At 38.1% G+C, this 980,442-nt stretch overlaps 5 protein-coding genes, 1 non-coding gene and 1 pseudogene across 14 annotated transcripts; 3 read left to right on the top strand and 4 right to left on the bottom strand.

The window, feature by feature from the left end:
- The first annotated feature begins 19,239 nt into the window (after positions 1 to 19,239).
- On the top strand, positions 19,240 to 23,076 carry FOXA1 (forkhead box A1). Its single transcript, XM_045901970.1, has 2 exons — positions 19,240 to 19,335; positions 21,668 to 23,076. The coding sequence occupies exons 1-2, from the start codon at positions 19,264 to 19,266 to the stop codon at positions 23,018 to 23,020; spliced, it is 1,425 nt and encodes a 474-aa protein (XP_045757926.1). The 5' UTR covers positions 19,240 to 19,263; the 3' UTR covers positions 23,021 to 23,076.
- A 41,112-nt stretch (positions 23,077 to 64,188) lies between these two features.
- Positions 64,189 to 382,778, bottom strand: MIPOL1 (mirror-image polydactyly 1). Of its 8 annotated transcripts, none has more exons than XM_045900736.3 (14): positions 369,212 to 369,489; positions 316,877 to 317,010; positions 316,207 to 316,285; positions 296,924 to 297,143; positions 295,158 to 295,293; positions 293,273 to 293,378; positions 277,065 to 277,194; positions 265,932 to 265,965; positions 265,502 to 265,672; positions 224,387 to 224,494; positions 158,974 to 159,068; positions 110,005 to 110,235; positions 97,682 to 97,778; positions 64,189 to 65,400 (listed from the first exon to the last, which is right to left on the bottom strand). In XM_045900736.3, the coding sequence occupies exons 3-13, from the start codon at positions 316,223 to 316,225 to the stop codon at positions 97,766 to 97,768; spliced, it is 1,263 nt and encodes a 420-aa protein (XP_045756692.2). In that variant the 5' UTR covers positions 316,226 to 316,285; positions 316,877 to 317,010; positions 369,212 to 369,489; the 3' UTR covers positions 64,189 to 65,400; positions 97,682 to 97,765. The 8 variants fall into 8 exon arrangements, with proteins under 8 accessions (XP_045756692.2, XP_064427037.1, XP_064427038.1 ...); XM_064570967.1 differs by lacking the exon at positions 97,682 to 97,778 and adding an exon at positions 319,652 to 319,739 and having other exon boundaries at positions 369,212 to 369,487; XM_064570968.1 differs by lacking the exon at positions 97,682 to 97,778 and adding an exon at positions 310,124 to 310,230 and having other exon boundaries at positions 369,212 to 369,487.
- LOC123862533 (U4 spliceosomal RNA) lies at positions 204,362 to 204,470 on the bottom strand (annotated as a pseudogene).
- On the bottom strand, positions 308,681 to 308,838 carry LOC123862607 (small nucleolar RNA SNORA62/SNORA6 family). The gene has a single exon (XR_006795302.1). It is a non-coding gene; the product is annotated as a small nucleolar RNA SNORA62/SNORA6 family (small nucleolar RNA).
- On the top strand, positions 382,694 to 864,607 carry SLC25A21 (solute carrier family 25 member 21). 2 transcript variants are annotated; one of them, XM_064570970.1, is made up of 11 exons: positions 382,694 to 382,821; positions 678,621 to 678,669; positions 739,321 to 739,404; positions 814,773 to 814,839; positions 820,437 to 820,496; positions 823,812 to 823,919; positions 837,382 to 837,546; positions 857,061 to 857,242; positions 858,185 to 858,237; positions 859,581 to 859,698; positions 861,422 to 864,607. In XM_064570970.1, the coding sequence occupies exons 1-10, from the start codon at positions 382,752 to 382,754 to the stop codon at positions 859,658 to 859,660; spliced, it is 918 nt and encodes a 305-aa protein (XP_064427040.1). In that variant the 5' UTR covers positions 382,694 to 382,751; the 3' UTR covers positions 859,661 to 859,698; positions 861,422 to 864,607. The 2 variants fall into 2 exon arrangements, with proteins under 2 accessions (XP_064427040.1, XP_045756695.1); XM_045900739.3 differs by lacking the exon at positions 859,581 to 859,698.
- A 1,215-nt stretch (positions 864,608 to 865,822) lies between these two features.
- PAX9 (paired box 9) lies at positions 865,823 to 880,995 on the bottom strand. Its single transcript, XM_045901969.3, has 4 exons — positions 880,650 to 880,995; positions 879,260 to 879,886; positions 876,155 to 876,297; positions 865,823 to 866,172 (listed from the first exon to the last, which is right to left on the bottom strand). Exons 1-4 carry the CDS (start codon positions 880,651 to 880,653, stop codon positions 865,918 to 865,920), a joined length of 1,029 nt encoding a protein of 342 aa, XP_045757925.1. The 5' UTR covers positions 880,654 to 880,995; the 3' UTR covers positions 865,823 to 865,917.
- A 70,704-nt stretch (positions 880,996 to 951,699) lies between these two features.
- NKX2-8 (NK2 homeobox 8) lies at positions 951,700 to 953,063 on the top strand. The gene is made up of 2 exons (XM_045901968.1): positions 951,700 to 951,856; positions 952,501 to 953,063. The coding sequence occupies exons 1-2, from the start codon at positions 951,700 to 951,702 to the stop codon at positions 953,061 to 953,063; spliced, it is 720 nt and encodes a 239-aa protein (XP_045757924.1).
- Positions 953,064 to 980,442: the final 27,379 nt, after the last annotated feature.

Genomic DNA, 980,442 nt, shown 5'->3' with positions numbered 1-980,442 from the left:
TCAACATTCTTCAGAGGCATATAACAGAATCCAGAGTCCACACAACATAACACTAACAACATCCAGGATATAATGAGAAAAATAATTGCTCAGCATAAAAAGATCCAGGAAAATGTAACCCATTCTCAAGGGCAAACATAATGAACAAATGCCAGTCCAGAGACGACACAGAAGTTGAAACTATTAAACAAGGCCTTTAAGGCAACTATTATAACTATGTTCAGTGAAGTAAAGGGAGATACGCTAATGATGAATAAAAAGATAGAAAATCTTAGAATAGAAATAAAAATAAAGAAATAGAAATTTTATATCTGAAAAATACAATACTTTCAATAAAAATTGAACTAACAGAATGGAGAAGTCAGAGAACAGAGTCAGTGAATTGGAAGATAAATCAACAGAAATTATCCAATATTTAGAAGAGAAAGAAATGGGGCGCCTGGGTGGCTCAGATGGTTAAGCGTCTGCCTTCGGCTCAGGTCATGACCCCAGGGTCCTGGGATCGAGTCCCGCATCGGGCTCCCTGCTCAGCAGGAAGCCTGCTTCTCCCACTTGCCCTGCTTGTGTTCCTTCTCTGGCTTTGTCTCTCTCTGTCAAATAAATAAATAAAATCTTAAAAAAATAAAATAAAAGAGAAAGAAAAAAGCCGGGGTGGGGGGGAGGTGCAGGGAACACCGTCAGAGCCTTGTGAATCAGTATCACAAATTCCAACATATGGGTAAACAGTATCCTAAAAGGAGAGGGGAGAGTGGGGTGAAAAAATACTTAAATAAATAATGTCTGAAAACCTCTCAAATCTGAAGAAATACCTAAATCTATAGAATCATGAAACCCAGTACATTCCAAGCAGGATAAAACCAAAGAAAACCACATGTAAGCTACTGGAAATCAAAGACAAAGATAAAATACTGAGAGCAGACAAAGAAAAACAATATGTTATTTATGGGGAAGCAATTCAAATGACAAAAACTTCCCATTAAAAACCACTGAAACCAAAAGACAGTGAAACAAGATTTGTAATATGCTAAAAAAAAAGCAAAGTACTGTCAACACAGAATTATATATCTAGCAAGCATATTCTTTAAAAAATGAAAACGATATGAAGACATATTCAGATACAAGAAAACTAAAAGAATTGCTCACCAGCAGACTAGAAAACTATAAGAAATAATAAAGAAATTTCTTCAGACTGATGGGAAATTATACAAGAGGAACATCTGAATCTTCAGGAATGAATGAAGATTAGAAATGGTAAATATCCAGGTAAGTTTAAAAGACCATTTTTTAGTCTTTTTTTTTTTTTCAGTTGTATGAAAATCACATTGTCTTGTGGGGTGTTTGTATACTTAGATGCAACACATATCACAAGAACCAAAAAGACCGGGATGGGGTCAATAAGGTAACTATGGTTGTAAGGGTTCTGCGTTTTATGTGAACTAGTTCGATATTAACTCCAGACTGTGAAATGTTAAGCATGTATATTATAATTCCTAGAGAAACAGTTTTTTAAAGCAATACAAAGAGGTGTAACAAAAAAATCAATAGTAAAATGGAATACAAAAAATATTAAATCTTAGAAAATATTTTAGACTAAATCATAATGAAAATACAACATATCAAAATGTGTGGGATGCAGCTAAATGCTTACAGCTTAAGTACAGCTTACATTTAAGTACAGCTTAAATGCTTAAATCAAAAAGAAGGTCTAAAATCAATAACCTAAGGTTCTACCTTAAGAATCTAGAAAAAGAGGAGTAAAGTATACCCAAGGTAAACAGAAGGATATAAGGACATAAATCAATCAAACAAAAAACAGAAATATAACTGAGAAAATTAAAAGCCAAGAGCTGGTTCTTTAATAACATCAACAAAATTCTTAAAACCTCTACCTAGACTGTTTAAGAATAAACAAGAGAGAATAAAATCACCAATATCAGGAATAAAAAACGCTTTTCACTACAGATCCTAAAGATATTAAAGGGTAATAAGAAAATATAACAAACAACTTTATAGCAACAAATCCAACAATTTAGATAAAATGGTCAAATCCCTGAAATTCTTAATTTACCAAAATTAACATAAGAAGCAGAAAATCCTAATAGTCCTATATTAAGTAAGATTATTCATTACCAAAAATCTTACCACAAAGACACTTCCAGGCACAGATGGTTCTCTCAAGCAGCCAAGAAAGAAATAACACCAAACTTACACAAATATTTTCAGAAAATATGGTAACATTTTCTGAGACTTACATAACCATAATACCAAACCTCACAAAGGTATTTTTTAAAAGGGAAATTATGTTACCAATATCCCTCAAGAATATAGATCCAGAAATCTTTAATAAAATATTAGTATATCAAATCCAAAAGTATATTTTTTAAAAGTATAATATATCCTGATCATATAGAGTTTATCCCAGGGTTGAAAAATTGATTTAACATTTGGAAAATCAACATAGTTTACAGTATGAACAGAAAATAGAAGAAAACATATGATCGTTTCAATGGATAGTGGAAAATCATTTGACAAAATCCAACACCCATTAATGATAATAATAAAGAAATAACTGTGCAAATATGCTTCATATGGAACATCAATCTGATTAAGAGAATTTGCAAAAAAACTTACAGCTAACATTGTATTTTTGCTTTCCTGCTAAAATTGAAAACTAGGCAAAAGTGCCTCAACTCTTTTTTTTTTAACACTGTTCATTGTACCATTGTTTATGAAAGCAAGTAGGTGGACACCTTTATATCCATTAACAAAATATTAAAAAGTGCCTCAACTCTTATCACATCTATTCAACATTGTTCTGGAGGTCCTAGCCATTGCAATATGGCGAGGAAAGGAAATAAAAGGGTTAGATTGGAAAAGAAAAAGTAAAACTGTTCCTATTTGCAGTGACATGATTTTTAGGTCAAAAATTCCAAGAAATCTACAAACAATCCCTAGATGCCTACAAGTGACTTATCAAGGCTGTATGATACAAGTTAACATTCAAAATCAACCGTCTTTTAATATGCTAGTATCAAACAATTGGAAAATAATGCCCCAAAAGACATAAAATACTTGAGAATGAATCCAACAAAAGATGTCCAAAACCTCTACACTGAAAATTACAAAACATTGCTAAGAGAAATTAAAGACCTACATAAAATTCCAAACCATGTCTGTTAACTAGAAGACTCAACACTGTTAAGATGGCAATTCTCCCCAAATAGATTTATAGATTCCATGCAATCCCAATCAAAATTCCAGCAGGCTTTTTTCTTTTTTTTTACAGAAATTACAAGCTGATTCTAAAATGTATACACAAATTCAAATAACTTAAAATCATTAAAATGATTTTTTTAAAAACTTGAGGACTTACATGATCCAATTTCAAAACTTACTATAAAGCTACAGTACAGTGATCAAGGCAAAGGTCCTGGCAAATCATTATGCTGAGTAAAGGAAGCCGGATACAAAACAGTATATATTGTATGCTTCCATTTCGTGTAAAATTCTAGAATATGCAACTGATTCTGTGGTGTCACATAGCAAGTCAGTAGTTGGTTGGGGGCAGTAGGAGCAGGTGAAAACAGGGGTGGATACCAAAGGGAGCAGAGGAATTGAAAAGGTTCAGTTATCAGGATTTCAGATAAAAACTTGGGGGGGAAAAGGTTCAGTTATCTTGATGGCAGTAATTGTTTCAAAGGTGTACACATCTGTCAAAACTTACCAAATTGTACACCTGTACATTATATTGTAATACATTATACTAACTACTAATCTGTACGTTCTCTGCAGTTTATGGAATATAAATTATACCTTTATAAAGCTGTAAACAGGAAAAAAAACTTGTTGAAATTTTATATTTGAATGTTGAATAATAAAAAGAACTACTGAACTCCTTTAAACTCTTGCAGTGGTAGTTGACGATAGTTTCACTGTGGATCTGTGGTCTTGGATGCTACAGATTCCTTGCCTTAAGCCTACAGTGTCCCACTGCCCACCAGAGTTTTTGGGCCACACTCAGAAAACAGCTTCCTATTTCAAAATGAGACACACAGACCTCAGTGGGGGACATCAGCTAATGGTGCGTAAGGCTTACCCAAAACAACCAGCCCCTGTCAAGGGATACCAGGAAAGGTCAGGCGGTTGGGAACGAAATTCCCTCCACTGTGACCTTTCTCCCTCGCCACATTCCCCGATTCCTTCCTGGCTTTCGCCTTCCTAACTCCTCTTTCTTTCCCCACGATGGTCGTCACAATCTACCTATCTTTCCGTCCCGCCAGGTTTTCACTCTTCCCGAGGGCATCCCAGCCCCTACTCCAGCCCCAATCCCTCCTCCAACTCCAGCCCCATTTTCTACGCTGATTTTCTCAGAGATTAGTGTGGATTAAAGAGGCAGAACAGGAGGCGACGAGTGGCCGCCCAAATATCGCAGCCTCTTCTTCCCACAGTCTCCCAGACGAAGTCACCAGCGCCCCAGGCCGCCTCTCACCCGCCGGTGGGGACGCCTCTGCTCCCATTCAGATGGCGAGAAGGTGGACAAAGCCGCGTCGCAGCGGCGTATCCGACCGGCCTTCTCGGGGCCGAGCGGCCGGGTGGGCTCGGACAGGCTCTACTGGAGGAAGGACGCGCTCCGTTGCTCGGCAACAAGCAGCGCGTCCCCCGCCCTCTTGCCCAGGCTCTGGCTCTTGCGGATCCCTCCGCGCTGTGGGTCCCAGCCGCGCGTTTCTGCTTCGCGGAACTAGCTCCAAGAGCGCCCTTGGACCAGAAGCCAAAACCCAGGCTGAGCGGCCTCTGCTTTCTGCTCTGTGAACTTGCAGGTCCCAAAGAGCCTCCTGGCCTGGAGTCTCCTAGATCGGCCGTCTTTGCCCCCATTACACCAACTGCTTACTTGGCACTCGTTTTTTATACATTTAAACAAATAATGCTGGAGGCATGAGATTCAGACTTCTGGAGAGTTCCTATTAAAATCCTTGATTCGGCATGTTCAGAGTTTTCTGATGTCCAAGATGAGAAAGGTTATAAGAAGCAATAATTGGCATTATCTATTCAAGTTGAATACACACATACTCTAGGACCCAGCAATTCCACTCCCAATAGAAATGCATGTAAACATGTATCAAGAAACATGTACACCAATATTCATAGCAGTTTCACTCATAATAGCTAAAAACTGGTAAATATCCAAACGTCCATCAAGCGTAGGGTGCACAAATTAATTGTGGTATATTCATAAAATACAATAAAGGATGTGAACAACCTTCATCTGTGGGAAACAACGTAGATGAATTTCTATGAGCTAATATGTCAAACATAAGGAGTACGCACTGTACGATTCCATTCATGGGTTTATTTTAAATTTTTTATTTAAATTCAATTTAGTTAACATAGTTAACATAACTAACATAGAATTTAGTGATTCATCAGTTGCATATAACACCCAGGGCTCATTATATCAACTGGCCTCCTTAATGCCCATCACCCAGTTACCCCACACCCGACCCATACAACAACCCTCCAACAACCCTCAGTTTGTTCCCTGTGGTTAAGGGTCTCATAGTTTTCCTCCCTCTCTGTTTTTATCTTATTTTATTTTTCCTTCCCTCTCCCTATGTTCACCTGTTTTGTTCCTTAAATCCCACATATGAATGAAATCATCATACAAGGTTTAAAACCAGGACAGCAAAAACTATAGTGCTTATGGATGCATGCTCAGCGGCTGTATCACAAAAAAAAAAAGTTATAACCATAAGAGTCAAAATAGTAGTCATGTTGGGAGTGGAGAAGGTGATGGTGAGTGGGTAGACACTGCAAGGAGGAGTCCTGGGGTACTAGCACTGTTCTGCATTTTAACCTTGGTGATGGTTGTTTGAGTTTTCTCTTTGTCGTAAACCACTATTTTCTATTTTATTTCCCTGTGTTATATTTCACTATTATTAAAAAAAAAAAAAAAAAAAAAAAAAAACAAGAAGAAAAACATGCCATCATGTAAATGAAAGTGCTTTGCTCAGTGCCTGGCACTTAATGGCCCTCAAGTGTTTATTTTATATTGCTCTACTTTCTACCAATCTCTCCCTTTCCAAATACTCAGGCCACTAATAAATGAGATCAGGTCAGTGGCAGATCAAATCTTCTGGAAGTCCTCTCTGAGACTGATGCTTCCCAGGAACTCAAGATACAAGAAGGCTCTGCTGCACAATTCCCTGGTGCTGGGCCTTGCAGCAGCCCAACTGTGGAGATGGATGCACCCAGGCCTTCTCAGGCCTCCCTGAGGCAAGCTCCCAGTCTATAGACACAAAGGCAGGTAGGGATGCCCAGTTTTGCCAACTGTGCCAGTTGCTTTGCTCCCTGGGATTCTGCAACCTCCTCTGTAAAATGGAGATAATAATCTTACCTCAAAGGTTTGTTGCTTTACTCCCCAACATAAAGAGTTTAAAATGGTTGCTGAGTGTCCACAAGACGAGAAACATTCTACAGAGAAACATCTGCTGCCCCTGAGGTTTCACTGCACCCACATCACATACCACTGCCTTGTGGGTACTCCTGGAGGGCAGCTTCACCCTAAGTGTGGAAGTAACTCCTTCAGACAATAAGTACATTACTTTCCTTTGCTAATTAAAATAATAAGCAAATAACCAAAGTGCTTAGTGTGAATTGTTCTTGGTATCATCCTAGATGCTGCATAAAAAGAACATATAGGCCATATTTCTAAAATAAAAAAAATTTTAAATTAATGTAGCCCTGAATCATGTCTATCATATGGTCAGGAAGCAATTTCAATGGTAAATAAACATTGTTCATTAATACTTTTATAATACAAAATGGTAACAAAGTATTCAGATATCCATACCATAGGATAATACAATCCATGAACTAGATACTATTAGCTTCATTTTATAGGTAAGTTACTGATGTTCAAAGAGATCAAGGATTTACTTTTGGTCTCCTAGCTAGTAATCAATTCTGTGCTAGGAACTCTACTCTAGGTCTAAAAGAAGGATAGAAAGAGAGAGAGAAACAGAGAGAGAGGAAAGAGGAAGAAAGGAAGGAAGGAAGGAAAGGAAGGAAAGGAAGGAAAGGAAGGAAGGAAGGAAGGAAGGAAGGGAGGGAGGGAGGGAGGGAGGGAGGGAGGAGAGAGAAAGGAGGGAAGGGGAGGGGAGAGAGAGGGAATGAGAGAAAGGAAAAAGGAAGAGCAGAAGGAATATTTCTTAGTGATTTAAAGGCATTTCAAATTCATTGTTGATACTGTAATAGCTCCGTATGAAAATGTTAATACTTTGGGTGCTATCTTATAGAAAAAAGGCATTATACTCAAGAACAGCATAAAATTACTCAATCATTGAAACACTATGATTTCATCTAGTTTTGTCACTCTTAAACCACCACCTACCAGTCCTCTTGTCCTCTAGTTTTAGAGCCTCCTATTGGATTCACTGCAAAGCAAGTAAAGGAAGACCCCAAAATCCAGCTTGCACACCTTCAAAGTATCCTCATAGAACAAATTCCAAACAAAGTTCTCCAAAGAGAATTCAAGCCCCTTCATAATTAGGACCTGTCCAAAGGTCTTTTTGGAAAATAAATAATTAAAATTATTTCTTGACTTCATATTATGCACCAAAATAAATTCCAACTGGATGCAAGATTTTGTTACACATAAGAGTAGCAGGTATAGATAAGACTTAGAAGCATTAAATCATAAAAGGCAGGAACTCTGATTAAAATATTGATGGATTATTTAAAAAGTATCTATGTGTTGAAAAATAAGCAGAATCATAATGCAAATGAAAACCTGGTGGAAAACTCACAATATTTATGACAAACATAGGATCAATATTCTTTAGATGAGAAATGGACAAGTGCTCACAATTTTAAATTGGCTAAGGGAGGTGTGGAAAGGCAGTTCCCAAAAGAAGAAATATTTATGGCCAGTAGAATTATAAAAATGTTCAACTTCAGTAGTAATCTCAGAAATGCAAAGTAAAATAATGGTATGCAACTTTTGCCAATCAAATTACAAGGTTAGTAATAGAGTGCCTGCATGGGACTGAAGGAATAGGATCACTCATAGATTTCTCTTGCCATTTTGCTAGATGTCATTTGCTAGATGCCCTTCATTCCTGCACCATGGCCCAGACGTTGGCCAAACCCAACTGGAAGCCCAAAGGCAAGGAAAACTGGACGATATGTGCAGAGAACAAAGGCAGAGAATAGAGTAGAAAGAAAGGGCTAGGGAGAAAAACAGAGAATAACCAGAAGCGTCTAGTACCCAAAGTTGCCTGTACTGCTTTAATCCACAGACACGAATGTACTGAAACAAGCTTCTCCTGCCTTAAGTTCCTCCCCTGGCATCACTGACACTCAACCTCCTCCTCACACCCTGCTCACCCTTCTTTCCCCTTGGTGATCTACTTAACATATGCTAGGCCTCCCTCCTGACCCTAAACTCTGACATGATTCTAACATCTGAGCTTATGGAGTCCAGAAAGGGACCTGTGGGAAGCCAGCCATCACCCTTCCCTGGGGTGCCTCAAAAGTCTGGCGCTGGTCCTGATCTCAGGGTTTTTAAGGTAAGATAAAAATAGCAAGCACTGAGCAGAAAGAAAACTCTGTGAGTAAGACTATCCATTTGAAAAGAAAAGATACAAATAACACTAATAAGCCTGGTCCAAAGCAGGTGTACCTGGCTGAGAATTAGGGATTTATTTTTCTAGGACATAGTGGCTGGTATTTAGCATTCCAGTTACCCTTTACACTTCCAAAGGGCTTTGCTTAGGTGTTCTCCAAGTATGGTAATGCACGAGAGAGTTTGCTGAGTTTGAGGTCAAAACCATTCCTTTTCTAAGGGTAGGTATGTAAGACTGTTGGATGTGCTTTGTAGCCTAAACATTGAGCTTAGAGAACCAATGCCTGGTTTATGCTTAGAAAAACTAACAGCTCTCCCTAAGTAAGCTGTAAAAACAGAAGCTGCATTTAGCCAGAAATTGCTCACAGCCTGAGATTTCTGTGTACCAGCCCACTTCCCCTGAATGCACCTCCCCCAGTACCAACCCCCCCCAAATTAATCAGCTTTAAAGATGTGTTATTTTTCTGTTCTCTGGTGAACGAAATATTTTATTTTATCCACCTGGTTCTGATTACTAAATGAAGCAGAATTCAAAACTTATTAGAGCCTTGTACACAGGACCTTCTTAATCCATCCAAGCCCTGTCTGAAATGTGGGTTGTTGTTCATGTGAGCCCCAGGGATCCACCCTGAAACTCCAGTTCTTCTAAGCCCCCTTAGCAGGAGGAATTAAGCAACTCATGAATCTTCACTTCGGCAAATGGATCTGTATCTGGCAAAAGTCTTTTGTGATTTGGTCTTTTCATATTCAATACTGATTTTTTCTGAATGAAGACTTGGCACCCCACTAAGTTTTCTTGCATATGCAAGGTAATATTCAGAGTCTTTAATATTTGAAGGATCCATCATAAGCCCAGCATGTTTGTTTTATTTCAGATGGACTCCCAGGAAGTCCCTTTTTTTAAGGGCATTTATGTCAAATAGTTCTTAAAAATCGTGATGAAAGTTTCCTTGCTGTAATGTCATCTTGGGTTTTGAGTATTTTAGAAAATGTCCTATGTGATACTCCTCCAAACGAGTCCTAAGTGGTTTCTTCTCACTCTGTCCGTGAGAGGGGAAGTGGCAAAGGGGGTCCAAGGGAGAAAGAAGAAAACGTCTGGATGAATCAAGGGTCCTGCCTTCTCATCTCCATGCTCCCCAAGTTCAGATGCGGAGGGCGGAATAGCCTCCCAAAAGGCCACACTCATTCCCTTCATCTCTCCAACTGGGATGCCTGCTGGATCCAGCCCCCAGGTCTTGACCAAGGTTGCCATAGCCAGGGTGATGGTGCAAGTCTATCATATCAGGGACCCGGGGGAGTCACACACTAGCTTCTGAAGCCCAACCTCTGCCATCGCCGACTCCCTAGAAAGTGGCCCCCCAGGTCGAGGAGATTGGAAGGGGATTCTAGGCAGGGTCACCATGGAAGATGAGACGTGGCGGGCGAACCACCAGGTGTTCAGTCTCCCCAAGGAAACTCCTGCTCCTTGCCTGACTGTGTGGGGGGGAGGAGGGACCACAAGGTCTAGGGAGCTGGGCTGGTGACCACCAGCAAAAGACCTGTAAGAGGGAGGGGCGAGCGTGCCTAGATCGCAGGGCCCCATTACTTGCCACTAAGTGTTCAGCATCCAGCACCACCCAGGCTCCCAGAGTTCTGCGAATGCTCTTCGTATTTGTTACAATTCAGTACACTTACTCTGTACTCAAATGGTATGAGGTAGGTACTAATAAGCCCATTTACAGTTGAGAAAACAGAGGCTCAGAAAGAGCAAGTCTCCCGCAGAGTGCCGAATGAAATCCAGATCTCATTCCAAATCCCATGCTCTTAAGCACAAACACTATGGTCCCTGTCAACCGCACAAACAGGCTGGAGCTTATTTGGGTAATAAGAGAGACAGTCTCAGAGACCCTTAGCCCTGCCCAGAGGAGTGAGCAGAACAAACACATTGCAGCCTCCTAGCCTAGGAGGCTTTGCCTGGGCTTGGGAATTGGAAGACACTCTCTGCTCTCTCCTACCAATTGTTGTCCTTGGGGATGCTGGGAAGTGAAAAGGGAAAAGGTTTTTGCCCAGAAGTTACCGTGAAACATAGAACACAAAACCAGAGCAAAGGGGAGGGAACTCTTCTTCCTAGGGCTCGTTCTCCCAGAGCCTTGGGCCCCTCAGGGAGAGACGCTTTGCTGCTCCCAGAGCAGAGCCGCCCCCTCACCCCCATCACCATAACAGTTCCCTTCCTACACCTGTACTGGTTTCTGCCCCCCTGGGGGAGGATTGGGGGGAGGAGGGTTTTTTGGGGGTCATCAGGCCTGGCCTTGCTCCAGCCACTCCAGGCTCCCTTCCTAAAATTGACTTCTGCCGGAACCAAATCGAGTCCAAGCTCTTTTGGAAAAGGAGGGAACTGAGGCCCGAAGGATCTGCCCGGGTTCCCCAGGAAACTTGAGGTCTAATGGTTGGACCATGACTTTGTGACTGGATCACCTCCAAGCTCCTGACCACCTACTGCTACACACTTCAAGACCCGGTTGCCATCTCCTCATATCCTCTCTCCTCTCTTAGGATGCTGGTCTGGTGTACTCCCATTCCAGCACCTGCGGGAGTTTTGAAGCTTCTGCCCCAGTGTAAACTGACCTTCAACCCGCGCACTGTGCTTTATCTACTGAAACCACTTCTCTTGGTGGGGTGTAAGAGGAGGGTCATGAAGAGGTCAGAGGAGTCTAGAGATTCACAATAGAAGGTATTTTGGCAGGAGGAGGCCAGTGGGGTGAGGAGAGTGGGATCCATGCCACCAACTTCATCACTGAAAGCGTTGAAAGAAAAACCGACATTAGATCTGCTAAGTCTCCAAGGCGAGTGGGGCTCCACCTGACTTCCAAGACCCTTTCCCCTGCGGGCGGTGACCGGGGTGCAAGTGGGGGAGCGGCCAAGGGCAGAGAGCGTGGCCTGAAAGGAGTTTGGGGCCCAGATCCCGAGCAGCCTCCGAGCCGTGGCTGAGCCCCACACCACCCAGTGCGGGTTGGGGGCAGGGGGACCGGACATCAAAGTCACCGCTGCAGCTGCGATATCGCGCGGCCAGGTAGTTTCCCGAATGACAGCAGCCCAGAAAAGGCGACAGACGGGCTTCGTCTCTCAAGGATCCCCACGCATGCTTTCCTGACAAATAAAACTGCGGGAGGAGAAGTTGACAGGAGAGGTCTCCAGTTAATACCTTGCAACAACACGGCAGATTTTGAGAGGTTGGGCGGACCTTTAAGAAAATCATTACATCACCCAGGGAAAGCGTGCGGAATAAAACCCTTTGGATCCTAAAGACAGGGAGGCAATTAAGGTAAATGGCTGATGTTTTCGAGCGCGCTGCCACCGCCCAGGCCCGCTGAGCGCCTGGCACCTGCGAGGATCGGATCTGTGACTCTCGAGGCGCAAACCCGGACCAGCCGGTGGCCCGCTTCCCAGGCGCCCTCCAGCGCCAGGGTGGGAACGCCGCGCGCCACGTGCTTGCTAGCCCAGGCACACACCCCCGGTCTAACAGCTCTGCGGCAAGCCTTGTCCTTCTCACTGCGTGGGCTCGGCTTCATTTGCTTGCCAATTTAAACATATTATTCAAACACGGACGTTTCCTTTACAGCTCCTAGTGAAACATTCTGCTTGATGGAAAGTTGATGGGGTTCTTTAACTTTTAATCAATATCCGCTATTGAAAGGCTCTGCTGCTGCCTTTTCACAGCGAGGGAGAAGTGAAATGTTTGCCTTTGGTCACACATTGACCGCCCTAGATAGGCAAACGCGGGGGGTGGGGGTGGGTTGTGCTGCTTCTGCCTAAGTCCAGAAACCCATGAAGTGGGGGCATTCCGGCTTGATCGTGTCACCTGGACGATTTTGGTTAAAATCAAGCATCGCTGCCAGGATGGGAAGCCCAGTGGGCCTGGAAGCTCAGGGATTACAGGGCTCTGAGACCCTGGCCTTTCTGCCAGAAGCATCTGTCCATCCATTCATTCATTCCTGTGTCTGTTGGTCCATTCATTAAACAGCCGCCTGAGCTAAGACGAGTCCCTAGTGTCCTCTCACTTGGAGACTTTGGAGTCAAGTGAATAAGGTTTCTAGGCTCCAGCATCTTTTCCCACCTGACACCAGCCTGGCCAGCATCTGGATTGGAACAGTTAGTTTATTGATTGAGTCAACAAATCTTTATTGAAAGTTGACTATGCTCCAGGCTCTGCTCTGGCAGTGGGACTGTGGGCCCCACCCTCAAGATCTTCTAGTACAGTGCAGAAGACAAAAAAAGAAAAAGAAAAAGAAAAAGAAAACGACACAAATGGAATATGTTGTTCAGAATGATACAACCCTGGTAGGAATGTAGATTAAGATGTGGACCTAATGAGAGAGCAGAGCTCAGTTGATTGGGGACGCCTGCAATGTCCTCAGCACAGACCCAGGGAAGCCGTGCTGGACACCACAGGTAACGCCTAATGTTGGCAGCTGCATTTCCTTACTTTGATCCATTTACAGTAGGGGATTACGATGACTGCCTTCAGAAAGTTGTCAAAGTTCCTGCAAATCTTGCTGGTATCCCAGCAAAAGGGAATGCTGCCAAGGAGACCTCTTCCTAGTGTTTCTGTTTAGAAGCAAACTCATTACAACGTGAGTTTTACTCTGTGACCCATAGGACCAGGAAAATCAAACAACTCCAAACAAATGCACTATTTTTAAAACAAAACTTTCCTCTGGTGTTAGCTCTGGAATAGCTGCTGGAAGTCCAGAAGCAGCCACTCACCAGTGTCTTCCAATCGAATTTTAATTTTAAAATAATGAATGTAACCTCCCTCTAGCCATGCCAACAAATTAGTCTTTTTGTCAGTCCAATGAACAGTTTTAAACTTGGCAGGAGGAGGGGGGGCATCAGGAAGACAATACAATGAAAAAAGCTTGGCTAAAATGCATTTTTTACCTCCCCCCCATATGTAGGATACAATTTATGTTATTGTTACAAAAGCATCTGTTAAATAAAACTATGTAAATTTGAGGGTAATCACATTTGAATAGCTAAAGTTAAACCACCAGGGCCAAGTGAGGGGCCGTGGGAAAGCTCCTGGCTCCCTGTGTGTGTGTGTGTGTGTGTGTGTGTGGTGGGGTGGGGTGGGGTGGGGTGGGGTGGGGGAAGATGGGTGGATTGGGGGGTGGAGTTCAGGGACTGAGAAGCTAAATATTCACGGTTGGGGAATGATTTAGGTTTAAGATGGCAGCCTCCTGGAAGAGAGATGACATCTAGAGTTCTCTGAGGCTCTGGGTTTCCATTACTGACTCCCTATTAGCCCAGCTTCTGCCAGTGGAGTAGAGTCAAATTCCCAGGCTTTCAGGCTCCCAACTCTTGCACACCTGGGGCAGCAGGTGGGGGAAATGCCAGGATCTCAAAGCACCCGGCTAGTCTGTGGCACACAGTAGGGCCTCAATCACTCTAGTCCCTCTCTTCTCTCAGACCGAAAATTTGTTACGCTCCTCCCTGATTTTCCAACTCTTTATCTGGAGCGTCCATTTCCAGTCCCTCTTCTAGAACCCCAACCCTAACAGTTTTTAAGTAGCTAAAGGGAAGTGTGGAATATGTTGTTGAGAATGATACCACGCTGAGCAGATAGATAGAGCACTGAAGCCCTGCACCAGGGTGAGGAGAGACTAGCTGGGACTAGGCACTTTCTCGAGCTGGCGGTGACCGCTGTGAATAAAGCAGTCGGTAACTCAGACAACACGGCTGCCTAGAGATGCGCCACTGTCTGGGGACCCACGCCTGGGCGGGGGCGCCACGTCTGCTACCCAGGCCTCGAGGAAGGGAGGTTCCTGTTCTCTGCGGGTACCAATGGGACACTTATTCCCTCCAAGGCTAGTGATTGCCCAAGAGGGCGGGTCGCCTTTCCCAATCTTTCTCATTTGAATACATGAAAATGCGAGTTGATTTTGGCAGGGCAATGCTAGCTCAGGGCCAGAGAAACGGTTTTGTCGCCCGCGGGCAAGGCTGGGTCCAGAGCAGCTCCGGCTCCGACATCCGGCTGCGGGACAGACGGGCCCGCGCCCCAGGCCGCTCAGAAACCCTGCGGCGGCTCCAGGAGCGGCGAGGAAAAGGACAAACCCAGAGATTAAAAACTGGGATTAAAATATTTCATTAGAATTTTTCCGACATCCGGCTGCGGCCGGGATCCTGAGATTTCTCCGCACGAAACTGCTGGACGAGGCCTGTTGGATGGTCCCAGGGCCAGGGCCCCTTCCTACCTACTGAGGGTCGGACGCCTTGTGAGTTGTGAATTTCTTGATTAATAACATAATGATAGAAGGAAGGGCAGAGAAAGGAAGGTATGAGAAAACAACAACAACAACAAAGTAAAGGAAAAGAAGAGGCCGTGAAGGAACAGGAGCTCGGCGTTTCTCCTCTCCCGGCCCCCAAGTCTTAGGCTGCCGCGCCTCCCGCGTGGCGGGTGGGCGGCTGCAGGCAGGCGCGGGGTCCGCCCTCTCGCGGCGCCCGGGCCCTTTCCCCGGCTCGGACACACACCTCGGTCGGCGCAGGCCAGTCCTGCGCAAGTGCAACAGTTGATTTCAGCGTCCCAGGCCTTCCTCCGTCCTTAACCGGCCCGCGTCCCGGTCCAGGTCGCTTGAACCACGTGAAAGGCAACAAGTCTTAGTTTCATAGCATCACAGCGGTTTAAGCTTCTTATCTGGGTGGCAGGTGGGGGCCGGAGGAGGGGCTCGGACCACCCTGCACCGAGGGTGGCCGGGCCCGCCACCGTCGAGACAGGGCCACAGCCCCCTGGAAGGCGGGAGGTCGGCGGAGATAGGGGACAGGCGAGGGAGAGCCACAGAGGGAAGTCCTCGGGAGGCTCCCGAGGGCACCCCAGAGGCCCGCCGCCCCGGGTTCTGCTCTCTGCCCACCCCACAGTCCTGCTAAACGGGAAAGACCCGGCGCCGCCACAGACAGCGGGCTGGGCCCAAGGCCTGAGGAGCGAGCCTTTTCTCGCCGTCGTCACCCTCTGCTTCTCCCTTGCCCCGGTGAAGATCTGCGGAAGGGGGCCCAGCCAGGTAATACTGGGAAAGGGAAAAGAAGGTGGCCTTGTTCGGCCGGCGAATCTGGTACCGCGCGCCGCCACAGCCACACTGCGCGGGGAGTGGACCCCAAAGGCGGAGGAGGCGCAGCTTCCGGGAAGGGCGGAGCCGCTTCCTCCGCCCAAGGCCACCTGGACGGCCCGCGCACCACCTTCTGACCGCTCCGGCTTCCTCCGCCCGAGGAGCCCGCCTCCCCTCTACCGCGGCCGCCCTGGGCTCGCGTAGACCCATCCTAGCCAGGAGAGTTTGGCCCAGGAGACGCCACGTGGCTGCCCTAGTGGCCCCTAAGCCTCCCCGAGGACTGAACAGGTCCAGTTCCCCGGGGAGGCAGAGCACAGCCTTCTGAAGAACGTAGACAGGGCCTATTTGGCAGAAGAGGTTTGTAACCAACGGGTAAACTGCGGCAACCAGGCATGTCACCTGGCTACCCACTGGCCAGCGGCCCGGAGGCAGCAGCTTTGTTTCATTTATTTGCTTGTTTGCTGTTTATTTTCCAAATCAAAGACCCGGCACGACCCTGACGATTCCCTTTTAAAACTCCGAGGAATGACTGGCTGGCATCTGAGTACCCTAGAACTTCACCTCCTAAATGTGTTAGGTGTCCTGGAACCTCGCCACTGAGGTGAAGGGAGGCCGGGAGCTAACCGAGCTGCCCCTCTCCTTCTTGGCCTCCGGCAGTCAGCTCCCTGAACTAAAATCGCAGGCAAGGGAGGTGTGCGGAGTTCCAGACTGCCCTGACGGCGCTCGCTAGAGGCGCGTGCGGGAGGGCTCTGCGCCCTCCCTTCCTCCCCACACACACCACGGGAGGTGCTGTGAGCCCAGTCATTCCCCGCGGGGCCGCGACCCAGGAACTCCCAAGCTGGATCAAGGCTCTGAAGTTGGCAGAGTCCACTCTTCACCACCAGTCTTGGGCTTTGAAGAAGCCTGGAAAAACTTTACTTTGGACATCCCGCTATAGGCGTTTTTTCTATCCTTAAGTTGACTTTTTTTTTTTTTTTTTAATAGATGAGCTCTAGTAGGTTTAGGAAGTGGGCTAAAAGTGAAAGAATATTTGATGTTTTAATTGACCCCCCCATAAAATGACAGCCCCCCCCCTTTAGGCACCGGCTTTTTGTGTACCATAAAAGCTATTCCTAAATTGTCACTACCCGTAGAAAATACCCTAGTCATGCTCGATGTTTCTGAAGAGCCACGAGGGCGTTGGAGAATCACCGCGGGAAGGAACAAGGAAGCTCATTAGCACTGAAAGTCCCCCCGGATCAGGCCGAGGAAGCTAAGCATCCGTGTATTTTACAAATGGAACCAAGGTCCTGCTCCTGATGGGAACTTTGGACAAAAGAATGAGTTTCTGACGGTGGCTCTGAGAAATCTGTGCAGATCCACACATTTACAGATGCATTTACACAAACTGATGGGACTTGCAGTCACAGGGGCAGGCTGTAGTTGGGGAGGGCGCCTGCTCTGAGTTCCAGGTGGATTTAATTTCACTCTCATTCCATTCCTTGCAATGTGACATTCCCCCCCTTTTGTTAAAAAAAGGAATTGTAATTCAATGCTTTTATCTTTTTTTATTTCCTTAACTGCACATCTTCACCCTCTCGGGCTCCCCTGCTGATTTAAGAGATTTGTTTGGTTCAAGGATTTAACGTGATTCTGTTGCCAGATTTCAAGGAAGAAAGATTTAAAAGAACAAAGTACGGGGGGGGGGGAGGTATCTGAAAGACAAGTTAAAACACATTTCTTAATATGAGATTAATAACATGCTTAAGACTTTGCCAAACAAGAATATTTTGCAGATTTTTAGTCATTTTTGAAAGATTTTATTTTGTTGTTACTTCAGGAAAACTAGTGGGTTCTACCTAGGGTAGGACACACATGTGGTCACCCACACACTTAGATACAGACATGGCCACATTCATTTAGAAGCTCACACACATTCATACTCTCAGAAATAAACACACCATCCCACAACCTATCACCAACTCAGTGCTTATCAATCATTTCAGTTGGTCCTTCTCCAATTAAAGTGATTGTGGGCAATCCACTACCCAGGGCCTCATAGGAGCCAAGAGGCTTTGCTTTGGGGGGAACTTCCCACCAATGTCCAGGACCCATTAGGAACCAAGCAAGCGCCTGGGGTGCTAGCCTGGCCCCTCCAGGTGGGAGATGGGACCAGGCACCGCTGCAAACCATCCGTGGCTTCAACCTGGCACCTCTCTAGCCGAGCAGATGCATTCCCGCGCCTGTGTTCATGCTCTCCCAGTTAACGCGCGCAGTTAGGGAGATGTCCCCTCCCCCTGACCTTTCCCTATCAGAAACCAGACGGTCGCCTCCAGCTCAGTCCCCGGGGCTGCGGAAGGGGGGCAGGAGGAGGAGCTGGGCAGAGGAGGACGGCCCGACTCGGGTGCGCCTGCCCTATCACACAGACATCTGTTCTCAGTCTCTTCCTCTTTATGATCGCTACAGATGACAAGGGAAGTAGAGCGGACCGAGGCGGGGGGGAAAAAAAAGTTATGTCATAAAGATATAAAACGGTGCTGTGACTCACCTGCTCTTAGCCGCAGGTACGGGTTTCGTGGCAGCGTCTCCGCTCTGCTAGCCAGGAGCCCAAATAGGCCTAACGTCACTCGGCTAGGTTGACTCAGATGGCCGAATTTCTAGTGAAGGGGCAAAATTGGGGCTTTCTCCTTTTTCAAGCCTGAAGTCCGGGGAGGGGGATGGTCTGTAGTCTCCAGTCTCCCCGGGTTGAACTTTGGGTCAGTAATCAGTACAGTGGGGGCTGGAAGCGGGCAGAAGAGCAGGAGGGGCACGGGATGGGGCTGCAGCCGGCGGCCCCCAGAAGCCGGTGGGTCCCCCTGGGGAGGGACTCTGGGGTCATTTAGCTGGCCCGGCCCCCCGAGCCGGGGATCCAACGCCACCGCCCCCAGCCCTTCTCCGGCTGCGCGGTTCCTATCCAGAGCCCTCGTTAGCTTGCCCGGCCCCGCCTATTTTTCTTTTTTTCCTCCTCCAAAGGGGGTTACACCCCCCCCATCCCATTTCCCTCTTCCCCCAGGCTCCGGGCTTAAACCAATTACCCTGCTTTGCAAACAAAGTGAGGGCCGGGTTTGAGGGAGGGGGCTCGGCGGGAGGGGGTGCAGGGGGCGCGCAGCGGCGGCGCTGCTGGGCGGGAGGCGCGGCGGCTGGACTGGCGGGCGGCCGCCTCGCAGGTGCACCTCGGGCTTTGTAGGTGCGAGCGTCTTTGTGAAGCGGACAAATGGGGAGAGGACGAGGAGGTGGGCACTCGAGCGACGTAAGATCCACATCAGCTCAACTGCACTCGTCTCGCAGAGGCCGCCCGCTCACTTCCCGCGGAGGCGCTCCCGGGCGCCGCGCTCCGCGGCCGCCGCCTGCCCCCGCCCGCCGCGCAGCCTCCGCCGCGCACGCCGCACCCCGCAGAGCCTGGCTTCCTCCCCGCTAGGGTGGCGTTGGGCTGGCGCGGGCACTCGGGTGACTGCAGCTGCTCGGCTCCCCGCCCCCCGCCCTGCGCCGCGCGGCCGCCCGTCGCTTCGCACAGGGCTGGATGGTTGCATCGGGCAGGGTGGCTCCAGGATGTTAGGGACTGTGAAGATGGAAGGGCATGAGAGCAGCGACTGGAACAGCTACTACGCGGACACACAGGAGGTGAGAGGCGGGCAGCAGGCAGGACGCTCCCGGAACCGGTGCCGGGGGAGGCCCAGAGAGGCGGGCGCCCGGAAGGGTGGCGGGCTGGGGGCGCCTCCTCCGTGCCATCGTTGCGTGCCCACCCGAGGTGTTCCCGACAGGCCTTGGCCCGGCCTTGGAGCCGGATCCGCTGCGCCGCGGGGGAGGCTGGGTGCCGGCGCTCGGCGCTTGGAGCGGGCCAGAGGGTTTCAGGAAACTCTGGGCTTTGAAAGCACCCGCTCTGGAAAGCGTTTACCTCTTCTCTGCGGAGAGCGGGAGCCGGAACCAGGCCCGGAGGGCCGCGGGTTGGCGGACGGGCGCCGGCAAGAGTTGGAGGTAACTCTAGGAAAGACAGAGTTCTCCAGCAGGGCGGCCTCTCCCTCCCACGGTTGAATTCGCAGATGTCTTCAGATGAAAGCGCGCTGCAGTTAAGTTGGGCGTCTTAATAATGAATCGATTCCGAAATTCTATAAAACTTCTTTAAAAGCCCTGTTTGGGGAGAAGTGTGCTCTTTCTACTCTAGAGCCGCTGGGTGGCGCTGGTGCGAACTGACTTTTCCTCCAGCACCCCGAACTGAGAACCTGTTTCTCTTCATTGTCCCCTTCCTTGGTAGCACGTTCATGTGGTTTATTTTACAATGTGCACAAAGGGATTGTGAGGAAAACCAGGTACAGGCGGGACCACCACCTACTAAAAGTATTTCTCTGGAAACAGCTGGCAATTACCCCCCAAAAGTTCACCATTATTAAAAACGGTTATTGAAATCGCCTTCGATAATGTTGGGGAGAGGAAAAGAAAAAAAAAAAAAAACGAAAGTAAAAAATAATTTAAGGCATGGACAGAAAAATATAGAATCAGGAAATATTTTGATGGTAATTTATTTAGATTTGTATATTTATATATTCATAAACTTAGCTTGAGTTTATTTGCATACCATAGCAGAGTGTGCCTAGTTAACTTTGTACACCTTTTATTTTTTCAAATGAAATTGTATCTGCTGATGAAAAAAATTCAAGGACATTATTTTTATTAAATTATCAGAGACGTTTTATATTTCTGTTTTTAACATATATAGTGCATTCCCAAATTGCTATTGATAAGGGTTTCGCCTACTGATAATTTTAAAATGAGCTTAGAACTCTTCCTCGGGTTTAATTCAGATGCAGACATCTCGACCGCCTAGTTAATGAAGTTCCCTACAGAAAGAACTTCCTTATAGATTAAAGCTGAGAATTGGGAAATAGAATAGCGTTAAAAGAAAATAAGTAGACTTTGATTTTAGAAATTTAAAGGGGATTTTAAAGCCAAGCTTTGAAATAATCCACGGCAACATATCAGTATGGGAAAACAAAATAGATTATTTTGACAAATTTTGTCACCAAAATTTCCCAAATGTTATGGGGCTGGAAATAGGTAACGAAATTAGTGCAACTTTTTGAATGGTTTAAAGAGATGTACATGTAAAGTCAAGTGAAAGTTAAGTGTAGTGCATTGATATTATGCACTCCCTCCTGCCCCCTCTCCTCTTGTATCTATTTTTAATTTTTTTCCAAAACTTACTAAACGTCTGCGTTTCTTTCCCTTTTAATATTACAGTTGCTACAAGTAGATGGAAAACACTCCCTCTAAACATAATAACAAAAAGTCACCATTTGGGGAAAACTGCTAAGGCGGTAAAGCCAGTTGTTGAGAAATGGATGGTCATATGGCCATGAATGATTAGTTCTATCAGGGAGGGTTTAATTAACAGCCACCCCACACAGCCCAGGCTACTATGTGGTCAGCCGGGCCTGGCCGGCTTAGGCGAGATAGGCACAGAGCTGGTGTTCTGTTGTCCACCCCCGGGGGGCTACGCCGCCGAACGCACCGCACCCCCTAAGGTGGGGTGAATTAGCAGAGTCAGAGAATAATTCTGTTTTCGGAGTTTAACTCCATTTAACCAAAAGGGCTTTGCTGAGGCCGGTCTGGGGTGGAGACTGGGATACCAACTGGCGTGGATGCAGAAGGCGATGGAGGGGCCCTAGAAGTCGGCCCCTGAGCCTGGCATGTAAGGCGATTACACATCTTCCTGGGGACATATTTTCTGTGAGCGCTGGTCTTTCATGCCTGCCGCGCTAAGATTTTTCCCCTGCTGCGCAAGACATTTCTTTGCTCTTTCTGGGGAGGGCGCCTGACGGTTTGCCCCGGGTGGGGGGTCCTATGCTTTGCAGAAATGCTCTCTGCACGTCTCCGGGTTGGCCCCCGGCGCTAGGCCGCCGGCTCCCACTACTAACCCCGCCCTTCGGGGCCTCTTCCCTCGCTGTCTCCGCTCCAGGCCTACTCCTCGGTGCCCGTCAGCAACATGAACTCGGGCCTGGGCTCTATGAACTCCATGAACAGCTACATGACCATGAACACCATGACCACGAGCGGCAACATGACCCCAGCTTCGTTCAACATGTCCTACGCAAACCCGGGCCTGGGCGCCGGCCTGAGTCCGGGCGCCGTGGCTGGCATGCCGGGCGGCTCCGCGGGCGCCATGAACAGCATGACGGCGGCGGGCGTGACGGCCATGGGGACGACGCTGAGCCCGGGCGGCATGGGCGCCATGGGCGCGCAGCCCGCGGCCTCCATGAACGGCCTGGGCCCCTACGCGGCTGCCATGAACCCGTGCATGAGCCCCATGGCGTACGCGCCGTCCAACCTGGGCCGCAGCCGGGCGGGGGCCGGCGGCGACGCCAAGACTTTCAAGCGCAGCTACCCGCACGCTAAGCCGCCCTACTCGTACATCTCCCTCATCACCATGGCCATCCAGCAGGCGCCCAGCAAGATGCTCACGCTCAGCGAGATCTACCAGTGGATCATGGACCTCTTCCCTTATTACCGGCAGAATCAGCAACGGTGGCAGAACTCCATCCGGCACTCGCTCTCCTTCAACGACTGCTTCGTCAAGGTGGCGCGCTCCCCGGACAAGCCGGGCAAGGGCTCCTACTGGACGCTGCACCCGGACTCCGGCAACATGTTTGAGAACGGTTGTTACTTGCGCCGCCAGAAGCGCTTCAAGTGTGAGAAGCAGCCGGGGGCCGGGGGCGGAAGCGGGAGCGGGGGCGGCGGCGGCGGCGGCGGCGCCAAGGGCGGTCCTGAGAGCCGCAAGGACCCCTCAAGCGCCGCCAACCCCACTGCCAACTCGCCCCTTCATCGGGGCGTGCACGGTAAGGCAGGCCAGCTAGAGGGCGCGCCGGCCCCCGGGCCGGCTGCCAGCCCCCAGACTCTGGACCACAGCGGGGCGACGGCGACAGGGGGCGCCTCGGAGTTGAAGACGCCATCCTCCTCGGCTGCGCCCCCGATCAGCTCCGGGCCCGGGGCCCTGGTCTCTGTGCCCCCCTCCCACCCGGCGCATGGCCTGGCCCCGCACGAGTCCCAGCTGCACCTGAAAGGGGACCCCCATTACTCTTTCAACCATCCCTTCTCCATCAACAACCTCATGTCCTCCTCGGAGCAGCAGCACAAGCTGGACTTCAAGGCGTACGAGCAGGCGCTACAGTACTCGCCCTATGGCGCTGCGTTGCCCGCCAGCCTGCCCCTCGGCAGCGCCTCGGTGGCCACCAGGAGCCCCATCGAGCCCTCAGCCCTGGAGCCGGCCTACTACCAAGGTGTGTATTCCAGGCCCGTCCTAAACACTTCCTAGCTCCCTGGGACTGGGGGTTTGTCTGGCATGGCCATGCTGGTAGCGAGAGAGAGAGAGAGAGAGAGAGAGAGAGAGAGAGAGAGAAATCAACAGCAAACAAAAACCACACATACCAAGCCGACAACAGCATAATGAAATCCCAGCTATTTTTATTTCATTTTGTGTGTGTGTGCACAATCTTTTCCCCAGTGCAAAGGACTGTTACTCTGTTATTGTATTCGAAATGCCTTGTGTATATTATTACAAAGAAAACCAGTCCCAAACCAACACAGTTTTTTCCTGCAATGTTTAACAATCCACAAATGTATATATAAAATCCTCCTACTTCCTTATTCCTCTCCCTTTCTTCCCTCTTTCCCCTCCAGACACCGTTCTAGTCTGCGCAGGGTTTATTTAAAAAGAAAGAAAGAAAGATGGTCAAACTTGTAAAATATTTGTTTGTGCTTCCCCCCACCCCCACCCCCACCACCTGACCCTCCACAAGTTTACAGGTCTGTGGCAATACTCTTAACCATAAGAACTGAAAGGGTGAAGAAACAAGTAGACACTAGGGGCTATTAAAAGTATTGGAAGGACAATACTGCTGTTATGCAGCAAAACATAAATTGATTATAAACATCAGAGCCATTATTCAGCTTCCATTTCTGATACATTCAGATAGCTGATGTCTTAAAATGAAATACACATATATTATGTACGAACTTATTTATGCACATGCTCAAATATGTAGACATCCTCCATATATTTGCATAACATGTAGAAATAATAGGTGGTATACATGGTACATTTTCAAGAGTTGCCTGACCAAGAAGTTACAAAGACACCCTCCTCCCTTGTCCTCTCCACTCACATATAGCCCTGAGAATCAATTCCTCAAGAATTGCCATCCTCAATAACTCTGCTCCTTGCTTTGCAGAGTACCATTGTCATGTCATTCTGAGGTCACATAACATGTACAAAAGTAGCTTCTATGTATCTGTACCATTTAAATAATATTTTTTTTCCAGGAAAAAGGGAATATTACAATGTTGGAGGAGAGATAGGTTATAGGCAGTGGTATTTCAAAATTTGGTCCAAAATTCCAAAATCCAACTGATTGTGGCCATTTCAATTATTGCCATCGTGTGCTTGTTGAATTCAGTGTTAATGCACTTTTCACAGTTGGACATGGTGTTAGTATAGCCAGACGGGTTTCATTATTCTTCTTTGCTTTCTCAATGTTAATTTATTGCATGGTTTATTCCTTTTTTTTTTCTTTATCGTTGAAATTGCTTTAAATGATGGTTAAAATTACAAATTAAAAATGTTAATTTTATCAATGTGATTGTAATTAAAATATTTTGATTTAAATAACGAAAATGATAAATTTTAAACTGTGGAATATGTTCTTGATCATTTGCAGTTAAGGACTTTAAATAAATCAAATGTTAACAAAAAAGTATATCTGTTATTTTCCTCAATTAAATCCAAAATAGGTATTCTGAAAATGATATTTTCCAAAGTCCGGTACTGAATATAAATAACAAAAAGGGAAAATGATATAAAACAAAATTGTTTTGTTTGTTTATTATCTGAACATGAAGCTAGTAAAAAACAGTTAAAGAAATTCAATAAAAGTGGGTAGATAAATTGATTTAATATCCCAAGAATTGAGATTTTTAAGAGTATTTATTCCCAGTAATGTTTAATTTTTGACATGAGCTTAAGCCTCCTCTGTTTCCTTTGAGTCTGTCCACAATGAAATCAAATTCATTAATATAACTACATTTCCCCCTGCCCCAATGTCTAATACTCCTTTATCTGAGAAGTATTCTAGTGAGAATAAAATATCAGATGTGGCTGATAAAATTAAGTTGTCTACAACAGAGAATCCTGAACTTTTTTTTTTTTTTCATTGAAAGAGAAACAAAACTTAACCATCATGGTAGCTCTGGAGGGGGCTGGGGGAGTCGAGTTAAATCTCTCCTGCCGGGGAAGATTTGTGCCACCAGGACATTTCGGGGTAGCTGCTATTTTGTATTTTGTGAAGATATTTTTAAAAAATACTGTTTCTAAAAATATCATTCCTGAGAACTTAAAGCTGATGATTTGTTTGCCTTCTAAGAAGCTTTTAAATGCAACTTCACACCCCTACAGTTGCTTGAGATCACAAAATCATTAATCTCCTTTGATAGTAGGCTCACTTTCCAGTCCACCTATTTCTTTGTAAGTCTTGTTCGGATTGACATCAACAATAACAACACCAGCCCAAGCAGAGGCTAGCCTGCCTGAGCCCTTGTGTATGAACTCCATCCTCGCCGGGGCTTGAACTTGGACAGCCTTTACTTTGATCGCCCCACTCCACAGTGCGGACAAGATAAAAAGAGCTGTGTGAGTCCCTTAATTATCGCGTAATTGCCTCCCCAGATGAGGGAAGGGGTGGCATGTAGCACTTGAGAAAAATCCAGAAATCCCATCCTCGCCCCCCCCCCCCCCGCCCCACTTCAGCTAGTGAAAGGAGGAGAGGGAAATAACTGGTTTGAGTAATTTCAAAATCTAATTTGGAGGCCTTTCGGAAGGACATTAAAGTCCCAAAGAGAGGAAAAAGCTTTCAATCTCAATAGTTATTTATATGTATATGGCGGGTAAACAAACGCGTTGGCAAATTTGAATTCCAAATGTAACTTCAGGCCGTAAGTTTGGGCCGAGGAATTGTACCAGGCCCACCGAGTCTAAATCGTCTAACTTTCGTGCCTTCCCCTCGGTGATGTTCCCTTTCCTCTCTAACATACGAGCAGTATCAATGTCTTGCCTTCACCCACCAGGCTTAAGTTGGCCTCAGCTCTCGCTCTCTTACTTGGCAGAGACTTTTTCTGGCCTTGCGGGGGGCGAGGCGCCGCAGGCTGCTGGCAGAGGCCACTCTGGAAACCTGCCTGAGGAGTTAGCATGGTGGGTCGCGGGGAGCTGGTTTGGTGGGCTTCTCGCGCGCTTTCCTGCCGCCTCTGAGCAGCGAAGCACCTCCCGGCACCTTGCGCGCCTTCTGCCGCGTCTGGGCGCCCCGCGCCCCGCGCGTTGGGAAGGGCGCGCGGATTGGGGCCGCGGCGGGCGGTTGCCAGGGAAGAGGGCCAGAGCAGGACCGCAGGCATCTCGGGGTGACAAGTGCAGTTAGTTCTTTATTGTTTGGGCATTTTCCCCTCCGAGCGAATAAATCTTCTGTCGAGCCCGAGACCTAAAAGTCAACAAAGAAGGCCAGGCGTCGCTTTACCGCTCCTGCGGCCCCAACGCCCGCGTTGCCGCGGCTGCTCCCGCTGCGTAATCCCTTCCTCGGAAACCGGGACCCACAAACGCCGGAACGCCCGGGACTGGGGCGCCGCGCCCCGGGGCCAGGAGGGAAACATCTGTGGTTCCGAGGGGGTGTGCGACGACCCTCGTCGAGCGCGCCGCCTTCCCTGACCCCCGCCCACCCCCGCTTTCGTCGCCGAATTTCTGTATTTCTTCACCTCGGACACTCGCTCCTGCCGACGAGGGCGGAAAGGGGATGCTGACCGCCGAGCTCGCTTGATGGAAGAATTTCCCTCGAGGTGGGGGAGGGGTCTCCGGATGGGGAGGGAGGGAGTGAGAAGAAAAAAACCTTCCTGCAGACCGTCTAGTTGCAACGCTTCCGAGGCTCTCCGCTCGAGGGACGACGCCACCACCGAGCACTTTGAGGAAAAAAAGAAAAAAAGAAAAATCTTTTGGGAGGGAATACTGTCCTGGGGAAGAGAACTTCAAATGTTAACTTTCACCTTGTTCCGGGCCTGACACGTTTTTTTAAATTGATAAAAAGAGAAGACAACTAAACACAGCTAGGGGGAAAGCTCACCAGAAACTACACAACTTAGAAGTGTTCCCAAGTAGAAGGCAGCTCGGTCTGTTTTCTACAGGATGGCTATTACAGTGTTTACGTCACAGATAAAATTTAATCTCCATTGTCCCTTCGTGAACTCCCTATAGCAGAATAAACTGGTGAGCATTATTAAGGGAGGAGGGATTAAACAAACAAAATCCTATTAATGTTCTTAACTTCTGTTTCATTTTCTGAAGCCTGGAATACTCGACTGATTTCACTGAAAGTGTAAAAAAACATTACTTTTCTCAGGAGTCTAACAGATTCGAATGAGCCATAGCAGAAAAGAATTCCTGGAGTGATAAAATTTAAAAATCTTGTTGTTTTAGCACTTTAAAAAATTGATCTCAATTCCATAAAAATGCTTATTAAGTTTCTTTGCAAAAATTTTCTGTGATCAATACAAATTCCTTTCAATGCAGACCAAAGTAGGAGACCTGTAGCCCAAATTAATTAACCTTTCCTCAAGATCAATTGGTTTTCTGTTGATTTAGCAGTAATATTGTAGAACATTTAGCTATAATGTATTTTAATGTGATACCTCGATATGTCAAGAGGAAACACTCATTGAAAAGATAAAATTGCTTAACTTAGGTGTTTCATAAATTTATAAAAATATTTTATTTTCAAAAATCAAATCTTAATTGCTTATTTGGATTGTAGTAAAATGTGTTTTGCAACTAAATGGACTTAAGATAATGTCTAATTAGTTCAAGATAATTATGTGCAAAAGTTGATTGATTATTTGTGAGCTACCTGGGGCTAAATAGGTCATTAAATTATGCTGAAATTTAGAAATAAGATTTTCTCAAACAAAATCACTAACATCAATAGAAACTCCTGAGAGTAAGAATGTAATAAAATGAAACAACTTGAAAGATTTTACAACCTTCCCATTTGGAAATAGAATCTGGAGAGATAAAAGGTTTTTGTTTTTGTTTTTGTTTTTAAAGCAGCCGTTTCTGCAAGTTTTATTTCCTACCACTGATCCTATTTGGTGTATCCAAATAACATTTAATAACAGATTACTTTCAATGTTCTGGGTTTTTTTCTTCCAAATAGTTACGTTTAAGACTATAATTGGTGTTTCTCTTTTAGCTCCCAGTCTAGCTCGGTTCATTGAACTTTGGACAGCTCAGACTGCAGCCCTCACCTTCCCACTGCCCCCTCCAGTCATCATTCTAGCAAGCAATGTGGAGGTGGAAAATACCCATCCATTTCAACTTTAACTTGTAAAAGGAATGCATTTTCCTACTATAAACATTTTTTTAAAATCTGACAAGGGGGAAATCCTCACTTGTTACCTTTCTTTTTTCTAACTTCCTCATTTCTCCAATTATGTCAGCTGTGACTACACAGTGTAAGAGCAACGCTCACGGTGAGCATAAACTCCCCCTCTGTAGCCCCAGAAAGTGAGAAGCATCCCTCCTTCTAGATGCCACCTCATGATATTTTGGGGTTCTCTATGTTCTAGTCAAGGTAGAGTATACAAGCAGAATATTCTCCCTCAAAATCTGGGGGCGGGGGGGGAAGTGCTTAAATGGAATAGGTGCTTGAGGACCTCGGAATTCAGGTGGGATGCTGGTCAAGTCACATCAAGATCAAGTTCAGAACGGCCAACACTAGGGCAGGCCTGACTCAGAATTCTAAGTGTGATGTTTCCCTGGGTTGACTTTCTACTTCTTTCCTCAAGATTACATCAGGGGCTTTTTAAGAAAAATCCCTGAAACCCAGAAAAACAACCTGGAAATACAACCCCCTCCCCCCCAAGCACTGCTTGGAAATAGGGAACAATGCATTCAATTGGAAATCTCTTTAGTTTCTTTCCTCGCTCTTCCATGAAATTTTAGTTACTCCTCTGCTTGTCTAATCATGTCCCAGGTCCGTTTTTTTTTTTTTTCCTCTCACACCAAAGAGCTGTTATTTTAAAACATAAGCAATTTAATGAGAAGAATGTAAGGGTTTTGTGGTGGTTTGTTTCATTTATATATTTAATTTTAAGGACCCATTATGCACGAGGGAGGAAGGAGGCTCCTATCTAGCGCTACACTCCTAGACAGCTGATTGTCACTTGGTGCGTTTTTGGAACGTTCCCCTAGCTCTGGGTCCCACCTGGGAGCCTTGAACTTCTTCACTCCCATAGCCCAGCTACAAACGCCTAGCCCAACATCAGCTCCCCCCAGAGCGCCAACTCCCACCGCGTCTTTCACCGATTTTGCCTAAGTGGAGGCCGATTCACGAGCTCGAACTGCAATGAGCCGTGTTGCAGTGCAGGGCACCGGCCAGGTTTCCTCACCTCTCCCTGGAGTCACACTGCCTTCTGCCGACACGCGCTTCCTTTTGTTATGCCTGGCTAATATATTAATGGGGCGGATAACCCGGATCCTTTGGTGGTTGGGGGGGAGGGGGTTGGGTGAGTGGCGGGGGTTGGAGACCAGGAAGGGAGCAGAACAGCTCTAGTTGCTGACCCTTGGGCCAAAGACTTCAGAGGAGGGAGGCCTGGGGTTGGGGGCGGGGTGGGGGGGGCGGGTAGGAAGAAACATCGTGGGATGCGTATCGAGGTGGGGAAAGTTCACGTTGAGGGCACGGATAGTAAACTTAATTAAACGCGTGCAACAAGTTTTTGGAAAAGGTGATCTGATGCTAATGTTCTGTCCTGGGTTCAGAACTGCGAGGCGGGACGCGGCGCACGCTGGAGAAACTGCCCTGCTGGCCAAGCGGGCCGCGGGCGTGCTGCTGAGTGACTGCCTATCCCCCGCTTGTCCCCTCACCCCCGCCTGGAGCCGGGTCGCGCTGCGCGGGGGCGAGTCACAGGCGACACATCTCAACTGCCTGTGGTACGGATGCCCCTCTCGGAGGGGTACGCCTTCTCAGACTCATCAAGCTCTAGCTCAGCCAGCCATCTTAGTTGCTCGGTTCCAATGGTTTTAAAAATAAAGGCTTCCAACCACGCTGGCTGGCTGCGCTCACGAGACCCCGGCCTTCCCCACCCTCACCTCTAAGGGGCTGGCCTCCCAGTCAGAGGTCTTAACTGATTAACCACAGACGATGGAACCCCCGCGTGGAGCCGCGAAGTGGGCGCGAGAAACCGAGACCTCGGGGCCGGAGGCCTTGGGGCCCCGGGGGACGCAGCTACTGGGTGCGGGCCTTGTGTCTGGTCCCTGCCTCCCAGGCCGATCGCGCGGCGGAGCCCCCTCCCCGCCGGGCCTGCCGCCCCGCCCGCCAGACGGTGCCCGGGCGCCCCGAGACATATGCTGCCCGCAGGCCGCGCGGCCCGACGTGGTGCTCATTGCCGAGGCGGTTCTCAGCCCATCAAAAGCCCAGGCTTTCTTCAGCCGTATGGGCCGCGAGGTGAACAACAATGGCCCGGCCCCTTCACTTCAAAAGCGGCGATCAGGGGAACGGCTCCCCCAGAGAATTTTTTTTTCTCCACAGCCTTTCATTCCTAGTTAAAAAAAAAAAAAAAAAAAAAAAAAAGGCATCAGCAACTCCAAGGCCCGGGCGAGCCTAATGCCCTTTGATGGGGATTGAATTCATTATCTCCAATAACACAATTGTGCTTGGCCAACGAAAAGAGCAAAGCAGGGCTCTATCCCGCCCGAGGGGCCCGGCCGGGCGGGGCGGGAGGGCGAAGCGCGCTCCTGGGACCAGCTCCGAAGCGCGGTCTCGGCCAGCCTAGCCCAGGCTGCGGCTCCCCCCTGGGTGTCGGGGGCGCGGGGGGCGCGGGCCCGCCCGGAGGCTGCAGGACGGGTGGCGCCGCCCGCGGAGACAGCGCCGGGAGGGGGCGGGGCGGCTCTCTCGTTTGATTTATTTTTCGTGTCTCCCTTTGCAATCATTCCCCGAGGGCCGCCCCGAGGGCCGGGTGTTTACTCTCTTCCCTCCAGGACTCCAGTTGCGGAGCCTTCCCTGGCGCCCGGGGCGTGCGGCCCAGGAGGGCGAGAAGCGCCCCTGGCTGAGCGCGAAGGGTCCCCAGCATCCCGGCCGCGCCACCCAACCCGGGTGCCCTCGGTTCGGAGCCAGCTTTGCTCGCACTCTAGCACCGATAAAACGGGGCTTTAAATCGCCCCTGTTCTGGAGTCCTTCGGCTCAGGCTCTCCCCACTTGCTTTCACGCCAGCCATCCGCACGGATCGCACGCACAACGGCGCTCCAGGAGCCTGGGCCAGGATGGCCGCGGCACCACGTCCTGCATCCGGGCGCAGGGTCCGGGTGCCGGGAGTGCTGCGCCACCCACTTTGCTTCCGGCTGGGTGGACACTGTCCCGGACCGCGCGACCTGGACGTCGGCGCCTTCTCCCGGGTTCCACTGCCATTCTTGCCCTTTCAGCCACCTCTAGCCCTTGCTTCTCTGCTCTCCTGAGTGAACGGAGGTGAAAAAAAGACTAAAACAGGCAGTATCACGTGCCTTCACCCAGTGTGTGTGTGTGTGTGTGTGTGTGTGTGAGAGAGAGAGAGAGAGAGAGAGAGACAAGAGAGTAGAGAGACAGCGAGAGACAGTGGGAAATTCCCTAAGAATCATGATCCAAGAAGACCTCTATAGCTTATTGTCTAAAATACAGGTTTCAGTCATTTCATTACTAGGTATACTTCCTACACGACCCTATTGTTCCCCTCACCCATTACTGAGGAAATTGTTTTGCAACAATACTTATGGAATCTGCTATGGTAGGAACTGTGGATTAGGATTGGTGGTTCCTTGCCAATTAGTCATGACTGTCCCAATCTTCAAGTGACCAATTCTTCACCTTTTTCTTCAGAGCATTAGACACACACACACACACACACCAGAGTATACATGTGCTGGCTCTGATATATAGAGTGCACACATACAATTAAATATCTGATTTAAAGGAGTATCCATGAGAACTTGCCATCTACAAAACTGTCCCCAAAGCATGAAAGCAGTAAAGTGATCGATTGATTTGGGTAAACCAAGAAAAGCATTTCAGATTTAAGATTTTCAGCTAGGCATTATTCTCATCAAGAAATATAGGAATTTATTTAATTCCCTTCATCATTAAATGGAGTAACCTTTACGAATTTGGCTCCTAAAACTCTGACCACTTCAATTTTTAGGCACTTGGGGGAGGGAGAGGAGGGAAAAAAAATCCAGTGTGATAGGTAAGATTAATGAGAAGCCTTCAGTTCTTTCTTCCTTTTTCTGTCTTATAGAACAGCATCCTGAATATAACTCATGTAAAACATATATTTACTTTTATGAAATCTTTTTCATTTACATCAAAAAGGATGTAAAGCACTTACCTTGAAGATATTCTGAGACTCTAACGAAGAAGTTCATGGGTAGTGCTATTCTTTAGATGAGTTATTAAGCTCCAAATACTTATTACAAGTTATCAAAGAATGAGTGCCTTCTCTTCTGGACCCTTACCCCACTTTTTATTAACCTATTAAAGAATAGGTTTAAATTTTGGTGACCAGTACATTTCAGGTTACTTTAGTCACCTTTTATAAAATCTCTTTGGTAACATCAATTGGAGGTTTAATCTTTGTCCTTAATTGTGACATGCTACTCCACATGTGGTAGATCGCTGTGCTTCCTTCACATGTTTAGAAATGTTGGGGAGAGAAAGGCATTTAAACAGGGTAAAGAGGGCAGTGGTTTAGATTTTACAGATTAACAGCTTGAATATGAATTTAACGTAACATGTATGAATAAGTTCTGTGTAGGTAGAGATGGCTGGGAATTAATTTTTATGATATTTTGAGTACTACAGAGTAACTACATTCTGGATGCAGTCTAAGAACCATTCTGTGAATAATGACATGTTCAAAACCACCACCAAAAAGCTTTAGTCCTGTGGTTTATCACATAAACAATTTGTCTAGTGCCAGAGCACACATAAAGGATTATGTGACTTCAGGTAAGCAGGGCACCATAGGATGGATGAATTACTAAACAAAAGATACCATGATTTTCATGTGGATGTCTTTGGCTATGAAACAAAATTAGGAGGGAAGGAAATGTAAAACATTTCAGTAGAAATGAGAGTTCTATGTTATCTAAAGTGCGACCCGAAGTATACTTACCCTTGAGATTCACTGAATTATGGGGCTATAGAATATGGTGATGGAAAAGACTTGTTTATTATGTTTTCTAGTCCACTCACCTGCAAGATTATTCCCCTCAGAGTTTTCCCAGGCCAGGTCCAGAATAGATTTAAATGTCAAGAATTGAAGGACTCTCTTTTCTTTCTTATTGGCATAATGGAGAAGCATTTTATTCACAACACAAAACATTTGCCAATGGAGTATTTTCTCTGATATTTAGGTAAAATGCCTCTTTGAGGGTACATTTTTATTAGGTCTTAAACCTGTTTCAGATACCTGAATGTCTATTAGTCAATCTATACACATTTACTTCCTTTAGTACCCCCCTAAGATTGATCCAAATTAAGTGCTCCAGGTGGGAAAACACTTTAACACATATAAGCCTTTGATTTTTTTTTTTTTATTCTTAATACTGAGAAGGGGATAAGAAAGTTAAACCTCATTAATTCATTTAAATTATACCAGATAATTATCAACAGGAGACTTGGTCCATTTGTGAGATGCCAACCAATGCTAGGTCACGCAGACTCTTCACATTTTAAGTATGACTATGGTAAGAAGTCAAAGGATTTCAATTTCTTAAAACGTGGTAAATTCTTAAATTGTAAGAAAAGAACCTAGAAACTAACCTGGGGGGTGGTTCATTTAAAGGAAATACTGTTTCTTATTCTACAGTGTAGAGTATTTGTGAACTTGTGGCCCACAGATTTACATGTGGCCTATTAGGAATATATTATGCCAGAGTTTTATATAGTAAAGAGACTGAGGAAGTTCATTATATAACTTCTAAAGAGAAGTTAAATTTTTAAATTTCAATTTCAGGGATGCAGAGGCTAGTGCTTCAAAGTTATATTATGATTTGGAATCTCAGACTCAAAATTATTCAGGGTTCCCATGGCTCTGAAGGATTCACCCATTTTCTATACAGTGGCCACTAGGCCATGCTATGCTGAGGATTAACACTCCAGATTGACCACACCTGTCTCTTAAGTTACAACATCTCTACCGAGTCAGGCAATTAGAAAGGAAATCCTTACAGAATCTGACAAATAATTCACTTTGGAAGTTTAATCACAGTAAGAGGAGACTGAGTTAAGTCTTAAATGAGAAACAATCTCCAATGCATTCCACTCACCTATCTTATCTTATAAAACAGAATAAGTGAAAGGGAAAATTGGAATTGTAATCAAAATGCAAGTTGTGAGGCCTCTGATGACTCAAAGAGTAACATTTAGAAGTTGGGTAATAATATTATAGTCTAAAAATGCATTGAATACAAGATTGCAAATATATTAGGTTCTCCTAAGTTAGGTTGTGTGATGGGCAAGTTCCACCCAATTCTTGTTTCATGTGGTACAACAAGTGACGACACTGGGTTTTAAGTCTCTGTATAATAAGTACTACTTTTCAAATATTCAAGATCCTTAAGAGTGAGGTCTGCGATGTTTCAGGACATATTTCAAAGTCTTACATTCACTTACAGTTGTTACCGGATGAAACTGTGGAATAACCTGAGATTTTAATGAGCACAAATTAACAGAATAAAACATAGCCCTTTTTATTTCAGCCTTATCTTCAGCAACAGAAAGAGTGGTATAGTAGCCAGTGTTAAACCTGAAAAAAAAAAATGTAGAACACAGTGAGATCCTTCTCAGCTACACTCAAGACCACTAAAAATGGATTTATCATGAAGGGTGACTAGCAGTGATTTCTATGCTGTGACCCCCTTCTCCCATTTTTTTTTTTTTTTAATGTTTTCCACTCAGGGGGTAAACTCGTTTTCAAGAGAAACAAGAAAATAGGGATTGGCAGGGAAATGTATAAGGGATGAAATGATGAAAGGGAGTAAGGGAGAGGTGCCATGGCAGAAAAAGTAGATAGTACTGGATCTTCCATGGACTCCCAGCCAAGGGACTGGGGCAGTGAGAGATGGGATGGAGGCAAATTAATGGCTGGCCAGAGCTAGACAGAGTGTGCTGGGGAAGGGCCAGGCGTGAAAAGATTTGGTGTTGTCATAGCAACGGGCTCAGCCCTGCTTCCCCTGAAGCCCATTCAGCTCTGAGCTGCCGGAACACGTTTTTAATTAAAGCGTATAAAAGTTGTTTTGTAAGGACTTCTCCTCATCCGATAGATTTCAAAATGGTTAATCAGGCTTCATCTCCTTTTGATGCTCACAAGAGCATGTGCTACGGCGTGCACAAAAACCGCCCCGGCGGCCGCGGGCTGAGTTATCTCTCAATCACACCTAATGCCGGGAAGTAGAGGGCCAGCTCCTTATTTCGATACACATACAGAGCATTCAGTGGAAAGTGGGGGTCCATTTTTGTGACTGCGAGTGGAAACGTTCATTTTCTTCGCTCTAGATATTACGGAATTCAGCCTTCTGGACGGGTACTGTCTCTGGTCGACGTTCTCTCTAGCTTTTGAAAACAGCAAGATTTTTTTTCCTTTGGGAGATACAGTATTCAAAAGCCCCCAAAAAGTTTTAAATTATTTGTGTCAAATAATATTTAATTTAGTATGGATACCCCAAGAAAAAGGGTTGTTTGGACCACTCTTAATGTAAAAAGATGGCAACCACTCTCCCCTTTTGTTGAGAATAAAAGGGCTCTCCCTTCTAAATCCTCTGTAAATTCATAATATACAGCAACAGTTGCATTTTCTTCTTTAATAAAATGGGTGACTTAATAGAAAACAGTATCTTTTGTTGATTTACTAAACAACTTCTTAGCAGATGACTTGAACCTTCTCCAGGTTTTTGTATCTCCCTTTCTCCTTTGCTCATGATCTTAGTTTCTAATTTCACTGAAAAAGGAAAAGGGAAAAAAAAGACGATTTTACCTGTCATCCATTCCCACATGTACCCTATATCCCAACTCAACATTTCTATTTCGGTACCAATACATTCTCTGCTAGGACCAGGATGTGAAGGAGTCCTGCCTTCTCTCCAGGACAGACATATGTCCCAAAGTTCTTAGTCTCAGACCCCTCTCTGGTTTTACTGCTTTACTAGCATCTTCACTGTTGCTGTTTCCAATGCATCCTCTCCTCAGCTTCAAACATGTAATAGTCATCTCTATGTTAGGGGAAAACACTCCTTAAATTGATTTCACAAAATCTTCTAGTTAACATTCCCTTGCTCTCTTTTTTACTGCCAAACTTTTCCAATGATTGGTCTTTACCCACAGTGTCTCCTTCTCCATAGCCTTGCAACTTGATCTGTGGCCCTTTAAACTTCTATTTTGAAAAAAACCAAAACAACAAAAATCCCCCCAAAACTTGTCTCAGTGATACCTTGATTCAATGATGTTTTTACTCCATTTTTTTCCCTTGAGTTCCAAACAGCTCTAAATCCTCCTAGCAATGTTGACCACCCTCTCACCAACGATGAGCACCAGCCGATCCTTGCTCTCTACCTCCTCATGAATGCTTCTCTATCTCTATAACTATCTTTTCTATTCCAACTTTCACTGTTGTGGTCTGAGAGACAAAACCAACCCCTCACATTTGGAAAATGGCTTGACACTCGCAGCTAGGCTATGGTATTTTTAGGAGTTGGCCTGGGATTCACAGGCCTAGGTATTCTCCTGTCAAACATAAACTATTTTACTGAACACCAACATTAGACAAGGATACTCTAACTGTAGAAAGGTGAGACAAAAAGACCCCTTTGTAATTTTGTCTAAGCACAGATGAAAATAAAGTCACTGCAAACCACAAAGATAGCAAACATTGCTCACACTTGCTAATACTAGTAACTGTTGCTTCTTTATAAATTACAGCTTTAGTTTTGTTCTAGTCTTCCCTCTATCTAGATAAGATTTCTTAAGATATGCAATCATAGAATTACCCCTATATCCTGACAGTAACCAATTCAAAGTTCTACTTTCTTGAATCTTCCCACAAAGCATCTAACCTAAGCTCCAATCCTATAATAAGTTATTTCTAACACCCTCTTACTGAAATGCCACACAGTTCCCTACGGTGTGTGGTCTTATTTGTAAACAAGCAACAAAGCCAATTTGCTCAACCATAGGTATGTTCCTGACAGTCTTTGGCTAGAGTACATTGATAGGCCTTTGTTCCTTTGTCTTATGGTTTGAGCTACCATGTATCAAGCTGAAAGTCCATCCCTATCCTCCAACAAAATCTCCCATCTTATTTCTATGCCTGTCTGCAAGTTATTTCCATGAATATCCAATAATTTAAATTACAGCAACACATTTCTCTCAGTAACAAGGCATGCTTCCTGACTTCCATATTTTTCTTGTTTTCTTTGTTACTGAGGCTTGAAAAGTCATAGTCATCATTGACTCATCCCTCTTATGGCGCTACATCCAAAATTAGGTAATATGCCTTACTGATACCCCCATTACCCCAGTCTTTCCTTCTTTGACATCCCAAAAGTCACAATTTTAGACTATACTACTGTCCACTATTTGTTAAAATAGCCTCCGGAATCTTGTTGGCCAATTTTTGTTTGTATACTATTCCTAGCCTAATATTTCTGAGCAATAGCATTCAGTGAACAAAAATAAGTCCTAACCTCTTGAGGCCAGAGCTTTCACAGAAGTAAAATTAGGAATTACATATGAATAAATAGCATGGTTTTCTCCCCTTATAAAAGATAAATGTCATTGCTGCACGCATGGAGTGGGGAAAGCAAGAATGCCTTGGTCATTACAGGATTTTGTTTCATATGTTGGGATCTATTTCGGAGATATCAAGAAAGTGAGGTACATGCAGAAGATTCTGGGTTAGAGGAGAACTGGACCACCTCCTGTGAAGGATGGTTTAGACTGGGGATGTTTGGCTACAGAATAAAACATTTCTGTTACATTGGAGGGTACTATACTTATTTCAAGCATATGTGAGAGAAATTAGAATTATTTATTGTGTGTCTTTGTAGAGAGTAGAATTAGGGCCAGGAGGCAGAAATTCAAGAAGATGATAGATTATCACTCAGTGTAAAGACATTTACAGCATAGATATAGATAGAGTAGGTTACCTCAGAAAATAGTGAGCTTCTCAACATTAAACTCAAGTGTAGACTAGATAAGCACTCAGGTAAACATTTTCCTCAAATTTGTGCTTTATTTAGATGTGATCATTCAACTTTCAATATTAATAGATTTCTTTTGAACAAAATAAACTGTTTATTGCATGTATTCTATTTTTCCTTAAACAGTAAATATCCATTTATCTTATCTCACATATTTGCCCTTTCTAGTGCTCTCATTCTTCTCTATGTTACCATGATTCCATCTGTGATCATATCACTTTCCATTTGCCTAATCAACTCTCTTTAGAATTTCTTTTAGTGGAGCTTTGCTTATGATATTCTCTTATTTTTTTCTGGGCATTTGTTTCTAGGTTGTTGACTTTTTACTCTTAGCACTTTAAAGTTTTATTTTTCATTTATTTCATTTTGTTTTTTCATTTTATTCCCATTTCTAATCTCTGAGAAGTTAACGGTGACTCCTTGTTACTATTTTGAAATTAGTAAATTAATACATCTCTTTATTCTCTTTTTTAAGTCTGATAATTCCAACATCTGGATCATCTCTGGGTCTGATTCTATTGACTATTTTATCTTTTCACATGGTCCTTTTTCTTTTTAAGACTTGTGTCTTGTTTTTTGTTTTCTGTTTTTTTTTAATTAATGTGAAATATTATATATAAAAGAGCAATTGAAACTGAGGTAAATGTCCAAAATGGTAATACCTCTTCTTTCATCAGGCCATTAATGTGGGCATCTGAGCATATTTAGTCAGCATTTGAGGTTAGTTGGGTCTTGTGGTTGCTATAGTTATCTTTAGTGTACCACAAATTTAAAATTTTTCCCGTAATGGGCTGGGTTGCCACTATCTTGTGTTCAGTGTGAGGCTTGGAGAGCTGGAGGTATTTTTTTTTTTTTTCTGTTTCTCTGCTCTACCCTCAGATTTTAGCAGGTTCTCTGTGTCTGCAGCATAGAGAGAGTCTGCTCCCATGTTTTTATTTCCCCAAGAAGTACATGGCTGTTACCTGCTACTAGATCCAAGGATCATGGCAGGACAGGGGAGAATTTCTCAGCTCTCTGGCTCCCATCTCGGTCTTAGGCAGGCCCTGTGCATCTCCTTCAGTGGCAGGCAGCCTCCTATTCAGTGCAGGGTCTAGAGCACAGGCAAATTCCCTGGCCCTTCCTCTAAATTCCACCTTGTATTGGTGAGTGTTTTAGATGTGAGTTTGGGAAGATCACCTTGATATAGTGGAAGCTACAATTTATCTTTACTCCTATGGCATAGCTTTCCCAGGATCTGATTCAAAAGCTAAGTCTCTCCTCTTTGGTGAGACTTGCACTCCAATTTTTGTCTCCCCAACATCATGTGACTGGAAAATTCTCTTCTTAGTTCTTTATCTTTTTAGTAAATATTTTTTACTTGGTTTTTCTGTGAATTTGTATTTTGTCCAAGTTTTGTAGTTATTCTCAGTGAGTGAATCTGATTTTAGCAACTCTATTATAGTCAGAAGCAGAAGACTTTTCCTTATTATATTCTGAACCCTAGCCCCTAACCATCAAATCTTGGTAATTCTTGTATCTTTTAAACTATCTTGTATTCAAGCTTCAAATTCAATCTCTTACCCATATTTTAGGAACTGGTGTTATGGTAGCGTTAATTTTTCTGTAAATTTTGGTTGATTAGTCAATAAAGATCATTTGGTTATATGTTGTAATTCTAGAAGAGTTGAATACCTTGGTACTATTTAATCCATTATATTTGTCTTACCTAAAGGGCTGAAAACCACAGATTAACATCATCATGAAGAGTAGAGCTTCACATTAATAATATAGATCAGTGTATGGGATTTGTATTGAATATTACACTATTTGGATTAGATAATACCCTTAACAGAGGACTCGCATAGGGAGGCAAGTTGGATAAATACAATTTGATTCAAATTAATTTAGTGATTGAACAATATATAGAAAATAAGTGTAGTGATACACAAATCTAAGTTAATAAAAAAATTCCCTTAAAAACAGATTTTAAGCTGGGTTCTAGAGAGCTGGAGTGATGGTAAACTATGCTGATGGGAGTAAAGAGGTAGAATGTTCTAGAAGTGAAGCACATTTTATTTTAATTTTTTTAAAGATTTATTTATTTGAGAGAGTGTATGTGTGAGTACACATGGAGGGAGAAGGAGCAGAGGGAGAGGGAGAGAGGGAATCTTAAGCAGGCTCCACACCCAGCACAGAGCCTGCCATGGGGCTCCGTCTCTCGACCCTGAGATCATGACCTGAGACAAAACCAAGAGTCCAATGCTTAACAGACTGAGTCACCCAGGTACCCCAGTGAAGCACATTTTAAACTAAAGATTGTTGGCAAATAGCAAGAAGATGTAAGATTAGGGAAGAAATGGAAGTGTGTTAGTATTAAACAGTTTTTATAATGTCTACTGAAAGAGGAAAGATTTGAAAAGAAATATAATCTGAGTTGAAATTCACAGCTAACTATGTAGGATGGGTGGAAAGAAGGAAGTAACTGTAGTTGAGTGACACTTTAAAAAAAATTTTTTTTTTAAAGATTTTATTTATTTGAGAGAGAATGAGATAGAGAGAGAGCATGAGAGGGGGGAGGGTCAGAGGGAGAAGCAGGCTCCCCGCTGAGCAGGGAGCCCGATGCGGAACTCGATCCCGGGACTCCAGGATCATGACCTGAGCCGAAGTCAGTCGCTTAACCAACTGAGCCACACAGGCGCCCCCCTTTTTAAAAAAATTTTAAAAAGATTTTATTTATTTGAGAGAGAGCAAGAGTAAGAGAGAGAGGGAGAGAGAGAAGCAAACTCCCCGCAGAGCAGAGAGCCCGACACGGGGCTCAATCCCAGGATCCTGAGATCATGACTTGAGCCTGAAGGTAGGCACTTAACCAACTAAACCACCCAGGCACCCTGAATGACCCTTTTAAGAAGGAAGTTGTAGTATGGTCACCAGTAGTCACGGAGGTAAAGTGGAAGGACTTGATTAATATTATAACTTCTGGAATCTTTCAATGGAATGTATGAAGCTGAAGATAGGGAAGAATTTAAGAGAACAAATATAAGGAAGCCAAATACCATTTTTTGGAAAATGCCATTTTAAGACAGTTAAACTGAGGAAGTGACAAATTGCATTCTTCCAGATAATGGTAGGAGAGAACTTCATGGCAGGGAGGATAAAAGATTTGGGTGCTAGCTTTGTTTAATTGAATTTCAGGGGATGGACCTCCATTTGAGGTTAATTTATGCATTAATGCAATCAACACATTTGTTATATAATTACTAGTGTAAAACATTGTAAGAGATACTTCTAGAGCTATATTAGATGATTCCTGATCTCAAAGAATTTATAGTCTGATAGGAGTGGTGAGATAAAATAGTGACTCAACTCTGGGCAAGAAGTAGAAAATGGTCATTTCGGTTTCTCGCACATAGTAGGTACTCAGAAAAGTTTTGATGAATGAATGGCATGGAGATACACATATAAAAATTGAGGTTGAGAATAAAGGTAGTATTGGGAAGATCAAAAAAGGCTTTTATAGGAAATATGACAACTAAGTAAGACCATAAATGTCAGATAGGATTTAGACATGAGGTTGCAGGGAGGAGGCAATTCCAGGTGAAGGTAACAGTGTCAGGAAATGGAAGCCAGAAAGTTCAGGGTGTATAGAGGGGAAGGGGAAATTGAAGCGTGAAAGAGGAGGGTACAGGCAGATAAAGCTGAGAAAGTGGCTGGAACAAAAGTCTGAGGTCCTTGAATGCTCTAAGAAATTTGGTTTATTCAGTAGGTAATGTTTAGCATTAGAAAGATAAGTGTAGATAATAAAATATTTGAATCACTTGAGGATATATGGTTAGAGGTATAAAGAGAAATTATGAGAAAGGTGGAAGAGAGGGAGGAAAGAGAAAGTTTCATATGGGTATACTTGGCAATAGAGACTACGAAGCTCCAGAATAGAAAGGAGGAATAGAAGAATTGAGGATCAAAGACACTCACAATGCAAAGGTGTAGATCTGACCCTCCTTCAAGTGGTAAAGCTCTTGCTGGAAGGGTTCATGTTACTGAGCTTGTACAAACAGAATGCAATTTATTCACTAACACGCAGGAAAAAAATCCATTACTAGCAACAGCACTTAATTGTGCTGTGCAACTTTATAAAAATCTATTCAGAGGCAGCAAGTAAGAGTTAGAAAGCCATTTCCTGGGAAAAGTAGTCTACACTGTCTCCATTTCTACATTTTTCATTCACTTAATTGTCTGAAATTTGGATTTTTGTGTCTTATTAGAGTAGAAATTGCTCTCATTAAAGTCACCACGGACTCCTTAATTGCCAATCCCAATAGCACTTAACTCAAACACCATCTCCTCTGGGAAGCCTTCCTTAATCTCATCGGCAGGGCAAGATGCCCTTTCACCTGTTCTGCTAAAGCATTCTGAGCCTACCTCTGTTATGGTACCTAATTCTAATTGTTTTAGAGATTAGAGGTAAAAGATTTGGGTGCTAGCTTTGTTTCTCTAAGCTGTATTCTAATTATTTATAGCTACATCATTCCCTCTGGACCCTTGATTTCCATGAGGGCTGATTCAACTTTGTATCCTTACCACCCTGGTATGGTTTTGTCTGAATTATTGATAAATACAAATAATAAAACCCTCTCTAGTATCTCTTTCAATCCTCTCATCAAGATGTACTTTTAGAAAAATACTGAAGACTTCCACATATAATCTCCATTTCCTCTGGAGAACACTACTTTCACCTTCACTTGAACTGTGAGTTATCTGTTAGTCACTAAATGACTAATAGATTAATAGGCTTAGATGTTTTACAATCTCTCTCTTATTCCTTAACCCTTACCCATTGCCACAGTCTGTTATCCATACTTCTTGTGACTCTATCACAAAGTATTATTTTGAATTAGCTAAATATTTCAAGAGTCTCCTATGCTCAGTATGTGTTAATGCCGGGGTTTCAAAGATAAAAATAAGAATTAATTAAAAATAAATACCTTCCATGGGATTTACAGTATTTTTTAATATTTCTAATTTCATCGAACAAAGGTTTATCTAGTAATATCACTTGTGGTCAATAAGGATGTTTCAATATTTTATTATTCTAACCTTTTTGTTACATCCTTACATCTTTGAAATTTGATATGTGAAGACCACCCTTGTCTACATTTTTATAAACACACACACACTTAACCTCTTTTACCCAATTTTGCAAATGCTTTGGGATTTTACCAACATTACGTCATGTGGCAGTTTGGAATTATCTTTGGTTCTTTCTCTCCCTTTCACTCCTTTTTTTTTTTTCAAAGGTTTTATTTATTTATTTGACACAGAGAGAGACAGCGAGAGAGGGAACACAAGCAGGGGGAGTGGGAGAGGGAGAAGCAGGCTTCCCCGCGGAGCAGGGAGCCCGATGCGGGGCTCGATCCCAGGACCCTGGGATCATGACCTGAGCTGAAGGCAGACGCTTAACGACTGAGCCACCCAGGCACCCCTCCCTTTTACTCCTTTATTTCAGTTTTTGCTAAATTGCTTCTTCCCATATTACAAAGTCCACACTTTTAATTTTTTTCTTTGATTCTGGTTAACATCTGCCTTTTCAATTATCATCACTTATACTTAATTATCATCACTTTTCCCATTATCTTGTTCATCGGTATTTTGACCATTTTACTGCTCTGAAAAATTCTCCTATGGCTATTTTATGGTTAGACCATGGATGAATGATATAACTATATAGGTATCTATATATGTCATGAAGATAGTCATCCAAAATCATCCTTGGAAAAATTGAGGGGGGGGCAGCATTTAGTAAGGTAACAGTGTATAGCCCTGTTACATTTTTAAAAAGTTTTATCAAATTAGCATTTAATGCAGTGCAAAGTCCAAGAGAAACAAGGAGTTGAGTCTGAGGGGTAAATTAAAATATTCCAATTATCAATTCATTGTTCCATGTGAATTTGTAATTTCCATGAAAAATGATACGTATTATGAATTTAAATAACAGTATGTAAAAGTGTTGCGTGCTAAAGACTAAGCTTCAATGATTTGTTATATGAGGGTTGGTTGGGGTGGAACCCATAAATGTAGCTAGGGCTGAGGTGGAGAGCAATGATGCTCTGATTTGATATTACTTGTGATAAATGTCCTAATGTCCTAAATGTATTATATACATATTCCATATTTTTTTAAAGATTTTATTTATTTATTTGAGAGAGAGAGACAGAGATAGTGAGAGACAGCATGAGCCAGGAGGAGAGGGAGAAGCAGGCTCTCAGCTGAGCAGGGAGCCCAACTCGGAACTCGATCCCAGGACCCTGGGATCATGACCTGAGTTAAAGGCAGACGCTTCACTGACTGATCCACCCAGGTGCCCCTATATTCCATATTTTTAAAAAAAGTACCCATCAAACTAATTTCAATATTATAGTTTAACTGAAATATGATATGTGATAATGAAATACGTGACCAAGTCACAAATATGTGAATTTTTTGTTAAGAAATTTTCAATTTAATAATTCTGAAGATAGTTATTTTTTAAGACCTTTTTTTTTTAAAGATTTTTGTTTTTTAAGTAATCTCTACACCCAAATGGGGCTCAAACTTACAACCCCTAGAGATCAAGACTTGCATGCTCTACTGACTGAGCGAGCAAGGAGCCTCATGAAGATAGTTGTTTTGAGCAGTGGAGTTGAGTATATGTCCGTTTGAAAAATTACGTTCTTCATTGGGTGTTGCATGCAACTGATGAATCACTAAATTCTACCTCTGAAACTAATAATACAGTATATGTTAATTAAATTTAAATAAAAAATTAAAAAATAAAAATTATGTTCTTTTAATAAATAAAAATCTAAGTTTATATTTAAATTTTAGTTTGTGATTTTTCCTTAATGTAACAAAAATCAACAAAGAAAATCATTTGGACAATTACAAGTTTGTTGGTAGATGCTATTAAAGAAACAAGCATTCGTATAAGCAGTATTTTTTAAAATGTCAACTTAAATAATTTTTTTGGAAATGTTGGAAAATACTTTCCTTGATGTTTATAAACAAGTAGTCTGTTATGATGGGGACAGCAGCAATAAAACTTTTGCTTTTGCTTTTGCTTTTAAAAAGGAGCGTTGGGGCATCTGTGGATTTAGATACAGTGAAAGCATTGCAAAGACTTTGCAAACAGACTGAAAGAAAACAAAGGTCTTGAATATTGGTCTTTCAAATATACCTCATCATCATTCCTAATGTGGACTTTTCTTCTAATTACTTTTAACTTCTAATAAAGTATAAACTATGCATACATGACAATCCTAGTAAGAGAATCTTAGAGAAGATATTCAGGAAATAAGTCTTTTAGGAAATAAAATATTCTTTACAATATACTATTTGTTAAAACAACCTATGTGAGTATTAACTGGCTGTACATGTATTTAATTTCAAAGATCAGAATTAACATGTTACATAAAATCACCTATCCTTAAAAACAAAGCGTAATTGTTTGCCACAATTATTTTAATATATTTCTCTACTGAGATAAATTTTAAACTCAGGAAAGCAAGGTTTGGAACGGGAAGAGTTAAAAAACACGAAGCAACAGTAACCCCATTTAGATAAGGGATAGATGGGTGGAGCAAGGAAACAATACACTAAAGTGCTTTTCTTTCACAGATCTTGGTTCAAATTAAGGTTAAATTCCAAAGGAGGATGTGTTTTCCCCATATGGAGTCTTAAAGGACGTGCCTTTGTTTCCAACTTCCCAGAGAAGATATATGTTAACACAAACAAAGTATTTCATAATAAATTTAACTTTTATAGAGTGACTCATGCCCTGTGAAGATAAGGTAGACTCTCAGTCACCTGTGTTTTAATCCAAGCTGAAAAAATTATGCCAAGGGCACACTGACAAAAACTTGATTCCTTTGGAGAGGGTGGCAGTAACTTGGTGGGGAGCAGAAAGGGTCTTGATTTTAAAAGTCTCATTGGAATGACTCTCCTTTCCTCACTGTGAACACAGTTTAGCATTTATGTACTTTGGAAGGACAAAGAGGTGAGGTAAGCCTGCCAAAATTTGAACCTGTGTTTCTGGGAACCTGTTAGTAGGTCAACTGTTACAAATGTAAGCGAAACTGCAAAGGAGCAGCGGGTGCTAGAAGCTTGGCAGTTGGACTGCATATAGCTTTATTAAAACCTGCATGCTCTTCCTTCCAGATCTCAAGGGAGGTGACATGAAGTTTAAAATGCCATAGAAGATCACTATTATTCAGTCAAATCAGATTTTGGTGGGGAGAGAGGCGGGAGGTAGGACAGCATAGAAAGAGACAACTCTTTTCTGTTAGAAATATTTACAGTTAACGGAAAAGGCTATCTTTAAAAATGTACTTGTTAACAATCTTAGTTATATATATACTGCTTTTCTTTCCTTTTCCCTTTCTTTTATCTTTATATTATTCTTTGTTAACTAGAGACTGAATTCTTAAGTCCTTATTCTTGCAAAATGTCTCTGAATTTGTGCTTAGGTAATTCCTTCATTGACCATATACAACGCTGTTCCATGTGCAAATTCACTTAACTCCAAATGAAGATGTAAAAATTAGTCCTGTGGCATGTGAAGAGATTGCTTTTTACGAAAGGGAAACACAAATGAATTTGTCCCAATTGTATCAGACATGCTTGACTACACAGAACACAAGGTTTAAGTTATTTTTTATATTTATGAATTCATCCTTGATGAAAGGCTTAGAAAATCTATTTAAAATTTAAATAAGATAGAATACCATTTTCCCTTCTTTCTTCACTCACTAAAAAAGGAGACACTGACATAGAAAAAAACTTGATTGTAAGTCGCTTTATGAGAACTTTTGCAACATGTCTTTACCTTATCAATCTGCAGGTCACTAGTATTGATTCTAGACAAAATTAATTTTCATCATTTATTCCAAGCAACTCATTTCTTGACCAATTTCCTTCTTGTGTGCTGAATTAAAAATAAACAAAAAATCAAAACAACTCACCCCACTTTTTTCCTCTTCTAGTGTTAGCCAGTGGCTAAGAGAAGAAAACGTTTCTGACTCTACACTGCTAAACAAGAGTGATAGGATGAAGTTTCTCTTTTCAGGATAAGTAATACCAAGTCCAAATTTCAGAAATCAATTAACTATTCAGAGAGGAACACCACAAGGGGGCAGGTGAATCCAGGCTAGGTCCTAGGTGAGAGGGTCTTAGTATTCGGAATACTAGTCAAAGGAGGGGAAAGATGAAAGGAAAATTAGAAACAACTCTAAAGATGGTATTTCTTCACGAACATAAGCACTTAGATCTGGACCATCCAAGTGAAATCCTATTTAGAATATATCCAAAGACATTAATTACAATATATCAAGGAAATAAGTGAAAGAGACCAAATCAATGTAGTAATACACTGAAAGTGATTCTTGTATTTACAAAGGCCAATAGCATGGTTTCACCAAGAAGAGAAACACTGTAGCTGAGAAGAAATCCAAAATTTACTACAGAGCAATTAGGGTATGCATTGAAAATAAATTACAACCAGATAGGCAAAGAATCAAACAATTAAAAAGATATATGAGAAGATACCTTGGCTTCAAAGTGATTTTAATAACCAACACTTTATGTAACAGAAACATAAACTTTGAATAATAGAGCTATAACATTTTCCCCCACACAAAAGTTGAGAAATTAATTTCAGGTACTTTAGAAAAAGATAAATGCTGCTTAAAAAGGTTATTTAGAGTCTGCTTTGATGCTCACTGGAAATTAAACTTAGGCTACCAATAGGAGGCAAAAATGGGTATTAAAAAATTAGTTCTTCTAAACAAGTATTTTAAAATTGACACCAGACATCCTCTGTGAGAATGTCAATGACAACGTCTTCAATGGCCAACATATATACATACTTATTATACAAAGTAGCCAGGATTAATTCTATTTGGTAAAGCTGGAAATTATCACCGGCCTCCCTTTCAATTCTCACTAAGGAAACACATTTAATTATTTGACGTGGTACGATAGTATGTTATTTATCTTTTACAGATTAACGAAATTAAATGCAGAGACTATTATAGCATCATATGTAGTATAAAATAGTATAGTATAATAAAATAGTATAATATATAATAAAGAATGTTCATTTTGTCTCTTACTGGTAGTTTTTATTTAGTTTATAATAACAATTAGAATCTTTACAATGAGCGTTCAAGTGTCTTCTCTTAGTTATGATCAAATTAACTTTTTAGGACCCTACAACAATTTTCTATAGGAGTAATGTAGAGTCACTTCTAATATAAATCTATTGATTGAGGAGGTCATCTTCTAATAGATTTTAGGGCAAGCAAGTTTTAGAACTTGGATCACCAAGTTGAGTGATCTTTCTGTTACACCATGATACATTTTGGCTTCATTATACCATAGGACTTAGTGTTATATAACACTAACCAGACATTTAAACCTATTTCTGAAGCAAAGCTCTGAACTCAAATGTAAATGCCCATTTCTATGTCATCTTAACAAAGTCTATTTTTCTCAAATTCACTCATTCTTCTCTTCATGTGTATATAGATATATACACATACATAAAATACACTCATGCACTAAGCTCATATGCACATACGTGTATATACACACATACATACATGATGCAATCCATCGGTGATATTTTAGGCTAGTTTTTCTCTTTTCAGTCTGTTAATTAGCTTTCTCTTCCTTGTCTTTCTTTATTCCAAGTAATCCAGAGTCCTCATAGCCTTTGTCATCTAAAAGACATGGAGGCAGCTCCTGCAATGCTTGAAATAATAATGCTTGGATTTGTCAATGTGAAAAGTTGGATGGCTTTTAAAAGCTGACCAGTCCAGGGCTATTTGCACATAGTAGACATTCGATAAATATTTGTTGATTTGATTTATTCTAGGGTAAAGAACTGGATAACAACTCTTTTTTTCTTCACTCATGTACTATGGTTAAGCCTGTGTACAAATGCACTTATGAGTAAATATTAATGGTCATGGTCATTAAAGATGTTTTAGAGAGAAAAAAAAATCTAGGTCTTCAGGCTTTAAAGGATAGCAATGATTGGGAGTATGTGTAAGAAAATACTCTATGTAGTTATCAAATAATAGATGACAGACACCATAGAATGGGGGGTTCTAACGAATGAGAATTCTGATAAATTATTTGGAAGCAAAGTGGGTACCCCATAGCTTTTGTATTAACCACATGTTGAAGGCTTAAACTTTTGACTCCACATACTAAGGCAAAGGACCTCTTAATTAAAAAATTTCAGGATAATATTTTTATTATAAAATTAGTGAGCATATATAAGCCACCTAATATTTCCTTTGGATAGTCTTCCTTGTGATAGAATGTGTTTATGTGTTTTATTGACAGTTGAGAGGCCTTGGACATACAAAATGAAAATTACTCCTAAATTTCAAATAATGTATAACGTATACTCCCATCACTTAGAATAGCATAACTGATTTATTTCCTTTTCTCGTCACTAACAGTAAAAACTGTTTCTGAGCTTACAACATGTTAAATTTTGGCTCAAGGCAAATTTACAACAGCAGAATTTATGATAAAATCTGTCAAAACATTAACCATGATGGCACAAGTTTCAGCTCTTAACAGAAACAGATAGGGAAGCAGGAGCTTAGGAATGGATACACATTTGTACTTGCAAATGCCTGCTTAAGCTCACATTATAAAAATTATTCAATTCCTTTGTTCTCATTTTACCCAAATGTGAAAGTTCCATAAGGTGACTATGTGTTTTAATTAATTGGCTCCAAAGAGATGGGAGGATCCTGGTACTAAAGATGTACTTCCAAGTAAAAAATTACTAACTTAGAGAACTTCAGATGTTCAAGATAAAAGCTAAGAATCTATAGTATTTTCCATTTCCTGTCTGATGAATTTCAAGAAAAATTAAGTCTTAACATCGCTAGCGTCTTAACCTTTTTGCTACTTTTAAGACAAAGATGATCCATCTAGCCACTTGCCAGCATTTGAGCACTATTCATTATGATTTTAACTTTTCAACATGGTAAACAATGTTGGTAGTTTTGGTTTACTGTTGCTTGATGAGTAAAGGAGCTGTATTTCCTAGAAAGTTACAAACAAAATACTGTTATTGAAAGTGAATCACTCTGCCAGCAATCAATTATAACCAAGATAGTTAACTTTGTGTGTAAGGTACATATTAAAAACAATTTCAGAGGACATACTTTCTTGAAAATGTAATTTGGTTAGACACAGCCAGGACAGATTTATGAGAAGAAAGTCTTCCTTAAGGAACTTAAAGATTTTTAGGGTGTTAATGTCATGGTCATACAAGTAAATGCAGTGAATATTCAATGCTCCAGTGTTTCAATAAGCCTTGGATATAACTGACCTATTTGTTGGAAAATGGTATGCATTTTTTAAGCTTTAGGATTTTAATTTAACAAGCTGCCTGATGAAAATTGGTGGAGAATAAACTAGAGATAAAATTAGTAACTAAATATTAAATTTTGAAGCTGTAGCTTGGTGGGAAATGTTCATGCACAATTTATTTGTTCACACATATCTTAAAATATGGCTTAGGTATTGAAAGAATAATATATAACCAGAAGGTAAAATATCAAGAAAATTTATCAAAATAATCAGAATTCAGAAAATTTTACTTTTCGGGGCGCCTGGGTGGCTCAGTGATTAAGCATCTGCCTTCGGCTCAGGTCATGATCCCAGGGTCCTGGGATCGAGCCCCGCATTGGGCTCCCTGCTCAGCGGGAAGCCTGCTTCTCCCTCTCCCACTCCCCCTGCTTGTGTTCCCTCTCTCGCTGTGTTTCTCTCTGTCAAATAAATAAATAAAATCTTTTTAAAAAAAAAAAAAAAGAAGAAAATTTTACTTTTCAGAAATGAGGAATCACTGAATTTGAAATCATGATTTAAAGTAGATCATAGCAGACACAGCAAGTTTGGGGAAAAAAAAAAAAAGTAGATCACAGCAATATCAGAAGGCATCCAAACACACCACATTGGTTTATACATCGCTTATCTTCTCTCCGACTGATTTTTGACACACTTGGTTCCAGAAAGCAATTTGATTATTACTGTTGTTCAATAAAGATTTAAATGGCCTATTTTGGGGTCTGGAAATTTTGTTTAAACTTTCCAAGACAATGAAACCTTGTCTTCACTTTATCAACTTTGAACTTTATAGCACCAACATTTAACAGCTACACAAGAAGTTCTGATTAACAAACAAAACCTAAATCAAAATCAAACAAACAACAATGACTGCAACTCTTCACTTTAAACTGATTATGGTTAAAAGTTAAAGTCTTCAGGTAATCACATTTCACCTGGTAATATGCCAGGTGCTAAATAATTTGACATGATAGTATATTTTAATACCACTATTTTAAGAAAGGATACTCAAATCTATTGTCATATATATATATATATATATATTTTTTTTTAGAAAGACATATATATATGTATATATATACATATATATATATTTTTTAGAAAGACAGGTCACACAAATGTTTATAAAACAACAATATAGTTGGAAGATTTAGGTTTCATCATTATCAAGTTTTTACCTGTGCAAAGAAATATGAACAATGACCTCCAGAAGCTGCATTTTAATGGGAGAGATAGTACAGGAATACTGAAACAGGGGAAACCTAGTAAGTGCCCTAATAGAGATGAAGAAAGAACTATAAGGCATACAGAAGAGAGATTAGCTGTGGCTTGGTGGTGAGGTGGGGGTGGGGAATTAGGGAAAGCTTCATGTAGGGGGTGGCACATAAGTATTCTTGAAGGATGAATTGGATTTAAACACATGAAGGTGGATTTGACTGAGTAGAGGATTAAAGACGGTAAATGAATTAAATAATGAAAATACAGGGTAGGAACTGAAATGGGAGAGTAAGCTTGGAGCATAGGTCAGAGGTATTAGTATGATAGAAAGTTACTTTTATTAATTTTCTTGCCATCCATTTGAAAACAAAATAATGTGCCAGAATTTCCAGGTATGATTTGGGCAATTGGTGTTGTTGTTTTTTTTTATCCAATATAGAACCAGAAAACTTTCCTGAAATCTAAAAACCCAAACACACCCAAACAAAACAGTACACATACACTTCATTCTTTGACTCTTGAAATAATAAAACCATTGTTTCTCTCACTGCAACTGAAAGACAATAATATCTGCAATATTTAAATTTTCAGTCTACAATATAGCTCTATTTCTGGAATGAGTTGTTGCAATTTTATAACACCAGAAATAAAGTGATGATTTTGACAAGATTGAAGTTTTAATTGAGACTTCTGATTTCAAAAGGTTTTCTTCACTTCTATTTGACAAGTAAGATTACATATTCACTTACATCAAAGTATGTCATTATGTCACCTAAATGAAAGTATTCAGGTACTCTTTATAATATGACCACAGTTTAAGAAAATAAGATGCAAAAAGCAAATCTAATTTTGTAATGTGAAAAGACTGTGATGTCAGACATCAGAAATCCGTGTATACATTCAAGTATAAAGTAATTCTTCAAAGTAATTCTTCAAACTCTGAGACATTTTATGTCATAGTATATATATCACTGTTCAAACTATATTTAAACTTGCTCATCCAGAATTATCTTCACAACTGGTTTAGGAGTTGGAGAAGAAATTCAGTCTCCTCTCTTGTAGTCACCTGTTTTTTGTTTCAAACGGTATGCTTAGAAGCAAAATAAAGCATAGAGATTTAGAATCAAAACTTGACTTTAGCAAGCCAATGTGTACACAATCTATATGGGTCTGAGAAACATTCTTTGTGATGTTATCAGGAGGAGCTCCCTAGGCAACAACAGCTGTTGGCATGGAAGAAAAGGGCCACATGAGACAAAGTATACTTGACTGGTGCATTTGGCAGTACTCACCTTTGCAAATATTATGTAAGTCTGTTTCCTTTATTTTAGGCAAAGTTCCTAAGTTTTAAAACAGGCCTGCATTTTGAAGTTTTCCTAACAGCAGGTGTGATTTTTGAAATGAAAGTCACTCCTTAATTTAAACTTTCTTAGATGCACCTTGGTTTATTTCTTTATTTTTCACACATATTATGAAGGCTACTTTTGGGGCAACAGTTGGACTCGAAAGGCCAGGGCAGCTTACTTCCTAAAGACACAGAAATCGTATGGTTTTAATTATAAAACCCGAAATGCTGATTGCTGCTCTTTTCTAAGTCTTGCTTTACATCGAGCCAGTGTTAAAAGTTCGTTAGCTAGAGCTTAACAACACAATGGCCGAAGGAATGGAGTTACCACACAAGTGTTTAAATTCCATGCCGGATCCCTAGCTACAACGGAGAAGAAAGTTCAAACAACAAAAACAGAGTTGCAAGGTCTGAACTTGCATGTCACGGATACCTTTTACTCATCACCAGGCAGCTCTGATTCAGGGCAACCAGGCCCTCCCAAGCAACGTGGTTAATTGAATAAGGATTCTAAACCTTTTGGCTGCAGATAAACCAAAGTGGCACATGGCTCATAACTCAAACATTTCATTTTAGGCAGCTGTTAGTTTTCTTGCCCAGGCTAATTTGGATTATTCAATCATTTTCTTTTCTTTAATGAAAGACTGCTTGTAGTTACTGGTGGGGACAAAGAGCTGCAATTATGGATCTTGGAAAGTAAATTTTTATCTACTCATTTTAATCATGTATACAAGTGATACTAAATTTGGAACTAAATTCAGAACATTTATTAGCAGTACAATTTTATCTGTGTGTGTGTGTGTGTGTGTGTACACATTTAATAACATTCAGCCCTGACTACTGTTTCTTGCTATGATGAACCTGGAACCTCTCTCGGTAAGCAACTAAAAATGCTGGATAGAAAAATAACAAATATCTTCTCAAAAGCTATCAATATATTTGCTAGTCGGTGAGGAATATTCAGAGGCCAAAACCTAAGGAAAACTGGGAACCTTCAATGGTAAGTAGAGTACAAAAGGCAGTTTTTACTTTGAAAGCATTTGCCCTAAGATGGGGTGAAGTTGAGCTTTGGTTTTCACGGACTTCTAGTGGAGCACGGGGTAGGGGACAAAGTCCAGGGGCCCATCCAAGGAAAAAATCTTGAACTCAGGCTATGAATGTAGAATAAAAAAGTATTTCCTCTATGAATTTTTTAGGATTCCACATATGAGCAAGACCATACAAATTTGTCTTTCTCTGTCTGACTTATTTCACTTAGCATAATGCCATCAAGTTTTATCCATGTTGTTGCAAATGGCAGGATTTCGTGGGTTTTTTTATGGCTGAATATCCTATTTTATATATATACTACAGCTTCTTTATCTATTCATCTGTTGATGGACACTTAGGTTGTTCCCATGTCTTAGCTATTATAAATAATGCTGCTAGAAACATGAAGGCGCAGATATCCTTTTGAGTTAGTGTTTTCACATCTTTTGGATGTATTTCCAGAAGTGGAGTTACTGGATCATATGGTAGTTCTATTTTTAATTTTTTGAGGATCTTCCATATTGTTTTCCATAGTGGCCGTACCAGTTTACAATCCCAACAATATGTAAGGGGGGGTTCCCTTTTTCTCCACAACCTCGCCAGAATTTATTTCTTATTTTTTGGATTATGACCATTCTAATAGGCATGAGGTGAGATTCTTTTGTAGTTTTGATTTGCATTTACCTAATGCCTAGGGATGTTGAGTATCTTTTCATATACCTGTTGGCCCTTCATATATCTTCTTTGGAAAAATGTTTATTTACATCTTTTGCCCACTTTTAATTGAATTATTTGTTTTTATGCTATTGAGTTGTATTTCTTTATATATTTTGGATATTTATCCCTTATCAGATACATGGTTGCAAATATTTTTTCCCATTCTGCAGGTTGTCTTTTCACTTTGTCAATGGTTTCTTTTTCTGTGCAGATTTTTAGTTTGATATAATCCCACTTATTTATTTTTCATTTTGTTCCTTGTGTTTTGGGTGTCATATCCAAAAAACCAGCGCCAAGACCCATGTCAGGGAGCTTTGTTCTTATGTTTTCTTCTATGAGTTTCATGCTTCAAGGTCTTCAATTTAAGCCTTTAATCGATTTCAAGTTAATCCTTGTGAGTGGTGCGAGATATGGGTCTTTCACTTTTTTACACATAGAATACCAGTTTTCCCAGCAGCATTATTGAAGAGACTGTCTTTTCTCGAGTATTCTTGGCTCCTTTATCAAATATTAGTTGACAAAATAAATTCTGTTCCATTGAGCTGCTTGTCTGTTTTTATGCTAGTACCATACTGTCTTGATGAGTATAGCTTTATAGTATAGCTTGAAATCAGGAAGTGTGATGCCTCCTACTTTGTTCTTCTCTCTCAGGATTGCTTTGGCTATCTGAGGTCTTTTGCAGTCCCATATAAGTTTTAGAATTGTTTTCGACACTTCTGTAAAAAATGCCATTAGAACCTTGATAGGGATTGCATTGAGTCGATAGACTGCTTTTGGTAGTATGGACATTTAGCAGTATTAATTCTTCCAATTTATAAACATGGGAACTGCCATGAATTTTATAACCATAAGCTAGCCCTCAGGTGGGTTTTTGACTCAAATTATCATCAATAAAATTGGCCCAATACAATTCAGATTGTTTTTAAAGTGCTCTGAGGCTGGTACATGCTCCCAGGGGATTAACAGAAGCAAACGTGAAGCCTCTACGGAGGCTCCCACCTTCAACCCAGGCCTTGAAAAGTTCCACAGAGGCTAATTCTAAGAAAGATAGGCTCACATTCACGAATCACCAAACATCCAGAGAAATAAGGTAGCATAAATGTAGCTAGCTGAAATAACAGCAAAATTGGTGCCGGAAATACTTGAGATATTAAAATTATCAGAAATTAAGTACAGAATAAGCATGTTTAAAATGTATAAGATAAAAAGGGATTGAAACTATGAGATAGGAACAAAAGGCCATAAAAATGACCAACTGGATTTGGGAATGAAGAGAATATAACGTTCAGAAATGAAAAAAACATAACAACAGAAATGAAAGACTCACTGAAATTCTGCTTCCAGACAGAAGAGAGTAGTCTGTGGCAGACCAATGCTCCTGACAAAAACAAGAAAAGCTGGATAACTTACAAAAAGTTATTTGGTTAAGGTGTATCAGAGAGGGGTTAAAACAAAGAGGAAAGGGACTAAGATTCTAAAGAGAGAACAATAGAGAGGTAAACTGATGATCTGCAGCCGCTCTTCCCCTGGAGGCATTTGCTGGTTTTGGGTGAAGGTGAGAGAATGATAACCTGGGCTTTGTCCTAGCAGAAGACTGCTGCTGGGGACAGAGGAAACAGCTTTTGGCCATCTTGCAAGCCTGGAGTGATAGACCTGCGGAGCCAAAGGGCCTGAAACACACATGCAGATCCCCTTCAAAATACTTGGCAAATTCTGAGCTGTCCTAAGTGGACGTTAAAAAAGCTCAGAAGAGGGGTGCCTACGTGGCTCAGTCGGTTAGGCATCTGACTCTCCATCCCAGCTCAGGTCATGATCTCAGGGTTGTGGGTTCATATCTTGCTTTGGGCTCCACGCTGGGCATGGAGCCTACTTAAACAAACAAACAACCCAAAAAACTCAGATGAGACCATCTCAATGGGCCCCAGTGAAACTATCACTTGCACCACTGAAAGCCTGACTGAACTACGCCATCGGAAGAGAGGCAAACCAGAGAAAACTGAGCCTTACTCAGGATATAACCCAGCTACAACTCAGCACAGTACCTGACTGCATTAAGGTGATTAGCTTCCACTCAATCTTCCCAATAGAGGAAAGGCTAATAAGCCCACTCTGGAGGAAGACAAAATCATCCAGAGGGTCATGATGTTTTATATTCAGTCAACAATTAATAGGCATGCCGAGAGAGGACCATGCATCTAGAAAGCAAAAAACAAACAGATTATGGATGATTCAGATGTTGGAGTTAGTAGACATGTGGACACAGCCTTTTAAGTAACTACGACTAGTATATTCAAGAAAGTAGAAGCAGAGGGAGAGACAATATATTTAGAAAGATGAGTATTTCACCAGAGAATTGCAATGTACCAAATAAATAAATAAATAAATAAATCAAAAGGAAACTATAGAATTGAAAAGTACAGAATCTGAAATTAAGACCTGAATAGATAGCTTTAATAGCAGTAAACAGGATTAATGAAATAAAAGACAATTTTGAAAATTCACAACTAAGGTACATAGAGGAAAAATAGGAAAATACAGAAGAGGGTGAAAGCAACATGTGGGAACATAGTGAATAAATATAAAATTGGAGTCTCAGAAGGAAGAGAAAAAGATATTCACCAAAGATTTCCTAAAGTTGAGAAAAGACATTGAGTTAGAGATTTAATAAGATGGATGAAATCAAGCAAGAAATACACAAAGAAGGCCACAGCCAGGCACAAAACTGTCAAAAACAAAGAAAAAGATAAAAATCTAAAAAAAAAAACCAAAAAAAACAAAAACAGAGAAAACAGAGACTTTACTTTCAGGAGAAAAACATTAAGATTGACAGCTAATTTCTCAACAGGGAAGAGGGCAGCTAAACATTAAGAAGATGACATTTTAAAAGAGTTATAGGAAGATTTATAGTTTTGGCCATGATGGAGTAACTGGGACCACTTTAAACCCCCAATTAAAAAAAAAACAACAACAACAAAACCCACCCCAAACCAACCACAACAATAGCAAACAATGGTGAAAATACATGGATCAATGTTTTTGGACTTTGGACAATTGGCAGCCCAGGACAGTGAGCCCTGAGAGAAGGGAAGTGAATGAAGTGAGCCCTACGACTGACAAAGCTTACCATCTGGAGAGGTTACAGAGCAGAGTGCAGGGAGGGGTAATGGCAGCCTCCCTGAGTTGAGAACCCAGAGCTGAGATTGTGGGGGAGCTGAGTTGAGAACCCAGAGCTGAGATTGTGGAGGACACCAAGGCGGTTAGGATTTGCAGGTCAGAGTATGGAAGAAGAGTCAGCCCGCATGCAGTGGGGAGTGCCGCACAGGGAGAGTACGAGAAAGCAGTGGGCTCTGGAGAGAGGCAGTGCGTTCCCTGACTCTTCCTCTGTGTACTGACCAGCACGTGTGACAGTAAACTACCAGGTGAGGGTAAGAACTACCAGAAAGGAGCAGGCAGGATAATAACCAAAACTCACACAAGGCTGTGATCAGTCAAAGAGAAACCTCATACTCCACAGGTAGTGCGTTCAGAGGGGTGTTGCCTAAACTGTGGGAAAAAAATCAGCCTGACATTAAAGGTACTCTGATCCTGCCTAATAAGCTTAAAAAAGCCTTATAAGGATCAAACTGTTTCCAAGTAGTGTCACTGTATCCCTGAACATAGCTCAAAAAATTTTAAGGAAAAACAAAAAAATCCAACACTCAACAAGTTAAAATACACAATGACTGACATCCAAAAAAAGTCAGCAGGCATGCAAAGCAGGAAAATATAACTCATGATGAAAAAAAAAAATCAATAGACAGGACTGAAAATGGAATAGATAATAGAATTAATGACAGGAACATTAAAATAGTTCTTATAACTATGTTTTCTATATTCCAGAAGATAATATAAGGCATAAATCAATTCAGGAGAGAGATAAGAGAAATTAAAAAGGCCCAACTTTAACTTTTAGAGATAAAAATACGCCTGCAAAGAATAAGGCTCTGGATGGAATTAAGAACACATTAGACACTGCAAAAGAAAAGATTAGTAAATTTGAAAATAAAGCAATAGAAACTATACAAAATAAAACACACAGAGGAAAAGCAGCCTGAAAAAAAAATAAATGAAGCATGAAATAGCTGTAGGACAACTTAAAGTGGCCTAATATATATTGAATAGTAGGTCCAGAGGGAGAGGAAAAAGACTTGGGGGACAGAAAACTCTTAAAAATAATGGTTGAGGGACACCTGGGTGGCTCAGTTGGTTAAATGTCTGCCTTCAGCTCAGGTCATGATCCCAGGGTCCTGGGACGGAGTCCTGCATCTGGCTCCTTGCTCAGTGGGGAACCTGTTTCTCCCCATTACCTGCCGCTCCCCCTGCTTGTGCCCTCTCTCTCTGTCAAATAAATAAATAAAGGTTTTATTTTATAAATAAATTTTTATAAATAAAAATATAAATAAAACCTTTATTTATTTATTTGACAGAGAGAGAGGTAGCAAGAGAGGGAACACAAGCAGGGGGAGTGGGAGAAGGAGAAGCAGGCTTCCCGCTGAGCAGGGAGCCTGACGTGGGGGCTCGATCCCAGGACCCTGGGATCACGACCTGAGCCCAAGGCAGACACTTAACGACTGAGCCACCCAGGCAGCCCTAAATAAAATCTTTAAAAAAAATGGTTGAAATCTTTATAAAAATTCATCGATTACAAACGCACAGTCCAAGAAATTCAACAAACCACGAGCACAGAAGCATGCAGAAATCTATACCATAACACATCCTAATCTAATTGGTTGAAAAAAATGACAAAGGGAAAAATCTTTAAAGCAGCCAGAGGACATTATTATGTAGAGAATAAAAATGCAAATGACAGCAGGAACAAAGCAAGCCAGAGACAAAAAAGCAACATCTTGAAAATACTGAAAAAAAAAAAAATTATCCTAAAATTCTATATTCAGCAAAAAACTTTTTTCACAAAATGAAGGCAAAGAAAAGAATCCAGACATTTTTCAGACATACAAAAGCTGAAAGAACTCATCACTCACAGCCTTGCATTAGTATACATGACAAATGCGTCAGGAAGAAGGAATATGATAGTGGGTGGAAAATTGGATCTACATAAAGAAGAGCCCCGGAAATGGTAGATATGTGGGTAAATATAAAATAATGTTCTTACTTTTTAAAATCTTCTTCAAAATTGGTGATTAAAGCAACAATAAGGGGCGCCTGGGTGGCTCAGGCGTTAAGTGTCTGCCTTTGGCTCAGGTCCTGATCCCAGAGTCCTGGGATTGAGCCCCACATTGGGTTCCCTTCGGCAGGAGGCCTGCTCTCCCTCTTCCAACCCCCTGCTTGTGTTCCCTCTCTCTCTCTGTCAAATAAATAAATAAAATCTTAAAAAAAAAATAAAGCAACAATAACAATGTTATTATTGTGTACATATGTAGAAGTGAAATGTATGATAACAACATCACAAAGACCATACATGGTGAGACAACAATTTTTGTAAACTGTGATGTGACAGTTTAGACATGAACAGTTTATAGAATCTCTGCCCCAAAGATTCTTACTGCCCACCCCACCCTCGTCCTCTTTTAGCCATGTACTTTAAGCTTTAAATTCGAAGTTCACTAAGTTCCCTGCAGGTATTATGTAGTGTATGTACATTATTTACATTACTTTACCTTGATTGAATAATTAAACAGAATAGAAGCAGTGTTTTTAGATTTCAGCTATTGGTTACAGCAAAATTTCATATACAAATTCCAAAATTAGTAGAGGTGCTTTGTAGTAGATTTCAATCAGTCTATTATTGTTCCATTAAGAGAACTAATCTCCCTTCCTAGGTTCTTTCTTTCTTTCTTCCTGTTTTTTTTAAGATTTTATTTATTTATTTGAGAGAGAGCGCGAGCACAAGGGGGGAGAGGCAGAGGGAGAGGGAGAAGCAGACTCTCCCCTGAACATGGAGTCCAATGCAGGGCTCAATCCCAGGACCCCGGGATCATGACCTGAGCCGAAGGCAGATGCTTAACCAACTGAACCACCCAGGTGCCCCCCCCCCCCAGGTTCTTCCTAACCATCTTACCAAAAGTAATGTTTATCTTTAATATTTTATTGTTATAATTTTATATCTAAATAGTTTTTAAAGTTTCCTAAAGTACCTGAAAATTTGTTCCTATCAATTTTTATCTTTATTAAATTTGTTAAGGAAGTCAGACACAGTTTGATGGTGAATTTAATTGGTCTTCTTACTGTAGTATATTTTATAGGCATATCCAGTAAAGGATCTTCAGGATTGTACCACTATAAATCTGATTAAGATCAATGTATAAGAATTGCATTGAAATGTGTAGGATTTGCAGTAGGGGATTTTATATGAATAAATATATATATATTTTAGATATTTGAGTTTGTGCATTAAAATGCATCTTTGTTAATAATCAGTCAAGAAACTGGTGGATTCAAAAGTACTAGTGTACTCCAAAACTATACTTAGATAACAATAAAATTAATAAAAAATCTTAAAAATAAGATTTCTGCAAAGAAGTAGAAATGGTATACAATATTTTAATGATTCTCAAAAATAAATACTCATCATTGTCCTCTTCTGTTTATGAAATCCTACATTAAAAATAATAACTCCAACCTCTATAAATTTAACTTAAAGTACATAATAAAAAAGAACAGAAAAAAACCTTCAAAAAAGGTTATTCTAGTAAAAGGATTACAAAAAGTTTGGTAACTTGAGAAGCTATTCTGGAACGTATGCTACTAGTTCAAATGTGCAAGCTCCAACTTAACAAATGTTTAAAATATTTGAGTTTTTAAAACAGTGCCAAAATAAACCACATCTTTTCTAGAGATGACATATTTAGCTAAGCATGAGCAATATAAATCTTTCAACCATTCCATGTATTTGTTTAAAAGCCTCAGGAACCACGTGCATTTCTAATAAAACATGAACAAAATACTGAAGTCACTGGAGCCTAACAGTGGACTTATAAATCAAATTTTTAAAAGGGAAAATGTATTTGTGTGTGTGTCAGTGTGTATACATCTAAGTATATAGATATATACATGTATATAGATATTAATAGGTCAATTGATAGGTTAGTTGTGAATAACAGTTATCAACAACAAAATAATGTCAGGAAAAACCTGGGTTCCATGCAAACCATATGTGAGAAGATAAAATGTGTAAGCCATGGTTATTTTATCATTATAATGACTCATTAATCATGAGTATTTGAAAATAGAAACTTAAAAAATATCTATGATCTTTAAAACTACTACATATAAAAATGCTTTTCTATGCAACTATATCCAATATTAAAACTACAGATTTTTAATATTCTAACATTTTTGTGAAGTAAACTAATTCTATCAGTAAGTGACTGACAAGATTCTTCAGTTTATTTGAATAAGGATATATACAAAGGACCACCTTTCTCACTGAATAAGGAAAATATTTTATTACATAAAATATTTCAAATATTTTAAATAATTTTAACGTAATGGCTTAGTTATAAAGGTAGACTTAAAATTTCTCATAGATTAGTAATTAACTAATAACTTTGCTATAACTCCTCATACCTTGCTTATAATCAATAACCTTGCTTATAACTTACCTATAACCAGTTCTATCTCTAATAGTTGCTCTAGGAGGTAAAGTAAGCCTTGAAGTTCATACCACCATTTGATAAAACTACACTGTCAGGTTTCAGCGTCAGGCCAAATTAAAAATAGTACAAAGCAACTCAAGGTTATTTTTTACTAACAATGAATTGTCACTCCTAATGAGTGAAGCCTAAGGCAAGGTATGCTGCTACTATAACACTATAGAGAGGTGATGTGATGCTATTTACCCGTGCAGTTCACATTATTGCACTTCACTGCAAGAAATGCATACCATCTCCATTGTTAGCAAATGTATATGTATGTGTAGAAGAGAAATGGCACAATAATAACAAAAATTGCAAGAGTTAAAATTTTCATTTTTTTTTTTTCTTATAGAAAGGTTTAGAGAGGTATGGCTGTGTGGAGTTTAGTCATAAGACCTCAGTTGTAAGTCCTAATAGGTCCTTGGCAAACTCCTAGACCCTCGGAGTCTATTTCCTCCTTTGTAAAATGTAATAATAATAACGATACTACTACAATTTTCATCATCATTATTATGTGGTTGATATATATGTATATATAATTTACCATTATTGCTACTATATGGTTGTTGATAGGATCAAATAAAAATACAGATGTGAAAGGATTTTATAATAAATGAAGTGCTACACATGTTTGTATTATCTTTCTGCTTTTCTTCTGAACTTATTTTTACAACGGTAAGTGAATTCTCATGTTATCAAAGGAATTAGACTTGATAATATTTAAGGCAAACTCAAAGCAACATCTCTGGGCAGCATGGACTACTGAAATTGCATTATTACCGAATATGTGGAGAACTGATCTTCAGTGAGCTGGGCCATTCTTTCACAGACAAAAAAATGTAAAGACTGTTTGAAACATTGTTGGTGCACATTTTTAAGTGCCAGAAATCAATTGATAATATCTGGCTATAATACTTAGCATCTGTAATTTTGTACAGGACTAATTTTCAAGGGGATGTGATGTTTTGGTAGTGATTATCTACATTCACAATAGTAAATATTAGAATTGTTTTATAAACTTAGCTTCATAATACCCAATTCTTTAAAAGTTCTGGATATTAATTACAGGAATTGGTTGCTCTAATCTGATCAGTTAGGGATAGGAAGAGATGTTTGGAAACTGCAAAATGTCTTTATGCTTAGAGTGTGTTTTATAAAACCCCAAGCAAAATAACTCAAGAAAGATTTGTCTCATCTTCAGGACTAAACTGAAAATTCAAGTTTACTTGTGATTTATTTGAAGAAGATTCAGGAATGGACTATCTTGTGACAAGAACTGTTCCTCTTTACTTACCTGCATGACTTAAAAGGCACTGTTCCTTCACAAAGGAGCTCAGAGAGAAGACTCCAGGCCTGACCAAATTATTTCAGATTTCTCTATTTATCTAGTCACTGGCCTATGAAAAGCTATAATTCTCTTTTGGGCTGTAGAGGAGATCCAGTTAGCTTATTCTAACCCCTGTTGTTCCTTATTTTCTAATTCTAATAGTTTAAATAAAAATTAAAAGCAGGTAACATGAGTAAATTCTGAATTGGAACTCAATGGGATGGTTCTAACTGCCAGTTCATTTAATAAATTTAATGAGGAGGAAACTGAGTTTGTTAACATTATGATTCTTTTGTCACTCTGTGATAAAGCACCTTACATTTTTGTGCAGAGTAAAAAAAAAAAAAAAATCACACAAATAATCTCCATTGGTGTATGAAAGAATGGTGCAATAAACTGTCCTGTTCTTGTCCCCAAAACAAGCAATGGTAGATAACTTAGCTCAATCTTAAAGATCAATTATAATACTGTATGGCCTTAGAAAAATTTTCACTTTCCTACAAAATTTTCACTAATTCAATCTCTACTTGCCTATTTCATCCTGTTCCAGGCATAGTCATCTTCTACTGGCCTCTCATCTATTCAATCTAAAAAAAAGAAGAAATTTTTCCTATAGCCAAATACATAAATCTTAGTTTTATTCATAATTTCATGTGATCAGAAGTGACTGCTATGCCATAACTATTTCAAATTATCTTTTAAATAAAAGAAAAAAGTAGGTAACCAAACAAAATTGCCAGTTTTCTTTTTTTCCACGTCCTTACATTTTTACATTATAATTTTATTGTATATTGGGTTCCCCTCCTCCACAACAAAAATTCAAGTGATAATACTTAACATGTTTGATGGCCTCTTGCCTTTTAAAGTCATGCTGGCACATGCTAATTTTCAAGCCAAAGGTGTCCCAGCCTATGAGACAGACTTGGCAATTTCTATAGCTTAAATAGAGTTCAGATAATTATTCAGTCACAACATTAAAAAGTGTTGACAATATGAATTTAAAAGTACACATGAACAATATCCTTTTTTTAAATTGAAAACAGTTTGCATTATTTGTAGTGAAATAAACATCATGCCTTGATTAATGTAATTTTAAAATATCAAACTCTTATTAGAGCAAAGTATATATTTAATTCTTGGTATTTAGATTTAATATTCTTTAATACTAACAAAGATTATGTGTATGCATTGGAGGAAGACTATACACTCTCACGTCTGAGCTTCTCTCATCAGTTAAGAAATAAATTGTATATTGAAAAATGCATGTATTTGAAGTTTTGACCTAACACAGTGGATTAGGTTTAGACAATATTTACTTTGCTGCATTTTGACTCAGAAAGGGCCATTTGTGAAGATATGACCTATAATGGTCTCTCGGTAAAAAGATTTATATTCAATACAGTGAGATATAAAATAGTTACAAAATAAGCTGCAACTTTATAGCTACTCATTGGTAAAAGTCTGTAGTTAATACATTTGGATAAATAAGTCAGCAGCAAAGTGGTTAAACATTTGTGATTTGATTTTATCTCAGCTTGGAATGTGGTTGGAGTGTCCCACTTCTAACAACTGTTTGCTAAGTTAAGGCTTTAGTGTTTACACAGTGTTGAATGAAGCAGCCTGGTCACCAGATGTGATTGCTTCCCCAGACTGCCGTTTTTTCAGTCAGATCACTGTCCTCATGGTCCCTGTTCCAACCTTCTTCCTCAGGACGTCCACCAGCCTTTCCAACCTAAGTTGGGGGAAGGAGGGCGGGAAGGGGGTGGGGGAAAGAATACAAAAAGTGCAGTTATTGTCAGGAATGTTTTGGCTGAAAAAGAACAGTATTTGCCTGTGACCAAGCAGTGCTGGTAGTCATGTTAAGAGACAAAGCATTACTGTCAGCAAGACACACTGGTGCAGAGTGCCAAGTATCTGAGGTTAAAAAAACAGTAACAACACAAACTTTAACCCAGATCTTCAGATTATGTCAGCTTTAGATGCTACATGAAAAATATAACATACTCACTTCAGTACATTTACCTGCTTGCGTTAAGGCTGTGGATGAATCATTTACTATGTAATGAGAAGAGGGTACATGAAATGCAGAGCAGTTTCAAATTGATTTTTACCTAAGAAGTACATATTTCAGTACAGAAATACCATCGCTCTTACACCTGTTACTTAGCTACATAAGTGACACGCTGGTATGCTACACAATTCTGACACATGACATTTCTTCCTTCCCCCGAAAGTCAGCTGATGAAAATAATTAGGAATTAGCCAGCTGGAAAAAAACTTCACGTTTTAGGGGCATGAAAATCATTTAAATATACACAAATGATTTGATGCTAATAAAAACCAGACTTTCTGTAGTACATTTAAAAAGAAGCTTCTATTCTGAGTAATATAAACAGCCTAGCAATGATTCTAGTTTCTAGTCAAAGACAAGTGATTTTTTTTTAGTTGACTGAAAAAATTCACCAATTATACTGAAAATAAAGTTAAGAGTTCAGAAGTCCATTCTGTAGTGTTCTTAGGCTACTCTATGGGTGGGAGATGGCATTCATGCAGATCAGTGAGATTTTGCTTGACAAGAGATGATGGAATCAGACCATTGATTTTTTTCCTTTTATTTTTTTATTGAAAACATAAAACCTCAACAAAAAATCCCGTTTGATGTTACACACAGAGAAATCTTCCAGTTTTCATATACACAATCTTCCTCCTCAAAGACTGGTGAGCAACATAGTCTAGTCTGCTCCAGCTTGCCTCATTTATATGGATCCATGCATGAGGGTCCTTTGCAAATAAACACAGCACAGAGCTAGACACTAAAGGAATGAGGGTATTCTTAGTGTCATACACGCTGGTTTACATGGCTAATCAGCTGCATGCAACTCTGAAAGCTAGATCAAGTTTATTGGATGATTTTGCATATACTGAGCTCTGTTAACAGAAAACAAGAGGATGAAACAAAATAATTCAGTGCATCAAAAATCTTTGCTTTGAGAAATGCTAGTATTTAGAATAAAAAGGCAAATCTTGCCTAAGTTTATTACTACAAATTTCTCAAACGTAAAAAATTATACAAAAGTATTATGTGTCCACTAAAACAGCTTCAGACTACTGAATGAGAAGATTCACTGGACAATTCACCGTGTTCACAGGCCAATCCGTATTAGTTGGATTTTCCTTAGTGATAAAAACTAGTGCTATCTTACACACTCTGAAATTGATGATTTATGGAATTACATAAATTCTTTAAGACAAAGTTTCACTAACCTAAACTTTGGAGGAGGGGCAAGAAAAATATCAGTATGACAATTTAAATGTATTTTTAAAATATGATAGTAACTTCAATTAACTGTTAAAAAAGGACTCCCGATAGAAATATTGACAGGCCATTTAACAGCATTTTTTGGCATACATTGTAAAAAAGCCAGAAAATACTACTTTCAAGGTGGTTAGTTATATCCCTCCACCCTCATTTATACTACTATCAAAAAAATCTTCTTCATAATGTCAAAGTGAGCTGTACTCTGCAGAGTTACTATTATTACTATGAACTCAGAACCAGTGGAACCCCAAATTACTGGATGAATCGGTGTTGTGCCTCTTTTGACTTCTCCTTTACTAACAGGCTCATCTACTTCAGTTTCCTTTTTATACATTAGGACATACTTCCATTTAGAACTCATGTCTGGCTAAGGTAAGAGGTTAGAAGGAAATACTTAAATATCACGTCTTGCGCTGTCTTTACTGTGTTTCAACAATTACTAGATCAACCACATTCTCAGTTTATCCAGGTTGAATGATGTATGAAAATTTGATCTCAGAAGTGAAAAAAAATGTCAATTACTTAGCTCCGTAAAAGCTCACTGACTCCTGAAACACAATGAGGCACCTAGCCCTTCCTGTAAGGAGTGGAATACACCTGCCAAACGTGGACGGTGCCGAGAGGAAGGTGGCTGCAGACGGCTGTCGAAGCAGCTTGCAGGATTCACCCACGGGCTATTCTTTACTGTTCAAGACGACAACAGCCTTTAAAAAATTATGTAGCTTACTAAATTGGGCTCCAACTGCTTTACATGTTACTCAGTGACAGTTTCCCAAGGGCTTCATGAAATAGGAAACGGGTTAGAACTAGGATTAGGATTTCTCCATTTTTAATATGAAGAAACTGAAGGACAGGTAAACACTTATACGAGGCCTGCGGTAAAACAGTGACGTATCTGGGCCTGGTTTTCTTGTTCGCAGTTCAAAGCTACTTCCACGAGGGCTTTCAGACCATAGGTTGATGGATTATTTAGCTTCATTAAAAATTTTCTCAAGTTCTTACTGAAGTCAAATTGGGAAAGTAATTGTCAGTGTATTTCACCTGCTATTTTAGTAACACATTAGGAAAGTAAATTGATGACAGTGCACAGAATTAGAAAATAATAGTTACAAACTACTATTTGCTAGAGTACAATTTCTATATAAACTTGAAAAATATACTTAAAGCTATATTTTAGATAGAAAACTTATTTTCTCAATTAACGTTATTTTTATGTTTTCTGTGTATTCAGATAATGTATATGTACAATGGAATACACACTTTTCCATCAGGTAGATGAACATAGTTATTTACCAGTTTTCTTAATCAGTGTACTTTTATTTTTCACTCTTAATGAATATTGTTATATTTTAAACGGTAATTCTTTTTCAAAAATTAACTTATTTCTTAATTAATTTAATTTTTTTAAAGAGAGAGATTGCGTGAGTGGGGTGGAGGAGGGGCAGAGGGGGAGGGAGAGAGAGAATCTTAAGCAGGCTCTAGACCCAGTGTGGAGCCTGATGTGGGACTTGATCTCCGCCCCCCTCCCCTGTGAGATGATGACCTGAGAGGAAATCAAGAGTGGGATGCTTAACTGAGCCACCCAGGTGCTCCAAATGGTTAAGTAATTCTTAATACTGATTATGTGCCAGGAACTATGAGAAGTAAATTATGCACACACTTAATTTTCAAAGATAACTCCATGGAGTAGACATCATTGGCTGACAAAACCAAAACATATAGATAGTAATTTGATCAGAGTCCCACTGCTAGTGAGTTTTGGAGCTAAGATGCAATATTAAGTCTAATTACCACCTCTTTGATCTCTCTGATGTGCTATACTACTTCCAAAAGCACAACTTTTAAGGCTTATTTCTAAATTTTGGTGGGCTTGAATTACTCTTACTGATTATATATGTATATGTGTATATATATATATATATATTTTTTTTTTTTCCAACAGAAAGAAGTGAAAACAGAACAAATTCCTCATCACCAACAGAATTGTACCAAAGTAAAAATCTCACTGTAGGTTCCATTTTTGAGAGTTAATTCTTGTATCAGTTAATGTGAGAGTGGAAATTCTTATTGGCTTGACAATTTTCACTCTGGAAAAATTATTCCTTCTATTTTAGGCAATGAGGTTATCCCATCAAACATACTTGGCTTTAAAATTTTTTTGTTCAAGGAGAAAGAAACAGGGACATCCAAGAGATGTATAACAACCTCCATCCAGCAGAGGAGAGAGAAAAACCACTTGAAATGCTTCACTTAGGGTTTGCCATTAGTATCAAAGATCTTGCCTGCTTTCAACCATGGCAGGAGGGTGAGAAAAAGACTTTAAATGTAGATTTTTCTTTTAGGATTATGGCTGTTCTTCCTCTGCTGGTCTTTTTAATGTGGATTTATTTTATCACCTTTTTCTTTATGCTTTCCATACTTTCCTCAAAAACTGTTGTTTCCTTGATTCCAAGTACATGCTTATTACTTCCAAATACACAGCCCCTATCCCAAAACTCCCTTCTGAGTTTTAGACTCAAATACCCAACTGCCTTCAAGACATCTCCTCTTGCTTACTGCACTGGCATATGACACTTAGCATATCTAAAACTAAATTAATTTTGCCTCCCATGCATGTTCAGTATTTATCTTGATTAATGTTGTCATTCATGAAGTTGAAAAAATTTAGAAAAACTTTGTCTTATTTATTTTTCCCATTTCAGCATGGACCTGTGAAAACCTTGTGATGAAACCACTAATGTAGACAGTGGGAAGCAATGAATGGGTTTTAATTCATCTAGTAACACCATTTGCACTTTAGAAAGATTACACAGACAAGAATGTAGGGATGGGATGGAAGCAGATTAACCTATAGGTAGGAAGCCCAGATAGCTCCTGATTAAAATAATCCTAGTGAGCACAACACGTGAATGTATTTAAGGCCATATAACTGTACGCTTAAAAATGGTTAAAATGGTAAAATTTTATGTTATGAAGATTTGCTGTAATAAAAAGAATATCCTAGTGAAACTTAAAGGCTTGAACTAGAACTGCAGCAGTGCAAATGGAAAGAAGGGGATAAGTTTGAAGAATGTCTAGGATACAGAATCCAAAGGACTTAGTGACTTTTGAGGGTAGGGTGGGGAGAGATGGGGTGGGCAAGGATTTCTCTTGGGTGTCTGGTTTTGGTGACTGGGTGGATAGCGGTAACCAAGATAGTGTAGAGGAAGATTGGAAGAATTTGGTGTGTGTGTGTGTGTGTGTGTGTGTGTGTGTGTGTGTGTATGAGTTCAGCTTAGTACATATAAAGTTCAGGTGCTGGTGGGACATAAAAGTGGGAATGTTAAGTAGATACCTGGATGTAAGAGTCTGTGTTAAAGACAGAATTCTAGGTTTATGATACAGATTTCAGTTCAATCAATAAGCACTTGTTTCGTAACTCCTATGTACTAGGTATTGTTCTAGGCATTGATTATTCAAAAAACAGGACATGGTCCCTGCTTATAAGGAATAGTATGGTGGAGAAGTAGATCTTTACATGGATAACTCAAATAAGTTATTGGTAAATGCTGTTAAGAAAAGGATAAACACAGATATTAAACAGAACCTAGTTTGGGTAGGGGAGGATAGGAAAGGCATATAAAATCTTCCTGATTTTGTCTCAGTTAAGTATTAAAGAATAAGAAGGAAATAGACATCTTAAGAAGGGCGGGAGTGGAGAGGGGGCAGGATGGGCATTCAAGACAGAGGAAATATCTGTGAAGGCACAGAGGTATGAAAACCATGATATGGGTCAAGTCCTACCGGGAGTATGTTTTCTTAGAATCATGAAGTAAGAGGTGGAGAATAGTAGGAAATAAGGCTGAAGAGGTGGGCCATGACTAGGTTGCTCTCGGTTGTAACTGAAGCCTTTGGAGTAGATGGAAATGCTTAGAAAGAGAAATAAAAAAGGAGAAGAGAGGTGGGAATAGGAAAGAAACCAAATGAAAACAAATATTTAAAGTAAAGAGACTGGCAAAAGAATTTGAGGAAATCGGGAAGTAAAAGATGAATCAAGAACAGATGCTGTTACAGAATCCAAAGAAGTGCATTTCAAGAAGGCAGTGACCAACAGGGTCAAGTACTTAAACAAGATCAAAGTGAAAAGTGCCCATTTGATTTGGCAATTGGGAAAAATGACAGCTTTTGGGGGCAGTTTTAATGGCATGATGGAAGTAGGAGGAAGCCTGAGAGGAATGTGAAAATTGAAGGCTAGGGGTGCCTGGGTGGCTCAGTCGGGTAGAGCCTCTGACTCTTGGTTTTGGCTCAGGTCATGATCTCAGGGTCATGGGATTGAGCCCTGCATCAGGCTTGTGCTCAGCATGGAGTCTGCTTGGGATTCTCTCCCTCTCCCTCCTTCTCCCCCTCCACCTAAAGAAATATTAGGTGAGATTGATGATCCAGCTACAGCTAGAGACTACAAATTTGTAGGAGATACTGATCATCATAGTAGCATGACTTTTGTTTTCCACGTCAGGTCTATGCTTCGGGGATAATTCTGGGGAGGACATATAATAGAAGCAATTGAGAGCAGTTGTGCTCTTTCTCTTAAATAAATAAATAAATACATAAAATCTTAAAAAATTGAAGGCTAAGTACATGCTGTTTTATAAGAGCTCAGCTAGAAAGTAAAGAGAATTATAGTTATAGGGGGATGTATGGCTGAGGACGTTCTTAAAGAAATGGATGGCAAGTGAATGTATTTGTGGACTATGGGAGATAAGACTAGAGGAAGACTCTTTAGAGGGAAGGGAAGAAGATGATACCTTTTTAAGTAGGGTCTCAGAAGATGGGATCATAAGCTTATGATCCCATGACTTATAGCATTATCTTAAAAATATGAATGGGGGCGCCTGGGTGGCTCAGTTGTTAAGCATCTGCCTTTGGCTCAGGTCATGATCCCAGGGTCCTGGGATCGAGCCCCGCATCGGGCTCCCTGCTCAGTGGGAAGCCTGCTTCTCCCTCTCCCTCTCCCTCTGCTTGTGTTCCCTGTCTCTCTGTGACTGTGTCTCTCTGGCAAATAAATAAATAAAATCTTAAAAAATATATGAAAGGACGTTTCTTGGAGACTAAGGGGAAAGAGGTGGGAAGAATACAGCTGTGGATACTTTAGGTATGGAGGAAGTTAACTGATAGAACTTATGTCTGCTAGATTCAACTTTCCCCATGGAGTAGGAGGCAGAGTTTTCTGCTGAAAACGTACAGTAAAGAAAAAAGCTAGAGGAAAATGCTGAAGTTTAATGTGACAAGAAAGGGAGGTGACTTGGAATATGTAAAAGAAATATTAGGTGAGATTGATGATCCAGCTATAGCTAGAGACTACAGATTTGTAGGAGATACTGATCATCATAGTAGTATGACTTTTGTTTTCCACATCAGGTCTATGCTTTGGGGATAAATTTGGGGAGGACATATAATAGAAGCAATTGAGAGTTTAGAGTATAAGACGACTGTGTCCTTGAGAGAAAGTGATTAAACTTAGAATTCAGATTGGGTAGAGAAGAAAGTAAGTCTGTAAGGGGTTGTTAGTTCAGAAAAAAAATGAAAGGAGCAAGGGACCAGATGTCTTGATTAGTGCTGAAGCTAAAAAGCAAGAGTAGTTGGAATAAGGCTGTGGTTATTGTGAAAGAGGCAATTGTGATCTTAGGATTTCAGATGTAGAAAGTTCTGCCAACATCCATTGTAGCTGAAGTGGATAAGAGGTAAAAGTCATTAGCATTCAAGAGACAAAAGAATAGGGCATATTACTGACATTGACATTGAAGTTTCTGAACATGAATTCAGAAGTTGGGGTAGAGAGGAAGGCACTGAATCAGATGCCTGAAATACATTTTAAGGGAATGGCACTGGGCAGATCAGTAGATATCACTGAAGAGGAGAGGTAGTGAGTGAGAAAGCTGGATGGTGTAAATCTTAAAGGAGGGAGGGTTTTTACATCAATGCAGAAGGTCTGAAAGTAGCAAAGGGGAACCAGAAGAACCCTCCTTCCTTGTATTTGGGTAGAGGAAAAAGACTGGTGTCCAGTGGGCTGCTAGGAAACAAGGGTCCTTGGTAAATTCAAGTTTCAGGTAGAATGTGTGTGTGAAACATTCAGTGTGTAAGTTGTAGATAGATGCAAGGTAGTAACAATGGAAAGAAGGTTCCAGAAAGCAGACTGAAAAGAGCTGAGATCAGAGGAATAAAGGGAAGGAGAGAAAGATGGGGAGGGAGGAATCACCGAGCTAATGAGAGAGGGAATAGCTAATAGATGGAGTGCACCCACTCTCCTGTTATAAATTGTAACTGATGAAGTAAGAAGTTCTTGCTCTGTTTTAGCCACAAAATGTAACCGAGGAATACAGACAAAGATACACTGATGCTAATAAAAATGGACATGTACACATATGGACATATACACATATATTTATGAATACATACAGACATGGCCATAGAAATATGGATCATCAATTTCACTTTTCTTCACAAAAGAACACATAAGAAATAAGTAAATATTATATGAGGAAAGAATGAAGTTGAGAAAAGAAAACTATTTACATCTGAAACACAATGAAGAAAGAGTTTGTAAGTGAAAAGGTGAGGGTAGGAGTCGATAGGAGAGTGGGTTGAAAAGTCATGGTGAAGAAGGTAGTAACAATGGGGAGTGGTAAGAATGGGGAATTGAATAAATAATTATATGGCCAAAAATCATTCCTTATTTTAACTGGAAACTGCCTCCTTGAATCTCCCACTCACCTACCTAGACCTACCCTTCAAATGGTTACCCTACTTGATTTCCATATGAGGTGTCGTCAAAATGTTGAGAGCTGTCATGTCTTTATGGTATTTTACTATTTATTTATTTACGGTATTTTTATTATTACACTTCCAGTCTTCAAAGGCTGGTACCTTAAAGTTAGCAGACTGCTCACTATTATTCACATTTTTTGTGCATGTTCTCTAGTATGTCCAGTGTCTTTAAAAATATTGGCCCTGGGGCGCCTGGGTGGCCTGGTCGGTTGAATGTTCAACTCAATGATTTTGGCTTGGGTAGTGATCTCAGGGTCATGGGATCAAGTCCCACATCGGGCTCCACGTTCAGCAGGGAGTCTGCTCGAGATTCTCTCTCTCCCTCTGACCCCCTGCCCCCTCCCCCTGCGCTCTCTCATTCTCTCTAAAATAAATAAATAAATACAATCTTAAAAAAATATTTGCCCCTATATAATAATCCAGTTTAATCATTATAAAGGGAAGTGGGACTGATATCTTCCTTGATTTAGACTTTTACTTCTATTTTAATGCTGACATGTTTCACTATCAGCTTACACTAATACTCTAACACTAATACTAATATCACTAATACCTAGCCTGCTTAGCCTCCCAAGCCAAGCGAAGTCTCTCCTAGTTTGGACATATACAATTAATATATCTTTTTCATTTATTGCTGCACAAGAAACCACAGAAAACATGGTGGCTTAAAACAGCAGCTATTTTATTTAATTTTGTCAACTTGGGTTTGAAGCACCTGGGCAATCCTGCTAGCCTTTCCTGGCATCACTCATTCAGCTGCAGTCAGTTGGGGTGGGGTGGCCATGTGCCTGACAGGTGGTGCTGACTTCTGCTAGGACTCTCTCTTTCTGTGGTATCTCATTCTCACCCAGATAAGCTCAGACTTACTCACCTAGGGAACACATCAGCAAAAGAGAAATACTGAAATCACTAAGGCCTCTTGAGGCCTTGTTTAGAAGTTGTACATCACTTGGTTTATTTTATTGGTTAAAGGGAGTCACAGGCCAGCCCAGATTCCCAGGGTGGGGGAATAAATTCCGCCTTTTGACAGGAGCAGTTGCAAAAAATTCATGGCCATTTTTATTCCACAATACTGATATTAAAAAAGTGCAAGATTTTACATTTATCCATGTCAGATTTAATCTTGGTAAATTAATTAATTAATTAATTTATAGAGTTTATTTATTTGGCAGAGACAGACAGCACAAGCAGGGGGAGCGGCAGGCAGAGGGAGAGGGAGAAGGAGACTCCCCGCTGAGCAGGGAGCCTGATGTGGGGCTTGATCCCAGGACCCTGGGATCAGACCTGAGGTGAAGGCAGACGCTTAATGGACTGAGCCACCCAGGCGCCCCCATCTTGGTAAATTTAGTTAATTTTTCCAGCAATTTAACATCTTTTGTTATCTTGAGTTTATTACTTTTTGTACTTATGATAAACTTACCTTTTATGTTTTTAACTTAGGTATTAAAAAATGTTGAACAAAAAAGTACTGAAACAAACTCTTAGAGACATCCCTACAGGGTCATAATATGTATTCCTATTCGATTAATTATGAATTATCCGAACTGTGCAGTCACTTCTTGATCTTGTCCACAAAGATATTTTGAGATAGTCTGTCAAATGACTGTTAAAATCAAGATATTTTAGAGTTCTTCCTCCTTACCTACCAGTTATAGAGGTTAATTCCTAAGATGCAGTTAGACTTGCAAAGACCCAGTATATGGTAACTGGGATCAGCCTGGCCGCCGAGGATAAGCTCTTAGTGGGTACATCAGTGAGTGACTTGGTGGGTCTGCAACTATGGTAACTGGACTGGCTGTAGGGTGCCATCCAAAAGCACTGTTAACTATTTCAATTAAGTACCTAAAGGGCTTAATTTGGGCTTTAACAGATACCCAAATAGGTCTACCTGATGATCTGTGGCATGGAAACAGAGTTTCTGGGCTGTGATGATATTTGGCAAATATGATGAGTTTGTAGGCCACGGCTTGCTTAAGCTGATATCGTTCCTAGTATGGTCCACAGCATATAGCACTTACTCTATTTTTAAATTTAATTTTGAGGGTTGGTCTACCTGTGTTTCAACATTCAAGATATATTTACTGAAAAACTTCATTGAAAGGTCCATGAGTGATTCTTTATTAAAAGCAAATATGAATTCCAAAATATTACCAACTTAACAACACTATGATGGTATTATGCATTTTGCCTTACCAAAAAAGACATCATTTTTTTTGAACAGGTTCACTATTATATAGATGTGGACCTAGAAACAGATATTATTTTTTATAAAATTTAAAGCCTAAGACATTTTTGTATTCTTGTTAGCAAACTCAGTGTTACTCTATAAATAAATAATTTGTGGTTAATTTGGAAATGGGCATAATTTATTTACCTGGAACAGGACATTATAACATTAATAGCTAAAATAAGATTTCAAATGTAATTATACTAGAGAAAATGAGGGAAAAATTGATATTGGCAGGAATGTAGAAAGCCAAAGTAATTATAACCAGGCCAATTTACTGAAGGAAAGAAGATATAGGACAATTATTTACTATTTAAATTCACATAAAATATTTTGAAAAGGACATCACAAGTATATCATTATAAGTAGATAATAAATAGGAATTCCAGATGAGCACCACTTTTAAGATTTTATTTATTTATTTATTTATTTGAGAGAGAGAGAGAGAGAGAGCGAGAGCACACAGAGGGAGCCTGACATGGGGCTTGATCCCAGGACCCTGGGATCATGACCTGAGCCAAAGGCAGATACTTAACCAACTGAGCCACCCAGGCACCCCAAGATATTAATTATAAAACAGATTTAAAAGATATTTGTCTTTTTCTTAGAAAATATTACTAATGCAAATGACTAGGGAAACTTTTAAAAGTCTTGACAAAAGATTGTGTTAAAAATCTTAGCCTTGGGGCCCTGGGTGACTCAGTCAGTTGAGCGGCTGACTCTTGATTTGGGCTCAGGTCATGATCTCAGGGTTGTGGAACTTAGCCCACCTAGGGCTCTGCGCTCAGTGGGGAGTCTGCTTCTTTCTGGCTCCCTCTGCCCCTCGCCCCCAGTTGCCCCACGCTCTCAACTAACTAATTAAATAAATAAATCTTTAAAAACAAAAATCTTAGCTTGGTTAACATGTCATTGATAAGTTTACATGGATATACTGTGACAATTAGAATCAAGCATTTGTCTCTCCTGTTAATCCTTATAAAATCTTTGAGATTAAGTAGAAACCAAAAAATGCATTTAAAAAGGCTCTCTTACTACTTACTTGATTCAGGTCTCTCCAATATTTTATGATTGTCATGAGATTTAAGAATTCCCATCAGTACTGAAATGTTGGTAAACTTACAGCCTATGTAGGCTAGAGCAGAGTACATGCCTCGGTTTTGTTTAAATACATTCAGTAAAAAGGCCTACATTCAGCAAAAAAAAAAAGCTGTGCATTCTTGGCTCTAGTTTTGACCTAAAAATAACTTTCAAATCAGTAATGTAAATTGAGTATACATAGTTTTCACAACTTCCACTATTCCAAACACAAGATGATACTCAGGAAATAAACTTTACCAAATCATTATGGTTCTCAAAATGATTTGGGGTCATGTCTTCCCTACACCTCTAATAAAGCAGTCCAAGTAACATTTGTCTTATTTGGGTCAGGCATGGGGCAGAACTGTAAGAGTGGCCAAGTTTGCCTTTATTTCTCAAAGAGCTATGCCTAAAATACTTTGATAATGATAATTATTACAACAGAATTCCACCAGTAATAGAGAACTCTAGAGAGAGAGAAAACCACAACCAAAACCCAAAATTAAATCCAATGCTGAGCAGAAATTGACCCAATGGCACTTCTTTCACTTCCCATTAAGAATCCAGTCTTCTATGGGGCACCTTGGTGGCTCATGGGTTAAGCAGCTAACTCTTGATTTCGACTCAGGTCATGATCTCAGGGTCCTGGGATAGAGCTCCAGGTTGGGCTCTGCACTCAGCAGGGAGTCCACTTCAGGATTCTCTCTCTCCCTCTGCCTGCCCCCCCCCCCCACTTGCTCTCTCTAAAAATTTTTTTTTTTTTAAGATTTTATTTATTTGCGAGAGAGAGAATGAGAGACAGAGAGCATGAGAGGGAGGAGGGTTAGAGGGAGAAGCAGACTCCCTGCTGAGCAGGGAGCCTGATGTGGGACTCGATCCCGGGACTCCAGGATCATGACCTGAGCCAAAGGCAGTCGCTTAACCAACTGAGCCACCCAGGCGCCCTCTCTCTCTCTCTAAAATAAATAAATAAATCTTTTTTAAAAAAAAGGAATCCAGTCCTCTCACACCTCTCACATTCTCCTCCCTTTGACTCTTAATACTAGCCTTAAAAAAAAAGTTTTTTGAGAACAATGTTATGTGATTGAAAAAAAAGGCTGTAATAATATCTGCATTTTATTATGAAACAAACCCAAATCTGTGAATTTCTGATACTGAAATTTTAGATATAAAATTATAGACAGTTATCAAAACAGATATATTTTGGGGATTGCATTATCTCTTTTTTTTTTTTAAAGATTTTATTTATTTATTTGAGAGAGAGAATGAGAGAGAGAGAGAGCTTGAGAGGGGTAGGGTCAGAGGGAGAAGCAGACTCCCTGCTGAGCAGGGAGCCCGATGCGGGACTCGATCCCGGGACTCCAGGATCATGACCTGAGCCGAAGGCAGTCGCTTAACCAACTGAGCCACCCAGGCGCCCCTGCATTATCTCTTATATGAAAACCAGGAATATGACTATTATCTCTGTCTACATATAAAATTGTCCCTGTTTGTTGTCAAGTGGTATTTTTGGCTGGATCTGCATCACTAAAAAAAAGAAAATGAAAACAAATTGGGTACATGCAGTCAACAATATTTAGTTTTAAAGCATCATTACTAACCATTTACTAATTAGCTTGTTGATTCTTGCATAAATTTCAAGATAAATCTGATTCAATCATTTCCCCTAAACTATTTTCCTGTTTAAAAAATATTTCAAGTAACTAACAAAGGATACAAATAATATGGATAGAATAATTTAGATCCTCAGATATTTCATTATATAAAGCATTATCACTTAGACGATATCATTATCTTTAAAGAATATCATTCATTCATTCAGAAATTAAGCAGTAAACTTGGATTTATCTCTGAGATTAAAAAGAACATAAAAAAATCTTAGTACATGCACACTCAACTGTGCTTAGATTAGATATAGGATATTCCTTATTCAATGTCACTAGTATCTAAGGTAGACAAGATGCCGAAAAGTTACCTTTATTTTATTTTATTTTTAAAGATTTCATTTATTTTGAGAGAGAGAGAGAGAGAGCAGCGAGCGTGAGCAGAGGGAGGGGCAGAGGGAGAGAGAGAATCTCACGTAGACTCCACGCTGCACACAGAGCCCTATACGGGCCTCCATCTCATGACCCTGAGATCATGACCTGAACTGAAATCAAGACTCAGATGCTTAACCGAATGAGCCACCCAGGTGTCCCATAACTCTATTTTAAATGTAGACTAACATTTGCTGTGTTCTATGTAACCTTGAATAATCAGGCTTGTCAATCAATCATAGTATCATTAGTATTAATTTAGAAGACTAGTAAAAAAAGTTAAACATATAACAAAATATATAAAACTGCATTCTTTACTTTTGTTTCACCCCATTTTAAAATTAGAACATGGAGAAAGAGTAGAGCTATATTTTTTTGTTATAGTATCTCTAAGGTAATTTTATTTCAAGTTTTGGATTTTAAAATAATAACTTTGGTATAATTTTACCCATGGCTTAATTAAGACTTTGTTAGTAAATTAGATGTCTAGATAGTCTGTTGGATTCCAATTAGTCTACGGCAGCACTAGTAGAGTGGATGATACTATTAGGAAAGTCCTTATAGAAGATAATAGAATATTTCACTTAAGCACCTACCTTAACATCAGAAAGTGATTGAGATAATAGGATGAATTAAGATCAAGTGACAGTTTTATTGGACTCTTTCACTTTGTCTGCGAGAGGATATTCAAATCCTATGTAAGATTCCCAAGAAAACTCAGTACCAGTAACAAGCCCATGAGGCTCCATGAGGGCAAGTAAAATGTGTATTTTGTTCATCATTGATACTTGGTAACTAGTAGAACAGGCTCTCAAAAATCAACAGGATATTATTTGTTTAGGAATAGATATTATACACACATGTACACACACAGGGAGTAAGAAGTAATTTCATTTACAATCTCAACTCTAGAAAATGGATTGAAATTTTGATGATGACCCCTAAAAGTAGTTTTCAAGAATAAAAAAGCAAACTACTCCATTTGGAGACTTATAGTAAATGTTTTATTCAGTTAAGGGCCCTTGCAGAAGAACATTAAATAATACAGCAGTTATCTGAATAGATTCCTCCCATTTTATTTTATATATATATTTTAAAGATTTTATTTATTTATTTGACAGAGGGAGAGAGAGAGGACAAGCAGGGGAAGTGGCAGAGGAAGAAGGAGAAGCAGGCTCCCCACTGAGGAGGGAGTTGGATGTGGGGCTTGATCCCAGGACTCTGGGATCATGACCTGAGCCCAAGGCAGATGCTTACTTAACTGACTGAGCCACCCAGGCACCCTGACTCCTCCCATTTTAAATGGAGGGAGTTTGGGAGCTTGGTGGGAAAGATCGTAAATGAAACTTCACCCTAAGTGAGAACTAAGTTAAGGTTATCCTTTCTGCTTCAGGAGGGATTTAGTTAATGTGATAACAACGAATTACTGATTCTGAAAACCAGTATTGTCACCTCTTCTTTTTGATTTCATAACTTGTAAGGAGACAAAAATGAAGCATGCAAAGGAATGAAGTTGCCGTGGATGTGGATTACTGATGCATCATTTTTTTTTTTTTAAGACTTTTATTTATTTATTTGGGAGAGAGAGAGCATGCACACGAGCAGGGGGAGGGGCAGAGACAGAGGGAGCAGCAGATTCCCCACTGAGCAGGGAGCCTGACACAGGCTCGATCCCAGGACCCTGACATCACGACCTGAGCTGAAGGCAGACGCTTAACTGACTGAGCCACCCAGGTGCCCTTACTGATGCATTTTCTATGGGAAAAGCATCAGAGTAAAAAATAAACAGACACATGACAAAATATGGGATAAACAAATTGATAACAAGGTCAACCATTTTAATTATTTCATTAAAAACTCTTGATTTCTAAGAACTGAAACAGGGTATGATAGTGGTATATTGAAAAAGGATGCAGATTTGTGGGAAGATTCCTCTTCCTTTTCTTATTCTGGCTTTTGTGTTCTGTCCCTGCTCCCCAGCTTCTGGGACAATCCATATGAATACTTGCTTAAGGTACATCTGAAAGTACATAGAAGTTCTTTATTTCTTTTAAATTGAAATGGACTGTCTGTTGGTGTATAATTGTCTAATTTAAAATATCAGTTTCACTATTTCAGAGTGCCTTCTGTTGAAAATTAAGAGTGATAAGTTGTTTCTTTTTAAGTGTTTTGAAAACTGCTCAATTATATTTCCTTAAAGTTTTTTTTCCTATGGAGAACTGATCCTTGGTTTCAAGATAAGGATATAGTAAATAGAAATTTGAGGTTTAATCTCATTCGTGATATTATTAGGCTGCTAGGTAGTCATTGCTAATTTCTGGCAGCTTAAAAACTGTATGTTATCAGACTCATATATTTTATATAGAGTCCTAAATTCTTTAGATAAATAAATCAATCTTCCTAAAACATCAAAATTCAGCAAAGTACTGTAACCATGAAAAGGCAGATTTCTCTGAAAAGATTATGACATATAATAGTCATAGAATATACATTATTTAACTAAAATTGCCATCAGAACAACATATAAAAGGGAAAATGTTATAAAGATCAACACCACATATATAAAAGAGGTTTATACTTTCATCTATCTTAAAAACAGTCTATTCCAAACATACACACACACACACACACACACACATTTTGTATTTTATAGATAAGGAATTCTGGATGCATAGAAAGATGAGCATTTCTGACTGATTTTCATTTCTTTTTGATTTCTGATTTTTATATGCCACCTGTAAAAGTAATTTCCATTCTTTAATATCCATTCACTTCACAGTTAATACTTCTCAAGCACCATAGAAGACTTGAAATTAAATCACATACATTTTTCTTATATGTGTTAAAGTGTTAGTATTAGGGATTAATGGGCTTTATTCTCAGTATCAGGATTATTCATTGGTAGTATGTTAGTGACATAGGGATACATTAACTTTTTTGAGCTGACAGACATTAGCAAACTGCTTCAGAGACTGAGTTACAATGATCTTAAATGTGAATTATATTTATGTTAATTTACTTACAGTAACTTATTCACCAGGATATTTTTCATATGATTTCCTTTAGTCTTACAGTATTTGCACTGTTAACAATACACACAGACTTTTATATTCTAGAAACTACCATATATTTGGCAGCAAAGATAATAAGGCCTTGTATATTTATGATTCTGATTTACTAAGTACTAGAGAGCAATTTGTTTTTTTAAGATTTTATTTATTTATTTGATAGAGAGAAAGCACGAGCAGGGGGAGAGGCAAAGGGAAAAGCATACTCAAACTCAAAGGGAAAAGCATACTCCTTGCTGAGCAGGTAGCTGGATGCTGACTGGGCTCGATCCCAGGACCCTGGGATCACGACCTGAACTGAAGGCAGACGCCCAACCGACTGAGCCACCCAGGCACCCCATACGGAGCAATTTGTAAGGCCAATGAAAACTACTCTTTTCTTAATTGGTAGAGCAATTCTCACATGTGTGTGAAGAAAAGAGCTTCAAACCCACTTCCTGGTAAAATCCTACAAGTTTTTCAAATATTCTACAAAGCATGATACATGAATTATAATTTATTGTTATTTTTCCTTAGATTAGCTTAGGTTTGGGCAATATGGTAGTGTTTACATCTTCTGGTATGTGTTTTGTTACCTAAATTTGGTAGAAATATTTCTTTGACGGGGTGCCTGGGTGGCTCAGTCGTTAAGTGCTTGCCTTCAGCTCAGGTCATGATCCCAGGGTCCTGGGATTGAGCCCCGCATTGGGCTCCCCGCTCCATGGGGCCTGCTTCTCTCTACCACTTGTGCTCTCTCTCTCAAATAGATAAATAAAATCTAAAAAAAAAATTTCTTTGAGTAAATAACCTAGATGATATGAATGAATAATTTTTGTAAATCTGCTAGTAGCCTATCCTCATTATGTGCATTTTGAAACAAAATAATTATAAAAATTCTTTCTATATGCTGCTCTCAGCTGCTTATATCTGGACTTTTAAATACTCGCCCACCAACCTGGTTCAGAGAATTCGGATATCACCAATGGTATCACCTCACGAACTGATCTGCTGTCTGCCCAGCAGAGGAGTTACATATTGCCTTTTGAAGAATGACACCTCCAACCACAGCCTTGACATTTGGCCTATCTTTGAATGGCTTGAGATACAGCTCTTAAGAATAATCTTTATCATTCAGAATAACTTTGGACATTCTGACTTTTAGCACTAAACTCCACAAAAAGAGTTTAATTATGTGGGAAACAGGGTTATATAATCTAAATTGCTATCATTCCAAAGACAGTCTCATGGGTATTTCTATTATTTCCAGAGAAGAATCCTTGGAAGCCTTCCCTTCTTTTGCTTTTCAGTTTCTGGAAGCCAGTTTTGATGAGTTTTATATCTGCCATCTGACAGTACTGTTCTCAAACTCAACTTAATATTTTTTCTCATAAGTTTATAAGTTAGGGTTACATAGAAAGAAAATGAAATTAGTTCTTAGCATTGAACTAAAGACATTGTATTGATGGCACTGTTTCGTTTCTATCTCTTAGCCAGAAAAATCTTAAAATACCGACTACTTCTTTACCCTTCACATCTCTTTAGTCACCAAATCATAGTTTTTCTCTATAGTATTTCTGATATGAATCCCTTTCTTCCCTTCTCCCTGCTACCAACCTACACCAGCACACCAGTTGTCTGTTATTATTGTACTATATTATTATCACAGCTTCTTAGCTGGTACTTTTATTTCTAAAACCAGCCTGCTTCAATTAATCTTCCACAGTGCTACGAGAGCCCGAAGTTCCTAAAACGCTATTTCTCTGCTGCTTTCAAAACTCTACATTGGTTTCTTACTCCCTATCACATGAAATCGAACTGCCTTTGCATCCTCGGGAAAGCTCTCGGTAATTCGGGTTATCTCGCCTGTCTGATATCCCACAGGGACCTCTGTTCTGCCAGCTGGCCCTCTGTACGATCTCCTCTCATAAAATATAGTCATATGCGTACCTTTGCTTCATTTATGCTGTTTCTCTCTTCTACACGCTCTTCTTTCCTCTCTGCTTATTCCTATCCTACTCATTCCAGAGGGCCAAGTTCAATTTCCTTGAGGCCTTCCTTTTCTCTATATTACCTGCACTGAACAATTAATTGGTTATTCACTACAATTCTCTTCTATGAAATGATTTTTAAAAAACAAGGTGAAATATATATATGAATATACTACTAGCATTATATACAGATACAAGATGTCATATTGTTTTGCACCCAACAATTCCACTTCCAGGAATTTGTGCCCTCTCTAAATTTCTAGCTAGAAGTATGTTTACTGCAGCAGTATTTGGAAACAACTAAATACACGTGCCCTAAACTTCCTATGGGCAGGAGCCTTATAGCATACCGTTTATTTACACTGCCAAATTTAATAGAGTGCTAAGTATATGATACAATGTTTTTTGTGGGGTTTTTTTTTGGTGAGTTTTTACAAAGTCTTTCCCTGTATCTTGTAATAACACTAACAGATGGAAATAAAATCCAAATTTGTTGCTCCTCCCCACACTTCTAAAATACCATATCTTTTCAAGAAGAGAGAATTCGTTTTTAATTCCATGTGGTATATAGTCAGACCAAGAAACTTTTTGTATTAAGGCTGACACTGAAATGGCTAGGAGGAAAGGTATTACCAGCTGTAAAGGAACGGTTGAAAGAGTTCATCTTACTCATAATTGTTACCTTTTTGCCAAAAAGTTTTCATAGGCGGCGTGCTTCTAATGCTATGTACATACACCCAAAGTCTTAAATCATTCATTTTAACCTGTCAAAAGTGCTGGTCCACTATTTTGACATGCTTGCTGAGAACAGATGACTTACTATCCTCAAGGCAAGCTATTAACTCCTGTCTAAACTTTCTCAATCTGAACTACTGTAAGACAGCCTTTGATGGGATGCACACTCTGCTTTTTTCAGCTTCACATCATTCTGCTCTATTATGTGCCAACATCTTTGAAGGCTATAAAAAAGCCATATTTTAACAAGTATAGAAATTAAAAGAATTTTTTTCTTAGTCGTACCATAAGAAGTATATCCAAATTAAATTCCTGCTATCACTACATATCCTTATATGTACAGCTTTTACAATTTAGGTCATTCTTACCATAGAAAGTACTTATGGTAATGTATTTTATTATTAGAAGACAAGATGAAATATTACCAATCTACTATAAAACACTCAGCACATTGGGGCGCCTGGGTGGCTCAGTTGGTTAAGCGACTGCCTTCGGCTCAGGTCATGATCCTGGAGTCCCTGGATCGAGTCCCGCATCAGGCTCCCTGCTCGGCAGGGTGTTTGCTTCTCCCTCTGACCCTCCCCCCTCTCATGTGCTCTCTCTCAAAAAAATAAATAAAATCTTAAAAAAAAAAAAAACACTCAGCACCATATTTCTCTCTCTTCCATGTACCTGTAGAGATTTAAAATCTGCAGTTCTTCAGTGGCACTTCTATAAATAGTATAATTGTTTTTCTAATTAATAGAAACCTTTTCTAGCAATTACTTTTTAACTCAGTAATTCCACTTCCAGGAATTTGTGTCCCCTGCAGTAACTGCAGATATATGCAAATATTTAGCTGCAAGAATGTTCACTGTAGCAGTACTTTAAATCAACTCAATAGTAACAATAATGAATTAGTTAAATAATTATGGTACAACCATACAATAGATTTAGAGCCATTTAGACCACTTAGTGAAAGATTACACATAAAGTTTAAACATAAAGTCATTCATCATATATTAAGTGAATTAAGTTATAAAATTGTATGTATTATATGAAAACATCTTGTAAAAATGCCAAGTTGCTTAGTGATATTTAAATTTTTTTCAAAAATTAATGTAAATTGTTTCAGTTATTTGAAAAAATATATATTATGATTAAAAAGCATTTTTAAATGTGTGGCCTATCAAAACAATATTAATTAATATATCTCTTGGTAAACATGAACACATGCACATAACTATTAAAGTAAACAAGGGGGCATTTAAAAGAGAAAAATGTAACCTCTTTCTTTCTCTTCCCATTCTCATTTATTTTTTGCTGACCTCTCTCCAGGTATGGGAATCCTATGAGACTGACAGAGAGCTTAAAAGTTATATGTGGCTGTAGATCAATGGAACAGAATAGAGAGCCCAGAAATGGATCCTCAACTCTATGGTCAACTTATCTTCGACAAAGCAGGAAAGAATGCCCAATGGGAAAAAGACAGTCTCTTCAACAAATGGTGTTGGGAAAATTGGACAGCCACATGCAGAAGAATGAAACTGGACCATTTCCTTACACCACACACAAAAATAGACTCCAAATGGTTGAAAGACCTCAATGTGAGACAGGAGTCCATCAAAATCCTAAAGGAGAACACAGGCAGCAACCTCTTTGACCTCAGCGGAAGCAACTTCCTAGAAACATTGCCAAAGGCAAGGGAAGCAAGGGCAAAAATGAACTATTGGGACTTCATCAAGATAAAAAGCTTTTGCACACCAAAGGAAACAGTCAACAAAACCAAAAGACAACCGACAGAATGGGAGAAGATATTTACAAATGACATATCAGATAAAGGGCTAGTATCCAAAATCTATAAAGAACTCATCAAACTCAACACCCAAAGAACAAAGAATCCAATCAAGAAATGGACAGAAGACATGAATAGACATTTTTCCAAAGAAGACATCCAAATGGCCAACAGACACATGAAAAAGTGCTCAATATCGCTCGGCATCAGGGAAATCCAAATCAAAACCTCAATGAGATACCACCTCACACCAGTCAGAATGGCTAAAATTAACAAGTCAGGAAACGACAGATGTTGGCGGGGATGCAGAGAAAGGGGAACCCTCCTACACTGTTGGTGGGAATGCAAGCTGGTGCAGCCACTCTGGAAGACAGTATGGAGGTTCCTCAAAAAGTTGAAAACAGAGTTCCCATATGATCCAGCAATTGCACTACTGGGTATTTACCCCAAAGATACAAAAGTAGGGATCTGAAAGGGTACGTGCACCCCGATGTTTATAGCAGCAATGTCCACAACAGCCAAACTGTGGAAAGAGCCAAGATGTCCATTGACAGATGAATGGATAAAGAAGATGTGGTGTATATATATGGAATATTATGCAGCCATCAAAAGGAATGAGATCTTGCCATTTGCAACGACGTGGATGGAACTGGAGGGTATTATGTTGAGCGAAATAAGTCAAACAGAGAAAGACATGTATCATATGACCTCACTGATATGAGGAATTCTTAATTGCGGGAAACAAACTGAGGGTTGCTGGAGTGGGGGGTGGGGTGGGAGGGATGGGGGGACTGGGTGATAGACACTGGGGAGGGTATGTGCTCTGGTAAGTGCTGTGAATTGTGCAAGACTGTTGAATCTCAGATCTGTACCTCTGAAACAAATAATGCAATATATGTTAAGAAAAAAAAAAAAAGAAGAAGAAGAAGGTAGCAGGAGGGGAAGAATGAAGGGGGGGAAATCGGAGGGGTAGACGAACCATGAGAGATGATGGACTCTGAAAAACAAACTGAGGGTTCTAGAGGGGAGGGGGGTAGGAGGATGGGTTAGCCTGGTAATGGGTATTGAGGAGAGCACATTCTGCATGGAGCACTGGGTGTTATGCACAAACAATGAATCATGGAACACTACATCTAAAACTAATGATGTATGGGGATTAACATAAGAATAAAAAAAATAAAAATAAAAAAATGAAAAAAAAAAGTGGAGTGAATAAAAATGCCATCTACGACTCGACAGTAGATTGGCAAAGCAACTGTATAAACATTTAAAAGATCAGTACTGACAGCTATGTTTTCAGACAATGTCATTTCCTTTTTTTTTTTAGGTTGTTGTTAATAGGGAGAGGGCTTTGGGACTTTTAGATGTTGAGACCTGGTACACTACATCAAAAACTAATGGTGTAATGTATGGTGATTAACATAACATAATAAAATTTTAAAAATGTAAAAAAAAAAGTTATATGTGGCTGTAAAGTATTTACATTCAGTATGTATACTATTCACAGTTTTTTTTTTTTTTTAAAGATTTTATTTACTTATTCGACAGAGAGAGACACAGCAAGAGAAGGAACACAAGCAGGGGGAGTGGCAGACAGAGGGAGAAGGAGGCTTCTCGCTGAGTGGGGAGCCTGATGCGAGGCTCGATCCCAGGACCCTGGGATCATGACCTGAGCCGAAGGCAGACCCTTAACGACTGAGCCACTCAGGTGCCCCAATATACTATTCACAGTTTTATAATTTTATCTCTCATAGCTAGGAATTTCCCAGAAAAATAAATTAAGGGGATGTATGCTCTACAAAGATTTATTCCGTTGTTTTTTAACATCACATATTAAGGCTGTATAATTTTGTTAAGTATTTACAATATTTAACAAGATGATTTGAATTAAAAGAGACAGATTTCCTTACACAGTCAAGGCTCTCTCAGGTACTTCCCTTTCATCTCCCACACCCTAATGAAGCCAATCCAGCATCTAAGTACTCAAGCCTCTCATTGTGTTTTGATCCTGTTTGTTCTATCCATGCAGGATATTTACTTTGGAAGGGGAGATTTATAGCTGAAGAACATAACTAAATAGCTTATTTGCAAAGATACACCAACCTGAATTAGTATTAAGGTATAAAAACCCACTGGACTACTAACTAATAAAAACAATCTTTTGTTAAAAGAAAAAAAAAAGAGGGGCGCCTGGGTGGCTCAGTTGGTTAAGCGACTGCCCTCAGCTCAGGTCATGATCCCGGAGTCCTGGGATCGAGTCCCACATCGGGCTCCCGGCTCAGCGGGGAGCCTGCTTCTCCCTCTGACCCTCTCCGCTCTCATGCTGTTTCTCTCTCTCTCTCTCAAGTAAATAAATAAATAAAATCTTTAAAAAAAATAAAAATAAAAAATAAATAAAAGAAAAAAAAGAACACAAAGGCATGGCTATAAATATTTCTAATGCTTTTTCTAGGCAGATAATCATAAATAATAATAACAAAAAACCTCAAATAAGCAACTCAAGAGATGGCAAGCTGCCTTAGTTATCATACAATACCTCCAATATAACAAATCTGACACTGTAAAAGAAAAAAAAGACACAACTTCTCTATTGAAAAAAAATAACGTAAGCAAAGTTTTAAATGAGGAAAGATGTTCACAGTACATTTAATAAGAAGCTGATATATTTACTATCCTAAGAGGTCTTAAAAATCAATAAACAATCCAATACAAAAATGGGAAAAAGTCATGAACAGGCAGTTCAAATAAGAAAAATATATTGTAAATAAAAATATATAAAGCTGCTTAATTTCATTTGTAATTAAAGCAGTGCGTATTGAAATGAGATGTAATATTTTATCTTTCAGATTGGAAGATTAAAAACCTTAATAATATTAAATAGTAGTAAAGCTTGGGGAAATAGCATTCTTATAAATTATTAGTTGTCAATATAACTTTTTAAAACAATTTAGCAATACTTACACTTAAAAAAGCACACTTTTTTGAAACTTACGTTTTTTTCATTTATAGAAATTTATCCCATCGATCTATTGAAAAACTACATACAAATATATTTAAAGAAGGCTGCTCACTTGTAACATTGTTTGTAACAGCACATTAAAAAAACAAACAAACCCAAATCAGCCCAAATTCTTTTCTCACAGAATTTGCACTCTAGTCTGTAAAAGATGTAATAGAGCAATTTAAAGATTTAAATTATAATTTTATAATGTTTTGCATTGGCTAGAAATTAATAATTGGTGCTTATATTTTTGAAAGTCTGTAAGGAAGCTGATATTTTAGAGACTATAATTTCAAAGTTAATTTTTTCAGCACTATGAAAACATACACATTTGCCTTGACTTTTCTTGCCCACATCGGTATAAATCCTTATTCATGATAGGCAAAATGCTTTGCTTAAAACAGTGATCACATTCACAGAATTGTGAGGAAAAAAGTCTTTAGGGAGTAGGCCAAACAGCTTGCATTTGGGCTCCAATGAAAACCTGATGATCTAAAAAATAATTTTAATTGTTTCTATAGTTTGTCTTCTCCTTTAGTGGCCCAGACCTCAAAAGCTAGCTGGAGCTTGTAATAAAAGGACATCTTTTCCAGATAAAACCACAAACCCCTCTTTCAAAAAATCTTTAATGTGTGTTCTTTTTACTTAACCCAACTAATAGGTGGTTATGTATCTCACTAAACATGGAACTTAGTTGACTTATGAAATTCCAGGAAAAAACTTTAACTACAGTGAAATAAAGTTTTGGAGAAAATGTTGAAATGTAAAAAGTTCCCACTTGTGACAAATTCCTGAAAATAAACTCAGCCTAGTCCATTAAGTTACTGCATCCACTGGTATTATAAAGCAGCATATATGCAACTACCCTGACCACAGCTTTGGCATAAATATTAGCTTGGAGAGGCTCATATTCAATAAAATTATTAAAGTTCCTATTTTAAAGTAGTTCTCACTCTTTTGTGATTCTTCTGTCCCTAAAAATTAAACGACTTTTGATATGCCATAATCTCTTAGACATACTCTTTTAAAGCAGCCATTAGAAATATTCTCTACTTTTTTCCACTGATACTCACCACTACTGAGGAATAGTCAATATACCATCATAGAGGAGTGGTGAGATCTTTCCCCTTAATTTCAGTGATTGGTATTAAAGGTATAACAATAATGTAAAATCTTCACCAGGTATCCTTTTTGTTAATTTATCAGGTCCAACTACCTTTTTATGGAAAAGGAGGCTATATTCATGTGAAATCCTTTAATGTGTAATTCCAAAATTCATAAAGCTTCTAAAAGCCAAAAGACTTTTATAAGTTTGCTGCAAACTCATGTAGCAGGAAAACCTGATCAAGGGTGACAATTCATATATTTCATTAAATTGTGCTTCTCTAGAACAATTGGTGTTACATAATAAAAGAGAAAATATATATCATTTTACCTTTATAAAATTTGAAAAATTCTAAACTCTGAAACACAACGTATAGCCCCAAGGGCTTTAAATGAAGGATGTGGGTCTATTTAGGTTCTGTGTGTTATTTCTTTAGTCGGTGAATATTGTACATATGCCATTGCATATTTGATACTTCAAAATCATATTTTGGGGAAGAGGTTGAATCTTCAATTTTAGACCCTTTTCTACAGCATGTTCTTCTAACTGGTAATCAAGACTAGAAACATGGGGTGCCTGGGTGGCGCAGTCAGTTAAGCAGTCTGTCTTCAGCTCAGGTCATGATCTCAGGGTCCTGGGATGGAGTCCTGCATCAGGCTCCCTGCTCAGTGGGAAGTCTGCTTCTCCCTCTGCCTCTCCCCCTGCTTGTGCTCTCTCTCTCTCTCTCTGTCAAATAAATAAAATTAAAAAAAAAAAAAAGACTAGAAACATAACCCACAGAGTTAATGGAACATGCATGCTTTTTACTACTATAAAACCTTCCTTGACTGACCCAAGTTTTCCTAGTGCCCCTACAATATCATATATTTCTCCTATTATAATTACTGTTTACTTGTCAATATCTGTTCCCAGATTATAATAAACTCAGTGATGGCAGATGATGCTGCCTTTAATCTTATTTACCTGTGATATCCGCTGGGTAGATACCCAGTGTCTACCTCAATGCTTGATGAACAGCATATACTTGATTAAAATAATATTTGAATGGGAGAGCAGAAGAAATAGTTTCAAAAAATATTCTAAGTACCTTCAGATAATCCAAAGTACATAGAAAAGCGCAGGTACTACTCTCTTTCATTATTTAAAGCTCTGCAGGTACTATTCTCTTTCATTATTTAAATCTCCTTTTAGTATGATTTTACCAAAATATTTTAATGGCTGTCCATTCACTGACATTTTTATTATAGTAATAATCACACTTTTTATTATTCAGCTTATTTTTGGTAATCTTTCATGTTAATTATTACAATGCCTTGTCATTTAAAAATAAGCTTCAGTGTTTAAATACGTATATTTGATAACTTAATTTTTTACTGAATTTCCATCGCTATTGAATTTTTTAAACTATGCTTAACATCAGTCATAGCATCAATATCAATAATAAATGGATTTGAAGTGTCAATACAATTGCTACACTTCAACATACATTCAAATAATATAGACTGGTTTTCTACATTTACCATAGCTGAGTGTTTCCCCCAACCCCTGGGCCATTATTTTATTTTTCTCATTTTTACTAGTAGGGCTGGCTTAAATCTTGACTCAGATTCTCTGTGTTCACCTTCATTTAAAAGAAGTAAAAATCTAATTCCTCCTTCCTTGTTTCTTACATTAGTTAGCTGCACTTAGAGTTTTAAACTTGAAATTTGTAAGTAGGAAGCTATCCAGAACTAAGAGCACCACACACAGATCCAACTAACTGCCCTGTTCAAGATCTATTAGTTTCTGAATATGTATGATTTTTGGTACTTAATTTTGGGTCAGACTTTGGTTTCTTTAGAAGTTTTGACCCTGCCATGACCTTTGGTTTCCTTAGATAGGCTCTTGTAGATTTTCAGAGGATTGTGATGGTATCCTAAGGTCAGACTGTGGTTGTTCATTTTCCCACAACTGTCACTGCTCATAAAGCAATATGATTAACTGAATGTCTTACAGACCACCAATTTTCAGCTACATTAGGCCCAATAAAAGTAACTTAACTTAAAAAAAACTTTGTTGAAGGCAACTTCTGACATGGCTCCCAATGATTCCTACCTCCTAGTATTCACACCGCTGTGTAATCGCCTCCCCATTGGTGTGGACTGGACCTACTGACTTGCTTCTAATGAACAGAATATGGCAAAAATGATGGGATATTACTTCTGTGGTTAGGTAACAAAAGGCTATGACTTCCATTCAGCTAACTCACTCTCTCTCGCTCCCTTGCTTGTTCTTTTGGATAAAGCCACCTGCTATGCTGTGAGATGCTATAATGGAGAGGCCCACATAACAAGGAACCAAAGGCCTTGAAGTCTTGAGTGTGGGAGGAACTGAGGCCTTAATCTAACAGCTTGTGAGAACTTAATCCTGACAACAGCCATGTGAATCATCTAGAAAGTAGATCTTTACCAGTCAGGCCTTGAGATGATGCAGGCTTGTGAGAGACTCAGAGTCAGAGGACCCAGTTAGGCTGCACTGAGATTCCTGACCCACAGAAACTGTGAGATAGTAATTATTTTAATGCACTACGTTTTGGGGTAATAGCAATAGATAACTAAACTAATATAAATCTCAAAAGCAAAACATTTTTTGTTCTGAAACAAAATACAACATAAAATTATGGTTTCAAATTATATACCTGTCTGGTTAATATGTATCCATTATATCTTTTAATATGATAAAGTTCATTATTGGCAGGAAATACAAATAGCAAAGAAGATTTCTTGTACAAAATATTGACACATATGTACGAATGACAGAGTTTTATTTTATTTATTTTTTTAAAGATTTTATTTATTTATTTGAGAGAGAGAGAATGAGAGACAGAGAGCACGAGAGGGAAGAGGGCAGAGGGAGAAGCAGACCCCCTGCTGAGCAGGGAGTCCGATGTGGGACTCGATCCCGGGACTCCAGGATCATGACCTGAGCCGAAGGCAGTCGCTTAACCAACTGAGCCACCTAGGCGCCCCGAATGACAGAGTTTTAAAACCTAATCTAATTCTTGGCAAGATGGTTCGATGAAAACTTAGATAAAAATGATCTATACTATTGGAAGGAAAAATATACTAATTAGTGTTCTTGGATCATGCCTGGTATTGTAGACATCAAACACATCACAGGATGTTACCTGGCCTCATATAGCCTCAGGGTATGATTAGCATACAAGAGAATCCTCTTTTCATTAGGATTTTTTATAATAAATATAACTAATATAAATCCCAAGTATTTTCCTAAATGGACTTATTCACAATTTGAAGGATTATCTGTTATAAGTGTAAGTCCTTTGAGAAAGCAAGATATCAATAAGGATACCTACTTGATGTCTCACATATGATTCAAACTTGTTAAAAAAAATGTCTTTCCATTTCAACTCTGCTCTTAATAAATAGTATTTCCAACTATCAGGTTGCTCAAGACACAAATTTGGGAGTTCTCCTTGATATCCTGCATCCCATTCAAAAAGGCTACTGTCTGGATGCCACGCAGCTCTCAAGTCCCTCTTCTCTCTATCTCCAAGGACACTCCCCTGGTCCAAGCCACTACAATCTCTCCCCAGTGCCATTCCTTCTTAATGAGTCTCTCTACTTCCACTTTTGTCCCACTGCAATTTATCCCTCACACAGCAGCCTAAATCTTTTAGAAATGCAAATGAGACTATGTCCCCTGATTAAAATCTATCAATGACTTCCACTGCTTGTAAGATAAAATTTAAAGATGGAAACTAATGGAGAAAAACAACAAGGGTCCCAAGGTTCTTCAAGCTCTGACTGCATAGAACTCCATCCTCCTTTTATGTTCCAAGCTGCCCTCTGGCCGCAAAGATCTTCCTTCAGTGTATCAAATGTGCCAAGTTCTTTGCTTTGGCTTCTACATGGAAGCTTTTCCCCTGACCAATCCCCACTTATACTTCTGTTCCCAGCTTCTTCTCTTAACAGTGTCACTACGTGATACATGGTAGCTGTTTAAAAAATATTTGTTGAATGAAGACATGAATAAAATTGTTCAAGATAGTGCTATTATAATTATAAATGGGAAAATATTTAAATGATGGCCTTTTATTCATTAGGAATATTCTCCTTCATCTTTTTTATTTAGAATGAAACATCAGTTTTGAGATCAGAAAAAAAATCTATTTATATTTGGCATGGCTATTATAACTCATCTGTTTACTCCTCAACCAACGCAACTATAATGGCTTGTATTTAGGTTTTCACTTTATAATAACTAATTAGGACATCTACATCAATTAAACCAATAATAAATACAATCAGTCACTAGTAGTCAAAAGGGCTATTTCTGAAAGTAATAAAATCTTTCAGGAAAACAGTATCAAAGCTATGTTTTATGGAAGTACAATCTTAGACTTGATCAAATTTCACTGAGTAATGAAACATTACATTAAGCAGGAATTATTTTAAAATGAGCAAGATGACATGATTGCTAAAGTAAATTCTTCAATGCTTTCATCTTATTCTCTTTTAAACACATTTACCTAATCAATGTAGAGTTTGTAGTGTTTAAATTGTTACTTAAATGTTATTTAAAAGTTTTTAATGCATTTTTGCTATCCATCATAATATGATACAGAAAATGTATGAAACCAATATAAAATTCAATTACTAAGGATAAAAATTTTATTAACAGGTCTCAGTTTCATTCCCTAAAAAAGAAATATGATTCATATTTATTAATTTGTTCAAAGATACCACTAACATGTAGCTTCTCAGAATAATTAAAGTGTATTCCTAGGATATAAACATTTTTATTGTTTTTAACTATTCACTGGATTTATTATTAAAAAAATTATGAGCAACACTACGACCAATTTATACCACACAATAAATGTTGTATTCTACGAAAGACAAATGTTTTCAGAGTCAATATAATCACAGCATACTTTCTTGGACTCATGTGTTCATTTGCAGTTTGCTTATAATTGCTTCATGGAGATAGGAGTTTGTACATTACAAAAAGGCCTTATTGATTTATTAGTTACAGAATATACTATGCATACTCATAAACTGGAAAAGTTAGCTCTGGGGCTAGTATCATATAACAGCAAGTTGTAGAATACTTCAGAGCAAAATTAGAGTGTTGGCATAGGAAAGATAAACGGTATAAGCTGGACCAGCAAAGACTAATATTAGCAAGTCCACTAACACAAGCAAATCAGGTCTTAGAGTTGTATACTTTACTCATGATGAGAAAAACATTTACTTAATTTTTAAAAGTATACAGTTAATTATTCTATAATGAATTAAATTTCCTTTTTTTGAAAAATGTTCTATTTGAAGATATGTAAAGAAATCAGTAACATTTATTTAGTATGCTGCAATACACACTTTTTCCAGCAAGCAATTCTTTTCTTTCAATAATTTATATCCTAATTTAACTAACTCAGGTAATTTATTGGACTTTTTATGTGTTGGGGGGTGGTTAACAAATAATGAAAGTATTTTAAAATACATTTTTTGAGAAAATAAATGTTTTTTAAGCAATATAAAGTGTGTTAAAATTGACAAGAGTAAAAAAGGTGTGCAAAACTATATAATGAAATTCTCTAAAGCATCACTTTTTCCTTTTGTAATTTAAAAATTCATAGGAGATCATGTAGTCAAAGGTGGTAATGTCTGTACTGAGTTCTATTTTTGAAGTCAAAATATAAAATCATTATTAAGCATTTTTGCCTTTTATGTTATTTTATTTTGCCTTTTAAAGTGGATTACTTTGATAACTTGTGAGTGCATATGAATGAGCAAGGTGGAGGGGTTAAGCAAAGATCAGCATAGCATGTTCATGACTTAATCCCTCAGTTGAGCATAGCTGGTCAACATGTTGTTTTGACTCTATTTTTTTTCCTCAGTTGTAAATTGTTCAATTTCCACCTGTAATGGACCTCTGAATACTTAGAGGAAGGAGAAAATACACTGATGCTGAAACACAAATTAATGTGGGGCATAAATCTGTAAATTTACCTCAAGATTCTCTTCACCAGCTCTCTAAATTGTGTTCCTTTGATCAAACTACTCACATCACCTTATTTAGTAGGTGTTACTTAAAGAAAACAAAGTTAAGAACAAAAAATATTGGAATGATAATTAAACTTAATTAGTCTTATATGGAAGTAAAGATCAAAATATCTGTAATGTGTTATTTGTGGAAATATTCCAGCAAATGGATGCTTCTATTATTTCCTTTTAAAGGCAGAATGTTAAGAATTCCAAATATCATCTCACAAGCAGTTATTTAATATTACTAAATTTTAATCTACTTTTTAATATGCATTTTGTCCTTAAACCAAACAATACACCATAATAAAACTTAATAAATTATGCTCTTTCTCACATGGTTGAAGTAAGTCAAATACCATGTGGTGTTACATATTATGAATATTAAAGATTGTACTTAAATAAAATTATAAATCAATGCAAATTAACTTCTTTTTCTTATATCAACCAAAAGGGATGCTCACAATTCTACTTAGAGAATATGTACTACTACCAAAGGGATTCAAGAGTCAAGAAAGGCTGGGAAACACTGCTGTAACACTGCTGAGTTTTTTCATCATTTTAAACCCAGAAAAGTTTCAATTAATGATGGAGGAAGCGAGTCACTGATATTCATACTGCCAAGTGAAACGCAGCAAGCTAGAATAACTGGTTAGTTTTATTAAGGTATCTTATTAAGATGGCTTATTAAGCTACTCACTATTGTTTTCATAGGGCTTTAAGCTGATACTAAACTTTAAAATGTAGGATTCTTTCCTTCCTAACTTTCATAAAAGTCATATATAATTAGCACTGAATGAAATTTTCTAATGTCAACATTTCAAATTTTGATTAACAGGGAATACAAACCAACCTTATTCAAGTTTAATTCAAAAGACTGGCAACATCCTTTGGGAGACTAGTGGAGATAATATTCAATGCACCTTCAAACTTCAGACTAAGCCAAGGGCCTACAAAGTAAAAGTAATATTCAACTTACTAAGCTAGCATCGTCACAGTAATATTCTCTACCTGATTTATGTTTGATTCATAAAAACCATACATTCTTAAATGGAAATAAACATTTTGGGTCTAGAATGCCATCAGGACCACCCTACTGTTGATAGATACGACGACTGATCTACACAGATGATCAAAATAAAGACAAAGCAACAATTGACAGAAGTGGTGCAGGTAATGAACATGACATAGGAAACAGAAAGTCAGACAATGGTAGATACTCTGGATAGTATACAATGAAAAACCTGGTGAAATCCCATAGGGTGGAAGAACCACAGCTGTTCAGCTCTATTATAGTACTATCATTTCTGAATATGAAACACCAGTCAGTAGAAATCATACAAGCTAGGGTAACTTAGTAAGTTTTCATTATTATTTTTTGAATAACGGTAAACCAGGAGTGTTTTCTTTTTTCCTCCAGCAGTGTCTTTTTCATCTTTTATAGAGTATTCAGGGCTAGAACTGGGGTGAGATGAATGGAGCACTCAATTCAGGTAAAAAATTTAAGGGGGTACAAAAAACCTCAGTAATCAAAATAAATAATAATGTCAATCAATATTTTTAAAAAATCAAAGTTAACACAAAAATTTCTTGATAAACAAAATATCAAAATTTAAATAAAGAAAGGATTAGTATCTACTCTAATACTGATAAAATTTGACCAAATTTGGTCAGTGGGAACCTTTCCATGCTGGCTTCTGTGTCCTTTCACACGACCCTGTTAGTCTTTGAGTACTTGCTTTCTGGTATGAAAAGATACTCTAGACTCACTGTACTTTCCCTTCTCCAGACCTAGGAGCTATCTCTTTCCCATCTACCTCCACAAATGCTAGTAATTCATTAGTTGTGGGTTTATCCTTCCTATCCCTTTTATGCCTATTTTTCACATAAAAGGTAGGATATTATAAGTACTTGATTTTTTTTTTTCAGTTAGGAATATGTCCTGAAATCACTCAATATCAGTTTATAGACCTTCCTTCTTTTTCTCTCTCTCTCTTTTTCACATTTGCATTGTATTCCACTATGTGAATATGTCATAGTTTATTCAACTACTCTCCTATTTGGATTGCTTCTGTTTGCTATTAAAAACAGTCATGGGGGTGCCTGGGTGGCTCAGTTGGTTAAACGTCTGCCTTCGGCTCAGGTCATGATCCAGGGTCCTGGGATCGGGTCCCGCATTGGGCTCCCTGCTCAGTGGTGAGCCTGCTTCTCCCTCTCCTCCCAGCTCATCTCACTCATGCTCTCTGTCGCTATCTTTGTCTCTCTCTCAAATAAATAAAACCTTTTTAAATAAATAAATAAAAACAATCCTGTAGGGGCGCTTGGATGGCTCAGTTGGTTGAGCCTCAACTATTGGTTTCAGCTCAGGTCGCAATCTCAGGGTCCTGGAATCGAGCCCTGCATCTGGCTCCTCACTCAGCACGGAGTCTGCTTGAGATTTTCTCTCCTTCTCTCTCTGCCCCACCCGCTCATAGTGTCTCTCTCTCTCTCACTCAAGTAATTAAATAAATCTTTAAAAAACAAACAAAAAACCAATCCTGTAATTCCTATGTTGCTTCATATTCATGGAGGTATATATTCAGGATGGATTCCTAGAAGCAATTTTCCTTAGTCAAAGTGTAAGTGCATGTGTAATTTTGTTAGATAATATAAAATTCTCCTCCACAGGCGTTTTACCATTTTGCATTCTTACCAGTAATGTATGAGAATCCATAGAATCCTTTTTACTTCCAGTTTCCAAGATCTTTGTGAAGAATCTCTTTTTCCAAAGTTACGTGGTGTTTATTTTATGTCTCTGAGGCTAAAATTTATCATTTTTCTCACTTACTATTTCTAGTTCCCAAAAGGTGATTATAATTTTTTATTTATGACATGTATTACAAGATACTCTTTAGTCAATGGCTTACATTTATAGAGCACATTATACTTTTCAAAATACTTCTATGCACATGCATCTTATTTGATCCTCACAGCCATGTTTTGAAGTATAGGGCAAGTATATCAGTTCTACCTTCCAGATGAGGACACTGAGAAGAAACACAATTTAATGACTTCTACATACTCAGTTAATGACAATCAAGGGTCCTGTTAGTTCACTGATATCTCTACTAGATACTAAGTTCCCTCCCCTTTAACATTTAATTCTAGTGCTTTAATTTATTATATATTGATGTCACTTATTAGATAAGAAGTAGTAGGCATACAGACTTACTAGTTATATTTACTTCACAAGTAGTAGAAATATGAAAGCTATTAATGAGTTATTGAAATTCGTATGTTAAGCTTATTTTGGATAGTAAAGCTTAATTTTGGGGGGGTTTAGCTCAAGAATTTTACAAACTATAAAGTGCTAATCACGTCTAATAACGTAATTTATTCTGGAAAAATATACCATATTTTAATTCAAAGTAAGATTCAGTTACGTAAGCAGTAACAAGTTAGAATACAGTGAATTAACTTTTCATATATAAACAATTATTAGGAATTTGTAAAATTGTAGAAAATCAAATACAAAGTAGCAAAAATGTACTTTCAAGACTGCATTAAAGTTCAAAGGCTTCCTTTGTACTAAACAATGTCTCTTAGCATCCTCTGAAAAGATAGGGAAAAAAGTTCTATTTCAAGTATAAAATATTTTGGCCTAAATTTTTAATTAGATTGATTCATCCTAGTAAATGATAATATATATATTTATCCTATCAAGTGAGCTTCAAGGAAAATTAAAGAATGACCTTAACAGACATTATAAATTGAGAATTCTCAAACAAAAGCAATGAAATCAGTAACTGAAATATAAACCCTGATTTTGGTCTCTTTTTCATAATGTAAACTCTTTTTCATGAAACACAATCTGTATGTTAAAGATGTCATTTATTTTTGAAGTTGAAAAATAACAAAAAGACTTTAGACCCACATATAAAAGGTACTCTTTTTATCCTTTTCTGAGACATTGACCTGTATACTCATTTAAAAATGAACACCACATCTTTACGTTATTAAATCTTTGTTTTGATCTATTAGTATTCACCAAAGTGCCATTTTATAAAACCTCACATTGAATAGACAAGGCTGGAGGTGACCATCTGCAGCTTTAGAGTCTGCGTTTGAATTGATGAAAAGAGCTTTGTGTTTTCATTGCCAAGTTTGATTCTTCCAGTCATTAGGCATTCCCCTCAGATCGCATCAATGAAGCCGTGCTCTCTTACACCCATGTGTTAAATTCTCTTCTCCTCATGGTTTCCTTTGCCAGCTCTACTCAAGAATGACTATTGGGTCTTAGCCACATTCTTCTCACAGCTGTGTTAAAAAAGAGCATCAGAAAGTCTTCCTAAAACCCATATGTGTATCTGGTCAGTTCTCTGTCTTAGGGTCACCTCACATTGTGGTGTGATTATACAGAGATTCATTCTTGTTCTTGAACTGTGCTACTCCCACCACTCTGGGAAAGATTAGGCCCTCCAGTCAGTAGTAGAGAACTTCTTGGAAGACTGATGTGAAATATACATAGCTCAGAAGGCAAATTAATTTAAGGAAGAAGATGTTTCAAGATTTTACCATTGTGTAGCTTGTCAAATGGCAAACGGTAACATAAAGAGAAATAATATATGCTTTCATATGCTTTTAGGATACTGCTATATGCAGCAAAAGAAGAAGTCAAATGATGATGATGTCCCAAGGACTATTAGTTTGAATGGTATAAATGTCAAAAAATTAAAAAATTAAAATTATTAAGTTTAGTAAGTTCCAAAATACTGTTCACTGTGTAATTTCTAGAGCCTTATTTTTCACGTTTAATCAGTCTTTATACAGAAACACCTGGCAAAGTAATCGATAGTAGTGGAACTCTTTTTTTCTTTATACTTAGGTTAAGAACTAAAGAAAAAAAAAACTACTTGTTGAGTTGCCTAAGAATATATAACAGTATGAAGAAGAAAGAAGATCACTCCAGGTGCTACTACATACTATATTGTTATAGGATGATATTTTTCTTTTTAACTATAAATGATCAAGAATGAAGTTTATGTATGGACAATGTTTATGATTTTACTGCCAGCTAAAGCTACACTGAAATAAGCAAAAGATTCTTTCTTTCTTTTTTTTTAAATAGGCTTCACACCCACTGTGGAGCCCAACATGGCACCTGAATTCACGACCCTGAGATCAAGACCTGAGCTGAGATCAAGAGTCGGACTCTTAACTGACCGAGACACCCAGGTGCCCTGAAAGATTCTTTTATTCTGTATTTTTCGAGGGCTAAATGTGCACATGGGCAAATTCCTGACTTAGTGGGGAGAAATAATTAAACGTGGAATGTTACAATCCAAGTAAAATTGGTATCTCTACTTATTCTTGGGTAGATTTAGTTTTTTTCTAATTACATTTTGGTAAAAAGCTGTACCTAGTAGGGAAGTATATATCAAATTTTAGATGAGTATACTGAGGAGTTATTAAAAGAAAACCGGACCTCGATTTATATAAAAATGTAGACCTTTCTATACTAATAGATAAATACATCATATATATTAAATTTTCTATGTGTTTAAGAACAGGGAAAGCAAAGGAGGAAGTTCTGAGTGAGCTGGCAAGCATAATGAGGCTAAGCAACATCCAAGCAGGAATAAGGAAAATTTCTTAAAATCAAATTTTTACAATAGCTTCCTTTTCCCTTTATTACTACAAAAGTTTTCTAAAGTACACTGGTTGTTAGTGCTATTAAGTAAGAAAGTTAAAATCACTTTATATATCTTGTTTTTTATAATTTCTAAAACTATCCTCAGGTAAGATGGATGAATGAGTTCTCCTGTCTTCACAGAAGTACCCGGGAGCTCTGTAGCCTGTCAAGGGTTAAACAGTAAGAAGGCCTTACCTGGAGCTTGGATAGAACCAAGGAAAAGGATGCTTGTCTGAGCATATGGCCACTCTAAGGAACTTACATTTCATATAAATGTGTGAAAATCACATTTGAATGTTTCTGGAGCATAAGAACTCATGTGTTTTTTTTTAAACCTGTCAAGTTCTGGTTAAAAAGTATATATGATCATTATTAAGTGGATCCTATAATTCCCCTAAAATAACAGGGACATTATCTCTTTTAATTACTGTAATATTAGGACTAATGAAAAACAACAAAAATTCCTGCATTTTATTTGGTCTTAAACTGAAACAGCATGGATCTCTCCCATATTTTACTTTTTTGTTCTTTTTCTCTCATTCCTTTCCATTGTACTCATTTGAAACATGTTTTATCTATCTTAGTAGGCAGAAATTTATATTAGCCCAACTCTAGATCACCTATTTGAAGATAGGTTCTGAAGTGAAGAAGCAGATCAAATGTAAGCAGCTGTGTTGTAATTTAACTTTTTAGTCCCTACTTTCATGCTCTTTAGGATTCATTCCATAAAGTTAACTATACAAGGAAACTTATCAGAGAAAGTGCAGATTCTTAGGTTTAGACAATTTCTTTTCTTCTTTAGCCTGCATCCTTTACTTTCCACTTCATTAGAATTTCTCAAGTTTTGGGTTAGGCTTCAATTTCAATAATCCTACATTAATCCTTCCCTAGTAGAGAGGAATGCCATAGAAATTAACACTATGTTTCTTTTCTGTGTCAAAGTGAGCCATTCCCTGAAGATAAAGGTGTAAGCCCAACTCTCTAGTTTTTATAAAGAGATTAATATAATTCATATCTATCAAATGTGATAGGTATCTCTGTGTATATATACATATATTTACATATATATATAAATAATAAAAGTAGCTCTAAAGAAATCTTTATGTACTCAGTGGATGAGAAAGGTGATCCACTATACAAATATATAATGGAATTAAATTTTTTATAAAATACATACTTATTTGATAGTGAATAAGAAGACTTGTATTTCATAAGTTAAATATGTATTTAATTTAAAAACATGTGTTATGATTTACAAATCCAGAATATTAAATTCTTAAAAAGCATATCATGTGCTCAAGAATAAAAATTAAGCATGTTAGATGCTGTACATCTTACAATGATTGCTTAGGAGTCATCTGAATCCATCTTCCACATATATATGACAATATCTAATTGGATCTAGATTTGGAAGGTGCCTTCCAGAGCTGATTGGGAAGTTTACTCATACATAAACTATCACAAATAAATTATTTGACTCATTATGTGTTGAGGTATGTATTATTATTTCACAGAGCTTTTAAATCTCAAACACAGAATAAATTTTGAAGAGCAATTTCCAGAATTTTTAAATCCTCCCATTTATTAATAATGCTAATAAATAAAGATCAATTTTCAACTTTATATTAAATAATGATTTAAACCTTATGCTGAGTTGAGAATTTATGAAACTTGTTCTTTGATTCAATCAACATTCATAAAGTGCTCAGACATGTGTACCATTGCCTTGCTACTTATAGTCCAACCAAGAATTTATTTAAAAAAAAAAAAATCACAGGTAAAATTGGCAAGAAGCAGAATAATTTTAGTGAAAAGACAATATAATTATAACACCTTTCGTATTAAACTATGTAAGGATATTTTACCACAATTAGTTTTCATTATGGTTAAAATCAGATTCTGGAGCCAGCAACAAAACTAAAAAGTTTAGTGATGTCTTTTGATGAAAAGAAGGCAGGTTTTTTGTTTTTGTTTTTTCTAACCAAGAAACTGTGGAAATGTTCTGTTCCCCTTCCCAGCACTCAGAGTCATCTACCCTGTTTTATAATTCAACCTGCAAACAGATTAAGCAGCTGAGTTTGTGGAAAGTATGTTTGCTCTACGCTAAGAACCCTTGTGTGACACTATGGTGATTCCCCTGACACCTCGAAGGGAACTACAGACAGTCCTTACTCATCAGCAGAGAAACCAGGCTGAGAATTCACAATTTCTTTGTAACCTCAACTTCTTCATAGAAATCAGTATTTGATCAAGAGGCAGGAAAGACTTTTTGTTAGCTTACATGTCCTTCTTTTTTTCTCAGGATGCTCAGGATGCCCTATATTTCAAAAGGAAATGTTTTATGCTGAACTTTGATATTTTAATTATGCAATTAGAAATTAGAACACATGTAAATTTTAAGTAACTTATTTTTTTTAAAGTATGAAAAGAAAGAAAGTTTTAGATAGTGATACATTCTTTCTTGAAAACATGTTTAAAAGTTTAGAATTTTTGTCCTGTATCTTTTTGTCTGATCTACTTATTATACAGTTATGGTTTATGAGGGATTTGAATCATATCAGTGTAAATCTGGCCCATAGTAAAGATGATTATGTGACAAAAGTTACTTTACTGTAAAATCTGGAAGCTTCTGAGATCTTCTAACCTTATAAGCCTGGTTGTAAATACTTTTAAGTAATTATGTGTAGCTCAGGTATGTTAAGTATAGTCAAATATGTTTTTAAGATCCTTCAGAAAACTGTTGTTCTGGGCCACAAGAACCATATCTATAGATAGAAAGATGGGAAATAAAATATAGCATAAAGAACAACAGAGTTTTAAATCTCTTGTGATGATAAAAATATCACTTAATGGATTTGTGTGTCAGTTTTCTCTTTAATAAACAAGGATTATGGATGGTCCTTGGCAGAATCATTAAGAGAAGTTTCTCTTATAAAGTTCCTAAGCTCTTAACCTGCTCTTTGGTTCCCTCTACTTCCACATAGCTCACCAAAACTAAGTGCATCCAGGGTCAGCCAAAAAGCAACCTAAAACCTAAATGGCAATGTGTTCTCCTTCCACAAACATACACATTTTTAAAAGAGAAGTACCTCAACCTTGCTTAACCCAAGGGAATGGATTTCCACTGGTGAAATTTTAGGCTTTATGACGCCTGGGCCAAGAAGCAATTTTTGGACAATGAGGTCTGGCATTCTTTATACTTTCCCCTATCAGTGTTTCTGCTTATACATATTGGCTAGCTTATGGATGGTAATTCTGCACCACTTTCCTCTTCAGGAATACTCCTATATTTAAAAAATTTTAAGAAATTCATTTGACTCTAAAATAAAATAAAATAAAATAAAATAAAATAAAATAAAATATAAATTTAAAATTATTAGAAATAGTATATACTCTCTCTCCACTATTACTGAAGATTTCAGATCTTTTCAGTGTAATTAAACGTGATGGAAGCTGGTGCATAGGACAAGGGTGAAAAGCCCACTAGAAAGTCAGATACTATAGGAGTGGTGGTGCCAGTGAGGGAGGAAGGAAGGACTAGCCACAAAAGTCATACTTTTCTATGAAACTCTCCTACTAAAATTGGGTACTGGGTTGGGATAAAAATTTTTTATCTAGGGCCTAAAGTAGATGAGAGCACATTTGAAATTTTCCTGTATATTCCTGACCTGACCTGCTTTTACTTTATTCTGTCATCCCATTAACCTATTAAGTTGCTCTAGTTCATTTGTTCATGTTTACAGAGTACCTACTTTACAGCAGGCATCTATGTGACTATTTGGAGGAGATGTGGATACAAAGATGAAGAGAACACCATCCATGTCTTGGAAATGCTCAGTGATGGGTAATTTTGCAGGGAGTGAAGCAGATAGGAAACAGATAAACAAAGCAATTGTAACACCTAGATGATTAAGACTTCTAACAAAGATAAGGGACTAAGTGCTATGAAAAAAATAAAAAAATAAAGAAACATCACAGAGGTAATGTTAAGACTGGACTTTAAGGAGTAACAAATATTTGGCTAGGTACTAGAAGGGAGGAATATGCTTTAAGAAGAAGAAATAGCTTGTCTAGTAGAGATACTGTGGTTGGGTCGTGGAGGAAATGATACCAGAAAATGGGAGAAGGCCAGAAAGGTGAAAGGCCTCATCTACCCTGCTAAGTCGTTTATGCTATAGTGTGTAGGGGATGAAGGGCCCCTGAAAGATTTTAAATAGGGAAGTAATATAACCTGATTTCAGTTGTAGAAAAATTAACTCTAGTGGCAGCGACACACTTGACACACTTGAGACACTTGAGAGCTAGAGGCAGATAAACTAGTTTTATGATTATTTCAATAGTCTCCATGGAGGATGATGAGGGCCTGAAATAATGCAATTAACAAGGGAGGATGGAATAGAGGGAATCAGATGATAGGCAGTACAGAAAACAGAGACTGACAGCAAAGCGAATGTGAAAAGTAAGAAAGAGTGAGGGAATAAGGATGGTGCTGAAACTGCTGAAGACCATTACTGAGACAGGAGACACAGGAAAATGGTGAAGGCTTTATTTTCAGGGGAGGAATTTTTAACAAACATACTATGAAAACACAGAGAAGAGAGTGATATTTAACTTTCCGGAAAGTTGAAGAAGACTTTGTAGAGAAGAGATACTTGAACTAGTCTTGCTAGTTTGATGAGTATGATTATACTAATAATATAATTTATAACATGCTGATAATAAAATAACTGGCACTGAACTAGGTATCTTACATGGTATCCAGTTTATTACTCATATCAAACATGCCTGTGAAAGCAGTAATACTGTCTGAATTTTTCAACTGAGGAACTTTTGCTTCCAGAGGTTAAGTAATTTGCCCCAAATCTCACAGGTAGTAAGTAGGAAAGCAGGGATTGAAATACACGTCTGTCTGACTTGACTACAAAGCCTGCCTCCATCCTCTCTGCTGCACTGAATCTCATAGGATGAGTAAGTTTTTCATGGGGGAAAAGGGTAAAAGGCTCCAACCAGAGGAACCCACATATGTAAAGGTATTTAGTCTTGAAAAGATAGAGCCCTTCTGAAGAATGGGATATTACAGTGTGGAGTGAAATGGCAAGAGAAGAAGGGACGATGCAACACGCATTGTTCTAAAGGCATTACATGTTTATCTCATCTAATTCTTACAACATTATGAGGTGGGAGTATTATTATCCATATGTTATTATCTGCATTTGCACAGTGTTTTAAAATAAAATAAAATGTACAAGTTCACATACCTATGCATTTTGAATCCAGATCCTGAGCTTTTAAACCACTATGCTATATTACTGAAGATATGGGAGCATCTTTACTTATTGTTTACCATGATCATATGTTAATTTTATAATAAAAATATAATTAAAAATGGGCCACTGATTAATAGTTAGGAAATTACTGGTAATCTTAAAAAGAACAATTTCAGTATAAAAGGTAGCCAGAGTGTACTGAATAGCACAGGAATAAATGGAATTGAAAAATTAGATACTGAATATAGATCAGTTATTCAAGAAATTTCATTGTGAAAGGAAAAGGGGAAATGTGTACCTTTTTAGTTCACATTGTAATTACTGCCTGGAATACTGACATATTTACAAAGGACCTTCAAAAATAATTGCTAATAACAGTAATTTCAGATGATATGGAGAATATAATACCAGCTAACAAAGTCTTTTAAGTTGGTTTCCTGGAAGGTTTTCCTCTTAAATGCAATAAAATAGGTTGATGCCCACATTAACTGCAGTGAAGGTACACTGCCCAACTGAGGGCAATTAAAAATATAGCGGATTGAATATGAACAGGAAAGCCTCATCATATTTCATCTAGGGCTTATTGCTGGAAATCAGAATAAAAGATTCAACATTTAAATTTAACATTTAAATGACATAACTGTTTCACTTAAACTCTGTCCAATGCTTGGTGTCATTCCATTAAAACCTTTTGATCTGTCCATGGTTAAATGTGAAGAATAAGACAAGATAGTAGTTTTTCAAACGCTAAACTTATTCAACTTAAAGCATTACCTGAGATGATATTTCTACTTCAATACTGATATATTTCTGTATCAATACAAAGTTTTTTTTTAGATTATTTTTTACAAAATAATAATAATAGTTGATGAGATCTAAAAAATAAAAGGTTGACAACATTTCCAAAGATTTTATGGAAATTTAATTGGTCTCTGGGAAACACTGTTTTAGGGAATTTTAGTCATGTATATAAAATTAAAGAATTACATGTAAAGAAAACTTTGATATTTGTAATTATTTGTAGACTTTAAGCAAATACAGCTAACATATCCTGACTGTCAAAAGTTACTGATTTGTAATTTACAATGAAATGAGATCCACCTATGTATCTTAGTGTTTTTAGAATGTTAATGTACATTGTGAATAACTGGATATAGTTTCTGACTGAACATAAACCTAATCTTTAAACCTACAAAAAACAGAATACTTACCATAAATCATAAATCATAAACTTTAAGGTACCTTGATTATGTAAAGATTTTAATATGCATAATTCCTAATCTGTTTTAAAATGGTTCTTAACTACAGATTTACCTGACCTTGGGCTACCATTCAAAACATAATTTCAGGGATATTGGGGAAATGGTTGAGATGATTTATTTTCAAATAAAAAGTAGTATGAAGTAAGAAACTTTGAAGTTAGCACTACTTCATACTGTGAGACTGAAAAAAATTAAGGAAAAAGATATGTCTTAGGAATTGAAGGCAATTAAGTGTGTGAATGACAAAATGCTGTTAACAATACATAAAGATAGGATCAGTTAAAATGACAAGTTCCATTCCATTAAAGCTGCCTTAGGAAATTCTGCTACAGTGTTCAAGTCCCTTAAATTAACAAGTGACTTCTTCGTATGATATGTCCTATGTTAACATTTTGCTAGCTATCGTAAGGACTGATTGATTTTGTAGCTTTATTTAAAATATAACAATTATGCAAAGATCATCGAAAATAAACAAATGTAATTATACACCGTGAAAAGCTGTCCTGAATACTTCAGAAGAACAACACAAGAAAATTAATTCCACTGTAACTATTCTATGTGCCTAGAGGTCTCAGATTACAAAATCACAGAAGATCTCAACTCAAGCAGGATTATTACGAAGCTAAATGAGTAAAGTTGATTACTTGACTGCCTCATCCCCTTGCCAATAACTTTACCTATTACCTATGAAAGGATTTTAATAGTATGGCCTCCAGGAACTAATGAAGATCAGTTATTAAATAAAAGTGGTTTGCCCTCAATAGTAACCATGATTCCCAAGTGAATGCCTTTTTGACCCCAACTATGGGTATGATAGGCAATCTAAAAAATAAAAAAGTTCATTTGGCTCAATCTACTTTTGTCTCAAACCATTAACAGCATGACTAATAGATAATCTATTATTTAGTTACCAAAAAAGTGTTCTTGTTTTGTTTTTTTTCATGCTTTTGAAATCATGCAAGATCATTTTACTTACTTCTGCACTTTGTCATTGGCCGCTTGGGAGGCCTCCATGGCATGCTGAAGCTCTAATTCCATGTTTGCTCGATCTGTCAGAGCTTGCTGCAGTTGGGTAGACAGTTCCTCATTCTGTTGTTGAGTGATGGAAACAATGTTCTCTCTATTTTTTAAAGCTTCTTCATAAGTACTAAGGGTATGGTTAAACTGATCCTTCAGATTTTCTTCTTGGGATAAAGATTTGTGTAAACTGAGAAAAACATAAAAATAAATAATTGAAACATAAATATGTAGTCTTCCTGACCAATAATCTATTTAACAAAAATCTCCATAAGAAATAACCATTTCTAAAAATCAATTAAGACATACTTAAATGGGTAAACAAAAATAATTTTTATATCACAATATTATTCTTGATAATTATTCTACTTCTCTGCTTCTAGGCTGAAAGCTACCCAGACAAACGATTATTGATGTTACCAAAGCATACAAGAAGATGCTGCAAGATGTTAATATAATTACATCAGTATAAATATTACATTCAATTTTCTTTAAAAGGAATAGCGGAGAATTGGAAAATAAAGCATCTCTAGGTAAATAAAAGAATATAATAAGCTAACTGCAGAGAAGTGAGAAGTAAAGAGAACGGGCATCCGTTTAGTAGATTCAGGGTTTCTTCAGCTGAGCACTTAATGAGAATGAGTAAGGGCTGTACAAATAACTGATCAGCCCATACACAGATATAAATGAAGTTAAAATCACTAGTCCGACTGCACAGAAATAATATGTATTCAGATCTTTTCTTTTTGTTAATGAATCTCATGCCAAATATATCCACTCATTAAGTCATACAGAGAAATAGCATATAAATTAAGACCAAATGAATGCAGAAGAAAATGCAGACAAATAGAACCCTAAAATGCTAAAGGTCAAATCTTTGATATGTCATTACACCTACCACCTGAGGTTATTTTGAAATGGCACCAAGCACCTCACTCAATTAAATAAAGACATTTTGAAAATATAAATATTTAATAAGGGAAATTTAAAATCCACACAGGAGATGTTCTTTTTTTATTAAATAAAATCATTTCAGTATATGCATACAAAAGAAATGTCAATGGGAGACCTGTAAGTAAAACAACCTAACTATATAATACAGATTAATGATGTGAAAGAAAGTAATATAATTCTGAAAGCTTCAAAAAGCTAGTCAGGGAACTTTAGCACTGGCCGAATATCTAGTCTGATACTTTATTTAAAACTGTTTAAACCAAAGTAATTATACATTTCTTCTTTTTGTTTAAGTAACCTATAGATCTCTCCAGTGTGCTCACTTTGTAGAAGGTGTCACACAGAAATAAGAAGGACATGAAACAGGGATAGTCAGCATACCAAAAGAAATCATTTCAAGATTCAAATTAGTTCTTAAGAAGAAAGACTGCTACTAAACTGTGGTCAATTGATTACTACATAAAAATAAGAATGGTGTTTAGTGCCGTATTTGTAGAGTGCAAAGAAGTATCCTTCTTTATGGTTTTCATCTTGTTGTTTATCTAACCCTTCTTTCATTTTTAGTTCTTTCTACCAATCCATACGCCTAAAGGCTCCCATCTCCTGCCCATTTTCCTATTCTATGTTCTTTCACGCTTTCTGATTCCTCTTATTCCATGTTCGTTTCCTTCAATCCACCCTCTTTGGCTACTTGAAAGATCCAAGAAAGAAAGAAATGAAAAACAAAACAAAAAACCTTTAAAAAGACAAGACTCTTTATTTTCTTTACACTTAAAAGGTTATTACTTACATTTTAATTGTTAATTACATTTTAAATTACACAGAGTGCACAAATCCAAAGTATTCAGCTTGACAAAATGTAAAGAAAACATGTAATAAATGCAGAAGATTCCCCTCTGTTCCCTTCCAGTTAATTCCCCTTTCCCAAAGTAATCACTTATTCAACCTCTATTAAGATAAGTATTGTCTGGGGGCGCCTGGGTGGCTCAGTCGGTAAGTGTCTGCCTTCGCTCAGGTCATGATCCCAGCATCCTGGGATCAAGCTCCGCATTGGGCTCTCCACTCTGCAGGAAGCTTGCTTCTCCCTCTCCCACTCCCCCTGCTTGTGTTTCCTCTCTCGCTGTGTCTCTCTTTGTCAAATAAGTAAATAAAATCTTTAAAAAAAAAGATCAGTATTGTCTGTTTTTGAACTTTTGGTCTGGCATATTTTACTTAAAGGCTTATGAGATTCGTCCTACTGTTGCATGCAGTTCACTGTTTTTTATTGCTATCAAGTATTCTGTTATATAAATATACCACAATTTATTTAATCATTCCACTATTGTTGCTATTAATATTCTTGTACATTATCTTTTGATGGACCTAAGTACTCATTTCCCCCCCCCCCCCACTTTATTGAGATATAATTGACGTGAGTACTCCTTTCTGAAGTAAGAATTGCTCTATAGGGTGTATGTATGTTCACATTAGGTAGATGCTGCACAGAGTTTCCCAAAGTGGTCCTACCAATTTACACTCTCACCAGCAATATATGGGAGTTGCAATCGCTCTACATTCTCCTTTAGAGTATTCTCCCTACTGGTAAACTATACCCATTCTAATAGAGGTGCAGTGCAATTTCATTTTCTTAATATTGCCTTTTGATGAATTTAAGTTCTTAATTTGAATGAAGTCCAATCAGTCATTGTTTTTTAATGGCACTGTTTTTTGTGTCCTATTTAAAAAATATCTTAGCCTTTATATTTTACCCTTATGTATATGGTCTCATTTAAAGTTCACAGTGGGCAGCTTCGTTTGGGAATTCTGCATTTGTCTACGATGTCCATAACACTATGCAGTATACTCTAGCCAATTAAATATGAAGAATCAATGATTCAGTTTTTAAAATATCATCTTTATTAAAACCATGGTATCCCAATTTAATTCTCTAATCATTCATCATTTCCTAGTCTTCGATCCTTTAATTTTTTTCAAATTTATATCTCATTTTTCTCTCAGTTGGACCTGTGACTGGGATCCTTAACTCTCAAGCTCAAAAGCTACTCATCATTCAAAATGCCTTGGAAACCTTTAAATCTCCACCAAGACTTTCTCAAACAGAAGCAGCAGCTGGAATGATGTTTTAAAACAAGAAATTAGATAATGTCACTTAAAATCCTGCAGTGGCATCTCACTGCACTCAGAATAAGTCTCTAAAAATAATAACAACAAATTGCCTATTTTAACTCACTAAACCTCACAACAACCTATGGGAGAAGTCCTATCAATATTAGTTTTTTTACAGATGATGAAATTGAAGCAAAGAGAGGGAAGTAATTTAATTAATCTCACATATCTAACAGAACCAGAATCTCAACCCACAGTCTTCCTCCCTGAGCTGAAACGTGAAACACTCCTCCCAGGGGGCCATGAGCCATGGAGCCCTGTATCATCTGTTCTCTCTGCTTCCTCATCTTCTAGCCAGACATTGTTTCTCAAGTACATCAAGCTTTTTCCTGCTTGAGGCATTTGTTTGTAATGTCTTTCTCCCCTCTCCCTGACAAACTTCTACTTATTCATTTGGTCTCAGCATGAATACTGAGAAAAGTGTACTCAGATACACCTTTTATGACTCTTCAATCTAAATTTTGGTGTTCCTTCTTTGTTACTCTGTCTCAATGACCCTATTCTTTTTCTTCTTAGAACTTATAATAATTTGTAGTTTTTTTCAGTTTCATCTTGTGATCTATTTCCCAATTCCACCATATTAACACTCTATTTACAAAGGGCAATCTTTAAAAATGGGGATACACTCCTTAATAACTTCAATAAATCAAAATGCTTATATTTCTAAGGACACTTTCTTATCAGAATAAAGATGAAGCAGAGGGGATAGATTCCTAGCATATACAAATCTATACCATTTATAGCTTATTTTTGTTTTAGTGCTGTTTTTTCCTTGATAGTGCTCTTCCCTAGGGCCACCTTGTTTAGCTTTCTTCATAGAGTCAAATTACATTTAACCTCTTTTCAAAATTACTGATTTTCAGATGCATTTTTAGCATGGCAGCAGCATTACAATTTATTGGTCTTAAATGATGTTGTATTGGAAAATATTTGAAGTTATAGTAAGAATAAATGATAAAACAATAGCAGAAAAGAGTCATTAAATCACTCTCAGAAGGTCCAAAGCCTGTGGTTCACACAATATTGACAAAGAATGGTAATTATTTAGGTTTATCATGAAATTAATGAGGTAATATCATACGCAAGGTTTCCATTCACTCTTACAGCTTTCAAATTATGTAATTCTTTTATTTAATTTTTGTTATTATAGAAAGTGAGACTTTGAAAATATTTTTACTTGGTAATCTTTCATATTATAATTCTAAATCCATATCAAATGAGACAGTACATTGTCTCTTATGCTGCTCACCACGTAGAGTCCAACCGCAGGCTGGGGTAGAAAATACCCTTTGATGGGCACTGTACTAGTAAGCAGCATGTAACAGATTTCCTTTCTGGAGTGGTTTCCGTCTTGGTATCAACTCCCTCAAGTCCATGGTCCTATTTTCCTAGTCCCTGACTCTCTGAACTGCCTCAGCTTAAACTTTCTTGGAATTATCAAGCTTATGACCCACTTTTATGTTTTGCTTGCAGATATTTATGTTCTCCTCAGCTTATCTGCTTTCCTGCTGGCTGAACTCTCTTTCTCTCAACTGTAATGTCATACATGGATTCAGCTTATTCCTGCAACTAGTACTTTTCCATTTATGCCAAGTGTTGAAGCTACTTTTCCTGGCTTCCTCTTTTGTCTCCATGATCAGGTATTAACTTAAGTCCTTCATGAGTCACTTTACTCATCATCCTACAGTATGCACTTATTCTTCTGCTCATGCTTCATTTATTTACAGTAATTGCTCCATCAAGTGTTTTATATATGTTGCTTTAATTGGATAAATATGTTTAAATTAAAAATTTAGAGGAGAGGTACCACAGTATAAACCAACAGTTATTACCTAGGAATAATTTTGTCCCTCAGGGGATATTTGCAACATCTGGAGACATTTCTGGTTGTCATAACTCGAGGAGGGGAGTACTACTAGCATTTAGTGAGTAGAGGCCAGAGATGCTGCTAAGCAACCTCCATTGCAGAGGACAGTCTAATGTGTCAAAAATGCCAAATGTGGTGTACATGCAAAGATTTTGGCTTTGGACTTTGAAGAACTAGATTCAAATTTCAGTCCTGTCATTCACTCTGTATGACCTTAGGAAGATACTTTAACCCTCTGAGTACTAATTTCATCAACTCAAGAACAATGAGAAAAATCTCACGGAGTTCATGTGAGAACAAAATGAGGTGATCTAACTATGTGAAAATATTCAGCACAATATCTGGTAAAGAATGGGCTTTTGTCCATGTGTAATTCTTAAAAGAAATAATTTAGCTCTAATCAACTTTGTATGATATCTTATACAATACTCAGACATTTTATAAATACTTTGATGAAAAACAATTGCCTGTTTCTACAGGTTTTTCATGAATTGGGAGACGTAAACTCGTTTTCCTAACCTTTATCATTTACTGATAACATTCTTAAATCATTCTGAAAAAAAAAAAAAAGAGGCAGGTTTGGCTTGTTTTACTGAATTAAAATAAAGACAAAGCAAGTATGAAAGGCAGAAGTATGTGCTACCTTGTCCTAAGTGTACATTTTCTGAGAGGATAGTGTCTGTATTTACTTCCTGGTTTACTGCATCAGTTAATTTGATCTGAATTTCTGACCTGTGATTTGCCTTCTCTCTGAAGAACTTCTTTTAACATTTCCTGCAAGACAGGTGTACTGGTGACAAATTCCCTCAGTTTCTGCTTATCTGAGAAAGTCTTTATTTCTCCTTTATTTTTGAAGGATAACTTCATGGGATACAGAATTCTAGGCTGATGTCCCCAGTTTTAGTCTGACATTCAAGGTGCTCCAAAATCCTATTCTACTTTTCTTTTCACACTTCATCCTACCCACTCTATCAAAATTTTTTATTCTAGCCAAATGGAACTATAAATTGCTCTTTGAAAATGCTGTCACACTTTTCACTTTGCAGTACTGCTCACGTTGTTGCCTTCACTCGGAGTGCTCTTTTTCTTTCCATCCACACCCCCGATCACGTTTCAAGATTCAGCCAAACTGCAACAACTGTCATGAAGTCACACTCCATACCTTCCCTGCCCAAGGGGACACGTCTTGCTCTAAGCTACCATACCCTTTCCATATCCCTTATATTATATTCCTCAGTTTCTACTATCCTTTGTAGTTATTGTATACTTGTTTTCTTTCCTACTAGATTCTAATGCTATTGAAAGAAGGAGCCATATTTTATTTTTCTTTGTTTCCTTCTAGGGCCTAACTCAGTGGCTTTTCTACACGAGGCATACAAAAAGTTATTTATTGAACATTGTTGTTTAAATGCTGTATTTGAACGAGTGGCCTCCAGTATTGTAAAAGGATCACATCAATTTTCTTTCCTTTCCTTTTCTCTTTATCTTAATGTACAGTCCCATATGGTCCATAGTTTACCTTTACCCACACTTCATTCCATTACATTTTTGGGGATATTTTAAAAATAAACTTTTTGTTTTGAGATCATTGTAGATGTCACATGCAGTTGGCAAGAAATACCACAGAAAAATCCCTGGTGTCCTTTACCTACTTTCCCACAATGGTAACATTTTATAAAATTATAGTATAAAAGCACCACCAAGATAGTGACATTGATATAGTCAAGATAAAAAACAGTTACATCACTACAAGGATCCCTCATGTTTCCCCACCACTCCTTCCCTTCCTTAAACCCTAACCACTAATCTGTTTCCCATTTCTATAATGTTTCAAGAATGTTTTTAAAAAATATTTTATTTATTTATTTGACAGAGATAGAGAACACAGTAGGCAGAGTGGCAGGCAAAGTGAGGGGAGAAGCAGGCTCCCTGCTGAAGGAGCCTGACACGGGGCTCGATCCCAGGACCCCGGGACCACAACCTGAGCTGAAGGCAGCCGCTTAACTGACTGAGCCACCCAGGCACCCCTCAAGAATGTTTTATGAATGGAAAGGCTGCTTTGGGGACTTTTTTCTTTCTTTCTTTCTTAAAGATTTTATTTATTCATTTGACAGAGAGAGACACAGTGAGAGAGGAAACACAAGCAGGGGGAGTGGAAGAGGGAGAAGCAGGCTTCCCGCTGAGCAGGGAGCCCGATGTGGGGCTTGATCCCAGGACTCTGGGATCATGACCTGAGCCGAAGGCAGAGGCTTAAGGACTGAGCCACCCAGGTGCCCCAGGACTGTCTTTTTTCATTCAGCATAATTTCCTGGGGATTTATTTGTGGGGTTTTGTTTGTTTGTTTGTTTTTTAGGAAATGGTCCATTACTTCTAAGTTGTGCCATTTTTATGTGTGCAGAGCTGTTGACAGTAATCCTATTTTTATATCTGTAAAATCTACAGTGCTATCCTCTGTTTCATTCCTGATATTGGTAGAGTGTCTTTTCTCTGCTCTTATATGCTTCTTTCTGTTATCTTTATCATTTTTTCCTTCTGCTTGTTTTGCATTTATTTTTCTGTTCTCTTTCTAAGAAAGATTCTTGAGGTAGGGGCTTAAATTGTTGATCTGATATATTTCCAATTTTCCTTAATGCATTTAGTGCTATAAATTTCCTCTCAGCCCTGCTTTAGCTGTGTCCCACAATTTTGGTGTGTTGTATTTTTATTTTCATTCACTTCCATGTATTTTAAAAAATTTCCCTTGAGAATTCTTCTTTGATTCAGTGATTATTTAGAAATGTGTTATTTAGTTTTGAAGTGTTTGGAGATTTGCCTGTTATCTTTCTGTTACTAATATTTGTTCTGATTCTACTGTGGTCAAAGAGTACGCACTGTATGATTTCAGTTCTTTGTAGTCAACTAAGGTTTATTTTATGACTTAGAATATGATCTATCTTGGTGTGTGTTTTGTGGGCATTTACAAAAAAATATGTATCCTGCTGTTGTGTGGAATGTCTAAAACTGTTGATTAGATCCTGGTAGTTGATGGTCATGTTAAATTCTTCTGTATCCCTGGATTTTTCTCTGTTTCGTGAGAGGGAAGCGTTGACACCTCCAAACTCTAATTGTGGATTTGTCAATTTCTCTTTTCAGTTCCATCAGTTTTTGCTTCATGTACTTTTAGTTCTCTTGTTTGGTATAAACACATTTAAGATTGCTATGTCTTTTTGGTAGACTCTTTTTCTATAACTCAATGCCCCTCTCTGATAAATGGTTTAGCTTTCAAGTCCACATAGAAGATGCTATAGTATAGCCATTCTTGCTTTTGCCTTTGATTTGTGTTTCATGCTTTATCTTCTGTTCTCTTATTTTAATGATTTTATTTGTTGTGAGTTTCTTGTAGCTAGCATAGAGGTGGGCCAAAATTTTTATTTTTATTATTATTTTATTTATTTATCAGAGAGGGGGAAAGAGAGAGGGGGAGAGGAAGGAGCAGAGGGAGGGCCACTGGCTTCTCTCTGCACTATTGGTTCTGTCTGCTCTTCTCTTGGCTTGAGAGCTGCTGGGCTGCACTACTTTCAGGTGTTTTGCCAGCCCTTCTGGTCAGATGGGGCTGGAAGACACTCCATAGTCAGTAGCACTATGTCTCAGCCTCCTTGCTTGGGCGGGAGGGGTAGGGGCTGCTCCAGGCTACTCTCAGTTTGGCTATGGATTAATCTCCCTGCCTTTGGTTTGGGTGATCAGCCCTGTCCGTTTGCTTCTCAGCTCAGGTGCTGTTGGGCTACACAGCTTCCAGAAGTTGTTGCTAGCCCTTCTGGCCAGAAGGGGGGCTGGAAGGCATCCTCTACAGTGGGTGGGGCTGTGACGCAGAATTCTGCTTGGGTGTGGGCAATCCGACTCTAGGGTTGGCATAAGTCCTCATTTGAAGATCTGAATCAGGCAGATCTGCACCCCACTGAGTTCTCTGGTCAGGGTGTGCCCCTGGCTTGGTTCTGTAGCTGAGCCAAGCCACTGGTTGGGATTACTGTTTGGGCACTGTGGATAGGAACTCAGTCTGCCAACATTTGTGTGCTGGCTGTTACAAACCCTTCCTCCCGTTTCTATCACTCAGATTCCCAGTGGCTGTGCCCCAAGTCTCCCCTGTAATCCCTGTGGTGTGAGATCAGAGTAGGGGCTCCTATAAAGTGACCCACAATGCTGAGGGAGACTTGTTGTCTTCCCAGGTTTTCTTTTCCCACTGGAGGAATTGGTGGTTCAGGGGAGACCTCTCTGCACGGTGCTGTGCTAATCTGGGGAAGGGTCAATGCAGTCAATATGTAGCCACTTCTCCTAATCTTCTAATGCAGTCTGTCTTCTTGGTCTCTGAGGTGCAAGGGGGTGCTTCAGCCTCATCCCTGTGTTGTAAGATTCTTTTGGAGGTGTCTTATTCTTGAATAGATATTAGCCATTCTTCTTGTAAAGAAGAGTTAAGTAAGAAATGATCTATGCCACCATCTTAGTGATGTCACTTAATTAAATGTTTTTTAATAGATCTTTAGAATTAGTGGCATGATTGTTACATTTCTTTTCTAGTCAATGAATTCAACAAATATTTAGTGGCCACCAGTTTGTATCATAAAATGTAGCATCCAAGAGTGTTTTAATAAATATCAATAAATATGTTGATCATACATCAAGTAAAATTCTTGAAAATTTAAGTTCAGAATTAACTTAGTTTATAGTAAAGAAATTATTTATCTCTGAAATAACTTTTATAAGTTATTTTATCAAATGAAACCAACTGAGACAATAGAGGTAGCAAGTCAGTGGAATCACTTCACTGTCTGATTTACAAATTAAATCTTCTCAACCACATTCTTAACTGTACTGAATGCATTTCCCTATAACTGTATGTCATTCAGGATTAAGGCCTACTATACCAGAGCATAAGCTGATTTCCTCAAAAATAAGCAAGGGAAGTCAACTATTATTTGCTTGAAGGAGCCTTAGCAAATTAATTGATAGCTGGAAAATCCCAAAGTATCTGGAGATTCAATAACACACCTCTAAATAACACATGGGTCAAAGATGAAGTCTCCAGAGATTGTGAAAAATATTTTGAACTAAATGAAAGTGGAAATATAACTTATCAAAGTTTGTGGGACACAGCAAAAATAGTGCTTAAGAGGAAAACTGATAGGATTGAAAACATATATCAGAAAAGAAGAATCTAAAATCAATAACACAAGCTTCTACCTTAGGAAATTAGACAAAGAGTAATGTAAACTTAAAGCAAGCAGAAGAAAAAAAAAACAGTTTAGAGTAGAAATGAATGAAATTGAAAACAGGAAATCAATAGAGAAAGTCATCCAAATCAAAAGCTGATTCCTTGAGAACATCAATGTATTAGTTTCCCAGGGCTGCCATAACAAATCACCATGAATCGGTGGCTTAAAAAAACAGAAATTTATTCCCATGTTCTGGAGACGAGAAGTTTGAAATTGAGGTGTCAGCAGGACCACACTCTCTCCAGAGCCTCTAGGGAAATTTCTTCCCTTGCCTGTTCCAGCTTCTGGCAGCTGTGAATATTCCTTTGCTTATGGCTGTATCACTCCAATCTCTTCACAAGGTTTTCTCCTCTGTGTGTCTCTCTCAAAACTCCCTCTGCCACTCTCTGATAAACAGACATGTGACTGTATTTAGGACCATCTTGATAATCCAGGAAAGCTTCCCCTTTCAAGTTCCTTAACTTAATCACATCAAAAATTGTTAAGGTAACAATTCTTAAGACAAGAAAAGGAAATAAAAGGTATATAGATCAGGAAGTAAGAAATAAGACTGTATTTATTTAGAGATGACATGATTATCTATGTAAAAAAATCTCAAAGACTTAACAAAAACAAAACAAATAAAAAAACACGAAACTATTGGAACCAAAGAGAGAGGGTGTAGAGTTACAGGTTAATATAAAGGCAATTGCTTTCCTACATATAGCAGCAGTGAACAATTTCAGTTTAAAATGAAAACACAATACCATCCCTCCCCCCAGTGAAATATTTTAGGTATAAATCTAACAAAATATGTACAGGATCTATATGAGGAAAAGTCTGATGAAAGAAATCAAAGACAACCTAAATAAATGGAGAAATATTCCATGTGCATGCATAAAAAGACTCAATATTGTTAAGATGTTAATTCTTGCCATTGATCTATAGATTCAATGAAATTCCAATCAAAATCCTAGCAAATTATTTTGTAGATATTGACAAACTGATGCTAAAGTTTATATGGAGAGACAAAAAATCCAGAACAGTCAAGTCAATATAGGAGAACAAAGTCAGAGGACTGACTCTACTCAACTGCAAGACTTACTATAAAGTTACAGCAATTAAGACAGCATTATATTGGTAAAAGAACAGACGAATAGATCAATAGAAGAGAACAGAGAACCCTGAAATAGATCCACACAAATAAAGTCAACTGATCTTTGACAAAGGAGCAAAAGGCAATTCAATGAAAAAGGGACAGCTTCCCCCCCCCCCCAACAAATGGCAGTGGAACTGGATGTCCATCTGAGAAAAAAGTGAATCTAGACAGAGAATTTACACCTTTCATAGAAAATAACTAAAAATGGATCACAGGCTTAAGAGTAAAACACAAAACTATATAACTTCTAGAAGATAACATAGAAGAAAATTGAGTTGACCTTGGATTTGGTAATGAGTTTTTAGATATAACACCAAAAACACGATCCATGGGGACGCCTGGGTGGCTCAATTGGTCTGCCTTCAGCTCAGGTCCTGGGATCGAGTCCCACATTGGGCTCCCCGCTGAGCGGGGAGCCTGCTTCTCCCTCTCTGCCTGCTACTCTGGCTGCTTGTGCTCTCTCTCTCTGACAAATAAATAAAATCTTTTTTTTTTTTTTAAGATTTTATTTATTTGCGAGAGAGAGAATGAGAGAGAGAGAGCATGAGAGGGGGGAGGGTCAGAGGGAGAAGCAGACTCCGAGCTGAGCAGGGAGCCCGATGTGGGACTCGATCCCCGGACTCCAGGATCATGACTTGAGCCGAAGGCAGTCGCTTAACCAACTGAGCCACCCAGGCACCCCAAATAAATAAAATCTTAAAAAAATAATACTAATAAATTAAAAAAAAACAAGATCCATGAAAAAAGTAATGTTAGATCTTATTAAAATAGTTAAAAACTTGTGTAATGCAAGACACGCTGTTAAGAGAATGAAAAGATAATCCACAGACTGAGAGAAAGTCTTTGCAAACACGTTATCTGATAAAGGACAAGTATGTAAAATACACAAAGAACTCTTAAAACTCAACAATAAAAAAAAACCAGACCACTCAGTTAAAAAATGGACAAAAGTTCCAAATAGCTATCTCACCAAAGAAGAAATACAGATGGTAAATAAACACATAAAAAGATGCTCAACATCATATAACATCAGGGATTTGCAAATTAAAACAATGAGATACAACTATACCCACATTGGAATGGTTAAATCCAAAAAAAGTAACACCAAATTCTGATTTATATACAGAGTAGCAGGAGCTCTCATTTATTGCTGGTGGAAATGCAAAACGATACAACCACTTTGAAAGACAATTTGGCAGTTTCTTACAGAGCTAAACATAATCTTACCATATGATCCTAAGTATTTACCCAATAGCAATGAACACCCATGTGTACACAAAAATCTGCACATGAATGTTTACAGATTTATACATAATTTCCCAAACTGGAAGCAACCAAGACATTTTTCAATAGATGAATATATAAATAAACTGTGGTACATCCATACAATGGAATGTTATTTACTGATAAAAAAACGAGCTATTAAGCCATAAAAATAACCATGAAACTATGGACACTAAGAAACAAACTGAGGGTTCTAGAGGGGAGGAGGGTGGGGGGATGGGTTAGCCTGGTGATGGGTATTAAACAGGGCACGTACTGAATGGAGCACTGGGTGTTATACGCAAACAATGAATCATGGAACACTACATCAAAAACTAATGATGTAATGTATGGTGATTAACATAACATAATAAAATTTAAAAAAATATACGGAGGAACCTTAAATGTATATAATGTGGTGAGAGAAACCAGTCTGAAAGAAGCCAATCTGGAAGGCTATATGCTGTATGATTCCAACTATATGGCATTATAGAAAAGGCAAAAACTACAGAGACAGTAAAAAGATCGGTAGTTGCTAAGGGTCCAGAGGGAGGTGGACAGGGGTGAAAAGACAAAGCACTTGGGTTTTTATAAGTGCTGTGAAACTATTCTGTGTGATATTGTTACAGTAAATACATGACATTTTGCCTTTTTCAAAACCCACAGAACCTTACAACACAAAAAGTGAAACTTAATGTAAACTATGTAACTTTAGGTAATAACAATGCATTGATAAAGTGTCATTAATTGTAACAAATATGCCACACCAATACAAGACATTAATACTGGGGAATCTGTGTGTGTAAGGAGGTATACGGGACCTCTACTATTTGCTCCAATTTTATTGTAAATCTAAACTGTCCTAATAAATAAAAGTCTATTAATTACCCTCCTCCCCCCACAACCAACACACACACAATAGGAATGAAGACAGGCTAAGATTGGTTCGGTAGGAATCAAAAGTGACATGAGATACAAAGAAACAAGGGCAAGCATATCCAGCAATGGTATAGTGCCCATATCAGACCTAATCATGCCTGAATTTGGCTATGTCTATAATAATTTATAAATGATAAATTAAAGCACCTCCACAGGAGGGCTTATCAGGTAGGGTAAACCTTACCTGTGATCAGGTATCATTATATTTATGTAGCTGCTAGATAACACCTGTTAAAAATGGCATAGAAGAAATCTCTGCACAATGTTGAAGGATGGATTCAATTATCTCTAGAGATAAGTGATCTTGCAATGCTGAGGCCTAGTTAAATGCCAGATATTACTTGTCATCCTAATTCTACTGAGATGGGGTATTCCATCTAAGAACAGTCAAAAAGGAAGAGTATTATCTACATAAGGATTAGTTCTGGAGAAAAAGATTTTTGAGGACCTCAGCACACACTCTGACTAGCCAGTTTCTTAGTAAATGGCTGAGAAGTTTGCTCAACTATTGAAAATTATGTCCCATACCATCTGTACAAATAAATGATTATACTAAAAATGTCAAAACAGCAAATAACCAAACTTTCTTACATAGGATAAATATTTTTCAATTTTATTAACAATCCTAATTAACCCTCTTTTAAAAAGTTAACCAGGGCCTAGTAAGCATATAGTTTTATTTCACATCATATAATACAGCTTAGGAGATGGACTGATGTTGACATCTCAGATATAGGTCTAAATAAACTCACTTCACAAGATTATTGCAAATGCACACTGCTTGACACAGAGATGGGGCTGAAGAGCTATTTGGCTAGCTGAAGTGCTGAATGCAGGGTTCTGGGAAGCAATGTGCTTTGTTTTACTGATGGGGGGCAGGGGGCGCACTGGGACGCCCCAGGTACTGCTTTCCTTCCTCACATAAATGAATGACACTGGGTGCTGGGCACTTTGCTAGAACTACAGTGGGGACTAAACACACTTGTCAAATTCTTATAAATACTGTAAAGGAAGGGATGTGACATTCGAGTTGAAATTTAGAGAAGAGTAGGTATTAATTAGAAGGGCACAGGGAGAACTTCAGGGGCAGGGAAGAACACACACAAAGGCCTTAGAAGAGAAAGGATGGCTCAGGAGCCAGAGGAAGCCCAGTTCTGCCAGTGTTAATGTTCCAAGACCAGTGAAAAAGTGGTTGAGACCAGATCACATTGGGCCTTTTTGGTCTTTGTCCTGAGAAAAAAAGGAGAAGTTACTGAAGGATTTTAAAGAGAGGGCAAGAGGATCTGCCTTTTTAAAAACTGCTCTGGCTAGGGGGTGTTTTGTGTGTCTCTCTTACCTGATAGGACAAATAGCCTCTAACAGGTAAGACTCACCTTGCTCCTTGTCCGAGTGGGCCAGCTCTGGAATTCCAAGAAAACATGGAACTATACTAAGACTCAAATCTAGGATATACAATGAAGTTTTAAAACTCACCTTTTATTTACTTGGGCTGGATATACTACTTATGAAGATGTTTTGTTTTATTTTCTACTAAGAGAGAGAGCAAGACTGAGTGTGAGCAGGGGGAGGGGCAGAGGGAGAGGGAGAGAATCTTAAGCAAACTCCCTGCTGAGCGGGGAGCCCGACAGCAGGGCTCGATCTCAGACCCTGAGATCATGACCTCAGTCAAAATCAAGAGTTGGGTGCTTAACCAACTGAGCCACCCAGGTGCCCCCTCTACTAAGAGATTCTAGCTCACTTAGTTCTAAAGATACTCAGTCTGGTCTAAAAGATGGGATTTCTCTTGGACCTAGTTAGGAATCATCTCATTTAGAATTAAATTATCTGTGCTTACTGTCTGCACCTTCTCAACTTCTATTCAAGGCTCGCAATCTTTGTCTACAACTGCTTCAACAATCTTGTTAAATGTAAAAGGTACTTTTCAACCTTTATCTTATTTGACTTATCTGAAGCCAATTCTTTCTGGAAATGCTTGCCATGAAAATACAGTTCTGGTGTTCTGCTTCAACAGAAGTATTTTTTGATGCTTCTCAATCTCCTTTGAGGGCTTCTTTTCCTCTACCCAACACTTAACTGTTGGTGTCTTCTCTTCCCGTCGACCCACTCTACTTGATTTCAACCCACTCCTATAGCTTCACATAATCGTCTACATAGTTCCTTTATAGCTTAGATTTCTATCTTGAGCACTAGATCTACATAAGCACCTAGTATAGACACCCTGACTTGACCATCCTACAAATATCTACAACTAGGTGTGTCTAAAACTGAACTCATAATCTCATGTTATGCCCTCTCCAAATCAGCCCTTTCTCTTCCTCCCTCAATGGGTACCACTATCAGTGTTCAAGCTCAAATCCTACACATCATCCTTGATATCTATCGCTCTCACCATAGGATCTAATCAGTCCTTTTGGTTTAAACTTAAAATCTCCCTTGCATCTTTCTACTTCTTTCTAGACCCATTATCATTATCTTAATTATGAGTGCCTGCTACTGTTTTCTTAAGTGGATTACTACAATAGACTTTTCACTTGTTCCTTGCCATGAGTGAGTTTCTAAAGCACAAATATGACTGTATCACTAACTGGATTAAATCTCTTCAATGACTCCTCACTGCTTGTAGCATAAAGTTCAAATTCCTTAAATATCATCCACAAAGCTCTTCATGGCTCTTTCCAGCTCATCTCTCTTATTCACACATTTCCCTCTCTACTGTAGCCAGGATGAATAACTTTCACATCTCCTAGAACACTGACCCTATTTTTACTTAACTAGCTCCCATTCATCCTTTAGATCTCAGCTTGGAGTGAGTTTCTCCAAGAAATCAGACTTGTCTAGATTAGGTGGTCCTCTCACTGCTCCCACAGTCCTCTGACCTCTCAACTGGATACATGTTAAGCAATTGCTCGTTTCACCATTTGATCTCTAGTGCCTAGAAAAGGCTTTAATAAATATTTGTGGAGTTGATTAATTACTGGTTCCTTAGTCCTGCTTCATGTGGCTCTTCTTTCTTCTGTTGTAATGGTTGACTAGAACCTTTGTGATCGGTATATGCCCATGCATATAAGCTAGGGATATCTAGTACTGGTCTGTAGTTAACCAATGTGGCTTGCAGTTTGAGTCTTTGTAACACTAAGAGTAATAAAAAGCCTAAGATTTAAAAAGGAAATGAAGGAAAGAAAGGCAAGCAAAAATAACTTCGATGAGTTATTCTATTCTGAAGGGGGATTTTAAACGGACTCTCATTAGCATAGCATCATTGTGGATTTCAGCAGTTTTCCTGCAATCTAGGAACAAGGGCTACTGGAGGCCCCCTGGTGGCTGAGCGAACATTTGCTTATAGTGAAATAATCCTTGAAAGGAGTTATTCATTCAGTAAGTATTTATTGAGCAACTATATCTGTATAGAGTCAAGCACACAGTAAATGCTTGGGGATACACCACTCACCAAACCAGACAAAATGTCTGATCTTACTGAGGTTTTGCTCACCATTTTATCTTTAGTGCCCAGAATAAGTGCTTAATAAATATGTGAATAAATTAATTAATGTTTCTTAAGGCCTGCTTCTAGTCTGAACATTCTGTACTTCCTTACACCTTGCCGGCCTTCCATCTGAACGTGGTGTTGCATGGCAGATCTGTAGATAAGGAAGAAGGAGGGCCGTGACACCATTCTCCTGAGTAACCACTCCGTCTCCCGTATTTTCTTTTATTTCTCTTGATGTTAAAGTCATTTTACCACAATTTAGTGTCATCAACAATAAATGTTAGTTTGTGAAATGTAAAGCAGTTCTCTTTATAGTAACAGAGTTATGAGAAATAATCTCTTATCATAATTTTATTGATGATTTTGGCTACGGTTAATTCTAGGGAAATTTAGTCACACGTACCAGGATGATTCCTTAATTTAGCAAATTATACATGAGCTTCTATATACTTTACTGGAAAGGAAGTCAATTTGTTATTTATTTTGTCATTTGTTTTAGCAGTTTTCTGTGCCATATGTGAAAATGGGAAACTTGAACAAAAGCAGCGCAAGCTTCTATCAGACCGCTTTATCTACATGTTTTAGGGATTATAAAGATAAAAGTAAGGCTGTCTCTTTAAGAGCTCAAGTACTCAGTGAAGCTTTCATTCAGCTTTCTTCAAAAGGGAATACCTGGTTTATCAGCAGTCTGATAACACCAAAACATGCCTTATATCACATATATAGGCATCAGAATTCTTTTAAAAAAATGTAGCTAATAATCAGGATGAATGTCATTTACTTTTGTTTTGGTCTCCAGGGAATATTGTTTACTTTGCTTTAAAATTTATGTGAGTCATTTTGGTTATATGCCTTTTTTTAATTAGCTGGAAGGAAGCAATCCCTGGGGAGACAGCGGAAATCAATTCTGATCCGATATTGATAGCTACCGTGCTGTAAACTGTGTGTCCTTTCTAATTAAATGTAAACACGTTCCGTTCTAAAGTCCAGGAGCAATGACAACAGTCACTAGGAAAGATTGCCTAAGTACCGCTCAACCCATTTGCCTAGCCTTTATTTCTTTCCTAGTTGTGCTTGTGCAATCATTGCTGGGGTGAATGCTGGTTGTAACTTTTTTTAGGTCATCTTCAGAGAAAAGATTGGACAAGAATGTAGAGTGCTCTGTAATACCTAAAGTTACTTATTAACTATGTCCTTCTGATAACTAATCAATGGCATCGCAGAGAGTCAAATTTGTTGCATTCAACTGTCCCCCCAGCCCAAAGCCAAGTCTTGGTAAATATTTAATGGCAGTAAAGGTGTTTTGCTAGTTATCCAACTGATATGTTAAAGGACTCTTAAAAGCAACTTTATCTTGCCTTTCCTTCCATACATAATTTGCTCAGCAATATAGTGTGTAGGTGTAAAAGCATTTGGATTTCATTTCATTGAGTATCTTGCTTAGAAAAAGACCAAATGAGAATTAAGATTAAAAAATGCTCATTTTCATCAGTACTGTGTCACTTAACTGTAACAGGGAAAAACGAACCACCACCAAACTTCTCTCTCTGGTAAAATGCCAACTCAAAGCATTAAACAACCCGGCCCCTTTCATTTTACTAAACACTACACCAGACTTGTTCAAAACCTGTTGTACAGCTGCTGTCAAAGGGAAATGTCATAATGTTTCTGTTGTTACAGAGTTGCCACATGCTCTGTAAAAATCAGAAGACCTACGGATTTTTGCTTTTTACTTAACACAGTAAAGGTTGGGTTTTACATCTTTACACCTTTTTAATTATCTATTGAGTTTTAGGCCCCATTGTTTTACTTACCGTAACTCCTGCCTAGGCAGAAAACAATGCCAGCTTTATATTTTAAATAAGGAAAAAATCTCTTCAGACTTAAGTTTTATTAGAATACTTGATAATTCCTAGCATCCTTCTAGAAATGAGGCTAATTTCTTTAAATTTACACTTACTTAAATTTCACTTATTTCAGGTAACACATTTCTGTTTTTATTCTGGCATGTATTTCAGTCTAGAAATTTAATACTAAGTACTGACTTATGAAGTATGAATTTTTATAGCCTAGCTGTAGAAGAGCACAAATTATTTTTCTAAGTATCAAATAAGAGCTGGTGACTTAAAGCACTGTACTGAATTAATGATCCTTCAAGATGCATTCTGTATCAAAAGGGTTAAAACTATAAAACCAAAAAAAAAAAAAAAGAATAAAAATGTTATAGTTAGGTTTTCAGAATGGAAAAATATTACAGATGTGCCAGACTTGAGGTGGAAACACTGGATTTTGCAATATTGGGATGATCTGTTTATTTTACTTTGTGGTGGTCTGAAAGGAATGCTTATGTATGTTTTGCCTGACATAGCTGGTGTATGGAAAAAGAAATAGTTCCCTACTGTCAGTGACATATGAAGTTAATTTTTAAGATACTACTAATGGTCCAACTGGTATGAAGGCAAGGTTTCTAAATTTTTCCTAAAATCTTCTCTAAGAGTTAGTTAATAATATGGTATACGCTTTCAGAGAGAAAGGTATCATGCTCCGACTTCAAAAGGAGTTTGATGTTGTAAACTGCTGATTTCAATATATCAAAGTTTGGAAGGCTGGCATAGAATATGTATGCTTTTAAATCAGTATTTCTGCTTTATGTCTTGACGACATGCCTATCTATACTGATTTTGAACTTTGATTTTTTTTTTTGTATTTTTAAAGATTTTCATTTATTTATTTGACAGAGAAAGAAACCGTGAGAGACGGAACACAAACAGGGGGAGTGTGAGAGAGAGAGAGAAGCAGGCTTCCCGCCAAGCAGGGAGCAGCCCCATATGGGGTTCGATCCCCAGGACCCTGGGATCATGACCTGAGCCAAAGGCACACACTTAACGACTGAGCCACCCAGGTGCCCCTGAACTTTGAAATGTTATGTGACATAGTATTTCCCTACTTCTCAAATTTTGGCCAGGGATCCAGGTCAGATTAGAACTAGTGACAGGTCAGCAGGTACATGCCTGGGGCCTCAATTTAAAATGGTCACAAAGAGACCCAGCAATTGCACTACTAGGTATTTACCCCATAGACACAGATGTAGTGAAAAGAAGGGGCACATGCACCCCAATGTTCATAGCAGCAATGTCCACAATAGCCAAACTGTGGAAGGAGCCATGATGTCCTTCAACAGATGAATGGATAAAGAAGATGTGGTTCATTTATACAATTGAATATTACTCAGCCATCAGAAAAGATGAATACCTACCATTTGCATTGACATGGATGGAACTGGAGGAGATCATGCTAAGTGAAATAAGTCAAGCAGAGAAAGACAATTACCATATGGTTTCACTCATATGTGGAACATAAGGAATAGCACGGAGGACCACAGGGGAAGGGAGGGAAAACTGAATGGGAAGAAATCAGAGAGGGAAACAAACCATGACTCTGGACTCCGGAAAACAAACTGAGGGTTTCAGAGGGGAGGGGGGTGGGAGGATGGAGTAACTGGGCGATGGGTATTAAGGAGGACATGTGTTGTGAGGAGCACTGGGTGTTATACACAACTAATGAATCATTGAACACAACATCAAAAACTAATTATGTACTATATATTGGCTAATGGAACTTAATAATAAAAAAAGCTTAAAAAAAAAAAGGTCACAAAAGGTATGGTACCTGGGTGGCTCAGTCAGTTAAGCATGTGCCTTTGGCTCAGGTTATGATCTTGGGATCCTGGGGTCGAACCCCGTGTCCGGCTCCCTGCTCAGCGGGGAGTCTGCTTCTCCCTCTGCCCGTCCCCCCCACCACTTGTGCTCGCTCTGTTTCTCTTTCTCTCTCAAATAAATAAATAAAATCTTAAAAAAAAATGGTCACAAAAACCTCACTGGAATAAATTTAAAATATGGTGTTGGTTAACTCATGTGCACAGGTAACCAGTTACTCATGCAAATGGAAAGAAGTAAATTGGATGTACTACTGCTGAAATAGATAGTACCTCAACTGGAAATTTAAAACATTTTTTTCCTGGCTCTGATACATAATTGCATATTATGATATGCAATGACAAACTGCATCACCTATATTTTACCAGCCAGCTAGCTTCTGAAACCAAATAATATGTGAGGTCATGCCAGAGGTGATTTAGTTCCAAACCATTTAATAGGTTTCTTCAGAAACTGTCTAATTTGGAAAATTAGAAAATTAGAAAATTTGGAAAATAGCAGAAGAAACTATTGGGAATGTACAATAGGGGCACCAAATTCAGATCCAGGGATGGTTGGGGGGTAGGGGAGCTTCTTGGAAGACATGATGTATAAGTTGAGTCTTGAAAAAAGGAGTAGGAGTTGCTCAAACAAGGGTGTTCCAGTAAAAGAAGGTCATGTGTATCAGCATGGAGGTCTGAGGAAAGCTTTGCTGAAAATATTTAACAAATTATGGGCTTGCAAATATGGCTAGTCCTAAACAGAGGCATTCAGATTTTGTAAAGTGGGGAAGGGAGAGATTATCTTAAGAGGGAAAGAGTGTGTTCTCCTACTTCCAAGTATTTTCTGACACAGAGAGAGAATAATTGGTGCTCTGATTGCTGGGAGGCCAGTGTGTGGAAACTCTTGGGTCTGGCTGAGGACATGCTCATTTTTACTGTCATCATTCACTCATTCAACAAATGTTTACAGAACACCTACTTTCTGCCAGATCATTCTAGGCACTAGAGATAGAGAACTGAATGAAATAGACCAGGATCTGTATTCTTGTGGACCTTTGAGGAAATGAAGTTTATCCAGCTTTTGGCAAGGACCTACTGGCAGGTAAGGTCCCTTTCTGGAGACCTCACCTACAACTCTAGTCCAAGATGCTCTATCTGTCACCTATTTTCCATTCTGTCCTCTGTATCAAGACCTCCAGATACCAATTCTTTGGTTTTCATAACTAATACTTTATTTCAAATTTTATATTTGCATGATCAGTCCTTTTTGGTATTATATATATCTCTGGAATAAATTTCCTGTCAACAAAGTTTATATTGCTATAATATATTCTCTTAAATAGTAAAGATAAATCTGAATATTATACAAATACCAAAAAGAATATTACTTACAATTTTTAAGAACTAGTCAATTTTAAAAAACAATTCCTTAAAGGTAGCCTGCAAAGTGAGTTTTCATTAACCTATGTTTATTTTTCAAAAGATTTGATAGTCTATGAGAAAAAAATACTAGGATGAACTGAAATATTCTGATATTAAGAAAAGGTCTGAAACATAAATACTAGATTTTGTAGTACTCCCAATATCTCTATCTACATTCTGGTGATCACTGCCTAGAAGAGGTTTACTTTTGGGAATGACAAATAGAACTACTAGATCTCTGTGAAGCAAGTAAAGCATCAAAACAAACAAACTAGGGTGCCTGGGTGGCTCAGATGGTTAAGCGTCTGCCTTCGGCTCAGGTCATGATCCCAGGGTCCTGGTATCGAGTCCCGCATCGGGCTCTCTGCTCCTTGGGAGCCTGCTTCTCCCTCTGCCTCTCTCTCTCTGTCTCTCATGAATAAATAAATAAAATCTTAAAACAAACAAACAAACAAACAAACTAACCAATCCAACAAACTAACAGCTAAAGGATATAGCAGGGAAATTTTTATTGTCCTTATAGCCCAATATTTAGCTAGCTTTGGACTGAAATAGTGGATTAGGGCAAGATGATACTGCTGCTGAGCTTACTGTAAGAAAGAACATTAGGCTCCTTTCCAATAAGCACGACTGCATTTCCTTTATCTGAAATATTCATAGCTGCAACATGCTTGTTTCTCATCTAATAAGTTCCTATTATGGGTATGTATAGAACTTATCCATAAGACAAGTACAAACATGGTTCCAACTATAATTTGTTCTTCACGTGGGGAATATACTATGGGTAAATATCATTTACCTATATTTATTTAGGATGAGGATTAAGCATTTGATCTTGCTTGCTACTCAAGAAGATATGTGCTAGTTGAAAAATAGTTTCAAGTAGGAAAAAATGTAAAAAAAAAAAAAAAGACTGATTTGGATGGGTAAGTAACTGAAAGCTGGTCTTCAGCTTAATTATTTTATTCTGTTTGTCCTTGCTATGGGTATAATGAATTCACAAGAAAGCTACCAATATTAATGTCATGTAGAGGAAACCTATACTTTCACCTACGTAATATTAATGAGACAGGCTTCTGCAATAATGTTGTCAGCATATAATGTTTTTGTTCCTTATTGAAATATGTTGCAAAATGCAATATAATAACAAATAATTTATTTCAATGAGAAAAATGACATATAAATGGGAAAAATCCAATTTGATAAACATGAATTGACCAAGATTGAGTTATTGAGATCATTGATATCACAATGAAATTAATTAAAAAAATTAATAACATGTGGTTTTCATAAGAGAATTTCTATAAGTGCATGAGTTTCAAAGGTGTCTGTCTATACTATACCAAATGCACTACCAGCCCTCGCATTGTAAACTGAACAAGATCATCTCTGCCCTTTAGAAATTCAGAGTGCTGCTGAGAAGACAGATAGTTATAGTACAGAGAGGAGGCTAATTTGGCTGGTCAATGGGAGGGAAGGGTGGCAGCAGGTTATTTAGAAGAGAACAATTCCTGAAAAAAAAAGCACAGGACAGCATAAGCAAAAGCAGAGTCAGAAGAAGAAAAACTAGCCTACGGTGTTTGGTGTGGATGAGGCCCCAAGTAAGGGAGGGAAAGGGCAACAGATGAAGGTGAAGAGGCAGTCCTGAGGCAGATCACGAAGAGCCTTAAAAACATGCCATTCTCTTGTGGAAATGGAGGACTATTACTGAAAGGTTTTAAGGAGGGAAATGGCAGTCAGGAGTGGAGAATGGATCTGAAGAGAACAAAACTGGGTGCAGAGAAGTTATTTAAGAGGGCACTTCAGTAGCTCAATTGAGAAAAAATGAGGATCTGAATAAGGCGTTGGTAATAACGATAGAAAAAAGGAAACAGATGCAAGAAATATTTAACTGAAATAGATGGAATTTGTTGACTCGGGCATTCAGAAGAAAGGACAGCTGTTGTTTGCTTGTTTTTTGTTTTTTTTTTTATAACAAGCTGCTACCCTCAGTTTTAGACTAGTTGGGGTACCTATGAAATATCATCTGGAAATGTCCAGCAGATAGTTTTCATATATAAAATGAAACTAAAGAGAAAGGTCTGGGCTGCATATCTGCATTTGGGAGTCATTAGTATATAAGTGGGAGTTAAAATCAGAAGAATGAGTTAGGCAGTCCAGGGAAAAGACTTATTGAATAATTATTATCATAAAAAATGAAGAAACTGCCAAGAGATAGCTACAATAATATCACAGTAAAACTTTTCTCCCCCTAGAGGAGATGTTGTCTTTTTTCTAATATTCTAAATGAAATAATGAATCAAAAATATTTATCAGCTGCCTCCCATGTGCTCAGTATTGAGAGAAATAAGAGAAATGTAAGACTTACTCCCCAGTTCACATTTGACAATATTTCTCACATGGATTTATATATAGATGCTTCTTCCACAGAGCTCTCATATTACAACACAGAACTCTCATATTTTCATCTGTTTTTATCTTACGACACTTCTGTTATCACTCGTCAGCAACAGAATTGTGAGTGGCGATTGAGAGATGAAAAAGTGTGGGGTTTGTGGTCAAAGGACCTGTGCTCTTCCATTTACTATCTGTATGACTTCGGGAAATTACTTAAATTTTAGATTCCTCAACTGTAAGAGAGATAATATTGCTTACTTCACACAGTTGTGATGAGGATCAACTTAGATTATCATTATGAAAGAACTCTGCCAAAAGTAAAGCTTTATGTAAGTATTAGCTAACACCTACTACTATTCCTTCTGGGGTGGATCATCTAGACAATATGTGAAGTGAGAGGTGGGAGGCCCATATCAAGGCTGGGAAAGACAACTGGCTCCAGAGAAGGACAAATGTGGGAAGCACCCAAAAGCCTATAATCGAGTAGGAATAAGGATCTGGAGCTATGAACACAGTTCGGGTCAGGAAGCACACAGATTCATAAAGAGAGGCAGCAAACAAAACATAAGGTTCCATGGATCAGCAGATATTCACACTGAGGCAAGCGTATGACCTAGTGTGGAAATGTCTTCTGTTATTTAGTCTAGGTCATGGCTAACTAGATCTATTTTACAGATTCTGATAAATGGCTGTTGAAAAACCTCTCTTGATTATAACAGAGTTTGATAGGCTCTCTTTAAAAATAACAGGATCCCTTCAGTCACACATACATGAAAAAGAAATCCGAGATTCTGGTCTCTGTGACATACCCAGATCTTAAATTTGGGGGAGAGGAAAAGAAAGTGATGATATTATTAATAGGAGTTTTCACCAATGAATAATTCTTACTAAATGGTGTGGATAATATCAATAATTAAGAGATAACACTGTATATTCAAAAAATACTGGATTTGGTTAGAACACAATTCTAATTCCATCCTTGCCATTAACACTCCATGTTACCTGTGCTAATCCTGTTTAACTATTTTAGGTCTGATTCCAAATTTGTAGATAATAAAAATGATGCCTATTGTTTTGTTGATTAGCCACTCATTTGGGCACTTCACATATCTAATCTGTACAATAACCCTGAAAGGTAGTTATCATTTCCATTTAAAATGAGAAAATGGAGGCTAGAGGTTAAATAATTTACCCAAGCAAATAAATGGTTGAGCCAGGATTCTAATCATAATATACCTTCTTCCAAAAATTATGTCATTTTTGTTTTATAAAGTATGATTTTCTCAGGACTTTTTTAGCCTTAAAATTTTGTAAGACCAATGTTTAACCAAGTACAATGAGTACAAGTACACATTCTAAATTCTGGTATAGAGTATATCAAAGATCTGTTATGGTATCGTAAGAAAACCACTAAGCATCTGTTAAAACCATTTTTATGAAGATAATAATTTATGCTATCAATAATCTCACAAGAGGTGGGAAATAAAAAGTGCTTATGACCTTGATATGGAAGAGACAAGAATATGGATAACAATATTATAATTGCCTATCATATGACTAAGAAAGCTTTAGAAACTTTTTTTTCTCTTTTCCTTTATTTTTTTTAAGATTTTATTTATTTAGGGCGCCTGAGTGGCTCAGTCGGTTAAGCGGCTGCCTTCGGCTCAGGTCATGATCCCAGGGTCCTGGGATCGAGTCCCGCATCGGGCTCCCTGCTCGGCAGGGAGCCTGCTTCTCCCTCTCCCTCTGCCTGCCTCTCTGACTACTTGTGCTATCTTTCTGTCAAATAAATAAAAATCTAAAAAAAAAAAAAGATTTTATTTATTTATTTATTTATGAGAGAGAGAGAACAAGTAGGGGGGAGGGGCAGAGGCAGAGGGAGAAGCAGACTCCCTGCTGAGCAAGGAGCCGGATGTGGGACTTGATCCCAGGACCCTGGGATCATGACCTGAGCCGAAGGCAGATGCTAAACTGACTGAGCCACCCAGGCGTCCCTAGAAACTTCTTAAAATTAAAACAAATAATAGTTCTAATGCTCTATGCTTGACTTAATAATAAAGATTATCAGATGGGAACTGAAGGAAATTTCTTCCATTGGTAAATAAAATGCATACACTAACATCATTCATTTTCCAATCCATTACTGCTGCTTCTTAACACCACTGCCTGGTTTCTGAAAGGCAATTCCTTAGAAGGCCGCTTAACCAAAAATACCTAAGGAATAAAGCTTAAGTGAGAAAGAATGAACATCCTGCTACTTGACATTAATCACATTAACTCAGAATACCTAACAGACAGCTAGGACATTACTCCTAGTTGGAAGACACTGGAATTAAAGCATAGGCCTTTAAAGTTAATGGGAATTACACAACTGAAACACTGTACATCAACCTGATAATATGCCCCTAAGTTACTGTTCATGGATAGTGCCATTCCTCTGTTTAATCAAGAGTTAAAGCATGTGCAGTAATTCCCTATTTTCACAATATTCTTTCTGACAATAAAGATAACAACTATGAGAACAGTTTTTAACTGGCTAAACCTGATGTACTGGTTTTGTTAATAAAAAATTCATGACAATTAATGAAATGGATCTATTAAGACAGTCCCCCAAAATAGTACAGCTGCCCCACCTACAAATGAACTTCTCATGACCTATATTATTCAGAAAGAACTGTAGTAACTTGCTCTAAAAACTGTTACATGCAAAAGGTTCAAATCCAAATCAAAGCATTACTCAGAAGCTGGCAAGATAATTCAAGTGAAGAATGCCTGATATGGCCACTTTTAATCACATTTTCATTTGCTGTTCATATTCATAAGACTATTTCTGTAATTCATGCTTTTCTAGTATATTAAATTTTAACAAATGCAAATCTACATTTAAAAATCATTTTAAGATATTAATAACAGTTGGCTGAGTTCCAGATTTCATACTTTGTTATTCCAATTGCATTGAAGAGACACTATTGAGTAGCCATATCTCTTTCTTTTCATCTCAAGTCCTCAGTGCTCAAGTGCTAGGCAAAGAGAATGGACAAAAGAACTTTAAGGTTCATAAGAATTTGTTTGATATGCTTTGACAAATACAACTCAGCAGAACATGTATTTTATACAGTTTTCTCCTTAAAAATAAGCTTTTGCTTTAACTAAGTTACACTTTGATTCTTTTTTTTTAAAGATTTTATTTATTTATTTGAGAGAGAGAATGAGAGAGAGCACATGAGAGGGGGGAGGGTCAGAGGGAGAAGCAGGCTCCCTGCCGAGCAGGGAGCCCAATGCGGGACTCGATCCAGGGACTCCAGGATCATGACCTGAGCTGAAGGCAGTCGCTTAACCAACTGAGCCACCCAGGCGCCCTGATTTTTAAAATCTATTGGATGTAGCTCTCTTTCATACATATGTACATATTCTAACATATACAAACACATATTCTTTCATTAAACAAACCATACCTATCAAGGGAGATAATTAACCCCATTTCCATAAGCAAAAATCAGAGTCTATACAGCAAAGCTCATTATTCAAAAATGAGAGACCCGAATAAAAAGGCAGGTGAATGTGTTACCTGTGATGAGGCTATGGAAAACTTATGATATACAATCTTCCCTAAACCAGAAAATCTCATCATATTTAAATCTTTGAGTAAGGGATTAAAAAGTTATTAAAATAAAATCTCAAATATATACAAGCAGGAAAAAAAGTGCTCCTAAGACACTTGCTTATCAGGTTATCGCAATGACACTTCACAAATGTTAGTTGAGCACCTATATCATCTGTGAGACACTGGAGATAAGGTATGGAGATAAATAAGATACTGTCAAAAAGCTTAAGTTTAGTGGGAGGTGGCACAGGTGAACAAGTAAGGAGAAGAACCGTTTACAAGTGTTGTGACAAAGTGCAGGGTACAATGGCAATGTGTACAAAGCAGCTAATATTACCCTGGAGAGCGGTGTCAAGAACTCCACAGAAAATATCCACCTTGATGACCAATTATGTTGTGTAGAATTTAGAAATAAAAAATTTTAGAGTAGTTTGAGCAAGGAAACAAATCAGTATTCCTATTTAAAAACTGTGATTTTATAACTGAATTAATTTGGTAGATACAGTTGTAAATCCATTTTATGAATTCATTTTACATATTGGGTACAAAGCTTCTTAATAAATTCAGATATTGTAGAAACTTACATTCAAATCACATATATGTAAAATGTATTCAAATGTCTACAGATAAAACCTGTATGCTTTGATTTATAAAGCAGTTGGATTATTGATGATATTTACTTTTGTTTTTTTGCTTTTTCCATCATCATTATTATTATTGTTATTATTATTTTTAAGAAAGCTCTACGCTCAATGTATGGCTTGAACTCACGACCAGAAGATCAAGAGTCATGTTCTTGGGGAACCTGAGTGGCTCAGTCAGTTAAGCGTCTGATTCTTGGTTTCAGCTCAGGTTATAATATTGGGGTTGTGAGATCAGCACAGAGAGCGCTTGACCCTCTCCCTCCGCCTCTACCCCTCCCTGTTCCCCTGCACACACACTCTCTCTCTAGTAAATAAATAAATAAAATCTTAAAAAGAAAAAGTTGCATGCTCTACCCGCTGAGGCAGCCAGGCGTCCCTATTACTATCTTTTGTTGTTGTTGTTAGGGGAAGAGAAGTTTATTCTGCCCTGTAAGCACCTCCATTATTTTTAAATAAAAGCATTTTCAAAGCAACAGAGTCCTTCTGTACTTGTAGAAATACTGTTAATTTAATAGTGTAGAGCATATGAATTATCTCTCTGAGTCGTAAGTCTGTTCATGGAAACTAAAAGATACATATATTACAACATGCATTTACCTCCCATAACTTCTAGGATGACACAAAAATAAAAGCATCACAGTTTAAAAAGAAATAAACCCACAGAAGGGAAGAGAACAGAGGTGGGAATGGAGGTGGTGATTACCCCCAATGAGAAGTTTTAATAATATTCCAGAAGATAGAAAGTGATAAGTGTATCAACAGATGAAACAGGCAGAGAAAGAAGCATCCTGGAATATACTACACAAGAACTCTATAGAGGAGAAGGTATTAGAGTTCTGGGCTAACAGGTAACTGGTATGAAGGAGGGCAGGAGTGAGAAATGGAGCCTTTAAACAGGAGGGTTAATTGAAAATCTCTATCTGAGACCTTTTCCCCGAGCACACAGGGCTGGCCCCTTGATGTTTACCAGTAAGTAAAGAGTCTGCCATCTTTAAAGAAATGTACTGAACTGCTTAAAAAAATGAATTCCCTGGAAGAAGCTAATTGGGATATGCACTGCCAAGTCAAATATTCCTTGTTTTGTCACTTGTAGAATTACTTATTCACTGGGTCAAAATTAAAGTGAATCCCACTAGTTAATGTTCCCTATTTACCCCATACAATATTATCCAGCACAATTCCTGTAGAGGGTAGATATAGACCATTACATAATAGCTAATGAAGCACATACCAGACATCCAGCTTTCTTTTTTTAACTATGAAAAGACATATGATGAGAACCACAGGACGAAAGAGAAAGAACATGGTAAATAACCAGAAAGCTTGATTCCTCCAAAGAAACAGTTTAGACAACAAAAATTAGGAAAAAAAAATTAATACAGAGAGAAATGAGACATTGTTGATATACAAGATCAGAATGCTATGAAAAAGGAACAAAATGAGAGAAACATTTTTAGAGAATGTTTAATTGGCTAAATTAAAAGTTAATAGAAGAAGGACTTGACTGCACAAGTGAAGGTACCTAATGCCACTGAACTGCACACTTAAAAATGGTTAGGTTGGTAAATTTTGTTATACATTTGACCACAACTAAAAAAAAATGAATGTGTGGGCTTTTATGCAACTTGTTAAACGGGAAAATATTTTTAGCCAATAGCTACGGTGAAAACTTCGTATCTACAGACAACTTATTTTATTCTTGGAAATGGGAAGCTACTTAAAAGCAACAATACGAAGGTAGACTTATACACACAAATGTTTCAAATATATTTGACCAAACCAACAGCAACAACAAAAAACAAAATTTGAAATGAAGTTGAGAAAATTTTTAAACCATGTAATAGAAAGTTAAAAGATTTAGAAAATATAGAGAAAACTATGAAAGAATCAACTGGCAATTAGAAAACCGAAAGAGACATCAGAAAGAAAGAAAATTAAAAGGAGGAGAGCAAACTAGCAAATAATCTTAAGGAGCATTTCTCCGATATGACGGACAAGAATCTTAGGATTGAAAGCATCTATAAGAACAGAGTGCAATAAATTAAAGAAGATCCACTCTCAGACCTCTCCCTCAGGAGACTTCAGAACACCGAGGTAAAAAAGTTTAATATCTCCCATGAGAAAAAGTCTACAAAGTAAGATGAATTTGAATCATTCTGGGAGCAGTTACTCCGGGAGCAGAAAAAGAGAAGAGTAATATCTTGAAAGTTTTAAAGAGATGTAATTTTTACATCTGAATTCTATATTCAGAAAACTCCTCTACCATCTACACTTTGTTCTGAAGTTACCTGTAGAGGGAACAAAGCAAGAAAGAAGACAGGGAATCCCGGAAATAGTGAAACCCACCCCCGTGGAGCAGTGGAGAGAAATCCTAGGATGACAGCTGTGCAGGACTCCAGAGAGCCACCAATAGGCCCATTAGAGCAGGAGAGACAGAGGGCTCTGGTGAAAAAGGGAAATACATGAAACAGAAAGTAAGGGTGACAAGATGGAAAAGCTGAAATAATAAAGCACAAGATCCAAGAAAAAGAAAGGTAATTAGAAATATCAGACAAGATAAAACAACTGTACAAGAAAGTCATGGCTCAAGTAAGAAAGAAACACAAAATATGATATGATTTTAAGTACTTGATGGAGTAAAAAAAAAAAAAAATCCTTTTGTCTCGATCCAAAAACATTCTTCTCCTTTGGCAGAGGGGTTGACAAATTCAATCCAAAGGAAAGGAATTGTAATTCTTGAATCCCACATGGCCAACACAGTCAATTTCAAATAGGAAAAATTTTAAATCTTAACAGTAGTCTGTACATAGAGTAAAGAATAATTTCATTATTAATTCCACTTAAGGACACCTGGAAAAAAGAAAACAGAATTCAAGTTCTTTACCTTCATTCAATGCTGAATACCTTTTAGGACATTGGGATAATAGGAGTTATTTACAGATCTATATATTTGCTATTTCAATGTTTTCTAGAAGCCTATCTTTAGTCGGTGTTTATACTGATAAACATAATTATTTAAAATATAATCTGAGTGTATGTATGCCTTATTTATTTTGATAATTTTGTGAATTATCTCTGCCATTTTTTTTTTAATTGGTAGCATTAGTTGCAGAAGCCATTGATAGGGAGATGAAAAGAAAATGGAACAGAGCTATTGATTCTTACACATGACTTTGACATGGCCAAAATTTCAGCAACCTGTCTGATCAAGTACTGATGTATGCAATGTCAAAAATACTCCCTAGGTAACAGAAGGAAGAATGTAATCTTGTGCTATTCCCCTTGTTGGCATAAACCAGAAATTATTTTAAGGTAGTCTTTCAGAATGTCTGTGGAGTCATGTATGAGAAAATTTTGAAGAGTTATGTAAAGGTATAAACCTAGAATGTGTCTGTCATGGAATTGGAACAAGTATTAATGAATGCAAAAACTCTAAGTGATCTTCATGTGTATGGAAGAGTCAGCAGGATACTGATTTTGCAGTTTGAGAGCCTGTTGTTCTTTTAATATAATTAACAGTATATAGGAAGACTTTCAGTTTTCTAAGTTCCCTTTAGGAACATTTTTTCCCCTTGCACTCTCTTGCTTAACCCTACACCACTGATTTTAAAAGGCGACAGCATAGCAAACAATATTAACTTCCTTGTAAAGATTTTAAGACTATTTAATATTTAAGGAATACAGTGAACTATTAAAATTTTGAAAGCTCCTAAAAAGAAAGAAAAAAAAAACTTTGAAAGCTCCTAATGGTTTTGCTAGTTATTATTAATAAGTATTTATTGGCAAATATAACAATCTTTAAGAAAGTCAATATAGTTTAGTCAAATCAGAAGACTTCTGCTATATATTAGAACTTATTTATAATAACATCAATCAAAACAAAAATAATTTCCTACCAGTGACACTGTGGGCACATTGTAAATCAACTGTTACAATCCTAGAACTCAGATCACTTTTGAACTAAGCAGCATATGGGAGATACCTTGTTTCACATTCTTGTTGCAGAAAACATGCTGACTTTTGCAATGATACTTCTCCAGGCCTGTACTGGCCCACACTGGCTATTGAGGCTATTGCTAGAGTATGGCGACTATTCCTCTTCACAAGGAAGATTAGTAAGGACTGAAGAATTCTAAGAGACAGAACATAACTGGGGCTTTTCTTCTGGTGAGTCATTGAAGTAGTATCACAAAACATAGCTTCTAAGAAGAGCATTTTGTTTTCTGGTGATCAAACTTGTTTTGTTTTTAACAAAACAGTTTGCAGCTATGTGATGAGGGAGGTATTCTAGAAAAGAGTCTATTCCTTTAAGAACTGTTTTATAGGGGCGCCTGAGTGGCTCAGTTGGTTAAGCGTCTGCCTTCAGCTCAGGTCACGATCCCGGGGTCCTGGGATCGAGCCCTGCATCGAGCTCCCTGCTTGGCTGAAAGCCTGCTTCACCCTCTCCCACTGCCCCTGCTTGTGTTCCCTCTCTCGCTCTGTCAAATAAATAAATAAAATCTTAAAAAAAAAAAAAAGAACTGTTTTATAAAATCAGCCATTGGGAGTCCTGACTTTTGTTTCCAGTCTTGTTCTGCTGTGTCAATAGTCACCTTACTTCTTTAGTTCATCCACCAACATTAATCACTGTCTATCTGCCCGTACACTGAAGATAGGCACCAGTATCCTCTAACTTTGAGCAAAATAAAGTCACATTATATCTGTGTTAATAAAAAAAGAGAGCTCACTGGAATTAAATATTAGGATAAATGAATATGTCATGTTGACTCTAGCTGCCAGTGGCAGCCAAATGCAAATCAGCAGCATCAACAAATAGTATTGAATTATCCACAGACATATATGACTGTTCTGCCTCTTGTTACTCAACATGTTCGTGTTCTTACAGTTTCTAATATATACAAATGCAGTGACATAAAGAAATATCTGTAGTACCATTATGCATTTCAGTGCCAGGTGAGTGTATCTGGAAGCTATGACTGGAAAGCTACCCAGACAGACACACTGCAGACGAGGGAACTAGAATTTGTCTAATGAGGTTATATCTTACTGGAGTGAAACTAAGGAATTGGTATATAGCCTTCTGAAAGTGTGATAAGCATCTCTCACGGAGGCCAGAGCCAGAAACCAGAACTAGAATTTAATTATTTATTTATCATACAAAAAATTATTTAGCACCTACTACAAGCTGGACAGTATATTAGGTGCTGGAAAAAAGATTCAAATAAGATGAAGTCCCTGTTAATTTTTGTGAATGATGTAAGAGTTACAATTAATTTTTTACAAATAGCTACACCATTTTTCTATTACTGCTTGTGGAACAGGTTTTACTTTTCCTTATGAACTGCCTTGTCTTTGTTGTTGAAAATAAACAGACCATATATGTGTGAAAGTCTTTTCTAATCCAACGATCTACATGGTCCTTTCACATTACTAATGTTTTGATATTCGTGATTTTATGGACTATATCTTGAAATCAGGTAGTAATTTTCTTCCAACTGTTTCTTTTGTAAAGTTGCAATGACAATTCTAAATCAACTGCATCTTTATGTAAATTTTAGAATTAGCTTTTCAATGTATTATGTAATAAAAATTATTATCACTCTTTTTTATGGTTGTCACTCCTTTTTATGGTTGAATAACATTCCATTGTATGGATATATCATATTCTGTTTATTCATTAGTTGATGGATATTTTGATTGTTTCCACTTTTTGGCTATTGTGAACAATTGTGTTATGAACATTAGTATACAAGTTTTTGTTTGAATACCTGTTTTGAATGGAATGGAATTGCTGGTTAATATGCTAATTTCCAAGGCTCTATATCTGTAGGGAGTGCAGGATCAAACTTAAACGCATGCTAGCTTTCATACTCCTGCAGCCTTGTCTCAATTCCATAATGTAACACATTATACTCATCATAACTTCCTTACTTTTGCTTACTCTGTTCTTCCAGACTAGAATGCTCTTCATCTTCCTCCTCTCTTTCTATCAGAATCCTATTTGTTCATACTTCAATTCCCAAGCATTCCTAAAACGTTGTCTATTTCAGTCTATAATAATTTCTCCCTTCTGTGATTTTCTGTGGCAATGTCAAGTAATTTTATTTAACAGAATATATTTTTTTATGCTCATTTTGAGTATCTTTTCTTTCTACTGAATCACAATGTTTTTGAGGGTTGGCAACTGCATCTTATCCTGTTGCTTTAATCTCCATAGGAGACTGCACAGTACTTAGTATACAGTAGGCTCTTGATAAATTCATATTAAATTGAAAACGGCTATTTGGCTAACGATTACTTCTAATATGGTTAATGTTATGTTAGCGGTTGTGCTAGAGCAATGATAATACAATACTACAACATGCAAGTAAAAATAAATGATTGTGTGGATAAAATTACTTTCAGGCACAGTATTTACCTTCTGTAGTCTGACATATGATATAATGCTAGAGCTTAAAGGTTCTAAAAAAAATTCTGAGGTAGTCTATTTATAAATCCAGACATTGACTGCGGTTGTAATTTGTATAGTTTGGTTGAACACAGACAAAGACTGTTAAACTCCAAAGCAGGTCAGATTCTTTTACCGTTTTAACATGTCTTTAACGTGGTCTCGGAGGTGTATTCAATGTGACAAACATATCAAGCATATCGAAATCAGGAAAATAATGCTGAAGTACCAGTTTAACTTCAGCTAAACTCAGTATTTCTAAGAGAGGCAGAGCCGGGGGAAGCTGTCCAGTAGCTAAGTAAAAGGCCCAAGTATTAGATGGGTTGGGTAATATTTAACTTCTGTTACGGGCCCTGATGTGACCTAGGGTAAGTTCATGGTTCTGTGCTTCAGTTTCCTCATCTGGAAAAAGGGATAATACCTCACAAGGATGTTGAAGGGATTAAAGAAGATAAAGTATATACTAAACTCCAAGATAAAAGAATTAGAAAAACAGCTTTAAAATTATATATTTATTATTTTCTGGGGTAGATTTTTTATTTTTATTTATTTATTTTTTAAAGATTTCATTTATTTGAGAGAGAGAGAGAGATAGTGAGAGAGAGCACAAGCAGGGGGCGGGGAGAGGGAGAAGCAGACTCCCCACCGAGCAGGGAGCCCAACGCAGGGCTTGATCCCAGGACCCCGAGATCATGAGCTGAGCAGAAGGCAGACACCCAACTGATTGAGCCACCCAGGTGTCCCCGGGGTAGGTTTTATAGTAGAAAACATTAGGAGAAATGGTATATTTTGAATGTGAACTCTATAAAAATAATTTTAATAAGGTAGACTAAAAATGAAAAATTATTTTCTGATTCTCAATAGATTTCTGACCATTAAAATGTTCCTGTGTGAAGAAACAACTCCTGAAGATAAACTGTTCATAAAAAAAGAGCCAAATCTAAGTTCAAGCACATCATTTTGACTAAGTATTTTCTTAAAGTATCCCACAACAAGAAGCAAACAAGACCTCTAACTCAAGTGAAAACTTGTTCCTGAAGAAAAATCAAACAATTCCATATTGCAGTCACAATATTGTATTCTGAGCCAAAAATACTTAAAAAAAAGGTAATGTATTAACAGAATTTCAAAGAAAAGTGAATGGTAACTCAATATAAACTCAGCATAGGGATTATAATAACAATGGTTCACATTTATTAAATACCTAAGCCTGTACCCAGCAACTGTACAAAGCATTTGGCATGCATTATTTCATTTGATTTTTCTCAAAAATATCTGAGGCAGGTAATATTACAGTTCCAGTTTTACAGGTCAGGAAATTGAGGCTCAGCCAGGTTAATTACCTGTCAAAGGTCACTTAGTCAGAATGTATACCATCTGTCTTTTTGTAATGTCAGCTCTGAATTAAAACACTGTATTGTAACAACAACAAAAAAAGAACGCAAAATAAACATTTAACAAATAAAACAATAAAGATCCAATTAAATCAGATTTAGAAATAAATGAAATTTTCTTCATATGAATTATAACTCGTCTATTTGTCACCTTTTCATCATGGTACTAATTATAAACAAAAAGAAGTAGCTATTAAAAATCATGTCAGGACACAAAAGACTAATAATACTTGACTCCTTGGTTTCACTTTAGTTTTCAGGTAACAGAATAGAAAAACTAGATAAATGGTTATTTCAATTCTGAATCATATACAACAAAATAAAACAAATTAAAAAAAGTGAAATCAAACCAAACAAAATCAGAAAACTTACATAGCTCAGTTATGAGCCAATGGTGTAGTTAGTGTGTTCAACTTTCTAGAACATAATCTGAATTTTCATATTTTTTCATATAATTAAGGTTTCAGAAAATTTTCATTTTTTTTTTTTTAGACCAGTTGACCTAGCTTGATAGGACAACTAAACTTTCCATGGATTAATGTACATTAAAATATTTATGAGATCAATAATGTCTAATAAAACTAAACTAAAGAAAATCCCTAGGCCTTTGAATTTCTTGATTGTTTCATGTAGTAACGAATATTGTTTATTTCTGATCTAATCAGAAGCAGTTATTTGGGAAGCGACTGGAAGTATATTAATGAATACGAACAGTCATAAAATGAAACCCTTCCAAGCCCAAAGGAAACAAGATATACTGTACAATATTTAAAACTTAACAACTAAGCAGAAAACTATAATAATAAACTCAGGCGTTTCATAAATATCTTGGGTTTGTAATTATAAGAGCAGCAAAATACTTTTATTTTGACCTGAGTTTATAAAACAATTTTTTTGTTTGGAATTATGGGAGAAACATTCAAGTAAGCCTATGTGGACCTTTGCACACTTTCGGAACACCAATTTAAAGTTCAGAGAAAAACTAGTTTGTGATTTAAAGAGTGAAAACTCGAGCTACTTTGTATATAATTGAGACTGGAATATTTACACATTTAAATGCCTAACTGCAGGTAAACATTTGTCCTTTTGGGAGAGGCCCAGGTGGAGGGGACCCAGGGCAAAATGACAATGTGAAGTCCCGGGTATCGGCCTGTACTGCCAGTGCTACACTCTTAAAAATACTGTGGGGTCATCATCATCCTCAGTTAATATTTACTAAGCTTTTTATGACAACAGTGGCATTAGAAATCAAGAGTAGCTCAAAGGGCGCCTGGGTGGCTCAGTTGGTTAAGCGACTGCCTTCGGCTCAGGTCATGATCCTGGAGTCCTGGGATCAAGTCCCGCATCGGGCTCCCTGCTCAGCAGGGGGTCTGCTTCTCCCTCTGCCCTCTTCCCTCTCGTGCTGTCTCTCATTCTCTCTCAAATAAATAAATAAAATCTTTTTTTAAAAAAAAAAGAGTAGCTCAAAGATCTCAGGTTATTATATCTTGTTCTATACGTTAACAAATCGTTATTTATTGTTTTCATGGTTAATGAATCAGAATGTTTCTGAAGAAAGGTTTCCAATTATTAGCTATTATTTCCATTTGTCAAATATTTTAAACTAGTTTAGATTTAATAAAACTTCTAAAGTATCCTTTAAAGCATTAAGAGTATCCTTTAAAGAATTAATAACATATATATGTCATGTATAGAAAGGAAGGAGAAAAACATTTATAATTCAAATATGCTAAATTAAATCTAATTGTACTCAGTGAAGTCTCTTGAAATAGGAAGGGATTCTCTCCTTCCATTGTCATTTCTGGCCATAGCTAATGTTTTAAGGTTTATGATAATAAGGGAACTAGTGTAGCTAAAGCAAGAGTAGAAACATGTTAATAAACAAGGTTAGAGAGGCAGCCAGGGGCCAGTGCATTTGTAATATGTGTACAAATACTCCTTTTATAAATAAGATCACACCATACATCTGGGGTCACAAACTTATATGCCTATATGAATGAGGCAGATGATTTGAAACGCATGAAGTAGGCAGGATGGGAAATATGGTGAAATAGAGAGTGTGTGCTTTTTAGAGAAAGTAGTTTCTGCTTTGCCGCAGCTGATTGTTGAAATGCACAGGTGTGATGGTTAATTTTGTCAACTTGGCTAGGCTATGGTACCAGGTATTTGTTCAAACATCAGTCTAGAAGTTGCCATAAAGGCATTTTTTAGATATGATTACTATTTAGATCAGTAGACTTTGAGGAAAGCGGATTACTCTTCATAATATGGGTGGGGGGGGGGGATAGGCTCGTGCAGTCACTTGAAGGCTTTAAGAGAAAGAAAGAGCTCCCCTGAGGGAGAAGGAATTCTGCATCTTCGGACTCATGACAGCAACATCAACTCTTCCCTGGTTCTCCAGTCAGCTGGCTTACCTTGCATATTTTAGACTGGCCACCTTCTACAAATGCATGTGAATTCCTTAAAATTTATCTCTCTCCATGTACGTACACAGTTTCTTGGTTCTGTTGCTCTGGAGAGGCCTGACTAATACACACGCTATGATATAATCATAAGGATCCCATGTTGGCAGATCTTCCAGTTTTTATTTTGACAATTAACTTAACATTTTAAAATAATGTGTTGACTAAACAAAATATCCAAAGGAAAGATTCTTATTTTTTCACTATAAGAAACAATACTGGAATGAACATGATATATGATGTTGATATATGATAATAATATTGTTTCTTGAGTTTTTAATTCTAAATTTAAAAAAAAGTAAAATTCAAACAAATATTTCTAATAACGTTTTTCAAATTTGAACACTGTTGGCCTGGGAAAAAATAAACTTTGTTGGCAGATGACATACTCTGTTACATGAAGACCCTGTTTTGTCCCACACCCTTGCAGATGACTAATCAAGATGTTGGTCTAGATCCATACTATTTCCAATCATTTTATTCATCATTGAATTCTTATTGTATTATGCATTGTACACACACTACTATTCTGAAGAAATTTTCCATCTGAAGAAACTTTCAATCTAGTGTTAATTTCATTGTTTATTCATTTGTTTGACAAATATTTACTGAAGGCCTGGGTGTATATAAGGAATAGCAGCCCTGGTAGAGGAATTAAGAGAAATAGCCATACAACTATTATACAGGTAAGCATGAGGTACGTATTGTGAGAGAGCCATTGCGAAGAACTATGGTAGTTAATTTTTAGGTAAAATTAGATCATTTCTGGTTGAAAAAATAAGAAAAAGATTAATAGAATAATTGGTATTTAAATTGTGTTCCAAAGGCTCAATAAGAAGGTGATAGGCAGAGATGGAGTATTCCAGGAGGAATGGGGGACATATGGGAAAGCACTGGAGTGGGGAATTGTGGGGTGTGTCTAGGAAAAAGTGAATGGCTCATTTTGGGAGTGCAAATAATAGTCAATTCAGTACAACAAATATTTACTGGGTTCCTACTACGTGTGAGGCAGTGTAATGGCACCGATGACCACTGACAGGAATGACACCAGCAGGCAAGAAGATGATGGGTGAAACAGTAATTCAGACATAGAGGTGGCAGAAATAACAGGGTTCATGAATGTTAGGTTAAAGAGGTTGGAATTTATTGTACAGCTAATGTGGTATCATTAAATCGTGTTAATGGCTCAGTGAGAGGTTGAAAATAATGTTTCAGGAATCTTAAGAGGAGTAAGGAATGGAGACAAGTAGATGAAGTAAGTAGGAAGAAAAGCCTGGCCAGGAGACTGTACAAGTCTGATCTAAGGTAGGAACTGTGGGAAATAAGAAGGCAAAAGTAACAGACACTGCCAGGAAAAGTGTAGCAGAATTCGGCCATTGATTGCATTTGTGAAAAGGGACAAATGCAAGATCACCTATGCATGAGGCAACTGGCCCCTGTGGAGCTATAATAATGGTGATCCTGTGCCAAGATCAAGGGAAAAACTAGTTTTTTATCTAACAAAATCTAAAATTAAAATTTTCTTAAGCTAACAGAAATAATGTTAATAGATGGCAAACACCAGGAGAAAGCCCATTTTAACTGTGGGCCTTTTGCTAACCACAATGATTAAGTGACAAAATATTTTGTTAAATGCTCTTAAAAGAGGAGGAAGGGTCATTTGATTGCAAAACAAAGAACAGTAGGACTATACATGATGAATTTTAGTTTTGCTTTTTAACTTAGTGTTAGAATAAGGCCCAGCAAATAGTGAAAACTGACAATGCAAAAAATATCCTTCTGGATACAGTCATAGAAGCATAAACTATTTCAATAGAAACAGCCTTTTACTAATTTAATAGTTGTCTTACATCTGAATAAAGCAAAACTTTTAAAGTAATTTTATCAATAAACTATTAATTTATTTCCTTGCACAGTGCTTTACAGTTTTCAAAAAACATCTAAATATATTTTCTCATTGATCTTCACAGTAAGCAGGTCAGATATCTGCTTACAGGTGAAGTACCTGACATTCAGAAGTAACTTATTAAATGTCACATTCTATAATTTGAGAGGAGGAAGGAATCTTTAATAACCATATTCCAAATCACTGGACATACAGAAAATACAAACCTTAAGGTTTTTTGTTTTTCAAACTGTTTTAATTTTCCTTTTGTTTTGCATTCCACAGCCACCAACAAATATATATGTTGGTTTGAATAGTCAAAGTGAAGCCAAGTGTACATTAAAAAGACCCTGAAAATAGGTGCGACTTAATAGTATAAGAAGACAGTTTTGTTTTGTTTTTTAAGATTTTATTTTTAAGTAATCTCTGCACCCAACATGGGGCTCGAACTCACAACCCTGAGATCAAGAGTTGCATGCTCTACTGACTGAGCCAGCCAGGCGCCTCAACAGTTCTTGATTCTAAAAATAAAAATAAACATCACTAAAAAAATTTAATCTACCTCACATGAAAGGGTGGCAAATTTCACAAAATGTTAGAACTAACTACAAAAAGCCCCTAGTGTCAAAGTTAAAGAAACTGAAACATAGAAAGCTTGGGGCTTGCCTATGTTAAATAAAAAATCTGATCAATGGCAAAGATGGAAGAATTCAGGTCTTCTTTTGCTCTTTTTATTACTGCTTTAGCAGTATGGTACCATAACACAGCTTCATGGATAGTTAATTTTTTTTTTTTTTAAGATTTTATTTATTTATTTGACAGAGAGAGACACAGTGAGAGAGGGAACACAAGCAGGGGGAGCGGGAGAGAGAGAAGCAGGCTTCCCGCCGAGCAGGGAGCCTGATGTGGGGCTCGATCCCAGGACCCTGGGATCATGACCTGAGCTGAAGGCAGATGGTTAATGACTGAGCCACACAGGCGCCCCACATGGATAGTTAATTCTTATTGAAAATACATATGTGACAAAATTTTTTATGTCATTGGGCAGTCTAATTAGCACAATTGATTAGAACACTGAACAAATGAGGTCAGGATCAAGCATTCAAGCCCTCTCATTGCACTGAGAAACATGCTGCTCCCTGGCTAGAGCCTGCATGCCATCGTCACTGCCAACTGTCTTATCAATGCATAGTTCTCACTGAGAGAACATAGGGTTCAAGGAAAATCTATCACCACACTAAAGAAACAAAACAAACCAAACACCAGATCTGAGTGACAGTCATGCTTTTCATTGCTAAGGATGGCATATACACAGAGAAAAAAACGCAACTAAGAAGTAAAAGACTCATACTAAATAAAATTTAGAAAAGGAATGTAGGAAAAATTAAGAACTTCATTCTCTTTTTCAATATATTTTACAAGGGCTCTATATTATGGCCTCTACAACTTTGAAATGTGTATTACAAACCAGTAAGTAGGGCTCATGTTTAGTCCAGTTTTCACTATGTCAAACATGGAAGTATTCTATTAAGAAATGATTTCTATGATTAAGAAAATACTAGTATAATCATAGGAAACATACTACCTTAAAATATGGAGCATTCTATTCAATATTTTTGGTCTAAAATGTGAAATTTATTAGGTTCTGAAAGGCATCACGACTTCCCACATGGAATCACACAAATATAATACAAACTTAAAACATAAACTGCTGTTATTGTAAATATTAAATCCTAGTTTACTGGCACCAAACAACAGGATCTATTCTTATCTACACATTTGAATTTACACTTTTTTTAAGCAAGAGGAAATATAAGGAAGTACTATAAAATCAGCAAACACTGAAACTTAGGCATTCTCTCGATTAGAAAGAGGTTGTTATTATGCCTCCTGAACTTAGGAATGCAGCCCTACAGGTTTATAATAACAGGAAAAAATCATTACTAAATACAGATCTAACCCTTACAAGTTTAAGATCATTCCCTGATGAAGCTGTTTAGATTGAAACTAATGAAGCTGTTGCCAGTGAATTTAGCATTTAGCACAACAATGAGGAGGTACTAATACTTTACTAAAAACACTTTTGTAGTAAGTGAAGTTTATTTTAAATCTTCCTATTGCTATTCCTCTCTTGTTATGCCTTCTGCTTTAATGTGAAAGAGCTGTCAGTTATAATGGTTAAGTTTAGTATCCCTACCCATCCACCTCATGGCCCCGTCCCTAACTCTGCCAAAGGAAATGAAAGGCCAACATTTCTCTTCTTAGTACTCAAAAATCTTCTAAAACTCAAAGGAAACAGACAGAATAGAGAAGCTCAGAAAAATATAGTTCCATGTTCCTTATTTCCATACAGGGAAATGAAATGCTTAGAGTAACAGTAGCTCTTAGTGCACATAACCCAGCAAAAGAAAATTATTCTTGGAAAAGAATTTAAAGAGAATAAGGTCATTATCACTAACTGGCAGAACTAAAGGCAAAGTAGAATGAAAGTCATCAGCATATTTTAATCTGTCCCTAAAACTAGTAACTGATCATACATCTTCCCCGGCTTTGGCTGTAGCTGAGAGCCAGACTTATTCTTGAGATTTATTTATTCTTTTGTTGTATACTGACTTGCTCCTGACTCCAGCTTACTGTCCTATTCCTATTTTTTCTTAGCTTGTTTTTCTTAATTATTGGGGAATAACTTTGACATGGTAATACACACATATGTGTATATGTGTGTGTAAAATTGAATAACTGAAAATGTATTTTTTCTTAAACTTTGCTAAACAAAATTTATTATTTAGGAGTTCTTTGCGCACACACACACACACACACATTACATAATTAGTACTGGTTTTCTTCACATAAAAATGGAACTTTTTCTTGTCCTCTATAACATAGGAAAGTGAGCAAAAAACTATTATCTCTATGAATACTAGTTGTGTTTTATGTATGGATCTGTAACCACCATCTATTCAAGTGAGTAAGAAATACTGTTTACTTTCATTTGAATCAATTAAATCAGAATGTGAGCTCCCATGAAATTACAGCTTTGTTCTTTTTGTAATTGCCTCTCCCTTCCCAGAGTCTAATATCCCAGGGATTTTACTCCTATTCTATTTTAAATAAATTTCTGCATATCCTCACAGAATGTTCTTTGTACATTTTTTTTCTTAAAAAAAAATTGTGGTAAGATAACATAAAACTTACCATTTTAACCATTTTTAAGTGTACAATTCAGTGGCATGAAGTACATTCACAATGTTGTACAACCATTACCATTATCCATTTCCAGAACTTTTTCACCATCCCAAACAGAAACTCTACATATTAAACCCTAACTCCCCATTCTCTCCTCCCCCAGTCCCTGGCAATTCCCCATCCCTTCCTTCCCTCAGCCAGTGGTAACTCTACTCTGCTTTCTGTCTCTAGGAATTTGCCCATTCTAGATACCTCATAGAAGTGGAATCACATAATATTTATCTTTTCTCTCTGGCTTATTCTTCTTAGCATAATGCATTTATTCATGTTGTAGCATGTATCAGAATTTCATTTCTTTTTAGGGCTAAATAATATTCCACTGTATGTAGATAACACATTTTTTAATTCATTTATCTGTTGATGGGCACTCGACTTGTTTTGTTTTCACCTTTTGGCTAATTTGAACAATACAGTACAGACCTTGGTGTGCAAGTATCTGTTTGAGTCCTTGCTTTCTATTCTTGTAGGGTATATACCTACGTGTGGAATTGCTGGATCATGTGGGAATTCCATGTCTAATTTTGAGGAACTGCCAAACTGCTTTCCACAGCAGATGCATCATTTTATATCCCCATCAACAACGCATGAAGGTTCTCTGTACCTCTCTGTTTTGACAGAAATGCGGAGCTCCTTAAAGGACCCAACTTTCCTCACAGACGCACACATTCTCCTGTGCATCACACACCATACAGGTTTCTTCCTTTGATACATATAGCTGTTTATTTCAACACGTAGCTTTTATCTATTTTTAGGTCGTTTGCCATTACGGCACTGACAGTGAGTACCCAATCTTTTCAGACAGTATCCAAATGAGTATTCAATACTTGAGTTTCATAATTTTTTACTTCTTCATATCTAGTGACCCCCCTCTCAATTTCGTCTACTTCTAAGGCAATGCTTTTAATATTGTCAATGCTCAGTCTGAGTGCTTCACCTCTGAGATCTTAAACAGCAACAGTCCACTTTCTGCCTACAACATCTGATCCTTTCAGCTCTTGAATTTTCTTATTCCTGCCACCTTTGCCCTTTGATCTCAAGATTTAGGGTTTCTTAATTCCTCCTTTTTCTCTTGGTATATAGGTTCTTTCAGTTTTACTTCCTGCTCTATTTAGCTTAGACCATTATTCATCATTTCAACAAGTTTTTGCTAGTTTACTTTCAACCATGCTCCTCTCCATCATTTTGGTCCTGCAAACCTGTAATCCTGGATCATTTCAATCCTTTGCCTTCTGTGCTACTATACAAGGTAGTTGAACGTGTCAAGTTATGCAACTGTAAAAACTAGAACTCACCTGTAGCATCTATGCCCAGCTCGCTCTTTAGGACTGCTTGTCGTGGTCTTCTTGCCCTTATTCAGTTTTCTTTCCCATTCCCTTTCAAAGCCTCCTGCCCTCTGCACTTTAGCAGCCCATACTGACCCTCACTTTACAGAAAAAAATGAAACTCTTAATTCTGAACTGAAACTTATTTCTATTCCACAGCTATTCTTATCTCTTTCAGTCCTGTCTGTGAGCACAAGGTGACCATCTTCCTGCTCAAGGCAAATGCTTTGGGAGATTCTAAATTCCATCTCTTCCTACTTCTGTAGGAATCCTGTTCCAACCATAACAATTCTATTAGCTCTTTCCAATTCGTCATAAGCAGGCTCAAATATCTGCCATTTTTCAAAAACCAAAACCAAAAGTCCTGAACCTATCTTCCTTTCTTCTCAACTATCATTAACATCTTCCTTATTCAAGTTTCTTCAAGGACTGCTCTATTGTCCAAATTACTATGCTTCTTGACCTCTAATCACTCTTCAATTCACAGAAAACTGGCTTCTGTATCTAATGCTTTATTAAAACTACCTCTGTGGAGGTTACTAATGACCACCTAATTTCAAATAGAAAGGACACTTTTTCTCCTTATCTTCCTTAACCATTTAGCAATAGATGACCTTTTTTAAAAAATTTTTAAAAATCTCCTTCTTTGGCTTCAGTGATATACATTTTGATTCTACTCCTACTTCACTGACTTTGTCGTGTAAAAGTAAATTTATCTTAACGTTGGTTGAGCACTAACAATAAGCTAAATACTATGCTAAGAACTGTACATACTTAAAACAACTGTATGAGGTAGGTGCTATAATTCTAATTTCACAAAAAGGAAATGGTCTTGGAGAGGTTCATTTATATAAGCCACAAAAGGCAGGGCTGTCTTAAGTGCAAATCCCAGTAGCTTTAGCATACTACCAGCCTTTTTTTTTTTTTTTTTTTAAGTAGCAGTGAGAGGGGTACATGTGAAGCCTATCTTTGAGCCAACAATTGTTAACTCTTTATCTAGAAGAGATTGTTTAACTCTGTTATATTCATGTAGATTAAAAAAGTCTTTGGAAAACAAGTATTTTGGCTTTACAATTTTTAAAAATCTTTCAGTAATCTGCAATTCAGTAAAAAGAAGGAGCATTAAGAACTGACATCAAGGTTTGTTTTTTAAGAAAAAAAATGTCAGGTCATGTAAGATTATCATATGCTTCTCAGAATTCCTGGATAATGTCACTTTATCAACAAGCATTTGCTGTCCTATCTCACAAGGATGGCAGGGGAAGGTTCCATGAAAACTCTCCCTTACCGATAGTGTGAAGCTACTTCATACCGCACTGCAATATCCAAGGGCACAAACCACACAATATTCATAAGTCCTAGTAGCAGGTTTAATATATGCTCCTATTATTCTACCAAGAGGCCCTAATTTAATGCAGCTACTTGAAATGTGCTTGTAAAGCAGCATCCCTCAAACTTGAATACATGTGGGAATTTTTAGGGAACTTAAAACACTGACAGCCTAGTCCTACCTCAAGAGACTGATGTAATTGGCCTGGGAGGAGATGGGGATTAGAATTTTTAGAGGCTCCTCAGGTGCTTCTTATGCACAGCTACAGTTGAGAACCCATTGGTGTAAAGTATGAAGGAAAGATTGTCATATCCACTCTATAGTGACAAAAAAAAAAAAAGGGTGAGTGGCTGGGATGTCATCATTAATCATCAGGTTTTTGTTTACTGACATGATCACATATAGACATTGCTTCTAACTGCAGACAAATGATCCCCAGTCATCAATCAAACATACTTAATATTTTATAACTGCATTAATTCGTAAGGCTACTATAACAATGTACCACAAACTGGGAGGCTTAAAACAGAAATTTACCTACAGGTCCAAAATCAAGGTGTCAGCTGGGTTATGCTCTCTTTGATGGCTATAGGTGAGAATCTTCCCAGGCCTCTTCTACATTTTAGTGTTTGCTGCCAACATTTGGCATTACTTGGCTTGTGGATGCCAGGCGCACAGTTGTCTTCTCCCTGTGTCTTTATATAGCCTTCCTCTATGTGTGTGTCTCTGTGTCCAAATTTCTCCTTGTTATAGAACATCAGTCATATTAGGTTAGAGCCCATGCTAATGACCTAATTTTACCTGGCTGCCTCTCTAAAGGCCTTATTTCCAAATATAGTCACATTCTGAGATTCTAGGGGTTAGGACTTCAACATATCTTTTTTGAGGGACACAATTCAACTCATAACAATAACCAACTACATATGCCAGTAACATTGTTCTAAAGCAGGCATTCTTAACTTGGGATGAAAAAAAAATTCATCTTTATTTTTCACTCTGGTGTAAATACAGCATTTCTTACCATTATGAACATAGCCTAAAACTACAATAGTACTGTTTAGCAGTTCTTGAGAAATTGCACCCATAGGAACCACTGGTGTTTTCACATCACATTTCAGGGTTTGCAGTTATCCCCAAAATACCATTTACAGTCATCACTACTTTGAAATTATAGTTAATAGACTTGCTGTTAGACATACTAATTTAATGTATTAATAATGATGTGTGAATATAGTAAAATATCATGACATGATACTTTCATAACTATTTCAGTAAAGCTGATTTTGATTTAATTGCATATTTTGTACTTAACAACATTATTCTGAGAAGGGGAAAAATTAAAAGAAAATCTTTCAATAACCCACAGCCCAAGTTAGTGAATTCTTACACTTCAGACTTGAGGGTTTTTTAATCTTATTAAGTATCAGAGAACATACAGGACATTGTACATCACTTTTCAAACCTTTTATTTATTTATTTTTACCATGATCCATTGTGAAAATATATATATTTTACACATAACTCAATATACCATCTTAACTCTCTTTCACACAACACCAAACTAAAACCAAAGTATCATAAAACAATATTTACCTTTACTATAGGAGATGCACTCTGACATTTAAAAAAATTTTTTTTTATTTTATTATGTTATGTTAATCACCATACATTACATCATTAGTTTTTGATGTAGTGTTCCATGACTCATTGTTTGCGTATAAACACCCAGTGATACTTTCTATTCTATTTCTTTTCATTAAAAAATGCCAGTGTGACCTACTGAATTAATTTCACAACTACTCTTGGAGCATAAATTAAATAAGTGTTAAAAATCCTTCAGTGGCATTCCTTTATAAAACTTCTCATATTATATTATAATTGGCGAAAGGCTGTTTTTACTGTTATTCATGTACTGTTTTAAATATATATATCATTTCAGAGGTGGCATTTAGATGAGCAAATAGTTCAATAGGGCCAGACCAACATTTATTTATGCCCAGGTTAAAAAGAATTTTACCTGTAGTAAACTCGAAGTGTTTGGATTTCTTCTTCTAGTTTTTTGTACTGTTGAACTGCAGTCTCTCTGGCTTGTTGCATAGCCAACAACTTTGCCTGCAAGTAATTAATATTTTAAGAAATTTAATATTAGTTTTGGTATGTTAGAATACAGTATTGTAGTATAAATAGGAGCCTTAAATTTGTGGTAGTTTTAAAATCTATCTGTATTTTCAGTAGTGTCTCATAATTTCTCACAAAATAATCAAATTATATGAGTAACAGACATATTGAAGACAAGAATATATTAAATTTACCAAGTTTGCTCATTACTCAACTTCAACCTTATTCATCTGTATCATCAGATATATGCCCTTCTGCAATGTTTAACTTTATACACAGAATTCAGAATGTGGAACATGGGTTCAGAGCAATATCTTGAGATAAGCACAATCGGTGTTTCACATACAAACTTAATGTGGCTCCACTGCCTGACCACACTAGATTTTCTTTTAACTTTATTAATAGTAAAACCCAGAAAATTCTAAATATGTTGTTCAGCCATCTTTGATATTTAATGTGAAAAAAATATACAAGACTATAACCTGATTCTTACAGATATGACTTAACCTTTTCAATTCCTTTTCTGCCAGACAAAAATCTCTGAAGGGAGTATGGCAACAATCTTGAATGTTAAGAGGTATTTTATTCAAAGGATGTTATTGTTCCTCTCTGCCTGTAGTATTCAAACTTTAAAAGGGACTAGTCAGTTTTTCAACAGAGTTCAAACTTGTAGTTTTAAAAGAACTGCCAACTTCCAACCATCTTTCCCATTGGGTTTCAGGCATAGCCAAAAAGTTTTCAATGAAACTTTTAAAATATGATACCAGTAAAGTCAGATTTCAGTTTTGTTTATTCAAAATTTGATTTGCATGAAAGGACTGTCTTTCACTTTAAGTGGTGTTTGATATGTAACACAGAGCAAATTGTTATCAAACATCTCACAAACTACACTAATGGCAATAATTAAGAAGTGATTGAGTTTGGAGGCAGAAGTTCACTAATTTTGCTGAACTCAGATGATTTCACTGGGATTATTTTCTTGCATAAGAATAAAGTCATAAGACAAACTGTGAAATCCTGACCACAGGAAAATTAATTAGTGTAATGTAAGTGAGCACTGGACAATGCCACTTTTCTATTTGAATAATGTAGAATAATAAAAACAATGCAACAATTCAGGTCTTTGTATATAACTTTAGGAGCTAAGTTAAATAATTTGTTCTCTATCTGGGCTAGCAAACCTAACAAAGAGTTACTTGTTCATTAAATTTAAGATGTTTGAGTGCTTGCTTTAACATGTCACGTTCTAGAATTATAGATAAAACATTCTCAAAAATTATAAAAAAAGCATTTAAAAATAGGTGGCTGGTTCTTTATGTCAAAAATTGACAGCTTTGCCAATTTTCAGTAAACTATAAAATGTGATTGAAATGGTTAATATGGAAGACACAGATACCCACTGTGACTAATGGTCAAAAAGAATCACACAAAAAAGAACATATCACATTCAACTTACAAAATGTCGAACATCCTGTTACATGTATTTAAGGAATATCAAATATTGGACAGGTAACAGAGAATTTGCTAAATAAATATATGAGAATGCTAAGTACCTTAGATGATTATTTTTGATTTTTTTTAACCTGGTACTTCTGCAAAAACGAATAAACAAAAACAAAACAAACAAACAAACAAACAAACAAAAACCCCCTCCCAAACCAAAAACAAAACGAACAATGTTCTGGTAGGAAAACGCCATAATGAAGATTTCTGCCTAAGAAATTTCTGCAATAAAAATGGGAACATGAGAATTTTACTTAAATTCCTGTGCTTCAGGTAATACTGACTTTCTCACTTCTCACATTTAATTGGCTATGAAGATCTGGTGTGGCTTCACAGCAACCCAAATGTCTAATCTTATGTCTAGGCCTTGCTGACTATGTTCAAAGCTATTATAAACTTCCTGGCTTTTCCTTTATCAGATATATGTTCATCTGGCCAGCATTTCTTTTTTGGGGAAATACCCTTACCCTCTGTCACAGTGATCCTGTTCAGTCCTGGTGGCTAGGATGAACTTCATTCCCTACCACTCAGGTAAATATAATCCAGGTTGTGCAAACACAGTACTCCATCCCACCAGCCCCAGAAGAAAACTGAATCCTGATGACATCATTTGTACTCCTGGATCCCCTCTGCCAGACAGTTTCAGATCCATTCCATCTCTTGGACTTCCTGAGTACATAAGTCTTTTTTTTTAAGCTTAGGCTAGTTTGAGTTGGATCTATGTTATTTGTAAGAAAACTAATTTAAATGTGCTGTTTACTTCTATTGCATTTCCTACTTTCACTACTAATATCATATAATTCCATCACATTACAAGTCAATAATAAATTTCATATAAAAAACATTAAGGAAATTAGTGAACAGATATTTTTTCCTGTTCCTCAGGCATATTTCCCATATTTCTGGCAATTACATGAAAAAAAAACCCTGCATGTATTCATTTATCTGTGTACTCATAAAAACATGCATTGGGGCGCCTGGGTGTCTCAGTCGGTTAAGTGCTGCCTTCGGTTCAGGCCATGATCCCAGGGTCCTGGGATCAAGCCCCGCATCGGGCTCCTGCACAGTGTGAAGCCTGCTTCTCCCTCTCCCTCTGCCTTCTGCTCTGCCTATCTGTGCTCTCTCTCTCTGTCTCTGACAAATAAATAAATAAAATCCAAATATATATATATATATGCATTAAAAAACTAACAAAATTTAAAAAGTATAAGAAAATACAGTGTAAAGTAAATCTTTCTTCCACCTCCAACCCTCAGTACAAATCCCTTCTCCTGAGATTAGCAGTCATCTGTCCAGAAATAGTCTATACTTAGTATATATAAGCAATATGCAATGACATACACCTATTTACAATATTGATGACATTCTTTACAGTGATAAACTTTGTCTTAAATTTAAAGAATATTTTGTTATCTTGCTTCCTATTTAAAAAAAAAAATCCTCTACCCCAACCCATATATCGCACTTACTAGTTATACTCCCTCCTTCCCTTCCACCCCCAAAGTGAACACTTCCATGAATTTGGGCTTATCATTTTCAAGGACATTTTATACTTTTATTATATAGTTATATACTTACAGATAATGTATATCTTTTTGCAGATTTTAAACTTTATATAAACGATACTTCACATATTTCACAGGCAACTGCTTTTTTGACATTGTACTTTTGACTTTTATTCATGTTGATATATGTTTATCTGATAACACTTATCGTCACATGTTGTAAAGATGTGCAATATACTGTGATTACAGATATATTTGGACTTATTTGTACATATTTTTCATGTTTCATATATCCTGTTTTCTCTGCTTCTCTTTTTTGTCTCTCCTTTTGGATTAAATTTTCTATAATACCCCTTTTATTGTAATGCTTAGAATCTATGTATTTATACTTTACCTTGAAATTTTTGATAAAGATACTTATATTTTTGAGCAAGGCCTTCAGTGAGTCAGGATTTTTATATACAATCAGAGTTTTAATAAATGTTTTACACAACTATAACACTTTTTCTACTTATAGGTATATTTTTAGATAAAATCTTTATTGAAGTAAAACATGCATCATGTATCACATAAGTATACATGGATGTATTTTTTAAAGTCAAGTTTATTGAGTTATAACTTACACAAAGTAAAAATTTACCCATCTATTATGTACAGTTGTATAAATTTTCACAAATTTATAGTCATGTAACAGCCATCACAATCAAGATACAGAATATTTCCATTCATCCACAATGTTCCCTTGTGCACCAATATAGTCAATGTCTTCCCTTTATACCCAATCCCTGGCAACCACTTGTGATTTTTATTCCTATAGTTTGCCTTTTCTAGAATGACACACAAATGGAATCATGTAGTAGGCAGCCTTTTGAATTTGGCTTCTTTCACTTAATGCTTTTGGGATTCATTCATACTATTACATTTATCAATGGTTCATCCCTTTATGTCACTGAGTCGTATTCCATCGTAGGGATGTACCAAAATCTATATATCCATTCACCAGTTGATGGACATTTGGGTTGTTTCCAGTTTGGGGCAATTATTAATAAAGCTCCTATAAACATCAGCATATAGGTAATTTTGTGGAACAACGTCTTCATTTCTTTTAGGTAAATACCAAGGAATGGAATGGGTCCTATGCTAAGTGTGTATAATGTGTTTATATATTTTATATAAAGTGATGTACCTTAAAAAGCTATATACACTATAAAGAAACTGCCAAACTTGCTGCTTAAATTGATGTAACTTGAAAGCATCTGTGCTTAACTATAATGCCATTTGTTGAATGCCTACTATGGGTTGGGCATTGTATCAAGTGCTTGAAATCCTATAGCCTATCCCCACAATCAGCCTATGAGAGAACTCCAATTATCCTTATTTTACAGGTGATAAAATTGAAGTTCATGAAAATTAAGCAACTTGCAAGACTATATAACATTCTCAGATATACATATGTAAATATATGTAAATACTTAACATACATATGTTTACACACACACACATACACATATACGCTAGGTCAACCTATATTCTTAAGAACAGATGACAGATGACAAAAAGTAATTACTTAGGAATTTAAAAAATAACCCACCAATGTGTGGGTTCACAAGCACTTGATTAATTTTCATATGTCTTAGCCACACTTGCAGGGAAAAGGACAAGCAGAGATGTACCAGATACTCTTGAGCATGCTGCCTTTTTATATATCACTCAAGCCTTTCCACATATAATTGCTCTTTTTGTTTTTTATTCTAATTCCACCAAACTTCACCTAAGTTTTCAGCATGAAGGAGTCTTGTCTGGGAGTCATGTGTGTATTTAGTCTTAGTAATGGTAATAACTGGGAGTCATGCTGTATTTAGTCATTAGCTGGATCTTCTACTTCTTAAACTGTGCTGCTGGTTCATCTCTCCCTAATACTAGTAAGAATATAAACATTCTGCTGCTTACTCCACCAAAATTTACCTATTAAAAACATTTGTCTTCTTGACTAAAACATGGTCTCCTAAATCCACTAATTTTACTATTATAACAAAAAATATTTCTAAGCATATATAATCATAATTATATTTTAAAACTCTCTAAAGAAATTTAAAACTCTCTAAACAAAACTCTCTAACAAATTTTATGAACTTATCACCAAATTTCATTGAATCTAAGATACTACTGATTTTAAAACACTATAATTTTATGCAGAAAAACCATGCCAATAATACTTCTAAGACACCATCTATTTTAACAAGCATACAGCAATGTTAAAATGTGAAATGAGTATTTTAAGTGTTTTATTTTCTTTATTTTTTTAAAGTAGGCTCCATGCCCAGTGTGGGGCTTGAACTCATGACCTTGAGATCAAGACCCTGAGATCAAGAGTTGGATGCTCTACTGATTGAGCCAGTCAGGTGCCCCAAAATGTGAAATGATTTTTAACCTAGTATATTTCCCTGCTCCAAAAAATAATTTCTCTTCTGAGCAATACCAAAATATCTTTTTCTGGCCTGTGGCATGTGTTTTAGATTTTTTCTCATCTCCTTACTCCACTCACACACAAAAACCATACCTTGTCTTTTTCTTGTGAGTAGTATTCTCTATTAAAAAAAGACAACTGCAACATTCTTGATCCTTGTTTTTGTTTTCTATATAAGGAAAAATTTGAAGTTTTAATTACAATCTTTAATGATGTACTCCATAATTTTATATGTCCTCCAGCTACCTTTCATACTTATTCCCAACATGTAAAAGGTATTGCTTAGAACACCTGGGAGGAGCAGCTGAACTAATTCCAGGTGAGGCAATGGAATCAAAACATCATTTGATAACAGTTATTGATAATAAGTAGAAGTTTACAGAACAATCAGTGTGCGTTTTATATCTTTAGTATCTTCTCCCTATACCTTTTTTCCCTTGTACCATTATCTTTTTTTGTTCATTTCCAGTTTTAATGAGATGTATTTGACAGATAACATCATATTAGTTTTAGGTGTACAACATAATGATTTTATGTATGTATATATTGTGAAATGATTACCACAATAAATTTAGTTACTATCCACCAGCTCACATAGTTACACATTTTTTTCCTTGTGATGAGAACTTTTAAGATATACTCTCTTAGCAGCTTTTAAATATATGATACAGTACTGTTAACTTTAGTTACTATGCTGTACATTATATCCCCAGAACTTATTTACCTTAAGTGACTGAAAAAAAAGTTGGCTAACTAATGTTAGGTTAGTCTTATCATTGAAAGTCTCTTTTTTAAACTATATTTTGAGCAATGCCATCTAAATAGGACAACCATTTGTATTGCTACCAAATTAGAAATGAACTACATTGTTTCCTTAGACTCTTATCTAGTACTTTAGAATGACAGACAAAACACTGCACTATCTACATCACTGAACACTATCTGTTATGGATATTGTGGAGAAACCATTTTTATCTTACTTCAAAATCTTGTTATGTTTTGTTTGAATGTGTTTTTAATAGTAATAGTCTGATATAATTAAGCCTTCCTTTGGTAACTCCAAGACCATTAATGATAATCTGTTTTATCAGAGAACAGAGGCATTTGATCTTATGTGTGCTATCTGCTAAATAAAGAAGCACACAGTACAAATTAAATCACAGAATCAAATAATTTTAGACCTGAAAAGGATCTTAGAGGTAATATAGTCCCCAACTTCATAGGTGAGGAAATTGTTGTTAATATATGTTTAAGGAAACATTTGGAAGTTGTCCAGGGTTTCATAATTGGTTAGAAGGAAAGCTGGAACTAGAATACAAATATCTAAAAACACTTATTCTACCATACAAGACCACATTTCAATATGGCATAATTTAATATGTATGTTAACTGTTTTAATAGAATTGCTTTATAGAGTAATTATAAACGTATAGACTGTGTTACACTATTGAACACATTTGTAAGGAATCTAATTAGTTATGTTCAAACAATAAGTCAAATTAGAAAACTGCTTAATGGGGCTCCTGGGTGGCTCAGTTGGTTAAGCGACTGCCTTCGGCTCAGGTCATGATCCTGGAGTCCCTGGATCGAGTCCCGCATCGGGCTCCCTGCTCAGCAAGGAGCCTGCTTCTCCCTCTGACCCTCCCCCCTCTCATGTGCTCTCTCTCTCTCTCTCATTCTGTCTCAAATAAATAAATAAAATCTTAAAAAAGAATATTTAAAAAAAAAAAGAAAAGAAAACTGCTTAATAATATGACTATAGCCATCCCAGTATTTGACTTTTTTCACCTCAGAAGCAGGTTATGAACCTAGGAGAGACGCATAACTAAATATCATGCAAAAGGATATCTAAAAAATTAAAAGTTACTATCAAAAGGATAAAAATGACTGTATTTCAATTACATCCCCCCTTCATAGGAAAACTGGGATTGCTCACCACAGTATATTACCACAGTGTATTGCCCTTTAAAGACTATTCCTAAGAGGTAATATTTTGTCCTCACGAGATATCTTTCAGACCAAGGATGATCAGGTTCCAGACTCCAAAGCAGTTTTATATGCACTGTCTAGTGATCTATGGTCTGACATAAGAAAGGGAAGAAAACAGTTTGTAATGGAAGCAGAAATCAAAATATTCATCGGCAGACAATGATCCCTGAGCAGTGAACTGAGTCCACAAAACAGAAGGGAGGTAGAGAGAAGTATTTCAGAAAGAGAGTGCAGCACAGTGATTAAGAGCAAAGTTAGGTTTGGCTACCAGTAAGTAGTTCTATGACTCTGAATTAGGCCTCTGAACCTCAATTTTTTCATTAGTAAAATGGGGGTGATAATACCTATTTCACATGACTATTATGCAGTGATAAAATGAGATAACTTACTATTTGATATAGCCATATCAAAGTGAACAAATACATAAGCTGTACAATAGACTCTATTGAATTTTGGATGTAAAATTATTGTGGAAATAATTGATGCCAACAAGAAATAGCACTGTACCAAGTAACAGGTCAATAAAGTGAGAAAGGACTGGGCTTAAAGTACCAGTTCGAGTCATGTGGTAGTGTAGAGTATGATCATTTTAGTCCAGGTAATAAATATTTTAGACTTGTGGGCCATATAGTCTCTCTTGCAACTACTCAGTTGTTGTTGTAGTGTGACAAGAAGCATACATTCTATATAAATGAATGGGCAAGGATTGTTCCAATAAAACTTTATTTACAGAGTCAGTTGGTTCAGAGGCCACAGTTTGCAGATTATAGATCTTGAGTATCAGAGACTACCGGTTTACACAGAGCCCAGAATACATATTGGTCATATAAGCATTTTGTTAATGTTGTCAGAACGTCAGATAATGTTGTCAGAAAAACTGAAAAATGGAAATGCCAACATTTCAATACATTTGATCTGTATAAAGTGAATAGTTTCTAAAGGCAATGAAACAAATATCTGAAATCCACAGTTTTAAAACAGGTTCTTCAGGGCATATAATGATAGAAAGGAAAAAAGGAATTAATAGTGGTTCATGGCAACTGTGTGCTTCCATGGTAACATTGCAGTGTGACTGCAGTGTGACAGGAAACCACCTTGTCAAGGAGGCATGATTTTACTTATTACATATGAAGCAAAGCAAACAAATAAAAAAAACCTTGTAGCTTTAAACTATATTTTGCCTAATGTTAACATAGTTTCAAGAGCAATGTTTTTATTAGCTTTGGCATGGCATATCTTTTTTATATCCTTTTAATTTCAATCTCTTTTATATGCCTAGGTTTAGAAGTGACCATTGTAAACAGCATGTATTATTTTTTTCCAGTCTAACAATCTTCATCTTTTAACTTGAACATTTGATCCCTCCACATTTAATGTAATTACTGATAAATTTGGGCTTAAATATGTATTCCTATCATGCTCTTTTTATTCTGATACTTCTCTTTTTTCTTTTTATATCACCTTTCCTTACTATCTTTTGGATTCTTTTATTATTATCATCCCATATCCCTCTCTTTACTTTGAATGTCATACCCTCCTTTACATTCTTTTAATGGTTACCTTAGGAACTACAAGAAAAATATTTGACTTATCAAAAACCAAATATTAATACTCCTGGACAATAATAGGTCCTAAAACCCTTTAACTCTATTTACTCTCCTCCCAGTTTGTTACTGTTTATTCTTAATGTATTCTAATTTATTTAAATTTAAACCTCAAAGAATATCAGTACTATATATTTTTTTGAGTCAGTGTGCATTTGTCACCTTTGTGTTTTATTCCTTCCTGGTTGGAAGGTTCTTTATGGAATTATGTTCCTTCTGTGTAAACAACTCTTAAAAGTTTAATATAAAGCTGCAAATGACTTAATCAATTTTAGTTGTCTGAAAATGTGTTTATTTCATATTCATTCTTTGAGGATATTCATTTGGGGTATATGATTTTAAATTAGCAGGTATTTTCTTTCAGCACATTGAAAGCATTATTCCAATGTCTCCTGACTTCAACTGCTCTGTTGAGAATCAAACTGTTGCTCATTTGAAAGTAATCTTTTTCCTTTAGCAGGCTACTTTCATAAATGTCTCTTTGATGTTAGTATTTTTCTATTTCATTATGATGTGATTAGGTGTGGATTTCCTTCTTATCTTGCTTTGGAAGAATATCTTTCATCAGCTTTAGAAAAAATCTCAGTCATTTTCTGTTCTAATAATGCTTTTCCAAGATTGTCTGTATTCTCTCCTTTTGGGAGCCCAATTAAATGTTTGTTGGACTACCTTACTCTATATCTCTTAATATTGGTTTTATTGGGGCGCCCGGGTGTCTCAGTGGGTTGAGCATCTGCCTTCAGCTCAGGTCATGATCCTGGGGTCCTGGGATCGAGCCCCGCATCGGGCTCTTGCTCAGCTGGGAGTCTGCTTCTCCCTCTGCCTCTGCACCCTCCCTCCACTCATGCTCGCTCACTCTCAAATAAATAAAATCTTTAAAAAATATATATTGGTTTTATGTACTGGTGTTGTATATTATGGGTGATTTTTCAGATACACTCCAATTCATACGTCTTCCGGCTCCCTAATTCTTTCTTCAGCTGTATATAATTTAATATTTATCTAGAGTGTTTTACTTCAAAAATGTTTTTGTTTTGTTTTGAACTTGTATGTGATTCTTTTCTAGATTTGCATGGTGTTTCCTAGAAAATGCTTTTGGTTTATTCATGGTTGTGATTCATACTCTATTTAAATATTCATTGAGGCATTTCAAACATAGCTATTCTATATTCTTTAGATGAATTTGTTTGTTGTGCTTGTGTGTTCTTTTTTGGAAGTTTTATCTGTTGTGACTGTTATTAATGATGGTTTTCTTCCTCATGTGTTTAATTGATTTTTGGTTGTGAATTCATGTTTTCCTGATAATAATTTATTGGATCCTACTGGACTAAATTAGGGATGCCTTCCTTTGAGGACTTGTGCCTATTTCATCAGGAAGCCAGGAGAGATAACTCTAGATGAAGTTCAAGAAGCCTGGATTAATGCCGGAGTTTCTGACTCAGCTTCCTAGCCTTGCTGCTGGTCCAGGAATTGGGACCCCAGCTGAAGATGAGAGTACTTCTATAGATGTTTGCCCTTAGTGCAGCTGTAGACCATCTGTTTGCTTACTGTTGGGGAGGTGTTTGTCTCTGGTTCTACTCCCAATTTTTTTGTGAAGTAAAATTTTTGAAACATTTCCTTTATTTTCTGTGAGTCTAGCAATGTATGAAAATTAGAGTTTTTCCAGGACCTGCTAGATTAACAGCAAAAGTATCCCCAAACTTTTTGGACACAGTGAAGTAAGAACTTTATATTGAAATTTAACACATATTATACCATCAAAAATAGACCAACCTGTTTTTATAATTTAACATTTAGAATTCTCAAAGTATATTAACTGGATTTATTTATTTTCATAATATTCCTAACCTGCTTTTAAACAGAAACGATTTATGTTTCAGATTGCATTTGCAAGCCCTTCTCTGAAAACAACCTACTGTAGGGCTGTCTAGTCTAAAACACAAATATATGAAAAGTGAGGTAAAATTTTGGATATAGTCATCCTAACAATATTTTTTTCTTTTAACATTGTTTTATGAAAATACTGGAGATGTAAAATTTGTCTATATAAGAATTTTGATCACATGGCTAGGAGAAGTTAAGATGGCGGAGGAGCAGGGGAAAGAATTGCTGCAATTCTACAAACAGAAAAGCTACCACTTTTTGCAAGATAGGAGGTGTGGAGATGTGAATCTGGGGTGATATATTGGAAGATAAACCTCAGTGGGGAGGGAGCTCTTAAGCAGGCTACTGGAAAGTATTATAAAGCAGTGGAGCACAAAATTGGAACTTTTAGAAGTCTGCTACAGTTGGGAACGTCCCTGGCTTAAAGGTGCTCAGGTGGCAAACTGGGACAGAATTCTAGATGGGACAGCATGGTCTCAGGACCCCTAGGGTCACAAAAAGAATGGGGATGCCTGAGTGCAACAGAGTTCCCAAGTATCAGAGCAGAGAAGCAGGCTGAAAGCAGTGAGTCTAGGTGCCTAGACCCTGGCTTTCTGCTCAGTGTTACCATAAACTGTGAACCGCTACATGGTCCGGTGAAAGGAAGGGGTCCAGCAAAAGGAAGAAGTGGGGCAAGAACCCCTCCCTCCCCAGGAGGAACAGCATGGGTCCATGCCACAGAGGTCTGTAAAGTTTGGAGACTGGAAACTGATTCACATGCCTGAGATAAAACACTTGGTCACAGGCTGGGTGAAAAGAGAGTTAGGATGGAAACCAGGGAGACAAGAGTGATTGACTGCTTTTCTGTGAGGGCTCACTGAAGGGGGGTGGTGGTGGTGAGTAGGGTGTGTGTGTGTGTGTGTGTGTGTGTGTGTGTGTGTGTGTGTGTGTGAGAGAACTTTCAGCTCTGGGGCTAGAGATCGGGGCACTACCGTTTTCATCCCTCCCCCCCACTCCATTGGTGCTGAAAGCTCTCAGGGAGCAAAACAGTGCAATCTGGAGCTGCTTACACAGAGCTTGGCCCCCTGGCAGGGGGGGGATGCAATTCCACCAGGGCAAGGAAACCTGAGAATCAGTGCAACAGGCCCCTCCCCCAGAAGACCAGCAGGAACAACCAGCTAACACCAGGTTTACGGTTCATAGAGAACTGCAAAACTTTAGCTCTTGGGGAAAACAATATATAGCATTTGTGGGTTTTTGTGGGGTTTTTTTTTTACTCTTTAGTCTTTCAGTTTTTTTTTTTCCCAGCTATTTTCTTATTCTATCAATTCCTTTTTAAATTTTTTTAATTTTAATTTTTATATATATGCCATATATATATAATTTTTTGGTTTCCTTTCATTGTATTTTATTTTATTTTTGTATATATATAAGTTTTTCATTCTTTCCTATTTGGGGATCTAGTTTCTTTTAACAAACAGACCAAAATACGCCCAGTATCTAGTTTATTGTTTTGTTCTGTGTTACTTCTTGTTTGATTTTTTAATTTTGTTTTGTTTGTTTTCTTCTGGTTTGTTTTGTTTGTAGTTTCCTCATGCTGTTGCTATTTTTGTCTTTTCTCTCACTTTCATCTGTTCTTTTCTGGACATAATGATGAGATGGAGAAACTCACCCCAAAAGAAAGAACAGGAAGAAGTACTCACTGCCAGGGATTTAGTCAATATGGATATAAGTAAGATGTCAGAACTAGAATTCAAAACAACGATTGTAAAGATACTAGCTGGGCTTGAAAAAAGCATATAAGACAGTAGAGAATCCCTTACTGTAGAAGTAAAGTCTAATCAGACCAAAATTAAAAATGCTATTACTGAGATACAGTAAAAAATGGAGGGTCTAACTGCTAGGATAAAAGGGCAGAAGCAAAAGTCAGTGATATAGAAGACAAAATGATGGAGAATAAGGAAGCTGAGAAAAAGAGAGAAAAACAACTACTGGATCATGAGGGGAGAATTTGAGAATCAGCAATACCATAAAGTGAAATAATATTCGAATAATAGGGGTCCCAGAAGAGGAGGAGAGAGAGAGGGAGGGAGGCAGAAGGTTTATTTGAACAAATTATTCTGAGAACTTCCCTAATCTGGGGAAGGAAACAGACATTCAAGTCCAGGAGGCACGGAGAACCCCCCTCAAAATCAATAAAAATAGGTCAACACCTCGACATAAGGCTTGTAAATTTCAGAGATAAAGAGAAAATCCTGAAAGCAGTTCAGGACAAGAGGTCCTTAACCTACAAAGGTAGAAACATAAGGCTGACAGCAGACCTGTCCACAGAGACCTGGCAGGCCAGAAAGGACTGGCATGATGTATTCAATGTGCTAAATGGGAAAAATATGCAGCCAAGAATACTTTATCCAGAAGGCATGGTTCAGGTCATGCTCCCACAGTCCTGGGATTGAGCCCCACATCGGGCTCCCTGCTCGGGGGCAGGGGACGGGTGGTGGGGAGCTTGCTTCTCCCTCTCCCTCTGTGCTTTCTCTCTTTCAAATAAATAAATAATAAAAATCTTTAAATAAATAAAATATAAATAAATAATAAAAATAAATAAATATATAAATAAAAGTTAGTGTTAGAAGCAGAATTTGAACTCAGAACTCTTTACTACCAGTTTACTAAATAATCCTGAGTCTGTGCATTAACTACTTTGCCAACCTCTTCAACATTAAACTTGCCATTATATCCTATTGTGACGACTCTAGAGATGACACCATTTACTCCCAATTCCTAGCTCTTTTTCCATTCACTGTCATTTACTGGGAAAACTTCTTTGTATTTTTATTCTTAGTGTATGATAGCATTTACTTTTTAAGATATAAATAATTTAACGTATTTCTATGGGACTATTTCTTTGTCTATTAACTCAGACTGTGGCGGCTTTATCTTTTCCGTTGAATGAACTCTATGTCAGAAGATATTACCTTGACCTAAGATTTGTTGCTAGTTAGATCGAGTTAGATGTCTGGTCTCCGAGACTTCTTGACTATACCTCTGAAAGTCATTTATACTAATATATGTGAAACCACTGACCACCTCACTGGCTTCACTAATATTCTATGCATCATTCAATAAAATTTGCCTCTTTTAACATCTAGAGAACAGGTTCATCATGTAGTATTTATAGTCTTCAGAGAATACCTATGGATTTATTGAATTTCTGTCTACCACGCCACTCATTCCTGAGATCATTTCCTCAGGAAAAAATAATTACATGTAGGAAAAGACTTAAAGCATCAGCTGGAATGTGAGTTTCCCCAAAAAGTTCATTCTCCTTTCTCATGGCATGATACATTCCTTTCACTAAGCTTGCTTTCTCTTGTACTACCTAAGAACATGAGCACACAGAGAAAATTAAATTCTTATTTAAACTGAAGAAGCAAACATTTCCCAAAATGACAATATTCCCCTCTGTTAACACTTGAGTCATAAACATTTCTCTACATGCCAGTTGCCCTCCTATTTAGTTAAAATTTTAGCCAGCAGTATTTTGTTTATTTGTTCAGGATCATGTATTTTTTTTTTTTTTTTTACTATATCTATAATATACTTCATCACCTGAACACCTGCTGAACTAAACTTGTCTTGCCAGCAAAAAATTTTGAAATTATGCAATCTGCAATTCAGTCCATGGCAAGCACTTGGGTAGAATTTCTTCTATACCTTTCTTCTACTTCTATACCAACATACCTAACAACAATTAAAGAACTGCCTGCACAGAAATGTTGCCAACTGAGAAGTAAGTGAAGCGGGATTAATCAAGTGAACTTGACTAACATTTTAGCTAAGAACTTTTCAGATATTCATATTAAATAAGTTCCATAATCATTATCTATCAAATTAATTTTGACATTAATTTAAAATTTTATGAATATATTAAAAGGAAAATCAGTACAATTATGTGGTCTTCAATTAATAAAAATAAATTTTTCATTCATCAAAACTTTTTAAAATACAGGCTATAAAGAAAATGTAAAAGACTATGAAAAGACCATGATAAATGGGAAAACGTTCCTGAAGAAAGGAACATATTTGGTAAGTTATATTTTAAATGGAAATTTTCAAAATAGGAGACAAAGAGATATTTAAACATGTAAACATCAATATATAACTAGGAAAAATTATAATTATAAAAACATAAATATAAAGCTTTATAACCAAGGCTATATGAAAGATATTTTTACTGAAATAGTTCATAACTAAATAAGAGTGCTAAAAGAAATCAAATAAAAGAAATGTTAATTTATAAATTTCCCATCTGTAAAACCATTTTACTCAGGTTTCTATGACTAATCCAGTAAATTTCCTATTCATTACAAAAATCAACAAGAAATAATTGAAGTCATCTGAATTAAAGGAAAATTTTTTAAAAACCAAAACACATTCTAAAGAAAAACAGACCAAGAAAGAGTTCATAAATAAAGGTTTTCTTAAATACTTTAAGTTGACTTACAGGCATTAAGAAAAGCAACTACATTTTTAGTTTTCTTTCTTTTTTTTTCCCAGTTTTTAGTTTTCAACCAAAGGAAGAAAGATTGCTAAGTCAAAGGAAGGACTGACTCCATTTGTGGTAATCAATATATGTATATAGTAATTTAAACAAAAATTCTATGTATGAATGTGGAATTATTTAGGAGTTGTGTCTAAGCATGTGAAAAGCATAAGAAAAGAGAATTCCCTGTTTCCTTTTGGATGCTGCAGACAACAGCAACACAGCCTAGGGCACACTGCTGAGGATTTTAACTGTTGTATGGAACTACTCAAAATGCTTTTGATCCATTTTATCTTGCAAGTTAGCAAAGAAATGTTGCAATAAGAAACACCAACAAAGATCTGAAAAAGTTAAGCTCTGGATTACCATATTGTGTTCTCCTGCCATTCAGCGCTTCATACAAAGGCAGTGGTGTTCAAAGTAAGAAAAAAAAGTGGAGGGAGAGAGAAAAAAGAGAAACGGGTCTCAGAAAGCGCAAAGCACAAAGTAAATAATATTCTTCTACATCCCTTCTTTTTCACAGATTGGATGTTAAAAGAGTTGCAGCAATTAGGCTCTTGTTAATTACCAGCTGTTGAAACAGATGTGTTGACTATCCTTATTAGTCAACAGCTGGGTGAGGAGAACAATTGATGCTCCCTAAACCCAACAGCCAGCTGCTCTGCAGTAATTATCTCCAATTAATAATACAGGTGATAAAGGCAGAAAGCTCCTATCCCTCTGTTTCAGTATCTTTGGCAGTTTCAACAACTATGGCTTTATCATTACACAGTAATAGAGAATACATTTACTACAACAAGTAAGGTTGTATATTAGAGTTGCATTAACTCTATGGTAGTTTCCATTATGCAATTTCTGAAGAAGGAATCAGAGAAGTGCTAAAAGTAGAAGCAGACATTCTGTAGGCTTTTATTTATCATATTTCAAATGTCACTGCCAACTTACTTCTCTAGTACTAACAATAATAGCTAAGCACTTAAGTTCTTTGAAAAAGAGAAGCATAACTAAAATCTGTTCTTTTTGATTTCCAGGTGTCTTTGCTGATCATGTTTTATATTCAGTTCACTGAAGCAATATATTTCCTCTTGGTATGCCTAAATATCAGTGTCTTGTTCCCTAGCTTACATTTCCTAGGTGACTGCTAGAAGCAATTTTACCAAACCCAAAAAGAATTTATTTCATAGCTGTAAACATTATTTTATGTATACAAAGAGATCAGCAAAATAAACAAGCAGGAAAACAAAAAATAAAACCGTATTTTATTTTAGACAGCATTGTATGATATACAATATTCAAGTTTCTAATTATGATGATGTTAAAAACAGAAAGAGCACAATGGAGCATACTAAGAACAATAATTATGTGTATAAAAATTACTTCTACTATTTTCTATTGTTAAATGTTCATATTAAAATTCCACTTAAAAGAAATGTAAAACAAAGATTTAAACAATCCAGGCATCCATCTCTGTCCTACAAAAGCGGTATCTACAAGAATTTACATCCATATCTATTCACTAATTAGAGAACACTTAAAGACACTGCCTTTCTGAAAACAAGGATTAGAGCTGGATGAATACACCCCTTTCACAAACCTTCCTCATGTCTCTGTTGGGTCATCATAAGCAGCTTGTTCTTCCAGCATTAAATAGAAAAGCCTACCGATTATCAGTTCTGAACGCCTCAGTTAGGCATCAGGACAATTAATAGGGACAGAAACTTTAAACAACATGTAAATAAATCGTTTCACCAAAAGAGGTTGTAATAAAACAAAATAATTAACAAAAGCAAACTTTCTAAAGCAATATTATTTAGTTTGCCTCTTGGGCACTATGCTTTCCAATATGAAAAATCAGGAGCTGGAAAACTCTACCACATTCTATGAAATTATGTTTCCTAAAACAGGAATTTCAACATTTACATAATTACAAACAAGAGAGATAAGCACCATCAAAAAAATTTATCCATTTCTATGAAACCAACTTCCCATGAGAATTTGTAACATGTAAAATTCTATAATTTCTAAGGAATCTCCTGATATATAGAAGATAGCAAAATATGTAAATAGAGGAACAAACTATTAGCTTTTATGTTTGAAAATCTGTATTTGGCCATAGAATTTATTCTGTGGTTTCTCGATTCTAAGAGAAGACCTAATTACTTAGCACAGTAGCAATCAAAGCAAATCTCTTCTACCCTTCTACCCTAACACTGGGACAGTCCTTCCCCTCAGCTCTACACAGGAATACTAGAAAACTGCACGAGGAATAGCAGCTGATCATGGTTTCTCTTCTGTGTGCAAAGGGACAGGTTGTGGTTACCATCTAACAAGCCTATCACATGACTTTTGTTACCCATGAAGGGCAGCCATGGCTACTGCTGAAGCAGGGGGCTGTGCTTCCCTTACATCTTAGGTGACCTAAACCAGGAAGACAGAAGTGAAACCTATTTTGAAGCCATGGCTCCTCAGCTCATTGCTGTTTAAAAATAAGCCAAGGGATTTATATCCTCTTTCCTCTGCAAAAAAAAACTAACGGCAATACCTAGTGAACATCTGACTGTTGACAGAATTCCTCAAAATATTGCCATTTTTTAAATTTAAAAATACCTAGGCATAAACCATAACAGTACTCAAGTATGCAGAGCTGCTTTCAACAGAGATCTCATTTTCACACCAATTTCAATACATTTAAATTTAAGAATTTTATTGTATAATTTAGTTACTTGGGATGAACACTTGCATTTTCTTATCCATAAGCTATGTTCTTACTGTTCAACATCTCTTTCCTACCTTGCTCACTGGCAGACTCAAACTTCCTCTCTGTGAAGTCTTTCACATCTTCCCCCAAAGACTGTTCTTTTCCTATGCTTTACTTAACCTTGTATATATATTTATTATAGCATTCATCTAATTATATTGGCATTTTTTGTATATTTATCTTCCCAGAAGATGGCAAATTTCTTTTCCTTTTTGTATTCCCAGCATGTAGTATATAAGCTTTTATTAAACATTTTCAATGAATATTAAAAAATAGACATCTTTCATAACCTACAAAGGTATTATTTATTTAATCTAGGTTATTGATTCATGTATATATCCATGAATAGGAAAATCTATCCTTTTAATCAAAATAATCAACTTGGCTTTATTGATTCTCATATTCAAGACACTAATTCCAGTTTTATATCACCTCATAATTGATATACCTAATAAATAAAGGAAGAACTTTAAAAGCCAAAATAAGATTTTTTTAAAACCTCTATGTTCTTCACCTTGGAATAGTTTAAAAGTGTAGTTTCATGCCATATTTTGGATTTTTCTTGTTATATGTAACATATTTTGAGAATCCTTTCTCAACACATCACAATTAAAATTATCACTGCTTTACATTTATTTATAAATTTTTAAGGTATACTGGCTTCCACTGATTCTTATGTGCTGTCCTTCCCTCTTTTGAGTTGTGTTTTACTTTTTTTTTTGGCTATAATTCAAGTAATTCCTCCAGAATGTATAAATTGGTACTGTCTTAGCTTTACTTGTTAAAAAACAAACATTTTTGTTTTGCCCTCTTGTATAAATGATATTTTGGCTAGATAGAGGACCTTTATTTACTTTTTTTAAAAAAGATTTATTTACTTATTTGAGAGAGCATGCGTAAGCACAGGGGAGGGGAGGGGCAGAGGCAGAGGAACAGAGAGAATCTCAAGCAGACTCACCACTGAGCGTGGGGCCCTACATGGAGCTCCACCTCACAACCCTGAGATCGTGACCTGAGGTGAAATCAAGAGTCATATGCCCAACCAACTAAGCCACCCAGGTGCCCTTATATAGGATCTTTAAATTGCAGTATTTTCCCGTAAGATTTATAAACATAGTTGCACTGTACTACTTTCTGGTTTTGTAAGTGAGAAATTTAATGCCAGTATGATGCTCTTTCCTTTGCAAATAATCAATTTTATACTAGAAAAATGTTTTCTCTTCACCATTAGATATTTTACCCAGATATGCCTATACAATTAACATATGTGTGTGTATGTATGTAATTTTAGAAATTTATTCTCCCCAGTCCTTGTTATGTATTTTCATTTTGATAACTTGAATTTTTCTTCAGTTCAAGTTAGTTTTTTTTATTATTTCTTTGAGTGTGGTTTCTCTTTCACCTACTCCTTTCACTTCTACAGTCACTCCTGTTTTCACATACTAGGTTTTCTCTATCATTTCACACCATTTCTTTGTATTTTTGCTTAGTGTTTCTTTGTTCTTCCAGATCACTAGATGTTTGTCCCTGATCATTGTTATTCAAATCACCTATTACATATTTTTAAAATGCTGGTCTATTTTGATCACCCTTTCAAAACATCTCTTTGTTGGGGCGCCTGGGTGGCTCAGTTGCTTAAAAACATCTCTTTGACTCTCCATAAGAAGTCTTACTTCAATTTAAAAATTTTTCTACTTGCAATAAAACAGCCTCAACTGGAGCCAATTGTGTGGTAGAATGTGGTCTTTCAAAGCAACCAAATTCCTTGAGTTACACATGGGCTCTCAAGCCACTCATCTCAGCTGGTATGGGTTCCCTTAGCACATTTAAAAATCCAATATTTGGAAAGTGGTGATAAGCAAGAATGAGTAGTACATAGTTGCTTCATTAGGTAGATTAGCATGTTTCTCTTAGAGCACATCATTAATTGGACAGAGATAGCTTCTTTTCAAGATAAGAGGATCTACTGGAGCTCAGGTAGTCAGTGCAAAAATGACCTTTATTTCATCACTTCTTTCCCTATTATTCATTCAAACTTTTAAAAGTTGTATTTGTTTTCCTTTTATACAAGTAGCAAAGAGTCCTCCTTTTAGATCATCATATTGACTCCACAGGGAGTTTGTATTGGTCCTGCAGTGTTTGCTGAAGTCTGTCCTGTCCTTACCAATGAGCTCCAGTCCCAGTATTTTCTACTACTAATCATATATCTACCTTAAGCACTTCATTCACGAAATATTCTAAGAGCCTCCAAATCAGTATTTCCTATCTTCCTATGCTTGCCCTAATTAATTCCATTAAAACCTATGAGATTATTTTCCTCCCACTCTGTTATTATCAAGTCATACATTTTATCAGTCCTTCAGGAAAAAACAATCTTCAGAGCTTATATAATTTCTATTTTACCAAGTACAATCTCCTTTGTTTCACTTTCAACAGCCCACTCTACTTTACAACATCAGAGTTGTCCACAGGGTGACCATTTTGGGAAACTCCTCACTGGGATGTACAAATTTCCAGTCTGTGGCAATGGATGCAAAAGGTTGGGGGGAAAGTACAAATTCATATAACAGTCCAAAAATTGGGCTAAAAGCAACACTGGTTTTAATGTCTGATGGATACAGAACAGATTATTTGCCTCCTGAAGTTGCTGGTTTTCCCCTGGCCACTAATGTTAGCAACCATGATTTGTGCTTCACAATCATAGATTATCCATCACTGCATCACTCCTAGTACTGTAACTTAAGTTCAACATAAGAACACTGTCAATGTTAGAGTTCTCGGTTCATCTTTGACTTTGTGCACTAACAGTTGTGCTTTGTATCAACATAGTGCTAGTTTAATTTTTAGCATTGTACATATTATGAACATGTTTTCTAAGAGCTCAGATAATGAAAATGAGAATGATGACAATACCAACGCCAGCATGATCCACACATCACCAAAAATGAAGGCTAAATGGAAGGACACACACAACTGGATTAGGGAGATAAATAATCAAAACAGAGGATATTGGAGAGAAGAATTTGGGGTTGCGAATGCTGGAGAAGGAGATATGAAAGCACATATGGAAACTGAATCTCACAATTCTCAATGAGATACGCAAGTAATTCCAAATCAGTCAAAAGTTTTTATTTTTAATTTTTTTGGTCTCCCAAATTATATCAACAGTAGCTGCTGAATTAGCGTGGGCTTACCACACAGAACACATATTACTGTATTGTTTCCCTGACTGTTCTATGAAACTGAGTAAAATTATATATCTTGTCTCATAGATTGCAAATAAAATGTCTTATTGATAAAGAAAAAAGCAAATTTTTGGTAACAGATGTGCTGGTCCCTTATAGAGTAAAGCTGATTCTGTTAGCACTTAATAGCAATGTGCTTTCTATATATAGTATAACAATGTCAGCACTTAAAAACAATCATGCCTTTTATAGTATATCAAGTGATGTGCCAAATCACAGCAGCAAAAATCATTCCCTGTATCTTTTAGGTACTTTGATTTGAAAAATGGGGTTGCAAATCATCTTTTTGATTCCTATGAGAGTTTATATTGTAGAAAATATAGATTGTTGATATCTTGTCCAAATGTAAACTAGACTTTTCTCATTTATCTGGATATGGGGCAGACAGTATAAATGTAAATTTTGGTAGTTTCCATTCAATCTATAAACTTATCAAAAAGAAAAAAAGAAAAGATCTTACCTGCTAAATGTCCTACACACTTTATATACAGCACTTCTAGAAAGGGGTGTGATTTGCTTAGCAATGATATTGAGGCTTTTATAATGAAAGAGTTTGTTCGCTTTTAAGTTTCTCAAAGCATGTAAAATTATTTAATGAGATTTTTTACTTCATAGAAGTGGAGGTATATAGCCCCTTTAGACATGTGGCTATGATGGCTACCACTGTTGCTGGCCATAGAAAAGATAATAAAATGTTAGCCTGTCATAAAATCGTATTTTCAAAGTACAGGACAAAAAGAATGTCCTTCTTTACTTTGGAAACACATTGAGGATGAGAAATTTATGTGCCTTTGTCTAAAACTGTTTAATGATCTCTGAAAAAGCCATTCTAGGAAGAATGGACCCCCTGAATTGTTTGGTGTTATGTGCACATTATGACAAATATGTTTACAACCCCCCGCCCCAAAAAAAAATTGGTGGGGGAATAAGGCTGCTTTAGAACTCAAAAAAAGTCACCAGAAAAAAGCAATGTATTTGTTTCCTAGGGTTGCTGGAACAAATTACCACAGCTTGGGTGGCTTAAAACAACAAGAATTTATTCTCTCATAGTTCTGGAAGCCAAAAATCCAAAATCAAGGTGTCAGCAGGGTTGGTTCCTTCTGGAGACTCTGAGAGAGAATCTGTTTCATACCTTTCTCCTGGTTTCTGGTGGTTGCCAGCAATCTTTGGTTTTCTTTGGCTTATATACACATCACTCCAATCTCTGCCTCTGTCATGATATGGTTTTCTTTCTGGTGTTTTTGAGTCTGTGTCCAAATTGTCCTCTTTTATAAGGAAGGACACTAGTCACTGGATTAGGTTTTACCTTCATGCAGTATGACCTCATTGTAACTTCATTACATTTGCAAAGATCTGATTTCCAAAAAAAGTCATGTTTGTAGATACCAGAGTTTAGGACTTAAACATACTTTTCTAGGGGGACACAATTCTACCAACTACCAGCAGACAAGTTAAACAGGATTTTCTCAATTTCTTCAGTAAACTCTAAGTTATTTGGAATCCAATTTTGACTTCACAAGTTAAAATTACTTCTGTGTTCAACTGATGCTGAAAAAAATTTCTGGTAAGTTTCAACAACCATTCATGATAAAAACTCTAATGTTCTCATGATAAAGGGTATCTACAAAAAATTTTATCTAACAACATACTTAAAGGTAAAAGACTTAATGCTTTCCCCCAAGATTGGGGACAAAGCAATTACGTCTGCCTTCATCATCTTATTCAGCACATCATCTTATTCACACAGCAAATGGAACAGCCTTGACCAGGGGCAGGGATATCATCTCCTCTGAGATTAACAAGGTTGAGAGATCATACTTACTAGACTCATTTTTCTTCTGTGAAGATGCAAGACCCTTTCAGAGAGAGGGAAAGAGCACTAAAATAAGAGCTCTAAAAGAACAGTGGAAGTTCGAAATTGCTGTTGTAGAGATTGTGCTACAAAAATCGCTAAGGGGAACTGAAGAAAAAACAGGTTAAAGACAAAGCCACAGTCATAGCAATCGGCTCAATTGTGTATTTTTTATACCATCTTAGGATTAAGAATGGAAAAGAAATTGTACTGTATATCCTTTGATGTCACCCCGATAACATGATGGTGATAAATTTGTGATGGATTTATAATTCAGACAACATCTGAACCTTCTCTGTGCCACAATTTCCCAAATTGAGTTACAGGAGACTAGTAATAGTAGATGTTAACTTGCACTAAGGGAACAAAAGGTCTCGTCATCTAAGTGTACCTGCTTTATTAAATCTCTTTTAGAGATGCACAAATAACATTAGAACATTAAAGACTTTTGAGAAATCCCACAAAGAAACTTGTTTAACTTTGTTTAATAACTATGCAAACTTATTTTCAGGGGAAGACTGTTTCTCAACACACCTGTTAACATTTTCTCACTATGGTATTCCTAGTTTTGGAAACTGCAAGCAAAATATCTTGTCACATTATCTTTGGCATATTTCATGCAATATATTCAAGTAAAAAATTCCAAGATTCCGAAAGTTTCCAAATATTTGCAAGTGAATCACCAGGTAGAAAAACATCCATAATTAACTTATACTTTTATGTAGATTTTTAATGTATAATTTTATTGTAATAACACAGACTAAGCACCAGGATATTCCAGACACCTAAAAAGTCATTGTTTTTTAAATTACAAATTAATGGAACAAAACCAACATCAAACTCCTTAAGTTATCATAATTATAGTCAATGTCTAACTATTACTACAGATTTTGGTGTAAATCAGGTACATCTTAATCCACTTCTGATTAATTTTATTATCTGTTGGTGTTATCTAAGAGATGAAGAAAACGAGACTGTAGATTTTTCTTTTGGCAAAGCATCCTTGGAGGAAAGAAAGGTAAATGAAGTCAGTAATCTGTATCTCTATTTTTTTTTTTTTTTTTGAAGAGAGGAGAAGAAGGAGAAGGAGAGAGAGAATCTTAAGCAGGCTCCACCATGGAGCCAACACATGGCTTGACTGCACAACCCTGACTGAGATCATGACCTGAACCGAAATCAAGAGTCTGATGCTTAACCAACTGAGCCACCCAGGTGCCTCTCTGTATCTCTATTTTACTGGAGAAATAGAGGTGAAACCTTAGTATGGTGAGGCCTATAGAGCTAGGGAAGAATTTTTTGCTACGTTCTTAGGTGATCTGGCATAAGCTTACCATGGGCAGAGCTAAGGATATGTAACCTTATGTATTAAAGTGAGAGGATGAAAAATAGTCCTCCATATTGTCTCTATTTTCTCACTTTTTACTCATTCATTCATTTGATAAACTGGGGTTCGCTTCCATCAAACTACGAAAAGTGAAGATGAAAACACCATTCAAATTGTTTATGTGTATGAATACATATCCTCATACAATACATTTTCCCTATATTTCAGATATATCCTCCATTGACATTCCCCCCCTTTTAAAAAGATTTTATTTATTTATTTAACAGGGAGAGCGTGAGAGAGAGTGAGAAAGCACAGGTAGGGGGAGCTGCAGAGGGAGAGGGAGAAGCAGACTCCCCACCCATCAGGGAGCCCGATGCGGGGCTCGATCCCAGAATCCTGGGATTATGACCTGAGCTAAAGGCAGACACTTAACCGACTGAGCCACCCAGGCGCCCTTACACATCTCCCTTTAACTAGCACTCCATTTCTCTAATACCTACACAGCAAACTAAAATTTGTTTATATTATTTTTACTTTGTCACTACACATTTTCTCTTCAGCTTACTCTCCCAGTGTTTGTATCCATTGCTCCACTGAAAATGCTCTTATTGAGGTCACCATATAAATCTCCAGAGTCAAATCCGATGAAAATTTTTCTTCATTTTACTGAATAACTGCAGCAATGGAAAACGTTGACCACATCCTCCATCTAACTCGAAACTTTCCTTAATTTCTGAACTACTCCATTCTCCTGTTTTTCCTCCTACCTCTCCCTTGCTGATTTCTCTTCTCTCCTTGACCTCAATACGTTGGAATGACACAGAGCTTCATCTTGTTCCTCTTCTCTATCTATATTCTTCTCTTAAATACTCTAATCTAGACCCATGGCTTATATGCCATATATATATATATATGCCATATATATATATATATGCCATATATATATATATGAGATACTAAAATTTATATACTCTTCCTTGGGCTCATCTCTGAGAACTCCAAAGTTCTTTACCTAACTGCTACCATGATATGTTCAAAAGGTATCTAAAGTTAAAACTAACATAGCCCAATGAAAAGTTTGATCTATCTTATTTCTTCTCCTATTTCCAATCTCAATTATAGAACCACCATTTTCTCAGCCTAAAGCCAAAACAGTCATTCTTGATTCTTCTCTTTAAGTCATTCTCTCAAACCCCTCAGTAAATACTATCACTATGATATCCAACCATACATGTCAACCTACAGATATTTGCAGCAGTTGATAAAAAAAATCTTGAACCCATCTACTTTTCTCCTCTCTCTACTTCTAGCAACCTAATCTAAGCCACTATCACTTCTTATCTAAACTAATATCATAGTCTCCTACTGGTTCTCCCTGTTTCTTTCCTAATCCTATTACAAATTATTCTATGTTGTAATTCGAATGATCTTCTTAACCCTTAAATTATGCCTCTCATTTGCTATTAACCACTGTTTTACACTTACAAAATCTCAACAACCAATGCAGAGGACATTCTAAAAACATAACATAGCTCCATGTCTATTTTTAAAACATGGTGGCAAAATGCACATAAAATCTATCATCTTAACCATTTTAAAGTGTACAGTTCAATGGTATTAAATACATTCATAACATTGTGCAACTATCACCACCATCTATTTCCTGTTTACACTGTGTAAAACTGACACTCTATACCCATTAAATACTAACTCCTTATTCTCCCCTACCTCCAAGCCCCTGGCAACCACCATTCTTTCTCTCTACAATTTTGACTACTCTAAGTATCTCATAGAAGTAGAATAATACATTATTTATCTTTTTGTAACGGGCTCATTTCACTTACTATAATATCCTCAAGCTTCATCCATGCTGTAGTGTGTCAGAATTTCCTTCTAGAGCTGAGCAATATTTAATTGTATGTATATACTACGTTTTACTTATCCATGGGCACTTGGGTTGCTTCCAGTTTTTAGCTATTGTGAATAACGCTGCTTGTGAACACGGGTGTAAAAATATCTCTGAGACTCTACTTTCAATTCTTTTAAGTATATACACAGAAGTGGAATTGCTGGATCATATGGTAATTCTACTTCTAATTTTTTAAGGAATGCTATACTGTTTTCCATAGCAGGTGCACCATTTTACATTCCCATTAACAGTGCACAAGGGGTCCCATTTCTCCACATCCTCACCAAATGGTTTGGGTTTTTTCTTTTTTCTTTTCTTTTCTTTTTTTCTGATAGGAGCCATCTCAGTGGGTGTGAAGTAATATATCATTGTAGTTTAGTTCTGACTTCCATTTCTCTGATTAGTGACACTCGGTATCTAATTCATATGTTTACTAGTATTTGTATATCTTCTTTGGAGAAATTATCTGTTCAAGTCCTTTCTCTTTTTTTAACCTGGGTTGTCTTTTTTGCTGTTGAGACCTAGGAATTCTCTATATATTCTGAATATTAATCTCCTATTAGTCATAGATACATAATTTGTAAATACTTTCTCCCATTCCATGGGTTCCCTTTTTACTTTGTTGGTATTGTCTTTTGAGGCACTACACTTTTTAATTTTCATGAAGTCCAACTTAATTTTTTTTTAGTTGCCTGTGCTTTTAGAGTCATATCCAAGGGAAACCACAGCCGGATCCAATGTCATGAAGCTTCTTTTATGGGTTTTTCTAAGAGTTTTATGTTTTCGCTGTTATATTTAGATCTTTCATCTATTTTGAGTTAATTTTTATACATGGTGTTAAGTAAGGGTCCAACATCATTCTTTTGCATGTGGATATCCAGTTTTCCCAGTACCATTTGTTGAATAAACTGTACTATCACGATTGAATGTTCTTGGCAACATTGTCAAAAATCATTTGACTTTGTATGTGAGGGTTTATTTCTGGGCTCTCAATTCTATTCCACTGGTCAATGTCTCTCTTTATGTCAGTGACACACTAGTTTTGTAGTAAGTTATAAAATCAGAAATTGTGAGTCCTCTAGGTTTGTTCTTTTTGAAAATTGTTTTGGCTATTATTTGGAATCCCTTGAGATTCCATATGAATTTTGGGATGGGTTTTTCTATTTCTGCAAGGAATGTTACTGGGAATTTGATAGGAATTGCATTGAATCTGTAGATTGCTCTGGGTAGTATTGACATCTTAATGCTATTAAGACTTCCAATCCATGAACACAGGATGTGTTTCCATTTATATATGTCTTCTTTAATTTCTTTCAGCAATTTTTTGGTAGTTTTCATTTTGCCGGTGTTTCCTCTCCTCGGTTAATTTCTAAGTATTTTATTCTTTTTGATTTTTTTTGAATTGCTTTCATTAATTCCTTTTTGAGACTTTATTGTTAGTATATGGAAATGGAACTGATTTTTGCATATTGATTTGATCTGCGACTTTGTTGAATTTTTTTATTAGTTCTCACAGTTTTTTGTGGATTCTTTAGGATATCCTAATATAAGATCATATAATCTGCAAACAGAGATCATGCTTACCTTTTGGATATAATTTTATATATCTTTTCTGACCCTCCCCACCCACCTCTACCTCAGTGTGTTCCAGTTATACTGGATTTCTTCCCATTTGCTCAACATATCATGTATACATATTTACCTATACATACCATGTATAAAGTGTTTACTTTATCTATCCCCCATCCCTGGAATGCTTTTACCATTGGTCCTTGTCTGCCAGGTTCATGCCTATCATTTGGTTGTTCTTATTCTAACTTCTTAAGAGTAGAACCTTAGAATATTTGCTTTTCACCTTTTTGCTTTTCTAATTTTTACATTTTAAGTATATCTCTTTATTTGGACTGCTTTAGTGGCATTCTACAAATGTGTTAAGTCAAACCTGAATTATCTTTTAGATCAAAATATTTTCTAATTTCCATTGTGATTTCTTCATTGACTCACGGGTTCTTTAGAAGTGTACTTTGCATTTTGTAAGAATTTGGGAATTTTTACCTTAATTATATCGTTGTCAGAAAATATGTTCTAAATTATTTTAGTTTATGTTCCTAGAAGAAAAAGATTTAAAAAAAATTTAGTTCCAGTGTAGTTAACATACAGTGTTATATTTGTTTCAGGTGTACAATATAGTGATTCAACAATTCTGTATGTTACTCAGTGCTAAACAAGATAAGTGTATGCTTAATCCCTTTCACCTATTTCAACCATCCCCCACTCTACCTCCGCTCTCGTAACCATATGTTAGTTCTCTATAGTTAAGTTCTGTTTTTTTTGGTTTGTCTCTCTTTTTTTCCCCTTTGTACATCTGTTTGGTTTTCTTAAATTCCACATATTAGTGAAATCATACAGTATTTGTCTTTCTCTGACAGGCTTATTTCACTTAGTATTATACTCTCTAATTCTGTCCATGTTGTTCCAAATAACAAGATTTCATTCTTTTTAAAGCTGAATAATATTCCATTATATCTATACCACATCTACTTTATCCATTCATCTACCGATGAACACTTAGGTGACTGCCATAATTTGGCTATTGTAAATAATGCTGAAATAAACATAGGGATGCATGTATCCCTTTAAATTAGTATTTTTGTATCTTTTTGGGTAAATACCCAGTAGTGCAATTACTAGATCATAGCATAGTTCTATTTACACTCTTTTGAGAAAACTTCATGCTATCTTCCACAGTGGTAATACCAGTTTACATTCCCACTAAAAGTGCAAGAGTGCCCCTATTTCTCCACATCCTTGTCAACATTTGTTTCTTGTGTTTTGATTTTAGCCATTCTGACCAGTGAGGTAATATTTCATTCTGATTTTGATTTGCGTTTCCCTGATGATGAGAGATGTTGAACATCATTTCATGTGTCTGTTGGCTGTCTGTATGCCTTTTTTGAGATATGTCTTTCATGTCTTCTCCCTATATTTAATTGGATTATTTGTTTTTGGGTGTTGAGTTGTATAAGTTCTTTATATATTTTGGATATTAACCATTTATTGGATAAGTCATTTACAAATATTTTCTCCCATTCAGTAGTTTGTCTTTTAGTTTTGTCAGTTGTTTCCTTTGCTGTGCAGAAGATTTTTATTTTGATGTGATCTCAATAGTTTATTATGTTTTTGTTTCTATTGCCTCAGGAGACATACCTAGAAAGATGTTGCTATGCCCATGTCAGAGAAATTGCTCCTGATGCTCTCTTCTAGGATTTTTATGGTATCAAGTCTCACATTGAGGTCCTTAATGCATTTTGAGTTTATTTTATTTATTATTCTTAGGCATCTTACGGTTTTTGGTGCAATTGTAAATGGGATTGATTCCTTGATTTCTCCTTCTGCTGCTTCATTGTTGGTGTATACAAATACAACAGACTTTTGTGCACAGATTTTATATCTTGCGACCTTACTGAATTCTTTTATCAGTTGCAGCAATTTTTTGATGGAGTCCTTTGGGTTTTCTATATAGAGTAATAGGTCATCTGCAAAGAGGGAAAGTTTGACTTCTTTGCCAATTTGGATGCCTTTTATTTCTTTTTATTGTCTGATTGCTGAGGCAAGGACTTCCAGTACTATGTTGAACAACAGTGGTGAGAATGGATATCCCTGTCGTGTTCCTGATCTTAGGGGAAAAGTTCTGTTTTTCCTCACTGAGGATGATATTAGCTGTGGGTCTTTTATATATGGCCATTATGATGTTGACGTATGTTCCCTCTATCCCTACTTTGTTGAGGGTTTTAATCAAGAAAGGATGCTGTATTTTGTCAAATGCTATTTCTGTATCTATTGAGAGGATCATACAGTTCTTGTCCTTTCTTTTATTAATGTGGTGTATCATGTTTATTGATTTGTGGATGTTGAACCACCCCTTCAGCTCAGGAATAAATCCCACTTGGTTGTGGTGAATAATCCCGTTAATGTACTCTTGGATCCAATTAGCTAGTATCTTGTTGAGAATTTTTCTATCCACGTTCATCAGGGATATTGGTCTGTAATTCTCCATTTTAGTGGGGTCTTTGACTGGTTTGGGGATCAAGGTAATCCTCACAGAATGATTTTGGAAGTTTCTGTTCCATTTCTATTTTTTGTAACAGTTTCAGAAGAACGGGTATTAATTTTTCTTTAAATGTCTGGTAGAATTCCCCTGGGAAGCCATCTGGTCCTGGACTCTTGTTTGTTGGGAGGTTTTTGATTACTGATTCAATTTCTTTGCTGATTATGGGTCTGTTCAGATTTTCTATTTCTTCCTGTTTCAGTTTTGTTAGTTTGTATGTTTCTAGGAATTTATCTGTTTCTTCCAGATTGCCTAATTTGTAGGCATATAATTGTTCATAATATGTTCTTATAATTGTATTTCTTCGGTGTTGGTTGCGATCTCTCCTCTTTCATTGATGATTTTATTTATTTGGGTCCTTTCTCTTTTCTTTTTGATAAGTCTGGCTAGGGGTTTATCAATCTTGTTAATTTTGTTCAAAGACCCAGCTCCTAGTTTCATTGATCTGTTCTACTATTTTTCTGCTTTCTCTATCATTGATCTCTGCTCTAATCTTTATTATTTCCCCTCTCCTACTGGATTTAGGCTTTATTTGCTGTTCTTTTTTCAGCTCCTTTAGATATAAGGTTAGGTTGTGTATTTGGGAATTCTCTTGCTTCTTGAGGAAGGCCTGTGTTGCTATTAACACCAGTTTTGTTTTGTTTTGTTTTTTTCAGGATTGCTTTGGCTATTCTGGATCTTTTCTGGTTCCATACAAATTTTAGGACTGCTTGTTCTAATTCTGTGAAAAATGCTGTTGGTATTTTGATAGGGATTGCATTTAATTTGTAGATTGCTTTGGGGAGAATAGATATTTTAACAATACTTATTCTTCCAATCTATGAGCACGGATGTCTTTCCATTTGTGTCATCTTCAATTTCTTTCATGAATGGTTTATAATTTTCAGAGTACAGGTCTTGCACCTCTTTGGTTAAGTTTATTTCTAGGTATTTTTTTTTTAAAGATTTTATTTATTTGACAGAGAGAGACACAGCGAGAGAGGGAACACAAGCAGGGGGAGTGGGAGAGGGAGAAGCAGGCTTCCCACGGAGCCGGGAGCCTGATGTGGGGCTCGATCCCAGGACCCTGGGATCATGACCTGAGATGAAGGCAGATGCTTAATGACTGAGCCACCCAGGTGCCCCTATTTCTAGGTATTTTATTGTTTTTGGTCCAATTGTAAATGGGAGTGTTGTCTTAATTTCTGTCTGTTGCTTCATTATTAGGACATAGGAATTCAACAAATTTCTGTGCACTGACTTTGTATACTGCAACTTCACTGAATTTACTTAACAGTTCTAGTAGTTTTGGTGGAGTCTTTAGGGTTTTCTACATATATTATCATATTACCTGTAAATAGTGAGAGTTTTACTTCTTCCTTACCAATTTGGATGCTTTTTATTCCTTTCTCTTGCCTAACTGCTATGGCTAGGACTTCCAGTACAATGTTGATTAAAAGAACTGAGTAGATATTCTTGTCTTATTCCATAACTTAGGGGAAAAGATCTTAGTTTTCTGACACGAAGGATGATGTTAGCTGTGGGTTTTTCCATATAAGGTCTTCATTATGTTGAGGTATGTTCCCTTAGATCTACTTTGTTGAGGGTTTTTATCATGAATGGATGTTGGTACTTTGTGAAATCGTTTTTCTACATCTATTAAAATCATATGGTTTTTCCTTTCTTTTATTGAATGTGATGCATCACGCTGATTGACTTGCAAATATTGAACCCCTTGCATCCCAGGAATAATCCCACTTGATAGTAGTGAATGATGTTTTTACTGTTATTGTTGGATTTGGTTTTCTGATACTTTGTTGAGGTTTTTTCCTTTTATGTTAATCAGAGATATTGGCCTGTAGTTCTTTTTGTGGTGGTATTTATCTGGTTTTGGAATTAAGTTTGAGAAAACAGGTATTAACTCTTCTTCAAAAATGTGGTAGAATACACCTTTGAAGCTATCTGTTCTTGGACTTTTGTTTGTTAGGAGTTTTTGGTTACTGATTCAATTTCGTTGCAGGTAATCAGTCTATTCAAATTTTCTATTTCTTCCTGTTTCAGTTTTGATAGGTTATAAGTTTATAACCTATCAAAAGAAATTTATCCATTTCTTCAAGGTTGTCCAGTTTTTTGGCATATAAGTTTTAATATTCTCTCACAATCTTTTGTACCTTTGTGGTGTCAGTTAGTATTCTTCCTCTTTAATTTCTGATTTTGTTTATTTGAGTGCCCTCCCCCTCTCTCCCCCTTTATGATGAGTCTGGCTAGAGGTTTATCAATTTTGTTGATCTTTTCAAAGAACCAGCTCCTGGTTTCATTGATCTGTTCTATTGCTGTTGTTTTAGTTTCTCTATCACTTATTTCTGCTCTGATCTTTATTATTTCCTTCCTTCTGCTGGTTTTGAGTTTTGTTTGAACTTCTTTTTCTAGCTCTTGTAGGTGTAAGGTTAGGTTGTCCACTTGAGATTTTTTTTTTTGCTTCTTGAAGTAGGCCTGTATTGCTATAAACTTCCTTCTTAGAACTGCTTTTGCTGCATCCCAAAGATTTTGTATTGTTGTGTTTTCATTTTCACTTATCTTCATGTATTTTTTTTATTTCCTCTTTGATTTCTTAGTTGACCCATTCAGTGTTTCATAGCATGTTATTTAACTTTCATGTATTTGTGTCCTTTCCAGATTTTTTCTCATAGTTGATTTCAGTTTCATTACATTGTGGTCAGAAAAGATGCATGGTATAACTTTGATCTTTTAACTATAGATTTATGTTTGTTATTAACTGCTTTACAAACTTGGGTGTTCCTGTAATTGGTACCTAATATTTACGATGGTTATGTCTTCTTGTTGGATTGTCCCCTTAATGATTATAGTGTTCTTGTTCGTCTCTTGTTACATTCTTTGTTTTAAAGTCAACTTGCATAATAATTGTTTCTCCATTCTCTCTCAATCTGCAGGTGTCTTTAGGTCTGAAATGAGTCTCTTGTAGGCAACATATAGATGGGGCTTGTTTTTTTATTCATTCCATCACGCTATGTCTTTCTTTTGGAGCTTTTAGTCTATTTGCATTCAAAATAATTATTGATAGGTATGTATTTATTGCCATTTTGTTATTTTTGTGTTTGTTTTTGTGGATCTTCTCTTTTCCTTTCTTCCCTTGCTCTCTTCTCATAAGTTGGCTTTCTATAGTGATATACTTGGATTCCTTTCTCTTTATTTTTTGCACATCTATTTCTTTTTTCTTTTTAAGATTTCATTTATTAGAGAGTGAGTGAGCACACAAGCAGGGGGAGTGGGAGGAGAAGCAGGCTCCCCACTGAGCAGCCAGATGTGGGGCTTGATCCCAGGACCCTGGGATCATGACCTGAGCCGAAGGAAGATGTTTAACCTACTGCACAGATCCAGGCGCCCCATTACTGATTTTTGATTTGTTGTTATCACTAGGTTTGTATACAACATCTTCTGCATATAGCAGTCTACCTTAAGTTGATGGTCGCTTAAGTTTGAACCCTTTTAACTTCTCTCCTTCCCACATTTTACGTATACGGAGTCATATTTTCTTTTATTTTGTGAGTCCCTTAGCTGATTTTTAAGAAATACTTTTTTTTTTTTTAAGATTTTATTTATTTATTTATTTGAGAGAGAGAGAGAGAGAAACAGCATGAGAGGGGAGAGGGTCAGAGGGAGAAGCAGGCTCCCTGCTGAGCTGGGAGCCCGATATGGGACTTGATCCCAGGACTCCGGGACCATGACCTGAGCCGAAGGCAGTCGCTTAACCAACTGAGCCACCCAGGCGCCCTTTACAGAAATACTTTAAAAAATATTTTTACAGAAATACTTATTTTTAATGATAGCCTTGCTGGATAGAGTGTTCTTGGCTGCAGATTTTTTCCTTTCAGCACTCTGAATATATCATGCCCCTCTATTCTGGCCTACAAAGTTTCTGTTGAAAAATCTGCTGATAGCCTCATGGGGTTTCCCTTGTAAGTAACGGTTTTCTTTTCCCTTGCCGCTTTTAAAATTCTTTATCACTGCTTTTTGCCACTTTAATTACTATGTTTCTGGTGTGGACCTCCTTGATTTTGTTGGAAGATCTCTATGCCTCCTAGATTTGAATTTTTTTCCTTCACCAAATTTGGGAAGTTTGCAGCTATTATTTTTTCAAATAAATTTTCTGCCCCCTTTTTTCTCTCTTCTTATGGAATCCTTATAATGCTAATGTTATTATGCTTGATGGTGTCACTGAGTTCTCTAAGTCTATTCTCATTGTGCATAATTTTTTTTCCTCCCACCTGCTCAGCTTGATTACTTTCCATTACTGTGTCCTCCAGGTCACTGATTCATTCTTCTGCTCCTTCTAGCCTGCTACTTATTCCACCTAGTGTATTTTTAATTTCAATTATTATGTTCTTTATCTCTGATTGGTTCCTTTTTATCTCTGTGTTAAGGGTCTCACTGATGTTCACTACTCTTTTCTAAAGTCCAGTGAGTATCTTTATGATCATCACTTTAAATTCTCTATCAGGCATATTATTTATCTCCATTTCACTTAGGTCTCTTGCCATGATTTTGTCCTGTTCTTTCATTTGGAACATATTTCTCTGTCTCTTCACTTTGCCTAACACTCTGTTTCTGTGTGTTAGGCAAGTCAGTTATGTCTCTTGCTCTTCAAAGTAGTGAGTGGGGTATGCACTTTTAAGAAGGTGGTGCTTGTACTCTTCCCCAGGGGATGTGCAGCTGCTGTGGAGACTGAGGCAGGCCAGGTCCACTCTGCAAAGTGTGTGCAGGCAGGAACTGTGGGTCTAACAAGATGTGCGCATACTCCATGGGAGGTGACCAGTTGCTGCAGGGACCAAGGCACTGCAAAGCCCGCAGTTGGGAAACGAAGTATTGGTAAGGTTTGTGCTTGTCTTCTCGGGGGAGGAGACCTGCAGCAGCAGGTCTGAGGCAGGTCCACTGGAGCAAGCAGAGTGTGGTGTCAGCACATTAGGTAGTGAATGCTGGTGCTGAGCTGGTTCCTGCAGCTGGTGTGTATTTATGTTGGGGTGGGGGAGGAAATGGCACTCACCAGCTCCTTAGTTCCTGGAGAAGTTCCTCAGTGAACTCTGAGATTAGTGAATAACTCTCCCTCCTGTATGCCCCAGGCATTTTTCAAACTGTTGTCTCCATGCTGTATTTCCCAGGGCTGTTTGTTGTGCTGTCTCTTTAAGGGCAGGAATACAGCTTGCTTTCTTTCTTTTTTTTAAATTTTATTTATTTGACAGAGAGAGCACAAGCAGAGAGAGAGAGAGGGAGAAGCAGGCTCCCTGCAGAGCAAGGAGCCCGACGTGGGACTTGATCCCAGGACCCTGGGATCATGACCCAGGCCGTTTAACCAACTGAGCCACCCAGGCATCCCAGGAATACAGCTTTCTATGGCCCTCCAGACTTTCCCAGAACCCAACCCAATAATTTTTAAAGTTCCAGGCTTTAAATTCTTTTGGCTTAAGAACTCACGAAATTTGGCCACTCTGATTTTCAAAGCCAAATGCTATGGGGACTCATCTTCCTCCTGCAGGCTCCCCAGTATGATAGTCTGTTTCTCACCCCTCTCTGTGCCTGTGGCTCACTCCCTCCCTCCAGTAGCCAGACCTGAGGGGTTTAGCTTCTCACCATGTCTGACTTTCCTACGCTCTTCGATAAGGTCTTATCTTTACATTTAGCTGTGAAGTTTGTTCTGCCACTCTTTGGGCTATTTTCTGCATTATTTACACTGACATGAGTGTTATCTAGTTGTATTCATGGGACAAGGTGAGTGTAGAGTCCTCCTACTTCCCATCTTCCCCGAGTCTGTCTTCCTCAGCACAGAAATCCTTGAGAGTTTTGAGTTCAGCAGGTGCTGGGCGGCACCCTGTGGGTTCTCTAGCAAACTATTTTAGTTTTTTAAAAAGTTTATTGAAGCTTTCTTTATGGCCTAACATGTAATTTATGTTATGCATCTCTCTGTGCATCTTTCTCTCTCTCTGTGTTTGTTTGTGTGTGTGTGAATTAGGTTAACTGTAATGTCCATATCTTCTATATCCTTTCTGATTTTGATTTGTTTGTACTATCAATTACTGAGAAGGATGTGTTAAAATCTACCACATGATTATAAATTCACCTGTTTTTCCTTTCTGTTCCATCAATTTTCACTTTATATATTCTGGAGCTACTACTGGGTGCATAGAGATTTAATATTGTTATATCTTCCTGATGTTTATTGGTATTAGATATCCTTTATTTCTTTTTTTTTTAAATATTTTATTTATTTATTCATGAGAGTCAGAGAGAGAGACGCAGAGGCAGAGGGAGAAGCAGGCTCTCCGCCTAGCAGGGAGCCCGATGCGGGACTCGATCCCAGGACCCTGGGATCATGACCTGAGCCGAAGGCAGACGCTCAACCATCTGAGCCACCCAGGCGCCCTAGATATCCTTTATTTCTAATAATGCTTCTTGACTTAAAGTCTACTTTGTTTACTATGAATATAAATATCTCAGTTTCTTAAAGAGACAAACAAAGAAACATACTCAAATAGAGAGAACCAGCGGTTACAAGAGGAGCGGTAGATGGGAAGATGGGTGAGATAGGGGATTAAGAGTATACTTATTGTGATGAGCACTGAATAATGTATAGAATTGCTGAATCACCATATTGTACACCTGAAACTAATATAACAATATATGTTAACTATACTGTAATTAAAACATAAGGAAAAAATTAAATTATTTTTTAAACATCTGCATAGTGTTTCTTTTTTCATCCTTAACTTTCAACATTTTGTGCCATTATAATTTAAGATGTATTCCTGTAAGCAGTACATAGTTGGGTTTTGTTTTATTATACAATTTGACAATTTTTGCTTTTTAATTGGGAGATTTAGTTCTTCTGATTAAACAAATTATCATTAACTTTACAGTTATGTTTGCTATTTTAATCTTGGTATCTACCTGACCCATTTTTTTTTTTTTAAAGATTTTATTTATTTATTTGACAGAGAGAGACACAGCGAGAGAGGGAACACAAGCAGGGGGAGTAGAAGAGGGAGAAGCAAGCTTCCTGCAGAGCAGGGAGCCCGATGCGGGGCTCGATCCCAGGACCCTGGGATCATGACCTGAGCCAAAGGCAGACGCTTAATGACTGAGCCACCCAGGCGCCCGACACATGTTTTTTATGTTCCTTTTTCTCTCCTTTATTTTCCTCTTTCATATTATCAATACATTCTATTATACCACTAACCCCCTCTATTAGTTCCTAACTATATATATTTTTAACATCCTTTTCATGATTTTCTTAGGAATTCTAACTTGTTTTCCTGACTTTTAACCAATATGAATAGTTAATTTTAGCACTTCTCCAGTAATATTTGAAGCATATTAAGTCCAATACACACTTCCAGGCTTTAGGGTGATTTTTTTGCCATGCATTTTAATTACACATACATTTTAATCTAGAAGACATTATCGATATTGTTTTGAGTAGGCTACATTAAGTCAAAATTTTAGTATTTGTCAATACATTTATCTTTCTGGTTGCTCTTCATTCCTTCCTACATTTCTGTGTTTATTATTACTTTCCCTTTGACTGAAGAACTACATTTACTATTTCTTTGCATGCACATATGCAAATTACTAATTCTCTGTTTTTGTCTGCAATGTGTTTATGTAATTCCACATTGGCAATTCTTCCCCCAGAGGTTTAACAATGTCATTCTAACTCTCTTCTGGCTTCCATTGTTTCTATTGAAAATGCAGCAATTAGTTTTATTGTTGTTCTGTGAAAAACCTTTTGTCCTCAGACTGCTTTTAAGATTTTTCTCCTTATCTCTGATAAAAGTTTATCACTTTTATTATGTTGTGTTTATGTTAGGTTTTGTTTATTTATCCTGCTTGGAGTTCTTAAAACTTTCTGAATTTGTAGTTTGCAAGTCTTCCATCAGTTTTGGAAAAATCTTGGCTGTTATCTCTTCAATTATTGATTCTGTCCCATTGTCTTCCTCATCTCCTTCAAGGACTCCAATTTCACATGTATTGGACTATTTACATTCCACCTGTCTTCTCAGCTATGGTTTCTTTTTTTTGCCCTCCCAAATTCCTTTTTATTTGTGTTTCAATTTGAAAATTTACTGTCAACCTGTTATCTAGTTTACTAATCCTATCATCTACTGCTAAACCCACTTTAATAAGTTAGTAATTTTAGATATTGTGTTCTTCTGTTTTGGGATTTCCATTTGATTCTTTATAATTATAGAGATTCTTTTTTTGTGGATGAAATGATTAATCTTCTTATCCATTTTCTTCTTCATGTCTACCTTTTTGAATATTTTAACCGTAACTATTACAAAGTCCTTGCCATTCAACTCCAACATTTGGATTAACTTTGAGTTGGTTTATATAATGTGTGTTTTTCTTGGTTTTGGTTATGGGGTCTTATCTTTTTCTGTGCTTAATAATTTTCAACTGAATGCCTCCCATTATATGTAAAATAATGGTAGAGATGTCACATATTATTTATTCTGATGATTCAGGCTTGCCTATGCCAGGCAGATGGAATAGGGCTAATCACTTCAACTTAAACAAGAATTGTGCAGTGTAGCTGCCAGTTTGTAGGCTCTGGTTCTCATAAAACAACTGTAAAGTTCATCCTGCTTTTCAAAAACTTTCTATTTATGTTTTCAATCTCCTAACCTGTGCAGCCCCAGATGTCCTAAAGGTACTACTGGATGTATACTTGATGCCCCCTCCTCTCAATATCACCACAAAAAATCTGCTGGTTTTCCTATAGTCTAGCAATGACCCTCCATGAGTACAAAGCTGGAATTTTCAGATTTCTGCCTGTAGATAACAAGTGTCTACAGGGTAAAAGTGGCTGCAAAAATCAGCTCTCTCGGTTTTTAACTTCCACTGTCTTGGACACTCCAGTTCTCATTGCCCCAACAGCTCACTGGTGCCTATTTTAAATAAATAAATGATTTTTCTTAGTTGTTTAAAACAGACGGGTGTGTGAATAAAGGATTCTGAAGAATAAAAGGTCAAGGCTCAGAAGATAAGACATAGAATACAGACCATAAAAACAGATGGGAAAAGGATAAAGAAAGACCTAGATTACCAGACTGTCAAAGAATGAAGTTTAAAAAACACACATATATATTCTATATAAACCATGTGATTAGCCACAATATGCATGTATATACATAAATATATGAATGTATATACACACATTCATATGTTAAATTTGGGATTATCTTTAAGAGATAAATAAAAACTAAAATCAGTTTTACTACATGCTACCATAAATGTTTTTAGTCAGATGTTACTACAGTGGAATCCTGTTTTTTGTTTTACTGCCCTTCATTCTTTCTTGGTTCTTCTGGTAAAATAATATTTCTTTTTTTAACACTTGAAAAAAGTTTTTATTTAAATTCCAGTTAGTTAACATACAGTGTAATATTAGTTTCAGGTGTAGAATTTAGTGATTCATCCTTTACATACAACACCCAGTGCTCATCACAACAAGTGCTCTTTAATACGAATTACTCATTTAACCCATCCCCCACCCATCTCCCCTCCAGCAACCCTCAGTTTGTTCTCCATAGTTAAGAGTCTGTTTTATGGTTTGTCTCTTTTTTTAAACCCCTATGTTCATCCGAATGTTTCTTAAAATTCCACGTATGAGTGAAATCATACGGTTTTTGTTTTTTTCTGACTGATTTATTACACTTAGTGGTAAAATAGTATTTCAAATATCTTTTGGAAAATCATCTGTACTAGTCCAGGTTCTCCAGAGAAGCAGAACCAATAGCGTCTAAGAAGTCTCACAATCTGCCATCTGCAAATTGGACACCCAGAAAAGCTGATGGTGTAGTTCACTCTGAGCCTAAAGGGCTGAGAACCAGGGGAGTCAATGTTGTAAGTCCCAGCCTGAGTCTGAAAGGCGTAAAACCTAGGGGAGCTAATAGTGTAAATCCCAGTCCGAGTAGGGGAGAAGACTGATATCTTGGCTCAAATAGTTAGGCAGAGAAGGAATGAATTCTCCCTTTCTGCCTTTTGTTCTATTCAGGATCTCAGTGGATTGGATGATGCTGCCCCACATTAGGGAGGGCAATCTGCTTACTGAGCTCACAAATTCATATGTTAATCTCATCTGAAAACACTTGCACAGATGCATCCAGACATACTGTTTAGCCAAATATCTGGGTAGCATGTGATTTAATCAAACTGACACATAAAATTAAGCATCACACCATCTTTCCCCACTCACAAACTAACTTTAGGGACAGACCTAGATTGTCCTAAGGCAGTCAGTATATTGCATTCCTTTGGCCACATCAATTATTTCAGAAATAAGTGAATAAGCACATAACCCCAGGTTAACAAGGCCCAATTCCAGAATTTATCTTTTTGGTAATTTGTTTCTTCCTCTAGAATTCAATTGGGAAATATACAGGCTGAAACTTCTACCTCTATATAACTTGAAAATTAAGCCAATACATAGAAGAAAGCAAACAAAAACCCAGAGATAAAACAAAACCTTACAAGAGATGAACTACATACATACACCAGGATGAATCTCAAAATCATCAGGCTGAAATAAGCCAGACATAGAATACATATTGTATGATTCTATTAATATAACATTCTAGAAAATACTAATAAATTTAGAGTGACAAAAAGCAGATTAGGGGTTACTGGGACCAGTGGTGGAGAGATGGATAGATTGGAAAAGAGAACAATCGTTTGGTTGGGATGAGTGAAATGCTCTTTATCTTCATTACTGTGTGGAAACATAACTATCAAAATGCACTGGACTGTATACCTTTGATGGATGCGATTTACTGTATATAAATTATACCTCAATAAAGTTGACTGAAATAAAAAGTTAACAAATAAATAAAAAGTAATCTCTGGAAGTTAGCCCTATCCTTGGTCTTTCAGTTATGGAAGTAATAAGTTTTATTTTTGCTTAAGCAATTTGGGGTATGGTTTTCTTTCCCTTGAAACAAGTAAACCTTACCTGATACAATTATGTTAGATTTACAAATTTTACTATGGTAAGCAAATGTATTAATACAGTTTTGAAAGACAGTCAATAATGGCTGAACAAAAAGACTTATAGGTGCTTAATGACTCACCTTTCCTTTAAATAAAAAACATGATTCTCCAATAATGCTAATTAACTCAAGTTTTATTTTTATTCCTTTCTAAGAGGAGAGTCCAACATTTCTTAAAGTATTACACTGCTTAGGAATTGTTACTTAATAATTTTCCTGATCACTGATTTAGTATTTTTTCTGTTCACACTTACTTATAATTGGACATAAAATAATATATAATTCTTCAAGTTACATTTTCATACATTTGCATAGTTACAAGCCATATCTTCCACTTTCTCTCTTCTTGGTTCAGTTATCTTAATTTCTATCTTAAGACTTAATTTTTAAAATATCTTTCGGATCTTAAAATTTCTGCATTTCCCCTTTAAAATTACTTGGGAAAATATTAGTTTTAGAGAAATATAAATTTTAAAACACCCAATACTTTAGAATAAAATAAATACATTCCAAACACAAGACTGACAGTTCAAGATTCAAGAAACACAGTGTATATGTATTGAGAATCATGGCCTTAGAACTAGGGAAGTTGAAAGTGTACTTGAGTCACAAACACACATTAAATTTTGATTAAGGAATTAAAAATCTTTCATAACACACAATTATACATGAATTATGCTGAAACTTAGGTCACAGACATATACTACTATATAAGACAACTGCCCCCAGGACAAAATCAACACACCCAATAGAAATCCTGTATCAAGTTTCATGATGTAAGTTATGCAATTTGAGAATTTCTGGAAACAAATGTACTAACAACACCAAGAATATCTTTTCTCCCTTTTACTTCCTCATTAGTAGTCACAGAAAATGAAAATAGAAGGCTTTAAATAATTCTTTATCTCAGTAGTTTCATCTGACCAAAACTGTTTTTCTGATGTATGTTAAACTACATATAATATAGTATTATTATAAATCCTTGTATAAATATCTTATTTGTCATATAATTTATGCCACTTAAAATAATTTTACTGCTTGGGGCGCTTGTGTAGTACAGCCAGTTAAGCGTTGGACTCTTGGTTTCCACTCAGATCCCGTGATCTCAGGGTCATGAGAATGGGCCCTGTGTTGGCTCCCTGCTCCGTGCGGAGACTCCTTAAGACTCTCTCTCTTCCTCTGCCCCCCCACCCCATTCTCTCTCTCTCTCAAATAAATAGATCTTTAAAAAAATAATTTAACTGCTTTTCCTATGTTTAAAACACTGTTTTTTCCTTCCTGTCCAGTTTAAAACACTGTTTTTTCCAGTCAACAAAACCAAAAGACAACCAACAGAATGGGAGAAGGTATTTGCAAATGACATATCAGATAAAGGGCTAGTATCCAAAATCTAGAAAGAACTTATCAAACTCAACACCCAAAGAACAAATAATTCAATCAAGAAATAGGAAGAAGACATGAACAGACATTTTTCCAAAGAAGACATGCAAAAATGGCCAACAGACACATGAAAAAGTGCTCAACATTGCTCGGCATTAGAGAAATCCAAATCAAAACCTCAATGAGATACCACCTCACACCAGTCAGAATGGCTAAAATTAACAAGTCAGGAAATGACAGGTGGGGATGTGGAGAAAGGGGAACCCTCTTACACTGTTGGTGGGAATACAAGCTGGTGCAACCACTCTGGAAAACAGTACGGAGGTTCCTCAAAAAGTTGAAAATAGAGCTACCATACAATCCAGCAATTGCAGTACTGGGTATTTACCCCAAAGATACAAATGTAGGGACCCGAAGGGGTACGTGCACCCCGATGTTTATAGCAGCAATGTCCACAATAGCCAAACTGTGGAAAGAGCCAAGATGTCCATTGACAGATGAATGGATAAAGAAGATGTGGTGTGTATATATGGAATATTATGCAGCCACCAAAAGGAATGAGATCTTGCCATTTGCAATGACGTGGATGGAACTGGAGGGTGTTATGCTGAGCGAAATTAGTCAATCAGAGAAAGACATGTATCATATGACCTCACTTATATGAGGAATTCTTAATCTCAGGAAACAAACTGAGGATTGCTGGAGTGGGGGGGTGGGAGGGATGGGGTGGCTGGGTGATAGACATTGGGGAGGGTATGTGCTATGGTGAGCGCTGTGAATTGTGCAAGACTGTTGAATCACAGATCTGTACCTCTGAAAAAAATAATGCAATATATGTTAAGAAAAAAAAAAAAAGAAGAAGATAGCAGGAGGGGAAGAATGAAGGGGAGGAAATCAGAGGGCGAGACGAACCATGAGAGATTATGGACTCTAAAAAAAAACTGAGGGTTCCAGAGAGGAGGGTGGTGCAGGATGGGTTAGCCTGGTGATGGGGATTAAAGAGGGCACGTTCTGCATGGAGTAGTACTGGGTGTTATGCACAAACAACGAATCATGGAACACTACATCAAAAACTATTGATGTAATGTATGGTAATTAACATAACAATAAAAAATTTTTTAAAAAGAAAAAAGAAAACTACGGGAAAAAAATAGAAAAAAAAACTAATGATGTAATGTATGGTGACTAACATAACATAGTAAAATAAAACTAAAAAAAATGATTCCGTTTTTGAGTTGAATATAATTTTTTACAGCTTTTATGCAATAATATTAGTTGACTTTATCTTTCAATAATATAATATATAGTGAATTCTTTCTATCTAGAAAAATGAGATAATCATCAATTTTATTTCAAATCCACTGAGATGATGGTATTAAGACACTGACATATGTGTAATCATTATATGATGTATATTGTTAAAATACTATGTATATTTAAAGCTGATAAAAATCAATTATTGGGGTTTTTTTAGATATTATTTATTTATTAGAGAGAGAACACGTGTACACGAGAGTGAGAGAGAGAGAGAGAGAGCAGGAGCAGGGGCAGGGGGAGAGAGAGAGAAGCAGACTTCCCGCTCAGCAGGAAGCCCAATGTGGGGGCTTGATCCCAGGATCCTGGGATCATGACCTGAGCCAAAGGCAGACCCTTATCCAACTGAGCCACCCGGGTGCCCCTCAATTACTGCTTTATAAAGTTACTCAATTCCTAACATGGTAATTTGTACTAAGCACTTAATATTTTGACTCAATGATTCTCTGTGATTTATCAGGTTAACAACTATCTAAACAACTACCTAAGGAGTTAACACTTTCTAAAGAAAGTAAGACCTAGAATAGGTGTTTTTAACCTGGGCACATTGATGGGCTTGGGAGGGGAATAAACTCCTTGAAATTATATGCAAATTTCTGTGTATGTGTGTTTTCCTAGGGAGAACATTCAAAATTAGCACTGGCTTCTCCAAAGGACTTAACTACACAAATAGTTAATATAACTAATTATATGGAGAAATAACACCAATCTCTTAACAAAAAATGAAATTATTCCTTTTACATATCAAACAGGCTTGACATTAACTATAATCTCATGGAAGAAATGTCCTGCTACTATAATTAAGAATTTGTAAAAAAAAAAAAAAAATGCATCACAGAATATATGACATTTGGCTTCTATCTACTGTAAGAAACAGTAAGTGTGAAAACAAAAAAAAATTGAAACAAATATGCAAAAAGTAAATTTTATTAGCAATAATCGCGCGTCGGATAAACCTCATTGGCTACGATACTGCCACTGCGCAAAGCTCAAAAAGTAAATTTTATTAAACTAAACTGCCATACCTAGGAATATCTCAATTCTGAGAATAAAGTTTATATAATGTGTAGGTGTCACTTGAATACTATGAAATAATAAGAAATATACTAAATGATTACTTAAAAATCACGTCTATATGGAAACACTGAGCGTTAAGTAATGATAGGTAAGTTGAAATATCAACCTATATTGAAATCACTAAAGATGTAACATAACCTAAAGAGGAAATCACATTTGTTGATTTACAAAAAGTGTTTCGAAAACTAAACCCTCTAAAGCAAAAAATATAAACAAAAATTGAGAAATACCTACTAGTGGATAATAAATTAACGAAATAATATAATAATTATGTTAGGCCAAATTCATTTCTCTCCAAAAAAGTATTTGAAATTTTCATTTTTTCACTGGCTTCAAATTATGAATGAAAATACATTTGTACAAAGTTGAAAAACTTACCCGTTTTTCCCCAGCTTTTTCTAGTTAGTGAACAACAAGAAAAATCTATACAAATAAGTGCCTTTGTTACATTATAATCTATAGATTATGTAAATCATGCACTATCTAATGCACACATGTGAGTATATAAAGAGATAAAATGTATAAGACAGGTAAATGCTTGCAATAGAAAAGTGAAGTACACGGTTTAGTTTTTCCATGTGTTATAAAAAAAAAAACAAACCCAGCCATCAGGAAGGCCTGTGCCATTCTTAGGCCACTTTCAGGCAGATTCTGAAAAGCTGGAAAGTAAACACAGGTGTTTTAAAACTGGAGCTGCTGTCACGGACAACCACAAACACCCTCAACTCTGATGTTGCAACGCCTCTTTCCTGCCCTCTGTTTTTTAAAGCAATGTCCGAAAAGAAAATGCCAAATGTTTCACCTTTCAACACCTCAAAGTAAGTAAGAGCTTACAGTATTGTTTCACAAGTATCTAACAAATAGATATTTTTTTCACTACTTTTAAGTGTAACCAATTAAATGTTAATTACACAAAATAGAAAACAGAATTTCTTAAAGAATTAGCACCACCTCCAACCTTACAACCCTTCTTCTACCATGTTTAATGGCAGTTTCTTTAGTTTCTGAGAGTAAAATCTTGTGTTTGACCACATTTAGATAGTTCATTCTATATATACGTTTCACAGAAAGTATCTGATCTGTTCCTCTAAGGTTTAACACCTAACTCAGAAATGAATAAGAATCTTTTTTTTTTTAAGTAGTTAAATACCTTTGCTGACCATGCAAGAAAAGATTTAGACTTAGAAAAATTCAAAGCTTGAAAATATGTAATTCTCCCTTAGAAAACTGTGTCTTTTTTTTTTTTTTTAAAGATTTTATTTATTTGACAGAGAGAGACACAGCGAGAGAGGGAACACAAGCAGAGGGAGTCAGAGAGGGGCAAGCAGGCTTCCCTCTGAGCAGGGAGCCTGATGTGGGGCTAGATCCCAGGACTCTGGCATCATGACCTGAGCCGAAGGCAGATGCCTAACGACTGAGCCACCCCGGCGCCTCAGAAAACTGTGTCTTAATGGATACTTAAATAGGAGTAGAAATCATTTACAGAGAAAAACAAAAAGCAAAACGATTTCCAAAATGCTACAGACATGGTACTTATATTAAAAAATAGAATAAATTTTCTAATACTAAAATATCATTTAGTCCCTACAGTTGTATAATACAGTCCCCCAAAGCAAGGATAACATTCATTAACAAATGATGAGCTACTACTTAACTAGGGAATATAAAAACCAAAGTGAATGAATTATTTACATTTTATCATAAGCATCAAGAAACAGGTGCTGTTAAGAGGATGGCCAAGTATCTATGAGTTCCCAAATTAATCTTGGAGATTACTTTGGGAGGTTTAGTGCTATCCTCAGAATTCCACGTATAATTCCTTTGTTCAGTTCATATAAGAACTGTTCCATAAAGTCATACTTGTGTATTTGACTATTCATAATAAAACACCAGGAGTTTATCATTGCTCTAAGTTTTTTATAAAGAGAAATGTCTGCCTTTAATAATAAGAAGGTGATAAAAATTAATGGGAGTAAAAATTAAGAGTAAATAGCACTTTTTTAAAATCAGCATCTATACTTTTTCAAAAATTTCTTCAGATATTTTATGATGTTCTCTTGTATTATTTTTATTCAAAATGTAAAGAAACTAATATTAGAGCTGCATGACACTTGCTAATCAGAGGCAATCAACTGTAAATGACAGAAAAGCAAATAAATTTTTCCATCTTGTTCAGATCCACCCATGCACTGCTTCATCTCACATGTGAAGGACATTATATAGCATTAAGAGACAAAATAATAATGTTAAGTTGTGACATAAACCAACGAAGTAAGGAAATTTAGAATTAAGTTTGACAGTTCCTAACCGAGTCCACTGTACTTTGGTATTACCACACGTATATGATACCTACAGGCACAGAGGAGCTAGGAAAGGGCAGTGTGTCAGCCTTAGAAGTTAATTTCCTTGCTTTTGTTGGTTTATATTACCATCTAATATTACGTAAACAATCCGTTTCTAGGCAATTTATTTTTTTCTCTGCCATGATGAGCTGAGCTCATTTGGACACCAAGTATCTTTCAACATATAAAAATCCAGTTTAATAGCAACAGCAACAAAAGCTCATAAAAGAATGTCATTTAAAAATAAAATTTACAAAAATATATGATATATGAGAGGGGAGGGGGTGGGGGGATGGGTTAGCCTGGTGATGGGTATTAAAGAGGGCACATACTGAATGGAGCACTGGGTGTTATACGCAAACAATGAATCATGGAATACTACATCAAAAACTAATGATGTATGGTGATTAACATAACATAATAAAAATACATGATATATGATATTTGTTTAACTAGAAAGAACATTATTGCTCATATTTTATAATCTTTAAAATGTGAAGGTAATTAGCACAACAGAATTTATTAATAAACAAATTGTTTACCTCAGAATACTTAGGGTTTATTGGTAACTCTTATTTGGTCTTTCTAAAAATAAAATGATTACCTGAATACTTATGGATCTAGATAAAAACCATCATAAGTGACTAACACAAGTTGGATTCCAGGAATCAGAATATTAAGTGAATTTTTGGAAAGCCATCTCAGAGTTCAAAGCTGATCACCATATAATGGGGCAAAAATATAGTGGACAAATGTACTTTTCGATCACTGTGATCATGAGTGAATTTCATTATCCTCTTATTCTAGTAAAAACAAATAGTCATTCTAGTATTTAAAATGAATAATCTATGTAATAAATTCAATTTTAAAAACTGGCATTCTAAAAATAAATAAATAAAAACTGGCATTCTTAGTAATGACAGCAATGCTTACATATCTTCAGTGTAATATGTACAAAAATGATTCTGAACTTAAAATATCAAGTATTAAAAGGAAGTGAAGACTTCACTAAATAATCACAAACTACATATAATAGTGGAAATAGGATATTGGATTACATTGTAAACACTTCCATGGAATATATAAAACCACACTGTATGATTTTGTGAAATTAAAGAAGTAGAAATACAAGATAATATAAATGTCATTTGGATACAGTTATGATTGTGCAAGGTTCAAACTTAACATTTTCTAAAGAAAAGGTTACAAGTTATCAAAACTCCTAAAGCTGTACTCAGCGTTTTTTCAAGACTATGAAATATATTCTAAAATATATATTTAATATGACTGTGAGATAATAAAAATACTAGTGATATGCTTTTCGTATTGCATTTTAAATACTAAGCAATAAATTACAGAATCTTTTAAAATGTGTCTATGAGTCACTAGGCAAGAGTGATTTTTCAAGATGCTTTTTTTTTTTTGTTTCAGTTAAAATTAAAATCCATGCTGTCTAATCCTTGGAGTCAATTTGTAATTAAGGGGATTTGATGAGAGACCAGGCGCTGAATTAATGATAAAATTTAATATCTGTTTTAATGCATCAACATAACAGAAAAACTAACCAACACTGAACAACACAATAAAGTCATTTTGGTATAGAAGGCAAACTACAGCTATGTCAATTTGCAAATATTCATTTTCTTTAATAAAGTGTACATGCTCAAGTTCTACAGATGCATTACTAAAAACTATGTGTCTAGAAAAACACTCATGTCAAGTATGCTAGTAGAACAAGGATTTGCTTGGTACAGGAAACTACATTGTTTAATGTAGTTAATTTTACTGAGAATTTTATGTAATCTGTAATGAAGTATTTAACTGCTTTCCATCATCACGTCTCAGATCAGAAACACTTTTACTTGGTAGCCAAAGTACATTAACTGTAATTGATAATCTAAAGTTTGTTTTTTAAATATAAATTTTTAGCCTGGAAAGAACATGTAATTTTAAAAAATCAATCAAAACAAATTTCATAGTATTTTAAATAACCATCTGGATTTTTGCACTATATTTTTCAAAGTTTTAGTATACTTCAATTCACAAGAGAATTTAACATGTCCAAATTATTCCAAGTCACTATAAGGTACAAACTTGTGTAGAATCTGGCTACTGGAAACACTAAAAATGAAGAAGGACACTTTCATTTGGCCAGCATTCCTTATGTAGCTTCATCTAGCTTACCCCTAAAATACCAAGAAAGCACTTTAAAAAGACATAAAACTGAAAATGCCACCAAAATACTAACATCAAGTCAGTACTGAAATCAAGTAAAAAAATGAAACAGAACTAAAATTAAAGGCACAGTGGTAGAAAACAAATATATCATTTTCAGAAACAAAAAATCCAAAGGCCTAAAAAGAAGATGGGGAAATATTTTGTACCTATTTTATTTCCAAACACCAAGTCTATCTATGTCAGCAAGTTTTCAAATTCAGTGTAAGATTTTCCAATTCAGAATGCTTTGGATTAGGCCCAGATTTATTATTTTGTTAACATTCTTTTGATGATTCTAATACATGCCTCTGTCGAGACCTGCTAACCTATACTCATTACCTAACAACCAGTCAAGTGGACCTTTATTGCTTTTAAAGCTACTCAGGGTATTGATTCCAACAATGTATCATGAATAGCTTCTCTTCTATGTCTTGGCCCACTGTAATAGCAAAACTCAATAGGCCAGGAAAAAAGGGGAGGAGATATTGAGGTGAGAGCAGAAGGCAAAGCAGAAAGTAGGACTAAAGGTACTGTTCATGTGACACAGATAGGAAAGGCCAGGAGGAAATCCTGGGAGCACTGAGTTTCTTACATATTCCATTTCTTTTCAAATCAGTGCTTATTTTGATATTAAAGCAATTTCATCCTACCATCCAAATACCTCTCTGGTTTGGTGACAGACAAGAGACTGTGGCCAAACTGAAGATAGGATGAGTAGATACTATCTGGACAAAGGAGGTAGGGCAATAGGTGATGTAGGGCATTTCAGTCAAAGGAAATGCCAGTTCCAAAGACAAGGAGATACAAAGATTTAAAAAGATTCCAAGATCTATCTAAAGCTAGCTCACATAAGGATAAATCTGCCTGGTGTGCTTAATATTCGGTCCCCTACTGAAAGTTTATGTCATCATTCAAGCATTCATTTTGATTTTTTTTTGGCATATTACAAAATGTGTAAGACAGGAGAGCATGCAATGTAATTTTATATTTCTATAACTATGTATCAAATAAAATCTCACATTCCTAAAATAATATTATTAAATTCAAAATCAGAAAAACACTGGCATCCCATGTTAAGAGCAATTAAATGTAAGAATTCACAAATATTGCTTTTGTGGTTTGCCACTGATAATCTCCACTGATAATGGTACAGTTTCCCAAAGAAATTCAGTATTCCTTCCATGTAAGAGGTTATGGTTCACAGTTATTTCATCTGAACCTCATCAGTTTTTATTGTGTCTTGATGAACTTACACAGGCTTTGATGATTTGGCTATACCTGGTGCTGGAATCCACAGACCCATCCTTCAGCGTAACTGTGTCTTTCAGAGAGCTTGTAATGAATGCTGTCATGGCAATTCCCCATTTGGTATGCAAAGACTGTAAACCTGGTCTAGCTGCCCGTCTTGCGTGTTGTAAGGAAAGGAACTCTCTCAAGGAAAAATGTATTGTGTGAAAAACAAAGTCTGCCATGGGAACAGAATGCTGTTAGGAATCAGCGCAGAATTTCTCTCCACTTCCTTTACTCAGAGTTTTGTGTTTTTTAATACACTGACTCTGACTTTTCCAACTGGCTACTCCATAACTTCAGATTGCACATGGCCTATCGCAGGCTACCTGGCCCTAAGTCTACCTCAGGATCATTTGGCTCAGCATTCAAACCTGACTGGCCCGTTACCTCTCAGTTTCCCAAGTCCAGTTTATTAAATTGTTATCTGACTTAGCAATCTTTTTGAACCAGGACATACAGGTTGCCTCTAGCTAGCTTTAGGTTAGACAGCCACATATCAGACTTCTTATACAAGGAGAATAACTGAGAAAATGTTTGCGATAATTTCCATTCTTTAAAATAAATCATCCTCAATGTTCCATTCACGTTACATTCTAACCCTTGCACTTTTACTTCATAAATAAGCTCCTCAAAAAATAATTTATATTTTTTCCACTTTTAAACTTTCCATTTACTCAGCAGTTTACTAGATTCAAGACCACCACCATAACCACTGAACTGAAACTGCAATGACAAAGCTACCACTGCCCTCCTAATTGCCAAATCAAATGGACACTTTGATCTTATTTGATTTCTCTGTAGCATTTGACACTGTGAACCACTCCCTTCATGGAGTTTTATTCTATTCTGAATTCTGTCATAACACAATCTCTTGGTCATCTTCTTATCTATTTCTTCTCAGTCTCCTCTGTGAACCACTTATTTCTGTGTACCAAGAGTTAAATGTTGGAAATCACTATTGTTCCATTTATCTCACTTTTTCTAAATCTGACCTCTGAGTATTCCCATACACTTCAATAATTTGAACTACAACTTGTATAAGATCTGGTATAATTCTCTCTCTTCTCAAACTAATTTCCTGCCACTATATTTCTCACTATGTCACTTATGCACCAACTGACATATTGGTAAGTTACTCTACTTTTATTTAAAATACATTAATAACAATATAGAGAAGAAAAAAAAAGCCTGGAATCACTGGCTTCCAGTGGTACATAACAATTCCAATTCAATTCAAACTTGTCAAGACCATAGTTAAAAGTAGAAATTATGCCATTCATTAAGCTACTAACATTAGTATCAAAACTGACACAGCCAGAACAATCTTTAAAAACAAAAAGTGGGAATTTAGAGTCCAGAACTAAACTCTCATATATATGGTCAAATGACTTTTGAGGAGGGTGTCAAGACAATCCAATAGGGAAAGAATCAGGTGTTCTTTTTTTTCTTTCAGCAAATGATACAGAGCCAACTGGATATCCACATGTAAAAGAAAGCATTTGAACCTTAACTTACATAAGATCTCCAAATTAACTCAAAATTGGTCATAGATGTAAATGTTAGAGCTCAAACTATAAAACCCCTAGAAGAAAACACAGATGTAAATTTTGAGTTAGGTGAAGCCTTCTCACTAGCAACTAAAAGAAAGAAAGAGATAAACTGAATTTAATCAAAATTAAAAGCTTTTGTTTGTTAAAGAACACCATTAAAAAAGTGAAAAGACAACCCACAGAATGGGAAAACTATTTGCAAATCATATATCCGACAAGGGGCTTATATCCAAAATATATAAAGGAATCTTCTAACTCAACAATGAAAAGATGACAATCCAATTCAAAAATGGGCAAAAAATCTGATAGACATATCTCTAAAATCGGGTATAAGACAAGGATATCCACTATTGTAATTCCTGTCAAGATTAATTTGGCAGGTCTAGAAACTGTGAGGGGGCAAACGGGATATTATTAAAGTTCTCTTTATATATCTTAGCATTTATTTCACTGGCTATGGTGAGCATGTATAACTTAATTAACTTCCTATTTTGCAATAATTCAAGACCTACAAGAACTTGAAGAGGGTATAGAGTTCCTGCATAGCCTTCATTTAACTTCTCCCAGTGATAATATCATGTATGTACCATAGTATATTGTCAAAACCAGGAAATTGACAATGATACAATACTATTAACTCAGATATAGACCTTATATGGATTTCATCCGTTTTTACATCTTCCCTCCCAGCTTCCCTTCCTGGTATGTAATTCTATGAATTTTAGTATTATAAAATCTGACTACAGAGTTGTTACAACACTATGCTACAGAGAAACTCCCTGTTAGACTTTAATAGTCATACTCAAGCTCTTCCACCTAACTCTAAGAAACTACTAATCTGTTCTTCATCATAATGATTTTGTCACTTTGGGACTATTATATAATTGGGATCATATGGATTAACCCTTTGATATTGGCTTTTCTTATTCAACGTAATGAAAACCATCAAAGGTGCTGCATGTATCAGTAAGTTGTTCCTTTTTATTGATGAATCATAGTTGATTGTGTGGATGTTGATCCACTGACCTATTAAAGAATATCTACCCTCTTTCTAGTTTTGGCCAATTACAAATAAAGCTGCTATGAACATTTCTGTACATCATTTCTGTGAATATAAATTTTCATTTCTCTAGGGTAAGACTCAGGAGTGCAATAGCTGGGTTATGTGTTAAATATATTTCTTCTTTTTTTTAAAGATTTTTATTTATTTATTTGAGAGAGAGAGTGTGTGCACAAGTGGGGAGGAGGAGCAGAGGAAGAGGGAGAAGCAGACTCCCTGCTGAGCAGGGAGCCTGACACAGGGCTTGATCCCAGGACCTTGGATCATGATCTGAGCTGAAGGCAGATGCTTAACCAACTGAGCCACCCCTGTTAAATATATTTCTATAAGAAACTGGTAAACTGTTTCCCAAAGCAGCTGTATCATTTTACATTTCTACCAGTAGTGTAGGAGAGATTGTTTCTGCACATCTCATCAACATTTGTTATTTTGAGTACTTTTTTGTTGTTGTTTAGCCATTCTAATAGGTATGACATGGTATTTCATTTTGGTTTTAATGGATGTATACATTTTAAAAGGGAAATTCAATTTTTAGAAATTTTGAAAATAATAAAATTAAAGCACAAGCTTTTTGGGTCTTTTGTCAAGTATTCTGCTTTGGTAACCCTGAAAGTGAGTCTAGGAATCTGAATGTAAATGTTCATCCTGTTATTCAAGTACTCTGCTTCTAGAAATCTATCTTGAAGAAATACCATACAGTCCTTAAAAATTTAACTCACATGTATACTTTCCCAGGAAACTATTAGAAAGTATGCTCCAACAAAGAAAAGAGTTAAGTCAAGAAGGAGAAAAATGAGATACAGGAAACAGGTGATCCAACATAGGAGAAACTAAAGGAAGCCACAGAATTACATTGAACATAGGTTCTAAGACCAGTAATGTCCTATAGGACAATCAGTTCAGATCCTTAAAAAAAAAAAAAAGAGTAATAGTTCTAGGTCACCTGAAATATTTGAATGTATTAACAAGATATTTATATCTAGTAGAGAGTGTTTGGATGTATTAGTGATACACAGTATACAAACAAAGAAATCTAGACTATAATTCTGAGGAAAACAAAATATTGAAAAAGAAAGGAACTGTGAAGGGTGTGAAGGATGAAATATTTTCATCCTACTTATAGGCTAACAAATTAGCCTGCCAGTTTCATGCATACTGGCAGAAGACAAGAATTCTGCATTCCAAAGAACTTTACTCAGACATGGCACAAACACCTAAACTTCATGTTTGTATTGCTGGTCTTTGCTCCCCAATTCCCATGGGGGCAATGTGGAAGGGAACAGTTGGATACTGCACACACAGTGGGACTGAATTACAGCTAAAGAAATCCAAACTCAGGGAAGCCAGATCTTTTATAATATACTACAAGCAAACTTACATGACCTCTGCTTCAGAGGGGGAGACTTTGTTTTTATTATATTGGACAGTAAACAAATCTGCCTTCTGCTACAGAGGGAGACACCATCTCTATCCTCCAAGACTGTTTGCTAAGCAAATATCCTCCAGAACATATTTCAGAACAAAGGTCAATTGTGCCTCTGCTTAGGAGGAACACAAAAAAAACCATGGGAGAATTGTCACCCAGTTAGAGGGTCACAACCAGCATTAGGTTTCAAAAAAAATTAAAGAGAATTTAAAATGTCTGAATACAAATATGTCAATAGAGTATGTATTATTTCCTTACGTTTTATTGTGGTTTAGTTTTATATTTGTATGTTGTATATTATCTGGGTCATGACATAAAATATAATTCTTGCTGAGATGTCTGAAGAATACTATATGGTCAGTTATGAATATTATAATAATGTAAATACTAAGCACTAATCTAACAGAAAGCTAAATCTTCATCTTCATAGGAGGGAGTCAATTAATAATAACAAAAAATGAAAAAAAAAACTATAAGCTTTTCACTTAGAAATATAGTATAGATACAGAATAAATGGCTGAAAGAGTTCAAAGTGATTTTTTTTCCTGTGGAGCAGAAATCAGGAGAGGTACGATGAGAGGCTGCCATATTTTTTATTAGAACCCTTATAGAATCATTTGGCTTTTTTTTTTTTAAGGAGGGGTAGAAGGGCAGAGGGAGGAGAGAGAGGATCTTAAGAAGGCTCCCTGCCCAGCACAGAGCCTAACATAGGGCTAGATCTCACGACTCTGAGATCATGACCTGAACTGAAATTAAGAGTCAGACACTTAAGTGACTGAGCTACCCAGGTGCCCCCAGAATCATCTGGCTTTTAAAACTATTTGTTTTACTAAAAATAAAAATCTGAAAAATAATCAAATTTTTATTTGCTAAATATGGTTAAATATTAAAATACACAAAATATTTAAAATATACAAAAATATTTTTCACAGTGGTGTTCATAAGAATGCAAAGCTACAAACAACCTAAATATTCAACATTAAGAGAAGAGTTAAAATTATGATGCATCTGTGCATTGCAAATTATGTAGTACATTAGCATTAGGTTGATATTTATAGAGTAAGTGTACTGGAAAATGCCTATGAAGGGTTAAGTAGGGAAAGCCAGATACTAAGTTGCATGTGTGGTATTAATTCACTTAAGAGATACTTATTCAGTGGCTACTATGTGTACTTGTAGGAGATCCAGTCAGAGCTGGTTTTCAGCTGTTATGCATAGGAACAGCCCTTTGTCCTGGTATAATTTTCAATCGTATTTCTTTTGTTCTAAAAAAAAGTCTTCGTTTAAAGATAAATTATATGGTCATCCTACCTAAGACCATACTAGCTTAAAATGGACGGCTCTTCCCTTAATGCAGAATGTATGTGGGCCTGAATTCATCATCTCATAAATATATATCTATGATATAACACCACAAATTTATAAAACCACATTTTCTAATTTAAATGACTCCAAATGTTTTTAAACTTCCTCGTTTTAAAGATATAAAATAATTTGACAAGATCATATAGTTTGTTCGTGGTACAGCAGACAAGAAAACAGGTATCTGACCCCTACACAAATGTTCTTTCTACTACCACACCATATGGGATAATGTGTCCTACTTTATAGATTGTCCAACATTTTCTCAATTGTACAATATATTTGCTCTCATTATCTTACAAATGTAGGAGCCAATGCTCAGATTTCCCCAATGCTATATAGCTAGTGAATGGAGAAATTCAGGATTTTAAATTTAAGATCTATTACTGCAGTTATCCACTAGAAAATAATCTAAAACCATACTCCACAAACAGTAGAAAGGTGATATCATCTGGGCATATCAAAGACAGTCCATTTACATGGCCAATATAAGCGAATGACTAATAACTCATCTCAATATATGATTTCATCATAAGAAATTATATTATTATTTACTATCAAATGTAATTAATAGTGCTTGCTATTTACTCATTCTCTTAAAAGAGCTTATCCTGCAGTGAACTCTAAATAGCAAAGGAAAAAAAAAATGCATAAACAAAAATCCATTCTATCGATATTCTTAAGCCAATAGTGAAAAACTAGAATTCCTGACACTGCATTGTTCAATTCATGAGTGAAGACACTTTAGCACAAGACAGAAATCTTTCTAGAGAGTTTTAATTGGGCCCAGTTAGTGACTATGAAGACATTATTCTGGAATAATTCCATATCCTCCATGTCTTGAACTTAGTAAATAATAAATATGTTGACTTCAACCAGGATAGATTAAAACTAATTTCTGATTTCAAATACTTAGTGATTATGTAATGAGTTCAACAATGTGCTAAATTCCAAGAGAACAGCAACCTGAAAAGGCTACGATTCCTTATGTTCAAGAAGTTTTTGATTTAGAGATGACATGTAAGCAATCAACTGATACTAAATACAGAATTAATTAAGTCATAACAGAAGTAAAGACCAGAGGAAATGAAAGAATATGACATATTTAGGAAGTAGTGGGGGATGGTTAGGGTTTATCAAGACTACAAAGAGAGAAATAGTAAAAAAAAAAAAAAAAAAAAAAAGTAAAAGACACAAGAAGGAAAATTAAAAAAAAAAACAGGCTAAAATTGTAGTGTGGAGTCTTAAATTCTTAAGTCTTAAATTAGGAGGTTTGGATTATACTCTATACATAATAGAAAGCAACTGAAGTTTTTTATTTATCTGACCATTATTTCACTCTTGCTCTTGACAGTTACTTTCTCTCTGCATATTTAAGGAATTATTCCCATTGTTGCTTTCAGGATATTTAAGAAATTATTCCATTATTGCTATTGAGAAGTCAGTGAGTCTAAATGCTATTCCTTTGTTAAATATGTCTTTTCTAATGGCTGTTTTTAACAGCTTTAACTTCAATGTTCTGCAGTTTCTTCTACTTTGCCATACTTAGAATTCATTTGGTATCCCTGGATCTAAGGCTTTTGTCATTTGACAATTCTGGAAGATGCTCAGTCATGATTTCTTTGTATCTTGCCTTTTTCCTTTCCCTATATTATCGACTCTAGAATTCTAAATGATTTATTTTAGATCTTTTCACTCTATCTTTTGTGTCAACATCTATTTATATTTTTCATTTCTTCGTCTTTCGGGCTTCCATTTCCATACTTGGTTCAGATCTACCAGTTCACTAATAGTTTCTTACATTGTATGTAATCTGTTGTTAAACCTATGTGCTGTTTAATTTTAATTATTTTATTAATTTCTGTAAATTCAATCTTTTTAGTTTTCCCAAATTTACTTGATCATTTTGGTCATTTTTCTTGCTCTTATTTTCAAGCATCTATTTGTAAAGATATTACTTAAACACTTATATTCTGTGACTAATAATTAGAATACCTAAACTATTTGTTGTTGAAGTATATGATTCTGCTGCCTTATGTTTTCACTAACTTTCATTAGAAGTGCTTTTTTCTCTTATGTGTTTTTTGATAGCTCTGGGTCTTTGAAATTTTATCTACAAGAAATATTAGAGGCTAACTGGAAAGTAATTTGCTTTGGTTTGTTGTTTATGGGCCCCTCCAGGGTAGGACTACTTCAATTAAATCCTCAGCTTTTAGAACTACACAAATAGCAAGAATTCAGGCAACCTGTGTGGTTCTAAACCTGCCTGCCTGAAAGCTGGACAAGGAAGATGAATTCTCAGTGATTTCACTCCCTCCGCAGTCAAGAAAGTCAAATTCCTTTGTTACCTTATTTTGTAGGAAGGGCTTGACTCTTGTTCACCTAAACACTAATGGTGTGGCCATTATGATACCAGCTTCAAGAGAGGATATCTCATTACACTCTCTGGCTTAAACAGGCTCCAGGCTCTATCTCTTGTTTGTCTTGCCCTTGAAACCATTAAAATGGAAAATTCACCAAGGTTTGACAAATGCTCTCAGGGTGAAAGACAACTTCAGGCAATCACTTACTTTTCAAGTTCCCCTCCCCTGCCTCCCGCCCGCATTTCTACTTTGTTTTAGGCCTTTGTAAATTCCTTATCTTCCTGCCTTCTCTATAATGTTGTTGTAAAATAAACTTAAATTATAAATTTTAGCCATCCTTTTTCATTTCTTTTTTAAATCAGAAGGGTCATTCAGGATATCTCTATTTTCTCATACTGTTGAAAATAGCAAGACAGTGAAAGTTTTTGAGTAGCAAAGTGTCACTTGTGTTTTAGAATGATTGCAAATGAAAGTGATGACTGGTTACAGAGGTGAGAAACTGAGGACAGAAGAGTTAGTTAGGAGGGTACAGTCATACTTCAGAAATATTATGGGTTTGCTTCTAGACCTCTGCAATAAAGCGAATATTGCAACAGAGCAACTCAAATGAATTTATTTCCCAGTGCATATAAAAGATATGTTTACACTATACTATATTCTATTAACTGTGCAATAGCATCATGTCTAAAAAGACAAAATGTGCATACCTTAATTAAAAAATACTTTATTTTTCATGGAACACTACATCAAAAACTAATGATATAATGTATGGTGATTAACATAATAAAAAATATTGTTAAAAAATGATAACCATCATCTGAGCTTTCAGTGAGTTGTAATCACTGATCACAAATCACCATAACAAAATTAATGCTAATGAAAAAATTTGAAATACTGCACAAGAGTTACCAAAACACAAAGTGAGCAAACGCTGTTGAAAAAAAATGGCTCCAATAGACTTGCTTGGCATCCGGTTGCCACAAACCTTCAATTTGCAGAAAATGTATGATCTGTGAAGTGCGATAAAGTAAAGCACAATAAAATGAGGTATGTCTGTAATATTATCGTCTAGATCATGAACCTGACATAGGGTAGAGGTAAGATAATAAGAATAGGAGGGAAAATGGGCGAGAAATCATTGTTACAGAATTGATAATACTGGATGTCCCACTGCTTTATGGTGGATGACAGCTTAAAAAAAGAATATGAAAATTATGTCAACTATATTAGCCTACATGTCTAAGGAGCATGGTAGTATCATTGATTAATAGATATTAACTGATCAATTTGGAAGTAAATAATGGAAAACTATTAGGAGCAATTTAAAATATAGGGTATGTCTATCACCAGAAAAAGAAATCAGGGTATGGGTGCTTAATGTTCTCAAAGTAGCTCATAGGCTAAGGGGCTTAATTGATGTTAATGGCCAGCTTCTCTCCGGTGTTTTCCTTATGGCTATAAAATGGCTGCTGCACTTCCAGGCAGCAAGGAAGTGTTCAAGGTAATAAGAAAGAAAGGAATGGTGCCTGCTACATCTGTCCTATGTGAGGGAAACAAAAACTTTTCCAGAGACTCTCCAACTTCTCTCTCCCCTGCTGTAGAATTCGTCTTATGTCACATTGGCAAAAAGAAAGGCTAAGAAAGTGTTTAACTTCTCCTGCTTTTATAGTAAAGACAAACAAAGGAGAATATGATTGGGAATAAATGTTAAGTTATACAGTCAATAGTGTTAGTCTCAGGTCCTGACTTCTTTCCAGGGAGAAAAGGCTTAGGGAGTCAAATTAGTGATTTGTTTTCAAACTTGTTGAGGGTAAGGAAACATTAAGATATCTAAGTGGAAGGGCAGAAGAGGTAGTCATTAGGACATAAATAATAGGTGATATTGTAGGAATGGATGAAATTAGAACAAACAAGGCTACAATAAAAGAAACTCCCAATGCTGACAAGAAAGTGAAACAACAAAAACTCATTCATTACTGGAAGGAATGAAAAATATCACAGCTACTTTGGAAGACAGTTTGGTAGTTTCTTACAAGAATATTCTAATCATACAATCCAGCAAACTGCAGTCCTTGGTATCTATCTAAATGAGTTGAAAAATATATGTCAAAAAAATTCTCCAAATGGATGTTCACAGCAACTTTATTCATAACTGCCAAAATCTGGAAGCAACCAAGATATCCTTCAGTAGGTGAATAGATAAATAAACTGTGTACACCCAGAAAATGGAATAATAAACATTAAAACAAATGAGCTACACAGCCATCAAAAGGTATGGTGAAAGTTTAAATGAATACATACTGTATGATTCCAACTATATGACATTCTGGAAAAGGCAAAACTATGGAAACAGTAAAAAGATTAATGGCTAGCAGGTATTAGGAGGAGAGAAAAATAAAGAGGTAGAACACAGAGGATTTTTAGAGTGAAACTCTTCTGTATGATACTACAATGGTAGATATGTCATGTATATTTGTCAGAATGCATAGATTAATGTGAACTAAGGACTGTGGGTTACACTGATATAGATTTGTGAACTGTAACAAATATACCACTCTGGTGTTGGGCACTGGGGGCCTGTACATGTGTGAAGGCAGGAGGTATGTGGGAACTCTGCACTCTCTGCTCAATTCTGCTGTGGTGAATCTACAACTGCTCTAAAAAAGTTTTTTTTTTTTAAAGAATAATAAGGAACTAATCACATAACTTGGGAATAGGTAGAAAAGGAGGCACCAGCTAAAGAATAGCAATCAAAGAAAAAAATGATGAGGATATAGCAATAGAGAACTATAGGAAAGTTTTCAAAAGGGCAGGGCCAACAAAATGGAAATGTATTCTAGTTACATTGACTGGGATACTGAGTAGGATAGAGAATAAGTTTCACAGGTTTAATAATCAGAGGTCAATTATAATCTAAGAATGAAGGGCTTTCAATGGAATTACAGTGGAGAAGCTCAACTGTAGAAAGTTAAAGATGTATGATAAAGACGATAAATAAAATGGAAGAGGGAAAAAAGGCAGTATATATGAAATTTCTTAAGTCTGATGTCTGCATATTTATGGTTAATGTAAACTCATTTAAAAACATTAAATGTCCAAAACTGTATTCTTCAAGAAACCAATTTCTTAACATAAATAGGTAAAATTTATTTTAAATGAGATGATAAGCTCTTTTTTTTTTTTTTAAAGTAACTCTCAAGGTATAGACTAGTATCAGTATAAATTTAGCCCTTCATCCTAGGTACCACTGTGTTTTACTTGTTATTAGGGAAAACTGCAAACATCATAAAAGTAGGGGGAAAAAGTGCCATGCTAGCAAATTTAGCTAGTATAATTCCATGCTACTTCAAAAATAATGCTTATATGATCACCAAAAATCCGATTTTATGCTCTACCATAAAAAATAATTTAGGATTTCCAGGTTATTAGAATAAACAAAGACATTATTTGAATAGCACTGCAATATTAAAAAGTATTTCCTTGTATGATAATCATGTATTTGCCATAATTAATTGGAAAGTTCTATACAATGTATGATCATTAACTTGGATTTTTCCCAAACATATCTCTAGTACTGTTTCCTTTATGAATTTCAACATTACACAATTAAATAAAGCATTAATTTTTCAGCTCTTATCCTAGTCAAATTTACCTTTTACTGATTATCAATAATAGTACTATTTATGATAAAATACTAGAAGTATTATTGACTGACCGAAAGCTCCTAGAGACATTGACTCTTTTTAAAATTTCTTCCTAAAGCTTATTTAGATACTAACTAAATATTGAATGAGTTAACAAAAAAATGATACTTGTAGGTGCACTGTAAAAGACAGGCATACTGCTGAGAAAGGAGACGAAAAGCTGATTCATTAGATAGCTTGGTAATATACTTATTACTCATAACTTATACGGCAACTTGAAGACACAGTGTGCAGTAACCAAAACACCAAAGAAAGAAAGAACATCATCCCTGGAAGGTAAGAATAGTTTTTTTTTTAAATTTTTTTAATTTATTTATTTGAGAGAGAGAGAGAGAGAGAGAGAAACAGCATGAGAGGGGATAGGGTCAGAAGGAGAAGCAGGCTCCCCGCTGAGCTGGGAGCCCGATGTGGGACTCGATCCCAGGACTCCGGGATCATGACCTGAGCCGAAGGCAGTCGCTTAACCAACTGAGCCACCCAGGTGCCCATGGTAAGAATAATTTTTAAAAAATGATTCAGAATAAAGCAGATATAAATATATAATAAATTTAAGGTTTCTCATGAGAAAGGATAGCATGTATGATACTACAATGGTAGATATGTCATGTACATTTGTCATGTCAACTAAAAAGTGATTTGAAGCCAGTCTTATACAAGACAGACATTTTTAAAAGAGTGAAAATGAACACTGGAGCTTTAAAAAGACTAAATTGATGAGTTTTTAAAAATTCTTCCTCCCATCCTTACTCTACAAAAAAGTTAAGTTGGTTAGTGAATGGATGAAGTTATGAAGGATTAAAAGACAACAGAAAAATCTGACACTTATGCAGAAAAAGGTGAGAAACTAGAAAAGATTTTAACATAGTATATTTGTCAGGAGTAAAAATGTAGCTTTGTTTATATATTGTTTTATATAGTCTGTAGTTTATAGAGATTTCTATTTTATAGGGATTTTGTTTTGTTTGGTTTTGAACTTCCTGGTTTTTTTGGTCTACATGTAACCTTCTAATTTTAATAACCTCTTAGAAATGTGCATTTCTTTCTCTCCATAAATAGCAGGTGCCATTTAATTCAGTTTAACACAAATAGACAACAAAGAAAGCCAGAATAAGGACTGTGGTATTATTATGTACTTAACAAACTAGAATTTAATTCTAGGTCTGTTTTATATGGAAATAGCCATGTCACATATAGCACATGAAATCTGTCCCCTGATGCTGATAATAAATTGGCATATATAATGGAAACTGCCTTTAAAACAAAGTTACTATCGATTTGCAAGTATACATTTGAAAAAATTATTATACTAAATTTTAATCATAGGGCAAGTTACCCCAAGGAGGGGTAATTAAAAAGTGATCAAGAATCTACATTTCTTTTTTTTCCAATTTATTGTTCTAGTCTATAAATTTGAGAGAAAAGAAGAGAACGTGCATTAAACAATGACAACAAAGTTATCACAAATTCCTAACTACTCTCTGAAAATTTCAAAATGACGCTCAACACAGTTGTAGAAAAATCTGACTTCAACCAAACTTCACACTTTTTGGATAGACGAAACATTTTCCACTTCAAAATGTCACCATTTTTCTCAATTTTGGTAGATAATTCTGGTCTAGTGAGTTACACTGCTAATGCCATAATATTCTCCTGTAATTTGTAGCAAAAATGAATTTAAGACAACAAAGTACAATACAATATTCTTGATGGCACACTTTTTCTTACTACACAATCACAAAAATGATGAATCTTTTCTGTTTCCTGGGGATATGGTTTTCTTTTTATTTTTAACCAGTTAATGAGAAAGTAAGCACCTTGAGGGCAGGAACTAGTACTATGTCACAGGTGCTATGCTAGGAATTGAGACAAAGACAAAGAAGGAGAATGGAAAGTCCTAAGTACCATAAGAAAAAATATGTAAGTAGTAGAATCAAAGTGACGTCCTTTTTCGTGATTATTGGATCTCTATTACAATGAAAAAGAACTTCTTGTCATGAAACATACACTTCACTTGTTTCAAGTTCCAGTAGACTATATTTTCTCTCTTTTCTTGTAATAAGTAACATTTTAAGAACTATTTCAATTCGCAAACATATTCACATACCCTTCAGGGAGTGCCAGTTCTGTGGGTTAATAATATCACAAGATTAGTGTAATAAATATTGATGTGACGAAAAGGCTCATGGTTTAATTTTTTTCCCTTTTAGTGTGCCACTTTTTACTAACTACAAAAGATAACAGTATACCATAAAATCAGAAACAGAATGAACACATACCCAAAGTATTAATATACCACCACGCAAAATTCAGAAAATATGTTGTTTTCATGTACACATACACGAAATAAAATAATACCCTAACAGAAGGGTGCTGTATCTGTGTTTAAAGAAGGGGTTGTCGGCAAACACCACAGCTCACTTCTGCTTAAATGTACACAACTGATATATGCAGCACAGAAAGCTGGCACCAAGGGCTTACAACCTTAATTTGCCTGTAAGAAGGAATGGAGATTTACCTTCAGAGCACGTTCTTGATTGTTTTCAGCAGTCAGATGTCTCATGTTGTTTGCTGAAGTCTGGTTCTGCTCTTTCAGATGATGAAGCTCCTGCTCTAGCCGTTTGCACTGCCACAGGGGAAGAATCCCATTAAGTAAAGGAGTTATAGCATTTTTTTTCCCCAAACAAGCCACATGAATTAATGTAAATAATACCACTGCATTCTCTAAAAGACAAGGTATCTTTTGCAACAAGAATAGTAAGTTAAAAGTAATGATGAATATGAACATATGTTTATAGTAGTCTGGCAATTCAATTGCAGTTGTTTGTCTTTTATTAATCTAAATATTACCATAAAATTAGAAAAATAACTTATTTTTTCATAAAATTAAGGTCAAACTACATTGAAAAATGTTTTCTTCACTGATCAAACAGTTTTTATTTTATATCTTTCGGCTGAATAAAAGCATGCTTCTAAAAATCAAACGGGGTTCTATGTAAACCACGATACGATATTCTGTGATGAATTTTTATTAAATTTTTAAAAATAACAATTATCATAAAATATACAGTAAGAGGTTTTTTAGATTTTTAGAAACATCTAAAGAAACAATTGTGTAAGGAAAAAAGTAATAACTATAGAGTGCTACAAGGTTTGGAAACAACTAAGGAAACAAGTGTTTTTAATTTCTTTTTTGACTAAACCTTATTTTTAAGTAAAACAAGTGATAACAAACATATGAAATGATATTCTGACCTACTGGGAATATATGAAAATTTTAAAAAATAAATTATAAATAAAAGCATAAATGGGCATCTATTTTGAAAAAAATAACTGAAGTACCATGCCATTTGAATACAAAATCTTCATATAAATATATCAAACATTTTACACAATAACTGTACAGGATATAAAGTGATGTGTTGTCATTCAGGACCATATGAAGATATCTGGGGGATTAGCTAAAGGAATACAGTACTAAACCCATCTTCCAGGAAAAAGTTAAAAATTACTCCTTAAATTAGAATATTGAGAGCATGCAACTCTTGATCTTGGGGTCATGAGTTTGAGCCCTGTGTTGGATGTAGAGATTATTAAAAAAAATAAATAAACCTAAAAAATTAGCATATTTAAGTAACAACCAATAAATAAATACACATACTGATTCAAGACCTAGACAAAATTAATTCTAGATTATTTGACAAAAGACTAGTTGCCCTAATGAATTAAAAATCATTATTATGATACATTCCAGATACAGTCATAATCTAAATTGGCATCTGACATTGATTTCTTTTGCCTCTGACCTGTATAATATTCTTTAGCCTGTATCAGTATTTCTCCTGCTTGAGTAAGATACAAATCCACTTAAAAGAAAAAGTTTTACCAAACTGGTGATATTGACTTATATAATGATGTTTTACAAATATAACACTGAGTATACATGCCTCCTGCATATGTAATTATAAAACCAAAATACATTTATAAATGAAGTAAAATAATAATCACAAAATCAAGACTTTAAAATATTAATTTAACTTAGCAGATAAAGTTTTGCTGAAATTAAGTTCTGTAAATATAATACAGTACTGACTGATACAGTGGCAGATCATTTCAGGTTGTCATGTCTATTCCAACATGTGCTGTGTGATAACTTAATTCACTTATCACATTTTTAAAAATTATTTGACTGAAACCTTTCTGACATGACATCATCTGGCCTTTATTTGGAAGGGACACATGATTAAACATTAAACTCTATAGCTGTCCCTTTTTAGCTTGTAACAATTCAAGTATTTGGTCACAAATGCAACCAAAATACAAATGTTTTGTGAAGACACAAATCATGAGGCATGAAAATGAGTAAGACATAGCAGTGAGCATCACAATCTAGTAGAAGTATTCTTTATTATCCTCTACATTTTCAATTAATTTTAATACAAAATTATTACATATTAAGTACTTAAATGGAATGACTAAACATGACCTAGGATGTTACAAAGGTGGGGTAGATAATTTGGTTATGGGATAAAAGAATGTCTCACAGAGCAGATGACATCTGAGTTGGGCTTATTTGGGGAACATGATTTTATAAGCTGAAGGAGGAAGAATACAGGAGAAAAGGTAGAAACATCAAGGGTCTATCTGGAGAAAGTGAGAAATCACAGTCACAAGTTGTCTGACCACCTGTTTTTTGTGTTTCTAAGTAAATTAGAAATAACCCAAGGATAGAGACTTCTTTCCTACCTACATGATCCACAAAATACAAAATACTATAGCCAAACAGAGAAGTATGGTTTAAGAACAATAAAGCTATTTTTGAACCCAAGGGCATTTATCCACATTGCATACTTGGGCTCAGTTTTCATGGCCATGAAGTACAAGAGGGATAGAAAATAAGGCCCAGGGACCACTCAAACTAGCAAGTGTCCTAAAGGGCTATACTTTCAAGTGTTTAGTGATCCTTCCTACTTTCATGAATGGAAAGAAACAAGACAAATGCCAGAGAAAATGTATGTCCCTAAATCAAGAATAATGTAATTTGTTCTATGGTTTTAGAGTTTCATTTTGAAGTAACACCATTAAAAGTAACACAATATCTTCCCTAATCATATTCTGCCAAATATTAATATCATTAAAAGTTCTATTGAATAAATTGAAACCTAGGTTTCTTACATTTTTATATTTAAATTTTTTAAATTTTTATCTTTTTAAAGATTTATTTATTTTATTTTACAGAGAGAGAGAGAGCACGCACACGCACTTGAGTTGGGGGAGGGATGAAAGGAGAGGGAGACAAGCAGACTCCCTGCTGAGCGAAGAGCCAGGATGTGGAGTGATCCCCATGATCCCTGAGATCATGACCTGAGCCAAAATCAAGAGCTGGACGCTTAACCAACTGAGCCACCCAGGCGCCCCTTAAAATTTTTTTTAATACTCAAATTGAACTTAGGTAAATGCTATCTGTATACTGTTAGAGTCCCTGCGAACTAGAATTCTCATCATATGAGACTAAAGATAAAGACGAAAGATAAAATAGGTTAAATAAAAAACCCTTTAGTTCAGAATTTGCATTGGAAGTATCAGTACAAGGATACAAAGAGTTTTATCTTTAAAAAAATGTGAGTTTATATATTTCCTAGTTTTGCCCATTGAAATTTGGTAGAAATAACAGGAAACCCAGTAGCAATGAGTACTCCCAGCACCTACCCTGTGGGTCCAAGTACCATTTCTTACTAAAAATACAGGACTCTGTGGATATATGGCTGACTCCAGCTCTGGGACAAGAAATGTACAATACGATCCAGTAACATGTGTGCTTAGCAGAAGTTTTGTATCAAAGAGACTCAGAAAGGACTCAGGAGACAACTTGAAAAGTCCCCCACCAGCTAAAGAGAAAAGAATATGATCAAATAAGGATAGTAACTGAAATATATTGTAACACACACTATATGTTTAAATTTTGAGTTTATAATGACAATAAAATTCTTAAAAAACTAATTCTATCACTATTGGGGAATACTAGTAAGCCAAGAATTCATCTACTACCCTTTCTTATATAAAGTTTACCACTAGGTAATCAAACAATAGATAAGAAAATCACTACAGAAATATTCAAGCTAATAAAAAAAAGGGAATGTTAGAATATCACAATTTTGAAATCATTACTATACTGAGATCATTAATATAGTACTGAACTGCTAGTAACATAGTTCTTTCACAAACCAACATGCATTCCCAGATAAAACACAAAACCACCTGCAGTCTTGGTATAAAAATTAATCTAAATCTGATCAAGCCTATAGATCAAACTGCCATATGAATAGAATAGAGAGGAACATATTAAATGACACTAAAGAGATGCAATGAATGAACAAGGTAACTCTACAAGAAAAATTCTCATTTTGTTTAAAAAATAAATTCCAAGGGGGCATCAGGGTGGCTCAGTCAGTTAAGCGTACAGGTCTTGATCTCAGGATTGTGAGTTCAAGCCCCACGTTGGGCTCCACACTGGGCGAGTAGCCTACCTAAAAAATTAAATAAAATTTAAAAATTTAATGGATAAAAAGAGATAGAAGGGGAATCTATAAATTAAAAAGAGGTGTTAAGAGTCAATTCAATCATCTGCAATGTGAAACTCTTTTTTTTTTTTAAAGATTTTTTTTTTTTTTTTTGAGAGAGAGAGAATGAGAGAGAGCACATGAGAGGGGGGAGGGTCAGAGGAAGAAGCAGACTCCCTGCTGAGCAGGGAGCCCGATGCGGGACTCAATCCAGGGACTCCAGGATCATGACCTGAGCCGAAGGCAGTCGCTTAACCAACTGAGCCACCCAGGCGCCCCTGCAATGTGTAATTCTTAAGTATAGATTCAAAATAAAGAGGAAAGTTACAATATTTATGAGATCACTGGAATTTGAAAAGTAGTCATGTTTCACAATGTTTTTTATTTGTTAATATTTTTGTTGTGATAATGAGATTATGTTTTAAGCAACAGTTGATATCTTCTAGAAAGACACAATAAAATTTATAGATAAAAAGGATATTCTGTCTGGCAAATTTCCTTCAAAATAATGTGAGAAGGAATAAATGAGTGGGAGATATAAATTTAAAAAGCTGGACAGTTGTAGCAGGGTACAAATATCTCAAGGGCTCAGAGATTCTATGGTTTCTAAGTTCACTGATAAGAAGGATTAAATTTTTCTCTATAAACAAGCCAAACTAATTCTATAATGTGAATGAACTAAACATATAAAACATAAAAATTGATGGCAAATTTTTATAAACTGAATTTGGCCCATATTTAATACAAGATCTGTTTTCAGCAGTATTTTCCTCTTATTTCTTATTATAAATTCTGAAGAATTATACCAAGCAGACAATACATTGTTATGATTGTTTTAGTTTATGTGTACTTTTTTTTATTTGTAAGGTATCTTTTTATTGTTATGTTAATCACCATACATTATATCATTAGTTCTTGATGTAGTGTTCCATGATTCATTGTTTGCGTATAACACCCAGTGCTCCATGCCGTACGTGCCCTCTTTAATACCCATCACCAGGCTAACCATCCCTCCACCCTCCTCCCCTCTAGAACCCTCAGTTTGTTTCTCAGAGTCCATAGTCTCCCATGGTTTGTCTCCCCCTCCAACTTCTCCCCCTTCATTTTTCCCTTCCTACTGTCTTCTTTTTTTTTTTTAACATATAATGTATTATGTGTACTTTCTGAAAGATTACCATGACAAGTTTTTAACAAAAAGTTCTCTTATATAAGTTTTTAACAGCTGCCATTTCTCCTCCTGTGCAATCTGCTTTCAGTCACTGATCATTTTGATTGCATACAATAAAATGTCTTCCCCCTTGGATACTATACAATTCTTTCCTTTGCAGACAAAAAATAATACCAGACTCTTCCAGTCAAAACAGAAACTACACTCTGGTGTCAATGTGAATTATGTACTTTGAACTGCAGATGTTTGGAAGCACTTAGGATTATATAAATAAGTTTTTATTCTTTTTCATTTAGAAGAATCTTTAAAAATCACTTCATTTTAGATTTAAAAACAATAACTTATTGTTATTGTTTCTCACATTGCAATAACTTGGAATAAAGAGTTTTCAAATTCAAAGGGTAACTTGTTTCTTCAAAGCCCTGGAAAAATACCAATAACTTGGTTTAAATGAATATTTATACAATACTCAGAGGTCTAAAAATACCAAAGATTAAAAAAGAAAAACAATAATTATGTGAACAAGTCTCTAAAACCACATGTACTGTAGCTGATGTGTGTATATACACACACATATAAAACATATAGAAAACATAGTTATTCAGTAAATATTCATTGAGCACCCACTAGACAATATACCGGCACCCACCAGGCAACATGCCAGGCAATGACATGTTTCTACAGATTTATACACACACACACACACACACACATATATAACTTAATTATATATACACATTTTAAAAACACCATAAGAAAGTAAATAACTAGGGATTTAATAACAAATACAGTAATTTATACTCATTTTTTTTTAAAGTAAGCTCCACACCCAGCGTGGAGCCCAACACGGGGCCTGAACTCACTACCCTGAGATTGAGACCTGAGCTAAAATCAAGAGTCAGACACAACCCACTGAGACACCCAGGAGCCTCCAGACTCATTTTAAACTACTGAATTATTCAAAAAAAGATTAAAGAAACATTTTAAATCACAAAGTAAAAGGATTAGTAAACATGACAATTATTTTCAAAGGTATCAACATGCATATAGGTATTTATTTAGCATGCTATTACTAAAATATCATTTTTGTAATACTGTTTATTATATGAGTTTAAAAAGCTATTCATTTGAAAAAATCATGGTTTGCATCTCTATATCAGAATAAAGGTTAATACACATATACTAATGATAGTCAATCAACTCTTAGTGAAAATTAGTATGTGCGAGGCCCTGTTCTAAGCACTTTACATTGTGTTAATCAGCAAATCTTCATGTGGACCTATGAGTTAGATATTGTAATAATAGGATACAATTAAGTAGAAGCAGAGAGTATTAATAACTTCTTCAAAGTCATGGAACTAATAAGGATTCAATTTCATGCAATGTAATTCAGTTTATCACAAAAATGTATAGAGTGCACACATATGTCCAATAGCAAAAGGAATGGAAAGAGGACTACAGGAAAAGTTAACAATGATGACATTTTAAAATTTGAACTTTGAACAATTAGAGATACAGATAATTTCTAAGGTAGTACATAGATCTGACATAAGAAAATATTCAACATAGATCAGAATGGAATATGGACTAGCTAGTACATAGAATCATTATCTTTTAACACAGTTCATTCATACCCAATGAGTGCATGTGTTTTCAGGTTGCATCTCAGAGCTAATAAATATTTCAGAGAGCTATTTCTAGAATACATCTCTGATTGATCACACTAACTCCTACCTACCCTATCTTGGTATCCTTTATTGGCTCTCCCTTTGCTTCCAGAAATAAAACCACGTTTTGGAAAATAACAGCAGCATTTCATGACCCAGACCCATTTCATACTTTCTCATTCCTCCCAACTGCACACTTTGCTCTAATTTGGACATGCTAAATTCTCCATCTGCTTGGCACTGTCCCTCACATCCACTTATGATCCCAGGGCAAACCTAGCACCTGGTTCACTGAAGCTATCTAATGCATATTTATTAATAATGTGAATTTCATTTAAAGAGATCTTATTTTTTCATATTAATTTCCTTTTAAAATTAAAGGCATATGCACTAAACAATATTTAGTCAATTGATATACCTACAAATATAAATACAGTATAAAAATATCTGAAAAAGGGTGCCTGGGTGGCTCAGTTGGTTAAGCGACTGCCTTCGGCTCAGGTCATGATCCTGGAGTCCCGGGATCGAGTCCCGCATCGGGCTCCCTGCTCGGCAGGGAGCCTGCTTCTCCCTCTGGCCCTCCCCCCATCATGCTCTCTCTATCTCAGTCTCTCTCTCAAGTAAATAAATAAAATCTTAAAAAAAAAAAAATCTGAAAAAAGTATATGAGAATAAAAATAACTAATTTCCAAAACAGAGATACAAAAAAAGCATTATTTATGTTTCCTAAGATGAAAAATTATAAATGTAAACAATGACTATTTAATGATATGCCTTTCAATTAACTCCCAATTAAGAAGCATGAAGTCAACACCTTTAAAAGTTTGGGATACAGCAGCAGTACGGTAATGCAAGAAGGGCCATAATAAGGAAAGAAGAGTAGTAAGACACCCAGATTCTAGATAGTAAAAGAGGGCCCAAAAACCAGAGGAAAGAAGACATAGAAGTAGAGAAAAAAAATGTATCAAAGCAAATGGAAGACTTTTTTTTTTTAAAGATTTTATTTATTTATTTGAGAGAGAGAATGAGATAGAGAGCACATGAGAGGGGGGAGGGTCAGAGGGAGAAGCAGACTCCCCGCCGAGCAGGGAGCCTGATGTGGGACTCGATCCCGGGACTCCAGGATCATGACCTGAGCCCAAGGCAGTCGCTTAACCAACTGAGCCACCCAGGCGCCCCGAATGGAAGACTTTTACCATACCTCATAAGCCAAACCATTGTAGGGGTTTTATTTTAGGTGAAATTTATATGGAGTGAAATGCACAGATTTCGAGTGTATACTTCATTTAGTTTTTGACAAATTTTTAAATCTAGACAACTACCCTCTTTCAGCTAATCTGCATTAAGAGCCATAAACTAACATTGTTTGATTTGAAATACCATGAATTATTTCACCTATTCTTTTAACTTCATAAAAAACAATGGAACTTTTAAGTCTGTAACCTTTTGTCTAACTTATTTCAATCAACTATATATTGGAAATTCATCTGTTTGTGTGCATAAATAGTTCATTCTTTTCATGCAAAACAGTATTCCATTTATGAATATACCATAATCTATTTTCCTGTTAATGACTGGAACTTGAGTTGTTTTCAGTATTTGGATATTATGAATGAGCTCCTATAAACATTCCTCTAAAAGTCTTACAATGTACATTTGTTTTCATTTTCTTTGGGTAAACATCTAGAAATGGAATTGCTATGTCACAGAGTGGATATTGTTTCACTGTACAAGAAACTGCCAAGCAGTTTTCAAAACAGGTTGTACCATCTTACATTAACAGTGGATCAGAATTTTGGTTGCTGACATCCTCACCAATATTTGTTGTCAGTTTTTTAATTTCAGATGTCACAGTGCATGTGATGTAGTATCACATTTAAATTTGTGTTTTCCTATTTACAAATTATAATATTTTCATGTGTTCACTGGACATTTGTGAAGTTTCTCTTCCGGTCTTCTGCCCATTTTTGAGGGGGGGGTGTTTATCTTCTTATTATCTATTTGTGGGAATTATTTAAATATATTTAATATAAGTCCTCTGTCAGATACATGAATTGAAAATATTTTCTCCCAGGCTATGGTTTACCTTTTCATTTTCTTAAAAGTTTGCCTTTGAGGAGTATTAATTTTTAATTTTATTAAAGGCAGATTTATCAAATATTTTCATTATGGTTAGAGCTCTTTCTGTCCTTTTTAAAATGCCTGGCTATCCCAATGTAATAAAGATATTTTTCCTCAAGTTTCTAACAATATCTCTCAAATTTTAGCTTTCTTGTTTGGGTCTAAAATTCACCATGACTTTATTTTTGATTACAGCATGAAGGAAGAGTCCTTTTTACTCCCTACTGGGTAGCTGCTGCACCACTATTTGCTGACTTACCTCTCCTCACTGGACTGACCTGATGTCCTGGTCTAAAATCAATCAAGTGCCACAAGCAAAAAAATGAAGTTAGACAACTTTCTTAAGACATATAGAAAAATTAACTTAATTAACTTAATTAACTTAAAATTGATCACAGAACTAAATGTAAAAGCCAAAACTATAAAAATCTTAGGAGAAAACATCTTAGAGTAAAAATTTATCTTAAGATAAAAAAACAGTTGAAACTGTGTTAAGCATAACCTTCTAAGCCTTCAAGTGACATTAAATAAAAAATATAAAATGGACTTCATCACAATAAAAAACTTTTTGCCCCATATATCATTAAGAAAGAGAAAAATTGGGGCACCTGGGTGGCTCAGTCATTAAGCGTCTACTTTTGGCTCAGGTCATGATCCCAGGGTGCTGGGATCGAGCCCCACGTTGGGCTCCCTACTCCACGGGAAGCCTGCTTCTCCCTCTCCCACTCCCCCTGCTTGTGTTCCCTCTCTCGCTGTCTCTCTGTCATATAAATAAATAAAATCTTAAAAAAAAAAGTAAAAAATTTTACAAATGATATATATGTGTTAAAAAGCTTGTATGTATAATACATAAAGAACTTTACAACTCAATAACACAAAGAATAAACACATAACTAAACAATGGGCAAAGGATCAGAATACAAACATTTCTTTAAAGAACATATACAAATGGCTAATAAACACAAGAAAAGACAAGACATCATTAGCTATTAGGGAAATGCAAATCAAAACCACAATGACAGTGACTTCTGCAAGAGGGTTGACTAAGAAGCTCCAGGCCTGAATTCTCCAATGGAAACAAAAATAAACAATGTATGAACCAAAGCTTTGTGGGAATTCTGGAAACCAGTTAAGGATCAGCAGCAACTAAATGAACTGGTGCCTCTCCACAAAAGGCCCAAGAAAAACTTGAGCCATCACACCACTCTGATTAGTGAAAGTCTCCTCCTGTACAGAGCCAGTCCACAAAGACTGGGGGACATGGATATTTATTCAAATGCTCAATTTTCAACAACAAAAGCCAGAAGGCATACAAAGAAACAAGGAATCATGGCCTATTTGAAGGAACAAAATAAATCCTCAGAAACCAACCCTAAAGAAACACAGGCCTTAAACTTACTGGACAAAGACTAAATAACTATCTTAAGTATGCTCAATGAGATAGAGGAGAACATGAACAGAAAACTAAACAGTATCAGGACAGCAATATATGAACAAAATGAGGATACCAACAAATTAACACAATTACTAAAAAAAAGAAACAACTCAGACATTCTGGAGCTAAAAAACACATTATCTGAATTGAAAAATCCACTAAAAGGGTTCAACAGCACACTCAAACAGACAGAATAAAGAACCAGTGAACCTAAACAAAGTTGATTTGAAATTATTGTCTGAGGAGCAAAAAGAAAAAATAATAAAAAAAAGTGAATAGAGCCTAAGGGATTTATGGTCCTATCAAGTGGACTAATATAACATTATGGGATTCAAAGAAAGTGAAGAGGGAAAGAGTGGGGGCAGAGAGTTCACTTGAAAAATGGTTGAAAACTTCCCAAATTTGAGAAAATATAGGATGTAAAAATACAAGAAATTCAAAAAACTCCAAGTAGGATAAATCTAGAAAGACCCACACAAAGATATATTACAATCAAGCCATTGAAAGTCAAAAACAAATTGAATCTTGGAAGCATCAAGAGAAAAAGAACTCTTTGTGTACAAAGGATCCTTAATAAGATTACTAGCAGATTAGTCAGAAGAAACCTTGCAGGCCAGAAAGCAGTGGGATGATATATTTAAACTGGTGAATGGGAAAAAACAAAACAAAACAAAACCCAATGCCCTGTCAAGTAATAATTCCATATCTGGCAAAAATGTCTGTCAAAAATGAGGACAATGTTAAGACATTCTCACATAAACAAAAACCAAGGGAGTTTATTAACATTAACCTGCCCTAACAAGAAATGCTAAAAGGAGTCCTTCAAGAGAAATAAAAGGACACTAGATAGTAAATAAAAAGCCAAATGAAATTATAAAGTTCTCTAGTAAAAGTAAATATATGGACAAGTATAAAAATCAGTATTAGTGTAATTTTGGTTTACAAACCTACTTTTTATTCTATTACAGAAGTTAAAGGCAAAAGCATAAAAATAATTATAAATCTATGTTAATGAGTACATGATATATAAAAATGTAATTTGTGGGCGCCTGGGTGGCTCAGTTGGTTAAGCGACTGCCTTCGGCTCAGGTCATGATCCTGGAGTCCCGGGATCGAGTCCCGCATCGGGCTCCCTGCTCAGCGGGGAGTCTGCTTCTCCCTCTGACCCTCCCCCCTCTCATGCTCTCTATCTCATTCTCTCTGTCTCAAATAAATAAATAAAATCTTTAAAAAAAAATGTAATTTGTGACAACATAAAGTGGGGAGGCAGTAAAAGAGTATAATTTCTATGTGAATGAGGTTATCAATTTTAAAATAAATTGCTATAACTTTTAGGATATTTTATGTAACCCCATGGCAAACTACAAAGAAAATATCTACAGAATTATACACAAAAGGAAATAAGAAGGGAATAAAAGCAAATCATTATAAAAATATCAACTAAGAACAAAAGGAGGCAATAAGGGAGGAAATGCAGGTTGAAGAAACTATAAGTCATCTAGAGAACAATGAACAAAATAGCAACAGTATGTCCTTCTCTATCAGTAATTACTTTAAATGTAACTGAAATAAATTCCTCAATCAAAGGACATACATTGGCAGAATGGATAAAACAAAACAAAACAAAACAAAACAGGATACAACTATGTGTGGTCTGTGAGAGATTCACTTTACATCTAAGGACATACAAAGGCTTAAATTGAAGATATAGAAAAAGATATTCCATGCAAATAGGAGCCAAAAAAGAGCAGTAGTGGCTATAACAACATCAGGCAAATAGACTTTAAGTCAAAAACTGCTACAAGGAAGGGCACTTTATAATGATAAAAGGGTCAATTCACCAATAAGATGTAACATATAAAGTTTTTACATATGCTGATTTCAAAACTCATACAAAGCTACAATAATCCAAAGAGTGTGGTACTGGCACAAAGGCAGACATGTAGACCAGAATAGAAGAGAAAATCCAGGAATAAGTATACATTGTATATATGATCAAATAATTTTTCATAAAGGTGTTAAGACCATTCAGTGGAGGAAAGGATAGTTTTTTCAAGAAATGGTATTGGGAAGACTGGATATCCACATGCAAAATAATGAAGTTGAACACTTACCTTATACCATATACAAAAATTAACTCAAAATGGATCAAATACCTAAATAAATGTAAGAGCTAAAATTACACAACTCTTAGACAAAAATATGAGGGAAAAGCTTCATGACATTAGGTTTGGCAATGATTTCCTGGATATGACACCAAAAGCACAGGTAACAAAAGACAAAATAGATAAATTGGACTATATCAAAACTAAAAACTTTTGTGTATCAAAGAACACAACCAACAGACTGAAAAGACACTTCATGGACCAGATGAAAATATCAGTAAATCATATATTTAATAAGAGGTTAATATGTAGAATATATCAATGACTCCTATAATTCAAAAACAAAAAAATACATCTGATTAATAAATGTGCAAAGAATATGAAGAGACATTTCTCCAAAGATGACAAATGGTCAATAAACATACGTAAAGATGTTTCCCTTCAGTAATCATTACAAAAATTCCAGGCAAAACCACAATAAGATACTATCTCACATCCATTAGGATGGCAGAAAGAAAGAAAGAAAAAGAAAGAAAGAAAGAAAGAACGAAAGAAAGAAAGAAAGAAAGAACGAAAGAAAGAAAGAAAGAAAGAAAGAAAGAAAGAAAGAAAGAAAGAAAGAAAGAAAGAAAGAAAGAAAAGAGCAGAGAAGAAAAGAAAGAAAAACAGAAAACAAGTGTTGCTGAGGATGTGGAGAAACTGAGAGCCTTGCGCACTGTTCATGAGAATATAAAATGGTGCAGCCATTGTGGATAACAGGATTGCAGTTCCTCAAAAAAGGAAAAACAGAATTACCATATGATGTAGCAATTCCACTTCTGGGTATAAACTCAAAAGAACTGAAAGCACAATCTCAAGATATATTTGTACACCATGTTCCTAGCAGCATTTTTCAAAATAATCATAGGTAGAGGTAACCCAAGTGTCCATTGATGGATAAATAAACACAAGGTGGTATATATTACCAATGGAATATTATTCAGCCTTAAAATGGAAGGAAATTCTGACTCATTCTACAGTAATGAGGACATTACACTAATTGAAATAAGCCAGTAACAAAAAGACAAAACAGTAGCTCATCAAAATGTCACACATAAGAGTTACCATATGATCCAGAAATTCCATTGCCAGGTATACATCCAAAACAAAAGTAAACTCAAATGTCCATCAACTGACCAATGAATAAACAAAATGTAGTATATCCATATAATTATTATTTGGCAAAAGTATTGATCTAACAATAAAAGTACTAATACATGTTACCACATGGATGAACTTTAAATACATTATGCAAAGTGAAAGAAGCTAGTCACAAAAAACACATATATTATTCCATTATATAAAATGTCAGGCTAGGCAAATATATTGGGACAGATAGCAGATTACTAGTTATGTAAGCCTGGGGGAGGAGTATTTTGGGGAGAATGAATAGGAGTGACTAATAGTGGGTACAAGGTTTCTTTTGGGATTGATTAAAATATTCTAAAATTGTGGGAATGCACACTTCTGTAAATACAGTAGAAAGTACTGAATTGTACACTAAATGTGTGAATGGCATATGAATCTCAATAAAGCTATTAAAATGCAAAAAAATTTAAGTGATTATATATGAGTAGTTCTATTTCTGGGCTCTCTACACTGTCCCTCTAATTTGTATTGGCACAAGACTCAAGTCTTGATTATTTTAGTTTTTGAGTGAGTCTTGAAATCAGGTAGTATGAATGCTCCAAATTCCAATTTTACAAGACTGTTTTGAGTACTCTAGATCATTTATATTTCCATAATTTTTTAAAAGGACCATGTTTAAAAAAAGTCTTATAACCTAGATGAAATGGACAAAACACAACTTTCTAAAACTTACACAGGAAATAGAAATATTGAATAACTGAGTAATTGTGGTAAATTGTGTTTCTCAGAAAATTTATCCATTTCATCTGTTATCAAATGCAGTACCATGAAATTCTCCATACTACCATTATCTTTTAATAAATGTAGAATCTGTACTTACACCCTTTCATTCATTCTTGATACTACTAATTTGGGTTTTCTTGTTCAGTTTTAAGTTTTTATTTAAATTCCAGTTGGTTAACATACAATGTAATATTAGCTTCAGCTGTACAATTTAGTGATTCAGTACTTAAACACAACACCTGGTGATCATCACAAGTGCACTCCTTTAAACCCATCACCTATTTAATACCACCACTCACCTCCTCTCCAGAAACCCTCAGTTTGTTCTCTACAGGTAAGAGTCTGCTTCCTGGTTTGCCTCTCTCTCTCTCCCTTTCCCTATGCTCATTTGTTTTATTTCTTAAATTCCACATATGAGTGAAATCACATGGTATTTTCTTTCTCTTACTTCTTTGTTCAGTTTTACCAGGGCTTATACATTTGACTAATTTTCATAAAAAACCCATCTTTGGCTTACCTTTCTCTATTGTTTATTTATTTCTGCTCTTTATATTTTGTTCTTCTATTTATTTTGTGTTTAGTTTGCTCTCCTTTTTCATCCATAAGATGGAAATTTAAATAATTGATTGTGGATGTTTCTTCTCCCATATGTAGATTTAAAGTGATATAAACTTCTCTGGAAGACTAAAGCTGCTTTAGCTATATCTCACAAAGTTTGATACGTATTATCTCATAATTTTAAATTTGTAGTATTTTTCTTATTTCCTTTTCTCTACTTACATTGACCTCTGGAGTATTTAAAAGGGCACTATTTAATTTCCAAATATTTAAAGATATTCTAGACCTTATTCTTGTTAATTTATTTCATTCCCTTGTGAACAGAAAATACACTCTTTATGATTTTAATCTTTTCAAATTTATCATGAAATATTTCAAGGTCCAGTCCAGCATATAGTCTTCTTTATTTTCCATATGACCTTGAGAAGAATGAGTATTCTACATTTGTTATTTTATTTATTTTTATTTAAGATTTATTCATTCATTTGAGAGGTTGAGAGAGCAAGCGAGCATGTGAACATGCAGAGGGAGATGGAGAGAATCTCAAGCAGACTCCCCGCTGAGTGAGGAGCCTGGCACGGGGATGAATCTCACAACCCTGAGATCATGACCTGAGACAAAATCAAGAGTGGAACGCTCAACTGACTGAGATAAATGTAGGGATGCTACATTTGTTGATTGTTTTATAAATTTCAGGTAGATCAAAGTGAATGAAAAGTTAAGCCTTCCACAGTGTTAATGATTTTGTCTAGATCTATCAATCACGAGAACAGTGTTAATATTTTCAATTGTGATTGCCAAATAGTGTATTTTTTCCTTTGTCAGTTTTTGCTTTTTGTATTTTGAAGATGCTATTATGTATATAAATATTTAGGTTTGTTATGTCTTCCTGATGAAATGTCCCTCTATCTCTGGTGATACTCTGACTTTAAGCCTACTTAATCTGATATTAATATAGCCACAGCACCTTTCTCATGCTATAGCTTATATATCTTTCCATCCCTTTACTTCCATTTATCTGTGTTTTATTGTTTCAAGTATGTTTCTTACAAACTGTATAAAATTGTGTCCCATTTATTGCCTTTAATGTCAAAAAATCTACCTTTAATTGGAGTACTTAGTTCATTTTCTTACAATTATTTGTGGTTGGATTTAGGTCTACAATCTTATTTGTTGTTTATCTTTTGTTGTTGTTCTCTTCCTCCTTTCCTACCTTCCTTGAGTTAACCAAATATACTTTAATATTCCATTTTAATTCTTATATTGCTTTTTCAGATGACATTTTATATCTTCTTGTCGTTGCGCCAGAAATTAAATCATATATCCTCAATTTGTTATAGTCTTCTTAGAGTTAATGTTTTACCATTTCATTTAAAATTTAAGAACTGGGCACCTGGATGGCTCAGTCGGTTAAGCATCTGCCTTCGGCTCAGGTCATGATCCCAGGGTCCTGGGATCGTGTCCTGCATCGGGCTCCTTGCTCTGTGGGGAGCCTGCTTCTCCCTCTCCTCCCCACTTGTGCTCTATCTCTGTCTCTCTCTCTCAAATAAATAAATAAAATCTAAAAAATAAAATAAAATTTAAGAACTAACCAATAGTGAAATTCCATTTGTTTTGCACTTTCTTGTCATATATTTTATATCTATTATGTTTTGAGCAATCTGTTGTATAAATAAGAGAAGATTTAAAAAGATAGCTTTACTATTTACCAAACTATTTCCCATTTTTGAGGTTCTTCATTTATTCCTTTAGATTAAATTTTCTATTGAATGTCATTTCCAGTGAATTGGAAAAATTCACTTTAGCACTGTATTTATGTAGTACACATCTACTAGAGTTCAATTGTCTCATCTTTCATTTAACTACAAAATAGTTTTACTACATATAATTTTTGAAGGGTATTTTCACTATATATACACTTCTGGGTTGACAGTTTTCTGTTTTTTTTTTTTTTTTTAATTACATTCCTTTAAAGTTTTTGGCTATTGTCTCCTCACTTTCATTATTTCCAATAGGAAGTTAGCCATCATTCACAGGAATGTTCATGTATGTATCAGTCCCCATCCTTTTAGGTGCTTTCAAGATTTTCTCTTTACATTGGTTTTCATTAGTTTGACTTTGATGAGCTTAGGTGGAATTTTCTTTGTATTTATTCTTCCTGGTGTCCACTGAACTTCTTGATCTATAAGCTTTGTTGTTTTTAAAGACTTATTTATTTGAGAGAGAGTGAAAACACACTAGTGGGAGGGGAAAAGGGAGAGAGAATCTCAGGCAGACTCTGTGCTGAGCACAGAGCCCAACGCTGGGCTGGATCCCATGACCCTGAGATCACGACCTGAGCCAAAACCAAGAGTCGAACACTCAACTGACTATGCCACTCAGGTGCCCCTATAAGCTTGTTTTTATAAAATTTGGAAAGCCTTCAGAAATTCTTTTTTCAAATATTTATTCTGCCTCACTTTTTCTCTTCTTTTGGGACTCCAGTTGCACACCTGATGCAGTCCAACAGACCATTAAGGTTATGTTGTTTTATTTTCATTTTTACTTCAGACTGGATAATTTCTATTGATTGGTCTTCAAGTTCAGTAATCTTTTATTGTACAGTCTATAAACTGCTAAGTTTGTCCACTGAATTTTTCACTTCAGATTTTTTACAATTAGGTCCTTTCTAGAGTTTGTTTCCTTGCTAGTATTTCCCATCAGTTCACTCATCAGGATCATCTTTCCTTTCAGTCTTTGAAGAAGTATAAAATGGATACTTTAAAGTACTTCACAATTTCTACCATATTTAAGTGTCAAGATTTGCTTCTATTGACTACATTTTCTCTGGATTGTGGGTCACATTTGCCTGCTTCTAGTATTTTTAGTTATATGCTAGACACTGTGGATGGTCCATGGTAAGACACCGAACATACAACAGTTACCTCTCATTTAATATCATCTGCAAATTTCAGGGGCTTCAATAATAGACTTAAATTTCTTCTTTAGTGCAGCAAGACCACTGCTCTGCTTGAGCTCTACCTTCCTGAGTCAGAAAGAGTGACTGTAGGAATAATGCCAGGGGAACCACTGAGTTCACTCTGTGAATTCCTGTGCAGTCTGTTGTTCAGACATTTTTTCCAATTTTATAATTGCTTTTTTGAGGCATGGCAAGATTAGTAATAATGATTCTGTCCTGGCAGGAAGCTTCTATCATTTTACAAGACAACAAAAGCAATTTTTCCTATTGAGAGAATAGTTACTGCAATACAGAAACTGAATGGTAAGTTTCATTTGTTTCAAACTGACAATACCCAACGAAAAATTTTTTTTCCTTTCCAATTTCCTGTAACTTTCAGTATATCTTTTCTAGTATCTGTAAACTTAAACTTCTAGAACAGTTAATAGGAAATGAAATTATGTATGCAAATTCCTAAACACTTCCTAGCAGTGAAATTTTCCTCCAGGGCACGCCCAATATGTTAGTGATAATAATTACTAAATTATGAGTAAATTAAAAATAAATTAGTAATGGTGTTTAATTACATAGCATCTAACAACTAGAGACTGCTAAACATATCAAATGTAGTTACTTTGACAAAGTATAGAGTTATTAGAGACTGCTAATCTACCAAATGTAGTTAGTCTAACAAAGTAGAGAGTTATTAAATCACCATTTTCAGACTTTAATTAGAACACATTTAGAAATGATTTATAGGATATAAGATGGTAATAACAAAAGGAACTAAAAGAACTTCAAAAATTCAATGTTTCGCATTTTAAATGCTCCACTTTAGCCCTTTAAATGCAGCTAACACTCCCTGAACACAAAATACAGGCAACACTAACATCACTTGTCCATTCAACCTACCCCTCTCTGATCTCTCTTTCCTAGCAACTCAGCTAATTCTCTGGCTACATATTATGGCACCTTGTTCTGGGAGTAAAAGAAGGGAAGGGTAGGATGATAAATCCAAGGAAGTAATCTAAACAGGTTGCCAAAAAAATGAAGTAGCGCCCAAAATAAACGCCACCAAAGTCCCTTGATTTCAGTAGTAGCCATTGTTCTGGGAAGAGGCAACCTTTTCACCATCTCCACATCTTCTCAGAATCTCAATCTGCTAGTGTCTAACAAGAAGAAAATGGCAATCTAAACACCAAGATTATATCTCACATCTAATGTATAACTTGTTCATTACAAATTATATGAATTCATAATTATACTCAATACATTAAAGTTGAATTAGAAATATGTTTGTATAAAATTTAAGAATACTTGGTACTTTCCAGATAATCAGGATGATCACCTAAAATCTTAAATAGATTTGAGATTATATAATTCTAGTAGTTTAATTAAAACTTCCAATTCATTAAGAATACTTCCTCTTCAATTTCAATAACAAAGTTTCTATAATTGTTCTAAATGTTTGTTTTGATATGAATTATATCAGAAAAGTACTGAATTTCTGTAGTTTCATATGAATAACTGGGAAGTAATTAAAATCTATAACAATATTTTATAACTAAAATAATTAATATAAAAATAATTATAAAATTACCACATAAAAGAGGTCTGATTTAAGCTTATTTTCTTTAATCTCTTCATTGCTATAAAGACATTTATTTCCAAGATGATGACTTTACTTTTCTAGCTAATGCCACAGTTAGAATGTGGTATTTTGATCCTTTTTGTACAGTTATAACCTTGCAATGCTGAACCCTGTAGTTAGCTAATAGTCAGGAAAACAAATTTCAGTAAATAATACCATTGTAATGAGTTGCTTCTTAAGTAAACTTCAATGGATTTTCTCAAAATCCATAAACAAACAACAGTATAACCTAAATGTTAAGTTGGCAGTTATTGCACAAAAGGACAGAGATGCTTCTTATACTATTGTAAAACACAAAGCAGAGTTCAGGAAATAGTAGTCACTGGATAATGGCCATAGTTTATAACAGTTTATTAAGCTCTTTTTCAGTTATTGCATTCCTGGAATTACAGCTGCCTCTTGGCTTGCAAACTTTGTTTGCTATTATAAATGTTGTAATCTCACTAGAGCTGTCAATTACTTAAGTCTTCATTCTTACTATTCTTGTATAAAATGCATTGCTCAAACATTTTAAAATCCTAACAGAAGCCACTCCAACTTCTAAGATTAAAACAGGAGAAAAACTAAAAAATTGTATGACAAATACAAGTATCAAGAAGTTGAATTTTCCTTGAGAAATAAGACTTTAATTACCTTTGTAAATGTAAATACAATAACTAGTGTTCTCCATAGGAAACCAGTAAACACTTGTGGACTGATTTATTAAATACTGTAACAAAAGCTTTGGAAACTTGGGACAGCTCTCAGGACACTTTCTAGTTTTTCAATGAAGTCAATCATTTACACCTAATCCTTTCCTAAATTTATAAATGTTCTTGTAATTGTTTCAGTGATGTGTATGTGCAAGGCCAGGAACAGCATCCAAATGCAGTGATTAACTTAAGAACAAGCTCAGTGAAAAATGGGCTACTATATTCAACTTACCAAAATCAATGAGACCTCTAATTTTCTGTTGGCTTAGCTCTCTCTCTTACCTACCTTCCTTGTACTTTTGAATCTGTGGCCTTTGGAGGTACTTTTTCATTACCAAGATACTTCCATTACAATCTCAAACTTAAACCCTTTATTATCTCAGCTCAAAATAAAAATCACCCCACTTCCAGTGATGCGTCTCTCTCTGAACCCTCTGAGCGTACTCCTTCTTTCACATACTGTTACTTCAGAGGCAAGAACAGGGACTTGCATTTTCCTGGTTCCCAAATGTCATTTCCAACCCACTAATCCATTAAACAATGTTTCAATTTTTGAAGATTCTACTATCCATTTAGAATGTGTGATCCAGGGGCTAGTAGTACTGGTCTGAAACTGATAGTGCCATGAAGGTAGTACTAAAATTCAGAGGAAGCAATTAAACATTTCATAGAAAATTCAGAGCAATTTCATGGCTGTTTAAACCCAATAACAAAAAAGGTTTGGTTGAGTTTTGCATCTATTTACCTTTTCTTTTCAATTTTTTGGTAATTCATTTATATTATATGTTATAAAAGTAATATACATAACACATAGTAAAATATTTTTTAAAAAACTGGTCCTTCATCAGATAGTTTGAGAAGCACTGGTTCGGATGACTTGCTTCTCAGCTGTGATCTGACAACCAAGGTTACTTTCCCACATTTGAAAAGAAAGCATCTTCCCAATATTTTAGACAAAAGCAAGAGTCACCCATATAACACTCTTGCCTCACAAATTCTTGACTTGTTTGTTCTAATAATATCTATCTTTAAACAATTCCATAGCAGTATCTAGTTCTTAGTTCTCTTTAATCTTTAGCTTTGAAGCTCTACTCTTGGATTACAAACTTCTATTTTCTTTTTTTTTTTTTTTAAAGATTTTATTTATTTATTTGACAGAGAGAGACACAGCGAGAGAAGGAACACAAGCAGGGGGAGTGGGAGAGAGAGAAGCAGGCTTCCCACTGAGCAGGGAGCCCGAAGCGGGGCTCGATCCCAGGAACCTGAGATCATGACCTGAGCTGAAGGCAGACGCTCAACGACTGAGCCACCCAGGTGCCCCTCAAACTTCTATTTTCTACTTTCTTACTAAAACTGCTCTTTACTGTAATTACTGGAATAAACACTTTCTCTGGGTATAGATTTGCCTTCCCTGAATGCAATGGTTATACAAAAACCACCACCCACAGACTTAAAGAATACCGTAGGTACCACCACAGTACTCCACACAGCATTGTTCTGATCAAGGAAATCATTTCACAGCAAATCAGCAGATGAAGTATGGCAATATGGGCCCATGCTCATGGAATTCACTGATTTTACCATGTTCCTCAACATCTTGACACAGCTAGCTTGATAAAACAGGAATGGATCTTTAAAGACTTGGTTGTAATGTTAGATGGCAATATCTTGTGGAACCAGGGCGAAGTTCTCCATGACAATGTGCATGCTCTAAATCAGAGTATTATAAATAATGGCTTTTTCCTTCATAGCCAATATTCATGGGTCAGGGAATCAAGGGTAGAAGTGGGTGTGGCCTCATTCACTATTATATTTAATGATCCACTAGCAAAAATTTTGCTTCCTATCTCTGCAAACAGAGATTCTGATAATCCAGAGGTCTTAGCTCCAGAGAGAGAAAAATTTTCACTTAGAGACATAACAAGAATTCATTAAACTGGAAGATGAAACTGCTACCTGGTTGCTTAGGGCTCCTCATGCCTCTGAATCAGTATGTAAGGAAAGGGGTTACTGTACTTGTTGGAGTAAGTGATACTGACCACCAAGGGGAAACTGGGTTGCTACTATACAATGAGGGTAAGGAAGAGTATATATGGAATACAGAGATCCCTTAGGGCATCTCTTGTATTTATCTTATAATATTCATCTCTATCTAGTGAATATATCCTTAAAAGATGAGGGTGAAATAAAGATATATTCAGATAAATGAGAACTGAATTCAACAACAGATGTGTATTAGTAGAGAAAAAAAGAGAAAGGAAGAGGGAGGGAGAGAAAAGAGGAAAAGAAAGAAAATGCTAAAACATATTCGAGGTTTTTTTGTTTTGTTTTTCCCCTCTTCTGTCAGAAAGAAAGAAATGAAATGAAACAAATGAAATTTTAAGATTCTTACAATTTAACATAGTAATCTTAATCTTATTAGATAAAGAAATGGACAAATTCAAATGTCCATCACAGGAGAATGAATAAAAAGTAAAATATGCAATATTATACAATGGATATTACTTATCAACAAAAGGAACAAACTACTGATACAGAGAACAACATGGATGAATATCACAAATATAATGCTATCACTGTATAACTGCACTTGTATGAAGTTCTAGAATAAGCAGAATAAATCTGTGATTTAAAATGTCAGGAAAAAAAATAAATAAAATGTCAGAAAAGTTGTTTTGGTGAAGCTGAAGCAGGGATGATTGGCAGGGAAGGGAAATAAATGAGGAGACCGTCTTGGATTATGGAAATGTTGTATGTATTTGTCAAAACTCATCAAATTGCAGACTTAATATTTGTGTATTTTGTGTGTAGATTTTTATATAAAATCAAAGTTGTCAACAAATAAAAAGTAAACATTAACAGTGGAAAAATTCTCAATATTCAATGATCACTAAACCAAAACAACACACTCATAAAAATCTATAATACACATATTTATAAATATACTTACTGAAAAAGTTTCCAGATAAATTACAATTTAAATGCATATTTTATGATATATTTTAACCTACTTAAAAGATCACTACAATTTTTTACAACAGGATAAACAATATTAATGATGAATTAATATATAACTATATAATTTTTTTCAAGGAATTATAATACTACATACAATATAATACTAAAAGTAAAAGGCTATTAGTAACAATTAAAAGCATTTTCCCCTGAATTTTTCAAGATATCGACATTAAATATTTAAATTAATTCTGGGAAGCGGTTTGGGAATCTGATCTTTTGTGATCTCAGGGCTTAGTATTATGACAGATGAGTCAAGTAGCAATTAATCAAACAAACCTGTATGCAAATGTGCAAGCACAGTCACAGAGTCATTTTCAAGAGAAGAATGAAGGCCTGCTTTGATATAGTACATTGACAATGCAAGTTTTATTTTAAAATGTCCAAAAATAAGCAAATAAATGAACAAATGAATGAATGAATAAATAAAGTGTCCTAACACTTTGGACTAAAAAGACAAGTACTTTGCTGTGAATGATATTTTCAGATCTTTACATTCCTCCTACAATCTGTGTGAGCACGGCAGATAAGCTATTTAGTTGCATGTACTTTTGTTTTTGAAGATAAAATTTAGCATAAATTTAAATCCATTACAATGTTAATCGAAAAAATTGTTAATGAAATTGGAGATGTACTAAAGAAACAAAACCACAGCAATTTTAATTTTTGTGCCCAAATGATAGTTCATGAAGCCATCAAGTAATTTTCTAAGGATGCTACTATAAAATTTCAGTTCCCTTTAAAAAGTCACATCTTTATTATTTTTTTAAATTTATTTATTTAGTTAGAGAGAGAGAGAGCATGAGCAGGAGGGGCAGAGGGAGAGGCAGAGAGAATCTCAAGCAGACTCCACACTGAGCCTGATGCAGGGCTTGATCTCACAACCCTGAGATCACAGCCTGAGGCGAAACCAAGAGTTGGATGTTTAACCAACTGCGCCACCCAAGTGCCCCTAAAAAGTCACATCTTTGGAATAAAGATGCTTCCAGGCCAAAAAGTTTATAATATAGGTTCCCCACTTAGGGACATCTACTAATTGCCAAATGTTCCATAATGAGTTTATGGATTAAATTCATTACTTCTTGCAATCTTGCTACTAGAGAAACACTGCTTCTTCTGGGAAATCAGAATGGGTTTACTATTACATTAAATAACAACCTACTGAAAAAAAAAGGTACTTTGTACTTAATATAGTTTACTATATTTTAAATAGTGTTAGTCATAATGCTGGTGAAAATTAACTTTTTGGGAAATAATTTCAGTTTTTGATATCTTAAGATGGCAAAACGATACAAGAACTTTAGGAGTAATATGCTGAAATGAATAATCATCATTCTAACCAAATGATCTGCAGGAATTAATACAAAGAAGAATAACAAAACTCCTAGACTACTTAAAGAAGAATGAAGAAAATCTTTAAAAAACCAAACCAAACAGTCCTTAAGAGCAAGGTACACAAGGGTGAGATACAAGCTTAGAAAAAGGTACATTTCTTACCTAGAAGAAGAGAACACACAAATAATTGTGACCACCTTAGATATACAGTATCCCAAACACATAACTTTCTAGAAAAAGTAAAACTAATTATTGATGTAAAAATATCAGATCAGTGATTGCTAGTAGGGGGTGGGAACATGAACTAAATAGAAAGAGCATGAAGGAACTTTCTGGGGGTGATAGTAATGTTCTATATCTTGATTGTGGTGGTAGTTACATAGCAGTATTCATTTGTCAAAATTTAGAGAATGTACACTTAATGACTGTATATTTTGGTATAAGTTTTAAATCAGAAGGAAAAAACTAAAAATACTGAACTCTAGTTAATGTTTTTTTTAAAAAGATTTATCTTAGAGAGAGAGAGGGCACATGCATAAGCTGGGGGGGCAGAGGGAGGGAGAATGTCAAGCAGACTCCACGCTGAGTGCAGAGCCTGACACAGGGCTCAATCCCACAACCCTCAGATCATGACCTGAGCTGAAACCAAGAGCTGATTGCATAACAGACTGAGCCACCCAGGTGCTCCTCTAGCTAACGATATTCTATGTTGAAGAATTTAGGGACCTTTGTACTTATGCCTGCTTCTACCTGAAATGCATCGAGTAAATGAGATAATCTGATAGAGGGAAGGATGGATAAATGCAGAAATAATGTAGTAAGTCAAGTTAAGGAAAATATTAATGATGGATTCCAGGCAGTGGGTAAATACATGCTTGTTGTAAAGTTATGACTTTCCAATATGTTAGAAATATTTCATAATAAAATGCTGGAGAAAAAAGGTTGAAAGTACAAATGGAAGAGGCTATAACACTAAGATACTTAAGTAGACTTTAAGGCAAGAAATATAACAAAGATAACAACATGGATGGATTTAGGAGTGTATAATGCTAAGTGAAATAAGTCATTCAGAGAAAGACAAATACCATATGATTTCACTCATAGGTGGAATTCAAGAAACAAAAAAAAACGAACAAAGGGAAAAAAAGAGAGGGGGGGACAGATCAAGAAACAGACTCTTTTTTTATTATTATTTATTTGAGAGAGAGAATGAGAGAGAGCAAGCACATGAGAGGGGGGAGGGTCAGAGGGAGAAGCAAACTCCCTGCAGAGCAGGGAGCCCGATGCGGGACTCGATCCCGGGACTCCAGGATCATGACCTGAGCCGAAGGCAGTCGCTTAACCAACTGAGCCACCCAGGCGCCCCAAGAAACAGACTCTTAACTACAGAGAAACTGATGGTTCCCAGAGGGGAAAGGAGTAAAGGGATGGGTGAAACAGGTGGTGGGGATTAAGGAGTGCACTTGTTGTGATGAGCACCAGATGTTGTATATAAGTATTGAATCACTAAATTATACACACCTGAAACTAATATTACACTGTATGTTAACTATTCTGGAATTAAAATTAAAAAACTCAATAATAAAAAAAAAGATAACAACGGACATTTAATAATAATAGGAATAGGAAGATACAGTTATCCTAAAGATTTAAGTACTTAATATGGCTTCAAAATAAGTAGGACAAAAGTTGACAGAATTAGAGAGAAATTCATCATCATCACCTGATAGTTTATTTTATTTATTTTTAACGTTTTTTTTTTTTTTTTTAAGTAGGCTGCACACCCAACATGGGGCTTGAACTCATGATCCCAAGATTAAAAGTCACATGCTCTACTGCCAGCCAGGTACCCCATCATTTGATAGTTTAAACATGTCCCTCAGAAACTGATACAACAAGCAACGATAAATCTATATAGAATTGAAATCCATGCTTAATCTACTTTGCTTAAATAACCTACAGATAAAACACTACATTCAGCAACTGCAAAATACACATTATTTTAAATAGTATGTATCTAATAAACAGCCTATTTTGGGTCCTAAGGCAATTATCAAGTTTCTAAAGATTGAGATCATTTGGTTTGTTTTCCCACTACCACATAACTAAATTCCAACTCAATGACAGAAAGATAAACTCAAATTTCCTAATGTTTAAGTATTAAGCAACACATTTCTAAATGATTCATGGGTAAAGGAAGAAATCACAATTAGAAACTAAAAAAATATTTTGAGGTAAATAATGAGATACAACTTATCAAAAACTTGTGTAATGCATCCAAAGCAGTATATAAAGAAAAATTAATAGTTTTCATGAAAAGACCAATGGTCTGGAAGACTCCATATTGCTAAGATGAGAGTCTTCCTTTAATTGATCTTTAGAATCCATGTAATTCCCATCAAAATAGTGGCAGATTTTTAATGGAAAAATCACAAGCTAAATAAAAAGAACATAGAATAAGGAAAAACTGAAGAACAACAAGACTGGATCCTTACACCATCAGAAATCAAGACTTACTATAATGCTACAGGAATTAAGACATAGTATAGTATTAGTGCAGGGATAGAAAACTGCACCAACAGAACAGAACAGAGTTCAGAAAGAAACCCACATGTATTTCCTGTAATTCACTGAGGACAGGAGGGCAGTAATATGATCTTCTTAATACATAATGTTGGGTCCAGTCAACTGGGTATCCATATGAAGAAAATGATGTACCTTGATCATATGAAAATTAAGTTGAAACAGATCAAAACCTAAATGTGAAAGCTAAAATAATCAAGCTCCGAGAAGAACGCATCACAGAGCATGTTCATTATTGTGGGAATAGCAAGGGTTTCTTAAACAGAACACAAAATGCATTAAGCATAAGAAGAAAAAAATGATAAATTTGACTTCATTAAAATTAAGAACTTCTGTTATCAAAAGACACCAATAAGAGAATAAAAATGCAAGCCATAGACAACACAAGTATCTTGTATCCAGTTTATATAAATCAATAAGAAAAAACAGACAACAGAATTTAATACTAGGCAAAAGCCTAGTATTGAACAGTATTGAACAGACCCTTCACAAGGAAGGAAATAAAAATGGCCACTAAATATATGAAAAGGTGTTCAACATCAGTAGTCATTAGAGAAATATAAATTAAAGCCTCAACAGAGTAAGACTACATATCCAACAAAATGATAGAAATTAAAATGAATAAAGATAACCAAGCATTGACTCTCACAACTCAAAGCAGCTCTCTTACACTGCTGGTATAAACTGGTATAACTTTGGAAAAATGTTTGGAATTACTAAAGCTAAACATATGATAGATATTCTCCTATGCATATGCCTATATATGTACCAAAAGGAATAAATGGTAACGTCCACCAAAAAAAAATACAAGAACATCCATAGTACTTCATCCATAATAGGTCAAAATTAGAAACAACCCATATTTCTATCAACTGTTGCATATGTAAATAAATCAGAGTATAATCATACAATGGAACATAACACTGTAATGAAAAAGAGAAACTATTGATAATTAGTACAGTACAGATCAACATACAGGCATAAATATCACTGGGTGAAGGAAGTCAGACACAAAAGAGTACATGGCACGATTCCTTTCATAAGAAGTTTAAAAACATGCAAAATGACCTATGGTGTTAGAAGAAACAACAGTGATTACTCTTGCCAAGAAATTCTGACAGAAAAGAGGTATGAAGGAATCTTTTGCAAAGCTGTAAATGTTCTTTTATATATATAAAAAACAGAATATTATATTTCATGGTATTTGGTTTTTCAAATTGTTTTTTTCTTGTGATGACCACTTTCAAAATTTATTCTCTTAGGCGCAGAGGGAGACAGAGTGGGAAGGCAAAAGGTGTCTCCTCCACCGGAAGGGCGGGAGACCCAAGCAAACTCTGTGACAGCTCTTTGGCCACCATGTCAGCAAGCAGGGCTGGAAATAGACCCAGCGCCCAGCCATAGCCCTGCGTTCGCCTCTGAATTCCAGGTGCCTGTCCAGCTAAAACAAGAGCAGAGCAGAGCAGAGCAGAGTGTTTTCTGCAGGCAGACTCCCTTGAAGAAGACAGAAGGTGGCTGAACCAGCAAGCTTAGTTATTACCAAATTTACCAAACAGATAAATCAGCCTATCTCCCTAGAGATTTTATTTTTAAGTAATCTCTACACCCAACATAGGGCATGAACTTACAACTTAATTATTACTGACTGAACTAGCCAGGAGTCCCTAAAGTGTTTTCTGAGTATAAAAATAATGCAACTTACAACTCCATGGAAAGACAAATAATCCAATTTAAAAATGGGCAAAGTATCTGAATAGACATTTCTCCAAAAAAGATATACAAGTGGCCAATAAACACATGAAAAGATGCTCATTAGCTATCAGGGAAATCCAAATCAAAATCACAATGAGATATCACTTCGTACCTTGAGATGAGGAAATTGGAACCCTTATACATTGCTGGTGGGAATGTAAAATGGTATGACAACAATGCAAAATGTGCATATGACCCAGCAATTCCACTTTTAGGTATATACTGAAGAGAACTGAAAACAGGCGTCCAAAAAAGAAAGAAAAAGAAAAAAAGCCTTGTATAGGAATGTTAATACAGCAGTATTTATTCACAATAGTCAAAAAGTAGAAACAACTCAAATATCCATCAGCTGATGAATGGGTAAAATGTGGTATGTTGATACAATGGAATATTTTTTGGCAATAAAAGAAATGAAGTATTGATAATATGTTACCACATGGATATGTCTTGAAAATATTATGCTAAACAAAAGAAGCGAATCCCAAAAGACCACATATTGTATGATTCCATTTATATGAAATATTTAGAATAGGCAAATCCACAGAAACAGAAGGTACATTTGTGGTTCAGTGGTTGCCTGGGGTTGGGAGAGAGAGAGCTGAAAGAATGTGCAGTGACTATTAATAGGTATGTGGGTATGAGAGAGTGGGGAGATCCTTTTTGGGGTGATGATGAAATATTCTAAAATCTACTGTGACAGAGTTGCACGACTTTGTGAATATACCAAAAACTGCTGAATTGTTTATTTTATTTTATTTTATTTTAGATTTTATTTATTCATCCATATGGACATTCATTTCTGTATCTTAGTTACTGAAAATAATGCTGCAATGAACTTGGAGATGCATACTAATCTTTTTGAATTAGTGGTTTCATTTTCTTTGAATAAATATCCAGAAGTGGAACTGCTGGATCATCTGGTAGCTCTATTTTTAATTTTCTGAGGAACCGCCATACTGTTTTCCATAGAGGCTGCACCAATTTACATTCTCACCAATAGTGCACAATGGTTCCTTTTTCTCCATATCCTTGCCAACACTTGTTGTTTCTTGTCTTTTGGAAAATAGCCATTCTAACAAGTGTGAAGTGATAGCTCATTGTATTTCATTTGTATTTCCCTGACATTTAGTGATGTTGAGCAACTTTTCATGTGTCTGTTGGCCATCTTCTTCTTCACAAGTTTTCTCTGGAGAAATGTCTATTTGGATCATCTCATTTTTTAACTGAATTGGGTTTTCTGCTATTGAGTTCTATGAGTTCTTTACATATTTTGGTTATTAACCCTTTACAGATATATGATTTGCAAATATCTTCTCCCATTCAGTAGGCTGCTTTTTCATTTTGTTGATGCTTTTCTTTGCTGTGCAGAAGCTTTTCAGTTTGATGTAGTCCCACTTGTTTATTTCGCTTTTGTTGCCTTTGCTTTTGGAGTCAGATCTAAAAATTCATCGCCAAGGCCAATGTCAAGGACCTTACTGCCTGTATTTTCTTCTAGGAATTTTAACAGTTTCACAATGGTCTTACATTAAAGGCTTCAATCCATTTTGAGTTACTTTTTACGTATGGTGTAAGACAGTAGTTCAGATTCATTCTTTACGATGTGGTTGCCCAGTTTTCCCTACATTATTTATTGAAGACACTGTCTTCTCTGCATTATATATTCTTGGCTCCTTTAATTGACCATATATGTGTTGGTGTATTTCTGGATTCTCTATTCTACTGAGATCGATCCATCATGATCTATGTGTCTATTTTTATGCCAATACTATACTGTTTTGATAAATTGTAGCTTTGTAATATAGTTTGAAATCATGGACTACAAATGTTCTGTATCTTGATCTGAGTGCTGCTTTCACGGGTATATACATACATAAAAATTAATCAAATCTTTCACTTAAGATTTGTGCATACTCTCCATTAAAAATTTTTTTAAATACATGCTTTTTTTTTTTTTAGATTTTATTTATTTATTTGAGAGAGAGATAGCAAGAGAGAGCAAGCAGGGGGCAGGGAGAGGGAGAAGTTGACTCCCCACTGAGCAGGGAGCCTGACACAGGGCTTGATCCCAGGACCCTGAGACCATGACCTGAGCCGGAGGCAGATGCTTAACTGACTGAGCCACCCAGGCACCCCTAAAAATACATGCTTTTACTTCCATCATTTTCATATCTATTCCTCTCTGATTTTTCATGTTTAAACCCTCATTATCTCTTGCGTGAATTATTATAATAGATTCCCAACTGTCACCTCAGCCTTAGACTTAAACCTCAGGAGGTACACACTGCTTAGAGAATAAATTCTAAATTCCTTAGCATTTTATTTACTTAAAGCTCCCTTGAATGAAACCTCAAAAAACATTTCTAGGAACATTTTTTCTAAGAAGGTAATTTGAAAATATATACTATTTTAAAATGTTTATATTCTTTAATCTAGTATTTCCATTTCTAGGACTTTTCTCTAAGGAAATCAACATAGATATACATAAAAATTTAGCTACAAAAGTGTTCACAGTATCAAAAAGTAGAAAAAACAATAAACACCCACCCAAGAGCAGATGAGTTTGACAAATCTTAATATATCCACATTATAAAATTATAAGACTGACAAAATATAAAATCAAAGAGAAAAATTTGGTTATAAGTAGTATGTATAATATTGATTGAAAAAAGATAATCTCATATGATTATTTCTAGGAAATGAGTTTATGAACGAATTTTACCTTCTTGTCTGTCTATACTTTCCAAAGTTATCTATAGTTTGAAAAAGTTTGTAAAAATTTTATAGTAAGAACTAAGAAAAGTTATTGGAATAGATGAAATATAAATAAGATACCTTAGCAAGATCGACTGGAAAGAAAAAACATGCACAGGCAAATAATTATATGATAAGACAGGGAAGAAAATTAACAAACTGACAGGGGAAAAAATTAATAAAATTTTACAGTCACTATAATAAAGAATGTTAAACATGTTTCCTACTTTTCCTGAAAAGTAAAACCCTAAATGTTATGATTTATTTTTTCAAGGATGAGCTTTTTGTCAAATTCCTAATAACTTAACAAATCATTATTTTTCATCTATTATATGCTAGGCACCATGCCAATCATAAGGGATACAAAATGAAGGCAACATTAACAACGGACAGGTTAAGAAATGAGACTATCCTTTCCTCTGTTAATGTGGAAAGTTAACTTTGATGCCTACATCATTGGCCAAGATTTTGGTTTTCCTCTTCAAGTGGATTTTAGTTTATGCTACACTCCCTAATCTCAGTCTGCTTTTCACAGTGACTTCTGTTCACACAGAATATCAAGGGAGAAATTTATAACCAGGCCAGGAATGTTCTAATGTGGACTTCTGGACTATGTGATACAATAAAGAGAGAGAATTCTTTCTAAATTATTTATTCCTTTTCCTCAAATGTATTCCCTCTCTTTTACTGATTCTGGATCTGTTTCGCTGTGTGTTAAAAATATCCAATGTTTAGTCCCCCCACCCCCTTAAATCCATATAAAAATTACACAGAAAAATATCTGAAATATATTGACTCCACTAATTGCAATACCTTTAAAATCTTTATTTCAATCTTTTATTTCTTTTTCTCTTGACTACAACTCATTATAGCACTCCAAGATGAACAAAGAACTCCAATACATGGACTTAGCAGATTTTTGCAGTCCAGGATCCTGCCTTCTGTGACACTATGGTTTCCTCAGTACCTTTTACATCCCTCATCACTCCTCTTCCTCTTTATGTAAGGGACAGTCTATAGGCATCGCTGTTGACTTCCTGGTCCCTCACCCATTAAAACTCCAACCCTTATTAAAATATCAACAACACCACACTGCACTCAAGATCTGAATATTCCTAGAAGAAATCACACAATTTTCCTGACAGGTTTCACTTTAAATTCATTACCCTAATTCTCAAATGGGCATTCTGCTCTGCCTGGCATCCTACATTTCTCTAGTTATATTCATTCCCAAACAAACCAAGATAACTACTTCAAACTATCTCCTCTTTATAAAATCTTCAGCACCATCCATTGACTGATCACACTGAGAATCTAAATTAACTTAAGACACCCCATCCCCTAAACTTATCAACTTGCCAGCATGTGCATCCATCTGAGTTTTTTGTAATCCTCTGTTACAATGAAAGCAGTTTCCCTTTCCTAGCAAAGGACAACTCTTCCACTTATATTCTACATTCTATCGCCTCTCAATCTACTTATCTATTCCAGGACTTTCCTACTACAATGATTTTTTTTCTCTCCCTTAAAATCACCTTTTCTTTTTTTGTGGTTCATTTCCATCAACATACCAACTACATGCCCTAGAATCTCCCATTAAAAAAGAAAAAGCCTCCTATGAACTGTAAGCCCCCTCTCCATCTACTGCCTATTTTTCTAGCTCCATTACAGGGCTAAGTTGTGTGCATTCACTGTCTTCACTTCCTCACTTTCCAGTCTCTCCTCCAACTACTCCAATGTGGCCTCTGTCCTGGTCAAAACACTTGTCAAAATCCTCAACATCTTCTTTGTGATTAAATCTACACGTAACCATTCCATCTTCACTTTGCTCAGCTTCTCAACACCATTCAAGGGAACTGACCACTCTCATCTTTAGCAAGCACTTTCTTGCCTTCTCTGGCACCATATTCCTTCAGTGTCCTACCTCATTCACCATCCTTTCCAGTCTCCTACAGGGGCCCCTTCTACTCTGGCCAACTGCTAAATGTTGGCACATCACAAAGCGTGGTCCTAGGCCCTGTTCTTTCTCAATGATCTTTCTTCTGTTTCATCTAGTCCAAGCTTTAATTACGTACATGCTGCTGGCTGTAATAGTCAAATGCCTGCTCAATATTTCCATGTGATTTTTTAGGAGTCATATCAAATAGATCTCCTCCGAGACAATGTAATTTCCCTCCCAAAATATGCTGATCACCTCCCCAAAACTTGCCCATCACAATACATGGAGCAAATATCTACGGTCTTCAAGCCTTAATTCTTCCTGCTTCCTTTTGCCCAAAACCGATCTGCCTTCAAGTTCTATTCATGTACTATTGAAATATTTCCCACTGTCCACTTCTCTAAATCTACACTTGTTCATCTGAGCCATCATCAGTCTCATCTTTTGTGTGGACTACTGCAATAGCCTTTCTCTTTCAATATCTTCTGCATTTAGATACAACTGTACTCCTTACCACAGCCTACAAGACCGTACAGATTTGTCTGCTGCCTATCTCTTCTACCTCATCACTTGTTACTATCTTTCTTTGCTCATTGTACTTCAACACATTTAAATCTGGTATGTTCATATCAGTGTCTTATGCACACTAAGCTTGTTCTCTCTCTCAGGGCACTACTGATCTATTATTTTCTGATGGGACACTCTTTCCATGGTTCTTTGCATGGCTAGATCCTCTCCTCTTTCAAGTCTCAGTTCATGTTGACAAAGAGGCCCGCCTTGCTCACCCTATTTAAAGTAACAACCCCACTGCCAACTGCAGTCACTCTCCACTATCTTTTTATTTTTATCACATTACTACCTGAGAATATTTTATTCATTAGTTTGCTTACTACCTATATATTTCCATACTAAGATATAAGTCTCATATAAGAAAGAACCTTCTATTTGGAATTGCTGAGTTCCCAACTTTGGCACATAATATGTATGCAATAAAATGTAAATGAATGAATAATATTTCATTAAATTCTTTTAGTTCTGTGTACCCTGATTGATTTAAAATAGCTTCAGCTCATCAGTTCATTAATTCAACAAACATATATTAAGTCCCTACACTGTCCTAAGGATAAAACTGTGACAGAAACATATAAAGAAAAATAGTTTCTATCTTCATGCTAGTAGGGAAGACAGTGTAATGCAGTGTGACAAGTACTGTTAATAGGATACAAAGTGAAATATGGGCACAAAGAAGATATTTATTCTATTGCTTCATGTGAAAGACCTTTATGAAAGAGATACTTAAATTAGCCTTAAAGTAGTGGTCTACTTCAAATAGACAAGTGAGCAACAAGTGGAGAGAAAGCATGTTCCAGTGAGGGGAAATGTGCTTAATTGAAGGCAGAAAGAGTCATAAAACAACAGACCAATTATACTTTCTGTACATTGGTCGGCTGTCTTCCTAGAATTTTCTTCATTATATTACTGGACTGGATTCATGTCTTCATCTTATTTGGTTTATTTTTCATTCTGCTGGAGCTGTACCTTAGTGCTTGGAATAGCTTACAGGCTACAGAGAACAAGGAACCTGCCTAGTGATACATTAAGCTGACTTTCTTTAATTACCCTGATGATTACCCCTTGGTCTTTCCATGCTTTTTGCATCTGTCAATTTTGGACCTGAAGAACTTCAGGATCTATACTTTTCATTATAACTAAATAATAAAAAAAAAAAGTGTGCTAAGTGTATTATATTAAAGGAGGCACATAAATGTTTTAGAAATATTTTCAACAAAAAAACAATAAACAAAAGTGAGCAAATTAAAAGGGTTGTTATTTTTATTTATTTTATTTTTTTTAAAGATTTTATTTATTTATTTGAGAGAGGGAATGAGAGACAGACAGCAGGAGAGGGAGGAGGGTCAGAGGGAGAAGCAGACTCCCCGCCGAGCAGGAAGCCCGATGCAGGACTCGATCCTAGGACTCCAGGATCATGACCTGAGCTGAAGGCAGTCGCTTAACCAACTGAGCCACCCAGGCGCCCAAAAGGGTTGTTATTGATTTTACATATTTGTAATGACTCATTTCCAAAAATAGTGGTGAGTTAAGATTCTCTACATGGTGTTCAAGTTATAGAAATTTATGATTACTAATTAAACCTTGATAGATCAACAAGGGGAAACTAACATCTAGAAGACAACAAAGAAAAGGAAGTCCAGGGAAAGGACAAAGGATGTTGAGATATTTAACCTGGGAAAGAGAAAATAGTGCTAGTATCTGCTTTTGCCTGCCTATGCTCTGACCCTAAAAGTTTTTACCTTGCAAGCTCCTTTTCACATAGTTCATAAACTAACTTTGATCAAGACTGGCAATACAAAGTCTAATTCTTATCAGTAGGTGAGAATGAAGTGAGTTCAAGATCCATAAGCATATTATCCATTATGCCTGGAGTTGATTCCAAACACCCATGTACATAGAGAATTTACCACTTTCTTCCTTTATTTGCTATACTCTAAGTCTTTATGACAAGTCCTCTGCTTTGGTGTTTTGAATATATTTTATCAATGCCCCTGGCCCATTTGGCCAAAGTCCATCTCCCAACCTCCATACCCATGGCCTAATTTATTCAGTTCTCAGGATTGGGCCCCTCACCTACATACCAGGTACCAGCTGGGGTCCAATCAATGAAAATCTCTGCAATATTATCCTACCAACTACAAGTATCAATGAGGCCCAGCTTCCTGCTGCTAGGCCCCACCCATATCTATGCCTGCCCTTGGAAATCAAAACTAGCCTAAACTAGCCTAATTTAGCCAGGACCCCTAGGAATGGTGTTAACTGTTAATTTTATATGAAAACTTGACTAGGGTCCAGATATTTGATTAGCATTACTTCTGGGTGTGTCTGTGAGGATATTTCTGGATGAGATTAACATCTGAATCAGTGGACTGAACAAAACAGACTGCCCTCCCCAGTGTGAGTGGGCCTCCACATTCAATCCATTTGGAAGCCTGAACAGAATAAAAGGTTGAGTAAGGAAGAATTCCTTCTCTCTGATTGTCTTTAAACTGAGATATTGGTCTTTTCTTGCTTTCAGACTTGGACTTGGACTAGAACTTACATCATCAATTCTCCTGGTTTCTCAGGCCTTCAGACTCAGACTGGTATTACACCATTGGTTCTCCTGGGTATCTAGCTTACTGACCGAAGATCTTGAGCTCCCCAGCCTCCATAATCACATGAGCCAGTTCTTTACAGTAAATCTGTTTATATATATCTTATTGGTTCTGTTTTCCTGGAGAACCCTAACTAATACAAAGGATTATTTGAATTACTCTAGCTTGTAATAAGGTCAGGCCTCAAAGCTAATGAGTTGCCAATCCTGGCCAGTTCTATTCTTCTGTTGCTTATTGGTGTCTAGCCTGGATCCTATTGTGCCTTCAAGACTAGCTGTATGAATTAGGACATTATTGCTCATGTAGATATTCAAATATATTTGATGCAATATAATTTATCAGTCAAATGTTCTGAGGCCAAAGTGAGTACCAAAAGCAAGACATGAAGAAGAAATGAATATTTAACCAACTGAGCCACCCAGGCGCCCCATTTTTTTTTTTAAAGATTTTATAAGAAATGAATATTTAACTAAATTGAAAATTAGTCATAGATAAGATTCCTTAATTTACTGGGTAGTTTAACTAGATAGCTTCTAGAGTGCTATGAAACTTAAGATCCCAGAAAAGTTAGTGAAGAAATGGAAGTTTCTAGCTTTATCCCATATTACCAAGTATTTCTGTAATTTAAATAAACTATATGAGCATTAATGGGTCAAAAATGGTAAGAAAGAATGAAAGACTGGTTGGTAAGACAATTCTTTAATCAAACAAATGCTAATTATAACAATTTTAATTCATCCTATAAAAGATTTTAAGACACTCAGTTCTCAGCTTGACATAGAAAAGTTATGGGAGAAGAATTTGAGTAAGTAAGAGTATTAGGATTTATCAGAAAAAGATAAGATTTTAACAAGGCCAGTTCAAGTAAATAAATGATCTTAACTTGATTTAAAAAACAAAGTAAATTAGCAAATGTATAAAAATCAAGAAATTCTCACTGAATCCAAAGATTTCTAATAGCTACATAGAATGGGACTAAGGTAACCCTAGCAGTACACAGAAGATATAGTTTAATTAGGAAACATTTGATGCCAAATAGCAGCTCTAAAATTAAGGTCAAATTTCTATGAAATTCTTCCCCAAAACTCAAAATCTCAGCTTAATCATAAGAAAATCATCAGATAAACCCAAATTCAGAGACATTCCACAGAATATCTGGCTAATACCCTCAAAACTGTCAAGGTCTTAAAGCGGGGGGAGGGAAAGGAGTCCTAAGCTGTTACAGACTAGAGGAGACTGGAGAGACCTGACAACTAAATGCAATGTGGTTTCTTGGATTGAATCTTGAAGAGGACTTTAATGGAAAACTGGTAAAAATCTGAATAATGTCTGGAGTCAATAGTAATCTACCAATGAGGGTTTTTTAATTTTGACAAAATTACTACAGTCAGGAGCAATGGCAAAGGCAGGGCAAACCAAAACTGGGTCAAAGGTGTAGGGGGACTCCATACTATACTACCTTCCTGCAAATCTAAAACTGTGCCAAAATGAAGTTTATATTAAAAAATTAAGGAAAAAGTTTCCATTCAGAACTACAAGACAGTAATTCAAGAGTTCATTTTTAGAATGATTATGACATAAAAATTAAAATGAATACTATTTAGGCAGAGAGTTTGAAAACTATGCAAATTAAAATAATTAAATAAACGACTCTTCATAAAACATAAGACATGCAATAGATAAATAATAAATATACTGCAATGATGGATAATATATATTTATAAATAAAGACATGTTGGTAAATACTGCCAAATGTTGATTTCTTTATCTTTATGTATCATGAAAGGCAGCAGGCAAAGGATAGAGAAAAAAAAGGAATGGGTAGCAGTCAATATTTAATTACGCTCTATGTACTTATTTTTAGTTAATGTAAGAAAATAAATGATAAAAAAAATCAAATGTTTGAGTTCACACTGTAATTGCTTCCAAGCACTATAAACTGTTTTGTCTATCTCTTCAACAATATATTGAATGACTCAAGATTGCATACTGTTGGTAGGACACAAAATGGTAAAAACAGTTGCTCATTTTAGAAGGACTTTTTCCAAATCTAACCTGAAGATAAATGTCATTCTCCACATCCAGATAGGATGAAATCATTTGTGGCAAAACAGTGCTCCAGCCAAAAACAAGAAAAGCCAGGTTAAATTTAAAAATCCAGTTTAAAGATGTCAGCAGGCTATGGCTGCAACAATGAGTTGAATGGCTAAGATCCTGAAGAGGGTGGTTTGCAGATCTGCAGGCATTTTTTCCCCCTGAGTTTTAAAGATTCCAGGCCTGGGCAAGGGGCTGGGAAGCCAGGCTTTGACTGCACAGAGGGCTCGTGTTGGAGGACAGAGAAATCATCGAAGCTTTTGGTAGCTGTGCAAGGCTGAAGTGACAAAATTGGAGATTTGAGACTTGTTTCTATCTCAAATCATTTGATAAATCCCAAACGTGTACAGCGCTTGAAATTAAAAAGCTAAGCCCTAAAACCTCTGAAAAGCATAATGGAGTTTTCCACTCCATAATGGAGTTTTCTTACAATGCTGAGGACATAAACGCCAGAGTACAAGCTTTGCCAGGAGTAGGGTCCTACTGAGTATCAGCTCTGTGTGGGAAACCTTACCAAAAGTACCAGGCTGAGCCACAAGTAGACCAAGACTTACCAAACTTCTATCCAGCCTCCACGGGAGATAGTAAAGCATTTTAGAGAGTGATAAAAATGAACTAATAGGAAACATTCTATGAAGTAGGAGAGAAAAGGGGCAATTGATTAGTGATAACCTTACGCAAGAAAAGACAAGAGCTAGTATAGAAATACGCTGTCCTTAAACAAGGGCATGAACTAGGTAAGAAATAAAATACAAAAGGCAGAGTATATGAGTACAAATGCACGTAGGCTGGTGGGTGAAATGGTGGGGAAAAGCGGAAGTTGCTTTTTATATTGGAGATGAGAGGTTGGATATCTAAGGAGCAAGAAGGGAGATAAAATAGTCCTTTACAGGGGAAAGTTGAATGGACTAACAAAAGGCCAGAAAAATGCCAGGCAACACCAAGGGCCTACCTGAAGACAATGGTCATGAATTTAAAGGTTAAATGGCAAATCTGTGTGATATTCTTCTGCCATATAAAACTATGAAGGTGCAGATCAGGCAGAAAGTTAAATATATAAGGCTTAGGTTTTGCTTGGTGAGTAGGACAAAGGGCCAAGAGAACTGAGGTTATATTATACGCAAATCGGTAATAATTAGGTGAGCCCTGGAATCTAAGTGAGGTAAAGGGGGAAGTGGGAACAGGAGTGAATTGAGGGAATAGGAAAATAAATGGTACAATCAATAGAAATTGGTGCCAGTGGAGCTAAAATTTGCTACTCAAAGTTCTGGAGTTAAGTGAGCTGGAAAGATAGTAAGTGCTGGTCAGAAATAGGGTATGACCATAGGGCAGATGGCAGAAGTAGAGCAGAACACATAATGATGAGAGGAGAGAAATTCAAGAAGATGAGAGGCCAGAACAGTGAAAGAATCATCTGTACAGGTATTTGAATCACCAAGAATTGTTTTTCATAATTCAAAACCACAAGTGTGGGCTAAAGAAAGAGACAATGAAATGCATCCTAAGATCTTCAAGAAATGAGGGAAGCAACACTGGAGTGTGCACAGGACTGTAACAGGAATGCCTACTGGGTGGTACAATCTGATGCGTGAGCTTCAAAGCTAGAGGTGTTTGGAGAGGAAAAAAGACCAATGATGTGAAAACACTAATGCAGAACAAGCCTCTAAGCCCACTGGTATAACTGCTGTGGGAGGGAATCCAATCACTACTTGAGAGGACTGCAGTGGAAGCAGTATCCTCAGGGAGGTAATCAGGCTTCAGTTAGAGCAGCAAGGTGTAAGTAATGTTCAGAAAAGAATACACTAATAATTTGATTCATTTATCACTGTTTACTAAAAGGCACTGAATTAGGCACTGGGAATAAAACAGTAATAAAGACATAATCTCAGCCCTCACAAAACCGACTCAAGTAAGAAGTCTCATATAAAAGTGATTACTTTAAAGAATATAACTAAATTCTTTTTTTTTAATATAACTAAATTTTTATAACAACCTAACAGTTTTATTAAGAAATGAGGATGCATGTATTTGAAAAATGGTCTAACAAAATTTGTGACTATCTTCATATATCTAATCATCGTGGTATTAATCATATGCTAAAAACTAATTTGAATTAAGACTATGTGGGAAAAAGTCATTTTTTAACGGTAAAGAAATGGGGGAAAATGCTTTTACAGATACATGCAGTTACCTGAGACAAAGCAGCATCCCGCTCTTCTATCACTGCATTCATTTCTTCTGCAGTTATTCTCTTTTTACATTCCTTGGTCTTGTAGATTCTATCCACAATTACAGCTCCATTCTTCTGAATAGCTATTCCTGTGTCTGCATTGTTTATTCTGTTCAGTAATTCCTGTAATGTCTACCAACACCATTATATGTTAGTCAGACATGAAGTTTTAATATATTTTATTTAATATAGGGTTTTAATTAATAGGCACATGTGAATTGTAAATTGACTGAGTGAAGTTATTGAATTTTCATATTGCAGCAAAGATGTACATTATTAGTGTGTCAATTCTTCTTTTTCCCACATCTTAGTTCTTGAAACCCACTCAATTGAACTTAAGCCTCTAAGATATAAGACTGACATCAAGAAATCTCCTCAGAGAATGGCTTACCATGTCATTTTCTTCAGGGTTAATATTTTCTAGCCTAGAAAAAAGGGACACAGAAAGCCTGATCAGTAGCATTTCCTTAGTGCAGCAAAATGAGTTCGCTTTTTAAATCTTTAGAACCTCAAGTAATTTCATTCGACTAGTCTTTAGAGTCAACCATGACACTGAACATATTAAAGTGCCACCTGCTCGACTCCATCTTTCAATAATGCTCCATATCTTCTGCACTGACTTTAGACTGTTAAGTTATTAATGTTTACTGCTATATATGACTACAAGGATCAATTGTTCATATGTGCTTAGATGAGGAAAGTTCCCTAGTGATAGAAGCACTACTTCTCATCATTATATTTATTCCTGGACTTTCAATTCTTACCAAAAACTGTATTTCCTCTGGTTTTTTGGACTTCATCACAAATAAAACAAGGCAAGTATTTTATTGCAAAGTTTAACTATATTCCCTCAAAAGCAAAGACAAATAATGACCACTAAATTTGAACTGAGCATCTCCTGCTGCTATCTATTTGTTAAAACAAATACACCATATAGAAAGGCTGACCAAAACTGGACCACGTATTTAGATGACTACTGTTATTTTCTCTTTCATTACATATATGGAATTATTCAATTTAAAGACTAAGGAAGTAAATTGGTTCCTCTCATAAATGTATTTTATCTTGGAAGAGTCATTGTGCTTACTGAAATGTTTTTTGATGTTGGTGAATTGAACAAATGCAGGAAAGGTAAAGAAGTGCTAAATGACATATCTTAGAAAATGTCCATAATGTAATTTAGGCAACCATTAAATTGGGTAAATTAAATGAAAATCTGTAATGGGTATTAGTAAAATGATGTAGATTTTAGAAATGGTTCCATTATTTTGAAATTGTACTAAAATGTTTAGATATATAAGTTCCTGTTTTCTCATATTCTCTACCCGCCCCCCATTTCTGGGCTCCTACGATTTAATATTTACCACAAAAAGAAAAGGATATTTGAAAAAGATATAGAGAAACTTAATAAATTTATTACAAAATTGTTCCAAACTCCACAGTTCAATGAAATTGCTACATTCATGAAGAGAAATTTAGAATATTGAATTTTTAACAGGGAAAAAATAAACATATATAAAAAACTTTTTTTTTTTTTAAAGAATTTATTTGAGAGAGAGCGTGAGAGAGAGCACAAGCAGGGGGAATGGCAAAGGGAGAGGGAGAAACAGGCTCCCCACTGAGCAGGGAGCCCAGTGTGGCAGGGAGTGGGGTGGGGGACGCTTGATCCCAGGACCCTGGGATCATGACCTGAGCTGAAGGCAGATGCTTAACAAATTGAACCACCCAGGTGCCGCTATCAAAAACTATTTCTACACATACTTAAATGGTATAAATTTACAGGGTGGCATAGCAATTTTGAATTATATATACTTAATATATCTCAAACTAGTAATGTCTACTTGGATTCACATTTCACATTTCTCCCAAAATAAATCAACAGTTTTCAAATATCCTGCTTCATAAAAGCTTGTTCTACAAAAACTCTGAAGATGATCATTTCTTTTTTAATCAATTAAAAAACATAGTGAAAAGTATAAGATAACAAAATTCTTACACTTATTGATGCTTACGTAAAAGTATTTGAAAAACAGCACTAGCATTTAAACATCAGTTACCAGTTGGCTAAATGTCATTTTTAAGGAAGCCATATGTAGTGAGAAATATTTACCTTAATGTTGTTCTTTTTAGATGAAATCAGACAAAGAGCTAATTTCAGCAGTTTCCAAAGAAGACTCAACTTAAACTCTTATAAATTTAATAATTAATTTATTAAACTCAGTAATTTAAAATGAAATACATAAAAGCTAAACATTCAGATTAGTAGATTATTGGAAACTCTTACAAAAAAACCCAAAAAAAAGAAAGTTTAGATCTCAAGGTTATAAATCTCCTTCTTTTGTTCCAAAGAACTACATATATGATTAGGAAGAAAATAACAGTGTAGGGTGGATACCTAATTTGTACATTCAAAATGATCAACACAACAAAGAGTGTATGCAATTTCTATGTGATACCTATAAGCTTTTTTCAGGCATTGCAAGGTGAAGAAGAATTATTACTTTAAGGAGAGAGAAATGAAGAGTCTGAATGTTTTAAATTAATATCTTTCAAGAGGATAGGGTTAAGATAGTTGTATTTAGTCTAATATTAAAATTCTCTGCTACCAACTAAAATTTTTTAAAAATTAAAATAAAATTTTCTTATACTAAATCCTTTCCATGTGGATTTAGCATTACAGATATAAATAATGTATATGATTGCCCTTAGAAGTACAAAATGTACAGTGATTTATCATTTTGCTGATGAGTGAATTTGAAACATGTTTTGGTAGGTGTGCCAGGTCTGACATGTAGGGCATGAGGTTTAAGTCAACCACTTAGCATTTATTTGGATCTTAATTTTGCTTTATTATTATCCTTTATGATTTTTTAAAAGATTTTATTTATTTATTTGACAGAGAGAGAGCACAAGCAGGGGGAGAGGGAGAGGGAGAAGCAGACTCCCTGCTGAGCAGAGAGCCGGATGCGGAAATCGATCCCACAACCCTGGGATCATGACCTGAGCCGAAGGCAGACGCTTAACAGACTGAGCCACCCAGGCGCCCCTATCCTTTATAATTGATCTCAATTTTGCTCTATGGTTATCCTTTGTAAGTACAGTGATAAATGGTCATTAAGAGAAAACTAAAACTTAAATGAAAATGAGCAAATAGTTAATCTGAGATTTGAAAAATTACATACAAACAAGTAACTTTCAATATAAACAAGAGTCTGGAAAGAGAAAAGGCTAATATTTATATTTCTCTATTTGTATTTCTTTAAAAGTTTCAGGAAGTACTTGTCATAGATATCAAAGCTTAACTACATCATAATTTAGTCTCAACTAGATTATTTACAGCAGAGATCAGCAAGCTTTCTGTAAAGAGTCATATAGTATTTTAGATTTTGCTGTATGTTCTCTGTTGCAGCTACTAAATGTTGCCTTTGGAGTACAAAAGCATCCAAAGATAATACGTAAATGAACAGGTGTGGCTGTGCTACAGTAAAACTTTATTCACAAAAACAATTGGAAGGATGGATGTGCACCATAGGTCTTTACTTTGCACATTCCTGATGTAGAGCACTGAAAAATGAGACCAGATCTTTGACGTTAAAACACTCTAAGTGCTAACTGTGAGGTATTTTTCTGAGGTGGATCACTCAATAGCCAGTTAAAGACTAATCACCCAAAAAAGTGGATTTCAGAAGATAAAATACAGTCTTATAAGGAACATCACTTACTGTATTACTTAAGAAAACATAAAAATTAGACACGTAACCTACTTTTAGAAAAAAGAAGACAATTTGAAACAGTTTACCAGGCTTTCTATTTTCTACATAAAATGACTTGTTAGAGGTTTCAGGTTTACTAGCAGCATGTATAACACATAAGGCTTTACTGGTTTAATAAAGACTTAAAGTAATAGTTGATGTTATATGAAATACAGCTGACAAACTATAAATTATATATCACTAATAGGAGATTTACAATTATACAAAAAGAATCTCAACCTTTTGGAAACTAAATTATGCCTATAACAGTCTAACCAGACATAGTCATGATAATTAGTAAGAATTTTGCTGAAGTAAATGTCCATGGGCTCAAGTTTCAATTGATTTCCTATACCATGCATATTCTGACTGACACCCCTGCACTCTAAGTGAAAAGACCCATGCATGAAATGTCACATTTCTTGATTTATCCCCAGATCAGTCAATATCATGTCTTTCCTTTCTCAACCTATAGTCATTCACCTTGTTCAATGGGAAGCAGCTAAACTTTGACTTCAAATGATAAAAGGAACTAGTGATCATCTAATCAAAAAACTCTGAATTGTTAATTTTTATTCTCTTTCATTTTTACACAGTGCCACCTTAATATGTTAAAAAGAAAAACTGAAGAGACTGAATATCATGATCTCAAAAGTTGGAATATACATACACAAATATGTCTATATAAGTAAGTAAATTTTAGTCATTTTAACTTGAATCCTTTTTACTTTTTTTCTAGTTTTGGATAAAAGTGAAAAAGAAAAAAGAATTGAAGATTTTCAAGGGGTAGGGGAAGGCAGAAGGTAAGACAAAACAGACATCACCAAAAGACAGAAGTAGATCAGAACTGGCAAAGATGAAAAGAAAATGACAGAAGGAATATGAAGATTATAGGAAGCAAGAAATAAGAAATTAAAAAGAGATGTGAAATAATGTGTATTATTTCAACCTGTAACTCCAAATATGCCTCCAAATATGCCTTTCGGTCAAGCAAAGCTCAATTATAAATTGGTTCTACCTTAATAAGGAATTCATCTAAAATGCACTGTTGAAAGTTCAGAACCTATAGATGTCAATTGAGTAGAAAGGAGCATCCACAGTAACATTTAAAATTATGCTGACATATTATTATTTTAAAGTTGTTGTTCTTCCCTCTTATGTATGATTTTTCCTGATCTCCCCAATCTGCACCGCTGGACTATAAAACTGTAGGAGTGGACTACAAACTGTTCCTAAGAACCAACAATTATTCATATCAATTAATATTATTTTAAGTATTTATGTAGTTATTTAATGTCTATCTTCTCAACTAAACTGGGGCCATAATGCTGTGTTCTGAGTAACTTGACACATAGAACATATTCAATAAATATTTATTGAATGGACTAAATAACTAAAAGAAAAGGCTTGGGATTGAGTGTTTTTCTTTTCTCCCTTTCCTATTTCTCCATTAATACAAATGCTACAAAGAACAAATGAAAAAGGGTCTGCCTCAAGGAACCCTAATTTTAATATATTGTAATAAAAACTGGAACAAATGTATGTGCAAATTAAAGTAGACAATGGAAGGTAAAAAAAAAAAAAAATAGAGGGAAAGATAGGCTCAATTTAGAGCCATCAATTAAAGAGAGAATGAACAAAACTAAGAGACCAAATTAGTAGAGGCTCTGAGGAAGAAGTTTTGATTTGGATATGTGGGCAGATGGCTGTGCCACTGACTGGGACAAAGGATCAAGGGAGAATAAGGTTTTAAAATGAATTAAAAAATTCCATTTGGGATATGGTAAGCTTCAGTTGCCTATATAAGTCTGAGATAGATAAGTCCTACAATGTGTAATTGACTTTGACTCTTTGGGCAAGTAGTCAACCACTCTGTTTTCTCACCTATAAAGTACAAACATCATCTACCTTGAGGAGTAGTGACGTATAAAAAGCTGATTTGTTATCTTTGGGGTGTGATTTTGATTTCTGAAAAGAAACAAAATCTATTTAGAAGCAAATTTCATGAATAAAATTGGTAATCAACCTAGGTAACAAAATTTACAGTCATGAATTACATGTAAATACAGCACTGTGCAGCAGCTGATAAACTAAATGTAATATTACTTGCAAATCCCCAAAGAAGAGTTGTAAAGTTATAATGAAAGTATTACTGAAATAAAAAAGGCACCTACTTTGAAAAGTTATGTTTAAAAATATTTGGCCAGGGGCGCCTGGGTGGCTCAGTCTGTTAAGCGTCTGCTTTTGGCTCAGGTCCCGCCACTCCCCCTGCTTGTACTCTCTCTCTGTGTCAAATAAATAAAATCTTTATAAACAAACAAACAAACAAATAAATAAATAAATATTTGGCCCCAGCAAATGTTTTTGTAGATATAAACAAACTGATTTTAAAAGGCATATGGAAAAGGAAAGGTACCAGAATAGCCAAAACAATTCTGTAATAAAAGAGCAAAATTAGAAGGTTAACATTATTGGATTTCAGACACTATAAAGATTCAATAATCAATACTATGTGGTATTGGCAAAGGGATAGATGCACAGATCAATGGAACAGAAAATAAAGTCCAGAAATTAATCCACACTAATATAGTCAACTGAGTTTTGACAAAGGTGCCAAGTAAATTTAATAAATGATGGCCTTTTCAACAAGTGGTACTGGAATAAATAAATGTCCATATGCAAAAAAGAAAAAAACTGAACAACCCCACAAGTACTGCCTACCTTACACAAAAATTAACTCAAAATAAATCACAGATCTAAATGTCAAACATGAAATTTATAACTTCAGAAGAAAAGGATTTCAAAAAACCTGTGTGACCTTACATATGGCAATGAGTTTTAGATTCAATATCAAAGTACAATCCATGAAAGAAAAAAAAAATCAATAAATTCCATTTCATCAATATTTAAAACTTATGTTCTGCTAAACACACCATTAACAAAAAACATTCACTGCTGATGGGAATACAAAATGGTGTAGTACAGCCAACTCTGGAAGAGACTTCAGCAGTTTTCTCTAAAGTTAACATAGATTAGGGGCGCCTGGGTGGCTCAGTTGGTTAAGTTAACATAGATTAAACATATGGCCCTAGGAATTATGTTACTAGGTTTAGCCAACTGATTTGAAAGCATATGTCCACACAAAACCTGTATGGAAATGCTTATAGCAACTTTATTCAAATTCGCCAAAAATTAGAAAAAAGAAAAGAATCACCAGGAGGTGAGAGGATCCTAGGATAGTATGAAGACTATGAAGAAGAGCCTGACTATATTACAAACTGTATTACACAACTTCACTTAAGGAGGTAGAGGGAAAAAAGAAGAGCCATTCTAAGTAACTTTGGAAAGTGGTACTTTGGAAACTGTAACAGTAAAGACTAAAGGAACTATACATGAACAGTGTACTCTAGTAGGTAAAGTTGTTTCTCATGGGGGTATCCGTTAATGATTCTGAAAGAGTTATAACGTATACTGGGGTAGAATAAATAAGGAAATGATGGATGGTGGGGGATGGAAACCAGGTTTCTTACTGTTGGAGAGGAAATTACACATAAGAAAAAGGAGAAAGCCAGAATGAACTATGTGGCACTGGATTAGAATCAGAGAAATAAGTATGAATTCAGATTTAGCTTAATAAAGATACAGATAGATACATACATAAATAATTTCATATATGTGTATATATATATCAGTTAGTATACATACATATATTTCCTAGCTCTTTCTGTGATTGGGCCTAAAAGTAGCCACACCAACTAACAATGAGCACACTCAGAATCCAGATCTTGGTTTCTAGTACCGTTGTCCAATAAAAGGAATCATGGCCCTTTGAGGAATGACTGATTCTATGGGTGAGGCACATCCCTATACATCCCTACACATCCCTACAAGACATGACCCAGGGGCATCCTGTGGTGCAGAAAGGTAAGAAAAGTGTTTAAAAATCAAAAGGATGGGGACATGTCAAAGGGATATGGAGGCCAACTGAAAGAGCTTCCAATGGCCAAGCTGGAACACTTCAAGCAACACAATAAATAACACAGTATTAGATTATAACCCAAAGTATTAAATGAGTATCAATGAGTCTATACTAACATAAACAAACAAACAAATAAATAAATGAGGGAGAGGAGACAAATCTCCTGTACTGAAGAATTAGAAATAATTTATGTAGATATTTTCCATGAGGGAAGTAGAGCTCAATTAACCTCTCAGCCCATACCCCTTATCCCCACTTCTGAGTATGGGCTGCACTTAAGTAATCTGCTTCAAAGAGTATGAAAGGGGAATGTTGGTAAGTAACTTTACAGTGAAGAAACATGGTAAGCACTACCCTGGCTAGGTGACCAAGATTAACATCACTGGTGTTAAGTCATGTTGATAGCATAATGTTGAAATAATATGATGAGAATGGCACTTCAGTCCTGGACTCATTGTCCCCCCAAAACCAATACCTCAGTCTAACCATGAGAAAAATTTAAAAAAACAAAAAACAAAAAACAAAAACCCAAATTGAATAACATTCTATCAAATGCCTGACGAATACTCCTGAAAACTGTCAATGTCATCAAAAACAAAGGAAGTCTGAGAAAATATGACTAGAGTAGGCAAAGGAGACATAGCAACTAAATTAATATGGGATTCTGGATGGGATCTTGGAACATAAAAAGGACATGAGAAAAATTAGTGAAATCCAGAGAAAGTGTGGAGTTTAGTTAATAATTATATACCAATGTTGCTTTCTCCCCCATGACATACGTACCATAATAACGTAAGCCGTTAAGAAAAAGGAAAACTGGAAGGTGGTTATATGGAAATTCCCTGTACTATCTTTGCAAACTTTCTGTAAATCTAAAAGTATTCTAAAATAAGAAGTTTATTGGGGGGGAGAAAGGAAGTCCAAGGAAAGACAGTGGAGTGAAATTTGAACACAGAAATCTGCCACGTGAGTGAAGATAAAAAATTAGTCAAACAGTAAAGGAAGTAGGACATTACATGGTAATTTTTAAAAGTAGGGTAGACATATGATGATTTGGGCCAGGTTCACCAAACTTTTCCTTTTACACATAAAAACAGGTATGGAGAAAAGAGAGTGAGCTCACCAAATCCTGAGAATTTTTCACTAACACCACACAGCTTGAAAATAACCTGAGAGACTAATGAATTGTATAGATAGCCCAGAGAAAAGTAAAATCATTCCTGAACAGAAGAAGCCTGTATTACAGAAGAATCTTTACAAAGGAAGGAAGAAGCACCAGAGCAGGCCATTTTGCACTACACCAATGAAACAAGTAAAAGCCCAAAAGTAATATTCCATGGAATCCGGATATACACAAGAACAGGTAGAGTGAGCCCATGGTCCACTGCAAGACACCAAACAATTGGAATTACTAATATAAAGAAAAGGCTTAAGATGATCACAGTGAATGGAGAGAAAAAAAGAGGGATTCAAATAATTATTAAATAGATAATACATAAAGACAAAAGTACCCCAATAATAACTAGAGTCTCTAAAACAGCCTAACAAATAGAATACAAAATTCACAAATCTAAAATTTTCATGAACTAAAACAAGAATCAAATAGTCCTTAGAGAGGCATGCTGTGGGTTCCAACTATGTTATTAAAGAAGAATCAAAACAAATACTATGATGAAGTTCTAAGAACAAAGAATCCTTCAGGCAGAAAAAAAACAAAAACCAAAACAAGTCACATATAAGTAAGGGAAAAAACCTGTAACTGGACTTCTTTTTAGCCAAACTCAATGTCAAAAAATAGAGTAACATTTTTATAATGTTTAGAATAAAAAAAAACTTAACTCAATAATTTTATTCATAAGCAATTTGAATATAAGAATAACACAAGGCCAGTTTGAAGCATGCTAAATCTGAGAATAAAGTATTTATTAGCCCTTCCTCAAAAAACTGAAAATGAAATTCAGTTACCCAGGAATTTCCCAAAATAAAGAAATCAGGTATAAAAATGTCATGTATGAAAAAAGTTGCAGATAATGATTATTCAGTCCTTTTAAATATAAAATCAAAATTAAACAAGAGGGGGACATTTTGGCTATAGAATCTAATACAATTTTTACAAAGATTTTATAACTAGAATTAATAAAGAAAAAAAGGAGTTTAAAACTTACTTCATAGCTGAAAGTGAAATGATACTGTTTAACCGAAACACCGCAAATTTCAAAAAACTGAAAAGAATTGATGATTCCAAAACCTGAATGTTTTTCAGCCTCTTTTCTTAAATTTTGAAGGATCTTTGGGGAATTAATACATCTTACCGTATGAAGTAGACTTTGCATGAGGTTCAAAATTTTCTTTAGTTTCACTTCAATTGATTATTACTCCCAAATTCAAAAAACACACAGCACCAGCTATGAACCAGGTACTTTTCAATATTTATTAAATCATTTAGTCCTCGTAACAACTTATACAAAGGAGGTACTATTTACCCATTTTGTAGGCAAAAAACTGAATTCCAGAGACTCTGAGTAATTTGTCCATTCAAATACAGATGTCTGGATCTGGATTCTGTGCTGTTAACCTCTACATTATATTGCCTCTCAAATAAAACAATATGTAGAGAATTATTTGATTTTTATCAAATTAATTCTATGTATACATCCACTCAGCCACCAACCATCAACCATCCATTCTTGTAGATAATAGTATTTAACTATATAAGCAAAGAAAATGTTTGGAATAATGTTTCTCTATTGATAAAGATAGTTATTTGGGAGTAGGCACTGGGGAATTCAGGTAAATTTTTTTTTTTATTTCTATTATTCAATGAGTTTAACGCCTTATAATGAGTATCAGTCTTCAAAAAAAATGAAGCCATTAATCTAAACAAAAAACAAACCACATTACCTAATCACAACTTGAACACTGTCATGTTAATTATTTAATGACTTTTTGTCTCCCTAATGAACAATGTTTTAATTAGTACTTTACTGTAATCCCCCATGGAGCCTAGCACAATGTCGGGCAGAGCAAACACTCAATAAGTATATTGATGGATCATCATAAAATATTACATTACTACACTGTACCTATCTTACAAGTAGTATATTTCTAGATGCTCTAGAGCCTTTACCTAAATCTGACTCCTTAGACTAGCATCATTTACATTATCAGGGAACTTGAAGAAAAACAGAATCTTCAGCTCCACTCCATACTTATTGAATGAGAATGAGCATTTTAAAAAGATTTCCCAAGTGATCACATTAAAATTGGAGAATTTCTAGAGCATTATTTATCTAAGTGTGGTCCATTATTTACCTATATCAGAATCACCTAGGTTGCTTGTTAAAAATGTAGATTCTCAGGCTCTACCCTATTTCAAGTGTCATTATATTTTATGCTACACCTAATAAAAGTAAAAAGTAGTGATGAATAGAAATGAGCATATTAAGCAGAGAGCAGTGAAAGAACCTACATGGTTTAAATAAATCAAGAAAGTGATACTAAAAGAGGGAAGAAAAGAGGCATCGCAAAGGAAGGTAGAGTAAGTATACCAACAGTAGGCTATGAAGAAGTAAAGAGAGTAATTGTACAGAGAGTGCTGTGTATTCCCCCTCACTCCTCCTTTTTTTGACTGTTATCCCTGACATGCAAACTACTACAGCATGACTGTGGGAATATGAAATTTACTGGTGAACCATATAACAATCAGTAACTTTTCTTAATATGTAACTACCACATAATGCATGCACTTTATAAATGCTCCAAAAGTCACATATAGTTTTAAATGTATACGTACACTTTTAGAGACATTTCCATATGCTCGGCTCGTGCAATTGCTTCATCTCTCTCCTCATTGGCTAACCGCAGTCGAGACATAATAGCTTCATCACGTTCCTTCTGTGCAAAATACACTTCTTCAACCAGAGCTACCAAAATATATAATCCATAATTAATTAGAGAAAATTTAAAAATGCATACTTTTAGCAAAAAGAAAAAGAAAAACAATTTTGTTATTTTACTAAATTAAATTAGTATCAATTAATCCTTGAAAAAACATTTTTAAAAGCTACTACAAAATTGAAATACATTTCATACCCATAAAAACACAAATTAAAAGGTCAAATAATAAATACTGTGAGCTTGTGAAATAAAGGAAACTCTCACATACACTGCAGATAGGTGTATATATTTCTACAGTCATTGAGTAATTTGGCAATATTTATTACAGTTAAAGATTTGCCTATAACCCGGCAAATCTCCTATTTGGTATGCAGCCTAGAGAAATTCTTGCACATGTGCACAAGGAAACATGTATAAAAAAATGCTTGCTGCAGCATTATATAACAGCAAAAACTTAGAAATAACCTAAATGTCCAATAACAGGAGCAAGAATTAAAAAATTACTAAACATTCAAAATGGAATACAATACAACATTTAAAATGAATTAGCTGGACACATTTCAAGAATAAAATTATGGCAAAAATTGCAAGGTCCAAGGCAAAACAACTCTACCTATCATTTATGGACAAACACAATTAGTAAAAATATTAAAACAATGAAAATCATCAACTTCAGGACAGTAGTTATGTCAGTAGCATAGTGGAAGAAAAGGAAAGAAATGGGATCAAGGAAAAAGCAAACGGGCAGAGGTGAGCTCTTTAGCACTGCACATCTCCAGAGAGCATCGTTTATATAGATCGTAATACAAATGGTCTCATCTAGATTTGTGCAGCACTACCTAGGGAGCTTTGATGTTATCTGAAATTGTCATTTCTCAAGCATAATTTCTACATGAAATTTTATATAACTTTTTTTTGGTAGCCTCATGTTGTATTTTATTTTTTTTTTTGAAGTTTTTTTTTATTATGTTATGTTAATCACCATACATTACATCATTAGTTTTTGATGTAGTGTTCCATAATTCATTGTTTGCATATAACACCCAGTGCTCCATTCAGTATGTGCCCTCTTTAATATCCATCACCAGGCTAACCCATCCCCCCCCTCCCCTCCCCTCTAGAACCCTCAGTTTGTTTCACAGAGTCCATAGTCTCTCATGGTTCGTCTCCCCCTCCGATTTCCCCCCCTTCATTTTTCCCTTCCTACTATCTTCTTTTTTTTAACATATAACGTATTATTTGTTTCAGAGGTACAGGTCTGTGATGCAACAGTCTTACACAATTCTTATATAACTTTTAAAATATCACTGCAATGTTAGACAAAAAGGGGCTCAAATACCTAGATCACTGACCAAATTTTACTTACACTGTCAAACCACAAAATAAACTTAGGAAAGATGTTTGAAATGTTCTTTTAGTTTACAAAACATTGGGTTTTTGCTAACATTTGTCATAGATTAATGCATAGCTAATCAAGAGTTATTCTTGTATTATTTAAATTATAACTGGTTGAAAAGAAAAAAACCCCAAGAGTAAATCATCTATATCTTTTCCATAGTAGAATACAAAATGGAACATGCAACGGCAAAGCTAAAGTCAAAACCATTTTCGGGGCACCTGGGTGGCTCAGTCAGTTAAGCGGCTGTCTTCGGCTCAGGTCATGATCCTGGGGTCCTGGGATTGAGCCCCACGTCCGGCTCCCTGCTCAGCAGAGAGCCTGCTTCTCCCTCTCCTTCTGCCTGCCACTCTGCCTACTTGTGCTCTCTATCTGTCGAATAAATAAATAAAATCTTTAAAAAAAAATAAATAAGTAAAGTCAAAACCATTTTCAAGAAAGTGAGCCTAAGGGAAGAGAAATATATTCATTCATTTCTTCACTCATTCATTAATTTATTCTTTCATCAAATATTTATGAAATTCCTGTGGCAGTCACCCATCCAGTTTTAAGTAGTATGACTACCGTGTTCTTAAAAGTCCTTACCTTCCTGGAGATGTATACATTCTATTATAGAGAGACAGACAGCAGAGAGAAAGCAGGGCCAAAATTAAACAGGCAGATAGTTAGACAGATAGAAGTAAAGGTTTTGAAAGAAAATAAGGGTGTGTGAGAGAAAAAAAGAATGATTTGGAACATGGGAAAAGAATAAACTAATTTAGGAAAGGTGGCCAGAAAAGGGCTTTTTAAATAAATGACATTTCAGCACATGTAAATAAAGGAAGAGAAGCCATATATATCTATATATTTGAAAGTAGACTAATAAGCAGAATAAAAAGTAATACAAAGGTCCTGAAAGTGTTAGAGGAACAGCAGTAAGGCCAATGTGTCTGAAGCAGTGATAAAGGGTGAGAGCTCTGGGAGATCACAATGGGCCTTGTGATCCATAGCAAGGATTTTAGGTATCATCTAACTATAATGGTAGCCTATAACGGTAGCCAATGGGAGTGTCCTGAGCAAGGAAAAGACAGCATCACATTTATATGGTGGAAGTCTGAAAAGGAATTCTGGTTTCTGAGTGAGAAATAGTCTGGAGGTGGGCATGCATAGAAGCAGAGACTAGTTAGGAGACTAGAGGAGGAATCTAAGCAAGAATTCACTTCAATAACCCATATAAATGGCCCATTCCTTGAAAGTAAAGCTACGCAGAAGTAAATATACATATATATGCCATCCTAGAGTTTAGATATTACATTAAAAGACTTCTAGAATAGAAACAATTTGATCAAATCTGTGCTTTAGAAGGAAACACCCACAAGCTGGCATATAGAGTGTATGTGGAAGATGCAGGGGTCAGCAGAAAGTTGCAGGTTGGATTGTGTGTGCCCCTTGACCCAATCATAGATTACTGTAACAGTTCAGGTAAGAAATAATGAAATCCTGAACCAAAGTAAGGGCAATAAAATTAAAAAGAAAAAGAAAATGGATTCAATTCGTAACAAAAAGGGTAAAATAAGAGAACCCAAGAGCTAAGCATGTACTGAATAAATTTTAGAGAAGAGAAAAATAGGACAGGTGACCTCACTAAGCATCTCTCAATACATCAGCAGTATGATTTTCTTAAAACCTTAGGATAAACAGGTTACTCTTCTTGCTGCTGCTACATAGATTTCAAGGCAAAAAACAAAACAAACAAACAAACAAAAAACGGTCTCAGCCTGGCATTCAAGGAAAACTAGAGTCCAGTTCTAGCTTACCTTCCCAGCATCACCTATCACCATGTTCCCTCCAGGACAATGTTACATAAAATACAGGTTGCAAAACACAGTTTTTAACAGTTATGTATCACTTTAATGTATATTACAAAAATGTAACGGGTATATTAGGCCTATAATGTCTCCTAGTGTCATTTAATTTAATGTCTAATTAAATTTTAAATTTCTCTAAGTTACCAAAACACATTGTTGAGCCAGATGCCCCTACGAACGTAACTTTCTATTACTTCATTTATCTAAAGTTCAAAAACACAAAAGAATGACCTAGTTATCAAACTTAGGATAATGATTACCTTTTGGAAGGAGTACTGAAAGGGAGGATGAGGGACATTTCTGGGATAATTGGTGATATTTGGTTTCTTGATCTGGGTGCTGGTTACATAGTTTGTTCACACTTTCTGAGATTCATAAAACTGCACAGTTATTGGTGTACTTTTATGTTTAGATGTTAAAACTAAATAAGAAACACTACATTAAAAAATACATTTATCTAGTTAAAAAGTTGAGCTGATTTAAAGAAAAATATTAAGAGTAGAAAAAAGTTAGTATGTATGGTAAAATTTCTGAAGGTACATGTTAAGATTAAACTTTAAGCAACAGAGACTTGTCCTTCTGGTCAAGATGGAGTAACAGGATTTGGATTTGTCCTTCCACTTAAATCAATTTTTTAAAAGATTTTATTTATTTATTTGACAGAGAGAGAGAGAAAGTGTGCACATGCACTCGGGGGTAGGGGCAGAGAGAGAGAGAAAGGCAGACTCCCTGCTGAGCAGGGAGTCCAATGCAGGGGCTTGATCCCAGAACTCTGGGATCATGACCTGAGCCAAACAAAGGCAGACGCTGCTTAACTGACTGAGCTACCCAGGTGCCCCAAAACAATTTTTAAAAATGTTCCCTCTGTCTCTGAGTCTCTCTCTGTCAAATAAATAAATAAAATCTTTAAAAAAAAAATGGGCAAAAGCCTTAGACACTTTATCAAAGCAGACATACTGATGATAAAGAAGCACAAGGAAAGGTGCTCAACATCTTTAGTCATTAGAGAAATGCAAATTAAAACTACAAGATAACCATCACATACCTATCACAAAGGTTAGAATGAAAGCATGACTAAAGATGCTGGGAAGAAGGGAGAGCCACTGGAACCCTCATTCACTGCCTATGGGAATGCAGGATAGTGCCATCACAGTTGGTCAGTTTCTTAAAAAGTTAAACATACACCTACCATAAGACTCAGCTATTTCACTCACAGGTATTGATCCCAGACAAATTAAAGCATATGTCCATACAAAGACTTACACAGAGATATTCATAGCATCTTTGTTTATAATAGCCCCAAACTAGAAACAAAAATTTCAATCAACAAATGGATGGATAAACAAACTCCATGACAAACTGTGCTAAACGACTGGATATCCACTTGCATAAAATCAAATGCTTTTAATCAACAGTTAGATAAGGTTAAGAAATTCTTGTTATGAACACAGCTTTTGGAAGAACCAGTACTTTCCAGCACAGCTTTCATAGGTGTTTTGTTTTTTTTAAGGTAGTATCATTGGTGCTATTGGCTTTCTGTAGCTATACTGTTCTGCCGCCATGTATCAATTCATTGTGCCATTTTGAAGGAAACTTCTGCCCATAATGTAGTACACAATAATGAGTTTTAATTCCCCCTGATAATTGTATGCAATTTCCTTCCAGGAAGGATACTCATAACAGCTTAGAGAAAGCGACATAGTGTATTAGGAAGAATATGGGCTTTGATTCAGATCCGAAGTGTCAACATACTAAAGTTACTACTTTACTAAACCTGTTTTTCCATATTTTTAAATTATTTTAGTCTCAGTTCAGGTGCATAAAATGTATATGATACCACCATTTACGGCTGTTAGGGAAAAATTAAGTGAGATAATATATGAAAGCTCTTGGCCAAATAAGTAGATTCTCAACAAACATTGGTTCCACGCCACCACTACCATCTCCACTCTCAATCCAGAGATGCCCAACGTGGCTTCATTTCTAGACATATTAAAAAGATGATTTTGATTAATTTGGATCATTTATATACATGTACGTATACCTAATATACACACACACATATACATATATACATATGTGTATATATTTTGTTGGCATTCAAAAATTATACATGGGAACTGAAAGAAAAATTATTTAGAACCCATTCTATATCATATACTGTACACTATAATGACATAATAATTTGTAGCAAATATCACAATATTCTAAGATATTTTAAAAATTTTATATTATAAAACACTTCTGCTTCACTTCTACTCCTATGTTTGTTGCAGCATTATTTACAAAAGCCAAGATGTGGAAGGAGCCCACGTGTCCACTGATAGATGAATGGATAAGGAAGATGTGGTATATATACACAATGGACTGTTTTTCAGCCATAAAAGAGAATGAAATCTTGCCATTTGCGACAACATGGATGGACCTAGAGGGTACTATTATGCTGAGTGAAACACATCAGACAGAGAAAAACAAATACCATATGATTTCACTTGTACATAGAATCTAAAGACAAAACAAAATTAGAAAAAAATAAACAAAAAACAGAAATGGTCCCATTAATATAGAGAATAAACCAGTGGGTGCCAAAGGGGGAGGAAATGGGGGAATGGACAAAATGTGTGAAGGAGAGTGGGAGATACAGACTTCCAATTATGGAATGGAAAAGTCATAAGGATGAAAGGTATGGCATAGAGAACGTAGTCAATGGTATTTAATAGTGTTGTATGGTGACAGAAGGTAGCTCTACTTGTGAGCAAAGCATAACATGTAGAGTTGTTGAATCACTATGCTGTCTTGAAACTAATGTAACAGGTATCAACTATATAGCAATGAAAAAAAATTTAAACACTTCTAAAAAAAACAAAAAACCAACCCACTTCTAATTTGTAGGTCAGATAGGATGGACAAAATGATGCTGCACAGTGATCTAAGTACAGATAAACATGTGTGTCATGTCCTGAAATATTCTGACATATCAAAAGATTAAAATACTAATTACTAAACTTTAAATTCCAACAGGCTTCCTATCACTTCTGTAAAGTGTGATGAGATGTTTATAAAGTGACTTTTAATGTAAGCTGTGTTCTACTTTATATACAATAACACTTTAATGAAAGAGGTAAGACTAGCAATGTTAAGGGCTTTAAGAGTTAAGTATGGATATCTCTATACTTAAACACTTTACACCAAGGGCTTATTTAGTCCTGTGTTAATCAAGAGAAAACATTTTTTTCCCCTCTATAATGCTATCAACTCTAAAGAGGTAAATAATGTGTATATTTAAAGGAGATTGCCTTCTGAGTATTCTAAGGTTAGGTTTTAAAGTAACATAAAACACACACACATAAAATCTGATTACACATTTTATAAATGCTAAGAAGTATTTCCAAAATTAATTTTTAAACATGTATTAAGTTACATGTGAAATTTGATTATGAAAAACCTGATTCTTTCTAGAATTCAGTACTTTCAAAGGATCAATATGCAACCCTCAAACATTTTTAGTAAAGAAAACTTAATTGTAAACACTGAGCTTTTCCAAGGTAGATGACTATTACAAAGTTCAGTAGAAAATCAATATAGCATTTTAGTTGGAATTTGCTCATTAAACACCCACAGCTCTAATGCAAATTATGATGGAATGAATAAAGCAAATACGCATGCTTCTTTCTTTTTATTAAATGTAAAATCTACTGTTAATTGCATCTCGTATGTCATACAAACTTTTCTCCTTAACTATTAAATAGAAGCTTTAACAAAAGTCATTAGAGATTCTCTTTCTTTGACTTGAATAAATTTCAATATTTGTTCAGTAAAGGTTCACAGCAGTTAAATTACATTAACAAATATTATTAGCTACTATGTAAGCCAACCAAGTAAAATACTTATATTGTAGGTAAAACAAATCATTGGGTGTTTACAATAATATTTGGATATCTCCATTTTTAAACATGGTTATCAAATATCCTATAATTCCTAGGCAAATTCGAGGAAGATTCTGAGAGGATCACCCCCCCCCCCGCAACACCAAATACTCAAATTTGTTTAGTAAGCTAATTGTTTTCTAATATGGGCAAAAGTAAATATGAAGAAGCTGAACCATACTAAGTATGAGTTTATTGAGTCAAGACAGAGTACATATTTTCTTAGTAGAACCCAAGTCTATTGACAATCCCATATTCTACACTTCTCATACTACTTTTAAAATACAATAGAAGTGAGGCAGTGTATTGGAAAACATTCTAGTTTAAACACTGGATCATGATTCTCTAAATAACATAATTTGGAGGATAGACATTTACCAAGAAAAAGAATCCATTTGTTAACACCCTCAATGTAGTTATAGAAATAGAAAAGGCTGAACTAAAGCAAAGGAAAAAGATATCATCAAGATTTGAAACATATAAAATAATCACTGATTACAATTCATGTTCCAAAATTCTAAGTAACAAATATAGATAACAGTTTTATGAAAGACAGGTCTTTTATTATATTTGAAAGAATTTCAGATTTTCTGGGTATCTACTGCTTTACCTGTTAAATGGATTCCTTGCAAATATGCTAGTGTTTTATGAAACCACCATATATTCCAGAACCATAAACATTACATTACCTCTTTTAATTTCCTTAGAAATTATAATTTCTCTCTTTGAATAAATCAGTTATTGAAAATTTAAACATAGATGGTAAATGTCCTACACCAATAGAAAATTAACCAACCTACTCCAAGTAGTTTGATGCCTCTGTTTTTTCTTTTACAGACCAGACTATTTTTTCTAAAGCTGTATTTGAATGTTCAACATTTTATGTGATTATTTTGTAAATAACCTTTTCTGATTAAAATAATACAGGCTCATTGTAAAAATATAGAGACAGAAATATTTTACATAATCTTGTAACTTTCTGTGTATACTTAAACACAATATATTCCTATATTCTTCAGTATTCTTCAAAAATATGAAATACTACATGGGATTTTATCATTTGGACATGCCATATTTGAAGGAACTAAGATACTCCTAGTATTAGATTTTACACTGTTCTCATTTGTTCACTATATAAATAATACTGTAATGAACATCTTTGTATGCAAATCTCTATGTATAGACATAGCTAATTACTGAGGCAAATTCCTAGAAGTATGGTTACTGCATTAAGTATCAGCTTCTTAAGCTCTTAATACACACTTTCAAATTTTCCTCTGTAAAGCTGCTGGTACATATATACTTATCAACAGTATGGAAACTGTAAAAAATTAATTAGAAAAATATACAAATAGTAAGTTTTAGTAGCAAAACTATAAAATAAGAACTTTTTTTTTGCAAAACCCTGAATTATTATATACATGTACTTAGTACAGAAAACTCAGAGTATGTAAGAATATTTTCTAAGAATATCCTATTTACATTCAAACACTTAATATATCTGATATTAGAGCTAAAAATGTTATTGTGAGATAAGCTTATCCCAGAAGTATTAAAACCAGTATCAATTATTTTATGCACTTTTGAAATACAATTTTTAGAGGTACTCAACTTACTTTCTGCATAAAATATCTAAATTTTAATTAAATATCAATATGAAAATTCTATAAAATATAACTGCTATCTAAAATTTTTCCAAGATCATTTCTTCTTCAGAATTAACTAAACATATGGAAAAAGTCTTAAGAATCATTTTCTGAAAATTTTTCTGTTATTCTAATTAGATGATATGCTCTCAACTGCTTGACACCAGGGTAAATTTCATAGTATACCAGACCTAATTAAATATTTCAATTGTTGGTTATTTTTATGCATAATGCTTTCTTTGTTTACTCAATGTTTGTTTTTTCCAAAAAAATTACAAACTTTCCTAGGGAAAGAGCTTACAAAATTGGCCATACTCTACCCTCAAGCATTATTTCATGTGGCACTCATCATAATTAATCCTGATTTACACCCACAGGATTCTGCAGCCAAAGATGATAATATAATCAATATTCCACCCCATCAGTATTTCTAACTGCTATATTTCACAGAATTGGGCTTTTTGTTTTTATCTGAAACAACTAGTCATATTCTTGAAATCCTTTTTCCTTCCAAATTAAAAGATGATGTGGATATGAAAAAATCCATATAGGGATACCTGGGTGGCTCAGATGGGTAAGCATCTGCCTTCAGCTCAGGTCCTGGGATCAAGCCCCATGTTGGGCTCCCAGCTTAGCGGGGAGTCTCCTTCTCCATTTTCCTCTGCCTCTCCCCCTGCTTGTGCTCTCTCTGTCTCTGTCTCTCTCTCAAATGAATAAATAAAATCTTAAAAAAAAAAAAGAAAAAATCTATCTATCTATCTATCTATCTATCTATCTATCTATCTATATGTATTTCTCCATTATAATACTGTGAATACATTTCAGTGTTAGATTACAGGCTATCATATTTTAGTAATGCCCATTATATACACAGAAAAATAGTATTCTAACATATTATTTTTTAAAAGTAAGTATTACATTATCTTCCTCTGATATATAAAACTCACTCTTGTTTTTTTTTTTTTTTTTAAGATTTTTTATTTATTTGACAGAGAGAGACACAGCGAGAGAGGGAACACAAGCAGGGGGAGTGGGAGAGGGAGAAGCAGGCTTCTCGGGGCTCGATCCCAGGACTGGGGATCATGACCTGAGCCGAAGGCAGACGCTTAACGACTGAGCCACCCAGGCGTCCCTCACTCTTGTTCTTAATCATTAGATGGTCAATATCATCTGAGATATGGTATACAGTAATAAATACTTTTTTTGAAAAGAGAACAATGTAAATGTTTTCTATGACACAACTTTTATTTTTCAATGTTAATTGGTTGTAGTGTCTTAATGTATTTGCTATAATGGTTATATATCTATACTTTTAACATTTATATGTTAACCTAGAAAAACTTAAGTTGCAAGTTTCACGGATTCTATGTTCTGATGCTTTGGGCAATTACAATTAAACTCCTCTCCTTCCTACCAAAAACAAATGAACATTCTCTGTAATAAGAAGAGCTTGACAAAATTTTTTTTAATTTATAAAATATCAGTCTAAATTTGGGCGCAGAGAAAAGAATCTATGTTTAAAGAGCTAAGCTGTAAAAAGCAGATTAAATGCTTGCAGAATCAGTACAGCAAGATAAGCAAATTATGTAGCCACTGAATTATATGTAAAATGTAACTAAGATAGATGGATGGAGAGAGAGAGAGAGAGAGAGAGATTTATAAACACAAGACTTAGGAACTAAGGAGTTCTTTTGGCTAAAACCCAATATTGGCCTTATTTCAGTTTAATTGGAAGAGGATCTCAAATTCATCTTCTCCATGAGATATCAGGAACCTGGATTTCTCTTTGTACCAAAGGTTAATAAGAAATGTGTCTGCAAAAGTCAAACAGCATTAAATACCAAAAACTGATTATTATTCTACAGGAGTTGTTCTGTCATTCATAATCTCTCCATGCTCCAACCTTCCACAGCTAATCTTTAATGGATGACATGCAAGAAAGAAAAATAACTAACATATAAAGCAGAGATTCTAAAGTGAACATTTAAGAAATAGAAAAAATAAGGCTTTTAAAGAAATATATTTTAAACATAACAAAATAACATAAAAAACTAAATATTCTTATGTATAAAATTTAAACATAATGCCCACTGAGCTTATTTAGGAAAACTGAAAAGGTTTAATTGAACAAGTTATTTTTAAACTTATAACTACATTACTGACCTAAGAGTAAATTAATGGTTGCAACAGGCCATACAATACTGTCACTGTCAAACTCAAAACAAATTTTGAAGTGTTTGTGGTTTAAACATTTTATTTAGATGAAAAAAAGTAGTAAAAAGTAGAGAGTCAATGTTTCTGCTGTGCTTCTCTAAAATATTCCCTAGTATTTAAAGGTCATATATGTCAATGATTTTCAAATAATCTTATCTACATGTACAATTTAGTGAGTTAAAACACAGTAAAAAGTCCTAAGTAGCTCCAACGAGATTTTCCAGTGTTAACACATAGGGAATGACCTGGTCATTTCAGCTTTTGCTAAGTAAGTAAGACCTACTTACTATATATTTTTCCTTTATTTTTTTTTTGTAAAGATTTAAAAAAATAATTTTCATATTTTCAAACTTTTTAAGTAGGGTTAAATCTTAAAATCAAGGGAAATTGAAAACTGTGGAGATAAATGAAATAAAAATACTTGATAAATTATTTTTAAAAAAGAAATACGTATCAATCCTTCGAGAAACAAAACCATATATAAATAGTTATGGGATAGTTACTTAGTATTAGGTACACTTTGAGTATATCTCAAGGAGTCTTGAGAAAGCAAGATGATGACACCATCATCTTGAGTGCCTTCTATGGGTTAAGCATTTCATAAACATCATCTCACTTAAATGTCACAGCAACCTATAAAATAAGTTTTAACCAAAGCTTAGTCAGGCTGTCACTTACACATGATAAGTGGTAAAAAGATTAGAACAAAGGTCTGAATCCAAAGTCTGAACATTTAATCACTACTTATTTCAACAGTGTATTATGAGTGAAAAGTGATTGCAGTCAAAAAGAAATGTCTGAAATCCCAAATCTATCTTACTTGCTGGCGTATACCCAGTGCCTAACACAATGCCTGGTACATAATGACCCTTCAATAAATATTTCTTGTTTGATTTTTAAAGAAATTAGCTTAGTTCCTATAAAGTGCCTAATAAAAATAGTAATGATGGTGATGTCAAAAAAGGGGAGGGTAAAAGGGTCAACCATTTGAGATTTTATCACAATAGAGGAAAAAACTGAGTTTCAAACTCTCATGAGATCACATCAGAGTGACAGTATTCACATTATGTAGAAGCCAACAAGGAAGTAAAGGAAAGAGGATAACACTATTTTAACAGTTTACATGAAGGTTTATTATCGGTATACATTAGATTAAAGCCCAAAGCTTTTGTATCCCATTTCTTTTATTTTGGATTCGCATTTAAGTAAAATGCGAAAAAATCTTTCCATGACTTCAGATATTATCAAAGATTTAAGAATTTTATAAAGATAGAAATAATCAATATTACTATTAGCTACAACTTACTGAGTACCAGTTATATATTAGGTGCTTTTATATATTATCTATAATCCTTAAAATTATCTGGTAAATTAGTTAATATTCACATCTTACATGGGAGAAAGTAAACCTGAAGAAGCTAATAAGTAACCTGCCCAAAGGCACACAGCTGGTATTAAGTATCAAAGCTGTGATTTGAACCTCGGTCAATCTGATTCCAAGGCTTCTGGTTTTCCCATTATTTCAATGTGCCTCACAGAGAACTTATGTGGTTTTGACTACACCAGATTATTTTTGTTTTTTTTAAGATTTCATTTATTTGTCAAAGAGAGAGAGAGAGCACAAGCAGGGGGAGCGGCAGGCAGAGGGAGAAGGAGGCTCCCCACCGAGCAGGGAGCCTGATGCAGGACTCGATCCCAGGACCCTGGGATCATGACCTGAGCCAAAGGCAGACGCTTAACTGACTAAGCCACCCAGGCCTCCCGACTACACCAGATTCTTATTCTTATATTCAATCAGGTGGGAAGAAATATATACATAAGTTACATAATACACATAAAGACAAAAACAAATGAGAAAATCTGAAAGACAACAAAAATGGCGTAGGTAAAATGACAAGATTAGATCATAGCCATCATATAAATTTCATAAAACATTGGTTTATGTGGTCTTTATATATCAAACCTATCACAGGAGTCATCCTAAGATTAGAAAGCAAGCAACTTTTTAAAAAAATCACATCTTTAGTGATTAGCAATACTAATCTCTAATCATAGTAGTACTAATACTAAATCTAATCCATACTCATTGCAGAAAACTTGAAAGGGCAGAAAACTTAATTGAAACATTAATACATCTATTAATAACTACCCAAATTTGCCTTTTGTTTCATATAATGTACATGTATAAATATATTTAACAATATTATACTTAAATACAGTTTTCCCCTACTTTTCACTTAATGTTGTTGTGAAGATCTTCTCATATCACCAAATATTATTCAGAAATGGTTTTTAGTTATTGCATGATGTTGGACAGCATAAACGTATCTTAATTTATTTAACCATTCTGTTAGTGTTTAATTGATTTTAATTTTCTGGCTATCCTAACAAATACTGATATGAATATTCTTTTTTTTTTTTTTAAAGATTTTATTTATTTATTTGAGACAGAGAGAATGAGAGAGAGAGAGAGCACATGAGAGGGGGGAGGGTCAGAGGGAGAAGCAGGCTCCCTGTCAAGCAGGGAGCCCGATGCGGGACTCGATTCCGGGACTCCAGGATCATGACCTGAGCCGGAGGCAGTCGCTTAACCAACTGAGCCACCCGGGCGCCCCTGATATGAATATTCTTACATATAAATCTTTGTATCATATATTGCAAGGAAATGGCTCCTATTTCCTTTGAGGACCTCATATTTTAATTAACATTTTATTTGAAAAATCTATAAACATACATTTTTGTATCTTATTTGCAATTTCCAATGGTTAAGAGATTTTTTGCATGTATTTCTTCTAATGGTGGGATATCTTGATATTTTTAAACATTTATTTTCCGCTTAAGTACATCATAATACATAAATGTGTATACATATTTATAATATACTTAACCAAGTACACTTTTTATTTTGAATATGAAAATAAGCAATGAAAGATACAAACATCAATATGTGGATTTTTTTTATTCTCATTTTATGGATTATTATCCTTCCATATGATACTAAAGAAAATATTTTTCACATGTAATCATATTCCTATAATGTTCCTCTTTCTATTAAGGTACTGACATAGTTGTTTTTGTTACTATGTTTTGCTTTTTGACTACACTTACTACCAGTTGGGTAGAAAATAAGCTATTTAAGGCTATATGTGTGAGAAAATATGAAAAAATGATGAGTCTATCAAGAATCACTTAATGAATTTCTTATAGTTGCAAACCAATGGATTTCTTAAGCAATTCAGTTTTTTAAAAAAATTTTGACATATTACGATGATGATTCTAATGTCACAAGTAAAATATGTTTAATCTTTTTTAGTAGGACTGAAACATTAAAAAGATACACATTGAAAATTTATACTTTAAATAACTTTAGAGGATTTTCATTTTTGTCATTTTTGTAACTAAATGGTTGGATGTATCTCTTTTAACTCGATTGCTTTGTTCCAGAGAAACTATATAGCACTGCTATTTTTATCAATTTAGGAGGCTACCAAAAAATACTAAACATTTTTCAAACATTTACTAAAATAATATTGTATCATTAATAAGAAATATTTGATTAACAATAATCGTAAGGCAATCAAATTCTTTCCAATTTATGCATGCATGATTCATACTATTTATTCAAAGGGAAGTCTTAAATATATACAAATAAGTAAATATTTGAAGTAGATGATTAGCTATATCATACAAAAGTTTTAAGAGTAGATAATACTGCTTAATGACTTTTCCCCTCCAAGACATAAATCATCTATGCAGACATATCAATTCATGCTTTTCATCAGTGAAATGTCCTAAATGGCCTAAATTGTGCCAAATTACTCCTGTAAGGCACATGCAGTCATATTATGATACAAACTCCTTCAAACAAATGTACTTCTTTTAATACCTTCCTAGCAATTAGTATACACATATTTGATTATAAAAAACCAAGACACTTCCAAATTGTTCCAAATTTGTATCTGAATTATTCATTTTAAATATATTGTTAATTTTCCATAAAATATATTAGCCTCATATTTCTCCACTAAATAAGATACAAAAAATTCATGGTAGTTTAACATTAACAGAAAAGCAACAATTTGTTATTTTAGCTGGAGTATTTATTTATGGTAATTTTGGTTTTATTTTCATAGTAATGTTTAGTTCTATTTCGCATAGACAGGCTATACCAGTGAATGTGTCCGACCTAAAATACCAGAATTCTTCCACATATGCAACCAGCCTAATGTAGCTCATAAAATATGATTATAACTTCAAACTAACCACAAAATACAATTTTTTCTTAAAATCATTCCAATTGATACAAAAACGTTAGAATAAGTAACCTTTAAAATGCCTCTGCATGTTAATTTCTATTATACTACGAGATTTCTATCCTTAACATAAAACAGTGTGAGGAAGAGAGTCACAGACTACTGAGAATCATCTGATCTTATCTGTAACATATCACAGATACATTAAAAAAATTTCTCCATGCAAAGACCTGTGAGTAAAGATAGACTCCAAAACATATTTAAGGCAGTCATTTATAATCTTAAACTCTGGCAACCTTTCATTTTAATCTTCCCAGTGAAAATATTATCTCCATCATCATCCACATCATCAGATGAAAATTTATTAATTGCACAAAACAGATTTTTTAATCAAATGTAGGTTTCCATTGGCAATGAATATATGACTATCTTCACACAGAAGAGAAGTATTTCCTCTCAACGAGCTAAAACAATAAGTGGTATTTGAACTGCTGGTTGAAAGGTAGAGGCACTGGTAATCATTATTTTCCCTTGTTTGTTCAGGCCCTTCCAAGAAAACAAACAACCTTTTTGTGATTGGATTGACATGGTGTTAACAATGCATTTAATGCCCAAATCAGTATGAATACAGGTAAAGCTCTCACTAATACCAGTACCAGGATGTTAAAGCCACCTCTTTTCTATGCAGCCAAAAAAAAAAAAAAAGAGAGAGCCTTCCCTCCTTTGGCAAATAAGCTAGTATGCTAGTATTCACCAAGCCACATCATATAATAACCTTGTGTATGATTCTTAAGACCATATGTTAATACTCATCTACTATACCTGCTGTCTTTTCAGCAATGTGAGCTTCTGTTGCTTTCTCCTGGAGTTCCAGCTTAAGCTTTAGTTTTCTCTGTTCCTTATCTTCTTTATACAATTTTTCTTGAAGCTAAAACACATTGAAAAAACACAGATTCTTATTTGAAATATTTCTTGCAGAAATATACTTAATCCCAAAGTAGAAATTATTTTTTCTAAGCCCTTCTATATTACATTTAACTGCCTAAATACGTAACGCCAGGGGGTACCCCATAATATTTAAAATTTTAAGATATTTCATAAAGTAATAATTACCTATAATGATATAGAAATTATAAAAACATTCTGGAGTGGGGGGTGGGGTGGGAGGGATGGGGTGACTGGGTGATAGACACTGGGGAGGGTATGTGCTCTGGTAAGCGCTGTGAATTGTGCAAGACTGTTGAATCTCAGATCTGTACCTCTGAAACAAATAATGCAATATATGTTAAGAAAAAAAAAAGAAGAAGGTAGCAGGAGGGGAAGAATGAAGCGGGGGAAATTGGAGGGGTAGACGAACCATGAGAGACGATAGACTCTGAAAAACAAACTGAGGGTTTTAGAGGGGAGGGGGGTGGGAGGATGGGTTAGCCTGGTGGTGGGTATTGAGGAGGGCACATTCTGCATGGAGCACTGGGTGTTGTGCACAAACAATGAATCATGGAACACTACATCTAAAACTAATGATGTAATGTATGGGGATTAACATAAGAATAAAAAAATAAAAAAACACATTTTGATATATACTTAATTTGTATGTGTGTATACAGGCAAATGAAATTAAAGAAGGAATAACATAATTATTAAAAATAACTACTGCAAAAACCAATCTGATCTGTTCTTTTGTCTTAAAGCAAAAGACTTGGAAGGCACTATCCTAATAAAATAACGGACAGCACCGCTTTACAGCTTCTCTTAGTAATTCTAATATTTTGAAACAAAATTAATTAAGATAATAATCTTAATATGTGAAACAAATCTCCTTTGAGAATGCTATCCCATCATATTCCATTTAAATTGGCACTGGCACCTCATTTATAACTGGCATGTAATAAATAATTGCTAAATGAGAATACAGAAAATATCTCCTGCTTTCATACAGAACCCCTCAAATGTTTTTTGTTTTTTGTTTTTTTAATTTCTCCCTTGGCTTTTGTCATTTGTGTTGTTTTCCGTCAGGCACGATCAACATTCCTAACAACATGCTTCGGTATGATTAGGTCAAAAAACTAGAATATTAAAATCAGAAAGGTATGTAGAGGTATGCAGAGGTTAAAAAAACAGAAGGCATAGAATATGAACATTATTCAATAACACTTAAAGCTCAAAGAAATGTAACTAGAAAGAGTCAGGAAAGATAAAACATGACATGACAAATTGGATTGGGCAAAATGCAGCAGTATATAACAACACAAGGAATGTGACAATATTGCCAAGCCTTATGACTTTAAAGTTTAATTACATATATCACTGAGGTGAAATACAGGGCATCGATACTAATAAAAAAAGAAAAAAAAACTTAAGTAACACGAAATCAGTACATTGCATTTCTCACTTTCCATAATACTGAAGTAAACTTTTACTACAGTAAAACTTGAATCTTTTCTTTAGGTACCTACTCTGGGCATCATAGATTTATGAAAAAGGAAGTGATATCACAGGCCAGCCAGGGAGGAAATTAAAGAAATTGCTTTTTATAGCCAATGTCTCACCTCAGTCATACTCTGATGGTATGGTATGGCGACAACATAAAGCTATACCACTGAAGGATGAAAGTACAGCATGAAACTGAATTATGATGGGCAACAAAGCAAACTTAGGTCAACAGCTAAAGGCACACTGTACAATTATCAGACTTTCTATATTGTACCTTTTTATTGCTTGCTCTGAGAATGTCCAATTCTTTTAGAAGAAATGCTATTTTCTTCTCTTTATCTAAGTCTGAAGTAACTTGACAAGGGATCATACACTCACAATGCAAATGATTCTCTCTATGTTCCATAATGCTGCAATAAAAAAAACTGTTAAACAATATACACATATGATTTCTACTATACAGGAGCTATAAGTTTTACAGTGCAAATGAGGGAGACAAATTTAATTTTAACAAAGAACATGTAAAGCTACTTAATTTTAAATTTCTCTTTTTATACAGTGTTAAGAAAATACTATGGATCAAAAAGAATAAATACATCAATTTCACAGAGGTACTAATCTAACAACTAAGAGAGCTAAATCTGTGGAAAGCATTTAGTAACTTCTACAGAGATTCATGGTTCAGTACACTTAAAGAATTCAGGTTTTAAGGGTTGTGAATAATTCAATTTATACTTTTGGTCAGGAGTCTAGAAACTTATCTCACTTTCTGGAAAATGGGAACAACAATCATACTTTTTTCAATTTGGCTGACAGAATGTCATTTTTTCATTATTAAACTCAAAACAAATTAAAAATGAAAACCTAGTCCTGTGACATTTAATGGTAAATAAATTTTTTTTTTACATTTTGTATGCTATTTGAGAACAGTATCCACTTGTTAGCAAGTAGTATAAAGAAGGGAAGGGAAAAGAGATGGACCATTTTTTGAAGGCATTACATTAAAGTTGTAAACATAGGTAAATCTTAGAGTTTCTAAGAAGTTAAGCAGTGAGGTCTGGGACAGTCAGTGCAGCTCTACCTACCATGTATTTCTTCTTTTGCAATGATATTAGATATTTCATACTGTGGCTTTAGCCCAATCTCTACTATTTATTTGTCCATGTGGTTATAAAATGTTTATCACTTCTTCATTCATCCCTACTCCTATTCCCCAAAAGTATATCCCAAATCTGCACTTTAGTAATGATGTAACTGTTTGCCAAAAAGTAGGAACACATTAATAAATATCTACTACATTATGTTTAATGTTCATTAATATATCTACTGAATAATTTTTAAATAATTATTTTACTTATTTAGCTGTTCTTAGGCAAAACTGTTAAAATATACTATATTAAATAAGATTCTGTTTGGATTGAATATATAGTAATTGAAATTTTTGTAATTCTGGAGTATTTTCAAAATATATGACTAATTATCAAAGTACTTTAATCCCATAGAGGTAAAAGTCACAGGTGTCACAAAATCAAATCTCTTCCTGGGATAAGTAGGTAAGGTGAATGTTAAAAGCTGCAGAATGGAAAATAATAAGGAAGACACATGGGAGAGAGTACAAGGCCTTTTCTAGAAGCATTCAAATTCATTTAAACAAAAAAGCATGCTAACAAAACCCAAAACATATCTTTGGCCTTATTTTGTCCTAGAGATGCCAGTTTTGGGCTCTGATGATTAATTTCCCATTTATATCACAGTAACAGTTATTTCCAGATCCAAAATGAAAGGACACAGAAAATAATATTCAACTTTGCCTTCATTTAAACTCACCTTGTGCTTTTTCACTTAGCAATCTACACACATTACGCCAATGTAAAGAAAACAGTAGAAAACTTTGGTAGATTGCCCAAATTCCAGTAAGTTTATTATATGTCCAATTTAGCCCAAGCCAAAAAGAAAGGGAGGGATGAATGGAGGAAGGAGGAAGGGAAGAAGAGAGTTCTCCCAATCTTGTTTTCTAAATTTAGGGCTGGCAGCACTCACTTGGATTTTTTAGTAGTAGTGTCAGCTGTCTCATCACCTGGATAAGGAAAATTCCTTGATCTCTGCCCTGGCAGTTCTGTGTCCTCATGGGTGGCTTCATTAACTAATTCATTGGATTTCTGCTGCATGCCTTCCTTTGAATTCACAGTTGGCTGTTCATCTGGCTCTGTACTTTTATTTCTCCCTGTAGTCTCTTGTTCAAGATAACTATGGGCTATCTCTGTATTTAAAACAAAGCAAAAACCAATACGTGAAATACCATAGCCACATATTAAATCATTCAAATGAATATTTTTGTGGAAATAGGTGCTGTCATAGCTTTAAACATGTACTTACTAGTATTACTCCTATTGTAATCGGCTAAGCATGTACAGTATAGTTTTTCACTTCTGGTAGGTATTTAGGGCAATGGTTTACAACCTTGACTGCAGGTTGAAATAACCTGAAGCGTTTCTGGAAATCCTTAGCCCAAAACACATCTTATAGTAATTAAATCAAACTCTGTTGGAGCATCCAAATAGCTCCAGCATACAATCAAAGCTGAGAAACACTGATGTAGGGGCCTTATTTTCTAGATTTCTTTTCCAGATTTCAAAAAATAGGATGCAATAAGTTAATGATTATAGGGAAGTGATACTGCGCATGCAACTCTGGTATCAGACTGCCTGGGTCAGAATGCCAGCTTTGCCAAGTGCATAACTTTGGTCAAGTTACTTACCCATTCAAGACTAAGTTTCTTGTTTGTAAAAGGAGAACATAATAGCATTTTTACTTGAGTTATTTTGAGGTTTAACTGGGTTAATACATGCAAACTACTTGGCTTAGTGTTTGGCACATTAGTAAATGTTAGCTATTATTTTTATCACCATTATCATAATTTTAAAATTAACACAATATAAGCATTATTTTTAACCTCCGTTTTTATCAGATATACATTATATATTAGAAAATCTATTTTGTAAAGCCTGGCTATCTCATAAGCTGTTACTTTAAGCTGTAACTAGTAAATAATAGCTATTTCAAAGGAATAGTATATCTGATGATATAGTGAAATTTTTGGAAGAAAATGACACACACACACAAGTACATAAAACAAACTCTTTTTTAAAAATATTTTATTTATTTGACAGAGAGAGACACACAGAGAGAGGGAACACAAGCAGGGGGAGTGGGAGAAGGAGAAGCAGGCTTCCCGTGGAGCAGGGAGCCCGATGTGGGGCTCGATCCCAGGACCCTGAGATCATGACCTGAGCCGAAGGCAGACGCTTAACGGCTGAGCCACCCAGGCGCCCCAAAACAAATTCTTTTACCAGTAAATCAGACCAATAGGCACAAATACTGATTGTAACAAGTACTTTATTATTTCCAGCATCAATAATGCTTAAACTTTAAAAAGCAGGTGAATCTCACCTGTTTGTTGATGATGCCTTTTCCAACCTGTCAAACTTAAAATCCTTTTAAGCAGAAAAGCAGAGGACAGCAGTTTCAGAATAAAAACAAAATAGGGGCACTTATAAATAAGCTATCTTTCACAAAGTATTCATTCCTTAAGGAGAAATTCTTTGCTTGTAGATATGCTGAAATTAGGTGTGACCAGTTATAAACTCCAAGTCCTGGACATTATCTTGTTGGTGCCTGAAGCTAAATCAGAAACTACTTGTTTTTAGTAAATTCCCCTCAATTTCACTTTGAGGAAACAAATAGGGAGAATGTGCTATCATAATTATATACTGTAAGCTATCTATGAAATTTCAACATTATATTGTTTTGATCTAAACTAACAATTCTAGGTATCTGAAGATTATTTGTTGGTTTTGACATTTCAAAATGCTTACATCGTTTGCTTCAGAAGTTCATCATGCTACTTTTCTAGAAGAGGCTGGTATTAGTAGAATGGAACCCCCAAAATCTAAATTAGGGAATTTTATAAATGGACATTAAAGAATACCACTATATCGTCAATAAACTATGCTTTCTAACACTACCATGTAACTTTAAAAGTACAGTTGACCCTTGAACACATGGCTCTGAACAGCACAGTTCCACTTATCCATGAATTTTTTTCAATAAGTATAGTAGAGTATTGTAAATATATTTTCTCTTATGATTTTCTTAGTAACATTTTCTTTCTCTAGCTTACTTTACTCTAAGAATGCAGTATATAATACATATAACATGCAAAATATTTGTTAATTGACTATATTATTGGTAAGACTTCTGGTCAACAGTAGGCTATTAAGTAGTTACGTTTTAGGGGAGTCAACCGTTTCATGTGAATTCTTTTTTTAAGATTTTATTTATGGGGCGCCTGGGTGGCTCAGTCGTTAAGCGTCTGCCTTCGGCTCAGGTCATGATCCCAGAGTCCTGGGATCGAGCCCCGCATCGGGCTCCCTGCTCGGTGGGAAGCCTGCTTCTCCCTCTCCCACTCCCCCTGCTTGTGTTCCCTCTCTCGCTGTATCTCTCTCTGTCAAATAAATAAATAAAATCTTAAAAAAAAAAAAAAAGATTTTATTTATTTATTTTTGAGAGAGAGAGAATGAGCACAAGTGGCAGAGGGAGAGGGAGAAGCAGGGAGTCCGATGAGGGACTTGATCCCAGGACCCTGAGATCATAACCTGAGCTGAAGGCAGACACTTAACTGACTGAGTCACCCAGGCACCCTATATGTGAAGTTTTGACCGCATGGGGTTGATGTCCCTAACCAACAGATTGTTCAAGGATCAACCATAACTGAAATGAAAGAGAATTATAAGTAGTTACTGAAAGCAATATCAAAATAACAAAATTTGTCCCCAGGAATGTATCAGGAAGTTACTATTAGGGCCTATACTATTCTCCAGTTTATGAGGTGCAAAGATTCCCCAAAAGGTAAAAAGATGAACCATGGAGCACTTGCAGTTATAAAAAGTCCCCAGTACTCCATGAAAACACAATACCAACTGCTTCAGAATCTTAAGTCTTGACTCTCTGATCTGTTTTGTACATTATGTACATCATTATGTATATTACCATTATCTTACCACTATGTACAACTTGTTCCATATTTTTACCTCCGTATTTCTGCGTCTAGTTCAGCATCTTTCTCCTCTCAGTTTTTTATTTCCAACCTCCTAGTGTTTGCTTTACTCCATCCCTGGTATCTATACTTGCTATCTGCTTACTTTATTTATAGCTCTCTTTCTTACTTCAGCTTACCGAATGCCAAATTTTATGATCTGCTGAACTCTTGGTAAATCAGCACCTTTTCACCCGGGACTGCCCTACCTTCACCAGACTCAGAGCAGATGTGTGCCCTTTCCAATAAAAGGATTCTTTGTGGATCCCTCCTGGATTATAGTAATTATAATCCCTTATAGTATTATTAAAATAAACTCAGTCCTAATGTACTTCTGGATTTGAATTCTAAATGTTTAATATTGTTGAAGAACCCCATACTGCGTGACTTGGCTCTGATTAATTCTAGATGTTTCTAATCTTGCTCTGTCCTAAGAGCTTTTCGATTCCCAACTATAACCGCTTACCAAACATTTGGAGCCTCCTCTGCAAATCAGACTATCCATACTCTTCTATGGAGAATTTAATTTTACTTTAGGGTAACAAGGCTGATTTATAATATTTTCCTTTCGTCTATGTTTTTGACCAACTATTGTAGTAAATGTTGCTTAAATCCTCTCTCAATGCTTTTCTACTCTGCCATGTTGCATTATCCTATATCTGAATTCAACTTCTGTATAGAGAGTTTGAGCCCTCTAGTTTATTTATTCATTAATACAATAATCCATGGAAAACCTCCAATGTGATATGCTGTATGAAAGTACTAGGGAAAACAAAGACAAGTGGGAAACAGACTCTCCCTTCAAGGACTCTATAGGACAGTGAGGAAGGCAAACTGGTCTAATGATTTGAATACAATGTAAAAGGACTATATTAGGACTACAGAGACCAAATAAAAAACATGTTAGACATACTGATGCTCAACTAGAAGACTCTGGGGAGATTTCACAAGCATTTGTTCCAATAAAAGACAAGTAGGGATGTGCAAAGCCATCAGTTACTAAAGGGTTCGAGTTAGATGATGTAAAGAAAAAGTTGACAGACTGAAAGAATAAAAAACAGGAAAAAACACACATGGGTACAGAGAAGGAATAACTTTTGGAAAAATACAGACATTTCTTGTATGTCTTTCTTGAATTGACAAGATGCTATAGAAAGGGAGTAAAAATTTCTAAAATGAGTAATATGTAGGACAAAGTCCAAGATGTGGTTCATCTGGGAATGGGTTAATGAAATAGATTGATGGTGAAGGTACTTGGAAAGGAAGAAATCAAGGAATTAGGGTACTAAAAGTGTCACCTATTAAGACACGGAAATCATTCAGAGAAATGGTAAGAAAAGAAAGGAGAAATGAGAATCAAGACTTCACTGACTGCATGAACATGCTGAAGACAGAGACAGGTAAAAGAGCTGACAGGAACTGACTGTAGGTAAGTCATTTCTTTTTATCCTTTTACTTTGAAATAATTTCAGCTTTATAAAAAAGTTGCAAAAACAGTACAAAGAATTCCTATATACTGGGTGAAGGCACCCAGATTCTCCAGATGTTAACATTTTACCGCATTTGCTTTATTATTCATTCTCTCCAAATTTACCTACCTACCTGCCTATCTACACATGTTAATTTTTTTCGTAACATTTGAGAGTAACTTACAGGCATGATGTACTTTGACTTTTCAAGTCAAATTTTAAGATGATGCAGCTCTGTCATATTGCATTTTGCCAAGTTTTCTTTACTCTTTTCAAAGCCTGACTTAATTTCAGTTTTTTTTTCTTTTTAAAGATTTTATTTATTTGACAGAGACAGACACAGCGAGGCAGGAACACAAACAGGGGGAGTGGGAGAGGGAGAAGCAGGCTTCCCGCTGAGCAGGGAGCCCGATGTGGGACTTGATCCCAGGACTCGGGGATCATGACCTGAGCCGAAGGCAGCTACTTAACGACTGAGCCACCCAGGCGCCCCCTTAATTTCAGTTTCTGAGTTAGTACTGTCTCCAACCAAGAGAAGATGATAGCACTTAGTGACTCTAACTCAGTCGTCAGTTATTTTCCCTAAACTCCCCAGCCCAGAAGGTAGATCATTATGGGGGCACCTCGGTGCCTCAGTCATTAAGCATCTGCCTGCGGTTCAGGTCATGATCCCAGGATGTTGGGATCGAGCCCCACATCGGGCTCCCTGCTCCGCAGGAAGCCTGCTCTTCCCTCTCCCACTCCCCCTGCTTGTGTTCCCTCTCTTGCTGTATCTCTCTCTGTCAAATAAATAAATAAAATCTTAGGGCGCCTGGGTGGCTCAGTCGTTAAGCGTCTGCCTTCGGCTCAGGTCATGATCCCAGGGTCCTGGGATTGAGTCCCACATCAGGCTCCCTCCTCGGGGGAAGCCTGCTTCTCCCTCTCCCCCTTCCACTGCTTGTGTTCCTGCTCTCGCTATCTCTGTCTCTGTCAAATAAATAAACAAAATCTTTAAAAAAATAAATAAATAAAATAAAATCTTAGAAAAAAAAAAGACCATTATGAAGTGATAATGGGGTGAAGCTACTAAAAGCTTCAGTTGAGTTGTTTGGATTGCCCCATCACCTGAAAAGGCATTGCATAAGGAAATTTACGTTTATAAGGCAATACAATGCAACAAAAAGAGAAGTTATAGGTCTGTTTTGCACACTACTCAATTAGAAAGGTAACTGTTTAAAAGAAAAAACATATTCACGTCTGATTCAAACTCTTATCTCTAGGCAGATGAAACTTTAAAATTATTCTATTAATTCCTCTCTTTCACATGGTTTAAAATGGAAACTCCATAACCTTCTTTAGTAATCTGCCTCAGTGTTTAATCAATGTCCTTGTTAACTGTTCCATCATTATGATGAACAGAATACTATTTAAACATATTTCTCCATATGGACTTAGAGAGTCAATTATCAATCTCTTCATACTTCATAAGACTCTGAAGTCTTTCTTTTTTATTGTTATGTTAATCGCCATACATTACATCATTAGTTTTTGATGTAGTGTTCCATGATTCATTGTTTGCGTGTAACACCCAGTGCTCCATGCAGTACGTGCCCTCTTTAATACCCATCACCAGGCTCTTTATTTGCTCTTCTGTGAGCACACTGTATTACTAGACATGAGAATTTGACTACTTCAAACCAAATATATTTCCCAATTTTTTCTATTAATATCTTGTGCTATCGCTACCGTACAAGCTTATCCTATGGCCATTTGAAAATGATGTTATAGAGGATTACTACTAGATATTCTTCAAATTGCTATTGCTAGAGATAGTTTATTCATCTAGGCAAAATGGGTGGACTCTGTAAAGATTTGGGGGGAATCTTAATACATGTGCCTCAGCCATCCCCAACATATGTTTGAAGACCCTGTGTCACTTTAGTGACTTTTGTGCTGTTTCCAATGGACCATTTTCATGATCTAACAAATTCTCTTTACTTCTGGAGGTATCAGTATTGTCAACTATCTCAATACTAGCATTGCTATTAAATTTTCAATTCCTTAGCCTAGAAAATTAACAATATTATGCCATTTCCTACCCTAGGAAGGAAAGCTCTAGGATCCTGTTTGAGTTCAATTCTCCAGACAATTGTACATTAGTTAATATATAATACACTCAGTTAAACTGATGCTATTCAACAAATCATGACTCATGGCCAAAAATAACTGCTATTTTCCATCTACTACACATAAGTGAGGAGGTGGCTAGAATCAAATAGGGATTCTTAAAGGCTGGGAAATTCTGTTCTGTCTGGCTTTGTAAATAGTTTGTGACAACTGGTATCTGTGTAAACGGATTTGATGGTCCCCTGGGGGGGTCAATACTGTTTACAAAGCTGTTTCTTCAGAGTGGTAGAGCTAGAATTGTCTCCAGGGATCCTCCCAGGGTTACTCAGAATAGCAACATGCCAACTACCTGAGAGCTCAGGGGCAGAAAAGAAAAAGGGCAATAGAAATACTGTAGGCAAGTACATTCAAATAAATGGATCCCTTGCACCTTCAGATGCAGGTGCTACTTCTGGGCATTTATATCTAAGATGAACAATAAAGGAGGCAATTTGTTAATGTGCTCTCTGATGCTTACTCACACAATTGGTCACCACTTCTTTAAACTCTTTTTTTGGAGGGGAAAGATGATTACTTATATTATAGCATGTGATTTTATAAATATAAAAAGAACAAAAATCTCATGTTTATCGCTTCTTTCTTTTGTATATTGTCTGTTACCACATTATGTAACAACATCAAAATGATATGACATTTATTGCTACTAAATAAGACTGTAAACTTGATGTGATGATGTAATTACTACAGTAGTCCCATATTTTAAACAAAAGATGTCTTTTTTCAATGATTAAGGATTTCTCTAAGTAAACATTAGTTTCAATATAATCAGAACAACAGTTATCAGTTAGTGGCCCCAAATAATTTCTACTGATTCCTTAAGTAACTTAAATGTAGGTTATCTGTGTGTGTGTACAAATACTATTTATTTCCTTTACTAAATAATGCTGTTTCCTTTTTTATGTGGGGAAGGGTTAGTTTTCCACATAGATGCATACATGGGCTTCCCCACCCCCTGCTAAACATAAAAGAAAAAGACATCAGAAACTTGTGCCATATCAGAGTGGTCTCACCTACTATGAGTGTGTACAAGAGAAAAGTTTAGACCTTCCAAGTAGAACACTGGTGTATCTAGATCTTCCAAGCAAAACCACAGTGCATGGGCTAAAGACAAACGGCAGGGTTTGAATTCTGGCTCCACCACATGGCTGTATGTCCTTTAGCAAATTACTTAACCTCATTAATTTCCCAACCAATAAAAGTACATAATAACAGCACCTATCTCAAAGGATTGTTATGAGGATTAAATTATTTAAATTATATAATTTCTTGGAAAAGTGTTAGCAAAGAGTACACACTCAATAAATGTTAGCTACTATTATCTGCAAAATTCTGCTTGGCTAAAAGCAAAAGTTTCTTTTTTTTTTTTTTTAAAGCAAAAGATTTTTAAATTAAAATATAAAAACAATCAATAAAATATAACTTAAAATTTCTTATTAAAATATCCAAAGACATGAATATAAAAATAAGTATCATGCTAGTTCATTCAATGAGAAACATACAATAAAGAGAAAATATTTAATGAGGTTAAAACTTGTAGTTAACGTGTAATGGTTTAATAAAGCATATATCAGAACTTCGAAATTTAGAAATCCTGACACTAGGAAAAGATCCTGAAAGAAAATTCATTGCACAGAAAGAAAATTTAATAGTATATTTCTGTAGATTCAATCCCATAGCAAGAAAATAAGAAATTTAAATAGCCTGTTTCTACAACATAATTTAAGCATTCACTCTATTGGCACAATATTAGATATAATCAGGACTATAGTTAGTAGTGCACAGGCACTTATCCTTCAGAGATTCTAATTTGGGAGTCACAAGAAATTAGGTAACGTAAAAATGCAAACTTGTCACTTGGATACTGTATACTCTCTCAGTTTTTAATATATTTTGGCTTGAACAGCAATAAGAAGAAGAGGGGAAGAACTATAACTTTCATTTTCATTGGTTTACATACATATTTGCCCACATTTCAAGTGCTCACAGCCACACACAGATACAACATCTTGTGTAGTTCTATTAAAGGTGTAATGTATATAATGAGAAGTCAAAAATATATTGGCGGCAGAGGCAGAATATAACTATCAGATATTGAAGTAAGATTTTACAAAAGTTTATAAAGTTGGAAAATCACGAAACCTGCCAGTATCACATAGTTTATTCATTTGCACATGAAGGTTCAACACTCAAAATAAACTACACCTTTTACATTCCTATACGTGGTTGCATATTTAGAATAACATATCAAAAAGAAGTGGTGAGGTTATTTCATCCGTGATTAAGACAATTGATGACATTGCATATTATATTTCAAATTATCTACTGGCTAGACATGAAAATCATTTTACTGGAATTTTGTTATTTGTTTGATTATGAAAAAGCTATTTTAAGTGGTGGTACTACACCAGATTTTAAAAAGTGTTTGTTTGATCAAGTTTGAATAGTCAGGAGCACATCAATATTCCTTCTACTGGGGAAGAGATCATATTTCTGTGTAAGAACTAAGTTCTATTATAATGTTTCAGAGTCTAAATTTTAACATCCTTCACTGTATGAAGACCATGAACACAGTATAATAGTGTAATCTCCTAAAGCTAGGGCTACCTAATTAACTTATGAGCATATCACATAAAGCTGTGTAAAACTTGTATCATCCTATTTAAACCATTACAAATATTATCTAGGTTGAAATAATTGTGAAAACCGTCCTAAAATTTTATTAACTAACATGAGCGGTCTTTATTCCTTTTTGCCTCAATGATACGAATTATTTGGCTACCTACTATACATTTCTAACCTTTTCAGCCTTTCTCAATTTGTGTTGTAAAAATAATTTATATAAAGTAATTAAAAATATGAACGAACTAGGTTAAGTCTTAAATTTCCACAACTGCAAGTAAAACAGGTTTCATAATTATCTATTTTTTGTTTGTTAAGTATGAACACATACCGATCGTCCACGAATTCAACAATTTCATAAATCACTTATGGACGCTAACTTTTCTAATGACAAATATAAAGAGAAAAAAACAGATTTTCTTCATTTGTGCCTTTCATTTTATTTAAGGGCATTTTTAGATTTGAAAAACAAAATAGAAGAATCACCAGTCAGACACTAAGTGGAAATCACTGAAACACAATGTTAGTTCTAATGGATGGATGATTGTGTTTGGTCTTTTGAAACTTTGAAGTATAGGTAAGTCTTGATCACACAAATTAATAAATCCTAAAGCTGGAGTTAACAATAACCATTACACCCAAATTCTGCAGCTTAGCCCAGCCAATTTTTCAAAAGGTCAGGTTGTGAACTGGAGAAGATCAGGGAGGTCCACCGCATAGCTTTGTTGCCAGGCATCTCTCGTCTGGATTGTTGCAGGCATTTATTAGTATTCGTCAGCAGACTCAACAGAGCAAACAAGAAATTCAAGCACGAATAATAAAATGAAATGCTGCTATATAACCCTTTGTCATTCAGCAAATATGGGACTTTTTAGCTACATTGTTCCTAAACCTGGGTTACTACTTTAATTTTTCTCCACAGTGCTGACTGAATGAGTATGCATGTGTGTTAAATGCAGAGCTCCCCTAACAACTGCAGGACTGCCATTTAATCTGTTGGTAGATGGACCATTTCCTGTGGGAACCCTAGCTATGATTTCCAGATCCACCAAATAAATCTCAGATTAAGATTCCAAATGAAACCTGCCTTTGGCAGATAAAAAATGTCAAGATGGATATAAACAGTAAAATTATAAATTATCTAGGTGTTGCATGACAAACCAATGTTCAATTTTTTTTGTTGACATGTGCCCAGATATCAAAACTATATGAGACATTCATCAAATGTCACACTTTCATAATATTGGAGGCATCATTAAAACTGTTTGACTAAGGACCTCAAAGTGTTTAAGCAGTAGCTCAAAAGTATATTTGTGCAAAGTAGAAGAATAAATTTACATATCAGCAGCAGCTCATAAGGGATGGGTAAATATTCTGTTTATCTCTCATTGTAATTCAGGTTACTTTAAATACAAGGTTTTAGGAAATCATTATACTCTATATGGCATCATTACATAACTTTCTATGCAAATGATGTGTATTTTATTCATTTGTTTCCCCCCCCCCAAAAAAAACACACACACAAGCATAAAAGGAAAAGGTAAGGGACTCCCATTTCATCAATCAACCATGACTAGTACACTAGTGCCTCGTTCGTCAGTTATACTATCGTATCATCAGCCCCATAGTAGAGTTAACACTGGTAACTTTTTAAAAAAAGCACTAAATACCTGAGGCAAAAAAAAAAAAGTCTGAGAAAAGTAAAAAAAAAATTTTAATGTTTTCATTTCAAATGACTTGGGGAAGGGGAAGAGACTTAAAAAAAAAAAAAAAGGTAATAAAAGACCAATACAGTACATCTTAGAGAGCAAATAGCCTGTTAAAAATGCAGAGGAAGTCTCTAGTGCATTCTCAGGAGATCAAGTATTGGCTTTTTAATGAAAATTTTTGTTTCGTCTTTGGTCTTCTTACCTGGATTAATTCAGCCTTGTCCTGGTCTTAAACTCTATACTGGTTGACTATAATATATGGGCACTGAAGATTTCTAAAAGGAAACAATCAGATTTGCCCAACTGAAATCATTAACTTTAAATGCTTAAAAACAATTGTGTAAAAGGCTTCAGTGACTCCAAATTTGCAACACCTGATTTTTTAACAAAAATTCAAAAACATCTAATCTTAAAATAGGAATTCTTTCCAATTATAAATTCTTTACACTTAATCTGTGGAAAGAATCCAGAATACTCTACACTCCATATTCCAAATGCTTATACACAAGCCTGAATCCTTGAAGATTACAATATTTGTTCTATATTTCCTACCATATTTCCCCTAATACATGTTGTTGGTTCAAGAAAACTAATGCTAAATAAACCCCACCTATCGTAATCTGATCAACATTAACCTGAAAGTTCTGAATGGGGGGAGAAATAAAAAAGATACTAAAGAAAGAAATAAGGGTACACCGTGCTTAATTTTTTCTTTTTTATTATTTATATATATTTTTATACTTGTAGCAAGAATTACTATCAAACTCTACTCATTGGGCCAGAGACCCTTGTGGTGTTAGCGAAAGACTTGCCCCTCATGTAGCACACTACCTACCTATACTTGCCAGTTCCTCAGCCAGCCAGAGGCCTCAACTCCAAGCTCTAATAATGTGCATGTGCTTAATTTTGATTATATTTCTATACTAAAATTGTTCAAAATCAATAAACATTACTATGTTTTGGCTTATGTCAAATTATCCTAGGTACAGCCAGTGAAACTGCATTAAAAAAGAGAATTTAATTTTAATTAAAAAAAACTTAATTAGCAAAAACTAATATATTCAGTATCTATTCAACAAGTATAATTTTATCAACATGAACTGATCACTTTTAACTTTTCACCCACTAGCAGAATGCTGATTTTAAAGTACCAAAAAGTTTCCACAGGTGAAGACTAGACTCTCTCAAAAATTAAAAATGAAAGTTAAATAGGATTTTTAAAAATAATTACTTTTAATTTACATCTATCAGCACAATTTTATTCTTTGGCAAAGAATTATTGAATTTACTCCAAAGCTATAAATTAGAGTATTTTTAATTTAGTCATTTAGACTATGAAATTTCAAAATTTTGTAGCCTGATTTGTTGTTTGCTTTTTCATATTCCCCAAGAAAAAACAAAAAACACAAAAGGCAAAAACAAAAGAAAAACTGCATCTGAAACTACTCCCCAAAAGATAATAATGTCCTAGATGTTAGGTCGTTTTGTACACACACATATATACATACACACACACACACACACAGTTGGAGTATTTAGTGACCCCCCAATTTTTTATTCAATTACCAGATTTATTGATAACCAAACCTAGTGAGTAAATGGAGTCACATCAGTGCTACTCTACAAACAGTTAACCTGGACCGACTGTGTAAATGGCCATAATTTCAGTCTATACACCAATGTATATTGATTCAGATCTCCAAAATCAACAAAATGCCAATGCACACTCAGGACTTTATAATAATCACACTAAAGGTGAAAAATATAGCCACTATGGAGACCAAAATGGTTATCTTAAATATAAGACGAAATCCTAATTTCTAAAAAAAATTAAAGATTCAATAATACTGTATTAAGATCTGTGTTGTAACTATGTATTCTAGGAAGTGCTCTAGCATGAAAGGGCCATAACCAGAAATCGATGAGGATTTTTATCAAAGACCTCAGAATCTTAAGGATGGAGAATTTAAAATTTTTGAAAAATTCAGGTATTTTTTTCTATTTCAAAAAAACATATTCATATTTTCATGGCCACAAATAAATTTGATAGAACTTAAGACATAAAAGTAGAGTTGGATTTCCCTAAATCAAAGAAATAGTCACAAGTTGTACAAAGAGAGGATCATACCAATAGTACAGAAATAATGGGGGAGAATGAAACATTAAAAAAAAAGAAATTTACCATTTGTTGTGTTTATTCTTCTTAATAATTATCATTTTTATAAATGAAGGACCAAAGGTGTAGTGAGAATTCCACACGAAGAGTATAGCCTGAACTGATTTAAAACACTTGAATAAAAACAAAAAAACAAGGTGAGACTTCTATTACCCCGCAAACTTTTTCCCTTATTCAGAATTTATACGTAGGTTCATCAACTGTAGCAAATGTTCCACTATGGTGGGGATGTTGATGGTGGGAAAGGTTGTGTGTGTGTGTGCGCGCGTGTGTGTGTGTGTGTTGTGGGGGGGAGGGGGTTAAGGAGTAGGGAGTATAGTGGGAACTCTGGACTTTCCTCTCAATTTTGTTGTGAACCTCAAGCTTCTCTACAAAATAAAGTCTATTTAAAAATTACCAAAAAATAAAGGGGAAAAATACAATTTATGGCATAAATTCACAAATGTGAATTATTCATATCAGAAACAATGAATCTCAAAACACAGCTCATAAACTTTATAACCAGTTAGAAAACTTTAAGTTGCCCTTGTAAATTTATTTTTCATTCCATTCTGCAACTGAGGCCAACAGTAGTTAATGGAATCATTCACATCAAACTTAAAAATAAAGACACAAAGGATCCCATTTATTTTAATGAAGTTATTTAAAGTAAGAGAAATTTATTTTTTTATGAAAGAGTATAGCCTCTATCATTCTTTTAAGAGTAGCCTTAGCATTTCCTCTGTAAATGAATCAATCCTTGTTGACTAGCTGCCAGTAGTGCTAGAACCACTCTCCCAAATATTCTAGATGGCCATGTGTGAGAAGCCACCACCACCCTACTAAGTTAGGTCCTATAGAGATAAATAGTAAGTTTAATCAGACCCAGGACATGTTCTTTTTTAACCCTTATATGGCATATGGAAAATAAAAAATGCATTTTTAAATTCACACTTGCCAAAAGGAAACGAAAGGTACATTGTGCGGTGCCACTCGTCTGAAGATTTTTATTGCAATTGGGATTTCAATACAAAATTAGACTCTACCCTAAATAAATATTATTGATTTTATATTCTATTCTAACAAATATAAACATACCAAATACAAGCTATGCTACGTTGAAAAAATCAAGCTTCTAATGGTATTGTGAACATTATATTTGAAAAGAATATTTTATAAAACTAATAATAACCATTTCAAATACTTTTGTTTCTGTTTCTTAATAGTTCTGAAACTCTTTTATAGACCTACCTTTCACAGCTGGGTAGAAGAGAAATGACAACCAAAACCACCATTTATTTAGATCCTGTAAAATATGTTAACAATCTTTTCTTTCCTTTTTTTCTTTTTTTTAAAGCATCTGTAAAAAACCATTATCACCACCATACTAGTGAGAAGAATTATTCTGGTACGTGAAATACAGATTATATAAACTCATCTCCTTTTCCAGGTGTTATAGTGGGCTTTACATACACAATCCCTAATCTCCAAAACAGTCCTAAAGGAATTATCTCCCTAGTCCATACATAAGACAACTCAGGCTTAAAATTATGGCTAGCTCCAAAACCTATGTTCTTTCTACTTTAACATTGTATTGAAATTATTAAATGCACTGGTTCTCCAGTAAAATTCACCTTCTGCTATGAAACAAACAAAAACATATTGCAATACTTTTTAAGGAGAATATATCATTACTTAATAGAAAGCCACTTATTAAATATAATTCAAATCCTGGAATTTAGCAGGGAATGATTAATTATCTAGATTTCAAAATGCTCAATTTCAAGCAGTGTCTAATCATAATGCCTAGGAATCTCTTTTTTTCTACCAGCTATCTTGCTGGTAGAAATGGATGGCCATTCTATGCAACTCACCATTCATTTTCTTCTTCTCTGCTTTAAAAAGAAAGTTTTTGAAAATGACGTGAGATTCTACACTCATATTTTAGTCACAATGATCAGACATTTAAAAGCATGGTAGATGTTTTTCTATAGCATTTCTAAAGATGTCTCCCCTTATAAAATGCTTGCAAACCATGCAACAGTTTTAGATATAATTCAATTACAGAATAACAGATGGACAAAAGGTAAAAAGAATACATACTTTGTGAAAAGACAGAAAGATAGATGAACCAATAATAAAAGAGGCTGATGGTGGCACACAGGTTCCAAATGCCAAGCAAAAATAAACAGTATTCTGACTCAATAGGAAACTAACAAATCGCTGACGAGTTACCTTTCGCTGGGTTTTAGCTATTTATTTTGCTTAGTAGAAAAACCATCAGAATCATGGTTATAAAAGATAATTGTTAGTCTAATTCTAAAGTAAAGAAGACAGTTGTTTTTTACTTAAATTCAGTAAGTTAAGATTTTTAAAATATTTGCTAGCCTCCAGTAAACTATAATATGAAAGGACTTGAGGCACTTCTAGCAGTGGTTTTTCATTTCAAGTTTCAAATGAGTACAGATTTAGAATCATGTTCGCTTTGTAAGCTTAAAAGAAAATAGTTTAAAAACACACGAATCATATCTAAATTGAGATAATATATGTAAGTAAAAATAACTATGTATAAACTACATATTAAATACAATTCCCTAAAATAGTAAACCTAAAAATCATATATCATAATCATTCGTAAAATTCAAAGGTTTTTGTCTGAAGCTTCTTCAAGCTATATGATTCTTACCATTTCTTGCCTTCATTTGGTAAGAAATATTTAAAATACATTAGACTTAATATTTAATTTGGGTAGGCACAGTAACCTTTCTTAACCTTTCTTAGGGAACACTGACCCCTAAAGGTTCTAAATTTAAATAAGTTTCACCATATTCTAAATTTAAATGGCATCTGGACGTCATTTTTCCCTATATTATTGTAGATATGTATACTTATGGCAGACATGTTTGTTTATAAATATGTATTTTCAGTGGACTGTTGTGCATTATAAATAAACAACTAAACCATGTGTCTGCTAGTTTAATAAAAATCACCAAAATTTAATAGAGATATCCCGAAATTTATCATACTATTCCAAAAAATTACAGAGACTTCTGATCCTCATGCCTTTTTTCTTACCTAGTTAAGTAAATAAATAAGTAAATGCTTAAAAGGGCTCAACAACCAATCACATAACAACTCACTCTGGGGGGCTAACTTTACATACATCCTTTGATTATAACATTTCATTTCTTTTTTCTGAAAAAGCAGAAACAAGAAAAACCCTGACAAAGTTTTCACAAAAGGGCAAAAAACATCATTTACTTCTTAAGAAACCAGAAGATGTTACCAATGCTCACTTGGCAACACATGTTCATTCACTCACATATTGCTTCCAACAACTTCAAATGTTCTCCACTTAGAGTAAAAACAACTCTTCAAGAAACCTGGACACATTTTGTAGATGCCCTCACCCAGCCTACCTACCAATCACAGCTTTACATTTTCTGAACTGTAAATAATGACAAAAACAAAACAAAAAGTAAACAGTTATGTCTGTTCACATTATATACCTCATCAACTCGGACTTCAAATATTTCAGCAATGTTTCTACAATAAAGCTAGGAAAAGAAGAGCCACTTTAGCACTCCTCATAATAAAATGTGTAAGGTGACACAAAGGCCTGTCTGTATAATACAAGTTTTTAGTTAGCTCCATTTCTTTAAAAAAATAAGTAAAATAATATGAATTAAAATAACTAATTACCCAAGCAGACTATGAATATGAGTTTAAGACAGAGCTTTGAAGCAATTTGTGTTTTAAGATAAATCCTGCAAACCTTGATGGCAAGACAATGACCATGTGAGATTTTAAACATATCAATTATATCACAAAACTCAAAAGATACATTTACCTATTTAATTTTATTTCTCAATGTTTCATTAACAGGCCCTTTATATAAAGGAATGTCTTATTCCTATTTCTGATGTAAAACAAAAAAAAGTCTCTAAAAATGCAAATTTTCTTAATGATGTTTCAGTCACGTCTATTGTAGTCTGTGCCTTCTGCAAACTATTTATGCATCTATGTCTTTAGCCCTAAAACCTTCCTTTCTGTAAGTGTCCTAGAGCTTCAGCAGCTCCCTTCCTTAACTTCTTTCCTGGTTATTCTACACTTACGAGAAGTATTTCCTCCACAGCCTGTAGCTTTAGATATATTAAAAATAATTCCTTTGGTTCCGTAGAGATCCTTTTGTCTATAATTTGAACAACATGACTTCCACAGCAATGTGACCTCTGAATAGGGAACATAAATAACAGGGGCATCACTATTTACTTCCTCTTTTCTTATTATTGTACATAAATTGAGTAAAACTGCTTTGAGCCCTTGAAAAGAAGAATGTTGCTTGTTTATTTGCATAAATGAATAAAAACAGCTACAAAAAATTAGTTCCCAGCTTCACACCAGCACAAACTTGAATATAAAGAAAGCAGACGGAAATTAAGTGTCATAAAGCCCATTCACTAAAACCATAAACTTTGAATTAAATACCTATAAACTACCTTACTCAGATATTACTTGCTATTACTTTGTATGTAATTCAATCAGTTACCTGTATTCTAAACTCATAACAAGCAGCCTAGAATCACAAATTAGAAGAGAAAGCTTGCTAATGGTAGGCAGAAACTGCAAAAAAAAATTTATAACAGTATGGAAATCAAAAACAAATGCAGAAATTGGAAAAAAAAAAGTATACTCAGAAAGCAGAGCATCTTCCTATAATTCAAAAGAATGTGTAACTATTAACTAATTTAATAAAATGATGATAGAATAGTACCCCAAAATGGCCTTTAACCTTCTGAGAAAGGTAACCGTGTGGTTGATATATGGTGGAAGAAGAACCCTGTTGGGGGAGGGGGAAATCAAAAAAGGGAGAGATGTGTGCAGTATTTCGGTAATAATCTAAAATTTAGAGGAACCAAAAACAATGTACACAGAGATTTAAGCCTTCGATTATATGCAACACTATATTCAGAATGATTAGTTTCCTAGGGATTCCAAATTTGCAACATTTTACTCTAAGAGACCTCAAATTAAAACAACCTAACATTTTTTAAACCTCTCTCTTTATGGCTCTCTGTATCTTGCTCTATAGGGAGACAGAAGTGCCCTACCTGCCTGCCCTGCTTACCTACGTGTGTCTGTCTGTCTATCTATCCATTGCCTCCCTCTGCTTTTCAGGCCATCTCTCAGTCTGTGTCTTTTAAACTGTGTTTCCATCTCTGGCTGTTCTCTCCCTTTGCCCGTGCATCTTCTTTCTGTCTCTCTCCTTGCCTGGGATTCTGTCTTCATGTCTCTCTCTGTCTCTATCTGGGAGTATCTTTCTCTGTATCCTTCTGTACATCTCTGTGTGTCTCTGTCGCTCTACCTCTGGCCCCCTCTGACTCCATCTCTCTGTGGGTGTCTCTTTCTGAGTGCATCTTTTGGTGTGCACCTGTCTCCACATATGTCTCTGTATCCGAATGTGTCTTGGTCTGTTTCTCTGAGTGCATCTGTCTCTCTCCATGTATATGTGCGTCTCTCTCTGTGTATATCTATCTTCTTTTACTGTGTCTTTTTTCCTGTGTGTGTATATGTATGTTTTTCCCTGTCTCTCTCACTGTATGTCTCTGTCTCTTTCTACTGTGTTCTTTTACTCTATCTTCCTCTGTGCATCTCCAGTGTGTTTGTATCCACATGTGTGTGTCTTTCCCTGTGTGTGTGCTTCCACATGTGTGTCTGTGCCTCCCTCATGACTTTCGTTTCTCCCTCCCTGTGTCCGTGTCTCTCTTTGTTTGTGTTTCTTTCTCTGAGTGTGGCCCTCTGTATGCATCTCTCTCCCAGTAATTCTCTCAATCTCCTCTCTCGATCACTTTGTGTGTGTGTGTGTGTGTGTTTCTTTCTCTTCCTGCATCTCTGTTTCCCCTTCTCTCTCAGTATCTCTTCCTCTGTGTGTTTCTCTTTCTCTGTGTGTCTTTCTTTGTGTCTCTTTGTGTGTGCCTCTTTCTTTGTATGTGTGCGTGTGCGCTTGTCTGCCTCCATCTAATATATTGGTTAGAACAAACACACTTCATTCAGTGCCTTGAACTAGCACAACACCTGGGGTTTGGTATTAATACCTTGAAAGTCCTTACCTTTTGACCAGTCCTCCATTTATACTTCTGTTCTTGTTTGCTCTGGCAATGTCTCTGGTTTTTGCTCCAAGATTTGAAGCTAAAATAAAGCCAACTCTAAATAAATAAACTTAAAACAATATATCAGAACACACCTAAACCTTACCTTTGTTTAACAGAGATTTTACAGGATAAATGGTTTTCTAAAACATCTATAATGGGACTACTAACTGTATATTTCAACAGGTGAAATTAAATCATTTTACTCAGAGAAAGATTCTTTCTTTCACACTTACATTTTAGTAAATACAGTTCAGGTTAAGCTTCTAGACATTCTCACTACTTAGGTTAGAGAACTATTTATTTAATTCAACTTAAGTTTTTTCTAACTCCAACAATTTAAGAAAAATAAAATTTATATCCTATATGTCATAAACTTAATACCAAAAATTTCAAATTTATTGATTTGAATTTACAATGTGTATTTTCATATGAAACATTTTATACTTGTAAAAATAATTTTAAAATACTATTCAAATTTTTTAAAAAACATAATGACTATTACTAACTTATGGAATTATTGATATTTGTCTTCCATTTGTTTTCATAATAAACATGACAAAACCTATGCAAGCGTTTTTTTTTTTTTCTTGGTATGCCTTTTAAGGAGAATAAAATTTGATTTACTCACAGCTAGAACTCTGCGTTCTTTTAAAAAGTCCTCAAATAAAGCTGTAGTAAGCTTCTCCTTTTCCAATTTTCTCTAAATATGTTGATCTGGAGTTGGCAATCTTTTTCTAAGTTCCTCATTTACTTTTGGATTAGCTGAAAATATAGGAAGTTATTAATATCAAAGAAATATGTCCCAGTCAATGAAGCCATTTCCCTACATATTGCCCAAAAAGGTTAATAATAATTGCAGTCTTTTAATAAGAGATTCATATAGCAAGACATGTAGAAAATACAGTCTTTAATAACCTCTGGAGTATTTTAAAACATGTCTTACAGGCCTTAATGTGCTTAGTAATATACTATTTAAAACCATAATTTTATCCCTCTGCAATATACAGTCACTCTTCCTCATCATTTACCCAGCTAATGAATGCCAGCAATTAGTAAAATGTAATCCCATTGCACAATCATTTTAATGCTTTTAGCACTCAGAAAAGTAAACACCAAATTAATACTGCTCAAGCCATATCAGATCCTAGTTGGAAGCAAGCAATTATAGTTCAGCTCCTCAGGTGTAATTAAATGATTGAAATGATTTAGTTCCATAAATGCAAGTTAATTCATAAGCAAGCAACAAATATACTGGGAGTAATTACAAGAAACATTGACAGTCTAAGCAGGGCTAATTCTTTTAGGAGCCTGATATAGTAAAATGCTGCCCTCTCCTGGGCATGTAAGTGAATATCTCAGAGCCAAAAAACAAAACAAAAACCACTTCCCCAAAACCTAACTTTTAAAAAGTTACTAGAAAATATAATAATAACCAATATATCAATTTGATTTCATACCTTATACAGCAAAATTAACATATAGTTTATACTGTGATCATTTCTACACACCTGGTTATTAATGCTTTTTCTAATCAAACTCTGAATATGAGTCCCAAAACATACCAGGCAATATCTATTGTGCCTAATGAAACAAAATCACTCATATATAACACTGACAGGCTACAAGTGAAACTTCTAGTACCCGTCTGGACTGCCAGGCCAATGCCTATATTCTCTCATTGGTAAACCCTAAGTGGACTGTTACAGATAACAAATCAACTATGCTGTTCATAATTATGAAAATTTTCATGAAGAATAATCTCTGAAAAATATGAAACAAAATACTGTGTTATTCTAATTATACATAATGGTCTAAAATTAATTGTTTTTAATGAATGTTAATAATAAAATAAAAACTAGAGCGCTGGTATGTCATTATAAGCACATTTGAGAACATAAAGAATAACAGGTGGTACACAAAATAAAATGCATTCTGTTTTTACTTAACACCATTCCCAACTTTTTACTTCCTTAGGCTAAAATTCAGAACAAATTGACTCGTACACTACTCCGATGACCTTAACAAAACTTCTTACACTAAACTTTAAGAAGGTTATTTATTACACATTTAAGTTATGCTATAATCAACAAATCTGTGTTAAGACATAAGTATTTGAATCACTAAATCCAATCAGAATCATCCTTTTGACTGTCTATAAAATTGAATATATTCTCAGATATTACCAACAGCACAACAAATGCTTAATTCTCCAATAAATTCAAACAATACCTGCAGAGGATAATGTTTAATACTACCGATATTTTTGTGGAGGGAGGAAGCATTATTGTTCTTCTAATATGCTTTCAAATGTATTAAAATAACCATATTCTAAATCACATCCTATCTAAACTATAAAAATAAAATAAACCAAAATATTAAAAAAGTCCTGCCACTAAGTTTAAAATGTACAGCACATTTGCTTTGCCCTTGATGTCACAGTCTTATTTTTCAATTCATATCTTGTACACTGTAAGTTAATTGCTTTTGGAAAGTACTTATTATTCATGTAAAAATTAATGTGCCAATGTGTTTAAATCCTCTTAAATGACCATTCATGCATCTTTCTTCTTTAAGTACCAATGAAATCTGTCAAAAGACATCAATGCAAAATGGTCTTAAAGAAAGTTCTAATAGAGATTTTTTTTCTGCTAACACAAGATATTCATATTCACCAACTTTAGTTAAATTCCATTAATTTTTTAAGCTACTTTTAATAAATTCACCAAGTAAAATTTTTAGGCCCCATAGTCCGTCATTTGTGTTCCAGCTGACATTATGAATATTAATAACAGTGTTATCCTGATTAAATAGGATTCATATGAAATCCCTGTGAATCCTATAGCTCAGACATCTCATTTTTCCAACTCTTTATGAATTTGGATTCAGACATTAAACTGGAAAAATCTTAAAAAACAGATTTAATGGCACATTTGCATATTGTCAAGCAAAAATTAGATGTTCTAATGATTCAAATAATTACAATTTATATATCTACATGTCATAAAAGGAATAGAAGATTTCTGTAAAAATGCAACATATTTTATACTCCTATTCATTTTAGGACAAAAGATAAGACTAATAAAATACTAATTCCTTTCCTTACACTCACCTTAAAGATTTGGTATCAAGAACTTGTTTTAATTAAAAATTATATATTCATGTTAAAACTAGCTGGAGGATTTTACAGTAGACACCAGATAAATTAGCCTCCTTAATCAAAATACTAACTTATTATACCACAGACAAAATATATGTTAATTGCTTTATCATTACTAATGTATACCAGGTTCAGGTAGCAAAATAAAATCAATTTCCAACTAAAGGTTGTTTATAAGTTTTGCTGGAAAAAATTACCAAGGTTAAAAAAAGATTTTAAAAAAATCTTTAATATAATAAAACATACCACATTAGCATGTTAAATTAAGATCTTCTCCATCACAGATTCGTAACCTCATTCCTTCAAGTTGCTTTTAATTTTCAAAGGAAATGGTCTTATTACACAGAAAAAAGGAAAAATAAATAATAATTAAGGAAACCGCATACCCCCTTATCTCTCTAGGTACATGGGAATCTGAATGTATCGGCCAAAATTTCCTACCTTCACCCTATCAAAAAAAATGAAGATTGAAAAAATTTAAACAAACATCTCTATGATCTCAAATGTGACTTGACTCTTTGTTTACTCAGCAGTAAAACACCTCATGAAACAAAATGTGTTCTTTGACCAGTCTAAAATTTCTAATCTGCCTAAAAAATTTTAAGTGATTTTGACATTTCTCCTTTAAAATTAAAACAATGCCTTTTTGGGGCGCCTGGGTGGCTCAGTCATTAAGTGTCTGCCTTCGGCTCAGGTCATGATCCCAGGATCCTGGGATCGAGCCCAGCATTGGGCTCCCTGCTCTGCGGGGAGCCTGCTTCTCCCTCTCCCACTCCCCCTGCTCGTGTTCCCTCTCTCTCTGTGTCTCTGTCAAATAAATAAATAAAATCTTTAAAAAAAAAATGCCTTTTTGATAGAGAGGCATTTTATTTAAAAATGGGATTCACCAATGTAACAATACCCAGGATTTTTAAAAACTTATTTTAAATAGGAGATGCCCTTCCTGCCTTCTTCCACAAAAGCCATATTATAGCAACGTTTTTGACTGACTTCAGTTAATGGCATTTTTTTCATAACACATCTTTATAATCACAAATTTTTGTAAATTGAATCCAATAGTGTCAAACTAGGACTCGTTTGTAATACTGCCTCGTATCCAATAATAACTAAGAAATTCTGAATTTTCTATTTGCTAGTTGTGAAAGTAGAGATAATTTCTGCATTTCTGAGAGCCAAATATTTTATCACATAACTCAACATACACAATATATGCATATGTTCCACTACTGGATTTTCATCTTATTAGACAAAAGTCTCTCAAACATTCACAGTTCCCAGCACATTCTCTTCCAAAAAGAATTCCTTTCACTCACAGTGCCTCATGTCACAGCCCATTCCCTACCAAGCTCTAGACAACCCAAGTTCTTCAGAGCCAGAGAAAGCTAGAAGTTTAGGGAGAAAGGGTAAGGGATAAAAGAGGTCCCATTCCATAGCTATCACAATGTAAAATACATACACTATTTAATCCCTCAGTTTTACTACTAAAAGTATTTAAAAAAATATGTAAAATATATTTTTATGTATAAAGACTCACTGAAGCCATATTTATTTGTAAGAGAAAATATGCTCTAGTCATATTGGATTTCTTTCTGTTTCTTGAAGTTACCAAGCTCATTCTTGCCTCATAGTTTTTATACTTACTAGTTCCTCTGCCTAGAATTCTCTTCTCTGGCTCTCTAAACTATTTTTCTCATCATTTAGTCTGTCCATCTTTCTTTATTTCATTTGCCTGACCATCCTACCTAAAGTATAAACTCCTCTCTCATCATATGATCTATGCTATTGCCTTCATGAAACTAATTTGGTTAGGTTTTATTTCATCGTTTCTGATATATCTCAATCAACTATGTATATGTCAGTTACATGCAAGCAGAGCCCAGGATTTATTCCTTCATCTGCTTTCTTAGAAGGTGTTTGGCATACAGTTAAGTACGCAGTATATATTTGATGAACAGACATGTGGATGGATGGATGGCTGGATGGATCAATGACTAGCAGAAAACAGACCTAACATAAATGTTCATCAACTGAAAACTGGTAATATAAAATGTGGTATAATCATAAAACAAATCTATAAAATTTGTATCATATAAACGCATACATGTACTATGTGTGGAAGATTCTTTCAACAAGCATCTGTTAAGCACTTATATATTATGTGTCAGACATTATTCTAGGAGATAGATATAAAATGATGAATAAGACATATACATTTCCTACCCAAAATATGTCTTTAGCCAAAACAATGCAGGAACAAAACATAACTACAATAAAATAGAGAGAAATGTAAAATTATACTTACATATACATACATGCTTGAATAGGTGTAGCAAATACACAGGAAATTTTTACCAGTGGTTACTCTAAAAAAAGGACCTAAGAGTTGAGGTGGGGATATTGAGGAATGAGAGAAGGTAGTATTTTATTTCATTTTATATCTATCTGTATAATTTGATTTTTTAAACATGTGCATGTATTATTTTTAACTTAATATTTATTAATAACCTTTGAATTGAACCGGAAATTATTTGTTGAAACTATTTGTAACTATTACACCTGAGAGATCTAAAATGAATAAAGGACATAATTTTTATGACTCCCTTGAAACTTTGAAAAAATTATTGCCTAATTAATCTTTTATAATTATACTTCATTATGGTTGCTTACTTGCTTGCTTGGTTTAAGTAGAGTGAAAAGTTAAAATTAAACTAATATATGGTAGGAATTTTTTTTGAAAAGTTTAAAATAAATGAGTTTCCTAAGAGTTACACAAATAATGTTCAGGATTTTAAGGTTTAAAAGTTTATAATAAAAATAACTTTTTCTATATTATGACTATTGTATGTCTCACATAGTTCCCCTGTGTTATATGCTTTAGTAATCAAGAAATTACTATCAAAAAAGATAAATTACTCCTCATCACTGAAGGTCATAGAAGGACGTCAAATTAAGAAATAAATATTTGGTTTAAAATAAATGGCTCTCACATTTTTAAAACTTTGAGGGCAAAACAATGTACCACTTGGAACACTGTGATTGTTTTCAGTGCCAGTTACAAATGACACTTTGATAACAGAAATGGCATTGCATAGCCTACTGATAAATTTTTAAAAAGCAAAACTTTAAAACTAGTATTATTTTCAGAGAGCTAATCAGATAGAGGATTTTCTAAAATATCCTGAAACGTTTTGCCCTAGGCTAAACTAAACTAAATCACTTAATCTACCACAGAACAGAATATAAAAACAAAGTCAGCTTATAGAATAGTTTCTCTAGGGAACAAACAGCCTGTTTTTGTAAGATTCATGTGGGTGCCAAGTTCTGATGCAATTATCTACTCCTTCACACAAAGGCTTGTATTTCCACACAACCAATTGAAGTTCTTGGCATATCAAAGGTAAAAAAGTATAAGAGCAAGTTAAATCAATCTACAATGACAACTGGTATGAGTAGCCACTTGAAATCAAATGAAATAACAGCTATCAGAAAATGTCTTTCTAAAATAAAGTAAAAATAACCACATAAAGTCTTAATTAGTTCATTAGGCATCATAATGATTACTAACAGATTTTATCAAAAAGCTATTTAATAATTCATACTAAGAGACATTAACAAATACAGGCACATACATGAAAATCAACATATTTCAATAACAACAGTCATACTTTGGTGTTTTGAACACTTAATAGCAATTCATACGTTGTATAACTAATAAATGTTTACACCATTCACTAAAATTAGAGTACCTAATCATTCTCAATGGACAGTGCTGCATGCAAACTATGCATTTTGCCTTTTTAAATTGGGAGGTTAAAGACGACTTCTAGGCTGCAAAATACAATTACACAAAATCTTTAAACAGTAAAATAAACATTAGGCTTACAGCTCTAATTTCTTTTTCAATATCTAGGAAGTCACAGCTATCAGTCTCCTTTATCTGAAGAACCGCAAAAGCTCATGTAACTTCTTAAGAGTCATTCTTACTAAATGTTTTCACTAATGAAAAGTAAGTAGTAAGAATATGGTTCTAAAATAGATATTCCATAGTTAATAATAAAATAATAAAAATACAGTATGAAAAGAAAAATATAAGCCAAACTATATGTAGCAATTTCCTTCAAGAAACACTTTTGTTCTTCTTGCTTTTAAAATTATAATTTCCACCATAAATTATGTGTAAGTATTGCACTATCTCTTTTCATCATACTATATAAAGAGTTTCTTAGAATCAGAAGTCCATGTTCACTAAAAATCTGTTTTAGAAAACACATTTTAAAAAAATTCCTAAATGGCAAATCAACTGAATTAAAAATACTACTTACAAAATTAATAGTAATACAATTGTACAGTGTTCTAAAGTATTAAATAAATTAAGCAGTGTGATTTTAATTTTTTAAAGACATTTTTCAAAAAACACTGAAGATCTTTCACTTAAAAATATGACTTTTACTTCTTTCAAGAAAATTGCATCTCTACAATGTGTTGATTACTACAAAGTGGCTATATAAACAATTTGACATTTTATACTACCAATTGTGTAAGAAAACCTTTTAAAAACTGAGAAGAAAATGAAGAGAAACCAAAAACTGCCATAAATATTCAAAGTATTACAAAACAGCATCAAACATTATAAGCCTCCTAGTGGAAGTATGTAACACAAACTTGTACGTATCATCCTGGGGTGGAAGTAGGGGGGCAAGGGGAGCAGGATTCATGAGGCAGGCAGAATAAGATGAAACAACTAACTAACTAACATGAACAATGAAGGACAATTGTTGAAGTTGCACAGTGCGTACATAGGAGTTCATTATTGTTTCTCTACTCTTGTACATTTAGTTTTCCATAATAAATAGTTTAAAACACACATTGTAATTTTTATAAAGGAGAATATACAGCATTTTTTACTTGCTGGCAAAAGCCATTAAATAATCTTTCGCAGGACCAGCAATGAGTGTTCCATTTTATATGAGTGTTATCAAAACCCCAACAATCTCATGCCTGATATATATACACACAATACATCATGCAACAAATACTGCACATTTTTCACAAATATATATACTCACACCCCACACAGATTCTATACTGCATTTTGCCTAGAAAAAAGCCTACAAATTTCACCTTAGCATGCAGGAACTGAAAAGAAAATATTATCGGCTAAGGGATATGTACTTTATTTATTAAAATGCTTTGGAATTACTCCCTGACCTTAAATTTAACAACTTCCTGAAGCTAAGACCTTATGTTTCCAATGACCTAGTGCATATGGGAAATAGGGTAGGTACACTCTGTCACCTTTAGCAAACATTTTCCTCATCAAGCTACTTACAGGCCATCTGCTATACCCTGAAGCAACATCCTAGTTAGCTACTGCTACTTACTGACTTGCAATGTAAGTAACCAAGTTTATCATTTGCTGGAGTCATAACTATATAAATTTGAAATCTTCTCTAATTTTACTTTACAAAATATTTATTTCTACTCCTGCGGATGTGTCCCATTTGTAGAACAGTCATATTTCTTTGTAAAGGCATAGTAATTTTAAAAAGAAGATGACTTACACAGAAGATTCATAAGCAGAAATACTGATGACTATAACACCATGTCTCAAAATTTCAACACTTGTCACCATTTAATAGGTGTTAAGTCTATACTTGAACCAACAAATTTAGGTAAATTTTATACCTCATCACAATGTTTAAAATAAAACTATTTTACTAAACAATAACTCTTCCTACCAGTGAAAGAAATAAATATATCTGTAATCGTTAAGGTGAAATGACAGCTAGTCACAGGTCAGGTCCAGTTTCTTTTTTGACCCTATATTTTGAGGAACTGCAAACCCAAATTCATTCTGATTGAAACAATTAAGCATTTGCTGGAATGCCTCCTGATATCTACCATTCCAAACTTTAAAATACTAAAACATTTTTATTTTATTTTTATTTTTAGAGAGATGGAGAGCGCAAGTGGCAGGGGGGTGGATAGAGAGAGACTCTACCATTCCAAACTTTAAAATACTAAAACATTTTTATTTTATTTTTATTTTTAGAGAGATGGAGAGCACAAGTGACAGGGGGGTGGATAGAGAGAGAGACGTGGGGCTTGATCTCATGACCCTGAGATCATGGCAGGAGGAGAAATCAAGAGTCAGATGCTTAACCGACTGAGTCACCCAGGCACCCCATAACTAAGATATTTTTAAATAAATGTTAAACCACAGATAAGCTCAAAAGGAAGAAAGGTCAACATTCACATGTCAAAATCAAATCATAACTAAGAGTGGGACTTGAAGGCAAGTAGTCCATGAAAATGTTAAGACCAAATTGGCTTAAAGGTTAAAGTTCAACTACATCGACTTTCCCCTTCCTTAAAGAGCAATCAGATAATCTCCAACCACCTGCTCAATATCTTAGCCAGACACAAGGTACCTGCCAAAATAGGTGAAAAAGTTAGCTACCCAAGATCAAAACCAAAAGCCTTCACCAGGGTGGGTAAGGAATCCAAATCTTCACTTTAAAAGCAAGCAACTAACATAACAACTTGACATCATATAGTCCAGCCAGAAATTTAAAAGGAAAAAAAAAAGTAGGTCATGAACTAGATTCCTTTACAAGATAAAATCTTTTGAAAATAAGCTCATAGCCATAAAAAAAACTATAAAAAAATATGAAAGAATCTGTTGTAAGAGAAAATAATATAGACATACAAAAAAGAGAGGTGGGGATTCACACTTGAATTAGAGAAAACAAAGCAATCTGAAATCAATCTTCAAAATAGGTATAATTTTTAAAGTGCCAGATAGATAAAGCAAAACAACTATTAAATACAAGCGGGCAGTTATTAAATAAGCATGGATATTAAAAAGGACGAAGTAGAAATCACAGAAATGAGAAATATGTTCACTGAAGTTGAAACAACAGATGAAGTGAATAGAAAACACTGGAAATGAAAATTAATGACTTGGTGGCAAAAGGGAAGAAACTCCCTAGAATGCAGCACAGAGTTATAGAGTTGGAAATATGAGAAAGAAGAATCATGGAAGATAAAAAGCTCTAACATATGTTTAATTAGGGTTAGAGAAGGGGAGAACAGAAAAAAGAAAGGAGAAGCAAAATAATTATACTCTAAAAGAAAAATTGAATCAGAGCTACACAGTATCAATATTGCATAATTCCTATAGAGATGCATTCCCAACATCATATTTTGGCAATGATCTTTCATTTTCTTCAAATCCCTGAAATTATGGCACCTTGTTTTGTTAGCTACAAATCAGAGTGATACATATAATACCCTTCATAATATCAAGAAATGTTTAATAATGCTAAGACTGCTGATCCTTGTTCTCCCTTTTCCTCAACTTTTACATGAAGCCACAGGGAATCACCAATATAATTGCTTGTTAACATACAGCATGATATTATTTCTCCATTTTTTTATAGTCCAGCATTATTAGTTGCACATCTCTTGTTACCAACCTGATCAAAACTGTTTGCTAAAAATCAAAACAAATGGCAGAATGTAATGCCACATTTAAAGGCTGAGTGCATGTAGTACAGTCTGCAGTCTTAGTTCCTACTGGCCAAAAGCATACGATAACACTCAGAATACAGGACAAATATGGATTAGCAATGTTCTATAAAGTATTTCCTTTTTTTAAAGATTTTTATTTATTTATTTGAGGGAGAGAAAGCAAGAGACGGACCACGAGGGGGAGGAGCAGAGCGAGAGGGAGAAGCAGACTCTCCTGCTGAGCAGGGAGCCCAATGCAGGGATCCCAACACCCTGGGATCATGACCTGAGCCAAAGGCAGATACTTAGCCAACTGAGCCACCCAGGCACCCCTAACGTATTTCTTCATAGAAACAGAAATGAATAGAACTCAAAAAGCAAACATCACCTCACCCTACCTTTACATTCTTTCTCGGGAAGCTGGTAGAGAATGTGCTCCACCAAAACAAGGGAGTAAAACATGAAAGAAGCAGCCCCTGATTTTAGAAAACAGAGGTCCATCTCAGGAGAGAGATCAAAAGAATACATAAGGTCATGGTGAGGGAAACCACAGGATAACAGCTATACACCAGACATAGAAGGAAAGCATTCAAAGTTGAAAGCATTAAGAAAACTCCAGGCGTCTGAAGAGATTCAAATAAATGATAAGACAGTTTGGGATTCAATCAATAAAAACACACAAAAAATTAAGCAGCAAGATAAATAGCTATGCAAGGGAGGGGGAAGGGAAAATAATCAAAATATACTACATGTATTAGTTATGATTAGCATCTACATGACCATAATAATGGAAACACTATATATTTTTCTAAATAATTACAATATAACTATATTAGAAGCTTGAGAAAACAGAAAGTGAAGGTGTGTGTACCAGGGGCAGAAGTATCAGAAAGACCTTATAGGGGTTACTTGGATTGGCTCTCCCAACTTTCACTTTCTTTCCATTTGAAAGAGGTTTCCATTACATTTTGCTGTCCCTTTGCAGCTCATGGTCTGAATGCAAAAAAAAGCTTTTATCAAGCAGATGTACTCCAGCAAGATATGGAAGAAGAAAGTAAGGTAGAGGTCATCTGTCTGCTTTCAGCATGTAAAGTCAGACAGACATGAATGTTTCCAGTGGCAGAGTCTGCCGTCTGATGTCTAGTATGAGCCCCTGGTACAGCTAGTTGTGGTGGCTGCAGCTCACTGACCTCGAGACTGCAACAGAAATATCAGGACCCTGAACCACCGTTCAGAGATGGTCTCTGATGTCTGTTCCAGCACTTGGAATAATTTTCTAAGGTACAATTCCCTGTACTAAAAGCCCTTTCTGCTTGGAATACCTGGGTGTGTGTGTGTGTATGTGTTTCTGTCCTAAAGCCCTTTCTGCTTAGAATACCTAGGGGGTGCATGTGTGTGTGTGTGTGCGTGTGTGTGTTTCTGTCCTAAAACATGACTGATAAACATCTTCCCTACATTTGATAGCTTCAGGAAGTCTTGGAATTGTGATAAGACTGGGGTAGGGGGATCACGAAGCAGCAACATAAACATACAGAAATATGGAGGTATATTTCAAAAGAATTAGACAAAAGATTTCATAACAAACCTTAGAGAAATTTGACTCTTTAAGTAAAAGGAAAATAAACATTCTGGAGATGCATAGGGGTGACAACTGTATAACAATGTGAATGCACTTAATGACACTGAACTATACACTTAAAAATGGTTAAAATAGTAAAATCTTATGTACATTTTACTACAATATAAAACACATTGGCATATTTTTAAGACACAAGGGTTTTATAGCTTCATGACATTATATGACAAAGTTTTATAACACAGTAATGCACTGTGAACTAAGTATAAAAAGAACATTAGTTTAATAAGAAAACAAATTTCAGAGAGTAGTCAAGATTCTTTCCGTTATCACTTTCTTTTCAGTTGCCTGGATAAAATCATGCATATAACATACTCTGACCCAACCCATATAGTTTCACATATTTACACTATAGTAGTCCTATTCATAAAGTATAGTTAAAAATTACCAGTTGTAGTAAACATAAATATTTTCACCAGTACTCTTAGGATTCAACTAAACCATTTTTTAAAAATTTTCTTTATTTTTAAAATCAACTTCGAGATATAATTTGCATCATGCAGAAGTGTAGCCACTTTAAGTGTACATTTGGTGAGTTTTGACACTGTCTACAATGGTATAACAAAAAACCCCATTAAAAAGTTGCCTTATGCCCCTTTGCAATAAATCTACCCCACTCCCCAATCCCAGGCAACCACTAATCTGTGTTCCTTTACTATATAAATTAGATGCTACTTCCAGGGTTTTGTATAAATGGGCTTATACAATGTATACTTGAGGAGTCCAGCTCCTGGCCAAAAACCAAATGTGTGATTTTGTAAACCCAATCATAGGCAGTTAGAAAGCCTTCATCTGGCAGACCTCACAGGAAGAAGCTGCTCTCCCCACACCAGACTTAGCAAAACCAATGCACTGCAGTATCGAAAGGGAGTTGCTGTCAAGAACTCAGGCCCCTGTGGCTGGCCACAGGTAGTCACAACCTGCATTCCTAGACATTCAGAGATCTCTTTATCCGGACCCTCCCCCAGGAGACGTCCTTAAAGGGTTAGGGAGAGAGGATACCTTTCTCCGCTTTGGCTTAGTGAACAGTACTTTTCCACTCCTAGTCCTTCACTCTCTCCCTCCTCCCTATGCCCCACCCCCACCCCCTGAACCTCCCACTGGCCAACCTGGGCCCATAAATGTACAGGAGCTTTTCGTTTGGAGCTACCTAGGCAGTGAGATGATCCCCATGTCTGTGCTGATCCACCTGATCCTCAAATGGGTGCATTGTTCCATGGGAAAAAATTGAACAGTGGGGAGGTTAGTGCTTTCTCCATTTTTTAATTTTTTTTTAAAGATTTTATTTATTTGTCAGAGAGAGAGAAAGAGAGAGAGAGCACACAAGCAGGGGGAGGAGCAGGCAGAGGGAGAAGCAGGCTTCCCGCCAAGCAAGGAGCCTGATGCAGGGCTCCATCCCAGGACCCTGGGATCATAACCTGAGCCAAAGGCAGACGCTTAACCAACTGAGCCACCCAGGCGTCCCAAGTGCTTTATCCATTTAGTTTCTTGCTTATACTATCATAGAAAGTGATTTAAGGCTTGACAGTTAATTTCATTTCGGCTTATTGTTTTAAACTGCAACTCTGACACCTAGCCTGTCAGATTTCTCCAGCTCAGCTGAGCCCCTAACAATACTCTTCTGTATCTGAATGCTTTTACTTAGCATAAATTTTTGAGATTCATTGATGTTGTATAAAACAGTAGTTCCTTCCTATTGCTCAGTAATATTCTATTGTATTGTGTGAACATACTGCAATTTGTTTATCCATTTACCTATAAACTGGTATTTGGGTTGTTTCTAATTGCTGGCTACTATGAATAAAACAGTAACAAATGTGCTGGTACAAACCTTTTTGCAGACATAGGTTTTTCAATTCTCTTGGATAAATATCAAGAGTGGAATTGCTGGATCATACTAACTTTGTAAGAAATAGCCCAACTGTTTCCTAAAGTGTTATACTATTTTACACATCTACCAGGCATGTGTGAGAGTTCTAGATGCTCCACAGTCTTAACACTTGGTATGGACAGTCTTTTTATAAATATAAATATGTAAATTTATATATATATATATATATACACACACACACACACACACACATATATATCTTTTACTATTCATACAACCTAGAAAAAAAAAGAATGTGTTTTGCTTAACCAGTTTTTATTATAAATATAAATGTGTAAATTTATATTTATATATATATATACATATATATATACACATATATATATCTTTTACTATTCATACAACCTGGAAAAAAAAAAGAATGTGTTTTGCTTAACCAGTTTTTTTGGGGGGGATATAACTGACATAAAATTATATTAGTTTCAGGTATACAATATAATGATTGATGTTTGTATATATCATGAAATGATCACAATGTCTAGTTAATATCCATCACCAAACATAGTTATAAAATTTTTTGTTGTTGTGATGAGAACTTCTAAGATCTATTCTTTGTAACTTTCAAATATACAATACAGTATTATTAAGTATAGTCTTCATGCTGTACATTACACCCAATGACTTATTTCAGTTTTCTTGATTTTAATAATTTTCTTGAGTATGCAGTTATAGCCTATGATTTTAATTTGCATTACTTGTTTAATGATTATACACATCATTTCAAATGCATGTTGGCCATTCATACATCTTTTTTTGTGAAGTGTCTGTTTAACTCTTTTGCCCATTTTTTTTTTATTGAATTGCTTGTCCTATTACTAAGTGGTAAGAATTCTTAATATATTCTGAAAACAAGTCCTCTGCCAAATGTATGTATTGTAAATATTTTCTTCCAGGCTGTGCCTTGCCTGTTCATTTTAGCTAATGGGGAAATATTTTTATCTTAATAAAGTCCAATTTATCATCTTTTTTTCTTTTGAGCTTAACATGTTTTAAGTTCTAAGAAATTTTTACCAATTCTAAGATCACAGCTATTTTCTTTTGTTTTCTCCTGTAAGTTTTATAGTTTTAGGCTTTATATTTAGATCAATGATTGATTTCAAATTTTGTATAGTCATAAGGCAAAAAATCAAAGTTTACTTTTTTCCCGTTATTCCAATACCATTTGAAAATACTATTTTTCTCCACTGAGTTACGTTGGCACCTACTTGAAAATCAGTTAACTATATATGTGTGGGTCTACTTTTGGGCTCTTTTAGTATTCCATGTCTATCCCTTCACTAAAACCAAATTGCCTTCATTACATGAGATTTGCAGTAAGTCTTGAAATTAGGTGGTATAACTCCTATAATTTTGTTATTCTTTTAAAGTATTACTTGGCTAGGCCCTGAGCATTTTCATATAAATATTGGGGTTGGCTTATAAATTTTTTTAAAGAGCATGCTGGAATTTTTTTTTTTTTTAAGATTTTATTTATTTGACAGAGAGAGACACAGCGAGAGAGGGAACACAAGCAGGGAGAGTAGGAGAGGGGAAGCAGGCTTCCCGCTGGGCGGGAAGTCCGACGGGAAGCCCGATGCGGGGCTCAATCCCAGGACCCTGGGATCATGACCTGAGCCGAAGGCAGCCGCTCAACCAACTGAGCCACCCAGGCATCCCATGCTGGAATTTTTGACAGAGATAAATGAATTAAGAAGGAATTAAGTTTGACCATCTAATCCATGAACATGGCACACCTCTTTATTTATGTCTTCTTTTAACTGCTCTCAGCAATGTCTTACACTTCTCAGTATAAAGGCCTCGCACATATTTTATAAAGTTTATCCCCAGTATTTAATGTTTTATGATGCTACTATAAATGTAATTGTTTTATTTCACTTTTTCAATGTTCTTTGCTATATATAGAAATACAATTGATTTTTGTATTGGACTTTGAATCTTACAACCTCACCAAATTCACTTACAAGTTCTGCTCATTTTATTACAGAGGCTTTAGGATTTGCTACATATATAATTATGTTATTTGCTAATAAAGACATTTTTTATTTCTTTCTTCTCAGTACATATGCTTTTATTTCTATAAAGCCAAGTAAATTAAGACAGTGTGACACTGGTGCAAGGATACACGAATAATTCAGTGGAATAAAGAGTACAGAAATAGACCCTCACCACACACAAACCCACACACCTGCACACACACACAAACACACACACACCCGATTTATGGCAAATAATCCACAGTAGTGAGGAAAAGCTAATCTTTTCAATAAATGATGCAGGATCAAGTGGATATCCACACAGAAAAAAATTACCCTCAATCCTTACTTCATACTATGCCAAAAAATTAATCTGAGCTAGATCACAGATCTAAAAGTAGGTATTTTTTTTAAACATTTATTTTAGAAAGAGAGAACATATGAGAGTGAGAGCAGGGGCAGGGAAGGGGCAGAGGGAGAGGGAGAGAGAGAATCTCAAGCAGACTCCCCACTGAGTGCGGAGCCTGAGGTGGGACTCGATCTCAAGACTCTGAGATCATGACCTGAACCGAAATCAAGAGGCACTCCTAAAAGTAGAATCTAAAGCAATCAAGCTTCTAAAAGAAAACAAGGAAGAATATCTAAATGACATTGGGATGAGCAAAGATTTCTTAAAAAGTATACATAAAACACTAACTATAAATGATTGACAAATAAGACTTCGTTAAAATTAAGATTTTTCTTTTCATCAAAAGATGTCATTATGAGAAATGAAAAGGCAAACAACAGACTGGGAGAAGTTCATAACATGTTTAATGATAACAGACTCAGATTCAAAAAAATGTTTTTAAAAGCTCCTACAAATCTATACAAGACAGACAATATATGTATTTTTTAATGGGCAAATAAACAGAACATCCATTTGACAAGAGTTTTTTTAAAACAAGGCTTAGAAACATGTAAGGGTTCCCAGAATTACTGGTCATGGAAGTATAAATTAAAGCCAAATCAGATATCACACATTACACATAAATCAGTGTGGCCATAACTAAAAGCTCTAACAAGGCAAACTGGTAGAAAAGATGTGAAACAATGGAATTCTTTTGCATTCTTACTCATGTGACATAAAACATGGCTAATAAAGCCTAACTAAAACTCAAGGCCAGGTGAAGCTTTTGGGAATAATGTGTGCTAGAAACACCAAGGACATACTTAATCTTTGAAAAATATTTTAGTATTCCTTATGACCTTTCCCTAGATAGACATCCCAGACTAGTGGGACTATCTGGGTTTTGGCAAAGCAACATCTTCCATTTAAAGATATGGCTAAGCCTCTTAATAAAGTCAAGAAAAAGAAATCTGAATATGAGTAAGGCTCTCAGCCAAAATAATCAATTGAAGATTTACAAAGGATTGTCTCCCAGGCAGTGCCTCTAGGTCCTAGAGTCTAGAACATTATGATCTCAGTGCTCAAACTATTTTAGAAGTATCTTCAATACTGACACATGAAGGAAGACAGGAGCCTTGGGCAGAAACCGATTATTATACCTCAGAAACTCTCAGATCACTAGAGATTGGAAAGCTGCCCGATGCGAGTGTTAAAGATAGACCTTTTTAAAGACTACAGCTATCTTATTATTGGGTACTGGTAGAAAGTGCACCTATCATCAAAGGTCATCAAAGGTCACCAAATTATCCTGAGGTAAGAAATACCCACCATGTCCTAGATGCTGTAAAGAATCATTCAAATAAGGAGAAGGCCGCTCAGGAGAGCTTACTGATAACAGAAATGTCCTATGCAAGAGTGTATTCTAGGGGTAAGTTCAGGAGGAGTTCATTGCATTCACATGCAGGCCTATTCACCATTTTGAAGACACTGACATAAATGTCCCCTCAGGACCTCCCAGTTTGGATTGCTGTACAATGTGAACCCTATGATTCTCAGCCAAGGCAAAATATACCACTTGTTTTAACAATGCAAGTTCCCTAACTGTAACGGAATGCATCACAGCCGGCAAGAGGCATTTTTCTCTATCCAACTCCAAGATCAGAGATGCCATGTTTTTAGCCTGAAATGTGGTTATTTAAACAGAAACAAAACAAAACAAGCCCAGAAGCAACAAATAAGGTGTTGTTTTTTGGTTTTTGGTTTTTGGTTTTTGCCAGAGAGTCAATCCCTTACCGTTACTGCCTGCTTGAGAGTTGCAATGTTTTTGAAAATCAGCCATATATAGCCTGCAGACAGTAAAACCATGGTAGAAGGTAGTAAAGGAAAATCTGCAAAATGGGCCTCTGGGGTTAAGATCTGGATATTCACAAAATCTTAGGTCATTCTAGTACAGTATGGCCCTGGATGATTGGGCAATAAAAAAAAAAAACAAAAAAAAAACCACTCCTTTATGGAGTCTCCATCTATCACTATGAAACTTTATCAAAAAAGTAAAGTGCTAGTTCAGAGGGGGGCTGGAATGCTGAGGCAAATGCCCCAGACCTCTAGAACTAGCCTCCTGAATTCATGGAATGAGCGAGCACTGGATCACACAAGTAATACAAAGATAGGACAAATGATATTATTTCCCTTGCACTGCACTGAATGAAACTATATTAAAAATCAGTAGGAGGAATGACAGCAAAATGGCAGACTAGAAAGCTCCAAGCTCTCATTACCCAAAAGAAACATCAAAAAAACCCAGCAGGAATTGTCTGAACCAACTTTGTTGGAACTCTAGAAAACAGTCAAAAGTTACCAGCAACCAAGCAAACACCCAATCAAGAAAAAGCCATCTTCAAAATGGTAAGAGAGTTTTGTGCCATTTTCTCCTTACTCTTCCCCTGCCCATTCCCTAGTGCAATGGTGGTCTTGTTCTTAAACAGTGGCAGTGTGGTTCCCAGCTTCCTCCTTCGACTAGAGGACAGCAGAGAAGACCTGATATGCAAATTATTGTACATAATCTGTTCTAACCTGTCTGGGGGAATACCTGAAGGACTGATATAAGGCACCTGCCTCTATATCACCTAACTTGGAACTCAGGTGGGTAAAGGCGCAAACATTGCTTGTAAAAGCTGCAAGGCAACTACAGACCCACTGACACCCACGGTAAGAAGAATGGAGACATATAATAGACCACCTAAAGCCCAGAGGAGAAGCTGAGGGGAGACTCCGGGAAATTAAGAAATGCAAAGCAGCTAAGTATATGAGGGAATTTAGAAAGCCACCTGGCATGTTCAAGAAAGACCTAAGAAGACCTTAAGCTTTCATTTCAGGCTGATCACTAGGCTCAAAGCAAACCTAGCTGAGGGTTAAAGGAGTGCCTTGAGAACAGATGCAAACTACAAGGACTGGAAGTGCTCCTGACATTCAAGGAAACTCTGTAAAAATACTAGCTGAACATGAGCTAAACGGACAGAGATAACAGTGATCATACACAACAAAGAATGTGCAACAATAATCTGGAAAGTCTCAAAACAAATGGGCTACAACAGCCTTTCAATGATTTCGTATCTTTGCATTGCTGGGATAAAAAGCAACCATGCAAAAATCAATGTGAAGGAACAGAAGGGGGCAGCTTAGAAGCACCATGAAAATATTACTAAGATACTGAAGACGTTATGAAAAAAAGTTGAGGGAACTCCTGCTTTAAGAATTCAGCAAGTGGGGGTGCCTGGCTGGCTCAGTCAGTAGAGCATGCAACTCTTGACCACAGGGTCATGAGTTCAAGCCCCGAACTGGGTATAGAGCCTACTTTAAAAAAAAAAAAGCAGCAAGTGGACCATATTAGACCCAGGACCCTGGGATCATGACCTGAGCCGAAGGCAGTCGCTCAACCGACTGAGCCATCCAGGCGCCCTCACAAATGTTTCTTTCACCTTCCCAGACTAATATGTGCCAACAAAAGGATAACAGTGCCAACAGAGGGAGAGACAGCTGCACAAGACAAGTTATCCATAACACACAATTTGTACCTGTTCCTAAGGAAACTTTGGAGTGGCTCATTATTTCACCCCACAAAGCTAAATTAAGATTAATCATATGTACTACTTCATTACCAAACAAGAGACAATCCTATAATTCTTGATTCATCAAACTGTATAAAATTTTCCTGGGAACAAACAAAAGCAAAGGTCTCAGCAAGGCTGCTTTAAGGGTCTGCCATATGGACAGGCAGCATGGCCAAATCAGAGCATTCCATAGGGGAGGAAAAATACAGGTTAAAACAGTAATAATTTGAAACAGAAATAAAAGGTAGCCAATAGTAAGGGAGTGTAGAAATGAGCTATGACACAAGAAAGGATGCTATTATTCTTTTCCCAACAAGAACTTCTGAGAGCAAGAAAATCAGAATGATTAAGGCTGGGAGAAAGTGGTTGACCCATAAACTCTAGCATATGAGAACTGAACAAATGCTGACTTATGACAACAACCTGAAGTGATGTAGAGAGATGATATCAAGGACAATCCTCTCAATGACTCACCTAAATGGTAGTAAATTAGAATTGTCATTTGAGTCACATTTCTGTTATGTTTATCATGATGGCTCCTTCGTAGTTGATTCAGGTGGGATGACTGTAACAGGTAGCAACTGGTGTACTGTATTGCCACCAATCAAGAACACTCCCTCCTGAGAAAGTAATTGGGGTCTGAGGGCAAAAATATTGCTGCAGCTCACTTACTGTGTAAATAGTCTGCTGCTTTGTTCTTTTGATTATAAAAGGCATGAATGCAAATGGAACAGCATTCATAGGATAAAAATGGTCTCTAAAAGAGTGAATATGAAACAATATGGTGGCTACACATCATGCATAGATGCACGCCCAGAACTCAGAAAAGGGCTGCTGTAGTAAACCTGTGGCTTACACAGATCAAACTTAATCTGAAAGTGAAATACACCCAACTGACTATTTCTTGGGGCACAAAATACATTTGGGTGTGCACATTATATTTAAATTACACTCAGGCCACAGGCACTCGATGCCAACAGGATTTGTGATAGCTCTGTCAACACTGGCCCCAACAATCAAGAAGCAACTGAAGAGCCCTAGGGATGGATCCAGATTATTGAACCAAGCCCAAATGGTGTTCTGAGAAGCACTTCATCAGGATGAAATACTTGTTACACCACATAGGAACACTAGAGGGTGCTCTCTTCTAGAAGACTGGTCAAGACTGGCAGTCAGTTTAGAAAGATGAATCTACACCAAGAGTGGACTGCATGCCTAAGCTAGTAAAACAGCATATGCCTCCACTACACTGAAGAAAACTTATACCTTTACTCAGGAAGGAGTATTGAATATTTTAATCACCATGGAACTTGTAGTTTTAAACTGGCCACAAGATTTTAATCTTTCTGCCATTATGATATGATGTAACATTGGGATTATAGGTTCATTAAATGAATTAAATGAAAAGCAAACTTACTTGATCTCCAGGATTTTAAAAAAAAGGGGGGGGGCGCACCTGGGTGGCTCAGTCATTAAGCGTCTGCCTTCTGCTCAGGTCATGATCCCAGGGTTCTGGGATCGAGCCCCACATCCAGCTCCCTGCTCAGCAGGAAGCCTGCTTCTCCCTCTCCCACTCCCCCTGCTTGTGTTCCCTCTCTCGATGTGTCTCTCTCTGTCAAATAAATAAAATCTTTAAAAATAAATAAATAAATAAATAAATAAATAAATAAATAAAAATGGGGACAGCTAAAAGAAATACTCTAAAAAAATATATAAAAATTAGATTGGAATGTTGGAAACTATCTAAAGGTCACTCTATAAGTAAGTGGCTAAATGAAATTTGATACATCCAGACCGTATAGTATAATATTAACAGAGCAACCACAGCCAATATTTTCTGAGTGCCTATTATATACTAAGTAATGCGCTAAAATAAAAATATTTAAAAAGCCATTCACTAAATGAGGTAAATCAATATGGACTGACATAAAAAGATATTCTACAATATACTAAAAAATGAAAGAAATAGAAAAATATGTACAGAATAACTGCATTTATATTTAAAAAAACCTGGAGCGCCTGGGTGGCTCAGTCAGTTAAGCATCTGCCTTCGGCTCAGGTCAGGATCTCAGAGTCCTGGGATTGAGTCCCGCATCAGGCTCCCTGCTCAAGGGGGAGTCTGCTTCTCCCTCTCCCTCTGTGCTCTCGCTCTTTCTCTCTCTCAAGTAAATAAATAAAATATTTTTTAAAAAACCTAAAAACTGCATTTATTTTGACACCTGGATGTGTGTTTGCATAAATGAATACATAGAAATGAGTCTGGTAAAATTCAAAGCTACTTTTAACAGTGATTAACACAGAAAAGACAAATGAGATTGAGAGTGGGGTAAAACGGAAAACATTTATGCCAAATCTGGGTAGCTCAATAACATCTATTATTCTGTGTTTTTCTGGATACTTAATACATTTCATAACACAAACAAGATGCTATTAACAGGAGTACATAAATGTCAATGCATAATAAAAAATGGTAATTATTAATTGCAAAAGATGAAGTAAAGGCTTCTTAGGTGCTTGAGGTTCTGTGGAAAAGAGAAAGGTCTGCTGATACCTTCATCTCCATTTCCTACTCCACATGAAATATCAGAGGCCCAGGCTGGCGGAGACAGAATTAAGAGCAATATTGCTAAAGAAAATAAAAGTTTAAAAAGTTACACACTATAACTGGTATTGTAACTACTTGTTAGAGAGACAGGCTACTGGGTTCTTAGTTGCTTAACAATATTTAATGAAAATACTGGAGAATTAGTAAATGATAGTTGCTAGATCTGACAGGCTATCTGTTACCATGAACAAGAACTTACCTAGAATGTTCTGATAGTTGAGTTTTCATTATTTTAAATATGCTAAATTCCTCCTATTTCATTATGACAATGATCCAGCTTATACCATTTTCATATTAAGAGAAATAATCTAATGTAAAATATTGCTAATTCTCTGTGTAGTAAATGGACTTCATTGAGAATTTCTTAATAATCTGCCCTTTTGTTTGTTTCTTTTTTTTTTTTTTTTTAAGATTATTTATTTATTTGAGAGAGAGAGCAGACAGGAGAGAGCGAGAAGCAGATTCCCTGGTGGAGCAGGGAGCCCGACACAGAGCTCGATTCCAGGACCTCAGGACCATGACCTGAGCCAAAGGCAGATGCTTAACCGATTGAGCCACCCAGGTGCCCCAATAACTGCCCTTTTACAAAAAATGGATTACTGGGTTTCTTTCTAAATTACCATAATACTTTTCAGAATCATTTCATAAGAAACTTGACCATAAAGAGAAACAAAGAACAAAAAGTTTAGTCAAAGTATTAATGGTCAATGGTAAAGTGAAATCTATTAAGAGAGTTCTATCATATTTCACAATGTATGTGTATATAAAAACATCATGTTGTACACCTTAAAAAACATTCACATTGTACAACCTAAATACATAATTTATTAGTCAACCATACGTCAGTAAAGCTGGGAAAATATAAATGTAATTTACAACATAGTAAAGCAAAGCTGGAAAAGAGTTCTATCTTACATAAAAAGTTAATCTGAGTTGGTCCCCATAATGTAACAAACAAGGCCGTTTGAACTAACCTTGGAAACAAGAACAAAAATACCGGATAAAACATAAATAAAAAGAATCTATGATCTGAAAAGAAGTTATAAGGCTAACAAATAGCTAAAGTAAGAATTCAGAGGGGAAACTACAGTGGATGCTATAGTACATAACCCAAATCTCTTTCCGTATCAAGGCTATAATTCCCCCAGTTGGTTAAGAATGTGACTGCTGAAGGCTCTCAGCTACGTCCTTTACAAGGACCAGCCCTCAGACAAAAAGAACCACCTCATCCAGAATCATGCCTCCTCCCTCAGAATGGCCTGCATTCAATGTGAGGGTCTATTTGGGCGTATAAAAGCCAAACCCTTTGCTCAAGATGAGACATCTCTAAAGGACAAAAAGATTGACTGAAATCTTTCCTGCAACTGACTGCAGTTCAGCTTTTCCTTCTGCTCACTCCTGCTTCTCTCATTCCTCACAGACGTTGTCCCTGACAGAATTCCCCTAGCAAACCTCCTACACACAAATCTCAAAGTTTATTTCATAGGGAATCTAACCTATGAGAGAAGCAAAGCACAGGATCTGCTTTAGTCTATGGATATTAGCCAAACATAAGTAACTGATTTTCCTGTCCTTTTGAGGATCTATAAAAGATAAATCCCAGAATGTGACCCAAGGTAGAATATACTGAAACATTGCTTCCATACAAGGTATGACCCCAAAAGTTATAAAGCTACCAAAGAAGGAAAAAATGCAAAGACATCAAAGAAATAAACTTAACCCATTACTCATACTTAAAGGACTGCAGGGAAATCTTTCCTGGTATTGATCAGAGTAGGAAAAAGGGTCCTTAAGAAATTTTCACCACAAGCTAGACCTTTCAAAGGTCTGCAACTCAAATTCACATCAGCTGGGTGGTCCAAAAAATGTCAAACACTGAATCTAGTTTCAAATAGAGCCAAAATGGTAGGTTCTTTGGCACCTGGCAGAAGTAAAAGCAAGTCTTCTCTGGAGAAAGGTATCTTCATTCCAGGAATCCAAGTCCCACACAGAAAATAAATAAATAAATAAATAAATAAATAAATAAATAAATAAATAAATAAATAAAAATATTTTAAAATAAGTAGCATACAGTCAAAAATACCCAAGCACACAAAGAAGTAATGAGCTAAAATGAAGAATCACCATTAAAAAAAGGGATTGCACAAACAAACCACAAATACTTCAGCCTTTGGGGCTGTCAGTCACAAATAACAAAACCATTCATATTAAATTAAAAAAATAAGAACAGGTTTGAAATATATGCAGAGAACATGAAGCAATAAAAAGTGAACTGTGAATTAACATATATGAAATGGAAATAAATGAAGATTCTATAAATAAAACATAACAACTGAAATGTAAAATTTAATGTGTAGTAACTTCTGGTAATGTCAACACAGTGAAGTGGTTAAATGAGCCTTCCCAAAGATAGTAATTATGAAATATAGACAAAATTAAGTCAATGGGAAGCAGCCTGGCATAGAAAAAAGACAAGAGGAGCACCTGGGTGACTCAGTCAGTTGAGCATCCAGTTCTTGATTTCAGCTCAGGTCATGATCTCAGGGTCCTGGGATCGAGCCCTGCATCAGGCTCCATGCTCAGCTAGGAGTCTGCTTGTCCCTCTCCCTTTGCTCCTCACCCTGCTTGTGCTCCCTTGTGCGCACTCTCTCTCTCTAAAATAAATAAATAAAATCTTAAAAAAAAGAAAAAAGACAAGAATTTCTTCTTGAGAAATTGGAATTCCAAGAAAATTCCCCAATCCCCACAACTCCATCAACAGACCATTGATCACAGCTGGCTTGAGATGGCAGAGAACAGAGTTCAGAACTAGAAGACAAGCTGGAAATAGAAGGGTAAGACACTGAAGTAAGAGAATCAGAGCCAGTAAAACCCAAAATTTGAGTATAAATACTGCCCAAATCTCTGGTGGACCACAAAACTGGGCATGCTCGGGGGGAAAACCCAGCATGTTCACCAAACAAACAAAAACAACACACCAGAGGCAGTCTACCCTTGAAAGACAGAGCTGAAATAGGTGAGATTTATGACTCTGCTGCTTTATTGACTGAATGTGTTCCCCAAATAGGCAGTAAAGGCAGCAGAGAGCTGAGGCCTGAGATATGAGAGGACAGAGCTCAACACATGGCAGAGTAGTGGAAAATTAATGGAAAGATCCCAGAAACAAGGAAGATACAAAAACTGTAAGCCCCCAAATCTGATTACAAGTGCTACCCAAATCCTTGGCTGACCGTCAAACTATACAGGCATACCAGAGAATGTGGCTATCGAAAGGGCAGCAAGTGAAACATTAAAAACTAAGCAGATAGCAGCTAATGTGATGTTGGAAAACCAAGGTTTATAATGTTTGTTTATACAAGTTAACTGTCTCCGAAGAAAAAACAAGAATGATAACCTGTGAAAGAATAAAACAGGGATGCCTGGCTGGCTCAGTCAGTAGAGCATGTGACTCTTGATCTCGGGGTCATGAGTTCAAGCCCCATGTTAGGCATGGAGCCTACTTAAAATACGAATACTAAATAAATAAATAATAAAAGAATAAAACAGAATTTTTTTTAAAAGATTTTATTTATTTATTTGAGAGAGAGAATGAGAGAGAGAAAGCAGGAGAGGGGGTAGGGTCAGAGGGAGAAGCAGACTCCATGAAGAGCAGGGAGCCTGATGCGGGACTCGATCCTGGGACTCCAGGATCATGACCTGAGCCGAAGGCAGTCGCTTAACCAACTGAGCCACCCAGGCGCCCAATAAAACAGAATTTTTAGACATGTAAGGAAACAGTACCCAAAGCATATAAAAACCACAAACCCATAGATCCAGAAAGCTCAAAAAACTCCAAGCCTTTAGAAATGACACTAAAAGCATGATTCATAAAGGAAAAAAAATGATAAAGTGGATCTTACCAAAATTTATAACTTTTACTTTGTCAAAGAACTGCCAAGTTCATTAAAAGACAAGTTACAGACTAGGAAAAAATATGTGGAAATTACATATTTGACAAAGGACTTGTATCCAGAATATACCCAGAACCATCAAAACTCAACAATAAAAATGGACTTGAATAGGCACTTGTCTAAAGAGGGATATAGGGTATGCAAATAAGCATATGCAAGTAGTTCAACATAATGACTAATTAGTGAAATACTAATTAAAACCATGACAACTACTATATACATTTGAAAGACTGAATTAAAAAATACTGAAACTATCAAGTGCTGATGATGAGGAGGAACAACTAGAATTCTCACAAAATGCCAGTGGACATGCACAACAGTAGTCACTCTGGGAAATGGTTTGGCAATTTCTTACAAAGTTAAAAACTCAGCATCTGACCCAGCAATCTCATTGCTGCATATTTACCCTAAACATGAAAATTCATGTCCACATAAAAATCTGCAGCCCAAAACAAAACAACTGTATTAGCCTTCAACCCGTGAATGGTAAACAAACTGCTATACATACATACATACATACATACATACAGTGAATGGTACACTATTTACCAATAAAAAAGAACAAACTTAATCCAACAACTTGGATGAATCTTAAAGACATTAAGCTGAGTGAAAGCTGTCAGTTTCAAAAAACTGCACATATATGACTCCATTTATATAACCTTCTTAGAATGACATGACTATAGTGATGGACAAGAGATCAGAGCTTGCCAAGGAGAGTAAGGAGAGGTAACATGCAACTAAAAAAATAGTACCAGGGTGCTTTTTGAGATGACAGAAAATTGCTCTGTATTCTGATACAGGGGTAGTTACATGAATCTTCACTTGCATTAAAATTCATAGGACTGTACACCAAGTTCATAGCAGCATTATTCACAATAGTGAAAAGATGGGAACAATCCTACTGTCCATCAAGAGATGGATGGATAAACAAAATGTGGCAAGAAGATACAATGGAATATTATTCAGTCTTAAAAAGGAATGAAATTTTGATAGATGCTACAACATGGATAAACCTTAAAAACATTATGCTAAGTGAAATTAAGCCAGACACAAAAGGACAAATACTGTATGATTCCACTTAGGTGAAGCCAAATGCATAAAGAAAGTCAAATTCATAAAGAAAGTCAGAATAGTCAAATTCATAAAGAAAGAAAGTAGAACAGTTATTACCCAGGGCTGAGGGAAGGAAGAGTAAGGAGTTATTGTTTAATGGGTGCAAAGCTTCTGTTTGGGATAAAGAAAAAATTGTAGAGCTGGATAGTGGTCATGGTGTACAACAATGTGAATGCAGTTAATGCCAATAAATTGTACCCTTAAAAAATGGTGCACAATAAAATGTTACGTATACTTTACCACAACGTAAAATATTCATAGGGACATATACCAAATGAAAAAGAAGTCAATCTACATAATTCAGAATGTAAAAAGAAGTTGTCAGACTAGATTTTTAAAAATTCATCTACATGTTTACAACAGACTCTAAAGTGAAAAAAATCAAGGGTGCCTGGGTGGCTAGGTCAGTTAAGCCTCCAACTCTTGGTTTCAGCTCAGGTCTTGATCTCAAGGTCGTGGGATCAAGCCCAGCATCAGGGTCCACGTTCAACAAGGGAGTCGGCTTGAGATTCTCTCTCTCCTCTTCTCCCTCTGTCCCTCTCCCCACTCACGCATATGTGTGTGTGTGCGTGCGCGCTCTCTCTCTAAAATAAAATAAATAAAATCTTTTTAAAAAATAAAATAATCAGAAAAGTTGAACAAAAAGGATGTAAAAAGATATACCATGCAAATATTAAGCAAAAAAATTATGTGATATTAATATGAGGCAAAATAGATTTTAAGGCAGAGAAAGGTCACTGTATAAGGATAAAAGTTTCAATTCACAAGGAAGATACAAAAGTTTTAAATGTATACAAGCCTAATAACATAAGCTTTACATAGGTATAGTAGAAACCAACAAAACCATGAGGAGAAAATGGATAATCCACAATGATGGAACAAAAACAAAAAAAAACTCAGTAAGAATACAGATGATGTATAAAATGCCATTAACAAACTTGATCTAACAAATCTAAATATAAACTAATGTTCTACCTAACATCCAGAATACACACTCTTTTTAAGCACATGCAATATTACAATACTGACCATTGATTCTACAAAGCAAGTAGAATCAAATTTCAAAGAATTAAAACTTGATGGAGCATCTTCTCTAACCACAATGTAAAGGTAGAAATTGATAACAAAAAGAAAATCATCATTCAGAAATTAAAATTCCCATATATTCAGAAGTTAAGGCTCCCATATACTTAGATATTAATAAGTCAATGGAAAAAAATCTTTTTTTTTTTAATTTTTAGAGAGGGAGGGAGGGAGAGGGAAGTGGGAGAGGGACAGAAAATCTTAAGCAGGCTCCAGGCCAGCATGGAGCCTGACACAGGGCTTGATTTAAGGACCCTGAGCCGAAATCAAGAGTCGGATGCTTAACCGAACAAGCCACCCAGGTGCCCACAACTCAATGAAAAAATCTTGATGACAATTAGAAAATATTTTGAATTCTACAATAACAAATTCCACAAAGCAAAACCTGTGAGATGCAGCTAAAGTACTACTTGGAGGCAAATCTATGTCCTTCAACACATATATTAGAAAAGGAAACTGAAAATTAATGAGCTAAGCATCCATCATAAGAAATCAGATCTAAAGCAAAATAAGCCCAAAAAGATTAGAAGGGAAAAAAATTAAGAGAAATTAATTAAATAGAAAAGTAAACATATCACTGAGAGAATTAACAAAGCCAAAAGTTGGTTCTTTAAAAAGACTGAAAAACTGACAAACTGGGAAAACTGATCAAGAAGAAAAGAGAAAATATACAAACAATATGAAGAATAAGAGGATATTATTAACATCTTTACTGCAATGCATTTGAAAATGGAGCTGTAACAGAAACATTCCCAGAAAAAAATATAACTTACCAAAACTGATTTAGTACACATAAAAAACTTGAATAAGCCTATAATTTTCAAAGAAATTAATCAGGAGTAAAAAATATTCCTGGGAAGTAGCATATTCCAGAAATTATTATTACTCCAATCTAATTTGAAATTAGTCTAATATTACCTTAAATCTCCAGAGAGTTAAAGATAGCAAAATCTTTAGGAAGATAGCAAAAATCCTGATATCAAACCTATATGAGAACAGCATAAGAAGCAAATTTCATTAATGAACACACATGTAAAAATCACAAAATATTAGCAAGCAGGAACCAACATTATAAGAAAAGTAGTAATGTATTGTGACTAAATTGTGTTATCTCATAGATTTATTCAATATTTGAAAAGAAATAAATATATCCATTACACTAACATTAAAAGAAAATTTAAAAATCTATACAGATGAAGCAACTGATAAAATTCAACAAGCGTTTCTTTAAAATATATTTTTTAAAGATTTTATTTATTTATTTGACAGAGAGAGGCACAGCAAGAGAGGCAACACAAGCAGGGGGAGTGGGAGAGGGAGAAGCAGGCTTCCCGCTGAGCAGGGAGCTGGATGTGGGGCTCGATCCCAGGACCCTGGGATCATGACCTGAGCAGAAGGCAGACGCTTAACGACTAAGCCACCCAGGCACCCCTCAACATGCATTTCTTAAAAAAAAAATCTTTGCATTCTAAAAATATAATAATCTGATAACAGGTATCTTAAAACAAACAGCAAATAAGAAAAATCCTCTAAGAATGGTAAAACACTTAAATCCATTCCTTTGATAACTGGAACAAATCAAGAATCTTGGCTATTCACACTTCCTTCACCCTATATTTGAGGTCCTTGTATAAGAATTACAACAATACAAAACCCCTAGGGAAAAAATAATACAATTTTACTGAGAGATATAAAAGAAGACCTAAATAAAAGGAAATATATACTGTGGTCACAGACTGGAAAACTCAAAATTATAAAAGTGTCAGTTCTGTTCATGTTGAATGTAGTCAAGCCAGTTGGGATTCAGGGGCAGAGTTGGAGAGTACAGCAATCTATGAGGGTCATAAAACATCACTGGAATAAATGAGAAGTATGATGTCAGTTAACTAAGGTTTCTATACATCGCTCTTAACTGGAAATTTAAAAGCACTCCTCAACAATATCTACTACATATGTAGTTGCACTGAATTAAAATTCAGAAAATAATCCATGGCACTTCTCTGGCAACTTCTATTATTATCTAATTTTGAAACTTATAAATGTGTCTTCCATGAAACTGTTGAGAAGTGAAAACAGAAGCTCCAAAAAACTGAAAAATTTTTTGCAAAATTTTTTCAGAAGTGTTTTCCTCAACTAGTGAGAGAAAATTAATTTTTTAATCAGTTTCTGCATAATAATTTTAAAATAAAATCTGTTTCTTCCTATCCCCACTAAATAAAAATTTGACCAATATTTGCAGGTTTAAACGGGTTATTCACTTGTCTCTGTCCAGGCCTGCTTCCATCGGAGTATTTGTCACAGTGATTTTAATTATTTACTTATCTGTTCCTTCCAGTTAAGCAACCTGAATGAAAGGAGGCTTATAGTTCTCACTGTGGTGCCTGACTTATAACACTCAAGAAATGTGTGTTGAAAGAAAAAAAAAATGTGTGTTGAATTAATAAAATCCCATGTTATACATAAGGCTTTAAGAGAAGTTAATCAGCCAGGTTATATACTCAGAACTAATAAGCAGCAAACTACTCATTCATTTATTTATTTGGCAAGTATTTACTGTTCTAGGTCCTAGATCCCAGGATTAAAACCTAGATCTTCTGATTCCTTCCTGTTCTTTTTATGAAAGTAAAAAATTCTTTTACCTTTTTTTAGTAATAAAATTTCTCTCATAGGGGGCGCCTGGGTGGCTCAGTCGTTAAGCGTCTGCCTTCAGCTCAGGTCATGATCCCAGGGTCCTGGGATTGAGCCCCGCATCGGGCTCCTTGCTCGGCCAGGAGCCTGCTTCTCCCTCTCCCACTCCCCCTGCTTGTGTTCCCTCTCTAGCTGTCTCTCTCTCTCTCTGTGTCAAATAAATAAATAAATAAAATCTTTAAAAAAAAAAAAATTTCTCTCATAGGATTATAACAGAGGAGGAGAAACTCTTATTAGAGAGGAAATCACTACTGAACCAAAATCACCAGTTTTGTATATGTGGAGGAAGACAATCCCTTGCTAGTTCAACATGAAGAGACCAGACAAACTAAGGACCAAATTTCAAACTTTTGGCTAAAAAAACAATTCAAGGAATCATAAAATCTGGAATAACAGAAAGATTAAAATAATTACATTAACTCAAAAGTAAGACTGAAAAAGCTACATTATTTGCTAAAATTATATCTGGAGTCTTTGATAAAGTACTGGTTTTCTTTTCTTTTTTTTTTTATTAAAGATTTTATTTTATTTATTAGAGAGAGAGAGACAGCTAGAGAGGGAACAGAAGCAGGGGGAGTGGGAGAGGGAGAAGCAGGCTCCCGGCCGAGCAGAGAGCCCGATGCGGGGCTCGATCCCAGGACCCTGGGACCATGACCTGAGCCGAAGGCAGACGCTTAACGACTGAGCCACCCAGGTGCCCCGGTTTTATTTTCTTCTATCTAAATATATTGTCTTCTAATTAACACTTTTTATTTGGATGGCCTCTAAATAATAATCAGCTAAAACAATCATAGAAAGCTATAGCAAGATAACTAACATTAAGAGAGAAGCGAATTTTAAAGTCATTAAGCACTTAAGTAAAAATAACTTTCAGGACATTTGGCATTTTCAAGTAAAAATTGCTTGGAGAATTATTTCTCAATTGTAACTTTCAAAATGTGAAACTCGTACATTTGTAATCAACAGCATTAAATAACAGCACCTTTTGTACAGAACTTACAGAATCCCAAGCATTTTTGGCCCCACAAACATGTGTAAAAGCTAGGTTTTTTTTTTTTCACAACTTTCTCATTCAAATTCAAAAATTACTATCTCATTGATGGTAATTTTTTTTTTTTTTTTAGCAATTCACCTTTTACTGAGTGTTGCAAATCGTTCACCTTAAGTTTTCACAGGAGGAATGCTTTCTACAAATGATATTTTCATTAGCTTACATAGATTTCATTTAAATTATATAATTATGATCACAGATACAACTGGTATAAACAGGTTTGGGGACAAACAAGTGATTCTTGGTAAGTATATAAATCAACTGAACTAGTAGGAGTAGAATCATCTACAAGAGATCAATGTACTAACCTAACCATTAAGCATACCATAGGTATCAGGCAGTATGCTTACATCAAAAGAAATGCAGAAATTTAGTTATGCTAGCAAATCATTAAGCAGAAGCCATTTAAGGTAATTTTAACTATATTGAAAATTTTTAATATTTTTGGCCATTAGGGTACCAACAAAGTATAAGGATAGACAAAGAGAAACTTAATAACTCCATCAGAAAAATCAAACGTATACATTCCCCACAATGACTGGAAAATAACATTTTTATATGTAAGGGATAAAATTATATTTTACCTTTAGTTATGCAACAAACAGACCAATATTTAACTGTATTAATATATGCATTACTGAAGTTTAACCTTAGTATTACCAGATACATGCCCTTGTTTGCTATAGCACAATACCTAGTGTACAGCTCCATCTAGTGTGGAGAAATAGACAAACATGTCCAGAGCATTTTCAGTCCTAAGAAATTTCACAGTAAACCAAACAAAACTGACTTTTAAAAAGGCCAACTTTTCACTCATACTGTGTAATTATGACATTTTACCTAATCAATATTCTAACCAACATTTTCTATTTGAACAGTGATATTTTTTGAATATTTGGGATTTCTTCAACATCTTCTAACAAATTTTCCCACATAACCAAAAATAATAGCAGTTGGTTTTGCAAAAGAAAAACTTAGTATTCATACTGTTCATTTAAAGAGGCTAAACGACACAAAAGTCACTCCACAAATGTCAATGTAAAACTCTCTTCAAAGTTCCTATGGTCATGATAAACAGCTAAGGAGATACAAAACACAAGCATGGTTTGTAAACACTTCATTGACCTTTCCCCAGTGATAAATAACAATGAAAAATTTTTGTATTTTTTAAAAAATTTGATGAAATTCGTTAATGTTATAGCGGACTTTGAAATTGACAATTTTCCCTTTAATAACTATTTTTAAATACACATATTTTTAAAACAGTATAAAAACATTCTAATCATTGATATAACTAAATTTCAAATCAAACTTATTTTTGAATCATGATACAAAACATATAAATTTAACTTAATAAAAGCTCACTAAAATTAGGCACCAACATGAAGAGGAATATAATCAGTAGTAATATTAAAAGATTTTTTCTTATTATTACTATTTCCATAACTCTGCATAAACTCAATACAGAATTTAAGTGTATTTCTCTATGTTGCTGATTTAATCAAAATTAGTGTTACTCTACAACTCTGATATTAATTCATATGAATAGAGTTATCATACATTAATCTTTTAACAATGTCTAAGGATTTAATACTGCAGCAATTCATATCTCTAATGCTTATTGCACACAGTACTGAGCAGAGGAATATATACGTTTTAAATGAATAATCCAATATAAATAGTTTTAATGAGATTGTCAGCTTATTTTGAAAACTTTAACAAAATTTTCAACTTTATATCTCTTCTTTATTGGTCAAGGTGCTCATTTTATCAAATCGAATTCTTTTAAATTTTTCATCCTTTTGTATGCTATGAGAGGCTAAAATTTGATGCAAGGTACTTACTTTGATAAAATGTTTTTTAAATTATTATTTGAAACCTTCAACCTGACCTGAGGGGAGTGGCTAAGGATACCATCAACAGTTGGGAGGGAATCCACTTGCTAAACAAGAATCATAACCCCCAGGTATCCAACACAAACTTTTCTGCTATCTTTGGTCACTATCAAATACTCGAAGTTAGCGGTTTATCAAAATTATCACCAGGTCCCTGGGTGGCTCAGTCGGTTAAGCGTCTGCCTTTGGCTCAGGTCATGATCCCAGTCCTGGCTCCCTGCTCAGTGGGGAGTCTGCTTCTCCCTCTGCCCTTCCCCCTGCTTGTGCTCTCATGTTCTCTCTCTCTCTCTCTCAAAAAAGAAAAAATAATTATCTTACCCTGGCCCTATGTACTGTTTATTCTCTCTATTTACTGGGACAAAAAGTGAAACTGCTTCCTTCTCAGTTAAAAACTAGAAAAGTGGGGCACAGTCGTTAAGCATCTGCCTTCGGCTCAGGTCATGGTCCCAGGGTCCTGGGATCAAGTCCCACATCAGGCTCCCTACTCTGCGGGGAGGCTGCTTCTCCCTCTCCCACTCCCCCTGCTTGTGTTCCCTCTCTCACTGTTTCTCTGTCAAGTAAATAAATAAAATCTTAAAAAAAAAAAAAAAAAACAACTAGAAAAGTGAGAGAGAATATGGACCCAGGGAACCCATGAAAAACTTCATGTCATCGTGGTTCAGAAAAATTTGCATGGCTCTTACTTCCCCCATGTTGCGTTAGGGTAAGTCTTGTCTCTCCCACCAATAAAGAAATCAGTAGCAATAACCCAAGTTGCAAGTGCCATGAGGTAATGTCAAGGCAGGGCAAAAGTCCTACTAGGAAATGAAAAGAAGTAAGATCTTAGTCCATTTGGGCTGCTTTAACAAAAATACCATAGACTGGATGGCTCACAAACAATAGAAATTTATTTCTCACAGTTTTGGAGGCTGGAAGTCTGAGATGGTGCTTGAATCAGCCAAGTCGAGTTCTGGTGAGAGTCCTCTCCTAGGCTGCAGACTACCAACTTCTTATTGTATTCTTACATGGCAGAGAGCAGAGAGGGGAAGCAAACTCCCTCATGGCTCTTATAAAGGCACTAACCCCATTCAATGAGGGCAGAGCTCTCATGACATTTATTGCATTCTAATTACCTCCTAAAGTCCCCACCTCCCATACCATCATACTGGGGGGTAGGGTTTCAACATATGAATTGGGCGGGGTGGGAGGGGAGACACAAACATTCAGTTCATAAAAGATGTAACCATCATCTACTCTTCTACCTCTTCTCCAAAACCTAGACTTGTTGGATTATAATCATAGCAGCTCCTATTCCCAAATGGGGTTGAAGCCAGAGCCATGCAAGCAGAAGTGATATAAGCCAATTTCTGGACTCACCCTTAGAGGCATTCTATGAGATCCTCTAGCCCTCTCTTCCCCTCCTGTAACAACCTTGAAAACCCCAATATAAGATGGTGGCATCACAAGATAAAAGGGATGCTGACCTCTAAGCCAAACTCTGTATGAGTGAGAAATAAACTTGTGTTGTATTAAGTCATGATATGGGGGTTATTAGTGCAACATAGCCTCTCTTAACCTAATATACAACTTAGAGAGTTCCAGCTTCCCACCTCTAGTCCTGACCAGAGGAGCTCCCTGGTGCAGTAACAACAAATGTCAACAGTGATTTTGTGGTTCCTAAAATTCTAACCCCAAGCTCACCCATCCCCTCTTCTGAAAATACACACACACACACACACACACTCTCTTTCACACATACACACTCACACACATTTCATTTTTTTTTTAGACCATGTGTATGTCTCAGTTCAGTTCATCACCAATGCCAAAACCCAGATATGGCAAGAGATGGTAGACACTGTGTCCTGGTTGGATAAAATAACTACAGCTGACCCTTGAACAATACAAGTTTAAACATAAGCAGATTTTTTTATAAATACAGTACAGGACTATAAATGTATTTTCTCTCCCTTATGATTTTTTTCTTTTTTAAAAGATTTTATTTTTAAGTAATGTCTACACCCAACATGGGTCTCAAACTTACAACCCCGAGATCAAGAGTCACATGCTCTATCGACTAGGCCAGCCAGATGCACCCCCTCACTGATTTTCTTAACAATATTTTCTTTTCTCTACCTTACTTTATTGTAAGAATACAGTATATAATACATAACACACAAAATATGTGTTAATCAACTGTTTATGTTGTTAGGAGGACTTCTAGTCAACAGCAGGCTATTAGTAGTTAAGTTTTTGGAGAGTCAAAAGTTATACATGAATTTTCAACTGGGGGTGGACCCCTCAACCCCTGTGCTGCTCAAGGGTCAACTATATACTGAATAAATTCAAAGAACTGAATACATGAATAGACTATAAAATGTTAATCGATCACCTCCTTATAGAAATGCACCATTTCAAGTAAACAGTAGGCTGCCTCTCTAGAAGCTAAAAAAGGTAAGAAAAAGTCTCCTTTAGAGACTATCTACAAAGGAACACAGTCCTAGTGACATCATTTTAGCCTTGTGGGAACAATTGCAGATTTCTGACCTCCTAAACAGTAACATAATAAATTTATGTTGTTTTAAGCCGTTAAATTTGTGGTGATTTGTTATACCTGTTACAGCAATGACAGGAAACTAATCCATATACCTTGTGAGTTTCTAGCTCTCACACCACCTAGCATGTTCAGAGACATTTTCAGCTTCTCTCATAGAACACATTTAAAATAAGAGGGGTCACAGTCATGAATCAACTGGAAAATGAATTCTTGATGATCAGGAACCTACCCTAAAGTTTATCTTCACTCTCCCTAGAGGAATTATTTCTCATACCACCCAGGAGAGAGTCCTAACCCAGAAGAGCCATGTATTAGATGAAGGATTTAAACATTTTTAAAACAGAGCTCCCTTTCACTCAGTCACTTCCTATAACTAGTTCAGGGCTGATTACTGTGGAATCATAAAATGAATATTTGGATACAGGTGCTGGCATTTATCAACTCTGTAGCCTTTGGCAAATCACTTCAATTTCCTGTTCTAGGAAATTGAGAAAATCAGTAGTCACTAAAATTTTAGATTTCCCAAGCCAGTAAAATTTCCAAAACAAAAACTGTTGATAGGCTTTTATTTTATAATTGACTTAAAAAAACAGAAGCAACTACCTGCAATAATCATAAAATAAAGAACATTTTAGCAGAACATACTTTCAAAAAAGACAACTCTTTAAACTGAGTAAATTTAACTTTGTAAAAAAGCCAGGAAGATTCTGGGAAGACTGTGGTAGAATCAGCAGTTTTTGAATCTTCCCAACTATCTTCATAAAAACAAGAGCAACCAGGATAGCAAAATGAAACCATAAACAAAATATCCACCACAAACTAGGTAAATACCAACATACAACACCAACAACTATGAGACCTGCATGATATCCAGCATCTGTGCAGGAAGGAGGAGAGGGAAACAATAGGGAGCAACGTGATATCTAAAAGTCATGAGAATTCCTATGAGCAGCAGGGATGCACTCAGCAAGCAAATAAGGGTGCAAAGGTCTGAATGAAGGAGCCGGAACAGTTAGAGCCTTATGAACTGTCAAAACATTTGGACAAAGTTTCTTACACACTGAAGAGAAACTGGAAATTGAGTCTAAATTTATAGGGAAGACACAATATGGACAAAGTAAAAATAAAGTCCAGGTAAAAGCTGGGGAAGGGAAGGCGGTACAGCCATAAGATCTTAAAGTTACTGGTCAATCCATAAAACTTCTCAAAAACAACAGGAAACATTTTTCTAATTAATTACTTATATTTAAGTAAGTACATTACTTAAGTACGTAAGTTATCAGTATGTTACGTTATCTTTTGACAACTCACTTGGAAGATTTCAAAGGGCATAAAAATCATTATATTCTGGTGTAAACGGATTACAATTAATCCATAATCATTAGGAGAAGTCGGAGCTGATCCAATGTTAATGTCAAATGATGCTGAGTTCTTGATTTGGTAAAAAAATTCACTGACAATAGAAAAAAAAACCCACTTAGACACAAATTGTAGGTACTGCCCAAATGACCTCATCTCTTGGAAAACAGTCCAAAATACACTAAAACAAAAGTAGAAAGAAGGAAAAAAAGATCACCCATTACATTCACCACCAAAATATAAAATACTCTTAAAATCTTAGTGTGTTCCCTTTGTCATTTTTTACATATTTATATGTGTAATCAATGTCTACATGTATTTAATTTTTTCATAATAATATATATCATAGGCATTTTTCTTCAAAACACTTCAATAACCACTGACTTTAATATTCCACTGGATGGCAACATGATTATTTTCTGTTACAAAAAGCACTAGAAGGAACATCTTTGTGGCAACTTTTTGGAAATCTCATTATTAAATGTGGCAATGTTAAATACTAGACTCAATTTTTATCCACTAATAGGCAAATAATACAATCTTTTGCTTTTCATAAAGTAATTCCTAAAAGAACACATTTTAGAAGAAAAAATACTCCAAAAAATTTTAGTGAAGAAAATATTTAATTTCTCTAATTCTTTTTTTTTTTTTTTTAAAGATTTTATTTATTTATTCATGAGAGACAGAGAGAGAGGCAGAGGGAGAAGCAGGCTCCCAAGGAGCAGGGAGCCCGATGTGGGACTCGATCCCAGGACCCTGAGATCATGACCTGAGCCGAAGGCAGACGCTTAACCATCTGAGCCACCCAGGCGCCCTAATTTCTCTAATTCTTAAGGTATATTTGCAGGCAGAGCAAACATGAGCTTTCAGAATCAACTGGTTAGTAGTAATCATGTGACCAAATATTTTGAGATTTTAATTCTAAAATGGCTAACAAAAATATAAGCATTTTAAAGATGAGTATGTAGATTTTACTTTAAACTGAAGATGGGACTTAGTCACCTGCATGAAATAAAGACAGTAGAAATGGGCCAATGAAATCCTAAACTGAGTTTCTTACCAGTAAAGAATCACAAAGAAACTCACAGTGAGTTTTTGTATGTAAACTTCCTAAATTACTGTTCACCTCCCCAAATGAATTACAATAATCTTGCTCACTGTGCCCGCTCATGCCACTGAATAAAATGTTCTACTTTGGGATAGCATATGCTGTATCACACAGTATCTGTAGCTCCCATGCTGGTAATAAGCTGTTTGACATAAATTAAGGACATGGCTTTGATTTACATTAAATTTAAAAGATAATAAAAGTATTACAGTACTAATTAGTATCAAGACATGCTGCTTAAAGAAAAGATATGTCATAATTCAGAAAATACTTCATTAAAATGAACAAATTTAAATGTTTAAATTTTTTTAGGTTATATGTATATGGTTGAGACTCAGTGAAAAACAGCGTTTTAACACCTGAATGCAAATAGCATGTGTAAAAAATTACCCTTCAAATTCCATCCAAGTAGAGTAAGAATGCAAAAATTTTTCTAATTATGTGATGACCACTTATATCCTTGCATCTTAACACAAAATTACATGATATTACATCATACTTGCTAAGAAATTACTTCCTAAAATCAAAACAAAAATAAAAATACACAAATAATGAAATAGACACTGTAGGAGAGGAAAATCTTTTCCTCCACCCTCTTAGGGTTCCTGGCTGGGCCTGAATAGTAAACTGACAAAGCCTGATTAATAGGAGAAAAGCAGACAAATTTGTATAACATAAGTTTTATGTGATACGGGAACCTTCACAAGGAAATAAAGACCTGAAGAAAGAGTTAAGCGTGAGCATTTTTATACTAGATATGATGAAGAGTAGAAAGTCATGGAAAAATAGGATAGGACAAAAAGGTATATGCCAAGGATAATAAAATGAGGAAAACTCAGCAAGGCCTATTCATTTGGATTCCTCTTGGTAGGCCCCATGTTTGGAGATAAGGATGTTCTTTTCCTCCAGGTATAGGGAAGGCACCTCTCACATGAGGGTCTTATGACCTGCTTCAGGGGAGAAAGGGAATGCACCTGCTGTTTCTCAAAATCCATCAGCTTAAAATATATAATTTATATATATTTATAGTATTAAGTGCATATATGAAAAAGGGAGGAAGAAAAAGATTTTTAAAGGGGATGAAGACCTCTTATTAATACTTAAGCTTCCACCTTTAAAAAAATACAAAATTAAGAAAAATTAAATCTGAAGTAAGCAGAATGAAGGAAACTGTAAAGAGCAAAAATCAATGAAATTGAAAATGTAAAGTCAACATAGAAAATCAATGAAACTGGGGCGCCTGGGTGGCACAGTCACTTAAACATCCAACTCTTGGCTTCAGTTCAGGTCATGATCTCAGCGTCCTGAGATCAAGCCCTGTATCGGGCTTCACGCTGAGGGTAGAGTCTGTGAGATTCTTCCTCTCCCTCTGCTCCCTCCTCATACTCACTCTCTCTCTCTCAAAAAAATCAATCTTAGGAAAAAAAAAAAAAATCAATGAAACCCAAAGCTGGTTCCGTGGGAAAAAAAAAAAAAAATCAAAGAAATTGGTAAGCCTCTTGCCAGACTGGTCAAAATAAAAATAAAGAAGATGGGCACCTGGGTGGCTCAGTCAGTTAAGTGTCTGCCTTTGGCTCAGGTCATGATCCCAGGGTCCTGGGATCGAGCCCCACGTCGAGATCCCTGCTAAGCAGAGAGTCTGCTTCTCCCTCTCCCTCTGCTCCTCCCCATGCTCCTGCTCTCTCAAATGAATAAAATAAAATCTTTAAAATAAAAAAATAAAGACATAAATTGTCAGTATCAGGAAGAAGAGAAGGACATTAAAGTAATCCCAAAGGCATGAAAAAGATAAAAAGGGAATAAATACGACAAACAACTTCATACCTATAAATCTGACAAACTCCTTGAAAGACACAATCTACCAAAGCTAGTGCAATAAGAATAGATATTCAGAAAAGTCCTGTTTCTATTAAAGAAACTGAATTAATAGTTTTAAAAAACCTCCCAACAGAGAAAACTACAGGTTCTAAAGTTATGTATCTCTGAAATCCTCTTTCTCTCCTGAAGACCTCCCTCCTGAGGGGGCTTCTCCTTAAATCTGCACCATATGTTCTTGAGGCCAGCTATATAGCTGTTCCTCCTAGAACATCAATTCACTGTGCTCCCAGGTTAGATTTACTGTTTCCTACATTCCAGGCCTTTCTTTCACTTATTTTGCTTGAGCATATCTTCTAAGGCTTTCCAGGTTTGAAAATATCTTTTTAGAAAGATTTATTTATTTGAGAGAGAGAGAGAGAGAGAGAGCATGCACAAGCAGGAGGGGCAGAGGGAGAGAGAATCCCAAGCAGACTGCACTCTGAGTGCCAAGCCCCATGCGGGGCTCCATCTCATGACCCTGAGATCAGGACCTGAGCCAAAACCAAGAGTAGGATGCTCAACTGACTGCGCTACCCAGGCACCCCTGAAAATACCTTTGTTCTTTTCCCTTACTTCATTGTTAAATAGTCACAATTCTGGTCAAGACTGATGTTGATACACGTTCAATTCTTTTATCTATTTTTGTTTTCTCTGGAAACCTTCAAGATTTCTGTTTTTTTGGGGTTTTTTTTCATTCTTGGTGGGTGAAATTTCACAAACATGTGCCAATGGGTATGCTTTTTTGTTTATTTTTAAATATTGAGCACTCTTAGGAAAAGAAACAGAATGCTATACACCTGATTTTTAATGAAGGTTGTTTTGGTTGGGTGACAGAATTTGGGGTAATGTTTCACAGTCACCTTTTTGTTTATTTATGTTGCTTGAAAGAGTTTATAATAAGCATATATTGTTTTTATAAAAGCTATGACATTAAAAAATAACAAGAATGTCCCACAATGTCAATTAAAGCTTTAAATGTGTAAACTCTGATTCCGTAATTCTACTTCTAGAAATCCATGTTCTAGCAAAGGGTGCAAAATTACACATACAAGAATATATATGACAGTGCTGTTTATACCATTAAAAAATTAGAAACAGCATAAATGTCCTCCAGTTAGGGTCCGGTTAAACACTCTATGGTATATATACTATAAACACTATGTATGTGTATAATATACACTGACACAGAAAATATAAAATATTACTAAATGAAAGAAGTACTGTAAAATAATAAAGCATTACCATTGTTATATTAAAATAAAAAAGCAAACAAGCCAAACCATGTGTTTGGATATATATACACATGTAAGGAAATACATAAAGGTCTGAAAAGATACATTCCAAGATGCAATAGCTTCTACAAAAGAATGGTAAACCATATATAATTTCCATAACTGAAAATAGAAAATGGAATAATACAAAATACGAATGGATTTAATGATCCAGTTACCAAATGCTCCAACTGTAAGACAAAGATGTCCCACTGAATTTTTTTTTTTAATGATTTTATTTATTTATTTGACAGAGAGAGACACAGTGAGAGAGGGAACACAAGCAGGGGCAGTGGGAGAGGAAGAAGCAGGCTCCCCATTGAGCAGGGAGCCTGAAGCAGGGCTCGATCCCAGGACCCTGAGATCATGACCTGAGCCGAAGGCAGACACTTAACGACTGAGCCACCCAGGCGCCCCTGTCCCACTGAATTTTTAAAAATCCAATTCTATGCACACATTAACCAAAAGAAGGCTAACATAGCTATATCAAAATTCAAAAGAGGTCACGGATGGGAGAAGACTCAGGAAACACAACTAAATGCAACATTGGATATGGACTGGGTCCTAGAACAACAAGAAAAAATTAATGGAAAAAAACAGTGATATTTGGATAAAGTGTATAATTTAGTGAATAACATTGTAACAATATTAATTTCTTGGTTTTGGTCATTGTACTATGATAATGCATTGTGTTAACAGTAGTAGGGTGAAGAGTTTACAGGAACTCCCTACTATTTCTCCAACTTTTAAGTAAGTCTAAAACTATTTCAAAATAAAGTTTTTAAAAAATCAGACTAGACTTTAAAACAAAAGGCGTTACTAGAGATAAAAAGGAAAAGTTCTTAGTGGGGTAAAAAAAAGATTCAATTCATAAAAAGACAGACCAGTTACAAGTTTTATGTTTCTAATAACATGACTTTAAAATAAATAAATCAAAAATGATAGAACTACTAGAGAGAAATAAATCTATGATTATAGAGATTTAACACACTGCAAATTCTTAGTATTCATCAATTCATCAATCACATGCACGTGCACACACACACACACACACAATCAGTAGGGAAAGAGATTTTAACAACGGCATTAACAAACTTCACCTAATAGACACATAAAGCATTGCACCATACCACAGAATTCACATCTCTCTCTCTCTCTCTCTCTCTCACACACATGCACACTCATATTCACACAGCATTAAGAAAAAAACAAAACCATATACAAAGCAAGGACTTAAACATTTCAATGATTACTCAAGATATTTTGATGGTCGTTACATGGGTGTTAATTTTTTTTTTTGATGTAGTGTTCCATGATTCATTGTTTGTGTATAACACCCAGTGCTCCATTCAATATGCGCCCTTTTTAATACCCATCACCAGGCTAACCCATCCCCCCATCCCCCCACCCCCTTCCACTCCAGAACCCTCAGTTTGTTTCTCAGAGTCCATAGTCTCTCATGGTTTGTCTCCTCCTCCGATTTTCCCCCCCTTCATTTTTGCACAGCAAAAGAAACAGTCAACAAAACCAAAAGACAACCGACAGAATGGGAGAAGATATTTACAAATGACGTATCAGATAAAGGGCTAGTATCCAAAATCTATAAAGAACTTATCAAACTCAACACCCAAAGAACAAATAATCCGGGCGCCTGGGTGGCTCAGATGGTTAAGCGTCTGCCTTCGGCTCAGGTCATGATCTCAGGGTCCTGGGATTGAGTCCCGCATTGGGCTCCCTGCTCCTTGGGAGCCTGCTTCTCCCTCTGCCTCTCTCTCTCTCTCTCTCTCTGTCTCTCATGAATAAATAAATAAAATTTAAAAAATAATAATAAAAAAAAAAACAACAAAGAACAAATAATCCAATCAAGAAATGGGCAGAAGACAGGAACAGACATTTTTCCAAAGACATCCAGATGGCCAACAGACACATGAAAAAGTGCTCAACATCGCTCGACATCACGGAAATCCAAATCAAAACCTCAATGAGATACCACTTCACACCAGCAGAATGGCTAAAATTAACAAGTCAGGAAACGACAGATGTTGACGGGGATGTGGAGAAAGGGGAACCCTCCTACACTGTTGGTGGGAATGCAAGCCGGTGCAGCCACTCTGGAAAACAGTATAGAGGTTCCTCAAAAAGTTGAAAATAGGGGCGCCTGGGTGGCTCAGTCATTAAGCGTCTGCCTTCGGCTCAGGTCATGATCCCAGGGTCCTGGGATCGAGCCTTGCATCAGGCTCCCTGCTCTGAGGGAAGCCTGCTTCTTCCTCTTCTACTCCCCTGCTTGTGTTCCCTCTCGTTGTGTCTCTGTCAAATAAATCAATAAAAATCTTAAAAAAAAAAAAAAAAAAGTTGAAAATAGAGCTACCCTATGACCCAGTAATTGTCTACTGGGTATTTACCCCAAAGATACAAATGTAGTGATCTGAAGGGGTACGTGCACCCCAGTGTTTATAGCAGCAATGTCCACAATAGCCAAACTATGGGTGTTAACTTTTTAATTATTCATTCAACTGTCCACATATATTTTATATCCTTTTCTTCACATTTATTACATTTTACAATAAAGTTTTTTATTTTTATTTATTTATTTTTTTAAAAAGATTTTATTTATTTTTTTGACAGAGAGAGACACAGCGAGAGCAGGAACACAAGCAGGGGGAGTGGGAGAGGGAGGAGCAGGCTTCCCGCAGAGCAGGGAGCCCGATGTGGGACTGGATCCCAGGACCCTGGGATCATGACCTGAGCCGAAGGCAGACGCTTAACGACTGAGCCACCCAGGCGCCCTACAATAAAGTTTTTTTAAAACTTCACTGATCTATATCATTTATTTATTTACTCATTTTTTTTTTCAGTTTTTCGACACTTATTCTGAAGCAAAATTCCCAAGATAAAATTATGAAGAGGGGATGTTGGTATACTTCAACAGAAAATAAAACAAGATTCAGGATTAAGGGTTCCAGCAAAATAATCCCTGTTGTCCTCCAGTAGCTTCCAAAATTTATAAATCCAGGGATACTAAAGGCAATTCTCAAAGCAGCATTTATATATACAATCAAATCACCATAATGCAAAACTACAGATAAGCAAGAGTAGATGACCTGAGTATATATACCCCAAACAGTAAACAATCTAAATTAAAAACACCTTCAATACAGACAATAACTGAATCAAAGGTGCTTGTGTCAACTGCCAAAAGGAGTTCTACGGTAAATTTGTCTCATCAATCATCCACTGTAATGAAACCTTCAACCAAAGTAGTAATTCTCAACTTTCAAAGTAATCATCTCTTTATTATTGCCAGTTTTGAGATCAAACACACAGCAATTAAGTTATAACTAAAACAAATACAGAACAGTTAAATGATTAATATTTTAATTTTTAAAAAGTAAAAATAACATAACCCCAAACATATTTAAAATGATAAAAACCGAAGTTATGTTCACAAAAACTTCAGGGTGAACTATTTATTAAAAATTTTTTATTAGGGGCACCTGGGTGGCTCAGTCGTTGAGCATCTGCCTTCGGCTCAGGTCATGATCCCAGGGTCCTGGGATCGAGCCCCGCATCAGGCTCCCTGCTCGGCAGGAAGCCTGCTTCTCTCTCTCCCACTCCCCCTGCTTGTGTTCCCACTCTCACTGTGTCTCTCTGTCAAATAAATAAATAAAATCTTTTTAAAAAATTTTTAATTAAAAATTTATTAAAAATTAAAAATTACTAAGAGCAATTTATTACTTATTCGTTGCTACTAAATAGATTACCCCAAAATTTAGCAGGTTAAAACAACACACATTTGTTATCTCAGTTCCTGAGGAATCTGGTGTTGCTTAGCTAGGACCTCCAGTTCAGGGTCTCTCACAAGATGGTAATCAAGGCATCAGGCAGGGCTACAGTCATTTCAAGGTTTAACTGGGACAAGATCTTCTAACTTCACTCAGTGGTTGTTGGCAGGATTCAGCTCCCAGGGGGTGACTGAACTTTCCCTGTGGGCTACTGGCCAAAGGCTCCCCTCAATTCCTTGTCAGGTGGGTCCTTCTATAGGTCTGCTCATGATTTGGCAGATGGCTTCATCGAAGTGAGCAAGCAAGAAAGGGCCAGCAAAAAAGAAGTTATAGTCTATCGCAACATAATCTCATAAGTGACATCCCACTCCTTTTGTCATATCCTATTAGAAGTGAGCCTCTTGGTAGTCTACCCTCAAGGGAAAAGGATTACACAGAGGATGAATACCAGGGTTATTTTAGAAGGTAGGCTCTTAAAAGTAGCATACAGAAAAGGCAACTGGAATAAGTCAGGAGAACTGGATTCTAGTAACTATGTGACTAAATACAATCTCTCAAGGCCTCAATGTTCTCACTGAGAAAAATTGAGAGAATAACCTAAATGACTTCTAGGATCATTTAAATTCTAAATTCTGTGCTTCTCTACCATGTCTTTTGGAAAGAATTACCAAGGATTAGAGATATTTGGTCAAAATGCCTCATTTTACAAGAGAGAGCCAAATTCCAGGAAAGGTTAATATAGACAGGTAGTAAACCACACTTACTCTGCTCTTATGCCCAGTGCTCTTTGCACTATATAGCATGTTGCTTTTGCAATAAATGCCCTTAAACAGCCCCATCCCCTCTTTATAATAGTATCAAAATCCAAGAAACAGAAAAGAAAGTTGAGAATAATAATACAGTACTCACAAGAGCAGGAAAAATTGATATTATGCATTACCTTTTTCTTTCACCAACCCTAAAGTTATCTCTGTAGGTGGCCTCTGCCCATCCCCAGTCCCAGATATTTAGACATACTAGTAATAAATTTGCTGGAAGTATAAAAGCAACAAATAATTGATTGTAGCAGGGAAACACAGTCACCTTAAAGAAAACAAGATTAAATATAACCTAAATGAAGTATCTAAAAGTAGAAACTACGGGGCGCCTGGGTGGCTCAGTCGTTAAGCGTCTGCCTTCGGCTCAGGTCATGATCGCAGAGTCCTGGGATCGAGCCCCACATCGGGCTCCCTGCTCAGCGGGGAGTCTGCTTCTCACTCTCCCCCTGCTTGTGTTCCCTCTTTCACTGTGTCTCTGTCAAATAAATAAATAAAAATCTTTAAAAAAAAATAATAATAAAATAAAATAAAAGTAGAAACTACAAACAGAAAAGGCAAGGTTTGTCCCCACTGGAATCCTGGAAAATACAGAGTCCCAGAGGTCAACAATGACAATATGATGCAGGCAATGTCCAGGGAGCTAATGGCAACCTGTGGACTGATAGATCTATCCCTATTAGTCAGGGTCCTGTACCATTAAACATTTGTACTACATGAGGTCTACTTTATACCCTTTACCAACCATAATAATTGGTAATGACTCCAACACTGGTTCAAGAAGTAGGGTGAAAACAATGCATATAAGTACAGTTGTTTTGTGTGATAATTATAAAGCAGTAAGGTATTTGTATTTGTCAAAATATGTGTGAATATGTGTGTCTAAACAAATGTATATAAATGCATAACTGGATCAAGAATTTCTTTTTTTTTAAATTTTATTTTATTATGTTATGTTAGTCATCATATATCATTAGTTTTTGATGCAGTGTTCCATGACTCATTGTTTGAGTATAACACCCAGTGCTCCATTCAATACGTGCCCTCCTTAATACCCATCACCGGGCTAACCCATCCCTCCACCCCCCTCCCCTCTAAAACCCTCAGTTTGTTTCTCAGAGTCCATAGTCTCTCATGGTTCATCTCCCCCTCCAATTTCCCCCCTTCATTTTTCCCTCCCTACTATCTTTTTTTTTTTTTTTTAACATGTAATGTATTATTTGTTTCAGAGGCACGGGTCTGTGATTCAACAGTCTTACGCAATTCACAGTGCTCACCATAGCACATACCCTCCCCAATGTCTATCACCCAGCCACCCCATCCCTCCCATCCCCCACCACTCCAGCAACCCTCAGTTTGTTTCCTGAGATTAAGAATTCCTCATATCGGTGAGATCATATGATACATGCCTTTCTCTGATTGACTTATGTCGCTTAGCATAATACCCTCTAGTTCCATCCACGTCATTGAAAATGGCAAGATTTTGTTTGGGGTTTTTTTTTTTTTTGATGGCTGCATAATATTCCATTGTATATATATACTACATCTCCTTTATCCATTCATCTGTTGATGGACATCTTAGCTCTTTCCATAGTTTGGCTATTGTGGACCTTGCTGCTATAAACATCGGGGTGCACATACCCCTTCGGATCCCTACATTTGTATCTTTGGGGTAAATACCCAGTAGTGCAATTGCTGGTTTGTAGGGTAGCTCTATTTTCAACTTTTTGAGGAACCTCCATCTGTTTTCCAGAGTGGCTGCACTGGCTTGCATTCCCACCAACAGTGTAGGAGGGTTCCCCTTTCTCCACACTGGATCAAGAATTTCTATATAAGAAAGGCTTAAGGACAGCAGTGGTTGGTGGTGGAAGCTAGGCCTAATGGCTTATCATAAATCTGTGTTTGCATAACAATCAAGTAAGAATGACCAAAACTCAATTATCTATCTCCAAGAAAAGATCAAGTTGAGGGAGATTACCCCTAAGTCTCTCATTAGTATTAGCTTATATCTAAATACATTCCCAAACTCACTCCTATAAACCACCTAAAAAAAAAAAAGGAAGTGTTAGCTAAAAATGTTAACATAGGCTGAAATAGTAGTCAAAGAAAGTTCTGACACTTTCAAAAGTTTTTTTGTTTTTTTTTTAAAGATTTTATTTATTTATTTGACAGAGAGACAGTGAGAGGGAACACAAGCAGGGGGAGTGGGAGAGGGAGAAGCAGACCTCCCATCGAACAGGGAGCCTGATGCGGGGCTCGATCCTAGGACCCTGAGATCATGACCTCAGCCGAAGGCAGACGCTTAATGACTGAGCCACCCAGGCGCCCCTCAAAAGTTTTTTTATATTTTTGGTACTGAGTGAAGGGCAGGAGGCCCAACGTAAGAGAAGATGAACTAGGCAGCCTAATGGGGCATCTAAAAAAGAGAGGACCTCCACCATGAGCAGGGATGCCACAGCTGAGTTTCATGGCCCAAGCCATTGGCTATTATTATCTTCCAAATTATGAGTATACTCAATCAGGTAGATATAAATTTTAATCAAGCCATACCACAATGGAACAGCTCAAAAGAATCTCAAAGTATTGCAGGAAGTATTTTATGCTCTTTATACTTTTTTACTCTAAGTGTCCAGAACTGCTTGGATATTTATCCCTTCCTAGCCTTTAGGGACTATTAGAATATCAGAATATCAGAAAAGGGTTGTCTCCTTTCTTTTCTCACCTCTTACCTCTTTTGTTCATCGGCTTTAAAGGGATAGGAAAAAGTAGGAGTAATAAGAACAGTTTAGAGAAGCCTGAAACAGCTCTCTAATTAGCCTTGAGGTAAAACTGATAAGAAGCAAAGAAAGTATGCTTAGATATTTTGAATTTAACTCCAAAACACTACAGCACATGCTGCTTAATACTATTATTTAATCTCAAAACACTATAGCACACAATACTTAACATCACTATGTGTTTAGATTTTTTTTCAATGTAGCCCCTCTCAATAATTTCACCATCACCAATGGGCTAAAGATTGAGCTGTCTTCCTTTTTTTTCTTAAAGATTTATTTATTTATTTGAGAGAGAGAGAGAAAGAGTGCAGAGGAGTGCACATGGGGGGGGGGCGGGGGGGCGAGCAGAGGGAGACAGAGAATCTTGAGCTGATTCTCTGCTGAGCAGCAAGCAGCCTGACATGGGGCTTGATCTCACCACCCTGAGATCAGGAACTGAGCTGAAATCAAGAGCCGAACGCTTAATTGACAGAGCCACCCAGATGTCCCTGAACTGTCATTTTTGAACAGTGATTTTTCAACATAGTAGGTCTTAGCAATCTACGAAACAAGAATGAAAGAAAGGAGGGAGGAAGGGAGGGAGGGGGAGAGGGAGGGAAGGCAAACAAATAGGCAGGCAAAAAAAGAAAGAAAAAAAGAAAAAAGAAAAAAAGAAGGAAGGAAAGGAAGGAAAGATGGGAGGGAGGGAGGGAGGGAGGGAGGAAGGAAGAAAATACAACAGAGGCTGTATATGATCTGCAAAGCCTAAAATACAAGCAGTCCTAGCTTTACACAGTACTGCATTAAATGCAACTCTATAAAGCAAAGACTGCCTATATTTACTATCTGGTCCCTTACAGAAAAATTTAATGACCCCTGAAATAGAGGATATCTAAATGAGCAATAAACATATGAAAAGGTATTAAATATTACTAGTCATTAGGGAAATGAGGGGAAAACCCCAATGTGATCACTATAAATCCACCAGATGGTTAAAATGAAAAAGACAACACTAAGTGTTGCAAGCTTTTGGAGGAGCCAGAATTCTCAAACAATGCTAATAGGAGTGTTGACACAACTAACTTCAAAAACTTTCTCGGTACTATATACCAAAAATACATACCTGCATATCCTATAATATAGCCATTTCACCAATAGGTATATGTATACCCAACATAAATGTATACATATATTCACCAAAATACAATTGACCCTTGAATAATGCAGGAGTTAGAAGCACCAATCCCCCACATTCAAAAATCCAAGTTTAACTTTTGACTCGTTAAGAATTTGATTACTAATAGCCTATTGTTGACTGGAAGCCTTATCAATAACATAAAGTCTATTTATACACATTGTGGATATGTATTATATACTATATTCTTACAATAAAACAAGCTGGAGAAAAGAAAACATTCAGAAAATCATAAGGAAGAGAATATACATTTACAGTAGTGTACTGTATTTATTGAAAAAAATCCATGCATAAGTGGACCCCTACAGTCCAAATTCATGCTGTTCAAGGGTCAACAGTACTTATAAAAATGTTCATAGAAGCCCCATTCATAATAACCAGAAGCTAGATGGAATACTATACAGCATGAGAACTACTGCTACCGAACTTGTATAAATCTAACAAATATAATATTAAGCAAAAATGAGACTCAAAGGACTATTTACTGTACGATTCCATTTATATAAAGTCAATAATAGGTAAATTCATAGATGACTTTAGAAATCGACATAATAGTTACCCTTGGAAATGGGTCACAGAAAGTGGGGTTTCTAAGATGCAAGTAATGCTCCTTCTTGATCCAGTACTAGATACATGAATATGTACGCTTTGTGAAAATTCAATGAGTTGTACACTTAGGATTTATACGGTTTTCTCTGTATCTATTATACCCTAAAAAATAACACACTAAAAAGATTTTTATAAAATCTATGCCTTTAAAAGAAAATTGTGTACACCCCCCTTTCATTTTTCTTACTTGCCATCATTACTTTTCATCAATGAGGTATCTTGTTATCTTATATAGAAGTCAGCTTCATTTTAATTAATTTTCTTGGTACACTACTGCACAGGATACTCAAATAATTATGTAACTGTCATTTTCAGTTAGTACCACACTAGATCCCATGGAGAAACTTCGAAAAGCCAATAATTTATGAAAGTATGTTAAAGTTACCTGGAGGGTGGGGGGACCTTGAAATGTGTTTTGTTTGGCCCTTTGTTTTGGTTTACCTCTGTCTACTGCCACAGTGCATAACATGTTCAAAGGAGCTTTTCAAAAAAGCCTGTTCTTGTGGGGGGTTAAAAAGATTTTTTTTCTTTCTACCACCCTGCCTAATTATGCTGCTACCTTGTGTTTATCTAGTTCCTTTCATCCCTGGAGCTTAAAATACTTCACAAATACTGTTGGGTGGTGTCACCTTCCAGAGAAATTTGGGCTCAGACACACTGTGAAGCCAAAAATTCTAACAGTATCTTTCTACAGCACGGTCTCTGTGCCTAAGAAAGCATCGCATTCTTTGCTGCAACTTACAAGTGTGAGAACTGAAACACACAATGATTAAGTGACTCTCAAGGACACACAATCACAGGTTGAGCCAGAACCTGAACTCTCCAACTAACCGCCACTTAAGGGAAAAACAAACAAAAACCTACACCCTTGAATAAATGCTCAGCTGAAGTCGTGTCATAGGAAACGGGAGGATGCCGAAATTATGCCCAGAAGGAGGACCTGCGGATCCCAAGACGCTGACCTTCGCGGGAGCCCCATCACTCCTGACCGTGCGGGACCAACATTCACCGGGCGCAGATTCCGCGCAGTCGCTCCTCTTGCGGCCGGAAATTCCAGGGCTGGATCTAAGCCCACCCTCCTTTTCTCCGTCGCCCAAACCTCCCAGCCTACCTGTTTACCTGAGATGCGCCTGGCACTGCCTGGAGAGCCGACTCTGCGCGCTCGCCCAGAGTTTCTGAGGCCCTACGAGCGGCCACCACGTCAGCCAATCGACTTTCGCTCGAAGCCTCCCGACCCTGCGGCCCACCCGCCTGAGGAGGGGCGCGCGCCCGCAAACGACCGGGCGGGGCTCGGCTGGGGAGGAAGCCAGCCGCACGCCGCGAGCGGGGCCCACGGGGAACGAAGGCGGACCGGGCGCCCGGCAGGGGCAGGCGGCGCGCACCGGGCATGCGCACACCGCGGCGCCAAAGCCGCGGGGCGGGGCTTCTAGACGACTGAGGAGCTTAGGAAGTACGTGTAGGAGTTTGGAGGAAAAAGAAAGCTGTTACGATGGTTTCGGTGGCTGCTGCGGCAGGACGCTACGGTCTTCGACTCCGAGACGACGGGCGCGTCTTGCGAGAGCAAAATATTGTCCGGACAAAACCTAATCGGGCCAGAGGAAGGAAACCGTGTGGTTAAAAACGTGTCTTGTGGCCTCAAAGTTAGGGTTGCACTCTCCAAGAAGCTGGAACAATTGTGGTTTCCTGCTTGGTTTGTCTGTGGTTTGGGGTGAGAGGACACAGGGGAGAGGCCGGCATGTTGTGAAGTGATGGTTGAATGAAAAGGGCTGAAGTGGATTCCAGTTGGGTGAGCAAAAAGCAATACCTGACTCCTGGCCTGGGAATGTTTACAAACTAAAACTTGGAGGTGGTAAACTTTTTGACTGAAGTACTATAGGACGGGATCTGGATGCTTACGTTCAACTAATGAATTCTTTAAGACACGATGTTGAATCTTCCAGAATTAAACAAAGAATTAAGTCCTCAATTCGTGTACCTCTGTGTTGAAACAAGAAAGGACTGGCATAATTAAATAGCTGCTAGTAATTCAAATGTGGTTTTCTTGTTCCATGTAACAGTATTGCTTTTATAAATGTCACCTTAACTCCTTCAGACACCAAATAATTATTGAGTACATACTATGTGCCTGGTACTCTTCTGGGTGTTTGTTAAGCAATGATAATGGATTGTTTGTTTTTACACATCCCCAGAGAATAGGTATAATATGAAGTGTTGACAGTTTCCCAAGTTAATGGTTCAAGTTAATGAAAGGAACTTACACTTCAGTAAGTGCAAAAAAAAGGAAAAGAAAAAAGACAAAAAAAAAATTGAATATAAATTGGTTGGAACAGGGGTGCCTGATGGCTCAGTTGGTTCAGCATGGGACTCTGATTTCTGCTGGGGTGGTGATCTTGGGGTCCTGAGATCAAGTCCCCCGTTGGGCCCCCTACTCAGAAGGGGTCTGCTTAGGATTCTGTCTCCCTCTCCTCTGCCCCTCCCCCTGCTCTCTCTCTAAAATAAATGAATAAAATCTTTTAAAAAATTGGTTGGAACAAAATAGATTATAATATTCACAAACTCTTGGCTATTATAGTGTAATGAATGGACAGTGCTCGAAAGAGGTTTGTTAAAGATTCAGCTTTGAAATACATTTTTTCTTCAGTCAAGGTCTGAATCAGATATTTACAGACAAAATACCACTGAATATATGAGACAAAAAGAGGAGTGGTATAATTTGTTAGAGTAGATGGGAAGGGCACTCCAATCAAGAATGGCCTCTGAAAATGTTTAGGGCCAACTCAAATTATGTGCAAAAGAAAGGAAAGAAAGTTGCTTTTCCTAGCTAAGGAGTAAGAAGAAACCAGGGGGGAGAGTGACCACAACATTGAGAAATATCAAACCAAATAATGGATTCATTGGTTAAATTTAGAGAAAGTAATTATACTATTTTTCTCTAGGTAAAGGTACATTAACCCTAGTTTTTTTTAAAGCTCATGTGGGTGCTAAAAGACTCCTGGGTAAAAAGAAAACTTCGTGTTTTCTTTCCCTTCAGTAACTTGTTTTTCTTCCACCTTTGGTATCCAGTAAGTTCAAACATTAGGCCTTTTCTCCCCAGTCCATCCTCTAACTTACCTGAAGTAACGAATGTTCTTTTCCTGTTTCAGACCTCAATAGCTAATTTTTCCCCAAATCTTTTCCACACCACAGTCACTCATATATACATTTCTTTATTCTTTATCCTGCTAACAGTTGCCAGTCTTTAGGAAATGAAAGAGACCAATTAGAGCCTTCTTTCCTGTTCTCAAACTAATTATCAAAGATGTCTAGGCCTATAAGTTGGGCTTTTGCAGAAATTTGGCTAGGGATGAGAGGGAAAAGAAAATGAACTCTCCTCTTTCTGTACAGAGAGCAAAAGAATGTCTGATCATGAATGCTTTCAAGTCCACAAATATCTTAAGCCTCTTGCAATGTGCCAGGTACTCCACAATCAGTTCTGGAAATAAAATAATGAATAAAAATTTTGCTTACAAGTACCTGAGGATGCCATGTGCATTTAGTCAGGGTTCTCTAGAGAAACAGAACAAGATTTTACATATATATATAAATCAATTGTTTCTGTACACTAACCAATCTGAAAAGGAAATTAAGAAAATCCATTTATCATCAATAAGGATAAAAGGATGAAAGGCTTAGCAATAAACTGAGAGGTAACTTTTACACTGAAACCTATAAAACATTGCTAAAAGAAGATACTGTTTGTGAGTTGGAAGACAAATTGTTAAAATATCTATACTACCCAAAGCAATCTACAGATTCAATGCAATCCCTATCAAAATCCCAATGGCATTTTTTGCAGAAAAAGAAAATCCTAAAATTCATATGGAACCACAAAAGACCCTGATAGCGAAAGCAAACTTGAGAAAGAACAAAGTGGAGGCTTTACAGTTCCTGATTTCAAAACATGCTATAGACCATAATAATCAAGTGGCATTTTCATGTCTCTTCATATAGTCTTCTGTGCATGTCTGTCTCTGTATCTAAATTTCCCCTATTTTATAAGGATATAATCATATTGGATTAGAATCACCCTAATGACCTCATTATAATTTTTCTGTAAAGACCCTATTTCCAAATAATGTCTTATTCTGAGGTATTGGGGGTTAGACTTTGCATCTTTTTTTGTGGGGACATAATTCAACCCATAACAACACCTTGAGAAACATGAACATGAAAACACAACATACCAAAAGTAATGGAATGGAGTGAAAGCAGTGCTAAGAGGGAAATTCACAGCTGTAGATGGTTATATTAAAAAAGAAGACTTCTCAAATCAACAACTTAACTTTATACCTTAAGGAAGTAGAAAAAGAGCAAACTAAACCCCAAACCAGCAGAAGGAAGGAAATCATAAAGATTACAGCAGAGAGACATGAATATTTGAAAAATTCTCCTAACTTTAATTAGATCAATTAAAAAAATGAAGATGTAAATAAAATTAGAAGTAAAAGTGGGGACATTACTAGTGACCTTACAGAAATTAAAAGAATTATACGAGATGTTATGCCAACAAATAATGAGATGAAATGGACACATTCCTGAAACACACACTTTAACCAAAACTTACTCTAGAAGAAATAGAAAAGCACATTAAAAGGATTAAACACTGGGGCACCTGGATGGCTCAGTCTTGGGCGTCCTCTAGATTTCGGCTCAGGTTGTGATCTCGGGGTGGGATCAGGCCCAGTGGCAGGCTCTGACCCTACTTGAGAGTCTACTTGAGATTCTCTCTCTCCCTCCCTCTGCTCCTTCCCCTGCCCCTACTCAGGCTCCTTTTTTCTCTGTCTCTCTCTCTAATAAATAAATAAATAAATAAATAAATAAATAAATAAATAAATAAATAAATAAATTTAAAAAGGATTAAATACCATGAATAAAGTGGGATTTATCCCAGAAATACAAGGGTGGTTCAACATAATCCATGTAAAACATCATATTAACAACAAAGGAAACATACCCACATGACCATCTCAACAGATTGTAGAAAAAGCACTTGACAAAATTCAACTTCCTTTTATGATAAAATACTCAGCAAAACAGGAATAGAAGGGAACTCCCTTGACATGATATAAAAAATTCACGAAAAATCCACATATAACATTCAATGATAAAAGACTGAAAGCTTTCCCTCTAAGGTCAAGAACAAGATAAAGATGCCTAATATCATCACTGCTATTCAGCATTGTATGGAAATCCTAGAGAGCAATTATGCAAGAAAAAGAAATAAAGGCATCCAAATTGGAAGGGAAGATGTAAAACTATCCCTATTTGCAAATGGCGTGATTCTACATAGAGAATATCCCAAAGAATCCACCAAAAAATTAATACATGAATTCAACAGAGTTGCAAGTCACAGATCAATATACAAAAATCAATTGTTTCTATACACCAGCAATGAATAATCTAAAAAGGAAATAAAAAAACAATTACTTTACTACAACATCCAAAAGAATAAAATACAAGTAATTAATCAAGGAGGTGAAAGACATGTACACTAAAAACTATAAAAACAATGCTGAAAGAAATGAAAGACCTAATTAAATGGAAAGGTATTCTCAGTTCACAGATTAAAAGACCACACAACTAAAATGCACTACTCTCAAAAGTGATCTACAGATTCACTGCAATCCCTATAAAAATTCCAATGGTCTTTCTTGCATTAATGGATAAACTAATCCACAAGTTCATATGGAATTACAGGGAGCCTCAAATAGTCAAGACAATATTGAAAAAGGAAAAGCTGGAGGATGCACGTTTTGATTTCAAAACTTACTACAAAGCTACATTAACCAAAATAGTGAGGTACAAACATAAGGATAGACATATAGACCAATGAAAAGAATAAAAGGCCCAGAAAGAAACCCAAATATCTATGGCCAGTTGATTTTTTACGAGGATACCAAGACCATTCAATGGAGAAAAAAATAGTCTCTCTCTTTAACAGATGGTGCTGGGATATCTGGATAACCTTACGCAAATGAATTTGGATGCCTACTTCATGCCAAATGCAGGCATACTTCATTTTGTTGCACTTTGCTTTACTGCATTTCACAGATAGTGTGTTTTTTACAAATTGAAGATTTGTGGCAACTCTACATCAAGTAAGTCTATCAGTGCCATTTTTCCAACAGCATTTGCTCACTTTGTGTCTCTGTCACATTTTGGTAATTCTGCAATATTTCAAACTTTTTCATTATTTGTTATTCAGATCTGTAATCAGTGATCTTTGATGTTACCATTGTAATTATTTGGGCGGCACCATGAACCATACCCATATAAAACAACAAATGTAACCAATAAATGTTGTATGTGTTCTAACTAGTCCACTAACCAGTCATTCTTCCATCTCTACCCCTCTCCCTAAGCCTCCCTATTTCCTGAGACATAACAATATTGAAATTACACCAATTAATAACTCTACAATGTCCTCTAAGTGTTCAAGTGAAAGGAAGTCACATGTGTCTCACTTTATATCAAAAGCTGGAACTGATTAAGCTTAGTGAGGAAGGCATGTTGAAAAGCCAACATAAACTGAAAGCTAGGCCTCTAGAGCCAAACAGCCAAGTTGTGAATACAAAGGAAAAATTCTTGAAAGAAATTAAAAGTTCTACTCCAGTGAACACATGAACAAGAAAGCAAAGCAGTCTTATCGCTGAAATGGAAAAAATTTTAATGGCCTGGAAAGAAGATCAAATCAGACAAAACATTCCCTTAAGCCAAAACCTAATCCAGAACAAGGCCCTAACTCCCTTCAGTTCTATCAAGGCTGAGAGGGGTGAGGAAGCTGCAGAAGGAAAGCTTGAGTATAAGAAAAGAAGGCATCTCCATAACAAAAGTGCAAGGTGAAGCAGCAAGATATCCAGAAGATTTAGCTAATTAATGAAGGTGGCTACACTAAGCAACAGATTTTCAATGTGGATGAAATAGCCTATTGGAAGAAGATGCCATCTAGAATTTTCATAGATAGAAGTCAATGCCTGACTTCAAAAGCTTCAAAGAACAGGCTCTTTTATTAGGGTCTAATGCAGCTGGTGACATTAAGTTGAAGCCAATGCTCACTTACCATTCTAAAGTTCATAGAGCCCTTAAGAATTATGCTAAATCTACTCTGGCTGTGCTCTAGAAATGTAACAACAAAACCTGGATGATATGTGTCTGTTTATAACATGGTTTACTGAATATTTTAAGCCCACTGTTGAGAACTACTGCTCAGAAAAAAGTTTCTTTCAAAATATTACTGCTCATTGACAATGCACCTGGTCGCCTGAGAGCTCTAATGGAGATGTTCAGTGAGGTTAATGTAGTTTCATGCCTAACACAACATCCATTCTGTAATCCACAGATCAAGAAGTATTTTTGACTTTCAAGTCTTATTATTTAAGAAATATATTTTATAAGGCCATAGCAGCCATAGGTAGTGATTCTTTTGATGCATCTGGGAAAAGTAAATTGAAAACCTGTTGGAGGGGCACCTGGGTGGCTCAGTCGGTTAAGCATCTGCCTTCGGTGCAGGTCATGATCCCAGGGGGTCTTGGGATCGAGTCCCACATCAGGCTCCCTGCTCAGTGGAGAGCCTGCTTACCCCTCTCCCTCCCACTCTGCCTACTTGTGCTCTCTCTCTGTCAAATAAATAAATAAAATCTTAAAAAAAAAAAAAAAAAAAAACTTTTGGAAAAGATTCACCATTCTAGATGTCATTAAGAATATTTGTGATTCATGGGAAGAGGTCAAAATATCAATATTAACAGGAGCTTGGAAGAAGTTGATTCCAACTCTCAATGATGACTTTGAAGGATTTAAGACCTCAGTGGGGGAAGTAACTATAGATGTGGTGGAAATAGCAAGAAACCTAGAATTCGAAGGGGAGCCTTAAGATGTGACTGACTTACTGCAATCTCAGATCAAACTTTAACAGATGAGTTACTTCTTACAGATAAAAAAAAGTGGCTTCTTGAGATGGAGTCTACTCCTAATGAAGATGCTGTGAGGATTACTGAAATGAAAACAAAGGATTTAGGATATGACACAAACTTAGCAGGGTTTGAGAAGATTCACTCCAATCCTGAAAGAAGATCTTCTGTGGGTAAAATGCTATCAAAGAACTTTGCATGCTACAGAGAAATCATTTGTGAAAGGAAGAGTCAATGGATGTGGCAAATGTCATTGTCTTATTTTAAGAAATTGCCACAGCCACCCAATCTTCAGCAACCACTGCCCTGATCAGTCAGCAGCCATTAACACTGAGGCAGAACCCTCCACCAACAAAAAGATTATAACTTGCTGAAAGCGTAGATGATGGTTAGCATTTTTAGCAATAAAGTATTTTTCAATGAATGCATATACATCGTTTATTTTAGACATAATGCTATTGCACATTTAATAGAGTACAGTATAATGTAAACATAACTTTTATATGCACTGGGTAACCGAAAAAATTCATTTGACTTTATTGTGACATTTGCTTTATTGTGTTGGTCTGGAAATGAACCCACAATATCTCAGTGGTATGACCATACAAATATAATTCAGAATTGACCAACAACCTAAATAGTTAAAACTATAAAACTATTACAAGAAAATATCAGATTAAACTTTATTATGTTGAATTTGGCAGTGGATTCTTAGTTTGACACCAAAAGCATAAACAACAAAAGAACAAATAGATAAATTGGATTTCATCAAAATTAAAAATTTTTGTGCATCAAAGGACATTATCAAGAAAGTAAAGACAACTCACAGAATGGGAGAAACATTGGCAAATCATATATCTGATAAGAGTTTAATATCCAGAACATATAAAGAATTCTTACAACACAATAACAAAGAGAACCCAATAAAAATAAGAAATAGACTGGAATAGATATTTCTCCAAAGAAGATATACGAATGGCCAATAAGCATGTGAAAAAGATAGCCAACTTCATTGGTCATTGAGGAAATGCAAATTAAAGCCGCAATGTGGTATCACCTCCTCACACAGACTAGGATGGCTATAATTAAAAAAAAAAAAGAAAAGAAGTTTGGGAGAAATGTGGAGAAGTAGGAAGGCTTTACATTTCTTTGGATATATAAAATAGTACAGCCACTGCTGGGGCGCCTGGGTTGCTCCGTCCGTTAAATGTCCGACTCTTGATTTCAACTCAGGTCATGATCTCAGGGTTGTAGGATCAAGCCCCGTGTAGAGCCTGCTTAAGATTCTCTCTCTCCGTCTGCCTTTCTCACCTCAGTCTCCTAAACTGTCAAATAAGGAATCGATTAGTCTTCCAGGTTTGTCATCCTATGATTCTAAAAAGTTAAAATAGGCTTCACTTATAGGAGCTCTTCTACTTAAACCAGTGATTCTCCACTAAGGACATTTTTGCCCTGAAGGGAACATTTAGCAATGTCTGGAGACATTTCTGGTTGTCATAACTGGGGATGGAGTTGCTACTGGCAGCTAATGGGTACAGGTTAGGGATGCACAGGACAGCCTCCCACAACAAAGAATTATCTGGCTCAAAATGTTAATGGTGCCATCGTTGAGATACCCTGACTTAATAAACAGAAAATTCACACCATTGTCACATATGCAATTTGTGACATTGAAGTTAGTGCTTTTCTAACTTCAGATATATAAAATTCCTGATCCAGCTTACCAATTGTTTACCAAAGTCAAGGATACTACAAGCTACTTACTCTGAATAATTTTACATTTTCATTTTTTTTGTATGGGTAGAAAAGCTAAAATTAAAATTAGAACGTAATAATAACATAGTGATTCAGAAAGAAGCCTCCTAAATTAAACATACTTAGGTTCAAATAATACCTCAGTTAAATACTTAGTGTGACTTCAGGCAAGTTACTTAACTTGCCAGTATAAGATGAGGATAATATTTCTGTCATAGGGATTTGTGAATGAGATAATGGGTTATAAATAAGAGTTAAATGAAGGTTGTCATTATTCCAATTTACTAGGCAGGCTGAATATGGCTGGAAAGTTGCAGGTTGCTCTTCACTTTTCTAGAATCTCCCTCATTTCCCCCTTCCCAATTCTCTTTTAATTTTGTCTTTCTAATCTGCTGTGAACCAAGATATTAGACATCCACCCTACCAACCTTTTTAGAATTGGGTCTAAAACTAGTTCTAAGTGAAGGCTTGCAAAGCTCCTGGGGGCAAAGTGCATAGATTTCTGCATGTTGACTGCTTAGAGGCCTTAACTTCTAGGTTCCCAGCTATGTCCCAAATAACAGAAGTCTGTTATATAAATAACCTCTAAGTGTTGTTTCTATTACATCACAATAAAATATTGAAAAAAGTTTCCCAAGTAATTATTTTGTTCATACCGTCCAGTAAAATCCCTTGGAATTTAGAAATGCTCTGTTAGATGATGGGAAAATCTAATGCACCAGAACCTAAGATCTGTCCTAAAAAATAACATGATACCTTGGTGTTTGTAAGTTATAAGCTATTGTGAGCTTAGAACAGTGATAATCAGACCCACAAATTTAAAACCTGTCTTTCACTTGTAAATAGCATTTCTTCAATACTTCTAATACTTCTGTAAAAGAATATTATGGAATAATAGATCTTTTGAATAGTTCAAGAGTTATAATCTCTTCTATCCATCAAGATATCTTAATCTTGTGTCCATAAACCTCTCTTTCCAACTTTTCATCCTATTCCATGGATGGATTCCACGTGTGCCAAATTCTGCATTTGTGTGTCCGTGTTTTGACACCTAAATAAAAGAATCTATGGGCCCACAGTGGCTATGTATCTTTCAATGAATGGTATCTTAAAATGTGGGTCCAGTCATAGTACAAGTACCACAGGGTTTTACTGTATTTTTTGTTAGACACTGATGAAGTAAACTTTAAATTTGAGGAAAACAAAATTTTTCAAAATGAGCACATACTGTCATTTTAAAATATAGCTCTTCATTCCTAAACTTTTCTCCAAAGTGTCAGATACTGCTGATTGTTTCCCAATATGTTCTCCCCTTTTTCCATAATGTTTGTTTTTGTTTTTTTCCTAGACTCACTGACACACAGCAAAATACTACCCTTTCCAATTTCCCTTGTACCCCTTATGGCCAAGTTCTGACCAGTGAGATCTATGTAATTTACAGGGCTTTCTTTACCCTTATCTTTCTCCTCTGTCTGCTGGCTGGAACCTTATTCATGGCTTACAACCGGGCTTGTGTAAGAGGGAAACAAATTTCTATCTTATTTAAGCCACTATTATTTTGGTCTCGAACAGTAGCTGATCTAATGACCCACTACAAAACTTTATTCCAAAAAAAAAAACTGAACGAATTGTCAGATATTTAAGTTCAGTGAGGATTTTAAGGCTCCTGGCAGTTTAGTTTTAGCCATTCTGCAACTTGATAGATAAATCAATACTTTAATTATGTTGTTCTCAACCAATATTAGGTAAATAATCAATAATGTAAAAATATAAGCTTGGGGGTGCCTGGGTGGTACAGTTGGTTAAACATCCAATTCTTGGTTTCGGCTCAGGTTATGATCTCAGGGTGGTAAGATCCAGCCCTGCGTTGGGCTCCATGCTCAGCGGGGAGTCTGCTTAAGAATCTCTCTCCCTTTCCACACCCACCCCCAGCTCTCCTTCCGCATGTGGGGGTCTCTTTCTTTCAAATGAATAAATAAATAAATAAATCTTTAAAAAATAAAATAAAAATATAAGCTTGATACTTTAGCAGTTTTGCTCTAATATCAGGACATTACAGCATTACATAAAATAATAATAGAGTAATTGTGATGGATTAAGTCTAGGGTATCTGAAATAGTAGGTCAAATAAATTTTACATTTTTTTTTTTTTTCTTTTTTCCTCAGAGCTAAACCTTGCAGCATTCCAATACTGGCCACAGGCAAATTCGGCTGCAGATTAAGGGATATATCCCATAATCAGAGCTCTCAGCACAGTGGGTATTTGCTGACTCTGGATCGATACTGGCTGACTCCCAAGCTTCAGAATATTCTTATACCTAGACCCTATATCCTCAACTATTCTAGAGGTATAGGACTAGTTTACATGTGATATCAGGCTTTGCTTTTTTTTTTTTTTTTAACTCAAAAAAATCGGTTCTAGCCCAAAGAGGTTAAAAATTGGTCGCAATTTGGGCGCCTGGGTGGCTCAGTCCTTAACTGTCTGCCTTCGGCTCAGGTCATGATCCCAGGGTCCTGGGATCGAGCCCCGCATCGGGCTCCCCGCTCAGCGGGAGGCCTGCTTCTCCCTCTCCCACTCCTCCTGCTTGTGTTCCCTCTCTCACTGTGTCTCTCTCTGTCAAATTAAAAAAAAAAAATTGGTAGCAATTTTCTAATGATATTTGGAACTATGTCTAGGAGGTCTTCTCACTGAATTTACAGGTGTTGAGAGGCTGAGGTCTTAGTGAGCCACAAATCTGCACCCACCTCCTCAGGATAAGATATTCAGAGATTAAGGTACTCATAGAATTGGTTAAACATCTATCTTTACACTGATCTGACTGGGGGAGAAAAAAAAAAAAAGTTATCTTTAAATCTTGACCTGGGAGTATTATTGTATTTCCTGAAATAATCTAAGGAAGACAAAATTTTACTTATATTGCAATATGGTGGGATTTCCTTCATTAGATTATACGCTCTATCAGGGATTTTAAGTGTTACATTGCCAGCACATAGGGAAGCTTTCAATGAATGAATGTAGAATTTGGTTCAGTGTATGCCTTGGGGTTCAATAGTTGTGACTTTTTTTTTTTAACCTTAAAAAAATTCTCCACTTACATATGTGAATGAATGACATTAATTTGGGGGGGCATTTAATTATTTTAGGTTTCTGTGTGACAGAACGTAGTTTGGCCAGTGGCTAATATTTAAATCCACAATCCCATTGCAATTAGAAGAGGGAATCCTGGAATCAAATCCCAGCAATGTTATTAACTCATGGTGTGATCCTGGGAAACTCAGTTTCCTCATTGGAAAACAAGGGAAATGTTTTCTATGAGCTCTGAAATTCTGATTTTAGTGCTCAGAATATAATAGGTTCTTAAAGCTTGTTGAATAAGTGATTCTATATTGCACTCAAGACCTCAAATTTAATTAGTAAAAGACTGAAACATTCCTCAAAAGCTTTTACTTTAAACAGCAAAAATTTCTGAAAACTATTTCTGGGTAAACATTCCAAACTTAGTAATTTTAGTCAAATATTTAATCAAATATGAGAAAATTTATTTTTGCATATCTGATCCATAAGCAGCAAGTCTACCCAATTCCTTACTTTCAACAATTTGCCCATATCATTAACAGCTTTTAATAGCTCAGCCTCAGAAATAAAAACAAAATATGAAAGTAATTATTGTATTTTTCACATTTAATTGGAAAACATTTTTTAAGTTTTATTACATTCCTGATATTCAACAGTTTTTGGTTTTCAAAATTGGCAATTCTATATGGTTCAAACTGAATATATTTAGTATTAAATACAATGTTTAAGAAATAACATGACAATAGGGGTTCCAATCCTCTCATTCTACCTTTTACTGGTATCATCTCCTACCTGTTAGGGGTGTCGCAGGTATTTTTCTAAAATTTCGTAATATTGTGTCTCTCTTCTACATAGCATTTGTAACTTGTGGTTTAAAAATAGTATAAATCATTGCATTTTGCCGAATATCCTAAAGGGCTGGTACGAATAATGGGAAGTTTTTATAGAAAGAATATCCTGATAGTTCCTTAATATTCCTTGATTATTTAGCTCTGTGCTTCACAAACTTTAACGTTCTTAACAAGCACTGGAGAACTTACTCAAACACAGGTTTCAGAGATTCTGATTCAGTAGACAGGGATAGGGCCATTAATTTGCCTTTCTTACAAACTCACATGTTGCTCGATCTTAAGCTCAGACTTTGAGAAACACTGACGCGGAGTACTGAAGAGACTTCTTTGTAACAAGGCCTCTTCCTTCTTTCGGTCTTTCAGTAAATAAAACTCAAGTGTGATGAAGTCCCTTAAGCCAGTTTGTAAAGGACTACATTCCCTTAGTTGTAAGGTAACTGTAAATTGGATTTGCTCTGACTTGGGTCTCTACAGCCCACAACTGCAGGGCCGCTAACTCCAAGGAACGTGTTCACCCATCCGGCCTCTAGCACCTGCGGGAGCGCGGGCTTGCCGGGCGGGCAAGGGTCGCCCCAGCCCCGCCGCTAGGCCAGGCTCGCTTCTTTGCAAGCGTTATCAGAGGCAGCGCTTCCAGCCTGACAAACTGCAGGAGGCTCCTGATAGAGAAGCGCAGGGCGCCAATCTAGGGGACCAAACCCGACCCGCCGCGGGCGGCCAACCCAACCCCATCCGCGAGTCTTCTCTCCGCCAGGGTCCTTCCTGGAGCCCACGGGGCCTAGCAGGGGCGACAGAGAGCCCTTGCAGGGGCGCAGCGGGCAGGTTCGGAGCCGCCGGAGAGCACGCAGCGAGTCTGCGCTCTGAGCCGCCACCTCCGAGCAGTGGCCGGATTGCCGCCTTACAGGGAGCCACTCGGCGCAAGGACCTACCCAGCGCCGGCTCGCTCTCGATCAGGGGAATTTCTACAGGTCCGCACTGAGGCCGGCGAGCTCGCCTACTCTTCTCGGCCCACTCGTCGTGCCCGGCTTGCGAAGATGTCCGCCAAGCCCGACGCCGGCTTCGCGAAAGAGGCTTCTCGCCAGATCCTGGCCGGTGGTTCCGCTGGTAAGGCCGCCCCGCCCCGCCCCGCCGCGGGCCAGTCGCTTTTCCCTTCCCTTTCGCGTGTCCCGAAAACTTTCCTCAGACGAGTCTCCCGCCCGAAGTTTCTCCTCCGAACTGCGCGCTGCAAACGCGGCGCCCGAGCCCGCCGAGTGCGAGAGCAAAGGAGGCCGGGAGCGGGCGGCGGACGCCGGGTGCCCCAGGTCAAGTGGCCGCCGCTCCCGGGTGCCCCGCCTCCCGTGTCCCTTGCCTGGAAAGCGAGCGAGGCAGCCCCAAGGCCTGCAACTTGGACGAGGCCTTTATGCCTCGCTGGTTTCGTACTTGAAACGATCCAGTTTCTGCCCAGACTTAGTATTGCTCTCAGTTGTAGCCTTCTTCTGGGTAATTCAGGTCTCACGTAAGTCCTGCCTCCCTCATTAAAGTACATCGGGATTCCGCAGGTCTTCTCCACGCAGGCTGTGTTTGCTTGGGGCTATTCGTGCCTTACATAGGCATACTAAAATTAAATGCATATGTTAACACGTATAAACACATTTGGTATAATCGGCTCACGTTGATTTGTGGAGAGTTATGCTGTGGGGAAAAAAACCTTCAGAAAAAATTTGTTAGAACTAATCGTGGAAATAGTTACTAAGTGTGGCTAGAGAAAGTTACTAACCCACGAGGTTATGTTGTGTGAATGTGTGTTAAAGATATTTTAAAACATAAATTATGAGTTAATTGAAAATTTTTCATAACTGATGCATTTTTATTTTAAATTTATAATTACTGTAATTCACTCATCACCATAAAACATTTTTATAAATGTAAATAGTCTCTTAATAAGTTATACTGTGGCAACTCTAGTAAATCATATTAAGAGAGTGATTAGGGGCGCCTGGGTGGCTCAGATGGTTAAGCGTCTGCCTTCAGCTCATGTCATAATCCCAGGATCGAGTCCCGCATCCGGCTCCTTACTCAGCGGGGACCCTGCTTCTCCCTCCCCTACTGCTCTCCTTGCTTGTACTCTCTCGCCCTGTTAAATAAATAAATAAGATCTTTAAAAAAGAGAGAGAGAGTGACTAGATGTCTAATGTTTAACATCGACTAGTAAAATTAATTTTCAAACAAACTTGGACTTTATATAAAGGCCTATTATAAATTGACTAGTTATCAGTATGTCATGAACTACTTGCCTCTCAGGAGTTGCACATACTGCCAGATGTATCAGTTACAGTCTGTATACTTTCCTAAAGATGATACTTCATTGATATGGCAATCAAGGTATTCATCTTTTATATGTGATTGTGTTTTGTCCATCCATAATTATGATGTTAGTAGCCCCACTGTCTACTTTTTTAGTTGTTTCTCAGTAGTGATGATGAATTTTCACCAATTTACTCACCATTTTGGCCAGTTTCACAATGTCCAAGACTCTACTAGCTGTCCTGATCAGTTGATTCAGAATCCATGACCCTGATCAAAGAAAACTTAGCTGTCCCAATAGGAGAATAAGGCTAATTGGTGAACATCCTAACCTATGACTAATGATTCAGAAGCATCTGTAATTGGCTTAGATGATCATACTCTATGCTAGACACAGCTAAATTCAAGGGATGTTAAGAGTAGATCAAACTATAATCGTACTTACACTGTTTTGTTGGATGATAAATATTTGGCACAAATATCATGTGTGATTCCATCATGTAACTAATGTGAATGAAAATTAGTATATTTCTAAGGTAAATTAAACATAATGTTGATTTATATAGTTAGTACCATGGAATTATTGATAAATGATGAGAATAATTTATACTTTCATCATAGTATAGAAAAACAGTCATGTTTTCTTCCACTTGGGCAATAACATTTTCATAAAATTTTATATTTATTGGACTTTAATAAACACAGACTAATCATATTACATATACTAGGTCAAGGGCCAAAAAGAAATTAATATACAAGAAAGGTAGAATTTTAATAAATATAGAAAATGCATTTGAATCTCTAGTGCTGGAGTTCTGACTACTGATAATGTCATCAAATGCAACACCCTCTGTGTGTATATGACCTTTGGAAGGTAAAGGTTAAAAATACATTCTGGCTTTCTTAAGGGGAAAAAAAAAAGCTGGGGAGGTTTATTGGAGAAATACCAGGGTTTCTCGTGGAATTCAAGGTCTTGATACCTTCCTGGAGGAGACTGGAATCAGGAGCTCAAGCACTGAGGGGAACTCAGGAAGTGAACTCTTGCCATCTCTTACCCTTCCTCACTTTGTGAAATGGTTAAGCATTTCCAAGGCAGCAGGGTGGTGGTTAATAATAGAGTCACAGGTAATCCTAATACAGTTGTTAGGACAGCTTGCCATACTTCCGTAGATTTGCCTGGTAACGAGTAAACATGCCCAAATGGATTCAGACAGCTAATTACTTATAAAGACAGGAAAAGCAAGTCATTATGGTGTCAGTTCCCTGTGTCCCTTATTCCACGGAGGACACCAAACTGAAGAGGCCAGATGATACACGGTATGAGCTGTGGGTCACTCTGCTGGTGAGGAGACACTTCAGAACCACATACACTGAAGGCTGCAGCTTTCCCTAAGTGGAAGTGAGGTGGAAAGTCTTGTGTTCAACTGAAACTAGGGAGATAGATGAGAAATGGCCTATGGCAGTCTTCCATGAGATAACGGGAGAAACCGCTTCTCAGCGCTTCCTCACCAGTCTGCTTATCTTCCCTTAGGGCAGAGGAAATCACAGGGCATTCTGCCAAGACTCGGCTCAGACTGTGGCCTAGCCCTACCTATAGGGTTATATGGAGATGTGCAAGGTTGTCAGCGTGCCAGGCTGTGGAGGTATTTCCCTGTGCCCTTCTGGTGCTTTCATCAGTCTTTTTGCTTACAATTGACTGCTGTTTGCTGCTCTTCCGTCCACGTGATGGAGTGTGGTTCCTAACAGCTCTTGAATTTACATGCTCTTGACTTCTGTTTTGTAGAGACAGTGAGAGACTGACTTCCTTTTTTTTTTTCAGTTCTTGAGTAAAATCATGGGAAAGACTCAAGATAACCCAATTTTGGACAGGGGCCCACTTCTGCCATCAATCAGTTGTAGCCACTGCCCATGTGGATGTGTGAGTGGGGCAGCATTGGGCATGGGGACTTCAATGGAGATTTATTTTCCAGAGAAGCCAGACACGTCATGAGATGGCCAGTAGATGTCTTCCATAATGAGAATAGGTCTGTCTTTCATTAAAATATGGTTTGTGATGTTTGTATTTAAAAGACCAAAGAGATTGACGCACTGACAGTTGCTTGATCAATATACATCTGAAGACTGGCCTTGAGCTTGTAGCTATAGCTAATATATAGTTATTGTTACCAGTGGCAACTTTGTTTTATATGATGAAAGCTATGCTCAAGACAAGTCAGTATGAATTGAAGTTTTACACAGTGGGCTTCTAGTCTGTATTTTCAGCTTCAGGTAATCACAAGATTCACATGAAAGAATAGAAGCCAATGATGAGAGCTTTAGGAAGATCAGCAAAGCCAAACACTGCAGGAGGGATAAGGATGTGAATGAGAAGGGGCCATCATATCACACCCTTTCATTTTTTGATGGTCGTGTAATATTCCATTATATATATATAATGTATATATAATATATACATATATAATATACATATATACACACACACCACATCTTCTTTATTCATTCTTCTGTTGATGGACATCTGGGCTCTTTCCATAGTTTGGCTATTGTGGACATTGATGCTATAAACATTAGGGTGCAGGTGCCCCTTCGGATCACTGCATTTGTATCTGTGGGGTAAATACCCAGTAGTACAATTGCTGGATCCTAGGGTAGCTCTATTTTCAACTTTTTGAGAAACCTCCATCTGTTTTCCAGAGTGGTTGTACCAGCTTGCATTCCCACCAACAGTGTAGGAGGGTTCGCTGTTCTCCATATCCTCCCCAACATCTGTGATTTCCTGACTTGTTAATTTTAGCCAATCTGACTGGTTTGAGTTGGTATCTCATTGTGGTTTTGATTTGAATTTCTCTGATGCCGAGTAATGTTGAACATTTTTTCATGTGTCTGTTGGCCATTTGTAGGTCTTCTTTGGAGAAATGTCTGTTCGTGTCTTCTGCCCATTTCTTTTTTTTTTTTTTCAAAGAATTTATTTATTTGAGAGAGAGAGAGAGCACATGAGAGGGGGGAGGGTCAGAGGGAGAAGCAGACTCCCTGCTGAGCAGGGAGCCCGATGCGGGACTCGATCCCAGGACTCCAGGATCATGACCTGAGCCGAAGGCAGTTGCTTAACCAACTGAGCCACCCAGGCGCCCCACTTCTGCCCATTTCTTGATCGGATTATTTATTATTTGAGTGTTGAGTTGGTAAGTTCTTTATAGATTTTGGATACTAGCCCTTTATCTGATAAGACATTTGCAAATACCTTCGGTTGTCTTTTGGTTTTGTCGACTGTTTCCTTTGCTATGCAAAAGTTTTTTATCTTGATGAAGTCCCAATAGTTCATTTTTGTCTTTGTTTCCCTTGCCTTTGGAGACATGTCTAGCAAGAAGTTGCTGTGGCCAAGGTCAAAGAGGTTGCTGCCTGTGTGCTCCTCTAGGATTTTGATGGATTCCTTTCTCTTGTTTAGGTCCTTCATCCATTTGGAGTCTGTTTTTGTGTATGGTGTAAGGAAATGGTCCAGTTTCATTCTTCTGCTTGTAGCTGTCTAATTTTCCCAGCACCATTTGTTGAAGAGACTGTCTTTTTTCCATTGGACATTCTTTCCTGCTTTGTCAAAGATTAGTTGACTATAGAGTTGAGGGTCCATTTCCAGGTTCTCTATTCTGTTGCATTGATCTTTGTGTCTGTGTTTGTGCCAGTACCATACTGTCTTGATGATTATAGGTTTATAATAGAGCTTGAAGTCTGGAATTGTGATGCCTCCAGCTTTGGTTTTCTTTTTCAACATTCTTCTGCTATTTGGGGTCTTTTCTGGTTCCATACAAATTTTAGGATTATTTGTTCCAGCTCTGTGAAAAAAGTTGATGGTATTTTGATAGGGATTGCATTGAATGTATAGATTGCTCTAGGTAGACATTTTGACAATATTCTTCCAATCCATGAGCATGTTTGTTTGTTTTTTTTTCCATTTCTTTGTGTCTTCCTCAATTTCTTTCATGAGTGTTCTATAGTTTTCTGAGTACAGATCCTTTGCCTCTTTGGTTAGGTTTACTCCTACATTTCTTACGGTTTTTGGCATAATTGTAAATGGGATTGACTCCTTAATTTCTTTCTTCTGTCTTGTTGGTGTATAGAAATGCAACTGATTTCTGTGCATTGATTTTTTTTATATCCTGCCACATTGCTGAATTCCTATATGAGTTCTAGCAATTTGGGGAAGGAGTCTTTTGGGTTTTCCACGTTGAGTATCATGTCATCTGGAAAGAATGAGAATTTGACTTCTTTACCAATTCAGATGCCTTTTATTTATTTATTTATTTATTTATTTATTTATTTATTTGGTTGTTGTTGTCTGATTGCTGAGGCTAGGCCTTCTAGTACTGTGTTGAATAGCAGTGGTGATAGTGGACATCCCTGCCGTGTTCCTGACCTTAGGGGAAAAGCTCTCAGTTTGTCCCCATTGAGAATGGTATTTGCTATGGGCTTTTCATATATGGCTTTTATGATATTGAGGTATGTTCCTGCTATCCCTACATAGTGGAGAGTTTTAATGAGGAAAGGATGCTGTACTTTGTCAAATGCTTTTTCTGCATCTATTGAGAGGATCATATGGTTCTGGGACATCTTTTTCTATTTCTCACAATGACCGAAGGGATTAGTAGCAACCTGACAGCAGTACTGATAGAATTCCCCCCAAACTCGCTAGAGTTCCCAAGGTCCCTTAGGCCTCAGTATTTCATATCATTACCTTGTCTGCTCACCAGTAGGGCTCCAGGAAGTTCCCCTTCTATGCACATCTCTTCCTTGGATTCAGGAACTTAGCTTTACCTCAGACCCTCCCATTCTCCTTAATAACCAGTTTGGGTTCTTACATGTGTTTCCAAAGCTCACGGGGTTCTTATTTCCCATGTCATGTAGAAGCCTTTTAGGCTCACTCAGATGGGTATTCTCCCCAAGTTCTCATTGGGCTTTTGCCTCTAACTTCAGAGTTTTCCGGGGTCTCTGGCAAGTCCTCATGGATCCTTGAGAGACCCTGCTCTCACCAGAGCCTGTCAAGGTCCTTCCTGAGGCCTAGGCCTTGTCCACACTGAATTCCCTTGCACAGTGGCATCTCTAAGGCCCTTCCCCTCCTGTCTCCTAGAATCTCATACTCATATTCCCAGAAGTCTGCCAGTGCCACTCAGAGGACTTCCTAGAGCATTTCCCCTCCTTATAGCTTTTACATCATCGCCATTCATGCAGGACACTGATTTATTTCCCAAAATTTTCAGGCTCCTCTCCAGCCCCACCCTAGTTCTTTGTACATTGTAGGCACACATCCCCATCATATCTCCAATCACAATTTTTATTTTGTGTCTTCCTAGAGATATTTTAGTCAAATTGTGTAGTCAAAGTGTTCTGAAAACAAGTTTTCCAGTTTTGCACTAGACATAGTTCCAGTACTTTGTGCAGTTTTTCTCATTAATCACCTTCAAGGGGTCAAATGAGAAAGTGAAACGAAAAATCTTTTTTAGGTGGAAAGAAACCTGGGATTCATGGATAGGTCTCTGGGAAGTTAACCATTGCACAGTGTAAAATGTGCATTATACTGGTGGAAGAGTCAAGGCTTTCAACCTAAAAAGGTAACTAAAATGGTATTGGATAATTTCAAATCTTATTTTTTAAACTCCTAATCTTATTATATATCTTATGTATCTTCATTTTTTTACAAGATTTCTACCATTTTTTGCTTTAACCCATAGTAGTTAAAATACAGTTAAAAGAAGTACCTTAACAGGTAGTATGTATATTAGTAGTTCTCTGGACTTTAATTTGGTCTAAGTAATAAAAGGGTCGATGCACCGGGGGGTAATCAAGGTTGAAATTTTGATCAAGGAAAAGTCTTTTTCAGAATGGGTGCAAAGGGGACACACATGTGATATGGATAAATGGCACCTTTGGAACGTCAGGATTTGGGAAACTGCAATTGTTTGATAATAAATAGCAGGTTGTAGTGAAACAGGTGAGCCTTTATGACACATCAAAGGGAGGCTGGAACCCATTATCTGGGTAATTAGGGAGGAAAAATTCCCCTTATTTCAACCACATAGGAGGAAGCAACTCTGCTGCTCAAATTAATTATAAAATACCTTTAAAGGATGCATTTTAATTTCTCTCTCTCTTTTTAAAATTTTTATTTAAATTCAATTTAATTAACACATTACTGTATTATTAGTTTCAGAGGTAAATTTAGTGATTCATCAGTTGCATACAACACTAGTGCTCATTTCTTCAAGTGCCCTCCTTAATTCCCATCACCCAATTACTCCATCCCCCCATCCACCTCCCCTCCAACAACCCTCAGCTTGTTTCCTACAGTTAAGAGTCTCTTATGACTTGCCTCCTCTGTTTTCATCTTATTTTTTGTTCCCTTCCCCTATGTTCATCTGTTTTGTTTCTTAAATTCCACATATGAGTGAAATCATATGGCATTTGTCTTTCTCTGGCTTATTTCGCTTAGCATAATACCTTCTAGTTCCATCCACATCGTTGCAAATGGCAAGATTTCATTCTTTTTGATGGCTGAGTAATATTTCATAGTGTGTGTGTGTGTGTGTGTGTGTGTATACACACCACATCTTCTTTATCCATTCATCTGTCGATGGACATCTGGGCTCTTTCCATAGTTTAACTATTGTAGACATTGCTGCTATAAACATTGGGGTGCATGTCCCCCTTCAAATCACTATGTTTCTATCCTTTGGATAAATACGTAGTAGCACAATTGCTGGGTCGTAGGGTAGCTCTATCTTGTCTCTCTCAAAGAAAATCTAGTTCTCAAAAATATGAATTTAAGTAAGAACAAAATATGAATTGCATAACCATATTTCAAAGGATTTCTTATTTTACTGTCCTTCAGTGAAAGACATTTTAAAAGCATAAGTATAATGTGTGGGTACATGATTCAGTTGATGTAAAAATATGAATCAACTTTAACACAACATTTTAGGAATACCTGTTAAACCAGCACTTCCTCATCTCCTTTGCCTATGCACTGCCTTCCCCTCCCCTTGACTACAATATCTCAGAGCACTGAGAACCTGGTGTTTTAGGTAGAGCGTAGTAGATGCTCAGAAATGGATGTTGACTGTATTAGTGACTAAATATCAGAAGCTTAAGCCACAGAATATATTCTTAGGGTCCCACTCTGAAGAGAGAAAATTATGCTGAGGTTCAAGTCATCAGACAACGAATATTTGCAACAGTACTGTCCTTTAACAATATTTTCTTATATTGTAATCATTCGGTAAACGAAGTGAAAAAATTATCTTCAATTCTAAAATGTCTGCCACCTTCTGAGTGAGAAGTCCATGATAATTTTTTAAATTTACGTATCATCTTTTGTTCCAGGACCCCAAAATGAAAAGAGGTGCACAAATCATTTTCAAACATCTTTATGATTTAAATAGGTGGTATCTTAAAATGGCAGTGAAACCAGGTTAAGGAACATCTATGAGATTCTTAACTGCTCTAGATTTTAACTGATTTTTCTTACCAATTTCTTTTCCTTTTGGTTTTAAATTATTATGTTTGTGTCAGTTATTTCCATACTTTGATGTGATCATGGCTTACACACATTCTAAGTATTCTATTAGATCTGTATCTTTTGATCCCTTGTATTAGTTTGCTAGGGCTGTCTGAATAATGTACCACAAACTGGATGGCTTAAAATAACAGTAATTTATTGTCTCATAGTACTGGCAGTTAGAAGTCTGAAATCAAAATGTGGATAGGGCTGGTTCCTTCTGGAAGCAGCAAAGGAGAATTTCGTCCATGCCTCTCTCAGCTCCTGGTAATTGCTAACAATCATTGTGTTCTTTGACTGTCATCACATGGCTTTCTCTTCCCATCTGTCTCTGTGTCTGTCCAAATTTCCCTCTTTTTATAAGGATATCATTGGATTAGGGCCCATTCCAATCCGGTATGACCTTGCCTTCACTTGATTACATCTGTAAAGACACTCTTTCTTTCTTTCTTTTTTTTTTTAAGATTTTATTTATTTATTTGACAGGGACAGCGAGAGAGGGAACACAAGCAGGAGGAGTGGGAGAGGGAGAAGCAGGCTTCCCGCAGAGCAGGGAGCCTGATGCGGGGGGTCGATCCCAGGACCCTGGGATCATGACCTGAGCAGAAGGCAGTCGCTTAACGACTGAGCCACCCAGGCGCCCCAAGATGCTATTTCCAGATAAGGTCACATACAAGAGTTTAGAACTTGAACATATCTTTCTTGGGGGGACACAGTTCAACCCATAACAGGCATTTGATTGTATTTTGTTCTTTATATTGTGATTCTCAAGTTCATGTTCCATATCTCAAGCTATGGTCCTGTGTTTCTCTTCCTTTCATTGTCAACCTTTGTGAAAAGTTCTTCACTCAGTTTCCAACCTACTATAATTGGTGTATCTGTCTTTACCTTTGTGCTCAAACTGCTAACTACTGGTTTTCATTCTTAATTTTGCCTAATCTTTGTAAAATTTCACATCTCTGACCAATTTTTCTCTTTAAAGTTGTCTACTGTTGATTGTTACTCTCCTCTTCATATCCAGTCACTTCTTTATGTTTCCTTTGCTGGTTCCTCTTCTTTCCCTTTCCTCAAAAACTGGCATTCTGCAGGGTCCTAAGTTCTCTGCTCCATACACTTTTTTTTAATGCGTTTCAGGTGTCCAACATTTATTCAACATTTATATACATTACAAAGTGGTCACCACAATAAATCTAGTTTGGGTTTAGATGGACCCTCCCTAATTATCTGTATGTAACATACAGAGCTGTTACAATGCTATTAACTATATTCTCTAGGTTATACTTTGCAGTCTTGATTCTTTTAATGTCTGCAAAAACAGTTTATTGGGTCCGTATGCCACATAATCTTTAACTCTTCCATCTTCTGTAACATGTATAAGGCTTTATTAAGTTGTCCCATAAAAAAATGTGATGAACTTCTTCATTAGAAAAAGCTTTATCTGTATTGAACAGTATCTTCTCAGGATTCTTTTCAAGAAGTTGGGCCAAAGGAACAAAATAACTTTAAATTTTCTTGAAGTGAAATCAGTTTCCAAAGGGTTGGGATTAATATCCTACCTGGCAATTTTGTCCTATCTTCACCAGTACTGACGATGCCAAGTTTTTAATATTCTGCTTAATTCAGTGGATCTTGTCCTTATTTTAATTTTCATTCACTTGAATTTTGACCGTATCAGCTGAATTTTCTTTTACAACTTATCTATGATTTACGCCTATTTATTGGAATCTTACTGGTTTTCTTTCTTTCTTTCTTTCTTTCTTTCTTTCTTTCTTTCTTTCTTTCTTTCTTTTCTTTCTTTCTTCTTTCTTTTCTTTCGATGTAGTGTTCTGTGATTCATTGTTTGCGTATAACACCCAGTGCTGCATTCAATATGTGCCCTCTTTAATACCCATCACCAGGCTAACCCATCCCCCCACCCCCCTCCCCTTGCTCCATACACTGTTACCTCCCTGAGCAAGCCCATCTGCTCTCTGGCTTCAATATTATCAGTTTGCACGTAAACCCCCAATCTATATTTCCAACTTCTCTGTGTCCTACAGATTCAGATTTCTAACTTATACAGTAGAAATAACATGGGAACAAGAGTTATGTGGATTTTTAGTGATTTTCAAAGGTAATGTTTCAGAGGTAAATTTTGAAACTAGTATCAGACCATTTTCTCAAATACCATTACCATTTTCTCTTTGTTATATCATTGTACTCATCCTTGTTTTGAATTGTCTTTCTCATTCATTCTTTTTGTTAACTTACCAAGTTACAAGCGACCTTCTCTGGGTGTTTGGGTTTAGATGGACCCTCCCTAATTATCTAGTCAATAATTAAGATCAGACAAACAGGAAACAGTAAGATAAATCTTAAGTGCTCACATTAATTGAATGATTACTATGTATAAAGCACCTTACTTTGCTTAAATTATTGATAATAATTTGTAATTTCTTGAGGATGAGGAAAGTGAAGCTCAGAGATATTAAGTAACTTGCTCAAGGTCAGTGACAGAACATGAACTCAAACTCTGTTTTCTTTGCTTTTAGAGCTTTTACTCCTACCCACTACCCCACCCTGCCTCAGAGTGTGCAAAATGAGAAATCAGGCAAGCAGCCCCATACAGAATATTGCTTTCATAAGACCTCTTTTCCTTCAGGCTGGTTTAAATACTGTAGCTGCTCTAGAAACTCGCATACTGATGCACAATCAAGATCTGCCTTTGGCATAACCAGCATTTCTTGTTTTTGCCAGCCATAGTACAAGTATAAAATTCTCCATATCACCCATCAGGGGACTCTGTCAGCATTGACAGAGCTGCCTCTTTTCTGCCATTCCCTACAGGTGATTGATTAGGAATGGGTTGAGCCCCAATCCTCGGGTAATTGTTAAACAAGACTTATACAATTAGGTAAGCTACCAGAATGACTCACTGGAGTGAGAGCAACCCCAGAGTAGACTGGGTGAGCCTGGCTGTGAAAAAGGAGGGAATTTAAGTTGCATGAAATAGGTTTGTTTTGAGCTTTTTCATCTGCATGAATCTGGTAGCTTTAAGTGAGCCACAGGGTGAATTTAGTTGAATGTCTGTAAAATCTAGAATGGACTATTATGGGAGGGGGGGGATATAACTTTGGAGAAATAATAATGGAATATATGTTTCAGTAGAATTGAATGACACCTAAAATAGAATTAAGCTCAAAAAGCTCTACATTATGAGAGGGAGGGAGGGGAGAAATGCCAAATGAGCTAATATTTCTTAAAAAATTATCAATATTTATGGATCATCAAATGTACCAAAATCAGATTGATACAGTTATGGGAAGTATTATTTTTGTTCTTGTTGATGTAGTAGTTGTTGTTATTATTTGGAGAATGATTGTAGAGATAAGTTAAAATACTTTGGAATAAATTATTGGTACCTCTCCAGAGATTCAGTAATGAGCAAAGTTATTTTGAAGCTTCCTTCTGGGGCAATGCATTTGGTTGGCTACTGTATCACAGTGGACAGTCACATTTGAAAAGAACACCATTCTGTCCTTGTGCAGACCTATAGATGGCACTGTCTTCCTATGATTTTCGTGATTTGCTTAAAAAAAAAAAAGAAAAGCTTTCTGCAGACAAAGTTAGATGTAGAAGTGTGTTAACTTCTAGTTAGATCCTACCATTGTAAAACATTTGGAACAGGTGCCTGGCATAGATCATAGAGAATTATACATTTGAAAAATGTAGATGACTGGACTTTGGAATTAATTTTTCTTTTTAATTATGATTCTTAACTATGAATGGAAAAATAAGTTTATGTATATGAGTAAGAGAGGTGGGAGCAACTATTTTTATTGCTATAATATTTATGTTCTCTGTGGTGGGTGGTCTTGCTTTTGAATTTAGAGTTTTGGATCAAAAAAAATTGTTGATAAGTTTAGCATAAATGTCATATTCATTGCTTTTAGGTCTTGGAGTTACCTTGTGGAAATGAAACTCCTAGAATCCATAATTTTGTTTCTCTAAATTGTCAGGGTTAGAGTGTGTATACACTAGTAGTAAATTATAAGTTTCTGTGAGCAAGATCTACAGTGCCAAATGCATAGTTCTTTTTGTTTATCTATCCGGGGCAGCCACTCAAAATGCCATTTCTTGTTTTAATATAATGACCTTTAACATAAGAAAGTGAGGGAGGTGTATAAAGAATGTATTTTCTTAAGTTCCAAACAGGATTTTTTTTTTTTTTTTTTTTTTTAGGTTAATGCATACTGTGTGTGGAATTAATGCAAGTACTAGGAAGTCCCTGCTACTGTAAATGAACTTCTAACCACAAGATGGCAGTGTAACTTGCCCATGTTTTTTTAAAACATTTTTTAGAAAAAGGCTTAGTAAATTAAACGCATTATTTCTTTCTCTCTTAATGAGAACGGTATACAGCTATGAAATTTTAAGAAAATTATAAAGAAGATGAATATTGAAAATCCTTAACATAATAAGTACTATAGACCCCTTAGTGATTTATTTTGATTAGCAGGGGCTTTTTTAGTTGAGCTAAGAAAACATTTATTTCCTATTCTTTTAAGATGAAAGTAGAAATGTAATCATATCAAAATTGGAAAGCATATCAGCAACTTTCTTTTACAGAGCAATATAGTCTCATATTTGCCTGATCAAGCATCAGGAAGGATAAGACTCTTTCTGTTTCCTTCATATTTTTGTGAAGATCTGCATTGGTCTATACCTTCTATTCTTTTGAGCACACATATGCTGGAGAAGGTCAACAGAGAAGCAAAGGGAAAGAAAAGAAAGAATAGTAGAGACACTGGCACCTAAGTTATATGGAAAGAAAGCAGTGATGATGGTGTCTGTGTGACCCTTGCTAAATTTATATATTATATACTTCAGAAATGTATCATCTATCCATTCAATAGGGGTTTTTAAATAGGCATTATCTAGTATTGCCTGTATTTACAATGTTTTCGTTGATACGTTTACATATTATGTGGTATGTTTTACTCTACATGGATGCTTTTCACAATTTCTTTTGTTTTTTTGTGTGTGATAAATTTAAAAGATTACACTGGATTTAATTCTTGCTTTTTAAGTCTTGCAAAGAGTGAACCCCATTTACGTAGGGGCCAAAAGTCTTATTTATTTTGTATCTGCAGGACTTGCACAGTGCTTTGAATGTATCTACTCATTAAGTCTATTTTTATTCAAATTGCATTTGCCACAATGTGATACAATTCTTTTGAGACATATGTTGCTTTTGTGCCTCTCTCTGATCAGCCTAAACGTGGCAGAGACAAAGAAAATATCTTCTATTTTAAAAGCCAAGTGCTTTGAACTAATTCGTAGCATCTTATTTTGGTGTTAGTGGAGGGAATGTTCCTTGTAGGACTGATAGTTTCTCAGAGCTGCACTGAAAATAAAACTTTTCTTTTCTTTTTTTTTTTTAAGATTTTATTTATTTATTTGACAGAGAGAGAGATAGTGGAGCAGGAACACAAGCAGGGGGAGTGGGAGAGGGAGAAGCAGGCCTCCCGCCAAGTAGGGAGCCCGATGCGGGGCTCAATCCCAGGACTCTGGGATCATGACCTGAGCTGAAGGCAGTTGCTTAACGACTGAGCCACCCAGGCGCCCCAAAACTTTTATTTTCTGACCTAAGTTATATGGAAATGCTAAACAGTGTGATTTGTTCCCTATAATGGAATATTTGACATAAAATGAATAAAAGATGTACAGTTTCTGCTTGTGAGCAACTATACACAGAAATATATTATAAATTCAAAAAGGAGGTCTATTTTCATTATTCACATAAGTTAGAAATAGATGGCAAATTTTTTTTCTGGGTAAGTTAAAATTTTAAAAAATGACTTACTGTTACCATGTATAGGAAAAACATACAAGACAAATATATAAGGAAAGAATAAGAAATGCAGTTACCATGTATGAGAAAAAAAATACAGTTTCATGTAATGCCTAAATGTATAGGTCAGGGTCCAAAAATCTGTAATTTTAGGTTAGTTGTTTGAAATCAGGATATGTTTCCCCCTAGAACAGTGTTATGTACTTTGTGCGTGAGCCACAAAAATCTATAACCCCTAATAAGTGTGAAATACCACTAATAGGAATCCTGAACCTTGGGACATTTAGGACCCTTATGCCCAAATATAGGGTCCTGTGCCCTTCTGAGTTTAGCTTTCCTGAAGGTTTCAAGGGCTGTAAGTAGTGGGGACTGAGAATGAGATGCTCATATGTGGAGACAGCCTAGTAGCTTCTCCCTGGCAGTTAACCAAGAGGGAGAGGTGCTAGCAGGACCAGCAGGGCCATTTGAATGGGGCCACACATTCACAAAGGACCTCCTAACTTAAACTTGACATTTCTTTCAAATAAAGCTAGACATAAAGTCATTGCCTTTCTCATGCAATTGTGTGTGTTAAAAGCATTAATATGTGATATGTAGGCATTTAAAATAAGCTACATTTTAATAACAGTTGGCATTTCTTTGTTTTTTAATATATTAAGAGTCTCATGTCTGTTTCAACTTCTGAGAAACTCTCATCCTGAGGGAAAAGTGTGATGGATTCTAGAGGTTCTCACTCCAATTGTTCCTGGCACATAGTTGTGTAATGGATGGATGGATGGATGGATGGATGGATGGATGGATGGATGGATGTTGAATAGTCAGATAGCAGAAGAGGACCACAGAGGAAGTGTGAAGCAAAGAACTGTAATAAAGGAAGCATCAAGGTTGGAGCAGATGGAGGTCACAGTGGTTATTGGTATATATAGGTTTTTAAAAAATTAGGGCGCCTGGGTGGCTCAGTCGTTAAGCGTCTGCCTTCGGCTCAGGTCATATCCCAGGGTCCTGGGATCGAGGCCCACATCAGGCTCCCTGCTCAGCGGGAAGCCTGCTTCTCCCTCTCCCACTCTGCCTGCTTGTGTTCCCTCTCTCGCTGTCTCTCTCTGTCAAATAAATAAAAATAAATAAATCTTTAAAAAAAAATTAAAACCATTTCTTCTTTGGAAACTATCTGTATTTTTGTTATAATTTGTGCAGTTTATATAAATTTATGTATTCTTGCATTTGAACATACATGAGAGAAGTCACATTTTTAATGTATGTTTTATTAATATTGCAGAACTGAAAAAATATCCATATATTAAATTTTTAAAGAAATCTTAGTTTTTATATTTTATTGACCTGTAACAATGACATGTCTATTTAAATGTAAGAATGCATAATATTATTTTCTAAAGCTGATGTATAATAGTGACAGATATTAAAACATGCTCTTATTTCTATCAGTTGGTGATAAGCTTCCTGAGGATAAGAATCTTAGTCTGTTTGGTACCTGGCTATATCCCTAGTGTCTAAAACAGAAAATGGCACAGGATAGGTATACTGAATAAACATTTGTTGAATGAATAGATGACTGAATGAATGTTAAATTTATTTTGGTTCCCAATTTTGAATGTTAATTAATTTAAAAACTTCTAAACCTTTCAGCAAGATACTAGAGCATATATTGCTTTCTAAATGATTTGAAGGAGTTGGTGTAGTTTCCTCCATACCCAATACATGTCATTGGTAGTGTGCACCTGTCACCAAATTCAGACATGACCCCAGGAACTATACACTGTCTCAGATGCACTATTCAATTTTATTCCTAATAGTGGCAAAGGAAGAAAAAGGAATCCAAAGGGTCCTACTTTTCCTGCCCTGATTGCCCTAAGAAGGAGTCAATCTTGGAGGGACTTTAATCCTATGTAGTCTAAGTCCCATTGATTCTACAAACCTGGATCTTGACTGTGCACGGATGTAGACCTGTTTCTTCCCAATACCTACCTTCCCAGGAATGGTTATAAGAAGCATATGTAGCCTATTTGATTGTTGAGTTGCTTACTGCTTGGGGGTAGGTTTATTTTCCCAAGCTCAAAGTCCACTGTGCTGGTTGTAGTTTTTTCCAGTCATTTATCATATATATACACATACATATATTTCATGAAATATATATGTATATAAATATGATTTCATATATATATGAAAAACATTGGTCTACCTAAGTTTTGTTCTCAGATCTTTGTTTTGGAATTACATCCTTTTCCAAAAATAGTTACATAGATGGCAAACTTTTGAGTACACTACGGGAGCTAAGCAACGAAATAGTTACAACTGAGATCAATAAAGAAGAAAATGGAGCACCTCATCAAAAGGCATCCATGTTTTAATAGTGAACTTTACTAAGAGAGTAGAGGTAATATAGGGAGGTGGCATCCTGTAGGGATTCTGATGCTTTACTGACTGGCATTAGATCCCAACTTTGACATTCACTAGATGTGTTACTTTGGGTAGGCAGCTTAACATTTCTGTGGTTTATCCATAGGATGCATGCAATCTACTTCATGAGGTTGTTAGAAGGATCAGATGGGTTGATGCATGTAAAGGCTTATCATTGTGCCTTACACTTCATAAACACTCAGTAAATGTTAGTTACTAACAGAGAGGGAAAATGTAAAAGTATTTAGGTGTGTTCCAGGCATTTGAAAAAATTGTCATAGATGAGTGCCATATTATATGAATATATGCAAACTATAATTCTGTTCTACAATTTATAATATAAACTGTATTTTTCTGTTTATCTTCTAGAACCCTAACCTTATTTTGGGGTGGTGGAGTTTTTGTTTTGTTCTCAAACCTGGATATAATTAACATCTTATTTTTCACCAGAAATTTTAATTTTTTATTCCCCAAATGGAGTCATTAGGTTTCATTTTCAATATTCCATAGTGGGCCTATAGGAATGATTCTCAGTTCATATCCCAGTAGTCACCCTATCAAGTAACTTGGGTCACTCCCTTCCCCCAAAATCTACTTAAAAAAAAAAGGGCATTTATATTTTTGTAGGTATTTTATTGTATTTATCATTCATAATATCTTTGGCTGTCTTAAAATCATAAAGTATTATTTGGAGCAAGTGTATCCAGTATTATTAATCAATATAAGTCGTAAAGACCTTTCCTTTAATGTGGTTTTTTCCATATCCCAGGCCAGTGAGAAAGAGACCGACCACGTGATTGACAACCATTGATTTATAGATTTTTTTTTTTTTTAAAGATTTTATTTATTTATTTGCGAGAGAGAGAATGAGAGACAGAGAGCACGAGAGGGAAGAGGGTCAGAGGGAGAAGCAGACTCCCTGCCGAGCAGGGAGCCCGATGCGGGACTCGATCCCGGGACTCCAGGATCATGACCTGAGCCGAAGGCAGTCGCTTAACCAACTGAGCCACCCAGGCGCCCCCATTGATTTATAGATTAACAAGGGTCTGTTAGTCCTTTTCCCAGGAACTGAAGGCAAAATTATTACCCAAGTTTGTAATCAGCCATTCTCATTAGTTTCTGTATTTTTTCTAGTCCCTCAACCCCAAGGTTCAGTGTTCTCAGGGGCCTGTCCAGGGCTTCCCACCAAAGCACCCCATGCTTTTCTGACTCTCATAAATAGCTTCCTAATCTGACATTTTAAAACCATGATTTTGTCCTAGGAAAATTTTATTCTAGTAGCTAAATTGATAAATGTAATTAATTGTATTTTCTTGTGTGGGATAGGCTCCAAACTGTGCCTTTTCCCCAGAAAAAGTTTAATAAGTTCTGGTAGGCCAATCAGGAAGAAGGTTTTGAGCAACCTACAAAATAAACTGGCTTTGTCTGCTTCATTGTCCCAAATGTTGAGGAAAGCCCAACAGGTATCTTTCGTGGAACCCCAAGTATCCAATCCTTGCTGCTAATGATTATGGAATTATTAGTCAAATGCCTTCTCTTGTCATCCTGGTTTCTTCCAAGCAAACGACACACACACACACACACACACACACACACACACGGAAATACTTTCTGGCTGTGCTGTAAGCGCTATCCTATTATTTACATGCTGACATTATTATTATGTTTCTGTGTATACAATCTTCTATTAACACTATTTTTAAATTAATTCTTCCCAACATCCATGAATTCATTGAGAAAACATTTCTTACGTGTTTTGTATATATCAGGCCCTGTGATAAGTGTGGCCGATCTGATTTTAACCATGAGGAATGTTCACAGAAAGAATGGTCATAGTTAACTGAGTCTGTTTGCCAGAAGGCGGGTGCTTAGTTCACCAAGCTTCACTAAAATTTGATATTTTGCTTTCACAAGCTGATTAGAAGTGTTGCATTAAAATACTGCCAAATTTTGTCCCTTTTTGTCCAAACTTTTTTAACTTGAAAAAGGAATTTCAGTGTGTAAAAATTTCCATTATAAGGCCACCTGTAAACTTAAAACAGTCAAACTGTTTTTTCAGCTGCCTGCAGCTCTGTTTCTCAACTGACTAATACTGACAGATAAAGATGGCTTTCCCCTGAGAAGGATTGTTTTATTTGTGGTTATTCTGTCACTACCAGGAGGGACGGCTCCCCTGATCCGTAGGGAATGCAGAGATGCAGTTTACAGACAGAGTCATATGCTGACTAGCAACTAAAAAATAATAGTCAAATAATGATTTCATTGTTCCTTCCTGTGTCCATGACAACTGAGAGGTAGGCAGCTAGACCAGGACACTGCCTAGGAATGTTCCTTTCCTCAAATACTACTATTTTGAGAAAGTTATTAATTTATTCTGACAATCAGGCTAAGGAGAAAAATGGGCATTTCCATTATCTTACTAATTTTAGTGTTTTTATATCCCTGAAGCTAATTATTCTGTTATTTCTTCTATTCACTAGCACTCGGACTTGCCCTTTTAAAAAAAATCTGGCTTACGGCATAGTTTCTACCATGATGTAGTCAGTGATGAAGAGTTCCTCCTCTGGAGGTAGCCAGCGCTGTCTATAAGTTCTCTTTCAGCCAGTTAATAGCAGTGGGACCTTGGGAGAGTTTCTTAATCTTTCTAATCATCACATCTTTATTCCTAAAGTAGGAATTAGTAACAGTCTTTCTTCATAAGATTGCTGTGAATTAAATGAGATAATGCACAGAAAGTGCTTAGCCTGCTGCTTGGCACAAGTAAGCCCTCCATAAATTGATGGTTTGTTGCTATTATTAGCAGTCTCCTATACAAGACTGTAACAACAATGGTTCTCAGCCTTGACTGCACATTAGAATCACCTGGCTAATTTTAAAATCTCCTGATGCCAGGGCCACAGTCCAGATCAACTAAATCAGAAACTTGGGGGTTGGGTCCAGGACTTGGCATTTTTAAAGTGCTTCAGCTGATTCCAGTGTGCACCCAAGGTTGAGAAATGCTGTCTCTAAAGGTGGGGCCTGTATTAAAGCATTCAGACAAAAATGTACGAAAAACTTGCTAATATGGATATTTTGAAAAATAAAAGTCAGTACGATCTAGAAAAAAATAAAAAGTGACACATAGTACCTTGCATGTTTTGTCATAAGTATTTTGAGTGAATAGGGCAAAGCTAAGTTGAGTGATTTTTCAAGGGCATGCTTTTTATCAACATCATAATAGAGCAAATCTACTAAGAAAGAAATGGAAAATTGTAAAACATGTGGGAACCCAAAGTCTGAATGTGTAAAAGTTATACAAATGGAAACTATACTAAAGCAAAATTATTTTTATAACTTGAAAAAAGGAAGATAATTGACAATCATAAAGACAAATCTGTACTATTTTAACACAAAGATCAGTATGATTCAAACACATTCCACTTAGTTCATATCCGTGCTTGTTTGAATTTGAGGGAAAACCAATGGCAACACGAGAATACATGCTTTTATATTGCTTATACTGAATCAGCATCTTTAGCCATTCATTATAGTATTAAACCTTTTGGAATGGGAAGGCAAAGATCCAGGAAAAACTCAATTGTATTAACTGCATAAGAAAGCTTGAATTTCTTCCTGGTAATCCAAAAGACATTAATTATTAAGTTTTCAAGATCTTGTAAAGTTAAAAAAAAATGAAAGCACAAGACTTAACTTTTCCAAAGGGATTTCTTAGCCCTCCCAGTTCTTTAACTGTATTTCCAAAGTGAATTTCTCCATATTTCAACATATCACATTTTGGTAAGCAAGTTATTTTAATTTTAAGCTTCTTCAAAAGAACGTTTTAAAATAAATACTTCATCTCACATTCAGTATGTATCTCTTTGTATACAATTGTTGATAATCATCATAATAATCACACTTGTTTACTACTGCTAGTTTTCCAGATACTTCTGTATGTATTTTTTCTTCCAGTTCTCACAATACCTCAGTGAGGACACATTTCAAGAGTTAGCCTCATTTTATAGGTGGGAAAACTAAGGCAGTTTATTAGTAGGCAGTTTCAACTGAACTAGGGCAAAGATTCTTGTTTTCTAGTCAGATATTCCTTTCATTAACTCATTCATGCATTTATCAAGCATTATCAAGCTACAGATATGTGTCAGATGGAGTTCTAGTCAATGGGCATCCAAGATGAGTAAGACACACTTGTTGCCTTTAAGGAGTTGTGTACACAGTGTCATGAGCGGACTTTGAAGTTCTTAGCTTGTGTCTACCAAGGCAGAATCCATGACCTGAAATGGCCAAGGCCAAAGCTGTCAAGTCTTCCAAGACATAGGCAGGAAGAAGAAAAGAGTTGAGGTGGTTCAGAAACCCATAATGACCGTTTTTTATAGTTATATTTTGTGACAGCCTACTAGATGCAAGATCAGCTTGGACACTAATATCCCTTGCAGATGAATTTTCTGGTGATTTCTGCCACAGTAGGGAATGCTATGGTGTTTTCCTAAGAATATATTATTCAGTGATGCCTTAATTTGTTTTTCTCCAGCTTTTCAACAGCTAATGTTCATTTTAGTTTTGGCAGAAACTTTTGAAGATTAAGCATTTTGGTTTATTTTTAATGCTAATTCATCTCAAGTAGTTAACTGGTAGTAGTAATCCTGTTGCTGAATTTAAAATAGTTGCACTTACTAGACACAAATTAAATTCTACAGTAAGATATAGAGTTTAAGTAAACTCTCCTCAGAATACATCCATTTTTTGCTGATTGTAAAGTCTTGGAGTAAAGTTATTGTCATAACTGTCTTTTGTAATTAGCCATATTCATACTACTTTAAAGCATAAAGCAGGAGTCAGTTAAATGGATAGAACCATTTTAGTTCTTATTGAGGATTCATAGTTGCCCTAAAGGAAGGAAAGTTCAGAATGAATATTAGTTTTTCAGTTACTGAGTGGAAATATTTTATGTCTTGAAAATTTTCCTTAAATATTTTGCAAAGATAAAGAATATTATGAAGAGGTAAAGGAATAGTGTTTAATGTCGAAAAGTTGAAATATAAGTATTGTTAAGCAGCAAATAAATGAAATATATCTTTTAGTCTTGTATGAAACTATTTTAAGTTAATGTCAATAAAGTTTAAATTAGTTCAGACTTTTCTTATTAGAATAAATGTTCCCTTTTAAAATGCATGATAATCATAATCAAGACAAAATTTGTCCTGTTATTTATTTTCAAAATGATTGTACATGTTTTGCAGACTTTTGATTTAAATCCCCAGTGATATATTGGAGACAGATGTTTAGATGACCTCATGTTTAAAGCAATGTTATATTTGGACACAAGATTAAATTTTCCTTAAAATCTTTCCTTATAAGTTAAACTGTGGTAGTATACAAAAACTAATCAATGATTTGCAGTGGATTAATGCAATTCTTGTATTTTGAATAAAATTTTCTATTTTTTATGGAGTTCCACATAGTACAAAAGAGCTGATTATGAAACAGCTGTTTACAAATGAAAATATTGTTTTTGGCTGGCCAGCTAAATGGGAAACAGATTTGAAAAGTTCCATGAATTTGAATGCAAATTTACCATATCATTTACACTGAACCAAAGAACGTTGGTAGAAGACTGCAACATAGTTTACCAAAAAAATTCAGTTGAAGACTGTTTTGTATGATATATAATATAAACATTTTAAATAGTTTTTCCTTGTTCAAAAACTAATTTTTCCTTGTGAAAATCAATATAACTATAATATGTAGTTAGTATGTTGGCAAGGTTTTAAAGGAGCCCATAAACGATATTTGACATTTCAATGAGGAGAAATTAGCGGTTGGAGCAATTAGAAACATATAGGTAACTGAGTAGAGTGAAATTGATAAAATATAAGAGATATTGTTCAAAGACAGTAAATTATTGTGACACAGGTGTTTAAGTCAGAGCTATATAGCTATTAGTATATTGTCATTTTCATCAACAGCTCAAATATTTTACTGGATATCACATTGCTATGGAATTGTAGATCAACTGAATTTTTCAATTTTATCCAGTTTTAGACAGGTAAATAGACAGGTATTTAGACCTGTCTAAAAAATATATTATGTCTATATTTGTCTAAAATATAGACAGGTAAATTCACTGTTTTCTTATTTCTTTTTTCTTTTAAGTAAGCTTCATGCCCAACAGGCTTGAACTCATGACCCCAAGATCAAGAGTCATGTGCTCTACCAACTGAGCCAGCCAGGTGCCCTTGCTATGGAAATTATAATTTAAAAAACATGGTCTGCAAGGAAAACCTACACATTTTTTCCTCAAATTTTAAATAATTATTAAAATTATTTATTTTGGAAATTCGTTTACATAAAAATAAGACATAAAGGCCTTATCTTTTGAATTTTGAATGACTCCTTTAAATGCCAAAATACATAATTTACTTGAGGTTGTAGTTTATGAGTTAAAACTTCTAGGAGAACTCTTGTTTCTTTTTCTTTATCTCTTCTATTGTCTTTCTCCTTGTCTCAGTGTTCTGAAGGTGAGATTGTGTTTCTTCAGTAGCTTTTTAAAACTCACCTGTGGAATAAATAAATGCCTTTTCGGGGGTGGGAATATTATATCTCGTTTGTTGTCACTTTAATAGAGTAACTCCTAACTCTCTAAGTGGTTGATAATCACTCAAAGAAGCAAGTGGAGAATGTGCAAAATATTTTAAGAAACAAATTTTGGGGCAAAATGAAGACAAAAAGAATCCAGGAATCCAAGCAACATAAATAAAAGGGTTTTAAATGGAATATTATTTTTTTGACATTGATGAGTGTGTGCTTAATGGATGATCCACCTTTAGCATGCTTGAATTGTTTTATGCATTTTCTGTTGAGTGTCAATAGTTAAGGAAGCCCTGTAAAACTAATACATTGACATACAGACATGTTAACTGGTGTAGCAGACTATAACTTTTAAAGAAGGATTGGTGCCTTTTGGCTACTTTAATGATATATCATTTACCTTAACGAGTTAACAGAGATAATTGCCAGATTAATTCCTAGGTAAATCAGACTGCATAAGAGAGATGGCTTACAGCACATCATCCATTTCTTTTTGTCTTTACTCAAGGTCCTATAATGTAGCAACATATAAACATCAGACAGCTGGCACAAATAAGGATCCATTTGGGAGCCACTAAAGGAGGTTTTCTTATTTACTTATATTTCAGCCTAATATATTCACATACTTGACATAAACAATAAGAAAGTTTTAAAATCAGCTGATGTTTAATGCTTTTAACAAGAACTAAAATTGGGATTTTTGCATATGGATGGGCAGAATTAAATTTTGGAAAGAAATGTAGTTGACACAAATGAATAAATAGTAATACTTAGACATAAATGTAACATTTAAATATACTGGTTTTTAAAAATCAGCTCCATACTGATTTTGCCAAATGAGTAATGCCGTTTAGCTGCATTGTTACAGTGTTACAAAATAGTTTCACTCCTTGAAACTCCCTTGTGTTCCACCTATTCATCCCTGCCCCCTCATCGGACAGTTGTGGCCTTTTTACTGTCTCTGTAGTTCTTCCTTTTTCAGAATGTTACATAGTTGGAATCATACAGTATGTAGCCTTTTCAGACCAGCTTCTTTCACTAAGCAAAATGCATTTAAGTCTCCCCATGTCTTTTCATGGCTGAATAACATTCCATTGTATGGGATATATCACAATTTATTTATTGATTTATATGTTGAAAGACATCTTGTTTGCTTTCAAGTTTTGACAATTATGAATAAAGTGTTTTTGATGAGATTTCAAGGTGAGATAAACATAATTTGATACAATTAATAGTTAGGTGGGTCATCTTAAAGACAGTGGAGAACATAACACATGGTAAGATGACTACTAGAGTATAGTCAGGAGATTGGAGTGTCTTCCTAGGTTACTTAAGGTTTGTTTCTAAGGTAGTTACAGTAGAATTCAGTTCTGTGCTAGGTGCCATTCAAAACCTTTGATTAGATGTACATCCTCTACTCCCCTCAACAACTAAGGAATTTTTAAGCTAAGACAGATAACATTAATACAGATATTCAAGACAGACTAGTCACTGAACTATCACAACTATATAAATGATAGTAATAGTTATTATCTTAGTGCCTAAAATTTATTGAGCATTTACTATGTGTCAGGTATTTTCTCAGATTAGAGCAGAATCAGGTTTTGTGGGTTTTTTTTTTTTTACAAATGAGATATTTTGTAAAATATGAATATTTTATAAATAAGGAAACTGAGAAAGAGAGAAGTAATTTTGCTCATGTTGTAAGTGGCAAACTCTGGGTTTGAATTCCATACTTCACTCAAAATCACAAAACACTACTTCACCTGTTAAACTACATATTAAATAATGTGCAGAAAGAGTTAAGTATACTTTTTGGATCAATGAAGAGAGTGCCATAGGATTCAAACTTAGAGAAGACTTGGAAGTGGGGTGGACGAGATCCAATAAAATAATGAGTGAATTTGCCAAGGGCCAGGAGGCAGGAATCGTGAAAGAGATGTAGAATAGTAAACTTGATTATGAATCTCTCTTACAAGAGAATCCTGTCTTTATTTTTTCCTGGAGTATTCAGTTTTTGAGTTCAGAACATTAAATCTAATCTAAAAGAGTCAGTATACTACAGTGGGGAAAGTATTGAATGTCAGCAAGCCTGATTTTTAGTAATAATTTTGCCATTGAAGATGTTGGGAAAATTATCCAAAGGTTCTCTTAATTCTGGATTTAAAATTTGAAACTTGAAACTTGAAAAATTTTTCACGTATTTCTCACATACACTAAAGTTGGATTTGGTATAAAAGGACCCATCCCAGGGAAAAGAAAAATTATTTCATCTCCAAATTTTTCTAGTACTACCCATGAAACATGAACTTTCAAATCTCCCCCACACACAAACTTTGGGTTATTCTGATCCTTATTCTGTTCTCTCATAAAAACTGTCATTAATCTCTCTGGCCTACCTCCTTCTATGACCAGCATTATTTTGGTTTCTTAAAGTTTCTTGACTAGATGACTCCAATAATTATTTAGCTTCTGGGTCAAGCTTTTCTCGTCCTTCCTTTAATAAACATTGATTGCATTGAGTGTCTATGGGGTGCCAGGTGCCTAAGTATGGATATGAGAAGACAACATGGAATAAAGTGGGTCCTGGGCCCGGAGGTGCCCACCACTACTGTAAGACTCAAAAGAGGGAGCCAGCCCAACAATGTTCCTGAGGAAGTAAATACTAGTGGTGGGCATTGAAGGGTGAGTAGGAATTTTCTGAATGAGCAAGGACATTCTAGGCAGAGGAAGTGGCACTTGCAGGGACTTGAAAGAATGAAAGCTTATGGTCAGCTCATGGAAGGATGAGAAGTTTAGTGTAATTGAAGTTTAGGGTTTAGAGGAGGAGAAAGAGGCAAGGAATGGTGGGAGATGAAGTTCGAGAGGGGAGTTGGGGCAGGTGTTGTGGTTCTTTTATGCTACAGTGGGGTTTCTACATTTATCCTCTAGGCAAGAGGGGGCTGTGAAAGGTGTTTACAAAGTGGGGGAGGAGGGTGCATGTGCAGTTTTTACTGAGGGAGTGAAACTGGTGGTGATGCAGAGGTTGAATTCGCCTAAGGTGCCTATTTGGAAGGTGGTTGCCATTATTCAGAGGAGAGAGGATGAAAATTTAGGGCAGTGGCAGTGGAAAAGAGAAGGAGGACTGGCTCTGGGGAAGAATCAATTGGATTTGGTGGTATATTGGATTTGGGAAGTTGAGTGAGAAAGATTTTCACAGTTGGAGACTGGGTAAAAATGGTTTTTGATGCCATGAATGTGGTGGGGAATATCAAAGAGGACTGAGGAATAGTGACTTATGTTTTATGTATGTGAGGTTTGAATTATTCAGTAGGGGGTTGGAAAATAAGGTGAGCTGTCCATGAAGGTTTGTCAACCAGCATATTTGTCAGTGAGTCTTATATTGTGTGAGTATGTTGGGGGGGGTGTATCATGGTCACCTGAGGGGATTTAAAAAAGTACCTCCCTACTTGAGATACTTAAACATATTCCTCTCACACCCTTCATGACCCTGTTAAGAATCACAGCTATAGAGAAGCCAGAAGGGCAGAAGAGGAGTAATTCAGAACCCTGAAGAACACCAGGGTAAGTGGAGGAGGGAAAAAAAAGGGGGGGGGAGAAGAGGAGGAGGGGGAGGCAGCAGGTACATCAGAGTCTGAAAACGGAATCACCAGAGAGGTGGAAAGAGAACCAGAAAAGGGTGTCCTGAAAGTTAAAGAGAATTTCAGGGAAGTCAGTAGTGTCAGATGCTCTTCTAATCCAAAGCAGATGCCTGAAAAATATTTCTTTTACATTTCATTTCAGCCCGTAAGTATCTGTCACCCACAAGTTAAAATGTCCTGGCTTGGTTTTAAAACTTCCACCTTTAAGTTGTACTTCTTCTCTGTGCTGTACTCTTCCACCTTACCTGTGGGTATAGTGGGATGGAAGACAACCAAACTGCCTGGCTTTGAATCCCACCTCCTCCACTTAATAAGTGACCTTCTCAAGTTCTGTTAACCATGGTTTAGTTTCTTGTGTTTGGAATTAATGAAAGAATCGGTCTCATAGGGATGCTGTGAGGGTTACATGAGTTAATATGAATAATGTGTCTGACTCGATTATTTTTATGTGTTGAAACAAAGACATCGGTAGTACAGTATTGTCCTAAGTACTCTTAACATGTTTCAGTGTACTTCACTAGCAACATAGTATCCTTAGTTATCTTCATCATTCAAGGTGGGGAAGAGAATATAAGGGCTATTCTGGAGTAAAGAACTTACTCTGCCTACCCCCCCTTCCCAAAATCACAGAAGTCCGTCAGTCATAAATACAGATAACTACAATCAGGATGAGTAATGCTGGCCTTGCTGAGCTTAAATGAAGACTCCAAAACAAACAAAAATGAGTTCTTGTTTTTGTTACCCTGGGGTGGAAACCGCCTGAGACTTTGGGAACCACTGATCTAACTTCTCAGTATGACCCTTTGCCTCTGGTCAGACATTCTAGCTCTTCTTAATCATAGGACCTTTCTACTCATTCTCATTTTCTCTTCCTGATGTTATTCTTACCTGAAATAGCTTTGCAATAGGCTGTGAACCTAAGTCCCAACCTGAGCAGTGGTTCTCATCCTTGGTTGCACATTAGAATCATCTGGAGAATTAAAAAAAAAAAAAAAAAAAATCCCGTGGCCAGGTCACACCCCAGACTAATTAGATCAGAATGGAAATGGAACCCAGGTATCAGGTGATTTTACTGAGCAGCCAAGGTTAAAACCATTGCTCTAAACTAGTTACCTATCCTCGGAGAGTCTCTTTGATTAAAGTAATCTGAATGGTTAGTCATTCTCCCTTTAGCACTTACAATCTTAGTATGAATTGCATTATTCTCCACTCACTGATATGTTGTTGCTTATAGAAAAACAAGTCATTTTTATGTCACTACAGGTGGAATACTTCTCTCGCCACCCTGGCCAGTGCAGGCAGTGCGAGGCATCTACAGGGTACTCTGCAGATGTCTGCTGGCTGACAACTGCATTGGTTAGTACCAAACAGTCAGACATAAAACATCTTGTTTACTATGCAGCAATGGGCTTGGACTAATGCCATGCCAGAATGTTCACAAAGGGACCTCATAAGATGAAATGTCACCACAACATGTGTCTGACTCAATGACATGCCCTAGTGTTACATACAACAAATTCCTTTTTGTTGTTTCTTTCATAGAAACCCACGAAGATTCTGAGGTTAGTCTGTGTGACTTTCTGTTGGGGGGGGGGTCAAATTTTAAGTATAGAGTTTGACAAACTATTCAAAATGTACAAACTTTGTAGCCACGATCCCAGTCAAGAAATAGAATATTACCAGTAATGGAGAAGGGCCCCTGGTCCCTCCCTGCAATCATTAGCTTCTCCCTCCCCTCCAGTGGTAGGGTATTTAATTTGAGCCTTTTTTAGTGGCCAGATCCTCTCAAACTTCTTTTTCAATGAGGTGTATTTTGCTTGTCCATTAGGAGAAACCTTTTACAATCTGGCCAAAGCCAGCAGCCCTTTACTATGGTTATTTTCCCCATCTGTTTAGAATTCACATCCACATTGTATTGTTGCCTCATCTAATCAAGCAAGGGAATGTCTCAAGAGTATGTGTTCCATAAATGACTTAATTTTCATTTCATTCACTTCCAGGGGCTTAATGAGAAACCACCAAGTCTTCTTTGGCTGTAAGTCTCTCAGGGCCGTGTTTCCCAAAAGAGCCACACTGTGCACATGAACTGTGAATTTTAAAAAATTTCCTCTAATTTTTTGCTTGAATCAGAGTTCCTATCATATTTGTAGTTGTGATAATGAGCTTTATTATTTTCCTTTAGGTTTATGCTTTAAACAGCATAACATGTTGCAGATGCTTGTTACAGTAGAAAAGTTAAAAATAATAAGAGGATAGATCCAATTTGCATGTTAATGCGGAGCAAACATGTCTTTCTGCTATCTCAAGGGTCTATGTCATGATCTCTCTGGACTCAAAATGGCCATTGTTTTCTCTGAGTAGGGACAATCTGTTACAGAATGGATCTAGGCTGCCTTAATAGAAGGACTCAGCTTTATTTTTACTCTTTGCCATTCTTATAGGATGCTATGGATATTGAGTATTTGTTTTTAAAAAAAGTCTTTTAAAAGTTTTTGGTAATGCCAAAGACATTGGTCTTGAGAGAAATTATTACAACAATTCTCCAATGTATTTAGAAACTAATTAAGGCAAGAAATGTAGATTCCTTAATTATATTTATGAGAATTTTGGACCCCTATAATATAATCAGAAAAGACTCTAAACCTATTTTGAGAACTCGAGGCACACATTTGAATATTGACTGTCCGCCTTCTGAGTGGATTGTTCTGAGCACTCTTATTTAAAATGTACTTACTACAGTGTTTCTGTATCCATGATAGAATATGGGACCTGGGGAAATGCACAGCTTTCCTCTATCCAGGATCAATGCTTTCATTATCTTGAGGACTTATTATGGCTTTTGAAAGGTGCAAGGTTGCTGTTGGTGTAAAATATGCCTCGGGTCACTTAGGAACAACCCTGAAAGGAGAAGTGGATACATTTGGGTCATTGCTGAAGGGGGAGCATCATGTTTTCCATTTTCTCACCCCCAACTGTGTTCTAATCCAAACAAATTGAACTGCACAAGATAACTCTTGCCAACACAAAGATCAGGACAATAGCATCTCCAAACTAGATGCTGATCTGCCACTGTGCAGAATAAAGCACCAGTTCTTAGTGTCTCTAGGTTATAAATCCAAGAAAGTGATATTTATGGGACCATGGAGTATAGCTGTCATTATATGAGTGTAATGAAGTCAGTGTTGGATGAAAAGCTGGGAATTTCTTTAAATAGGAAGCAGTGGTTGGGGAAGTGGTTGTTCTACATCTCATCCTTCTATGCCAGCACTTTCCAGTAGACCTTTCTGCATTGATGGAAATATCCTTTATCTGTGCTGTCCAATGTAGTAGCTGTTGAGCACTTGAAATGTGGCCAGTGGGACTGAGGAAATTAATTTTTAATTTTTATTTAATCATAAATTTAAATAGCCACATGTGGCTAGTAACCACTGTGTTGGATGGCACCATTTAGGTTATGCATTTGTGCAAACCAAGAAATAATGTTTAAAATGTAGGATAATGGGCCATATTGACTTGTATATTTACTTTGGGGGGGATTCGTTTGTATTAACACATCAAAATAACAATTTAATCTAATTCATGCTTCACTTTAAGAGATAAAATTCTTGCTAAACAACATAATTTGGCGGGGGGAGCTTAAAGCAACAGATATTTATTGTCTCACAGTTCTGGAGGCTAGAAGTCCAAAATCAATGTGTCAACAGGGTTGGTTCCTTCTAGAGGCACTGAGGGAGAATCTGTTCTATACCTCTCTTCCCCCCTCTTGGTGGTGCTGGTAATGCTAGGCGTTCCTTGGTTTAAACAACGTAATATTTTTAAACCATTGTAGTGTGGGCGTTTCTTAAAGAATGTCTGTTCACCTGAAAGTAAGGAGATGAAGAACGGGCATTTCTGTTTTAGGGATGGGTGTATTTAGCACATAATAGACAAGAAAACTAGTTTCTGACTGTTAAATATAGATTATAACATAACTTTTCTCTTGGTAAATTTGCTTCTTGAATTCTAAAGTCCCTTCCTGTAGAATCCAATTCTCACAGTTCTTTGGCTGGTAACAAAATATGTGGTTTCTCCTACTCCTTAAATTTTTTTGTAGCCTCTTCTCCTTTGCCAACTTAACATGGCCTTTACCAAGTGTCAGTCTATCCCATCTTTACCAAAATAATTTTACCACCATTCAAAACTAGAATAAGAAATTATGTTGGATTTAGTCCACTTCCAGCTTCCTGACCTTCCAAAACTAGTCTTGAGTTTTCCATATGCCAGTGTGTATTGAGACAAGACAATTGAATGTAGCAGTCACTTAGAGAACTGGTCTCTGTGCTCTTGAAAAGTTACTTTGCCTTTGATCAATGAAGTTTTTTGATTTTAGGATTTATACGGGTAAAAAAGTACAATCTGAGACCATTCTGACTCTGTGCCAACAGTTGGTAATTGTCTCACACTCTTTCAAGCTTTCACCATTGAGGGGGCAGAAAAGCAGTAGAAGTCAATGACAAGGATCCAACTACAGAGTGGGTAAAAACTGAGAGGGTGCTGGAACTACATTATGCAGCGTTGAAGTTCAAGTCAAAGAAATTTGTTTTGGCCAAATGATAAGTATCCACGTAGGTATCCATAGAGATATCTCTCTACAGAGGAAGCTGATGAGTGGAAATTTCTGCTGGTTGGAGTGACACATTCCTGGATTAGAATTCTGGTTCTGCCACTTATAGCTGTGTGACCTCAGGCAAATTTCCAAAGCCCCTTGGGCCTCAGTTTCTTCATTTGAAAAACAAGGGTAAAAATGCTTACTTTGCAGGGTTAATGAGATAATTTTTTTTTCTGGGACTGTTTATTGTAATATAATTAACATACAGTGTTATATTAGTTTCAGGTATACAGTATAATGATTTAACAATTCTATACATTACTCAGTGCTCATCAGGATAAGTGTACTCTCAATCCCCTTCACCTATTTTACCCATCTTCCCACCCAACTCCCCTCTGACAACCATCTGGTTGTTCTCCCTATTTGTCTGTTTTTTTATTTGTCTCCTTTTCTCTTTGTTCATTTGTTTTATTTCTTAAATTCCATATATGAATAAAATCAATTGGATAATGTTTGTAACATGCATGGGACTTGGTTGGCACTTAATAAATGGTAGTTACTATTAGTCGTTCCTAACCTAGGGCTATATCATTATAACAAGTGCTGCCTCTGTCACTTTTTTGTTTTTCCTTTTTGTTTTACCTTAGTGGAACATACTGTTCTCAGAACCAGGAGGAGCAAGCAATTTCATTTTAATATTAGTGTTGTAGAAACATGTGTTTCAGTAGTTTCCAGTAGACCCTGGCTGCTTTCTTTCAAATCAGATAAGTTCCATGGTCTTCCTCCCAAACACAAAACTATAACAAAAATATAATTAATTCACTTTCAGCAAAACCTGTTTCTGGGAACTCTATTAAGGAAACAAAAAAAAGAACAACGAATTGATTTTCTAAGATTTTCTTTGTAAGGGAGACTAAAATATCCTTGTAAGTTCCTTGAGGGTAGGAAGGTGATCGCATCCTGAATGTCTCTTTGTGTTCTTTATCTAGCAGCCACCTCGTAAATGCTTGTTAAATTGGATTAGACTGACATGTTTATATAAACTTTTTGCTGTAATTGAACTATTCATGGTAAATTTGTGGAAATCAATGTGGTGACAAATAGCCTCTTATTTTTAGGTTGCATTGCATGTGTTGTATAATTTTGCCAAAAATGTACAACTGTACACACGTACATTCTTTCTTTCTACAAGTTCCTCTTAATGTCTCAGTAACTTGGAATGTGAAATGTACAGTTACAATGGTAATCTGGCATCATCAACAGAAAGTGAAGGATAAATACTATATGTATAATTAAATTCACAATAAGGGCATTGATATTGGTCATGTTTCATTTCAGTGGCTCCAGCAAAGCACCAATGCTGTCAGACCTTGACTGATGGTTGTGTAATGGTGTCTTATTGATCCAGTGTTACCGAATTGCCACTTCTACGACAGTCAACGCAACTAATGATTATTCTAGTCCTTATTAATGGCAAAGCTGTTCAGCTAATTGTAGTATATACACAGCATGTATGCAAGGAGGAAAGCCATCAGCCAGGCCACAGTAGAGCAATGCCTTGACTTATAATTAAAATAAAAATGTATGGGCAGAGAACTTGAATAGACATTTTTCTGAAGAAGACATACAGATGGCCAAAGTGTCCATTGAGGGGTAAATGGATAAAGAAGATGTGATACACACACACACACACACACACAATATTATTTAGCCATAAAAAAGAAGGAAATATTGCCATCTGCAATAACATGGACGGACCTAGAAGGTATTATGCTAAATGAAATAAGTCAGACGGAGAAAGACAAATACTATATGATTTCACTTATATGTGGAATCTAAAAAACAAAACAAACAAAACAAAACAGAAACAGATTCACAGGAAACAAGACTCTTGGTTACCAGAGTGGGGACGGGGAGGGGGACAGGTGAAATAGTTGAAGGGGATTAAGAGGTACGACTTTCAGTTATAAAATAAGTCATGGGGACATGAAAAGATGCTCAGCATCACTGATCATCAGGGAAATACAAATCAAAACTACAATGGGATATCATCTCACACCAGTCAAAATGGCTAAAATCAACAACACAAGAAATAACAGGTGTTGGCAAGGATGTGGAGAATGGGAAACCCTCTTGCACTGTTAGTGGGAATGCAAATTGGTGCAGCCATTCTGGAAAACAGTATGAAGGTTCCTCAGAAAGTTAAAAATAGAACTACCCTATAACCCAGGAATTGCACTACTAGGTATTTACCCAAAGAATACAAAAATACTGATTCAAAAGGATATATGCACCCTGATGTTTATAGCAGCATTATCCGTAATAGTCAAACTATGGAAACAGCCCAAGTGTCCATCGACTAATGAATGGTTAAAGAAGATGTGGCATATTTATACAATGGAATATTACTCAGCCATAAAAGGAATAAAATCTTGTCATTTGCAACAACATGGATGGAGCTAGAGTGTATTATGCATAGCGAAATAGTCATAGAGAGACAAATACCATATGATTTCACTCACATATGGAATTTAAGAAACAAAACAAATGAGCAAAGGGGAAAAAAAGAGAGAGACGCAAACCAAAAAACAGATTCTTAACTATAGAGAACAAACTGATGGTTACCAGAGGGGAGGTATGTGGGAGGATGGGTTAAATAGGTTATGGGGATTAAGGAGTGCACCTGTTGTGATAAACACAGGGTGCTCTTGGAAGTGTTAAATCACTATATTGTACACCTGAAACCAATATTACACTGTATGTTAACTGGAATTAAAATAAAAACTTAAAAAATTTTTAATTAAAAAAATAAAACACATTCTATGAAAAAATGGTATTATACAGTTGAATAAAACAGAATTATTTCTCTTCGAAGCAGAAAAATATGTCATGGGGATGTAATGTATAGCATAGGGAATATAGTCAATATATTGTAATAAATTGATATGTGACAGATGGTAACTAGACTTATCATGGGGAACATTTTTTAATGTATAAAAATATTGTATCAGTATGATGTGTCCCTGAAACTAATAGGGTATTGTATGTCAATTATACTTCAGTAAAAAAATTTATTTTTAATTTTTTTTAAAGATTTTATTTATTTGATAGAGACACAGCAAGAGAAGGAACACAAGCAGGAGGAGTGGGAGAGGGAGAAGCAGGTTTCCCGCAGAGCAGGGAGCCCAATGCTGGGCTTGATCCCAGGACCCTGGGATCATGACCTGAGCTGAAGGCAGACGCTTAACGACTGAGCCACCCAAGTGCCCCCAAAATTTTTTAAAATAAATATAGACAACATTTTTAGTTTGTATAGGATAAAAAGAGATGTGATGAAAGACTTTGAGACCACATCCTCAAATATTATCCAGATTCTTGAAAGTTATGATATCATATGTCATAGGTTGAAAAACATAATTGCTCCTGATTTATATGAGTAAAGAATATCTCTCTTTTAAATTGTTAGGTATTTTCATACCTTTTGACACTTACTCAATACAATGAGATCTTGCCACCATATTTGGACAGCCTGCAAAGTAACTGAAATACTGTATATCCCAGTTGACTCCTTCTCATGGTGCTAGACCATAAACACATAATGATGTTTAATGGGTCCATAGACTTGGAGTCTTTTGAAACATAAAGGAAAAGGATTTCTAAATACCAGAATCTTCATTGAGGACTGCCTGTTCCTAGTCCATCCTCATTCAAATAGAACAACAATAATCATAACTCATAAAGTAAATATTTATTAACTTTCTAGTTGCCAAAAAGTGCTAGGTGGTTCCGCCTTCTGGAGCTAATTATTGTATGTAAAGTGATAGCATTTGAGTAACTGATTTTCTGCCTCTTAACCTAATCATAATTGTTTTGTTTTGTTTTTTTAAATAATTGCTATCCTCCCATCAACTGGAATGCAGGAGTTACCCTCGCTTATCCCTCCACCAAGTAACACAATTAAAGAAAATCTAACCCATTGTAAAACCAAGGAAGCCAGGGAATTTCATGTTTATTGCAATCCTTCGTCTTCTCTAGACTTCTGTTTCAGTTCCAAATCATAGATTTAGAGGTAGAATGGAATTTAGAGATCATCTAGTTCACCCACCTTGTTTTACAGCGGCCTAAGGAGATCAAATGATTTTCTGAAAATCATAGAGCTAGCTAGTGGCAGACCAGGAGCTTGTAGATGATAGATTCTGGACTCTTGGAGACTCTTTAAAGCTGTTACATAGACCTAAGTATCACCCTGTTCTCTATGTGACTCTAATATTTATGCATTTGCAGCCCTCTTATTGATAGAGTCCAGTTTACTTGGACAGGTAAATTGTCTGATTCTGCAATTTTACACATACAGAAACTGACCCTCTAAGAAGATATGACCAGTTCAAGGGTCACACAGCCTTTTAGTAGCATAACCAGGACTAGGGCTTTGGTGGCCTGACTTTTACCTAGTGCAGAGCTCTTTCTTTTGTATGGCCATCCATTCAGATACCATTCACTGTCTACCCTACATTTGCGTATGGGTGACATCTGTAGCCACAAGTGGTCTTGCTGATATATTCAGCCTTGGAAATCAAACCCTCCAGTTAAAGGAATCATTATAGCACAGCCCTATGTTCAGGAACAGATTTTTTTTTGTCTTTGCTTATAGGTCACAATAATATATTGGGAAAACCTGTTAGCGTCATATATGCCATGTAGTACCCTAACAATTAGGCAAAGGTGATATGAAATTAAAAATTCTGTTATTATTCAGTGTCCTAAGTCAGCACCCCTTGAAGGAAAAATAAGATGAGAACATCATTTTATTTTTTTAAAAGATTTTATTTATTTGAGAGAAAGAGTGAGAGAGAGGTTATGAGCAGGGAGCAGGGGTAGAGGGAGAAGCAGACTCCCTGATGTGCAGGGAGCCCGACTCAGGACTTGATCCCAGGACCCTCGGATCATGACCTGAGCTGAAGGCAGACGCTTAACTGATGAGCCACCCAGGTGCCCGAGAACATTATTTTATTTATTTTTTTAAAGATTTTATTTATTTATTTGAGAGAGAGAAACCGAGAGAGCACAAGCAGGAGAAGAGGAAGAAGGAGACTCCCTGCTGAGCTGGGAGCCCATGTGGGGCTCGATCCCAGGACCTGGAGATCATGACCTGAGCTGAAGGCAGATGCTTAACTATCTGAGTCACCCTGGTGCCCCCGAGAACATTATTTTAAAACATCATTTTATTATGTTCAGTTAGCCACTGTATAGTATATCACTAGTTTTTGATGGAGTGTTCAGTGATTCATTAGTTATGTATAACACCCAGTGCTCATCACAACCCGTGCCCTCCTTAATACCCATCACCCTGTAACTGAACATAATAAAAATAAAAATAAATAAAACACCATTTTATTAAACAGGAAATACTGAGAGCCTAGTTAGAGGGAGTATGTGGTGGGGCAAATGGCATTAAGTGGCATATTGGCTTGTAACGTTTTTGTTTTTGTTCTTAGTTTTAAAAATTGCTCCATAACAAGGAAAATCACATTTTTTACTTTCTGTAGACTTGAGCATTCTTATCTTGTCAGTCATACATGCTTGTTTTCATTGTTGATGATTGAAATTGAAGAATTGGAAGGACAATTACTCCAAAGCAGGCTCGCTCAGCCTGGCTCCATTTTAGTGTCAGTCCTTTTCAGTTCCTTCCCCCAAGCACCCCCGATTAAGTTAGTCCAAGATGTCACTTAGGGGACTTTGCAACAATCTTGAAGTCTTTTCTTTTTCCAAGTGAAGTTTTTCAGGTACTAAAATGCTTTAGAAAAGAACTGATTTATATTTTTAACATTCTTCTGATTCATGATATTATAGGAGTAATTTCTCATTATTTGTGAATATAAGCCCTAAGGATTCATAGGGCACATGTTTTACCCCACAATTATCCTCTAGAAAAGAAAGTATCTATTTGATATTGGATTTCAAATAGTGAAGACACAGTGGCAAATTGTCATCAGGTATATACATAAGGATTCACATTGTTTTGTAAAAAGAACACTTTTTGAGCAATTTTGAGATTAGTGATACTTTCATTTATAGTATTTTGGAAAATAAGTTCTCTGTCACTGAGGGAGAAGAAAGTCAATGAAACATTTGACCACTATTGGCGTTCAGAGCAAAGAGAAGGAGGGTGCAGCCCCTCTTTAGTGAAATCTTCCCTGATAGACTCAAATGGAATTACATTTCCTTTTGTATGGAGTCTAAACTTTGTTTAGGATTAAAATGTTGTACTCATCATACCTTATAGTATTATTTCTTTGAATGTGTCCATTCAAAGCTTCTGCATGGGGCTACTCCATACACACAATGTACAATGTGAGTCACACTCCTGGAGATGGGCAGTGTGTCTTCATCTACCTCCCCCACAGAACAGTCAGCACCTTGACAGAAGGGATTGGGTTACTGCCATTTTCGTACGCCTTGTACTTAGCACAGAGCCTAGTTCATGGTAGCTGTTCATTACTTCCTTTTGAATGAAGGAAGGAAAGAATGAGCTACTGTCAAGCCACATTCCTCTCTACTCCCCAGACTATATTTAGGTAGTTGGTTGCCCAAGTTAAGAATTTAGTTATGAAAATTCACTTGCACGAGCACTAGAGGATAGATTCAGAACTGATTAAAAAATGTACTGGAAAAAATTTTAAAGAGTTGTTCTTAATCTAACAGCATTTTCCAAAATGTGTACTGTAGAACACTAGCCCTGTAAGACGCATCTTAGAAAAAAAATGTTTCTAGTTAAATAAATTTGGGAAACCTACTACAAAATTTGTCATACTACATCCCTCCATTGGGGATTAACAATGTAAATTAGCATTTTAAAGGTTTTGAGAAATCAAGCAGTTCCCTGTTTCTTTATATAACTTGAGTTTTCCAAATTTATGTGACTATATCTACTTTTTAATTTTCCATCCGTCTGCCTTTCTGTCTACCTACCTTCCTATCTATTTTTACGAGTAAGCCATGTAGTGTGAGATTTAAAAGCTTGGGCTTTGGAACCAGATATACCCAAGTAGAGTCCTGGCTCTGTCATTTACTTATAGTTACCTTCAGCAAATAATTTTTTAAAACTTCAGTTTCTTCACCTGTAAACGGATGTAATGGTATCTCTACCTTAAAGGATCATTGTGAGGATTAAATAACCTGATATATAAAACGTACATGCACGATGCCTGGTACATGTTATGTTCAATTAATGTTAGCTGTTACTAGTTTTGTTTACTATTGGCTATATATACCCTGACCCAGAGACAGGCATTTGAAGGGGAGTTTTAGGATCCTCTGACCTTGATTTAGTCTTCTTCAATTATTTCACTGATTGTTAATTGATGACTTCTCAAGCCAGGTAATTGTTCCTTCCACTGTGTTTCTGTAGTACTTTTTCACTTGTTATTGTACTCATATTAGTTGTCTCTTATAGATCTTTCTTTCCTGTTTCTGATGGGAAGATTTGAAGGATACTGATGAAATGGAAGATAGAATTAAATGGATGACAAAGATGATAAAGGGTCTAGAAGCCATTTCTTACGGGGGGGGGTGTTTAGTCTGGAAAATAAAGCAGAATGAAAGATTGTACTATGGGGGTTAGGTTAGATTGACGCGTAACTCTAGAATGCATAATTTAGATCTGTGGGTAAGAGTTACAAGGTGGTTTAACATAAGAGTTATAAACAATTAGAGGAATTCAAGAAAAAAAGAATTATTCCTTGTCACAAGAGACATTCTCAGAAACGTCAGGAAGGCGTTTGGAGGCCTATTAGGGGAAGGCATCATCCTAGTTGTTCTGGAGATAATCAAGATGGTTAAGTTCCTCAAGAAAGAAAAATGTTCTCATGACAAGAAAAAAAACGATTCTCGTCAAAAGATAAAAATGTAACTGTGAAATGATGCATGTTAACTAAACTTAATTGTGGTAATCACGTCACAATGTATACATATATCAAATCATTATGTTGTACACCTTGAACTATTACAGTGTTGTCAACTATATTGTAGTAAAACTAGGGGAAAAAGAAGGAAAAATGTAAGATGGAGCATGAGAAGAGGGATAGAGAGTCTGCTGTCAGTATAGATCAGAAGAATTTACTTCTGCCTCTGTGCACTGGGGGACATCTGATGAGGGACATGACTTTTGTGTTGGTTCTTGAAAGAGAGAAAGATCGGAGCATGAGATGAGATGGCGTCCAAGGAAGAAGGGAGTAAGTTTCTCCAGCATGATTTCCCCACTCATGGTATTCAGTGAAGTCAGCACTGTTCAGTTACAACAGGTTACGTGCTGGAATCCATACATTGCTAAATTGTTATGTGCTCCTCTCTCTGTTGACATTTCCCTCCTCTCCCTGCTATTTTATTCCCACCCAGTAGGTCAGTGAGATTAGGAACATTAAATTAATTGCGCTCATGTTCACACAACTTACCTCGGGGTAAAAGTCATGCCCCTTCATGTAATCAGTCAAAAGAAAGGACCAAATAACTGAAGACATGTCACTCCAACAGGATATCCTGAAAACCAGGTCTACTTTTTTCAGGAATTTTAATAAACTGTATCTAGGAGCAAATGGGGTCGTTAAACTGTTTGCCCAGCACAAGTGTTCTGGAGTTCTGAAAAAGTTTAGAAGTCACTTTTAAAAAGCATGCGTGGTCAGGGGCGTCTGGGTGGCTCAGTCGGTTAAGCGTCTGCCTTCGGCTCAGGTCATGATCCCAGGGTCCTGGGATGGAGCCCCACAATGGGCTCCCTGCTGGGCAGGAGCCTGCTTCTCCCTCTCCTCCCACCTTGTGCTCTCTCTCACTATCTCTTTCACTATCTTTCTGTCTCTCTCTCAAATAAATAAAGAAAATCTTTAAATAAAAAAAAAATGTGTGTGTGGTCAGCCTCAGTATGCCTTTTTGGCATTTCCTGAAGTCACGAAGGGTAAAAGGCCTTGGCCAGGATACTCTTTGCAAAGAAAGGTGTATTGGGAACTTTTATTAGCTTTAGACTATCCTGTCCTCACTTAGCAACTCAATTCTATAACCTCTATAACAGTGCTTTCAATTTTCCCTTTATAGGAGGAACTAATAGAAGGAGGTGACTGGCAGTGCTTATACCAGTTAGAATACATTCACTCTTCAAGGTGCAGAATATGTTTTTTTTCTACTGACTTACATATGGAAAAACTACTCTGTGGTGTTCTATTATTGCTGGGCCTGCCCATGGGAATGCTGCCACTTACTAACACCAAGAAGCAGCCACTAGGTAAAACAGCCCAACTCTGAATGTTTTCCCTTGACATTTTTTGTTCCCCTACAATTGAGCCAACATACCAGCTTGAGGAATGGTAGATACATGGTAGAGTGCAGCATCTTTACTCAAGTGACCAAGGGAAAGTCACCAGATACGGTGTTCCTTGCGCGACCTCAGGGGCCTCACCTACATCCACTGCATTGCAGTTTGGCAGCTGTGCTTGGTGTCCTTTGTTTCCAACTCTGAGTAAAAGACAGAGAGGACTTCAAATCAGCACTGCTTTCTCAGAGAACTCAAGGCAGTATTGAGGAGCATCAAGTAAGTTCTCTTTGGTCATTTAACCACAGTCATCATTTTTTATTTTTGTGACACATTTTATAATAAATTCTTAAGATGTTCTTTCAGGTAACATTAAATGCAAAGTAAAATGTATGCTTCTCACTAAAAGGTCTAAAGCCCAGATATTTAATACACAGATTGGTTAAACTTGGAGGTGGTAGGTGAAGAGATAATTTGCTCCAGTAACTTTTATATAAAACTTCCCAGTGAGTAGAGAAAGGGGAAACTTCTCTTGAGTCTGATTCATTTCACAGTCTGTTTACTTAAAGAGAAACTTCCTTGAGGTTTTGAATTATTGAATTTAGAGGGTGTAAAAACATCGAATCATATTTTTGTGATTAAGTTTTTTTGGGGGTTAAGTTTTAATACAATTCTTGTAGCTTATGTGAAGTGTGTTCTTCATTTGATAGATTCACAAAAATGTTTATTTCCTATTTCTAGAGTCTGAACGCTGAATCTCTTTCTACCATCAATGGCGTTTGAGAATTGGTCCGATAGGACTGCGTCAGTAAGAGTGAACACATCCTCTTTTTCCCCCTCGGGTCAATAGCCCTTCTTGAATTTGAACCTGCCTTTAAAGACATGAGCATTTTGTGTATCCGCCAGGGCAATAGAGCTGTTCTGGTCAATGAGTAACCTGTCCAATGGCTAACGTGGTGGTAGCTTCCCTTGTTTCTTGTAAGCTTCTCTCATAGATCTCAAGATATCAGAGGGAGAAAAGGTGTTTTGCTAAACAGGGTGAGAGTGCTTACGGTGGAATAATGCCTCCCCCGAACCTCTCATTCTCTCAGGCTGATTCTGAGTATATTCTTCTTTGCTTTGGATCTGAGAAATGACTGCAGTAGTAGTGATCTATTCAGTTTAGGAATGAGAAATTCCAAATTAACATTTTTGTTTTTTTGGAAAAGACAAATTGCTCAAGAAATTAGTGATAAAACAAATCTGGTGCTTTAATATTTATTTTAGCTAAGTATATTTTTTACTATTGTCAATTAAGATTGTGTTGCATTGCATGCTATGTGGGTTTTTTTTTTTTGCCTGAAGTCCTATAAATGTAATACCTAAATAATTCCCCCAATCTTCCCATTCTGCTTCTTACTTTCCACCCACTTACTTTGGTAGAGGCCTCCTCCTTGCCACAGTGGTCTCCTCTCTTTTGCTAAATTCTTCCCTCAAGAAGGACTTAAGACTAGGAAAATCATAGAATTTATCAGAGTAATAAAATGTAGTTTTTAATAATTATTCTGGGACAAGAGGCATCAACTGGCACTGTCCAGGAACTTACTGTCCCCCTTCCGGAGAATAATACACAATAAGATCCTTGTAGTTGATAACACATTATAAATTTACCTCTCAGTGAGCTATTTGAATTTTAATAGAGCTCAAAGCTTTAAGTTAAAGAAAACATTCTAATGGCAGATTTTCAGGTATCAATTACTAGGTAAGGAAACTATTAGAGTCAGAGTCAGAGAATGAGAGCCCTAAAATTATAGTTCAGTGAATTCTCTGCCTAAATTTAAGGCTGGCTTTATCAACTACCTTAGTAGTTGTCTCAATGCTTAAATATCATCAAAATAAGAAAATAAGTTGCACTAGTATCAATAATAGGATGAATAAATTATAAATTATCCCTGTATATTTTGCCTTTTTGGGAGGGGAGAATCTACAAAAAAAAAATAGTAATTTTATTGGTAAAAATATTTGTTAATTTAATAAAGTGTATATACTATCTTTAGTGGTTGGACCTTCCTTCCAAAATGACAAACATGAAAGTTATGCGTTTGGTGTATTTTATGTGTCCAGTAGCTACTTTTTGTTTTGTTATCCTATATTTTTATCTTGAGATTGCTCCTTGTATTTCAGCATTTAAGAAGGAGATGGCAGTGTTGAGCCTCAGCTAGAACTTGACACTGAAGTAGCTTAAGATTTTTCATAAAGAAGTATTACTTTAGCTAAATGCAGTTTCATCTCTTGGGATTTTATTTTCTACTCTCACTCCCTTTGTAATCCCATAAGGAGAATGAAAGAGTGTGCTAATATATATTATATTAGATCTGTCATACAAAGATACTATTAAATTACTTACACTCAGTTCTGCACATCTAAGAATGCCAATTTAGGGGACCCATAGAAACAACCTCCTAAAATAAAATGAGGACCAGCTCTAAAATGCAAAAGCGTGTTTACGACATGCCTGTTTTCCTAAGGCTTTGACAGGAAGAATTAACTTGACTTTTCCAGAACACAAAACACCTTATTGAGCCACATCTTATGGTAAATAAGCTGCTCTCTGGGAATAAATTTTTTACCATTTCTTTTTCTTCGGACAGTAGGCTACTGCTAAGAAAATGACTTTTTCTAGGGCTGATGCCCTGAAAAAAAGTTTAGGTGATGGGAGGAATTGTTTACTTAGTCTCCATTCACATCCACTGTTTCGCCTGCATTCCAAGTTTCAAAAGGATGATTCATATACCTTTTAGGTCTATGTTGAAAAACAAAATAAGTAACAGTGCCCTTTGTCAATATCAAAAGCAATATAACAGTACATTTTTTTAGGTTATAAGCCCTGAGAAAGATAGAATGCTACTACATAAAGTTGTAGTGAGTTGTTTTTAAAAGTATAAGCCAAGATTAGCAAACCAAGCTGCCATGTCAAAGGATCTGAAACAGCAGTTGGAATGGCACCCAATACTACAAGTTATATTTTGAAAAGCCATCCTGCCATGCTTAAAATATGTAAAAGTAATATTTTAACACTTGAGATTATGTGGTTTTCTCTGAAATCTGGGCAGTTAAATCACATGCAAAAAGATGTGTAATTGTTTAGCTTGATTATCATTGATAGTGGGATTTTCTTTTGTACCTTAATTTTTATATGTTTAAAATTATTGTTGAAATGTTATGTGAAGAATAATTTATGGATTTAACTAAGCCAGCAAGCCTATTTGGTTTCCATTATAAGTGAAGGACCCAACAACAACATCTTCATTTCATATTGTTCCGATAAATTTAATGACATTATTTTTTTTTTTGAACTAAAAGGAAATTTCTTCTCAGCTGGATTCTTTCACTGTAGGTTTTAATCGCAAACTTTGAAAATGAGAACATAGCTATTATTTTTTATTAAAAGGATATGTTCTGGTTAGTTTGGAAAGGTTTGACTAGTAAGGGCTTCCAATGGCATGTCTAAGGACTTAAAATGTAACGCTGAAGTTAGAGAATGTACCATATGCCTTTAGTACCATTGCATCTTATGTGTTGTCAGTTGCATGCATAGCAAATGTATAGGCATGGTGAGGCAGTTCTTACTACTTTCAAAACTCCAATTAAGAGTAGGCTACTTAAAGGTTAACTACCCTGGGTAGGACATAGGTCTATACAATCAGGACTAGGCTCATCCTGTGAGGTGGGTAGAAGTGAGAGGTTGTATGTTGTCTGCCATGATACTTGAAACAGTGTCGTATTCATAACATGTGCTCACTTAAAGTTTGCTGGCTGATTGAAGTTCTGTGACTATCCCTGTTCAATAATTTCAACTTTTTTTTTAATAGCTCATCTTTAAAAGTCTTTTTGAACTTTCTTACCTTTGTGTTAGAGTAGGATTGTTCTTCTGGACAAGTTCTAGTTTACATAAATAAATCCATAATGTAAATTTCTTTTTTTTTTTTAAGATTTTATTTATTTATTTGAGAGAGAGAATGAGATAGAGCATGAGAGTGGGGAGGGTCAGGGGGAGAAGCAGACTCCCTGCTGAGCAGGGAGCCCGATGCGGGACTCGATCCCAGGACTCCAGGATCATGACCTGAGCCGAAGGCAGTCGCTTAACCAACTGAGCCACCCAGGCGCCCACCATAATGTAAATTTCTTTAAAATATATTTTTATTACATGTATTTTTGTATTTTAATTCTTAATGTAATTTTTCAGTGGAAGAAACACTTGAAATCTTTAAATATTTTAGCTAAAGTGCTGAATAATTACAATTCAGTATCTGAGGCATTCATTGGCTTTTAGCTCAATTAGAACATGCTTTAGACTTGCTAGAGCAATTCATTAGACTTAATGTTTCTGCCATGCTTTCGTTGTCTCACCGGTATTCTAACCTGCTAAATATCTTTGAGGCTGAATGCTCTGATAGGCAGAATCTCCTTAACTCTTTTCTCAACAGCTTGAAAAGGCACGATATCAAAGTCATACACACTCCTAACCCTAGATGGGTTTCTAAGGAGGCGCAACTTATATTAGGAAAATGCTGTGCACTTGAATTACTAGTGTTTCTGCATAAAGTAGATAAGCCCCGAGGGGAGACTTTGAGTATTTTGCAGTTATAAAGTAGCGAAATTAAAAAATTAGTGAATTTTTTCTCCCTTTCCTACCAGTCCTTCTTGTGTCTTCCATGCAAAGGGCAAACTTTATATCCTTTTGCTCAGTGATGTGTGATCCTTGATCCTTATGGAAAAAAATCCCTCTTGATGTGTATTCATTCAAATGATCGTTGAACTTCTACAAACTAGTGATGCAGAGGAGGAGACCCGAAAAGAGCTCCGTCCTGTTTTCAATTCTCCTTAGCATCAGTTTTTGTCAAACTTCAGTAGGGCCTTGGCAGTCCTGCCCTCCCAGACCTGTGCTTCATGATATTGTGCTAAGAGCCACCTCTTTTAGCCAGGCTTGACAGGATAGAGCCCAGGGGAGAAGACGCCAGAGAATCCAGGACATTTGGTCTTAAAGAAACTCTGCTTGATTGAGTGGTCAGGGTACATATATTAGCCAAAGACTTGATGATATGCTGGTATCTGGCCATCCCGCATTTGGAGCAGGATATTATTCTGGATAGAAACGTCATTATTTCAATCTCTTTGGAGCCAGAACAATTGTTATCTTCAGCTGAAGTGCCTGAAGTATCTAGATGTATACCCAAAAGAACTCACGTGACATAGTTTTATCGGAATACCATAGAAACTTGATTTGAATACAAAAGGGAAACATCAAGATTCATCTTCTCCGAAAAACAAAAATGAAATGAACAATCTCTCCAATAAAATGACATTCAGTTGTTCTACACTTCCTCACAGCTATGTTCTTTCATGTGCTGCTAATTAGAATGAAACTCTATGATATATTGATAATGGGAAATTAAACAGATTGTTTATTCACTCTTAAAAATAACATGTTTTGTTAGAACAAACTCAGAGGACCATTAAAGAAAATGATTTAAGTATTGCACAGCAACAAATAATAGTGTCCAGTGAAACTGGTTTTTTTTTTTCTTTCGAAGTTTCTGATATACTTGGTCTATTTAGAAAACAAACGCATTTAATTGTTTCCATCTCGTAAATATGCCTAGTGAGTTCAGTTTTTAGTTGTTGTACAAATAAATTGGTCCTAGTTGCATTGCTTTCTTTCAAACATCATTTCAAATTAGGGCTTAATGTGGTTTGAACATTTTGCCAGAATAGTCATCCTACTTTTGTCTGAAGGTGGTTGATTACATCTATCTTTTCCAGCTTACAAATGCCAATATAATTAGAAGAATGCAACCCAACCCTGAGACCATTTGTCATCACACATGTAACTCTAGGTTTTATTATGGTACATAGGAGGAAAAGCAAACAATTAAAAGTCTGAAGAAAATGAAAACATGCTAAACATTTTTATTACATCATCGTGCTTAACCAACTTTTCCCTACCACTTCTAGTGCTTAATTACCTGGATTATTAAAACATATATAAATACTTTTACATGTTGGACTCAAAAATAGCTTTCAAATATCTTAGTTGCAAATATACAAATGGTTATGAAATACACAGAATGGAAGAGGGTTTAGCATATTATTTCAAAGTGTAAGTTTTAACAATTTACGGTACACAGTATTCTCCAAATAACTAGAGAGAAGGCTCTGAGGAAATAAGGCAACCTCAGGGATAAAATATAGTTGGTTTGCGCCTACATATACACGGTGCACTGCGTCTGTGTTTGCCCCGTTGGTGTGCACTGTCTTTGTAATCTACTCTGTTACTCTTTATTTTATTGTCATGAGGGATAGAATTAAAGAGGGAAGAGACTAGAAATATTTAGTGCTACCCCAAATCCATCCCTCTAAATGAAATGGCAAGGTAGAGATGTTTGTGTGATAGGAAATAAAGGTGTATTTTTAAGCTCCATATAATAGGAAACTAGTAGATAGCCATAGCTAATGTGAGTATGGTGAGTGATTTCAGCCTTGTGATGAAATTTCTTTTGTCCTGTTGAAATCTGACCTACCTGAATTGTCTATGGAAACCCTAAGAATCTCTCTACAAAGCTTTCTTAGTGGACTTGACACTTTAAGAACTAAGCTTTTAGTTAAGCTTTAAGCTTTAAGTTAAGCTAAACTCAGATTTTAGCCTTCATAACATCAAGGCAGAGGCACTTACTGGGTATGGTCTCTTTGCATCTATCCCTGTATCTTTGTTTCCATTTTTAAATTACTGATAAGGCAGAAGGAGCTTATGTTAGAGTATAATCTAAGATGCTATAGCAAAAAGACACTAAAATACAGTAACTCAGAAAAGAAAGAAGGCAAACCAGAGTTTCTGTTCCATAAGATCAAGGAATATAGGTTACTTGCTTTCCACTGATTTCCCTAGAATATCATCCCTATAAGTAGGGAGGGGAAGCAACTTCCTTCATAAAGAAATGACCTGAGGGGCGCCTGGGTGGCTTAGTCGTTAAGCGTCTACCTTTGGCTCAGGTCATGATCCCAGAGTCCTGGGGTTGAGCCCCACATCAGGCTCTCTGCTCCACGGGGAGCCTGCTTCTCCCTTGCCCACTCCCCCTGCTTGTGTTCCTGCTCTCGCTATCTCTCTCTCTCTGTCAAGTAGATAAATAAAATCTTTATTAAAAAAAAAAAGGAAATGACCTGAAATTGCTTACCTCACTTCCTTTCATATCCCTTTGGCTGAAACTTAGTCATCTGGCCACACCTAGTTGCAAAGGATTTTGGAAGTCTAGTTGGGGGATGGGCAATTATGTGTCGAGCTAAAAGTAAGTGGTGATGGTGGGGTGTTCTATTACTGAAAGGAAGGAAGAGGAGAATGAACACTGGGAGGACAATTAGTGGTCTCTGCCAACATGGTCTCTGATAAATTGTGATCTTCTCTAATTCAGATTTCTGATTTTCCTTATTTCATCTCCCCTTTTCTCTTCTTTCTCCTTCTTTAGTGTTACTCTTATTTGCGGATTGCCTCCTCTCCCTTATTTTATACTATAATTATGACAATGCTATTATTCAACCTAAATAGCTAGTGTTCACTAGTGGCCTGCGCCCTACAAAGGAGCCTGTAGTCTTTCTTTGGGTCTGCAAACTATGGGTTAACTTTTTTGTTCTGTGGAATACTGCCCTCATTACCTTTAATCCTTTCTGGAATAAGGTAAAATATAGGGAAGGGAGGTAGAGAAGAAGGAAAGCAAAGAGGGAGAGAGAGAGGAGAAGAAAGGAAGGAGGGAGATAGAAATAGAATGAAAGAAAAAAGAAGGAAGGGAGGGAGGAAGGAAGAAAGAAAGGAAGGAAGGGAGGGGACAGAGAAAGAAAAAATATATAGGAGATGGAATAAGAACATACGTTTTGTGAAGACAGGGATTTTTGTCTGTTTTGTTCACAGCTATGGCTCCAACATTAGAATATTACTGAGCTCATTGTTGGTGCTCAAATTTTATTTGTTAAATGATGAATAAACAAATTTATTTTCCCATCTCAGTATTTGTCCTCAAATTTGTTTCAAACTTCCAGCTCATCCAAAATTCTGGTTTTCCATTAGAAAAATCTTTCCTGAACGCAAAATAGTGGGTATTTGCTCTGTACAAATTCAACTTACTGTTGTCTCAAACTGGCTCATAATAAGACTTAATTTTGTTTTATTTTGGATTTCATCTCTGAATAGATGGTAATTAGTTTCTTTAAGGTATGTTTGACATAGAACTATTATATACAAGAGAAGATGTTCAGGAGGCAACCTATACCTTAAACATAATTTGGCTCTCTTTGAGGAGAGTGAACTGGTACAAATAAGAAATATGACATTCATTACAATAAAACTCTTTCTGATTGACTCCATTATTTGACTGCTTTGGCTTTTCAAACCAGAAATGAGTGATACAAAAAGTGTTCTCTAAAAAAAAAAAAAAAAGGCCCCCAGTAGCCAAAATCTAGAATCACTGAGAGATGGCCATCAATTTCTTCCTTCTCTATCTTTCTCTTAAACTCTTTTCTAGAGCCTCAGATGGCTCACTATCAGTCTTTAAAAACTAATACCTGCTTTATTTATTCTCTTTGTCATCCACATGGAGTCACAGAAGGGACCTTAGAGATCCTAAACTTAGTGGTTTGCAGTCTGAATGGGGGGAGGGGTAGACAGGAAGGTGATTGGTGAAGCTTGGGTTTTCTACCCTCTTTTCCACCAGAGCAGGTTCACTTTTACAACAGGTTAGGGCTCACTAGTGAAATTTGTTAAAAACAGGTTCTTAGTCTAACAAAAGATTAGAAGCCTTCCATTGAACACAGCTTCCTTAATTTGTACATGAAAATCCTAAGGCTTAGAGAGAAGTAGTTTTTCAAAGATACCAAGGCAGAGCCAGGTCCAGAATTCATATCTCCTTACGCCTGAGATGGATATCTTCCCACTAAACACACTGTGCACTGGCTCCAAAGAATTCTTATATCAGTAATTTGTCATCGTTATTCAAAAAATAAGTAGTTTTCTTTTGGGGGGTTATATAGTGAGGTTTGGCATAAAATGTGACACCAAGGGGGTGTCTGGGTGGCTCAGTTGGTGAAGTGTCTTCATTCGGCTCAGGTCATGATCCCAGGGTCCTGGGATTGAACCCTGCATCAGGCTCTGTGCTCAGCACAGAGTCTGCTTGTCCCTCTCCCCTACCCCCTGCTTGCGCGCTCTCTCTCTCTCTCTCAAATAAATAAATAAAATCTTAAAAAAAATAGGAAACCAAGTTCCTCAGCAGTTTGTAGTCTCTTAAAAAACCAAGTAACATGTATAGGTGTTGGTTCAAACAAGCTGTTTCTCCATTGTGAATGCTATATTATCGATTACTATATTGATAGTATATATCAATATTATAAATTATTGATAAACAGTTGTTTGCCATGGATTTTATTGACAGTGCTTGAGTACCATATGGTGGGTTCCCTTACATAACTGAATAATGGTGCCCAGAGCTTGTGTGGGTGGAGTTGACCCTGGCTCAGCCCATGAGCTGGCCTGCAGAGAAATGGGTTAGGAGTGACACCCTCATCCTCTCTCCTGTGCTCTTCACCCCAAGCATGTGGTGCCTTCTTTGGACCTTTATCATGAGTTGTTCCTATACATGCTGTGCTTTTGGTTCTGAGACATAAAAAGAGGATGATTCTGGCGTGCTTAGGAGAGCCTGTGTGTGCCATGTCTCAAGTAGATGTGCTTAATACTCCAGAATCACATCATACTCACCTGTTCTCTGTAAGCCTATTAGGTAGTTTTGGTAAATGTGAAAGTTGCCTTCATCCTGCTATTTAGTATCTTATTTTACATTTAATAATGAAGCAAATCTCTGGGGACTAGTTTTCTTGCTAACTAATGCCTTTGCAAACCAATATAACCTCTTAACATAAAACATAAGTAATAGAAGTTCAGAGGAAATGAGCTCTTGGTTTCCCTAGAGTATGGTTAGAAAGTCTGAAGTAGTGTTCACAAGCTATTGTTTTACAGCAGTTATACAATTTTTTTTTCACAAGTATGGAAATGTTCTTCATGGAAAGCACAGGTCAACTTAAAGTCAGAAGCTCTGATTCTTGGAGTACTATGATGTTATAAAAAATACTCATAAAATAGTTTCATGCTATTGTAATAGTTTACTTTCATTATATACATGTAAGCTGTTTTGGTTTTAGACATGCAGTATAAATCTTCACATTTCTATGAGAAATCTAACTGGCAAAATATTATTTATTAAGTTTCTGTTTTTATTTTCTTTCCTTAAAGACCTCAAATTATCTCTAAAAAAGATTTAGTCAACCATATGGCATTTTCACAATGTGAAAAAGTTGTGATGGATTGGAGGTATAATCCCTGCCATTATTTCCCACTCTGAGAGATGCCTCAGGAACCATGAAAAAACCCAGGCCTCTGAAAACTGAGTGACTTCCTTGCTTTTGGGAGGTTAATGAGAGGTAGAGCTAAGCTAGCACACAGATCTCCTGACCGTACGACATCATTTACTTTCACAACTGCTCTTTATGACAGATAAAGATAAAAAGATTTTTCAAAAAGCCAAAATTGCATTTATATATCTTGGCTTTGTAGCTCACATTCTAATGACTAACAGATCAAGACATTAAGGGAATGCCACAAATCTGACACTTAACGTTTTTATATACCAAGAGGTTTTCTTCCTCTCTCCCTCCCTCCTTTCTTTCCTCTCTCCCTTCTCTTCCTTCCTTTCTTCCTTCTTTTCCTTCCTTGGTCCTTTCTTTTTATGTTTGACCAGAGATTTATTGTTTAACTGAAGCAGAGTTCATTGTTATTGTGATGATTCTCCTCAAGGCCAAATAGAGTCATTCCCACAATCATCATCTCTTTGTCCCATTCCGAAGCATTTAGTCAGCTCCTCTGTCACATGATGTATTGTGATCTGCAAAGCTGCGAATTTCACAGGGATCTATAGATTGAAATTTCTTGATTTGTAGGAGAGGAAACCATGACCCAAACTCCGCTTTTGCACAGTGGGAAAAAATTTAAGAAAAAAAATTAATAGGATGAACATACTTAAATTTCTTCCCTTATTTTCAATCAAAGAGATGAGGGCATTGAGTGAGATGACAAATTGAAGAGGAGTAAAGGAAGTGTTAAATTGTGAAATAATGGCCAATATGTCAGAAATTAGTGTGAGGGGCACCTGGGTGACTCAGTCAATTAAGCTGTTGACTCTTGACTTCAGCTCAGGTCATGATTTCACAGTTGTGGGATCGAGCCCCACATCCAGCTCTGCACTCAGCTCGGGGTCTGCTTGAGATTCTCTCTCTCTCTCTCTCCCTCTGCTGCACTCTTTCCCTCTCAAAGTAAATAAATAAAATCTTAAAAAAAAAAAAGAAATTAGTGTGAGGGAGTGAAGGGATGGAAAGCAGGGAACAAAAGTTGAGAACTGAGGAAAGATACAAAAAGATAAGGATATATACTTTTACACATTTTAGATGTTCTTCCTTCTGTTTTTATGAATTTTCATACCAAAAAGCCAGAATACAAAGAGATTCTCTCTCTCTCACACACACACCCAGATACATCCCAATGATTACACCTTTTAAATCTCAATAAATAAGTGATTTTCTTGAATTTCAACTCATTGCTATAGCAGCAATGTCTCAGTATACTTTTTCTTTTGTAAAAAGAATCCATAGCTTTTCTTTCTGATAAGTTACTTAGCAGTACTAGCCTTATAAACTGTCTTTTAAATAACAAAACAGCTTATTCTTTTTATTCTGCTCATTTTTCTTGCTTATGTGGAAAGAATGAGTCAACCATAAAGTGGATATTGTATAATGAAATTAGCAAAGCTCCCTTTTCAAGTTTCTTGACATAGTTTCTGGTTCAGTAATGATGGTTAAGAGTGGCTCAGTGATTTGTTTGTTTGTATTCTATCCTGACACCAAGGTTTCTATCACAAATGCTTGTTCTGTAATAATAAAAAAGACATTATGTACTCATAGGCAATGAGTCCATTAGCAAATGTAAAGCGTCCACGTTCAGGCACTGTACAGGATGGGAACGCAGCAGTATGGAAGTTCCTATACAGCTATCTGACATTTGTAATATGTCCAAATGTCTTACATCTAGATTCTCCATAATGCCACAATAATATCATCTTGGAAGGCATAAAGAGAGCAAACATTAACACTCTCATTTTATAGGTAGAGAATTTTATGGATAATAAGGCTTAAGAGCCCCACCATGGTAGTAGAATAGGGTGTTTCTAACAGGTCACTCTATAATTTATTGCCCAAACTTGGACACTAGTGAAAGTGACAAGGGATGCTATTAGTAATTACATTGGGACTATAGGTATGAATTTGGACTGTTCCCAGGAAACTGAGACTTGTCACTTTTACTAGGATCTACAACTGACTCTCACATATTTCCATTTCTCTGTGGTTCTCAGACTTCCCGTTGTGTTCTTGCTAAGTATGTGAATACATATTATAGTCATAAGAGAGGGAATCCTGGGTTTGGATCCTGGAAACTTCACTTCTTAGCTTTGTGCTCTTGGGTACACCTCAAGCACTTTAACCTTTCTCTGCTTCAGTTTCTTTCTTATTTTTTTATTTTTTATTTTTTAATTTTTTTATTCTTATGTTAATCCCCATACATTACATCATTAGTTTTAGATGTAGTGTTCCATGATTCATTGTTTGTGCATAACACCCAGTGCTCCGTGCAGAATCTGCCCTCCTCAATACCCATCACTAATACATTATAGAGATGTTATATGGAGTGAATGAGTAACATTCTTGGAATAGTGACTAGCACTTAGTAGGAATTATATGTACTTGATAAATAAAAATAAAGGAAAAATTAGAAGCTATTTAGCTAAGAACATTCTTTTCATTTCCAGAGCACATTTTCTGAATCAATTCTTAGAACATTGTGTACTTTTGGTATACTTTGAATGTCTATACCTGAAATTACTAATGATGTGCTATTGCTGTTGAGTGACATGATCTTGTTATTGTTTTAGTGTATAGCACTATTAACATCTACATGGTAAGACAGCATTAGCAAGTTAATTCCATCTCGGAGCATTTTGGATTTGTATGAAATGAGCCTTCAGAATAGTCTACCACTTTTTTGACTTCTACTGAGAATTCTATTAATTCTATTCTATTCTACTAGTAGACCTTTATGTCTTTCTTTATGATAAGTAATCTGTGTTATGCTTGAGATCACATGGTTTCTTCATTTTAATAATTTAGGATATCTGGTTTTTTTTTTCCTTTTGGAATGGATAGCTTGATTTATTCCCACGCTAACTCTCTTCATTCTTTCTTAAAATTAAAAAGCACAGTCTAAGATGGAAAACATGCAGAAAAGCATTTCTGCTGCAGTTTGGTTTGCATTGTGTTGATTTGACTCTGAGAAAAAAGACCCACACTTCCAGCCCCACACCTCCAGCCCCACAAGGACACATTGGGCTTCTGTTTTGTATTCCGGACGGACGTCTCATTTCTTTCTAGTCCTTTAGGCTTGCACTTTTTCATTCAGACCACCTCTGACTAAAGTCATTGCTGATTTGATGTTCAGAAAACTGAGATGTTCATTATCTGTTTTATTTGGTGCATGAGTGATTCCAAACCTAACTCTTTCCTGTGCTTCCGTGTTTGGCCTCACTCTCTGTTATTTGGCCAAAATGGTGGCATACAGTTCTGAACTTTTTATTTGATCCCTCTTCTATCCCCTGCCTTAAACTACCACCCTTTTAAATATTCCCCAGCCTTCCCATTGACAACAATGCACAGCTAGGGGAGGTAAAGGAGCAGGAAATCCTAAAGAACTGGGCAAAAATCTGAGAAGAAAGAGCCCCACATGTATTACAATTTTTTATACTTTTTAAACAAAGTAAATTTTCTTGTCCTAATTGCTGCAATTCATACATAAAATAAAGTTATATTGTTTTGCAATAACTTAAGATTTAAACATACTTTAAAATTTTTCAATTATTTTTGTATCTGTTATCTCAACTGATACATTATAATACTTGTGAAACAGATATTCTCATTGTCCTTATTTTACAGACGAGGAAATTGAAATGTGAGGGAATTCGCATAAGGCATTTAACACAGTCAATAAAAGTCAAAACCAGTACTATTGATGATAAAGAAGAAAATAAATATCACCCATAGGTCATTTCATTACTCAGATATAAGCACTGTTAACATTTTAGTGCGTTGTCTTCTTTTGCTTTTCCTGTATATATTGTAGGTGTCTGTATAAACATATTTTAAGTGCATAATTTAACATCATTAAATGAATTTCTGTATTCTGCTTTTTAAAATTATCATTATATTGTAATATTACTTAAAAATCTTTGCAAGCCATCATTTAAAATCCATTGTTCAACTATGAAGTTTATTACACCATTCTTCTATTACTGAACATTTATTTTTTTCAAATTTTTATCAATTAAAATTATGTCTTTGTATGTGAATAGCTTCCATTTACCTAGCTATTACATTTTAATAGATACCCCAGGGTTTTAAAGCATAGGCTGGTATCCTTACCCACTGGCATCTCTTGTGATACATTATTTTTATTAGTAACATTAGCCAAGAATTGGGGTATATTTTGCAGCCAATAAACAGGGAACAATCTGATTTACAAAGGGAATGAGTTTATGACCTTGGCCTCATCAACATTTGTGTGATCACACAGGGTCAGAGAAGAAAACTAAGAAGAAATAAGAAAGGAGAAAAATAAAAACAAAAACATACATTTTAAGCCTTGGAAGTTTTAGAGGTGAAAAAAAGAGGTATATCTATGTTGGGAGAAATTACAGATATGAGAGTTATGTCTGGTCAATTAATAATTGTGCTTGTATAATGTCCACAATAGCCAAACTATGGAAAGAGCCTAGATGTCCATCAACAGATGAATGGATAAAGAAGATGTGGTGTATATATACAATGGAATATTATACAGCCATCAAAAATGAAATCTTCCCATTTACAACCACGTGGATGAAACTAGAGGATATTATGATAAGTGAAATAAGTCAATCAGAGAAAGATAAGTATCATATGATCTCACTGATATGAGGATTTTGAGAAACAAGACAGAGGATCATAGGGGAAGGGAGGGAAAAATGCAACAAGATGAAACCAGAGAGGGAGACAAACCATAAGAGAGTCTTAATCTCAGGAAACAAACTGAGGGTTGCTGGAGTGGAGGGGGGTGGGAGGGATGGGGTGGCTGGGTGATGGACACTGGGGAGGGTATTACTACGGTGAGCGCTGTGAATTGTGTAAGACAGATGAATCACAGACCTGTACCCCTGAAACAAATAATAAATTATATGTAATAAAAATAATTGTGCTTGTATAAAAATCCTCACACCTGTTTGGTCTGTGCCTTTTTACGTAGAATCAACACATACTTTGTAATAAGCAATAAAAGCCTTTCACCACAAAAGTATATTTGTGAAATCATCATATTAGATTGTTTTATTTAATTTCTTATTTTATAATGGCTAATTAGATTGGGTAGCCGTGAAAGCAGAACAAATGGGTTGGTTGATACAGAGAATGGTAACAAATAGCTAATATTTACGGAACTCTGTCTTTTAGGCACTGTTCCAAATTTACATGTAATGTCTATAATATAAATTGTGTTCTGCAACCACCCAGTCAGATAGGTACTTTATTTTCCTCATTCCATTCATGTAGAAACTGAGGTTAAGTAAATTGCTCACAGTTAGATGGGCTGACTGCAGAGTCATTCACTTGACAACTCTCTTAGACTGTCTCCAGTGTACAGCTATACTCTACTGATCTGGGCTCCAAAGGGAATATACAGATACAGTCAATAGGGAGTGGAGAAGTAGGCCTCCAACCCGAGTAGTGTTGGGTGGAGGAGGTAATCCGCTTGTTTCAACTTGTCCTATCTCCAGTACCTAGAATGAATAATGAATCAATGAATGGCATTTCCACCTCAGTCTTAAATAAGAGCTATCCAATTTGACAGACATCTGTTAAGCATCTACTCTGGGTTGGGCTCTGGGAAGACAAAAATGAATAAGACATAACCCTGAACTCAAGAAATGCGTAGTCTAAAAGGAAAACAGACATGAAAAAATGATTATGTTACAGTGTGATATGACAAAGAAGGATGTGTAAGAAAGCAAAGAAGATTGAAACCTTCAAAGAGGATATGACATTTGAACTGGGATGAATAAAGATTGCCAGGGAAGCAAGGGTATAAGTATAAGGCCTCTATACTCTTTTGGATGTAACAAAGCCTCTAACTATGGAAACTGGACCATCACCTGTTGTTTATTTTTAATCTAACTTAGAAAGAATGCAGTGCCATGTTTGCAGTAAGTCACACCTAGGTTCTTTTTTTTTTTTTAAGATTTTTTTTATTTATTTGCGAGAGAGAGACTGAGAGACAGAGAGCCTGAGAGGGAGGAGGGTCAGAGGGAGAAGCAGACTCCCCGCTGAGCAGGGAGCCCCATGCAGGACTCGATCCCGGGACTCCAGGATCATGACCTGAGCCGAAGGCAGTCACTTAACCAACTGAGCCACCCAGGCGCCCCACACCTAGGTTCTTATCAGTTATGTGATTTTAGGCCAATTACTTAATCTCTTATAGCTTTGGGTTCTAAATCTGGAAAAGTAGGGGAAAAATTATGCTTATCTCAATGGGAAGGTTAAAGAAGATACATATAAGTTCCTAGAACAAAGCCTCTGTTGATGGCTGCGAATAGTAATTATTAACATCCTGATTATGTAACTATAAGAATGTAAGAAGCATCTTAGAACAAAGACTTTCTTACCTAAGGTGGAGGAAAAGAAAACTTGGCAAGGTCTACCAAATAAGTGATGAATAATAAGGAGAAAGAACTATCCTTCTGGAGTTCACATTCCATTTATAACTGCTAAACTGAGACTGCTAAGAATAAAAGGCCTTAACAAGACTCAAGAGGATTCTTGGGACAACAAATGACTGTTACAACGGAATATTTTGATGTGTTAAGTGTAAATTACTCAGAAGCATATGGATTAAATTTCCTTTCAGCAATGCACGGGTTTAAACGTTAAGGGGAAAGACGTGAGAACAGGGCCCTACTGGGTTAGGAACTCTCTGATGTTTGCCCCAGGAGGGTTTTAGGTAGACTCACAGAGAAAGGCTGAGAAATGCTCCCTGGGGAAGGTAGGGAGGAGAAGGAACAGGGAAAGGATACCAATACCCTCTGCCCCAGCTCTGGTGAAGTCCAAGTTATTACAAATCAGTGTGGCCTCAACGCCAAACGTTTTAAAAAACATTTTAAGTCCTCTTAGAAGTTTATGTTACAGTCATCGGCCCAAAGAATGGTAGATCATCTTTTCTTCATGTGAATGAAAAAAATTAGAGCTCTTTCTGTTTAGGAGATAATATCCTGGGAAACCAAACTTCTTTTGCTGGAAAAATGGACTTGAAAAGAAATCATGGTTGTGTTCTCTCATTTTATAGACAAGAGACAGGCCCAGGTGTGTGAAACGACCTAACATTCCCCAGTGGGTTCGTGACAGAGCTAGGACTGGAAACCAGGTTGTCTAAGGAATTTCACACTCAAAGAAATTACTTGACTTGATCAAGGCCACACCCTGAGTAAAGTGGGCACTAATGGGATTTCAGCCAAGGTCTGTCTGACTCCAAAGGCCACACACTTCCTATGACTGCAAGCTGCTGCTTTAAAGTTAATTAGGCATTCTTATTACAAAGGTAGCACATGTATATGTTAAATTATGAGAGTATAAAAGGATATTAAATGAAAGCTAAGAGTCTTTCTCCCTCTCAACAATCTTATCTCCCCTTGCCCCCCAGAATCCCTCTATTTCCATTCCCTAGAAGTAAATACCATGAACATTTTTTTTTGGTATTTACTTCCAGAAATTACAGGGAAGTTCTTATTTAGAAAAAAAATCAAACTTATAAAAAAATTGCAAGAATTTTAGAAAGAACTTTTACCTAAACTCACTGCTGACATTTTGCCCCATTTGATTTATCATTTGTTCTCTATAGTTTCCTGTCTACCTATTTATAAATAATCCATCCATTCATCCATCCATCCACCCATCCATTGATACTATTTTTGTCTGAACCAATTGAAAATAAACTGTAGACATTGTGGGCCTTTATTTTCTGTCTTGGTCCATTTGGGTTGCTCTAACAAAATGCCATGGACAGGGTGGCTTTTAAACAACAGAAATTTATTTCTCACAATTCTAGAAGCTGGGAAGTTCTTGAGCAAAACACCAGTAGATTCAGTGTCTGCTGAGGGCCTGCTTCAAGGTTCATAGATAGCTTTCTGTCTCCTTGCTCTGTCCGCACATGGGAAGGTTTGAGAGTGCTCTCTATGATTTATTTACTTATTAAAGATTTATTGATTTATTTTAGAGAGTGCACACATGAGTGGGGGGAAGAGTGCGGGGGGAGAGAGAATCTCAAGAAGACTCCCCACTGAGTGCGGAGCTTGATCTTATGACCCTGAGATCATGACCTGAGCTGAAATCAAGAGTCCAACTGCTTAACTGACTGAGCCACCAGGCACCCCTCTCTAGGATCTCTTTTATAAGAGCTCTAGTCCTATTTATGAGCACTCCACCTTCATGACCTAATCACCTCTCAAAGGCCCCACATAATACCCTTACAATTAGGCATTAGGATTTAATTTAAGAATTTTGGGAGGACATATTCATTCTATAGCAACCTCTAAATATTTCAGTGCACATTTCCCAAGAATAAGGATATGCATAAGCATAATACAGTCATCAGTTTTGATAAAATGTCAATAAATTTGTCACAGATCCAGTGTGTTTGTAAGATTGATCCAACAATGTACTTTATAGAATTTTCCCCCCTTAGTATCAGTTTAGGACCATGTATTACACTATCTTGTTACATCTCATTGGTCTCTGTTAATCTGGAACAATTCTTCAACTATTCCTTGGTATTTATAACACTGACATTTTTGAAGAATTTAATAATTTAATCTCATTTTGGATTTGCCTGATGTTTCTTCATGATTAGCTACTGGCTATGCCTTCTTGGGTGGAATACTGTGTAAGTGATATTGTATTCTTCTAGGATATCACAACCAGAGGCTCACATGTTCATGTGTCTCACTTGAGATGCTAATTTTCAACACCTGGTCAAGGTGTTGTTCATAGGTATCTTTTTTTTTAAGATTTTATTTATTTGAGAGAGAGTGAACGAGAGAGAGCACAAGCAGGGGGAGGGGCAGAGGGAAAGGAAGAAGCAGACTCCCCACTGAGCAGGGATCCCAACATGGGGCTCGATCCCAGGACCCTAGGATTATGACCTGAGCCAAAGGCAGATGCTTAGCCAACTGAGCCACCCAGGTGCCCCATAGGTATCTTTTTTATTCATGCCCTTTCTTCAATATGTTTTTACTGAATAACATAATTATTTCAAGTCAACAATATTTACTGTGTACATATGTGGCAAACACTATTCCTAACCCTGGGGATATAGCAGTGATCAAAACACAAAATTCCTGCTCTGATAGAGTCTATATTCCATGTTGAACATATATTTTGTGTTTCCACATGTAGAGCTATTTCGTTGTTTTTTTTTTTTTAAACTAGACACTAGTACTCTACTTTGTTGTACTTATGTACCATAGTTTATTCCAGCAGTCTCCACTGATGATATTGAGCTTGTTTCCATTTTTTATTTTTTGCTATTACCAGCCATGCTACAATAAGTACCCTGCGAATATAGTATATTCATCTGGATGTGTGTGTGTGTGTGTGTGTGAGAGAGAGAGAGAGAGAGAGAGAGAATGTATACCTGTGTATAGGTGTGGATGTGATTGTATGTGATTGTATTTTGTGTATGTGTGAATGTTTGTGTTAAGTATGTGGGTTTGTGTCAAACTCATTTACTGTAGGATAATTCCCTAAAAGTGAATTTGTGGGTCAAATAAATTTGGTTTATATATTCTGATAAATGCCATCATTTTGCTGCTTGTGTCTCCCAAGTCTCACCAAACTGGACACTGTCAAGGTTTTCATCTTTTTCATACTAACAGGCATTCATTACTGAATAGTAATGAAGAGTCTAGGTTTTGCCCAGTCTGGTGTGTATAGTGCCTGTTTGTGTTTGATTGCTTCAGCACTACTAGTCTTGTCCTCACAGAGACCCACCAGGAGTGAACAGAGAAACCAATCAGAGTTGCTATTTATGTCTTTAGAAAAACTGCATAATTCTTTTTCTTCCTTCCTGCTTTTTTGAGATATAATTGGCAAATAAAAATGGTATGTATTTAAAATATACAACATAATGGGACATGTGGGTGGCTCAGTCAGTTAAGCATCTGCCTTCAGCTCAGGTCATGATCTCAGGGTCCTGGGATCAAGTCCCTTGTTGGGCTCCTTGCTCAGTGGGGAGCCTGCTTCTCCCTCTACCTGCCACTCCCCCTGCTTGTGCTCTCTCTCTTTCTCTGGCAAATAAATAAATAACATCTTTAAAAATATGTATATACAACATAATGTTTTGATCTATGAATATATTATGAAATGGTTACCACAATCAAGCTAATTAATACATCCACACCTCACATAATTACCTTTTTTTGGTGTGAGAACACTTAAGATCTATACTCTTAGCAAATTCTAAGTATACAATACAGTAGTGTTAACTACAGTCACCATGTGGTACATTAGATCTCCAGAACGTGTTTATCCTGCATATCTGAAGCTTTGTACCTTTGACCAACATTTCTCCATTCTCCCTAGCCCCCGATAACCACCATTCTACTCTCTTCTTTTAAGAGTTTGACTTTTTTAGATACCACATATTAGTGAGAACATAGAGTATTTGTGTTTCTGTGTCTGGTTTATTTTACTTAACATAATCTCCTCCAGGTTCAACTATGTAACCACAAAAGACCATAGTTCCTCTTTTTCAAAACTGAATAGTATTACACTGTGTGTGTGTGTGTGTGTGTGTGTACACCACATTTTCTTTATCCATTCATCCATTATCCACATAGTTTGTTTCCATATCTTGGCTATTGTGAATAATGCTGCAATGAACATGGAAGTACAGATATTTCTTTGAGATACTGATTTCATTTCCTTTGGATATTTACCCAGAACTGGGATTGCTGGATCATATAGTAGTTCTATTTTTAATTATTTAAGGAACCACCATACTCTCTTCTATAGTCCTTGCACTGTTTTACATTCCCACCAACAGTTTACAAGGGTTCCTATTTCACCACAGCTTTGCCAACACTTACCTTTTGTTTTTGTTTTTTAATAATAGCCATCCTAATAGGTGTGAGGTGATATCTTACATTGTGGTTTTGATTTGTATTCCCCTGATGATTAGTGATGTTGAACCCCTTTGCATATACCTGTATATCTTCTTTTGAGAAATATCTATTCAGGTCCTTTGCCCATTTTAAATTGGGTTACTTTTTTTTTTCTTGCTATTGAGTTATTTGAATTCCTTATATATTTTGGATATTAACCCCTTATGAGGTGGTTTGCAAATATTTTCTCCCATTCTATAGGTTATCTCTTCACTCTGTTGACTGTTTCCTTTCCTATGCAGAAGCTTTTTAGTTTGATGCAGAACCACTTGTCTGTTTTTGCTTTTGTTTCTGTGCTTTGGGGTTCATATTCAAAAAAATCATTACCCAGACCAATGTCAAGAAGATTTTCTCCTGTATTTTCTTCTAGTAGTTTTACAGTTTCTGGTCTTATATTTAAGTCTTCAATCCATTGAGAATTGATTCTTGTATGTGGTATGAGATATGTGTTTGTTCTTCTGTATGTGACTGTCCAGTTTTATGAACACCATTTATTGAAGAGACTCCTTTCTCCTTCGTGTATCCCTCGCACTTTTGTCAAAGATCAGGTGACTATAATTGCATTTATTTCTGGGCTCTCTATTCTGTTCTGTTGGTGTACATATTTGTTTTTATGCCAGTACCATACTGTTTTAATTACTGTAGCTTTGTAGTATATTTTAAAATCAGGCAGTGTAATGCCTCCAGCTTTGTATTTTTTGCTCAAGATCGCTTTGGCTACTCAGGGTCTTTTTGGCCCCATATAAATTTTAGGATTGATTTTTCTATTCCTGTAAAAAAAAATGCCATTGGACTTTTGGTAGGAATTACATTGAATATTTAGATTGTTTTGGGTAGTATGGACAATTTAATGCCTCATTCTTGATTAAAGTCTGTTCTGGAAGGAAATCTTTCAAACTCTAAATTCTACACTTGACCATATTGCTGTGATGTAACTGAATTACACTAATGAAATAGTGTAATTATAGATAAGTAACTGAAAAACATACATTTAGACACAACTCTGTTATGTTACTTGCTATGTGCTATGAAAAATGGGCTATGATAGTCTCCAAAATTGCTAGAGTCTCACTCAAAGATTTCTGAAATATATAGTAAACTAAAGAGAAAATATTTGTTCATGGCAGATGACCTTAGAATTATTTGAAATGTTTAGCTAGATGGCCTGAACTCTCTTTAAGGTTATTACTAAGGTTTTTTTGGTAGGACGTGGTTGGGTAGAATTCCAACACCTTGGAAGAAAAATTCAGATTAAATGGTTTGTTTATTGAAGAAACCATTAATTTTTCCACCTACCCATTATCCCTTCATCCCCTCCCCACTTTTTTCCCTGTAAGTCCTCTCCCTTCCATTCATCCTCCAAAAAGGAGGAGTGGATATTTTGAAAAGGAAGCCTCTTTCTTACACGCAATGAATTTTACCCACAATGGGCTAATTGCCAAAGCAGTTGGCCACCTGTGGGAGTAATTAGTCACTTGTCACTCGTTCTGAGGTTAGTCAATTGCAGTTGCAATTTATTATACACACAGTTTTGCATCCACAAATAACCATGGCTGTTAAAACCACCCATAGAGAAAGAAAAGGCTGGACAGGAACTTTAAAAAGTGGCATATTATTTTACATTTATGAATGCTTGGGTAACATTCAGCTCTATTAATTTTATCCCAATTTAGAGACACTGGAGTTAGGAATCCTGAAGAAAAAGTATTCCTGAGTTATCCTGCTTTGGGGAGTGGGCCGGAGACAAGATCATGCTATCTTTGTAATTTTAGTTGATAAAGTAAAAAATGATTCTCGCTCAGTTACATTAAGGTTTTGGTCTTCTATAATACAGATGTGGAGAATGTAAATGTATATTTAAGGTAATCATAACAAGTAGTTCTCACGGGGAGTAGCAATACGGTAGCAGCCATTCGGTTAACCATTCTAACATGGTGTACTGTTTATGATTATATCCATGGAAGGTATTCTCCATTCTACTAATTAAGTTCAATATATTTATCAGTGGCTACTATTATTACTCATGAATGCCAGAAGGTAAAGAGTATGTAAAAAGATGAGTAAAAGATAATTCACGTAATTGGTGTGTGTGTGTGTGTGTGTGTGTTAGGAACAGGGGGTAAAACCTAGCACATAAATATATCAGAATTCTCTTGGGTACAAGAAAAACAGAATCTTACCCAAATTGTCTTAAACAATGAAGGGCATTTATGAGTTATTGAATTGAAAACTTTTTAAAATAGAGTGGGGATAGATGTAAGACTTTCCCCAGTAGCTCAATGGTATCACCAAGGACTCCTATTCTTTACATTTCTCTGCTCTACTTTCTGTAGTGCCTGTTTTATCCTGAGGCTGGTTCTTGCCGTGGCTGTCACAGGGATGAATCATTTTTGCTACAGGTACTAAGCAAATATCTCCTTGTGTGTCATTAGCCCAAGCTAAATCATGTACTCATCCTTAAAGGAGTCACTGTGGCTAAGGGGACAACATGCACTAATCAGCTTAAAGGCCAAGAGATTACTCCTGAAGATCACCCAACATAAACAGCATGGTGAGAAATCTGAGACCTACTTAGTAGGAGGATTGGGGAGATGGCTGCTAGCAATAACAACTATTCAGCAAAGCAAATAACAGTAATTCAAGTGCTGTAATAAGGTAAAGACACCGTACACAGTACTGTGTAGAATGGGCTGGGTATGGGTTGATGCTATTATTGCGGTAGTTACAGGTGCCATCAATGTTCATGTTTCTGGGATGCTAAAAACCAGAAACATACCTGTAGGCCTTTGTGGCTTACCATGTCATCAGGAAGTTTGTGGCCACCCCCTGTATCAGTTATCTCATGAAGGCTTTGCTTTACTTTCAGTCTGTAACCTTTGCTTACAGAGAGAAGAAACTCAAAGATCTTAAGTAGGAAATCTGACAGGAGAAAATATGTATAAATGCATGTATGGTAGATCCTCATTATTTGCAGATTTAGTATTTGTGATTTTGCCTACTTGATAAAATTTATTTGTAACCTCAAAATCAATACTCATGGTACTTTTATGGAATTCACAGACAAGTGCAGAGTGGTGAAAAATTTGAGTCATCTGAAGCACCGAGGTCCCCTAAGGTTAAACAAGATGATGCTCTGCCTTCCTGTGTCAACTCTTGTACCAAGAACAAGTGAACCTTTCATGGTCTATTTAGTGCCACACTTTTCACATTCTCGTGCTTTTTGATTGGTGATTTCACTGTTAAAATGGCCCTCAAGCATAGTGCTGAATTGCCGTCCGGTGTTTCTAAATGCAAGAAGGCTGTCATGTGCCCTATGAGAAAATACACATTAGACAAGCTTCCTTCAGCATGAGTTACAGTGTTGTTGGTTGTGAGGTCAGCATCAATAAATCAACAATATATATTAAATATGGTGTCTTTAAATAGAAACACATATAAAATAGGTTACATACCGGGACGCCTGGGTGGCTCAGTTGGTTAAGCATCTGCCTTCGGCTCAGGTCATAATCCCGGGGTCCTGGGATCGAGTCCCGCATCGGGCTCCCTGCTCTGCGGGGAGCCTGCTTCTCCCTCTCCCTCTGCTGCTCCCCCTGCTTGTGCTCTCTCTCATCCTGACAAATAAATAAATAAAATCTTTAAAAAAATAAAATCTTTTAAAAATAGGTTATATATTGATTGGCTGATGAAAAGGTTGTGAACTGGGGCTTGCAGGAACTTAATCTTGTATTTCCTCTAGGAGCAGTAGGTTCAGTATTCCCTCATTCTGCATGCACAGTAACTTTATAGAACATACCAACTGCAAATAATAAGAATCAACTGTATGTATATGTGACTGCATTTGAGCAAATGAAGAAAAGATTAGCTTGGTCCAAATCCAGGCAGGGATTTAACCACAGAGTTCTAATATGTAAAGGGTTAAATACTTTTTATATTCCTGTTAGTTAAAAGGAAGAAGTTCAGAGTTCTTAAGTCCATTTGAGGAGACATAGGCAATCTATTGCAAGCTAGATTTCTATCTGGACCCTTACAAGTACATCCTCTCTACCTTCTCTGAAATGATAGGCAACAACTTACAGGCTTCCACTGAATATAGAAATGAACAATAATACATTATGAAATCCACTGTCTTGTCGAAGACCATATTTGTTACCTTCCCCTCTCCCAGTTGCCCCCAAAGCAAATGTAGCAAAACTTTGAGCTGCAATAGGACATTTTAAGAATTGAGACCGGCTAACTAAATTGTGGGGGGGTAGTGTGAGGAGGTGTTCTTCTGCATCTAGGGTTCTGCTTGCATCATTCCATTTGACTTTTGCTTCACTGGAGCTTGGGCTGTGTTGCCAGCAGCAAGTATGCTGACTGAAAACTGTCACAACAGCGATCATTACAAGCCGGGAGTTGAGTTTGACTGGAACATATGTCTTCAATTTTGATAGCTCAGCTTCCCAGATGCCCTAAAGGAGAATATTGCCTGAGAAGGAGCTTTTCATGTAAGAATAATTTGTGTTAAGTAGCTCAGTGATCTGTTTGTTAGGTTAGAGCTGACAGTTTGTTTATATTTCTAAAGGGGTATGATGAATGGGGGAGAAGTTGATGCTAATTAGCCTAAATTGTTCCTAAGAATGTAGAGGGCTTTGCCAGTTTCATTGTTTCTGTTTCTTTGCACATTTTAAATAATTGAATGGAGCTCAGACCATTCATCATAATTTCAGGCAAGATAGAAATAAATGAATTTAGCACGGGTCTGCATGTGTGATGGAAGATGTCACTTTAAAGGGCAATTAGATAAGACATCAACTTGGGGCTAATGCAGACCATTCTAATCTATTTGCATAAAAAATATCAAACACGAACGTTTTCATTTACACCATTAATTATCTCTGTCATCATAGGAGGATACAGCCCTTCTTTTTGAAATCCCATCTATCTCTATTAAAGAAATAATGCTGTGGTATAAAATCCGGGCCTGTGCTTCTGGACAAAAGATCTGTGTCCATACACTTTAAGAACGTTCTTTCCCCACCCCTTGATGTCATCAAATGCCTCTAAGAAAACTGTTTGAGGATGGGCTCAAGCTCTGGCCAGCTAGATAATGAAAAAGGCATCAGAGAAACATTTTTGAAAGTTGGGAATCATATAATGGTGGGAATTCCACAATAAGAGCTAATGTACAAGTGAAGGCATATTTTCATTATTTCTCAAGAGTTCTTATATATTTATTTGTCATAGATGCTGAGTTACATAGTGATATAATACTAAGTCTACGATACAGCTTCCTAAGTTGAGCCAGCATTTCTTCTAGGTAATAAAGTTAACATAAATGGATTATTTTACGAGTATAGGAAAATATATATGGTTTGTTAACACACATATTTTGACAGTAAAAATAAGAAAAATGAAACTAAATTTAGAAAGTCTATGATTTTTTTTCAACCTTTTAATCCTTATTGCAGGCCATTCTTTTTTAATTTATGCACATAAAATACCACAGGAAGAGATGGTATAAATTTGTGGACTGTGGAGAATGAGTGAATATTTTTGAATCAGGATCTTTAAAAGGGGTGAAATTTGAGTATGATTAAGTTAGGAAAAAGCCTCGCTTACGGCGGAAGTCGGAGACTCTGTATACATTATGGGCATGTCATGGCTTTTAAAAAGTTATGTTAGACTTCTATACAAATTGTGAAGGAATTTGTATAACCCCAAACAAAATTCTGTGTGGTTCTGAACTTTTCCAAAGAGAGAGAAATAATGCTGGTTAGTATTCCAATCAGGAGCAAACCTTACTGTCGGGTGGGCTGGTTGCTTACACTGCCTGGGTGTTTTCTTGGTCACTAGTTTTCTCGGAAGGAAATGATCCCATGGCTTATGCTTGCCACATTTGTGCGTATATGCACTATAATTGGCATTTATTAAGGAGACCTTCAGTTTGATGGATGACTGTCAGAGCCGAGCCTGCTGGCTTTGAAGAGGGTTGACTTTGCTCAAGTTTTGTTACATTAACTCGTTAGAACTCTGCACAACTTCAACCGGCTCTTTGTTTACTTTCTTATAATTAAGATTTTTGAACAATCGATTTTCAGAGACTTGACAGGGCCCATTCCCAACTCGGAGACTTTGCCTGACAGAAAAGTATGCAACAGAACAAATATTCACAATAGAACCTGTGAGTATTAAAAATAAGGGCTTTGTACTCTCTTTAGTTAGCTGCCCAGTAAATTAATTGCTTTTAAACATTAAATGGCTTAATTATCTTTACCTTTTATATCATTAGCTGCATTATTCCTCAACTTCTTTAAAAAAGTGAATTCTATAAAAACAACAGCTATAGAAATATTTTCAAATCAGGGTATTTAAAATTAGACCTTGTATGTATTATACTTTAGCAACAATGTAAGCAAATAATTAGGAAAATGAAAGGCCATCTGAATCTATTGATACAGATTAACATGTGCATTTAAACATTCAACTGTGAATAATCAAAAATACCAATTGAGTTGTTAATTTTATAATATGAAAATCTCCAAAGCTGTGGTGACACATTTAAAGTTAAAACTGATATTTCACTTTCTCTTTTGTAACCTCAAAGAAAGTGCACATAAAAATGCTGAAAATGAGGATTTTTTCCCCGTATGCTTTGTTGAGACAAACTCTATTTCCTGTTCGGCTCAATGTACCTCTCACACTACCTAGAGGGGCACAAAATGTTGATGTTGTGTTTGATGTGTGTATTTTTGAAATATTCTTAGTTGATATCTACAAAAACTAAATGTTTGAAGGAAAGGGATGTGCTTTTATAAAAAGCAAATATGGTTGGAGAGTGTTTGCCCTAAGATTACAGACTTACTCATGGTTGTCTCTTTTCTGACTTGTCGTTACTAGTTGATGAGTTGATTATCTGTGAGGTATATTTACCAACGATGGTAGCTTGATGAGTAGATGCATTCATCACGTCGTCCCAATATCTAAATGAGTGGGAAAGGAAAATAAAGAATGAATGATGAAGGAAAAATAAAGTGTCTATTTATGAAAATGAATACTGTACAGGGTCTTAATTTATAGGCAGTGCTCTAAGTATGAGTCCTTACAGTAATTTTCTGGGGTCTGCTACTGGAGAACGGTACTAGATCACTTGACTCGCCTTCACAGAGCGGGGAAAGGGAAAATGAAACTCAGTTGTTTTTAGGTCACAGATAATTCGACTTTCCTTATTCTCTAAAAGGAACTTGAATTAGCAGAACAATATTTAGACTTCTTTGCCAATGAAGACAGCCTTTTAAGTTTAGTGATGAAGTTGATTCATTCGTATTTCATTCAGATGATGGAAAATACAACTAATTGGCTCCTTATTTGGTTCACGATGCTCAGTTAATGTATTCAAAGTTATTACTAGATTAAAAAAATGAATTCACAGGTCAAAACTTCTTTTATTGTGGAGGAAACTGGCAGTCATCAAAAGGGCCATTAAAAAAGAGTTTAATGAAGAAATATGTGACTGTTTAAGAAAAGCGTCTAGTCTAAACTTAGCAGGAGGGCCTTTTTTCTACTAGGCTGCAACAGTATAAGAAAATATTCTTGCATCTTTCAGGCTTCTGCATAAATTTTCATTTTAGAAAGCCATTACTTTAGCTGCACAAATAAGATATAATTACACATAAAAGCCTGAACCTAAGATAAAGTCTTCTTACTAATTTTATATTAAAATGTGTGAAATGATGTCTTTTTATTTTTAATGATGCATTAATGTTAACTAAGACTCTTTAATTTTAAATGTCTTTTTCCTTTCAACCTAAAAACAATGGCCAGTACTTTCTGATAGTGTCCTCTGTAACAAGCACTGTTCTAAATACTCAACATGGATTAACTTATGTATTCATCACAACCCCTTGTTGTGGGTACTGTTATTACCTTCACTTTAAAGGTTATAAAACTGAGGTACAGAGAAGATAAGTAATTTGGTCAGTGTCATGCAGCTAGTAAATGGTAGGTTGGAGATTGAAGCATAGGCATTCTGACTCTATAGATTTAAGGCAGTTAACTATTCTGCAATGCAGGATTTGGTTTAGTTAAGTAGTTGAGGATCTATACACAAACATCTAAATCCACCAAACTTATTATTCAAAAGATTTTTTGGAACAGTATTCCAAACATTATTTCATTATGTTTAGAAGCTTTTTCTAGAAGGAATATTATAATAACATACCTATACATTTAAAAATATCTTTTTTTCCCTTAACTTTCGTATACCAGCACATGACTAACAAAAGGTTTATAGGCTAACAGTGTGGTCAAATTTATACTATGTGTGATTGTCATATTTTGGGAAGGACAGTATTTGACCTATGGCCTACTTAAACATTTGTAATATTGAACCATATTATAACAGAGTTCTGTTTTGTTTTAAAAATACAATGATTATTTTGAAAAATGGGTAAAGCAACAATAAGAAAGAAGTAGTTTCTATAAAAATTTGTCAAGTTTTCAGAAGTAAATGTTTTAACATTTGTCTAACAAAATACAGCATTATGTAGGTTCAATGGAAGAGGCTGGTTTTTATCACTAGACCCGAGTAATGAATTCTGGGATAATCTAAGCTGATTAACCTTTAAAAATTACGTGTTTTTTTTTTTAAATAACATTAAGAAAGAGACATTGCAAAGTTGAGTGAATTATAGCTTATAAACCTCACTGAAGATAATGCAAAGGCGTAAAATGCCATACATACTTTTGCAGGTGTTTCAGACTCCTAAACAAAGGGATTTTGAATATCCAGACATATAATGTGCATACAGGAAATACTCTGATGAGAAGAGTGCACAAAGATAAAACCATCTTTTTAATCTTTTATGTGAAGAAATTTAAGCAGTAGATATATTTTTTTGTTTTTTTATTCACCAAAAATTGATTGAATATGTACAATGCATTGAGGGCACAGGAATGAGTAAGATAGATAACCCTTTAATGAATTAATATTCTAGTGGCAGAGACAAGAGTAAACAAACAAATAATATGATATCAGATAATCATAAGAGTTATGAAGAAAGTAAAACTGAGTAAGGGGATAGAAAGTGACGTCATGGAGGGACATGGAGTGGTATCTATTTTAAATAGAGTATTTAGGGATGGCTTCTCTAAAATGCTGACATTTGAGCAAAAATCTGGATGATAATATTGAGCACCAATGACATTTCTAATATAGTTGCCATCTAGGATAAAAAAATTTTTAACACTCCCCTCCTCTTTAGACAAAATTATTTTTAATAATAATCTTGCAATGAAAAGGATGACAATGATGGCCAGAAAAAACAGAATGAAAAAAACTTATTCAACTTCATGTGTTATCATGCTAGTAACAAAATTAATCTAAAAAATAAAATAAACATTACTGTACCAAAAAAGGGGGAAAAGTAATGGATTCATATTTTTAATTGCATCTTTTTTTATAAAAAAAGGAAAAATACCTACATAGTGTACAGTTTGCACCATGTTTCACTATTTTAAATCTTTTGTGGGGGCAGCTTTATTGAGATACACATACCATAGAATTCACCCATTTAAATTGTATGATCCAGTGGGTTTCAGTATACACAAAGAGTTGTGCAATTATCATCACAATCAATTTTAGAACATTTCGTCACCCCTGGGGCACTTGAGTGGCCCAGTCAGTCACGCGTCTCACTCTTGATCTCAGCTCAGGTCTTGATCTCAGGGTCATGATTTCAAGCCCCATGTTGGGCTCCATGCTGGGCATGGGACCCACCCCAAAAGAGAAACCCCATGTTCTTTATCACTCACTCCTGTTTCCTCATACCACCACCATTACCCCTGGCCCTAGGAAACCACTTTCTGGGTCTAAGGATTTGCTTATTTTGTACAGTTAATATATATGGAATCATGACTATGTTCTCATTTGTGACTAGCTTCTTTCACTTATCCTCTTATTCTTAATGTTCATCCATGTTGTAACATATATCATTAATTCTTTTTATTGCTGAATAATATGGATATACCATATTTTATTTATCCATTCATCACTTGATGGAAATTGGGTTGTTTCCAAAGTTTTGTTATTATGAATAATGCCGTTGTAAACATTCCTGTACAAATTTTTATGTGAACATGTTTATATTTTGGCAAGTATATACCTAGGAGTGGAATTGTCTGGTCATATGGCAACCCCATGTTAAAATCTTTTGTAGAACTGCCAGATTGTTTTCCAAAGTGGGCTGCAGCATTTACATCCCAACCAGCAAAGTGTGAGGGTTGTAACTTCTTCATGTCCTTGCCAACACTTGTTATTATCTGACGGTTTGATTCTATCCATCGTAGTGGGTACGAAGTGGTAGTTTATTGCAATTTTGATTTGTATTTCCCTGGTGGCTAATGATGTTGAGAATCTTTTCATTTTCTTATTGGCCATTTGTATGCCCATTTTTAATTGCCTTTTTATTATTGAGTTATAAGAATTCTTTATATATTCCAGATACGAATCCACTATCAAACATATGATTTGCAAATATTTTCTCACACTCTGTGTGTTGTCTTTCATTTTCTTGATGGTGTCCTTTTAGGCACAAAAATATTTTTAATTTTGATGAAGCCTGATATCTATTTTTCTTTTGTTGTTTATGCTGTTGTTGTCATATCTAAGACACTGTAGCCTAATCCAAGGTCACAAAGATGTACACCCATGTTTTTTTCTTTCCTAAAACTTTTATAGTTTTAGCTATTGCTTTAGGTCTTTGGTCCACTTTGAGTTGATGTGAGATGAGAGTCCAACCTTACGCTTTTGCATGCAGATATCCAGGTGTCCTGGCACCATATGTTGAAAAGACTTTTTCCCCCGTTGAATTGTTTTGGCACTTCTGTCAAAAATTAATTGATTGTAAATGTGAATGTTTATTTCTGGATTCTCAAGTATATTCCACTGACATATGCCAGTACCACACTGTCTTGATTACTGTAGCTTTGCAGTATGCTTAGAAATTAAGAAATGTGAATCCTCAAGAAATGGGCAGAAGACATATACAGACATTTCTCCAAAGAAGACATACAAATAGCTAACGGACACATGAAAAAATGCTCCACATCACTCGGCATCAGGGAAATCAAAATCAAAATCACAATGCGATACCACCTCATACCAGTCAGAATGGCTAAAATTAACAACTCAGTGAACAACACATGTCGACGATAATGTGGAGAAAGAGGAACCCTCTGTTGGTGGGGATGTAAGTCTGGAAAACAGTATGGAGGTTCCTCAAAAGGTAGAAAATAGAACTACCCTGAGACCCAGCAATTGCACTACTAGGTATTTTTCCAAAGGATACAGCAGTAGTGATTTGAAGGGGCACCTGCACCCCAACGTTCATAACAGCAATGTCCACAATAGCCAAACTATGGAAAGAGCACAGATGTCCATCAACATATGACTGGATAAAGAAGAGGTGATGTGTGTGTGTGTGTGTGTGTATACACACACACATATATATAATGGAATATTATATATATTATATATATTCTTACATATTATATATATAATGGAATATTACCCAGCTATCAAAAAGAATGGAATCTTGCCATTTGCAATGATGTGGAGAGAACTAGAGTGTATTATGCTAAGTGAAATAAATAACCATATGATTTCACTCATGTGGAGATTAAGAAACAAAAGAGATGAACAGATGAACATGAGGGAAGGGAAGGAGAAGTAAAATAAGATAGAAACAGAGAGGGAGACAAACCATAAGAGACTCTTAACTACAGGAAACAAACTGAGAGTTGCCGGAGGGGAAGTAGATGGGGGGTGGAGTAACTGGGTGATGGGCATTACGGAGGGCTCTTGATGTAATGAGCCCTGGGTGTTATATGCAACTGATGAATCACTAAATTCCCCCCCTGAAACTAATAACACACTCTATGTTAACTAAATTGAATTTAAGTAAAAAAATTTTAAAAAGAAATGTGAATCCTCCAACTTAGTTCTTTTTCTTGAGACTGTTTTGGCTATCCTGGCTCCCTTGAATTTCCCTAGTTTTAAATTTTTTAAATTTTATTTATGTGTTTATTTATTTATTTAAGTAATCTCCACCCAACATGGCGTTCAAACTCACGACTTCAAGACCAAGAGTCACATGCTGTTCCCACTGAGCCAGGCAGGTGCCCCTTATGTTTTGCATCTTAAATACAAATCACATTTCAAGAAGCCAAATAAAATGACAGAATTGAAGCAAGTCAATTTCTTCATCTTTACAATTACTGTGCTACCAAAATTTATTTTAAATCTGTTGTTTAAACTTAGGAGTTAGAGACAGGAACGACCCAAATTAAGCTGTAACTCTTCTGTAGCTATAACTCTTCTGTAGCTGTTGGGAATTTTCTCTTGAGATAAATTCAAGTATCTGTGTTTGTGTCTGTTGGGGGGCCACCTATGTACTTGGGAGTTCTCCAAATTAACTTCCGTGTAGTATACAATGTTTATTAAGGGACAAGTAACGAAACATTTTTCAGGGAGGAGCAGTATTGTATCACTAACATTATTTAACTTTGCTGGTGCATGTTAATAAATAAAAAGTAAGACATAATTTCAGTTCCTTTTACTATTATTTCAAAATACTCAAAATTGCCTGCATACAGTGAAGATTGCTCCTACCAGCCCACCTTTGAAATGCCAGTGAGGAGGAGCAAATCATTCTATGATCTAGAGGAAGAGCCTCCCAGGAAGAGGAAATAGAAGTGGTGAACGCTTCCATGAGTTTGAGATTTTTAATGAACTGAAAGAAGGCCATTATTGTAGCTAGGACATAGAAGTGGGGGGTGAGTGGCAGGACATGATGTTGGAGAGACTGATAGCCAGGCCCTATAAGGGCCACCATATGATTTTTTGGTCTAAATTATAGCACTTCTGAGAGTGAAAGAGGCCACTGTTGATGGGCTTAATAGGACTGTCCCTGGAGAATTAGGATGAATAGTCACCCTACTTAAAGGATATGGTGCAGAGTTTTTTGTTTTTTTATTATGTTATGTTAATCACCATACATTACATCATTAGTTTTTGATGTAGTGTTCCAGAGTTGTATTTTAACTACCCATAGAATCCAACTGAAGGACAATTATTATGAGGGCTAGAAGTTCTTTAATGCAGATGAGCAGTAATCTGACCTGACACCATTAGTGTATTATGAAATAGGAGGACTGAACAATGTGTATAGTGAGTGTTTTAGAGTAATGCTTATCAAACTTTAGCACACATAAGAATCATGTGGAAGCCTCATTAAAACATATGGCTGGCCCCACTCCCCAAAATTATGTTTGAGTCAGTTCTGTATTTCTAACAAGTTTCCAGGTGTTGCTGATACTGCCCGTCCACAGAGAACCAGACTTTGAATAGCACTGGTTTAGACTTTAGGGAGTGGACTCTAGAGTCAGACAGATTTGGTTTGAATTTCAGCTTTCTTGGTTACTAGCAAGGTGGCCTTGACAAGTTAAATACTCTTTCCACAGCTCTTTTCTTCATCTGGTAAAATGTGATTATAATAATCCCTGTCTTATATGAATGTTGTGAAGAGTGAATGGGATAAAGCCCTTGGCATTGTTTCAGGCATTTTTTAAAAAATATTTTTGTTTATTTGACAGAGAGAGACAGAGTGTACAAGCAGGGGGGCGGCAGGCAGAGGGAGAAGCAGGCTTCCTGCTGAGCGGGGAGCCTGATGTGGGACTCGATCCCAGGACTCTGGGATCATGACCTGAGCCGAAGGCAGTTGCTTAACCAACTGAGCCACCCAGGTGCCCTTGTTTCAGGCATTATTGTAAGAACTTAGAATGTGTTATTTTTATCTTTATTATAGTTAGGAAGAAGAAGAATCATGGTGGATTATACTCGGTAGATTAAACTATGAGCACATTTCAGATTCTGCATTGTAAATCAACTCTAGAAGTATATAACTGCAGCTACATTCCCCAGAACAGTGTTCAGTGCCTGGCACATAGCAGGCTCTTAATACTTGTTGACTGAATAAACAAATTTGTGAATTCACTAAATAGTGCTCTGTGGACGGAAATAATTGATTTCCTTTTCAATACACCTCTTTTACTCTCAAAGCATACCTTACCTTCTGATGTTCAACATAGACCAGAGCATAAGAAAATCTTGCCTCTCAGCTGCAAACAATTTGATGTGTTAGACCAGTTAGGATACATTTAAACTTGAAATTGATGAGACAGTTACATTGTGAGTTTCTTGGTGTTCGGGCATACAATGAACTCTAGACCTAATATACTGTCACAAATAAAGGTAGAGTAGTTTTGCAGAATTATACACTTAAAAATGAATTTTATTTAGATTGCTGTGCTGAATTATGACTGTGTTAAACACAAAGTCACAAAATGCCCTTTATTCATTATCATGGAAGAAATACAACAAAAAACAATAACTCTAATGTCTATAGGAAAAATAATAGACCAAACTAATATAAAGAGAGACCAACAGAATGAGACCTGCTAATATGAGATCTGAATGGTTTTTGTTTTGTCCCGTGGTTGTGTGATTCCCACAGCTTAAAGTAGGTACCTGAGGGTGGGTGGAGAAAGGAAGAAGGAAGAGAACTAACTTAAAAAATATCTATTATGGACTATCATTCACCATGTGCTAGGAAATTTACATGCCCTAATTCATTGCTCAGAGCCATCATATGAGATATCATCACTCTCTTTTCATTTCTGAGGATTAAAGCTTTAAGGAGACAAGGGGTAATTAGATGGAGCCAACTTTCTTCTTCAGGTATCCCTACAAAGGCCACTCTCTTTTTAGCTACTACCTTTGGAAAGGACATCAGATAGAAAGCCACTATATGGTTTTCCAGCAGTGTGGCAGAGTTGCTATATTATCAGTTTCCTATCTCATTAGTAATGGCAACTTAGGTACTGAAGAGATTCTAGTGTAGTAATTGAATTATTCTTGTTGAGTTTATCCACTGTTGATCTAATTTATTCCATAACTTTCTCTTCTATGCAGCATCTTAATTTATAATTTCCAGTGCTGGGATTTGAACCATCAGTAGTTGAGGGGCAGAATTAAAGAGAACACCAAAAACGTTTTAATTCCTAATTGTTATTATATTCTATCACCCTAAGGAATACAGAGCAACAAAACTACTAAGTTAGTAATGACTTTTGGTTTATTAATGTAGCACTATATTAGTAAGCCTTAAGCATAATTAAGACATGGAAAATTCTTGTTTGATGTAACACTCTTGGGACCGTTTGGAAATGGTCATATTCTGATGGGCAGCAGCAAGGAGAAGAACATTATAAGTGGCTGAGTTCATGAGAGGAGACCACTGCACATGGCATGCCTTTTGTTTGGATCATGTCTTGATTCAACTTTGGCACAACTGAGTCATTTTCCACACTGTAGCACTAACATTACATCTTCTATCAGTTACAGCTATCTCAAGGGTTACATCTATCGTTCTATCTAACATCAGGAAAACATAACCAAGGGTTAGAGTTAAAATAAGCTTTTTTTTTTTTTTTAACTGTGCCAACTAACTTAGGTGCCATTGTAATGCTATAAACCCATGAGTTTTCTCATGTTCTCAAAGTTGAAAAAGTTCACAAAAGCATTTTAGTACCAACATGATCAGGGTCTAAGTAGGTCATTGATGGTAGCTATCCTTACAATTAGATTCAGGGATAAAGAAGAATAGATAGGGGGGCACCTGGGTGGCTCAGTTGGTTAAGCCTCTGCTTTCGGTTCAGGTCATGATCCCAGGGTCCTGGGATCAAGCCCCACATAGGGCTCCCTGCTTGGCGGGGAGTCTGCTTCTCTCTCTCCCACTCCCCCAGCTCGTACTCTCTCTCTCTCAAATAAATAAATAAAATCTTTAAAAAAAAAAAAAGAACAGATAGAGGTAGTAAATAACCATTTAACAGCTTAATTTATTTATTCTACCCATGACTTTTAGATTGCCAAAGGCAAGTCTGTCTTTGGCCCTGGCCAAGCTTAGTTGACCCGGCTACCATCCTGTTAATAGAATTTGGGATAAGTGATGCCTATAAATGCTATGAGATGTCTTGATTATGGAGCATCTAGAATCTTAATTTCTATCTGGGATGGCTCATATTTCCTCTGTGGTAAATGAGCCAATCATTGATAACTGTACAGCAGATCACTTTGCCTGTTGTGCTGGTGAAGGAAGAAATACATAAACACATTCATTTGTTCAATGGGTATTTATTTTATTTATTTTTATTTTTTTAAAGATTTTATTTATTTATTTGACAGAGAGACAGCGAGAGTAGGAACACAAGCAAGGGGAGTGGGAGAGGGAGAGAGAGAAGCAGGCTTCCCACTGAGCGGGGAGCCTGATGCAGGGCTCGATCCCAGGACCCTGGGACCATGACCTGAGCCGAAGGCAGACGCTTAACGACTGAGCCACCCAGGCACCCCCAGTGGGTATTTATTTTAAAGACTTACTTATTTATTTTAGGAAAGGGGGTGCTGGGCAGAGAGAGAGGGAAAGGAAGAGAAGCAGATTCTCCACTGAGTGCGGAGCCCAGTGTGGGACTCGATGCAGGGCTCAATCACATGACCCTGAGATCAAGACCTGAAGATCACAACCTGAGCCGAAATCAAGAGTCAGACACTTAACTGACTGAGCCACCCAGGTGCTCCCAGTGGGTATTTATTAAATACCTCCCAAGTACCAGGTGCTGAATAGAAGTTAATAAGACAAACATGGTCCCTGCCCTCATGAAACTGACTGTATAGTGGAAAAGCAATTGCACACAATTGCAATAGTATGTGATGAGCTATATACTGGAAGTTAAGGTGTTCTTCAGGCTTAGCTAGGGCTTTGATCTAGTTTGGAGCAAAGAAAGATAACCCTAAGAAAGTGATATTTGGATCAGGGATAGGCAGTGTAAAGAGCATATTCCAACTGAAAGCATGGCAGGTTTTAAGGGACTAAAAGCTGCTTGGTGTGCCTGGAAGGGGGAAGTGAAACCTCAGCCATGGAGAAATAGGCATAGGCTAAATAGTAAGAGTCTCTTAGGTTAAGGTGTTTAGACTTGGTTAATAAGGGTGATGAGAAATTACTGATGGGCTTTAAGCTAGATTGTTGTGATCAGGGTTGTGCTTTATGAAGATCACTTCAAGAAAGATTACCCTGAGAGCTGTGTGGATGGTAAATGTGTAGACTAGGGAGTAAGGTCAGTGGCAAAGAGACTGGTTAGGGTGCTGTTTCAGCAGTTTGTCAGAGATGATGACCACTTTGGGGGACAGAGAAGATGGAGATAAATGGTTACTAAAGTGATATTGAGGAGGCAGATTGACAGAACTGGGTCATTAATTAGATGAGACAGAAAAGCCAAAGAGATCCTTGGATTAATGATTTGGGCTACATTGGGTAGACACTGAAGACAAGCAACGTAGGGGAAATGCCTAGATAGGGAGAGAGCAAAGAAGGGCATGAGCTCACTTCTGAACATGATGCATTGGAGGGCTTATGAGATATCAAGTAGGCTACTATTCATTAGGCAGTTGGAAAAGCAAGTCCAAACAGCAGCAGAACTGACTGGAGATAAAGATAGGAGGGTGACAAGTGCATGGATGCTCATTGAGGTTCTGCAAGTCATTGCGATTATTTGAAGTGCATAGAATGAGAAAAACAGAGGACGTATGACTGAGCCTTCAAAGAAGTATTGACATTTAAAGATCTTTTGCAAAGTGAGGATTTAAAGATAGTATTAGGTGAAAACATCTTAAAAATGTTTTTAAGGAAAAGAGGAAGGCATGCGAGTCTGACAGTTTCCTTTCTTTTTCAGCACTGATTTGCCATTTCCTCCACCTCAAGTGAAGCCATCCACATTCTGAATCAGAGTCTCTTTTGTTGTGGTTAAATTGATTCTTGAACACAAACCATTTTAAAACATGCAATGAAAAAAGTGGAGAATAAAGGAAAACCAAAGCATCAAATTATCCATGGCTAAAACTTTTTGAATTTAGCGCATAATCAAAGCAACCATAAAAGGCACTGTTGCCAACATTCAGTGATGGCCAAAGAAGGACTTTGCTTCTTTTCTCTCTTACCACTTATTTCCAATATCCTAACATTTTAAAAAATCCTTCAGAGATTCGGATCTCTTTGTATTCTCTCTCCTATCTTGATCTCACAGGTGTGTGGGAGAAACCAAGAGTAATGGCTCCCAACTTGTTCTTTAACTTCTTGTAAAAGACCTTTCACTAAATGGCAAAGCCACTCTTCTTTTTTATGTGGACAAATCCATGTCCACAAAACCTTGATTTTTGGTATGATTACAGTGGAACTCTTCCTCCTTTTTAAACACATGGTGGACCTATTCCTTATCCTGACATATCATTCAGCTTTGTTTCTGTTTTCCCCTCTGGGGAAGATAATGTGGTTTACATTCTTTTAGAAGTCTTGGACACCAAGAATGTTGAGGTCAGCCCAACTGGGGAAGTGAAGGAAAGAATGTCAGTTAACCCAATGGTGAAACCTCAGGAGTGTGCTTTGTAAAGGCCATTTTCTCCCTCTTTTTCTTTTTACCCCTTTGTATATTAACTACAAATAACCACCAGCCTTTCAATCAGCTTCACAAGAAGCCACCAACAAATGTTTAAAGCATCTCAACAACGTTTCCAAGAAAGTCCTGAATAAAATTGTGTTTGCATGATAACCAATATATTAGCTTTATATTTTTTACCCACTGTTCCCTGTGTATGCAAATTCTACTGAAATCTCAAATTTTGAGAAATCAGGAAATGTAGCAGAAGAAATGGTGGTGTTTTTCTAAGGTAACTTATTTTAAATAAAATAAATGGATGCTTAGACAGAAGAAAGGTCAGGGAATGAGAGACTTCATGCCTTCCAAAGTAATTGGACATTAGTGTGTTTTAGGAGCAATTCTCACTGAGTGTAGAGAAATATCTTTCTTTTAAAAATTTAGAAAACATTTAAAAAATTTCTTTGGATTTTTTTGACCTAATGATTATTCTTTTTTTAATTTTTAATTTTTATTTTATTTTATTATGTTATGTTAATCACCATACATTACATCATTAGTTTTTGATATAGTGTTCCATGATTCATTGTTTGCGTATAACACCCAGTGCTCCATTCAATATGTGCCCTCTTTAATACCCATCACCAGGCTACCCCATCCTCCCACCCCCCTCCCCTCTAGAACCCTCAGTTTGTTTCTCAGAGTCCATAGTCTGAGAAAAAATTTCTTTGGATTTAAAGCCTTAGAAGATTTGGGAAGAAGAGAAGCAAAAGCCCAACAGAGAAGATTAACATTGAGGATGTTGTTCCCAGCAGATTTTATTAGTGGTTTTTGTTTGTTTGTTTGTTTGGTTGGTTGGTTGTTGGTTTTTTTTGGGGGGGGGGTTTGTTTGTTTGTTTGTTTTGGTCAAAACTTGGGGATTTACTCAACACAATATTAAAACTCTCATTTGGATTTGGGCAAAACACACAAATGTACTCACATATACCCACATATATAAAAGTCCTTTCTTTTCCTTTAGGAGATATTTTTAATGCTACCCAGCAAAGATTGTGAATAACATGTAAATAACCAGCATAGGATGGTATGAGAAAAATGATACAGGATTTTGAGTATTTTTATAGAAGCATCTGCTCCTTATACACCTGGCCTTTCTTTTGAGGCATATTTCCATGTACTGTGTCACATGTTCTAAAATTCCTTTGTTATTCATGCCGTAGAGATTTTCATGGGTTCACAGATTGTGCATGGGTGTATAAGTTAGTGTGAAGATAGTTAAGTAAAGGAATAGACAAAGGGAAAGCAAAGTAATTCACTTGAAATCCAGAGACCTTTACAATGCTGAAAAGTAAGTAAAAGCAGATGTTGCAAAGTTTAGAAAATCAAGACATTATTTTCCTGTTTCCATTGAATTTTTTTAAACACATTATAAATAAGCTTTGAAGTAATACAAAGTCCTCTGTTTGTTTTGCTGATAGCATCTTTTGTGAAAAACTTTATCAATGCTTGTTTAAGTTATAGACTAAATGATACCTCAGTTGGTGAAAGAACTGACTGTATCTGCTGGCAAATACAATGCTACAATGCTGAAATTATTTACAATGTCTGGGTAACTTAGATGTCTATTTGATTAGATCTTTGGGGTTTAATGTTAAACAGCTCAAATATTTTATACTATGAGAATTCAAACATGGAAAACCCCAATATTTCATTATTCACACACTTTACATTTTATTTTATATTTTATGAAGACTTTATGTTACTCTGCAATAGAGAGAATTTGGTCTATTAATCTTTAGAATTACTCTGAAAAGAATAGCGTACGAATTTGAAAATAAGGCTATCTATGCTGCATTCTTCCCTTCCCCCTCCCCCATTCTCTAATACATACTCATATTAAACTTCTAAAAGTCTTACAATGCTGTCTGTAGATATGAACTGTCATTCTTCAGATTTGCTTCTAAAACTTAATATCTAGAAGAGCCCAGGGGAGAGTTCATAGCCAGAGCAAGGTGTTTGCTCGCTCAGGGAAGCTCTAGGACAGGTGCCCATCCTCACATGCTCCCGCTGACCCTCATCATTTAGAGTCACTGAATGTCCTCCAGCTGTTAGAGAATATCCTGGGCTCAAAACTGCATCCCTGCTGAGGATATATTCAGGGTCTAAGCCAATTCTGGAAATGATTGGCTGCTAAAATATGGAACAAGGGAAATCAGTTCCTATCAACGACATAAACCATCATCTGTCTGTTATTACATTCACTCAGCTGCATCACATATGACTCAGTAAGCAAATTACCACCCTATATATCTTAAATCTGCATGTTCATTTGACCACCATGTGGACATGGGAAAACAAAGATAATCTAGGCTGTCTTCTCTTTATTTTGTTTCTTTTAAATATGTCTTTTTTTCCTGCATCCATAAGTAAAATGCTTATAAAATTTCAAAAATTACATAATATAGAAAGCTCAAGTCCCCAGTGGTGGCCTTCTGCCCTCCCCACCACTTGATACGTTGCGAACAGTTTGGTATGTATCAGTTACTTCTTAATCATTAATGAGATCTTCTATTGTTAATACTGTGCTAATACAACTGTGGCCTTTTAAAATTAATTTAAGTGAAAAATGATTTGGATCAAAAAAAATCTCTAAAGGTAGATAAAATTTAAGTGAGGAAAAATAAAGCAGTCTTTTTCTGTTATTTATGTTTCAACTTCTTTCAGGAAGCATTGAAACAGCTTACAGTAAAAACTAGGACAAAGGAAAAATACAACTAAGAACATTTATAAAGTATAAATGAGAAAGAAAGAGGAATTATTTAGAGAAGAGGAGAAATGTTAAGACATGCTAGTGGTAGAAAGTTATACCATTTGATATAAAACATTGCACAGAGTTTCAAAGTGGTCTTTCTGGTCTTACTGGGATGCAAACAAAACAAAACAAAACAAAACCAGTTCGTTTAAGAAGAACTTGCATAGGAAACCTTCATCTATGGTCAAAATGTGTCCTGCACGGTGTCCATATAATTAACAATGCTGCTTTCAGGCAGGGACGATGGTCACACAACTTTGTGTTTCTGGGACCTAGTGTCATGCTGTCCAGTAGCAGGCCCTAAACACATTTTATAGAACGGCAAATGAATGAAACAGTGAATGAAGGAATGAGCGACACAGTCTTTGTTTGCCCATTAACTTCAAGGGCATAATGTTCAGTTCACTCACGTTTTTAAAACAAATATTGAGTGCCTAGTGGCACAGTTTTAGGTGTTATAAATACTGAGGTGTGTAAGACAGTTTGTGCCCTCAGAGAGCTTATAATCTAGTGGGGCAGATAGATAAGTAGAAAAAACAGCTATAATGTGGGAAATCAAATAGACAAGTTCATGGTGCTGTGAGAGCTCAGAGGAAGAGTAGCTACTTCAGGGAAGTGGGAGAGTTGAAATCCTTTACAGGGAAGCAACTCTGCGGGATGTATACAGAGAGACATGGTGGCAGTATGTAGCTTCCTGGTGGTCGATCTGGCCTAAAACAGGGATAACGCTTGGGCTCTTAAAGAGCGACTGACATATATGATCCTCTTGACTATCTGATGTTTCAGGTGGGATTTGAACCATTAGCTGAATGGTTAAAGTTCTTTTAATTCTGTAACACTGAAGTTACCAGCAAGTATCTGAGGAAGAAGTATTCCAAGCTTTAGACGGAAGGAAAGTTCCATGCTAAGCATTAGGTAATGTTGTAAATCTGATGCATCAGTCTGGTCCCAAGTGGACAAGGCACATTTGAAACAGCAAAACCAAAGAGAGATTGATGGAAGAGCTATTGACAAAACTGGACATGTTTAAAGAACCGACGGGAGAGTGCTCATCCAGGACCAGGCAGCAATGGGAAGCCATGATCATCCTGGCAGCAGTTGAAGCAGGAAGAGAAGGCTGTCTTACAGGAGCTGTGGCCTTAAATAGCGGAACCCAATTAGAAGCCACGCTTGGAGAGGAGAGGGCCGGGCAAATGAATACTCAATCCTCTCTCCCCTCTTCCCTTTGAATTCTTGTAGGTACCTCCCATTGGTTGAACCCAACTGGGAGGCAGAAGGCAAAAGGGAGTACAGTTGAATCAGTCCTTAGAAATCAGCCTCCTGGGAAGAAAGCCAGGTAAAAAGTGGAGAAGAGTGGATCTAGAGAGGCAAATGAAGAATATCTAGCATAACTGAGGATCTGATTTCTGATTCCATCAGTGGAGAACTGTCCAATCTCATGCAATAACAGTTGTAAAGTATAGGTTATGAAATATCGAAAACATCGTTTTCGATTCTAGAAAAGAGTACCAAATCATAAGAAACAAGCTTCTTGTGTGTGTGTGTGTGTGTGTGTGTGTGTGTGTTGTGGGGGGAGGCTGGGTGGCTCAGTCAGTTAAGTGTCCGATTCTTGATTTCGGCTCAAGTCATGATCTCAGGGTCATGAGATCAAGCCCAGTGTCAGGCTCCGCTCTGGGCTTGCAGCCTGCTTGAGATTCTTTCTCTCCCTCTCCCTGCCCCAGAAAAGAAAAAAAAAAAAAAAAAAACAGAAACAACCTTCTTCTTTTCTTTTTTTCTCCTTCCTTCCTTCCTCCCTCCCTCCCTCTCTCTCTTTTTCTTTCTTTCTTACGTCCTTTCTTTCTTTCTTTTTAGAGAGGGGGATGGGGAAGGGGGGTGGGAAGGGCAGAGGGAATGGAAGAGAGAGAATCTTATGCAGGCTCCACGCCCAGCAGGGAGCCCAGTGCGTGGATTGATCTCATGACCCTGAGATCATAACCTGAACAAAATCAAGAGTCAGACACTTAACCAACTGAGGCACCCAGGAGCCTTGTACTGATTTCTTGTTTTAGTAATATTTCCAGAATGGATTCTTCTTATGACTCTCTTTGGTTTATAGTCAACTAGAAGCCTTACTTCAGATAAAGCCCCTCTTGCCCCCTATTTCTGAGCATGGGAGGCTATTGACAATGAGGCAATTTTCCAAAATTCTTCACTAATTTGAAACTGCCTTTGAACAGCCTGAGAATATGTGGGAATCAGATCATGGGGCTTGGATGAAGAGTGATCTGTAAATTTGGGATTGATCTGAGAAAAATATGAGAATGAAAATATTGTATTTCATAGATTTTGAGATACATTTTCACCCACACTTTAACATCTCTGAAATCAGGATGTATTTTACAATTGCTGTAGTCTTACAAATAACTAGCAGCATTTTTCTTCTTTAGTGGTACATAGAAACAGTGGTACATTTAATGGTCGATGGCCTCTTGGAGTAGTTAAAAACTGAACGTTGAAAAGACGTGTATCATATGATCTCACTGATATGAGGAATTCTTAATCTCAGGAAACAAACTGAGGGTTGCTGGAGTGGTGGGGGGTGGGAGGGATGGGGTGGCTGGGTGATAGACACTGGGGAGGGTATGTGCTATGGTGAGCGATGTGAATTGTGTAAGACTGTTGAATCACAGACCTGTACCTCTGAAACAAATAATACATTATATGTTAAAAAAAAAAAAGAAGAAGAAGAAGATATTAGGAAGGGAAAAATGAAGGGGGGGGAATCGGAGGTGGAGACGAACCATGAGAGACTATGGACTCTGAGAAACAAACTGAGGGTTCTAGAGGGGAGGGGGGCTGGGGGATGGGTTAGCCTGGTGATGGGTATTAAAGATGGCACGTACTGCATGGAGCACTGGGTGTTATACGCAAACAATGAATCATGGAACACTACATCAAAAACTAATGATGTAATGTATGGTGATTAACATAACATAATAAAAAAGAAAAAGAAAGGACATTTGTAAATATAATTCAGGTATTTCTCTATCTTGAGCAACCAGAATGTATCTCTGGCACTAGATTATAACCCAAGAAAGCTGAAAACTAGTTAATGTAATGATAATTTTGTTATGAGTACCAAAAATACTGAATTAAAAAACGTTCTGAAGCTACATTCTGCCTTAAGAGTTTTTTCCATTTATGAAGTCTTTAATGGATGGAGGAATAGAATAATGGCTGCATGTGAGCCAGGCATTTACCTTCTTTCCTATAAAGTAATTGAAAAGAAATTGTCTACATGGAATTTATATAAAAAGGGGAATTGGAAATTGATAACCTAACTGTTTAGCATTTTCCAGGTCTTTGAAAAATAGTATCTGATGGACACATGTTGTCTTGTAATGACACTGATGTATTCTGCATTAGAATTAATGTAGCATATTTTTTATTTTTATCAATACCATGTAAACAACTTTGCTTTTTTTCTATACTTGCCAAGAAACCTTCGAATTAGCTTTCTGGAGGATTTATACCCTTGAAGATCTGTTGGATGTTTTGTAAATGGGTAATCACTTTGGAATGTGGCTTAGTATGAGCACAGACAGACAAATATCCTAGTCTCTTTCTTCTTTACCATTTGTATGGTCACTGTATTTTAGCTTGTCTTATAAAATTATTTCAAAATTCTCCTTTCATAGAAACTCTCAATATTTCAGAGCCTTTTTTGAAGAGGCCTTCCCCTGGAAAGACTGATGTTGCAATTTGTCCAGTGGAGAAGTCAGTCCGGAATTAAGAGGTGAATCCGATAAGGGCAGCTTACTTCTGATCTCTACACCCTATCTTCACTGACAAGCACTGTTTCACCCAAAGCCCTTCTTGATTCCAGTGTATGTGGTGATTTCACAAGTATCCTAATCATTTCCAGGCTTGCTTATAAATTGTTTTAGAATAAACAATCTTTGTACCTCATTACGCACTTCACCAGGAACATGGTGTGCAGTTCTGGTCAGCTGCCCTCAATGAAGACATGATTGAAGTGAGAGGGTCCAGAGAAAGTTAGCTAACATGGGCAAAAGAATAGACTTCTAGATTGATTAATTGGCTTAAATTGAATTCATTAATTAAATATTTTTCTGAGTGCAGCATAAAAAGAGGAGGGCTCTATAAAGGAACAAAACTGAAAGAGGAGATATGATTAAAATCCATAAAACTGTGAAAGCTATGCTTTTCTTATTTATTGAATCCTGGTATACTAGAACTCAGGGCACTCTCAGAAGCTTGAAAGAGGTCTACAATGAATCGAAACTTGTGGAATGCATTATCCAAGATGTGTGCAGATTGAAAATATAAACAGATTTATTAAAAGTTTAGGTAGGTAAGCTCGTAAACAGGTTAGGGAAACAATAACATTTTGGGGTATGTCTACAACTCTTGAAGGAAATTAGACATATTCCTCCACCATACTTGCCTTGGTGTGCCCATCAGAGAAGGGTTATTATGGTGAATGGGTCATGGGTAGGATATATATTGGAGTCTGGCTAGGCAGTTAAGGCAAGTGCCAAAATGTGGAAAAACTGGACTCACTGAATTATCCAAGTTCCAAAGCCATGTAAATAAAACAACTGCATGTGAATTCTTGGGGCATTCGTTGTGGACAGCCTCTGAAAGAGTGTACCTTGTACGCTGGAAACGTCCCATCTTTGTTATCAGAGGAGCATACAAGAAGGTGCATATGTTGGACACAGTCAGAATTAGGGGTCATGTAACCTTCTGTTTCATAGACCACCATGTTGCTTGTGTCAAGCCTTTTTTGTGCAAAGAACCAAGGCTTTGTCTGTAATTAATGCATAATAAATGAGACCCAGCCATATATATAAAAAAAGAAATAAAAGTTTCCTTTAAGCTATATCCTTTTAAAATGTTCCTGGAAAAGGGCCTCTATTCTTTTATTTAAAACAAAACTGGAAATGTGGTAGAAATATTTTTGTAGTAATTTTTTTTTTACAAATAAGTTTTATTGGCATTCTTTGTTGTCTCTCCCAGTATGAATTAGTTCCTTACATGATTTACTTCTGTTTTCAACGAAGAAGGCTGAAACTCATTTAAATTAAAACAGCCTGCAGTTCTATTAGGATGCATGTGGTACTGTTTCTCACCTCCTATCTTCACTGATGATAATAATATATTTTTTCTTTCACAAATTTGCTGGCATGTTTTAAAAGGATATCTCCACATGTGTTCATAAGCACATATTTGTACACACATGAGGGAAGAGGCATTTACAAATTATGAGGCATAATCTATTATTGCCACAGATTCTTTATAGTATATCACAACCAAGTAATGCTCGCAGCATTTTATCTAATGAGATGGTGGATACAGATGGGTGCTCTTGAAAACCATCTCCCTGATTCTGAAAAAGGATCAACTAATATGATTATATATTTAAGTATGATAAATAGTAATGAGAAATACCTTAAGTTGTCTTTTGGGTTTTTGTTGTTGTTGTTGTTGTTTTGTTTTCTTAAGAAGACTTGAATTGCTTTACTTAGCTACTGATGTTTTGGAAGTCTCAAGAATTATAAGAAAATATAAGATTGTGCTTATAGATCGTTTTCTACCATATTATTTTTTTATGGCGTTCTTATGTCTTTTACATGGGGTGTACATATTAGGTGTTAATAAAAAGTCAGTGCCTATGCAATACGTTTTTCAACTGAGGACGATGTTTTGTAACTAAGTGGGCAAATAAATTACACTGAATATTAACATCTGGAAGCATTTTTGCCAGGCGAGTGACTACATGGGTTTAAATCAATTAACGCAATTAAATCACACCTAAAATTTGATACTAAATGATTTCAGTATAGCTATGTGATGCAATTATACAATTGTATTAATATGAAAGAATGCAACCAAAACTGAGAGAGTAGAATATACAGTTGGCTTTTGAACAACATGGGTTTGAACTGCGCAGGTCCACTTCTACATGGATTGTTTTCAATAAATACAGCATAGTACTGTAAATGTATTTTTCTCTTCCTTATGATTTTCTTAATAACATTTTCTATTCCCTAGCTTACTTTACTGTAAGAATATAGTCCATAATACATATAACATAAAAAATATGTGTTAATTGTTTATGTTATTGGTGAGGTTTTCAGTCAACAGTAGGCTATTAGGAGTTAAATTTTTGGGAAATCAAAAGTTATATGTGGATTTTCAACTGTGTGGGGTGGCAGGGTGGTTGGCACTTCTAACCCTTGTGTTGTTCAAGGTCAGCTGTATAACTCTAAAACATTCATTTAATGAAAAATCTGCAAGTAAAATCATACCTTAATTTGTTGTAGTGCTTTTATAGTTTAAGAAACACTTTATTGTACATTATTTCATTTGGCCCACAGAGAACTCTGTGTGAATCATCACTCCCACTTTATAGACAGAAAAAAGCACTTTCATCAACATGACAAAAAAATCTAATATCTCCCTTTCCTCAGGCTCTCTTCTCTATTCCATTTACCACATGCCTACCAGAGTAACCTTTCTCTTGCTGAAAATCCTTTGATGAATCCCCATTGCCAGTATATTCATGTCCACTAAGTGGTGATTTTGAGCCCTTTATTCTCCTGTGCCTACCCATGTTCAAGCTCGGGTTGGAAACTTCTGTCAGGCACTGAATAGCAAATATTCTATATTTATGCACTATATGTTTCTGCCACAGCTACATAACTGTTGCTGTAGCATGAAAGCAGTTATAGATAATATTTAAACAAATGAGTGACTGTATGGTCAGCCAGATTTACAAAAACAGATGGTCAGCCAGATTTGGCCTGCAGGCCAGTTTGCCAACCACTAGTTTTATAATACAATCTCTTAGAATATGGGAAAAAACTGTCAGAAGTTCTTTTTTTTTTTTAATATATTTTTTTAAAGATTTATTTATTTGAGAGAGAGAGAATGAGAGACAGAGAGCATGAGAGGGAGGAGGGTCAGAGGGAGAAGCAGACTCCCCGCCGAGCAGGGAGCCGGATGCGGGACTCGATCCCGGGACTCCAGGATCATGACCTGAGCCGAAGGCAGTCGCTTAACCAACTGAGCCACCCAGGCGCCCAAACTGTCAGAAGTTCTATTCATATATTTTTAATCCCATCCTTTTTGAATTTTAATTTTTGCATGTATTTTATATTATATATAATTATATTCACTATGCTTTACATGTATTCAGAGCATATGCTTAATTTAATTATTACTGATAGAATTTGTATTTGATAAAGTTGAGGAATTAACTCTCTGCTCCACCAACCCACACCCAAGCTTCTGGCAATTCTCTGGACATACCAGACTATTTCTTGCCTCTCTGTCTTTGTTCATGCTTTCCTTTCATGTATTTAGCACTCTTTTTGCTTGTTATTCTTTCTTGCATCTCAGACCTGCCTCTCTGGGATCCCTTTCCTTGAAGTATATCCTTCTGAAATTCCTTTAGCTACGGTTTACTAGAGGAAAAATCTCTTTCTTTGCCTGAAAACATCTTTATAATAAATACTTTTGCTGGGTATAGAATTCTATGTTGGTAATTTTCTCTCAGCACATTGAGATTGTAATTCCACTGTCTTTTGGCTTTCGTTATTGTTTTTGTCAGCTGTCAAACTTCTGTTGTGGAAGTAATCTGCCCTTTTTTTCTCTGAATAATTTCTTCTGCCCTATTTTCTAGTGTACTAATTTCCCCCTCATCTATGTCTACATTGATGTGGAATCCACTTATTGAGGTTATTTTTTAGCCTTTCTATTTGGAAATAACTTAAAATATTTAGAACTTATAGATAAGGTGCAAAAATAAAAATGGTGCAGAGAGTATTTGCACACTCTTTGCCCAGATATACCTATTATCAAGATTGTACTCCATCTGCTTTATCATTTGTGCTCTCTCTTCCTGTCTATATATAACTTTAATATATTACATAACCTGTATGTCATAATTTATATATATATATTATGTATGTAAATATTTTTTTTCTGAAACATTTGTGGGTAACTGACATACATCATGGCCCTTTACCTCTGAATACTTCAATATTTATTTCTGAAGAATAAGGATATTTTCATGTAATTACAGTAAGTCATCAATTTCAATAATTTTTTATGGGATAAACTTAAAGTTAACAATTAGAAACTATTGCTACAGTGCTTTTATCTAATCTGCCAAATTTAATTTTTCATTTGACTCAGTAATATCTTTTATAGTATTTTCCCCCCTCCCGTACAGTAGAGTTAGATACTACATTTAGTTGTCATGTCTTATAAGCCTCTTTTAATCTGGAACATTTCCTTAGTTTTTGGGTTTTTTTTAGAAGACCATAGCCCTCATACTTAACTTTCAAAAATAGAATATTGCTAACTTGGAGTTTGATGTTTCCTCATGATTAGATCCAATTTATGCATTCTTGGCAAGAATACTAAATCAATGATGCTGTGTCTTTCTCAGAGTATCACATCTGGATGTGGCAGTATTAATTTTGATCAGTCAATTTATCCAATTTCTCTTCTGTTTACTTACTTTTTTCTCTTCTCTTGCAACTAATAAGCAGTTTGTGAGGTAACATTTTAAGTCATACAAATAGCCTGCTCCTGTGAGAGGGAAATGAGGAGTTGCCATTCAGGTGGTGTAAAGTTTTAGTTATTCAAGACAAATAAGATCTAGAGATCTGCTGTATACCATTGTGCCTATGGTTAACAATATTGTATTGTAAACTTAAAAATTTTTGAAGAGATTAAATCTCATGTTAAGTGTTTTTACCTCAATAAAAAAAAATATATGTATATAAAAGATAACAAAATCAGGTAAATAAGTTAGCTGTGCATGCAAAAACAAATAGACAAAAACAATAAACCCAAATATCCTGTTTCTTATAAAAATGTCCCCCTAGATTTAGCATTCAGTGATGATTCTTGCCAGATCTAATCTTTACTACAATTGTTGCAAAAACTGTTCATTTAAAATTAATTTTATTTTCCAATTCCAAAGATCTGTCTGATTCTTTTCAATTTGCTAAAGTTATATTTTGATATTTTCCCTTTCCTTTTAAATTTTATCCCATTTTTTCTTTATTTCTTTAAGTACACTAAGAATAACTGTTTTATAATATATGCCTAATGATTCAATATCTCAAGTCTTTGAAGCTCTTTTTCTGCACGCCACAGTTTCTGCTGGATCTTGCTTCATGGTACCTTTTTTCAGTGATATGGATTTGGTCTTCAGATTCAATCTAAGGCCATCGTATGGTTAAACATCTCAGGGACTATTCCTGCTAATGTGCTCAGGAAGGGACAATTTTCTTACAGTCCCCTGGGGTAGGGGATAGGTTAGGGCAAGTTTACTTCTAGATCATCCTTTCCCTGCAGGTGTAGCCCTTTGGAGAAAGAGTTTAATGTAGGAATCTCTTCAGTTTGTCTTTCCACCTTATGGGACGTGAGCTTTGGTTTTGTTTTCTCTCACCCTGAGAGGTCTACAAATGAAAACTCAGACTTCCCTAACTGACAAATGTCCTGGAGCAAAAACAACTACAGAGCTGTGTTCACCTCTCTGAGCTCCTGCTTGACTTAGATTTTAGCCTAGTTGTTTCATATTTTCTTCTCAGCTTTTTAATGGTTTTAAGATGTTTTTATATATTATCCAGTATTGTTGTTTTCATTGAGAAGACTAGTTTGAATAAACTGGGCTTCCATATTCCCCCATGCTATAATCTCTACATTAAGTGTTTTCCTTTACCTGTTCTGTCTCCCAAAAACCCCCTTAAATTTAATATCTTAGTTCAAGTGTCACCTCCTCCATAAAGATGTTTCTGAACAAATCCCTCCCCCAAGATACAATAGTTTATTTTTTTATTCCAGCGTGCCCCAGCAAATATATTGCTTTGTTACGTGGTTGGTTTCTTTTGCCTTTCTGTCTGTCTCTTCCAAAGATACCATAAGTTCTTAGAGAGTAGATACCATATCTTACTCGTTTTTGTATCCACAGGACCTGGCTTTGTGGTGGTTTGTAATAGACCCATAGTAGCTGTTTGTCAAATGAAAGAATGAAAGCAGATCCAACTTTCCAATTGACTGTACTCTGAGAACTGGTGTGTCTTATTTGTTTCTGTGTTTTCAGTGTCTAGTACAGTATCTGTCATGTACTAGTTGTCTTAATAACTATTTGTTGACAGAAGTTTTTTTTGTCAACATGGGATTGAGATAGGCTAAGGGACAGAAGCCATGGGACACAAGCAGGTTAATTCATAGAATGGGGTATTGTTGATGATGGTAGCAATGGTGGTAGAATTGCTGTGAGTCCTGAAGGGACACTCTCTGGTTTGTCTAACCAAGCAGAAGCAAATTTGGAATTTGGGGGAATGTATAATTCACAGTTATTCAGAGATACACACTAGAGAGGAAGATCCAGATAGAAGGCATAACTGAAGCAGCTCCAGCCTTAGAAAAGGTAGATGGTGACACTCCATGGCACAAGTAGAGGCGTGTCAGGGAAGGTCTTCTTTGGCTTGCATTCTGGTCTCTTTTTTAGAGGGGTGGGGAGACCACAAACTAGGGGTTGGGGGAGAGGGAGAGAGAGAATCTTATGCAGGCTCCATGCCCAAGGCAGAGCCTGGTCTCATGACCCTGAGATCATGACCTGAGCTGAAATCAGGAGTTGGACACTTAGCTGACTGAGCCACCTAGGCGCCCCGCATTCTGGTCTTAAGATCTGATTGTTATGTGGGACTATTCTGTGCTTTGAGCAATACATGGGCCAATTTTTAGGGCGAGCAAACTTCTTTTGTGTTAGCTATTACAGTGAAGACGAAATTTTTTGGATGGAGGTTTTACTTCCACCAGGTCTGCTTTTAAGCCTCAGAATTTGGCTCCTCTTAGCCTGACTCACCTGACTGCCCCTTTCCAATAAGTGCCAGTCAAGCTGAAGTGTCCCCAGATCCACAGTAATTGCTGCTCCCGGGCCTCCCTCCAAAACACATTCCCCAGTGTGTGCCTTTGTTGTAATGTTTCCAGTTATAATGATTCCAGTATGCTTTTTTCTGTGTCTACTCAGAGTTCAAGGCTCAACTAAAACTCAACTCTGCTAAGATACCCTCTGTATTACTCCAGCCCATTGACTAAACTCCTACAGATTAGCTGTACCCTCAACATTCTGCATTTAATTAAATATATTCAATTTTGTTATGCTCCTTAATTATTTTCTAAGGGTTACTCCTCTGTCCTAGGATTGATTGCTGGCTCCCTAAAGACTATCGTGTTCACCCTGGTGGGCCATTGATCTAGTTGTGGTACTTGTTAGACACTTAAGAAATACTTGTCAGGGCACCTGGGTGGCTCAGTCATTAAGCATCTGCCTTCGGCTCAGGTCATGATCCCGGGGTCCTGGGGTTGAGTCCCGCATCGGGCTCCGTGCTCTGTGGGAAGCCTGCTTCTCCCACTCTCACTCCCCCTTGCTTGTGTTCCCTCTCTCGCTGTGTCTCTCTCTGTCAAATAAATAAATAAAATCTTAAAAAAAAAAAATTTGTTGAACTGCTGAGTGTAGATAGAGAGCATCCCCACATCTCTTAAATCATCCTGTCCCATATGTGATAAAATCTCAGAGAATTCTAGGAGTTGGATTGAATGAGAGTCCTTTTTGCTTTGTTTTATAATCTTTGTTTTATAGAAATATGAGAGGATATCATGTGGTTTGCCCAACTTCTGGCATTTATAGATGTAAGTCTGGGAGTGGCACAGCCAGAATTACAATCTAAGCATGATGACTGCAGTTTAGGACTTACTCTTCTCATGACTCTTCTGTGCAAACACAGGCGTAGCATCATTTACCCGATACTAGGTAACGTATCGTGGGGATATGGCGTTGGTTTCCTTTCCTAACTTCCAATGCCCATAGAATTTGGTTTAAATCAACACATTGGTATAAGTTATACCAATTGGATTTGTTTAATTCCTATGTAGTTAAAATTAAAGAGTCACCAAAACAAAGTATTTCATTACTTCTGTTCTGTTTACAGGTTCTTTTCAGTGTTTTATTTAGACTGTCACAGCTACTCTGTACATAGCAAAACCTATCAGTGGATTATTGTACATGGGGTTTCTGCAGGGGGGCCATGCTGTTCGGACCATTTTCCCATGGAAAGTTCTGCCAGCCCTTATAGTGCCCTGGTGCTTTAAGTCTTCTTTTGGAGGTGGCCTTCCCTTAGGCGGTCATTCTGAAGAGCCTTTCAAGAACCTGAAATGTTGCCATTGGAGCGTTTCCCAGAAGGAAATTGAACCACAATTTTTTGAAGTGCAGAGAACTCTCTACCAGGAGTATGTCATGTGTCTAGACATATTCTGATGTGTTTTTCATTACAATAATGCAATAACATGGGCTGCACCAAATGATAGGGTAAATTCATTAAGACTTTTTTCTTGTCCATTTCTTTCACAACACTCGATGTAAAGGACACTATGAACTATAAGCTACCTGTGTGTAGCATCTGCCTTGTTTTCTTTCCCTTCTAATCTCTTTATACTTAATTTTTTCTTTGTGTATTTTTTTTTTTTGCTCCTCACTTTTCTGAGTAGAAAAATAAGAGTTTATCAATTCTACTATATTTCTCAGCTGATCAGAGAGAAAAAAAATCAACCTGAGCTGACTAATAGAGAGCCAGGGAATTACAAATAAATCAGCAGTTACATAAGGGAAGGAATGAAGTTTAACTAAGGAAATTGGGATCTCTGCTGCCATGAAGAAAATAAATGAGACAATATAGAATCATTATAAGAAGACTGGGTGGTCTACAAGAAAGAGGGCAGATTGTGCAAACTGACATTTGAGGAATCAGCTTGAATGTTGTTGCTTGGGACTAGTGCTGTTCATTTGTGTCATAGCACAATGTGCTTTCTTTGTGGAAGAATTGAGGAGCCGTGGCAGACAGGAGAGGCTGTGAAATATAGGAGGGAGCTTAACCTCCTTGTCCCTGAGGTGTGCTTCCTATTTAGAATGGAAAGTTCAGGGACCCTCACCATTAGAATCTCCCTGGAATCCCAGCTGGACTGTCTTTGCTCCAGCAGAGACAAGGGCACACCTGCAGAGAGGGCTTTCTCTTCCAACCACCTGCGTTCACTTCCTTGAGTGTACTGTGGTTCCAGGGATGGCCACCACCCACTACCAGCTTCCGTTACAGTGATAAGTAAGGGCTCTATTGGGCGTCACCTGGCTCAGGCTGCTCTCTGTGGTTTGGATTTCTGGTACCATTGTCTTAACCCACTGAACTTCCCGGTTTCTGGGCTCTGTCCTACTTTTTTACCTCAGGATCCTTTGCTTCCCCTCACCTTGTCTAACTTGCTGAATTCTACTCTCTGTTTTTATTTCTGACCACAAGTAATCATGTTTGCCCATGTAATTGTTTCCTGTTTTCTAAATGTTGGGGACGTGGAGTCTGTGTTCCTAGGTTGCAAACTGGTGGGCTGTGGGCCAAATCTGACCTTCAGCTATGTTTCGTTTGCCACATCCAGGGTTTATTTACATTGTGTGTGTGTGTGTGTGTGTGTGTGTGTTTAACTGAATCAGTTGCTAATATTTTAAAAATTGGAAGATTTCACATTAAAGTCTGGATTTCTGATGTCCCTTGAAAAACTGAGATTTGGCAACCAATGCCTGGAACAACAGTGTATCAGTCTCTCTTTTTAGTTCTTTGTAGTTTACACCATGCCCTATTTTTCTCATGGTTGTTATTTTTTAAAAATACAGGAAAGAGAGAAATGAAATATTTCTTTTATCCTAGTATTTGTAGATGCTTTTCTAACAAGATATCCTTCAGTCTTGTTAGCTGCCTGTGTCCCTTAAAAGTTCTTCAATTTGTAACCACTACTTAGACCTTGCTGCTTCGCAGCTTGCTAGGTGTTGGCCCCAAATTTGGATCCGGACTGTTGCTTGGTGCTTCTCTGATTTCTGTACCCACTCCACCAATGCCCTCCCCTGGCCACCCCCGACTAGCTAATAATGACCATACCTAGGGGTGGCAGTATTGGAAGATGGCGTTTCAGATGCCAGATTGTACACAGGACCATATTCATACTCGCTAATTCTATGAAGAATTCCACTATAGAAGGTGATGCTTGCATGTGTGCCTTTGTCGTCATTTTCTCCCGGTAGTAAACACCAAAGAATCTATTCCTCATGCTTTGTTTTTTGTTTATTTGTTCTACTTGTTTGCTTTCTTGTTTGTTTCAGTTAATCTCTCCTAAATGGAATTATTGCTATTTTTAAAAATACAGTTCTACTTTGTATAACTCCATGTGTTATCTGGAGGCCCCGTCTAGAAACAATATGCCTCAGGAGAGGAAGAATAATTTGAGTGATAATATGTATCACAGTAACATATTAAAAGGTGACATATGTATATGTATATATATATATATCACATAATAATTAACCAATACATAGTAGTTAATAGTGCAGACTCTGGAGCCAGACTCTTTGGATTCATATTCTTACTCTGTCACTGTCTAGTTGAATGTACCCATGGACAGGTTACTTAACCTTTGGACTCAGTTTCTTCATCTATAAAATGGTGATAATGACAGTGTATACTTCATGCTGTTGGGATAAGGGTTAAAGCTGTTATTTATAAATCACCTGCCACTTAGTGTATACTTGTAAATGTTGGCTACTACTGTTATTTCAGTGTCTCCTATGTGGTAGGCTCTTGTGTTAGATACAGAGATAAATAAGACATGATCCTTACCCTGAAGAAGCTCATGGTTTAATATATGAGGAGATACTTAACATGGGAATAACCACAGATGCATTCAAGTTACAACAGTGACCAGAGAAGGGGGTACTCTTATCTGGAGAGATTGTGGACAGCTTCATGGAAATGTTTAACCTTTTTTGAGAGAAGAATTCTTGAGAGAATAATTTGAAGGAGAGGTCAGGGGTCACCACTAGTTCAGATACCACTCACATTTATTTGATCCAAGAGTGCAAGGCCAAGTAAGGCTCTCAGGAACAGACCAACAAATGGTGCCAGTTTGTACATTCCTCTGAGTGGAAAGTGTTGGTCTCCCAGAACAACCATCAACCTCAGCGGAGCTTGACTGCAAATGTGACAGGCCCTCAAATGATCTTGCTGTGGCCTTTAAACCCTACTGTCCCCAAATCCAATCAGAACTTCAGATATTGTTACTGTGCAGCATCTGTCTAGACCTGATAATACTCCTTTCTACCAGTGACATCAGAATACATGTACCCTAAAACCAGAGGAAGCCTTAGATATCATCTGGTTCAATTCCTTCATCTTACAGCTGAGAACATTAAAACTCATGGAGGGAAAGCAACTTTAACTAAATGATTGATTACTATATCTGACAGGCCTGGACCCAAAAGACATATTGAACAGCCTTTATTATTTCATGGAAATGATATAAAACAAAGATTGCCCCTGAAGGTCTACTTTAACAATAGCATACACAGGCTGGTCAAATGAGTTGTATCTTCATGAACTTAAAGTCTACCAAAAAGTGAGGATCACCCTAATGGTAGTTGAGATATAAGGACTTTGTTAGGTAGTATAGATTATGTTTTTCATCATTAAATTTCTCACCCTTAATAAATATTGCTGAGTTGACTTTGAAAGATTTGATTGAATTGTTTGGATATTTTAGTAAGTATGGAGAATAATTTGTCATTGATATGCTTCATTTTTCAAATTATTTAATAAAATATTAAAAGTTTTAGATGAATAGACTGTAGTTCTACTGTGATTTGAGTCTGGGAAATTTCTGGCCATAGGATCTCATGAACACATTCCAAATTCAAATTGCACTGATATGATCATTGCTTCATGGGTAGAAAGCTGTTCATATGCCAAACATAAAATGCAGACCATTCCAGGCACCATGAGGTTTGGTTGAAGGTTCATCTGTGCAGTCTGTGTGGGTATCTGGGTTCTCAATCTTAATTTGTTAAGATGTAAGTGTTCTAGATCATAATATGTGTCTGTTGTTAAAATGGATAATGTGTTCAAAACACTGAAGGAAGCTCAAGACAGTGCTAAAAATCCAGCAATAAAATATTTTACCAAGGAAAAGCTTTTACTTGTATGAAAACTCAAGTTAGCATAATAAAATGAAAAGTGACAATGTAATTCATCAGTAGAGAAAAAAAGAATAAGTTTGGGTTTAGTTCCGATTGTACATAAATATTCACTAGAATGAGTCAGTGCTGTAAGCCTTTTATTTTTAAAGGATTATTATATTTTATCTTATTGTTGCTAAATGTCTGTTGATTTAACTGGGAGAATTTCAGATCCAGTAACTTTTTGGTTGAGGATATTAAAGGGGCTAGAAAAATCAAAGGAAATTGCACAGTTCACTGTAAAAATCCTCCATTTATAACTGTATTTGTTCTTTTTGTAACTGAACTTGCTAAAATTTTCCTAACCTAAATTTATAATAAAATTGATTGGCCAGAGCACAAATATACTTTATAAAAGACAAGGAACTCAGGACCCACCTGGAATATTGCTTTTAGTTTCCAACTGTCATTATATCACAGATGAAAGCAAAACAAAGTTGTTTCCAAAAAATGAGCTGGGGTGAGAAATGTCAAGACTGCAAAAACTAAAAATAGGGAGGCCGTGACTAAAGAAAGGTTATTGTAGCCATGTACACATATTTGAAAGTTCTAAATCCAAAGATGAGAAAGTAATGCTACATTACTTTAGATATAATGGTAAAAATTTAGAGGAGGATTTACATTAAATATCAAATAAAAAAATAAGACATTTCTGACATTTAAAATGATCTTTGACTTTCTCTTGAGATGTTAAAAAAAAATCCAGCTCTCAGGGTGTGGAAATTTATTTAAACTTTCAGGGAGGGAGAATGAGAAGATTTTAAAGTGTTTCTAGTCTTTATGAATACAGGATTAAAGTCAATACCATGTCTAGATAAAGATTTTCAGAAGTTTAATCTGGGGGAAAGAAAAGCCTGGTGGTTTGGAAAGGTGTGATGGATATGGGTGAATGCTTGCCTCCTGTATATAAAAATAAATTATCTTTTAGTGTTGACCTGGCTACAGACTCCTGGCTACAACTACAAGCCTGTAGTTGGAGGTCAGTGCACAGCAGGGTGGGCAGAATGTAGGGAAGAAAACTGCGGCAAGTCCATTATATGTGGACCTGATGGAAAAGGGTGTGAGTCATTTCATAGACTTTAGAGAATGTGCGAATTATGAAGGGGTGTGTTTTCCATTTTATGGATGTAAAGATTGGCTATATTATTTTATAGAATTTATAATACTTGTGAAGTTTCGTGGTGTCTTCTCTTAGGCCATTGCCTAATCTTTTAAAGATCAGAGTAAGATAGGGTTCTTTACCTCTGGTCTACAATTCTGGATGTCATTCACAAGTCTGGTGCCTTGATGGGGATGATTGAAAGACTAGGCTCAGCTAGAACTGTCACCTGGAGATCCTACCCCTTGCCTGTCCAGCAGAAAGGTCTCAGATTCGTTGGATTTCCATGTATTCCAGATCAGATCTACTAGAAAGAATGTTTCAAAAGGGCCAGGTGGAAGCTTCAAGTCTTCAACCTTGTAAGAAATCCTAAGATATCACTTCTACTGTGTGCTTTGGCCAAGGAAGTCACTAAAAACAGCCCAGATTCAAGGGGAAGGAAACAGGATTTCACTGGAAGGACCAGTGAAGAATTTGTGGCTACATATAATCTACTTCAGGCTGCCCTTTGTCATAGAGTATTTCCATTCCTATATTCCTACTAAATGCAAAATGTAGTTATCTCCTTCCTATTACTCCCAAACTCTGATCTCATTATGGCATCTTCCTGAAGTCTTACACTCATTATCTGCTATTGACTGAATGTTTATGTCCCCCCAGGGTTCCTATGTTGAAATCCTAACCCCAGTGTGATAGTATTAGGAGGTGGAGCCTATGGGAGGTAATTAGGTCAAGAGGTAATTAGGTCTTTGTGTCTTTCAGTCAAAGCTGATACAATTTCTTTTAAAAGTGTATGGGCTTTCAGGGGCACTTGGATGGCTCAGTGGGTTAAGCATCCCACTTTTTGTTTCAGCTCGGGGTTTTGATCTCAGGGTGGTGAGATCAAGCCCCCCATCATCAAACCCCTCATTGGGCACCCCACTCAGCTTGGAGTCTGCTTGTCCCTCCCCCTCCCACTCTGTCCCTCCCCGTGCTCATGCTCTCGTGTGTGCTCTTTTTCTTTCTTTCTCTCTCTCTCAAATAAATAAATAAAATCTTTAAAAAAAAAAATATGTGGGCTTCCTGTGTATCAGACTATAATCCACTTAGTTAGACAAAACCTACACCTACATTTTATTCCAAAAATGTGCTCTTCTCAACCTTGATCCGAATGACTGGGTACTGTCGGATAATGACTTTAAAATTCCTACAAGCTTATTTTTTAGTTGAAAAGATCTATGAGGCCCACCCTTAAGATTCTTGGAGGCTTAATTATCTAGTAGAGAAGGCCTAAGAGGCCTACTAGTATGATTCTTTGAGACTCTACTAGGCATACCCTCAAAATGTTTTTGAGGTCTCACCAAAGGGCTTTGGAGCTACACTTGACATCTTAACTCTGATTCTAGGGCATCTTTGCCCTGAAGCCATTTCTAACTGGGTAATATTTTGTTGGGAGAGAGGAGAGGAGAAACTGTTTTATTTAAACATAGAAAGTCCTAGATCTTTATCCCCCCTCTAAATTCTACTAAAAAACTGAATAATTCTTTTTTAAATTTATCTCTCTTCGGTCTTCCAAATTTCTGAAGGCCACAATCTTGTCAAGCTTTCTGCCACTATATAAGGGTGCCCCTTTCCCCAAACTCCATTAGCATCTTCTTTACTGTCCTTCAAGTCCTCGCTGACAGCGTCTCAACTACTAGTCTCTAGTACTACTAGTCACTACTCCTTGAGGGTCTTCCAGTTTCTGCTCACCAGCTAGTCCTAAAACCAATGTCACTTGTTTTAGGTTTTTGTTACTGTAAAGCTCTACTTCTGGGTATAAAAATCTGTTCCAATTATCTTTTTTTTTTTTTTTTGGTAAAGATTTATTTAATTGGGAGAGAGAGAGAGAGAGAAAGTAGAGAGGAGGGGCAAAGGGAGAGGGGGAGAGAGAAAATCCTCAAGCAGACTACCTGCTGAGCATGGAGCCCAACATGGGGTTCCATCACGGGACCCTGAGCTCATGACCTGAGCCGAAATTAAGAGTCAGGCACTTAACCAACTGAGCCACCCAGGCAACCCTGTTCCAGTTATCTCTTAGTGCATAAAAGCTATCCCAAAATTTAATGGCATAAAACAAAAAACATTTTATTATATCACATGATTTTGTAGGTCAGAACTTTGGGCAGGGCTTGCCCGGGTGATTCTTTTACTTCCATGTGGCATCAGCTGAGGTCACTCAGTTGGTCTGAGCGATGAGATGGTTTGAGAGATCTAAAATGGTCTTACTCACGTGTCTGCTGACTCAGTGAATACGGCTGGGAGGCTAGACTCCGTTAAACTGTCAACTGGAACTGTCTTACAGGGATAGCTCCGGTCTCCCAAAAACAGTGTTGTAAGAGGACCAGATGGAAATTGCAAGGCTTATTATAATCTAGGTTTCGAAGGCCCAGAGTGTTACTTCCACTTCATTCTATTGCTCGGGCATGTCCCTAAAGCCAGCCTATATCAAAGGAAGGGAATTCGATTTCACATCTCAACTGGAATACAGCAGTCCTGGTGTATGGTATTGAAAAGAAAAAGAAAAAAGAAAGAATCTGTGGTCATATTTAATCTACCACACTTGTTATTCTAAGGTGAACTTTTTTTGAAAGAAGGATCATTTTCATTCATGGATTTCAATATGTTTGATGTGCTTCAATCCATTGCAGCCATTATTTTGGGTTGATCCTCAAATTGTCTTATCTTTGGCTAGTATGAGCCTCCTGAAGTTGGCTTCTGAATCCTTTTGACCTGATCCTAGTAGCACTTGATAGCTTCTTTGTTATCTAGTATGACAAAATATTTCAGGCCTTCTTTTGCACATTTCTTCCCTAAACCTAGAGTCAGCCATTTATTCAAGAAGCCTCAGTATCTTTTTTTTTTTTTTTTTAAGATTTTATGTATTTATTTGACACAGAGAGAGAGACAATGAGAGAGGGAACACAAGCAGGGGGAGTGGGAGTGGGAGAGGGAGAAGCTGGCTTCCCGTGGAGCAGGGAGCCCGATGCGGGACTCAATCCTAGGACCCTGGGATCATGACCTGAGCTGAAGGCAGACGCTTAATGACCGAGCCACCCAGGCGCCCCGCCTTAGTATCTTTTAGTGAGAAATAGTATTTTAAGACCACCAAAAGGATTGTAAAAACAACTAAGCAAATTATTTTTGCACATGCTTTCCCTATTTCCTTCATTTTAAGAAATAATTGTACTGTAGCTGTATTGTCAGAGTATACAGCCATTACATACATTTTAACCTTCCCTCTTAATTCTTATTTGATCTTAGTTCTAAAAATAACTACAAAACTATTTAACTGTATAAATATTTAACTAATTTTAATGCCATAAGAGAAGGCAATTTCAAGAGTCTCCTTTGTTGCCATCTTGGACTAGAATTCCCAGAAGTCTTTTATTAAGTGTCTATGTTTATTAATGCTTTTACTGATTGGTTTTAGAAATTTGAATAACAAATTATGTCTGATGAATACTTAATTTAAAACAGCATAAAAACAAGCATGGAAAAATAAAAACATTTTTTAAAGAACCAAGATATTTAACATTTAAAAGGGAAATTCTAAAACACTAGTTCCAAAATCTGTGTGTCGCAATCCCTGTGCCCTTCCCCTGAAGAGTCAGAGTCAAGGGTAGGGTTGGCAGATCCTCCTAAACTCTTTAGGTTTGAAACATTCTTCAGGTGATTTTTTTTAATTTTAATTTTTTTATTTAAATTCAGTTAACATATAATACATTATTGGTTTCAGAGGTAGAGTTCAGTGATTCATCTGTCTTATATAATACCCAGTACTCATTACAACACATACCCTCCCTAATGTCCATCACCTAGTTACCCCATCTCCTCACCCCCTCCCCTCTATCAACTCTCAGTTTGTTTCCTATGATTAAGAGTCTCCTATGGTTTGTCTCCCTCTCTGATTTCATCTTGTTTTATTTTTTCCTCTGTTCCCCTATGATCCTCCATTTTGTTTCTTAAATTCCACATATGAGTGAGATCATATAATTGTCTTTCTATGACTGACTTATTTCACTTAGCATAATACCCTCTAATTCCATCCACATTGTTGCAAATGGCAAGATTTCATTTTTTTGATGGCTGAGTAGTATTCCATTGTATATATGTACACTATATCTTCTTTATCCATTCATCTGTCGTTGGACATCTGGGCTCTTTCCATAGTTTGGCTATTGTGGACGTTGCTGTTATAGACATTGGGGTGCAGGTGCCCCTTCGGATCACTACATTTGTATCTTTGGGGTAAATACTCAGTAGTGCAATTGCTGGGTCATAGGGTAGCTCTATTTTCAACTTTTTGAGGAACCTCCATACTGTTTTCCAAAGTGGATGTACAAGTTTGCATTCCCACCAACAGTGTAGGAGGGTTCCCCTTTCTCCGCATGCCCGCCAACATCTGTCTTTTCTTGACTTGTTAATTTTAGCTATTCTGACTGTGTGTCTTCAGGTGATTTTGATGCTTTGCCATGTTTGAAACCACAGGCCTAAAGTTCATAGTATCAATCTTCAATGTTTTATTACTCCATCTCTGTATCAAGTTATATGATCAAAACCACATTTTTTTATTGTGACTACTAGAAATTTACAAATGACACATAAGCCTCACAGTTGTGATTTGTTATCTATCTACTGCACAACATTGGTCTAAAGTGTGTGCCTTTTAATTATTATTTTAATAATTCTTGGATCCTTCGTGATCTGTGTTGGCTCTCAATCTTTTCTCATTTGTGATTTCTTTTTTCTTTTTTGACAAGATTTACTGACTTGATTTATTCAGTTACTTTGTGTTGGAACATTGGAACACTTGGCGGGTTATGTTAATAGTTCCTAACCATGGTTGCTTTATAACCTTGTGGAGAGAGATTAAAAATAAATAAAGATTACCTTAAACCTACCCCTGCAATGCAATTTCTGATTCAGGAGGTTTTTGGGTGGGTGGGTGGGTGGGAGGAGTGGTCCAATTTTTTTTTTTTTTTTTTTTTTGAGCTTAGGTTAGTACCTTCTCTTTTAACTAATACCAGAGTGCAGTTTTGGATCTTTCTGTGGAGATTTATAATTAGGTGCCTGTCAGCTGTCAGATATCATAGGCAGATAGCATCTCTATGGTTACAGACAAGCTTTGCATTTTTGAGTCAATTGAATAATGTAGATCTTTTGAGGTGGTGCCATCTCCTCACTGGAGTGCAGAGGTACACTTTTTACTGCACAAGCAGGAAGGTGAAGAAATTTAGTACTGCCTTGTCCCCTCCCCAGACCCCATGATTTCCTTAGGTAGTAGTTGATTGAGACTACTAGTGTGCAATGACAGTAGTTTCCACCTATGTGTTATTAGAAAGTGGTGGCTAACATATGAAAAATGACATGGCCACTGGGAGAAATATGTATTTGTATGGTCTGCGTTAATCTTGCAAAATCTAAATGTGTTACTGTTCTCATGGGGTCTCAGGAGACAGCATTTTTCCTGAAGGTTTTCCTTGGCTTCCTTTCAGATACTATGTTGAGGGAGGAATGGACGTAGTGGTCATTTTTCAACAGAACCTAAATAAACACATAAACATTGTAAACAATGGAAGAATTTTGTGGATGGACCTGGAAAGAAGATTTTATTCTTTTTTAAGATTTTATTTATTTGAGAGAGAGAGGAAAGAGAGTGAGCACGAGCAGGGGGGAGGGGCAGAGGGAGAGAAGAAGGCTTCCCACTGAGCAGGGATCCTGATCCCGGGCTCGATCCCAGGACCTCAGGATCATGACCTGAGCTGAAGGCAGATGTTTAAATGACTGAGCCACCCAGGCACCCCTGGAAAGCTTTTAAAGAGTACTAATGAATTGGTGAACACTACATCAAAAACTAATGATGTACTATATGTTGGCTAACAGAACATAATAAAAAAAAACAATAAATACACACATACACACACACACAGAAGAGTAATATTCTGTCTAAAATATAAGAAGAATCCTCATTCCTTGCATAAGTATAGTGAGTTCCATATTAATTTTAAAATTTGCTTTTTTTCTTCCTAAAAATATGGCCAAACCTATACACACACACACACAGTGTGTGTGTGTGTATAAATATAAAATATATATCTATGTATTATATAAATAATAAATATATATTATATATATAAATACCTTAGGAATGGTATGAAATCCAACACCTACAATTCTGTACTGTTAATATAGTCTTCTTTTCCCTAATAAGCCTAATAAAGATAACTTGAAACCTGGCATAGAGTGGGTGATGATACATTGGGAACCATATTTACTTTGCATGAAATTCAAGAAAGGCTTGCTTACTGTCACCACATATGGATATTGATAAAACGCTTTTTGTTTTCTAAGAGCAAAGCAAATCAAAAGCACAAAATTGCTTTTGGTTTTTAATCAATGGGAACTTCTTTACTGCCCCATTTCAAAACCCTGCTGGGACTGATTTAATAGTTCTTGTTATGTTACATATTTTCTGTTTTTCTGGAATGATTGAGCTATTTGATAAACAATTATTTAGCAGTCACTCATTTATTTTTGCATTACCATCTGGGTTTGGTGAGACCCAGGGCCTCCTGCTTTTGCCTCTTAGCAAAGTTCCATCAATGGACCATAGTCTGCTCTTTGCTCCATTGCCACTTTAGGTCATGTTTTTCTTATTGCTCCCATACCTCTGCCTTTGTTCTGGTTTCTCAGCAGTTGATTAGTGTCAGTTATCCTTGAGTTAGTGCACAAAATGTACACTTCAAAACATATCTCAGTTGTCTGGACAGAGTGTCTTATTTGTATGTTCCAAGGGTCTGGACTTGACACCCAGGCTTCATTTCCTCTAGCCCGTAGTATGCTCTTCTTAATCTCATGTGGATTGATTTCCAGATTGGTCTGGGATTAATACAACCCCACCAGTGTGCTTTTCTTTAGCCTCAATGCCTTTCTAAATCCTTTGGCTCATTATGACTTATTGAAGTCTTAGAAGGAAGACTAGTTAAATTATTTCATAGTTCCTGTATGAGAGATTTCTTTGTGATTAGTGCAACTCAGGAGTTGCTTAGAGGTTTTTGAACTGTAATGTCTTAAAACTATAATAAGGCCAAATGTTCCAGATACCACTGTTCTATTTGGCTCCTATCTAAAACAGACCCAGGGAATCTTTGGGGAGAAGGAACCAGGGACGATGTGGGGGACAGAAGAAGTTCAACATTTGCAGCTGCCTTCAATAGCCAAATGCACTTTTGACTGTTTTCTTGTTTCTGCTGGGACCTGAGAACCCCGTATCCTGTACAGTCTGATGATAGAACTTCTAACTGGTGGGGTGGAGGTAAGAGGAGTAAAGGCAGAACATAATTATGAATGTATACAGACTTTAAGAAATCAAAACAACACCTACTTCATGGAAACCCGATCAGAGAATGCCCTGCAACAGGTTTTACTTTATAAGCTGTTATCTTGTTTGCACTTTGATATTAATTGCGAAGTATCTCTAACAGAAATTTCAGGATTTGCCATTAGTATTAAAATAATTGTATGGAGTAATATTTAACAAGAGTTTAAAATCCTTTTCTATTCTAAATGTGTGCGTATTGAGAGAGAGTCCATTTCAGTTTAAAACGCCATTTTGAAGCTGTTTCACCCTCTCGTTTCTCCAACTACCTGCACCCAGCAAAGCAACAACATCCCTCTTTGGGGGAAAAAGATAGATAAGGCCAGTAAATGCCCTAGTCTCTATGATTGTGGGAGAGCAAACCTAGTTAATGTGACTAGACAGGCAATTAAGAGATTATATATGCTCTAGCCTTCCTGTTCATAGCACCAGATCTGGGAAAACTGGACAGCTTCTCTGGAGAGAGAGTACAGCATGGTGAAGAGCTAGGACTCTGGAGCCAGGCTGCCTTATTAGAGATCTGGCTCTGCTACTTACTAGCTGTGTGACTTTAGGCAAATTACTCAGCTTCTTTATAATTTTGCTGCCTCTTTTGCAAAATGAGGATTATAATATACCTAACTAATAAGGTTGTTCTGGGGATTAAGGAAGTTAATTTATGTAAAGCACTTAGAACAGGTTCAGGCACAAAACAGTCCCTCAGAGAGGTGATAACTGTTGTTGTTTTTAGGTATCGAACAATATTGGTAATAAAGTATCAGCATAACCTTCTTTAGCATATTTCCCAGTACTAGTAGATAATAATAATCCCTATAACCCCTCCATTATCCAGAGGGGAAAGATCACTTCACAGATAGTCTAGAGTGGAGGAATTGTGACTCTTTGAAAACTCTGGAGTGAGTCAATCAGAGAATCCGATTGAGAACCCAGGTTTGCTAATTCCCAGTCAGTGCTGGACCACGATCAGGATGAATGATGTCAAACAATGGCTTTGCTGTTCAGAGCCTGACCTTCCAGGTCCAAATGGGGACTCCAAAACAAACAAACACGAGTTCTTGTTTTTGTTACCCTGGGGTGGAAACTGCTTGAGACTTTGGGGAATTAAACTCATTACTTTGAGTCTCTGAATGTCTTGGGGTTTCTTCAAACGGAGTTCCTGTCATTATTTTGTGGTTCTTAATGAAACCTGCTCTTTTCACTTTCCAATTCTGAAATATTAGTGAAGTTTTTTCCCAGCAGTTTGTCTTTTCATTCAATTATACATGTCTTCACAGACTCCCTTAAATGATGGAAAGTGATAGGTTAAAAAAATAATTACAGAAACATTATAGAATTCATTAATTCTAGGATGGTTCCCAGAGATCTCTCCTTCATAACTGTAGTAATTTAAAACACACCTATATTACACACATACTTTCATGTTCCCTACAAAGTTCCAGTATAGAGATTTGATTATTTAGCCTCTCTTCTCTAGATAACTGCATACTCAGAAGTGTTTGTGAATTTTAGAACCATCTAACTTCAGATTTGAAAGGGGTCTTTGGAGATCTCCCACACAAGTGGTTTTAAACCTCTGCTCCACTGAATTCTTAGCACTTTAGAATCAGCATGTTGTGGGGCGAAGGGAGTAGGGAAGAAAAGTGTCTCCCTTTTTCATTTCCCCCAATATTTTTTAATGTTTTAGATGTTGGCCATCTCCATGATATTTATTTTAAAGAAAGAAAAGTTTTTTCAGTTGGAATAATGTTTAGGAAACATTGATCTAAACCAGTTTTCTCATTTTGCCTGGTAGGAAACAAGTGGCAAGTAAACACTTTAATCTTTAGGTTTGGGATTTTGCCACAAATTAAAAAACCTAAAAAGTTGGAGATCACACCCCTTAAATTCAGGTTTAGGAGAATATTCATCTTCATAATCATAATCATTCAGTAGTCATTATGAGGTTTAATGTTTTACCTTTACTTTCTCTACAAGCCTGAAGTCTCTCTTGGTTTTTAGTGTTTCATGACTGTACCTTACCTTAAGAAAGCCCAATACTGTACATAGAAACTCAAGTTTCTAAAACTAAAGATAGTCACTTTATACAAAACCAGTGTTCCTATAAATAATGAGGCACAAGTTCCAATGGTACATTCAAAATTGGTATTTCTAAAATCTGCTTACTTATAGTCTTTAATGATCTCCTTTATGTTATATATCAAAGTATGCTTGCATTGAAATTTCTGTGAATAGGTAAGTGTATCCTTAATTTAAAATAATAAGGACACCTGGGTGGCTCAGTCGGTTAAGGGGCTGCCTTCAACTCAGGTCATGATCCCAGGGTCCTGGAATCGAGTCCCACATCAGGCTCTCTGCTCAACGGGAAGCCTGCTTCTCCCTCTCCCACTGCCTGTCACTCCCCCTGCTTGTGCTCTCTCTCTCTCTGACAAATAAATAAATAAAATCTTTAAAAAAAAAAAAAGACCAAGGGAGAACAAATATAACACATTCTATAGAACTTCTATTAAAAAAAATAATAGCCTACTATTGCTTTTCAAAAGGAGACATGCTTAAATTTGCATTTAAATAAGAAAAGTAAACATTTTGTATTTTTGTTTTCGTTCATTAACACAATTAAAGAAATTGCCTTTAATCTTTGGCTCATGTTTCTTTATGTATTTTTATTCATGCCTCTATCTACTGAGTGTCCACTATGCGCTAGATTTTGCTTTTAGCACTGGTGATGTAATGGAAAGCCAGGCATGGTTTCTGGTCTCAAGAAGCTTGTATTCTGGAAGAGGAGACAGGCAAATGAATAAGCAATTATAATAAAGGGTGATAAGTGCTATAGTCTGGATAAGAATAGGGAACTTCCAGAACACACAGGAGGGCACTGTCTTCTCTATGGAAGGGGTAAAGATTAGCCAGGGGAAGCTGCTTCCTGGAAAGGGAATAGCCTGAAACAGACATCAAAGGCAAGTACCAAAGGCAATTGGGAAAGAGCTTAAGAGGGTGGAAAATTCGTGTTAGGTAAAACAAATGAAGCGACAGTGAGGGAACACACAGGGGACTGCAGGTAACTCAGAATGATTAGAGCTCAGACTGGAAGGTGGAGGGAGTCGAAAGAGATTTATCTTGAAGTGTCTCTTATGCCAGGCTAAAGAGTTAGGCTTTATCCTGGAAAATTATTTAAGAATTTAGGCAGGGAATGGGGCACCGGGGTAGGTCAGTCGGTTAAGCATCTGCCTTCGGCTCAGGTCATGATCCTGGAGTCCTGGGATCAAGCCCCACATTGGGCTTCCTGCTCAGTGGGGAGTCTGCTTCTCCCTCTCTCTCTGTCTCTGCCTCTGCCCCTTTTCCTCCCACCCCTGTTTGTGCTCTTTCTCACTCGCTCTCTCAAATAAATAAATAAAATCTTAAAAAAAAAAAAAAGAATTTAGGCGGGAAGATTTACTTAGATTTGTAGTTTTAGAGGATCATTGGCTATGGTATGGACAATAAATTAGAGAAAGTTACAACTGGATAGTTGTTAAGGGAAGCGGGAAATGGAGTTGGTCTAAACCAAGTTGAAAAAGTGGAGAGGAAGAGAAGTAGATGCCTTTAAGTAGTATTAAGAAGGTGGAAACAACAGGACTTTGGTTATATTTATGGTTAAAAGTGGGGAGGATTTGAGAATGTCTGCAGTGTGCTGACTTGGGCTGTGAGTGGCTAGTTCATCAGTTTCCTGGAAGAAGGAATTGGAAGAAGAGCAGGATTTGGAAGATGGAGTGATGCTGTCAGTCCTGAATCTATTGGATTTGGATTTCCATGGGTTAAACAAGTGCAGATGTCTTATAAGAAGTGTAATATATGAATCTGGAGTGCTGGAAAAATATATGACTTGGTGATACAGAGTTGGTATTCTCTGGCATGTTAGGAGGAAATTGAATCTGTAAAGGGAAGCAGAAGAGACTAATAGTCTAGTATCATGGACCCATTGTTATAAAAGGAAAATTCCCACATGCCTTGGTTTGCACCATAAACCCGTTTGCCCAAAGGAAACTTTCCAAGGCTATTGGAACAAAACTTTTATAAATTATTTTTTTTAGGTTCACTGAAGAGATTAGTATGTTGATGAATCTTGTAATGTAAATAATGCTTTTAAAATGTGATGTGATGAACACTGGATGTTATACACAACCCATAACTTGTTGAACACTACAAAAAATAAAAAATAAAATACAATTAATATCTGCTTAATTTATCTTTTAAAGAAAAAATTTTACATATTCAGTTTTCTTAAATCAAGTTATATCTAAATAATATTTCTGTAAGGAGTTAGGAAATGTACCTGGAATTTGAACTACATTGTTGTTTTCTAATTTTAAAAAGAAACTTCAAAAAAATGAGAGTCTAAGAAATTCCTTTGGAAATTGTTAGACATCTTTGGGAAATGGTAAAATTAAGTTTGTTGTTTTTATTTCATTTGTAAGGTTCTTTACCTAGAAGAAATTGGAGGGTATTTCGGAAACAAGTTTGATGATATCAAGAATAAGAATTTTTTTCCCTCTACATAGCTTAATATTTTTGCTGTTCTTGGAAATCAGAACAGACAGTTTGCTATGTCCTGAACTCAGCTTCCAACTAGCCATGTGGCAGTTGAAGCAAAAAAATTCACATTCTGCACTCTATTTGCTCGCCAGCTTTAAAAACATATCAACAAAGTGAGAGTATCGAATTCACATATCTGTTTTTCTATGGCAAGTAAAGGTTACCCCTTAATGTATTAAGGGGGAGAGATCATGGAGGAAAAAAGTTACACGGGAAGCAATTTCCCTAGCAGAAATTGTGTAAATCACAGCTTCTCTACTTGATGTGGTGAGAAAAATGAGGATTGATTCACTGAAGTTTTCCTGACCTCTTTACACTCATTTACCTCTAGTTAATCTAGTTTAAAGATAGAATAATATTTACAATCTTTAGATTTAATTCGGATTAGGAAGGCTTTCCTAGTTTTGGTGGGAGTGCTATTGAAAGAATTGGGATTCTTTATCACTTAAGCAAAAATGTATCCAAGTTGTCACCTGCTAAATTCTGCATGATGTGAAAAAAAACAAAATTGATGTTCATCATGTTGTCTTAATTGTTATTTAGTTGTATATTTAAGACCGCTGCTGGATTTGACTATCCTGCATTTTGCTAAAGTTATATTACTGGATTTGAAACTGGAAGAACCTTTCTCTTTTATATACCTAGTTAAATATCAGAAAAATCTGTAACTAGCAATTGTTGCTCTTACTCAGCAGAAATAGATCAGATCTATGTGGTGGTAATAACTCATATCCTAGTACTCACAAACTGATTGTTTTAGTATTTTAGTACAGCATATGGATTGGTTTATCAGAAACAGCTAGTTATAGACCCAGCTTCATCATATTTCCAATTTGCAAATGTGCAAATAATGAATTAATTTTGAACCCCTTCTCTGTCAGAGGCACTGAGTTACTGAAAAGCTTAAGGCAAAGCCCCTTCCTTCAGGAATTTACAAACTAAGTAAGGAGCAAAAATAAATATATAAGATACATAAGCTAATTTTTCTCCACAAAGGCAGTGTTTCCAAGAGCTGCATTTTAAGCCTTTTGCCCTTTTTTCTTTCTCTATCCTTTTCCTCCCTCAGGCCTATAAATATAAGAAAAAGTGTATTTCTGTCTCTGAAATCCTGCATAATCTAAACCCATGTTAATATCCATCTAAGTTCTGGACTTTTCCCTTCGAATGTCCCACACAACCTTGAACTCAAAATGTTAGAATGAATTTATCTTTCCCAGCCCTACTTTCATTTCCTGATCCATCGTCTATTTACCTAGTTGCTTAAGCCTTAAATATGGGAATCTACTTGACTGTTCTGCACATATTTAATCAATCAGTGAGTACTTAGAATTCTGTTTCCTCTGTCTCTATCACTTTCCTTCTGGTCTGTCCACTTCCCCCAGTTTCTACATCCACGATCTGAGCCTAAGCCTTTATCCCCCCACCCCCTCATTTGGGCTACTTTGATCACCTTTTAATTGGTCTTTCTATCTCTGGTCATCTTTCAATTCATTCAACATAGTTAAAAGTAAATTTAATTATGTCACTCAATTGCTATTTAAATGCCTTTAATAAGTCTCAAGATATAATTTAAGCCTCTTAGCCAGCATAAAATGTCCTTCTCACTAGCTTCACCTGCCCCCACCATGCCGGGCATATAAAATGACTTGTAGTTCTTTGACTCATCCTGTAACAAACTGCTGCACATCTATCAAAATCTACCTCAAGTGCTAGTTCCTCCAAGAGGTTTTGCTGAACCTCCCTCCTTGTCTGATTTACATGGTCTTCGCTGAGGTTCCAAAAGCTTAACAAATTTTGCTATAATCTTCAAGTTATTTATGTGTCTCTATATAAGACACCATGTTTTATTTGTTTTATTAGTTGCAAATATTTTAGAGGATTTCACATTAAAATCCTCTCAAGAAACTGGAGACTGACAACAGGGAGCATCAAGACACCAAATACCAAGAGTAGAGTTGCATTTCCCCCTTTAGATGTCTGCCCTTTCCTAATGCCACAGTCCCCACCAGGCAACTTCTGTCAGTTAGGCTATGTGCTTGCCTTCTAACTGAGCTTGGAACCCCAATCTAAAGTGTTCAGCTACAAGATTCTGAGATTCTGAATTGAGAGGATATATTCCCAATACAAACTCACTCCCAGTATTGCTCTTCAAACAGTCAGTGTGTTTGGCAGTGTTTAAGTTTGGGGAGAATTTCTAACTACAACTTTTGCCTTGCACATAAAATCTATTCCTCATACTCTTTATTTAAAGTCAGAAGGGAATGCCTTCTGAGTCACCAATATTCCAGTTTTCTATGTAGGGATGTTCTTTTAAGGGTTGAAAGCTGTGTATAAGACGCCAAGTTAGATCCATTCTAGCTGGGACTTAACATTTAGTGCCTGTATATTCCAGTGTCTAGAATAGAACCTGCCACAGTGAAGAGGCTAAATCTGCCCCTCTCAGATAGGCATGCACAGTGGAATACTGCTCAGCAATAAAAGCAAACATTCTAGTCATACATTCAACAATATTTTTGAATCCCCAAGTAATTATGCTGAGTAAAAGAAGCCAGACAAAAAAAGAGCACAGACTGTATGATTCCACTTATGTAAACTCCTAAAAAATACACATTAATCTATTGTGATGAAAAATGGATTAGTGACCATCTAGAGGGAGGTAGGAATGGGAGGGAGGGATAATTAAGGGGGACGAAGACACTTTCGGGGTTGATTAATATGTTCATTAGTACATTGACTTGCGCCTTGGCTTCACAGGTGTATGCAGATGTTAAAAATTATCAAGTTGTACATTTTTAAATATATTGTTGATTGCATGTCAGTTATATCTCAGGTAAAAGTAATGCCAACAAGAAGGAGGAATGAATGTCAGTGAATGTTTTTTAAACTTTATTGGGGCATGCTGTCGGGGGCTCAGGCAAAGAGGCAGGATCATATCGGCTAATAACCATGGTGCTTTAATGGTGGCATCTCACAGCATGCTTGGGCTCATAGTTCCCATCCCCCACTTATCATCATTGTACCTCCCTGATGACTACTAAGCAACTGTTCCATGCTTCAGAGACAGTGTCAGATTCAGCTGTTTGGGGTATTGGAAGTAACTAGAACTTCGGATCATGGGATTATGGATTATATTCTAGAAGAAGCAGAGGGGGCTTAAGGAGGGGCATACCCCTTGTCCATGTGGTGGTAGCAGAAGTGAGGGAGGCATATGAATGGCAATAATGCTAGGAGACCCAGGCCAGTTTGGGGGCACAGAACCCCTGGCATTTGTGAATCTTAGGCCACAGGAATATTTGTATTAAGGAAAATGGAAAGGCAGATATTCTATAAGTCTCTTTGAAAAATACACCAAACAACTGAAGCAAGTTCACTTTACAGTCTATAAGACCAGAATTAAATGCAGCACAATTTTAGAGCCAAGGAGACTATTCTATGCCTTCCTCCTCCTACACAACATTCTTCTCACTTTCTGAATATTCTCTAAACTCTTCTCTCAGGACATACTTTTATTCCATAATAGGAAATAAAACTAATAAAATTCAAAAGAGTGAATATATTTGTGATAATTTCTGTTAAAAGGATAAATATCATCACATCTTGCTGTTTTCACTTGGACAAGTTAGAAATTAAGAAGACACATAGTATTTGGATTTGAGAAAGGAGAGGACTCTCACAAATGCTGAATGCTTTGAAGACACATTTTTCAGATGTTATAATTTTGTCAGTTTTATTATTATTCATTTTTGTACTGACAAATAGAAGGTGATTATATGCTATGTCCCTCAGAAATCTTGAGCCCAATGGATGGGACTAATATACTTAGATTACAAAAGACAAGGAATGGTTATTATGATATGCTTGGCTATCACAAACCAAAGAACATGACAGCCAAAAAAGCAATTTCAGACTTTAGACAGGTAGCCATATTTCTCGGGGTTTTTTTTTTTCTCCATGTAATATAGTGAGCACTGAACTGAAAATTCTAGAAACACACAGAAAGTATTTGATTATAAGATCATTCCATACTCGTAAGGAGCTTTAAGGTAAATAAAGACAAGAAGATGTATGCAAATGAAATAACAGAAGCAGAAGAATCATAGGGAATATATAAACATCTGCAGAATATAGAAACATCTTCCTAAGTGATTTCTCCTGTCAATGTGCAAACAGGATTGTTGAAGTGATTTGGTTGAGCAGAGCCATATGGGGTTAGTTTGGGAGATGGTTCCTGGCAGCATTCTGAAGGAGGAGGGACATGATTTGACATAGATGATCTATGAAGACTTCTGGGCTGGGGGAATGTAGTTAGGAGCAAGAGACTCTAAAATTCTCTTGAAATGTGAAATACGACAAGAATCAGATACTGCTGAAATGTAAGCTAGAAATGTATCAGGAGAACAGGGTCAGAACACAAGCAAGAAAAGAGGGAAAGAAGTCACCAAAATCACCACTAAAGTGTGGTGAAAAAAATTGTTAAGTAATAGGACAAAAGAAAAAGATGAATATAAGCATGAAAAAGGGAGAAAAAAGGAGATGGAACTCTAGCCTTAATTGATAAATTATCAAGTAAGTAATGGCTTCTTTCATAAGGAAGCAACACTGGTGATTTTAGGCTTTCCTTATGTAGAGGATTCAGGTAAAACTCAGAATCAAGTTAACTGATCATTTGTAGCAGAAGATCATGGTGATGGTTCATTGTAAGAATAACCAGAACTCAAAAATTCTGTCAAAGGGGGCACATGGGTGGCTCAGTCAGTTAAGCATCTGCCTTTGGCTCAGGTCCTGGGATTGAGCCCCATGCCTGGCCCTTCATTGGGCTCCCTGCTGAGCAGGGAGCCTACTTCTCCCTCTCCCTCTGTCCCTCCCCCACCACGTGCTCTCTCTTGTGCACTATCTCATAGGAAGTGTATGTATGCCAGGCTAAAGTCATATACCAGCAAAATGACTTATCTGTTAGTAAAATATTTGAAAATTTTTAACTAATTTTGTTTCACCAAGAGCTCTGAAACAAAGTTCCTCACAGCCCCCCACTCAACACTTATCTCCCTGCCCCCATTCCATCCTCTCCCCGACCCACTGCCCTCCCTTCTGTTTAGAGATTGTCTTTGGCTTCCAATATGTTATGATGCATGTACCAGGGCACATTGTAAAATAATTCGATGTTCATTTATGGAGAGAGAAAACATTTCCTAAATCTTCTTTCCAGGCCACCTGTAAACCAGTGACAGGGCTAGCTAAGTAAACAGGAAAGCCAGCATCCTCTGCTTCAGAAACCAAACACTCACACAAGGACTGATTCTCTGGGTAGGTGGGTCAGTCATGTCTGAACATCTGCTTTTCTTAGTCTTTCCTCTCCTTTCCCCTCCCTTGGTGTATAAAGTCCTTTCTTTATTCATGTGAAAAAAGGTTCCCTTTGTTAATAATGGAATTGAAGCAGATTTGGATGACTTGAGCTTTAACATTTTGGAAAGTATGGGGAAGGGGTAGAAAAAGAAACCACCCGGATTCATTGATTAAAGATCATGCAAAAGAATATATTATAAAGAGATAGGCATTTTGGAATTTTTTTAAGTTAAGAAAATATTTTTTAAAAAAAGAAAAATAAAATATTTCATCTCATTGGGAATTGTTGAATACGTATGATAACGGAGTTAACTGAGCAGGTGTATTTTAAAACTACCTGCAGCAATCAAAAAGGAAGGTAGAAATCCACATACTGCATGGGAAGAGTCGCCTCGAACCTCTGGATTTCACTCCATATTCCTGATGTGCAGTTACCTTTTGATTATAGCACAGTCTTGGCAGAAGAATCCAACTTGCTAAAAGTGTTCAAAAAAAAAAAAAAATCTCTGGCATTTCCTGTTGGTTGGAAGCTGTTTGGCTTTCTGCATTACTATTTAGTGTTATCATTGGCCAAGTACCTTTGCTGGGTAGAAAAATACTGGTGCAAATTTTACTGGCGAGGTGGGAGTAGAAGCCATAAAAATTCTCAATTTCCCTTTTAAAAACTTAACTCATTTGTCCAAGAGGAATGAATACAGAAGGACAAGAGATTTTAAACTTCCCGTACATCTGGGTACAGCACTGTATTTTGACTCCAAGCACAATAAAACAACCTTACTTGCTGGTGGTATATGACATAATGACCCAAATATGTTTTTAAAAAATCATTTATTGCTGTACATAAACACCAAAGTTAGCGCAAGGGATGATAAAATAACACGGGTAATTCTTCCTTTAGCTGGGAACCATTGGCGGCCCATTAGGATTCCAGATGTAGCTGTGTGTGCTTTTCCATTTGTTTTCCAATGTCTAGTGCTTATGCCCTTGGTACCTTGACGGTGCTTGTCAGGCATGTTGGCTTTTCAGCTTGAGGTCTTCCTTGGAGAAACACACTGATCAGGCTCTGGGCTATAAAGCACACTATTGTCTTGGGCCCAGTTTGTTGAGAATATAAGACCCAGGGCAGCCTCCTGCCAAAGGTCAAATACCAGCTTGACCGAAGTTCCTCAAGTCAACACTGGACCTCCCCAGACAAGAGACACTTCAGCTCTTCCTGAAGAAAAAAGTGTTTTTATATTTTTATCACTCTATAATAACAGTGACCGTTATATAGTACAAATAAGCTGGAATGCATTTTGATAACTTATTTATTATAGTTACTCTCATGAAAAACAGCTGACATGGCCAGAAGCTAATAGAAGAAATAAAAAAAAATGTATTCCAACGTTTTGGGCATTTAAAAAAGAAGCAGTCTCTCAGTCCAAGAAATAGTCTAGTAAGCTGTAATGGAGAGTCGAGTTGTAAAACTGTACAGATAGACTCATTGTATTTTAGGCAGAGAGAGAAAGCAGCTAAAAATAGAACCATAGCTAATTTAGCGAGCTCCCTGACTGCCAAACGTGCATGTCTGAAATCAGGTGGGTGTTTCTTTATGAGTCACTTAGCCAAATGTAAAATTTATAGCTCAGTCTTGTATAGACCCTCGCAAAGATTCAGAGCATCAGTTTATTACAGGGCTACTATTAAGGATGCTTAAAATTCCCCTGCTTTGCACTCCTCACCCCAGGGGTCTAGCCTTAGCTAGTTATGATTGGGCCTGGCCCAAATGCTCCTATTAGACAGGGATTTAAGTATTCAACAATACAGTTAGGCCCTTTCTGTTGAGCTGAATGCTCTTCCTCCTGGGGAGCTCAACTCACCCCTCCTGTGTCCAACAACAGCAACTTCCCTTCGCTTCTTACCACTTTTCACCTGTGCCCTAGCTTAGCCAATTGAGGGAAATAATGCTTAAAGAAAACAAAATAAATAGCAGATGGCTGAGTGTACTCTGGGATGCATAAATTACGGCTGCAAAGGGGGAAAGTGAGTTGGTGGATGCACACTGCTGTATTTGTCGCTGACATACAGGATGCTCAGCACGCTGACCTCAACATGTACCAGGCCCACCACCATTAATCACTCCACATAATCTAAGCCAGAAATTTAAGGAGCCCGAGGGATTGGTGACTCCTTGGAGTGGAGCTGAGCACGCTAACTAGAGGCAAAATACAAAGTGTGAAAGTGGCTCCAGATAAGATGGCAGTGGCTTCCCAATGCCCAAGAAACTCAAGTAAATTTGGATAGACTCTGTTTCATATGGACTGATGTAGTGCAATCACCTGAAGAGCTATTTCATCTATGGTAGGTTCATGCTCTCAAAGAAGATAATTATCGGCCCCCCCATGATATCACAGTGCCATCCCGGAAACTTTTCTAAATGGAACACAGTGCTCAGCCTTTTAGAAATCAAATGCATGCTGGAGTGGTGGGGGGTGGGAGGGATGGGGTGGCTGGGTGATAGATGTTGGGTATGTGCTATGGTGAGCACTGTGAATCGTGTAAGACTGTTGAATCACAGACCTGTACCTCTGAAACAAATAATACAGTATATGTTAAAAAAAAAAAAAAAGAAGAAGAAGATAGCAGGAGGGGAAGAATGAAGGGGGGGAAATTGGAGGAGGAGACGAACCATGAGAGACTATGGACTCTGAAAAACAAACAGGGTTCTAGAGGGGAGGGGGGTGGGGGGATGGGGCAGCCTGGTGATGGGTATTAAAGAGGTCACGTTCTGCATGGAGCACTGGGTGTTATACGCAAACAATGAATCATGGAACACTACATCAAAAACTAATGATGTAATGTATGGTGATTAACATAACATAATAAAAAAATAGAAATACGCATTATCAAACTCGTCATCAACATAAACCATGAAATACCTGTAACACCAAGTTTCTTTGGTAAATTTGGGATTTAAATGTAATTTTTATTAATTTTTTTTTAATCTGAAAAATTTGACACTCTCCCAATCTTTATCTATCCATCCATGGTAATTTCGTCTCAGTCAGGCTACATCTCTCACAGCTGTACTTCTAGACTAAGGGAGTAAAAGTATATTTATATCCAATAATATCCTCTAAATAGTTTCATCAAAAAAGGTACCAAAATAAAAGGGGGTTAGAAAACAAAAGTAGATAAATAACAAATTTAGCTTCTTTCAGATCCACCGCTAATTTCCATTAGGTGTGCCTGGTTTCTTGTAGGTCCTGGAGTGATGAATGTCAAGTAGACAGCCTTTCTTGCTTTATAAGGCTGAATAAGATACCACTGGATGTATATGCTACATTTTCTTGTCCATTCATCTGTTAATGGACATTTGGGTTACTTGTACCTTAAAGTGTTCATCTTAATGTATTTTCTGAAGAAACTGAAATAAAAGATGCTATGAGGAAATCTCAACTAATCAACAAGGAGAACGAATGGGTGTGCAATAGCTGAAATGAAGAAAATCCTGTCACGTGCTCTAGCATAGTGAACCTTGAGGACATTTTGCTAAGTGAAATAAATCAATCACAAAAAGACAAACACTGTATGATTCCACTTATACAAGATATCTAAAGTAGTCAAATTCACAGAAACAGAAAGTAATGGTTGCCCGGGGCTGAATGAAGGGTTAAAAGGGAGTTGTATAATGGGCATAGAGCACCATTCTTACAAGATGCAAAATTTCTGGAGATCCATTGCACAACAATGTGAATATATTTAACGCTATTGAACTGGTCACTTAAAAATGGCTAAGATGGTTAATTTCATCTTGTGTATTTTTTTTTTTTTACACAATTAAAAGAAAAGATGAAGATGAAGACATTGGTTGCATTCTCCTTTACCTTTCTGCTATTGATTAGAACAGTCCTCTGGTATATGTTGGGATTTGGTAACTATTTAAGTTCCCCTAAAAGGCAGTATATAGATTCTTTTTTTTTTTTTTAAGATTTTATTTATTTGACTGAAAGATAGAGAGAGCACAAGTAGGCAGAGGGAGAGGGAGAAGCAGACTCCCCGCTGAGCAGGGAGCCCGATGTGGGACTCGATCCCAGGACCCTGGGATCATGACCTGAGCCGAAGGCAGACGCTTAACGACTGAGTCACCCAGGCACCCCTAGATGCATTTTTTAAAGTAAACATATGAAAATTTCAAGTATTCACTGAATAGAATAGTGTAATAAATCACATATATCCATTCCAGTTACAATTTTATAACAGTTTCAATTATAATGAAAGATAATTACAATTATAATTTTGCCAATCTTGTTTCATCTGTTTCTCTACCTTTTGGGGGGAGTATTCTAAAACAATGAGCAGATTCATTTTTAATCATAGACTTAGCACTTGTTTCAGAAACTCAGAATGCTTTGTTTAAAGACCTTATCACATAAAAATAATTTTTATGATTTAGATGTAATATTTTCTATAGTACCTTAATTTCTTCAAATGTAAAATTCAAATAGCTATATAGGAAAGATTATGGGGAATGTCTGATTAAAGGATTAGGAATGTTGAATGGAAATGATTAAAGCCTTATGATTCAATTTCGTACCATTTAGGAAGTGCTAAAGAGTAAAGGAATAAAATGTTTAATTTTAGGAATTGAGAATTCTCTAAAGAGAACATCTTTGTCTCTTCTGGATACAATGTGAGATAAAAACTTTAGAAAAATATGGTTGTTTTACCACTACTGCCTGGAAAAGAAGAAAGCTAGTCTGGGCTCCTCAACCGAGACCTTGTGACCTTGATTTTTTTTTTTTTTTAAGATTTTATTTATTTATTTGAGAGAGAGTGAGGAGGGGGAGAACACGTGTGGGGTGGAAGGGCAGAGGAAGAAGAGAAGCAGGCTTCCCGCTGAGCAGGGAGCCCGAAGACATCGCAGGGCTTGATCCCAGTACCCTGGGATCATGACCTGAGCTGAAGGCAGGTGCTTAACTGACTGAGCCACCCAGGTGCCCTGAGTTGCTTCATCTTTCAGGGCCTTAATACCCTCATATATGACATGATGGCTTTGGAAAGGATAGTTGCTAAGGTCCTTTCCAATTCAAGAATCCTATGATTTGAGAGTAGGAGTAAATATTTTACTACAAAAGAGTTCATAGTTAATTCATGGCTGAATTAACTCTAGTAAAGGTCCTAGCTTTTAATATGGTTGCCATTATTCACAGGTTATGAAAGTTGAGATAACATTGCATATAACATCAAGTGAAGAAGTACCTATGATACAAAGTAATGTGTAAGTTAGTATAGAATAGTTGCCAAAATGTCTTTGTAAGTCTTCTATTAAGGTTTTATAGAAATTGATATGATATACAGTATTTTATATTCTATACTCATTTTGTATTCTAAATTTTTAAAACTTAAAATGAAAAAATATATATAATGAAATAATTTGAACTAAGGAGTTACTTGGTTACTTTTAACCAAGGACTTTTTAAAAAGAAATTTCTTCCTTAGAAAACTTAAGAGGAAAAGGAAAACTGTGTGGTAAATATGCTTTGAAATGGTTGGCTGCAAGGGTATAGAACTTTGTGATTGTATAGAACACTGTTCATTTTAAGTGCAAATGTTCTTCAGGGTGGTCTGTGTATTCCGTCTATCTGATCTCACCTTGTCTCTATACAGAGTGTTATTCCTTTTTTTTTTTTAAGATTTTATTTTATTTGAGAGAGAGCGCACAAGCAAGGGGAGGGGTAGAGGGAGAGGGAAAAGCAGACTCCCCACTGAGCAGGGAGCCTGACCTGGGGCTTGATCCCAGGACCCTGGGATCATGGCCTGAACCGAAGGCAGACACTTAACCAACTGAGCCACCTAGGAGCCCCCAAAGTGTCATTCCTTTAATAAGCATGTGAAAAAAAGGCTTACTACCTTGGAAGATGGTTGGAATATGGCTCTGTGTTAGAGTCTTGAGGAAAATGGGGAAGAAGGTGAGGGAGGAGTTTAAAGAATGCCAATCTTTCAAAAATCAACAGTGTCCTGCTCATCCTCAGGGTAAAGGTAAATGCTTAAGGAAACAAAGGAAATAGAAAAGTACCCATTTGGGGTGGATTATGCTTCCTAACAGAGAGCTCCCTGGTTGAATAAATTCTTCAAAACAAAGTTGGATCAAAGTCCCAATCTCTAGTTACAGAGGCTGAAATATTAATAGTTGATTCTGACTATCTTTGGCCACCTGGTGCCAAATTTTGCTGCTGGGATTTAGAGACTGTTGACCAAACTCAAAATATCCAGGACCTTGACCTATGTTCAACTTGACAACTAGGAGTTTCTGTGGTTGTAGGAACACTTATCAAAAAATATACTCTGAAGATATGAGGTCCTCACTCTGTCACATCAGTCACCATGGGTGTCCATTTCCTCCCCTCCTGGTATGCCCTTTCTGAAGCTCAGCCCTAGGTCAGAAACATAATCTTCTAAGACCAACAAATCCATCACTGGTGCTCATTTCTTAGATTCTACTAGATTTATTCCTGGAATTTTGTCAAGAAGAGAGAGGAAAATAGTAATATCTTAGGAGACTAATCCAGAAAAAAAAGAAAAGAAAAAAATAAATACAGGGCAAGTCTTTTTCAGTGTGGATTCTAGAAAACATTTGTTCCCAAGATGGAACTCATGAAGATGTGACAACTAAAGGATTATTCAAGGAATGATATCCCAGGTGAAGGAATATCAGGAGTAATGGAACTAGAAACAGATCAGGGACTCCAAAGAAGTATTTGAGAACAAGATTGATTTTTGGAGAGGGAATTTCTCCTTTCAGCACAAACATATACAGCATATACATCTGGAAGTACTGCTCGGACACGACTGGTGGAAACATGTCCACAGAAAACTGAATGGTTTGACCTTATACTCTGACTCAGCAATTAAAGGTGCACTGTTTAAGTGGCTCTAACTGTGCTCCCCATTTTCTTTATAAATTTGACCTAATGACAGTTACCTATTCACTAAGATTTATGCAGTAACAACAGTAGTCTTTGTGTTTCTTGAAAGGAAACACTGACTATGCAAAGTGGTAGGACCATTCTTCTGTGTTACCCTCCTCAGATTGCAGACAGCTAAGAATGTAGACTGGCTTCTCGTGCCCTATCATTTTTGAAGATCTCAGTTAGTAGAATTCACATTAACTGTCTGAAAGAGAAAAATTAAACCTTCCTTTTAAATATTGCTTTTCAGTGAGTTCCTCTCTAATCCTTAGGTAAATTGCACACTGTTGATCTAGTTCCACAACACAGTTTCTGAATGGAAACCCCAAACATGATATATTCTTCTTTTTAAGGAATATTGACCCCTAAGAAAGATCATAATGCGGAAATATTTTGGAGAAATAACACATGTTTCTCTTATTCTGATGTGCTGGCAAGCACTAGTTAGAATAATTGGCAAGGACTAGCAAGAAATACAATTTAGACTTAGGAAAGCTACAAAACTATCCCACTGGAAAGGTAAATATGTCATGTCTTGCAGCCAGCAATAATAATTATAACAAGAACATCTGAGATTTTTCCCTGGGCTTTACACCACCCTAAGTAATTTTCTTTAAAATATTAATTTTCTGATGCAATCTTTTCTTTGTTCCTCTTTCCCTGTCTCCCTTTTTTTGTTGGGAAAATTGAATGGACCTAAGTGAATTAAAATGCTCTAAAAATGTCAATTTATTGAAGACATGTTATTCTATATTTTAAATAGTTGTTAGTGTTAGAAAATATTTTAATGTTATTGTTTATTCATGTATTTAAGTATCCTTATAGTGATATAATGGAGACAGGCTTAAAAATTAACAGGGGCCAAGACTTTCAGTCTTTGTTCTCTTCAAGAACTTAACATCTTGTGTCAGATAATAGCTTTAACTTTTTTTAATCACTTAAAAATAATTATTTGGGCATCATTGAAAAACAACAACAAACACCAACCACCTATGCTTGATTTGTCCTTTGTTATTATCATAGGCAAGCTAAAACAAATAAAGGCTCACATAACAACAGAATAGCATGAATGATGGTGATAGAAGAATGAAAAGTCCACAAACAAGAAATGAAATTTGAAGTGTCTTGAGTAATTTAATTTACTCTGAATAGTGTTAAACATAGAAACCTCTTCCTCAAGAATGGCTTTACTATGATTCTTCATTATAATTTTTTTTCTTCTCAACCACCATAGTTTGCCAACGATGAATTAAAGAAATAAAAAGACTTACACTATTAAAATAGACTTGTTTGGGGGCTCAAGAAGTAGCTATTTATTGGCTACTCTTTACAAGAAAATCTCTATATACGAAAAAATGGTCTTTATAGTTATTTAGGATTTGGGATATAATCTATCACTCCAGTAAAACTTGAAAAACTTAGTGTTTTAAAGGTAAAATATTAAAATATTTCCTCAGCATAGATACTAAAGGTTATTACTATAATGTAATTACGTATTGTGTAATTATGCCTTGTAAGATTTAATCAATTGGTATTTGGAAAGGTTTATAGGTAAAGTTTTTAGAAGATTACGTTTCTGGAATTTTTTATACAGTGGAATTTCTGATGCTACAGTAAATTAAAAAGTTGGATGATTTTCATGTGATATCCTATTTCACTAATACAGAACAACCTTGAACCACACGAGAGCAATAATTACTTAACCTAAATCAGAGACCAAGCCAGGCCAAACAGCTGTTTTCATTTTGTTAGGAGATCCATTTGATTTACTCTTTTAGTCAGCTTTCATTACTGTAGAAGACAAAACTTCACTTGAGTTTTTAACCCTGAATTCTCTGCCTTGTTTGCTGCCTGCTGTAAAATTGCATGGTTGAGCTGCCACAGCCGCTGAACACACTCCAGAGCTACCGTAGTGTTGTGGGAGGCTCCACTTGAGCTCAGGGAAAGAGAAGCTTCATGAAAAGAGATAAAATCTAGGTCCCTCCCACTGCCCTGTGAAAAAAAAAAAAAAAAAAAAAGGTCATCATTATTTTGATTACAAGAAAAGCCTTCTGGATTGAATACGTGATGTGAGTTCCTGTAGTAGCCGAAACAGTCATCTAGCCGTTGTTACCAACTGTGTCATAGCTCAACCATCTTGGCAGCTAGAGAAAGGAATGTCAGAGATGGAGAGAGAGGAGATTTGAATTTGGATGCGAGTTACTGGCAGTTAGATACAGATGTATTAGGTATTAAGTCATTACCCCTAAAATTTATCTCTTGCCTGCTATGGTATGCCCTCTTTTAAATTGGGAAACCAGTTTTCCTAGAATTTCTAGAAATGGGGATGCACCAGTATTTTTGTGGTTTGCATCATGGTTTTTGTAATTCCATAAATGTGTTGTCCCCACTCTCTCCAATGAAAATACGGTGAAACAATATTGGGACCTTGTAAGGTCATGGAAAAGATAGCTTCAACTATTTCTTAAGATTGCTGTCCCTTGGGGGTAAAAAATCCTTGGAATTGTTGGTGCTAATTAAGTCTGTTCTTTTCTTCCCTCAAAGCAATCTGTATCTACTCCTTAAACAGAACCTGGCAAGACAATAGGTTCTCTGTGGCTACACCAATTGGCATAAGTAGATTCAACCACACAAACACAACTCTTACGTGGTCATGATGTACTCTGACATATTTCTGCCATGTTACAGATCTACATTTCTAAACCACATCTCTTCCAAATATTTATAGAGTTCCCTGAAAAAGACTTTCCTGGTCAAATAAATTTTGTAAATACTTTCTTAGAGCGTCACAATACTTGATAGCATTTTGTAGCTGAGAAATCCAGCAGAAAAGGTATCATTTAAACGTAGTTTATTTCATTGTTTCTCAAACTTATTTGTATATGAAACCCTCTTTTTTTCACATGACACCATAATATCCTACACAATAGTTTTACTCTGGATGCTAGTTTGGGTTGGGGCATATCTTATACAGATATTATCTAATTTAATTATTTGTCCAAGTGCAAAAATATGTGGAATTTAAAGCTGGTGGGAGCAAGGAGCTCCTTTGGTGCCTGTTTTTTTTTTTTTTTAAATAACAAAATAATTTGGAGATTTTCCTAGCTACGAAAAACACTTAGGAGATTACCAGTTTGGCCAAGGCTCTTCATAAACACCTTTATTGAAGGGTAATCATTTTGACAAAACCCAGGGAACTACAATGATGCCCACTTTTTCTAGCCAACTCATAATAGTTTTGGGGAAGCATCTTATTGAAAATAATTGAGAACTAATGATATACAGAAAAACAAAGATTATTTCCTGTGGTGCAACAGAATCTTTACAAAAAGCCATAGATTGCACTTTGGATGTTAGCGATCTGCAAAGAGGGAAAGCTAGTTGAAGATTGCTTCTTTACTTAGGAAGTCTAGTCTTTAGGAAGATGGCTGGTATTCTTTGGGTGTTTTCTTGTTGCCTTAGACATAGTGGATTATGTCTGGGTTAGCTCTTGACCCCCATGGTGAAGTGTAAATGACTGACTGAGTGCCTGCTCTAGAGAATTTTTCCTTTGCTGCACATTTTGGTATTGGCCACATGGTTTTGTCCACACCAGTTTCAATTTATGTATTAGTCTCTATCTCACCTCTTTTCTTCTTTTTCCTCTTCTTTTTTCTTTTCCTTTCCGTTCCCTCTTCCTCTTCCTCTTTCTTTCTTTTTTTTTTTTCTTAAGAAGCTTGGACTGGAGTTGCTAAAATTGCATCTGCAACAAGCATATCAAGGAAGCCTAGGGCTGAAAATCGTGGTCTGAAGTTCACCCTTTTCACAGTCAATTTAATAAAATATGATTGACATTTGCAAACAAGTCTGTCCTACAGGAGTAAGAAGGAAGCCACATGAGACACGGACCCCTTAATTTGAAGGATTATGAACTAGTCTTTTTCTGGCAGAGCTGTATATGTGTTTATTATTCTCTATTTAAACTAATAAACGTTGTTTTCCTCTTGGTGTTGAAACAAATATTTCAGCCTTGCAGATGGCTGAATCTGAACAAAAAATAATTTGCTATTGTAGTAATTGTGTTAACAGCACAGCATTAACAGTGCATCTGATGGCAAACATCAGGCCATTACTGCCATCCATCGCCATCGACAGCCATATGCCAAATAATAATAATGTCTTTATATTGTGTAGCTTTCCATAGTTTCATAATTACTCTAATTTATGTTATCTCATGTTCTTCTCAAAACAACCTCAAGACTTAGATAAGGGTGGAACTCTTACTCTATTTAAGTAATGAGCAAAGTGTGGTTCAGAAGGGTTCAGTGACTTGCCTAGTGTCACAGAGTTCATGACGGTGAAGCTGAGATTCAAACTAGGATTTTTTTTTTTTTTAGATTTTATTTATATATTTGACAGAGAGAGACACAGCGCGAGAGGGAACACAAGCAAGAGGAGTGGGAGAGGAAGCAGGCTCCCCGCTGAGCAGGGAACCTGATGTGGGGCTTGATCCGAGGACCCCGGGATCATGACCTGAGCCGAAGGCAGCCACTTAACGACTGAGCAACCCAGGCACCCCCAAACTAGGATTTTTCTGATATCCAGTTTCTTTCTACTTCTCTCTACTGTCTAAAATATTATAGTTCATTGTAGTTTTCATTAAATATTTTATCTGCCATTAATTAAAAAAACTCATTCCACTTTTAAGCCTTTATGGTGTAAAAAAAAATTTTATAAATTTGACAGTGTTGATTTCAAATATAGTTATGTAGTCAATGCAGTTTTTTCAGTTATTTGCAAAGTGAATAACTGCTTTGTTAGTTGAAAGATTTAAATTTACAAAGGCAAAGTATTTTCTGAAATTTATGCTTCCTCACGAAACACAATAAGAACTTTTATCCCCATTTCTGAAACTACATAAGGAAATTAATTACAGTCACAGAATGACAAAAGATTAAGTCAAGTATTTAAATTACTAATGTGTTGCTTAGCTTTTTAGATAACTTTGCTTTTCCTGTTTAGATCAAGTACAGATGAGCTAGAAAAGAAAAGATGCCAACAAATATATGTATTATAAATAACAACGCTGTTGGTTTAAAAAGCAACATTCTTGGGGGCCTGGGTGGCTCAGTCAATTAAGTGTACTCTTGATTTCGGCTCAGGTCATGATCTCACGGTTGCAAGATTGAGCCTGTGTCAGGCTCTGTGCTGGGTGTGGAGCCTTCTTAAGATTCTCTCTCTCCCTTGCCCTCTGACTCTACCCCCCAACTATCCCCACACTCACACTCCTCTCTCACCCTCTCTCTCTTAAAAAAAAAAAAAAAGGCAACATTCTTTTCTTCCTCTAATAATTCTTAAAATCCAGTTAAGATTTATCTTCGTCCCAAAGGGTAAACGTATTGACTCACCTTAGTATATATATATACATATTTATATACTATATATATGTATATACTATGTGTACATATTTAAAATTGTAGATCATATTTTTTTATTATTATGTTATGTTGATCACCATACATTACATCATTAGTTTTTGATGTAGTGTTCCATGATTCATTGTTTGCATATAACACCCAGTGCTCCGTGCAGAACATGCCCTCTTTAATACCCATCACCAGGCTAACCCATCCTCCCACCTCCCTCCCCTCTAGAACCCTCAGTTTGTTTTTCAGAGTCCATAGTCTCTCATGGTTCGTCTCCCCCTCCGATTTCCCCCCCATTCATTCTTCCCCTCCTGCTATCTTCTTCTTTTTTTTTTTTTAACATATAATGTATTATTTGTTTCAGAGGTACAGATCTGTGATTCAACAGTCTTGCACAATTCACAGCACTCACCATAGCACATACCCTCCCCATAGCCAAACTGTGGAAAGAGCCAAGATGTCCATCGACAGATGAATGGATAAAGAAGATATGGTGTATATATCTACAATGGAATATTATGCAGCCATCAAAAGGAATGAAAGCTTGCCATTTGCAACAATGTGGATACAACTGGAGGGTGTTATGCTGAGCGAAATAAGTCAATCAGAGAAAGACATGTATCGTATGACCTCACTGATATGAGGAATTCTTAATTGTAGATCATATTTTTTAATTAAAGTATAGTTGACACACAATGTTGCACTAATTTCAGGTATACAACATAGTGATCTGACAAGTTTACCCCTTATGCTATGCTCACCACAAGTGTAGTTACTACTGGCATCACAAAATGCTATTACAATATCATTGACTATATTCCCTACACTGTGCCTTTCTTGCCTGTGACTTATTCTTTCTATAACTAGAAGCCTGTATATTCTCCTCCCCTTTACCCATTCTGCTCATCTCCCCAACCCCTCTGGCAACCATCAGTTTGTTCTCTGTATTTATAGGTCTGATTCTGCTTTCTGTTTATTCATTTGTTTTGTTTGGTAGATTCTACATGTAAGTGAAATCATGCTATTTGTCTTTGTCTGACTTATTTCACTTAGCATAGTACCTTCTAGGTCCATTCCTATTGTCTCAAATGGCAAGATCTCATCCTTTTTATTGCATATTGTGTGTGTGTGCTCCCTGCATGCATGCGTGTGCATATACCGCATCTCCTTCATCCATTCATCTACCAATGGACACTTGGGTTGCTTTTATGTCTTGGCTATTGCAAATAATGCTGCAATTAAGGGTGCATCTATCTTTTCAAATTGGTTTTCCATTTTCTTTGGATAAATACTCAGAAGTGCAATTGCTGGATCACATGTAGTTCTATTTTTAATTTTTTGAGGAACCTCCATACTGTTTCCCATAGTGGCAGCACCAATTTACATTCCTACTGAGAGTATACAAGGGTTCCCTTTCTCCACACCCTCTCCAATGCCTGGTATTTTTTGTCTTTTTGATTCTAATCATTCTGACAGGTGTAAGGTGATTTTTCATTGTAGTTTTGATTTGCATTTCTCTGATAATTAGTGATGGTGAACATTTGTGCATGTGTGTTTGCAACCTGTATGTCTTTGGAAAAATGTCTCTTCAGGTCCTCTGCCCATTTTTTAATGGGCTTATTTGGGGTTTTTTGGTGTTAAGTTGTCTAAGTTCTTTATTTATTTTGTATACTAACCCCTTATCTGATGTATCATCTGCAAAAATCTTCTTTCATTTAGTAGGTTATCTTTTTATTTTGTTGAATGGTTTCCTTTGCTGTGCAAAAGCCTTTCATTTCAGTGTAGTCCCAATAGTTTAATTTTGCTTTTGTTTCCCTTGCCTGAGGAGACATATCTACAAAAATGTTGCTAAGGCCAATGTCAAAGAAATTACTGCCTTTGTCTTCTAGGAACTTTATGGTTTCACTTGAGAGAGCCACCTTACTTTTTGTCTAGAGGATTATGCAGACTTCATGTGGAGAAACCATGGTGCTAAAAGTTGAATTTGTTGTGCAACTTGCTGACTTTGGTATATAAAGAAGATACCAGTGACTCACTATATTAGTGAGGTATGGTCTTAAAATGTGGGTCCAGTCATGAGTCTCATAAGACCATCTACACACTGCTCTCAACTGACCCTGCTTAGAACCAATGGCATGCCCATGATAGGTGACAGGGATTAGGATGCAATTTTTGTCCTATGCACAAGAGGTGTAGGCTATGTTCAACATCAATATAAAACAGATGACTCAAGTTATAACACAAAGCACAGGAGAGAATAGGACTGCTCTACTGAGATCAGATTTCCATTAGCAAAGCTAAGCATCAGAATGAAATGATGGATTAGTCCGGTTAGGCAAAATCTTGCTTACTCACTTTGCCCAAATTAGCACATTTTTTGTCCTCAGTGATCTGGATAATTACTTCATTTCACTGCTGTCCTGTTTGTGAAGGCCTGGCCTTAGCCAGTAATTAACATGGCCTGAATTGCAATTTGTCAGTCTTAATTCAATTCAGCAAATACATTTAAGGAACACCTAGTATATGTTAATTACTGTGCTATGTTTTGAAACTCAAAGGTGAATAAAACGTGGTCCCTATTTCTCAGGAGCTCACAATCTGTGTAGGCAGGGAGAAAGCAAACTCATACCACTACTGTAATACAGTGTGGTTAAGTGCTATATCAGTGATGGGGGTGGACAGGGAGGCAGGAAGACAGTGTTTTGTGAGAGTACACATAAGAGAATTGTTAATCGGAAGTCAAGGAAGTACTGTTTGAAGTAAGTGTAAGCAGAAAGTAAAGTGTATTTGGAAGGGCGTTCTGGAGTTTCAGCATTCAGTATTTACATTTGAGATTGTAAATGCCAAATAAGTAGAGAATTAAAGCTCTTGCATACAAAGGCAAAGATAGTTTTAAAGGAAAGCTAACTTACTGATGAGTCAATAGATGGAGAAAAGAGAACCCATTGGTTTTAAATTTCTTTGCTGTTGCTAAGGTAAGTTAGTGCTTCTTCTAACAGAGGAAGTAACTATGAACTCTTGACCAAAGGTGCAGGGAAATTGGATCTTTTTAAACATTGATTTTTTTTTAAGGTCCCTCCTGAACTTTAGAGATGGAACACCAATTTAAAGCAAACACACTATTCTTAAACATGGGTGCCCAATTGTGCCCTAAGGTTTTTTCTTCCATTCAAAACTTCAGTCTGAGGTTTCCTGGCAGCACAGGAAAGTCCTTACATAATAATCCGTGCTAAGGAAAAGGTTGACTTTTGGAACACTTTTGGAATAAAGATTGACAGTGAGATCCCTTCCAAAAAATTGTTAGAGAATATCACTCAGGTTTTCACCAGAGGAGCAAAACTGTCCTGGAGGTGTGTTCAGCCTGTTGGTAGTTGCAGTAATCAGAAGCAGTGTTTGAGAGTTAGGAGGGTGGTAGCCTGGAGAAGTGATACTGGAGAACAAAAAGGAGCTTATAGGGAATTACATTAAATTGATAATCATACCTGTATTAAGTGTTCGATTAGGTTATCTTCTAAAATGTTTTCCAGTTTAATAATTATATGCTATTGCTTTTATTCTTAGAGGAAAATATTGACTTACCAAAAGCATTTGCTGAGAATAGTTTGTCTAGATGTGACTTGTTCCAATCCATTCATTTTCTCATTCCTTTACAGATTACATTTGTTTTCAGAATATTTGGTCATAGTCAGAGGTCATTCCCTGAGACCACAGAACTAAGTAAAGGCAGATACCATTCCAGATTTTATTAATTCATGTTTAATGTTTTAGGAGGATTAATTGGAAGTCTGCATAGGCCAAAGATCTGGGGGAAAACTCAAAACAAAAAGTTTAGATGGAATGAAATAGTAATAACCTAGAGTAGAGGAGATAAATCCTGGTACTAGGATGATGTAGTAGAAAAAAAATTAAAAATAAGAGAACCACAATATGAAAGATGGATAAGATTAAGTCACAATTGAACGTAAGTGGAATAAGGTGTAGAGCAGAGTTGGAGTACTAGTTACAGAGGCAACCAAGTAGAAAAGTTAAAAAGTAAAAACAATTTGAGGAGAAAGTGGAAAAGATGAAGTGTTGGTTTAGGATAACTGGGATACAATTGGGAAGAGATTAATGAGAAGCAGAGAGAGAGAGAGAGAGAGGGAGGCAGAGATCTACCTTATGTATTGATAATAACAATAAAAATGTAGCCTGTTAAACTCAAGTGATGGTGTCCTATATGAATTGACTCTCAGAAACAGTCTGGTTTGGAATATTGAATTGCCTTCCCTATCCCTATTCTTCTTACTATTCTATTTCAATAAATGTTTGGTTTAACTTGAACATAATGGGTTTTTTTTATAAGGAATATTTAAAACCACATCATGTTGGATTTTTAATAATGGAAATAAGCAAGAGTCAATTTCCTAATGTGATCAGTGTTGGTGTAATATGTGTAATACTCTTATTAAAATATAAGTTTTTAATATAATTAATATGCTTTACATCCTCCTTGTTATCATTGTTAATGATTATTTTAAGTGAGACCTGTACTGTACAAAAAATAATGGCACTCTCTCAAAATCCTTTCACATTATCCATGGATTTCTAGAGGATTTTTTTTTTAATAATAAAGGTATATGAAACTCTGTAAGTAAATTCCCTATGAGCCATCTAATTCTCAGAGGTTTATTTTAAAAATACCACCCCCACCTTTGTTATATACCTTTAGTCTATCTTTTTTAAGGTGCTCTATTCCATTTAAAAATCTTATCTCCAAGAAGGCATTAGCCCAGCTTATTACTTTATGCTTCTGATACTCTCTGCTGAGTTTGTTAGAATCCCTTGAGAATATTCTTCTGGGGAGAAAAATCTCCTTTGGAGGTACTTTTTCAATTCTTACTATTTCTGGACCTCCCCTCTTCTGTATCAAGGCACAGTAGTTACTGGAGAAAGTTAACAAAAACACAAATTGTGTTATAAGCTCTTTTCCTGGAATTTACTTTGGTATCAAACTTTCCTTCCTCCTCCCACTTCCGACCCCACCAATTTACAGGTTGTCCCAGCCTAACTCAAGCAGGGATTTAAAATCTGTTAGAGAGCTCAGCCTGTTGATTTACAGAGTTGAAGTCTGCACATAGGAATCATCTGTAATGGGATTCTTTGCTCCCTGGAGAGACATTACATAGCAGAGCTGTAAATTACTGAAGAAATAGAGGAGGAGGAAGGGGGGTGCAGTATGCTCAGTAAAAATAGGATATACTGTTGATCAGAGCAGTTGTCTTTTAACTTTTATTTTTCACCATAAAATTAAGTAGAAAAAAAGGAGAGTGGATATTTAAGAAATTGAGTGCACCGTATTTGTTGTCCCATTTATTTACTTAGTATCAGATAGTTTGTATAAGATTTGTTTGGTTTACCAGTTGTCCCCAAGTAAATCCTTTATTTTTTTCCCCCAGGGACTTATTTTTAAGGCATTAGTTTCTTTAAGTCTATGTGACAGTGTATTTGAATCTAATTTGTAGCCAGGAATCATCACAATCTGTCCTTTGCCCTCTGCATTATCCCTGAAACAAACTACAATACTGGCTTGATCAGAGTAATGTACAAGGTATAGGTAGTAATAGAAAGTTCTAAGTGAAAATGTCCTAAATACATTGCCAGTGCAATGAGACTAGCCAACAGAGAAATAGATGACCTCAGGAAATGTCTGGCTTAACAAATGTATATCTTTAAATTGGAAATCTAATTATTTGCCTTAGATTTGTACTGCTGGGAACCTAATGCAAGACCATGTTAAATAAACTTATTATTTCCGTTTTTCATTTAACCTATGGGCTATAGTATGACCAATCTGTTTTATATCCTCAATCAACAGATGATTGTATTTGGTAATAATTTATCAAGAATAAAAATCTGTTTTTGAAACTAATCACCTCATGTTAGGTCTGCCCTTTTTCAAAACCACCATCTGATATTCATTTTGTCTGCAAGACAAACATACTGATGAAAATGCATATACCACAGGATACAGCCAGTGGAATGAAGCATTTCCACTCTTTGTATATATTTAGAACATTTTCCCTTTTCCCAACAGATGGACCAAATTTTAGTATTAAAGAAAAAATCAATTTTACATAGTACAAACAAATTGAACAAGTACACTGTAGAGTTCTAATTACTCAGTAACAGAATGTCCAGTGGAATTTGGGGTCAAATCAGGTCATATCTAAACTCTGATTTTTTTTAAAAGTGATGTTGTTTTTCATATTTACTAGTTTTTTTTTCAGATTATTAGATGAATTTCTGAATGGAAAATACTGAGTTTCATGTATTTTCCAAGTCTTTTAAAAATCTTTCAATTTAAGGGCTTTTCTTTATTTACAAGTATCTTGAAGTGTTTTTGTTTATCTCTAAGTCCAGGGACCTTACTATAAAGTTTACCAAAGTGACACATGGATTATAAGCATCAAAAATTTTTTCTATTATTATTTAAGGCAAATAACTCTGCTCCTGCTCCATAAACTAACTACATTGCTAGATAAAAGTCAGTCACAATATTGGTGCTAGTTCCTTTGGAAAATTCCCCAAACTATTTTTAAAAAGTTAACTTCTTAAAATGTAATAGAATGTATACATATTTGCATGTATTTTTTGCCTATATATTCATCTTTAATTAAAAACTATACTTATTTCATCTCATGTTTTAGATGGTATTGTATATCTTTACTAATGAGGAGAGTTAGGGCTACAGATTTGTTTATTAGAAGATAGTCTCTAGTATTTTCTCCTCTTACTCCATCTGAATTATAAATCTAGTATTTCTTCATTTAAGTTTTCTGTGGCTCTCCAGTGTTTCTAGGACCAAAAAAGTCTCCTTAGTCCTTCACCACCTGGTTGTATCTATGTTTCCAACCTCATGTCCCTGTTTGGCTCAATGACCCCTTCTTGTTTCCCTTCTCAGGCCCCAAATATACAATCTTCTGGAATTTGACATCCTTTTACATGCTTTTGTCCAGCTTCACCAATTGTCCCCTTAACCCAGAATGGCCTTCCTCATTTCCTTTCCTTGCTCATTCCCTTAAGTTCAGGACTTAATGCTATATTCTAAGAGGTCTTTCTGACTTTTCAGGCATGACTTATAGCTCCCACTACCAATGCCTTTATTATGGCTGTGTTGCATAGTACTTCCAGAGTATTAGGAAGACAGATGACAAACAAGTAAAAAACCAATTTCAACTTGTGTCAAGTGATATAAAGGAAACAAGTAAGGCACAATGAGAAAGAAGGGTAGGAGTAGGCTACTTACTGGTCAAGGAAGGACTCTCTGAAAAGTGACATTTAAGCTGAGACTGAAAATATAAGAAGGAGCCAGCCATATAAAACGTGGAAGAAAAAATGTTTCAGGCAGAGAGGCACATATAAAGCTCCAAGATGAAGAAGAGATTGATGAAAAAGAGATTGGTGTATTTGAGTGGCTGAGAAGGGGCCACTTAGCTCAAATATATTAATCGAGGGACAGTGGCATGAGATAAGGTTGGAGAGCTAAGTGGGGGCCAGATCAGGTCAGTCTGTACCACTGAAGGCTTTTAAGCAATGGGATGTCTTGAATATATTACCTCTCATGATGCTGTGTGGAGAACAGATTGGAGGGGAGCAAGAATCTGAAGGAAACCAGTAGGGAAGATATTGCACAGGTCTGGGCAAGAGATAACTTTCAAATGGTTGATCCTGGGATAAACCCACGACTATCTTCAGAGTAGTTATTAATAGTTGTATTTCTTAAACAGTTCTTTTGAAACCCAAGTGAGGAAATATTTGACAATAATATTACTATTGCTATTACAATAATAATGCCATTGACTGGAGAAGTAGTCAATGTTGAGACAATGCAGGTCGTGTAGGCTGAAGAAAGGAGAGTAGATTTTTTAAGTGCAAAGTGATACCATGAGGGTTTTAGGCATGGAGTGACATGATCCCAATTGTGTTTTAAAAAGGAGTATAAAAATAGATTAGGAAATTGCAAGAGTAGAAGACAACAAATTCATAGGAGGCTATTGTCAAGATCAGGTGAAACTGTTGGAGACTTAGATGGGGTAATGGTAGTGCTGACAGTGAGAAGTACACAGATTTGGAATGTGTTTAGGATTGGATGGATTGGAGGTAAGGAAAAAAATACTGGTTTCTTGAATTGAGCAAGTGATAGAGGTGTTGTTTAGTAAGATAGGGGACAGTGTTGGGGAAAAGATCAGTAGTTCAATTTTGGAGACATTAAATTTGAGGTGTTGGGCACCTGGGTGGCTCAGTCAGTTAAGCGTCCAACTCTTGATTTTGGTTCAGGTCATGATCTCAGGGTCATGGGATCGTGCCCCAGCATCCAGCTCCGCACTCAGTGGGGAGTCTGCTTGAGATTCTCTCTCCCTGTCCCCTCATGCTCTCTCTCTCCTCAAATAAGTAAATGAATCTAGAAATAAATAAATTTGAGATATTTGTGCTTAAATATACCTATGCATGTATGTATTTGTAAATTAGTAAAAGAGCATACCATAAATATTATTCTGCTATTTGTTCTTATTCATTAAAAACAAATTGTGGAAACTTTTCCATATCTGTATTATAGGTTTACTTCATTATTTTTTAAAATTGCATGATAGTAAAACTATACCATAATTCAATCAACAAATTCTATATATGGTCATCATTATGTATATCATTACATAGTTTTACAAGTATTTCTGTAGGATACATTTTAAAAAGTGGAATTGCTGGATCAAAAGGTATTCACATTTTGATTTCAGATAGAAATTGCCACCCTTGAAAATAACTGCACCATTAACCATATATTAGAGTGTCAATTTCCCTAACATTGGATTCTATCAACTTATGTTACGTTTTTCAGTTTGAAAGCGGAAATCGTTATCTTGGTGTTACTTTATTTTACCTTCTCCTGATCCATGATGTTGAGCATGTTCTCATATGTTTATTAGCCATTCCATTTTTTGGGGGGGGGTTATGTGAAAAACATATGAAATGGTTCTAGAAATGGAAAAGCAAATAACATTCAGATATTTAAGAGAAAGAAAATGAGAAAGTAAAAAATGAAGGAAGGAAAGAAGGTAGAAAATGGGAAAAAATAAAGGAAAGAAATGGAGAACTAATTACTATTTATCTGTTTGTTTGCTATTGGATGACTTATGAGATTTTGGAGAGTGGTTGGTGGGGTGAGGGTTAAATAATTTATAAAAATTAGCAGTTACACTTTTTTTGCTTGTAAAAGTTATACATTAGCAAAATATTAAAGGTAGTTTTTGGAAGGTATTTTAGAGATCAATGTTTATTTATTTATTATTTTATTATGTTGAGTTAGCCAACACATAGCATCATTAGTTTTTGATGTGTTCAACGATTCATTAGTTTCATATAACACCCCAGATCCATGTTTAATGTCCAGTTTTGTTACTTATGTATTAAAAGACTTTTGAAAAATCTGCAAATGCTAAAGAAACATCGATGGTTAGAGAAAGCCAAAAGGAGCCTGATGGAAGTATTCTTTCCCTTGGAGTGGCCCATGTACTTCACAGAGAAGCTGTACTTCGCAGGCAGCTACAGCAGTCACAGCAGACCCAGTAAGAGGTTGCCCACAGCCATGTGTATCCTGTTCTATTAATAAAGGAAATGTCAACTAGGACACTGGGGATTAGACACAACTAATTTTCTAAAATGCCATTAAGTTGATCTTTATCTGTAAAGCCAACACAGACATATGAATAGTTAAAAAGAGCTCTTTGCCTCTCTGATTTCAGTGGGCTAAAGCCTGGTGTTTTATTTCACACCCGCAGAACAGCAGATCTGAATGGCAAGAAATCTTTAGAAATCATATTGTTGAAGCTGTTACTTTCAAATACTACCCAAATTATTAGGGTTCCTGGAGTATATATATTTTTAATTAAAAAGCAATTTAACTTTTGTTTAAATAGACTCTGAGCTCCACATTCCACCGCTACCCTCCCTCAAGAAGTCTGAGACTGTGCTCTCACAGTTGCAAGTCCTCAGTGGTTGGACCAAGCTGGCATGTCCCCAAAGCACACTGGCCTTCTTGAGACTATTTATGATCAAATCAGTTTTGTCATTCTGACAGTAGGAATGACAAGCTAAACACAGCCCAGCTCTGTGGATTCTTTGTGGTGACCCTTCTAACTTCAAGAGCCGTTGTTTTATTGAATGTCCTAAGTGGTTGGTCTATTACGAACATTGAGTCCTTTAAGCCAAATAACTATTATTAAAATTGGGAAAGTTGGCTACCACACACACACAGACACTATTCTAAATATGTTGCATGTATTAAATGATGGAATCATGAAATAAGAGTCAACATTTGACTAAAATTTATCAAAATTCCAAAAAATATTAAACTTCTTTCTGTTGATGCCTTGAAACTGAGGTTAACTTTTCTGTGATAATTAAGAGTTATTTACTACTTTCTGCATGTACAGTTTATGCTATTTGTGGGCATGTTAGTACTCAGACATATAATTGAGCTTCTAATTTCCTAATCATCTCATTTTAAGGATGGTTGAGGCAGGAGTTGCAGTGTTAAATTTTTCTTATAGTAGGTTATTTGCAGATGTAAGGAAATATGGGAATTCTATGGAAAAAGTACACATTTGAAGCATCAAGAAAACATAAAGAAATTTGATAGTGGTGGCTTTTAAACTTTATTCCTAAATATTACAACTGTATTCTCATTATATAGACTACACATTATGCTGTCTTCTGACCTCGACGATCATATACAATAATAGACTTTTGGATTTAGTATCCTTGATTTCACTCTTTGTGCATGGTCCGAAAGCCCTGACAGGTACTCGTTTGTCATTTTACTGAAGCATGGATTTGAAGTGCTTGTATAGCATGGGAGCAAATCACTTTAGTGAGGGAGTAAGCCCAACCAACTACTCTGCCACAGCTTCTCAGGGCAACTTGATTATTCCAATCAAGTCATCACTATATTATAATTCTTGTGAAGAGTAGAAATTTGGTTTATTTGTGAAAAGAGTCTGGAGAAAAAGCTAAGAGCTAAGTGGTGAGTATGAGATGAAGTGAGAATGCAAAAGCCTATGAAAAGTGATGTTTATTTATTTTACCATGATTTAGGTATAGGAACCGAGCCTGTCATTTGCCTCACAGAGAAATAAGAAATGGTTTGTAAATCTGTGCTGGGAATGCTCTAGCCAATGTAAAATTGCTTTTTTTTTTTTGTAAATTTCTTTTTATTTTTTTACTTTTTTTTTATTATGTTATGTTAATCACCATACATTACATCATTAGTTTTTGATGTAGTGTTTCATGATTCATTGTTTGCAACCTCTTCGATCTCAGCTGCAGCAACTTCTTCCTAGAAACATCGCCAAAGGCAAGGGAAGCAAGGGCAAAAATGAACTATTAGGACTTCATCAAGATAAAAAGCTTTTGCACAGCAAAGGAAACAGTCAACAAAACCAAAAGACAACCGACAGAATGGGAGAAGATATTTGCAAATGACATATCGGATAAAGGGCTAGTATCCAAAATCTATAAAGAACTCATCAAACTCAACACCCAGAGAACAAATGATCCAATCAAGAAATGGGCAGAAGACATGAACAGACATTTTTCCAAAGAAGACATCCAAATGGCCAACAGACCCATGAAAAAGTGCTCAACATCACTCGGCATCAGGGAAATCCAAATCAAAACCTCAATGAGATACCACCTCACACCAGTCAGAATGGCTAAAATTACTAGTCAGGAAATGACACGTGTTGGCAGGGATGTGGAGAAAGGGGAACCCTCCTACACTGTTGGTGGGAATGCAAGCTGGTGCAGGCACTCTGGAAAATTGCTCATTAAGTAAGAAATTTTTAGCAAAATTGAAAAGGCCATGGGATTTTTTTTTTTTGGGGTCATTTTTGAGAATAAATGGGTTTCTTCTATCTATCATACACTTGCAACAGCATTTAGCACATAAACACCACACAAGTATTGGCCGCTGTGATGATAATGATCGTGATGTGACCCTAGATGGAACCATGATTTGAAAGAAAACCAAGGACCACTACAGGCATTTCCACACACCAAATATAAAGAGTCTCCCAGTTAACACAAGTGTTGTCTCCCAGTTTAAACAACTATGTAAAAGTAGAATGTTTGATGTAGTTGTTTGGGGTTTTGTTTTGTTTTGTTTTGTTTTTTAAGATTTTTAAAAGTAATCACTACACCCAACATGGGGCTTGAACTCACAACCCTGAGATTAAGTCTCATGCTCTACTGACTGAGCCAGCTAGGTGCCCTTTTGATTGGTTTTATGAATTTATTCCCATTATTGCTAATTCCTATAGAAGTTCTCATAACCTAAGAAGACAAATATCTCTATTGCTTTTTTTTATTAAAGATTATTTATTTATTTATTTGACAGAGAACACACACACGCGAGCACAGCAGGGGGAGCTGCAGAGGGAGAGGGAGAAGCAGGCTCCCCGCTGAGCAGGGAGCCCCACATGGGGCCCAGGACCCTGGGATCATGCCCTGAGCCGAAGGCAGCTGCTTAACTGACTGAGCCACCCAGGCGCCCCTCTATTACTTTTTAAATTATCTAAGTTAGAGTCACTAGGGAAAAATGTGTACAGTTATCAATAACTTAATATGGGCATATAAACCATACGAACTTAGAATTTAGGCATATTTAAAAAGAGCATTTTAGGGGCACCTGGGTGGCTCAGTCATTAAGCGTCTGCCTCCGGCTCAGGTCATGATCCCGGGGTCCTGGGATCGAGCCCCGCATCAGGCTCCCTGCTCCGCGGGAAGCCTGCTTCTCCCTCTCCCACTCCCCCTGCTTGTGTTCCCTCTCTCGCTGTGTCTCCTTCTGTCAAATAAATAAAATCTTTTAAAAATAAATAAATAAAAACAGCATTTTAAATATCTTAAAATATTTTAAAGTTTGGCTATTTCTTTAGGTTCTGTCTGGAAAACCCCCCATTCCCTCTCACAGGTGCCTGGCAGATTCCTTCTCTGACTCCTAAGCCTGAGTCCAAGTCCTGTTCCTCACCAGAGCCTCCCTGGCTCCCTCAGACCCTTACACCCCTTTTCTCTCCTGCTGCTGCCACTGTACCACCAGCCTGCTTTGTTGTGGCAATTATACATCCACCCAAGATTGAAAAAATTTGCATTTCTCTCTTACTGCTAGACTTCAAGCCTGTTGAGGAAAAAAGTAGGTCCTCACTAAATTAGATGAATGAACCTCATACCATTTCACATATGACAGTAGGAGTTAAGAGGGACCTAATATTTCAAAGAATGCAGATGTCAGGCAATGGCCATATCAGAAAGAAACGTTTTCTTTTCCCCCCTCAAAAAGGATTTTAAGTTCTGAGTTGATAGTACACAGCTACAGTGGAGGAAAATTGTTTGTAAAATATTTATTGAGTATCTACTGCATTTCAGGTACTATGCTATTAGCTTTCACGTGTTTCATATTGTTAATCCTCACAAAAATACCATCATGTATGTCTTGAATTTTCCCAATTTTTAGGTACGGAAATTCAGGGTAAGAGAGGCAGTATGTTCAAAGTCACAGGTAAAAAATGGCAGAGTAAAAGTGGAACCAGATGTTATGATTCCAAGTTGAGTTTTCTCCCCGCCATTCTACTCAAACCAAATTTTTAATTCTTATTCCACCTAGACTAGACAATTATTTGAGCTCTAGAGACAGTTTTCACACTGTCAAAATTTCTTAAGTTGTTAAAACCTACAAAGCTATGATATATTTCCTGAGCCCTGTCTCTCCCCATGATCTATAACATGGATTTATGGTTTATTTTGTCTGTGCTACCCTGTCTTTTAAACAGTAATGCCTGGGGCGCCTGGGTGGCTCAGTTGGTTAAGCGACTGCCTTCGGCTCAGGTCATGATCCTGGAGTCGTGGGATCGAGTCCCGCATCAGGCTCCCTGCTCGGCAGGGAGTCTGCTTCTCCCTCTGACCCTCCTCCCTCTCATGTTCTCTGTCTCTCATTCTCTCTCTCTCAAATAAATAAATAAAATCTTAAAAAAAAAAAAAAACCAGAAATGCCTGAACTAGTTGGACCACTGAGAGTGTAATGTCAGGACATCAATCTATCGGTAACATTAATTGAACATTCTGTGGCGAAGCTGTTGCTTTCACTGGAGTGAAAAAAATTGCTTAGAGGATAACAGATGAGTCAGAGGATTTTCATTACATTTAGACCCTAATTCAGAGATGTTACCAATTATGGTAAGGTAACATTTGGGGACAAATGGAAGCCTCCCTTTTTTTTCTTTTTTCTCTTTTCCAGATCTCTCCACGTTAAGATTTTTCTTATAAAGCCAAACTAAGTTTCTTTATTCCTTAGCATTCCCCTCCCCCTGCAACTTAGTTCCAAGGAAAAGCATTAAGTCTGCCATTGAGGTAAATGGATATATTGGCTCTAAGCAGCTGCTGGTGTGAAATTAAGGAAGAGGAAAGAGAGAAACAAGAGCAGGTGTGGTAGAAAAGGAAAGAACTAAGAGAAGGCTTGTGTTTGCCCTGCTGTGCTCACCCTTTCCTGGTCCCTGGATTCCTGCTGCAAAGAATTACTCTCTTGGATGAAGGCTGTCTTCCATTTCAATTTATTTTTTACTGGATTTCTGGTCACACAAAACATGTTATATTAGAAGCAATGAAATATATTTGTAGCCTTTTCATGTAAAATTATTTTGTGTTATAAATAGCTCTTTACCTAACTTCACCATAAAATAATTGAGACATAAAACTTTGAGGGGAAACTTTGAAGAGGGAGAAAAAATAGCATTTAATCAAAGCATCTTTTTTAGCATCATCTTCTAATTGATGATAAGCTGTACCTCTTTGTGAAGCCTCTGTATTACACCAGGTGGTTAAAATTATGGGATGTTGCTCTAGCAGATGGATTGGGTGGTTGTAGTAAACTGTCATAAGATGAAGTTAAAAATCAGTGGCAGGGAGAGAGTGGTTCAAGTGTAGGAATATCCTAAGCTTACTTCCTCCTGTATACACACACCAAATCCATAGCTATATATGGATCAATTCTCTTTGAAAAAGACCTAAACACTAGCTGAAGAGCTCTTCCACAACAAAGGCTAAAAGGACTACATTGAAATGGTTATTAGAGACAGAGAAGTGTCTCCTCAAAAACCCCACCTCCAGCACTGGCAATCCACAATCTGGAGGGATCTCACAAATATGGAGATTCTCCCTAGGGAGTGAGGAGTTTGTACCCCACATCAGATACCCAAACCCTTGGGACCTACCCTGGAAAACTGAGCCCCCAAAACACCTGACTCTGAACACTAATAGGGCTTATACCCAGGAGACCCAAAAGGCTATGGGGAACAAAGTCTGCTCATAAAGGTCTTGTATGCAGCTTACTTACCCTGGGATTCAGTGCAGAGGCAGCAGTTTGAAAAGTGCCTAGACCATATGTGAAGGAGATTCATTAGCTAATCTCCAAGCATCTGCCGGAGATGCAGGAGGCTGGTAGGACTTTCTCTGGGGAAAGAGTATTGGTGGATGCCATTTTTTCATGCTTACTTCACTTTGCTAGTGCCAGTAGGCTTGCCTCATCCCTACACTCTCCTACAGCCCCACTGATGCCCGTGGGTTTGCCCTGTCCCCAGTTCCCCTGATGCCCCATTGAAGCTGGCAGGTAGATGCAGTCTACACAAGGGACATCTTTGGAACACCTGGCTCTGGTGGCTAGGCGGGCTTGTGTTGGAGGCCTTGTGGGACTGAAACAACCAGAAAGACTGTTCTTGGTAGGCTGCCAACCCCAGGACACTCCACAGAGAGTAGAAAGAAACACAACCCTAATCTTCCTGTGAAAAAGGCCTGTTGTCCCGGAGTGCCAGTTTGAGAGGCAGGCCTTAGGTTTACTACACATGCAGAGGCTATGGAGGAGCTCTCAGGGAATGTAGGCTGGGGGATGCCAGCTTTGCGTTCTTCTTTGGCCTCACTTGAGCTCACTGGTACTTCCTCAAAAGGAACTTATAAACTTTTCTGGAGCCCTGATTTTGGCAAATGCCACCAAGGGACACCTTCAAATTGCCTGGTCTAGAGGCTAGCAGGAATTATGACTGTGGTCTCACAGGACTGTATGTATTTGCATACTTTAAAAGCTGCTGCTTAAAGGTCCAGCTTCAAATCAGCCTGAAACTAGGTGCTGACTGAAATCCCTCCCATAGGAACACTGGCAGGGCTTGGCATGACCTCAACAACTGGAACCTATCAAGAATAAATCAAGCTGCTTAGATAATCACAAAAGTTCAAGTGACAACTAAGAACTATGGCAAATTTGAACAATAAGTTTTATCTTCTACACAAGACCACCCCTTCAAGACTGGGAGAAGTAGCTGTTCCACCTAATACATAGAAACAAACACAGAAAGCAAAATGAGGAAATAGAAGAATATGTCCCAAATGAAAGAGTGAGGTAAAATCCCAGAAAAAAAAATGTAATGAAACAGATACAGTAATTTACCTGATAAAAAATTCAAAAGTAATGGTCATAAAGATGCTCACTGAACACAGTGAGCACAGTGAGAATTTTAACAAAGAGAAAATATAAGATAGTACCAAATAGAGGTCACTGAACTGAAGAATACAATAACAGAACTGAAAAATACACTAGGGGGGTTCCACACCAGACTGGATGAAGTGGAAAAATGGATCAGCATCCTGGAAGACGGGGGGTGGAACTCACCAAAACAGAACAGCAAAATAAAAAGGAATTTTAAAAAGTGGATATGGCTAACAGGATATCAAGGATTTTAAGGTCCAAGAAGGAGAAGAGAGAAAGAAGAAGAAAGAGGCAGAAAACTCATTTGAAGAAATAATGGCTGAGAACTTCCCAAAGGTTGGGATGGAAACAGACATCCAGGTCCAGGAAGCTCAGAGAGTTCCAAATAAGATGAACCAAAGAGATCTACACCAAGATACATTATAATTAAAATGTCAAAAGTTAAAGATAAAGAGAAAATATTTAAAAGCAGCAGGAGAAAAACAATATTTTGTTTTTATGTTTATATGTAACAATATATTAACATAAATTATGTTTATATGTATGTTTTTTGTGTGTATGGAGTCTTTAGGGTCTTCTATATATAGGATCATGTCATCTGTGAATAATATAAGGGCTATGTGGGTATAAGGAACATTTGTTTTTATGTTTATATGTAACAATATATATTAACATGTATTATGTTTATATGTAACAATAAATGTTACATATAAAGAAACTCCCATAAGACTTCCAGCTGATTTTTCAGTAGGTCAGAAAGGAGTGGCAGGACATTAAAAGTGCTAAAAGGAAAACAAACAAACAAATACAACTACCAACCGGGAATACTCTAACTAGCAAGGCTATCATTTATAATTGAAGGAGATATAAAGACTTTTCCAGATAAGCAAAAGCTGAGAGTTCATCACCACTAAGCCAGCCTTGGGACTTTAAGCTGAAAAGAAAAGGCACTAACTAGCAATAAAAAAACAAAACAAAACAAAAAACAAAACAAAAAAAAATAAAAATAAAAATCTCACTGGGAAAGGCAGACTACAGTAAAGGTAATAGATTAGCCATTTATAAAGCTAGTATGAAGACTGAAAAACAAAATTACTAAAATTAACTATAGCAATAATAATTTAAGGGATACAGAAAATAAAAAGATGTAAAATATGATACCAAAAACAAAACATGGGTAGGGAGGAGGGGATAAAAATGTTATTAAAATGTGTTCAAATTTAAGTTGCCATATACCTTAAAAAAACTACTATATAAAGAGAATATTATATGTGTACCTTATGGTAATCACAAAGTAAAAACCTATAGTAGATAACATAAGATACTAAGAAAAGAATCTAAACATAACACTTAAAGAAAATCATCAAACCACAAGGGAAGAGAGCAAAAGAAGAAAGGTAGAGGGGAACTACAAAAACAGCCAAAAAACAGTTAACAAAATGCTAGTAAGTATACACCTACTGATAATTACTTTAAATGTAAATGGACTAAAGGATCAAAGTGGAAATAAACAAAATAGAGACAAAAAACAATAGAAATGATCAATTAAACTAAGAGCTGGTTCTTTGAAAATATAAAAAAAAATGAGAAACTTACAACTAGACTCACCAAGAAAAAACGAGAGAGGGCTCAAATAAAGTCAGAAATTAGAAGAAGTTATAACTGATATCACAGAAATATAAAGGATCATGAGACTACTATGAACAATTATATGCCAACAAACTGAACAACCTAGGAGACATGAATGAATTTCTAAAAACATATAATCTTCCAAGACTGAATCATAAACAGAAAATCTAAACTATTGCTAATAAGGAGATTGAATCAAAATTTTAAAAAATCTCCCAACAAACAAAAGTCTAGGATCAGATGGCTTCACTGATGAATTCAAAGAAGACTTAATACCTATCCTTCTCAAATTCTTCCAAAAAAGTGAAGAGAAGGGAACACTTCCAAATGAATTTTATGAGGCCAGCATTACCCTGGTACCAAATCCAGACAGGGATACCAAAAAACAAAGAAAATTATGGACCAATATCGTTGATGAACATAGATGCAAAAATCCTCAACAAAATATTAGCAAACTGAATTCAATAATACATAGACAGATTATATACTATGATCTACACAAGACCACCCAAATGAAGAACAAAATGAAGAACAAAAATCATATGATTATCTCAATAGATGCAGAAAAAGCTTTTGACAAAATTCAACATCCATTTATGATAAAACCTTTCTACAACTGGGTATAGAGGGAAACTACCTTGACATAATAACATAATAAAAGCCATATATGAGAAACCCACAGCTAACATTATACTCAGTGGTGGGTATAAGGAACAAGAGAAGCATGCCCACTCTCACCACTTTTATTCGATGCAGTTTTGGATGTCCTACCCACAGTAATTAGGAAAAAAGGGGAATGAGAGTCATCCCAATTGGAAAGGAAGTAAAACTGTCACTATTCACAGATGACATGATCCTATATATAGAAGAAAGACCCTAAAGACTCCATACACACAAAAAACTGTTAGAATAAATAAACTCAGTAAAGTAGCAGGATACTAAATCAATATACAGAAATCTGTTGCATTTTTATACACTAATAATGAGCTATCAGAAAGAAATTAAGAAAAGAATCCATTTACAATTGCATCAGAAAGAATAAAATACTTGGGAATAAATTTAACCAAGGAGGTGAAAGATCTATACACTAAAAACTATAAGACATTTATCAAAGAAATTGAAGAAGACACAAATAAATGAGAAAATATTCCATGCTTATGGATTGGAAGAATTAATATTGTTAAAATGTCCACTACCCAAAGCAATCTACAGATTCAGTATAATCCCTATCAAAATCCCAATGGCATTTTTCACAGAGCTAGAACAAAGGATCTTAAAATTAGTATGGAACCATGAAAGACACCAAGTAGCCAAAGCAGTCTTGAGAAAGAAGAAAGTTGGAAGTATCACACTTCATGATTTCAAACTATACTACAAACCTATGATAATTAAAACACTATAGTATTGGCATAGAAACCAACATATAGAAAATGGAACAAAATAGAGCTCAAAACTAAACCACACATATATAATTATTAAGTTACGACAAAGGAACCAAGAATACACAATAGGGAAAGGACAATCTCTTCAATAAATGGTGTTGGGAAAATTGTACAGTGACATGCAAAACAATGAAACAAGACACTATCTTATACCATACATAGGAAGTAACTCAAAATGGATTAAAGACTTGAATGTAAGACCTGACAGGCGCCTGGGTGGCTCAGTTGGTTAAGCGACTGCCTTCAGCTCAGGGCATGATCCCAGGGTCCTGGGATCGAGTCCCGCATCAGGCTCCCTACTCTGCGGGGAGCCTGCTTCTCCCTCTCCCACTCCCCCTGCTTGTGTTCCCTCTCTCGCTGTGTCTTTCTCTGTCAAATAAATAAATAAAATCTTTGAATGTAAGACCTGAAAACATAAAACTCCTAGAAGACATAGGCATTAAGCTCCTTGACATTGGTTTTGTGATTGAATTTCTAGATCCAACTCCAAAAGCAAAGTCAACAAAAGCAAAAATAAATAGTGAAACTACATAAAACTAAAAAACTAAAAAGCTTCTGCACAACAAAGGAAACCATCAACAAAATGAAAAGTCAACCAGGGCACCTGGCTGGCTCATTCAGTGGAGCATGTGACTCTTGATCCTGGGGATACGAGTTCGGGCCCCACATTAGGTATAGCGATTACTTAAAATTCTTAAAAAAAAAAATGAAAAGGCAACCTACTAAATGGAAGATTTTCACAAATGATATATCTGATAAGGGGTTAATATATAAAATATATAAAGAACTAATATAAGTCAACACCAAAAAACCCCAAATAATCCAATTTAAAAATGGGCAGAAGACCTGAATAGGCATTTTTCCAAAGAACACATCAGATGGCAAACACACATGAAAAAGTGCTCAACATCACTAATTATCAGAGAAATGCAAATCAAAACCACATTTAGATATCACCTTACACCTGTGAGAATGGCTAGAACCAAAAAGACAAGAAATAAGTGTTGTGGAGGATGTGGAGAAAGGGAACACTCGTACACTGTCAATGGAAATGTAAATTGGTTCTGCCACTATGGAAAATAATATGGAGGTTCCTCAAAAAATTAAAAATAGAACTACATATAATCCAGCACTTGCACATCTGAGTATCTATCCAAAGAAAATTAGAATACTAATTCAAAAAGATATATGCACCTCCATGTTTATTGCAGCATTATTTACAATAGCCAAGATATAGAAATAATGCAAGTGTTCATGGATGAATGGATAAAGAATTTGTGATATATATATATATGTATATATATAATGGGTAATAAAATATATAAAAATATATAATATGTCTGTGTGTGTGTGTGTGTATATATATATAGAATAGAATACTACTTAGCCATAAAAAAGAAGAAAATCTTGCCATTTGCAACAACATGGGTGGACCTTGAGGTATTATCCTAAGTGAAATAAGTCTGATCAGTCAAAGAAAGACCTTGTTGAATGATTTCACTTATATATGGAATCTAAAACAAAACAAATGAACAAACAAAACTCATAGATATGAGAACAGATTTGTGGTTATCAGAGGGAAGGGGAGTTGGGAAAAATGGTTAATGTGAGTCAGTTGTATTATGGTTATTTAGACTTATAGTGATGATCAGTTTGTAGTGTATACAAAATTTGAATCATGTTGTTTACCTGAAACTAATATAATGTTATATACCAATTTTACCCCAATAATAATAATAATAATAAATCAATGGCAGAGGAAGTGCCTTTATACTGCTGCGGTTTCAGTTGCTGCGGGAGATTAAGTGAGCTTTGGGCAGCACAACCTCTATTCCAATGGCTGGATACCTCCCCTCTCAAACTCCTTTGTCAGGTTCTGTAGGGTCAGAGCAGCATCAAGACTCTCTATCTAACCTGTAAACTTTTTAAACAAATCTGAATAAAGATAGTTGAGGCAAATATCAAGAATTTGGTTCAGTAATTCTGCAGAATAAACTCTTGTTTTGGGGCAAAGAATACATGCAGTGATATTTGGGACACTGAGAAGCCTGGCAAATCGGAGTCATAGTATCTTCCAGTTAGGCTACTTCCATAGCCTAATCTTTCAATTTTAGGCTCTCTGAAAATCTGTACAGTCCTTTTAGCCTGATGGTTTACTTGAGGGTGGTTTGTGACAAATTAAAATAATCAGAAGTAAATGCAGAATCTTTGAGATGGTAAAGGCTTTATTTATTTTTAAGATGATATAAATTGAATTTGGAATATTTTTAAATGTGCCTCTCATATTTCTTTTGTTGAAAAGATGAATGATTATGTACATGAATTAACTATCAGTAATTTCTTCCCTTAAAGTGTGCCAGTAAAATCAAGATAGAATAACTTTTTTTTTAACTGAGAAATAGATTTCTTGGGCAAGTTATGCTGAGTGGCCTGAAAGTTCTGGCTTTTTAATGCCAAAATAAGTTCCAGGCCATCAGAGGTAACTTTCAGCCAAGGCTATTGCATGAGTAGTTTCTGGCAGTGCTATATGTAGTCAGGCCAAGGTAATGTAATGGCCAATTCTTTGAATAATAATGTGTCATCTCATAAGAGAGACCCTCTGCAACAGATAATTCATACTGTCAATTTGGCAACTACCCTTGTTATTTCTCAGTAAGTTTTTGTCTCTATTAATCTATCTTCTTAATCTCCAAATCACTCTCTGGTGTCTTCACATGGTAAGTGATAAAACTACTTGGCCTTAGTTGCCATTGTAAAATTAAAAAAAAGTTAAAAAATTGATTGTTTCAGGATTATGCCATTTCTTTGTTTCAGGAAATTGTAAGGGCTCCAATTTGGGTAGGGTGAATAGTAACCTTAACAAGTATTACTGGAAGAAATGGCAAATTAAAAAGTACTTAATTTGGAGTTCCCTTTCATGAGTAATACTATATTTATTATATTTCTGTGATTCTAACTCTCCATCACTTGTAAGATCTGACACCAATTTAGTATAGCCCATTTTTTAAAGAGGAACTACCATAAAATATATATACATACGTTGTAAAATAATCCTGATTTTAGAAATGTCAAAATGTGGGGGGAAATAGGAAGTAACAAAATTAAGGAAATAATTTTGTCTGAAGTTTGTCTGAGATTCTGCAGCAGTGTTTTAGGAAATTAAGGTTGATAAACTTGAATATGGAATTTTGCAGGCCCTCTTGTTTTTCCCAGCCAGTATAGTAAATTGTTGAATAGTTGTGCTAGAGGTTCTCTTGTTATCAGTTCTGGTTTTGCACAATTTTAGTAAATCTTTTCATGGGGACCTTTTTAGCAAGTTGCTTAATAAATACATGAATATGTATGCTATTATACACATAAAATATTTTAAGATTGGGGTATAGTTGGAGGTAAAGAGAAAAATCGGGCTATTATACTTTAAGATAAAATGCCGAAATGCAATTTTTATTGAACATTTTAAAATGCTATAAAGGGGCATCTGGGTGGCTCAGTTGTTAAGCTTCGGCCATCGGCTCAGGTCATGATCCCAGAGTCCTGGGATCGAGCCCCGCATCGGGCTCCCTGCTCGGCGGGGAGCCTGCTTCTCCCTTTCTCACTCCCTCTGCTTGTGTTCCCTCTCTAGCTGTCTCTCTCTGTGTCAAATAAATAAATAAAGTCTTTAAAAAAAATTTAAAAAATAAAAATGCTATAAAAAGTTTAGAAAAGAAGGCAGATGACTACTCTTTATCATTAATAAGACATATCAATAATGGGAAAAGCCCACACTTCCCAAATATGGTACTGTTTATTATTCAGATATTTAAACATAAACATGTTTGTTTAAACAATTTACATTGTATTTTATGTGATTGTGTTTATTTTTTTTTATTAAATATCTTTAGAATAGTTGGTGGGCTGAAGCCAAGAACACAATAAATTTACCACTGCCTAGCAAATTTTTTTGGAAAATTGCATTGTTGTTTACTCAGCAAGTAGATAATTGGCTTTAGTTTTTAAGAAAAAAAATATATTTTAGGGATACAATGACTATATGCTATGTTTTATATAGCTAAGTTACATTCTATCTTTGTTTTACGCTGTAGTACTTTTCATTTTGTGTGTAATGTGCTTTAATTCCACATGCACTGATTTTGTATGTCTAGCTTTAAAAGTCTTAACTTTGAATCACATCATATGTATATATATGTATATATGCATGAAAGGTATACAATATATTGATTCATAAGGGAATGTAAACTGCAAAATATACATAAAACAAATCTAATCCATAAGCGCAGTATTTAAAAACTAAAATGTATGATAACTAGGTAAGTGAACTCTATTCTTAACAGATGCGGTATTAGGTTTCATAGTTTGTAACAGACCTTGTTTTTTTAAACTTTTGTGTATCATTATACTATCCAATCATGGCTATTTAATAAAGCATAATGAATGGATATTGACATAGTACTTAGAGAATAAATAAGAGAAACCAAACAAGATACCACATTGGCTACAGATGGGAACTAAGAACCGAAAGCAAGAGGTTAATTTTCAAGAGCTGGCTGAGCTTCCTAGTGGAAGTCAGTCAAAATGAGATTGAACCTGAAGACTTCTCTGACCTTTGCTGCCTCCAGAATGCTTTTTGTCATAGGGGTTTGGGGGGGTGGGGGTGGGGTGTGTGTGTGTGTTTGTTCATTCATGGACACAGGAGGTGCAGATATAAGGAAAGCTACTTAGATGGAATTTTGGAAGATAACATTCTGGAAAGCAGTATCCTTAGGAGATTTGGTGATTTTGGAAAATGTGTCACCTGGAGCTCTGCCTCCCACTGAATGGCTGATTGAGACCCAGAGCAGGGATTTGAAGAGTTGGGTATGGATCCTAATGAATTCCTTGGCTTTCCTCCTGTTCTTATTCCTTTTTTTCAGGAGGGCCTAAAAGGTATCTTAAAATGAGGTAGCTCCATAGTGTGATACTTAATGAGATTGGACTTTGGAGTCAGCAAACTTAGTTTGAGTCCTGGCAATGCCCACACCAGTTTCTCCCCAGCAGGTGCCTCCAACTAATGAGCTATTTAGTGGGCTCTAAAGGGTGGGAGGGAGGATGTGACCTCCTAAGGACTCTGCAGCTGGTCCGTCTTCTGGAGGAGCCCTCAGCAGGCTAATAGCTGCTCATGCCAGAGGAGAGAGGTGGTTAGAGAACGGCTGAAACAATCCTGGAGTTTGTTTTTCTCAAAGGTGTTTACCTGATCATTAGCCATTTGGTGGCACAGAAAATGTTCAATCCATCCATCTTCCTGTCTAGTGGCTTTTTCAGTTACCCTGTGAATTACACATTTTCACTGACTTAACACATAACATTGGCCCAGGTGCCCTCAAATGCAGCACTAACATGAAATACATGTGTTGACTCTGCAGCCATTTTTATTTCAGGCCAGTAGATAAAACACTCTTGACATCTTTAATACCCTTTATAGGACCTTTTATAAATAATAGTTGTCAGTTGATAGTTTTTTTTCCCCCCCAAGCATTGATGAGATTTCAAAATAGAATTTGGTGGGTGGCTGCAGGTTGTTTCTGGAAAATAAAGACAAGCTATTTACATTACTCAAATGCCTCTTTCATTATTTTGCCATTTTAAAAATGTTGTCTTAATGCCCCATAGAACATGTGGCACCAATGAGCTAATCAGAGTCAAAGAAAACATTGATTCAAGGAGTGGCTTGCAGCAATACTCTGTACTGGCATTATGCTTACAGAAGGAAGGATTGTTAATGCTTAAATTGGGTGCGTTCTCAGAGTAGTTGGCCTTGGGTGAGCGGACACACAAAGCTAAGAAACATGTGTCCTGGGTGTCAGGACAATAAAGAGCACCAAAGCATTTGAGGAGAGTGTTTTGTTAAAAATATACACTAAGTACATATCTTAATTTTAGTTTGATGAATTTTTACCAACTGCATGCGCCTACCTGTCTAGTGCTCGGAGCAAGAAGCAGACATTACGAGAACCTCAAAAGTCCCCCCTTGTAACTCCCAGTTATTATACCCCCTAAGAAACCATTATCCTTACTTCTAACATCATAGATTAGTTTTTCCGTTTTTGAACTTTATTTAGATGCAGTTATAGAATATGTGCACTTTTGTATGTGGCTTCTTTGCTCAACATTGTTTCTGTGAAATTCATCCATGTTGTTTCGTGCAGTTGTGATTTGTTCATTGTAACTGCTGTCTAAGAATAAGAATGTTCAGCTTTAGTAGATACTGCCAGTTTTTCATCTTACCTGTTACCTTTTAAAAATGCAAGTAATCGGGGTGCCTGGGTGATCAGTCAGTTAACTGTCTGCCTTCGGCTCAGGTCATGATCCTGGGGTCCTGGGATCCAGCCCCGCTTTGTGCTCCCTGCTCAGTGGGGAGTCTGCTTCTCCCTCCCCCTCTGCCCCTCACCCCTGCTTGTGTGCTCTCTCTCAAATAAATAAATAAAATCTTTTTAAAAATGCAAGTAATCGGGGCACCTGGGTGGCTCAGTTGTTAAGCGTCTGCCTTTGGCTCGGGTCATGATCCCAGGGTTCTGGGATCGAGCCCCATATCAGGCTCCCTGCTCAGCGGGAAGCCTGCTTCTCCCTCTCCCACTCCCTCTGCTTATGTTCCTGCTCTCACTCTCTCTCTCTCTCTGTCAAATAAATAAATAAAATCTTTAAGAAAAAATGCAAGTAATCACAGAAGCTCTGTTGATATACCATGGTTTCTGAACTGTAAACTTAATAAGAAGACTGCATCAGGATCATGGACTAGCCCTTATATCTAATAAAGACACATAATTGTATATAGCTATATTACTATAGTTTCTATAGTTACGTAGTTTTCAATAGTTTTACCCGAGTGTTATTGTATTTTAGCTAACTGCTCTTATTTTTCTTGCTTTTTAATCATCTTGGTACCCTCAGCACCAATCACTGTGCTGTAGATACTCCTCTATTAACCCCATTTTACAGGTGAGGTACAGAGAAGTAACTTGATCAAAGTTATATAATAGGAAGTAGGGAAGAATGTGTGCACCTCCTTTATATGTAAATCATACAAGATCTTTAAAAGTCTGACAAGGACACAATCCTGAAGACCAGACAGAGAAAGCTCATAGGGTTGGTAGAGCCCTTAATAATTCCACAGAAGATAAAGCAAATATTTAAATAGTTTACATTAAAATATCTGAGATGAACTTTCTACCTTACAGTATTTACCAATGCTAAATTCATACAAACCTCATTGTGGAGAGACATGGTTAAGGATAAAGGCCTTAGAACTGGAATGTCTGCATTTAAATCCCCAACACTCCACACAGAATCTAGTTCTTTGCAGAAAACACATCAGACCCCGACCTTTGCTTTTTGATGGGATCTTGCACTGCGCTTATTTCTTCTACGTCCCTCTGCTTGGTTGAGAACTCACTGAGTTGCTCGTGCCAGGTCATTTGTAATCCCTTACCGTGCCTAGTGCTATGCCTTGATGATAAATATCAAAGTATTTAAGGAATCATGAAATACTTACATTTTACATAACTTAACTATTTATACTTCATCTACTTCCCAAAGAACCAGAAACAACTTGCAAGGAAAAAAAATACAAAATATGGTATTTACATGTCTTGGGGCAATGGAGATAAACAGATCACAACATTTAAGTAATGGCTTTGACTAAAATTTCTTGCAGTCCAATGCAAACTGGAAAATATTTTGAGTAAAATGATTTCTATTTTCTGAGAAAAAATAAATACGTATCTTGGGTTTATTTATTTTTATGTCTGCCTTCCCCTCTAGACAGGGAAGCTCTTTTGAGTAGGGAATGTATCTTATTTAAATTTGTATCCCCAAAGCCAATCACATGCTTAACATGTGGGCACATGAATGAATGAATGAACGAACAAAAGAAAAAGAGGAAGGAAGGAAGAGAGAAAATACATTTCTGGGAACATTCATGAAAACAAAACTATAGAATGACTTGTACATATCTACCATAGCAACGTAAGCAGAATATAGAGCACAGGAGTGCAGACCAGAGTTGGCCTGCTTGGGTTTAAAACCGGACTCCTTTACTTGCTACATGTATGCCCTTGAGCAAATTACTTCTCTGGGTATCAATTTCTTCATCTACAAAGTAAACTAATAATACTAACTCCCTCTTAATGATTATATGAAATAATACATTTAAAGGTCCTAGCATCTGACACACATTAGTAATTCATTCATTTGACAGACATTAGTAATTCATTTAGCACATTTCTTTTTTAATTCAGTGTCTACAACATGACAGGTACTATTCTAAAATTGCTAAATTCTAAAGCTACAGAATTTAGCAAAACAAAGTCCCTAGTATTATGGAGCTTGTGTTCTTATGGAGTATAGAGACAGAAAACAAATAGCTATCTATAAAGTGGCAAGTGCATGAAAAAAATAAAGTAAAAAGGTGGGGGAAACATGGTGGTGAGGCCGCTCTTTTACATGGTGTGGTTAGAGAAAGTCTCTCAGGTGAGGTAGCCTCTGAGAGACCTGAAGGAAGGGAGGTGTGGAGTATGGGTGTCCTGGAGGAAAGAGCCCGGGGTGGAGAAGCAGCGTGTGTCAAGGCCCCGGAGTGTGCTGGATGTAACCATGGAGAGCAAGAAGCCGTGAGAGAGAGACACAGAGGGAAGTTGAGAGGGTGGAGAAAGAGTAGGGTCTAGCTCATGGTCCTGTGAGGACTTATGAGTTTGATGGGAAGCCATTGGAGGGTTTTGGGCACAGGGGTAATGGAACCTGATTTGTCATTGTAAAGGATAATTCTGGCTGCTCTGTGGAGAAGAAATGGGAGCAGGGTTTGAGACGTAACAGGGAGAACAATTAGGAGGCTATTGAGATAGGCCAGTTAAGAGTTGATAGTGGCTTAGACTAGGATGGTATCATTGGAGATGGGAAGAGGAGATCAAAACTGGGATACATATAAATGTAGACTTGATTCAGTTTACTATTCAATTGGATGAGGGTGAGAGAGAAAGAGAAACAAAGGTAAACTCCAAGATTTTTAGCCCAAGGAACTAGGTCAACTGGAGTGGTCCTTAAGATGGAAAAGATGGGGGGCGCCTGGCTGGCTCAGTTGAAAGAGCATGTAACCCTTGATCTTGGGGTTGTGAGTTTGAGCCCTATGTTGGGCGTAGAGATTACTTAATAAAAACTTTAAAAAAAGATGGAAAAGATGATGAAGATTTCCTCTGGGTGGTGAGGGTGGGTAGAGAGTTATCAAAGATTCTGACTTGAATACAAGGTTCTTTTATTCATTTACTGTTATTGATCTCCTACCTTGTGGCAGCCACTGTTCTAGACTTGGGGTAAATCAGTTGGGGGGAAATGACAGTCTCTGCCCTTTAGAGGTTTAAATGAGGGAGGACAATGAATAATACATAAGTATTACAAGGACATAAGTAAACTTGCTGTTACTGCCTTGTTCCCCTTGTGAGTGCTCAAATAAACTGCTTCTAAAGGCGTTGGACCACAGCCTTTTCAGTTATCTCAGATGATAATTTCAGTTTGCATCTTTTTCCTCAGCCTGTTCAGATGAAATAAACTGCTTGTCATACAGTTCGCACCAAATGCTAACTCTATACAGTGTTTATATCTGAATTCTTCATAATGAAATACACCTGTACATACTTATTCAGACTTAATGTTGCCTAGGTATTTATGGAGGTCTGGTGGTCTAGTTTAGGGACACCAGCTCCTCTCTGCTTAAGTTGTTTCAAGTGGATAATTTATTCCAGAATCATCTTGTCATAATTTTTCTACCTCATATTTGTATTTCTCTGCCCATACTCAAAACCTGTCTAGCTTCTTGTTCACCTTAATACATATTGGTCCAGTATTTTCCAGTGCATTCCATATTACTCCAGGTCCAAGAAATAGACCATGGAAAAAGTGTTCTGTGATCAAAGAAGAAAAGCCACATTCTATATACCCCACTTGGAAACTCACTTTGTAGTCTTGGAGAAGTCTAACAGTAAGAAACTTGTTTAAAGCTGTTCAGCATGTTCAAGACTTACTTTACCATAAAATAGAAATTTGCCAACATTCCACAGAACTGGTGTTTCAGAGTTCACACTTAGGGAAAATGCTGGATGGGCCAACAGCATCATTAGCAAGAAATCCAGATAAATGGGGCCCAGTGTAGAAGATGGCTTTCTTTGTGTGAACTTAAGCAAGGCAGTTAACCTGTTTCTTAGTTTTCTTATTTGTAAAATGGGGATAATAACAGGCTCCCTTAAGTTTGCTTTAGGCTTCACTCAGTGTTACTAAATGTGTAAAACATGAATAAAAGCACTTTATACAAGTTTAAATAATATAGTTTTAAATCTTACTTTCTCTTTAATCAAGCATTTAATTTCCATCTCATGCATATTCTAAAGTAATATTATTAACGTGCGTTGTAATTTATTGCCAAGTTAAGTTTCTTCTCACCAATGGTTTAATTTGTACTTGTTATCCATATTTCAGTGTAAATGACCTCCTATAGGAAGTCACCCTCAGTTTGGCCTCCTCTCTTCCCTCTTACTCTTTCTGTGACTCATTGAGAAAGTCTGCCTCTCCTCTGGTACATAGCTCTGCAAGGGCAAGACCACGTCTTCAGTGCCTGGCACGTAGCAGAGGTTCAGTTAATATTGAGCTGAATCCTAAATTGTTCAATTTCTACGAACTACATCATCCTGTTTTCAATTTTGGTACCCACAAAACTGGGGGAAGGGAGCTCTTGTTCCTTCATCTTGAGTGTGTTTATCATCAGGGTTCCCACAACATAATCCTTCACTGACTTTGCTTTGGTTCTAGTTCTGAGAACAAATTGTCCTGTGGTTCAGGGCACTGCCTGCTTTCCTACTGGGATTTGAGCTGTTTCTTCCCTTTTATTTTTTATCCCATAGTGAAGTCAATCATAATCGGTAGAAGTAGGAACAACTCCAAGGCTTCCTTCTTTCTCCTTCCTTTTGAGTTAATTGCTCCTCATTATGAACATCTTTATTTTGCCTTCATTTCATATACTCTCTCTGTACTTGTCACTACAGTTCTGTTTGGAGACACTTGAAGGGGACAGAGCCCATAGCCTTGTCATTTACCTGTGGGTCTTAAGAATATTCTGACTTCCTGGCTTTCTTAAAGATTTCTCCAAATATTTAGAGTCTCTATACAGTTTTCTGATAAACTCAGCAAGTTTGGGACAGGTTCATCAGCTAATAAAGCATCTTAGTTCCCAATGAGGAGAAAAGAGGTTTGGCCCAATTTGCAGTGGCCGGCATGGACCCTACAAAAAAGTGAAGTGTCCTATGTTTCTGTAAGTATTCCTATGCCAGGCAATGCTAAGTAGTCTCAAAGTCTGATTTTCAAGACTTACTCTTTCTGCAGGCTTCAACTCAACAAATAGGAGGGTTGTTTTTGTTGTTGTTTTAAATAATACTGTATATATGGTTCTGGTTTACATTTGGCCTGAGAGATTTGGTTTTGTTTTGTTTTGTTTCACTCAAAGAGACATAGGAGTTCTGTCCATATCTAGACCTCTGTGATAACAAATTACTTGGATAAAGAGAAAAACCAGAAACAGATTTTCAAAATTCACATTGGACTTACGATGTAGGAGCCATCATTTCACCCCTACTTGTTGTTTCAGGTTATAAAAAGGAAATGGACTTGTTATATAATATTGAAATTGAATTAAGAGCAGGAACAGTTAGATGGTTACCCAGGACACCAACACTTTACACCCAAGATCACCTCTATGGAGGAGTTGCTTAGGTGGACCGCAAGAGGTATATACCATAATACCAATAGGACTTCCAATGACAATGGGTCCTGTTACCTGTAGGCCTTCTGGTGTACAAATGTGGATTGAGTGGTCCTCCTCCCCCTAGTCTTTCCTCTCCCTCAGTGCTTAGTTCACATCAGTGTTAGGTAAATAGTTAAACATCAGTGTGTCGTGAGTTCAAGCCCCACACTGGGCGGTAGAGCTTAATTAAAAAAAAAAAAAAAAGACTAAAAAACATCAGTTTGAAGGGGCCAAATTATTAACCTGTGTGGGAACCTGGGAAATCCAATGTTTTGGTCACATATGTGTACCATCTAAGGGATATATTAAATGGATAAATGTTAATCTATTAATTCAATATTGCAAAAATGCAAAATCTAACAAGTTGGCTCTTTATGATGATCTTCCTTGCTTAGACAAGGAAATAGGATGAATAGTCTAGAGACTTATGTTCTAGTCCAGAGCTTATCCCTAAAGAACTCTGGGTACTTGGGCTAGTTGTGTGACTATTCCATCAACTGCATTTTTCATTTCAGTTCCTTTGTCTTACCTGTAATGGCTTAACAAATCTTAATGACAGGAGTACTAAGCAAATGTGTTGTTTTGGAAAATCCCAAAAAGACAGATACTTCCAGGTAGAATGTATACTGAGGAAGAATATATGACAATGTTATAAAAACTCACAGCCTTGACTAGAGCACATGTTTTTCATGAATCCAAAGCATTTTATTGCTGAAAGGAATCTCAGAAAATATGTAGGATCCACTTTGCTTAGTACACTGAGGCCTAGAGAGGTTGCTAAAGGCAACAGAGCTTTGCCCTTATATTTAACATTGCCAAATGTTTGGAAACCACCTTCTCAAAAAAATTATTGCACCTGGAATTGCAAACAGGAACTGAAGGAGGGACATTTAGTCCTTTCCCCCAAGTAGCCCTTTGGTTGTTTCCAGTTCCTTTTCTTTAAATTTGAAATGAAGGAATGCATTTATGAGTTTTGCTGCCTAAATTTTGCCTTGGTGTTTATTTCAAATGAAACATCAAAATCTCAACTGTAATTCTCACTACATTCCCCCCCCCCATGAATTTGGCTCAAAAAACCACACTACTTCTTAAACATTATATATTATTATAGAAAAAGGAAACCTCAAAACTGAATAGAAAACTAGCTTGAAGGGGCACCTGGGTGGCTCAGTCAGTTAAGCGTCTGCCTTCAGCTCAGGTCATGATCTCAGGGTCCTGGGCTCTAGCCCCGCGTCGGGCTCCCTGCTCGGCAGGGCATCTGCTTCTCCCTCTGCCTGCCGCTCCCCCTGCGTGTGCTCGCGCACGCTCGCTCTCTCATTCTATAGCTGTGTCAAATAAATAAAATCTGTTTTAAAAAAGAAAGAAAACTAACTTGAATCAATAAAATTCATTTTAAAACCATATCAGAGGCTTGGGAGGTCAAGGTGACACTGACAACTACTCCTTGATCACAGCCAGGTTTGATGCCCAAAGGAGTTAAATTTTAGGGGAAAAGCGGCAGAATGTTCTCTTAGTGTCCTCCCAGCAGATACCAAACTAGGATTAGATATGCAAGGATTTTGCTAAAAGATCGCATTGCCAGCCTCACGGGGGAGCTACCCGAGGAGTGTCACAGGACCCTGCATTTAGAACACTTCATTGGTGTAATGCCCTGCTACCCCAGGCTTAAAATTCTTAATGATTTTTGAACAGAGGGCCCCACGTTTTTAATTGGTACTCAAATTATGTAGCTGGTCCCGGAGGAAATGCCTGTGCTAGAAAATGGGGGAGGGGCCCACAAAGATAGAATAGCTGTGTCCAACCCAGTGCAAATCTGACCCTGAGTGAAGGTGAGGGGAAGGGTGAGGTGAGGTGGGAGTGTCCTGGACTGCCGTGCAATTGAAAAATGCTCAAAGGCCATCACAGGATGGAGTCCTTACCGAACTGGTGAAGTCAAGAGGAGCCCTGGGTCTCCTGGGAACCCGGCTGCCTCGGCAGGGCTGCTGGCTCGGTAGCTGGCTGGGAACAGCTGCGGGAGGCATGGTCCCTGCACAAACACCAAGGGGAGTTCCGAGCAGCAGCTGGCACCCTGGGTCATTTATACTCCCTGCAAGATGCGCTCTCAGGACCCCACATAACATTTCCTGTTACCCCTACCTCTGCCTGAGGCCTCTGGGAGATTCAAAAATTAGCATCCGTATCTGCACTATTTTCCTATTGCTGCCCTAACAAATTGCCACAAACTTGGTGGTTTAAAACAACACAATTTTTTTTTTTTTTGTACAATTCTGTAGGTCAGAAGTCCAACATGGGTCTCATTGGGCCAAACTCAGAGTGTCAGCAGGGCTGTCTTTCTTTCTGGTAGCTCTAGGGAAGAATGTTTCCTTGTCTTTTTTTACCTCCTGGAGGCCTCCTGCATTCCTTAGCTCATGGCCTCGTTTCTCAGTCTTCAAAGGCAGTGAGATTGCATCTCTCTGGGCCTTTATTCTGTACTCAGGACTTCCTCTGACCACAGCTGCAAAGTGTTCTCTGATTTTAAGAATCCATGTGATTAGATTGGGCCTGCCTGCATGATCCAGGATACTATCCCCATCTCAAGGTCTTTCACTTAATTATATCTGCAAACATTGCTTTTTTTGGTATGATATGCTTTTTATATGTAAAGAAATATATTCAGACTTCAGGATTTAGGATGGGACCTCTCAGGGAGCTATTATTTTGCCTACCACACTATTTTTCCCTTTAAACTAGTTTTTATTCACAAATTTCTCTTTTTTTTTTTTTTTTGCAAGGGGTGTTTTGATTTTGTGGAGAGTTAGGTATGAAAAAGGTGTCATTCTGTATATGATGACTGAATGAACAACTGCAGCACTCTGTTTCACCTCAAACTAGTGGTGGGACTCTTAAAGGACAAATGACAAATCCATTAACTGTGCAGGTGTATGTTTGTAAACTTTCATTCTAAAGCAGCAGTTCGCAACCTTGGACTTATATCAGAATCACCTAGGGGTGTTATAAAGTCCTGATACCCAGGCACACGACATACAAATCAGTCAGAATCTCTGGGGCCATAGATGGCCTTAAAAAGCTTCCAGGTAATTCCCATATGTAGCCAGGGTTATGATGTTTTACAAACCTTAAACTGTGTGACATATTCTTAACTTGGGCAATGACAAGTGAAGAGCTTTTAACATTAGACTTTTCCATAGTAGGTGGTCTTTGTATTGAATAACTTTGACTTGTAAAATCTTAATAGATTGATAAAAAGCACATAGTTTCATTTATCACAGGCAACCCATCACCTGTAGTCAAATCACCAACAGTTTCTTTGCATTTTTAAAATAATAGAGGATAAAAGATCTTGTTCATGTTCTTTCTGCCAGAGCCTATTTATGATTATAAAAACCTGAAAAGCATTAATATTATAGGCCTTAGAACCAAAATAACTAATGAACCAATCAGATATTAAAAATGCACAAAATAGGTGCTTCTGGGTGGCTCAGTTGGTTAAGCGTCTGACTTTGGCTCAGGTTATGATCTCAGGGTCCTGGGATCGAGCCCCAAGTCGGGCTCAGTGTTCAGTGGGGAGTCTGCTTCTCCCTCTCCCTTTGCTCCTCCCCCTGCTCATTCTCTCTCTCTCAAATAAATAAATAAAATCTTTAAAAAATGTACAAAATAGAAAACTCACAAATGGAAAACTTAGAATAAACATACATAGAGAATCCACAATTATAATTAAGAAACTGTGGGGTATTTACCTTTTCTAGTGTTAAATTTGTATTATCCTAAAATTTGCCAGCCAGTATTACTTAAAGCTGGATAAAAGAGCACCACTTCAACACACTGGGAAGAATAACGGGACAACATAAAAGTAATTTCAAAAGAAGATTCTGGCCAGACATGCAAGGGTCTCATTTCAGAACAACTTGAGGAGCCATCTGACCCAGCATCAGGGAAAACAGAAAGAGAACTTCAGTCATTTGCTTATTTAACTATTTTTAAAGACATAATTAGTTCTATTGAATTATTGCAGCGGAGGAAGGATGGAAATACGAGAACTAGTGCAAAGTAGGAGGGGAAATAAAGGCAGTGGGAACTCAACTTGAAAATTTCAAAAGATAAATAATGTTGAAAACAAGGACCACGTTGGTTTAACATCTTGTTTCCTTTTGTTTATTACTGGGCATTAGAAGATTCGTAGGCCCATGTACGGAAGCAGTATTGGTAGGTTCAACGTTCCCGCCTTTCACTGATCCTGGTGTTGCTGAGGGTAGATCTAGACAGATGGGTGATAGAGCTGGTCTCTGTGTTTGTTCTCAGATGATGGGTTCGCCTACTACCCCAGGCTCCCACTCTGCCTATTGTAAAATGGATTTAGTCCCCCTCTAGAGTATGTAGAGCTGCTTAGAGAGAGAACAGTTACTCGTCCTCTCCAGTGAATGGTCACATGAAGAAACAAAATCCATTTTCCAGCCATTTTATTTAATACACTTCACAAACTCTCAACTCCCTAAATAAGGACCAGTGAAAGGGAAATGTCTGATTACTTATTCTCCCCATTCTGGCAAAGAAATTGGTTTCTCTCCTTTTCTCTACTTTTTGTTCTGGCCCTCCTCTCCTGAAGGTATCAAACAGCACAGAATGCAGAATCTTTGGGACCACCTTTAAGATATAATGCATTTTTTTAAAAGACTTCTTTCCATCCTGTGAAGCAGATAACATAACATGGTTTTTGAGAATGACATCTTCCCCACTCCCAATGTCTAGCCACTCAGGCTTAATTTATTAATCAGTCATCACTCAGGGTATACCTGAGATAAATCAGTTATTAGAAAGTGAAGTGGTTTTTGTCTTTTGGGTTGGCTTTTTTGGGGGGGTGTTGTAGATAACTCGTTATCTTTGAGGTTACTAATATTGTGTGTGGTTCATTCATCATTATGTGTAAGCAAAAAAAAAAAAAGCTCTTCCCTTTACCAACACAATGCAAAAACTCTCAACTCCTTCCAGTAAATGGAATGTTTTCCTTGTAGACTGATTTTATTGTTGTTGCACTTCTCATTGAGTATAGTTGTTTTCTGGGTTTATGATAAACTTAGGTGAAAGATTGTCAAGTAGCAGTTTTGGGGGGATTAATGAGGTGTTCCTTTCTCTCTATATAAATTCACCCAGAAGCACACAAATTTTCTGTGGGTGTTTTTCCATGCAGAGGACTGAATTAGTCCCACATTAGTTAACATTTAAGATAATAATAACGATAAAATTTATTGTCTGGAAATGAAAATATCAATCCCTCATACCCAATTTGTCTGTTGTGCTTTGATACAACCTCAATCAAAATTGATTTAATCAGGAGTGACCTCATAGGGTCACTAACTCTAAAATTAATTCTGATTTTAATGATATATGCCTCTAATTTATACCTAAAAAGTGTGGACCACCTGTGTTGTTGACTGGTTGTGATCATCTTGAGACCTAAGGGATTTGTATCAAGAGAAAATCCAGACATACAGGATACATGTTTCTTTAAAGTGATGCTATAAAAATTATTTTCTCGATTAAATCTGTTATTCATTTTTTATTTTGTGAAGCCATAAAACTCGTGGCTTTGAAATGACTGAATATATGCTTGTGATTTGTTTTCACTAGCCTCTTTCCTTATTCCCCTTCTCCAATGACACCATTCATGTAGCATAACCACAAGTCTTTTAAAGCACATTTCGTAGACAGGGCTACATTTGGCACCAGCCTGTAGCTTACAGTGATATGATTTTATAGAAAATAACAGTATTAACTAGATATATGCTGGTGAGCTAGAAGGAAATGTTTATGATTATTGTCTAAAGCCAAACAGGAAAATGTAAAAGCAATAATAAATATGTTCTCTCTCATTCCAATATACCAGCTTAGGCAAATTTTTGGCTGGAAAAGCATAAGTGAGTAATTAGATAATTACTGCCTTGATTGAGCTTAATAGGAAACATTTCAATTAGGCTAAAACTACACAGAAAGGAAGTGGGTTTTTTACAAAGGGAAACATTCCTTGTCATGCAACTGTCAGTTTGTGCCCACACTAAGAGATGGGATTAAGTGGATCTCTGCAAAGGAAACAAAAAAGAAATGATTGCAGTAATTAGACCTATACTTAAACATTGTGTCTTCTGATAGAATTTCTTGATGATTCTAGCCTCGATAACGCAGCCCCTATAAATGTCTTGCCTGTAACAAATTACTGCCTTAAATCTATGGCAAAACAAGTTCCTGGAAAAAAAAAAGTTATGATTTTCTCATACTACAAAAACTAACATTCTAGAATTGCAGGCCTCTTCACGAAGTCACCTGCATGCTAGCAAATCATCAGAAAAGCCATTTGGGGCTAGTTTGCATGGTTAATAGTTTCTCCTTAGCATACCTGAGTGTATGTATCCAGTTCCTGACTCAGAGCTGGAGCCAGATGTAAAAATGCTCCTTTTGGAGAATAAATGTCCAAAGAACAGTGCTATTATTATTGTCCTGGGAGCTGAGGTAGTGATATGACCCTTTTGGCCTGTCAGCATAGGGGTTTTATCCATTGGAGGGGCACAGGGTTCCACCCACGGGTGGTTAAATTCATGGGGATGATGTAATATAGATGCCATTTCATGGCCCTCAGCAAGTTGCAAATTGCCCAGCCCAACGCCTCACACATACAGACCCTCAATAAATTGTTCATGTTGTTTTAATATTGCTTTTATGAAAAAGAGAATAGCTTGAGCCCTTGCTAAGTGAGAAGTGGAGAAGCCACTGATAAAACACCAAATTACTATACCACCTCTATAGAAATGTCATCCAGATCTTGTAAGAATCTTGTCAAGACAAACATAGGTCTCGTTTAAGGTATGCTGCGGCACTGATGTTGCTGAAACAGCCCAAAAAGCAGCTAATTCCTTCTGTCTTTCTGACATCCTCTCTCAGTGTCTCTGCTGTACAGGGAAAGCAGGGCGAACAGCCCAGGTTAAGAGGCAGCAGCATTGGTGAGGCCCTTGACTTCCTGGTATTGGGTAGTGCTTAAGAGCATGGACTTTAGAATCAGTTAAGCCTGATTTCAAATTTGGGCTCTGTTAGGGCGCCTGGGTGGCTCAGTTGGTTAGGCAACTGCCTTCGGCTCAGGTCATGATCCCAGGGTCCTGGGATCGAGTCCTGCATCGGGCTCCCGACTCAGCGGGGAGCCTGCTTCTCCCTCTGACCCTCTCCCCTCTCATGCTGTTTCTCTGTCTCTCTCTCTTTGTCTCAAATAAGTAAATAAAATCTTTAAAAAAAAAAAATTGGGGCTCTGTTACTAGCTATGTGACCTCTGGCAAGGTACTTGACTTTTTCAAACCTCAGTTTCTTCATCTGTAAAACAGGAATGATAAAGTTACCCCCCCCACCCCCAGGGTTGTTGTGAGGAATTGATGATGTAACGCTGGCTAGACCTTAGCACAATTAAGCACTCAAACATTCTTGGCTCCTATTCTTACTAGAGGGCATGAGTTCTCATAATAGAGCACAGTGCTTAAGAAGTGCATTTTAAAGTCAGTGGTGCCAAGGGATTGCCTCTCCGTTCTCTTTTCCAGCCAGCATCCCAAGTTCAAAAGTTTTGAAGGGGTGTCAGGACCATCTCAGGTCTGCTCCAGTCTGCCTGAATGTAAAGCTAGTGTGAAGTTTGGGGAGCCAAAATTGAGATGAACTGAAACCTTGCATCAAGGGGTCCCCATTAACAGTCCTCCCACTTCTGGTCAGTGTTACCCAGCAGTCGGACAGATGGGCGATCTCTTATTGTGGTCAGCGGCTTCGGACAGAAAGCAGCACTCCTCGCTCATCCCCAGGTGACGCAGTCGGGTGTATGATATTCTTTCAGTGCTAATGACTAACAACGCTGCATTTGACTATTTACATTATTAGGATTTTTAACATAAAACAGGCTTCAGCTGTTGTTAACTTTTTAGAGGCCATTTGAAGGGAAAACTGGAAGCCGTTGAATAGAATGATTTGCACTGATTTGTTTCCCAGCACATCAGGGTAGGAACTCCAAGTCTATGACCATAAAGTTAAAGAGCTTGGGAGATGGCTGGGTTTAGGTTCTTAAATTAGATTGTGACAAATCAGTACTTTGCAGTTTGGAGAGTAGACTTGGTAGTGAAAGTTTCTTTGGGAGATAAATTTATAAGCATTTCATATGCCCCATACAGATTTATTTCTAGTTCTTTTTTCAGACTCCTCAAAACCAACCATGGTAGGTTCAATGAGAAAGAATTTTAGACTCTCATTTAGTGGGTAAAACCTGAGTTCATTTTTCTGCCTTTGGGGAGGTGGTCTACTAAATGAGGATGTGGAAGAGGACCCACAGATCAGTTCTATGGAGGAAGGTGGAGGCAGTGCTTTTGGGGGCTGGGAGTTATAGAGCTTGACAGGCCTTTGCTTTTCATGATGAGGTGATAGAGATTTCCACATGCCCTGTCCCCATTTGTCCTTAGGCTGTTTATGACCAATTTTCCTATAGGGAAATGCCAACCTGGAATCTCAGATGGCAGACTCCACTTTTGTGGCAAGACTTAGGTGTTGTGTGCTTAAAGGACAGAGAAATGCTTGTCTTTTCTATTAAACTCTTTCTTATATGCTTTTGCATTCAGAAATGTGGCCTTTCCCTAGGAACCTTTTTTACTGAGAGTTCTGCTTTATGACAGCAGCTTGACTTGCTGCCAGAGAAGCTGGAAATGAAGGAAGTTTAAGATAAATATCAATGGTGATTTTTTTTTTCTTGGTCACTCTCTCTCTCTTTCTTTTTTTTTTTTTTAACAGAAAAGTCATATGCTCATATCCTAACTTGTCCCAATAGAGGGTCAATTACAACCAGTTGACTGTAAATCCAATCCAAGAAAAACACTGAGAGAAAGAACTGTAGCAATAGATACCAAGGGTCTCTAGAATCACTATAAATGTTAAGAACGTGTCAGCTGTGAACTCAGGGCCTTTAAGCGATATATTAGGACCCAGCACTTCCTGACATGGCCCCCAATAAATAAAAATTATCCAGGCATTTTTGTATGGCTAAGGTTGTTTTTTTTTTTCAAAGAAATCTTTTAAAGTTAAAGCGAAGTCATAGTTAAAATTTCATGAATAACATAATTTAAAAAGTTCATTAGCAGGCTGTCAAAATTGAACTGTAAAAAGTAGGTTTGGTTAAGTCCTTTTCCTACCCAAGATTTTAAGACCATTATACCTCCACTATTGTGTGCCTAAGCAACTTTTAACATTCACACCCCTCCCTCCAATATCTAAAGAAGAAGCAGTGTATATTAAGAGAGGGATGTTCACAAAGTATATTGCAATAATAATAATCACATTTTAAGAATCAAAAAGAATTTTGGAGGTAGCAATCCTTGGAGAACCTTTTTGACATCTACACCTTGACCATTGTACATCTAAACAGTTTTGAAAACCAAAAAAGTTAAGAGGACTCGATGTGCTGAGGAGAACAAAGATTGTATATTGCTCACTTCTTGGTGGAAAGAAAATGGCAAAGCAAGCATTTTTTAGCCCTTCATCCAGGTGAGAACTGAAATCCAGTTTCTTCATCCTACATATACTTACAATATGAAATCTGATCATTTGAAACAAGAGCAGTAAGGACCCCTTGCCACATGGCAGTAATTTCTTTCAAAAAATTGATTTTAGCATTTTATGAGATGTTTGCCTTCTATCTAATAAGCTTCTTGAAGAAATCCTGGCAATGTGCTAGAATTCTAGGTTTTCATCCTGTTATTACCAAACTATGTGATATTTAGCAAGTAATTAAACCTCTGTAGGCCTTGATTCCTAATCTATAAATCAAGATTGTTTAATTAAAGGTTTAGATGACCATTTCCAGTTCTTACATTCCAGAATCTATGAACCACGTTATCCATTAAACCTCAACCTTGGCAGTGAATCAGAATCAGCGAGGGAGCTTTAAAAATTACAGATACCTTGGCCCCATCCCACAGAGGTTCCAATTCAGTATATCCAATTCCACTCAGCTTCTGAGAGAAGCTTTTAAAAGTTTTTTAAAGGTAGATATATAACCAGAGGTGAGATTGCAATAAACCTTTAACTCCTTGCTGGGTACTTCTGTGTTCCTAGATAGAGGAGCCTGATTAATCAGTTGAAACATGGTAAAATATATCTTATGGAACCTTCCTATTCTGGCTTCTATATCCTGGATGCCAGTCCTTTGGAAGCCCCATTCTTTCATGCTGCCACATTACAAACATGTAAGCATCTAATATATCAACTCACCTATCAGATAAATGATAGAAGGGTGCACATGCTAACTAACTGTGACCTGTGAATACTTTGACCTATGAAAGAAGCAGATCCTATTTTATCTAGCTCACGAAATCATCTTAAGTGTAGAGATTCCTTGATAGGAAGGACTAATTAGAGGATAAAGAAGTATCAGGCAATTTTACATTTAATCCTTGCAACCAGAGAGGCATCAATATTACTTTTTACAGATAAAGAAAATAAGTCTCAGTGAGGATTACCTCTCTTACCCAAGATTGCACAGGTAGTAGGTGGACAGATATGTCTAACGTCGAAGCCTATGATCCCCCCCCACAAGGCTGTGTTACCACAGGGAATGGAAGAAGGAACATTCTGCACAGCAGGGCTTTTCAGATACTTCTATGGTCATCCTTACACAGGTCTATCTAGTTGGGGGGCTAGCTTTAGTATCCCCAGGCTCTACTCCATAATTCAAGAGCCCTTTAACTTGGAACTTTAGGAAAATAATGAAAAGGAATACTTGAGAATCATCAAACCCATATGGAAGAATCAGGGTAAAGACAAGATGAGACCAGCTCTCTTAAACCCAGCTGGAAGTAGCATAAATTGGTACTATCTTTCTGAAAAGTAATTTGGCAGTATGTATGAGGAATCTTAACTACGTTCACATCCTTTGACCTAGTGCATCAAATTCTAGGAAGTTGTTCTAGGGAATAATTTTGGTGTGGACTAACATTGAATAAAAACAATAGAACTTCTTTAGAACATTATGTATAATAGGCAAAAAGGGAAAAATCTAAATATTTACTGAAGGTGAATAGTTCACTAAACTTAAGTACATCCATATGATGAAATATTGTATAGCATCAAAAATAATGCTTCTGAAGAGATTTTAATGAGGTGTGGACATGTTAATGCTATTATATGAAAAAAAGATACAAAACTATATGGTATGATCTCAACTATAAAAATAAAGGATGTAAGCATTAAAAACTCTAAAATAAAATGTTAATAGTAGTTATCTCCAAGTAGTAAGATTATAAATACAGTTCATTTTCTTTATGCTTTAATGCATTTAAATTTTTTTCTGAAATGATCATGAATTATTTTAAGAAGTGAGAAACGTTAAAATATACTTGTGAAAAAAATGAATCATAAAGTTTGGTTAAAAAAAGAAGATTGGACAGAAATTAATTAGGAATAGTAGACCAGAGACCGCAGTTCTAAATAATCTAAGCAAGCCCACCAAATGCCATTTACTTTGGTAGGAATCCATCTTCTCCGGGCCATGTTTTCTTCATGTGTCAAATTAGGGGATGGGATCAAAGGAATGTTAATGACCTTTTTATCTTTAAAATTAAAAAAAGACTTGTTCTTATCACATCCTTGCTATAAAGAGTCCATATTTTCTGATAAGAACAAAATAGAAGTGTTACCCAGTAATTCCTCTGGTCTCACTTTTTTTTTTTCCTGCTTTGAAACAGTAACCAGACTGTAGCAAAGCTTCCCGTGGTGTTTCAAGGGTATTAATAATTTTGGTATATTGGGCAAGATCAATATAGATAAGCATATAAACACATAAAGTATGGCTGATTAGATACTCTGAAAGGCTCCATTACTTAGTACAATTAAATCTGGATAAATCAGAAGCCTAACTCTCAAAGCATTCCCAGGACTGCAAGAAGCTAAGTCTTTAAGGGAGTCTTTAAAAGCAAAAACAAAGAAATAAAGAAACAAAGAATACCTAAACAAAACAAGACAAAGCAAAAAATAACAAAAACAATAAAACAGAGAACACCCCACCCTTCAAATAATCTCCCCCCCAAACATCTGAGAACTGAAATCAGAAATGGGAACAATAAATGATTGGATCAGGAGACTTAGACTAAGGGTTGCTATAATATCAGATTGCTAACCTAAAATGTCTGGATTATCCAGGATCCTCTGTACGGGAATTTACATGATCTCACACTGGTTGTGCCATGGTCTCACGGTAGAAAGAAACCCAAATCTCTTTATTGGGAAGCAACCTCACTGTAGCCGTTTGGGATTCCCACAGATAAAGTCCAATTAAATGAGTTCATAAGCATTAGCCAAGCAGCCAAGTGGGTAGAGGCCCAGCAGGATCAGGGCATTGGCTACATACAGGGGGACTGAGCAAATAAGTGAATGGTCTGAGGAAAATGGGAATAAAATTTCTCACTTTTGGAGATGGATGAAAAGGGAGAATACAAAGCATACTCTTTGGCATTGGAATGGAACTGCAGATATTGGTGTGAACTCATGACTTCCAATATGTAGATAGATATAGAAATAACCATAAAAGTAAAAATGTGTATATATATATTTATGTATATGTATGTACATGAATATATTTTGTTGCTCTGTCCACTTGAGAGTGCCCGAAAGATCTCTGTAGTAAAGAGCACACGTAATACTGAGACCATGGTTTCTAAATACCATTTTCCACTAAAAGGAACTAGAGTTCCTTGGAGAAATGGCTGATTTCAGGGTTGGGGCAAGGGTAGTATAAGATAAGCTTGGAGGTCGGGGCGCCTGGGTGGCTTAGTTGGTTAAGCGACTGCCTTCGGCTCAGGTCATGATCCTGGAGTCCCGGGATCGAGTCCCACATCGGGCTCCCTGCTCGGCAGGGAGTCTGCTTCTCCCTCTGACCCTCCTCCCTCTCATGCTCTCTATATCTCATTCTCTCTGTCTCAAATAAATAAATAAAATCTTAAAAAAAAAAAAAAAGATAAGCTTGGAGGTCTTATACCAGAAAGTAAAGACATACTCAAAGAATGATGGGGACATGTGAAAAGGACATATAAAACAGTTTGAAAGGACTCTTACTGGCCAAATCTGGGACAATGTGAGCACTAAAATAATACTAATGGCTTATATCACATTGAATAAAATAGGAATCCAGAGTCCTCACTATATAAATAAACAGATTAATAAACAAATAGAGATAAAAAAAGTTGTTTATGTAGAATGCTATTAAATGTAGAAGTAACATAATTAGAAAATTATAGTAGCCATTTATAAAAATAATTCAGTCAGGAAATGTCAATATATGCTAACATTTGACATCATGTGCCTCCTGATATATTGCTCTGAGGTAACAACGTAATTGTTTTAGAATCTGAATCTTATGAAGAAGCATCATAAAAATTGAGACACATTCTACAAAACCACTGACCTATAATCTTAAAAAATGATAACATCATGAAGGTCAAGAAAGAACTGAAGAACTACTTGAGATTGAAGGACCCTGAAGAAACATAAGAACTAAGTGCACTGTGTGATCTTTGATTGTATTATTTGCTATAAAGTACATAATTAGAACACTTGAAAAAACTCTTGGAATTTGGGGTGAAGGGTTTAAGGAAATTCTTTGTATTATTCTTGCAATTCTTCTCTAAGTTTGCATTTATTTCAAAATAAAACATTTTAAGTATTATTGCACAATTTTAGAAATTCACCAAATAAGGAATGGAAATCAGTAAAAACAAAGAAGGACTTAAACCTACAAAGATTTTAGATATTTGAATTATAAAATTAAAAAATTTTGAATAGTTATACAATTTTTAAAGAAATAAAAGATGGAATTTAAGAATTACACAAGGAACAAGAGACTTTTAAAAATTACTATTCAGGTTAGAAAAAGAACAAAATTTATCTTATAAAAGTGAAAAAAAATTGATGTTAAAAATCCAATGTACAAGTCAAACAGATCAAAAAAGTGAAAAGAACATAGTGAACTGGAAGAAAGAGCTAAAGAAATGATCAGAATGTGGCTCAAAGAGATGAAAAGGTTTGAAAGTAGAATTGAGAGGTTAGGAGACATCAAAAATACAATGCAAAGATCCACTATACATCTAATAGAATGTCCAGGTGATATACTAAGGAGAATGGAGGAGCATTAATATTTTTAAAAATGATGTTTAAAACAGATGAAATATAAAATTCCACACGTAGGGTGCCTGGGTGCCTCAGTCAGTTAAGTGTCTGCCTTCAGCTCAGGTCATGATCTCGGGGTCCTGGGATCGAGCCCCGCATTGGGCTCCCTGCTCAGCAGGGAGTTTGCTTCCCCGTGTTCCCCTGCCCCTCTCCTCACCTCCCCACTTGTGCTCTCTGCTCTCTCTTTCTCAAATAAATAAATAAAATCTTGGGGTGCCTGAGTGGCTCAGTCAGTTAAACGTCTGCCTTCAGCTTAGGTCATGATCCCAGGGGCCTGGGATTGAGCCCCACATCGGGCTCCCTACTCAGTGGGAAACCTGCTTCTCTCTATCCCTCTGCCTCTCCCCTTCTTGTGCTCTCTGGCTCTATCTCTTGGCCAAATAAATAAATAAATAAAATCTTTAAAAATAAAATAAATAAATAAAATATTTTTAAAAATTCCATAAGTAAAGGTAACACTACCATATCCCAAGCAGAAAAATTTTAAAAGTCTGTACATAGATGTATCATAAACTGCAAAACACCAAAGAGAAGATCATATTGTAATTCTATTTTTAATTTTTTGAGGAACCTCCATACTGGTTTCCACAGTGGCTGCACCAGTTTGCATTCCTACTAACAGTGCCTTACCGTATGATCCAGTAATTGCACTACAGGGTATTTACTCAAGGAATATGAAAACACAAATTCAAAAAGTTATATGCACCCCTATGTTTATTACAGCATTATTTACAACAGCCAAATTATGGAAGCAGCCCCAGCGTCCATTGATAGATGAATGGATAAAAATGCTAAGTGAAATAACTTAGAGAAAAACAAATACCATATGATTTCATTTGTATGTGGCATTTAAGAAACAGTACAAAAAAAGTTAAGAAACAAACCAAAAAACAAACTCTTAACTAAAGAGAACAGAGGGTTACCAGAGGGGAGGTGGGTAGGGGGGATATGGGTGAAAAACGTGGAGGGGATTAAGGGTACACTCATTTTGACGAGCACCGAGTAATATGTAGAATTGTGGAATCACTATATAGTACACCTGAAACCAACATAACAATGCATGTTAGCTATACTGGAATTATAAATGAGTAAATAATAAATAAATAAATAAATAAATAAATAAATAAATAAATAAATAAATAAATAAATAAATAAATAAAATCTTTAAAAAGACAAAGAGAGGGGCACCTGGGTGGCTCAGTCATTGGGCGTCTGCCTTCGGCTCAGGTCATGGTCCTGGGGTCCTGGGATCGAGCCCCGCATCGGGTTCCTTGCTTGGCGGGAAGCCTGCTTCTCCCTCTCCCACTTCCCCTGCTTGTGTTCCCTCTCTCGCTGTCTCTGTCAAGTAAATAAATAAAATCTTAAAAAAAAGACAAAGAGAAGAGGGTGCCTGGGTGGCTCAGTTAAGTGTCTGCCTTCTGCTCAGGTCATGATCCCAGGGTCCTGGGATCAAGTGCCACATCGGGCTCCCTGCTCAGTGGGGAGCCTTCTTCTCCCTCTACCCCTCCCCCCTGCTCGCGCTTGCTCTCTCTCTCTCTCAAATAAATAAAATCTTTAAAAAAAAAAGACAAAGAGAAGAACCTAAAAACAGCCAAAAAAGAAAAGATGAATCATCTAAAAAGAAGTGATAGTTGGATAACAATAAATTTCTCAACAGCAGCAGTGGAGGCCAGGAAACAATGGAGAACATTTTTTACAATATTGTCAACCTAGAATTTTGTAACCACCAAACTATATATTGATAATGAATACAAAATAAAGATATTTTCAGACGAAAACAGAGTTTATTTCTAGTAGTGTTGTGGCTGACTTGTGCACTCCCAGAATTTATATATTGAAGTCCTAACCCCACTACTTCAGAACGTAACTGTATTTGGAGCTAGGACCTTTAAAGAGGTAGTTAAGTTAAAATGAGGCCATTAGGGTGAGCCCTACTCCAAACTGTCTGGTATCCTTCTAAGATGAAGAGATTGAGACATACAAAGAGGGACACCAGGGTGCATGTGTGCACATAAGTACAACCATGTGTCGTCCATATGAGGACGAAACAATCAGAAAGTGGTCGTCTGCAAACCAAGGAGAGACCTCAGGAGAAATCAACCCTGCCAGTACTTTGATTTTGAACTGCCAGCTTCCAGAACTGGGACAAAATAAAATTCTGTTGTTTAAGCCGCCCATTCTTGGATATTTTGTTATGGCAACTTTAGCAAACTAATATAAGTATTTTTTTTTTCCATTTACCAAAAGAACTTTAAGGAAGACACTTTATATACTTCAAAGTAGAAAATGACCTTATCAGAAAGGTTTGAGATGAAAGAAAGAATGGTGAGCAAAAAAACTGGTATATATTTAAATATTTAAATAAACAGTGTATAAAATAATACTAGGAATGGGTTCTGAACACCAGGATTGGCAAACCATGACTTGAAAACCAGGTTCTCTAATTGTTTCTGTTTTATTTCCTTGACTATCTGGTCTACCTTTGATGCAATGCAGAGTGTTTGCTGCAGCCAGTGTAATGTTGGTGGTGCTATTTAGCAAGTCACTCAAGAGTCAAGACCATTCAGGAGGACAAGAGTCAAGGGCCTGAGTCAGATGTTCCTCCCCAAGGGAAAAATCCTTCCTCATTGTCAACCTTGGAGGATTTGGATTTGATTTTCTTGAGTGAATCCAGTTTTTTCATTATACTCTTCAACAATATGTAAATTTTAAACTTGATCAGCTTTATCTAAAGTTATAATGACATGAACTGATAAACAAAAATAAATAGGAAATTGCCCTCTTTTCATTTTTTCTTAGGGGAACATCAAGCTATGCCAGGCTTTATTCTTTCTCTTACCTCTCTTAAGCTTGACCTATCGGTAAATGGGAATATTTCCACTGGACAAGTCCCAATTGGGTGCAGGCAAGTGTGGTTTCTTTGAATATATAACGACCTTCATCTGTGCTTGAACTATATACTCATCACTTACCTGTGTCGGTGTTAAAACGTCTGGGCAGCCCTGATGAGATCCCAGAGAGGAAAGGAAATTCTGAAATGTAATACCCCCCTTTTGGGGGGCACATTATTTCATACTCTTTCCCTTAGTCTCTGTATTTCAAACAATATCATAAGCAATTTCATCTAAAACCAGAGTCATTGCAATTCTTTGTTTACAACATTGTCCCTTAAATAGCCTTGATGGGGCAAATGAAAGGAAAGACATTAGATTATATAGAATCCAATAGATTTTGCCACTATTTTTGGATTACCTGGAATGTATGTCTCTTAAATATAGGGTAAGAAAGGCAGAGTTAATATTAACCTATGAGGATAGGATTTTTTTTGTCTGTTTTGTTTATTGCTATATACTAGCCCCTATGCAAATTTATATATATATATATATGGCATAAGTAGGCATCCCCCAAAATTTGTGAAATAAACAAATCAGACTATAATAGCCAGGCTATGATTTTTCCCTCCCATATCTAATTTTAGATTAAAAATAAGAGGAAGATGCAAAGCTATGAAAATGTGCCCAACCATATAGACTTTCACTGAAAATGCATTCAATAAGTATATGATGTCTTGAAGACCTTTATACCATGTTTCAGAGTCTTATATTCAAGATTCTTGAATGTCAAGTGAAGAGAAAAATAACTTTCTTTTAAAAAACTTTATGGGTATTAAAGTCCACAAATACTTAATATGAGATGAAAGACCAAATATTTGTTTTGGAGCATTTTTCATCCATACTTTATGATCGTTATTAGCTATTCCTTTGGCCTATTTTGAAAAAAAAAAATTCAGAGGCAATTGGTGTCTTTAATGTAGACTTGGAAAAGTGAAGCTACACAAACAAGTGTATTCCCTTAAATAAGGAGAATATTACTCAGTAAAGTATATTTGCATTAGCCAATGTAAAAAACTCCTTAAAAATGTACTAGAATCTCTAAACCTTAAAAATTCTATTATTCACACATTTCTGTGTTTTTTTTAATTCTGTTCTTTATGTCATGTAAGAAACACAAACAGGATGAAAATAAGGTTACTGTGTTGTGATAGAGTAATATTTTACTATTTTTATACACTTGAGTCAATTCATTAAGGAGTGTCCACACTAAAGATGATACTATGAATAATACACAATGAATAATTTTAATTATTAAATGAGTCACACTTTCTGTGACAGTATATTTTAAAACAACTTCATGGCATACATTTTTTCAAAAGGAGTGTAACAAATTCTAAAATCAGTTATAAAGTTCAGTTTGGTGCTGAACTTTTACTGTTGCTTCTAAGCACTAATATCACATAGTTTTGGTAGTAACAGATATTCTCCATGTTTTACAAGCACTTTCCAGAATATATGATTATATAGGGTCATTACATTCATATTGTAAAAGGCACATAATCACAGGAATGGCCAATAGAAAACTTACAGAATGTTGTTTGCATGACACCGAAACAGTCATTCAGTCCAGTAACAATGCAAGAAGTAAATTCAGTTAATAAATCAGCCTGTTGAGTATTGAGTAGAGCAAATATTCAGTTCAGTGTTTTTTTTTTTTTTATAGTTGTTTGTCATTGTATATACCCAGCTTATGCGTTAGTAAAAAAACAGAAAACAAAGAACAACCTCTTCTTCCATGATGGTCTCATCCTACAAGCCAGGAAAAAATGTCAGTGACGTTAGAGCTGCTGTGTCCATAACTACTATTAGGTTAAAGCTCTGCGCACTGGACGAGGTCTGGAATTACACTCAGAGGATACCCTGTCCCTGCATTTGAGTGTTAGTTTTTTGTTTTGTTTTTAGGAAATCTCATTGTTTAATTGAGAAAGAATTAACTTCCAGGAAGCAGGTTAGGAATTTGTGTTTCCTTTAAATTTGAGTCTCTGTGGCCTTAGAAGTTGCTGGATTATAGGTCTGCAGATCCTTTGCCATGCACAGAATTCTTCTCTCTCTGTACAGAAAATCAAACATGAAGATGTTAGCACCACATTTAATTTACACACAAAAATTTTTAAAGTGGGTTTTGATGGCCTCGATTTTTCTCCATGATTTGTTGTTTATTTAACCAAACAAAAGATTGTTTACCTTTAGACAGTATGAGCAAGTTTTAAAAAGTACTACCTCAGGGGCGCCTGGGTGGCTCAGTTGGTTAAGTGACTGCCTTCGGCTCAGGTCATGATCCTGGAGTCCCGGGATCGAGTCCCACATCGGGCTCCCTGCTCAGCAGGGAGTCTGCTTCTTCCTCTGACCCTCCTCCCTCTCATGCTCTCTGTCTCTCATTCTCTCTCTCTCAAATAAATAAATAAAACCTTAAAAAAAAAAAAAAGTACTACCTCAGTTTAGATTACCTCACAGTCCTCTACATTAACTTTCACTGAAATTTCTGGTTGACTTGTTTTCTCGTGTAGTAATACAGGCTCTGAGAGAAAAGACCCCACGTTCTACTTTGTTGAATACTTCAAAGAACCAGGTACTCGGCAAATACTTGGGTTTTGCAAGTACCAGCATCATGACATCTAAACTGTTACAGTATATTGTTATCTTATGGCCCACTGTCTTTTCTTTTTTTTTTTTTTTTAAAGATTTGATTTATTTATTCATGAGAGACAGAGAGAGAGAGAGGCAGAGGGAGAAGCAGGCTCCCAAGGAGCAGGGAGCCCGATGCGGGACTCGATCCCAGGACCCTGGGATCATGACCCGAGCCGAAGGCAGACGCTTAACCATCTGAGCCACCCAGGCGCCCTGGCCCACTGTCTTTTAAAGTTTAAGAATAGCTGCTTGATAGTAATGACTGTGGTAAGTTATTCAACAATGCAGTGATCCTCCCAATGTGCCTGATTTACAGGCAATGAATAGCCCAAGTACTGACATCGCCTAACTCTCTGGCGAAAGGACATTCACTTCCAATCCAGTTGAGAATAACTAAGTCTAAACAGGAAGTGATGGACAATGTGCAAAACTCAACCTTCCAAGCCAAATAACTGGAATATTCTAGAGCATACTAAAAGTGTGTGGGTATTAGGTTTCATAATTTTACATCCTATTAGAGTTTATACTCTACTTTGAAGTATGAGTATCATTATGAAATAGAATTTATTTATATACATGGATTTATTTATATGCATTTATTATTTATATACAGATCAGTATTATCCATCAAAATTGCCGTCTTAGAATTGTTGCACCAGTTCTGCCGCTGCCCAGAAAAATCTTCGTTATGCTTTTAGAGCCAGTTTGAGTCGTAGAAGAAAACAACTAATCACTCACATAGTAACTTTATAATCACATCTTGATTTTAACCAAATGGTTATCTAGCTTGATCACGTTATTGCCCACGGTTGCCTCCAAATGACATTTGGATATTTACAAAATTCAAATTCATTCTCAAAGGAAAAAACTTTGACTTTATGACCGAGGAGAGTAGAAAAGAAAAAGGAGAAGAAAAGAAAAGCCTCCGAGGGTGTATCCAAAATAATTCCTTAAGTGCCAGGTGCAAAGAGAATGCTAATGATTTGCATTTGTCATAACAAGACTACAACTTTGAAGGGGACAGAATATGTTTCAATGTTTTAAATTAAGCAAATCTTTCTATTTTAAGTAATATCTTCTCTCTTTGGGAATGATGTGTGGTATAGATAATAGTGTCATATGCTGTGCTATATAGCTGATAGGATCTAAGAAAACAAATTTTATTAGAAGGCACCTCTTGCATTAGAACATATAGAAAATTATGTTGAAACATTTTTCTTCAAAGGTTGTCTTGCTGTAAAAGAGGAGAGGTAGCGACAATTCTGTTGCCTCAAGAGTTTGGGAGAAGGCGGTAGCAGCTATTACAGAGCTTGAGGTCCCCACCAGTGTTTGTGTATCATTTTTAGGGAGAATCTATATTATTTCTGATGCTGATACAGCAGACATTTTCAGTAAGACCTTTTCTGAAGACCTTTTGTTTTTTTTTTTAATTTGTTAAAACACTTGAGCATTTACTGTGTGCCCGTGGGTCTGCAAAGACAATAAGACTGAGTCCTCCCTCTCTGATCAATAACAACAACAAAAATGCTTCATTCATATCAGGAAAAGGAAGGAAGTGTTCATTTAAAAATGAGCCAAATCTCCTCCTTCCAGGTTACAAAACCAAAACGTTGAGGACATATTAGTCAATGGATCACTAGATCAGAAAAATAAGCTAGGGCGCCTGGGTGGCTCAGTCATTAAGTGTCTGCCTTCAGCTCAGGTCATGATCCCAGGGTCCTGGGATCGAGTCCCACATCGGGCTCCCTGCTCTGCGGGAAGGCTGCTTCTCCCTCTCCCACTCCCCCTGCTTGTGTTCCTGCTCTCGCTGTGTCTCTCTCTGTCAAAAAAATAAATAAAATCTTTAAAAAGAAAAAGAAAAAGAAGCTAAAGAAGGAGGAATGGAACAAATAATTAAATGAAGTTAGAAAAGAAATAATGCCTTGAAATCAAACTCCTAAGTAGAAAAGTGTAACGTGTTTAGGAGGAAATGCAGGTCATGTAAACATTTTGTCCTCCATGTACAGAAAGGGAAAACTTAGATCTGAAAAATTCTGAATAACATTTACTCCCAAGCACATGTGTTCTAGCTGAGAAAATGACTTGAGGGGCTGCAATGATGATTAGCTAGTGGGAGGTGAGGCCCAAGGACATGCATCCAGCAGGGAAGCAAGAAGAGATGACTAGTACTTTTCACACAAGGCTCTCAAAGTGAGAGGATCAAGCCGCATAGGGTGGCAGGTGTGGCAACCAAGTAAGGGGAGCCAGTGTGCAGTGCAAATCCTGAATGAAACTTGGTTCCTCCTGAGGCCAAGTGTCTGCTGGCCCAGCTGGTGCCTGGCGGGTGACTCAGCGATTTCCAAGGGCCTGAGCTTGAATCAGCCTCACCCTGGGGGTGAGGGCCTCTGGAGCTTGGTGTAGCAGGATTGGTGAGAGGCAAATTCTCTCACCATGTCCTGACCCCACAGGTCAGGTCTTTTGAGTTTTTTTTTTTTTTTTCCATCTACAGGCCATGTCTTGTTCTCAAGGAACTGCTGATTATTTAATTTCAGTGATGCCTAAAATATGGGCTATACAAAATCGAATGACATTCTCTGCAACAACAGAGAGAAGTCTGAGAAGTGACTGTGCAGCTATGGGCCTTGTGAAGAGATTTGACATAGGTTAGGGTTTGCTCACCAAGATTACTCAGGTCCTTGGGAGACATTCTGACCATTCCTTGCCCCAAACTGATCTCAACCTTTATGTGCTCTCATGTGCCATGTACACATGAGGGCCCCCCCACTTGTTGGGGACCTGCCTACAATCATCTCATGGGCTCACTGCCTGTTCCTTCCCTCCTATGCTGCATGATTGGTGGTCTGCTGTACACTGTGCAGATGTTCTCCTGTGCTATTTCATGATTATTTTTCAAGTGGTCTCTTAGTCAAGGGATGGCAGGTCAGCACATGGAAACATCTGCTCTTACCATTTTTCTAAGCAAACAGCAGATGGCATTGCTGCTGTCCTTTTGATCTGGAGCAAAAATTCCCATGGCCAGGGTGTTGGTTTACACTGATGTCGCCTGGCAAGGCACAGCCGGAGGGTCTGCCTCCCCCAACAGTAGCACTGCTTACAGATGTTTTCTCTGCAACTCACATTTTTAGTTTGTTTCTTCCTGTGACTCTACTTCTGCAGGGGGTCTTGAACTTTGATTCTTCCTCCTGGGACTATTGCTAGATCGCTTCACTGCTATCAACCATGGTCCCCAGATTTTCTCCCATTTGTCACCTGTTGGGGTTCTACTAGTGTTGCCAGAAAGGAGATAGTAAATGTGTCTGTGTCACCTCAGGATTTGCACACTGGATATGTATGTGCTGTGCACTAAACAAGGTTATTTAGAAAATAGTTGGACCACCAAGCTTTTTCTGGGTGCTTCCTTAGCCAAACAGGACCATCTTAAAATTACATTTTTAACAGTTGGATTTGTAAGTTTTGTAAGTGTTAAGTTTGTACCCATGAACAGCTGTTATCTTTATAAACAGTGCAAATATACAAAAGACATTTCTTCGACTTTGTTTTCTAAATTGAGTGTTAGTATGTTGAAAGAAAAAAATTGGGGTGCCTGGATGGCTCAGTTGTTAAGCAACTGCCTTCGGCTCAGGTCATGATCCTGGAGTCCCGGGATCAAGTCCCGCATCGGGCTCCCTGCTCGGCAGGGAGTCTGCTTCTCCCTCTGACCCTCCTCCCTCTCCTGCTCTCTGTCTCTCATTTTCTGTCTCTCAAATAAATAAATAAAATCTTTAAAAAAAGAAAGAAAGAAAGAAAGAAAGAAAGAAAGAAAGAAAGAAAGAAAGAAAGAAAGAAAGAAAGAAAGAAAGAAAGAAAGAAAGAAAGAAAAAACTTCTTCCTTACATTTTTCCTGGATTTATGTTTGATTTCTAATGTATATTTCCTTGTAATAAAAGCTTTAGTCAACTGCTCTGCTTCGTCATTCTCTAGCATCTTTCTCTGGTAGGTGATTCTTCCCTGATGTCATTAGTCAAGTTTTTTATGTACGTCTTTACTTCTTCTGCCTAGTCTTGTATATCCTGTCAGGAGTGCCAGGAAGCTTCGATTTCCTCATCTGTAAAATGGGATGATTATTTTCCTTATAGGATTGTTGTGAGGATTAAATGAGATAATATGTGCCTCAAAAGTGCATTTGGTTTTTTTTTTTTAGATTTTATTTATTTATTTGTCAGAGAGAGAGAGAGCGCGCAAGCAGGGGAAGCGGCAGGCAAAGGGAGAGGGAGAAGCAGGCTCCCCGAAGAGCAGGGGGAGCCCGATGCAGGACTCGATCCCAGGACCCTGGGATCATGACCTGAGCCGAAGGCAGTTGCGTAACCAACTGAGCCACCCAGGCGCCCTCAAAAGTGCTTTTAAAATGGCAGTCATCCTCATCATCTTCATCATCAGTCAAGGAGTCAGTTTGCTCATTTCCTTGCTGAAATGTTGGGTACTCCTGCTATTTCTACTTTCTCACTGCAGGTCCAAGTTTGGTTGCCTTTTATTATACTACTTCGTTTCTTGTTTTATGTATTCAAACTCTGCATTAGTTTTTTATATCCCTAGAGAACTATGCTCAGATATAGTTCTTGAACTTTGTTCATTTTACTTTGTATAAATATTACAGCTTATTGGCTCAAAAATCCCCAGGTTCACACTTGTAACTTTACTATGGTATAGTAATCATCATATTTAAAGATTTATTCTACTCTTTGCCTTTTGTTATTGGCAAAACAAACAAACAAAAGTCCAAATTGTTACAAACTCTCACAGAGAGACAGAAATACATTGAAGCATGCTGCAGAGAGTCCAGTGCCTTTCCATATATTCCCAGTCTGCTCACTCTCTTGTCAGAGTTACACCCCATCTGATCTGCACAACCTATGATGGTACAAAATGGTGGGTGTGCCTGCAGGCTGCGTTGCTTCTGTGTATCAGATGGCCAGGCTATGGTAGCTCCGTTGAATTTAAGTTTTATGCAGCCACTGATATCTGTTCATATTCTCACAAAGTTAGACTTCAAAATGGCCTAATTTTTTAGGGAATGTAATTTTTCATAGCAAGGTATTTGGAGGTTCGGGAAATATAAGCTTTCAGGATATTCAGCAGCCACCGAAAGTGATTAAAAAAGAAAAAATAAGGGGGGGGGAGGATGGGTTGGCCTGGTGGTGGGTATTAAAGAGGGCACGTTCTGCATGGAGCACTGGGTGTTATGCACAAACAATGAATCATGGAACACTACATCTAAAACTAATGATGTAATGTATGGGGATTAACATAACAATAAAAAATTAAAAAAATATAAATATACTAATTAAAAGGCAAAAAAAAAAAAAAAAGAAAAGAAAAGAAGAAATAATACATGTGCCTCCTGTTGTTTTTTTCTTTTTTCTTTCTTGGTACCAGAGTTTAGAACTTCTAATTTGTCCCAAAGTGGCTGAAACAAAAATCATAATAAAGCAATTCTGCTTTCCTTTATACCTGTCAATGCAAAAAACAAAAAAAATAAAACTATTTGTAGGGGGAGAAATGGTTTTATACATGGGAAGAAACAATATAAATTCAAAACTTACAGATAAGGATTAGCTCCATCTCCCATCTCTTTAAAAAGTTTATGTGAATATCCAGTCAAAACCAACAGGGTATTTCCCTTGAAATGTTATCTCTATGAATTTCCAAGTAGACCACAGGACCATATACTGTCTTGGAATGTCTTCTGAAGGCTCTGTCTTTGATCAGGTAACAGAGTAAAATCCCCAGATTCCTTTTCTTTCAAATGGAAGAGGGAAAGACAGAGGGATGGAAAAAACTATTCAAACTTTGTCTTCTTTACATGTGCCTTCTTTTTTTTAAGACAGGTTCTCAAATGCAGAATTGTCAAAATGAAGGTCTTGGTACATGCCACTCTTTCAGAATTATATTACCAAATAAAGAGGGAGGAGTAGAGGGGATATTTAAGAGAAAGTGTGACTCATGTTCCTAACAAGAATAGGCAGTCACCAACTTTGTGTGGAAACAATGCAGGAGCACGTCTGTTAACATCTAAGTCATTCTAGAAGTTGGGATTACCAAGAAGTCAGTAAACTTTGAATACCGGTGATTAGTTTACGTAACACTGGAAAAACAAATCTCCTTCTATCTTTCAGACAAATATTTCTGGTGAGCCCATCCCAGTGTCCTTTTATTTCACTTCCACTCAACTCTTTTGGAGTTTGTCAAATCCTCTTATTGAAATGTTGCTCTTTTCCCCCCACCCCCTCATATGTAGCCTTAGGTATAAAGCAATCCCAGAGTCTTACCCATTCTTAGCTAACTTTTTTCTTAATTTAGCAGCACATTTGACTTCATCCTTGCAGATTTGAACTTGAAAATTTGATCTGCCATACTTCCTTCTTCTGCCCTAGTTAGGCTCCTGGTCTTCATTCTTTAAATGCGTTCTCTTGCCCTATTTCTTTTTCCCCCTTCCCTATGAACTCTGTTTATTTCTTCATTTACTTTGTTTCTTTGGTCTTTAAAACTTACTTTACAATCCAGTTGGATCTGTTTAACTATATGTTATAATTTATCATACTTTAATCCTCCTGGTGAAAACCTTTCTTCTTATTTGTTATGTAATACTTTCTGAATTAGTAAATCGGTCACTTTTCAAATCTAGGAGATGGATTCCAAAATTGGCCCGGGCCTCTCTCCTGAACCCCAATCTATCTTCCTCATCCCCTGCTATATATCCATACATCGCTATCCCTCCAACACTATAAACTCATCATGTCCCTATGTTTGGTAATGAAACCACCCAGTCTTCCTACCCTGCAAATTTGGTGTTTTCTTCACCTTATGCCTCCTCCCCTTATCCCACATTCAAGTGGTCACCCATTACATTGGCCTCGGGGTGTTTCTTATATCTACTTGCTCAGTTTCATGTCCATGTCACTGCCCTCACCGCTCCTCTTATCCTCTGTTGTTCCTGACTTATAACCCATCTCTCTGCTATTACCATTACCCCCACTACATGAACCACCCTACATGAACCACCCTGCCTCCTACCACATCCAACCCATTTTACACATGACCACTAGATTTTCCTTCTTAAAATGTGGCTCTAGTTTTTATTTATTTTTGCCCCAAATCTTTCAGTGCCTCTCTACAGTCTACAGAATGAATTTGACGTGGTTAAGATCGTCCACATTTTAGCCCCATTTATTCTCCCATCGTCTCCTCCATGCCTTCCATACTCACATACTCCAGGCATTTTTGGATTTCTCTGAACTTGCTCTGCCCTTAAGTTTCCTCTGATGTGTCTTTCTCATGTTCCTTTTGTTCTGGTCTCTTTAAAACTTCCTCCCCAATTCCTGCCTGCCAAGATACAGGTCATCCTTCAAGGCCTACTCAAATACCACTTCTCCATAAAATCATCCTTGATTCTGGGCTATGTTGCCTCCCATGCCTGCTTGCCAGTCTTCATTTTACTTGTTCCTTTTTTCTATTCTGGCAGCCATTACTTATCCTTATAGCTTATTGTGTTTCTTTCTTTTTGGGGGAGAAGAATTTCAGATCCATAAAGGAAGCATGGGGATCATTCCATGAGGACCATTGCCTTAATTATTCTTGTGTTCTCCATGGTGCCCAGAATAATGCCTTATATATGCTTGGTACTTGATAAATATGTGTATACCTATATACAAACATATATAATTAAAAATTAATCTCCAATATCCCCATTTATTTGTTTCCTTTTTTATTTTTTTTAAAGATTTTATTTATTTATTTGAGAGAGAATGTGAATCAGGGGAGGGGCATAGGGAGAGGGAGAAGTAGACTTTCCACTGAGCAGGAGCCCAATGTGGGGCTCAATCCCAGGACTCTGGGATCATGACCTGAGCCAAAGGCAGACGCTTAATGTACTGAGCCACCCTTACTTGTTTCCATTTTTAAACACAACCAGTATTTCTTTATTTTTGCAATACATCAAGACTCAGGACCTCCCTTTCTCAACTGGGACTTGTACTTTGAGGAAGAAAGTGGGAAAGAATCCCTTAAAAGGGATTGTATTGTCATTTCTGGATTAATGGAGAATGCTGAAAGAACTGGGAAATTTCATTTCCATTTACCTTGCCTAGTGAGCTTACATATTTACCTGAAGCTTAAAAAATCTTGAAGAACTTTATTTGTTTATATATATATCTCCTCTGTAAAGATGTCTTTGAGTACCTATGGGCAGGGACTGGTTGAATATATTCAATGTGTGAATGTCGAAAGTACAGATGAATATATAAATACAGACTGTATAAATGTAAAGAAGCTGGAAATCTTAACATATATTCTTTTAAATGTCTTCAAAGAGTAATATATTAGCAATATGCTTAACCTATTCTAATGTGTTACCTTTACTTTTAGTTCAATACACAGATACCTACATGAAAATATTAGGTTGAGTCATATGAAACTGATAATGTTTGAACATTTTAACAAAAACAGCAATTTCACATGGCTCAATCTACATGGCATAGAGTGGTTCTGTCTTGAATCTCTAGAACTTAATGTTAGTGCTTAGGATCTATGTACATCTCGTTCTTTCTTTACCCTAAAGTGGTTTGTTATTTTACTTTTGACTCTATCCCCTATGGCGATAGAGTGCTAATTAGTAATGCTGTAGTAATGCTTTAGTCATTACTAGTAATTGTTGGCTTAAATCCCTGATAGTTATTGGCTCGTATTAGTGCATTAATTGGTTGGGTTTATTATACTAGTAATTAAAACATAAAATTAATTGAGTATGTCCTTTACTTTGAAGTTGGCCTAAAGGTATGTACATGCCATGTCATGATCTTGACTCCGTAACTTTTATGCTTGTTAGTGAATTATGCTCTTAGACTCATCCACTTATTCATGATTCCATCAGCAAATGTTTCTTGAGCACCTGCTCTGGGCATACCATCTTAAACAACATAGGACTTCTGGCCCCAAGGAGAGAAGGTGTGAAAAGTGTTTGATAGATGATCTTTGCTCAACGGACAGTCACTGTAATAATCATTATTATGATGATGATTACAGTCCTACTGATAGTTAGCTCTATTTTAAGAATTTCTCTTAAAAATTAAAAAAAAAAATCACTGATACATCTTTTTTTTATCCCTCTGAGATTTTCATGGCTAAGAACAGTGAAAAGAATCCAAAGGAGATGGCTTCATTAAGTAAACACTCAATCGTGTGACTTTATAGGAATTTATGTGGACCTTTGCTCAAGGCAATCAGAGACAATGGAATCTAGAACCTTGCCCCCTTGCTGTTTTTCCTCTGCCCTGAGCCTTTAAAATACCTGAGAAGCATTTCACGTGTGAGGACATGACTTAAAAGTTGTGCCACGCAAACCCTCCTGCTTGCGTCTGCCTCTGTTACCTGCTTGGGATGGAAGAATCAAAGTATTAAAGTGTGTGTCTAGGGCTTCCCTGGTCCCTAATGTTCAGCTCAATTGGTGATAATAAAAGGCAGAGTGTGATTTCAGGCCCCCAAGTGTCAAACAGATTCACTGTGGGGTACAGCCTCACCAAGGCCTTCCACAGCCCGCAGTGAGAACCCAGATTGCAAGATAGGATAGGAAGAGCTAGGCACAACTACTCCCATCCTGGAAAAGCAGCTCAGCACATAAGCTCTATTAGCAAGGGCCTGGAACATCAAGCTTGGGCATCAAAGGCCACATATTTATTTACCTAAGTTGTCCATTTTATACATAAGAATCATATTGCCCAGACTTTAACTGGAGCTCTTATGAAAATTCTTCAATAAAGGAAAAAGCTGAATTTTCAGATTTACTCTTATTTTCCACACCACTTTTTTCTGAAACCATCCTTTGATTTTTATGTCTCTGCAACTTCGTAATTTTAAAAAAAAAAAAAAACAAGTCTGAATGAACTCTAAAGGGCTTTGTTCTTATCAGACTTATTAATTCTGCTTTATTGGGAAGACTTGACCCCTTGGCTGCATTATCTTGGGATTGGGTTGTATTTCCCTGTATTTCCTTTGATATATGTACAGTAAAATGCCAGACCCTAAAATAAAATCCCTTGCTGGGTTTCTTCTCCCTGGGAAAGAATACGCTTTATGGCCAGATGGAATGGCATCATGTCTCACTGTTGGGGTAGCACAGAAAAGACAACATCGCTGAACGCTTTCCATTCTCATACAGTGGAGGCTCCTTAGTTTTGTCAGGTGCTCTAACTTGGACCCAACACTGAGCTGCAGCTCAGGAGACAAAACAGTTGGAAAACTTGGGGAAAGGCTCTAAGGGTCAGTGAAATTTACTGTGGGCAGCTGCTGCTTCAAAGCCCCTCTCCGTGCAGAAGCCTATTAAGAAGTAGTCGGTTACGTTCCTGCCGTTTGCCCCAGCATGATGGATGATGCTCTGAGAAGAGAAGAGACTTCCTGTTCCGTGGAGGTGGTTTTCCTCTAGGCTGCCCCACCGTGTACCTCAGGCGCTCTCCGTTCCGTTTCTAACCATTGAATTCACTGCTCCACTACATCTAATAATAACCTGGGTCTGTCAGGAATGACTGACTGTGTCTCACCAGTGACTGCTTGTCAGTCAGCAGGACCTCCCACCTCAGACCAGGGGCTTAGCTGTGCTGTCGGTGCTGCCGAAGGGCTGTGAGGGAAGAGAATCAGGTTGCATATGGACGAAGAGCAGAACTGGCTTCAAAGTTTGCTTGACCTTTATTGCCTTCAGAAACGTTTTCACTTTACCTCATGTTAAGAAATTATTCCTCCCTGGCCTTCTCTCAGGCCCTGGTGCTCGCCAAGCTCCCTCCTGCTATAGAGCTTTTGTATGCACTCCTCTCGCAGCCGTGCATGCTCTCCCTCCTTACTTTGCCTTTTTAGCTGCTTCCTCATTTTTGGAAAAGCCCCTCAGCCTTCTAGCTTAGGTCAAAGCTGCCAACTCAAGGTGCTCATAGGACAATGTCCCTTCCTTGATACCACTTGTTTGAGTGACCATTTGTTGGATGTCTTTCTCATGCTCGACATAATTAAGGCCTATGTCACACACACACACACACACACACACACACTCATATGCACATACACATTGTTGCACAAATGCTTGTGCTCCCCACCCCAACTGCAAGTTCCTCAAAGGCAGGGACAATGGCTGTCAGTCCTCCTCATTGTATTTCCAATGCCCATCACTCAATGCATATTTGTTGCTGCTGGATACAGTAGATAATTTATATATCATTAGGAAAGCAGAAACTTGTTATTATATCCTTTTCAAAGGCATAAATAAACATACAACATTCATAGTATGAGATACCTTTAAGAGCAAGGCTAGTTGCCTACTTAGTAACAAGCATAGCAACCTCTCCCTTTTGTGTGGGGAGAGGTTGTTCATAATTCATGGATATTTAAAATCTCAGCATTTTCAGATCAAATGAGTATACATATTTCAAATAAAGTTCTCTCTTATTGACCTTATCAAACAGTGGTTACAAGGTGCCAGTGTGTGTTTGGGACAGTCATTTGGTGTTGTGTAGAGACGACCCACATAGACAAGTTTCCTGCCCTCCTGACACTTATCATCTGAGGGAACATCAGATAAAAACATGAGAAGAAAGTGTTCACTTGTGGAAATGTGGGAGAATCACAAAGGAGAGGAAAGTCTCATTCTCTTCATTTCGGAGGAGGGTTAGATCTGTGTAATCATGAAGGACAAAAATGTAACTGACCCTTAGTTAGTGGTGATTTATATAGATCTACAGCCTGTAAATCTTGTGATTACATTCTAAAATTACCCCACTCTTCAAAAGGAAGGAAAAAATCAGGATTTCTTACAAGATTTGGGAGTAGCAGTAGGTACATTTTATTGACTTGTGTTTAGATGGAGCTAAGGAATTAAATATTTAGGGGAATAAAAATTCACATCAGAGTTTCCTCTTATTAACTAATTTAGAGATTTTTCCTTCCCTGTGAAATCCCTATAAGGACTTCTGAAGGAGATGCCAGGAAAGGAGGAACTCGGGGATAAAGCTCTGGTCCTGCCAGTCCTCCAACAAGAAAGGCTCCATGTTGAAACTTTTGTTTTAGAATTTCAGGATCTCATTCGAGGAAAGAGCTCTGCTGCTGTGATTTGCTAACTTTTCTTTAAACTGCAGATTTCAAGAATTTTTGCTCAGGGCAAATGACAATAGTTGGTTTGTTTGAGTGTCAGAGGAGAAGAATGTTATTAAGCAGGGGAGTGTGAGTAGAGTATAGACAAGAAGAGAAGCAGTAACATTTCCTATAAGGAAAGCAAGAATTGGTAAGATTTTGACACTGATCTATTGATCAATTGGGACATTAGGTGAGGCTGTGCTGAACCCACTCCAGGACATACAAGGGCTCTTCTTCTTAATTAAGCAGAAAAAAAGACTCTTAAACAATTTCTTTAATCAACTCAGGAATTTCCTCTAGTTTGCTTTCACATTGCTTAGAGGTCCATTCTCTGGGGTGGAAATAGTGAGAAGTTGATGGAATGTCTGTGAAGTCATAGATCACTGTGCTGATGGGCAACCTCCTCCCTCCTTTTTGGACACTTTCTTGAAATGTTTCTTTGGAGTAGGAGGTGAAGCAGAAGAGCAGAGGAAGGAGAGAAGCCACCTTGAAAATGGCGATTTGGCTGTGACATCCCTAAGCCATCCACTTTCTTATGGTCTATGTATTTCTTATCTTGAGCCCAAAGTATATTTACAAATGTTTTCAGACGGTCAGGGCTTTCTTAAAGATTGTGATTTCATTTTATTTTTAAATATCATATGAAAATATTATATTTTCACTTATTACAATATGATATTTTCATAAGAATATGAAAATTATTTGTCATTATTTAATGAGATTCTATCAAAGCGACAGAGTAGGGAATAAACCCAAAAGGAAACTATTTCTGGTCTAGTCCAAGAAATATTGGACTTGATCCAGAATATTCTACTTTTATTTCTGATAGGGATAAATAGGAATGCTATAGTTCTTATTTGGAAAGTATGTCTGTATACAGTTTGTGTGTATTTATATACCAAAACCAAAATGAGATTATTTAAACATTAGAATGTTAGGGATTATGATACTCTGTAAATATCACTATTTCATGTGTTCTTTATCTTTTGTTAAAAAGGGAGAAATTTAAATGTCTATTGACAATCCTTAAAAACAATAAAAATCTGTATTTTAAAGTATCAAATCATGGGCGCCTGGGTGGCTCAGTCGTTAAGCGTCTGCCTTCGGCTCAGGTCATGATCCCAGGGTCCTGGGATCGAGTCCCACATCGGGCTCCCTGCTCAGCGGGAAGCCTGCTTCTCCCTCTCCCACGCCCCCTGCTTGTGTTCCTGTTCTCGCTGTCTCTCTCTGTCATATAAATAAATAAAATCTTAAAAAAAAAAAAGTATCAAATCATAATGAAGAGACAATGATCTAGTTGAGAGGAAATTTATTTTTAAAAAGAATGTAGCTTAAGATTTTAAATTTAGTAGAATGGAAAAGATGGACAATAACTGGGGAATTGTGAATTTATTATGTTTATAGGGAAAGTTGTGGCGATTGTGATATGAAATATGATGTCCTTTGATTAAAGTATAATTCTGTTCCATTAGGGCAGGACCAAAAGGAGCATTTACAGTTTACCTTCAGTGGGATCAACTCTGGGCATTCCAAAAGGGAAGCAAAGCTAACAAATACTAACAAAAAGAATCAAATTAGTACACCTGCTAGCATCAATCGATATCCTTCGTAAGTAACCACAAACATTTAAAATTGAACATGGAGTAGATTATTGGAAGACAAAGTCAGAGCCCAACCAGGATCATTCATTCCTCTAAGTAACTTAGAAAATCCTTTTCTCAAGTTACAGAAACATCCACGTGGATAGAAAAAAACAAAACTAAACTAATAAAACGAGAACTAAACTGATGAGATGGATATATGAAGATCATTACCCTCCCCATCACAAGCAAGTTTGTAATTCTGATATCATCAAGCTGAATAGATATGCTCATGTTGAATGTCTACCTTTGAATGTATAATTAAATTATAGTTGTGGGTGAGCACCCTGAGTGGGCTTATGTGATTATACTGCAGGCAGTGATTCTACTTTTATTTATACTCACTTTTTCTTAATACCTAAGCGCATTGTTTGAGTGTTGACAAGGTACCAATAATATTACTTTGTCCTTTTACTGCACCTCTCACGAGAGGATCTTTAAGAGCTTAACTCACATTAGTGTGTTATTCCCAGGATTATTCTTTCTGTTTTATAACTGAGGAAACTGCTTCCCATGGATATAAGTAACTTGTTCAAAGGCTGCAAACTAAGTCCCTAATGTGACTACAAAGCTGCTCCTGATTCTAGGGCTTGACTATTCCACCCTCAAGATTAACACTTGAAGGAGGCATTTGGCGATGGCTCTCACCCAGAGAATGGTCATGTGGACCCCATTAAATTAGGAATTTGTGAACATACATGAGGGATCCACTTTGTAGATTCTGTACAGAAAGGGTTTGCTGAGCAAATGAAGTAATACAAATATAGCAAACTTGCTACATGGAAAAGTTGCCAAACATTTCATCTGCATTGGCTTATACCCAATATGCTGATTATAACCAAGCTATTGATTCACAAATTAGGATGCATATACTTAGAAACATTTTATTGGCTTTTGGTTTGAGTCCATGATAATTAGTATTTATGAGAAAGCAGTAAAACTCTATTTGTTTAAAAATATATTTACCCATTTTGGGTTTTCATGGATTAGACTAGGAAATTATATATATGTGTAAGAAGCCTTGAGAAATGAAAGCACTAAGTAGCCTTTGCAAATATAGCAAAAGTGCAATTTCAAAAACAGGCTTCAAGGGAGAGATGGAGAAGAGTATTGTGGAATTTGGAAGGCAGCAAACCTACGAGACAGGAGAAGCCATTATTCACCGAGCCTTTTGAGTGTCCCTCCACTTCAGTTAGCTACTTTCTTCACAGACAGAATACAGTGATATTCCATCTATGGTCCCTTTGGGTTGCACCATGTAACAAGGGATCACCGGGGGCTCCTGGCACTCTTTGAGCAGACTTGTGAAGTTGGAACAAGCCTGGCTTGGTTTGCAATGAGGGTAGATGCACTTCTCTGCATGAACCTTTGGCAGCTCATTTTGCAGGCCGGGTTAAAGTTGTAGCAAGCTCATTTTCAATTAACAAAGAGTCAAAGCATGCCTTCTACCAAGAGGATGGAGAATCCAGGTAGAATGGCCTGCATGATCATGCACGATGCTTCAGCTGTCTATTTTTACCACACCCCCATGCGTGTTCTTCTATCTCTTTGTGCTGAAGGAAGGTAGAGCTATTACGGTCCCTGCATAAATAATCTATTATTTTAAAATGTAAATTTTCCCATTACTCTGTCAGCCAAAAATACCTTCTTCACTAGCATGCTGTTTGGAATCACCATAATCTGGGGAGGGCCATTTTATATCCTCTGTTCACATGATCGGAGCAGCATGTTCATGACTTTGGGGAATAAAACAGGAAAAAGGGGGAAATTTTTAAAATAGAATAAGCTTAATGGCTTTTTCACTTATAGTTTCTTTAACCACTTTAATATACTATGAGGGGATATGTACTAACCTTTGATGGAAAAGGGAGCCTATTTTGTAACCAAAAGAAAGTGGAAAATATTTCTGAAATGTTTTTACTTTCTTTCAACCTCTTAAATAACTTTAAAAAAAAAGTATGGAATAATAAAACAAAAACTTGAAGGCTGCCAATGCAGATCTCACAATAATTTTCCTGCCAAAAACTAAAATTACTGCTATTCATATTAATAGTTCTGCCTCACTACCAAAAAGAAAATTTCTGGCTCAGTCAAAACAACATATCTACTACCGCCACCCAAAATTCTAGAATCAAGGAAAGCAGTAAAATGATAAATTATTAAAAAGCGAATTTGATTGTGTTTGGTACGTCTAACTCCTAAAAGACACTGTTATCCTTAGAAGCAAGATAAGCTGGATGGATACATATCCTACTGTTATCTTTCATAAACTGGAGAATGATTTCCAGATTCCTTTCTGGATAAAACATATACTGTTACTAGTTTTTTGGTTATTTTCCAGATATTTCAGCTACTGATCTAAATGTAATGCTATTTGATTGTGTTTTAAAAACATTATGCTAAAGCATAACATGGAGCCGAGTAGACAGAAACAAGGATATTGACACTAATAAACAATTTATATGTGAGAAAAGTTAACTTTGCTAACAGACTAGAGAAAGATAAGTGGCAGGAGAGAGTGGAAGCAGCAAGCCACCTTGAAAGCTACAGCAATTGTCCAGACAAAAGATGAGGAGATCGGGGCGCCTGGGTGGCTCAGTCGCTGGGCATCTGCCTTCGGCTCAGGTCATGATCCCAGGGTCCTGGGATCGAGCGCCGCATCGGGTTCCTTGCTTGGCGGGAAGCCTGCTTCTCCCTCTCCCACTTCCCCTGCTTGTGTTCCTGCTCTCGCTGTCTCTCTCTCTGTCAAATAGATAAATCTTAAAAAAAAAAAAAAGATGAGGAGATCTCAGACTGGGACTGTGGAGATGGAGTTGAAATACTTCTCTTTTGGAGGGTGCCTGGGTGGCTCAGTCGGTGAAGCTTCTGCCTTCGACTCAGGTCATGATCCCAGGGTCCTGAGATCGAGCCCTACGTCACGCTCCCTGCTCAGCAGGGAGTTTGGTTCTCCCTCTCCCTCTCCCTCCACTGCTCCCCCTTCTTGTGCTCTCTCTCTCCTGTGAAATAAATAAATAAAATCTTTAAGATAAAGATTTATTTATTTTGGAGAGAAAGAGAGTGTGCGCAAGCAGGGGGAGGGGAAGAGGGGAGGGAGAATCTCAAGGAGACTCCCCGCTGAGCCCGGAGCCTGATGTGGGGCTCAGTCTTACCACCCCGAGGTCATGACCTGAGTCAAAATCAAGAGTCAGACACTTAACCGACAGAGTTACCCAGGCCCCCCAAGAGTTGAAATACTTCTAGGTGATGGCGTCATTTATACGCTGGCCTGACGCTCTAATTCTCCTTCTGTTATTGTTTCAATGGGAAATTATGTTGTGAGACATACAGGAAGGAGGGAACATGTCTGTCCTGGAAATAGCTCTCACCACGGCTTTGGCATCTGGTCAATTCAGGGAGTTCAGGGAATACTTATCTCTTCAACTCGAGGGAAGTGTTGTGCATGTCCCCTTCTGGGACAACATTCACGTGCCAATGGTATTTGGAAGGCACTGTTTCATCGTCCTGGAAGGGCCTGTATTTCCCTGGTCCTCCCCCACATAGACTGTAGCTTTGGGTGTCACCTGGTAAGCTGCCATCTCTTCCTTACCAGCAGTGGAGCCGGGATAGCAGGAAGGGGTATGGCCTGTGACTTGTGGGATAAGACTCAGGGTCGGCACCAGGCCTGGAACCAAAGTGATTCTCTTAGAACCGTCCCATCTTAGAAGATCTTCCAGCCCTTGTAATAGGCTTTTCTCAGCAAAGCCTCAGATCAGTGTTTTCCAAAGTGTGGTCCTTGGACTTCCTTATCAGAAACACCTGGGGAAGGCTTTCTAAATCTATAGATTCCCAGGTTTTACCCCAGACCTTCAGAATCAGGTCCTCTGGGGGTGGGTTTTTACAAGCTCACTCAGGTAATTCTGCACATGAAAGCTTAAGAACCATCCTCTTAAACCTCCTCACCTTAACAGATTTGATGAGTTTAAAAACTAGTACAGTGATGACAGCGTTATTGCTGTCAGAAGTCCATATGAGCAATTAGGTGTTGTGCTCTAGACTGTGTGAATCTTCCCTTTTTTCTGATTACTGGCAAAGAGCAGGGGTTACATGTAATGAGAGTGGCGCCATGCTCCAGTGGCTTGGAGAGTGGATTCACCACGGCTGTTTGGGTAGGTGTTCCCACGGACTCTCTTGCTTATCTTGGCCATAACTGTTTGGTGCTGCTGAGCAGGGCTGTGCATATAATTACAGCCCATGGCTTTACACTTCTCACTTTAGAGGGATTTGCTGTAAAGGTACAGGCCGGAAGAGAAACTGGAGAATAATGGTGAGGCCATCTTCAAGGAGAGTGGGTCAGGGAAGGGAGGGATGGAAAGGTCTGAGGTGCAGGCTGGGGCAAGGAGGATGGCGTACAAAAGAAAAGAGATGGTAAGAAAATATCATCAGCACAGAGTCTGTATTGTAAGATAGGAAATTTATACCCCCCAAAAAGGCACTCTCGAGAAATAGAAATAATTATTATGATGATTTGAAACACGGGAATTTATCTAGCATCATCTTTATGTTTCCTCCTCTTCTCTCCACTCCTCATCCCTAGCCCCAAACGTAAAAGTCTAGTTCTGTTTTATGAAAGCAAATTTTCGCAATCCTGGTTTGTTCTCCATTGTTATACTAGCTATTCCAGAGAGCTTTCTCAGTCACAAACACACGTCTGTGTGTGCTTAAGAGGCCAAATTACTAAAATGAACAATGTGTAGTTAGATGGGAATAGGATTCAAAAGTCTAAAAATGGGAATGACCAATAAATTGGTCAATGAAAATAGATTATGGCCATATAAACACTTAACCATATTTGGATTAAATTACTAGTTCCCAATTTTTTCTTCTAAATCAAAACAAAACAAAACAAAACAAAACAGGGGCACCTGGGTGGCTCAGTTGGTTAAGTGTCCAGCTCTCAGGTCTTGATCTCCCCGTCATGGGATCGAGCCCCATGTGGGGCTCTATGCTCAGTAACGGAGCCTGCTTGAGACTACCCTCCCTCCCCCTCTGCGCCTGCCCCCACTTGGGCACATGCTTTCTCTCTCTAAAATCAGTCAATTAACCTTTTAAAACAAAACCAAAAAGGCACACCTATGACCTCTCCACTTTAGGTTTTTGTGGGTTTCACACACACCTCATCTCATATGATGCTTAGATGGTCCTACAGGGAAGCAGGGAGAATATTCTTGTCCTAATTGAACAGATAGGGACTCTAATGGCCAGAGAAGTTAAGTGATCTGCTAGACATTTTATGATCAGCAAGTGGTAGAAGGATTCCAACCCATTTCTTCTGGCTCTGAGTTCAATGATCTTTTCTCCAATGTGCTGCCTTTTTTCTTGTCTTTCTATTCCAGGAGAAGATAGATGTTCAGACTGCTTCTTGGTCACTGATTATGTTATTACTAATTAGGTACTGCAACATCCATCATGTATTGGTCTGTCTACTAGCACCTCACTGAGGAATTGGGGTCTAAATTGTGGAATCTAGATTCAGAAAATTCAAACAAAGATCTAAAGATGAAAATGAGCAAAAAATTGGGTTGCCCTTCCTTTTTTTTCTATAGGTGTTTCAGGTCAGTTGGTGGCATATGCCTTTTATTCTCCATCTCTTCGGCTTTGTGGAGAGTTTACTTTACCGGGCCCTCAGGCCTTGGGAAACACAGGCAAAGATTGGGCATGCCCAGGTGTGGAGACCTTATTTCTCAGGTTATAAAAGCAGGTGAAGCATCATCTCCTCCACTTGCAGTCAGTGGGTATTATAGGGGATTAGAATATTTAAAGCCGGAGCGCCTGGGTGGCTCAGTCGGTTGAGCATCTGCCTTCAGCTCAGGTCATGATCCCAGGGTCCTGGGATCGAGCCCCGCATCGGGCTCCCTGCTCAGTGGGGAGCCTCCTTCTCCCTCTCCCACTCCCCCTGCTTGTGTTCCCTCTCTCGCTGTGTCTCTCTCTGTCAAATAAATAAAAATCTTTAAAAAAAAAAAAAGAATATTTAAAGCCAGTTCTTGAGGTTTGTGTTTAGGAACAGTGGAGCAGAGGATGTCCTGATTTGAGGGAGCAGGATCCAGTACAAAGGGCTTGGAACCTGGCAGTCAAGCCAGTCAACTCTACTGGCCTCCACTCCAGCATAAGTTTCGGGTGGAGGGAAGGAAGGGAGAAGAGTGGGGGGCAGTTGGAAGAGGAAGCATTGTTCAGCTGCCCTCAGTCAGTGTACTGTGGAAAAGGGGGGGACCTTTGTTGTGAGAGCAATATCCACTGAAAGCAAAACGAAACCTTGAATTCATGACACACGCTCTGGGTTCCCTCATAAGACATTTTCAACTGATAGTCAAAGCACCCACCAGAAGCACATGGTAGTGTTTCCCTCACTCTGTGTTTGTGTTTGGTAGAATCACTGATTTACTGGGCAACTGAAAGGCCAAGAGTTTGTGGGGCCAATATGCACAGTTTAGCAAGATGGTTTAAACAGGCCTGAAGAAGTGTGTCAATCTAACAAGAAGCAGGTTGCAAAAGATGTTTTGGAGCATGCTCTTGTTTCTAGGGGCTTCTTTCCCGTGGTTTGGCTCCAGCCACTCTGTTCTGATTCATCTATATGGTAGCCCCAGAAGCTCTTGAAAACCAGGTGGCCTCACTCAGTGTCTTCTTCCCTCTGGCTCCATTGCGTGTATATGTGTGTGTCCACACACGTGCGTGTGTGAGCTTGACAGAGCCACATGGGAGGGGATCGCCAGTCTCCCATATCTGGGTAAAGCCTCATACCCAGTGACAAGGCTAGTTAATAAGACACAGTTAATAACTCTTAATATCTCCGTGATGTCAGGAAGCTTGCCTCTGGACTGGTGCTTCATATTCATTGCGTAAAGGACCATAATAAAACAAATACCTGAAGGAAGACTTCAAAAGAGTTTAATCTTTGAGATTCCTAAAAGGACACTTTCTTAAATGGTTTTTCAATTTGAAACTTGGTTCATACTCCCTTTTCTGTTCATCATGTGAAATAAATGTGTGCACGAGACAAAATATAAAACTGAATGTTGCTGGGGCTGTCATTGTCTGTGTTTCTGAGTGAATATTGTCTGTCCTAGAGAGCTGGGCATGGTTACTTGTTTGTGCCATATGGCAGTTAGGCAACGTGGGGTGATGGAGGTGTTCTAATAGTTTGGCTATCTGGGCAAACACACCGGGAAACGGCCTAGTTGAATGATCTTCAGTAGCTGTTTATGGGTATAATAAAGCCCTAATTGCTGAGTAGAAAATGAGCCTTCATTTCTGAAGACATTCTTCCTTTGTTCTCTGCCACCATGTAATCCATCCATGTCCTATGTTATATATGTTCAGGTTGATCAACACTCTGTCATTTCCAGTGGAAAGATTAGACTTTTGCTTAGAGTTATGCAGAATATATAAGTAAATATATATATAAATGAAACATAAACAAACTTCAACATAAATGAATATCATTATGAGAACAAGTGCTATATAATAAAACTGTTTTCATGACCTCACCACAAACCTATACTAATGCTAATTGTTAAGGTGAGCATAATGAATATGTTGAAAGAGAAATGATTTGCTGTTTTTTGGTGTGTTTTTTTAAAGTAGGCTCCACACTGTGGAGCCCAACATGGGTCTTGAACTCAAGACCCTGAGATCAAGACCTAAGCTAAGATCAAGAGTTGAATGCTTAACCAACTGAGCCACCAGGCATTCCAGAAATATTGCTGTTTTAATGTGATATTTTTGCTGGCAGTTGCATTTGAAACCCTAATCAAAATTAAATTTTGTTCAGGCAATGTGATTGGCTTCTCAAATTTGGGGGGTTTATGTCATTTTTAGTTGTGGTTGATGGAAGATTCGTTCTGACTATTGGTGCTTGTCTGGGGAGGGGACTATCAGGTCACAGAAGTGTGGGGCAGGAAAGATGGATAGAGATCACCTGTGGTACCCAATTCCATATCCAACCAATTGATGTTATAGGTGAGGAGATTAAAGTTCAGAGAGGTGGATTCCTTTATCCGTGGTCACATAACATGTTAGTGAGTGAACCTGGACAGGAACCCAGGCTTCCAGCCCAAGGTCAGCCGGTTTCCCCCAGCACCAGCTTTGAACACTGCCCATAGGCATCCTGGTAAATGCTGAGGAAGGTACCTCTTGCTCCCTATGGCCTATTCAGGCTTGTAATGCCTCTTCTTTGGGTCCCTGGATCTTTGCCAGCAGTAGGGGGCCCTAGGGTGAGAGGGAATCAGTAAGATAAGAAAGGAGGGGAGGGGAATGATGACTATAGAAAAGTGTCCTGTGTCTCTAAAACAATGAGATAGACTGTCTCTTGCAACCTGCAGAGGCTCTCTGATGGCCATTTCAAAGGCAAGGGTCAGAAATGCTTTGAGCAGCAACCAGCATCATTTAAATATGCATTCAGCCTTTCACTGTGGTGCCTTTGAAAAACAGTACAAAATTGGATGAAAAACTCTTCATTTCTGTGTGAACACATCAGAGACATGAACTTGAGGGTGCTTAAGAATTGTGGCCTTTTATTTCTGGTATATTTATACATGCTGCTTATGTCACCATGGCCAAGCCACATAGCATAATATATAAAGGAAGAGACCTGTTTTGTCATTCTAAAAAATAATTGTTAGATGATAAGGCATTTAACATGAAAGTTTCATAAAACCAAATTTCAGGGTTTTTTTTTTTTTTTTCAGCTCTAATGGATATCCCTGTGATTAGTGAGTTGCTTCCACTGAGACCTTTAGGGGAGCTCATAAATATTGATAAAAATGTTTTGAGGTTCCATAATTCCTCTCCAGCCACATGAAGAAGATGTGTGATAATTAGTCTATTTGTTAAAAGAGCAAATGAATGAATGAATGAATGAGAGAATGCTCAGGAGTTAAAAATGGCTGACTAAATTAACAGAGATTGGGCTGCTTTGAAAAAAAAAAAGCATTTGGCAACATTAGCCTGATGTTATTTGGTAGACACAGTAAGGTACAGTATGCATTACTAACCTCATTAAGTTCCAAATAAAACTCTGTACTTTACACCATTTCTACAAGAGGTTTTATTAGATTTCTTTAACTGGTGTCATATTTTTTGGCCAGGGCATTTTTAACCAGCTTCACATAAATAAAGTTCTATTTTGTCACCATGTCATAGTAAAATAAACTGCTTGTACTCTGCATCCCTGCCAAAGCCAGAGCAGACGGGGAAAGGATATAAATGTGTCAGTATTCAGGGAGAGAAAACACATAAATGCACATGGCGACTCTCTTAACTCTGAGGCTCAGCGTGATACTAATTCATTTGGGTGACATTTAGAAAGCTACTCCCAACATAAATAATATATATATGGTGGGGGGTATCTCTGACAGACACAAAGTTGAAAAAAAATGCCCTGAAAGAACGCACATCAGATTTTACAGGTGCTCAGAACATTAATGTACAGTGATGGATGACCTTTTTGCTGAAGGTTGACATAATGTTGAATGGAATGTTTTGTTTATATCTGGTACCAAGTTTATTGACCAGCACCAAAGGGTAGAAATGAGATGGGATTTGAACACTCTCTACCTTTTTTTGTGTGTGTGTGTGTGTGGAAACTTTTCTATGTCCCACCCCCTCACAGGCAACAGTTCTTAAGTTGTTTCACAGATATCACTCCACAAGATGGATTACTGTCTTTAAAAAAAAAAAAAAGAAGAAGAATCTTAAGCCTAAGTATTCATTACCAGAGGTGTAATTTTTGATGGGTAAATATGAAAAATTAAGCAGAAGAGGGTTTTTTTTTTTACCACATTTATCATACATCTTTAATCTTGGTTTGTCATCTCTAATGTGTCTACACTTAAAATTCCCATGATTAATGGTGAGTTACTACAGAGAGTGCCTGTAGATAAAAATCACAAAATCCAGAAATGTAAGCGATTAACAAGTCAGCCAAGCCATCTGAATGACAGCATAGACTTGTCCCCACAGTGCCCTTTCCAGTATGTAGAAAACAGAGTTGCAGTGAAAAATAGGAAAAACTTTTAGTATCAGTCTGAGTGTTAATTTCCTTTCATCACTAAATAGGAAATTATCACAATACAAAAGTAATCCCCTTGGGAAAATTTTCCAAGTACTTAGCATAAATTATTTCTTTCATAATGTCAGCCATTACATAGTTATTATAACCTCTTGAGCAATGCTGTACAGACTTCCTCCTTGATGGTTACACCTTACAAGTCAATTTTACCGTGTTCATCTTTAGTCACTTTTTGTTTGCCCATTTGTTCATTCTTTCATTTTTATTCATTCATTCAGTAAGTATTTTTTGAATGCCTACACTGTGCCAAGTTTTGAGGAAGATACAAAGATGCATCAGACAAGGAACTTTCAAATGGCTTAAAAAGTAGTAGAGTAGATAAAACAGGTGCAAAATTGCCACAAGTATAAGGTAGAATGTGATCCATATCCTTGGAAAGTTACCGATAGTATTGGGAGGGGCACATGTAGAAAGGTCTTTAGTTGTTGCTGGAGGACTCTGGAAAAACCCGTATTTGAGGCTGCTCTTAAAGGGTGCCTAGGATTTTGTACCTCCAGAGAACAGGATAAAGTAGGGGAAAGCCGTCGCAGTCATAGGGAAAATGAAAGAAGGCAGAGGACGGGAAGAAAGGGAGAAGTGAAGGAAGCAGAAAATAATGGAAACATAAGTTGGGGCCAGAACAACAAGGACCTTGAGCGTCCAGCTAAAGATTTGAGGCCTTCTTCCCTAGTTAGTAAGGGAGAACTTAAAGTCCGTAGCATGTGAAACAGACTTGATCAGAACTGTGCTAAGGAAGAGCTCTCTAGGATGGGATGGAGGAAGGGAGACCAAAGGTGAAGTTGAGAAACCTTGATGAGAGAGGAGAGAATTCCTATGAAAGAACATGGAGGAAGAGGAGGCCAGTTTCTACAGTGAGTAGAAACATGAGACAGAGGTCAAATCAGAGGATCAGAGACATTTTTTATTGTGGGAATGATGCATCAAGATCGACCTTCAGATTTCTGTTGTGTGACTGGAACAGTCAGTTAAAAATGGGAGCAGGTTTAGCAGGGATGGAATGACAAATTCGGTTCTGGACACCAGTATGATAATCTGGTTCTACAAGAATCATTTTGTGTACATCTTTGAATCTCTAATCTCTAACAAAGTGTGGATGCTGAATAAAGTTGGCATATTATTTAACAAATTACCCCAAGTGAAGATGTCCAGGAGGCAGTTGGAAAATTGAGCAATACACAATCTGTTTCCTCTCTCTTCACAGTGTTTGGTACATAGGAGACATGTAAGCATGCATTAAATCTCTAATAACTTTTCATTCTTAACCATAAGAATATTTCATATTATTATATTTATATATTTATTTATAATATATAATATATAATAAATATATATATTTCTATATTTATCAAATTTCTTAATAAATTCCTCTATCATAATTTCCAAAGTGATAGATTTATACCCTCTATTCTCTGTCAGTACTGAACACAGTATTCGAATTATATGGTCTTATGCTGAGAAAATTTTTATGCCAAAAAACTTTGTGCCAATATTAGTTTCTGCTAGTAAAGAACACTAACATTTAGTTATTTGTTTGCAATACAAAATAAATTATCTAAAAGTTTTCTCTCTGTTAGCTTTGTCATCTATTGAATATTAGTTTTCATTAGGCAAGGATTCACATTTTTCAGTTTGGAGCTAACCACTTACAAACTTTTATATCCTGTTGTGCTCTATTTTGACTTTTCCTTTGTATTCCATATTTCTGACGTTACATATGCTTTAAGGTTTGTGACTCAATTTTATCAGTTGTTTACACCGTATTCATGTTACGAACAATATGAATCTTATGGGTTACAAAATAGAGATATTAATACAATCTTTGTTATTTAGTCCAGCTGTTATTTATACAAAGTAGCCCGGAAGTATCCTGCCATATTTATGTGAAGTTCACAAGATGATTAAGAAACATCTTAAAGTTGAAACACATTGCTGATTAGTAATAGCTTATAGTATGTCTTGTTATCATTACCCAAATATTTTCTGACATTCAACCTCTGACAACCAAGAGCAGTGTTTAGACATGGACCATAATACAGTAAAATGACACTTCAAAACTAAATAGGTAGAGGCAGAGAAAGAATAGCAAAATGATAAAAATCAAATTCCACAACACCGCTGAAGGATCCAGAGAACACTGGGTAGCCACAGCTTGGTGATAGATGAGTAACCAGATCTAAACGTTCTGTAAATACTGTCATTTGAGAAAAGTGTTTTGTTGTTTTTTTTTTAATATCCTGTTCTTCATACCTGAAACATGACAACTTAGAGAATTAGTCCAAACTATAGAAGGTGTTTTTTTGCCCAAGGCCATGCACTTATGCACTGGATAAAAATGGGATTCATTTGTGTTGTATTTTTGGAATTTGTCTTTTTGGGATTTATTATTATGATGTTAAGGAATCTCTGTTTTTTTGTTTTGTTTTATTTCTACCCTTAATTATTGTAGCATAGAATTTCCAAGAATTGTCAGTTTGAACTTCAAATATCTAGAAAATGGTAGGACTTCCTAAAGTCCAAACTTCTTTAGTCTACAGTTTCTAAGCCTGATGTCACTTCTGATTATTTAGGATGAAAATTCCGCCATTTATTTAGTGAATATTTGCATGTGGTAATATAAGAGTAAAATTAAGAAAGAATTCCGACTTTTAAGCAACTTATCCATAGAAATGATAGGCATAGAGTCATGTAAATATAGGAATCTTTAAGAACATCAAATAATAGATTCCCCCAATTGATACTCTATTTGCTGCTTCAGTAGCTGTACTGACAATAGCAGAAAGGAAGTAGACAATCATTCATTTCATTGTGGTTCTCTATTATTGGTCCAAGCTTACCCTGCATTCATTGTACCTGCAGTAAGACTACCTAAAGCATGGGCAAAAATGAAGCCATTGCAGGTTCCCCTGCCTACACTGTATGTAATCAGTGAAGCATTTTGTGGAATTCTAGAATGCCATCTTAGGTGATGAAACCTGGCTAACTCAAAAGCCCATATCAGAAGCACCGAATTTATTCTATTTTTGCATGTAAAATTGTGTTAGATGTGCACAATGGCAGATTAAGATTGATCTGTCAGCCAGGTACTGCATTTGTAGGAAGTGTCAGGTTCCCTCAGCCATCTATTTCCACAGTAGGGAAAAACAGGCTAACACATGGAATTGAGTAAGTGTGTTTGGTGTGCCTGGGTTTCATTCATTTATTTGTTTATTCCTTCACTGATTTATTCTCCCATTTATCCTTTCACTCATTCATTAAAAGATATCCAGAATTTATTATGTTAGGAGTCAGAAGATGAGTAAGATAATTCTTATCTACTGGGACACACATAAATGAATTGATGTCATGTTATTTTTTTTCTATAATGGAATTAATATGAGCAAAATGTTAAGGGGAAATGGAGAGAGAAAATACCCTGGTAGGGTAGGATTGTGGAGAGGCTTTACAGTGTAAATCAGTGATTCCCAGATGTTGTTCCCTAAACCCATGCCTATCCAAAATGGAGTCTTCACTGGTTTGTGTCAAATAAGAAAAATAAAGAATACATCTTAATAAGATTAATTCTGATCAGCCTAAATAACTGTGATTCTTAAGATTCTGTCCTTTCTACTTCTTTGCTATTAAAAATTCCCTTTCTTTCATGAAATAATTTTAAGAGTAGATGATGGTAATTTTAAAATTTTTCTTGTTTGGCAATAAAAAGTTTGCAACTCTATGTTAATCTTCAAGATTTTTTAAAAATATTTTATTTATTTATTTATTTGAGAGAGAGTGTGCATGCACAAGTGGGGGGCAGGGAGGCATAGACGGGGAGGGAGAGGGAGGGAAAGAATTTCAAGCAGACTCCACGCTGAGCACGAAGCCGATGCAGGGCTTGATCTCATGACCCTGAGACCATGACCTGAACCAAAACCAAGAGTAGGACGCCCAACCAACTGAGCCACCCAGGCGCCCTTGTTAATCTTCAAGATTAAAAAAATTTACTCATCTGTGAAATCTGGTAGTTTAGAAACCATGTGGACAGTATTTGAGGTGGGCCTTTGCTTTGGTTTCCATGTTTTCCAGATTCTGGCAACAGTTAGAAACTACTAAATCCAGGCAGCTTTTTTTTCCCCAAGAAGGAAGACAATCTGAGAATCTAATTAGATTTAAAGAATGGAAAGTACCTTCACAAAGTCACCACTGAACAGACTTTTTGGCAAGCATTCCTTTACTCGTCTTCTTTGTCAACACATGGTGCTCTACCACAGAATTGACCTTGGTTCAGTATCAGGAACAGAAAATTTTGCAGCGTGGACTAATTCCTGCCTCCATGAGATATATTTCTGCAATAAGTGGATTTGTTCGTGCTTCTATCATAATCATAAAAAAAAGTCCAAATTCATCTGCCTCGTTGATAAAAAACCGTTGGCCTAGGGAGGTTTCCTAACATCTACCACTCATTTGAAAAGCCAAGAGTTTTCCTCACTGTGATCTGTACCCATGGTGGAACCCTGGAGATGTAAGCAGTTGATTGCAAGTCTCACGTCCAGGGCTCTGGTGTGTGCAAGCAATAAATATCCAAACAAATAGGCTAGGCCCCACAGCCCCACTGCCCCTGGGTCCTAGGCATGTCCAGTACAGACTGGAATTAAGAGCAATAAGTATATCGTGAATGGGATAATTTTACTCTGCATTGCTACCAAAATGCCCATTCTTTTTTTTTTTTTTAAAGATTTTATCTATTTATTTGAGAGAGAGAATGAGAGACAGCACAAGAGGGAAGAGGGTCAGAGGGAGAAGCAGACTCCCTGTTCAGCAGGGAGCCCGATGCGGGACTCGATCCTGGGACTCCAGGATCATGACCTGAGCCGAAGGCAGTCGCTTAACCAACTGAGCCACCCAGGCGCCCCCCAAAATGCCCATTCTTACACAATCACAAGGCAGAGTATTTTAAAACAATGTGAGCATGTACAGTAATATTAAAAAAATATTTAACTGTTTTTATACAAACACACACATAGTTTATTTGTATAAATCTCAGACTCATTCCTTCCAGGAGACTGGCCTTGTCTCTATTTCTGGACAGAAAATAGTAGCACACAGTTGGCATTGTTTTGCTTTTTCTTGCTTAAAATAAAACCCATAGCTCAACTGGATAGTTTTGCAATGGCTAAATTTTAAGTAGAACTAGCGTATTTTCTTAGTGTACCATGATTTGCCTAAAATTTAGGATTACAAAATATTATAAGAGGGAATGGGATTTTAAAGGTAGCTTTACAGTTAATTTAAGTTTCAAGAAGTAATTTTTCATTCAATCATGGCTTTTGGGGATATCTTAAAGATCAAATAAACTTTTCCATTCATTCCGAGTCTGAGGAAATTGAGGCCTAAAGAAAGGTAAGTGACTTTTTTCAAGAAAGTATAACCAGACCTAGACTATATCATCTTTTTTTTAAAGATTTATTTATTTATTTTGAGAGAGAGAGAGAGTGCATGCAGGGTGGGAGGAGGGGAAGAGGGAGAGGGTAGGAGAGAATCTGGAACAGACTCCCTGCTGACCACTGAACCCAACCTCAGAGCCCTGAGGCCATGGCCTGAACTGAAACCAAGAGCTGGACACTCAACCAATGAGCGCCCCCCCCAGCACCCCATAGACTGTATCATTGTAATAGCAATTGAATTGTTTTACTATTACTACATTTTAATTGTTTGTTGATGCTTTTGCAAAACAATTCTTTGCAAAAAAAGTTTCTTGCACAAATATTCAGACAAAATAAATGACTGTTTAATGGACAGGTTTGTGGATAAGGAAAGTCCTATTTCTTTTATTTGCTCCAGTGACATAGCAAGTAATTCATAGGGTTTATACATTAATAGACAGCTTGACATTTGAGATGCAGACAGTTGCAGTGATTCAGAGACAGTACTGTGGAAAGAGTAGTAGAAATAATGCAACTAGTCAGCAGTTCCCAAATTCCCTAAGTTAATTTTATGTGTTCTCACAAATTATTGCTCACTTAGTGCAGTTTGAAAGGAGAAGGGAAATAGCATGGTGTGCAGCTTTGCCACCAAAACATTGTCTCTGAGACCGAGAGAAGGCTGCCTATGTAGGGTGTGGGTAGATGGCGTTGACTTCAGATTGCCACCTTTCTCCTTCTGCACAGTGAAGGAGTAAAAAATGCTCACAATGTGGTTTCAGCAACCAAAGCTGAAGAAATCTTAAGTTTAGGTTATGGAGCCTTGTATTTGGGCTCCTATAGAGCTGTTGTGATGGAATGTTCTTTCCTTGCTGCCTAGTTGGAATATCTTTCCATGCTGTATGACAGTGGTGAAGGGACTCAGGCTCTGATTTCTGGAATTCTGTGTTTTTCCAGAAAATGAGAGAGAGACAGGAGGTCCAATTGGCCCATTTCTTCAAGTAAGAATTTACAAAACAAATAAATTTGATTTTCCCCTACAATGAGAATGTAAATTGGGAGTTTAGGTTGTGGGGTAAGTTGTTGCTAACCTTAAGTCAAGCAATTGATTAGTCTAACAGCAGAAAGTTGGTATTTCCTACATTGCCCTGAACTAGAACGCAAACTCCTGGTGGCCAGGGACTGTGTCTGTTTGTTCACTATTTGTATCCCCGAAAACATGATAGAATCCATGTTAGTCTGCTAGGGGTGGCACTCACAAAAATACCAGAGACCCAGTGGCTTAAATAACAGAAATTTCTTTTCTTTCTTTCTTTCTTTCTTTCTTTCTTTCTTTCTTTCTTTCTTTCTTTCTTTCTCTCTCTCTCTCTCTCTCTCTCTTTCTTTCTTTCTTCCTTCCTTCCTTCCTTCCTTCCTTCCTTTCTTCCTTTCTTCCTTCCTTTCTTCCTTTCTTTCCTTTCTTTCCTTTCTTTCCTTTCTTTCCTTTCTTTCCTTTCTTTCCTTTCTTTCTTTCTTTTCTTTCTTTCTTTCTTTCTTTCTTTCTTTCTTTCTTTCTTTCTTTCTTTCTTTCTTTCTTTCTTTTTCTTTCTTTCTTTCTTTCTTTCTAAGAAAGAGAGTGGCATGGGGGAGGGGCAGAAGGAGAGGGAGAATCTTAAGCAGGTTTCACGCCCAGCACAGAGCCTGACATGGGGCTCAGTCTCACAACCCTGAGATCATGACCTGAGCCAAAATCAAGAGTCAGACAATTAACTGACTGAGCCACCCAGGCGTCCCCAGAAATTTATTTTCTGCAGTTCTAGAGTCCAGAAGTCCAAGATCAAGTCCACAGTTGGTTTTTGGTGGCACCTCTCTTCCCTGCTTGCAGAGAGCTACCTTCTCACTATGACCTCACATGACCTTTGGAAAGAGAGAACTCTCTGGTATCTCTTCTTCTTACAAGGATATCAGTCCTATCAGATTAGAGCCCCACCCCATGACCTCATTTAACCTTAACTACCTCCTTAAAGGCCCTGTCTCCAAATAGAGTCACGCTGGGGGTTATAGCTTCAACATATGAATTTTGGGAGACACAGTTCTGTCTATAACAAGCTAATAAATTTTATTGGGTAAATGACTGCATAATAATTGGTGTTATTCAGTAATAACACAAAAGTGAAGGGTGATATGTGATTTTATAAAGGTATCTTGTAGCAAATCCCTGGGTCCAGGGTTTCCCCAACGTGTTCTATGGGAAACTAGTCTCTCAAAATGCTCTGTGAGAACAGGATTTACATGGCTTAAATAAGTTTGGAGAACTCTACATACTACATCTGTTTCATGGAGAGTGAGATTATCCATTAGTATAGTAAAGTTTCTGAGATATACTACAGAAAAGAAAGCTATTTAACTATATTTAACCCAAAATTTTCCCCCACATATTGGATACAGAACCTTCCCTCATTTTTTTTTTTTTTAAGAAAGCTGTTGCTATTTGCCTACTTTGGAAAATGCTTCAACCCATGCTGAAGGGTAGCATCCTCAAGGCTGGTGGGGTAGATCTCTAATTTATCCTGTTTTCCATTTAACATCTGAACTCAACTCAGACTCTCAGAACATAGGAATCTAGAAATAAGCATTAATATATAAATTTAAACTTGGTGTCATGGCAATAACAATAAAAAGTAAAAGTTTTGTTAAAGAAAGAGTTGATCCCATAGATTATGGAAATGAGGGATGGTAGAGGGGGAAAAAGGAAGGGGTGACAAATTCCCGAGAAAGAATACTGGAGCTCATGTGAAAGGTGACTTAACCTTTATCGTGCTTTAAAGAGAAGTTTAAAACTTGTTTATTTTATTTTATTAATTTATTTATTTTTATTGTTAAGCCAATGCGGGGCTTGAACTCATAACCCTGAGATCAAAAGCCAGATACCTAACGGACTAAGCCACCCAGGAGCCCCTAAAATTTGTTTTAAACTGGTTTGGTTTACACACTTGTTCACTTTCTTACTGACTTATTGCATGACATGAATTTAACAATCTCCTTTTGAAATCATACATATAATTTTAACAGTACATAAAAGGCATGTCTTGGGGTAAGTGTCCACCACCAGAATCAAGAGAGTGAAGACAGTTACATAGATGACTTTGGTCAAGGTCGCAGTTTCTTACATTACATTTCAAAAGATGAGAAAAGGATTTTGAAACTGAAAGTAGAATACTTTTGATTGTGATGATTGACACAAGTCCCTATCTCTCTTTCATGATAGTCTTATGGAAAGAAAGTTGGATGATGGACACTGGCCTCTGATAGAATCTACAGCTAATTCTGGGCTTAACCAGAACCCATTGCTTTATCTATCTGAGTCTCGACTCCCTTGTTTGTAAAATGTGGGGGTTTGGACAAGATGATTTGTCAGTTCTCAACCTGTTTTCACATTCTGAGACTTTATCCTTTAGATCAAGGGTTGTCAAACAGATACATAATGCAAACCAGATATGTAAGGTCAAATTTTCAAGTAGCCACATGAAAAAAATAGAAAGGAAACAGTGAAATTGATTATGTTTTTTATTTAATGTAATTAACTAAAAATATTAACTTATCAACATGCAATCAATTAAAAATATTAATGAAATAGTTATAGTCTGTTTTTTAATACCGTTTTTAATATTGATGTTTATTTTATACCTATAGCACATGTCAGTTCAGACTAGCCATATTTCAAGTGTTCAGTTGCCACCTCGGGCTAGTGGCTATCATATTTGCCTGCACAGCTTTAGACCTATAGCCTTAGAAAGGCAAACTTTTCATCACTTTTGGATACCTAGGAGTAACTTTACTCTGCCTTTCAGTGTTATTAAATTATGCTCTACTCTATGTCCAGTTACTTCTATTATCTTCAAGCAGGTTTTTATTAAATGATTCTTTATTAGTTTTTTCCTATCTCTTTTTCTCTTGTGACTACAGAATAGTTTTCTTTGAGTACAGATTTAACAGTTACGCCAAACTAGCTGTGATGGATTTGTAACTTATCCTCCCTGAGAATGACAAGCTTAACTGAATCCAGTTGTATTCTAATTTAACATCTGAACTCATGCTACCATGTATATCTGAGGAAAGAATATAAATCTATATACCAGATAACTTTAAAAATTTGTTGTTTTCTGACTTGTAACTTCCCAGATAAATAGGATAGCAAATTTTAAAAATTGGAGCCTTTGACTTTATATATGTATTCTGCACACCTAGACATGTCATACATAAGGCAGTACTTATGGCTGTGTATAGAATTAAATATGTGCATGACATAGATTTGAAGTCATACTTGCACACCTCACAACTGGGATTTCTAGACTGATTTGTCCACACGTCCAACAGAGTTAAAGCTCCTTCATATTAATACTACATATTTTTCTGTGCTCTTGTAAAATATTCATACTTTTAAGTAATGATGGTCCCTTCGTAGAGGAAAACTAAATATCTAGTTACTAATCCAGCATTCCCTGAGAAGCTTTCACTATTTATTTCCACTACATATTATTTAAAATAGAGTAATGCCGGGGCGCCTGGGTGGCTCAGTCGGTTAAGCATCTGCGTTCGGCTCAGGTCATGATCCCGGGGTCCTGGGATCGAGCCCCGCATCGGGCTCCCTGCTCGGCGGGAAGCCTGCTTCTTCCTCTCTCTCTGCCTGCCTCCCTGCCTACTTGTACTCTCTCTCTATCTCTCTGTCAAATAAATAAAATTAAAAAAAAAATAGAGTAATGCCTAAAATGTTTAAATAAATAAATAAATAAATAAATAAATAAATAAATAAATAAATAAAATGTGTTTTGGGTGCAGTACTCCTTTAAGTTTTAAAAACAGTCCCTTCTAAGAGGAAAAATGAATATCAGGTTACTAACCCAATAAAACCTGAGATGCTTTTGCTGTTTATGTTCAGATATATATCGTTTAAAATAACGTACCCCCTAAAATGTGTTTTCAGTGTCACATTTGAGAGGGAAAATATGTATGTGCAGGTGACCAAAACTCTCTGGTTTTAGTGGCACAAAAGTAAATCAGAACTAAAATATCATCAGATGTGTGTGTCTGTATATGAGAGAGACCATTTTGGAACGGTCTGTGTCATGCATTTCAGAGCAGACATGGTAAATCATCATAAGCTGAGGACCACCACTGTGTTTGTGGAGCAAACACCTAGCCTTTCTTTGCTGGATAATAAATGATTGCAAGACTGGAAAGGAGTCATATGTTTCAGACTGGCCAAAGACAAACTATCTTTGAATCCAGTCTTCTTAATTCACCTGTACACATCCCACATTATTACTCAGGTGCTAAGCAGAAGTGCCTTTTGTCTTCAAGGCTGAAAGGCCCTTCAGTTTAAATTACGAACCTTCTCTGGTCTTCTTTGAGAAAGTAAAATAAATGCTGTAGTGGTTACTAGCTGTAAAAAGTTGTTAAAATACACAAGTTCTGCCCCATTTCCAGTGAAATGCTGTGACTTAAGAATGCCTGTTTATTGTTACTTGGTGTGCAGCTGAGCTATGCAGGTAAATGTAATTGGATTCTCTTTCTCATTCCTTTATGCATTTCATTATCACTTCTGGGCTGTTTGAAAAGGTGAGAGTTGAAACAGCCTAAGACTAAAGTACTAAGTAACTTTTAGAAATGCTTGTGGAGCATGTGGGGTGGAGTGGGGAGGGCTGGAGGGTATGGAATAAGTAAGTTGTCAGCATTTAAAAAAAAAATTATATATATATATATATATAAAACGAAAGAGAAATCGTTTTTAGAATGGGATTGTAACAAGACAGACTGAAAAAAGTTGCAATATTCTGCCAAATAAACACATATAAAATATTAAAATATGGCCCATGCACAGGTTGGTTTGTGTTAATAGCTCATTTCCATTATCTGTCAAGTTAGATTTCATGCTCAGGCCATGACACGCTGACAGCCTGGAGGTATTATTAAGATTACAGGGGTGGCTATCTTTCACTGGGCTGCTAGGCTGGACAGTTGTTGAACAAAACCAACTGTTACTTGGATTTTAATTAATTAGACATTTGAGAATTGTGACAACACATGTGAAATAATGATTTATGGAAGAGAAATTTCAACTATTCAGTATTTCACAGGTCTTTTTCTTAATGCCAATTATGTCAGGCAGGCAGATGCATATATAAAATAGAAGTTTTAGGGGCACATGTTAATGTCATTGAAAGATTTAAAAACACAAATGCAGAGCTTTTGCTGGAATTATTATCGCTGTTATGTACCTATGTGGTTGTATATTGATTGGCTTTAATAACTGATAAAATATGAATTTATTTATGGTACATTTAATTAAACTTAATGAATTACATTTAAAGGAACCACACACATTTTCTTCCTCCTACATTAATAATGGCTATTAGCTAGTAAATACAGATATTATTTAGAAGCAAGAGGACTTGATTCTTGAATGCACCTATAATTTGTGAGATCCTAGACACTGTTGAAAGCTTTTAACTGGGTGTTTTAATAATAAACTTTTTACTATATTAGTACAGTGTGAAAATAAAGAAGTAAATCTGCATTTGTAAACTCATTTCATATATTATTATTTATAATTGATAACATCACTCCACTTGTTTCTTGTTCTGAATCTAATTTTATTTTTATATTCATAACATCCTGGAGGTATTCACTAATTTACCTGATGCCTTTATCTGGCACTAACGGAAGCATGAATATTATTCACATCATAGGTACATCATAGATCTAGAGGGTATGTTGTTACCTTGCGTATAGTTATATGTTCAAACTCCTAAATTTTGAATGGTGAAATTTTTTTTCCAACTTTTTTTATTGAAAAATATTACATATGTTTTTTATTGTGACGAAATGCACATATAAAATAAAATTTACCATCTTACCCATATTTAAGTGTAAAGTCAGTGGCTTTAAGTATATTCACAGTATCATGCAACCATCACCACCATCCAGCTCTAGAACTCTTCTTATCATATAAAACTAAAACTCTGTCCCCATTAAACAATCAGTCTGAATTTCCTCTCCTCCCAGCCTTTGGCAACCACCATTCTACTTTCTGTGTCTATGAATTTGATCACTCTGGGTACCTCATATAAATAGAATCATACATTATTTGTCCTTTTGTGACTGGCTTGTTTCATTTAGCATAATATCCTCAAGATTCATCTGTGTTGTAGCATATATCAGAATCTCCTTCCTTTTTAAGGCTGAACAATATTCCATTGTATAGATATACCACATTTTGCCTATCTATTCATCTGTCAATGAACACTTGGGTTGCTTCCTCTCTTCTAGTCCCTGCTTTCTATTCTTTTGGATAGATGCTCAGAAGTGTATTTGCTGGATCATATCATTGAAATTTGTTTTAAACAGGCTAAAAATGAGATCTATCACTTGAGTACATGGTATCAATTCACATTTCTATCTCCTTTTGTAGCAATACTCCTAACTCCAATGTCTCTCTCTTTCTTCATTAAATGAAGAGAACTTTCCCCATTACCCAGTAGTTTTGAAATCATTATGGGAGCGTTTTACAGGGGGAATGAGTCACTACCTCTGCTTACACTCACAGGTAGTCCTGAAGAACTAAAAAATAGTAATCTGGGTCAGAGGAAATAAGATTTTTTGTTTAGTTTAGTTTTAGTTTTTGGTTTTGGTTATCCTGAGAAGGTTGACTGGTAAAGGCACTCCTAGAAAAATGACTCTGGAGAAACAAACATGATTTGCCTGTTCTTAGCAACTATACCAGGGACAGTATGAAAAGGAAAAAAATGATGATAATGGATAATGTATTTTAGTTTGAAAATGAGAATCGATTCACACAACAAAAACTTAAGTGGGGTGAATCAGCTCCAGGCAGCGGACCTAGTTTGAGGGCACTCAGTCTTTGTTCTGGGTTTTGAAGCTCACAGAAGTAATGCTCATGGTACTTGAAAAATGGCAGGAGATAGAAGGGGCTGGGACAGAGAAAATTGCGCAATTTATCATTGCTGGTGAGGCCACAGGTAAATTCTGTGAGCTTAGAAATACTTTACAAATGTGCAGTGCTTTTCCTGTGTATTATATGGGGCAGTTGTCTTCACTTGTTCCTGCCTGTGACAGAGTGGGCCACTCGGAGACCCACCCTTCTGACAGATGGCTTTCTCCTCAGGCTATATAGCTTGAGCTGGAGAAGAGATCCCGTCACCATCTGCAGTGTGTCCTCGTACACAGTTTGCTCTTCTCCCATCATGGTTTCTCAAATCCTAACCATCTCCTAAGGCATAGTTACCTCCTTTAGGAAGTCCTCATCGTACCTTTATCCCCAAATCCACATCCCGAACTGAAGGCATTTTCCTTCCTTCTGAGCACACCCTTCCTTTCCTTCCGTCTGAGCACACTGTGGCTATGGATTTTTTCCTGCTACTTATCCATGTGTTTACCCCTTCCACTAATGGCAGGCTCTTGCTCTGGTTCATCCTTGTCCTTGTCCCACAGTATGCTGGGCCAGGGTTCTACATGTGGACAGGGTTCAGGACATGATTCTGACCTTTGGCCCACTGGGAACAGAGTCCTAAACCTCTGGTCACTTTTCAGCAAGATTACCTGAAAAAGTAGAGATGGACACTGTGGCTCTGTGATGTGATTGGAGTGGGATTAGGGCAGAGGTTGTATTTATGTGAATTTGGGGTTTCTGATGGAATTGGGGTATCCTTTGAAGAAAGCCTTTTCTTGCCAGTGACGTAAGACCTATCAGTTTCTTTTTCCCCTTTTTATTCCTTCTCTTATAAATTTAGTAGTGATAAATTCATATTTAATATAAAAGTCTATTACTGTATATTTTCTCTATCAACTCATCAAGCTTATTATCAAGAGGTTTTCTAGCCAGCTTTTTAAACAAAGGATACTTGCTAACTAGAAAGTAGAATCAGGAAGTCTAGGACTCAAGTCCGATTCTCGTTTCTAAGTCTTAGGTCAGGTACTGTGTGAGCTGCATGGAACCAAAGGGAACTGTATCACTGGGTTATCCAGAAGTTCCCTACAACTTCATGAAAACCAAAGTTACAAGGAACATTAGAGCTTGTTCTTATATTGCCCCAAAGCAGGGACCTCAAAGGACAGAAACAGCCCTCCAACAGGGTGATACTTTGGAACAGTTCATTCATGTACTCTGACAGAAATTTCTAGATGTCTAAAATACGAAATGAAACAAACCAAATTACATTAGCTAAAATGCCAGTTTTTAAAGTTGAGTAACAGTAAAGTATATAGGATAAGCATTAGGCACATGATTCGGTATGAGGTATCAAATTAATACAATAGGATGAAAATAGATTATGCTCCATGATTAAAGATGAGAAAAAGGTTATTAATAGACAAGAATGTATACATGAACGTCTTTCATCATGTAGTAGTTAAAAATTAAACTTGCTACCGAAAACAAAGCAGCTGCTTAATCAAGGAAAGCAGACCTAGAGTAAATAATGGAGTATACTCCTATTTAATAACCCATTTCAGTATTCAGTTACGGAAAACTTGACTCCTAACTTATCACAAGATAGGTCTTGGTTTGACCTTAATATGATTTGACCCTTCTGTGTCTCCATCATAAAAAAATTCCTAATCATTCCAGGAATACCAAGAAATAAAGGTATAGATGTAGTCTTTGTAACACTTACAAGGACAGTGAACTAAAGTCCATTTCCCAATGTAGAAAATTATTTAGGAAATCATAGAATCTCACAATTGGAAGGGACCATAGAAGTCACTTGGGAAACCTAACTGATGAATGACCCTTTCTGGCAAGTAGTAGTAATTCTGCCTTTGTTTGATCACTTTGAATGGGGGACTCATTCCTTCTAAGGTAGAAGTTCTCCACCAGAACCACACCTTTCCCCAGTCCCAAAAGATAAAGGAGGCAGGGCTCAAATTTAAATTTGCCCTGATACTGAAAAATACTATGCAGAAAAAAACACTATACCTCTGCACGTAATATTGACATTTGAAAATTCCAAATTTAATGTTAAGCGGTACATGTGAGTCGTGTTTGGTGATTCATATCCCAAATACAGACAGAACTTAACAAATAGCCTGTCACTTGATTCACAAAGATTCTTTGCTTGACGGAGAATAGACTAGTGTGACCAGGTTTGGCAGAACATATCAAGGGAAAAGAAAATTGCACAATCCTTGTTTTTACTATGTTATATTTTTCACCACAGCTGGTCTTGTTCTTCTCTACCACCCCCACCTCTCCACATTTTCTTTTTGTCCTTGCAGGAAATGAAAATCATAGCATTTGGTTGCATACTTAGGATGAATTACCCCAGATACTTTTCATTTATCTTATTTTCAGATGTGTGTGATAGAAAGCATAGATTAAAATAATTAAAATATGTTGTTTTTTTTTCCCCAACATGTCTCTGAGACCAAGGTAAAGGACTCTTCTACCTCCTTCTCCACTAGGTGCCAGCACAGCTCTGCTCCCTGCTTTTGCTTATTTCTGGAGATGGTTATTTCAGCCAGCTCTCCAGCCTCAATAATATGGACTTTGCATGTATGCTGTATTTTTGTTTGGTTGGTTTGGTTTGGTAATTTTGACTAAATTGGACCAAAAATATTCTTATTAGACTGGCTTTCTAAGGCTAAGAATTTCCATCTCAAAAACTATTCAAGGTACGATGAATTTAAGTCCTTCTGAAAGCAAGATCTTTAATACTTAGTCCAAACTTTTGCTTATAAGCTCAGTATTAATTGTGAAAAAACGAGTAACTTCCAAAATAATATAAATAAATTTAAAGTGGGGTGGTATATTTCTAAAAAGGAAGAACAAAATTTTAGATGTTTACCAGTTTTGTTAATTCAAGAATTAAGCTTCAACTGATAGTTATTTCTTGTTCAGTGTTGTAAGTGTAATTTGATGTATCATTTGTTTTGCCTCATCTAATTGTGTTTAAAATTTATTTGAAAATACTCTTATACATTTCAAAATGAAGATAATGCTACCATATTTGCACTTTTACCTGCTATAGCGTTCTATGTGTGTAAGAGTCCCCCCAAATTATGCATTTAAGTACTTCAATGCTTACCTACTCTTAAAGTTTTCATTTTTAAATTTATTTCTTAAAATAAAACTTAAATTTTTTAATAATTATCAGTTAATATTTTAAATACTAATGAAGAACAGCATGTAAAATTATTTTGTGTTATATTTAATTTTGTAAATCCTAAGCTATATAAGAAAATGTAATAAAAATATTCCATGCCATAACTAAATATATATCACAGATTTTCCACCTATAACTAAATGTATATCACAGATTTTCCACCTAGAAAATACCATCAAAATCCATATTAATGTGGTGAGAGTATTTATTTAAGTGGTGGGAACTGAATGAATCAAGATTTACATCTATGAATTTCAAATTTATGTGATGTAGTCATCTTAATAATGTAAGTTAAAGCTATAGTCAGTACAGTTGTTGCTGTCGTTCCTATTATTTTAAATGTCAATATATAGTCAGAACATCCTCTGTACAATTTTGTGCAGCATAATATTGTAAAATGATGAAAGCCATATAATGTTGACTATTTAAACTCTATGTTTAGGCTAATGGGATAGCTTGATTTCTAAAAATGTGAGACAATTTCTTTCCTCCGTTTTATGGCATATTACAGGGTCAGATCGCTGTTCTTACTGATCATACACATGATCGAAAAGATCACTGTGTGCTCCCAGAATTTGGTTTGATGTTACTTAGTGTCAATATTTTGAGCAAAGCATGGATTATTCCAATTTCAGTAACTTTCTGGACCTATGTAGATGTAATACATACTGCATAATTCTATTATTTCCACTCTTTTAATCCGTAGAAGTATTTTTGTGTTAAGAAAAAAGGAAAAAGGAAAGCAATGAAGTGCTGTTTAATCTGAAACAGGTTTTTAAGTTCAGTCTCAGAAGCAAGATCAAATGGCCTATCCAGTCATTCTATATCTGTAATTCCGTCACAGGACTTTTCTCGAGTTTCTCAGATCAGCCCAAATCCTGGTTGGAATACTGTATTCTGTACTTTGTCCATTTTCAGTATCAGACAATCAGTATGGTCAGGCTTCTATCCAACTTCAAAGATGGTCATCTGTGAGTTTGAAATTCTTTGTTGCTGTGAAGTTCAATAAAAAGATTTCAGCGTTGAATTCAACCCAGACCACAGAATCGTTGTTTTTGATATGTTGCATGGGAAGAGATTATGTAATTGAGTTGCTTGCAACTTTGAAACTCATTTTCTTAAAAAAAAAAAAAGATCAGGTCATTAACTATACATGGCAATTAAAGGAAAGTGCATTGAATGTCCTGGCAACATATCACTTTTTTCTGTGTTTGATTTAGGCGGCCGTAAAAGGACACCACTCATGCGCTTATAGTTAAAATGCTGTTGTTTCCACCATAAACTCCTATTTTCAGGAGTTTTGGGTTATAACTCAACCATTTTTTAAAAATCCTAGCCTACACTCAAATTAATAAATTTCTTTTTTCAGTCTAGAGAGAATTTTACTAAAAAGCTAATATCAATGTAGTTTCACTCCTTCAAATTTGGAAGAAACCAAATGAAAAAAATGTCAGTGGTTTCAAATATATTTTTCTTCCTTTTCAACTCCACACTAGCTTAGCTGTGTGGGGAAAATGACGTTTTAATGTATTCGTTCAAAGGTACTTCTGAGAGTGTTTGAAGTTGACTGAATTTAAGTGTAATTATGAAACTTTTGCAATACACAGTTTAGAGTACACATTTTAAAATTTCTTGCTAAATTTTCTTTCTCTAAAACTATGTGGGAAAGTAGGTGTGTACATAGCTGAGGTGATTTTTAAAGTCAACTTCAGTCAACTTCAGTACACAGTGAAGAGCTAATGGAGGCACAGATCTGTTTTAGGAAAGTCTCAAATGAAAAAGGACCCTGCGTGTAAAAAAGAAATGCAAAATAATCAGACTTCCTTATTTCTTAGAGTTCACATTAGGAGCAAAATGGTCCATGTTTTCTATTCATTCATTGAAGATTTTGCTCCTTAAGTGTTGCAAATGGTGCCTGTTTGAAGTTTCCCGTGTCTTTTGAATTCATTTTTTCCCCTTTTGTGATATTAATAAAACACAAGTAGAGTTGTATATATACAACTTATTTATATATGTTTATAAACATTGAATGCTTTCCCCTTAAAAAATTCATTGATCTTTTTAAATATAAAATACACTTTTTAAAAAAGGCTTTATCTTCCCCCAGACAGTAGAGAGGCAGATTGTTATGAAGAAGGTGTGAGACAGGAGATGGACGGGGGTTTGGGAGACTTGACAGAGCTCCAGGTAACCTGGAGGTGCTATATCAAAAAGATTTAGGTGGGCAACAAGAAAATTATGGGTGTGGGAAAGAGGGACATAAGTTATGGTTATTTGACAGAGCCATTTGACAGAAATGCTGTCCTAACAAGCAGTGCTCATGAATATATTCTTTTCAATCATATTGCAGTCAAACCCCTCATGAAAGGAAATATGCGTGATAAGGAACTCCTATCTACATTTACCCCCTCTGATTCCAACTTATTGGATTAAAAAAAAAAACCAAGATGTCCCCCTCTCTTCTTTTAAATAGGGAAACATTGTTTTCTAGTGTTTCTCCATAAATGAGTCTGATCACAAATTTAGGTTTACTAAAAATTGTTACAAATTACCTGGGAAACACACAATTTTGCAACGAAACCTCACTTTAAGCAAAATCTGTTCTATGAAATTCCAGCTCTACACCAGAGATGTGTTTGAGAGTACTTCATTAATTACGAACAGACTCATAATTTAAGTAGTAAACTCTGTTAATGTATTAGATATGATTAGATTTGCAAAATTTTGGTTTACATAAAACTTTTTAGAAACACAAACTGAAAGTAGTGAATGACTATTATCTAAAGCACGAGAAAGTTAAATCTGAATATATTACAGGTGGTTCTATTTCAACGAGGCAACGAGAAAAATAGATTTCTGATGTGTTTTTTATGAATTTGTGTTCTATTCATCATATATGCCATGCCTAATATACACATCCCAACTTGACTGTTTTTCATCAGGTTTTTGTTTAGAAGTTTATGAGATTAACTGATTGCTAAGGAACCAAAATTTTTTCATGGTTGATCCTGTTTGGTCATTAAAATGAGTAAAATAACCAGATGTGATCTTGGTGATCAAGTTGAATTGCCTGTGCAGTGATCCAATTGATTGTTTGGTAATCATTTGTTCTTATGTATTGGAAAAAATCAATCAAGCAGAAGAATGCCTATTTGATCCCACATATAGACAAAGGCTTAGTGGGATGCATACTGAGAAGAGGGTGACACAGATGCACCAAGAATCCTCATCCTGCTGCCCCTCCAGTGCTGTCCAGAGCTTGATGGTCGCCAACAGTGCTTCATCCTAACACACAAGGCGCTCTTTCCCTTGTGAAGAGCACCTGGCATCACCTGCCTAATTAGAGTCCTAGATCGGGAGACTTGGTCAAAGACCTGGGCACCATCCACCCTGGGCCACGGGGACTTGGTTTGTTGGCGTCCATGGGTCAATTTAAATCAGTCTAGGTATCCCTGGGAGAAGGCTTCTCTAAGAAAGATGAAGGGGCGCCTGGGTGGCTCAGTCGTTAAGCATCTGCCTTTGGCTCAGGTCATGATCCCAGGGTCCTGGGATCGAGCCCTGCATCAGGCTCCCCGCTCCGCGGGAAGCCTGCTTCTCCCTCTCCCACTCCCCCTGCTTGTGTTCCCTCTCTCTCCGTGTCTCTCTGTCAAATAAATAAATAAAATCTTAAAAAAAAAAAAAGAAAGAAAGATGAAGTAAGAAAGGGTGCCATAGTGGGTATGTAGCTAACAACATGCATTCAGTGGGTATGTTTGAGAAAATAATCTAAATCAGGAATAACACTGCAGACCTCATCACACCATTTTCCTGAGCACTCAAAGGAAAAACAAGCCAAACCTTATATTGAGTTCTCACCAAAATAATAACAGTAACAATAATAATAATAATAATAAAGTGTTCTTTCCAGAAAATGTCTGAAATAATAGATGGTTTTTAAAATCAAACATACTTAGTGAACCTGTACTTTTTTGTTATATACTTTTCTTTTTTTTTTTATGTTCAGTTAGCCACTGTATTGTAAGTACATCATTATACTTGTGTTTATTTCTCAGCTATCCATTAGAAACTCAATCATCAAAACAACAACAAAGGAACCCTTTCCTCTGTGCCATGAGTTTAGTTTTTGAGCATTTTCTATTCTTTCTTGCCTCAGGGCCTTTACATTTCTGGTACTGTCTGCCAGCTTGCTTTGCTGGCTCCTTGCACAGCTAGTTCTTTTTCCATAGAGTATCTTACCTATAATGGCCTGTCCTCTCTGCCCTGCTACTCTGTCCTGTCATTTTCATTTGTTTCCTTCCTGGTCCAAAATTATGTTGACATGGCTTCCTTTCTGTCCTACTCTCCACCGCTGTATTTCCTTCATCCTGAGCAGTGCCGGATACTTAGGAGACGTAGAAAGAATCCGATGATCGAGTGCTGTCCTCTAACATTTACATACCGCAATTGCCAGTAGGCAGCCCCTGTCCAAAGGACACCATGTTAGTGTTGTTAAGCAAAAATATTTTTGTTTTTCCTTTTGCTTTATTTTGTCGGCGTTCTTCACTTTAGTCTGCTGTCCTTTGGAAAGGAAAAAAAAAGGTCAGTCAGGGAACACCTGTCTACTCCAAATTAACCCAAGTGGGTACAATACTTCTGGGGGCTTTTCATTGGCCATATTCTTTCTAGGCGCCCAAGACAGCGTGGGACAGTGTGCCTCCAGCATCATTCCAGTTTAGTTAGACAGCAGTTTCGACAACGCAACTGTAGGGTTTTGTTCTGCGATAGGCATTCAATCAACCAACCGGCAGAAGAAAACTTAGCAGTACTTTGAACAGAAACAAATATTTAGCAAACTCTCTTGCTTTATTTTTTCTTTTGTCTCTCGATCTGGAATGTAATATCTATCTGTCCTTGTACCATAGGAAGAGTTCTGGCTGTGTCCTTGTACCTCCAGTTACACTATTTTAAATGAACCTCGAGAAGCATGAATATACATATGGCAGGGTGGAGAGAAAACATTATGCTCTGTTCTCCCCCTGTATAAGCATATATTAGGATTCTAAGTGAAAATCAAAGTTTGTAATTCTTCTCACATATCAAATTGAGAAATTATACAATTTTCTTCTAGATAATCTAGAAGGAAAAAGTAGAAAAAATAAAATTTGTTTCAAAACTATCATATTGAAATTAAAAAAAACAACAACCCAGTATGTATACCTGTATAACTGTTCCTGGTATTCCTGTGGATTAAAGAACAATGAAAATAGATCTGGTCTTACAATTTACCCATGCTCTGCAGATCTGTGGGTGAAATCCTTGGGAAAAGGTTCCCAGAGAAGCTTTGGGTGATTTCCATTTATTTTGAGAAGTTCTGGTCTGTGATTTAGTTATCACTTTACGTTGTCAACACTTCTATCACAAATCAGTTACCAAACATGGAAAAATTGTCAGTGGCTTTGAAGGCTAATGCAGAGTGGTAGTAATCATTTAAAGGGCTTATCTATCTGCCTTGAGCAACACAGAAACTGAGAAAAGGCAAACAGTACAAAAGGTGGCCAGGGTTCGGGGAAATGGTGAAGGGATGTGGGCGCCGGGCTCATGAAAAGCATTCCAGTCTGTTTGGGTCCTTCACAAATCCTAATGAGATAATAGCTCATCCAGTCAAGCCCATTCCTTACGTTCAGGAAGTGCCACACAGGTAAATGGAGAAATTATTTGAAGAGGGATCATGATGGGTGTGGACTGTTTGTGATTCAGCTTGGAAGAAATGCAGATGTGAGTTTCTTTAGCCTAACTAGGATTGATTTTCCCTGATGGGGTTTTCTCAACTTCTGTGATTGTAGGCCTGTGGTTTGCAAAACTGATAGTACTGTTAGATAAAAACCCAGAACCAGTAGCTGAAGGAAATGTGAAATAACTTACCCTGGAGTGACTATCCCATTATTTAGAAACCAATTGTTTCTTCCTTGACATTGAAACCATGCAGAATTTCTACTCTTTAAACTTTTAGGATTCTCTAAGGTAGCCCTTGAGTATCCACATACATGTGTCTTTTAAAAGAAAATTTTAGGTGATGTTATTTTACAGACACTCCAAAATTTAAAATTGAGAAGATGAAAAATCTGTGACTGTACCTACTTGGTTTTTGTTTTGTTTTGTTTTGTTTTGTTTTGTTTTTGGCAGAATCTCAGATATAAAAAACGTTTATCATGAGAGTGCTGGAGGGTCCCCCCCACCACCACCAACCAGGTGTCTGCTAGATTTGCAAACAGTGTTTTATTCTGTTTCAAATATGCTACAGCCTGGTATATTCAAGGAGATGGCAATGAGGAAAACTTAGTTAAACCACCTAATCAATCAAATGTTAAACAATGACAATGAAATAATGTAGCTCTATGCGCTAAAACATGATGATGAATGTAGATATTCAGTGGCTCCCATACGAACCTGTTTACTCCTAAAAAATAATTTAGTTTTCACTGATATGAGGAATTCTTAATCTCAGGAAACAAACTGTTGAGGGTTGCTGGAGTGGTGGGGGGTGGGAGGGATGGGGTGGCTGGGTGACAGACATTGGGGAGGGTATGTGCTATGGTGAGCGCTGTGAATTGTGCAAGACTGTTGAATCACAGACCTGTACCTCTGAAACAAATAATACATTATATGTTAAAAAAAAAAAAAAAAAAGAAGATAGCAGGAAGGGAAAAATGAAGTGGAGGAAATCAGAGGGGGAGATGAACCATGAGAGACTATGGACTCTGAGAAACAAACTGAGGGTTCTAGAGGGGAGGGGGTGGGGGGATGGGTTAGCCTGGTGATGGGTATTAAAGAGAGCACGTTCTGCATGGAGCACTGGGTGTTATACACAAACAATGAATCATGGAACACTACATCAAAAACTAATGATGTAATGTATGGGGATTAACATAACATAATAAAATAAAATTTAAAATAATAATAATTATTATTATTTAGTTCTCAGGGCTAACCTAGAAAGAGATTTTTAGTGTGCACCATAACATCACCTTTCACATAGTCCGGGCAAGAGAACCCCTTCAAAATGGTTACCATATTCGAGTCAGGGTTGGGAGAGAGGGAGACCTCTCAAGTCAAGCTCTGAGCCCTGCCTGACCACAGCTTGCTCCATGCCAGGATAAGTTGAAATAGAAAGATGTGAGGGATAGAGAAATTTAATTAAGATTCAAAATTATCCTGTTAGGAGATTCCTGTGAAACATTACAAGGCTTAGACAGAACAGTGTTCTGGATATTGTATGGGCAGTTAGAAAATCTACCCCAGCCTAAGAGTTTAGGATCCTGAATAGTCATTTGGAGGTGGCAGTGGTAAAAGCAGGAGTTAAGACTGGACTGAGAGAGGGGCGCCTGGGTGGCTCAGATGGCTAAGCGTCTGCTTCGGCTCAGGTCATCATCCCGGGGTCCTGGGATCAATCCCCGCGTTGGGCTCCCTGTTCGGCATGGAGCCTGCTTCTCCCTCTCCTGCTGCCACTCCCCCTGCTTGTGCTCTCTCACTCTCTCTGTCAAACAAAGAAATAAAATCTTTAAAAAAAAAAAAAAAAGACTGGACTGAGAGCATTCTGTAATCTCTTAAATTATCTTACGCATTTAAAATATGTTGATAGACTTACTCAGGGTCCTGGTGACAGCCCTCAGGAGAAAGATGAGGAACCACAACGTTTTAGCTGCTGGGTCTTGCTCGCTTGCTTGCTTGCTTGCTTGCTTTTGCAGGGGGTAGTGCTGGGTAGGCAGTTTGAAGTACTGTGTGGAATGAAAGTCATAAAAATGAAAAAACAAGGCTACTAAAATGGAAACAGTTCATAGAAAGCATAGTAGGTGCTTAATAAATCTTAATAAAGTATCTTAAAGTGTTAGAAATAAAAGGCCCTAAACATATAAAAACTTTCAAAATCTCTGCTGAGGGGTGGGTGGGTGTGTGTGTGTGTGTGTGTGTATAAAATCTAATTAGAGAGCAAGAGTGAGATTTTAACAAGTATATTTTATAAACTAAAAGCAGAGAGTTCTACCACCTTCTTTTCACCCTGTAAGTCCGGGAGAATTGGAAGTTAAGTAGAAATGGCATAGGAACTAGGATCATTAATTTCAGTCAGTGGTTGGTGGTTGGTGATTTATAGCTTTAATATAAATGAAGAGTTAATTCCCAAGGGATGACATACTTTTAAATTTTTTTATGTCCCAAGATAAACTAGATACAGATTTGGTGTAAGGGAGAATTTGACTTTAAGAATTTTAAGACACTGGAAGGTATTGTTCAGAAAGTTGTGTAACTTACTAGAATTTGTGGGCTTGCTTTTGCTTAGATACTTTAATTATAGAGAGAGTCACCTGCCTAAAGAGATTTATTCACCTTTCAACAAAAGTGTGTGAGGTCTCCTGGATTGTAATCAATAGTAAAAAGCATTTGCTTTGCCTGAGAGTCAGACAGCAGTTCTCTACTCCAGTCCTAAAAGATTAATAATAATGTAATTTCCACTTGTTATCCAAATAAACCTCTTTTTAAAACAATTCGGGTTTAACCAAATATGGATTTTGAAAACACTGTTTTGGAACTTAAAAACCTAGTTAAAGTTTGGTATTTTTCTAACTAATCTTTTTCCTTTATCCACTCTCCTGAACATTGGCGTGTAGTTAAAAGTAGTTCCTGAAGGCTTGCTTTCAACTTTCAGCCATGCTTAGCATCAGAGAACCTTCTGGTGCTAGATTATTGGATCCAAAAATCTCTGCACCCATCCTTACCATTCATTCCCTCTTTTGGTAACCAAAAGAATTGTAGCGAGTAAGGTGAAAAGGAAAAGGAAACCCCACTGTGTTCTCCTTTATCCTTTTATCTACAGTGCTGACACAGAAAGAGAAAGCAATACTGTAATATTGCTGTTAGTTCCCTAATCAGGAAGCTTCCCATCCTGGGACCCAGAGGAAGGGACTGAACAGTTTCCTGATTCTTCTTGCTGAGCTTAGAGATAGTTCTAATGTGGTGGCAGGTGGAGGTTTTAATAGTTTATTTCTCTGTTTGGTGATAGCGTCTGCTTTAACTTTGAGTATCTTAGCAAGAACATTTTGTGAGTAATTATCTTCTTCAGTAATAAAAATAAAATATATAAAAATAAATACAATAAAAAAAATCTGGATATTTTATAACAGAACATTTGAAAAAAACCTATGCAGAGTTTTTGAGAAGAAACAAAGGGATTTCAGGATGCCTGGGTGGCTTAGTCGGTTAAGCGTCCGACTCTTGATTTCAGCTCAGGTCGTGATCTCAGGGTCATGAGATCGAGACCTGCGTTGAGCTCTGTGCTGGACGTGGAGCCTGCTTAAGATTCTCTCTCCCTCTCCCTCCCCCGTTAAAATAAATAAAATTTTTTTTTAAAAAGAGGCAAAGGGATTTCATTACAGTTGACCTCTCAAAATTAATAAATGGTTCTGCTGTGAGGCTGACATGCATCAAACATCCTGGTAATGGAAATGTCCCTGCTTTGGCACTAGAGAGTGGGCGGTAGAACCTTCAATGAAGGCATGATTCCCACCAATTAGGAGTTTCTCCTGGAAAGCTGTAAACCAGATGAAGACTCATTTTTAGAATCCAAGAGTGGTCAACCCAGGTGGGGCTCTTGCTCACCTTCCCAACTTTGTAGACACAAACAAGATATTTTGTAAGTTCGGTCCTGTGTGAGAAACCATCATTCAGTCATGCAGCTAATTCCAGTTTTAATTTTAGTTTCTAATTAGATCTAATTAGGGGTGTATCCTGATTTTAGTTATTCAACTCCTGCTGCTTTCATCTTGGGATTTAAATTTCCATTAGAATAGCTACAGTAGGCTTTTGACTTTAACGTGATTTTATGTAATGCTATCAAACAACAATAGCTAATATTTATTTAGTGCTTTTTTTAAGCTCAAAGTATTTAATGTGCTTTTACTGATTTAATCCTTATAATATCCTGTGAGGAATATTAGAAGTAGGCCTTATTATCTCCATTTTATAGGTAAAGAAATGGAGTCACAAAGTAGTCAGGGAGCTTACAAATATTCTATGAGTTCCAAGTGCACTCATGATGATTTTTCAGTTTTCCTGCCTCCCCTTCTCCGGGGACCTTGTTGCCTTGCTATATACTATAAATACATTATACAAAGTATAGTTTTACTATTCTCAGGCCCATCAAGTTTAATGGGGTAGCCTGGCATGGTTCCTAGAGCAGGATCATGTACATGATAAATATAACTTTATAAGATGATGTATTTTGGCTTGAATATGGTTTACAGTTTTTAAAAAAATGCAACAAAAGGAAGCATTTCTCATTTTATTTTTTTCTCCAGCACCTAATGTGGTGCCTGGCACATAGTAGGCACTCAATAAATATTTGTTAAACAAATGAAAACACCTTGTTAAAAAGTAGCACAATAAAGAACAGAGGACTAGTAAGACAAATAAAAGGAAGTACTACTTCACTCAGCAGGAAGTGCTTAAATAGGACAACCTACCTCCACCATAAATCCCTTAGTTCTTGTTGAGGATCAACCACTGATCTGGGTTGAATGTAGCTCCAACCAAGTGTTCTGACTTATGGAGTTACTGATCTTTAGAGCTGAAAGGGCCATTTGAAATCATTTAAACCTTCTGCTTTAAAAAAAATGTTTTAATAGAGGAGGAAATTAAGATCGTATTTCATTTTACCTTTAGGAAACAGAAATTGCCACACAGACAAATTGACTTTTAAATTGCTTCATTGAATTATCTAGGAGGCACATATTTTTTATTTGTATGGAAGAATTTGCAAGACCAAAGCATAGAAAGTTTAAATGACTCTTTGGGATCACATGGAGAATTCATGGCATAACCCCCCAAAATTAAATTTCATGATTATTTAATAGCAAATGGACACCAGTGTCAGAATCATCTCTTTGAAAACATCATGCCCCTTGTATTACAAAATGTTTCTAATTAGCTCAAATGCATGATTAAATTCTCAGAAATCCTTGGAAATTAATTTAACTTTCTTTTAATTTGGCATTACCATCCACAAAAGGACTCAGAGCAAAATTCTGAGAGGCATTTTAGTTGCCCATCCCTTATATCCAGTCAGTTAACAGATCCTGTCAATTCTAATACCATGTCTTTTGTATTTACCTGAATTACTGAACTAGACTCCTGAGGGCTCCTCTCTGCTTTCTATCCCTCCTTTAATCAATTTTCCATACTTCTGCTTTCTAACATGTAACCCCAATGTTTCTCTTCTGCTTAAAATCTTTTAATGGCTCCCCATTGCCTACACAATAAAGTACATCCTTTTCAGAGCCTACCATCTTCTGGCTTCTGCCCATTATACCAACCTTACATTTTGCTCTTCAGAATATGAAACATTTGCCATTCTGATCTATTTAGGTTTCCTGAACTCTGTTTCTCACTTTCATAACTTTGCCAAGGCTTTTCCTTCTGCAAGGACATCTTTGCTCTCCACTCCACCTGGCAAGCTGTCTCATCCTTGCTAAGGTAATCATTTCTGAGAAGTGGTCTCATTTGCCTTTAGTTTGAATTACATGTCCCTCCTCAGAGAAACTATTTCCTACTCACAATTAGAAGTGATATTTATGATTTTTTTCATTGCATAAATGAGACTATCATGTCTTTCAATAATCCATTTATTCTTCCAAGGAATATTTATTGAGGGCCTAATATTAGCCTTCCTTACTTTATTTTTTAAAATCTTTTTTTAGAGAGAAAGAGTGAGCCTGATGCGGGGCTCCATCTCACGATCCTGAGATCATGACGTGGGCTGAAATCAAGAGTCAGGCTCTTAACCGACTGAGCCACTCAGGTGCCCCTAGCCTCCCTTACTTTAAATAAGAAGAGAAGGAAATTAACTCAGGGTTCACTGAACTAACAAGTAGAAAAGCAAATGAGTACATTGGAACCCAGGGAAGAAGTGTCAAAATTAGATGGACCAGTTCAAGGAAATTTTCCTGGAAGAGGTGATTTTTTTAGTTTAATTTTGAAAAATGGGGGATGAGACTTGAGAGGTAGGAGGATGCTTGATCATGAAGGCCCTCATGTGTTAGACTAAGGAGGTTAAACTTCATTGTAACAGTTATTGAGGGCCATTGAAGGATTTTAGGGAGAAAGGTGAGAGCTTGAATTTGGTATGAAAATGTTATTATGGTAGTGTTGTGAAGGACAGATATGGGGTTGGGTTATAGATGATAGAGCAAGAATTTGAAGGAGGTTTAGATGGTCTGAAGGAAGGAATACCAGTTGTGTAATTTAAACAAGAAGTTCAAATCTGGGACACCTTGGTGGCTCAGTTGGTTAAGCATCTACCTTCAGCTCAGGTCATGATCCCAGAGTCCTAGGATCAAGTCCCGCATCAAGCTCCTTGCTTAGCAGGGAGCCTGCTTCTCCCTCTGCCTGCCTCTGCCCCACTTGTGCTCTCTCTCTGACAAATAAATAAATAAAATCTTTAAAAAAAAAAGTTCAAATCTGATACAAGGCAGTGCAATGTGGATGAGGAGGAGTGGATAGAATTAAGCAATGTTAGGAAGGATAGGAAGCAATGTTAGGACCATAGAGAACTTGAGGATTGGTTGGATGAGGGGACTGAATGAAAGGGGAGAGTTTAATGTGACTCTCAGTTTTCTAATTTTAGCAACTTGTGTTATAGTGAACATTATTTTATTCTAAAATCTCACCAGGTTTCAAAACATTCAGTAATGGAAGAATATTAAATATTATTCTGAAAGCTCACTAATAATGATTTTGTTTGATGTTCTTAAGCTGGCCAGAACTAGTGGCTTAAAACAACCATTTAATAATGTATCTCCTTTTTCTGGGGATTGATAGTCTAGGCAAGGGAAGTCTCTTTTGGAAAGCAGCTGAATGCAATTGAGGCTAGAGCCATCAGAAGACTTCTTAACTCACATATCTGGTGCCATGCTATCATGGCTGGTTGACATTTCTCTCTCAAGAGGCCTCTTCAAACCCTGTCTTGGGTTTCCTCACAGCATGGCATCCTCAGAGTAGTTGGACTTCTTACATGGTGGTTGGCTTCAATGAGAGAGAATGTTCCAAGAGACCAGGTGGAAGCTACAAGTCTTCTTATAATCTAATCTTGGAAGTCAAAATGTATCATATTCTATTGATCAAAGCAGTCATAGACAAGCCCAGATTCAAAAGCATGAAAGAATAGGCTGCAGCTCTCAAAGGAGGGATGATTGCACATACACAGGAGGAGAGAATTGATGGTGGAAGAGCTATATTACCTCTTGTCACAGTTCCTTTTAAGTGAATCAAGGTGAGTTTCTTAAAAAAAATTTTTTCCATATCTTAATGATAGAAAATTTATAGAACCACTTTTTATTTAAAAGCACAGGATGTTTTCCAACATCACATATTTACATGATGTTTATTCTATTTAATACTATAGCCAAGTCCCTTACTTCTAACCCATACAATTCCTATCACTTTTTCATTATCATACACATGAAATCTTCTTTTATCCAATATTCTCTAATTGGAAACAGACTTACTTTTTAAGAAGAAAAAAAATAATTGCAATGTTTACTTTTCCCATTCTTCTCCCAGTCAGGGATAGCCAATGAACTAAAGCAATGAAAAACACATTAAAATATTATGAACCCAAATAAAGCATATCCATAAAAGGCCCTGTTAAAAACTACTTAAGGTGGGAAGCTAATTCTCTACCTTTTTGTTGGGAACAAATGTCCCATGAACTGTGAGTGGGCTATTCCAGTACTCATTTGACAAATATTTATTACAGACTACTATGTCCCAGGCATCATGCAGGTAGTTTATTGTTTTCCAGGAACCTCAGTATATGCTTTCTTGTTTAGAGCAGACTTTTTTTTCAATTTATTTTTTTGTGGCGGCCTTACATGGTGTTAGGTACTAAATTACCATTACTTTGAACTTTCCTTTAAAACATGACAGTATTAATGTAGCTGTTCCTTCTATGTCAATAGAGTTATGTAAGATTGTTCATGTGACTTGAAGTTTTCAAAGAATGCTCTCCAAAATAATAAATACAACAGTTCCATTTTCTATGTGTAGTCATGTCTAACAAGCCTGCCATTATGCAGAATGAGGGAATTATTTCTTCACTTCCCTTTAAGTGCTGTTGATATTTATAGTGTTAGTTTTTCCTGCAAATAAACTTTTTGAACAACTAAGCAAACTGTTCACATTTCTTCAGAATGATTCTTAGCCAGGAAAATGGGGTACCTTTAGGAAGAGGATTTTCTTTGCAGGGATTTTCTTCTGATTGAATAACCAGATGGAGAGTCACGGATTTGAAAATGTTTAGCTGAGCATTTCGGCATTCTCTACTGGGTTCCACAGTAGGATGCCAAATAAAAATCACAATTTAAGCTGTTATGAATTAATGAGAGTCTGCAGTACACATACCTCGTCATTCTAACCCAGCCCTAAATGTGCACGCATTTTGGATAAATACGTTTGAGGATCAACACAGATCCATAGTGTACAACACTAACTTCCCATTAGTTAACCATGGTAAAGGTTGGAAAAGTGCTTCATTATTTAAACACACACACACACAAACACTCTACTTCAAAGCTTAATCCTGCCATAAAAATTGATTGAAATCTGGCAAAAAACAAAATAAATAGTAATCAAATTAAACACATTCAAAAGCAAAGCTATCATGTTTAATGCTTCCAACAATATTCCTTAAGTAAATTAGTCCTCTTTGGAGTACCTGTTTATTTTTCACATGTGGCTATTATAAATTCTTCTGTTGTGACTATTATCAGGACTTATGAATTATTCTTAGTTGTTTTAAAGATAAGGGTTTCAACTGGTATTGTCATAATGAGCCAGACTATATCAGGAGGAAAAACCTCTCCCTGGGAAAGTTTAGATGCTTTAGGAAGTCAACAGTAATGCTTCTGGGCCTCCAAGGTATCATTAAGAAATCAGTGCCTTGGGGCCCTCAGCTTCCAGTGCCTCAGGTTATATGCTAAGTAACAAGAATACCTAATGAAGGCTGTTTTACATAGAGTAAAGGGAATAAGATTTTTTTCCAAGCAGTTGTTCATTCTCGACTGCAGAGGCTATTAGCTGTTGGTACTGTAATTATAGACACCACAGAGCCGATACTTCATTATTCATATTTTTGGGGACATGGACAAAGCTAGATTCCAGTCAGCAACAGTTGCTATTTCCATGCTTGGATTAGGTGAGAGCACTGTGGTTATAATTAATTTGCTTTAAAAGATGATGTTTTCTCACACAAACTATATACTGCACCAACTATATACTGGGCTTACTTTCCATATTAGTAGAGTTGCCTATTTCCTGGTCATGTAGACAGAGGTAGCATGAGAATCTATATTAAAGGACACCTGGGTATCTCAGTCGGTTAAGCATCTGACTCTTGATTTCAGCTCAGGTCACAATCTCAGGGATGTGAGATGGAGCCGCATGGTGGGGCTCTGTGCTGGGTGGGGAGCCTGCTTAAGATTCTCTCTCTTCCTCTCCCTCTGCTTTTTCCTGCCATCCCCCATCACGCTCTCCCTCCCTCTCTCTCTAAAAAAAAGAAGAGGGAAGAAGAATATATATTAAGTAAAGAACGGACACAGTCAAAAATTTCACATGCATCCTGTTGCTGTAGACTCTCATGGGAAGTGCCTAGCCCTGTTGCAGACCTGTCCCTATCCCTGTCTGCCCGGAAAACAAAATAGGAGAGAAGCCCCTTTGTCCATTCATCTTTTAGTCTTTAAAAACTCCATAGATGTGACTCTTGGAAGAAAGAATAAATGATAAATAACAGATTCAGTCTATGTCTGGATTGAAATAACTAAAGATTTATTGAAAATGTTCAGTTTTGTTCAAATGTCTAAAATATCTTTTCATGAATTCAATAATTTGGCTTATTTTTTACCATCAGCAGCATCAGTACAACCTAGGAAATACTTTTAATGTGCCAAATTGAAGAAATGAGACACATTCTAGAAGGATTTGTTTATTATAACTTTTCAGTGATAGAGAATTACTACATAAATGCCCTCTTTAGATTTAGTTGAAAGCAGAGAAGATAGTTTTTACCATTCTTTCTTTTGGCTGGGGGCGGGGGTGGGCAGCATACAAAGATTCAGAATGTATTCCAAATATTTCTGCAAGTGCCAAGGTAAATACCCAAACTACTGTAGGACCAGTGTTCTAACTAATGATCTCTTCCAAATCCACTGCGCTGATCCTCACTCTGGTGCTCTTTCACATATACATTTTAGTGAGTTTCATTATCTTTGTTGCCTACCCTGTCTACTTGCTCTTTTATCTGACCTCTTAGTTTTATTTGGCAATTTAAGGTAAATGCACTCTATCTGTGTCCTTAGATAGTTCTTAGAAGTTCCCTCCTAGTGTCTCCCCTACCTTCACTGATTTATTTTTCTTCTTCCTCTTCCAAGGGTTTTCTTCCTCTGCTCTCCCTCAAATGTCTTTGTTTAAATTAATCACTGTTTTTTTTCTTGGTATCCTTAATGCTTTTTGTGTGTTAGCTGAGAAATTGTCGCCTATCCAAGGTCAAATTTTGATATGCTGCATTATCATTATCATTCAGATACAACTATTTTCTAATTTCTGTACGATCTCTTCTTTGTGATATGAGTTATTTTGAATTGTGTTCTTTAATTTCCAGATAATTAGGGATTTTCCAATATTTATTATTGTTTTTTAATTTAATGCAATTATATTTAGGAATATACTTTCTCTGATTTCAACTTTACTGAATTTATTCAAACTAATCTTATGTCCCAGCATATGGTCTGTTTTGGTAAATGTTTCATGTATACTTAAAAGAACATGTATTCTGCAGTTGTTGAGTGGAGGGTTTTATCAATGTCAGTATGGGCAAGTTGGTTGATGATGTTCTACTCTTCTATATACTTGCTGATTTTCTGTTTTCAATTAAGTGTATTTGTGAGTCTATTTCTATTTTCAGTTCTATCTGCTATTGCTTCATGTATTTTCAATCTCTCTAATTAGGTGAATGCACATTTAGGGTTATTGTGGGGCTTTTTTTTGATGAATTGGTCCTTTTATCATTATAAAAATATATTTCTGATAATATTTCTTATTCAGAAGTCTACATTGTCTATTATTAACATAGCCATTTCTGTTTTTTTTTAAATAGTGTTTGCACAATGTATCTTTTTTGTCCTTTTAGCCTATCAGTGTTTTTATATTTAGAGTCGATTCCTACTAGATAGTGTATAATTGGGGCTTACCTTTTTATTTAATCTAATTTAACAATCTCTGCTATGTAGTTGTTTAAATTTTTTACATTTAATGTAATTATTGATATAGTTGGATTAAGAATTATTGTTCTGCTATTTTTTTCTCTGTCCTACTTTTATTTGTTCCTTATCTCTCTATTCTTGCATTCTTTTGGATTGAGTATTTTTTACTATTTTATTGTCTTTCTTACTTCATTAACTATACATCTTTGTTTTATTTCTTATAACATTATTCAGTTTTAATTGATGTACAAAAAACTGCACACATTTAATGTATACAATTTGATGAGCTTGAACATATGCATACACCCATGATACCATCCCTACAGTCAAGGTAAACAATTCCAAAATTTTCCCTGTGTTCTTTTGCTTGTGTGTGTGTGTGTGTGTGTGTGTGTTTGTATTAAGAACACTTAACATGAAATGTACACTCAACAAATTTCTAAGTACACAATACCACATTGTTAACTATAGGTAAAATGTTGTATGGTGGATCTCTAGTAGAACTTATTTGTCTAGCATAACTGAAACTTTATATCCACTGAACAACTCTCCTCCTGCCCCCATCCCCTGGCAACCCCCAATCTATTTTCTGCTTCTGTAAGTTTGACCATTTTAGATATATTTGTTCTTCTGTGACTGACTTATTTCACTTAGCATAATGTCTTCCAGGTCCACACATGTTCTTACAAATGGTAGAATTTCCTTCTTTTTTAAGTCTGAATAATATATACAACACTTTCTTTATTCATTTGTCTGTTGATGGACATTTGGGTTGTTTTCATATCTTAGCTATTATTAATAATGGTGCAATGAATATGGGAGTCCAGATATGTCATCAAGGTCTTGATTTCAATTCTTCTGGATACATAATCAGAAATGAGATTGGTGGATCATATGGTAGTTGTATTATAAATGTTTTGAGGAACCTCCATACTATTTTCCATAGCTGCTTACAACACCATTTTACATTCCTACCAATAGTGTACAAGAGATCCAGTTTCTCCACAATCTCACCAACATTTGTTATCTTTCACTTTGTTTTGGTTTGGTTTGATAATAGCCATCCTAACAAATAGGAGGTGATACCTCATTGTTGATTTGAATTTCGTTACCCTGAAGATGAGTGATGTTGAACACCGTTTTATATATTTATTGGCCATTTTTATGTCTTCTTTGGAGAAATGTCTATTCAAAGTCTTTCGGTCATTTTTCAGTTGGTATTTGTGTTTCTTTGTTTGGTTTGGTTTTTTGTTTGTTTGTTTTGCTATTGAATTGTAAAAGTTCCATATATATTTTGAAAATTAAGCTCCTATCAGATGTGTGGTTTACAAACATTTTCTCCTGTTCTTAGGTTGCCTTTTCACTGTGTTGATGGTTTCTTTCACTGTGCAGAAGCTTTTTAATTTGATGTCATCCCAGTTGCCTAGTTTTGTTTTTGCTGTTTGTATTTTTGGTGTCATATCCATGAAAGCATTGCCAAGAGCAGTGTCATGAAGCTTTCCCACAGTTTTCTTCTAGGAATTTTATGGTTTCAAGTCTTACATTTAACTCTTTAATCCATTTTGAGTTGATTTTTGTATATGGTATAAGATAAATGTTCCATTTCATTCTTTTGCATTTGGATATTCAGTTTTCCAAACACCATTTATTATAGAGACTGTCCTTTCTCCATTGTGTATTCTTCGCATCCTTGTTCAAGATTAGATGTATGGGTTTATTTATACATTGAATAATAATAGCATTGAATCTGTAGATAGATTGCTTTGAGTAGTATGGACTTTTTAACAATATTGAGTATTCCAATTCATGAACATGGGATGTCTTTCCATTTATTTGTTTCTTCTTTAATTTGTTTCATCAATCCAAAGCCAGACAAAGATGGTACAACAACCACAACAAAAACTATCATCCAGTATTCCTGATGAACATAGATGCAAAATTTATTGACAAAATACTAGCAAGCCAAATTCAACAGTACATTAAAAGCATCATATACCATGATCAGGAAGGATTTATCCCTGGGATGCATGAATGGTTCAATATATGCAAATCAGTAAATGTGATACACCACATTAACAAGATGAAGAATAAAAATCATACAATTATCTCAATAGATTCAGTAAAAGAATTTGACAAAATTCAATACCTTTTTTGGATAAAAATGCTGAGAAAACATTCAGAAAGAATGTCCCTTAACACAAGGCAGGTCATATATGACAAACCCACACAGGTAACATCATATTCAGTTGTGAAAAACTGAGAGCTTTTCCTCAAAATCAGGAATAAAAAAGGACATTTACTCTTACCACTTCTATTCCACATAGTACTGGGAGTCCTAAATAGAGCAATTAGGCAAGAAAAAGAAATAAAAGACATCCAAATCTGAAAGGATGAAATAAAATTGTCTGTGTTTCAGTTGACATGATCTTACACATGGCAAACCCTAAAGAGTTTACCAAAAAGCCTTTAGAACTAACAAATTCTGTAAGACTACAGGATACAAAATCAACATATAAAAATCAGTTGCATTTCTATGCACTAACAATGATGATCTGAAAAGGAAATTTAAAAACTAATTCCATTTACAATAGCATCAAAAAGAATAAAATAGTTAGGACTAAACTTAACCAAGGAGGTGGAAGACTTACACACTGAAAACTGTAATACATTGATAAAAGAATTAATGAAGACACAAATAAATGGAAAGGCATCCTGTGTTCATGAATTTGCTTTATTTTTAAGTTCTTGCTTAAGAATTCAAAATATGTATTTTTACCTCAATTTAGTCTGCCTTCAACTAATAGTGTACCACATTCCATATTATGTAAGAAACCACAGAATGTTTCTATTTTTGAATCCATTCCTTTGTACTACTACTGTCATGATCCTTACTTCTGCATATGTTATAAACCCTACATTGTGCTATTTTTTGTTTGAAGCAGTCTATTATTAAGTAAAATTTTAAAATAAGAAAAATTCTTTTACATTTACTCACACATTGATCAGTTCTGATGTTCTTCTTCCTTGTGTAGATACAAATTTCCATCTGCTGTCATTTTCCTTATGCCAGCCATATTCCTCCCTTTAATATTTCTTATTATACATGGGGATGCAGGCAATGAATTTTCTGTGGGAAAACTTTATTTTGCTTTTGTAAAAAAAAAAATTCTCTGGAAATGGAAATCTAGGTTGTCTTTTTTTTCTATCAATACTTTAAAGATATTTGTCTATTTCTTTTGGCTTATAAACTTCTGATAAGAATTCTGTTGTCATTTTCATCTTTCTTCTTCTGTATATATGTCTTTTGGGGAGGGCTGAATGCAAGATTTTCTCTTTGTCATTCCTTTATAGCAATTTGGACATAATTTGTCTTTCACTGGATTTCATTTTCTTTATTCTACTTGGGACTTTTTGTCCTTATTAAATACATGATTTATAGTTTCCCTTTAAATCCTTGATCATATTTACTATAGCTGCTTTAAAGTCTTTGCTAATTTCATCATCTCTCATTTCTGGGTCTGTTTCTGTGGACTGATTTTTCTCCTGGATGTGGGTCATGCTTTCCAGCATCTTTGTTATTTTTGACTGGATGTTGGGCATTGTAAATGTTACATTGTTGAATGGTTGGATTTCCGTGTTCTCCTTTAAAAAAGTAATCTTTAAAAAGATTTATTTATTTGAGAGAGAAAGAGAGCATGCATGAGTGGGGAGTGCGAATAAGGGAGATGGAGAGAGAGAATCTCAAGCAGACTCCTTGCTGAGCGCAGAGCCCAACACAAGGCTTGATCTCATGACCCATGAGATCATGACCTGAGCTGAAATCACAAGTCAGAATGCTTAAACAACTGAGCCACCTAGGCACCCCTAAAAAACTATTTTTAGTTTGTTTTTCAGGCAGTTATATTTCTTATGGGTCATCTTCATGTTTTCAAAGCTTGTTTTTAAGTTTTTTAAGATGGATCTAGAGTAACTCTTATTCTAGAGCTAGTTTACTCCTACTAAAAGGTGTGACCCTTCTGGAATCTGAACAGAATGCTCCATGTTTTCAGTGACATCTTTCTGCTCTGGCTATTTAAAATAACACATGAAAAGATGCTCAGCATCACTAATCATCAGGTAAATGCAAATCAAAACCACAATGAAATATCACCATACATCTGTCAGAATGGCTAGAATCAAATAGACAAGAAATAACAAGTGCTGGCAAGAATGTGGAAAAAAAGGAATTCTTGTGCACTCTTGGTAAGAATATAAATTGGTACAGCCACTATGGAAAACAGCATGGAGCTTCCTGAAAAAACTGAAAATAGAAATGCTGTATGACCCATTAATTCCACTATTAGATTTTTACCCAAAGAAAACAAAAACACTAATTTGAAAAGATATATGCACCCTTATGTTTATTGTAGCATTATTTACAATAGCTAAGTTATAGAATCAGCTCAAGCGTTCATCAATAAATCAATGGATAAAGACAATGTGGTATATTCAGCCATAAAAAAGAATGAGATCTTGCCATTTGTGACAACATGGATGGACCTAGAGGGAATTAAGCTAAGTGAAATAAGTCAAACAGAGAAAGACAAATACCATATAATTTCACTTATATATGGAATCTAAAAAACAAAACAAATGAACAAACACACAAAGCCAAAACAGAAACAGACCCACAAATACAGAGAATAAATTGATGATTACCAGAGGGTGGAGGGAAGGGTGGAATAGGCAAAATGGGTGAAAGGGAATGAGAAGTACAGGCTTCCAGTTATGGTGTGAATATGTCATGGGGGTAAAAGGTACAGCATAGAGAATATAGGCAATGGTATTGTAATAGCATGGTATGGTGAGAGAAGGTAGCTACACTCATGGTAAGCATAACATAATGTATAGAGTTGTCAAATCGTTTATGTTGTACTTCTGAAAATAATGTAACATTGTATGTCAGCTATAATTCAATAAAAAATAAATAAAATGAAATAAAAATCTCCCAGCCCTATGTGAGCTCTGAGAATGTGTTAGCTCCAGTTCACCTATAGTTCTTTTCCTGGTCTTGTAGAATTTTATTATACATAAGTACATCCTATAGTTTATCAAAAAACCAGGAAGACCCCATGAAGTTTTCTGGAACTCCTTCTCCACATAGCTGATTTCTCTCTGGTATTTTGTCTTCTAAATTAGAGCTGCCTTGGCCTTCGTAAACTCTAATCTGTGTCCTTAATTCAACAAGACCACTGTACCTTGGTTGGATTGCTCCTTCCTACATGGGGTCTAGAAATTTTTTCCAGGAGGAATGCAGGGGTGATCATAAAGATAACTTCATGTTTCCCTTCTTTTAGGGAAAACAGTCCTGCACTGCTGGTTATCCATTTTCTGAAAACAGCTGCTCCATATTTTATCCAGTTTTCTAGTGGTTTCTGGTGGGAGGGCAAGTTTGGTTGTTTATAGTAGGAAATCAAATCATGGCCAGAATTGGAAATTTTCATACTATAATTTTTAAAGTGACTTTTAATCAAAGTGTAGCATATTTCATATATAGAGATAAATGAACAAGTCATAAATGTTCAGCCTAACAAAATTTTCACATGAACACCTATCTAATCCATCATCCAGAATACAGTCAGCACCCAGAAGTCCCCTTTTGTCCCCTTCAAGTTACCACTTTCTCCCAGGAAGGGTAACCACTAACCCAGTATCTACTACCCTGGATGAGTTTTTGCCTTCTTTTGAACTTAATTGAAATGGAATCATACAATAGGTGCTCTTCTGAAGCTGTCTTCTTTAGTTCAACATTATTATCCATCCATTTTGTATTATGTGGCTATAGTTCATTCATTTTCATTGCAGTATAGTATTGCAGTGTAAATATTTATTCATTTTACTTCTAATGGTCTGGTTTGAGGCTATTACACTTCTGAACGTTCTTACACATGTCTTTTGGTGACTGTGTATACCTTTTTCTGTTATGTGTACTCCTAGAATGGAACAGTTGTTCTACATCCGCAGGGACATTTGGTAAGGTATATATGTTTCCATTTTAGCCAGTTGGATGGATGTATTGTGAAATTGCATTGTGGGTTTAATTTCAATGAATTGGAGAATGTTTTCCTAGATTTGCATATATGAAATGACTGCTAAGTCTTCTGTCCTTCCCCCCCTCACCTGACTTTTCCTTATTGATTTGTAAGAGTCATTTACATGTTCAGGGTAGGAGTCATTTGTCAATATACATATTTCAAATATCTTCTCCCACCCATGGCTTTCTCTTTCACTCTCTTAATTGTTCTTTTCATAGAATTTTTTTAAAAACTTAATGCAACCTAATTTATCTTTTTTTTTTCTTTATGTAGCACTTTCTGTGACCCTTTTAATCAGTCTTTGTCTACCTCAAATTTCTGAAGATTGTCTTCTATGGTTTTTCTTTCAAGTTTTATTGTTTTACTTTTGATGTTTAGATGTACAGTCCATCTGGGCTTGATTTTTGTATATAGTGTGGTATGAGTCAAGATTCATTTTTTGTGTGTGTATCCAGTATCCAATTTTCCCAGTACCATTTATTGAAAAGACTGTTCTTCAGTGAAATATTAGTTAGAAATCATGTGGTTCTATATGCATTAATTTATTTGCGGATTTTTAAATTCTGTTCCATTGAATCTATTTCATTATTTTTATGTCAGTATCACCTTGTCTTAATTACTATAGCTGTATGATATATCTTGATATGTAATAGTAAGTCCTTTAACTTTGTTCCTTATTAGAATTGCCTTAACTATTCTTGGCTCTTGCATTTCCATGTAAATTTTGCATTTTCATGACAAGAATTAGCTTGTCGATTTCTATAAACATATTGTAATTTTTTTCTAATTTAATGTAATTTCATGAGGGTCAAAGACTCTTTGTTTTGCATCTGTAGGACCCAGTATGTGCCTTGCATGTAGAAAATGCTCAGTATATGTTCTCATAATGAACAGATGAAATCTTATACACATAACTGGAAAAAATTTTGGTTCTACCATTTTGTTCATTGAGTATGGTCCAGAATATGACTGGCTGAACTTCATATAGAAGCAAAGTCAATTTACTATCAGTGTGGGGCAAAGTTCATTGGGCCACAATTTCTAGCTTGTATATTAGAAGAAGAGGTTGCTAAACAACCTTAAGGGAGGACTCAATTTTTAAGAATTCATTAGACCTAAAAAACCTGTAAGTTGTCTTATGGAACAGTTAAAAGCAAACATATCCACTTTCCCATATGACTGTTTTTTGTTTTTGTTTTTGTTTTAAATTTAAGATACTTTATTTTTTAATAAAGTTAGGATACTTTAAAACATTTTTTTATAAAGCTGTTTACTCATTAGCAATGTTCCTGCTAAGTTATACATGTAAGTCACAAATCAATAATTATCAATAAAATTTCTTTTCCTAGTACATGGGTAGTATATGACCAATATGTATTGAACAAAAAGAAATGATAAATGAATTAACTTTGGTTAATATTAGAATTTCTTTTGGATTAAGTGTCATAACATTTCCCTTAGATCTGTAGAAGTGCTAGTGCTCCTCTTTCTCTATTTTTGTAGCTTTTATCTACTATAATTATCTATGAAACCCAAACTACAAGAATGGAGGTAAAATAATTAACATTGTCATTCTGTGTAGCATCACTGTAGAAAACATATTTGCCTTCCCCTTCTTGTGGCATTTGTCACAGAGACACTTAAAGGAAGTATGATGGGAAGCCTCTGCTTGGGAATGGTTCAGTTTTGTTTGTTTTTTAAGACACTTGGTACCTTGGGGCGCCTGAGTGGCTCAGTTGGTTAAGTATGTGACTCTTGATTTTGGCTCAGGTCATGATCTCAGGGTCATGAGATCGAGCCCCAAGTCGGGCTCCAGAGCTCAGCGTGGAATCTGCTTGTCCCTCTCCCTCTGCTCCTCCTCCTACTTGTGTGCTCTCTCTCTGAAAGAAAGAAAAAAAGAAAGAAAGAAAGAAAGAAAGAAAGAAAGAAAGAAAGAAAGAAAGAAAGAAAGAAAGAAAGAAAAACACTTGGTACCTTCTCAACATGTGGAGTCTCTCAAATAATATTTATATGAGTTTGTTTAGAGATTCTGTTAGGGTAGCTATCCTGATTATAAAGAATATTTAACTTGCCAATAATTTCAAAATGATGTAAATATAAAAATAGTTAAAATGACTTGAATTTATACTTAAAAATTTTTATTAAGGTGTAATTGACAGATAACATTACATTAGTTTCTGTTGTACAAAATAGTGATTCGGTATTTTATTCACTGTAAAATGATCACCATAATAAGGCTAGTTACTATCCATCACCATACAAAGTTACAAAAAATTTTTTGTTGTGATGAGAACTTACAAGATTTACTCTTTGGCAACTTTCAAATATGCTGTACAGTATTACTGACTATAGTCACCATGCTGTACATTACATCCCCATGACATATTTATTTTATAATTGGAAGTTTATACCTCCTGACTCCCCCATCACCCATTTTGCCCACACCACAATTCCCCTTCCACTTGGCAGTCACCATTCTGTTCTCTGTATCTATGAATTTTGTTTTGTTTTATTTATTTTCTTTTTTATATTGCACATGTAAGTGAGATATTTGTCTTTCTCTGACTTATCTCACTTAGTCTAATACCTTCAGGGTCCATTCTTGTTGTCACTGATGGAAAGAGTTCATCCCTTTTTTTTTTATTAAGTAGTATCTCATTATATATATTATATAGTATACATAGTATAGTAAAATATAGTATAAATGTGTATATCACATACCACAAAATCTTTATCCATTCATCCACTGATGAACACTTAGGATGTTTTCTTATCTTGGCTATTATAAATAATGCTGCAATGAACAAAAGAGTGCATTTATCTTTTTGAATTAGTGTTTTTATTTTCTTTGATAAATACCCAGAAGTAGAATTGCTGGATCATATGTAGTTCTATTTTTAATTTTTTGAGGGACTTTCATATTTCTTTCCATACTGGGTGCACCAATTTATATTCCCACCAACAGTGTATGAGGGCCCCCTTTTCTCCACATCCCTGACAACACTATTTCTTTTTTTTCTTTTAAGATGTTATTTGTAAGTAATCTCCATACCCAATATAGGGCTCGAACCTACAACCCCAAGATCAAGAGTCATATACTGTACCAGTATAAACTGAGCCAGCCAGGTGCCCCAACACTCGTTATTTCTTGTCTTTGTTGTAATAGCTACAATGATATCTCATTGTGGTTTTGATTTGCATTTCCCTAATAATTAGTGATGTTGAGCATCATTTCATGTGCCTGTTGGCCATCGGGATGTCTTCTTTGGAAAAATGTCTATTGAGGTTCTCAGCTCCCCCTTTTTTTAAAAATCAGAATGATTTTTTTTGCAGTTGAATTGCATGAGTTCTTCATATATTTTGGATATTAACCCCTTATCAGATGTATGATTTACAGATATTTTTTCCCATTCAGAGATTGACTTTTCATTTTGTTGATGGTCTGTTTTGCTGTGCAGAAACTTTGTAGTTTGATGTAATCCCACTTATTTTTGCTTTTGTTGCCTTTGCTTTTGGAGTCAGATCCAAAAACCCATTTCCAAGACCAGTGTCAGGAGGCTTATCATCTGTGTTTTCTTCTAGTAGTTTTTATGATTTCAGGTCTTACATTCAAGTTTTTAACCCATTTTGAGTTAATTTTTGTGTATGGTATAAGACAGTAGCCTTGTTTCATTCTTTTGCGGGTGATTGTTCAGTTTTCCCAGCACTATTGAAAAGACTGTCCTTTCCCTATTGTATATTCTAGTGTCCTTTACTATAAATTAATTGACCGTATATGCATGGATTTACTTCTGGGCTCTCTCTTCTGTTTCATTGGTCAGTATGTCTGTCTTTATGCCAGTACCATACTGTTGTAATTAGTGTAACTATGAAACATATTTTGAAATCAGGTTGTATGATGCTTCCAGCTTTGTTCTTTTTTCTAAAATTGCTTTGGCACTCCTGGGTCTTTTGTGGTTCCATACAAATGTTAGGATCATTTGTTCTATTTCTGTGAAAAATGCCTTTGGGATTTTGATAGGGATTGCATTGAATCTGTGGATTCAATGGTAATATGGATATTTTAACAATATTAATTCTTCCAATCCATGAGCATGGGCTATCTTTCCATTTATTTGTGTCTTCGGTTTCTTTCATTATTGTCTAACAGTTTTCAGTATACTGGTCTTTCACCTCCTTGGTTAAATTTATTCCCAAGTATTTTATTCTTTTTGATGTAATTGTAAATGGGATTATTTTCTTAATTTCTCTTTCTGATTGTTCACTATGAGTGTATAAAAATGCATAAAAGTTATGCATTTTGCAGTACCCTGCAACTTTACTGAATTTATTGGTTCTAATAGTTTTTCGGTAGAATCTTAAAGGTTTTCTATATACATAATTATATCATCTGCAAATAGGCCAACATTACCCTCATACCAAAACCAGACAAATAATAAATAATAAAGGGTACATTTTATTTCTTTTTCTTGCCTAATTGCTCTGGTTAGGATTTTTAATACTATGTTGAATAAAAATGGCAAGAGTGGGAATCCTTTTCTTGTTCCTGATCTTAGAAGAAAAGCTTTCAGTTTTTCACTGTAGTGTGTGAGGTTAGCTGTGGGCTTGTCATACATGGCCTTTATTATGTTGATGTACGTTCCTCTACACCTACTTTTTTGAGGGTTTTATCATAAATGGATGTTGAATTTTGTCAAATGCATCTTCTGCATCTATTGAGATGATCAAATGACTTCTGTCCTTCATTTTTGTTAATGTGGCATATGATGTTGATGGATTGGCAGATGTTGAATCATCCTGTATCCCTGGAATAAGTCCCACTTCATTATGGTATATGGTCCTTTCAGTGTGTTGTTGAATTCAGTTTTGTCTTGAGGAGTTTTGTATCTGTATTCATCAGGGACATGGTCTGTGAGTGTGTGTGTGTGTGTGTGTGTGTGTGTGTGTGTGTGTGTGTGTGGTGTCTTTGTCTGGTTTTGGTATCAGGGTAATGCTGACCATGATTACCTCCTTTTCAGGTCAGGTAATGCTGACCATGTAAAATGATTGGAAGCATTATCTCCTTTTCAGTTTTTTGGAAGAGCATGAGAAGGATATTAAATCTTCCTTAAATGTTTGGTAGAATTCACCAGTGAAGCTGTTTGGGCCTCAACTTTTATTTGTTGGGAGTTTTTGATTCTGATTAAATCTCCTTATTAATGATTAGTTTATTCAGATTTTCTGTTTTTTCATGATCTAGTCTTGGAAGACTGTGTCTTTCTAGGAATTTGTCCATTTCTTCTAGGTTGTCTCAATTTGTTGGCGTGTAATTATTTATAGTAGTCTCTTATAATGCTTTTTGTATTTCTGCAGTATAAGTTGTAACTTGTTTTTCATTTCTGACTTTATTTTTTGAGCCTTCTCTCTTTGTGTCTTGGTGAGTCTACATAAACATTTGTCAGTTTTGCTTATCTTTTCAAAGAACCAGCTTTTAGTTTCACTGATCTTTTCTATTGTCTTCTTAGTCTCTATTTCATTTATTTCTGTTCTGATCTTCATTATTTACTTCCTTCTACTGACTTTGGGATTTGTTCTTTTTTTTTCTAGGTTCTTTAAGTGTAAAGTTAGATTGTTTATATGAGATTTTTCTTGGTTTTCTGAGGTAGGCCTATATCACTCTGAACTTCTTTCTTAGAACTGCTTTTGTGGTGTCCCATAGATTGTGGTTGTATTCCCACTTTCATTTGTCTCAAAGCATTTTTTTTTCTCTCTTAATTTCTTCATTGACCCATTGGTTGTTCAGTAGCATGATATTTAATCTCCACGTTTGTGGTTTGTTTTTTGTTGTTGTTTTCATCTTGTAACTTGTTTTTAGTTTCATACCATTGTGGTCAGAAAAGATGTTTAATATCATTTCAGTATTCTTAAATTTATTAAGACTTGTTGTTTTGTAGCCTAACATTTAATCTATCCTGGAGAATGTTTCATGTGCACTTAAGAAGAATGTGTATTCTGCTACTTTTGCATGAAATGTTCTGTACATATCTGTTAAGTCCAGCTGGTCTAACGGTCTTTAAAGCCAACATTTCCTTATTGATTTTCTGTCTGGCTGATTTATCTATTGATGTAAGAGGGATATTAAAGTTCCTACTATTGTATTGCTGTCAATTTCTCCCCTTAGGTCTGCTAATATTTGCTAATATATATTGAGGTGCTTGTATGTTAGGTGCATAAATATTTACAAATATTATATCCTCTTGTTGGATTGACCCCTTTATCATTATGTAATGCCCTTATTTGTCTTTTATTTACAGTCTTTGTTTTAAAGTCTATTTTGTCTAAGTATAGATACACAAGCTTTGTTTGGGTTTCTGTTTACTTGTAGCATCTTTTTCAATCTCTACAATTTCAGTCTGTGTGCATATTTGCATCTAAAGTAAGTCTCTTGTAAGCAGCATATAGCTGGGTTTCCATTTTTTTTAATCCATTTAGCCATTCTGCTGCTTAATTGGAGAATTTAGTTCATTTACATTTAAAGTAACCATTGATAGATATGGACTTATTACTATTTTATTAATTGTTTTCTGGCTGTTTTATAGTTCCTCTCTGTTGCTTTCTTGTTCTCTTGCTCTTTTTCCTTATGATTTGATGACTTTCTTTAGTGCTATGCCTAGATTCCTTTTTTATTACCTTTTGTATATCTACTAGAGGTTTTTGCTTTGTTGGTACCATGAGGATCACATATAATATCCTATATATTAACAGTCTATTTTAAGTGGATAGCCAACTTAAGTTTGAATACATTCTAAAACTCTACATTTTAACCACCTGCCTGCTGTTTTGTTTTTGATGTTACATTTTACATCTTTTTATTTTTGTATCTCCCACTGGCTTTCATGGGGCCATGGGAGAGTGCAGGGCCAAGGCATACCTGCCCACTTTCACACAGTGGCAGAAAAGCACAGGGCCAGGGCCCACCGGTGCAGGGTCCACCTGTGCTATCAAGGTAGAGGGAGAGGGCAAAATGGCACCTTCCAGCACCTCTGTTCTCCAGAGGGAATTCCAACAGGCCCTTGCCCCTCTAGCAGACCCTATAATATTAGCAAATGAATCTTTTCCACATATACTCTAGGTCCTTGTCAAACTGCTGCCTTCGTGCTGGTCTCTTGGGTGAGTGAGTCTATATGCAAGCCCTTTAAAGGAGTATCTCAGTTCCCTACAGTCCCATTGGTTTTCAAAGTCAGGTGTTTTGGAGGCTCATCTTTTTGTTGCGGGTCCCAGGGTTGGAGTACCTGATGTGGGGCATGAGCCCCTCATTCCTCAGGGAGAAGCTCTGGATTTGTGAGATCTCCCCCAAGTGTGCGTCGCTGAATCAGGGGTGAGATTTTTGGCAAGACCACACACGTCTCTGCCTCTCTGACCCATCTCAGTGTGGCCCTTTTACTGTTTGTTGTGAAGGAGCTGATCACCTAGTTTTCAGGTCTTCTTCAGTGGGGATCGTTTCATATGTAGCTGTATATTCAGTGTGTCTGTGGGAGGAGGTGAGTTCAGGATCTTCTGTGCCACCCCCCTGGATCATCCCCCTCACATATTTTTAAAAATTATATCACATTCCTGCCACCTATGTGTGAACATAAAATTGTAAATGGAGCTTGCTTTATAATTCTAAATTTCCTATCGATATTAAGCTTTAATTTATACCAGGAATTATTTCATCTAAATCAATAGCTTTTTCATGGATGTATCTCTGTAGTAAGATAGATATATTGCTTAAAGAACATTTGCCCTACCATAAATGTAACCAGAAATATAAAGTTCTTAGAATTAACAGTCTCTGGAAGAAATGTTAACTGGTTTACTTGTCCAATACAGCAAAACTTCTAAACTTGCTTCTTCAGCCACATTTTGTGTATTTGTGTTTATCCGACTGATTTCCAGAGTTGAAATTAGCAATCAGAAAAGTTTGCAGAACTACAAAACAAAATATCTTCAGGACATCTATACAGAATAACAGCTTTTATGGTAGTGTAATTTGACTTACACAGAATGAAATTCATTGGCAAGATCTTTACTTTCATTCATTACTATTATTTGTCTAAGTATGTGATATAATAATTTGGTCTGTGGTCTTTAGTAAGGAAACATTTTGATTGCAAATCGGGTGTATATCTCTGAATCAGTTAAAATTCCTACTTATCTGTTCTTTGGCCTCCTGCATAATTACCAAAAATTCAGTACTTAGATATTTCAAGTCTTCAGGTATATATATCTATATATTTCTCCCATTCCATGTAAGGAATATCACGGAGGAATTTTAAAATTGAAGAGATAGAGAAATTGCTTTGGGCTTACGAAATGCCATTGTGAAATCCTGACCCTGGAGTAATATATTATTTCAATGTCAGTTTGATATACCTCTTGGCAAGTATTCATACAAAAGTAAAATGTACTTAGAATTAATTCAGTACTTCTAAAGATGGATTAAAGTTTTTACCCAAAAAAGTGACTCCATAAATATGTTTAAACATGGATAAAGAAATCTAATGAAGATACAACCTAATAAGTAATTCAGTAATTTTTAACATGGAAATAGCTGTTTAAATCTCACTCTGAAGCAGTTTAAAGTAAGGTATTATATCTAATGCCAAAGTGGATTTGGTAAAGAATTTTGGTTTAAGAAGATTTAGAGAGGACTTTATTTAGCATGTGAGGTTTTATAACTGATAAATTTATCTTCTTTTCTTTTTGAGATAAATACTTCTAGGAGTGATATGAAGAACATGAACTCTGTTTTGGTCTCTATGATTGGACTCTACCTCTTTTCACTGTCCTTTTTCCTCTGTTTTAGTTACTATCTAGAAGTTCTGACTGATCACATAAAACCTTTTTTCACAGAGGAGGGTAGTTAAAAAAAAGAGAAAGAGAAAGAAAAATTTATGTGTCTTACACTTAAAAGGATCTTTTGGCTTTTCCCTTTACAGCTTCTTTTTCTTCCCCACCATTTGGTGTTTTGTTTTTTTGTTTTTTGGGGGGGGTTTTGTTGTTTTTTTTGTATGTGTGTGTGTGTGAATGTTTTTCATTAGTTATTTTTAAAGGTAATAAAGATGTGTGACAAAGTTATAGCTTCTGCATTTTTTTCTACTTTTACAGTTACGTTGTTTTCTGATCATTTACAATGAGAAAATATGAAATTTATATTAAATCGAAGGTGACTTCTAAAAATGGCTCTAGATTTACACAATTATTGTGGACAGTATTTCCCTGCCCTTGGTGAAATCACTTTAAAGTCCTCTGTGTTGGGCTTTCTCATCCTGCAATTCTGAAAACAATTCTGATTCAAGTCCAGCCAATTCCCTAGGTCCAGATCGGGAGTCTGTAGTAAATTTTGTTTTTCAGAAAGGATTTAAATCAACTTGAGGATGATAGCTTTTCAGTAAGTTATTTAGGAAACTGGGGATGTTTGAGAAATAGTTGCTTATCATGTTGAGTTTGGCATTTTGGAGGAAAACCATGGCATCCCACAATCATCCCTTGATCTCTATAGAGACATGTGATTCTGGGGTGGGTGACCCATGGGTCTAAGTGTAGCAAGGCTGTTTGTGGACATCTGGAGCTCAAAGTATGTCTAACATCTGCTATACTGATGTTAAGATTTTTTGCGACTTTTTAAGCTCAATCTTTATAGTAAATCTTATGCAATAAGAAAGCTGGCCTGAACTAAGGAACTTATGGGGCTTTGCATTTTATATTCCTTTTTAGAGAGTGTACTTCTGCATCACAGTCACATAAAGAGTCTTTGTCTCTTCCCCAAAGTCTAGTGCCTTGAAGGATATAGATGGTCATACACATAGTGATGCCAAACCATATACCTCAGACTCTGAAAACACTTATAATCATGAAATGCAAAAACTAATAGTTTTATAGTGCCAGTTTCAGTTTTTCGATGAGAACATTTAATTTGCTTTTAGTCAGGTTGTTACTGAAAATGAAATCTGTATTTCCTGAAACTTTACCTTTATCTATAAGTATTTTTAATTTTTTCTACTAATGATACAATACAAGGTACCTCCTGGCTTTTTATACAATTAGCATTATGTTTGCTAGGGACTTAATTTTCTTCTTCTTTTTTTAAGATTTATTTATTAATTTTAGAGAGAGAGAGAGTGAAAGCAAGGGGAGGGGCAGAGAGAGGGAGAAAGAATCTCCAGCAGACTCCCCACTGAACATGTAGCCTGACCCAGGGCTTGATCTCACGACCCTGAGATCATGACCTATGCCGAAATCAAGAGTCAGAAGCTTAACCAACTGAGCCACCCAGGCACCCCAATAAATAATATTTAACTAATGTTTGACTAGGAACTTTACATAATGCCATTAGTTTTCCTCTGTATTTTCTGCCTTTTGAAATATAGCTTTGAATCCAAGCATTGAAGCATCTTTCAGTGCTTTATTGCTTCATTTGTTTATTTACTATTCAACATTATTAAATTGCCTCCTATGCACCATGCATTATAATAGATGCTAAGGAGAGAAATATGAACAGTGCATGGATTGTTTTTTGAGGAGCTTACATTTTGGTGGGAAAAGGAATATATATGTGCAAAACTATTGTAAGAAACAAGATATAAGCAAGAAACTGTGGAAAAGAGGCTTTTCTCTGTTTAGAGGTGCCCAGGTGGCATTCAAAAGGCAGATAAGGAACGCAGGGCATCCCAAGCCCTGGTATCCAGAAGGCCAGGGTCAAACAGGATATGCAGTTACTTTTCCAGGGTCAGAAAGCAGGAGGCACACCAAGGAAAGAGAACTGAATATTGGAGGTGAAATCCTGGACAAAAAGATGGGGTTTAGATGAATCTTTGTCTTATGGGTAGTGGGCAACCACTGAGGCAGTGGACCATCAATATCAGATATGCATGAAGAGTGAAGAGAAAGCTGAAGCAGAAAGAGCCATAGTAGAAGATATTGTTAAAGTCCAGTCAGGAAACAAGGAAGGCCTGACATTTGATAAAGACAGTAAAAATAGAGAAGGGAAGAGATTTAAGAGAAATCAAGAAGTCCCTTAGAGACTGCTTGGAAGTGAGGGCTTCTAGGCTGAAGAGGAGGCTTCTGATTTGCATTATTGCATGTAGGGTGGATGGAGGGAGCAAGAGGAGGAGCAGGTTGGTGATGGGGCTGGGGAGAGAAATGAGAGATTCTGTTCTGGTCAGATTGAGATTTAGGTGCCCAAGAGTCATTCAGGTGGAACTGTCCGGGAGGTAATTTATAAGCTGCCTCTGAGCCATAGAGAGATCAAATCTGGATATAATAGATCTGGAAGTCAACAGCTCAGAGTTTGTAGTTATAAGGTGATTACCTTAATTTTGTCAGAGTCTGTGCCCATACTTTCAAAATTAATTGAACTTTAAATTTGTCATTTAAACAAAACTCACAATGTATGCCATTGTGGCCTACAGTTAGATAGCATCTCTTTACGTGTTTCAGTGGACCCCACCAACATACTCACATTATCCACAGTTGTTAAACAGTGAATTTAAATGAAGCCTCAATCAAAACTATGTTGGAAATACATTGTGTTTTGTTTGTTTTGTGTTAGGACAGTATGAGGAGCTTTGAACTATACATGTGCAGGAAAGAATGAGGAATACTTATATTTATTCTCCCTGATGGTGAGGTTTAAAATGCATTAATTTATGAGAGGACAAAGGATAAACAGCTTGAATGAGAAGTGATCTCATGAGACAACATCTGAGCTCTTTTTCATGTCATTTTATGATCCCCAGGATGTTATTAGCGTTGTCAGAGGCCACTTGTATTGACAATAGTCCAGAGTTTTAAATCTCTGTTCTTTTCTTGGTGAAATTTTCTCATATTGCTGAGAATCCAGGAAATGCTTTAATCAATTGTTTTAAATCTGAAAACGACCTTTTATTTCTCAGATCTTACCAAAGTTTTTAATGTTTCTTTTTTATTTCCATAGCCTTTCCACAGATATCTTTATGGATCCACTTCTTATCTGAGAAAGGTTTTAGGTATGCAGGCAGTAATGTCTTTTGAGTGTGTGACTCTCAACTTGACTCTGACAAATTATTTAGAGATGCTGATTAGGTTACACCGGGGCCATGACCTTCAGGGGTTTTGCTGATTTGTCTGGTGGTTAGCAGTCATTTTTCAAGGTCAACAGACATGGGGCAGCGCTAAGAGAAGCCATCATACAGTGTGTAACTTGGTTTGAGATAGAATGTTGACCTCTTGTCATTAAAGGGGATAAGGGGCAGATCACAGCCAAGGCGGGTGCCTAAAAGTGTGATGATACTTCTAGGATGTCACAGCAGGAATCTCAATAGCTGTTCAATTAAAGTCAGATGTTCCACAGAAGAAGGGACATGGCATGCATTACAATAAGCTGAAGGGCATGATCCTTTCACTTTGCAGGGGTAGAAAGTCTTACTCAGACAGCCATGTGGCTCTTAATTAGAAGAGTTTGTTCTCTGACAAGATGAACCGTATTATTTTCTAGTTCCATAGCAAAATGTTCATGGTGGATTTTGCGTGGTTTATCTTATCTTTTGGTTATAGAATTGTCTCTAGCATCTCGTCATCCAACCGTCTCCACCCCTTTTTGCTGAACTTCTGCTGTAGTTAAGTTTTGAGAGAGAAGAGAGTGTGGGAGTTTGCCCTTGTTAAAGACAGGTTAATTCTAGACATGGCTTTACATGTTGACATTTCCCAGTTAGCTCACAGCTCATAGTAGAATTCTGTTGAAACTGTGCCATGATATACTGCCAGCAAGTGGGAGTGGTGAAAAATGCTAGGAAGGCTCGTGACGGCTAAAATAACACAAAATAATACTGCTGTCATCACCTGTTTCGGCATCACAGACCTTACCAACAGTGCAGCAAGGAGACCCCTACGTATTTGATAGTGTATGAAGGAGGAATAGTTAGCTTGCATCACTGTGATCATTTTTAGAGTGAAAAAATAGTAAGTTTTTTTTTTTTTAAAAAAGAGGACCTAAATCATCTTCTTATATTAAACAAGCTGGCCAGCGGATGGTTTACCTATCCCCTCTATTTATTTTTATTTAGAACGTTTTGTCTCTATTATTCCTTTCAGTTTGAAATCAACTTTCAGTTTCTTTTCTTCAGGGAGAAGACAATCATTTAGTCCTTTAAAGTACTTGCTTTGTGTAATAGCCAAATAAATGAAAACCACTTGCTGTGATTAAATTTGAAACTAACAAATACTTCCATGCATGCAACATAACCATTTTTTTTCCTGACATGATTATTTGGTGCAAGATACCCTATTTGTAAAATGTTTGCATTTGGCTCATCATAAAAGGTGTTTTCTTTTTTTTTTCCTCTGAAAAATACCAATTAGCCCTGATTATGTGTTGTCACTCACTTTATGTTCTTTTTCCAATGCAAAGAAAAGATAAACAAAACACAGAAGTTGGTCTTAAATATCAAAGATCAAACAAGAGGAAGAAAAAAATCCATTACCCTATGGACTCTTGGAAATTAAAATATAAAAGTCTCCTGAAATAGCACTGCTTTATGTAATGTTGCTGTGAAGCACAGGCAAAAGCCTGTTTATATTAATCATCCTTTTCCGTAGCTTCCATTGGCAATCAACTGCTGCATTTCAGCTGCAAGAGCTTACCTTACCAATGTTTTCTGTCACTGGGTAGTACTGGAAAATGTTTTCACAAGCCTCGAATATACCAGATGGAGACTACACTGTCTCCTAAACACTGACAAATCATTTATTAATTTTCGTCATGGTGATTAAAACCAGTCAAGTATAAGGGAAACTGGAAGCAAATTAAACACTTATTTATTCTAAGCTGGAAGTTTTCCTTAAAGTCTTTCTGATTTTCAGAAAGTTTACATTCATTTGTCCTTGTTCACCTTCTGCCAATGTCCATGTATTTAGCATTTAGCTTTTAGGTAGATCTGCCTTGGAAAAGTTGCTTATTAAAGGAAATCCTTATATAACTACAACTGTCCCATATTACTGTGACTTTTTATTACATGACTTAGCAGTATTCTGCATAATCATACATCGTAAAAGCTTAATATTTCTTGGAGTCTGTTGGTTCTTCTTAGAATACCCCTCAAGCTTTCCTTTATTGTGATAATTCAGAATATTCTGCCCTATCTTTCCATTCATGTTTAAATACTTAATTTTGCATGTAAGATAATTAATACTTAACATTTGCTGTTAAGCACTCTGATGTCTTAACCCCTATTTTTCTAGCATTAATAGTGGAAAGGATTAATAACATCCACTCAAACAACACATTCTTACCTTTCATAAGTCAATTCAGACATCACTACTTCTCCCTCTACTGTGAGGTGTTTCTTCCCAAGATATGTTTTGAGTGTTAACTATCTAAACAATATAGAGGCTTATACAGCAGCTTTTGTGTTAGGAATTTCTCTTTCTTTTTATATCATTTTCTGGTCCTTAAATCCATATTGTATAAGTCAAACGGTTTTTGAAATGGAAAGGGAAAAAAGTGACTTAAAATAACAAAAACTTAAAGTTTCATTATTACTTAAAATTACATTATTACTTAAAGTTACATTATCACTATTATCTCTCAATAGAATGAATGGGTTTTCTCACCCAGTGGGTGCCTGCTGGGGAGAAGAAAGAGAAATATTGCAGTGAGGCCTCCCTCTACCCAGGGATTTATGCTTTCACCAAAAATGCTATATGACAACATAGATTTTTTTTTAAATAGTTCTTGTTCTGAAAGTCTGCACAGTCCAGTATGAGTGGAAGAGAATTAGGAGGTAGATTGGTGAACGAACGGAACATTAGAATTCACTGTGATACATTACCTGAGAACTACCGTGTGCACCCAACTTGACCAGGATAATCCAAGGGGGACTCCTGCCTAAGGAGAGAATTGAGCTAATAATTTAAGCATTAACTTTAGCCAAGCAGAGGCTTCAACTCTTTGCAACTTAACATGTAGGCAAACTTTTATGCACAAAAAAGAATTTTATGCATTAAACATTAATCTGTGTTTGTATATTAGTTTAAAAATAATCTATAGATTTATCTTCAATTGTAGACTGTATCAGTTCAAACTGAACCTAGAAAAAGGTATTTTTGAATGTCTTTTTAATGAGACTATATATTCATTCAGTAATGATTTCAGTCGGATTCTAGGGCCTTAACTGCCATAATCCACTAAGATTTGATTAGCACCTGCTGCTTGTATGGTGACACCAAGTGCAGCAGAATGTGGGGGAAGAGGATGGACTCAAGTAGATGAACTTGAGCCTGGCCAGACTCTGCTGCTTACCAGCTGTGACCTCTGGCATGGTTTCTGATACATCCCCATCCCTCGTACAGCCTTGTGGTTATGAGGAGCAAATATATGTAGACTGCTTAGCGTGGTTACTGGCACATAGTATTTGTGCAATAAATGTTAACTATTTGTTGAATGATCGAATAAGTGAGTGAACTGTTATAAATCCTTAGCAAAATTAGTGAAATAGGTCTAATCCTTTCTACAAATTGGTTCTTGTGGTGAAACTGAACTTTCTTGGCAATGGATAAGTAGTTTGTTAGTTTTGTTTTTTTAATTTTATTTTATTACATTACGTTAGTCACCATACATCGTTAGTTTTTGATGTAGCGATTCACGATTCCTTGTTTTCATATAAAACCCAGTGCTCCCTGCAGTACGTGCCCTCCTTAATACCCATCACTGGGCCAACCCATCCCCCCACCCCCCTCCCCTCTAGAACCCTCAGTTTGTCTCTCAGAGTCCATAGTCTTTCATGGTTCAACTCTCCTTCCGATTTCCCCCCCCTTCATTTTTCCCTTCCTTTTCTTAATATCCTCCATGCTATTCCTTATGTTCCACAAATAAGTGAAACCATATGATAATTGACTTTCTCTGCTTGACTTATTTCACTTAGCATAATCTCCTCCAGTCCCATCCATGTTGATGTAAAAGTTGGGTATTCATCCTTTCTGATTGATGGCTGAGTAATATTCCATTGTATATATGGACCACATCTTCTTTATCCACTCATCTGTTGAAGGGCATCTTGGCTCTTTGTTAGTTTTTAATTCCCAGGATATATTTTAGATTTAAGGTAGGAATTTTTAATAATAAGTAATGTAGTATGCCACACAGAGATTTAAAACCCTAAGAAGCTGTAAGTACACAGCAAAGAAATACTCAATAGGATATATATAGATATAGATGTAAATCTATATCTATCTATATATATGTATCAAATGATTGTTTAAGAAGGCAGCTTTAGCTCAGGATAGCAAAGTAGTTAAGAGCATAAACAGATTGGGTTTTGTTTTGTGGGGTTTTTTTTTTCACTACTGTGTAACAAATCACCTCAAAATTTAGTAGCTTAAAACAACAAATTTTTTTTTAAGATTTTATTTATTTATTTGAGATAGAGTGAGAGAGAGAGCACAAGTGGGGGAGGCAGAGGGAAAAGGAGATGCAGACTCCCCACTGAGCAGGGAGCCCTTCGTGGGCTCAATCCCAAGACCCTGGGATCATGACCCGAGTCAAAGGCAGACACAACTGACTAAGCCACTCAGGCGCCCCAAACAGCAAAATTTTTATCATCTCTCACAATTCTGTGGGTTGCTTGGACTCACATGGGCAGTTCTTCTGCTGGCCTTGATTGGAGTCTTTCCTGCAGTCACAGTCACATGGTGACTGGGGCTGCAGTGGCAGAGATGACTCCCTCACGTGGCTAGCTTTTGGTGCAGGCTCTTGGCTGAGACTGGAGGGCCTCAGTTCTCCTTCAAGTTGCCTCGGCAGGTGGCTTAGGCTTTTTAGCACCTGGCAGCTGGATCCCAAAACTACCAAATAGCAAATACCAATGTGGAAGTGACTTATCAGGCTTCAGCTTACATAACACATGCTAATGTCTCATTGTCCAAAATAAGTCATGTGGCCAAGCTTAGAGTCAATGTGAAAGGGCATGCCATGGGGACAGGAATACTGGGAGCTGTGGTTTATTGGTGACCACCAAAGTAAGCATCTGCAAGAGGGTTGGATCTCAACTCCGCTTCTTAATGGTTGTGGGAGCTTGGGCAAGTGATTTCTCCTCCCTGTGCCTCAGTCTTCAAATTAACAAAGTAGGGAAAATGTGGCTGTTGTGAATACGATGACATCAGCAAGGAGTTAATGAATTAATACACATAAAATGTGCAACAGTTTCTGATACATAAAAGCAGTTAATAAAGTAAGCCAGTTTTAATAGTAGTGGTGATGATAGTTATAGTAAGATTAATATGAATTATTATTAGTAAGAGCACTAATAGCAGTAATAGAAGAAATATCATCTTAGGAATAGAGCTTCATGACAGCTCCTGATTTCATTTTACTGGAGCCTTTAAAATCTATAGTATACTATAGTATGTTGATTTTTAGAAAGCTAACAGGTTGAGTTTGGTTTCCCTTTGATCATATTGAAAACTAATAAAATTTTCTTCATAGTTCGGGGACTAGAAAACACACGCTGAAAGATAGGTACGATTCATTTAGAAAAACAAATCAGAATTTACAAAATACAATAAAAGTATCTTTGACTTAAGGATCTTTGATTTAATTTAAAGAGCTCTTCCCAGCTCAGAGTTTTACAGATCATTAACTACTTGACAGGGCTGTTCAGTAAAGAAATGGCTATCATTCCAGAGTAAGTCACTAATGAGTTTTTAACACTTCCAAGATACTTCTAGGAGAGTACCACAAAAAGAGGCTAAGAAATAATATTTTTAGAGCTACCTTCTGGGATCAAAAATATCTACTCAGTTCCCCCCAGATAATCATCTCTGGATTATTTCTCAATTCCCAATTGACTTCTAAATATGTTTAATCCCTCTCTCTCATCTCCAGCACCACTTCCCAATTTCATGCACTCATCTGTTCTCATCCACGTTACTGGAAAAGTCTTCTAACTAGGTTCATGAATTCGGTCTCTCTGCATTGTAGTTCTGCTGCCTGTGTTCTCTCTCTGAAAACACAGATGAGATCCTGTCACTACCCCCACGGTATCTCATCTCCCAACATTTTGAGACCTTCTTTTTCATACCTCTAAGGTCAGCAGGAAGCTGAAAACTCTATTTTGATACTTAGTTAATGCTTAATAAGAGGCTGTTAAATGAAAGAATGACCCAATACAGGGTCTATCATAATCTATTTATGGGGAAGTATATATTGGGTTCTGGAAAGAAGAATGACCCTGTGGTCCCTAGACTTATATTTGCATTGCCTGCTGGTTTTTATGATTATTTAAAGTGCAATAAGTAAAATCTCAATTAATCTATTAGCTGTGCTTCCTCAAATAAGAATATGTGACAGTCTGATACACCTAAAGAATTGAGAGTATTACTTGCATACCTTTACTGTGCATGACCCCAAGTTCTGGATCACAAGTAGGAGCAATGGCACCCTCCATTAAGGCTCTGTAATAAAAACTGTTGATAAAGCAAACTGCAGTTTCCTGGAATGGTATCATCATCATTTGTATTTAGCTAGGAGAGTTTGTATTATGCTTCCACTTAAAAAAATCAGTATATTTCCTCATTTTGTGATGTGATTAATTGTTAGTAGTTTATTTGGTGCCTTGCCAGATGTAGTAAGGGCACTGGACATTTGTTTAATAATCAATTTATAGGAGAGAGAAACACTTGTGGGGTTTTTTTTTTTTTTGATGACTGTATTCTTACTTCTTTTAAAATGTGCTTAACTTATATATAGTCTCTTACCAGTAATTTTTCTTGTTTGCATTAGACTTCACTCTGTTGTATCTGAAATTGTGTCCTGAATGAAAAAACCTAAATTTAAAATAACATTTTTCATATGTCAGTGTGTCCTAAAAATGGGGGTGGGGTGGGGGAGAGATTACCAAATACCGTGAGGTGCCATGGGGTGCTGAGAATGTAAGCTTGGGGTTTTTATTTAAAAGACAACAAGTGCAGATTAATGTGGCTTGCTACAATATGCAGGAATGAATATAAAACTGACTTACAAGGAGAAGAATCATGTCAGGGTATTGGTATTCTTTGGGGTTTTGTCCTAGTCCCTCTTCTCACTTTCAGACTCTCCCTGGATGGTGTGATCCCCTCCCATGGCTTCAGGGACAATCCACATGTGCGTAGCTCACAAATGTGTATCATCCCATTTGGATGCCTAGCAGGCCCATCACATTCAACGTGTCTCTAACAGGACTGGTCATCTCCTCAGGCCTGTTCTTCAGTGCATGATACCACCATCCATCATCCTCAGGCCTCATCAATCTCTCCCTCTCCCTCCCTTATTCCTAACATCTAGTCCATCCTTTTCTTCACTTCTCAAATGTCCCTCAGTTTCCTTTATTTCTATCCTTTTGGGTCATGGCATCTATTGCCTAGATTATCAAATAGCCTTTTCCCTGGCACCCCTGCCTCTACGCAAACCATCATCCTAACCCTAATCCATCCTTTTCATTGTAGCCTGATGCCAAAAAGCAAATAAATTGATTATGTTAATTACTCCCCCCTTAAATCTTTTCATTGGCTTTTCATGTTCCTTGGGATAAATTTAATGCTCCTTAACATAGCTGAAGATCCTCCAGTGTCTAGCTATATCCTATCCTAACTCTCCATCTCTATCTCACAGGATCCCCCCTCCATGCTCTATCCTGCACTATCCAGAATGGTATCTGCTATCCATATATAGCTATTTGGATTTAATTTAATTAAAAGTAAATAAAAACAAAATAATCATTTCTTCAGTCAGAGTAGCCACATTTCATGTGCTTCAGTAGCCACATGAGGCTAGTGGCTATCATATTGGATAGCACAGATTATAAAATATTTCCATAATTGCAGAAAGTTTTATTGGACAGCACTGTGCTGAAATCCTTTCATTTCATGCAACTTTGCCTTCTTCTCTCATTTATACTCTTTTTATTCTTTGCCTGGAATGCTTTCTAATTCTTCTTTCCTCCCATCGATGCCTTGTGCTTTCCAATCATCATTCTTTAATAGACTTTATTTTTTAGAATATAAAGGAGGAAAAGGTAGAGAAGGTTCCCTTATACCTTCCACCCCTACACACACAAACACCTCCCACTATCAACATCCCCCACCAGAGCAGTGCATTTGTTACGACTGATGAACCTACATTGATGCATCATTATCACCCAAAGTCCATAGTTGATATTAGGTTTCACTCTTGGTGATGTACATTCTATGGGTTATAACAGATGTAAAATGACATGTATCCATCATTATAGTATCATAAGAAACACTTTCACTGCCCTAAAAGTTCTCTGTGCCCCCGATCACTCTTTACATACCATCCTACTTCCCTAAAATTCACCCCCAGCCATATCTTGTCTATCCTTCAATAACAATCCAGAATTAGACTGCAAATCCTTCTCATATCTCTCTCCTCTGAAGTTGAATATAAAGTAACTAGTACTTTCTAAAATGAAAAATAAATCAGAATTTATTCACTCAATTGAATATCACCCTTTTAGTAGCTTATTTAGTAGCTTATTTCAAGGCACTGCCTTAATTAAAATATTTTTTGGATAGCCACACTTGAAATTCTCTTCAGAAATAATTTGTCTTATATAAAATGATTAATTTCATTTCATGTGGCCACATTTCTTTTGGTGTCAGCCTCTGTACTCACCATTCTTGGTTCTAACCGGTGCTCAGTTCTTTCCAGAAACTGAATCTGTCTTCAAAATTACAACTTTTGGTTTTTAAAAATTATATACCACAGGTTCAAGGGAATCCCATACAGTTCAAAAATGTTTTAAACCATGGCGATACCTTTTTAAGGTCTGTAGAAAGTGAAGGTGACAATTTTGAAAAGGATAACACTCACTTATGTACATTAGTTCTGATATGTTTGTTCAGAAACAAATAAACCAAAACCCTATAGTATAGGCTACTGTATCATTCCTTCTCAGATGTTTACAGTTAACCTGATGATTATCTGGCACATGGCTTGCATTGTAAAGTTGAACCTATTTTCAAATTTTAATTAACATTTTTTTATGTACTATACCTCCACACGCATGCTAAAAACTCCTTGAAGGTAGATTCCTAATCATTTTTTAAAAATATTTTATTTATGTATTTATTTATTTGGAGAGAGAGAAAGAGAGCAGGGGCAAGGGCAGAAGGAGAGAGAGAGCGATTCCAAGCAGACTCCCATCTGAGCACAGAGGCGATGCTGGACTTGATCTCACGACCCTGAGATCGTGACCTGAGCTGAAATCAAGAGTCAGTTGCCCAGCCGACAAAGCCACCCAGATGCCATGATTCTTAATCATTTTTAATGTTTTCTACAGCACCTCAATTACTGCTAATAATAGTTAATAATTAATATTTTGCAATTTCCAGAGCATTCCTAGAGATACAATCTCCTCTATTTCCTTACACAATCCTGTAAAGTTGGCATTTTTCCTATAATCCTCAACCTTCAGTCGAGAGAAGGTGGAAGTTGGGGCATGGAGCGTGCCATTCTGGGCCATAGCAAGTTAACTAACAGGCAGAAACAGGAGCTGTCCCATCACTCTGGGGTCTATAGAGGATGCAGTGGCTTTTCTTTTACCTGCGCCGGTGATGCATTTTTAAGAGGCCGATGCAGGCCCTGACAGCCATTTCCCTGGTGCTGATAGAGGTTACCGACTTGTGAGAACCCACACTTTTCATTCCATCATCCATGCTTTGTAGGCATGTCAGCCATCCACAAACAGGCACTGTGCAACTTCACTGATTTGTTGACAGTATATACTCAAATTTTTTTTCTTTTGATTTAAATATAAATCTTAACAAGATTCTCTCAGAGGCTGGATTCTGGGGGAATTTTATTTTTTTTCTTAGATGTCTCTGGGACTTTTCAAGGATTTAGAATGAACATGTATTGCTTTCAAAATTAGAAAAACTCATTAATTGTTTTACTTGCGTTATTTAGATTTTTTTTTAAAGATTTTATTTATTTATTTGACAGAGAGAGACACAGTGAGAGAGGGAACACAAGCAGGCGGAGTGGGAGAGGGAGAAGCAGGCCTCCCGCGGAGCAGGGAGCCCGATGCAGGGCTCGATCCCAGGACCCTGGGATCATGACCTGAGCCGAAGGCAGATGCCCAACGACTGAGCCACCCAGGCGCTCCATGTTATTTAGATTTTAATAACATTTAAAAAAAAAATAGGAACAATTACAAATTTTTAAGAAATCAAATAGTGGATACTATAGGATTATCTTTAGCTTATTTTCTCTCAAATCATAGCAGAACAAGTATTGCATTTCACCTCTCAAATGTTACCTTTTATAATCTAATTATCTACCTCTACCTCTTTATACCAAACCACTTTATTTTCAGTGTGGGAAAAGACTCACTGCTTTACAGTGGAAGCTCCAGGTGACTTCTCCCTACCCCAGGTGACTCCACTTTTGTGTGTTCTTCTTCCACATCACTTACTCCTTCCTAAGTCCCACCCTGAACATTCCCCCCATTTTTTTAATTCATATACAATTCAAGACACATCCATTTCTCAGGTCTGGCGACAGTTCGGGACCAAGGGACAAGGTCACGGAGATTATAGACTGCTGAATGTGTGACAAGGCGGCTCATAAAGAATCTGGTCAGATGTCCTTCATTTGCCTTTAATTAACTACAGCTGCTCTTTATGTTGCAAGCTGATCTTTGATCTGTTTCCCCCTTCAGACCTCTGTGCACAAGGTAGTTAAAAACAAACTAGGAGGCCAATTTTAAAGACAAAAAGGGAAAAAAAGACAAAGAAAAGAAAATCCCTCCGGGGTAATCAAGTGACAGTTGAAACAGCCATAGCTGTTAGCTTTATCCATTAGAGAACTTTAAACATGTCAAGAAACAGAATAATGTCCCTGCTGTTAGATCAGCCTCGACAGTGAAGATTACAACAGCTTTGGGACGCATGAGTGGGCAAACTTTTTGTGAAAACAAGTTTATTGAGGAGCATTTTACGATAGTGGCACAGAATCTAGCTTACACAGTTTCATAGCAAGAATATTGGTTCAATATGCATCTGAGAAAGTTGGCCCTCTAAGAATGGCAGATTTACAGTGCAACCTTGCTCTAACCCAAATAGCCCCTGCAATTAGGTTTAGGAAAACTTCCTACGGGCCATACGACTCCAATGGACAGCCTCTGTTATACCACATCGCTTTTGCCAAAACATTTACGATAGCGCATGATCCAGCATAAATTTTAGTTTGGTAATGACTGTATAAATCTTGAAATCTTTCCCAGGTCTATGTAGCTGATACAGATTAGAATCAAAATTCTAATGTCAGTATCAACATTTGTAAGAAAAATAGAGCATTCCTTAGAGCCAATCATCTTGGACCAGAGTCTAAGAACGGTTTTGAAAGGCAGTCCATTCTAATCATATCTAAGCGGGTTTCCTGGTATCGTTTTATCTTCTTTATTGTAATCCATAGCAGCCTCTTCATTATTTGGGGCTCCTTAATAACATAACAGAATATTTTATTTAAAAAGGAGAACATCAAGGGGTGCCTGGGTGGCTCAGTCTTCCTTCTCAGTTAAGCGTCTGCCTTCGGCTCAGGTCATGATCTCAGGGTCCTGGGATCTAGCCCCACATCGGGCTCCCTGCTTGGCGGGGAGTCTGCTCTTCCCCCCTGTTCGTGCTCTCTCGCTCACTCTCTCTCTCTCTCAAATAAATAAATATATAAGTCTTAAAAAAAAAAAGGAGAACATCAAGAATTTCCCAATCCTTAATTTTTCACCATGAATTTTCTCTTTTGAAAAATTTTTTATTTAAATTCAATTTAGGTAACATATACTGTATTATTAGTTTCAGGGGTAGAATTTAGTGATTCATTAGTTGCATATAACACCTAGTGCTCATTACATCCAGTGCTCTCCTTAATGCCCATCACCCAATTACTCCATCTCCCCACCCACCTCCCCTCCAGCAACCCTCAGTTTGTTTCCTACAGTTAAGAGCCTCTCCTAGTTTGCCTCCGTTTTCATCTTATTTTATTTTTCCTTCCCTTTCCCTATGTTCATCTGTTTTGTTTCTTAAATTCCACATATGAGTGAAATCATATGGTATTTGTCTTTCTCTGACTGACTTATTTTGCTTAGCATAATACCCTCTAGTTCCATCCACATTGTTGCAAATGGCAAGATTCCACTCTTTGATGGCTGAGTAATATTCCATTGTATATATAGATATAGATATATGCCACATCTTCTTTATCCATTCATTTGTTGATTCACCATGCATTTTTAATTTTCATAGTGGCTCTTCCTCCTCATAAGTTCCAGAGAAAAATTTCAGCCTTATGAAATCTCTTGTAACCTATGAAATTTAAGGTAAACAAACACCTTCCTGTATTTCACAATTTTCTTATCCTTAAAACTCAGGTCAAAATCAAGAGGCTCTTTGAGTTGATGATTCATTTGAAGTTTTCCCAAATGATATATTAGCAGTCCATTTATTTCTCCATACTTATTGATTTGTACAAGCTCAAATTATGAGTCAGAGTCATGACTTTCCATTGTAAACCTACAGGTTTTCCCCAATCACATCATTTGCCTCTTTCTTTTTTTTTCTTCTTTTTTTTCCCCCAAAGATCTTCTGTTTATTTAAGAGAGAGAGTGTGAGAGAGAGCACAAGCAGGGGGGGCAGCAGAGGGAGAGGGAGAGGCAGGCCCCCACTGAGCAGGGAGCCCAACATGGGGCCCAATCCTAGGACCCTGAGATCATGACCCAAGCCGAAGGCAGACACCCAACCGACTAAGCCACCCAGGTGCCCCCACTTGCCTCTTTCTTGGATCTTATACTCATGTCATGGGTCTTGCCCTTCAGTATTCCTGTTAGAGGATGTTTTTTCAAAGGGTCACAATTTGCTAACAGAAAGAGCAATGTATGTGGAAAATACAGATACTCTCTCCTTAATTGCCTGAATGTGTATTCTAAATATTCTATATTTGAAGTTTGAAAGGACTTTCTAAGAAGAAAGGGGAGGTGATACCTTATTTTATATTTTTTCAAAGCAGACTAATTATACTCAGTTAAGATTTAGACTTCACATCTGTAGGCTGGGGACACTTACGTGGCCAAAGGAGGGAAGCAGGAGGGCCAGACTCCTTTTGGGGATACAGGAAGCATATGTCTCTGTACTCAGCTCTGGCTAGTTGGCTTCCAGAAAGGTGACTCAGGGATGCCAGATATTTCAGTTTTTAAAGTAACCTAAAATCTGATTTTTTAAGTGAAAACCCCTGATTTCTAAATGTTGACAACCAATCCATTTTTGAGAGAACGCTGTGTGAACTGAACAAAACACATCTGTAGACTATTTTCTGGAGGTAGTGCCTCAATCTGCTTTTCAATGCTTACTGCTTGGGCAAGCTATGACATGGTTTTCAAAAAGTAGATATAAGATTTTGAGTTCCTTGTGGATGACACTGTGTAATCAGAACTGTTCACGCATACTGATTTTAAAAAAATAACGGCAGCAAGTTTAGGAATAGCAAATGCGTCTATAGTGAGGACTTACAGTCTTTCACACTCTATTTAAATGGACCCTCGGAACAACCCTGTGAGGCCAGTAGGACCATTATTTTTAGTCCCGTTTTATAGAGAAAGAAATTGAAGCTCGATGAGTGTGGTTCCAGATTATTTTAAGGACACAGAATCTTTGGAGAAACTGTTGAAAGTCATGGATTTCTCTTGCCATAAAAATGAACACTAAAAAATAAAAATTTAGCATATAATTTCTAGGAATTCATGGACATCTTCCTCTTTCCAAAGTTCAAACACAGGTTAAGAACCCCTGGAATAAGTGATCTGTGAAACTTGATACAGAACTCAAACTGAGATTTCCAGAGAGAGAGAGAGAGAGAGAGAGAGAGTGTGTGTGTGTGTGTGTGTGTTTCTGCTACATGATGCTTCCCTCCTTAGAGAAGGGCACAGTTGAGACAGCAGCCAACAGAGTAGAGTCTTCTCAGGCTGCGGAGTCGTCTGCTATCCCACCTATGTCACCATCACTAGGATGGCTGGACTCTGAGATGAGGCTGAAACTGGGGAGGAGGACCTGGGGAGGAGGACCTCAGCAGTGCGGCTGGAACCTTCATCACCATATCTCTGGAAGACTTCTCAGGGTTATCTGAGAAATCTCAGAGTTACAAATAGTAATCACAGCAGTAAGAGTAGCCACTGTTTATCCCATGCTTGTCATATGTCAGGCATCATGCTATGTGCTGAAGTCAGTACAATTTTTACCTCCCATCACACAGACATGGAAATTGCTAAATCAAGATGATCATTCTGACTCTGCATCCAACACTGTTAACCACTCTGTTATTCTGCTTTTCATTCTGAGGTGAGCATATGGGGGAGATGAACATGCAGAGGAGGATCCTTTATTCTATCATCATTCTTTTTTATTATTATTTTATTTTATTATGTTATGTTAGTCACCATACATTACATCATTAGTTTTTGATATAGTGTTCCATGATTCATTGTTTGCGTATAACACCCAGTGCTCCATTTAATATGTGCCCTCTTTAATACCCATCACCAGGCTAACCCATCCTCACACCCCCTCCCCTCTAGAACCCTCAGTTTGTTTCTCAGAGTCCGTAGTCTCTCATGGTTCGTCTCCCCCTCTTTTTTCTCCCCTTTATTTTTCCCTTCTTACTATCTTCTTTTTTGTTTTTTTAACATATAATGTATTATTTGTTTCAGAGGTACAGGTCTGTGATTCATCAGTCTTACACAATTCACAGCGCTCACCATAGCACATACCCTCCCCAGTATCTATCACCCAGCCACCCCATCCCTCCCACCCCCCACCACTCCAGCAACCCTCAGTTTGTTTCCTGAGATTAAGAATTCCTCATATCAGTGAGATCATATGATACTTGTCTTTCTCTGATTGACTTATTTCACTTAGCATAATACCCTCTAGTTCCATCCACGTGGTTGCAAATGGCAAGATTTTGTGCTTTTTGATGGCTGCATAATATTCCATTATATATATATATATATATATATATATATATATATATATATATATATATATACACACACACACACACACACACATATATATATATGTTCTTCTTTATCCATTCGTCTGTTGATGGACATCTTGGCTCTTTCCATAGTTTGGCTATTGTGGACATTGTTGTTATAAACACTGGGGTGCACGTTCTATCATCATTCTTAAGATAAAAATATATAAATATATGATAGTATAAAAATTCCTGAAAGGTCAATTGATTTTCCTTCTAAGACACAGTGATTTTTTTTTTTCAGGTAGCATGGCTTAAAAAACAATACCATGTACATCTAAGAAGGTAAAGGAAAGGGGTGCCTGGGTGGCTCAGTTGGTTAAGCGTCTGCCTTGGGCTCACTGGGGTCCCGGAATTGAACCCCTCATTGGACTCCCTGCTCAGCAGGGAGCCTGCTTCTCCCTCTCCTCCCCGCTCTTGCTTTCTATTGCTATCTCTGTCTCTCTCTCTCTCAAATAAATAAATAAAATCTTAAAAAAAAAAGTAAAGGAAAACCTAATCATACTCAGTTTAGTGGCAATCTTAATTATCCGTCATTACTAAACCCCTGTTATGCTGCCAAAATCAGTGACCATCTGTGTAATCTTCCATGTCCTTTAAAGGCCAGACATGCCAAATTTATCTACAACCCAACTGAGTATCCAGCATTTCCAGATATTTTGGGAAATAATACATTATGGTTTGATTTCCTCACTTTTCATGCATAGTGTTATATGCATCTTGTAAAATGTAATACCTGCCAAATTAAAATGAGCAGATGCCAAGCATGAATAGCTTACACAACATACAGAGTTAATCATATTTTTATGTGGAAAACTCCATTACTCAAGAGTATATCCCCTTAACAGAAGTATATAACTTGTAATGAGTTATGTAAACCTGTTGTTAAATGGGTAATCTTGGAGTTCATGGAACTTGAATAATGTTCTTGATACACACAGTGTATAGAAGGCTAATTTGCAATCTGGATGATACCTGAAATAGAAACTTAAGCTTCTAGTGAACATCCAGAATGGAGAATTTGAATTTTTAAAAATATTTCAGTGTTATTTAAATGATAGGAAATATAAATAGTAAAAAAAATTCTTGAGAGTCATTTCTACATAAAAATTTTTATTTAGCTTAAAAGCAGGATTTTATATTAGGAATCCAATTTAAGTACAGCAAATTCTGTCATCATTTGTTAAATACAATTCCCTACTAGATGATACTTCTAGAACTCAAAAATAAAATAAAAATTGACATTTTATGGTTTCTTAAAGCCAGGCAAGATTTGAAAGAATGTAATCTAATTGGTTTGTCTCAGTATTAAGTATATTTTATAAAATTCTATTTACTTTAAAATGTGCAATATATATATAGTATTTATGCTTATGAAATTAGCTTTCACAATACATCTCATCCCCTAACATTTTCAGGTAATAGTTTACCATAATTCAGGTGACCTCAAAATATATAATTTTATTGCCTTTATCCCGTAGTAGTTGAAATTACCGATCCTATGTAATTATACCACTACTGTGAAAGTTTGTCAGCTTTCACTTCATAATTTTTTTGTTTAACTTCTGCTGTTACTCCTTTGGATCATGTAAAAGATTGTCTCACTCTCAATTTTCCCAGGGAAAAAGTGTGCGATGTCTCTTAAGCTTATCACAGATTCATTTCTAAATCTTGCAAATTAATGTGTTTCCTTGCCTATCATTTTTTCCTCTTCTCCCTCCTTTCTGCCCTACTGGTCCATGCCTCCTAAGTTCTCCTTTGAATTTTCATCTCATGACCTAATGCCTTGAGTTTTTTTTCCCCCCATGAGGCAATGTTTGCACACAGCTGTTCTGTAATGTATAGCATATATTGGCTTGAGAATGGAAATTTCACTTCTGTAAAGTGGTTTGGGATACGCTTTTGTGCAAGATGCTATGCCAAACTGAACTGTGGATTGTAACATGCAGCCAGTTACCTCTATTTGCCCCTCCAGGAAGCAGTTTACAGTTTTAATAATCATGATGCCCTGTTGCAGTGGCTTCCAGAGTTATTATGTAAACCTTTCAAGCAGGGATTTTGTCTTCCCTATTTCTGCACACCTTTCCTGATACAATAAATATTTTATAAATGACAAGTTTAGGTGAGCCAGGGCCTTATCCACAAGTTAACATAACATCTCATACAGTATATGTATATTTAAAACTTGAGCCATTTCATTTCCTTTCCAAGTTTGCTAATCTCACAGGAATATAGAATAACCAAACTATAAACTGGAGCCCCTAGTAGGAAAGTATTTTTTGAGATGAAGTGCAATTAATTAGTCCCAGTACCATTGTCATTGGATGGTTAGCAGTATAGAAAAGGAGTCAGTTAATTAGGATTAAAACTTAATTATTTAGAGAAGGAAGCAGCAAGAGTATTGTTTAAATATTTCAAACCCAGTATTATTTTTCAAATTACAAAGAAAAAGATGTTACAAAAATATTTAAAACTCTGAAACTCTCTTTTCTATAGCTCTTCATCCAAGGGTATGCATGTGACTAAAGCCCGACCAATCAAATATCCACAATCTCCTGCCCACATGATTGGCCCAGGGATTCACAGGGGACCAAAGAGAAGCCAATCAAAGCCCTGCCAGGGATTTTTCTCTTGTTGCCAGCAGAGGAGAATTCTGCTTGCCTCTTGCATCTTCAGAATTACTGGGTAAGGATAGGGGGCTCTCCCAGGCAGTATACCTCTCTGGGTAGGAAATCTCTGTAGCAAGAGTGAATAAAGACAAGCAGAGACAAGCAGATGAGAGAAGGGGAGATAAAGTCTTGGAGCCAAGCATCCCTGCCATTTCCATCTTTTCAGTTATGAGCCAAGAAATGCCCCTTTTGTGTTTAAACTGATTTGTGTTGAATTTTGTCTCAAACAACCAAAGGGGCCCTGACAAATTATTTTTGTTGGAATTGACTTCCTGCATGAATAAGAAAGCATTGTTTCTCTCACACAAATTCCTCCGGCTTTTCACTGGTAAAGTAAAATAGAAAACATGAAATATGTGTTCATTCTGGAAAACACCATTTTAAAACACCAACAGCTCCTTTTAGGAGTATCTTTCAAGTTGTGTGAAACAAATAATGAATAAATTAAACTCTGCAATGGAAGAGACAGTATTGTTTCACTTTCTAGGCAATGGCATGTTAGACCTTTTGCTCATTTTAATAATTGTATTGTGGTCCAACTTGAGCCATAGCTTCCACATCAAGTTTAAATCTCTTCTTCTTAAATTCATTTTTCAATTACTGGTGCTTCAAAACCCATTCCAAAACAAGAGAAGCCTTAGGGATAGCTTAGTGAACCCAGTGAAACTTTATAGCCCTGATCTCGGCACACTTCATGATGTCACTCTTCTTCTTTTTGAGAGAGAAGGGAATTCTCTTTCCTCCTTGGTGGTAGGTTGAATTTAATTCAGAAAAGTTACCATTTGTGAATTCATAATATAGTTGACAACTCTGTGATGGCACTACTTGATTTGCCATTTGTATGTGTCTGGGTAAAGGTAATTACTGTATCAAAGAGACCCAACAATACAGCGGCTCAAGAACCAGAAGTTTATTTCTCTTTTATGTAAAGTCCTAATGAGTAATAGTTCAGTTTAGTATAGACTCTCTGCTCTTCATAGTTACTCTGGGACACAGGTCCCTTCCAGTAGTTGCTCCACCATCCCCTAGGGCCCTGTCTTGTCATCTGTAAAATACAACTCAAGTCAATACCACACTGAAGCTCCAGTTAATGGGAAGGGGAAATTAGGTCTGAAAGAGGTAGACTCAGTCTTAGGCTCTCTGCTTCTCACCTTCCATGGGTGAACACTTACATGGTCATACACAAGAAATGATGCAAAATGCCATCTTTCTGAGATATCATGGGCCATGAATGAAAGACAGAATGGATTTTGATGGAGCTCCAATATTGTTCCAAGGATTATAAGTACCCAGGATCATAAGAAACTCAAAGTTTCTGCCATTGTTTCACACGTCCTCTATATTACTTTTGTGTGTAAGAGGAAAATGAAGAAATTGATCCTTATATCATCAAAGTAGTATGTGAAGAAATTAGAGCTACAAACATTACTCCTCACTTTTTTATTTATTCGAAAACTATCTGAATTGGTACAGCCACTGTGGAAAAAAGTATGAAGGTTCTTCAAAAACTAAAAAGAGAAATACCATATGATCCAATAATTCCACAATTGAGTATTTACCCAGAGAAGACAAAAACATGAATTTGAAAAGATATATGCACCCTTGTGTTTATTGCAGCAGTATTTACAATAGCTAAGGTATGGAAGCAGCTCATGTCCATCAGTAGACAAATGGGTAGTGAGTGGAATATTACTCAGCCATAAAAAGGTCGAGATTGTGCCGTTAGAGACAACATGGATGGACCTAGAGGGTCTTACGCTAAGTGCAATAAGTCAGACTGAGAAAGACAAATACCATATGATTTCACATATAAGTGAAAATGAATAAACAAGGAAAAGCAGAATCAGACCTATAAAAACAGAGAACAAATTGATGGTTGCTAGAGGGGAAGGGGCTTGGGGGTTGGGCAAAATAGGTGAAGGGGAGTGGGAGATACAGGCTTCCAGTTACGAAATGATTAAGTCACAGGGATAAAAGGCACAACATACAGAATATAGCCAAGAATACTGTAATAGTGATGTATCAGGACGGATGGTAGCTACACTTGTGGTGAACATAGCATAATGTATAAACTTGTTGAATCACTATGTTGTACACCTGAAACTAATGTAACACAGTGTGCAAACTATACTTAAAAAATTATATGGCAGCTCAGTCTAGTCCTGAGTGAATATAGAAATCACACCTCTCCTATGGAATCATCTTTTTATGGATTGACAATGCCCTTCACAACATTATGTTTACTTAGCTATGTTTTCAGACTTTGTAGGCATGCTGTAGAATTCCAGAGTAAATTGTCATAGCTTACTCTTCATCTACCAAGAGATTTTTCAAGTGAGGACAAATTTTAAGTTGCTTGACAAAAAGTTAGAGCTGCTTTCCCTAGAAAAGATGACAAAGCCTTTTAAAGTATGTTTCGTTAATTACTATGTAAGCTTTCCTCAGACTGCAAATATGAATGTGTCTATGTTTGAGAACTTAATACTATAGATTCAAAATCTTTCAAAATAGCTTTGTTTTTATTCTTAAATAACTCATCTTTGGAAGGTTGTATTTTTATTATAATTGTTTTAATTAGTATTTCAATTTTTTTACATTTCTATGTGATGTACATTGGCTATTAAATACATTAGCTTCCTAAGGTGCACACATTCTGCTGATTGTCAGATCTTAGTTTAATATTTGTCAAACCATAATCTCAAAGGAACCTTGGAGATCAAATCAAAACAAAGAGAGTATCTGCTGAATCTAGTTCAGGGAGTGGAGAATGTGCTATCCATCAATGTAGTTGTTCTTCACATACTTGGTATTACTCAAATATAGGATCAAAGATTTGTTCATTCATCATTTTTATTCAATATATAGATGATGTACCATACCTTGTGCTAGACACTGAGAATACAGAGAAAAAAAACCCAAACTTTAGTTGGGTTTAAAAATAGGACTTAGTAGATATCCTAATATTAACTCCATCTCTTATCTTTCCAGCAGTCTCGTCTAGTATCCTGACTCCAACAAGACCCACAAGCCACTGTTCTTACTACCATATCCTCATCCCCATCATCTCATCACTTCCCTCCTTCCTAGCTTAAATTCCATGGCCAACTTTGGGGCACATGTTCTTTCCTTTGCCCTTTCTCACTTCATATTCATTTGGCAAAACCTCATCTTGGTTAAATCTTACGCCTCCTGCACCCACACAGCTGAATGTGGCTACAGAAAAGACACTTTATATTCACAACTGCTGGCCTCAAGTGGACTCAATGCTACCCCTAGTAATCATGTTACATTCTCCTGATCCATCCCTTCCTTCAGAATCCCACAGACAACTATTTCACATCTTTTCTCTAATCTCTCCAATGTCCCCTTCCTCATTCTCACTCTCAGTTAATGAACTTGCTTCTTATTCTGAGAAAATGGAAGCAAGCAGAAGAGAACCAGCATCTAGAACTATGGTAGAAAAACTATGTATATAGTAGGCACTCAAAAAAAATTTTTTTGGTGAATAAAAACCCTCCGGGGTGTGTACCTGTCCAGTACATTCAATGTACAGTAGCAAAAACACATCCAATAGTGCTCATTGGGATGGAAGCCAGGGAGGCAAATATTGTTTCTAGTGAGTTAGTAATTTAAGAATTGTAACTGAAGTCAAACATTAATTATTATTTAGATAATGTTTCTATGACGAGTAATATATTCAGTGCTACTACAACTAAATATTTGTGATATGAAATCTATCTGCCTTTGTGTTTATGTAATGTCTTACACTTTAGTATCCAAATATTGTTTTCATTGGTACTTAATTTTATATGAAGTATAATCAGTTTCATTTTTGCAAATTTTTCATATGGAAATAAAGATTAGTTTAATTTGTATGTAGTAGAAATCCTGTGTGATGAAACTGTATAAATGCCACATAGCTGAAAGAGGAGTTGTATAAGATACCTAGGAATAAACTAACCAAAGACGCAAAGGATCTGTACTTAGAAAACCATAGAACACTCATGAAAGAAATTGAGGAAGACACAAAGAAATGGAAAAACATTCCATGCTCATGGATTGGAAGAACAAATATGGTTAAAATGTCCATGCTACCCAAAGCAATCTACACATTCAATGCAATCCCTGTCAAAATACCATCAACATTTTTCACAGAGCTAGAACAAACAATCCTAAAATTTGTATGAACCAGGAAAGATCCCGAATAATCAAAGGAATGTTGAAAAAGAAAAGCAAAGCTGGTGGCATCACAATTCCAGACTTCCAACTCTATTACAAAACTGTCATCATCAAGACAGTATGGTACTGGCACAAACACAGACACATAGATCAATGGAACAGAATAGAGAGCCCAGAAATGGACCCTCAACTCTATGGCCAACTAACCTTCGACAGAGCAGGAAAGAATATCTAATGGAAAAAAGACAGTCTCTTCAACAAATGGTGTTGGGAAAATTGGACAGCCACATGCAGAAGAATGAACCTGGACCCACTTTCTTAGACCATACACAAAAAAAATAGACTCAAATGGATGAAAGACCTAAATGTAGGACAGGAATCCATCACTTCTGTCCAATGACCAAGGATGAAACTGGCTTTGTAGCCACATTTCCTCTTTTTAGGGTGCTCATGCCCTTGGAAGAAGGCAGAGGAAGGAAGCTGTTTTCTTGAGAAATGGAAGACTTGCTCTCATTATTAAATCTCTGTGTGAAGCATAGAAACATCTGCATGAAAGCATGGCAAATCATAGGTGTGGTTGGTAGTTTGGTGGGTTGGTTGGTTTTCTTGGATAGAAATACCTAAGGATTTCTTTAAAATTCAAATGCAGGATCACAGTTCTTCTTATTAAATTGTGGTGTACAGAGAACATAAACTAAAGATTAACTTTAGAGCACCTTTGGAAATCTGTGATAAGCAAAACTACTGGCAATTAAAGTCTCTCCATATATGATACATCGAAAACTATTTGAACCTAATAGGCTAGGCAACAGAATCTGTGGTTTAATTTAGGCAGTGTTGTGCTAGCAAATGTTTAACAATGGCTCTCTGGAAAACAAAGAAACAAAAACTGATTTTTAGGCTTTACCATTTTCCTTGGTGTAAATACTCCTGCCACAGCCAATTTCAAGCTACCGACATGGTGCCACTAAGTGTAATGTTGGGCAGGGCTGCCTGGGATGCAGCTTGTAAGAGCCAGCTTCAGTACACGACTGGGGGGTGGGGGCTTGGGGTGAGGTGAGCAGGGAAGGACTGAGTTCTGTTCCTGACTCTTTGACAAATCGAGGGCTCCTTCTTTTAGGTAATTCAATAAAAGAAGAAAGGAAAAACCAATATTGTAGAGGTTGAGTGAGAAAGAAGAAATCCTGAGGCAGAGCAGAATGTTTTTGTGTTTCTAGTTGATTGAGAAGCAGGAAGAAAGCAGAGTCACCAGAACTGGGCAAGTGTTCTGTGGAGTGGAACTAGCCAGGATGCCCTTCCCCCATGTCACAGAGTCCTAACCCCTCTTTCAACTGCCCTTCTGCATTTTCATACACCTCCAATATTGAATGCTGGTCAACCTGAACTTTTTTTTTACTTTAGATAAACAAAATGCAATGCAATGCAAACTGCCTCTGAAATAATATATTAATAATATGTATATAGAATATATATGAAATTAATGTAAGATATACATATAATGCATATATTCTATAACACAAGTGATACCTCTATTTCTCTCTCTTTTATTCACATTTCCTTCTCCTTAAAGGCATTTTATACACTTCTGAAAGTATTTTCCCATCTGCCAACTTAATCCACAGCTTATTTTTCCCCTCGTGTTTCCCATTGCATTACTGATTGTGTTAAGGACCACGTATATCACTTGGCTTTCCATAAAAGACCAACATATCTGAAAATTGGTCCACTTACCCAAGTGCACTTGGAGCTTGCTTGGAATCTAACATATATGTAAATATAACAAAAAAAAAAAAGAAAGAAAAATATAATCTCCTTTGAGTTAAAACACCAAACAAAAATTTTTAAAGATGTTACATTGAGCTGAAATTGAGTTTAAAAAGTTAGTATAAAAACTGTTGACAAGTGAGATTCTCATTAGTTTCATAATTTTGAGTCTTCCTCTGCATGCAAAGTGTGATAAAAACTCACTTATTTTTAAACCCTGCCTCAACTTTTCCTCCTTCTTTGTACATGCTGTATCTGCTATGATCTTTAGACCATAATGTATGCATCTGTTATGCCTCGAAAATATATTTTTCTAAATTCTGAAGTCAATTAGATAATAAATTCTATCAGAACAAGGGATATGCACCAAGGAAATTATTGTACTTCCTTTAGATACATGCTAACAGCCACTGCTTAGCATTAGTTTCTTTAGAAAAATACATGCTAACGGTAAACTTCTATGAAAATATTCACTTCAGCTTTGCAAGAAAGGCTGTGGCTTGCCCAAAAGCATAACTTTTAACAACATCTTTCAAACCTGCCAAATCACATTGCCTATTTGGCCAATTCACTGTGCAGAATATTCATTTACTGTGCCACAAAGGTAGTGCGCCTTAACTGTTATTAGGGGAAAGCATAATATATTTGATTTCCCTTTATGAGTCTCACATTGCTTATAATTCAGTAGGGCTACCACATTTTCTGGGCAGGCTATCAAATAGGATGTTGTAATGATTTGCTTGACTAGTAGAGTAGATGAAAAAATATCAGTTCTGTCTGTAGAAGTTCTATTTTTGAATTTCAAATTTGCACAGTTTGAAACCACTTATTCCTCTTGGTTCTCTTTAAAAAATAAAAAAATTCTTTTATATTTTAAAGAGTTAATCATGTTACACAAAATCATTTAGGGTAATGGTTAGATTAGGGTGAAACTGAGAGAACAAAAGAGAAGTCTTAGATTTGATTTGAAAATGCCAAGAAAGGGGCTATAGTACATTGTGAAGAGTTTGAGCTTGGTAAAAGGAAAGCATAGGCTTTACTTGTAACTGATATCTTGGGGATACTTGATGGCCTCAGTTTTTGTCTGCACTGCTATTCCTTTGCAGTTCACAGAGATGTTGAGATGTTTTCTGTTTCACAAAATGTTACTTACCAAAATTATCTTTGGACTAATCCAATTCTACTTAGAGAATAGCTATAGACTTAGAACCTATTAGTAGACTTCCTATTTTAAACATTATCATGGATTCCTTGAATGACTGGGTGAGTTCTTGTTCTGTACACTAAATTCTTAAAACTTTATCTTCTATATACCACTAAAAAGGAATCTTATTGTAGCAGGTTTATTCTTTTATATAGTTTGGTTTCTTTTTTCAACAAATATTTATTGAGCAACTTCTAGGTGTCAGGCATGTTCTGAGTATTTAGTGCATATCAGTGGACAATATAGGCAAAGATCTCTGCCCTGGTAATGCTTATAGTCTACTGGGAGAGACAGAGAGGAAAGAATAAATGTAATAAGTAAATAATGTACTATGTTAGAAGTTGATACATCCTGTGGAAGAAGGCAAAAACTGAGCCACATGAAGAGTTTCATCAGTGCTGGGGTGAGAAAGGACAGGACTGTCAGAGTGCTTAGGGTTACTCACTGACCATGCGAAGCTAGTTGGCCAAGTAGAGACTGGGGGAAGAGCATTTCAGGCAGAGGGAATGGGTAGTATAGAGACCAAAAGCTGAAGTAGCCCTGGCAAGTTTGGGAAACAGTGATGAGGCCAGTGTGGTCAGAGGAATGAGTGAGGTGGAGAGTAGTAAGAGAATTGGTAAGAGAAGGAGTGCAGGCCAGGATTGCATATGTCTTTTCTCTGGGTAAAATGGGGAGCCATTGCTAACCAGAGGAATGCATGAAATGACTTCCACTTTAAAAGGATCACTCAGGCTGCTGGGTGAAAACAGATGGAAAGGGTCAAAGATGGATGGAGGGAGACCTGTTAATGGGGTGCTGCAGTTAATCAGCTGAGAAATGATGATCATGACTTGGACCAGAGTGGGCGCAGTAGAGGAAGTGAGAGAAGGTAGAAGTCTGGATATATTTTGAAGGAGAGCCAAAGGAATTTCCTGATAAGTTGGAATAGGGTTTTGAGAGAAAGAGAAGTCCAGGGTGAGTCTAAGGTTGTTGGTTTTTGCTTTGTTTTGTTTTATTTTGTTTTTGAGTAGGGGTGGAGAGAAAGAGGGTACAGAGTCCAGTTTTAGGCATGTGAATTTTGATATGTCTGTTAGATATTCAAGCACAGACACCAAATAAGCAATTGGATTTTAAGTCTGATTTTGAAAGAGAAGTCTGGACTGGAAATGTAAATTGGTAAGTTGTTAGCAGCTATCCTGGACAGTGAGGTGACTTTGGGCATGGAGGGCACACACAACTCACCAACAAGACAGAAGTAGTCTCTAACATTGTGGAAATCTGATCTATCTCTAGGCATTCATGTTAGAGAAAAATGTCTGTTTCTTTTAAACTACTGCTATTTGGGTTTTCTGCATTGTACCTGAACCTGAATCTAACTGATACGGTGCCCTTTGTTGTGCTCCCACAAAACCTTGAACTTGTGTTATTACATGGCACTGCAACTATCTGTTTTCTTGCCTAAAAGCTCCATGAGGACAGAAACTCCACCTGCCTTATTCACCTTTGCATCCCGTCACTTTGCATAATGGCTGGCACTCAACTCAGTAAGCTTAATAAGAATTTGTTGAACAAATGAAACTGAACTGGCAGCTACTTATTCTGCATCTGTTTTATTGGTTTGAGTGTTATATGAATAAGCAAGTAAGGACAAGAAATATTGGTAAAAAAATATATGAAATAAAGTACAGTAAGTACTTGAATACAGAATTGCAATATTGTTAATCGCATACCCAGATGTTTAGCTGCTATGTAAATGTGAGAAGGCAGCCAATCAATCAGCACCGGATTGATTAGCAAATGATTCTTGGGGGCTATGTGCATACAGGGTATTGTGCTAGGTGGTGGGGACATAGCCTGAAGCACCATCAAGGGTGCCCAGCAGGCTAATGGATTTCAAAGGTGGGCACAGATAAGACACATTGAGAAGGGACTTACAGGTAAATGGAAAACATTAGCAATTCAGTTTCTGGGGGTCACATCTAGGCCTATGGCAACATGACTCATCCTGTTCTACTTTTATGCCTATCTCCATAAAAAATAATCAGGAGTTAAGATGGCGGAGGAGTAGGGGATCCTAAAATTCTCTGGTCCCTCGAATACAGGTAGTTATCAAATCATTCTGAACACCTATGAAATCAATCAGAGATCTGAGAAAAGAAATGCTGCAATTCTACAAATAGCAAAGCGACCACTCTCTGGAAGGTAGGAGGTGTGGAGACTTGAATATGGGGTGATATATCAGAGGATACAGTGAAGGGGAAGTAGCCTGCTTAAGGAGCGGAGTGCAAAATCGGAACTTTCAGAAGTCTGCTGCAGTTGGAGACATCCCTGGCTTAAACATGCTCAGGTGGTGAAGCAGGGTGGAATCCCAGGTGGGACAACATAGTCTCAGGATCCCTGAGGTCACAAGAAGAACGGGGGTGCCTGAGTGTGGCAGAGTTCCCAGGCATCTAAGCAGGGAAGCCAGCTGAAAACAGCGAGTCTAGGTGCGGCTTTCTGCCCGGTTTTGCCATAAACTGCAAACCATTGCATGGTCCTGCGACTGCTTTCCGGGTAGGGGCCCAGCAAAAGCGTGGCTAGATCCCCCTCCTGCTCCACAGGAGTCAGTAAAATTTGGAGTTTTGAAACTCAGTTGGGTGCCCAAGATAAAAACACTCGGTCACAGGCCGGGTGAAGCAAAGTTCAGACAGAAATCGGGAGACAAGAGTGACTGACTGCTTTTCTGTGAGGGCTCACAGAAGAGTGGGGGCCAGGACTTTCAGCTCCAGGGCTACAGAGGGGGCGCCGCCATTTTCATCCCACCCAACGGGCTGAAAGCCTTCAGGGAGCAAAACAGCGCCACCTAGTGCAATCCTGAGCTACTTACACTGAGCCCAGCCCCCTGGCAAAGGAGGCCCATTTCCACAAGGGCAAGCGCACCTGAGAATCAGAGCAACAGGCCCCGCCCCCAGAAGAGCAGCCGAAACAACTGGCCAGCCCCAAGAATACTGATCATAGAGAGCTGCAAAGCTTCAGCTCTTGGGGAAAACAGTATATAGCATCTGTGGGATTTTTATTCTTAAGGATTTCAGTATTATTTTTTCAGTTATTTTCTTATTTTTTCAATTTTTTGTTTTTATATATGTTATGTATTTTTTTGTTTCCTTTCATTGTATTTTATTTTATTTTATTATTTGTGTATATATATGTTTTTCTTTCTTTCTTATCTTGGGATCTAGTTTCTTTTAACAAGCAGACCAAGACACACTGAGGATCTAGTTTTTTTTTGTTGTTTTGTTTCTTGGGTTTTTTCTTTTTTCCTTGTTTTGGGGTTTTTTTTTTTTCTGGTTTGTTTTTTGTTCTGTTGTTGTGGTTATTGTTGTATTTTCTCTTTCTCTCTTCTATTCTTTTCTGGACAAAATGATGAGATGGAGAAATTCACCTCAAAAGAAAGAACAGGAGATACTACACACTGGCAGGGATTTAATAAGGGTATAGGTAAGATGTCTGAACTAGAATTTAAAACAACGATTATAAAGATACTAGCTGGGCCTAAAAAAAAACATAGAAGACACTAGAGAATCCTTTTCTAGAGAAAAAAAGAACTAAAATCTAGTCAGGCTGAAATTAAAAATGCTATTACTGAGATGCAGTCCCAAAGGAGACTCTAAAAACAAGGATAAATGAGGCAGAAGAAAGAGTCAGTGATATAGAAGATAAAATTATGGAAAATAAAGAAACTGAAAAGAAGAGAGAAAGAAAACTACTGGATCACCAAGGGAAACTTAGAGAACTCAGCAATTCCATAAAGTGAAATAATATCCGGATCATAGGAGTCCCAGAAGATGAAGAGGGAGAGGGGGACAGAAGGTTTATTTGAACAAATTGTAGCTGAGAACTTTCCTAATCTGAGGAAGGAAACAAACATTCAAGTCCAGGACGCACAGAGAACCCCCCCTCAAAAATCAATAAAAAGAGGTCAACATCTTGACATAGAAGAGCGAAGCTTGCAAATTTCAAAGATAAAGAGAAAATCCTGAAAGCAGCTTGGGACAAGAGATCCTTAACCTACAAGGATAGAAATATAAGGCTGGCAGCAGACCTGTCCACAGAGACCTGGCAGGCCAGAAAAGACTGGCATTATATATTCAGCATGCTAAATGGGAAAAATATGCAGCCAAGAATGCTTTATCCAGCAAGGCTGTCATTCAGAATAGAAGGAGAGACAAAGAGTTTCCAAGACGAACAAAATCTAAAGGAATTTGTGCACACTAAACCAGCCCTGCTAGAAATATTAAACAGGATCCTTTGAGTGAAGAGAGAGCCCAAAAGTAACATAGACCAGAAAGAAACAGAGACAATCTATAGGAACAGTGACTTTATAGGTAATATGATAGCATTAAATTCTTATCTTTCAATAATTACTCTGAATGTAAAAGAATTAAATGCTCCAATCAAAAGACGTAGGGTATCAGAATGGATTAAAAAAAAAAAAAACAAGAACCATCGATATGCTGTTTATAAGAGACTCACTTTAGGCACAAAGACACCTCCAGATTGAAAGTGAGGGATGGAGAACCATTTATCATGCCAGTGGACATCAGAAGAAAGCTGGAGTAGCAATCCTTATATCAGACAAACTAGATTTTAAACCAAAAATTGTAATAAAAGATGAGGAAGGGCACTGTATCATAATAAAAAGGTCTATCCAACAAAAAGATCTAACAATTGGGGGCGCCTGGGTGGCTCAATCCTTAATCATCTGCCTTCGGCTCAGGTCATGATCCCAGGGCCCTGGGATTGAGCCCCACATGGGGCTCCCTGCTCTGTAGGAAGTCTGCTTCTCCTTCTCCCACTCCCCCTGCTTGTGTTTCCTCTTTGACTGTCTCTCTCTCTCTGTGTCAAATAAATAAAATCTTTCAAAAAAAAATCTAACAATTGTATTTATGCCCTTAACTTGGGAACAGCCAAATATATAAACCAATTAATAACAAACATAAAGGAACTCATTGATAATAATACAATAATAGTAGGGGACTTTAACACCCTACTCACAGCAATGGACAGATCATCTAAGCAAAAGATCAACAAGGAAAGAAGGGCTTTGAATGACACACTGGACCAGATGGACTTCACAGATATATATTCAGAACATTTCATCCTAAAGCAACAGAATACACCTTCCTCTCAAATGCACATGGAACATTCTCCACAATAGATCACATACTGGGTCACAAATTAGGTCTCAACTAGTACAAAAAGATTGAGATTATACCATGCATATTTTCAGACTACAATGCTTTAAGACTTGAAGTCAACTACAAGAAAAAAATTGGAAAGACCACAAATACATGGAGGTTAAAGAGCATCCTACTAAAGAAAGAATGGGTCAACCAGGAAATTAAAGAACAATTTAAAAGAAAAGTACTTGGGAACAAATGAAAATGAAAACACGACAGTTCAGAACCTTTGGGATGCAGCAAAGGCGGTCTTAAAAGGGAAGTATATTGCAATACAGACCTTTCTCAAAAAACAAGAAGAGTCTCAAATACACATCCTAACATTACACCTAAAGGAGCTGGAAAAGAACAGCAAATAAAGCCTAAATCCAACTTAAATAGAGCCTAAATATCCTCAAATAAAGCCTAAATATCAACTTCAATGACATAGAAATAAAAAAAAAAAAAAAACAGATCAGATCAATGAAACTAGAAGCTGGTTCTTTGAAAGATTTAATAAGATTGATAAACCTCTAGCCAGACTTATCAAAAAGAAAAGAGAAAGGACCCAAATAAATAATATCATGAATGAAAGAGGAGAGATCACAACCAACACTGAAGAAATACAATTATAAGAACATATTAGGAGCAATTATATGCCAACAAATTAGGCAATCTGGAAGAAATGGATGCATTTCTAGAAACATATAAACTATCAAAACTGAAACAAGAGAAATAGAAAACCTGAGCAGAGCCATAACCAGCAAAGAAATTGAATCAGTAATCAAGAATCTCCCAACAAACAAGAGTCCAGGGCTGGATTGCTTCCCAGCAGAATTCTACCAAACATTTAAAGAAGAATCAATATCTATTCTTCTGAAATTGTTTCAAGAAATAGAAATAGAAGGAAAACTTCCAAACTCATTCTATGAGGCTGGCATTACCTTGATCCCAAAACCAAAGACCCCACCAAAAAGGAGAATTACAGACCAACATCCCTGATGAACATGGATGCAAAAATTCTCACCAAAATACAAGCTAATAGGATCTGACAGTACATTAAAAGGATTATTCGCCACGACCAAGTGGGACTTATTCCGGGGCTGCAAAGGTGGTTCAACATCTGCAAATCAATCAGTGTGATGCACCACATTAATAAAAGAAAGGACAAGAGCCATATGATCCTCTCAATAGATGCAGAAAAAGCATTTGACAATATACAGCATCCTTTCTTGATAAAAACTCTCTAAAGTGTAGGGATAGAAGGAACATATCTCAATATCATAAAAGCCATATATGAAAAACCCACAGTGAATATCATCCTCAATAGGGAAAAACTGAGAGCTTTTCCCTAAGGTCAGGAACACAACAGGGAAGTCTACTCTAACCACTGTTGTTCAACATAGTACTAGAAGTCCTAACCTCAACAATCAGACAACAAAAAGAAATAAAAGGTATCAAAATTGGCAAAGAAAAAGTCAAACTTTCACTCTTCACAGATGACATGATACTCTATATAGAAAACCCAAAGAACTCCAGCAAAAAATTGCTAGAACTGATACAGGAATTCAGCAAAGTTGCAGGATATAAAATCAATGCACAGAGTCAGTTGCATTTCTATACACTAACAATGAGGCAGGAGAAATAGAAATCAAAGAATCAATCCCATTTACAATTGCACTAAAAAACATAAACTACCTAGGAATAAACCTAACCAAAAAGTTAAAGAATCTGTATTCTGAAAACCATAGAACACTTATTAAAGAAATTGAGGAAGGCACAAAGAAATGGAAAAACATTCCATGCTCATAGATTGGAAGAACAAATATGGTTAAAATGTCCATGCTACCCAAAGCAATCTACACAATGAGTGCAACCCCTATCAAAATACCATCAGCATTTTTCACAAAGCTGGAACAAACAATCCTAAAATTTGTATGGAACCAGAAAAGACCCCAAATAACCAAAGGAATGTTGAAAAAGAAAACCAAAGCTGGTGGCATCACAATTCCAGACTTTAAGCTCCATTACAAAGCTGTCATCATCAAGACAGTATCGTACTGGCACAAACACAGACACATAGATCAGTGGAACAGAATAGAGAGCCCAGAAATGGACCCTCAACTCTGTGGTCAACTAATCTTCGACAGAGCAGGAAAGAATATCCAATAGAAAAAAAAAGACAGTCTCTTCAACAAATGGTGTTGGGAAAACTGAACATCCACATGCTGAAGAATGAAACTGGACCACTTTCTTATACTATACACAAAAATAGATTGAAATGGATGAAAGACCTAAATGTGAGACAGGAATCCATCAAAATCCTAGAGGAGAACACAGGCAGCAACCTCTTTGACCTCGGCTGCAGGAACTTCTGGCTAGATACAACCCCAAAGGCAAGAGAAACAAAGGCAAAAATGAAACTATTGGGACTTCATCAAGATAAAATCTTTTGCAAAGCAAAGGAAACAGTCAACAAAACCAAAAGACAACCGACAGAATGGGAGAAGATATTTGCAAATGACATATCAGATAAAGGGCTAGTATCCAAAATCTATAAAGAACTTATCAAACTCAACATCCAAAGAACAAATAATCCAATCAAGAAATGGGCAGACACTTTTCCAAAGAAGACATCCAAATGGCCAACAGACACATGAAAAAGTGCTCAACGTCACTCAGCATCAGGAAAATCCAAATCAAAACCTCAATGAGATACCACCTCACACCAATCAGAATGGCCCAAATTAACAATTCAGGAAATGACAGATGTTGGCGAGGATGCGGAGAAAGGGGAACCCTCTTACACTGTTGGTGGGAATACAAGCTGGTGCAGCCACTCTGGAAAACAGTATGGAGGTTCCTCAAAAAGTTAAACATAGAACTACCTTATGACCCAGCAATTGTACTACTAGATATTTACCCAAAGTATACAAAAATATGGATTTGAATGAGCATATGCACTCTGATGTTTATAGCAGCAATGTCCACAATAGCCAAAATATGAAAAGAGCCCAGATGTCCATTGACAAATGAATGGATAGAGAAGAGGTGGTATATAAATACAGTGGAATACTACTCAGCCATCAAAAAGAATGAAATCTTGCCATTTGCACCGACATGGAAAGAACTAGAGGGTATTATGCTAATGGAAATAAGTCCATCAGAGAAAGACAAATAGCATATGATTTCACTCATATGTGGAATTCAAGAAACAAAACAGAGGAACATGGTGAAGGGAAGGAAAAATTAACATAAGATAAAAATAGAGAAGGAGGCAAACCATAAGAGATGTTGAACTCTAGGAAACAGAGGGCTGCTGGAAGGGAGGTGGGAGGGGTGAAGGGATAATTGGGTGATGGGCATTAAGGAGGGCACTTGATATAATGACCACTGGGTGTTATACCCAACTGATGAATCACTAAATTCTACCCCTGAAACTAATAATATAGCTTATGTTAACTAAATTGAACTTAAATAAAGAATTACAAAATAAATAAATAAATAAACAAACAAACATGGTTTAAAGCAAAAAATAGTCATTGTCATCATCAGAGTCCCACAGTCCTTAGCTACCCAGTAGAGGACAACAAGCAGCCATTCTCACCCCGAGTCAATCCAGACTTAACTCTGAACTATTTCCATATCATTTCCAACATATCTATTCTTTCTGCTTCTGATGCATTTTGCTGCTAACTTGAATTCTAGAAAATGGTTTGTTTTGCTTAAAAACGACGATGAGGGGTGCCTGGGTGGCTCAGTCCTTAGGCATCTGCCTTTGGCTCAGGTCATGATCCCAAGGTCCTGGGATCAAGCCCCGCATCCGGCTCCCTGCTCCGTGGGAAACCTGCTTCTCCCTCTCCCACTCCCCATGCTTGTGTTCCCTCTCTCACTGTGTCTCTCTCTGTCAAATAGATAAATAAAATCTTTAAAAAATAAATTAATTAATTAAAAAAAAAAACGACGATGAATGAACAACTAAGAGATTCTGGACTAAACATGTTCTATTTGACAATTTAAGCCAGACTTGCCTATTGGCCAAGTTATAATTTAGTTTCACAGATGGGCATTGACTCTTTCAGACTTAGAGGTACATGGGACATCGGCCCATCTATGCTGTGATGAGAGGTGGGGCTTTTACTGGTAACCAAAGGGTAAGGGTTGGAGCCTCAGTGCTCATGTGTTTTCATGTGAATATGTAATTGGGAGCAGTGGGAGGATTACTGGACATACTGCTTATTCTTGAGAGAACATGTTAACTGAGGCTAATATCTCACTTCTGCTTAAAATCCCTCAAAATGTCTTCAATGAACATGGAATACATTACGAATAAGAAAAAACAACCAAGGAACTATTTTTTAAAAATATCTTTTACTGGCTCCTCTTGGCCGATGGGATGAACTACAAGTGCCTGAGCATGAATCTGACCCTGACCTTTATATATATATATACACTTAGAGCCTCATCTCTTGCTGTGTCCTGCCTTCAACCCTCAGCTACAGCAATGTTCATCATGTTCTTTCTTATTTCCTTCTTTTTTTTTTATGTTATGTTAATCACCATACATTACATCATTAGTTTTTGATGTAGTATTCCGTGATTCATTGTTTGCGTATAACACCCAGTGCTCCATTCAGGTGTGCCCTCTTTAATACCCATCACCAGGCTAACCCATCCCCCACCCTCTCCCCTCTAGAACCCTCAGTTTGTTTCTCAGAGTCCATAGTCTCTCATGGTTCATCTCCCCCTCTGATTTCCCCCCTTCATTTTTCCTTTCCTGCTATCTTCTTTTTTTTTCTTTAACATATAATGTATCTGTTAAATCGCAGACCTGTACCCCTGAAACAAATAATACCTATTTCCTTCTTTCTGTGTGCAGTGTCTCCTCTATGCCTGACACTCATTTTACCCTCTTTCAGCCTCAAGTCCCTTTTCCACACCTCCCCCAACTCCAGGCTGGATCAGGGGCCTCTCTCTGCTGTGTTTCCATAAACTCTGAACATTGCACCTCCTCCCATGCATTATTGTTCTTGTGCGTCTGTTCCCCTCACTAGACTCTATCTTCAACACTAGACACATAAAAGACAACCAATGTAAGTTTGTTGGATAAAATGACTATTTCAGGGCATACCAGAGGTTAGAAAATAATTTTAAGTAACCCCCAAACTGTAATAATCTAATGTAGTATCTACTTACTACCAGAAATGCCCATTAGCAAACAGGAAAGTAGAATAATTTTTGCAAATAGGTATACATAAATGTGAACAGATTCTTTGAATTCTGCTATTAGTTTTAATAAATTGTTGGAATTGTTGGTTCCTATAGTAAATTTTTGAGAGATATACCAACTGGGGCTATTTGGTGTTTAATATTTTGTTTGCTTTCTAATGCCATGTCAGTGGGGAAACTGTGTACTCGCTTCGGTAAACTGATTCTGAGTGTCTTATTCCTTTATGTTCATGAGATGCATATAAGTGCACTTAATAGGGGCGCCTGGTGGCTCAGTCACTTAAGTGGCCAACTCTTGCTTTCGGCTCAGGTCATGATCTCAGGGTTGTGGGATCCAGCCCCACGTGGGGCTCCATGCTCAGTAGGAGTCTGCTTCTCTCCCTCTCCCTCTGCCCCTCCCCTCCCTCACAACACACTCTTTCTCTCAAATAAATAAATAAATCTTAAAAAAAAAAAATAAGTACACTTAATAGATGCTTCTTGCAGTGCTTGATAAGAATGTTATTTTACAAGTCTGAGTTTCCAGGGCAAATCCTATTTATGGCATTAGAGCCTTATTCTCTTCTAGCTAATATAATAAAGTTTAAATTAGAACTATAAGTAAAACTTATAGGGGTGCCTGGGTGGCTCAGCTGGGTAAGTGTCTGACTCTTGATTTCGGCTCAGGTCATGATTTCAGGGTTTTGAGATGGAGGCCCACTGAGCATGGAGCCTGCTTAAGAGTCTCTCCCTCTCCCTCTACCCCTCCCTCCCCCTTCTCTCTCTCCCACTGTCCAATAAATAAATAAATAAATAAATAAATAAATAAATAAAACATATACATATATAAATCAGATTCAAGAATAAATAAATATAGAATATGAGACCTTAAGGTACTATAGACCGTTTAACTTTTCCCTTTACACATAAGGAACTGATGCCCCTAGGGGTTAATTATCATTCCCTGAAAGCATCAGGATAAGGATCTTACTTCAAGGTGAATGTGAATATTAAAGCAAGAGGAAGTGTATTAAGACTTTATGGGTTTCGGGAGCCTGGGTGGCTCAGTCGTTGGGCGTCTGCCTTCGGCTCGGGTCATGATCCCAGAGTCATGGGATCGAGCCCCGCATCAGGCTCCCTGCTCCACGGGAAGCCTGCTTCTCCCTCTCCACTCCCCCTGCTTGTGTTCCTCCCTCTCTCGCTGTGTCTCTCTCTGTCAAATAAATAAAATCTTAAAAAAAAAAAAAAAGACTTTACGGGTTTCAAGGAAGAAACCCACCCATGCAATCTTGAGTAACGGAGCTTATTCCTGAAGTCAAAGCAGTGCTCAGAGGCTTTGCCATTGCGCCTAGCATTTCTGTTGCCCCCGCGGTCCTACGCTTGCTCCTCCCATCTCTAGACAATGAGACTCCAATTGGGTCAGTGATTTGGTTACCAATCACTAAGGAGCATTCCTGCTGGGAAACCTGTGGCACAGACGTTAATATTGGATCCTATTAGTTTTAGTCAAAGTAAGACAGTTGTTTTGGGTCAATATATGGGCTTTGTAAACTGTATAGCAGGCTTACGCAGGAAGAATTCCCTAAACTTCTGTGGAAGGAAGGCAGGACTTCAGGGAGGTGCAGGCCCTTTGTGCTTCCTGGACCTTACCAGTGTGGGGAGTAAAAGACATTTGTCTGTAAAATATGGAATGGGAAAGGAGAACTAAATCACAGCTAAGCTCAAATTGAGTTAGTTTGCAAATGGAAAGAGTGGTAAATGTTCTGCCCTTAAGAAACTACTCACAAATACTATGGCTTTTGGGCAAATCAACCAACACTATCAACCTCTGTTTTGCTGCTGATGATGATACATATTTACCTTGCCTAGTAGTTGTGCATACCGGTGATAATGTATGTTAAATGACCATCACTGTGTAGGGGCTGCAGGTAAGGTAACTGTTATGATTATTACTACTACGAGACTGCAACTATGCTGTAATTATTTGTACTACCCAAGTACATAAAACTACTTTTACTGCTACGTTGTTACATGCCAGTAGTTTGTAATTGAGTGGTCTTCTGTGCTCGGACAACAGGAGGGAGGGCTTTGCAAGTGATTTGCAAGAAGGTATAGAAATTCTTTCTTGGTGTGCAATGGTTAAAATCATGGGCTTTATGGGGTTACTACGTACTTCTTAGCTGTGACATCTTAGACAGGTTATTTAAACTTGTGTGCCTCAGTGATCTCATCTGTAAAATGGGGATAATAATACCTCCTATCACAACAAGCTCTTGGGAGGATTAAATGAGATCATCTAAGTACTGCTTAGAATACTGCCCAGCATGCAATGAACACTTAATACACTTTCTCTGTTAGGTTATTAATGTATTAAATGTGTGTTGGATCCTCATAACTACCTCGTGAGATAACAGGCCTCATTATCTTTATTTCATGTTCACCAAGACTGAGACTATGATTTGTTGTGAGTGGCAGTGGTGGGGCTGCTGAAAGAGCTTCTCTCCCTTCTTACCTTTTCTTTCCTCCCTCCCTTTGACATATATCTATCTGTTGGACTGGAATCGTACACAATAATTCCTGCCTAGATGATTGGGATTTCTGACATCTGATTCCTCTTTCATTTTCTTTCCCCTAGCGCCCCACCCCCATGCTTGGTGGAGCACTTATACTCTTGTCTTTTGCTACTAGTCTCTAACTACCTGCTGTCATTTCCAAAGCCCCAAGTTTTCATTTGAATCTTCATACTTGAGAAATCAATGGGGTCAAGGAAACAAGAACCAGTGTTTACATAAGTGTTTATTGGACTTTTCTTTCTCATCTTTCAGGTCTTGTAGAAATTTGCCTGATGCACCCCCTCGATGTGGTGAAAACCAGGTAAGGTTCTGCATGAACAAGTCTTATTGACTTTGGCTGATATCCAAATTAAGATCTGTCAGAACACTAAATGCTAGAACTTGCCCTAGGCCGGTAGCTTCTCCCAATAATGGCATTTATATTTACTTCTGAAAGAAAATGCTATTTGACAGATAAAATATGAACAGGGAAAAAGCATTTTTGGATAGAGGTCATCTGAAAGTGTATGGTATTTTACTGCCTTCACATGACAACCATAAGGTATGATTTGTGGCGAAGCTGGTAAGCAAAGTAAATTTATCAAAATGATGCAGAAACTAAACTTTAGTGAATTATGACAGCAGACTTTCATTTGGCATTGCATGTAACAGATTTCTATTTAATAGCATTTTGGTGTGAGACTCCAAACTTTCAAGTAAACTCCTCAAATGGTGCTTAAAGAATTTATTCCTACAACTGTTTGCCAATGCAAAATGCCATATTTCTAGGAAAATGCATTTGCTCTTGCAGGGAAACACAAATCAGGGCAATGTTTTAAAACTATTTACAGAGTGAAAAAAGAAATCATGTGGGTTTTAATATGATCTAGAGCATTTTTTTAAAAAAGTTAAATCTGTGGCTGAATTACTGAACTCTCTATTTTCTAAAATTAGAAGCTGTTACAGTTGAGTGAAAGTTTCCATTTATTTGCCTTGTGTAAAACCCAAGAACACCATACCTGGGTTGGCGCTCCATAGCAAACAGTGCCTTACAACAATGGTGGTCGAACAAACCAAAGTTAGAAAATGCTTAAAGCATCAGGCTAATTATTTAATGGACATGTTGCTTAATTTACCTAAAGCAGCAGAATCTTCAGCTGGCTGCTGAAAGCAAGGGAAAGTGGCTATATCATGCAAATAATATTACATTTCTAAAGGAGATAGAGGAGCTGAGAATTTGGCCTCTGTCTTAGCTCAGGCAAATGTAACAAAATACTATAGATTGGGTGGCTTAAGCAGCAGACATTTATTATTGTTCTGGAGGCTGGGAAGTCAAGGATCAAAGTAGTGGTCATTTTGGTTCTTGGCGAAGGCCCACTACCTGACTTGTAAACACCTTCTTGTTGTATCTTCACATGAGGGAGAGAGGCAGCTCTGCTGTCTCTCCCTCTACTTATAAGAGCATTGATCCCATCGCTGGGGCGCCACCTCATCTAACCTCATGACATCATCTAAACCTAACTACCTCCCCAAAGGCCCCACCTCCAAATACCATCACACTGGGGTTAGGGCTCCAATATATGGATTTAGGGGGATGCAAATGTTCAGTCCATAACAGCCTCAAATCACCAAACCCACATGGAGAAAGAAAACCACAAATTACATTCAAATGTAAAATTACATGCACTCCCTGGGCCATCTTTTTATAGGGTTCAAAACAGAATGCAAAACTCACTGGCATTTCCTTCTTGGATTCCATACTAACCTTTGAAAAGCCAGAATATTGTTGCTAGCCTCTCTGAGGAATAAATTGTCTCTCTTAAGGGTAATTTCCTAAATTAGCAAAGTGTTCAAGGGAGCATACAGGAGAAATAAGAATGATTTAAATAAGACATGATATTGAAATTGCAGTTATTCATTCATTCATTCAGTTATTCATTCATTCACTTATTAAGTATCTAGTGTGTGTGGGTTCCAAGCAAGCTCTGTCCTCAAAGAGTTCACAGTCTGATGAGTTAATATAAATTTCAAAAACTATATTATTTCGTGGTACTGGATTTGAATAGAATATTTCTTGAAATGGATGTGCCAAGTTGCTGGGGCTTTATATCCTCTTTGTTACATAGGTATTTTCATGAAAATGGCATTCATTGATTGGAATTAGTCACATGCTCTTGTCTAACTTCAGGGAGGGAAATATAATTCTTCCAGATGCCCTGAAGAAGAAGGGAATTGGATATGGGATTACTTTTGACCTGCATAACAATAAAAAGTATGTTGAATAAAGACTCACAATCATAGAGTAAACGAAAGTCCAAAATAATATGCAACTGACTTTGCAACAGAAGTAGAATGTGCAAAGGTTGGGAGCATTTATCACTGGGTACTTACACACAGGTGATAGGGAGTGGACAGGACAGACTAGATGTGGACAGGACAGACTAGATGCTGTAATCTTTTCACTATTATATTGGACAGGAGATGACTGTATTTCTAAATAAGATAGACTGTAAACTGTAAAAGATAATACATGAAACCATGTAACATTAGTCATTTTAGCAGGTCACTTTCCTTAATGTCATCAAGGGCACTGGATTCTAAATTGTTGCCAGCATTGTCAAAGTGGGGGTAATGTATACCAGACCAAACCTCACTTCCTTCACAGTTTCTTTGTGGGCTGCTTTTGCCTCTCCCTGGATATTATTACTTGAAGGGTAGTACAGTGACTGAATCTGAGTATGGAAATGGTTCATTTTCAACAATATCTCATGTGCTGAAGTATATAGCAAAATAAGTGTTTACTTCTTAGAGTTTAGTGTTTTCTTTTTGGGTTCTATTTGTGGCCTAATTCTTTTCTTTGTTGAATGAAAGATAACAGATTCTAAAAATGCATTTCCAAAGTCATCCTTTACAGGGATCTCTTTCTTTCTTTTTTAACTTTGTAAATCTTCCTTTCTTTTTTAACTTTGTAATGATCAATTCTGTTACCCCAGGCTGAGGGCAAAGGGAGGGGGTGGTATGACCTGAGCCCAAGGGTCAAGGTTACCTGGTGGAAGCTAGAACTGTAGTAGATCTGTGTAGTGGTAGCTGGAGCCCCAACCATTGCCATGTTCACTGCCCGAGGCAGACAGGGAGGGAGAAAAATCCTCTACTTTCTCCTTTCTCCCCAGTCTTCAATCTCCCACCAGTGCTTCTATTTGCTGAACCATGGAAGTCAAGAAGCCCAGCCTAGCAGAGGGCAGTCTTTCTGTATAATAAAGCAGAGCAGAACGAGGGAGGAACAAGAAACGGATCTGAAGACAAACAGAACCAGGACTGAAAAGCTGTCATTTTAGTGAGGTTTGGAGAAAGATCTGACATAAGCAAGCATTTTCTTTTCTTCCTGTTTTTTTTTATTGAGATATAATTGACATATCATTATGTTAGTGTTAGGTGTACAACATAATAATTTGATATTTATATATATTGCAAAATGATCACCACAGTAAGTTTAGTTAACATCTGACACCATACATAGTTACAAATTTTTTTCTTGTGATAAGAACTTTTAAGATCTATTCTCTTAGCAACTTTCAAATATGCAATACAGTATTATTAACTATATCACCATGCTGCACATGACATCCCCAGGGCTTATTTATTTTATAACTGGAAGTTTGTACCTTTTGACCCCCTTCACGCATTTCACCCACCCCCCACCTCCAGGCTCTGGCAACCACCAATCTGTTCTTTTTATCTATAAGTTTCATTTCTTTCTTTCTTTTTCTTTTTTTTCTTTTTCAGATTTCACATGTAAGTGAGATCATATGGTAGTTGTTTTTCTGTCTGACTGATTTCACTTAGCGTAATGCCCTCAAGGTCCATCCATGTTGTCGCAAATGGCAGGATTTCCTTCTTTTTTATGACTAAACAATATCCATTGTATATAGTGTATATTGTATATATATATATATGTATGTACAAAATATATACATATATATGTATGTACATACACGTATATATGCCACATTTTCTTTACCCATTCATCCATTGATGGACACTTAGATTTCAAGCATGCATTTTCAATTTATCAGTTTTAATATGCACTCACTTTGCATTTTAAAAGATGATTAGAAGTTATAATCGATAAAGGATTTCAGGCACTGTGGCACTTGCCTTTATATAAGAAATGCTGTATTCTGCTTCATATAAGTGTAGCTCCAGGGATAGACCTAATGTAAGCATAGGCTAGCCACATGACAACTGCCTTGTTCCAAATGTGCCCACCTTATTTTATTTTTTTTTGCATTTTTTTATTACGTTATGTTAATCACCATATATTACATCATTAGTTTTTGATGTAGTGTTCCATGATTCATTGTTTGCGTATAACACCCAGTGCTCCATTCAGTACGTGCCCTTTTTAATACCCATCACCAGGCTAACCCATCCTCCCAACCCCTCCCCTCTAGAACCCTCAGTTTGTTTCTCAGAGTCCATCGTCTCTCATGGTTCATCTCCCCCCTCCAATCTCCCTCTCCTTCATTCTTCCCTTCCTACTATCTTCTTCTTTTTTTTAACATATAATATATTATTTGTTTCAGAGGTACAGGTCTGTGATTTTAGCAGAGGAGATTTGGCTAAGATGCTATATACATGGCAGTTATGTAGAATCAAGCTGTCCTTTGAGATTCTTCCTAGAAACATGCATATACACTCTTTTATAGTTCTTTTATAGTTTGTATACAAGAAACTTTGTATACAATTGTGGGTGGACCCTCTGGTTAAGAACGCATAACTACAAATGATGAAAGACTCTATGCACTTGTATAACTGGGAAGACCAAAGGTAGTTTCTGGCTTTGTACTCCAGGGATTCAAATAAAATCTCTCTCATATCCTCTCTCTCTCTCTCTCTCTCCCTCTCTCCCTTTAGCTTTCCTTTTCCTATATAGGCTTCATTTGAGGGTGGGGTGCTTCTCTTACTTGACACCAAATGGTCCCGGCAGCTTCGAGCTTACATGGGCTTTGGCATTTGTGTGTACTCTTAAGAACTCCGGCTGTAGAATTAGGCAGCCTGGGTTCAAATCCTGCTTCTTCACTTATTATCTGCATAACATCAGGTAAGTTACTAAACTTCCCTGTGCCTAAGTTTCCCAAGCTTTAAATGGGAACAACCACGGCATCTACATCACCGTGAGAAATAAATGAGGGTATACACATAGATGGTGTTTATATATACATATGCTTATAAGGTGTTTTATACTATATCAGCAAAGGAAAGGGGACTGCAGAGACAAATAGAGTTTGTGAGGTAGTCAAGGGAACACAAGGGAGAATAAAAAATGTGGGAGAGGGGAAATGTTTAATACGGAATCAGGCAGTTTCAAGTTTCCAAGCCGGAAGACCTGTTTTATATGGGCACTACATTTAAATCTTTTCTCGGGAGAGTGTTTGCAAGTAGATAGTCCTTCTGGGTCTGAGGGCAGGAGAGCATCAGTTTCATCTATGTGTTCCTGTTGACATCATTCCGCATATCATTTTAGGGCTATGTGCTGACATTATTTAGGGCTGAGTGCCTGGCCTCCAGGAGGTGCCCAGCAATTGCCAATGAATAAATGAATAAGTGAGCACTTGGTAGCCATCAGAAATAATAGCCCTATGAGTTCTATGGCCAAAGCTGAATGTCTAGAAAGTGAATAATATGCAGCTGTGTTGTCTTCATTTAAAAAGGTAAGATTTCATAGAAGAGGTGGGAAGTGAGAATCTGTTGAAATAAAAGAGGAGAAATTACTTGATAGGATGGTGGGCAAAAACATGTCAAGCCTGCGGTGGAGTTCCAGGGGTGCCAAAATGCGAGCAGGCCGGATTGAACCAGCCCAGGGGACTGAAGGTGCCCAGAGAGCAAGTGTGACAAGCTTTGAGATGGAAAGCAAAATGCCGAACTTCATCTAGGGCAGCGCCAGCTAATCAAAATAAAATGCACAACACATAGGTAATTTTAAGTTTTCTAATAGCCACACTTTAAAAAGTAAAAAGTAACAGGTAAAATTCGTTTTAACAATACATCCAGTTCAACCTCCTATGTCCAAAACACTGTCATCACAGCATGTTAATCAACATAAAAATTAGCCCACCACAAACTTTATTAAAAAGAGAAATCTGAGGACGGCTGTGGAGAGAGGCTGCTTTGTGGGGAGCCCAGTAGAGAGCGAGGAGCTAAGAACTGGGGAGCATCCACAGCCTCCCTTTACAGGGGGTAGAAGGGGACCAGCCGTGAACTTGAAAATGAACACTTAATTTAGAGGTTGGAGAAGGAACATTGAGCAGCCATTGGGGCCAACAGAACAGCAGGGTGGAAACAAGGAATGAAGAATGGTTTTCCCCAGTAGATCCTTTTTAAAAAAGAAGAGAAGAATCCTTTCAAAATGGGAAGAGAGCAGCGGGAAAAGTTAGGATGGAGTATAGAGTGGAAGTAAGAGAGTCTATAGGATTAAAAAAAAGAGGGCTTTACATTCTTTTTTGAAATACTCAATCCTTGAAATCTGGTGCATGTTTTACACTTAGAGCACATCTCAATACTGACGAGTCGGTCACATCTCAAATGCTCCATAGGCACATGTGGCCAGTGGTTCCCGGATTAGACAGCACAGGCCTGGAATGCAATGGGAAAGGAATTCTTTAAGGGGAAAGAATTCTGGCCCTGTGGTTCCTTAGGAAGAATACTCTTGCTTGGAATGGGTTAACAGTTGCAGATGAGCAGGGTCCTAGGTGGAAGGGAATTTTACTCCATAAGCATTTGAAGGTTTGTACCCATGTGGGGAAAGTGGCAATCAGAAGCCCCAAAGATTTATCCCAGTCACAGTCCGAGGGGGTTTTAGCATACATCCCTTTCACACTTTTATTTCCGGGAAGGGAAATGGTTTGTTGTGCTTCAGGAAGAGAGAATTACTGAGGTGTTCATTCTGTTTCGCCCGCAGTCATTTTTAATCATTTTTGTTTTGTTTCATTTTTGAATGAGGCATAAATCAGGTGCAAACTAAATAAATTACTGATCCTGTAAGGACTGATCTTTCAAAAGCACGTCCTGGCAAAGAGCTGCAAGGCACATTTTCTGGTGGGTGCCGGGGAAGGCGAGAAGGGGAGAGGCATTTTCACATCTCCTTATAGAGACACAGTTGCAGGCTGCTGGTGAGTGGACAGGCCGGTACATACCTTGGCTTTCATCCTCCCTCCCATCAGGACTTAACTTGCACTGAAAAGTCTTATCATACTTCTCTCAAAACATATTAATCACTGTGTGAATTCTAAAGACTCACATGGATTGAAAACTTGGCATCCACACATTGTTCTATGTGCTTATGGGGCTTTTACTCAAGTTGTTGAGATTGATTTACACTCTCTGTTGGTGGCTCCCATATCCCAGACCTGCTGAATCCAAAATTCTAGGAGTGGGCCTACTGACATTTCTGTTTAACACCCTCCTGGGTGAATCTTAAGCAAGGATCCCAGACTGCTCACTGGGTCAGCCTTTGGGAAACATTGCTAAATGTTCTGTAAAAAGTCTCCATGTAAAGAATTCCTTCTCTCTCTCTCTCTCTGTTTCTCTGTGTGTGTGTGTTAAACATTTCATTTACCTGTGGTTCTCCTTGGTTTCATTTATGTAAACTGCTTTGTTAGTAATGAATGGAATTGGAAGGACAGAGGTTCCCTTGCAGAGCTCATTCTGTGGTTTGTGAGAGTGCTATGGGAGAGTGTTATCTACAGCCAGAAAAAAACACATATTGTCCTACTGAGTGAGGTTACAGAGGCAAACAATCAATGCCAGAAGATGGGAGAGGAGTGAGTATTGGTTGTTACAGAGGGAAGGTAAATGGCTGTGATGGGTAAAAATGATTTAGAGGCATTAGCCCACCACAAACTTTATTAAAAAGAGAAATCTGAGGATGGCTGTGGAGAGAGGCTGCTTTGTGGGGAGCCCAGTAGAGAGCGAGGAGCTAAGAACTGGGGAGCATCCACAGCCTCCCTTTACAGGGGGTAGAAGGGGACCAGCCATGAACTTGAAAACGAACACTTAATTTAGAGGTTGGAGAAGGAACATTGAGCAGCCATTGGGGCCAACAGAACAGCAGGGTGGAAACAAGGAATGAAGAATGTTTTTCCCCAGTAGATCCTTTTAAAAAAAGAAGAGAAGAATCCTTTCAAAATGGGAAGAGAGCAGCGGGAAAAGTTAAGATGGAGTATAGAGTAGAAACAGGAGAGTCTATAGGATTAAAAAAAAATTAACAGAGCAGCCGAGAGGGTTATTTCCATATGTTAACGATTTGTCCGTGGTATAAAACATTAAGATCACATTCAGGGTTAGACCATGGTTATGCCTGATTTCTCATCATCCGTAGAAATTCAGGGCTAGACCACTGTCATGGTTTTTTCTAACCATGGAGAGAATGTGTCTGAAGTAAAGTAAGCAAGGAGTAGAACCACATTTTTATAAACTATATTTTTATTGGGACTTTTTCATTGTAGCTAAATCAATCAATGGCAACATATAACAGTATGAAATGGTCACAATATCCCTGAATACATGTGAGTATATATAACTCCAACTTCGCTTTTGAGGTTGCGTGACCATACTAGGGTTTCTTTGGGATTTGTTTTATTTAACTGAAGTGTCTTTTTTTTTGTAGTTACTGAAAGCAAGGAAGTACTAGGTGATGAGCATAATGTGACTCTGCATTGATTGTCATTCTTTTCCGTGCAGATTTTATTTATTAACATAATCAAATCAAAAACGGTATACAACATGGACTATACATTTGGGCAGGATAGAGGTGAAAATTAACTATGCCCTGCTTATTACATCATAGAACTGCTGTGAATACATAAATGAATAAATATGTGCTTTAAAATGCCATTTGTGGGGTGCCTGGTTAGTGTAGTTGGTTAAGCATCCAACTCTTGGTTTCAGCTCAGGTCCTGATCTCAGGGTCATGGGATCGAGTCCTGCATCAGGCTCCATGCTCAGCACAGAGTCTGCCTGAGATTCTCTCTCCTTATTCCTCTGCCCCTCCCACTTGTGCTCTCTCTCTCAATAATAAATAAATCTTTAAAAATAAAGTAAAATGCCATTTGCTCCCACCTAAGTGCTTTATTACAAATCAAATTCATCATTGCCAATGAGTACATGACAAACTTTAAAAGGTCCCACATTTATATAATGATTTAATTAAAAAGACGAATATAACTTAAGCGTGACCTTAAAACTAGAGAAAATAATCCTATTTTGTGCACTGTTAAGAATGCTGCATGTCTACATTCTAGATTGGTGTTAACTTTCTGGAGAAAGGCAGAAAGTTTAGGGATAATTAGGCCATGACCCCATGAAGAGATTTCATCAATATTACTGCTGGGATATATTTATTTATTTTTTATTTTTTTTTTTGAGAGAGAGAGAGCAAGCAGAGGAGAAGGACATGGAAGAGGGGTTCCGATGGGGGCCTCCATCTCAGGACCCTGAGATCATGACCTTAGGCAAAATCAAGAGTCAGACGCTTAAATGATGAAGCCATCCAGGTGCCCCTACTGGTTGGGATTTTTACTTTAGCAATGTTCTGCCTCTCTTTGGGATAACAAATGTTGTATCAGAACACCCACAAGGGTTCACAGTAGGAAGTCTTTCCCTCCCTCACATTTGGTGGTCCTTCACATTGGACATAAAGCTAGGCCCTAGGCTGGGTTGGTTACAATAGTTTCGTTACTCGACAATAGTTTCCTTACTCGTAGTACCAGGTGCATGTCAGTCTTTGTTGTTACTAAGTAGTTTTAATAATCTCTTTATTTGGTTTCATTTATGTAAACTGCTTTGTTAGTAATGAATGGAAGTGGAAGGACAGAGGTTCCTTTGCAGAGCTCAGGCCAATGAGGATAAGATAGAATGAGAGGACAACTAGAGACCTATTGCTCCGAGACATTGGGAGAAAAATTGGTCCCAAATATCTTATGCAGAATAATCTTGCTACCGTATGCTAAATTATTTTTCAGATTTATTCATAAAGAGAAAATCCTTTCTTTTTAAAAAAATCCAGTCAGTTCCCTCCACATAAAATAACAAAGCTCAATTATGTTAAATCCGCTGTAACTCACTTTATAATCTTGAACTCTTGTTTCCTCTTTCTTTCCTTCTTTTTTCTTTCTTTTTTTTTTCTTTTTATAAATGGAATTCTTTTTTTAAATTACTCCCTAGAGGAGCACGCTATTTTTACAACTCACATTGTGGAACCTTTGTAAAGTGTTTAATCTTCCCTTCATTTGTGTTTTTGTCTAAGTTTTTAAAATAAAGATTTGGTGTTTATTTAAAGTACAGTAGCTATTATTCCCCAACTAACTAAATGGGCTTAGAAGATTCTCCCTTAAGTAATAATATAACATATGTTCTGTTTTGATACCTCTCTCTTCCTTCTGCTTAACTGCAAAAGCTTCTCCTTCTATAATGATCCCAGCCTGGTGGATGAGAAGGAAAAGCACCCATGCATTCTTCATGCCTGTCAAAGGGCTTCTCCAAACATCTTTCTTTTTCCTTTCCTTTCCTTTCCTTTCCTTTCCTTTCCTTTCCTTTCCTTTCCTTTCCTTTCCTTCTCTTCCCTTCCCTTCCCTTTATTTCCTTCCTTTCCCTTCCCTTCCCTTCCCTTCCCTTCCCTTTCCTTTCCTTTCCTTTCCTTTCTCCTTTCCTTTCCTTTCCTTTCTTCCTGAAGCTGAAAGGTAAATAACTCTTAAATGGCTTTCCTATCTTTGTCATGGGAAAGTGAATTACTTCTAAAATGAGCATCAGCATGAAAACTATTTCCTCTGTTTCTCCCCCCAACCCCAGCCCCCATCCAGAGTTTTATCCAATTGTTTTTAAATTTTCAACAGTTTCATTAATCTACTTATTTAGCCAGTGCCCAACACACTTTCCCCTATAATGATGTATTTTGCCTTAGCCATCTTAAATTCCAGTTTTTGGTTGTTAGAATTTAATAAGACTATAAAATAATAATAAAATAAACTGATTTGGGATTACTTTGGTTTAAAAACAAATGGGATATTTTTCTAAGTTTTTTTTTAAACAATCATAAAGTTTTCTCAGATAAACTTCTATTTTAAGTAAAAGTTTTGGGGGGAAGAGAACTTGGAACTAATAGCATGTCTATTTTCAGTGGCTATTCAAAGCCTTTTTGAGATAAGCCCTAGCTCTAAATTCAAGAAGTAAAGCAAAAGTTCAAACTGTTTGCTTGTATTTGGCTATCGTACTTACTTTAAATGATTTTTAGTCAAGCTCTAAGCAATCTGCCACCAGTGAAAATCAAATTGTTTTATCAAGTGTGTTTCTTCTCATCTGCATCTATAAAAAAGAGCAGGTGCTTATCTCAAAAGGACTGGGATATTCCTTAAGTGTCTTGTACCGTGGAGGAAGCTCTTCCTATAGCGTGAGAAAACTTGAAAGTGTTGAGAAAGAAGCTGCTTGAGAAGAGAAAGCTCTAACTGTGAGCTGAACCCTAGAACCTCAAGCCAGGCCCATGGGAAAGCTGCTTTGGAGTTGAGCATGTAGTGGGAATCAAGCCTAATGAAATCTAAATTGTTGGGATTGTAGCACAGCTGAAAACTATGGTTATGGACACTAGAAGATTGTTTTTCCTTTTTGTGAAGCAAGAATAAAAATCATAAATTTCTTTAGACAAACATGAATTCAAGGCTGATAATGTAGTATCTTAACTGTGAACCTTGACCAAAAATTGATAAAATTGTTTAACATTCCTGGAAAATCAATTAATTCTCAAAATGTTCTTGTTCAGATGGCTGAAATAGCCCATATTGCTTTTGCCTTGCAGTCAGGGCGCAGCTGAGATTTGGTTTTGACATAATGAAGAAGTTTGCAAGATGATAAATAGAGCTGTACATTCTCTGGATGCAATTCTGCATACTCTGCGCCAAGTTCCTACAGAATAAAATTTTCCCTTTTGGGGGCTATTTAATAATATTTTCTCCGGTAAAACTTTTGTAAGTACCTAACAGTTTACATACTTTCCTTTTATAGCAAAAACAATTGAAAAGTAAACCAAATATCCTCAGCTTTGAGTAATCAAAGTCTATCTGGGATATTCATTTCTCTTTTTTATGAAAAAACACAACACATCCTGGTAAAAGTCTATTTTCAGATCTAATTCAATACTGCTAAATACTCAAAGAAAAAATAGGCTTTAGAATGTAAGTCACCTATTTGTGTCCTTTTAAATTCTGAAAAGTAACAAGTACATTCAAGAAAAAAAAAAAAGGATTGTTTTTTGTTGTTGTTTTTTAGATGCTCTAAAGTGGGAGCCGGTTAGAACTCTGACCCATTTTCATTCTGAAAGGACAGGCTAGCAGAGATGGTCCCTTTGGCACAGGCTTTCCAGGCTTTGCGGACAGTGTCAAGGGAGAATGTCATTAACACATATCAACTCAGAAAGGCAACAGATCATGCAAGAAGATGAAGACAGGAGACCGGCGTTCCAATTACCCTGTTGGCCCCAGATGTGTGAGTCAGTGGAACTGCCCTGGGACTTGATTCTTTACCTGGAAATTAAGGGTATACCCCTAAGTGATTCCAGAGGCTTCTTCCAGTATGATGTTCTAGGTTTCCAAAGCCATGTTTTCATTGCTTAAAAATGAGATCTTAGTACATACCCCACAATGAAACAGTGGGATTTCTCTATTCCCTGAACACGCCAAGCTCTCTCCTGTCTCAGGACCTGTGTGCCCGTATCCCTTCTTCCTGAAATAACTAGCTCCTTCTCAACCTAGGCTCAGTTGTCATCTCTGAGAATCTTCCCTGGCCACCTCATCTAACGTAGCCTTCTGTGTTTCTCTCTTTCTCATTACCCTATTTATCTTTGCTCTTGTCTTCTGATTTCATCAAGTTGATTTTTTGTGTGTGTCCTCATTAACTGTGTGTCCAACTTCCTCTGGAATGTAGGCTTCTATAAGCAAAGCACCTTCTTTCTCTGTTCACTGATGCAGGTATGCAGTATCTAGAAGAGTTCTGGTGCAAAGTAGGTGCTCAGTAAATACTTATTGAATGACTGTAATTGAAAAATTGACACTACATATATATTTTTTAAATTGTATATTTGGAAAAATAAAACAAAAATTCTAAGACTGAATTTTGCTCTAATCATGAGCCAGGCTTCACACAAGGGCAATTCACATACTTTATGGAATTCACATATTTCTTTGGCTACATAATCTGGGCATTTCATATAGCCTAAGCTGTTCTTCCTTTAGTGCCTATCTTGTGGTTTATAGTCCTATACCACAGAGAATTAGAAATGATATTCAGATATTTGCTCTGTGCCAGTGAATTTTCCAGGACCTCTGTACCAGCTGCTCCTTTACTAATCCTGACATGGAGAAGTTGTCGTCTGGATTCAGGATAGTTGAGCCTCCCTCAATCCTGTATATTCTCCTCTGCCAAGGTTTAAGCATCTTTCTTCCAGTCCAGTGCATGGATGATCCCCCATCCACTAAGCTAGGAAGAGAAGACCTCACCCCGACCCCAGGAGGTGTGTATAGATTGGTGGGCATGATGCTATTGACAGGTGGGCTCCATGAAGCCAGCCTGGACATTTCTTAAGGAAGTGTTTTTATGTTGTTGGAGTGGGGGGTGGGGTGGGAGGGATGCGGTGACTGGGTGATGGACACTGGGGAGGGTGTGTGCTCTGGTAAGCGCTGTGAATTGTGCAAGACTGTTGAATCTCAGATCTGTACCTCTGAAGCAAATAATGCGATATATGTTAAGAAAAAAAAAAAAGAAGAAGAAGAAGAAGGTAGCGGGAGGGGAAGAATGAAGCGGGGGAAATCGGAGGGGTAGACGAACCATGAGAGACGATGGACTCTGAAAAACAAACTGAGGGTTCTAGAGGGGAGGGGGGTGGGAGGATGGGTTAGCCTGGTGGTGGGTATTGAGGAGGGCACATTCTGCATGGAGCACTGGGTGTTGTGCACAAACAATGAATCATGGAACACTTCATCTAAAACTAATGATGTAATGTATGGGGATTAACATAAGAATAAAAAAAAGGAAGTGTTTTTAGTGTATACAATCTTATTTTTTTCTTATACAACTTAATGAGGCTAATCTGTGTGTGTGTGTGTGTGTGTGTGTGTTAATGAATAATGCCAGATGAAGTAAGTAGAGCCTGTTGTATTCCCCAGGGTAGCTCTTTTTGTTAGTTCAGTAATTGGCCTCTTCATGAATTAAAAGGTATAGAAATCTCTTTTTATCAAGATTTATTAGGAATCTTACGTTTTTTCTCTTTCAAAGACAACCAGGATTAATAGAATAGTAGTATCAAATAGGGCCCTAGCTTCATTGCAAAACAAAAACAATGCATGACTTCCAAAAGTAATATTTTCTAGTCTCTTCTGGAATCTGAGGGGGAGAGGGAAAGGAAGAGTGAGAAACAGACATTTATTAGGAAAATGTTAAACACTGCTTCTGAAGCAAGGATTTGGGGATAATTTTTGGATTTTGGCTGATGTTTGTTTGGTCCTAAAGAATTCCAGATTAGCATTTCTATTTCTTTGTCATACACTGAAAACTTAAGTAGATTATTTATTTGATTTCCTTTTCCTACTAAAACAGGGAAACTATTAGGTTTAGATCGAAAAAAGAAAAAGAAATGACCCTGAAATTTATCCTCAGGTTAAAGAATTGGTATAAAGAACTATTGCTGTACCTTGTGATTTCCCAGAGTGTGAGAAAACTGTCCCTGTCCAGATGCTTGCCAAGTTCTGAGAGAACATTTAAGAGTGTTTTTTGGGTAGCACGGGGAGATAGTCAGGGTCTTGTATGCGGGTGTTCCAGGTTTCAAACTGTAACAAGGGAATGGAAGAAAAGAGAGAAGCATTCCCAAATCAAACATAACTCTCAGGAAATGAGCCAGAACACCTGTGAGAGGTCGGGGGTCAGAAAATACAAACTCAGGGTTCAATATTTTGATCACATTACACAAAAGAAAATGGTCACAGATAGCAGACAGAAGAAAATCTGGAATTTTATGGAAAAGTTAGGGACTAAGGATTCTTTCATTCTAAAACTCCTTTCTCCCATGACTACATGATGTTTCAGAAAATATTTTCTGAATTGACACTGGAACTTTCTGGTGGTCTATTGTTGCTTAAGCATCAGATCGAGAAGTTATTTATCTCTTTTCTCTTAACTCCCAGAGGTTCACTTCTGTGAACCTTCTGAGCTGGATTCTTTGGCCAGTTCTTAAAAGGCTCAGGGGGGTGGGTGTCCAGCAGGCAGAGATGGAGAGACATCACAGCCCTGAATCACGGGCAATTCACTTCTGTGGAGAGAAAAGTGGTTTGCAAATGTTACTTCATGGGACCTCCTAGGGAAAAAGAGGGTGTTTTTTCCATCTCATTTCCCAGTTCCAAATTCTCTGAAATGTGCTTGATTTTTGCCAGGTGTCAGATTATAACCCTCCTTGTCAACCACAAATGACTAATGATTAGCCTAATGACTATGCAAAGTTTGAAACTCACATTTACATCTTAACTTACTGGCTACATTGTGTTTTCATAAATTGTGAAAAAAAGAATTTTCCTGAAAAAGCCAGTAAAAACAAAGTTTTAGAGTCTTAATTGCCATGTTCGTTTGCAGTTGTTGACCCCGTAGGTGCTCAAGGAGAAACAGAATGGGAGCTGGGGCCGGCCCATCTTCAGGCCTGCGCTGATCAGCCCAGCAAATGACGCCTGTACCTCTCTCCTGGGGAGAGTTAAGTGATGTCAGCACCGCTGGGTAGAGCAATATTTGACCCTTAAACTGCTTCATATACCAGCAGCTGTTTTCCTCTTTCCTCCAGTCCCTGAAGGAAGCAGGAGGGCTGAAATATCTGATACTCTGTTTTCTCCCCCTAGATAAAGTATATTTAAAACTTTAATGAAACGATAACCACTTTGCTCACTGGCCATTTGCTGTTGAGCAGGTATGCTTGAAAAGCCTGTGCATAGTTTTCTTTTCTTTGTACTGTGTGTAAGAGGAGCAAGGTCTCAGCGAGTTTTCTCCATATTTACGCCAGGCCCCCAGTGTGTGCCTTGAGAGCTCATAAAAACAAATCTGCCTCTCAGCCAGGCAGTTGGTAATGGGATCTGGAGCCTCTCTCCACAAGGTCACCTGTTTAAATAGAGACTCCCGTGGTGCTGCCTGAAAGGTGTTTCCATCTGAGGGCCTCTAGCTCACTCGTGTCTTTTAGGAAGTGAGCTTCCAGTGTGGGTCCCGTGTTGGCTGTCCAGAAGAGTCTTCCTATTGCTGATCTCCACGGCAGCTGATGATAAGAAACCTGGAGACCCAATCTCAGGCAGATCCAAACCTCAGGCATAAGAAAAAGTGTTCTTTAGACTTTAAATACAAAGAATTTCCTTGAAAATTCAAAGAGAACAGTATTCCACTCAGCTATTGGAGTGCACTGTGGAGTTATCAAACAGTGGTACATTTGAAAAGGTCCTGTGGAAATGTGAAGGCTGTAAAATCATTGTGTAAAAAGATGACAAGAGTTGTTCGTGAGAATTAAATGTCCTTTTGCATCAGCAGCAAACTTCCTTGGACAGCACAGTGACAAACCTCCTCCAAATTACATGAGAAAGAAATATATGTCAAATATTTGTGACTCTCACTTGTTCTTTCCATCTGAGTCCACATTTTCCAGTGCCCAGCTTCCAGTCTCCACAGATCTGTATCCTTCCTGTACCTCTACCCCACAATGAAACACAATTCCTGCCTCCTTCAGATTCTAGCTCAATTCACTTGGTGAACAGCCCTGTGTGCCCACCTCTGCTGTATCAGCAATGTGCCAGAGCGTGGGGGTCCCAGGACTTCCACAGGTCGGTCACCCCCCATGCCTAGTACAGCCCTACCTAGCTGTGGATCTCTCCAAAGTAGTGACAGTGGCCCTCTTGTCACTGGCTTCTCCCAATTCAAGGAAGGCGGGGCGGGAGGGGGGAGGTATCCTGGCTTCAGCATTTCAGTGAAGTTGTCTCCCTGGTACCTGCTACCAGAATTAGCAATCTCCCAAATCCCCCTTCTCTTACAAGCCCTGTCTGAACAGCCAGGACTCAAGCCTTCACCCAAGATCCAGATCAGGACTGACCTGACTGCTTTAGAATCAAAGAATAAAGTCAGGGTAGAAACAATATACAGAAGGACAGCTCAAGAGAGGGAGAGCAAACAAAGCCGGCAGTTCCTGGTTAGGGTCATAAAGCTCCTACTTCCTTTACAGACCAACAATAAACAGAGTCAGTCACCAATCAGTAAACATTCCTCACCGCACGGGTGGGGATTTGTGTTCAAAGACAGCAGATTGGATGTCAACTTCCCCACCTTGCCTTTTCCTTCCCCCAACTTAATAGAGATCCTAAAGAAACCTCTTTCTTTGGAAGGTTAACCGGGGGTTCTCAACCCCAGCTCTGTTGACACTTTGGGTTGGTTAATTCTTTGTTGGAGGGGGTCTGGGCATTGTGGAATGGTTAGTACCCAGTAGCCTCTACACTAGCTGCCAGTAGCATCTTCCTCCCAATGTGACAACCGAAAATGTCTTCAGACATTGCCCCAGTATTCTTTGGGGTGCAAAATCACTCTCCACTCCCCTGGAGAACCACTAGGTTAAATAAAAGAACAAATGCACTGACCTCATGTCTAATAGGCATAAATATTGATATGTCTGAAATGTCACAGACACCAGTGAGGAGCCAGAAGAACACAGGACTGTGTTCGGGGCGCTGCTGTGCAGAGGGGGAGATCTGGGATTCTCAAACTTCAGTACATGGCAGAATCACCTGGAGGGCCGCTTAGAGCACAGATGGCTAGGCCTCACCCCAGAGTTACCAATGCAGCCACTCTGGGTGGGAGCCAAAAATGTACATCTCTGACAAGGTGATGCTGATTCCTGAAGTGGTTCCTGGAAAGCCCTGGGCTGGACCTTTCCGGATCGGCACTTGACCTACCAGTGGCGAGGTCACCACAGATGAGGAAGCTGTATTGTTTTAAGCCTTCTCCGTGTCTCTATCTTCCTCTTCGTCACCTACTGCCCAGTGTCGTTTGGCCTCTCTTTCCCAGGACCTCCTTGATGGTGCCTCCTCCTTAGACTGTTCTCCTTGGGAAATGCTCCAAACGTTTCCCAACTACTTGGCCCCACTAGAGTTTTCTGTCTGGCTGTTTGCTCCTCAGGTTCATTTCCTGCTCCTGAATTAACACATGCCTAAATGTCAGGAAATACTGATGGGCACCCGGCTTCTGGGTGCTTGTTAATCCTCCTTGGATTTCACAAAACAAGCTAGCAGACTGTGGCATACCAAAGAGGTGGCTTGCTCAGCAGGGAAGAACATATTTTATCACTGACGTTGTTCATAGTTGCCAGGGCATGGTGATAATAAAAATTATGTTGAAGTTCATTATTTTTAAAAAGTTCTGTACAGACAATGCACCCTCTTATTGTCTGCGCCTTGGGCAGACTGCTGCCATGACTCCCCATACCTCCCCTGCATCATGCCCAAGGCAAGTACAAAAGACACCAATCATTCTCCTACACTGCAGGTTTCTGTATACTGTAGGTTTCTTATCGAGTGCTTGACTTGGGATTCTTTGGGATTATTATTTCCCAAACATGACCTGTAACTACACATAATAGTGGTAATAGTAGTTAAAAATGATTAGCAGCTATCTTATCAAGCATTTACTATGTGCCATGTATAATTCTTGACCATGTTGTCTATTTTAATCTTTCCAACAGCCCACAAAAGAAGCACTATGATCCCCATTTTATGGATAAAGAACTTGGAACTTAGGGCAAGAAATAAGTTAAGGAGAGAGCCAGGATTCAAACCGAGGCAGTCTGGCTCTACACATTGGACCTTTCTGGATTGGTACTTGACCTACCAGTAGTGAGGTAGCTACAGATGAGGAAACTGTATTGTGTTAATCCTTATTTCTTCCATCTTTAGTTTTCTGTGTTAAGTACTGTAGATACTATATTTGTAATGATTACTCTCTCCCAGCTTCTCCTTGGGGGGATTCTCTCATCTTTCAAGACTCAATTCAAATATAGGTACTTCTATGAATACTTTTCTACCCTCTAGGTGGAATGACACTGGATGAAACTGTTTGTGTGTGTTTGTGCCCTGTGCATGTGTGTGGCTTTAATGTATATAATATGCATGTTTCAATCATAATATTATTAGATTTTTGTAGTCTTCTCTGTCAAAATACGAGATCGTGTCACATTTATATTTGTACTCCTAGCATATAGCACTGTGCCTGGTACCAAAAAGATATAATCTAAGTGCTAACTGGAATGAGTCAAGGAGTGATATAGCCCATCTTGAAATATTGCTCTAAATATACACAGGCCACATCCATATACCAGTTGTCAGACCTGAGTTAAAATGAACAGTTAAACATATAGTTCTGATTTCTATAATTTAAAAGATTTTCACCCTACCTATTTTTGTAAAAAAGAGAGGAAAAAAGAAGACAATCTATGGACTGTGCTCTCTAATCCAAGTGGAACAAAAGCACTAGATGTATAATGCAGCAGTGTTTGTTGGAGGGTCTCAGAGGACACCTAAGGCCTCTGAAAAATAGGGTGTTGGCTGATGAAAGTCCCAGGGATCAGACCATTAAAAAGCTGTGGCATTTGTCACTGGTCCAGCAAAACCCAGAGTAGCCACGCTGGAGAAACTGCTGTTATCAAGGTGTGTTTCCCCGTATAACCAGTTATTTAGAAGGGTTGAGGGTCTGTTTGTGTGTCCAGTGAGCGGACGAGGGGCTTCTCGGGAGCAAGATGGCGCTTCTCTGCTGAGAAGTATTCAATCTGCTGTGAAACGCTTTCCTTGAGAACAACATTGACTCGGACAGCCTCTCAGATTTTGCAATTTTAGAGTTGTCCTTGGGAGATTTTAATGGAGGCAGAGCTCTGCCAAAATATTTATCTGGACTGTGTGATTCATATCTTATCATTACAGTTTTCAAACACATAATTTAATTATACCATTTCCCCTTGAACAATTGTTGTTTTGGTTTTGGTGCCAAATTCTTTTGTAATATTCTATTTTATTTTGGCTACCAAGACAATCTTATAGTTTTAAGTACTTTGCTGCACTCCTGGTTTTCACAATAAGAATGTCACAATTTATTACCAGGGATATATGTTCTAACAGATTTACAATTTTCCTTTTTCAGGGCATGGAAGCAATTTGATCCCACTTCATGTTTATGATATTCATTATATTCAAATTCAGTATATTTGGTTTCCATGTAAAATTTTAGCAGTGTTTCCTGTATGGTTTTTTAATATATATATTTAAAGCTGAATATGATTAGCTGTGTATTTGTCTTGGAAATATTAGAGTGACAATTTTCTTATCCAAAATTTTATGTATTATGCTAACACATGATGGTAGACTCTTAAAGAATACTATGACCATACTCTAAACGCCCAGACCAAAAAGCCATAGGAATTTGTAAGTTTATGTGAAGGTACACTTCCGTTTTTCTGAGTTTTTATAATCTTGTGAAAATTACATTTCTCATGTGATATATGAATTTTTAGCACTCTAAATGAGTCAAGTTCAGTTCCATTATGCTAGGAAGTCTAATTGGGCTTTCAGCTGTTATAGCTACCTAATGCACAGGAATTACATTGACGTTTTAATATGCTGTCACTTTAAGATACACCATGAAGTGTGAACAGAGCACAGGGCGCTTTAAGCAGGTGTGTCTAATTGTTAGGGGCTTTTTGTTGTTGTTGTGTTTTGTTTTTTTTTTTCCTGAAATAGCAATAGTATAGTTAAGAAAAGGTGTAGAATCCAGAAAGAGTGTTTCAGTGCTAAAGCAAACTAGCCAGGTTCACTTTTGCTGGCTGGTGGAAACAGATTGGACTTGATCATTGTTTTGTTGTTCTGGGTATAGGTGGATTTTTGCTTGGTAGGTCCTTCCTTCTCATGCAGTACATGAAAGGATACATAGCTCATTTGGATAGCACTGACTGTGTTTCCAGGACATTTTGGCTTCGAGTTAAAATCTGCAACTGCAAAAATAATCATAAGTTTCGGGGGAGGTAGATCTATTTTATTATTTAAAAAATATGTAACTGTTTTCACTAACTCTTCCAAATGTTTAATGTGCTTGGTATCCTTCCAGATTACCGTGTTCATTATTTGGGAATTAGGGAAACCTCCTTAAAGTAGCTGATCTATCCCAGGAAAAGACTTTCTTTTTTCCTCTGGACATGGTCACCAGGTTGGCAAATATTAAAGCAAACCGGTATATATAAAGCAACCGTTTGTAAGGTTCTGGGGATTAACAACTCAGAGAAGACTCTTAGCTGCTCATTTGAAGAACACATATTAAAATGTCTTTTTTTTATAGGAGACACAACATTTTGAATACAAGCTATTATGACATTGAGAGTGATAATTTCCACAGTTTTTCTAGTCCCATTTTTTTTTCTAATTTGTCAGTTTATTTTGTAATCAGCCACATTCAGCTGATTAATTCTCTGAACACCCAGGTACAACATTTTGTTCCTCAGAAAATTATACTTTCCATTAAAAATAGCCTGCCTTATCCCAAGCTAATAGGTGTCCCGGCTCCTTAAAATGACATGGGTTAGAGCTATTGAATATTCCAAGGCCTTTCTGGGTTCTAAAATTTTTGCTGCTTGATTATAGAAACTCATGGGTATCCACTTGTTAGTTGGCTCTAGTTAAGGTAAAGGAATTCCGATCAGTTTGCTCAGAATTGTCTCCAGCTGTGCAGGTTTCCGTCCTTGGTTGAACAGAAGCTGACCAAACTCTGCCTTAATTGCTTGCTTCTTTTTCTTCAGCCCCTGAAATTAGGTGTGATTGGGCCCTAACAAATCATGTGACGCATATGGCTCCCAGGTTATCCTTACGTACTTTATTTTGTGCATAGAAAAGACTAAGTTTAATAAACTATTGATGACTCCGGCATCTGTTAGCTTGTTCATAATAAGAATATTTTCCTTTAGAGATACCAAGTAATCCATGCATGGAGCATAAGCATATTGTATGTCTTATTTAAAGAGGACTGTAGAATGTCATAATCTTTAATCACCATTTCCACCACTAACATTTGTAGTAGAGGGTAAGAATACGTAGAAAACAGGATTCTCTGTCACCTGCCGTGGTCCCTGTATTATGCATTAAGTCTGAATTTCTAGTAGTGAATGAAGGAGTCCCGTGGAGCATAATCAAGACCAAAATATTGCTTCCTAAATATATGCGGAATCCCTGCTCTCCTTTTTGGCTGACTGGTGCTAAAATCCATTCGGAGACTTCAGTAGGCTTTTGTGCCCTCTTCTATGGCTCTGTTAGATGCCTGGAGAATGCAGGTAATATGGAGAAAGGAATATGTTATAACAAAGCAATGAACTGTCACTCAATATTCCAAGGTGGTTACAAGGTACCCTGGTGAACATCATTTTTGAGGGACTGGGGGAAAAAGGTACTCAAATCTGGGTTCTGACTAAGTTGCTTTCTGTGATTATAAGCTTTTTCTTTTTTTTTTTTTTTGTTTTTGTTTTTGTAACTTTTATTATTTATCTATTCCTATTATATAATTTCAAACTTACATAAAGTTGCAAGAATCGTACAAGGCACTCTCATATGCCCTTTGCCCAGATTAGCCATGTTTACATTTTGTCTCCCTTCCCTCCCCCCTCCCCCATAATACATAGGTATAAATACATATTTTTTTTATTCTTATGTTAATCCCCATACATTACATCATTAGTTTTAGATGAAGTGTTCCATGATTCATTGTTTGTGCATAACACCCAGTGCTCCATGCAGAATGTGCCCTCCTCAATACCCACCACCAGGCTAACCCATCCTCCCCCCCCCCCTCCTCTAGAACCCTCAGTTTGTTTTTCAGAGTCCATCGTCTCTCATGGTTCGTCTACCCCTCCGATTTCCCCCGCTTCATTCTTCCCCTCCCACTACCTTCTTTTTCTTCTTCTTTTTTTTTTTTTGTTTCTTAACTTATATTGCATTATTTGTTTCAGAGGTACAGATCTGAGATTCAACAGTCTTGCACAATTCACAGCGCTTACCAGAGCACATACCCTCCCCAGTGTCTATCACCCAGTCACCCCATCCCTCCCACCCCACCCCCCACTCCAGCAACCCTCAGTTTGTTTCCTGCAATTAAGAATTCCTCATATCAGTGAGATCATAAGCTTTTTCTTAACAGAGACTGCAGGCGGGATCTTTCTTTCAAAATCTTCTACTGCTTTCTGTAGCCAGTAAGCTAAGGTGGGGGAAAGAATTTTAGTTTTAGAGCAAGACAGGCTTGGATTTGAATCCTGACTTTATGATTTAGTTGACTTGACCAATTACTTAACTGATCCCCATTTTCCTAATCTGTAAAATAGAGGTCAGGATACCCAACAAATGGAATGGTTGTATCAGATGCTTTCATATATGTAAAATGTCATGCAATTTCTGGCAAAAAGTCAGTCCTTAGTAGCAATCATTACTTCCCTGCAAATATGCGTTGGTGTGATTGGAAGCATGCATGAATATCTCGCTTTCTTTCTGAGCCAGCGGTCAGGATAACGTCTGTTTGGATAAAGTTTAGGCTCTTCCCCATCTTTGGGGCTCAAATCTCCTTTGCTCTCAGGATAAAACCCACAGTCCTCAGCTCTTGTTCACAGGGCTGTCACATCTGGCCCCTACATGCTTTATCCTCCTCCTCTCCTATCATTCTCCTACCTGAACTCTGTGCCCCCAAACACCATTCTCTTGTTTCATTCTGCTTTTGCCCATGCTGGTTCCTCTGTCTTCAATAGTCTGTCTCTACCTCATTCCTTCTCCCCTTCCCCTGGCTAACTCCTCATCCTTTAGACCTTTGTTTACCCATCACTTCCCCTGGCAGGTCTTCTCCCCCTCCTAGATTAGGGCCAGGTACCCACCTGCTACTGTGTGCCCTCCTCTAACTTTCCCTTGATCATAGCACTTCATGCACAAAGTATTGCTAATTACCTGTTTACTTACCTGTATCCACACAAGACTGAAACTTCTGTGTCTCTAAGAGCCGTCTGTCATTCACTTGATCCCCAAAGACTGGCACACAGCTGGAAAACAATAAAGATTTGAACCAATGGGTAGATGAATTACTTAAACAGTGAATTGACAAGTAACTTTAAGTAAGTAAAACAAGTTCAACTTTTTAAAAAGTCTAAGCCCTTGATTCTGAAATATTAACATGATAATAGATCCTAATTACATGTCTGGCATGAGTTTTAGCGGGAAATAAACTCGGGATAACTGATTTTCAAGATCCACCAGAGATATAGATAGATCTTCCCAAAGAGTAGCATTTCCCAAAGCTTTGGAAATGCTGTTTCTATCTCATTTCACTTTGTATCGCTTAGAGAAATTAGCTGAGTTTTTGTACAGGATAGGCAATCCAGAAACTTTATCGCATCAGACTGATATAAGAACCAAGTTCTTCTTCTTTTAGAATGGTATTGGTAAAATGATTTATTTATGTCAACTGGACTTAGATTGTTTTGATTTATTCTCAGACTAGTAGCGATAGTTTTTGCTTATTATGAAACATAAATATACAAGCCCTTTTCATCACTATTTCATTAATATCAGATTTCTTGAATTGAGGTGTCATTTCAAAATTGTGTAATTCATCCCCCTGCTGCCCAAAAAAGCCATGCTTTAAAAATAAAAGCACTTATTATGGCACTGTCTCCTAAATTGATTCCCTTAGTCCTCTCCATATCAAATGAAAAGGGAACAAATGTACATGAGCAGATGAGGACAGGGAAGGAATAAGAAAACAATCTGGGGATGCACCTGAGTGGTCCAAAGCAAACTCAAATTCTCATATATTATCTTTAAAATTTATTTTAATCTTACATTATACTTCACACTATATCAATTTTGGTATTTAACCCAAATCTTAGAATAAATTAGAAGCTCCAAGAATATTCACCATGTTAATTTTACAACTTTGTAAAACCCCTGCCTTTCTTAGTTGGAAAAGCACAAAATTAAGAAAATATTCTAGGGGATTTGCTGTGATTGGCTGGGCCTGAATGAACAAGGAGAGAGATGAAAAGTCAGAAGTCGATCAGATTACAAAATGACCCCTCAAAACCCAAACTTAAAAAAAAAAGTGAATTTGAGCACATGAGATTCCAGACAGCCTGATTCAATTCAGTTTCACACTCATTTATTGATCTCTTAATATGTGAAAAAGAAGTGAAGTTTTACTCAAACCAACCATGCCCTTCCTGATAAGGAGGCCATTACCAAAATAAGAAATGTGATTTGAAATATATAACTGATTTCTCAGGCAAAGGACTGATATTGATTCCATTCACAGGTATCTTTTGTAAAAAAGAGCAATCTGTTGGAAGTAAGAAGTAAGTAAGTAAGAATGGCTTTACTGCATTTCTACCAAGAGTAGATGAGACCCTGTTCTGAGCCAAGTTCCGCTTTGGGGACCTGCATTCCACAAACCTAAATACTACACAGAGTTGCCTGGAAATTCTGCATCCTCCCTCTTATTCTGTCCCCGTTGCAGAGTGCTGCTGACAGCTGTTGGACGGCCGAGACAACTCACCTCCAGAGTTGCATAATTTGGAAAGTGCTTTGGGATCCATTTGGTTGAAAGGTTGTTAATTATGATGATTTATGACACTGGAAACGAATCTGGGCCTTGACAGTATGGAGAATATACTTAATGCCTAATTCTTTTGCTTCTCCCACTGGAAAGTCCCTACGTACGAGAAAAAAATTTCTAATCTTTTAGTGCCTTGTGAATAGGGTCCACAGTTGTGTAAAACAGAATATTATTGACCTTCTGAGGTAAGGTGATACTTAAAAGGGGGAACCTCTGGGGGTTGTTGGATAATATTTAGCAATGCCATATAATTATCTCAATTCATGGTGTTTTTGTCTACCTGATTTTCTCTACCTAGTCACGCAAGTTCGACACCCTGACTCTTCCTTCTCCCTCACTGCACATATCCATTGGTCATCCTTCCCTTTTGTGTATGTCTCTGAACTCTTTTCTCCTGCCCCCACTGCTCCTGCCCCAGTTCAGCCTTTATCACCAAGTCCCAAGGACCTGCCTTCCACTCTTGGTCCCTATTCAAACCTAACCTTCATTTACTGTTCCCAGCGTTACCTTCCTGAAACAATAAATGAAAGAAAGCAAAAATTGGGGAGTGCTTCACTCACCTCCGCGCCTGAAAATGTCGTATAAAAATCATCTACCCTCCTTTGCAAAGCCACAGACTGGCCTTCTTTTGACTCCAGTCTTTTCTACCTCCCAGCTGTTTACCCCATGCACCCTCTGTTACCACCACAGTGACCTTCTCACCTTTTCTTCAAACATCCCATGCTCTTCTCAAATTCTGTGAGCCTTTGAACGGAGAAATCCACCTCCTGGAGGGTCCTCTCTTACCTTCTTTGCCTGGCAAACATCTACTCATCTTTCAACGCTTCTGAAATGTCACCTCTTCTCCCCAGTTCTCCCAGGCAGAGTCAGGTGATAGTTGCATTTATCACAGTGTGTGACATTCTGTTTTCATATCTATGTCACCTACTGGTTCATAGTTTACAAAGATAAGGACTAAGCCTTATTCATTTTAGTCTCCTCAGTAGACAAAGTAGGTAGCAGTAAATGAATCAATGAATGTTTGGGCCAAGATATCCTGAGTTTAGGCCAAATATCCTGAGTTTAGGTCGCCAACATTGCAAAATGTATCAATCTACTGACAGCTGTATATTTTAATATAAAAAATCTAAACGTCTATTTATTCATCCATTCATCCATGCATCTGTTCATTCACTCACTTCCTGATGTTATGGTATACAAATCTAAATTCCTTAACCAAAACTCTTGTACACTGTTGGTTAGGAATGATAACATGGTGCAGCCACTATGGAGAACAGTATAGGGGCTCCTCAAAAAAATAAAAATAGAACTACCATGTGATCTACCAATCCCTTTCATACATTCAAAAGCATTGAAATCAGGATCCCAAAGTGATGTCAGCACTCCCATGTTCATTGCAGCATTATTCACAGTAGCCAAGATATGGAAACTACCCAAGTGACCACCAACAGATGAATGAATAAAGAACATGTGGTATATACATACAATGGAATATAATATTCAACATTAAAAAAGAAGGCAGTCCGTTGAATCTCAGATCTGTACCTCTGAAACAAATAATGCAATATATGTTAAGAAAAAAAAAAAAAGAAGAAGAAGAAGGTAGCGGGAGGGGAAGAATGAAGCGGGGGAAATCGGAGGGGTAGACGAACCATGAGAGACGATGGACTCTGAAAAACAAACAGGGTTCTGGAGGGGAGGGGGGTGGGAGGATGGGTTAGCCTGGTGGTGGGTATTGAGGAGGGCACATTCTGCATGGAGCACTGGGTGTTATGCACAAACAATGAATCATGGAACACTTCATCTAAAACTAATGATGTAATGTATGGGGATTAACATAAGAATAAAAAATAATAATAATGAAAAAAAAAAAAAGAAGAAGGCAGTCCTACCATTTACAACAACATGGATGAACCTGAATGATATTGTGCTAAATGAAATAAGCCAGTCACAGAAGGACAAAGACAGCATCATTTCACTTATATGAAGTATTTAAATAGCTAAAATAGTCAAACTCACAGAAACAGAGAATATAATAGTGGTTGCCAGGGGCTAGGGGCTGGAAGAAACGGGAGTTTCTGTCCAAGGGGCATACAGCTTCTGTTAAACTAGACGAGTTAGTGCAGGACAGCTACTGTACAGCATGGTGTCTATAGTTAACAGTGTGGTGTCCTGCATTTCAGACATTGTTAAGGGGGCAAGTCTCATGTTTCATGTTCTTCCCATGAAAACAAAAGCAAGGAGACACAAGGAAACTCTAGAAAGTGTTGGATTTGTCTATTACCTTGGTTGTGCTGATTGTGGGTGTTCACATATGTCCAAACTCATCAAATCGTACACATTAATTATGTGCAGTTCTTTGTATATCAATGATACTTCAGTAAAACTGTTTTAAAAAAACTCTCGAAGACATATTTCATAATTCAGAAATTTTTGTATTTTATAAAAGTAATATGGTGCACTATGTGTATTACGAACACCCCTAGTCTCTGGGACAGCATTCCATAATCAAATGTAATAATTCTGCAACTAAACATGTACACTGTTCACACTAAATGTAATGAAAACTAGAGATAGCCTCAATTCTTTTCAGATACGGTTTAGCTACCAAATGAGTTTGCCACAAACTTAAGGGAAAATCATGGTTTTGGATGTTTTGAGCATTTGTATTTGGGAATTGTGGGAAGGGATTAGGGCCTGTAGATGTATTAGTCTCTTTGTTTATTGTTAGTCTCTCTCCCTAGAAAGTAAACTCACTGGGGCTACGGACTTTTCTCTTACTCACTCCTGTATCACTAGCATTAGAACTGCATCTGACATTTAGTATATGCTCAATGAACTTTTGTTGAATGAATGAATGGATAGATGGATACGTGAATTAAACAAAAGTTTGCCTTGCTGTGGAGATAATCTGGATAACAGAGACTATTATGTGTTTCTAAGCATTATTTTTTTTCATAGACTGTAAGTTCTTACGGGTCAGGGTACTTCATTTTGATCACAGTTTGCTCTCTGACGCTTTGTATAAAGTTAGTGCTGTCTACATATAAGGAATTATAAATTCCTTTCACTACTAGAAAGTAGTAGTTTGTATTTTTTGAGAAAATTTAAATTCCTTCTAGAACGTTGCAAAGCAGAGTAATGGGGTTCAGGGGTTTAAAAGTAAACACGACCAGTCACTCTTCACTGGAGCCCTGGGTATAAAGGAGCAAATAAATATCCTAATCACCATGTTTTAGAAATATATTGCCTTACACTCCAGTTTACTATCCATGTCCAGTGCTGAACTATAAACTTTTATTTCCTTCAAACAAACCCCCAAACATTTATCACATTAAAAATGAATCATCTGTTATGCTCCAACCATAAACTGAATAATAAACAGAGGCAGGAATTATGATCTCTGGAAAACTGGAGAAGCGCCGGTGTGTGATCACAATATTCCGCCCCATAAATCTTCAAACCCATATTTACATTGAATTCCCAGACCTCCCTGTCAAGAGAATGTCTAAAATCCCAGCTAATTGTTTTACAAGAATAGGTGAAAGCCAATAGCAAGTCCTACTTACTGAAAAGAGGAGTTTGAGGCAAATATGATAATTTGGTCACCAGCAGGATTATATTCTTCTACAGAAGTTTTATTCAAAAGAGAGTTCAGTGTGAGGCTCTTTTAAATGTGGAAAAGTTCTCTGCATTCCTGAAAATCCCAGTGCCTCATACATGGCTTGGCACATTTTAGACTTCTGCTGTGTGCGAGCAAGAACATTTTTAGACTATGGTTTGACTTATGGCATATCTAAGTCCATGTAGTAGGTAACCGGAATATGATCTCTACTATATTTTAAAATGAATCTCAAGGACATAAGGTGTGCGTCCATCCTCATGAAAGTAGCATTTGATCTTTGCCTTTTTCTTTATGGCTTTTTCATGCACTCTGACAATGATCCATAGTTTTTTTCAGAAAGCCATCCATTTCTATGTTGCTATTCTAAGCAATTAGGATAGTCAGATTTTTAAATTAATAAAGGCAAATCCATGCTTGATTCTCCGGGAGATGTGAATTTTTTCCAGGGTCAGTTTCTGTTAAATTATTAGCCTGCCTTATATGCATACGCCCCTAGGAAGGTGGAGAAGCTACTTTGCAGGCTGGCTTTATACAACATTACATGATTGCAATAGGTCAGATCTGACGTGGCGTTGAAAGGAAGTTCCTTTTGCAGATAATGAATGAAATGCAGCACAAAGCATGCCATCACCTAATAAAAACATCAACTTGTGAGAAATGTTTACTGCCCTTTTCAAAAACTCCCCCTTGGATTTGGGCATATGGAATATTACATTTCATGTGCGACTCCGGCTTCCCAGGCAGCTTTCAAGTACTTGCTGTGTCCCAGCTAAAGAGAAGATTCTGTAAGGAAACTATTAGCCGTTGGCCAGTCTCACAGGCTCATGATTCAAAATGACCAGCATTCATTAAACTTTATTACTGAGCTGCATGAAGTTTCTTTGGATTAGGAGGCGGCATGACCCTCTGTCCAGATTTTTGAATGGTGCTGAAGCTTTTCATTAACCTGGAAGCCTTCTATTTACATGGTTCACAGCCTGGTCTCAGCTCACTTGGAGGTAACAAAGGGTGTCGGGACAGGAGGGCAGTGGGGGTCCCGCTCCCGTAAGGCTTCCATCTGACTCTGATCAGGTCGACATTTTTAACTCCTGCCTCATTAGGTAAAATAAAATGGAAATGATTGAGTGCTCAGGGATCATATTTCAGATCTGGCTTTGTCTCTTCCAAACACCTTCTCTGGGCAACACAGTTTGATGTGATTGGTTTGCTGGTACACCCCTGGACCCAGCTTCTAACAAGGGCACATGGAAGGGAATAGGGGAGAGATGCTGTGTCTGCATATTATCTGGAGCAGGAACAATTCTCCTTGACAGAAAACTTGTTAGAAGTAAGAAAACGCTTTTATTTCTCTCATTGAAGGGGAGTTATAAATCAGGAAGGATGTGTTCTTAAGGTGTGAAAAGAAAGTGAATGCGGGGTAAATTGTTACTTACCTGTTTAATGCTGGACTGGCGTGCTAATCGATTAGGTGCCTTTGAAATAACTGTACTTCTTTCGTAAACGTAAAGCATCAAAATCTGTAGTTTTGCCCACCAACAGCAGACAAACTGACATGGTGTGTCTCCTGATGTGACACGTGAAAAGGATACAACACCGCCTATGTAGTATTTTTACCAAAAATGTTTATGTTTGATCTAAAAAAACTGTAAGGAACGTCAATCAGTCAAATTCAGATTGTGGGACATTCTACAAACAACTGGGTCTGTATACTTCAGAAAAGTCTTACAAGACTAAATCCAAGGTCAGGGGACTCTTTTAGATTAAGGGATACTGAAGAGACATGACAATTGAATATAATATGTAGGACGGTAGGCAACAAACAAACTACAAAGGATGTTACTGGGACAGTTAGAGAAATAGGAATGTGGACTGAACATTAGATAATACGATTTTACTGATGCCAAATTTTGTGAGTGAAATGGTGGCATTTTGTTATGTTGAACAACGTCCTTGTTCTTAGAAGATATTCTGAGGCATTTAGGGAGGAAGTGTCATGATGTCTTCAACTTAATATCAAGTGACTCAGCAAAATATTCATGTTCTATAGCCATTGACGTATGTATGTATACACACACGCAGAGTGAGAGAGGGTGAAGGAAAAACATGTGGCAAAATGTTAAAAACTGATGACCCTAGATGAGTTTTACAAATGAGATTTATAATATTTACCTTGTTGTACTATTTTAATAATTAAATAAAAGTTGTGTAGGCCAAGTGAATAGCACACTGATTATCGGTGAGTATTTCCTGCTGCCCCTCCCACTCAGGGTCACAGTAAAATCGATAGCCTCACCTTCCAGAAGGCAGCTATGGAGTTTCCATCACGCAACATCCTAGCTGATTAGGATTCTCACACTGAATTGACAGCTGTTGTGAATGTCGTTACTTGACATATGAATTTTTAACCAAGGATTTCTTTCTAGGATTAGCCAGACTCCACTCCATATGGAGTGGAGCAGTTTCTTTCCTCATAATATCCAGGGCCGGCCCCCAGAGAGTAATGGACCCAGGAGCATTAGTCTCCTATCCCCACATCTTCCTCCCTCCCCCACCCCCCAGTTTCTTTCTGTAGCACCAGGATGGGAGTGCCATGTGGGTGCACCCCTTGATAAGCCATGTTTTCTACCCAGTTTTCAAACCTTTCCTACTTTATTCTTTTCCTGTTTATACCAAGGATTCTGATTTTCTTCTCATTTTATGCCACCATACATGCAAACTTCTTTCTCCTTTATTGGCACCAATATAAGTTAGGAATTGTATTCAGCTATAATAGTGTGTCCTCTTTCCCAAATAAGTCAGGAGTAGAGTTCTACGATATCATCTATGACCCAAGCTCCTTCGGTCTTTTGACTCCTTCATTCCTTGTCTGTGCCTCCTATCCTTTGGCAAAGTTACTTCACAGTGCAAAATGGCTATCAGACCTCCACCTCTACATCCAGCTTCTGGGCAAAAAGAATATGCTTCCCTGCGGAGTCAGCCACCTTTAAAGTCATCTCATGGGAGCCTCACCTAGTACTTCCTGCCAGCACCTCACCAAGCAGCATGGAAGGTTGACAAATGTAGTCTTTCCCCTGGGCACATCGTTGCTCCAAATAAGTCAGGGAATTTATTAGGAAGAAGAGGAGAAAGAACACCAGCTAACAACAAGAAATCTGGTGCTATAGCATCTGTTAGTATATCTTTGGGTCATGTACTTGGACTATAGACTCTGGGCTGAGGGGAAATGCATAAAAAAAATAGGACATGTCTGCCATGCCACCTAATCCTCTAGGAGCTTACAACTTATTTAAGGAGGCAAAATTAGATGAAATTTGGTGCTAATCTAAATGGAACTCAGAGAAAAAAAGAGAGTCTAGATCTTTAGGTAAGGTTTCTGGCTTTGCATAAGATTTAGGTGAGAAATATGGTAAGAGAATTTTCCAAGGGGAAGAAAGAGCACAGGTAAAGCTCAGAGGAAGAAATGAGCAAGTAATCAGGGCTTAGTGCCCTGGCCTCACTTGGACAGAGGAGATGATTTGTAAAGTGGAAACTAAAATGACAGGTAGAATGAGGATGGATTATGGAGGCTATTGAACCCAAGACACGTGTTTGGTCCTGATGGACCAGGCAACGGGGAGCCATTGTAGATGGTTGAGCAGGGTATTAGGTGAACGTGGTATTTTAGGAAGACTGCTAGTTACAAGTAGAAGTAAGTAAAGAGGTTGGAGTTAATAAATGAGTACAATTGTGAGTTAATATAAACCTGGGTCAAGAAATCATTGGAAATGGAGAGGAAAAGACAATGCTGAAAGATGTTTGAAAGGAAAATTGAGGGGGGAATGATGATCAGGGAATGGAAGGAAAGGAAAAAAAAAATACAAGATGATTCTGAGGTTTCTAACCCTGGAGACTAGTGGAGCCTTTGGCCAAAGGGGATAGTTGTGGATTCTGGAGGACTTTGAGGAAGAACTGTAAAAAGTGGACGGAAGAGATATTACCAAAAGTCATTGAGTAATTCTTATAGAAATGAAAGCCCCAAAGTTATTTCTACCAAGTTAATTGAGACCTGAACTATGCTTTGCATTCAGCCCTCTGTATTTTCCAGTTACAACATACCCACTAGTTTGGGTTTGGGTTTGGGTTTTGTTTTGTGTGTGCGTGTGTGTTTAAGAAGGCTAATGTCCTCATGAGAAAGATAGCTGATCTTTTTGAAGTTCTTATGTACTACATATAGTAGACAAACTAAGGATATGTTGATACTTTTTTTTTGATACTTTTATTATACTTCAAGAAATTCAAGGCTTACTATGTTAATTCTTAAAAAAAAAAGAAAAGAAAAAAGAAAATCTCATTTACCCAGAGGTCCTAAAGGGAAAATAATTACCACTTAATTAGTGCCATGATAATAATAAAAGATAAAATATTTAATTTAATGCCATACGTAATTTTATTTCATCCTCCAATACTCTTTTTTTTTTAAGATTTTATTTATTTATTTGAGAGAGAGAATGAGATAGAGAGAGCATGAGACTGGGGAGGGTCAGGGGGAGAAGCAGACTCCCTGCTCAGCAGGGAGCCCGATGTGGGACTCGATCCCAAGACTCCAGGATCATGACCTGAGCCGAAGGCAGCCGCTTAACCAACTGAGCCACCCAGGCGCCCCATCCTCCAATACTCTTATTTTTAGACCCAGAGCAGGTAAGTGCTGTCCTCAGTTACACAGCTACATGGTAGAACTAGCATTCAAGGGGCACCTGGGTGGCTCAGTTGGTTAAGTGTCGGCCTTCGGCTCAGGTCATGATCCCAGGGTCCTGGGATCGAACCCCGCATCGGGCTCCCTGCTCAGGAGGAAGCCTGCTTCTCCCGCTCCCACTCCCCCTGCTTGTGTTTCTGCTCTCACTGTCTCTCTCTCTGTCAAATAAATAAAAATAAAATCTTTAAAAAAAAAAAAAGAACTAGCATTCACGCCTCAAAATACTGGTGTCAAAGCTGCTGCCATTTTGTCTCTTAGTTCTTCCTCCCTTCTCTGTAGCTCATCAGATATCAGATTTATTGAAAATTTGCTCATCTACAATTTTTGAAAGTCACAGCTTCCTGAAATTTAGAAAGATGTTGGGAACCTTGTGTATCACATAATTCTCTTTTATAATAGTAAATGGGAAAACTTTTGGAGAGCAACGTTTGGTTACTTAGAGCCTTATCTAAGGAAATTGATGTTATCAAGCCATTTGAAGGACAATACTTTTCAAGAAAAGTTATATGAATAAAGTCTGTCCAAAACAAACGGATTCTTCTGTTCTCATTAGTGAAGCTAGTAAGGAATTTGCTCAGGTTACCCATTTGGAGAGTTGTGTTTTTTTTTTTTAAATGATGTTGAGAACACTGAAATATTTGTTAGATAAAAGATAACTCCAAGAAGGGATAGCGTAACAGTTATTTTGCTTCAGAAATTCAAAAGATAAAGGCAAACAAATATATTTGTGGTTGAAATAAACTCTTCCTTTTGTTATCCATCAGAGCAGTTTCTTGTTTCTCATCACAGAGGATCGACTCTCATAGGTTTTCCCCAGTGAGCTCTTGGATGAGAATTCTTCTGTAAAAACCCTGGCTTTCATTCTTGATGGTGAATTCAGTTCTACTGTGATTATGACTGTGAAGGTTATCAGATGGTGTTCTTGTGGACTTGCGTCTGTGAACCCCAGCATCCCTCTGGAAGGTCAACTCTGGTGCTGCTCTGGGCAGTTGGGGCTTGAGTCATTCTCTTGCCTCTGAGGTCCCAGCCCATTCCTCATCAGCTTTGAACCATCCCCCAGAAGTGAACCAGAGCCTCTGAATCTCCAGAATACTTTTCTTTTGCTTCTTGTCCCAGCTGTATTTGTTGATGTTTGACTGGATTCAGGGGCAGATAGGGAATTGGTTTCAGATATGTCAGATCAGCTTTTCAGAGCCAACGGTTGTCACTTTGTGTTACAGTGTGGCCTTTTATGAAAATGAACCATAGGAAAGTTAATCTAGTTCCCATTGGCCAGTTCTACGTAAGCTGTGGAGACGATTTACCCACCAGAATAGTCATTCTTTAAATAAAACTTGTTCTTTGCACTCCTGGTTCAGTGTTCCCAGGGAAAAATAACCCATCTCATAGTAAATACTCAATGAATGTTTATTATTTTCCCCCTAGCACATACAAATGCAAGTGCTATCTGTTTCTGAAATTTGGTTTGAGAGACGAGTTAATGTGTTAAGACTGTGGGGATGTATAATAAAATTTGTCAATATAATTTGAATGAGAGCCTCTTATGTTTGACAGCAAATGCACTTTAATTAAGATTTAATGACCTTCATATGGGAAATGGAAAATTATTATAAGTAAGTGATCTTGGATAAACTCCAGTGACTCCTTTAAAGGGAACATCAAATAATAATATAGTAAATATATTTTATGTAGTAATTATGTAGATTGTGGAACTTCATTCAGCTAAATGCTTTTTGGCAGATTATAGAATACACACTCCATAGCAAGTGAGATGTTGAAATCAGTACTAACCTGTAACAACTTGAAATTTCCAGTAAGAGACTAATAGATGGACTGGTATAATATGCTTAACCAACTAAAATGCTTATTAAAAGAGAAAGGTGTGTTTCCCCTGGCAGCTACTGACTACTAACAAATAAAGAAGACTTGCCGCTCTACTCTAGAGAGAAGCACCACTGTTTCATGCTGCCATGACGAGGAATGCTGGCTAATGTGCCAAATCATATCTCCTGACACAGTAGCCTGGAATATCAAAGGAATGTAACTTGCTTCTAACAGTGCTCTTTTCCCATCTTCCAGTATCCCTGAGATTTACTTTTTCCTGTCTCTAAAATTGGTCTTTCTGCAGATGAGGCCATCTTTCCGGGGTGTCAGGCTTATGATATCACATCCTGATCTTTACACCCCACCTGCATTACCTCAGGTAGGCTCCAGTTTGGCAGGAAGAGGCCATGCAGTCACGCTCTGTAAGTCTGTACTACAGCCCTTGATTGATTTAGCAAAAGCTAAATAGCAAATAGTCTTAGTAGAGGCGAGGTGGCCACCCAGAGAAGGTGCAGGTGCAGCATGTCCCAGGGTAGCGCTGGGGTCCCGAAGACCCCAAAGATCCTGACAGAGCCGTGCAGCTGCCTGTCTCGGGGTTTGAGAAGGTCCTGTTACGCTGGAGTATAGCTCTTTCATAGCTCTCTGTAATTTGCATTTATTTCACTCTTCCAGAAAAAGGTAAGAACTCTTTACAGACATCAAGCCTCCTTTATTTTCTTTTTTTTTTTTTTAATTTTATTTGTTCATTTGAGACACAGAGATAGAGAGAGAGAGAAAGCATGAGCAGGAGAGAGGCAGAGGCAGAGGGAGAAGCAGGCTCCTCGCTGAGCCAGGAGCCCGATGTGGGGCTCAATCCCAGGACCCTGGGATCATAACCTGAGCTGAAGGCAGTCGCTTAACCAACCGAGCTACCCAGGTGCCCCAAGGCTCCTTTATTTTCCATCCAAACTCCTGTCAGCAAGCCCCAGTCCTCACCCAGAGGCAAAAAGCAGAGTGAGAGCCCTGGCAGCTGGGAGCATTTTGCCCACTTCTGACTAGCTCCATCTCTTCACAGTCTACCTCTTGACTCTGACTTAATTCTTTCCATTCCTAAACTACTCGTTTCGTGTGAGGACTGTAAGCATAAAACCACTCGCCTACATCATGGTTCCATGGGGAAAGCAAAGCTGTGGCACACCTTGATCTAGAATCTCTTCCATTAACTCTGGGATGATGGCTTGGTTCCCAGTGCTCATTGCAGACCTGGAGCCCATCTGCGGGCCCTGCTCTCCTGAGATGGGGTGGTGGAGATGGCAGTGGGTGCTGGGTCACAGGACGGAAGAGCTCGTTCACCAGAACAATTGGAAGGACGAGACAGCAACAAGGCAAATCTTGAGATCATGGTAGTGGAGAGTCTTCCAGTGTGACACAGGCCAGCTTTAGCTGGGTTGGTGAGTCAAGGGAGTGTCGTGGGGACAGAGGGCCCTGGAGCTGAGAACACCAAGGGGACGTCCACTGCTGCGTCATGCTCTCTGACCCCAGCCCAGGTCAGCCCGAGGTCTCCCTAAACTTGCTTCGCCATAACCCCCGCTCACCAGCCCTGTGCCCCTCTGCTGCTCACACCGCCTCATCCTCTCCTTCTAGCCCTTCACCTGCCTTTCTCTAATACTCCTCACAACCCTCCAGAGGAGGCTGCTGCTTTTCCTCTTCTCCGTTCACACAAGGGGCTGGCATATTCCTCACTTGCCTCTGCCATTGTCCTTGACCCTCACTCCACAGCTTTCTCTTTTCATCGCTTGGCCATTTACCAACTGCCCAGACATGACCCCACAGCCCTCCAGCCCTCTAGGGCCTGTTCCCTGATGGTATTATCGGCCTTTCACCCTCAGTGTGGCTGAGCATTTCCCTGCTTGTCCCCACAGTTCCTGCACCAGCCCCAGCCTTTCTGTCCCTGCAGGATGGTGGCTGTAAACTCCCCTCCCCAGTGTCAGATCTGAAATCCACCCCCCTTTCTTGCTCCTCCACTCTTCCCCTCCCTTGTGTATGCTGCGCCTACTCCTCATCCCTCTGACTCCTCCTTCTCCCCATCCTCCACTTTTTAGGCCTCCTCCTAGCTGTCCTTCTGACTTTGCCTGGCTCTCAGGTTGGACGCCCACAGTCAGCCCTTTCAGCCACATGCGAGAGACCCCAGCCCTGTGTTCTACGGTCCCACTGCAACTTGTCAGTACTTCCGACGAATTCCTTCCAGAGCCCCCACTGCACCGCCCAAAGCAACAGCGTCTCTGGCCCCCTTCCACGGCGCAAGCCTCCAGTCACATCCCTTCCCACCGGCTTCTGCAGACGAATGTGCCTCTCTTTCTACTGAGGAAGCTGAGGACACCTGACATGATTCTCTTCAAAACTCTTCTACTCTGGCTTAAACCTGCATTGCATCTCTTGTCTTTATCCTTGTGGCTAAAGAGGAAGTATCTGGTCTCTTTTCTACACTCAGATCCTCCCCATTCTACTCCTCTAGGGCTCACTCTATCCCCTCTTTTCTTTTGCTTCCTCCATTTTCCCCTCTAACCTGATTTTTCTAACTACAATTATGCTCATCTCCAGCATCCTTTAAAAAAAAAAAAAAAGCCTTCCTATTAATTCTTCTAGTTTATAGTCCTCTCTCCCTTTTCTTAACTACCAAACCTTCGGATGAAGAATACGGTTACTGCCTGCACCCATTTTCTCTGCCACCTGCTCTTTCTCTGTCCTGTGATGCCCACCCCCACCGTTCTACTGAAACTGCCTCGCAAACAGGGGCTTATGTAGTGCTTCAGTCGAACAGAGCTCAGAAGTCAAAGCTTAGGTCCCTCCCTCTTCATTACAGAAGGCTTCCACGTAAGCATTCAACACATCTGTGTTTAAGAGTTACATATTTTATTAGTCTGAAAATATACATGAAATGCAATGAGATCATTATGGGCCCAAGAGTAAAGCCTTCAAGCTGGCAAATAAGAATGTGAATTTATAGAAACATTATGTACTGTACACAGGATAATATTTTGATTAGAGGTGCACTGATATGTCATGAAACTAGAACGTGCTTTCCCATAATATTCTTGGTCTGAACCAAGTTGGGTTGTAGCAAATACCAATGGATATCCTAAACATTCTGCATTTCTCCCCCTGCTGCTTATTGGCAAGTTACGGGAGTCGCAGGTCTCACTTTGGTAGCAGTTGGTCCATTCAATAACGGGTCAGCTTTTTCACAAAAGCACTTCTAATTTATACTAAACACACCTAAATTATAACTTCATATGTAGCAGGAGCCACATATTCTGTTTATCTCTTAGCTTTCCTTTGCTCCAAACGTTGTGCTATGGGATCAGCATATGGTCAATGGTAGAGGCTGGTGAGATTCTATTCTGCCAGTAGGAGCTGAGTGTCCACTCTGTGACGATATTTGGTCAGACCCTGGAGGGGATGCACAGGTAAGTTAAGATGAACTCCCTGCCCTCAGGTAGCTCACAGTCAAGTAGTAGAAATATGACAAGTACCTAGAGACCACAATTGGAGGGAGACAATGGTAAGTGTGGTTCAGGGGGTTTCTCTCCAGCCACCAGTGGGAGATGATCTTCTGAGAATGAAATCTGAGAAAAGGCCAACAGATTCGACGTCTGTGAACATAGCTGGTATTTAAGGAAGGGTCTGTTGAGTAAAGGATATTTTTATTGGAAAAATCAGAAATCTCTCTGAACACATACCATTGAATTCTTATTTAGAAGATACTAGGTCCTTGCAAGTTTGTCAAAAATGAATTGTGTCATTTGTGTTCTCTGGAGAGTGCCTTTTCTGTAGGCTAAGTATTTTTGTTGAGCCATTCCTACCTCTTGGCACTGTGTCCACTTAGAGACTTTATGACCAAAGAAAGGTTTCTGCAGGGGAGGCAGGGGCCCTATGGAGATAAAATGCCTTGTGTTTCCCTGCAGGAGGTCTAGCTCTCACAGGCGAGTTGAATGGCCATTCAGGCACTGAGAAGATCTTATCTCGTGTCTTATTGGTTCGGGGTCACTTGTTGGCTCACATTATATTGAAATGTGGGCAGGGAGAGGGAGTAATTTGTTAATGTCATGTAGGATGAACTTGGTTAGAAAGGGAAGTGTACCCGCTTTATAATAACACAAGTGTTTCCTTGCTAATCCCTTGGCAGGTTCATTATCTGTGCAGCCCCAGGCAATGGTTAGCCTATCATGCAAGTGAAATTTAACCCTCAGCATGAAATTAATCCTCAAAGACTTATGTCTGCTCAGTCTAGAAATAAAACATTTTAAGTGATTGTATAATCCCCGACTCTTTCTTTATGCATAGGTGTTAAATTGTTATCAAGAAGTTATAGAGCATGCTAGAAAATTGATTTTTGTTTACTTGAGCAAACCGGACAAATCTATAAGAACCAAGTAACTGATATCCTAGTTGAAGGTTGTAGTTGTAAAGCTGACATGGTGGGATGGCTGTTTTTAAGCATTAATAGGGCTACCGTTTGTTGGTGGTCATACTCATGTTTGCGTGGCATTTTACCTGATCTATATATAGGAATAAAGAATTTAAAAATATACATATATCACTTGGCAAGGAGACTGTTTCCTTCAGCTTCTTGACATTTGACAAGGTAAAACTGGGAAACGCCGTGAGAATGCCAAATGGGTGTAAATGGTTCCTTGTAGAGCCAGGAAACCTATAACAAGAATTTAAGAGTAAAAAGAAATGGGGCTGTGTCCCTTTTTCTGTTTTCACAGGGCTTTATTCTTAGCCTTTTCATGAATCCTGCTTTCCAAGGTGTATGGGTAATTAGAGAAAGAGAAGGGAGGAGAGGTTGTGTGGAGAAGGGGTTGGAAGGAAGCCAGTATTTACTGGGAAATATAGGTACCAAGCATTTTATACACATTATCTTATTTAATCCTCACTGCAAATAGCAAGGGTTGGTATCACTTTTCCAGATAAAGAAACAGAGAGGTTTAAATTTCCTGTCCAAGTTCATGCACTGGATACCTGGCATAGTCAGGATTTGAATCCAGGTCTGTCCGTACCTACGTGTATCCCTACCTTGCCAAACGCCTTTATCAGATTTGTGTTCCAGATTTGGGTTTGCTCATGTCTGGCCTATTTTAACATCCTTTTTTACTACTGCTTCCTGTCAGTTGATATTGCCTGTCACTCTTCTGTGGGAGGAAATTAAATTGGTCTGGCACAATTTTCCCTTCGCAGAGCCAAGTTTAGTGGACGCCGATGCCCTTTCCTAAATAGATACAAATCAACTATCGGATAATTTACACTCACTTCTGCCTATTGTTCAGGTATTGACTTCCTTTTGACTTTACATGTGCCTTTTTCCCCTAAACTTCTAGAACAGCCCTCCTAGGCTTTCAAAAATCATGTTTACTCCATAAGAAAAGGTTTTATCAGCTCTTACTGATGTACACATACCTCCTTTTAAAACTCTCTAACAAGGCTCTTTTCTGTGCTGGTTTAGCTTCCCATCCAGCCATGAAAACACTCTGCTCACTGCCCCAGAACCGTCCTTCCTGGCATCCCAAGTTAACTGCTGCAGATAAGTTTTCTCCGTTTAACCCCATCTAGTCTCCAATCCATCAACTCACTTTGTATATCCTATCTTCTTTAAGCGTTTATTTATTTTCTGTGTGTGTGTGTGTATAAAATTTATTTTAATAGTACTGTATATTTACTTTGAATTTCCTTCTCATTGACTCTGATTTTTAAACTTCCTTGTATGTCATGTTTTTTAGTATCCTTATGCCTGCCTGGTATAGTTTGCTGTAGAATTTATAGATGGCTTGAAAAATTAACTTTAAGGGACTTATATGGAAGTTTTACATTTTAGGGAAATATTAGCATTTTCCTAATTTTAAGAAAAGTGAAGTCAGGCACCTGAGTGGCTCAGTTGGTTAAGCGACTGCCTTCGGCTCAGGTCATGATCCTGGAGTCCCAGGATCGAGTCCCGCATCCGGCTCCCTGCTCGGCAGGGAGTCTGCTTCTCCCTCTGACCCTCCTCCCTCTCATGCTCTGTCTCTCATTCTCTCTCTCTCAAATAAATAAATAAAATCTTTAAAAAAAAAAAGAAAAGAAAAGAAAAGTGAAGTTATTCAAACGCTGGCAAACAATGAATATTTGTAACATAAGTAAAAGTAGACTCTGATAAAATGTTCTCTGTTGTTTAATAGCACAAAACAGGGTCGCATCCACTTTGTTTTCTGAGATTTACTTAGTTATTGTACAATGCCACAAGACATTCCTTTGAAGTGATGATTTTCACAAGGGCGCAAGGGTAGAAACAGTCCTTTATAGTGTTTTAAAAAATAATCTTAAAGAGGCATAAAGCTGCAAACAGGCAGTAAAAAATTGTTGCAGAGTAGATTCTTTTGAGTACCCAAGAATACCTTCCTGTTGTTGTTGTTTATAATTGTTTTTTTTTAATTCCAAATTGTCAGCTCACAGAAAAGTGTGAAAAGGTGTAATGATCACACTTTAGATTCATTAATACGGAATATTATAGAAAATTGTTTTAACTCTCGAAAATCCCCCTACAACTATAAAAGTGCAAATGAGATTGTCCCTGCTGTTTTAGCCAGGCCTGTGAGGCTCAAAGCAATAGGATATTTATAAGAAAATTCCAGACATAGCAGTGCTGCCATGATCCATATGACCCAAACTTTCCAGTTTTTGTCTCTTGTCCTGTCTAAGGAAAAACAAAAGGACATACCATTTAAATTAGAAGATCTCAAATTATTGTTATGACTCATTATAATGAAGATTATGTGTATTATTTCATAGAGTCATTAGGTTGATGTGGAAGAAAAAAGCTCTTTTTTAATTTTCGTTACACCCTGGTGATTTTCAATATCTCTCCATAAACAGCTCCAACTTCTCTACAACACTGTCCTGAGGAACTGGCTATTTCTGTTTTCCAGTGAGAGATGTGATCTTCTTTAAGACGATACTGACAATCCCTTATGTTTGGAAGATTCTATTTAATTGCTAGTTTTAGCAAACTAGCGACACAGCCTGGAAAGGACTTCAGCATATCTATGTATTGATCTTCCTCAAATTTTGTACTTGGAAAAGATCACACAGATTTCTTCAGCTGCAACTCTCAAATAGCTTGAAGGAAAAGAACATTGTGTATTTAAGAGGCTTTTCAATGTTCCTAATTTGGTTTGGAATTTAATCCAGTAGATTCCATTTTGGATTTCTCAGAAAACATTTTTGTCAGCCTTACAGGCATTGTGGCTTCATTTTAAGTTGATGCATCTTATGAAAGATTGTTCGAGGAGCATCAAAGAGATATTTTCATCTTTAATCGGTTCAAAACTGGTTAACAGTTATCTTGTGCTGAAACTTATTTTATTTTAAACCTATGTAAACAATTGAAGTAATGAGACTATGCAATAAGTAACACCAAACTTATAAGAGAGGAACTGAATTTGAAATTCAGGATGGTTTCCTAACTCTTGGATCTACTCTATTTACTAGAGATGTTTCCCCACAAACTCTGATAATGCTGCATATATTAGGGTGAAGCTATATGCCAAAAAAAAAAAAAGTATTTCAGCCTTAAATCTTAGTTTTTAAGCCAGAACTTTCTGATTGAAATATAATGTGAGACATACACATAATTTGCAATTTGCTCTTAGCCACATATTAGAAAGTAAAAAGTACATGCTTGCTACAAAACATCTGTGGGGTGCAATAGATAGTTTAGTCCTAGGAAAACATTTTTACAGTTTATATTTAATGGAAAATATTTTACAGTTCTTTAGCTCTTAAATTTAAATCTAAATTAATTAAAATAAATTCATTTCCTCAGTTCCACTAGGCACATCTCAACTGCTCAGAAGCCACATGTGACTAGTGGTTTCCATACTGGACAGTGCAAATTTAGGCCTTTGTGGAATTTATTTAAACAATAGTGCTATTTTATTTTATTTTTTTAAAGATTTTATTTATTTATTTGAGACAGAGAGAATGAGAGAGAGAGAGAGCACATGAGAGGGGGGAGGGTCAGAGGGAGAAGCAGGCTCCCTGCCGAGCAGAGAGCCCGATGCGGGACTCGATCCTGGGACTCCAGGATCATGACCTGAGCCGAAGGCAGTCGCTTAACCAGCTGAGCCACCCAGGCGCCCAACAGTAGTGCTATTTTAATGGTCTCTTTATAGGTAGTTCCTATTTAGAAGAAACATGATAAAATAAAGATAATCCACTTTCTATATATGCACTAGAAATCAGTGTAAATAAGATGTTTTCATGCTGGACTAATTTCTAAGCTTATTCCCCTGATTTTAGCTATGCGTGTGTGTGTGTGTGTGTGTGTGTGTGTCTGCTCGCGCGCATGTGCGCATGCGCACACTAGGAGGTTTCAGGAAGGGGGGCAGTGCTGTGGCTGTATGATCAATCTATGACTTTTGAAAACAGATAACCATCTCCTGCTTTGAATCCCATTATGAAGTCCTAGTAAATCTAAGCTTTTGCATATATCCCAATCATGAAACTGATGATGTAGGATATTGAAGAGCAGATGGTATGGGTTTCCTATGTATGGTGAAGGGCAGTGGTAATAATATTCCTTAAGAATATATTAAGTTGGGGGCGCCTGGGTGGCTGAGTTGGTTAAGCGACTGCCTTCGGCTCAGGTCATGATCCTGGAGTCCCTGGATCGAGTCCCGCATCGGGCTCCCTGCTCAGCAGGGAGTCTGCTTTGCCCTCTGACCCTCCCCCCTCTCATGTGCTCTCTCATTCTCTCTCTCTCAAATAAATAAAATCTTAAAAAAAAAAAAAAGAATATATTAAGTTGGAAAAATAACTATCTTGCAATATGAACCTTATTTCAGTTTATATAAAACATGCAACTTTAAGTAGAGTGAAAAAATATGTTTTCTTCCCTTTTGTCTTCTCCCAGGGGAGGCAAGTGAGTGCTTTCTAGTTCCCCTTTTCCTGAAATTAGAAAAAGGATATGACTGTTACTACCAAAGACTTAAAATAAAATATTTAGAAAAAATAAACCCTTAAAATGTAACATTTGGATTCTGTACCTGGATATTCGCACAATTTTTATAATGCCTTAAGTTAGGCACTTTATTAAAACTGCTTGGCTCCCCATGTGTAAGGCACTTTTCACACTGAATGAAAGTGGTACAATGTTTGATGTGGTAATTCCTGATTCAGTTGTGTGTTTATGTAGCATCATTTGCCAGATACTTATGACAGTAAAAAGAATGTGAATTATACCAAAAAAAAAAGTCCAAGAGAAAATTGATGAGCTCTTTGGATGTAAATATTGTATGATATATCCGTGGTATATCCAGGTTGGCACAAGGATGTTTCTCCCCCTAGAAAATAACATGGCAAAAACACTAATCTGTGGTTATTTCTACTTTTTTCTCCTATTTTGTTTTTATAAACATTTCCATTTTGACATCTAAAGACTTGCATTCTAAATGGTATAGTAGGAACATACACCGTCACAATACACGGTCCTGTAAAAAGCAATAATGTGCTCTCTCAGTGATAAGGCAATCCGCTAGAGAAAAAAAAATACAACAGAGATGACGGCAATTATCTAGCTAAACAGGAATGAAAAAAGAAGAGAAACTTTACCAGAAGATATGAAGATATACTGTTTGATAGACATGTTTTGAAATACCTGCAAACTTCCTCTTTCTCTGCAAGTTGCCATCACTCACAGGCTCGGCTTCAGGGGTGGGCTTTGAGGCCATATTTGCAGAATAACTCCATCCCATGGACATGGCTAAGAGAGCCAGTGGTAGACAACTGATTCCATAGAGAATTTTAACTGGAATATGATTTTGCAGTGAAAGGGAAACAGGTAGTTCTCTCAAATTAGGATAACTGGAAGCGGTTTATAAATGGGTTCACAACAAAAGTATGGGCAGGGTATAAAGAAATCATAAGGAAGAACTCAGGATCCTGAGGCTACCAGCAGCAGGAGGTCAAGCTGTCACTGTCTCTAAGCTCAAAGGCATGCGTGAAGGGAAAGGTTACCAAAACTTGAAAGACAAAAGTCGTGAAGAGAGGGCTTCCTGAGAGGAGCGGCCAACTTCTGTTGACAGAGACAAGCCTGAGGAAACCTCACAGGAAGGAACCAGACAAATAAATATCCCAAATTCATCTTCCTCCCTTCCTCCTGTCACCTGCCAGGGCTTCTCATTGACCAGATCCAACTGGAAGACAGAGAACATAGGATTCTTTTGATGTAATCAATTTGGATCATCTCTCGGGGCAATGACCAGGATGGAAAAGGGTGGAGAGAGTGTCTGGAGGAGCAAACAAAAGATATTTGGCACACGTAGTGGCAGAAAGGAGTTACTGGTGGGCACCAGGTTTGTGTCGTATTACACCGTGGCTGGGTAGCTTTATCAAAGTCAATGAGTGCTGTGGGGGAGCAGGAAGCATGAATAACCAGAAGGAACTGGTCTACAGAGAGGACACAGAGAGAGAGACAGAGATACAGTACAAGGTTGGTCCTTGGGTCAGTTAAGGCAAATCTAGTTGCCGTAACAAATAACCTCTAATGTCAGTGTTTATCCCAAGAAAGTATGTGTGAGACAGGGATCTAGGCTCCTTCCGTCTTGTAGTTGTGTATCCACTAAAGCTTCGGTGTCCTCTGCTTCCTTCTTGCAGTTGAGACAGATTTGATGTCAGGTATAACTAGTGTTGATGTAAGATGTATCTTGCAAAGTACATTGGGTGAAACAGGAGAGAGAATGAAGAAGCCCCACTCATAAGAATCTCAATCTGAAAGTAACACATTACATCACTTCGATTCCATTCAAAAGAGCTAGTCACATGACCTACAGCTGGATGTACAGGGCCCTGGGGATGTACTTACTATCTGACTGTGTCGGTATCTCCCCAGATCAACTTCACACAATGAAAAAGGGAGCAGGAGGTGTGAGTGGACTGCTTATCGCTTCCGCCACTCCCTGATGGATTCCCCTGTTCCAGTGCCGGTTCCCAGGAGACCTCATTACACTATTTTGTCACACACAGTCTCTGTAATAACCACTTCCTCCCTGATGTGAGTTACTTTGAGATGCCTCAGTCCTAGCAACCAAAGCCCTTGGTGAAGCCATGTTCATTTAGGATTAGTATTGCAATATAATAAAAAAGTCATCTGTTTATGCCTTTAAATTTCTAAAATGTTTAAACTTGAGATTTTTAAGAAATTTATCTTATTTGTATCTAAGAGTGCAGTGTCTTCTACTGTGTATTTGTTTACCTGTGGTAAATTTTTGTCTTCAGTCCTACAAACTTTCAGTAATTGTACAGCTTTTTAATTCTCCTGATAGTTAGCTGAAACTGAATCTGACACAAGTAATATTACTAAAAATATATACACACTCAAACCAATCTTCACTGCAAAAAGTTCTCTTGGCATCACATTTAAAGTTGTGAATCTACTGACTTCACCATTGAAAATACTCATTTCTCCCCTTCCTTTATTCCAAAAGTTGTCTACATTCAAGGGAATGAGAAAAAACAGGGAATACCTGCCAACTATTCTATAAATTATATCAAGATTTTTTTTAATAGACATTTCAAAGTATGGAATTGCAGCTGTCTTGTGATTTCTGCCAGAATTTGACCTAATACACATGAGTAAGAGTGGGCTTAGCAGTTCCAAAAGTATTTGTACTGGGAAGTAGAATCCTTTGCAGTGGTTCTTTCTCTTTCTTTTGGTCTTCCTTTCTATTCTTTCTCTTTCTTTCCTTCTTTCTTTTCTCTTTCCTTTTCTTTTCTCTTCCACATTTCTTTCTCTTCTCTCTCCCAAAAGGGATAGTGCAATATCATCAGTGCCAACAGAAAACCACAGTGATTTGGTCAGAATTCTGAAAAATATAGGTTTTTCAAAAGAATATTTTCCTCAAATTTTCAAACTAAACATGCATTTATGAGAATCTAAATAACAGACACCACATAGCTCATAATGCAAAAGTGGAAAACATACCAAGAAAAAAAGAAGGGCATTTTATTTGAAGAAACAAACAGGACTAGAACTCACAAAACACGTAAGGGAACAGAATGAAGGAATCATTATGGCTGGCATCAGCTGTGGCATGTGTCATCCTCCTCATCCTTATTGTAAGTTATAAATTAGTTCTTGTTCAGTTTCTAGGAGTGACGGGACTCTTTATTCAACCCGTGGAGCGGAAGGATCCCAAAGGGATAGGAATGCGTGGGCAGCAGGGCTGTCTTCCCACGAGCAGGAGAGACTGACCCTGCCTGAGGTACTCTACCTGAGCATGACCACAGAGCCTAGGAACAGGATACTTGAGGAAAATGGAGACTCTCTGCCCCTTCTCTGCTCTCAGAACAGCCCATTCTCAGGGAAAATTCAAACTCAGCCAGAGGCCCACTTATCTCAGAACCTCAACTCTGGCATAGAACTGAGAAACAAAACACATGCAGAAAATGGTCTCTGAACAGCCAAAATAGATGTTACAAGAGCCAGGCACTGATGCTCACGGACCTGACTCATAGTATGGCCCCTGCAGCCCTCACTAAGAGCCGTGACCCAGCTGAGTTATCTCGTCCTTCATTCACTGCTGGTTTTAAGTGGTGAGTGAAAGGTCACACGAGGAATGCAGGAGAGAAAAGGGGAGGAGGAGATGGAAGCAGGGAGAGTGGCTTAGGGGCAGACACGATGATGTTCAAGAAAAGATAGCTCATTGCTTAGCAATAACGGATAGAACAAAACCATACAGAGAAAACAAAGGACCAGAAAAGTGCTGTGAGGCCATTAATGTAGGGAGGCTTGAGCAGATCACAGTGTAAGAGCACAGAAGGGTAATTCCCATTCAGAAGGCCCTCACTGACCCCAGTCACTACGAACATGCTATGTTGGGTTTCCTGTGTACTATTCAAGGGGGCAAGCAAGAATATGACAAATCTAGGAAGACTTGCCTGTTATTCATGTTTTAATGCCACATGTTTGTCTCCTATTAGAACACAAACTTTTTTTTTTTTTACTATTTATCTATTTGAGAGAGAGTGTGTGTGCAACAGAGGGTGGGGGGGTAGAGGGAGAGAGAATCCTACGCAGACTCCACACCTAGCGTGGAGCCTGACGCCAGGCTCAGTCTCACAACCCTGAGATCATGACCTGAGCTGAAATCAAGAGTCGGACGCTCAACTGACTGAGCCACCCAGGCGTCCCTAGAATGCAAACTTCCGTAACAGGGTCAGTGTCGGAGTTAAACAGTCTTAACATCTGAGTGCCCTGTACAGAGTAGGCACTCAACAAATGTTAGTTGGCATGAATTCTTTGTAAATCTCGCTGTTCCAGAACACTTTTTTTGCTCTTCTATACTCAATGATAAGGTCTTACTTGTGGAGGGAGGAGCTAAAATTCCCAGTGTTTAAATCTAATCTTCAGCTATGTCTTCTCCCCCAAGTGAACTTCCACACCTCCTACCTTCCAAAAGGTGGTCACTTTACTACTTGTACCCTTGCAGTTTTGTTCTCTCAGACCTCTGATTGACTTCTTGGGCATTTAGAATAATTTGATAACTATCCAGCTCTGTTTGAGGGATGAGACAAGCTCGGGGTCCCCCAGTTTTCTGCACTAAATCCTTTTGCTCAATCACTTCCTCTTTTCCTGGCTCCCCTCTACCCCACCCCCTCCCCATCCCCCAAAACCCTTCCTTCAGCACTACCGTCTTCTTGAGCTAATCTTTCTGTCATGCTCCCAACTGAACTGGTTTTTTGGGGAACAGCTTGGTGAGATGGTGAAAGGGCTGTGAAGCATCCTTAAACAAGGATTTTTTTTTAATTGTGATAAAATATGCATAAAACTTACCCTTTTAACCATTAAAAAATCTAATTGTCATACTTGGAACTCATGATAATTAATTGACCGCAAATGAGCAGAGTTTCATTGGACACAACCAGAAATCACCCTCGCAGAAGTTTGAAGGAGGAGGTTCAACTCTTATGTGTTCACTGGAGGTTTCTCACTTGGGTCTCATTTTAAATGAATGTCTTATGTTTGGTCTTTAAAATTTTAAGGAACCTACATTAACCAAGATATCCAATTAATCTGGATCTTAATTTGTAGAAAGTTAGGTTTTTTTAGAGTAATTGTTTTATTCCAACTAGCAGCTTTTACATACATACATCTATGTGAAAGCTGCTAGTTGGAATAAGATCATCATTTTATGAAATTAAATGAGTGGAATGGTCTTGAAGTGCTTTGTTACACCAAACTACCCACCTGTAATTTGAACAAATATATTAGTTGTCTTTTATTAAATATTTGGTTAATTGGTAAAACAAAGTTTCCTGTACAAATTCTGTGGCCAAGTTAAGCCTGCTCCTGGGTGGGAATAATTCATGCATCTCTTCTGTTGCCAGTGTTCTAAGTGATTTTTAATTATTTTTAGCATGTTATTTGATGATAATAATGAAACCACACCCTTCCACTGGAGCTTTCTTGAGCATGGGTTCCTGTCATGATGGAATCTTCATTATTACAAGCACATCATTGAGAAAAAGAGAGAGAGTTAGAGAGAGGGAGGAGAAAGGGTGGGGGTTGGGGGGAGAGAGAGAGAGAGGAGAAGTTACAGAGTTAGTTGATATTGGTCTTGACAGTCAGTGTTCCCCAGGCAGACAGTAGGCTTGGAAATAAACTCCATAGAAAACATGCTAAATAAATATAGAACGGTGGTTTGGGGGTTTTGTTTTGTTTTGTTTGGGTCTACAATGTATCAATCCAGTTGTCTACAATGAGGAATCACATGATGTCTTAGGAGAAATCACATGATGTCTTGCACTTCAAATAGGACTGCATCCAAATTCTTCCACAAAGATGTCCATCCCACCTCCCCCATGAAGATCCCTCTCCACCCACAGTCTATACTCCAGACAATGAGGGATCAGATCAAATTAACACAATCAATTCATCTCTGAAACCTGGCTCTCCCCACAACAGTTAATTCAGGGCTGATTTTTTTTTTGAGTTCCAGAGATAAACTTCAAAGTCAGTTGGGTGGCGTGCAAATAACATTATTCCCTCTTTAACAAATGAAAAAAGCTTGGTTTTAGAGAAGTAATTTTACTGACATTCTCTGACCTAGAGACAAAAACAAGGTGAGAGACTTCAGGGAAACCTATTCCCTCTACTCTGATGCTTTTCTAGCTCCAAGCTGATACCTTTTCTTTTTCCCTTTCTCAAGTGATTTTTACCCTACAAATACAAGGAACTGTGAAACTGAGGAGTACCCTGAGATGAGATCACATATGTAAAAATGCTCTCCAAGTTGAAAGTGATTTACAAGTAAGCAGTATGATCACCACTTTTTTAGTCATTTTTGGGTCCTATCCACCTATAAAATGCTTTTGAAAACTCTGTCCTCATTTGGAATCAATAACAGATCCAAATCTTGGTAACATATGAGGTCAATCTTGGTATAAAAATAAAAACTTCCCTTGAAATTTTCCTCAACTCCAATAAGCATAAGCATGTTTTCTTCCTTACTAGCCAAGTTTCTTACCTCCATTCCCCAAATCTCTTTCTAGCATAAGCATTTATACTTATGAATGCAAAGAAACCACCCACTCTCCTAATCTTTCTCTCTTTGACATTGTTGAAAAACATCCTTCCTTATCAGTGCTAAGTAAACCATAAGATAGGCACATTTGATCAGTTAAAATAAAATGGATTGGTATATTAGGTCTCCAGAGACTCTATATTCTCTGACATTCTCCCTCACTGGGACCCTGGCTTATGGTCTCTAGTGCATAATTAGTTTATGTGAAGTGGCTCAGTTCCCAGGGCCAGTAAGAGGGTTCTGATAGATTCTGACTGCTTTCGATTTCCTTGTTCTGGAAATCTTTTATGGAGGCTGTAAACCAAGAACTTCAGTCTCGGGGCACCTGGGTGGCTCAGTTGGTTGAGCGACTGCCTTCGGCTCAGGTCATGATCCTGGAGTCCCGGGATCGAGTCCCGCATCGGGCTCCCTGCTTGGCGGGGAGTCTGCTTCTCCCTCTGACCCTCTTCCCTCTCATGCTCTCTGTCTCTCATTCTCTCTCTCAAATAAATAAATAAAATCTTTAAAAAAAAAGAACTTCAGTCTCATCCTGAGCAATGAGCTGAAGCTCAACAGGTGAGAATGGCATCCTGTGGTTCTCTGTCACCAGGCAGTAGGTGCTATTGATGAACATTAGAAAAACCTATAGACCCAAAGAGGTAGGTGGGGAGGATCGGAGAGAGAAAGAATATAGCTGACTTTTGGGGGGGGGTATCAAATTTTTTTAAACTAATTATTTTGGGAATATGGGAAAACGATGATACTTGTCATGACTATAGTAATTTTAGTGTTTGATTGCTAAAGCTGAAGTCACCCTCTCTACTCTCATTACCTTGCTAATGAGTTATTTTCCAACCTGTGATCCATCCTTCCTGCCCTTCCCACGTGTAATTTGATTTCATGCTAATTAACCACTGTAATGGCCAGCCTACATCAGTGCACTTGGGAAAATGTAGGTAGGTGCATCTGGTCATTTGCTGACATTAAATATGAAGTTTATTTAAACATATGCATACATACACACATACATATATTCAAAAAGTGGCAGCCCTATATTATTATATTACAAGCATAATTTTATATTGTGACATGTATTTTACAAAGCAAAATACTGAAAGTCATGCTAGTCAGGCTTTTGTTTAATTGAGACCAGTTTATGCTTGGAGCACTTTAGTTATACAGCTATGTCAATTAGCCTGTTTTATTGCTTGTGGTTTAACATTATTAGATTTAGGTTGTAATTTCTAATGATCATTTGTCTCTGACTTGTTAACTAGCATACTGTCATTAAAATAAATTCTGGAGTTATATTGTCAGTGCTCTTAGTTATTATCCCATAAGTAACATAAACAACTAGAAGAACGTGTGCCAGATGGTAGAATCAACTGTCTTATCATGATTCATCTTACAATGTCAACTTTTGCACAGATTCTACATACTAGGAATACCGTATGTCTTATAATTGTGTAAGATGTACAAAACTAGATCTATTTCCTCACATTAATCAGGGACACATAGGCAAATGTTTATTGTAACAAAACTTGTGGTTGGCAAAACAATGAACCATTTATAGGATATTTAAGTGTATAGTTAAAGTGTGAATTGTAAAATGTACAGTCACAGAATATCAGACTTTAAATCTCCCTGGCTTGTGAAAGGAGACTGCAATTAGATGTGTCTAGGATCACAGGAAATTATTTAAAGTATAATCAGGTTATCTGGGTTGATCTGATATTTCAGAGAGATAATATTTTTGAGGCTCTGTTCAAAAGCGTGTTCAAAATTACATGGCACAGAAGATTTCCCTTGCTTTTGTGGCCTTGCCAAGATGTGTTACCTATCTGTAGTAATTATCTAGCTGACTGAGCACTCCAGGTTATTACATATTTCTTCAAATTATAAACTGTTTTAAAATAACATAAAAAAATTTATTGGTCTTCTTTACAATATCATAAACACTAAGCCAAATCATAGCCCGGCCCACCTACACCTAGTAAAGATATTCAGACTTTAAACAGGCAAAATCTTAATTTTTACCAGGCATAGGTCTTTATTTCTTTTATAAAGAGTGATGACTGAGTAACATTCAGGAAAGATCTTTCTTTTCCCTGAATTTTTAGAATAATTTGATAAGCAGCCAAATATGTAAGGGTACAGCTTTTGAACTTTGGTCAGTGGTCACTTCTCAGACAGAGCCAAACTCATGACCCTTGTGGATTTGTTAGCTTTAGTTTAGGGTGCTAATTGATGCCAGGCCTAAGTCATGAACCCAGCAAGCAAAAGCAATCCTTAAGTTGCAGACGAACCTAGTTCCCAGAATCTTTAACACTTGGATTCTGCGTTATTTTTTTTTTAAAGATTTTATTTATTTATTTGTTTGTTTGTTTGTTTGAGAAAGAGATAGCATGAGCAGGCGGTGGGGGCTAGGGAGGGAAGTAGGAGCAGAGGGAGAGAGACAAGCAGACTCCCCGCTGAGCAGGGAGCCTGACATGGGACTCGATCCCAGGACTCTGGGATCATGACCTCAGCCGAAGGCAGATGCTTAACCAACTGAGCTACCCAGGTGCCCCTGTATTCTGCCTTATTTTATAATGAACTACTAACATTTCCCTGCCCTCCTCCTGTTTGTTCTGTTCTAGAGGAAAAGATCTGTGGCTTATTCATCTCTGTGTCCCCAGAATTCTTAACTTTGCCTCTTGTACAGATGAGGGTCTCAGGAAATGTTGAGGCAGAAATCTGTGTCTAGAACGGCAAACCGCACCCTTCCAACGTGAATAAAGGACTCCTGTGCTCATCATTGCCAAGGCAGTGTTACATGGATGATTATTGTTATATTTAATCTAAAGTAAAACAGAATACCCATAGCCCACTTTTTTTTTTTTTTTTTTTTTGAGTAATGTTCAAAGAAAACCTTTCTCCCCGGCACATACTAAAGAAAACTGATAGAATTGTCTCTCAAGTCGTGGCCGTGTTCCCCCCACCCCCCATCAGATTTGCTCTTTCTGTAGGGATGGCAAATGCAGAGATCCCATCCCCCTTCAGTTCAGTGGTTAGCCTTTCATGGAAAGTGGGTATTTCTTCTATTGGGGCAGCCTTAGTGGAAGGCGATTTTTCAGAGTACAGGAAATAAATATACAAGGTGGGAATTTTTCTCAAGGTGGGCTTCCTAGGGCCTTTTCCCAAAGTCTGTAAGGTAGGTGTATACACCTAAATTTCAAAGCCTCAGACGTGTCTTTGCATGTTCAGTGTGACTTTGGCCATGCTCAACCAACCAGTAAGAAAGCAAACATACTCCACAGGAGAAACCTCTTATTTCAGTAAGATAGGCTAATTACGGCGAATTAAAATCTTTACTTAATCTTCCTACAGTTATCCTTTTAATGTGTTCTGTAATTGCAAACCTTTAGTCTGTTAATCTCTGATTCATTAGTGGATTTCTGAAGTGTTTATTAAGGAGCATGTGTAACATTCTGGCAATTACTAATGATCTTGGTTCATAGCACATTTGCAAAGATCTTGGCAGGGAGTTTCATTAGATTCATCACCACTTATTGTCAGTGTACAATTTTTATTAGCTGTCTCCCACCTCTATAAAATATGGAATTTGGGGCTTTACAAAACAAAATGAAAGGCTTCCTCTTTCTTATGGCTAACAAACTCATAAAATATAAGTCTCTGTGTCCCTGTCCCTTCAAAATCAGAGTGTCCTCTGCTGTCTGCTCTCCCATTTTACTGCTGAGGAGAATGGCCAAGAAGGATTAAGCTACAAACCTCACTACTTTTCACTGCTTCTTCGTGGCCACACTTAAATTGTAACTGGTGGCTCCTGGCATGTGTCTCTTTTCCCCCAAGTTCCTCACCTCTGACAGAAAGGTGTAATTTTTATGTAGCCTACAGCATGATGGTAGCTTACAGTTCCACTCAGGAAAAACCGTACCACTCAGGACTATCTTTGGTGCCAGAGGTACCCTGCATCTCCACCCGAAACAAAACAAACCTTTCTCCCTCGCCTCTGGCAGCTGAAATCCCTTTAACAGGGGACAAGATCGAGCGACAGCATCTCAGTTGAAAAGCTACATTAAGGATAAATGGTGTGAATGCTTTTCTGAGAGTAGAGTTGAAGAGGGGAGAAGGTAGGAGAGAGCACAAGAACATTGTTGAACTGGAAGACGACCTGGAGATGATGCGAGAGCTAAACTTCACCTATCTCGCTGCTCTGCTCAGGATCAACAGCAGCACCACAGGGATTGTTTGGATGGCTGGCTTTCGGCCCCTCCGGAATCTCCATCGGTTCCCTACCCTAAAGCACCACAAACAATCGGATGATCAAACTAAAAAGCAGAGTGTGTGCTATGCGAACATAGCTTCAGGACAGATGTCCTCATCTACCCCAATCTGACTCTTTGCAACTCAACTGCCACCCTTCGTATAAATATACACTATAAATCACATATACACATACCTATATGCCTATACATGTACTGTACGTGTGTGTCCTGAATCCTTCCTTCCCCAGTATAGATGCCATTAGCCATCAGTATTTTTTTAAAAGATGATAGGTCCAAAATTACTTTGCAGATAAAGGCACTGCATAGATTTGAGGTTTTGACATTTTCAAACAAACTCGTCCTCCAGCTTTTAAGGCAAGCGAAGTCATTTTATTTCTTACAGACGGATCTTTTTTTATGGCTGTGTCTTAGAAGTGTTCAGACCAGCTGAATGCCTAACCTGGCATTTCTAACTGTGCTGAGAATCAACAACAGACTAGTCTGAAATTTGGTATCACCAGCTAAGGACACAACGAAGCCAGTGGGAAAGGCTGCAGTAATGGTTCTCGACCCGTTCAGAGAAAAATAGTTCAGTGAGTGAGAACATTCTTCAGCTTTTAAAAATATGCTTGTACATTTGTTTGTGAACATTGCGCCACCCTTCTTTGCCCTGGTGGTTACCACAGTAACTCCCTTGATGTTTATGGCATGGTGGATGACAGGGCTGTTCCCTCCACTCGAGGAGTGTGCAGGACTGTGCTCCCTGGCACCCCACCGGACAGGGTTGCTGGCTCCCGGGCAATGAGGCGTACGTAGGGTTTGAGCCACACACCTTTCTTTGTGGTTCATCCTGACTGCACGTCAGGCACTGAAAGCTTCTCGAGTGTTACTCCACTGTCCCATTTGCCAGTTTGGCAGCAGGATTTCATTCTATTAAGAGAAGTTTCTCAGATGGAGATTCCAGATGTGTCTAAGCTGCTTTTATTAGGACAATGGAAAGGTCCAACCTTTTCTTCTAAATACAATCAAGAGTAGTATGGCTTTGCCTTTGTAATTTTACAAAGAGTTGTATTACGTAACTGGAAAATTATCTCCCCGGGCACAGAGAGAATTTGTTAGCCCAGAATGCAGCTTGGAATAATGCTGACGTAAAGCTTCAATTCAAGAAAGAAACCTTTTAAGTTGCTGAAATGTAGTAGAGAGGAAGAAGGAAATTGCTGTTTTACATGATTGACCAAAATGCACTGTAATTATATCAACTTGAAACAGATTCCTTAGAAGAACTGATAACTCTGTGATCCGAACAAGTCATGTGTAGTAGAACTAAATACTGCATGTACTTTCTCTGCAAAGTGTAGACACGCCGCATTTGAGATGGGCAGTAGAAAAGACAGCTGTACTTGCCTTAGCCTGCTTAATGGGACCTCCAGCTGGTTTAGCCTAGTGAAGAATGGCGGGTGGCTTTACTGAGGAATTAGTATTTACCCTGCCTGCCTATCCTTTTGCACTGCTTTACCACACAGCTTGCGGACTCTCCTCATATAATGTTATTTTGATGTCGCCACTCCTGTTTGTAATTAACACAGCGTCACTCATCAATCAGTTTCTAAGTGGAACACTCCTTTTGGATTCCACTCACTGTTCTTGTTGCCTGTTCTAAAGTGGGTGGGTAAAATTTAATCACAGATACTTAGCCCAAAGGTAGCCTTCCTGTTTTCCCTCTTTGCTCCAGTGTCTCGACGTAGTGCTATTTTCTGTCAGCTACAGTCCACCCATAGATAGGAGATCATCTCCAAGTAGAGTAGTAATGGTATTTACTCAGTGCCAGGAAAACTCCTTGGCTGACACTGGATACTCTGAAACACTATTATCACTTGCATATGGTAATCATCTATTTGCATAGCTCCTTCACCTAACTAGAAGCTTCTAAAGAGCAGGATTATGTCATTTCTTTGTAATGCCCCAAATAGTGGATACCTACTACATACTAAGTGTTCAAGAACTCTTATTACCTGAATGAATGGCAGATTAGAACTAGTATCTGTCAGATTCTACACAAAGAAAGAAATTGCAGCTAACAAGTAAAGTGCCTAGACTTCCAATAGCAAAGTTAGATGACTAGTTATGAAAGAACTGTAGTCTGTATTCATCTTGGTGTAAGCTGACGGAAGACCTTCCTCAGTGTTACCCAAGCACACAGACGTCATAGACAAAGCCGATGTCTCTAACCTCAGCAGTGAAAGCGGGGCTAAGGTCATTTTTCTAGGCATTGGGGTGCACTTGCTTTGGCCCCTCTGCTGACTCATCTATAGTCCTTCTAGGACCAGGGTCACATAACTGGGGGAGGGCCTCACTGAAATACTCAGATGAGGAGCAGGAAGAGGTCAAATGGTCTCTACTGGGCTTTTTGACTTTATCTCATAAATTTCCTCCCCCAATCCACTCAAGTCTCCACCTGAGCAACTGAATTCCACAGCAGAGTCCTATAACACCTGTCCTGAAGGAAACATGGGAGGTTGCCATGGTGGGGGATCTCTTTCTTCCCTTCTCTTGAAAGGACAACTTTTCCTCACTGGCCTTTGTTTCTCTCATTTCCCCACCCGGAATGCCTTTTCCTGCTTACTCTTTTTGCCTCTGAATCCTGTAAGACCAGCTCAAATCCCTTCTCCTTCCTGAAGTCCTTTCTGACCCTCTGCAGAAAGCAGTAATTGCTCCCTCTGATGAACACCTGGGCTATTTGGGGCTGGTGCTACTTGACATTGTGGATATTTTTCTTTATATTGTAAATTATTTTTCTCATTTATTTATTTATTTATTGTGACTCTTGACAGTGAAGATGATGCTCCGAGTTTTTTAAAACCTGTAGATCTTATTTCATATGATGGTTATTTTAAAAATACTTGGTAATTTGGGAAAAAAGCATCTAGAAAGGAATTTGATGGAGGTAAATGAACTTAATGAAAATTATTACAGATATTATGAGAAAAATCTACAAGCTATTATAGTTTTATAATATATAAAACTATTTTAAATTATTTTCCTAAAAGAACAGTTAGAGAATAATGTTAGACTTCCTGACTAAGACCTAAGAAAATGTTTCATACTTAGCAATGAATATAGGTTACAAATAGGCAATTGCAGAGATGGAGATTCTTTTTCACATGAGAATCAATGTCATATTTTGGAAATCACTCCCTATGTTATTTGTAGTATAAACAAATTTTATGCAAAGTTATTTGTTGTGTAGGTGTACATATAGTTTTCTCATTGTACAGTTTTGGGTTTAGTGTTAATTCATTTGTATCCAAAGTACCAAGTTATCTCATCTATATGCAGTAGTCCAGAAATACCAAACATGGTCCATCTACCTGACCATCAAATCATGTTCTTGGTTCTAGACAGAACTGCTTACTGAGCCTTCTGGGCCAGTGGTTATGCATACACCAAATGTACCTCTAGGTCTGGAACAGTTTAAATGAGTTAGCTGTATTGGTCCATGATCTTCTGATGAGTTCAATACAGTTTAAATCTTAGAGATATAATTCTTATCTAAAAACTAACCTTCTAAAAATGATCATGCTAATAGAGGTTTAAGTTTGACAAACAAAACCATTATGAAGATGAATATTTAGGACATTTTAAAATTTGGCAATAGTAGAATATTGCTTGCTGGGTTGAAGAGGATCAAGAGGGTGTTGTGCTGAATGTATCATAAAACATACACACAAACACATACATGCATTTATTTAAAGAGAAAAAGGATTACCCAAGCAGCTCACCCCTTTCTTTACATTCCTGTTGCCTCCATTGATATTTTGGCATTATCCTCACCAGGATTATTATATGGGCTTCGTGGTTGTTTCGCCCTCCATATTCCCATTCCAATCCACCCAATCAGGCAGTAAATATTTTTGTAGGTATTTGTATGTGTTCTGCTGGAAGAACTGTGCTGGAATACTCAACTTCCTCATCTCAGAATGGCTGCCCTCCTGCACAATTATGTTCATCAACTCTCTACAAAATCAAATATAATCCAGCCTCACTTTCCAGTTTTATAATATACTCATTCCTTTCATATCCCCAACTGCTTCAATCAAAGCAAAATAGTCACCCTTTTCTGTGATGTGTCAGTTTTCAGTGTAATTCCCTGGGGCCTAGAACCATAAAATACATTGTTCTTAGAGGTAGAAGTGTTCATATTATAAATCCAAAATCTGAGAAAAGCGTCTTAAAGTAGATGATAGAAGAGGTGTTTTTGAAAAGTTCTTTTAAAAATTTTTGGTAAAATTGTGGAAGGAAGAACAGAAGGGCCTTCTTAACTCAGAACTGGGACAAGGAAGTTCAACACAAGTAGTGAGCAGACTAAAGAAACCCAAAAATGGAGAACTGGGGTGTAGGGAAATGAGAGTACTTGTCAGAAATCTCTTTAGAAACAAACTCCAAAGTAAAATACACAATGAGTAAGTTAAGACCCTCACATTGGGAAACTCCCAAATTTTGAAGGTTAGAGTCCCGAGATGCATGATCATAACCAAAAAGAAGAAGGAAAAAGAATTTCTCTTTCTAAAATGCAATACATTTTTACTGAGCACCAACCATACCGGACACAGTGCTTCTGTGAAAATTCAGGAAGCCTGAACATAATGACAAGCTCTGCTCCATCATGAAGTAGAAGTAGGGATTGTGAACTGTATCACAATACAACTGCAACTCTTCTTCTCAGCACAGGCTCCTGTCTACCAGAATGAATTCCAAATTCACAATCAGGATCAAAGTTAGGCCATATTAGCTGCTCTGTATTTTTAACCTTTGTATTAAATTACCATCAAGGGGGCACTAATTAAGATAAGAAATAGAGCTACTTATTTGTTTCATATGCACCTTCAGATTTCTGAATTATACATTAAAACAATCTATGACATCTGTGTATGCTTTTCATAAAAGAAAAAGGCATAAATGCCTCAGGGTGCATCTGCCTGGCTAAGAAACAGATGAAAAAAACTCTCTCTATAGTTTCTATTAAAGTACAGAGAAATATAATTTTAAAGGCTACAAAAATAAGGTAAAGATTATATAAGGCAAATATAGCAATAAAATCTATAGCAAAACCCAGAATATTTTAGATTAACCTGAAAAGGCTAAGTTTCCTAAGACTTTGAAAAATGAGGAAAGCCATTTGGCAAAATCCTTAACTTGGAATTTTTTTTTGTTTGATATTTTTTTCTCCTAGGTTCCAGATTCAGAGATGTGCAACTGATCCAAACAGTTACAAAAGCTTGGGAGACAGCTTTCGAACAATTTTCCAAATAGAAGGGTATGTATGGTTCTTTGTGTATGAACTTTATGTTGATATAAGCATTTGACATATTACTACATAACATGTTTTTCTCATTTTGAATGGCTCATTTTCCTAGTGTTATTAGAGGAAAATATTTAAAAGGGTGCCTTCCCACTTTTTTGTGTGTTTTTCTTGATAATACAATTGAAAACTAAATATGTATACATAAGAACTACCACAAAAATTATATTAATAATCAGTTTGCTGACTAGAAGACAATTTCTACTTTGTGCCATTGAGATTTTCTAAAGTTCTCATAACAGCAGCTATCTAAATATAATAGTTCTTTATTTTGATTCTTGAATATAGTGTCCAAATGTGTTCCTTATTTGCATTGTGGCTTATGAATATTCAAAGCAGAACTATGTCAAAAATTGATGTGTCAGATTTGTTATCCTATCTACTAGCTGATCAGATAAAAATATTTTTTTACATAAGCTAAAATGGTCTTTGATGTATAGACTCGGTTAAAGACTCCAGCATAATTTTCCAAAGGATATTAGATTTGCTTTTTGAAGTTGTTTTCATAAGAGAATTGGTTGAAAATAATAAGTATGCACAAAATGATAACAGTAATAGTAATAGCTGGTATATGCTTAGTCTCTACTATGTGCTAGAAATTCTCCTTATAACTCTGTGAGGTAGGTTCTATTAGAATCCACTTCAGCTGGACAAATGAAGAAATCAAGACTCAGAGGAATTAGTCATTTTCACGTATCTGATAAATAATGGAACTGGGATTCAAATCCAGGTCTGCTTGACCTCAAAGCCCATGCTCCTAACCTTTGTAGTTCACTACCTCTCTTGGCAGATTATACTATGGTCAGTTGTTTCTTTCAGTTAAACATATGTCATGGATGTCTTTCCATGGCAGTATATATATTTTTAACAATACCATAGTAATTTTTGTATCTACATGCTGCAATTTATTAAGTTAAACCCTTTGGCAGACCACTAGGTTGTTTGCAGATTTTCGCTAATCAAAACAATGGTGCAATAAATATCCTTATACTACTTTTTCACATTTGTGTGCACATAAATTTTTTTCTATAAAATAAGTTGCTAGCTATGGACATGCAGGATCAAATGATATGCACATTTTATAAATGTTACCCACTTATCTTCCAAAAAGTATCAGTCTTTGAGAATTCTCATTTCTCCACACCCTCTCAAGCACTGGACAATACCAATCATTATTTGGTATATCTGCCCCCCCCCACATGTATCTCCTGTTAATAATCCAACAGGTGAAAAATAAAATTGTCTACAAGCATTATTTTTATTGTAACTGGGATTGAACATACTTTTATAACCATTAGTTGTCATTTCTTTCAAGAATTTCTTGTGTTCTTTGCCCATTTTTCTTGGGTTAGACTTTTTATTGATTTGTAGGAGCTCAGTATATATTATAGGTACTAATTCTTTAACTATGACATAGATTACAGATCTTTTTCCCAGTTTGTCATTTTTCTTAGAGCTACAGTGCCTTACACCTTTCAGAACCTTGACATTTTTGAAGATTGTGGTTTTGTGATCATATCTATCTTTTCCTTTGTGATATCTGACCTTGTCACATTAGAAAGAAGGATGTCTTCTAACCCCAAGATTATAAACATTTTCTTCTGGTATGTTTCACATTTATATCATTAATCCATCTGAGGATTTTTTTTAATGCACTGTGTGGCATATAGGAACTAAATTTTATTTTCAAATGGTTAGTGAGTTGTCCAAACACCACTTGTTGAAAAATCTCGCTGTTACTCCCTTATTGGAAACGCCAGCTTTTTTGTATATTAAACTTCCACAGATACGTCATCTAAATTTTCTAGTCTGTTTCTCCATATCCTATTCTGTTTCATTAGTTTATCTATCACTATGCCGGTATCATAGTGTTTTAATTCATTTACTTTTGGAGTATTTGGGTAACATATAAAAATATGCCCTGCAGTAGAAAGCCTAAACCTATTTTTTTTCTTTCTTTTTTTTTTTTAAAGACTTCATTTATTTGAGAGAGAGAGAGCACAAGCATGGGGAGGGGCAGAGGGAGAGGGAGAAGCAGGCTGCCCGCTGAGCAGGGAGCCCGATGCAGGGCTCGATCCCAGGACCCTGGGATCATGACCTGAGCCGAAGGCAGACGCTTAACAACTGAGCCACCCAGGCGCCCAGAAAGCCTCAACTTCTTACTGTGGTACAGTGCCTGTGTTACTGTGGCCCTCCCTCCTTCTCCTGGCTCATTCCCCATACAGAGATCTGCTCTAAGAATAGCAGATCTGCTCACACTCTCATAGCTTTGCATGCTGGCCGTTATCTTCTTCCTGCAGGACCGACCCCCTCATCCACTCAGGAAACCATCCCTCTTCATTCAAGGATGCCCTCACATTTCTCTCTCTGACCATCTTTTCTCTACCACACGCTTTCTTTAGCAGTCATTCTTATGTGCTATGCAAAATATAGCATGAACCTCTCTAATTTACTGTGGCTATTTTCTGTCTCCTCTCTCCCACCCCAGGGATCTATTCCCCTAAGGGCCATTTTTCATTTAGCTCTGTATCTCCCATGACTGTGTTTAGCACTGAGTAGAGATAGTAAGTGCTCACTAACTGAATACAAGTCATCACATCAAAATCATAAGGATGCAAAACGAAACAGAGATAATAATTCTTGCTATTGAGCACCCCCCTCTGAAGTTATGATAGTAATCTTGATACCTGATTAAATATTTTTAGGTGACCTAGTGACATAGAATCAGCAAATTCTTGCTAGTACTCTGGTGATATGGTAACTAAATGCCATACATTAATGATACGCCTGCATCTATGACAACTGGGATCAAAGTCATGCTCATTTTACCCAGAATATATATATAAAGTTAAAGAAATCATAGTGCATTATGTAGTCAATAGCAGTGTCCCTTTCCAGTAAAACAGTAGTAGCAGCATTTCCAAGCTCTATAAGCTGCAACAGGTATCTCTGAATTGGATGTGGGAGTTCCTTAGCCAGGCTCTTTATTTCATGTGTGTTAGGAAGAAGTTGATGTTTCTGCTTTGATATCAAGTAATACAACAAACATACAGCATGTGTGGTCCTTGCATAGTAAAACTGGCCTTTTCCTAGACTGTATGTATAATTGCTTCTAGAGCAAATTGACATTCTGTCCGTAATGCCTTTAGATCTGGACATGTTATTAGCCCAAAGCCGGAGAGCTCTAGTCTCAGAGATGGAAATATTTGTAAAAATACAAAAGAAAAAGCTTCCTGTTATCTTTGATACAGAGCAAAAACATTTCATAGTGTTAAGTTAAAAAAACAAAGAAAGAAAAAAGAAAAGAAACCCTTTTAGCACATGTTCGGTTGAATCTTTTTCCTAGTGAAAGCAGTTCCTTTTCATTTTCTTATTTAGCTTTTAGAGTACACTCTGCTTTCAAAGATATTTTTCTCACTCAGGTGCATCCAGGCCAGTCTGGTCTGTGGCTACAGGAACATAGTGCAAGTCAGTGTGACCATTAGCATAGTTAAGACAATTCGTCTCTCCTGGTTTTTCCTACATCCCCCAAGTTAAAGGTTTTGAAAGCTATTTCCTTTCTCTTGTTTAAGAACATTAAAGTCTGATCATACTCTTTTTTTTTTTTTTAAGATTTTATTTATTTGCGAGAGAGAGAATGAGAGACAGAGAGCATGAGAGGGAGGAGGGTCAGAGGGAGAAGCAGACTCCCTGCCGAGCAGGGAGCCGGATACGGGACTCGATCCCGGGACTCCAGGATCATGACCTGAGCCGAAGGCAGTCGCTTAACCAACTGAGCCACCCAGGTGCCCAAGTCTGATCATACTCTTAATGTCTGCACAGATCTCCCATTTTCCTCCCCGCTGTAAGACAGGGAAGGGTACTCGTCGCCATCCTGAGAAATGCAATTCCCCACTTCTCTGCCCAGAATTCATGTTTACAAGGGACTGTGGCTCAAATACATGGGTCCAAGTCCCTTAACCACTTCTAAGGTTCTTTTAAGAAGCAAAAGCATCGATATTATGTACTTAATGAAAGACAGGGTTTTTCAACCCAGCTTTACCCCCGCCCCCCCCAAAAAAGTCCTTCCAAATGCTCTGCAAGGATTTCTATTATATGCAATTCTCATACCATGTATATTTACCAAAGAGGCCATCGTTGTTTTGTCTAATGGAGAAGAGAGAACTCACAGGCAAGGAATTTGTCACTGTTGAGAGTCCTCCATTATCACCATGATTTTTTCATCTTATTTCAGTTTGGTAAAAATAAACCCATAGGTCCATCTACTGAAATAGTGAGCCCAGAACAAATTTAGCCTAGCTGATTAGGTGCCTTTAAAACCAATTAGTTTCATTTTGTAAATTCTCCCGGCAAGTAGCAGCTGGTGTCCCCATTTACCATGTGTTCCTGTATCGCTTCTTCCTTCCTTCTGCTTCAGAGTATCTCCTGAAAGTTTTTCTAGTCTCTTTTGTACCTGTTGCTCTAAAAAGAGTGCTGGAGATGCTCACAGATGGGGTTGTAAATTATGCTAATGTAAAACCAGGACTGCCTGTCCCCTTACTCTCCCTCTTCTGAAAGCACCTAGTGACCATTCTTGCTGAAACAAAGAGGAAAAAGAATAAAACAGAACTTAAGATATTCTCGTGACATAGGTAAGGACAGATGTGACACTAATACTTATTTTTTTTTCAGTGTAACAGGCACGATGCTGGGAACTTTTTCATATATTATTTCATATATTATTTCCAATGCAACACTATTCTGAACACAACATAGCATTATGTCTGTATTTTGTATGAGGAAACAGAAGATCAGAGAAGTTAAATAACTTGCCCAAAGTCACACAAGTATTAGTGACATGTCATGGTTTTCCCATTATATTATATCACCTTTTACTAAACACCAAATTTTGTTATATACTAAATGGAAAGAAGACAATGTGAATATAGTGGCTATAAACCCCTAAGTTTTAAATAGCTGTTCTAAAACTTGCAGTATTCCTACCCTCAAATCACATAGCAATTTAAAGCAGCTTTTATCTCTTCCTTTAAGTAAAATATGAAAGCCCTGAGAGACCATATATGTTCAGTTAATCAAATCTTGTCAATTCTAAGACAGCACCACAAACCTCTGATGACTCAAGACTCTTAATCCGGTTATTGTCCCATCCCTTACAGATGGCTCCGTATCTCTGATAAGTTCATGGTTTTCCATCAGGCTGCTCCCATCCTGTATGTTCCTCAGTTTTCTTATGAGAAAAACTCATGGGCATTGATTTGCCCAAGGCAAATAACTCGGAAACAACTAGGTCGGATTAGACTTAGTCTCAAATGAGAAACATGTTGATTGCTGGTGCCTTCAGAAATATGGTATTCTTCAGAAAGTATTACTGTAGAAAATATGTGGTTGCATTTGGGGGGCATTTGAACTGTGTTTTGTTTCACGATTTGTTTTCTGTAACCACTGATGCTGCCCCAAGTATCATCTTACAATCAGACCACTTGGTGATTATAATATTTTCTAGTTAAATGACATTTAAGGCCTCATTTTATGAGCTCCAGCATAATTGGCTAATTTGGTGAACTCCAGATGTGTGAGATAATGTGCCACTTGTTTAAGTGCCTTTCAGACAGCATAAATGGCACAGCCCAGGAGGTATAATCACTCCCTCTTGTTTTCATTAAGAAGGGGAAAGAGTGGCTTGTGACACAAACAAAGGAAGCGGGACGTCGACAACTCAAAATCAACAACAACCTGGTAGGATTTGGACATTTTCTTTTTACAGGTGGGACAACTCCAAGATCTTCGGCTTATTTGGTGTCTTAGTGGGTCCACTTTTTAAAACCTGGTTTACCTAATGTAACAGGACCAGGTGATTTGAAAGCACCCTTGAAAATAGAAAGACCTGCCCCGAGAGAAAACCCCCTGGGCAGCCTCTGGAAACCCCCTCACTTTCACGTGGGAGGGAGGGGAAGTACTGGACTTGAAGACACAGTGGAGGCACCTACTCGTCCCAGGGATCAGCCTCCTCCCCACCTAAGCCAGGTGCAACTTCACAAAGCCCCATAGTTGCTGCTGCTTTTCTCTCTCTCTCTTGTCTCTACCCAACTTCTCATCCAACAGAAACCCACTCATCTACCAAGTATTGCCAAGCTGGAGTAGAACGGGTGGTTCTTAGTGTCACTGTTCCTGGATCCTGAGGCTGGTCCCTCTCATCTGATAGATAGACCCAGTGGAGTTCACATACAACTGAGTGGTGGGTCCCTGTGTACTCATAAGAGTTTTCGCTCAGATGGGTAATTACAGACTGGATCTCAGACCCCTAAGCAGATAATTTGCAGTGCAAATCCACTGTGTGTAGATCACTGGGTATTGATTGGGTTTGCAAGCCTGGCAGACCCAAGTGAATTCATTTTTGGCGGGTGCCAGATGTCCACGGTGCCTTCTGTGTGAGGGTCCTGGTGCCTTGGGTGTCTTCTCTCTCCTCCTTTTTATTTTACCAAAGAGGCCCTTCCTGGTACCCTCTGGACCTCCCTTGAATGCTCCCTTGTTTTGGATTGTTTTCAGCTTTATTGAGATATAATCAAGATAGAACATTGTGAAGGTTAAGATGTACTGTGTGATGATTTGATACACGTGTACATCGCAAAATGATTGCCACAGTAGGGTTAGTTAACATATCCATCACCTCACAGAATTACCATTTGTGTGTGCGTGGTGAGCACACTCACCTACTCTCTTAGCAGCTTTCAAGTATCCAGTGCTGTATGAGTAACTAGAGTCACCATGCTCTGCATTAGACCCCTGCTCCCTTGTTTTCCTGCGGTGATAAGGAGGAAAGTAGACCATCCCAGCTGCTCTTGCTCCCACACTACAGAGCTCCGCCCTGGCCTGCCAGGGCTTCTGAATGATGGCACAACAAATGTCTTCCATTCAAGTCGGGGAGAAAAAAAAAGAATAAGAAAACACGAGAGGTGAGAGTTCGGAGAATAAACTCTAGCAAATCTGCCCGGCAGGTCTTAAACGTGGTAGGTCCAGGTCCAGATTATGGCATCAGTAAACTGAACCATTTTCTTCTTCCAAATCTTCTCCCGTTTTGCAAAGAGAAAAAAAGAGATGATCTCAATTCAGGCATGGGCCTACTCTTATTATTCCTGAATGATCTGTGCTCCTTTTAAAAATGGCTTATCAATGCCTTAGTATATTATACTCATAAAATTTTAGATATGAAATGTATGTAATAGCTTTTCACAGAAGGTATGTGGCTAAGCTCTTTAAACTCTGATTATTTAGCAATTCAAGGTTGAAAATGAAAGAATGTAGAGTAAGGAGAAAATACTAAAGGAGAATATTAAAAAAAAAAAAAGCAGAAAGTTAAACCATGGGTACATTATTTGGCATTTCTGTTTTACCAGATTCTTTTATACCACTGCGAAAGCAAATAGCTGCTGGTTTAAGCTGTATTGGGTTGTAAAGTGGTCTTTACAATCAGGGAGAGGATAATGAATTTCCAGAGTGCTCAGATAGCAGCATCCTTATGCTTCCAGTGTCCCAGAGCTCTGTCAGAGGTCTTTTGTTCTGCCCAAGGAGTGACCTTTAAAATGGTTTCAGCTCCTAGATTTCCCTCCTGTCATCACCATAGATTGCTAGCTGACAGTCACACATCAACTCCCCCAGCCTCTCACTAACAATACTTTCGGACTTGCTGACTGGCCTTTGGCAAGGATTTAAGTGTTGCCAAAGAATAAGTGAAAACTTTTGCAGTGATGTCAGCTCGTCAGCAAGGCCTGATTAAGAGACCAAACACAGCCTCTCCCAGCACACAGCGCTGACAAGAGGGAAAGGAGGACCAGTTGTTTGGGTGAAGTAGTTGTCTTTCGGGAACATGAGTGTCTCAATCCAGAGCCTGAGCAGATATTCCCCATGTTTTATAGAGTGTTAATGGGAGGTGAGGGGATTCTATGGTCAATGGGAGATGTCCAGTTAGAAATAGTTTCAAGCCTTTCTTTTGACTTACTCTGGATTTCTGATGAGCTAAATGCAGTCACCTTGGGGGAGGAGGGGAATGTCTTTACCAAAACCCTAATCCTTTTTCTAGTGGTTGTTAAACTGAACATTTTCAGATGAAAATGAGAAAGAAAAGAAAATCTCCTAAAAACTCTTCTACCTTTGTCTGATTCTCTTATTGTAGAAAATAAGTTAAGGGTGCCTGGGTGGCTCAGTAGGTTAAGCGTCCCACTCGATTTCAGCTCAGGTCATGATCTCAGGTTGTGAGATCAAACCCCATGTGGGGCTCCATGCTGGGTGTGGAGCCTGCTTAAAATTCTCTCTCTGCCCTTTCCCCCACCACTGCTTACGCACACACTCTCTCTGTCTGAAAGAAAGAAAGAAAGAAAGAAAGAAAGAAAGAAAGAAAGAAAGAAAAAGAAAAGAAAGAAAATAACTTAGGCATGATTTGACATAAGTTAAAGAAGTTAATTTTTATTTGGTGGGGGGCAGGTTTGCAGAAGGAGAGAGTCCCAAGTAGACTCCATGCTGAGCACAGAGCTGGACCGAGGGCTCAATTTCCAACCCTGAGGTCATGACCTGAGCTGAAACCAAGAGTCAGGTGCCTAACCAACTGCACCACCTAGGTGCCCCAGGAGTTAATATTTTATCATCATCATTGATTTCAGCTAGCGTCTCTGATTTCATGGAATTCCATCTTTCTGTCTTCTATTAGGATATCTTCTATGCACATTTGATCTCATTTTATTTTCCTTGGAAAGAAAAGGTCACATGGATTTTAATATTCTAGAACAGTGTTAAGAATGTAAAAGCATTCACAAGATCCATACATACATACATACATGCACACATACATGTATTTAAACTAAATTGAATTGCTTATAGTTTAGATTGCTACATTTTCTCTGTAAGTCCCATGAGTCAGGTACCACTGGAGAATCTGACTATTAATTATGGTTAAGTTTCTGCTCAGTTCCTGCTTGGAAATCTGTTTCATCACCCAATGACAATGCTCTTGTCACTAGTTCATGAATTTTTTGTCTAGTCTCATGACTTTAGCTTTACCTTTTCTCCAGGTATTTCAGGTGGATTGGAAGGGGAGGAAAGGAAAAGGTTCGGACATTCTTGTTATGATAGTGATTATGTTCAAAACCATTGTTGCCATTGTGACCCATTAGGCTTTCTGAAATGTGTCCACATGTCTTACCTCACTTATTGCTCACAAGAACCCTGGCAATAGGCAGGTGGGGAGCATGATCTCTAGTTTTCTGGTTGGGAAATTGATAAGAATGTTAAGGGACTTGCCCAGCATCTGACAGCTGGTGTTTGTTGGGGTAAGTGTTCATCCAAGGTCTTCTGCATCCTGTATTGTGCTCCCTACTCTGTCAGTAACTTCATCGTGTCATTAGTAATAATAGAAGCAACACCTGAGATTTACACTGTTCCCAGTAAGGCTTCAAAGCACTGCCATATATGTCATCTCACTTGGCTGGATAGCATCTGGGGGAGAGAGGAGGCAGGGGAAGGTAGCATCTCGTATGGTTGATTACATTCTGCAAACCAGCAAACTTTGGCAGAAGGGAGGTTAGTGAGATTCCCAGAATAATAGATTGGTTCCTGAGATTAGCACTCAAAGAAGACAAAAGTGCACTTTTTCTTTACATGAGATCTTGAACAATGAAATTGGACTAAAAATGTATTATGAAGTGTGGTACCATCCTCCCATGAGACCAAGATAGAGGTCCATAATCCTTTGGACAGAACCCTGTTCAAAAGAAATTAAGGATACAGTTTAAGGTTAAAACTCACTGAATGAATTTATTTATTTGACCTGTCAGTGCCTTTGCCTAACTCAACTTGAATACTGAGTAATAACCAGGAAAACCTCATGAAGCATGAGATAAGGCATCTAACCAGAGTTTCTTGGATGAATTGTCAGATGGGGTGAAAATCATCATATGACTGTAATAAATGTTAAAATATGTGGTCACCAAAATCTAAACGAGATGCCAGCCATATTCAGTGGCCTTGTTCTCCTGCTGATAAACACTGTTCGTAAGTCTCTTTGTCTGGCCACAGAGAACTTGTAGGAAAACAATGCCCTGGGTACCAGGAATTCTAATGTAGACACAGTTTCAGTGGTAACAAAAAAGAGATTAAGTGTGAGATGAGTTTTGGAAACTGTCAAAGAGAGTTTGTAAGTTTGTGTTAGATGAATGAGTTCTTTGATTTCTTTACATAAAGCTTCAACTAAATTAGAAGAATGAAGAACCAAAATGAGACGAAGGACATGCTCTGGTATCATTAACATTTTGTATCCTTACAGTTTTCAGTGAACAGGTCAACATGCATTTCAAAACTCAAATAATAGGGTGCGTTGGTGACTCAGTCATTAAGCGTCTGCCTTCGGCTCAGGTCATGATCCCAGGGTCCTGGGATCGAGTCCCACATCGGGCTCCCTGCTCAGCAGGAAGCCTGCTTCTCCCTCTCCCACACCCCCTGCTTGTGTTCCTGCTCTCGCTATCTCTCTCTGTGTCAAATAAATAAATAAAATCTTAAAAAAAAAAACCTCAGATAATAAAATTCCCAGAAGTTGGCACTATTTATAAAGGAACTAAAATTAAAAGAATATTGCAAGGTAATCCATTAAGCAGTGGGTCAAGGACATTAACAATTACTAGAGATTTGGCTTCATGTGTAAAAAAATATATGTGTTAGATTACAAAAATGTTTCTTGACCACTTGTTCACTCCTTAATCCCCATGGTCTGACTTCTGTCTACACCATGTATTTACAAACTGCTCTCTGAGAAGTCACCACAGGATTCCTATCCTTTTCCATGGGATCTGAGACACTTGGGATTATAAGATGTGCTATTATTTTATGTACCATTAGAAAGAGGAAATGCTGACAACTAAACTCCTTGGAGTGATTTGATAATGGATATTGGTGTTGAGTGAGAAGGAGAAGTTTTGAATGACTTTCTAGTCTTCCGTGTGAATGACTAATGATAGCCAAATTATGTCACTTACACATTCATAAATCTTTGATGATTTCCTATTGATCCATGTTGTAGGGTGCCATTAAGATGGCCCTAATGATCTCCCGGCTCCCTTGTATTTATGTCCTTGTATAATCGTCTTCTTTTAAGCATAAACTAGGCTTATTGACTCATGTGGCAAAGAACTTAGGGTAGCTCTGGTCAGTAACCAATGAGAAATTGAGGGCCTCTGTTTAACAACCTGGAACCGAATCCTACCAACAACCACCTGAGTGAGCCAGATAAGACCTCAGGCCCAGCTGATGGTTTGACTGCAATCCCATGAGAGACCTTGAGTCAGAGACACATACTAAGCCATGGCCAGATGCTTGACCCACAGAAATTGCATGATAATAAAAAATACACAAAAACATCCTGAAACCCTTGACATGGTATTTATTTGGAGCTCTCCATATCTGCTTTTTGAATCTTTTAAATTTTATCTTACTTAGTGTCATCACATGCGTATTATGGTCAAGCCCTTCTGGACCAATTATAACTCCTGAAACCATTCTTCTGGGGCTTTTTCTCATGCATATTCATCAGCCCAGAATGGCATTTTTTTTCTTTTGTCCAGCTCTGGTAATCTGATCATCCATAAATAACCAGTGTTCATGCTACCTTCTTTTTAATGCCTTCTCTCATTACCCATAATGGAAATAATTTTCTCTGCCTCTTCTCTTACGGCATCTTCCTCGTAAATAACAACATTTCTCTTCAGAGTCAAAGAGACCTGTATTAGAATCCCACATATAAATTTGGGGACCTTGGGCAAATTACTTAATGTCATTATACTTCTGTTTCTTTATTTGTTGCATGGAATAGTAGTATCTGTTGCACCTAGTATAATAGATGGTGTGTAAGGGTGCACACAGTAATCGTTAACTGGTTCCATTATTATTACTTTATATTGTAGATAATTATTTTTAACTATTCACAGTCATTTAAATGTGTGGAGCTCTGATAAAATCTCTTTGGGGCTTCTAAAATGTATCACACAATTCTTGTATATAATCATCATCCAAGTTATGTTTGCTGAATTTAATTGAATGATTACTAGTTTCACATACCAAGCTCTTCTGGTCACATTAATGTAGAAAATAAATATAGTCGAATCTAAATAAATACCAAGAAAATTTTATGATGCTGGTGGTATCATTAAGACAAAAATTCTAAAGATGGTAATTTGCCTCTATCTCCTGAAGAGTAACATTTTTGTAACAGTCTCAGAACATAGTAGAATATTTTTAAGGGCCGTGAAAGTGTCTGAAGGTAGGGGAGTTGGATTTTGACATTGAGTTTTTAGATTCAGGGAACTCACCATTGAAAGGTGTTGTTGGAACACTTGAAAGGTTTAGTTAGGGAGACTGGAAGGGCTGATGAAGACCCAAGTGAAGGCAAACAATCTACCCCCATTGTTTAGAATGTGTTCTATCTTCAGTACTGTACTTATGACACTTGCCTGTCTGGGATTTAATAAGCACAGGGACCCAGAACAGTATAAATAAAAACCAAGTATTCTGGTCAATAAAAAGGTGAATTAAAGTAAAAGCAAGCGAATGTTTAAAACATAATCAGAGGCAAATGAAGAGTTAAAATCTTAAAAGACTGTATTAACAAACTTTTGGTTCTAGCAATCAGAGTAGTTTGTATCAGAACAACTGTCCTGCTGAAAGGAACTATAAACATTGGACAAAATACACAAAACTACTTTTGAAGGCATTAGAGAGTCATCGAAGCAGGCAGAACTTGCAAAGAGCTACAAGACCTGAGGGAAGGAAGCCCACCTCAGTGAGCTGTACATTTACCCAGGCTTTTTCCATACTTTGCTAAATCTTGTGGGATAGGTTGGGGGAGGGAGTTCAGACCAAGTCTTTGTTAAGAGAAGAGTGGGAGATTGGCTTGCAGAGCTATCAGATGGCTGGGACATGAGAAGCAAAAAATCCCAAAGAAGACCGAAACTAAAGAGAAGTGAACTTTGGGTGTATATGCAATTTCCCCTTGAGGCATTTGCCAACTCCGAAGCTATGTGTGAACAGGAGAAAACTCCCACAAACCAAGCAAAAAGCAAAACAAAACCCCAGAAGCTGAGAGGCTATAGAGAGGAACAGAAAGTTCAGCAGTCCCATGATGCTGGAGAGACAAGGGTTGGACTTCAAACTCAGCCAGGTAGAGGAGTTCTGGTAAACACAACAGGTTTTCATTTGAGACTCAGAATGTCCTCATCCAAGAGGAAGGGCTCTGCCCTAGGAATAAGGGCAAAATATAAACACATTGTTTCTACAAAGCCTAAGTCCAACCCTCAGCAAGATGAAAGTAATCTGCCATATTCCATCTATTTGCTAGGAGAACATTTATTCCTCTTTTTGGGAAAATACCTCATCATCCAGAGGATCTTTGAAATTTTTTTATGCGCAATGCTCTACATTCAGTTAAAAAATCACAGGGTCTTAGGGAAGAAAAGACAAAAGAACCAAATATCAAGGCAAACAGAAACAATAAGTGACTCAAAGTTTGAGATTATCAGATGGTGACTTTTTAGTTTATTTAATTTTTATTGTGGTAACATATACATAACATAAAATTTACCATTTTAACCATGTTGAAGTATCCAGTTCAGTGGCATTAAGTACTTTCACTTTGTTGTGAACCATCACCACCATCCATCTCCAGAATGTTTTCATCTTCCCAAATTGAACTCTATTCTCACTAAACAGTAACTCCCTATTTCTTCTCTGCCCCAGCCCCTGGAAGCCATCATTCTACTTTCTATGTCTCTGAATTTGACTACTCTAGGTACTTCATGCAAGGGGAATCATGCTTGTCTTTTTGTGATTGACTTATTTCACTTAGTAAAATGTCTACAAGGTTCATCCATGTTGTAGCATGTTTCCGAATCTCGTCCGTTGTTAAGCCTGACTAATTTTCTATTGTATGTATATACCATATTGTGTTTACCCATCATATGTCAGTGGACAGTTGGGTTGTTTTCACACTTTGGCTATTGTGAACAATGCTACTATGAACATGGGTGTGCAAATATTTCTTCAAATCCCTGCTTTCAACTTTTTTGAGTATATATGCAGAAGTGAAATTTCTGGATCATATGTAATTCTATGTTTGATGGATAAGAACTTTTTTTAAAAAGATATAATAAATATGTGTGAAAAAGTAAAAGATGGGGAATTTCACCAGAGATATGAATCTTTTGCTTTTTAAAGACTCAAATGGAAATCTTGAAAAATACTATAACTAAAAATAAGAATTCAGTAGGTAGATTTTCAAGCCACATGTTATGTTGTCATGTAACTTGTTAATTGTCTTACAAATATTTAAATATGATGGAACATGCTTTATCTGATTATGTTGCAGTAGTAGGTACTTCATATTGTAATTAATTGATTGAATAAGTACAGGAGTAATAACAATAACATATATTTTTGCTGAGAGAAATCATTAAAGTTTTTAAAAATTCATTTTAAGCAACTAAAATACTCAATTTGCCAGGGGACAGGCACTTTGCTAACTGCTTTACATACACTAATTCTGTGTATTCTCACAACAACCTTGGGGGAGGAGCCATCATTCTTCCCGTTTTACTGATGCATCAATCAAGGCCAAAATGTTTATGTACTTGTCTAATGTTTCACAGGTTGTAGGAATTTGAACCCATGTGAGCGCTGTGAATTGTGTAAGACTGATCTGGTCTAGATCTTTACCTCTACATTACTTTAAAGGAAATACTCTTTTAAGAAACATAAATTGTTCTGTTTTGGCTGACTGGCTAGTTGCAGATCTTAGAAACTAAATGAAAGGTTGAAAAGCCAGATTGCTTGGTGACATGTGCCAGGGCAGTAAACTCGTCTTATAATGTGACCTTTCCATATTTGCAGATGTTCCTTCTGGACAACGAGATACTACTTGATATATTTTGGCATGGGCTCTGTTATGTATGTTTGACATATAAGTAACAACACCATGATGAACAGAATGTCCCATCTTTCTCCTTGAACTGCAAATTGCCCAAGGCCACAAGATATAAAACATGGGTTTAAAGTCGACACCCTCCATTTCCTCCTTTCTTGTTTGTGGATCTCATTCTCAGGATGCTGACATTTTACCTTTTCTACATCCCTGTCTTCATTTCTTCCTTTACCCCATCATTTGTTTTAAATGTTTAATCTTTTCTGCTACACCTCCTCAGAGGATGATGGCTTTTGATGGCAGATCTCTTCTCCACTGATGGGACATTCCTTGGGAAATCCATTTCTTTCAGCCTTGGCAGGGAAGATCATACATTTATTACACAGAACAAAGGGAGTATTCATCAGGGCCTTAAGATTCCCAATATATTTGCCTTCAGCTCTCTTTTCCTCAAACTCTTTGTTCAACCAGGTTACATTTCTAAGTGCCCCACATCCTATTTTAATCTCTTGTTTTGGACCCTTCAATATAAAGGACCCTTTCATTGTTTGCTTGTTTGTTTCTTTTCTTTCAGGAAAAAAGAGCTACTCATTTCAGATAGAATTAAAATGAACAAAATTAAAAGAACAGCTCCTTTTGTGATAGTGGACAGTCACTTTATTATTTCTTAATGTCTCTCTGGCTTTAGGCCCAATTCCCTAAAGTTTACATAGCTTTTTGATATAAGAGATGGAGGGCAAACAACATGATTCTGGCTAAGAACAGATTTCTAGGTCTTTTCTATATTTATGCTGTTGCGTTACTAGCCTTCAAAGAACACTTGTAACCCACCAAGCAAATAGTATTTAGTGGCTGCCCAGATATACACAGCCTTCTGTTAAGCAACACAGAGAGTACATTAAAAAGGCACAGCTTTGGCCTTCTAAAAGCTTAATTCTGCAATGAAATAATTGTATGTGTAAGAATTATTGTCTCAGTCACATGGTCCTATTAGCCTTTGTGGAAAAAGTCCTTTGAAAAACAACTGTGAAAATGGTAGAGATTCGACCAGAAAATAGATTTGCATTTTCAATACCTCGATATCTCCTCACATCTCTTGTACAGACATTGTCAATCACAGGACAACAAACCACAAAAACTCTGAAGGGACTTTCCAGACAGAAGTAAACTGCCTCCATAGGAAATAAAAATCTTCAAAGTGTCCCTTTCATTGAGCTTGTCTCTTTTTCTACAACAAATGGACACATCAGACATAAAATTTAATTGAGACACACTAAAGTAAGCGTCTGGCTACCTGAGTAGGAGAGTTGACAGCATCCCATTAAGGAGACAGCAAGACGCTAACCACGCATTGACTATATCACAGAATACTGAACTTTTTCTAATCACCATCTTCTCTTTGGACTATCATTTATTTAGGATTTCAGCAGCCTCCTGTTAAACTCTCCTGCGTGCTTCTATTTTACACGTCTTGTCCTGTGTGTTTGTTTTAATTTAAGAGCCAGTATGCATATTGACAATTCTTTGACAGCAAAGGTAAAACCACCAGGAGTGTATCTGTTTATTGAGGACTGACAGCTTTATTGCTAACATAAAAATAATCTGTTTATTGGGGCAAATGTTTAGACTGAGGATTAAGAGAAACTAGTGAATAGAGAAAACCTTTTCATCCTATTCAGACTTTTCAAATAAGGTTTGGGATCAACTACATAAAAACTTTTTGTGTTGATTTCTTTAACGCTCTTCCCTTAATTTGTGCCCCTGCTCACTCCCTTCTACTTTGCTACCCTAAATTATGTTTTACGACAGGGGTTTTGAAGTAACTAAAACCTTAAAGAGGAAGATGCTACTGTTGAGAGATTCATTGCAATAAAATTTACATGGGCCATGCAAACTTTCTAGGTAACAGGAAAGCAAAATCTAAACCACATTGCTTATCCTATCAACTGTCTTTTCTACTGTTTCCTATAACTTACATATAGTAAGAGCTCTTAAATTTCTTTGATCTTGTTTTTTGTTTTTGTTATTTTTCATCCTTGTCGGTGGGGAAGGGGGACAGACTGCTCTAAACTGTTTTAAAACTGGTTTTAAACTGTTAAATTGTTTTTCAGTTTCACCTATAGCTAAGTATCAACAGCATTAGGTTTTTGTTTTTATTTTAAATGAGGCATTTGAAAGGTTTCAAAAAATAAGTGATTATTTCTGTAAGTAGAAATATTACCCATTTGGAAATGATCTGCTAGATTAAAAATAGTTCACCAAATTATTGTTAGACTAATGATACTTCACTTTACTTTTTTAAACTTGATATTAGTTATAATTCCCACTAATATCTCTTTTCCTACATCTTTCCTCCAAAAAAAATAAAGAATTTTATACTCCTCTAACTTACCCTAGCTATTGCTTCTCCTCTCTTTACACTTCCCCACCCCCACCCAGTCCTGATCTTATTTTAGGTTGAGTAAAATAAATGGGAGAAAAAAATTAGGCAACTTGTTAACGGTCGCTTGCTAAGAAGTGGCCGCGGTGCTAGAAATGCAAACCAGGTTTACTGGCTGCCTCCAGTGCCCCAAGGCAGTTATCTAAAGTGCACTAGCTCGATCTCACTGATACGAGGAATTCTTAATCTCAGGAAACAAACTGAGGGTTGCTGGAGTGGTGGGGGGTGGGAGGGGTGGGGTGGTTGGGTGGTAGACATTGGGGAGGGTGTGCTATGGTGAGCGCTGTGAATTGTGTTAAGACTGTTGAGTCACAGACCTGTACCTCTGAAACAAATAATACATTATATGTTAAAAAAAAAAAAGAAGAAGAAGAAGAAGAAGATAGCAGGAAGGGAAGAATGAAGGGGGGAAAATTGGAGGGGGAGACGAACCATGAGAGACTATGGACTCTGAGAAACAAACTGAGGGTTCTAGAGGGGAGGGAGGTGGGGGGATGGGTTAGCCTGGTGATGGGTATTAAAGAGGGCACGTTCTGCATGGAGCACTGGGTGTTATACGCAAACAATGAATCATGGAACACTACATCAAAAACCAATGATGTAATGTATGGTGATTAACATAACATAATAAAAAAATAAAATAAAGTGAACTGGCTCTTTCCCTTTGGGGGAAAAAAAAAATCTGTATCTCCTGACAAAGCTGATATGTGAACATTCACATAACTCAGTTCTCAGTTTCACCACCGGAACTAAATGTCCCTGTGGATACGGGTAGGTTTTTATGCAAATGTGCTGCGTATCATACATGCGAATAGACCAGAGAAATTCCAGGGATGTCAGAATCTTGCGGCAGCTGATGATCTTAGACCAAGTATGTATCTAAAGCTAATTAGCATGTCACCACCAGGCAGTAGTGAGCTATTGAAGGGTCAGAATCTTTCACAGCTATCTTGATGTCCCTGGGACACGACATAGTGCTTGAATCTTAGACTGAATTCAACAAATGTTTGTTGAACTCAACTAAAGTAGATTAAAATTTTTAACTCTGTTTAAAAATGGATTTGGCCCTTTTATTTAAAGAAAATAACATACTATTTCTTTATTTACTAAGTGGAGCACATAATTTATTCCTCAACAGATTTAATTTATTCTTAATTCCTTTCTGCATCTTGTCCATGGTGGTGATGATTGCCTACATTTTACTTTCTTTATTTTTTTTTTGTTTCTATGAATTTATTTTCTTAGATTCCACATATAAGTGAGATTATACAGTATTTGTCATTCTCTGACTTATTTTTTTATTATGTTCCATTTTAAAGTGTTATAATATGTTATCATGCAGAGATTGCTAGTAAATTGGCAGTTATGGTGTCTATGGAATTTTCATTTTGTTCCTTGGGCATCAACTTACTACCTCTTCCTGAGAGAGCTAACTTAGAGACTTTTGGGTCCTTCTTCTGATTTACATGGGGCTAATACTACTTAAAGGAGGAAAAGCATCTCCTCCCTTGATCAGATGCCACTGTCCTCCTCTATCACATTTCCCATGACTCCTTGGCATTTAGGCTACCCTTGTTCTGAGGGTGTAATGTACATACCGTGTTGCATTTGTGGAGTTCTGCTCTTCTTCCCCATGCCCTCCAGGCCAGTCTGCATGAACTGCCTACTGAGTTTTCAGGCACAGTTTATGGTACCGCCAGGGTTGTCTGACTTACTCTGTGCGTTTGCCTCCCGGTTGCTCCTCTGGGTGGGTGATAGGAATCTCTGAATGGCAAACAGTTGGCTGCTACCGTTGTCCCAAGAAGGGCTTCATTCGGGCATGTGACTCACACTGCACAAACACTTCATGCATCCACACTGTCCGTCTCAGATCTGTACCAGCCCCGGTTTTAGAAATCAACTCTTCCTCAGGCTTGGGCTTCTCTGACTAGAAATCTAGAGGTAACAAGTAACCTCTTGTAAATCCATCCTTCTTTCAAAACCAAAACCAAGGACCTCTAACGACATGCTAAGTCTAAGCGATTCACATTTCATTTTACACTTTCTTCAGGACGCCTGGACCTTTGTTAGGACCTGTCAGGCAAACAGGATTGTGGTACAGGTATGCTGTACTCCCACCACAAGAAGCTGAACTCAGAACTTGACCTGAGGAATCACGTAACACAACAAAACCCTGCCCCAAGCAAAATTTTCCCCAGAATGGAATTGGTTTACCTGTAGCTTCAATTGACCAAACCGATCACTTATTTATGATCCTTAGGACTTAAGAACAAAGTTAAAATCATTTTCTAAGCTATATACCACTCAGCAGCATTTTAAAGTCATGTTCTAATTTTGTTTATAAAAAGGCAGTTTCCCTCAAAGCCCCTGTAACAAAAAGCAATTTAAATAGATTATTTTTATTGTATCTTTAAAGTGATTATGATAAGCTATAGTCATTTAGGGTGGCCTGGGAATTCCCTCAGTTCCCCTTGATTCACAAAGTCATAGTAAATAAAGTTTTCACCAGAAAGGTCTAGTGGCCTTCAATAATAAAAGCATGGTGTACGCCAAAGACAAATGCAGTAAATGCATAAATTCTCGCTGTGAGTAAAATTGGGATTATTTGAAATTTATGAGATTCTTATATTGTTAATTTTTTTAGTCAATTTTTTTTTTTTAGATTTATGGGCAATGCTTAGCTTTTTTTTTGTTTGTTTGTTTTATTCTTATGTTAATCCCCATACATTACATCATTAGTTTTAGATGAAGTGTTCCATAATTCATTGTTTGTGCATAACACCCGGTGCTCCATGCAGAATGTGCCCTCCTCAATACCCACCACCAGGCTAACCCATCCTCCCACCCCTCTCCCCTCTAGAACCCTCAGTTTGTTTTTCAGAGTCCATCGTTTTTTAGTCAATTTTATGTACTGAGCCATTGACATAAGCAAACCTTTAGTTTTTATTACCTGGACAAGAGTCTTATTTTACTGGGATGTTTATATACATCATCAATAAGTAGCTCTAATTAAATTTTTAATTCATCATAATCATATTTTCTAATCATAATGATATTTTCTAATCATAATGATATTTTCTAATCAGCCTGAAACAAGCATTTTACATATTGGTGTTGTGTGTCCATTAAAAGATTCATTGCAGTTCATGTTATTAAAACTTTATTAGAAGAAAGGGTTATTTTTTTTCTTCTTTTGTGGAAATAAAAACACTCTTGGAGAGAAATGAAAAAGTGAACAGCACTAACTAGGAAACAGCTTCCTACTCATTTCTACTCCCTTGTTAACACTCTGTGCACCTGCCCCTGATTATATGTATTCGTTGCCCGTATGGTATTTTATCTACAGTCGCGTTGGCCATGGACTTTTTTTACTCATTTGCCTTGATGCTTGCTGATTGACACTTCCAGCTCTGTCAACTATTTATTTTCCTTTGAGATTACATCATATTCACTTCCCAAGTCTGTATTTTTTTCATAGCCCAATAAAATAAATATGTTTCATGACCTTCTTTGATTTGCTTCTTCTTGCCAAGTTTTTTCTAGTTCTTTACTGATCCCCACAATGAGTATTTTACTCTGGTTCTCTTGAAGGTGTGTGTGAGTTGATGAAGTTCCACTGCATAAATAAAACCAAGCCAAAACTTGCCATTCAAGAGATAAAGCCAGAAGAGAATAAAGACCATGTGTCAATACAGAGAAAAAGACTGACTGCAGCTATTTTTTTCCCTGCTTAGTATTTATAGTTATTTCTATGGAAACTGCACGTGGACTTCTGAGGACTGAATTTTACCCTGGGGATGTACACAAGTAACTCTGAGAACATTTGGTCCATTAACTTTGGGCTCATCATATACTTCTGCCTGCACTTCACCCTAGCTTTTAACTGCAGATAACATGGCACGTGTGAGACCATCATGGTATTAATGCTGAGGGATTTTTGTGTGTCTTCTGGGGTCGGGGAGGAGGACAGAGGGTAAAGAGAGATGGGAAGAGGCTTCTTCTTCAGGATGACTGTGAGGTAGAAAATAGCACGTTAGCCTCCTGGCTGCTTGGAAGTGTGAACCCAAGGTTCTTGCGCTGACTCTGTTTATTCAGATTTTCCCATCAGTGACTTTGCCGAGACAAGAACACTTTGCTTATCTATCTCTGCTGCCCCTATTCCCCCCACACTCTGCCTCTGTTTTCCCTCAGAATACAGCTGTTTCGGAGATTTCAAATTACGAAGGAATTCTTTTGCCTTCCCCACACGGTACAGAGAAGTACTCACGGTATCTTCGCCTATCTGTTGCCTGTTTGTATCCAGACCTTTCAGTTTTATTTGAGCTGAACATGCGTCCATATGTGTATGCTTAAAGATGATATTTTTGGGGCACCTGGGTGGCTCAGTCGTTAAGCGTCTGCCTTCAGCTCAGGTCATGGTCCCAGGGTCCTGGGATCGAGTCCCACATCGGGCTCCCTGCTCCGCGGGAAGCCTGCTTTCTCCCTCTCCCAATCCCCCTGCTTGTGTTCCCTCTCTCGCTGTGTCTCTCTGTCAAATAAATAAAATCTTCAAAAAAAAAAAAAAGATATTTTTACTTTGCTCAGTCTTGAAGAAAAAGTAAATAAAGCCAGTATAAGACCCCATTTCAGAGGGTAAGGACCCCACAGAAAGGCAAGGATTAGTAAATAGGAACGAGAAAGAAGTTTTAGGAGGAGAAAACTGGTGAGGACCGCCTTTAAGCTGTGGGGTGTGAGATGCGGTGGGAACTGTAATCATGGTAAAAATATTTTTTCCTTGATAGAAGTGCTGGTGGTGGTGGACAACTGAGAACTCTTTCAGAATGCATGATACCACAGATTAATCCTACACATTGCTTTTGATTTTTTTAATGACAGAAGAAATATTACATTGAGAAAATGGAAATAGTAAACATTTGTGTGCTGGTGGATTAAACTTCAAAGTTTTAAATACCAGAATTCACGGAGCAGATGTATAAAGTAAGCTTTTGCTACATAAAGGTATCCACTTAATCTGTCCAATTCTAGAATTTTTTCAGGGGATCACTGGCTGGATGGTGTCCTCTGCTTGCCCTGCAGATGCCTGCACTTTGGACATTTCACAGTTTATTAGCAATTCAAACAGAGACCAATTTTTCTATTTATTTAATACTTGACCCCCATTTTGATGGAGGAGGGGTATGTTCCAGCTCTTGACTGTGGGTTTTCAGTTACCCGTGTGGCCTGCCTCCCATTAACGAGAATAATTGGGAACTGGATGTACAGAATACAGACTCAGAGCCATTGCAAAATTCTGCTGGAAACATGAATTTTACAGGCCTCTGTTAAAGTCTCTTCAAAAAGATCATGTTTTTGTGGAGATTGCAGCTATGAGCCCTCAGATACATTCTTTCTCTCACACACATATTTCTCTCTCCTAAAGTGTAAAATATGACCCTATTCTTTGCTTCTTTAGGGCTAGCATGGGACTCATCACATGAGCCACCAGCATGATTTTTGGTCCTCTAATAATAGAGTTCTATGGGGGAATAGTTGATGGTCCAACTCTACCTCAGAGTATTTAGAAGTATTTATCTAGTTACACTAATTTTTTTTCATACTATCATTTAAAAAATGATACACAATCTCTTTTTAAAAGTTTTCATTGAAGTATAGTATCATACAGAAAGTACACATAAGTGTACGGTTTCAGTGAATTTTCACAAGCTAGATACCCATGTATCCAGCACACAGATCAAAAACCAGAATATTTGCACCTCCCAGAAGCTTCCTGGTCCCTCCCTCCATTCAGTACCTCACCTGGCTGCCACCAAAGCAAGGACCATCCTGATGTTGACTCTTTTTAATTTTCAAATATCACATTGTTTTTCTCACCAGGTTTATTGGCTGATTTTTGTGGGAGAGCAAAGGGGGTGGTTAATCCCCTATAGCTGACTTCTTTGCATTGTGGGATTTTCCTAGCTGTTAATTATTAACTTTTCCTTAAAATAAAACTTCCATTGTGTAAGGAGAAAAACTCCACAAGCACAGTACATGTGATATAAATCACTTTTATGTCTGTGAAACAGCTGAGTTTACATTTTTATTACATTGTTTGAAAAAGTATCTTTTCATCTGGAAAGAATCAGTTTAAAATGTGATTGTCAACACAACTAAACCAGTTTTCTGTTTAAAATGGCTGCTGGTGGAGCGAAGAACCATGATTAAGCCAGATTTTTCTCCATAGATATTAGTTACTAAAACCTAGAGGCCTTCAGTGAGATTTGTAAAAGAAATTTCTAGACTTTAAAGGGTGGGTAAAGTTTAGATGAAGGAAGTCAGTAAGTAATGAACAAGAATCTTATTGTAAAGTACAGGGTGTTGCCCTGTGGAAGGTGATTTAGTGGTATAGTTCTAAGTTATACCCAAAGTAATGCATGCATTTATAAAGTGTTACCTAATAGGAATACTTTAGTTTGAACAAGATACTTACTTGTTAATCAGCAACTTACAGCATAATTTTCTCTCTAAAAATTTTTAGATTTAAATAATTCTGGGAGGATTCTCTTAGAAATACACTATGGTTCAATTAGATTAACCATCCTAATATAAGCATACACAGTAGTTTTAAAACCTGCAGTCATTTGCTTATGTTTGTTAATTTCTTGCTATTTATTTTGAAATTTTTTTAAAAAGGAAGGACAGATCTTTTGATGGTATTTCTTGCTGCATTGAATTTTGAACTCTATTATTAAATTAAAATTGATATAACATGTTCCTTTTATTACTGAAATACTATCTTTGGAAGATGTAGTACAGAATTTGACTATACACATCCCCTTTTTCCCAGTACCGTGATGCTATGATACATGTAGTTTTATAATAGTCCAACCTTTCCAAATTCCTGCTTTGAAAAGTTTATTTTTCAAAATGTAGGGCAATCATCACTGTGCAATTGTGTGTGCTAGCTAACCTTTCATCTTAAACCAGATTTCCCAAATCCCATTATTTTGTGGCTTTTGTAACAAAGGACTTATTTTTGCACCCTCAAAATGTTGCAGGCATTTTGGAGAACAAAAATTCTCAATAATCCATAACTGAGTGAACTATCTGTTTAAATATGAGCAGAACAGAGACCATTTTGAATATCTAATATGGGCTCATGTGCAAAAGAATTTTGGGAATTCACAGTGCCGAATCCATAGTTTTCTGTTGTGTTTTTTTTTCTTTTTTGTGAGTTAAAGCAGAATAAGTACAACATTTTACCTGGCAAGAGCAGATGTGGCAGAACTTCAAAGGCAGAAAGAGAGAGAGAGATAATCTACAGATTTAAACAGAATAATGCACTAAAACCCTCAAAAATTAGGGTTAGAAATAATTGAAATTTTTGCACAGATTTGAAACTTTGATGATGAGGATTTATTTTGGTTTGGACATTTCCTTTGAGCTAGCTCATAATTATTATTATGCTTATTACCTTAGAATTGTCACTGTAAATATACTGATACCCTAAGATGCCACCACACTTCGAAAAGAAAATTCCAGGGTGCCTGGGTGGCTCAGTCGTTAAGCATCTGCCTTTGGCTCAGGTCATGGTCCCAAGGTCCTGGGATTGAGCCCCACATGGGGTTCCCTGCTCAGCGGGAAGCCTGCTTCTCCCTCTCCAGCTCCCCCTGCTTGTGTTTCCTCTCTCGATGTCTCTCTCTGTCAAATAAATAAATAAAAATCTTAAAAAAAAAATTCATTTTGACAAAAACACTTCTAGATGCTAAGGGCAGCAGATATTAAATGCCACCCTATGAAGTTGTGGATCTCATCTTTAAATCTCATAAACAGTACTTTGCACATGCCTTTACTTTTTTTTTTTATTAACTATTTGATAGTTTCTTGGACAAAGACTGATAGAAATAGATTTTTTCGGGAGGAAAGGTGCTAGCAAAATGAAAGTATAATGACCACATATGAGCATCAAATTCCCACCAGTTTTCTTAAAAAGACATGTCATGTTCCTTCTTCATTCTAACCTTTGTCCTTTTTTCCCTGAAGATACTTGCCCCACCTGCACTCCCCCCCCAAAAAAAACAACTATGAAATACTGCAAGCAAAACATTATCAGCAGCAAAACTTCAACATCAAATGACTCCTACTATTCATTTCACTGAATTTAATTATTGATGAGAGATTATTACAGTGATACAGTGTCAGTATTTAATTCCAAATATTTCAACTTGCTGTAAAGTTTTTTTTTATTTCTGTTATAAAATTAGTATTTGTATGTATTATACTTATCAGCTCATAAAGGAAATTTCATGGACATTAATAAATAAGCCAAATGTTAATACATAATTGAAATAAAATCCAACGAGGAAGCGTACCCAAGACTAGCGTTTCCAAGCGTGCCCAGGAAATGCTAGTCTTTTCCTTTGGAAGTACAGAGAGCAATGTGCTTTAAATTAGTGTTTGCAGTTGACAATAACAATAAGGCAACATTAGGTAAATATCTTTTTCTGGGAATGCTGTAGATATTGTATTTGGTTGCAGACACAGTAAAAGGAGTAAAACCAAAACTCCAAAAACTCCTGTTTTCACCTGGAATTTATAATTTGACAAGTCCATTAAGCCATAAACCCTATGGTTGGAAAACTGATCTCTTCTAGGTAAGTAAGGCAACTAAAGAGAAAGCAGGACTTACTTTTTCATGAGGGTCAAACCAGTGTGACAAGTCTAGTTCTCAAGGATATGAGGTCCTCTTAGGGAAAGAGAAGAAAGATAGATGACAGCAAAGCACGTACTTTCAATATTGATAGAATCCAAAGATTTCCATCACGGTTTTAACCATATGCGTAGACACATTCCTTAGTCGATTGTGAGATTAAAGAACAGCGTAAACGCTAAGTATTTTATAGTATTAGAAAGAGAATGGTTGGAGCCTTTTTTGTTTTTCAACACATACAGACGAGGGGTGCCTGTCTTCATTTGCTGTGGCCATCCAGATTAAAGGGTGGTGTGGTGCTTGGGCTCAGGCGATCCATAAAGGGGGTGGGCTATGGGACGGAGGTGCCCCCGGCCGCCGGCCTCCGTGGCTCAGCCTTCCATAACCGTCGCTCTTCGTTGAGAATTGTTGGCAGTAGCAGCAGCTTGCAGCTGCAGATAAGAGCCGCTCTTCTCCGGTAATGCCCTCGATCAGAGCCCTTGATGACAGACCGTAGAGTGCAAGTCTTTTCAGGTGCTCTGTTTGTTCAGTAATCCTTCAGTGCCAATCTCCTCCAAAGAGTGAGCAGGACCCATCGGTAATGGACATCAGCCATTAAGCTCGTAATATTTGTCATATATCAGGTTACTGCTTTGTTACTCTCAAGTGATAAATGGATGCTGTTGTGCTTTAAGAAAATAAAGCAATGCTGTAAATATGTCCAAACTTATAAAAGTGGCCACTTTATTTCTTCCATTTCTTGAAAAGTGAGTGCAGAGTACCCAGGAAACGCTAGTCTTTTCCTTTCAAAGTACAGAGAGCAATGTGCTTTAAGTTAGTGTTTGCAGTTGCTTAGGGTCCACATCAAACAAATTACTCTGAGTGTCTACACCGCGTGTCGCCTTGGTTTGATACAGCTAAGTTTACGCATTGCACAAGCGTTCTGATTAAAACAGGCATGCTTGCATGAGCTATTCAAAGAAACCATTTGTCCCTGCCTACGAAAATCCAAACAGGGAATTTAGGTGTTAAAAATAGCGTGAGGCCAAAGCAGTTCTTCATCCTACTTGTTCCCATGTTAACTAGACATGTTTCGGCATCAGAGAAAGAAGTAATAATTTCTTAAAACTTTTGGATGTGTTTCAGTAAGAAAAAGTTTCTAGAAAATGATATCATTTTGTACACAACATTTGCATCTGTTTTGTCGCCTATTTGTACAGTTATTTGGAATAATATTAATTCGGTTTAGTATAAAATGCGCTGTGCTTTCGCTCTTTTCATCTTTTCTAAATTAATGTCAGTTTCAGCATTAGGGTTTTTTTTTAATTTTCACAAAAGTGTGTCCTTTTTTAAAATACCCAGAAATTGAAATTCTAGAACTTGCATACTAAGTATGTTTTTAAAACCCTTTGAATTTTTATCTATTGTTTTTGTAAGTTTTTTTCTTAAATGCCATTGGCCCCATTGTAAGAAAAGGAAAAGTTAATGGTGAAATTAATTTATATCCTTTCAAAGACCTGAGATAATATAATAAGTGAGGACCCTAGCCAGGATTAGAAAAAATGAAAGCTCCCCTACCCCACCATAGTTTTCATAACTTCTCGGGATATTCTAAGGAGAATATATTTGAAAGACCATTTCCTTGACTCTGTCTTAATGGCCTCTCTCTTCCCCCCTCCCCCCGCTTCTTTCTGCTGCTTTTGCCAACTAATACAAAACTCCTTCAAGTCACTGAGAGAGGGGGCTTCGTGTTCTACATGAATCTGACTCATCTGGGGCCACCAAATAAATGTTAAAGAATACACTACCATGACACTATAACTTTTATTATCAAGGCTTCCAGTGCTGATTCTGCAACCCTCAGGCAAGAAAATTTAGGGAGGACAGTGACTTCTTATTGCCAGAGAGGTGAGGGACCCCACCTCCATCGGCTCAGCGGAGGCCCACGGCATGGCCCAGAACATTTCCTGTACGACGCTGGAGTCGGGGTGCAGGGTGATATGCCAAACCCTTTCGGAGTTTCCCCACCCCATCCCCATTTTTCATGCCATTTTTTCCCTTCTTTTCTAGATAGCCCTTAGAAGGAGTTTTAAAGTGCAGGTCCATCCAATAGGATAAAGGGAACAGAAATTGTACAGGACCTCTGTGGTCCAAGAGAAGAGAATTAGAAAGATCTCAGGACTCAGAGAAAGAACTTCACAGAGACACTGTCAGAGGGATTAAACTAAGCATTTAAGCTCTGCCTGCAGAATGATGTTCCTGGGAATTTAAACACCATTTAGGGATATTCTGGATTCATTTTGTGACAGTTCTCCTGATTAGTTTTCAAATGGAGCTCTTCTAAACAGCCTATTATGAACAGGCCTGTCCTAATTGCAGGAATATTGCAGAATATCTTTTTTAGTGAATTATCTATAGAAAAGAGAATAACCTCTGACCTGCCAAGCGTTTAGATTCAAGTGTTCAAAACTAGGTATTTTTTAAATGCCCGTCTAGCGACTGTATTTGGAGAACAATATAGATGCTTGAAACGTGCCAAACAGCAGGGAACAGGAATAATTTTTAACGAGTGCCTACTCTGGTTCTGGGTTCTTTATACACATTACATTATGTGATCTTCACAACAACCTTTGAGGTAGATTTTATTGTCCCCATTTTATAGGTGGAAACCAAGGTGCCTGAGGTCCCACAGCTAATAAATAAATCCAGGCGTGTCTGATTGCAGAGCCCACGCTCTTGCCTGTACTCCAGGGTGCCTCCCAAGAATCAAACCCATGAGCAGGGTCTTAAATGACTAGAAATATCACATTTGTCCCCAAGAAATAATGTTCATTGATACCACATTTTTAGTTTCTATCAAAATGCTTCCCTTGGTAGCAAAATGTCAGTATCTGTTTCCAGCTAGTCTCAAGTCACATAATCTGTACATTAAGCACTTAATAAAGAGTTGTAAGATTCCCCCAACTTCACCACAGTGGGACTTTGTAATATAAACATGCATTAAAGAAATGAGAGCTCAAACATCCATTTTCCACAGGTGTTACCTGTGCATGTCTATTCTTGCACCTTCATTATTATTCTTGTAGGGTGACTACATCTGGCCTCTTGAAAGTGCTTTCATCAAAAGAATGCTTTAATATAGAACCTGAGCATGCAAAGACAACTAACTTCAAATTGAACTTAAATTATGCAGGATGCTGACACACTGATCTATATGCCCTGCTTTTCATATTGTAGTTTTAAACCATTTAACAGTGGTGATGCTAATAATCATTTGTACTCCAGTAGCATCGTTTGGTCAGAAGCTCAAATAGCTTTAAAGCTCTTATCTAGATAATCCTCTGGGGTAGATGAGGAAAATACACATACACCTCCACTTTTCACGTGCAGAAAGCCAAGCACAGCAAGGCTACTTTCTAGACGACTGGCAAGGGGATATGTCAGACTATTAAATCCCTGTTGATGAAACCACCATATATATATATATATATATATATATATAGTGTTTGTTTGTTTGCTAGTTGGTTTGGTTTAATCGGCTTTTGTTGTCAAACCCAAGATCCAAATGGAATCAGAATTCCAGTAAAGATCAAAGGAGCCCGAGGGCATATTATTCACTCTGCTCCAGACTCACAAGCAACCTCCTTTATGCCAGAGAGGAATGGGCGAGTCTTAAAGGATTTCCCTGATCTGTTCCTGTAGGAAAATTGACCACATATTCTTGAGCCAGTTTTGTACTCCATGAGGGCACAGTACTCATTGTGTTGGTCCATCTCTCTGGCAGCCACCCTTAGGCAGAGCCTGTCAGGACAAGGAATTAGCAGAATAATTGATTTCTACTTTCATCATGTGGGACTCGGGAACAGTAAAAAGAGATGATATTCACAGAGCATCCAAGAATTCATTTTAGGTACCAGTTCGATGTGGTACCTCTTTGCTCCCTCCAGAAGACATTTTTAAGACGCAAACTGCCAAATGTGTAATGTATAGTAAGCACACAGAACCCTGGGACTCTGTTTCCTTATCTGCAAAATGAAATCATGAGAGCTGGCTTGTGGGTAAGACAGAAAGTGGCACATGGTAAGTGATCATCAGTGTTTCTTTTCCCACCTGTCTTCCACTCTTGTGGAAGGAAGAGAGACACAAAGCTGAGCCTGTGCGGTTTGGTCCCTCACTTGTGCTACCCCCACTCTTGTCTCTAGAAGTTGTCTGGTTGGCCTTAGCTTGCAGGTCTGTTTCTAAAAGGAAGGGCCGGGCTCCCACCTGGGGACACCTAAGGTTACTAACTCAGACTAGCTCTCTCCAACCCTGAAAGACATTATGGTTGGCCTTCAAGCTGCCGGGGGAGGCGAGCTTAGCTCCAGAAATGACAGGGTGCTGCTTAGGAGAACTTCAAGTCATCCTCACATAGAACCATCACCACCCATGAGCTAACTCTCCAGATCTCTCCAGCCCAGAGGATACAAACAACTGGGTCCAGCGTTCTCATGGCACGTCAGTCATCCAGACTGCATGAGTGCGGAAGTTTCTATCGGGAACTATTGAACTTCTTGCATAACAGGCCTGATTTAAAACACTGTCTCTTGTGCTAATAAATCATGGAGATCAAGTGTATCTACTGAATACTGTGCTGGAAAATGCCTCAAACCACAGCTTGATTTAAACATTCCTCAGATCTGCCATTAAGAACTCATCTATGGTGCCTGGGCTTCTCTGTTACAGACTAGTAACTTTCATCAACAAAGTACCTGACAGCCTGAGTAATTTATTTTTGATGATGCGAAGAGACTTTTAACAACAACCACAAAAAAGTGAAAAGAATATCCAACGCTTTAAATTTTCTTTCATATTTTAATTATTATTATTTTTTATTTTGTTTGTCCCAGCAACAACAAAACAAGTTTGGGCAGCATGTCTCACTGACTGGCTCTGGGGTAGGAGACGGGGAACAGAACCCACCATGTAGTTCCTGATTTGCCTTATTAATTCACACTGACCCCTCCAGCCTAGGGCTGGTTCCGGGCTCCCATGGGCGTCCATTCTAATGCCAGGACTGTCCCTGGCTCCAGCTCCAACCTCGGTTTGAAGGTGTCTTTATTGAATCTGGCCTTCCTCTGAACAATTAGGACTCATTGTTCTAATTGCTCCCAGTTAGAGAGTTGATCTCACCGAGTGGGCTATTTGCTCTCCCCACCCACCGCCTACCCCAAATTTAAGTTCATGCCCAATTTCACTTAAAATGATTGAGCACGGTGCAGAATGTTCCAGACACTGAAATAGTTTGCATCGTCCCAGAGTCGATACAGTTACCTAATCCCTTAGTTTCTACCTGCAGCTGTTACCAGGCCCAGCCTGTGTACGGCTTGGTCCTGAGGACAGTTTTGATGCAGGGGAACCCGGAGGAGTCGTGCTGCTTTAACTGCCGCTGCCACGCCCCTTCGCGCCCGTGCGAAGGCCTGTGACCAGTGACTCCTGTAGGAGGCTCCTTAGATGCAGGTGTGCTCCTTTCCTCGATGCCCAGATCCATGGGAACCCCCGGGCGTGCCTTCATTAGAAAGTGAAGCGAGCTGTGCAAAGCCGTTAGCGATGCTGGTAGGCGTTCCCAAAGCTGCTGTTGTCGAGAAGGCTTTAGGCGGCAGAAGGGAAATGGGACTAATGATTAGATGCAGTTGCATTAAAAGCAGGTTCCGCGCAGGGCACCAGCGGCTAGTAGAGAGCTTCTCTGAGATGTTTTCAGTGTGGGCCTTTTGATATACATTCTGGAAACATAACTCATGGGTTTATTTTGCTTACTAGAATTTGGTAGAACTCACTGCAGGTTTTCTGGGAAGCATGTTGAATACGTGCATTGGTGTCTGGTGTAGACTCTAAGTTGGTGAAGGGAACAACTGTGCTGGTTTTAGTCTGGTGCATGGCACCCCACCCAATGAGGAAGATACCGCTGATGGTTTTGCTGCCTGCTCCACTGGTCATCCCATCTCCCGGGCTCTTTCCAATGCTAGATCCCTTAATCTGTCCTCACCAAACGCTGGTTCTTCCTTTGGAACATTTCTCTAGTTCTTTTCTGTCTTTCCATTCGTAACTGCTACCATCTTAGCCACTTGGGCCGGGCTTTCTGCTTCCTGTCACCTTCTCTCTTCTCTTCTTTGTGTCCACTGGTCTGAACACCACTGTCATCACATCTTTCCTCTGCTCAGGAAGGTTCAGAGCCTCCTCATTGCCTCCTGTGCTAGGTCAGGTTTGATACTACCTTCTATTCCTGCCTACTTCTCCATTCTCTCAGGCATGCTTTTCAAGTGGGTCACCTTGACGTCCTCCACCTCATGCTTTTAGTCATGCTCTTTCTCTTGCTTTGAATACCCTTTTCCCTCATCTATGTATTCAATCCTACCCATACCTGCACATCTAGATCAAGCCCCACCTGGACTGAGCCTTGCCAAATGACTTCTGCCCTCACTAACCTTCACAGACGAAGTAGCTTTTCAGTTGCAGGGAGTCGGTGTACACATTCTGACTGTCCTGCCTCATGATCAGCATTCAGAGAGCAGGGATCTAAACTCAGCATTCATAGACCTCAAGAGGTATGAAGCCAGCAGACATTTTGTTGTGTCTACGTGTGTTTTTCTAGGGAAAGTTCATAGTCTTCATTAGATTCGCAAAAGAGTCCTTGGCAAGAAGGGGAAAACATCAGGTTAGAGCCACCACTGCTGTTAGAAGCGATGGAAGACATGTTAGGGTGTAACCGCTGCCCTCGGTGCTGCTGGAGTTTTAATGAGAACCCAACTTGACCCCACATGGAACAACCGAAGGGACTGTGAATTAAGTGCTTGATTGGGTGGAGCTAAAGACGGATCTACAGGTTTGGAGGCATTTGCAGTACTCAGGAGAGGGGTCATGTGGGCTGCAGGGGGTGCAGTAACTACCCGACATAGATTATTCGTTCCTTCCCTCTCCATCTCCTTAGTTCAAGTGGTCATTCACTTGTTCCTTCTCTCCATGAACAAGCCTCTTCTGGGCACACCAGACAGACAAGGTAGCTTACATTCTAGTGAAAGGAAAAGAAAATGAACACATAAATGCAAAAGACCATTTCCAACAGTGATGACTTCTATCAGAAAAGCAAAAACAGACAGATGAACAGGAAGGGGGGGTGGGTACCTTAGCTACGATGATCAGGGGAGACCTCTCTGAAAAGACTACATTTGAACTGAATACTGAATGATGAGAAGCCAGCCCTGCAAAGAGCTCGGAGAAAGAACATTCTGGGTTGTAGGAACTGCAAGTGCAAAGGGAAAAAGTAGAAGTGAGCTCAGTGGAGTGGAGAATAGAAAGGAGGCCACTGTGTCTCGAACAGAGTGAGTATACAGGACCACAATCTCGAACCTGGATGGCTGCATTTGCTTCCTGAGGGAGTCTCTTTCCACCTTGAATGCTTCCTATGCTGCCAGAGTACTCTTATTAAAATAATGATAATAGAGAATGTTCACGGAACGTATCAAATATGTCAGACACTGAGCGCTTTACATATAACGGACTGTTTGATCACATCCCAGCAACCCTCTGAGGTAGTATTATTATCTATTTTCTCCACTTAGCAGATGGGAAAATAAGACACAAAGAGACAAAGTAATTTTCATGAGTCCCAAAGACAGTAAGTGATGGAGCAGTTTTTTTAATCCAAGAAGTAGTGTTTGAATATAAATCTGAATGTTGTCACCCTTCTGCCTTAAATTCCTCAATTGCTCCCCCAGACTTTCAGGATTAGAGTGTGAACTGTTTCATCATCTGTCCTTGTCTCTCTCTCCAGGCTTGACTTCCCCCACACACACACCCTGTACTCTGGACACACCAGATCACTCACTGTCCCAGAACATGCCATGGTCTCCCACGGATGCCTTTGCATGTGGTGTTCCCTCTGCCTAGAACACTCTCCTCTTCTCACCTGGCTGTTTCTACCATTTGGTCAAGACTCAGCTGAGGTGTCATCTGTTCCTTAACACTTCTTCACCCACCTTTCCACCCTGTGGACAGATCAACCCCTGCACTCATCATCAGCTAATGAATCTGCCCCCTGACTAGACTGGGAATGACTTACAAGTGAACACTCTGTCAGATTTACATTTTTATCCTAGCTTTTAACATACTACCAGACTCTCACCAAAACACTGTTGAATGAATGAGCGAATGGCAGGGAGGAACCTGCCATACTTTGAGCACTTACTTCATGCCAGGAACGAAATTTTTTGCATACTGTTACAGAGTGTATGCTTGTGTCCCTGCCCCCCAAATTCATATGTGGAAGCCCCTTGTTAACCCCCAGTGTGATGATATTTGGAGATAGGGACTTTAGGGCGGTAGTCAAGGTTAAATGAGATCCTAAGGGTAGGTGTTAGAAGATAATGACTATGAGGATCACACTTTCAGTGACACAGTCAAGGTAAGAGACAGAGCATAGTCTCTTCTCTCAGGGAATAAAAAGATTGAAATTGTTGATAAGTAATAGGGCTTATGGAATGGAGGGTGTAGTTGTTTCCTAGTAGTCCTGCTGTAATAAATTACCACAGACTGCATGGCTTAAAACAACAGAAAATGTATTGTCTCATAGTCTGAGAGCTGGAAGTCCAAAATCAAGGTGTCTGCAGAAGTGACTGAGGTAGAATCTATTCCATGCCTCTCTCCTAGCTTCTAGTGACTACTGGCAATCCTTAGCATTCCTTGGCTTGTGGCAGCATAACCCCAGTCTCCACCTCCATCTTCACATGACCTTCTCCTCTGCATGTCTTCTCCTTTTATGTCTTTTATAAGAACAACTGTCATTGGCTTTAGGACCCATTCTAACCCAGGATGATCTCATCTCGAAATCCTTAAGTTAATTACATCTGCAAAGACCTTATTTCCAAATAAGTTCATATTCATAGGTACCAGGGGTTAGGACTTAGACATATCTTATGGGACCTCTATTAAACCCACTACAGAGGTCAGATTTTTTTAAGATGAGAGGGATCTAAGCTAGGTTTTATGTGAGAAAAAGGATAATTGACAGATCAAAACCTTTAAGGAGGCATGAGCCAAAGGTGTCAGTGGAGAAATACACTCTAACAAGAGGAGGTAGCTCTAATTCTCTGAGACAAGATGTGTGAAGGTAAATAGATTTGAAGGTGGGGAGCTGGATGTTGACAGATATCCTCTGTGATAACCACTTATTTACTCTGTGAAATAGAAGACCAGATTATCTGCTAAGAGTGAAGAGGGAACTTGAGAAAAGTGGTGTGAAGGTTAGAAATAACACCTGTGATACTAGAAGAGAGAAAGGACCGGAACTTACAGCAGGATTGCCAAGAGTCATATTGAGCTCCCATTTGGCATTGGCCACTGTATATTTGGGGTGGCACCAACCTTTAGGTCAGGTCATAGAGTGATACTAAAACCTAAGGATAGGAGCAGCTGATGGAAAGAAAACAGTTGGAAATTTTTAAGAATTGATGGATTGAGTGTGGTTGCAAAAAATAAAATAAAATAAAAGAATATATTAAGAATAAGGGAAGAGGAGAATCCAAGAGAAGTCCTAATAGACTGCGGCAAGTGGAAGAGATGGAAGAAGGGGTGTCCAGATGAGATTGAAAGACAGATATTATTGAACCAAGTCAATAAGAGGGGTGAGGCGAGGACAGAAAGATGGGTTGGTGACTTTCGTGTTTTAGAGTATCTCAATTCCAGGTTATGCAATGCCGCACCTACATTGAGGTGGTGGTAGAAAACTTTGAAAATAAGAAGTCAAGGAAATATCGGGCTAGGGTGTTTGGGTGAGGATGGGGAGACTGTCAAATATGATGGCTGGTATTGATGAGTGCAAAGCAAAAAAACTTAAATCCTCATTAAATGTGGGCAGCTGGCACACAGGTCACTCCTAGCTCTGAACAATGAGAGCAAGCAGAGTGAGTACCCCTCTGCTTGGGGACAGTCAAGAAAAAGTTATTTATTGGTTACTTGGTTATGGAATAAGAAAGGTTCTTTCTCTTTCAGTGGGTTTTATTCACATACAATCTTCCAAAGTTTGCTTTCAATGTCTATCCTGGTGACTTGTACAGTGGAGAACCCTTTGGGCCTCCCAGCAGCCCAACGCTGAACCGGTATCTCTTCTTCCACAGCATGAGTTGACTCTTTTTGACTTGTGAAGCTTGTAGGTATTTGTCAACTTGTAACATGATATAAATTAGGAGGGTAAAGATGTTTTCTAGAGAGCTACACAGACTTCATATCCCTGGTTACTTTAAATGGTTCTTAGGTATAGCTCCTAGGGATAAATCTAAGTATTCTGAGAACTAAACTTAAACACAGAACTGAGTTTCTACTCTTCTCCTTTTCTGCTGTTGGTTTCCTGAGTGGCAATCATTTACCTTTCACTAAAGCTGACATACTTCTTTTTATAAGTTCTATGGGAATCAATGTCTACTCAAACAGTTCTTTGGCAAAGAGCAATTACAGAATGCTCCATATGCAGCTCTCAGATGAGGGAGGTAAAATCTCATGGATGATAAGAATGAAGTAGGTGATTAATGTTTTATTTGTCAATACTATAATGCTGCAAAAGTGATTAAAATAATTTTACAGGTCAGTACCTTTGGGATCAATTTTAAATTATTTTAAATTTTCTTTCAAATATTTTAAATAATGGTTATTTCTAAAATAGAAACATCAGCTTTTTCCTTTAATTTGCAACAATTTGCTTAAATAAAATGACAGGATAATTGACACAACTTACATTACTAAGGAGAGAAAAGTTTCTAAAATTAGTCGATGTCCTAACTGGCCAACAAATAATCTGAGTTCTTCCTGTAACTTTTTGTTTTTCATTTAAAACTAGTCCCTAAAATGAATCAACTTTTGTTAATAAGATGGATAGAGAGCTTTCCATTCATTTTAGAATTTGAAGTCCAGGATATCTTGTTATCAAAATCTATCTAGCAAACTATCAGTTCTTTTCCTCTTACTGCCATTACTAGAGTAATCTCAGGAAAAATACTGAGAAAAACAGTTTATTTTTGTCTGCCTTTTAAGTATTTTTTCCAATGTCCTATGGAATAATATCTGCTAACATGCAAGCCAAATCAATTGTGGAGACTAACAATATAATCAAAGAAATCAAGAACACATATTAGGTGACGGCTCCCCGTATCTGCCAAGTAATTCATTAGACTATTAGAATTTACAAATGTCGAGTTGCTACTAGACATAAAACAAATTGCTAAATATTGAGAAAGCAACCAAATCCTTTTTGTTCAAGAGCTTCCAGCCTAGTAGAGAATTATAATGCCTACATAAATCACTACAATAAATGGCAAAAGGTGACATGTGTTCTTAAAAGAGTACAAAGAGGGCACCTGGGTGGCTCAGTTGGTTAAGCGACTGCCTTCGGCTCAGGTCATGATCCTGGAGTCCCGGGATCGAGTCCCGCATCGGGCTCCCTGCTCGGCAGGGAGTCTGCCTCTCCCTCTGACCCTCCCCACTCTCATGTGCTCTCTGTCTCTCTCATTCTCTCTGTCTCAAATAAATAAATAAAATCTTTAAAAAAAAAAAAGAGTACAAAGAAAGCCCTCCTAGAAATTCCTTCCACCTCGGAAAGAAGGAATTTGAGCTCATAGCTGGCATTCCCTCACCTGCTAGGTTGGGTAGACATATTAATCCAAGACACCCACAAATATCCCTCAAATGGACATTTAATATAACTCACGTTTATTCATTGTGTAAAGCATCAATAAATACCCTTGAACCTTCACCTTGTTTAACTCTGTTTTCCCCCACTGTCATATATGTATGTACGTATGTGTTTATATATGTATGTACACATGTATGTATACGTGATGGAATAGTTAAAAGCATGTGCTTTGGAGTCAGAGAGACTTAGTCGTGTAGGTTATTTAACTTTTGTAAGCTTCAGTTTTCTCGTCTAGAACGTACTGACAACCTTAGAACTCTACACATAAGATTATCGTGAGGATTAAATGAAATTGCAGAGTGGCAGGCATCTGGTAAGCATTCAGTAAATGTTACTACTATATTTGCTGTTACTGTGCTGCTTCTTTTAAGTATGAGATTTTGAGCTCCTTTAGGGCAGGGACCATGTATTTTTCGTTTTTAAAACCTATTCAAAACAGAATTCTAGATTTTGAATAAATCTTGATAGATCTATGTTGCTTTGACTTTTAAACTTGTGAACGTATTCCCTCTGAGAGTGATGAAATCTGAGGATAAGCCCAGCACAGAGTATTTTTCCATCATATATTCTATTTCTGACTTATCACATACATACCAGTTAGGGGGTCTTTCCAAATGGATTTTAACTGGTATGGCTCTTGGTGACATGGGCACTTAGCTGGTGAGCCATGTATCACAGCAGGGTCTGGGAGACTAACTCATCACTCACAGCTGAGAAGGCACAAACATTCCACATTGTTGTTTAGCCACCCAGTGGCTGGTAGGTGATTTTTTTTTTCCTCTCAAAATCTGTCATCATGCATCCAACCAGGCAAAGTATTTTAAGTTTATTTTGAAAGAACATCAAATCCTCAAGAATGCTGGTAAATGTGAGATATTTTTCTTTAGCATAGTAGTTCAACAATAAAGAGACCTTTAGCCAGCTTTTTCTCCTGAACAATGTTCAGCGATCTCCCAATTTCTTAATTCATAATATCCATTGACTGCATGCCAGGGCATAGTGAAAACAAGAGAAATTGATGTAGGCGATTGGTATGCTCATTTTTAAAAATGGACTTTGCTTTTATTTTATTGTGCTTTAGAATTGCAACAAAAGAAGATGTAGTTAGTGATTGTTCCCATTCCCAACAGCAGCGTGGTTTTCTCACCCTAAATTATATAACACTGAACTGCCAGAGAACTATGCAGGAGACCCGTGGTATTCACAGATTTAACACTCTAGGTTTTGAATATTTGCAATCGACCATGAAGGTTTGTGATGTGTTAATTGGCAGTTTTGCTGAGGTTCAAATTTGAATCACATGTACTTTGAAGCTAGCGTTAGGGAGCGATTGAGGAGCTAGTGGGTTAACCTAGTCAGCCACTCAACATCCCTCTCCAATCAGATGTTTTTGTTTCCTACTCCTGACCTAGGAAGTAATTCTTAGAGTGATGGAAAACTTGGTTTCTGTGAAAAAGAAAAAATAGTCCTCCTATGAAAAATAAAATGAATAAATCTTTCAAAAACATTTGCTTGGTTTGGGAAGATAATATGTTTTGGAAATCCACGTCTCAAGGGGGGAAGAAAAACCAACCTAATTCTTTAAAAAGTGAGGACCCTTTGCAAGTATCTCCATATTCACATATTTGGAGATTTTTAATATCTCAGGATTTATCTCTTATAAATATCAAGGATTTCTAAACATGTAGTTTAGAGGGTTTGGATGAGATTTTAAAATACGACAAGATCTCTTTTGCTTTGATTCTAATGCTGTTGAAATATGGTGACTAAGTGCCAGGCTACAAGAGTTCTGTCCTCTTACGAAGGCTCTCCGTGGCTTGACTTGCTCCTGCAGCAGCCCATGCCACCTGTGAGCAGTCCCTTGTGGCCAAGCTGTGGCCTTGAAGTGGCACATTCTGAGAATGTGAAATCTTAGGGTTTGGCAAGCTCTTCCATCGTTTGGTCCTGAGGAAAAAGGTGCTCCACCTGATGCTGCCAGTGAGCTCAGATCTCTGGGTATCAGTACTCAGCACTTAGCAGATGGGGCTGAGGCCAGGGGGCCCTAACACCACGCTGTGTGTAACAAAGCCTTCTCTGATACACCGTAAAATAAGAAGGCAGCAGTTTTTATAAAGCTTAAGTGTGTTCAATTTAAAGGGATGTTCCTTATTAATTTTTTACGTTAAAATGTCCTTTTTAATAAAATGATGGAGAGAGTAGCTGATAGGAATTTTTTGTCTGATGTTTCTTGCTTGGTAAGACTAGAAGTTGGCAACTTTCTGTAAATCCCCCCAAATTGTTTGAAATTTTGCATATCTGGGAACTCTGAGAGGCTATGTCTAGTTGGAAGGTTCTAAGTTCAGCAAGGGAGAAACTTCTCTAGAGAGCACAAGTTACTGCCCTCTATCAGAAAGAGACAGAGTGTGGCCTCCAGGCTTTTTGCACAAGTGCATCTGAGTCCTCGGGTCACACCTGAAACCAGCTCTTCTGTGGCAGTGTGTTTCATTGCCACTCAAGCTATTGGACCAGCTGTGTTTACATATATGGAGCCATTCAAAGCAAGTGATCTTTGTTCTGATAACAATGGAGGGAGTTGTACTCTGCATTCATAAGCTGCATCAAAAAAATCCATTCTTGGCTATCATCCAAAAATGACAATTGCAAAAATAAGATTGAATCAGTGATTTATTTTGTATCTTTTCTTTTTTTTTTTTTTTTAGTTTTAGTACTTCTGCTTTTATAAGACTCACACAATACTTAAAGAATGCTGAGATTTATAAATTAAGAGAAACATTAGGCAATAATTTTTAAAGCCTATTAAAGATTTAAATATAGCAGTTAGGCTGAAGACCAGATGGGCTGTCAGAGAGCCATATTTGTCAGATAACAAAACTTGAGCTCACAAGAGATTATTCTTGAAAACCTACATCTTCACCTGTGGTTTATCACAGTGGAATGTTGACATATCGGTTACCGTGCTGTGGAGTCAGAATGCAGCACCTTAGACCTCATCCCCAGAAAGGGCCTTTAAATTTAGACTTCCTTGATAAAGAAGAGACGTAGACTAGAATTACATGAGAGCATGAGGTGGACATCAGAGTATAAGTTAAACACTATCTAAATAAAACAGATATGCAAAAAGTCAAGAGGGTTACAAGAGTAACAGAATATATCCAACACATTTTTAAGACTGATTATACATATAACATAATTACATATGGCAAAATGAAATACAGGCAGCCTCCAAATCTACCTACATTCCCAGTAAAGGTTACATAAGTAAGAGAGACATAAGTCAAATCTGATTTCCTGGTAGAAACAGTTATAATAGGGGATTATATGCCTCACCAAGAGCATGATGCCTAACATTTTCTAGAAATCACCAGAAATCATAAATAATCAAAGCACATGCTGTGTATACATAGTGTAATGCTTTCTGAAATGGATATAAACCAAGAGGGCGGTCCTTCAGGTCCCAGTCTTAGAGACAAACTCTGTCTAGACTGGAGCCCCTTGACTTAGACAGGGATGGATTCTGGACAAACTCTCTGAAGGCACGTGGCCACCGACTTTGAAGACGCCAAAGTCTCTGACCTGACAGGAAATGTAGATTGTCCTTCTTCAAACAAGACCCCATGCCAGGTCCTGTGAGGATGACACTAAATAAGGTAGAAAACAATGGTCATCCCAGAAGTATAAAAGTAAGAAATCTTAGTTACAGAAATATAAAAATAGAAATGACACAACAATTTAAGTATTTCAGTGCCACTTGAGGTTTCATATTCTGAGAGATGTCTTTGGTTTCCTTGTCATGAATTCTATCTTTATAGCAAAAACATGGGTCTACATATTTTAAAAAGAATTTTAAGCAACTAAGAAAGTTAAAACCCTAATATACCCTTGGGAGAAGAAATATGTAAACATAGGCCATCCAAAGATAAATTGCCATCCTTGTTAAACATTTGGATAATATAGAAATAATACGATGAGAGTAGACTCTCCCTGGGATTTTTACAAATCTAGTTCTGTTTTGTGATCACTAGTATTTTATTTTAACATCCTTTTCCAGTGTTGATAGGTGAAAAATTCCTAAATTGGGAATGACCTTCAAAACAGATACCATTTTAAAAGCAATAATTTTTGAAGGGCTATTGAAAACTCCTTCAAAATAATAACAATAACAATAACAATAATAATAAATGAAGAAGACAAGAGGAAACTTTTGAAGTGATGGATATATTTAAGAGATAGATTGTGATAATGGTTTCACAGGTATGTACTTATTTCCAAACTCACCAAGTCATATACATCAAACATGTACAGCTGTCTGCATGTCAGTCATACCTCAACAAAATGGTTTGAAAAAAGGGAAAAGAAAGAAGGTTCCTTAAAAAACAAGCTCTTCCACTCGTGAGACTATTGAAAGGAGAGGGAGAAGCATGTGCCTACCCTGACAATTCCTAGAGGGAGGAAGAATTTTTAATTGTTGGAAATATGACAGAAATGCTAAAAGGAACCAAGGGAGAAAACCAAGACAAGGAAACTTGAATTGTGTTATCTAGAGAGAAGCCCCACTATTGCATTTCCAAATAAATCCGTGTAACTGCGGACCTTTTAGTAACACCCTATCATCTATTTTCCCTGTCTCTTCAGCTGCAACTACACCAGGTGATGTCACATCAAGTGACATCATATTGCTTTGTAAAGGAAGGATACCATAGAGACAATCCAGCGGGTGGATTTTTATCACCTTTAATAGTAACTATCATTTGCGGGTACTTAGCCAGGCATTGTGCTAGCCTTGTGCGTGCATTACTCATCTTCTAAACAACCCTAAAATCCAACTTCTATGGCTGTCTCATGTTCCAAACATGGAAGCTGAGATTTAGAGCAGTCGAGTAACCTTCCCCCTGTCACAGAATCTGGAGAGATTGGGACCCAGGTCTGTCTGAAAGCAACTTTCAAGCAACTTGTGTGCTTTTGTCCTAGCCACATGGATCACAGATGTGGTATCAAAAATGAATTCATTCATATTTAAGCCCAAGTCACCATCAGTTGACTGATTTGGGCTTTCTGTTTGTGCTTTAAGGCTGTCGGTACTAATAGAAAGTGACACAGGGGCCCCTCTCCTTGCTCATCTCGACACTAACATTGATACTGGGTACATCTCTCCTGCTTGCTGGTTCTCCAGAGCCCATGGCGAATGTACAAAGCCAGCAAACAAAGGTTATTGCCAGTGGGCGATGCCCCCAGGCTGCAGAAGTGTGAAGAGCCCGTTGGAATCCTAAACATTCTTAGAGTAAGGGATCTGCAGGCAGCTACACGCTTTGCCACGCTCCAAAAGTCAGTGAAACGGTGCCACAGGAGTTGGCCTAGATGTGGGTCAGGGTTACAACAGCCTCGTCACAGCAGCATTTTCAGGACCAGATGTCCAGGAGAAAAGGGTTAAAACCTCAGAGCTGAAGCCTGTTTTGCCACCGCCTCACAAAAGACAATCCTCTGTGATTACCTCATTATTCATCACCTCCCAGCAGATACCAGTGGGCTTGATTTGCTGGGCTAGAAATCCTTTTGGGTGTCATGTGTCAGCTAAACAGGCTTAGTTACAATAGAGCCTGATTAGTTTTCACCTTGGCCTCATAAAATGTGGCATATGTATTAGCATAATGGATTAGGAGGAAAAGAGCATTCACTACAAGAAGTGAGTAAGTGTAGTCCTGGGATTTATACATTTGATCTTTGGTGTATTTGACTCACTCCAACTTTTCAAGATTTGACGCCTCCTTTCTCCCCGAAAATAACTCATTTCAAATTCTCACTTCTTACTTTTATGCTGATTTTGCCCGGGTATTGCACAGAATTTATGGACTTGATCTTCATAGCCTCTCTCTAAGGCAAATCTCTGTACCACAATCTATTTTCCACTCTAAGAGGTACGTGTGGACACAGACCTTAAGTGATATACATGCAACCATTCTGTGAATGCAGAACAAAATCAAAATAAGAAGTCAGGATTTTCTCTTTGTAGGTATCTTCGGGGACCACAGATGTGGAACTTTTCTCTGATTGGAATACAGTGTGGCAGCATTTCCACCTTGAACTCCATTCCATTTTTTAAAATCACTTCCTATATCAAAGTTGTATTACGAAGCACTATGGGAGCGATCAGACAGATTCAATTTAAAATCCCTAACCTGGGAATATCAAGTCCACTAAAAAATTAACAAGCATAGGAATCACTGAATAATAAAATAGAACAAAATTAGAAAGCTTAGACTAAGACAGAAGAAAGAACTAACACTTGAGCATCTCCAGCATGCCTGGTATCAGGCCATAATTGTTTATACTTATAATGTAAGTGGTAGCTACATCGTTATAAACAGAAATGTCATCACACAGTATTGGCACGTTAGAGACATCGGCTCCTGTTCAAAGATACCGACTGGGTGGCACACATTGGGCTGAATGCATCACGTGCCTTGCCTCAGATAATCCTCATGCCAATAGGTCCCTTCTTAGAGATACAGAAATTCTGTCAAGATAAAGAAATAACTTGTCAAGGGAGTAAGTGACAGAGCCTAGAGTTGATTTTTGGTTGGTGGGACTCCAAGGCCTGACCCTTTCCACCATGCCACAGTGCCTCTTGAGCGGTGAAATGGAGTCAGTATGTGGAGGTTGGAAGAACAGGACAGGCAAAGGGAACAACATAAGCAAAGCCCCAGAGGACAGAAAGCATGGGAATTGTTCAGAGAATAGACAGTAGCCCACCCCAGTTAGGAGCTTGTGGACAAAAATAGTGAGAGATAGGGGTGCCTGGGTGGTTCAGTCAGTTAAACGTCTGCCTTTGGCTCAGGTCATGATCCCAGGGTCCTGGGATGGAGGACCGCATCAGCCTCCGTGTTCAGTGGGGAGTCTGCTTCTCCCTCTCCCTCTGCCCCTACCTCATTCCGCTTGTGCACTCTCTGTCTCACTCTCTCTCTCTAATAAATAAAATCTTTAAAAACATAGTGGGAGAATAAACTAGAAAGGAAATCAGGCCAACTCAAGAACATCATGCAACCCAGAATGAGAGTGGGCACTTCCTTTGGTTGCAATAGTTAGCCATCAGAGACATTTGAGCAAGACAGCAATATGACAGAATTATACTTTGGGAACATTAGTTGGACAGGAATGTACAACTCAGATCATTATTTTGCCAACTTTCTTTGATCACAACCAACAGTAAGAAATATATTTTTCATTGCAACTTGGTACATACATATTTAAAATATACATTTCTAATTGAAATAAAATTTGTACTAGTTAATATTTTTTCTGTATGCAAAGGCTCATACTTTCTACTTTATTCTATTTCTGGTTTTTTTTAGATAGTACTGATTATAATTGATTTTCACAACTCACTGATTGGTTGCAGCCCACAGTAGAAAAAACACTGGCTTAGATCATAGTTGGGAAAGATGGGAAGAGGTGGACAAACCAATGATAGGCTGTTGTAGAAATCAAGGCTACAACTAGGGAAATGGGAGGAGCATATAAAAATAGATATTCCCGAAGGGAATGAGTTAGTAATTTAAGGGACTCCAAAGCTGATGGCCATTAACAGAAGTTGGGCAGATGGGTGGAGAAACTGAGTTTGATTTTGGACATGCTGAGTTTCCGGTTCCGAGAGGTATCAAGCAGACATTTGAGAGTAAGAACCTGTGGCCCAAGGTAGACTTTGGGGCTAGAGTATCATGCGTTGCCATCTGTACAGAGTAGTAGTTGAAGTTGAAGACAGTACATAATGTCCAAGTGAAAGAAGGGAAAGTCTGAGGACAGATGTTTTTGAACACATATGTCTGGCGAGTAACAGAGGAAAAGGATACACAGGAGGAGCCAGAAAACAAAATCACAGCAGGAAAACCAAAATGGTGCACTGTATAACCTTTTTCCTCTTCTTTTTTACTTTTTCATCTTTTCTAGTATAATCTTGGTTTTCCCAGGCTACCGCTGACTGGAAGCAAAACAGTAAACAATGGTATATGGTGTTAGCTTCCACTCTGGGGCACCCATCTGCTAAATCACGGGGACTTTTTTCCTTAAGACCTCTAGTCCTAGTCATCTTCTGCTGTGTAACAAACTACCCCAAAACACTGGGGCTCGAAACAACCATGATATTTCATTCACCCTTTTTTGGGCCAGGAATTTGGGAAGGGCTTGGCCTGTTGCTTCCTTTCTGCTCCATATGGTCAGGTAAGGTAGCTGGAGCTAGATGATCATTTCCAAGGTGGTCTGTTCACACACGTTTGGTGACTCAGGGCTCCTTGGCATTTAGCTCTCTCCACATAGGAGGGTTTCATCCTCCAGAGCCTCTTCATAGAGCCTGGGCCTCTCAGAAAATGGTGGCCTCAAGATAATCAGACCTCCATGATCCTGGAGTCCCGGGATCGAGTCTCGCATCGGGCTCCCTGCTTGGTGGGGAGTCTGCTTCTCCCTCCCCCTCTGCCTCTCTCCTGCTCATGCGCGCACACACACTTTCTCTAATAAATAAATTCTTTTAAAAAAAAAATACTACAGGGCGCCTGGGTGGCACAGTTGGTTAAGCGACTGCCTTCGGCTCAGGTCATGATCCTGGAGTCCCGGGATCGAGTCCCACATCGGGCTCCCTGCTCGGCGGGGAGTCTGCTTCTCCCTCTGACCCTCCTCCCTCTCATGCTCTCTGTCTCTCATTCTCTCTCTCTCAAATAAATAAATAAAATCTTTAAAAAAAAAAAAAAGATAATCAGACCTCTTATGGGACAGCTCAGGGCACCAAGAGCAAGCATTTCAAAATACAGGAAGTGGAGGGGCACCTGGCTGACTCAGTCGGTTAAGCGTCTGCCTTTCAACTCAGGTCATGATCCCAGGGTCCTGGGATGGAGTCCCACATCGGGTTCCTTGCTCAGTGGGGAACCTGCTTCTCCCTCTCCCTCTGCTGCTCCCCCTGCTTGTGCTCTCTCTCTCTCTGTCAAGTAAATGAATAAAACCTTTAAAAAAATACAGAAAGTGGAAGCTTCCTGTTGCCTAAGGCCTGGGCCCAAAAACTGGCCCAGTGCCACTTCTACCATATCCTAGTGGTCAAAGTAGTTATAGAGCCCATTCAGATTTAAAGAGAAGGAACACAGAGTTTCCTTTTCAACTAGATCCAGAAGTCTATACAAAGGGTCTCACATGGGCTCAAGAGCAAGATGGCTAGTTAATTTGTGGTCCACCATGTTCTTCCTCCGGGTTCAGGTACCCTGAGCAGAAGGGCTCCCGCAACATGCGAAGCCACATGGGGAGCCTTGTCACAGACCCTGCTAGGGGCCCTGCCATCCAAACAACACTTACGAGCGCTTCTCCCATTACTGTAAGAGCTGTTTATGTTCACAGCCACCCTGTTGGTAAGTGCTTCATCTGGGGTCAGTGCCTGAATTTTTGGAACTCCAGGTCCAACAAAGCCATGCTGAGTCTTGCGCCAGCATATATATGTATATATATGTGTTACAGTGTAAGTTTAAAATCCCTTTCGTTACGTTATCTTGGTCTCCAATCAGAAGCGGCTTGAGCTTTAATGTCTCATGGAGATTATATATGAAAATCACTCCTCTTGGACTTATTTTTTTTTCTCCATTGAGTCTGTTTTTAGTAGGAGTCCCCAGGACTCAGACCCAGTTTCTATGGCCGGAGGAGCAATCTCGATGAGAGACAGCACTCTGACCCAGGGCTGAGGCATTGTTATTAGAACAAAGGAAGGTGCCTACATGGCTCCTCCCTTGGGATGCATTTTGTCCTGGGAGGCTACACAGTGTCTGTGGTAATGGATTTGATAGGACTGCTTTTTCTTCTCTTCTCCTTGTGCCTGAATATGTCTGGCTCCTATGTGAGCACCACTTCAAATCCAGCAGAGACCCCACCCCAGCAGTGAACATCTGTGTCAAGCCCAACATCCCCGCCCAAATACCTGAGGCAGTCCAGCAAGCATTTCTTCTCCAGCCCAAGCAGCTCAAGGTTCTTCCTGGTCTCACCTCCAGTGGTGGAGTGACTAAAAGACACATAGTTCTTGTTGAAAGCATTCATCACCTTTCTATTCATTAGTTATTTTCTACTAGTATAATATCCTCTCTCCCCCATGGACTATAAGCTCCATAAGGACAGGGCAGAGCTTGTGTGATTCACCCCAGTATCTCCAGCACCACCCAAGCACAGCTTAGCAACACTCCATAAATATTTGTCCCATGAACAAGAGAGAACGAACGGATGAGCAAATAAATGAGTGTTCTCTCTGTCCTAAATCTTTCCAGAGAAAAACCTTAATCTGGGCCGCTGTGGTACTATTCAATCCCATCCCAGAATCAGTGTATCAATTTTTTTTTAAAGATTTTATTTATTTGAGAGAGAGAGAGCACATGAGAGGGGGGAGGGTCAGAGGGAGAAGCAGACTCCCCGCCGAGCAGGGAGCCCGATGCGGAACTCGATCCCGGGACTCCAGGATCATGACCTGAGCTGAAGGCAGTCGCTTAACCAACTGAGCCACCCAGGCGCCCCTCAGTGTATCAATTTTTTATTGGGTGTTTGGAAGTCTACATTAAATATAACTTAATTAGCATGTTTCACTTGTTTTATAAAATTATGGTGTTACTTTTTGAAATTCTGAGACCTAATCTCTTTGCTTTGCATGGTTTAATGCAGGCTCTTTAAACTAAAGAGAGATAATCATGACATGATGTTTACCTTCTTACAGGAGTCATAAGCTCATGCATCCACATAACTACCAGGGTCTATATAATTTCAGTAATGGGCCTATTTTTGCTAAATTGTCTGTGTGAGTATGTTGGATTAATTCAATGACATATTCTTCACTTCTACTTTGTGCTACAGAGATGCAATAATACTAACATTCATTGAGGGCTTACTATGCACCAGACACAGATGTAAGCTCTTTACAAACATTATCTCAATCTCCATACACTCAAAGAGAGCAGCATAACATCCCATTTTACAGATGAAGAAACTAAAGCTTAGAGAGATCCATGCACAGGGTTACACAGCTACTAAGTGGCAGAGCCTGGATTTGAACTAGGATTCAATTCCAGATTTAAATGCTTGATAACCACATTACATGATATACAATCGATTACAGTTTATGTTTTCAAATTCAAATGAATTTGCAATATTCAGGGAAGTCTCAACTTTATGAATACCCCCATGAATCTGGTTATGCACTTAGTTTCAAATTCTCGCTATCTGTGTGACTTTGAATAAATCTCACAGCTGCCTTTCCCAAGAACCAGACACAGTTTCCATTGAGGGCCCGGCCAGGGGAGCATCTCAGTGAAAGGCAGTCCTATGACCCAGACCTGCCTCTCCCCACTGCTGGCTCTGTACTGAGCTCAGTTTCCTCATGTGAAAAAATGGAATTAAGAAAATCTACCTCAGGATTATCATGAGAATTAGATGAAATAATGTGTATAAAATAACTAACTCAGTAAGGGATATGTAATAAGCACCCCAATATGGATTGGTATTGATGTGATCATTTTTGCTGTGTTGAGATTAAAGTCTTCTGAATACATGACAGATCTATTCCATACGACCACTAGAGGAGAGAGCACCTCAGGTCTGTAAGAAATCTAACTAGGACTGGTAAGATTGTCTTCACTAAGTTTATTGCCGCATGGTACCTTCTTACATATGCAAATATAACTAATTGAAATCTACCTATAATCCCTCATGACTCTGTGTATTTTGAAAGATTGGTCTCGATAAAAATGAGATTTGAGCTATACATTTTCTCCTTTCTTGTCTATAGCCCACTCTTAAGCAATAATATAAACAGAAGTCTGGCAGCAGGAAGGAAAAAAGAACAAAAATAAAACTGACCTCAAATACTACCCATACAAGGTGAATCATTAGACCTAATAACAGGAGTTAACTATGTTTTGAAGTCACTCAATCTATTGTGCATCAATTTACATATCTGTGTAACTGATTTGATAATTCGATCAAACTTTTCTAAATGTCTTAATAGTTCTCATTGTTATATATCATCTTGTTATTATCCAGACCAATCCCATGTTAATTTTTAAGTTGTTTCTATGCAAATATATCTTAACGTCAGGAGACCAGACTAGTGATTCACAAACTGAGCTCTTAAATTGGCTTTTTCCCAACTTGCTGTGTGGCCTCTGACAAGTCAGTTAAGACTACTGGTTTGTTACTTTATATACAAAACTCAGTTCATGATCCTCCATGAAAATTTGTGCAGATTAACTGACTTTCAGTAATTGTTACAAATCTTCTAAAAATGCTCTTTAGGAGGCTCTGCACCTTGACTGCGTCAGCTTTGAAATGAGCCAACTCTATAAAAGAGTAGCAGACATTGTCCTGGTTTGCATCTTTTGCGAGAGAGGAGCATAGTTACGGCGCCTTCAAGGAAGCTGTCTGAAGTGAAGGCTACGGTGAGGGACGTATCTGGCACAGAACAGGACACTAATGTGATATGCGCTCAAAAGGGAAGGCAGAAAATGGACGAGAGAGTAGCAAAGTCGCACCCCCGTGGGCTGGCCGTGCCAACCTAAGCAAGGGGAAAATGCTTCAAGGCTTCCGTGTGGATGCACAAACTGAATGGTGATGTGGCACGTATAACCTTTCAGGAGATAATGGCGGGGGCCAGAGCTGAGCCCCACAAGGCCTGAGACGAAAGGGAAGAAGAACAGCTCTGTGGCTGTAATTAAAGAGATGCCTTTAAGCCTGGTCTAGACAACCAGCTGGTTTTCAAGGAACAGGCTCTGCCATCTCTAAGAATCTGCCAAACAACTTTGGCAAGAAGGAAAAATAATAATGAGGCAGAAAGCACTCAATACCCTTTTTCTTTTTCTTTTCCTTTCTTTCCTCATCCCTCCTTCCCTTCCTTCTTTTCTCTTCTCTTGTGATCAACATTTCTCCCTCCCTGTTTTCCTCTCTCTCTGGGAAGGAACATTCTCCTAAAGGAACATTTCTCCCGAAGGAGCATTTCCTGAAGGGTATCCTCCCGAACACACTGGCTGGCATTCCATGTCATCAGTAGGGATAGAAATGAATGAGGGAGGTGAACACATTTGCAAAAGTTAAGTGTGAGAGAGCATTCTTGCTCTCGGACATCTCTGACTGAGCCATTCCCTTCAGCATGGAAAAATCTTGGGTGATTAGACACACTCTGGGTGTGCCCGTGTGTGGCTGGCCGTCCCTTCCCTGTGACAGGCAGGGAATGGCACTTTGTTTTGTGTCTCATTGTTCACTCCCACTAAGTTTGAGAGGGCTTGGTTGGTAGGGACCCAGCTTTTCCTTGCCTGCCTAAGATGATACAATCAGCAGGGCAGTACAGAGTAAGTGCGTAGCCACGCCTGGTAAAGTGTGATGTGGATTGGCTTTGCCACGGCCTGTGATGATGCAGAACAAAGCAGGGCAAACGCTCCACCCCAGGGGAGGCAGCCCTCCCTGCCCCCGGAGTTCCAGCGCCCACAAGTCGTCGATAAGCTAGCTGCCAGCAAGCAGCCGGGTTCGCTCCTCACTCGCCCAGAGAGACCACATGCGCGGAAAGATGCACACTGAATCGTTTACTTAGATGATGTGAGGAAAAAATTGCCCAGGGACTTAGCAGTTTACTTTTGTAACTGCTTTAGTCATCATCTGGAGATGAGAGCTGTGTGCTGTGAGGGGGGAAGTGGGCCACCTTTTTCTGCCCGTATTAACTGAACTATTCTGTGATCCTGGTCTTTCCCCTCTGGGGGCGTGGTTGTCTCCAAGGTAGGACATAAAGGAGGTCATTTCAGGCCAAGCATCAGGGACGGAGCTGAGGGCTGTGAGGGCCCACTTGTAACCCAGCGATTGTCTCTGCGACACAAAACATTTAGAGCCTGTCTGCAGAGTTTGTAAAATCAGGGAGTTCGAAGACAGAAGCATTTCCATGTCAGCACAACAAAATGTCCCTCTGAGAACTTTGACATGGAGAAGATGTTTACTGGGAAAGGGTCTCCTGGTTTTCTGAGAAGGAAACTAGATCCACATATAAGAATACTTCTCCTGAATTTAGATGGCAACTTTGCTTTCGCACAGAAGAGGCCGACAGTAGGAAGGATGCCCACTCGGGAAAGCATATTCAGGAGAAAAAGAAAACATCTGAAGGGATGTGTAAGGCAGGCCTGCTGGGGCAGGTTTCCTCTCAAAGAGCTCTTGGTGGGTGTTTTAAAAAGTCCTGCAGGAGCTGCAGGTCAGGGGCCAGCAGGTCACTGGTGAGATCCTGAGCTCTGAGTCCTCTCCCCGTGCAGACCAGGCCTGCAGCTCAGGGTGCCGTCTCAGAGCCCAGTCCGAGCGTGAGATGAATAACGAAAACGCCCACTCATGTCTGGGTCGCCTGCCAGACCTCTGCTGAGCTTCCCTCACACGGATAGTGCGTGCCCCAGAAGCAAAGCTGAATCAGCCTTCGATGAAGCTCATCCGTTCTCCATGTAGCCCCACCTTGATTGTTAGCCTAGATGCTTCTACTCAGGGCCGCTCTCTTCAGGACCGCTTGAAGTTCTAGCAAGACCAAAGAATTGGTTTCCTCACTGCCTGTCAGTATATGCCTCATCCTTATGCAAGAGAACTTCAGGTCCTTTATAAGCCTTTGGGGTGGCTGAGATTACTTCTCTTCTCAACTGAAAATGCAGAGGGGAGTTATTGCCAGTTTCCCTCCATCTGGGCTAACCAAACCCAAGGCGATGAACTTCATAGTACAAACCTCCTCTTTTCTCTTGGCCCGGCTAACCCAGTAGACAGGAAAACTTGTCTTTCTGCTTGAGCATTTTGCTTTCCACCCAAAATCCTCTCCAGTATCTCCATACATGCCCAGGGACCTGACATAACTGGCTGCTTTGGAGACATCTGAAATATAAACATCAGAAACACTCCACTCCTCTCCTGGGTCATGCCCTGTGCCTGGAGCAAGTCTGCTGGGGCCAATTGCTCAGGTTCATCCTGACTAGACCTGCCTGACTGGGAGTGTAGTTTACACATACAAAGCTAACTGCTTCCACAAAAGGCCACTGGAGGCCCTAACAGAAATGTGAAAAATCACACAGCAGGTAATCATGTAGAGCCCCAAATTTCCTGCTCCAGCAAAAATACTGTAAGAGAGGAATTGGGCACCGACCTGAGGTTAGCAACCAGGCTGACCTTTCCTTCATGCAAGCTCTTTGGGAAGGTCTGAGTCAGCAAGATAAGAGTTCGCTGCAGAATGCCTGTGGTGTGTGGGACCCCCCCCCCCTCCGCAAGGCAGCCTGCATCCATTGTTGCACATTCACCTTTCTGCTACTAAATGAAAAAGGCAAAGCCTATCGTTAAAGGATCCATCCTAACCACCTTGCCGTGGATATCCAGCCCTGTCCTCCGGAAGAGGGTGTGCCTTATACTGTGCATGGTGACAGAGCTTAGCCCAATCATTTCACCACCAACCACTCTCAGAATGGTCAACAAGCCAGTTAGAAGGCAAAGAACCTTTGGACTGCAAAATATTTTGCTTTTGCTCACTAAGCAGAAATTCTAACAAGTGCTAGGGGTGACTTTGGCATCAAAAGGCATATAGAATTGGGGCGCCTGGGTGGCTCAGTCAGTTAAGCGTCCAACTCGATTTCAGCTCAGGTCATGATCTCAGGATCGTGAGATTGAGCCCCATGTCGGGCTCTACACTGGGCATGGAGCCTGCTTAAGAATTTCTCTCTCCCTCTGCCCCTCTCCCCCAACACCCACCCCCTCCCCCACACAACGCACGCGCACTCATGCTCTCTCTCAAAAAAAATTAATTAAAATGTTGATTTTTTAAAAAGACATATAGAGTTAATAACAGTCCATTTATAGAGGTCATGCCATCAAATTTTGACTATAAGCAAGATCTAGGAACCATCTGCATACCCATAAATGTTGAGACCAGTTTTTTTTTAAAAATGTAGTACGTTCATACTATGGAAAGGCAGGCAGCCACCAAAAAAGCATGATGTAGATTTTTAAGGGCTAATATGAAAGATGTCAAAATATATTAAGTCAAAAGGCAAGTTATAGACCAATACGTATAATACAATTACTCTTATGTTTAAAAAAATCATCTGTATGTTCATATGTTTGATATGTATGGAAATTTTTGAAAAATCTCCAGAAGAAAATGAATGATCAAAGTGTGGGCCACAGTGAGTACAGAAATTGAGAGTGTTTAGAAAGGTTATAGCAACTTGATATTACCACTACATCCAAGTCTGTGATCTGTTGAAATAAATTTTTTTAATTTTTTTTTAAGATTTTATTTATTTCTTTGTCAGAAAGAGAGAGAGAGCACAAGCAGGGGGCGTGGCAGGCAGAGGGAGAAGCAGACTCCCCGCTAAGCGGGAGCCCAATGACCTTGGGCTCTATCCCAGGACCTCAGGATGATGACCTGAGCTGAAGACAGATGTTTAACCGACTGAGCCACTCAGGCATCCTTGAACTTAATTTTTTTTTTAAATGGGTTGGTATTCTGCATGCCTTTGGGTCCTTTTTTGTAATTGTTCTGATAATTAATTTTTATGGTATTTTACAAAAGTATTGGTTTGTGAGGATTGAAAATAAGGAAAAATTATTCCTTTACCACAGAACATTTGAGAAGCACTGTTCTAGGGACACAAAGAATCCTGTTTACACTTTTACATCACACTTTCCATCCTTATGTATTGTTTGAATGTTTACTTTGGATATGTGTTACTTTTATGATTAAATATTTAAAAATGTTTAAATTTGGTTGTAAGAAATGATACCACGTTAATGGTTTTATCTAACACATCCTTCCTTGATTCATTTGTCCTAAAGCCTCAATCATAGCATCTTTTGTGCCTTCCTCATGCTGAGAATAGCCCAAGCTTCAAAAAGAAGCATTTCTTTGGGAGGAAGGCCAAAGGGTGCCAAGAGAAATGGGCAGGCAGTGACCAGTTGAGAAAGACTCCTCATATTCTGCAAAAAAAAAAAGTTTTCCACATCCTTAAACACAGCTGGAGTAAGATCATCTCCCACAGATGAGAGTGCTAGGCTCATGTCTCATTAAAATCTCCTCACTGGATTACAGACCCAAAATCCTCTGGGGAGCCTTGTGAACCACGTAATGTTTCTCGCTTTGCATCTTCAATTATGCAACTTTGATTTAGCTGACAGATGTGAAGCAGTGTGCATAGCCAGGCAATCCCCTGGTGGCCACACATGTGCAGAGGGAAGCAACAGAGCACCGTCTTCCAGCTCCATCTGGCACAAGCTTCCAATCGCTCAGAACCTTTCTTCTCCATCCACCTTCCCTCAGCCTGTACGTCCCCTCCTCCACCCCAGCCCTGGCAAGGACTGGATGGACACACCCACTTTTACTCAAGCACCTCTTCCCTTTGGAGGGACTCCCAAGGCAAATGGGAGTGGTGTGCCAATCTGAGAGACCACCTCTTTTATTATAGGATGGCACCACCCCAGCATTCCATCAAGCTTTTCAGTATAGAAATCAGGCCAAATTCTGGCTCTATCCCAAGCTATGACTGCCAGGACCATATAGAGAAACATCTGGCTGGATGGTTGGAAGCACTTGGCTCAGCTGTGCAGGAAATCCACTTTCAGCCCCAAATCCCAGGCTCTCGTTTGCAGTCTTGGTAGAAATGCCAGGCCTCTACACAGAATCCACTCAGCCTCAAGCAGGGGAGGGACAGCTCCGGGCTCATCACCAGGAACATCAAGTGGTGGATCTGTAGGACAGATATGTTGCCAAGCCCCATGAGAGTATGAGTCTTGTAGGGATCAGGGACACCACCACAGGGCACTAACAGATGGAGGGGAAAAACCACCCTGTGTGTGAGTGTGCTTATGTGTGCACATATGGGTGGTTCATGGGATTGTTCCATGTGCAAAATGTCCACTTTCTGAATACCATATTGTCTTTCATGGTGGGCGGTAACTATAAATTTTTCTTACATATCACACTTGCTTTCTTCAATGAATAGGGAACATCTATCTATACCTATGGCTGGATGAAAAGTCTTTGGTGGCCGCTTTTTCTCAAATGTGGTCAGATAGCAGGTTTTTCCCCTTTCATTATTTAATATAAGTGGGAGTATGGTTTGGACCACAGTTGCCAAGGGTTAAGACTAAACGTACTTTAACAGTCATGATTATTGAGTGTGTATTATTGGTTTTTTTTTTTTTAATTCCATTTCCTCACTTCTTAGCACACCTGAAAAACATGTACTTATTTCTTCTTTGCCATATATTCTGTTATCGCTGGTGAAAATTTTTTCTGTGAGAATTCTTGAATTCTGTAGGAAGGTATAAAAAGAACAAGGAGGTGAATTAATAATACCTTTGATATCAAATTTGATTTTTCTTTGTAGTAATAGTTTTCTCCCTTATTTTCCTCTTGGACGCCATCTCTCTCTCATTTTATATTACTCTGGAAATTATTTTAAATGCTGTGTGTATGCTGTGTGGTGTGGGGCGGTGGACAGACCACAGGCTTCAAGATCAGAGGCAACTGGGCTTCAGTCCCATCCCAATTACTTCTTAACTATGTTGATATGATAAGTTACATAGGCTCCAAGAGTCTTTGTTTCCACATCTGTAAATAAAGATGAAATAAGATTATATATGTTAAGCAACCCTCATTAAATCTTACTTCCCTCCCCTTTCATGTACTTGGAACATATTTACTCCTACCCATCCCCTTTCGCCCTGTCATAGCCTTAAAGAAGTAGAAGAGGGGTAGGTTTACAGCAGCAGGTTGTGGATATGTGCGTGTGTGTTACACATAGACGTAACAGAATGGCATGAATGAAACAAAGCTAAATTGGTCTTCAGCCACATGAATAGAAATATAACATTCAGAACATGGAGGCAATGGTCTTGCTCTGCTGTGCCCAGATCAGCCCATTCTAAGTGTGGATTTTGGTCCAGGGACTCCAGGGTCAAAGGATGAGAGGTCTGAGGCCCTGTCCTATGAAGAGCTGAGGGTTTAACTTATAGAAGAGGGGCATCAGGGTGCTCAATAACCATTTTCAAATATTTTGCAATTCCTTAAGGGGACTGGAATTAGACTTATTCTGTATTTCCTGGTGTATTAGTCCGGGTCATCCAGAGAAACAGAACCAATGGGTACATACATATGTATATACGTAAATCATAAAGAATTAGCTCATGAGATTATGGAGGCTGGCAAATCCAAAATCTGCAGAGCTACTGTCCCACTTCAAGTCCAAAGTCTGGAACAATGAAGAGCTGATGCTCCAGTTCAAAGGCCATCAGACAGAAGAATTCTCTTCTATTTGGGGAGGGTCAGCATTTTGTTCAGCTCAGGCCTGCAGCTGATTGGATAGCGCCTACCAACATTATGGAGGATAATCTGCTTTACATGGTATTCTGATTTAAATGTTAATATCATCCAAAAACATCCTCACAGAAACACCCAGAATAACGTTTGACCAAATTTGTAGCCCAGTCAAGTTAACCCATAAAATTAACCATCACACCTAGTGAGCAGAACCAAATGAAAGTCACCTGAAAACAGAACTGGGCTCAAGACAGGAGGGTCTCTCTCTTCAGCAGCAAAGTTATCCAGGTCAGAGGGGCACTTAGAAACAATGTGGGGTCCTGGCATCTAGCGCCTGATCAGAAGCCAGGTGATACCATAGCAGGGACATTATAAAGAGAAATCAAGCTTCAGAAGAGAGGACTAAGGGCCCTAAAGGGCCCTTCCTAGTCCAAAGATGTTGTGGTCCTATAATTCTATATTTAATATTGGCTTTGCTTCTGGTTGGTCTTAACAAATGACTTGGTTTTAAATCTTCAGTACAGTAAGCAGCTACTATGCATTCAGTTCCCTACGGGAAGAAGAATGAGTCTGAAGAGCATGAACTAATTTTATAATCAGTTTTTAGAACATCCCAAGAGACTACCTTGGAAATCATGGTTTCTCCATCCTCCTTATGTGAAGAACAAAGCAAAAGCTTAGAAACTGCTGCCTTGGATTCTCCATTGCTGTAATTTTTTTCCTAAAGCTCTCCATTTCTCAATTCTCTCTCCCTTTCCAATAGATTTCCTCTTCTAAATACAAGTCCTCAGCTCAGCAAGTATCTTTCCAATGAGGCCTTCCCTGGAGATCCAATCAGAATTAGTAGCCTCCTCCCATCCCTCTCAGCAACCAGTTACCTCATTGCCTTCTCACTCTTTGGCGTAACTTTTTTTTATTGTGGCAAAATGGACACAACATAAAATTCACCACTTTAACCTTGTTTAAGTATACAGTTCAGTGGCATTAAGTACATTCACATTGTTGTGCAACAATCACCACCATCCGTCTCCAGAACTCTTTTCAGTTGCAAAACTGAAACTCCATATCCATTAAATACTAACTCCTCATTCCCTCCTCCCACAACCCCTCCTACTTTCTGTCGCTATGAATTTGACTACTCTAAGTACCTCATAAAAGTAGAATCATGTGATATTTGTCCTTTTGTTTCTGGCTTAATTCACTTAGCACAATAATGTCTTCAAGATTTACCCATGTTGGGGCATGTGGGTGGTGCAGTTGGTTAAGCATCTGACCTTGGCTCAGGTCGTGACCTCAGGGTCGTGGGATCCATCCCCACATCCAACCTCGCTTGTCCCTCTCCCTCTGCTCCTCCCCCTGATCACGCTCTCTCTCTCTCAAATAAATAAATAAATAAATAAAACCATCCTAATAAGTGTGAAGTGGTATCTCATCATTTTTTATTTGCATTTCCCTAATGATCAGTGATATTGATCTGACATCATTTTATTCACTTGTTTGTTGCCTGCTCATTGTCTGGCTCCCCAAACAGGAGGTAGGCTCTGTGATTATGGGAAATATGTCTAACCTGTTCACGACTTATCTCTAACCCAGAGACCCATGACTGGCACATAGCAGATACTCAGTTATTTGTTGAATGAATGAATGAATGGATGGATGGATGGATGAATTTACTTGAGAGAAAAATTCAAAGTCCAAATATAGAATTGAAATTAATTTTCAGGCACTCAATTATTTTGAGTAACCTTTCCATTACTTAGCATTCCTTGGAAAATGAGGGAAAAATATACTTATGCCTTTAGTGCCTCATGGACAAACTATGCAAATTAATAAAACATTGTGGCTGGATCATTCTAGCATATAGACTTGATAATTGACAAAATTGTAACATGTTTGCTATTTTAGTGACCAAATTATATATACTGTTGATAATTAGTACCAGGCATATAGTAGGTGCTCAACAAATGCTTGCTGATAAATAAGTGAATGGTCCTGAAAGTGGTAACTAAAGTCATTGGTAACTAAAACTAGAGATTGTATGTGAGAGACTGGAAGCTCCTCAGGACAGAGCCCCAGATGGTGGCTTTGGTGGGAAGAATAAATGATGAGTGGGTAATGAGTACGTAATTCATAGGTCTTTTTTCTTCAAACAAGTAATCAATTGAGACGCTAACTCTGTAGCCACCCTCCCCATGCAGTGTTGCTTCTCTAAAACTCAGTCACCTGCCAGAACCTCAGAGGCGCCTGAGTTCTTTGTTGGTTCATTCCATAAAGCATAAGGGAAGAGTTTTCCTACATTGTGCAGCTCCAACAGCCTTAGGTGTGGTCCTGCTAGCTTTACAGCAGGGGCTGCTTCCTGTTGTACCTGTTCCGAAAAGTGTACTACTGTTAGCAGAATGAAAGAAAAGTGCCCTCATTTAAATTTCATTCTAGTATTTAAACAGGGAAAATGTGGGGCGCCTGGGTGGCTCAGTTGGTTAAGTGTCCGCCTTCAGCTCAGGTCATGATCTGGAGTCCCGGGATTGGGATCAAGTCCCACATCGGGCTCCCTGCTCAGCAGGGAGTCTGCTTCTCCCTCTGACCCTCCCCCCTCTCATGCTCTCTCCCTCTCAAATAAATAAAATAAAATCTTAAAAAAAAATTAAACCGTGAAAACGTGCTTTCTGCCCACCACAATTTCTGCTAGTCTTCATAGACAGAGGGTGGAATGAAATCTTAATTTGAAAAGATGGGGGCAAGCTAATCACCTGTCTTTGGTGTGGCTCCGTGTTTTTCTAACTAAGCCAGAGAGGAAACCAAGAAGGAGCCCTCAGAGGAGCAAAGCTCCCGGCAGGTGTTGGGGGGTGCAGTCTGGTATTCTATTCAGTAGTGACTGATGGTAAGAATATCTGTAGCTTCCGGGTCTCAAAGGCCAGAGAGATGGCCATGTCAGAGGCATGGAGCACACTTGCAATTAGCAGTTTTTCACTGAAAAAAGCAAGTACACTCTAGACTAGAAGATGGAAGAAAGCGAGGACAATTTCATAAAGTTTCTAGAGGAATTACCTCAAATAGTACTGAGTACTCTGGCCTGATTCCGAACAGATAGACATCTAGGTAAGAGCAGCCATAGGTCATTAACCTGAGAAGCAAGTATTTTTTTTTAATTTTCCAATGTGTAGTTCCTGGACCTTCTATATCAGAATTAGGGGTAGTATTAAAAATGCAAATTATTGAACAGGCACTCAGACCCACCAAATCCAAATCTCTGGAGGTAAGGCACAAGGATCCTTTCTTTCAGGAAGGGAAAAAAAACCTCTCTCAAAATTCCCCTCAAGTTTCATTGTTTAGAATTCGGTTGCATGCTCACATCTCATACAGTAACAAGCTAGGAGAATAAGACCAGGTGATTAAATCAATCGTGCCAGGGTTGGAGAGAGTTCTACTTCCCTGAGCACATGGCCTCAAGGGTGTGAACCCTAGAGTTAGGCTGACAGCGTGCAGAGGAGATGTAGCCTATTGGGTGGGTAAAAATGAAGTTTGCAGCCCTGACTTGGTCGCTGATGAGGGATAATAACTCACACGAAGCCTAGGTTTCTTCTGTTGCCATTTCCTGAAGTCTGCTCATGTTTGCTGGATCAAGTATCCAAAACTTTCCTCATTAATAGCCATTTTGGTGAAGTCTAGGTGATTCCAAAGAAACCAGGAAGAATTGACATTTGGTAGGAAAGTGAAAAAGATTGATGTTGGAATAGTTCAAAATGCCATCTTCAAGTTTCTATTCACAACACTGCCAGACTGAGTCAGTGGGAATACAAAGCATTTGTTCTTTTGTTCAACAAATATTTGCTGAGCACCCTATTATATGTCACCGGGTCCTGTATTTAGCCCTGGGGATACATCAACAAATAAAATAAACAAAAGCCCCTGCCCTTTCCTCATAAAGCTTGCATCTTAGTGAGAGCAACAGAGAATAAATAAAACAAGTAGATAAACCATAAAGCACATTTGAAGGGGATAATTTCTATAAAGGAAAAGAAATCAGGCAGAAAGGATAGGTAGTACTCAAGGAAGGGTGTTGAAATTCTAAATAGAAGAGAAGTAAGGTCAAGCCTCACCAAGAAGGTAATTTGGTACAGAATTGAAGGAGATGAGTAGTGAGCCATGGGGATATGTGGGAGAAAGGATCCCAGACAAGAGGCAGCAGGTGCACAGGTCCTGGGATGGGAGTGTGCCCGGTCCCAGGAACAAGCAGGTTAGTAGGGTTGGAGGGGAGTGAACCAAGGATGATGTGGAATGTATCATGCAGCATGGGAGAAGCACATGGCCTGAGGCCTTTGAAGGGACTTGGGTTTTGCTCTGAGGGACATGGGAGGACACTGGAAGTTTGGGACCAGAGGAGTGATACTGTCTACCTTTTATTTTAATAGGATTATTCTGTCACTGTTTGGAGAACAGAGTATAAGGAAAGTAGTTAAGAGCGTGTCACAAGTGAGATCTGATCAGGGCTTGGACCAGAAGAATAGAGATGAGTAAGAAAAAGCAAGAACTCCAGTATATGCTTTCCAAGTTTCTGGCCTGAGTGACTGGAAAGATGGAGTTGCTATTAACCGATCTGGAGAATGTTGTGGGTAGAGCAAGTTTTTGGAGGAAGAATCGGGAATTCATTTTGAACATCCTAATTTTGACATCCCACATACCTATCCAAGTGGAGATGTTGAGTCGGTGACTGGAAGAACTGGAGATGTATGACAGTTGTCTACATAAAGAGGATAATTACATTAGTAGGACTGGATGACATCACCGGGAAGAGGTAGAGAAGGTCCAGAAACTAAGTCCTAGGATTATATTCTGCATTGTTTTTTTAAATGTCTTGAGTTCTATGTACCTTATCCAACTTGTAGTTTCCTAGGACATTGACTGCAGGGGTTCGGAAAATAGTTAACCCTTAATAACTCACTGGTGATAATGTGATATGAAGGAAAATTTTTTCAAAGCTATCTGGAAGACTGTGCACATGCATGAGTCCATAAAGTACATATGGACTTTTAATTATTGCATCCAGAAAGCTTGGTGACTAACCATTTAACTTGTGTTTAATAAGTTATGTGAGAATCCAGGCACTTAAAAAACTGGTGTAAGGGGCGCCAGGGTGGCTCAGTCGTTAAGCATCTGCCTTCGGCTCAGGTCATGATCCCAGGGTCCTGGGATGGAGCCCCACATCGGGCTCTCTGCTCAGCGGGAAGCCTGCTTCTCCCTCTCCCACTCCCCCTGCTTGTGTTCCTGCTCTCACTATCTCTCTCTCTGTCAAATAAATAAATAAAATCTTCAAAAAAAAAACTTGTGTAAGGGACTGTGGATGACAAAGGAGCCTACAAACCTTGGCTCAGTTATTCCTCCATTGAAAACCCAGCATTTTAGCCAACTAGGCAGAGACTGGGGACTGAGCACTGGAGACACAGTCACAGAAGGAGCACAAGAGCAGAGGTGGAGTGACATTTCCCAATGGATTTGACACTGACTCAACCTGAGAACACAGAATCAAGCATAATGCTCAAGAGCAGGGGTTTGGGAGCCAAGTAGACTTGTGTTCTTATCCCAACTCCTCCAGCTGTTTGACTAGTGGGAAAATTGCTAACGTCTCTAAGTCTCACTTGTTTTGCCTATGAAGTGGAAAGAGTGGGATCTATTTCATGTAAAAATTGAATAGTATAATAAGTGTAAAGCATTTAGCACAATGATTGCTATTTTTGTTTCTAAAGTTTCTCTCAGGACTCTCAATTCCATTAGAATTCCAAGGTGTTATAATACTATTCTTTTGGAACCTAATGTAGTGAAATGAAGGTCTGTTAAATCACATTATAATTTGTAACCTATAAAATGTTCTGGTCCAAGGCTTTGTTCTTTAGGGTTTAGATAATTGTTGAGTTGCATTTAACTCCAATACCACTAGGGGGCACCTCAAGAAATTAATTTTGGAGCCTACCATAATAACTGGCAACCATAATGAGTTAATGACGACTGAGCCACCCAGGCGCCCCGAGTTAATGAATTTCTAAATGTGACTTACACTTCGGGAGTAGCTGGCTCAGTGCACTTAGTACACAAAATCTTGGGCCTCAAACATGTATAAATTGACTGTAGCAGAATTCCACAACGGGGCGTGAATTCCTAAGGTTCTGCGTTACACGCTTAAGTAAGGTTCTATTTGTGAAGGACATCTCTGAATTCTGAGGCTTTCCGCTCCAGCTGTGGTCACACAATGCCCTGCTAGGTCAAGCTGTTAAATCGGTCTACTTATTACAACAACCTACCGACTCATTTTCATAAGCACTTGTAGGGAGAGCTGACATTAAAAAAAAAAAAAAAAATCTCTATTCTGGCAGTACTGCTTTGGAATTAATTTGCTCACCTTTTGTGTCAATGGTTTTTCATGCTGGGTGAACAGCTAACATATGGCTGAGCCAGAATTCAAGCCCAGGGAGTATGGCCCCAAAGCCCACACTCCTGCCCACTATATCATGTTGATTTACTGACAGGTAACATCAAAGTAATGCTAAATGCCAGAGGGTGGTGATAAAAAACAGGAGTGGCCATTGTCAAGCAATTTATAACCTGGATTAAATATGGTAATCGTGTGTATAAATGCGTACTCTATTCAGTTAAAAATATGCAAGTCATTCAGACTATTAATATGGATCGTGTCTGGGTCATGTCTGTGTATGTGGATCTATATACATGCTTGTATATATGCATAGGTGTGTATGCATAAGTATATACAGTTCTCATTCGAATATAGTTATATTCAACATATGTTATCTGAGTGTTGTTACTGTGTGCTAAGCACATAACGTAAGATGAAAAGGCAACATCTTGGTCAAGTATTGGGGGCAATTGCAATATCAAGATTTTGTCTACCATCTCAGAGAAGACTTCTTGGAGAAAATTAAGGTCTTAACTGGTATGGGGACAATGGGACTACGTATCAGCATTTGGCCCTAGAAACTCATATTTAGCCTCGTGCTTGGAACAGAGTATATTGAATGAATGAGTGAGTGAATAAATGAATGATGGTTACTTCAGGAAAGGGAAGGGCAGAAATTAGGAACAGAGGAGGTAAAAAAAAAAAAATGGGGATTGGTGAGAGGATGGGATAAGTAGGATGAAGCAAGGAATCCCCTCAGGGGGCCGTGTTTAGCAGAGAGCTGGCTGGTGAAGAACTTTTGACTCCCCGATCAGGACTTCTTTCCTGGCTTTCAGTCTCTCTCCAAGAAATAGTGTTCCTTCTGTTGGTTTTTGGGGTTTTGTCTGTTCGTTCGTTTGTTTAAGTCCTTTTCCTCATAGTTGCCATCCATACAAGTGAAAGACTGCCCTTAAATGATTCGGATTTCCTAACGGAAACGTGTTTATCTTTATAAGCAAGGCAATCTGCTGTCACTGAATATTAATACACTTTTTGTATAGTCAGCCCTAAGTAATTCTCTTCACTTATAGATTAATGGAGCAATTAACACCACACCGTACCCATATTATTTACTTCAGTCACTTCTCGAATATCTTTTTTGCTTTCTCTTTCCTTAGCGTTTTCCATCAGGGTTCTGGTTCTTATATCACGCTAATGCCTTCCTTGGGCTGAGCTATGCAACATGTTTAGTGCATCGAGCACACAGCCAACTTTCCAGGGAATCGAGCCATAGACCTACCTCCTAAATGATACTGACAGCTAAACTAATTTTTCTGTATCTTAGAAAATCAAAGTTGTAGTTTACTTTAGACATATCAACAAAGTTTAATTGACATGGTAGACTCCCACTCAAAGCTCAGTGAAAAACTGGTGTTCAGGGAAGCTTTAAAGAATCCCTCCATACAGCATATAATGAAAGTGGCATGGTTTGGGCTAACAAATATATCCAAGGACCAGATGCAGAAACTTAGTTCAATTGATTCTCTGTAATGAGAAATAATAATTATATTGTTTGTGCCTGAAGACCTGATAGGAGTTGAAGGAGGAAAAACTTGTGTTAGTCTTATGTTACAACGTTAGCTAAAACTTTTGTTGGGTTGCACTTCCTTGAAGTTCAGTTGCTGGTTTTAAAAAGCCAAATCTATGTCACTTGGTCTTTTTAAGCTGTTTTTCCTCTCCTTTGAAGGATGCATAGTTTTCCCTCTCTCTTTTGCTTACATGGAAATGGCCCCAAGATGCATGCAATTTTGTGAACTTCAGATTGCAGATTCTACATAATTCAAATAACAGAGCCATGAAACTCCACTCTTTCATTTGGATCCCGTGAACCACTGAGACTTGTGGAGTAGAAATGATGTCAGAATAATGCCCTAAAGGTGTAGTGTCAGGGCCAAAACTCTGCCCTTGGATACCATGACCCATCAAGCTATAGAAGCCTTGCACTCATAACCCAGGGCTGAGAGCCCTCATTGTTTTAATTACAGAGTTACAGCATGTGGGTAAGAAACTTGGACTTGAGAATAGCAGAGGAAAGAGGATATTGTATGCCTTCAATCAGTTTTGTATTAGGAGATCCTTAAAGGGAAAATTATGTGAAAGAAAGAAGGAGGAAGAAAACAAACTAGCAGGATCCCTATTTCAATGTAATTTGGAGAAAATGACTGATTTGGGTTGGTCATGTTGCCAGAGCAGATGACTCAAGGCTTCCAAACAAGAAATGGAAATCAGGAGGATGCCTGAAGCCTGCAAGAAGAACAAATTGTGAAGATATGATTGACTGTAAGGCTTCAAAATCAACTGTACCAAAGATGAGCTTGGATCATTGCCCAGAACAGAACTGAATGGTGATGTTCATTTAGGTTCTGACTGTTGAAACAAAATAAAATGTAGTAATTGTGCTCTGTTAGGTACACAGACGTGTTAATGCTTTCCAATTTCCCCAACTGGGGATCTGGTGTCACTTTCCCTGTCGTTCCTATTTCATGCTTCACCGGTGAGTATTATTGCTGCTCTGGACACTTCTTGAATGCCAGGTTTTTGGCAAAGAACTGGGATCCAGGTGAAAGCATCCTTCTCGGGCTGCAAGTGAGTGTACTGCAGGTGGCTTTGAAAATGGCTTTAGAACTTGGAAATCATTTCTCTAATTGGCCTTCTCAGGCTTGGATGATGTGCACCTCGATCCTGGCATTCAGTGTTACAGTTGCTGGACCTCGGTCATGAGTCTCAGCAATTTGGGCCCCAGAACACTTCGTCTCTGACAACCAGGAAAAGCCTCAGTTTCCATTGGCAGCAGAGTTGGTGGGAAGACATTTTATTCACGGTTTTCTTTCTTTCTTTCTTTCTTTCTTTCTTTCTTTCTTTCTTTCTTTCTTTCTTTCTTTCTCTCTTTCTTTCTCTCTTTCTTTCTCTCTTTCTTTCTCTCTTTCTTTCTCTCTTTCTTTCTCTCTTTCTTTCTTTCTTTCTTTCTTTCTTTCTTTCTTTGAGTGAGAGAGAATGAGAGATAGCACGAGAGGTAAGAGGGTCAGAGGGAGAAGCAGACTCCCTGCTGAGCAGGGAGCCCGATGTGGGACTCGATCCCGGGACTCCAGGATCATGACCTGAGCCGAAGGCAGCCGCTCAACCAACTGAGCCACCCAGGCGCCCATTCACGGTTTTCTTATACTCATTTTCTCAGGAACCTATCAGTTGAGTTTTCTGACAACCTTTCTGACGGACAACAGGGTTTAACTCCCTCCCAAGGTTGGTTTTGAAAGAGCTACATCTTTCCCTTTCTCCTTGGGGGCCGCAAAGAAGAAAAGATTCCACGTTGTTTTTCCTAACACCAAAATCCTGCTTACTAGCCCAGCAACTTCGGAAATTTCCCAGCCTCCCTGTAGGAGCAGTCCAATTGCACGGTACAAATGACTTCCAAACAAACACTTTCGACATACTAAATTAGAAAAAAAAACAGCAAAACCAACAAGGGGGTGATTCAGAAGGAAAAAAGGAGGGGCAGACAGAACATGTGATTTTTCCACTCCTTTTTGGTTTCTTTACCTGAGTCAAATTTTGACAATGTTAAGCCCTGTCCTGTCTACCCTCTATTTACCACAAAGTCTTCAAATTTCAGTAGCTGACTGAAAGCCAGTAACTTTTTTTCAGCCATCCAAATGGACTAAAGATGTTGTCAGGTACAAGATGTTTAATTAAGGATCTGTCTAGTCTCTTTGGGCGTCTAAAGTTTGGACCTTAAACAAAGGTAATCTAAAATTGGACCCTACTAAGGAGAGACAGCAGGAGGCTTCTTCAAAAGTTCGACTTGCCATAAATGAACCACCAAGATGGGACACAAACTAGAACTCAAAGGAGAGTCCACATCTCCTTCTTTCATACAATCAGCATCTTTTCATTGATTGGGCTATGACCTTGGAGCCACTGGGCTATGACCTTGGAGCCGCTCAATACGTTAAAATAGCTTCACACTTTAAAAATAGGGGTGGGGGGAAATGAGGGGTAAAATTATTTTGTGAGCTTTGGCACAAACCTGTGTTTCAAATAAGCTATGTATGAGCTGTGTTTTTGAGTGAAGAACACGTGCAATGCATTTTTGATCTTCATTTTATAGATGTACATAAGTAATACAAGGCCTGTTTTGATTATACAATGAAAAACAAATGTGATCCAATATTGTAGTACTCTGTATCTACTTATGTTTCTGAACAACGACTCTCATTAGTATATGAACCACCATTAATGGCTTTGGAGACCTGGAACCCTATCCTGATATTTGCTTATGAGCTATTCCATGTGTGGCATGGGGTTCTCCCATAGATAATCATCCTAATAGGACAGGATTTTAATGTGTGATGGGCTCCTGAAAGAAATAATCTAAAACCATTTCTCAAAATGGTTCTCACAGTCTCCTTCTAAATGCTTTGCTTAACATTCAACAACTCCCTTCACTATAATTATGATTGAAGATTTCTAACTTAAGGCTTTTTCAGAAATGGGGGTGTTAAAGGCTATTTGCTAGTGAAGATCAAAACTACATTGTGCATGTTCTTCTCAAATTTTTTCAGCTGTACGTTAACAGAAGACATAGTTGAAAGCAACTCAGATAGTAAAGATGTATTTTTAATTTCACCTAACCAGAAATCTGAAGGCAGATTGCTAAGATTGACTAATTCAACAGCCCAATAATGTCATTGCAATCCAGGTCCTTTCCATCTTTGTGCTGGCCTTCTTTGGTTTGTGGGCAATGATACCTCATTTGACTGCAGTACAGAGGCACCTCATGCCGACAGTGCAACAGCTAGCAAAAAAGAAGGACTTTTCTTTCCATGGGCCTCTTTTCCTTGGGCTAGAAATCCAGGACTTCCAGCATACATTCCCCTCTTCCTACCACTGGTCTCATGGGCTGGGTTTGGATCATGTGTCCATACATGTGACAGGATTCACCAGCAAGGCAATGGGACCACCATGATTGGCTTGAAGAATGCTGTTTCATCCTTGGACTAGCGAAAGGGTTTCTTCCCTGAGTACAGGGCATGGTGAATACCTGCACCCCAAGGAACAAAGAGGGATATCTGTTGGGTGAGCAACCAACAGTGCTCCCCACTGACTTTTTTTGGATAATAACAGTTTTTACTTTAATATGTAGTATTAATATTTCAGTGTTTTAACATATTACTGAAGTATTGTCTTTCTCCCACACTGACAGTATTATCCTGGTATTCCTCTTAAGAACAAAAGTTATCCTGGGGAGAAAAATATTTATCCTTGGACCTATTTTTTTTTTTTTGTTTCTCATTCTGATACAACTAGAAAATACTTAACAACCCAAAAGCTTTCACAAAAAAATGATCTTGTTCATGTCAGCCCAGATTAATCGGTTATGCAGGTAGTGTTTCACATTACTTTAAAACAGAACTGAATGGAAATGGGACTAGAAAACTGATTTTTGATCACCATTTCTGAGTTTTCCTAAAATAAGAAGTGATAAGACATTTTTGCAACATACAATAACTTTTCAAAAGTGTTTATGGAAATAATTTTTTTTAAAGAGTTTATTTATTTATTTGACAGAGACAGACACAGTGAGAGAGGGAACACAAGCAGGGGGAGTGGGAGAGGGAGAAGCAGGCTTCTCGCAGAGCAGGGAGCCCGATGCGGGGCTCGATCCCGGGACCCCGGGATCATGACCTGAGCCGAAGGCAGACGTTTAATGACTGAGCTACCCAGGCACCCTTGGAAATAAATTTATTTCAAGAAAAATTGCAATAGAGCATAGCCCAGTGGTCAAGGACATGGACTGTGAGGACAACGGAACTTGATTTGAGTCACTGTCCCCTGTTTGACAGTGATTGACAGTAGGCCTCACCTGCAAAGTGAAGAAAATAATCATTCCAAAAAAAAAAAGAAAATAATCATACCTCTTCAAAAGATTGTTGTGAAAGTTGAAGGAGATTAAAATATGTCCATATGCCTACATACATTTATTCTTTTTTTATCTTTATTTTTTATTTTTTTATTATTATTATGTTATGTTAATCACCATACATTACATCATTAATTTTTGATGTTGTGTTCCATGATTCATTGTTTGCGCATAACACCCAGTGCTCCATGCAGAACGTGCCCTCTTTAATACCCATCACCAGGCTAACCCATCCTCCCACCCCCCTCCCCTCTAGAACCCTCAGTTTGTTTTTCAGAGTCCATCATCTCTCATGGTTCATTTCCCCCTCTGATTTCCCCCCCCCTTCATTCTTCCCCTCCTACTATCTTCTTCTTTTTTTTTTTTTACATATAATATATTATTTGTTTCAGAGGTACAGGTCTGTGATTCAATAGTCTTACATAATTCACAGTGCTCACCATAGCACATACCCTCCCCAATGTCTATCACCCAGACACCCTATCCCTCCCACCCCCCACCACTCCAGCAACCCTCCCTCAGTTTGTTTCCTGAGATTAAGAATTCCTCATATCAGTGAGATCATATGATACATGTCTTTCTCTGATTGACTTATTTCGCTCAGCATAATACCCTCCAGTTCCATCCACATCGTTGCAAATGGCAAGATCTCATTCCTTTTGATGGCTGCATAATATTCCATTGTATATATACACCACGTCTTCTTTATGCATTCATCTGTCAATGGACATCTTGGCTCTTTCCATAGTTTGGCTATTGTGGACCTTGCTGCTATAAACATCAGGGTGCACGTACCCCTTTGGATCCCTACATTTGTATCTTTGGGGTAAATACCCAGTAGTGCAATTGCTGGACCATAGGGTAGCTCTATTTTCAACTTTTTGAAGAACCTCCATACTGTTTCCCAGAGTGGCTGCACCAGCTTGCATTCCCACCAACAGTGTAGGAGGGTTCCCCTTTCTCCGCATCCCCGCCAACATCTGTCGTTTCCTGACTTGTTAATTTTAGCCATTCTGACTGGTGTGAGGTGATATCTCACTGAGGTTTTGATTTGGATTTCCCTGATGCCGAGCGATGTTGAGCACTTTTTCATGGGTCTGTTGGCCATTTGGATGTCTTCTTTGGAAAAATGTCTGTTCATGTCTTCTGCCCACTTCTTGATTGGATCATTTGTTCTTTGGGTGTTGAGTTTAAGAAGTTCTTTATACATACATTTATTCTTAACAGAGTGGCTAGCACATAGTAAGCTTTTGACAAATTTTGACTATTTTACTTCTATCAATATCAACAAAAGTCCATAAACATCCAACTTAACATTTTCCTACATAGGATAATTAAAACCAAATTCACAACTTTTAGAAATAACAATTTTGAGAAACAAACTGAGGACTGACATATAGTTCATACCACCTTGTTATGGGAGGTCTTGCATTGGTTTTCATGCCTCTTCCAAAGAGTTCTCCAGTTGGCTTGATATTGGTCAAAACTTAAAGCCAGAATGGTGGCTTTACTGTCTTTTCAGGGATAAGAACTGCTATTAATGCTACATACACATTAGAATTAGTTTCCATTCATCTAGGAAGTAGACTGGATGTGTCAGTCTGCTTCTTGAGAAGTAAGCAGGATAAAGCATGTTGATATGGGTGTCACAAATCTCTCAACTTCCCTAGTTTCTGTCCTCTTCAGCCACATGCTCTGTATTTCAAGCCAAAACTACATGAAGGCAGAAAAATTTGGCAGAGTGAACAGTGCATGTAGGTATAAGCATTAGTTCTTTAGCAGAAAAAAAAAAAGTATCTCCTTCATAAAACATGACAATTCCTTTTTGTTTTTAAGAATCTGTATGTTGTACTTTACCTTAGGAAAGCTTCCAGTAATTATCTAATCAATCAAGAAAAGTAGCTCGTCAGCTCGTGCCCTTGCCCACCACATTCTCTTTCTCTAATTTTAGGTGTGACTCTTCTAATTGGCCCAAGGGCCAATCTTCACTGACAAAAAGGCTCTTCGTGGGAGAGGGTGTGGCACGGAGGTCCTGTGGCAGCCACTTTGACTGTAGGGGCCGTGAGGCTTACTTTCTGGATTCAGGACTTTGGGTTGTTAAGTAATAAACCCAACTCAGAATTATTTAGGTGTAAAAAAAAAAAGGAATTTATTCTAAGTGATACTGGATATCTCAAAGAATGAAAAGCAAAGGGAAATGCCAATATTCAAGAAAGGTTGAGATATAACTCAGTGTAAAAACTTGCTGGCAGCAGGGTCATACACCCAGTATCAGAACTTCTCTTCTCCATTTTGCTTCTGTGTTTCCCTGAATGGTAGCTTCCTTCTTTTTTATCACTGCAGATTGACTTTCTCCAAATGACAGACTGTCCCTGATATGCTAGCTTTCTGTCTTAGAGCTCCAACCACACAGAGCGAGACTTGACTTTTTCAGTTCTAATTCCCAAATCCTGGAGAAAAACTCTGCTAGGTCTAGCTTGGATCAGATTGGGGCAAAGAGACAGAATACCATTTGGGTCCATTTGGTGAGGTGCCCAATCAACCAACTGCCTACAAGCGGTATCATATTTTACTAATGTGTTGGCTCCAGTGTTTTAAAAAATTGGGTGGGGCAGTTCTCAACAGAAGAGGTGGTGGCCTGACTATTCTGTAGATGTCTACTATTGCAAGGATATATTGTGAAAACAGTGCAAGGAAGTAGATCTAGGTTCCCATTTTCAAACAAAGCCTGCCTATGGTCCATTAAAGCTGTTCATTCACTGTTAGAAAGTTCAGGATGGTGGGATGGCTGGAGGCAGTGGCAGGGATTTGGGGGTGGTGGGGGGGATGATTACACATGAAAGGAACCGAGCAGAGAGACGGGAAGGAGGGCGCATCAAGGAAGCATCGCCAACTTGAAGCAGAGGGCTCTGGACCTCCCAGCTCTTTTCAGATTAAATCCTTATGGTTCTCCCAGCTGCCTCTCTTCCCTCCTGCCTTACACCTCTTTTTAATATTTTCTCCCATCATTTTTAAAATGAAGACCTTCTGTGTTACTCAGAAGATTTCTGTCCTTCTCCAGAGAAGCAATACTCTACTTTAGGCAGAAGTTTGAAGTTAAGGCAGATTTTGTCTCTTCAGGAAAGCACTTTCCCATATCCTCCTGTTATTTTTCTTAGAACCATGAAATCTGAGGGTTGGAGTAGACCGATCTTGAGGGCCATCAAGTTCATCCATTGCTGTATACATCCCATCTCTGGCATCCATGACAAGTGGCCATCCAGACTGCTTGACCATTTACCATGAAGGAGAATTCATCATTTTTCAGGACAGCCTATTCCATCTGTAGATAATTCTATTAGGAGTACTTCCTTATATTAAGCTCCTACTGGATCAATAATGTGTCTTCTCTTTTTTTTTTTTTTAAGGTTTTATTTATTTATTTGACAGAGAGATAGCGAGAGTGGGAACACAAGCAGGGGGAGTGGGAAAGGGAGAAGCAGGCTTCCCGCCAAGCAGGAAGCCTGATGCAGGGCTCAATCCCAAGACCCTGGGATCATGACCTGAGCCGAAGGCAGACGCTTAATCATCTGAGCCACCCAGGCACCCCAATAATGTGTCTTTTCTTGTTCCTTCCATCTGTTGGTCCTAGTTCTACCACCTGAAAACAAAAGGAAAAGTCGAAGCTCTTTCCTACATGCTCACCTTTCAAGAGATTAGTCATGTTCATCATGTTTCTCCCTATGACTGTTCTCCAGGCTGAGTGACTGTTCTTCCTGTAACTGCTCTCTGTTGTATGGGATTTCAAGTACCTCTATTATTAACAGGGACACTCTGTTCTAGAAGCTGTAGTTATTTAAATGTTCTTCTTAACTTTTTCCCCAAAAACCAGACATAATCTTCCAGATATGGAAAAATCAGCACAGAAAGAACAGAACTAATAAATCTTTCATTATAAATGTAGAACTTCTATTCAGATAATCACATTTATCTTCTGGGAAGACCGAGCCTATGCTTAGTCACTCTTATGCTGAAAATTATGTAATGATTAATTTATAATGAAATGTAAATGATAAAGAGTGGTGGTATTTGAATTTTATAAGTGAATTTCAGGCATTAGTAGTTGAAATTGGAATGGAAAGGAGGTAGAAGCATGAATTCCCATAATTCTTCAAATCATATGTCTGCTAGCACTATCCATTAAGTCAAAAGTACTGGGTAGAGTAAGCCCGTATCAGGGGATCATTTGATTCCTTTCTTACCCTTTGCGAAATCAACATGCTTAACAAACGTTTGTGTCCTGGTTATATACCCACACATAGAGAAGACTCTGGGGTAAGCACACTAATGCACACTTAGCCCTCAAGGAGCCAACAATTTAGAAGCTATAAAACAAACCCTTTGCTTCCCTAACTGAAGTGTGCTTTGTAAGCCAGTCAATCAGGGAAGAGAAAGAGATCACCACGTTGGATTGGGTGACACAGAGGATTAGTATATATAAATTCTTAACTTGTTCTAGAAGCAGAACCCAATTTAAGGAAGTTGGAGTGAAGCTTGAGAGGTCAGTCGGAGAAGCCCCAGTTCTATGTTAAATGGACATCCTAAGATACAAACACATTGAGTCCTGGTTTTTTTCTGTAGTCACTTATGGGTTCATCCGGAACAGGGTGGACAAATTTAAAATTTTGAATCTTAAAATCTAATATGAAATAAGTGGTGACATTTTATGAACCTTATCATAAGCATATGGCACTCATTCTCGGTTTTGTTTTTTGTTTTTGTTTTCTTTTTTTTTTTTTTAAAGATTTTATTTATTTATTTGACAGAGACAGATAGCCGAGAGCAGGAACACAAGCAGCGGGAGTGGGGGAGGGAGAGCAGGCTTCCCGCCGAGGAGGGAACCCGATGTGGGACTCCATCCCAGGACCCTGGGATCATGACCTGAGCCAAAGGCAGACGCTTAACGACTGAGCCACCCAGGCGCCCTTGTTTTTGTTTCTAAAAACATTTGAGTATGTGACAAGTCCCTCAACATTGGCATTCACAGTCATCCCAGGCCCTGTAAGACTGTGTATCAGCAAGGAAGTTTGACATTTCTTCTGCCAGCAACGTATGTCCCTGACCTTCTATCTCCATCAAGGAAGTTAAAAAGATCATTACTAACTCAGGACAGGGCTGGGAGCTCAGTTTCCATAGTCATAGAGCTTGTTAGTTCCTTTGTGTTAGTAGAGCTGAAAGTAAGGATTTGTGCCCCTGTTAGCACAGAAAGTTCCAGTCTGTGGGCTCAGGTATAACCCGAACCTCATTTGGTTACAAGGGAGGAAGTGCAAAACTGTGGACAGCTTCGGGGCACCTGGGTGGCTCAGTCGTTAAGTGTCTGCCTTCGGCTCAGGTCATGATCCCAGGGTCCTGGGATCGAGCCCCACATAGGGCTCCCTGCTCTGCGGAAAGCCTGCTTCTCCCTCTTCCGATCCCCCCTGCTTGTGTTCCCTCTCTCACTGTTTCTCTCTGTCAAATAAATAAATAAAACCTTTAAAAAAAAAAAAAAAACGAAACTGTGGACAGCTTGAAGCTACCTACCATACAACTGAGAACATAAATTCAAGATCCCTTAGAGTGAGGAAGGTCAAGTTCATTCTTTAGGTACAACTCATTGTTGTCGTTAGCAATGTACCCAGGGGATTCCAGTCTTGGTGCCATTCTTCTGAATTTCATAGTGTTAATAATTGTAGAATTCATAATCTCTGCACATTAGAATTAAAACAAAGGAAGACTTCATGATTGGTGTGCTACATTGAATAATTGGGGATACTTTAAGATTAGTTGCTTTATCTATAAACAAAAGCAGAATTACCTGTTTCCTGATTCCTTTACATAAAGTCTTTTATTTCTCCAATAGATTGTTTGGTTTTTACAAGGGGATTCTGCCACCAATCTTGGCTGAAACACCAAAAAGAGCAGTGAAGGTAAGCATTGTATACCTTTCCACCAAGTGAAAATAGACTGCAGTAACAACTTCACCCCTAAAACATCCCACAACAAACTATGGGATGTTAATGTGAATTAAAGATAAGAGAGTGAAAAATTTAATGTGGAAATTATAGCATAACTTTTATTATAATTAGGCCAGGTCACTCTCTCAAATATTGATTTATGGATTTTTTTTTCAGGTAAAGGCACTCCCTTCTGATGAGATTATACAAAAAGTACAGTAGTGAATGAAATTCATGTAATTGAACCACAGCAGCCACAAAATAACTGGACCTTTTTCTCAAAGCAATTCATCAATTTTCCTTGGTAGCAATAATTATTAAAGAGAGAGGGAGAGGAGACGAGGGAAGAGTGGTAGAAAAACCTTTTTCCCTAAATCCGTTCCATTTTATGAACAGAGCAAACTAATACACTGTATTTCTTTGTACATGATTCTCATATAACACATTTACTTGGAATGCTAACTTCATTTCTTTCCCTACCCCCTCCACCCTGGTCTCCTCTGTTAAAATTCTCTACTCTGGTTTTTACAAAATTATTACTTCCGCTATGCTGATTTCCACTCTTTAACCACATAACTATGGGAGTTTATGTACTATTTGTTGGTTTGGTATCTGGATAGGAACACAGAGATCTGGCAGGACCTCCAGGGAAGAAAGAACTAAATCTGATCACTCTTTTCTATGTTCTCTCGAACAGAAGTCCTGATCACAGTGACTCTGGCTGTCAGTCCCCCTCCCCCACACCACTGACTTCACCAAATAGGGCTTTGTCTTTCCATAAGAAGGATAACATACACTTAGACCAAAAGACCTCCTTTCCAACTAATGACATAAAGCTTTTTTCAGATACATTACTCAATTTGTATTCCCAATATTCCTGAGAAGTAAGATGGGACAATTTCTATACTTTTGCTCAGTAAGTTAAGAGGTAGACTAAGTTAAATTTTATGATAAAATAACCGACATGCACAGACACCATACTTCTACATTATGTCAAAATAGTAATTTAATAGTATTTGATTCAGGTCTAGAATTCAGAAAACAAAGCTGTAAAACATACTTTCTCTATAAATTCATCCCCTTTGTTGCCATAGTTTCTGTGATTTTATATTATTACTTCAATACAAATTTCATTATAAGGATCTGAATCGCAGTAGAGAATCTGGAAAAAGTTCACCAAAGTACACAAGAGGGCTGAATTGAATTATGAAATGGCCTCACTTGATAAAAGATTGCCCAAGTAAACAAACAGAGCAGAGTTCCTTTTCAAAAGGAAAGTCACTTTGTCTCCATGGAATAATATGTTCATTTGTTCAGTGTTTTACATGGATAAATAGAGTAAGTTATAATTAAAGTTTTTCCTGGAATATTTTTCCTTAATACTATACATTGGAGAAAATTTCATTTAAATTTGAAGAGGATTAAAGTTTATCAGTGTTGAACAGTCTTTTATGTAAGGAAAAAAAAAAGTTGAGCTTTACAAAACTGAGTTAGTCTCTACTGAAGAAAAAAGCAATGCTCGCTGCCAGAGCAATGGTTAACAGATGAACTTTTGGGCAACTGGATATGGTGTATGTGTCCCAGACATCTTGTTTCAAGTTGATTTTACCTTAAAATTATTGAGACATATGGTAAGTGCATTGGCTTTTTAAGTATAACTTGGAGTTAAGTGTATCTTTGCCAGATGGATAGCACTAGTTTTTCAATACAATTTATGAAAATATTCATAGAAAATTTTATAGATATTTATCTTAGAATTTGTGAGGAAAGCAATCATCTGATTGTAACGATTTCATACATCATAAAGTGCTTCATTGTATGGCATCAAAGTTTACTTCAGAAAAAATATTCAGAGACCATATGTAAGTATATGTATAAATATACCCACACATACATACATATACATGAATATATGTGAATATACATGTGTGTGTGTATATTCCTTGGTACTGACACTTCAATCACAATCATTATTATAATCAGAAACAGACAATGTGAAGTTTTTCTGCACTGTATTCTTTGAAATGGGATTCATCATTAAAATAAGACTCATCGATGCTAAATAAATGAAACTTACCCCTTCACAGATTAAGACAGAATTAGTATTGCAGTTAGCAAAAGGAAATAAAGACCTCAGAAAGAGACCAACTGGCCCTTCAGACATGGGAGGCACCACGTTCAAGTTTCCTGGGTCTGGTCTTGAGATTCACAGGTCCAAAAACAGCATTTTTCCATGGACAGACTCTCCAGGACTGCCTGATGCTAACCAGACCCACGAGAGAGTAGGAATTGTGAAGGCTATTCACCACCCCTCCTACACCTGTCATTGTGTCTACACACACTAGATGCTCAACCGATGTTAGATGCACAAATGAAACATAGAGAAAGAAACAGAACGGAAGTGAATTGATTTATCACAGGAGACATTCCTATCCTAGTCCCCAAAATTCCCACATCTACTATTCAGTTTTTGGAAGACCAAGACTTCCATTTCCAGCCAAGATAGAGTAATAGAGACCAGATTTACTCTCCTGCCTGAAACGGCAACAACAAAAATGAACAAAATATATGAAACCACAGTTTTCAGGACACTGGACATCAGACAAGGAAGGGCAGGGACAGGGAACAAATGAGAAGAGCTCTATGGTTTGCCCCCAACTTACTGCCTTGAGAGGTTTTTCCAGACCCCGGGCACGCAGGGGAAATGTAAGCAGAGCCCAGTGTACTCCCTGGGTTGAGACGGAGCTGACAGGCTGGAGAGGGCAAGGCAGCTAGAGTTCACAGGACAGAGGTGCTGGATAAGAGTGTCTGAATCATTTCACCTAGGCATTCGCCAAAATCTTCCAGCAACACTGCTGATGAGTACCAGTCAGCTAATAGTAGCTTGGTTTTCTCACAATTTTAGAGATGGAATAGGAAAAGCCTAGAATTGCCCCGACACATAGACTTGGAATTCCCTGTGAGAATTGCTACAATGACAGGCCAAGTGCCTGTCCCCAGACTTCTCCCCTGAGATCCCAGTTTGGTCCTTAATCCCTTGTAACTACAGGAAGTCAGAAATAAAGAAGAACAAAAATCAAAACCGCATCCTCACACTGGAAGAGAACAAGGTAGTGAGGCCTTTTGTGAGGTCCATCCATCCCAGAACTTCCCTGAACCCAGTATTCAGTGTTTCCAAATGTAGGTCATGACCTATGAGTCATAAAATCAATTAAGTGGGTCACTAGATGTAATGGGTCATGACCAGAATGTTTTTTACGAAACAGAATAGAAACATAGTGCATTACACATAGGGAGGGGAAAACACTGTTTTACAGCAATGTTTTCTTTCAGTTATAAATAAATACAAGGGTACACTGCCTGCGTGCGTGCGTGCGCGCGCGTGCGTGCGCGAATACTGCCTTCGTGCGTGTGCGCATGCGTGCGTGCGCGCGAACACTGCCTTCGTGCGTGTGCGCATGCGTGCGTGCATGCGCGAACACTGCCTTCGTGCGTGTGCGCATGCGTTCGTACGTGCGCGCGCGCGTGTGTGAGTGTTACGTGAATACTTTTTACATAGATTGTGCTCCAAAAGGTTTGAAACCTTCTGCCTTTAGGGACTCCGGGCTTCCAAGGTCAGGGAAGGCAAGAAGACCTCAGCAGCAAGAAAACTCTGGGGCAGAGAATCCCAAACTGTTAACAGTCACGGCTCAGCAGTGAGCAAGCATATGTCATGTTTAAGAGCATACACAGGCTTTGCAGTCAGTCCTTCTACTCACTAACTGCAGGATGTGGATCTACAGAATGAGAACCATGATCGTACTATAACCTGTTTTCTGATGGTCTTGTATGGATTCGGCCCAGTAGCACCTGCCAAGGCCTTCGCATGTTACCTGGACCACAGCAAGCTATCGTGAGGGATATAAGTAACTGTGGTTCCTCCATTAGCCCAAAGTGAAGAAAGAGAATGAAAACTAAGATTTTCTGAAAGTCCTATCTGTGTCAGGCATGTCAGAAAATCTTACTTAAATTCTGTTATTTAAGGAATATTTTAGAAGGTAAGTTTTGTGTTCTCGAGGGCTGGAAAGGTCAGGTGACTTGCCCAGGCTTTCACAGCTAAGTAGCATAGCCAGGATTCAGTCCCAGGACTGCTCCCATCAAAACCCTAGCAAGGTGATTGTCAAAGAATAGTGATGATAGTGACCATAAAAATGAAGAAAAAAACTTATCTGTAAAGCCTAAGACAGTAACACTTTTCCTTCCATGGTTAATGGTTTCACCAAAACGGTGGCCACTGGTGCTTTTTTTTTTAACACCAGGAGAGTTTCAGAGTTGACACCATCCACTAGAATGTTAGATCAAGGAGGCAGGGGTTTCTCTTTATTCACTGCTGCAGGAGGCATCCAATAAATATTTGTTGAATGAGTAAATGAAGGAATCCCTGATCTAGAAAAGTCTACATCTGTAGTTGAGTTAAAGAAACATGGCACAAAAGTTATTCCTGGATCTTTAAAAGAATCAAAATCTCTGCCCAAAGACTCATAGAGCCATATCTACATAGAACTACCTCTTTCTAACAACAGAGTATTATTTGATCCCCAAATCTGCTTTTTTTTTCTTCCCCCCTCTTATTGAGTTACAAAGTAAGAGAGTAGAAGACATTCGAGACCATCAAGTACCCATGCCTTTTCTGGGGCCTTAAAAATCAGGCCCTAGCAGGACCTAAGATTGTGCCTTACCAATGACATTGGCAGCTTCTACTAACAGAGCTCCCAGGAGCAAAACATCATGATCAAGGAGAATTGTTTCCCAAATTACAGAGTACAGAAAGAGAGGAGAGAAATGTATTTGGGGCACATTACATGAAGTCTGATGACATTTGCCTCCATAGAAATTTATTTGCAGAGAAAATTATATGAAATGTTACCTCATGAAAGGAACCTACAAAATCTTCATCAGATGTTAAAGGAAGGAAAAAGCAGCTCTCTTTCTTCGTGAAAGGAGAAAGGTTGAAGACAGTCTTGCTTTAAGTCAGGACGGACTACATGACCTCATTGGGTCCTTCTCTGTTTTACCATGGCACCTTCATCATCAGTGAGGGTTTAGAAACTCCATGAAACAATGGAGATACACAAGAGTATATGCGCAAGTTAAAGATGAGAAGGGGGTGTCTTTTACAAGTGGGTTAGAAAACTGGCATTCACTGGGAAAGCAGTTCACAGAGAAAACATAGGAGACCAGAGATTTGGGGTCTCTCTGCCTATAATTTTGAATCACTGCCATAAAAAAGTCTATTGATGTCTGGGGAAACTGAAAATGGTCATGGTAAATGGAAGCTGTATGGTTCATTTACTGCTATAAAGGATTCCATCAGCTCTTCTGTAGGTTATTATAGTTGCATTTGAAAATATGAATGTTCAAGTAAGGCCCACTAAGCAACTACCCGAGACCAGATTAAAAACTGTGTTCGTTGGTTTATCATTTTTCTAAAATGCTGGTTAATATCATGATTTACTAAAGAAATTTGAGTCAATTAAAGGGTTTGTTGCAAGACATTGTTATAAATCTCTGGGTTTGGTTTTGTTTCACAGTTTTTCACCTTTGAGCAGTACAAGAAATTGCTAGGATATGTGTCACTGTCGCCAGCTTTGGTAAGTGAGAGTATTTATTATACTTAAGTGTGTGAGTTATTTCATAAACCAAAATCTGGAAACAAAAACCCTTTTGATTCCCCAAGTCCAACTACTAAAATATGAATTCGAGTTATTCAATGTTCAGCTACTTGTTGAAAGCCATCTTCCTAATAACTCACAATTTGGCTATTTTATAGCTCCCAGTGATGAATTTATGATAACAGTGATATGTGTGGAAAGACCCATATGAGATATGGTCAAGAATATAAAATAAAGAGTACATTTGTCAAAGATTCTGTGAAAGCCAAAGCATGCATGTGTTTACATACTACGTACTGTGCATATCTGTTTATGCAAAAGTCAGTATGCCTAAAACATTTCCTAACAGGTCACTTTTCCAGCTTTTGCTCCAGCTGTAGGAAATGCAGGACTTCAGGTCACCCTGTAGGCAGATGCAGACTGAACGACCTTTAGTGGTTGTGGAGAACAGCGATGCTACAATGACACATCTCAGCTGTTACATGGAAATCGCATGGTGATGTGAACATTGCTCAGTGCCTCTCCTCTCCTTCTTGGTGACTGCTGCTTTTCACAAGATAAATTAGAGTGGCCAGATGGCTTCTACAAGTATGTGTGCAGCAAGAGCCCGAGAGAGAGAAAGTGCACTGATTTCTCCCTCCAAATCTGAAAAACAAAACAAAGCAAAACAAATGATACATTGGCCCTCCAACTGACAGTGGGCCTCCCAGCCCCTAGAAATGTCCTCCGGTTTACCTGCTGCAATGGGCCTCAAAACTCAACCAGAGAGGCAGTGTTCTGAGCTTCAGCTCTTCCGTTACTTAACTTTTAAAGGTTTACTTCAGAATATTTACTCTGCCCAATAGACTGTCCAAGAAGAAATATCTGTTATTTTTTAAACCGTACATGCCCCTTCTCTAGGAAGGATCCTGTTAAGAAACTTCTCGCCCAGACTCCTGCCTAAACAAGGTGACTGCAAAATAGCTTTGTATGGTAGAAGTGGCAGCATGAGTCCTAATATTAGCTCAGATTATTTTTTTAATGCCTCGCTATCTTAATGTCATTCTCAACTTTGAAAACATCTTGGTTAAGAGAGGATTAAAAACTTCCTAGCAAAAGACAATAAAATATGGTCTCCAGAGGGCCAGCTGGCTGTTCCTGTGTCGAGCATTGGTACCATGTGAGAGGCTGCAGGCTTTTGGGCTCGTGAGAATTAAAACAGAAAAGCATTTGGCCACTCCAGCTACTCTAACTGAATGCATGCAAACTGCAGACAGTTGTTCTCTTTCCTTGAATTCATTTATTCCAGTTTCTTTTTGATACAGCTAGACACTTAAACAGCCCTTAAATGTCCCCTGGTTCTCGCACATGAAAAGCCTAGGAGGCTGGGAACCCCACTGTTACCACTGGTCTCTGGAATCATCTAAGTAACGTGATCTGCTGATAGCTGATCAATTCTTTTGACAAGGGACTGCTGAACACTAGTTCTGACAGCAAATGTAGCTGAGTTTTATAGAAGAACAAAAAAGTGAATTATTTGGAAGATTGCATACAGTAAGTAATAAAAACCTGAACATCTGGATTTTAGCTTTCCCATCAGAAGAGTTTGGGACGTGTGTGTGTGTGTGTGTGTGTGCACACACACATGTTTTGGCTTCCATGATGGAAGTCTGAGACAAATGAATGGAATATTTGGTCTGTTACCCTATGCAAATGTGTTTAAAATCGTAATGAAGGGGCGTGAAAGGAAAACATGATGAATTATTCCCTCTTCTTGAATCCGTATACGATCCCATTCTTCCTCTGCATTTTTATGTGCAACAGGACCAATGGTTTTTGTAAAGCACTTTAAAAAGGCCTTCACACGTTGTTTTGATCCTCATATGAGGTAGGGAGATTAGATGTCATTGTTCCATTTTACAGATGAGGAAACTATGGCTTATAAAAGGCTGAGTGATTTAGACACAGAGTTGCAGCTCGCACATGTGGTGCCTTTGTGTGAATTATGCAAAGTTGCCCTTTCCCCTGGGGGATGCCTCTCCAGGGCTCCAGCTTGGCAAGTGCGGTGCAGGCGGGATCTCAGCCTACACACACACACACACACACACACACACACACACACACACCTTTTTCTGTGCACAAACTAATGCATATGGCAGCCCTGGTCACACAGCCCAGAAGTGGCAGAACCAGGACCTGAATCCAGACTTCCCTCTAGATCCTCCCTTGTTCTACCTTGCCTTTTCTTCCAAGGTTAGGGAATATTCCTTTCTCTTTTCTCTTTTAGTCTACTTTGAAGAAATTAGAGACTCCTAGTAAGAGTTACCTGCTCTTTATTCTTCATTGGCTTTTTTCTTCTTTTGGCTGTATATAGCGTTCCCTCTTCTCCTGAATTACAGCTTTAGCACTAAAGAACTATTTTTTTCCAACATCTGTTTTGGAAATTTGAGGCTTTGTTTCATTTTGTTTCTCTGGTGTGTGTGTGTGTGTGTGTGTGTCTTAATTGTTGTGGTTATTTTTGATACAGGTTTTCTGGAAAACCCTTAAACATTCTACTTTGAGGAAAAGTCGAGAAAGTTATAGTTCCTTATTGCAGAAGCTCTTAACTGAGAGCAAATCAGAACCTGACATCATCTTTTGAGAGATGTTCTAGATTTTGGCTGAGCCCTTCAGAACAACCTCGCCATTTCTGATCTCAACTTTTATTCCTCATTTTCTACGTCTAGAAGAATAGGGCAGTTATCAGGGGTTTTTTTAAATAGGGAAAGGATGAATAAAAAAATTTTTTTTGTTTGTCAATTGTCTAGAATAGTGACTCTAACATCAGGGCTATACATTTGAGTGTTTTCAGCTGCACTGTTTTGTTATCTGAAATTTGGCTTTTTATAAACATTTTATTTTTGGTTCTTCTTGAATTTTTTGAAATGCTCAATAATGATTTAAGTAGATGTTTTAAAAACGAGCCTCGCCTTTTATAAGTCAGACTCTTTTAATTGTTACATGTGCAGATGTTTTAGTATCCACCCTAAATCACTAAAACAACCTTTCTTTTCATTAAAGGAACAAGTCATTGTTGATGGGGCTTTGACATTTTATTTTGAATTTTTAGGATGTGGTTTGTGGCTTCTGTAATTTCTTCTTCATGAATTGTCAGCATCTAATCAAGAACGAAAGCTGTTTAGTAATGGTATATGGTACATTTATATACGTTTCTCCATTCTCCACATAACATTCAGCTGCAGAGTGTAATGAGTAGGATGTTTAACTCAGTATACGTAACTTGTTTTAAATTATTGATTGATTGAACTTTTCTAGACGTTTGCCATTGCTGGATTAGGATCTGGACTAACAGAAGCTATCGTGGTTAACCCTTTTGAGGTAGTAAAAGTTGGCTTGCAAGCAAATCGGAACAAATTTACAGAGGTAATCATTTAATGTTTTCCTATTGGTGAGGGAATGTAAACGAATTGTTTTCAATATGTATATGCTATATATATATATAATTATGAACCCGGCTCTTAGTCATTTGTTAAAACCATAGCAAATTATTGTTAAGGAAGTAGCATAAGAAAAAGTCAAGTTTCTTCCACAAGGGAAGTGTGAACAAAAATGTTCTGAAGTCTGATGGGCAAACACATGTTTACAAGTTTTTATTTTAGATTTGGAATGTAATCTATAAGGACTTATTTGGAAATGTTTCCCCTACTTTTGGCAAGACTTCTATTTCACATTACGCTAGAAGAAACTGAAGAAAAACCACAGAGGTGATAATATTGTGCTTTAAAAAAAAATATGAAGTCATTTTTTAAAATTGCCTTACTCCTTTCTCCACTCCACCCACCGCCCTCCCCCAAAGATTCTGATAATCTGTCAAGCTTGTCTTTTGGTTTAATCTGAATGAAGCAAGTTACTAAACCTGTGGAGACGTCACCACTTGGACAATGATGGGTCCTGACATTTAGTCACTGGTACATGATGTTCCATGAAGACAGCTGCCTTCACTTCCTCCCAGTTGCCTAATAATTCCCTTTAAACCACCAAGTCCAACTGTTCTTCTTTTATTCTTTTGGGTGCCAAACACCAGGTAAGGGAGAAAATAAGGAGATTGGCGTGCTAGGTCCTTCCTCCCTCAGCATTTTAATTCCACAACTGGGTAGCATGTGGTATAAATTGCTTTGGAGTATCTGCTGACCTGAAGTTCTCTGTAGAATAGTTCCCCTGCCTACTAGTTAGGCAGCTGCTAATGGGTGGAGACCCCCTCGCTCCCACCCCACTTCCTGCCTGCTGATACTGCTTGAGAGCTCCCTGGCAGCTTCTTGAGCAGGGGTGTGGGCAAGAAGAAGGGGGCCCGACTCACCTGTAGCTGCCAAGACCCAAGGAGGACAGGGTTGGGCTGCTTCAGCAGATGGTAGCCACTCAGATGAAGTCCATCCTAATTAAGGGAGAATTTTTTTTTTTTTAAGTTTCAAAAGGTTGCCTTAATTGCTGTGGTATTCGGCACTTCAGTAAAAATTGAAAGGCCTTGCGTTGCCCTAGTCTCTGTTTTGTTTTCTATTTCCTTGAATGAAGGAAAAAGGTGGTGAGGAATAGGAAGAAAAGAGAAGAAACACTTTTCGAATGTCCTATTGAAATGGAGCAGCCCCCAGTGAAATCTGTTCAAGGAAATTTTGATTTATTAGACTGGGAGAGTTACTAACTAGAAGAAAATTGTGGCGCTCCTCCTCCTCCCTGGCCTCCTTTTCGTCCTTGGGAAGTTTGTCAAGGCAGCAAGGAGGGGGCAAAGGAAAACAGGTATTCAACTGCGGTCCTTTATCAAGGCAGCACGTAACCAGAGGGACGCAAATGGGACAAGGCACCAAGGAGCACTCATGGGAATGAGAATAGTGAGTCATCAGAGCACCCCTGCTCATGCCTAATGTTCTTTGTCTCTCCTCTGCCCTCAAGGACGTTCCACACTGAGGCCAAGTAAGAGCTGCTAATATGTTGCTTGCGTTAAGGCCTTGCTAGAACACAGGAAACACCCTTCCAGCTTAACACAAGAGTATGTGTACGTGGTCCCAGCTCACTGACAGGAGTGCGCTGTGTGTCAACTGTTTATGTATATGCAGGCAGGCAGTTTTTAAGTGCGGGGAGAACAGGCGCTTGTTGGGGTCATTTCCTTTGCAGAATCCACTGAACTGGACTCATTTTTAGGTATTAGACAGAACAAAAATTTTCGGTACCTTATAACCTTCAAACGAGTCAGATGTGGTCACGCATGTCAGCATTTATTTCTGACAACAATCAAGATTCAGTAGCTGAACTGAGGTGGTGCTTTATAAGCAATATTGATCAAGGGAAAAGGAGTTGGTGGTACATAGTCACCCAACATAAAGTAATGGAACTATGCTTTCTGAAAAAGAAAAAAAAAAAAATCAGAGGAACAGATGACATGATGAGAATAGCAAATTTGGATCTAGTTCTTTAAAAATAACTGGTAGTCATTTTTGGCAACTGTAGCTATTTCCTATGTCTTTTGTCTAGGACCCACTAACTCCAAAGCCTTCTTCCATTGACTAGCACTTTCTTTTATCCAAAAAGGAGATACTTTTTGTTAATATGTGCCTGGGTTGGAGTAATCCAATTGTTAGGTGGGCTCACTTCAACATTTGTATGGCCAAGAATACTTATTACTTTCTTCACTCTGAGGCTTTGTCAGTTGTCAAGAAGTGTGTGCATTGGAGGTGATGGGTGGGGTGGGGAAGAGGAAGAGAAAGGAAGGAAGAACGGAGTTAATTTAATGATCAATGCATTTAAAGGTTATACTTTAAAAAAAGTTTTAGTCCAAGTATAAAAGTAACGCATATTTACATTAGAAAGCACAAAAAAATAATCTTTTATATAAATAAGTGTGTAAACGTATTAAAAATGATCTACACTCCAGAGCAGTGCTGGCTGATACCAATATAAGGTAAGCCACATTTTCTAGTACCTATATTTAAAAAGGCAAAGAGAAACATGAAATTAATACTGTATTTTATTTATTTATTTTTAATTATTTAACCCAATACATCCCAAATATTGTCATTTCAACATGTAGTCAGTATAAAAATTATATGAGATAGTTTACACCCTTTTCATATTTGGTCTTTCAATCTCATGTGTATTTTATGCTTACAAGCACACTTCAGTTTGAACTAGGACATTTGGAGTAGTCAATAGCCACGTATGGGTAGTGATCTCCTTATAGGACTGTGCAGGTCTGTCATGCAAAGGAATTCATACAAACTTCTAAATTGTGGTTACCTCTAGAAAGGAGTCTAGAAGAGGGGGAGTGGAAGGTAAGTGTTTAGGGGAAGGGCTTTGTGTAGTTGAATGTTTATCATGAGAATGTATTCAGCATTACCTGTGAACATTTACTTTAAAAAGTAACATTTTCAGGGCACCTGGGTGGCTCAGATGGTTAAGCGTCTGCCTTCAGCTCAGGTCATGATCCCAGGGTCCTGGGATCGAGCCCCACATCGGGCTCCCTGCTCAGCGGGGGGCCTGCTTCTGCCCTTCCCTCTGCTTCTCCCTCTACTCATATTCTCTCTCTCTCTCTGTATCTCTGTATCTCGAATGAATAAATTAAAAAAAAAAAACTTAAAAAAAAAGTAACATTTTCATTATAGAAAATTTAGGAAATCCAGAACAGTATAAAGAGAAGTATGTAATCCCAAAGAAATGTTCTTTGGCTCTGCCAGGATTAAGCCTCCCTTTAGGGAGAAGTTTCTCAGCTGATTTGGGTAGGAATGACTTGCTGGCCCATCTTAAGGCTGAATGTTGCATAATTCAGTTTCTATTACTTCATTTATAGTAGCAGAAACCCCCCGTTTTTTCCTGCTCTATAATTTCTAAAAAACGTTTAAACCTTACATGCGAACTATCAAAGAACATATATACACAGAGCTGTCTAGAACAGGAAAGCCACGGGTGAACAGACAAATCTGACCCAGGGTTGGAGAGAGATACACCCATCATGCTCTTTACCATTTCCTAACATGGCCTTGAACAAGTTTCATGCAGTTCCCTCGGTGATAAAATGATGGCGATCAGTCCAGCTGTCTTACAGCAAGGCATTTCCGTGAAGTGGCTGGAAGCACAAGCTCTAGAGGGCCATCTCTGTCCCTGACCATGTGACAAGTTCATGTTTCCCACTCTATGGTCGTTTCCAATTTTGTCAGAGAAGAATAATAGAAATAGGGTTGAGATGTGTATGCAAAGCTGTCAATGCAGCCTGTCAGGTAGTGATGGTTTAATGTGTCAGTAGGTGTTACTACACATTTTTATGAGAATTTAAATATGATAATATATGCAAAGATCTTAACACAGAACCTGGCACATGGTAGGCAGTCAACCAACGATAACTATTTCAAGATGCAAGTTGATCTCATAAACGCTTAAGTTTACCTAAAGACATTTATCTTGCGAGAGTACCCCAATTAATGCTGAGCAGTCACAGCTGACTCCAGCCGTGGGCACGTAGACAGCGTACTGGGTGTGGTTTGCTCCCTCGGTCCACGTTAGGCAGTGCTCAGCTGCCAATACAATCCATTCAGCCAGAACTCTTTATCAAGGCCTAAGGGCTGGGAGCCTAGTTACAGTGCCTACTGACAAGGTCTTTAAACGCAGATGCAGATGTACTATCATGAACAGAAGTAGCTGGATCTCCGTTTGCTGTCAAGAGCTAGCAGATCGCAGCAGAAGCTAGAGATCGACACAAAAGACATTTGAAGCCGCTTTGGAGAGAATTCCAGCACAATCAAGACAGGCTTCCTCTGGGATAATTGTACAAAATTAACGTGTATTTTGTTTTGAGGGGAGGGGGAGGAGGAGAGGGAGAGAGAGAATCTTAAGCGGGCTCCACGCCCAGCACGGAGCCCAACGCAGGGCTCGATCTCACGGCCCTGTCTGTGATCATGACCTGAAGCCGAAATCGAGAGTCGGACACTTCACTGACTGAGCCCCCCAGGTGCCCCAAATATGCATTCTTGATCAAGCCCACTTAATCACTTCACATGGAATTTTTGAACTAAGCTGATTTTCAACCTTTTCAGTTAATTATAGCTCAAGTTGTGGTGGAACACTCAGTGGATGGGCTGCAGGCAGAATGGCCACGTGGCTTGCCAACACCTTTAAGAAAAGCAGAGCAGTTTCCCATATTTTGCCTATTTTGCAGCGAGGTAACTCTTGTTGTCCCCGCCAGTAGTGTGTGTTTCTCAGGCAGCCTGTCTACTATTCAGCCCCTCTCTTCTCCTATCTTAGATACCAACCGCTACAGATTCCTACACAGGCATTGTGGCTTTTCCTATTTCCCCAGCCAGAGGAGGCAAGTCAACATGGTCCTTTAAAGATGAACATCTCCCAAGAAGTTGCTGCTGCTGAGAGAAGCTCTGCAATGGAGGACAGCTGAGGGCAACCACAGTGAATGTTAATCTTAATGATCCACTTAACGTGGGGCACCCGGGAGGCTCAGTTGGTTTAGCGCCCGACTCTTGATTTCGGCTCAGGTCGTGATCTCAGGTCCTGGGATTGAGCCCCGAGCTGGGCTCCACGCTCAGCAGGGAGTCTGCTTCAGGAGTCTCTCTCTCTCTCCCCCTCTGCCCCTCCCCCCACGCGCTCTCGCTCTCTGAAATAAATAAATAATCTTTAAAAAAAATACTACACTTAACGTCTTGTAGACAGTGATAGGGTGGGAAAGATGAAGGGCGGGGCCTGCCGCAGTCTCAGGGAACACAGAGCAAAGTCTAGAAGGAGGTTGAGGGAAGTGTAGGCAGATATCCCCCTCAGTCCTGTGGGAAGGGCATTGCTGGCAGAGGCCCAGAATGGGGCCCCCTGAAGAATGGGTTCCTGAACGGGGCGCCCCTCTGGCTGGGGTCCAGGAGCAGGACTGGCTGAGAGCAGAGGCCGCGTCTGTGATATTCTTGGAGCCCTAAGTGCGATTCCCATGCGGATTTCCAGGAACGGCAGGTGACTTGCTGGCTCCGGCTGCAAGGGTTCTCCCCTCTGTGATCTAGGCTTGATTCTCTAGCCAGTCAGAACTATGTTCCCCATAAAATATGCTTTCCTGCTCAGTTTAGCCATAAACTCTTCTAAAAATACAAAGAAACTGTGGTTCCTTTGGTTCCTGATACTTCCCTCATCCCCTTTCCAGCTTCTGTGTCAAGGATTTCAGTAGGTGTGCTTGTCTTGCCTCTACTTTTTAAATTACCAGCATATCAGTCAAAGACTATAATCCTTGCCACACTTCCTCCAGTTCCAATACCAGAATCTTGGCCAGCATCTTAAAATTCACAGTGAATAAAGAAAACCGGTCTCTAATTTAAATATGCTTGACCTTCTGTGGGGAGCAAAGTAATCACAGCTTTGTCATGCTCTGGTTTGGTTCAGTGGGTATAAAAACATGTTCAAATAAAATCGGGCTAGACCCAAATCTCCCCCCGTCCTTCAAACTAAACCCGAGCAAAGTGTTGTTCTGGTTTGTAGTCTCTTTGGCTTAGGACTAGGCTTGCCCGAGGATTTTTCTACTGGAGATGATTCCATATCCAATCTTCTGAAAGTGTGACTTTATAGCTTGTTGTCCTTATAGGACCTTTCTCCCCTCTAACTGGGTGCATCGTTTTTTAATCTATATATTTATAAGACCTAGAAGTCCCCTATCACTTGTGCTAAGCCAACTGGTGCTTGGCTGGCATGCTCTCTGCAAGCCTGGAAAATGTGAATTTCCTCCCAGGAGCAAAATTTTGGATGAATTGTTTCCCAGTTTTTCTCTCCACTTTGAAATCTACTTCAAAGTTATTATTTGGCTAATGGGTTATGTTTTCCTTCCCTTGAGGTCTATAGGATTTGTCTCTGATGTGTGGATGGGGGACAGGTTTTCCTTCTACTCATTTTTATCTACATTACATATGAACATAATCATTCTCACCCCCAAATATGAAACTAAGGCTTAAGTGAATTGCAAAAGCCTGTTCCCCTCTATTTAGTCTTTAAAGATGTTCAACCCAAGAAAAGAATAATTAGTCTTCTACCTTTATGATTTGATTGAAATTTTAAGGTGCAATGAACAGATAGCAAATGTGTCATTGATGGTAGACTCTTTGAAGATAGGGATTTTTTTAAAAATTAATTCAGGGTTTGATTCTGGTTTTGGATAAACACCACTAGATATAATTCTACACACTTTCTTCTGGGAGCTTGGTAATCTAATAGAGATCAATTAGATCATATATGAGATCACCAAGCTTAGTGATTATTTTCTCCATAGGCAATTGACAAATGTTTAAACTTATAGTATGTGGAGTCAACATAAAGTAAATAGAAGGACCGCATTTTGTGATGAATCTCTTTCAAGAAAGAGGGAAGTTGAGTTAGAGAGCGAGCGTGTGGCTCTGTTTACGGATAGTGTGAGAAGCTAGCTTCAAGGGCATGTCAACGTTTGTGTTGAGGTACTGAGTTAAGTTCAGATTTTTCCTGCATTGCCATGTGAAACACTGCCTGGAAACTGTTCAGTACCTAAATTATGGCTTTCCAGTCTATGATGCTTGTGGGCAGAAAAGTGAATTATGTCTATGAATGCATTCCTATAGTTATCTTTCAACAATAGCTAAGGCAGCAGCCAAGTTGTGTCTCTATTATCATTTACAGAAATAGACTTCAGTCTTCCATTCAGCTGTGCCAGGAATTCTAGAGTTTTGCTTGCAGATGGAGACTTTGAAGTAATGATAATAGCTACCATTTACAGAACATCTACTATATGCCAGATACTGTGTAAGATGCCTTACATGTTTTTTCCTTTATTTGATTTTCTCAATTTATACAATTTTTCAAATAGTAAAAGTATTACAGTGTTTCCCCCACACACACACAAATCAAGCAATACAAAGCTATATAAAGAAAAAAGTTGATTTTCACCAACACTCCCCTCTCACCCCAGTGCCTTGGTAACTGCTTATGCATCCTTCCACTTTTTCCAATGCCCACACATACTTGGTATTTCAAGTTCCGCCCCCCCCACCCCCGCCACCCCCGCCACCCCGTATGGTAGGTGGCTTTCTCCCGGTTTTATAGATAGGGAAAATAACGCCTAATGAAAGTGGCAGCTCTTAGGAACCGAACGTTAACATCGAGTTCTCTTTCTAGGCAACCGCACTGCTTTTATTGGGATCGAGAAATGTGGGTGATCGTGAAACTTAAGGGAAAGTCAGGAGTGTTTCTGGAACCAGGAAAAAGCAAAGGCTCCCTCCGCGCTGCCAGGTGTTTCCGAGGGGTCACCGCCGCGCGGGCCCCTTCTTGCCTCCTGCGCGGCCGGCGGGGGCAGGGCGAGGCACCTCGGCGCCTCATCACCCGCAAGGCCCGCGTGTTCCTCCGGGGACGCTGACCCCGCCGAAACTTGGGGTAGAGGAGCTGTGTGGCGCAGCGTCTGGGAAGGTTCGTTTATGGCAAATTACCATCCACTCACAGGTTGTTTAAAAAATAGACCCGTTCATCAAACATAAACTCCAGATAGAGCATAATTGTATTTGGCGTGTCTTTTTGTCCATAATCTTGCCCTTTTAGAATAAGCTATAATGATGAATTAGTGAAATATCTCAGCGAAAGCAAAGTGTAACTGTGGGATTTTTGAGCCCAATTCCTCTTCTTTCACTTACATTTTGTTCTCAAATAAAAGGAAGGGGTTTTTTTCTTTTTTCTTTTTTTTCCCCCAAATTTATGAAAATGCTGCAAGAATTTATTTGAGTAATGAAAAACATAAGTGATCTTCTATCTCCTGAGGAACCAGGGTATTTTCCTGCCTAAATGCAGCAACTGGATCTCCTCTTTTTTAACAAAGCAGTATTTTTCTGAAGGCCCAGATATGGACACTCACTCCATTGTGCAAAGGTCTCATCCGGTTTGCTTTCCAGCCATGTGATGAAATTCTATGCAACACCCTCGTCCATTGGCTCTAAAACATGACAGAATTCACCTTGCCCTGGGAAGCAAGTAAAGGAACGCATGTGGAGTGTGCTGCCTTTTGACATGGTGTGCCTAGAGCTCTTCTCTGGCTTCGGGGATGGAGGAAATTCATGGACACACACACCCCGTGTCTCTACCTATTGGCCATACTCTGATAGCTATTTACTCAGAGAACAATGCCTGCTACCTACACCTCAGTCTGTGGTCTCACAAGCTAATCAGAGCCAGCTATGGTCAGTAGTTGGATGGAAGAACTCCAAACAAAATAGCTCAGGCTGCCGTAAGTCATCTCCGTGATTTGTTGGTAATCCTGGACTCTCCGTGAGTAAGGAATCAGTGCCCTGGAGTGGCGCAAAGAATCTTCTCTTTAATTAAGCCTCTTAAGGACTTTTAAAACAGAAATTTGATTCCGTATTTCATAACCATTGTGGAAGATTCTCATGGGTGGATCTAAAAATTATCGGCCTATCTCTCCGAATAAAAACCAAAGCAAAAGTATTTAAATTTCTAGAATATGAGCAAAGTCCTGCATGAGACATTTAGCACAGCACGTGGCACCTACTAGGCACACAACAGGTATTTGTTGAAGAAATGAATGCATGAAAGAACAGAGAGTTCCCAGAAGTAGCAGTGGGCCATAGCTAAAATGAAACCTAAAGACTTTGAGTTACGTCAAATGGAAATACTCTGGCAGGTACCAGTGAACTGAGCATTTCGATAAACCAGTGTGGAGAGCAGTGTGATATTACAGTATAAGCTACATTCCAATCCATTTATGCTCCCCCACTTGCATTCTGGTGCAGTCGATGAAGAGTACATCTAGGAAAGTTTTATCATGCAATTTGGCCCACAACTGGTAACCAGATATGAAAATTGCAGTGAATCTAAATGTTGGAAGGAAACTGAACTGGTAGGTGACCTGCTGGGTTGGATAGTATTGGAATCATTTGGCTGATGATGCTAATCAGTCACCATTTTTGTTTTGAAATGGAAGCCCAGTAATCAAATAAGTTTAGTAAAATTCCTTGTGTTTACAGAGATCTAGTCAAAATGGTTCTGTATTTTCCTATTTAAGCATCTCAGTGGAAGTCATGTTTTGCCTTTCTAATTAAATATTTGCTTACATGTGTGTGACACAATGTTGCTGAATGAAGCAAAAAGCACACTTCTCTTTATGGGGAATTAGAGAAGAACTCAGGTTTTTCTCTATCACAAGGCCCCAAGAAAAATATATTTGGGTTATGATGTATCTGTTACCTGTATCAGTTGGATTATTAAACTCTGAAACTCTTACCACATATGTAGAACAAGAATAAGCCCACAGAATGAGAACCACACCGGATGCAGAATCCTGCTTAAGCTATTTACCAGCATTTTTACTTTAGGCCTGCTACTTAACAGTCCTTGGTTTTCTCACCTGCAAAATAAGGAAAATATGCCTGCTGCCCACCTTACAGGATTGAGAAAAGCAATCAGATATGTTACAATGGCAAACCCATGCAGAGGATAAAAGTATGGACTTGGAGCGGGAGAGGCCTCAGTTTGAGCTTGGGCACTACCTCTGTGATCTTGAGCAAGTAACACAACCTTAGTTTCCCCATCCATCAAATGGAAATCTCACACCCTTGTTGAGAGGATAAATCACGTGATATGTGTAAACTGCCAGACAGATGTGATAATGGCTCACATTGATGAGCACTCACTGTGTTCCAGGTACCTGGTAACACACACAGTTGTGCTCTCCAGGCTGTAAGCTGTGTGAGGTGGAGGCCCAATTGGTGACTTTTTTGTTCCCAAACTTTGCTCCCATGCGGCCTTGCTTCTAGAGCCCACAGACACCCAGTGGAGAATTCTTACCGAGGATGTTAATTCTAAGGGATAGGGAAGAGGCCATTTTACAGGATCTACTGCTCTAGAGAAGAAAGGCCCTGGGGTGAGGAAGCTCCCTGGAGGAGCTCTCTAGCCCAGAGACTGGATTTGATTAGGCCTCAGACTAAGTAGACCTTTTTGTCTTGCATGATGCATTTCTGGTGGACACAAGGGTCCAGAGCTCTGGGAAAAGGAAAGGACAGACAGGGGAATGAAAAGGAAGAGGCTAGTTATACATGCCCTTCGTGTCCCTCAAATCAGCCTCTGCCCTTTTTAATGCCATTGCCTTCAGCTAACAAAGAAATTACCTGTTATTTTATTATTTGAACTATTTTTATTATTATCAGCACTATTGCCGTTATTATTATCAGCTAATATGTAGTGAATGCTTACAGAGGACAAAAATCCATTGACTTAGTTACCATCACAGCAATCCTACAAGGAAGATTCTCTTTTTCTCTTATTATTCTTATTTTACATATAAGTAAAGTGGGGATAAATCAGAGTGGATAAAATCCTTTCCCAGGCTAGCAGGTGGGATTGCTGAGACTCAAACCTGGAGCAGTCTGGCTCCAACCCCCTATTTTTTTTTTTTTTTTTTTTTAGTGTTCAACGATTCATTAGTTGTGTATGGCACCCAGTACTCATCACAAAACATTGCCCTCCTTAATACCAGTCATCCAGCTACCTCATCCCCCCATCCCCCCACCCCCCTCCCTTCTGTAACCCTCAGTTTGTTTCCCAGAGTCCAGAGTCTCTCATGGTTTTTCTCCCTCTCTGATTTCTTCCCATTCCGTTTTCCCTCCCTTCCCCTGTGGTCCTCCACGCTATTCCTTATGTTCCACATATAAAGAAGATGTGGTCATATATACAATGGACTATTACTCAGCCATCAGAAAGGATGAATACCCACCATTTGCATCAACATGGATGGAACTGGAGGGGATGATGCTAAGTGAAATAAATCAAGCAGAGAAAGACAACCAGCTATTTCTAACTACTGTGCTACTCTCTGATTTTACTTAATGACTCATAACTAGAGTTCAAGCTCACCCAGGCACTTGAGTTCAAAATCTGCCCTCTGGCTGCCTTCCTCCGAGCAGGGGAGCAGAGCCTAGGCAGTTTGCTCAGCACTTCCAGAGTCTTTCCAACAGAAATGAACTTCTGCTCAACTTATCCTCAAGTCTATTTTGAAAACCAAAATAATTTGTGTTGATAGTCAATGTGCCAGAACACAAACAAAAAAAGCCCCATTTTGTAGAGCAGAGAGTGAACTTTAACCTTCTGAGAATTTTTGGTTTTCCTATATGAAATGTTTTTTTATTATTTTAAGATATATTCTCATGTGTTTTTTTTCTGTTACAAAAAAAGGTTTCCTTAAAAGCTTAATGCAATGTATTGTAATTAATCTTCTTAAGTGAAAAGATGAAGTTGAGTGTAGTATTGTAGTTAAGAGTTTTTAAAACATTTATCAGCAAAAACTATAGGATTTACTATATAAACAAGGTCATTTAAATGTATCATGTTAATTACATAGCTATAAATACAAGTTGGATGAAAAGGCTTGATTGGATTTGTTCTCTGTTCTGCTGATACAACCTTAATTGCACGTGATAAGAAAACACTTTTAGTCAGAAAGCACATCAGACTGCAGACCACTCCAGCAACCTGCTCCAGGGAAAAATCAAACAAATGCCACGTCAGTGCTTGCCTCATGGGAAAAAAAAAAATTAAATACTGAGCATTTTCCCTTATTTCCTATTCAGTCAAAATTTAACAAGTAGAGATATCCCTTGTACTGTATCTCCGAAAGGACGCAATCATTCAGCTTTTTATTGAAGCCCACGTGAATTGTTGTTCTTGTAAACTCTAGTAAGCTCTGTAGCATGTTCCAAAAGTAGCGATAGACTGGAGTCCAGCAGTCAGGGTATTTCAAGTTTGGATCGTCAACTGGAGGGCTGGAAAGAAGTAAATTAAAGGTAACCCAGGGGGCGCCTGGGTGGCTCAGTTGGTTAAGTGACTGCCTTCGGCTCAGGTCATGATCCTGGAGTCCCTGGATCGAGTCCCGCATCGGGCTCCCTGCTCGGCGGGGAGTCTGCTTCTCCCCCTGACCCTCCCCACTCTCATGCTCTCTCTATCTCATTCTCTCTCTCAAATAAGTAAATAAAATCTTTTTAAAAAAAAATTTAAAAGTAACCCACGACTCCCAGTGCCACTGATTTGTCATTTATCACAACGAGTGATACACACATTAATTGTACACCCTCTTGAGGAAGTCTACAGACAACTATCCACACCCAATTTCTTTTTTTTTTTTTTAAGGATTTTATTTATTTGACAGAGAGAGAGCACAAGTAGGCAGAGAGGCAGGCAGAGGGAGAGGAGAAGCAGGCTTTCCACTGAGCAGGGAGCCCGACGTGGGGCTCGATCCCAGAACCCTGGCATCATGACCTGAGTTGAAAGGCAGATGCTTAACTGACTGAGTCACCCAGGTGTCTTTTTTTTTTTTTAAGATTTTATTTATCCACACCCAATTTCTAACCTAGTGCCAGTTTAACTCTTGAGGCAGTGAAATCAAGACTACTTGTAACATTCACTTCAGAAAAACATAATTAGAAAAGTAGCTATGCTGGATTCAGGAACCAAATGTAAATTCCTTTTGGATTATGCAGTTATGGATTACCAGTTTACCTGTATGGCTAATCCCCTCCATTACTTGGGTAATCCAGAATTGGATACAGCTATTTACATGTAGGTAGTAATAATAGGTATTACATGACATTAGTTTCACTAATTCCACCAAAGGTGTGGTTTTTGTTTTTTTTTAACAGCAATCTTCCCTTGAAGACCTGCATGCATGCAATTTTGTTTACTTTTGGGGCTTCCTAATTTTAAAAGTATGGATCTAGGCATGATTATTCATGTTGGGGGGAAAAAAAAGTCCCTAATAATTCTGGCTTGAAGGGAAGCTAAAATGGTAATTTACTCTATTTCACGGTCTCAAAGATGATCTCTCTGGCTTTGCTTCTCTCTCCTGCAGCAACCATCCACGATGAGTTATGCAAGACATATCATTAAGAAGGAAGGCTTGGGACTCCAGGGCCTCAACAAAGGATTTACAGCAACTTTGGGACGTCACGGGGTTTTCAACATGGTTTATTTTGGCTTCTACTACAATGTCAAAAACATTATTCCTGTCAATAAGGTAACTATTTAATAGATTATAATCCTGGAGGAAAAATCTCATCAGTGATGATAGCTATATCTGTAGAGTAATCATCATGTGCTAGTCACTGCACTGAACACTCATATCGAATCTGATCCCCCCATTAGCCTTATTCATGGGGTGTCATTACCCCTATTTAGGAATTGGAAACTGAGGCTTAGAAAGATCAAGTAAATTGTTAAGTAGTTAAGAGCAGAGACTTGAACCCAATTCTGACACCAAAATTCATTTCCTTGAAATATGCACCGTGACACCTGAATGCTTCCCATTTATCACTAACAGAAGCTTCTAGAAACTGTGTTATCACTTACTTTTTTTAACCTCAGAAACAACTTTCCCAAGAAAGTTGAAATTTTCATATCCTAAATAAATTTTGAGCTCTGGGGGGAAATTATCAGCCTAAAATTTAAATTTTACCTAGATATTAATTTTTAAATTCACCTAAGTTACCTAGGGTAAGGGGTAACCAACTCTTTAAGGATCATCACTTTTCATGCAAAGTAGTAATAATTATAAATATATTTTAATGGTAATTTACAGATGTTAACAGCCTTTCAACTTCTGCAAGATAAAAGTAGCACATGATGTGCTTTAAACCCAGCCTCTTTTCATCTATAACAGCACACTTTCCCCCCACCATCATATTGCTTGCTTGCATTGAAAATTGCGATCCTGAAAGCACCGACTGGTGACACATTTTGCACATGCAGACAATTTCCCACAGGGGTTCAGTTTTTTATTTTGCTTAGTACAAAACTATTGATGGATTTTTATAAACCATAAAAAGATTTCTAATACGGCTACCACCAGACTCTTCAGTAAAGTTGATTATACCTACCTTTGCCCAGCGATCCCCCCATATTCTGGGTCAGGACTTATCTTAAGTAGCAGCTGAAGCCAAGGGATGTTCCACATTAACCATCTGTTGGTTTGGCCTCATCCACTAGCCAAAGTTGTTAAACACATTTCACTGTATTTGGAAATCTCAGTTATTGAGTAGAAGCTTGTTTGGTTGGCCTGAAATCTGTGATTGACCACAGTATATAGACACCCTTCCCTCACTGACTGTCAGTTCTGGCTCCAGTGGTCCTCAGAGTCCTCCTTCTGTCGAGAAATCACAGAAATCAAATGCAATAGATACTTTGGGCTGAATGACATGAGAGAGTTTGACTCTTAATACATTGAGATTCTTTTTAGCAGGAATGGGCTAAACAATTTGTGGTACCCAGGACAAAATGAAAATGTAGGACCCTTGTTCAAAAATTATTAAGAATTTCAAGACCAAATAGTAAGGCAATAAACCGAGCTCTTCTAAGTGCAGGCCCTGGGTAACTGCGCAAGTCACAAATGCATGAAGTTGACCCTGTTTTTTTAGACTCTGAGATGAGTACTCCATACAACATGGGAGAAGAGTCGCTGCCTCCATCTCTTCGGCTACCTAGTCTTGAGACAGATAGAAATCACATACACACAATGAAATAAATTATATAAATTATTATATATTTTATTACATATATTTGGGCATGTATTTTAATTCCTATCATATTATAAAATGAATTTGTTCTATTTAAGAAAGAAGTCACAAAGATCTACATATGGTCATATGTTAATAATGCTTTAAAAAAATCTACAAGTGTAAACTTCATTCTACAATTAATCAGTGCACTTAAGTCATTAAATGTTATGCATTATATAAACACAGAAGCTTAACTATTCACTTATTTTTTAAATACCTCATGATATCCTGAAACTATGGAAACCACTCATTGATCTTGCCAGTTGACAGGGTCAGATCATACCAGCTCTTATAGGCCACACTAAGGATTCTTATCTTTATCTGAAGAGTGCTAGGAAGCCAACAAAAGATTTTAAGCAGAGGAATTACCTGATCAGTCTGGCTGCCAAGTGGAGAATGCACGGAGGGGAGGTTATGAGGCAAGGGCAGGATATAACATGGAAATGATTTCAAAGTGAGATGCTAGGGCCTCAGACTATGTTGTTCATGGTGGAGACAAGGAGAAGTGGACAAATTTGAGAAATCTTAGAAGGCAAAATGTACAGGATGTGGTGATGGAGCATACATAGGCATGTTGAGAAAAAGGGTTGTGGATAGAAATGCTGCCTAGGTTCTTGGCTTGAGCAACCAGAAGGGTGATGGTGCCATTTACTGAAAAAGAAAACCGTTGAAAGAGAAACAAGTTTATGGGAGAATATTATGGGCTCAGCCTGGAAACTGAATTTAACTGCACTTGGAACTAAAATGCAGATGAGTCGGAGATTGGATGTGGGTCCTGGAGCTTTAGAGGAAAGATCTGAGTTGAGATACACACTTAGAAGTCATCACAACCCAGGCGCCTGGGTGGCTCAATCAGTTAAGTGTCTGCCTTTGGCTGGGGTCATGATTTCAGGGTCCTGGGATCAAGCCCTATGTTGGACTCCCTGCTCAGAGGGGAGTCTGCTTGTCCCTCTCCCTCTGCCTCTCCTTCCTGCTCATTCACTCACTCTCTCTCTCTCTCTCAAATAAATAAATAAACTATTTAAAAAAAAAAAAAGTCATCATAAACCTGGGCGAGTGTCCCTTTACTAGGTGAAAGATCTTGGGCCAATCACTTCACTGCTCTGAGCTTCAGCTTTTTTTATTGTATATTGAAAAGCTACCCAACAACATTATTTTGAGGACTGACAGAAATAATATGGGAAGTTGTTTGTGAATTTTAAGATGCCATGGAAGTGTTAGGTGTGCTGGGGCTGATGACAGCGATGAGAGGAGGAGTGAGAGGGGGAGGCAGGTGGTGGAAACAGCGAGCACATAGAACAGCATGAAGAATTTTTCCCCAGGACTGTTCCTTTTGCACTTAAATGAACACTGTGTTTTTTCTTGCCTAGAACAAAGTCATTGATTTTATGTGTTCTGTAATCTAAGCCTGATTCAAAACTGGGAAACCAGTATTCTTTAAATCTAAACCATAATAAATCAATCCTTTGTGAAGGGGAAGGTATGATAATCATTAAAACATGTTGAAGAACGTCATCAAGTTGTTAACCATGAGGAGGAGGTGGTGTTCCTTGAAGGCTTTATTCCATCTTCGCCGTGGGCTGTCTCTAGCCGTATACTTTGGACGATTTGTTTACAGGTTATTGTTTCAGTTCCCTCACCCAGCAATTGGTCATTCTGTTGTTCCAAGGGAATTCGAGATTTCCCCAGTCCTGACTGGCATGAAATAATTTTAGATTTTCTCTTTAATGTATTTTTTTAATCCATAAGTGGTCTTGCAATGTTTTCCATTTTCAAAGATTTTCTTTTAAAAGAAACTTCATAATGATTATCTCTGGAGGGGGAAATGGGGAATCGTGTGTGTGTGTGTGTGTGTGTGTGTATGAATAAGTGAGAGAGTGAGAGAGAAACAAAACAAACAGCAGTGGAGGGAAAGTCCTTTTTCTTTATACCATTCTGAGCTGTTGGAAGCTCCTGCAATAAGGATGTATTAATTTTATAATAGGAAATCAGTGAAAAGTTTAATAGAGTCTCATAAAATAGAATACCTAGTTAACTTTTTCATGTTTTATACAACTCTGAGGCTATCTATAGAGGTAAAATAAGAACTTTAAATGGTAAGCCTGGAGAACTCAGGTCAGACATCCACCCCTAAAGTTTTTAACTCTTCAGATTGGTGATCTCTCCATTAGATATATTTTTCAAGTGATCACAGAAATATCCTGAACTTCTGTGCCATGTGATACTATTAAAACCATTTTTGTAGACTCCACAGTTTTGCCTGATCCCCATCACGATAACTGTAATTTTCAGATAAGAAAACCAAATGAGAAGTTACGGCCCAATGCTGAAAGTTACTGAAATAATTTATCTGAGGTTAGACAGCAAGGGGAAGGGAGTGAACCAGAGGCCAGGACTCTTTCCACTACACCATGCAGTGCTTTAACCCTTGTGTTTTGTCACACATAAATGACCGCTTAAAAATGATTACTGAAATTTAAATACATGAAATAGCTAGAATATCCAGATAATATGACCAAATTCCTCTTCTCTCTCCTTCAGTCCTGTAACCTGGCACTCCCTCTCCATACTCTTAGTCTATAATTTATAGAAACCAAGAACGAGAAGTCATGGCCCTGGAAGAAGCAAGCATTAGCCATTTGAAAATGGTGCCCTGGGTTAGATTCTTTCAGATTTATTTTTAGGCTCTGGCTGTTCCTATGGTGAATGCAGGGCTACAATAGAGCAAAGACTGCTTTGGATGTTAACTGACCATGGAATCGATTTAATGGAGGCATTCATTTACATCTTGCAGTGAATGGAAAGGAATGTCAGTATAAAGAATTATCCCTTCTCCCCAGAAAGAGGCATCACTTCTCAAAGTAAAGCCCACTGGAAGCAGGTATTGATTAACTTAAATGCTGACATCTTTTTCAAATATCCATGGGAGTAAGCTTTCGTTGCAAAAATAATTTCTTTCATTCCTGTTACAAGGTGGGGCTGTTGGAAGCCTATTATTTGTGATGCTAACACAGAAATGAGAATCATAAGATTCAAATGTTATATCTCTTTAATAACCTTGTCCTCTAATTCCATATTTACTGCTTTTCAAATGTTTCCATAAGTGAAATAATAATAATAGTAGTAGAAATCACTGTCTGAAGCTCATGGCTGTCAACAGTATTAAGCTGTGCTTTCAGTTTGCATCCTAATTAAGCATGTTTGCAAGTTATTTTGCCAAAAACAATAGACCTTTTGTGTTGAATTTTGCCATGATATAAATTACATGTGTGGGTTAGAAATATTCTAGGAGAGAACAATTTTTCATATGTACAATTTTTCTTACTTAATAAACCATTTAGACCTGTCCCTATGGTCATTTTACTACAGACAGCATTAAGTCAAACATATTTTATTTTCTCCTAAGGTAATATTTGTAAAAGTTGGCCTTTTTTGAAATACAAATGTTTTTCTTTTTCTTTTGATTTTTAGTATTTTCTTCATTTTATAAATTCTGTAGAGAGTCAGAGGGCGGTGCCAGATGCACTTAGTTTATCAGAAGAAATGTGGAAATGTGTTCGTTTCATGATTTAAAGCTATATCCTTCCCTAAGGTGTGCACTAAGCTGAATGAAAAATGCACCTTTGGGTTCAAGTGGAGAACGTATATAGAACTGTTTGTATTTTGGAAAGAAGAATCTCAGTAGAATTAGATTATAGTAGGATTTAATTTATGGCCATTTATTTTTCTAATTCTCTCTTACTCGATCATTAGTCTTACCAATCATCCGGTAATGGGAAGGGCAAGAGCATTAAAGTTTCATTAAGAACAACTCTCCTTTCTGGGAACCGCTGGGGTAAAACTACAAGTATGTATTATCTATAAAATTCCCGGATATGTGACAAGATTCTGTGGTAAAAGCAGTATCTTTCATTGGCAGTTTTCACAGACTCCCTGGAGCATGTGTGTTGGGGAGAAGGAAGGCATGGGGGAGGGCAGAGAGAAGGGGGCAAGAATTCAGACACTTTCTTAAATAAAATGTAAGCCAAAAGTTTCCAGTCAGGCACCACCCAAGTGGATGGAATTGTGGTACCAGTAGCTTTAGGTTCTCCGTGGGTTCCTTCTGTGCGTTCATTCTAAAAGCATTCACGGCACATCTACAATGTCCGGGGCCTTGCCTCCCTGAGTGTCAACACTGTCCCTGCCTTACCGGGGTTTACAGTCGACGAGAGGAGCCACACAATAAACGAGCCACCGCATGAGGCCCTGGACTGTGACAGTCATGATGAGAGGAGAGCCATGGAAAGACAGACTACCACGCTGTGGGTATTTATAAACCGGGATCCTACTCTAGACCGATGGCAGGGCAGGGCAGGGCAAGGACATAGAAAAGGCCTTCCTTCAAAAATGATGTTGAAGCTGAGGCTCGAGGGTGAGGATTAGCCAGGCCAAGATGAAGAGGATGAGTGGAGACCAGACAGATCTTTAGTCAGAGAGAAGAGGATGAGTGACCGCCCTGAAGCTGACAGAGGCTCGGGGAACCAGGGAGAAGACAAAGAATGAGGATAGCTGGTGTATGGTGAGCCAGAGGGGAGAGGAGGGAGTGGAGGCTGCAGAGGGGAACTGGGCCAGAGTGTTTGAAGCATGTACTAAGTCACTAGACTCCTCTTAAATGATGTAACTGAGGGGGCATGTCAAACAAACATATTACATAAGCAGGACTCGATGGGCATGGGAAAGTTTCATTTATATAAGCAGCCCAGAAGTAGAATCTCATGAAATAAACTTGGTTCAAAGACTTCTTCTTGATCATATGCCTACCTCCATATCAAAGCATCTCAGTGTGTCCTTGTCCTAACTTCCCAACCTTTAGAATTTTGTTTTGGAAACCTGGTTTGTTAGTTTCCCTTGGGGTCAGTGACTATTGAGGCAAGGAATAAACGGAGCACACCAAAACAGAAAAATCTTACTTACTGAGTTCCCAAGGAAATATATTAATATATCCCTGCATTCTGTATGATAATACTCAGTGATACAGTTGACTCTTGGAAGGTGTTATCTACCCATGTAAATATTTATAGAGAGATATTTAAGGAGAGGGTGTGTGTGTGTGTATATATATATACGAAATAATCAAGTGATAATTGTTATGCTTAAACCCTAACCCATTTTGACATTGTATGTGTTTTATAATTTGAACTAAGTGGGTAAGACGTTTAAAATTATTTTACATTTCACAACACTTTAAAGAACAGCTAGCTCAGGGGGATAAAAGGAATTTTCATGGCTATTTTCTGAATGGCTACATTTAGATGCTGAGCTTTTAACAAGACTTTGATTTCATTCCAAAGCCGAGAGCCCTGCAAGGATAGGATCTTGGGAATACTCTACATTCCTTAAAGAATGCTTATCAATTAAACCATCTCATTTTAGTTGGTGACCTTCTGTGGAGTGAGGAGCTAGCATTTCCCCAAATTATCTCACATAAAGAGAAAACAAACACAGTAATAGATTCTTCTGATAGCTGTCAAGTGGAAACAACTGTATTTTTTAATTAAGCTTTAATAGCGGGTATTTTCATTGGAGGACAAAACCGCATGATAATGTGACATCAGGGCAAAAAATGCTTTTGTCAAAGTTTGTGAACAAAACAACAAAAGGGAGCCAACATTAGAGGAAATGAAAGATACAGACTGAGCTGACTCTGCTCCTCATTGACTTGGACCCACAGAAACTAACAATGTAGAAAATGCAAATTTCTTCTGAAAAAAAAATAAAAGGCAGTTTACATTCACTCAAGCTGCCCCCTTGTTCAGTTGCCAGGAGGCAACTCTGATTTCAGCTCACCACATCATTTTCATGACGACCATTGCCAGCTATGGGGAAGGCACTGATGAGCTGCTCTTATTCGCCTTCCAGTGGCTACCAGGTGCTTGAGCACCACCTTTGTAATTTGCTTCTGAGACCTTAGTTCTTCATGTACTGTGTCCTTATAAAGGAGCGATAAGACATTTATTAAACACCAGTGATGTGTCAGGCCTGTTGTACCTAAAACATGAATATGACATGGCACCGTCCTCTCCTTTGAGAGGCTTTGAAGGACTCTTCCCAAAGAACATCAGAGTTTGGTGCCCATCTCCTACTAGATCCTGCGGACGACTGAGCCAGGCCATCTGACACCAGAGTCCATATTTGTAACTATTGTACTATACTTCTTCAAATGTATGGATAGGTGAGCCTTTGAGTCTTTCCTTCTACAAAATATATCCACAGTTCCTCAACTCCCCTTCAAATGATGTGGTTTCCAGTCCTCTGTATGGTCTATCTCTTCCACTATAGTTGCATCAGATTGGTCAATGTCAGTGTCAAAACTGGACATAATACTACAGTTGTCAGTCAACTCAGAGTACAGTAGTCTCAGCCCTTCCTTTGATCTGAATACACGCCTTTCTTAATGCAGCCAAAGACTGTACAGAGATGAATTCTTGGGGGATTTGTCAGGGTAGAGGGGAAAGAGAATGGGTGTTGCTTTTACATCAAGATGTTGGTATGTATAAAATTCTGTGGTCAATTAAAATCCCCAGATTACATGAACTGCCAACAAGTCAAGTCTCCCTCATCTTGAACTTAAGCAGTTTGTATGCACTGTGCTTAAATGTAATCCTGGGGGTTCAGTCCAGTGCTAGAGTTTAGGATGATAAATTTTCATGCTGAGGGCCTCATCTGTCATTCTAGCTTCCCCTCCTAGTCTGGGTCACCTGAGGACCCAAGAGCAGGCCTTCCACATCTTCACCCAAGTTCATCCAGCCCGTTTTCAGGCTGTCTTATGGACACACTTTCACAGATGCAGATCTCCAGCTGTACTTTCATCCATCCTCCTTTCAGTTCTTATTAATTCAGTGTCTTATTAATCAGGATAACGTGGGAGACTTCTTCAAGTAACTTTCTAAAATCAAAGCGTGCAGGGTGACTTAAAAGGAAATTAAACTTTCAAAAGGGTTGCCTCTCACATGTCTCATGTGAGAGTACATTGCGAACTTCATGTTTGTATCACCTCTTGCTTGGCAGCCTTGAGGAAATGAAAGGCTGCGTCACAACCAGCCCTTCAACCGCTGATGGTGATGTGCTACAAAAGGAATAAAATGAATTATAGAATGTGTGCTGTTAGCATAGACTGACCATTTGTAAGATTATGGAGATAACTGTGAGAGAGCCCACTAAAATTGGTTTTGACCACATGTTTATTATGTATAATCTGATAACTGAGTAATAGATTTATTAAAATGTTCAATCCCTTTTGAGTCATCCTGTTATGGTCGTGACGTGCTCACCATCAAACAGTTCATTAGCCTACTTGGGGGAAGAGGAAGCAGAATAAAAGAGTTCTGTCAAGAAGTAATTTGTGATGCCCTGAAAATTATGTGACTCTTTGTAGGACTGCCATATTGTCTTTGTCTTACCCAAAGCAATTTATAGCAATCTCTTTCAGTCCCTTCTGAACAATAATTTTAGTTCTTCAAATGGCAAACTTATTTTAGCAATTTTTGACAAGCAACAATAAATCCATTCTAGCATCAACCAAGGCCAATCCTGAATGGAGAACATTCCTCTCCCTGTGTTTACTGAAGACTGTCTAAGACAGCCAGGGTATACTGACTTCAAGTTAGGTCAAAACTAGTCAGAGAGGATCTCAGATGCAGTGTGATACCAGGAGAAATTAAAGGGTACGTGAATTGCAGGGAGCAAAGGAAATTTAATTTTGGCTGATGAGGTAGGACAATTCTGTGACTAGGCTTTAATGTGAATATTCGTGCTGAGCTCCTTGAAGTGAAAAGCCCATTGCTACACTCTGCTCAACGTTGCTTTGTGGGGAGCAACACGCTTCCTGGCCAGTCTCCCTCACCACCCCTAGTCCTCACTAGCTAGCAAATCTTCCTTCCCCCATCTTCCTTACCCCCTCCTTCTGGCATGTCTCTCTGTGGAATGTCTCCTTAAGGATGCCAGACCCTAATCACAAAGGCCTGTGAGATGTGCAAAGGTTCTCTATTTATCAAGCTAGCAGCCAGCTGGCCAGTCACTAAGCAAGACATCAAAGCCCATGCCAGGGAAGGTAAAAGGAGAGGCATATGCTTCTTTTGATCAAGACATTTTGCCTCTCTGCATATTAACTTCTTAAGTGCCATTGCCTTAAATTACTGGTACTATCTTTAGCTGTGAATATAATGTTTGCATGTGATGGTTAAATTAGTTACAAATATGTAGTATGTTGATTTTGAGTCATATGATCTCATTTCTGATGACTTGGTACCTTCTGTTGACTTTTTAAAGGTTGTGGAACATCATGGCCACCAGTGTTTTGGGATCACTTATTAGTGTTTCTCGTTAAGCTGTGGAGAGCCTATAAATAATATGTCCTGTCAGGGAAACTCATTGATCTTCCTAAAGAGGGACTGGTAAACACATCTATGCAGCTCCGCACTCACACAGGATCGCAGTGTGATGGAAACAGCCAGAGAGTTCTAGTAAGAGATCTGGTATTAATTCCAAATTCTGGTTCTTACCTAGTTAGCCATGTCTCTTTGGCAAGTTATACATTTTCTCTGTCTCTGTTTTCTCATTTGTGAGATGAAATGTTAACATCAGCCTTAAAAATGTTTGCAGGGGAATTAAATAATTTTTTAAAACTATGAATATTGGCTTTTGTATTGCTATCACAGAATAAGGTCAATGCACGTAATATACATTAACGTTTCAGGCTACTTAGCTCCAGTTTAAAGTACCATATTTTATAAGAAAAATTGGAAAATATTTAGAGGAAAAGAGTAAAACTCATCTGTGGATGGGGAAATAATACATACTACTTATAAGTAAATATTTTAAAGGAACTGTGTTTTTAAGCATGAGGAAGAAAAGATTAGTTCAATAACGGTTTTTAAATCATGATGAATTACATCAAGAATGGTGACAGTTGATTGCCCTTGCAATTGAGCAAAAAATTGGAGTAAAATAGTTTAGGCTTATGTGTGAGGAATGTGGGTTAGGAACACAGGAATTTTCCTGATTGATGACAGTTAGAACAAATTATGGAAGTAAGTTGGAAATTTTTAATAACAAGATAGATTTTTTTATCAACATTAATATCCATTTACACAATTAAGGTGTGATCCATCCAAATATTTTACTTAGGCTAAATGACATATTTTTCCCTCAAATTTTTTTCATTTTTATTTTATTATGGTAAGAACACTTAACATAAGATCTACCCTCAGCTAATTTTTAAGTGCACAATACATTATTGTTGACTATAGGTACAATGTTGTAAAGCAGATCTCTAGAGCTTATTCATCTTGCTTAACTGAAACTTGATTAGTAACTCCCCATTTCCCCGTCCCCCAAGCCCCTGGCAACCACCATTCCACTCTTCAATTCTATGAATTTGACTATTTTAGGTACCTCATATAAGTGAAATCATGAAGTATTTGTCTTTCTGTGACCTGGCTCATTTCACTTAACATAGCGTCCTCAACTTTCATCCATGTTGTCACATACTGCAAAGTGTCCTTTGTAAAGGCGAAGAATATTTCATTGTATGCATAGGCCACGTTTGCTTTATCTCTTCTTCTGTCAATGACATTTAGGTTGTTTCCAAATCTTGGTTATCGTGAATTGTGCTGCCATGAACATAACAGTGATATCTCTTTGACATCCTGATTTCAGTTCCGTTGGATAAATATCCAAAAGTTAGATTGCTAGGACATATCATAGGTGTATTTTTAATTTTGGAAGAACTCTATACTGTTTTCCATAAAGGCTACACCATTTCAAACCTCCTCTAACAGTGTATGAGGATTCCAATTTCTCCCCATCCTTGCCAACACTTGTTGCCTTTTATTTTTTGATAATAGCCATTCTGACAGATATGAAGTGATGTCTCATTGTGGTTTTGATCTACATTTCCCAGATAATTAGTGACGTTGAGCATTTCTTCGCATACCTATTGGCCATTTGTATGTCTTCTTTGGAAGAATGTCTATTCAAGTCCTTTGCCCATTCTTTTTTTAAATTTATTTTATTTTATTTTTGAGAGAGACAGTGTGTGTGCAGGGGGTGGTGGGGGGAGGTACAGAGGAGAAGGAGAGAGAGAATCTTAAGCAGGCTCCATGCCTAGCAAAGAACCCGACTCAGGGCTCTATCCCACAACCCTGAGATCATGACCTGAGCCAAATCAAGAGTCAGACGCTTAACTGACTGAGCCACCCAGGTGCCCCTGCCCATTTTTTAATCAGGTTATTAGTTTTCTTGGTATTGAGTTGTAGGAGTTCCTTATATATTTTATATATGAACTCCTTATCAGATACATGGTTTCCAAATATTTTCTCCCATTCCATAGGTTGCCTTTTTACTCTTTTGTTTCCTTTGCTGTTTAGAAGCTTTTTAGTTTGACATAATCCTATTTGTCTATTTTTGGTTTTGTTGCCTGTGCTTTTGGTATCAAGTCATTGCTAATACCAATGTCATGAAGCTTTTCTCATATGTTTTCTTCTAGGAGTTTTGTGGTTTCAGGTCTCAAATTTAAGTCTTTGATCCATTTTGAATTTATTTTTGTGTATGGTATAATATATGGGTTCAATTTCATTCCTCTGCCTGTGGATTTTCAGTTTCTCCAGCACCATCAAAGACTATTCTTTCCCGATTGGCTTGGCACCCTTGTTGAATATTAGTCAGCCATATATGCTTGGATTTATTTCTGGGCTCACTGTTATGTCCCACTGGTCTGTGTCTGTCTTTATGCCTGCCCCATACTGTTTTTATTACTAGAGCTTTGTGATATACTTTGAATTAGGAAGTGTGATTCCTCCAGCTTTATTCTTCTTTCTCAGGATTGATTTGACTATTTGTAGTCTTCTGTGATTTCATACGAATTGTAGAATTTTTTTCTATTTCTATGAAGAATGCCATTGGATTTTTATAAGGATTGCATTGAATCTGTAGATCGCTTTGGGTATTATGGATATTTTAACAATACTAATTATTTCAATCCATGAACATGGGATATCTGTATTTTTTGTGTCTTCTTTAATTCTTTATGTATTTGATAGCAACAATGTGAAAGCATCTGGTCCTGGGCTTTCCTTTGTTGTGAGGTTCTTGATTGCTGATTAAATCTCCATACTAGTTATAAGTTTATTCAAACTTTCTATTTCTTCATGATTTAGTCTTGGTAGGTTGTATGTTTCTAGGAATTAATCCATTTTTTCTAGGTTGTCCAGTTTGTTGACATATAATTATTCTTAGTAGTCTCATTCCTTTTTAGTTCTGTGATGTCAATTGTAATGTCTCTTCTTTCATTTCTGTTGTATTTGAGTCCTCTCTTTTTATTTTAATTAGTCTTGCTAAGGGTTTGTCATTTTTATCTTTTCAAAAAAATGAACTCAATGTCATTGATTTTTTTTTTAATTTTTCTAGTCTCTATTTATCCCTGCTTTAATCTTTATTAGTACCTTCCTTCTGCTAATTTTGGACTGACTGCTTTTTTTCTAGCTCCTCAAGCTGTAAAATTAGGTTGTTTATTTGAGATATTTTTTAATGTAGGTGTTTATCACTATAAAATTACCTCTGAATACTTCTTTTACTGCATTCCATAGGTTTTGTATTTTCATTTAATCTATATTGTCTTTTCATTTATATTTGTCTGAAAGTATTTTCTAATTTCCTTTTGACCAATTAGTTGTTTATTTCTTTTCTTTTTTTAAAGATTTTATTTATTTGAGAGAGAGAGAGCACAAGCAGGAGGAGGGGCAGAGGGAGAGGAAGAAGCAGACTTCCCACTGAGCAGGGAGCCCAACAACACAGGGCTCGATCCCAGGACCCTGAGATCATGGCCCGAGCCAAAGGCAGATGCTTAATCAACTGAGCTACACAGGTGCCCCTCAGTTGGTTGTTTAATAGTATGTAGTTTCCTCAGGGAGAAGCAGGCAGCTGCCATTTTTGTCTGCTCCCTCTCTGCTGAGCAACAAGAGGGCTATGACACCTCATTTCTCCCCCAGGTAGCTAGATTGCACTGGACCTGTCAGAACTCCAAGACTGGCAAGAAAGATACCAGTTTTGGGGCCTCCCTAAAGAAATTGGGGTATTGGACACATAGATCAAGAAGTGACTAAGTTTTTAAGAGGCAGAGAAGCTAGGTACTATATCACAGGACTTTGATAGTGAAAGCCCAGGAGTAACTTCCTTCTCCCTACTGCATGTTTCCCTTGCATTTTGTTCACACCCCCACTTCATTACTTATCACATTGTACCGTGATACTTAATAATACACCCGCCCCAATCCCTCTCTGGATCATTTACCTCCACATTCAACTCTAGCACCCAGTGTAGGACTAGGCATTTATAGACATCCAATAAATGTTTGTTGAATGAATAAACAAAAAATGAATGATGGATAGAGGGCGCCTGGGTGGCTCAGTCGTTAAGCGTCTGCCTTCGGCTCAGGTCATGATCCTGGGGTCCTGGGATCGAGTCCCACATCGGGCTCCCTGCTCAGCAGGAAGCCTGCCTCTCCCTCTCCCACTCCCGCTGCTTGTGTTCCTGCTCTAGCTATCTCTCTCTCTGTCAAATAAATAAATAAATAAATAATCTTTAAAAAAAATAAAAAAAATAAAAATGAATGATGGATAGAAACAATATCATATAACGGTTATGAGCATATGGTTGCAAATCAGAACCTGAGTTCAAGTCCAGGCTCCACCTCTTATAAGCAGTGTGATCCTGGACTTAACTGACTTAACTTTCTCAGTCATGTGTCCTTATCTGTAAAATGGTGTTACATACCTAATCCATAGGGTTCTTATATAATATACATGTTCTGTATATATTTTTGCATGTAAGATGGTGTCTGGCAATAAGTATTATTAATAGTATCATTATTTCTCATAATGAAAGTTATGAAAAATAATATAAATATTATAAAATATATACTATTTTGTTTCTATTTCTTTTGCTATTAATTTCATTGTGATGTGTTGTTATCATTATTGACAGAAATGCTGGAGTGATTCACTGATAGCTGGTACAGAATGACCCATTCAGATTAGGTGACAGGTATCACTCATACCCAAAACCTCACAAGTGTGCATTCTTGCTCTGGACTGGGCTAGGGGTAGGAGAGGCTGATAAGAGTTAACAACATCACTTTTAGTTCTGCAGCCTTAAAGAGACAAAGCCCCGTTTCCACCAAAGAAAGCTTTATTAAAGACTTCTTTTTTATTTTTTATTTTTATTTATTTGACAGAGAGAGGCACAGTGAGAGAGGGAACACAAGCAGGGGGAGTGGGAGAGGGAGAAGCAGGCTTCCCACCAAGCAGGGAGCCCGACGCGGGGCTCGATCCCAGGACCCTGGGACCATGACCTGAGCCGAAGGCAGACGCTTAACGACTGAGCCACCCAGGTGCCCCCAAAGAAAGCTTTAAAATCCCTCCCAGCATATCCAGAGCATCCCAGTGCCGCTTAACCAACCCAAGGATACAAAGAGATGAACCATAATCTTCCTGTTAACCAGGGGTTCTCAGACTTTAGTATCCATCAGACTAAATTTGGAGGACTGTTTAAACAGATTGCTGGGCTCCATCTCCATCAGTAGGCCTGGGATAGAACCCCAATTTGTATTTCTAATAAGTTGCCACATGGTACTGATGATGGTGGTTCCAGCACCACACTTTGAGAACCACTGAGTTCATAGAAATGGTTGAGGTATGAGAACCCAATGCCAGGGCAGGAATGTGTGCAGAAATCTTTTCATGAAGTTGAATTGCCTGATAACCCCTGTAAAAATTAGGACTTTCTTTTTTCAGCCCCAGTGTTTTCAACCCTGAACTCCCCTCTTGTTTGTAAATTTATTGGTAGGGGAAATAGTTTTGTGAAGTTGTTTTTAAGCTTTTATGAGCCTGATCAAACCTATAGACACTCTCTACAGAAAAGCCCATATACACATACACAGAAACATTGCTTACAACTTCAGGAGGTGCCGGGACACCTCTTCCACCAGCCCACCCACTGACACCAAGGAATATCAGTAGAAAAACTATGCCCTAAGGCAGTCTTGGGTTCACGTGGATGTAACAAAAAGTCCCTTCTTATACTTAACCTTTCAGTTAACTCATTTTTAAAACAAGAATAATAATAATATTCTTGCATCAAAGTTTGTGAGGATTAGCTGATGTAATACATGAAAAGGCATAATTTGATAACCAGAAACACTAAATAATACCTCTTTTTCTCTCTTCATAGTCTTGTTACAATAAACTCTCATTCTTCAGGCAAGTGGCTGCCTCTCCCTACTAAGGAAAGATCAGGAAGTATAAGAAAGAAGAGCCCTAAGTGTAATAGTTCAAGACCTTACTCTACTCCCATCACATTCTTCTGCTAAAATCTGGTCACAGGTTGCCATATCATGGTTCTCTCTGTGAGTCACTGAGCAATGGGATCTAGCAAGCCCAGGCCTGGCTCTGTGACCTGAGAGTCTCAATTTACTTGCCCTGAAATACTCCACTTTGCAAATGTCCAATGTCTTGTCATGTCCCCATGTTAATGCCTCCTGGCAGAAAGATAGAAATGTAAGGTTCTAATAGGGGTTTGTTTCTAGGCTAAAAGATGCTGAGTCTTGAGAAATAGTGATTAAGGGTAAAGCCTGATTCTCACTGTTTCTACAAAAGTAAATCAATACATTGATAGACCAATCAGCAGGCATTTATTTAGCACCTACTGTGTACACCGTGTAATAGATGACACAAAGAGGAGTAACACATGTTCCTATGCTATGCCAACTCACAATCCAGCAGGGAAAATAGATGTATGTGAAAATATACCAAACACAAAGTGAGCCTTGGCAAGGGCAATGATTGTGGTTCATACAGAGGTTCAAAAGTACAGGAGGGAGAAATTAATTTTAACAGGGATCCATTGAAGTCTCCTGGGCAAGGGGGGATTTTTAGCTGGCCCCTAAGGGAGGAGTGGGACCGTGTTAGGTGACTATAATGGAGAAGGACTTTATAGGCTGTGGAAGTAGTTTGAAGAAAAGACTTAGAAAAGTGCTTGGTTTAAATTTGCATAATTATGTTTTAACAAGTGTGACTATAATATAGGGGTGGGGTGGAGGTATCGAACTTGAGGCCAGAGAGAGAAGTTGGAAACATGTGTGGGAAGGAAACCAAAGGCCAAGTGAGGAGCTTTGGCTTTACTCATCATGCAGCCGGGAAGGATTGAGGGTCTTTGATACCTCAGGCAGGTCTGTTTTTCCAAAAAGAGAGCTGGTGTCACTGTGAAAAGACAATGGAGAGCAAAAAGCAAACATGACCTGGTAAGGTGTTGGGAACCTGAACTAAAGCCAGAGCAGTGGGAGTAGCCAGGAGGGCACGTGGGGCAGACGTGTGTGAGACGCTGCATTTTGAGAATGGTTGATGACACGTAGCAAAAAAAAAAAAACAGAGGCAAGCTGAGAGGGCACACCCAACCCCAGGTGGGGTTGCTGCATAGAGCAGACCATGGGCTCCAAGGAAGAAACTGGCTGGGGGCCCAGGGACTAGAGAGTGAGGAATACCTCTTGGCTGTCCCAAGAAGACTTTTGTCCTTCCTAGAATTCCCAGAAGGGTAGCAACTGACCATCTGAATCACTGATGCCTGGACATGGGTCCTCAACCCGGCAGCTTCAGAAGTCCTGCAGATCTTTTCAAATAACTTTCAGGCCCTTTCCCATGGGATTTTGATCTGGAAACCTGAGGTGGGGCCCAGGCATCCATTCTTTGTAAAGCTCTCAGGTGAATGTGATGCACATCTGGTTTGGGGAACCGCTATGGGACCTTACTATTAGTCTGGGAGGTGTATAGAGACCCTGGCTCAGTACATACTTGTGCTGATGAAGACTGTGATGAGCTGAAGACCTTGAGCTTTAGTATCCAGCAGTGTCTCAAGCACAGTGACCTTCATCGAATGTCTCAGGAGGGAACCCCTCCTCCAACTCTAGGCCTCAGTGACCACACCAGGAGATGGGAGAGGCTGCATGCTTGATGGGTTCCCCTGAACAACCCAAGAGGACAATGTACATACAAGTCATCATTTTCACCCTTGTCCTCAATTCAAAAAGGAGGGCTTGGCTGTGTCACAGGGATCCCATAAGAGAATCTTATTACAGGATGCTTTGAGACTTTAGAAGACAGGCTACATAATAATACTAGCCATTTTCTGCCAGGCTTATACAACATACATAGTACTTTCACTGCTATTTTTGTTTTTATTTCTCAGAAAAATAATGCAGTACAAAGGTAAGGCTGGTTAAACGGATCCCTTCTGGACACTGGGCTCTGTGTGATTTGGTGACTCATGCAAGGTCAGACAAACCAGAGCCAGTTCTGAACCCGCCATCCTCCTGAGCTCCGGTTCTGCTTCTGGGCCATAATGGAGAAGGGTAACATAAAGGCATTTTTCTCTCCTTGTAAAAGAGGGAAAAAATGGGGGGACGGGGGAATTATTTAAACACACCTCACTCATACTGCAATCACTGCATTGTTTTTCCTGTTGAAACACCCTGTTGGTTTTTAAATCCCTTTAAACCTACCCGGCACCTGTATGGCCCAGATCCAAGAATTATTACCGAACCCTTCACTTTTTATATTTAGCCACATAGGGGTTTCTGTGATGGTATCTGGCTCTTGGTTCAGTTGAAAATTTCAGAGCTTCCAGAAGTTTTCTTCTTCCATAGAAGCTAGAAGCATGCAATGCTCAGACATGATTTCTTAAATTTTTTATTTTTATTGTAATCAAGTATGTCTCCCCACTTAGGTTCTCCTGCTGGGTAAAATGGTATCATGGCACCACCCTGTATTGTTCCCGTGTGAAGATCCTCCTGAAATATTGACCAAAAGAAAGGGCAGGGGAGGGATGGGGGAGGGGTGGGTGGTCTCCATCAGCAACTTATGGTTTGTGGGATGACCTCTCTTCAGGGCAAGAACTGAGGCTGAAAACATAATGAGAACTTCCCAGCAAATTCATTATAACACAGCATAATGTGAGCTCACTGGGCACAAAAATAGGCTGAAGGAAAGTGACTCCCACATCAGACCTAATTAAATACTTTGATGTCAGAAAGCAGAGCAGGGAGGGGTGGAAAATCAAATCAGACCAAAGTGAAGGACCTAAATTCAAATGGAAAAAAGAAATATTTCTCTCTCTCTCTTCCCCCTCCACCTCCCCTATACGCACCCCCCCCCCCACTGCCTCTTTCTCTGTGCCTCTGTCTCTCTCTCTCCTTTTCTTCCTTTGCCATGTAGGAAGAATAAGATTCAGGAACAATAGGTTGTAAATTCTTCAGCCAATTAGTCCAGTAACTTACTACTGTTTATAATGCACAGAATGTCACAGGCTGGTTTGCAAACTCCCCAAGTTGGTTTGTTAATAACAGGAAGCTAGCACTTCTCAGTACAGTGGATCAGCTACACGGGAAAATAAATGCAAAAAACCTGGAGGGGAATAGCAGCAGACCAAGAGTAGCCTTGATTTAATTTAACATTTGGGGGTCCACACACAAATGAGCATTTTAGTAGGCTTCATGGTGGAAGTTGCTGTCATTTGTAAAATATTCTGGCCAATTAGCTAATAGTGTGCTTGGATTTCTCCTGTTTTGATACAGTAATACTAAGTACATTGTGAAGCCCAATTATACAAATCATCCCCATATGCCATACCAGTCTTTCTTTATGAACTGTGTTTATAAATCCTGTGTGAGGAAATGTGTACTTCAGCAATTTAGACCATGTGTAAAAACATAGCCAATGGGATTGTCAAGAAAACAAGTTCCAGCCTAGGAAATCCTAATGTGTTCCGCTGGAATAACAGGAGGGTGCCGGGGAGTGCAATGCTCTGCTTAAATACATATTGCTTTATAGTGTTTAGCCAATTTAGGGGCTTCCGCTTCCCTTTCTGTTATTTTATTCTTCTTTTCTTTTAGGATCCAACCTTGGAGTTTTTGAGAAAATTTGGGATTGGTCTTCTCTCGGGCACAATAGCCTCAGTCATTAACATCCCTTTTGATGTTGCCAAAAGTAGGATTCAAGGGCCTCAACCAGTTCCTGGAGAGATCAAGTACAGAACCTGTTTTAAAACAATGGCAACAGTCTACCAGGAAGAAGGGTAACATTCTTATTTTAATAAATGTGCAGGACTCAAGTACTGTTAAAAGTATATCGTAGTACTTCCATTTTGCTGAGAGCCATTAAGCCCTCCTAAATTGGGTGTGTGTGTGTGTGTGTGTGTGTGTGTGAAAAGCTCTAGAGAATAATGACAAACTTTGTGAGATAACACAATGATGAAATGTTGGCAATGTGTTCTTACACCATCCAGAACCTTGGGCCACCATCATACAACCTGCTGCATGTTTATCTTAGAATCCTCAGATGAACCTTTTTCTTGTCAGTTTGCATAATATGCTATAATACACCCTGTTAACATGTGGGCAGGAGAATGATTGTCTTCTAACTGTAAATCTAATCAAAATGTCACCTCATTTTAGCCCCCTGGGAGAATTAAACATGAGAGTTCTGTGAAAGTAGCTTTCTTTCAAATATCTGAAGCACATGTTTTTTTCTGCTAGTCTTTTTTTTTAAGTGTTACATCTGTCTCTTCATCCCGCCTCACTCAGATCTTATTCTCAAGTAAACAAGTAATATTTTATTATTTCGACCTACACTATGTCATCTTTCCTTTTGTGAAGACCGAGTTTGTGGTCTTTTAAATTCAATTACAAAGTCATTTTGTCCATATACATAGCTGTCTTGAAAGTAAGACCTGTGTTCATAGCAAAAACCATCTCGCTGAGGAAAGTCATATTTCTGGTTGGACATGATCAGCATAGCTTGGGCAATAAAGAATTCATTAACTCTTTCCCTTTGTCCAGTTTGCGGCAGAAAATATATAGCCAGATATTGCCTGGTTTGGGATATGTGTGATTTCAAATACATTTTCTTGTAGATGCTGGGTCAACATCTCAATAAAGCTGGTCCATTCTATTTTCAAATTCAGAATTAGTTTCAGAATTCAGAATTTAAAATGTTGCTCTTTCCCTTCCTATTATAGGATTTTAGCTTTGTACAAAGGCCTGCTTCCCAAGGTTATGAGGCTTGGACCAGGTAATGATGTCTTTATTACTTCTATCCTTCCTTCTTTGTTGTTCTGCTGTCTCTTTTTTTCATATCTGTGTCGATCAGCAACATGATATGTTGATCACACTGTCAAAGATGGAAACCGTGAGGATATAAAGTTGTCTATGAGTATGCAAGACACTGAAGACATCTGTTAGAAATGTTTTCCACCTTTGTTTATAAGGTACTGTTTGAGACTTTGCTGGAGGCTGGTTGAAGCCAAAGCCCAGCTTAAGTCAATAGGAAAGGCTCCCCAGCCCGTTGGGAGTTTGAGTGAGCAAGGAGGCTGTGGGGGAGGATTTTCACTGAGCGCATAAAACTCTCCTGGTGCCCCCCCAGTTCATTCTTGTTCCTGCCCCAACTTCGTTTCAAAAACAAAAAGGAAGGGTAACTTGCCTCCACGAAGCGCAAGAACCTCTTGTCCTCACGGTCCCCGGGGGGGCTGTGGTGAGTGTCGCGCCCAGGGAGTGGCGGCGGGGCAGTCTGGCGCTCACCTTCCTGGCGTCTGTCAGCATGATGGTGGAGGCTCCTGGCTCAGGGCCTTACCTGCAGACGCCAGCCCACAGAAAACCGGCTGCTCTTCCCACAGGGAGAGTCAGCTGCCTCTGTGTAAATAGATAAGAGCATAACTGCTGCAGACCCAACCGCCTTGGCAAACAGTCTTGGATTAGAAGCAACCCTGCGTCTCAGTACAGCCAGGCTCACCTACTTTGGTGTCCCGGTGTCCTCTCCCGAAGCTTCCCCTGCCCCTCGCCCCTCTCCCCTTCCCTTCCTCCCTTTTACCACCACGGTCCTCCTGCCCTGCCACACTCACACACGGGCACAGTCACCGTCCTCGAACCTCAGGCTCAGTGCGCCAGCACTTCTACCATCCTGAGGTAGAGGACAGCTCACCCTCTCATGTATTTAGAAAACACGTCCGCAATTCTTGGTCCATCTATCCCAACCTTCCCAGGCATTTAAGCATGGATTTGCTTCACATTGGAGATGGAGACTTGCCTCCTGCTAGTCATTGGCCCGTGTGTAAAAACAAAGGCAATGACAAAGAATATTGGTGCTTTTGTGCAACTCTCTCTGCGACTTTGTGGTGTTTTCCCTTCCCCACACAGTAAAACCCCGATGGTAGACCTAGTATTAGAGAAAATCATAGGAATGACCCTAACCCAGCTTTCTCAGGAGGGGATGGGCCTGAAAAGAGTGGTGATCAGGGAGAGTTTACCTAAAACAGTAATTGACTGGAACCTTAATCCAAAACTCTTAAATAATCTGACCCCAAGTTTTGTTAGAGGCTTGCAAATGTTTGGTTGGCTTTTTAAATGTTTTTGCATGAGGCGTCCTGAGTTGCTGTGGTGGTAAATACAATGAAAAGCGTTGCGAGTGGACTGTCCAGGCTAAACAAAACTGTGAATGACTGGAAATCTGCTTCAGGGACCTGGCCTCCACTCGCATGTAAGTCCTGCAAACATGCAAGTCCCAGCAGCTTTAAAGGAAAGAAAGGTGGACAGAAAAGCACGACATTTGACTTAAGGATAAGATTTTTTTTTTTTTTTTAAAGAGAGAGTAAAAAAGTAAAAGAAAGGGTAAATCTGGGGCGCCTGGGTGGCTCAGTTGGTTAAGCGACTGCCTTCGGCTCAGGTCATGATCCTGGAGTCCCGGGATCGAGTCCCGCATCGGGCTCCCTGCTCGGCGGGGAGTCTGCTTCTCCCTCTGACCCTCCCCCCTCTCATGCTCTCTCTCTCAAATAAATAAATAAAATCTTTAAAAAAATAATAAAAATTAAAAAAAAAGAAAGGGTAAATCTGGGATTTTCATCCTTCATTGTAGGAAGCATCCATCCCATCTTCTTTTTATAACAGCCTCGGCAGCTCTCTCTTGCTCACAACCAGTCACCTGCCGTGTAAGGAGGCTCTTGAAGTCTGTGGTTTAAACTCCAAATATCACCAGGCTGAAAACTAAACCAATTCTGCATGTTCTTGTCTTACGCTGAGAATAGTTAATAAAAGTAAACACTGCAATTACATAGGTATTAATAACCCTCTGTCAGTGGGTCTTTTTTCGTTTGCCAGAGTGCCAAGAGGGTTATGGCAGCAGAGGGGTCTAATAGAGTATCTTCATGGGTTAAAAATGAAAATTACAGGCAGATAATTATCTTTGGTAGAAGGTTACACAAACATGTGTGGTCTGTAGATTAAAACACACAAACACACACATGGCAGTGTGTACAAAATAACTAAGATCAAAATCAAGTTATATTTCTTTTCGTCAGAAGTCAATCTTCTGTTCATGCAGCCAAGTTTTCTTGAGGTTGTGCTCAGGATATTTGTCCACATTTTGATTTTGTAATATTTTTCACACAGACATGAGAGGATAGATAGATTACATTAAAGAGCATGGGATATGTGCCATTTTATTGCATCAGGTAGAACACACATGCAGAGGCCTTTCCAGATTTCTAGGTATTCTGCAACCTTGGTGTTTGTTTTTCTGTATCATAGTCATGTTGACCTTTCAAGACAAATACTGGTCTGTGATACCCAAACCCCACCACCAAATTTTCAAGTGCAATCCACTCATATCTGAGGCAAATAAAAGGAATAAAAGCAAAAGGAGGTTGAAAGCTAGCTATATTTTGTAATACACATATTTTAAATATTCTGAAGCTATTTTTCACATTGCAATCCAGTTTGAAGGCTATTAGAGAAAATCAGATTCATCTATCAAGCACCCTCTTAGATAAGCTTTCTTTCTTGAATGCAACTAGGACAGTGCTAATTATGGACTGAAAAAGATAAATCCTTTGCCTACATATGAAAAATATGAATGGTTTCTGTTTGCAGGAACGCCACATGCCCTTACATGACTAAATGTGTCTATATTTATTTACTTTTAAAAATTAAAAGTGCCTGAAAAAGAATCTGATGAGAAATGATGAAAGTTACAGAAACTCATGGGGAAAAAATGTATTTGGAGACTCAAGATGGTCTTGATTTTGCTCTGAGAATTTTCCACAATAGCTTTATATCGATGTATTAGAGCCCAGGGACTGATGAGTCTACACAGCCCCTGCCTGATTGATAGGCTGCATGGGACTTCGCAGATTCAGAAACCCAGTGGGGGAAAATGAAACTATTTTGCAGGATTTGAGATAAAAACCAGCTCTTTTCTTTTCTAGGTGGTGCAGTGATGCTGCTGGTTTATGAATACACCTATTCCTGGCTTCAGGAGAACTGGTGATTGCCTAGGAGATAATGAGATCATGGATGTTTGCTCTACAACACCATGAGGAGAGACTAGCAGCTCAGCTGATATGATTATAAATTATAATTATACACATTCTAGAGGGGAGGGGGGTGGGAGGATGAGTTAAAAAAAATTATAATTATACAATTATGTACAATTATTAAGGGGAAACAGTTTATTCAAGAACAAAACCTATTTTGATACTTCAAAAATTATCTCTACACAATTTGAGACTGTAGTTTTGTCTATATCCATAAATCTGTGCAAAGAAAAATAGTTTGAAGTAATGAGGTATATAAATCGAACACAGAAAATAGCATAGAAATCAGATATATTTCATAAAAGCTATATAAATTTTGTGATCTGTATTCCTCTTACACTGCTTCATGAAGAAAATTCATTGTATCGATAATTATTTTTCCCACGAGGTCAAGAAATGCTTAGAGTAATAAATTAAGCCAAAATTTGAACAGTTTTTATAAGGAATTAAATTCTCCCATAAATAATACTTAAAAGGCACAAGGAAAAGTACACTAAAATGGCATTTTTAAAATGATGAATTTTATGTTAAAATTTAAATCTGGTGGTGTTCTTTGAGTAATAATACATTATCACAGCTATATTTTCCCAAAGCTACTTTATATTTTGCACTGTTGTTTAAAGCAGGTCATATTTTTAAATCCTGATACGTGAAGTTTTTTATGGCAAATAGAACACATGAAATTTCCTTCACATAATTCCCTTTGAAAACAATTTTTGTTGCTGAAATATTTTCATATTAAAACACAAATTGGAACCACTCCTTGGGCCCATTTGTGCTGTCTGTATTTGCATCCAGATATCTTTTTTTTTTTTAATAAGATTTTTTATTTATTTGCGAGAGAATGAGAGACAACCAGTCTCTCATTGGTCTCTCATTAGCATGAGAGGGAGGAGGGTCAGAGGGAGAAGCAGACTCCCTGCTGAGCAGGGAGCCCGATGCGGGACTCGATCCCGGGACCCCAGGATCATGACCTGAGCCGAAGGCAGTCGCTTAACCAACTGAGCCACCCAGGCGCCCACATCCAGCTTTGTTCAGAACTCTTACCTCTGCCATTCTTAAAAAAGAATGTTTAGAGTAAAACTACATTTCCAGGTTATTAGTTTTAAGTGACAGCTTCAGGTGTGAAGTCAACTATCCGTAGTGTTAAAATATGTACTATGAAGGGGAAAATGTTTCAAAATAGAAGTACATTCTTAGCATTTCCAAGAATTCCTGTACTAACATGCACTCTAAGAAATATCTCCTTGGCACTGATATCACCAAACTTGATTTTGTATTTGCATCCTGAAATGATGCTACTTCAGTAGCTAAAGTCAACAAAAATATCTGCCCGTTCTAGATGACACCTGTTCTTAACTACTACTGAGGGCTATTTGCACCAAGAGACTAGGTCACTAAAGCATTTTGAAAAGAAAAAATAAAAGATAACATGATAATTATTACTTTTTATTAATTTAGAGCATTTGAAGTATAAAAATAAAGGCTTTTTAACATACTGTATATACATACACAGCCTTCGGTTGTACATCCTTTCCAACGTGTTTTTTAATTTATATTTCAGCCCAATATTTCATAAGAAGGTCATTAAAAGTAGAAGAAAAAAAAACCCAAGAGAAAGAAGAATGTGTCTGTTGTACAACTGCATTCTATCCTTGCAGGTAATGCTCTTGCATCCTGTGAGGGAGAGAAATGCCCACATAGAGGCCATGAAATTGAACCTTTAACCTCTCCCTGTGAATGGGATGGAAAAGGATCTCTGAAGAGTGCATTTGCCAGTTTAAAAACAACACTTTTACCCCCTAAGAAACAAAGGAAATATGTCAACATTAGCCAATAATAATAACGTTTAAAAATCAAACAATCCCAATCCCGTACCCCATCCCATTTTCCTTCTCTAATTTTTAAAAGTAGCTTTAAATCATATTTTGCTTTGAATAGCAAACTGTATTTTAGCTTTCTGTTGTCTTTCTTAAGTTACGCCATGTGAATTCACTGTTGCTAAGACAAGACCTGGGGGAAAAAGAGAAGAAAAAAAAATCTTGATATCATTAACATCAGATTTTTAAAAATACAAGAACCAGAAAAAAATTATAAATAGCATTAACAAGAGATTTCTTAATTTAGATAAAGATAATATTTCATTGTGTTTCCGTACAAATGATTGGTATTTTTTTTTAAAGACTCTTAGTAGCCATCTAAAAACTATCTGATAAGGGATAATTCTATACCTTATGTCAGCTTTTCTGGACGGCAGGAGAGTCCCTGTATGGTTATGGTTTTAAAGTCTCCACCAAAATATTGGACTGGTATCTTTGTTCCATTCAGTTTATAGTCTATTTTCTCACCAGACTGGGAACTCCAGATGTCAATAGGAGTTTTATAAGATCAAAGGAAGACTATGGCCCTGAGAGTTCATCTGCTCCTTCTGCTTATTCTTCTCCTGAAGTTATAATCCTCTGTTTGTAGCACTGAATTTTGGTTGCTTTAGAAATAAATGCAGTTCAAAGCTCTCTCTATAAGATATCTGTTGCTTGAAACAAGCAATTCCTCGAATATAACTTACGTGTCAGAAATCTGCTTACTGTTTATACGCTAGTGATCTGAAAGCCTTGCTCGTCTAGCCATCTGAGTTTTAAGTGAAGCCATGAAACCGATGTGACGGAACTGGATTGCTGTGTAGACTGTGCACAGCACAGATAGGAAGAAAGCAGGATCACCTCACGAATGCATCTTTAACATCCACATCTAGTGATGTGCCCTTTTAGTTATTGCACAGAATTAATACCAAAAAAAAAAACCCACAATATATTAATTTTCCAATAGATGAATTGTACCAATGTTTTTAAAATGTAGTTTCAAGCCTACATATTGCCAAGCAGGAAGAACTTTCTAAATAGAAGAGAAAAACTGTAGAATTTTGCCCAAGAAAAGCAGTTGTTTTAAAATACAACACATAGCACATGCTCACACACACACACGTATACCCCACAGCGCTGCTATTAACATTAAAGTGAAAACCCCATTGGTCTAGAAAGACTCATCAGCTAAACTATGTCCTGTAACTCCAGAAATGAATAAAGGGAATTAAAAAAAAATTAAATAGCATTTGTATTTCTAATACCACCACCAGTTTACCTACATGTGAAACATGCTTCTGTACAACAATGTAAACTTCACAGCAAGCCGTTTTTACATTCATTAGAGCAGAATTTTCCATTTTCTTTAAATTACAACATAATTTGGGGCTGAGATTGCTGAAGACACAGGTAAGCCAACAATAACAGTACAATTTAGTTTCACAGTGGTTTTCTTAATATAAAGTTCATTTTAAGTGTCTTTGCAAAGCATTTCACATTAAACTTAAGTTTCTAAGTGACTTCCTTTAAAGCCGCCTTGTTCAGATATTTTCCACCCTCATGTCTTTATATGCTTGGCATGTGTGTTGTTTGATTAGGATACAAAATGGGAGACTGGCTTGTTTAATCTGTTTTTGAGTCCTCTGCTGTAGAAAGAAAAGGTCCTTCATAAGGTGTTGAAGCCTTCACTGCACACACAAAATTTGGGGCAAGTCCAGGTCCAGGAGCCCGAGCAGCCCACCACCAAACAGAGACAAAGACGTTGCCAGAAAGTCACCTTTGCAAAAAGAAAGAAAAAAATAGATGGGGGTGGGAGGGAGGGGGCATGTCCCATGGAATGAAAACACAAATGCACCATCCAGAGTCCGTATTTACAAACTAATAGAAAATATAAACATTATTGTATTTGGAACCAAGTCAAAACACCAGGAGGAGCTAAACTCAGATATTGCTTGTGTCACACATTATATTTTCCAACAAAATAGGTCATCTCTTAAGAATAAACAAAGCATCACTCAAACAAGTCAATTATTGATTAGTTTCCTAATGATGAATTAAAGCTTATTTGGTCACCTTATTTGATTAGAGGGTGTAGCATAACTTTTTTTCTATATGTATTTTCCTTTATTGATTTTGCAAAATCTCAACAATTGCACGTTTCAAAAGTTCAGGTTGATTTAGAATAAATATACACATGTGGTTTTACCAAAGACTAGTGTTAAAAGTTCCTTAAGCCCTTTGAGGGGTGCAGGTTTCTTTGCTACGTTAAAACAGTGTGTGGGCAACACGAATGTCTCATTAAATCCTTAAGATTGCTTTTGTTTTCAAATCCTAAAGTCATGTCAGGTTTTCTGTAAGAGAGAAGTTATGGCAAGAAATATTTAAGTGTCATCAGCACAAAGGATGTGAGTCCGTAAAGCCAGCTCTGGGGGCGAGAGGGCGGGAGGGGTGGGATCCGAGACCAGGGAAGAGGGGGAGGGTGTGCTGAGGGGAGACGGGGTGAAGCTGCCGCGCGGACAGAATTTCCCATCAGAGTGCAGAAGCCGTGACAGAGTGACTACCTTCTCTGGCTGCCTGCATTCCCTTGAACGCCAGCGATGCGGGAATGTCACAGTTGTGGGGGGAGAGTGGGGTGCCACTGGCATGTTGCCACCCGTGTCCAGCCACATAACCGGAAGGAGCGGCGCTGTAGGTCATGTAAGGCGACACCTGGGCCGGGCTGGGGTATGGAGCCATGCTGGACGCAGACACAAAACTGCTGACAGCGGGTAGACCATTTGGTGCCTGAGAGTAGGAAAAGAGAAGAGGTGAAGGTAATCACATTGCAGGAGTTGACATTTCACCGGTTTTCAGAAAGTGGCAGAATGTAAGTTCTGAGGAGTAGTAGCAGCAATATTCTGACTCTACTTCCTGATTTTTTTTTTTTATTTGATCCTTACATTCTACACGCATCCCCAGGCTTGCTACTTAAACATAATGCCAAAAGACAAGACATTATTCCTTCCACAGACGTTTTGAGGAGGCTACAACCAGAAAATTCACAGTATTTGCTTTGCTATTTGGAATTATAGGAAGGAAATAGAGGGTGAGGAAAGAATTAATGGTGATTAAATACTCTCAGAAGCTGTTCAGCTATCCGAATGCCTTTGTCAACCTTCCCTGTACTTTGGTTTTGTTAGGCTCTTTTGTTGAAGCATTGGTGAAGGGCCTGGTTGGTGTAGCTTTCATTTCCAGTAAAGAAGGGCACAGAGTGTAGGCTGTCACTTTAGAAACTCAAAATGAACACGACCTTTGTTAAATAAAACATGGGCCATATTTTAAAATGTCAGGTTGAAAATGCCTGTTGGACAAAGGACATGCAAAATCAGGCAGTTGTCTTGTAAGAGTTTTTACATGAAGATTGGGGGTATTTTTTCCCAGAGCTGTTTTATCAAAAAGGAAACTGTCTCTTGGAATAGAAAAGAACTGGGTATGTGTGGTTTTAAAATTGGAAAATCAGTTTGCAAAGTTTTGGGGTCCTGCGATAGGAATTTTTAAAAGCTACATGGATAAATCTCTTGAAATGAATTGAAATGTAAAATCTTAGTTTGCAAACAAAATGCAGCAGCCCTGGCAAGCGATTCTGCCCAGAAACCAGCACTCTCTTGGCATCCCATGAATTATTGTCAGTTCTGTTACTATCAACAACAAAAACACCCTGATTTCTTTTTTTTTTTTTTTTAAGATTTTATTTATTTATTTGACAGAGAGAGACACAGTGAGAGAGGGAACACAAGCAGGGGGAGTGGGAGAGGGAGAAGCAGGCTCCCCGCAGAGCAGGGAGCCCTATGCGGGACTCGATCCCAGGACCCTGGGATCATGACCTGAGCCGAAGGCAGTCGCTTAACCAACTGAGCCACGCAGGCGCCCCAACACCCTGATTTCTAATCCTGATTCTGGCATGAACACTTGGCATCCTCCTCCAAGTAACTTATTTTTTTCCCCTCAATTTCTACATTATTTAGAAATAAAGAGTAAATCTTTTCCCTGATGTGATGTGAATTAACATATCAACATATTTCCTAGTGAGAGTGTAATGTAAATACTAGAATTACTAGTAGTAAAACTGATTCAATCCTTAGAAGAAAAGCAGACGTCTGTTAATTAGATACTTTTCCCAATTCGACTGCCACACAGAAATTATTTTCCAATTTAATTCATTTGGTTATTATTTTCACTTCCACATCTATGAGTATGCAATGATGGGCTCTCAAAAATGATTTTGTCAGTTTAGGGTAATACAGAGAGTAGAATAAACACATGGGTATGACTTAACACTGCTCATGGATTTCTGACGAAATAAGAATAAAAGTAGAGGGATTATCCTTATGTACTCGGTCTGTAAGAACACATACCCCCTGTTCTGGTTGTCAGAGGAAAGGGAAAGGACACTAAGGCTTTTTGAGTATGTCCTATGTCCCAGGCACCAAGAAATATCCAACATATTTTGTGGAATAATGAAGACTGATGAATTGTAACTCATTATAAACTACTGGGTTTATAATAATGATAAGATAATATGTAACGATTACAATGCAATGTTCAATTGAAATTAAAATGTATAGGATGATGCTCTATTTTTTTTTAAAGATTTTATTTATTTATTTGAGACAGAGAGAATGAGAGAGAGAGAGCACATGAGAGGGGGGAGGGTCAGAGGGAGAAGCAGGCTCCCTGCCAAGCAGGGAGCCCGATGCGGGACTCGATCCCGGGACTCCAGGATCATGACCTGAGCCGAAGGCAGTCGCTTAACCAACTGAGCCACCCAGGCGCCCAGGTGCTCTATTTTTTAACAAAGAAATCATTGCACATCACTTTAAAATATAAATGAAATCTTAGCCTCTTCTTATACGCAAGAATGTAGATTAAGGAATTTAGCCATTTACCCTGGGCCAATTGGCAAGTCAATGGTCATGTGTTAGAAGAAGTTATCACCCCTGTCTGACACGGGATCCTCTGTAGCAGATCTTTTCCTGCTTTTTCCAGGACAATTAAAAGACAGACACAATTTAATATCAAACTAGAGCTTCTTTTGAGATAACATCTTGTAAAAGATTCTCCTTCTAGAACCCCATTCTCATTGTTAGATCCTCATTCTGTTTAACTTCTAAAAAAAAAAAAATCTTTTCTCCCTTTCTGAGGATGGCTCATCAGAGAATGGCTCAAAGGAGACACACTCTAAGGCTCTCAGAAGATAAGTAAGATAGCTATCAAATTGCAGAAGAAATCTAGAATTGCATAGAGATTATAGTTCCAATCATGTTTGTGGACGATTTTCCCAATAACCCATAAGAAATGAGTTTAAAAAGGAATTATTCTAGTCCACTTATAGAAACGTATTTGCATCTGTATTGGCCTCTTCCATTCTAGATTAATTAATATTTTATACTGTTGACACCAATGTCACCAAGAATCATAAAATAAGAATGTTTGGTTTTTTTTTAAAGATTTTATTTATTTGACAGAGAGAAACACAGCGAGAGAGGGAACACAAGCAGAGGGAGGGGGAGAGGGAGAAGCAGGCTTCCCGCCGAGCAGGGAGCCCGATGCGGGACTCGATCCCAGGACCCTGGGACCATGACCTGAGCCGAAGGCAGACGCTTAACGACTGAGCCACCCAGGTGCCCCCATAAAATAAGAATGTTAAGGTTAAAATTATTTTTGAAATAGTGAAAACCTTTGCTCAACACTTTATAAGTACATAAGGTTAAACTATTTAACATTATACATGACAGAAACAATGCTCTAGTTAGCCAAAAAAATGTGTTGATGAATTCTAATTTTCATGACAGCTGAATTTTTCCTGCCCATTCTTTTTTCTTAGCATTTCTTCTATCATCCGCAATTACCATTTCCTCTGAAACACTTGCTTCGTCATCTTCCCCTTCCTCCCCTTACACCTTTGCCCTTGGAACAATTGTTCCTTGATGTGCCCCTTTTATCTGGCTGTTCTGTTGCAATGTCTCCAGTCCCCTTATGTGGACCCACTTCTTTTGGCCCTGAAACATCCCCCCACTGAGAAACTGGGCTGGACTGAACTCTCATCTTACATAATGCTCCTGGGATTCAGGGGGAGGTAGAACCCTGGATTTAGGCCTGTGTTACCTTCAGGTGCCTTACTTATTCTGTGACTACATTTGTTTGTCGAGCATAAAATAAACACTACTAATTTTTTCCATATTTGTCCAATTGCTCATACTTAAGGCACCAAATTTGCTTTTATGTTAGTATTACTATTAGTATTAAGTTTTCAAAGTTCTCTAAAATCCACAACATATTTAGAGTCATTTTAGTGATGCAGTCCCTCTGTATTGCAGAAAGGATGAGTAAGAGGGGAAGCTTAAGGAGGTCTGATCTCATCTTGCCGAGGAGGCAAAAGCCTTTGCTTAAAAGAAAAAAAAAAAAACCCACAGAAATCTTCAAACAGTATAAAAATAACTCTTAGCTTTCCCTCAGGTTAAATTATGACCCAGGTTTGGGGCTAAAAAGTTTTGTCTTAATTTTCCTTTTTACTTTTAAAGGTCAGATTTAGAAATTGAGGAAAAGCAGCATAAGAAAGATGAGATGAAAAACATGCTTTAAAATGTACCTGCCATCTTCACTATCCATTCATTCTAATGACTCAATAAACCTATCGATTTTCCATTAATTTTGAAACATGACATCAGTAAAAGATATAAATCTCTACTGGATAAAGTAATTGTTATTTATGAAGCAATCACTGAATAGTAAAATTTTCCACCACAAAGGAAAACAACTACAGGTAGCATTGATGTTTGTTTATTCTTTCCAGTAAAAGAGTACATGACTTAAACTTCCCAAATCTGTTTAATGTTTTCAGTGAAGGGCATGTAATTAATCTGAAAAGCTAGTTAGGCTAAGTAGAGACTACCAAATGTACACCATAAATATAGTGGGAGCAAACATGCTAAATTACTCTATTTAATTGGATTGTAAATATGATTTATAAATCAACCAACATACGGAATCCCCAGAGAAGAGTAAACAAATTTTCCAAATGAAACCCCAGCAATGGGCATGTAATGGAAATCTCATTTTTGAAAATTACTTTACCTAAAGATTCCATAAATAAGACCTCAATCCATCAACCCCTTTTTTTATGTGGATCTTCCATAAAAGCCATGAGAATCCTCTCCCCGCAGAGAACTATACAAGGATCCTCCCTGAAGCAAACTCTCTTCTACATAATTTTGAGAATGAGATTTACAAATTCAAAGTAAAATATACCAAACTGCATACCCTAAAAAGAGTAAGTTACTTGCTTTGTTGAATGTTTTTAGAAAAAGACAGATTTTATCTCACTGTCATTAAAGGAAATAGTCTAGAAAAAAACACATAAAATACAATGTCCAGTTAAGGCTTGAATGAAAGCATGAGTTTTCATTTTACTTGTTCTAAAATGTTAGAAATATAGATTTGTCACTTTTTAAAAATATGTTTTTAAATTAGTACATTGAGAAGCTGTATTAGCCGAGAGCTAGACTACAAACAGTTTGAGGACAGGAGTTTGCCTTAATCATTTCAACATCCTCATAAAACTGGACACGTCATAGGTGTTTCATAATCATTTGTATACCTAAGTTAGTGCAGCCTTTTGAAAGCAGAAGATGCGATACTCTTGCTTTAAAAAAAAAACAAAACAACATCAGGAAAACTAGACACTCTTTATCACAGAACTGGTGTTACACTTTAAGTAAGCAACATGAGTAAAGCTGTTGAAAAAAGTAAATAAAAAGTTCTAACGTAGCCCTTCACTATTTGATTTATGCTTGTTCTATTTATTCACCACCCCGCCCCCCGAAAATGGAAATGCATTAATATCCAAACACTTCTGACCACAAGAAAAAAAAAAAAACTGGTATGACAACTGTCTGGAAATTACAAGTTATAGACCAGTAGTCTTCACATTCAGGGCATTGTCTACTCAACATTTTCTCTCTTGAAGAAAATGCAGATAGCACTGCCAAGTCCTATACCCACAATCTTTCATCCGCTCATCAGTTCTACCTGGTCCTCCCCTTATGATAAAATGAGTTTACTTTGGCTTTATCATAAAGTAGATTTAGCCACAAATTGAGATGTGCTTCACCTAGAATTTAGCCTCCATATCATTAGCAAGAAAGTTTCAGATTGGAGAATAAACAAGATTTTGTAATCTTTTTTGTTTGACTGTTGTTCTACCCTTCCCAGTTCATTATGCAAAGACCTAGTGAAACAAATCTCAGAAAGTGAAATGACGGTTGTACAGTATGGTTTCAACATTCATCCAAAAAGATCTTATTTATACTGAGTTATCACACTGCAGATCTAAATGTCTTTAGGTAATGGAAAGCTGCTATTTAAATTTTTTTCCTAAGTTTTATGTTTCCAAAATATTGAAATTAAGGTAGCCTTGAAAAAATTTCAAATTACTTTTTTTTGTATTTTATATGACACATTTTACTACTACATAATCATTAATCTTGTTTTAAGACACAAATAGTTAAAAGCAACCCAGGTCAAGGAATGTTTTTCATAATAGATAACATCATGAATTTCAAGTCTCTCTATTGGCATTTGCCAACAGTTGGATTCTCTATAAAATTATAAATTATTTAAGACAAAAATTAACTTTATTTCATATGATGAAAAATCCAGTACAACTTCATTTATATTTTCATGAAAACAGTATGTCTGCAAGGACAACCAGTGTTTAAAATAATGCACTAGAAAATTATATTCATGATTCTGAAATACTATCTTTATTTCAAATACAATACACAAATGAATGTTCCGTAAGAATTCCAGATTAATTTGCCTCCGAATCCAACCATTTTCACAACTCGTTTAACTCTAAAACTAAACTTTTTCTTAAGTTCAAGTTTGTATAGACTATTCCCCATCTCTGCATTTCAATCTGTAGCTAACATTATATTAAACTTGCTGTCTGAGTTAACATACACTACCCAAAATTGGAGATACTCAAAGCTTGTAAATCTAACATTCAGATTATTTCAGTTAGAGTACCAGATATGCAATATATTTTTTCTGAGAAAGTATGCCCAATTGTAGAAAATGTTTCAAGAACTATACAACTATTTATAGACTTTTTAAATTAAATGAAGCATTAATTCACTAAGTACCATGTAAAAGGGTAGATATATTCCAATCCCCCTCCTTTTCTTTGCCATGCAATTGCATTCAGTAGAGATTTTGTTTTCAACAGAAGAGAACCAGCATCAAGAACAAGAGAACAGGGCGCCTGGGTGGCTCAGTTGGTTAAGCAACTGCCTTCGGCTCAGGTCATGATCCTGGAGTCCCTGGATCAAGTCCTGCATCGGGCTCCCTGCTCGGCAGGGAGTCTGCTTCTCCCTCTGACCCTCACCCCTCTCATGTGCTCTCTCTCATTCTCTCTCAAATAAATAAATAAAATCTTTAAAAAAAAAAAAAAAGAACAAGAGAACATGGTTGCCATTCAGAATTAGATGAGATTAAGGATTTCTGGCCCAATATTAAATGCAGGTGAAAAAAGCCAAACAAATAAATATTCTTGTTCTTCTATCCCAAAGGGTAGATAATAAGTACTTCTGAATGGTAATATAAAATATTGACTTCAATGTAATATTAATCAGTAAGACAAGTTTGAATATTCTGTATTAGTATTTTAAAAAACAAAAGATAGGTGTGTATACAGCTGAAATGTCCATAAGGTTCTAATTACTAGCGATCAGGCATCTTTCTTTTTCTTTTCTTTTTTTTTTTTTTTTTTTTTTGCAGTTTAAACTGAAAATAGAAACTCTAGATTACGGTAATCACGTACCTACAATCAGTTGTCAATTCAGTCCCTTTGGTAATTTTACAGGTGTCTTCTGGGAAAAGATTATGCTCTAATTCCTAGGATTCTGAATTCTCAATTTCCTCCTCTATATACTAAATTGAAACTGGGAACAGATAATATTGCACTATTTAATAAAAATTATAAGTGCCCTGAAAGTATTATGTGCATAATTTTTGAGAATTTGTCAAAAGCTTTCAAATTTTGTTCATAATACAAATAGAGGAGAAATGTTTCTTAAGTTTACATTTTTGTTGTAAAAGTGTACTTATGCTGATAACATTTTGAAAAATAACTTTTAAAAATAAAGCTGCCCTTTGAATATTGGTAAGAGAAATGCACATATATATACACACAACACACCTTACCACTGCTTTTTTATTTATGAGCAAGTATTAGTATAGAATTTTACACTCAAGGAAATCAATGTCTAAATTCCACAACTGTTCACAAAATGACACAGCCTCAATTTCTGTGCCTACTCAGCACACCTTCATCATTAAGCACAATTTTGATAATTATAATAGAGTAACCACTGATTTAATTGTGCTTAGAAACTTTTCAAGTTTTGAAATTTTACATCATCTGAATTATATTACTACATGGCAATGCAGAAGATTAGCATACTGCAATTAAGAAGTTTCCAAATTTGGGGTGCCTGGATGGCTCAGTTGGTCTGCCTTCAGCTCAGGTCCTGATCTGAGGGTCCTGGGATTGAGCCCCTTGTCAGGGCTCCCTGCTCAGCAGGGAGTCTGCTTCTCCCTCTGCCCCTCCCCCTGCTTGTGCTGTTTCTCTTTCTCTCTCTCAAATAAATAAATAAAATCTTTAAAAAAAAAGAAGTTTCCAAATTTAAGATATAAATATCTTTTTCTTCTGGAAAAAAAATTAACTTGTTCTCTTATGTATTTAGAACAATACTTATTTGGCCACTTGTGTCTTTCATTTGCTTGCTTTTATAAATCTCATAATTTAGTGATATAATATTTAGTATTTAAATGTAATCAATTTTAATGTTCAGAATATACAGAGTAGATTATTTGAATCAGTCTTCTATTTTTATTTTAAACCTGTCTGTGTGGTTTTGATATGTGTGTATAAATTAACCATTTCTAAATGAGTATAAACACTAGATCTATAATTCAAGGGAGAAAAAAATGAAATAACCAAGGATTTTTGAATTATGACACTGCTTTATATATAAACTGGGTTTATCAACTACATGTGAGAATTAAAAACTATTTTTCAACTCTTTACTTCCTGATGTTATTATAACAAATGATGACCCAATAAAAACTACTGAGCACCTATTAAATGCTTGCTACTATGCTAGGTGCTTTAAAAACACTCCTTCTAACGTTTGTAACAAAATGCCTTGGCACTTTTTGGCTATGAGCTCTCTGAACAAAGTCTATTCTCACCAAAAGAAAAAAAAATTGCTTGTTTTTAAAAGTCAATCTCCAACCGCCATTTATAACCACAGGTACTATTAAATGGAAGCTTACTATGTGCCATACGGCTGCATTATCTCACTGAATCTTCACAACATCTCCTGAGGTTGGGACTATTATTTCCCCCTTTTAAAGATGAAGAAATGGAGGTGCTAAAAGGTTAAATAACTTGCTTTAGTGACAATGGTACCAGAAGATCGGAGTTCCTAACCAATGCTATACTGCCTCTTCTTTATGAATGAAGGGCTTTTTATAAAAGAAAATGGCAAGTTTTCATATAATTTCTCCTTGGTATTCTTTACAGTAGAAACATACTCGGGAAAGGGACTCTTTCTTCGCTGCTATTTTCTGGGATATTTGTCATGGGAGAGCTACTAATATGTATCTGACTCTGTTTTAGCAAAATAAGGGAGAGAAAAGGAAATGGAAATGGGGTTTGTTCGAGAAAACAAGGATTAGGATTTTTTCCCAAGTGAACAAAAGTAACAAGTAAAACGCTGATTTTGACAGATAAGAAAACACTAAGAGTTCTATGACTTCACAATAATAAAACGAAAATTGGGTATTTTGAGGCTCTGGAATTAGAATTTGGTATTAAGAAATTTGCAAATCTACCCAGATCTGCTCTAAGAAACCTTAGGCTGCCTTAAGATCTGTGTTTGTTTGCTTGCTTTTCAGAGCTTTGAGCTCCGGACTCCGTCCTGGTGATGAATTTAGACTCAAAACTCTAGGGCTTTTGTGGTGGTGGTTGCTTAGTTTTTCTCAGGGGGAAAAAAAAAACACGAGTGTTTTAATTTTTCTTTTGCAGAGTCGGGGGAGGAACAGAGGGAAGGAAAAATTAAGCGGTCCACAGCCGGTCCGTATAATTTGAGGGTTTTCTCACAAACCTCCTTTGGGAGATTACACCGTGACCTTCAATCGGGAAATGGTAATATTAAGTTTATCTGGTTGCCCTCTCTCCACTATCGCAGGGCGAGCCTCGTTTGTTTGCTTTCGGGGAGCCGCGGCCCGAGCAATGTCCGAGCGTGCGGACCCCGCAGCCCACAGACCCGCAGGCGTGCGCTCGGCGGGCGTCGCCCTGAGAACCCAGCGGGGTCGCCCGGCCCTGCGGACGCGCCTCGCGTGGGTCACCAGCCCCTGTGCGAGCAGCGCCGTGGGCTTCGGGCGCGGCCTGCCGGCGCTTGCAGAGGCCACGCAGGCCTGGAGGCGCTTCCACCGCCCCAGCCCCCGGGCTCCTGGGCTCCTGGCGGGGGGTCGAGGCCTCAACTCCGCCGCGGACGGTCCGGGCCTCGGTCCCGCCTCCGCCGACCGGGATGGGACGCCCGGCAGTGACGGGTGCTCGGCCTGGGCTTCCCCTAGGTCGAGGCTCCGAAAGGAACCGGGCCCCCCGTCGCCCAGACCCCGCCGCCAAGCGGCCCACCCGGCGGGGCCCTCGCCTCCTCACCTGGCCGTACTTGGCTTCCTGCTCCAGGGCTCCCTTCTCCAGCCCGTTCACCGCGTGCGGGGCGGCGGCCGGGAAGTTGTTCCGGCCCAGGCTGCTCCACTCCTCCACCTTGGGGCTGTGGTAGGGGGAGCTGTCGCTCACGCCTGGGGAGGAGGAGAAGGCGTCAAGCTGGAGATCCAACCCGCGCGCCCCCTCCTGAGACGCGGCGCGAAGCCGCGACCCGCGAGCTCCAGGGCTCCGACCCCTGCCCTCGACCTCCCGGGGGCGCCGGGCCCAGGCGCGGCCTCGCCGGCTTCCAGGCCCAGGGCCCGGCGAAGTTTACTCTCCTCAGAGTAGGCCTCTCCCAGCTCCTTCACCCACGCCTGCGGGAAGATTTTCTTTTCCCCCCCCTTTTTCAACAGCCTTTGATTTCCTCCTCCCCTCCTCATTCCCCCGGGAAATCGAATGCAAGGAACCTGAGAGTTTTCCTAAATCGAGGAATGAAACACGTGAAGCTGGATGCGCTGTTCGTCCCAGTCCTAACCCAGGGTCGACTCGGGATTGACGAAAACGGGGACTGGTGCGGACTGAAAAGGGAGAGAGGAGCGCCCTTGGCCTAACCGTCCTTGGCCTGGGCCGGTGCTCAGAGACATCCAGAAAAGTGCTCACCGTGCTGTGGGGATCTAGTACTTACGTCAATAGAGGAGACAAAAGACCTGCAAAGTCCTTTGCAAACAAGTAACTACAAGATGCCCACAATGCACATGCAAAAGGTACATGCATAGTTTGTCTTGTGTGTGCATAATTTATATGTGACGACCTTTGATGCTCTGTGTCTACACATTAAGTATGTGAGGTTATGTGCATATAACTTAAAAAGTAAATACTACAATTACCACTGTAAATGCCACCAGCGTCAGTGGTAAGGTTATAAGAGAGAGGGTTGTTTTTTTTTAATGAAATAAAAAGTTAAGGAAATGAAGGCAGAATTAAGTGTTTTTAAAAAGGGAGTAACGCTGTCATTTATCCTTTATGTTTTTAATAGAGATACAAAGAAAATTATATGCTGTAAACTGATTACCACAATACCTAGAAGTGTGCCTATTGAATCACTGCCATCTTTAAATGACTTAGTGCAGTTTTAAAGAAAAGGTATTTGAAGACTATGAGCAATGTGTTTTTGTCTTTGGAACCTATAGGTGGAGGACTGAAGTTTTGACAAAGCCACTACAACCTGATTTTAAATACTTCCATCTGACACGGTGCTTTGATTTGTAGAAATGATCATTTGTAGAATTGATCACTTATAGAGATAATCATTTTATAGTCACAGATTTGTCAGAAAACAGGTTGTTTAAAGCTGGCATCCAGAATCAACAACATCTAGAATTAAAAAATGCTCCTCTGCATATAATCCATTACTTTTCCAACTGATACTTGGTCTGATTGTAGAATCCCCAGGGAAGATCAACTCTGTCCGTCTTTTTTCCCTATTCCCCCCCTCCAAAGAATTAGATTGTGTTCCAATTTGCACCAGGAAACTGTGTTTTGGCAAAGAACTGCCAGTCTCTCTTTGCCTTCCCAGACAAAAGGCAATCGGTGGGCACAAGCCTGAAGTTATCTTAAGAAATTGAGATCCCCCTGTGAGCCCCCATTTCTGCTGATCTCACACTTTCCCATGAACAGGGGCTTCCTTTAAATGTCAGTGAGGTCAGTTTATCCTATAAATCAAGGGCAAACTCTCTCCAACTAAAGCTCCAACCAGCTCCGAATAAGACAAAACTGAGCTCCTGGAAGAATCTTGTAAATTCACAGGCAGCAAACAAGAAGATGAGAAATCAGGGCTCTGCTTTAATTACTTAAAAAGATAATTGTGCCAATGTGGTGGCAACAGAAAAAGGCAGGAAACAATTAAAGGAACTATTCCCCCCCTTTTCCCTACTTAATTTTTCCCCTGCACTTTTTAAACTTTCGGCTAAGAAATTAAAACGGTGGGCTCTGTTCTCTGTATTCTTTAAATTCTGTGTCTAAGACATTTTGACTTTATCCCCCTACCGAGAAAGAAGTTAATGCCAGTTTCTTTGCTGTTGTTGTTGTTTTGTTTAATTATGAAGTAAAGGAAAACAAAGTCTGGTCTGTGGAAGCCCAACTGTGCAGAAGGGCTCAGGGAATGGTTCTTACCAAGCAGAAAAGACACTTGCTACCCAGCAAGGTCAAGGGTGAGAAAGGAAAGGAACAGTGGGGGTGGCACCGCCGAAAATGCAGGTACTAGATGTCCACTTGCATCCCCAGGGACTTGGGGGCCCTCAAGGGAATCCACAGGCTTGGGGAAACCAGGAAAGAAGAGAGGACGTGATGAAATCACCCTGCATTTTGTTCCCATCACAGCAGTGGTTGGTGCCACTTCCTAAGATACATATAGTGAAGTCTGTTAAGGTAAAGGCCAGAGGTGGGGGCGATAGGAAAAAGAGAGAGAGAGAAATAAAGCAGAAAATTAGTCCCAGAAAGAGCAATGCAGTAACATGCAAGTTACTAGTAGTAACTTCGGGACCTCCGTTTCCGAGGAAAATGAAGTGAAGCATAAGAATGAAACCAATTAGGTGACATTTGAACTTCCTGCCTGAGCAAATTTGGCCTGATTGCCAGAATCCAAGAATACTGCAATTTCCACAGGGTGCCCAACTCCTCGCGGCCGCATCTGATCCCCAAACAAGCTGCCCGCAGCGGTGTCTGCAGCCAGCAGCCGCACGCCCGCTCAGGCCTCCCGGGCTGCGCCCCAAGTCCGACCCGGGCCGCGCTCTCCAAGTGAGCGAGCGGGTCTAAGGCTGCAGCGGCGCGAGAGGCGGGGGAGGGTGGAAAATGCGAACCATGTGTTGGGGATGGGGGGATGTTATGGGTCTGGTAGTTTGAGATGAGGCAGGAGACTGTGTGTGGTAAGGAAACGGAGGGCATGAATTTCAAGTTAATGAGATCAGAACACCCCCTGGGAGGACTCCTTAGTTTCCAAAGGAAAAAGCCTCAGGTGGTGGGATAGACCCGGGCCCGGAGGCCGCAGATACAGAGACACCAGCGAGGGTGCAGAGGGAGGCTCTGCACATCCACACCATCCGGCCCCTGAGCCCTTACCTTGGTCGGTGATAGAGCGAATGCCCAGGATGTCGGTGACGGAATGGGAGGAGGGCCAGGTACGGGGCATGGCCACCGACCCGGGGATGGCAGGCACCCCGGGCGGCGTGGGTACCTTAGCTGCGGCCGCCGTGATGGGGCTGGGGTACGAGTAGATGTGGTTATAGGGCAGCGCCGGCTGTGGTGCCGGCTGGTGCTGCTTGTATGAGTCGTAATGGCCCTGTTGAGCCAAGTTGCCGATCTTGTTGCGCAGGATGCGGCTGATGGAGCTCACCGAGGGCACGTTGTACTTGTCACACACGCCGTCCGCCAGCAGGCGGTCCCGGATTTCCCAGGCAAAGATGCCAGGGTCCCTTTGCTTGTAGGTCCGGATGTGCTTCACCACGGTGGGGGTGGTAACTCGGGGCTTGCTGCCCCCAATGGCTCCTGGCAAGATCGAGCCAGTCTCGTTGTAGCGCGCCAGAATCTTGCTGACGCAGCCGTGCGAGACCCGTAGCTGGCGGCTGATGTCACACGGTCTGATGCCCAGCTGGGCCAGTTCCACGATACGAAGCCGGATGGCGTTGGGCAGCGGCCTCCCGTTCACGAATACTCCTCCCAGCTGGTTCACCTCCCCAAAGGCTGGCTCTGCAAAACGAACACACGGCGCGCGGGGACGCGCACCCGCAGTTTGGGACAGCCGTTTACCACTCGGCCTCCGCCGACGTCAGAAGGCAGGGCAGATGCACCCACCCGGGACTCGGGACCTGGGCTTTTCCCAAACCCTACTGCCCCCGAGCCTTGCCCAATGGCCCCAAACCACTAAGGTCGAGTCGGACTCCCTCCCCCCATTCCAGTGGTGTCTGCGGCCACTACAAGCAAATAAAGTGGTGAGACGCGGGGCCGCTCCAAGTGTTCAAAAGCCTCCGAAGCAGGCGGGGAAATCGGTCTTGACGCCTGCAACCAGCTCCTTCTTGGCTTCTCGGCGCTAAAGTCTCTGGGCTGCTACCCCTTGAGCCCCAGCGCCCCGCCTGGGGCCTGGAGCAATTAGACAAGGTCTAGGAGAAACTACAGTTGGTTTGGATTTTTTTTTCCTGTTCTGAGTGCGTGAGTTTGTGTGAAACAAAACTTGGTCCGCACTGAGGCTACGGAGCTTGCTGATGCCACCGCTCTCTTCCTTTAATATCAGAAAATGGCATCAACAGCAACCCAGTAGCCAGCGTTCATACTGAACTGCTGTGTGCCCTGACCCTTAGCGTGTTTCTAACAACTTGTAGGAACGCGAGCAAAGTCAATAAGAAGAGTGTGAGCGCTCAGTGGTGCGCGCCCTCGCGCTCCCTCCCTTCCTCCCTCGCCCTCTGGTTCCCTCCCTCCCTTCCCGGCTCTGACAGCGTCCCCCGCCGCCACTCACCCATTGCTCCGAGCTATACACCAACGGGGCCCCAGTTCCGAGCTCCCAAAAAGAAACTTTTCGCACAGCCTCAGTGGCCCGTCTTGCCGCTGCCCCGGGCAGCCGGTGCCTCCGCTTCTTCCCAGGAGGAGGCGGCGAGAGTGCAGAAGGAAGGAGTAAAAGGAAGTCTGTGCCCCGTTGAAAGAGGCTAGAGTTCTGCATTTCAATCTAAGCAGCAACGTGGGCTGGCCTGAGCTGGGTCGGGCGGCTCCGTCTATCACTCACTGGGGACACGCCCTCAAAGAGGAGGGCCCGAGGTCAAGCTGCGTGGTGATTGGTGCGGGCCGCTGAGCGACAGTGCAGTCCGGGAAAGTCCTTCCGCTGTCTCTTTCAAGCTTGCTCTGCACCTGGGTGACTAAATACAATGAAAATGGGTGTTTGACACCTTCCTAGGGGCAGCGCAAACAGACAACAAAATCAAGCTGATAAAAATGCTGAATAAGCAAATGAAATCATTTGGTCGGAATATGAGAGACTCTAAGGGGGAAGGAGTTGAGGAGACTTGGGGGGAGGGGAAAACAGACGCCTCAGAATTTAAGTTAAAACTCTAGGTGGGAGGTGGGGGCCACCGTCGGGTGGGGGAGGGGGGTGCTTCTTAGAATAGCCTGTCATGCAGGCCTCCAGGGGCTGTCTGGAGAAGGACGCTATTACCGGGGGATGATACCTCCTCACTCCAGCCTATGCCAGGTGGCGAGAGCTCAGGTGTGAGACGGTAGGCCGATCGGAGAGACCAGGAGGTTAAGGGGAGGCCGAGCCAGAGGTGGAGGCCACTGTGACCGCCAGGTGGAGACCCCTCTCCTGCTCCCGGGACTAGCTCCCCCCTCCCCCCAACGCAGTTTCTGGTAGGTTCATCCAGGAGCGCGGGGCCAAACCTTAGCCACACAGACTCCAGGATGTGGCCGCGCGCGATATGCGGAGAACTTAAGCACACGCGGCTAAAGCTAGCTCACAGCCAACGTCGACGATTGCCTGTGCTTGAGGCACTCTCCCTGGAGGCCAGCGCGCCACTGCGCTCAGCCGGGTTGCTGGTCTGCTGGTACTTGATGCCAAGGTTTGCCGTCTTCCCTTCACCAGCGAACCGCAGCAAAAGGGGTTTGTTTAATGAAAGAGACTTGGTCCCAAGAAGGTTGAACACCGAGCCTGCACATTTATGTAATTCCCCCGTCTTCTGTTTAGCTACCAGAGGCCCTGAGAGTCAACCTACTTCTGAATTTTCACTTTCGATCACTAAAGTGATCACTAAGTCTAAAGTGTACAGTACTCTTTTTGGCAGCCAAAGTTAATCACATTTTGAGTATGGGTTATGGAGAACGCTCATCACGATTAAAAACAAGATGGGGAACATCTTTAATGAACTTGGGTGTGTGGACTGCTTCAGGTCGAGGATATTGATACTGCTACTTCTTGTGCACACAGGATTCCTGTTGATCCTCCCACAGTCCTGAGGGATGTGTGTGTGGCTCTGGTCTACGACATACAGGGAAGCTGACTGGGCCCAGATTCGGGGCCAGTAAGTGACAAGAAGCCAGAAAAACGAATGATCATCTGTGCTTTTTGAAACGAAGAGCCACCTCCAGATCCCCATTCTTCTGTGGTTGGGGCCGCAGTCTGATTTCAAGTTTATAGGTAAGAAGAATGAAAAGATAAAGATGCATTCAAACACCCTTAATTCTTTTAGAAGTCTCACAGCTAGAAATACTTGAACTTGTCTTTTTATTTGTTTGTTCCAATTGTTTAAAATCTCGCAGTTTGACTTGATAGCGATTTCACCCGGGTCTGACCCCAAATACCTATTGTTTGGCACCGCCTGGTATTTTACCACGCAGAGGTCCTTGGAGAATCCAAGATTTTTAATACAGCAATTCTTTCCTGGGGATTGGGTGCAAATTAATTGAGACTGAGATATTAGAGAGGTGCCTACGACTGAGGTTTCTGTGAAAGATTGAACATTCTGGGCTTCTCGATCAAGAAGCTCCCTGACCCCTCCCCCCACAGACACTCACAGCTACCTCTCGCGCGGACTCGACTCAGCTCGTGAGCTCAGTTAGCTCCTCGCGGAATTTGCTGGGCTGCAGTGTCCGTTAAGGGCGGTTCCACCTTCTGGCTGGCAAGACCCGGTGCCCGGATGTGGGTCTATGCGCTCTATGAGGGTTTTAGTGGTTCTACAGCACCAAGCCGGAGTGATCCAAAGACTCGCCCATTGTTTAGAGCTCCGGCTAGGTGGACCTAAACACAAATCCCTCTCGTTTGCCTCTAAACTCCTTCAGCTGCCCGACTTGTCCCGTGCTCTCAAACAGGTCTGCTACTCTCTCTCCATTTCCACCTGTTGGACTTGGCCGCGGCCGCGCATTATCTTTGTGGCGCACCCCTTCCCCCAGTTCCTTGGAGCCCCGCAGGCGGTCATCACGCCCGCGGGTTGCGGGTGTTCGGTGCTCTCAGCTCAGCGCATTCCCAGCAGCCCACGAAGAATCGTCGGTGCTTGGGGACACTAAGAACCCGCGGCAAACTGAGGCCCGAGCTTGGGCGGCAAAAACAGTCGAAGCTTCAGGGGCCAGATCGAGGCGAGGGATCCTAGAGGAAGGTGCTGATGCTGAACCCTCCCGGGGCCGCACACTGAGTGCTATGGTCAGGTAGCAGGCAAATCGAAGAGCCCGAGCGAGGGATAAGTGACCTGAAAGGGGGAAAGAGGACTCGAGGGCTAGAGGCGGGCAGGCGGGAGGGAGAGAGAGAGAGAGAAACCTAAAGGGCTGGTAAGCCTCGACGGTGGGCCTAGGGATGCAGGACTTCGAGAAAGAGCCAAGGGGCAGCTGGGGTTAGCGCTCCCTGGTTACTGCCCGCTGCGGACCCGGAAGATTACAAAGAGATCGGAAAAAATGTCTACTAAAGGAATTTCTTCTAAAAGACCAAACCAAAACACAACCAGTAAGGCCTGCAGCTGACACAGGCCAGGGAGAAGCCAAAAGCCCTTCCCAGGGTGCTGTCGAGGCCTCCTCCAAGAGGCTACCCATTCTCTGGGTAAATATTTACTCAGTGGGAGACTGGAAGCTAGCGGGGGAGGGTGGGAAGGAGAGGGCTACACGGGGTGGAGAGAAACCCTACGCTCGACACCGACGGGGACAGACGTGTCCACGGCCCAGAGGGGAGCCAGGGCCGGGGACTGCAGGGTCAGCTCGGCCCGAGCACGCGGCTGGGGGAACTTTAGCTCGCAGCGCACCCCTTGGGCTGGACTCCTGCCCTGCCACTGCGGGCCCAGGCCAGATGCTGTAAAGTCTTCATAAATCTGTCAGCGGTCGCAGTGCCGCGGACGGTAACCTGTGGCGCCCCCCTCTCGGCACTAGCGGGATCTGAGGAGAGACAACCAAAAGGAACAGGAATCTAGCTCTTTCCGAGGCCGCCCTCGCGCAGCCCGGCAGACGGCGCCCGCCCAGGGACCGCCAAGGTGAGACCCCGGCGCTACAGGCTGTTGAGGGAGGGGAACTCTTCCCCAGCTCTGCAACCCTGACCGACGCCCTGGGCTGCTACCCGGGGTCTACAGGTCAGCTACGACTGCGGCTGGGGGCGAGAATGAGAGAGGGCGTGCGTGTGCGCGTGAGAAGGGTCCTGTTGCTCCCGGTTGCATTTATGGAGAGCAGAGTTGGCAGAGAAGAACATTAAGGGGCAGATTCTAACAACTTGCCCTCCTCCTGGGGACAGGACCCCGGGCAGGCACAGGCGACGGTGCCCGCTTCTCGCCCTGCCCAGGGAGCTCCAGGGAAGGAGAGGAGGCAGGGTCTGAGCTCCGGGACGGGTTTTCGGAGCACAGTGACTTCTTCCAGCCTTGTGAGGAGGGAATGAGATAGAAACAAGATCTCGAGTCCGGTTCTCCCAAGGGAGCTGTTTCAGGGTAAGTGAAAGATTGAGCGCGGCGTAGAGAAAAAGAGGCCGGACTTCAGTCCTCGCCACACTGCGCTGCTAACGCCGGGGCCACGCGTTCCAACCCGGATCTGCCCACTGCTCGGTCCCGGCCCCTCGGGGTCAGCGGCCGCTCCTCCGCCTACTCAACCTCCCAGCGCCCGCTGCGGCACGTGGCAGCCGGAAGCGCACCCTGTGGCCAAGGCGAGCGAGGTCCACCCGGAGCTGCGGGCCAGGCGGGACCTGCGCGTGGAGCCGCGGGCGGAGTCGGGAGCGGCGGCTAGAGGGAAAAGCTTTGGGGCGAGGGAGAGAAAGACCGCCAGGGCCCTCAGCCCCAGCCAGGCCCCCTGGGTTGGGGTGTGGGGGTGCCCACACACTGACCTGCAGGCCTGGACTTAGCCCGGCTGCGGACGCCGCGGGACGAACCAGCCCAAGTGGAGGCGGGGGATGGGGGAGGCGGCCTCCAGAAGGAGCCCAGAAGATTCTCCGAGAATCGCCAAAGCCTCCCTTTCGCCTCTCCGCCTTCCTGCCGACGATGCTTAGGATTCAAGACCCTTTCCCCACAGGGCCGTAGCAAGCAGGGTCCCGCCAGAGCGCGGAAATCCCGCTGCGGGCCGTGGGAATGGCCCCCGGGGCCGAGAGCGCTCCTCACCCGCTTTCTCCTTCCAAGGGCAGGGGAGGGGCCTGTTGCCGCCCGAAACCGGCTTTTAATTCCCCGCCTGCCTGTTTCCGATCACCCGGGGTTGGTTTTTCTGTTTGTTCACTCCTTCTGTTACAATAAAAACAATCGACATTTCTTTTCAGTTTCCCCATATTAGCGTCACTCAGTAATTGTTCTCCTCCACCCCCACCCCCCGCGTTGAAGGCGAACTGGATTGCTGATACCCTCGCATTGGAAGGTTTCCGAGTATATAAGCAAATCTTCCCTAAAGACTTTAAAGTAAAAATAAATAACGGCCCGGGAAATTGCCATGACCCTAACATCACTTTCTGAACACAAATTACACCCATTTTTCAGTTTTCAACAGCGGAATTGCTTTCAGAAGGACGGCGCGGAGCCCCATGTGATATGGTTACATTTGTTTATTAAATCCGCAAATGAAAGAGAACACATTTTTTGTGCAAGGGTCAAAACTTGTGGCTGCCGCCCCGCAAGTGCGATCAAGGACGGGTCCCGGTTGGGGGCAGGGGCAGGGAAGATCCCTTCGGGGAGGCCGGGCTGAGCCTCCAGTCAGAGGGAGGAGGCACTTCGCCTTGCCTGGGTCTAAGCGTCTGTAGAAGCCACACCGCTCGGTGACGAGAGGAGGACACCGCCCGCCGTCACTCGACAGCCTTGAGCTGAAGCAGCTCAAGAAAGTTGCAGCTGCGTGTGGGAAAAGCAGGTTTGCGGGGCTCTTAAAGACCCTGACCTCAGGGTCCCTGTGAGGGCAGTGGGGCTGCCTCCTTTCGAGGACCCGATTGGCCCAAAGGCTGTCCGGAAAAGATAAATGCGAACCAGGCCGCACCTCTAAGCCTTGGTTTCGGCTCTGAAGCACACCCTTCGGGGTCCCCATCTCGGTCAGATTACGTTGAATGCCCCTTTCTTGTGAGGTTGGGGTTGCCTTGCAGGCTTCAGGGAGCCAGAATCAACCTGTGGGCCAGTCTTGGAGCTAAGCACGAGCGTTCCTCCCATTTTCAGTGATGCAGAGAACAAGCTGGCTCACTTCGCGGTTCCCTCCCGGGGAGTCCTCGCACCCGGGCAATGGACAGAGATTGGTGGAGCTGCCCGGCTTGGTGCGGTTGAGGTGCGGGATTTCCAACCTGTCTCTTTCTCTGGACGAAGTCCACCACCAACTAGCCCTGCGCGGACCGTGAAAGCAGATAATCTTGCTGCACTGTCCTCACCATCCCTCGGAAAACAGGAAGCGGGGGCTGGGAGCAGAGTCAGGGTCGGAGTCACGGAAAATTTGCCGCGGTCTTGGGAGTCCCGGAAAATTTGCCGCGGTCTTGGGAGTCCCTGGCTACCTCTCTCCCGGCCGAGTCACCTCGTCATAGCGACACCTACAGGTGTCAGATTTGATCGCGCTCCCACAGTAATTTTTGCAAAGGTTGGGAAAGGCCTTTGAAAATCCATGGGAGCTTTGATTGCCCGAAGTTTTTAGTTTCCTCTTCCAGTTCCTTCTCCACCCTCAACTCCTCACTGGGTTCCAAATCCCCATACCTTTCTCTACCACTCTCCAAGGCAAACTCGACCATCAGTCTTCTCATGATCCACCCAAAGCTCATCTTCCAAGCACTGCAGAATGGATCTTCTTGGAATCCCCAGGGGTTACTCAGGACCAGGTTCTGTGACCGGTCCCTGCTTTGGGGAGGGAAAACCAGAAACTGCAAAGAGGATCCTCGAAGGGAAAGGGAGTGATGAGACCACGGTTCTCCAGCTCCTCCCATTTGCTGAGGGTTCACTACATCCAAGCACCACAATAACCATATAAAGGAGATATCTTCCCAGTGCTACAAGAGATAAAACAGAGACTTACATTAAATAAGAGCCCACAAAACAGATTAAATGAGATCACACTGTTAATTAAGTAGATGGGAATGCGAACCCCACCGTGCTCCCAGTATCGTTGTTCTCCCCATTTCCCTACTCTGCTGGAAGAGCTCTTGCTGAACCATCAAGAAAAGCCCCCTTACCGTAAGTGTCAGCAAGGAAATTGGACGCTCCCCTTTCCCCTCTCCATCAGTGGGTGTGGGGGGTGGGGGGGGACGGTGAGAGCCTGCGGGGAAAGAGGGCCTGCTCTCTACGCTTCCTCGCTATAGGCATAGACTCCAAGACACTCCACGCTCCCGCCAAGGATGTCTGACTGACCAGGTGAGCACAGGAAATCGAGATCAGGCTCTGGCTGGGCGCGTTGTCTTCTCCTGACCCAGGCTACTCCAGGGCATCCGGGAGCGGACCACAGCTACTGTGGGTATCCGAAGCGTCCCCCGGGAGCGCCGCGGCCAAACTGCAGGAAGAGGGGCACTGCGCGGGCCGAGAAGAATCGGGAATGAGCTGCTCTTCGCCGGCATCTGTTCCCGGATGCCGGGACATGCCCTTATGGTTCCCCAAGCGCTCTGGAAGTATCAGCCCCCAGGCAGAGAAATTTACCTTTGTCTTTCTAGGGGATTCATTGTGGCGTGTGCCTGTGGGTGTTTCTTTTTAAGACCATTATAGTGGGGACAAACCAGGAGGAGCCGAGCTGCAATAAAATTAGAACCCATAATTAACACCACTAGCTGGGCCCAAGTGGCTCCGAAGTGTACGTGGTAGCCAGCCATGCTCTCTCCCTGGAGTCCGGACTATATAGTTAACATTTTTCTTGCTCTTGTATGCATCTGTAGTCTAGCTCAACTCTTTTCGTTATCCTGGATATAGAGGAGAAATAAACCATCTCACTTTAAAAACTATAATATTAAAGGGATTTCAGTCACTCTGGAAGAGGTAGTAGCCAGGATAAGAGAAAACCACCAAGTTATTAGGAGCAGGGGTCACTTTTACTGTCTTGGAAAAATGCTCTCTCGCTGTGGCCCACGAGGAATTCACTCGGTCATCCTTGAGTTGGGAGAGATCGGGTAGGGGAGGCACCTCCCAGTAGGGACTGAGAACCTGGGCTGCAAAATTCCAAGCTGGTGTTTTCAGGTTTCAGAGAGAAACTGTGGTCCACACCAGAATCTGGCTGCTTCCATCTTGGCTGGGGTCACCAGAGTTCTGCAGGCCAAGAAGAGTCTGACTGTATTCTTGTAGCAAGGGTCCCTATCCTAGCAACGTACAGCGCAGGGCGCCTGGGTCACACGCCGAAAGTCTTCTTCCTGGTTGGGCTCAGCCCTCCCTAGGACTGGATGGTCTCAGGTAGGCCCCTCTGCAGAAGGCTGTCAGACGCAAGAGGCCCACTTGCTGCATCCAGGGGGGCGCACTCTCTCCTCCTCTGCCAGCGCAGTATTCTAAAAACTCTACCCCCACCATGACCAGTGAAAGAGCCGGCAACCTATCTCCTCCTTCGTATCAGTCACATTTGAGTCAAGCTGTGTGTCCCAGCCAGTGGGACACATACTGTAACCACTTCTCCACAGACACGACTGGTGGGTAGTTCTGGAAAAATTGCCAAGAGATTCAACAGTGTGGTTTTCAATGGGAACATAGACTCTAAGGAAGAGAAATGTAAAAAAGAAATAAATGTAACCTCTCAAAAGAGTCATTTTTCTAAGCCAAGAGAGATAAAACAGGTACATCTTTGCAGAATAAACGAATCACACACACACACAAATCTGAAGAGAGAAAGAGGAAAAAAACTTATGGCCTCTTTATGATTCACCTTTTTTTATTCAAATGAAATGTTTCAAAACTAATACAAATGACTCCAAATTCTTTTTCAGGAAAACCCAAGTAAGTGCTACTGGTTTTGTTTGGTACATGTATGTCCTTTGTGCAAATGTGAAAAAATAATTTTTAAAAGGTTTGTTTATGCTATAAAAGAGTTTGCACATCCAAAATCTCCTGACATTTTAAAATGTGTACAAAGGGGTGCCTGGGTGGCTCAGATGGTTAAGCGTCTGCCTTCGGCTCAGGTCATGATCTCAGGGTCCTGGGATCGAGCCCCGCATCGGGCTCCCTGCTTGGTGGGGAGCCTGCTTCTGCCTCTACCTCTACTGTTCCCCCTGCTTGTGCTCTCTCACTCTCTCTGTCAAATAAATAAATAAAATCTTTAAAAAAAATAAAATAAAATGTCTACAAAGATGTTTAAGTACATATCTTAATAATGTAGATCTACTTTGGTAGTGCATTTAATGAGAAAATTTGGGGGGGAGAGCTTTTAACAAAAACCATTATAATTAGTAAGGATGGATAGTGGAAACAAAGGAAAAAGAAATTTCTTGAGGGGAAAACTTAGGAAAATAAAGAAGTGTTTTGAGACAATACCAATGCTTTATATTTTATCCCAATTTCTACAATTCTGTGTTATCACAGTTCTTACATATTAAGGTATTGTTGTTGTTGTGTTGCTGTGTCATATCCAGCCTGTAGGTTTAACGGCTGCAGGGGGCAGAAAGAGGGTTGGCAACAACCAGAGTAGCACCAGAAATGCTGGGCCAGGGTTTTATGTATGATGTGGAGGCTACAACCGTGTGGCTGCCATTCTTGAAAGGCTCCCAGGGTAGATAGAGGATTGGGAGAACAAGGCTGGTTCTGCTCCCTGCAGGATCAAAAGGCTAGCCCATGACAGTGGCTGACCGGTGAGCCATTTCTTATAAGGATAGAAAGCCAAGGTCACGGCCACAGGGGACCTTTAAAAAGTCCCCTAGCACCTTCCTGCAGAACCGAAGGTGTGAATCTGATGTTCTGGCAAGCTGACAATACAAATTCCCTAAGTAGTTTTTATTGCCTGAGCGATTCCTATGCAGTTCCCTTTGGGATTGAATTCTGCCTAGCCACATGGTTCTGTTCTTGGAGGAACCCCTTTCAGTGGGGAGAGAAATAATGATCCCATTACTCAATGTAAAAAACCTTCAATAATGCCAGTTTAGGGCTAAAAATTTAAACCCCTGAAAGTCAGGAAATAGAAAAGTTAAAGTTCTTTTAGTTGGGTTAAATCACCCTCTCTGCCTAGGCTGTATAATACATGGAACATTTACAAGCCTCCCCAGCATGGCCATTCCAGCAGCCAGGAGCAATGTTTAAAGGGAGAGCACTGTAGCACCGCTTGACTGGGTAGATTTTCCATTCGTGTTTGAATGTCTCACACCAGTAGATTTCAGTGGTTACTTGCTAGGTGAAAGTTATTGCACTGCTTGTATGGGTAAATGGGTTTAAATATTAAAGGAAGCAAATTTACTTGTAGGTAACAAAAAGCCAATTCAAAACAAGATAGAAATGTGCTGTAAATATTTACATACCTCCCAAATCTTCCAGATACTAAATCCCGAGAGCTTTATCCTTCAAAGCCAGCTCTATACATTCTTCAACTCTAACATAAAATGAAATCCTCAAATGGTAATTGATGTGAGTGGGTGTATTTTCCTCGTCGTTTCCTTATATTTTTTTTGGTTTGTTCTGTTTTAGAACTAAATGAATGTATCTATACGTTTCCCAGGAGGAAAATACACAGTAGAAAGATATGTTGTTATTTAAGTTCTGCGTTGGAAGTCCAGACATTGCTAATTTATATATGAATTATTACTTCCAAAGTCACCTCCACATTGTCCTCTTTCAATGAATGGAAGGGTAGACAAAAAGTGTGCATGAGTTTTCCTTTAGAACCAGACTTGTTTACATTTTAGCTGTGAAACAAAAATCACCTTAAGACTTTCTGTTTCTCAAGGATGCCCAATACCAAAGAGAACCAAATAAATAAATAAATAAATAAATAAAAGCAGAAACTAGAGGGTTAGATTTGTAGAGTTGTGTGTAAGATGAACTATAGCTTCTGGAACTTATAGATCTGTGTGTTTCATCATGGAACTGCTAAGTCACATGAGAGTTTTTTGGGGATAAAGGTACTAGGTGCAGTGAAGGCATTATTATTACGATTAGAGCAAATTAGTCTCATTGGGGAAAATATACCCTTGGGGTACAATATATATTGAATTATACAAAAGGAATGAATAACCTACACTTGGATGATGCTACATAACAGCTGCATTTTCTTCCTCATATGGGAGAGTTTCTTGTGTCAATAGAAATGATGAGGGCAAAATTATGCAGTCTGTGCATGTCATCTGTACAGAACTCAAGGCATAATTTGGGATTTCACAACTCTATCACCCAGCTGCCCCCAAAAAACTTCAAAGATATTTGTAAGCCTGCCCCCCCCCCCGCCAAGACATGCTTCTCATCATATAGTTAAGCCTTAATGAATCAGATCACCCAGGAAAGCAAGTGTGGATAAAGTATTGGGGAATGTCTTCTAATAACCTGCACATCTCTAAACAGAGGAGAATATAGGAAAAATAAGTATGAGGATGATGAGTTGCCCTTTCACAACTTTTTTACATGAAAACTATTTTTAAAATCTACTTAGGTAATTTCCATGCTTTTCTTAGAATATGGTGTAAGGGAGAGCTCTGACAGGTGAATCCAAATATGCTTCTTTGGTAACCAAGCCTTCCTAGTAAACACACTTAAATAGAGCTGAATGGGGATCATTTGGGTGAATATGAATTAGTGAACATCTATGTAGAGTCTAAATGACTTTTTTGGGGGGTGAAGAATGGTTATTTTGAGAAGAAAGATGGAAGAAGAGTGAAATATTTTTGTTGCTGATTAAAATAAAGACACTTTTCCCCTTTATACCATAATAACCTTAAGGCATCTCGGAAAAGCAAAACGAATGTTGGAATTAATAGCAGAAGGAATGCAAACAGTATAAATTCACTGCTGCTGTTGTTGCCACAACACATATCCTAACACATCTGTGCATGTATGTATCTCAATAAATACATTTAATGAAATCAATTAGAAGAACAATTTGCTAACTTATCTCTGAATAAGTTCTCTCTTAGAACTGTGTGAGCTTCTTCAAAATGTCCTAAGCCCAAAAGAATGAATTTAGATCCTTCATTTGTTTCTAAAGTCCAGGAAGTACACCGTGTTCAGCCAAATGAGCCCCTACATAGATCACAAGCACCTTCACCTCTATCCTTCCTGGAAGTCAGTGCTAAATTGGGGAAACACAGAATGTTTTGATGCATGGCATTACTGTGCCTAAAAACATGAGAGTATGAAGTGGTGAGTCAAATCATTGCAATTTGTACCCACCAACCAGGGGAAGCTATGGACACCAGGAGAGTTTGCCCTTTAATTAGTACCGTGTCATATACTTCTCTCTTCCTTTAGCTCCATCTCTACCCCTCTTTCTCTGATATAGTACTTTCCCCTCTCAAACACACGCACACACCCCTGTACACTCCCTGGAAAAAGGCAGCACTTCACATAAGATTGTGCTTTTTTAAATGTTCTTTTCTATTTAAAATTCCATGAAATCCCTGAAATAGTTGAAGGCACACAAGGAAACTAAGCATAACATTACCAAGATGAGTTCCAGTGAGGTCATAAAACAGTTAGCATTCTTCATATTAGATTCCCAGACCACCATAAATGCATATATGCCTGGATCTATCTTAAAGCTTATATTTTCAGACAATCAGTGAAAAGTATATCCAGACCTTTACATGGTTGGGAGAAATTAGCATGCAGCTAACACAAGGTCAACCTTTGCCATTTGTATTTGCTCACAAATCTCTTTGCCCTAAAAGCAGGTAGACTGACCTTAGTTGTAGTATTAGGGGAACGTGAGCCTTGGTCAAGTGAAAGAGGAACATAGGATAAGAACCTACTCAAAGTCATGAGTGTTCTGTTGCCGGTTCTTTCTGTCATCGGGGGTTCAAGTCCATACATACAGTTGTACCAAAAACAATGATGATTTTGACAGAGCTCAGACTAGTTCTCTCCTGGAGCTTTTTTTGGAACATCAGTTTGGCTTCTTCTCTGCAGTATAGTTCTAAGTGATCTCAATTAGGACAGCTGAATTTCTTGACTGGAGGTGTGGAGGAGATGGACTATTTATCTGACTTCTCAATAGCTCTAAACACCAATTGAATATTTTAAACAATTCACTCCTCAGGTCACATGCCAAATAATGTGTGGCTATTTGCTTCTTAGACTTCTTATGCATAGCTCAGGAAGCCAATACTCTTTAACAACTCTTAAAGATATCCCGCAAGATCTTCCAAAGAGAAACAAGTCTCCATCCAAATTCAAATCCAGGTTATGTGCTAAAAATGGACAAGTGGACCAAAAAATAGCTATTATTATTCTCTTTTCTACAAGAATATTTACAGAAAAGAACAGAAATGTGGATTTCACTGTTTTATTTGCAGGGATGAAGGTCAGAGAGTCAAATTGCAGATCTTGGGTTCTCAATAATGGGCCACTGTGTCGCGAACGTCCTCAATTTCTTTTCCCCACTTATAGGAAGGAACAAAATAAAATGTTTTGTGGAAGTTTATATTGAAATGAGGTCAGGTAAACTAATGACTGCTTGGTATTTTATGACAAGTTTTATAACCTTGGAGTTGCCATAACTTTCAAACGATCATCAATAAAGTTTTATTGCGAATGGGTCGCCATGTGTCTGAATGCTTTTGCACATAGTAAAGGTCTGCTGCCCCCTTGGCTTAGCTCACCAGCCCCTTTTCACCCCAGTCATAAAGTCCTCTTCTTTTTATTGAGGGTTGAAAAGTCCTCAAGTCTTCTCTTCCATTAGGTTGGCAATTCCGGGACTACATGGAAATTATTCATAATTAAATGATGTGTACAACTAAATTTGCAAGAATATGTAATGACTTTTAAAATATATTTTAAATGGATTCAATAAAATAAATAATATGGGAGGGGGAAGTGTCTGACAATAGTGTACTCCAGAAACACGTGTTTGAACGCTAGGCTATGTTTATCTGTATGCCCCCAGAGAGCGCCTATTGCGTATTTAGGCGCTGAGGGACGGACAATGGTCTCAAAGATAAAACAAGTTACCTAAGGTTTTTCTAACTGACCAGAGGATCTTAACGATTTAGGAGACCTCCCATTTCGTTCTACCCTGAATCGTCCCAAAGGAAGAAAGCTGGATTGGGCCGGGTCTCTTGCTTGCCGGGTTGCCCCAGCAATTTCCAGAACACATTTCCAGAAACGCTCCGCAGGGCTGAACCATGAACTCCCAAGTGTCTAATGCATAGCGTCAGCTCTCAGGTTCAGATTCAAGCCTGCATACACAAGTACTTCTTCATCTGCTGTCAAATATGTGCAAATGAAGCCGAGAATAATGTCCTGCGATTTGGATGAACAGAGCTGTAACGAAAAATTGTACAAAAACAAAGCCTCTGCTGTCTGCGCCCTTCAGACAGCTACTCTCCTTCAGGCGAAGGTTGTGACCCGGGCGGCGAGAGTGGCAAGCGTGCTGCCAGAGTGGCGGATGGAGACGGAGAGGCAAGACGAAACTTAGAAAATTGGACGCGCCCACTCTTCCCATCCCCGGACCGGAGTTAAAGAGCCTGCTCTGGTGTCCGTCAGGCCCCCGGCTAGGAAAGCCCTCGATTCTCAACTTTCTCGTACCAACTTGTGCAAATCCGCCACCCCTAACCATCCCCAGTTTGCAAGGTTACTCTAGGGGAAGGAATTGGTAAATACCGCCCTCTCTCGGATCTCCGGTAACTCTCCCCAGCGCGCTGAATCCTCTCCTCTCCAGGCTTGGCGTCCAGCACCCGCAGCGGTGCGGGACCTCCAGCTCAATGTGAAGGTACCCGCTGCGCGTCTCCTTCCCGCCGGCCGAGGCCTCCAGAGCCCCGGATCCGAAACCCGAGCGCTGAGCCCGATCTGCGGAGCTAAGGGGGCCCGAGCCCCTGCCGGACGCCTCAGCCTGGTTGCGAAAGAGCGCGGACACCCGCGCGGTTCTTTCCGCGGCAGTGCGCCCCGAACCCTGCTTGGCTTTGCGAGCGCGGCTGCGGCCGTGTGGCCCGGCCGCGGAGTCCTCCGCAAGCGGGAAACCCGCAGACCTTCTAGGACTTACGAACTACCTATTCTGAATCCCTAAAGAGCTCAGACCTGACGGCCTCTTGATGATATTTGGTGGCCACCGCATGCGGGCTTGGGGTTCCCCAAGGCAAAGATGTAGTGGGGGAACTGGCTCCCAGCCCACCCCTCATCTCCTACCAGTCACCAGCCGAGGCCTGCCTGACCGCTCCCACTGAGGCACCAAGGGCAGCCATGGCCCAATAAATGGCTCCTGGGTCATCCCGGGGAGCCCAGGTCGAGGGCGCGCAGGTGCCGGGACCCCGGGGCACGTCCTCTGCGCCCGAGAGCCGCAGGGTGGGGTTCCGAGGCCGGCCTCAGACGCCCAGACCTCCACGCGCCGTGGGCTCAGAGCGCCGGGAAGCAGTGCTGCTGGGGTCCCGGCCGCGGCGCAGGCGGGGCCCCCGACTCGCTCCATCTGAGGTTTGCGCAGCCAGAGTTCCGCTGGGAAAGGCGCGCAGCCGGGCGCAGCCACGGGCTGTGGCGCCATCTCCCGAGGAAACCTCGCAGGAAGTGCGACTCCACAGGTGTTCCTCGCCGCGGCTTCTTCCTGGTAGCGCAACCCCCGTCCGCGCCATTTCCCCTAGTAACGCCCTGAAACACCTCCAGAAGTGCCTGTGGTAACAATTACTAAACCGATGGTTGGTGTCCTCCCCAAGTGAGGAAAGGTCCTAGCTTCCCGGACTGGTCTACACACACCCACGCACGTACCTGCTATGGGTCCCCGCCTGGGGAAAGGGCAGGGGGCTGCAGCCTCCCCAGCACGAGACGGCCTTCCGTCACCTGCGAAGGGATCTCGGCCCCTCCTCACGTCCACTACAGCCAGGTGCCCAAGACTCCAGCAAGAAGTAGGAGGAGATGACTCAAGATGGAGGGTATTTGTGGCCCCCGAGGCAGGCTTCAGGTTGCAGTGGGATCGAGTCTTCCGGAAGGGATCCAGCTCTGCTCCCGGGACTTGAACAGAGCCAACCTGTCTGCGGTCGCTTCCACTCTGTCAGGGGGGATGAGCCCAGCCGCTCTCTGCACCGCCACAGAAAGAGAGGAAGCTTTTACTGTTTCTGCCATCAAGGTTAGAGATTTTTTAAAGCGACGTTTTTAAAAAGAACTTAAGCCAGAGAGTGGGAGCAAAAGATACAGAAAGAATCAAACGTTTTCAGAGCTGGGTTCCTGGTGTTAATTACAGCCGAGCCCCCCTACCCCTGTACCCCTTCAGGGGCACACCATTCCTGAGTTCCTTTCTCTGGCTTCATTCTTGGACGTGGACTTCTCTGTTAGTGAGCACTGTTCACTTGAGTCTAACAACAGAGTAGTAGATCATTTCTCTTTATCCATGAATAGCTACTGTAACCCCACCTTATTAAAATCAGCCAAGGATGGCTGTGAAGGGAGAATCTTCAGGTAGAATGCAGGAGCTAGATTCCCCCCAGTCCCAATAATCTCTGGTGAACTGCTCTGGGTCACGCTCTTCTGTAATTATCTTACTATCTTAACATTGACTTGGGGAGGTGTTGCTGCCCTTTTAAAACTCCGGCCAAGGGCCCTAAGTACCTATCCTCATTAGTCTACAATGGCACACTCATATATTCAACACCTTTTTAGTGAGCACCTGCTATGTGTGTCAAACATTGTGCTAACTGCTGGGGGTACAATGACAAAGAACAAAGACATGGCCTTACAGACGAGCTGGACCTTTTGGCTAATAAAATACTGCTCTCAGCTTGGGATTTGCTCTAGGGCTGGCTATTTCCTCCTGGCAAAGGCAGATTTTTTTCTTTTCCGTTTTTAAGTGTTCTCAAATACAATTACACTGTTTGTAAATCAAGGAGAGGGGTGCCAACAAGAAAAGTGGATTCTCCAGCCAACCTGAAACCTAGCTTCAAAATCCAGGAATCCAGGTGGCTGAGACCTACCTCTTGTTTGGATGATTCACCCAATGTGGTGTGGTCTTTCTTTATAGCTTCAGTAAGACAGTAATATCAAAAGTAGGGAAATGCTCAGACAGAAAAGGAGATACCCATTAACGGTGGCAGGCAGCTGGTTCCTCACAATGATATCCTGTTGTAACAGAGCAAACCCTAAAAATGCTGCTATTCATTCAGCAGGGCAGGGGCACCTCTCTGCTTATCTCCTGGCCTTTCTCCCTTCTTTCCTAGGGCAAAGGAAAATTCCCCTATTCACATGGTGTAAACTTTGATAGCCAACTAAAGAAGTTCTAGGGCCCACCCAAACAAAGATCTGAAGGAGAGCCCCTCTAGACCCTATAACACGGAATTTGGAAAACCCCCGAAGACCAGCCAAGAGAGAAGACCCTGTATGGGAGGCATAAGTTTCCATCAGAGCCCTCCTCTACAGGGAACTAGAGGGGGGTGGATTTGGCTCCAGGCTTCATTCCCTGAAACTTTCCCTGCCACTCTTTTCAGAGCTCAGCTTCTAAATGAAAGCCACAAGCCACAAGCTCTTGCAAGGTCAATAAACATAATTTCCCTTTTTTGATAAGATTGCTAGAATGAGGGAATGCTTACATCTTACTTTTGCACATTTTGCAGTTTTATAAAACACTTTTATACATATTTCATTTATTAACCTTTATAAGCTCTGACAATCTACATATGGGGAATCTGAGGCATAGAGAAATAGTGACTTTTAACCAAAATGGAAAGAACATGGAAGGTAGCAAAATTGGTACAGTTATAGATTTGTTTTACAGTAAGCATTTAACAAAGTTCTTTATAGTAGCCCTAGCGCTAAGATAGAGGAATGCGGCCTGGGTGATATAATTAGTTGAATGGCTCATTTACTCCTTCATTCTTCAGACTAATCAGTTTTTCTTTTAAGCATATTCTGTGTGTCAGGAACTGGACTCAGCAGTGGAGATACAAAGGTAGATAAGCCACAGTCCTTGGGGAGCTCACAGTTGAGTGAGGAAAGAGACACGTTAAAATAACAATAGTGATAGTAAGGCGATAATACAATGTGGTAATGGAGTCAGACACAAAATGTTGTAGAAATGCAAAAGGGCTCCAGAGGGTGGTCTTCAAGCCAATGCCAGCTTATTGGCATGCTGTCGCATTTGTGGAAAACATGACACTTAGAAAGGATAAGAAATTTGAAGGAGGACACAATCAATATAGAGAAATACCTTAAATAGAAGTAATTGACCATAACTCGGGCTAATCAATATATGGTAAATATAAAATTCTACATTCAGATACAAAATAATTGCATGAATATATGAAGGGACTGTTAGGGTGGCAGCATAGTTAAGCTCAAAGGCCTCCATTTGATTGCAAACTTAACATAATCCTAGGATGTTAATGTTCTTAGCTTGTGCTAAATGTCCAGCATAAGGGTGGTGATTCTGCTCCCCTGGGGTTGGAACATGTCTTAGTTCTGCTTTCCACCCATAGTATGGTGAAAGACCCTCTTCCACCCATAGTATGGTGAAAGACCCTCAACCAAGTATAGTACTGACTGATGGAACTGAGATTGTTGATAGAGACCAGAAGACTCAGGGAGGACAGCAGGGCTGTTTTCAAATACCAGAAAGGCTCTCATATATGAAAGGTGTGTGTGTGTTTGTGTGTGTGTGTGTCTCTAACATAAGTAAAACTTTAAAAATAAAAACGGGGATGCCTGGATGGCTCAGTCAGTTAAGCCTCCAACTCTTGATTTCTGCTCAGGTCATGATCTCAGGGTATTGGCATCCAGCCCCATGATGGGCTCCCCACTCAGCAGGGAGTTGGCTTGTATTCTCTCCATCTCCCTCTACTCCCCCCCACCCTGCTCTCTCTTTCTCTGTCTCTCTAAAATAAATAAATCAATCTTTTTTTTTTAAGTGTTAAACTTACTCAATCAAAGGAGCACAGTCAAGGTTTTCTCAGTTTGTAATCCAGAGGTTGATGGAGCAAGGCATGCTCTATGAGCTTGACTGTCCTTTCCTGGTAGATGCTCCATGAATACAGGGCCCATGTTTGTCTTGTTCATTTGGTAACCTCAGTGCTTTGCTCAGAGAAGGCAGCCAATAAAGTTTTGTTGTAAGAATGAATAAATGAATTATTCCACGGGGCTCCAAGGACAGGGCTGAGGCTCAAGGGCAAAAGTGTAAAGCTGGGTGATAAATGAAGTCAATTAATTTGCCTCCTAATTAGGATCACCAGTGTAAGGAAAGATGCAAGATTCACATTTTTAATTTCAACCATCACTCACCTAATTATATTTACTACTACTACTATTATATTTTACTATTATCTTTGTTCTTAAGGTTATTTATGTCTCCTGTGTGTGTATGACAGAAATACCATATAACTTATATTAGTAAAATAGTGTGTTACTAGGTATCTCTTTCCAACTCCGTGTTCAGTGACAAGATGGTAGCTTTAAATTTGCTATGTTGAAGAATTTATATCACAGAAATCAGGAATTGCTCCAAACAGGGCTCTTTCATTCCCCCGAGAGGGCTTGTTGTTAAACATTGACACACCACTGTGCAGACCTCTAGGCCCAACACTGTAAGCATGGACCTGAAGAACCTAAAGAGAGATGAAGTGAAAAATATTTTTTTTTATTTTTCATTCTTTTAAAGACCTTATTTATTTGAGAGAGAGAGAGAGAGAGAAAGAGAGCATGAGTGGGGGGAGGGGCAGAGGGAGAAGGACAAGCAGACTCCTGCTGAGCACGGAGCCCGATGTGGGACTGGATCCTAGGACCCCACGATCATGACCCAAGCCGAAGTCAGATGCTTAACCGACTGAGCCACCCGGGCGCCCGAAAAATACTTTCATAGAATGGTTGTGAAAGTATGGTTCTGGAGACAGACTGCCTGATTTGAATCATGGTTTGTTCACTTATTGCCTATTAAAAAATTCTAATGTATTGCCTCAGCATTTTGAGCTCCTATCCTTTGCTAGATTCCAGGCAGAGTAAAAGTTAAATTCAGGTTGTTTTAAAAACAAGTCTACAAGATAGAAAAGATTCTGAGGTGACAGTTAACTATACCTTTTTTAAAAATTTTATTATGTTAATCACCATACATTACATCATTAGTTTTTGATGTAGTGTTCCATGATTCATTGTTTGCGTATAACACCCAGTACTCCATTCAATACATGCCCTGGGTTAGCCTGGTGATGAGTACTAAAGAGGGCACCATTTTTTTTTTAATGCAGCTAGTTGTAAAATCTTTACTAAGTTTTACCTGTTTTAGGATTTAGTGGCAAAATTTAAGCTTCTATACTGGAGTTGTATGTAACATAATTCATTGATGACTACATTAGATGATCTTTTTGAGTGTGAAGGAAGAGCTGTCCAAAAGATGTGACTTTGCCATTTTATTCATTGATCTCATTCATTCACTCTCCTATGTGCAAAGTATAAGAGGGCAAGGAAATGAATTTGACAGATGCCTGTGATCCAGGATCTTATAACACATGGGAAGACAGCCACACAAACAACTAATTACAATAATGTAATGATGAGTGCAAACCTTTAGGATTATAAAGAATGCAATGATTATCTTGAAGAGACAAACAATATGCTAGATGAGAGGGTATAGGAAGACGTGACTAATTCTGACAGGCTAAAGTCAAAGGCCTCTTGTACATTAATCCAAAGAAGTTCTCAGATTTAAGTATTTGTTGGTTACGGTTCATTATAGCAGAGTCTTATGGCTGTTCTTAAGGGAAAGATGGCTGTAGGGGGGAGGGGTGGCTCTTGGGATTTGTTTTGTTTTACACTGCTTTATTGAGAGGACAACTAAATTAAGCCCAATGTAAGATAGCCTATCTGTAAGTGATCATGAAGTGCATGGAGCTCATTGTAAATAGCTCTGGATTTGGGAGACTTAGGGGAGAGCTGGACTCAGGTCTGGTTTGTGTCACCAATTACTTTGGGAAATCATTTTTCCCTCTCTGTATCATCTATAAAATCTGGGGCTTAAATGATCCGTAAGCTCCAAGGCCCTGAGATTATCTGGGGAGAAAGATAGGAGAAAAGGAAGACTTGCATTGAGAGACTTTTTTTTTATCTTGTAAGTTTCCTAGACTTGACTGCTTATGTTGAGAACGGAGGAAAAGATGGAGATGCTGGAGATCAGGATTACTGGCTATACTGCTGATGAACTGTTCTATCAGAATCTTTCCTGGATCTAGTTGCAATAGCCTGGCTCAAGACACACCTGAATCATGGTAAGACAAGTGAAACTCTAAGAGAATCTCAGGGTTAACTCTATTTCAAGGAGGTCTTAATGCTTTGGAACTGCGCATTGCATTTGCAGAGGAGGGCTATGGTGTTGAAGTTCTCCAAATGTGAGGATTGGGAAAACCTATTCAGTGCTTTTCTCTCACTACCTCTCTTTCTCATATGGAACACCTATCTTCACTTAAATCTGAATTCTCTTAAAATACGTTATTCCTTCTTACCCACACTATCTCTTCCAGCATCCCCACAATCCAGCACACATCTCCCGGGACTTATTAATGCGTTGCCTCTTCCAGCTATGTGACTTTACTTACACAAATTCCCAGAAGACCAAACATTGGTATGGATAACATGAAAGATTATTGATTAATTTTGCAATTTTTCCCATCTTTTTCCTCCCCATGTGGAACTCGCATTGGTTTCAAAGAGTTATAAATACACTTTTGTTCTTTTGTTTTTTGTGAATACTTGGGAAAAAGCTGTTTCAAAAAAAGCATGCCTTTAACATCCCTGATGTTGGAAATGCTTAGGGGTCAGAGTCAAGTGTGGGTGCACATGTGCAGCTCACACTGTAAGGCGAGAGGGGCCTCTTGCTAAGTCTCACATGCCATTCAGAACTAGTTATTTTCTCTGACAGAGGAAGCCGTAAGGTTTCCATCAGCTATTTGTGAGCAATAGCACAAGAGATGTTAAAGTCCTTCTTAATTTGGGTGTATTGTTATGATCCGAGGAATGAATGTGCTGTGTCTTAACCCTCATCTTCATGCATCTCCCGTGGCAGGGCTGAGAAATTAAAAACACAAGGTGTACAGATGAAGTCTGAGTCTACCTAGACCAGGGTGAATTTCAGAAGACTCCCAGTGATGTGACTTCCCAGCCTTAATTACCCAGGTTACTTATCTATATAGCTCTCTATTTCCAAGAGTAAAATATTGATGGAAAGGAGGGAAAATGTTGATGGAGAGGAGGACCCATTCTGTTGTTCATGGGTTAGATGTGGATAGAGGAGGAAGGGATCCAAGATCCAGGCAAAGGAAATAGTATTCATAAAGTCAAGTCTTGGAGAATTTTATAGCCTTTTACTATTACAAAAGCAATACATATGGTAGCAAATCAGAAAATAAAAATAAACATACATTTTAAAAAATTAAAACGTATTTCTACCAACAAGAAAACATATTTCTACCAACCACTGCCAATTTTTAATGTATATTCTTCCAGATCTCTCTCTTTCTCTGTGTGTGTGTGTGTTTGTTAAATGAGATCCCACTGTACTTGCTTTTTTTTTTTTTAAGATTTTATTTATTGGGGTGCCTGGATGGCTCAGTTGGTTGGGCGGCTGCCTTTGGTTCAGGTCATGATCCTGAGGTCCTGAGATCGAGCCCCATGTCCAGCTCCCTGCTCAGCAGAGAGCCTGCTTCTCCCTCTCCCTCTGCCTACGTGTGCTCTCTATCTCTCTGTCAAATAAATAAATAAAATCTGACAGAGAGAGACACAATGAGAGCAGAACACAAGCAGGGGGAGTGGGAGAGGGAGAAGCAGGCTTCCCGCTGAGAAAGGAGCCCGACGTAGGGCTCAATCCCAGGACCCTGATATCATGACCTGAGCCGATAATCTCTAACTTTCCATATCGGGTGTTTTCAGTTTTCATTCCATAAATTAACTATATCAAATACAAATTTCCCAGTGACCCCAAAAGGTCATTTACAGGATCTAACCCAGTACCACTCTGGAATCTGGTTGTGTCCCTTAAGTCTCATTTTGAAAGTAGCATAGCTACAATACACTGAAGAGGCTAAGCCAGAGGTCCTTCAGGCCGTCGTACTTTCTGGTTGTCTACTCATGATGTTGCTTAGCTTGTTCCTCTACCTCTTATGTCTCCTCTAAATTGGAAGTTTGACATTTGATTTGAAGGTTTAGAGTCAGAGACGAGAAGTATCTGAAGATTTTGTGAAGATCAAAAAATGATTGTCATTGGGCGCCTGTGTGGCTCAGTCGTTAAGCCAAAGCTGCCTTTGGCTCGGGTCATGATCCCAGGGTCCTGGGATCGAGTTCCACATCGGGCTCCCTGCTCAGCGGGGAGCCTGCTTCTCACTCTGCCTCTGCCTCTCTCTCTCTCTCTGTCTCTCATGAATAAATAAATAAAATCTTAAAAAAAAAAAGAAATGATTGTCATTAAAAATAATGTACAGGAATACATCATATACTAAGAAAAAGGAGAGAGAACACAATAAAGGAATCATGGTGGCTGGAGCTGAAAGATTTTACTGTGGTCCTGTCAGAGAACTCTTCTCGGCAGTTCCCAGAAATAATAGGGAGATATCGAGTGGGAACTAAATTCCCAAATGGGCAATTGAAGACACAGAACCATTATAATTTGGGCATAAATATAAATGTGATCTCAGTTATATCCACAGGCTGGTGACATTTGGGTTATGTCTAGAAAGATGTCCAAAATATATAACTATAAGTGTAATGATGCATATGGTTAAAAAAATTATACTGTAGGGGCACCTGGGTGGCTCAGTCAGGTAAGCATCTGCCTTTGGCTCAAGTCATGATCTTGGGGTCCTGGGATCAAGCCCAGCGTCGAGCTCCCTGCTCAGTGGGGAGTCTGCTTCTCCCTCTCCCTCTGTTCCTCCCTCTTGCTTTCTCTCATTCTCTATCTCACTCTCTCTCAAATAAATAAATAAATAATCTTTTAAAAAATTCCACTGTATAGGGATATGTAAAATAAAAAGTAAATTCTCACTTGCCCTGATCCCACTGTCCCCCCTCCACCATGTTAATAGTTTCTGCTTCTGCTTCTAGCAGTTATTATTGTAATTTTTAAAAATATATATAATTATTCTTCTATTTCTTATTTTTATCAAATTCAGGCATTATACATTGGCCTCTGGGTAAAAGATATGTGGAATTTGGAACTTGAGGGGCTTCTCATTTCTCCTCCTGTTTAACATCTTTTTTTTTATTGCATTAGTATTTATAATGATTACAAGCTTCTTAAACCATAACTTCATCATCTTTCCTTTATCTGTAGGTTGATTCTAATAATTAAAAAACAATGTGAAGCACTTAAAAATTATTATTACATGAATACAAATCTTTCTAGAGAAGAAAATGTAATCCTCAATCTTGAATATTTTGCCACTCAAACAATAATCTTCCACACACCCCTGTCTAAAGTTCTGCCTTTGATTTCCTTTCTCACGTCTGTAAATCTTCCTGGGTCATATCAGAGAGCTGCACCTTCTTATATCTCGTCTTTTCTTCTTTCTTGACTTACTTTTAGATTTTTCTGGGTTACTTCTGAAGTAATTTTTTCTTACTGAATGTGTGGTTACTAAACTTAACTGAAATCTTATGTGTCTGCAAGTGCCTTCTTTTAGCCCTTGCACTGGAAATTTGGCTGGGTATAGAAAACGGGGTTCAAAATAGTTTCCCCTCAGAACTTTGGAAATGCTGCTCATTGCCTCCTGGAGTTCCATGGTGTCACTGTGAGTCTGCTGTCAGGCTTGAGTTCCTTGACAATTGCCAAAGTCAGGAGGGCTTTGCTCTGGGGTTGAGGTCTTCAGGGTTATTCAGTTCTGGGTGGCTCTGCCTCTTTTCCTGAGCTGGTGTGTGAGTCCAGATTTATCTCAAACTTGGTGTTGCTTTTCTTTCAGAGGAAGAGAGAGTGGGCCCCACTTGCCCCAGCTCTCCCAAATGCAGTTCTTTAACATCTCAGACTAATTTATAAATTGGTAGCTAGAATCATCTGGAGGACTCCTCGGCAAAAGTCAGCCTTCATCTCTAGAGTTTGGGCTCCTGTCACCTCTACTGAAACTTCACTTCCTGGATACTTTGTTGTTCTATTGATTTGAATCCTTCACATTTTCTGACTCACTGAAGACTCTTAGTCTTGTTTTCCACTGCTGTAATGGTTTAAATTTTAAAACTAACCTTTTTTTTTTTTTTAAATCATCTCAGTGGGGCATTTGGAGACAGAGTGGGTAGATGTGTGCAGAAATGCAAGACACATTGTTAACTGAAAAGTACAAAACAGTATGTACACACGCACACACACACACACATAAATACTGGAATGATAGTGTGACCAAAACATAACACTAGTCATGCTGGGTAGAGGAAAATGCTTATTTATGTTTATTAAATTTTTTTTTTACAATGAGTATATTTTACTTTTTTTTTTTTAAGATTTTATTTATTTATTTGACAGAGAGAGAGAGATAGTGAGAGAGGGAACACAAGCAGGGGGAGAGGCAGACCTCCCGCGGAGCCGGGAGCCAGATGCGGGGCTAGATCCCAGGATCCTGAGATCATGACCTGAGCAGAAGGCAGACGCTTAACGACTGAGCCACCCAGGCACCCCTATCCTTTACTTTTGTAATGATAAAGAGGACAAGGTGTGTGTTTGTGTGTTTGTGTGTGCATTTTAAAGAAGAAAATAATGCTTTGTCCCATAGAGATAGGGAGCAAGAGTATAAATCAAACAGGAATGGAAGTTTTCAGTTGGTCCGTAATTCTCCTCCCTTATGATGCAGTGCAATGCAAACTGTTTACAGGTGCACTGACTTTGCGTGAGCACCTCTGCAACATCAAATCAAGAATATGAAATATTTCCTGAGCACTACTATGTACAGTCCTAGGCAGTGCAGTCTAAGGGGGCTGCTCCAGATGAGAGTAGACCTCAGGAGGGGCCAGTAGCTAAAGGTCGGCTCTGCGTTAGATCTGTCCAACAACAAGGTCTACCAGAGGGTCCCCAAGAGACTGGGTAAGTTCTGGGCCTCCTTCCAGGTATTCTAGTCTCTGTGACTATAAATGTCATGTTACCCATTTAATCGGATTCCAAAAGGGCTTCTTGGCAGAAAAATACGGGAACTACTGTGGCAGATCAACTACAAAGACAAACCGGTTTATTGGTTTAGGCTTCAGAAGAAACACTAGATGAAACTAAAATTTGCTGTAAGAAAAATGTGATAAATCTAGTATTACTTAAAAGCTTCTAAAGCAGTGGTGAATAATGATAATAATAAGTTGCATACCTCTTCCACGTGCACAACTTCTGCCCAGGGACTTCAAAGAAAGCTCTTCGAGTCCAGAGGGAGATGCACAGCTCTGCTGAGGAGATATTTATGGGGCTGTTATGGCGCCTAGGATGTTCCTATTATACTCACCATTCGAACCTCCAGATTCCCAGGACCACAGAAGACAAAAGACTTGAGGCATTTTAAAAGGGGGAGTGCTTTCTCCTATAATACAAATGATCAGGTTTGCATTGTTATCAATTTTGAACTTTTGGCATTAGTTCTACTTGTAGTGTGCTTCACCCATTTTAATATGGAGAGACAGGACTGGAAAAGTCCTTTAAGCAGTCTTAAGTGGAGTAGAGAGCTGGAAGCTCTCTGGTTAATTTAGTAAATGTCACTAGATAAAGAATAACAATGGAACTTAGCAGAATAAGTGAAATCTGATCATCTGGTTTGGTACAGAGAGGGCCATCCCTTTAGTACATCAAGCCTGGGGGATCCCCAGAGCCAGACTCTTTAGCAAAAAGTCGGGGAGGAGCTGTGCTGCCAAGGGGAGTATTCTGTAAAATGCCCAGAGGTGGTGAGTGAAGGAGAAAGCAGTGATGGTGGTCGAGCCAGTATTGAGGTGGGGGAATTATTGCTGAGTGCGTGACAACCTTGGCCCCTTCTTCTCCTTTACGTGCTCTCAGGCTGCAACAATGCAGAAAACAAAATATTTAAGAAACACAGTTTTGACCACTGGAGAGTATAAAAATCATTATTAGGAAAGGTTGAATATATCAAGATCAGGATATTTTAAGAACACCTCTGGGTTAATTCTAAGTTTACAGAGAGATAAGGCTTTGAGAGACTATTAGAATTGTTGTCTTGTACCTTCACATTTTCAGAGGAGTCAGTGATTGCTGACACTGAAAGAAAGAAGGAAACCTGGAGTGGAGGTAACTAACACTGAGGTGGTTTGATGTCCACCAGGCTGATATGTCTGCAGATCTGGGTGGGTGACTTGGGGAAATTGTGCACGTAAGGCACGCTTTTTCACGCTGTGACTATTTCAAGACCAAATGCTCTTCTGAAATTAGCCCGTTGCAAGTTGCTTCATTTCTCCAGACTTTCACACAAATGATAATAATGGCATTGTCCTTTGTAGTTACTCTTTTTGATGACTATCTAAGTCTTCGATTCTCAAACTTTAATGACCGTGTAAGTCAGCTGGGGATCTTGTTAAAATGTAGATTCTGATTCAGTAAGTCTGGGCTGGATCAGACCTCATGCAGCTCTGACAAGCTCCCAGGTGATGTCACTACTGTTGGTCTGAGAACTACACTTTGAGTAGTGACAGTTTAAAGACACTGCAAGTCACACATTGCTAGCCAGTCTGCCCTAGGGAAGCAGAGACACAGGCCTAGTTGAAGTAGCCAAACTAAAACATCTGCCTTACTGATTTAGATCTACTGAGTCTGAAAGCACCAAATCATTTGTGGAAGGATTTGACTACCTTTACCTCCTTCTACCCACTTATCCACCCACCCCCAACTTTGCAACCATACTGAAGCCAGGCATAGGGCCAGAAGCACCCAAGTGTCCTTAGGCAGTTCGAGTCTAGCCTCTATGAGTTTAATGACACCTATTATACAGAAATAAGTTTAGAAGCTTCCTTTCCTATGTTCTTTCCCCACCCCAAAATAAACTCAAGTAATTAGGAAAAGTGTTTCCACTTTGAAGAGTTTTTGTAACCTATTTTGTGTATCAGAAGAGAGGGGGGGAAAAAGCGTGAGTAATGCTGGCCTTAAGATATGGCTGTAAGATGTGTCTTTATATGCACGTGTTTGTTTGTTATGTAATTATCCTTTTGTTATTTAGTATTTTATTTCCTTAAGTTTTTATTTAAATTCCAGTTGGTTAATGTACAGTGTAATATTAGTTTCAGGTGTACAATATAGTGATTCCAAACATCCATACTACACCCGGTGCTCATCACAGCAAGTGCACTCCTTCATCCCCATCACCTATTTAATCCATCCCCCCACCCACCTCCCCTAGTATTTTATTTTATAGCAGTCAGACATTAAGTCATTTCATTTCTACATATGCCAAAAAAGCATGGGACATGTCTTATAAACTCATGTTGCTATTATCATACATAACAAAAATTATCCTTAGTATCATCCAAAACTCAGGGAATATTCAAATTTCCATGATTATCTCAAAAATGTCTGCGACAGGTGGTCGTTTAACCCAAAGTCTACACATTATCTGGTTGTTGTATCTCCCAAGCATCCTCTACTACTCTCACTTCTTCATGCCATTGACTTGTGGAAGAAATCAGACCAATTGTCTAGTATCCCACCTTGCAGTATCTTTTTAATCTATCAAATTTAGAACAAGGGCACCTATCCGCTTAAGAAACGCCTTTGAAGCGCATAGGATTTGTGCTAGCCCATTCTCACTGATGGAAAAACAGGGGTACAACGACTTTGAGTGATGTGCCTGAGGTCTGAAACTGAACCTTCCTCTCCTAATTTCTCATCCAGTTATTTTTCCACTAAACTTTCTCGATGGGGTGTTTGGGTGGCTCAGTCGTTAAGCGTCTGCCTTCGGCTCAGGTCATGAGCCCCCCGTCGGGCTCCCTGCTCAGCACAGAGTCTGCTTGTCCCGCTCGCTCTGCCCCTCCTCCCCCACTTGTGCACGTGCGCGCGCGCGCTCTCAAATAAATAAATAACGTCTTAAAAAAAAACTCTCTTGATTCTGTGTTGGTTTTTTTTTTTAAAGATTTTATTTATTTATTTGAGAGAGGGAGTGAGAGCACAAGAGGGAGGAGCGGGAGAGGGAGTAGCAGACTCCCCGCCGAGCAGGGAGCCCGATGCGGGACTCGATCCAGGGACTCCAGGATCATGACCTGAGCCCAAGGCAGTCGCTTAACCAACTGAGCCACCCAGGCGCCCTTGATTCTGTGTTTTTGTGTTAAAGGGTAAGTATGGTGAAATGCTGTAAATATATGTGGTTTCAAAAAGTCGGCTTACCTAGTTCGTTTCGCAAGTGACTTGTTAACAGACTTGACTGTCGGTTCCAAGAGGACAAGGTCAGGTCTGTCTTCTTCGCCATTAGCATTCCTAGGGTGTGGCAGAGTCTAGCATAGTTTAATGCTCAAAGACTGTAAAATCAATGAATGGATGGATGAGCATGGGTTGGGTTTTACCAAAGTGTGACAATGCCTTCAATTTGAATAGTGCCTCACCCCTAATACATCTCCTGTTTTTAGACTCTCGTTTGATCATGAAAAAACCACATAAGACAAATACTGCAATCCTCATTTACCAGATAAAGGAATGAGATAGAAAGCATCCCTCAAGCAGGTGTTGGGCATAAATAAGGGTGAAGCTGGGTTCTGGGGTGTTTTCATTTCATCAGCTGTCTAACGCTTTATGCAACTGTTTTTTAAGTTTATTTATTTTTAGTAATCTCTACACCCAATGTGGGGCTCAAACTCACAACTCCGAGATCAAGAGTCAGATGCTCTTCTGACTGAGCCAGCCATCCAGGTGCCCTCTTTATGCAACTTCACCCCCTCTGATAAGGCAGGCATGTTTGATACTTTACAACTTGGAAAGCCTCTTAGCTCCCTTGGTCTCTTCAGCAACCATCCAAGGTAGAAGTGATTATCTCAGCTTTATGGATGAGGAAAGCCCAAGCCACATGATTACCAAGAGGAAAAGCCAAACTTGACCCTAGACTTTCTGACTTCAAATACAGTTTTGTTTCTACAACACCCCTTCCCTGTCCATTGCCTGCCTTATTCCACTGCCAGACATAAGTCCTTCATCTTTCCCAGCTCCCTGAGTGTATTTCTATTCATACTTCTCTGAATAGCCGTGGTGTGTTATGCACATGGGATATGTTTTATCTTCCTCCCGTTTATATCACACTGACCAATTTCCTATCATTGCCCTATGCCCTCCCTTGATACAGAAGCAGTGTTTTCCCCTTCATATCCCTAATTCTATCCTCTTAGTAAATGATACTTACTGACTAGACATCTAACTGGTCAGTATTTTGGATGCCTCTTATTTCTAACAGGAATCTAGAAAGAAATGAACTAGGAAATTTTGCTATCATCTGGCATAAAGAATTATGTATCTAAGATGAGAGGCCGTTTGAAAGGCTGATATAAAATAATTTATATTTCCAAAACCAAATAGAAAAAAAAAAAAACCCTCAGCATTAGCAAATGGTTGGAGAAACAGGAGTTGCATAGATGTTAACAGGATGGTGAAAATCTGGCCATTTGGAGAATACATTCATCACTTTGGGCATATGCTCCCATACACACATACCCAACCTTTTTATTTTTCCTTAAAATAAAACAAACTGTTCACCAGCCATTTAAAAAAAATTTTTTTTTTTCCGGGGCACCTGAGTGGCTCATTCGGTTAAGCGTCTGCTTTCAGCTCAGGTCATGATCCCACGGTCCTGGGATCGAGCCCCGCATCGGGCTCCCTGTTCCACGGGAAGCCTGCTTCTCCCTCTCCCACTCCCCCTACTTGTGTTCCCTCTCTCACTGTCTCTCTCTCTGTCAAATAAACAAATAAAATCTTTTAAAAAAATTTTAAAAATTATATTTATTCCTGGGTTCACTTTTAAGAGATTCTTTTTAAAGGTGCTGGATACTTGTACTTCTTCCATCTGATCTTGAACCCATGTCGCAGTGACATGAGAATATAAGATTTGGGGTATCTACCCCCACTACACCTTTGGAAAATTACTTTGAAACATTTGGAAGGTTTGCATTGGAAGGAGGTTTGAGGGGTGAGAGCAGTTTTATTATGCACGTTCGTTTATGGGTTGTGGCCAGATATTTTCAATGTGCTATTATTCTAGTTTTATGGAGTTCTTGGACCCTGTGGATATAAACATCTGGGAATAAACGGTTGAGTGAGAGCTATATGCTATTCTGCCTGGGAAGAAATACATTTGTGTTGCATTTAAAATTTAATGAATTATTCACAAGGGAAGTAATAACTTAATAAGTATACTAACTATACATAAGCGAATTGAGAGACTTTTTTTTTTTTAAAGCCTTCCTACTGGCTGTATACAAATGTTTTATTTGCATTTTATCTTCATGTACGTGATTAAATCGTACTGACTCTTATCTTCACAAATGGCCATGTCTATCTACCATAGGAACTTTGGTGAAGGAGACTAATAAGCAAATGAAGGAAAGATTCTTACATTAGTGTAAGAATCCCTTCCAGGGACTGGTCTGAGAGAGGGGACCTGAAATTGGATTTCATGGTACTCACTTTGTGAGGGGAGAGAATCAATAGGTCTATGATGCATTCCTCTTTTGAAAGTCCTTTTGATCCTATTCTTTCTCAGACTTCCATACTGTAATCAAAGACCTCTAAAAATGTTCTTTTGGTATTAAGTCCTTTTCTTCCTCTAACCGTACTTTCTCCGTCTCTCCTTCTCTATCTTCTTTCCTTCTTCTTTTCTCACACTCTCTGTGAGGAGCTGACACATCTCAGCATGTAGGGATCCAAAGGACAGGTGTCCCATGTCACCGCCGAGCCCCACATATTCCACCAATGTGAGTTCCAGCTACGATAGCCTGTCTCATTTCTGTATCAATTCTAATTTGAGTATGGGCAGTGATCCTTTTTCTGCAGGTGGGACAATCCCTCTGGTCACAACGTTACCAACTTCCCAAGGACCAGTGTCCTTTGTGTGTGCCCTTTGCCTGGGACAGGCTTTCTAGGAGCCTGTGAGGATGGAGCTGGAAGAAGCTAGTGGCTTCTCTCTAGTGGCTACAGCTCTAACAGGGAGCTATCATCATCTAATAGATCCCAGGACAACAGCAGCTGAGATGCTTAGGGGAGAACTGAGACTGGGTTATATCCAGCTTTGTTTGCTCTTTACATTAAAATTGATCCAAGTTGAGGAAAGCAAGGGATGATAGAAAAGGAAAAAAAAAAAAAAAAAAAAAACAGGAGAAAAGGAGGTTGAGAACACGTGTGCATGTTCAAACCCTAATAGGATTGGGTGAGAGCCATCGAATACCTGGTCCACTGCAATTGTAAAGTCTGCTTTCACCATCAGGAGTGGGGTTTGGCATCTGGAAGTGATTTCATTCTGTGATTACCTTTGGACTGCAATGCTTGTTGGTTCTTTACTAACAAGCAAGCACAGACCCAGCGCAAGCCTTTCATGCTAACAAGCAAACAAGCCATCAGCCTGCAGATTTCAAAACCAGAGGCAGGAGGCGGATATGAAGTGGGTCAAAATTCTGTGGCTTCTTGGGGAGAAAAAAAAAGTTGCGAGAGAAAGGGGGAAAAAAAAGTGCCTTTGTCCTCCTTAGCTCCTTCTCAAAACACATGGAAAAGTCAACAATTATTTCATAGATCATATGTCCACTCATTTATTTATAAACTTTTGGAATGCAACTAATACTGCCTGAGGCAAGCAGTAAAAGACGTTCAACTCTGCTCCACTCCACTCACAGAATGTAATAGTGGTGAGCAAGTGTCCAAGGGCCATCTTTCCTCTGAAACACTTGGGGCCTCCAACCCCAGAGAGAGGATCTGAGACAGTATTCGCCTTCCCTGCACAGATTCCCTCAGAACACACCCATTCAACATGTGGGCAAAGATTAAAGAGGTGAAATGTGGAGAAAGATCCACTTCACTTCTCCCAATCTATAACATTTTGTTCCCTGCCAACTTCTGTGATAACCGGTTCTATTTCTGAGATGCCTCATTTTGATGGAAGCCAACTACCAACATAAGATCTCCAAAGACTATGATTATAATTTCCAAACATTACCAAAAAAAAAAAAACAAAAACAAAAACAAAACAAAACAACAACAACAACAAAAACCACTGTCCATGAGTTTTTAGCATTGACCAGTTTTTATGAATCCTAAGGGGAAGCAAGCCAGGCTTTAGGAGCAGCAGGTTTGAAAGAAAATACGTTAAAGAAAAGTAATGGAACAATAATGATAATGATAATGACAGGCACCAAACTTTTTTCAGTACTCGTCATGTGCCAGGCACAATGCTAGGTCTTTATATGTGTAATCTTTTTTATTTAATCCCACCCAAAACCCAGTGGCATGAATTCCGTTATTACCCCCAGTTTATGGATGAGGAAATAGAACTTTAGGGAAATTTCTTGCCCAAAGTCACACAGCTAGTAAAAGGCAGAACCAGAATTTGAACCCAAGGATCACAGGAAAATGTTGAGAAAATAAGCTGGATTTATGTTTTAGACTCACTGTCCTCAACAAACTACAATATAAGTCAACTTTCCCCAGGATTGGTATACGGTGTTTGCCCATGATGCATGTGTCTTATATCAGTGTTCAGCTTTTGTAGGAAGATGGTTGATAGGGGACAATTATGTGTATGCCTCAGCTTATTCAGAGAGATGAGCCTGAGTTATGTCCAGAAGAATATGACCACTGCATCACTGCCCTGAGTTTCAAGGCTAGATTAAAACTTCCAAGGATTCCCACCTCCTGGCATTCAAGCCCTATGGATGGCCTTCTCCTTGAGCATGGGATGCACCTAGTGACTTACTTCTAATAAACTAGGGCAGAAGTGATGGGATGTCACTACTGAGATTAAGTTAAAAAAGACTTGCTCTCTCACCAGTTTGCTCCAAAGGAAGCCCTCTGCCATGTTGTGAGCTGCCCTTTGGAGAGACACACTTGGCAAGGAAGCGATGTTTCTGGCCAACAGCCAGCAAGGACCTAAACTTGCCAACAGCTAGGAAAATCAGCTTGGAAGTGGATCCTCTCCCAGTTGAGCCTTGAGATGACTGCAGCCTCACGAGAGACCTGATGTTGGGGCACCCAGGTAAGCTGTGCCCAGATTCCTGACAATCAGAAATAAAGACAAACACTTCGCTGTTTCAGATCACTAAGTTTTGGCATAGTTTTTTTTACATAGCACTGATAAGTAATATGCTTCCTAAGGGTGAAGGGAGGAGAGTATGACTTGTCCTCTATGAATAATTGCTGGGAGAGCTGACAGAGAGCTGGTTCAAGGAATGGGGCAAAATATGTTTTCTTCAGGCTACTTCCTGTCCCTAGAACACCAGCCTAGCTGGAGCCAGCTTGTAGCACCAGGAGCAGTCCACTCTCCTTTCATAATCAGTGGATTTCTCTGCTTTCTCCCACTCTGTTTATTATATTGTGATTGATTATGTTGATTGGCCCAGAGGAAAGTGAAAGTGAATTTAAACTCAGTTTGTACCTCTTGAGAAAAGAACCAAGACTACGACAGAGGCGTTCATTTAGCAAATAGAAGCAAAAGAGGCCCTTATCCTGCCCTCAGGGGGCTCACCATGTGGTAGTGGCCACAGCCCATAGTGGGAGTCATCCACAGGGAAAGCTGACAGCCACCAGCTCTGCATGACACAGTCACCTCAAAACAGTAACACAGTCAGCCAACCAAAGAATAATTGAAAGAATTAAAATCTTTTTTAAATTTTTATTTATTTAGTTAGTTATTTATTTTCATCATGATTAGTGTACTCTTTAATCCCCATCCCCTATTTCACCCATCCCCCCACCCACCTGCCCTCTGGTAACCATCGGTTTGTTCTCTATAGTTAAGAGTCTGTTTCTTGGTTTGTCTCTCTCTCCTTTTTTTTTTTAACCTTTGCTCATTTCTTTCTTAAATTCTACATATGAGTGAAATCATATGGTATTTGTCTTTCACTGACTTGTTTTGCTTAGCATTATACGCTCTAATTCCATCCATGTTTTTGCGAATGGCAAGATTTCATTCTTTTTGATGCCTGGGTAGTATCCCATTGCATATATATACTACATCTTCTTTATCCATTCATCTGTCAATAGATACCTGGGCTGCTTCCAAAATTTGGCTATTGTAAATAATGCTGCAATAAACATAGGCTTGCACCTTTTTGAACGAGTGTTTTTGCATTCTTTTGGTAAATATCTCATAGTGGAATACTGGATCATGTGGTAATTCCATTTTTAGCTTTTTGAGGAACCTCTATACTGTTTTCCACAGTGGCTGCACCAGTTTGCATTCCCACAAACAGTGCACGAGGGCTCCTTTTACTCCACATCCTCGCCAACACTTGTTGTTTCTTGTGCTTTTGATTTTAGCCATTCTGACAGGTGTGAGGTGATATCTCATTGTAGTTTTGATTTGCATTTCCCTGATGATGAGTGATGTTGAGCATCTTTTCATGTGTCTGTTGGCCATCAGCATGTCTTCTCTGGGGAAATGTCATGAAGGAATTAAAATCTTTATTCAGTTTCTCAAGGTAACATCCAAATGGGCAGCCCATTAACACATAGCAGAACATCTTTAAAATCACCTCTCTCAATCATGGAACACTTTATCTAAAACACAACAATCAAGACATTTTGTACAGAAATCTAAATCTGGGTTTTGCCTTGAAGAATGGTTAGATCAGTCCAAGGGGGGGGTGCCTGTATTCCAGCAACTGTTGGCTGGGCAGAGCTGAATTCAGGGCTTTACATCCTTTTGCTTTACAGGCCCCAGCTCTCTGCTGCTTCTGCACTCTCCCTGCACCGCTGCCCCCTGCCCTGCCCTGCCCCTGCAGGCGTGCCACCTTGCGACTCCTGTTCTGACTTCATGACGAGCTCCCCACACTGGTCCCAAGAGGGAAGAGAAAGGAGTAGGCCAAGTGGACAACACCAGGATTGTCTTTAGGGGGCAGAGTAGAGGCAGAGAACACACACAGTGTAAAAATGTCTGTCACTGGGGGCGCCTGGGTGGCTCAGTTGGTTAAGCGACTGCCTTCGGCTCAGGTCATGATCCTGGAGTCCCGGGATCGAGTCCTGCATCGGGCTCCCTGCTCAGCTGGGGGTCTGCTTCTCCCTCTGACCCTCCCCCCCTCATGTGCTCTCTCTCTCTCTCATTCTCTCTCTCAAATAAAATCTAAAAAAAAAAAAAAATGTCTGTCACTGTTACATGTCCACTTGCAAACTTCCATAAAGTGCCATGAAGGAAAAGTATAGATTCTTGCTCTGTTTCTGCAAACACCATGACCGTGGTAGCGGAGCCTGTGTCCGTAACCACCAGGCTGCCGGGCCTTAGCGGATAGTGTCCTGGAGGCCTGGGCCGAGACCAGAGACTGAAGGACACTTAGGGTCTGCTGTGTCCCTGCCAACACTGTAACAGGCCCTGAGAGCTGCTCCAAGAGCCTGGAAAGAGCCGCCTGGGAGTATTTGCTCTGTGGAGTGTCATGGCCCTGCTCTGTTTTAAGAAGGAAACCAGGAATGAGCTGATGGGTTTGCTCTGGCAGCAAGATGCGGAGCTTGCTTAGGAAAGGAAGACTAAGGTTTATTATGATTGGGTAAAGCCCTTAATTGCCACTTCGGTGGGAGCTTAGTTTTAAAATTCATATTCTGTAGCCAAAGGGCCTCTCCTCGCACAGAAGTACTGCAGCTAATTAGCGGCTGGGCATCTTGTAAGAAATGGCTATTTACTTTATTTTTAGTAAAAGCGTCTTGGAATTTTCCTGACTACTGACTTCCTTCAGTGCCCCTGGCCGCCAGAGGATGTTAACAGGAATGAACAGGGTTGAACTTTACTCATGGCCAACCAGCCCTTTTCAGGGACCTGTTTCTTCTCTTTGGGGGAAAAAGCATGGCTTCTGGCCATGAACCTTTTGGCAGGTTTCACAGGCTCTTCCAGTCTGTCCTCCCTGGTGGCCCAGCTGCTGTGGCAAGAGCCAGGTCCCAGTGATGGGCCTTTGGGTTCTACTCCAAAGATGGTGAGCCTTGGAGGTTTCCTCCTAGGGAATAGATGTCAAGAAGGGCATGGAAAGATACAGTTGCTCTGTCAACAGGGTCTGGGAGTATGGGAAAGGCTCTGATGTATACAACTACTCACTGGATGCCTTCCCATTGTCCCTCCAGATTCATTCCCTACTCTCTTCTACCCTCTTATACCCTGCTTTGGACCCCAAGAAGCTCACTTGTGTGGACCACATCAACCTGCTTCCTGGCCCTCTGGTTTCTCTTTTGGTTCAACCAGTGTGGAACATCAGAAGGAGACTGAGGTGTGGGGGGGCTATCATTCCCTGGCCACCATCCTGTGGGGTAGCAGCTCTTGTCAGGAGACCCTCTTCATACAGTTTGCTCCATTTAGATTCTGCAAGTCATGTCTTCCTCTCTTCCCTTCAGACTTAGGACAGTAATGGAGCCCCATTATGATTAGCCCTAGAGGGTGGTCCTAATTTGAGTGCACCATCTGTTTTCTGCAAGAACCTTGACCAATAAAGCTATCTTCCTTAACCATGTCTTCGAGAACAAAGTTGCCTTTCTTCAGGAGCAGGCAGGAAATCATCCAGGATCAAGATCTAGCTTGCTATGTGCAGAGACATGCCAGACAGAAAGGATGGACCCCACTTTTCATTGGTAAAATTGAGTAGACCCAGATTCCCTTGCTCTGGCAGGACACACCTTCCTTGGACTCAGATGAGAGCCACTCTGGGACTGGACACCAAATCCTCTGACTTGCATGCTCCTTCCATGGTCTGGGCCCTAAGGCCGGTGCTGGTCCCTGCGGGTGAAGAGGATTTAGACATACCCCAGTATGGAGCTAAAGGCACATGTCCTTATTGAGTCTTCTCTCTGCTCTTCTGTCTTCATTAAGCAAGGGTGAAAATGTACATTTGTGTAGTAATTTTCCTCCTGCAGGAATCTCAGCTGGGCTCCCATGTGCTCCCCAGTAAATCTCCAAAAAGCGAATGTCACCTGTATTAGCCTTCCTCCAGAAGTTTCCTCTCTGCAATGGAGAGAAAAGCTGGAAGGTGAAAGAGGGTAAAGTCCCAGACTTACACAAGGCCTTTTCATCTTCTGTCCTCTTCAATGGCTTCCTGTCACTTGTCTGGTCTCTGGCAGGTTATGAGGCAATAGCAAAACGTATGGATTCTCTAAGAACTCACCTGTGTGTTTAACCCATGTTCAAAAGTAAGTTTGTTCCAGGCCTGAAGGGTTTGGGCTCACTGAAAAGTTTTTGATTGCAAGGGAGAGGGCTCTGGAGGGTAATATGAGTCAACGGAACCACACTTAGAAAGCAGAAAGCAAGGATCTGCTTTGGCATTACATGCCCTCATCTTGCTTAAAGGAGTGGATTTTGATATAATGCCCTTCTCCTCTGATAATAAGTAACCATTGTCCTCGTGAGGCTGTGACACATGGTGACTTACGTTAGTTTCCTCCAAGGCTTAAAACACTCTTCCCTTTTTCTCTCCTGTTACACAGTAACTCTTAGAGAGAAGCACAGGAACACACACACACACACACACACACACGGCCTTTTCAAGGTATTTGAATTTCTTGTATGTATAGGAATTCCTTGTCTTCTTGGTTCCACAAAGAGAACTTAAAGATTGATTTATTTATTTATTTATTTATTTATTTATTTATTTATTTATTTATTTATTTATTTGACAGAGAGAGACACAGAGAGAGAGGGAACACAAGCAGAGGGAGTGGGAGAGGGAGAAGCAGGCTTTCCACTGAGCAGGGAGCCCGATGCAGGGCTCGATCCCAGGACCCTGGGATCATGACCTGAGCCGAAGGCAGACGCTTAACGACTGAGCCACCCAGGCGCCCCCACAAAGAGAACTTTAAAGTACTTCAAAGGATCATGTACAGAGGACCTGAGGTGAGGTTGGAAGTTCAGGGGCAAAATGAATAGAAATAGATGAATTTAAAAATGCAGGTTTTGCAAACTCTTCCAGAAAATAGGAGAGGAAAAAATACTCTCCAACTCATTTTGTGAGGCCAGTATTACCCTGTACCTAAACCAGACACGGACATTACAAGAACACTACTGAACAAAATCCTCATAAATAGGTATGTCAAAGCCTCAAGAAAATATTATTAAGTTGAATCCAGTAATACATAAAAATGATAATACATCAGGGCCATCAATAAAATAAGATTCATCACAGATCGGGCGCCTGGGTGGCTCAGTTGGTTAAGCGACTGCCTTCGGCTCAGGTCATGATCCTGGAGTCCCGGGATCGAGTCCCGCATCGGGCTCCCTGCTCGGCAGGGAGTCTGCTTCTCCCTCTGACCCTCCTCCCTCTCATGCTCTCTGTCTCTCATTCTCTCTCTCTTAAATAAATAAATAAATAAATAAATAAATAAATAAATAAATAAAAAGATTCATCACAGATAATGCAAAATTGGCTTCACATTTGAAAGTCAATCAATATAATTTACCACATCAACAAGCTTAAAAAGAAAAATTATGGGGCACCTGTGTGGCTCAGTCTGTTAAGCATCTGACTCTTGATTTCAGCTCAGATCATAATCTCAGGGTTGTGAGATCCAGCCTGATATCGGGCTCCACACTGGGCATGGAGCCTGCTTAGGATTCTCTCTCTCCCTCTCCCTCTGCCCCTCCTATCTCCCTCTCTAAAAATATTAATTAATTAATTAATTTTAAAAAGAAAAAGAAAACTCATACCATCATCCGAAAAGAGGCAGGAAAAAAAAACATTTTATAAAGTCCAAAATTCATTCATAATAGAAACTTTAAATAAACTAGCAATAGAAGGAAGTATCCACACCTGAAAAAGGGCATCCACGGAAGCCTACCATTAACATCATACTTGGGTGCCTGGGTGGCTCAGTCTGTTAAGCATCTGCCTTCGGGTCAGGTCATGATCCCAGGGTCCTGGGATCCAGTTCCACGTCAGGCTCCCTGCTCCACAGGGGGTCTGCTTTCCCCTCTGCCCCTCCCCACCATTCATTCTCTCAATCTCTCTTGCTCTCTCACTCTCTCAAATAAATAAATAAAATCTTTAAAAAAATAACATCATACTTAATGGTGAAATAATGAATGCTTTATCCCTAAGGCTGGGAATAGGGCAGGGTTGTCTACTCTTGCCACTTCTAGTCAAAGTTATACTGGCAGTCCTAGCCACTGCAGTAAGACAATAAAATTAAATGAGTCATATATTTGGGGGTTTTTTTCTTTAAGTAAGCTCTATGCCCAACATGGGGCTCATGATCCTAAGATCAAGCCTACTCTACAGACTGAGCCAGACAGGTGACCCAATTTTTCTTTTTTTCTTTTTTTTTTAAGTAATCTCTACACCCAACATGGGGCTTGAACTCATGACTCCTAGATCAAGAGGCGCATGCCCTACTGACTGAACCAGCCAGGCGCCCCTTAGAGTCATATATTTTGGAAAGGAAGAAGTCAAACTATCTTTATTAGTAGAAGACATGATCATCTATATAGAAAATACCAAGTAACTATAGCAATTACTGAACTGCTATGTGAGTTTAGCAAAGTCGAAGGATACAAAGTAAAAATAAAAAATGAATTCTATTTCTAGGTACAGTGAACACTTGGAAATTGACGTAAAAAATATCATTTATGATAGCATCAAAATGAAGTTCTCAAAGATAACTTTAACAAACTACACACATGACCTGTAAGCTATATATTGCTGGGAAAACAACAACAACAACAAAAAAAAACAGAGAAGGCCTAAATAGAGTTATACACTGTGTTTATGAATTGGAAGCCTAAATATTGTTAAGATATAAGTTCTTCCCCAGATTGATCAATAGTTTCAATGAATCCCAATAAAAATCCCAGAGGCTGTCCTTTTTTAGGAATTGAAAAGCAGATCCTAAAATTTATATGGAATGCAAAGCATCTAGATATCCAAAACAGTTTTGAAAAGGAGTACAAAGGTGTGAGATCCATTAATATCTGATTTCAACACTTAATGTAAAGTTACAGTAATAAAGACAGTATGCTATTAGTGTAAGAATAGACATATACATCAATAGAGAGCTCAGAAATAGATCCATATATATGTGGTCAGTTGATTTTTGACAAAGGTGCTGAGGTAATTGAAAGAAAGAAAGTGTCAATTTTTTTTTAAGAATTTATTTATTTATTTGACAGAGAGAGAGATAGCGAGAGCAGGAACACAAGCAGGGGGAGTGGGAGAGGGAGAAGCAGGCTTCCCGCCGAGCAGGGAGCCTGATGTGGGACTCGATCCCAGGACCCTGGGATCATGACCTGAGCCGAAGGCAGACGCTTAACGACTGAGCCACCCAGGCGCCCTGAAAGTGTCAATTTTTTAATAAGCGGTGCTTCTTAAAAGAACAATTGGAATAATTAGACATCCACATGCAGGGGGAAAAAAAAAAAGAACCTCAGCCCTTACCTTGCCTCATACACAAAAACTAATTTGAAATGGATCATAGCCCCGCATTTAAGAGCAAAAACTCTAAACGACTTCATCAAAACTAACAACGCCCCTTTAAAAGACACTATTAAGGAAAAGAAAAGGAAAACCACAAACTAAGAGAAAATGTTTTCAAAGCATATGTCTGATGAAGGACTTGTATCCTAAGTAGAAGGGCACTTATAAGTCAATAATAAAAAGGCAAACCATCCAAAAAAATGGAAAAGATTTTAATATACATTTCACCAAAAGAAGACATGAATGGAAAATAAGTATATGAAAAGGTACTCAACATCATTAGTGTTTAGGGAAATGCAAATTAAAATTACAATAAGATTGACAATAGAAAGTGTATACAAGAATGTGGTACAATTAGGGGAGCCTGGGTGGCTCAGTCATTAAGCATCTGCCTTTGGCTCAGGTCATGATCCCAGGGTCCTGGGATTGAGCCTCACATCGGGCTCCCTGCTCAGCAGGAAGCCTGCTTCTCCCTCTCCCCCACCTGTGTTCCCTCTCTCTCTGTGTCTCTCCCTGTCAAATAAATAAATAAAATCTTAAAAAAAAGAAAAGAATGTGGTACAATTAGAAATCCCATCCATTGCTGTTGTGAACACAGAAAGATTTAGCCATTTGAAAAACAGTTCACCGGGGTGCCTGGGTGGCTCAGTCGTTAAGTGTCTGCCTTCGGCTCAGGTCATGATCCCAGGGTCCTGGGATCGAGCCCCACATCAGGCTCCTTGCTCAGTGGGGAGTCTGCTTCTTCCTCTCCCTCTGCCTGCCGCTCTGCCTACCTGTGCTCTCTCTCTCTCTGTCAAATAAATAAATAAAATCTTTAAAAAAAAAAAGAAAAACAGTTTAGTTAACATCCACTCATCATACAATCCAGTAATACCTTTCCTGGGTATTTTCCTATAAATACCTGCAGGCACATGTTCATAACAGCTTTATTCATAAAAGCCACAAATCAAATGTTCATCAACTGGTGAGTAGGTAAACAAGCTTTGGTATATCTACAAATGTGAATTCCATCCACAATGGTATTCTACTCAGCAATAAAAAGGAATGAACTATTGATATTTGCAACACCATAGACGAATTCTAAAAGCATTGTGCTAAGTCAAACAAGACACACACAAAAGATTACATACTGTATGATTCCATTCATATGATAGTCTAAAAAGGCAATACTGTATATTTGTCAGGGATTAGTGGGTCAAGAGGAAGAGATTCACTGCAAGAGAGCAGGAGGAAAACTTTTTGGGGTAATAGTAAGATTCTGCATCTTGCATGATAGTAGCTATGGAAATGTACACATTGATCAAAACTCATCCAACATTTTAACCCCTACATTTTAAAGAGGTAAATTTTATTATATATAAATTACTCCTCTGAGTAAACCTAACTTTTAAAAAAATAGTAAAGTACAGGTTTCTGCTTGTTACCCAGCTAAAATCTAGCCAAACTGGCTTGTCTTACAAGTTAATGAAAACACAACCTCACTTTTTTAGCCCTGCGTTGGGAATCCAGCAAAATATTTCTTTTTTGTATTTTGTCTGCTTTCTTCTTCTACTTCCATCTCTGCCTCTGGTCTAAGCTGTAGCTTATGCCTCTTTCAAAAAGGAGAAGGAATGATGGTGGAGTTCTGCTCACTCATTTAGCGAGGCAGGACAATGTCCTGTTAAATGGCTGAGAGATCCTACCCCCCGCCATACCCCATCTCTATTAGAGAAACGAAGGCTTGGGGTTTTACTGGTACATGTCATTGTATCAGTTCAAAGCCATAGAATGATGACTCTTTTAAAGAGTGAAAGAGCAAATAAAACAAAACAAAATAAAATAAAATAAAGAGTGAAAGAACATAATGTCAAGGAGTGGGCAAACTGGCACAGAGAAAAGAAAAGGAGCTTAGGAGAATTCCAGTTTTGGGTCTGTCACTTACTGATGTTACCTTTGAGCAATACTTTAAACCTCCTGAGCCTTGTTTTTCTCTTTTGTAAAATGGGGAAATAACACCTGCCTTGAGAGGAGGCTTAAAGATTAAATGAGACCCATGTTAATATGTCGAGAATCTCACACATAGAATCTCTAAACCAACAGTTATTTTTATTGTGGTTGCTGTCATCATCATGATTAATGATTTAATCAGGCTTGATAAAGAACGTTCTAAGAAGTCAAATGAAATGTATGGTTAGGCAAGGAAGGTGTGGAACTGGAGTTGAGATGGCTATTTCATTTTATTTATAGCCAAGCCCTGGTCTATGAAAAATTTAAGGTAAGTTATAAAACAGGTACAAATAAAAGCATTAAAAATATATAATTTAAGGGGACTATGACAAGGAAATGAGCAGAAAAATAGTAATATTAATAACAAGAAATGCATGTCTGAAGATCTTAATAGTTGCTATGGGTGAGTCACAAATTTGGCATTGACCTGTTTTGATAATTCAATGTAAAGAGGAAGGTAACACTGAGCTTCAAGATTCACACTTTCCACCAGCTACCAATGAGCTAGCTCATGAGGAAAATGCATATTCTAAGGTCTTGGTAATTGCTCTCACAAATTTGGTTTTGAAATTTTTGATAACTCATTGTAAAAAGGAAGATATGTTGATTTTCAAGATTCACACTTTCCACTAGCTACCAATAAGCTAGGTCATGAGGAGAATTACCTATTTTCCTTACACCCAACAGATGTCATAGAGAGGATGCACAGTCATGGAGGGGATAGTTTTCCAACCACAGCCCCTTCCCCCAATAAATTCAAAAGTGAGTCTCTTATAAAATCCTTCAGTGTAGGCCAAAGTACAGATCCACACTTCTACAAAAAGCATGAGATCACCTGGTCTAGTATAATCCTAAGGTAAATTTTAAAAATATTTAGAGGATTGCCTGCCTGCCTTAATAGCCACCTCCTATAAATACATCTTGAAACTTTTGATAAGTGTTGCAGAGCAGGGAGTTCAAAATTGTAATGTTTGGCAAGAATCTGAAGGGTGAATATTTTGAATGGCTAATTAAAGGAAAAGATAATCACTGGCTAAGAGTAGATTTAAGAGCCTTTGAAAATTAAGGAGTCTAACCAAAACCCACCTCTGCATGGGCAGTGGGAATAGAGACAAACTATGAGCAGGGTCAGAAATAATCCTAAGAAACAGTGCTGGGGCCTGCTCTGACACACTGAGGGACAGGCAATTGAGATCCAAAGTTCTAATCTATAGCATAAGGCCATAATGATTTTAGCCTGGAAAATTTTCAAAGCAGATGTTAGCAATCACCCACCATGGGCACTGAAAAAAATCTCAATAAAATATACATAGCATTTCTAATTTTAAGCACTGTAGGCTCTGGTCAAACACTTCAAGATGAATTAGTTGCAAATCATATTCTCAGATAGTGAAATGATTTGACCAGTGGTAGAGAGTTGTTGAATATAAGCCACATGAAACACAGAGCACATCTGCCAAGGATCATGAATTTGGTTTAGAGAAGTTGATCTTTCTTTCTGGTAACATTTAGATAACAGGGTCCACAAAATTTTTTGAGACCACTTCTAATATATGCTAGAAAAATCTCCGGAGGGAGTTGGTCTGAGTCATCTTGAAAGCAGCTCAGTCTAAGAGGGCTACCTGGAGGGGTGAGAAGACCCCAACAAAGAAGCAGACTGGGAAACTGGGAGCCGAAAGGAAAGTTTGTTGGACAACTTCAGCCAGAGGAGCTAGAACCCAAGTCAAGATGAGCAGTGTTGATCTGTCTCCAATGAATTAAGAAGCTCTAATGCAAGAGAAACAATTAGCATTCGGAATCTACCACACCCAGAGGGTACCAGTGCTGCATCGCATATACCAGTTGAAGTGGATGCTGTTGTACGCTGCTCAGATCCTCCTTTTAGGACCAAGACATTCATTCCCCAGCTCACAGTTGAGTCCCCCCACGCCCCCCAGGAATTGTTCTCGGAGGAAGATGATGTCTTCTCCTGGAGGCAGCCTGAACCCAACTTCCTTTATAAGCAGTGCCTGGACCCTGTGGTATACCTGAAGACCATCCCAGCTTCAGAACTCCCTGCGGGTTTCCCGGGACCTCTGTGGCCACCACAGTGCAGTTTACCTGCTCCCTCTGCACATGGGCACAAAATGTGACGTAGAATCTTGAAGGATCTCTTGACCCCCTGCAGGTAAACTAAAGGTTAGGAACCTCTGTCTCACAGAGTGAAAGGATGACTATGTCCCCTGATACAATGGCCCTAACTAAGTCTACCAGCAAGTGGGAATTACTGGCAGAGTAGAAGTTACGGAAACATTGAGAGAAGATGACCATGCTAGGGGCTTTTGTGCATATATGTATGTATGTGTGTGTGTGTGTGTGTGTATGTATATATATGAATTTTATCTCAACAATATGTTATATATCATATTATATACATATATATAATTGAGATAAAATAACATAACATAAATTACATAACATAAAATTAACCATAAGCCATTTTGAAGTATGTCCAATTCAGTGGAAGTTAGTCATGATATTGTGCAACCATCACCTCTATCTAGTTACAAAAAATTTTCATTACGCCAAAAGTAAACTCTGTGTCCATTAAGCAGTCATTCCCTCTTCCTTCTTTCCTGGCCCTTGGCAACCACTAGTCTGCTCTCTGTCTTTATAAATATACCTGTTCTGGATATTTCCTATAAGTGGAATCATACAATATGTGACCTTATGTATATAGCTTTTTTCACATAGCATAATGTTTTTGAGGTTCATCTATACTGTATCATCTATCAGTATTTCATTCCCTTTTTTGTGTGAATAATATTCCATTGTATGGATATACCACTTTTGTTTATCCATTCATCAGTTGATGGACATTTGGGTTTCCACCTTTTGGCTGCTATGAAGAGTAATGCTATGAACATTTATGTCCAGTATATATTTGAATACCTGTTTTAATTTCTTTGGGGTATATATCTAGGAGTGGAATTGCTAGATCATTTAGTAATTCTATGCTTAACTTTCTGAGGAGTCACTAAACTATTTTTTTTTCACAATGGCTGCACCATTTTACATCCTATCAGCAATGAACAAGTTTTCCAGTTTCTCCATGTCTCTACCAATTCTTGTTATTTTCTATTTTTATTATGGCAAAAATTTGTGGGTATGAGGTAGTATTTCCTTGGGTTTTGATGTGAATTTTCCTAATAACGAGTGATATTGAGCATCTTTTCATGTAGTTTTTGGCTACTTGTATATTGGCAGGGGGGTGGGCAGGAATGTCTATTCAAGTCCTCTGCCCATTTTTAGTTTTATTTTTTTAAAAGTAAGCTCTACACCCAACGTGAGGCTTGAACTTACAACCCCAAGACCAAGAGTCATTGCTCTACTGACTGAGCTTCCAGGTGCCCCTCCTCTGCCCATTTTTAAATTTGGTTTCATCTTCTTGTTGTTGAACTATAAGAATTCTTTATTTATTCTGGATGCTAGGCCTTTATCAGATATATGGTCTGTAAATATTTTCTCCCATTCTGTGGGTTGTCTTTTTACTCTCTTCATAATGTCTTTTGATGCACAAAATTTTGACAAAATCCAATTTATCTTTATCTTTTTTTTTTTTTTTTTGCTTGTGCTTTTGGTGTCATATCTAACAACCCATTGCTAAATCCAGGGTCATGAAGATTTACCCTCATATTTTCTTCTAAAAGTTTTATAGTTTTAACTCTTATATTTAGGTCTTTGATCCATTTTGAGTTAATTTTTGTATATGGTGTGAAATAGGGGTCCAACATCATTCTTTTTCATGTGGATATTCAGTTCTCCCAGCACCATTTGTTGAAGAGACTGGACCATGTCTATTGGAGGATGTAACAGGACAAGCAAGACTTTGAGTATGGTTGGGTGTGTTCCTAGGCCAGAAGCTCCCACATTTTCTCAGTCTATCATGCCCCAGTATTTCAGTACTTTTTTTATGGTTCTCCTAGACCAAAAGAAATTGTTAATAGTTTTATATATTATAAGTAGATAAGGCCAAACAACTTAAAAAGTATTTATGTTCTAACAAGCTGGTAGCTATTTGAAAAAAATATTACACATTAATTAAAAGAAAAGATCATATTTTTATTTTATTCTCAAATAACCAACAATTGCTAAACGTGTGTACCTATTTGGCACCGCACAACTTCCCAAACCCCTGAATTCAAATAGGACATTGCCATCCTCATTTCCTGGTTGATACTGATTTTCACAATCTTGTACTTGGTTTTTATGGCAGTGATCACTGAAAATACAACTTTGCAAAGGTATGATGTCAACAGAAAGAATGTAATGTGTTCTAACGTTGAAATTATAAACCGTCTTGAGCTAGTAATTCATATCATATCTGGTAGAGGTCGGATATCCCTGTGTTTTCCTCAGAAGTTTAAAATACTCTGCAATGAGACTGTGAGTTTGCTGTAGTGTTCAGGGAACCCCAGTACACAATTTGGGAACCTAGATTTGTGGAAAATTGATTTTAAAGCACAAGGCAAAAGAGACATATTACCACTACAGGAAACTCCAGAAGGGAAGGCCACTTAAGAATGCTGAGGCACCTGACTGGGTCAGTGGGTGGAGCATGTGACTCCTGATCTTGGGGTCATAAGTTCGAGCCCAACGTTGGGTGTAGAGATTACTAAAAACACAAGTAAACTTTAAAAAAAGAAAGAATGCTGAGAACTCTGAAAAATGCTAATTAGCCCAGACTTAAAAACAGTATGTACAGATGATGGCAATGTCGGGGTGGAGGGGTGGCATGGTGCAGGGATGGAGACAAAATGTTAAGTATAAACATAAGAGGATAGCTCAGATATGTAATGGCAGGGCTGGAAAAGTTGACAACCAAAGTGAGGCAAATCTGTCAAAAAGTACTAAAGAGAGCTAAAAGGAAATTTAAATTTTAAAATAAGGAAATTGTTTTTAGAGTAAGAAAGATCAAGGCAGGAGCAGGCCAAATATTTCAGCTGTTGTCATAATGCAATGTTGTTGTTGGGATTTACTGAGATCAAAGAAAAATATGAGCTTCTGATTGCTTCTGTCTCTCTCAGCAAGGTAAGCAATATTCAGACTGAAAAGATTCAACTTACAGTAGCAGGTAAGCATGTACCAGTCAGGAGAGCCTGGATATGCTGCAGTAACAAACAGTTATAAAAAAAAAAAAAAAAAAAAAAACACACATAGAAAAAAACAAAAAACAGTGGCTTAAGTAACAAAGGTTTGGTTCTCACTCATGTAAGGTCCTTTACAGGTTGAATCAATTTTCTAGGTAGCTGTCCTTTGTATATTGGCTCAACATTCCAGGTTACTCTGGTCTGGTGACAATGTGACATTGACACATATTTCCGTGCAAGGGATGAGGGCCATGGAGAATCTCACATGCTCTTAAATGTTTCCATACAGAAGAGATAAACTTCACTTCCTCTCACATTTCACTGGGCAAAGCAAGTTATAGAGTCACTTGCTTGTAGGGAATGGAAGGGGCAACCCTCCTGAGCACATGGAAGGAGAGGGCTTGGAAACAGCAGTGAGCAGCAGTAACTCCCAGCATAAGCGAGCGCTACCTCCTTTCTCCATTTTGCTACAAACCTGCATTTATCAGTGCTTATAATCATTTTTTAGGTCAAATACAGAAAGAGATGCAGTAAACAAAGGGTTTTAATTCACCCCTTTACTTTTGAGTGGGAGAAACGATTCTGGAGCCTCTGTGGTTTGATGACTGCTCCACTTGGTCCTCCCTAGTCATCATGATCTCGGTGGGTAGAATGAAGGATGCCCCTAGACCACGCCAGGGTGAAGGCAGAAGGACTCTGGGGCAGAACATGGATTCTGGGAGCTTATGGCCAGCAACAGACAGCAGGTTCTTGCAAACAGACTAGGTTATTTACTATTGTCTGTTCCCTGGGGATTTAAGGGTGTCGCACCTGGGGCTAAACAATGGAAACTGCTATGTTGCTAGGTTTCCCAGTAGCTTCTTGATGGGTAAGCAGAAAAGCCAAATTTATGTGCAGTCCCTTTAGAGTTACCATAGACACTAACGATCCTTTAACCACTGGAAGATCCTTTTATAACTATGAACAGTGAAGAACATTTGAAACTCTGGAAATCTCTCTCTGATGCTTCATCCACTCCTTGATAAATTAGTGCCTCAAAAGCTTTGTATGGTCCCCACTGTGTCTGACTTCACACCCTGCAGGAGCCTGGACCCCGGAGTGGATTAGACTTTGAATGAGGCTATAGATCAAGTAAGGAGGGGTCTTGGGTCTCCCTTTAGCAGTAACCCTGAAGGCCATTGCATATCCTCTAGGTATCCTAGAACTGGTCTTATGGAGTGTTTGAGTTTATAATAGGTCACTACCAACACTTTAATTTCTGGCATAAATTTTGATATATATCACTGCTGTTCTAGTAATGAGCAAAAAATCTCAACTGAACTGGAATGCTCTTGCCTTAAATGGAGATGTTCCCAATGTTAAGAAAGATGCAACCAGCGGAAGGCATTGTTTCCACTTTTCTGTAAACTATCCTTCACGTACAACTCACCAGTTAGCAGACTGGATGGAACAAAGACTGGTTATAGTTCTGAGAAAATTCAGAACTGAATTATAATTCCAAATCAAAGTGGAAAATATGGCTCCTGTGCTGACTCAGCTGGTGAACTTCCACCTGGTGGTCCCATGTTTCTTTGGCAGTTTCATAGCGGTTCTTATGTTGTCAGTGCTGTGGAGGTTTTGGTGTACACATTTCTTGGACGTGATACAAGAAAAGAGCCTGGGGTTATCTTTATAAGCGTTGGTTCCATAAATTAGGACAGATAATCCTCCCTGGTGCCACTGTACACCTTACTCAGAGGAGACATATTTATGGAGCAGAGAATCCTTTAGAAACATCGACCCGTTCTTCCAAGTAAATGATGTAGGCTTAACATCTAACAGCCAAAAGCCATAAACAGGAAGAGTTGGGAAAGAATTCTAGAATAAATGGTTGAATTGAACTGAATTGTATCAGATGTATATGAGCAAGAATGGAAAGAAAGAGTAATATGTTGCGGAAAAAAATGTGCCTGAGACTGCAGGCCTCTGCCAGGATCTAAGACTCAATCAAGTAAGCCAGTTTCTCATTTGGAGGATCTTTGTATTAAATTCATGCAGATTTCAGGCAGAGCTCTAGAGGGCAGCAAAGACGTGGTTTCCTTGATGAAGAAGGTCACATTAAGGAATGCAGGGTACCAACTTTTTTTGCATATGGTGCCATTTTTTTTTTTTTTTTGACTGAAGTCTGGGTTAAAATAGAATCTAGTTATTATAGCAATGCAGAATTTTAGGGCTTAGAAGTCTTGTAGTGTTGTCAAGTCAGTTCAGTCCTCTCATTTACATAAAAGGAATGGCCCTGAGGGCTTAGTGATCTTACTAAGGTCATCTGGTTAGATAGTGGCAGTTAAGACCTCACCTGACCCCCTCACTCTCACACACAGGCATACTCTCTCACACCTTTAATCGAGGTTCTAGAAATTTTTTTTCTATCCTGAAATTATTTGGGCATTACAAAGAACTGAGTTCACACACTTAACTCATGTCCTATGAAAAAAAAGGAATGATTGGCATTCTTAAGTCTGAAGCTGGTGGTTTTTAAGTGCTATAATTAAACTTGGACAGAGAGATTTTTCCAGAGTCAAATCGATTTAAATTTCCTCAGCCAATACTTCCAGGCTTTGGCCTCTAGATGGCAACATAGGACCTTTGGTTTGCTTTTGGGGAGCGGCTGCAATCCGGACAAATCTTGCAGGAGGAAACCTATTTATTGCAGTTCTTCTTGACCCCAGTGGACTAATAGCACTTTTTCTTAGCTAAGCTAATGATCAGAACCTGGGTGCTCACTTCTTAGATGCCATAATTATTTTTACTACAATCCTCCAACAACAACTGTTATTTAACCGGTCATACTCTGTTATGTCCTGTGTTTGGCAGGGTTATGTCTAGAGAGAACAGTGTTTTTATTGATTTTTAAACTTCATAGCGTTTATGCAGCTGCTGCCCCTCTTCTTCACTGAGACACCCCTGCTCCCCCCCCACTCTCCCCAGCCCACTCACAGTGGCTACCCCCTAACTTTACCCTTGTGCAACCCCCCCCAATATTTTAATTCAGTGGAATCCGATTTAAATGGGCATAAAGGCCATTCTGAAAGAAAAAAGGATTCAGAGGATGGTCTGGTAAGTTGGGAAGGGAGAGGATGACATTTCATGCATTCGTTTTCTGAATCTGTAGTATCTCTAGGGCAGGGTTTCTCAAGAAATGGTCTAAAAACCACGTTGGATGTTTGTGAAAATGCAGGATTCCTGGGCCACACTTAAGACCTACTGGGCCACTGCCCCTGGGGGTGGGTCCCAGAATCTCTCTGTTAAGCTCCTAAAAAGACTATACGGTGAACCACAGCTGGAAAGAAGCTGCAGAATTTTATTTATTTATTTATTTATTTATTTATTTATTTATTTATTTAATCAGCTGGTGATGCCATTTCCATCTCCCTCACAGCCTCTGGTTTGCTGGCGCGGTGTCTGATTTTCACCGCTGAACTTGGAGTCTTAGAGTTCATGAAGAAAGATAGCCACCCATCTCCCAGTACCTGCTTGTTCCTCCTTTTCCCCTAACAGTGACCTGTCCCCAGAGCCCCTAGGGACACGTGACTGGAAAGGTGCTGTGGAAGGGAAAGAACTTGAACTTTGGAGTCTCAGAGAACCACAATCAAATCTTGTCAAGTGATTTAGCCCGCAAGGGCTTCAGTTTCATCAAATAACTACAATCACACTATTAAGAGATACTCAACTATTATTATTATTATTATTATTATTATTATTATTATCTCTTATCTCCTACTTAAAATTTTTAAATTACTCGATATACAAATATATTCTCTTCAATGTGGGACTTGAACTCATGACCCCGAGATCAAGACCTGAGCTGAGATCAAGAATCAGACGTTTAACTGACTGGGCCACGCAGGCACCCCTGCAAGTATGTTCTTATTACAGAAACTCAAGTGATACAGATGAGATTAATGTACCCTTTAACTTTTCCAACCCAAAGTCCCAGCTAAGTAGGATTGTGCTGCACACTGTTTTGAGACGTGCTTTGACAATGTGATGTCACATTTTAGGAATCATTCCATATTAGTACATTTAAATCCATTTCATTCGTTTGAACTGTGGTACAATAGCCTTTTCTCCAGGACTACAGATTCTCAAGAAATTGTACATACAGTTTTATACCCTGTTTTTTCATTTCACATATGTGAATATTTTCCCGTCTCATTATACATTTTTCAGAAAATGTGATTTTAATTATTTCATTGTTTTCCAGCATATAAATATACTAAAATCAGTTTAATAATTGATTTAATAATTCTCTGACTGCTGGATATTTAGGTTGCTTTCAATTTTTGATTATTGTTCCTATTAAATAATTAACTCAATGCCTCCTTACACTCACCATTCCCACGGCTCTCTTACTTAGGAAATATATATTATAGCCAAGTAATTAAGGTCCTTGAAAAGTGGGTGATGCGGGTCAAGATTGATTTCTGCATTTACCTTAGGCACAAATTTCTCTAAGAGCGAGAATGAGTGTTGCATTCTTACTCCTTAAACTTCCATTGAAACTCCACTCCTCTCAGCCAAATAACCGAAGCAAAGGAAGGTATCTTTCCAGAACTGTTTACTTTAAGCAGGTGAGCATTTTCACAATTAGAAGGGAGGTTTGCAATCAGTTTCTTTAATGGAAAAGGCACTCTTATAGAATTAATCCATGCATGGCTCAGAAGAAGTAAGACTCTCTGAAACTGATTGGATTAAAATGCTCCTTAAAATCAGAAATACTTGGGTACTCATCTGCTCGGCTGGGTGATTGACAGAGGTCTTCAAGCCATCATCCTTCATGGGAGGTACTTGGTGTAGAATCATGATTTCAGAGCCTGCTGGATTAGGATCAATTAAACCCATAAATAGAAATGAGCTGCCATTATTATCCCTAAAATGATACCCCAACATGTTCACCTGGCCCACTCCTGTGTCATGCAGGAGTTACAAACAGACTTGCTGCACTTGAAGGGGCACAGCTAAATGCAAATGCTGGAAATAACCATCATGGGAAGGATGTACTGGGTTTTAAGTGAAACATGAACTTGAGTATCTCTATTGCCCCTCTAAAAATACAAGGGGAGCAGAAGATATAGCCTCTATCCTTGAGGACATGTTAATCAAATATTGCTGCACTACCAGCAACATTTAAAGCACTAAACTCGAAGGCTTTACAGGCAAAATAAAATGCAACCGTGACTCATGGCAGTTGCAGATTTAAAACAACATTGAGAAGGAAATGAATAGCATCACTCCACAAAAGTAATGTGGATATTGCAAGTATTCAGTGTTTCTCCTAGAATGACAATGCTCTTTGACTCAGAAAAATTTAGGTAATTTGGGGTTCTATTTAGACTGTACAATTTTCATTATTTAACATCTGCTATCTTTGGGAGTGTGATTAGGATGGGGTCCCATAGCTGAGAGGAAGCTGATCTCTCTCTTTCCCTTCCTTTGTCTCTGTCTCTGTGTCTCTCTCCCTTCCCCTCTGCCCCTTGCCAGATTCATCCTGTCCAAGGAGAAAGAAAATTAGGACTCTGGATTTACACAGCACCGTCTGTCATTTGTGGCATCTGTGATTTCTTAACACCTTCCACAATGCTGGGAACAGGAATTGCTGTCTCCATCTTACTGAGAGAAAGTGAGGCAGGGAAAGGTGAATGGCCTATTGGCCACCCAGCAAGACTGCAGCATAGCCAGGATTAAGACACAGGACTTATGAATTCCAGAGTATTCCTCCTTCCTCTTTACCACTCCTTTACATTTTGGACCAAATGTTTGTGTGCTTGCTCTCTGGTTAAAATCATTTCTTTCACTTGTCTAACCACAAGCAAAAACCTACCCTTTGGCCATCTCCTGAGTGGAACTTTGTTTTCAGGCCTTCAGTTCTAACTCCACAGGGTGATAAGACACTGGATCTCCAGGGAATTTGTGCTGGGAGCCCAGGGGTGAAAGGTCATCCCCCTCACCGGCCCCTGTTCTTCCTTTGGCGAGTTGTCAGGCAGCCTCTCAACCATTGATCAATCAACCCCGACCACAGCGGCCTGCCTTCCATGCAGCTATCACGGATTCTGTCAAACAGGCCTTTTACTCCCCAACCCAGCCGGCCTCTCCCATCACCTCCATGTCTTCTCCACCATTCTCTCCCTATCTTATCTTTCTCCTTTCAACTCCTTGGTCCTGGCAGCTGTATTGACTCTAACCTCAGGAATTAGGCACCACCTTCTGCTGACTTGGAGAGGTTTCTGTGAATTTGCACTTGACACCTCATCTAGAGCAATCAAATCACCCATAAATGTGGGGTTTTGTGCATATGAGATAAATAGTGGATGAATCAATAGCTAAAGACCAGAGGTTTTGTTAGAGCTTTGTTAGAGGAAAGGTGAAGCTCATCTGATTCAACTAATTAATTTTTATAAATGAAGAAACTTAAAAAGAGTTTAAGTGACTCTCTTGCGTTCTACAATTACTGACACGAATACTATTAATCAGATCTGACACCCAAACTGCTTTTTTTCCCCTGTGAAACCAGCCAACTTCTACTTATTATAACTCTTATTATATATTTGTCTAATTCCATTCATTTTTTGTTTCAGAGATAATGCTATATTTTTCATTTAATTAAGAATTTACATATTAACGCTCAACTTTATTCATTGTTGATAATAATGTGTTACATCCCATGCAGTATTTTAAGAACTTAAAATGTTTTCCTAAAAATTAAAATAATACATGCTCAAGGTATAAAACTTGGGGAGTAAAGAATCTATAAAGAAAAAAATAATAATGACCCAATTCACCAATCAGACATAATCGTTGTTAATGTTTCAGTATAATTCCTTCTAGTTTTCATACACTTTTTCCATTGTTGAAATCATGCTGTTTATAGAGTTTTATATTCTAGAGTGTTTGCTTGCTTAACAGATCATGAGCCTTTACTGTGTCATTACAAAGTCTTTGTACACATGATATAAATAACCGCAAATAATCCATCATCTGATGGTAACACAGTCTTCCTAACCACGCCCCCAACTCTGGGACCTTAGGTCACTTGCAACTTTCCATTTCTTAAGGCAATGCTGCAACAATACTTATGGATACATATTTCTATATATTTCTGATCTTTTCTTGGAAAAAAAATCCTGGAAGTAAATGTGTCAAAAGCTATTCATATTTTTAAGGTTTTGATACATTTTACTAGGTAAAAATTGCTAGGTAGGCGGTGCCAACTGACACACCTACCAATAGGCTTCATAGTAACCTTTTAAGTATTTTCTCAAAAATAGTATCTCATTTTTATCATTAATTCAGGTTTTACTGGCTCATGGTTTAAAACAGTTGCTGCCAAGCACCAGTTCCAGATCAGATTCACAGCCTGCTCTGTGAAACTGTGTTTCCTTAGATTGTCAGTGCTCCATTTGGGGTAGCCCTGTCCCCACTGTGGCACTGTGAAGGGAAGGTGGCGGCTCTTTTTTATTTGCTTCCTGACTGTGCATCTTTTACCATGTTAAATGTATTTGAAAGCCATAGACAGTGGATCGTGAGCTCTAGAAACCAGAGGCACAAGAGTTTCTAGCCTCAAGTTTTCCTCAGGAGCCAGGCACAAAAGCCAGCAGGAAGGACAGATTGCTGCGGCTGTAATGGATGTCTGCACAGGGCGTGTGGATGCCCAGACCAGGCCCATGGAGCTCAGCCCCTGGATGCATGGACACCTTTTAAGGAGAAACAGCGCTCAAACCGCATCTTCAGGGGTGAAGACCTAAGGCGACAACTGTCTCCACCGGACGGAACGTCCTGAGCGAACTGCACACTGTAGAGGTCAGCCTCGGGCTCTAGCCCCTTTGCAGACTTGTGACCTTGGGACAGTTACTTAACTTCTCTGTACTTTAGATTCCTCATCTATAGAAATATTACTAAAATAAACTGCTTCAGTGGGCTGTGAGGAATAATGGAGATAACTCAGGCAAAGAGATCTTGGGAATTTTCACCTCCTGTGAGGCTTGATTTTAGTGGAAGAGAATGTGCAAAAAGATGGACTGATTTTGTCAGGTAAATAGAGACTCTCTGTTCCCTTTCCCTCTTTTCTCTTGCAGCTTAAAACACTGCAGCAGCAGGGGAGCAGCAGGTGGGCAGCTGGACTACAGGTTAGCTTCACTTCTGACTACCTGGATGGTACAGGAAGTCAGCCCAGGTAGTGCTCCCTGCCCCCTCCCTCCTGCCTCTCTGCCTTACTCTGCCCGTCCCCAACTTCACACTCTTCATGAAAGCAAATACATCTCTAGAGATGCATTGTTTTCAACTTGACAGACAGGCTGGGAGAAAGGAAATACTATCCCCCCTAGTTTGCACATTGTCCTGGCATAAACATCAGAGTGCCTCTTTTCCCTCTCAAAGTGTCCTCTTTGGATAATAAGTTATGTGCAAACTCTAGGGTCACATGTATATTAAATGTTTACCCTATCAAGTCAGGGACTGGGTCATTTTTTATTATGAAACCTCCAGCACAGAGCCACAAAAAGCCATCCCAGTAGTCTCCTGGACTCTCCGTAGTTTAACCGAGGATAACAGTCCTGCCCCCATAAAAGCTCTGGGGTCCAAGCATCAGTTTTGACATCTGCAAAGTGGAGCTGATAACACTCACCTTCTGGAACTGCAAACAAAATAAAGCGACTACTGATTTTATAGTCTGGAAATTGTAAGACATTATGGAAATGTCCTGTTCCAGAACTTAACACAGCAATTGTCATAAGGCAAGCATTCCGTAAACGCTTGTTGGTTCAATGAATAGATGAATAAACTAGTAATAATGAATTAACAACCTTCAGTGGGGAAATGATTGATTCTCCTAAAATTGGAATGCTATACTTAGCAATCAAAACTTATTTAGAATCTTACCCTAAAGCTAATCTATAGATAAGATAGCAAAATGAACCTCTCCCACAGGCTTGCTGCGAAGACTAGAAAGGAAATAAGTAATAGGGAAATACTAGAGCTAGAAATAGAAATAGCTAGACTAGAAATACTGCAGCAAATGAAGCTGCAGCCCAGCTAAAGGAGACACAAGGAGGTGGGTCCCTATAAGTTGGCCCTTAGTGTACCTTCAGGACTGGCAGGTGCAGGGCCTACCCTACCTGATTCTCTGGTAAAGCTCATCACCCCTAGACTGTGCTGAGCCAGGATGGTGATTCGATCTGAATCTCTTGATTCTTGTTTAACTGGGGAGCATAATAAGGAAAATGCATTGCTTGTACCAGGGTGCAAATTCCACAGCCTGGTGCACTTTTATGACCTGACCAGTCCCTCACTAATAGGTACCATAAAATGCTAATTCATCTTCTTTTCTGATTGGAAAGGGAAAGTTCAATTAGAAAACAAAGCATTGACATGAATTTGTTTTCGGCCTGGGGGTTAGAATGTATGATTCCGGAATCATAGAAGTCTGACTTCCACATTGGATTTGATTTTTAATAGAACTAACAAAAAGGAGATCCTGACAAAGGCAGGAATCTCAATGACATAGCACTACATACTGATTCTGCATATTTCTCCTAACCCTGGAGCTGGCCCTGACCCTGTCATTTAGCATTTTGTGGCATTTGAGCCCCACATAAATTATAAAGGCTATGGGATCTTCTATGGAGTGATAGGATGTTGGATATGTACAAAGCATGCCTTTTCTTTTAGAAGCAAAATTTTTAACTTGGAAAAATTAAAACTCAGCTCATCAATGAGTGCATTTCCCATTTATTTATGCTTATCAGATGTGATCCTCTCTGAATGTCAATGACTGGAGACTGGATGAGGTCTGAGAGCCTGATGGGCACCGTTGGTACCACAAGGATAGCAAGAGAGGAAGACCATTTCCTCAACAAGCTTGCTGTCCAATTGGGCTGACAGGACACGTACACGAGAAATAAGTAGTGACATGAGGCGGAAATGACAACCATTCCACTGCTCTGGGAGACATAATCAAAGATAGAGAAGCAAAACCCTACCCAAACAAGCCGAGAGAAGATGCAGTACTTTGGGGCCATGAAGTTGAAAATTTAGGCATGAGTTTTCTGTAGTTCTTTCCTGCTTGGTAAATACCATTAGATACCCCCTGTTGTGGGACAGACCCCTTACCTGCCGCTTCATCTCAGGTCTAGTGATCTCATTCATATTTTTGGTCCTGCTCACAGAAGTCTATTACCAACTCCTGTGCCTGTGCTAGGGCTCTAGGGCTTGTTTTCTCACCTCTGAATCACTGCAATACCCTGATTTCTCCTGCTTTGATTTCTTCAGGGGCCCATCAGTCAGGTCTTTCAAGAGATGATCACTACTTCCCCCTCCTGATCAATTTCAGTTTCCAAGCTCCTTCCCCAGTCACGTGGGCAATGCATCTTTGCAGGAACCAGAAGCCACTTAGAAGTGTAACAACAAACAACAAGGCAAAACCAGCAGTGCCGATGCAGCCCAGAAAGCACTCCTGCACAGGTCTGCGAGGAGAAGACACAGCCAAGGAAGTGACTGCATGTAGCCACACATACTGGGATACCCTCCAAAGACATGTGGCAATGACACAAGCTTTAGAGGCAGGAAGATCTGGATCCATATCCTGGTTCTGCCACATAATAAAATGGGAGTGTCATAAAACACAACTCCCATGGTTATGAGGTCTGACGGAACTACCTTTTATAAAGTGTTGAGCACTGCGTTTAGCATATGGTAGCTTCTTTTCTGGAAGCGGGAAGAATTGCATAAAGGTTGCACTGACCCCTCAACGCAGAGGGAGATTTAATCCCCCCCGGGGAGACTCATCCACACTTAGTGGCCCAGTAACAGCAATGAGGTCCTTGAAGAGAAGCATTAATACCAAGGAAAGATCATGAACGTCTGCTTGTCAAAAATAGTGGATGCACTGTTAACTGGCTATTTCGGTTAAGAGAGAGTTCCCATCACATTGTTTTTCACATAAAGGAAACTCAATAAATGTTTCTTGAATATACTGTATAGTAATACGAGTGTCCTCCCGAAAGATAGGTTTCAACCTTGGTTACCTGTGAATGTGACATTATTTGGAAATAGGGTCTTTGCAGATGTAATTCGTTAAGAGGAAGTCATATGGAAGTAGGATGGGGCCTAAATCCAATGACTGCTGTCCTTCTAAGAAGAAAAGAAGATACACAGACACACAGGGAAGAAGACCACAGAGGCAGAAACTGGAGTGTTACACTGTACACCAGGGAACAGCACCAGATGCTGGGAAGGGACGAGAAAAGATCCTTCCCCAGAGCCCTCAGAGGGAGCATGGCCCTGCTGAATCTTGATTTCACTTCTAGATTTCACCTCCAGATCTTTGAGAGAATCCAACTCTGTTGTTTGAAGCCCCTGAGGTTATGGTGCTTATTTACAGCAGCCCTAAAAGATGAACACACCAGGATACACCTGAGTGGAAGTTTCGATGCCCACATTTTATTACTTGTTCTTATAGAAGCAGAAGTTAGATTTTAATAGGAGAAATGTTCCTTGGTACACTTGGAAGCATACTCATTTAATCATCCCATACTTGAAAAAATAATGATATATTACTGAAAAATTATGTGTATATCAAATTGTAGCACCTAAAATAATACGCTAAACACCCTGAAAGTATTCACCATTAAACACTCATGTGCAGTGAAAACAGTGATGAGGCATTTCATCATCTCTACGTAGCAAATTTTTAGAAGTAAAAGTAGCAGAGTAGTGGGACTTCTTTTATTACTTCTAAGCCAGCCACGTTTACTTTAAAACTTTTGCTCTTTTCTTATTAAATTAACAATTACCTGGACCTGCTAAAATTAACAAAATTAAGTACCATTTTGAATAAAATGCTCTTTTTCCCTGTTAGATAAAAACTTAGCATAAAACTCTCAGCCTGAGAAAGTTCAGGTTGCCTTTTATTTACAGTCTTTATCAAGCAAATAATATTCATATTTTGAATTATGCAAATAAGCATTTACATGATAAATCGTAATTGCTCTCAGACAGCTGTTTATAATTGGGTAAATGAGACACACTTTTAAATTGTCTAAATACGTACTTACCCATGTTTACATATTTATACACTAGACTGTAACTGTTCCGAATCAGCTGTTAGCAACTATTGTGCCTTATGCAGACCAAGGGAAGAGAACTTTTCACAAAAAACAGCAAAATCCCTTTAACTTGCTCTAAGATGAGAAGGATTTGGTAAGATGACCGAGTCCTTCGCATCTTCTCAAATAAGGGGTGACCTCTCTCCGCATACCCCTTGCCCACGACATTGCACACTACTTCACGCAGGAAATGATTTTATATCACTTTGGCTGGGTGGGGAATTAATCCTGATTCATATTCTTATCTGATTAGGTACGCCGTTGACAAAGGAAACATGTTCCTTCTAATGGAATGTCTGTATACCTTAAAAGCCCAATTGTCTTATATTTAGCAATGTACTCTTATGTCGATCAAAAAATATCAACAAGTATTTCTTTTGAAAACACAGAAGCAAATATAAAGCACCAGCGCCTGTCCTGGAAAAGCACCTGGGATTAGCACGTCTGAAATGTTCAGAAAGCAATTAAAAGGAAAAGCGGATGGTACTGACTCCCAGAGCTAAGGGAACTTAGAAAACAAAAGAAAGGGTAGGGTGCACAGTCTTGGGCAAAGCAGCGTGGGTTTTGAGGATTCTGGGAGCTAGCTCACTTCTCCCTGTAGAGTAAGGACTGCAGGGCTGCTATGAGGCAGGCCTGGATGAGGATCACAGGGCCTGTGGAATGGAACACACAATCTTCTTCCCAGCACATTCACGTGCGTCCCCTCCCCCTGCCCCACGCCTTCCCCAGGAAATCCAAGAGCTTGATGTTGAGTGACACAGCTTGCTGTGACCATTCTCTCCTCTCCATTTTTCCCAGTAGGCAAAGAATCCTCCCCTGACCCTGGCCTTACCAAAAAAAAAAAAAAAATCTTAATGCATTTCCCTTTGCTTTCTTAAAGCAGTCAATATTTGCCTTGTTCTGCTTCCCTCCAGGCAAATGCATTTGTTTCTAATTCATCTGATTCTGTTCTTACCTGGTGTTTTATATGTGCTAGAGAGAGAGAACTTTTACAAGATGCTCTGGCTGAATTAAGAGGATTCAAATGCTGCTTCAGGGATTCACACACTGGGAAGAATGAATCCTGAAGCACAGACACTGGGGGGAAAACACCTCGAGGCAGCTGTAGAGGCACCAAGAAATGAAAACATTAGGGCTTGGGAGGCTGCGCCTTTATCCTTCCATTAAGTACAGTGAGAGCCTTTGCATTGCGAGCAGAGATTTAGCCATAGCAGCAAGTAGGCTGAGGCCAAAGCTCTGAAACTGGAGGGTCTGGATAATGCTGCCGAGTTTAAGGAAATCTCTTCTACAGGCAACTTGTTCCTAACTCTGTTAGAGGAAAAGCTACCTCAGTGACTAGTAGCACAGAGCATGGTAAAGAAGAAAGATGCCCAGATTAGGAAAATCTGGTCTTGAAGCCAAACTGTGAGATGCTGGGCAAGTCACCCAAACTCTCTCTGTGCCTCAGTTTCTTCTTCTGTGAATTGGATGAAATTCAACTCAGCTCTGTGACCGCCGATCCTAAACTTATGATAGCACAGCCTCCAGCTGCTGTATGAATAGAAAACTCCGCCTCTCCACCTCCCCATCATACATTATTATCAGAGCAACAACTGCTGTGATAAACAAACCTACTAACTGTGGGCAAGGACCGTGCCAAGCACTGTACATGAAAGATCTCATTAATCCTCACAACACCCATATGAGTGACTATTTCTATTTTATAGATGAGGAAACTGTGACTCCAAGAAATTACCAAAGTTGATCCAGGTCACCCAGGTTATTCAGAGAGCCGGACTTCAAACCCAGATCTGGTGCCGTTGGTCTGATCCCCAAATCTGGTGCATGTTGGAAAGAAAAACCAGGTGTTGCTTGAATTCTGCCTTATGCCTGAGTCAGTCAGCCTCAGTGCTTGCTGAGTGCTTGGTATTCATGAGTTACTCATATATTTGTGGATTTTAATTTTCTCAAAAATGTTGCCCCTTGAGGGACTTGCATGCTACCAAATATAAGGCTGGGTGGATGGGCAGCCTTGTGGTGGGGGCAGAAGGGAGTTTATATTTGTGTAATTCAGTTGACTCTAGTTAATATTCAGTCATTATCTTTGGCAGCCTTCTAAATCTACCAGGAGTGTGACTACTGGCCACAGAAGCCAGAGTGCAGACCTCCTGCCTTGTGGGGTATATTTGGAGGAAGAAAATTGGCTGCCGAGACGAGTGTGGCATGGAACAGGAATACAACAATTCCCCACCACCTTGGCTCCCTCCTGAGCAGGACTCTGGGTGGCTGGCCTGTCCCCACCCCTTCTCTGGCTCCAGGTCTCTGTCTGTCTCCAGAATTGACTCAGATCACCTTGGGTGGTCGCTCCCATGGCCATTATGCACGTGCAGCTTTCTGCCTATTGACATTAGGGGATGTGCCCCCACCTTCCCTTTGTTTCATCCTCCATTTAAGACACATTTGTTCTCACTGGCTTTTAACTGGTTTTCAATCTATGTTCATTGCTAGGGTGAGTTATCTTTTTTAAAAAACGCAACTTGCAATGGGTTTCTATGCTGTCCAATTAGCATTGTTAAGCTGTTTGGAAACAAATACAACTTAGAGCAGATGAAATCACACTCTGCTAGTCACTGAGATGCTGCTAAAAAGCAAATCACAACAGGATTCCTAGAAATTAGCCTTAGTTCCCAACAAGGACTTTTAAAATGCTGTAGGCCTTCAAGCCTTAATTGGTATCTGAACACAACCACCTGTTCTCCCCTACACGTCCCGGTATGCTGCTCCAGAGGTGATCAGATAAACTCCCTGCCTTCCTTTTACCAACTTCCAGCTGGTAAGTCATAGCTGGAGAGAGATGGGTGATCACCAAGGTGAAATGAGCACTCACTCTCCCATTTTCTCTTACCTTCCTCCCTCCCTTCGCCCAGTCACTTTCACCTCCATTCAGTGTGGACACCTTGGATTCACTTAGAGACACTAACATGTTTTCTCCCCTATTCTGCCTACCCCTTGGGATGCTCCTCTGACCAATCAGCTGATGGGAGAATTGGTATCCCACCAGGATTTGAATAATAGAAAAATCTCAACAATGCATAAACGAGTGTGCATCATGGAAAGAGATACTCATATACTTTTCCTAATTGTTCTATAAAGGAAATTATTAAGGTGATAATTCATGAAAACTTGGTGGGTTTTATTTTTATTATAGAAGAAACCAGAACGCTAAATTTACTAGAGAGGACCTGTTAATTGTATTGTCTAACCCCCGGCATTCTGACATCTGAGCTTTCGCGAAGTTCATCATTTGATAATCATTTCAGTAATACGTAAGAAATAGAATATCTAACTTTGGGCACACATATTATTTCTTAGATTTCCCCCCTCGAAATTTGTTTCACAGCCCAATCCTTTTGCTTAAGGAGAAAGGCTTTCTTTTTTTCTGTTTCTTGTTAAGTAGTCAAAAACAAAGAAGCAACTAAAATCCCATGTGTAGCCATCCATTTCTTTTCTCATGCTACCAACCAGCCAAATATACACATACTTCCAGTGCCTAAGAACTAAGTTTCAACTATGTAGCTCCCCCAAAAATGCACACATCCCGATGCCATAACCATCCAGAAATATATCAATCTAGCTTTTATAAACTGCCTTGATTTGAGAAGCTGATAATGAAAACGATCAGTGGACACATGCTGGGTCAGACAGTCTTTACAGCTGGTTCATGTGGACCATGGAGAGAAGAAGGCTGAAAACAGACTTCGTGGAATCAGTAGGGGAATGATCTGGGACTGGTTGTAAATTAAATGAGAACTTGACAAGCAGGTGAAATTAAAAAAAAAAAAAGACAATACAAGTTTTGTGAAGCACTGTCTTAAATTTCTCCAGGTTCATATTACAAAGCAAAATATTTTAAGGATAAGTCAACAACAGTTTAGTATAGATCTTGTTAAACAAAAGAAACTTATTCAGAGAAATTTTTTTCTGTCACTTAATTGAAGTTTATAACCAATTAAAAAATACAAATGTGTATTAAAGATGAATCTCTCATCTTGGGGATACTCAAGCTATTATTTAAAAAGTCACCTAGAAAAGTACAGCTTTATCATACATAGTGGTGTTAAATACATAGCATACATATGCTAGTATCAGAATGTATTTAAAGTCACTTCTTAGTTGTTTCCCAACTTGAATAAATCCAATTTATGGGTTTTAAGATTCAGAGCAAGGCAACTACAACAATAAATTTCTCAAGAAATTCTAAACACCCTTCTTCAAACCCTGTTGTTGAGCTGAAGCTAAACCTAAAATGCCCGGTATTGAGCTTTGTCATTTATGTATTTGTCTGATGGCTCCAGAAGTAGTTTCCATGGTAAGTTCCCTGTGCACAAGAAGCAGGGTGAGTGGAATGTCTCCTTCCAATGAAGAACTTTTCACTGACAGTGATAAAGGCCAAGAACCTCCTTCACACAAATGATTGAAAAACAGAACACGAAGGACATTTTTATTTTGTTTTGTTTCCTTTGTGTGGTATGTGACTTCAGTGCAAATACCCATTTAATCAAGAATACAAAGACAGCCACCTTTGCTGGCTAAGGGATTTCCAGAGACTGCAGTAAACATACAGCTCTTTTACTTTTGTGTGTGTGTGTGTGTGTGTGTGTGAGGAGATTCCTGCAGGTTGTCATTTCATGCTCTTGTTATACAGTTTTGCCTCCTCTTGGGAAAAAGATTTTTTTCCAAAGAAACATTTAAAAGTAAACTCAATAGAATCTAGAAAAACTTGAATGCTTTAGAGGGTGAACTTTACTTGTTGTTGTTTTTAATTTTCTTATTGAGACATGATTGACATATAATATTGTATTAGTTTCAGGTGTACAACATAATGATTCAATAATTGTGTATGCTGCAAAATGATTACCAGAATAAGTTTAGTTAACATCCTTCACCATACATAGGTACAGACTTTTTTTTTCTTGTGATGAGAACTTTTAAGATCTACCCTCTTAGAGACTGTTAAGTATATCATACAGGGTTGTTAATAATGGTCACCACACTGTGCATTACATCCCCAGGACTTATGTCATAACTGGAAGCTATTGTAATTAATTTTTAGAAATATAAATACTTTGGGAAAGCATATAGAAGCCACTGTTGACTGGAAATTTCTGGTTCGTGTATTTTTTTCTCTCTGAGTCGATGAGATCAAATTGAACCCATTGTTCTAAGCCAGCCCAGACTCGCTTTCTCTTTCACCTCTTAATCATTCTTTTCTAATACCTTCTATTACAATGGACTTTCTTTCTCCTCTTTACATCCTCTTCAGCCCCCACCCCCAATTTCTTCAATTCTAGGGATATCACAGTCTATCTGCCTTCAAGCCTCTCCTTAAGCTTTGCTGTCCTAGGTAATCTACCCTGACTCAGGATGCAGTAACAAATGCGAGGGTACACTGTAACATTCTCAAATGTATAAAATGTAAAGTGGTATTTTATTACTACTGCTGTCATCACCACTGTAAGAAAATGGACTATTTGATTCTTTAGACCTCTGACAGACTATGGTCCCTGTCTTCAACAGATATTAACAACTACTTCTCTAGCCTAATAATTGGTTTAGTGCTTAAACTGCTGCCAAATAAGACAGAATAATATCTCATTTTAATAATACAACCCTTTTAAAATCCCAAAGTTAACTCAAAGTAAAGGTATATATATAAAAAAAAAAAAGAGGCCTTGTTATAATGCTTGGGTAAGAAAAAATACCTAATTTGAAATGAAGTGCTGGTGGTTATAAGCATGCACTGCAGGCAGGCCTATGTGAGGTGTTAGGGCAAATCTCACAAAGTATGTTCCTGGGGTCAGTCTACTCTGTCAGTGTCTGTATGTGACATTAAATGTGACTTAGGGTCTGGACCTTTATTGAGTAAACATCAACTAGGATACTGTTATATATAAACTGTATCTGTTTCAGTCAAGCAAAGGAGGAGTATAAAGTAGCATCTTGAAAAAAAGATTAGACAAAAATGAAGAAGTTCAGCTCTGAACAAATAAGATTTGTCACCCTCTCCAAGGTGTGTTATTATTTCTATTCGGACAGCTTACATTCCATGCTAGCATTATATTATATCATTGTAAAGTATGGGAAAGACCAGAAATACTTAATAAACTAGTTTAAAAATTTTTTAAGTTATTTGTTGGCTCTTTAGGAACTAGAGACTATAGATATTTCATTAAATACCTTTACTTTTTAATTCACTGAACCATATTACTCCCTACATTTTTTTCATTATATATCTAAACAACTAGATAAACATAGTAGAAGAGAAAAATTTTTCTGCTAGAAATCAACAATGACAACAAAAAGTCCCTGGAAAGTCAATATTTCAAGGAACTTAAGATGGGACCTTTCAAATCTTGTTGTTTGACATTAAGCAATAAAATCTGAAGCCCATTTCAAAGATGTACTAAATCCCCAGTCTGAAAGTAATTGTCGTTCCTTGTCCTGTATGTATATATCATCAGTACAACTAAGAATGAGTTGCAGCGAGGCCTGGACCACCGCCAAGCAATTGATTATTAGCTATTAAAAGGGAAATGTTTACTTATTCATGGCAACTAGGTTTCAGAAGGAAAGGCAAAGAAGTCTGATTTTAAATGCTGCTTTTTCTTTCTGTCCTAAGTCTGATCAAGATCATCCACTTCTTCTTAGAGGTATCAAAAGCCCATTTTTATTTTTCCTTTTGCTATTTTAACCAGAATACTGATAAAAAGGGGAGAGCAGTTGCTATGAGGCAAAGAAAAATGTCCTGGCAGTTGAGGACCCTCCATCTATCAAGGGGAATTTGCAATGTTGCCTCTCTTCAATACTGTATAGATTTGCAGGATTTTGTGAAACACTTAACCAAAATGGAAGGATTTAAAAACAGAATGCAAGATATAGATGCAATCATTTTTTTTTAAGATTTTATTTATTTATTTGAGAGAGAGAATGAGATAGAGAGCATGAGAGGGGGGAGGGTCAGAGAGAGAGGCAGACTCCCTGCTGAGCAGGGAGCCCAATGCGGGACTCGATCCAGGGACTCCAGGATCATGACCTGAGCCGAAGGCAGTCGCTTAGCCAACTGAGCCACCCAGGCGCCCAGATGCAATCATTTTTTAAAAATCAAGATACTTTAGTTTTATTTCAGAATTTTCTAGTCTTAAATTCTTAAGCACGCAGCAGTGATGATCATTTTGGATAATACTTTTGAAAAGGCGATTAATGCAGACTGCTTAAATATATTCACTATAGTGCAGATGCCTAATGATTAAAAACTCTTATTAGGATTGAGATGCACTACATCCAATTACAGAGAAACAAATACTTATCTAATTAAATAATAATATTCCCAAGCTATGTTGAGGTGCAAAATAAGTTCAAATGTCCAGAACACCAAGCAATATCTTAAAATCTAGGAAGGATATTCAGTTGGATGGTTTACTTGTGATACTAAGAATCTCTTATGAATCAGAGGCAATTTATATACAGATTTCCAATATGTGTAAAATTTATTATCTGGCCTAGTTTTTCCAACTGACCCCATATCAAAATAATTTTCTCCTCCCCCATCTTTGAGTCTGTCAGATATGAAGAGGCAATAAAGAAAGCATCTTTCACTAATAATTCTGGCTGTTTACCTCCTTCCCTCCATTACTTCAGAAGGCACAGTTTACATGGAACAAACTCCTGGAGTCCCCAGGCTCTGGCTCTTCAGAGAGAATTCAGATAAAGTCCCAGAGCCCAGCTGAGAGGAAGACTGGACTAGCCTACAGAGGCATTGAGGAAACTACAATGACACAGGGAAGTTGCAATGCTTTCTAGAACCAGGAGGTACAGAGTTTTCCTGGGATATTTAGGACACAGACTGGGACCCAGGAACACTGTTGCCAGGTTAGGGAAGGTAAGGCTAGAAGTAATATTGGGAGCTAATCCCAGAGCTAGATCCTTCTCAGAGCAGATGTGGGGGGCGGGGGGAGGGAATAGCTCTTCTTTGGGAGCCAAATACTAAGAGTAAAAGCAAATATTTGATGCTGAAGAGCTCTTAAGAATTGAAGAGTGCCATTTACTTATTTCTACATGTCAGTGTGGGCTTAGGATGTTAAATAGATTAAAAGGCTAAGAGAGGTCAGTCACTCCAGGAAAGACTCTTCTTTTGCATCTCCTGACTTGGTTCTCTGGTTCTCTTTCCAAAACTGTTATCTACCTCATCCCTACTCTTACGGCGTGTCCTTTGGAAACTCGGAAGATGGCACATCCTCTCCTAGAACATTGTGGAGAATGTAGAGTCAGAGTCCTGGGGATGAGTACCAGAAAGGCAGGGCCGGGGGGAGACCAAAGTTGCTGATTAACTCAACAAAGATAGATTTAGAAAAATTCCAGAGGTATGTAATCATAAAACTGGTAGGGTCCTTAGAAGTTACCATATCTGTTCTCCTCTGTTTCAGATAAGGGGGTGGGGAGAGAGGTTCAGAGTGATGAGGCCATTAGAGCTAGGTAGGGGCTGGGCTGGGATGCCAACTGACTCCTAGGCCAGAGCTCCTTCTCTCTGACACAGCCAAGAAGTTCAGATCCCAAATGGGAGTCTATCCTAATGCTGCCCTAGGATAGTCTTTGCCAACGCCCTCCTTCCACCTGTCTCAGGAAATGGGCTAGCAGAGTTTGCCAGGCATCCGGCTCTAGCTGGAGAGAAGTCCAGGAAGCCCTGGATCAGTCTGTGACCTGCCCAATCTCCGAGACGCTGGAGCTTAGGTGCTGGGGCGCAGTGGGCACCGAGTTTCCGGCTTCTGCCGCCCCCTGTCTACTCCTGGCTCCCTCTGCCGCCCATCTCGAAGAGGACAGCCAAGTCATTTCAATTTAATCTTATTTAAAAAGACATAACTAATAAATCTATTGCCGGGGCGGCAGAGAGACGGCCAGCAGAGTCGATCGTGCTCCCAATCCCATTGAACCCCATTGAAAACCATGACAACACGGGACAAGCTCCGATTTATCCCGGCGTGCTAAAGAGCTTTGTGAGCAGGCGTCAATCACGCATTATTTCGGACTGAACAAATGCAAAATCTTGACTGGAACAAATGCTTCCAACAGGTCCGGGGCGTCGAGCTCCATTTCCCCTTTGTCCGCGGCCTAGCAGTTGGCCTGTATTGGGGTTGCCTCCGCCCGACCACCCAGCGCGCTGCGCAGCCCGGGGCGCCTTGGGCACGCATGACGGGGAGGCTGATGGGGAGGGTGCACCGGGCCAGCGAGCCCGGGCCACTGCACAGGAGCCAGGTCCCAGTTAAGCTCAGGTGGAGCTAGGATTTCGGGTGCGGCCACCCAAGCGCCGCGTCCCTCACTAGAATTTAGCAACCAAATACCCAAGCCACGGCCGCAGAGGAGAGGCCTCTAAAAGTGCCCTCAATGAGCCCTAGACTGAAGCGGGACCCCGGGGGAGCCAATGGGCCAACAAAATGTAACCGCGCCTGACTCCCTGCGCCTTCTGCCTTGATCATTCGCTCGGGTGGGGCTGCGGGAACTAGATCTCAGAAAACACCCGCAGGGTGTCTTTTCTGCCCGGCGGGCCCAGTCCTAATTCTCCCAATCGGTCCAGTACCGGACTAGGCCTGGCAGCTGCCTGGAGCGGGAAGCCCAGGCCGGAGGCCTGCCCTGGGGCAGAGGCTGTATCCCCGGTACCGGGCCTGACATTGAGGCCACACAGCTGAAGCTCACAAGTGGCGCCAGAGGGTCTGGCGACGCCAAGGAAGCCGAAGGCCTTCATGGGCTCCCGGGGAAACGCCGCCGCCCGTGGGCCCTAGAGCGGGCCTGGGCTGGGCTCTGAGGAGCGCGGCCACGGGGGCTGGGCCCACGACCCGCAGCGGCCGGGCTGGGCTAACGGGGGCGGCACTAAGGACCTGAACAGCTTGGCCGGATTCCGCCTGCGTTTTGCCGGTCTGGGGAACCGGGCGCCGAGCCGGGGCTCCCGTACTACTTACTGCCAGCCCTTTCCCAGCACACCTTGAAGGGAGGAACGTTTGGGGTGTGGTTCCTAGAGGCTTTCAAAACCCTCGGCCCAGATGCCGGCGGAACCAGGTCACAACTCTGTGCCCGCCTGAAATTGCTCGCCTCTGATTCCTTAGAGGGGCCTAAACCAAAAAGAGAAAAGAGCGCGCCAGAGTTTAACGCCGCCTTGTAAATCACTTTCCGGATAATTGCGGGAAACGAACACTCTAGCAAACAAGCTCGAGGAATAAAGCAAACAGGGAATAAATTCCTGGGCGCTCATAAACCCACCCATGCCGCCCCCACCCCAGCCGGCGCTCTTGCGGGGCCAGGCCCCGTGTCAGCGCAGGAGGAGGAGGAAGCTGGGGCTGGGACGGGCGGGTGGTGACCACCGCTCGCCACCCAAGATGTTATTCATTGGTAACAATCCCCATTATCTGTCCCCACTTTGGGCTAATCAGACAGAATCACTAATGCCGTAGAGCTGCTTCCTGCCGCCTCTGGGAGGTAACGGGGCGCCGAGGGGCGGGGGACAGGGCGGGGCGCGGGGGGGCGGAGGTGGCACTTTCAGGGCTCGCTCGGTCTTTGGTCCAGCACTCATTCAGGTACTTAACACCCTGGAGAACCGGACCTCGGCTTTCAAAGCATCCCGCGTGGGAAGAGCTGTTTATATAAACAGATGCAGCTGTAAGCGCGCTAATATCCCGGCAGCCAGCGCATGGCGTGCGCCTCTGGCGCCCACCCGTAGCAGCGGCGTCCCGGCCGCCCCTCGGTTCCCAGCCTGCCCCGCCCCCGCCTCCTTCCCCTCCTTGGCCATGGCCACCTCGGGACGCCTCAGCTTCACCGTGCGCAGCCTCCTGGATTTACCCGAGCAGGACGCACAGCACCTGCGGAGGCGGGAGCCGGAGCTACGCGCTCCCGGGCCCGGCCCCTGCGCCACCTGGTTGGAATCCGAGCGCAGCCACTACCCCTGTGAGTAAGCGGAGGACCCGGCGGGAGTGGGGAGGCGGGAGCAGAACCACGCGCCCGACCCATGCGGGCCTGGGAAGTCAAAACCAGCCTTCGAACCAGAGGCTCTGTCCTCCATAAACCCCTATGCCAATCGTTCCCTAGTCAGCACATCCTGAGAGCAGATCCTTGCGCCTGGCACTGACGCCCGGGATCTGGGTTTCTGTTTCTAGAGGTCACAATATTTAAATATTTAAGAAACGGCACTTAAATGTCTGAAAACACGGCTACGTTCTCAGGCCTCGGTCTGAGATGGGCAGCAGTGGCGATCTTAGCTCTCCAAGGCTTTGCAACTATTGCAGTAGACCCGGACGTGGCCAGGGTTGGTGCCCCAGCTTGCGGTAAATTCGTCTGCTAGCGCAGCGACCAGTGTGGACTTGCTTTAAGAGGGCCCTGGCGAGTTTCTTAGGAGGCGCGGTCTCAGGTTGTGGTATAAATGCGGTCGCTGAATTTGGAGAGCTGGGTGTCCAGATGCGGGCCCAGGGAAGGAAACGGTCTCAGCCCTAAAGCCGCGGGCGAGTGGCAGCGCCCTCCGGCCAGTGGTTCCACGCGCGCGCGCGAGCAGCAGCCGGCGTCTCATCAGGCCGTGTCTCCTTTGCCGCCCCTAGCCTCGGACGAGAGCAGCCCGGAGACCAGCCTTCCCGACTCGTCGCAGCGGCCGTGCACTCGGCCGGTGTCTCCTGGCTCAGACGCTGAAAAGAGGAAGAAGCGTCGGGTGCTGTTCTCCAAGGCGCAAACGCTGGAGTTGGAGCGACGCTTTCGGCAGCAGCGCTACCTGTCCGCGCCCGAGCGCGAGCAGCTGGCGCGCCTGCTTCGCCTCACGCCCACACAGGTCAAAATCTGGTTCCAGAACCATCGCTATAAGCTGAAGCGCGCGCGCGCCCCCGGCGCGCCGGGGGCGGTGGAGTCGCCTGACCTGGCAGCCGCTGCCGAGCTGCGCGCCGCCCCGGGCCTGCTGCGCCGCGTGGTGGTCCCCGTGCTGGTGCGCGACGGGCAGCCTTGCGGCAGCGGCGATCTGAGCACGGCCTCCGCCCAGGCCAAGAGCGGCGCGTCCCCGGCCGCCAGCTGCCCTCTGCCAGGCTATGCCGCCTTCGGGCCTTGCTCGGCTCTCGGCCTCTTCCCCGCCTACCAGCACTTAGCGCCCCCAACCCTGGTCTCCTGGAACTGGTGAGGCCGTTGCGGGGCGCGGGCACCTCGGGCTACCCCGGACTTTGGAGTGGCTCTGCGGCCGAAGCAGGGCTGGAAGCCGAGATCCGGAGTGTTCCCCCGGCCCCACCTCTCTTCGGGCCCCATCTCCTTCGGCGCAGGGGTCCCCTGCCCCGCGCTCCCCCAGCCGCTGAGCAGGGAACTTTAGCCAGCATTTCCCCCTCTCCTCTTCCCTCGACCGCCAGCCCCAGAGCTAGATTTTTATTGCTTAAACCTTATTTGTATATTTTTAAATAGCTATTTGTATGGGAAGCAACTTATTTTTAAAGAAATAGAATATTTTCCTCCTTGTGGTGCGAGAATAAAATGTGTAGGGTTGGGTCCCCTGAGCGCCTGCCGGGAACGTAGATGGAAGCTGTGCTTTCCGGACCGGAGTTCAGGGCGCCAGTCCATTCTCCCCACCCCGGGCTGGGTGGAAGGGCAGGTCTCAGTCCCGACGCAGCTCTAGGAGGATGTTGGGGGAAGGGGTGGAGGGAGGGAGGTGCGGGGATAAAGCCAAGGAAACCCTGGGATCCCTGTCTGCGGGAGGTGGCGGGAGCTGACTTGGAGACCCCTCTGGGCTCCCGAAGCTGCTGGTGTTTCAGACACCAAAAGTCAACCCAGTTGGCCAGGATAAGACAATAAGCTTCCCCACAAGGACTCTCTGGAGACTGGGGGCAGAGCGTACTGCGTTGGAGCAGCTCAGGCCTGGTCGCAAGCTGTCCTTTTCTGGACCTGAGGAGCACCCGAGCACCCGTAGAATTTGTAAATCCCAATTAAGCCTGCGAGTGCCTCGCTTGACATCTGTGATTTCCTCCCTCTTCTTAGCTCTACACAAGGCTGGAGTGGAATGGGGAGAGGGAGGGTAGCGCAATGAAGAAATCAAAGGGTGGTGGGGAAGTGACCCTCCTCCGGGCTGCCAGCTGCGGGAAGACCAATTTGGAGAGCCAGGGTGGGCCAACAAAGGTGTGGGACCTGCTGGTGGGTCTCATTTCTCCCGCGGTCCTGATACACTCTAAGCTCGGAGATCCAGGGTTCCACCCTTGGAATTTGTAACTGCCCTTCGCCTGGGTATAGGGAGCTGCAGAGCTTCCTATGCAAGTGTTTCCCCTCTTGGTGAAGTGACGAGCAGCCTCCCTGGTGCCCACTGCAAGGAGATGTGCTTGAGGAGAGTAGGTTCAGGCATGGGATCCAGGGAAGGGAGCAAGGGCTCGGTGAGGCCTGTGAGGAGTAGGCACTGAGCCAGTTTGAGACCCTAGTTTTCTTCCCCTCTTTTCTCCCCCGCCCCCAGGTAGGGTGGCTGAGGCTGTGTTATCACCTGGAATTTTGGGGGGTGGGGAGAGCGAGGACAGAGGGGGAAGGGAGTGGGGTGTTTGGGTCTCAGCTGCTGGCCACCTTGCCTTCCATATGGATGCGGTTATCTCGGAAGAATCTCGATCCTTAAACCTCCTTTTGTCTTGGGAACTGAAAAGGGCATTGTCAGGCCTGAAAAGGACCTAGACAAAATCCGCACTGTTTCAATTCAGGACTCTGTTTAATCAGTCCCTGGTGACAATGTCGTGGGTGTTAGAGAGGACAATAGTATCTTTTTAAAACTTTTTAAACCTTGTGGCCTTCAGGAAGACAAAGGGCTTGAATTTTATGGGCTTACAACTTCAATTAGAACAGTGCCAGTGTGCATGGGAGATTATCAAATTTGTATCATAAAACCTCTTTCTAATAAATGATTGCTGGGGAGGGAGCCTGGACATTGTAAGACTTATATTGGAAACCACCCTAGGGGCTTCCCAGTTAGCCCTGGCAGAACAGATGGGAAAGAAAAGGAGGAAAGGATTTCTGAAGAAGGCCCTGGCTGGGACTTGCCCCTGTGGTCAGCTGGCTGGGTGCTTGGCTCTTCCATGCTCTTCCTCCAGAAGGAGTGTTTTCTCCAAGAATGGAGGTAAAGATCTGTAGCTTTGTTTTCTGCTATTGGTGGTGGCAAAGACCTGAATATTCAGGAGAAAGGGCAAAATCACCACCTGTTCAGTTTCTTGCCTTTTCTTTTCCTGGAGTTACAGAGGAAGTAGGTCTTGGGGTGTGCAAAGTGGAGAAAGCCTACTGAAGTTGAGGTCCATACTGAGGGGTCTGAATCATGGAGCCCCTCTTCCCAGGAGGCTCTTTGGGAGAGCATGTCCTCAGCCAAATTCATCCAGAGGTCCAACCCCGATAAGAAAGAGCTGCTTCCCAGTGAGGTGGTCAAAGCCATAGCAGGATGCCCACCAGCAAGCCAGCTGGTATCCTGGGCAGGAAGGGGGCAGAAATTTCCTGTGACATTAGCATCAGGAGCCATCGTGTAGAAACTGTTACCTGCTTCCTCTTGGTCCTTTCCTTTAAGCCCCTTCTTTTAGAGAGGAAAAACTGCAGGGAAGAGTTAAAAATATATTCCCATCACCACTGACCCATTTTAAAGACTCAGGCTGTCATTTTTCTTCTGTTCACACTTGAGATAAGCTGCGAAAGGTAAATGTCAGTTTTCTGTGTGACCTAGAAGATCAGTTCTTCTAGGCGCTGACAAGAGAAGCTAAACCAAGGCCTCTCTACAGGCAGCTGGGAGAACAGTTAGGCTCTCCCTCCCTAATGAGACTATTTTAAACCTGCTGCCCATGACCAACCAAAGGGGATTCACACTCTATTTTGAAACTTACTGTGTTCCAGACATTGTTCTAGACACTTTCACAGTTCATCTCACGGAAAGCTTAGGTATTGTATGTATCATACCCCCATTTTACAGACAGAAACCAAGGCTCAGTGGGTGGGAGTAAGTGACTTGTCGAAAGCAGTTGTAAACCTCATAAAATGTTATCATCATCCTTTGTTTAACCCACATTTAGCCGCCTTGCAAACCGCCCTAAGGAGGACAATTGTAATTTTGATGTGACAAGGTATATACTGCCCAACCATCATAAACTAGTCTTTTTTTATTTGAAGATTTTATTTATTTATTTGAGAGAGAGCAAGAGAGGGAGAGAGAGCACAAAGGGAGAGGGAGAGGGAGAAGCAGGCTTCCTGCTGAGCAGAGAGCCCAATGTGGGACTCGATCCCAGGACCCCAAGATCATGACCTGAGCCGAAGGCAGACGCTTAACCAACTGAGCCACCCAGGCACCCCCATAAACTAGTCTTATGGATACCTCAGGGCCACTCACAGAAGCTGATCACATGATATCACAGTAGTTTCTAACATTTATTGATGTTTCCTGGATACCAGGCAATATTCTAAGTTCTTTCACTCAATAAACTCAGTTTTCACAACAACCCCATGAGATGAAACTGCTAGCCCCACTTTACAGATGAGGAAACTAAAGGCCAAAGAGGTTATAAGTAAGCCGTCCAGGGTCACACAGCTAGGAGGTGACAGAGAGGGTCTGAACGCGCGCATTCTAGCTCCAGGTCCCGCATATTTCACTCACTGCATGGTGGGAAGGATTTCCCATTCTTTATGTTTTATTTCTCCCAGTTGGTAGTCCTGGTTACCTTACAGATGGTTCTCTAAGAGATGTGTTCTTTAGCCTCTTTCTGTGTCTCTGTTTTTCCCTTCCTCCCTTCTCTCTTTCCTTCCCTTTCCCTTCTCTCCTGTCCTCCACACCTCCAGCTTGTGCGCACAGCATCTGCGTTGCCCCTACGTCTGTCTGTGTGCATTCTTGTCCTGCAATCAGTGAGACACAGCTCCTGTTGCAGGGCACAGTGTTTTCCCGTGACTATCCTTCCACCATTCTTCTTCCAGAAAAACATCTGCTGCTTCTGCCTTGGCACCAGTTGTCCACTCAGCGTTCGGCAGAGTCCCGGCTGACTCTGATAAGCTCCTCTAAGCTTTCCCAACCCCCAGGCCCAGACCCCTGTGGAGCTTTATGACTTTGGCTTTGCTGGCCCTTTCCCTAGTCATCTTCCTCCTTCCTGGGTCTCCAGTGTTATCTTTATTATTAAATATCATCCTCTTCACATTTTCCCTCTTTTCTTCCATTGTAAACACTTTTCACTTCATCTCACTTAAGTCTCTTGTGGGTGGAGATTGCAATTTTCACTTCAATTTTCTTTCCTCATTGTTCAGAGGATCCTACATCTTAGCAAGTCTCTTATCTGACCAATTTAGCACTTTAGAATCTTAGATAATGTGCTACTGATGGGTTAGAAGGAAGTTATTTGAGCCCAGGTTAACCTACACCTTCCCTTCTAACAATGGTGTTTAGATGTTTCTTATTCCCTTGCCTCTTACACACACAATTAACTTGCCTCTTACATACACACATGCACTTTACTGCTTTAAACCATCTTAGACTTAGGAATAAAATGTTCAGGCAGGCTAATTTTGGGCTTAGCATGGTTAAATAGTTTGTTAACCAAGTTTATCTGTTCTATGTGTTTCAGTCAACCAGCCTAGGCAGGTAATCTGTAAACAAGAACAATAGAGAGAGGAGCTTTTGCAATGCTGAGAAAGTAGTCTCCCTCCCCCAGGGCATGATCATTTCTACAGATGTGATTGCATCCTTTACTATTCAAGATCTGCCTGAAAAAATTTTCTTGCTCCGGGTCGTTCATCATTTTTCCAAGTCATATGTGGGAGGGAATTTACTAAATGGTTCCTTAATTATTTTTAGAATTCCAATTCTGCATCGTTTAACTCACCTCCAACCCCCCAATCCAGACTAATAACTGAAGGTATATGACATTCCCCTTTCTCCTTTTTACCCACCATTCATGCTACTCAGTCTATAAGCTCACCAAGAAACAAACAGTGCTCCCTTCAATGCTGACCCATATAGAGTGGGCATTTAACGAGGAAGAATCAATTAGACTATGAAACAGTCACACACATACCCCCAAATTTCAAAAACACGGGGTTCTTATTTTTTCCAACCATGTTCAGTGGGAAGTTTTTATTGTTTATCCAGAAAAGTAGCATCATCATGTTTTAGAGGTAAAAGAACATTTTCTCTTCAATACCCTGCTCTATGAGCCAATACAAATCTCCAGGTCTTATTGAGGTCATGTAATTTCAAAAGCTGCTATAGTTTCACTATTGCTCCTGTGAGTAGAGTATTATGGGAAGAACATTTGAGGGGACCTTGGTCATGCTTAATTTCCTTCTGCATTCCGACTGGGTGGTCCTTTATGAGTCAACAGGTTTTCAAATGGATTTCCTAGTTAAAAGCTCTGAATTGGACTGTCCCTTTTCTCTCCTTCCAATACCAACTGTCCCCCCCCTCCTTCTTTCCTAGGGGCTGGATAACATACTTGGCAGAATTCACTCGATGGGGAATGGAAGCTGTTTGCAAATTAAACTAGAGACGAAAGTGCCAAACAGTCCATTAAAATTAAAAGGGCCCTTGAATCTCTCATCTGAGATGTCTGTTAGACTTTCCTCCTCCTGCTTTATTGAAGGATAGTGTGTTGAGCAAGCCCCTCTTCCTCTTAAAGAAGTTATCAGCTTACATTTACATTAAACTTGGGAGGTAAATTCTCAACTAGAGGCAACCTGAATCATCATATGTCAGGGTCTGAAATTGTCAGAGAAGCATTAGTGCAATGACAAGAGAGGTGGTTTTTTGTTTGTTTGTTTGTTTTACAATAAAATTGAAATACAGAGCAAGAAACACAACATATCAGGAAAAGACAAAAGAAACCTGGTATGGTGAGTAAAGAAGTAACTGCTTTTCCTGGGAAGCTGTTTTTACTGCCTAATCACACTGATGGATTCAGTCATTTGTCTGACCAAGTGTTCAATGGTGCTCCTAATTCACTGCAGGGAATGTTACATATAAAGTCAAAATGTAGAGAGAGCATAGGATTCCCTTATTTTCTATATTTGTAGATGAAACATTACCTTAAGGTAATCATTTTATCAATTTGGGTGTGTGGGGGGACTACAGGGAAATAAATGAATAAAATAGAGCTCCCAGAATTTTGTTGTCCTGGAAACATTACAAGAATGTTCTCTTTTCTGCACCTAACTTGTCACTGATTGAAAGGAACATGAGTATATACTCAAACACTTTAGGTATGCCCAACAACTGAACAACTTGATTCCACAACCGTCCTATTAACCTTTAAATTTTAAGTAGGTAAATATTCTATACATGCATGTGATACATATATAAGTGGGCATGAAGCAGATTTGGGGAATGTTCAGTTCTTTTCTCTTTTTTTTTTAAAGATTTTATTTATTTATTTGACAGAGACAGAGATAGCGAGAGCAGGAACACAAGCAGCGGGAGTGGGAGAGGGAGAAGCAGGCTTCCCCCTGAGGAGGGAGCCCGATGTGGGACTCGATCCCAGGACCCTGGGATCATGACCTGAGCTGAAGGCAGACGCCCAATGACTGAGCCAATGAGAAAGAAAAACTAATTTATAATCTCACTTGCCAGACCAATGTAGGAAGGATATTGGCTTTCTCACTCTAAAATTAACATATTTTTTGTAAGATAATATGGAAAATACAGAAATGTATAAATAATTATTTCTGTATTTTAAATAAGCTGTGCTTTTAAATATAGTTATTTTCATATGACACTTGATCTCTTGTTAATGTAATGGTGTAATGAGCAGGAGACTCAAGTAAATGATTAAAAGTGCAGGGGGAAAATCTCATTTGTATCATTGCAAATTATAACTACAAAGAAAAATGACAGAGATCATATATGTTTGGAAAGAACAATTCCCCTTTATCCTTCAGCTTCTTCTTCCTTGCAGCCTCAGACTGTGCCTCCATCAAGAGTCATGCATTGGGAACCACAACCATTTCTGCCGTTAGCAAAGTTGTGGGCTATGAAGCAGGACAAAAGGACATAGAAGAAGCTGTTTGTTTCAAAGTTGGCATGAGTTCAAACAGGGCAATAATGTTTCCAGGGAAGCTATAATTCACCAGCTTGTGGGAAATCATGGACTTCTGAAACCTCACCAGCTAAAACCCATGTGTGTGAAGCCTTGGAAGGCAGAGGAATGATTTATTCTAAATTGATTTTAGAATGTTTAGTTGCTTTCAGTCCCTCTGTAAAGGCACCTTTGCAGACTGTTTAACATGAACTTTTTCCCATCGTTGTCACTATGTGATGCCTCAGCCAGCTAATTTGTAGACAAGAGAGGGAGGCTGAGGAACTTAAGTGTAGGGATTCGGGCTCCAAAGAAGGTGAGAACTTTAACTTCTTAGCAACTAATAAGTTCTAAGATAATAGTTCTGCACGGACGTGATAACAGATCATCATTGCATGTAAGAAAGACAAAGGCCAAAATATTTACTAAAAAAATCCAAATTAATTCTCTTTAGATTGACCCTTAACCCTGTGAACATAGCTACCTATGGTTACTTTAACAAGGTCCTACTTTCCAATAACCTCATGAGTCTTGTTCAGGACTTACCTTCATCCTGTTTTTAGGAGGTCTTCAGCAAGACTGCTTCCCTCCCCACAACACGCTAAAGCTTGGAATCCTCAGAGCCCCTCAAAGCAGTCTGTTGGGCTTCATCATCCCACCATCACATTTCTGCCTTGGAACTCGGTTTTAGACTATGGTTTGCTAGGAAATGCCCTTCTCTATAAGTCATTAGCTCTTCTTCTTTCTGGAAATGGTTCCAATTGTAGAACTTCGACCTTGTCTACAAAGTTTTCCTTCACTGTATTTGGAATACAAATAAAGAATTCACCTGGGTCCATCCTATCCAAAGCTGCAACTAAACTCAGAATTTCTTCACTCAGAAGGCAGTGTGAAAGAGTGGAAAGAATGTGGACTTGGGAAATTGATTGATCTTTGATTGGGGAACAATCAGTTGAATGTTGGCTGTCACAGTGTGTGAAATTACTATCAGCCCTGGTTCCTTCGACATTTGTCTACAAATAATACCATGTATCACATATCGTTAATATGAGTATTAAATGCATGAATAGCGTGTGATAGTTAGCACTGAATAAATGCAGTCCTTTTTCCATTCTACTGAATGCACTTAAGGCTTTTACATACATCCAATGTAGTGTTCGGTTTGTTTAATTTATCATAGCAGTCAGCTTGGACTAAGTTTTACAAAACACATAACCCCAACACCTCAGTGGCTTAATTACAAAGTATTGTTTCTTACACCTATACATATCCCTGCAGCCCTTCACTGTTTTCCTTCTGAGACCTAGGCAGAAGGAATACTCCCCCATATAATACATTTCAGAAGAGAAAGAGAACATGGCAGAATCATACAATGGCTGTTAAAGCTTCTGATTGAAATGGGCATATATCACTTCTCACATTTAAGTCTCTAAAGCAGTCTCATGTTCAAGCTTACTATCAACAAGGAGGGAAGGGCAGCAGATATTTTGAATAGTGATACAATCTACCACATCTGTGTTCTTAAATGTCTAGTTTATGACCAAATATGCATACTAACAGATATTATTCCTTTACATTTCCAGAAGAAGAAATGTCATACTGTGACATTTCATACTATAAAATATACGCTACATAGACTATACATTTTATGCTACAGTCTCCAGAAAAGAGGAGCTAGCTCTTTTCCCATTCCTTTGAACGTTTCTACCACAGCTCTTGCTGACAACTGGGGAGAGTGGTCAACACCCAACTTTACAGGCAGGTAGGAGGGCACCAGAATACTCCATGAGCAGTGATCATCAGGAATGAGAAAGGGCACTGTGTTTACCCGCTGAATTTGAGAGCAATTTCTGTGGAGACTACTCTTCCATGACTGATCTATAGGTGATAAAAACCACTGCAAGGACTAATTGCATTCTCATTTACTTTATTATTAATTATTCTAAGGAGTCTAGTTATATAATCATATGGGTATGAGAGCAATGGAAGGACAAACAACAGTAATTTGGAATGCCAGAGAATAAATTCATCAACCAGCTTCCAGCTAAAGCCACAGCATAGCCTTGTGTATTACCTGACAGATAATCACACAAAACCTGTTTTCATTTTTTAAAATTTATTTATTTATTTATTTATTTATTTATTTATTTATTTTTAAAGATTTTATTTATTTGACAGAGAGAGACACAGTGAGAGAGGGAACGCAAGCAGGGGGAATGGGAGAGGGAGAAACAGGCTTCCCGCGGAGCAGGGAGCCCAATGTGGGGCTCAATCCCAGGACCCTGGGATCATGACCTGAGCCGAAGGCAGATTCTCAACGACTGAGCCACCCAGGCGCCCCACAAAACCTGTTTTTAACTGAGGACCATGATTTGTTTAAACAACTTTCAATTGATAAGTATTTATATAATTGTATTATGTAATATAAATTTTACTGTTACATAAAATACTGCAATGAACATTCTTATAGGTGTTGTGCATCTGCATCAACATTTCTTAAGGATAGGGGCACCTGGGTGGCTCAGTCGTTAAGTGTCTGCCTTCGGCTCAGGTCATGATCCCAGGGTCCTGGGATTGAGCCCCGCATTGGGCTCCCTGCTCTGCGGAAAGCCTGCTTCTCCCTCCCCCCCCCCCCACTTGTGTTCCCTCTCTTGCTGTCTCTTTCTCTCTCTGTCAAAATAAATAAATAAAATATTTAAAAAATATATTTCTTAAGGATAAATTCTTAAATATGGATTGTTGACTGAAGTGGTATGTACATCTTTAAGCCTTCTGATTCTAATCCATTGGTCCTCCCACCCTTCATTATCCCCCAGTCCTTTGATGCCCTCACTTTCCTGCTTACCCAACTTAAGTTCCTCAACAAGCATTATCATCACTCATTTGAACATATCCTCAGCCCCCTGGCCCCTCTCACTTCATTGTACTCAAGGCAAAACTGTAACACCTGTTGAATCCAACTCTCCATCTACTCTGCACTTGAGGTCATCACAATATGGCTGGAGAAAAACACAGAACCACATCGACTGGCCTCACTTTATGGCCACTAACTTGAAATGAGTCCTTAACGTTTCTAGGCAGTCATGCTAGGTATCTCTAGATCATTCAGTCTCCTCTTATCCTCCTTGACTCTTTCATACCATGTTGATTCTTGTCAACTTCCCATCTCTGCCTTGGCCCCCATTCTTATACTCAGGTTCCTATTTCACTGTGAAAACTGAAATAACCAGAAGAGAGAAATCCCATAGATTTCTACCACATCACTGCCTTAACAGCAGGTGCTTTCTTATATTCTATCTTCCCAGCTGTTACCATAGTTGAATGGTCTCTGCTCGTCTACTTCAAAGATATCATCACTCCAGCAACTTTGCTCTTTTGGTTCTACATTATCAATTTTTTTCTCTCAACTGCATCATTCCCACCAGCATATAAATATGCTGCTGTCTCCCCATTTCAAAAATAAAAATATTTTCTCTTGACTCTCTTCCCTTGCCAACAATCATCCCCTTTTGGCAAAACTCTTTAAATACTTGCTTATGCTCACGGCTTTCAATTTCTCTCCTCCCATTCTCTCTTGTTATCATCTTTATTGAGGTAGAATTTACCTACAATAGAATTCACCAATTTGTTGAGTTTTGAAAAATGTAAATAGTCATATAACAGCCACCACAATTAAGATATAGAACATTTCCATCACCCCCAAAATAAACAAATAAATCTTTTTAAAAAATATATTTTTTTAATTAGAAAAACTTTTATATTTATGCACATATTTACCATCTCTGGGATTCTTCATTGTGTAGATCCAAAAATCCTTTATTATTTCTTTTTGCATAGGGCTCCTGCCATAAACTTTCTCAGCTTTTGTTCGTCTTAAAAATGTTTTTCAAACAGAAGTTCTCACATCATTATTACTGAACCAACCTACTAGTAGGGAAGCATAGAAACAAAGAGAAAAATTATTTTCCCAATAAAACCTGTCCAACTGTTCAGATAGCGGTGATGTTTTCAGCCCGTATGGTAAGATACTAGTGACTTTAATACAGCATAAATATGTGTGCCATCTCATGTGCTATTCCTCAGAGACCCAGGCTGGTTCTTCTCCAGTGTTTCCTCTTGGAACCCAGTTTGCATCCAAATCCATTAGGGAATGGGATGATTCTGCTTTTGTTTCTTGGCCAGGAATTGCTTGATCCTAAAAGTCTTGTGAGAAAACTATGCTGAGGAGCAGAGTCAACTGCACTCACCAAAATGGTGGAGTCATTGTGGTGAGCACAATTTAAGAGCAGTCCTAACTTTTTGAAGTTAATTTATTTGAGAGAGAGAGAGAGAGCCCATGTGCACACGTGCACGTGCACATGAGGAGAGGGGGGCAAAGGCAGAGGGAGAGAGAGAATCTCAAGCAATCTCCCTGCTGAGCACAGAGCCTGACACTGGACTCGATCCCATGACCCTGAGATCATGACCTGAGCTGAAATCAAGAGTCGGATGCTTAACCGACTGAGCCACCCAGGTGCCCCAGTCTTAAAATGTTTTTATTTTGCTTTTATTTTTAGAAAAATATTTTCACTCAGCATGGGATTCTGGATTGACGTATTTTTGTTTCTTTTAGCACTTTAAAGATGTGCTGTTTGTCTTCTGGCCTGTGTGGCTTCTGGTGTTAAGTCTGCTATCATTCTTTATTTCTCTTTTTGTAATGTGTCTTGTGTCCTTGGGCTGCTTTAAAGATTTTTCTCATTATCACTGGATTTTAACGATTTGATTATGCTGTGTTGTTTAGTGTCTTTTGCAATGTCTTATAGTTCACTTACATTTTCAGTATTTTTTTTTTTTTTTTGTGAGAGAGAGAATGAGAGACAGAGAGCATGAGAGGGAGGAGGGTCAGAGGGAGAAGCAGACTCCCCGCTGAGCAGGGAGCCCGATGCGGGACTTGATCCCGGGACTCCAGGATCATGACCTGAGCCAAAGGCAGTCGCTCAACCGACTGAGCCACCCAGGCGCCCTACATTTTCAGTATTGCATTTTTTATTTCTAGAAATTTTATTTGGGTCTTTTAAAATATATATCTTCCATTTCTCTCATCAAGTTTATGTTTCTCTTGACACCTTTGATCATGTTTATAAGATTTATAATACTTGTTTTAAGGTCCTTGTTTATGAATTCCATGATTTCCTGTCATTTCTGTTTCTGTTTCTATTGATTGCCTTTTAATCTGATTGTACATCATATTTCGCTGATTCTTTAAGGGCCTGGTAATTTTCAATTGGATAAAGAATTGCGTATTTTGATTTACTTGTTACTGTGTTGTGTTGTATTACATTAAAGATTGTTGAATTTTTTTCTGGCATTAAGGTATTTGTGGATAATTTTAATCCCTTTCAGGCTTGATTTTAAGCTTTCTTAGAGTAGGTCCAGAACAGGCTTTATTTTGGAGTAATTCAGCTCCATCCCTAAGGCATGACCCTTCTGAGGACTCCAGCCAATGTATTATGCGATCTCTTCATTTTGGTTGGTGGAAACATGCATACCTTCCAGCACTGTTGATCTCTAGTAATTGTTGATCTCCCACAATTGTTCTGGCTACTACTCCTTTCCCAGCCTTGGGGAGTTTCTCACATTGATGTGCAGATCATTATTTAGCCAAAGACTCAAGGAGACTCCTCTGGATATCTTCAGAGCTTTTCTCTGTGAAGGACCTGCTTTTCAGTATGTTGCCTTCTAAATTCTAGCTATCTTGATATTCTCAAACTTTATGGTGGATGACATAGTAGGGTAGCATGTAAGAGCAGTAAATGAAGACCTTCTTTAGGTCTAAAGAAAACTAGTCATGGATTCTCAAGACTTTAATATCACAGGGCTCACCTAGGTGAGATACAACTTGTTTTAAAACGTACCCAGGGGGCCGCCTGGGTGGCTTAGCCATTAAGCGTCTGCCTTTGGCTCAGGTCATGATCCCAAGGTCCTGGGATTGAGCCCCACATAGGGCTCCCTGCTCCACAGGAAGCCTGCTTCTCCCTTTCCCACTCTCCCAGCTTGTGTTCCTGCTCTCGCTATCTCTGTCAAATAAATAAATAAAATCTTAAAAAAAAAAAAACGTACCCAGGATTTTGTTTTTATTCAGGGATGGTGAAGACAACAGATCAGGAGACAATTGCCGTTGAAAAGATGGTTCATTACTGACTAGTCTGAAGAGGACATGCCACACCACACAGGGCCATGTGGGCAAGCGCCAAGGTAAGGCAGGAGGCAAGAGTAGCAAGGAGAAACATGGGCAAAAACCTTTCTTTATGATTTGTGTGGGAAGAAATGAGTAAGGCAGGATAAGCAGCCGATGGAGCATAGGGTTGGATGGTCCGACTAATTTCTGTAGGCTCTGGGCTGTAGGGGTGGTCCCTAGTTGTCCAGTACCTGGCCCTAGGGTGATGAAGACAAAGGAATATTGCCTCTAGGAGTACAAAAGTGAGATAGAGGAGGTGGTTTTTGACAACAGGCTCGGGAAGGGTTAGTTTGCCTATGAAAGGTATGCTTGGAGGCAAGTTGCTATCTCCAGGAATTAGCAAAACCCCGGAAGGGCAGTCCCTCCCCTGTCGGCAAGGCCCCAAGATGTCAAAGCATCATAAAATACATATAATAAGAAATACTAATATACATCAATAACAGATTGACCCACCCCACAGAGATTTATCTTCATCAGGGAATGAAAGAGGGAAGACATAATGATTCCCGGAAACTCTGGTCCAGTCATGGGCTGCTCGCTGTCTTCTCTTAGCTGGGTTACTGCAGTCTCCTCCTTGCTTCTATGTTTCCTTTTCTTCTCCACCCGGTACTCACAGTGATGTTGATATGATACATGTCTTATCACGTTGCTCATCTGCTTACCACCCTGCAGTAGCTACCCACTACTCATAGAATCGTGCCCAAACTTCCTTATGTGGGATATAACTATTTAGTCTCATTTCTTGCCATGAACCACGCTTTCCTCTCAATGCCCTGCACTCACCAAATCTCCCCTCCCCTCCACACATAGTATAGTCAGTTACCCTGGACCTCCCCCAGTTCTTTAAAGACATCAAACGCTTTCTAGTTCTTCACACTTGTTCCCTCTTCAAAGTATCTTTCAGACCTTGATTTAAACATGTCCTCCTCAGAGAGGTTTTTCTGACTGTCCCCCAAGCCTAGCTCAGCTTCAGGGGATCAGCTCTATGTTTGCAGAGCACGCCCTGTTTCCCCACCACGGCATAGTCTAACTATGTTTCTATGGTGGCCTATTTACTTCTCTCACCTGCCATGAGGACAGGGACTATGTAAATTGTTCACCTCTGTCCTATCAGCACCTAATACAGTGGACGACACATGAGTCTTTCAGGAAATGAATGTGAAACGTGTATCTACTAGTCATGAAGCAACAGCGCTCTAAGACCAGGCCTGGGTGGACTGGGTGTGGACATTCCCAGAGGGGCCTGAGCAGAGACGTTGGTTCTAACACTTTTTCCACTGGGATGACTGGGGTTGGGCCTGGGTTGGGGGAGTTCATAAACCTTCATTCCTGGCCCTGAATTAGAAACAAACCCATCTTCAGGGGAAGAGGCAAGAGGAAATCTAGCATTTTCTTGGGAAATTTCTTCTCATTAAGTTTACTCTGGGTCATTTAGTTCTTTATGCCCAAACAGGTTAATATGCTCATCAGTAACAGTGAGTGCTCTGATCTTATACTGGTTTAAAATAAAGACAGGGATGACTATACTTGACAGAAGAAGATGAGCCATAAGAATTCCAGTGTTAAGAAACAATAAACATTCTAACACTTTATAAACTTGAGGATATCCTCCTTTAATTTCATCATTAGATAGAGGTGATGAATATTACATCTCCATTTTTCTGAAGCCGTATTCCCCAGAAAAAGATAGTTCAATTTATAAAAGATTTGAGAATGAAATCTCGAAAGGCTAAGGGAAACTTCCTATGGGAAAATAAAGTTCCTCAAACACGGACAAAGGAAGAAGAGATGGGAGGAAGGTGTGAAGGTGGTGAGTGGCTGTCTTCCATTTTGACTGCGGTCCGGACTAGAACTGGCCTGAAACTGCTGCAGGATGTATTAGGTTAGGCACGAGGGAAAGTGAACAATTGAGAGACCCAACTCACTCTCTCTTTACACACACACACACACACACATGCTAACAGATCGATTTATACCTACTTTGTTTAAAAGCAGCTCCAATTCAAAAGAGAAGAGGGAATGTCAGACCACTTTCCAAGGCAACTTCAAACATTAAATAACTGAGACTTTTTTTTCTTCCTCTAGCAGTTCCTTTTGCAAAAAGAAGGTGACCCTACACGGCTGGGTTGCTCTTGTTCAGAGATTTGTCAGCATTGTTTTTTCCACTTTCAGAGATGCTTTGAGAAACTGTGAAGAAAGAATGACAATCACTGATAACACCAACACCATCATCGGAAAAGGAACCATGCCGGTATGTGTGCCCTCTGTACCATGTGTTAGTAAGAGGTGGTGGGACTAGAGGGGCGGGGAGGGCCGAGGGTTTCTCCCTGTTATTATGTATGGGGAGCCAGGCTTCAGGAAAGATAGATCTTACTGTAAATGTTTGCTATTCAATCTACCGGCACCAGCCAGAGCGAGGACTAATGCATTTCAAGCTAAAGGCAGATTTAAGCGAATGGAATTTAGGCAAGGAATTGCTAAAATTTAGAGCATTTGACCAGGGAAGCTCAGACAAGGATTTGTGCATTTTAGATAGCTGGCTTAGAAAACCAATTGGAGGGGCGCCTGGGTGGCTCAGTTGGTTAAGCGACTGCCTTCGGCTCAGGTCATGATCCTGGAGTCCCGGGATCGAGTCCCGGGATCAAGTCCCGCATCGGGCTCCCTGCTCAGCGGGGAGTCTGCTCCTCCCTCTCCCGCTCCCCCCTCTTGTGCTCTCTCACTCTCTCTCTCTCTCAAATAAATAAATAAATAAAATCTTTAAAAAAAAAACCAAAAAACAACAACAAAAAAAACAACAAAAAAAGAAAACCAATTGGAAATGTCCTTTTCAAACCTGAGATCCCGTGATGCTCTGATTTATGTGCGGGGGGGGGGGGGGGGGCCGGGGCACACTGTGCACAATACCAGCTGCGGCCGTTCCCTGCTTGGAGAACCCCCGTTCCCCGGGCTGTGGCTGCCCACTCCGCAAGCTCTCTGTCCACCAGCACAGCATCTGCGGCGAGAAGGGTTTTACAGCCTGCCCTGACCTTTTTGTTGCTGATGTTGTTTAGAGTGGGCTGGGGGTGGGGAGGCAGGAGGAAAGAAGAGAAGTGTCCCAGCTGGGAGCGCCCTCCAAGGAGGGAGCCCTTATCCCACCCAGAAAGGTCCACGGTTCTCTGACTCGTGCTTCTGTGATGGAGGAAGCACTTCAGCTGCGCTATGCCAGAATGTTGCCGTTTAACTCTTTTCTGCCCTTTTTTGGTGTAGTCTACCCTGTGCCTGCAGTTTTCTTTTCTATTGTTATTGTATGTTTTTCTAGCCGTTCCCTGAATCTTTAGGACCCGAATTTCTCCCTCTGGCCCTTGGCCTCCACCACAATACTCATTTTTCATCATGAGTTTTCCTTTCTAGGCAAAATTGAGGTTTGGGGTAAATGTGTCACCAAATGATAAAGTGTATGGTTGTGGTATATTTATCTGTCAGTCCTTTCATTTATTAAAACAAAACAAAACAACACTAAAGCCATGATTATTGTGTAAAAAAAAAAGAGTTAACAAGTTGTTTAAAAGCAAAGTGATGGGGGCACCTGAGTGGGGAAGTTTGATTAAGTGTCTGACTCTTGATTTCCGCTCAGGTCATGATCTCAAGGTGGTGAGATCAAACCGGATTCAGGCTCCCTGCTGGGCATGGAGCCTGTTTGGGATTCTCTCTCTCTCCTAAACAAACAAACAAACAAACAAATAAAATCTTTATATATATATAATACATATATATATATAGGCGCCTGGGTGGCTGAGTCAGTTAAGCATCTGCCTTTGGCTCAGGTTATGATCCCAGGGTCCTGGAAGCGAGCACCATGTTGGGCTCCCTGCTCAGTGAGGAGCCTGCTTCTCCCTCTGCCCCTTCCTCTGCTCATGCTCTCTCTCTCTCACATGCTTTCTCTCTCTCTCAAATAAATAAATAAAATCATATATATATATGATTTTTTTGCTTATATATATATGCGCAAAGTGATGGCCAGTTGTATTTTTCTGGTGGCAAAAAGGAAAGCGCGCTGATTTTGGAACGAGGAAAGTTGGGTTCAAAGAGAGGTTCTGCTCTTTGTTGACTGTGGGTCCTAACAGCTCAGTAACATTGAGAGTTACCTGTGGCGGCCTGTGGAAGGGCCTACAGAAAGTCGTCACCAATAAAGGGGAGGAGACTTTCGCACTGGATAATTAGGAATAGGGGGACGATTATGGTTTAAAAATGCCTACACATGGGGCGCCTGGGTGGCTCAGTCGTTAAGCATCTGCCTTCGGCTCAGGTCGTGATCCCAGGGTCGTGGGATCGAGCCCCGCATCCGGCTCCCTGCTTGGCGGGAAGCCTGCTTCTCCCTCTCCCACTCCACCTGGTTGTGTTCCCTCTCTTGCTGTGTCTCTCTCTGCCAAATAAATAAATTAAATCTTTAAAAAATAAAAATAAAAAAAATAAAAATGCCTACACATTTTCTCTTTGCCCCCACCAACACCCTCCCAAATACTAAATCTTAAAAACACCATACTGAATCTTAAGAAAAAGAAATAAAGGAAATACCCCAGGAATATATCAAATCTGATGCTGCTTTATTTAAGGCCTTTAGAATAGATGATACATTCTATGAAATAAATTTTTTCTAGAGCTGAAATGCAAAAACACTGCATCATTTTTATGAAAAATCGAACTCATCTAGGAAAGCTCTTCCTTCTCTCACACAGGGCCCTCGCCTCTCTGAAATCCTCCCCTCTGCTGTGTGCTTTAACCCCTAGAGGGCAGCATGCCCTCAAAGAAACTCACCCAGGGCCCAATCAGAAGCCATTTAAATGGCAATTACCTTCTGGAATTGTTTCTTAACAACCTTAAAAAAAGATCTTAAAAAATCTCATTAGAAACACTAAAGAATGAGAGTATTAGCAATTTCTAATGACTGTCACAGAAGTATGTTTTAGTGACACCATCACATAAATAGTATTCCGATTCCTGGAAACGAAGAGACCTGGTGAATCATCCTTATCTTTACTGAAGGAATTCGGCTCAGAAAGAAGCACCCCTGGTTTCTCAGATGGGGTTGCTTCTTCTCAAGTGATTTCCTGTCATAATCTCTCCTCACAGCCTCTTTTCGAAGCTCAGAGTGATATGGCGAGAATTAGCCGTCCCTGCTCTTCCTCATCCCACCCACCTACCTCCTTCCCTTTCCTTCATTCTCAGCCCATTAAACATATGGGCACTTATACACTTGAGACTGGGTTCTTAGTCGCTCTTCCTTGGTTTCTAGGATTCACTTTCGCTTTCCCTCACTGACACCTTCATCACTGCCTCCCCTGCAGTGGAGAAGACACAGCCCCACCACACCCGGACCCCAAGCCGCCCAGTGATACAACAGCCCACTGCACACAGTCCTCAGAGACTCCAGGCCAGATTCACCCTGTTCTACACCTGGGGCTCCGCTCAGCCTCCTCGGCACCTGCCCTCTCTTCAGAAGCCCTGGGTTGTAATCCAGGTTCAGACACTAATCAAGACCTTGTGCTTCTAACATGCAAGATGAAGGATGAAGCCAAGAGCCTTCACACACCTTCTAGAGAGGCAGATAGGGATTACCAGTTACTTTGACACCAAAATCATCTTGGAGAACAGGTAACACAATTTCTCCCATCATGGGAACTTATTAGTGAAGCGTCTATGCTAATTCTGCTTTGATTTGGGGGTCTTTGGTGTCTCTTTCCATCTTTTCTCAAACAATGTGTGGGTTTAGGCAGATAAAACAGTTTTCATCTATGTATGGGATGTTGTCAAAACAGGACACCAGAGGGGGTTTTGTTTTTTATTGATGAAAAAAATTCCCCCAATATTGAAAGGCAGTATCCATTAATTCAATCGAACATTATTTTCATAAGCAAATATGTTTGAAAAAATTAGCAAGTAAATACATAAATAAATTACCTACATTGAAAGCTGTTACTGGCAGATATGATAACATGTTTACCGGTTAACTAGTTTACATGTCTTTTGAAGTGAATTTCTGGCTGGCACTGTTTATGTCACAGATGGTATCCTCACCTGCTTCATTAAGGCCTGTTGAAAATACAGTTCTAATGTAGGTTTTATTCCATGTAAAGCCACCTAGAGATAATTTTAAATGATCATATCGACTAACAAACACGTAATCAAGAAGCTCTTAAAATTTTATTAAAATTCAAGTCTTTCACCATTAGCAAACCCGCTTCATTAACATATTAATAGATAATGTTCCTGCTCATAATTAGCGTGCATTTTCTTTGCATCATTGTAGTTGAAAGAATTCAGGTGGAGTTTGATAGAAAAGTTTTTTTTTTTTTTCTGTCCACAAAGCACCTGGGGGAAACAACAGAGGCTCCTGACCACCATTTCCATTTTAATCATTTGCTTCCTCCTGCTCATAATTTTCTCTCCTTGAAACTCCATCTTGTCTTTTATTTTCCTCAAATTCAGGCCTCTATGGATTATAGACATGATAAACAATGAGCTACTTGCCAATGGGCATGGATTCGGCCCACTCCCTGAAGGGTCAATTACTACCTGTGGGAGAAACCCCAGGTACAGATCGTATTTTCATTTAGAGTTTGAGAGAAGTGGGAACATTAACCCTGAAAAGAAGCTCATCTTTTTCTTTAAAATTAAAAAAAAAAGATTTTTTAAACCACTTATTCAGAATGTGAGTGTGTAGAACAGAGAATATAGCCCATGTCTATGTTTCTGTTAAAAGAGTGATATCCCTGTCAAGGAATGGTCTCTTACAGAGAGGAATGATGTCGGGAGCCACCTAGGGAGGTTTTGTTTTTGTTTTTAATGATCACAAAATTAGATTAAGGCCATCACTGAGATCCTTGGAATAAAGCCACAGTATTACTTTTGAACTATTCTCACCTAAGTGATGTACTAGTTGTGACATATTAGCAATAAAGAATGGAACTAGTTTTCTCTCTTAAGATCGTCATCTCATCTTAAAAGGGAAAATGATATTTATACCAAAAATAGCAATTATAGTCTAATATAGTCTGAATGTTTATTAATTCTATTTCCCAAAACTGTTCGGAAACCACCCCATTCGGTAACTTTAGAGCTTATCTGTGACATCAGGCAGAAGCTGCTCACACATTGTAGGCGTATTGGAACCTCTTGTATTGGTTTCACTGATCAGGAGTACACATTATAGTCCTGCTGCACTTCCAATGTCTTAGGCCTTAGGGAACATCTATCTGGTTGCCCCACTCGTTTTATCCAGGAGCCAGTTCAGGCCCAGAGAAGTTCATTGACTCTGTCTAGGTCTCTCAGCTTGTTAGGGGCAAAACTGGGGATAAACTTAAGGTCTTCTGATTTTTTTTTCTTACAATTTTCCGGCCCTGATTTTCTCAATAATAGAAAAAGTGAAATGATATCTATGAATTATTAAAATGATATAACATGCTGGCTTTGAGGGGACAGTTGGTTGAATGTGATAACAAAGAACGTTTTCACCACCCACCCAGGACACCACCTAGACAAAGGGAGGATTCAAACACACTACTCAAGACTTAGCTGGGACCGGCAGGAGAGGTGCTGCCTCTTGGCCCTTTAACAGTGTGATCCTGAGCTAGTATTTCTACAGTGATGATTTAAACTCACAGGATTTAGTCAAATACTGTGCACTAGAATTTTCTGCTATGTTAGATACTTCTAGTATTTCTACATTGATGATTTAAACTCACAGGATTTAGTCAAATACTGTGCACTAGAATTTTCTGCTATGTTAGATACTTCTAGTATTTCTACATTGATGATTTAAACTCACAGGATTTAGTCAAATACTGTCCACTAGAATTTTCTGCTATGTTAGATACTTCTAGTATTTCTACATTGATGATTTAAACTCACAGGATTTAATCAAATACTGTCCACTAGAATTTTCTGCTATGTTAGATACTTCTGCTGTTAGAGTCTACTGTGAGAACCACTGGCCGCATGTGGCTATTGAGCACTTAAAATGTGGTTGGTGCAACTGAGGAAGTGAATTTTAAATTTTATATAATCTGAACTAATTTAAAATTAGATAGCCGCATGTGGCTGGTGGCTATTGTATTCGCACAGATTTAGTATATCTCAGGGAAGAGTTAGATTCAGATAATGTCAGTGAGCTAGAGACCCCTGGTGGAGGGGACTGTCATCTGCAGGACACCAACACAACTTACTAGGAAGGTGGTTGGATTTTGGTTTTTGGTTGTTTGTTTTTTTTTTTTTTTTGCCTAAGATGCAGATATTTCGGGATTGTTCACATATTTTGATGCTAGGTACCAAATTCTCTAGGTATTACAGGATGGAATAATGAGGAATTCAGGGACCAATTATTAAATTGATTGATTTTCACCGTGGTCATATCAAGTTTCCGTTATTAGCTTTAACAGGACACTTGGCAGACAGTGAAAACTGGTTTATTTTTTTTAAGATTTTATTTTTATTTATTTTTGAGAGAGAGAGAGGAGAGAGAACGAGCAGGGGGGAGGGGCAAAGGGAGAGGGAGAAGCAGACTGCCCGCTGAGCAGGGAGCCTAATGTGGGACTCAATCCCAGGACCCTGGGATCATGACCTGAGCTGAAGGCAGACACTTAACAGACTGAGCTAACCAGGCACCTTGTGAAAATTGGCTTAAAAAACTGCATTTGGGTGTCTGGCATGAGTAATGGAATGTCCTAGGTCCCTAGGTAGGCCAAGAAGCATTTGTCAAGATGGATGGTAGTCTCAAGTTGTATTGTATCAATTAAGAGATGATATAGCTTGGCCAAAATCTGCACTAAATTCAAGATAATGGCTGTTTGATCACTTGACTGGAAAAGAAATGACAGTGTTCCTTCTACCCCCTCACTGACACACAACCACACATAGTTGCCCCCTAAAGTTAAAGTAACCTGGTTATCTTTATATCAGCTTAAAAGGGGGAGATTTTGGCCTTTTATCTCTCTTAAATTGTACTCCTTAAAATGGAGTTAGCTGATACGTTTGGTTAATTTCTGATCCCACTGCTTTCTATACTGTTTGTTTTCCTCTTTAGCCATCAAAAGCCATAATCACCCAAACCATGGTCTTTATATGTTCACTCTCCAGGGGATTGAGGGCTCCCTTTCCTTTCCCTGGCTGTTCTTAGCTCTTCTCACATTCCATCTTTGTTTGGCTTCAATCCTAAGACTCCTGATTTCTTGACTGAAAACTCCCAAAGTACCTATGAAAAAGACCAACTTTTAGCTAGCATATCCTGAGCATTTTCTATGTATAAACTTCTTATAAAGATTTTATTGGGGCACCTGGGTGGCCCAGTTACCTCATCTGTAAAATGGGAATAATTTATCCCTGTGTCCCCCAAAGAACTTGAAGCTCATTTTGTACTGCCCTTGAAACTCAAATTAGATAATATTCCTCAGAGTGCATTGAGGTTTGAAGTCCCAAAGCTTTGGTTATAATTTAAAGAAATATAAAGAAAATGGAGATTTACAACAAAGGGTTTTATACCTCATTTGCTCCCACAGTTTTAAGGTTGAAATGAGTTTATACCATGGGAGGATTCTTCAGCTCAAAAGTGATATTTGGGATTGAATTGTCTTGTGCAATATTTCACACTTTCTACTTGCCTGGACAATAGAGTAATGAGAACACTTATTTCCATGAATGAATGACGATAGTAAATGGACAAAACTGTGATATGGTGCTTATTTCACACTGTTTTTCTTCTGAAACTGGATGTATGTTGGCCTCTTTTTTTAAACAGAGCAAATAATATTTTCAGCTTTGCAAGCCATATGGTCTCTCTGTCTACTACTCAACTCTGCCATTGTAACGTGAAAGCAGACATAGACAACAAATAGACTAATGGGTATAACTCTGTTCCAGCAAAAGTGTGTTTACAAAAACAGGCAGCAGAGGTTGGCCTATGGGCCATAGTTTTGTTTTGTTTTTTGTTTTTGTTTTTGAAGATTTTATTTATTTGAGAGAGAGAACGAGTGGTGGGTGGGGAGGGCAGAAGGAGAGAGAGGAGCAGACTCCCCAGTGATCAGAGAGCCCAATGTGGGGCTTGATCCCAGGACCTGGAGATTATGACTTGAGCCAAAAGCAGACGCTTAATTGATTGAGCCACCCAGGCACCCTGGGCCATAGTTTTAAACCTCTCACTTAGAGATTCATTGGTTGGCCATTTGGGCCCTCCAGACTGTTGAGTCAGAATAATGGAGTAAAAGTTACTAACCAAGGTTGTTAAAGCAAGAAAGACCGGAAGGAGTTGAAAATCACAGTAGCAGCTCATTGATTCTTTTAAGATCAAACCCAGCATTGAACATTTAGAACTACCGAAATGTGGCAAGATACCGATATATTCCTTAGTTCTCCTATATATTCATGTCCACACATCAGCTTACCTACCATAAGTTTTGCCTCCCACATCCATTAGTTAGGTACCCATGACCTCCAAGCTTGGCCCTTATTTGGCTATGATGTTCCTTCCTGGCCAAGATGGAGCTCCTAGTCACCAGCTCAGTTCCTTGCCCTTTAAATTGGTCCCTGGCAGGGCCAGCTGCATACTTTTTAGGGCACAGTGCAAAACGAGAATGCCAAGGGCACCTGGGTGGCTCAGTCAAGTGTCTGACTCTTGATTTCGGGTCAGGTCATGATCTCAGGGTTGTGAGATGGAGCCCTGCATCAGGCTCCATGCTGGATGTGGAGCCTGCTGAAGATTCTCTCTCTCCTGGGCCGCCTGGGTGGCTCAGTTGGTTGAGCATCCACAACTCTTGATTTTGGCTCAGGTCGTGATCTCAGGGTCTTGGGGTTGCCCTGTGTCCGGCTCTACACTCAGAGGGAAGTCTGCTTGATTTTCTCTCCCATTGCCCCTCTCCCTGCTTTCTCTCTCTCTCAAATAAATAAATAAATCTATTAAAGATTCTCTCCCTCTTCCTCTGCCCCTCCCCTGCGGCTTCTGTGCTCTCTCTAAAAAAAAAAAAAAAAGAAAGAAAGAAAGAAAATTAAAAGATGAAAATGCCAGGCACTATTCAAAAAGCAGGAATACACTAAAGGTACTAAATATAAAACTAAATACTCTCACCATATGATCCAGCAATTGAGCTCCTTGGTGTTTACCCAAAGGAGTTGAAAACTCATGTCACATAAAAACCTGCACATGGATGTTTAAAGCAGCTTTATTTGTAATTACTGAAACTTGGAGGCAGCCAAGATGCCCTTCAGGAGGTGAATGGATAAATACACTGTGGTACATCCAGACAATGGAATATTATTCAGCACTAAAAAGAAATGAATGGCCTCAAAAAGACATGGAAGAAACTTAAATACATATTAGTGAAAGAAAGAAGCCAATCCAAAAAGGCTACATGCTATATAATTTCAACTATATGGACATCCAGAAAAGGCAAAACTACAGAGATAATGAAAAGATCAGAGTGGGGGCGCCTGGCTGGCTCAGTTGGTAACACTTGTGACTCTTGATCTTGGGGTCATGAGTTCAAGTCCCACATTGAGGGTAGGGTTTACTTAAAAAATAAATAAGTGAAATATAAAAAGGTCAATGGTTACCAGAAGTTAATGGGGAGAGAGGAATGAGTAGACAGAGCATGAAGGATTTTTAGGGCAATGAAATGGTTTTGTATGACACTATAATGGTAAATACATGTCATTATACATTTGTCCAAACCTGTAGAATTCATAACACGAAGAGTGAACTCTAATGTAAACTATGGATGCTGGGTGACAAGGATGTGTCAGTGTATGTTTATCACTTGTAACAAATGTACCACCAGATGTCAATAATGGGGAAGGTTATGCATGCATAGGGGCAGGGGATGTATAGGAAATCTCTGTACCTTCCCTTCAATTTTGCTGTGAACCTAAAACTGCTCTAAAAAATAAAGTCTATTTTAAAAAATGGGAAATGAGGTTGTCCTCTTGACAAATTTTGCCCACCATTCTTCCTTGAGCAAACCATGACTCATCTTGTATTAGTTATTGATTCATCACATTTCTTCCAAGAGTTCATGGAAACTTTCAGCGCCGAGATTGCACTATCTAGCACCCACAAAGAGGCTCTCATCACCCTCAGGGGAGGGGCGCCAGGGTGGCTCATTCGGTTAAGTATCTGCCTTCAGCTCAGGTCATGATCCCAGGGTCCTGGGATCAAGCCCTGCGTGGGGTTCCCTGATCAACAGGGAGCTTGCTTCTCCCCCCGCTCATGCTCTGTCTCTCTCTCTCTCTTGTTTAGAGATTTTATTTATTTACTTGAGAGAGAGAAAAAGAGAGCAAGCGAGAGAGAAAGCATGAGCTGGGGGCAGAGGGAGAAGCAGACTCCCCGCTGAGCAGGGAGCCCAATGCGGGGCTTGATCCCAGGACCCTGGGACCATGACCTGAGCTGAAGGCAGCCGCTTAACAGACTAAGCCACCCAGGCACCCTCATGCTCTCTTTCTCTTGCTCAGTCTCTCTCTCAAATAAATAAAATACTTTAAAATAAATAAATAAAAATATAAAATCAATGGATATGAGCCTCTGTTGGACATAAACTCTAATTCCAGCTCCCTCTCTTCTTCACCTCTCCTATTCTCTTCCTTTTTGTCACTTTCGATTTTTATTCCTTCTAGAATAGCCTTCTAAAACTCATCCTGTCCCTTTAGAACCAAGAACATCCCAAGTTTTCTTTTTAAAGGTGTAGTAAATACATGAAAAATCTGAATAGAGACAATTACTAAAGTATAAAATTATGACTTGTTTTATGATACTGTCCCTAGTTTCCAGAAGTTGGCCAATTTGCCTAAATAGATTTTAAATATACCTGTATGTGTGGAAGGTTTCTTTAGGCTTTCATGAAAGTTTGCTCGTTTTATGAAAACCATCCAGGCAGGGCTGGAGAAGGCAGTTGGCCCCAAATAGGGGCTGCTGTGGAGTGAATGTTTGTGAGCTCCCCAGATTCATATGTTGAAGCCTAATCCCTAACATGACGGTATTTGGAGGTGGGGCCTTGGAGAGGTAATTAGGACATGAGGGTGGACTTCCCATGAGTGGGATTTCTGCCCTTATAAGAAGAGTCCCCAAAGAGCTTGCTTCCTCTCTCTCTGTTCTCCACCACATTAGGATACACAGAGAAAATGGCCATCTGTGAACCAGGAAGCAGGTCTCACCAGGCACGGGATCTGCCGGCACCTTGATCTTCGACTCCCTAGCCTCCAGAACTGTGAGAAATGTTTGTCATTTAAGCCACCCAGTCTGTAGTCTGTTTGTTAGGGTCGCTCGAACTAGACAGCACCAGAGTCCCCCGGAGTTCACAGCACTGGGACGAAGTTGCAGCCAATATTAAAACGTTGGCTACATCAACAGTCCCTAACCATATATTATTTGTCAGGCTGTAGGACCTGAAGTGGGAAAAAGCCGTAGAGGAGAACTAAATGCAGGTTAATACCAACAACTGCCATTATTGGCCATTGCTATGCACCAGGCACTGTGCTGAGTGCTTTACACACATTCAGTTAATCCACACAACAATCAATCCAATGGGTTATTATTATCTCCAAAATACATCTAGAAAAACTGAGACTCAGAGAAGTTAAATAACCTGCCCAAGGCCTCACAGCTAGTAAACTAATCTCCATATATGTAATCAGACCTCTCATTCAGTGAAAAACCCCAGAAAATTACTTGTACAGCCTAAATCCCAGAGAATAGGGGGGACCCAGGTTCCATTTGAGAACCCACTAGTTGTATGGCATGGAATTAAAACTAGAGTTATCATCAATGAACTAGTTGTTTTCTCCACAATGGCCTGTTTTGGGGTCAGATTGCTGAGCCTCTTTCCTAGAGAATAAAAATGTACTTTAGAGCTTTAACTCATAACAAAGGAAAATATGTCCTATTACTACTTATTTTAAGCCAACCGCTGGAGTGCTGTGATTTGTCTATCTTTGATCAAAGGTTCTTCCCAAGCAGGCTGATTTTATGAATTTTCCTGAGCTGTGTTAAATGGCATCCCATTAGCATCCACATGAATGAGGAGCGAGGGGGTGGGCTCCGCACAAAAGCATGACCTCTTATTAGTTGCTATTCTGATACTTTATTTGTCAGCACTGATTCAATGGCAGGGAGAGAAGGCTCATAGGAGATTATGTAGAAAGACTATGCTACACTTTATAGCCTTTCTCAAGCCATCAGGCTAAAGAATTGAATGCTACTTACATCCATAATTATATGTGGCATTTTGGCTCTGTAATTAAATTCAAAATAAATCACATGCAGCAATTTGTTAAATTTAAATAATGTT

Source organism: Mirounga angustirostris, unplaced genomic scaffold (assembly GCF_029215605.1).
Source record: "Mirounga angustirostris isolate CCGP_5_RB_7025 unplaced genomic scaffold, mMirAng1.0.hap1 SCAF_9, whole genome shotgun sequence".
Lineage (NCBI taxonomy): Eukaryota > Metazoa > Chordata > Mammalia > Carnivora > Phocidae > Mirounga > Mirounga angustirostris.
This window is presented reverse-complemented; position numbering and strand designations above follow the sequence as displayed.

Excerpts from the sequence above, each read along its gene's own strand:
- SLC25A21 (XM_064570970.1), top strand. The coding sequence starts at position 382,752 with ATGTCCGCCAAGCCCGACGCCGGCTTCGCGAAAGAGGCTTCTCGCCAG. Across the intron at positions 814,840-820,436 it reads CACCAAAAAGAGCAGTGAAG|TTTTTCACCTTTGAGCAGTA; the intron begins GTAAGCATTGTA and ends TTTGTTTCACAG. Across the intron at positions 857,243-858,184 it reads ACAGTCTACCAGGAAGAAGG|GATTTTAGCTTTGTACAAAG; the intron begins GTAACATTCTTA and ends TTCCTATTATAG.
- MIPOL1 (XM_045900733.3), bottom strand. Across the intron at positions 295,294-296,923 it reads ACTACTACTAAAAAATCCAA|CATTATGGAACATAGAGAGA; the intron begins GTGAGTGCTGCC and ends TTTTTATTGCAG. Across the intron at positions 224,495-265,501 it reads GGGATGCTGCTTTGTCTCAG|TGCAAACGGCTAGAGCAGGA; the intron begins GTAACTGCATGT and ends CCCCTGTGGCAG.
- PAX9 (XM_045901969.3), bottom strand. Across the intron at positions 876,298-879,259 it reads TCGCTCTATCACCGACCAAG|GCGTGAGCGACAGCTCCCCC; the intron begins GTAAGGGCTCAG and ends CCTCCTCCCCAG. Across the intron at positions 866,173-876,154 it reads AGGAAGCCAAGTACGGCCAG|GCACCAAATGGTCTACCCGC; the intron begins GTGAGGAGGCGA and ends TCCTACTCTCAG.
- FOXA1 (XM_045901970.1), top strand. The coding sequence starts at position 19,264 with ATGTTAGGGACTGTGAAGATGGAAGGGCATGAGAGCAGCGACTGGAAC. Across the intron at positions 19,336-21,667 it reads ACTACGCGGACACACAGGAG|GCCTACTCCTCGGTGCCCGT; the intron begins GTGAGAGGCGGG and ends TCTCCGCTCCAG.
- NKX2-8 (XM_045901968.1), top strand. The coding sequence starts at position 951,700 with ATGGCCACCTCGGGACGCCTCAGCTTCACCGTGCGCAGCCTCCTGGAT. Across the intron at positions 951,857-952,500 it reads CGAGCGCAGCCACTACCCCT|CCTCGGACGAGAGCAGCCCG; the intron begins GTGAGTAAGCGG and ends TGCCGCCCCTAG.